The sequence below is a fragment of the Canis lupus genome, chromosome 20 (genome assembly GCF_011100685.1).
Source record: "Canis lupus familiaris isolate Mischka breed German Shepherd chromosome 20, alternate assembly UU_Cfam_GSD_1.0, whole genome shotgun sequence".
NCBI classification, from domain to species: domain Eukaryota; kingdom Metazoa; phylum Chordata; class Mammalia; order Carnivora; family Canidae; genus Canis; species Canis lupus.
The window spans coordinates 33,102,241-34,255,673 of record NC_049241.1 but is presented as its reverse complement, the minus strand read 5'-3'; the positions used below and the strand labels follow the sequence as shown (position 1 = coordinate 34,255,673).

Here is a 1,153,433-nt window from a genome sequence, read left to right as displayed (position 1 = left end):
TGCTTCCAGGTTGCGTATTTATTAATCAGCAAAATCTATTTTCCAAGTAGCCATTTTACTAATAACTAAATGACTTCAGCAAGACCAAACACAATTTGATAATCAACCTAAATTTGGTGTTCAAATTTTTCTCAAATTCATGTGTCATTTAGTTTTCATTCTCTTTTAAAAATATTTTAAAAAGGGATACCTGAGGGGTTCCCTGAGTGGCTCAGTGGTTTAGCACCTGCCTTTGGCCCAGGGCGTGACCCCGGGGTCCCGGGATCGAGTCCCACATCGGGCTCCCTGCATGGAGCCTGCTTCTCCCTCTGCCTGTGTCTCTGTCTCTCTGTCTCTCTGTCTCTCTCTCTCTCTGTTTCTCATGAATAAATAAATAAAATCTTAAAAAATATATTTAAAAAAAAAGGGATACCTGAGTGGCTCAGTGGTTGAGTGCCTGCCTTTGGCCCAGGGCATGATCCTGGGGTCCCAGGATCGAGTCCCATGTTGGGCTCCCTGTATGGAGCCTACTTCTCTCTCTGTCTGTGTCTCTGCCTCTCTCTGTCTCTCATGAATGAATAAATAAAATCTTTAAAAGTAAATAAATAAAATATTTAAAATTAAGCAGACATCTGTTCCTGAAAAAAAATTCTTGAGTAAAAGGCATGTACCTTATAGAGTACTGATCATCTTTCTGCATCATGTAATGGAGAATGGGGAGGGGATCTGAAGCAACCTCTCCATCTATCTATCTCTCTCCTCCCTCACTGTTCTACTTCTAAGAAATTCAAATAAATATAGTTTCAAAATTCATTTACCAGATAGCCATTTTAGATATTTAACAAGGCAGTTTCTATTTTAAAATACAAAACCAGGATCCCTGGGTGGCACAGCGGTTTGGCGCCTGCCTTTGGCCCAGGGCGCGATCCTGGAGACCCGGGATCGAATCCCACATCGGGTTCCCGGTGCATGGAGCCTGCTTCTCCCTCTGCCTGTGTCTCTGCCTCTCTCTCTCTCTCTCTGTGACTATCATAAATAAATAAATAAATAAATAAATAGATAGATAGATAGATAGATAGATAGATAAATAAATAAATAAATATACAAAACCATGTGTAATAAATAATCCACTGAAAAAAATATCCTCTCTGTGTCTGTTTCCTCATTTGTAAAAGGAAGAGGAGAGTAATAATTCCTAATACATAAGATTGTTGTGAAAATTAAATGAGTTAATACATATAAAGCTGTAGAAAATACCAAGTAGAGTAATCACTTATGTCAGTCAGGATAGGCTAGGATATGCTGCCTTGAAAACAGCAACAGAAACTCATATTCTGAAAGACATAATCCACTTGACACACTGATGATATGGAATCAGAACTCTTAGAGTTCAAAGAGACAGACCTTAAAGGTTATCCTGTTAACTTCATTTTACAAATGAGAAACAGGTTAAATGACAAACAGGTTAAATGACAGACTCAAAAGAGCAATCACATTGCCAAAGCCAGAATCTCAGTTTCTGGAAGCATGGAATCTTGGTTTCTAGGATCCTGAATTCCATCCTTATATATTCTAGTAACCCTAAGAATAGACCAAAAGGGGATGGATCTCTACTATAACAACTCAGGAAATAGCAGTAGTATCTACTACAGGGAGGATGAGAGATAACCTAAATCATTTTACTTACTCACTGGTCCTACCCAATAGTTAAATAGCATGGGATACTCCAAGAATAATTTACTGAAGACTTCCTTTCTAAATCTTCAGACTTAGACTGTTAGCTAATTAAAATTAGCTATCAGAGTCAAGCTCAATAAAAACTAGTTCTAAAAGATCCAGATACAAGGTGAAATCTCAAGCAGGGCCAAACACCTTCTCCAAGGGCCAAAAAGTAAGAAAAACAATGCACAATTTTCAATTCTGCGCTTCCCAGATTATTCAATTCCTTCAGATTGAATCACCGCCCCCTTCTCAACCATGAAAGCACATTTCTTATAAGGCAGTCACCCAAACCCTACTGGATCAATAATCAAGAGCATTCATTTCAGTTTGTTACCTACATCAGGTACCTACCTACAAACCAGCAACCTATAAGGTTGAATTCTAGGGCCATCTCTTTGGAATCTCCCAGTCATCATTGTGGTCTCAGCTTCCCAAAGCCTCAACCCCTCCTTCTGTGACTTCCATTCCACTGCATATCTGGAGAGGGAAGCCTTTCCAATGTCCACCTGCATTGGGATAAAACATCACCAGGTAATCCAACATTGTACCTGGGTTAAATTGCTGTCAACTTAGCACTTATGGCACAAGTGGGACAGGTAGCAAAACCGCTAATTTCCTTTAAGTACAAAAATGAGTCTGTGATTAGATGGGTATTCAGAAGCTTTTTACTTCACACCCTAATTCTGCAATCATTCTCTAGTCGTTCTCAAAGAATCAAAGTTCCAAAGGCAAACTCCCTTCTCCACAGCCTGAGGACACCACAGAGAGAAGCGAAGCAGATGTCACAATGTCATCCAGGCTACTCTTTATGGTTACTCTGCCAGGAGTACAAACAGAATGCATCGTGTTTATCCTGATACCTGGACTTCAGCCCAGTTCTTTTTAGCCTTTTCTCCCTGACACTTAATGGCATACTTTGAAATCTGTCTTGGATAGTAAAGACTATCCCCATTTCCAGTACAAGAAAGGAAAACAAAAGTTTAAAATCATTGGTCTATCCTTTAACCATAGGTAAACGGAATGGGAGCTTAAAAAGATTAGTCTGTCCAATTGATTCCAAGTTTCAGACAATAAAGGAGGTCATAATGACTTCTGTTTCTGGTGTTATGGCAGGCTATGTTTTCTGATAAGCCCTCCCATTACACAACAGCTAGATAAAAGCAAATATATCTTTCAAAGCACTGCTGTGCTTATAAGAAAGTAAGGAGAAAATCTCTAAGAAAGAGAAAGATTGAGAGAAAGAAATTAAGCTTTTCAAGGGTACATTCTGGGCCAAATTTGCATTATACCCCCAAATCTAGCACATAATAGGTATTCAATAAATAGTGAAGTATGGACAGAAAGATGAGAGGACCAGAAGGGAAATTGTCTCACCAGATGGTCGGCACGGGGGAACACTGTGCAAGCAAATAGATTTCCATTCCTTTTTGCTTTGCTGTACTTAGACTAGGGGTGAGAGAATGTGGGGCCAGTGGGGAGGGAAGGGGTGTCCTTGACCTCAGATTACTCTGTCCTGTTCTCTCCTCCAAAACTCAAAATGCCTCACGTCCACCAACTCACTCATCTGACAAGACTGCTCTGACGCTGCCAGCACTATGTCCACTTCACAAGAGGATAAATTGGGCTGGCTTAAGGGATTTGACTGCAATCACATTGTTAGCAGATATGGGCCTGTATCTAAAACTGAGGTTTCCTCCAGCCAATTCTAAAGTCACCCCTGCTATAAAAAATATAGAGAACTTCATTTTGCACAACTCTTATAAGCTCCCATAGTCACTTAATCTTGGGAGGAAAAACGTAGACAATAAAAATATAAGAAACTAAGCCATACTTCAGTTTATATGGAAAGGGGAGGGGGATATACTTTGCCTTAGCCAACATTCAAAAGAATAACTTCCAACAGCTACTGGAGTCAGAATCTAATCCAGATTTTAGAATGTCTAAAACACAAAAAGGTAAATAGAATGAAAATACAATTATATATGTATGATGTGCATGGAACACACAATTATTTAAATAGGGACTGGCCAGATGTTTAGAATCTACTGTGTCTTATCCCCAAACATGGAAAATATGAGTTCCTGGCAAATTTGAAAAAATTTGTGACCTTAAGCTCTTTTCCACACTATGGGGAAAAAACAAAAAAAAAAAAATGATAAAGTTTTGTACTATAAAGCAGTTTAGGGTTTCATTGCTATGAAAACCGTCTCTGAGCTATATAAAAATATGAATTGGCTTATATCCAAAAGTCTTGAACTTTTTTTTTAATAAATCCATACTTCTTCTCAAGCAAGGGCTTAACATAACTCTTTCAAAGAAAACAGAATCTCTTTGCAGACAACTTGGCCTGCTCTGCTTCTCCTGTGACTTTATTTTCCTATTTATCATTTTTTAGTTTGTCTCGAATCAAATTTTAAGGGCAGGTTCTCTGATCCTTTTTTCCATAATCCCATGTGCAGGATGTACAGAACTCCTCATGGTTTCAAACCTTCCACAGGCTGTGTCATGTGTGTGAAAAGACAAACAGCAGACGCTGGCTAAACACATGTGGCCCCAGTGTGCTGTGGAAGAGTTGCTCTACTTGAGAAAAATATAAAGAAATTAATATTTAGACATATGGTCCTAGACTTTCTCCCTTAGGGTAGGTAGAATAAGCACATATAGATAATAGAGAATATTGATAGGCAATTTTTAAAAGCACCAAGGCACCAGGATCCTGGGATCCTCACACAGACACATCAGTGATAACTGCACAACCCTCTTTGGTCGATAATGTGACATTTCGCCAAGATTCATAACACTAGGAACAGCATACATGGAAAAGACCTCTTGGCAGTTGCTTTTGTAAGCAAGGAGTTCTGGTTCTCATTACAGACCAACACTATAAGGTGGCACAGTATTGGAATAATGTACTGAGCTGAGAGCTAAGGATTTAAGCTCTAATTCCAGCTTTGCTACTAACCAATTATATGATCTGGGGAAAATCAGTAAACCTGTCTAGGCTTCCAAAAACAGTGATGATGAGCTGGGTTTTGAATCCTGGATCTACCTTATAGCCTATGTCACCTTGGACAAATTACTTAAGTACTTTGAGCATTGAATTATTCATCCATAAACAGGAAATAATAATTGTAACTAATGTACAGGGTTTACACAAAGGCCACATGAGATGTTCCTCACCTAAGTGAAGAGTTCCCATAAAGCATAAAGCACCAGGCCTGGCACATAATGAATGCTCAGTAAATGTTCACTGTTATTACTATTGACACAGTGGTGGTGGCTAGAGGCCTGGAATTAAAATTTCTCTCCTTCCTCCCTGGGCAGGGAAAAGAAATAAGTATAATGAACATAAATCTTTGATCATCGAATAAATTTAACAGTGGGAAACAAAATGCTAAGCACTTTGGCATTTTATAAATAAGGGAAACAGGAAACAGTTGTTTTAAGACCAACTTAAAGATGGCTAAAATTGGTTTCCCATTAGCTGGTCTATAAATAACTCTACAAGGGACTCTCGAGAATAAGAACATTTCTATTTTGAAAGTCAGGGATTTTTTTTCCCTACTTATAGCCAATAATACATAAGCAACTAAAGGATAGTGGTATCCCCTGCTGTGATAACACTCAACCTGTTATAGGCATGTATGAATGAATGAATGAATGAATGAACGAACAAACAAGCTTAAGAAATACTGATATTTTTAAAATGTGTCTAGAGAAGCAACCCAAAACATGTAATCATGGAAACAATGGTTAGAATTGGAACTTTTCTATTATTAATAGCCACACACAGTTAGAGGACAGCTCTTTTATTTTAATTGCTTAGCAAACTGGTAGTATAGATGACATTTTAAAATCCTGATTGCAATTTCCTTCCCTGTCACCTCCTCTTCATCCCACATGTTTATTTAACAAAACTGCTAACCATCTAAATATTTTTAAAATAGGTAAGAGGCTTTACCTAAATTATTATCATCTCAAATAGCTGAGTGACATGCACTGAACTAACAGTTTTTCCCTACTCTGAGCCACTATGAGGTAGTGCCTCTCAATATAAGACACTACTAGATAAAGCAGACAAAGCAGGGATTTGTTCATTCATTCAACCATTATTAAGCTATGTGCTATTTGACATCAATACAAAGTGTCCTCTCCAAGTCAAAAAAAGAAATCCTACCAGCCCAAATATAAACATTACATATGTAATATATTTTATTATACACATAAAATATACAACTATATATTATAAATAATATATACTGCTATATATGCTCTTGACTTTTAATAGATACATAATATCTGAATTTTAATTCTGTACTGTTATTTACTGTTATTACTTAAAAAGATCTAAGGGAAAAAAAAAAAGATCTAAGGGAAACTTTAAAAAGTCACTTGAAATGACAGAAGTAGACTTTACAATCAACTAACTGTTTTGTTCATTTTTAGTTTTTTTTAAAGATTTTATTTATTTATTCATGAGAGGCAGAGACACAGTCAGAGAGAGAAGCAGGCCCCATGCAGGGAGCCCAATGTGGGACTCCGTCCCGGGACCGCAGGATTATACCCTGAGCCAAAGGCAAACACCCAACCACTGAGCCACCCAGGTGTCCCTCATTTTTAGTTTTAAATATTTCCCTATGCATGTCTGTGCTCTTGGTAGAATTTTAAATGACTAGGGAAACCATGAAGAGTCTGAGATGAATTTTCTTTTTCATATTATAACTTGAACAATATAGGGAACTTGAACAGTATAGAGAAAATGTGACTATACTGGTTTAAAGTAACCTAATTACTTAAATTTTCTAATTTTTTCCATTTTATCAGTGCACTAGAATCAAAAGCCTGGACCTTCATTTCTTTCTCTGGTGTGAAGGTGAGATATCTACTGCTACACCCAGAGAATTTCTATGGTTTTTAATACTTTACATATAATATAAATTTATATGTAAAAAGTGTGTGTGTGTGTGTGTGTTGAGAGAGAGAGAGAGAAAGAGAGAGAGTGTGTGTGAATATTCCACACCCCACAAACAAAAAGTAGTATGACTAGACAAGGGAAAAAAAACTAGAAAAAAAATACATCATAACTATCTTTGCTAGGGAGAGGGGGATGGGGAATGACTGCTAAAGAATATGAGGTTTCTTTAGGAGGTGCAGAAAGTGTTTTAAATGAATATACTAAAAATCACGGAATGGTACACTTTTAAAGGGTGAATTTTATGACACATGAGTTATACCTCAGTGAAGCCATTAAAAATGATAGGAGGTAGGAGCATTTAAGATGCCTTTCTTGGGGCACCTGTGTGACTCAATCAGTTAAGTGTCCAACTCTTGATTTCAGCTCAGGTCATGATCTTGGGGTCATAGGATCAAGCCCCATGTCAGGCTCCATGCTCAGTGCAGAGTCTCCTTAGGATTCTCTCTCTCCCTCTTCCTCCTCCTCTGCTCTTCCTCCTATTCATTCTCTCTCTCTCTCTGTGTGTGTGTGTAAAATAAATCTTTTTTAAAAATCTCACTAAAAAAAAAAAGATGCCTTTCTTTGTTTCCCATTTTCATTTAGCAAATATTTTTTCCAAGAATAATTTTTGAATACCTATTGCTATAGACTAAATGTTTATGCCTCCCATAATTCATGTTGAAACCCAGTCCCAGTGATGGGATATCAAGGTGGTACCTTTAAGAGGTGATTAAGTCAGGAGAATGGAGACCTCAGGAATAGGAATGATGCCCTTATAAAAGAAGTCCCAGACAACCTTCCTGCCTCTTCTACCATGAAGATACAAGGAGAAAACAGCTCCCTATGAACTAGGAAGTAGGCCCTCATTAGACACCAAATCTGCCAGCACCTTGATTGTGGACTCTAGACTACAGAACTGTGAGAAATAAATGTTAGTTGTTTATAAGCCATGCAGCCTATGGTATTTTTTTATAGCAACCTAAATGGACTAAGACATGGGTCATGTACTCATCACTGCTAGGCTAGTTGATATTCTTTGAGTTGCAGGCAAGAGAAACTAACTTGGCCTATCCTAAGCCAAAAAAGGGAATGTATGAGAAGATACCAGGGTATCTCCCTGCATCAAAGCATAAATTGTAAAAACAAAACCCAGGAAAAGAAGGAAGCAGGACACAGCAAGAACCTTTGTAAAAGGTTTGCAACTTGGTTTCAACAATCCCTTGATCCAATTGTAAATACCCAGGACAGAAGATAGAATTCAGGTAAGCAGCTTGAATCAATCAGTTGTGGCAGCTGACCCTGCCCACCAGGAGCTACTCCAAGGGGAAGGAGATTTCTTTAAAGATGAGAAGAGATCTCAAGAAGAAACTAGTACAATTGCTGTTATAATTAAAGATTTTAAAAGAAGCAAAATATGAAAAACGTAAATGTGCTATAGTTATGTTTATTCAGGGTAAAGCATTCCAAAAGAGTAATATAGTCAAGACTCAGGTGAACTTCATGGTACAGACATAACCATGCAAGTTCAAGTTTCTGATATCTACTAACAAACATGATGAGTTAAGAGACTAGAAAATTTAGGACTAACAAGACTTTGGAAATAAATAATTAATTTGACAGTGAAAGTCCTAAATATTTGACTGAGAATAATGCTTCCAGATGAAAACTCTGATGTCAGAGGCCTTGGATTGATCTTCAGCTTAATCACCCTGTAGCTGTGGGGTCGATCTGATCACACACTAGCTGCAGGGTCCTACAGCCTTGGGAGAGCTGTATGATACTAACAGGTTACTTTTGTTTTCTAGGTCTCAGTTTCTAGCTCTTTTAAAAGCTGCTAAAAATACAAACATCTCACAAAACCATGATAAGGTTAAACCAAAAATGCATATCAGATACTTAGCAAGTCCCACTTCAGCCCATAGGAAGCCATCATTTTTAAAAGCCACTGTTATGAACATACAAACCCAGATTGCAAACTCTCCCAAAACGCAATGGAAAGAAATGAAAGTAGAGTAGGGAAAAAATGTAAAATTATGTTTGCCTATATCATATACAAATAAATCGTTTAAGCCAGGAACTTTCTGGCTTGGCCACTTTGAATGCTAACCTTTTAACAGTAAATAAAATACTTTGAAAGAACCATCCAAGATTTTCCACAAGTTGTTTTATGCACTTTAAAGACACAGCAAATATTGAACAGAAATCACTGACTGGTGGTGATGAGAGGGATCAGAAAGATAATCATCTTTGTTTCTTTTTATAGAAGGATAAACAGGCCCAAAGAGGGGAATTGCTTGTCACCCGAAGCCACAACAGAGATGGCAGCACTGCTAGTTATAAAGCCCAGACACGAAACCCCCAGTACTCTGCTGTGTCCTGGTCTTTCCCTTCTACCTCATGCATCAGTTTTATTTGGTCACTAAACTGCGAAAGGACCCTGTTACCACATAATTAGTGTCAGGGTATGTGCAACAGCTGCCACGAGCCAGATTTCCACACTGGAGTCAAACATCTTTGGCCCAGACGCATCTCTTCCACCACACACCACGGATGGTACAGCAGCTGTAACCACAGTCCATACCTCAGCGGCTCCAAGACTTCAGGAGTTGGAACAAATGATTAATTCCAACCAGGATAAAGTAACACTTCTCTCTGAAAGGACTTCTTAAAAAACACCTTTAGTGAATTTTAAAAGATTTAGCATTCTTCCACCTGAGAGCTTAAAGACTTTGAAAAGAGTTCAGAGGAACTTTTTCCCCAAAAAAGTATGTGGATAAATGTCAAGAATGAAAGGGGCCACTCAGGAACCCCTGAGTGACTTAATGATAAGTCACAGGAGATCCATGCTATTGTTGGGCAAGCCAAAGTAAAAACCAGAAGGAAGGAATAGTTCGTTTGCAGATACCACCACTGGAAGAACATGTTATATGGCTAAGAAGTAAGATCCATTGACACCAATCCTCAACAATATCAACTTGGGGTTATTTTTTTTTAATCTGGGTAATTTTGTATATATTATAAAAAAATAAGAGTTTTCCTTAGCAAAGACTCAGAAACTCACATATGCATTCATTAGCATGTAGATTTCATTTCATATGCCTTAAGATTCTTTCTCAAGTCTTTAAGCCAGTGAAAGAGAAAGAATAGAGTTTTCTCCAAAAGAACAGTAAAAAGTATTTTTAAACAAGGACTGCAAAGTACTTTTTTTCATCCCTGGATATTTATTTTGTTTTATAATTCATTTGAGACTTTTAAAGTCAGGAAGGGAGAAAAAAATGGCTTTCAAATTTGAGTCTGGAACAGAGCTAACCTATCAAGTCCAACAGGGATATAAAGAAAGTATCTAACAGTGCAGACACTGCTGATGCTGGAACAAAAGTATTATTGAATGGAAGAAGAATTTAAATTGAAGCAAGCTCTAATGTAATACCTTAGTAACTCTAGGTCCTACTGCCATTTCTCCTAATAAGATGAACTATTAGTCCTGCTTTACATAAATTTCAACATACCAAGGCCCTCACCAAGCTACAGGGAGGCCAATGGCCCTCTTGAGTCCATACATCTGTAACATTATTTAAAACATGATTGTCCCTCTTACCATTATTTGGTGCTTAACTGTGGACCATACAAAACCAACGGAGACAGGGGTGCGTGATATGAGTGGAGTCTTTTGCTGATACCAAGTCTTGCATCTTTGAAGATTTTCTTTCTTTAATTTAAAAATTCAAAGGGAAATAAGAGTGGAAAGAATTAAAAACAGAATCTATGGTTTTATAAAGGAGGAAAAAATAAATCTAGGATGAGTTTACAATCTGCAAAGAGCCTTCTCCCTCATTTATTCCTTTAAGTAAGCTATTTAATCACCTTTTTTTTTCAATCACTTTTTAAAGGGCAAAAGAAAACCCTGTTATTATAGGAGTTGCTGAAATCCAGTATAAGAAACTAGTTAAGAACTAAGTCCTGTACTCAAGCAAGAATTGGTTCCACCACTGTTTGTCTATACTGTTTAATCCCTGGCAAATTATTTGCCCTCAATTTCTTCCTCTAAAACAAGGCTGATACAATTATAGTTATGAGTAAGCCTACATATAGGAATATATAAAAATATATTTGTAGATAGATATATAGCTTATTAAAGTCTATGAACTTGCTAAGTCTATGAAGTTGCTAAGAAAAGCAACTTTTCTTAATGTTGTAATTAGTATTTATAAAACCACCATTATTCTGGAAGATACCTTTGAAAGTTACTTAGCAACTCAATCAATGAACTCTAGGCCAGGTAACATTTGTTTACTTCCTCAGAAAGAAGGCTTTTCATTAGAAAGGATGAATACCTACCACTTGCTTCAACATGGATGGAACTGGAGGGTATTATGCCGAGTGAAGTAAGTAATCAGAGGACAATCATTATATGGTTTCACTCATACAGGGAATATAAGAAATAATGAAAGGGATTATAGGGGAAATGAAGGAAAATGAGTGGGAAAAATTAGAGAGGGTGACAAAACATGAGAGACTCCAAACTCTGGGAAATGAACAAGGGGTAGTAGAAGGAGAGGTGGGCAGGGGGTTGGCGTGACAAGCACTGAGGAGGGCACTTGATGGGATGAGCACTGGGTATTATATTATATTTTGGCAAATTGAGCTTGTGTGTGTGTATATATATATATACACATAAAAAAAAGAAGGCTTTTGCCTTTTTCTTTCTTCAGGATATGACACAATCTCTCATCAAATCCCCTATCAGGCAACCATTATGCTACAAAGAATTCTTCTTTCATTTGAGACCACTCAGAGAGTTTGAAAGAATAAACTAATCTTTCATTTCTGCCACAACCACTCCCAGGCAACATTCACTCACTCAAAGTATGCTAAGCAATATGATAAGGTATCAAGGATATAAGGATATGAGACATTGTCCTTGGCCTTGAGATGCTCTTAGTCAAAAGAAAGTTACAAATGTGAAGTCCCCAGTAATCACCATAGAAAGGATGTGAACATAAGGAATCAGGTACAATGTGCTGAAGCACCACAGAGGAGGGAGGCATCAATCTGGTCCATGCACAAGCAAGAACTCCACAGAAGATGCAGACTTTGAGAGGGGCCTAAAACAAAGAATTTCCTAAAGGCAAAAAGGAAAGGTATGCCAGGCAGGGTGAAGGGTATGGCCAAAGGTGTAGAAGTGTGAAAAAATCGTGACATGTTAGGTGGGAAAAGAATATGGAGCTTTGGCCAAAGGCAGAGAAGTGTGAAAAAACCATAACATGTTAAGTGGGAAAAGAATATGGAGCTCAAGAGCCAAATATAAGATCAAGAGTGGCAGGAGGCAGCTACAAAGGTGGTAACACTCACCAGTAAAGGACCTAAATGCCATAGAAAGGATGCAAACTTCATAAAACAGAAAAGTGATATAAATGGAGTGTTTAGTACTGGACATTGCAAACTGGGCTTATGAATGCATTCTGAGAGGTCTTGAGTTTTATAAAAACTTGAAATTTATTTAATAATAATTTAAAAATAAAATTCTCTGTAAATTAAGATACAACTTTTCTTTATACTAATAATTTATATTTCATTCATTTATTAAAAAAATATCTACTGAACCCTACTATATACCAGGCACAATCCTAATCATTGGGGATATAATGCTGAACAAAAGAGAAAGAGTGCCTGACCTTGTAGAACTTACAATCTCATAAAATGAGACAACAATAAACAAAAGTATAGCATATCAGGAAACAGTGTTACACAGATTAATAAAACATAAACATAGTGAGATGGTGTTAATTTCATACAGGGTAGACCAAACTAAAGTTTGGTAGAAAAATAGGGAGAAGGCATTTTAGAACTGGAAGATAGTGTGAAAGAATGGGCAATTAGAGGCAGAGAAACAAATATGAAAGATGCTGGAATAATTCAAGGGAAACAGAGGATGGTGAGGGCCCAGAGTGTAACCTGCACTGATTTTTAGCAATATGGCAAAAAGATAACTACAAACACCTGGAAAAGCTAGAGAAAATACAACACTTTGTATGCATAGATGAGCATGAATGAAAGAGATCCTCAAAAGCTAAAAACAAAAAGGAATAAAGAAAGGAAGGAAGGAAGAAAGGAAGGAAGGAAGGAAGGAAGGAAGGAAGGAAGGAAGGAAGGAAGGAAGGAAGGAAGGAAACTAAAAATCAAATAGGTGAGAGGACCTGAGGGTTTAGCTATGAAGAGGAAGGAAGGAAACTAAAAATCAAATAGGTGAGAGGACCTGAGGGTTTAGCTATGAAGAGGCAGGTTGGGGGCATAGGGAGGTAGCTTAGGTTAATAGCCTTGAAAGTAGGTACAGGCTCTAAGCAAGTTAGAGCTAGACCTTTCCCTAAAACAAGATCAGTGAAATGTGGACACAAAAAGAAGATAGCCTGAACTCTGGGCTCAGGGTAAGATAAAACTAGTTTCTCCAAGGATCTACCTTCATGTGAATCTGGAACTCATTTAACAGTGCCTAAAGATCTGAGCACATCCAAAAAGGAAAATAAAATTACGTATAAAAATGATCCTAAGGTGATACATGGCAAAAACAAACACAAAAGTGCTCTAAAAGAAGTGCTCTCAACTCAGACCACACGGAATGCCAGAAATCAAATGATATTCAGTGAGAGAATGTCTAAATAATCTCTAAAATTCATTAAAGATTAAGGGGAGCAAAATGGGTAAGTAAAATTAAACTCATGCCTAGGCACAGGAAAATAATACTACAAAATGCTAAATACAAAGAGAATATTTTAAAAGCAACCAGAGAAAAGAAACAGATTAACTACAAAGGAACAATGTAATATTTAGAATTACAACACTTAACCATATTTATTTGCTCACCTTTCCTTCATTCATATCAACTCTTCTTTCTAGATTCATTTTTCTTTTTTCTTGAAGTACTTATTCTAGAAATACCTATAAGTTACTAGTGGTAAATGTTTAACAACTGGTTCCCTGAGGGGCAAAAAAGCCTGATTTTTAATGTTTGCTGATTTCTGTAGTGTAAATACTCCCACCAAGATCAATTCAAGTTATCAACATGTTCACTGAGTCAAAAGTCCTGAAAATTTGGCTCTTATGAGCCAGTATAAAAGCACACTCTTATTTCAGGTTGCTTATGTTAGTGGTAAACTGTTTTTGTCTGGAGATAATTTTTATTTCATCCTCATTCCTGCAAGTGAAGAAGGCTGTTACTCTTGCTCCACTGGGGCTGGCTGCCCTTAGATATTGATTTTTCTGGTGAGTGGCAGGGATGGGCTATTTACTGAATATTCTAAATAAGCATTAACTATGTAAGACAATAATAATGATGACAACTAACTTGGAGAATCGGGAGTTTATCCATCAGGTGATCACCTCATGCTATGGTATGATACCAAAATCTCTACAGCTTAAAACAATGAATATTTATTTCCACTCATGCTAAATATCTTTCAGGGGTTAGCTGGGGACACTACCCACTATAGCCCCTAAAGGACATGACCTCAAAACCTTCAACAATTACCCCAGGTCATATAGTGAACTGCACACTGGCTCTTTAAGCTTCCTGTTTCCCATATTTCACAGGCCAAAGCCAGTCACATGGCCATGCCTAATTTCAAAGGAAACAGGAAAGTACAATACTACTATATCCCCATGGCAATATAAAAATAAAAACACACAAGAAGCAAATGGTTAATGTTAAAATGCTGTAAATTCATTGTCTTTTTGTGGTTTGTTTTAGAAAACAGAAGATAAATAGGTTAACTTTAGACAAATGCCAAGTGGGTATGTTAAAATTTTAAGAGGAAAAGCTAAAAGAATAAAGAATAGAGTTAGAACTTTCAAATCCATAGGAAAGGAGACTAAAGAAAATATAAACAATAAAAAAAAGAGGAAATAAGTCTGGAAAAGGTAGGGTAAATATAAAGCACAAAATAAACAGTAGAAATAAATCCAAATATATTGGTAATTACAACAAATGTAAATGGAATAAACTTACCACCTAAAGGACAGAAATCACCTGTTTATATTATTTTTAATGGTGCTATATTTACTTATAAGAAATAAACTTAAAACTTCAGGGCATAGAAACGTTGAAAGTAAAAGGACAGATTTAGAGCACAGGCATGAAATCCCATAGGCACAAAAGTCATATGATCCTAGATATGACCACAACCAAATCACTTAACCTCTGAAGAGTGGTAGTTTCCTCATCTATAAAATAAACTGCATGATGTTACACTTGTTCCACATGTGAACAATGTTACACAACATTCACAACACCTCACTATGTTATTCAGTTTAGATGCACTGTGTGGGGATGCCTCGGTAGTTCAGTTGGTTAAGCATCTCCCTTCAGCTCAGGTCACCATCTCAAGGTCCTGGGATCGAGCCCCACATCAAGCTTCCTGCTCTACAGGGTGTCTGCTTCTCCCTCTCCCTCTGTCCTTCCCACCTGCTCATGTTTGCTCTCTCTCTCTCTCTCTCTCTCTCTCTCTCCCCTCCATCACCTCTCAAATAAGTAAATAAAAAAATCAGATGCACTGTGTGTAAAATGCTTCATACAGGGCCTAGTTAATAGCATCAGCTTGACATATGATAGCTATCATCTTATAATTACCCTCTCTGCCCACATAATGGGACAGAATGTTTATAAACAGGGCTTCAATCACTCTTTTCATCCCTTTTTCCACATGCCCCTTTGCAATAAGACTTTGCCACTGCTCCTATCAAGAAGTCCAATTTATATCTCCATCCTTTAAGTCTGGGCTGGTCCTGGGCTTGTTTTGACTAATAGAATTCATGGGTGATATCTGTGAGTTCTTAGCCTAGGACTCAAGACACCTTGCCGCTTCTACTTATATCCTCTTGAGACTTCTATTTCCAAATGAAGTTACAGAGACAGAAAAAACTCCTTTCCTGAAACAACTAACACACTGGACAATATATATGACATAATGGCTTCAAGAACAGTGATCTTGAGATATGAAAATCAAATATAGTGAGCACTATAACTGCACAGCCTGCCTGGTGACAATGTCCAGACTGCAGCAGAAGAAGAATACTGAGAAAAGATGTATGGTCTGCCTGATGTGAGGAAATGAAGGAGTCTGAAAAGATTAAGTCAATTAGAGTTCATGGGCAGAGAGCTTCAGAGGGTCCCCCTTGAGTATTCAGCTATTAATCTTCATATGTGTGTGAGAAACTGCCTAAGGCCAGGGAAGAACCACCCAAAAAGATAGAGGAAATCATATTTGGAGCTACATTTTAGCTCTCTTGATATGAAGAAGCTCAAGCTACCCTATTTGAGGATAACAGACCATAAGAAGACAGACCCAGCCAAAATCCAACATCAACTATGACATGTGGCAACTTAAACCAAACAGCCTCTATCAAATCAGCAGATGACTGCAGCCTCATGAATAACCCTAGAAGAGTTCATCAGAAGAACAGCCCAGCTGAACTCAGCCAAGGCCATCCAAAACTAATGATTCTCAGAATCATGAGCAAATAAAAAGAGTTGTCTTATGTCACCAAGTTTTGGGCTGATTTATTACACTGCAATAGAGAACTGATACATAAGATGTCTAAAACAATGTTGTACATGTAGAAAATGAGCAATAAATATTCAGTAAATAGCCCATTCCTGCCACTCACCAGAAAAACCAATATCTAAGGGCAGCCAGCCCCAGTAGAGCAAGAGTCACAGCCTTCTTCAATTGCAGGAAGTTACAACCATATCATGGAAACATGTTTTGAATCAGAGAATCCTGAAATATCAGAGCTCAAATGTCACATCCACTGTGAAACATTCCCAAGATTTCACTGAAGGAAACAACCACTTCTTGCTTCCATGGAACCCTGAGGGTAGAGCCCTGCTGTGGCACCTATGTCAGCGTATTGTATGGGTCTCCTACCCTCAGCAGCACCTGGTCCCAGGCACAGCTAAGATCTAAGTAAGTTCACCTCTTACTTGTGGTGAGTCACTTAGCCCAGTTCCTGTCCCTAAACATAACTACACTGGATGCAGTATGCTGGGCTATTTTAATCCTGGAGAAAGAGGTCAGAACACAGAGACAGGATTAAAGGATGACTAAGGAAGTAGCTCTATAGTAGTGATGACAGAGGGAGCTGGCTTTAAGTTTATCAGAACTTCCTACCTCCCATGCATGACTCACACTACCCTGGCAGGAGAAATGCCAAGCACGGTCTCAAGTCTCAAGAGCCAATAACCTACAACAAAGTACAAAACTCTAAGCCTTCCTGCATTTCCAAAGTCAAGCTACTTCAAAATGGGCATCTGTCTGCTGTCCTTGATCATAGAAGAAACTGACAAGCCAGGAGGTTAGGCTGATCTGAGAAGGCCAGATGGGCCATAGACACCAGATGTAACAGAACCTGTTGGAAATTATTCCTGGCCTTTGGTTTCTTTAGAGACCTCAATTCCCACTGCTCTCACCTTCACTCACTAGGCTCCAGTCACCCCAGCCTCCTTGCTGCTCCTTAAGAATACCAAGTAAATGCCTGCTCAGGAGTCATTGCTTTTACTCTTTCTTCTGCCTGGAATGCTCTTCTGCCAGATGTTTGCTCAGCGAATTAATTTTCTAACTATAAGAGGTCTTCTACACATTGTAAATGTGTTACCAAGAGTGCTCTATGTGACTGGCTCATGAAAACTATTTCCTTGTTAGATTGAAATCTCTATAAAGACAGATTCTTTATTTGTCTTACTCACTTATGGACTATATGTAAAAAATAATAACATTTACAAAGTGCTTATTCTGCACTGACCCCATGCTATGTCATTCATATGCATTTTCTCAAGTCTTCTTTGAAACGACTTTATAGAGTACAATTACCATTTCTTTTTTATAGATGAGGAAAGTGAGCCTCAGAGAAAGGTCACTTGCTCAAGGTCAAGCCAACATTTGAGTCTGACTCTGGAAACTGGGCTCTTAACCCCAATGCTACACTGTCAAGTAAGAAATGGAATTAGTAAATGAGTAGATCAGGAACTAGAGATGTCCGTATTGACTTGCTCCGGTTGCAGCCTACTCTAAGCCACTCTATCCACAGTCAAGCTCCATGTCCCATGGCTCTGCTCCTGGTTCCTCCCATTCCAGGAACTAAACGACCAAGAAATGGGCCTCTCATTCATGGCCTGGCTGGGCTGTCAGATGCCTCTCTCAGAAAATTTGAATTGGAAACTGAGAGCCTGAGCCAGTCAATAAAGGAAGCAACATTGCAAAGAATTCCTCAGGAGGATATGGGACCTTGGCAAACCAAAGCCCCAGGGAAGCCCAAGTTCTGAGGAAGCAAAATGGACATGCAGAAGGCTGTCCAGGTAGATGAAAGGAGAATAGAGCAGGAAAGCCATAAAAATGCCCTAAAAGAACAGGTGACTTAGATCCCAATAGTGTTTCAGTTTCAGTGAACCTCTGCCTTTTTTTTTCTTGAAGTAACTTGGACAGTCTCAACCCACATAATCAACCATAGTGCAACAGATTGACTAGACCAAAACAAAGTATAGGTTGAGAAATTCTTGTCCAAAAGGCCCCTCTCTGGACCTGTTATCCAGAACCACCTAGAATTACTCATTAATCCTGGACGTGCAGGAGTAAGTGCTGAGATCCAGATTTCAGGTTTTTCTCTCTCTACCACCATGGACTTTCCCCAGGTCACCAACTTCTGCTCCTCCTGGCCATTTCCTCAGCAGGGATGGTGGGCTCCAAGTAATTCATTTCTCTTTCTTTATCCCTCATCCTCTTGCTCCCAGGAAGCAGGAGGCTAGAGGTCGTTTTGGCCACAGTAAGGCACCTGCCCCACCACTCCTCTACTCCTTTGGTCTCTGTGAATTCTCCCAATTCTTTGTTTCTTTTCTCAGAGGTCCCAGGATCTTTCCCAGAAAGCAATCTGGCTTTGTCTGGGCATCCTTAGTCCATCAAAACAGGACTACATATGCCTGGATATGCACTTACAGTAATAAGAATTCAAATTCTTTCCCACAAATGTTCCATAACACCTGGGAGGTCTAGGAGCATAGAAAGGGGGGTGCTGCTGCTCTGCTGCACCTGCTGAGCACTTTAACTCAGTCCTAGTCAAAATACACCCTTAGAAGACCATTGAAAGATAATGGACCCAAATTTATACACCACTACTATAAGCATCCATTCATGCTGACATCCATACAACATAAATCTCCCTCTAGATTTCCTCAAGGGAATCACAGAAACTCTAACTAGAAGTACCCTAATTCAATCCTTCCCGTTTGCATACGATGAAAGTCCCAAGGCAAAGAGGAAACTTAGGCCCAAACAAGTGAAGTATGAGTAAGGAGAATGCCTTTGTTGGAACCACCCTCCTCAAAGCACAGTTGGTCAAGTTCAGAAAACACTAACTCAAGAGCAGTTTGAACAGTGTTATCCAGGAAGCACTGACCACACAAAGATAATAAGGTCTAATCTTCTTCTTCAAGGTATTTGTAATGCAGTGGGAGAGAGACTGACCCACATACTCATATGAGAAGATCGGCATTTGCACATACTCTACCTGAAGCAGAAATAAAGTGTTACAGTAACCAAGGTCAGGGGTGTCAAAGAAAAAAATGTGATCAGGAAGGGTTCCATGGAGAAGACGGAGTTTTGGATAATTCTTGAAGGCCCTCTTCATGCTTCCAGTTTCACCTAGAATGCTCCATCCACAGAGCCTTCCATGACATCACAGGCTGGGTTTGTGCCCTGGCTGTACAACCCCACAGCACCCTGAACTTTCTTTTTTTTTTTTTTTTTTTTTTGAACTTTCTTCTACTTACATAACTGACTCATTTTCTTCCATGTTTTTCTCACAAGATGCAAATTCCAGAAAACAGGCATCTCACTCTCAGTACCTACCAGGGTGCTTTTCACACTCCAGGTACTCAGTATAAAGAAATGTGTATGTGTGCACATACGTGTGTGTGTGCGCATGCGCATGTGTCTGTGTGTGTATTAAATGAAACTGAGCTGGAAATCAGTAGGCTATCCTATGCCCCCACTAGAGAAGGAGAAAGTACAAATGGGAATTTTTAGAATACTCTATGTAAAGGAAAGAAGTAAGAAAGGAGAAGAGAGAAGGGACAAAGGAAAGGGTAACATAATAATAGCATCAACTAACATTCACCAAATCCTCTCAACAAAGCCTGCACCTGGATTACCCTATTTAATCTTCCCAACCACTCAAGGAGGGAGGTAATATCATTGTTCCTGTTTTACTGACAAGGCAAAAGGTAGAGAGAGGTCAAGTAATCACCCAGGGTCACATGCTGAAGAGTAAGAGCCAGACTGAAACCCAGCTAGTCTGATCTCAGAAGCTGAACACTCCATCACCACCTGATACTGAATTTGGAAAAGAATAAGTAGACTTTGTGAGATGAGAGAGAAAGAAACCTAGATTTAGTGTTTGTAAAAGTACAAGAGCATCTTCTGTGAGAGCTGCTTCTTTGAGGATATACCCCAGCCACCAGCATCCTAAAAGTAATTCAAGAAAAGGTGGAAAAGCAGAGCAATGGACAAGTCCATGGACACTGCACTTTAGATATTTTCCTATTTCTTCCCATTGGGCGCCATCCTCCCCACCCTTGGTCACCTTCTTTTATTTTCCAGTAACAGGACACTTATGGATCCTGAAAATAATTAAAAAGGAAACCCTTTTGTAAATTACAACACAGGAAGTCAACTTCTAATGCTTAAAAGATTTTATTAAAGGGGTCGCCTGGGTGGTTCAATCAGTTAAGCAGCTGCCTTCAGCTCAGGTCATGATCTTGGGGTCCTGGGATCAAACCCAACGTAGGGCTCCCTGCTCAGCAGGGGAGTTTGCTACTCCCTTTCCCTCTGCTCCTCCCCCAACTCATGTGTTTTCTCTCTCTCAAATAAATAAATAAAATCTTTTAAAAATAAATAAAAATAAAAGATTTTGTTATAAACAGATTAAGTATAGATTGGGGGGAAAGTTACGAATTTATTTTTTACTCTTTTAAACCTAACTTTATTTAGAACATAAACCAGAAACAAATCCAGTTACACAAAATGTTCAACAATTGGGGGTGCTTGGATGGCGCAGTCGGTTAAGCATCTAACTCTTCATTTCCGCTAAGGTCATAATCTTGGGGTCATGAGACTGAGCCCCACACAAGGCTCTGTGCTCAGCAAGGAGTCTGCTTGAGATTCTCTGTCTCTCCCTCCTGCTCACGTGCACACATGTGTGCACACACTCTCTCAAATAAATAATTAAATCTTCAAAATGTCCAACAATTAAAATCATTCAGCATAGTGGTACTTTTAAGAAATAATTTAAAGGACCTTCCAATGCAATGACTGATTAAATAATTGTCTAATATTTAAAGTACACCAATGGCTTCTATGACTTTCTAGTTTTTGGTAGATTTTGAAGATTCAACATATTCTGAAATGGAAACTATTCAGTTCTCTGTTTAGTAATACATCCACCATTTTACTACCTGGCTTACTACAAAAGAGCCAAAAACAGGTGGCTTGGTCTTCTTATCTACTCCTTTTTTCTTTTCTATCACACTTGTGATAGAAGCATCTGGCTATAACCTCCAAACAGTTATACTTTTGCTGCCAGCTATTATCAGCTATTATTTATTCTAAATTAATTCCATAAATAGTTGCTAATCCTTTTCCTATGTCCAATCTATAGACTGACGGGAACAAAGCAAGAAAAATATTACTATTTTATATCTTAATTTTTGTTTAAGTTATAAAAAAAAAAAAAAAGAAACTCCAGGTTGGGCAGTATTGGTCTGTGCCCCCACCCCATCGCACACCCCACCACATTCATGTGTTTTACCTTCAGGAGCCCCACCAGGTTCTCACAATGAAGACAGGAGAAAATCCCCTGGTTCTTCCCACAGGAGTATGGGGAAAGCAGTCACTTTAAAATATTTCCAGAGCATTCTGTTTTTTTTAACAAGGTCTCCCTTCAAAGGAAACTATTTTCCTGAACCTGACTAAGAGAACAGAAATACCTCTCCCCAGGCTTCTTGTCTCTCCTAAGAGGGCAAAGCAAAACAAAGCTGAGAAGCACCAGTAAAGGTGACAGCCCAAGGCATAGGCTCACTCACAAACCACTAACCACAGGACTATTCAGAAACAACATTGGACAAATATTGATCAAGTGCCAAATACAGTCCCTTCTAAGCTTTCCAAGTACTTTCACATATATTTTTTCACTTCATCCAATCTGTGGGACAGGAAAGGAAGAGGTCACTGTCCCAATATATGGATAAGAAACTAAGGCTCTAAAAGGATGCTAAACTTTGGTGGAGACAGATTTTAAACCCAGCTATTCAAACATTTAGTCCAATCAGTTTTCCTAAACCATATCTTCTATATCACTTATAGATTAAAGAGGTTCACTAAATTAAGTTTATTGGGTCAAAACTTAATTACAGTCCCCAACTTATAATACTACTTCCATTTACTGAGCCCTTACTTTAGGACAGGCATTGGGACAAGCCCTTCCTGTGTATTATCTCATTGCATGCTCACTGCTTTCCTTATGAAGGAGGTACCATTTGGTCCATTTTCTGGAAAGGGATTCAGGATCTAGAGGCCAAGTAACTTACACATCAATCAAGAAATGAATCATTTGGAGGAATTCACATGTTTCTCACTTGCCACTGTGCTTCATTCTAATCATGGCAGGTGACAAAGAATCTCACACCTGAACCAAACTTTAGGCTCCTCTGAGCCCTCTGGTTGACCAGACTTCAACTTGGCCTCTGCTCTGTCCTTGACAAGCCTGCAGAGCCCAGCCTTAGCAATAATGCTGTCAGTTCAGAGTGAATCCCCAACCCTAGATATCTGGTGATGATCCTCATCCATCACCTTTAATGCCTAAGTCCTTGGCCTTCCCTTTCGCAAGAATCCTGTTAGGTAAGTTTGCAAGAATACTCCTACTCTTGATGTCTTTCCTTAGCAATTTCCCATTCACTGAGCCCCTCACTCTGCTCATTGGCTATAATCCCCAGCTATCTTTGCTGTAACAGGAGTTGAATCGGATCTCTCTCCTCTATTACAAGGCCTCTATTGCAATCATCTTGAATAAAGTCTTCCTTACTATTTTAACAAGTATCAATAAATTTTTCCTTAAACACAAGATGATACTCTAACAAATTAACAGTTCTTGGGCTTAGGAGCTCCTAGAACTAAGTTTCTGCCACCCAGAAATCTCTGAGGTCTGTACACACTAGGATAATCAAACATAATTTAAATCAGTATTTGATCTGATAAGGGAAACAAATGCAAAGGAACATAAGAGCACCAAGAACCTAAACATGGGAGGTAGTAGCTGGTGGATGCATATGGAATGACTCACACTCCAGTAGCCATCCCACTGCCTCCCCCAACCCAGCTAGTGTTTTGTGGGCATGTGACTTTGACACAATCACATCCTCGCTCTCCCTTATTACCACAGCTTGCCTTCTGGACCTAAAAAGCTACGAAGATGGAGAGGAAGAGGCTTCACATCTAGATTTTCGGAGCCAGGCACTCTACTCCCAGCCACTGTATGTCAAAGCCCAGATTATGCAAAGCTTGATTTCATGCTGAAGGTTCACTGAGGAGCTCTTACTCTCTTGTACCTCCACCCCGAGGAGTAGGGAGGACGAGAATCTAACAGACACCTAGAAGAATCCTTCTGATACAAGCTCTGGGGAGTGACCCCAAAGGAAAGATTTGCTATATTGCACACACACATACACATATATGCATGCACACACATTAATGCAGAGATACTTTTGCTCTGTGAGGAAAGATACTTAGGGAGATATTAGGAACTACTGTCAAAGCACTCAAGCTCACATCACACCTGAGTTATCATCATAACAATAATAATCATAACAAAAATAACAGCAGCTGTCAGTTATTGAACACCTACTGGTGCCACCAATGTATTAGTAACTAGAATCATTATGTGTACTTCTCACACCCCTGTGAGTTGGCTAGATTTCCCAAAGAGGAAACTGAGAGGTAAAGTAATGTGTGCGACAGCACCCAGCACAGCTAGGATTTCTACCCAGATCTGATTCAAGCCAGTGTTCCTCCGCTTCCCCCTAACTTGACATCAGTAATCATTTCTATCAAATAAGTGGATGGGACACAATACTCAATATCTCAGAGTCCAATCCTTTCAATGGGCCAATTAGTTTCACATGGCAACATGGTATAGCCACAGAGTAGGTGCTCAATAAATATTTGCTGAATTAGAATCTGTTTCATTTCTTAAACCACACTTCCAGTTTACTGGGGGCTGTAACTTTCACTTTAGGGTCCTTCTCATCAGACTTCATCAAGTTTGTTAGTCAATAATGGAAACTACTGTATCCTTTTGTTATGGACTGAATGTTTGTGTCAAATTCACATGTTGAAATTCACGTGTTGAAATTTAACCCTCAATATGATGGCATTAGGACAAAGGGCCTTTAGGAGGTGATCAGATCATGGCAGAGGAGCACTTATGAATGCGACCCTTATAAAAGAGACTCCAGAGATCTCTCTTGCTCACTTTCTCTGCATGTATAAAATAAGAAAACCGCCTGCAACCTGAAAGAGGGTCCTTACTATACCCTGACCATGCTGGCACCCTGATCTCAGACTTCCAGCTTCTAGAACTGTTAGAAATAAATTTCCGTTGTTTATAAGCTACCCAGTCTGTGGTATTCTGTTATACCAGCCTCAACTTTGATCCCATAGTTGTACTCCTGGGAATCAGACCCAAGAGGAAAATCGAGTCTCCTTTATTTTGAGAGAGAGAAAAAGAAGAAAAAGGAAGAGGAGGAAAAGAAAAGAAAAATATGGACATTGTACTTTTCACTTACTTGGCTTTAACAGTACAAATACAGCATTTTTAAACAAGAAATGAATCATTGGAGGAATTCATATGTTCATTTCTCATTTAAAGGTTAAGATCTTCAGTTCATGCTGCCAGAGCCTTTTCCAGTATCCAGCACGTGGTCACACTTGGTTTACACATAGTAGCCCCTCACAGACAAGATAAAATCTGTTAACTGGACACCTGAGCTAATTGTTAGAGACAGGCCATTACACTCATAGGCTCTCTTTCTGCTACAGCTGGCAAGAATGTAAACCAAAACAACCTCTCAAAGGGCAGAGTGGCCATCTGGCTCCAGAGACTTAAATGAGTGTTTTTCCCTTGATCTCCTGAGTCCATTCCTAGGAATGAAACTCAAGGAAGTCATCTGAAAGGTAGACATAAATTTAGGTGCCAACATGTTCTTTGCATTTATCATGCTGGCAAAATTTACCAGACGAATGGTTAAATAAACCATGGTTCAGCCATTTAGTGGACTATGAAGCAGAGAATAATAAAAATCCTCTCTCTAAGGGTAGGAAAAAAAATTTTAAGGGAAAATCTTCATTTAAAAAAAATATTAGGGCAGCCCCAGTGGCCCAGCAGTTTAGCACCGCCTTCAGCCCAGGGCATGATCCTGGAGACCGGGGATCAAGTCCCACGTCTCCCTGAATGGAGTCTCCCTTCATGGAGCCTGCTTCTCCCTCTGCCTGTGTCTCTGCCTTTCTCTCTCTGTCTCTCATGAATAAATAAAATCTTTTTTAAAAATTAAAAATAAAAAAATCATTAAATAAAAAGCTAAGTTCAAAACCGCATAAAGAGTATTAAGCCAATTTGTCTAAAAAAATAAGACAAATTATTTTGTTTAACATACATGCATATAAAAGACTATAAGGACATATGTGCTCCAAACTGCTAAGTAACTAACCAAGATGCTATCTCTGGCTATTAGAATTATTTTTCACTTTCTTCCATATACCTCATCTTTTCCAAATGAACATATATTCTTTTCATCATCAGAAGAAAAGGAACATTTTCAAAGAATAAACTTCAAAATCTATATTCACCTTTCAGGAAATTGATTTATGATATCTGTAACTAATAGTCAAATCACCCCCCAGAGAAGTAACATTTCATTAAAAAACAACAAAACAGAAATTTCTAAAGAATGACTAAACTCTACCTCTAAAGCTAATAATAAACTATATGTTAATTAAGTTTAAACTTAAAAAGAATAAAGAAAATGCATAAATAAATAAATAGAATTTTTTAAGAAAGAATAAGATGAAACACGTTCCAAAACATTAACTCCAATCACTGTCACAAAGCTTTTCCTTACATTTAGCCCATTCCCTCCCACTGTAATTTACACCATTTAACTTGGTTTATAATCTCATTATTAGTCTTTGAATCCCTAGAGGATAGTATAGTGCCTAGGACTTGACACAGAGACAATAAATGTTTATTTAATCTCAAGAGCAACTAACAATGAAGTGTGGAAACCACAGTTTCATTATTCCCTCAAATGTTTTTGGGATCCCTGGGTGGTGCAGCGGTTTGGCGCCTGCCTTTGGCCCAGGGCGCGATCCTGGAGACCCGTGATCGAATCCCACGTTGGGCTCCAGGTGCTTGGAGCCTGCTTCTCCCTCTGCCTGTGTCTCTGCCTCTCTCTCTCTCTCGCTCTCTCTCTGTGTGACTATCAAAAAAAAAAAAATGTTTTTATACTCCTTCTTCAACTGAAGGTGCCCCTTTGTTCTGGCTACTTCATGCTTCCTCCTCCTGGCTCTGATGGGGCTATTAGTTATTTACAGCCCCCTGACCAGACATAGGAACTGTTCAGGCAGAGGGAATATGGGCCAAGGAGGGTCAAAGTCCTTCCCTCAAAATATACATGAGGATATTAGGGGAGAGAAGTACTACCTCCCAACATGCCACAGATGCCAAAGTGTGAGAAGATGCCTGGAGCATTTGGGGGCCACCTTCTTCAGTCACAAGAGAACCAAAGGAGACCATCCAACAGAGGGAAGGAGGGCCATGAATGAAGAGAGACAAGGCAAGGGCTGAAGAATGATGCCATAGGCCAAGAGGAGCTGAGACCAATCATGGAACAGAGAGAGTTCTGGCAGCCTTGAGAACCCAGTTCCAGCCCTGATGACCCCATTCCTGCAATTTATTTTTTTTTTAATTTTTATTTATTTATGATAGTGAGAGAGAGAGAGAGAGGCAGAGACACAGGCAGAGGGAGAAGCAGGCTCCATGCAGGGAGCCCGACGTGGGATTCGATCCCGGGTCTCCAGGATTGCGCCCTGGGCCAAAGGCAGGCGCCAAACCACTGCGCCACCCAGGGATCCCCCATTCCTGCAATTTAGCCTCAATTCTGCCCTTGCCAGCTATAGAGAGACAATCAATTCCCATTTTTCATAGGCTGATTTGATTTGGGTATCTGTGTTTGCAACTAAAACTATCCTGACTTCTTTGTGTCTCTAATAACCATAAACATGTAATATTGTTAGAATCCTTAAATATTGCATAGGAAAAAAAAAAAAAAACACTGCTTTGTTTCTAAGAGACTAGGGAAAGGCCATGCCCGATAAACTTACTTATTAAAATAGCTAAAAACATTTGAAAAGTTGCCTAGCTGATTGATACTGATTATAAAGTTGATGATAAAAATTTTTCATAAAAAAATTTCATATGTAAGGCAAAGCTTATACGATTGGAATATAAAAACCTACATATTTACAGATGGAAAGCATTTATACTAGCACATTAGATTAAAATGTGATTTCTAAAAGACTGGTAGATTCTCCATTCAATTAGGTAATCTAAGAAGACTAGTTAAAATGCTCACAATTAAAGAACCAACTGAAAACTCACTTCATCCCAGGGTCCCATCTTCTCTCAAGTTAGCATACAAAGGCACACATAGGACACACAGACATCAGCTGTAATTCCTCCATGATTTCTCCTCCAAGAGGTCATGATTTTCACAACACATGACTAAAAGGATTTATTTTTAAAGATTTTATGTATTTATTCATGATAGACATAGAGGGAGAAAGAGGCAGAGACACAGGCAGAGGGAGAAGCAGGCTCCATGCAAGGAGCCTGATGTGGGACTTGATCCCGGGACTCCAGGATCGCGCCCTGGGCCAAAGGCAGGTGCTAAACCGCTGAGCCACCCAGGGATCCCCTAAAAGGATTATTTTAAATCAACTAAGAAAGTTGTCACTCTAAAACAAAAAAGGTGGGGGGATATTCTGATAGGCAGCAGCTCTGTATACAGATTAGAACATTCTGCCTAAGTGTTATTAATGAACCATAAACCATGAAATGAAATACAAAACTATGGGCAGGACACCTTAAGCTAATGGAGCCTTGTAAATTAGAAGGCATTGCCTGAAGGAAAGTAGATTGAGAACTAAAAATACATATTAAAAATCCAGATCAATCGGGTACCAGACCAAAAAAGCCATCTAAACAATAATTAGAAGCTGCATTCACTTAAGTTAGGGCTTACTTGAAAACTGTATCTGGGAATAGAAAACCAACTCTGTCTCTCTTACTCTGCTATGAGCCATCCTTCCATTCACTTAATGAACAAAAACCTCAAGTAGGCAGTTGTGTGTCCAACATGGGAGACCTGGTGATAAATGCCATGGGTGGGCCTCAGCTCTCATGGAGCTTATACTCTACAAGGAAAAGCAAAAGAGTCCATAATGGCACCAGGTTGTTTTTTGTTTTTTGTTTTTTGTTTTTAAAGGAGCATCTACTTAGCTCATAGGCAGTTCAAGTAAGTATACTAAAGCTGGTTTTTAAGGGGAAGAAAATTAATTAGGTGAAGAAGGGTAAGGAAAGAGCATCTCAGATAAAAGAAATACCAAGTGCAAAATCCCTGAGAAGAGGAAAAGGGTATATTAAAGGTACTTAGAGAAATATAGGAAACAGAGACAACACTTTACAGTAGGTGAGATTATAGGCTCTGAAGCCAGTACACATGGTTTGAATCCCAGCTCTACCTGACATTTACTAGCTGTGTGATCCTACACAAGTAACTTAATCTCTCTGTGCTTCCTATTTAAAACAGGAATAACCATTTCTATAGAATAGAATTATTAGAACAGGGCAACCAGGGTGGCTCAGTGGTTTAGCACCGCCTTCAGCCCAGGGCCTGATCCTGGAGACTCAGGATTGAGTCCCATTATCAGGCTTCCTGCATGGAGCCTGCTTATCCCTCTGCCTGTGTCTCTGCCTTTCTCTCTCTGTGTCTCTCATGAATAAATAAATAAAATCTAAAAAAAAAATTATTAGAACAGTGCCTGGCACGTGGAAAAGTGTTGAGTTGAGTCCGTATTGGGACACAGACAAAGTGGGAGTGTAGCAGGAGGCTGGGGAAGAGTAGCTAGGGCCAAATCACACAGGGCTTTGGTGAGAAGAAACATAAGCAGACTAGGTCTTTTTAAAGATCCCATTGGCACTTGATGGGATGAGCACTGGGTGTTATACTATATGTTGGCAAATCGAACTTCAATAAAAACAAAACAAAAAATGAAATAAAATATATTAAAACTGCCTTTAAAAAAATAATAATAAGGATCCCATTGGCTGTAATAAGGATGATTAGTGGGGGTATGGTGATGAATATAGACATACCAACCAGCCAGTAAGAAAGCTTCTGTGGTGTGTGGCTTAAAAAAAAAAAAAAAAGAAAAGAAAAGGTCGGGACGCCTGGGTGGCTCAGTGGTTGAGCGTCTGCATTTGGCTCAGGGCGTGATCTCAGGGTCCTGGAATTGAGTCCCACATTGGGCTCCCAGCAGGGATCCTACTTCTCCCTCTGCCTCTGTCTCTGCCTGTCTTTCTGTGTCTCTTATGAATAAATAAGTAAAATATTTTAAAAAATAATAAAAGGTCAATGTAAACAGTGGGAAGGTTTTGGCTAATGTTTATACAACATCATTACATGTCTAAGATTTCAATTTTATCTTTAATAAAAAAATAGAAAAGCCAAATACCCACCAATCATTTATTTTAAAATTTTATTTATTTATTTATTTATTTATTTATTTATTTATTTATTTGAGAGAGAGCTCAAGTGGAGTGAGGGGCAGATGAAGAGATTCTGATCTTGAATACCCAAGATCATGACCTGTGCCAAAATCAAGGGTCAGATGCTTAAGTGACTGAGCACCCAGGAGCTTCCCATCAATTATTTATTACTCTAATTCCTGTTAGAAAAACTCATGGAAGGATGCCAGGGTGGCTCAACAGTTGAGTGTTTGCCGTTGGCTCAGGGCATGATCCTGGAGTCCAGGGATTGAGTCCTACATTGGGTTTCCTGCATGGAGCCTGCTTTTCCCTCTGCCTATGTCTCTGCCTCTCTCTGTGTCTTTCATGAATAAGTAAAATTTAAAAAAAAAAAGAAAAGAAAAGAAAAACTCATGGATATTTTATAAGCCCAGAAACTTAAAAGGGCCTGGGAGGTATAGTCTCCTGACACTTCAAAAACAAATTTGGATGGACCAATACTTGAGGCAGCCACAGCTGAGCCTGGCCCTAATGGTACAAAGGTGACTTAATAAATGCTTCAAACTCCAAGCTACCTCATTTTCTTCCAAGTTTTTTCCTTATGGAAAACAGGATCTTTCTTTAAAGGAATGACTGCCAACAGGCTTGACCCACATCTGTAGACCAGGAAGGTACATGTCCAATGTGCCAAACCACAGTTCTCACAGTCTTACTACCAGGCAAACACCAGCCTTTCAGCATAGAGATAAGAGCTCAGGCTTTGGAGTCAAGGTTTCTGTCCTGGATCTACCACACACCTTTATGTGACCCTAAATAAATTACTTAACCTCTCTCTAATCCTCAGGGTCCTCATCTGCAAAATGGAGAAAGCAATTTCACCTGTCTCCAAGGCTATTGTGAGGCTGACTTAATATACTATTTGTAAAGCACTTAGCATAAATTCTCATACAGAGTAAGCACTTACTAAATAGCAGTTATGATTTTTATCCATCTGTGATTCCCATGATACCACTGAAATTGGGGATTAGAAGAGGTAGAGAAAGAAAACACTGTCAGTAAACTGCTCACCTGTTTTGGAAAAGTGGCACATCAACTAATAGTAAAGATACACCTAACCCCATGCCCCCAGTACTTCCACTTCTTAGTGGGCACCCAACTGAAGTACATCCCATGTGCACCAAGAGACAAGAATGAGAAAGCTCACAAGATATCATTCATAATAGCCCAAAGCTGAAAACAATTCAAATGTCCATCAACAGTAAAATGGAAAAATAAATGATGAAATGATGGTATATTTATATAATAGAATACCACATGATGCTAAAAATGAAGAAATTATGGCTATCCTCAACAAAAAAGACAACTCTCTCAAATCCAATGCTGAATGAAAGAAGCCAGACACAAAAGAGTAAGACTAGGTAGGAAAGATCTATATAAAGTTCAAAAACAGGTAAATTATTAACCTAGTGTTTAAGGATACATACAAAGGTGGTAAAAGAATAAAGAAAATTGGACATCCACATGCAGAAGAATGAAACTAGACCACTCTCTTTCACCATACACAAAGATAAACTCAAAATGGATGAAAGATCTAAATGTGAGACAAGATTCCATCAAAATCCTAGAGAAGAACACAGGCAACACCCTTTTTGAACTCGGCCATAGTAACTTCTTGCAAGATACATCCACAAAGGCAAAAGAAACAAAAGCAAAAATGAACGATTGGGACTTCATCAAGATAAGAAGCTTTTGCACAGCAAAGGATACAGTCAACAAAACTCAAAGACAACCTACAGAATGGGAGAAGATATTTGCAAATGACATATCAGATAAAGGGCTAGTTTCCAAGATCTATAAAGAACTTATTAAACTCAACACCAAAGAAACAAACAATCCAATCATGAAATGGGCAAAAGACATGAACAGAAATCTCACAGAGGAAGACATAGACATGGCCAACATGCATATGAGAAAATGCTCTGCATCACTTGCCATCAGGGAAATACAAATCAAAACTACAATGAGATACCACCTCACACCAGTGAGAAAGGGGAAAATTAACAAGGCAGGAAACCACAAATGTTGGAGAGGATGCGGAGAAAAGGGAACCCTCTTACACTGTTGGTGGGAATGTGAACTGGTGCAGCCACTCTGGAAAACTGTGTGGAGGTTCCTCAAACAGTTAAAAATATACCTGCCCTACGACCCAGCAATTGCACTGTTGGGGATTTACCCCAAAGATACAAATGCAATGAAACGCCGGGACACCTGCACCCCGATGTTTCTAGCAGCAATGGCCACTATAGCCAAACTGTGGAAGGAGCCTCGGTGTCCAACGAAAGATGAATGGATAAAGAAGATGTGGTTTATGTATACAATGGAATATTACTCAGCTATTAGAAATGACAAATACCCACCATTTGCTTCAACGTGGATGGAACTGGAGGGTATTATGCTGAGTGAAGTAAGTCAGTCGGAGAAGGACAAACATTATATGTTCTCATTCATTTGGGGAATATAAATAATAGTGAAAGGGAAAATAAGGGAAGGGAGAAGAAATGTGTGGGAAATATCAGAAAGGGAGACAGAACGTAAAGACTGCTAACTCTGGGAAACGAACTAGGGGTGGTAGAAGGGGAGGAGGGCGGGGGGTGGGAGTGAATGGGTGACGGGCACTGGGTATTATTCTGTATGTTAGTAAATTGAACACCAATAAAAAAAAAAAAAAGAATAAAGAAAATAAGGAGATTACCATGAAGTCAGGGTAATAGCTTTGGGGAGTTTGATTGTGAAGGAGGACATGGGACTTCTTAAGGTGTATTTCTTTACCTGGATGATAGTTATGTGTGTTATATGATTTGATTAATTAAGCTGTATGTTTAGGTTTTATACACTTATATGTTTTTTATATTGTACAATAGCTGGAAAACTAATCTGCCCACCCCCATTTAATCCATGCCCTCTTTGCAGAAGTGTCAGAGGACTGTAGCTTATGCAGCTAACTCTGACTTTCTGAACCCCATCTACCTGAACCAAAGTCTTAGTGGGGGTTGACAAGGAGGATGCAAGAGAGGTACAGAGGTGAACCCACCACCAAGGACAATTTTGATAGAACTGTCTAAGCTTTCCGTCCCAGTCTCAAGGGATACTCCCAGGGTCAGCCCGTGTCCTGTATCATGTCACTGTTGAGAGATGAAACAAAGAAAAGTGAATGAAGAGCCTTATAATTAGCATAAGCAAGAAGTTAGGGACATAAAGAGTAATGTCATCTGGATTACTCAGTCAACACATACAAAGTGCCAGGCCACAGTCCTTGTTCCTGGAATGGGCATATGAGCCAAGCAGAGCCAAAATCCCCTAAAATCCATACAGACATATTGGGGAAATGTGGCACTGTTGGCACCTTTCTCCCTGAGGTTGCCAAGATACCAGCATGTGTTTGGAGATTCTGGAGGCCACTTTCCCCAATCCTGTGGGGGAAGCCATGTCTGCAAGTAAAAAATAAGGGAAGGAGGGCTGAGATATGGAAAGAGATAAGGCAAGGCTCTAAGAATGAGGCCTCATGCCTAGAGGGACAGAAGCCAGCAAAAGCCGGGAGGGTTGGGAAGTCCTGAGTCCCCAGTTCTACCACTGATGATTTCTGCAAATTAACCTCACTTCTCTTCTTCCCAGCTACAGGGAGACAACATGGGCCAACTCTTGTGCTCAATTCTAATAACACAGTGGTAAGTAATATATGGTATCTCTTCTTAAGGATATCTCAGTTTAATTAGGAAAATAGATATCAACAGATAGTCCAACAGCACTATGAGAGTCATATGGATGTGAAGCATCTTAACCAGATGGAAGAAGAGGGAAGTGTCAGGGGAGGATTTTGAAAGAAGTGACTGAGCCCTACAGTCTGTTGGGTGAGCCCTACAGAATGCTTTGGATTCATCAAGGAAAAGAGAGGAGAAAAGGGGGTCAAGGAAATGGGAAAGGGGCAGGGATGCAGCTTGAGCAAAGGTGAGGAGTAAGAAAAAGAACCTAGGGGTACAGTAGGAGCACTTCGGTATTGCTGGAGTGAGGGAGGTTGGCAAGAGAAGTCAGAGTGGTGGGTCATAAAGGAGCTGAGAGCCACTTAAAGGAGTCTGGGCTTTGTCATGTGGAAAAAGGAACCTTTGAAAAACTTTAAACAGGAAAAACAGGGCCCAATTTCACTTTTAGAAAGATCACGATGTTTTAAGGCCACTAATTGACAGCAGGAAGACCTCTCTCTCTCTCTCTCTCTCTCTCTCTCTATATATATATATATATATACTCCTTCTCAACCTTCTTCCTCTCTCCCTCCCTCTCTCCTCCCCAGTGGCCTGAATCTCTAAAATTCCCATCAGCCCAAACGTTCATTTCTTGCAATTGTCACCCTATTATGTAAGCATGAGGAACAGCATTAGTCAATGGTAAGACCAGCAGACCAACTGTCCTGAGAGCTGGGTTCTAACCCTGCCCCACCACTACCAGGCCTTGTGAGCTAGAGCAAGTCACCCATGCCTTTGGTCCCATCTTCTCCATGGGCAAAATGAGAAGTAATGAAATCAGTTGTAGTAAACACACCAAAGAGCTATTGTGACAAGTGTGATAAAGTGGGTCAAAAATCACATCCCTGGCATCTTTGAATCTGCCAATCTTTGATGCTACTTAGTAAAATAAAAGTAGCATCCTAATACAGAATAGCATTACACTGCATACTTTGTTTTCTTATTAATGAAAAGTATATTAATCCTACCACTTGATAAATAAGTACAAACATGACATCTAGATTTTTTTAAACTAATTAACAAAGACTTCTCAGACCTGTAGGTGTCCAATATTATATTTGTAGTAATCTATTTTGACTTCACTATTTTCTCTCTAAAGGACAGCATTAAATTTATATTGACATACCTAATATTTAGCTCAAAGTGAAAAAAATAAAAAAACATGCTATTATATATATTGAAAACACAAGTCTTAATAAAAGAACACAGATAACCAAAGTACTCCACAGGTAATAAAGCACTGGTACCTCAGCAGGGTATCAAAATCCCTTAGGAAGACTTAAATGTTTCCTGAAATTAGGTAGCAATTTTGCCTCTAAGATGAAGCTACACAAGCCTAGTGGAAGAATCATTGAGGCTTTGGGTTTTGTTAATCTAACTAATTTACAGAGCACATTTTTCCAGCACTATTAATTGCCTAGGGGCAAGTTTAGTTTTAATGGCATGCATAATAGTCTGACAATTGCCCACAAGGTGGCACCAAATTCATGTCCAGAAGACAACCAAGGGAAATTTTTTAATTGTAAAGCAGACGTTCCAAATACTCAACAGATGGTTTCCTTTACAGCTTATGTTCAAACAATGAGCCAGATTTATAGGTATTAGCTTCCCCTTATTCTTATATGATATAAAAGTTAAAACTATTGCCAACTATAAAAACCTTTAAAAGTAGACAGACCCCCTCTTCTCTAGATAGAACTGTTCTACTTCTGTGCAGTTTTCAACAGAAAAAAAAGTATATACATCCTAAAAATAAATGTCCCACTTCTTAGTGGGGAAAAATCCTGAAGCTAATTTAATACATTAAATGATACCCAGAAGTTGATCATTCTTTCCTTTGTTTTACATTTTATTTGATTGAGCTTAGATGAGCCAGTGTAAATCTTTAAAGAGCTGAATGTTATTTAAAAATTGAAACAGACTTGCAATTAATACTTAATGTAACAGGTCATGGTTATTTTAAAAAGATGAGATCTATTATTGGATACCTTCTCCTTCTTACTCCATCCTCTTCTATCTTACAAAGGCTACAGCTGGGTGAACTGGTCCAGGCTGGCATGAGCTCTGGGAACCTATAATGAAAGTCATTCTGGGAACAGACACAATGCATCACCGTTGTGTTAAGGGATATTTCTGCCAATTAAAAACAGAGCGCTCTGGGCCTAAGCCCCCAGGAGCCAAACCTTCCATTTTGAAAAGGCAGAGGTTGTGCTGAGCAATAGATAATCCTCAAAGGGCTCAGCTTCCTCTTTGCAGGAGAAAGGAGAGCTACTTGTTAGGAAGAGTTTATTTATTCCTATTTGCAATATCCACCACAGAATGACCATTTGTGAAGGGCTTGTGACAGGATATCATCAACCTTTAAAAAAAAAAAAAAAAAAGCTGTAAGAAAAGAAGGTAGATGAATTCTATTCTGAAACCACCTAGATACCTATCACCAAGCATCATCCCACTGGGCAAGCTCAAGAAGGTTCTCTTTTTTTTTTTTTTTTTTTTTTTAATTTTTATTTATTTATGATAGTCACAGAGAGAGAGAGAGAGAGGCAGAGACACAGGCAGAGGGAGAAGCAGGCTCCAGGCACCGGGAGCCCGATGTGGGATTCGATCCCGAGTCTCCAGGATCGCGCCCTGGGCCAAAGGCAGGCGCTAAACCGCTGCGCCACCCAGGGATCCCCTCAAGAAGGTTCTCTAATCCTGTTAGCAATCCTGAATCATTTGTTCAGCCCCCAGAACACTGTCCCTCCAAAGAAACATCTTTAATTGCAACCCTTTGGCTTCTAATTATTTGTGATTCCTGAAATCACAAGGTAAACTTCCTGATCACTAATTTGTTTCCTGAGCAAGGCAACACACACCAGTGTGCCATGCACAAATGGTTTGAGACCTCAGGGACAAGGCCTTCTGGGAGGCTTACAAAGGTGTTTTCTGTAGCTTCTTTGGCCACCTAGGCAGACACTCCCAAAAGCTTGCTGGAGAAGCAGAGAGGCAAAGGGGAACAAGGGTATGGTCACATTAACAACGATCATAAAGCTTATTTGTCACTCTGCATTCTACAAACCTGCAATACCGACACTGCCCCCCTGCCTTTCCCTCCACATGGGCAACAAAGAACTTCAGCTTCTCAGAGACACAACTCTTTTCCAAACAGTCTGAGCTCAGGGCAACCTGACAGACATTTTAGCTCAAATGTCCCAGACCATTTTTTAAATGCTGCACAACTCTTTCTTGCCCCGATTTTTAAGCCAATACTATTTACTGACATCACAGAATTTAGAAGAAATTCACAGAATAAAATACTACAACTACAAAAGCATGTTCACTTCTCTTAATTCACTAAGAAATGTAAGGCCTATAAGATCTTAACAAAGGAGTGGTGTAATGAAGCTTCAGTGTTAAAATCTATAATAATAATAAATATCCTCGGTGATACAGCACTTGATTAAAATTAGTAGGAAACTACCATTCATTAGACATTTTCTATTTGCCAGCTACTGTGCTAAGCATGTGTCAATTTCCATTTAAAAATTATTTCATAACTGCAAACTTCCAAAAGACTCAAGGCAAATCCTTGGGTGTGCCCTCTTTGGCATTCAACACACATTAATCACCAGGCTGTGTCAAGTACTATGATGGACATGCAGATAAAGCAGTTCTGGTGGTCTCTTTTCTCAGAGAACTCACAATCCAGTAGCACAGGATAGCTATCACAGGGCACCTGTGAGGTATGTGTCAGACACGGCTAAGGAGGGAAAGATTATTTATTCATCCATGTATTCTAGACTTCATCTTTATTAGAACAATCCTTAATTGAAGAAAGAGGAATAGAATGGAATGCAAAATTGAATAGAGTGGAGTACAGAGAAGTCATTAAGAATCTCAAGAAATGATTATCTGTGGGATGAAGAAGTGATCTCTAAGGATCTTCTTTTAGCTCACAAGGAAAAATAAAGTCTCCATCAAAGGAAGAGACACTCTGATGAAGTTCAAGCCCCTTGGCCTATCTCTGCCCATCTTCCCTCTGTTCCCATTAAGGCCCTGGGGCTGCCCACATCCCTTCCTGTTGAACTTTACCACAGCTAAGCACCTGCCAGGCATCCCAGGCTTTCTTGCCTTCATGACACATGATCCTCCTCCACCAGGTTTTTATCCTGATCTGTCCTTGAGGTACCATATCCTTTGGGCAACCTTCCAAGATCACACACACACACACACACACACACACCCCCCACAGCCAACATTTCCCCACTAGACTCCATGAGAGCAGGGACTTTGTCCTGCTAATCATCATGTCTCCAATGCCTGCCACATAATAAGCACTTAAGAGACAATTGTTCAAACTACAGAATTTTGATTTTTAGATAATTTTCTCTCCCAAAAGACTATAAGCTCATAAAGGACAAAAAGTGTCTGGCTTCCAGAAAGTGCACCAGAAATGTTCACTGAATAAATAAATAGCAAACATTAGGCCATAAAAGAGAGCTGCCTAAATTAAATTATTGTTCCTTATTGTAAAGTTGGATTTTTTAATCATAAATTCCCTTCCCTCACAAAGTCTTACGGTCATTAGCTTTGCAAATTCTGTTTGTATTCAAAAGCCACAATATAACGCCAGACTGAAGATTCAATAATAACAAAGAAAGGATTACTTATTTCAATAATCCTATCTGTTGAAATTTAACATTCTTTTCTCCCAGAGAATACACGGCATGATCCTCGGCTCCTAACTCAGCTATGCCTGTGTTACTAGGACTTATCAGAGTAAACAGGCAGAGAGAGGCAGATGGGTATTTCAAATACCACATAAAATAAAATATCCTTTCACATTTATAAAATAAATACAATTTCATTGCTCATATATCCTGGATAAAGCAACAAGAAAAAAATGGCAAAGAAAACAAATATAAGGAAAGGACTCAAGGCCTCTCTCAGAATGTCTAATAATCGAGGTTGAGCTTGCCATTTGAGCCTTCAAAACTTGGAACACAATCAGGCCTCCACTGCCCAGGGAAGAGCCCTTCCTTCCTCCTCCTCCTCTTCTTTTCCTAGCATACTGAGGAAGGTTGACAGCAACATGCCTTCATATGGTCTACTGAGCACAAAGCTCACAACTATTGTAACCAAGTGCCCTAATGTTTGCCTCCAATAAATGCCTGCACCATCACTCAGAATGAAGAGCCAGGAGCTGCTCCCTACCCTACCCCTTCACACCAAAATCTCAAGAAGTGACCAGGACAAAAATACTATTCTTTAACAAAATGGGTTATTCTCACAGTAGCTTTTTTTTCCTGTTATCAAGCCACCCCATCACACCATTAACCCAAAGCAAGTAAGAAATCAAAATTGGAGCATTTTCACTAATGGCACATGAGTTGATTCCAGTGTCCTGGTGACAGTGGATCGTTCACTCAACAACGGGATTGACTATTACGTGCAAAAGGTCATTACACTGTATCTTCTATTCATCTGTTGGATATTTCAAGGACAGAGCCCTATATTCCCAAGGTCTAAGCACAGTATCTGTTATTCAAGAAGTAAAAAGATGTACAAAAATTTTTGTTGAATGTGTTGATGAAATCTGTGGAATGTGTTAATGGAAAGCCGATATACCATTTCCTAGTGTGCATGTACATTCTCAAGGCCACTTACAACACCAAGCCATGCTTTGAGGATCTAGTTTACCTTCTCCAAAAAACAAGTAAATCTGAATATAGGTTTGCCTTTAATGTGCTTTGTTCAATCATTCATTCAACCACTTTTATTGAACATCTACTTTATGTCAACCCCTAGAGACACACTAAGAAAGAGGGGCACAGCCTAGCTCTCATGGCGTTTACAATCTAGTTCAAAAGGCAGGCACTCAGCCAAATGTTACCCAAAGAAGCTGCAGGGGCTGTGAAAGTGAAACACAGGTGCTCTGGTTCCACTGAGGCAGGGAAATGAAAACAATAGGTCTATGGAAACAATCATTTGTAGGGTAAAAGAGAAAATGGCATTGGGGTAGTACAAAGGTGAGGCAATATCATCTGAAAATAATAAACATTTATATAAAGAGGAAGATTGCACACACACACTTGGAAGTGCTATGAGATGGTTGAGCACACACAGGAGAGTCATCTATAAGCATATATTATGGAGTGTAAAGGGTTTACTAAGTGTATGAGGCCCTGAGTGGCCTCTGGGCAGCTGGGAATTCTGCATCACTCGCTTCTCACCCTGCCTACTGCCTCTGCCAGGCCAAGAGGAGAAAGAAAGTAATCTTACACAGCTTTCAAAGCCTCATTCTCTTTATTATTTGGAGACCTGCCCCTCACCCCACAGATGGAAGCCAAAACCACCCAAAGGGATATCATCCCAGAGGAAGAACCACTGAGTCATAGGATATGAATATTTTTGAGGTTTTTGATACATTCTGTCCATTTCATTTGGGCTTCTTATACTACTAAAAATCTCTGTAGGACAGAATTCAGTGAAACACTTGGAATAAAAAAATTACTATGTATATTAAAAGAGCTGCCCTTTCTAAATTTGCTAACATATTCTTAGAGGCTAAAATGTGGTCTCCATGGCTGTGTCAGTCATTCTTAAACTCCTACTTGCTAACTGGAACATTTTAAAAACTGATGTTGGCCAATTATATGTGATTATTAAAATAATATCTTTCATCCTTTTATAAGACCATGACAATAAAAAACAACTAACTTTTCACTGACACTGATTGAAGAATATTTTAGTCACCTAAAGCTTTGCTAAAATATAAGATCTTTGATGTGATGCATTCCATCCTCCCCTCAAAAAGAACCACCACCATAGGGATCCCTGGGTGGCGCAGTGGTTTAGCGCGCCTGCCCTTGGCCCAGGGCGCGATCCTGGAGACCCGGGATCGAATCCCACGTCGGGCTCCTGGTACATGGAGCCTGCTTCTCCCTCTGCCTATGTCTCTGCCTCTCTCTCTCTCTCTATCATAAATAAATAAAAATTTTAAAAAAAAAGAACCACCACCATAATCATAGTAAATTCTGTTACTAAACTAAAATCGTTTGTCATGTCTTTTTGCTTTTTGTAATTTTTTTTGAGTATAGGCGACACACATTACATTAGTTTCAGATATACAACATAGTGATTCGACAAGTTTATATATTATGCCACGTTCATCACAAGTATAACCACCATCTATCCCTTACATCACTATTACACTACTACTAACTATATTCCTTATGTTGTGCCTCTTATTCCCATGACATATTCATTTCATAACTGCAAGCCTGTATCACCCACTACTCTTGATTCATTTTGCTTAACCCACATCCCCCTCCCCTTTGGCAACCATCGTTTGTTCTCTATATTTATAGGTCTTATGCTGCTTTTTGTTTATTAGGGGTATTTTTAGATTCCACATATTAATGAAATCATATGTTACTTGTCTTTCTTGGTCTGACCTATTTCACTTAGAATAATACTCTCTAATTGTCTCTATATTGTCTCAAATGGCACAATCTCATCCTTTTTATGGTTGTGTAATATTCCATTGTGTATACATGTACCTATGTGTATATACCACATCTTCTTTACCCATTTACCTATTGATGGACACTTAGGTTGCTTCTCTATCTTGGTGATTGTATATAGTGCTGCAATAAACATAGGGGTGCATATATCTTTTCAAACTAGTATTTTCATTTTCTTTAGGTAAATACCCAATACTGGAATTATTGGATCATATGGTATTTCTTTTTAAAATTTTTTGAGGAACCGCATACTGTTTCCACAGCAGCCATACCAGTATACATTCCCACCAACAGTGCATGAGGGTTCCTTTTTCTCCATATCTTCACCAACACTTCTTATTTTTTTGTCTTTTTTATTTCAGCCATTCTAACAGGTATAAGGTGATATCTCATTATGGTTTTGATTTGTATTTCTCTGATGATTAGTGATGTTGGGCATCTTTTCATATATCTGTTGGGGCACTTTATGTCTTCTTTGGAAAATGTCTATTCAGGTCCTCTGTCCATTTTTTAATCAAATTGTTTGTTTTTGGTGTTGAGCTGTATAAATTATGTTTGTCCTATCTTTATTTTATAAGAACATTTATTTCTTATTCTAAAGTAACAATAAATGATTCATTCAACAATTACAATGACCTATATGCTAAACATTCTGCTAATTACTTGGGCCACAGTGGAAACAAAATTCAGAAACTGCCCTCCAGAAGATGACAACCTAGTAAGAGAATCAGACATGCAAGCAATTATATTTAATATGTTAACATATGTAAAGAAGTTTGAAAAAAAAAAAGAAGTTTGTACAAAGAACAAAGAGAAATGTTGAAAAAGGAACATCCAAATACATTTGCGAAATTCAGAAAGGCTTCACAGAGGAGGTAACTTTTGAGCTAAACCTTGAAAACACAGAGAGATTGGCAGGCAGACAAAAAGAAACAGGATACTTGGCAGATGACACTAAAGGTAGTTAAGTAAGGACAGCACATAAAGAAAGCATACTGGGAGCCTGGGCAGATCACAGAGAGGCTTGCCGACCATGCTGAGGAGTTTGACTTTCTCTCAGGCATTGCATAGAACCCACTGATGAGAAATGAATCCACTCAAGATCCAATGTACGTGTTCTATAAGAGATAGGGCAGACTGTGATAAAATGATAAAAAGAGCAAGTAAGTAGTTAAAAAACAATAGTTCAGGAGAGAGGTTATACAATCCTGGAATAAGACAATAGTAGTGGGAATCAAGAGATGTATAATGGACGTGGAATTAAGGAAACAGAAGCTAAGGAATGATAATAGATTGGATATTAAGAGTCAGAGAAGATAGAAAAGAAAAAGATAAATCCCAGGTTTCTGGCAAGTAAACTTAAGAGTTGTACCATCCTATGACCTAAGAAATAAAGAGGTGGCAGACTTTGAGAGTAAAATAATAATTTCTGATTGAACACACACTGGTCAAGCTAGATTAGGATAAACTATGGTAACAGATAATCCCCAAATTTCAGTGATTTAAACAACAAAGACTAAATTCTTACTCATGCTACATGTTTCCTAGCTCCAACTGGCTTCCTGCCTCTGGGACCCAGACTGAAGAAGGCCCTACCATCTGGAACATTGTTGCCTGCAAAAGCAGGAGAAAGAAGTGCTAAAGAATCACACTCTGACAATTACATTTTGACCCAGAAGTATCACCCATCACTTCTACTCACAATCTATTGGCCAGGAATAGACATAAGATTGTGTCTAACTTCTGGAAGTAGAGAGGTTGCAATTCTTTTAGAAACAGCCCAGAAATAGCCCAGAAGTAGAGGAGAACTAAATATTAGTGGTCAGCAAATGGACTTAACAGATATATTCAGAACATTCCATCCTAAAACAGCAGAAAAACATTCTTTCCAAGTGTACATGGAACATTCACCAGAATAGATCACATATTAGGTCACAAATTAGGCCTCAATAAGTACAATAAGACTGAGATCATACCATGCACACCTTTTCTGACCACAATGCTATGAAACTAGAAGTCAACCACAGAAAAATTTAGAAAGACCACAAATACATGGAGGTTAAATAACATGCTATTAAACAATGAATGGGTCAACTAGGAAATCAAAGAAAAAATTTAAAAATACATGGAAACAAATGAAAATGAAAACACAATGGTCCAAAGCTTTGGGATATAGCAAAAGTGGTCCTAAGAGGGATGAATATAGCAATATTGGCTTACATCAAGAAGCAAGAAAAATCTCAAACACACAACCCAACCTTACACCTAAGGAGGCTAGAAAAAGAACAACAAACAAAGCCTACAGCCAGCAAAAGGAAGAAAATAATAAAGATTAGAGCAGAAATAAATGATAATAAAAATGAAAAAACAATAGAATATATCAATGAAACCAGCTGCTACTTCTTTGTAAAAATTAATAAAACTGATAAACCTCTAGTCAGACTAATGAAAAAGAAAAAGAGAAAGGACCCAAATAAATAAAATCACAAATGAGAGAGGAGAAATAACAACCAACACCACAGAAATACAATTACAACACAATATTATGAAAAACTATACACCACCAAATTGGACAACCTGGAAGATATGATAAATTCCTAGAAACATAGAAACTACCAAAACTGAAACAGGAACAGAAAATTTGAACAGACTTAATAACCAGCAAAGAATTTTTTTTAAGATTTTATTTATTTTTTCATGAGAGACAGAGAGAGGCAGAGGCAGAGGGAGAAGCAGGCTCCATGCAGGGAGCCCAACATAGGACTCAATCCCAGGTCTCCAGGATCAGGCCCTGGGCCAAAGGCGGTGCCAAACTGCTGAGCCACCGGGGCTGCCCCAAGAATTTTTTTTTTTTAATTTTGGGCAGCCCTAGTGGCCCAGTGGTGTAGTGTCGCCTTCGGCCCATGGCTGGTACTAGAGACCCCGGATGGAGTCCCATGTTGGGCTCTCTGCATGAAGCCTGCTTCTCCCTCTGCCTGTGTCTCTACCTCTCTCTGTGTGTGTCTCTCATGGAGAGAAATCTTTAAATAAATAAATAAAATCTTTAAAAAAATTTTTTTTAATTAAAAAAATTAAATATTTTATGTATTTATTCCTAAGAGACAAAGAGAGAGAGGCAGAGACATACATAGGCAGAGGGAGAAGCAGGCTCCATGCAGGGAGCCTGATGTGGGACAGGATCCCAGGACTACAGGATCACGCCCTGAGCGGAAGGCAGATGCTTAACCGCTGAGCCACCCAGACATCCCAAGAAATTTAATCGGTAATCAAAAAACAACTATAAATGAAAGCCCAGAACCAAATGACTTCACAGGAGAATTCTACCAAACTCAAAGAGTTAATACCTATTCTTTTCAAACTATTCCAAAAAAATAAAAAAGAAAAGAAAATTCCCAAATTCATTCTATGAGGCTAAGGCTAGCATTACCCTGATACCAAAACCAGACTCTACTAAAAAGCAGAACTACAGGCTAATATCTCTGATGAACATGGATGTAAAAATTCTCAATAAAATACTAGCAAACCATATCCAGCAATACACTAAAAAAAATCCACAATTATCAAGTGGGATTTATTCCTGGGTTTCAAGGGTGGTGCAATATTCAGAAATCAATCAATGTGATACACCACATTTAAAAAAGAAAGGATAAGAACTATATGATCATTTTAATAGATGCAGAAAAAAAAGTGTTGACAAAGTACAACATACATTGATAACAACTCTCAACAAAGTAGGTTTAGAGGAAACATACCTCAACATCATAAAGACCATATATGAAAAACCAATAGCTAATATCCTCCTCAAAGGGGGAAAAACTGAGAGCTTTCCCTCTACAGTCAGAACAAGATAGGGATGTCCACTCTCACCACTGTCATCTAACATAGTAGAGGAAGTCCTAGCCACAGCAATCAGAGATCAAAAAGAAAAAAAAAGGCATCCAAATCAGCAAGGAAGAAGTAAAACTTTCACTATTTGCAGATGACATGATACTCTATATAGAAAACCCAAAAGACTCCACCAAGCAACTGCTAGAACTGATAAAGTCACAGGATACAAAATCAATGTACAGAAATCTGTAATATTTCTATACATCAATTATGAAGCAGCAGAAAGAGAAATTAAGGAATCAATCCCATTTACAAATGCACCAAAAACAATAAAATACTTAGAAATAAATCTAATCAAAGAGGCTAAAGACCTGTCTCTGAAAACTATAAAATACTGAGGAAAGAAATTAAAGATGACACAAAGAAATGAAAAAACATTCCGCGCTAATGGATTAGAAGAACAAATATTGTTAAAATATCTCTACTACCCAAAGCAGTTTACACATTTAATGAAATCCCTATCAAAATACCAATAGCATTTTTCACAGAGCTAGGACAATCCTAAAACTTGTATGCAACCATGAAAGATCCCCAACAGCCAAAGCAACTTTGAAAAAGAAAAGCAAAGCTGCAGATATCATAATTCCAGACTTCAAGGTATATTACAAAGCTACAGTGATCAAAACAGTTTGGTACTGGTACAAAAATAGACACATAGATCAATGGAACAGAATGGAAAACCCAGAAATGAACCCTCAAGTACACGGTCAATTAATCTTTAACAAAGCAGGACAGACTACCCAATGGGATAAAGACAATCTCTTCAACAAGTGGTGTTGGAAAACCTGTACAGCAACAGACAAAATAATGAAACCGGATCACTTTCTTAAACCATAAACAAAAATAAACTCAAAATGAATGAAAGACCTAAAGATGAGATAGGAGACCATTAAAATCCTAAAGAACACGGGCAATAACCTCTGTGTACAGAAGGCTATAGCAACTTCTTTCTAGATATTTCTCCTGCGACAAGAGAAACAAAAGCAAAAATAAACTACTGGGATTTCATCAAAGTAAAACCTTCTGCACAGCAAAACAAATGATCAATTAAAAAAAAAGGCAACCTATAGAATAGGAGAAGATATTTACAAAGGACATATCTGATAAAGGGTTGTATCCAAAATATTATAAAGAACTTAAAAAAACTCAACACTCAAAAATCAAATACTCTCATTAAAAAATGGACAGAAAACAGGAATAGACATTTTTCCAAAGAAGACATAGAGATACTCATAGAGATACATGAAAAGATAGCTCAACATCACTTATCATCAGGGAAATACTAATGGAAATCACAATGAGATATCACCTTGCACCTGTCAGAATGGCTAAAATTGACAACACAAGAAATAACAGATGTTGGCAAGGATGTAGAGAAAAGGGAACCCTCTTGCACTATTGGTAGAAATGCAAACTAGTACAGCCATTCTGCAAAACAGTATGGAGGTTCCTTAAAAAGTTAAAAATAAAAAATAAAAAAATAGAACTACCCTATAATCTAGCAATTGCACTACTAGGTATTTATCTAAAGAATGCAAAAATACTAATTGAAAGGGATACATACACCCTGATATTTATAGCAGCATTATCTACAACAGCCAAATTATGGAAACAGCCCAAGTGTCCACTGACTGATGAATAGATAAAGATGTGGTATATATACAATGAAATATTACTCAGCCATAAAAAAGAATGAAATCTTGCCATTTCCAATGACATGAGTGGAGCTAGAGGGTATTATGCTAAGCGAAATAAGTCAGGCAGAGAAAGACAAATACCATATGACTTCACTCATAGGTAGAATTTAAGAAACAAAACAAATGAGCAAAGGAGAGGAAAAAAGAGAGAAAGCAAACTAAGAAATAGACTCTTAACCATAGAGAACAAACTAATGATTACCATGGGGGAGGTGGGTGGGAGGATAGGTTAAATAAGTGATGGGGATTAAGGAGTATACTTGTGATGAGCACTGGGTGTTGTATGGAAGTGCTGAATCACTATATTGTACACATGAAACTAATATTACACTGTATGTTAATTGGAATTTAAATAAAAACTTTTCTAAATAAATAAAGGTCAGCAATAATGTCCATCAAAGACATGCTAGGTCTGAAGTACATGCAGGACAACCAAAGCACAACATCTGGACAACTAAAGAAGACCATCTTGTGGGCAGTCTAGAGTTTGGGAATATATCAGGGTGGGAGCTATATAGAATGAAGAACTATAAGGATAAATGTGAAAATTCTAGTCTTCAGTGCATCTATGTAAAATGTATCTCAGAGGTTAACTAATTTGTCTGGTCACAAAACAACACAAATGTGGTGGGACCAGGCCAGTAAGAGTCTGATTCTGAATTCAACATTCTTTCCGCTCCACTTCTAGTGAAGTATCCTATTTGGGACAGATTCTGTCCAAACAGCTATTATCTGTTCAAGAAAGATAGCATTATCTTGGCTTTATTAGCAAGTCAAAAAATTGCCCATTCCCTGAGAAAGCCAAGGTAAATTATGGTGGTACTCACATTTGGACAATGTCTTTATTTTTTCAAATCATCTTTCCTATGTGTTTGGTTTTTACAGTGTGAGAATACTTTTATAAACTTTATGTGTCATAGTCCTCTGTTCTAAATCAGAACTAAGGAAAAACTGAAATTTACACTAAAGAAGGAGTGTGCAAGGAGTGTAAGTTTTTCCAGTAAACAAATGCACATTGATGTATTCCAATAAAATTTAATTTATTAAAACATAAATCTGGCCCATGGGCCAACCCCTTCACTAAAGGACAAAATCAATTAGTAACAATACTACCTTGGAGTACATTATTAAAAAATCAGTAATTAAATGCCAAGTTGGCAACCAGTGTTGCACAAGAGAAAACCTGGAGATCACAAGGATAACCAAACTCTCCTAAATTACATTTATGAAATTGGAATATGGGTTTTTGTGTGGTGCTTGTGATTCAGTCTCAAAGTTCCTTACTCAAAGGGATACTGACCTGTAATTAAGCCACTGCTCCTCAGCTCCATATCCATCCTTCCATATCATCTCTGTGATGCCACTGGGGCTCTGTGAACCACCTTTCCACTTTGCCAGCTGTTGCCTGTCAAGCTGTGCTCATAGAGGTGCTAGAGGGAAGCCATGGGACTAGAGGAGGGGTGGAACCTGGTCCATCTTGTCTGGTTCCTATTGGCTTCCAGCTTCTGTAGATGTGGCCCAGCTACATTTCCTCACTGTAACAGAAGCACTTCCTTCCTGTAGCAACTGCTGAATCCAGTTTACAGTCTGTCTGGAACCAGCCTCATTGTGCCATCAGGGACCACAGTCCCAGCCTCCCTGCTCTCGGGTACAGGTCCCAGTACTAGCCTGCTGCCCTTCACCTAAGCTCAGAGACTCCAACACCAACCAAGTAGCACCACCTCTTCAGAGTCCTGGGTACCAGGCGCTCAGCTTCCCTCCTTGCTCAGAGGCCCCAGCACCAGCCATCATCTCAGAGATGGAAGCTCAGCCCCACAGGGCCCTTCCTGCAAGCTTCTAAATCTTAATAATCCCAACCCTGGTAGTGACAAATGCCTCCTGTGGTTGCTATTTCCATGATACGTTAGTGTTTTCTTGTTGCCTTTTCAGTTCTTCAGTATCAAGTTGATAACATTTAATATTAAATTATCTTGGTGAAAATAATTGGTGTGGTTTCTATCTCCTGACTCAAGCTAGACTGACAGAAACACAATCCAGCAATTTCAAAATAAATCAAATCCTAATTTGTGTTTCTTGAGCACTATGAAGTAGACACATGATATTGAACTTTACTTAAAATTCCATCTGCCACTCTCAAAGATTACAGCTGCTCCTTAAGAGTCTCCTCTTCCCTCTGAAATCCTCTTTACCCTTTGCTTCTTCTCTGGTCCCTTGTCTTCCTCGTCAACTCTTTTCCCCCTAATTCTCCGTCATAAAACCCCAAGGACCAGTCTACCAAAAAGGAATGAGCCTCAGAGGGTGGCAAAACCAAGTGTAGTCCAGGGCACTTGGGTGCCTTTCCTCACAACAGAGGTTAGCAACAGAAATGTCTACCCTAGACTCAAATGGGAAGGCGGGAAACACAGGAGAGAAGCCTACCAAGGCATACAAACTCTGGGACTCCAACATTATTATAATGAAAGTACATTCAGCCTCAGAGTCAGACAGAGAAATAGGCAGTTGTGGGGACTGAAAGGTGTGTGCGCTGTACACGTCAGAGCTTCATTTTTTCAAAGGAGGAAAAAAAAATTGAGATTCTTATGTGAAATCGCAAAGTTTCTAAACACAGTCTTTAACACTCTGTGCAGGTTAAATGAAACTTATCCAATCCCACCTATTTGCTCTATTTGCCACACAACCCTATGTTGACCCTACATGCACTCAATATATCCCATTTTCTTTATAAAGATTTGATGATTAAAACTGTTTAACTTTCTAATAGTTACCTACAGAGCTCTAAGCCATAATAGCAAACCAAAAATAGGATTCTTTTCCCTGCCACTTTTCCAAGTTACCACGAAAATGAAAGAAAGCAAGAAAGAATTAACAGAAGACACTACTTGATGTAAACCCTCCGAAAATCTGGGATTCAATTCTAAAAAAAATTAAAGAAGAAAATAGCTCACTAAAGTAAAGCTTTTAAACTTTATTTTAGAAGAAGATAACAGTGCTACATTATTTTTTAAGTAATATTTACAGAACAGTTTGTTCTAGAGTTCTAAATGACACAAATAGAGGAGGCCTGGTATACATACATCAAAATGGTGACAATGAAATTATGGCTTGATCTGGTGATAAATTACCCTCTGCTCATCTCACCAATACCTAAGGCTCCAAAATGGAGGTGTCATTTGAGTAAGTCGACCACTTGGGTACACATAAGGGCACACACCCACTTCCCTCCCAATACCACCCCTCCAAGTACAATTACCCAATCTGCAAAAGAAAAACACACTGGCTCTATAATTACCAGATGTGAACTAAAAAACCATGCCCTTTTAAAAGCTTTGCTACATTTCCCAGCCACACTCTACCAGCCTCAGAGCAGACTCCAAAGCACTATCATGCCTGCTGCCTGAAATGTCCAACAGCAAAGGGCAATGTGAAATTCACTGCTGGGGAGGAGAGCAATGCTAGTAATGCTAGAGTTGGGGGAGGGGAGGAGAGAATGGGTTAATTTCTTATTTCTTCTTCCAAATGCCCTCGTGTATTATTGCTCCAGAATGAAAAAAATGCAATACCTACAGCCAACTTACTTTGCTTCACCTCCACAGATGCTTACCGTCAACTACAATGAGAACTAACCTATCTAAAACCCACAACCTCAATCTCCAAGAGCCATAAAAGAGTACTAGAAGGTCTCCGCAGAGCTCATATGGTTGGCACAAAGGCCTTGCCCTAAAGACTCCTTGGAGACCCATTATTTCTTCAGTCCATTAACTTTTACTTGATACAAAATTCTAACTAGCCTGTGTAAATTCAAAGTTCACAGATCAGACTCATGGAAATTTCAATATGAAGACAAAAGTGCCTTTGGAAAGAAAAGGACATATATATTGTGAAATGCCAGAACACATGGTAGAGACACCACATAAAAAAATAAAGGGAGATGTGTTAAAGAAACAAAGAGGAGTGCATAGCCCCTTGCTCAAAGTGGGTCTTAAAGAAACAGTGCTACCTCTTGAAAAGCTGGAGGAGAATGTCAAAAAGGAGAGTACAGAAGCAAGAAATACACTGGGATCAACAGGAAGTAACCAATTTGAAATAGCCTAGAGACACAAAAATATCATGAATCTCATAACTGTCAGAGTAGCATCTGACATTTATTGTGGACTTAGGCATGCAGGCTCAATGCCACCTATTTCACTTGTTTTTTCTCACTCAACCCCCTCAGCAACCCTGTGAAGTAGGTATTACATCCATTTACAGATGAAGCTACAGAGGCTTAGAAAGCTCAAGCCCAAAATCACCTAGCTAGGAAAGGACATAGCTGAACTGAATTTCAGCTCCACCTAGTTCAAAAGCCTGCCCTGGAGAGGAGAAGAATTAGAGGCAAGGGGAGAAAAGAAAAAGAATAATACTCTTCAATGATGTCCCAGGTTCTCTGCACTCTGCAGCCACCACAGCTCTACAAGGGGCAGAGACCTCATCTCTCTAGCACAGCGTCTGGAACATGGCCTGTGCTCTCAGTATCTAATGAATGAGGGTATGATTGTTTCCATAGGACAACCCTGTAATATAATATTGATATCCCCATTGAACTATTAAAGAAACCAAGCAATTCTTTAAAGCATTCATTCTAAAAGGAAAGAAAAAGCTTTCCTGGTGAAAGGTAAAAAATTAAAATTAAAATTAAATTAAAAATAAAAAAAACAGGAGTTGACAGGCCAAATAACTGCCCTTGTCAAAACAACAGACAGAATACTAGAATGAAAGATAAAGCAGAACTACTAGGGGATGGAAAATAACAGACATCTTGTACTATTCCTTTTTCTTTATTTTAATATTTGAGATAACATAACTTGCAGGAAGATCAGTAAAAGAAATAGCACTCTCTGCAACAGAATTCCATTTATAGACCATACCCCTAAAAAGTTTGCCTGCGACAATGCTGCAGGACATGATCACTTGAAAGAAAGGGAAGGAAAAGACAGAGAGAGAAAGAGAAAAACTAACAACCCAGAAAACTAGGCAGCTCATCACGTGTTTTCTTCCAAATTCTGCAGTATCACACTTGAAGTGACAGATGTGAAGAGGAAGAAGGTTCACACCCAGAAATGCAGGAGAACTATTTTGAGGAGGTTAGAGTTGGTGGCAGGGTGCCTGGAGAACTAGTGCACTGATGTAGCCCTGGCATGTGTATTCATTCATTCAGGCATGCATCCATGCATGGAAGGAACACTTACCTAGCCCCTACTATGAGCCTGGCTCATTAACAAAAGCTGGAGACATTGTGGGGAACCAGACATAGCCCCTGCCCTTTAAGAAGCTCACAGTCTGCTAGAAAATTTCAAGTAACAATTAATACTACCCATGATGAAGTATGTCCCAAGGATTCTAGGAACTCAGTCTAGAAGATTCAGGATGATTCAGGAGGAAGAGTTAGGGAAGTCTTCTCAGAGGTGACATATGAGTCTTTTTTTTTTTTAATTTTTATTTATTTATGATAGTCACAGAGAGAGAGAGGCACAGAGACACAGGCAGAGGGAGAAGCAGGCTCCATGCACCAGGAGCCCGATGTGGGATTCGATCCCGGGTCTCCAGGATCGCGCCCTGGGCCAAAGGCAGGCGCCAAACCGCTGCGCCACCCAGGGATCCTGACATATGAGTCTTGAAGTGAGGGACAGCCAAGGAAAGAAATGGAAGGAGGGTCAGACAGGTTATCAGGGATAGGTTTTTGCCTGCCATGGCAAGAGCTTTATATTCTATCCTGAAGGGAATGCAAAGCCATTCAGTATCCCATTATCAAGGGGCTCACATGTCCAGACTGGCATTAAAAAAACAAAAATCTGGAGACAATGTGGATAAGAAATTGGAAAGAGAAGTAGACTGGAGGCAAGGAGGTAAGTCAAAAAACTATTACAATTGTTCAGGCTAGAAATACTGGAACCTAAACTAGCACAGGGCTGGGAAGAATGAAAAAGAAGGAACTTTGAATAGGGTTACAATAAGGGAAAAGGGGATCAAGTGTGTAGTCCGGTTATGCTGGGGTTGGGAGGCTAAAAAAATTCCCTAAGAAAGGGACACAGGATACATTTGGGGGAAGGTAACAAGTTCAGACTTGGACATGTTGAGTTTAAAGGGTCTTTGTCTGGTGAAGACTTCCTAGTCATCCATCTCTATATCACACTCACTATATTAGTTATCTATTATATAACAATATTAGCACAAATTTAGTAGCTTTGAGCAACACATATTTAGTTCATAATTTCTGTGGGTCAGGAATCCAAGTTTAACTAAACTGGCTCTTCTGCAAGAGTGCAACTGCAATCAATGTGTCAGCCAGGGCTAGGTGCTCATCTGAAGCTCAACTGGGGGAAGGCTCCGTTTCTTAGTTCAGATGTCTATTGTCAGCATTCAATTCATTGCAGACTACTAGATTGAGGGCCTCAGTTTCTTACTGGCAGCTCCCTGCTACATAGCCCTTTCCATAGGCATCTGACAACATAACAGTGTTTTTCAAAGCTAGCAAAAATGAGCATCTCCTCACAATACAGGCATTACAATCTTATATAACATAATCACATCATATCATCACCCTGTTGTATTTTATTGATTAGAAGCAAGTCATAGATTCCTACCTTATTCAGAGGATCACACAAAGGCATAGATCCAGGAAGTGGAGAACATGAGGGCCACCTTAGAGTCTATCCACCACACTCATTTTCATTCGGTCTCCAAAAGTTGGAAACTCTTGGACCCATTTTTTTACCCCCTTAAGGCCCCATGGCCTAAGCAACTAGCTACTGAGTGGTATTCAAATACAATTCCCTCTATCCCTCTCAATTTAATTTCTTTCATGAAAAGTTCCCAGAGAGGTCATCCTCTTCCCCCCTCCCATTCTGGTCTCATAGCACTTAAAATCTAAACTAACAGTTTCCAAAATTTCAGAGTCAAAATACTATATATGTCCTAAAATAAATAATAGCTACCATTTCCTAAATGGTTACTTATTATACTGGAACCATATATGGAATATCTCATTTAATCCTCCCAATGATACTAAGTGTAAATATTATTCCTTTTGTACAGATGGGAAAATTGAGACATAGAGAAGCTAAGACACTTGGCCCAAGTCAGACAACTAATTAAGTGACAGGTACTGGGAAGTCTGATTCCAGAGCCCACACTCAAAGCCAGACTAGGCACTTATACATCACCAGCCGCATTTTTATTATCTTCTGATTGAGAAAATACAAAATACCAAAAGCTACTTTGAGTTCAGTAATAGTTTTTTGGTTTTTTTTTTTTTTTAAGATTCATTCATTCATTCATTCATTTATGTATTTATTTATTTATTTATCTATTTATTATAGACAGAGAGAGAGAGAGGCAGAGACACAGGAGGAGGGAGAAGTAGGATCCATGCCAGGAGCCCGATGTGGGACTCGATCCCGGGACTCCAGGATCGCACCCTGGGCCAAAGGCAGGAGCTAAACCGCTGAGCCACCCAGGGATCCCCGAGTTCAGTAACAGTTTTAAATACATTTGTAATTTTTTCCCACAATAGAATCTACAAATATTTGCAGAACACAGTACATACATGTGCAAATACTTATTCTCTCCAAAGATAATGTGGATTGGCAACCATTTGCAGAGCCTCACAGCCCTCCCCATATGGCTCCTCAGCTGGGCATCAGTGGTCCATGTCACGTTGCTCTGTACTTGGATTATAATCGGCAGTTCTCAACCAGGGGTGACTTTGCCCTCCCTTGGAGGTATGGACAAAGGGTATAGACAAATGTCTGAAGACATTTTTAATTGTCATGACTAGGGAAAGGATGTTGCTGACATCTAGGAGGTACAGACTAGGGATACTGCTAAATCCTTACAATGCACAGGACAGCCCCCACAACAAGGAATTATCCAGCTTAAGGTGTCAATAGTGTCAAGTTTGAGATTCCCTAATATCTGTCAACATAAAATTCTCTATTATTTTGTATGTATTTGTCCTAACTCTCCAAAGATAAACATGCCACCAGAGCAGGGACTTCATGAGTTCCTCATCATCCTATCTTTCCCAACCTATGCCTAAGATCCAAACGTGATGAGTGTTCAAGAAATGCTTTTTGAATCTAAATTTATTTCAAAGACATAGCAGGCTTTATTTCTACAAGAGTTATTTATTCAACAATTAACACATTCCCCCCAAATTAAGAGCTCCTACTTTGAATTCGCTGAAGGCTAATTTACTTCTGCAATTAATACAGGCCTACCCAGAGCAGCCTCCAGCACCTATATAGTTGAGTTAGCAAATAAACGTTCAGTTTAGAAAAATCAGATCAACAAAACAATATGCAAGATTGAAACAAATAGACCCAAAAGCATTATCAAATGCCAAGATCTAGAAAGAGTTTATTTCCTTATATAAACATTCACCCCTTAAACATACGAAAGCCAAGGATGTACAAATGGACTAGGTTCCCAAAATGATCCTTTCTTTAAAAATCACAAATTATTGTAAAGGAAGAGAATATTGTTCTATAGCATGTCAGATGTATTTGCTGAATGATTAAAGAGTCCCTGTGGTTTGTTAGCATAAATAGGAGTTGTGTATATATAATTCTAGGAAGAAGAAGAAATTATTCCATTTTTCAACATACAGGAATCTAAACCTGCAGCCCAGACAGTCAAATGACCATCCCAGTAAATTTTGTACCAAGTAGGGAAATGCCGCATTTTATATTTCCATGCCTCTGTGTCCCAATCTCAGGGTACAGTCTGGGTCCTCTTTCACTCCCAGATAAACAAAAAAACCTTTGGGACCATGCCACATAGCTAAGAAGGCTCCAAAATTGTTCTGTCTGTTCCAGCAATATACTTTCCATGGGGAGATGAATCAGACTGGACAGGACAATGCAGCCTCTGAAATTCCTCAGGAGTGTCTTGATTACACCCAATTAGTGAGGCTGTACACAGAAGCCTGGTGAATCAGACAGACTTGCAACCCAGCACAGTCAGCAGGGCTGGAAAACCAAAGCCATTAGCTCCTGCTGTTTCCTACTTCTCAAAGAATCAAATCCACGCTGGATGTGAAAGACAATGGCTGCTTTGTACAATCAGCCACAGATTATTTTTAATGGGGGCATGAGAAATTCAAAGCAGCAGGGAACCCCAAAATCACAAATAGTCACATTTGGAATTCTCTGAAGGTTATTGTTTGAAAGAACAGATTTAACTTCTCAAATATAATTTTCCTATACTAATTTTAACATTACCCTTGAGCTCCCAGAGCACATAACAAACAGTATCAGAAAACAAAAATACAGGTATGTACCAGGGCCTGGAGTAAGGTTGCCTGGGGGTAAAGTTCATCTGACCTTTAGCCTGGTTCTGTGGCAATGAGTGAGCTCACATGGATGGACTGAGCCCTGGGCTATGACCTGGTCTGAAGTGTGAGCAGACATTTAGTTGGCATCTTGTCTATACACTCTCATTCATTCATTCATTCACGTTGGATTCCTGAGCCCAGACCTCAAGACCTACCAAGAACTGCCTCTCTCTCTGTAGTCATTCCACCTACACTGGCTTAGTATTTACTCATATGTGGGGTGTTTATTATGACCTTCCCTTTTTTACTTGGTGTCTGCTTATCCAGATTCTATACATTTTCCACAACCCAGTGGCTTAAATCAAGCTCTACCTCCTCTAAGAAGCCAACCCTGACCAATTTCAGCCAACATAGTGTCACATTATTCTCTGAATAGGGTATCAGGGCAGCTGTTTGTTGTGCTCTTATGATGTTCCAGACACCATGCCCAAATCTTTATACAACTGACCTGATCTAATTTCCCTATGCCCCCAGTTTACCCATGAGAAAATTGAAGTTAAGAGAGGAAAAGTAAGAGAGAGAGAGAGAGAGAGAATGAAAGAACAAAAGAGTGAAGAGAGGAGAGGAGAGGAGAGGAGAGGAGAGGAGAGGAGAGGAGAGGAGAGGAGAGGAGAGGAGAGGAGAGGAGAGGAGAGGAGAGGAGAAGGGAGAGGAGAAGGGAGAGGGGAGGGGAGACGGGAGGGGAGACGGGAGAGGGGAGAGGAGAGGGGAGAGGAGAGAGGAGAGAGGAGAGAGGAGAGAGAGAGGAGAGAGGAGAGAGAAAGGAGAGAGGAGAGAGGAGAGAGGAGAGAGGAGAGAGGAGAGGAGAGGAAAGGAAAAGCAACTTGCCCCAGATCACACGGCAGGTACACGGTAGAGCTGGAACTCACGCCCATGTCTTTCTTTGGCACTAAATCAGGTCTCAGTGAATCTTCTGATAAATGGTCAGGTAGTAAATATTTTAGGATTTGAAAGCCATACATTCTTTGTCTCAACCTCTCAACTTTGCCTGCAATTATAGTATGAAAGTAGTCATTTAAAAATGAAAAGGAAAAACATCCTCAGTTTACCAGCAGTTATGAAAACAAGTTATCTATCCATAGACCTATATCAAACACTCCTCTACATATAGTCAATGGGCTACAAGATCTTGGCAATGCCCTTCCACCCACTGTACAGTCTAGACCACAATAACAGCAACCTTTACCAGGGACTTGTCAGAAGCCAGACTCTCTCCGTGTTTCCCAAAAATCCCACAACAAACCCCGCCCCCTGCCCACAAAGGAGAGCCCAGTCCTATTCCTATTTGAGTAGATGTGCTTTGAGAAGTGAAGGAACTTCGCAAGGTTACCTTGCTGTTTACCTTGGCTGGTAGGCTAAGATTTAAACCGAGGCTGACTCCAGAGATGCATTTTCCCCCTGTACAACCTGTATACGATCAGGCTAACTGAAGCTGGAACCAACACCTCTCCAGTGTGAGCACCCAGGATGGAGTCCTGGTATCCTGGCTGCTCTGCTACCCATGTGTGTCCATAGGGGGTAATTACAAAGCCAATGCAGCTTCTAGCCTCCCAATGCAAGTCTCATAGACAGTATTCCTCTCACTGCTTTGAACAGGCAGAAAACATTTCAGCAAACTGAAGATCAAAGGTCATTTCAGAAGGCCTGATTTATATTTCATTGTTAAACTTTAATGAGCCATTACATTCAGCAGAATAAATGATCCCAGGGATCTAATACAACATGTCCCATAATGTAATTTTTTAATTATAAATAAATATTGCAAGCACCAAGGAAATCACTTCCCAGAGCCCCCTTTCATTTATAGTCCCCACTCCAGTCTACTACCTGATTCTATTCTGAGGCACCAACCTGCCATATTAAACCACATCCTCATACAACATTCCCTCCTCCATAATAAGACTTCTTCTGCCCTAATTCTGCAAATACTGGATAAAGACAAGCCCCATGGGCAGCCCCCGTGACGCAGCGGTTTAGCGCCGCCTGCGGCCTGGGGCGTGATCCTGGAGACCCAGGATCGAGTCCCGCGTCGGGCTCCCTGTGTGGTGCCTGTTTCTCCCTCTGCCTGTGTCATTGCCTCTCTCTCTAGCTGTGTCTCTATGAATAAATAAATTAAAAAAAAAAAAAAAAAAAAGACAAGCCCCATGCTGGCTGAATAGAGAAAAGGGGAAAACCAGTCCCAAATACAAAGGAATAAATCCTTGTTCTCCCATGGGCTGATACATCATCCAGTGGAGAGAACATGGGTTTTAGAGCCAGAAAACTAGTTTACTGTTGGAGTGTCCTTGAACTTCACCAATCCTCAAGTTTCCTGTCTGGAACATGAGAACAAAAATGATTTTGGCACTAGTTCTTGATGCAATGAAACAGTACTTCTAAAGTGACTGGCCCAAACTCTCTTCTTTCCTCTTATATGATGATGTTTTTTTAACCACAGTAAACAGTATCTGCCATAGTGTCTATTGTTTTCCTTTACATACACATTCTTTTAAACTTCCAAATAGTTATTAGCATATGGTAAAAGAGCAAGGTGACACATTTAAACTGGAATTATCTAAAGTGATAGTCTTCCACCTAACTCTGGGAAACAAACAAGGGGTAGTAGAAAGGGAGGTGGGAAGGGGGATAGGGTGACTGGGTGACAGACACTGAGGGGGGCACTTGACAGTATGAGCACTGGGTGTTATGCTGTATGTTGGCAAATCGAACTCCAATAAAAAATATACAAAAAATAATAATAAAGTAGAGAATAATAAAAAACAGAAAAAAATAAAAAATAAAGTGGTAGTCTTCCTAGATTTGTTTTTGATCCACAAATGTATGAAATAGTTAATCAATCAAAAGCATACTTCAATTTAGCTTAAATATTCAGTGCAAGTAATATAATACAACTATCACCTAATTGGACAGACATAGCTTAGTTTCCAAAAACCAATTACATCTAAAACTGTACAGTAGATGTGTATTCTGGCTAAGGGTTTGGGCCAATGAGAGCTAAAGTCAGGCTCCTTGGGTCCCATCTCAACTCTGACACTTAGTAAGTGTGAATGTAGACAAGCCACTAGCCTCTCAAAGACTTGTTATCCTGATCTATGATACTGGATGAAGATGACTACCCCATCAGCTTGTTATGAGAGTAGAAGGAGAAAATCCATGTAAATACATATTAAACTCATGTAAATCCATATTAAATGTAATTTACATTTCCTGTAAGGATTCAATACCTATAGATTATGATATTAGTGTTATTATTAATGTTAACTTGTTATCATTGAGGAGATTCTAAAGAATATACAGTTCTGAAAAGAGAACTCAAAGAGAATGCTAAGCAATAAAATTACTGGGAAGAGTGGATGGTCTAAGGTGACATCCTGACAAGGGGCTAACTCAGTTGGTATAAATTCATCTCAACATGTGTGCATGTGTACATGAATTTACAAAGATGTGTATATGCACAAATTCTGGCATATTTCCTAAAAAGTCCACCATGTGATAATCATGCCTCATGTATCTAACCAGACTGGGGAGTCTATCACAGAACAACTGTCAAGTTAAAATTAGATCATCACTGTCCAAATAAAGGCAGTTTCACAATTTCCTTTTTTCTTTCTCCACTTCTCATATCCTCCCACAAATGAACCTGCTTACCCATGCCAAGAATATACAGCTCAGAAATGAGCTCATAAAAAAGTAAAAATGAAAAAGACCTAGGAGACTGAGGATCTAAGAGAAAGTATCAAAGAGTAACACCATTTGATTATTCACACAATAAAACTGTGAGCTTCCCTATACCAGATACACTTATTATCTGCTTAGTGGTGTTGTCTCTAATCTGATAATCAACATGCAGAGTACATATTCTTATTCCCATTTTACAAATCAGGCCTGGCTTTTACAGATGAAGTGACTTGCCCAAGTCCACAGAGTGGATTAGTGTTGAATCAGGATCAAGACCCTACCTTTGCTGGTAACAAAACTCTTCCTAATAGTCCTTGCTATTTCTCCAAGCTCTATGACAGGCTGGGGGGTCCTCTATAAAGAAACTTTGCTCTTATCCCCAAAGAACATATAGTTTCATGGAAGGAAAGACAGAAGCAAGTAATGATAAAATGTGAAAAAGTGCTTTTCTAGAACTAAAAAAAATGTGTTATGGGAGATCAAAGGAGGATAAAGGACTCAAGTCCAGGAGTGAAAAGGCAACGTAAGAGTTGGATATTAAGGGATGAATAAGAGTTTGCCAGCCAGAAAAAAAAAAAAGGAAACCGGCATCCTGACTTAGGGTTATCCTGCAAACAGAAGCACAGACATAGGAAAGAAGCTTGCATGTTGGAGGTAGTAAGATGAGAGGTATATGACTAAACTGAGGGAAATGAGAGCAACCTGGAGAGGAAGACTAGGGGCTGATAGTGAAGTGTTGTCAGCCATGCTATAGAGTGTGAAGTGGATTCTGTAGACCAGGTGAAGACATAAAGAAATCAGCAAGGCAGTTGCTATACCAGGACAAAGTAGAGAGAATGAAGAAGGATAGTGGGGTGAATTTATAAGGCATATCCACAGGATGGAGACAAGGGATACAAGGATATCAAAGGCTGACATGAAACACATGGAAGAAAAGACCTCAAAGGAGGTCTAACCAGGCAAAAACATCCCACAAGAGAAATAAGAACAGTATAGGATTCTTGATATTTGGATCACAGAATTGAAAACAAAACAAGCCAACAGCATATTTGGAAAAGAGATAAAGGAAAAGAGAAAGTTTCAAAAGTGAAAGAGATAAAGGAAAATAGAAAGTTTCGAAAGTGAAAGTGATGGAGATGAGCACAAGGTCTCCAACAGATGTTAAACGAAATCAAAATGTAAAAGGTAAGCATCAGTATGCTATGTGATAAGAGGAACTTAAATAAATGGAATTAAAAATTAAAAGTGACCAAAAAATAAAAACAAACACAATTAGTTTGGTTTTGAGGTGATACCACTGGTCCACATGATACTCACAAGATATCAAGGAGTGATTCAACACCATCAGTTAGAGCAACCACAGTCAGCCAAGACAACATAAGTAGTAAATATGGTACATATTGATTGCTATAGGGACAGAAGTCATTCACACAGGGCCAGTTTTCTATATTTTCCTCATAAAAATCATAAATCACATATAGATGAGAAGCATGGGTTCCAGGGTACAACCCAGAAAACAGTAAGACCTAAAATAACAACACAATTTCCTTGTTATTCTCAATATTGCTCTCGTGATGCTGGCTGCAAGTCATGACTCATACTCAGAAATTAAAGGTCTCAAAGAAAAAAAACTTCTATTATACAGACCACTTATATAAAAAGGAAGGTGATATATTTCTATTGATGTAGAGAGAACTTTAAACTCCAGCCAATTCTCTGTCAGAGGGATTCCGAAGAGTTCCCAATAAAGACAAGATAAAGACTAAACACTCCATCTCCTGCCAAATGGAAGGAAGGACACTGGTCAACCAAAACCAGAGTAAATACAGGAAGAAAGGTCCACAAGCTACCAAGGAGTGATTAGTGTTAGAACTGCCAGGTTCCTCTGAGACCATATTGCCCAACCTCCTCCTGCTCTATCGATCTGGAAAATAAAGACCAAAATAAGGGAGATACTCACAGCCTCATACAGCATTTTGGAGTGGGGGAGGAGGGAGGTAGAAGTGGGGAGGGGATTGGGACATCCCCTCCCCAGGGCTTCTTACACCTTCCATTCCAAGAAGTTGATTTTCCCAGTGTCCAGAACTCAAGTCCTCAGGCAAACGAGCCCCTTCCACACTGGTAAGCTCAAACCTCTCTTGAAGAAAGAAAGACCAGAGATAAACTAGCCACACTCTAGTTCTGGACCACTCTAAATTACTCATTTTGGTGATGGACAGACAGCTCTTACAGTTCCATTCTCAGATCCTGCCCTTGTTGTGTGTGTCTCCAGTGTGTCTTGAATTTTTTTTTCTATGAAAATTCAGAAACCGTTACATACAAGCCTATTCAGAAGGGACAATTAGTTATTTACATTTGCAAGGAGGTGACAGTGGGCTCTAACAGATGCCATCTTCCTCCCATGAGATTGCTTGCCCCACTGGAACAGAAGGATCCTGCTCTGGAAGCTCCACCCAACAGCTAGGAGGCTTCTCCTTTCTTACAGTACAGGCTTTCTCAGGGTTTTTGACCTGAGCTTTCTAGACGTCTCAAAAATCTTCCCAGCTCTTGGCAGACCCGCCTAATGGAGGATGTTGTCTCCTCATAGCCTGGTGTCCTTTGTGAGAGGTAAACAGGACAGTTGCAATTGTTTTTTAGGACAGTCACATATAGAAACAAACAGTAGTCAGTCTATATGGCAGATATAATGAATATCACTTCTTTATGACACTTTTTATGATACAGAAAAAAAAAGAATTGAATCTGTGGATGGTGTTTCATTAAGGAGTAGAAAACAGAGCAGAGTCAGAAGGATTCTAATGAGAAATAGATTAAACGTGTAATCAAACCTTAAGAATAAACTCCTGGATGAATAAAAATAGCCATTTTTTTAAAGAAGAGATTTGCTGAATTTCAATTTGAACAAGCCATCCACAACAGGAAAAATAAACATGCAGTATTTCAACCTTAGAATTTAATCCCTCATTTCAGATCACTTAATTAAACACTCATGACTGTCAACTGCAGCACCAAATACCATGGGACATAATAGGGAATGGTAAAGCAGGCTCCTCACCCAAAGTAGCTTGAAACTCGTGTTGGTACAAGCAAAGTGCACATGACTGAATTAATGATAAAGAGTATTTATACAGTTAGAGGCAGAAGTCATCAGGCAGTGACTACAACATCATATGCTTCTTCCAGTCAAAATAAATCCCCAAGTGCCAATAGTCTTGCCTTAAAAAAAGATGCAACTACAGAGTAGCTTTTGCTTCACTTTAAATAGAAAAGCATTTTATCTATCATTGAAATTTTAAAAATCAAATTGGGAAAAACTACAAATTAGCCTTCCAACCTTTAGTCCAGTACTTATCAAAATAAATAAAGTTCAGGAACATCTGCATTAACAACCAACCAGGACATAGGTTTAAAATGCAGATTCCCACTCTCAGTCCACTGAGGGAGGACTCTAAGTCAAGGCCAGGGAGTCTGCATTTTATAAACACCATGGACAACTTTAACTTTGTTTACTCAAGTTTGAGATCAAGGCTTCCAAAATCACCAAGTCCCAGGCCTCTTCCATACCTGTGCCAGGGTGCTCCTTCTAAAACAGAATTCTCATCATGTCATTCCCCTCCTTAAGAAAAGAACAAGAAAAAAAAAATTGCCATTCCCTCAATGCCCACAGGAGGAAATCCAAACTCTACAGAATGGCTTATAAAACTCAGCCCACCTCTTCTACTGTCTAGTCCCTGCCTACCCAGGAACATTTTCACAGCATGCTGTTAAATTAAAAAGTAGGCTACAATACAATATGTACATCTGACACATGCTACAAAACGGATGAAACTTGAAAACATTATGCTAAGTGAATAAGCCAGACACAAAAGGACAAATTATATGATTCCATTTATATGAAACATCTAGAACATGCAAATCCAGAGACAGAAAGTAGATTGGAGCTTAGGAAGAAGGGAAGTAAGTGGTTATTGCTTAATGGTTACAGAGTTTTGGTTTGGGCAATGAAAAAGTTTGGGGAATAGTGGCAATGGCTGCACAACATTGTAAATATAATGAACGCCATTGAATTGTACACTTAAAGAAGTTTAAAAGGACACATTTTATGTTATATATATTTTACCATGATTTCCAAATTTAATAATGTAACATTCCAAAACCCACGGAATTGTACTCTTTAAGTGGGTGAATTATATTGTATGTAAATTATATTATAATAAAGCTGTTAAAAAGGTGTACAATATGTACATAAAATACTAGTATAGGAGAAAGACAGGGATGATATATTCCTAACTACTAACAGGAATTAATTCTGGGGCAGCCCAGGTGGCTCAGCGGTTTAGCGCCGCCTTCGGCCCAGGGTGTGATCCTGAAGACCCAGGATCGAGTCCCATGTCAGGCTTCCCTTCATGGAGCCTGCTTCTCCCTCTGCCTGTGTCTCCGCCCCTATCTCTCTCTCTCTCTTTCTGTCTCTCATGAATAAATAAATAAAATCTTAAAAAAAAAAAAGGAATTCTGGATGTCAAGATGCAGGGAATCCTATTTTCTTTTCCAAGATTTTCTACATTCTCTCAATTTTTCATAATGAGCTTATGTCATGTTGCTTTTATATCTAGAAAAGGAAGAATAATTATCATTTTAAAAACACCAAAACTTTAGAAGCACCTGGGTGGCTCAGTTGGTTGAGCATCGGACTCTTGATTTCAGCTCAGATCATGATCTCAAGGTTATGAGATCAGGCCCTGTGCTCAGGGTGGTCTGTTGTCCCACTCCCACCCCTGCTTGCACTCTCTCTCTCACACACTCTCTAAAATAAATAAATGAATAAAATATTTTTTAAAAGCCCTAAAACTTAAAAAAAGATAAAAATTAGATATAAGCAGTGATCTCCTGTTGTAAGTCAGGGCATATCATGGTGGCATGGCAAAGGGGGTCCCCCTAGGCACCTAGTACTGCCTATATTTTCCTTGACCGAGTGAGCCCCTGATCACTTTAAAATGTCTGCTTATGGTGATGAATCTTGATGGCCATAAGAGCTTAATAATGCAGCCAAGGACTCTGAAGGAAGATTCCCAGGATTCCACCACTCACCGAGACCCTCTCGGAGCCTCCGTTTCCTCATCAGAACAATGGGAGTAATAATGGTACTACTTCATAATGTTAACAAGAGAATGAACGAGATAATTTATATGAAATATTTAAAACCACATCTGACACCCAGTACTTTGACCTACATGTTTAGTCAACTATTTATTGGCTGCTATTATTTTTACTGTTATTATTGCTCTATCACACCCATGAGTATTTATCCATTCCCTACTAAGCAGGAAATAGCAAACTATGGCCCAAGGGCCGAATCCAACCCACCATATGTTTCTGTATGGCACATAAGGCAAGAACAGTTTTTACATTTTTAAATGGTTGAAAATAAATCAAAAGAAGAGTGAGATTTCATGGCATGTGAAATTTATATAAAATTTAAATTCCAATGTACACAAATAAAATTTAACTGGGACACAGAATCTCCTATACATTTATATATTATCTATATCTGCTTTCATACAGTTGAAACAAAAACTGGCCTGAAAAGCCTAAAATATTTACAAACCAGGCCTTTACAGAAAATGTTTGCTGACCCCCAGGTGTGGATCCAAGGAAGTCCCATGTGCCTTGCCGCTCACAGCTAGTTGACTCTTAGTGTGGTGAGCTGGCATTGGGTCAGAACACCACTCTCTTTGCATTGAGTTCTTTGCTGTTTATTCTACATTTGGTAGTACCCAGATTTTGTTATTGCTTTCTACTTGTTTAGGGGAATCAGGCCATTCCTTTTTTTTCTCTTACATCCTTCTATTTTGTATTGTGCTATCTAAAAGTATTGTGTGCCATAAAAAGAATCACAGTGTAGAACACAAAGCCCTATAAACCTGTTGTTTGAGCTAGTCTCACAGACTGGTGATTTTGTGGTTCTCACCAGACCAGTGTCCATTGGACAAGCTTTTCTGAGTCACCAGTGAAACTGAAAAAGATTCTCCTTCCATCTCCAATTTTGTCCCGAGAGGTTGGTTTAAATATAGAAAGATCATTTTGTCTAGTCTTCCTACTAGGGAGGCAGACATTACCGGGTCTACAATGGAAGGCAGCCAACTGTCAGGTTGAGAGTCTAAGACACTAAGTCCACAGGCACCACTTTCAACCAACTGTTGCCAGTTCTCATGGGGTCATCAAATTCTAATTCCTCTCTTCCTCTAGGAAAAATACCCTGCTTCTTATATGAACTTTCATTATAATCCTAATTCTTGCACCTATCTCGCCTCATTTCACCAATGCCACCTTCAATGGACAATCTAGAAAACATTAAACAAAATGTTTATTTGAGAGGTGCCATAGGAAAAAAAGGAGGAAGGGAAATAAGATTTTCTCAGGCCCAACTGGCAGCATTTTTTTTTCATGAGTTGAAAAATTGAAGAAAACTGAAGAACTAAGTGATCACTAAGGTTGAACAACACTTACTGTACAATTCCAAAGAGAACTTATGGTTGTTGAGCAGTTAATATACATCAGGTGCTATGCCGCATGCATGTTACCTTATGTAATCTTTTAAACAGAGATGGGAGGTAGGGATTAGAATTCTCCATTTAAGGAGTGTAGAAACTAAAACTTCCTTCCAGATTACAGAAGCCAATATTTGCTGGGTTTATTGAGGACCTCCTACATTTAAAGCCTTTGTTAGTGTGTGCATGTACACTATACATGAATGCATGTTCATGTGTGTGGGTGTACTTGTATTTACATGTAAACATGAAAGAGACCAGAAAGCAAAATATACATATCTTCTTCAGGCTCTAACAGACAGATGTGTTCCTCCTTCTTAGACCTCATCTCAGTGAAGGCAACAGAGGTTTCAGCTGACCTTTTTCCCGTCTTATCCCAAGGTCTAACTGGTAACTAAATGTTCCTGCTTGTTTGACTTCTGACACTCTCCATGGACCTCAGCCCCCAGTGGCCCATCTAATTACATCTTCTGGGGTTCCAAGCATCACGAGCCAGGGAAGGGCTCCAACCCCACCCAGTCCAGCCCATAGGATTGAGTGACCTTCCCATGTGCTCCAGCAGCACTAGAAGTCATCCTAACATGGCAGCATTTCTTATTGGCAGGCAAAGGCCTCCAAATAAAATTCCGATTTAAAAATTGCCTCACCTTAAAAAAAGGGGGCGGGACATCTGGGTGGCTCAGTGGTTGAGCATCTGCCTTTGGCTCACATCATGACCCGGAGTCCTGGGATCGAGTCCCATATCAGACTCCCAGCACGGAGCCTGCTTCTTCCTTTGCCTATGTCTCTGCCTCTTTCTGTGTATCTCTCATGAATAAAAAAAATAATAAAATCTTTAAAAATAAAAAAATAAAAACTACCTCACTAAAATATTGTTTGGCCAAAGCTAATGACCAATTTAATAATCTTAAAAAACAACAAACTAGACTCATGTCCCTAGTAAATCTCCTCCCCCGTGCTCCAGTTGCCTCCCTACAACCAGCTTTTCCTCTTCCCTCTTCCTTCTGCTCAATCTGTATCTTTGTTATTCCTCTTCCCCTTATCCAGACCTTCTACCTTTTCCCAATGAACCCAAGATATCAGTTGTGTCTAAAGATCCATTCCATCCAAGAACTTCGTATTTAGACAACTACAAAATTTAAACCTTGGACCTGAGCTGAACGAGAGCCATAACTAAGGGTTTTTCCTTAGTATTCATAAAAGACCAACAAGTATTCATAAAAGAATTTATAATTGTTTTGGGTACATACGATCCTGGGTTACCAGGCTTTTATCAACTTGTACACATGTTTGTTGGAATCTAAATTCTGACTAGGAAAAGCTAATTGGACTGTTCCAGGATAAGACCTACAGGATCTCTCTTTTCACAATAAACCAGAGGGTAAAAGAATACAACAAAGACCTGAAAAGTAGGGCAAAATCTAAAAAGCCATCCCCAAAATGTTTCTAATAAAAATAGATTGAACCATACATAGTTCAATCATGATGAAGATGAAAAAAGATAAAACTATAGGAGATTTTCAAAACAGACTATAAAATAACTGTCGACAACATCCAGGAATTAAAGAAGGTGCTGATCTAATAGTGGCTCTTTCATCTTGGCCAAAGCTACTCCCACTAACCCTTATATCAATGTGGTTCACTTCCTTGGGAACACATTATTCTCCTATGAATGAATAGCTAAAAGGCACATCTGCTTAGGGATTTTACTTCGAATACTAGATTCTGTCCTGCTGCTCACAGATGTGGCAAAAATATCACAAGGGACTCATGTACTACACTCAGCCCTATCTCCAACAAGTGAAGGCCTCCTTCCTATGACGTCTTCCTAAACAGCCTCTCCATGATCTTCAACAAGAAGATTTCTCAATTGGAAGAAACATCAGAGAAAAATTGATTTTGAACCTTGTTGGAGGAGACATTATCTGGTACTGTTAACAAGTACACCAGTGAAACTCCAAGGAGTCAGTCCATGGGTTCATGCTTCACAACTAGAGATGGAAAACTCCACAGAATTAGAATGCTACTCCCACATGGGGACATCAAATCGAAGATTCTCTGGGACCCTCTAAAAGTAGTCAATTTTCAGAAGTAGACAGCTGACTCAAGAATCTGCAACAACGGGGGATCCCTGGGTGGCTCAGCAGTTTGGAACCTGCCTTCAGCCCAGGCCGTGGTCCTGGAGTCCCACATCAGGCTCCCTGCATGGAGCCTGTCTCTCTCTCTCTCTCTCTCTCTCTCTGTCTCTCATGAATAAATAAATCTTAAAAAAAAAAAAATTCTGCAACAAGCTGATAACCTCAGGGGACAGTTTCCACTCAAGGCCAGTTCCAGAACCTATCTAATTCCTATTTTGTTTTTCAGCTACCTCCTTACACTTATTTTTCTCTCTCTGTAGACCCTTGTTTGTTGTCCACCCATGATGGCATTTTTTTCTCTTCTCTTTCTATTGTAATTGTTAGGAAAGAAAATATTCACCCTTTGATCATTCTAAACAGTAGCAATTGCCTCAGTGTTACTGACTGCCATCATCACTGGATACCCATGATATAGTACTCTGGACAATTTCAGCTTAATCAAATGAGACCACTGGAGCTATAGTCAATGGCATTTCCACTTATAACTATGTGGCCAAATGACCTTAAACAAACCAATGTGTGATTCTACTAGTGACCCTCTCTCCCAGGGGAAAAAAAAAAAAGAATTATTACAATCTGTTGTTCTGATCCTAGGTAATTTCACATTTGAATTCAACAAATTTCCTAGAGTAATGGTCCAAATACTTGCCACCTGAAGGAAACTCTTAGAGATTCAAATATTTAACCTAGCTAATGTGATGTTTGCTGTTATGAACAACTCCATTTACCATGTATCTCCACAAGCACCTACCACTCCTTTTGTAACCAAGATGCCTGATCCCATTTGCCTCAGACTAATACCTCATGCACTTTAGGAATTATATTCCAAGACCTTCCCATGCACAGAGCCTCTAACTCTATATATCACCAAGCCTGGACATGAGCTCCAAAATGAGGCCACCCTTCATTATTCAGGCACTTTACCTTGGGAAATGACTGACTCGCTGTTTATGCAAACAATCAGAGCAGTGGCCCCAATGATGGGAATCTTACAAATAGAAAGATCTGTAACAAATTAATGACTTACTCTGGAAAACATTATTAATAATACCACTTCTACCCCTGATGAACATAGATCAGTCTCAACTCAATGGCACAAGCAGTGATGAAAATACATTGTTCTATATTTTTTGGCTAAGTGATGGTGGTATCTGTGCCATTGCCAATGCTGCTTGCTACACCTGGCTCAATGAAACAGAAGAGGCAGAAGAGGTTAAACATTGCCTTAAGGAAACAGTTACTTTCCTTCCTAAGATTGATTCTCATGGCCTATGGAATTTGTTCTCTTGGCCTGGGCTGAGCAATCAGTGTTCCTCGTTCTAAAGCAACTTATAGGGACTATTAAGTGTTTTCATTCTTGTCATAGTAGTCAAATGACTGCTCTGAAAATACAACAAAAAGGTCAAGAAGAGCTTGCAATGCAATTATCTATGGAGACAACTGGACCATCTCTGATAGGGGAAGGCCTAAATCTCTAGCCTTTCCTGAATTGGCCAACCACTCACAAGCAAAAGAATGATGAAAGAGAGAACTGAAAGACTGAATATATAAATGGATATGTGTGGCCATGACAATAGGATTCTGGCTCAAAAACTCTGCTGTAACCAGCCTGCAACAGTCAGGCTTTGGTCAACAAGACCAACTTCCTTATCTTTTGTTATGGCTTCTAACTCAGGATCAACCAAAGGAAACCAAATATTCTCCCCAAAACAATTCACATAAGATGCCTTGCTTCTGGTTAGCCTGCCTTCAGCTTCCGCATGCCAACAACCTCCAAACAAACCATATATAACTGAAGTCTCCCCTTTATTCACTGTTGAGATATCCCATTCGCCCACTGCATCTAAGAGTCTTTGTCAAAGCAAGTGATACGGACTCCACTTCTTGTTATAGCCAGCTCTGAACACATAGCCTCTGTTTGCTCTCATTTAGGTGATCTTCATTTATTTCCACACAACAAACAAAACTCCCACACACATATACACAGCAGGAGCATGTGCAAGACACTAGAAATCCCAGCAGCCATGGAGAGTCACTGTTGTATGAGGTATCCCATTCTTCCTCCAGTCTACTCACCAAAAGTTCAAGTCCAAATGCAACCATCTACAAATATGCCCTTCCCCAGCAGGCAAATTTGGTTCCTTGGATAGCCTGACATCTTATCACTGCACCCAGACTTTGCAAAGAGATGAAGCTTCCTAACCATACACCATGGCAAAATCATGTGGTTTTGGGTTACCAGTGTACTGAGAAGTCACTGATTCTCATGCCACCACCCTAACTTGGCATTTTTAGCCATGGGCAACATCAGCCTCTCACTCTAGAGACACATGGGAACATTACAATTTTCTATATATGCATGCCATGGCCTTCGAAAACTGGAAAGGTACTAAGAAATTTCATGCCACCCAGCCCTTGGATCTCTTGTGCTGTGTGCGAGCTTTTGCCCTGGGAAGGAATCTGTATGGGCCAATGGGGCTCATTTAAGATGCCCAAAATGAGAGAAACATGAATAGGATGGGTCAGAGAGTCATTCCCCAAGGAAATGAGCTAAAGAGTTCTGTGGCTAGGAGGCGTTGCACGCTTTCAAATTCTGAGAACTGTACAAGCTACGAGCTGCAGTGCGGCTCCAAACAGGTGGAGCCCATAATATTCTCACATTTCCACTAATGGCAGAACACCTAAATTATATTAATATTAGCAACAGTAAATAATATTGCTAAGAGTAATTATAACAATACACCTAACACTCAGTAAACTTTCACTATATTCCATGCACTATTACCAAGTACATCACATGTTTTTTCCTCAATCTCACAATATCTTGATAATACAGCCCTGTGAGTGAACCCACTTAACAGATGGGGAAACTGAAGCTAAGAAAATTGAAGCAAGGTTACAGAGCAGAACCTAGCAGAAACTAGAACTCAGCCATAATCTGTTAGACTTTATACCCTGAGCTATTACCACCTAATTTAAAAGGCTACGTATAATCCATACTTGATGGACCACAAACCAACAACTCAGAAATGACAGCTTAATATGAAGAAAAACAACTGTATATAAGGGAAAGAAAATTCATCATTACTCAGCAACTGAAATTAATATAAAATCAAATTTGTATCAAGTCAGCTATTACTATTATGTCAATTCTAATTAGATACTTGTGTTGTACTTTGACAAATACAGAATATAAATTCCTCTAGTATTTCAATTCCTGTGGTTTTAAAATTGATTTTGTGTCAGCAATTGTCTCCCAAATTATTTGAGATGGTAACAACTAAAGTAATTTCATATATTGTAATGGTCTACTTTATGTACCAGACCAGCACTTCATCCATATTTTTCAGCCTAATGTTAATGGAAATCTAACTAATATATTTTAATCATAATGATCCCATAAGCTTACATGGAAGACAAGCTAGTATCAACCAAAAAAATCTACATATCATACTAATGTGTGTGCTATTTCAGAAGAAGTACATTCAATAACTTGGTATTTTTATACAGAGTCCATTTCTATAAACTAAAAAGAGGAGGGAATTTGAAATTCATTTAGTCTATTCAACCTCAGGATGTGTTACTTCCTAAATCTGAATATGGTATGTGACTAATCTGGGACACCACCATATCATGAAAGCATACTTAAGACTCAACAAGGGATTAGTTGCAGAGCTTTTCGGCTTCCCCATCTCACCATCTCCACCCCTCCCAACTTTATGCTAGAAATAGACAGCAGTATATTAGTCTGAACCAAGGGTCGGCAAACTTTTACTGTAAAGGGCTAGATAGTAAATATTTTAGCGATTGCCAACCAGATAGCCTCTGTTGCAACTATTCCAATTCTGCCAATGTGGTGCAAAAGCAGCCTGAGGCAGTGCTGAAATGAATGAATATTATATAAACTTAATTTTATTTTTATTATTTTTTTATTTTTAAATTATATTTGTTTTTAATTTATTTTATAAACTTTATTTACAGACATGGGCAGTAGTATTTCATGTAATTTTCATGTGCTCTGAAATTCTGTCCTTTGGATTTTTTTCAACCATTTAAAAATGAAAATCCATTCCTGCTCATGGGCTTTATGAAAACAGGAAGTGGAACTGACCTGGCCCACAAGTGCTAGTTCGCCAACCCCTGATCTAAAGTAAAACTGCAAGAATTAGGTCTAAAGTCAAGGGTTGTCACTTGGGGCCAGGCAAACAGGGTGGGTCCAGGAAACCCAGCAGAAGCAAGGAGCTGACTCTGGTGAGAAGAGAAGTAAAAGCTGTATTTAACTCATAGCCTCTTCCACTCCTTTGTACTAAACATCACTTTGTGCCATAAACCCAAGCCTTGGGAGTGCATCCATGGACAACACAGACATGGTCCCTGCCCTCACTGGGCTACAGGCTATTGATGGAAAGTAATCCACTAAAATAAAGGTAAGGAGCTGATAATGAGGAAATACTGAGTCTTATGTGAACACCAATTGGGAGAGAACCATTAAGGATGCTGCATTAGGCAGCTTTTTTAAAAAGATCTTATTTATTTATTCATGACAGAGACAGAGAGAGAGAGGCAGAGACATAGGCAGAGGGAGAAACAGGCTCCCCACAGGGAGCCCGATGAGGGACTTGATTCCAGGACCCTGGGATTACGACCTGAGCCAAAGGCAGACACTCAACCACTGAGCCACTCAGGTGCTCCATTAGGCAGCTTCTTAAAATGGTTTCCAACGATCCCCATCTCCTGATATGCATACACTTCAAAGTGGTCTGGACCTAGCAACTTGGTTCAACTAAACAGAATATTGCAAAAAGGATGGGATGTCACTTCTAAGATTAGATTATTAAACACTGTGACTACAGCCTTCCTTATACTCTTTCTCTTTCTTGCTCTCTCTTGCACACTCTGGGAAAAGCCAGCTGCCATGTGTAGAGCTATCCTACGGAGAGGCCCAAGTGGCAAGGAACTGAGGAAATCTTCCAACAATAGCCCGAGAGGAACTGGGTGGGCTGTTGTTGGAGGCTGTCCTTAATTCCTTGCCATTCAGTCCAACAGGCTGCAAGGAACTGAATCCTTCAGCAACCTTATGGATAAGGTTGGAAGCAGATCCTCTTCCAGTTAAGCCTTCAAATGAGACTGCACCTTCTGCTGCACACTGATTAAACATGATACAGACCCTGAGCCAGAGAACCCAACAAACTGCTCCCAGATTCCTGACTCACAGAAACTGTGAGACAGGGACTCCTGGGTGGCTCAGCGGTTGAGTGTCTGCCTTCAATTCAGGGCGTGATCCCGGAGTTCCAGGATTGAGTCCCACATTGCACTCCCTGCGAGGAGCCTGTTTCTCTCTCTGCCTATGTCTCTGCCCTCTCTCTTGTGTCTCTCATGAATAAATAAATAAAATCTTAAGAAAAAAAAAAAAAAAGAAACTGTAAGATAACAAATATCATTATTTAAAGCACTAAGTTTTGGAGAAATTTGTTACATAGCGACAAATAAACTAATACAGATACCAGAACAGGTTGCCAAGAAAATACCCACAAACCCTTCTTTTCAAACTTCTCTTATTTCCCACAAAAGAAATTTTATAGGGTATTCACCGCCAAGCTCCAGAAGCTCTGGTATAGTAACATTGATATTACAAATGGAAACCATCTTTCCCTATAGGTTTAACTGCACTTGTTCCACCTATTCCAAAGAGAATCTCACTTGCTCCCAGAGAAGAAATGTGAACAAAGAAAGTCCCTCTTTTGCCAGTGGGCTGGACATAAGAATTGGGACAGAGTAGGGAGTTCTAGCAGAACCAGAATAGTAGAAAAGAACAGTAAACAAAGAAGTCACAATAAATAGGAGGAGGCTGTTTCTAACATATCATTCAGTAGGCAAGAGATAATTGGCTTCCCCTAGATTCATTTTTTCAAGTGTAAGATGAATATATGATTATAAGATAGTACTTCAGTGCTCCCACAGCACCCCATATTTCCCCCATCAAATCCCTTAAAATGATGAACTGCAACTGAACTGTTTACTGTCAGGTTTCTCTCATTAGAGTGGAGGGCCAATGTCAGTTTCAGTCACCACCATATCTTCAGTATCTAGAACAATGCCTGCCACACAGTAAGAATTCAACATCTTTTCTTTAAAGATTTTATTTATTTGAGAGAAGAAAAAGAAAGAACACAAGCAGGGGGAGGGACCTGGGGGAAGCAGAGGGAGAAGCAGACTCCTGCTGAGCAGGGGGTCCAATGCTGGGCTCAATTCCAGGACCCTGGGATCATAAACTAAGCCAAAGGCAGATGCTTAACTGACTGAGCCACCCAGGTACCCCATGAATTCAATATATTTTTGCCAAATAAGTAAAACATGACCTCATTTCCATAATAGGATATATGCATAGAAAAAGACTGGAAAGAAATACACTAAAACATAAGAAATCATGCCCACTAAATGGAAGAATATAATCTTTTTTTATTTTCTTTGATAAACTTATCTGCATTTTCTGGAATGTCCCTAATGCAAAGAGAAATACCAAAGACTACATAAGACAGGCTTTTAGGACCTTATACCATTCACTTTTACAATTTTATAATCTTGAGGTTGCTGCCATAACTTTCCAAGTTTAAACACTTATTTATAATAGATCGTCATCTTCCTTGTCAATTTTTCAACCTGACAACTAAATTCTTAAGCACCATGTAGAAAAAATATAAATTAAGAGATCAACACCTGCAGAAAAATATTATGCATACAGTTACCACTGATTTTCATCTTTAAATAGAATTAATCATTTCACACTTTAGGCCCTAAAACAAGTATCAAATAGGAGAAAATACTGTATTACAAATAACCACATGAGAATCTTTGGATTGCACAGTACATTAACTCCAACCAGTTTTTAAAATGCATCGATGCATCCAACCTACAAGACAATTACCCCCAAATGTAGTCAATTAAGTAGAAAGAGATTTTGTACATATGTGTGTAAACTTCACATTTTTATCATGAATCACTGGACTAAATCACAAAATAGCAGAAAACAGCAACTCTCCCAGAACTCAATACCTTCCATTTTGGAAACAAAAGGCAGCCACATGAAACTACTCTCCAGATGTTCTCTAGACTTATACAGAGAGAAAATATTTCTTCCGTAAAATTCCAAGTTCCAAAGAGAGCTCAAAATCATCCACATGTCTCCAGTTTACAATTTCACCAAATAAGTCAGATAAATTGGGCTCAGAGACAGGTTCCCATACCTGCCTTGTCATGACTATACATCCATATCATGCCAGTAAATGTTATGGGACATTTCCATTGCAATAGGGGCATTCTGAATCTGGCAGATGCACCTACATTCAAGAAGTCTTGCCTCTTAGGTTACCTCTGCACAGTCTAATGGAAATATAAACCAAGCTGCATATGTAATTTTACATTTTCTAGTAGCCACCCACATTTTTAAAATCTCAACACAACAGGTAAAATTAATTTTAATATTTTTTATTTAACTCAATATATCAAAAAAATCATTTTAACATGTAATCAATATTAAAAGTTGCTGACATACCTTACAATCCTTTTTTTGTACTGTCTCTTAACCCAATGTGTACGTCACACTTAAAGCATATCTCAATTTGGATAGCCCACATTTCAAATGCTCAGTCACCACATGTGGCTCATGGCTACTGTACTGGACAGTGCAAGGTTAGTGCATTTCTCCTACCTTACTAATCTGTAGAGACCTTTCATTTTGTTTATTACTTACCAAGATAGCTCATCTATTATAAATTTAAAAGAAAGCACAACCACATAGAGATGAAAAAGCAAAATAACCTGGTGCAGCTTCTATTCACTCATGAAATAACATAGTGAGCACTTTCTTCATGGTAGGCATTGAGCCAAGTGCTTTACATAGCTGATTTCATTTAATGCTCACAACCACATAAGAAGGTACAACATAATCCCCATTTTACAGATGAGAAAATGAAAACACAAAAAATTAATAATTTGCCTAAAGCACTTTTCTAACAGATGGTAGTGCTTACATTTCAACCCAAACTGGCTGACTCTAGAATGTACACTCTTATTCATCATACTTGCTTATTAATAAGGAGTAAAGGAAGGATAGGAGATAAATGGTTAAGAAATCTTAGTCTGATGTGAGTCTGCATAACAGAAAAGATTCAGGGAAGTATTTGACAAGGCTGGGACAGAAATCTAGACTTGAGGTACAGGGATAAATTCATTTACAAGGTAAAGAAAGGAAAGAACAAGAAACATGCAACCAACTGAAACCTACTGTATCAACAATTGATGATGATGATTTTAGTGATAAGAACTAACATTCCTGAAGCCTTTGCTCTGGGCCAGGAATTGTGCTAAAGTCAGAGTTTCTCAACCCCAGTAACTACTGACATTTGGAACCAAATAAGGTTATGGGAGCTGTCCTCTGTATTACAGGACATGTAGTAGTATCCCTGGCCTCTACCCACTAGAAGCCAGTAACAGCCCTCTACCCTCACCAGATATGTCAATCAATCAAGAACATTTTTAAACACTGGCAAATGTCTCCTGGGAGGCAAAACTGCTCCTAGTTGAGAATCCCTAGACTAAGTGCTTCCTATACATTATCTTATTTAATTTCTTCACAGAAGGCCACAGGAAGCCAATATTATTGCTTAGGCCCCACCACTGATAAATGATGGAGCTGGGACTGGAACCCAGGTTTGTCTAATTCTAAGGCATATTTTTACTGCTGGTCAATACAAGCAGTATTGTATTGACCCTCTCACCTCTGGATTTGCATGCTTTCCTACTCCCTTGTCTGATCCCAAAGAGGAATAAAAATAAAACTACATCTTCAGGGCTCATCGCTGAGAAGTTCTCCTCCTACTACAATCACCTTTAGCTTCCCCTTCCATTTTGTGTTCTTTGAGCTCTATTTGTACCCGTGTTTTCACGGTTAATCACTCTTCAGGTCAGCTTGGTATAAATGAACAAATAAATGTTTAAAGTCTGAATACCTCCTTATGGAAAAGAATCTGCACTCATATTCTTAATACAAAAGCCTAGCCAACAGCAATTAAAAGCCACAAATATGTTCTTATAAAGAAATTAAGCCATCAGCATATCACCTTTGATATAAAGTGAGATGTGACAAAAAATGTAAACGTCACAAATGGAGCTAAAGTTCAAATTGATACAAGTTGTAAATTTGTTCTTGAAATATTAAGCACATGGAAAACAAAAGCTAATTATTTTGTCCTATTTTAGTAAGTGAAAATTACTTATAATCTACCTGTTAAACAATTCAAAATTATTTTAAATGATAATTGACTACCAAAGTAGGACAATTTACACCTACAATCCCTCTGAAACCACATAAAAACTGGAACAGCAGAAAAGAAAAACACTTCCATGTGTGTCAATTTCTTTGTTTCTTAACCATCAGTCCCCAAGGCTAAAAGAGGGAAAATGAGAAAAGTTTAACTAAACATAACTGATTAATAAGATAGCACTTTTCAAGCTTTGCAAGTTTCACATTATTTGATTTGACTACGCCAAAGAAAATCCTATGAATCATGCTTAAAATAAGTCATTATTCCAATGTTGTTCATGGGGAATTTTAGGTTTTTTAAGGAAAAAATGAGTTTCCTCTAACCACTTCATCATCAGTATTTTTAAAGAATTATATATATTTTTTTATTCTTGTAAGACTTTAAGATCTTATTTATTTATTCATGAGAGACACACAGAGAGAGAGGCAGAGATACAGGCAGAGGGAGAAGCAGGCTCCATGCGCAGGGAGCCCGACGCGGGACTCAATCCTGGGACCTTGGGGTCACACCCTGAGCTGACAGCAGATGCTCAACCACTGAGCCACCCAGGCATCTCAAGAACTACATGATTTTTTAAATGCCTTTATCACATCCCAAAGATGGAAACGGCATTTCCATTCATATTTATTTAGTATTTCATCAAAATGCTCAAGAGGTACCTGGGTGGCCTCAGTTAAGCATTTGCCTTTGGATCAGGTTGTAATCCCGCAGTCCTGGGACCAAGCCCCACGTGGGGCTCCTTGCTTAGTGGGGGACTGCTTCTCCCTCCCCTTTTGCCTACCCTCACCCCCTCCACCCGCTCATGCTCCCACACACACTCTCTCCCAAATAAATAAATAAAATCTTTTTTAAAAATCCTCAAGGTGATGGACGGGTATGTGAAGTAATGACTGGGTATTATATAGGCCTGATGAATCACTGACCCTACCCCTGAAACTAATAATACATTATACATTAATTAATTGAATTTCATTTAAAAAATGAAAAAAATGCTCAACATCACTCAGCATCAGGGAAATACAAATCAAAACCACAATGAGATACCACCTCACAACAGTCAGAATGAATAAAATAACTCCAGAAACAACAGATGTTGGCAAGGATGCAAAGAAAAAGGAACCCTCTTACATTGTTTGTGGGAATGCAAACTGGTGTAGCCACTCTGGAAAATAGTATAGAGGTTCCTCAAAAAGTTAAAAATAGAACTACCCAATGACCCAGCAACTGCACTGCTAGGTATTTATCCAAAGGATACAAATACAGTGATTCAAAAAGGCACCTGCACCCCAATGTTTATAGTGGGAATATTCACAATAGCCAAAATATGGAAACAGCTCAGATGTCCACTGACAGATGAATATTACCCAGTCATCAAAAAGAATGAAATCTTGCCATTTGCAAGACATTGATGAAACTAGAGGGTATTGTGCTAAGGGAAATCAGTCAGAGAAAGACAAATACCATATGATTTCACTCATATGTGGAATTTAAAAAACAAAAAGATGAACATAGGGGAAGGGAAGGAAAAATAAAATAAGGTAAAAAACAGAGAGGGAGGCAAACTATAAAAGACTTAACCATAGGAAGCAAACTGAGGGTTGCTGGAGAAGAGGCAGGGGTAGGGATGGGATAATTGGGTGATAGGCATTAAGAGGGCACTTGATGTAATGAGCACTGGGTGTTATATGCAACTAATGAATCACTAAATTCTACCCCTGAAACTAATAATATACTATATGTTAACTAAATTGTATTTAAGTAAAAAAAATTTAAAAACTTCTTTAAAAAGTTGTCTATGCTATCTATGGTTTCCAACTAGAATCAAGCTTTTTCCATTTCCCCCAAAGACCTCTTAGCAATTTTGAGGTCCTCATGATCTTGATAAGTCAACACTCAATTTTTAGTTTTCATATTACCTGATCAATCTGAAGCATCTAAACTGATTATGCCCTACGCTGTGAAATACTTTCCTTCACTTGACTTCAAGGATACCATACTCCTTATTTTCATCCCACCTCAACTACTTGACCACTTAATGTTGCAATATCTGAGGGCTCAGTTCTCAGCCATTCTCTCTTCTCTGTTTATATATAGCTTACATTATACTCACGGTCTTAGTGATCTGATCCATAATTCTGCTGATCAGTCCCAAGTTTATATCTTGAGCCTGACTGTCTCTCCCTGAATTCCTAACTTACAGAGCCTAGCCATCTCTACTTGGATGTCTAACAGACATCCTAAATTTCACATGGCCAAAACTAAATCCCTGGTTTTACCTTCCAAACCTGCTTCCCTAAAATACCCCCTCAATAAATAACAACTCCATCCTACTGATTTCCCAGACCCCAAACCTTGGAATCATTCTCAATGATATATATATATATAATGGAATATTACTCAGTCATAAAAATGAATGAAATCTTGCCATTTGTGACAACGTGGATTGATCTAAAGAGTATAGGGCAAGTAAAATAAGTCAAACAGAGAAAGACAAATACCATACGATTTCACTTATATGTGGTATCTGAAAAACAAACAAAATGGACAAACAACAACAAACAGATTCATCAATATAGAGAAAAAATTGGTAGTTTCCAGAGGGAGGGGTTCGGGGAATAGGCGAAATAGGTAATGGGGATTAAGAGGTATAGGCTTCCAGTTATACAATAAATAAGTAATGAGGATGAAAATTATAGCATAGGGAATATAGTCAATAGTATTATAATAACTTTGTATGGTGACAATGGTAACTACATTTATGGTGAGCATTTCATAATGTATATAACTGTCAAATCATTATGTTGAAATTAATGTACTATATGTCAACTACACTTCAATTAAGAATAAATTTTTGGGATCCCTGGGTGGCGCAGCGGTTTGGCGCCTGCCTTTGGCCCAGGGCGCGATCCTGGAGACCCAGGATCAAATCCCACGTCGGGCTCCCGGTGCATGGAGCCTGCTTCTCCCTCTGCCTGTGTCTCTGCCTCTCTCTCTCTCTCTCTCTCTCTCTCTCTGTGAGTATCGTAAATAAAAAAAAAAAAAAAAAAAAAAAGAATAAATTTTTAGGGGCGCCTGGGTGGCTCAGTCAGTTAAGTTCTGCCTTCGGCTTAGGTCATGATCCCAGGGTCCTGGGATTGAGCTCTACATTGGGCTCCCTGATCAGCAGGGAGTCTGCTTCTTCCTCTCTCTCTCTCCCTCCACTCACACTCTCTCTTGCTCTCTCAAATACATAAATAAATAAAATCTTAATAAATAAATAAATAAATAAATAAATAAATAAATAAATAAATAAATAAATTTATTTTTAAAATAGGAGGAAAAAAGAGAAAATGGGAAAGGGGTTGTTTATTATGAATAAATGAAGACCCCAAACTACATCTTAAGAGTGAACACAGCTCTACAAAAATCAAAGGCCTACTGGAAATAATTAGGAAACAGTCAAACAAAGGCTTGTATCTACACTGTATCTACACTGTGAAGCCCCAGATTGCTTGCTAGAGAAATCATAGGTAGAAAATCAAGAGACCCCAAATTCAGTAACATCAAAAAACAAGATGATTTCAACTACAGAATATTCTGGATGAAATTAAATATTAATGATTAAGTCATAGTGAAACATCTCAAGCATTCCAGATCTCTCTGACTCTTGATCCTGGTACAATGCTTATAGAGAGTAGCTCTGATTTTACTTTCCTCTTATTTTTTTTTAAGACTTATTTATTTAAGGGGCACCTGAGTGGCTCAGTCAGTTAAGGGACTAACTCTTGATATGGCTCAGGTCATGGTCTCAGGGTCATGGGATCAGGCCTGCCTTGGCTTCATGCTCAGTAAGGAGTCTGCTTCTCTCCCTCTCCCTATGCCCCTTCGCCTGCTCCTACGTTCTCTCTTCCTAAAATAAATAAATAAATAAATACTTATTTTAGGGAGAGAGAGAGAGAGAGACCACATATGTGTGAGCACAGAACAAAGGGGCAAGAGAGAGAGGGAAAGTCTCAAGCCAACTCCATGCTGAACAAGATGCCCAATGTATGGGCTCAGTACCACAACCATGAAATCATGCTGAGCCAAAACTAAGAGTCAGATGCTTACCCAACTCTGCCACCCAGGTGCCTGGCTTAATTTATTTCAATAGAAAGAACCAGATCATGGAATTACCCTCAGAGCTTCCCAACTGTGGAGATCCTCCAAAACTTCTGGAGAGATTTTAGAAAAACAGGTTCCACTTTAGACACTAAATCAGAATCTCTACAGTTGAGTGTTGTTATCTGTTTTTCCTTATTTTTTAAACTTCCCCTAGGTGATTCTAATGTTAAGTGGGACTCTGACAACAATTGGTCCAGACCCCAGTTTTCCATGCTGGACAGATAGCATTAGTAATTGGCTCTACCAATGAACGGGACATCATTATCACCAGGAGATAGCTACTGCTATTAAAGATGATGAATTCGGGCAGCTCGGGTGACTCAGAGGTTTAGCGCCACCTTCAGCCCGAGGCCTGATCCTGGAGACCCAGGATCGAGTCCCACGTCGGGCCACCTGCATGGAGCCTGCTTCTCCCTCTGCCTGTGTCTCTGCCTTTCTTTCTTTCTTTCTTTCTTTCTTTCTTTCTTTCTTTCTTTCTTTCTTTCTTTCTCTCTCTGTCTCTCTGTCTCAAATAAATAAATAAATAAATCTTTAAAAAAATGATGAATTCTAGACCACACAGAAACAGAGAAGCGCATACAATATACAGCTAACTATAAAGCAAACACCAAATACAAATACTTTACATAACTTAAGATTGTGGCCAGGTAAAATAATAGGTACAACATAAGCTCTTTCACCCAACATGAATAGCATATAAAGGTGATTACAACAGAGCCTGAAGCCTTCTGTTGGTAGCAAGGGATTGCCTAGAACCACCTCTGAGAAGGATTCGGGTGATTTTCAAGTATTCCCCTGCCACAGATTTCCCTTAGATGAATACAGATCTGCCACAGCCATTCTTCCTCAGTATACCATCTCTACCGCAATTCAATAGCAACAGAAATCCAACTGTACTGGTCACAACCAACAGGTCTTTTTTTTCATTACAAAGTAAGGAGTCGGGAGGTAGGTGGTTGCTGGCATCAGTTGTGCCATTTCATGACGCCATCCAAAACCCAGATTCTTTCTTTTTTTCATTCTTACCTTCATATTTGTATCACCAGAGCAAAATGGCCATATCAGCTCCACTGTCATTTCCATGTTCAAAGCAAAAGAAAGTGGAAAGGGAAAGGCACCAGTGTTCCCAGAAGCTCCCTCCAGCTTTTTTCCTTTCATGTGTCAGTAGTCCATGGGTTACATGACCACTCCTAACTAAAGGGTTGCCACAAAATAAAAATTCTATCAAAGAAAGTAGGATTATCTTGACCAAATTATGTCAATCCTGATTCATCTTCTGGGCCTGGATTTTGTTTGGATCACCAAACAAAAATCAAACAGAATAACAAATGTTGAATAGAAATAGTTTCTAATACAACTTTCTTGCCCCAGTTTAGAAATAAATATCACAACAATAAAAGAATTGACATGTTTTGCTTTAATTTAATCCCATAATTTCTGAAGAACTATGACAGGCCAACCATTATCCTAATCATATGAAGGGCTAAATCTGGATCAGACAATGGCTCTGTCTGAAACTTAGCCCAACTGGGACTTACAATAAAGCCAAGGAGCTAAAGGCTTGACCACAGACAACCAGAATTGAGGCATGTTAAGATGCATAAATATATACTATTAAAAATACCCAAAATGTGCCACAGTGAAATAGCATCCAAAAAAAAGGCCCTAATCTGTAAGAATTTAATACTTATATTAAAATTTTAAGTATGTCCAAATTTCAGCTGAATTATAAAATAAATATAGACATTAAGGAATGTCAAGTTAACTTTAAAAATGCAAAAGTGCTATGAATTAAGATCATTTACAATCCCTGTGAAAGATTTAATCATTGTTATTATGACTATAGAGCCTCATACACACACACAAACACACACACACACACAATCTCTGCTACAAAATTCAAGTTTTGACCTTTGTCTAATTTTGCCTAACGCTCAAGAATTCTCAACACATTGTGGATGTTCTTGGGGTTTTTTTAAGGCACACAATGCAAAGTGATTTTTTAAATCCTCTAAAATGAACATGCCAATAAAATGGGCAGTAGACCATACTAAAGATTATTTCCCTGCAGTCGCTCCCTTGTTTGACTATTCAGAGTCTCTGCCATTTTATGTCTGTGAAACCTGGGATCAGGTTAGGCAGGTGCAGAATAACATTCTTTCACCATGACAACACCATCACCTCTGCTAATGCATCCAAACCTTCAAAAATGACGAGAAGATTTTAAAACCTCTCTAGTTGGGCTCTTTTTCTCTGCCTGAACAGAGGAGAATCTAATCAAATTCCATTTCAAAGAAAAATATCATTGCCCTTCTGTCACCTCTTTCTTTTCCAAGAGTGACCTCACAAGAAGTGTATGACCCAGCCATCAATGCTAAAGAGACATGACTGATTGGGTAAGGGGACAGAGTACCATATTCCCATTTCTAACTCTCCTTTTCAAAAAAGGCTGTCTGCCTGTGGCTAGAATAATTTGGTATGTAGAGAAAACTGGAATTAACAGATGAATACTCTATCTTCTTATACATTTACATGTAGATAGACATGTAGATAGACATGATCCTCAGAGATGATTCCTGTTTTCATTTTCCATTATTTCTCCCTATGATCACTCTTTCCCTTTTAGTAAAACTTTTCCAATGTCATATCTACATATCCAAATCCCAAGTCATGATTTTCATGAATAAATATTTATGGAACACCTATTATACACGATGGACTATGCTCAGCCCTAAGCATACAATGGAACCCAAGAGTATCCATAGAACCTGCCCTCATAGAGCTTAAAATCTAGATTTCCCATGGCTATTTCAAATGTCACCTCCTCCAGGAGCCTTCCATGGTTTCTTTCCTTATTCTACGTGCCCACATCTGTATCATTTTCTACTTTGGATGGCAATTGTGTACATATCTTCCCTGTTCATCTGGAAGAAGCTTAAGTTCTCATTCATTTTTGAACCCCAAAAGCACCACAGCTGATACTTGCTTATAGGTGGAACCCCACCCCAAAAACTTTAAATTGAATTAAAAAACACAAGGAAAAAAGAAATGTGGCAAACTTCAAATCAGCACTAATTAGATTTCCAAAGTCTAAAAGGAAATTACAAATAGGAAGAGAAGTTTATGAAAAGTATGGGGCAATAGAACCTTCATAGTATAAAGCAACAAAGAGTACAAAAACTATACTGCACATATTACGGAACTCTTCTTGTAAAGATGAAGAAGGAATAGCTCACTTTCTGATCTGATCACACTCTTATCTAGGGAAAACAAAAAAAATTTAAGTAAGTTAAGCAATAGATATTAGGTGTTAAATATTGATCACAGGGGGAACTACTGAAAGGGAGGAAGGAAATTATCAAGGAGTTCAGCTAAAAATGCAGAAGAAACTGTACCAGTCATCCAGACCTGAGCTGAGAGTTATACTTCAGAGAGAAGGAGAGCAAACAAAATGCAGAGAAAAAGCAAGTCTAACTGTGGAATGATCTCTAGTCATTTTACCACAAGAGTAAGGCACACAGAAGGAATCTGACTGAGCACTGCTCATGATCGCTAGAACTACATACATAATATTCAGTTACACTGACAGGGGTACCCTAATTCATGTCAATGGCAGGACAATGAGAAAAGTCCCCTCCAAATGAAATGAAACTATTCCACCTACAATGGCAGGTGAGGTCCACACATGGTCTTGCGAGTGCTATCTCAGGGGTTGTGCCACAGAAAGAATGATGTCCCAGGAAGGAAGACCAGACATTAGGTCAAACCTGTGTTTTTAACAACACTGGCCTGTTGTTTCTCCAACTGACCTTGGCTGGAGTCAGCAGAGATAATAAATCATGTCACTGTCTAGTCCCATTATCTCATTCTGTCTACTTTTTGATGCTGTGCTTAGAAGAAAACCCTAGAAATCAGGAAGCCTAAACTGAGAACCCATAGACATCATTCTCTGGGTAAAGAAAAGTTCAAAGCATTTAAGAAACCTGCAGGAATCTACTGTCAGGTCCATCAAATAGAGACCAAGAACAGGAAAGTTAACAACAACTAACCACAGCTCTAAAAACCCAACTTCACAAAGGCTGCTAAATTTTGTGGTTAAATCTACAGCAGACTCTGAAAGGGAGCCTAAAATAAGGCTGAAATTTTAACAATGGAAAATTATCTTAGTTAATAATTCCTTTTTCTATTTGAAAGCAATGACAGTCAATAAATAAATGCCCATGTTGAACTTGGGAATGGAATAAAGTGTTCTTACAATGAAAAAATTAATCCTTTTCTCAAAATCTCTCTCAATAGGATAAAATGCCCTGATTAGTAACTTTGTTAAATAGCTTTTCCATCAGCTTTTCCATCAAGTGTATTTTACCCTCTACAAAAGATCTATCACTCAACTTCTTGGAAATCCTTCTGCTAAGTTTCAGGGGAAAAGATTACAACCAACTTAACACTAGGTTTCTAATAACTTCTTATTCATATAACAAAAATAGAATTTCACGACTTCTCATAGCTTGCTTTTCAAACTAAACTAACTCTATGTGATTGAGTAATGAGAATGTTATAAGCTACTTTAATACTGAAAAGCAAACAAACAAACAAAAAACCCCCCAGCAAACAGTAGTAACTGCCTGCCTTGATGCCCTGGGTTTAGAAAGATTCTAAACCCAGAACTAGGTTTAGCATAGTGGGAAAGTGTCATGATTGATTAGTGATTTCTGCCACTGGAATCAAAATGGAGAGCAGTAGTATATTTATCACTGGGGAAATCTATATGCATACAATTGGAAATAAGAGGAAAGAATTGAGAAATATTTTCAATAGGAAGATTATTATTAAGTTTTATTTTTAGGATTCAGCAAGTTCACATGCCACTTAAGAGTTCACACATCTGGCCTGATGAAAGGGTGGGATTAACACACCACGGAATGTAATCTTAACGCTTTGAGCCTAGGTTGTATCCAGGATTAGCAGGAAGTACTCTTCACAAGGACCCCCCTCCCAGTTGGATGAGACCACTCATTCTGTTGTATTCTGAGAGCCTAACAGAGCTATGGGCAAAGAGATGCGAAGAAAAAGCACTGAACTTAGAGCACCTGCTTCAATTCCCAAATGTGACTCAGACTATGCCAGACTAACCCTTGAGCCTTAGTTTTGTCATCAGTTAAATGGTAATAATGGCTCTTGCACTCATCTCCTCTCTTGTGGAAATTAAAATGAAAACCTGAATGAAGCATTCTGACCACAACATATCTTCAACATCTTTTGGTCTCACACCTAAAAGACATTCCAAAAATATGTGCTAAATTAGGTTCTCGAATACCAACATTGCAAATTACTGTCTATTGAAAGATTACCATAAGGAACAGGAGGCTGAGTCCCCCACTGTCCCCTGGAAAGAGGCCACAGTCTCACTCCACCTAAACTGCCTACTCACAGCTTGCAATGTATACCATTGACTATGTCCTTCTCATCAGTGAGGGGAAAAGAACAAAATAATGTCAGTGATTAATTTCCATCTACAACTTCAGAGTTTATCAGTCATTGACCACAAAAAGACCCTAGAGATATTACCACCATTCCCATTTTTGGAATAAGGAGTCTGAAAAAGAGAAAGATTAAAAGACTAGGAAGTGGGGGATAGGGAGAGAGTTGTAGCTTTGATTCTAAATGCCACGCCATGTCTACTGCTTAAGGTAAGAATTACCAACTTTAGTAAATAGGTATATTGTAACAGCTGAATGATGACCCCATATTCTCTATCACAGAAAGAGATAGAGAAAATGAGTTTTAATTATAGAGGTAGAAACTGAGCTTTCATAAAAGGTAGAGTGTACTGAATCATGCACAGATATGGGTTGCTAATGACACTGTGGAGAATATCTCTCCAGGGGGTAGAAAAATATGCCTGTAATTAGATACTTTTTTTATTTGCCAAATTAAAATAGGCCTATGGGCTTTACGAAAAATACTAAAAATAACCTTTTCTGTCCCCTGGGCATCATACTGTCTGAAATCACATCTGATGGAAGATTAATTTTTCCATTCCATGAATGCTATTCAATTTTAAGACAAATCAAATATTTACCATGCATCTACTGTATTACAAAGCACAGGATAGCAGATGATATGCTGTGCAATGTATTCAGTAAACATATTAGAACTATGTACTGAAAATATTAGCAAAGATACTATCCTCTGCTAGATAAAGGTGAAGAGACACTTCAAAGAAACAATTTTTTAAAAAATGTTTCAAATATCAAAATTATCAAGGTACAAGCAGATTCTTCCAAGTAAAAGTGTGTATCTGTGTATATATGAATGCCCATGTAACATTTAATTCCACCATATAGCTTTATTTCCTTTATGTTTTCTGGCCATAGCTGTAGAAGTATCTCACATCTTGGCCTCTCCACCTTAAACCAAGTTAACTTCATGGGATTATTTATGTCATCATGATATTTGCTACCAACAAAAGCATCCTCTATCTTGTTGAGTCTCATAATAGGATAATTTCAAAAAGAGATTGTACACATGTACACAGTGAGTCAAAAATCACTTTTTCTACAGGGAGATGAAAAATATTTATATTGATTCTGCCCTACTTATGCTCATTAACTTGTCTATCACCCTTCTTTGACCATTATACTAGAATTCACCAAAGTATAACGTCCTCTTTCAGGACAAAGTGACACAATGGGACAGAGTTAACTAGCTTTCCATAGAGGTAAAAAAAAGGAGAAAAATTCCTTGAACATGTTTTTTTTAATATTTTAAAGTGTCACTTGGACATGAGACAAAGTTCAATAGTAAATGGCTTCCAGAGCAGCCCCAGTGGTGCAGCGGTTTAGCACCACCTGCAGCCCAGGGCATGATCCTGGAGACCCTGGATCAAGTCCCACATCAGGCTCTCTGCATGCAGCCTGCTTCTCCCTCTGCCTGTGTCTCTGCCTCTCTCTCTCTCTCTCTCTCTCTCTCTCTGCATCTCTATGAATGAATAAATAAAATCTTTTTTAAAAATGGCTTCCAATAAAGACAATGGTGGTTATAATCAAAGAATGTCAGTGACCAATGTCTGTTTCCTTCTCACTAGCCACTCACTGTGGCTGGCAAAGCCCAAACAAGCTGCTGTGGCCTAGGAAGTCCTACCTAACAGGACAACTACCAACCTTCATAATCTCACCTGAAACTGCCCTCCCTTTAGCAATATCTTCTCCAAAATTCTCTTTCAGTTCCTCCCACTCACCACTTCCTCAAGGTCTCCATACCTGCTATTCTCTTTGCCTGGAACATCCTATACCTCTACCTTTCCTAGTGATACTTTATATTATAGCTAAAATGTCACTCCCTCAGGAAAACTTACTCTGTGTCCTATACAGGTGAGGCTTCCATTATGGCCCCTAATTATGTCCTCTTTCCATTCCACTCAACACTATTGTAATTCATTATCTGTAGAACTATTTAGGAACTATCATGCTAGACTATAAGTTCTTGAAACCAAGGATTATGTCTATCTTTTTCATCCCCCTATCCTTAATAGCTAAGTCATTTTCTGGCACAGAGCTTAATAAATTCATAGAATAAATGAATGAACTGAATTAAATAGCTAGAAACTTATCTAACCAAGAACCTTTCTCCATTCATTATTTCTTCAAATCATACCCCAGCTAGCTAACCAAAAGCCAGGGTCAGCAAACCATCAGCTAAAATACCATAAACCATAAAAGACCATAAAAGTGTCACAGCACAAAGTTCAGTGAGTCATCAACCAAAGTTTCTTCTTGGAGACGAAACATTCTAAGATCGACTGTGATGATGTTTGCTCATCTCTTTGAATATACTTAAAATGACCAAATTGTTCACTTAAACTGGGTGAATTATATGGCATGTAAATTATATCTCAATAAAGCTGTTATTTTAAAAAATTTCAGAATTTAAGCTATAAAAACCAAAGTGCCAGGGTCTTTAATTACTTTATATCAAACTTTAAGTTCTTTAAGTTGTCTCTGGATTTGGTCTTCAATTGTTAAAAGGGAAACTGGAGTTTTTTGCGACTTCAGAAATCATTCAGTTGGAGACTGCTGTTATTTTGAATGGAAAGTTGAGGAAAGAATATTTTTTACCAGTGGGTTAGGATCTCATCTCTCCTTTCATAGAATGTACAGTTTACTAAGGAGAAATACCAAATGGATGTTAAACTAATTTGCTTACAAAGAATTTTTTAAATGCAAACTTAGAATTTATTTTTTATTTTATTTTATTTTATTTTTTGCTTATAGTTCAGATAAAAGGCTCAGGATTGGAAATTGTGTAGTTAACAAGGAATCATACTGTTGGTGGGAGTAGAAATTATCTCAACCATCTGAAGGGCAATTTGGCAAAAACTATTAAAATTGTACACGTTCATATCATTTTATCTGGAGATTCAATCCTAATAGTTCATTCTTCAGAAACACTTGCTCAGTTGAGTAATTATCTGTAATACTGAAAAACTAGAAACAAACAGGATGTCCATGGTAAGGGACTGACTAAATAAAATAGTCTGTCCACTTAATAGAATATTTGACAGTTACTAAAAAGAATGAGGTAAGGGCACCTGGGTGGATCAGTAGGTTAAGCATCTGCCTTTGGCTCACTCCTGGGATCGAGCTCCCCACTTAGCAGGGAGCCTACTTCTCCCTCTCCCTCTGCAGCTCCACTTGCTTGTGCACACACTCTGTGTGAGTGTGTCAAAGAAACAAATAATATCTAAAAAAAAAAAAAAAAAGAATAAGGTAAGGAAGCCTGTCTGGCTCAGTTGGTGGAGTGAGTGTGTGACTCCTGATCTTGAGGTTATAAGTTTGAACCCCACACTGGGTGTACAGATCACCTAAAAATAAAATCTTTTAAACAAAACAGATAAACATAGGGTAAGCAAAGGAATAATAAAATAAGATACAAACAGGGAGGCAAACCACAAAAGATGCTTAACTATAGAGAACAAACTTAGGGTTGCTGGAGGGGTTGTGGGGCGGAGGGATGAATTAAATGGGTAATGGGAATTAAGGAGAGCACTTGTTGGGATGAGCAAGTGATAAACCACTAAATTCTACTCCTGAAACCAATACTACACTGTATGTTAACTTACTTGAGTTTAAATAAAAACTTGGAAGGAGATATATTAGTTTCCTGAGGCAGCCATAACAAACTACCTGAAACCTGATAGCTAACCTTGGACACTAAAGTTATTTTGGAAGAAAAAAATAATATATATTTTTTTAAAGAAAAATTTAAAAATATAAAGAATGAAGTGGTTTGATATATATTCACATGGAAAGGTATCCAAGATGTATTGTTAAACCAAAAAAAGCAAGTTAGACTATAATATGCCTCTATAATGTTAATCCATGCATAGCAAAAATATGAAGGAATATATCCCAAATTTAATGGTAGTTATCTTAGAGTGATGGGATTTCATTTTCTACCTTAAATATTTCTATCAAATTTGAATTTTTTCAGTTTGAATTACATTACTCCTAAAAAGAGAAAAAGGGAAATTGGTTTTTGTTTTGTTTTGTTTTTAATTTTCCCTTTGTTTTCTCTGGAGAATGGGGGCGAGGGGAACTAAGAAAGGCAGAAATTGCAACTGTCTCAGAACAGTGACAACTTTCTAACTTCCACTGTGATAACTCACTCCCCGCCCCTTTATTTATTATCCTATGGCCCTTCCTTCTAGATTCTGAAATTTAACTACTTAACTACCTCAAACTACTGAATAGATGAATTCTCATGCCTTTACCCTCCTGTTGGAGCATAAGCTCCTAAAAAACAAAGGACTCAGTTCATCTCTAGGGCTTCCATAGCACAAAGGATAATGCCTGTACACAGTGTTCTGGGAAGCTTACGCAAGCATATCAGAATTTTTAAAAGACAATTTTTATGGTTAATGTTTTTTAAATGGCTTGGGTTTTAAAATTCAAACAGTACAAAAAAATTTTAAAAGGTCTGTCTTCCTCTCATTCTGGATTCTCAGTTCCCCAGTACCTGGCAATGACTGTTCTCAATGTATTGTCCAGTGTGTAGAGATGGTCTACACATATATTCTATATGCATTCCTATAGCCCCCTTTTTTTTACACAAATGGTAATAACATAGGCTCTGTTTTATAGCTTGCTTTTTTAACTTAAATAATGATGCAAATGTTTCATATTAGTACATATAGATCTAATTATTTATTATTATATTATTTAGGATAAGGTCTAGCCATAACAGTGCCTTAAATAGGATAAAATTATCTTTCTTTATTACAAAAGTCAGTATTACAAGGCTGTTCTGGTACTCTACAATATCAGGCACCCATGTCTCTCCTCTCTTATTATTCTATCAGGCATGGTCTCATTCCAAGCTCACTGCATAGTCCAAGATAGTAACTCCAACTACAGCTACTATGCCCACATTCCAGTCAATGAGAAGGAAAAAAAAGGAGAAAGGCATGCCGTCCCTTTAAATGCACTTCCCAAAAACCGTACATACTACTTACACTTACATGTTAGTGACATGGTCATATTTTGTTCCAAAGAAGGCTAAGAAATGCAGTCTTTATTCCAGGTAGCCAAGTGCCCACCATAAAATAAGAATTATTTTACTATAGTATATGGGAGAAAACAGAAAGTTGGAAATAGCAGTCTTTACCATTTCTTCCAATCTTTCTCAAGTCATACAAAAAGGGAAAGAACATCCTTATGTATCTATGTACACTTATATGAGAGTATCGTTGCACAAATTATTGTAAGAGGAATATGAGATTTTTCAGAGATCCTATTCCAATTCCCTCACTTTATATATGAGGATTAAGATTCAATGAGGTGAAATAACTTGCCAAAAGTCATATAACTAGCTCCCAGCAGAGTAGGGTTGCCAGATAAAATATAGGACACACGATAAAACTTCAATCTCAGGTAAACAAACAATTCTTTAGTATAATGTCACATGCAGTATTTCGGACATACTTACACTGAAAAATCATCCCAGGTTTATCTGAAATTCAAACTTAACTGGACATCCTGTATTTCTACCTGCTAATTGTAGCAACTCTATAGCAGAGCTTTAGAATTTAAATCTCTTGATTTGAGCCCACAGGCTTTCCTATATACAATGTGGCCATGTCACATGGACACTCAGTTAATAAATGAAGTAGAGCACACCAATAATTCACGGACAAAGAATATACCTTCCTACGAAAGATAAGCCTTTATAAAGCATCAGACATCATGCTAGCCATGTCATACACTTAAATTAATTGATCTTAATAAAAAAGGGGAGGGGGGGTGGTTCCTGTGTTGCTCAATGGTTTAGCTCCTGCCTTCAGCCCAGGGTGTGATCCTGGAGACCTGGGATCCAGTCCCACGTGGTTGGGCTCCCTGCATGGAGCCTGCTTCTCTCTCTGCCTGTGTCTCTGCCCCTGTCTCTTTCTGTGTGTGTGTGTGTGTGTGTGTGTGTGTGTGTCTCATGAATAAATAAAGTCTTAAAAAAAATTAGCAAACTGTGTAAAAAAAAAAAAAGAAAGCAAGAAAGAAAAAGAAACTGATTGCTATCCAGGCTCTAGATTCTGCTACCAATTTCCAGAAAACACAAAGAACAGAGCAACATTTTAAACTCTGCAGGGATGCAATCAACAAAATCCAGGCCACAGGAAACTCAACAGGACAAACAACCTGGTCTCTTCAGTATCTAAATAACAAATGGAAAAAAAGTAAATGACACTTAAAAAGCACCATCCAATCACAATGTGTGATCCTTATTTAAACCCTGATTCAAACAGTTGTAAAAAAACAAAACAGGGACACCTGGGTGGCTCAATCCTTAAGCATCTGACTCCTGATTTCAGCTCAGGTCATGATCTCAGGGTTGTGAGATTAAGCTCCGCACTTACTGCAGTCTGCTCCAGATTCTCTGTCTCTCTCTCTCCCCCTCCCTCTGTCCTCCCCCTGCCCCCCCCTCCCCGCACCATGTTCTTTCAGTCTCTCTCTAATAAATAAATATATGTGTATATATACACACACACACACACACATATAAAAGTAAAAACAAAACAAAGCTATGGCACCAATGGGAAGATTAAAAATTTGAACACTGCCTGAGTATTTGGTAGTACTTAATTTTTCAGTGAATATGGTAATGTTACAGGATTTCTATTTCCTTAGAGCCAGCAGTTCTTGGTCATGCCACTTCAAAGAATGAAGAGGTAGACCAGATGAAGAGTGGTGGGCAGCCAGGCAAAGCTTATTGAGCAAAAATACAAAGCTCCCTGAGAGGAAGGAAACCAGAAAGGGTTGCCATTTTGCCATTCAAATCTAGGGGTTTTTATAAGCCCTTTTGCAGAACTACTTTGAGCAATCTGAGTGTGCGCCCCCTGTGAATTGCCTACTAAGGAATGCCAAACAAGGCTTTGATCACGAACCCATCTACCTATCAGGCTATTATTCATGTGTTGATGGTCTTTTGGACAGACATCTGGAGACTAACTGCCTCAACTTGTGATAGTGACCAATATTTTATGGCTAATTGTTTTGTTTAAGAATGGTTTGCAAAAGTCACTGCTATAGAAGCTGCTAGACAAGATGATATTGTGCTCTTGCCTAAACTATAAAACCGGATGCTAGTGTGGTTTTGTCTTAGCTGTCCCAGCTCCCTATTTTTTTCTGGGGGAACCTAGCCCTGACTATCTAATTGTCCAAAGAACTCCTAAGAAAATTAGCATCATACTAGAACTTGTTTGAATATCCTTATCTTTTAGCGGTAAAGATCAAAATATTTATGAATGAATTGATAGAATGTCTGTGTTCTGCCTCAAACCAACAGAGGAGGATGTGGTAGATGGGTAAGGATAAGGCAGGAGTGGCCACAGGTTGATGGATTGGGAAAGGATTCTAAGTACACAGGGAATCATTAAACTATTTTCTGTTTATATTTCTGCATGTTTGAAATTCTCCATAATTTTTTTAAAATGCCTAGTACATGCCAAAAATTAAACTAAAACCCGAGGATAGTTGCAAATATCTGAAATAGAATATTCCATCAGAAAAAATAATTTAAACAACCCACTATTTCAATTCCTATTGTAAATTATGCATTAATTCAGATAGAACCTTTTGTCTTGAATATTTTTCAGAAGGGCTTGACTCACCTGTTATGTATTAAATGAGGAAAATACAAGTTAAGGTAATTTCAAATGCATATAAATTTCCTACCAGCCAGCAAAATCAAGACTTCTCTCATAAAAAGCAATTATTAATTTCCACCAAAAAAATTGTAAACAAAATCCTAACAAATGATTTTTCTAACACTTATTCTTACTATGTTCAATACTCTGTGGTCCAGTTTTTATTCTGACATATAATTGGAACATCAATCAAATATCAAAAAAGGATAAGTTAGTCTGACTTTAATAGAAGCTAAGAAACCTAAGCTCCAAGCAATTTTTTTACAAAAAGGTTGCTAGTGAGAAACCTCAACTGCCATTCCGTGAAATAGTTTTTATCAGCCTTATCAGCCATAACCTTGAAAAAAAAATTTTAAAAGCTGCCCTATTCTTGCATCCTTTCAGTTTATTTTCTCTCCCCAGCAATTACCTGAAAAGAGGGAAGGCAAGTCCCAAGGTTGTACAATCTAAACAATGCCTGGGGGAAACAGCATGTGAATTCTTCTAGCTCACTTAAACTTTTATATCACAAAAGCTCAAATAATTTTAAATCAGGCCAGTGCCAACCTGGAGGCATTAAATACAGAGTGTCTTTTTGCAAACAAAGCATCAATTTCAGTCTAGGCATCTTGTAAAATAAGTACACCGCTCAGGAATTACTCTCACTTTACACATGAAGAAACTGCAACTCTGAATTAGCAGATTTGTGAAATGAGAAGAGTCAAGGAGTAGCTGACTTGAACCCAAATCCCCTAACAACCAGTCCTAATATTTGCCCATTCCTCCAAAATGTAAACACATGGTCATATGTGCAAATCTTTTGCAGCATAAATTACTATTCTGTAATAACCTAATATTTTTTTCTATCATCAAAATCCTTCCTTTCATTCATCAAGGTCTACCTTATTACGTAAATGGCTGCAGAATATTCCATGGCAAAATATACCATAATTTGTGTAGTCAATCTTGTAAATTGGACATTTAGGCTCTCTTCAATCTTTGCCATAATAAACAACGCTATAATGCATGTCCAAATATGCATATCTACGTGAATCTGTCCTATTATTTCTCCAGGATAAATTCTTAGAAGTAGAGTAACTGGTGGGCAAAGGGTACACCCATTTAAAATATGTATTATAACAACAAATTGTTCCCAGGAGGCCTGAGGTAACTTAAAGCCCTTACTAAAGGTGATAACCGTGCATTTTACCACTCTGTCCACTACTGTGCATTAGCTTTCTCTTTAAATTTCAGCAATATGATAGCTGAAAATAATCTCATTATTTTAACCTGCATATATTTTTATCAGCAGTAAGGTTACTATCTTTCCTTAGATCTTTTTTCCCTTCTGGGAATTGCCTGTCCATATTTTTCACTAATTTCTCTACTTCATTGTTAATCTTGTTATTGATTTATAAAAGTTCTATATATATTAAGGTAAAGTTCCTTTACCTCAGCATAATTGACATTTGGGACTGGATAATTCTTTGTTGTGGGGGATTGTCCAGAATTTTGCAGGATGTTTAGCAGCATCCCTGGCCTCTACCCATTAAATGCCAGTAACATTCCCTCCAGCTGTGACAACCAAAAATGTCACCAGGCATTGCCGGCATTGCCGCATATCCTCTGAGAGCAAAATAGCACCTGGCTGAGAACCACAGTGTTAAGTAGATTAACCCTCTGTTCTAATTACATGCTACAGCCTCTTGGATACTAATACCCCCCACTCCCCATCCAACAGAAGTGCCCCTTCTTCAATGTTCTTTAAAGATTCTTTACAGGCTTGATTACTATGCTAATTTTCTAGGCAGCTCTCTCAATATTAAATGACTACAGTTGCTCCAAAACTCATAAAACTAGAATGAAGTCTAAATTCCTTTAAGTTCCAATCATTAATTTAGTTATACTGCCTAGAACTGTACTGTTCAATACAGTAGCTACTAACCACATGTAACTATTTAAGTTTATATTAAGTGAAATTAAATAAAATTTAAAATTCAGTTCCTCAGTCATACTAGCCATATTTCAAGTGCTCAATAGCCACATGCGGCAGGTAGCTACTATATTGGACAGCACAGATATAGAACATTCCCATCATCTCAGAGTGTTCCACTGTACAGAGCTGCTCTAGAACCTTGTCACTCAAAGGGTGGTCCAAGGACCAGCAGTATTGGCATCATCTAAATGTTTGTTAGAAATACAGAATCTTGGGCCCCATCCCAAACCTACTAAATCAGTATCTGCATTGTAACAAGATCCCCAGGTGATTTAGGTGCACTCCAAGTTTGAGAAGCATTGCACTGGGAGATTGAAACATCTGAGCCCAGTTATCAAACATGCCCTCATTCCTTACTTCTCCAGTTTAAACATCCTCAGCTTTTCATCGTATGACCTAGTTCCCAAATCTCCACTGATCCAACTCTTCACTGCCCTCTATCATCTTCCCGTCTACAAAGGACAGAAAGCAAGGCTTTGTTTCAGGAGAGGTCTGAAATGGAGACCATCACTTTCTTTGAGCTGAATATCAGGTTCCTTTCAATGTTGTCTCAGTGTGCATTGGTTTTGTCCTTATTTAGCAATTTCCCATCAGTCAGATCATACTAGGCAAGTAATAAAGTTGTGGTCAACAGGTTCCTTGGGCTTTCTTCATGGAACTTCAGTGAAGTCACAAATTTCATCAACTTTCATGGATGCTTGTTTAAACTGATGTTCAGAAATGTACAATTATCTCTATTAAATGTAACCTTCTTGGCTTCTTTTAGTTTCATCTACCAAGTTCCTAACGCATCTCAATTCTTTCATCCAACTTTGAAAACTTGATGAGCATGCTTATTTCTTCTTCCAAACACTCAAAAATGTTAAACCAGGGATCCCTGGGTGGCGCAGCGGTTTGGCGCCTGCATTTGGCCCAGGGCGCGATCCTGGAGACCCGGGATCGAATCCCACATCGGGCTCTCGGTGCGTGGAGCCTGCTTCTCCCTCTGCCTGTGTCTCTGCCTCTCTCTCTCTCTCTGTGACTATCATAAATAAATAAATAAAAATTAAAAAAAAAAAAAAAAACAGAGGAAACCCAGAACAGTGACCTAGAGTTCTACAGAATCTTCTTCACCCTACTATATGAATCTACTGAGATTCTTAGGTATATTTCTAACCCAGTCATTAATTCACCCACCTGTATGGATACTTGAAATCACTTCCTAATGCCAAAATGTGTTGCTTCAGAAACAACAGAATTTTTCTAGCAAAAAAAATATATATGTGAGATTACATTTATATTATTTTAAAGATTGAAGACCAACTAATTTTTCCCAAATCTTCTCTCACTACTGATAGTTTATAATAAAAGCACTCTCCTTTCTATCCAGTCCTCAAATTAAGACGAAAATGACTGCCTCTTCATCAAGACATATTCATCTACATTGAAACAAATAATCAAAAGTAGTCTTAACAAGTAATGTGTATCTGTGATAAGATCAACTCTCCACTGCACAAATGTGGTTTACCACATTACTTACATAGATGACTCAGTTGTCTTTAAGTCTTATAATATTCTCCTCCTCATTTTTACAAATATGTTCTACATAGATAAATGATGTAGCCATGAAGAAAAATACTAGATATATGACACCTGTAAGATGGCCTCTTATTTTCTAGGTTAAAATTATTTTTATTCTTCCACTAAATTAATTCTAGAGTTTTGAAATTTTTACAGCCCCTCTTTTCCCTTTCTCATTTTGTTATATCTTTTCTGTGTCATCCCTAGAATTTTCCGATTCATGTTGCCCTCATCATGCAATTAATTGAACACATGTACTAGGAAACTATATATCAAATGACTCTTACAGGGAGATGACTTGGATGATTCAAAGATATGCAAGATCTCCTCTTTGAAGGGCTAATAATCCAGTGGGGGGGGGACTTGGACACCAATAATTATGATAAAAAGCAATATACAAAGCATGCTACATAAGTAATACAATCAATAAGCTATAAAAAAAAATGAGAGGAAGAACCACTCAATTTCTAGCTGGGATAATTAGAAGGGGGGGGGAAGCTCAGAGAGAATAGAATTTGTAATGGTTTGAAAGATGGATAAGATTTCAGGATGTAGGTGGGGAGAGCTAGAGACTAGCACTGACCACCCAAGCAAAGGTGCAGAACAAGGGAGCTGCAAATACAGATACATCTGCTTTAGCCAAAGTAATGGATACATGGTGGGAAACTAGGCAGAAAAGGCCAGAGACATATTTGATGATTAGAAAAGAATCAATCAATCTTGACTAGGGCAGTGGCCCTGAGCAATATCACTGTGCCTACAATATCTTTTTTTTTTTTTTAAGATTTTATTTATTTATTCATGAGAGACACAGAGAGAGGCAGAGACACAGGCATAGGGAGAAGCAGGCTCCATGCGGGGAGCCCAATGTGGGATTCAATCCTGGGACTCCAGGATCATGCCCTGGGCCAAAGGGAGGCACTCAACCACTGAGCCACCCAGGCGTCCCTGTCCCTACAATATCTAAGCATGCCTATTATTGGGGCTGACTGAAGAAGTATCAATGATCATGTATTCATAATATATAGCATAAAATACAGCAACTCCCATCTCATTAAATACTCTTCAGTTTTTAAATGGTTGGTATTCAGTAATATGATAATATGGGTATCTTTAATTATTGGATATTTAGGTTAGTTCCCATGTTTTGTTAATAGCTTAAAATAGAACAATTGTGATGAACATTTTTTACTTTGTGTGCATATAATTTCTAGAAGAGGCATTACTGGAAAAAAGGATAGGAATATTTTTAAGACTCTCAATATACATGTACCAATTTCATATCACAAAACAGATGCCCATTTAAACCTCCAATACTGGTCTTTGTGTTTGTTCCTTATATGCTACTATGTCCATCTCATCAAAAAAAAAAAAAAAAAAAAAGGCGAGGGGCAGGCTTCTGGATACTCTACCTCCTTCCTCAATAGTATGAGAAATCAAACCAGAGAGGAGAGGGTCTACTATCCCAGGGAGGTGCAAAAAGGAACCAAGGTACAGTTTACTCTGCTCTCTCCATATGACTGTGACTCTTTACTGGGCACCCAGGATCTCATACACAGGGTGACTTTATGAGTATGACCTGTGGAGCCTCATAGGGCTCCTCAGGCTTAGAAAAGCCCCATGTTTGGCTTAATGTCTGTTGTCCAATAATTTTTTAATAAGGCCCAGCATTTTCATGTTGCACTGAGTCCCCAAAATTAGCCAGTCTTGTTCATACCCCATAGTGCCTAGGAAAATGTGTTGCACATAAGACACACTCAGAATTTCCCCCAAAAAAGCACAATATTATTGTGTTTATGGGAAAAGGGGAAGAGAAAAATCAAACTTAATCCACATGAGTTGCATCCTTAAAGAGTATGCATTTTTCAAAAAAAGTCATTATCAAATTACCTCTTAATTTCACTAGTTACATAGTTCAAGGGGACAATTAAGTTAAATCCAAGTCACAGAAATTCAGAGGAGTCATGAAAAGAAAAAGTAAACAAAGTTTTAAAAACCTAGAACGACAATAATTCAGAAAAACATTAAATTCAAAGTCAATGCGAATTTGGCTTTTGCTATGACTATATCATCTTCCCAGTAGGTTCCTGAACTAAATAAATGTGATTTCTGCTTGGAAATTTTCCTGGAGGCCATCTGGAAAATTAAGACAGACAGGATAAGTGTCTTTTTATTATTCTGAGCCACATAAAACAATTGGTCTCAGGAGCCGATAAAAACTATTCCAGAGGAACCCAGACCACTAATCTTGCTACCCTCCACAACTTTCACCAAGCCCCAAGTTTAATAGACCATTAGTATCCCTAGTGTGAACACTGCCCTTTTCCCAAGTTTTATTTAAAGTTTAGATGATCAAAAAGTATTTGAATTCTGCAGATGGATTCACGGAAGGGAGGCCCCACACTTCATCAGGCCAGAAGCATTTTCAGGTTTAAGTTCAAGTCCACATCCTTTTCATTCCCTTATTCCCATCCCAATTTCATCCTGACATTCTCAAGAGCATATTCTGAAATCTGGTCTTGGATCAATTGCCTCTGAACTACACTCTTAAGAATGCTGATTTCTGGGCCCTATGCTTGACCTTCTGAATCAAGCATATCTGACCTGCAGAAACTGACCAATTCTTTTGACCAACATTGGGTAAGTCTATGCATAAACCAGAGCAGAGTTGGACACACATCACCTGGGGATCTTGTTAAAATGCAGGTTATGTGTGATTCACTCGATCTAGGTAGGGATTTGAGTCTTCATTTGTAACAAGACATGAGCAGCAGTTCCCACCTCAGTTGCACATTACAGTGTGCAGCCCAATTCTGATTCCTAACTGAATCAGAATCCCTATAATGGAGCCCAGGCAACACCCTGGAATGAGACTCTGGGTAGATACTCCCTGAACCTCAGTTCCCCTCTCTACAAAATGAGAATAACCACATGATATATCATTCATTCATCACAAGTCATCTCCCAAACTCCCTGCTCTCCCATCATGCTGTCCTCCACTTTGCTTTTTTTTTTTAATTTTTATTTATTTATGATAGTCACACAGAGAGAGAGAGAGAGAGGCAGAGACACAGGCAGAGGGAGAAGCAGGCTCCGTGCACCAGGAGCCCGATGTGGGACTCGATCCCGAGTCTCCAGGATAGCGCCCTGGGCCAAAGGCAGGTGCTAAACCGCTGTGCCACCCAGGGATCCCTGTCCTCCACTTTGGAGCTTTTGCACACACAATTCCTCCACTGCCAGCTACCCTTTCATTGTTGGCCTTGTTAAACCCTACACTCTGTCTTCACAATGCAGCTCAAGTGTCACCTCTGCGGGGAAGACTGCCTGACAAGCCTCCAGTGCAAACCCAAGAGGTTTCTGTATTTATACTGCTCATAGCACTCTGAACATCCTTCAGAGCATCACGTATTTCACAATGATTTTTTTTTGCACAAGTAAAGGAATAATGTCCACCTCACCCCCACTAGTCTTAGTAGGCCACAGATCCCAGTCCTAGACTCATCATTATAATCTCAACAGCCCCCCAGCACTTCACCCTAATAAATGCTAATGTGGGTTGAGCTACCTTACCCTATGCCAGCCTCTGCTTGCAGCATTTCACAAGATTCGATTAATCTCATCTTCACACAATCTTACAAGGTAGGTGCCATTATTATCCATATTTTATGGATGAGAAACTTTAAGCAGAGTTGCTTGCTCAAAGAAATCACAAATGGAGGCCCCTAGTGGAGGGAACAGGATTTGAACACAAGTAATCTAGGTTGAGAAAGGGAAACAGGCACAATGAGGGACTACTTTCTTTCTGGGCAGCCCGGGTGGCCCAGCGGTTTAGTGCCACCTTCGGCCGGGGTGTGATCCTGGGGACCCAGGGTCGAGTCCCACGTGGGGCTCCTTGCATAGAGCCTGCTTCTCCCTCTTCTTGTCTCTCTCTCTCTGTCATGAATAAATTTTAAAAATTTTTTTAAAAGATTCTTTTTTTCTATCTTCTTCCCTCCGTCCCGCAATCTGGAAGGACAGAAGGGAAGGAAGTAAAGAAGGCAGGAAGAAGGACAAGAAGGAAGAAACGAAGGAGAAGAACTAAGAAGGAATGAAGACATCAAACTTCCACCTCTTCATTATTTAAGAACGCCTCCTTCCCTCCTCCTTCCTTTGTTTAGTCTACTCCTTCTCTCCCTCCCTCTTTCCTTCCCACCTTCCTTCCTGCTTCCTTACCTCCCTCCTTCTTTCTTTCCTTCTCTCCTTCCCTCCTTTCTTCCCTCCCTCCCTCTTTCCTTCCCTCCTTCTCTCCTTCCTTCCTTCTCTCTCTCTCTCTCTCACACACGCATTTTATAATGGCCACAATGCCAGGGCAACCACAGCTCATGTATTCTATCTCCACAGTAGACACCTTAGTTTATGCTCATTCTCTGAAAACAAATGTCCTGACAAGTGCCTGCTCCGATGAAGGCATTCTGGAAATATGTGCCTAACAGACTCCACGTACCAATTACCAGACAGGAAACAGGAGAATAAGCACACAAGGAAACTGGTTAAAGGCACGACGGAACTCAACGGGGTGGTGAGGTGGGGCCAGGCCAGCAGGCTCCTTCACACACCGTCGGGAAGGCAAGGCAGGCCTCTCCGAGGAGGTCCCCTCGCGCGGGAACCTGGAGGGGACAGGGAAGCCAGCTTTTCCCACAGGACGAGTGGTCAAGGCGGGAGAAGCAATGCAGGCAGAGGCCGCGAGCGCCGAGGCCCAAAGCTCGGCTCTGCCGCCATACCTGAGAAGCGAGGGCCGTCGGGGTGGCTCGTCGCCGAGACGCACAAGGGACAAGCACATGGTAAAGCGCGCAGCCAGCCAGGTCCACATCGCACTTCGGATTCACGAACTTTGCGAGCCATGTGATCACCAGTCCAGTCACCAAAATCTCTTACCAAAGACTTCACCTTCCCTTCGCGGCGTTCCGGTCTCTGTCAGCCGAGAGGAGGCGCGCACGGCCTGCAGGCTTTGCCGCCAGGACCCACCCGCTTCCGCTCATTGGTCCAGAGGCTGGCACGTGACCACAGCTCATCCAATCCGTGGTGCCAGCCTCGGGCTCACTCAGGGGGCGCGGCATTTAGAGGAGCCAATCAGATTCCTCCCAGAACTTAACCCCAAGGGCGGTGGAAAGAACCAACCAGTTTGGAGGGAATCCCGGGCTGGCTCAGCGGTTTAGCCCCTGCCTTCGGCCCAGGGCATGATCCCGGAGTCCCAAAATCGAGTCCCGCGTTGGGCTGCTTGCAAGGAGCCTGCTTCTCTCTGCCTCTCTCTCTCTCTCTCTCTCTCTCTGTGTCTCTCATGAATAAATAAATAAAATCTTAAAAAAAAAAAAAATAGAGGTGAGGAGAAACATGTACCAGGAGAGAAAAGTGACCGTAGAGAAGACATGTTAATAACAGAACTCGAGTGAATATTTAAAACCCTTAGGTAGTCTCAACTCCGAGCCTCAGCTAAACCTTGGTTCTTATCATCATATTTCTGGAAGAATCTAGCCCTCTTAATACCATTTGAGTAATACTATAAAACACTTTGTGCTTTGCATTAGGGGTTTTCCATTCTATCTCACGTAGTCTTGGCTAACACGTACTGAAGCAAGAATCACTTATCCCTGTGTTTATACCTAAAGAGGCATCTCCAAGGAGTTGAGTTACTCACCCAAAATCATAAAGCTGTAGTGGGCAGACCTGGAGCTCCAAAAGGCTGTACTATTAACCACCACTATGATTAACTGATTCTTCTTTTCTAAAAACAGAGCCTCATTTACTCGAGCTAGTCTGAGTGAGGCCCATTCCCTATAGATGGAAAAGAATATCCTTGTCAAGTGTCTTAGTATCTATCAGTGCCTGTAATTAGAGTGACGGCTTTTTTAAAATTTTATGTACAAAGCTGTATTCAAAATGTCAAATTTCAGGATATAATATATAGAGCAAACTGATTATAATGTATGTCCATATGATATAGAATATAAATTTAGTAAATGAACTTCGGTGAAAGACTTAAAGACAGGTAATAAAGCATGCTTGAATTAAATGTACCATATAATGTGATACATAAATATCAAGCCATATGAATAAATTAACAAAATGACTCCATAGACAGCTTTCCCATGACACCTTTATTCCTATGGTAATAATGACTAACATTTACTAGACACTTACTGTGGACCAAGCTTCATGCTAACCACTCTGTGTATATTATTTCATTTAAACCTCACTATTGGGAAAATAGTAAAATAACCCCAGCTTACAGATGTGAAAATGGTAACTCAGAGGGAGACCAAGTGGCCGATTTTTATTTTAGAGGTAAAATTTAAACGCAGGTATATCTACCTCTGGAAGACTTGCCCTTAACTGCTTCAAGCAATTAGAACACCTCAATCAGAGCACCTATCATATACTATGTTGTCATGGTTTATTTGGAGATCTGTCCTCCACTACAAATCTGCCTTTGAAGAGTTTACGGACTCTCCTGTTCACCTCTGTCTACCTCCTTGCCTAAAATAGAATAGGAATATAATATTAATACAAAGCAATTAGCTCCTCTATTTCTAAAACAAAGCTTAGGCCAGTAATCACTCTTGCTGACTCTAGGCTATTTGGTGAATTTTGCAAGGTGATGAATTATCACAGAAAATAAAATCAGGTTCCAGAAAACTAAACTTCAATCAGTCTCCACACAGGAGACTGCTAAGTTCTTCAGTTTCTTATTAACAGATTGATTTGTGACAACTCTGTGCCACTCAGAGAAAAGGGAAAAAACTGAGCATCTCTGAAAATCTCTCATAAAAATTATCTGTAAATAACAAGAAAGATGTTGAAATATTAACGCCCCCTCCATGAGCACATCAAAATGCTCCCTCAGCCACCTTCCATCTGCTTGCCCGCCTCTTCCAACGTGAGCACAGCCATACTCTGTTTTCAGCTTATTTGATGTCTAAAAAGATTAAGCCAAAAATTGTTTCAGCACGCTGGAAAGTATAAACCTCACATTTCAGACACATTTGGACACCCTAATTTAAAATATGGTGGAAAAATAGCATACTTGTGGGTTGTTCCTTGCCATATTTTAAATGTATCCCTGCAAATTTTATTTCTCTATTAAAATCATGGGCATAAACTTAACTTCTAAATGGAAGTAACAACAGAAACAATAATCATAATAACAGCTAACACTAACATAACATTTGTTCTAAGCACTTTATGATCACTCACTTAATAATCCTATAATGTTTCTATTACTAGGTCCATTTTAGAGAGTAGAAAACTGAGGCCCAGGGGCATTCAGTGACTTGTTCAAGGTCACAGGGCTGATTGTAGCAGAGCCATTGCTTGAAACCAGGGGTCTTGACTCCATATACTATGTTCTTACCCACTGCATCAATCTGCCCAGGAAGCTTTAGCCATTACCTAGCTTTAATCCTTTCTTTTCCAATATTTTTTGTCATTGGCATATTGTAGCAGATAAAAAGCTGAATCGTGAGTGAAGTGGGTTGAATAGTGGCCTCAAAACAGATATATCTAAGTCCTTACTCCCCCGAATCTATGAATGTGACCTTATTTGGAAAAAGAGTCTCTGTAAGTATAAAGTTACAGATCTTGAGATGAGATCTTCCCAGATTTAGGACAAGCCCTAAATCCAAAGACAAGTGTCCTCATAAGAGAAAGACAGGCAGATTTGAGACACAGAGACACAGAGGAGAAGGTAATATGAAGTCAGAAGGAAAGATTGGAGTGATGTGTGTACAAGCCAAAGAATGCCAAGAGTTCCTGGCAGCCGACAGAAGCTAAGAGAAAGGCATGGAATATATTCTCCCTCTGAGCCTCCAGAAGGAACCAACCCTGCATGCATACACCTTGATTTCGGACTTCTGGCTCCCACAGCTATGAAAGAATAAATTTCTGCTGTGAAATTTAGCCACCAAGTTAGTGGTGATTTATTATAGCAGCCCCAGGAAGATAATACAGTGAGTCTTAGGCCTAAAAACACTAACAGAAATCACATCCTCACTTTACAGATCTGGAAAACTGAGGTTCAGAATGAGGAATTCATTAGCATGCTATCAATCACACAACAGGCTTGTGGCAGAGCCAAGTCAGGCTCTAGGCTACATGCTGATCTCCTAATTCCTGGGCCAGCTACCTCTTCTTAACCCACCTCTTTGAGAGACAGAATTATATATGCACTTTAGAACCTGACTACCTATGTTGGTGTCTTTGTTCTGCCATTTGCTAGCTGTGTACCTCTGTTTTCTCAGCTCCAAAATGAGAACAGAAATGACAACTACCTCACTGTGTTATTTTGGGGAACAAGTGAGTCAGTATATGTGACTGGTATGCAGTGGCTCTCAATAAATGTTAGCTATTACTATTATTTTATTCCAATATATATTAAGCTATTGATAAAAGACAAATTATAAAATCAAGAATATGGGAGTGCCTAGAAAAAAGAAGCCTGATAGACACATTAGCAACATTTATCTTTATGTAGAAATTTGTGGGGATCCCTGGGTGGCTCAGTGGTTTAGGACCTGCCTTTGGCCTAGTCCCACATTGAGCTCCCTGCATGGGGCCTGCTTCTCCCTCTGCCTGTGTCTCTGCCTCTCTCTCTGTGTCTCTCATGAATAAATAAATAAAATATTTAAAAAACAAAAAAAGAAATTTGTGACAAACCTTATTTCCTAATTTCTTATGTAGGTGTTGGACATCAAAAGGTAATGTCCATCATCCTTCACTTATACCTCTTTGATTGTCTTCACTGGCCCCACTCCCAAAAAGAAGAGTCAATATGATTGACCAGTGACCAGGACATTGACTGGAACCTGTGTGTGGTAGCAAAAAGAACACAGCCATGCCCCACATCCTCTTTCCTGCTTGTGCAGTCCCAAAAGAGCAAAAATAAGCAGCCCCATGCCTCCCATCTGCTTCCTGCTCTCCCACAATGACCACTCCTGAAAACACTGCTTTCTTAGGCAGTTCTGTGCCCACCCAACTTTCCAGGTATGGGGACCAGTAAAGCAGGCAGGGCCTTTCCCTGCCTGGAAGGACAGGACCCTGCCCACCTTCCTATACCCTTTCACTTCTGGGTATCCATGTGGTAAGCTCAGCAGAACCTCCTCCTCTTGCTAACTTGATTTCCCCCTTGAGTATGGTGGCTACATAGAATCAACATGCAGCAGGCATGGCCATCTGGAGGTCTGATGGGGATGGAACAGCAGGCTCTCTCATCTGTCAAAAAATCCCTGCATGGAGGGAGACTGAGCCCATCCTCAGGGCTTCATAAAGCCATACTATGTTTCTCTTTTGACTGCTGGTCTTTAGGTATATATCCCTTTTGGTCAGACCCTGGATAAGGGCAGAAAGAACAGTAGCATTCAGACACCAAAACCCCACCCAAACTCCTACAACCTCATATTACCTTCTGATGGAAAATGTGTGTAATAAGCTCAATTTTTTCAAAGAATAATGCTCATTATAAAGTGTCCTCCAATGTACTGAACTTCCTATTAGTCATCTGAATGACAATGAACACTTGAAGAATACCAAGAAAATGAAGCACTTGGGGAAATGAAAGCCATTTCTCCCCCCAAATCAAATAACCATCAATTTTTTGTAATGGTTATCCTGCTCTAAATATAGCACTGGACCTAAATACACACACACATACACACAAACACACACATACAAATACACACTACTCCCCTTGTCATATCTATCCCAATATAAAATCCAAGCCAGCTGCTGGAATTAAGATAAATACTATTGGAATCAACAGTGTCCTTAGGAAACATAGGGCTGGGATGCTGATTTCATCACAATCCTATCTGCCTGTACTTTTTCCAGGAAGTTCAAGAACCATGAGCAGCTGTAGAAATCTAAGTCATCAGAAAAGCAAACAAAGGCAGCTCCTCTCCTGCAAAGCAAATTCTCTAAAAGGACCTCAGCATCTGCCTTCTTAGCATAAAGGGTGAGACCTTAATCTATGGTGAATTTTTAATACTTCTCTCTTCCTTTTTGTTCCATTCATTTGAGAAACATGATCCCTTTTACTCCAGGCCAGGCACCAGACCCATAATCATGTCAATTGTCTTTGACTTTCAATAATTAACCAAGGCCTGATACATCTTACCCATTTCTCCTTCCCCAAATATCAAAAGGCAGTCCTTTCCCATTTCCAAACCTAGGTGGGTAGCTGATAAACTCCTATAGGCCAGGAGAACTAAAATACTCCCTTCACAAAAGGGTCAAGATTTTCATCCAAGTCTCTGAGACTCAAAGATGCTCATATCTTATTAACATCTTGAATTTGAAAATGTTTTATGTTTCAACTTCAAACTAAGAATCTATACCTGTCAACAAAGGTTTGGACTAGAGCAACCTGGAGAGACAATGTCCCAGCTAATGGCAAACAACAATTGTTTAGCTCCAGCTCACTGGGTTCAGGGCTACCAGACCTGCCCAGTGTTGAAAAAATTCAGAAATCCAATTTTTACATGAAATCTCCAAGTTTTACAATGCTGGCAAGTAACTCCCAAGGTCACATGGCCAAATTAAGGCAGAGTGAGAATCAGATCCAGGCCTCCTGACTTCACAAAGTCCATGAGGTCTTGGCTCTGTATATACTTGAGCATTTTACTCAACAGCTATTTACTAAACAATTGCTATATTCAGAGATATTATTTTAATAAGTAGATGGATCAATGGATATAGACAGATATTTATTAAGGAACTAAGGAAGAAAACAAAACATCCCCAAGTTTACAACATACCTTTTTTAAAAACTGAGGTACATTTAATCCATAACTATCATTTTTCTTCCTACAATAATTTTATTCAAAATTGATGTTGAAGAGGGAATAGGTCACATAGTCTGAAATCTAAAAGGCAAAGTTCCGTTTAAGCCAGAGCACCTTCCACTAAGAAAACCATGACAAAGAAAGCACTGTAGGTTTAATCCACAGGTAAAACCTCTTCTTGGATTGTTTAAGAACAACCTCTTTACTCCTCTGTACTCTTGGGAGCACAGGGTATATTTCTGCAGCATTTCTATCAGGATGATAGGATGGTAATTAGTATAGCTGAGAAATGCCATCAACAGCAAAAGTAAAATTAGCCTTTACTTGTAAAATGTCTCCTGGGACATGCTGGTGGCTCCTGTCTCCACCAAGCAGAGTACTGGGCTTGCTGTGTCATCCCACAGCAAGCAAATTGCCCCATCAGCAGCACCTGAATAAAACCACCAACACATCATATTGACCACCAACACATCTGCCTTTGCCTATTTCTTTTTTTTTTTTTTTCCAAGATTCACCTGTTTATTGAGAGAGAGCACAGGAGAGAGAGGCAGAGACACAGAGGAAGAGAAAGAATCTCAAGCAGACTCCCCATGAGCATGGAGCCTGACCTGAGGCTCAATCCACAACACTGAGATCATAACCTGAGCTGAAACCAAGAGTTGGACACTTAACCGATTGAGCCACCCAGGAGCCCCTTCCTTTGCCTATTTCAACCACACCTGCCTCATCCTAACCACATATCCCCATCAAATTGCACACATGACTCTTTTGCCACTAGGGCACTCTTAATTTCCCTGAAAATTTAGTTTAGATCTGTGTCATATTTTAGCCAACTTGAGTGTTTGAGACCATTTTATTCAGTTTAGTGACGCAACAGGGAAAACTGGGACTCAGGGAGAGGAGGTAGTTTGGCCAACATCACATCCTGTTTGGCATCAAAGTGAAATCTAAGTTAATTCCTATTCTGGAGATTTCTCTTTTCATTAAACCAAGCAATCTTCTTAGGTTTAATCCTTTTTTACTCCACACCTACTGTTTCTTTATCTGGACCTTTCCTGACCACCTCCTCCCTTAGTTTAAGGAAACCTCACCACCCACCCACAGCTGATCTTGTCTCCTCTCTCTCCTTTCAGACTTTGTTTCACCAATAACCCTTTCTCACCTGGCCCATTCTCTGCATGGTAAGAATGTGTGGTCAACTGTGTCACATTTTAGTAGGAGGAGATTCCCCAAACTCTACATCTCCTCCAGTTACTACTTTTCAAAGCCAAGCTACTTGCAAAAAGAATGTAAAAATCAACATTATCACTTGTAACCCACTGCAGCCCAATATCTACTCTCACCACCTCCATAATGTTCTAGCAAGGCCACAAGACAACCAATTCCATCAAACCCACACCTCTACTTAGTTCACCACTTGGATGAATGAGGCTTTGCAACAAAACATGATCAAAGAACCAAACTCCTGATCTCCCCACACACTAAGCCTGTTCAGACTCAGTCTTTCCCAGTGGCTCAAGCGCAAAACTTGACTCCTTTTGTTTCCCCCATTAGAAAGGAAGCTTCATACAGGCAGGAATTCTTATCTATTACTATACACTCAGCATCTAATCCAGCACATGATAGAAGTTCTGTATTTGTTAACTTGATCCATTTCAGCCAATCATCATCTTGCTTGACCCTCTTGGAAGGACAGCAGTGACCCCTCTAGTGGAAAATGGGTAAACATACATAAGGCCAATGGAGAGATTTGGGTTTGAGAATTTTGAAAGACCATTCCTTTGGTACAAACTGTTAAAGTGTCATTGTAAGAGTTTTAGCTGGCCAGAGATTATGCAGCAGATGGATTCAGTAGACAAAGATTAGCAAAACAGGCCAAAGTTCACAAAAATCAATCATGTAAACACCTCCTATGAGTCCTCAGGTTTCTAACTGGTTGGATTAATGTGTGGAGCTTTCTAGACCTGGAAGCCATGTGACCTTTTTTGGGCAACTTGAGAGTTTGCCTTTCCTGAGGGTTCAGATAACAGCTTTTATTGGAGTCATCCTCATTTTTTTTTCTCTATTACTCCCTATAGTGATACAAAAATTTAGTTTCCATCTCATGCTGCAGAAAATATTTCAATTCAGCCTACCAGAAAAATGCAATGTGATTCTTCTTTTTTTTAAAGCATGAGAAAAGTCTGGCTACAGCCCAAATTTTTCCAGAGCAGCCATCTGCAAAACAGCATGACCTGGCTTGGATTCAACTAAAGGGGTCAAAACCTCGGTCAAGAAAACTCTCCTAGCCACTCCTAAGAACAGGACAACAACAACTATTCCCAAAATTGTGATATGGTATCTTCTTAGCCTATAACAATACTTACACATCCAATGATGACATTTTGAAGATGGCATCTCTCTCTCTCTCTCTCTCTCACACACACACACACACACACACACACACACGCAAACACAGATACACACACACAAATAATAGAAAAGGGATGTCAAAGAATTAAGCCAATGAAAATTAAGCTGTTCTCAACTCAAAAGACCCACAGTTTCTGCTGGGTTCATAAGAAACTTTCCCTTTTGACCTTTAGCATATTGACAGAGAAAAATTTTTTTTAAGATTTTATTTATTTTTCATGAGAGACAGAGAGAGAGAGAGAGAGAGAGGCAGAGACACAGGCAGAGGGAGAAGCAGGCTCCATGCAGAAGCCTGACGCGGGACTAGATCCTGGGACTCCAGGATCATGCCCTGGGCCGAAGGCAGGCCCTAAACTGCTGAGCCACCCAGGGATCCCCGACAGAGAAGATCTTAAAGTTATCTTTCTGCTATACCATGGCAGTCCCAGGAGTTCAGAGCCAGGAACATATAGGAAAAATCTTAGAAGCAAAATAAAGTTTGTCCTAACTTATGCTTCTATACACATTATGCACCAGAGTAACATCTGTTAATTCAGAAAAATTTTTAAAAGGTGATTTCCAAGGGCCAATTTCTCTTCCTCCTCTTCAGATAGAAATACAATACTTACACCACTACTTCTTTTTTTTTTTTTTTTTTGGTATTTTTTTTATTGGAGTTCGATTTGCCAACATATAGCCTAACACCCAGTGCTCATCCCATCAAGTGCTCCCCTCAGTATTAGGCCGCTATTTTTGCCCTACCTCCATATCTAGGCTTTGTGAAATCGATCTCTAGTAATCTAGTTTCTCTTGGCCATTCCCTCCATTGAGAACTTGGGATTCCCTATCACTAACCCCTGCTCCTACCTACCATTTTGAATAGTTGTCCATCCTCAGAGACTATATCTAATGCTACCTTCCCTATGTAAAGTCTTTCTTCATCTCTTCCTTCTCTGGGCTCCTAAATCAATTTAATTATATCTTTTAATGGCAGGGACAAATTTCTTCTCTTTTTTTATGGGTCTTTTTTACAGGTTTTTATGAGTCCAGAGTTTTCTCTGCTAGACTAGGTTCTCATGGCAGGACTGGGACCTACTCATTTTTGTAACCATAAAGCTTCTAAATAGAGAGCCCTGAATATTGATAGCTCTATCAGTCAAGATGCATTGGGCTATTAGTAACAAAGTCTGAATTCAAACTGGCTTATACAAATTGCAGGAAGATCAAAGATGGGGCAATCTTCAAGTATGGCTCTGATTCCATTTCTCTGCCTTTCTTTTAGAACTCTACTTCCCCATGTGATGCCTTTGTCCTCAGATTGGTTTCCCTCATGATTATCACCATTATCTATTATTTGGATATTTATTGGATACTATGGATATTATTGGATACTTATGTTGGCATGATGCTAAATATTTTTACATGAACTCCTTCATTTAATCCAATTAAACTTAAATCCTGTTAAATTTACTCCCACAGTAAATTTACCCCTAAAGCAAGTATATTATTACACTTATTTTATAAGTGGGGAAACAATTTCAGAAAGATAAAGTTGCCTGAAGTCCCACACCTGGAAATGGAACCCAAGAAATCCACCTCCAAATCTGGTGCTCTCAAACTGTCAAAGATAGTCAAGCAAGACCCAAGAAGGCAGGCCCGACTAAGGCCACATTACCAGTCTGCTCACAGAAACTAAACAACATATCAAATATAAAGAGCAAAAATATAAGCATCATTTAGGAATGTCACTCCACATCCTACAGTGAGGGCAAGAAACACCTAATAGGTATTAAAAAGGTGGTCAAGACTGATACCAAGTTGAGACTTTCTCACTCAAGTTCATCAAAAGTACTAGATGAGATTTGGAAAGGCACTGACTTTCTCATTATAAAGCCCAGTGGCTTGGGATTCCAAATTGTGTAATGCAGAGTTCACACCTGCCCTAAGATCACCTGTGTACACACAGCTAGCTGGCCACTCCATACTACAATCAGGGCTGACTTATTGGAGACCAACTTTGGAGTTAAGTCTGCCTGGGCTCAACTCCAGCTCTGCCACTTGCTAACTGTAACCTTGGACAAAGTGATCTCTCTTCTAGCCTTGCCTTACTCACAACTGAAATGGTGACATTATTAGCAGTACCTACTTCACAGAATGATCATGAAAATTAAATGAGATACCATATGTGAGCCCATCAGCACAGTGTCTGAAATATCATTATTTCATTTAGGGTATACGTAGGAAGTGCTTTACAAGCTATACTGATCATTTTTATTCTTATCAAGAGAACATATTGTAGTCAGGTGGGTGTGCTAGATGGAAAAGTGATTCATGGACTCACATGCTTGCCTGAGAAAGACAGTAGCCCAGACTTTCTCCAACTCCCCCTCCCCAACCTCTTTCAGAAGCCCTACACTATCTGGGTGTTGGAAGGATGCTGTGCCCACTCTCCTGGACTCTGGCTAGGCTTCTACAGAAGAGAGAGAAAACTCACATCAAGCAAGGGCTCTTCTCACAAAGAGAATTGAACAAGAAGCTTCCTTTCCTAACCCAAATTTCATGCTCAAGTAAAGTACCAAGGTAGAGTAAACTGTCAAGGTACCCCAAAACAAACGTAATGAACCAAAAGTCCTTAATGAAAATATTTAAACATATATTTCAGAGTGACATCCAACACCATGCAAACTCTCCTGGGATAACTTATTCCTGAGTGTGAACTAAAATCCTAGATTTTAAATCTAGGATTTTAAAATCCACCTCTAGGATATTGTACTTGAATATGTTTAGTGAATGTGGTACTGTCCATCTACCAGTTTTCACCCTCCCAATGTACAAACCCTTTAACTATCCTCAAAATCCTGGCACATGTCCCCAGCTTCTCAGCAAAAATTGAAGAGCTGTGAGCTGAAGATATGTCTCACATTACCAAGAGCTCATTCATTAACTACCAAGAACTATTTATTCCCAATAAATGTGCAATATGTAATATTAAATGGCAATACCTAGTCAGAGGTTTTACCTAAATATCCTCAGATGCTCTCAGGGTTTGGAGTGGGAATAAGGAAGTGAAATGCTGTGCACAATTCAGGTTATGTACATTTTTCTAAAGATGTAAAAGTTTTCATTAGCCTCTAAAAGAGTACTTGGCTCCCCAAAGTTAAAAACCACAAACAGAAGTTTAAAAATTTTGAGAAAGCAAACTTTATTATTTGCTACATTTCTAAATTTGAGCAATTTCTAAATTTGGTCATCATGTGTACTGTCCAACTTTCCATCTCATATATTTACTTATTCCTATAGTTCCAAGATTCCTTGAGAACTTTTATGTTATTTTACATGGATATTTCAGAAAGCTCATCCAAGGGACAAATCAGTGAATTTTAATTTTTTTCAATTCCTTTTTAGATAATATATGCTCAGGAAACAATACTTTTTAGAACTCAAGTTAACTGTTGTAACTTAAAATAGAAGATGCCAGATTATAACAGGCCTAGTTCTAAAAGTTTGTAACTGGCATCATAGTCTCATCCACTTTGGAGACCTAATTCTCCAGAAAGACTAAAAGAGTTTACGAAAAGTGGAGAATTTTTTAAAGTTCCACAGAGGATGCGATCTGACATTATATAAAGAGAACACATAGGTCCACTAAAATAAGAGAGCATGAACTGATCCTAGTGTCAGTTAATACCATATCTGGAATTTCTCCAGTGGGCATAATCAGAGGTAGAGATTGACAATGTGGGTGTGAAGGTCAGGAGATCCCAAAAGACTACTGACATTGTTGTTAAAACAGCTGTCTACAGAAGTGATAGTAGTTAACTTTCTTTTGGTTGTGATCTTCTTAAAAACTGAAATCAGGCAAGCTCCCATTTATGTGTTGCACAAACTTATTTCCCAGCAAGGGCTGTCCTTTTCTCCTTCCCACCTTATTATCCTCATGTTCCCTCCTTAGAGAATCTACCCATCATGCACCTTACTCAGAGAGTCTTTTTATAGCTCTGCTGAGAGACTGTGGTTCTTATGACTCTCTTGGCCACAGCTGATTGGATCTAGTAAAACTCTGGAATTCAAGCTAGGCCAATCAGACTTCCGGTTCTCTGATTTTGAAATTGAAACCAAGCAACTCTAGTCAACTCTATTAAGCACTTGAATGGAGTAGATGCATTTCTTGAATGGCCACTTTTTCACAAGCAGCATATAAAAACAGATATAAAGAGAGAAAGTAAGAGATATGAGAGAAAAATAGTGAGCAACTGACTGTGTCCTTTTATTCCTGACTATTTTCCAACTAACTTGATCCCAATCCCCCAGGACACTTAGCTGCCCTACCTACACTTGGGGTCTGAAAAGAATTCTTGTATATTCCTATTAAGTTTCTTTTTCCCTTCAACAGGTTTGAATGGGTTTCTCCTACTTGCAACTACATTCTCCCTTAAATAAATGGTGATTGAATCAATTAGTAAAAAATGAGCTGGATTCTCAAAGAGGACAAAGAAAACGTTTCATAGGAGGAAATTGCTGGGAGAGGTAGAAACCAAGAATGCTGGGACTCTCAAGAGGGAAAGCTCTGACTTTGTAGACGCAAGATTTGGAACAACCCAAAACCAAATCCTGAATAGGTGTGGTCACTCCAGTGAGGTCAGAAACCACCCGAAAAGGATGCTAAGAGTTCCAGTTGAGATGACTCCTGGGCCAAGAAGCTGCCCATGTACCTTGAAATTCCTGTAGAAAGAGGCAAGTTTAGGAAGAATTCTAACTGGATTAGTGAGAGCATCCTCACTGGAGTACAATAATGTGTAATAAAGAACTTCCCCATTTCTGAAGCTCTGCTCTTATGGATCCAATGAATTTGCCAAAGTCATAACCACCTGAATGGATCTGCCAGACCTTTAATGAGCATTGTGAGAAATTCTCATTCTTCTGCTACCTACAGTTTTAACTTTCCAGCCAGTCCTTGAAGTTGCTTCCTCCCATCCTTCTGGGTAGGTTTCCAAGATAGGAGTTTTCCTCTGGCATTCTCCTCTGCTCATGTATGTGACAAGAATGCATTTGCTCCTTCCTGCTTGCCCTCTCTCCTCTGTTGCTCTTGACAACATGCTACTTTCCTTCCTCTGGCTTTCTGTCCTTCCTGTATAACTTTTTTTAAAAAGATTTTATTTATGCATTTGACAGAGAGAGAGAGAGCACAAGCAGGGGGAGTGGCAGGGAGAGGGAGAGGGAGAAGCAGGCTCCCCACTAAGCAGGGAGCCCGATGTGGGGCTCGATTCCAGGACCGTGGGATCATGACCCAAGTTGAAGGCAGACACTTAACCGACTGAGCCACCCAGATGCTCCTTCCTGTATAACTTTTTTTTTTAAGATTTTATTTATTATTTATTCATGAGGGACACAGAGAGAGAGAGAGAGGCAGAGACATAGGCGGAGGGAGAAGCAGGCTCCATGCAAGGAGCCTGACATGGGACTCGATCCTCAGTCTCCAGGATCACGCCCTGAGCTGAAGCCGGCGCTAAACTGCTGAGCCACCTGAGCTGCCCACCTGTATAATTTCTTGATAGAATCCTTAAGATACTGTCAAGCAACACATTCCTACTTCCGCTGTATATTAGGGCTTCCATTTCCACACCAAATTCCCTGGTTTTCAAGCAAATCTGTTGTTTTTCCCTTTCAGACAACAGAAAGAACACACTTTTGAAGCTAAGCATACCTCAAATTCAAATTCCAGCTCTACCTAATGGTGAGCTCTCCTTACTCTCTGGCAGGCCATTTAATCACCCTGAGTCCTGTTTCTCATCTATAAAATGGGGATGCCACATGTTTTGCAGAGCTGTTGAGCTCACACACGGAAAGCAACTATTAAGTCCCTTATACAACAGGAGTTCAAAAATGGTTATTCTCTCTCCCTTTCCTTTTCAAGATCAATGTCAGACATATTCAAAAAAACACCATAAAAAGCCAGCAAAGGTATGAAAAAATTAGGGTTTAAAAAAATAGGTTCCAGGATGCCCAGGTGGCTCAGCCAGTTAAAGTGTCTGACTCTTGATTTCAGCTCAAGTCATGATCTCGGAGTTGTGAGATCAAGCCTTATGTCAGGCTCCATGTTAGGCATAGAGTCGGCTTAAGATTCTCTCTCTTCTCCTGCTCCTCCTCTCTCTCTCTCTCACTCAAAAAAATAAAAAGTTTCATTTCCTTAAAGGGTTGTCTATTTCCTTTTTTTAAAAGATTTTATTAATTTACTCATGAGAGACACAGAGAGAGAGAGAGAGGCAAAGACATAAGCAGAGGGAGAAGCAGGGTCCATGCAGGTCCATCCCGGGTCTCCAGGATCATGCCCTGGGCTAAAGACGGCACTAAACTTCTGAGCCACCTGGGCTGCCCAGGTTGTCTATTTCCTTAAAAGATTAATCTCTATTTATCAAATGTCTACCTCTAAAAGAAGGTATTTGAAGATTCACAGGTTACTCGTCCAGGTTATTTAAAAAAAAAAAAAAAAAGACATCATTCACAACTAATTCTTTCCCACACAACGTTGAATTAGGTTTTACCTTTTATATGAATATTTTTTGCATAAACACATACATTTTGATCATCACAAAGTAAAAGAATTGAGTGTAGGCAAAGTATTAAGAAAAATGAAGATACAGTAATCTTCCAGTTAACTCAAGATTTTTCATCGTTGTAGATATTGACATTCTTAGCCAGATAATGTACGGCACAGTTCTATGCCCTTTAGGCTGTTTAGCAACATCCCTGGCCTCTACCCACTGGATGTTACCCCTTCCAGTAAGTGACAACCAAAATGTCTCCAGACATTGCCAAATGTCCCTTGGGAGGCAAATTGCCCTCATGTGAGAACAAGTTAACTTGATCCTATATAAAGCCAAACCGGACAGTGCAAGCCCCGCCATGGGTTTATAAGACAGGAAGTAGTTATAGTTTTTCTCTCCAGAATGTTCTCACTGTAAAACAAAATGGCTGCATATCACTTCCAAAGTATAATCAAATGCTGGCTTTACAGAGAACAGAGAAGAAATTGCACGTGCCAGAATTCCGTTTGTCAAGCTGCCCTAACTTTTGGCTACATGCCCACACTCTGCCTAAAACCTACTTCCCAAACTTTTGAAAATGCTTTCCACAGCTTTCAGAACCTGACCTTTAGAGCAGCTTTGTGTGTGTGTGTGTGTGTGTGTGTGTGTGTGTGTGTGTGAAATAGATTTACAATTTTCTATATTCCTGCAAAGCCAAAACCACTTATTGAGTCCAAATGCCAACTGGGGGTGGTGGGAATTTGCACACAGATGTCGGCGGACTCCAAAACAACAACACAAGAACTCCACCTGCAACTAATTATAGAAACTGAAATTGCACTCTGGCCAGAGGAGGCTAGGTTCAGAACCCACCCCATCTGCTTTGGCGATAAAAATCACTCTGTTACTTTTCTCCTGTCAACATAGACTTGCTTCTTAAAATCCTCTGAGGATGTTGTCTATAGGGAATTTTATTAGGCAGTGAATGTTTTGGGGGTGACCACTCCCTCTACCTTCCCCCCTTAGAGTTTGGTTTCAAAAAGAACTTTGGCACAAGTAAGACTAAAATAATCTATCCACTGAAATATTCCAAAATGTTTTCTTTAGTTGCTTATGTGTTGTTGCTATCCCATCACCAAAATAACGAACCAGAAAGAAAATGGAAGATGGAAGTCATTTAGCTCTCCTAAAGTCCCGCATACAGGAATGTTTATATTCCTCCCCCGATTAGCCAAGTCTTTCATAAAATAAAACCTGGGAATAAAAATCTGTAAGGCTACTAATGCAGCACACATGGCTGATCCTAGGACTGACTGCAAGAGATTACTGAGGCAAAAACCAGCTGACATCTGTGACAAAGATGTGTGTAGTTCACTTCAAATCATTCTCCTACATTCTAGCAAACAAAGAAATCAACTGTTGGCTCCGTGCCATCTCATCTATCTTCAGAACCAAAGGAAGTTTTCACCTACCCATGAAAGCCATTGAAAATTGTGGTTTCAGTCTAAGTAGGTCATCACCTAAATCTGGACCAAAGTTTTTCCACCTTTCTGGAAAGGTAGACAAAAGCTACAGTTCTCTGAAGAGCTGAGGAAGACTATTTCAAGATGAGGAGGTAGGCTTTTTTGTTGTTGTTGTCATTCTAAAATTCAGGACATGTCCTTCTAAAATTCAAGTTATGCTTTGGTGCTAAACTGGCTTATATTATCCAGCTCTAAATCTGTATGCCTACATAACATTGGAGAAAGCATACATAAACACTCATACTCTGAATCAGAGTTTAAGATGAAGAAAACCTATATGACATTTGATTGCCTTAATTTCTCAAGTCTCTCTTTTTTTAAGATTTATTTATCTACTTGAGAGAAAGAGATAAAATGGCAGGGGAGTCACAGGGGAAGAGGGAGGAAGAGAATCTCAAACACACTCCCCACTGAGTTAGGAGCCCAACACAGGACTTGATCACATGACCTGAAGTTCATGACCAGAGCAGAAATCAAGAGTCAGACACTTAACCAAATGAGCCACCCAAGCTATCTCCAGTCTCTTGATATGACTTATAAACCCTTAAGATATTTGAAGAAAGAGGGTGACTAAGGACAGCTCAAGTCAGTGCAATGAACATCTGTTTTTGTCCTACAGCACCCTTTGCCCTTCATCTCAATTCCTATAAAGAACTGCTCATCTCCCAATGCCTGCAGTCTAAAGGTGTCACCAGTCACAGTAACCCCTTCTCACAAACCTTCCCCTTGCCCCAGCCATACATACTCACCAAGTTCTGGAGGGAGGATATCACCAAGGCAAGACCAAAGTCCTTCTATAAATTTTCCAAATGGGAAGTGAAGACATGCTTCAGTTATGACCCTAGGATACTGGTAGCCAAGACCACTCACCACATGAAAGACAAAAATAAGGCTTATATAATAGATAGAGATAGATACCAAGAACCAGAGATGAAACAATGGAGAGAGGCACTGGATCTAGACAACCCCAAGCTCCACATTTCAGCCTTTCTACAATTTCATTACAGGAATTAATAAATAGTCCTTTTTCACTTACACAGGCTTTGAAAAGCTTTTGTGTCACTACTTTGGAGTGTTGCCCAATACAACTAGTAAGTAGGTTTCTTCATTCTAACATGTAAAGTCCTTTAAGATCTCATTTCACCTCATTGAAATGCACCTATTTTTTTGGTTATCATGACTGATAATTATTATGAATAATAGTTATCAATTAATAATTTTCTATTTTGGGCAGCCCCAGTGGCTCAGCGGTTTAGCGCCACCTTTGGCCCAGGGTGTAATCCTGGAGACCCGGGATCGGGTCCCACGTTGGGCTCCCTGCTTAGAGCCTGCTTCTCCCTCTGCCTGTGTCTCTGCCTCTCTCTCTCTCTCTCTCTCACTCTCTCTCCCTGTGCCTCTCATGAATAAATAAATAAAATCTTTTAAAAACTAATAATAATTTTATATTTTATTATTTGGGAAAGTATTGAGCTGCGAGTAATAGAACACCCAACCAACAGTGACTTAAACCACTAGTGGCTTTTCTCACATGACTAGCGGTTTGGAGACTAGCCACTATGGGTGCTGTTGGAAGTGCTCAGAGATGGCAGGACATAGTTTCTGTGCTTGGCATACCCTCTCTTTCATGGTTACTACACAGCTGACATAGCTCCAGGAAACATATCAACACTCAAGACAGGAAGAAGGGGAAAGGAGCATTGCTGGTAACATTTACTCTTTTTATTAAGAAAACAAAACCTTTCCCAGAATCTCCCACTTGGATTTCATTGGCAGTTACATAAGGCAGAAAGGGAGAAGCCCGATGTCGAGCCATTAAAGAGTCATCACTAGGACACTATAGAAGGCCCAGCCACTGAAGGAACCCTTGACCATGCTGAAAGCGCTCATCTATCTTCACAGGTCTCAAACTAATATCTTGCTTCCAGAGCTACTCCTGAAGCAGTCTTTCCCAAAGTGTGGCCTTTATTCCCTTAGTTCTAGGAACATTTATAGTTGGTAACAAATAAGACTATTTAAAAATATATATATTAAACTATATATATATATAATAATAACATATATATGTTAACATATATAACAGAATATATATACACATGACTTGGCAGAGGGTACATTCTCCTGACCCCACTGACTTTGGGCTTGGCAGTGTAACATGCTTTAGGCAATATAATGTTAGTAGACTTGATATAAGCAGAGGCTTTAAATATGTCTGTGTGGTTTGGTTGGATTCTTGGCATCTGTGATCCACCATAAGATGAATTCCTGAATAGCTTCTGTCCTAAGGAGAATGTAGACACATGTAGAACATATTTGAAGCCAAGTTTCATCCTAAAGTCTAATGTCCCAAGCCCAGCCCTGCCCAACTAGGTTGTACCCAACCTGCAGATACATGAGGGAGAGGTAAATGCTTGTCTTTTTACACAAATGGCTTGTTACACAGCATTACTGCAGCAACAGCTGTTCAATACATAGATGCTTGGTTTAAGATAAAATTTCATGGTTTTTGCTGGGGTTAAGCAAACTTAGTAAATGTTTTTCTTTTTTTAAAATTATTTTAATGGGGGTAGGGGCGGAGAAAGAATCTCAAGCAGATTCCTCAGAGCATGAAGGCTGATGGGGGGGTTCAATCTCACAACTCCGAGATCGTGAGACCTGAGCCAAAATCAAAAGTAGGATGCTTACCCGTTCAACTGACTGACCTACTGAGATGCCCCCTTAATTTTTTTACCTGTAAGAGTTAGAGTATTTCATTTCACATGCTGATATATTGTATGAGTTTGTTAGGGCTGCCATAACAAAGTATCACAAACTGGGTAGCTTAAACAAAAAAAATTTATTGTCTCACAGATCTGAAGGCTAGAAGATCAAGATCAAGGAATCGCCAAGTTGCTTCCTTCTGAGGACTGACTGTAAGTGAAGAATACAGGTCTCTTTCCTTGGATTTTAGATAGCCATCTTCTCCCTGTCTCTTCACATGGTCTTCCCTCTGTACATCTTTATGTCTGTGTCCAAATTTCCCCTTTTGGTAAGGACATCAGACATATTGGGTTAGCGCTCACCCAAATGACCTCATTTTAACTTGATTACCTCTATAAAGACCTTATCTCCAAATAAAATCACATTCTGAGTTACAGGGGATTAAGATTCCAATATATCTTTTGGGGGGGAATATAATTCAACCCCATAATATATGCATTATGAATTTTCAGGATAGGAATATCTAGGATGTTCATGTCTCTAGTTTATTTGACTGGAAAATCACCTCTGGAAAGTATCATTTCCCTGGATATACTTTTAAAAAACTGGCTTTGAGGGATCGTGGATCTCAGGCTCAGAGTAGCAGAAGGAATGGAGCCTGAAAGAAGGCACAGGGATAACACAGGTCTATCTGAGTAGTGACTATATTTAAGTCCCATCAACAAACTGGATGGATCTGGACACTCCAAGATTGAGCCCTTGATTTCACAAATACTTAGTACTCAAAGTGACTGCAGCTGCATTTAACTATTCATGGACACCCTTTCACAGTGCAACTGCCTCACTACCTTCCCAACAGGAGACAGAGTGAATTCTATCGCCCACTTCCAATTGGTACAGCTCTTCATACAGGGACACTCCCAGTGATAGGAGTATTTTAGAACAGAGCTTAATGACCCCTGGTAAAATGGCCCTACAGTTAATCAAATAAAACAAAAAACAGTGATAAAAGAAACATGGAAATGTGACCCATCTTGACCTGTTCAAGCTACAGGCTCAAAATAAGAACCAATAAATCATATGTTGAAACTAGCTCAAAAACTCATCAAAAACCCAGATTAATATTGATTTAAAGTGGATTATTTCCTATTGTGTTAAGCCAGAAATAGAAATGATCACATAACCATTGCTTCAAAGCCATAAACCTTCCCAGGCAGGTTTACTTACACTTCTTAGGTTACGTTTCCCAGTGACCTTGCCCCACTTCTGCATGCACAAGATGGGTAAATATTAGATCGAGTACAATCTCCCAGCATGTGATGCTATTTATATTCATGCAGATCCTTGGCTAGCCATGCAAGTGTTAGGAAAATGTCTCAAAATTGCTGAATACACATCTAATTCGGAAAAAGTAGTCTATTAAAAATATAAAGTTAATAATTACCAAAAAATTCTAGAATATGAAAAGTCATTAACTTATATGCATTGAACTATAAGACATAAGTCCTTATGAACTTTCTGAAAATTTCTTCTCTACCATGTTTTCCCTCTCTGATCTCTATCATGCAGGTAAATAAATGGAGCTTTAAAGAAAAGATAATCATATAAACTTTTGGAGAAAATTATTTCACTTAACTTTCTAGTACTTGCACTCTCCTGTCCCCAACATCCACCCTAACTCCATAGGCTATTACAAATATTAAGGGAACTGCCTCAAGTGGCAGCCAAACATCCACTCCAAATCATTTCTTCTCACTTCTCTTCAAATCAGTGTACGGTTGTGACATTGAGAGCACAGGCTATAGGTTCACATCATTCCAAAACATCAGCTGTCTATAATACTCCACCACTCTCTTCTTCCATTCAAGAAAGTACATCATGAAGCAAAAAGCACAAGTGATAATGTAAGTGTAACTGTGCATCCATGCACCCCAGTTTATTACAAACATGCCAATGACTCCAAATGCCAATACTGCAACTCTTGGTGGTCCCACATGTATTTTTATTCATGTAGATCTACATGGCTGAGAAGTAGGGCCTTGGAGAGAACCTGGGTGAGAGGAGTGGGGAGGAGGTCTGGAGTTGAATATCCATCCAAGAACTTGAGTATTTACTCTTTGCACATAAGAAATTTGGTCACAGTGCCCTACCCATTGCCTCCAAGGTTCCATATAGTCCTGTACTTCCTATACACAGGAAGAATATTCAACATCCTCCCTTGGATCTGGAGTTGGGTTCAGCTCCCTTGGACAGAATCACTAGAACTTCAAAATATTCTGCAAAAGAATTGATAAGTGGGAGCCCTCTTCAACACTGCACATAAAGGTAAAGGTTTGTATTACTAAGCATTAAATACAAAGAACCATGAATTTCATATACAAGAGCACTTGAGCTTCCTGACCTCCACTCTATGATGGACTTGCTTCCCATTTGTATTCATATAGTATAGTTCAAATTGTTTTAGATCATCTGAATTTAGGTTAGTAAACTTCTAATTATCCAAATACCCACTGGTAGAACTACATTTGTAGATGCAGTCTCTGGTTGTTGTGCGTAAGAAACCACAATCAAACGTCCCTCCTGTCCTTTACGTTATTTTCTTCCATATAGAAAAAGTTTGGAAGATTCTTTACTCTAGGGCAACCCCGGTGGCGCAGGGGCAACCCCGGTGGTGCAACAGTTTAGCACCGCCTGCAGCCCAGGGCGTGAACCTGGAACCCTGGATGGAGTCCCACGTCAGGCTCTCTGCATGGAGCCCGCTTTTCCCTCTGCCTGTGTCTCTGCCTCTCTCTGTGTGTGTCTCTATGAATAAATAAATAAAATCTTTAAAAAAAAAAGATTCTTTACTCTAAAGGGAAATTATAGTCAGTTATAGTAAATGTAGAACTCTAAACAGAACAAAAAACCACTTCTGAGAAAAAGAAATAGGGATCCCTGGGTGGCGCAGCGGTTTGGCGCCTGCCTTTGGCCCAGGGCGCGATCCTGGAGACCCGGGATCGAATCCCACATCAGGCTCCCGGTGCGTGGAGCCTGCTTCTCCCTCTGCCTGTGTCTCTGCCTCTCTCTCTCTCTCTCTGTGACTATCCTAAATAAATAAATAAAATATTTAAAAAAAAAAAAAAAAAAAAAAAAAATAAATTCCTAATTAAGAATAAAAATCCCAATTAAACTAAATCACATTCTTAATCATTCTATCAGAACTACTCATTTTTTTCATCTAACACATATAATCTTCCTATTTTACTAAGATTATATTCACAGCTCAGTGATCCTATAAGGAGTTAGGGAACATAAAGTTAAGTCTTAGACATTGGCATGAACCAGACCAAAGCCGTATAGCCAACTCTCTCATTAACTAGCTATGTGAATTGGGCAAGCTGCTTGTTCTTTCTACATTTATTTTTGATCTGTAAAATGTGAAAAGTCTAGCACCTACTCCAAATAATTGAAGCAAACAGTAAATAAGATAATGTACACAAAGCTCCAAGAACAATGTGTGGCATATAGTAAGCCCTCAACAGATGTCTATTGGTAGCAGTAGCAGTAATAATAGAAACAGCAGCAACAGCAGAAGTCCGGATTGTTCCCCAAATTTTATTTCCTCTAGCTCCACTTTTTGACAAACACAAAAACCCCACTGGTAGAAATTTCTAGCATCCCTTCATCTTTGACTCTCCTTCCTGGAAAGAGGTAAGGACTATACTATACCTCCCAAGCCCCTGCAATTGTGTCACTTCTAGTCCAAGGAACTAGGAGCCAATGTGCTATCTCCATGCACCCCCCTTCTCTGGTGTAGCAACTCTTAAAGCCATGTGCCAAGATGCAGAAACCCTGGATCTTGAGTCACTGCCTGGAGGAGGGTTACCTTGGAGAGTCACCTGACCTACTTCACACTTCAGGTGAATAAGAAAGGATTCTTGATGTGTTAAGCCAGCAAGATTTGATTGCTGCAGCAGGATCTACCCTATCCTGAAGCAGGTACTCATATACCCCTAAAACAGATCCTGGTATAATTCCCATAGGAGAAGGAGAGATGCTTCAATTTTTAAAAAATAACTTGCTTTTGGTCAATGTTTATATTCTTTACTTCACAATACTACCTCATACTGCAAGAAATTGACTTTTCAAACTCTCCATGCTTCTTCCTCCTTTCACATTTTTAATCTAAGAAAGAAAATGCACATTACTTATAGATTAATACCGGGGCTTTTACTGGATCATATGTCACATAGTCATATGGCACCCATAATGTCCAAGATCGCCTGTGATCATAGTAGTTTCCAGAATTTGGAAGGGTTATTGGAAGCACTCTCAAGCATTCACTTGTTTCTAGCTGATGGCAACATGGGACAGTTAAGTAGAATTACGAATATTTCCTAGTTTAAACTAAACTAACTTTTATGAAATATACAAGGGGTTTAAAATGTTTTTTACAACAGCAAGAAGGTTTTGTGTGTCATTAAAATGTACATCAATATATTATTTATTTTATTTAGTCACTTCCATATTTAATTCTGTGTAGATGTCAGAAAAAACACATAATACATTAGCATAATAGCATATCATGTAGTTTATAAATAAATATGTGTATAAGTGGGGATCTATGCTCAAAAAAAATTTAATGATAGCAGCATAAATAAAAGTAATTTTAGAGCTGACAATTTAAAGAATGGCTTTTGAAATCTCTTGTCACTACTTGCATCATTTCTAAACTGCTGTAACCATTTTCCAAAACAACTAAAAAAGAAGAAAACCAGTATAGAACTAGGGAAATACACATAGCAGTAACAGGTTCACAAGGACATCATGAACCAGCAAAGTCAGGGGGGAAAAAAGCAGAAATAATAGTGAAAAGCATTAATTTGATTTAGGATTGAAGAACAAAACTTTCTCCTCCAACTAAAAATCACATTTCCACATCTGAAAACAAGCAGAGGCTCTGTCAGATAGTCAAAGGGATAAAGTGATTGCTTTTTATATGCAGAAGCAGAATGAAGAGCAGATTCTCATACAGATCAGAAGTGCTTCTAAAGATACCTGGACTCCAAGGGGTGGTATCCAGGGAAACAGATAGGAGGGCCAGCAGATAACCCCAAGAAAGGCAGAGAGCTTCATGAGGCCAACATCAAGACCAATTATCAAAGAATCTAGTTCAGCCAAGTTAGAATTATCTTAAATTTCTACAAAGTTAAATGATATCTGGAAATTTTTCCACGAAATGATACGGTACTCTCTTCTTCCAGTCTCATAACACTAATCTCATTACTAGTAAGAGGTGAAGCTGGGATTTAAACCCAGGCATGTTGGACTCATAAAGCCCTTATGAAGACAGCAGTAGAGAAATGAGCCCCACAGAATAGGTAGGATTTGGAAATGGAGACCAGCAGACACTGAAAGGGAAGAGGCAAGGAGAGGGAGTGCTGAGAAGGCCACTAGGGAAAGGGAACAGAAAGAGCAAAGGACTGGAGGGGGAAAACCCTGAGTCAGTGCAGGAATTACCAAGTTGTAGTGCAGGTAACATAGGAGATGTGCCCATTCTGAGATAAGGTTGGAAAGGCTGGCTCAGGCCTTCCAAATGAAGGTGTTGTCAGCTCAGCCTAAGAGACAGATTTCACTATGAAGGCAATAAGTAATTACTGAGGGCTTTAGAGCAGAGAAATGGCATAACTGCAAGTAGACACAGGGAAAACTAATCTTGCTATATAACATGCAAGATAGATCAAAGAAGAGTAAGAAGGTACCTTGCACATAGTACATGCTTATGTAATATGAATGGATAAAGGAAAGGCCATGTTAAAAGTTTTTGTGTTTCTCTAACATGATACCAAACCCATTCCACCTAGTTGAATATTATTTTGTTTAATATTATTTGGTTTGCTGTCTAGAGAATAAACTCCACTCATTCTAGAAGGAAATAAAGTTGCTGTAACTTCAAAAATAAATAATTCACCAGTCAAATGTGGCTCTCTAAATATTGCCATTAAAGTGTCTACTCTTGCAAAAATTAACATGTTCCTCTTCGGTGCAGAGGGCAGTACACCTGAGCTGCTGTTGTTAGTGCTGAAAAAGAAAAAAAAATTAACCGAGTATAAAAGTTAGGCAATGAAGATGATGTCCCCTCTTCTACAACTGTATGAAAAAGTCATTGGAAAATAAGATCACAAACTATAACTTCATATTTTTTATGCCCTTTTGTAGTCTCTAAGTCAAACATGAACTAAACCATAGTTTTCTTGATGATGCCAAACTTTCTTCTGCACAGGTTGTGGTGCCATCTGAAAAGCATCAACTACTCAGTGAGAAGCCAAGGCTGAAACACACACTGAGATAAGTCATAACCTACCTGATTTTCTTCATGGGAAACCCTCATCTGCTCCTTGAGGACAGACATTCGGGCTGCTTCTTCTTTCCTCAAGACTCTCTCCTTCTTGAGCTCAGGACTCCAGAAGGTCTTGATACTATTCATGGAAGATCCTAACTTGCTATCCTTGATGTCTAGTTCTTTCCGGAGAAGGTCATTCTCTCTCTGAAGTTCCTTGAGCTGGGCTTGAAGGTCTAACATTGTGCTATCCCTTACCTGCCTCAACATGGAGGGGACCTGGTGGTGGTGATGATGGGATGAGCTAGTCAGACCACCATGTTGATCCGTGTATGAAAGAACATCTGTGTGGGAAAGTCCAGCAGAAGCAATATTGGGACTACTCCCCATGGCTGTGACTCGGCCTCCATATACAGCTCTATTTGTGGCCCTTCCCAGAGTCATGGTGCCCTTTGGGTAAGTTGTCGAAGCCACCCCCTCATGATCACTCAGATACATAGGTCCAGACGTAGCATAGGCCGCATTAAGGGACTGGATATTCTCCATGGACAGTGTCTTGCCTGTTCCTCCACCACCCCCACTGCTTGTTCTTCTGTGGCCCAAACGAGGAGACCTTGGCAAACGAGGAGATCTAGAAGGGCTACCTTCCAGATTGGTGATTGTTCTTGCACTTCCATACATTTTTTTCTTCTACTATGAGGTGCTACTGAAGAGAAGGAATACTATACTAAGTTGAGGGTTAAGCCAATATTTCCACTATTGGCCAGAATTTTCAATTCATTCTTTTCACAATCTGTACCAGAAAAAGGCTCCAGAGATCTGAAAAAGAGGGAAGAAAAAGAGAATAAAAAATAAACTTCTTCAGAACTCAGATTCAGATTATATTTTTAAAAATATATTGATGGGTCAATGATGATAATGATAGATACATGAACAATAAACAGTCACACCGTATTCTATTTTTGAGAAAGTGGCCCCAAACTTTACTTACTATATGTGAACATTTTGTATATTTCTTCCACCTTGCTCCCAAACAAGCTTAAAAGTTCTCAGAACAGAGAAGCAGCTCATTTTTCCTCAGGAAAATGAAGCTCTGCATTTTAACTTGTGCTAAGTGACAGTGGGGCCTCTAGAAAATTCACCATAGAATTCGTCGTAGAATTCTAGCTATAAAATACTCCATTATCCTAAGGGCATGACCCTCATACACAAGTGGCTTAACAGCGACTCTGAGAAGCATTTGCTTCCTAGGATATCAAATAACAGCCAAGCATGTTTTTATGTCCCCCTCCTGTACACATTCCAGACATCACTAGTCCTCATTTCCACCAAGGTAGGAACTCTTCTCAACACAATACTCTAGATAGTTTACCACCAATCAGCTCACATTGACTCAGGTGTTGGAACCTATTGGCCATTTTGGAGCTAGAAGAAAAAGAGGTGGCTCAACCATCAAGACTCTTATATATCTAGCCAGATCCTAAATGCTATTACCAGAGAAAATGGTAGTCCTGTCTTTTTCTCTCTTCACACACTTCTTTCAGGCTGGTGTTTTGGGATTTCTTTTGCATTTTGATTGACCTAAATATTCACTCCACACTAATTCACACCTAAACAGACATGGCACAAGGAAACAATACACCATGTTAGAGTTCCTGGTCCCATATCCCTTGGAGAAAAGTAGTAGAAGCTCCCTGACATGGTTAGTCAAGTACTTTGGTGCAGAATTTTATGTGGCTGGGCTACAGGGTTGCGATTATCCCTTCAGTGTTAGGACCCAAATGGCCTTATTGGGGTACATCATGGCCTCCTGCTCTTCCTCTTAGCGTACTTTATTTTTCTTCACCTTTTAGACACTAAGACCACAGATTTTGGAAAGACACAAAAGAAGGTTCAAATTTCCACTCTAACACTAAGTAGCTGAGTGACTTTAGGTTAGAGATGGGCATGTGACCCACATTGGCCCAAAAAGATTTATACCATACTTTAGCTGGAAATAACTAGGAAAGTAAGCTCTTTTACAGCTAGAATTGTTTTTGAGATGGAGCTTCTGATGTGGAAATGGCTTCCCTAGAAGTGAAGCTAATGCAAAGGAAAGCAAAGCCAAACTTTAGATAGTATGAAAAATCAAACCAAGTGACATCACTTGACACCCTGGGTCACTTGACACCCTGCAGTCATTGAAGGTACATCTACCCCAAGCCATTTTAGTTACATGTGCCAGGTAGACTGACTGCATTAATGGCCCAAGTTCTTTATCCTTTCCTGCGTCTGTGTCCTTGGCAGTGCCTTCCCAATCTGACTCTGAGTTCACTCATATGATTTGCTTTGGCCCATAGGTGGTAGCATGTGTGAAGGAAGCAGAGGCCTGAAGTAGTAGCACTTGTGTCTTTACTCTCTTGTTCATTTTCCTCTGCAATAGTAATTAGAATATACCCAGACTAGCTTGCTGGAAGATGAGAAATATAAAATAGAGTCAAGGTGTCCTAGCCAACAGCTAACCAACCCCAAAACATTTGAGCAAGCTCAGCCAAGATCAGCAGAGCTGCCTAGCCAACCAGCAGCAGGCCACAGATGCATGAGCAAGTCTAGCTGACATCCAATGAGCCCAATACAAATATGGACTAAACAAACACTTCTTAGTATGTCACTGACTGATGTTCTGCAGCTGGATGTTTTGCAGCATTACTGGAGCAACAGACAACGGATACATTCACTTATAAGTTTCTTTTTTCATCACATTCAATTCTATTTGGGGTATCTGTGCTTTATACCCTAAAGAGTCCTCATATATAGTATGAAGAAATATTTTTCCATAAAGTCTCCTCCTTTCCCTAAAAAGTTCCTACAAAGAATTATACTCCTGATTCTAACTAAGGAACTTAGTTTCATATGTTTATGTTGCTCAGAGCTTTATATTCTTTCACTTGAAAATATGCAAAAATCATTTTGTATCTAAGATTTTTGCATAATAATCTGTTCTATAGAAAAGATAAATCAACAGTTCCAACAATAGGATAGTTACATAAATAATGAGAGAGACAGACACCAAATAGAATAATGTGGCTACAACATGAATAGTTAATGAAATGGAAGATGTTCATGACATACTAGTTGGGGCAGGGGTGGGGAAAACAGACTACAAAACATGTTTATGGTTTACTCTATATAACACACGTACATACATGCTAACTTACAGAAAAGACTGGGACAACACACATCAAAATGTTAACAGTGTTGGCATTCCAAGTGGTTTTCTTTCTCTTGCTTTTATTTGTATGCGTGAAATTTTCTATAACAAAGATCTTTTACATTGTCTTTTTAGTCTCTATTTCATTTATTTCTGCTCTGATATTTGTGATTTTCTTCCTTCTACTAACTTTAGCCTTAGTTTATTCTTCTTTCTCTAGTTCCTTAAGGTGTAAAGTTAGGATATTTATGTGAGATCTTTCTTTTTTTCTTAATATAGGTGTTCATCACTATGAACTTCCCTTCTATAATTCCAACAGCTAAATGAATTTGTTATCTTTTTCTATGCTTAGAATCTAGGAATCTAGATTCTAACTGAGCCACCACTTATAGAGTTGTCTTCCTAGAAGTGATGAAATCTAACTTGTCATCCCCTGTCTTCTCCTCTTGTGTATAGAAGCAGATATTTCTGAGGTCTCTAGCTAGGTTAGAGGTCCCAATTCAAACTTGACAAAATGTATACCCACACAGATTTCATCTTTGGTGATTTTACCAGCCTAACTGACCTAGGCTTTGGTGAATTGCAATAATCAGCAAAAAGTGGATCTGATTTAAAAAAATAACAATAATAATTTAAATAATAATAAATAAATAAATAAAAAGTGTATCTGATCATTTTGGAAACACACGGCACACAACACACAGATAACATACTATATACAAACATATAGTAACTTATTTGAAACAATGTTTCTCTAGTTAAAGAGCAAAACATGTTAACAATAGCTCCCATGTTTCCTTGGGTTCTCTTTCTAGGTATAGTATCAGGTTTATGTTAGTGTAATGGAATGGGCTGAGAAGCTTTCCATTTTTCAGATTTTCTGGAACAGTTAGCATAGTAAGAGACTTCTCTATCCCTGAAATGTTTGGCAGAACACACCCATAAAACTCAGTGGGCTGGGTTGTTGATTACCTTTTATTTTTCACTATGCTTAATGATCTACTCAGGTGTGTTACCTATTTTGTACCAATGATCATTAAAATGTTTCTTAAGCAACAGTCCATTCCATTCAGAGTTTTCAGTTTTACTGGTATTGCTTTGTGTAATTTTTCCTTAAAAATTTTTAAATCTCAAAAAAAAATTGTTTTTAAATCTCCTCCAGTTATGCCCCCATCTTATTCCTAATGTTGTTTGTATTTTTGTTTTTCTTGACAACCATATGACAAATGTTTGTGTACTTTTTTAGTGTTTTAAAGATATAACTTTTGTTTTATTGATACATTTTACTACATTCTGTCTTCCATTTCATCAGTATCTCTTTATCATTAATAATAATTTATACTTTCTTTGTGTTTACTTTGCCTTTTTGTATAAAGTGTTCATTTATCTTCAATCATATTTTCTGATGAATGTATGTAAAATTATATACATTGGCTGCGTATTCCAGGATTTTATGTTTAGAACTCTTGTCATCTATAAATTAGCTTTCTATTTCTCTTTTGAATTTTTTCCTATGCCAGGGATTATTCAGAAAGATATATTTAAATATTAAAGTAGTTAAAAGTTTTTGGCTAATTGGTTCTAATTTTGACTGATTCTAATTTTTGGCATGGGATCATGAAATATAACATACATGTTTCTAATCTTTGAAATTTGTCAAAGACTTTCCAGTTGACCCAATAAATTATCAGTTTCCTTAATTGTTAAAACAGCTGATAGGTGATAATAGAAAAATTTTAAAGTATAGATATGCATACTGAAGAAAATGAAAACACTCCCAATCCTGGCACTGATAGACAATATCTGTTAATAAGTTGATGTTGTTCCTTCCAATTCTTTTTAAGTGCCTGTGTATGTAATTTTAAACAAAATTAGTTGTTATATTCTATATAAAATATTGTACTTTCCATTTTCTTTAATGTTTTATCTCAATGTCATCTTCTTTTTTCCACTTAACATTAATGCCATAAAATGTCTTAATAAAACATGATTTTTAATGGCTACCATGAGTCTCCAAGATGGCCACCAACTTCTCTTCCTGTACACCTTTGTCTCGCCTTCCACAAGGAAGTGGATTCTATTTCTCTTCCACCTGAATCTAGACAGGCCTTATGACTGCTTGGACCAGCAGATGCTGCAGAAGTGACACTGTTCCAGGTCTGAGCCTAGCTCTAAAGAGGCATAGCAGCCTTAAAAATCAGAGATTTAAGGTCCAAGCTAGCTTACTGGAAAGAGAGCTCACAGAAAAATCCCAGAAGCTGAGACATCACATGAAGTGAGGCTACAAGAAGGAGAACTAAGGTATCCCAGCTAAGAGCCAGCACTAAGACACCACACTCTGAAGATAGGCATCTTAGATCTTCCAGCCCAGCCAGCTGAAATTAGGTGCATGAGTGATAGCCAACCCTATGTGTAACAGAAGAATCACCCAATCAACCCAAAGAGTGATAGGAAATAATGAATTTTTGCTTAAAGTCTCCGAAGTTTGAGGAAGGGGAAGTTGGTTGTTGCTATGCAGCAAAAGAAGCGAAACAGTCACTAATATTTCACTCAATGGTTATATAATCATTTATTCAACCAATCATCTATTTTGGGACACCTAGATAACTTCTTTTTAAAATGGAAATACCATAATTAGTATTCTGATTGATGAAGATTTGTATACATCTCCTATTATTTCCTTAGGATAAAGTTCCAGAAGTAGAATTACAAGATCAAAATTTAAAGACTCTTGATACCCACTATCAAAATTCCCTAGAAATGTTGAAACAATTTATACTCCCATCCTTACCCTTGACTACTTCACCTCCAGCAGCCTCTACTCTTTACTCTCAATATATTCTGGAAGTCACCATCTTCTCTCAAGGCTATCAAAAATACTTGAATTATCCAACTCAGGATCATAGCTCTACATATTCAGTAAATACACCTTAAGAAGTATTTAAGTACCAATAGCGTGCTACACCAGTTCTGCTTTATGCCACTGCTTCCTCAACAGTTTGGCAAATGTTTAGATAAACAAGACTAACAGGGTTTTGATTTTACACCAAGATGTTTCAGAGACTTTAGGACACTAATGTGTACTGTGACTCTTCTAATAGTGAGCATGTAATGTAGCTCTTCCCAAATTTATTTGGTGAGAGATTCCTTTTTCCCTTCAAAAAACCTGAAAATGTTTCACTGAACATTTGGATTTATTCATGTAATAATTACTTTTTAAGCATCAGCCTAATTTCCAGTGTTGAATGCTGAGACACAGCTTCTATCTATGGAAATTTTACCTATTAGAATAGACTTTCTCTGAGTCTTCTTCATCTCAGATCTAACTTGGTTTGAGGAGCAGATGATTACAGGGACCAGGCGCTGCTTTAAGGGCAAGGACATAAAGGTGATCCAAAAGAATCAAAATTGATCTCTCAGAGGGAAATTCAGAAGATCAAAATAATGACTGGTTGGAGTTTTGACCTTACCAGAACAAGAAATAATGTAATTCTGTATTTATTTTTCAAACACTCAACAGAGAAGCCAGAATGTCAAAAGGAATACAAGTCCATTATCATGAGTATGTGTGTCTAAGAAGTGAGGAAACAGGATCTTGCTTACTCCAAAGCACACCAGACAAGAGGCATTACATACAATTCCACAGGACTTACTAAATCAAAGAGGAATTTCAGAGACCATCAAAATGGTAACAGAATGATTTCTTCATCAGTACACATCTGCTTCTTAACAATAAATTGTCGTTAGCAACCTAGGCCCAATACTTGGGGAATTACTCTCTTTCTCCAGATTGACAAAGAGCAAGATGGTTTCCTGGAATAATTCTGCCCTTATAGCTAGCTGTAGCACAAAGGGTGATGTTCATTTCACAGATGAGGCACGCCCAATTGACAAGGTAAGCCAAGGAGAGCTCCCATGGCTGTCATGTCCTCCTAAGCCTCATGATTCCTACTTGTTCTACTGAGTCACTCACAACCCCCCCACACACACCCCCAGCTGTGTTTAAGTCTCCTGATATATTTTTAGGTACTTGTTTTGACACTCGGGCTTTTTTGGGTTGTAGTCTCCTAATTCTCGTCTATCCTGAATTTTTTTTTAGTTCTGTAAAATGAATCCCTGAGAAAGAGCAAAGAGATCAACCTTATTCAGCAATCAATAATGCAATAATGCCTTCTATTTCCCATGACTGACTTCAGGGTAACCATTTCTAAGCTTTTCTACCTAACTATAAATGCATTATAAGAAATGAGGCCAAAGTTAAGATCTTACTGTTTCAAATACTATTATGAGCCCAAGATAGGCTCAATTATTGAGCTTTCTCATAAACTCTTAAAAATACCTGCTTTCTTATGTAGTTGCAATGTACAATACCAAGAAGGATAAATTATTAATTAGATTAAACTGAGCACAAAAACAGACAAATGTTGCTGAATGCAACACGAAAGAAATTAATTGCATGACACCTTTCACTTCAAAAGCACCTCATGAATAAAATTCAAAGTTTGAGGGTAAGTTCCCTTTAAGGCTCAAATACAAAATCAAATCAAAGATGATATTATGAACCTATAAGAATATTTTCTCTAATTGCATATGGATTCATAAATAAAACATACACTCATCCACTCATTATTTAAAAGGCTTATGGACTCTTGAACTATAAGCTCAGAGAGAAACAAGGTGGAAAAGAGCCTTGTTCTGTCTACCTCAAGTGTCTCAGACTATCATGGTCTGGAATGGTCTATTTTAAGAGGAAAGCACTTCCTTCTATCTGCTCTAAATTAGGTTAAGTTTATTTCCACAGATCTCAGCCTCAGCCCATCACCTGAGTCCTGCTGACAGACCGTGTGAGCTGAGATCATCAGTATCTCCCAAGTTTTAGCCCAAATTAAAATATCCTCTTTTTCTTCTCAGCATCCCCAACTTTTAAAAAACTTTGTGTCACAGACTACAGTTAATTCTGAAATTCTTCTAGAGGAAGACAGAGTGTAGAACAAATTTCAAGCAAGAAGCAGCTGCCCAGAAGCCAGATGCTGCCCGCAGATGTGTTATATATGGCTAGCACAGTGTTCTTTAGAATTTTGATCTAGTTGCCAGCATAGAGAGACACAGACATTTCACATTGAAATACAGATTTCAGCATCTCCTGAAAATCTAAAAAATCAGACAATGTCAAACCCATTTTCCTGCATGACAACAACAGTTAGAATCAACCAGCAGCTACACCTTCAAGAGAGAGTATGTCCCCTCCAGTTTGCCATAGTTCCCACCACCCCCTATGGTCTTATATTCAGTCTGATTCTCTCTTTTCATTCTTGCCCCTATAGGCATTTATATTTTATCACTCTTACCCATATAAAATATCCTGAGCCAAAGGCAGATGCTCAACCTCTGAGCCACCTAGTCATCCCTAAATGAATAAAATATTTTTTTTAAAAAAAAAGGATATTTTGGGGCACTTTGGCTCAGGATGTGATCCTGAGGTCCTGGGGTCAAGTCCTGCATCGGGCTTCCCAAAGGGAGCCTGCTCCGCCCTCTGCCTATGTCTCTGCCTCTCTCTCTGTCTCTCATGAATAAATAAATGAATAAATGAGTAAAATATTTTAAAAGAATTTATTCATTTATTTTAGAAAACAACACAATCGGGGGAGTGAGGGGAGGGAGAGGGAGAGGGAGAGGAAGTGGTAAAGAATCTCAGACTCCACACAGAGCCTGAAGCCGGATATGGGGGCCCAAACTCACAACCCTGAGATCATGACCTAAGCCAAAACCAAAAGTCAGACACTTAACTGACTGAGCTATCTAGTTGCCCCTAAAATATCTTTAAAAAGAATTCATCCTCCTTCACCACCCAGTTTGAGTCCATTACCAAATCCTATCAATTCTACATCCAAAATCTGTCCTCATCTGCTCCCTTGTTTCCACTTCTACTGTCACTACCCTATTACAGCAGCATGACTTGCTTCAGCTTTCCCATACCCTCCCAAAGCATCTCTCCTTTTCTAATCCTCCTCCTTCTGTCTCGCACATCATATTCTAAAGTACATTTCTGGTCACAAAATACCTCCCCTGACCCACTTAAAGCCCTTCAAAACATCTCAATGCTCTTTGGACAAAGATCAAAATCCTTTCCATGGCCTGAGGCTCTACAGGATTTGGCCAATGTCAATACTGCCAGCCTCCTTTCTTGCCATTTTAATCAATGACTCTGCCTGAGTCTTCTTTCTGATGCTCAGTTGCACCAAGTCCTTTCCTGACTCAGAGCTTTACCTGTGCTATTCTCTCTCTAGGGCTCATTCCTAATCATCACTTGGATCACAACATCCAATAGCATACTCTCTACAAGGTCTATCCCATCCAAATTAGGTCTCTTGGCTATATTCTCTCAAAGCATGTTGCTCTTTTGTCATGGTATGACAGATCCAATCAAAGCTGCACCTCCTCAGGCTCTTGGTTTGCAAAACAGGAAGCCATACAGGAGAGTAATCAGTATGCACAAAGGATTCTGGAGGAAAATCACTGATACTCCAGTCACAAGCCCAAGATTCAGTGAGCTCTGTGGGAGATGAACATGGTCACAAACAATACTACAGCTACCAGGAATAAAACAACTACTTCAAGATAAGAGAATATGGGGCAGGGATCCCTGAGTGGCGCAGCGGTTTAGCGCCTGCCTTTGGCCCAGGGCGCGATCCTGGAGACCGGGGATCGAGTCCCACGTCGGGCTGCCGGTGCATGGAGCCTGCTTCTCCCTCTGCCTGTGTCTCTGCCTCTCTCTCTCTCTCTCTCTCTGTGTGACTATCATAAATTAATTAATTCATTCATTCATTCATTTAAAAAAAGAGAATATGGGGCAGCACCGGTGGCGCAGCGGTTTGGCGCCGCCTACAGCCTGGGGTGTGACCCTGGAGACCTGGGATCGAGTCCCACATCAGGCTCTCTGCACAGAGCCTGCTTCTCCCTCTGTCTGTGTCTCTGCCTCTCTCTCTCTGTGTCCATGAATAAATAAATAAAATCTTTAATAAAAAAAAGATAAGAGATATGCAGGCTGTTGATTGGGACTCAAGATAAGTCATGGAGAAGCCTGTATGGACAAAGCGGGTGAGAAGGGAAACTCCTAGAAACATGCCATAGCCATGTGGAGCTTGTGCAGTAGGGCATAATGCTGTGTACAAGGATATGACTCCTTGGGACACCTGGGTGGCTCAGCGGTTGAACATTTGCCTTCAGCTCAGGGCATGATCCTAGTGTCTTGCACTCGGTGTCTGAAATCCAGTCCCACATTGGGCTCCCCACAGGGAGACTGTTTCTCCCTCTGCCTATGTCTCTGCCTCACTCTCTCTCTGTGTCTCCTGTGAATAAATAAACAAAATCTTAAAAAAAAAAAAAAAAAGGCTATGACTCCTGAGGAGGTCCAAGTGTGCCAGGCAGGGTTCCCCAAATCAGACACTGAGACAAGGATTTGGGTACAAGTGGTTCATTTAGAAAGTAATCCCAGGAAAGACTCAGGAAAGAATTTGGCACTAAAACATGGAAGTGAAAGAAGTCAATATGGGGTCCTTTTTGAGGGAAGTTTCTGCCATGGGAAACTGGGTTCAGTCTATTGAAGGAGCTTTGAGAAAAAGTATAGAGCCTGCCTCAGAACTATACCTCCATAAGGGTAAGTTATCCATTGCCCAGGGGCAGACATCTGCTTCCCTGGCACTTCCAACCTGCATTACATGGAAGCTATGAGAAAATGTTCCAAATACAGTCCATGAGTGCTGAGATGTGGGTGAGGCACCAACTGCATCAGCTGCCCCATGCATGGCACACCAGTGGCTGAGCTGGCCACTGAAAAACTGGGTTGACCCTCCCTTGCAGGACCATATAGTAGGGACCATAGTATCTTTCTGTCTGAGGAAGACAAGTCTCAATGGCAACACCTTGTGGCACAAAGATGCAATCATATAGCAGAATAGTTAGACAGAACCCATCTCTGGTCTTAGGCGTGGAATTTACACCCATACCCCCCTCACTTTGGGGCAGTGTAATTCTGGGGAAGGGAGTCAGAGAAGACAGGAAGAGGTAGAGAGAGGTAGGGCGAGCCCTGGAGGAAAGACCTAAACTTCCAGCTAAGCTGGCAGATGGATTCCAGCATTTTTGGTTTAATTTGGACAAATGAAACTTGGAGTAAGGCTTTCGAACAATCCATATATGACCCAAAAGCCCTTCTACACTTTATAATTCCATATTAATTTGTGTAATTATTTATTGGGGCCTCTCTGGGCTCCTACTTTAAACCCTTACACTATACCCCAGGGTTTAACAGTTCTTCTAACATTTGTGGGTCCCAGGGCAAGAGTACAAATGGAGGCCCAAGTACCATATATCCATACATTTTACAGTTATAAAGTAAGCTAAAAACTGATAAATAAAATATATTCTATATTCCTACCTTGACAAATATAAAAATGTGGAAAGTGAAGTTTGAATTTTAAACTAAGAACTGGATTCTTCAAAGATCTGGCCAAAATATGGTGCAAGAGACAGGCCTGTCTCCAGCCAACATCCTTCTCTCCCCACCCCTGGCTTAGCCACACCCCAGGGGGTCCCATACACATGAACTCTGCATCCTGCACACCAGGCTAGCTTGTCTAGACCAGAGGGCACCAAACCTTTTCTATAAAACACCAGATAGTAAATGTTTTAGATTTTGTGGGCCATTAGTCTTTGTCACAACTATTCAACTCTGCATTTCAGCACCAAAGCAGCCATAGACAATCTGTAATCAGATGAGTGTGGCTGTGTTCCAATAAAACTTTATTTATAGAAACAAGTGTTAGCTGACTCAGCATACAGGCAGGAGTTTGCTGACATTTGTCCTATATTTTTACAAATAGGTGCCCCACAGCAACTCCAGGCCTGAGGGTATACACACTGATAGCATGATTTCTCCTCAGGAGGACAGACCTGGCAAAAAAGTCCAAACAGACCCTGGAAGACACCTCAGGGTCATTTAGGAAAGGGAGTCTCAAGCCTGTGGGTATGCAGAGAGGACCCTAGAATGCTGACATAGGCTCCAGGTGGGCATTTCCATTCAGCCCTGCAGACTCTTCCCCCACGGGGAAGATGCAGTCAGATGAAGGCAGAGCCTGAGGCCCTGTCCAAGGGTTCTTCCTGACCAGGCCTAAGAGTACACAGAAGATATGCAAAAAATTTTGAATATTTGAGAGAACATAGTTACTATTATGATATTTTCATCATATCATTGAAATCACTTCCATGACATTTAGTAACAACAATTTTGTTACTATAGCCAGGAAGGTAAGACATAGTGTTTGTTCTTTTAAAATAATTTTTTAAGATTTATTTATTTATTTTTAGAGGGAGAGAGGGCACCTATGCCTGGGGCAGGGGAGAGGCAAAGGGAGAGAGAGTCCCAAACACACTCCATGCTGAGCATGGAGCCCAACACAGGACTGACCCTGAGATCACAACCTGAACCAAAACCAAGAGTCGGACACTTAACCAACTGTGCCACCCAGGTGCCCTAACATAGTGTTTTTAAAAAGGAAAGAAAGGACCTCAAAATCAGATCTAGTTGAAGACACATCTGAAATTTCCCAATGTGCAGCCTTAAGCAAAATACTTAACTTCTCCAATCCTCACTTTTCTCAGCTGTAAATGGGGATAATAGCAATATTTTTCATAGTAATTTGGGAAAGAATAAGTAAGATAATAAAAGAAAAGTAATTAGCACAATGCCCAGCATACAGCTAATGCTCAAATAAAGCTAACTGTGATAAGCTCAAGGCTACCAGAACAGGGCATGCTGGTTTCGAAATTTCAAGTTATCTTAGAATTCTCTCAGTCCATGAAGCTTGTTTTGTCAGACACTCACAAGTCAAATACAGCCTACTATTCAAAACTGCTCAAGACATCAACCATTTTTTAAAACTGGAAAGAAAAATGTCCATTTTCCCATCATCTTCAGGCTATACTATTATACATCTATAGGTATTGAAAGTCCCAATAATAAGCCATTTCATTTTTAAATTCCACAATGGTATGAATCAGGAAAAAAAAGTCAAGCTTGATATAGCAGAGATTTTTAAAAATGCTTTCCTATCATTCTCCAAGAAGCACTCTGCAACTCAAACACATTCATCCACACATCACTACTCTCTCCTTTGGTTCCCTCAAACTCGTTTTATAATTACTGTTTTCCATGTGCAGATTTAGCATGATTACATGTTCAGCTGCCTTGGCTCTATTTTATGGTAAGGTACTTAAGTGAAGAGGTTGACTATATTCTGTACTATAAAGTAAGGACTCTGTATATCCATGTATTTAGGTAACTGTACTTTCCACTAACCATTTCCTTAGTTTTAATTTCAAACTCTATCAATTCATTCTAAAGAATTAAATTTAAAACCTGAAAGACCTAAAAACTTTTGTTAAAGGAATCACTATTTAGTACACAGCTAAATCTATGAGTTAAAAATATAGCAAAATCTCAAGCAATAAACAGTTAAAATAGAAAAGTGAGATGCTAAACCAAAATAAAAAGACAATTATAGTTAATATAATATACTGACTATAACAACATTACTCATTCCCTCATAAAGTGTCATAAATATAACAAATTAAGCTGGTTGCACTGAAGAGATAAATAAGGTTTTTAGATTCATTTTTGAAACATCTGTGCATTTTCTTTAATCTGCAAACATAAAAAGTCAATTGGCAAAGCTTTAGCTATAGTGTACTTACAAAAAAGAATATTCAGGAATTATCAGCTTTACACTAAAAAATTCTCCATCTGTCAACAGGTGTTCCAGAGAAAGTGATAGGAAGGTAAGGAATAACATCTCCACCCCTATGCCCTTAAAAACTCAATCACACAAAAATTTTCTACATTTAAAATCAACATGAAGGATTATGTCTAAATAGGCTTTTGCTAGAAAAGAATATACACATAATCACACACACAAGGAAAAAATTTGGCAAAGATTTTAAGCTATTCCAAAAAAAAAAGAAGAACAAAAACAACCACAGTACAGTCAATAGCAAGAGATGGGGAATGGCTTAAATGTGCACATTTTAGAGACAAGTATTCATCTATGTATTCTGCAAAGAAGAGAAAGAATAAATGCTATATCTTAATTCTGGGGTCTCTTAAAAATATGACTGATTACCATGGAGGAATCACAGGAGCCTATAGCAAGGGCCAAGTGCAAGGCAGTGCTGAGTGTTGCTCAGAAATGCATTAAAAAAACTGAAATTATGAGAGTTAATATCTACATTAAGTCATCAAGAAACTCAGTTAAATCTCTTAGTACATAGATAAGGGTAAGCTTATCTAATATAAAAGTATATTAAAAGGGAAATTACAGCACATGGTTCAAATCTCTTCAACAATATTTCTAGAAAACAAATCTGTAATATAGTTTCTGACCTTCCAGAGATCCAGAGACCTCCATTTCAAAGAGGAGTCAGAGCCCCTTTATTCAGGTTTACATGAGCAATAACTGTAGATATTGTGCAAGGCTGCCAGGTGTTGTGAACATTGGAAATAGATGAGAACCTTTCTAGGAGTATAGAGAGTGGTCTCAAATGGAGAGAGTCTTATAAAAGAAAGACAGAATACCAGAGAGAGAAAACCCAGTTTTTTTAACCTAGGAAGTACTGAGGAGGGGATAGATCTACAGCTATGTATAAGGAATTTGTAAGTCTCCTGAGTAAAGGTCATTTTTATTTCAATACTCTGAAAACAAATAATGTAAGGATATCCTTAATCATCACAGCAGCCATGCCCATTGTGTTTGAGCAACAAGCCCTACCGTCAGGAATCACCTTCGGTCAATGAGAAAGAAAAAAAGATAGACTTGGGAATCTAAATGACAAGTTCTTGCTCAATGAAAGGTAAGGGAGGTCAAGTTCCTCAGCATGAATCTAAGTTTCAAAGAAGCTGAATATTGTAAATATGGTGGGAGAATTGGAATCACCACCTACTAGATAGCAGGTAGACCAGTTGACTGCCAAAGAATCCACCTAGAATAGTATCATATTTGTTATAAGCAGCAATTTAGTTAATGTGGTTAAATTAATTTTGTCAATTTGAATTAGTAATATGAAGTGTATTTACTTTTTAAGTTTGTTTATTTGTTTTTAGTAATCCCTACACCCAACATGGGGATTAAACCCACCACCCCAAGATTAAGAGTCACATAGTCGGGATCCCTGGGTGGCTCAGCGGTATACCGCCTGCCTTTGGCCCAGGGCACAATTCTGGAGTCCCAGGATCGAGTCCCACGTCGGGCTCCTGGCATGGAGTCTGCTTCTCCCTCTGCCTGTGTCTCTGCCTCTCTTTCTCTATCTACGTCTATCATGAATAGATAAATAAAATCTTAAAAAAAAAAAAAAGAGTCACATAGTCCACCAACTAAGCCAGCCAGGTGCCTTGAAGTATATTTAACTTCTAAATTGATTTAGATTTTATAAAGGCATAGGAGCTAAAAAAAAAAAAAAAAAAAAAAAAAAAAACACCCTCACCTGCAGTTACATTACATATTACCATTAGAATCATTACACATTACATATTACATCCATTACACATTACATATTACAATTACTATAATACAGTAATTTAAGTCAACCCTGGGGTTCTACAAATTATTTCTTTAAAAGGTATCTCATCCATCTTTGAGAAATTCTAGTTAAGTCCTGAGACCCATATTTATTATCTGTTTGAATCCTGAATCCCACATTTATTATTTGTTTAACCTTGAGCCGGTTAACAAATCTCTCTGAGCTTCAGTGAATAACAATGGCTACTTCACAAAACTAAGGTGAGTCCTGATTAAATCAAAGAAAGCACAAGTGCTCAGCTCAATGCCTGAAGCTTAGTAAATACAGAGTACACCTCTCATCATCATCAACATTAAAGGATGATCCATCTTGTTGTTAATAATTATTTCTTTGAGGACCCCTGGTGGCTCAGCAGTTGAGCATCTGTCTTCGGCTTAGGGCGCGATCTCGGGATCTGATCCGGGATTGAGTCCCATATCAGGCTCCCTGTGATGAGCCTGCTTCTCTCTCTCCCTATGTCTCTGCCTCTCTCTCTGTATCTCTCATAAATAAATAAAATATCTTTAAAAAAAATTAGTTCTTTGCTCTCTATTAATTTCACATATGATTATGAAAAGCACTCAATTCTGAGCCTTACGTTCCCTTCATTCTCTATGATCAGTTCTTAAAAGACAGTAAATTGACTAAATAATTAGATTTAATAATATTACTTATGTGGGTGGTTTTACATGGATTGCAGGAAGAGAACTAGACCCTTAAGCACAATATGTTTCTTCTTTATGTATAAAAGAGGAATAACAATATTAGACATGTTGCAACAGCTCTACAAAGATTGGCTGATTAAAAAGGTTGCTAAGCAATTTGCACATAAGGGTAAAATTTTTGCCAGTGCAAAAATTGCATCATTTGTTCAAAATATTCACTGTCCCTCTCTAGTTATCTCATCCCTACAGTCTGTTTCCCATAAAAGGAGAGTCCTTCCTGCCCCTCTGACATTGGGCTTGGCCATTTGACTTGTTTTGCCATTGCGATGTGAACCAAAGTAACACAGGCCATATCCACACAGAAGTTGTAAGAGCCATCTTATGCACAATCCATTGGTTTCTTCTTTACAGTGAGACTGGCTCATCCAAGAAAGTGACCATTCCTTCCGCCTGAGAACCAGAATAAAGACAATGTAGGATAGTACCACAGACAACCCACGAGAGAGAAACAAACCACTGAGATTTGGAGGTTGTTATCTCAGCATAACTTGGCAGTGTCTGATTAATATACCCATCTCCCACAAATACAACACTAAAACAAAATATTTAACATTTAGGCTAAAATACAGAGCAGCATTTTCTCACTGATTAATTTCTCATCTCTTTCTTCCTTTTGCCACAATACCAATCCGGTAATGTCATTCTTTCAGGGATAAAATATCTCATGTTAGGTCTCTAGACAAATGCAAATCGCTTGCAAGTTATGTCTTTTCAGGCATACATACACATCACCAACCATTTCAACTGCCTCCAAATGTATTCTCTTTATCATTCCTGGACCCTGATTTCTTTCCTAACAAATAGCTGTTCCTAATGCTTGGACATCAAGAGGAAGGCAATGTTGAAAAGGCTTGAAGGAGGATAAATCCTACTGAGATAATATAGTTATGCAAACAGCTCAAATGAATGACAGGAAACGTCAATGGGTTTGGCTGGAACTCACAACACCAATGATCACCACATATGTGAGTGCTTGCCCTGGAGCACAGTGCCATGAAGAGTCCAGTCACGTTTGGCCCAAGCATGCCTCACCACAGGATGTCAAGAGAAAGGAGACCATGCACCTCCTATCTGTGATTCCATCTTACAATCATTGGCTCTGTGAGTTCCAGATTGCACAAAGTAATCTGGAAGTGATCTTCCCATGAACATTTTGCAAGACAGATGATTCAACCCTGATAGATCTTTAAAGGCAATAACCATGTCTAATCATTCACCTTTGTATCCCAGTACTATTATACTTAAAATTAAAGGCAGCTCAGTACAGAGCAATTAAAAGCATGGACTTTGAGTCAAGAGTTCAAGATTCAAATACCAGCTTCTCCACTTACTTGTATAACAGCCTTATGAGTAGATGCTGTTAAGTGTCCTACTCATGTCCCTCTGACTTGAACATATTAGAGTGCTCCAAAGGACTTTACACTGCTAATATCAGCATCCTTACTGAAAACTTCTTTTGAACCCTGGAAAACCACTCTACTCTTACAGGGTGCAAGATAGAAGTACAAGAGAACTAATCACCCTAAAAAACAACTGGCAGAGATGTTTATACACCAGTGTTTACAGAAGCATTATTCACAATAGTCAAAAGGTAGAAACAAACTAAACTTCCATCCATGGATGAATGGATAAATAAAATGTGGTACATAAATACAATGGAGTAATATTCATCCTTAAGAAGGAATGAAATTTTTTAAAAATTTAAAAAAAAAGAAGGAATGAAATTCTCATTCATGCTACATCAAGGATGGGCCTTGAAAATACATGCTGAGTGAATTAAGTTAGATACAAAGGGACAAATATTGTATGATTCCACTTGCATGAGATACCTAGAACAGTCAAATTCATAGAGACAGAAAACAGAATAATGGTTGCCAAGAAGCTGGGGTAGGAAGGAACACGGAGTCATTGTTTAATGGGTATGGAGTTTCCATTTGGGATAATGTAAAAAATCTGGATATGGGGGCTCCATCTGAGTGGCTCAGTCAGTTAAGCATCTAACTCTTGATTTCATCTCAGGTCATAATCTCTGGGTTGTGAGATCCAGCCCCCCATCTGGCTCCATGCTGGACATGGAGCCTGGTTAATATTCTCTTTCATTCTCTCTCTTTCTCTCTCTCATTCTCCTTTTCTCTCTCCCTCCTTCTCTAAAAAAAAAAAAAAAAAAAAAGGAAATGGATGGTCCTAATGGTTTCACAACATTATGAATGTACTCAATACCACAAGAGTGTACATTTAAAAATGGTTAATTCTTGCAAGTCACATCACTAGAGGCATAGGAAACAAAAGCAAAAAATGAACTATTGGAATTTCATCAAGATAAAAAGCTTCTGCACAGCAAAGGAAACAGTCAACAAAACTAAAGGGCAACCTACAGAATGGGAGAAGACACTCACAAATGACATATCAGATATAGGGCTAGTATCTAAGATCTATAAAGAACTTCTCAAACTCAACACCCAAAAAACAAATAATCCAGTCAAGAAATAGGCAGAAGACATTTCTCCAAATAAGACATTACAAATGGCCAATAGACACATGAAAAAATGTTCCATATCACTTGTCATCAGGGAAATACAAATCAAAACCACGAGATACTTTATACCAGTTAGAATGGCTAAAATTAACAAAGACAGGAAATAACAAATGTTGGTGAGGATTGAAGAAAGAGGAACCCTCTTACACTGTTGGTAGGAATACAAGCTGGTACAGTCACTCTGGAAAACAGTATGAAGGTTCCTCAAGAGTTAAAAATAGATCTATCCTACAACCCAACAATTGCACTACTGGGTATTTACCCCAAAGATACAGATGTGAAATGAAGGGGCACTAGCACCTCAATGTTCATAGCAGCAATGTCCACAACAGCCAAACTATGGAAGGAACCAAGATGTCCTTCAACAGATGAATAGATAAAGAAGCTGTATATATACATATATACATATACATGTACATATATATGTATATATACACAATGGAATATTACTCAGCCATCAGAAAGGACGAATACTTACCATTTGCTTTGATGTAGATGGAACTAGAGGGTATTATGCTAAGCAAAATAAGTTAATCAGAGAAAGATAATTATGTGGTTTCACTTGTATGCAGAATATAAGAAATAGTGGAATGGACCATAAGGGAAGGAGGGGAAACTCAATGGGGAAAAATCAGAGAAGAAGACAAACCATGAGAAACCCTTCTCTGGGAAACAAAATGAGAGTTCTGAAGGGGAGGTTGGTGGGGGGATGGAGTAATTGAGTGACAGGCATAAGGCGGACATGTGATGTGATAAGCACTGTGTGTTACATGCAACTGATGAGTTACTGAAAAAGACATCTGAAACTAATGACATACTATATATTGGCAAATTGAATTTAAATTTAAAAAATAAAAATAAAAATGGTTAAAATTGTAAATGATGGGGCAGCCCAGGTGGCTCAGCAGTTTAGCACCGCCTTCAGCCCGGGGTGTGATCCTGGAGACCCGGGATTGAGTCCCACATCGGGTTCCCAGCATGGAGCCTTCTTCTTCTTCTGCCTGTGTCTCTGCCTCTCTCTCTGTCTCTGTGTCTCTCATGAATAAATAAATAAAATTTTTAAAAATAAAAATAAAATAAAATAAAATTGTAAAAGTTATATGTATTTTACCACAGTAAAAAATAAAGTTAATAAAAATAAATTTTAAAAACTAAAAGAAAAAGAAACAATTGACAGAACCTGGTGGTTTCACATTCCTGTACCTTCCCACCTCCTGTAAGATCATCCTAAGGGAGGTGTTTTACACCACCTCCAGAGGGTTTTTTTTTTTAACCTCCAGAATTTCTTTGTGAGATTAAATTAAACTCCAGTCACCACTGTAGTAGCTTACAGAATAAGCTACTGCCTTGTCTGCCTTCTCTTCCCCATCTCATACCCTTGTTCACCTACTAGTGATGCCTGTATGTCCCAAATAATTACCTTCAAGAAATACTTGTTTCAGTGTTCACTACTAAAAGTAACTTTCTTAACTTCTATAAACATTAATTTCCTCATCATGAGAAATAATACTTGGATCATGGACTTACTATAAAGATTAAATGAGATAATTCTTGAACATGTTTAGCAAAGTGCCTGACACATAGTAGATATTTGTAAATTTCTCGAACTTCTAGTCCAATAGTTAAATGCCTTTCTAACTGAAGTTAAACTAAGTTTCTCAGTTTCAGGAAGAGATTAAAAATCCAAGAGCTACTATTCCCCATCCTTTACCTGATTAACACCTTCTTATGATTTATCACTCACCATTTAACCACAAAAGACACCAAAAGGAACTGGAATTTTGCATCCCATTCAATTCTTTTTAGAAGTGGGCTAGACCCACAAAGGAAGTTAGATAAGGTCCCAGATATCAACCAGATTTTCCAAAACAGACAGATCAGCTCTGTACCCTTCTGACCTGGTGAATTAGGGGGCGATGAAGTTAACCATACACAAACTTTAATTCCTACCCCTTCTCTTTGCCTCTGAATGTACGATCTTAGCATCATTAAGGCTTACAACGAAGACTAAGATGCATTTAGTCTTTTCCTGTTCTACAGTATACCAAAAGAAACCAAGAAATCATGAAAATCCACTAAAGTGTATATATACCTTGCTAAGTACCATTTTATTTGCTTCGGTTTGTCTTTACTTGCTTGCCAAAATACACAGAGAATTTTGTTAGCACAGTGATCACCTATGCCAATTAGCAAACCAGAGGAACAGGTTACTGACTCTGGTGGATTCTCCTAAATAAGACTGATAAGAAATTCAATTTCTATCCTCTACTTTTATAGGAAAAAGTACTGAATATGTACTTTTTTAAAAAAACTGAACTTAAAAGTTGACTAGGCCTACATGTTAAAAAGGGATGCTCTGTTACCAAAACAAATAAAAAATAAAATCCCAAATTACATCTTGCTCTTTATCCAAAGTTTATTTCCACATCTCATATGTCTATAACCTTTAACTTAGTTCTTATCTCCCACAACTATCTATACAGAGGTGGTCAATTTAAGTCCAAAGCATCTGACTAAAGGTAAACACCATCCATACTGGGCATGTTTAATGGTTTCCATCTTTACCTCAATTACATGAAGTTTGAGGCTCGTGGGCAGCCCCAGTGGCGCGGCGGTTTAGCGCCGCCTGCAGCCCAGGGCGTGACCCTGGATCGAGTCCCACATCAGGCTCTCTGCATGGAGCCTGCTTCTCCTTCTGCCTGTGTCCCTGCCTCTCTCTCTCTCTCTCTGTCTCTATGAATAAATAAATAAAATTCTTTAAAAAAAAAAAAAAAGTGTGAGGCTCGTACCTCTCCCTACATTACTGCCTATATATTTCCATTGCATTTACTTTTTATAAAATAATGACAAGATTCAAGAAATTTTCAAACGATCACATAAACTCTGCTATACAAATATGGTGGTGCTGCTGAAATAAAATTATTTGTTAGGAGTTAAGACCATGATTACAATAGCTCAAAATGTTGGTCCATAAACTGAAGGATGGAAGTCAAGATTAATGCATAAAGATAAAAAGGTAGTTTAGCAATGTTACTATCTAATGTACAAAAGTGGTAAAAGTCATACAACAGTAAAGTCATAGGCAGCTGGTAGGCATAGGATATTGAATGTGGCTGCAGCACACTCAATCTTGCGCATTTCAGGGAGTAAACCATTTCTGTTCATGAACTTTCTCACACTATTTTCAGAAGCTGTATACTATGAATTTCCTTCTATTAGTCTAACAGTGTCAGTTTAATGCCATCCATTAAACTGCAAATATTTACGACAATTTTACAACAGGAGCCATACTCTCTGGCTCTGCTCAAAACTCATAGAAAAGAACTTAGTCCCTGATAACATTTGCAAAGATTCTCAAAACCAATAAGCAATGTGGAGTCCCACTATAGATCAGGAACATCTTTACTTGAAAAGTGGTCTTTTTGGGATGCCTGGGTGGCTCAGCAGTTGAGCGTCTGCCTTTGGCTCAGGGCGTGATCCCGGAGTTCCAGGATCAAGTCCTGCATCAGGCTCCCTGCATGGAGCCTGCATCTCCCTCTGCATAGGTCTGCCTCTCTCTCTGTGTATGTATGTGTGTGTATCATGAATAAATAAGTAAAATCTTAAAAAAGAAAAGAAAAAAGAAAAGAAAAGAAAAGAAAAGAAAAGAAAAGAAAAGAAAAGAAAAGAAAGGTCTTTTAAAGGTTTAAGGATGCATAAATTGTGTTTGGTCAATGGAATCAGAATGGGCATTGCTAGGATTCCCAAGGTCATATTTATAATCTTTCTATTGTCTTCCAGGTCATTCTACCACTCCCTCACCCCAATTTCAAACCCCACATACTCCCACAAACACCCAAATCAAGTAGTTATTGCCATGAAAGTGGAATGAAAGAATAAAGAGAATTCAGCATCTATTCATGTTAGTCCCCTACTGAAACCCCTTGGTGATAAAGTTCAAACCTCGTCTCCATAGTGAAACACAGAGTCTTCACACGTGCCACTGTGTCTGGCCTCTTTCATCATCCCCCATCCCCAGCCAAGCTAATCTCCAGTTTCACAGGTCTACTTTCACCCCCTCAAATCCCAACTCTCCCATTCTCTTGCTCATCTTTGGACCTAGACCATTCCCCTCTGTTATTTGTACCATCAAAACCAAGGGTAGCCAGCTAATGCCACCTAGTGTTCCAGCTCACCCTAGGTGTCACCTTCTTTAAGAAGCCATTCTCATCCTTTATCCTGACTCTCCCAAGTCTTCCATGACAGCCTGGGTGCTCCTCCATAATAGCCTCCTTAATGTCTAGTGCCCCACTAAATACTACAATCCCTAAGCCCCTAAAAATCATTTGCTCTGTTTACAGTTGTACCCCCCTATGCCCAGCAGAGGACTGGCATAAAGCACACACACACATATGGTGAATATATAATACAAACTTAACTCCTTGTTAAAAGTCTATCATGAATGCACACTGCCCATCTTGTTTTCCAAGATAAAATAGCTAATAAAATGACAGTTCATTGATTCTTTGCATGAAAAAACTGTTGTAAAAAAATATCATTTTAGATCTGGAAAAGGACCAGATGATTTTGACACATACCAAGAGATGTTCAAATAAGGAGAAAGCTAGTGGCAAACCCAAAAATGGAACTGAGGTCTTTTGACTCACAGGTCAGTGCTCACATCTCTATATCCAAAAGAATCTGCTCTGAAGTTATTCTAAGCAACTGTTTGTGTTACTGAATTCAAGATGGGCTGTCAAAGTATTTGGAGCTTGTATGAAAAGATAGCTTTTTCTTGGACTTAACAAAAAAGGTAAAGAATGCCCCTTGTGTACCCCTGCTATCAGCTCTTTACTTGCAAGCCTAATAAACAGCAGGCACTGAAACTCAGTTGCCTTTGTATCCACCCAGCATCAAACAAGATCTACTTTCAAAGAGCTCCTAAGAATGCCAAGCTATCATCCCATTCACAACCAAACGTTCTGCATCCCCCCATGGAGAGGTTCCATGAACTAGATGGTTAAAGGGCCAAAATGCAAAACAAAGAAGGGGTAGGAGGGAACTTTACCTAGAAGGAAAAAAACACACATCACGGGAAAGAAAATACATCAAAAGCCCTCTCCTGAGAGCCAAATGTGAAAGAGTCAACAACATTGCTCCCAGGATCCTGCTCTTTGAACCACAGTTTTGCTCCTCCAGGTGATAACAGTTAACATTGAGCTGGCTGGCAGCAAGGCAGCATGGCTAATCTGCCTGAAACCATGCATAAGAAAGCCATCTTGGTAGGAGTTTGGTGGCTGCCAGTATCACCAAGAAAATAACAAGGGATCATAGTACCAATCTAACTACATATCTTGCAGAGCAGCTCAAACCTCTACCTTCAGAGCAGAGTTCACCCCCAGAGCAACTCTCAGACCCCACCTTCAGTCACCTTGGACCCCAGAGGATGAACCTCTCACTCTGACCACATCCACCTTGTTTTAGAGAAACTTGCTACATACCAACTAGTAATTACGAAGCACAACTAGATTTAGTTTCTTATATAAAACTTTGCCTTTTCCTATTATATTTAGCCACACCACTTTAGTGGAAAGTCTCTCACAGTCTGTATGAGGATCTGAGAATATTCTTGCAGAACAGTCACATTGCTCAATTTCCATTCAAGCTCTTGTCTTCTAAGCCACTAAGGAGTTGCCTTGAATTAATAGTTTGCTCTTAATACATTTACAGGGAAGGCACTTTGCTGCCTGCAATTCATTCATACTCTGATATCATGTCATGACAACTACCTTTAGGAGTGGAAAGCTGTAAGGCAAGGGAAAAAAAAAAGAAACACTATCACACACACATGCGCGCACATGTGCAAACACACTGCACACAGAGAATTGAGTGAGCAAAATATAAAATCTAAAGAATAAACCACAGCAAAGTAAAACTGCTTGTATAAGGCACCTATGATTATTGTCACTGCCCCTCTGCCTAGAGGTGTATCCTAGGGATGCCCTGCGACCCAACCCATACTTTTCATCTGCTGGGGCCACAATCTCATCATTGACTTTCAGGAACAAATAATCACTTAGTTCCTTCCTGACAGTGAAGGCAGCCTTTCTTTCCTTCCTCTTCTCTTTTTAATTCTGTTGAGTGCTCACTAGGTGCCAGCAACTAGAGATTCCCTGGAACTTCAAAGCAATAAATCTGAAAGATGAAAGTGGAAAGGGAATGCCCAAAAACTTAAATGCAGAACTTGAGACACAACACTGGAAAACAGCCAGCCAAGGGCTAAGAAAATCTGACTAGGGCAGAAGTTGAACTGGCCCAAGAAAGGGGTAACCAATTATATCAGCAATTAAGTCAGTGAGGTTGTGGCCTTTAGCTTCCACAACTGAGACAGAGTGAGTAGCAAATCACACAGAGGACTCAGCCCTAGATGCTGAAGAAAGACAGCCTGGCTTTTCCTGGTGTCTTCACAAAAACAATGGGGCCCAGTTGTTGTTTCTATTGTAATCATGGGGCCACTCACAGCACCTACTGTGGCAAGCGATAATTTAGCGACCTTGCGGGTCAAGCAGACGTGGATTCGAATTCTAGATCTGGGGCAGCCTGGGTGGCTCAACAGTTTAGCACCGCCTTCAGCCCAGGATGTGATCCTGGAGATCCAGGATCAAGTCCCACGTTGGGCTCCTTACATGGAGCCTGCTTCTCCCTCTGCCTATGTCTCTGCTTCTCTCTGTCTCTCTCATGAATCAGTAAATAAAATCTTAAAAAAAAAAAAAAAAAATTCTAGATCTGCCACGGTATTAACTTTGATCAAGTTCTTCTGTTCATTCATTCAATCAACAGACATTTATTTGAGCATCTACTATGCACTAAAGACTCTTCTAGGGAGTGCCTGGTGTCTCAACTGGTTAAGTGTCTGATTCTTGATCTCAGCTCAAGTCTTGATCTCAGAGTAATGAATTCAAGCCTCAAGTTGGGCTCCATGGGAGAAAAAAATAAAAGACTCTTGTAGGCACTGGGAATACAGCATAAAGCAAAAGCTCTTGCCTTCATAGAGCTTAGAAAATTCTTTGAGCCTCAGTTTCCTCATCTATAAAATAGGAATAATATACCTACCATTATAGGTAATCTGAAATGAGGAATATAAAGCACTTAGCACATAGTAAATGCTCAGTAAATGGTATCTTTCATAGAATAGAACTAACATCTACAACTCCCAACTAAAGTGTAAGCTCCAGGGGATCCCTGGGTGGCTCAGTGGTTTAGCGCCTGCCTTCAGCCCAGGGCGTGATCCTGGAGTCCGGGGATCGAGTCCCACATCGGGCTCCCTGCATGAAGCCTGCTTCTCCCTCTGCCTGTGTCTCTGCCTCTCTCTCTCTCTCTCTCTATCATGAATAAATAAATAAAATCTTTTAAAAAATAATTTTAAAAAATAAAGTGTAAGCTCCAACCGAAGAGCTATCTCTGGCTCAGCTCTATGCCCCTGAGTATCTATCACATTGTAGATGCTCAATAAATATTTCACAAATCAATGAATAAGTAATCAATAGTAGCCATTATTATGATAAGTGATAATCATTATTCTTCCCCAAGTCACTGAGCTCTATTACCTAAAAAAAGCAACAAGTCATTAAATTAAAGCCATTTTTTTTTTAAGTAAGGTGCACTACACAACAGACTTTTTTTTACATGAAAGTGAGTGTTACTAAACATAAGCATTCCAGTTCAAGGAATCTATTAGTATAGAGACCTGCATGGACAGCTGATATAGATGCTTTCCAATTGCTTTCCTAACCACAAAGTAAGGACAAGTTGAACAGGCTTCAGGTTGATCCAGAAGACATGTAAAAAGTTAAGTTAAATGATGGGGTGCCTGACTGGCTCAATTGGTGTAGAGTGCAATTCTTGATCTTGGGTCATGAGTTCGAGCCCCACGTTGCATGTAAAGGTTACTTAAAAATAAAATCTTTAGGGGTGTTTGGGTGGTTCAGTCAGTTAAACATCTAACTCTTGATCTCAGCTCAGTTCAAGATCTTAGAGTTGTGAGAACAAGCCCTGCATCAGGCTCTGTGCTGGGCATGGAACCTGCTTAAGATTCTTTCTCTCCCTCTCCTTCTACCCCAACTTCTCTCTCTTTCTCTCACTCTCTCACTCTACATCCCCCCAGAAAAATAATAAAATAAATATTTTTTTTAAAAAAAAGCAAGTTAAATGAAGTTTGGTACATGTACTAAAAGAGGATCAGAAAGGCTAAGCTTTAAAAAAAAAAAGTACCACATAAACAATCATAAAATCTCAATGGTTTAAAACAACAAAGGTTTATATATTGGTCACATTATATGTCCCATTCCAATTGCTCATTTAGTGACTCAAGGACCCAGTTAGATGGAAGCTCCATCTCAACACCTGCTTCCATGACCATCACAGCAGAAGTGAGCACTGGATGGTCTCACACTGTAAATTAAATATTTTAGCATAGACATGACACAAGTCACTTCCAATATACACCTAGGAGAGAAAAGTAGCTGGGGAGAACATGAACGATCTCTACCACAGGTGATACAAGACTAACAAGCTGTGGAATAAATAGCAAAGGGATTTATTAAAGAGGATGCTCCAATAAAACAACTACATAGCTCTAAGGCTTTCAAATCCTAGACCTGGGAGGGTGTATAGGGATCATTTGAAAACAGTGACCTCAACATGAAGGAATCTCAAACAACATAAACTTGGACTCTGAATTTTCAGAGCAACTTTGCTTTTTTTTTTTTCCTCTCTAACTGCACTGAGGGTCCAGATAAGTTTTTATTTAGGAAAGACAAAAAAGTTTCTACAGCTGAAAAACATTTGAAAACCACTAATGTAAACCAAATCTTTTGTTTTACAGATTTAAAAAGTAGAAAGAGGGGAAAAATGGGCAGCCAGGAAGTTAAAGTGACCCCACCCCACCTCCAGGAAAGCTCCAGAATGTTTAGCAGATGTCCTTTGACAGATTTGTTGTACCGTTGCACCACCCTCTGGTCTTACCCTTCATCTCTGTTCCCTTTAACTGGCACAACAGAGCCAGAGCCAGACCCAGACCAAAATCATGTCACACAATAAATGGTATGGATGATAAGTGGTGCCCACCCTACTGCACTAAATAATGATTCACATCCCATTAGCAATTCTCTATATTACTCATTCCTTACTTCCTGGCAAATGTGAAGCCATTAGTAGAAGTTAATACTAACCTTCAGGAGACTTTCATTTTGTTCTCAGAAGATTACAGGTAACAGCTAGCTATGATTTGCATTCACTCAACTCCATTCTCTTCTCATGTTCCCAGCTCTGCTCTGTACCCAGCTTTTCCTCCACTTTCATTCACACTAAAGCATTAAGTATCACATACTTAAACCTCAATGGTCTTCTAACCTCCAGTCTCTGGCTTTTTCAAATCATCGTATATAGCCCATGAAATAAAACTCAAAACTTTTCAACCTGGAATCCAGTTACCCCCTCAATTTTCCCCTAACCTACTTTTCCAACATTATCTCTGCTGTAGTACTTATCCTGCCCAGCCAAAGGCAAGATGGTGGCATAGTAATGAATCCTGGATCTTGTGTAAATTCCTTAATCTGAGTTTCAATATTTTCTCCTATAAAATTGGTATGATGGCATCTACTTTGAAAGGCTCTTGAGAGAATGTAACAGTGAGAATTATGTTTGACTACAAACAGCATATAGTGGCCTGCAGGTAAGGAGGTTATTTGTTTTATGGAATAAGAAGTATGGGAGGGGGCACCTGGGTGGCTCAGTCAGTCTTGATTTCAGCTCAGGTCATGATTTCAGGGTTCTGGGATCTAGCCCCACGTTGGGCTCCATGCTGGGCATGGAGCCTGCTTAAGATTCTCTCTCTTCCCTCTGCCCCTCTCCCCTAAAAAAAAAGAAAAAAGTATGGGAGAAGTCAGTTTAGGCTGGTACTATGGCTCAACAACATCATCAAGATCACGATCCTTCCAAGTTCCAGCTTTGCTGGAATTTTTTAATACATGGTCCTATCTTTGTCGTTGTGGTTGGCTGTGGGCCTTTCAGGCATTGCACCCGGGTTCCCAGCAGCAGGAAGCAGAAAGGGGCCAAAGTTGTTGGGGTATCATAGCCAAATGTGTCATCCTTACTAAGCTTTCAAGAAAGCCCCCAACTGGGAATCCCTGGGTGGCTCAGCGGTTTGGCACCTGCCTTTGGCCCAGGGAGCGATCCTGGAGTCCCGGGATCGAGCCCCGCTTTGGGCTCCCAGTGTGGAGCCTGCTTCTCCCTCTGCCTGTGTCTCTGCCTCTCTCTCTCTCTCTCTCTCTCTCTCTCTATGTCTATCATAAATAAATAAATAAAATCTTTAAAAAAAAGAAAGAAAAGAAAAGAAAAGAAAGCCCCCAACCAACAACATCCACTTATTCATTATAAGACATGAGTCTCATGGCCACTCTAGGCTGTTAAGGTCATCTTGGAAAGTGAGATGGGCTTATTTCCATCTCAAACAAAATTGGGGTTCTTTCAGTTAGAAAGGAGAGAATGAATATTGGATAAGCAATCAGTACTGTCTATCCCAATATTAAATTATATATTTTATGTAAAGTGAGAAGCACAGTGGTTAATAGCTCAATAAAAGTCAAATTGTAATTACTGCTATTATTATAATTACTATTGTTATTATTATTATTCATCTATCTTACCCTCTGGCCAAATGAAATAACTCATTATATCTAGATGTTCTTCTTACATTTTTACTAATATATATCTAAATGCTCTCTATATATCTCCAACATTATCTCTGCTTCAAGGTCCAGGAAAATGCCATTTCATCCAGGAAGTGTTTCTGATACTTACTCCTAATAATAAGCTCTATGGTGGCAGATCCCATTTCAGATAAAAACTCCTGTGTTCCTTATTCCATTGAGTATAGTCTCTTGGAACACAGTAGGTTCTAATAAACAGTGCCTTGATAATTTAAGTAATTCATGTACATACTCATACCCACATTTATAGTCAATCCTTTAGAATCAAACATGGTATATTCCTGAACTGTAAAAGTTAAACACACTACTAGCTTTATATGTTATAAAGCTTGTTGTGGGAGTGAGGAGATGAAGACTGTATTCCCCAAGAATAAAAAGAAAAAATCATAAAATTCTCTAAAACACCATACTTTTTACATGTTGTGGCAGTTCTGATTATAGTTCATCAAATATTCCCTCCTCTACTATGGGCAGAGTCTGCTTTTACCCATGGATGTTGATCTTCACTATGGGACATGCCATGTCCAAAAAGTTTTTTTGTGAAAATGACATTGCTTGTGCAGTTTGACTCAGCTATCAAATCCAGTTATCTGCCACAAGAGGGGTATGTCTCAAGCAGCTGCTATCCCTTCCTCCTGGGCCCCAGAAAACATGAGGAGCAGACCAGAACAAAACATGCAGCCAACAGCAGAGCCACCTCAGGAGCTCAGCCTAGATCAGCCAAATCATGGCCAACCTAAAAACTCAGGAGTGTGAAAATGAATACCTGTTGCTGTAAGTCAAGAAGTTTTGATACACAGCAAAACTTGACTAATGTAACTTTTATCAATTGGTGTATTTTAGAATTTCTTACATATTAATTCACTTTGTTCCTTTTCTTCACACAAGAAAGAACAGATTGAAGAACCTGCTTTTGGTACACCCAGTGATGTTTCTCCTTGGATCAACTGTTTTAGATATAAGACCTACAATTTTCATTAATATCAGTGCTTTTCCATTTTCCATTTGTTCTATTTTTCCAAAATAATGAAAGTCACAATAAAGAAACTAAACCATTGGCTGGCAAGTAGGTCTCTCATATAACAGCCAAAATGTTAACTTCTTTGCTGATAAAAGGGGTTAAAGGGTGTCCCTAGTTTAAAAAAGAAGAAGAAGAAGAAGAAGAAGAAGAAGAAGAAGAAGAAGAAGAAGAAGAAGAAGAAGAAGAAGAAGAAGAAGAAGTGATGATGATTACACAAAGTTAACCTCAACCAAGTCAAAGACTATCTGTTGAGGTAAATTTATGGATTCCAACACCATATCCTTATATTTGAGGATATCTGTTTAGACAAACCATGACCATTGCATTTCACCAATGGGAAGATACCAATAAGGCTTAAGTCTTACGACTTTTTCAACATAATAAAACAAGAGGGCCATACTATTCCAGTAGAATAATTTAAAATACAATTATATTAAAAAAATCACTAATGAAATGGAGTCACTTTATAAGTGAAAGAGAAAATAAAATTCCAATCCCTTAGGAAAAGGAAAAAAAGCCAACTGAATGATAAGAGCATGTATTCAACCAATACCAATTCTGAACTCCAGCTGGAAATTTAAGGTATCAGTAAAAGTAGAATAGTGTGGATTTTGTTTTGTTTTACCTTCTTTTAAATAATCATCATTACATTTGGAACCAAATTTCCACTGGGCCAAAAGCTGACTTACAGGAAATATATAATACCCAAGGTTACCAAATTTGTCTATTGGTAAAGTGATGGCCTTTGGTCTTCAGAGTGGCAAGGCACACAGTGCAAAGACCATTAACATCGCAATGGATTCAACAGAATAGGCCCTATGTGTGCTGGGAGAGTCCATACTTCAGAATGGACACATACAGACAGCAGGACCAAAATTTGAATTCAAGGCCACAGCCAAGGTCAAAGGCTCTGGGTCAGAGAAATTTGACTCAAGTGCTCACTCTTACACTAAACTGTGGCAAGATACATAATTCCTTTTAGCTTCCTTATCTGTAATTTGGGGGAAATAATAATAACCCCTACCTTATAGAAGCTCTGAAAGTTTTTAAAAAGATAGTGTATGAAAATATTCCACAAAGTGCTAGCATATGCAACAGCAATAATAATAATAATAGTAATAATACTACCCTGACAAAGCTGGCTGGCACATGAAAACCATCCTAATCAGTGTACTCTGGCCCACAATCTGTTCACAAAATAATGAATGCATGGCTTTCTATCATATCCAGATACAGCTTCTATAAGGTAACAGGATCAACCAGTAAATTTTCTACTGAATTCAGGAAGAAGGGCATTGAAAAAAATAAGCCTTTCACTTATAGAGAATTGAGGAGGAGCTGGTCCTTCCTGCTGCCCACACTCCATCCACCCATGAAAGTCTTGCTGGTGAAACCATGCTTCCGTCACCATCCACACACCGCCCTCCCAAACTGTGCAGGGCTTTTATTAAAGCACAGAGGCAGAAGACAAGATGGCTCACCTTAGAAGCAAACTCACCTTAAAGGCAAACTCTTCCACCCTCCAGAAAGGATCTGGCTTGACCCCACTGCCACCTCCAAACTGACAGCCAAACTGTAAGTGAAGAAGGCAAATCCTCACTTCCAGAAGTTGTTACACCGTCAAAAACTAAAAGAACCCCTTCTATTTATGGCAGTCCTAACAAAGTATGCTTGTCTGCTTCAAAAATATCTTATAAATCCATTAATAGAGCCAAGAGCCAAGTACTACTGTATACTGAGAAAACAATGTGACTTTACAAGGACAAGAGTGACCATAGGAGACAAAGTGCCACACCCTTTTTCCCAAATAGCTCAACAGTAAATGGTGTCTCTTATAAGGGAGGCTGCAATTCTAGAAAAATAGGTGAACGATTCTAAACCCCAATGAGCCCCCTCACCACTGAATTTCTTATACAGATCCATTTCCTTTTCATTTTTAAGCCAATGGCCTGAGCATCCCCAACTACTACAACTAGTGAGAAGAGAAGGGGGAGAGAAGAAACAAACACAAGTCAAGCATACTTGCTTCTAAGCCCATTTTCGAAGAGTTTTCTCCCCGCTGGTCTGCCTCTCACAGCTGGAGCCTCATACCTGGTGGAAACCAATGGTTAAGTAAAACCACTGATTTAAAAAGCCAACCAGGAAACTAACCATGACAAGTGGGAGCTGCCCTCCTCTCCCGAGCGTTGATTGGCTCTTGAGGTTTTACCGGTCCCCGTTCTGCCCACATAAGTGGCAGGTGTGACTGTCAATCACAGAGGGACCTGACAATTCACCACTCCGGGAGTAAATTGCCTTTCATCCAGCAAAGGCAGGTAGCCGCCTAAAATCGATGCGCTCCTAACAGAGCAGACTCTCCCTCTCTGGCAAGGAGAACAGAGACCCTTAAGTACAAAATAAATAAGGCCGGGCCGACCCGAGAGTTTATGAGCGCTGTTTTATTATCCCGCACCAAGCAGCCCTTAATCTTCACCGTCCTAAGATGATCTTTCAAAAGGCTCGCACCAAATCTTTTTTAAAAAATGAAAATAAAAAATTAAGTGCCACCTCCTAAGTACCCCCCCTCCTTTTCTTGTATAATTCGGAGGTGGGGAGAGGCACGAAAGGACTATCGTTCAGTTTAATTGCACATCCCTTCGTTTTCATGCACCACCACCCTCTACCCCTCCCCAGTAAAGCCGGCTTCATTTTCCCTGACACGGATTTTTTTTTTTTCTTTTTTCTTAACACTGTCCCCTCGGAGCCCACCGAGGCAGCCAGGCACCCCACCCCCCTGCACTAGGGCTGCTCCCCCTTTCTCCACTTTGTTCTGCTTGGGGTTCCCGAGCCCCTTGCCCCTGCGAACACCCCACCCCTCGAGGCAAGAGGGGGGAAAAGCCGGGAGGAGAAGGATGGGGAGCCGGGGAGAAGGAAGACGATGGCAGTGAGGGTGGCTGCCGGGGAGGGACTGCGGGAGGTGGCCCGGGCCGCCGGGGGAGCGAGCGGCCACCGCGCGCCAGAGCAAGCCGTGCACTTGTTCCGATCCGGGGGTTTCTCCATCAAGGCAGATCCGCCCTTAGGCCGCCCCATCCTTCCCCCCGCCCCAACAGCCCCGGGGGAGGCGGATGGTTCACCCCTCGGCTCCCCGCGATAACGCATTGCAGCTCCCCACGAGTGAGGGGGACCCGGCACGAGGGATGCCCGGCTCGGGCGCCCCGCGGGAACCCGGCGCCCGGCGGCCGCGGCCCCGGCGTCGACGTCTCACCTTTGCGATGCTCGCCCCGGGGCCGTCCCACATGGATTTTTACAACCTCACGTCGCCCTGGCCCCGGGCGGCCGGGAGGAGCCGGAGCCGGCGCCGGAGCCGGAGCCCGAGCCCGAGCCCGAGCGAGCAGCAGCGGGAGGAGGAGCGGGAGGTGGAGCGGCGCGGGGAGCGGGGGGGAGGGGGAGGGAGGGAGGGAGGGAGGGAGGGAGGGAGGGAGGGCAAGGCGCGCAGGGCCGGGGCCGGGCGCGGGGCCGGGCGGGGCTGGCGGCCGAGGGGGCGGCACCCGCCGCAGTCCCGAGACGCGCGCCCGCGCCGCGCCGCCAGGGCTGCGCTCCGCGGGGCCCCCCGCCCGGCCGCTCGGCGCGCTCGCCCGCTCGCCTGCTGGCCGCGGCCCTGACTCACATTCCCAGCATTCCCGAGGAGCGGCTGGGGGGGCCGGGGCCGGGGCCGGGGCCGGGGCCGGGGCCGGGGCGCGGGCGCCTCCGCGGGGGGCAGCAGAGAGCGCGCGGCCCCGGGCGGCGGGGTCCTCGCGGCGCTCCTCGCAGGCAGCTGCCTGCTGGAAGCACCTGCCCCTCCTCCCCTGCCCCGAGGCCCCTTCCCCGGGACTCCCTCCCAAAGGCTGCCACGCACTCCTGGGACAGGTCAGGTGGCTTTGGCAACAGGGGCAGGGATGGCCCTTGGTGGAGAGGATGCAGCTGTCTTTTAAGTTAAGCTTTAGAGTATGAGGGGGGGGGGGAGGGGGCGGGAATCAAGGTTCCCAGACTCTGGCAGCCTCCCATTAGCTTAATCTTCTTTAGGAGAGTGAAGGGATTTCATAAGATTTTCACTTTTCTTGTTGCCCCAAGGAAAAGAGCGAATGGAAGATGGAAAAAAGGAGCAAGGAAAAAAATCATCAGCAGCAGCCTCATCGTTGTCATTCACTGAGTGACCCTTCTCTGTGCCCCGCAACGGGTGTGCATTGCCCCCATCTAAGGTAGAAAGATGGTGTCTGAGTTCATTTACACACACACATACACGCGCCTCAAGGTAATGTGCAAGCAGGATTGGACACCTTTTTTCATTACAAAAAGCTTCCACCCAACAAGTCTGGAGCCCCAGCCACTACCATTTTATATTAGAAAGGGGGACTCCAAACCTCACTGGGATCTCCAGATTTGGTCTCTCACTGAGTAGTCAATTTGCAAAACTAGAGCAGTGATTTCCTTCCTGTCCTGATGAGTCTGCTGCCAGCAATTTCAGTGGCCAGATCTAAATGTCTCCTGCTGGGAAGCTTGAGCAAATGAAGCTAAATTCAGCCATGGGCTGTCTGGGTGAGCAGAGGTATGGTATCAGCACAATGACTAGGGATGATTCCTTCCTTCCTCCTATGATGGAAATTGAAATATTAAATGAAGGAAGCAGACTATTCAAATGCCCTGTTCCTTAAGCTTTCCTTTTACACATCTGGTGTTCATAGTTTTTCACAGACTCATCCCCCTTGAGGCCTCTTTGCCCTTACCTTCTTCTTTCTCTCAGTCACCAAGAAATCAGCACTCATTCTGTTGACCTGGATGCTCCAAGGTAAAACCAACCTACACCTGTTGTGTTTAGTTTCCTGTGTACCATCTTGACAGCCTCTGCTAAAAAAGCTTGTCGGATAGATAGATAGATGATAGATAGATATAGATAGATGATAAATGTTCCTTGTTGAGTGCTTTGAGAAGTCCTAAAATCCCTTATCTTTTGAAATGTGACCAAAGTTTATTGACTACCTCCTATGTATACCACTTAGATTTTTTTCCACTACTCTTACAAAAACTCTGTAAGATATTTACTGTCTTTCAGAAAATCAGGTAACATACCCAGTTGAGAATGTATTTGCATCTATGCCTAAAGCTCACTCTTCTTGGCCACTCATTCTCTTTTCCTTTGATCCTTGGGTTGTAAACAAGAATCATTGGACTTCACAGGAATAAGTTGTTTATATACCTATGTACATTTTTACCCCCAGAGAGATCTATGGTTCTCAATAGATTTCTTTTGTATTAGGTCCTTGAAAAAGTTAAGAATAATTACTTTAAACAGAAAGCAACTTTATGTAGTAAAACAAGGACTGGAAGTATTAGGAATCTTAAGTCATCTTCATCCTCTCTGGGACTTAGTTTTCTCATCTGAAAAATTAAAAAGCTGACCTAAAGGATATTCCCTTACTGCAGTAAGGGAAACAGACAAGAAAACAGGCCATTACAATACCGCTTATGAAGGGACAAAGCTCTGGGTACCGTAGGAGCATACAGGAAGGACAGTCAGCCTTTTCCCTGAGGTTCAGAAATGGATTCCCAAGGAAATGTCATCAAATTCGCCTGCTACATCCACCCTTCCTGTCCCACCCTGTGCTCAACCCAGAGCAGCAGCCTGCATACTCTGTGAAGTCAACCACAGGAGATTGAATCTTTGGAGAACACCTGCCCCTGGGTGGGCTGTCACAAGCTCTCTCCACAGTATTTGAAACTGGGCCATTGGAATGAGTCAGACAGTGGGTACTGAGTGGTGAGCTTGTAGCCCAAATCAGAACTAGGGCACCCAAAACCATGATGCCAAAGTCACTGAGAAATGAGCTCTAAGACCTTTGCTGGTCAGCAGAAAGAATAGAGAGCCAAGTAGACAGAAACGGAGATTCCTAAAGGTCTAAAGAATTTGAATATCTAACTACTTATTTGATAACGCCAATGTGGATATCTAACTGGCATCTCAAACTTGATTTATTCTAAACAGGACTCTGGGATTTTTTTTTTTTAAGATTTTATTTATTTATTCATGACAGACACAGAGAGAGAGGCAGAGGGAGAAGCAGGCTCCACACAGGGAGCCCGATGTGAGACTCGATCCCGGGACTCCAGGACCATACCTTGAGCTGAAGGCAGACACTTAACAGCTGAGCCACCCAGGCATCCCAGGACTCTGGATTTTTATGTACCAGGTCTCTTCTCTCCCAAGGTCACCCATCAGATTAACGACACCACCCTTTATCCAGTTGCTCAGGTCCAAACCTAGAAGCGTCTCTGATTCTCCCTCTTGCTTATACCATACCTCCACCCCATCGGCCAGTTTTATCACCAGTTTTATCAGCTCTGTCCAGTGTCATATCAGAGCCTGAAGCAAAAAGAAAATTGTGTAGTCCCATATGTATTTTTCAAACCAAGTAGAAAAAAGTAATAAAATGTCAACAGTGAAAAACACAACTATTCTAAAGCCCCATGTTGCCCCATATTTTCAGTCACTACAGCCAACCTTCATAAACTTGCCCAGTAGGTGGACACAATGGCCAAGTGGCCCAGGAACTGAACACTGGTTAGAAACAATTGTTCTTGGGGTGTCTGGGTGGCTCAATCTGTTTAGCATCTGCCTTGGCACAGGGTCATGAACTCAGGGCCCTGGGATCAAGCCTGGTGTCGGGCTGCCTCTGATATCTCTCACTCTCGTTCTCTCTCAAATAAATAAAATATTTTTAAAAATAAGCAATTGTTCTTATTGCACAATGATACAGAGTCATGAAACACAACCACAACAACCCCTCTCTCTTTTATACATATACACAACTAGAAAGTTGCAGGATTAAGATTCAAATTTATTACCAAAAAAAGACTCAAATCTATTTCACAAATTGGCCCCCTTACATAGAGGACAAAGAGAGACCAAAGGAAGAGGCAGACCACTTCTGATTCGCAGGTGGCAGGTTTAATAAGCAAGGGACCTTACATACAAGACTTATCTCCAGTGATTGCAAGATGAATAGATCTCCACACCTGCTCACCAGAATCTTGAAAGTTTATATAGAGGCCGTAACTGCATTCAGTCATGTATACTGTCCAGATGGTCTCAACAACACCTTACCTTCTTAAGGCTATGTCCTTGAAATGACTCCCACTGTGGGAACAGTGAGCAGAGTGTACATTCTAAGGACTGCGGAGTGGATGAGGAGCCTCAGATTACCCAGGTCCAGCTCATGGTCAACTGGTGAACACATTCTCTCAATTACTTCCTCTAACACTAGGCAGTTCAGCCCCAGAATCAACAAAGCAAAATCAAATGGACTTGGTGAGTGATTGGATATGGGACAAAAGGGAGGAGCCAAGAATGCTCCCAGGAGTCTGGTTCTGGCAGCTGGATAATATGCCACTCACTAAGATTGGAAATAAAGGTGGGTGTGGATGATACAGGTTTATAGAAAATTTATGAATCATTTCTGGATTCACTTGGAGCTTTTTAAATTTGCAGTGCCAGGGATCTCATGGTGGAAATACCCAGAAGGTGACTCTCTCAGGCTGCTTTGAAGTCAGATGAGAGATTATGAGGCCACTGTGTGTGGAAGTCATCACATTTAGTAATTAGAGCCATGGGCATGGATGAGTAACCCAGAAGTCATTAGCCATGAGAAGAATTTAGTTAGATGAGAAACAAAAATCCCTAAACAACTCACAATTATCTGTCCCTCCTAGCCATGAGGTCATTTATATATGCATCTTAACAGGGTAGGTTTTTTTTTTAAGATGTTATTTATTTATTCATGAGAGACACAGAGAGAGAGAGGCAGAGGGAGAAGCAGAGGGAGAAGTAGGCTCCATGCAGGGAGCTCGATGCGGGACTCAACCCCAGGTCTCCAGGATCACGCCCTGGACTGAAGGTGGTGCTAAACCACTGAGCCACCTGGGCTGCCCAACAGGGTAGGTTTAATTCAAGAGAAACATCATTGGGCTCCCATAAAAGAAAAAAGACCCAATTAACTGATTCACTAGCATCACCACCACCACAGTTAATTGGGTCAGAAATAATCACCTGACCCTTAGGAAGCCAACCTATTGGCTTAGCTAAATCAATCTAAGCCAATTCTCTTTGCCAGGAATGTCTTAAGGCCTTTCTAGCCCTAAGTATCATAGCAAGCATATCAAAATCCAGCACCATCAAAATATTTTTTCCCTGTGGAAATTTTTGAGAGTTTTTAGCTTTGCTTTAAAATTATTTGGCTAATTTATTATAGTCACTTGTGGCTATGATTTGTCCATAATCTTAGAGCATACTCAAGAATTATTGTGAGATGAGAAAAAAATCTAACATACAATTTTTTCAAATGTAATGAAATGTTTGTAAATATGGAAAACCATGAAGTTATGTTTTTTACACATTTATAATTAAACATTTATTAATTCCCCATTTACAGTTTCCTGTAAATCTGTAATCTCAAGGTATGAAAGTCTTTCAGGGGTTTGCAAAAATGTTGGTCAAATATTTATATAATGTAAAATTACATTAATTGCTTTAGTTCCTTGGTTTCCAATAACTTTCCATTTCCACACTTCTGGCCCTTCATGAAGTCTTGCCACCCTTGCTGTCCTTGGGTTCCATGAGATGCCCCTGTGTCCTTCCAGTAGATACATACCATTCTTTTTCTGCCTCAGGTGGCTTGAGCAAGTTTCTCTTCCCACCCACAATTAGTCCTTGAATTGGAAAGCCAGTTTCCTTATGCTTAGGCAAAGCCCCTCATTGCACTCCACTAAAATCCAAAGCCTGAATCTGGCCCAGATACCAGATTCCCCAAAGAAAACAAACCTGGGGGAAATCACATAAGTAGATTTTGTTATAGTTATTGGGCATTCCTTACACTGCTTCTGGAAAGATATGGCAGATGGCCAGGCCAAGCCCTGAGCCTGACCTGCGTCTGTTTCTTTATGTTATTTTCCATGATCTACTGCCCATCCCTTAGGCCTCCTCTTCTTCCTGCATTCCCTGCTTTGGCTATTTAAAGGTAGTTCATTAACACATTTTAAATTATGCTAAAAGCTGTAAAATTAAAAGGACTTTTTACCATGCTCATTTTTCAAGAACAATTTCAAGGTGGAAAAGGCCTCTTGGAAGTCCTTAAGAAGAGGAATAAGTACAGATACAGGGTTTTAAACCTTCCAAATGCTGCAGGCTCACATATTCTTTTGGCTTCACCCAAACCCTGACTCCCTTAGACTTGTGCTTTTTCCTACTAAAGCAGTTACATTCAAACACTACCATGTTCTCTTTCTAAAAAGCTAAAGGCCTTATGGAGAGTTAAGCTATTCTAGAAACTCATGAAAAGTTCTTACCTTAAATCCTATCCACATTGAATCCTATCTATGCAGATGCTGAAAAGACCCAGCAAAACTTTTAAGGGAGCTAATAATAATGAGATTTGTTACATGAGAGAAAAATAATTTTAAAAAACGGGGAGGAGGGTGTTGAAACATGAAAGATGTTTAAAATATCAATAGCATAGCAAAGCCACCCTTTTTTTTTTTCTATTTTCTTCCCTAGTTGCAAAAGTTCAGCATTTAATAGTTACATGTCTTCAGATAAATTACTTACTTTGAGATTCAGTCTCCTTATTTATAAGAGGGGAGTAGTTCACAGTTTCTTCTACACATGGCTATGACAAGAATAAAATAAAACCATGCAGGTAAAGTCCTTAGAAGACTCAAGGAATGGTAGCTCCTGTACCCATAATGCTGATCATGTTAAGGAAAAGAGTAAAACTTACATTGTCAGGAGTTTTATTTATTTTTTTTTTAAAGATTTTTTATTTATTTATTCATGATAGTCACAGAGAGAGAGAGGCAGAGACACAGGCAGAGGGAGAAGCAGGCTCCATGCACCGGGAGCCCGATGTGGGATTCGATCCCGGGTCTCCAGGATCGCGCCCTGGGCCAAAGGCAGGCGCCAAACCGCTGCGCCACCCAGGGATCCCTTTAACATTTTTTTTTTTTATTATTATTTATTTATGATAGTCATACAGAGAGAGAGAGAGAGAGGCAGAGACACAGGCAGAGGGAGAAGCAGGCTCCATGCAGGGAGCCTGATGTGGGATTCGATCCCGGGTCTCCAGGATCGCGCCCTGGGCCAAAGGCAGGCGCCAAACCGCTGCGCCACCCAGGGATCCCTGTCAGGAGTTTTAAACAAATCTGTGAATCTCCATGCTAAATGATCAGGACCAGGGTAAGGCAAGTGAGATACTAGCCTTGGGTAGAAAATTAAAGGAGGCATCAAAATCTCAGCAATCAAGGTAAATCTTAATCATGCCTTAATATATCATAATAAAATGTTTTTGAAAAACAAAGCAGCAAACTACAGCCCAGGGGCTGACTGCCTGTTTTTGTAAATTAAGTTTTATTGGAACTTTTAGGAAACAAACAAACAAACTTTAAAGGAAACAGGTAAAAGAGACTGGAGCTTCAATTATAGGGATTTTTACACCATGGTGTTCCAAAAAAAGAATTTCTTACACTAGCGCTTTTAACTAGCAGCCAACTTCCTGATGTGCTTCTAGCACATCATTCCTGTGCTGTGAGAATGCCTGTGTTCATCTATTATCTTTACCACCTGGAGTCTCTCTGGGAAGGAGAAAAATACCAGCCCTAAAGATGGATTCTTGTGAGAGAAAGGGCAACAAGATGCCTAGAAATGTTTCTTGGGACCAAAATGGACTTGTTTACCCAGCTTAACCAAAGACCCAAGGTCTACAAAATAACAGCTTTAGGCTACATATTTGAAGAGTCACTGAGAGAAAAGTCTGAATAAACACTCTGACATAAACATGAGTTGTTTTTTAGTAACAGGAGAATCATTAATGTGATATGAAGAGTGGAATCCACAGTTATACTGCAAAGATATAAGTGATGGGCCCATTCATCAGCCTACCTTGGGGCAGGGGTTGATGGTAGATAAATGTAGAATGGGGCCCAGACCCAGAAAAGAAGAGAGGGTGCTAGTTTTCCTTCTAACCATTAGGTATATATCCTACCACCTACAAAGATGGCTCAGATTACTGAATGATCTATCAGCGAAGCAATTCTTATAGACAGTAAAAAGCTTCATAACTTATATTGCCAAAAATTCATCCATTGCTTGAAACAGGCTTTGGATCAACTCTGAGAAACAGTTCTTTTCCAAACAAAAGCCTTAACTACACAATTAAATGAAAGGGAACTAATTTGCTTAGAGGAGAATAATAAAAGAAAACAAGCTATTTGAATGATAAAAATATGTACCAAATTGGCAAAACCTTTAGAATAATGCTCCTGGGTTTGATTAATGAGATACATTATCAACTGAACAAAGAGCTTACTGGTGTAGGACCTTTTCTGCTTAACTTCTTTAAAAAAATTTTTCGAACAAGTTTTGTTGTTGTTGTTTTAAAGATTTTATTTATTCATAGAGACACAGAGAGAGGCAGAGGCATAGGCAGAGGGAGAAGCAAGCTTCCTGGGAGGAGCCCAATGCGGGACTTGATCCAGGATCCCTGGATCACGCCCTGAGCCAAAGGCAGATGCTCAACAGCTGAGCCACCCAGGCATCCCTCTGCTTAACTTTTTTTTTTAATATTTTATTTATTTATGATAAACATAGAGAGAGAGAGAGGCAGAGACACAGGCAGAGGGAGAGACAGGCTCCATGCCAGGAGCCCGACGTGGGACTCGATCCTGGGGCTCTAGGATCCCGCCCTGGGCCAAAAACAGGCGCTAAAACGCTGAGCCACCCAGGGATCCCCTCTGCTTAACTTTTTAATAAAAATCTTTAAAAAAAATTTTTTTTAGCTTACAAAAGTAAGAGGAGTATATTGTAAAATAAAATTCAAACATTCCAGGAAAAGTGAAAATCTACCCTCACAATCAACCACTTTTAACACAACCTGGTGTATATGCTCTTGGATTTTTTAATGTATATTTTAACAAAAATTGGGCCCAATTATGTTTTTTCCTTCCAGTATCCCTTATCTTCTTCTTTTAGTTTTAGACCTGTCTTTCTGATTTCAGAAGTTTTCATACCACCTTTCCTTTTGGCCACGGTGATTGCTCCCAGGGCTGGACATATGACACAGCCAGGCCAATAAGAATCCTTCCCTGGGATTTTTCAAACTGGCCCTCTATTCTTTAGTCAAGGATCTCTAAGAATGTAATTACAGAGTTGGTGGCACCCATGGCTCCACTATTATAAAAAAGCTGCAAACACTGAGAAGCAGAGATAAGAGGCAAAGAGAGTTTAGGCTCTGAGAACAGTCAGGTCCCTGATTCCATTGCTGAGGATCCCAAAGTTCCCATGATTCCCAAAGCTCTTCTGTGTAACATTATCTTCAACTCTCTGAGCTACTCTACCATCCTTCTAGTTCTTATGACTGTGCTAGACCTACAGTAAAGTTCTATTTCTCATTGAACCAATTTCTCATGGTTGTCTGCCAATTACACATACACTTCTACAATCTGATTTTGTTCAGCTGATTGTGTACATCATGGACAATTTCGTGTCAGTACACATCTCCCTTTTCCCTTTCATTTTTTTTTTAAGATTTTATTTATTTATTCATGAGAGACAGGGGCGGGCAGAGACAGAGAGAGAGAGAGAGGCAGAGACATGGGCAGAGGGAGAAGCAGGCTCCTGCAGGCAGCCTGACATGGGATTTGATCCCGGGGACCACTAAACCACTGAGCCACTTGGGCTGCCCTCCCTTTTTCCTTTCAATCACTGAATCACTGTCCATTGTATGGATGAATATATTTGACCATCTCCTAGAGCCAGGAACACAAGACATTTTAAAAAGTGAAGAACACGAGATTCTCAACATCACTAATATCAGAAAAATACAAATCAAAACCACAGTGAGATATCTCCTTACGCTAATCAGAATGGCTAATATCAAAAAGACAAGAAGTAACAAATGCTGGCAAGGATATGGAGAAAAGGGAGCCCTCATGCGCTGTTGGTGAAAATGTAAATTGGTGTAGCCACTATAGAAACAGTACAGAAGTTCCTCAAAAAATTAAAAATAGAAATATCATACCACTCAGTGATTCCATTTCTGGTATTTACCCAAACAACAACAAAAAAATAATGCCAATTCAAAAAATAAATGCACCCCATGTTTATGACAGCATTATTTACAATAGCCAAAATATGGAAGCATCCGAAGTATCCATCAACAGATGAATGAATAAAGAAGATGGAATATTCACACACATTGGAATATTACTCAGCCTTAAATAATAATGAAACATTGCCCATTGGAAGAACATGGATGGACCTTCAGGGCATTATGTATGCTAAGTGAAGTAAGTCAGACAGAAAAAACAAATACCATATTATTCCACTTACATGTCAAATCTAAAAATCAAAACAGAAATAGATTAATAAATACTAAAAACAAACTGATGGTTAGGAGGGGGCAAATAGGTAAAAGGGGGTAAAAAGGCACAAACTTCCAGTTATATAATAAATAAGTCACAGAGCTGAAAACTACGGCATAGGGAACATAGTCAATAATGTAATAACTTCATATGGTGATGGGTGGTGACTACACCTGTGGTGAGCATTGTATAACATACATAATTGTTGAATCACTATGTTGTACATCTGAAATCAGTTTAATATTGTATGTCAATTATTTCAATACAAATAAGAATTTTAAAAGTTAATTAAAAATAAATAAAAGTAAAATTAAGGGAAAAAAACTACTCCAGAAATATAATTGAGGGAGTAGAAGAAGGATGGATGAACCAAAGTGGCACAAGATCAAGCAATGTTGAAGTTAAGTTCATTTTTGTTATTTTCTCTACTTTTGTGTGAGGCTGGAAAACTTGCAAAATGAAAAGTTAAAAAGAGGGGGGAAAAGAAAACAAAAACAAAGGGGGGTTAAAACTTTCTGGGAATTTGTTCTTAAATGAAATGAAGTCTATAAAGTGCCATTCTTTTAAATAAGAAAAAAGCAATAAGCACAGAATTAAATTCAGATGAAGAGCTGCAGCCACATCAGGAGTGGTGATGATTTTTGGTTTTTTTAATTTATTTACTCAGAGAGAGAGAGACTGAGAGGCAGAGACACAAGCAGAGGGAGAAGCGGGCTCCATGCAGGGAGCCCGACGCGGGACTCAATCCTGGGTCTCCAGGATCAGACCCCGGGCTGCAGGCGGCGCTAAACCGCTGCGCCACCGGGGGTGCCCAGGAGTGGTGATGATTGTTATGTAAATGAAGGTCAGCCCTAATGAAGTTTAAGTGGTGCATAGTTCCAAGCCACCAGGCACCAGGCAATACTCATCACACCTGTCTTTTCCCTGGCAGCTTTTGTTATCATTGCTGCCACATGACTAAAGACTATGCCTTTTGCATCTCAAGCTTCTCCACCACACCTAGTAGTAAACTCAAACTCATCCATTCATGCAGAGGGTCTTTAAACCCCTGTTTGAGGATAGAACTTTGTGAGTGATGATGAGAAGAAGCTGTGCTTGAATTAGTTGTTGAGGCCTGGAACCATAAGTACAATTACTATTGAGTTTGAATTTGTCTAAAAATCTAATACACCCTGTGTTTCCACTATTTAGTTTCCAGGACATGCAGAACTGTAAAAGAGCTAAAACTGGGCTTTGTGGTCACACAGTAATGGGATCAAGTCCCAGCCCTCCATTTATGAGCTGTGTGGTCTTGGGCAATTTACTTAACCCATCTAAGCCTGGTTCCTCATTAGAAAAAAAGGGGGGGGGGGTGGTCAGGGGTAAGGTGCTTGATAGTACTTGCCTCATAGATAATTTGAGAGAATTAAATAAGAAATTGCATGAAAAGTTTCTCTGACTATGCTAAGCTTATAGTAAATGCTTAGTAAATGAGGACTAACATCATCTTCTTCATGGTCTACAATAAATTCTGTTGTCGGGGGCTCTATGCAGTTTCCACTTTCTGAGTTTCTCAATTGCCAGTGCGACTTTCAAAAACTGTTCTTTCTAAACTTCCAGAACACACATAAAAAGCTGGGTGCTAGCCAGAACACATTTGGAACCAAAACAGTCCTAAAAATAAGAAAGGGATGTATGACTTTTTAAATGTTGGGTTTCTCTTTAAGAGAAAACTTATACTGTGAGTAAAGATCAAAACTCATTGTTTCTGTGACCTTGTTAAAAAACAGAGTTTATTGGAACATGATGCATGTCAGATGTTGTTTAGAGTGGCATATGCCCTTCTCAGGATATTTTGAACATACGTTGCATGTCTGCATCTCTCTCTAGTGGGGATTAAAGGGCTGAAGAGAGAAGAAGGGTCCTACATTGGACTACAAAATCCATGATGCTCAGCCTTGCCCTGGATTATGTTCTGCAAAATACAAACAGGTACCAAAAGGATAATTTCCTCCAGCCATATGACAAACAATTTGTGAAATAAAATTTCAAGGGCCTTTCCCATATTGGTTTTGAGGCACCTCGAGAATTCAGACTAATGTTCATAGAAAATCCACCATGGGAAAAAGTGCAACCTGATTTTGGATCCAATTGAATGCCTTCCCAAAAATGGACTCCTTTTTGCCTTTTCCTCTGCTTAACACCCTCCTTACCACTCACCTAGTTTACTTCTCCATTCAACTTTCAGCCTCAACTCAGATGGCATCTTCTCTGGAAGCTCTCCCCAAGCCATCTGTTAGGTGCCCACACCGCCAAATCTCATTGTCCCTTGCAATTCTCCTTCATGGTTCTTATCATGACTATACTGGAATAAATGCATGATTCACAGACCCAGTGTTGTCCACTGGTGTTGGTGGACACCCACTTACTTGCTCCAATTTCATCAGGAATACGACCACATCTATTATGTTGACACCAATGTCAGGCCCAATATAGTGATATAATAAATATCTTTTGAAAATCTGAGAATAAATTTTTTTTACTCTGTGAATTTAGACTCTAAGCTTTGGAAACTCAACTAGTAGCTGATTTGCTAAGAAGCTTTCCTTATGAAAGTCAGAAAAATGCCTTTATTCCATGTAGCCAAAACAAAAAAAAACCCAAATAACCTGTAGCTATTTGATGTCATATCATCTACATTCTATGAAATTAATTGGTTACCAGTTTTAGGGGAAAAAAAGTGATAATTACAACAATTAACACTAATTGGATGTGTAACTGGTTAGATCCAAAAAGGAATTGAGAGAGACTCAGGCAAGAGGGGAGCTTAGAAGCCATACCTTAGCTCCCTGTTCAGGCATACTTGAAAGCGCAGATTCTAGAAAAAAGCCAAAGTGCTAGACTAGAGTTGCTAATGATACTGCTCACCTTCTCAGAGCACCTGCAACATTAGGTTTTAGCACAATATTGAAAGAATAGCAATTCTGAGACAGCTTCCCTTCCCAGAGCCTACCCTCCACTTGGATCCTCCCTGTGAGACAGAACTCACATATACCACAAGGCAGACCTTGCCATTATCAAATTGTTCAAAGGGTTAGGTAATTTCTTACTATATTAAGACCAACGTGTGTCTGATTCTAATTCTACTCCTCAAAACCAGAACAAATGGATGTGTTGATAAAGTAATATTTACTGATTTGGAAAATGAGGCTTATTGCTGTACTTTAAAATATAATAAGCCTCTAAGTTTCTTCATTCCGTGTATGAATTGTGAGCAAGCATGTATATGTGTAAGTGTGTATATGTGTGTGCAAGTATATATGTGTAAATATAATTGTATTTTTTCACATCAACATAAAGGGTGGTCAGTTTATAAGATTCTGGAGGGTTACTCTGCTGTAGTTATTTTTATAGGCTTCTTTGTTAATTTTGAAAACTACTGAAAATCAAAAACACCCAATGGTGCCTGGGTGGCTCAGTTGGTTAAGTGACTGCCTTCAGCTCAGGTCATGATCCTAGGGTCTTGGGATTGACCCCACATTGGGCTCCCTGCTCAGCAGAGAGCTACATTTCCCTCTCCCTCTGCTGCTCCCCTTGCTTGTGCTCTGTGTGTCAAATAAATAAATAAAATCTTTTTTAAAAATAAAAATCACCTATGTAAAATAAACTTAATTATGGACTAAACCCATAGATCTGCCTCATTTTTAAAATAAGACAAGAAATGGAAAAGAGTCAAATGTTTTGTCTGTTTTGCCAAAACCCCAAACCTTTCTTCTTTGGGCAAGGAAATACTTACACCATAAGGAATAATTCTTTAATTGCTTCTAATTAGAATAAATGGCCAATGTGTGCTGGGTCTCAGGGAACATGACTAACACTTGCCTCACCTTGCAATGACTACAGATGAAGTGTGGGTGAGGGCGTGAAAAAGGGGGACATCGCCTCAACACCACCTCCTCCTCTATCCTTGTAGCTGAAATTGGGTACCCACTAATATCAGAGCCTGTAGACTCTTTACAACAAGTGTGTGAAATATTAGGGAAGCTCAAATACTGAGTCATTCTTGAAATAGTTTTTGTGAAGAAGTAGCTTGGTCATTAGTCTATCCTTTGGAGATCAAGAGTCCCCACCCCCACCTGGCCAAGTCCCACCCAGACTCTACCTCAAACTGAGCCCTGGGCACCTTAACTAGCTTCTTAGTAGAATGCAGATAACACCTCATATAGTTGTTACGAGTATTCCAAGAGCTGATTCGTAGAAAGCTCTTAGCACAGTGCCTGACATAAACACTCAAAAGTCTTAGCTACACAGATATACAGGACCAGCCCCACACATTGATTTAATCGTCAACAGTGTGGCACCTGTATGTTCTAGAAACCCCCCACCAGACATATCTATGCGTATCCAGGACTGGGAACCCCTAGCTCAGTTTTTTTTTAAGATTTTATTTATTTATTCATGAGAGACACAGGGAGAGAGAGAGAGAGGCAGAGACACAGGCAGAGGGAGAAGCAGGCTCCATGCAGGGGTCTCGACTTGGGACTGGATCCCAGGTCTCCAGGATCAGGCCCTGGGCTGAAGGCGGCACTAAACCACTGAGCCACCCGGGCTGCCCCCTAAGTCAGTTTTGACCCAAACATTGATGCAAACATTTGACCCAAACTGAGTGAGGGACATGATTGTCCCTATACATAACTGAGTTTTAGTGGCAAGTCAATTACATGCTTCAGTTCCTAAGGAACTTCTGGATTTGCATGAGAGGTTAGAGGCACTTAGTGGGGGGAGGGGGCAAGGATGTGAGGAGAGGAAGAGGGTCACTCTAGTCTTGGGCAAAGACTGAAATGGATGAGGATAGCTGAGAGTCTGTATTAGATAATGGCCTCCACCCACTGCCTCAGGAAGTCAGGTCTGAGTTCTGTGCCAAGGGAGCCTGTAAGCCAAAAAATGATGGAACCACTTCCATGGCATAAGGGTCTGTGAGATCAAGGAGCTGAAGCAAAGCTGATTCAAGATCCAGGTGACAAGGGACAAAATTCACAGTAACAATGGTGCAGCAGCCACTCTTAATAGGCATGTTTGTGCCAAGCACTTTGCATATCTTGATGACACTGGCTAATATCCATTGAGTGCCTACAACTTATCAGGCACCAGTCTAAGTGCTTTATAGGCTTCATTTCAGTTAAACCTCAGAGCAACACCCTGAAACAACTACCATTCCAGCTGTACTAAAGAGAGAAAGGAAGTTCAGAGAGGTGAAGTGACTTGCCCAAGCTCACACAATGAGCAAGGTCAGGGTCTACTGGGTTGTGTGCCTCCCAAGTCCAAGTTACTGATCTACCACTAGACAACTAAGACTCTCACCATCTAATGCACTTTGGACAGCTCCAGAATGCCCATCTCAGCCTTCAAATAAGTAATTGCCTCTTTAGAAAATGCTCTCCACACAGCCAGAGGATATATTTTTATACCAGCCTCCTCAGAGCCAGCTGTGGTTGGATATTCCAATCTTAACCGTCCAAGTAGCTCTGGCCATTCAGTCCACTTTAAGGAAAGACAGCTGATTATCTGTCAAAGTAAACACTGCAAATCATTTAAAAGGCAAGAGTCAGAGAACAGATGTAGCCTCAAGTAGGAAGGAAGGTTAAAGAATTTCTTCCATGAGACTGGCTTCTAAAACGCAAAATGACAAATGAACCTCAGCTTCTGGGCAAAAGAAACTTCTCCCAGGTTATCAGCAATACTTGTGACATTTTTTTAGTATCTATGTTTCTTCCTGTATCAGTCCATTAATTCTCAGCCCATAATCGAGAGTAACCTTCACAGCACCTTCACTTGTTTCACTTCGAGGGGGTGAAACACTTCCATGTTAGGAGTAAACCAGAGACGACAACAATATTCCTGCCTCATCTCTGCCTTTAAGACTTGCCTTTTGATCTTAAGTAAAGGATTGTACCACAGGGAATTCATTAGAGGAAGCAGAGAACAGGATGGCTGACCCTCTCACATTGGTGGTCCACAGAGGAAGACCAAAGATAAACAAATAAGTTTACTCTGTCACTGGGTTTCACAGGGTCAGGCTGTTCCCTGTTGCAGAACATACCCTTTGTGGCATTTACGGGCTTTCTAGAAGCTGACACTAAGGGCTGCTGGTAGTACATTTTAGCTTTCCATTTGTGTGATTTATCACCCTACTAACAAGCCTTTGAAGAACAGAGTACTGATTTTTATCCCCACTGATAAATAAGGAAACTGAGGCATGGGGCTTGCCTACTTTTAATGGCTGAGACTAGCATTATGGCATCTGAACCTCTCCAATAAATTTGGAACCAAGCGTGCTTATACAGAGATTGACTTAGCGCCTCTGTCTTGAATGCTCTTTGACAGGTATAACATGAACCTTTAGTAAATGAAGATGCATATGAAAACTATGGAGTCGAGGATGTGAAAGAGTAAACACAGAAGGAGGCTAGAGCTGATCTGGAAGGACTCCCTGAATAATAATAAAATCAGCCTCCACTCAGGGAACACTTGCTGTGTGCCAGGCGCGGGACCAAGAGCTTCACAGACGTACATCTCTTCTCCTAGCACTTGCCACAATCCTGGGAGGTGGAATGTAGTATTCCCCACATGCAAGATGAAAGACCATGGCCCATAAAGTAATTCTCCTTGTATCTGGATACTTGTCACACCAAAGCCATGACCACTCACAAAAACACCATGCTGTCTCCTATAACTAATGGATTGGGTAAAGGGAAGGCATTTCTTAAAAGAAATCCAGTGGTTCAACTCTTAAAAGTACATTATCTTAAGATTTTGTATGCCAAAAGGAAAATAAGGCAAGTGTTTCTAAGGAACATTTAAATTATTTCTATGTTTCCCATTGCTCTATATAGCATGGTGGAGTGGTTTAGCCGTCTAGCTGGCTTTGAGGCAGGAGAACTTTGTTAAACCTGTTTCCTTATTAGTAAAATGGGGGTTCTATACCACCTCATTGTGTTGCTGTGAGAACTCAATGATGTATACAGCATTAAGCACAGCTGTTGTTACATAGGGAGGACTCTATGAAAGACTGCTGCTGGGTGGCTCAGCAGTTTCGCACCTGCCTTCAGCCCAGGGCCTGATCCTGGAGACCCAGGATCAAGTCCCACACCGGGCTCTCTGCATGGAGCCTGCTTCTCCCTCTGCCTGTGTCTCTGCCTCTCTGTGTCTCTCATGAATAAATAAATAAACTCTTAAAAAAAAATAAAGACTGCTGCTGACACATCATGGTAATATAACGATATTGCCAGTAATAGATTGGAGATAACTAACTGTAATACGGAAAATATTCTGATTTTAGACTATAATTTTTTATTTTCCTTTTTGCTAATAACTATTTCTCATTGATGGGTATTTTGTTGGTGTTTATTCATAGAAGCTTAGATTTGTGACTTTGTTTAGGGAGAGGGTTCTAGAATCATTATAGAGTGATAGTTGCTTCTGCTTGGAAAACAGAAAGCCAGAATAGCACCAACAGCAGGGTGGAAAGATGTGATTTATTAGTTCTTCTCCTATTGCAAAACCAGCAATGCAGATTCACCAGATGAGGACCATGCAGGAGATGCCAGGTTTTTAAAAAATTATATTGAAGCATCCACCAACTGGCATCCCAATATGCATGGGGGATGGCCTTTCTTGTTCAAGGTGAGAAACAGTGGTAAAGGCAGTGCCAGGAGCATCCTAAGTGTCTAAGTATCCTCACCATGTGGAAAGAAACAGCAGTGGCTCCAGTGGCTGGCTCTTTGTTAGGCTCAAAGGCATTTGAAATGTCCTGAATATCCAGGACTTACTGATATTCTTCAAGAAGCCAGACAGAAAAACACTGCAATGTTCTGTCAATGTTAACTTCTCTATAGCCATATATCATGCCAGGTTTGAGATCCCATTTTCATGCTCATCATCTTCATGACCCTAAGCAAGTTCTTGCCCTCTCTGAGCCTTGATTTCCTCATCTGTATATTGGTTATAATAACAGAAAATCTGGATTTAGTTTAGAAACAATGCAACTTTGGGGTGCCTGAGTGGCTCAGTCAGTTGAGCATCCAACTCTTGATCTTGGCTCTGGTCATGATCTCATGGGTCATGGGATCCAGCCCTGCAACAGGCTCTACACTTAGCAGGGAGTCTGCTTGGGGATTCTTTCCCTCTGTCCCTCCCCACCCCCACTTGTGCACACACTCTTGCTCTCCCTGTTTCTCTCTTTAAAATAATTAAATAAATCTTTTTAAAAAAGAAACGGATCCCTGGGTGGCGCAGAGGTTTAGCGCCTGCCTTTGGCCCAGGGTGCAATCCTGGAGACCCGGGATTGAATCCCACGTCGGGCTCCCGGTGCATGGAGCCTGCTTCTCCCTCTGCCTGTGTCTCTGCCTCTCTCTCTCTCTGTGTGACTATCATAAATTAAAAAATAATAATAATAAATAAATAAATAAATAAATAAATAAATAAATAAAAAGAAACCATGCAACTTTAAAAATAACATTGCTATAGGTTCTAATAACTGATGCAATGTCATACAACATTGTGACTTAGACCCAAAAGGTCTTTTATAACTGGATCAGCTTCAAGATTCTTTTTCAATAGATAATTCTTAATTGTAATATACATTTTTTTGCCAGTTTATACACTCTGGCTCTAATTTACAGTAGTGTTTCTCCCAAGAGTCAAAGTGCATTCCATGGAATGCGAGTCCCATGAAATGCTCCTAGAATAGGAACTGGGGACTATAAATTTTTCTCAGAAATTCCCGTTACAAATTAACAAATTAAAGGTTCTGAACAAGTGCAGTATAGAAATCTAGCTGTATTTGACTCAGTGCTTCCCAGTCATTGGTCCATTGAATCCTTCTGTCCTTTAACATTCATTTGAATCCCATTAAAAATCCAAGAAATATGCTTTGAGACAATGGTTATCAAATTTTTTATGTTCCTTAGACTCACCTATAGAGCTTGATGAGACACAGATTCTTTAGTCATTCCCTCAGAGTTTCTGATTTAGTAGGTCTGGGATGAGCCCCAAGAATTTGCATTTCTAACAAGTTTCAGTGCTGCTGATTCAGGGACCATACTTGAAGAACCATTACTTTGAGATATGTAGAATTAAACTAAGTTTCAGGATGTTTTGGTAATAATTCTGGATTGTCAAAATCCATAGCAGTCATAGAATGTTAGATCTGAGGTGGAACTTGCATTCATTTATTCAACCAATATTAATTGAGCATCAACTATTTGTGTTTGGCAGGAGTGTTTTTTTTTTTTTTTTTTTTTTTTTTTAGAGAAAGATCACTAGCAATAGGGGAGGGGCAGAGAGAGAGGGAGTAGCAAACTCCCCACTAGCAGGGAGCCCAATGTGGGGTTCAATCCCTGGACCTTGGGATCATGACCTAAGCCAAAGGCAGACACTTAACTGACTGAGCCACCCAGGCACCCCAAGCACCAACGACTTGTAAGGCACAAGTAGGCAGTTGGGATGAGCAGAGAAATATTGACATGCTATCTATCCTTTCAGAGCTCACAGCATAGCAGAAAAAATTAAGACCTAAATAAACATTATCGTCTGTTGTGATAAGAAGAACAATGAAGGAAAAACAAGTTATGGATGGGGAGAGTTTAGCATGGGTGCTTAGGTGAGGTTGCTTTGATAGATCAAATATGGCCACAAAGTCATTGTAGCTCTTCCCAACAAAAGGCAGATCTATTTTCCTACCTGTGAATCTGGGCTGCCCTTGTGACTTGTTTGACTAATAGAATGTGGTAAAAGTGATGATATGCACGTTCCAGAGCCTAGGCATCAGGAGGCCTTCAGCTTCCATTCTCAGCCTCTTGGAACCCTGAACCTCTTGGAACCACCATATCATTAAAAAAGCCAGAATGAAAGACCATGTGGAGAAAGTGAGACCCACTGTCCCAGTGGAGCCCAGCCCCAAGTCAACCTGCCAGCTGACTGCTATGCCATGAATTAGCCCAGGTAACACCAGTAGAAGAACCATTCTACCAATCCACAGAATCATGAGAAATGATAAATAATGTTGTCTTAAGCCACTACGTTTTATGGTACTTTGGTATGAAGCAGTAGAAGCAATTGAGGATCATGCAAGAGTTCGGTGAGTAGGTCATCTAGGCTGAAGAATGAATAGGAGTTGGGAAGACAAAGCTAGGAGTAGAGAGAGCATTTCAGACTGAGGATGATAGAGTTTTGGCTGAAGATGGGTAGCTCTCAGATTCTCTAATAGCTGAAAGGAGGCATCTACAGGAGGGGATAGATTGAAGAAGGTAGTAGATGTTGTGATAAGCCATCCAGATACTCTCTCTGCTTCAAGACTGAAGTTCTCAATTCCCTGGCTTCTGTTGGCAGTGATGACTGAAGGCACTCAGTTGATTCCTCTCTGGGAATTCACTTTGTCTGAAGAGAGCTGCCTAGCCTAAGATCATGGCCCTCCCTGGGGTAGCTTGCATCCAGTGACAAATCTACACGTTATGGGAGTGTGAAGGGGTGTTGGTATAAAAGTCTTGTTTGTTGCCACAGCAATCTGGGACAACTGCAGGACTTCCTGTGGAATCAGCGGAGGCCCATGTTGTGACTGTATCACAGTTCAGCTTCTCCCCCTGCCTGATCTTGCTTACCTTATTTCCCCTCTCTGCTGAATTCCACGCATGCCCCCAGTAATCCTGCAGGCAAATCTCCAGGTCAGAGTCTGTTTCCTGGGGAACCCAGAGGACAGGTGGGAAGGGCATTTGGGGGGTACAATTTCAGTAGCGCAAGTGATAGAAAAAGATGGCACACACTAGCACACTGGCTCTGGGGATGGAAATAAGCAAATGTGAGATTATATGATCATTTGAAAGATGGGGAAATGGAGTGCAAGACAAGATCACTAGTAGTGCTGTGGCTAGCCATATCAGAGCCTGAAGCAGAAGGAAAAATCAGTAATACCGATTGTGTCTTTATTTAAAATCTTGGTATCTAAAAAAATAAAATAAAAATAAAAATAAAAAAATAAAATAAAATCTTGGTATCTGAGAGGTGCCTGGTTGGCTCAGTCAGTTAAACATCTGCCTTCAGCTCAGGTTGTGATCTTGTAGTCCTGGGATCAAGCTCAGGGGGGACTTGCTTCTGCTCAGTGGGGAGCCTGCTTCTCCCTCTCCTCCTAATTCAAGCTCTCTGTTGCTATCTCTGTTCTCTCTCAAATAAATAAATAAAATCTTTAAAATAAAATAAAATCTTGGTATATTGTTCAAGGGTATTTTACATTAATTTTTATTTTTAATAATATTATTTACCTTTGCCACTAAGTTTTTTGGCATGCCCTTAACTTTTGTACTTCTCTCACTCTCCCTTGTCTCAGTCCTGGAAATGTTTGCTGTCCTAAGACACTAAGTTTTGGAATAATTGTTATTCAGCAATAGTTAACTAGTGTGCTAGCTATCAGTCCTTTGGAAATGTACCTGATTTCTCAAAGCCTCAGTTTCTTAATCTGTGAAATAGGGATAATATCACACTGCACACAGTTCTTCTGAAAATTAAAGGAAGTGTTTCTTTTTTTTTAAGATTTTATTTATTTATTTATGAGAGACACAGAGAAAGAGAGGCAGAGTGTACACAGACAGAGGGAGAAGCAAGCTCCATGCAGGGAGCCCGATGTGGGACTCAATCCCTGGACTCCGGGATCACACCCTGAGCCAAAGGCAGACGCTTAACCGCTGAGCCACCCAGGCGTCCCTAAAGGAAATATTTCAGACAAAGCCCTTAGCGTAGTAACCGTCATATAGCATTTCAATGTGCACACAATTATCATCATTAGAATCTTAAGAGTTAGATCCTGGTTTTAAGATCCCAGAATAATATTGATTTTTTTTTTTTAGAACTCTGGTGAGAATTTCCTGTTCTGCCTTTTAAATAAGTTTTTTAATTTTCTCCATTTACTTTTGTAAAAGTAATCCTTTTTTTTTTTTTTTTTTTTTTTATTCATGAGAGACAAAGAGAGACAGAGAGGCAGAGATACAGGCAGAGGGAGAAGCAGGCTCCATGCAGGAAGCCCGATGTGGGACTCGATCCAGGGACTCCAGGATCATGCCATGGGCTGAAGGCAGGCACTAAACCATTGAGCCACCCAGGGATCCCTGTAAAAGTAATCTTTATGAGCATAGGTCTGGGAGTTTAAAAATGAGGAGTAAATTCTAGTTGCTTAAGAGCAACTGGTAATGCATCATGAGGTACTATCTTAATTATTACTAGCATTTGTTGAGTACTCATGAAGTGTGAGGGCACTGGGGCAAGCACATCACATACATATGTTGTTTAATCCTCCAGGGACACCTACAAAGCAGGCATTCCCCATTCCCCCCAAGTTATTCCCCATTTTACAGATAAGTAAACTAAAGGAAGCATAGAGAAAGTAAGTTCTTTGTCCAAGGGTACAGCTAGAAGGAATTTGCCTCCAGCACTAGGGCTCTCAAGGTCTCCACAGCTTGTGCACAATTTGCAAAGGGAAGTATTTCTCTCAGTTCCAGCTGTGCCCTTGGTTGGGCAAATCACCTTTCTCCTTTCCGTTGCCCACATCAGGTCATGCTCACCCATAATAAGGGGGTGCTTCATCTCTTAGGAGTTAGCCCTTTCAAGGATTTCTCTATTCATAATATGAATTGTGGCCTGATGCTGAGTCAGCACGTTGAGTCTTACTGGTATCCCTGCTTCTGCATGAATAACAGCATGTGCTGAGTAAGAGGTTTGGCCTAGCTTTAATTCCCTCCCTGTGGCTTTTGCCTCAAGATTTGGCTTACTCTGCTGCTGGGGCCTGATATGCCAGCACAACGCGGCAGCCTTCTTGGGTTGCAGGGCTCTAATTTTTTCAGTACCTTATGGTCTCTTTTGCCCTTGAACTATAGATATCGACTTTTCACTTTAATGCACATTACCCTGAGAAATTCAAGGCCAAAGAAAAACATTCCACAAGACCTGCCCCTGTAGGAATTAGAATCAAGTAGGAAATGGGAGAGATTGTATATAGGCCACATTTGTTCCCACAAATCGAGATTGCTGGAGCATCACCAACAACTCCCTGCCCAGCTGGAGGGCTTATCTTGGGGAGACTCAACATGCTCAGAAACATCTGGATTTCTTTTTTTTTTTTTTTTATTTCTTATTTTTCTGAAAAAAATCTGAAGTTTGACATCCAGAAGACATCGTATTACAATTTTATTCTTTATATTTACTGAAATAAAACATCTTTTGGGAGGAAGAATCATTGTATTAGTGCAGGTGATTATGTTTTGCTAAGCCCACATTAGATTGCTAAGCACTCATCATTTGTCTTGTGTTCCAAAGTTTTGAGAAGTTTAAAATCAGATCCAACTGCAAATGGATGCCCCTCTAAAGAAAGTATGAATATCTTAATCCAAGAAAACAAAACCCTTGACCTTCTGAATTATAGAAATCCTAGAAAGTGACAGAAGCTTATGTACTACACTATCTGCATAAAAAGGGGAGAAGGAATTATCTATTTATGCACATTGAGGATCAATTTAGCTTCATCAGTTCATTACACATTGTCAAGAGTATTTATCAAGCACTCTTCCCGAAAGGTCTCTGCCAGCTGGAGAATTCTCTGACCTAATATTCACAGAATCTTATACTTGGACAGGCTTTTTGAGGTTGTCTCATCAAATACTTTTCCTAGTGTAGAGCTTCCTTCCTGACATTCCTGACAGATGGTTTGCAGATGCAGGTACTCCTCTAGCACCATCTCCCCTAGCAAACTTCCCTCACCTTAAGTCAGAATTCACTGCTGCCCCCACTGAGTCTCTGTAATACTTCATATATCACAAATGCTATCATTATTAGATCATCACAATAACTGCAACTTACTGAGCACTTACTATGCACTAGACAGTATAGTATCTAATATTATACAATAACTCTGCACAATAGATATTATCATCCTCATATTTCACATAGGAAATGGGGTAAATTTGCTCTCTGGTAACTTGTTCAAGGTCAGAAAGCTAGAATGTGGCAGAGACATGTCAAGTATGAGGGGTCTTGGGCCTGGACCTCCGCTTTCCTCCCTTTGCCACCTCTCTTAGACAATAGTCAATAGGTGATATTAGACTTATTCTGTACTCATATATTTCCTCTCCATTGATTGTAAACTTTTTGAAGACCAGTATGGTGTCACTTTTCTTCCAATCTTCAGTCCCTACTACTGTGCCCAGCACATAGTAGCATCTCAATAAGCATTATCAATTGAGTAGGCCACTTCCCTATTCTCCTGGCTTCCCTGAAGCCTCAAACCCTGATTCTAGATCACTTCCTTTGTTCCACTCAAATCACACTGATAGGGACTAATAATCAGGAAGCAAGACACATCATGTTCATGTAGATTAAAATTCTTCAATCAAGTGATATCGATGAGAGCTCAGACTTGAAAGAGGTTCTGTATGAAGGAAGGTATGGTTATGTGGACATATGTGTGGGTTTTTTTTTTTAAGACCTTATTTATTTATTTGAGATAGAGGGAGAAAGTAAAAGAGAAAGCACAAGTCGATGGGGAGGGGTAAAGGGAAAGGGAGAAGTAGAGCAGGGATCCTGACTTAGGGCTCGACCCAGGACTCCAGGATCATGACCAGAGCCAAAGGCAGATGCTTAACCAACTGAGCCACCCAGTTGCCCCTATGTGGACATGTATATTGCTTTTATGTTTGTTGGTAGAAACTGAATGCATTAAATTAGTTTAGTGGGTCAATGTGAGAATTTAGCTCTGCCGAGGGAGAGATATGATAAAGAAAAAGAGTCTATATTTTTTTATGACCTTGGGATTGAAGAAGAGGGGAGGCACTGATATGAAGTTTGAGAGCAACCCAAGCAGAGGGTGTAGGCTGAGATCGTATAGGAAAGATTTGGGGCTGGAACAAAAGGTGGGGAGATGAGACCAACAGCTCAAGAACTTGTGGGCTCATCTCATGTACTCTTGGTATTAGCATCTCTGCATGAAAATCTCTTTATGTGACGGTGAAGCAACAATCTTCCTTATTTTGCATTGCTAACTGTTGAAGAAACTTGTTGTCTCGATTGCTGTCCTCTTTCTTGCCTCCCCCAAAGATGTTGAGTCCATTCGACCTGGTGGGAAGAGGATTAACATCACCCCAAAAGGAAGCTTTTGGTGAAAGCTTCATCTCTTCAGAAAGGTAAGACCTTTGATGAAAGGTTCTTCATCTCTTCTACTTTGTGGCACCTAGAGAAAGCAGGATACTCCCTTCCACTGTACTTCTAATGTGATCTCTCTGACTCTGTCTTTGTCTCAGTGTCTATCTGCATCTGTCTCATTAGCCCCTTTCTTGTTCCAGGTCCCACTCCTTAAATGTATTCCTCATCAATTTCTCTGTTTGTCCATAACTTTATTGATTTTTCATAGCCCTCCTCCCCTGTGAAGCCTTTGCTGACTGCATTAGCTCACACTGACATCCTGTTGTGGACTGAACTCTGTCCCCTTAAATTCATATGTTGAGTCCTAACCTCCCATGACTGTATTTGGAAATAGAGCCTTTTTGTTTTGTTTTGTTTTAATTAATTAATTAATTTTAAAGATTTTATTTATTTGAGAGAGAGAGGAAGAGAGAGTGAAAGAGAGAGAAAGCACAAACAGTGGGGAGGAGTAGAGGAAAAGAGAGAGAAGCAGACTCCCTCTCTGAGCAGGGAGCCTGAGGCAGGGGCTCCATCCCAGGACCTTGGCATCATGACCTGAGTCAAAGGCAGATGCTTAATCAACTGAGCTACCCAGGTGTCCCTGAGATAGAGCTTTTAAAGAGGTAATTAAGGAAGCATCTGGGTGGCCCACTTGGTTAAACATCCAACTCTTGATTTCAGTTAGGGTCATGATCTCTGAGATCAAGCCCTGTGTCAGGCTCCACACTCAGTGGGGAGTCACTTGAGATTCTCGCTCTCTTCCTCCCTCTGCCCCCTCGCACTTGCATTTTCTCTCTCTCCCTCAAATAAATACAATAAAATCTTTTAAAAATAAATTAGATGAAGAGGTAAAGTTAAATTAGTTCATAAGGATGGAGTCCTAATCCAATAGGACTAGTGTCATTGTAAGAGAAGAAATAGGGCACACAGAAGACAAGCCATGTGGGGACACAGAGAAGGTGGACATTGGCAAACCAAGGCGAAAGGCTTCAGGACAATCCAACCCTGTCAATGCCTTGATCTTGGACTTCCAGCCTGCAGAATTGTGAGAAAATAAATTTATGATGTTTAAACTACCTAGTCTTCAGTGGTTTGTTATGGCAGCCTGAGCAGACTAAGATATTTCCACTTCCCTCTGGAGATTTTTAGCCTTCTATGTAGCTTGCCTCTTTGGTAGTTTATACTGTCTTGTTTTCAGTCTTTCTATCAGATTTAAGTCTCTTCTATTTACTGTTCCCTTGTTCACACATTACTTCATCAAAATGTGTCTTATCTCTCAAAGCACATTATCAACTCACAGGGAAAAAAATCAGGTTATATAAGCATATTTTATTCTAAAAGGCCTAGAAAGAAGGTATAAACTCTGGGCATTCAACAAATCTAAATTTCTTAAATAAGTGGTAATTAAATTACTCCTCTTAGTTATCAGCAATGCAACCTGGGATAAAACTTTTTTTAAAAGACTTTTTCATTTATTCATGAGAGACACAGAAAGAAGACAGAGACATAGGCAGAGGGAGAAGCAGGCTCCCTGCAGACAGCCCAATGTGGGACTTAATCCCTGGAACTCTGGGATCACGCCCTGAGCTGAAAGCAGACACTCAACCCCTGAGCCACCCAGGAATCCAATAACCTGGGATAAATTAATCCTGTTTTCACAGCTGTAAATGGGGAATATATTTTATTTCTTAAATAGAATTTTTCTGAGACAGCAGTGTGGATTAAATGAGATAAAACTGCTTGGCACATAGAAAGTGTTTCATTAAAAGAGAACTATTATCATTTTATTATTTTGTTCTGAAGCCACATCTGGGAAAATGAAAATGGTCTTACCCAGAAGATGCAAAATCACTGCAGGTTCAGTTCTCTCCAGTGGATGAAGAGATGAGCCAGACAGAATTTTACTGGTTGAAAGAAATAAATAATGGAACCCAGGTTCCCTTTTCTCTCCACTGGTACTCCAAAATGGAATGCTTTTTGCCTCAGTAATGTTTTCTAGTCCCATTAGTTGTTATGTTTCAGTTTAAATAGCAATTTGTATGACCAAAGCATCAACTACAATATGCTCTATGTATGGAACACATAAAATGTAAGGATAAGGAAATGTTAAAAGGCAGACCTACTGGACCCTTATTGTGAAAGCCTTGGATTTAGCTTTGTTTTAACTTTCTAACAATTCCAATGTCCTAAACAGGATTCTGAACAGATTGTACAGAAACACAGCTTAATTGTATTAAGATCTTATTAGAAAATTTCTAATTACCCACATGCAGATGGAAGTGTAATCTGTTATAGGATTTCAGCCTTGTGGTGATTCATTCCACCCCACCTTACTGACACAAGTCAGAGGAATTATCCTACAACAGTACAATTTGCAAACTGGATAAATCTGAGAGCTGAGATTGTTTTTATGAAGGATCTGTTGCAATACTCACCTTTAATTTAGAATCTTCACAGAAGATTCCTTCTATGGCTGGTTCAGGAATCTTTCCAATATTAAACAAACTCCCCACTCCCCACTTCTTCACTGCCCCTTCCAAAGTCAAGAGTTTAATCAATACTAATTGAAATTGGCATAAGGCAATTTAAAAATTTTCCTTATAAGTTGGCATGGACCTAAGCCATGTTTTCCCAGATCCTTGGATTCAAAAGAGCAACACCTGAAACTTCACAGCCAAGATGTTGTGGTGAGAGGCTTACACAGTCTTAGCTGTCTGTTACAATAAGGCTTGCAGAAAGGACATGTGAGTTGATCTATTGAGCTGCCAAGGGACTTTTGTGATTTGATTTTTTGTTGAGGAATTTTTAGTGTAATATCCATCTCACTTTTAAAAAGGTTTCTGATAAAGTTTCTTGTTGGAGACCAAAAGAGGGAAAGAAAGACTAAGAATAAAATTTCCTAGTGGTGTTAAATACAAAACTGAGGGGCGCTTGGGTGGCTCATCTGTAAGAGTCTGCCTTTGTCACTCAGTTAAACTATCCCCCCACCCACCTCCCCTGAACACTGGGTGTTATACTATATGTTGGCAAATTGAATTTGAATAAAATCAATATAAAAATTTAAAAATAAAATTTAAAAAAGAGTCTGCCTCCTGTTCAGGTCATGATCCCAAGGTCCTGGGATGGAGCCCTAGGTCAGGCTCCCTGCTCTGCTGTTCCCCCTACTTGTGCTTTCTGTTTTTCTCTGTGTGTCAAATAAATAAAATCTTTTAAAAATAAATAAAAAATAAAAGCAAAACTGAAGAGAATAAAATTTTAAAAGGATATGGGCACAAAGAAAGGTAATATAGTCTACCTCAATATTTTGGTTTAAAGAATTCCTTATCTTTTTAAAAATATACAATGGTACATGCTCATTGTATGTATGAGTACTAATATAAGTATGTATCAAACAAGTGAAAAGTCCCTCACTTTTCCTCTGGCATCCCAGTCTCTGAACAAAAACTATCATTATTATTTTAGTGTATGGCCTTCTAGATGCTTCTTCCCATACGTATGCAGATTTCTTCACCTTAATACATTATACTATGTATATCATTCTCTACTCTGTATTTTTTATTTGTTTATTTATTTATTTATTTATTTATTTATTTATTTCTCTGTATTTTTTAATCCAACAAAATGTTATGGTTTTATTTCCTTGCCTATTCATATAAATCAACCTTCTTAGTGTCTGTATATTAATTGCTGAGCCATAATTTCTCCTGCTAATCTCCTGCTAATAACATTTATGTTGGTTCTAACTTTTTACTACAAGGAACAATGGTATAATGACTATATGATTGCAATATGAAGATACTGCATACTTACTAATATTTCCCTAGATTAAATATTTCATGTGGAATTACTGGGCCAAAAAAAAATACTCATTGATATTTTGGTAAGTTCTGACAAATTGTCCTCTAAAGGGCTGCAACAATTTAAAAATATTATTTTTAAATATCTCTACATATAGCATAGGACTTGAACTCACAACCACAAGATCAAGAGTTGCATGCTGTACTGACTGCTAACTGAGCCAGCCAGGTACCACAAGGACTGCAACACTTTAAACTCTCCGGAACAGTATACATCCATACTTATTTCCTCAATCCTTCATCAACTGTGAGCATTGTAGGCAGTTTTCATTTTTACAAAGTTCTTATTTCTACATTTGTATTTACAATCTTTACAGTGCAGGGCCTGCCTATCATTTCCAAACTATGTGACAGAGGAGTTTAAAGTTTGGGTTTTTAAAGTTAATTATAGACAATGAAATCTTTGGGGCCCCTGAGTGGCTCAGTTGGTTAAGCACCCAACTCTTTATTTCAGCTTAGGTCATAGGATTGAGCCTGCCATCTGGCTCCAAGCTCAGAGGGAGTCTGCCTGAGGGTCTCTCTCTTCCTCTCCTCCTGCTCACTATCTCTCTCTCTAAAATAAATAAATAAATCTTTTTTTCAAAAAAAGACAATAGGGGTGCTTGGGTGGCTCAATTGATTAAGCATATGTCTTTGGCTCAGATTATGATCCCAGGATCCTAGAATCAAGGCTGCAACTGTCGCTCTGCTTGGTGGGAGCCTGCTTCTCCATCTCCTTCTGCCCCTCCTTGCCACTCATGCTTTCTCTCATGCTTGCTCTCTTTCTCAAATAATTAAATAAAATCTTAAAAATAGAAATAAAAAATAGGGACAGCCAGGGTGGCTCAGCAGTTTAGCACTGCTTTCAGCTCAGAGCCTGATCCTGGAGACCTGGGATTGAGTCCCATGTCAGGCTCCCTGCATGGAGCCTGCTTCTCCCTCTGCCTGTGTCTGTACCTCTACCTCTCTCTCTCTCTCTCTCTCTCTCTCTCTCTCTCTCTTTCTCTTTCTCTCTTTCTTTCTGTATGTGTCTCTCATACATAAATAAATAAAATCTTTAAAAAAATTTTAATAGAAATAAAAAAGAAAAAGATAATAAAATCCTTTTTAAAACCTTGAAAACTTAATTTCTTTCCCTAGGCCATATCCTCTCCCATTATTTGAGAACTAGGCAGGAATTCCTAGTCTCTTTTGCTAAGTGAAGCTTCCACTTCAAGTTTCTGAGTTACAAATCTCACCAGGATAACAAAGAGTCCTCTCTTTTCGTGGGTGAGGACCATATTGATATATAATCCCATGGGGTGCCTGGGTGGCTCAGTGGGTTGAGCATTGGACTTTTGATTTGGACTCAGGTCCTCATCTCAGGGTCCTGAGATGGAGCGTCATTTCAGTCTCCACACTTAGCAAATAGTCTGCTTATCCCTCTCCCTCTGCCCCTCCCCCCACTTGTATGCACTCGCTCACTCTCTCTCAAACAAACAAATTAAAAAAAACAAATAAATAAATAAGTAAATAAAATCTTGAAAAAAAAAAGAATACAATCACTTGCCTATCCTTCTCTGACATGCTAGAGCTGACTCACGCTGGAATGACAGAGAGGACGAAAGAATTTAGTACAATCTCATACTCTAGCCTAACACCCAACACCAATTGATTCTCAGCCACAGAACTTGGTAGTGGAGGCTCCAAGAGGCTTTCTAAATGTCCCAGTGTCACTACAGTGAGCTACCCATCCTACACACTTCAGCACCTGGACAGCTCTCTCTGCGTCACCCCTAGAGGGAGATCAGGATAAGCAGCTTGTTGAGCCCTCTAGTGGTAGCTTTAGTTGGCACGACTGTTTTTTTAATTACTCAGATCATAAATGGAGCTATTACTGTTATAAAAGACCTAAGCAAGGCACCCGGGTGGCTCATTGGTTGAGCGTCTGCCTTTGGCTCAGGTGATCTCGGGGTCCTGGGATCGAGTCCCTCATCGGGCTCCCCACAGGGAGCCTGCTCCCTATGCCTCTGTGTGTCTCTTGTGAAATAAATAAGCAAAAATCTTAAAAAAAAAAAAAAAAGACCTAAGTATCTTAAGAATATAGAGAGTAAATATGAAAGTGCACATCATTCTCTCCACTTGCTTCCCCTTCTCAGAGGTAAGCATTGATAACACACATATACTTACCCACATCTTTTATTGTGAACAGATTCATTCTAGACCCATTTGCTTTTTTTTCAACTAATATAATTCCTAGGTGATTTTTTTTATTTGAGCACACATAACTCTTAATATTTGTGGAAGACAATATGAGTGAGTGGTTGAAAGTATGTGTGCTAGCAACACACTGGTCATGAACCCTAAGTCTGCCACTTCTTAATTGTCTGACCTTGGCCAAATCATTTAACTTTTATGTACTTCAGTTCACTCATTGGTAAAGTAGGGATCATTAAAAACTCATACTTAGAGGGATTTTAGGGGAGATAAATGATAAAATATAGGTGAGCATTCAATAACTCTTAGCTGCTATTATTATTACTACTAGTAATTACAAATTGGTGCATAGAATTCCATAGTACGGTTGTATTATAAATTATGTAATGACCCTCTTACTAATGGATATTTCCATTGTTTCCTAGTTTTCCTGTGTTGCAAACAATGCTATAAGGAACACTATAGTACATATATGTCTTTATGCCCACATGTACACAATTTTTTAAGATCTTTTCCCAATACAAGAAGGCAAACCTTTCAACTAACTTCCAAAGTCTCTGAGAGTCCACATCATTGATTGATTTGCACAGTGCTGCTGACAGAGAGAGATTAAGAGACAATTCCCCTGAGAGAGTGTCACTGTAGGCCCAAGTGCTATGAAGAAAAACAAAGCAGGGACAGTGCATAGAAGAGACCAGGGGTGATAGATGGAGCACCCTACCTCAGATTGGGGGGTTAACAAAGACTTCTCTGTGTGAATGAAATTAGCAAAGGGATCTGAATGAAATAAAAAAAAAAAAAAACTGAACATAGCAAATGGTTTATAAATGGGTGGGTCCAGGAAACAGTTCTGACTTTCTAGTCCTTTTCTTGCCTCCTCCAATGAAAGCAAACCTTGTATCCACCCCTCCATCCCTCCTACCTACCCATACATTGTCTTTATTTACCTTGGGGTTCTCCTCCATTCACCTTCCCTTATCTTGAACATAAGCATTTAGCAGGCAGGATTGAATTTCTTGTTTCATAGCCCCCCAGCTTCCCACCAGAATAGGATCCTGGGTTGTGCATTCTGTGGGTACTCCGATGTTAACTGGCTGGGATGAGGTTGCTGTTAAAATTAAGTAATCTCTAAGGTTGCTATGCAACATGGCCCTTGGCCACTGGAATACACTCTACTCAGTGACATGAGAACATGAAAGGGGAGGCATTCAAATGTATATTCTACGGGTGTCAATATTCCAAACAAAATGAGTCCTTCACTAAGACCTTGGGCTTTAGTCAAAGGAAAGCTATTTTTTGCTGGTACAGTGTATTAGATGTGGGAGTTTGTGTTTTTTTGGTATAGGCCTAAAGGCATCCAAGGGTTTATAGAACTTACTTTGCTCTAATGTGTTTTGTTCTGGGTTTCAATTGTACCAATGAGGATGCTTTTGGCTACAAGAAAGTGAAACCAAATTTTGACTGGCTTAAAAATAAAGTGTATAACTTCATTAAACTAGTCCAGAGGTGGTTGACCCCAGGATGATTTATTCAGGATAATTTAAACAGCATTATCAAGGATTCAGATTCTTTCTGTTTTTCTGCTTTTCTATCCTCAGCAAAACAGGGTGACTCCTCCAGCTGTTTTCTCTCAATCCCAACATTGCTATGCAGTTCCAGGCACCATTGCAGCTAAGACTAAAAAGGGGACTGTGCCTTACAGTGTGTCTCACAACCTAGGAAAATGCAGAAACCGTCTGGACTTTTTAAAAAAAGATTGTATTTATTTGAGAGAAAGAGAGTGAGCACAAGCAGGGGGAGGGGCAGGAGGAGATGGACAAGCAGACTCCCCGCTCCCCCAGCAGGGAGGCTGATGTGGGACTCCATCCCAGGACCCTGAGATCATGATCTGAGTTGAAGCCAGATGCTCAACCAACTGAGCCACCTAGGTGCCCCACGACTTTCCATTTATTATTGGCTAGAACTGGGTCACATGTGCATGTCTAAATCAAAATTGACAAAAGAATGGACCTACCAGTCCCATTCAGCATGCTTCAGTTGTTGTTGGCATCTAGTGGCTTGAACTAGATTGTGCCAGTTTCTTTTTTTTTTTTTAAGATTTTATTTATTTATTCATGAGAGACACAGAGAGAGAGAGAGAGACAGAGACATAGGCAGAGGGAGAAGCAAGCTCCATGCAGGGAGCCCAACGTGGGACTCAATCCTGGGACTCAATCTTGGGACTCCAGGATCCTGCCCTGGGCCTAAGGCAGGCGCTAAACTGCTGAGCCACCCAGGGATCCTGTGCCAGTTTCTTAAAGAGGAAATCCTCCTAATAGTTTTAAGTGATAACTACAAATGTCTCAGAAATCTCCATCTACCACTCCAAAGTGAAACTGAAAAGTGCAGAGAAAGTGGATTACTTTCTCATTGTGTTTTGTAAATTGGTTTCCAAGTCTAAAAGATGAAATATACACAGTGTCCCCATGGAAAGTCTCCAATGCCCAGGATGTAATGTGAACAGCAGAGTGGGGTTGAAGGTATACCAAGCACAGTATGGGATCATTTAAGTCCCTGGCTTTGGCACTGTGGTTCTGTGAACAGATTTTCTCGTGTGTCACTGCAAACCACACCAGCTATACTTATTTTCCACAACAATAAAAATGATACTTGATTTAAGAGGCTTACTGGATGGTTAAGACTCTACATCCATATCAAGGTTATTTCCAAGCATTGAAATGACCATAGAATAATGTAAAATTATTTTTTGTTGTTGTTGTAAAATTATTAATCTCTTCCTAATAATTCCTATTTGAACTTTTTGATCAATTCTCAAGGTAATTTTTCTTTTCTTTTTTTTAAACATTTTAAAAAAGATTTTGTTTATTTATTCATGAAAGACACACAGAAAGAGGCAGAGACACAGACAGAGACACAGGCAGAGGGAGAAGCTGATTCCATGCAGGGAGCCCGACGTGGGACTCGATTCCGGGTCTCCAGGATCAGGTCCTGGGCTGAAGGTGGTGCTAAACCACTGAGCCACGCAGGCTGCCCTTAAAGTAATTTTTCTAATAGAACTTTTACCTACACGTAGTCCAATAAGCCTTCCATTTAAATCTATCTACCACACTCAACATAATAAAAACCGGACCGTAAGCTCTATGAGGGTAGGGCCATTTCTCTTTCTTTCTTTCTTTCTTTTTTTTCTACCTGTAGCATAGTTGATGTTTGATATTGTGGACAGAAAAAAAATAATGGTTAGATAGCTAACATACACTTGCCATGTGCCACAAATAATGCTAAGAGAAGCACATATATTACCTCATAGTAATTCCATAAAGAAGGTACTATTGTTCCTCCATTTTACAGATCAAGAAACTGAGGCTTGAAGAAGTTTTTCATTTTTTCAAATCACACCGTTGGTATGCACAGAATTGGAATTACAATCATGGTCTGTATTTTAAATTTGTGCTCTTAACTATGACCCTGTAGAGAAGAAATTCAAACTACTAGCAACATCCAGCACCTTCACAAATGATGATCCCAAAGAGAAACCATGGAATTGAATCTTTTGAGTGCCATGATTTCCATCTGTATTTCAAAGAGCACTATGAAATAAGTCATCCTCACTAATCATTCTGGCAATCCATTATTTCAGCCATTGTGACAAAGCAGCAACTGACTGGTGGTATATATTTATTTTGAAATTAATCAAAGTGATAAGCCTAGTGCTTCTGAAAGTCATTTCAAAGGAACAAAGGGCCAAAGAAGCAGGTTATGTAGACAAGGCTGTATCATAGTAATAAAGTAATTGGTACATGTATACAGCAACATTTTTCCCTTTGCAGTTGATCATATCTATTGGGTGTCCACAAAGGATCTGTCACTGGCAAGACAGAGAAGTTTAGCAAAAGATCCTCTTCTTTTTTTTTTTTTTTAAGATTTTATTTACTTATTCAATTCATGAGAGATACAGAGGCAGAGACAGAGGCAGAGGGAGAAGCAGACTCCCTGTGGAGCAGAGAGCCTGATGCGGGGCTCCATCCCTGGACCTCGGGATCATGACCTAAGTTGAACACAGATGCCCAGCCAACTGAGCCACCCAGGCACCCCAAAAGATCCCCTTCTTTAAAGAAGTTCATTCTGTTTGGACAGTTAAGACAAACACACGTGGAATAACTCAAAAGTCCAAAAATAGCATATATACTGAAGATGCCACGTGAGGTCTACAAAACGTAATTTAATTATCTCAATCACTTGCAAGGAAGATACTGTTGCCCCCATTATGCTAATAGGAGACAAGACACAGAGAGGATAAACTAGTCACCCAAATAACACAGTTTGCATGTAGGAATGTCAGGTCTGTCCCCACATTCACCAGATTCTGAAGCCCATCCACTGAACCACTGGATTTCACTGCTTCCAAAGAATGACATAGCTAGTAGTCAAAAGCATCAGGAAATGTTATTGAAGAAATGAGAGTTGAGTCTGGCCTTGTAGAACTAACAGGAGTTGGATAGGCAGACAGAAACAGATAAAACAGCATACAATGCTGAAAAGCATCTACAAAAGCCCAGAGATGAGATTTAGCTTAACATAGAGGGCAGAGGAACAGGGAAGTAGGTCTACATGATTGATGGGAAGAAGTGAGAAATAAGTAGGAAGTGAGGGCAGATTAGGACAAGTCAGGTGTGGGCAAGAGGGAATGAAGGAAGAGTTTGAGTATGTTGTGATAGGCAAATGGGAGGCTATTTGATCATGGAAGCAATATCAAAAGTTGGGGGGACATTTGGGTGGCTCAGCGGTTGAGTGCCTGCCTTTGGTCCAGGGCATGATCCTGGAGTCCTGGAATTGAATCCTACATCAGGCTCCCTGCATGGAGTCTGTTCTCTCTCTGCCTATGTCTTTGCTTCTCTTTCTCTCTCTGTCTCTCATGAATAAATAAATAAAATCTTTAAAAAAAATCAGGACACTGGTTCTTAACAAGGGTAACTTTGCCCTCCAGGGGACACATGGCAATATCCAGAAACATTTTTGGCTGTCATAACTGCCATAACCTCCCCCTGAACAAAAATTATCCACCCAAAATGTCACTTGTGCCAAAGTTAAGAAACCCAGTTTAGGCAGATAGTGTGGCAGTAGCTGTCAAGATGGAACAGAGGGAAGAGGATGGAAGCAAAGAGTCTAGGGAAGATACTCATTCAGAGAGACAGAAGTTAGACCAGGTTTAGAGGGGTGGAGGCAGGATGAACAGGAAATGGTAAACCCTCCAAGTAGTTCGAAAGAAAAAGAAAAATGCAATTTTTAATCTCTCTTAGAGGTAGTTTTCTACAAAATGTGGGAAAACTAAGTTTAAAAGTTTTTTTCTTTTGAATCATCTAAGGGCATCTTATTTTATGATCTAAAAACTTGTAAATGATATACAACTGCAAGAATATTGCCACCATGAGGGTATAGGGCACAGAGCTTTAATTGTAGCATAACATTTTCATTCTTTTTTTAAAGCAAAAGCTGAAGCAAATTTGACAAAATGTTAACATCTGTTAAATTTGGATGGTGGATGCATGAGTATCTGTTATATTATTTTTTGTACCTTATGTATTCTTGAAAATGTTCATGATTAACAAAAAACAGGGTAGAGGAAGAAAGAGAAAAAAGTCTTGAAGTGGTAGCTGATGGCTTTCATTAGAATTTTATTGGTATTGTCAAATGCCATTTTTTTAATTATAGAAATTGTATGTGAATATATTCATATTGTAAAAGCTGTCCAACCATACAAAAAAATAAAGAATAAAAATTTCTCTTTCACTCTTCTTCAATATTTTTTTCCTCTTTGTTAACCACTGCTAAATGTTAATGTGTATGTATATATCCAGATCTTTTTCTATACATTTATAGAAAGAAGGGGAAGGAAGTTGAGAGGCAGAGATAAAGGATACACAGTTTCTAGATATAGATATAGATTTATAGATCTTTTCTATCTATCTGTCTTATGTGGGGCCACATCACTCATATAACATGCTTTTTAACACAACTTATAGGACTGTCTTTACATGTCAATTTATAAGTATCCATCTCTTTCTTTTTACCTTGTCGTAATATTTCATAATATAGATGTACCATAATTTGCTTACTAAGATTACTGTATATTTAGGTTGATTTCAGTGTTTTGCCATCACAAGCATTGCGGGAATGAACAACTTCATGTTCATTTGTAAGGATTTCTACAGGGAAGATTCCTAAAAATAGAATTTCTGGACCAAAGGGTAAGCATATTTCTAATCGTGATACAGAGCAAGACTGCTCCCTTCAAACAATGTATGAGCTACCCATTCCTCTGGACCCTCACTGATGCTATATGCAATTGATCTTTCAAAGTGTTGCCATTTTTATCAAAACTGACTGTAGGAACACTCCACAGACATGCTCACATGTATGTGAACTGATGAAATGTCTAGTGCAGTGTAAATGAGAAAATGCTGAAAAAACATCCCCGTCAATAAGAAACATTTAAATATTTAAATGTGACATATCTGCACAATGAAATTCTATAACAGCTTTAAAAAAATAATGAAGATGCTATCTAGGGACTTATTGGGTAGCTATTAGAAGGGAGAAGACAGAGCAATGTGCAGAGCAATATAGACAGTGGCTGAACATCTGTTCATAAAGTGGTGGTAGTAAATACACATATTTCCCCAGGTGTAAGGATCTCAGGAAAATTACACAGGATACTGGTAACATTTGTTGCACTAGGGGAAAAGATACTAGATGTCTGGGGAAAAAAAACAAGAAAGGGGACTTTAACTGTACATTTTTACACCTTTTTCCACTTTTATCTTTGAATGCTTTAAGTGTACTACCTACTCAAATAATGTATACAATTTGAATTAAAATATTAAAAATTTAGCAAACGATTTATGACAAGTACACTTGCTGTTTTACGGTGAAGTCTCCTAATTACTAATGAAATTGAGCTTATTTGTATCTTTACTAGCCATCCATACTTGCTTTCCTGCAAACTTCCTGCTTATATCTCTTTCACATTTTGCTGTTGACTCATTTTCCCCCCTATTGATTTGTAGTTCTTTATGTATGGAGGACTTTTAAAAATAATTATATTGGAGTATATTTTACATACCATAAAATTCACCCATTTTAAGTATGTAATTCAATGACGTTAAGCAAATTTATAAAGTTGTGCAGCCATTACCATATATCAAGGATATTAATCTATTGTTACAGAGTTCTTTGTTTGGTGCCTCTTGATTACATAATCCTTTGCAAGTGTAAGTAGAGGAAATGTTTTCTCCCAATCTGATATTTATCTCCTAGACTCTAATACGAGTATTTTAAAATTTATCTAGTTAAATTTGAATACAGAGACAAAAACATGGAGAAAATACCAGTCATACTGGGTCTCAAAGAAAGAAAGGCCTCATTATCCAAGCAGACCATATGAAATATATTTGATTTTGTCATTAATTTCATTTATAAAAAATAAATTTAAACTGTGGGTATCTGAGAATATGTATCACTACCAAAGCAATTAATGTAGTTAAATATAGTTCTTGAAAGGAGCTACTTTTGAAAACTTATAAAATATACCATACAAGGTAATGTTTAACACAGTTTAAGAATAATTTTTAAAAACCACCATATTCCTAAAACAGTACCTTGAAGCTATCTGTGAAAAAGGAGATTTTCAATCAGAAGGCCAACAGCCCCTCCCCCGCCACCTCCAATGCAGGAGTCCCCGGGAGGGTTGATGCTTTCTGCTTTCAATAACAGCTCTGAATCTCCTGTCAACTGCACAAACCTCAGAATTTTAAAAATGACCAAGGCTAACATTAGTCAACATTATTGACTTTTTTTTTTTTTATAAAGCCCCATAGTGAGCACTTTATAATTAGTGTCTCATTTAATTCTCACAGCAATGGTGACATGGTACTGGCATAGTTATTGTGGATTTGCAGATAGTGAACCTGAGACTCAAAAAGTGAGTAGCTTCCCCAAGATCACACAGCTGGGAGGTTGTAAGGATTTGCACCCAGGTCTGTTAGTCTTCAGAGTCCCACTTTTGTAGTCACTGAATTCTACTGTATCCCAAGACAGAAGGGCTATTAGGTAATTCTTTAAAAATGTGTACCTCATATTCTAGATAACTTTCTTTTCTCAGATGTACATGTACACCATTTCTCAGCAATCAACAGTATGTATGTGTGTCTTCTTTTTTACTTTTTCCATAATAAATATTTTTAGATTGCCCAAATAACTCAAAATGCAACTATCTTACTATTTTTTAGAACTTCCTCCTGCCAAATGGATTTTTTTTTCAAGATTTTATTTATTTATTCATGAGAGACAGAGAGAGAGAGAGAGAGGCAGAGGCACAGGCAGAAGCCGGCTCCACGCAGGGAGCCCAATGCGGGACTCGATCCCGAGACTCCAGTACCACGCCCTGGGCCGAAGGCAGGCGCTAAACCACTGAGCCACCCACGGATCCCCTAAGTGGATTTTTTTCAAAGCAGCTTTTACCTTTTGGGTCCAGCTGGATTTTTTTTTTTTTTTTTTTTTTTTTTTTTTTTTTTTTACGTTTTAAAACCATGGGCAAATGACAAAAGTTTCGCCTGCTGCCCGACTCTCCCTCCCTGTGAAATCAGAGGCAAGTATTTACACTGCTTTCCTACAGGCAAGCAAATACAGATAAAATCTCTTTGTTGACATACCATTTTGGTAATGATAATTTTCTTACCTGAATTTTCATCTTCGAAGTTCTAAAGGGAACTAGAAAATAATTCTATTCAATAAAAAATGTTTGCATAGTTCTTCTTGTTAAGACTCCTCTGGAGATAAGTGTAAGCCTAAATTGGATTTAAAAAGTAACCTTCACTTAAAGAGATCTCTTTCTAAGAGCACCCAAAATTACAAGTCATGTGAAAGAGTGCTGAAAACACCATCTTTCCTTGAACCCAGAGTTTGTCTATTTTTTGAGTTATACATCTGTTCTGAATAATTTCTTCTAATCTGTGTACTCTACTACCATGGCAGCTAACGAGGTGGTGAAGTAGATTTGAATTGGGCAGTGCAAGCATCAATAAGTAGCTTGTATCTAGTTTAGAGAATAAAAATGAGTAGATTCAGATGCACTGGTAATTTGTCTTAAATGCAAATTGCCCTCACAGGGTTGCCAGATAAAATGAATGCCAGCTACTGCATGGGAGTTATGCTTTATTTTAGTATTCATGAAGCGATCAATAGCTGACACACTCATTGATCTTTTAGAATAGAAAGTTTCCCAAAAGCATGCTTGAAAACATAAACATGTTACCAAACTAGTTTAAAGGATAATTTTCCAGAAAATCCAGCAATTTACACTTCTGTGGTAAAAATTACTACTTTTTAAAAAAGATTTTATTTATTTTTTCGTGAGAGACACAGAGAGTGGCAGAGGCACAGGCAGAGGGAGAAGCAGGCTCTAAGCAGGGAGCCCAATGTGGGACTCAATCCTGGGACTCCAGGATCACGACCTGAGCCGAAGGCAGACGCTCAACTGCTGAGCCACCCAGGCACCCTAAAAATTACTATTTGAGTTGCTCTCTGTGCCAAGCCCTTTGATATATATCTGTTATCAACTGCAGAGCAGGTATTATTATCCATATCTTAGAGATGAGGACACAGTCCCAGGGAGAGAGGCTGCATTGACCAAAAGCACACAGCTGATCACTAGCTGCTGAACTGTAGCTATTTGGCATCAATCCTGGGCTGTTTTAACTCCCACCAGGTTTATTAACTCATTTTCAAGGTTCAGCAGTGACTTCTTGGACTTCACAAATTTTGTGTTCGTTTAGGTCTTCATCTCTCTGGCAAGGAACCAAACTCTTTCAATAATTTCATTTCAGGGCATTTGCCATCAAGCTAAAAAATGACTCTTTCTTCAAAAAGAAAAAAAAAAAGACTCTCCTTCAAGATGTATACTGATGTATCTACTCATCACCACCACCATGCCGATTTGCAGATCTTGGCTGCGTTCAGTTTCTGGATGCAGAAGAGGTACTTCAGATCTTGCATTATAGTTTATAGAATGGGGATGGAAATTATGCAGGACATGTGCCATCTCCCCACCTCTATCAGCCAAAAAAGACATTAATAATTTATCATGTGTGGTAGCCTTCTCCAGAGGGTTCAGGATTGGCCTCAGAATCCTTCCCAATCTGGCATTCTAGGCAAACCAATTAATCAAAATCGGCAAGTGAGATGAAATCCATCTGCCATCACTGATATAAGAAAAGCCTCTTTAAGCTTACAAGTTGCAGAAATCCTTCTTAATTAGTAAAATGTCTGAGATACCAAAAATTATCCCAAAATAATAACTTCTAAGTATATGCATCTGGAATTCAGATTGTTTTATGTAAATCAAAATGTAACCTATAATCATCAATAATTTGTAATTAAACCAGAGCACTGGCTATATAGGCATTGATGTCTACTTTAAATGTAATCATAGAAGCACCTGGTGCTACTTCTCAAAAACCTGAGGTCTCTAGGTACCCACATTCCTTGTCTGCTTTTATTGGGTCTTTGGTATATCAAATGTAATTCCCAATCAACTAATCAAAGAAGCTGTAAAAATCATCTGACTAGGAACCCAAGGAGATTTAATTTTGTCCTCTCTTGTTCAAAGTACATTTTTAAATGTTTATTCATTCATGTAACAAATACTTACTGAGTGCCAACTCTTCCAGCCAGTGGTTGGTGCTGGGGATGCCAACCAGACCATGCCAGAAGGAATCTCTGTCCTCTCAAGAGTTGTGCTCCCCAAGGCAGCGGCCCCACTGCGGGCAATTCAGCTGTGGGTGGGTGGTGTGAAGGGAGGAGGCTTATAAACCTCTAGTCTCACTGTTGTAGATGCTGCTCCAAATGGTTTCCAAAGCTTCCTGATATCTCTTTTTGAACCACATGGAGCATTTAACAGCCAACCTGATCTATCTCAAGAAACACACTCACACACACACCCTAAACACAAGTATGGTCTCTCAGGACCTGGGAAAAGCTGCTTTTTTTCATGGAGAGCTCCAATATAATTCCTTGAAATAATTATTCACAATAAATTAAGAGTTACGGATCCATATCCAAATTTTTGAAGAATCTTTCCTTTCCCTAAGTTTCTCCATTTTATTTTAAAGAAAAAGAAATGAAATTAGGGGAAATGAGCATTATGATAAAGGTAGAAGTTAGAGACATAAATGCTGTATATTCATTCCCAAATATAAAATGTGAATTCTCCTTTTGGACTCTCCCGTGCATTTTGGCATAGTTTTATGACTTGGGTATTTGAAATAGTTGCATATTCAAGCTATGAATTTTCTTCAAAATTAACATAGCACTAGAATGCGATCCTTACTAGAGTCCAAACTCCATAGAGATAGGAATTGTCCCCATCTCAGGCACCCAGCACTGTGACTGGCTCAGAGTAGATACTTGATAAATTATTAAGGAATGAATAAATGAGTAAGCAGACAGCTGGTTAGGAGACTAGTGAATTGTAATTACTGAATTCTATTTTCTGTATTTATCATTTCCATTTTGCCTTTATATCTTTTTAAAAAGTTTTTATTTAGGGCAGCCCAGGTGGCTCAGCAGTTTAGTGCCACCTTCAGCCCAGGGCCTGATCCTGGAGTCCCGGGATCAAGTCCCACATTGGCCTCCCTGCATGGAGCCTGCTTCTCCCTCTGCCTGTATCTCTACCTTTCTCTGTCTCTCATGAATAAATAAATAAAAGTTTTTATTTAATTTAAATTCAAGTTAGTTAACATACACTATGATATTAGTTTCAGGTGTACAATATATCTGATTTTAAAATTATATTGCACCAATGCTAGCTAAAATACTGCATGCATAACTATTTCTGTGGGCATTACTGAGCTTAGGAAATTTCCTTCTTGACATATTCTAGTGCTTTGATCTGGAAAAAAAAATAAAACAAAACAAAACACCTTATGTTTAGCTTTGAAGGGTGCTACCCCTGAAAATAAATTTCAACAGATTGGTTTTACACTTCAGATCTACAATAAATAAAAGATTCAGTTTACAAGATATAGTCTAATCAAGAAGAATATGATGGAACAGTGTATTTTTTTTTACCAAACCCTGGATACTAGCCCTAAAGGCAAACAGATTTTGGTCACCTCTCTCCCAGCATATTAACCCTCAGAGCAAAAAACTGCTGAGGAGGGAATTATACCAAACTCGGGGGCCCATCCATTTTCATTCACAGTCTCCGCGTAAGAAAGGGACCACATAGACATCTGGTGTTATTGCCCGATGACCATTCTAGGTGGAAGGAAACCTTCAACGTAGGTCCAAGAGGGAGCCCAAACCAGATTCTGACCCATGCATCCTTCTTTCCAAGTGGTAGACTGGCAGTATAAGAGAATTTAGAGAGTTATAACCCTGGGATCTATCAGTCCAGCAAAGACACTTCTTCCTAAATGTAAGTCAGAGAAAAAGTATGTCCTTCCTCGAGGAGCCTTTGAGGCCTGGGTTGGGGTGTGCAGCAGTAGCAGCAGTGGCAGCAAAAGCCAACAGGACCGGCAACTCAGCTCAAGCCATCTCTCTTCCAACTGCAGATAGACATATCAAGTCTTGGCTTTGGCAGCATGAATGAGTGACATAAAGAACAGGTATATGTGGCCACTCTGATATCTTTTCCAACTGCAAAGGTTTCATTAGGAGACAATGCCAGGTCTCTGGTTCTGAAAGGAGCAACACATTCTGGATCAAGCAGCATCCTGTGATGTGGCTTGGGAGTCCTCAAGCCTCTTTGTCACAAGGAGCTGTCTTATGCATTTGTTTAGCATCTCTGGCCTCTACCCATTAGATGCCAGTAGCACCCTCTGCCCCTTGTGACAACCAAAAAAATGTCTCCAAACATTCTTAAATGTCCCCTGTAGGGAAAGACTGTCCCTGACTCAAAATCACTGATCAAAGATGTAGGAGAAAAGTTAGAAGCAAATAATGTACCAGAAGCCAAAGACTTGCAAAGTAATTAACCATAATAAATACCTAAAAGATATTGAGTAAAATAAGGACTGAGGGGACCAGTGTTTGGGCCACTAGAAAGTCATTGGTGAACTAACAGAGAGCAGTTCCAGTGGATAATTGAGGATGGACATCAGTCTAGCTGCATGTCCATACAAGAAATACATAGTAGGGGGACTTAGGTGACTCAGTCGGTTAAGCACTCATGATTTCACCTCAGGTCATGATCTCAGGGTCATGTGGTCAAGTCCCATATGCAGCTCCACACTGAGTACGAAGCCTACTTAAGATTCTCTCTCTTCCTCTTCGTCTGCCTTTGTCCTCCTCACTCTCTCTCTAAGAAAGAAAGAAAGAAAGAAAGAAAGAAAGAAAGAAAGAAAGAAAGAAAGAAAGAAGAAAGAAAGAAGAAAGAAAGAAAGAAAGAAAGAAAGAAAGAAAGAAAGAAGAAAAGGAAAGAAAGAAAAAAGGAAAGAAGAGAAAAGAAAAATTACATAATAAAGGAAATTCAAGAGTTAAAAGGGTGTTTGTTGAACTAGGTGATCCTTTTAAGGTTTCTTCCAACTCTGAAAATTGTGTGATTCCAGATGACCTCCTAGGATGCTCTTTTGAGATCCCTCAAGCCCTGATCTGCTGATGGCTATTTTGTTTGCATGCAAAATCAGTGATGTCTCTGCTTGCCCTACTCATGTCACATGAAATAAAAATCCAAAGAACCACCAATTACAATGTGGTTTGGCCCCAATGCATGTTGAAAACTAAAATATGTTTGGTGTTTTTTTGTCATCACACAACCAACAGTTAAGCAATAAAAATTTGCCAGGCAGTTGTGGTTTAGAGACAGACTGAGTTGATAAGTGAATCTGAAGGTGTCAGGCTTAAGCTTGGTCTGAGAAAAAAAAAAAAAAAAGTGGGGTTGAAGTCAACTCAAGGCCTGCTAGAAGCATTTGTGCATCATCCAACCACCCCAGACTTCATCCCAGGTTTGGCTCATAAGAAAGAGAGTCCTGTTCACAGATCAGACCAGCAGTGGCTGGCATGTGCAGAGTACCATGGGAAACCTACATGGTGAATAGCCTACACAATTGCCAGCACTTCTCTCTAGTTTTTGAACAATCAAACTAACTTCTATGTGAGTAAAAAAGAAATGAAAAGCCAAGATCAGGTTTTCCAACTAAATCAGAAAGAAAGTATAGCAGATAAGTTGTTTTTGTCTTTTTGTTTATGTGTGTTAATGTTGAATTGAGAAATAAGACATAAGGGCAGCCCGGGTAGCTCAGGGGTTTAGTGCCGCCTTCAGCCCAGAGTGTGATCCTAGAGACCCAGGACTGAGTCCCATGTCGGGCTCCCTGCATGGAGCCTGCTTCCCCCTCTGCCTGTGTCTCTGCCTCTCTCTCTCTCTCTCTCTCTCTCTTTTCTCTTTGTGTGTCTCTTGTGAATAAATAAATAAAATCTTTAAAAAAGAGAGAGAGAAATAAGACATAAAACAAAAATTTTAGTCCTGGTTTAATTACTAACAAAAGGTAGGCCACTTCCCACAGGGAGTTTAAACTAGATGCTAAGCAAGACACCTTTTGCTTCTCTAGTCAAGTAGGGGGTTCATGGCATGTCTTTCCACTGTTGAGGTTCTTCTTACACTTTAGAGTCATAGTATGGTTGTGTTTAATTAGATGTCTTCCCACCAGACTGTCTGTTCCTCCAGAGAAGGCACCAAGCCTCTCTTGTGCACCACTGAGTCCCCATTACCCTGCAGTGCTTGATAAATATCTATTAGAAGCATATCAAATGCCAGCTCCAGATGACTCTAAGAGGCAGCATTAAGAAAGAAAAGTATAAATCTTTAAAAAATGAGCCAAGATCAGAGCCTTTCCCTTCCCTTTGGTTCCTCAGGTATTTCTAAAAGTTCAGCGATGGTGTATAGTAAGTGGCAACATCCTAAGATATTTCCAAACCTCTGGCATGGATACTCCTGCCAAAATGTCTTATAACTTCTAGATAAACTAAAACTTTGGAAACTATATTCTAAGTCAGCTATTTTGAAAGAAAAAAAAAAAATCCAATACTACCAAACCTGTTATTTATGTTTTTGGCCTTCCCTGAGGAGATTAATTTGCCTCAAGAGAAATAAGCAGACTGTGTGGTTAGAAGAACAAAAAATAAAATATCTTGAGATAAAATATTTTTTTCATGAATTTTCCTGTAGGGTAGATCACTAGGACTGAAATTTCTAGACACTGAGTTCCAGAGTTGCCCCCAAGGATACTGCTCAGCCTCCCTTAAAATTTCCCTGGTTCAAGTTAGCTGGAAGAATACTTATCCAGAACGTGTGGAAAAGAAGAGACATGAAGAGAGCAGAGGAAAAAAAATCAAAGCCAAACAAACATGAGGCTTTATTGAAAAGCCAAAAGAACAAGTGGATGGATGCTACATTCAGGAGGTACCCCATTCTCTCCCAAGTCTGGCCCTTTCCTTGGCCTGGAAACCAGAATGATAAAAATAAAAGTGGTAAATGTTCAACAGGAAAAATATTGCCTAGGGAGAATTAACAAGAAATGAGGACTAAGGAGTCACAGGGGCCCAAGAAGAAAGTCTAAACCTAAATAAAGACACAGGCTCTGTTATCAGATAGAATTGGTTTAAATCCCATATTTGCTACTGGCTGGCTCTAGACAATTTCCTCAAACTCTCTGAATCTCTTTTTACTCACCTATGGAATAGAGATTATAAATGTCCTTATAGTGGAATTATTAAGTGGATTGAATGAGATTAGTCATGTAAAGCACTTAGCCCAGGACCTGGTGCATAGCAAATGGTCACTAAGTGTTACCTATTATTTTAATTATTTTAATATCATTATGATTTGTATATCAAAGTAGGTGAGTAAGAGATATGAGTGACAAAGAAGAAAGAAGGAAGAACTATGGTAGGGATATGAAAACGATCCAAATGTTGTGGAGATTTCGACCTAAGTGTTAGTTACATGGCTTTGCTAGGAAGTTCATTAGAACATATTTTTCATGGAGTGACATCAGCAAAATGGCAGAGTTGACAACTCCAAATATCAGTCTCTTCATGGAAACATCAAAAAATAAGCAGAATCTCTTAGAACCAACTTTGTCAGAACTCTGAAAAAACAGTCAACAGTTTATAGCAACCAAGCAAACACTGAATCAAGAAAAAAATCAACTTAAAAACAGTGGAAAACCTTGTGTTGTTTTTATTTGCTCCTGCCCCCTCCTTCCCTGGCTCATTGTTGGTTCTGAAGATGGCAGCGCATATTCGCAGTGTGGGATCTGGGTACTTGGCTCTGGAGGAAGCAAAGCAGATCTTATTAGCAAATTATTGTCTTTTTTTTCTTTTCTTTTCTTTTCTTTTCTTTTCTTTTCTTTTCTTTTCTTTTCTTTTCTTTTCTTTTTTTTCTTTTCTTTCTTTTCTTTCTTTTCTTTCTTTTCTTTCTTTCATCTTCTTCTCACTTTTTCTCCCATTCAAGGAAATCTCTGTCACTGGATGAACATAAGCTAAAGGAATAGACTTTGGTCAGCATGTACAACAAGTAATATCTTTGTAAAAATACTTTGGAAAAATCAGTAAACAAACAGATGATGGCAGCCTTCAACAATCAAGAATCTGGGGAGTGGGGGGAATCTGATTTCTAGAGTTATCATATTATAACTTTCAAATGTTCAGCTTTCAACAAAAAACCCACAAGGCATACAAAAGAAAAAAAAAACAGGAAAGAAGGGTCCATTTATTTATTTATTTATTTAAAGATTTTATTTATTTATTCATGAGACAGAGAGAGAGAGAAGCAGGCTCCATGCAGGGAGCCCGATGTGGGACTCGATCCCTGGTCTCCAGGATCACACCCCGGGCCAAAGGCAAGCACTAAACCACTGAGCCACCCAGGGATCCCCAAGAAGGGTCCATTTATTTATTTATTTATTTATTTATTTATTTATTTATTTATTTTTAAGAAGGGTCCATTTAAAGGAAAAAATAAATACATTCACAGAAACCATCCCTGAGGAAGCATAGGTTTTGGACTTACTAGACAAAAACTGCAAATCAACTAAACTTAATAGACATACACAGAACATTCCAACAATGTCAGAATACACATTCTTCTTGAGTACTTTTGGAACATTCTCCAGAATAGATCACCTGTTAGACTACAAAACAAAACTCAATAAACAGTATTAAAATCATACAAAGTATCTTTTCTGACCTCAATGGAATGAAGCAAGAAATCAAAAACAATGAAAACTGAAAATTCACAAATATGTAGAAATATACTATTATACAGCCAATGGGTCAAAGATGAAATCAAAATGGAAATTAGAAAATACTTGAGACCAATGAAAATGAAAATACAAGATACTTATGGAATGTAGTCAAGGTAGTGAGCAGAAGGAAATTTTATAGCAGTAAATGCCTATATTAAAAGAGAGGAAAGATGTCAAGTCATAATCTAACTTTACACCTTAAGAAATCATAAAAAGAGAAAACCAAACCTAAAGCAAGCATAAAAAAGGAAATAATAAAGGTTAGAGGAGAAATAAATGAAATAGAGAATTTAAAAAATAGAATCAACAAAAGTTGGTTCTTTGAAAAGATCAACAAAATTGACAGACTGTAGCTAGACTGACAAAGACAAAAAGATAGAAGATGCAAATAACTAAATCAGAAATGAAAATGGGGACATTACTACTGAGCTTATAGGAAAAAAAGGATTATAAGAGAATATTATGAACAACTGTCTGTGAACAAACAAACCTATGTGAAATGGACAAATTCCTAGAAATACACAAGAAGAGATAGAAAACTTCAACAAACCTGTAAGAGGTGAAGAGAATGAATGAATAATCAAAAACCTCTGTACCGAAAAAGAAACAGTTCAGGACCAGATGCCTTCATGGGTGAATTCAACAAAACATTTTTTAAAAGACTTTAATTTTTTATTCATGAGAGACACACAGAGAGAGGCAGAAACATAGGCAGAGGCAGAAGCAGGCTGCCCACGGGGAGCCCAATGTGGGACTCAGTCCCAGGACCCCAGGATCACCACCTAAACTAAAGGCAGATGCTCAACCACTGAGTCACCCAGGTGCCCTCAACAAAACATTTATTTATTTTTTAATTTTTATTTATTTATGATAGTCACAGAGAGAGAGAGAGAGAGAGGCAGAGACATAGGCAGAGGGAGAAGCAGGCTCCATGCACCGGGAGCCCAACATGGGATTCAATCCCGGGTCTCCAGGATAGCACCCTGGGCCTGGGCCAAAGGCAGGCGCTAAACCGTTGTGCCACCCAGGGATCCCTCAACAAAACATTTAAAGAAGAACTAACATTAATCCTTCTCAAACTCTTTAAAAAATTAGAAGAGCAAGAGCTGTCCCAAATCTTTCTCTGAGGCCAGCATCACTGTGATACCAAAGTGAAATGAAAGAGAGAAAGAAAGAAAGAAAGAAAGAAAGAAAGAAAGAAAGAAAGAAAGAAAGAGAAAGAAAGAAAGAAAGAGAGAAGGAAAGAAAGAAAGAAAAAGAAAGAAAGAAAGAAAGAAAGAAAGATGGGATCCCTGGGTGGCTCAGCGGTTTGGCGCCTGCCTTTGGCCCAGGGCGCAATCCTGGAGTCCCGGGATCGAGTCCTGCGTCGGGCTCCCGGCCTGGAGCCTGCTTCTCCCTCCTCCTCTGCCTCTCTCTCTCTATCATAAATAAATAAAATAAATATTAAAAAAAAATAAAAAAATAAAAAAAAAAAAAGAAAGAAAGAAAGAGAGAAGGAAAGAAAGACATCACAAGAACAGAAAGCCACAGGTCAATATTCTTTTGAATAAAGATACAAACCAAATCCAACAGCATATCTAAAGGATTATGCACTATAACCAAGAGGAATTTATCCCAGGAATGCAAGTCTTTAAACATAAGAAAATAAATTAATATAGTACGACACATTAATAGAGGGAAAAGAATACATGATCATCTGAATACAGAAAAGAGAAAAATTATTTGACAAAATTCAATACTTTTTCATGATAAAAACAATCAGGAAACTAGGAACTAGGAAACTAGGAATACAAAATACACGATAAAGGGATTGCATGAACAGCAGCTAACATCATACTCAATGATGAAAGACCAAAAGCTTTTTCCCCAAAATCAGGAACAAGACAAAGATGCCAATTTTACCAATGCTATTTAACATTTTACTGGAAGTTCTAGCCAAGTAACTAGACAAGAAAAAGAAATAAAAGGCATTGAAATTATAAAGGAAGAAGTAAAGCTATTTATTCACAAATGATATGATTCTATATATAGAAAATTCTAAGAATCCACCAAAAAACTGTTTAAACTAATAGTGATTCTAATAATGATTCAGCAAAATTGTAGAGGACAAGATCAACAGACAAGAATCAGTTGTATTTCTATATACCAGCAAAGAATCTGAAAAGAAAATTTAAAAAACAATTATGTTAGAGACGCCTGGGTGGCTCAGCAGTTGAGGGCCTGCCTTCCGCCCAGGGTGAGATCCTGGAGTCCTGGGATGAAGTCCCGCATTGGGCTTCCTGCATAGAGCCTACTTCTCTCTCTGCCTATGTCTTTGCCTCTCTGTCTCTGTGTCTCTCATGAATAAATAAATAAAATCTTTTTTAAAAAACCAATTATGTTACAATAGCATCCAAAAGAATAAAATACGGGATCCCTGGGTGGCGCAGCGGTTTGGCTCCTGCCTTTGGCCCAGGGCGCGATCCTCGAGACCCGGGATCAAATCCCACATCGGGCTCCCGGTGCATGGAGCCTGCTTCTCCCTCTGCCTATGTCTCTGCCTCTCTCTCTCTCTCTGTATGACTATCATAAGTAAATAAAATAAAAAAAAAAAAAGAATAAAATACTTAGGAATAATTTTAACCAGAAAGTGAAAGACTTGCACACTGAAACTATAAAACATGGCTAAAAGAAGTTAAAGAAGACCTAAAAAAGTGGAAACACATTCCATGTACACAGATTGGAAGACTCAACATTGTTAAGATGTCAATAACCCAAAGCAATCTTCAACTGCAACACAATCCCTATCAAAATTTCAACAGCCATTTTTGTAGAAATGGAAAGACCTATCCTCTAATTCATATGGAATTGCAGGGGGCTCTGCATAGCCAAAACAATCTTGAAAAAGGAGAAAAACATTGGAGGACTCATTTCCCAATTTCAAAACTTATTATAAAGCTACACTAACCAAAAAAGTGTGATTCTGTCATAAAGATAGACATACAGACCAATGGGATATAAATAAGAGTCCAGATAGGAAATTAATTTTTGACAAGGGTGTCAAGTCCATTTAATGGGGAAGGAAAACTTTCTAACAATTGGTACCAGGACAACTGCCTTTCTATCTGCAAAAGAATGAAGTTGGACTTCTACCTCACTCCATATAGAAAAATCAACTCAAAATAGAGCAACAACCTAAATATAAGGAATAAACCCATAAAATTCTTGGAAGAAAATATAGAAGTAAATAATTATGACCTTGGGGTGCTTGGGTGGCTCAGTGGTTGAGTGTCTGCCTTTGGCTCAGGTCATGATCCCAGGGTCCTGAGATTGAGTCCTGTATCCGGCTCCCCACAGGGAGCCTGCTTCTCCTTCTGCCTATCTCTCTGCCTTTCTCTGTGCATCTCTCATGAAATATTAATAAAATATTAAAAAAATAATTATGACCTTGAATTTAGCAATGGATTCTTAGATAGGATGATGAAAAGCACAAAGAAGAAATGAAAAAAATAGATTACTGGAATTTCATCAAAATTAAAAAATTTGGGGGCAGCCTGGGTGACTCAGCAGTTTAGCACCTGCCTTCAGCCCAGGGTGTGGTCCTGGAGACCCAGGATCGAGTCTCACATTGGGCTCCCTGCATAGAGCCTGCTTCTCCCTCTGCCTGTGTCTTTGCCTCTCTCTCTGTGTCTCTCATGTATAAATAAATAAAAACTTAAAATTAAAAAAATTTTGTACTCCAAAGGATGTTATTTTAAAAATGAGAAGATGACCTATAGAATGGAATTAAATAATTGCAAATCTATATATGATTAGGATTAAATAACCAGAATATATTTTTATTTATTTATTTATTTATTTATTTATTTTTTAAATAACCAGAATATATTAAAAAAAAAAACTCTTACAAGCTCAAAAACAGATAACCCAATTTAAAAATGGGCAAAAGAAAAAAAAAATGGGCAAAAGATTGAATAGACACTTCTCCAAAGAAAACCTACAAATGACCAACAGGCATCTGAAACGATGCTAAACATCAGTAGTCATTAAGTGAATGCAGATAAAAACCACACAGAGATATTACTCCACACCCACTGTAATAACTATAATTTTTTAAGAAAACGGTAAACAGCAAAAGCTATAATTTAAAAAAAAATTTTTAAAGATTTTATTTATTCATGAGAGACACACAGAGAGAGGCAGAGACACAGGCAGAGGGAGAAGCAGGCTCCATGCAGGAAGCCTGATGTGGGACTCGATCCCAGGACTCCAGGATTACGCCCTGGCTGAAGGCAGGCACTTAACTGCTGAGCCACCGGGCATCCCTATAAGTTTTTTAAAAGGGAGTTTGAGAGGATATGGAGAAATTAGAACCCTCATACAGTGCTGGTGGAAACGTAAAATGGTGCAGCCACTGTGTAAAACAGTTTGATGGCTCTTCAAAAAGTTAAACATAGAATTACCATATGACCCAGTAATTACACTCCAAGGTCTACACATAGAAGAATTGAAAACAGCTACTCAAACAAGTACGTATAAAACAGGTTTATAGCAGCACTATCCACAGTAGTCAAAGGTAAAAACAATCCAAATGTCTATCAACAAATGAATGAATAAACCAAATGTGGTATTTATATACAATGGAATATTATTCAGTCATAAAAAGGAATCCATTACTGGCATATTCTGCAACATGAAAGAACCTTTAAAACATTATGCTAAGTGAAAGAAGGGAGGCACAAAAGACAAATGTTTTCTAATTCCATTATGTGAAATATCCAGAATGAATAAATCCATGGAGACAGAACACAGACTGGTGGTTGCTAGGAGCTGGGGAAAGATGGCAATGGGAAGAAATTCTTTAATGGTTAGAGTTTTACTATGGAGTGACAGAAATGTTTTTAACTATGGAGAAGTAGAGGTTGTACAGCATTATGACTATAATTAATACCATTGAATCATTTACTTTAGGGATACCTGGGTGGCTCAGTGGTTGAGCGTTTACCTTTGGCCCAGGGCATGATCCTGGGGTCCAGGGATTGAGTCCCACATTGGGCTCCCTGCATGGAGCCTGCTTTTCCCTCTGCCTGTGTCTCTGCCTCTCACTCTTTGCGTCTCTCGTGAATAAATAAATAAAATCTTTGAAAAAAAAAAAGAATTGTTTATTTTACACTGCTTAATTTTATATTATGTGAATTTCACCTCAATAAACTATTTTTTAAAGATAGCACCTAAAATATAGTTTTCCTACAAATGTACTATTTCAAAAAAAACCCACTTTATTAAATACTTATTTGAATACAAAAATTAATTCCAAATTAAATAATTCCTTCTGGAGAAAGGCCCAGAAGAAGAATATAGAGCTGTTTATAGCTTATTGTTAACTTGCAAATGCTGCTGAATCCTTGCCATGCATTTTGCATAATGTAGTTCAGTCAAGTGTTGGGTAATGAGCAGTTCATTTGGAACCATTTTTCCAAAATAGAGGATGCTATTCGTGAAATGATTCTTAGAGTATTTATAGTTAAATGCCAATCTTTGTTTTCTAGTTTATGGGAAGGCTCCTTTTGAAAAGCCCTAATTTGTGACTTGAGTAACTAAAGGAGCCCTGGGATGCTTCTCATTGATAAATGATCCTTTCCCCTCCTCAGATCTAATGTTTTTTAGGCCAATGTAATAGTTTGCTAGGGCTGCTAAAACAAAATACCACACGCTGGGTGGCTTAAACAATAGGAATTACTTTTCTCACAGTTCTGGAGGCTAGAAACCCAAGATCAAGGTGTTGGCTCATTTGATTTCTCCTCAGACCTCTCTCCTTGGCTTGCAGATGGTGTCTTCTCACTGTGTCCTCACATGGTCTTTTCTCCCTGTTCGTACACATCCCTGCTGTGTCTCTGTGTCCGAATTTCCCCTTCTTATAAGGACACCAATCACATTGGATTAGGGACCAACCTCACAGCCTCATTTTAATTTATTTACCTCTTTAAAAGCCCTATCTCCAAATATAGTCACATTCTGAAGTACTGGGGGTTAGGGCTTCAACATATGAATTTAAGGGGAACACAGTTCAGCCCATAACAGGCCATATTTAAATTAACCCAACAAATTACAATTGTTTCAAATGATAGTGCCATATAAGAGTAGATTCAATCTCATCACCACTGGCAAAGACAGGCAGTTTCATGATGGTTTTCTCATTTTTCTTCTGTAGTCAAGAGAAAAAAATTATTCTCAGTAGCATAAAAATGTCTTTGCTCTCCAAGGATCTAACTTTTTTCCTTTTCCTAAGGCAAGGAGTAATTATCAATGAAGGAAGCATAACCAAGTTCTCAATAATTGTAATACCCTAAGTTTTTGGTGCTTTAATATTCCCATTGGGAAATACATGACTATTCTGAGCCTTACTCCCACTTGTAAAATAGGAATGAAGCCTGTCTTTCCAATATAATTAGATGGTATTGAATAGACAAAGAAATATTTAACAACAGTTGTTTTAACCTTTAAAATGCGACATTAATGCAAAGTGAAACTATTAATAATGCCACTCAGGGCAACAAATGGAGAATGAAGAAATTCGTGACAAAACTTCTCAATTTTTATGCAGCCTTTACTTTTTTTTGGCCAAGATTTATTTCAAGAATTATTGAATGAGCTTAGAAGGAGTAGTGAAATGTATGTATATGCCATTAAGCAAGCTGCTCTTTCCATTAACTAAGAAAAGAATCCGAAGGTGGGGATTTAGGAAGGAAAGAAACTTAGCCAGATTCTAATTTCGTCTCCCTTCTATGTATACTTTTATTTTTCAACATAAATTTGTTTGAACTCAATCAGCACTCTTTTGTGAAGGAAGTGTATGAAATAAAAGGGGTTTGAGAACTAGCCAGTGTCTATGGCAACACAACATTCTAAGGAATGGCAGTGCACATCAATCTTTCCTATCTGATAGCAGAAGAGAAGAGCTAGATGTATGTCTGGGGAAAGGTGGCAATCAGCTTCAATTTGTCTTGTGTAAATAAGGATTCTATTTCTTTCAATGGAAGTTCAAAGCTTTTCATTTTTATCTTTCCTGTCGACATAAATGCTCACCAAGGAAGCATCAGACTTAGAGAAGATTCTCACAATTAGTAATTGCTTTATCTTTTTTATCTCTTCTTAGTTACATGTTGTGAATACCGTAGGAAGGCTGAGTTGTTAACACTAATTATTTCAATCCTGATTTGTTATTCAGCTTTGCAAATGTCAGTCCCCATATGTTTCTGTTTCTACACCTAACTTTAAAAGTTATAGATAAGATAAAGATACATATATCAAAATTTCCAGTTAATAAATAATTCCAAACTTATACAAACTCTCCAAAAATAAAAGAGAATGAAGATGTATACTCAGGTTATTTAAAAACTTAATATAACCTGATATCAAAACAAAAACAAGGAATATTCAGGGGGAAAAAAAAGGTCTGGGCCAACTATATTAACTTATACACCAAAACAAGAATTCTGAACAAAATATTAGTAAATTATATATTATTATCATGACCAAGTTTGATTTATCCAAGAAATGTAAGGTTGGTCTAACACTAGAATAATTTGCTAGTGTACTAAATACCATTTAGAGGTTAAAAGAAAAAAAGTCAAGAACTTGGTAGGTTCAGAAAAAATGTTTGATAAAATTTAAGACATACTTTCTGAATAAAAGTGAGCTTTTTTAACCTATAAAAGGATAACAACAAAATGTCAATAACAAATGTCCTTCATAATGGCAAGATCTTGATCATTTTTTTTAAAGATTTTATTTATTCATGAGAGACACAGAGAAAGAAAGAGAGAGAGAGGCAGAGACACAGGCAGAGGGAGAAGCAGGCTCCCATGCAGGGAGCTCCACGCGGGACTGGAACCCAAGTCTCCAGGATCAGGCCCTGAGCCATCCCGGCTGCCCAATCTTGATCATTCTTATTTAAAGCAGAATAAAACAGATCTATCCTCTATCATCACTTCTATTTAGCAGTAAACCGGAGATCCTAACCAGATGAGATGAAAAAGGTATTGAGATTAGATAGCAAAAGAACCAAATTGTGTTTATTTGAAAATGATATAATTGTTTACATAGAAAAGCCAAAAGAATCTATAAATTACTGAAATTCATAAAGTTATGAAGTGCAACTTATAATAAACAGATGAGTAATAAACTTCAATATTGTTTTTAAAAGAACACTATTTGCAGACACAAAAACAACTATAAAGATGCCATTTGCAAAGTCAAAAACTGTGAGATGCTCTTAAATTAATCAAGCCAGTATATTTAAGACTTCTATAAAGAATATTGTAAAAATTTTTGAAAGAAATTTAAAAGTAACTCAGATGAAGAGATGTGCCCTATTCCCAGATGGAAAACCTCTATATCATAAAGATTTCTAATTTCCTAAACTGGCCTATAAATTCAGTGCAATTCCTACCAAGAAACCTGACAAGCTAATATTAAAATATATGGAAGGGAGTGAATATATATACATATGGGAGAGAAAAGACCTCCCAAAATGAAAAGCAAAGTGGAAAGACTTGCCATACTGGAAATCAAGATTTTATTTTAGAGCTTTAGTAGTTACAACAATAAAATATTAGGAAGCCAATATACTGATGGGGGAAAGAAAAAAACAAATAGGCTGAACACACATATGGAGCGTTAATATATGAGAGAAGTGGCATTGTTAGAGCAGTGGAGGAAGGATCTCAAACCCATCCCACAAACAAAAAAATCAATTAAAGACTTTAATGAGAATGAGGGATTAAAGACTGTAATGTGAGAAACACAATTTTAGGGCAAGGAGAGATGAAGAGGTAGAATACAGAGGATTTTAAAAGCAGTAAAATTACTCTGTATGTTATAACGATGGTTGTCATTATACATTCATCTGAACTCACAGAATGTAAACACCAACAGGGAACTCTAACGTAAACTATGGACTTTGGGTGATTATAACATGTTAGTGTAGCTTCTTTCATTATAACAAATGTACTATTCTGATGGGGGATAGTGACAGTGGAGGAGGCTATGTATATGTGAAGAAAAGGTGCATGTAGGAAGTCTCTTTACCTTCCTCTCAATTTTGCTGTAAATCTAAAATTACTCTTAAAAAAAGAGAAATTGTTTTTATTTATTTATTTTTGGATAGGCTTCATGCCCAACCTGGAGCCCAATGAAGGGCTCAAACTCATGACCTTGAGATCAAGACCTGAGCTGAGGTGAAGAGTCAGACACTTAACAGACTGAGCCACCTAGGCAACTCCCAAAAACTGTCTTTAAATTAAACACACACACACACACACACAAAAACAAATTAATTAATAAACTAGTTAATTGAAAACACACACACACACACAATATGGGAACTTTCTGGGATAGGGCAAATTTTCTTAATTAAGAGACATTATAAGCAAATAATAAAGGAATATATTCATATATTTTACTGCATTAAGATTAAGAATTTCTGTTAAAAAATACATCATAAAGAAAGTGAAAAGATAGTTCACAAACTGATAGATAGTTCATGTGCAGAAATATGCAATCCATGTAAGCAACAAAGGATTAGTATTCAGAATATATGTAAGAATATGTGAATGAGGAAAAGATAACCCAATATAAGAAGGAAAATACAGAATCTAATATAGAAGGGAGTAAAATATAGCAATGTCCACAATAATCAAATTATAGAAAGAGATCCTATGTCCATTGACAGATTTTTTTTTTTTTTTTTCCATTGACAGATTAATGGATAAAGAAGATGTGGCATATATATATGGATTAATGGATAAAGAAGATGTGGCATATATATATTAATATATATATACATGGCACACACACACACACATATATATATATAATGGAATATTACTCAGCCAACAAAAAGAATGAAATCTTGTCATTTGCAATAATGTGGATGGAACCACATTATTATGCCTAGTGAAATAAGTTAGTCAGAGACAGACAAATATCATATGATTTCACTTATATAGAGAATTTAAGAAACAAAACAGATGAACATAGAGGAAGGGAAGGAAGAATAAGATAAAAACAGAAAGGGTAAAAAAAAAAAAAAAACCAGAAAGGATGGCAAACCATAAGAGACTCTTAACTACAGGAAACAAACTGAGGGTTGCTGGTATACTAGGGGTTAGGACTTCAACATACAAATTTTGGGGGAACAGAATTCAGCCCACAACAAATATCTACATATAAGTGAAGCTACAGTGAAAAACAAAAAGTAAAATAGATAATTAAAATAAAAAAACAGTGGGTCTTTTTGTGGCTAGGAGAGGGATGAGCCCAGGAAGCAGCACACCAGAGACTCCAGTGGTCTTTGTGAAGCTCTGCTTCTTGTGTGAATATCTTGATGTTCACTTAATGTATCTATTACACATGTCCCTTTGTGTGCTTGAAATTTTCATAAAATCAACTTCTCCTAAAAAAAGAAAAATAGAACATAACTATGTCAGGACGGTTTGGTTGCATGTAACACAATTCCAACCAAATTAGCTCAAGTGCAAGGGAAATTATTGGCTTAATATCTAAGAAAAGAAGTCAAGTTTGCTTACACAGGGATAGATCCTAGGGCTTGATTGTTTCCATCCGTTTCCTCACTTGCTTGTTCTCTCTTGTCACGCCCGCTTCCTTCCGCCCATAGGAAGAAAAGCCCAAGAAGTTCCTTTGGGTTTAAGCACAAAATGTGCTCTCTTCCCTTGAATATTCTTCATTGTCAAATTATCATTCCTTTACAATTAGGATGGATTTAAAATATAATAATAAGTTAGTGTCCTAGATAAATGTCTATGCTTCGTCAATGCTTTTTAATCTGTAAGCAGAGAACATTTGGAGTTCAAGATATGGTTTTCCTATTTCCATAGTTAATTCCTTTCAGATAATATTCATGAGAGACACAGAGAGAGAGAGAGAGAGAGGCAGAGACACAGGCAGAGGGAGAAGCAGGTCCCATTCAGGGAGCCTGATGTGGAACTCGATCCCGGGACTCCAGGATCACGCCCCGGGCAGGATCCAAACCGCTGAGCCACCCAGGGATCCCCTAAAATACTTATTCTTGAATCAGCAAGCCAATCGGTCCCAAAAAGCCAGTCTCAGAAATAAAAGGCATTAAATTCTTACACTCAGAAAAGAAAAATTTATCAAGAAAAGAGAAATAAGGACATTTTATATGATAAAATGAAACTACTTTTGTTTGTTGTTGCAATAACATTAAACCCAAATAGACTAAGAGAGATAACCTCAGGGCTTTACTACATTCTAAGCTGATGTTATTTGTACCTCTAAGAAAGGACAGTAAATAAGGTGACAGTTATGGAGGGCTATTATTGAGAATGGAAATGTTATTTAAGAAGTTGTGAATAAAGCATCAGGATGGGTAGAATTGGATTATATTACTCTCCTTTTCAATTCGTAGATGTAGTAGTATTTTGCACACTGGTACAAGGAAAGAAATATTAAAAAGTAACTACAATATATTCAGCATTTATATATTGTATGTACAAAAGATTCTGTTTATTGAGCATCTACTATGTGCCATGAACTACATGTTGAACCACATCTTTTAAAGATTTTACTTATTTATTTATTTATTTGAGAGAGAGCACAAACAGAGGGAGCAGCAGAGGGAGTGGGAGAAGCAGACTCCCAGATGGGAGCCCAACTTGGAGCTCGATCCCAGGACCTCAGGATCATGACCTGAGCCCAAGGCAGACACTTAATTGACTGAGTCACCCAAGAGCTTCCATGTTGAACCACATTATTTGCAATTTCTCCCACATTTTTCTCTGGCTCAATTGAATTTAATCAGGTCAAAAGCTTCTCTATAGAGGGACGCCTGGGTGGCTCAGCGGTTAAGCTTCTGCTTTCAGCTAGGGGCGTGATCTTGGAGTTTCCAGATCGAGTCCCACATCGGGACTCCCTGCAGGGAGCCTGCTTCTCCCTCTGTGTATATCTCTGCCTCTCTCTCTGTGTGTCTCTCATGAATGAATAAATAAAATCTTTAAAATAAAAAAAAAAAAGCTTCTCTATAGAGACAAGAAATAGATCAGTGGTTGCCTGGGGTGGAGGAGGGAGTGTGGATTGAATGTCATTTGTTTGTAAAATTGGATTTTTGAGATTGATTGGCTTACCTAATCAACGACAAACATTAACATATAATTATAGTTGAACCTTGAACAACACAGAACTGTGAACTGCATGAGTCCACTTATTATGTGGATTTTTTTTGATAAATATAGTTTAGTACTGCAAGTGTATTTTCTCTTCCTTATAATTTTCTTAATAACATTTTCTTTTCTCTAACTTACTTTATTGTAAGAATATAGTATATAATACACATAATATACAAAATATGTGTTAATCAACTGTTTATGTTATCTGTAAGGCTTCCAGTCAAAAGTAGGCTATTAGTAGTTAAGTTTAGGGGGGTCAAAATTCATATGTGAATTTTCAGCTCCACGGACGGTCAGTGCCCCTAATCCCTGTGTTGTTCAATGGTCAACTGTACTGTCTCTTTCAGTTACAGTCTTTTCAAAAGATATGCATATGAATCTTGGTGGGAGCTTTTGGAGTGATGGTAGTGCTCTAAAACTAGATGGTGAAAAAAAAAAAAAAATAAAACTAGATGGTGGTGATGAAACCTCAAAAGGTTTTTTTCCCCAAATGCTATTAATTTAAAAATAAGGCCCAATGTGATATTAAAACTTTGTACTAATAGTAAAAACACTTAAGTGTATCAACTATTATGTGAAATAAGTATTTGTGTCACCAGCTAGACTCCCAAAACCTGGCCTTTACCACTTACCTATTTGTGCTCACTAACCTTTGTCTTACACATTTCCTTAAATTCTTTTCTTTGGCTTATGTCTAGACTCTAGCCAATGAAACCCCAAAGTACTCCCCAGGTGATGGCAACAGTCCTGACAAGATTCCAGCAGGCCCAGACCACCGACACATATTGAACTAAACCCAAATTGCACCTGCGTAGATGGACCATGGTGTGGCCTTTACCTCATTATAATACTAAAATCTCCCAGGGAGGAGCCTTTGCCTCATTCACATAGCATACAATGTATGGATAGGAATATTTCCTTAAGGCACATCTGTGACCTTATACTTATCTCTACAAAGGATCACTAGGTATCCCTATCTAAATACTCATCCTAACCCTAAACAAAAGGAAACCATTCACCCTCTCTCAGGGAGTCAAAGCTTTGGAAGCTATTCCCCATGATTTCCTGATTAGCTGCAAATAAAAGTTTTCTCTGTGGGACAACTCAACCTGATGCAATTTCTGACTCACCAAGGAGCAAACTCATTTTGGTTGGGCTACATTTGTGCATGAGAAAGTCTTCTAAAGAACAATTACAAAATTTGATCTGGGTTTTCATGACTATTTTATCTTACAGTTAATAATGCATTGCTAGAATTTTTAAAGCTCAAGCAATAATTATGTCTATGATCAACATTTAATTCTATTTAGTAGACAAGTTTTAAGGTGTCATATTTAATTAATGATTACACACACAGCTATGAAAACACCTATCTTGGCTCTTGCCATTTATGCAAATTTTATGTAATTATTCTCCACAGAGAATAGTCCACTTAAAGTAAAATTCTTAAGCTTGATTTGTTTTTTTCTTTGTTAGTTATATAACACGATCCTTATTATCAATATTACAGAAAGCTACAGCTTGATGAAATTTGAATTAATTTTTACTGCAAAATTTATGTTCAACCTCTAGATATGCATCAGCTAATATACACACAAAAATGCAAACATTTGTGTCCTCAAAAAAGTGATCTCATTAAACCCACATTTAAAATTTTCTTTTATTAATTGAAGTATACTAATATCACAAATAGGAATGGTGGAGTCACCTATAAACCTGCACTTGGGTCAAACTTGTCAGATGCTAAAAGCAAAGAAGTCCCGTTTTCCAGTTGTGCTGCCATTAGGGTGTATCATAGGTTCCCTTTGCACTTACTGCTTGCATGTTTGCCAGGCTCTTCATTCATCCCTCATATCTCAGTTCTGGCATCTCTTCCTGTAGGAAGTCTATCCTCAGCCCCCAAGTCAGATCAGACTCTTGTTAAATGCTCTCTGCTCTCTAAGAGGCAGTCATTTCTTTCAGAGCATTTCTTTGGTTTGCCATTGCATAATCATTAAGTTAAACATTAAATTCATGCTGATCTCCCACAGTTCAACCCACCAGGGGAGCAGAGTCCTTGTCACATTTTGCTCTGTATTGACTGTATCTCTTTATATTAACAAGCCCCTGGCACAGAGCAAACACATAAAGTATCCCTTGAAAGAGGAAAGAAAGAAAAGAAAAACAGCACACTAGATTATTTTCCTGGAGCCATCCTTCTTGAGGTCCAGCCAACCTCCTGGAGGAGAGAATGAGGGTGATTGAAGTCACACATTAAGAAAGCAATATGGAGTGAATGGGTGACGGGCACTGGGTGTTATTCTGTATGTTAGTAAATTGAACACCAATAAAAAATAAATTAAAAAAAAAAAAGAATAAAGAAAGCAATATAATTGTTACCAAGTGCCCTGAGGCAAGCGAATCAGACCTGTTCTCTCCCAGGAATTTAAATCTTGAGGGAATCATACAGGACAAATGCTTAGAGGTGAAGCCTCATCTGAAGGGCCTGAGGTCCCAAAAAGACAAGCTGTCAGCTTTTGTTCCATTGGACCCTCGAGCAGCCTTTGGGCCTTTGCTCTCTGAGACATGGTTCTTCAACTTTCATTTAAATCCTGTGAGCTACTCCAGACTTTTTTATTTTTGCTGAAATTTACCAGAGTTCCTTTCTTTTGCTCACAGCCAAAGAGCTCCAACTGTTACATTTTCCTACCTCCTTTATCCTAGTCTGATATAGACTTCTATATTGCAGTACTTCTCAAGGCTAGGGACTGATGCTTTTAAGTTTCAAAATTATAGGGATGCTTGGGAGGCTCAGTGGTTGAGCATATGCTTTTAGCTCAGGTCATGATCCCAGGTCTGGAGATCGAGTCCCGCGTCGGGCTCCCTGCATGGAGCCTGCTTCTCCCTCTGCCTGTGTCTCTGCCTCTCTCTCTGGGTCTCTCATGAATAAATAAATAAAATCTTTTTTTAAAAAGTTTCAAAATTATAGCTAAAGGAATATGTTTCATTTAATCTATACAAATGCTCAAACACAATGATTGCTTGGACCTGTTGTTGTTGTTTAAAGATTTTATTCATTTATTCATGAGAGACCCAGAAAGGCAGGGACACAGGCAGAGAGAGAAGCAGGCTCCATGCAGGGAGCCCGACGTGGGACTTGATCCAGAGTCTCCAGGATCAGGCCCTGGGCTGAAGGCTAAACCGCTGAGCCGCTGAGGCACCCGGGCTGTCCCGGTTTTTCTCTTTTTAACATCTAAATAACCTTTCTCAAAATTCAAACAGCTTTTTAAGTTCCACATACCTAAACATAAAACTGTAGCTCCATGAATTCCCTCATTTCTCTGGAGCTTACCTACCTCCACCCCATCCTTCTTCCTTCCTGTCTCAGAACAAGAGACTCCTTCCTCATCAAGGCAATTTGCCACCTGTGCCCACCTGTCTGTCTCTTATGGTGCCATCCTCTTGGCAGCCACAGCTAGCATTCACTGAGCTAGGGACAGTTCCAAACACTTTGCCTGCATTACCTCATTAAATCCTGACAACAGCCTTATGAGGTAGGGAGTACTATTGCAGATCCAGGAAATAAGGCTCAGAGAAGTTAACTCTAGATGAGTTCATTATACAACGTTTGGCCCATACAATTCAACACCTGAACATGTATGTGCTCTGAAATACTGTTTTCCTATCTCAGTATTTTTCAGATTTCTTGATATTGTGCAAATCCATGGCCCCTCCCAAAATAAGTTTTACTGGATCCTGCCTTTTCCTATCGCCTTCTTCCTTTCGCCTTCCAGTCACTAAACCACTATAGTCTAGTAGAAGACCTTTAAAAATACATATATTTATGGGCGGGAGGTGGGGGTGACTGGGTGATGGGCACTGAGGGGGGCACTTGATAGGATGAGCACTGGGTGTTATGCTATATGTTGGCAAATTGAACTCCAATAAAAAATATATATATATATATTTTATTTATTTTATAGGGAGAGTGAGCGAGCATCCTTGCGTGAGCACACACACAGGTATGAGGGGGGAGGAGAAAGGAGAGCAGAGGGAGAGGATCTCAAGCAGACTCCTCATTGGGCATGGAGCTCTACGTGGGACTCATTTCCACAACCCGGAGATCTTGACCTGAGCCAGTATCAAGAGTCAGATCCTAACCAACTGCGCCACCAGGCGACCCTAGCTTCTGCCTTTTTTTTTTTTTTTTTTTCATTCATGAGAGAGAGAGAGAGAGAGGCAGAGACACAGGCAGAGGGAGAAGCAGGCTCCATGCAGAGAGCCAGATATGGGACTATGGGACTCGATCCCAGGTCTCCAGGATCATGCCCTGGGTGGGAGGCAGGTGCTAAACCACTGAGCCACCCAGGGATCCCCAGCTTCTGCCTTTTGATCCCACTAAATCTGCTACAATTCTCATCACAAAAGGGCTCTGCCACACACAGAATATAACTATTGAATTCATCCATCCATTTGCCAAATTATTTTAAGCATCCGTTTTCAGAAACTGCAGAATATGCACTGGGTGAACAAAACGGAGTCTCTTCCATCATGTATGTGAGATCATCAGTGACCTCCTACCTACCAGATCCAGGGACCGCTTTGGCCACTTCTCAGGTTCTTTTTCCTATTTGATCTCTGTAGCATTGGTCATACCAATTATATCTTTCTTGAAATTTGGGGCTTTGGCTTCTACGATGCCTCTTTTTTTTTTTTTTTTTTAATTTTTTATTTATTTATGATAGTCACAGAGAGAGAGAGGCAGAGACACAGGCAGAGGGAGAAGCAGGCTCCATGCACCGGGAGCCCGACGTGGGATTCGATCCTGGGTCTCCAGGATCGCGCCCTGGGCCAAAGGCAGGCGCTAAACCGCTGCGCCACCCAGGGATCCCTACGATGCCTCTAATACCTGCTTTCTCTCTCCTTCTAGGACCCCACTTTCTTAATCACTTTGATAAATTCCTCTTTTTTCTATCAATCCCTTAAATGATAGAGTTCCTCAGAGTTCTATCATGGAGCACCTCGAAGTCAATAAGCCCCAAACTCTGTTTTTGCCACACCCATTCACATCTTTCCTTCCTTATTCCTTGTTCTTCTTAATGGCAGCATTTAACACCCAATCTCCCTCTCCCTTTCTGTCTCTACACTCTCATACAATGGTCAGAAAATTCTGATATTGATTTTCATCTTTAGAAGTTCAATTTGGAGGATCTCTGGCTGGATCAGTCTATGGGGCATGCAACTCTTCATCTTGGGGTTGTGAATTCAAGTCACATGTTGGGTGAAGAGAATGCTTAAAAATAAAATTTTTATTTTTATTTATTTTCTTAAGATTTTATTTTTAACTAATCTCTCTACCCAATGTGAGGCTTGAACTCACAACTCTGAGATCAAGAGTCGCATGCTCCACCAACTGAGCCAGCCAGGCACCCCAAAAATAAAATATTTTTTAAAAAAAGTTCTATTTGAATCTTTTTTTATAATATTTTCTGTATCTGTACTTGGCTTTTTAAATATGTACAATATAGTTATAACAATTGTTTTCATATTTTTCTCTACTAATTCTAATACCTGTGTGGGTTCCTAGTCAGTTTCAATTGATTGATTATTTTTCTTATTATGGAACATGTTTTCCTACTTCTTTGTATGTGTGGTAATCTTTGATTGGGTGCCAGACATTGTAAATGTTACCTTGTTGAGTACTGAATGTTTTTGTAATCCTATAAATCTTCTTGAGCTTTGTTCCAGGAGGCAGTTAAGTAACTTGGGAACAGTTTGATCCTTTCTAGTTTTTATGATTTGTTAGACAGGTCCAGAGCTGTCAGGAATTCAGTCTAGGAATAATTATTCCTTAATATTGGAAAAAAGAAAGAAAAACTTTCCTGATTTATCTACCCAATGCCATGAATTGAATTATTGGTTTTTCCAGTCTGGCTAGTGGGAATGGTTACTGTTGGCCCTGCATGGGTGTCAGGTGCTGTTCTTTCTAATCTTTTTGAATAGTTCTTTCCCTGGCCTCATACATATGCTGGTCAGTACTTTGCTGAATACTGGAGGGGGTGTCTCTGCAAATCTTTCCCTCCCTGTTAGCTCTCTCCTCTCTGGTATTCTGTTCTATGAAATCAGCTGTTCTGGTCTCCCCAGACTCTTAACTCTCATCAGGGAGACCCCTTGACCCCATCTGTTTTCCCCTCCCTGTACTGCAGTCTAGAAACTCTCTCAGGGTAGTAAGTTGGGGTAATTAATCATAGAGTTCATCTCATTTGTTTCCTGTTTCACAGGGATCTCTGTCTTTTGTTGCCTGATGTTCAGTGTTTTGAAAACCATATATATATATTCATTGTTTCAGGAAGAAGGATAAATCCAAGCCTGTTACTCTGTACTGATTAGAAAAGGAAATACCGCAATTAAATCTTAATGGATCACCTTGCCTCAGACTTCTGTAATCTGTTCACTTCCCCAGTCTTATTTTTCCCTAAAATATCAATCTCTTATTATTCCCTTGCTTAAAGGTTTTTTATGGCACTCTCATTATTTATAGAATAAAATTTAAGCTGCTTATTGTGGTATATTTCATGCGTCCACAATAAGACGCCTTCCCATCCCTCCACCTTCATCCTTCACCATTCCCCCATGTGTACTGTTGGTTGTAACCATTTCAAGATATTTATAGTTGTCCTCTTCATCCCACTAACCAGTAGCTACTTCCTTCTCTTTGAGCATACTGCTGCTTCTACCTCGAGTGTTCTTTTTCTTCTTCCATGTGATGAACTCTTCTTTAACCTAGAAGATATTTTTAAGCATCTGTAAACTTTCCTCAGACCTTCCCATCCCCACCAGATAGAATCACTCCCTTGTCTTTTTCACCACTATGAACTAAATCTTGTGTATGCTCCTTTTTTACTGCATTTATCACACTATACTGTATATATTTGCTTATGTGTCTGTTCCCAGTAATATCTAATACATTCCATGAGGGTAAAGAATGCACTTCCTTAATCTTTTTATTAAGATTTTTTTTTTTTTTATTTTAGAGAGAGTGTGTGTGTGTGTCAGAGGGGGGGAGGAGTAGAGGGAGTGAGAGAGAGAATTTCAAGCAGATTCTGTGCTGAGTGCAGAGCCCCCATGCATGGCTCAATCTCATGACCCTGATATCATGACCTGAGCCAAAATTAAGAGTTGGACACTTAACCAACTGAGCCACCCAGGCACCCCCACTTTCCTCATCTTTATATGCTTGGTGTTAAATTCATCCAACCAATAAACATTTCCTGAGCTCTTCACCATGTGCTAGGCACTATTCTATGTCCTGGAGGTACAGTATTGAACAAGACAGAGTCTTTGCCCTTATGGAGTTTATATGGAGGTGGAAGAAGCAGCTGATAAATATAGTAGTGCAGCATATTTAGAGAACAGAGAAGAGAGCCTAGTTAGAAGGCTGTTCCAGCCATCCAGAGAGCAGAGATGATATTAGTTTGGAATAGAGTGAGGGAAGGGAGGAGAAAGGGGAGAGAATTGGATCCACTTGAGACACATTTCTGAGATAAATCCCACATTTCAGCAGGGTTTTGTACATGGATTTCTTATGGGTTGGAAGGGAAGTGGAGAAATTAAGAATGACTTTTATTTGATAAGTACCTAATAAATTTGTGTATAAATAAGCTCCTTGATAATTGAAAACTAGTTTTAAAAAGATGAACCTGTAGGGGCACCTGGGTGACTCAGCTGGTTAAGCATCTGACTCTTGATTTAGGCTCAAGTCATGATCTCAGGGTTGTGAGATTGAGCCCCACATCAGGCTCCATGCTCAGCAAGGAGTCTGCTTGGGATTCTTTTACTCTCCATCCCCCTCTGCCCCTCCCCCACTTATGCATGTGCTCTCTCACTCTTTTTCTCAAATAAATAAATAAATAAATAAATAAATAAATAAATAAATACCCTCCCCCCCAAAAAAGATGGACCTGTAGAATTGATTCAGGATCCAACTGGCCAATTTCACTGAGAAAACTTGCCTTGTACTGACTAGTTACTATAGAATAGAAACATTGAGCAAAATGGGCAAAGGTGGTCAAAAGATATGAACTTCTAGGTATAAAATCAATAAGTCTTGGGATGTAGTATACAGCATAATATAGCTAATAATGCCATATTGTATATGTGAAAGTTGCTAGGAGAGTAGATCTTAAAAGTTGTCATCACAAGAAAAACATTGTAACTATGTGTGGTGATGGACGTTAACTAGGTTTATTGTGGTGATCATTTTGCAGTGTATACACATATAAAAATCATTATGTTGTATACCTGAAACTAACATAATAGTATTCAACAATTATATCCAATAATAGTTTGAAAAGAATATTAGCATTGAAGTTAGACTCCAGAATTAGACTAATTTGGCTTTATACTTGCTTACTGTCTGAACTTAAATTATATAACTTTTCTAGGGTTCAGTTTTATCATTCGTATTATAGAGATAATATTAGTATCTATAGTTGAGGAGTTTTTTAAAAGAATAAATTGAGGGGGGATCCCTGGGTGGCGCAGCGGTTTGGCGCCTGCCTTTGGCCCAGGGCGCGATCCTGGAGACCCGGGATCGAATCCCATGTCGGGCTCCCGGTGCATGGAGCCTGCTTCTCCCTCTGCCTGTGTCTCTGCCTCTCTCTCTCTCTCTCTCTCTCTGTGACTATCATAAATAAAAAAAATAAAGTGCTAATGCTTTAAAAAAAAAAAAAAAAAAGAATAAATTGAGGGATATCTGGGTGGCTCAGCAGTTGAACGTCTGCCTTTGGCTCAAGGCGTGATCCCACAGTCCAGGGATGGAGTCCCACATTGGGCTCCCTGTCAGGAGCCTACTTCTCCCTCTGCCTGTGTCTCTGCCTCTCTCTCTCTCTCTGTCTCTCATGAATAAATAAAGTCCTTAAAAAAATAAATTGAGAAAAAAGAATAAATTAATAAGTGCTTCTAAAGTCCTTAGTCTATGCCTATTATAGTAGGTAATCAATAAGAAGGAGTTTATTTCAAGATACTATTAGTGAAACAACTAGTTAATCAATATCATGATTAAAATTTTTTGTTCCTATCCAGTGATTCTCTGTAGAAATAAAGTTAGATAATTCTTGCTGTGATGTATTTTGTGTTCTGGAAAAATTAATGAAGCTTTCAAAAATATATACAAAATAAAATACAAAACTAAAGTATCACAAAAATCTCTCCAACAGAATGAAAATTGTACAATGATTTGATACTTTCAAGTACCTTTCTGAAGTATCCCATTTCCAGATATTTCGAGCATTTAAAGAAGAGCCTATTGGTGTATCTTCTAGCTGAGACATGGAGTTCTCGGTTCTCCTGAGCTTTTCTAGGGGAAAGGTAGGTGGACCCTGAAGAAAAGAAGCCTGTGTCCCCAGCAGGGAAGCAGTAAACAAGGTCTGTTGCTAATTTCTTTAGAAATTAGGAGTGAATGAGATGAACACTGGTGAGCAAAATGAGATAACAAGTGGGGTTTCAGAATGGTAAAGAGAATGAGAAGGAGGAAAGAAAAAAAAATCAGGGCCTAATGAAGAAGGGCAGCATATTAGAAACACATCACTCCAAAGACTGGGAAGGAAAGATGTCAGGTGATGGGTGTTTTTACACATCCTGTAGAAGGGAAGGGAGAATATATGCAAGAGGATAACAATGAGAGTGAAGCCTGGCAATCCTCAAGAGCTGTCATCTGTGGTAACACTGTGAACATATTATCACAGTAATCCTACACATCAACATCTATTATTATCTCCATTTTACAGGGAAAGAAACTGAGACTCAGAGCAGCCAGTTAACACCCCTGCCCCACCCCCATACATGACACAGGTGCTAGCAACAAAGCAGAGATTTGAATCTGGCTTTGCTTAACCAGACTGTTCTTTCTTGCGTCTTCCCATACTGCCTTTAAAGTTCTTGCTAATGGGAAGAAAGCTGCAGATTCAATAGAATCTGGAAAACCAAGGTACAGGGGCCTGGGGGCGGGGGATGCAAAGAAAATGTACTGGCAAGATCTATCTGCAGTTCTTAAATAAAAATTGATTTAACTCTCTTTGTGTTTGATTTTTTTTTAGTCTTGTAAAAATGTAATCTTATACCATGGTAATGAACATGAAGATTCTTAAGTAATTTTATGTAAGGGGGCTTTTTTGCCAAAGTTGAACTTGAAGTATCAGTCAGTTCAGACAATCACTCAAATCTTTTATTTATTTTTTTATTGGAGTTCAATTTGCCAACATTTAGCATAACACCCAGTGCTCATCCCACCAAGTGCCCCCGTCAGTGCCCATCACCCAGTCACCCCAACCCCCTGCCCACCTCCCTTTCCACTACCCCTGGTTCGTTTCCCAGAGTTAGGAGACAATTACTCAAATCTTATGAGAATGAGAGTTGTTCAGTGTCTCTTTGGAGGTGCTGATTCCTATTTCTGCATTAGAATTAGCTTTTATATTATTAATGAAGTATTTTTAATGAGTTTAATATAATTAGAATATGCATCTCCAAATCCCCAGGAAGGGAGTCATGACTTTCTACAATTTTATATTTTCTGTTAACTATTTAAAACCACAAATTTTCAGCTAAAGTAAGTTTTGTTTGAAATTATCCATGTTATTATTGCATAGGAAGCTGGACCTACACTGCCATCTGCTGTGTCAAGATTAGGTGAAAAATTACCCACATAAACTGGGTTTAAGGAATGCAAAATATACATATGGAAAGCCTGTCTCACTGTGCTTTGTGGAAAATGAGTACAAGGGAAAATAAATGCCTACAGTTATATATTTCAAACTATATTGAAAGTGTGGGGAGGAATTATGTGTGTGTGTGTTTTGAATATGACATGAAAAACATAATAGAGAATAATATAACTAAACTTATGTCCCAAACATCTATATGGAAAAATGAGTATTACCAGAGTGCCTGGGTGGCTCAGTGGGTTGAGCAACTGACTCTTGGTTTCAGTCCTTGGTCATGATGTCAAGGTCATAAGATCAAGCCCCAAGTGGACCTCTACATTATGTGTGGAGTCTGCTTGAAATTCTCTCTTTCTGCCCCCCACCACATGTGCTCTCTCTCTCTCTCTCATGCACACATACACATACACACACACACACACACACAAATAGATAGATAATAGATACATAGATAGATGATAGATAAAATCTTAAAAGAAAAATGAATATTACCAATGCTTATTTGTCTCCTTGGTCCCATTACCCACCACTCCTACACCCATGCCAAAGAAATCACTCTCCAATGTCATGTTTATCACTGGAAAGTTTTTAATAAGCAAATGTGTACATTTAACAGGTAAATACGTTCACCTACTTTTGTGTGCTTTATCTAGGTTTACCAGTGAAGTCTCCATGGTAGAAACACTTCATCCTAGGAAGCTAGTGGAGAAGGCTCTATTCCAATACACCTGTTCCCAAGAATCTTTTCCCTCAATTTAAGATGCACAGCTGCCCAGTTAACTTCTCCCTGGTTGTCACTAAGTCTGACAGCAATCACATGGCACCCCTCCTGCTTTGGCATGTCTCAGATGCTATATAACTTATCAGCCTCTGTTGTCCCATTACAGTGCATGTGCAAAGACGTGCATTCTAGGTGGGAGAGAGCTAAGGAAAAGACACAGAAATGAGAGAATAAAAAGTGTATGTGGGGAAAAATAAATAGATTGTCACAGCTGGAGCACGAGGAGGAGGAGAAACATAGAGGTCATGTCATACCACCTGCACACTGACTACCAGGGGCCAGGAAAGACATTGTGTCATTCACAGAATGAAGGAAAATTTGGACACCGACTGTCATGTCAGGGAAAGCCTGGCACAATGGGCATGACCTCTGCTGCATTCATATATTTTCAAATAGCCTGAAAACTGCAGCAGCCAGAAACTGGGAATTTTGTAGCTAAGGAGAGAAATAGAGCCTGGCTATTTCAGAGCCACCCTTACAGAGGTAAGAGCGTAAAGGTGAGTGAGGGGTGAGCAGCCAGAGGAGGGGCCTTGGAGAAGAGCACGGACCATGGGGGCTAGAAAATAAAACTAGAAGAGTTAGTACTAAGATGCCACAGCACACTTTTTGCAAATGATAAAAATACTCCCACCCCCAATTCTCACAGCACCTGACCCCTGTTACCGGCTATAACCAGAGCGTTTTTTTCTTTTGGCTTTATCTTTGAAGTGTCCTTTCGTTCTAATGCACTTGAATAGAGGCAATCCCAGAAGAAAGGATACAGAGCCTGAGACCTTGCACCGTCTACAACCCCTTTCCCAACTCCTTCACCGCTTTTATGTAAGAACAAACTGGTTTAGGTGAATATCAGGCAAACCCGAAGGAAAAGAGAAGCCACAACCAGAGAGGAGCCTGCAGAGTCTAGTTTACAGGGAGGAGAAAACCATCCCTTTAGATGCTATTGTGAAAGAAGGATCTTAGGCATATTTGTGGCAGGCCACATCTTTCTGAATCAGGTTGGTGTTCACGTTTTTATGTTTGCATGTGTGTGGTGAAATGTGTGTAGGAGAGTGGGTGATGAAGAAAGTCAGGGCACTCCAAGCCATTCATAGATCTAAAGCAAATGCTACAGTTTGTTTATCACAGCAGTGATCAGATCTCAGATTTGGGGGCTCAACTCTTTTTGGGTGCTCTACTAGAAAGGAGGTATGCTTACAGAGTAAACATATGTGCTAGTTTTATTACAGCTTTCACAAATTACCACGTTTAGTGGCTTAAAACAGCACAGATTAATTATCTTACAGTTTTGGGTGAACTATTGGTTCAACCATTGGTTCACCAATGGCTATTGGTCTCATGTGGCTAAAATCAAGATGTTGGCAGGTCTGCATTCCTTCTGGAGATTTTAATTTTTTTTTAGATTTTATTTATTTATTCATGAGAGATGAGAGAAAGAGATGGAGAGAGAGAGAGAGAGAGAGAGACAGAGACGGAGACAGAGACAGAGAGGCAGAGGGAGAAGCTGGCTCCATGCTGGAAGCCCAATGTAGGACTCAATCCCAGGTCTCCAGATCAGGCTCTGGGGTGAAGGCGGCGCTAAACCACTAAACCGCTGAGCTGAGCCACCGGGGTTGCCCCCTTCTGGAGATTTTAGAAGGGAATCCAATTCCTTGCTTTTTCCAGCTTCTAGAGACCACTTAAATTCTTTGGCTCATGGTCTCCTTCCTCCATCTTCAAAGCCAAGAGCATAACATCTAGTTGACCCTATTTCTATTGTCACTTCTCTTTTTCTGACCCTCCCCTGCTCCCTTTTCTGTGTTTAAGGATCCTTGTGATTACTTTGGATCACCTCAGGTTATCTCAGATAATCTATTTTGGTGAGCTGGGTAGCAATGTGAATTCTATCTACAACCTTAATTCCTCTGTGTCATGTAAGGTTCTAGGAAAGTTGGGCACATTTTTGGGGTGAGAGGTTGGGGAAGCATCATTCTGCCTACTACAATGGCTTTCATGTATATGACCTGTCATAAATATAATTAGTTGATATCACAATTCATTTCCTTTTTTTTAAAGAATTTATTTAGTTATTTAAGAGAGACAGAGAGGCAAAGACATAGGCAGAGGGAGAAGCAGGATTCCTGTGTGCAGCCCAATGTGGGACTCGATCCCAGAACCCTGGGATCATGACCTGAGCCAAAGCAGACACTCAACTGCTGAGCCACCCAGGTGTCCCAGCACAATTCATTTTCCACAAAGATTTCACCTTTTTTTTTTTTTAATAAATTTTTATTTATTTATGATAGTCACACAGAGAGAGGGAGAGAGAGGCAGAGACACAGGCAGAGGGAGAAGCAGGCTCCATGCACCGGGAGCCCGACGTGGGATTCGATCCCGGGTCTCTAGGATCGCGCCCTGGGCCAAAGGCAGGTGCTAAACCGCTGTGCCACCCAGGGATCCCTCACCTTTTACTTCTGTGTGCTCTTTTAAGATTGACCAGTGAAGTAGTCTCCATGCTAGGGACTTCATCTTGGGGAGTTAGTGAAGGAATCTCTATTCTTATACCCTTGTTACAAGAGTTACAAGAGATTTTTTTCCCCAAGTTTAAGACTCAAAGCTGCCTCGCTAACCTCTCTTTGGTTGCTGCTACATCTTATACTTATCCTTGTGTGTACCCCTTTCTTTGGTATGCCTAGTATGTAAATTATGTCTCCCTGTTGCCCCATTACAGATTTATATGTAGCACTTTTCCATTCTACATGATTCCTTTTCTAGCAGGTAGTCATTGGCTTATAGCCTTTTTAATGTATCTTCTTTCCAACAAATATTTGTTTAGAAATTACCATGTGTCAGGCTTTGGGGGGAAATGATGAACAAAGGCAGCATGTCCATGCTGTCATACAGAGTACACTCTAGTGGAACACAGAGATGGTCACACAGGATAACAAATGTTATTTGAGAAATAGAGGGTACACCCTGAAGAAATGAGGAGAGAAAGCAGTGAAAAGAACCTCCCAGGAGGATGTGACATCTCAGTAAAGACCTACAGGACAAGTTACTCAGCAAAGTTACTTAGGGAAGTGTCATGAGGAAAAGCACTCCAGCGAGAAGAAATAGCTTGAGAAGGGCAGGGATTTTGTCTGTCTGGATCACTGCTTTATCTTTGGGCTAAAACAATTCTTGGGACACAATAGGCACCCAATAAAATCTGTGATGCAAAGGTGGGAGACAGGAGGAGTGGCTACTTTCGAGGAAGTGGGAGACTGGTGTAGGGAAGCTCAGGGTTTGATGGGCAGTGGTAAGCAAAAATCAGAAAGATCAAGATGGGGCTGGTAAATGTGCTAAGAGATTTGGACTTTATGGCAAGGGCAACAGAGTTTTTATATTATCGTGATAATTAAAGCAGCAGAGTGACTTAAACAGATTTGCATTTTAGCAATCATTCTGACCACAAAATAGAGACTAGTTAGGAGGCTGTTGGAATAGTTCTGGGGAGAGCAGTAGGGGGCTTTAAATGGGATGGAACAGTGGGCATGGAGAGAACTGAGGATAATTTAGAATCATCCACTTAGGAACTGAAAGGAATCTTAGCTCATCTAATCTTTCATATGAAGACTCTGAGGTCAGAGAGGGTTAATTGACTTATTCCTATAGTGGTTTTCTTTCTCTTCTTCCTCTGCTCTTTTGGTATTTCTTACATTTCTCAGAATTGCACAATTAAGACCTTCATCCCTTCACACCTGAACAATTTACTTAATTTAGTTTTGCTTTTGTCTAATATATTGGTCCTTTGGTTTGTATCCATTCCTGGAGACAAAGAAGATGGCTAATTAACTGGCTCTGTAGAGTGGTGCTCACAAAAGAATCACAAACACTACTCGACAGTAATGGTGTGTAAGGAAGAAAAGTGAATTCCATAAATAGAGGATGTAGGAAGGTCTTCCCAGTTAGGTATTTCTGAAAGGCTTTTGAATAGTTTCAATCAGTCAAGGATGCAACTTTCCAGTATAGTTTTAATTATTTTGAATCACATAAAAGTGGATCTGCTGATGTCCAATAGGAAGAAAATTATAGAGGTCGACAGCAGGGTCCTTAGTCATTGATGGTAAAAGAAGCTTCTAGGTAGTCTTTTTTTTTTTTTTTTTTTTTTTTTTTTAGCTTCTAGGTAGTCTTGATAGAGTCCTCAAAGTTATACAGTTCTGAAGCCACTGGTTTGCACCATCAATCCAAATGCTCCTGCACCAACTGCTAATGCTTGACATACATGATATAATAACATTTTAATATAAATGAAGAGAGAATGGTCCACTGCCACACCCTGTCAGTCAGAAATGTCTAAGTAGGTCTGATACTTAGGGTGGAACTGCAGGAGTGAATTTTTTTATTTTTTTATTTTTTTTTATTTTTTATTTTTTATTTTTTTTTATTTAAAAAAATTTTTTTTTAAATTTATTTATGATAGTCACAGAGAGAGAGGCAGAGACACAGGCAGAGGGAGAAGCAGGCTCCATGCACCGGGAGCCCGACGTGGGATTCGATCCTGGGTCTCCAGGATCGCGCCCAGGGCCAAAGGCAGGCGCCAAACCGCTGCGCCACCCAGGGATCCCGAATTTTTTCTTTTTTTTAAAGATTTATTCATTAGTTTGAGTGATAGAGAGACCATGAGGGGAGGGGCAGAGGGAGAGAGAGGATCTTAAGCAGACTCTGCTTGAGCACAGAGCCCTGCATGGCGCTTGATCTCAAGACCCTGTGATCGGAGGTGAAATTGAGAGTCAGACACTTAACCATCTGAGCCACCAGGTGCCCCTGCAGGAGTGAATTTTTTTTTTTAAGATTTTATTTATTTATTCATGAGAGACACAGAGAGAAAGAGAGAGAGAGAGAGGCAGAGACATAGGCAGAGAGAGAAGCAGGCTCCAGGCAGGGAGCCCGATGTGGGACTCGATCCTGAGACTCCAGGATCATGCCCTGGGCTGAAGGCAGGCACGCAACCACTGAGACACCCAGGGATCCCTTCAGGAGTGAATTTAATAGAGCCTTCTATGAAGACCTAAGGGAAGAAAGCCCTCAATAATAGGGCCTCCCCTTGCAAATTCCATAAAAACTGAGTGAATGTATTGAAAATCATTCTGTAGTCAGTACAGAAATGCAGGCTAAAACCACAAGGAAATACTATTTTACATCCACTGGAGTGGCTAAAAGGAAAAGCAACAATACCAAATGTTGATGAAAATGTGAAAGCTATTGTACACTGGGAGTGTGAAATAACACAAACTCTTCAGAAAACATTCTGGTAGTTTCTTTTTTTTTTTTTTTTAAAGATTTTATTTGTTTATTCATGAAAGACACACACACACACACACACACAGAGGCAGAAACACAGGGAGAGGGAGAAGCAGGCTCCCTGCAAGGAACCCGATGCAGGATTTGATCCCGGATTCCGGGATCACACCCTGAGCTGAGGACTGATGCTTAACTGCTGAGCCACATAGGCATCCCAGTCTGGTAGTTTCTAATAAAAAATTTCAAAACATCTGCTCTCTGACTCAGCAATTCTCCTATTTGCCCTTGAGAAATTAAAATATTTATCCACAGATACTTGTGCAAGAGTATATAGAGCAGCCTTTTTGCGTAATAACTCCAAAACTAGAAGTGATCCGAATATTCAACAGATTGTCATACATTCACACAATGGAACACTACTCAGTGACAAAACAGAACAAACTTCTATACTCACACAACATGATGAATTCACACATATTATGCTGACTGAAAGACGTCAGGCTCAAGAGCCACACCTTGCGTGATTCCATTTTTGTAACATTTTAGAACAACCTAACTAAATCTATGGTGATTAAAATCACAACAGTGATTGTCTACAGAAAGGGATAGGGTTTGATAGGAGTACAAGAGAATTTTGGGGGGGGTCACAGAAATGTTCTATATCTTGATTGAACTGATGGTTAAATGAGCATATACATTTACCAAAAAAACTCTTTGAATTATACCCTAAGATCTGTGTGCTTTACTATATAAAAATTATTTTACTTATGTTTAAATATTTTATTTATTTGACCGAGAGACAGGATTTGCACATAATGGGGGGAGGGCAGAGGGAAAGTGAGAAGCAGACTCCCCACTGAGCAGGGAGACCTGATGCAGGACACGATCCCAGGACCCTGAGATCATGACCTGAGCCAAAGGCAGACACTTATCCGACTAAGCCACCCAGGTGACTCTGTAAATTTTTTTAAAGTCAGTTTTTATTAAGAATATAAATTGGGGATCCCTGGGTGGCACAGCGGTTTGGCGCCTGCCTTTGGCCCAGGGCGTGATCCTGGAGACCCGGGATCGAATCCCACGTCGGGCTCCCGGTGCATGGAGCCTGCTTCTCCCTCTGCCTGTGTCTCTGCCTCTCTCTCTCTCTCTCTGTGACTATCATAAATAAAAAAAAAAAAAAAAAAAAAGAATATAAATTGGTCATAAAAATAGCATTCAAGGAGAGTGCTATTAAACAAATGAACTCTAAAGTGGACAGCAATATGTAAAAACACCTGAAATACATAATCTTCTCAAACAGCATATGCTATATCCACACCTGTATATCAATTAGTATTCAATGTCCATCAGATCATGGAGTGATGAACCTTACTATTATGTTGTAGCTCTTTGTTGAAAGACTGTTCTACTAGTATTAAATTCATGGTGCTAGTGAAAGCCTCAGTAGGTATCAAAAATATATGTTAGTTATCAATTTGTCGGCTCAGCTTCACATTCATCCTTTACGTCTCTGTAAAAACGGATCTGGGTCCTTTAAATATTTTTCTTTTGTAGCTGACAGCATGTTTAGCTTTCTTAGTAGAGGAGGCTAGAGAGATACTGAGGGAGGAAAGAGTCCTGTCCTTGCTTCCAGTGTGTTCACTTGGTAGGCTCCTTGGCATCCAACATCTTAGTGGAAGAAGCTTCCCCCACTTTCCAGCTTCTGCAGCACTGGAAGCTTCTCCAACATCAGATTCATGCAACATGGGCAGTATCTCCAGGGTCCAGCCCCCAGCACACAAGTCCCCCTCAGCACTTACTCCTGTAGAGCATGGTGGCCGGTGGCACCCAGCCATCAGCAGCTTGCCCCAGCAACCGCCTTAGGCAGTTTTGTAGTGACCTGCCCCTGGAGAGATATCTCCCTGAATAGATTCCCCCAGTAACCTAGAGCATGGATTTCTGGTAAGATCCTCTGACATAAGCCAGGGCATGACCTCAGTAAGGTCTGGATCTCAGTCCTGTGGGATAAGAGGGACTTTCCTTGGGGAAAACACCTTACATCTGTTATTCTTGTATTTTTTAGAGTTCTCTTTATTTCTTACTAAGCAATCTCTCATTATGCCAGACCCCTATTAACTATTATATAGTTAATAATTCTTTATATTAAATTTTCCTTGTTCAAATTACCATCTGGCTTCTCTCTCTTGATTGGGCTCAGGCTGATACAAACTCCTAGAAGCAAAATAAACACAGAACACCTTTTTAACTTGAAGATAACTTATTGGGTATTTGATAAAAGCAGCAGTTTCCCTGACAAAAAGCGTTTACTCATACAGAAATAAAATACAGGGGCGCCTAGGTGGTGCAGTTGAATAAGTAGCCGACTCTTGATTTTGGCTCAGGCCATGATTTCATGGGCTTGTGAGATGGAGCCCTGTGTTCAGTGGGGAGTCTGCTTGAGATTATCTTTTTCCCCTTCCCTCTGCCACTCTCTCTCTCAAGAAAGTAAATAAAGTCCTAAAAAAGGTAAATAAATCCTTTAAAAAATAAAATACAGTATATGAAGAAATGGAAATGATTCACACATGTGGGATTTAGATGACTGAGCAAAGTAAGAACGGAGTTTTTTTTCTAATGCTTTTCTACAGATATCAACAGTTCAATAATCATAACCATGTTTGCTTATTTTTGGATAAGCAAGATGTATGCTTTTTATTATGTTAGGAGGGTCTCTGCAGTGCCCTTAAAGTTAGCTTAATCAAAAGTTAAATTCAGGGGAATCAGGCAACCAAATGGCTTACATTCCTTTCTTCAGTAAAAACCTATGGTCATCTTTAAGAAAACTACATTTTCAAAACCTGCTGTTATCTTTAAGAAAACATTTCTTTTTTTTTAAAGATTTTATTTATTAATGAGAGGCATACAGAGAGAGGCAGAGACATAGAGAAAGGGAGAAGCAGACTCCTTGCAGCAAGCCTGATGCTGGACTTGATCCCAGGACCCCAGGATCACACCCTGAGCTGAAGGTGGATGCTCAATCACTGAGCTACCCAGGCGTCCCTTTCTTACTTGTTTAGTTCAAATTGAAGGAGACTAGTTCTATAAAAGAGAGAAGCACAGTACTGTAGTTAAGATCATGGGCAAGGTATATCCCATCTCTGTTATGCAGAAGAGTAGTACACAAAAGGATATAAAGCCATGCGAAATATGACTTACAGAACATGTACAATAAAAATCACCCCTCACGGTTAGGTGAAGGGCTGTTAGGGAACAAGATATCTGCACAGTATCAAACTATCAACCACTCAGATTATTTACTAATTTCAAAAGGGAAAATGGACATTTACACTTGAGAGATGGTCCAGATACCACCTAAAGTCTTCAAACTTGGCCACAGTAACAGGACAACCTTATGTGCTATACTGTGAACCACACAATACCACCTTAAAGTGTTCCTAGCAAAAAATGTCTAAATTGCTGATTACAGGAAAGATAGAGGATAGAGGCACAAGTTAAACAACATCCTGAGGAAATAATCAGACAAATCTGACTGTGAGCTATTCTACAGGTCAGGTGACTGTTAAACATTAAAAGGGAATAAAGAGAAATGACAGCAGCAAAAAGATGGAGCTGGCAGCTCCAAGCTCTAAGAAGCTCTCAAGAAACAAACAAAAGGGCGCCTGGGTGGCTCAGTGGGGAAAGAGTTTGCCTTTGGCTCAGGTCATGACCCCAAGGTCCTGGAATGGAGCCCAAGGAGCCTGCTTCTCTCTCTCCCTCACCCCTGATCATGCTCTCTCTACCTATCTCTCTCAAATAAATAAATAAAACCTCCAAAAATAATAAAAAAAAGAAACAAAACAAGCAGAAACTATGAGCATCAGGGAATCTACTAGAATGGCTATAATTAAAAACAAACAAAAAATGGAAAATAAATGTTGATGAAGATGTGGAGAATTGGAACCCTTGTACGTTGCTGGTAAAAATGTAAGATGGAGCAATTACTGTGGAAATGTTTGCTAATGTCTCAAAAAGCTAAAGATAGAAATACCATATGACCAAGAAATTCCACGTGTAGGTAGATACCCAAAAGAATTGAAAACAGAATGTGATGGTGAATTTCCTTTGTGTCAACTTGACAGGTCCACAGGGTGCCCAGATGTTTGCTTAAATATTATTTCTGGGTGTATTTCTCATGGCGTTCCTGGATGAGATTAGCATTTGCATTGGTAGACTGAGTAAAGCAGATGGGCCTCCCTAGTGTGGCTGAGCATCAACCAATCTGTTGAAAGCCTAGATGGAACAAAAAGGGAAAGCAATGGAATTGTATCTCTGCCTGACTCCTTGAGCTGGGACATTATTCTTATCCTACCCTCTGATTGGGTTTTACACCATGGTGTAAATCCTGGTTTTCAGGCCTTTGGACTCAAACTAGAACTCTATCGTTGGCTTCCCCATGTCTCCAGTTTACAGATCATGGAACTTCTCAGCTTCCATAACTGAGTGGGCTAATTCCTTATAATTCTCTTTCCTCTCTCTTTGTACACATATATACACACACTGACTAAACATAGGGATTCAAATGGATACCTGTAGCCAATGTTCATTATTCACCATAGCCAAAACATGGAAACAACCCAAGTGTCCATCAACAGAAGGATGGATAAGCAAACTGTAGTATGTACATACAATGGAATGTTATTTGGCCATAAAAGAGAATGAAGTTCTGATGCTTCCTTCAGCGTGAATGAACCTTAAAAACATTACGCTAAGCGAAAGAAGCCAGACACAAAAGGACAAATATTGTATAATGATAGGGAAGCTAAAGGGACCTCACAAAGGACTGCTTTTTTGCTGCCTCTATTCTTGCTAGGACCTGCACCCTCACCTTACACACACCTTAATGTATGTCTTCCTTGTAAAGGTCAAGCAGTTAATGATTTCTTTGGAGTCTCCCAGCATAACAGATAACATCTAAGGAGTAACCTAATGAGGTTGAGATTGTCATATATGTTTCCCAAGACCAATGACTCCAGACACCTTGATGCCAAGACCCTTGGGAATAAGATATTCCCCTGGACAGGTAAATACAGGCAGAACATTAGATGTTATCGTGAAATTGCTAATTTTCCTAGGTACAATAATAGTGCCATGGTTATATAACAGAACTTACTATTCCTAGGATTTCTATGCTTTAGTGTTTAAGGATAAAGTGTTATAACATCTGTAACTTACTTACAAATAGTGATACAAAAAAAGGTGTGTGGTGGGGGACAGTGCATGGTGTGCCTGCCCACATGTGTGTAGAGAGAAGAAGAGAGAGAAAGAAAATGTGGCAAAATTTTAACAACTGTCATATCTAGGTAGAGGATATTTAGGTATTCATTGTACCCTTCTGTCATTTTTTGTTTATTTAAATATTTTCATAATAATAAAAGTTAGAAACAAGGTAACATTTTTAAAGTTACACAGCTGTATCTCTGAGAAATACTCCTGTTAAAGTATTGGTTTAAATCCTTTTAGTCTTTTGTTTTTTCTATGCATAGATAAGTAATCCTTAAAAAAAAAAACACACACACACACACACACACACACACATGCACAAGGGGCACCCGGTGGCTCAGCGATTGAGCATCTGCCTTTGGCTCAGGTCAGGATCCTGGGGTCCTGGGATCAAGTCCTGCATCCAGCTCCAGACTGGGCGCCTGCTTCTCCCGCTGCTTATGTCTCTGCCTCTCTCTGTGTCTCTCATTAATAAATAAATAAAATCTTTAAAAAAATCCTCAGCACAAAATAGCATTCAGAAAAATTTAGTAAAGTTGGTGACATTTTTTAGTTTTTACTGTTCTTTCATTTATCAATTATTTACTGTCTACACCCTTCAGTGTCAGGCGCTCACCTATGGAGGTATGTAAGACACCAACCGCCTGCCCCTCTGAAGCTCACTCTTGACACAGGATCTTAAGTGGATTAGTACTCTGATCAAAAGGGCAGGGGTTGGGGGTGGGGTGAGCAGAGAATAGGTTCCTGATTTACCCACTAATGGATTCCAGAGGAGGTTCTCAGAGGAAATAACGTTTACATTTAGATCTTTAAGAATGAACCGCAGATAGACTCGTAAAACACTAGTTGGGAACACCGAGTCTGGGGTTAAATGGTTTCATAGTCCTTGGGCAAGCTGCTTAAGCTCGGTGCCTCACGGATAATTTTGTAAAGCTCAAATAATAGACAAAGTGCTTGGATCCCCTGTGATTGTTGCAATTTTAAAAGAGTTCTGGGGGGGAAAAAAAAAGAGTTCTGGGCAGCCCGGGTGGCCCAGCGGTTTAGCGCCACCTTCGGCTCAGGGCGTGATCCTGGAGACCCGGGATCGAGTCCCACGTCGGGCTCCCTGCATGGAGCCTGCTTCTCTCTCTGCCTGTGTCTCTGCCTCTCCCTCTGTGTCTCTCGTGAATAAATAAATAAAATAAAAAAAAAAAAAAAAAGAGGTCTAATGTACTAGGCTTCATGCCGAGCGACAAATAAGAGAAATCCTGTCCTCAACCTAGGAGTCTCTCTCCAACGCCCAGCCCTCCAACTTACTCCCAAATTTTAACCTCTTTTCTTACAAATATGGAAAATGTCCGTTTCTTAAAAAGTTTATGCGTTTTGTTTCTCCACATTTTTGTCACCTCCACCTGAGATGAGGCACGCCTCTGAGGGCTCCGAGCGAACTGGGGCGGGGGGGCGGGGTACAGCTCCGTAGAACGAAGGAGCCCAGGGCCAGCCAGAGAGCCTCAGGGTAGGGCGCCCGAATCCACCCCCGCCAACTAGGCGGGTTGCCCCCGCAGCCCGGCCTCCGAGCGCACCCGGCAGCACGCTCAACTCTGATTGGTCCGTTCTCCCAGCTCACCGGCATCACTGTATCCAATCGGCGCAGCGCTTGTTGCGCGGCGGCGGCGGCGGCGGCGGCAACCGGCGTACACAGGTGGCTGGAGCGTCCTGTGGAGAGAGCGAGAGATCAGGCCATGAACCTGGGGTAAGCCGGGCGGAGCAGAGCGGTCTTTAGCTGAGGCGGGTGAGGCTGGGTGGTCCCTTGGAGCCCTTCGTGGAACCCCTTCCCACGTTGCGCGGCCGTCAGCGGCCCGGCTCCCTGAGGCGGAGAGGGGGTGAGGGGGCGAGGGCCCCAGGACGGCCTCGGCCTCGGCCGCCGCTGCCGCCATCGCCTTTCCACACGGTAACGCGGAGTAAATCTGCCCGGAACCTGGTTCCTGCCCTCACGTTGACCTCAGGGTGGAGAGGGAGAAGAGGCGATAAGCGGGAGGGCAGATGGAGAGATAAAGCTTAGCGGCTTCCCGGGAGGAATCCGGGCCCAGGCTCGCTGGTCCTGTGCGGCTCTGGCTTTCGCTTCTCTGCGGCCTGTGGGGAGCGCCCAGATGCGCTTCGCGCCGCCAACGCAAGCAGCCGGGTCGCTGCCAGTGCTGGGCCCCTCACACACCCTGCTTGTTAAGTAGTGGTTGAAGGAAAAGGGCTGTTTGTCGCAGGGTTTTCATTCCCCTGGGACGTTTAATATGAAAAGAAGATGAAAAGGCCCCCAAGTTCCGACACTGCACCTCGTTTATCAAATGAACTTGGTGTTTTATACCATGTCCCCTCAGGGAGTGGACAGTGCAGTAATGGTGAACAGACGTACTTCTTGGGTTCATTCTTTTGTTTGTTCAGTTTCACCGACATAAACGTGAATTGTCTTAACCCCACAAAAGGGCTTTTTTAAAATTAATTAATTTATTTATTCGTGAGCGATAGAGAGAGAGGGAGAGACACAGGCAGAGGGAGAAGCAGGCTTCACGCAGGGATCCTGACGTCGGACTCGATCCCGAGTCTCCAGGATCACACCCTGGTCTGCAGGCGGCGCTAAACCGCTGCGCCACCGGGGCTACCCTGCAACAGAGTTTATTTTTATTTTTTTTAATCAAATATTTTTTTTCTTCAGATTTTATTTATTTATGAGAGAGAGAGAGAGAGAGGCAGAGACACAGGCAGAGGGAGGAGCAGGCTCCACGCAGGGAGCCCGACGTAGGACTCGATCCCAGGTCTCCAGGATCACGCCCCGGGCTGAAGGCCGCGCTAAACCGCTGCGCCACCGGGGCTGCCCTGCAACAGGGTTTAAAACCCGTTCCCCCCCCCCCCCCCCCCCCCAGTGTTTTGTCTCAATTAAGTGGAGGTATTTTGATGTCCTCTACTGAGCAACGCTGCCAAATGTGTTCCCAGGGAGACCTTTCCCAACGTGTCTCTTCTCTGTTTCGCCCATTGGATTTAATTCTGTCTCTTGGACTTCATTTTTGTTCCTCTTGATGTTTAATGACACACCTTTCCCCTTCCCTGCCCCGCTTTTGGGAAACCGTGTATTAAATGTGGACTATTTTTGTTCTCAGTGGAGTTTTTATTAGGATCTTATGTACGAGTTTCCTTGGCAGTGTCTGCTGTTACTTTGTGCTCTTGCATTGGACATGCACAAGTCAATTAGAGCAGCCAAAGTTTATTACAGATTTATTGTTGTGATAGTAACAAACTGTCACTGTACTCAAAAAAGTTAATAATCCTGGTGGCAGTGTTATAGCTCACTCTCAAATTAACGCTGTAGGTTGCCATAGAATGGGTTAGTCATGAGATCATCATGAAACTAATAAAAGTTAGATATGTTTTTGCTCCTGTAACTTAGGTAAGGAGTTTTGGTAACAGCAAAAAAACAGTTTTAAGAGTTAAGTAGTGCGGGCAGCCCTGGTGGCGCAGCGGTTTAGCGCCGCCTGCAGCCCAGGGCGTGATCCTGGAGACCTGGAATCGAGTCCCACGTCAGGCTCTCTGCATGGAGCCTGCTTCTTTCTCTCTCTCTCTCTCTCTCTCTCTCTCTCTGTCTTTCTATGTCTCTGAATAAATAAATAAAAAATCTTAAAAAAAGAGTTAAGTGGTGCTATGATGATTGAATTTATTGCTTACTAGTAAGAAAAGTTTAAAAAAATAACTTTTCATGTTAAACATAACGAATTCTTTGCATTATTAGAAAGTTTCAGGCATTTTTCTCCTTCTAGAGCTTAGTTTTATCTTGGATTGAAAAACTTTTTTTATTAAAAGAATGGTTTAATATTTTCAAGATTTAAAAAATATTTACAAGATTTATATATGAATTCAAAAGACCATAGTTACTTTTAAGATTCAAATGAGCATGCCATTTCTATTTAAAATATTGCTATTTCTTAAAAATGACAAACTTTATTTTATTTTACAGAGATGGCTTAAAGCTTGAAACTGAATTGTTGGATGGAAAAACCAAGTTAATATTGTCTCCATATGGTATGATGTGTTATCAGAAATCTAAAATGTTAACTTTTAACTTCCTACATAAAATTATACAAGCTTAATATACTTTTTGCTTGTAGAGTAATATTTAAATGATACTTTGTGAAAAGATGTTTTTGACTAACTTTCTCAGATTTATTTTTAGCCAAGTAAAGTCAGAATACATCATTGCTTACCACTGTCAGTATTTATTCATAAAATTTAATGTTCCAGTGTATTTCGTATTTAATATGATGCCTAAACAATAATTAGGTGAGGTTTATGTAATTATGTTCTGTGCATGTTAAGATGTATTGCTCAAGAAAATTAAATTTGTAGTAAGACCACAGTTGCTAAAGTCATTTTTAGTATTAGTTTTAAAACTCAGTATACTATGGTAATCCTCTCATTCTCATCTTCTTTTTCTCTAATCTGTTTATAGTTTTACCTTGGAAAATAAACAAATGAAATAGGAATACTTGAACTACACTGTAAAAGTTAGAACACTCAAATAGGACCTAAAGTTAATGCTTTGGGGGTTAATATTTCTGCTAAATATCTTTTTAAAACCATGCTAATTAAAAATTTCTTTTATAACTGCCTTAGTATGTTTTTGTTGATAGTCCAGTAATTATTGTTTTCTTTTGTAGAATGTAAATCAAAAAATTCTGTGAAGGTAAGCCAAATGACCTGAACTGTTTTTGAATGTAAAATGTGGTTTTCTTTACAGTGGTTTAAAAATAATTCCTGTCAATATATTTTAAAGGGTGTGAGAAGTTACTGTTCTTTTGATTTCAGGTTGGTCCTTTCATAGAAAAGGAATCCTAATTTTTCAGTTTAAAAACCCATACAGAACCTCTTTCTCTAGATCAGTGCTGTCCCAGTAAGTGTTTTTGTGATGATGGAACTGTGGAACTGTCCTAAGATCAATGTTTTCCAAGATGGTAGCCAGTCACTAGTCATGTGTGATTACTGAGCACTTAGAATGTGGCTAGTGTGACAAAGGAAGTGAATTTTTAATTTAAAAAATAAATTTAGTAGTTACTCTGCTGGACAGTGCAGTTCCTGAGATGAAAATATTTTTCTTTTCATACTCAAATTCCATTTTCCCACACCAAAATGCTGTATTTGATTCACAAATTTGTACATGCGTTTTGCTTTCTCCTTAATAGATCGTACTTGAGCTTAATGATAGTTTTCCTTTTAAATTATTTTTCTCAGGACCCCAAAATGCCTTTTTCAACAAAATACATTACCACTTTAACAACTTTTCGATATCCTACTTTTCTTGTTCCCTATTTTTCCAGTTTTAGGTTGATATCAGCAGAAATTTCAACCCTCCCATTATTAACTGTAGCCCTCCTTTTCCTCTTATCTTTGTAGCATCTTTTTTTTTCTTTGTAGCATTTTAGTCTTTATTTGTGTTTCTTGAATAGAGCTCAATTTGGATGATGTGGCATTTTCCACCTCTGAGCTTTTGATGGCTTTGCTATTTTTTCCAGGTTTAATCAAAGTGGAGTTGCTTGAGTATCCAGCATAAATGGGTGATGATACAGAGTAATTCCATATGCTGCCCTTTATAAAAGTTATTTTCCAAATATGGTATATAGCCATATATCTTGGGTGCTTTTTTAGTCACAATATGAATAGTATATTTTTTTCCTGTTCCTGCACTATTTAAAAGAAAAATTTTTTTTAAAGTTTTATTTATTTACTTTAGAGGGGGAGGGACAGAGGGAGAAGAGACTGTTAGCAGTCTCCACACTTGGGTGTGGAGCCCCACATGAGGATTGTGGCTCTCCCTCACGGTCCTGAGATCATGACCTATCTGAAACCGAGAGTCAGATGCTTAATCGACCGTGCCACCCAGGTGTCCAAGGTCCTACTCTTAAAATATTGCAACTCATTATTTTATTTGATTTACATTAACAAATACAGCACCTGTTTTTGAGATCTTAGATAAAAAGCTGCTTGTTGTAGTTGATTTCCATCTTCCTCAGCTCTATTCTCTCTCACTTTTATCCCCTTGCATTGATGTCTTTAATGCATTTGCTTTAGTCACCACATTTGTGAAGACATTTCATTGTTTTTGTAACCAACCTAGAATATGTGGTGATCTTCTAGTTTTGAACTTAAAGATTATATTAACAGTCTAGAAATATTTTATCCTAGGATTCTTTTCCAGAATAATGTGTCAGCTGATCTTGATCTTTATTTACTGTCTTAGAGCAAATTGTTTCGTTTTATTTTTCTTGCTTTGAGGACTTCAAAATACTGATGCTGGTAACTATGTGAGGTGATGGATATGTTATTCACTTGATTGTGGTGACTATTTTACAGTGTATGCATATGTTAAATTGTATACCTTAAATAAATAGTTTATAATTGTCAATTATAACTTAATAAAGCTGGAAGAAAATACTGATACAATTTAAGTCTCCCTTCTCTATTGATTTTATTTCAAGGAGCTTCTCTTCCCTTATTTATCGGAGTTGCTAAGATCCTCCTCATTTCTTTCTTTGCTCTTTTCAGAAGACAAACAAAAACAGTAGTGCTTGTCTTTTTCCTTTTGCTTAAATCTGTTTCTTAATTTCCCAAATCTCAGTTCTGCAGCTATATGTTGGATTCTCTTTTCCGTAAGTTATTGATGGATTCTTTTTTCATAGTGCTTTTCTTTTTCTACTGGGAGAAGTTCCTGAGTGACTACAGCATCTACCTACAGTTCTGTTTTTCCCTTTTCTCACAGGTTGAATTACTATCATCGTCATAGTATGCTCTTTAAACACAACTGAACTTTCTTCATCATCAAGTTTAACACGTGTGGTCAGAGTACTTTCTTTTCAAAATCCCTTCTGCAATTTTTAAAATCTGTGGTAAGGAATAAGAAGTAAAGATGGTTAACAGCTTAATTTCTTAAGCTTATAGGAGGAGAAATGAAAGAAATATTAATGGTTCAGTGTCATGAGTAATTTACAAATTCTAAACTCTTATGCTTAAAATTCTCACAAATTTGTGGAAATAGGAAACATTAAAAGATTTTTTTTTTCCCACAGGTATTTCTACATGAGAGAATCAGAGTAGTGACACACTAAAGGATATATACAATATTAGTGTTAGGTATCATATTTTATATTTTAAAATACTTTGCTTCGGGATCCCTGGGTGGCGCAGCGGTTTAGCGCCTGCCTTTGGCCCAGGGCGCGATCCTGGAGACCCGGGATCGAATCCCACGTCGGGCTCCCGGTGCATGGAGCCTGCTTCTCCCTCTGCCTGTGTCTCTCTGCCTCTCTCTCTCTCTGTGACTATCATGAATAAATAAATAAAATCTTTAAAAAAAAAAAAAAAAAAATAAAATAAAATACTTTGCTTCTTTCTGGCCTTGGGATCTTGGCTCCATATAAATGGTAAACTCAGCCAGTATTAAACAAATGCATTGGACATTGTTTATATTTTGAAAAACATTGGTAGAATTAAAATTAGCTAAAAGAGCAGCTTGCTATATAAAAATGTTTATGACATGACTCTTTGAGCTGTTAAAATTCATCTGATCCAGTAAATACTTGGGGAATTATTTAGGCTAGATTGCTTTTATTATTAAGTAATCTGAGTATAATTGAATATTTAGTAGTTCATGATCTTTTGCTAGCTCCATTCATTGTTTTTTTCTTTTTTTTTCTTTTTTTTTTCCTGGTATTTAGCTACAAAAAGTAATCAGGGGCTGCCTGGATGGCTCAGTCAGTTAAGCATCCCACTCTTGATTTTGGCTCAGGTCATGATCTCAGGGTTGTGAGATCAGGCCCTGCATTGGGCTCCAAGCTAGGCATGGAGCCTGCTTGGGATTCTCCCTCTTTCTGTGCACTGCCCCCTACCCCCCAAAGTAATCAGGATTGAGCTGAATGAATGTATGTTGACCTCATGCCAGGTCATTGCCCACCCTCCTGCCCCCTTAATTAACTTTTAGAAGATTTTTTGGTGTATTTTTTCTTTTGTAAGTGGAATGTAACAAGATAAATCTACTTAGAGCTCCAATTAGTAGGTTTCTGTTTGACAATGATTTATTGAAGCTGTAAAGTTTTAGTGGAGTGCCATTCTTGACTAATTCTTCCTTGACTGAGAGAAAAAGAGTAAAACCTAGGCCTTGTTTTCTGGAAGTGGGGGTATCAGGTAAATACTGTGTAATACAAGTAGACTGTAAATATGCCATGGTAGGGTTATAAAAGGCAGAGCACTGCAAAGAGCAGCTCTTTGTGGTGTGAGGAGACTAGGGAAAGCTTCGTAAAAGGAGGTGACATTTTAATTAGAACTTAAAAATGAGGCGGGTATTTATAGGTAAGGAGGTAGGGGAGTGTATTCTAAGCTCAGAAAATAGTGGGCAAAACACCAAGATAGAAAGCATAATTTGCATTTGGGGAATAGTACATATCTTGGGGAAGTACAGAGCATAAAACTTGGAGTAGATTACAGTCTTAAAGAGTTCAAATGTATATTTAAGGAGTTTGAACTCCTCGATTTTTGTGTAGGGAGGATTAAAGTATTGAGTCTGTATAGTATAATTTGTGTGTAGGATAGGACTTTGGACAGTTAGGTGAAGGACAAATTGTAAAAGGGAGACCAGTTATGAGCCAGTTATAGTTCAAGGAGAGTCTTAATAAGTTCCTGAACATGTGTAGTGGTTAGTGAAATGAATAAAATGGGACAGAAATGAGAGACTTTCAAGATATGTTAATGGCATGCACTGTACTTTTTAGCAGTTTGGATAAGCAGCTGATTAGAGAAATGAAATGCTCAACTATGAGTGACCCAAAAAAAAGGCTAGTATGAGCCAAAGAAAAGTGACATAGTAGGAGCTGTAGAGACTGAGGTGGTAGGGCTCAGCTATATAAGCTATGTGTATCTGCTGATAATTGCTTAATCCACACAGTGGTTTTTAAAAACTGGAGTGAGTTGTCAATATCTAAAAATTGGAAAATTTAAAGTAAAATCTGACATTTTTGGTTTCCTTGAAATACTGGATGATCTAGCAAGTAGTCTCAGATTCCTATATAGCAGTATAGGCTGGTTCTGAGGAATGCCTGCCTCCTTTAAGTGGAAAAATGTTCTTCAGCTCAAACCAGTTCTTACAGAGCGTAATTTTAAACATTTTTTTTTTTAAATTTATTTATTTATGATAGTCACAGAGAGAGAGAGAGAGAGAGGCAGAGACACAGGCAGAGGGATAAGCAGGCTCCATGCACCGGGAGCCTGACGTGGGATTCGATCCCGGGTCTCCAGGATCGCGCCCTGGGCCAAAGGCAGGCGCCAAACCGCTGCGCCACCCAGGGATCCCCATAGAGCGTAATTTATAGTAGGTATTTGAGTTTGCCACTTCTCTCTTAGAGGATAAGTTATATTACATAAAATAGCCTCAGGGGTGCCTGGGTAGTGCAGTCAGTTTAGTGTCCCACTCTTGGTTTCCACTTGGGTCCTGATCTCAGGGTCATGAGGTCAAGCCATACGTTGGGGCTCCACGCTCAGTGGGGAGTCTGTGTGAGACTCTCCTTCCCCCCTCAGTCCCCCCCCCTCCAAAAAATTTTTTTTAAACAGCCACAAATTGGGAGGGTAAAAAGGCATTTTATAGTGTATTGGTATTATCAAAAGCCTAAAGCCAGGAACAAATAGGATGTAGATGAGATGAAGATGATAATAAACAGATCTAGTAGCTCATAGTACAGGTACATTTTGAAAAGTGAGGTGAAATGAGTTTGGCTAATTGGTCAAAATGTTTTGTATATCATGTAAGTTACTGAAAGACGAGAGTTGGGATATCATAAGCTGGCTAAGTCATGTGGTATCTACCTTACTCTTTGACAGCAAGTATTTTATTAATCTTTACACCCAGCACTTTTCCATATTTGTGAGCACACAAAAAGCAACAGTTAATATTGATTGAATGACTGTTTAATTATGTTAATTAGATTTGCCAAAAGGTACAGTAGATTAAATAGAGGAAAGATATAAACAGGCTGTAATCTAGTAGTGTGGTAATGAAAACCTAAGTTTAGGCTTATCAACATGTAAATGGTTGAGAAAAAGATATTTGAAAGGAAGAAAAGACCAATACTTGCGTGTAAGGTAAAGAAGACCAAGGAGGATGAAGTTAAAGATGACTATGCTTACCGATTGGAGATGTTAGATCAACAGTGCCACAGAAATGGGACATTTTGGAACAGGGAACAAACATAGAATTCAGTTTTTAAAATAGTATTATGAGGATAATAAAATTTACTGAACACCTACTTTGTTCCATTCACTATTCTCTATTGGGGTTATAGCAATAGATAAAATATACAAAAATCTCTACCCTAGGGTGTTTACATTTGAAAGGAGTTGAATTGACATACAATAAGCAGAATAAATATAGAATGTTACAAGATGAAAAGCGCTATAGAGGAAAAGAGAAAGGGAAGAGGCACAGTCACTTCAGGGGAACAGCAGTCTGGAAAAGGGAGTGAGTGCTAGATAGGTAGAAGTGTGAGAGTGGAACAGGAAACTTGCAACCCGCCCCCCCCCCCCCCCACACACACAAAGAACAGGAAACCTACAGTTTTAAATGGGGTGATCAGAGAAGACCTTACTGAGTTGGTAATGTTGGAGGAAAGATTTGAAGGAGGTAAATGCACAAACCATGTAGAATCTGAAGGAGGAATCCCAGTTAGAGGGATTGACTAGTGCTAAGGCCTAAAATTAAAGGTTCTTGTTGAATAGTGAAGAAGCCAGTATGGCTCGTGGCTAAGATAGAAAATGAGATCAGATGAGGTGATAAAGCATGAAGGGTGCACAGATTGTTAATTTTTTTTTTTATTGGTCATTGTATGAAGTTCAATTTTTCCTCCTAAGCAAGCTAGGAAACCATTAGAAGCTTTTGAATAAAGTGACATCTAAGTTAACCTATTAAGTTACTCACTGTGGTTGTTGTGTTGAGAGACTAGAGAGCAGGGGCAGAACCAAGAAAATCAGAAGGCTTTTCAGGCAAGAGCTAATGTTTTGGAATAGAGGGGTGGCAAAAGAGTTGTTCAGGAGTGGTCAGGTTTAGGATATATTTTGGGGATGGAGCAAAACAAAGTTTGATGACGTGTTGGCATATGAGAGAATAGTTGATAATTTCAAAATTTTTGGCATGGGTAGCTGAGATGGAAAAATTGAAGGGCGGAGGTTATTTAGGGGTATGTAGGAAATCAAGAGTTTGGTTTTGGGCATGTTGTTTGAAATGGCTAGTAATAATCCAAGTGGAAGTGTTTGGATAGGCAGATGGAACCTCAAGTTAGAGGAGAGGTCTATCCTGACTGAAGACAAGTTTAGTTAGGAGTCATCAGTATATGGATAATATTTAGAACCACAAGGGTAAGTGAAATTAGCAAGTGAATGAAGTAAATTAGGCTAAGAAGTCCTGGGACTAAGCAACTTCAAGAGGTCTGGGGAAAAGAGAGCCAATAAGACTGAGGAGGAACAGCAAGAACCAGAATTGTGGAGTCCTCAGGAAATCAAGTAGAGAAAGTGACTCAAAATGGGAGGAATAATCAACTGAGTCACGTGCTGCTAATAAGTCTGGTGAGATGATCTGAGAATCAGTCACTGAATTTGCAATGTGAAAAGTTATTAATGACCTTGATGAGCAGTTTTGGTGGAGTGATATGGGTGAAAGCCTAGCTGGAATGGGATTGTGGAAGATGAGAAAGTGTGTTCATGTATTTTTAAAGATGATAAAGATGTGGTCTAGCAGGAAAGAAATAGTTGGTGATTCGGGAGAAAGCAAGAAATGCCTAGAGAAAGATCCTTTAGAAAGAGGGTTATGGGAATATCTATGAGTAACAAGTATAAGCGATTTGTATGAGTACTAGTGCTGGTACAGATTTAGTAATAGAAATTTGAAGTTTTTTCTGATTACTTTTCTATAAGATTTTCAGTGAAATAGTGATCAAGATCTTCAGCTGAGAATAAGTGTGAAAGGGAAAGTGTTTGGAGTTTTGGGAAAGAGGAGAAAGTTGAAATTGTTAAAAGACTAAGAGTAAATGAATTTGTGAAATGCCAGGTAGCATGAAGGGCCTCTTTGTTGTTTTGGGTTGTGTATTTAAGGTGAAATTAGTTGCTGTGGCTTTGTGTTTTTCTTCTGAGCGCAGGCACAGAGTAGGTGAAGAGTTAGATTTTCTCAGTCTGGGGATTTGCAAAGCATGTATGTCAGAGCAGAGCAGTTGACAATAGAAGATGGTGGTGGTTTTGGTTGATCATGGAATTTAAGATTGATAAGGAAGACACGAAGAAAGTGGTAGGATAAATATAGATTCCAGCTGAATAAAAGAATTGTCAGAATTGGGATATGCAAGAAATTAAGCTGGTAAAAAAAAAAAGGTGGTAGTCATTGTGCCCTACTTGAGGTTATGGAGGGATTACAGTGAGCAGTAGTTACAAGATTAGTATAAACTATCACTATGAGAATGAGTAATTGAGATATACTCCTATAAAGTATAGGAGCAGAGTTTAAGGGACACCTGGGTGGCTCAGGGATTGAGTATCTGCCTTCAGCTCAGGACATGATCCCAGGTCTGGGGATTGAGTCCTGCATTGGACTCCCTACGAGGAGCCTGCTTCGTCCTCAGCCTATGTATCTGTTTCTCTATGTTTCTCATGAATAAATAGATAAAATCTTTAAAAAAAAAAAAAAAAGAGCAGAGTTCAAGGAAATGAGAGGCCAAGGAATTGGAAGAATGATCTATGTGGATATGAAAGCACTAATAATTAAGATAGGAATTATGGTAGAGGGATATTGACCTACAAGTTATTCAAGAAATAAGTAAGTTACAGGTCTATAGATACCTATAAAGAAAAGAGGTAGTCTAAGTGGTATAATCATGACATGAAATTCAAAACTGGAGTAGAATGGAGATGTCCTATAGCAGCTAGAATAAAAATTCTTTATTATGTCTAAATAAAATGATAATTTCCAGTTGTTGAAGCTTTCAAGTAAAGATGTGCAAAGGTTAAATGTTAGTGTATCGTGCATGTCTTAACCAGCAAAATGCAAAATGTTTAGAGGCCTGACATGACCGATGATATAATGATAAGTGTTGATTTTTCAATGGCTGTTATAAAGAATAAATTTTTGGTGTTTTAACAGATGGGAAGTAAGAACAAGATTGCAAAATGTCCTATAAGAACAAAACAGACTGGATACATTCTAAAATCAACACAAAATACATGTATCAGGAGTGGAAAACTTTTGCAAAAGAAGAGAATGGGTTCAGAAACTTCACTGGCAAAAGGTGAAAAAAGTAGCATGATTTTTTCACCCACTAAGGATTTATGCAAGCAGTATGTAGATAAAGACTGTCTTTATGTCCAGAAAGAGATTTCACCTGCAACCCCCACTATACAGAAGACTAGAAACACCATAAATACCTCTGTAGTAGCTAAGCAGAAGCATTGCAAAAAACACATCACAGCTGAAAATACGAAGAGCGGTTTGGTGTGTCTAACACAAGACCAACTACAACAGATTTTAATGACTGTGAACCAAGGAAATAAGTCTATTTCCGCGATTGAAAATGGAAAGGAGGAAACAAGTAAGGTTTTTCTGAAGTTTTAATTAATATTAATTTTACCAGTGTTTTAGAATTTCTTATTCTTTGGATTTTACATAACTATGTGTCTGAAATTCTAATTTACCATGTAGCACTGTAAAAAGTAATTATTATTCTAGAGAACATTCTCATGCAAAATTACTTTTATAGCTACAATGTGCTATATTTTAAGGTTAATGATCAGAATATGACAACCATGGTACCATAGCCTTAAGAAACCCAACTCTGTGAACGCTATAAAGATCTTCATACAAAAAGCTGTTGTGCTTATTTTAAAATGTAGAAGGCAAGGACGCCTGGGTGGCTCAGCAGTTGAGCATCTGCCTTCGGCCCGGGACATGATCCCAGAGTTCCAAGATGGAGTTCTGCATTGGGCTCCCTGCGGGGAGCCTGCTTCTCCCTTTGCCTATCTCTACCTTCTCTTTGTCTCTTTCATGAGTAAATAAATAAAAATCTTAAAAAAAATAAAAATACAAAATAAATATAGGAGGCTTTACTTACATGAAAAATAATTATATAAAATGTGCTAAAATATCACTGTAATGTTCCTAGTCAAAATTAAAAGAACCTTAACTTGAATATTTGATTTGGGTTGCCAAAAAAGATTATTTTCTTGATGCCTTCATTGTACTTTTCCTGACCCTTAATCCATGCTGAGGATTGTCAGCACTGTCTTTTTAACCAATATAAAATACAGACTTGGAAGTAGTAGAAGTATGTGTCTTCTTTTTCATTAGTCAGGGCATTGTTTTATATTTTTAAAAGCCTTCTGATTTCCTTAGCTTTGGGATAAGGAATTAATATGAGTAGAAATGTCATTAAAATTTTGTTAGGCAAAAAAAAAAAAAAAAAATTTGTTGTTAGGCAGTAATGAAATAAATAAAAATAACGTTAATAGTCACCAGGAAGAGGCTCCACAACTGATACGGGGACCAGGTAGCTTCTATACACTCCCAAGGTATTCAAGTTGGAGGAATTTATCTTGTCTTGGTCTAGATTATTCTTTGTAAAATGAGGGAGCTGAGTGTTTAATGCTAGAATTATAGCCTAGAGAGCAAAAAGTAAAAACTATGTATAGTGAGTGAGAATATCAACAAAGTTGAAGGCAGATTTTTATCTATTCATATAATGACATGCATATTAAGTATACTTTCTCTTCATTGGGAAAACTAGCACATTAAGGAAGAATTAGAACAATTTTTGAGCCAGGCATAAGACACTGTATATGAAACATTTGAAAGAGATAACGGAGACATAGAGACAGTGGTCCATAAAAAAGTTTTCCATTTATTTCCCATCTAAATGAGAAAAATCAGGTCAAGGTAATGAGTTTTTCATATATCTATTTGCATTTATTCTTTAAGTTGTGATTTGTGTTTTATTTGTAAAAATATTGTTAGCAAGAATGAATGGAAATTTTTTTGTTGTTGCTTATTTGTTTTCTTATTAGACAGAAGAGGTTATATAGCAATAGCCATATCTCTGGACCATTTAACCTCTGGGCTCAATTTCCTCTTTTGACGAAAGGGAGTCGTAATTCCCACTGAAGGACAGCCGTGAGAGGTGATAACTGGCAATATGGAAGGCAGTGTTTTTAAAGTATGTAGCAGTATGCCAAAATAAGTTATTGTAATACATGCACTTTTAGTGTTAATTTTGAAACCTGTATTTTTACCTCCCAGGTCAAGACAGTCTACATTTAAACAATACTTCCAATCAGCCAAAAGATGAGAACATAATGGGAGTATTCCAAAAAAATGAGGCTCTTTCATCTGTCCTGGATGAAAATAAATCCACTTTAAATAAAAATCAAGAGACATCTAAGCAGTATGAGCAGAAAATTGCCATGTATGTAACTCATATCTATTATTGTGGAATCATCTTATGAAAATGGTTTTGCTTTTCCTTGACTTTCATGTAAAATACTCTGAAGACTAAGAGCTATTTAAGTTTATTAATATTTATGGAGTACCTTGTGCAGAAACATAAGATTTCTATTATTTTTTGTATTGTCCTAGAGAGAATGTATGGAAACCAGCTGACATATTCAGTACTCTGGGCGAAAGAGAACGTGACAGAAGTTTGTTGGAAGCAAAAAAAGCCCAGTGGAAGAAAGAGCTTGGTAGGTAATTACTATACTTTTTATTACAGGTTGGTTGCCTTAAGGAATCTACATTGAGGTTGAAATATATCTTTCAGTATGATATTCTGAAAAATCTTGTTTTATAACATTTGCCATCTAGTAGTTTGCTGTAATATATAGCAAGCTTTGTGGGGGCAGCCTGGGTGGCTCAGGTTTAGCCTGCCTTTGGCCCCGGGTGTGGTCCTGGAGACCCGGGATCGAGTCTCCCTGCATGGAGCCTGCTTCTCCCTCTGCCTGTGTGTTGCCCCTCTCTCTCTCTCTCTCTCTCTCTCTCTCTCTCTCTGTCTCTCATGAATAAATAAAAATCTTTAGGGATCCCTGGGTGGTGCAGTGGTTTGGCGCCTGCCTTTGGCCCAGGGCGCGGATCCTGGAGACCCGGGATCGGATCCCACGTCAGGCTCCCGGTGCATGGAGCCTGCTTCTCCCTCTGCCTCTCTCTCTCTCTCTCTCTCTCTCTGTGTGTGTGACTATCATAAAAAAAAAAAAAAAAAAAAAAAGAAAGAAAGCTGTGTGGTTTTTTTTTTTTTTTTTTTTTCTTTTAAAGCTGTGTGGTTTTACATTCCTTTAGATTGTGTCTTTTTGTCTGGTAGTCTCTTGGTGTATACCAGAAGACCAGAGGTGAGCACTGAGCATTAATGTCATCAGTATCATTCAGGAGCTCAAAGATTCCTAACTTTGCTCATTTCCTGAGTGAGAATCCATTTTCATCTTTTTCTGTTCTAGAAATTCTATGGATTTAAAGATGGTTTTATTTAAAAATAATTGAGTTTGGATGGCTCAGGGTGTGGTCCTAGGGTCCTGGGGTCGAGTCCTGCATGGAGCTTCCCACAGCATGCCTGCTTCTCTCTCTGCCTCTCTGTCTCTCTCATGAATAAATAAATAAAATCTTTAAAAAATAAGTAAAAATAAAAATAATTGAGCTCATTCTTTAAAACATTCTCATCAAGAATCATTAATATTCTCTCAGTAAGTATATTTCATACAAAAACCAGCTTACTGCTTTTGTCAGCATATAGACCTTAGAAAAATTTATCACTTCTGTTAGGGTCTTAAAATATTGGTAACTAAGAAACTCTTGCTTCTTTTTGGACTAGACTTATGTCTAGGTATCAGAATTTGGAAAATAGGTGAAGTAACAGTTGTACTTAAGAATAGCTGTAAAAAAAAAACAAAAAACATAAAGATGGGCTTCACCCTCCACTCAACTAGAAAGTCCTGTGAGGCAGTTTGTAATGCTGCTGAGACAGGTGATACAGAAAAAGAGATAAGTAGAAGAAATCGGGAATGATTTGATGTTGGAAGTTAAGGTAACAGAAGGTTGGAGAAATTAAATATATAGTAGTATCTTAAGGTTTGGAGATTTGATGTGTTTATATCATAATTTCAGTCTGTATATTTTCTTTCTTTTTTTTTTTTTTTTTTTGTATATTTTCTTTCAATAAGATTTTGCTTATCAAACTAATCAAACTTCTGAAGTAGGATGGAACTACTTGGAAATGAAGTTTTATGCTTTATTATCTGAAAAGTTTACTTTTATTTGATAATGTTAAAAAAGCAATCTTTCTATGTTGAAGTAATGCTTTCATTAATTTTCTTGAAATTTAAATTTATATGTCTCTGACTTTTTAAAGAACTATTGGTGATTTGGGGCTTAGTTTTTTTTTTTTTTTTTTTTTTTTGGTATATTTTTTTTTATTGCAGTTGAGTTTGCTAACTTATAGCGTAACACCCAGTGCCCATCCCGTCAAGTCCCCCCACTCAGTGTGGGGCCTAGTTTTTATATCAGTTTTTAGACATAAGATTTTGATTTTTTCACTTTCAGCAGTTACGAATAATAGTGGCTGACATTTATTATATATATTTATTTTGTGCTAGGCCCTGTATGAAATAGGCACTATTCTCTTTACAGAAGAAGAAACTGAGTTTAGGAAGATGAATGGCAGTTTTCCCACAATTACATAGATAGGAAGTGGTTGCAGTTAGATTAATTCCAGGATTCTCTGAATCCAGAGATTTAGCTTTTCAGTCTCTTAGTAATAAATGAAGGAACATTATAGGACAATAGAACCTCAGAATAATTTGCATAATATAAAATATGTTCTGAAAAAATTGATTTTTATTGCTAATTGTGATAAACATTTTTAATCCATTTGTGCCATATCTAAGTTTGGTTCAGTTAAATGTTATATCTCTTAAAATTTTTTTCTGTCTTGTGAGTTAATCTCCCTAAGAAACAATTTTGATTAAATCTGTGTTGGAATCTGGGCTCTTTAAGAAGGTCATGATTTGTTTACGTGATTTTTTTTTTACAGTTTTTGTACATTTTTTTAAAAAGGACATTGTTTACAGATGAACAGGTTGCTTTAAAGAAGAAAGAAAAAGAAGCTTCTGAAAAATGGAACAATCCTTGGAAAAAATTTGAAAGTGATAAAATAGTGTGGGAAAAATTTCAAACTCTTGGCCAGTCTAAGGTAAGAGTATCAAAATGAAGCATTTATGGAATATATACATTTTAATTTTACTTTTTAAAATGGTAAGCCATGTTCATAACGCGTTTTAAAAATTATTTTTCATGTTATTTTTTAAAATGTTATTTTAAATTTAATTAGGACCTCAACTAGTCTTTATTTGCATTGTGTAAATTGTCTTACTTTGTAGGTGAGTGTAGAGGCTTGAGGCTATTCCTTTAGGCCCCTGTAAAAAAGTTCTGCAATTTTTTAGATGACCGCAAAACTCTACCATTGACCTTGTAGTATCTTCTACAAGGTTCTATAAAACCTAAGTGATTACTTATCAAACATAAGTACAGACCAGGTGTCTGTTAGGTAGTATTTTAGTGACCTTTAAATTTTGCCTGTGTTTAATATTATATACAGAAAAAGTACTTTGTTTTCTCTTTGTTTGTAGACTAGTCTTAGCTCTTCCAACATTCTGTCACAGTCTCCCAGTCAGATAACAGTGGTCCAGGCTGATGACTACCCACTATGTAGAGCCAGTCAGATTTTAGAGGTAAGTCATAAGTGTCATTACTTTGAATATATAAACCCTTTTGTACTTGATCTCTATATTACTTATTTTCCTTGAAAGAGTGAATCTTAATACTCTTATTAATTACCAGTTAATTTTTGCTGAGTGTATTCTCCTTAAATTTAAAGAAGTTATGAGTTGTTTCTTTTTATACATATAATAATTATTCCTTCCTAGTGAACATTTACCTTTTAACAAATGAATTCTGAAAATAATGTAGTAACCTAAAGGGATGCTTCTAAAGGTAGACATTTTCAGCACTGGTGCATTTCTTACAGAACCCTTCCAAGTTAGATTGTTTGCATGGCTCTAATGGCTGTTCTGTTCCATATAGGGTTGACTTGCCTATATCAAAGAGTTTTATAGTTGTTGTAATTTTACATTAACTAAAGGAATGAAATCTGAATTGTACTTTTCCACATTCCCAAAAACACTTTGACTATTGAAAGGCAATAAATAGCCTTGATAAAAAGGCATTTGGTAAAAATCTGTAGTTCTAGATAATTTTATAAAGGGGAAGGGGCAGAGGGAAAGGAAGAGAGAATCTAGCAAGCTTCCCACCCAGTGTGGAGTCTGATGTAGGGCTTGATCTCACCACCCTGAGATCATGACCCAAGCCAAAATCAAGAGTGGGACACTTAACTGGCTGAACCACCCAGGCACCCCAGTATGATAACTTTGATAACTTTAAGTGTAAAGTTTAAAAATTGATGCATGCAGGTACTACTGAAAATTACAACTAAAACTATTTATGAAATAGGTATTTTCAGTTAGCAAAAGAAATTTAGGTTGAAATGTTAGTATATCATTTATTATTGATTAATTTGCACTGTATTTTAGGTCGTTTATTATCTGTGAGTAATTCGTACTATGGTTGTTAATGCAAATAGTCATTTGAGGTGACTTTTAGATGTTTTTACATTTTGTATATATTTTTAGATGCTAACATGTATTTTTTTTTTATAATCCAAAGTACCAATAAAATTACTTACATTTCACAGTAGAGATGGGAGTTGGGGACGGAAGAAGGACTAGAAAGTAAAATAATATAAGGACAACCAGTGGTTAAAGGCTATGATTATCTACTCCTTCTCAATAATACAGTTTTTATGCATTTATATATGCATGTTTTAAGATATTGGAGAAATGCTATTTAGGGGAAATTAACTAATTTAAAAACTCCCCTTAAATATCTGCAAACAGTTGGTTTCAGAAATCTAAGCCATAGCCAGAACTATTTGTACTATTTGAATTTTTTTTAAATTTTATTTATTTATTCATGAGAGAGAGAGGGAGAGACACAGGCAGAGGGAGAAGCAGGCTCCATGCAGGGAGACTCGATCCCGGGTCTCCAGGATCAGGCCCTGGGTTGAAGGCGATGCTAAACCGCTGAGCCACCCGGGCTGCCCTACTATTTGAATATTAAGTTAACCTTTTCATTTAGTTAAAAAGAGCAGAAATTTGGTTTCAGCCAGAGTCACCAAGGCCAATTTTGTTAAAACATGAAGTAATGCATGTAAAGTGCTTAGAACAGTGACTGACAACTAGCAAGTCTTCAGTGACGGTTTACTCTATCTGTACCATAACAAAGCAAATCCATTTGGAACAGTGAGGTTCTTTAGATTCAATCATCTCACCAGCTTCCTTCCCTTCTTTTCTTGATTCTCAGTCTTACCCCTCCTCTTCCAGTTGAATGGCCCTGTATTCTCATCTCTGTTTTTTTTTTTTTTTTTTTTTTAATTTATGATAGTCACACAGAGAGAGAGGCAGAGACACAGGCAGAGGGAGAAGCAGGCTCCATGCACCGGGAGCCCGATGTGGGATTCGATCCCGGGTCTCCAGGATTGCGCCCTGGGCCAAAGGCAGGCGCTAAACCGCTGCGCCACCCAGGGATCCCTCATCTCTGTTTTATTCAACCTAAACATTCTCACATACTGTGTAATTTTGAATTACTATGTGTTTCTAAGAAATTTACTTACAGCCTCAACTTCTTTGGAAATACCTCACTTCCATGAAAACTTGGCTTTCCTTAATCACTACTTCTCTTTGGGAAGGCCTTTGAATGAAGGGAGTATATTCTAATGCATTCTCTAACATGGGTAAGAAAGTGAGGTTATCATTCTGCTAAGTTTCTTATTGCTACCACCATATCATAGTTCTGCAGTTAGCCAGTAAAAAGTTCTATTTTTATTCGTTTTAAACTTTTTTATTGTGACAAAATACAACAATTTACCATTTTAATAATTTTAATGTGCATTGTAGAGGGATTAAGTACATTCACATTGTCAGTCAGCTATCACCATTGTCCACCTCCAGAATTTTTTCGTGTTTGCAAACTGCTCTGTTGGCACCCATTCTAATTTGTCTATGAATTTGACTATTTTAGATACCTTTGAGTGGAATCATGTAATATTTACTCTTTTGTTTCTGACATACTTCACTTAGCATTATGTTTTCAGGATTCATCCATGTTGTAGCATGTTTCAGAATCTCATTCCTTTTTAAGGCTAAATATTTCATTGTATTTATAATATTTTATTCTCCAAATGTTGATGGACATTTGAGTTGTTACCCCTTCTTGTCTATTGTAGAAAAATGCTATGAATATTGAGGTACAAATAATCTATTTAAGGCTCTGCTCTCAATTTTTTTTTTAAAGGTTTTGTTTATTCATGAGAGACACACAGAGAGAGATAGAGACATAGGTGGAGGGAGAAGCAGGCTCCCTCTGGGGATCCTGATACGGGACTTGACCCCAGGACCCTGGGATCACGACTTGAGCCAAAGGCAGGTGCTTAACCATTGAACCGCCCAGGTGCCCCTCTGCTTTCAGTTCTTTGGGGTATATACCCATAAGTGGAAATGTTGGATCCTATAGTATTTTATATTTAATTTTCTTTGTTAAATTTTTACCAATTTTCTTTTTAAGAAGAGAGTTTTTGTTTTTTTTGTGATTTCTTTTGAAAGAGAGCACACCCAAGTGGGTGGTAGGAGAGGCTATGTGGAAAGGGGCAGAGCAGAGGGAGAGGGAGGGAGAATCTTAAGCAGGCTCCATGTTCAGCGGGAATCCCAAAGTGAGGCTTGATCTTAAGACCCTGAGATCATGACCTGAGCCAAAATCAAGATCAAATGCTTAACTGACTCATCCACCCAGGCACCCCAGATTTTTACCAATTTTCATTTGGTAATTTTATGTTTAACTACTCTGCTGTTTTCCAGAGTTGGTATGCCGTTGTACATTTCCATCACCAGTGAGCAAGGGTTCTGATTTTTCCACACCCCACCATTTTTTTTTTTAATAAGAGCCGACCTCTATTAGGTGTGAAGTGGTATAGCTCTTCGTAGTTTTGATTTACATTTTCTTTAATAATTAGTAATGTTAAACATTTTTTCATAGCTTATTGGCTGTGTATCTTCTTTGAAGAAATGTCTAAGATTTTTGCCCATTTATGAATTGGGTTGGTGTTTTTATTGAGTTGTAGGCATTGTTTAGATCTGCACACCTTATCAGATCTATGATTTGCATATATTTTGTACTATTCTTCATGTTGCCTTTTCACTTGCTTGATAGAGCCCTTTTTATTGATTCCTGTCTTATTCCATTGATGACCTGACATGTTTCAGGAAATTCTTATACAAGAATAGGTCCAAGGTGAGAGTAGCAGAAAACTAAGAATACAGTAGAAGGAAAGAAAAAAGATTTGGTAATGAAATAAATTGAAATCACAGGAAGAAGAAATCAGTGTGGGGACACTCCATGAATATAGATAAAAATTTTTTTTAAGATTTTATTTATTTTTAAGATTTTATTTATTTATTCATGACAGACACAGAAGCAGAGACAGAAGCAGGCTCTCTGTGGGAGAGGCTGATGTGGGACTTGATCCCAGGATTCTGGGATCACGACCTGAGCCGAAGGCAGATGCTCAACCACTAAGCCACCAGGTGCCCCTAAAAGATTTTATATATTCAAGATAGAGCACAGGAGGACAAGGGGCAGAGGAAGGGGGTCAAGTAGACTCCCCATGGAGCGCAGAGCCTGACTCAGGGTTCAATCCCAGAACCATGAGATCATGACCTGAGCTGAAGTCAGACATTTAACCAACTGAGCCACCCAGTGGCTCGAATATAGATAGAATTTTTAAAAGAAATGAAATGTCTGACATAGAAGATTACAAATAGCTTTTAAGACACAACCTTGAATGATAGATTTTTTTCAAATAAAACAGCAGATAGGTAAATATTAACATACACATCAGAGAAAAAAACTTCCTAGACCAGGAAAAAAATTAAGCTAAATGAATAAAAACAGGCTGATTTGAAGATATTTCCCAGTAAGTGTTAAAATTTAAAGAACAAGTATAGACTTCTTTATGCATTTCAAATAAGATGAAGACAGAACAAAAATCAAGTTAACCTTAGATTTCTCCTCTGTAGATAATAGAACAATGTTTAAGAGGTTTAATAGATACAGTGGGGCAAAGAATTTAATGCCTAAACAACAAGTTCACATGTAAAGGGAACATGAAGATGTGTTCAGACCTATACGAATTTATAAAATATTCCTCCCAACGATCTTTCCCCAATTTTTTTTTTAAGTTTTTAAAGATGATTTCTGGGTCAGAAAAGTGGATCAGAATTAAAACACAGGAATTTGTGTGTTTAAAAAAGGAAATAGGGGATCCCTGGGTGGCGCAGCGGTTTGGCTCCTGCCTTTGGCCCAGGGCGCGATCCTGGAGACCCGGGATCGAGTCCCACGTCGGGCTCCCGGTGCATGGAGCCTGCTTCTCCCTCTGCCTGTGTCTCTGCCTCTCTCTCTCTCTCTCTCTCTCTCTCTCTGTAGGACTATCATAAATAAATAATTAAAAAAAAAAAAAGGAAATATATACTGACACAAAATCTCTAAGACTTTGTACAATAAGGTAAATTGCAGAACCATACAGTGTAACCATTTCTGTGTTTAAAGGAAAAAAACTCTGGAAGACATCAACAAATATGAATACATAAAAGAAAGCAGATTGTTAGCCTTGTCTGAGTCTGGTGAAGTGTAATGGAAGCAAATGGGAACTTTCCACTTTTGTTCTTTATGGTTTTATGTTTATGCTTTTGTGAAGAGTGTTGATATGTTGCATGATTTCTTTATAAAGACAGAGTTAATTATTCTGAAAAACCAGATAATGGTTTAAGAATGTAGAAAGCAGGGATGCCTGGGTGGCTTAGTGGTTAAGTGCCTGCCTTTGGCCCAGGGTGTGATCCTGGAGTCCTGGGATCGAGTCCTACGTCAGTCAGGCCCCCTGCATGGAGCCTGCTTCTCTCTCTCTCTGCCTATGTCTCTGCCTCTCTCTCTCTCTCTCTCTCTTTCTTTCATGAATAAATAAATAAATAAATCTTTTTTAAAAATGTAGAAAGCAGAGATGCCTGGGTGGCTCAGCAGTTAAGCATGTCTGCCTTTGGCTCAGGGCATGATCCTGGAGTAGCGGGCCCACATCGGGCTCCCTGCATGGAGCCTGCTTCTCCCTCTGCCTATGTCTCTGCCCCTCTCTCTCTCTCTCTCTCTCTCTCTCTCTCTCTGTCTCATGAATAAACAAATAAAATCTTTTTAAAAAATGTAGAAAGCAAAGATAACCACTAGTTTAATTATAAACAGTATCTACTAATGTAACCTGTACAACAGGAAACATACAGTAAGAAAACAAAAGTCAACTCTGAAAGGTCAAAAGTCTTTTATTTAAAAGCAGAGGTATGAGAACCCCAAATTCATGCTACTTAAAAGAGATATACTTGAAATAAAATTACTTTTACTAAAAATAGATTATATAAGCCAATCAAAATTTTAAAAAAATGGAAAGCAAAACTTCTAGTAATTTTAGAAACATTACCTTGGGAGTGAAAGCTATTTAACTTACTTAGTTTAATTTAGGCTCCATGCCCAGAGTAGAGACCAGTATGGACTTGAACTCACGACCCCAAGATCAAGACCTAAGCTGAAATCATGGGTTGGATGCTTACCTGACTGAGCCATCGTGGTGCCCCCGTAATAGATTTTTCCCCCATAATAGATTTTTGATAAAAAGTAGAGGCACCCTTAAAAAAAAAAAAAAAAAAAAAAAGTAGAGGCAGTAACAAAGATGTAAAAATGTTTTTGTGATTCATAAACCAAAAATAAATAGGAGAAATTGAGGCACATTTTTACCAGAGTCTTATCAATATTTGGACAAAGAAAATATCAGTAATTTCATTTTCTACAAATATATCAAAATTTTAAATGTCAACAGAGCATTTACAAAATATGCTATAATGTTAAAACATAACCAAAAATAAAAACCAAGAAGAAAATACAACAAATAAGATTTTACAGACCTAAAAATACTAAGATCCCATGATCTCAAGATACTGCACCTTGGTTGTAAACAGCTAGTACCTCCCCTTATGATTAGCTCCTAAGATGCTGTAAGAACTGAGGGAGGGATACTTTTTTGGTTTGTTGAATTGGTAGGTGGTTTATGGTAGAAGTTAATTCAAGCATCTCTGTGGGAGTATAAAATAGGAAACCAATTGTTGGAATTCTGTTCTTGTTAACATGTTTCCCCCTCCCTCCCGTAATTTCATTGTCTTAAATAGTGCCTCACCCTCCATTTACTGTATATCAGATCTCTATTCTAGGTGTCCTCTAGAATAAAATCCCGGGCCAGTCTTTGCTTAAATCTTACTACTTTGGAGAAACTTGGAAAATCAGGTAGAGACTGCTCTGCCTCTTCCTGTTCATATTCACTTGTCTGGTGATTTACAATTGTAATCTAAGTAGTGTTTCCCCCCAAAAAGAAGCTCTGAGGGCAGTGATTTTAGGTTAATGCCTGAGTCTTCACCCAAGGCCTAGTCTGCTTTCTGCCATTCCTACCACTGAATATATTGTTCATTGCTGGACAAGTTTGGTTGATAATGCCAGGAAAAAAATTAACTACTGAAATAACAAAAACACTGGAGAAACACAACTATTTCAAAGAAAAACAATGTAGATAGAGGGGTATCAGAGTCCAACAGAAGCAAAAATATTAGGACAGATTAATAAATTTAGCTTAATGAAATCATAAGAGAAGGGAAAGTGTTACAAATGAGAACATGGACCAGAGACAACCAAGCAGAAAATTTAGGTGTGAAACATACAATAAAGTAAAAAACACAATATATGAGAAATAGCAGGAATGGTAGAGCTAGGGAATGAGTAAATAATTGGAAAGCCATATTTAGAAAATACCTTGAAAAAGGAAAGGACAAATAGGGAAAAAAAATTTTAAGGCAGTATGAGAATGAAAATAGAAATGCTGACATTCAGATGATAAGCTGCTCAAACAAGAGGGAAATTTGGAGAAGAGAGAAAATATTTGAAAAAATAATTGAGATCAGTTTATTAACTGACCTCAGACTTAAAAGGCCAAAGAGCACCAAAAAAAGAATAAAGAAAACTTGACTACACATTGCTGACCTGAAATTTAAGAATATGAAAGACCAAGAAATTGTAAAAGCCTACGGAAAGAAGCAGCAGCACATAAAAGAACAAATATGAGCTTAACTGTTTTTTGGCAGGGGGCATATTTTTCAACAGCAACACTGGGTATAAGAAATTATGGAATCCTATTTTCAAAGTTGATAGAAAAGGTCTTAAACTTAGAATTTAATATCTAGTGAAACTATCATTGAAATAAGAGTAGATAATACCCTCAGGCATTAAAGTCCTCCGAAGATTTTTATTAAAAGGCGCACATTGAAAATAGTTTTGAATGAAGTGCTTAACCAAAAAGGTAAGTTAAAGGATGCTGCAAGACATTCGTGATTATTTACCTTGGTAGAGTTGATTATTATCTTTATAATAAATATACCCTTACTAACTAAGAAAGGTCTAGTTAATACCAACCTTGATGGGGTGGCAGAGGATGCAAGATCAAAGGATATGAGAGCATATTAAGCTTATTAGAAGATGATATTTTGGATATCAAAAATTTAAAGAGTGTTAAAAATAAAGTAGGATAAACTGAAATGTAAGATTAAGATAGTAGAAATAGGGCCAAATACATCAATAAACATAATGAATCTAATCTAAGTGAACCAAAACTCATTAAGAAAATAACTGATTGGAATAAATCAGTTGGAATACCTTCTAGAATACAAATATACTTAAAGCATAAGAATACAGGAAGGTTGAAAATAGTATTTTTAAAAAATGCTAACCAAAATAAAATTGTTATTGCTACACTACTAAAAATAAGACAAAGCATTATTAGGGATGGTGAGGGTTGTTAATATAGATAAGGATATAGCATATCAAGAAGGTATAGCAATTTTGAACATGCATGAACCTGACAAAATACATGAAGCAAAAAATGGTAGATTCAAATAAAGATTCAATTCAGTATCTGAATTGAGAAATTCTTAAACCTGTGGAGAAATTTTTTTTTAAGGATTTATTTGTTTGTTTTAGAAAGCATGAGTGGGAGAGGGGTGAGAGAGAATCTCCAGCAGAGTCCATCCATGCTGAGTGCGGAGCCCAAAGTGGGACTCTTGTCTCATGACCCTGAGATCATGATCCAATCCAAAACCAAGAGTCAGATGCTTAACCAACAGTGCCACCCAGGGACCTTAAAATGGCAGAGAAATTTATAAATTCTTTATTTAAACAGAGATTTCAATGTAAATACCAAGAACAGCAAGTTAGTCCAGTTAACATATCAGGTTCTTTGTTCAGTTTTTCTCAGGCACACATGGATATATACAAAATTCATTTGTACTAGGACATAAAGGTTCAGATAAAATTTAAATAGCTATTGTAAAGTGATCTCTAATTGCAGGTAATTTAGAAGTTACTAACAAAATGAGTTTTTAAAGTACTATATATATATATTTGGAAATAAAAATCACACTACCTGAGTAACTTGAGTTAAAAGAAAAAACCAGAAATCATAAATACTTGGAAAGAATGATAATGGATATATTCCAGAAACACATAAATTCAAGAGAAGGTGTATTAGAAAAGAAAACCTGTCAGTATGCAAGGTGTACTTTTCCATCTTAAGTTAGAAAAAGGAACAACAGAATAAATCATGAAAATAGGGATACCAGGGATCCCTGGGTGACGCAGCAGTTTAGCGCCTGCCTTTGGTCCAGGGCGCGATCCTAGAGACCCGGGATCGAATCCCACGTCGGGCTCCCGGTGCATGGAGCCTGCTTCTCCCTCTGCCTGTGTCTCTGCCTCTCTCTCTCTCTCTCTCTCTCTCTCTGTGTGACTATCATAAATAAATAAAAATTAAAAAAAAAAAAAAAAGAAAATAGGGATACCAGTCATAACATACAAAACTGAAGGTTGCCTGTTTTGGAAGAAATAACAAAATGAATCTCCAGAAAAGACTGATCAAGAAGATAAAATTACAAGAGAAAATGACATAATTGCCAGTAGAGATTAAATCATTAGTGAATATTTTATGCCAACAATTCTAAAAACTAGGTGAAATGGGAGAAGTTGCTGTAAAAATTATAACTTTAAAGGGTCCCTGGCTGACTCAGTTCGTAGAACATGTGACTCTTGATCTTGGGGTTGTAAGTTCAAGCCCCACGTTGGGTGTAGAGATTACTTTTTCAAAAAAAAAAAAAAATCTTAAAAAAACTGACTTAAAAAGAAACAAAAAGCTTGAAAGTCCTCTTATTGTTAAATGTAGATCTGTAGATCTGTCTCCTCAGGCCAGGGAAGCCAGGGAAGCAAAAGCAAAAATACACTGTTGTGTCTTCATCAAAATAGAAAGCTTCTGTACAGCAAAGGAGACAGCAAAACTAAAAGATAACCTACTGAATGGGAGAAGATAGTTGCAAATGACATACCTGGTCATTTGCACCTGGATAGGATTAGTATCCAAAGTATTTAACTTACACAACTGAACACAAAAAGACACAAATAATCCAGTTTAAGAATGAATAGAAGACATGAACTGACATTTCTTCAAAGAAGACAGAGATGGCCAACAGACCTATGAAAAGATAATCAGCATCACAACATCAGGGAAATGCAAATCAAAACTGAGATAGCACCTCACACCTGTCAGAATGGCTAAAATCAAAAACAATTATTGGCAAGGATGTGGAGAAAAAGGAACTGTCATGCATTGTTGGTGGGAATGCAGACTTGGTGCAGCCACTGTGAAAAGCAGTATGTTCAGAAAATTAAACATAGAACTACCACATGATCTAGTAATTTCAGTACTGGATATTTGCCCAAAGGATATGAACACATGGATGGATGCAAATGGATAGGTGCATCCCTGTGTTCATAGCAGCATTGTCTAAAATAGCCAAATTATGGAAGCAGGCCCAAGTGTCTGTTGACAGATGAGTGAATAAAGAAGATGTGGCATATATACAATGGAATATAACTCAGCCATAAAAAAGAAGGAAATTTTGTCATTTGCAAAAACATGGAGCTAGAGAGTATAAAGCAAAATAAGTCAGAGAAGGACAAATACCATATGATTTCACTCAAATGTGAATGTAAAAAAAAATGAACAAATTAAAAAGACAAACTGAAAAAAAGACTTCAAACCAGATCTGGTTAAATCAGACTCAAGAAACAGATGACAGGGCACTTGGGTGGCTCAGTCAGCTAAGCGTCTACCTTTGGGTCAGGTCACGATCCCAGGGTCCTGTGATCAATCAAGTTCTGAATCCGGCTCCTTGCTCTGTGTAGAGTGTGCTTCTCCCAATTACCCACCCTCCCCTTGTGATCTTTCTCTTTCTCATGCTCTACTCTCTCTCAAGTTAATAAATAAAATCTTAAAAACAAAAAACAAAAAACAAAACAGATGGTAGTTCTAAAATGATGAGTGCCACGTTGAGAATATCTTGCTTTAAGGAGTTCAGAAGGGCCATTTGTTTTTCTTTTCCACTGTGGTCTCTAAGATTTCTAGAGATAGAATTGTTGAATTACCTCCTTAAAGATAGTGCTCCTTTTGAAGTGGTTTGTTCAGGCTTAAAGAAATGTGATAGTTTTTATCTCTTTAAAACATGTAATAATAAGATTTTTTTCTTTTATATAACTATTTCCTTTGATCAAAGCAATTGCTTGTAAACTAGGAGCTTTGCCATCGTTTTTGTTAAAAACAAAAGCAAAGTAACACAAGGTATATTGCCGTCATAGTATTCTGTCAACTACTTTTTAAGGTATATCCTCCAGGTATTCCATATAATGAAATGTTTGTTGCTTAGCTTTTGCCTTTCAGGAAAATTTGAATAGAATATATTCTTTTCTTTTATGTTAGAGTGTACTAAATTTTCATAAATTAAGCAACAACAAATTTTTATGCTATTGCTTTTGTTTTTTAGTCCAAAGACAACCTGGGCACAATATGTGTTTCTTATTGAAACATCAGAGATTGTGATAGGGCTATAGCAGGAGAAATTGAAAAGAGGGATAGCCTAGAGAGACATTATGATTCAAGAGAGAAAGCCTCTAGTTTTCTGACATCCTTCTGGCTCTTGGTCCAAAGGCAGTATTTGTTGTATTCTGAAGCCAAATGTAAAATGATATTCACCTATTTTAAATTATTAGTGACTCCTTTCAAAGTATAAACAAGAATTTTGAAAATTCTATAATTTTTTTAGAAAAAGAATTTTTATTTGGAAATTACTTTTTTTACATTTAGTTATTCTATGTTTACTAGCGTATGTTACAAATATTCTGAAAATTGGAATACATCTATTCTTGTATAATTCAAATTTTGTGTTTACAATTATTATTCCTCTTAGAGTTAAATGCCTTTCTATTTAAATCTGTATAAATTTTTGGGAAGATTTATAAAGTGGTTAGAAAAAGAGAGCTGTGCTTTAGATAATATTGATGACTTGTTTAGGAAACAGTACCACTGGAGCGCCCTTTGAGTACTGTGAAACAAGAACAGCAGAGAAAATGGATTGAAGATTTGAACAAGCAAATAGAAGATGATCGGCAAAGAAAAATAGAGGAAAAAATTACATCTTCAAAGGTAACTTGACAAATTTATGTGGATGATATAAAGGGAAAAAATAATTTTAGAATCTTTAATTATAAACCCAAAAGTATCTATCCTAAAACTATTTGATAAGACTAGACTAGTATTCAGATCATTTCACATTTGCTCTTGTAAACCTTTTATTGAATGTATTTTAGTAAGTGATTTTTGCATAGCTCCTTAAAACTACCTTTTTAGGAATTTCCTAATTCTATGAATTTCTCATATTTTCCACATTAGTGTCTAAGTATATGGAATCAGTAAAGAATGTAGTTCCATTCATTTTTATGATGCTAACTCTGTTCAGTGGCAACTTTTAAAAATCATGTTTGATTGTTGTTTTAGGACTTTATACATGAGAACAATTGGAAAAATTCTTAGTAATTCTTGTTTATCGTGTTTAGGGTGAGGAACATGACAGATGGGCAATGCATTTTGATTCATTAAAGAACTATCCTGCTTCTCAGTCTCAACTGTCCTCTCGGTCAATACACAACCAACCAGAGTACTTCTGTGTCTCTCCGGACACTCAGGAACTGTCTGATATCAGCAATGTTTATACACCAACGACTGGAAGCCAGGTTGAACCTTCAGAGGAGGAGCATATAGCAAAACCTGTTAGAGATATGGCTATGGCAAATAGTCAGAAAACAAAGTAAGTTTATTTTTCAGTACTAATGCTTAAGAAAGTGTGCTTTTATGAAAAGGACTGTCATATTTATACGTCTTAATTGATTGGTATTTTTCTTTAAAGTGAAATGACTAGTGGATATATCTGGAAAAAATGATTTGGCATCCTGTTAAATCTACCTTTTGGGGGTTTTGAATAGCTAAAATGTCTATCTTGCCAGCTTTCTCCGTTCTATGACTGCTCTCCTGGATCCAGCTCAGATTGAAGAACGTGACAGGCGACGACAAAAACAGTTAGAACATCAGGTATTACATTGTAAAACACTGTTCTTTGCTTTAATAAGTAATAGTCATGGCCAGTGGATACCTAAATAAATGGAAATAAAAATTTCAATATAAATGTACAGCATAGGCACTGTCCAGTTCTGTGATGAATCTGATTCTTACTGAAGCTTACATTTACATTAAGATTATATTCATTTTGAGAACCAGACAGTATCACATAGTATAGCCAGCCACCTGCCTTCCAGAAGAGTAGGTCTTTAATATAGAAGTCGTATATGTGAAATGGTACTAAATCTTAAGTTAGTATTTATTTTTTTCTTTGGTTTAGTTCTGAGTTCTGTTCAGGATGAAAATTCGTTCTTTTAAGGGAATTATATAGAGCATTGAAGTAGAATTCTGATTGAGAAATCTAGCAGATAAGAGAAGAAAGGACTAAGATTAAAATTCTCTCCTAATTTTAGTCTTTAACACTAAAGGAACTTAAGATTCTGAATAATTCTTTAAAACCTCTGATACATGGAGAATTTGGTTTAATTAATATTGCTACTCTTAATCAGTCAAGTGAATTATAGAACATATATAATTCTCTGCACTGTGCTAAGCACTGAGATTTTTTTTTCTTCAGTTTTCGGATTAGTTCTAACAGTCCTCTGGGGTTAAAGAAAAAGCATATAGAATCTGAAAGATGAGATATGTTACTAATACATTGGAAATTGGACACTTTAACTTTACTTATATATGTAATACTATATTATATATTATCTGATATTGATAAACTTATTTTAGAAATACAAATAAATGTTAAAATGGATTTTTTAAATTTATGGCAATGCTTTTTGTGATTTATGATTTATGACTAGAAAGCCATCACTGCTCAGGTAGAAGAGAAACGCAGGAAGAAGCAGCTGGAAGAACAGCAAAGAAAGAAGGAAGAACAAGAAGAGGAGCGTCGCTTAGCGAGGGAACGAGAAGAGATGCAGAAACAGTATGAAGAAGACATACTTAAGCAAAAACAAAAGGAAGTAAGTACATATTAAAATTTTTTTATTGAAATACATATAGTTAACACAGTGTTACATTAGTTTGAGGTGTACAACAACATAGTGATTCAAGGGTCCTATATATTATGCTATGTTCACAAGCGTTCCTTACACACTATTATAGTACCATTGACTGTATTCCCTATGCTGTTGCTTTCATCCCTGTGACTTATTCATTTCATAACTGGAAGCCTGTACCTCCCACTCCCTTTCACCTGTTTACTAACCCTCTCTCCCCCACTACCAGTTTGTGGGTCATTTTTGTGCTGGTTTGATTTTTTTTGTTTGGCTTTCCATTTTATCTTTTTAGATCCCACCTGTAAGTGACTTCATATGGTATTTGTCTTTCCCATCTGACTTATTTCATTCAGCATAATACTCTCTAAGTCCATTCATGTTATTGCAAATGGCAAGATCTCCTCCTTTTATGGCTAAATAATACTCAACTTTTTGTATATACCACATCTTTATCCATTCATCTACTGATGGATACTTGGGTGGCTTCCATATCTTGGCTATTATAAATAATGCTGGAGTAAACATAGGGGTACATATATCTTTTGTTTCCTTTGGGTAAATATTCAATAGTGGAATTACTGTGATGTATGATAGATAGTTCTACTTTTAATTTTTTGAGGAAAGTCCATACTATTTTCCACAGTGTTATACACTGATTTCCATTCCCACCAGCAGTACATGAGGGTTCCCTTTTCTCTGCATCCTCAACGAACACTTGTTATTTCTTGACTTTTTGGTATTAACTATTCTCATTAGGGTAAGATGATATAGTTATGGTTTTGATTTGGATTTTCCTGATTAGTGATGTTGAGTGTCTTTCCCTGTGCCTGGTAGCTATCTGTATGCTTTGGAAAGCTGTTTGTTTGGGTCCTTTGCCCTTTTTTAAAAATCAGATTATTTTGGGGTGGGGGGAGCACCAGAGTGATTTAATCAGTGAAGAGTCTTACTCTTGATTTCAGCTCAGGTCATGTTCATCAGATCAGGAGACCAAGCCCAGTGTGGAGCCTACTTAAGATCCCTCCCCTACATTACCCCTCCCCACATGCGCAAGCAAAGGTGCTCTCAAAAAAAAAAAAAAAAAAAAAAGACATTATTTGGGGTTTTGATGTTGAGTTGTACTAGTTCTTTGTATATTTTGGATGTTAACTCCTTTTCATATATATTGTTTGTAGATATCTTCTCCCGTTCAGTAATTTGCCATTTTGTTTTGTGGATGGTTTCCTTGTTGTACAGATGCTTTTTTATTTTGATGTAGTTCCAACAGTTTATTTTTGCTTTTATTTCTCTTGCCTGAAGAGACACATCTAGAAAAATGTTGCTAAGGCCAATGTTTAAGAAGTTACTGCCTGTTTTCTTTAAGGAGTTTTATGGTTTTAGGTCTCAGAGTTTAGATCCATAATCCATTTTCAGTTTATTTTTTTGTGTATGGTGGAGGAAAGTGGTCAGTTTAATTCTTGTGTGTATAACTGTCCAGTTTTCCCAACACTATTTATTGAAGAGACTTTTTCCCATTGCATATTCTTGCCTCCTTTGTTGTAGATTCATTGACCGGGTAAGCATGGTTTTATTTCTGGGCTCTCTATCCTTTTCTGTTGATCTGTCTGTTTTGTGCCATTATTATACTTTGATTACTACAGCTTGAAATGTGAGATTGTGGTATCTTCAGCTTTGTATCTGCTTCCTCAAAATTGGTTTGGCTATTTGGGGCCTTTTATGTTTCCATACAAATTTTAAGATTATTTGTTTTAGTTCTATGGAAAATACTATTGGTATTTTGATAGGGATTGGATTCAATCTGTAGATTGCTTTGAGTAGAATGGACATTTTAAGTGTTAATTCTTCCTATCCACGAACATAGCAGTATTTATATTATTAATAACATAGAGTAAAAATGGATGTATTTTTAAAGGAAAAGTAATCAAAAGTTGAACATTTGCAGTTATTTTGAAATTTTGAAGGTATATGCAAAAACACTGAAGTTTTACATTAAAAAGTTATGAATGAATGAAAAAAAAAAAAAGTTATGAATGTGGTATGCCTGGGTGGCTCAGTGGTTGAGCATCTTCCTTCAGCTCAGGGCGTGATGCCAGCAGATCCTGCAGGGAGCCTGCTTCTCCTGCCTATGTCTCTGCCTATTGTCTCTCATGAATAAATAAATCTTTTTTTTTTTTTTTTTTAAAGTTATGAACGTAAAGGAGAACCTGGAGAAGGTCTAATTATTTCAAGAGATCAGTTCACCAGTGCCATATTGCTTTGGTGGTTTTCTCTGCTGAGAAGGGTCAATACAATGGAATACAAAAGTTATCCATGTGCTTCATTTTGAAATGTTTTCTAAGCAGTGATTATTAAAAATATTCTATATGTGTTGAAATGATTGGCCTTTCTGTCTGTATTCATTAGTGAACAGGGGCATATGTTTGCAGAGATTGGCTGGGATTAATGATACATTTTATTGCTGTGTTAGAGGTTTCCTGTGTGCTAATATATAAGAGCCTTTTTAAAAAGAGTAGATACTTGGTTACCTAGGAGAACATCTCTATTAAGTGGTGTAGACATCATAGATATAATTGTGTCAGGTGCCATGTGTGAATTGACCTCACGTGAGCAAATCCTACAGTGACGTTTGATTGCCAAGGATTTGTGAGGTTTAGGGGTAGAGCAATGACCATTTCCCCTGGCTCTGGGAGATGGGGCCCAGAGCATGCATTTTCTTGCTTTCATTCCATACTTAGCTGATGAAGCAGCGATAGTCTGGGATCTAATTTCATTATGTTGAATTGGCTTGAGCCAACTACTCCTTTGAAATAACTATAGATCTGAAAAAAAATAAAAGGATTATTTGTTTGAATTGAAGGAAATGGCCTTAACCTTGTAATTAAAAATCTTATATTTTTAATCTTAATGGAGTTCTGATGGAATTGAACCTGGTTTTAGAAACTTTGAAAACTTTATTACTATAAACTTCAGTGGGTAAAGGAGTTCTTATATTTGTGGTCTAATATAGCTGGAGAAAATGATACTAAAGTGTAAGTTACAAAAGGGAGAAACTTTGCTGTGTTGTTTTCCAGTATCTTGAATAGTGCCTGGCCCCTAGGAGGAGCTTGTCTGCTCAGAATAGTTAAGTAGCCTTGGTGGCTTAGCGGTTGAGTGTCTGCCTTTGGCTCAGGGTATGATCCTGGGTCCTGGGATCAAGTCCAGCATCAGGCTCCCTGTGAGGAGCCTGCTTTTCCCTAAGTCTCTGCCTCTCTCTCTGTGTCTCTCATGAATAAATAAATAAAATCTTTAAAAAAAAAAAGTTTGTTCATGATAACTATGTTTAATAATTTTGTGTAAAAAAAAAATAATAATAATTTTGTGTACTTCAATATTAATAGGAAATCATGACTCTCAAGACAAATGAATTGTTCCAGACAATGCAGAGAGCACAGGAGCTAGCACAGAGACTGAAACAAGAACAGAGAATACGAGAATTGGCTCAGAAGGGACATGATACGTCTGGATTGATTAAAAATCTTGGTGGTAAGCACTTTGCTAGAATTTCTTTTTTTTTTTTTTTAGAATTTCACTTATAATATCTTTTGAAGATGACTGCCTATTTTAAATACTTTTAATACATTTATTAACATTTTTTTAAGGAATTTCAGACCTTGAACTAATGTAACTTTATATTGCTTATTTTATTTGGGAGATTGCCTTAAGAGCAGAACTAAATAATGTTACACTTTCCAATAATCTTTTATGATGTAGGAAAGATGTTAGGGTTTTTTTTTTTTTAATTTTTATTTATTTATGATAGTCACAGAGAGAGAGAGGCAGAGACACAGGCAGAGGGAGAAGCAGGCTCCATGCACCGAGAGCCCGATGTGGGATTCGATCCCGGGTCTCCAGGATCGCGCCCCGGGCCAAAGGCAGGCGCCAAACCGCTGCGCCACCCAGGGATCCCAAGATGTTAGGGTTTGAAGCTGACAGCCAAGAAAGAATTCTTGAGACGTCTTTGGTGCAAAAAGGTGGTTTTATTAAAGCGTGGGGAGGGAACCCATGGGCAGAAAGAGCTGCACTGTGGTCATGAGGTAGTGACCCATTATATACTTTCTTTTTTCTTTCTTTTTCTTTTTAAGCCATTATATACTTTCAAGTTGGGAGGAGGTTAGAGAGAACGTAAGTCTCTAAGGAATTTTGGAGGCAAGGTTTCCAGGACCTTGAGGGGGCTAGCTTTTGTTAGGAAAAGGTCATTTATTACTGTCTAATAAAACCTTCATTTTATTAGGGACCCTTCAAATGTATATTGGTGGGTTATATGCTTGGGGGATGATTGCCAACATGTATCAAGTAGACTTACAGGATTCTGGGGGCTAAGATTGCCGTTTGCCTTTAGCAAAGTGTCAGCATCCAGGCAGTTGAGTTCCTAGAGGAATGTCACTCTGCCTGTTTCAGGGACTGGTCAGTGGGCTGTAAGTAGCAAGGAAATTTAATAATTTTTTTCTGCCTTTGTTTTCCATATCATTTTATGTTTTGCTCATAGTAGGTAAAATGTATACTTTTTTACCCAATTTTTTTGGTGAAATCTATGTAGTGATCTCTCTATATTCGATAAGGGAGAAAAATGCAGGTCACTTTTTGTAAGAAACTTTGGGATAGTCCTTTTACATTTTCATTGCACTGTTTACACATACTGATTGCACCAAAAGTCTTGTGCATATTAGGTTGCTGCTACACATATTTTGTTAATCTTCCTGAACTGTCATTATTTGGGTAATATATTTCTCTTGTCAGTTGATGATAAAAGTGGAATATGCTACATCTACTAACAACCTTTCAAATTTAGGATATGGCTTGGATGATGTCAGTGGTAAAATGAATACATGTATTAATTCTACAACCTCTCCCAAAAAGGATACTGCTGTACAAACAGGTATTTGTTTAAAACTTGTGATTTGGTTTAAAATTTACTTAAAATTAATGTCACAGTTAGAATTAAGCTCAATTTAGAATTGAGCTCCTGATTAAAAATGAAAGGAGTTGGCATGTCTGGGTGGCTCGTTTGTTTGAGAGTCTGCCTTCAGGCTCAGGTCATGATCCCAGAATCCTGGGATTGAACCCTGCATCAGGCTCCCTGCTTAGCGGGGAGCCTGCCTCTGCCACTCCCCCTGCTTGTGTGCATGCGCTCTCTTTCTCTCTCAAATATGTAAATAAATAAAGTCTTAAAAAATGAAAGGAATTCAAAGTTTTCAATAAGAATTAGAAAATAAAGGAATGTCATGAGTTTTAATTTCTCTGTAACAGCTTTATTGAGGTATAATTCACATAGCATAAAATTAACCCTTTTAAAGGATACAGTGCAGTGTTTTTTCTTTAAGTTTTTTTTTTTTTCTAAGATTAATTTATTCATTAGAGACACATAGAGAGGCAGAGACAAAGGTAGAGGGAGAAGCAGGCTCCCTGCAGGGAGCTTGGTGCAGGACTCAATCCCGGGACCCTAGATCATGACCTGAGCCAAAGGGATCATCCACTGAGCCCCTTAGGTGTCCCTCAAGTTTTTTTTTGTTTTTTTTTGTTTTTTAAGATTTTATTTATTTATTCACAAGAGACACGGGGGGGAGAGAGAGGCAGAGACACAAGCAGAGGGAGAAAAGCAGGCTCCATGCAGGGAGCCCGACGTGGGACTTGATCCCGGGACTCCAGGATCATGCCCTGGGCCCAAGGCAGGTGGTAAACCATTGAGCCACCCAGGGATCCCCGCCCCTCAAGTTTTTATTTAAATTTTTATTAACATATGTGGTGAAAATGTTTCAGGTGTAGATAGAATATAGTGACTCATCACTTAGTAAAATACCCAGTGCATACATAAGTGCCTGTTAATACCAATACCCATTTAGCCCATCCCCCCCGCCCACTTCCCTCCATCACTCATCAGTTTGTTCTCTAGTTAAGAGTCCCTTAGGGTTTGCTTCCCATTCTTTTTTCCCCCTTTCCCTATCTTCATGTGTTTTGTTTTTTAAATTGCGCATAAGAATGAAATCATATGGTATTTCTTTTCTGACTGACGTACTTCACTTAGCATAATACCTTCTAGTTCCACCCATATTGTTGCAAATAGCAAGATTTCATTCTTTTTGATGGCTGAGTGATATTCCGTCTCTTTATCCATTCGTCTATCAGTCCATGGACATTTGGGCTCTTACCATATTTTAGCTATCGTTGATAATGCTGCTGTAAACATCATCGTTCATGTGCCCCTTGAATCAGTATTTTTGTGTCCTTTGGTAAATATCTAGTAGTGCAACTGCTGGGTTGGAGAACAGTTTTACTTTTACCTTTTTGAGGAACCCCCATACTGGTTTCCAGAGTGATTACATCAGTTTGCATTCCCAGCAACAGTGTAAGAGGTTTCCCCTTTCTCCACATCCTTTGACGACATCTGTTGTTTCCTGTGCTGCTAATTTTAGCCATTCTGACAAGTGTGAGATGTATCTCATCATGGTTTTGATTTGTATTTCCCTGATAGTGATGTTGAGCATCTTTTCATGTGTCTATTAGCCAATCTGTATGTCTTCTTTAGAAAAATGTTGTCTTCTGCTCATTTCTTAACTGGATGACTTATTTTTTGGGTGTTGAGTTCGTTATGTCCTTTTTTTTTTTTTCTTTTTTTTTTTAAAGATTTTATTTATTTATTCATGATAGTCAGAGAGAGAGAGAGAGAGAGAGAGAGGCAGAGACACAGGCAGAGGGAGAAGCAGGCTCTATGCAGGGAGCCCGACGCGGGATTCGATCCCGGGTCTCCAGGATCGCGCCCTGGGCCAAAGGCAGGCGCTAAACCGCTGCGCCACCCAGGGATCCCTGTTATGTCCTTTATAGAGTTTGGATACTGACCCTTTTTCAGACCTGTCATTTGCACAGATCTCCCATCCTTTAGGTTATCTTGTAGTTTTGTTGATCATTTCCTTCACTGTGCAGAAGCTTTTTATTTTGATGAAGTCCCATTAGTTTATTTTCGCTTTTGTTTCCCTTGCTGTTTCTAGAGACGTGTCTAATAAGTTGCTACGGCTGAGGTCAAAGAGGTTTCTGCCTGTGTTTTCCTCTAGGATTTTAATGGTTTCTTGTCTCACATTTATGTCTTTCATTCAATTTGAATTTATTTTTGTGGATGGTATAAAAAAGTGGTCCAGTTCATTCTTTTGTATGTTGCTGTCCAGTTTTCCCAACGCCATTTGTTGAATAGATTAGTTGACCATATAGTTGTGTGACCATTTCTGAGTTCTCTGTTCCACTGATCTGTGTGTCTGTTTTTGTGCCAGTACCATACTATCTTGATTACTACAACTTTGTGATGTAGCTTGAAGTCCAGAATTGTGATGCCTCCAACTTTGCTTTTTCAAGATTGTTTTGGCTATTTGGTATCTTTTGTGGTTCCATACGAATTTTAGGATTGTTCTAGTTCTGTGAAAAATGCTAGTGGTATTTCAATCGAGATTGCATTCAATGTATGGATTGCTTTGGGTAATACATTGTAACCGTATTTGTCTCTCAGTCCATGAGCATGGAATGTTTTTCCATTTCTTTGTGTTGTCTCTAATTTCTTTTCTCAGTGTTTTATAATTTTCAGAGTACAGATCTTTTACCTCTTTGGTTAGGTTTATTCTTAGGTATCTTAAGCTGTTTGGTGCAGTTGTAAATGGGATTAAGTCCTTAGTTTCTCTTTATGATGCTTCATTACTGTTGTATAGAAATGCAGCTGATTTCTATATATTGATTTTTTTATCCTGTGACTTTACTGAATTTTTATCAGTCTTTTTGGTTTTCTTTTATGGGGTGGTTTTCTATATAGAGTATCATGTCATCTGTAATAGAGAAAGTTTGACTTCTTCCTTGCCAATTTGGATGTCTTTTATTTCTTTTTGTCGTCTGATTACTGAGTCTAGGACTTCTAGTACTATGTTAAATATCAGTGATGAGTGGATGTCCCCCTCTTGTTCCTGACTGTAAAGGAAAGCTCTCCGTTTTTTCCCCATTGAGGATGATAGTAGCTCTGAGTTTAGTTTATGGCCTTTATGATGTTGAGGAATGTTCCATTTATCTCTACTTTGTTGAGGGTTTTTATTAAGAATGGATGCGTATTTTGTCAAATGCTTTTTCTGCATCTATTTAGAGGATCATATGGTTCTTATCCTTTCTTTTATTACTGTGGTGTATTATGTTGATTTGCAAATATTGAAATATCCTTGCAGCCCAGGAATAAATCCCACTTGATTGTGGTGAATAATTCTTTTAATGTCCTGTTGGATTTGATTTGCTAGTATCTTGTTGAGAATTTTCACATCCATGTTCATTCATCAGGGATATTGGCCTGTAATTCTTTATTAATGGGGATCTTCTTTTGTTTGTTTTTTAAGATTTTATTTATTCATTCATGAGAGACACAGAGAGGCAGAGACACAGGCCGAGGGAGAAGCAGGTTCCATACAGGGAGCCTGATGTGGGACTTGATCCCGGGACTCCAGTATCATGCGCTGAGCTGAAGGCAGACACTTAACCGCTGAGCCACCCAGGCATCCCTCCATTTCTGTTTTTATTGTTTGTTTGTTGGGACCTGATTTTTGATTACTGATTCAGTTTCTTTGCTGGTTATGGGTCTGTTAAGATTTTTTTCTTCCTGTTTCAGTTTTGGTAGTTTGTAAGTTTCTAAGAATTTATCCATTTCTTCCAGATTGCCCATTTTGTTGGCATATAAGATTTCATAATAGTCTCTTAACTAGGGCACCTGAGTGGCTCAGTGTTTGAGCGTCTGCCTTTGGTTCAGATTGTGATTCCGGGGTCCTGGGATTGAGTCCCACACAGGACTTCCTGCATGGAGCCTGCTTCTCCCTCTGCCTATGTCTCTGCCTCTCTCTTACGAATAAATAAAATCTTAAAGGAAAAAACAAACTTAATCTCTTATAATTGTATTTCTGTGGTGTTGGTTGTGATCTCCCCTCTTTTATTTGAGTCCTTTCTCCATTTTGATAAAGCTGGTTAGGGATTTATCAATTGTATTAATTCTTTCAAAGAAACATTTCATTAATCTGTTCTATTGGTAGTTTTGTTTCTGTACCATTTATTTCTGCTGTAATCTTTATTTCCTTTCTTCTGCTGGCTTAGACATAGCTGTTCCTTTTCTAGCTCCTTTAGGTGTAAGGTTAGGTTGTGTATTTAAGACTTTTCTTGCTTCTTGAGGTATGCCTTTATTGCAGTATACTTCCCTTTTAGGACCACCTTGCTATATCCCAGAGGTTTTGGACTGTCATGTTTTCATTTTGATTTGCGTCCATGCATTTTTTAAATTTCTTAAGAGTTTCCTGGTTAACCTCATTCTTTAGTAGGATATTCTTTTATCTCTATGCATTTGTGGTCTTTCCAAATTTTTTCTTGTGGTTGACTTCAGGGTTGTAGCATTGTGGTCTGAAAATATGCATGGTATGATCTCCGTCTTTTTGTATTTGTTGAAGGCCATTGGGACCCAGTATGCAATCTATTCTGGAGAATGTTCCATGTTCACTCAAAAAGGATGTATTCTGATGCTTTAGGGTGACACTCATGTTCATAGCAATATTAGTCACAATAACTAAAAGGTGGAATCGATCCAAATGTCCCTACAGATGAATGGATAAACAAACTGTGGTATACACCTACAGTGGTATATTACTCAGCTTCAAAAAGGGAGGAATTAGGACACAAGCTATACAAATACATGAACGAACTCCAAGGACATTATCCTCATAGGAAAACAAGCCTGTCCTAAAAAGACAACGTATGATTCCACTGATAAGGTACTTAGTCAAACTCATAGAAACAAAGTAGAATGGTGATTGCCAGAAGTGGGCAGGGAAGAAGGGAAGGGGAAGTTAATAGGTATAGAACCTGTTTTGAAAACCAAAAACTATGTAAATGCTTTTGAAAAAAAATAGTTAAAATAATAAATTTTGTGTTTTACAACAATTGAAAATTAATCCTCTGAAAATTTTTCTTTAGATGACTTAAATACAGGAATGTTCACCATTGCAGAATCATGCTGTGGATCAATAATAGAGAGGGAAATTCTAAATTGCTCATCTCCTGAGATTCCTGCAGAATTTAATGACCAGTTTAAGAAAGACAAACAGGAACTAATCAATCAGGATAAAGCAGCCAACTTAGAAAAAGAAAACAGTTGGTACAATGATCAGTATGAGTTTGCAAGGACAGAGAAAAAACATACGAAGAAGTGTCCTAAAAGGCCTGATTGGAATATAAATAAGCCACTCAAAAGGTATATTCCGGCATCAGAAAAGTACCCTAAACAGCTTCAAAAGCAGAGAGAAGAAAAAAAAGTAAGAAGGCAGATGGAACTGCTTAATTTGGTAGAAAGAAATAATCCTGGACATCTCTCTCAAAATAGAGGGACTTCACCAGTTCTTCCTTCACCTCAAGAAGCAGAGGCAAGGTTCAGGTGGCATCTAATCAGAAAGGTAACTCTTCTGTCTTAAAGTATGTATTGATGTTTCTAGATGAAAACAGTTCCCCACATGCTTATTTTGACAAGACTGTTCTGGATCTAAGCAAGAATTTAAGAAATTTGCTTTCATTTGTACCAGGCATTTGTCATGGGCAAATCCATCATGCTGTTGCTTTTGTAAATCAAGTTTTATAGGAACACATCCAGGCTCATCCTTTTATGAATTGTCTGTGTCTGGCTTAGAGTAGTTCCAAGAGACCACCACGTGGCCCACAAAGCCAAAAGTATTTACTATTGGGTCCTTAAAGCAAGACTTGACACTTAAACTCTGTATAGATTAATGGTATTCATTATTCAAATAGCCATTTAAAACTCATTTGTATTTCATATATACAGGATAATTTTTCAAGGTCAGGAATTACTGCATTGGTTCCCTGGGACTGAAAAAAAATAACAAAATCTCTTTATCCCATTATTTAGTATCTGTTACTCCATTATTATCCTCAGATTATTTCAAAAAGTTATTAAATATTTGTGGGGATCTACGGCAGTACTATTACTTCTCTCTGCATTTATCTGCCTTTTAGGAGGAACCTCTGAAAAGTGATTCTTTCAGCAAGGAAAGGTATGTTATGGATTGGATTGATTGCATAGCTACTTAGTGCTGTGTGGTAAAGTACAAAATTTTTGCTCAGACTATAGGTAAGATCAAAGCATGTATATACATGAAGTCAGTTACAGTAAACTGTAGGGACTTTTGAGGTGAGATACAGAAGTTTAAGAGAAGTGTGGCTAGCATTTATCTACAATTTGAAGACCCAGTTAGGACTGGGCCTAAGCATCTGGGTAGCAGTGTAGGGGAGGTATTGTCTGCAGACTTAGCCAAGATAGTTTTGACTTGGGGTGACTGGGTGGCTCAATAAAAGTGACTTGGTTTCACCTCATGTCATGATCTCGGTCGGGGTCATGGGATTGATTATCAACCCATGTCAGGCTCTGTGCTTAGTCTGCTTGGAACAATTGTCTGCTCCTTCCCCCCCGTTAAAATAGTTTGGACTTTCTACTTATGTCAGTAGTAGAACAGACATTCTACTTGGATCAAGGAAGTTATGAAAAAATGACTAGTAGGGATGAGAAATTTTATTCCATGCCTTTGTGCATGAACCAGGTGGTTTAGAGTTGTGTCACAATGTGGCTCTACCTAAGAAGTTTGGTTCACTTGGTAAGTACAACATTAGGCTTAAATCAGCCCAGCTAGTGTTGATCCTCATTTTTCCTCTACTGCATATATCCTTGCCAAGTAAAAATTCATCCTATTCTGTTGCCATTTTAGGAAAACTGTCATAGAACTCACTTCTATACGAATAAATTGAAATGTGATTAAAGAGTAGATGTGCTTAAAGCTTCTTAGTTAATTGTGCTTTTTTGGGGGAAAAAAAAAAACAGGTCTCAGTCACCACTGGAACTGGTGAAAAACAGAACACAACAAACTCAGACACTAAAAAACAGAGAGAATCTGATCTTAGGAGACAGTCAGACAGAAACATCACCTGGAGCTTCTGAACCATCCCATTTTATCCCCTATGTCCGAACCAATGAGATTTATCATCTTGATCCAGATGCACCACTGTCCAGGCCTTTAACCCAGGATCTTCAGTACCAAAATCCACATGGTAAGCACCCTCCCCCCAAATAGTAACTAGGAGGGGTAGAATCTTTCTTCTGGGGTCCGTTACTAAATTTTTAATCGAATATTAACTTAAATTTTGCTTGGTATTGGTACTTTCTTAATGAATCCTAATACTTACCACTTTCATCTGTCTTCAGACTGTGACCAAGAACAATGGCAGCTATTTGAATCTGATGTCAGGGACCCACTTCTCAATCCTAACTTGGTGAAAAACAGGGATCGACAGCAAGCAATCCTTAAGGGACTATCAGAACTGAGACAGGTAGGCTTTAATTGTGAATAACTTTGCTGTATATGGCTGATGGACAGCTAGATAGAAGCAGGACTACTGGGTTACATGATGTTTAAAAATTCCCTTGTATATTAATATTGAAATAAAACAGGAGTTTGATTCACATTGCCATCTTAAATATTCCAGTATGAAACCATGAGACAGTTCAAATATTAAGACAGTTTTATTAAGTGGAAAAAAAAAAAAAAAAAAAAACCATACATTTGAAAAGTAAAACATTATCATAAGGCCCTAAAATGAACGGCAGAAAATATACAATTATGCTTTAATAAATTCTTAGTGATGCAGTTCACTTTTTTTTAAATTGAATGTGTTGGCAGTGTTCAGAACAGAATGTTGATGCAAATCCCAAAGAAAAATACCCATCCGACTACAGGTCTTCCTCCCAGATCAGTTATTGTCACTTCTCATTATCTTGCTCAGGCAAAAATAAAATCTAGTAACACATTCAGTACTTAAGGCTATATAACCTTTATCAACTGGCTTTTAAATACCTATCCCTGATCTTAGGAAAAAATAAGCTACCACTTTAGGAGTGTCCTTTTCCATGTCTGGTCATTTATTTACATTTGCCTCTTGCATTTCAAAAATGTTACCCAATTTGTTGGCATAGAGCTAAAAAATGACAAGTATCTTTTAGTTCTTTAAATGCCAGCTTTGGTTACATATAGGCTATGTAACAAGCAGTAAATATTTAAAAATTTTCCTTTAAAGTGACAAGGCACTAATAGAGGTAAAAGTTGTGAGGTCAAGAGGCAGGAATATATATATATATATAGTGACCCACCATGTGTAGTAGCCACATCTTATTTCAGCAGGGCCTTGTCTAAGCCACTAAAGGTTAGTGCAGTCAAGATAAACACTGGATGTGTTAAGGGAGACTCCTTCAGTGTGTCTAATTACCATTTTAAGAGCCTTGGGGGGGGAGGGGGATTTCAGCCCCATAGTTGTGGAGACTTGGAAAAGTCATCCCTATTGGTTTTTATGCTAAAAACATATGTGATAGCTACACAATATCCAAGTGAGAAAATCTGATGTAAGTTTTTTGAGTGCTTAAAATTCAACATGACAAAAAGCTTAAGCTATGGCCAACTAAGTTATTACAGGTTTTCAAAGTAAATATAATTCTTGGATTTAGGGGGGCTGAAATGTAAAATAGGAATAATTTGCAAGTCTGCTGCACACCTTACTAACATATCAATGTGATTTCAGGGCCTTCTCCAGAAGCAAAGGGAGTTGGAAACTAATCTCATGCCTTTAGCTGCAAATCAAGAAGAGAATTTTAATTCTTCGTTTTAAATGTAGAAAATCAAATCCTTCACATTTGTTGCTTTTAAATTATGTGTTCATTGCATAACTGTATTTTCCAGATAACCTAGATTTTAAAAATGCTTATTTAAAACTTGTACATTATATAGTACAACGCTGTGTGTGTATATATATATATTTTTACAATAAAACACATTTTTGTAAAGCTTAGTTTAAAAAACCATTTTTTTCTGCTCTATCACAATCTAGGCATTTAAGCACTTTCTACTTACCTTAAGACAGGTTAAGACAGGTTTCTGACCTGTTCACAGACAATGTTCTTCTACACTTACATAGCTTATTATTGAAGTACCACTTAGGTATAGTCTATAAAAAGATTTAAGAGGTTAGAACTCTTCCAAGTTCTCTGAGGGGCCAAAGGAAGGTCTGACTTAACACATCCTAACATTAACTAAAATAGCTCAAGATTTCTTTTTTTAAGACTCTTCAAAAACAAGTTTGCATTTGTAATGCAGGCAGTTTATTAGCAACAGATAAAGTATATGGGGATCAATTTTAAAACCAGTATCTGAAACGTTATTTTTAGTAAAGCACTTAAGTGTTTACCACCCCAAAAATATACTTTTTTCTAGGACTACCAATTTAAAAATCTATAGCAAAGTTCAATGCCTTTAATAAACAGAAGTCTATCTTTTGGAAATATGGTTAAGTCAAAGACCACACACTAAGCACTGAAAATCATAATGATCAAAATACCTCAAATAAAAAGAAAGGTTTACCCAAAATTTTAGCAGCAGGCAATTTTTACACGGCCAAGCCTAAAGATAAAAAATAATGCTGCCTGGTATTAAGTCTTATGTACATAGTTTATCATTTAAATGAAACTGCATTCATTGTTAGAGGATTTTGGCTCAATACCTCAAGATTTATCTAAGTATCTATTGACATCACTGGCTTATACCTGTATAAAAAACTATACAAACGCTTAAAATAAATACAACAGTTGATTGGTACGTCATTTCAGCAAAAGTAGTTGGTATCATCTGACAGAGGGGGGGGTAAAGAAAAGCCACTGTTTATTATCCTTTTGCAAATATCTCATTTTATATATAAAACAGGCTTCAATTTGAAGCCCAAGTACAGGTGACATATAAATGTAAAACTTAAAAGTGCCAACATGAGATAATTCAAGTACAATATGTTAAAAATATATATATTTATTTCAATTTGCAGATGCTTCAACTGTTACAGGCCATCATGATTTAAATAAGAGGAAAAAAAAAACATTTGAGGAAGGACAAGAAACCTTTTGTTTAGAGAATGAAATATAAATTGTTAATTCACTTATAAGAAACAGTCCAGTAACAACCTATTTCAAAAAAAAGTGACTATTTCTCTTTTGAAAACGGCCTGGAAGAATCACTTTTCCCCCAACTTAATGGAGATTTATCTCTATCCAAGCTTTGAGTATAAGCAGATAAAAAGTAATTTTCACTTTCTTGAGGCTGACTTGATGAAAGGGCATATGGTGTCCCCAAAAACGTCTGATGAGTGAGAACATTAAAATGACTAAACTGATGGGACATATTTAATTGACTGTGATAAACCTGAAAGTTGCTATATGAATCTTGTTCAGTTGCACTGCTGTTCTCTCCTTCAGAGCATGCTATAGCAACAGAAGCTCTCTCTTCAGAATCAATTTGATAAGTCTTATCTTCTAATAAACTGTTTTGCACGTCAGGAGATGATTGCAACTCAATTTGAATATTCTTATTCTGATCTGTTCCACGTGATCCTTTGGTCTCTTTCGCCAATATTTCTGAATGAAAATTGCTGCATACTTCTATTTGTGAGATTTCATCCCCTGAATCCAGAGACATATCCTCTTCATCCTTTTCATCGTTTTCTAAAAGAGCTACATTTAAAAAACAAAAAGTCCTCCTCTATTGAAATACACAATTTGTTTAAGTTTTAAAATTATACACTACTCACACAATATAATGCGTCAGGGTCTGCAAGTCCACAATCCCTTAAAGCTTGGTCTTCAGCCACAAGTTCACTTAGTCACAACACTCACACTAGGTGTGAATGTCCAGATAATCCGATGCTAAAAGCTTCTGCGAAATGTGTTCACGTTTAATGTTGGGAAATCCCAACTCCCAGCTCCAAAGGGGTTAATGTCAAAACAGCATCTAAAGTTATACGGTAATTCAGTATTTGACAAGACAAATAAAAAATAAAAATTTTGACATCTAGCTTCATTGGATTATGACTAAACTGGTTAGTTCTAGCAAATGTTTGATCATCTCTGCTTTTCATCAAAAACAAACTACATCTTTCATTTAACCTAAATCCTGGAACCAAAGCAGAGGCCGCCACACAAAACACTAAAGCTATGGATATATCCCTACTACCTTGTACCTAAATTGCTTTATACGTCTGGGGAGATTTCATAGCCCAATGCTAAATCCCCATTATCTGGTGTCGTCCTTTTAAAAAACAGGACCCCCTTGCTGACAACAGCAGCCAATAAAGTTTACATACCCTCAAAGAAAAAATGCCTACTCTGTAGTATGAAGCATACTTAACAGCTTGTATTGACTACAGTATAATAAATGAGCAGATTTTGTGTACGCTAAGCGTAAGAACGATAAGTGCCTTGAAACACTTCCCCTGAAGCTGTTTTACACGGAGGGGGAAGTAGTTTCAGAACAGGCATTTCGTTCTATGAAAACGAACCAAAATCGTTCCTCTTTTTCTGTCTGCCTTAAAGAAAAGGAAAACTACTGAAAAGTTACCTGACTGCGACTCAAGATTCTCATTAGCACCAAGCAGTGGAAGGTTTTCTTCTGTGATTGAGTTGTGATAGCCCACAAGATTTTTAAAGTTTTGCATGAAGTCTTCAGTAGTTGCAACCACTATTCCATTATCTGTATAACTGGAAAGCATCTTGATATTCTTTTCTAAATGGAAAAAAAAAAAAAAAGATTCAAGTCAAGACCTGAGAAAACCTACACAGACAACGATGCCTGCCCCCAGCCCCCATGAAAAGTGCTTAACACCCACCACAGGCCAACAAAAACATTCCATGCACATTCCTATATTCATAATAGAAAGCTTAAGAAGACGCTCTTTACCTGTTAGAAAGACTATGTGTCGTTGCTGTATGTTCTGAGCCTGAAGTCTGATAAGGCAATCCAATTCTGGAGCATTTCGAGTTTGCGAATCACAATTGTGGTATGACAAAATTTCAACCAGATGTTTCTTCTGATAAACATTCAGAAGTGTCAACAGACTTAGAGCTTTAGCATTCAACCTGTGAAAGTAAGTAGTTCAATATTTGGGTCTGCATTTCTAAAATTTGGTATGGATGTTTTTGCTTCAAATTAAAACCATAATTTCTCAATTGAGGCAACCAATGACAACTGCACTGCTTATTAGTTCCTGCCTGATGCACAGGGTGCTTCCAAAGAGAGAGGGGAGTAGGAAAATTGTGCAACCCACATAAGTCCAGGGGATTTCTATGGGTGCAAAGCCTGAGAGCCAGTTATTGAACTTAGACTAAAATCTCAGTCATTTTACTTACTAAATAGCATTTCCTCCTTTAGCTTTACTAATTTAGAACTTGAATAAAGGTCATAGAAGGACAAAAAAAAAAAAACTTTTCCTGCAAAAAAAAAACATGGCTCAAAGCTGCTTCTACACATGGCAACAAGTGGTAGAAATCAGCACCAAAGTAATACTTTTGGGCCTCATTATTATCTGTTTACCGTTCCCTGTAAACAAGCCCTATGCAAAGGTAAACGTTTTTCCAATGCTGTTTTCACATAATTTGAAGATAAAGCAAGTTTTAAAAAACTAAATACAAAAAGTTAAATACTTTTCAATTATTTAAGCCTGAATTTCCCTGTGTACCATAGAATTAGAAGGTATTACAGTATCAGAAGAAAAAAATGTCTTCCTGTCTAAGTTTAAAAAAATGCTGGTTGTACAAAATAGAAAACAATTTTAACTAGAGAGTCTCTCAGAACCTTAAATGTGTAAGTACACTATATGGACTCTAGTAGTAGGATACAGTATCCAAAATTCATCTTAGATCATCATTTGTGGAGCCTCTCAAGTAGACCAGTACTCCAATGACCAGTAGGCATTTTAGAAATCAACTACATAAATTAATGTCCTAATCACAAATCCCATCATTATCTTGGAATTGATGTCTCAGTATGTGTGTTATTACTAGATGAGCAGCCTAAGGCAGTCCTCAACTGGGAGAGAGCCTGATCTAGTTGGCATATATAGTTTGATTAAAAAAAAAATGATGCAGAGTATTCCATTTTGATTATTCTAAACCATCAAGTGGCAAAGATTAAACCAATTTTACCTATACACATAACTAGAACTTCAATGTTAGCAAACTTCTACCTAAATAAGAATACTATTTCCAAACAGGCTAGAATAACTATATTCCCCCTTATTGCTGGCTAAACACATATGTGAAAACTGAGCAGCATTTATAATCTTTAAACAAAAATAGAGAAATTTTGTGAACACAATGTTAACATCAACAACCATTTTATAGTTTTTTATAGTTCTTTTTCAAATCTTACCTGCCTAATTCCTTTAGTTTTTTCTGAAATTTACAGTGGACTTTCCATTGCCATTTTCCTTCAGGAGTACTGAGTTCTTCAAGGAATGTCAAAAAATTTTTAAGGTTCTCTGTTAGAGATAATGAAGTTCATTTTAAATTTAATAAAAGTCACTCAACGGAATTATGGAAGAAATGTTTGTTGCTACCATATAGAAACATCTACATTCCTATATAGTATTTTCCTTGTTCCACCCCCCCACAAGGGAGACAGACAGCTATAGATCTAAGCATCCTCTTAGATTTAAAAACATATGCATTAAAAAACAAAACAAAAAACCCATGCTGATAACAGTAACAAAGCAGAAGGGATCCAAATGCAGTAGGTGCAGAGACCTGCTTTACACCAAATTTAGAGGAAATTATATGCAAAGACTAACAGACTCAGAATTTGAGGCAATAAAATGATGGAAACGTACTAGTTATTCTGATTGGCACACTGGACAATACATTTAGAAAGCATGAGTTATTAATGAGAAAAACCTAGAAAGGATAGAAGTTGTTCATGCTCCAAAGAATGCATAAATCTTACCAATTGTGATAAGTTCTGGATTTAGAATGGATTCATCAGACACAATAAAACCTCCAGATACAAATAATTCATTATATGTATGATTTTTAACATCATCCAGACTATCAACACCAGCAAAACTAACGCAAGAGAGCTTCTTTAAAGTCACCAAGCCAGGTACCTGTTTAAATCCCCCCCCCCCCAAAAAAAAAACAGAATTAAGGACAGATAAGAGAATGAAATGGTTAAAACTCAGGTGTGAAATAAACCTATAAGAAAAGGCTAACAAATACAAAAATAATTATTCCCAACATGTCCAAATATATAAACCAACATTTCTGTACTGGGTACATACCATGTACAGAACACTCTTGAGAAAATGGCACCTACAACAGACCTAGAAAAAGAATGATAGAGGCCATCCTGTCTAGCCTTCTAGAGTGCAGTCAGAATTAGAGGGCAAGAGCCCATGCAGTCAGGAAAGCCTTCAAAGGGCCGCAGGACTTGAGACAGGCTCCTAAGACTGGATGGGGTACCTCCAAATGCAACACAAAGGGGAAATGATCTGGCAAAGAGGGAGTACAAACAGGTTTTACCTGGGACATACAAATGAAGATGACAACAATATAAAGAGAGTCAACAGACCTACTGACATTCAAAGATTATTATTTGTCTTGATAAGTGACCGGGAGGGTCTGTGACATGCTATAGTTTAAAATTTTGCAGAAGTACAAACTCGATCACAAGCTGATTCACAGATGGATCATTTAGGTCTTAAGTCCTACATCTCCCAACCTTGAAGTTTTATCTTTTGGATCTTATATTTTAAAAACAAACAGTTTTAGCCTCAAAGACAGTAAGATTTGAAAATAAGGGAGCTTTTTTTTTTTTTTTTTTTTTTTTTTTTTTTTTTTTTTTTTTTTTTTTTTATAAGGGAGCTTTTATAACCAAAATAATAGTGAATGACTTAATAGTCTACCTTGTGAATGAAACCTGCAATGTCTTCATTCTGAATAATAATCAATAGTTTATCTAATTTTGATCTTCTTTCCAAAAACTGTTCTGGATGACATTCTGTATTGCCTAATTTGATAAGATACTCCTGTTAAAGAGAAAAACTAAATCAACATTAAAAAGCTTTTTTGCAAATATCTACTTAACACCAGAAATGCAGTATTAAAATAATAAGTAGTCGCTAAGTACAGTCACTGAGTAATGAGGGCCTTTATACTCTGAACCTGAGAGATCAGGCCCACTCTTGTAGAAAAATCTATAGCTCAGAGCTTAAGTGGCCACAGTCACAATGTTAGGATGCTATGCAAGCAGAGCCAAGTAAATGCCAGTGATGGGTAACAAAATTGTAACAACAATAGCTGGGATTAGCCCAGCTTCTTAACCCAGTTCCATTATTTATTCTGGGAAACCCAGAGCCCAATCAGTAACCACTCCCTCATCTCATTTTCCTCTCCTTTCAATGGTTATTTGCAGCAAGGTTGCTGGTAAACTACTCCTTCCATTACAAAGCACTTTTCTGACTACTTGAGCTCATTTAATGGTCCTAAAGTCCTACATACAGAGCTTCAGCATCTACCATGGCATTCACATTCTATTTAGCCATGCCTGTCAAGTTCACACCTTCAAACAAAACAGACCCTCCCATCTAATACCTTCCCCTCCATGTTGGTGACATGGTACTACCTTTCAAAGGACACATGGTGGTAGTACACGCAGAAGTTTCCTTTGCTCTTTGCTTGCTGGTGGAATCCTGAAGTCTGAAGTAAACTACAGGGTCCTAGAGGTCACATTCCTTCAGGTACAGGAGCAGATTAATTTTCTCTAGGTTGGCAAGGCTGGTTAGACAGCCATTAAGTCTAAACCTAGCATGCCTCACAACCAGTCTGCTGCTCTGTCAAGAATGGTCTATAAGCAATACCCCAAAGAGGATGTTTCTGTGGTAGCCCTCAACTAAAGCAGCATCTTCATTATTAGATTTTGCTCTAACCTCTAAAGCTTCTGGGCAAATCTCAGAACAGCTTAAAGACAGGTAATGAGAAGGTAAATTACTGTCTGACCAGCTTGTAATTTTTGGTCCTTTTTACAATAAAAAACTTTAACTGCAAATTCCTTTTAGAAAAGACCATTTTACTCCTATAATAATAAATCTGTTGGACTCTGGAAATATTTAAGCTTAAAATTTTATTCACAGTATTTTTACTCCTAACATTTTTGCTGTATATTTTCCAATGGATATTGATTAAAAGAGTTAAAGTTCAGGTCTCCTATCAGATTTGTAAAATACATGGTACCCTTTTCTTCTACGTAACAAAAATTGGACTTACTCTATGCTAGAATGAATTAAATGCACCATTCATAAATCAATGCATTTCCTGTGTGATACAATTAGTTTTAAAAATGTGGTGGGGTAGGTGGGATAATGATGAGCACACCGAGGAACTGTATCCACTCTATCCTCTCATCTAGAACCCCCAACACACAGCTATTGCCCCTACAAATATTATGCTTGAATATGTTGCTGAGAGTGGGAAAACTTAAGAAGCTCTACATTTTATGATACAGGGCAAAAATGCAACTAAGAAACTCCTAGTAAGTCTGGTTTCATCTTCCCCAAAAATCACTTCCTCCTTCATTTCCATGTTCCTCTTGTTCTCATGAGCACACTATCTGAAACATGCTGACATCAAAGAGATCCTCAAACTGAGGCTCAGGACATGTCAGGACAGTTTCTGGGCCACTCTAGGCTATAAGGCACTTGTTTGTAGTACATTCTGCTTTCTCTGACAAAACAAGCATAAACTCATCATAATATGTCAATTCCATAAATGGGAGCAGGCATTTATTTTAAAACCTATGCCAATCCCTTAAAGGATTAAAATCCTATAGTTTAGTAAATACTAATTATTAATATTAAAACGCTGATATGATTTTTCCTGTCTTAATTTACCTATTTGTTAGAAATTTTACATATCTTACATAAAAGATAAGATACACACACACAAAAATACGCATGTATTTTTAAAAATCAAATACTTGAAACACTGGTCTTACTCTAGCTTCAGTAGAAAAAGAATGTACCTTGCAGTGAGGAATCTTTCATGATTGGAGAGTCTTTCAGAATCATCATATTTTTTGATCAAAAAGGCTGTAGGGAACCCTGACATGACCAGGGTATCGAGAAATGCCAAAAGATTATATATATCACCATTAGGTCATCCCTGGACAGTTTTTTCTATTTGACTGATAAAAACCCCCAAGAGGTAAACACTAACAGCTTCTTCTACCTCTCTATATCTTTCCTGTTAAAAACCAAGTAAAAAACATTTAAAAAAATATTTGAATCAAAAGTTTTTTAAGGTTTGCAATGTACATACAAATCGTCTTTAAAATCACTGGATAAAACAAGATTCTAAATTCAAAGAGACTTAGGTCACAGGTTCTAAATTTAAACTTGCTATTAATTAGTCTTAATACACTGTATTAAATTGTGAAAATATATGATCAACATTTAAAAACAAAATTTCCATTTTATAGAGATCAGGCCCAACAAGACAAGTTTATACAGCATGACTATTATTACCTTCTCATTTAGTTACCTTTATTTCTTTACAGAGCACACTCTCTTCTTCTTCATGAATATAAAATTTCACAGTATTTTTCTGGACATCTTTCATGATTTTAACCAAACTGTTAAATACTTCAGGTTCTAACTGGCTTATAAAATTTGAAAGAGCTGGTTGGGCAGAAATGTTTACATCACTGGGAGATTTTGTTGTTTCTTTTTCTACGGGTTCCCGGGCAGTATCACCAGGTACAGTATGATCAGAAGTCAACATCAGCTCTGTGACATGCTGTGGCTGGTTCACTTCTACTTCAGTTAAACCCAAAGTTGAAGAGGAATGCTGCTCATTGGAGTTGGTGTCTTTCAAAGTATCACTACAAAGTGGCTCAAGGAGCTGTTTGTTGTTGAAGTCACTTGAGGAAACTGGTAAGACAGGCTTTCCCAGAGGATTCAATGCTATCTTAGTACAAGAATCATTAGGACTGACTGGTGGCAAATTCCCACCCTTGGCTGATGCTTTGATAATAATAGTATTTAGTTTCTCATGCAAGCCATCTACAAACTCCTGTACACCAGCTTTGGAAGTCTTAGAATATATGAACTCAGAAAGCCGTTTCATCTTCTCTTGTGATGAAAAAATAGGTGTGGAAATTCTACTGACATATGAAACATTCTTTTGCTTCAAAATCTCTTCTATCTTCCTAGAAAAGAGATTGTACTCTCCTAACACTGTCCTCTCTGTGGTTTCACTCATTGTGGGCGGCTCTGCTGCTGGCACACACTGCTCCTCCACTGTCACCACCTGACCTGTCAACACGTCCTCCTCAGTGGTGCCCTTTAGTGTGTCTGTAAATGGAGAGGATGGAAACTGGTAATCAGAACTTCTCTGTCTACTTATTACCCGGGGGTCGTTAGGAAAGGCCTCCTGTGGTGGCAGACACACCAGCTGTTCTTCTGGTGATTTCATACCTATATAGGAAGAGTTCATTATTATAAGAGCAATCCAAAAAAATAACATCTGAAAATACAAACTCATAAATAAGAATGTCAGATCAAAGTATATATTTAAAACTAATTACGCACTGGTAGGCAGAACAAAAATCTCAAATGATGGTATGAACCCCATTTTCTATGTGCCCTACTTAAGCCTGGTCTCTGGATTTCAGTAGCTAGAGTAACAAGTTTGGACGTTATTTTCTTTGATTCCTTTTGAAGTGTTCGAACATGTGCCAATTTGGCATCATTACAAATTAAGTCATTTGCTTATTTCTGCTTCCCAGATAGATCTATCAGGGGGATAAAAAAGGTTCAATAATATGAAAGAGAACATATTTCATATCTGCATTAACAGTAATACTCTTGAGATGAAGAGGTCATTCAGCTACCTGATGTTAATGGAACTATAACTTTAACTTTTGACAACTAGCTCAATCCACAGACTGTACCTTTTTCCCAGAAATTCTAAATTCAAACACAATATGTTTTTAGAACTACATTTCAAAATGGATACACGTAAGTACCCCCCCTTTAGATTTTATTTATTTATTCATGAGACACACAGAGAGAGAGAGAGAGAGAGAGAGAGAGAGAGAGAGACAGAGAGAGAGAGAGAGGCAGAGACACAGGCAGAGGGAGAAGCAGGCTCCCTGCAGGCAGCCTGATGTGGAATTTGAACCCAGGACTCCAGGATCACATCCTGAACCAAAGGCAGTTGCTCAACTGCTGAGCCACCCAGGCGTCCCCCTTAAGTCCCTTTTTAAAAACAAGGGGAAAATATGGTTAATGGCAATATATAGTAATATTTTAAGAAAAAAAAATTTGTGATCTTTGCCTAGATGATATTATTCTATTTTTTAAATTAATTTTTCTTAGCTCTTAGCCAATATTTCCTAACAAATCACTGTTGTGGTCTATGAAAAGGTACCTCTATATCAGGAAGTTGCAGGTACAAGTATAGTTTTCAAAATTACAGTACTTTAAAGGTATAGTAAATTCCCTATTTAAGTTTTGCACCCAGGTATGGCCACATGCTCTCTCCACACAAATTCAGTTTGGGGTTTCCTCACATTCACACTTTCCTAAGGCTCTTAACAGCCTCAGCAGCAGTCAGCTTGTAACATTTCTCCACCAACCCTGGTAGTTACCATGAACCACTCCTTCCCATTAACTACTGCAAAGGCACCTGTTGGCAGTTAAGAAGACCACAACAGGTCTATGGGTGGAAGAAGAGTAGGGAACCAAAATATCCAATGTACCAACGTAAGAATTAAAACTGTGTGAAACTGATAAACCAGAAATTCAAATTCCATAAAGTAACTGAAATATAGAACATCCTTCTTAAATCTGCACCATGGGGTTTAGTGCACACATAAAATGTCTGGAAGGATACATAAGAAACTTATAATAGATGTTGATCCATGCAAAGAAACTAGGTGTCTGGGCTAGGGCTGCAAGAATTCCTGAAGTATTTTACTTTCTGAAATATTTTTGTACTTCTTGAGTTATGTACCATATCAAATGTCTGATTTATTAAATAAAACATTTTAAATTGTACCTTGTAAAACAAAAAGGCTGGGGAGGACCACCTATAATTTTTAAACCTCCGATTATTATTTCAAATGAAATACCTGCTCCAAAAATGTATAGCTGTAGTTAAGATCAATAAGCTTACACCTGAAAGGCTACAGATAAAGGGATTTTTTTTTTTTTTAAAGCTGAATAGAGTTTACATCCATCTAGGGAATTTCTTTTAAAAATGCAAATTACCATTACTTAATTTTAATTCTATTTTGCACAAATTTCCCCTATGAAATTCTAATCACTAAAATTTACTGTATTTTATAAATTGTCTTCATCAATAAACGTTTTAAAGGAAACACCCATCAATATCCATAATGCATGTTTTCTACTGTCATTCAAGCATTGCAGTACTTTGACTTAAGTGAAAAGGGGAATAATGGGTTCTCTAAAGGCAGCATCATTCATGTATTTACATTTTCAATCACAAAATAGAAAGATGGTATACCAAATAAGAGAGGACTGCAGATGCCAGTGGCACATGTTGAAGCATAAACAAGATACCTGGCTGCTTCTAATGAGAAAGAATTCCTGACAGATACAAAATAGACGAATCCCCGACAAATTGTTGAGTGAAAGAGCCAAAAGTAAAACAGGACGTGTGTAGGTTCCATTTATCTTAAATTTAAGAACAGGTAAAACTGATCTATGGTAAAAGAGATTACTGGTTACTGTTGGGTCAGGGAGAGTACTGACAGGAAGGATATAGAAGAAAATTTAAGAGATGTTGGACATGTTCTACATCTAGATTTGGGTAGTGGTAACATAAGTCTATATACATGTAAAAATCCACTGAATTGTGTACTAAAGATTTATGCACCTTCCTGTATGTCATCTATCTGTTCCTGTTTTGCCTTTTTGGGTCATTTTTCCTAGGAGACAAAGATTTTCTTGAAGAAAACTATTCAGTCTTTTTTTAATTCCCCAAAGAGAGGAAAACCATAAAGATCTACTAAAACTAAGCCACTCAGCTTTCCTTCCAAATTAAAGGTTGTGTGTGGGGGATCCACTACCACTTAAGATTTCTGAAAGAGTAGGATACAACAAAATAAAAACAAAAAAGGCCCACCACCAAACCCAAAGCAAGAAAACAAGGTCTATGACCATCTGCAGAGATGTTCAATTGATTGAACTCAGACAAAAGAAAAAGTCTTCTAGGAACCACCAGCAACTAGCTCATCAGCAACATCTGTAACTGTTTCTGGAGTCCCAGAGTTTCCTAATCTCTTATTTATACTACCCTTAAATAATAAGAATTGGGTAAAAAAATTCAAGATAAGGAATATAGAACCTGAAAGATAAATGGCATCACTTCTTGAAGACTATTTCTTAGGATATTCTACAGAAATGTATTAAGAAAAATACTCCAGTCTTCCCAAGTCATCATATCAGACAGAATCACTACAGGTGAAGAAAACTTAACTTCTCTGAATATTCAGTGACTTCTTTAAACACATTCTTTGTAAAAGAATATTTGATGCAAATCAGGTAACGATTTTAAATGCAAATATGATAATTGTCCAAATTTTCTCTAATTAACAGAACTTAAAATGATGCCTATTGATAGAGAACCAGAAATACAAGTAGCAATTCTGAAGAAGGGCACAGTGGGAGGAAAAGCAAAGGGAGCCTTCTCACCTGGTGTTTGTTTCTCACCATGTTTCCCCAGCTGGTCTTCTGGGCTTCTTGCATTCCCTCCTGAGGGAAAGCATCCATTAGTTTTGTACACTCTCTTCAGATATTGGTGATAACTATTAAACACCCTTCAGACAACCCCAAATGCTAACAAATCCAAGTATTCCACCTTTTGCCTACAATAATCCAGAAGGGTCATTCAGAAATAGGAAGTTGCTTCCCTTTCCATTCAGGTGATGATGGAGTCATCAACACCTAGATGCTATGCCTTCAAATGGCTCTGAACATTAACTATGAAGCTGCCTAAATGAGGAATGGTTACGATAATCATTTGTATTGACTACTTTCTTATTCTGTTTTTCCCACTCAAGCCAACACCTCCAGCTCCTAAGTACCAGTTAGTTTTCTCTACCATCACTTCTAGGTCTCTTGCCCCTTCTGGTAAGGTAACTAAGTAGAGAATGGTGCTGACACCCTTGGAAACTCATCAAGTTTTAGAAATTATTCTCAAAGTTCTTGGAAGTCTCAGTAACTTCTAGGTCACAAGCCAGTCTTTTAGCAAAAGTTATTTTCTTTTTAAAAATCTAGGAATAGAAAAGATGTGCCCTGGGAATATTTAAAAAAATGCTTAGCTAACAAAGAACTGGAATAGTATGTACATATGTGTATGTGTATATGTATGTGTTTGCACAGAGAAATTAGAACAATGTAAAATGATATTTCAACATTTGCTAACCTAGTCTTGCCCCATGATCCAATAAGCTTTCTAGGGATTTTTGCATTTGATCATTTCAGGCCACACTCTATGATGATCTAATTTCTCGAAGATAACCCAGTATTAAGAAATGAAGTTTTTTTTTTTTTTTTTCAAATAGATGAACCTCAACATGACCACTTCTTAGATCTCTTAGATGATAGCTTGTTATGAAGTATACTCTAATAATTTGAGAAGACTGCATTTAGTCTGCTTCCCCAAAGACCATCATTTCATCTTTGTCACTACTTTACCTTATTAGAAATTCAAATTTCTGCCAACAATTTTCATTTGAAGTCTGCATGCTAAACTGCATTGGGAAGGTTAAGTATGTTTTAAATCCCTCTGCTTTCATAGGCTGTTTTGCAGATATTTGCTGATGTTGACCAAACCAGCAATAATCAAGGGGAATTCTAAACTGCTCAAAATGAGATATGAAGATGTCAGAGCCAAGTAAGATGAGCCACCTAGTAACCCAAGAATGGAATCTAGAAAAGATGAAGGCCTTCAGGAGACTGCTCCCTCAGTAAAACCAAGCCAACCAAAGTCCCAGTATACTTTTCTTACCTGTAATTGGAATCAGTTTCCAATGTATTTCAGTCTCTTCAACACTGTTTGACTTAGATTGTCTACGGAATCCATGTTCAATGGGAACAGTGGGACACAAACTGCAATCTTCAAAATTATTCATGCTAATTAAATTTGGATCCTAAAAATTAGAGTACATATTCAATAGCTTTCTTTTCGATTCATTTTTATGTCCAGAATAAACAACTTTCTTTTTTTTTAAGTAGGCTCCAAACCCAATGTGGGGGCTTGAACTCACAACCCTAAGACCAAGAGTCACATGTTCTGTTTTTTGTTAGCAAATCCACAACCTTCAATCTAAACATTACAAGGGAGTAAAATCAGCATGGCAAAGTTAAAATACTCTAGTCTTAAATTAAAACATGTTTTCCCTCAAAACATAATTTGATGTTGATTTAGAGCAGATAAGCTTTTTTATTAGTAAAGCACCACATATTTTAGGTTTTGTGGGCCAGATACTCAAGTCGCCACTGTAGTGGCAAAAGCAGCCAGAAGCAATACCTAAATAAATGGGCATGGCTGTGTTCCATTAAACTTTAGTTACAAAAAAGGCAGTGGGTGGGGTTCAGCCCACGCTCCCATTGACCCAATTTGGAATATTAAATATGCCAGGAAATGTTATTAATATAAGTTACATAAGTTACATACTTCCCTAAGTGAGTCTCCTGCCATCATCCTCCCCCTAAAATATCCTAAAACTAAATGGAGAGTCTGGGCATGTGCATATGACTTTTATTCAAAGGCAAGGAGGAGAAATAGGAGGGAACAGTAAATTAAAAATAAGACCTTAGGAAAATGGTGCCATCTTGTTATTACCCAGAGATGCAGTCACTCTCTGGGGAAGACAAAACCCCTTCTTAGCTAGGGATCAGTACTCTCCAACGTCATATCATAAACTGGAGGTCCTGTCACTTTCCATTCCCATTTGCATGAAAAATACGAAATACCTAATCTTGTTTTTAATACTGACACACTGGCTTTGGTCACCTTATTGACCTCACTTTTGGGTTCTAGTACTGCCAGCAGAAAGCCAATCTTTTGAGGATTCAATTTTACTAACTATATATAAGTTAGTACGCATAATTCTGTAAGCTGGAAGGAAAACTGCTACTTCTGCACTTACACTTTATAACAAGGAATAACTTAGAAGTACTACCCTGGAAAGATAATTTTATTGCAATGTGTATTTTATTTCTTTTTGAAAGGGAAAAAACCCCATTGAACCACACCTACGTCCTCTTTCAGACATACATTCACAAAAGCAAGAAAGATAATCAAAAGACATAGGCTTACTTCTTTCAAATGTAGTTTATGGTCAGTGCCTGCTTCACTGGTAGAAAGAGCAACAGGATATTTTAACAATGATGTATCAATTTCTAGCAATGGGCTCTGAGTACCCTTAAAATGCACATTTTCAATTTTTGCACAAGTAGGCTGCTCATATTCTTTCTTATCTGGAGAGTTCAACTCATACTCATGCTTTTGCCTCAGCTCTTCATAGGGATCATCAGTGTTCAATCCTAAGGCTTTGTTAACCGTGTCTGTCAAGGATGCATCAGAATGACGTGCATTTGCTAGTGTTTCTGATAGCCAATTAAATAGCCGATGGATGTCAGCAACACCAGAGTTAGAGGTATCCTGCTGCTGCTGTCTCAAATCAGCATCATGCCCAAGAGAGCCAATAGGCTGCGGAGACTCTGAAGGGGAAGAGAAAGAAAAACTATCTTTAAAGTTAAGTTTGGAATGCTAGCATAAAAACTTAAAAATCAAATATACCTAAAGATTAATTATAAGATATTTATGGGCAACAACTGGCTTAGATTATAGAAGTATATTCATCCTTTTCTTTACAAATATAACTGATTCTACAATTTTGCATAGCTAAAAATTCCCATAAAGTTTATTTTCATCATAATTTGAAAACTATTAATGGAGAAAAGAGCTCAGATACCATGTTGGTAGTATGGGTAATATATATTAATACCTGTGCTGTAGTTACCTTAAACTCTACTACCAAAATCCCAATCAGTTTAATCTCAGTTTTGTCTGACTTGAAAACAGATAAAATATCTGTACTTATTTTGCAAAGTGTTAGGAGGATATGCAGATTACATTTAACTCTACTAAAAAAACCTCAAAAACATGGCTTGATTTCTATCTCCTCTATGCCTATTAGATTTTGTCTTTAAGATAACTGATACTTATAATCTAAAACTTTATCTTGAATGGACTCAGTTAATTTCATAACAATGCTAAGATACTGGAGATACAAAATCATCCTGAAGAAATCTATACCAAACTTGCACTAAGAAAAAAAACACTATGAAAGAAAACATGTTAAGACATGGTTACAAGCAGGTATAAATCTGGGTACTCTGTACAATCACTATATTAAAACCTGCAAAGGGAAAAAACATTCAGAAAGTCATATGCCTTTTAATGCTGAAGGGGGATAAAGCCTGGATAGATGTCAGGATTTCCAATTTAAGCAGGGTATAATGTACCACGGCTAAAAAAAAAAAAAAAAAAAAAAAAAGAAAGTAAACAGCATGGTAAAACCTATATGATTCCCACTATATGAATTATAAAATCACAGAAGTGGAAAAACTATTATATAGAAACAGAAAGCAGATCACTGGTGGGGTGGGGTGAGATTACAAAGGAGTACAAGGCAAATCTGGGGGTAATGAAAATGTTCTACATGTTGGTGTGGTAGCAACTAGCTATCAAAATTCATCTTTAAACTGTGCCTTTAAAATGGGTACATATATATATAGAAGTCAGATCTCAAAAAAATTAATGTAAAAGGGGGTGGTGAAGATAGGTTACCTCTTATGAAATGAGTGGATTTACTAGCAAATCAAGATGAGGGTATTTTAAAAGTTAGAAACCAACCTTTAAATCTCTATTTTCAAAAATCAAAAGTATATACAATGACTAAAAAGAAACACAAATGAGGAACACCTATAAATGCAAGTCTGTCACCAGTTCCAGTTTAACCTATCTCCCCCTTCTCCCCTGACCTACTTCTCCTTTGGCCTATTAGTACAGTTTTCCCACCATTTCAATTATTGATAAAACCTGTCACCTACAACTATTTTTTCACACATAAAAAAATTAGCCAATTATCAGTTTAAATAGTACTAAAATTTAAGTATCTTGACCATTATGTGCTCAGTGCTAGTAAATACAGCCAAGTTTAGGAACAATGTTTTAGAGCCAGACACAGCTAAGTTATAACCTTAGGGATAATTATTCAACTTCTTGGAGATGGGTTTTCTCATCTGTAAATTAAGAATAATAATGTCTACCACTTGAACTAAACTGAGTCCATGTATGTACAGCACCTGGCACATAGTAAGCACTTAATTCTCAAGACACAGGTCAACAGTGTTAAGGCAGTGCAGATCAGTAAATATCAACAGGTTCAGCATGGCGGAAGCAAAAGGAAATAAAAACCATCAAGAAGCAGAACAGGCAGAAAGCTAGGGAGGGATCTGAACTGCAGAGATATGAGGCTTGAGAGAAATGAAAGATGCTTCAGGAAGAAAGAAGTGTAAAGGCTGACCATGACATTCCGAGGAGAGAGATGAACCCTAATCAAGGAATATGTAAAAAAAAAAAAAAAAAAAAAAAGAGTGGTAAACATGGTACCCAGGTGGAACTGGCTGGTCTATAAAAATACCTTTGAAAAGACAAATACAAAGCTGAGACTGAAGAACATGATACTGAAATGGGTGACAGATGCCAGGAAAGCCACCCAAGAGGTAAGAGCAAGAGGAAAATGTTGGAAAGAAAAAGAGAACACAGGTCACGTGAAGAAAAAAAAAAAAAAAACACTTAAAAGTTACTGAAGACACAGCCCTGTCAAATAGAACTTTCTATAATGATGGAAATGTTCCCCATTTTTGCTATTCCAATACAGTGGTACGGCTTCTGAAATGTTTCAATATAGTGCATGAAATGAATTTTCATTTAATTTTAATTTAAACTAAATAACAACATGGGGCTAGTGGCTATCATATGTGCAGAAAGAGAGGAAGGAGAACAGATAATTGAAAAGTAACTGAGGACACAAGCACCAATTGCTCAGAAAACAGTATAATAAAAACATTGATTTAACCTAGTCTTTTCTGAGACACACTGAATTTGAACATATACAAGTTAAACTGCTTAGTAAGAAACAAAAATAGAATACTAAGATCTGCCATAAACAAGAACAGCAGCAGCACAAAATTACAAGGTCCCTGAACTCAAAGAACACATTTCATGCTTATTTTAGTAGTGTAATAAAAAACTAGATGAAAAAATGTTTTAGAGTACTTGCAATAATGAAACACTCTTTTAAGAGAAGGGTCTCCCATTTCTTTTACTGTCAACTAAAACAAAATAAAGAAAAATAGAAAAAAGATAAAGGCAAACATATTACTGAGCTCCTGAGATGTGAAAAAAAATCTGTATGCCCCTAAGAAATCTGATTTTAAAGCTCAGAAGATTCCTTTTCACAGCAATATGCTAAGAAAACCCAATATTCAATGTACTTTTCCAACCATAAAATTAAAGGGATATAAGGCCAAGAACTCCAATTAATAGGATAATAGCCGAGCATACTTTATTTTCCTCATATTAGCCTCAACTACACAATTCAGAAATCTGATGTATTTTCTTTATAAAAACAAGGGACAGGCTGGATTTGCCTCTGAGGCTGTAATTTGCAGAGCCCTGTACTAGGGGAAAGGACAAAACTACTTTATTATATTTTTGGTTATTTTTATACTATACAAAAGCAACCTGATATTTTTACCTTCATATAGATGGCAATTTTCAGATAAATTACTGGTTTTGGCGAGCTTTTTCATATTTTCAGGTAGATCCTCAAGCTTCCTCTTCAAGACAGTTTTGCTTCTCATATCTTCTGTGTCTGAGTCCCCACCCACATTTTTTTTCCTACACTGAATTAAATTAATCAATTCTTTGACTCTATCCTTATCATAATCCAAAGAATGAGAAGACTTCTGCTTTCTAGGTATAATAGTTTCACCCCTTGAGTTATTTCGTTTTCCAAATTTCATTTTTGTACCATTCATTTCTTCTTCTTGGCCTTCATAGTCTGATAGTGGACTGAATTGTTGAAGTTTTCTATTTTCTTCAAAAAGCTCTTTTAATTTACAAATTGGTAACTGATACATCTCAGGCCGAAAAATATAGGCATGCAAACAATTATCAATATGGGATTTATTTTTTGGAGCCGAGTATAAAAATTTTTTATCATCTAATCGTGAATCATACGGAAACATGATAAACTCTCGTTTACCTGAACCAAAACCTCGTTTAAAAAATTCATTTACATACTTTTCAACAACAGAATGAAAATTTATAGTATTTATATCTTTGAATTCCTTTCGACACTGAATCAAAGCAAACTGTAAAAACTGAGTTATTTTTAATACATCTGTCATGCTCTCATGTCTCTTCTGTGGTGCTGCATTAGTTGAACCTTTTTGTGCTGTAAACAAACAAAAAAGCAAATCATGTTAGCCATCAAGAATCAAATACACATCTACATGTTGTCAAAAAGAAATTCAACATTCATACATTAATGGTAAACCAAACTAGCAATATGTAACCTAATACATATATGTAGTATAGAAATAAATGAAGAGTTTGCTTTTAAAAACAGGCCAATAATAAACTAAAACTAAAAACTGCAGAAGATATTTTAAAGGGAAAAACACCCATTTCACTGATGATCTTCATTTCTTACTGTCCCTAGGCAATTCAACTGGTGGTAAGCAAAATATAAGGAGAGATAAAGAAGCAGGGCAAGATCGGAGGCTCCTAGCAAGAGAATCCTGCAAATGATAGCAATGTCACTCCTTCCTACTATAACAAGTTTAACTTTACATAAATGTTCTACCCTCATAAGTAAGCATATAGGCACCCAGTGGCTACAACTGAAAATGTCATTCTTAATCTAACAGTGAAACCCATCAGTGGGAATTTTACCTTAATATAGGATTCCAGTATGTTTTTAAAAACAGTGAATAGCAAATTTTCTCGAACATCAGTGTGAAAAATTTTTATTAATTTTAAATGGCGTAAATTTAACCTAGCACGATTCTTTTACTGTTGCTAAAATTTGAATGCAAAACTTAACTCAGCTAGAAAAGATTCATAATACAAAACACTAAAAAACAAAGCAACAGTATTTTAATAATTACAATATTTAGTGAAAACACTGATCACACCCAAATAATTTTTCATAAAAAAAATCGAATCATATATAACTTATGTTTTATTCTGCTAATATCTCTTAATACCCCTAATATTTTCTAAAATATAAGAAACAAAATGCTTACTGAGTTATCTGGAAAATTTCAATGAAATTTAAGAATCTATCAGTGACAGGATTTAGATATTCAAAGAACTTACAAGGAACTATGCCTCTAGATTCTTGAAATAGAAATAAAGCATGTAGGACTCGAGACTTGGCAGTTTGATGTTCTAAAAAAAAAAAAAAAAAAAAAAAAAAAAAAAAAAAAAAGAAGCCAAATTGATTAGCAATATGTTCTCATGAAAAAAATTAAAGAACTATAAAAATTAAAGCCATCACCTACCATATGGAGAAACCATTTGACAAGGAGAAAGAAGAAAAAGGTATCCTCGGTCTCCCAAAGGTTTAACAAGAACCTGAATTTTTGGAAGAGGGAAGAAGTTGAATCTGCTTTATTATTACTCATCATAAGGCAGGCACATAGCAGTTTCAACTAATTATGAAGAAAATAAGTTATTGATCATCTTTCTTTAGGAAAAATATTGCTACCAAATTAAAAACTCTACTAACTGATTAACAAAATTCCAATCAAACAAAAATTCCCTAGTTTTCTCATACAAACAATAACCGGAAAATATTACTGAGCGAATTTCCCTAATTAAGACCGATTTGATTTTTCCATGAAGCTCAAATACAAGGACCAAATTAAAGACTTCAAATATCTTCCTCACAATTCAAAAGACATGTTATTAATTGTCAAGGCAGTGTGCTAGATGTTGGTAGCATAAGTACTGCCTTTCATGAAATCAAGCTAATCTCAAATGAAATGTATTTTTAGAATCTAATTCTTCACGTAGTTAATAAACACCTTTCAACCTAAGGCAATCTGCCTTGCCAGAAATAACTTCAAAGACAGGCAACACAAGACAGAGAAGGTCTCAAAAAGATAATACAAAATAACAGGAAGAGAAAAAAATACACTTTATAGCTGGAAAAGGTACTTAGAGTATACTTCAGGTGGATTTTGAAGGATGGGAACATCGCCAAGAGCCCAAAATTATGGGAAGGATATTTCAATAGAGTGAACATCGTAAGCAAAGGCAGAGTTATAATTGAGAGAACAATTTGCAGGCAGTAGAGTACTTATGACTAGCAAAAGGGTGACGACAGACTAGGCCAAACGTATAAGTCTAGAAGGAAAGATCCTAGGCTCAACTGTAAAAAGAAAAGAATGCCAGGTTGGCCAGGAATGCCCTCAAGAGTATACACACCCTTTCCAACTGGAGTTCAAAAAATGACAACAAAAAAACTCCAACAGCACTGTGAAGGAGGAGGAAAGAAAACAACATAAATGTGAAGAAAGTTCATGAGCTACTACAATTGTTTGCAAAATGGAAGTAAAGAACTAAACATGACAGACACAAAATCTAATAGAATAAAATCTTAAAAACATGTTAAAAATATAAAACAGCAAGCTTATAAACTAAGAGGAAATAAGCTACTCTAAAATTTAGCAGAAACAGGGGATCCCTGGGTGGCCCAGCGGTTTGGCGCCTGCCTTTGGCCCAGGGCGCGATTCTGGAGACCCAGGATCGAATCCCACATCGGGCTCCCAGTGCATGGAGCCTGCTTCTCCCTCTGCCTGTGTCTCTGCCTCTCTCTCTCTCTCTCTGTGACTATCATAAATAAATAAAAATTTAAAAAAAATAAATCTTTAAAAAAATAAAATTTAGCAGAAACAACAGATTCCAACATCCAAGGACTTAAAATTGGAATTATTAAATATAATATATAAAATAATAGGTATGGATGCTTAAAGAAATAACTGGCAGAATCGAAAACATGCTCACAGAAAAACTGCTATACAAATTATCATAGCAGCTTATCCATAACAGCCAAAGAGTGGAAACAATTGATGAATAGACAAAATACGGTATTATCCATACAAGAAAATACTGTTAAGGCAGCCCAGCCCGGGTGGCTCAGCGGTTTGGCGCTGCCTTCAGCCCAGGGCCTAATCCTGGAGACCCTGCATCGGGTCCTGCTTTGGGCTCCCCGCATGGAGCCTGCTTCTCCCTCTGCCTGTGTCTCTGCCTCTCTCTCTCGTGTGTCTCATGAATAAATAAAATCTTTAAGAAAAAAAAAAAATTCTGTTCAGCCATAAGAAAGGAATGAAGTACCGATACATAAAAGTATTATGCTAAGAGGGATGCCTGGGTGGCTCAGTCAGTTGAGCGACCAACTCTTGGTTTCAGCTGAGGTCATGATCCCATGGATCGTGAGCTTATGCACCATATAGGGCTCTCCATGCTCAGTGGGGAGTCTACTTGAAGAGTCTCTCTGCTCCTCCCCTCTCAAATAAAAAGATTCTTTAAAAAATATTACTATGCTAAGTGAAAGAAGCCAGGCAGATACAGCATGTATAAAATATCTAGAACAGACAAATCCATAAAGACAGAAGCAGATTCATAGTTAGTAGGAACTAAAGAAAAAAATGCAGAGTGTATGCTTAATGGGTATGAGGCTGCTCTCTGTGGTGATCAAAATGTTCTGAAAATAGTGGTGATGGTTGCATAATACTGTGAATCCACTAAAAATCACTCAAAAAGTGTACACTTAAAAAAAAAGTATACACTTAAAGTGAAGTTTATTTCGATTAAAAAAATACCAAGGAGGGATGCCTGGGTGGCTCAGCGGTTGAGTATCTGTCTTTGGCTCAGGGCGTGATCCTGGGATTGAGTCTCACATCAGGCTCCCCGCATGGAGCCTGCTTCTCCCTCTGCCTGTGTCTCTGCCTCTCTCTGTATCTCTCACGTATAAATAAATAAAATCGTAAAAAAAGAAATACCAAGGAGTATCAGAATATAACTTTTACCTCCTTTAACAGTGCCTGACACATAACAGGTACTCAAGTAAGTGTTACTGAAAAAGTTAAGAATCTGTCCCCCAAAAAAGAAAAGACCAGGCAGATCTCAAAAATAATCAAGTATACTTGTTTAGAAATAAAAACTATGTGATATAAGAAACTCAATGCATGAATTAAACAGCAAATTAGACACAGCTAAACACAGAATTTGTAAGCTAGAAGATAGCTATGAAATACTCAGAATGCAGCACACTGAAAAACAAGTGGATGTAAAACACAAAAGTTCAGATAGCAAGTACATCATGAAAAGACCTGACATATAAGATACTCTAGGGTCCTAGAAAGTCTAAACAGAATGAAGAATTAATCAGATAGTAACTAACTGTATTTACAGAAATGAATATGTAAATCCAGATACTAAAGAATATACAGCAAGTTGGATAAATGAAAAATCTATACTTAGATATGTAACTGCAAAACACCAAAGATTAAAAAAGCAAACAAAAAAGATGACAACCGACAAAGGAGTAATAATTAGACTAAGAACTAACCTCTCAACAAAGACAGATGCCAAAAGATACAGTAATATAGTCAAAGTGCTAAGAGAAAACAGCTGTCAACCCAGAATTGTGTACCCAGTTTCTAACAATTAAGGAAGACACTTTTTCGGGGGGGAGGGGGTTAATCTACCCAGGGGGCATGTTAAAAAACTGAGCACAATGTCAGCTTTACATCAAGTATCAATAAATTTTCAATAATTACCACCTGTTCTGATTATAACAGAATTAAATTAGAAAAAAACAATACTCTTGTGGAATGCAACTAAAGCAGTATTTGGAACTCAAAATTCATTGAACATTTTTCCAACTTAAGAAGGCAGAAATTACAAAATGAACCCCCAAAAGTAGGAGTTAATAAAACAGCTAAAACTAATAAGAGAGTAAAACAAAGCTGTAACAGAAGTTAAAACCATATTTGATTCTTAATAAAATAGACAAACCTCTGGTGAAAGTGACTAACCAGGGAAAGCATAATGAAAATATTATCACATAATAATGCTCACAGCAGCTATTAATAAGAGTCTATAAATGACTATCACAATAAACACAAAAACATAGAAGAAATGGACAAATCCCTAAAAACCAAACTGACTTGAGAAAAAACAGAAAGCCTGTAAAGTTTAACTACTAAATTGAATACTTTAAAATCATCCATAAATGAATGACAGTTTTGTAGTTAAGTGCTAGCCAACATCCAAAAAATAGATTTTAATCATAAATATATATCCACCTTTGCAAAATGAGAAATACTGCCTAACTCAATTCTGAGAAACTACAGATGTTGATACAAAAACTAGATAAGGACAGTATGAGAAAGATTGCAGGTCAATCTCACTCATCATCACTGATACAAAATTCCTAAAAAAAAAATCCACAGATCAAACCATGCATTTGAAAGAAAAAAAAGAGTTGGTGGGGTTTTTTGTTTGTTTGTTTTTAAAAGTAGGCTCCATGCTGGCAAGGCTTCAACTCATGACTATGAGATCAAAACCTGAGCTGAGATCAGAGTCAGATCTTAGCCGAATGAGCCACACAGGGCCACTGGAGTTGGTATTCTTTTTTTTTTTTTTTTTTTAAATCTTTTTATTTATTTATGATAGTTACACAGAGAGAGAGAGAGACAGAGACACAGGCAGAGAGAGAAGCAGGCTCCATGCACCAGGAGCCCGATGTGGGATTCGATCCCAGGGTCTCCAGGATCACACCCTGGGCCAAAGGCAGGCGCCAAACCCCTGCGCCACCCAGGGATCCCTGGAGTTGGTATTCTTAATCAGCAACACAAATACAGTTTAATACCGGAAAAAGATAAAATATAATTCATTTTATAAGCCTGTAAGATAAATTCTATATATGATGGTTCATTTTACATGTCAACTTGACTGGGTCACAAGGTGTCCAGATACTTGGTCAAACCTTATTCTTGCTATTTCTGAGAGTATTTTTAGGTGAGTTGAACATATAAGCTCTCCCGAATCTCCAGCTTGCTGACTGTAAATCTTGGAACATTTTAGCCTCCATAATTGTGGGAGCCAATTTTTTATAATAAATCTCTTTCCATATGTACATCCTCTTAGTTCTGCTCCTTTGGAAAACCCTAATACACCAATACACCATGTTACCATCTTGATAAATGCCCCTTGCCCAAGCATTTAACAAAATTCAAAACCCATCATGGTTAAAAAAAAATAATGAAGGAAATTTTTAAACTGGTAAAGATATCTGTGAAAAACCTACTGCAAACTTCCTACTTAATGATTAATGTTAGATATGTTCTTTTTAAAATCAAAAAGACAAGAATGCCTACCACTACCACCTTTATTAAACATTGTACTAGGGACGCCTGGGTGGCTCAGCCATTGAGTGTCTGCCTTCAGCTCAGGCCATGATCCCAGTGTCCTGGGACAGAGTCCCACATTGGGCTCCCTGCATGGAGCCTGCTTCTCCCTCTGCCTGTGCCTTGTGCCTGTCTCTTTCTCTCTCTCTGCGTCTCTTCATGAATAAATAAAATTTTTAAAAAAAACAAAACAACAAAAAAAACATTGTACTACAGATCCTAGATTACACAGTAATACAAGAAAGAGAAATAAAAAGCTTAAGGACTAGAGGGAGGAGGAGGGAAACAAAACAATGTTGCTCCCAGATAATAAAGCCTATATAGCAATCCCAAAGAATGTACAAAAAAGAATTACTTAAATTTCATACACTGATCTAACATAAAATCAACATAAATACCAATTACATTTTTATATACCTAACAAATAGAAAAAGAACCCAAATGGAAAATACTGTTTATAACAGCATCAAAAATAGTAAGATGCCTGGGGATAAACTGAATAAAAAATAACCAAGATGTGTATCCAGAAAACTATAAAACTCTATTAAAAGAATACCCTAAAGGAGAAAAGAGCTATCTTGTTCATGGATAAGACAGTACACAAAAGATATCAATTCTCTTAAACTCGATCTATAGACCTAACAAAATTCCAATTAAAAAAATCCCAATAGGGTTTTTTGGGGGCAAGGTGAGAAGGCAGGGAGGGGGAACTTAAAAGCGGATTCTAAAATTTTTTTTAAAAAGTAAAGCTGAAACTTAAGTTCTTGAAAAAAGCTACGTCTCAAATAGCTAAACACTCCTAAACCAAACAGGATGAAAAAAGTGGGGCAGTTGGCCCTACCTCCAATCAAGGCTTCTTAGTGGAGAAAGGAGGGACTATTCAATAAATGATTCAGGAACAACTTGTTACTCACATTGGGGAAAAATGAAGTTGGGTTCCTATACTGTCAAACAAAACAAAAACAAAAACAAAAACAAACCTAAAACTATTTATTTAAGGACTTAAGTGCCTTAGGCCAAATCATAACACATTCAGAAGAAAACACAGGGCAATACCTGTAAGATCTAGGGGTAAGGAAAGATTTCTTAAAGAGGCCACAAAGTGCTTCACATTCAGGGAGATAAAGTTAATTACATTAAGAACATCTGTTCTTCAAAAAAAACACCATGAGTAAAATAAAAAAGGCAAGCACAGATTATGAAAAAAAATTCTAGCACACATACCTCACTGTTAGTACCCAAAATATATGTATCAAATTCCTCAAATTATTAAGAAAACACAAGCCACTCAAAGGAAAAATAGGCAAGTGAACACTAAGAAATTTATAAAAGGATGATCAACTCATCATATTTTAGGAAAATACAGGCTAAAATCCCAGTACAATATATTTTACAACTACCAGATTGGTAAGATTCTGCCACAATCTGTACCAGCGACTGTGTGAATTGATGAGAACTTGCTGGTAGCAGGGGATATATATTGGTACCAACACTTAAAACAATTATCGCATTATCTTGTAAAGCCAGTCATGTGTATATGTTATGATTCAATAATTTTACTTATAAATAAATCCAATATACTAGATATATACCCAAGAGAAAAACTTGTACATATACACCAGGAGATATACAGAATGTTCACATTAGAAACAACATTCAAATTTAGCGACATCCATCATTTTCCTTAAGTTAGTTCTTTTTTTTATATTTAGTTCTAAGAATTATTAACTTATGCCTTACCACAAGAGAGCTCAATATAATCATATTCACATAATAAATCTCCCTGTGAGAAAATAAAATTTCCCTAGATTTCTCAGTGCTCCTCCACCAAAACTAGCCTGCTGATACACAGAAAAGTAAATACAAAGAGAGAATAATCGCTTTCATTTCCTCTAGAAATATTTTACTCCTCATATACTTTAAGAATTAGATCTGTAGGGGGTCCCTGGGTGGCGCAGCGGTTTGGCGTCTTCCTTTGGCCCAGGGCGCGATCCTGGAGACCTGGGATCGAATCCCGCATCGGGCTCCCGGTGCATGGAGCCTGCTTCTCCCTCTGCCTATGTCTCTACCTCTCTCTCTCTCTCTGTGTGACTATCATAAATAAATAAAAATAAAAAAAAAAGAATTAGATCTGTAGCCAATTATCTAAATAACTGCTCTGATCGAAAAGGATAATTAAATTTCCCTTATCTCCCTGAGAATGCCAAGTGGGTACACAAGAGGGTCAAGAGGTTACAGCACAATTAATTCCTATATTAAGCCCCAAGGTGCCAGAAGACGTAGGTATGTATATTTCAAGGATGAATGAGTCCCAGAAACTTGGAGATGTTCTTAGGTCCCAGAGGGCTAAACAGCTCCTGAAAAGATTTATTTATTTACTACAGGGTTGTAATTAATATGTAATACTCTTTACATTTTCAAAGAGAACTTTCCAGGAGGGGAAGGAGATAGTGGCCTTCTTCCTTTAATAAGCCAAGAGAAATCATTTTACCTCATCTGTTGCCTGTTTGATTGGTTTCCTTGGGTTGCCCTAAGGCTAAAGACTGGGGCAAAGGAAGGCTAATATAATTATTACTGTGATGTATTCATTAAATCTATCTCTGATCCATAACATTTTGTGTGCATATTCAAGACAGAATTATTGAGAACCCAACAGTCCTCAACGCATCTCCCATCATTAGACTATAAAGAAAGTAGCTATAGTTAGAATAATTCCCAATGAGGTTTGCAGGAAAAGGGATAGCTACACAAAATATCTAGGGTCCATTACATTTAGGTAATGTATCCTTGTGGAATGCTCATGTCCTCTAAGATATAAAATCTTACTTCTGGGAAAACCCAGTCCTCCAAGAACCTAAAATAATAAGGAAAGAAAGAAAGAAAATACTAGTAACTTCCTATCCTGATTCTTACTACTAGAAATGGAACAGATGCTATAATCTTCTGATAAACTCCTCATTGCCAAGACTCAATATTCATTCTCTGAAATGCAAGAACCGAACAGATTTGGATAAACCAGTATCATTATATCATTATATCATTATATCCAAACCTACTATCCAAAACTTGCACTTTCTGAACTCTGGAATTATTTTTTTTTAAAAGGTTTATTTATTTATTTAATTGTGATAGACAGAGAGAGAGGCAGAGACACAGGAGGAGGGAGAAGCAGGCTCCATGCCCGGAGCCTGACGTGGGACTCGATTCCGAGACCAGGATCGCGCCCTAGGCCAAAGGCAGGCGCTAAACCACTGAGCCACCCAGGGATCCCCCGAACTCTGGAATTAAACAGATTTTGATCATGAGGAATAGTTTTATTTTAGAAGAAAAAAGATATGTAAATATAAAAGTATATCCATATGTAGTGAATGTGTATGTGTGTATATGCATGTGTGTGTTCTAAAATGCCTAACCCCAAGATTTCTAGCTGGTTAATTAACAAGTTATTGTTAGACGTCCACCAATTCCTAAGTGTATAAACTCTGCCTCTAAGTTTTGTATACAATTTGACTCTCCTACCTATAAACAATGGATTAGGTAAGCAAATATATGTGTATACAATGAAATTCTACAAAGCCATTAAAAATGCAGTTGCAAATTCTGAAAATCATTAACAGTAACCTCCATTTGACTACAATTTGAAATTGAGGCTCAACAAAGTAGGAGTAAAAGGAAGTCAACTACTGAAAAACTTGTATCACATAGCATATCTGTGCAAAAACTTCCCCTCTACTGAAACATTCCATCAACATTTAAACATGAGTTCATCTATCTCAGGTTAACAGAAACCTTGAAATAGCTCTTCTCCTGTCCCCTTCAGTTAAACTATACATAACAGCATATATTCATTTTCTGTTCATTCCTGAATCCATCACAGCTGATGCCTGACCTATCCCTCTATTCAAATTCAGTAAAATCAGTATCTATTAAATTGGATACTATCTAGTAAGTATCTCTTAAATCAATCTCTATCATTACTCTTAACCTTTCTTCTCCAAGCCACTATCACCCAGTAATGTAATGCTAGTTTCCTGCCTCCCCTCCCCTCAATTCATTACCTAATGAGTAACCAAATAAACTTCCACAGCACAGATCTGATCATGTTGTGTACATAATCAAAACCTCATGCTACTCCCTTTAAAACCCAATTACTCTTAAGATTACATCCAAACTTCCAAACATTTTAATACCACCTACATGACCCTGCAGGACACAGTCCTCTACACATTTTCCTAGTCTCATGTCCTACCACTTTCCCCCAACTACTCTAGTGTTCCTTTATTTCTTTTCAACCTCACCAAGCACCCTGTTCTTTCTGAATCTTCAAATATGACACAGAGTCAACTGAAACACACCACATCTATCTGAGGAATTCCATTTATCACTCTGTATAATCCAAAAGAATAGTCTCCTTATCTCATTCTTTACTGAAGTATACACTCAGCATAAGAAAATAGTATTCAATAAATATATGTTGTCACATCACAAAATACAATAAAGATTGTATTCATGGGGAAGACTGGCTTACAGAAGGTCTACTGTCATGGCTAAAATAAAAAGACTATCAAAAAAAAAAAAAAAAAAAAAGACTATCAAAGGCCATAGTAAAACTGTTCGCTAAATAGCAACAAAGAGACATTATGGTACTTTCAGAGGCAAAAATGAAATAAATTTAAATAATCTGGTCACTTATTCAAATGCTTATTTCTAAGGGAGAATGAGGAACATTTAAAAATCTTTCACTCACAAGTTTTTCCTTCTCTAGTTTTTGTAGTAAACTCTCCATGTTACTTCCAATTCTTGTTTTTTCTACAACTTCATAAAGGCTGCAATACATTCCATTCTTCAAAACTGACATAAGAAAAAATACACAGTAAATATTCAAATCAAATCTGCTTTTTATATATCTTAATAAAATTAAATTACTTACCTTCACTTGGACCTAAGTATGTTTCCTTATAAAATAGTGCTGGAGGGATTTTCTGTTTCAGATGATCAATACTCATAACTGTTTCAACATCTAACTTTTCAGGACTGAAAGAAAATTGAAAAAGCATGTTTCCCTTACCTGTATGTTTAACTCTACAAATGTTATTTCCTCCCCTCCCCCACTCATATGAGGATCTTGGTGGAAAGCAGAAGAACATATTTATTAATATTATAGGTGATTCTAAAGAGGATTTGCTATGGAAGTCCAGATATATTCACAGAAGTATATAAAAGGCTGCCAGTATCACCAACCTTCAACTTTAAGCCAGAAGCTAACCTTATATACCACTTTTACTAAAACAGAAAGGATAAAAGGCTGTCTTTTTATTAAAGATAATTCAAGTATGAACTGTTAAAGTAATCTTCAAACATTTATGAAGGCCCATGATATTTACTGGGGTGATAGCAAATGATCATTCTAGACCTTTCTATCCTAATATATGCTGCACAGGACTGAAAACAGTCTATAAATTTTAACTCACCACATCAAAACTGTTTCCAACACAGAACTGATAACTTTTAAGTCTATCATGTGCTAAATGAAAAAAATATATATATTTAATTAGCATAAAACTTTGAAAAATCACTGTTAAAATTTAAAGTCACACAGAGAAAGTTTTATGCCATAAATGTGTATGACTATTTATTTAGCCCACTCTCAAGCTAAGACAGAAAGGTAGAGGGCTCATTTTGCCAACTAACTCTCCCAAGTTATCAATTTTTTAAAAACAAGTTGACATTTATATTCTTTCAAACTAAAGTAAAATTTAAGAATAAAAAAACAAAAGAAGAAACTGAATAATTAGCAACCACTAATTGCTATTTTCTTGTAATATAACATACTTACAGCTTGATAGGCAAAAAAGCACGAGTGGCTGACCTCAGAGAAATATAACACAAAAGCTTTCCTTTATTTAAAAGCTGTCCTTTCCACAAGGTGTAGTTAAATTTATCTAAATAAAAAGAATAATGACACAATTCAGCCACTGGCAGCCCAGGAGCAAATACATGTTTGCTAGATAGAAATAAGGGAAACACACCTAGAAACAATGTTTAAGTAGAGGAACAGCAACAACAACAGAAAACAAAATAAACCCCATGACATTTCTATTTACAAGAGAATAGAAATATTAGGATTTTTCTTTCAGTATTTTTTCCTTCACATGGTTATTTCAGGTCCAAAAAATAACAAATATGTCTAAATGTCTTCATATCTGAAAGTTTAAGATCAAAGACAATATATTTAGTGCCCTCATTTCCCCCAAAGACAACTGTATTAAATCCAGTTAACTACATGAATTCCTACAGCATCTCATACCCTCTACTTACTCTCTTTTCATTGTGGAGAAACTGAATGACAGAAAATGTCAGTATTGTTTTTAATCTTCTCTAGGTCTTCTAAATCCTAAACCTCTGATAAACATAGATTTTAAAAAGCTGAGTTGCGAAGCTTGTTTATTTTTTTACCTTTGTCAAAGTGTTAAAATCCTTTGGACTATTCATAGTATTAGTAGCTTCTCAAACGAGACCTTATGCTTGAACAACCAAATGTTGATGCTACATCATAACATGGCCTCAGCCCTTTTTCAGACTTTGCAAATTTTTGTTCATTATAAATAAAAAGAACACTTATTTCTTATTCTGTGTACTTATTTTTTCAATTTAAAAAATTGAAGGAAAGAAATAAAAGAATCTTACCTGTGTTTCTATCTGCATTGAAACTGTTAGATCTGTAAATAAATTTTTTAAAAAATTACTGATTGGTAACAACAAGAAGGTTAACACTCAGGACCTTGACTAAGTGCTACTTTTAGTAGTGTAACGTATAGGAAAATTAAGTCCTTCATCCAAGTATGAAGAACATATTAACTACTTATTGCAACATTTAATAGATCTAAGTCCACATGAAGAAAACAGTTACCTACTTGGATCAAATTACTGTATCTGTCCAAATTTATGGGAGCTATTTTTCTCAAAAATAGTCATCAGGAGAGAATAGAGTCCATTAAAGTCTCTGAATTATTTTAATGATGAGATTTGAAGAAATAGCCTCCATATATATTTAAACTGATTTATTAAATATTAAATGTTTGGGCAGCCCTGGTGGCTCAGCGGTTTAGCACCGCCTTCAGCCCAGGGCGAAATCCTGGAGACCCGGGATCGAGTCCCACGTCGGGCTCCCTGCGTGGATCCTGCTTCTCCCTCTGCCTGTGTCTCTGCCTCTCTCTCTCTCTCTCTCTCTCTCTCAGGAATAAATAAATAAAATATTTTTAAAAAATTAAGTGTTTAATGTTAAATTAATTACAAGTTAAACCTATTCAATAAATATTTGCCAAGCTCCTATTATTTACCAGGCACAGTTCTAGGTAATAGATTACCAGGATGAAAAATGCCCCTACCTTCACACAGTTAACAATTTCATGAAGACAGACAACAATCAAAAATTAAGTATATAGTTTACCAGACAATGATGGTTTTAAGTGCTATGGAGAAAAAAAGCAACTAAAGGTATGGGGTTAAAAATAAGAATCATGGAAGACCTCAATGATAAGGAGAGATCTGATAAAAGTGTTAAGTGTAAATGATGCCGCTAATTGGCAAGAGAACAGCAAATGCAGAGGCCTTGTGGCAGAAGCATTCATGGCAGCATTCAATGTACAGCAAGAATGTTTAATCAATGCTCGTTTTAAATGATATAGAGATCAAAAGATGGAATCAAAGAAGAGGCAAAGAAAATTAGCAGATAGTTACTATTCCTAGAAGTATGGCCTCATAATTAAGTGCTGGGTGTCTTTTAAAGATTACTGTTGAAAGGCACTATTGTAAATACATCATGGAAATCATAAATACAGAGCCACAAGAAAAATGAAAATCACAAGTGTCTAGATGTCATATGAATTGCTACTTATGGCTATGGATGGATGGTTACCAGGGCTATTTGCTGACATGAAAAAAAAAAAGTGCTGGATCTCAACTTAAATGAAGACAAGATAATGTGATCTGGAAAACCAATGAAAAGACTGACCTCAAAAATACATGTATTTCAAAAAAATATATATATATATGTATTTCATGAAATGTGGCTTTTTAAAACAGTATTTCTAAGTAAGTATCAACTTCACCAACATTTTTCTGAAATCACCACATGGGAAAAAAATAAGGGAAACTGCTTTATATTTGGTCACTTTACATTAGAGCTTGTAAGAAATCATCAGTGATTCTCAATTCATTAAAAATTAGAATCAGGGATCCCTGGGTGGCACAGCGGTTTGGCACCTGCCTTTGGCCCAGGGCGCGATCCCGGAGATCCGGGATCGAATCCCACATCGGGCTCCCGGTGCATGGAGCCTGCTTCTCCCTCTGCCTGTGTCTCTGCCTCTCTCTCTCTCTGTGTGACTATCATAAATAAATAAAAAAAAATTAAAAAAAAAATTAGAATCACATACAAGCTTTAAAAATTATCAATGCCTAGCCTCCTTAATAAACATTTGATTTAATCGTTTGAGATGGGACTCGAGCATCTTTTGTAGAAGCTCGCCATTTCTAGGAGAGCTAATACATAAAACTTCACTTTTAAAAACTGCATTTTACTCAACTATACAAATCTTTAATATCAAGAAAAAAGGTTAACTGGTCAAGTTTAAGTAAACTGTAGTTTGTATCTCCACATAAATTATGTTCTCCACACTGACCTTTAAAAAGTCATCATGAACACTCATGCATCTAATTAATTGCAAGGTAAGAAAAAAATGGGAAGAAAATACAGTGTGCAGCAGGGCAGGACATGTAAAATAATATTCTGGATGATGTCTAAAACTCATGAGTCTTACCTTGATGAAGGCACAAACTTTGGAGTTTGTATATCATCTTTGTATGTAAATGATACAACTGCATATGGACACACGTGTCTTGGTCTTCGCCTGAGTTCATCAAAGCTATACTCATAAAAATAATACTAAAAATAAGAGAGTGCAAAATTAACTTCTGTAAGAAGACAAAATGTACACAGTGGAATCTTTATCTGCCTGATTTCTGAGAAATGTAACACTATTTAAAAGTACCTCTAAAGAAACTATCTTTAAGCACTGTTTGCCAATATATTTAAAATAATTTGCACTTTATATTTTGATATAATATATTCTGCTTTTGTTTGTATGTACGTACCTATCTATCTTAGATGCACTAAAAGCTTAATTCTGAAGAGCTGACCGCTGGGAATGTGCAACAAATTCCCTCATAAAAATGTTACAACTGGGGGCACCTGGGTGACTCACTGGTTGAGCATCTGCCTTTGGCTCAGGTTGTGATCCCGGAGTCCTGGGATCGAGTCCCGCATCAGGCTTGCTGCAGGGAGCCTGTTTTTCCCTCTGCCTATGTCTCTGCCTCTCTCTCTCATGAATAAATAAATAAAATCTTAAAAAAATAAGTACAAATGAACATTTGTAACCTCCCAAGTCAGCCCAGAAATGTCATTTTGATACAAAAAAGTAAAATGCTAAACAACCTCAACCAAAATCTAGCATTTTGTTATTTCAAAATAAAAACATAGTATCGGTTCCAACTACAGACCAAGCAGCAAAGAGGAGGTGGAAGAGATTATGAATGCAGGTGACAAAGGTAGTTCATTCTCTTCTTACTACCCATCTGCCTCTCCCCTTCACCTATTCACAACATTAGGGTTTTGTGACTTGCGGACTAGTGATTTTCATTAAAAAGAATGCCCTAGTTTATGAACAAAGCCTTGTCCGTCAAAGTCCATTTCCTTGGGAAACTAACAATTGCAGTAATGTTGCTGCTTTAAAAATGCCTGGAAATTTTTTGGAAACATCAAGCCAGTTTACAAGTTCTGCTAGAAAAAAACATACTACTTAAAAAAAAGAAAGAAAAGAAAAAGAAAAACCTACTGCTACCTTCTGAAACTACTGTCCAGAAGATAATCAAATGAGCCATCCCAGAAGACTTTAGTGAATATAATTTTTTGCTAAAAGCCTCCCTGAGTATTAAGAGTCAACTATACTACAATTAAAAAAAAGGTTTCGGGCAGCCCAGGTGGCTCAGCGGTTTAGCACCGCCTTCAGCCCAGGACCTGATCCTGGAGACCTGGGATCGAGTCCCGTGTCGGGCTCCCTGCATGGAGCCTGCTTCTCCCTCTGCCTATGTCTCTCATGAATAAATAAATAAAATATTTAAAAAAAAAAAAAGGTTTCACTTACAACTGTTTTTTAAAAAAAGGAGCAAGAATAAATTTTATTTTAAATAAATATAGATTAAAGAAAAAATAAAAAAAAAACATTTCCAGGGGGGTTAACATACCACTTTCTTCCCAACCAATCCATCTATACACACTTTTTAGAAGTGTTAAAAAAAAAAAAAAAAAAAGTCGATACTTCATACACTTTATACAGTAGCCCCCCATCCCCATATATGCAGTTTCACTTTCTAGTTTCAGCTTCTGTGGGTAACCATAGTCCAGAAGCAGAGGTTTCTCCTTCTGACAAATGGTCAGAAGGTCAAGAGTAGCCTAATACTATACCATACGGCCTATGTCATTCATTTTACTTCATCCCATCACACAGGCATTTTATAATCTCACATCACCACAAAGGTAAATAGCACAATGAGATTCTGAGAGACCACAATAATTTGTATTATAGTATAATTGTTCTCTCTTAATGTTACTGTGATTAATCTCTTACTGTTCCTAATTTGTAAATTAAACTTTATCATAGGTATGCAGGCATAGGAAAAACATTATACATACAGAGTTCAGTACTATCTGTGGTTTCAGGCACCCACTGGGAGCCTTGGAACATATCCCTGAGGATAAGGGGGGACTGTTGTCAAAGATCATATAAAAACAATGACTAAAATTAGACAAATACACACTTCACTGTATATTAACTGTATCTGAATAAAGCTTAAAATTTAACTCTAAGTTTGCATCTTAGAAAAATGTTAATAAAAATAAAAAATATCTATAAATCAATAGTATAGTATTACATGAATTAAGGTAATTCAAGGGGCTTCAACTTTACCTTGAAAGATGAGTAGTATTTTATTAGGCAGGAGATCTTTCTAGACCAGGATTTAGGCCAAGAGAAGCCACAGCTTCAAAATGAAATGAGGCATGTTGAGGGCAGCAATCATACAAAATACCAGGTTGGAAGAAAGAACTAGACTACGGAATCTCAATATTATTACTCTTAAGTCTGGGGAGCCACGATATGTGAAAATACTAAACAAACAGGAGCGAGAGACACTTAAGTCTGGTGGTAGTATAAGGAAACCAGAGGTTGACTGGTGTGGTGGCAAAAGGTACATAAAGAGATACATTTTACAGTATTTGGTGACAAAGAGATATGAAGTCATAATGAATCCAGGCACCTACCTGAGTAAGTTCATAGGCTCTGTAAGCCAAAAGTGATGTAATTCTATTGGCATTCTTTGACACATGACATTCATGCTTTGGTGTTGGGTCCAAAGCACTTTTATTTAATATAGATTCCAAACTTTTTACACCCATGGGGTCGTATATACTCTTTATTTTACCCTAAAATAGACAAAACCTTTTAAGTCCACCTAAACTTAATTAACAACTACACAACATTATAAAATACTGCTGTGAATATAGATCACCTATGACAACAGCTCTTTTCTTTAAGAGCTGGTAACATTCAACACCTTTTACCAATGTTGGAGCAGTAAAAATAAATAATAAAAATCAACCATGGGGAAAAAAAGTGCTGTAGTGCTGTTCAAATATGCTTAATAACAAGGAAATAAAAATTGCATTTACAATACTGTTCATTAGCCTAAATGATATTACCAACATATTACCCTCTTCATTCTTCTCTTTGGAAAGGAAGCCAAATAGATCAAAGATAGCAAACCACTCTTGGAAATATCTCTATATACTAAACTAAGCAAGGACTGATTTTAATTTAATTGAACTCTTAAAAAGATAGGACCAACTAAAATCAAAATCAAATGTTGTCCTTGATATATGAAAATGTAAATGTTAAAATTACCTTCATTATTTTAAAAATAACAACATCGCCCACTGCCCCAGCTTCCAAAGGATTAGCTTGTAATAAATCAGCATACCTAGAAAGATAGATACCTAGTGAAGAGGAAAAATTAAAGAATCTGAATAAGAGCACAAATACAAAAAAGAAAATCCAAACATTTAACCTAATGATAAGAGATAAAAGGTATGACACCTTTTTTCAAAAAAATGTAATGATAGTGAAGATTAGCTGATATTTAACCAAAGCAAAACATCAAAAAAAACAAAACAAAACAAAAAAAAAAAAAACCCAGAAACATCAAACGAACCAAATTTCTCAAAATCACCAGGACTGACTTTAAAAAAAATCTCTGATCAATTTGAAGTATGCAAAATCAGAAACAAAGGGCAAAACTGATTTTACATCGCAGAACCTGAAACTATCCTCCTTTTCTGGAAACAGGACAAAGTGTATATGAATTTAATTTTAAGTAATGCAGTAAAATTAAGTAATATATGTTTAAATGGCAACTTAATAGTAGATAAATGAAAAAAAAAAATTACCCATGGAAGGACTGCCAAGAATTGTTATTTTGGACTGGCCAACCTGTAATCCTTTTTCACATATGCTTTGAACCTAAATAAACAAAACACTTCATCTCACAATCATAATAGATAAAAAAGTGAACAGATAATTTGCAAACTTGCACTAAATAAAAGCCAAGCTTCTGAACTATGTAAGTTCTGCATTACAGAAATTTTATATATATATATAACAGTTTATAACTAAATATCAATGTGAAACTGGCTTATGCTTCCAATGTAACCAGAGCTGGAATCCATTTTTGTTTATACTAGGTGTGACAGTCAGAATTCATGCCACTCACATATATAAACACCCCTTTTTAGATAGCATTAGACTGGCAAAATATTTAAATAAAAAGTAACTCCAACTAAACATCTTTAATTGAAGGAGGAAAAAAAAAGTTCCCATCACATATTAACAATACAGACGATAAAATTAATAAAAGAAAAATTATTCATGATCAAGCACATCCTAGGAAAAGAATATAGGTTTGGTCAGAGAAAAACTAAGCATATTTGAAAAGCAAATTACTTGACAATGAAATATCTTGCCCTACTAAATCATCTCTTTCGTTTATATATATATCATTTATACTAATTTATAAAATAGTTTATGATTATTAAGTGTATTATTACATTGCAAAATTAGTAACTTACAATGGAAACATCTTCAAATGATTTTTTTATAAAATGAGTTCACCCACCTGGTATCGATCAACCATAAGAAATGCATAGGATTCTGAAAGTTCTTTATCTAAACGACCATCAAACTTCAGTTCTCTTCGCTTTTCTGTGAACTAAATGAAACTAAATCTGTAACAACTCCTTAAGTATGTTATGTCTTTCAAGCTAAGAGCTTCAGTAATTTTACTTCTAAGAAATCCCAAATGTAACCAAAGCACAAATTATCTTTTCTCTCCCTGTAATTTCTGTGCTTCAATTTTTTTCTCCATTATAACTAGCTCTGTACCTCATAATAATCGGATAAAATCAGATAAGCATTTAGTGCTTATCAATTTTAACTAAATTTCTACGAAGATTTTACCATATTCCAACTCTCCCACAGATTTTTTTAAGATTTTTTTTTTTTTTTTTAATTCATGAGAGACACACAGAGAGAGAGGCAGAGACACAGGCAGAGGGAGAAGCAGGCTCCACTGCAGGGAGCCTGACGTGGGACTCGAACCTGGGTCTCCAGGATCACACCCCGGGCCAAAGGCGGCGCTAAACCACTGAGCCACCGGAGCTGCCCCTCTCCCACAGATTTTTAAGTTCATATTTTAGTTACCTTTGGATCTCTCACTTTACTTGACATGATGCACTGCATACAGTAGGTGGTTTAATAAATCTCTGCTGAATGAGTATAAACTCCACTTCTGGACTATAAACTCAATTAGGACAAGGAAAAATGTTTCGTTTCTTTATAACTATATTCTCAATGCCAACTACATAAGATGTGCTCCATACATATTGCCAGGATAAAACTACTTTGTCTAAGTATAAATGAACTGCATGTCGCCTAAAACTGTTGACTTTCACTTTTAGATACAAGCAAATAGATATATATTCAAAATATGGAGCTCACATCTAGTAGATTTATATGCAGTATTCAGACCATTACTGATGTTCAGTAATATAATTAATGAATCATTACACTAAATTTTCATATGAACTTAATAAATAACCCCTATCGGGATCCCTGGATGGCGCAGCGGTTTGGCGCCTGCCTTTGGCCCAGGGCGCGATCCTGGAGACCCGGAATCGAATCCCACATCGGGCTCCCGGTGCATGGAGCCTGCTTCTCCCTCTGCCTTTGTTTCTGGCTCTCTCTGTCTCTCAGTCTTTCATGAATAAATAAATAAATAAAATCTTTAAAAATAAATAAATAAATAAATAAATAAATAACCCCTATCATACCATGAAATCACATCAAACTATCAAGGTTTTAAACTTCTCAGGGAGCCAGAAAGTTAACCACCAACTTTTTTTTTTTTTTTTTTACCACCAACTTATTAAAAATACAAACTTAATAGTATTTCATGTGCATTAGAAAGCAATAAACAACCAAAAAAAAAAAAAAAAGCAATAAACACATAAAATATTTCTAAACATCTCATTTATATTACCTCAGAATTATACATTCTGGCTTTTCCTAAAAATATTCTAATTTTTACATGAAACTTAAATTTACTATCTTATACACTTCGTTTCCACTTTTTCTTTTCTGTTCCTATTTTTTCATTAAGAATTTCTACTAGTGATATTAAGATAATTCAGCCACTAGGCAGTAAATGAGGGGAAAAATTAAAAATATCCTAAAAAAAAGTATGTATTTGATTTCATTATCTTCCAGTTTAGATGTAATATAGATTATAGATTTCATTTAATTAATACATACTTAAAAGAGCAAAGGGCCTTGTAAATTTATAATTAAGCCGTTATACAATAAGCTATTTCTATGCTTAAGATTTTATATAACTGAACATTAATTTATCACAACAGATAAACAGTGCTTTATCAATAATATTTAGAAGAAAAAAGATGTCATTTAAAATTTTTTTCCTTACCATAATTTGGTTTTCCTAAAAATTGGTGTGTTTAAAGAAAAGGAACATAAAACAACTTCCAGGCTATTAATTGCTTCTGAAGAATCTTACAATAAGCAAAATATAAAACCTACCTCCTTTTCCAAAAGTTCATTATGTATCAAGCAAGCACGTTTGTAGTTAAAATTTGTTACTGAGGTTGGTTCAAGGTAAGATGAATGGAGAATATTTAGAACATCTTCAAATTCTCGAGAGCCTGGAGTTAATGGCTGAAAAAGTGCTAAAACAAAAAAGACATTAATTTTAAGATTATTCCATCTTAAATGCAGTCTCTTAAATTTTGTGGGTTTAATGTAACTTCTAATGAATTTGGAAAAAAAGGCATCAAGGCTATCTTTTTTAAATGATATGCCAAAGAGACACTTATCAAGTCAATGAAGAAAAATTACAATCAGTTGCCTACATTGACCAGTTCCTTCAGCAATGAGCATCTGGCATTACACATGCAGACAAGAGGTAAAAATTTTGCAAACCTTAAGAATGCTACATTAGGCAACCTAAATTGCTTAAAGACACTCATAAGAAAAAAACTTGTGCATATCCTCAACTTCTATTTTGTTACACTGAAATAGTATGTCTAGGGCCATTTACTTCAGCAAACTAAAAACTTACAGCATAAATGAATGCCTAAAAACATTTAAGACACTTAGATATCTATAAAATTATTCTATTTGGTTTTTAGTACTAAAGTTAGGATAAAATATGCTACATCCATTGGCTTCTTGTACACCAACATAAAGTAGTAGAACATTTATTATGAAACCTTAGTGAAATGGAAAGATGTAGAGCTTTGGAGTCAAGCCTGAACACAAATATCAAATCTAGCATTCACTAACTTTGTGGGAGAGTCTGAGTAAATCAATTAACCAAAAACAAGCTCAGTTCTCTCATCCGTAAAAAAGAACTCTAGCTATCCTAATAACCACTAAATTCTACATGCCACACAAGACAACACATGGAAAAAGCTCTAAGCATAACATCTGGCATAAAGACAATAAAAGTGTTTATTCTCCCCTCCTACAACTATTTCATACCCACATTTAATTTTTAAAATACTTAAAAGTCAAATATCCTATTTATTAGGCCAGAAATCCACTGATCCAAGAATAATTTCAAATTTCCACTTTATGCATGAAATAGTTTAACTTACTAATAAATTTCAAAAGTTGACACATATGTTCTCCAAGCCACAAAAGGAACCACTTATATCTCACTGTATATAGAAGTATCCATAGAACTTATATTATCTTAACTTCTTTTGAGATACTATTTCTAAAGAGTCAATAAATGTCAAATTACCTTTAGGCTACTACTTAAAACAATGTCCTACTTGTACACATTCTTAAAAATACTAGACAGAGGCTAATAAACTGTTTATTGTACTTTCTATACATAGTATTAGGCTTTAAAGGATGTGATGTCAAATGACATATCCACTCATCTACCAAACTATGTATGTATTATAAAAGTGTCTGTAAAAAACTAACATTCAGTAACAAAATGTGCATAAATGGTTCCTATTACTTTGGGATCCCACACTGAAATAAACCCAACATAATTATGATGCAAAAAAGATACTAAATAGGGGTAGCAGGAAAAAAATTCAAAAAGAACATACTATTAAAAACAAAAGGTGGGATCCCTGGGTGGCGCAGCAGTTTGGCGCCTGCCTTTGGCCCAGGGCGCGATCCTGGAGACCCTGGAGATGTCCGGCTCCCGGTGCATGGAGCCTGCTTCTCCCTCTGCCTGTGTCTCTGCCTCTCTCTGTGTGTGACTATCATAAATAAATAAAAATTAAAAAAAAAAAAAGGTGTCCTGTAATCAAATTTGTAGCATGTACTTGATAATTTATTGACTTTTAAGGTCCATATGAGCAAGACCTGTATCTGCTTTGTTCTTTACTCTATCTTTATCATATGCCAATCGCTGGAACTATGAACACTGGGCCTAAGTAAACTGAATAAGTTGGTAAGGAAAACAAGAATAAGCTTTGTAAAAGATTTTTAAAACTGAATACAAATATATCCTACAACTACCGAAGTATCATGGCTGTCATCTTAAATTCTCAAATTCAACAATTCAGTAATATGTAAAACAAAATGAAAGCTCCAGAGGAGGAAATACATCCTTATTCAAATGTTTTACAGAATATGGTTGGGAAAAACATCTTTGTGACTGTTCCCAACTAAATTGGGAAAAACTTGGCAAGGAAAACAGCATGTGAAATAGTCTTTATAGACTTTCACATAAAAAACGGGTGAAGTATGATTTTTAAAATTGCATTTTATGCAGACTGATTTTTGTTTCTAACAAAGTGTCTTCAGACATCTAAAATGCTCCCCCTGAAAGTACCATATGGCTTTAAACTTCTATGAAATTTTACACGCCTACATAAATTATTTTCCTTACCTAAGCTGTCCCAATACTACTTTCACCACTGACCCAATAAGTGAAAAATTAAATCATATAAATTTATGTAGAAATTAACATTCCAATTCTCTGAGAAGTACTTAACAGTTGTTTCATTCCAAAGTATGTCCTACAATCATGTCAAATGTACTTAAGTAGACTGCCGAGGAAAAATAATTATGTATGAAAATATACAAAAAGATGCCTGTGTCCTAGGTATATTTCAAATGACTCCATTGGCTTTACTACTTAGGCCAGTAGAACTTTTTTCCCTTCCCAGTTATCATTTCCACAAAAATAACTATTTTTAAGGATTTCAAATCAATGTGCTGGTAATAATTAGAAATTTAACGAATTTATGTTCTGAATGTACATTCCCTAGTGGCCTATTTTGTACTTCATAATCCTCTTATACTGCACATCCTTTGGTCACTTCTCTTAAAGAAAACACATATGTATCATAATCTTATTATGGGCCATTATTTGAGGCAATAATAATCAACTCTGATTATCCAAATGGGGAACAGAACATTTTACATGGTAATTATTTAACTTAAGAAAGTCATATCAAATACATTGTTCTCTGGATTCTGACAATTACGGAGTCTAACCATTAGTGGGTCACTATCACTATTCAGATACTATACTAAGTGCTTTGCATGCATTATCTCATTTAGTCATTAAAACCAGCTCATGAAATTTGATTATATTCATTTTACAAATGAACCTAACAGCTATAGCAGTCCGAGGTTACAGTTAATGAATAAATAGGACAGGTAAGATTCAAATTCAGGCCACTTAGCTCCAAATTTTGTATCCTGAACTCTTAAGATTTATGTGTGTATACACAAGAGCTGAAACTAATCATTACAGAGCTGGAAAAAAACGGTTTTCTCATTTTAGGCCAAGAAATCATATATAACACTAGACACAGGAAGTTAGGTGTAAAAGGAAATGAACTTGATGTCCAGTATTATGCTCTACCTTCTTATTGTCTCTTCTGTCAAATCTTATTTTTTTCTCATTTTAATGCATTTAACAGGGCCAAAAGCCATCACACTCTTTTGGTTCATAAAGGTTAAATAGTTACTCCACACATTGAGAAACATAATTTTTCTTTACAGGACTTCCATCAAATACATGTTAAACACAGGACTAATGAGTTGACTTTCATAATTCACAAGATCTCCTTATTGACAAAATTGATTATAGAGGTTTTATGGGACTGAGCGCAGATTTAGAAAGACAATAAGACACTAATTCAGACAAGGAAAATTAGAACTGGATTTCAGATCTCCTGATTCTATACTATCCATACTATCATTAATCATTTTTCCTTATAACTGGTAGCTTACAAAATATTTGTTATAATTTAAGTAGTTGGAATAGATATAAAATATAGGTCACAAAACAGCTTGGTTCCTTACTCAAAGGAACATTTTTTTCAATTACTTTTACCAATTTATTTAGTTCAATACCATGTATTGTGTATATGTAAAACAAAAAAATCATGTAAACATATATACAAAACAAGCTAACTTTTTATATATGTTTTTAAAGATTTTATTTTTATTTACTCATGAGAGACATGGAGGGAGGCAAAGACATAGGAAGAGGGAGAAGCAGGCTTCCTCAGGGAAGCCTGATACAGGACTCAATCCCAGGACCCTGGGATCATGATCTGAGCCAAAGACAGACGCTCAACCACTGAGCCACCCAGGTGCCCCACAAACTAACTTCTTAAATAAAAACCACTGTTACCAAAACATACAAAAAAGACAATGTGAAATACACATTCCAATTTAAAGTAACTAATTCATGGAAGAAAAGGAAATAGCCAGGAGTGGGATGTGGATCATGTAGGTTCTACAATTCTCTGAATTCATTTCTCTGAGGTCTACTGGTGCTGATTAAAATACAACAAATACCCATGTTCCTTCCAATATTTACTTAAAAGATTTTAAAAATAATTTCTCTTCAGTCTAATAAAATTGCTACAGACATAATACTTACAGAATGGAGTTTCATCTCTAAATCAAGATTGAACATAGGAGGGCACTTGGGTGGCTCAGGAGGTTAAGCGTCTGCCTTTGGCTCAAGTCATGATTCCAGGTTCCTGGGATCAAACCTGGCATAGGGTCCCCTGCACAGCAGGGAGTCTGCTTCTCCTTCTCCCTCTCCCTCTGCTCCTCCCCCTCCCACTGTTGCACTCTCTCATTCTCTAATAAATAAAATCTTTAAATAAAAAGATTGAACATAGTACAAATAAGAATATGATGACTATGCTGGCAGAGATCTAGAGAGACAAATACAAATATAAAACTATTGACTTTTTCTGGCCTGAGGAATAAATCAAAGAAAACTGTACTTCTATTACTTAGAATTTATACACACCTACCAAATGTTTTATATGGATGACCGGATTCTGCCTGTACTTGCCTGCTTACTTCTATACAGAGAAATCTATGGTACTTAGAACCCAATCATTCATGTACAACTACGGAAACACCATACAAATATCCTTAAAGGAGACTTTGCCCCAAAGTCTTCAAAAGCTGCAAATTTTGTGGGGAAAAGATGGGTGTTGGAGAGAATTAGCCATTTATCCTGCTAGACTAGACCAGTATGGATGCAGGTACATGAGCAGTTAGTCTTGTGCCCTACAGAAAACATTAACCAATAAACATTTTCCAGAAACTGAATCATCACTATTTCCCCCAAGAACTTTGGAAGGAAAAATTATATCAAATTACCAATTTTAATTTACTTTTAAATGACTTATAGTATTAGAGTTAAAAAAAAAAAGAAAGAATGAAACCTCTACTGACAAAATGCAATTATACAATTTGGTTAAATGTTAGAACAGTGCCTGTTTACACTATAGAAAATAGCCCAGCTGATAAACAACACAACACACATCAAAGAGTAAATTTTACTCTTCCAGTCGATAGTTATGTCACTTAATCTGTCACTGATGAAATGTGTTAATTTCATAATAAACACACTTTCTGAATCTCAAAATACCCCAGAGATGAAGACATACTAAATATTTCTAAATTTAACAGAGGTTAAAAAAATTTTAATAAGTCAGATCAAAAGCTAACAAAGACATTTATATTATAAAAAAAGAAGTCTTGCTACAGTTTTAGTGTTAACTACTAGACACCTAAGTTCAAAATCCAATTCTACCTTTTACTAGCTATATGACCTTGAGCCAGGTTTTTAACTTCTCAATACTTCGGTTTCCTCATCTGTAAAATGGGAATACCTACTACAGAGTTGTTGAGATTTAGTTAGTATGTGTAAATTGCTTTAAACAATGCTTACAACTTACTAAGCACTACAAAGTGTTTGCCAATGTTATTAATTAGAACGGCAGTATTCTGGGTGTTATGTTATCGTCAAGACCAAGAAAACTTTGAGTCAGCAAGTTGTACTCACATAGTATTTAAGATACCCAAAATAATCAAGTCATAATGTTAAGTTTCACTGGAAAAGCACAGTCACAAGCAAAGTTCTGCCATATTAAAATATGAATGCAAAAGAATCTCTGATACTGAAAGGTTCAGAGGTATTTCTGAAAATGATCTAACATTTGCGCTAAAAGATTCAAATGACCACTACTGATATCCAGCCAAATCCGGTGCATAAAGTGATACCTTTCAAGAGGTGATTTGGGGATGAAGTGTGAAACTAGCAGCGCCTGCTATAGTATTTCTAATAAAGCTTTTTTTTTTTTTTTTTTAAATAATGCAATTTCAATTTTCCTATTAAACTCTATCGGCAAGCACTAACTTCTTCCAGCTCAAACAGGACAAAGTCTGTGGTGGTAAAATAGCTGCTTATTTAAAGTTTTAAAAGCTCTATTTAAATCGTTACTGCATTACTTGAACAGCTGCCGCGTAGTGCATAAATTATTTATTTTCACTCAACAGGAGAAAAGTCCGGTGTGTTTATTTTCCTTACCTATAACCTCCCTGACAAGACAAAGGTTGAGAACCCTTTGCCTCTAGTAAGTGAAAATAGAAAACATAAATCTTCCCCAAGGAGCATCAGACTCAGGGGAGAAAGCTAGGTTTTATATTTCCTAATTCCTCAATTATATCCACTTTTAGCATTCAAATAAAGCCTATTTTACAGCAACCTCTGGATTTACCTAATTAAAAAAAAGAACATGTAAATACAGTGCACTTCAACATTTCCTGGTGACTTCCCTCATCTCAAACCAAACCATGAGGATTTCTACAACAATATTCTGGTCCTATCAAAAATTTAAAGATGGTAAATCTATGGTTTAGAATTATCATAAACCATATACTTGGGCACTTAAAAGATAAAAGAAAAAAAAAACGGGACTTCAAAATTATCAAGCTTGGAACAAAAAAGCTTCAATCTCCTACCTCCTCAGAGCCCACCCGAATGTACTTTAAACTTATTCTCTGCCAGTTGATAATTTAGGATGAGCATCTAACTTTCCTCATATAGAGGATACCATATATCTTAACTAAACCAAAGAATTGACTTTTACAAGTATCCTCTTGAACTCTACATCAATTCCCTTAAAAGATATTTCTAGAAACATTCCTCATGCTAGTGGACAAAGGTAACTTCATTTTTGTCAACATGGTTTCTCATACCAAGGATTTCCTTGGCTTCGTCATTGAAATAGAAATTAACAGTTTGACTTTATTTGTATACTACTGATAAAAGGCTCTAACAACTTCAGTTGTACAAATGGAGATGGTTAAGCACATGGAAAAAGGAAGCTCAGGCTTCATTCAAGATTCTAAGTCTTTACTATTATTTAAATTACAAATTAAAAAGTTTTCTGCAAATAGTAAGAATTCCCATAATTTTCCAAAGTAAGTCATGAAAAACTGAACCACGCAGTACAACAGAGACTTTAAATTGACTAAATCCAGAACATCCCAAATCACTGGATAGTCAAAAATAGTACAATAGAAAACGATAATAGTAATTTCGATCTCCATTAGAAATGTGTCATAATATAGCATTAAGTTTTAAAAAGGTAAAAGTAGTTCATATAACTGTTCCTATGTTGGTTCCAAAAACTAGACTGGCCTTTTTATAAAAAGTTCTCTTGTCTGCAAGATCAAGTTGGTGACTCTTGGGCATAAGCTAACTTCCTATTTTTTTTTTTTTTTCCTTTCCAGAGGGAAATTACTGCACCAAGAACCTACCTTCCCATTCCTCTCAAATACAAGAGAAAACATTCTAAAGTTTGGATTTAAAGAGAGAGACCTATTTAATCTTACGCTTCAAAAACAAGGGGAAGAATCTACATGGAAATGAAGTGTGATGGAAAATAGCAGTGTGCATGGATCACATCTAATGGAGACTTCTAAACAAGGGGAGACGCTGACATCGAGCAAATTTCAAGTAGACACTTCTAGCTGAAGAAATTTCCATAGGGAGAAGCACTTGTGGTCCTCTGAATGCAATGGCCTTGGAGAAAGCCCCAGAATCCATGGCCACGAGCTATTTCCACAGTGAGACTTGTCAGAAGCATCCTTAGGAGGACACACCAGCTTCTGTGCCTTCAGGGGCTGGGAGGGAGGGGCGCCGAGCACCATCTTTCCTCTCTGGGAGCTGCAGCCTTACGGACAAGCTTCCAACCTGAGCTACTTCCAACTTCCGCGGGGACAGGGGGAGCAGGGGAGCGTGGTTCCACCGCTTTCCTCTCGCACCAGGCGCAGCAGCTGGGTGGCAGCGAGGGGAGGCGGCTGGCGCTGCATGCGTGTTTACGTGTCTCGGATGGGTGTGGGAAGAAGAGACAGAGAGGTTCTAATGAAAAGATGGAGGGGAGAGAGAAAGAGGGGTTGGGGAGGAGGGGAAGCACCACCTTTCTTTTCTCTGCTCTTCCTGGGGATCTGAAAACTCCTCCTAACGGGCCTCTCGGGCTCTTCGGGGCCTTTGAGCAGAGCGGCCGCGCCCGCCTCAGACGCGTCCTGAGGCTGCTCGTGGCTGACGCCCGGGGCGGCCGAGGCCGCAGCGGTCTCCTCAGGCCCGGCCCCGCCGCCGGGCTCCGCGATGCTGAGGCCGCCGCCGCCGCCGCCGCCGCCGCCATTTTGTGGGGAGGACTCAAGCTCCGGAAGCGCCAGCTTCATCTCGTCGTCCCCGCCGCCGCCACTTTCCCAGCTCGCGTCCGTCGGCGGAGAGGCCTCCGTCTCCCCAGCAGTCGCCATCGCGCCGGCGTGAGGAGCTCCGGGAAGCTTCTGCCGGCAAGGTCGACGGGGGTGGGGGGGAAGGGGCGGCGGGCCGGCCTCGCCGCCGAGCTGCTCTCAGCCCACCCACCCCCTTCCCCCCGTGACCGCGGGCCGCGGTCCCGACCCAGCAGCCTCTGCGGGGGTCCCAAAGCTGGCGCCCCAACCGTGCCGGCCGGCCCCAGGAGCCGCTCCTCGCTCGGGCAGTTCTGCTGCCGGCCCCCGCCACTCAACGTGCTCGCGTCGGGGCCGGGAGGGGGCGGGGCCTCCGCGGGCCGCTCCGCCAATGGGGGCGCGGCGCCCGCTTCCGCGGGCGCGGATAGACGGCGCAGGGGGGCGGAGCCTCGGGGCGCCCGAGCCCGCCAAAAGGGGTGACGGCAACGCCCTGCCGATACCTCGACGCCGCGGCGGGCTCTGGGGGTGGCCGGGGCTGAAGGCCCGCCGCGAGCTCCCGGGCCGCTGCGGCCGGCGCTGCGGGGAGGGAGGCAAGCCTGGATGGCTCCCGCGGGCGCAGGCATCGCCTAACGTAGCAAGATAACCCCTTTGTCCGCACGCACGGGCTTCCTCCACCAAAAGAGCATTCAAGCAGCGGATGCCGGAGGAAACCCAGCCTTGCGAAATACTTGCGTGTGTATGGGGGCCTGGAGAGGAGATAAGACAAAGGACTGCTGCAACAACCACCTGAAAGCCTCTGGGCCCGGAGGTTGGGCCTTTCCCACCAGATCTTGCAACCCACCCCGCCCCCCTTTTATCTTAAAGAGTTGGAACCTGTGGCTTGCCTCCAGCCAGCAGTCAATACCTGGGATCCTTTTTTTTTTTTTTTTTTTTTTAATTTATGATAGTCATACAGACAGAGAGAGAGGCAGGGACACAGGCAGAGGGAGAAGCAGGCTCCATGCACCGGGAGCCCGACGTGGGATTCGATCCCGGGTCTCCAGGATCGCGCCCTGGGCCAAAGGCAGGCGCCAAACCGCTGCGCCACCCAGGGATCCCAATACCTGGGATCCTTTGATGTGACTTCACCGCCCAGTGTTTGTTAACAGGATTTGGATCTGGGGAACTTAAAGGGGCGGGGGGTGCGGATTGCTGGCTTCTAGGCTTTTTTTTTTTTTTTTTTTCCCCTTTGGTGTTTTCAATTTTCCTGTATTGAAGTATAAAAAGTCTGGAAGTTTACCAGCACATTAAAAGAGACACAGCAGGTGGTCGCTCTCCCTTAAAACAATTTGTCAGGTGGAAGGCGTTTTAAATACTTGATGCTAACTAAATTAAAACCACTAACATGGGTTATCTTGAGTACAGACTATTTACGGGGTGCTTTCCGTATGCCAGGCACTGGACAAGGCCTGTGGACAAGTATACATACTTTATCTCCATTTAATCCTCCCAAAAAGAGGTATCAGGAAGATGCTATCATGCACAATTTAAATAAGTGTTGTAAGACATTGAACAATTTAAGTTAATTAAAAAAAATCAGAATTTGAAGCCAGGTCTATCTAATTCTGACATAGAGTACTTGCACTTAACTACTTTTCTAAGATTCAATCTTCACAGCAGGCCTGCACCTGTATCCATTTTGTGACTGAAGAAATGAGGATATTTTGCTCAGTCTCCAAAGAGATGGGGACCCAGGTCTCCATTTTCAAGCTCTAGCTGTCTCCCAAGGAGTTGATTGGCCAAGCCTGTATTATAAAACCCTAGGCCTTACCAGGTGAGTACTAGTTAAAGAGTACTGTACCCCGGGGCAACAGGAAAAGTCAGATTCCAAAGTTCTGTGTTAAATAGCATCCCAGCTAATGTGGAAATGCTAATCATGCTTGGCCAATCTATTTGCATCAGCTCACTAAATCCTAGGAAAGTGAGTTTCAAACAATCACTTTTTATTAAATAGTTAATGTAAAAACATTTTTAAAAACTGATGAAAACACTAGAGGCTATATTAAGACAAATTACTATGTTATTTTAAGTTAAAGGTAACCGGAAGGTGGGGGATCAGACTTTACTTAATAATAAAAGAGGCTACAGAAGATCAGAAACTCGGATGTTGAGGTCTCCAGATGGTAACTTTCTTTTTTGTTGGTTCATTAAAGGCATCCCTACAAGCTCATTTTTATCAGATTAAAAGATAAGGAGGAACTAATTGCATGCTGGAGCCATTACTCAACTAAATAAGGATTTCGTCATTTGCTCAGCAAAAGCCAACTTTACTTGGAAACTAGAAACCCTTAGGCTATGTATAAGGCAAACACACACGTTGTTGGTACAGTACCTAAAACGAAGTCAGGATAAACCATTTCTACAGAGATCGAATCTTAAATTTTATAAGGACAAAAATTTTTCCCATCCAAATCATTTATTTAAAAAAATTTAATGAATTCGTTATTATACCTCATAAGGTAAAAGAAATTGGGAAGATTTAACATATAATCTTGACAATTGTAGATAGCAAAAATATTTAGGTTTAGCTGGGTCACAATACTAATATGCAATATTAAAAATACCTTTTTAGGGATCCCTGGGTGGCGCAGCGGTTTGGCGCCTGCCTTTGGCCCAGGGCGCGATCCTGGAGATCCGGGATCGAATCCCACGTCAGGCTCCCGGTGCATGGAGCCTGCTTCTCCCTCTGCCTGTGTCTCTGCCTCTCTCTCTCACTGTGTGCCTATCATGAATAAATAAAAATTAAAAAAAAAAAACCTTTTTAATGAAAAATACGTGCTTATTGGGGGCTAAGCACTGCTATATGCTGAGATGTACCTCTGAAGCAGATGGACATGGTTACCTCCTTCGAGTTTACAAATCAGTGGGGAATGTATGTAAAATTAGAATCTATGGTGATGGTTAAGGAGAGACAATAAGCTATAAGAAAGAGATAGAGGATGCATAAATTTGCTCAATCCTACCTATCTCAGAAAAACTGAGAGGCTATCCATATGTGTATTTATATATGTATGCATATAGATATCCAGCATATATATTTGGCAGAGGTAGGGGGAATACAAGGGGAAGAGCCACTACAGATGTACATGATTCTAGAGCAATGGCTACCAAAGGTTCAAAGTATAAAACCTATGTTGTCCCCTACCCACAGCAATTAACAATAACACAAGGAACATTAGAGAACAACGTAAGACAGTATATAATTAAATATCCAGGGACTACAATCACCTTTTAAAACTTGGAAACAAAACAACCCTGTTCAAACTTCTCATTTTAAAAATAGAAACAGGGCAGCCCGGGTGGCTAGGCGGTTTAGCACCGCATTCGGCCCAGGGCCTGATCCTGGAGTCCCACGATCCAGTCCCACGTCAGGCTCCCTGCATGGAGCCTGTTTCTCCCTCTGCCTGTGCCTCTGCCTTTCTCTCTCTCTCTCTCTCTCTCTCTCTCTCTGTCTCTCATGAATAAATAAATAAAATTTAAAAAAAGAAAATAGAAAAAGACAGTGGCCCAAGATCACATTGCCAGCTAGTAAGAGGTAACATTTATTGAGCACTTCCTATGTGTCAGGCACTGGTATAAAAGTTTTACATGTGGGGATCCCTGGGTGGCGCAGCGGTTTGGCGCCTGCCTTTGGCCCAGGACGCGATCCTGGAGACCCGGGATCGAATCCCACATCAGGCTCCCGGTGCATGGAGCCTGCTTCTCCCTCTGCCTGTGTCTCTGCCTCTCTCTCTCTCTCTCTCTCTCTCTCTCTCTCTCTCCGTGACTATCATAAAAAAAAAAAAAAAAGTTTTACATGTATTATTTCATTAATACCCACAGAAAGTACTAATTGTTGGGCCGGCAGGATCAAGGGGGATCGGACCCCCCATCTAGCTACCCTCACCTCAGAAGGTAGCACCAGCAGACCGCCCAAGGACACGTCGCCATGGGGACACAGGACCTATGCAGGAAACCTGAACCGCACCTTACCCAAACCCCATATAAGGGCATAAGCAGTTATTGCCCCATACCAATTCCACCAGTAATATGCCCTAATACCGATCACCTCAGACACAACTCTTCACCCCTCCCCCCCCTTAAAATGCTCGCATGTACGCCCTTTGGGTGCGATTCCCGTCCCCGACTTCCCCAGCTTCACTCCCTTGCGGGGCCGGAACCTCGTCCGAAAGTGCTTCCATTAAAAGCTTGCCTCCACCCACCTTTGCCTGGCCTCTATTTCACTTCACTACCAACCGGATTAAACCTGACATTTGGTGCCGAAACCCAGGAGGAGATCGAGGCCCCACTCTGGTGGGAAGCCCCTCTCCTCTCATCACCAGGACCTTAACTGAACCCAACGCCTTGAGACGCCGCTAAGTTCCCCCCTTCCACACCCCCGACCAGGTGGTCCTGCCCGAAGCCCGCAGCCGCGCCAGGGCACCCCCGCCGAGCGCCGCGTGGCTCTCCGTTGGTCCCTGGGGATCAGGAGATGTCCTCATCCTCACAGTGACCTTTGTTTCTGTCCATAACCTTGAGCTGCAAACGGGGACGCCTGTTTTCAGTCTCTGGGTTACCCGGCGGGAATCATGGGAACTGCCCAATCCAAATTTGACCCCAAAGCTCCCTTGGGTTGTCTACTGGTCAATTTTGAAAATCTGGGGTTCTCACAGGATCTCAGAAAACGCCGTCTTAACCAGATCCTTACGGATCTGAACAACCTCTGTCAACGCCAGGGTGAATGGCCTGAGGTCCCTTACATTTAGGCTTCTTGGACCCTCCGCTCTCACTCCTCCCTCTGTTCCCAGTGTTCTACTGCTCAAGTCCTGGCGTAGGCGCCACCTCCTTCTGTCCCAAAAACAAAAGGCCCTGACTGGGGGCCCGTCCAGGATCCGAGAGGACCCTGTTGTACCCGAGATTGCAAATCTGAGAAACCACCTAGGAGCCAGCACCGATGCAAGCGCACGAGGGTTTATTAGCAAGCTCGAGCTTGGGTCCAAGTGTACCCGACACTGCAGAGCAGGGACTTGGACCCCGAGGTGGGTTCCAGCTGGGTTTTTATGGGCTGGTCTAGGAGATTTCCAGAAGGGGTGGAGGAATTTCTTCATTCTGATATGGGGGAAAGGGTGGGGGAGTTTCTTAAGCTCTGTCTTCATTCCTATATGGGACTTTCTGTCAAGGGTGTTCTGCGGTTTTTCCTGTAACTGAAGTCGGGTGAAGTTCAGCTCTTGTTCACAGGGGCCTGAGATGGCTGCTGAAGCTAAGATGGCTGTACTTGTGCCAACGCTAAACTTGAGATGGAATGGCCTTAATTTTCTTGGCCTCCACAACCCCACCCAGAGGGTACTGCGCCTCGTGAGTGCACTCAACTTTTTCTACCTTTTGCGTGCATATTCTCTGAGAGCTCTAAACTGTACTTTTACCTGTAGGAATTCCAATTTGTATTAGGTCGACATTGGCTTAGGCAGACGTGCTGGAGGGCCATCAACCAGGGGTCTTGAGGAGACGTTCCTTGCCCCCGCCAGGAGGACGAAATCCTCATCTGTGAGGAGGGCCGACTGCCCTTATGGACAGCCAGCCCTTCGGTTTACTTGCCTCTGCGGCCACACTGGAACGCACTGGAACATTTGTCTGTGTTACTGTGTTCTTGTTAATCGTCATAACTGTCTGTGCCTTGGTGTGGACGGGGAACATAACGGGGCAGACACAAACCACCCCCCTGTCTCTTATGCTCTCCCACTTCTCTGACGTTAGGGAAAGAGCTCATAATCTGAGCACAGACATACAGAGAGGGAAATTTCAAACTTAATTGCATGTCAGAATGGCCAACCTTTGACGTGGGGTGGCCCCGAGATGGAAATTTCCACCTACCTATTATCTTACAGGTTAAGGCTGTGATCTTCAGGGATAAACCGGTCAGCCACCCTGACCAGGTGCCCTACATCCTGGTCTGGCAGGACATGATCGAGAATCCCCCTCCTTGGCTAAAATCATTTTTACCCCCCAAAGCAGGACCTTCCAAGATTCTAGCCCTGCGAAAGGCCGAGAAGGAGATTGACTCTAAGACCAAAAGGCCCCTTTATCCGGTCTTGCAGGATTCTTCTCCAGAGGACCTGATTCTCCCACTGCCCTACCTGATGCCCCCTCACCCTTCTGCCCCTCCATTGGAGGCACCGGGGGCTGCAGAAGGGGCACCACCCCTCCCTGACGAGGGAGTCCCTGTGCGCAGGCCAGCAATAGGGACACGTGGACGGACCCACTGGGCGGCCCCACCTCCAAATGTGGGGCCGGCCAACTCCACCGCCCTTCCCCTCTGCGCCATGGGGCCTCCCAATGAGACTGGAGAACAACCAATGTTATATTGTCCATTCTCCACCCGTGATTTATAAAATTGGAGAACCCAAAATGCAAAATTATCTGATAACCTGAAAGATGTAATCGGGCTTTTAGATACTGTTCTCTTTACCCACCAGCCTACTTGGGATGACTGCCAACAGCTCTTGCAGGTTCTCTTCACCACCAAAGAGACAGAATGAATTCAGGTGGAAGACCGGAAGTCTGTCCTGGGAGAGGACAGACAACTGACTCAAAATCCAGACCTCATAAATGCTGCCTTCCCCTTATCCCACCCTACCTGGGACTACAACTCAGCTGAAGGTAAGGAGAGACTCCGGGTCTACTGCCAGACTCTAATGGCAGGTCTCAAGGCTGCCACGTGCAAGCCTACCAATCTGGCCAAGGTATATGATGTAAGACAAGGTAAGGATGAGAGTCCAGCAGCCTTCTTAGAATCATAGAGGCTTTTAGGCAGTACACCCCCATGAACCCAGAAGACCCAGAAACAAAGGCTGCAATTATGGCTTTTGTTAACCAGGCCACTCCAGACATTAAAAAGAAATTACAAAGAGTAGAGAGACTGGGAGAGAAGAGCTTGCAGGACTTAATAATAGTAGCAGAAAGAGTTTATAATAATGGAGAAAGTCTGGAAGAGCAACAATCTAAACCAAGCGACTGGCAGACCCAAAACCTGGCCAAGATCCTGCTGGCCACAACCATGGATGACCCACAGGAACAATGGAGGCACCTTAAGAAGCTGGCTTCAGGGACAGGTAAGGAGGATGGCCCTGGTCCTCATCGGGAGCGCACTAAACTGAACAAAAACCAATGTGCTTATTGCAAAGAAGAGGGCCCCTGGGTCAAAGACTGCCCTAACAAAATACCTAAGGTCCCTGCCAAGATCTTGGAGATGGAGGGCCTGGATGACTAGGGGAGTCGGGGTTCGGCACCCCTCCCTGAGCCCAGGGTAACTCTCAGAGTGGAGGGGCAACCTGTTGAATTCCTAGTGGACACTGGGGCACAACACTCAGTTTTATTACAACCCCAAGGGCAATTGGCAAGCAAGACTTCATGGGTGCAAGGGGCCACAGGCACCAAACAGTACCATGGACTACCCGAAGAACTGTGGATCTTGGCATGGGCTGGGTATCCCACTACTTCATGGTCATCCCTGAGTGTCCCTACCTGTTGTTAGGTCGGGACTTGCTCACCAAGATGGGGGCACAAATTCGCTTCCACCCTGAAGGGGCAAAAATCCTAAACAAGGAGGGAAACCCGATTCAGGTGCTTGTCCTGAGTTTAGAAGACGAATATCATCTCCACCAAACGCTCTCAGCCCCAATGACTGTTGGCTGCAGGAATATCCCCAAGCATAGGCAGAAACTGGGGGAATTGGGCTGGCCCAGCACTGACTGGCCATATATATAGAACTAAAGCCAGGGGCAGACCCTGTCAGGGTCTGCCAATACCCCATGCCTCTCATAGCGTGAATGGGAATCACACCCCCCATACAGCGACTACTGGACTTGGGCATATTGAGGCCTTGCCAATCGGCATGGAACACTCCCTTGCTGCCAGTGCAGAAACTGCACTCTAACGATTATAGGCCAGTCCAGGACTTAAGGGAAGTCAACCAGTGAGTAGAGGATATGTACCCTATGGTCCCAAACCCATACACCCTCCTCTCCACCTTGCCTCCAGACAAAACTTGGTATATGGTATTAGATTTAAAAGACGCCTTTTTCAGCCTGCCTTTAGCACCCAAGAGCCAAGACCTTTTTGCCTTTGAATGGACGGACCCTGAGAAAGGCATCAATGGCCAGCTCACCTAGACTTGACTGCCAGGATTCAAAAATTAGCCAACCATCTTCGATGAGGCCTTACATGAAGACTTGAGTGAGTTCCGTTCCAAGCACACTCATTTGACCTTATTGCAATATGTAGATATTATCCTGTTGGCGGCAGAGGACCAGGACACATGCCTGCGAGGCACCAAGGACTTGCTCCAGACAATAGTGGCTCTAGGATACTGGGCCTCAGCTAAAAAAGCCCAGATCTGCAGAGCAGAGGCTACCTAGGGTACAAATTAAAGGATGGACAAAGATGGTTGACAGATGCGTGGAAGGAAACTGTCCTAAGGATCCCACAGCCACAAACCGTCTGCCAGATACATGAATTTCTGGGGTCAGCAGGGTTCTGTCGATTATGGATTCCGAGTTTTGCTGAGATGGCCAGACCCTCTATGAGGCCACCAGGCACCAGCAAAATTTTGAATGGACGGAGGCCATGAATAAAGCCTTTAATGACATTAAACAGGACTTGCTGTCTGCCCCAGCTCTCGGGTTGCCCGACCTAACCAAGCCCTTCTACCTGTATGTGGATGAGAAAGACGGGGTGGCAAAAGGGGTCCTTGTCCAGTACATAGGTCCCTGGAAGAGACCCATAGCCTATCTCTCCATAAAGCTGGACAAGGTGGCCACTGGATGGCCCCCATGCTTAAAAATTATTGCTGTGGTGGCCACTATAGTCAAGGATGCAGACAAGCTGGCCATGGGGCAAGAACTGTATGTTACCACCCCACATGCTATTTAAGGGGTACTCAAACAGCCCCCAGACCACTGAATCAGCAATGCTTGTCTGACCCATTATCAGAGCCTACTGCTAAACCCCACCAGAATCTTATTCAAGCCACCAACAACCCTGAATCCGGCAATGCTACTCCCTAACCCAGACTGGGACCCCCTTCTGCATGACTGTCAAGAAATTTTGGCACAGGTACACAGAATCAGAGCTGATCTCCAGGACCAGCCACTGCCTAATGCAGACGCCACCTGGTATATGGATGGCAGCAGTTTTGTCCAAGAAGGAATCAGATACGCGGGGGCAGCCGTAACCACAGAAACGGAGACCATCTGGGCAGAGCCATTGGCAGCCGGAACATTGGCTCAACAGGCAGAACTGATCGCACTGGCCAAGGTGCTAACCATGGGAGAAGGTAAACGAATAAACATTTACACCAACAGCAGGTACGCCTTTGCCACTGCTCATATCCATGGAGCCCTTTACAGAGAGAGAGGGCTTCTGACAGCAGAAGGAAAGACTATTAAAAACAAAACAGAGATCCTTGAACTCCTGAGGGCCCTCTGGCTGCCCAAGGCACTAGCTATCATCCATTGTCTGGGACACCAAAAAGCAGATACACCAGTAGCTAGGGGAAACCGGATAGCCGATTCAAAAGCAAAGGAGGTGGCCCTTTAGGTGACCCAGGTCTTAACAACCATGCTACCCGATCCGGAGGCACCGACCCTGCCAGACACCCCCAACTATACTGATGCTGACTTACACTGGATCAAACGCTTGCCTATGACCCAGTGCTTGCGTGGCTGGTGGAGGGCCGCAGACTCCAGCATCATCCTGCCAGAGGAACTAGGATGACGAGTCCTATCCAAAATGCATCGGAGTACTCATATGGGAACAAGAAAGATGGAAGACCTCATACGACATGCAAAGATCACTGTTAAAGACTCTCAAGCAGCCCCGGTGGCACAGTAGTTTAGCGCTGCTTCAGCCCGGGGTGTGATCCTGGAGACCCAGGATTGAGTCCCATGTTGGGCTCCCTGCGTGGAGCCTGCTTCTCCCTCTGCCTGTCTCTCTGCCTCTCTCTCTCTCTGTGTCTGTCATGAATAAATAAATTAAAAATCTTAAAAAAAAAAAAAAAGACTCTCAAGCAAAGATTGAGCAGATTGTGGCAAGTGTCATGCATGCCAGTTAACCAACGCCACTGCCCATGGGTCTAACCCCAGAACCCGACTCAGGGGAGACCTCCCAGGAGCATACTGGGAAGTAGATTTCACTGAGGTAAGGCCTGGAAGGTATTGCTAGTTTTTATAGATACCTTTTCAGGGTGGACGGAGGCGTTCCCCACCAAACATGAAACAGCACAAATTGTGACCAAAAAGCTGCTGGAGGACATTCTGCCAAGGTATGGATTTCCTTCCAGGATTGGATCCGACAATGGACCAGGGTTCATTTCTAAGGTAACACAGGGAATAGCACAAATACTGGGGGCAGATTGGAAATTACGTTGTGCTTACAGACCCCAGAGCTCAGGTCAAGTAGAAAGGATGAATAGGACATTAAAAGAGACTTTAACTAAATTAGTCTTGGAGACTGGCGGGGACTGGGTGACTCTCCTCCTTTTTGCCCTATATAGGGTGAGGAACTTAACATATAAGATGGGACTGACTCCCTACGAAATCATATTTGGTATACCCCCACCTATCATTCCTACCCTGAAACCCAAAGTGCTTGCTGAGTTCAATGACCAACAACTTCTTTTCTCCCTCCAAATGTTACAAAGAGCCCATGAGCAGGTATGGCCTAAGCTGAGGGCCCTCTATGAGACTGGGCCACCCCCTGACCCCCATCGATATTGACTGGGCGATTGGATGTACGTGCAGAGATACCAACACTCCAGCCTCGCTGGAAAGGACCCTACATTGTGATCCTGACTACACCCACCACTCTCAAGGTCGATGGAATAACTCCCTGGATCCACTACACCCACGTCCGGCCAGCTGATCCACATGCTGTCCTCAAGGACTTTGTTCCAGAATGGAAGAGTCAGCCTGACAAGGACAATTCCCTAAAGCTAAGGCTGCGTTGCTCCCACTTACCCCGCTAATATTACTTGCACTGTATCCCCTCGCGGCTAAAACCAACCCCCACCAGCCACTTAATCTAACCTGGCAAGTCCTCATCCCAAACTCTAATCAGATAGTAACCCAGCTGTCGGGGCTACCCACTAGAGGTACCTGGTGGCCTAATCTGACTATCAACTTATGTGAACTATTTAGTCAGGACCCCTGGCACCAAGGCAGAATAGGAATACCAGGATTGGCACCAAGAGGGCCAAGATGGCCCTCTGAGATACCTGCTTTTACATATGTCTGGCCCCCTCCCAGTCTGACCATAATAAGGCCTCCAAATGTGGTGGCTGGATGGACTACTTCTGCAAAACATGGGGTTGCGAACAAACTGGGACATGCCATTGGCTGTCACAAAACCCAACCGGCCTCATAAAAATCCAACTGAATACTACATGCCCCACATGCTCGGGATGCCCTTACTGTAATCTAGTCACCATTTCCTTCACAGAGGCTGGGAAACAAGATACAAATTGGGAGGTAGGACTTCTGTGGGGGGCTCTGACTTTACCAAAGCGGGTATGATAATGGAGTCCTATTCATGATCAGACAACTTGAGAAGCCACAAGGTCAAACTCAAAGGATAGGCCCCAACCCTGTGCTAGTGCCTCTTCAATCTCAGGCAATATCTACAACACCCCCTTTGAATTTTTCCCACAACTCCTCCAGTTGGGGCACCCCAGTCCTGACTCGCCTTCCCCTCAACCCTTCTCAAGACCCTCTTTGGGCTCTGATGTCCCAAGCTTACAAATTCCTCAATGCAGCTAAACCTAATTTTACCCATCCTGCTGGCTGTGCTATGACATCCGGCCCCCCTTCTATGAAGGAATTGCAATAATGGGTCAATATAACACAACCATGGACCCTAATGCTTGCAGGTGGAACCAAAAGCCTGGTAGAGTAAAGGCCTCACCTTACAATCCGTGTCAGGCCAAGGGCTCTGCTAGGCACTTCTCCACACCACTACCAGATTCTGTGCAACATTACACAGCCTATAAACAGTACCAGGTATTGTCTACCGCCCTAAGACAGTTGGTGGGCCTGTTCTGAGGGATTAACTCCCTGCGCTCACCGACAGGTTATAAACAGAACTAGGGGCTTCTGTGTGCTGGTTCAACTACTCCCTAGAATCATCTACCATTCAGATGAGCAGGTACTTTAATGGATGGACCCGGGTACCCACGGGCGAAATAAACGAGAGCCCACCTCTGCTGTCACCATCGCCACCCTACTAGGAATTGGTTTGGCTGGTGCAAGAATAGGTATTGCCTCACTGGCCACCCAGGCTTCTCAGTACAGTAGCCTTAGGGCTGCCATTGATGTAGACATAGAGCGCATAGAGACCTTCATTTCCCACCTCCAAGAATCCCTAACATCTTTATTTGAAATGGTGCTCCAAAACAGGAGGGGGTTAGACCTAATTTTTCTACAGCAAGGGGGAATCTGTGCTGCCCTGAACAAAGAGTGCTATTTCTACAATGACCACTCAGGGATAGTCCAAGAATCGATGGCAAAGGTCAGGGAAGGACTGGCCAGGTGAAAACAAGAGTGAGGGCAGCAACAGGGGTGGTTCAAATCCTGGTTTGATTATTCCCCCTGGCTAACTACCTTGTTGTCCTAGCTGGCCCCCTCCTCCTCCTCTTTCTGATCTTTAGACCCTGCCTCATTAATAGACTAGTGGCTTTTGTCAGGGACCAGGTTAACACTGTTCAACTCATGGTGCTAAGGCAACAATACCAACCACTGAACATTCAGGACCCAATCATGGATCCTGCATTGGGTTCCTCTGAAAAAGGGGGGAATGTGGGACCCAAGAAATTTCAGAAAATGTCCCCCACCCCTGACCCCTAGATAGTAACAACTGCGGCCTCTAGCCCAAGTTAGTTCCAAGAAAAACCGCAGAGCATGCTCTTAACAGGAAGTTCCATATTGGAATGAGGAACTAAGAGCTTGAGAAACTCCCCCACCCTTACCGGAAATCCCCTAGACCAGCCCATAAAAATCCAGCTGGAACCCACTTTGGGGTCCAAGTCCCTGCTCCGCTGTGACAGGTATACTTGGACCCAAGCTCAAGCTTGCTAATAAACCGTCGTGTGCTTGCATTGGTGTCGGCTCCTTGGTGGTTTCTCGGATTTGCAATCTTGGGCATAACAAAAACCCTGCGGTTTTCCTTAATAGATTCACTGAGGCAGTGAATCTATTCACTGAGGCAGTAAACCCAGTACACTCTATTCAGTGAGGCAGTAAACCCAGTACACTCGCCTGGACCCTACCTCCCCAGCTGGGGCTACTGTCTTGGTGACCCATTTTATCTCTCAGTCCTCCCCTGATATCTGTAAAAAATTAAAGGCTGAGGAGGGTCCTTAAACTCCCATTCCCGACCTGGTGAAAATGGCATTTAAAGTCTTTAATACCCAGGAGGAAGCGGCTGAACTCAAGTGGCAGGCCAGCCTCCAACAGAAGGTCCAACTCCAGACCCAAGCCTTGGTGGCAGCCCTGCGGCTGGCGGGCTCCGGGAGCCCACAGAAAGGGGGAACCAACTGTACCCTGCCTGGGGCTTCCTTCAGATGTGGCACCGGGGGACACTGGGCCTGTCAATGTTTCAATCCCCAGGAGCCAATGCGGCCATGCCCTCAATGTTGAATGATGGGCCACTGGAAATCCGACTGTCCAGGTCTCGGAGGATCCTCGGTGCCTCCACACAGAGGAAGAAACCCTGAACCAGTAAGTCCAGACTTCCAACTACTCGGATTGGCTGATGACTGATGGGGCCCAGACTTAGACACCCCCTAACCCAGGCCAAGCCCAGGGTCCTGCTCCAGGCAGCAGATAAGTCCATCTCTTTCCTGTTGGACATGGGGGCGACCTACTCTGTTCTGCCTTCCTACTCAGGGGCCAGTTTCACCTCCCTAGTAGCGGTGGTAGGAATTGATGGCACCTCCTCTAGTCCATGAACTACCCCACTACTCTCTTGCAGCCTGGATGGGTTCCCCTTCTCACACTCCTTCCTTATCATTCCTTCCTGCCCAGCTCCTCTCCTCGACCGGGATATCCTACACAAACTCAAGGCCACCATTTGTCTTTCTCCCTCACCCATTGTCTCTACTCACCTCATCTTACCCTTAATTTCTCCTGATCCCTCCCCACCACCCCATCTTCCTTTACCCGTTAACCCCCAAGTCTGGGACACCTCTAAACCAGTTGTGTCCACTCCCCCCATTCCCCAAGTAAAAATCCAGTTAAAAGATCAAACCTTCTTTCCTTCTCGTCCCCAATTTCCAATTTCAGAAACTCACTGACCGGGTCTTTTTTTTTTTTTTTTTTTCTGACCGGGTCTTAAACCTATTAATTTGTCCCACTGCTTTATCTGTGCCACCTTGGGCAAAGCCCCCCTGGTGGCTGTTCCCCTCTGCAATCCATTTAACTGCACCAACCCCACACCCACACCTCTGGGACCTTCTCCCTCTCTGCATGACATTCCCTTATTCACCGACCCTCTCAACCACCAATTCCCTTTCTGTATTCCACCCCTAACTCTCCCTCTGCAACGCCACCCTGTCAAAGGTTACCACTCATCACGCCCCTATTGGTGGTTTCTTTTGGTACAATGGCACCCTTTCTAAATCTCTTAATACCTCTGCCTCTCTCCTCTGTCTGCCTGTCTCCTTGGTTCTGGGGTTAACTATCTATAGTCAGGCAGAAGTAGCTCTCCTCGCCAGCACCCTGGAAAAGCAGAAATGAGTGGTCTTTCTCCCACTAGTTGTTGGTGTCTCCCTGGCCTCAACCTTAGTGGCCACGGGATTAGGGATGGGGGCCTTAATTCACTCTGTAGATTCCACCAGGGACCTATCTGAAAGGCTTCAAATGGCCATCGAGGCCTCGGCAGAGTCTCTGGCTTCCCTACAATGCAAAATAACCTCAGTGGCCCGGATAGCTCTCCAGAACCAAGGTGCCTTGGACCTCCTCACCGCAGACAAGGGCCAAACTTGCATGTTTCTCAATGAAGAATGCTGTTACTATATCAGTGAAACAGGTGTAGTTGAGACCAATCTCCACACCCTTGCCAAAGTTCATGAGTCTCTCCAAACCTGGTCCCACCCCAGCAGCCAACTACACCTCAATGGTGGCAGACCCCACTAACTACATGGCTCCTCCCCCTTCTAAGCCCACTCCTAATCATTGGCATATTATTAATGGTGGCCCCTTGCATTCTCGGATTCATTCAGGAACGAATTCGTGAAATGTCTCGAATATCTGTCAACCAACTCCTCCTATACTCCTACTGCTGCTTGCCCACTTCCAAGGGACCCCCATAATGCCCCCTACTCAGCAGTAAGTAGCCAGATCTGAACTGACGCCCTATAACAACAAAAGGATCAGAATGTTGGGCCGGCGGGATCAAGCGGGATCGGTAGGCACCAACAACATGGCAGCGGACTCTCCATCTTGTTACCCTCATTTCACTACCAACCAGACTAAACCTGACACTAATGCCATCCCATTTTACAGCTCAAGAAACTGAAGCTGAGGGGTTATTTAACTTTCTTTCTTTCTTTCTTTCTTTCTTTCTTTCTTTCTTTCTTTTTTTGTTGTTGTTGTTATTTAACTTTCTTAAGGTCATTTAGGTCATAAGTGGCAGAACTAAGATTCTAACCCAGGCAGTCTGCCTCCAAAGCCCATGCTCTTAATAACCACTGTACACTAACTTCTCTTGTTAGTGGTAAAATAAAGTCCAGAACTCAGGGCATTTTCTGTTATATAATCTCACCTCCCTCCCTCAAACAGTACTTTAAAAGACAGATTAGGGATCCCTGGGTGGTGCAGCGGTTTAGTGCCTGCCTTTGGCTCAGGGTGGATCCTGGAGACCCAGGATCGAGTCCCACGTCGGGCTCCCAGTGCATGGAGCCTGCTTCTCCCTCTGCCTATATCTCTGCCTCTCTCTCTCTCTCTCTGTGACTATCGTAAATAAATAAAAAAAAATTAAAAAATAAAATAAAAGATTATAAGTGGATAACTGAACAATATTAGTATTATTAATGGATGAACCTCTGATCTAGCAATTTTACTTCTAGAAATTTATAATGCAGATATATTCATTCACATACAAAATCTTTAAACATATCTGTTGCTGTTTATAATGGAATATCAAGTGTTTGTAATAGCAAAGGATTGGACACAACCTAAATATCCATACAATGGATAGGATATATCCATACAATGGAATACTATGCAGCCATAACAAGGCATGAAAAACTGATATATGCTGCAACATGGACGCACCTTGAAAACATTGTACTAAGTGAAAGAAGCCAGACACAAAAGGCCACTATATTATATGCCTATTCATATGAATGTTCAGAATAGGCAAATCCATAGAAACAGCAAATTGGTGGTTACCAAAGCTAGAAAAGGTGAGGAGGGAGGGTATTCAGGGAATGAGGACAGACTGCTAATGAATATGGGATTTCTTTTTAGGGTGATAAAAATATTCTGAAGTTAGACATGATGATAATTGCATAGCTTTGTACATATTCTATCAACCACTGAAATATGCACTTTAAAGGATGGATTTTTGGGTGCCTGGCTGGCTCAGTCCTTGGAATACTGAGGTCAGCAACTCTTGATCTCAGGGTTATGGATTCAAGCCCCAAATTGGATGTAGAACTTACTTTAAAATTTTTTTTAAAAAAGGATGGATTTTGTGATATATGAATTATATCTCAATGAAAAAAAAGAATAGAGGACCTACTCATTCCCTGAGATCAGAGACTCCAAGCAGCAGAATCATCCCCCCCCCCCCCCTTGCTGGCTTTAATAAAGCAAATTGGCCATAAATTCTACAGCTGCCAACAACTTGAGAGCACTTAAAAGCAAATTCTTTCCTAGTGAGTCTCCAGGTGAGAATGAAGCCCAGCTGATGTCATGATTTCAGCCTTGTGAGACCCAGGCACAGAAATCAGCTAAGCTATACTGACTCTGGCCTCTGGAAACTCTAAGACACCTCGGTATTGCTTTATGCCACTAAGTTTGTGGTAGTTTGTTATGCAGCAATAGGAAATGAATATAGAGGCTACAATATACTTGGTGCTTTCTAAGTACTTTGCATATGTTAAGCTTATTTATTTTCACAACTATGAGGTGGGTACTCAAGTGATTCCCATTTTTCTGATGAAGTAGCTTATGTGCTTAAAAACAAAACAAACAAAAACAAGGTACAGAACAGGATAGAATGTTATCATTTGCACTACGAAAGTATGTATATCTATTTGCACAAAACTTCTGTGGAAATCTACATGAGTAACTAGCAACATTGCTTTCCCTTTGAAAGGGAGAAAGCTCTGAAAGAGAAGGTGGGAGACTTTATATCCTTTCATAATTTATTTCTGTTTTTACAGATTTATTTAAGAGGAGGAGATGGAGAGGGAGAAGAGTGTTAAGCAGACTCTGTGCTGAGAGTGGAGCCCAACTAGGGGCTTGGTCTCACAATCCTAAGATCATGACCTGAGCCAAAACTAAGAGTTGAACACTCAACCAACTACACCACTGAGGTGCCCTTATCCTTTCATTCTTTAAAGCATATGAATACATCCCTATAAAAGAATATGGAAAAGCATGCTCAGAAACTGTCATTGTCATTACTCAGTAGCTCTGGCAAGAATAAAACAAGGTCTTAATCCCCCAAAAAGCCAATGCAGAGGTTTTAGAAGGGCCTCTATTTTAATCTAGAGGAACTGTAGATTTCTACATGCTGATCAAAGCTATGAGGTAAGTAAAAAACCAGCTACAGGATTCACACAGTGTAAAACAGAAGCATTAATAACAGAACTGAGGTAAACAAAAGCACTAATAAGATTGGTAGTCACAATATACCTTAACATTTGCAAAAAAATTTCACGTGTCGGGGATCCCAGGGTGGCTCAGCAGTTTAGTGCCTGCCTTTGATTCAGGGCATGATCCTGGGGTCCCAGGATCAAGCCCCACATCGGGCTCCCTGCATGGAGCCTGCTTCTCCCTCTGCCTGTGTCTCTGCCTCTCTCTCTCAGTCTGTGTCTCTCATGAATAAATAGAATCTTTAAAAAAAAAATTTCACGTGTCTTTTTCAGCTAATAGATGCTCACCTTGAGACTCATGCTCACCTTGAGACTTCAAAGTTACACAGCTAAGAAGCTTTTTGTTTGTTTGTTTGACATTTCCATTAAAAAGCAGCAGTATGGAAGCATAATGAAAACCAATCAACAAAACCACCACTAACAGATCCAATTCATAGAGCTTCAAGGATCTGAGAGATTAATTAGTTCAATCCATTCATTTTTATGAATAAAGACAGTATTTATTTATTTTTATTTTTATTTTTATTTTTTTATAAAGACAGTATTTAAAGGCTACAATGCCATTGCCTATTCAGATGCATCAAAAAACATGAAACTGTCATTCCTTCCATTACACTTAAGATAAAACAGCAATTCTACTTACACGGAGTCTTCTTCCCTGAAGTATTTATCCTGTTATTCATTTAACAGATATATTTCTTGAGTATATCCCAGGTAACTATAATAAAGACCCTGTAGTTGGACAATAAACTTGCTTGAAATTCATTCATAGTTGATATCTGGAAGGAAAAACTTGTATGCAATGAAAATAATAAGGATGAGCAAGTATGCAAGTATCCCTTCAAATGCACAGCTGACTCTGTTAACCACAAATATCAACTAAACCCAGGAGTCAAGAGCTGTTACCAAGTTACCGTTAGTTTTTGTTTCATTTCTGAGTCAAACCCTTCTAAGGCTTCTGTTAAATTTAGTACTATGGCTGAATCTCATAGGCACAATGTTAAATGAAGTACATCCAGATACAAAACAGTGTGTGTAGTATGATTTCATTTATATGAATTTCAAGAACAGGCAAGAACAATCTATGCTGATAAATAATTGATTCCTAGTGTTTGGTGTGGAGAGGGTATGTTGACTCAAAGGGAACATGAGGAACTTTCTGGAATGGTGGAAATGTTCTGCATCTTGATCTGGGTGATTGTTATGCAGTGTATACATATATAAATATTATTGGACTATATACACATTTTACGGTTGTGCATCTTACCCTATGATGTTATTCTTCAATTAAACAAAAAACAAAACAAAACAAACAAAAAAACCAAACCACGCTCTTCTGAGGGTTCTTATTATTCAAGGGATAAAGAAAAGAATTCTTCATGTGGCCCATATTGCCTTGCTGATTCTGACCTTCATATACCTTTCCATCTGCATTCCTCTTCCCTAAGCCCCTCCTTGGTGCTCTCTCAGCCTGGCACACTTGCTAAGCTCCCCATGGCGACCTTAGTACATGCGGTTTCCCCAGTGTGGTGTGCCATTCTCTTCCCTATTAGCTCTTGCACTTCCTTTAGCTCAAGGAATCCTTCCTTGTCATCTAGGTTGGGTTCCCCTGTTTGGTGCTTTCATAGAAATTTGTTTCTTGCACCCAATTTACTTCCCACTTCTCTCAATCCCGCATTTGTGGGATTAATTCAATCTGTCTCTCCCAGTAGACCTTATGGTCTGTTCCATGGGCTAAGGAATAATATCTGGGTTTGCTAACCATGGTCTGACACAGTGCCTGATACATAGCAGGTGTTTACTAAGTATGTTTTGACTGCTAAGGTCAAAGAGAGTGGCATCTGGTATTTTCTGGCTAAAAAATTGCTAATATCTCACATTACCCAATTTGGTTTTACCCCATTAAGTGCTTATTGGTATATCTTGCTTTATGCCATCTGGATTCATTATGTGAGAATCTGAATTTTTTGAAAATATAAGTTAGGGCATGTCTAGCAAATGCCCCTTGAATGATCTACACAAATTTGTAGTGTCTTGTACTGCATTTGAGAAGACAGATGAACTTCATCTGCCAAATCCAAGACTTGTTGAATTAAAAGGATTTAACAGTTGGAAGTGATTGTTGTGTCATATCAGCTGGCTAGCTGGTACAGACTTCATAAGATCATTAAACCACTGCCACTTGCACCTAAAGAAAGACTCAGATTTATACTAACTTTACATTGCAGAGTTCTCTAAGAAGGAGGAGGGTGCCAAGAAAATGAGTCACACAAAAAGTAAAAATGTTTAGGAGGAAGTAGCACACTGCAAAAATGCAAACAGTGGTGAAATGTGTGAAAAATTCAAATGAAAAGTCTTTGCTTTTATGGTTTTATTTATAATAAAGGAGGTCAAAAGAACGTCAGGTAGAAATTCATATTTTCAGAATAAGACCCATCACACCGCTTAATGTGGAAGATTAAATAAATTGGAAGAAAAGGCGTAATAAATCAGAAAGAACATTTGAATAACTCCTTACAGTGTACCAAATGCTTCATTCATTCCCTCAACATATACTTCTTGGAACCTTATCTGCTACCAGTCCCAGGCTGGGCTTCTGGGTATACAGCTGAAAACAAAGCAGGTCCATCCTGACCCTGGGTTTACCATCTAGTGCTTCCCATGACCTCATTTAATCTTCACAGAAATTGTCAGAAGAGAACATTGCCACTTTGGGCAGGGGAGGAAATGGCGCCTTAATTGTCTTTCTGAAATACCACCAGGAATTGATGGAGCAGGACCCAAATTTGCATCTCCTAACTCCAATTTCAGGCTTTTCTAATCTTACAAAATCAATTTGCTTGCCAGTCTCTAGGATCTTTAGTTTGTCAATCAAGGCTCTCAAGAGAAATAAGGAAGAATGATTGAGGTACAGCAGTATTGCATTTCAGTCCCTCTCCAGTGTGGTCTTTCTCTTCTCTGGTTTGTCTCACTATTCTTCTAGGGCAGTAGGAAACTTTCCACCAAATCCCTTACAAACACAAGCTTCTTTCATTTTTACTTGTTTCTTTCTTTTTTTCCTAAGGATTTATTTATTTATTTGAGAGAGAGAGTGCATGTGAGCACGAATGGGAGGAGCAAAGGGAGAGGAGGAGAGAAACTCAAGTAGACTCTGCCCTGAGCCTGAGCCAGGCACTGGGCTTGATCTCACGACTCTGAGATCGTGACAGGAGCTGAAACCAAGAGTTGGTCACCTTAACTAACTCCAAGAGTCAGACGCCTTAACTGACTGCACCACCCAGTCACCCTGCATTTTTACTTGTTTCTAATGGCACCTACAGATTCATAGATGGGAGCAAATCACCCATCCTTAACTGAGCAAAAACTGAACCAAGAGCCTTCCCTTTTACATCACATGATTCAGGTTATTGGTCTATTATTTGGTGCTACATAGTCCCAGAAACATATTCAGACTGACTTTGATTTTGCACATTTTCTCCCCAATTTATAAAAGCTTAGTAATAAAAGATGTGTTTGACAGGACATTTTGCTACACGGTAAATACTGATTTTAAGAGAACAGTATTGGGATTGGGGTGCCTGGATGGCTAAATTGGTTGAGCCTCTGACTCTTAGTTTCAGCTCAGGTCATGATCTCAAGATCGTGAGACTGAGCCCTCCACATGGGCTCCGTGCTTGGCATAAAGTCAGCCTGAGATTCTCTTCCTCCCCCTCTGCCCCTTCCCTTGCATGTGTTCACGTGCACACACACACACACACACACACACACACTTTCATTCAAATAAATAAGTAAATAAATAAATGAACATTATTAGCAAATATCTATCAACTGATGAATGGATGAATAAAATGTGGTATTCTCTATACAACAGAATACAAAGGAATAAAGAACTGGTACGTGCAATGTAGATGAGCTTTGAAAACTATGCTAAGGGAGAGAAGTCAGTCACCAAAGGCTGCATTTAGAATTATTCCATTTATACGAAATGGCCAGTATATGGAAATCTATAAAGAGACAGAAAGTACATTTGTGTTTACTTAGAGCTGGAGGCATGGGTGGATTTAGGGGTGAAAGCTAAAGAGTATGGTTTCCTTTTAGGATGATGAAAATGTCTTAAAATTAAATGTGATGATTACACTAAACACTGACTTGCATACTTTAATAATTCGGTGGTATATGAATTATATCCGTAAGACTATTTTTTTTTAAAGGAAATTGAAAGGGCAGCCCTGTTGGTTCAGCGGTTTAGCGCCGCCTTCAGCCCGGGGTGTAATCCTGGAGACCCAGGATCGAGTCCCACATCAGGCTTCCTGCATGGAGCCTGTTTATCCCTCTGCCTGTGTCTCTGCCTCTCTGTGTGCGTGTCTTGTGAATAAATAAATAAAATCTTAAAAAAAAAAAAAAAGGAAATTGACAAAGTGGTCCACTAATAACTTGGGGGAAATACTTTTTTTCAGGCATATGATGTAGGAAGTTATTTTGACCTCCAACCAATGCTTACATCTGTGTTGACTAAAGATAACTGAATAATTTTCTATGTTTTTTCTTCAAAGAAAAAGAACAAATATGAGATTCCACCAATGCAGCAGCAGTATGATGCAAATATAACAGCTGAGATATAGTCTAGGTCAATGAAGGCAGCAATAATTGACATCTATCTGTACTGTATTCATGTCTCTATCCAGCCATTATAATATGTGCCTATATAAGTAGCAAAAGTGCTATCTGTGTCTTTTCTTGATTTTTATGTTTTAAAATTTTTTATGAAAATTAATATTAACCTCCATAAAAAGACTATTAAACAGAAGTTCTTGTGAATTATCAATATAAGATATTCCAGAATATTTTTCCAAAAAATCCGTTTCAATTTTTTTTTCTGGTACATTTCTTTCTTTTTTTTTAATAATAAATTTATTTTTTATTGGTGTTCAATTTGCCAACATACAGAATAACACCCAGTGCTCATCCCATCAAGTGCCCCCCTCAGTGCCCATCACCCATTCACCCCCACCACCCTCCCACCTCCCCCAATTTTTTTAAATAAAGGTTAGACTATTGTTTGGCTTTAAATACTATATTTCAAACATCCTTTCCCATAAAACCCCCAAACACACGCAAAAATGTTTATTCCAATTATTCTTCCATTTAATGTAAAAAAATTTCTGGCTAGAAGAGATTTGCAAAAATAGAATGTTACAAAAAATATGATCTAGAGTTTTAGTACCCCCCAGTGGCTCTGAAAAGATAGGCAACTAATTATTATAAGTTTTCTCCTAAGAAGTCTTTGGGGAACCAGCCAAGCTTAAATAGGGTAATTGGTAGGTCTATGGTTGCAATTTACATAAATTATAGAAACATAACACCAGACATTTATCTAATTGAAGAAAATGCGGTGTTCAGTTACTTATCTAGAGGAATCCTACTCGTGGTTTGTGTCATATAGTGATCAATTCGTTCTCTTGAGACTCTAAATGTGTTTCTCTGGGGACAGCATATGGTAATAATGTTTCAAAATTCATTTTGCTTTACTTTGCAAAGGCTCAAAATATATATTAAATATGAAATACTATTCATATATATTTTTAAATAAAAATAGCATTAAAATAATCTAACTCCAAAATTTTTTTTACAAGATTTTTATCCACACCCCTACTAGAGATGTTGATTATACTCACATATGTGCTGCTGCTTCTTTAAATGCTAACAAATTCATCACTCTGCTAATATATCTGCTATCATAGATCCTATTGTTGTGCCCAAGATTGTGAATCCGAGAAACCACCAAGGAGCCGACACCGAGGGTTTATTAGCAAGCTCGAGCTTGGGTCCAAGTATACCTGTCACAGTGGAGCAGGGACTTGGACCCCAAAGTGGGTTACAGCTGGGTTTTTTATAGGCTGGTCTAGGGGATTTTCAAAAGGGGTGGAGGAATTTCTCAAGGTCTGTTTACATTTTGATATGGGGTTTTCAAGGGTATTGAGCTCTGTTCTCATTCTAATATGGGATTTTCTACCACAGGTGTGGGCTCTGTTGTCTTTCTGATATGGGATTCTCTGCCGAGGGCAATTCTGAGCTCTGTTGTCTTTCTTTCTTTCTTTCTTTCTTTCTTTCTTTCTTTCTTTCTTTCTTTCTTTCTTTCTTCTTTCTTTCTTTCTTTCTTTCTTTCTTTCTTTCTTTCTTTCTTTTCTTTCTTTCTTTCTTTCTTTCTTCTTTCTTTCTTTTCTTTCTTTTTTTTTTTTTTTATGATAGTCACACACACACACACACACACACACACACAGAGGCAGAGACACAGGCAGAGGGAGAAGCAGGCTCCATGCACCGGGAGCCCGATGTGGGATTCGATCCCGGGTCTCCAGGATCACGCCCTGGGCGCCAAACTGCTGCGCCACCCAGGGATCCCTCTGTTGTCTTTTTGATATGGGATTCCCTGTGAGGACATTGAGGACATTCTGCAGTTTTTTCCTATAAAGTTCAGCTCTTATTCACAGGGGCCTAAGATGGCTATACTTGTGCTAATGCTAAACTTGAGGTGGAATGGCCTTGATTTTTCTCGGCCTCCACACTATGTCTCTTAGTTGAGTTTCTTTCCTATAAATATAATAAGCAATGTAAGACATTAATATTTTTCCAGATATTTCTTACACTCTATAAGTATGAAGTTACCATTTCTATAAAAATCATATTCCACAGATCTTACATTTTTGCAGAATTGCACACAAGAGAATGTATCCCAGATATTTAAGTTTTGTATATTATCCAAGCAAAATTCTTTGTCACTATGTCTGGGGTGGAGTCAAATTGCAAGTCTTATCATACAAGCATATCTTAATGTCTCAAACAACCTCTAAACAGAGCCTGTCTACAATAACATAGGACATTTGTAAGACAGGAGAACATTTCATACCTGCACATCGGGACATTGATAATTTGGAGCTTACCACACTCATGCTGCTGGTACTCATTTACTAAACCTATTTAATTATTCGGCAATTAGTTATTAAACAGTATATGTTTGCTGGGAACTGTATCTGATGCAGAGGATTAAACATAAGACATAGTTGCTGCTTGTAAAGATAATAAAGCAATCAAACAAAGGAGACCATCCACTAGAAACTCACTGAGTTAGCAAAGGGCAGAAATGAGGAGGAAGTGAAGTGTCAGGGAGCATGACAGGAACCCTGTAGGGAGGACAGTGAGGGAAAAAGAGACAAAGATACTAATGTGAGAAGCAAAAAGGTTTATGCAGCAGGGAAGCACAGTTGGCTCTTGTTTTGGAATACAGGGTGAGGCAGGAAGTCAAGAAGCAAGCTGCTGAATCACATAAGCTCATGTGCTATGTTAAGGAACTTGGACCTAATCCTGAAGGCAAGAGATAAGAACTTAAGACTTTAGGTAAAGGCTGACCCAATCACATGTGTATTTTTGGCAGATTGTTCTGGTGCTTGTTATAGAGGTGGATTTTAGGGATATAACACGAAAGCAAGAAGACCAGTTAGTATATTGTTGCTAAAACCTAGGTATGAGATGGCTTAGAACCTCACCAGCCTTGGCTGTTGTCAGCCTAGACACAAACCAAAGTTGTGTTACAGTGTGAGAGAATTTCAAATGGATGAAGAGATGGAAGAAATAAAAAATATTTACTAAGGAAGCTGTTGTTGTTCTCCCTGCCACCATATTCCTTTAAAAAAAAAAATGACAGTAATCTAGAAATCACTGAAAGGATCACGTAGTAAACCATAAAGTAATGTTGCCAGGTGTTTTTAAGTAAACTGTATAAAGGATGAAAATCCTACCAATTCACAATTCGGATGCAAAGGACCCTATAATACTTTACAAATTTCAAGCTAGTCACACCCCCTATGAAATATTAGAAGGTATTTCCCTATTGGAATGTATAACAGAGGACCACAGAGTTTGAAATGGAGTGATGGAGCACAAAAGTTTTTTTTTTTTTAAGATTTTATTTATTTATTCATGAGAGACACACAGAGAGAGGCAGAGAGACATAGGCAGAGCGAGAAGCAGACTCCCTACCTGGAGCCCAATGTGGGAATCGATCCCAGGACCCCAGGATCACGATCTGAGCCAAAGGCAAATGTGCAACCACTGAGCAACCCAGGCGTCCCAAGGAGCATAAAAGTTTAAGAGCAAATAGTAAGAAGACTGAATGGCTTAAGATATTTCTCTTTGCATTCTAGACTAGATTCAGGTCATATCTGGTGTGTCAAAATTAGATTACGTAACATCTAAATACACCATATTGTGTTTATTGTAAAAATAGTTTTAGTGATAGGAAATAAAATTTGAAGCAGACACTTGCAGAATGTCTAAGACACTTTTATGAAGCTCTAGGCTCTGAGAACAGAATCTGTCACTGGGCTAGGAAACACAACACTTGACGCTTTTTAATCCCTTTGTTGCCAGAAACCAGACTTTTGGGAGCATATACACAAACTTTCCAGCAGAGGGCAGCAAAACTTCACTATGCAGTTTTTAAAGACCCTAGCCAGTTTTTTATATTGCTTAACAATATTTTTAAATATTCAGCAGAAGGCTATGTGAATATGTTTTTTTTTTTTTTTAAGATTTTATTTATTGGGCAGCCCGGGTGGCTCAGCGGTTTACTGCCGCCTTCAGCCCAGGATGTGATCCTAGAGTCCTGGGATCGAGTCCCACATGGAGCTCCCTGCATGGAGCCTGTTTCTCCCTCTGCCTCTGTCTCTGCCTTTCTCTCTCTGTGTCTCTCATGAATAAATGAATCTTTAAAAAAAGATGTTATTTATTTATTCATGAGACACACACACACACACACACACACAGGCAGAGACACAGGCAGAAGGAGAAGCAGGCTCCATGCAGGGAGCCCAAAGTGGGACTCCATCCCAGGTCCTCTTGTGATGGGCTTGCTCGTTTAACACAATGTCCTCAAGGTTCATCCACAGTGTGCCTGCGTCAGAATTTTCTTCCTTTTCAAGGCTGAATAATATTCCACTATATATTTATATGTCTATATCTATAATCTATCCATATCTGGTATATTTTAAAATACAAATTTTAGAAATGATTTTAGACCCCCTGCTTCCAGTAAAACTGGGATAACTAAGATCAGACATAGCCCTTCCATCTAAGCAGCTAAGAAATTGGCCAAAATATATAAAACATTGGTATTCAGACATTAGACAATAGGAAGTATGGATTGTCTATAAGTATAATAAGTATAAGTATCTATAAGTATCTATAAGTATGAGAGAAGGGAAACAAAAAGATAGACTCCTACAGCCACCCCAGATTTTTGCCTAGAGGCCATTCCAAGCATGGATGCAGGGAAGGGAATGCAAACAGAGGCCAGAAGTCTCTGAGTTGAAAAGTTGGTGAGGCCAAGATGACTAGAGAGCTAGACAGAGTTCTAGAGAATAGGGAGCTGTGCAGAAGGAGACCCAGAGTTCACTAGGACATCCCCTGACCATGCATATGTAGATGAACATTCATAAGATAGGGCAAAGAAAGACCGGGCAGTTGTAAATTAAGTAATACTTAGAGAATACTCAGTAATCTGTAGGAACTTCAATTAACCCGAACTCTCAGCTTAGTAGTAAGAATGAACAATTCCCAGAATAAAGGCATGTGTTGTAGCAAAAATTAAAATAGGTCTTAAAAGCATGAAATTGTTCAATAATTCACTTACCTGCCAGCCAGAACAGAGCCTAACATTCTATAAAGGAAAACAACAAAATTTAGACACTCATAATGAGTGTATCATAATGTATCAGATACATTATGAGATCTGATAACATATTATTAGATGTGCCAAGAATCAGGAAAATGTTGATTCATAACCAACGGGAAAAAAATCAGTCAGTAAAAACAGACGTAGAAATTATTGGGATGATGGAACTAACAAACAGATAAGAATATTAAAATAGCTATTATAACGATGTAAGTTTGTTTGTTTATTTATTTATTTATTTATTTATTTATTTATTTATTTTTACCCCCCCAACAATGTAAGCATATTTAAATAAAAATATAAGCACAACAATAGCCAAACTGTGGAAGGAGCCTCGGTGTCCATCGAAAGATGAATGGATAAAGAAGATGTGGTTTATGTATACGATGGAATATTACTCAGCCATTAGAAATGACAAATACCCACCATTTGCTTCAATGTGGATGGAACTGGAGGGTATTATGCTGAGTGAAATAAGTCAATCGGAGAAGGACAAACATTATATGGTCTCATTCATTTGGGGAATATAAATAATAGTAAAAGGGAATAGAAGGGAAGGGAGAAGAAATGGGTAGGAAATATCAGAAAGGGAGACAGAACATAAAGACTCCTAACTCTGGGAAACAAACTAGGGGTGGTGGAAGGGCAAGAGGGTGGGGGGTGGGGGTGAATGGGTGACGGGCACTGAGGGGGGCACTTGACGGGATGAGCACTGGGTGTTACTCTGTATGTTGGCAAATTGAGCACCAATAAAAAATAAATTTATTATTAAAATAAAAAAATATAAGCACAATGAGGAAAGAAATGGAAGATATAAAAAGACCAAATAGAATATGCTGAATTGAAAAATATAGTATCAGAAATTAAAGTTTCTTTAGATGGCACTAATAAGATTAGACACTGCTAAAAAATAAGCCAGTGAACTTGAAGACCTAGCAATAGAATCCATATAAAATAAAGCACAGATTTTTAAAAGATTGGAAAGTCGAATGAACAGAGCCTCACTGACCTATGGGAAAAAACATGGAGTTGTCTAATTAATATGTGTAATTGGGTCCCAAAAGGAGGGGAGTACAAAAAACTATTTGAATAAATAATGGACTGTAGTTTTCCAAATTTTGTGAAAATTATAAATTCAGAGATTCAAGAAACTCAATGAACTCCAAGAAAGTTAAACACATTCATAGATACAAACCATAACAAGTTGTCTCATAATCAAATTGTTGAACATCGATAATTAAGAGATGATCCTAGATGCAACAACAACAAAGAAACACCACCCTCAACCACCACCACATTCCATACAAATGAATAAGGTAAGAATTACCAGAAACTATCATCAGAAACTATGCAAAACAGAAAATAATGCCATTGCATCTTTAAAGTGATGAGAGAAAAAACATTGTCAGACTAGAATTCTATATCTAATGCAATATCCCTTAAAAATTACGGCATAACTTTTTCCAACAAAAACTGAAGGAATTTGTTACTAGTAGACCTCCAATAAAAGAGTTCTGTAGGCTGAAATAAAATGATAACAAAGGAAATCTTGATATATACAAAGGATGTAAAAGTAGTACAAATGGCAAATAAGTGGATAAATATAACATGATTTTTAAAAAGGTTTTTATTTATTTATTTGACAAAGAGAGTGCACGAGTGGGGGGAGGGGCAAAGGGAGAGGGAGAAGTAGGCTCCCCACCTGAGCAGGGAGCCCTGATGGAGGCTCAATTCCAGGACCCCAGGATCATGACCTGAGCAGAAAGCAGATGCTTAACTGAGCCACTCAGGTGCTCCAAATATAACATGATTTTTATCTAAGTGCTTTATTAAAGAAGATGAATACCTTTATTAAGAAAATATAATGACTGAATTGTAGGGCTTATTACAAAAGGAAACAAATTGTATAACATTAGCACAAAGAATGGAAAAGAGGAAATGGAAATATATTGGTATCAGTTTCTTAAATTATACATGAAATAGTTTAATATTACTTCATGGTAGAACTGTAATAAGAGTTAGAATAAGATTGTGATAACAACCACTATGAAAAAAAGAGTGAGACAGAGGCAGAGAGAGACAGAGAGAGAATAATAAATCAATAATGGAGATAAAATGAAATATTAAAAAACAGTAATTCTAAAGGTAGGAAAAGGGAAAGAAGAACATGGAGCATAAACAAAACAAGTAGCAAGATGGTAAACCTATAATGAAGTATATTATTAATTACTTTAAGTACAAAGGGCATAAAGCCTCCAATTAAAAGACAGAGATTGTCAGGCAAGATTTTAAAAAATGTGAGACCTGTAATGCCTTTTGCAAGAAATCTATCTAAATGTAAAGACATACAAATCAAAAGCTATGATGACAAAAGATATATCATTTATGCACTAATCAGAAGAAAGCTAGAGTGGTTATATTAATATTAAAAAGAAAGTTTTAGAATGAGGAATATTACCAGAAATAGAGGACATTTCATAATGGTAAAGGGGTTAATTCATCTAGAAGATATGCCAATCCTAAATGTGTTTGTACACAATAACAAAGCTTCAAAATACATACGCAAAAACTTATAGAACTAAAGGAAAATAGACAAATCCAAAATTATATTCGGAAATATGAATACTTAAAAAATTAATTGATATAAAAAGTAGACAGGAAATCAACATTGATATAGAATACTTAATTAAACAGCACTATAAACCAACTTCATCTAATTGACATCCTACCTAACAATATCAGAGTTCACATTCATTTCAAACACACATGAAATATTCACCAAAATAGACCATATTCTGGGATATAAAACAAGTCTTAATAGATTTTCAAGGATTAAAAGGATACTCTAAGGGGTGCCTGACTGGCTCACTCAGTGGAGCATTCAACTCTTGATCTCAGGGTTGTGAATTTGAGCCCTGCACTGGGTGTGGAGGTTACTTAAAAATAAATTCTTTTAGAAAAAAAGGATACTCTAAGATCAAGTAGCATATATTTTAAGAATGCAAAGTTGGTTTAATATTAGAAATTAATAGGATTATACTATTAAAAAAGGGTAACCATATGATCACCTCAATAAATTAAATAACTTTAGATGAAATTCAACATCCATTTAAGCTATAAAAAACAAAGCAGGGACGCCTGGGTGCCTCAGCGGTTGAGCGTTTGCCTTCAGCCCAGGGCGTGATCCTGGAGACCCGGGATCGAGTCCCACATCGAACTACTTGCATGGAGCCTGCTTCTGCCTCTGCTGTGTCTTTACCTCTCTCTCTAAGTGTCTTTCATAAATGAATGGGTGAAGTGTTTAAAACAAACAAACAAACAAACAAACAAAAAACAAAGCAAAATAATCTCTCAGTAAATTAGGAGTAGAGAGAACTTACCTTGATATATTCAAAGACATAAATGTATACAGAGAAAAAGCATGTCCATTGATTGAAAGGCAATATTAAAATGAAATTCTCTTCAAATTGATTTTTTTTAAAGATTTTATTTATTTATGAGGGACACACACACACAGAGAGAGAGAGAGAGAGAGAGAGGCAGAGGGAGAAGCAGGCTCCATGCAGGGAGCCCGACGTGGGACTCAATCCTGGGACTCCAGGATCAGGCCCTTGGGCTGAAGTGAAGGTGGTGCTAAACCGCTGAGCCACCTGGGCTGTCCTTCAAATTGATTTTTATAATCAATATAATGCCAGTCAAAATCTCAGTAGGCTTTTTTGGTAAAAATTGATAAGCTTACTCTAAAATTTATTTGGAAAAAGAAACAGAGGACTTAAAAAAGCCAAAGTCATCATGAAAAATAAACAAGAAAAAAAAGTAATGTTTAGACTATCTAACTTTAAGAAGTGCTATAAAGCTACAAGAGTCAAGGCTATGTAGTATTGATGGAAGGATAGTCATCGGCGAAAGCAAAAACTGGATAAAGACGTTCCAGAATATATAAAGAGCTCTCAGAACGCAATACTGAGAGCACAGCAACTCTACAAAAATAGGCAAAATATTTGGACACTTTACAAAAGTAGATATGAGGGTGACTGATAAAGTACATGAAAAGAATCTCAACATTTTTAGTAATCAGGGAAATACAATTAAAATCACTATCAGATATGGTTACATGCCCACTAGTCCCATGAAAAAGAGATGGAGAAACAAACCAAACAATACCATGTGTTTTTGAAGACACAGAGTAACTGAGATTTACTCCTGGGAATATAAAATGATACAATCATATGAAAAATAGTTCAGAAGTTTCTCATTAAACTAAAATACACCTAATATATACCCCATCAGCTGCACTAATTTACCCAAGAGAAATGAAAATATAGGTCTACAGTAAGACTTGTATGTGAATGTTTACAGCAGTTTTAATTATAAATCCATCAACAGGTGAATGCATAAGCAAATTGTGGTATATTCACATCATAGAATATGATTCATTGATAAGAAGGAATGTACTATTGATCTATATGACAACCTGATTGAATTTTAAAACTGTTGTGATGAGGAAAAGCAGCCAAACACAAAAGAATATATACTATGTTGTTTCAGTTATATGAAACTCTAGAAAAATAAACCCTAATCTACAGTGACAGAAAAAAGAATAGTCAGCTGGAGCCAACAGCAGGATGGGAATAGGTGGAGGTGTTGACCTTGATAATATATGCCAATCTTACTCAGATTTTCCCAGTTTAACTTGTACTTATTTGGGTTGTGTGTAATGCCAATGTTAGTTTTTTTTTTTTTTTTTTTTTTTTTAAGTCTTACATGTTCCTGGGGCTCTCTTTGTTTCTTTCTAGTTCATTTTCTCTCTATGGTTCAGGTCAATTCTATTGATCTGTCTTTGAATTTCTGATCCTTTTGTCTATAATCTCCACTTTACTATCAAGCCCAAAGGGCTTTTTGGTTTAATTTCTTTGGTTGTTTTCACATTCTAAAATTTCTTTTTTTTTTTTTCTAAAATTTCCACTTGATAACTGTTTCATGTAAGTTCTATTTCTTTCCTGAGATTTTCTATTTTTAAAATTTGTTTCAAGAGAATTTGCAGTTGATTTTTGAAGCATTATTGTGATGGCTGATTTAAAATCCTGGTCAAATATTGCCAGTATTTGATGTATTGATGTTAGCTTTAATTGATTGTCTTTCTCTTTCTCTCTCTTTCTTTCTTTTTCTTTTCTTCTTTCTTTCTTTCTTTTTCTTTTTTCTTTTTCTTTCTTTTTATCTTCTTTTCTTTCTCTTTCTTTTTCTTTAAGATTTTATTTATTCAAGAGAAGTGGGGGGAGAGAGAGAGAGAGCACAAGCTGGGGTGGGGGGGAGGGCAGAGGCAGAGGGAGAAGCAGACTTCCTGCTGAGCAAGGAGCTGAACACAATTGTTTTTTCTTATTCAAGTTGTAATCTTCCTGTTTTTTTAATTGCAAAAAAAGGTGGTAAATTAGTTTTAGGTGTACAATATAGTGATTCAACAATTCTATTGCATTCATCAAGATAGGTATACTCTTCATCCCCTTCACCTATTTCACACATTGTCCTGCCCACCTCCCCTCTGTAGTTAGTTATCTGTCTGTTCTCTATAGTTAAGTTTATTTTTCTGGTTTGTCTCTCTTTATTTCCCTTTGTTTCCTAAATTTTAGGTATGAGTGAAATCATACGGTATTTGTCTTTCTCTGACTTATTTCACTTAGCATTATACTCTCTAGCTCCAACCATGTTGTTGCAAATAGCAAGATTTCTTTCTTTTTTTTTTTTTTTTGCTAAATAATATTTCATGCCACGTCTTCTTTATCCATTCATTTATTGATGGACACTTACATAATTTGGCCATTATAAGTAATGTTGCAATAAACATAGGGGTGCTTATTTCCTTTCAAATTAGTGTTTTCATATTCTTTGGGTAACTTACCCAGTAGTGTGATTACTAAAAATAGAAGCATTATAGGGTGCTATTTTTACTTTTTTGAGGATCCTTCATACTGTTTTCCACAACTGGAAACTGGCTGCACCAGTTTGCATTCTTACCAACAGTGCACAAGGATTCCTTTTTCTCCATATCCTCATCAATATTTATTGTTTCTTATGTTGACTTTAGCCATTTTGAGGTGTGAAGTGATAACTTGTTTTGATTTACATTTTCATTTTCCTGATGATGAATGATGTTGAGCATCTTTTCATGTGTCTCTTGGCCATCTGTATGTCTTCTTTGGAGAAATGTCTGTTCATGTCTTCTGCTCATTTTTTAATTGGATTATTATTTTTTTGGTATTAAGTTATATACTTTTTAAATATATTTTGGATACTAACCTGTTATCGAATATGTCATTTGCAAATATCTTCTCCCATTCAGTAGGTTGTCTTTTACTTTTGTTGATAATTTCCTTTGCTGTGCAGAATATTTTAGTCCATTTTAAAATTCAATTGTTATTGAATTTTCATATTTATTTATATACATTGGATTCAAGTTCTCTATCAGAGATTTTGTTTGCAAACATTTTCTCCCATTCTACTGCTTGTATTTTCAGTCTTTTAACCATCTCTTGTGAAGAGAAGTTCAATGTCACTTTTTATGTCACTTTTTTTTTTTTTTTTTTTTTTTTTTTTTTTTTTTTTTATGTCACTTTTAATGAAGTTCAATTTATCAGTTTTTTCTTTTGTGGATTTTGATTTTGAAGTTATATCTAACCCCAAATTTGCCTTACCTTTGTGTTTGTCTTATCCAAGGTCACAAAGATTTTCTCATAATTTCTTCTTAAGATTTTATAGTTTTTAGTTTTATAGTTTTAGTTTATGTCTATGATCCATTTGAGTTAATTTTTTAAAATAAGATGTGATATAAGTCTAAATTTCTAGGTCTTGCTGAATTTAGATATCCAGTTACTTTAGCATCATTTATTTAAAAAATATTCTTTTACACTGAAATGCCTTCACATTTTTTGCTGAAAATCAGTTGACCATATGTTTGGTTATACTTCTGGACTCTATTTGGGTCTATTGATTGTCTATATGTATACCAACTACACTGTTTTGGAATTTGTAGCTTTATATTAAGTTTCATACTTTTTTTAAGACTTTATTTTTTTTAAGTAATCTCTACACCCAATGTAGGGCATGAACCCACAACCCCAACACATGCTCCACTGACTGAGCCAGCCCAGTGCCCTATAAGTTTTGGATAAGTCTTCCAACTTTGTTAATCTTTACAGAGTTGTTTTGGCTATTATAGGTCTCATAGATTTTCATATGAATTTTAGAATTGACTTGTCAACTTCTACAAACCATCCCAATTAGATTCAGATTTGCATTGTGTTAAATCTATGAATTAATACTGGGGAGAGCTTAAAATATTGAGTTTTCCAAACCATGAAAGTTTGGAAAGTTGAGTTTTTTCATTCATTTAGGTATTCTTTAATTTTTGTCATCAATGTTTTAAACTTTTCAATGTACAGGTTTTATAAATTTGTCTTGTGACACACTTATGCTTTTTTCATTAAAAAATTATCTTTGTTTAATGGTGAATAGTTTATATTGCTAATAGTTTATATTACTAATTTTTTTTCCTGCAATGTATAATCTGCTATTAATCCCACCCAGTGTATTGTTCATCTCATCCATGGTAGCTTGCATCTCTAGAAGTTAAATTTGTGTCTTTTTTTTCCTTTTTTTTTTCCTTTTTTTTTTTAATTAAGATTTTTATTTATTTATTCATGAGCGACACAGAGAGAGAGAGAGAAGAAGAGACACAGGCAGAGGGAGAAGCAGGCTCCAAGCAGGGAGCCTGATTTGGGACTCAGTTCTGGGTCTCCAGGATCACACCCTGGGCTGAAGGCGGCGCTAAACCGCTGAGTCACCCGGGCTGCCCCGGGTCTTTTTAAAACTATTTTTATTTCTCCACGTACCATTAAAATATGGAACACAGCTATAACTTTTCAAGCACTTTTCTTTTAATTCCAACATTGGTGTCAGTTCTGAGTTGGTTTCAATTGTTTTTTATATAGTTTTCTTCACTATGGGTTGTACTTTCCTGCATGCCTTATAGCCCTTGATTAGATGTCAGGCACTGTGAATTTTACCCTGTTAGATGCGGGATAATTTTGAAGTTCTATAAATAATTGAGTTTTATTCTGGGATGCAGTTAAGTTGCTTGGAAATGGTTTGATCCTTTTTAGCCTTTCTTATAAGACTTGTTAGGTGGAAACCAGAGTAGTGTTTACTATAGAGTTAATTATTCCCCACACCTGAAAGTAGGCCCTTCTGGGCACTTTACTCAATTGTGATATTCTTCTGGTGTGGTTTGTGGGAACAGGCACTATTCCCAGCACTGTGTGAGTTCCCTCTAATCCTTTTTGATAGGTTGTACCACCCTTGGGTAGTTTTTTCACATGTGTACACTGATCAGTACTCAGCTGAGCACCTGAGTGGGTCCCTCTGCAGACCACCACTGTTCTCTCATTAGGCATTGGTCCCTCTCTAAATCATAGCTGCCTTGGTCTCCCTTCACTTTCAGCTCCATCTATTCCACTCAGTGAGTTCACTGGGTTTCCACTCTCTGCACTGCTGCCTGAAAACTCTCTCAAGGCCAGAAGCTGGAGCAAATCATAGGCCTCACTCATTTGCTCCCCGTCTCTTAGGGCCATTGTTCTTCCATATCTGATGTCTAGTGTCTTCAAAACCACAGCTGCATGTATATTCTCTCTCTCTCTCTTTTTTCAGATGAAAAGGTAAAAGTAATACTTGTTACTCTATAATAGCTGGAAGTCATTAATTTAAGGAGATTTAAACAAGAAGAAGAGTATTTCTTATTTTGCCACATAGTTGCATTTTTAGGGCTCTACTTTCTATTGTGTGGATCCATATGTCCATCTAGTGTCATTTTTCTTCGATTGAAAGAAGATTCTTTAACACTTCTTGTAGTATAGGCCTGCTGGTTATGAACTCTTTTGACTTTGGTATGCCTGAAAAAGTCTATTTTGCCTTTGTTTTTGAAATATATTTTCATGTTTCTTCTCAGAAAACAATCCATCACAACAATAAGAAACAGAAACACAAAATCCATCTTTGATGATTCCACAAGATCTTTGTATCCTTGAACCACAACACATGAAAATAGAATGCAGATGGTGGAATAACAGTGATGATGAAGATGTAGCACATGTTAAATAATGTTTATTATGTCAGACACTAGTATCTGTCAGAGGCTTAGCAAGCTTTGCAGCAGATTCAAATTAGGTTAATTCAAGGAGGACTTCATAAAGGACTTATGCACTTGTGGGCAGGGTATAGAAACAATGCAGTCTCCTACGGCTAGTGACAGTAGGCTGGTACCATCCTAGGCTGGCAAGCTTAATGGGAACTCAGAGAGGACTCCTTGAGGGGAGTTGTGAATTCATGTCAAGAGATGCAGTCAGACCGAGGCATTCTTCAAGAGGGCTGGAGGAATAAATACTCTAACCTCACTTGCTGCCCTCTCTGATGTCATGCAAGGACTCCCCTCTGGTCAGAAGCTACAAGCAAGAGAGCCCATTGAAGTACATGCAAGTCCCACAGGCACAGTAAAGGAAGAATCAGGTTAGGGAGTGGCTTTGGAGAGGTAAATGAAGAGAGAGAACAAAATATAAGGAAATGAAAAGTAGGAATAAAGGGATAAGGATTTTGAAAACCAATCAAGAATAAGAGACCAAATCCACAAGGTTCAAAATCTCTTTCTGGGGTTGCTGAAAGAAAGAAAGAAAGAAAGAAAGAAAGAAAGAAAGAAAGAAAGAAAGAAAGAAAGAAAGAAAGAAAGAAAGAAAACAAAACAGAAAATTGTGGGAAAGAAAATACCAAAGAAAAAATACAAAAAAATACTCTGGATTTGCTGGATTGAGAAGACAACTTATCCCTCTTTCAATTATTCAGTACAATGAATGAAAAAGGCCAATGCCATACTTTTGAGAAATTTCATAATGCTGTATGTAAATTTAAAAGTATTAAATAACAACAATGAAAACTATTATCTCTTAGTTTTCAAAGTGATTTCATATTCACTATCTCACTTTTTTAAATGGTCTGAAGGTTTAAGGTGTCTCTTCACAGACACGGAAACAGATACAGTGAATACAACACTTGCAGGATGATATTCTTCAAACCTTTCACAGACGAGTAGCATAGCTCATTAACATTTAAGTGTGTCTGTGTGTGAACACATATGTGTCAATGGACCAGTCATTTTGAATGCCCATCCCGTTTCCTGAACTAGATGATCAGCTTTCAAAGTCATGAAGCATGGTTTCCAATTCCTCGCTATGCTCTCCAGGTCAGTTGAAGAAGTGCTTAGTCTGGGTGAATCTACACAACCGACTAATGTGCCTACCAAGCCTGGAGGAAGAAGGTGTGACACTATGAGCAGCGATTGTTTTGCAGCTTGTTTGCATGAAGGCATAGTAGGTGCAGTGAATATAGTCACCTTTTCTCATTGTGTGTTCCTATGAACAAGGTTTTAAATCTTCATGATCTTCAGATTCTTTCTGGTAGGCTTTGGGCTTGAGTCACCCTCTTCAAATTCCCTTTCAATGCGATAATTCCAGCATTCTGTCAACAAACAAAGACAGTATGAGTTAAATGAACCAACTGCATCAGTGAGAAGGGGTGTCCAGTGTGGGTTCTCTGTAGCCAAGGGGAGTCAGGTGGGGAAATGGCTCAAATAAAACTGTGTGATCAAATCTCCCTAAGAGTTCTCAGGCTTTTGGAGAATTAGTAAAAGGGGGACACAGACAGAATGTAAATGGAAAGTTTAACAGCTTGCTTTCCAAGACAGTGGATTGCAGTTTCCTGTACTCACAGAAATTTTGTGAAAACAGCACTGTTGTAATGAAGAGTTTTACATTCTCAGCTGCTGAAGACTGTGCCAGGGATGGAAATGAAAGCAGTCACTGCTGGTGACCACAACCCAGAAGCTGAAACCACACTCTAATTTTGCACAAAATTGCTGGTTCTTACTCTTCTTTGCTTCTGACTTTTCATTTTGACTGCAAGGATTACATCGAGTTATGTGTAAAATAACATCTTGAGAATAAACTGAAGAAAACCATTTAGCCCTCAGTCATTTGTACTAACCCACAACATGCTAGTACACTACCAGACAGCCTCCAGTATCAAAGTCAGTATGATCATGGTAATCAGAGGTGGAAGGGACATCCAAAGAAGCACCAGAGAAAGACAAGGAGGATGGAAAGGAAGGAGGAGAAAGAAAAGGATGAGGAGTGAGTTTTCATTTGGAAAAGGAAAAATTGGACTTACATTTATGTGAATATATTGACTAATCTTAGAATTAACAGCAGGTTACAGAAAATGGTGGGAGTTTATTACAAAGATGAGACTATCTACTAGCCTTATTGAGCCACCCTGTTATTGAGAATTGGTGACCAATAGCTTAAAAGTTTTTAGCCTTTTCTTTTTTTTTTAAAGATTGATTTATTTATGATAGACACACAGAGAGAGAGAGAGAGAGAGAGAGAGAGAGGCAGAGACATAGGCAGAGGGAGAAGCAGGCTCCACGCCGGGAGCCTGACGCGGGACTCGATCCTGGGACTCCAGGATCGCGCCCTGGGCCAAAGGCAGGCGCCAAACCGCTGAGCCACCCAGGGATCCCCTAATTTTTAGCCTTTTCATCTAAAGACTACTTTTTGGGGGCACCTGGGTGGCTTAGTTGGTTGTCTGACTCTTGCTTTTGGCTCAGAGTTGTGAAATGGAGACCGGTGTTGGGCTCCACACTCAATATGGAACCTGCTTAAGATTCTCTTTCTTTCTCCCCCACAACTCTAAACAAATAAATAAAATAAAAAAAATAAAGACTACTCTTTGGAGGAATAAAACTAACCATATTTATAAAAGATTTATTTATTTATTTTTCAGAGAGCTGGCATTAAAATGTTAATTCTCAAGCACACTCCTCTGCTGAGCATGGAGCCCTGTGTGGGGCTCAATCTCACAACTCTGAGATCACAACCTGAGCCAAAATCAAGAGACGGTTGCTTAAGTGACTGAGCCACCCAGGTGCCCCCAAATTAACCACTAAACTCAAGAAAAAGTGGCTTGAATTTCCAGTAAGAATTTTTAAAAAATTTTTATTTATTCATGAGAAACACACAGAGAGAGTCAGAGACACAGGCAGAAGGAGAAGCAGCCTCCCTTCGGGGACCCCGATGTGGGACTCGATCCCAGGACCCTGGGGTCATGACTTGAGCTGAAGGCAGACGCTCAACCACTGCACTACCCAGGTGCCCCCTCCATTAAGAATTTCCAAGTAGAATTTGCTTTCTACTATTTGGTGTCAATTTTTTCAACAGTCGCCTATCCTAGCAGTGAGATTCAACACTCTTTTCCTATCACAATCATGACTTATCTCTTGACTTTACATGAGGTACAGATTCAAGATACAGAAGTGAAACATGAATAAATGAATAAGTAAATGAGTTGAGAATGCTTGAAAAAATAGATCTTAGAAACAGGACCTCTGCAAAAGTCTTGATAGATCAAATCAAAACATTTATTTCAACCTGCACCCCATTTTAAAGTTTGTATTTGGGCACAAGAAGCAAAAATTCCAGAAAGAACCTCCTAGGAAGATAGCTGAAATTTGACATTTCTAGTGCACATACTGTACACAGAGAGGATAACATTTTAATGTAATTTATTTGAAATGCTTCCAGAAAAGTTTAAGGCCATTATACAAAAACATTCATTTCATCAAAACATTCACTTTCTTCTCATAGGCCAGCACTTAACAGACCTCTTGTCTCAACATACTGGCCAAAGTGGCCAATGGCTCTTGCAGAAAATGATTTCCTCTTCCTCCACCATCAAACATCAGTTCTCAGCTTATGTCTGCTTTTATCTGCAGTTCATTCACTTGCTAAATCAATAACAATTTGAGAAACAAAGGAATTTTAAATAAACTCATAATAGAAAAAAATTCACCAAGTTTAAAATCTATAAATACAGAAATATGTTTTACAGGGTAAAATTGACCACAATATTTTTTTGTTTTTGAAAAATAAGTAATATTACCTTGTTTTCATATTGATACATCTTGTCACACAGCTTCTTTGAATGCACATGTTAGATGTACATAATAAAATGATAACATAGCATTTACTGCTTTCTGTAAACTCAAAAGACACAGAAGATTTAAAAAAATTTTTTTGGCAATAATTTAGAATCATTACTACTAGTGCTGGTGTGGGAATAATTTTGCACAAGTCACCCTTGATATTTACACTCACAGGGAGCTTCTCTGTGTATTCAGTTAACTTTTTTTAAAGGTTGGCAGTCTACCCTGCATTGTAAATCAAGGCTAGACAAGGAGGTTACTAGTTTGGCTAACTGATTCTACTTAATCATAGAGTTAATTAAAATTGGCCTACAGAGAATGTAATTATGACTGATCATAGCACAGAGCCTGAGACGGCAAAGTGTTGACCCAAAAGCAGAGCAGGAAAACCCAAGACTCTGGCCTTTCCCAGAAGGGCACTGGCTCTTGCTTTTCTCTTAATGTTTCCTGCCTAAGGTCATGATGAAGCACTTCTTCCAAATTCTTCTCATATGTTTCGATAAACAGAGTCACTGACTCACCTACAGTCTCTTCCTCAATGCTCCAAAATATGAGTAGCCCTTGGCACATGAAACAAAGTGATGATAGGCCTTCTCATTATCCTGCCAGGTATCCCCCAGGCCTTTTGAGTTCTATTCTGGTATTTGAGGCTAGAAATGGCTCTCTAAAGCAAGCCAGCAACTGTGACAGAGACCTCTTAGTGCAACTGCATTTCATTCAAGATTCAGAGCTGACAGCTGCTTTTAGGCTAGTTCTCTTAAGGTCTATTCCAAGAGACTATTCCAAGTCCTAATAGATTATTTGCACTGAATGATATCAACATAGTGCTTCTTCCTTTGCAAAATTAAGCATCCAGAATCCCCAAGTATGTGTTCATGCTTTTGGGATGGATAACATTGAACCAGGTTCACTGTAAGGACTGATCTTTTCCCGTTTTCCTGCAAAGATCATCATGATACACAAGTGACTTCCTCATGCCCTGTAAATTCCATGCTTTCAGCTATCATGTCAAAGAGCTAGAAAAGCACTAGAGAAAACACAGGAGGACTCTTAAGCAATCTACATGAAACAGTAGTTTAGAGATTCTTTTCTATTGGTTTAAATCCAGCAGAACACATGAAAGTAACTTGTTCAAGTACCTCTCCAACCATCCAGACACTTGTGAAATGCAACACAAGGTGAGTTGCCATGGAACCCCAGCTTACAGACAGATTGGCAGTTACAGTACTAGAGACAAGGATACAGATACAAGGGACTGGGTCAACAGGGTCACAAAAGTATTAAAAAGTGCTTCTCCAAACTGTTCCATGTGTGGAATGCAAATACTGTACAGGTAAGACACAGGGTTACTTCCAGGAAGTACACACGCCTCTGTCAGACATTGCTCTCAACGTGCCTGCTGTTCCCACAGGAAGAGTCTGTCTGTTCCATGCGCTCATAGTCGAGGCTGACCTCACTCGTGTCCATACTACAGTCTGACTCACTGTCTGATTGGTCCATCTGCTCAAGTTTTGTTTCTCCCTGTGGCTCCCTGCTCCCAGTGGCAGGATTTAGGAACGGTCCCTCGGAGTCCAGGTCCCCAGCCTGCCCGGCAGCACACAGAACTGTTTCTTTGGCTTGACGAATGCAGTTGAGCCACTGCTGTTTGTTGAAGGTGTCGTTGGCTTGTAGTGAGTGGGTCTGACTTTGGGATCCGTTTTTGAAACTTACTCTGAAGAAGTTTTTAACTAGAAGTGAAAAATACATATAAAAAAGGTCAATGGACAGGTCTTTCCCAGGTCAAAGGTGGCCTTAACTCCCCCTGTATCTAGGGCAGACATCATTCATTGATTGTGAAACATGTCCCACCGGTCCAGGACATGGCTCAGCTCTGCCCTGCAGCCACCATTGACTAAGTTTGATGCCAAGGTAGCTCTCAGTTGCCTGTGATGCTAGCAAATGGACCTCAGTTTAAACCCGGGTGCATATTAAAACCCCTTGTGAACTTGTTAAAAACATAGATGCCCAGACCCTACCCTTAGAGATTAGGATTCAATAGGTACAAGGTGGGTGGGCCTAATAATCTGGAATTTCAACCACTGCCCCAAGCTACAGCCTTTTCAATTTTCAGAAGCTCTATGGAATATCAAAATATGCCCATGATCCTCCACACAATGGTACCTGTATATCTAGTACCTGAATGGTTGAGAAGATAGGTAAAGACTCAGAGCAGTTACAAGTTCAGTTTCATTTTAAAATAAAAATGAAAAAAAAAATAAAAATGCATTTTCATTATCTCCAGAGGAGTTGTGTGCATTTGAAAAACGGTAGTGTACAGTTTGGAAGACCTTTTATTTAGTTTAACTGGCACATAACAGGTCCCACATGCCATGTGCAAAGCTTGGTTCACAGAAGCACGTGTGCTCAGTCCCCTTGCACTATTCTGTAGCCAGCGGGCTGGGGAACTACCACTTCAGACAAATTCAGGCTCTGCCCTTTGCTCCTGGCAAGTGCCTTAACTTCTCCATGTCTCAGTGTCCTTCTTTGTAAAATGGGAGAAACAAAGAGAACCTATCTTTTAACATTATTATGAGGGCTAAATGTGATAATATACGTACTGATACAATACCAGGCACACAGTCAGTATTCAACCACCACCAGCACCACCACCACCAAGGTGGAGGAACTGATGAGTAGGTAAGAGGCAGTACATACTCATTATTTTGACAATATGATGCCAGTGTTAACCCAAGAGGCTTGAATGTCACTTTCTCAAGGAAGACTCCTCTGATCATTTCCCCCAAAGCAAACCTCCAACCGTTATCCCTATCTACCTCATACTAGGTTTTAGTTCTCTTAATGGCATCTGAATATTTCTTCATCGTTTATCTCCTATCATAATGTAAGCTCTGTAGGGGCAAGGAATTTGACCTAGTTTACCAGTGTGTACTAGTTCCTGGAATGACACACAAGATACTCTGGAAACGCTGCCATCTTAGCTTCTCTTGGTCAATTTCTTTGTTTAAGTCTCAAGTTAGGGAAGCCCATTCAAGTAATTGCAGATGAATCCTCAGCCCAGATGACCATTCTCGAGCTTCTTCAGGGACCAGCCTGCTGGCTCAACAAGAGCCACCAGTAAGCAACTGGTATCGACATAGGGACTAACAGGTATCAAGCATGCTTTTATTCAATAGAAGGAGATAGAGAAAAGGAACCTAAGGAGCACCTGTTTTGTGCAGACAGGTTTACTTGCAGTATCTTAATCCTTAAAACAACTTTATAAAGTAGGAATGTATACATGCCCATTTTGCAGATGGGAAACTGAGGCTCACAGAGATTACACAAGGTTACACAGGCAGTGAGTAATGAGACAGCACTGGAATGTAGCGTGACTCTGAGGCCATGGCTCTTCTCTTTCCCCCAGCCACTCCCTCTGAACCACCACAACCAAAACCATTCAACAGGTCAAAACTGACTGCCATCCATACTTCTCTCATTGTTGCTAAATGCCCCACGCAAGGAGCCGCCCAGCCTCACTTCTCCATCCTGCAGGTCTTCCAGTAGGAGGTCCTTTACAGGGATTGGCTGCCGGTACAACTGGTAGCAGAGCTGCTCATTGTGAGTGACAGCTCGAGTGATCACAAGCACTTCTTGGAACAGGAAAACATGCAGTTTCTAGAAGAGAAGAATCCACAGGATTTTCTTAAGCAACAGTCTAATAAGAAGTTGATCAGTGGACTTCTGTGGGTAAGAGTTCCCCAGGTACCAGGTTCACATTGTATTATAAACTTCAAGGCTCAAATCTACCTCCAGAACAGAAGTCAGGCATTTTGGGGATATTTCCAGATGCATTTAGTGCCTATCCTGGAGGAATGTCTCCCTAGGATCACCATGGAGAAGGCCTTTCTGCCTACAGACATCTGCAGCCAGGACTGCCAGCTCCAGAGACACCAATTCACATTGTATTTCACAACCTGTGCAGACACACATAGCCTCCAGCTTCCGTAAGAAAAAAGTGAGAAGGGGTAATAGAATAAAAGGAGCAATGAAGAAAAAAGAAGTTATTACCCCCACTCCCACCTGAGCTTTGGTTTATAGGACCCAATATAATCCTAAGAGATGATAATGAACAATAGTCTATAAAAGATGTGATGGGCATATCAAAGCCTAATATTAATCTTTGCTTCCCAAACCCATAAAAACACTTATTCCTTAAACCACAGAGCTGAGTATCAGCTCCATCCGGGCACTTCAACTTGGAACACTGCCCATTCCCAAGGGAACCAGAGCATGCTGCTTTAGCCACAAAGAAAGATGATCAAAGAACTGGTCCTTCTCAGTTATGTTCCTCAGAACCTCAGTTCTCTGAAGAGGTTGTTCTTAAAAGGCTGAATGACTGATGTGTGTGTTGTGGGTGAAAAGAAAATCTCAAAAATAAAGACTTGTCTCAAACCACATCATGAAAGCAATTTCGCTGGGTGGAGCTGGGGTAAATTGGCTCCATTCAATTCCAAGTGCTAGACTCTTCTCACAGTTTGGAAATGCTGACGAATTGAAATGAAAAGATCTACAACATTTGCAGCTGGTTCTGGTTTTCCAATGGAGATATTTGGGAACGTGAACCTGGGGGTCTCAAAAAGGTGGAAACTCAGATTAGAATCTTGATTTGGGGGCAGGGGAAGCACATTCAGCATTATCAGACAATTTTATATTTGGGAGAAAAGAAACTTGTGGATCCCTCCCACACCCACTCTGACGTGCGCGCACACACACACACACACACACACACACTTGTAGAAATTAAAGCTCAAATGTTGGGTGGTGGAAATATAAGTGATAATTTTGTACTGGGTGGAAGGAGGTTGAGGAGTGTGATTTTGTTTATCAAATGTGCATTTAAACAGAGTAAAGAAAAACTAAAAACAATAACAACAACAAAAAAGAACCAAGTTAAGGGCCTTTTTTTTGAGGAGGGGGATATAGAAAGAATGTTAAGACTTCTTTGGGGGATGGGGCAGGAAGGGGTTGGCCTTTGTTTTATATACTAAACCTTTTTTTTTTTTTTTTTTTTTTTTTTACAGTTTCTACTTCAATCAATCCTCTAACCAAAATAGACAATTTGAACTCAGATTGTCTGGGAAACTTTTTTTTTTTTAAAGGTTTTATTAATTTGTTCATGAGAGACACACAGAGAAAGGCAGAGACATAGGCAGAGGGAGAAGCAGGCTTCCTGCGGGGAGCCTAATGTGGGACTTGATCCCAGGACCCCAGAATCATGACCTGAGCCAAAGGCAGATAGATACTCAACCACTGAGCCATCCAGGTGTTTCTGGGAAACCTTTTTAAAATATCCCTTATGTATGAGTGTTCACTGAGAATTTCCATCCTTAGTCTCAGCTTCTTTTAGCTCTCAAGTTATCGAGCTTTCCTTTTGACACAGGACTTTGTTCATAATGGCTTCTATAATCTATTGGGAAAAGCAAATAACTAAAACAAACCTCCCACCTCAACTACTATCTTTGTTTTCAAAAATCTATCTGCCTGAAATATGAACTAGAGTTCATCTTTAAAGCCCTAGGTACATCCAGCCAGAGCCTCAGTCCTTTTCTGATGGACAGAAAGAGAATATATCATTCCATGCAGTGATATATTTCCCTATTTCCCACAGGGCTTCTGAGAAAGAATGTTTAAGAAGCCAGAGTATTAGACATTAGAAGTCCATCAGGGCTTTCTGAAAATCAGCAAGAAGCAGAATTCAGCTTTCTAGCAATCAGTAACTCTATAGTCAAACAGAAACACTTCTTCAAGCAGTGGCCTGTGACCAGTCTCATTACCTCTGTTGTACCATCAGCTGGTTGGATCCGCAGCAGCTCTGAGAATGGGTGCTATGACATACACTCAATGATTTCAAATAACATTTCGTAGCCTGCTCACGAATGCCACTCCAAAGTCCAGGTCAAAAGGTTGCCCCTTGAATCATCAAAGCTTTATTAAGAACTATTCAATCTAGTTTTGGCTTCTATTCTAAGGGTTAACTAGATACTGAAGATGAAATATAATAAAAGAAGAGATTCTCTTTTTATTTTTATTATTTTTTTTTTTTTTAAAGATTTTTATTTATTTATTCATGATAGTCACAGAGAGAGAGAGAGAGAGAGGCAGAGACACAGGCAGAGGGAGAAGCAGGCTCCATGCACCGGGGGCCCGATGTGGGATTCGATCCCGGGTCTCCAGGATCGCGCCCTGGGCCAAAGGCAGGCGCCAAACCGCTGCGCCACCCAGGGATCCCGAGATTCTCTTTTTAAATGGCTTTCCCAACATTGAATTTAAGTACATATTACATATAATACAATCTAAGTTGTTATACATATATTTTTATGTATATGTATAAATTATAATATACAATATATATATTAGCATTAATTTCTACTGGCTACACACAAAAATAGTCTGGTGAGTTAAAAGAATTTTGAACTCTCACAAAATTTAAATCCATCCTTTCTTTATACAAACATTCATTCATTCATTCCTTCACTCATTCACCTAACATTATTGAGTGCTTAGTCCATGCCAGGTCTCCCATAATAAAGTGCTGGGGATTAACAAGACATGGTCTTTACCCTAAAAGATCATAGCATAATGGAAAATACTGACAGATATATGGTAGATAATTATAACCCATTGTAGTATGTGCTCCAGGGAGATCCATCCAAGTTACTACAACAGGAGAGAAGGAACAATTTTAATATCTACTCAGGAATAAAAAGCCAGGAAATTGGGTGGAGTTAAATATGCAGCCAATGGAGGGCAGGTTATTGTTTTAAAAAAAGTAAAAATGGCAGTGTGTGGATGGGTACCAGTCCATAAAAAAAGCAAAGAATTTCTCATAAACCTAAGAGTTTTAATTTAAGAGCTGTTTTTCTGAAGATCATAATATACATTCTGCTAAAATCACCCCTTTTTTTCTGATATTAAAGCAGGAGGAGATGCTAACTGTTCTGTATTTGATATTGAAGGTCATGATCAAACAAAATACAAAGTTGGCAACCCTATGTTGGTTTCCAAAATTCTTCCTGAATATGTACTGGTTGTGAAATTTAAAATAAAAATAAATAAATAAATAAATAAATAAATAAAATACTTTGTATAAAATATGTAAGTATATATTAATTATAAGTTAGAAACAGAATGCATATTATTTATATAAAAATTATAATACATAAATATACATACAATATATATCCAATTATAGGGGATCCTATGATACAAAAGACACCGGAAAGCAATTTTTGTATAAAGCATGTGACCCTGGGTAAGAAAGGCATAGGAGGCTGGGCATCAAATGGATTAAGCGTTGGGGGAGGTCTAGGAGGAAACCACTGGAAGAGAGTAGCTACTCACCACTCCTCGATTGTTCTTCAGTTCTCCATGACAACACAGCACTCTCGAATTGTCGATTAGAGAGTCTTTCTGGCCTTCTTCCAAGTAAAGCAGCCGTTCTTTATAATAGCGGCACTCAGATTCCCCCGTCTTGGTGTTGATTTCTGCCACTATTCCCTGAATGATGTTTATCTATGGAAACAAAGAAGAAAGTATGGGGAAAGTAAGCAAACCATCCACACCAACAAGTCCCAGGGGCTCAGCCTAGAAGGTCACCAAGATAGACTTGTATCTAATTCTGAGATTCTGTTATCTAACTAGCTGCTTTGGGAAAAGGCAAAAATAAATACAAGCTTTGAATATATTGTGTCCATCTATCCATATACACATAGATATACATATACATACATACATATTTATATACACATATAGATATTTGTGTTATATATAAAACTGATTTTTTTTTTTTCTGAGAGGAAGAGATATAAGGTATAGCTTTTGATGTGCAGGACTCGTAACTACTGAGCTCTATGTTGCACATTTCTTCAAACATGTTTATAATGTTGAAAATATAGGCATATAAAAACTTTAGCCAAGGAGAGAAAACAAAGCAGGATGTAGTAGTCCCCAAAAGGGATTATCTTTGGGGTTTAAACCCAGTTGCAAGGTGTCTCTACATGTACTCAATCTAACCTACAAACCATATTTGCAAATTGGCTGTGAAGAAATGGTTTGGACACCTTTTTTGTGATAAAATATAAATGATTTATAAAGGACAGAAAACTATACATGGAAAGAAGAAACACTAGCTGTAATGATGGGAACCATTTTTCTATATACATACACTCACGCATGCCTATAGCACATGTGAATAAGTTAGGGGTGAAGGGGTTTCACAGCAATGGTGGATAGACTATTGTTAATACAAAATGAAACAAAACAAAGCAATACAAGTACAGTACTCAGACACAATCAGTGAGCATTTATTCTGATGCGTTATTCTATCACATGTTCTATCACTTTTATGTCTAAAAGCTATAAAATACTAAAAAACAAAGGAACAAGAAATTAGTTGAGTAAAAACTCAATGACACCAACCAGAGGCAAAATGATGACTTCCTCTCCAGGGTCCTCTGTTCTCTAAGAGTGGAAAGATCAACAGTCCCATATATCTTGTGGTAATATATATTTTAAAGTTTTTATTTAAATTCCAGTTAGTTAACATAGGCTATAATAGTATTTTTATGTGTACAAATGAAATGATTCAACACTTCCATACAACACCCAGTGCTCATCATAAGCACACTCCTTAATCCCCATTACCTCTTTTACCCATCCCCCACACCCCCTCTGATCATAATCAATCTGTTTTCTATAGTTAAGAGTTTATTTCTTGGTTTGCCTCTTCATTGCTTCCCCCCCCCCCACCACACACACTCTTTGCTTGTTTTGTTTCTTAGATTCCACATATGAGTGAAATCATTTGGTATTTGTCTATCTCTGACTTGTTTCACCTAGCATAATACTCTCTAGCTCTATCTATGTCCTTGCAAATGGCAAAATTTCATTCCTCATGGCAGAGTAATATTCCATTACCACACACACACACACACACACAAACACACACACACTTCATATGTTCTTTATCCATTCATCAGTTGATGGACAATTGGGCTGTTTCCATAATTTGGCTATTGTAGATAATGCTGCTGTAAACATCAGGGTGCATGTATCCCTTCAAATTAGCATTTTGGTATTCTTTTGGTAAATACCTAATAGTACAATTGTTGGATCATAAGGTAGTTCTATTTTTAACTTTTTGAGGAACCTCCATACTATTTTCCACAGTGGCTGCACCAGTTCGCATTTCCACCAACAGTGCACGAGGGTTGCTCTTTCTCCACATCCTCATCAACACCTATTGTTTCTTGTGTTGTTGATTTTAGCCACTCTGACAGGAGTGAGGTGGTATCTCATTGTTGTTTTGATTTGTGTTTTCCTGATGATCAGTGATATTGACCACCTTTTTTTGTGTCTATTGGCTGTCCGTATGTCTTCTCTATTCATGTCTTCTGCCCATTTTTAATTGGATTATTCATTTTGGGGCATTTTTGTAAGTTCTTTTTATATTGTGGATACTAACCTTTTTTCAGGTATGTCATTTGCAAATAGCTTCTCCTATTCTGTAGATTGCCTTTTAGTTTTGGTGATTGTTTCCTTCACTGTACATAAGCTTCTTATTTTGATGAAGTCCCAATAAACAATTTTTGCTTTTGCTTCCCTGGCCTCAGGAAACATATCTAAAAAGAAGCTGCCACAGCCATTGTCAAAGATTACTGCCTGTCTTCTCCTCTAGGACTTTGATAGTTCCCTGTTTCACATTTAGGTCTTTCATCCATTTTGAATTCATTTTTTATTTATTTATTTATTTATTTATTTATTTATTTATTTATTTATTTATTTAATAATAAATTTATTTTTTATTGGTGTTCAATTTGCCAACATACAGAATAACACCCAGTGCTCATCATGTCAAGTGCCCCCCTCAGTGCCTGTCACCCATTCACCCCCACCCCCCGCCCTCCTCCCCTGAATTTATTTTTGTGTATGGTGTAAGAAAGTGGCTCAGTTTCATTCTTTTGTATGTTACTTTCCAGTTTTCCCAACATCATTTGTTGAAGAGACTCTCTTTTTCCCATTGGATATTCTGTTGAAGATTAATTGACCATCTAGTTGTGGGTTCATTTCTGTGTTTTCTGTTCTGTGCCAATGATTGATGGGTCTATTTTTGTGTCAGTACCATACTGTTTTGATCACTACAGTTTTGTAATATAATTTAAAGTCTGGAATTGTGATGCTTTCAGCTTTGCTTTTTTTTTTTTTTCAAGGTTCCTTTAGCTATTCGGGGTCTTTTGTAGTTGCATACAAGTTTTAGGATCGTTTGTTCTAGCTCCATGAAAAATGTTGGTATTTTGATAGGGATTGCATTAAATATATAGTCTGCTTTGGTATTATAGACAATTTAGCAATATTTGTTCTTCCAATGCATGAGCATGAAATGTCTTTCCATTTCTTTGTGTCATCTTCATTTTTTTTTATCAGTGTTGTATAGTTTTCAGAGACAGGTCTTTCAACTCTTTAGTTAGATTTATTCCTAGGTATCTTACTGTTTTTGGCACAACTGTAAATGGGATTGATTCCTTAATTTCTCTTTCTGCTGCTTCATAATTGGTGTGTAGACACGCAACCAATTTCTATATGTTTATTTTTTTATCTGGTGAGTTTACTGAATTCATTTATCTATTTTATTTAATTAATTAATTAATTAATTAATTATTTATTTCTGATAGTCACACACAGAGAGAGAGAGAGAGAGAGAGAGAGAGGCAGAGACATAGGCAGAGGGAGAAGCAGGCTCCATGTACCAGGAGCCTGACGTGGGATTCGATCCCGGGTCTCCAGGATCGTGCCCTGGGCCAAAGGCAGGTGCTAAACTGCTGGGTCACCCAGGGATCCCCAATTCTAGCAATTTTTTGATGGAGTCTTTTGGGTTTTCTATATAGAGTATCATGTCATATGCAAATAGTGAAAGTTCGACTTCTTCCTTGCCAGTTTGAATGCCTTTAATTTCTTTTTGTTGTCTGATTGCTGTTGCTAGGACTTCCAGTATCATGTTAAATAACAGTGGTGAAAGTAAACATCCCTGTCTTATTCCTGACTATACAGGAAAGGCTCTCATTTTTCCTCCATTGAGGATGATATTAGCTGTGGGTTTTTCATATACAGCGTTTATGATTTTTTTTTTTTTGGCGTTTATGATTTCTGAGGTATGTTCCCTCTAAACCTATTTTGTTCAGGGTTTTACCATGAATGGATGTTGTACTTTGTCAAATGCTTTTTCTGCATCTATTGACTATACCCTATGAACAGATGCATAATCTATATATTTTTGTAGCTATTATGACTTTCAAAGCTCATGTGTTCTTTTTTCTATTTCCCAAAGTTTAGCGGTAGCATTACTTTGATAAAAACACATCCTTTTTCAAAGCACACAGGCTTTTTGTATCATAAAATAATGTCAATGTGACATTAAATATAAGTTCTATGAAATTAATCTGAGTTTTATTAACATAAAACAAATAATAAATAGAACTCTGGTACACAAACTTTCTCTTTGTTTTTTCCCCCCCTCTCTTGGTTTTCAGACATGACTGATTACTTATTGTTACCTTCAAAAAAAACCTCTCTCAATCTCTCTCTCTGTGTCTGTCATAAATAAATAAATAAAATCTTTAAAAAAAATTTTACAAAACATACCAAACTATGACTCATTCTTCAAATTAATTCAATTATTGCTCATTGAGCATCTGTTCAGTGTCAAATTAGGTGGTATCATTCAAAGAAATGAGACAGGGTCCCTGCCCTCAAGAAGCTTTAAAATATATGGGAGATATCTTATACACTCTTTTAGGTCTACCCTAATCTTTTACCTTACTACATTTTTTTTTAAAGATTTCATTTATTCATGAAAGACACACACACACATACACACACACACAGAGAGAGAGAGAGAGAGAGAGAGAGGTAGAGACACAGGCTGAGGGAGAAGTAGGCTCCATGTGGGGAGCCCAACGAGGGACTGGATCCTGGGTCTCCAGAATCAGGCCCTGGGCTGAAGGTGGCGCTAAACCCCTGAGCCACCTGGGCTGCCCCTACATTTTTATTTTTTATTTTTATTTTTTTAAAGATTATTTATTTATTTATGATAGAGAGAGAGAGACAGAGAGAGGCAGAGAGAGAGAGAGAGAGGCAGAGACACAGGAGGAGGGAGAAGCAGGCTCCATGCCGGGAGCCCGACGTGGGACTTGATCCCGGGACTCCAGGATCATGCCCTGGGCCAAAGGCAGGTACCAAACCGCTGAGCCACCAGGGATCCCTACATTTTTAATATATAGTAGAATCCATACTTTTCCCTTGCTTTTAAAGGTCTTAGCGTTAATTGCTGTGGCTCTTTTTAGAGTTTACTATTACTAGGTTTACCTGTAAGTATCCAGGACAACAGAAAAATGATGTACTATAGGGATAAAAATGTGTTCACTTTCTAAGTTAACTCAGGGACTGAACAGCTGGCATATCACATGAAGATTAATAAACTCAAATAACACAGTGGTTCCTTGGGTAGCTATGACTACTGTCTGATGCTACTTCTTTCTCTGATATTTGAAAAAAATAGAGACAAACAACAGAAGTGATCAGTGTTATTCCACATTCTTTGTGGACATTATAATAGCACTTCCGGGTCTGCTTTCATTTACTTATTTTTTTTTTAAGATTTTACTTATTTATTCATGAGAGACACAGAGAGAGAGGCAGAGACATAGGCAGAGGGAGAAGCAGGTTCCATGCAGGGAGCCCAATGTGGGACTCGATCCAGGGACTCCAGGAACATGCCCTGGGCAGAAGGCAGGAGCTCAACCACTGAGAAACCCAGGCATCCCTCTGCTTTCATTTATTAAAAATGTTGTTTTGTAGTTATAAACACCTCTACATCATAAGCATCTAATTTCTGCACTGGTTCTTTTTTTATTTATGAGATTTATTTATTCAAGAGAAAGAGAGAGAGAGAGTACAAGTGGGGGGAAGGGCAGAGGAAGAGAATCTCAAGCCGATTCCCTGTTGAGCACAGAGCCCACCCAGGGCTTGATCCCAAGACCAATGAGATCATGGTCATGGTCTGAGCTGAAACCAAGAGTGGGATGCTCAATCGACTGAACCACCCAGGTGCCCCCTGCACTGGTTCTTGAGAGGACTTTATTTTGCAGATTCACAGTGAGGAATAAAAGTGTAGATAGCAGATTGCCAATATCAAATAGTCATGGTGGTTACACATTTAAGTTCAACTTACTGTTGTATCTCTCATCAGGTTTCAAACTGAAGGGGAAGAACCGATAAAGCAAGATGACGACAAATATCTGGGAAGAGAATGGGGGTTAAGCCCACACATGCCATGATCATTACCCTCAAAGTGGAATCTGAAAGCCCTGTCTAGTTCCTTGGGTGGTAAGGTCGTCTACTCGTGGGCTTCTGACATGAACCAAGAATAGCAGCCAGCACTGCAGGAACAGCAGGACTGTTCTTCTCATTGATTTCAGTGATTTTTTTTTTAAGAGTTGGGGAACTGTGGTGGGCAGAGGGAAGAGATGGTCTGCAAGATCATTTGTAGCCTGAAACAATCTTTAGAATTTAAAATGTCAGAACAAACAGACTGCTGGAATATCTAAATATCGGAAGTTCTATTTAAAAATGTTCTCTTTTGCGGGAAAATGTCTATCAACCCTCCAAAACACTATTAAGAAATTCTAATAATGATGCGGTAGTTTATGCATTGCAGTAAAAGCGAGACTTTTTTTAGATCTAATTATAGGACTGGACACTTGATGTAGAAGCAATTTAGTTAGGTTCTCCAATTCTTCCCTTTTCATAGGTGGAAAATCTATTCAGGGAACTTGTAATTCAAGCTACATCAGTACTCTGGGTTTTATATTCATCAAGCATTCACAATGTACCCAAGAGTACAGGGCTAAATATTTCTGCTCATCTGGGTTAATGCCCAGATGATTTTGAAAAGAAGGGGAAAAAAAACCCCCACAAAAACCCAAAACAACATTGCTGTGCCTCTATTGTGTAAATGGGCATTTAGAAGACTTGCTTTGTAGACATTTTCAAACGCAGGTCTAACCATGCTTCACACACAAATCTGCCTGAATAACAGGTACAGATTCAACTTTTAAAAATGACATCACATCTTATGCACCAGGGAAACTGGTACATCCTTTCATATCACAAGCAATCTTATTCTTATGCATTTTTTAAATCCAAACTTTCGGTCACTGGGTGGTTTTAGAAATAAAGCATTATTCTTTCATGCTGCATATTAAAAAGAAGAAATCTTAACAGTAAAAGAGCAGGCTCACATGCTTCAAAAAAGTAATTATTTAGACTAGCTTGAGTCCCCTGTTGTTTTCATTCCCACAGACCACACACTTGCTGGGATGAAATATGGAGAGGAGGCAACTCTACGGCATGCTTCCCAATGTAAAAACAGACATAATGAAGTGGAATGGGCCTCATCCCTGGGGCCTGTGTCCCCTATCTGTGCTGGATTGGGGACCTGGTCTGTGTGTGTTTGCAATCAGTCAAGAGTACCTTTCTCCCATCTTTTCTATCCCTGCAAGGAGGCACCCAGCCCACCTCTGACCAGTGAGGCCTCTCTACAAAGCCTAGAGGCCAGACAGCTTTCTGTACTTCTACAGGCAACAGTGGCTCAAAGAAGCAGCCAGGCTTTCAGCTCCATGGGATAGGATCATAAAAAAGTGGAACAGGCACAGGTTTTGCAGCCCACACTGACAGATTTCAGATATCAACCTCATCATGTGCTGGCCCTAGAGCCAGGCAAGTTATTCAAGCCCTCCAAACCTCATCTGGAATATGGTCCTAACAAGCACAGCTATCTCACAGGTTATTATAAGGGTTAAATGAGATACATAACCTCTACAGTAATTATATAAAGCTAATTTACTAGGTATTCAAGAAATGTCAGCAGGTATTGCTAGAATTATTATTGTTTGTGATTGCTACTTATTATTAAACCTCTCTCTGGGGGGAGATAGGCAGTTTGCTGGCAGATTTCATGGCTGCAGATTTCATAGCTTCAGATTTTCAAGTCACCTATGCATATCCTCTTTCTGTTCCAGATACAGTCAGGGAATGGACTCTTTGAATTGGTCTCTAGGCCTCATCCCCATGGCCCCTCCCTCAGCAGGTTTCTATGACTGTATGTTGAGCATCCTCTCAACTTGCCTCTTTGTCTGTGGTCCCTTTCTCCTCTGTCCCCTGTCTTACAGACAAGGAGAGTAATGTGTCCAAGATTCCATAGCTTGTCAGTACTGGGGCTGGGATTTGAACTCTGAATCCCAGCTACTTAGAAAACAAAAAACAAACAAAACACAGCAAAGGAAAACTATCTCAAACTGATATTTAAAACCTTCTATAACCAGATCTGAACCCCCATCCTCTGCCTTCTCTCCTGCTGTTCGTCAGATTATCGGTTGTCAATCCCAGGCAGACAGATCCATGGTATTCCCCAGGCATCACCTGTCCTGTCATTCCTCCATAGCTTTGCTCAGGCCACTGGCTCCTCCTGGCCATCACCTCTTCTCTGTCCCACAGAGCACCCTAATCAGAACTAAGTTCCAAGGACAGAACACTCACTGTTCACAATATTCTCATAAGATGAATCAATTTTTCCTGGTCTTCTTTTGCTGCTAGGGAAGAATGAACCTCTCTCCATACTCAATAAACATTTTCTGGTGAGCAGGAAGTTTGACTAGGTTGGTTCCTCACTGCAGTCAGAGGAGAGCTGGATCTGAAATGGGTGTTGACTTTGCAGATGGGCTCAGGGGCTAAAGTAAGATGCAACTCCCATTTGCTAAACAGAGATATTCAATTTAAAATCTCCAGAGATTTTAACCCTCACAACCACTGTAACAAACAGATTATAGTTTATTATGAATTGTAATTACAGATTACAGAGTTACCTTTACAGAATCAAGAACTCTCAGAAATCAAAGGGACTTATTTGTTTGTTTATTTTTTTCCAAAGGGACCTTAGAGTGGATTTCATATAAACACTACATTATATAGGTTAGGAGACTGAGGCAGAGAGAGAAGTGACTTGTAAAATCAAAACATGACTGATAGTAACACCAAGCCTGGAAGCCAAGACCCCTGCATCCCATGTACCCAGAGACCCTTCATTCACCCATGCACCCTATCTGCTAGACGTAAGGGAGAAAACAAGGTAAAGACAGGAAGAAACAGATGAACTTACAGCTTCTTCCAGGTGCTGCTGATCTGGATTATCATTTGGTGTGTGCCTCAAGATTTCTCGAAGAAGCAAAGGGTATTTCACTAGACGGCTCCTTGGAATATCGAGAAAATTCCAGAGATCTAGCTTGCGGCTAAAGGGGGATTCTAAACATCGCTGTAGGAAATCCTGGACTCGGTGATCTTGTTTTTTGTGGTCCAGCAGAGCTTTGGCGGCTACTTGATTGCTGCAATAGCTGTCGTAGGAGCTGAGACAAGGCAGCTAAGAAAGGAACACCAAAACAGGGTTGGAGTGTAGAGCTAATTGTTCTGTGAAGCTACAAGCAAGTATCACTTGTGTGGACTGCACAAAACCTAATTGGTCTCCAGGCCTGGCCAACATTCCTTTATCTGTATGGCTGCAGGAGACAGACTAGTATAATCTTCAAACTAGCAAGCAATGAACAGTTTCTAGGCTTTGGCTTGCTTGCTCAAAGTTAATTTCTTAGTTGCACATTTACTTTCTTGATTAAGACCCTATCATAATTTGTTTGCATATTTCTGCCAATCTAAGCTAGAAACGAAAGAACCAAAATAACTGCATACGCATACAGCTCAAAATTTTCCTGAACTTCCAAAAGCATCTGGTGAGGGGAAAGCTTCCCATCTTTAAAAACAGCAAATGGGGTTTCTTTAAAACTTATTCATAAGAAACTCATCTGGAAGACTTAGGCATAAAAAGAAAGCAAGAAGTCAGACTCTATGGCCCAGCCCTTTGCATGGCCTGGTGCAAGCATCTCTGTTAGTTGAAGATTACCTGATTCCAAAAGGTGGAATCAGAACTCCAAGAAGTGTAAAGCAAAAGTATAATTAGTAAAAAATTAGATGCAGGAAGCATTTAGAAAAATCTTTTAAATTAGATTCTTGTCTATACCTCATTATTAGCATCACAATACCATGCAAAGAACATTTAAGCTTAAAGACTTTGGAACACTTCGACTCCCCTATCTTCCTTCTACCAAAATATTAATTTCTCTCACATGTCCCATCAGTCACATTGTGCGAACACAGAGTCAGAGAGCCAGTAAGAGGACTGGCATCTCTCTTTTCCACTCCTTCCTATTAGTGGCATCCAAGGCTCAGCATCCTAATGCATGGGTTGTCAGCTTCCGTAAAAAGTGCCAGAGGCAATAAAAAAAGCAGCCAATGGCCCTGCTGTGTTGGCTTCTTTCCTTTGGACTAAGAAGCCACATTTATCACAACACCTGCCCTGTGGAGGGATTTAGTGCAAGGCAGTGGCAAGAGGGTCTTTAATTTCTGCATCCTCAATACTTTGCACCGGGCCTACCGTTCACAGACATTCAAAGTTTATATTCTGAATTAACAAATAAATCAGTGTTTAATGATTTCCAGATTAGGAAATATTCGATAGTCTGGGAACATGGTTTAGAAGTAAGTTGTGGCAGCATCTGAACAATGTGTCAAAGTGTAAGTATTCTGGTGCTTCTTTTATACTTCTTACTGAAATTATTTTCTCAGCAACTAAAACCAAAAAGAGATACCAAGGAAGTAATGTTTAAGTTCACTGTATAGTTTAACATTCTTTGGAAAGGTTTACCTTCCTTACGTGTCATAAAAAACGACAAACCTTTATTTGTGTAAAAAGAGCTGCAGAAATTCTTTACTCAACCTTGTATTTGAAAGTAATGATAATTGCTACTTACACACACACACACACACACACCCCAGATGTAGTATTGTGGCTTGTAATTTAGATTTTCAGAGTTAATTAAAAAGAGCTTCAGGCCCTCTTAATTTCATTTCCACTTCCTCGCCTTTTAAAAAGACCTGGAAATGCCTGATGTTTTCATTATGGAGAAACAAATCAGCAGTAACTATCGGATGTAAACTAGTGAGGAACTCTGACCACACTGCTGCTCCCTGTCCAATGGGCCATTACTCTCTGATCCTGCTGCCCCCACTGCCATGGCAACCCAATCCAGCTCTGGTCCTGTTCACACCTGACAGGGTGCTCATTTCCTGAGCATGACCTGAAAGCCTATCTGGTTCAACCCACTGGCTAGAAAAGGCCACACAAGTGATAACTTGATAGGGAATGAAGAATGTACACATCTCGGTTCCCAAATATGCACATTCAGTTACGTAAGATGTGAGCGGCGATAATACAGTGGTTAAGAGGGTGGACTCTGGAACCAGGGATAATCATGTTCAAAGCTTAAGCTGGACAGTTACTAGTCAGGTGACCCTCTGAGCCTCAGTTTTGCTACTTAAAAAATGTATATACTAATGTCTTACTATCTTTTAATGAGCTAAGGCAGATAAAAAGTACCAGGGCTTGGCTTCTGGTGAAGAATCAGTAAGTACTAGCTATTATTATTATTTATCCCTAGGATATTTTTATTGAAGAAATTGTGGTTTAGAGAAGCAAAACTACTTGCTCAGCTAGAAACAAAACCAGTCTGCCCCACGTTCTTCCTCCATCCTTCCCCCCAAAGCTCTGAACTACTCAACATCTCTTTAAATAGACTATCAAGAATTTATAAAGGAAACTCTTCACTTTCTTTAGAACTCCCTAACATTGTGAAAAGTGATAGAACAAATCTATTTTTTTTTGCTTCTATGTACCCTGCCTTTCTCTATAGAATTAAAATTTAATTAGAACCCAAATTAACATGAAAACCTGCTGCCTTGGAGAGCTCATAAATTATTTTATTACTGAAAAAACGTTAGCATGAAGATAAGTCGCTTGGGAAGGTGTTTCTGTACAACAGGGGAAGTGTATGGGATCAGCCTACCCATCTGGGAGACTGATCCTCAGTGACCAGGGAGGCTCCCTGAGAAAACCACCACTCTGCTTCAGGCCTTCAAAGTACAAGTAATTGATTCATTCAAAGGTCAAAAGGACTTGCCAGGCTTGTCCCACAAGGGAGGCTCACTTGTTTAAAAGGGTTTTCTTTATTTTTTTCTTCACCTTTTTTCCTTGGGAGGGGTTTGGGAGGGGTGAATAAATCAATTTTTCATGGGTCGAATGGGCTCTGACTTTTCTCATTCAAAGTCCCCTCAGATGTTTATTTTGTTCTGTTAAAAAGACCAGAACTCAAACAGATGTACCCCTTGGTTTACAGTTCCCACTCGCATGGACACATCTGCAGTTAAAAGTGGGAAAACATTTAACAGCTCGTCGAGCCTGATAAATAAGAGCCGTTTCTCATGAGGTCTGGTCACAATGGGCCAGTTGTTTAATTTTAGGCTGCTCTTCAAGCTGTAAGTCTCCATTTGATGTCTGAAGGGTTCAGATAGCAGTGGAAGTGGTCACATTTCCTTTGAGTACATACAGAAAAGGTCTGCAAAGCCACCCCCAGATCAAACCTATTTCCTAATAAGAGTGGCAAATATTTATTTCAGAAAAAAATTATTAACAAGGAAATGCCTACACTTTTGCTTCTGACAATTTGTATATGATGTCTAAGGAAACCATGTTGTTCTATATTGCCATCTCATCAAAAACAGAATAGGTATCGTGCTAATTCTAGAAAGCAGCCTCACTGGCCCTTCACTCACATCAGAGCAGCTCAAGACTCAGGAAGTTTAAGAAATACTGAGACAGAATCTCTCTTCTCATTATACCTTCTCTGTCTCCAGCTGGCTGGCTCTCTTTATAGAGAAATTTCTTTGAAGTCTAAAGAAGTTAAAACACCTACCACATCTTATAATAAAATGAAACTCAAAAATATAAGATGAATGATCTCTCCTAAAATATTAAGGCACATTTTCTAAATTATTCATCTTAGAACGTTGCTTGCCTTTCAGATGCCTTTGGGGTATTTTGGCCTCAGCGCTAAAAGAGACTTGTGAGCTAAAGCTATTTAAGTCATGAAAACCTCAAACTTTCTTGATCAAGGCAGTAATTGAGAAGTAGAAGTTAGGATAAGAGATCAACATCAAAACGTCAGAACTGGAAGGCCTAGGAAGGTTAAAATATAAGTACAAATATAATTGGATAAAGAGAACTCACATGGTGATAGTAGGTTTTATAACCTTCACAATATTCCCCCAAACAGTGGGATGACTCTAATGCTTGCTGCTGGAGCACTTCCTGCCTATTTTTCTGGAAGACCGTGTGGATCAGAGAGATGAGAGATCTAATGCTGTGTGGAAGAAGTCATCAAAGTAATCTGCTTTTATTTCCTGCTTCATAACAAATAAAAACCACCTGGAGCTGGGGTGGTACACTCAAGGACTCAAAGGAAACAGAAATGTAGTAATAGGGAATGGTTGGGACTGTGGCAAAAATAGAAAGTGCAAGTCTGGTCTAAAGGACATTAAACAAATGAACAACCACATTAGGTACCCAACAAAACACAAATTTAGCTCCAAGACCATAAATTTAGAACCTTAATCTAAGGTCACAGCTGATTTCTTTGTTTAATTAGGAAAGGGAATTGGTTATTCGGGATGAAGGTCAGCATAATACCAAGCCTTCCTATGAAGTTATTCAGAATCAGATATATGTTAAACATTAACATTTAGTATTGCCTTGCATATGAAACTACATTTTACCATGAGAGTTTTTAAAGCCTGAATAAAAGCATCTTCTTTGGTGATGGATAAGAATATGTCTGTGAATATTAACTGGAATTGAAATGATAGTAATCACATTATCAGTAATTGGCCTAAACTGAATATTAACTAGTTTTACTTTATTTGATGTAAAATTAGTAACCATTTCATATGTGCCTTTACTTATTTTACTGCAACAAGGCCATGTTATCTTTAAATGCTGCAAATGTGTATTAAGAAAAAAAAATTGTTCCCATGCTTTGAAGAGATAAAACCTTAATATGATAAATTTTGCTAGGAATTTGATGTAAAACTATGATGTAAACCTACATCATTATGATGTAAAACTAACATTTGCTAATATAAAAAGTCTAGCTAAAATGAAACTATGTTATTGAAATTTATTTTCAATGAAGACTAGAGGACTTTTCTTACCCAGCCCACAAGGATGGGACCGACATGTTCAGTAGAGCCATCAGGCTTCCGAGCATCTCGAAGTTGACTAAGGAGCTCTGGTAAAAACAAAAAACAAAACAAAACAAAAAACAGAACAAACAGAATGCTTATTTTGTTAGGCATTCAAATATGAACAGGACTGGAAGTAGATTCTGGGTTAATCACATTATTACATAATCATGACTTGTTGTAAGACAACTCAATTAAGGCTACAAGTCATGACTCATTCTGGGAACAAAATTATACCTTCATGTAGAGGAATGAGAGAGTCCAGTGTTCCAAAAATTTGATTCAACTCTTGTTCCGTCATTATAGAGAGTTTCAGCATGGGGTCATGATAGGCCTGCGCAAGAAGGGCAAGAGATAGAAGCAAACATTTAAAATCAGAGGAAACAAGTTATTGTAAATGGCATCGGTGTGAGGCCCCACTTAATAACAAAATATTTGGCTTTCCCCAACGGCTTCTCCCAAAATGCTGTGGAGACAGCAGATGGGTGTGGACAGAACAGATGAGAATCCAGCACTGCCTCGAGCCCTTTGTGGTTGTTGATAAACCAAAGTAGATTTTTAAAAAGCTTTTTTCTTCTAGTATATCATACATTCAGGCAGGGCACAAATCCTAAGTAGAGAGCGGATATGATTTGTATAAGGTTTTAAAATTTAACATTATTGAAGATCTTGCAGCTTAAAAAATACCTAATTTATACAAAATTAGTTGCTACCAGGTTTTTTCAATTAGTCCATATTTAAACTAAGTAAAGGAAGAAAGAAAAAAGTGATGGCATCATTTACCACTGATCTGAAGCCAAGAGACCAAAATCTGTCAATCTTATCAACTCTTATTAATGATAATTAAACAAGAACACACAATTATACCCAGGTCACTGTAATAGAGTACAAACACTCAGAGGGCATAGCCCCTGACTCCAAGGAGACTTATAAAGCCAACTGGGAGATAAGAAGAACATGTGGATAATTAGATATATGTTTTTAAAAGTTCAAGATTAAAAACAGGAGAGATGGATGGGGAGGGGCTCAGTCAGTTAAGTGTCTGCTCTTGGCTCAGATCATGATCTCCAGGTCCTGGGATTGAGCCCTGCATCAGACTCCCTGCTCAGTGGGGAGTCTGCTTCTTCCTCTGCCTACAGCTCCCCCTGCTTGTGCTCTTTCTTTCTCTGTCAAATAAATAAATAAATAAATAAATAAATAAATAAATAAATAAATAAATAAATAAATAAATAAATAAATAAATAAAATCTTTCTTTAAAAAAAAAAACACAAACAGGAGAGATATCACATAGCAGCAAAAATGGGTCAAATCATAACTGCTCAGAGGCTGAGAGAATTAAAGCTAGAGTAGTCCAGGAAGGTTTAAGATGAGCTGTCTGGTATGGAGAAGGAGGCAGTAAATACTGGTGAAAAATGAACTGAGATTTGAGCTGGTTCCTGAAGGATGTCTGGATATGGACAGTTGAAAGGAAACTAAGGGGTGGAACTACCACAAGCAAAAGGATGGCAGGAAAACATCCTTAAGGTGCTTTGCTCTGGGGAATGTTTTTTTTTTTTTTTGCTCTGGGGAATGTTGATACATGAAGGAGAAGCTGGATAGGTGACCAGCAAGATGTCTCACAGAGTTAAATGCTTTCTTTGTCGTCTCCTTCTCCAGCCCTGCCTAAAAACTCAGTTTCTTGGCTGTATGTCCAAGAGAAGTATATGGCCATCTCCCAGGAATGCTACAGACAAGACTTCATATGAGGAGGAATCTGGACTCAGGACTCTTAAAAGAAGGGAGGCATTTTCCCAACCCTGTGATTCTTTAAAGAGGGCTGGAAATGTCAGATGAAGGAATATGGATTTCAGCCTCCAGAGGGGGTTACTGGGATCCACAGGTTTTGAGGAAAGTTTGTTGCCCAGACAATACAGGCTACAAGGCATGGGTTTCCTCTCCCTTTCTGCACATAATGTGATTAAAACATAAGTTTCTATATAAAAGACTCTAATGCACATGATAGTATGCAATTGCCTCACTTAAGCACTTTCTCTACTTACAAGATTCAAATGACTTTATTTCTAAGACATAGTTCTAGTTTCCAACACCCACACACTCTTTCTCATGGGTAAGAAGGCTCCACATGAGAGACAATGAAATATATGGAAAGCTGGGCCTCTATGAACACTTCTTGATTAAACTTGAGTATTCTTTGAGGTACATTAGAGACGTGCACAGATACCAGGATCAGAGAACCTTCTTGTTTTGAGCCATTTTCCCCACTACTTGGTGTGTGCAGGTTCTTCTCAATTGTTGATGACCTTAGTCATAAAAAGGGTGCTCTTAAGGCACAATCCTAGAATTGTGAAATTACTCATAAGAAAAAGAAAAAAAGGAGGTGGCCCAAATGACACTGGATTCAAATTTACCTTTTTTGCCAATTTCAAGTCCTCTATCAAGTCTTCTTCTCCTTGGGAAAGCTCAAAGATTGCCTGCAAGCAAAGACAAAACACATTCACTGAACACTCCATTTATGAGACCAAATTCAGACAGCACTGGTTCTGTTGCCCAAAGCCCTGAATCTACCCGTTTCTTAAGTATTTTTAAAGGATTCTTTAAAAAGTTAAATTAACCTGCATCAAATACATCTAGTAGTTAAAAAATACAAAGGAAGAATTTTGCAAAACTTCTATATAACACACTCACCTGTTTGTGGGAGAAAGAGGTTCCACATATGTTTCCAACCCAGTAAGTGACCTTTCACATTACAGAACTTGGGTGCAGTCAAACAAGAGGGAACTATTTTAGGTAAAATAATGATAGCTGGATTCTGTGTCTCTCATGTGTGCAGCAACCATCATAAGTGATTTGGGGTCTGTTCTCGGTTATGGGCACGGCAGTATTATGAACTGGGTCATCACAATTTGTCTTTGCTCTACTCAACAGAAGGTGAATCGCAGAAAGCTTTATTCTTATCAGCCACTTGTCTTGAGGCTGGAATTGTAGGAAGAATCCAATATTTTATCACTCTAGATGTCTGGTGAAGTTAATTCATTCTAAATTACTTCTCAGCTCTACATGGTACAATAAATAAAATTAGAGGAGCCAGCTGTGTGCAAGAGTGTGTAAATGGACCGTTTCTAATTTGGCTCTATTAAGCCATCATCACTTAAGAGCTATGATGTGCAGAATGCTCTTTCACTCATCTGGGAGTCTAAACTGTTGGCAAACATGAATTGTTAAAGGATTATATGTTCAGTCCTCTAACAGGAGTGATAGTTTGGGGACTACTACATTTCTTTCAGACTAAAGGCAAGAAGTGAGCTGGCCTAGAGAGCATCCTCCACCTCTGGGGGTGGGGTACAGTATAAGACACTGAGTTTGCTCTCAGGAATAACCAGGTGGAGGCAGTATACTATGCTGGAGGCCAGTGCATGGTGACCCTTCCCAAGGCCCAGGCAAGCCTCCACATCATGCCCTCTTGGTATGCTATTTTGTTGAATCTTTTATTTTGAAATAATTACAGACTCATAGGAGAAGTTGTAAACATAGTACAGCAAGGTCCTGTGTACCCATTACTCAGCTTTCCCCAGTGGTGGTGTTTTGAGAGTTATCAAAACCAGGAAATGGGGATCCCTGGGTGGCTCAGTGGTTTAGCGCTTGCCTTCGACCCAGCGTGTGATCCTGGAGTCCCGGGATCGAGTCCCACTTGGGCTCCCTACATGGAGCCTGCTTCTCCCTCTGCCTGTGTCTCTGCCTCTCTCTCTCTCTCTCTCTCTCTCTCTCTCTGTGTCTCATTAATAAATAAATAAAATCTTGGGATCTCTGGGTGGCGCAGCGGTTTAGCGCCTGCCTTTGGCCCAGGGCGCGATCCTGGAGACCCGGGATCGAATCCCATGTCGGGCTCCCGGTGCATGGAGCCTGCTTCTCCCTCTGCCTGTGTCTCTGCCTCTCTCTCTCTCTCTGTGACTATCATAAACAAATAAATTAAAAAAAAAATAAAAAATAAAAAAAATAAATAAAAAAAAATAAATAAAATCTTTAAAAAATTATTTTAAAAAAACCCCAGGAAATGGATTGGCACAATACAGTTAGCTAGACTTTACTTAGACCTTCCTCAGATTTCCTGTTTCACTAGAGCTCACTTACATAGGTGTGATGGTCTGACTGACCAAATGTGGTCCCCAGGAGAGGAAAACCATAGAACCCCATACTGGGAAACACCACAGTCAGTTGTCTGCTGTGGGACACACATAGTGTCACCATGAAGATCATGGGCTTTGGAGTAGGAGAGGACCTGGGTTCATATCCCAGCTCTGTAACTTTCTAGATGAGTGAACTTGTATTCACTGTATGGTAATAATCTCCTCATCTGCAGAATCAATCTCTCTTTCCTTCCTTCCTTCCTACTATCAGATTGTAAAAGTTTTTTAAAATTTATTTTTATTTATTTATGATAGAGAGAGAGAGAGAGAGAGAGAGAGGCAGAGACACAGGCAGAGGGAGAAGCAGGCTCCATGCCGGGAGCCCAACGTGGGACTCGATCCCGGGACTCCAGGATCGCGCCCTGGGCCAAAGGCAGGCGCGAAACCGCTGAGCCACCCAGGGATCCCCCAGATTGTAAAAGTTATGTATGCATACTGTCAACACTTGGGAAAACACAAAAAAAGTGTAAAGTGGAAAATTTTAATAGTACCCATAATACCCTCTTGTTACTGTTAAGGTTTTGCCATATTTCTTCACAGATTTTTTTTTTCAGTGCATGTATTATTTTAAAATGCTTTATTATTTCTTTTAAATAAGTAATAAATTAACATAGTTCAAAATTTATAGCGCACAAATAGGTACATGGTGAAAACTTCCCTTCTTGCCTCTATCCAGCCACCCAGGTCCCTCCCAGGAGGCAACAATGTTACCAGTTTCCTTGTCAGTCCTTCCAGAAATATTTTATGATTCTATAGGCAAAATAGGTGTCTATATACACATACATGCATTTTTCCTTGTTCTTTCACATAGATGGTAAAAGGACATAATATACTATTTTGTGCCTTGCCTTATCTACTTAGCCATATATGCATATTAGCACTTCTTGTGTTTTTACAGTTACACAGTATTTCATGTATATATGTATTCCATGTATACCTAACAGAGATTCATTATTTAGCCAATCCCTGGCAATAGATGTTCAGGCTCTTTCTAGCACTATTATAAACATAACTGTGATGAATAACCTTACATATATATCTCTTCATTGGTGTATAAGTGTGTCTGGCAGATAGATTCCTAGAAAGAAATTGCTGAACTCAAACCTAGAAAGTTTTCAAGTATTCCTTTTGCCAATGTCAGGTTTTCCACACAAATAGATGTTCCAAGGCTTTCACTAGATGATGCACATTTGAAGTGCTTTGGCACAGATTGGCACATGACAAGCTTGACAAGCTTTCTTTCTTTTTTTTTTTTTTTTTTGACAAGCTTTCTATAAAGGGTAATATTACCACAGTCATTTAGAGCTACTGATACAGAAAACTTACAGGTAATGAAATTAACTGCATTCCATAGATAAGTTCTCCACAAAACCGAATCAAAGTTTTATAAATTGAGTATTTTAAAACATTCTAGAAATTGCTATTAAAATATAACTCAAGTGATTATTTTTATGAGCTCTGGGATCCTAAATAGACGCTTCCTGATTCATTTTCTTTGTAAATTCAGATCTTCACATCAGTTTCTTTTTAAAGCAGGGGCCACCCACCCAGCTGGATGCTGGTTTCTCAGTTCCTTACAAGCTGTGACACCCCAGTTTGTCCTCCTACAAGTGCAACAAAGATTTGATTTGGAGCCTGTAGTGGAGACCCAGTTTGGCTCCTGTCTATAGTGTACTTCATTCCAGAGACAGGCCCAACTCCTAGGTCCACAGCCTACCTCCTGACGCTTGATTTCCTTGGATGGAAGCATCTGATTGACGCATACATCGAAAGTCTCACTCCACAGCTTGCTGTCTCTCCGCTTCGTGCTTGAGGGGGCAGCATTTCTGGACCAGGGTCGGGGGGCGAGGATGTCAGGACGGCTCTCGCTGCGGAAGCTAATGGAACGCTAAACAATGAGAAAAACAAACCATCACGGGGGCAGTGGCAGGACTTGGGTGGATCATTTGAGCAGCTTCCTGTCACTGACAGAACATAAATCAGATATTCACAAGAAAGAGAGGACAATGCCATAAGGCCTTTTGGGAAATAGGGCATTTTCTTGAGCCTACGTGCTAAGGGAAATTGAGCAAAGGGGGCTGCGTTCACACATATACTGGGAGTATACATTCTGTGAGACCTGGACACAGCACAGAAACAAAGGCAGCTCTCAGAGAAGCCACATCCACTTTTTTCTAGTGGACACCTCCCTTCTTCAGAAGAACAATGGTTAACAGCAGTGGGTGTTTTACATCTGACCAGTACTCCTACTTTTGTCCTCAATCAAGGAACAGAAGCCCGCTACCCTTGGTTATCCCACTTGGTGCACAGTTTGGGTGGGATACCCCAGACAAGACCGGTCAGAGTAGTCCTCCACCCTGGTTCAAGGAGAGGCACCTGATTTTCTAAAATTTGCTAAGTGGTTCATGGGAGAAAGAGTGGAAGGGTCTTTATCCCTTTAGTATTGTGAACTTGAGAGATAAAATAAGCAGGAATTTCTTGTAGTAACTCTCTGGCCAGGCAGGTAAGTCTATTTGCTATTGAGGAAAAAAAAAAAGGACACACAATAAAGGATAGAGGGAAAAAGACCTATGGAGGGAGGGAGCAAGCTTTACCTACACTATTTAAACCCCTGGGACCCACTGTGCATGAAGCCAGGAAGAGCCCTTCTTAGATTAAGCGGCTAATGCATTCACGCTTCTCTTTACATTAATCTCAGTTGGGATTCTATCAATTTGAAAAAGATCAACTAATACGTATATTAAATACCACCTTGGCAGCAAATGATGCCTATCCCTGAGATATTTTCTTATTTTTCAAAGAAGCCCTGATAGTCTTTTGGGTGGTGTGACTACCCAAAGTCTACCCTTATGGCTATGTGAAACATGCTATCATGGCACCTTCTTATGACAAATACAAATGATCAAGAAGAAAGCTAAGTGCATCATCTTCAGCTTTCATCCTAGAAGATTTCAGCACTCTTACTGGGAACTTTGCCAAAGCAATAAGGTGTTGCTGTGCTCAAAACCACATTCTTGTTTAGCTAAAACTTCAGAAGTTTTAACTCCTCAGTTTGGCAGAGAAGACCTCTTGTAATCTGACCACAGTCTATAGACCTAGAATCACCTCCTGCCACTCACCCATGAGCCCTCTGTTCTCTGGTCCTTCTAGGCAATCTGCCATTTCCTAAATGCATCATGCTTTGCCATCCCTCTGTGCTTCCTTCAAGCAGTCTTCCTTTCCTGGGATGCTTTTCTTTCATTTATTAACTGGCTAACTCCTACGTGTCCTCAGGATATAACTCAAACTCCTCCTCTAAGAAGCCTTTACCACTTTCCTGGAGCAATTTGGATATATCTCTGATGTAGAAATGACCACATTTTATTACAATTATTGGTCACCTGCTCTGACCTATAAACTTCCTGAGGGAAGAACTGATGTTGCATGTGACATATGAGCTGTCATCACTAAGATATTTTAAGGCAGCTTCCAAATGTTTTGAGATTCAACAACAAAATTTAAGAAAGCAAAGAAAATTCTAAGAGAGCTATTCAACATAAAGGCATTATTAAATAAATTATAATTCATCTGCTTGATGGTATATTATGTAGCCAATTAGACAATTCTGAGACCATTTTAACAGCTAAAAGTCCATTTTATGTAAGTTAAAATCAGAACTAAAATTTGTACATGAATGCTGTTTAGCACATGAGTAAAGATATAAAAAGAACACCACAAAATTCTGTTTTTACCTGATGACATCATAAGTGATTTTTTATCTTAGTTTACAAATTTTTATAATTCAAGAAAAAAGTGAATAAATGAAAAATGTAAAAAGAAACTTCCAAAGGGCTTCAAGGTATTATTGCAACCTTTTAGAAGCAGGAAGTTAGCTGTTATGCAAGTAGCAACAAGAGTTCCTCAGGCTGGCACAGGCATCCATGAGCCCCTGGGCTCATTAGTGAGCTCATGATCATTGGACTAGCCCCTGATGTTGGTCAAGAAAGGACTTGCACCAAATACGCGGTTTACTAATGGTATCTTGCAAATCCTTGTGATCTCTTGAAAACAAGCCCTTATAAACAGTGACCAGACTAATGCTTGCAGATCCTCAGCACTCAGAATCAATTAGCCACAGGCACGGAAAGGTCAAAACAAGCAAAGTGAGTCATCAGGTTACTCACTGATCTCAGCTTTCGGTTCTGAATACAGCCAGGGCAAGAATTAAAGAGCAGAAAGAGAGGAAAACACAAAAACAAGATTCAAAGTGAAAGACATTTTCCACTTTCACTGGAGAGAATCAATTGCCCACCTTGTAACAGTTTCAACCCCTGACCAGCTTCAAATTCCCCCCCTTCCACAACCAGTTTGCAAGTAATTTATGCTAACTTTAAATTTTCATACGTTACAAAAGTATAAAAAACTCTCGTACATTACAAAAGTATATAAAATCAAGTACAAACCACCTCATTTTCCCAAGTCTACTTTCTAGAAGTGACTGCTAGTAAGTCTGTTTTAGATCTTCCCAAACCTTTTAAATGCATTTGCCAACAATCACTGAAAACAGAATGTTTTCTCTTCTTACTCAACAGTATGTCTCTCCCTATTAGCATATAAGACTCATTCTTCTAAAAATATAATAATTTATGGGGGTAAATTTCACATAACATAAATTAACCATTTTTGTGAACAATTCAGTGGCCTTTAGTACATTTACAGAACTACCAGCTCTGTGTAGTTCCAAAACATTTCCATCATCCCCAAATCACTCTTTCTCTTTAATGAGTGCGGAGTTAGGATCCCATGGTCCAGATGGACCACATGGATTTAATCAACCTCCCACTGATGGACATTAAAATCGTTTCCAGTGTCTGGCTATTTCAAAAAGTGCTTCAGTGAACATCCTTTATGTATTTGTGCTATTTTTATAAGGCAATTCCTTAAGTAAAATTCCTTGGTCTAAAAAATATCAACATTTTAGCATTTGACATGCATTGCCAAATTTGCCAAATTGACATCCAGACAGTCTGTTTCAAACTTTATCACCCCCCAGAAAGGTATATGAATTATCTTTTTCCATACTCTCATCAATAGCATATTATTATTAATCTAATAGGGAAAACAACTACAGCTTATCCTTAAACAACATGAGTTTGAACTTTGAGGGTCCATTCACATGCAGATTTTTTTCAACAAATATGGCAGAGGACTGTAAATGTATTTTCTCTTCCTTGTGATTTTAATAACATTTTCTTTTTGTCAGCTTACTTTATTGTAAGAATACAGTACATAATACTTATAAATACAAAATATGTGCCAATTGTGTTTATGTTATTGGTAAGGCTTCCGGTCAATAGCAGGCTATTAAGAAGTTAAGTAATGGGTGAGTCAAAAGTTACATATGGATTTTCAACTCACCGCAGAGTGGGGGGTGTTGGTGTCCCTAACCCTGCATTGTTCAAGGGTCAATTGTATACCTTAACTTCAGTTTCATGTTTTGAATGTAAGACTGGGCATATTTTTATGTATTTCTTGAAAAACTTCCCAGAGGGCTAGAGATATTCTTCTGTTGCAGTTTGGGGGGAGGGAGAGATGAGCTACACTAGGTGAGCTCTAATGTTAAGAATTCCTTGTTTTGTGTTTTCTTAGTGAGTGCTGAACTTGGGAACAAAGGGATAAGAGACTAGGCAAAGTTCACCACATATATCAGAGAGGTCCCTTTATGTGCCTGCCCACTTCTGATGAATTCTCTCACAATCACCCTCAAGGTGGGGGCTTATTCCCATTTTACTGATGAGGAAACTGAGGTTCAGAGAGGCTAAGGTACTTACTCAGGTAGGATTCAAAACCACATCTCTTTTGCTCCAAAACCTGAGCTCTTTCTATCATGAAGGCTGTATACCTACTACTTATATGCAAATCATGGATTGCAGGGTGGTTTCAGTGAGACAGGTACCAGGCTTCTAAGAGTTTAAATCTAGGTGATGGGCACTGAGGAGGGCACTTGACATGATGAGCAGTGAATGTTATACTATATGTTGGCAAATTGAACTTCAATTAAAAAAAAAATATATATATATATAAAATAAATCTAGGTAAGCAAAGGGAATAATGACTGAGTGGCTCTTTGACCGATCAAACTTCAGATTCATACCTTTAGTTAGGTAGATTAAAAGAAACATCTTGCGATTTTTAACTCCACTTATAAAGGGAAGGATGTTGAAAAGAATTCCAGAGAAGCAATAAAGAATGCCGATCAGGTGTGAGGTCAGCAGCTGGCCAGCCCTGGGGATGGTTCACAGCCAACCAGGCTCAAGCCATGGGCAGGTATTCAAGACTATACACCATGACCTATACCTCTACCAATCCTTAGTACAACTGGGCACAATTAGATGAGAGGATTGGACCTGGCACCCAAAGAAAAGGATGCCTCTTGAGGGAAGAGATCAGCCATGTCCCTTCCAGTGCCGATCCCCCTTCTCCTGCCTCATTTTTCTCTATTTTCACCATGTGCTGTGTGATTCATTTACTGGTTTCTGACATGTCTGTTTCCTCCCAACTGAAGGTAAGCTCCTTGAAGGCAAGGATATCTATCTGTTTTGTTCACTGATGGACTTATTAGCAACTGACACATAGGACCTCAACAATTTTGCTTAATGAACGAATGGCATGCTGGTATGTGCTGGGCATGTGGAGGGGAGCTTTAGAACCTTGTATAAACAAGAAGTAAGGATTGCTATCCCGTTTTACAGATGAGGAAACCAGAGGCTCAGAAAGGGTAATACTTTGCTAAAGGTTGTGTGGCTAATGATTGATGCTCCAGAATTTAAACCCAGGTCAATAATGAACTCAGAATGGCAATAAAGATCTGGTCTATTTGAGTCCACCCCCATCCCAACCAGGCCCCTGTTCACAATGTTAACCGATATCCTGCCCTGCTTCCCTGAGTGCAAGATTCCAAGTATGGTAGGGTACGTGTGCCAAATAAATGACTTTCAGGCTACTTCTCAGTCCATGACAGGGATTCCAAACCTTGCCACCAGTAATACTTTGGACCAGAAAATTCTTTGTTGTGAGGGGCTGTCCTGTATTTGGTAGGATGTTTAGCAGCATCCTATCACTAACCCTTAGATGCTAGTAGTGTCTCTATCCTAGTTGTGACAATCAACACACCTCCACAGCTGAATGCCCTTGGGGTGAGAAACACCAGTCCATGATGACTAGGAGAGACCCAACCTTGGGAGGTATGGCATAAAAACAGACACATGTACAGAGATCCCTCTGGGTGTGGGGAATGAAAAATGTTCCAGGACAAGCAAGAGTTTCCATGAGGGAATCCAGCTTAGCAAATGAGTCAAAAATCTAAAGCTCATAATTACTGGCAGCTAAAATAACAATAGTAATATCAGACACAGATAATGCAGATTTAGGAAATGGGTGCTCGTGTTTATGCCTGAGCAGGGTATGTGGAAAAGATGCTGCATGTGCAAAGGGGACTGTCTGTCAGGTGGGAAAAGAGGGACCCTTTACATGTGTCAGAGGAAATGTAAACCCAGCAGGTGAGGCATGATGGAACAGATTTAATTTGTTAATGCCGACTGTTCAGCAGGGTGCTCCCTTGCCCTTTTCCAAAAACAGAAGGTCTCTACAGCTAAAGATAACACGCTCCAATAAAGAGAATTTAAGCTAGGGAAATTCTCTAAACTTATCATTGCTATTTTGTAGCAGATGGTTTATTATTACATGGACTGGAGGCTAGGGTGGGACTGTCAGAGGGAAATGGGTTTCTATGTTGCTACCTACTACAACGGGTTAAACCAAAATGTACAGTAATTATGGCTAGGATTGGAAAATGTTCTTGAAGAGCATCTTGAAGGAGTCTCCTATGTAAGGCTTGATTAGAGCAATTAACTTAAACTGAGAAAGGACACTTCTCAGTTCTGTGGCTTTCATTACTTTTGACCCTCATGCTAGTCTTGGGAGAGGCAACTGGACAGGTTTTTGCATTTTTGCTCTTTTTAATAGATGAGAAATCTGAGCATCAGGAGATTTAGTGACTGGCCTAAGGTAAGTGTTGCAATAGGAACTGAGTCTAGTCTTTTCACTGTAAAACACGGATTTGGGTTAAGAATACAGGCTTTACAGCAATGTCCACAATAGCCAAACTGTGGCAGGAGCCTCGGCATCTATTGAAAGATGAATGGATAAGGAAGATGTGGTCTATGTAGACATAGAATATTATATATGTATACATGGAATATTACTCAGCCATTAGAAACAATGAATACCCAGCATTTGCTTCAACGTGGTGGGTTGAAGGGTATTATACCCTTCATAATACCCTGGAGGGTATTATGCTGAGTGAAGTAAGTCAATCGGAGAAGGACGAACATTATATGGTTTCATTCATTTGGGGAATATAAATAAAAAACAGTGAAAGGGATGATAGGCGAAAGGAGAGAAAGTGAGTGGGAAATATCAGTGAGGGCAACAGAACATAAGAGACTCCTAACTCTGGGAAATGAACTAGGGGTGGTGGAAAGAGAGGTGGGTGGGGGGATGGGGGACTGGGTGACAGGCACTGAGGGGGGCACTTGGGTGTTATACTATATGTTGGCAAATTGAACTTGAATAAAAAAACTACAAAAAGTAATAAAAAAAAAGAAGAATACAGGCTTTAGAGTAAAACAGACATGGCTTGAAGTCATCTCAGTCCTAAGGGACCTTGGGGAGGTTAATTTCTCTGGATTTCAGTTTTCTTATCTGTGTGGGTCTTTTTTAAAAAAGGACTTATGTATGTATGTATGTATGTATGTATGTATGTATGTATTTAGAGAGCACATGCACAGGAGCAGGGGGGAGGGGCAGAGACACAGGTCTTGATCTCAGGACCCCAATGATCATGATCCTAGCTGAAACCAAGAGTCAGACACTTAACCAACTAAGCCACCTGGGGACTCCCTTAGTTTCCTTATTTGTAAAAGGGCACAGTAATGAGTACCTCACAACATTGCAGTAAGGATTACATAAGACAAAATATGTCAAAGCCTTAGCCAGTGCCTGATATGTGGGCAAAAGGCAATGGATGTTACCTCTCACTGTTATAATTGGCTGCACTGCCACCATTAATGCTGGTTTATATGTTTTCATTCATTAGCTAACAGCAGACATATCTTTGAAAACTTGGACCAAATGGATCCTTGGAGATTTCCATTAGGATAACTGATAGGAGGAGAAACCCTTCAGCAGTGCTGTTATAGAGCAGATCTAGAAACAGCCTAAAGTGACCAATAGGGAATAGTTAAATAAATTACAGTGTAATCATAAAATGGAACATTATATATTTGCTAAAAACATTCTTTTAAGAAAAGCTTAATGATAATGGGAAAGTCTTCCATGTAGAGTTTAGGAAAGGAAGATCCCTATTTAAAATACATGTTAATAGATGTTACCCCCAGATGGTGGGCTATGAATGTTTTTATTTTCATTTCCATACTTCTCTACATGTATTTTCCATAAGAGATATTAACTAAGAAAAAAAGAAATCAGTAGACAAATGTGCAAGACCATGAACACAGAGTTTGAAGTGGTACTGTAAACATAAAATCCTATTTGGATTTGGTTCAGATTAATGTACATTGAAAACATGGTAAAAAGGCACCCGATCCAATCACAATAAAAAAAAAAAAATCAAACTCCATAGACCCAGGGCAAGGAGATGTCTTTCTGTAGCTGAGAGAGATTCTGAGTAGAATGAATGAAAAGCCAGAGAAAATATTTGGTTGAGGTGTAGGAAAAATATTGTACAATTTTCTTAGTGCAAACCAAAAATTAGGAACCTTCCAGAGGCTTGGGACAGCAGCCCACCCTCTTCATTTGGCACCATAAAACGGCTTTTGCACAATAATGTTAATGATACAATATTCTATTAGCTGAAATGGAAATGACGACTCTCTTTGCCACACAGGCAAACAAGGAGTAAAGAACAACAGTGAAGTGTGATGCTCCAGACCAAAAGTCTGGCCATCATTTATATATCCTAGCAAACTACAGGCTTTCTTTCAACCAGCTGACTTATTTGCAGAAGCTGACTCCATGAGAGGCACCGTGAAAACCCTGTAGGATCCCAGCTCCAGTATTTACTGGCTGCTTGACACAGGGCACATTTTTTAATCTTCAGGTTCCTCGCCTACAAAGTGGTGCTAAATCCTACCTTGGGTTGTTATGGAAAAGATGAAATGAAGCCACAAATGTAAAGTACTTCTCACAGAACTTGGCTCATTGTAAATGCTCAACTCCTGGAAGTTGTTATTATTAAATAAAAAAAGACAAGCTTTAAATTTTAATAGTCAACTATGATGGTGGTCTACCAGAGATAGTAAAGATCCACAGAAAGTAAGGGGTTCCTCTTGAGTGGAAAACAGGTCACTTCTTAGCTACATCCCTACCTTCCAGACGGCAAGGCACTATGATTTCTGGTTGCTTACACACACACACACACACACACACACACACACCAAGCTTATTTCCATATCTGCCAGATAACTTACGATCAAAGACTTTTTGTCAATTATAGAAAGTGTATGACCTGGGAACAAGAGACTAAGCTTGAGATCCTTGGAGAAGAAAATCAGGTTTTGAGCACATGGGAATTAAGCACATGTGCTCGGGGACTCTTCTACTTATTTCTCAAATTAGAAAGCATCAGCCTTCTCGTGCTCCTTCCTCAAACCTGAAACACCCTCCCCTTCCCTTCTCCTTATCAGCTCTGAGCTGTTCCAGGCCCAACACAAATCCTTCTGCCCTTGCCAGGGAGCCTTCCTTTACCTGTCCCCCCAATTCCCACAACTCAGCCATTACTAGGCTCCCTCTCTCTAGTATATTTTATTATATAAAATTTTAAAATCGTATACATTTGGTGGTCAAGATAATACAATTATTTAAAAAGTCCAAGCATGGTAGGAATATATAATGTAAAAAATAAAAGTCAATAGATCCAGCCTGTTTATTCATTCTCTACTGATTTGTAATTCTTATGTAGTAGGAAATAAAAGGAGAACATTAGAAAGAAAACAAAAGAGGTATCAGTCTCTTATACTTGTATTCCCAAGAGATAACCACTATTAAGAATTTGATGATATTCCTAGTTTCCTATCCATATATTACAATGGGTACATATTATTAATTGGGATATAATGGTTTTAAATTTCCTTTTTTTTTTTTTTTTAGTTGCTGACATATCTTAGACAAGTTTAACAAGTAGATTTTATCCTACTCAAGAGTAGGCCCTGTCTCCTTTTGCATACTGATTACTTCTCCCAATAGGTCTAGAGCAGAACAAATAACACAGTAGATATAATGAATAATAAATGGGGAACATTAATATATCCCGTTTTCTGCTGCATCTGGGTAAAATGAAATACTTTGTAGATCTAAGGGCCCAGGAATGGAGCAATGAGAGATTGTGGTTACCAGAAACCCTTCCTAAGCCACAATAATCCTCCCTGAGGGGATACAAGTGTGAGAGGGCTGATATTCTGTTGTGAAGTAACCCAGTTATTATACAACATTACTAGGTGGGCACCCAATACCTGTCCTGGAGAGCCCCTAGGAAGAGCAATGGCCAACTTTTCTAGTAATAAACACAATAATAACACTAATGGCCAATTTTTGAGCATATCCCAAGTCACATGTAGTACTAGGGATACAAAGAAAAGAAAGACTTTGTTCTTTGTGGAAAGTCAAGGGGCCCCCTGGAAGGGCCATCCTGTGAAGATGTCACAGCAGTGGGAAAAACTGTGGCAAAAGAGAGGGGAAAATGTGACTATGAGTCTAGAATTAGGATGTGTGAACACCAAGGAGCAATTTTGCCCAAGACAGGTACACACCAGGAAGAGAGGCCTGGCTCTAGAGACATCAGATGCCTTGAATTTACATCTTTTGATCAGAATTTCACTTCTGGGAATATCATCTAAGGAAAGGAAGGAATGTAAACACACATAAGATTTGTGATTAGGATGTTTAAAGCAGTGTCATCTATAATGGTAGAAAAATGGAGATAGATGTTCAACCAAAGAAGAGTGAATAATCAATACCTGGTATATCTTTTTGATGAAATATTATATGAATTCATTAAGGATTGGGTTTGTGAAAAATACTTTTTTTTGGTGAAAAATACTTAATCATATGAAAGTGTATTCTACTGTAAGGTTATTTGACACTGTTAAGACAAAAACATGTTAAAAGATAGCATATATATGTACTATATACATATGTATATATGATTATGATTTTGTTTAAAAAAACACACGCAGGTATATTGTAAAAGAAAAGATTGTCTGAGTGCACACCTAAATGTTAATATGAGATTTTCAGTGATGGGTAGAAGGGATTGCAAGTGACTTTTACTCCCTTTTCTATGTTTCTCTATATTTTTCAATCTTAAAAAGATGTTCTATAATCAAAAGAAAGCATAATTAGAAGGCACTTTAAAAAATAGGACAAATGTCTTAATACAGAGTTGTTTGACAATATAAAAAATATTCACAGCCTAAATATCCATTAATAGGAGACGGGTTATGCAAAATAAGTCACATCACCACATTGGAATAATATATATTTGGTCCATGAAGATCACATTTTCCAAGAATAACTTGAAAAAGTGATATCATACTTGTCTTAAGCCATAACAAAATCCTGATCCAGCTAACTGACAAAGAGAGGATACAAATAAAAGAGATGGAAGAAACCAGACAAAATGCAAATACAAAAAAAAGAGAGAGAGAGAGAGAGAGAGAGAGAGAGAGAAAGACATAACTCGACAAAAAGCATTAAAAGAAATAAAGAGGGCTATTGAACCTTCATGAAAGGTACAATTCCCCCAAGAGGCTGTAACAATGACGAAGAGGAACCTTTACATACCTAACTGTGTAGCTTGGAAATATGTTAGGCCAAGACCAATAGAAACGCCAAGAGAAACTGACCATGCAGGGTCCCCATGGGAGATTTCAATCCAAGAGTGAACAGATTACACAAAGATAAGACTGGGTACACCGTAAGTAACCTCAAATGAGCCTCAGAGTATGTAAGTGTAGATATACTTAGAATAACACTGGAAGGAAGTTATTAAAATATTAACGGGTTGTTTTGCAGTGGAATCTTTTCTCTTTCTCCTTTTTTTGTATTTTTCCATAATGAACGCATGCTTTTATAATGGAAAAGAAATGAAGCTTGTGTTCAGAGAGGACACAGGGCTCCACCACAGTGCTGTGAACACAGCATTCCATAGCACGCCCTGGCCCCAGCTCAAATGCGTCTACCAGCTGTGCGGAGCCATGGTGGGAGAGGCAGGGCTCAGCGACACGCCCACGGCCAGCCCGCTGTCTTCACTGCCAGGAGGGGTGCACGCAGGCCCCTTTCAGAGCTGGGCTGCATTTTCCTCTCAGGCAGGCCAGTGAGGAGATTTTCAGGCCCACAGGGATGCAGACATCTGTGCTCCCGTCTATCAGCAGCACTAACTTCCTGGTCAGACACAGACACAAAGCCAGGCAGACGGCTGGCTGTTCCTCTCCAACTTCTACAAATGCTGTCTTTGTGCTGAAGCCTGAGCCCCCAGTCTATATGGGGCACAGGGGAGGCAAGAGACAAGTCCTGCAGTGTCTTGGGTGAAGGGTTGCCGCAAGGATCACTCACATTTGTGGCTGGGGTTTTAACCTCTTTGGAAAAGCTGCTAGCCCCAAGCTATTCTGATATCCTCTTGGCCTACCCTGTGGCCTCCTGAGGAGCCAGAGGAAGGACTGCTAAGTGCTCCATTATTGATTGTGTTTGGGTGTTTGGGCCTAACTCATCTCTTCTTCTATAATAAAAGGAATACAACCTCGACATAACTGGACGCTGAAAGGGATATATATGTCTCTGTGAGTCCAGGCAGCAGGGACATGGAATACTGTGGCAGGGAACCAAGCTGCTCAATTATAGCCTCGAGTTGTTTTTAGAAGTAGAAGAGGCATATATAATAAGCACCTATGAGTAAAGAACGCATGCCGAGAGGTTTGGGGCAGCCCCTTCCCTACTCTCTTTGTTCTTTGTTCTTCCCCTTTTATTTATTTTTTATTTAAATTTTTTTTTTTAAGATTTTACTTATTTATTCACGAGAGACACACAGAGGGAGGCAGAGACATAGGCAGAGGGAGAAGCAGGCTCCCCACGGGGAGCCTGATGTGGAACTCAATCCTGGGACCCCCGAAGATCACAACCTGAGCCAAAGGCAGATGCTCAACCACTGAGCCGAGCCACCCAGGTGCCCCTGTTCCTCCCCTTTTAGAACAGGCACCAAAATCACTGTACACAAAATGGAAGAGGATGTGAAGATGGCCCTCCAAGTATCTCTTTGGGGCCTCCTGCTTCCCCTCCTCCTCTCTGCTCCTCAGATCATATTAGCACTCTATCCTGTTCTAGCTGCAGGGGGAAGCAATAAAGTCATGGAGTAGTTACTGGGATGCAAGCTGGAAATCATTTTGCAAAACATGCATTGCATGCACCAAGGTGACCAACAGGGAGATATATTTGGGAGGCAAGAAAGCATTCTCTGGGTTTTGCTGATCATCCTGTAAACATGGCTGTCTAACTCTGCACAGGGTCATATTTCCATTCACTGACCCCCTCAAGGACACATTCTCAACATAAGGATGCTGCTCAAGTTCTCTCTGTGTCCATATGTATAACCATTATGAAGAGCCATTCTGCTTCTGCCGGGTTGTTTCTGTCCCATAAATGGAGCCTGGAATTAGCTATTTATCATGACATTTGAAGAAAGTAAATTAAAAAATTATTTTGCCAAAAAAAATCTTTGAGGTTTTAGAAACCAATTTCCACATATCAGATCCCTCCCTCGGGTCTGGCTTTCTCAGCCTTATTATCCTTATTTGGCTTCAGTCTGTTGGATTTCAGACATAGCTTGATTTCTTTCTGTCCCAGTTCTCTAGGTCAATGCAAATTTTCAAGGTGATCAGATATTCCCTGCAGGCTTCCCTGTGTAGGATCTGTGTAGGGCAGAGATGAGAGAAGAGAAATAAAGGTTTCCTGGGAAGCCCAAGGAAAGGTTTTGAAGGTATGACAATGGAGGATCTTACAGCAACATACAGTCAGGTCTGTGCTGTGGTAGGAGGGATAGATTAAGTTGTCCCTAGACCTAGGGATAAACGTGGAGTCTACAGGCCAGGCAAAGTGATGACAGTGAGTTAAGGTGTTGAAAGGACAATTGGGAGAGGTGAGGACATCTGTAGGTGACAATTAGCTGGCTACCCAGGTCCAGCTCATTTTGCCATGTGGCAACACAAGCCCAGAACTGGCAAGCCTTTCAATTCTTTAAAAGAAGTCCGAATTCTAAATTCTTTTTTCTTTTTAAAATGACTCTATCTATCTATCATCTATCTATCTATCTATCTATCTATCTATCTATCTATCTATCTATTATCTATCATCTATCTATCTATCTATCTATCTATCTATCTATCTATCACATATACAAGCAGAGGGAGAGAGAGAATCCCAAGTAAGCTCCATGTCCAGCACAGAGCCCGACAAGGGGCTCAACCCTGCAACCCTGAGATCATGACCTGAGCCGAAACTAATAGTTGGATGCTCAACTGACTGAGTCACTCAAGTGCCCCTGGAACTCCAAATTCTTATATGAGTTGTTTGGATTTTTATATGTTAGTTCAAAACACTACACATCCAAACAAAAGACAATTTAAGGGCTAAATGTGATCATGAATCTACCAGAAGGCAACTCTGTCTGGAATGTAAGCAACGTGAGGGCAGGATGTAGAGCCTTGCACTTGATGAGGGCCCACCTAATGCTTACAGAATGAGTAAGGGCCTTCCTAGGGAAGAGGTTCAACTATCCTAGGAGAGCCAATGGGAAGACATGGCTGGCAATATGGAGGTCTCATCGTCAAAGGAGGAAATAACTATAGAATGAACTCAAGCCTCAGCTACTAGGATGGAAAGGAAAGGGTGAAATGGCAGTAGACAGGCTAAAGAATTTTCAAAAAGCAGAACTCAGCTAAAGACCAGATGTGCAGGACAAGGGCGGTGATGAATCTTCCAGGGGAAGCCTGTGATGAACTTGGCCAGAGGGCTGAGGGACTGGTCACGAGGGAGAGAAGGTAAACACATTTTTCTTCACTAGCTTCAAAGCCCTTCATCCGGCTCCCCCAGACAACCTTATTTCTTTTTCTTCTCTATTCTCCCACAGAGGGGATCAGGGGATAAGCAAGGGCCCAGAGGCCCAAGCACTGACAGAAAAAGGGCCAAACCTATAGCTAATTCAGTGATGAGGTCTTTTTTCAGGAGAAACTGAGGAGAGCTAACAGAGCAATGGACAGGGCAGGGAATAAGCCCTGGAGAAGGAGAGCTCCATGGGGAAATGGAGAGAAGAGCCTGGGCTATGCAGAATCATGGCAATGTTGGCTGAATGGTGTGGAAGTGATGGCAGGAGGGGGTGAGGGAGATCTAAAATACTTCTCAAATCATAGATTTTCATAGCATAGAACATGCCTTGGGTTCTGGTCCACAATTTTCTTAGTAACTTGGAAAGCCACAATAAAAATACTGCTAAGTAAAAGTATGCAGGACAAATAAGAAATGGCAGACTCAAGACCACTTCCCATCTAAACAAGATAAGCCTTTTGATGGCATGGCTTTTGTTGGCTTCCATCTGCAAGAGGATTTTTTATGATTATTGAATTTGGTCCAAGGCCTTGGACAAATCTTAACTTTTACCTTAAAATATAAACTTTACTGGGAGTCTAAGAGCAACTACAGCCACTTGTTTACCAAAGAATTATTATAATAGCTAATATTTACTACTTAGCTAACTAATTAGTAAATTAGTGATTGCTAACAAAGGGCTTAGTATAGTTCTGTTAGCAATATAGCCCTTTAAATGAACTATCTTATAAATCTGTAGTATGATTCTATTCTAAAGAAGCTGGTGACATCACTCACAATTTACCCATTAGGAATAAAAGCAAGACATAGAGATGTTAAGTCACCTGCCCAAGGTAACCAAGTCTTTGACTGACTGACTGAACCCAAGGCATGTTCTATACCAATTCTTCAAGGTCAGAATTGAAGTAGTTCTACTGCAGGGCCTTTTTCTAAGTCAGGTCAGCAAACATTTTCTGTAAAGGGGCCGGATAGTAAATATTTTGGGTCTTGTGTGCAGTATGGTCTCTGCCACAACTCCTCCACTGTGCCCTTGCAGTGCAAAAGCAACCACATACAGTTCACAAATATTTAAGCATGATTTCTCCAACAAATTTTCACTTACGGACACTGAAATTTGAACTTCATGTAATTTTCAAGTGTCATGAAATATTGTTCTTTTGACTTTACCCCCAGTCATTTTAAAAGGAAAAACCATTTGCAGCTTGTGCGCCATAAGAAAACATAGGGCAGGATGAATTTTTCTCCCCATGCTGTAGTCTGCAGACCCTGGTCTAAACACTAGGTTCTCCTACCCTCCAGCTTATATCACATGCTGGTTTTCTTAGGAGGCCCGTGGTGTTTTAGGACAAAACCTGTGAGTGTACATATGAAAGGGGTACAGGATTCTGAGGAAAGAGCCAACAGAAATGATTCCTCCAGTCATCCCTCAAAGGACTCCATCTGACCCCAGTTTACAACTTAGAAACACATCTTTCTTCCTTTCAGGTCCCTCAATGCTCTCTTCTGCTGAAATAAGCATTGATTCAGATCTCAGCAGAGGTTCTAGGTAGAGCAGCAATGACCCCTCCTGCCTAACATGATTTCCTGCAAACATAAGCCCACCATGTCCTTCTTACCTGTAGGGTTTGGCTGAAGCGCTTTAACGGTGTGGCCTTCACGGGTGGAATGAGGTTTGCTAGTGATGTGACTCTGGAAAGGGGTTTGACCCGTTTATTACTAGGCTCCTATAAGGTTAAAGAAAAAAAAAAAGGAAGAAAAATGTCAAGGTTAATTACAGACAACATAACTCCGCCCTACAGTCCAGCCCCACTCCACAAGCTGCTGGCTGCACACTGATCTATGGAATGTGAACAGTGCCCCGTCTCACTCCGGCTGTGTGGAGATGACCTAGCTCAGGAGCAAGGGAAGGGGAAATGGCACAGGGTGTCAACAGAAGCAGCCTCTGATCAGACAGCAAATGGGTAGGGTCTGCTCCCTATGCTTCACCCCCAATATCTGCCAGCTTTTAATTCAGGAGCTTCCACTTAGAATCATTCTCTCCAATGCCTCCTGTAAAGAAAAGCTGCCTCAGATTTCCCATCCCATGACCTTGTCAGGGAGTTGTTTTTTGAAGCTTCTGGTTTCATCTTTTTAAAAACCTTTTCTCTACCTTGCCTGAAGCCACTCTCCAAATTTCTTTGATGCGATGGTTTTTCTAAAGCACGTGGAATGTTTGTTTTTTTAGTTCACTAAAAAAAATTTTTTTTAAGAAAATTCTTCTATTACTGGGCCATTTAAAACGCATCTTTGTATCTATAATATATTTGAAATACACCTATGAGTATTTATAAATAACAACCAGCAAGAGAGAAAGTACAGAGAGAAAATCCTACCACGGGCATCTGTTTTTGTAATTTATAGCTACAGGTTTTGAGAATCACTTACACGTAAAATATTTGTAAATCTGCAAGTTACCCCAAACCAAGTTGATGGTGAGAGGGAGCCTACCCATTCCGATGTCTTTGCAAATGAAAATTATATAAAAACAACAGGCTGTGGGAAAGAGGGACATGACAGACAAAACATTTTACAAAGACAAAGAGAACAGTTACCCTTGCCTTCCTAAGCTCCATCTGACCTGCAGTAGATGCTGGACAGCACATGAAGACACCAAATTTTGATGGGAAAAAGCCAAACTTGCCAGTTGCTGTGGTGAACCTCAACCATTTCCAGAGGAAGCCTCAAGATGCTCATCTTTCTTTTTCAGCCATTGCTTTCAAAGTTTTGAGGGTTAACCCAGAACTTCAGATTCTCCAGGACATCCCTGAAGGGTGTTTTGAACATAGTAGGTGCTTGGAAAATCTTGCCTGAATTTGGAATTCTGCTGAGAAACTCATGTCATTTTTTGTCCTTGCCAATCTCAGATATCAGAGCCCTCCTGGAAATAGACCCAATCTTTCTGGCATTTAAATAGAAAAATTAAAAGACTAAAGAAAAAAAAGTACAGAACAATTCCATAATGTTGCCAGGATTGACTTCATGATTTCTCGAAGCAGTGAAATACTTTTCCAAGACACAGAATGAATCCGGGCTGCCGGGGACCTCTCCAGCCTCTTGGCATGCTAAGCGGAACAGACAGTAGGAATCTCTCCGAACACTGAGAAGGCTCAGTTCCAAAATGGAAAGAATGAATCTATCAATATGAGAGACTTCATGTTACTATTATTGAGGTGCTGAAGAGAAAGATCCAATAGCTCTTCTGCCTCCAGGTGACTATGCCCTTCAGGATGCTCCCTGTCCAATGCCTGGCTCCTGAGCATCTGTGCCCAGAGAGGATTTTTTTTTTTCCAGAGGAGGATTTTTAAAATATTTTTTACGTCAGAGCTGCATCACCAGCATACTAAACACACACACACACACACACCCTCTTGAGCATCCACTGAATTTCTCTAAATAGCTCCTGCTTTGGGCTTGAAATGCCAGAGTTGTGATATCACCACCTTTGGTGGCACAAACTGCACTGCAGCAAATGAGGAAAGGAGGGATTTCATGGGGCAGCTGAACTTGGTCTCAGATAATCCTCAGGCACCTGAGAGCCTGGAGACTTCTGGATCTCTAGTTTTTTGGTTGTTTGTTTTTTGGATTTTTTTGTTTGTTTTCCTTCAGATCTCTGGTTTTTTTTTAACAATTAAAGGTGCTGGATCACAGCTTCTGTATCAGAATGGTGAAGCTGAAGGGTAAATGCCAATAGGGGTCTCTTGCTTTAAAAAGAGGCAGGGAGCTTTGCACACTAGGCAGGATGGGGGACAATTCAGTTCTGTCCCACTTGCTGTGTCATCTTTTCTAAGGTTCTGCTGACTTTGCTGCCCATTTTATATGACCCAGTCAATGTGTGTTTCCTACACAGCTAAAAGATATATGTAAAATGCAGATGCCCCTCTGCAGGTTGTGTACAGTGGCACTACATGAAATTGTAATTAAAACTCCTTTCCTGGGATGCCTGGGTGGCTCACCAGTTGGGCACCTGCTTCAGCTCAGGTTGTGATCCCGGGATCCGGGGTCTTGTCTCACATCGGGCTCCCTGCGAGGAGCCTACTTCTCCCTCGGCCTGTGTCTCTGCTTCTCTCTCTCAGTCTGTGTCTCTCATGAATAAATAAATAAATCTTAAAAAAAAAAAAAAACTTTCTTAAGGCATTGCCCATTTAGAAGTAAACATCAGGCTGCTCTCTGGCAATCTGACATTCCCAAGTAATGAACAAGTGAGCCAGAACCACTGCTGCATGATTTAGTGCTGTGATCCAGCAAAGCAAGCAAGTGCAATTTCAAGACCACAACATTTACAGGTTCTTGGATCTATGAAGGAGGCTTTATGCCTGACCCACAAGAGCAGAGTGTGAATTATGCTGTTCACCTTGAGGGCTTCAGTGAGAATAGGAGATTAAAAAAATTCTTGGCCTAATTTGATTTTTCTTTTCCATTTACTCAGTATGTCTCCAGCTTCATTTTACTGCTATCTAAAAAGAGCCCTCAGGGAAAATGTTTCCAGATTCTAGTTAAATAGCTCTACAGAAAGCTAGCAAATGTAATTCCAAGGATGCTTTCGGGCTTTACAGAGAGAGGACAAAATACAACCTGCAGAGGCTTCCTAGTCCAATGACTCAGCTGCCAGTCCAAGCTGGATAAGGTCAATGGTAAACCCAGAAACAAGATATCCTGTTTCAAGCATAGATACCACCCCTACCATGCAATTTTAAGAGAGGGCAGGAGGGCATCTCACTAAAAAGGTTAAAAAACAGAAAAAAAATAAAGGCATTGAGTATTGTGTCTAGGTAGTATTGTCTGAATAAGAAAAGTTTGTTTCATCTTTTCTAGGACTTATAGGTTTTTTGGTTTTCTTGTCTTATTGCACTAGTTAGGACCACCTATATATTATTGATTATAAGCTGAGAGAGCAGGTACATTAGTGTAATTCTTGATTCTAAAGTGGTTATTATGAAGAATTCATCATTATGGACTGTGTTTGCTGAGACCATGGAAGAGATTACCCTTTATCAAGTAGAAAAAGTTCCACTCTATGCTGTTCGCTATGAATTTTTATAATGAATGAATATTGACTTTTATCAAATGTTTTCTCATTATCTTTTCAGAAGACCAGGAAAGGAGGAAAAAAAAAAAAGAAGGGAGAGGTGGCAGGAAGAGAAGGAGACAATGTAGAGGCATGGAGGTTACATATTTTCATAAATGAATTGGCACGGCAATTTAATACATCTCTTGCGCTTAAATAACAAATGAAAGGGAATAAAGCACTCTGCCATTTTATTCTTACTATGAGATTTTATTTTTTATTTTTCAATGATTTTATTTTTTGGGGGGGAGAAAAAGAGAGAGAGAGACAATATAAGCAGGGGAGAGAGAGTGAGAAAAAGGATATGTGTGGGGCAGAGAGAAAGGGAGAAACAGACTCCCCACCAAGCAGGGAGCCCGATGCAGGGCTTGAGCCCAGGACCCTGGGATCACAACCCAAGCCAAAGGCAGAGGCCTAACCAACTCAGCCACCCAGGTGCCCCTAATGTGAGAATTTATTAACAGATTTTAATACTCCTACCATAGGGGAAACAATGGTTTTCTTTCCCTCTCCTCATTCTTACCTCCCAACAGGTAAAAACAAAAGCAGATTATATGCATGTAAGAAATTGTCTATCATATCAATATGATCTAGCTTAAATGTGTATTCCTTCAAAAATGCTTTCATTCTAATAGACATGGCATATAGGCAATCATTACTCATTCTCCTTGCACTTCATTTTTCCAGCTAGAGTGGCACTGGGGAACAACAGGAGGGTCTTCCTCATAATGTTTGTAGCTACCATGAGACCACCTTCACTCAGCCACAAACCCAGCTCAAGAGGGACCAGAAATGCATTCATCAGTGCAGGACTGACCACTTTACTGCAAGCAATACTGCTCCTGGCTGTTATACACCCGGCCAGGAACAAGGGAGAGGTGAGAATCAACTGTGCTAGCAGATGCTGCTGCTCATGAGTTGATGGAGTCAGAAAAGTCTTTCAAATGTTTGAAGACACCAGGGCAGCCTTAGGCAGGGTTCCATCTCTGTAGCGGGAGGAGGTGTGCTGGAAACACGTAGTAGCCCTCTAAGAGGCTTTCATCATCCTCATGTTAAACAGAAATTACAATCTCAGAGTGGTTAGAAGCTCTCACATTATGAAATAATAATAATAATAATAATCATCTCATATTTAGTGCAGGGATTCCTCTCAATGCTTTATAGATATCTACTAATTTATTCCTCCTAAATATTCCTGCAAGGTAGATACTATTATGATCCATATTTTAAAGATGGAGATACTGAGGCAGAGGATGAGCAATGTGCTTAAAATCACTCAAAAAAGATGGCCAGGACTTAAACCTAGGCAGGCTGGCTCCAGAGCCCATGCCCTACAGCTTTGTGTAACGGGCCAGACGGGAAATGTTTTAGACTTTGTGGGCATCTGTAATGACTACTCATCTCTGCCATCGGCCTTAAACAGTATGTAAATAAATGAATGTGATTATGTTCCATTATAGACACTAAAATCTGAATTCCTTTTTTTTTTTAAAGATTTTATTTATTTAGTCATGAGAGAGAGAGAGAGAGGCAGAGACACAGGCAGAGGGAGAAGCAGGCTCCATGATGCAGGGAGCCCGATGTAGGACTTGATCCCAGGACTCCAGGATCACATCCTAGGCCAAAGGCAGGCGCTAAACCGCTGAGCCACCCAGGGATCCCCTAAAATCTGAATTCTATAGAGTTTTTACACGTCACAAAATATTATTGTTTTGTTTTGTTCAACCATTAAAAATAGAAACGATTCTTTGCTTGAAGACCATAGGAAGTGGGCTATATTTGGCTCATGGGCCACAGTTTGTAGACCACTGCTCTACACTACTCCTGGCTTTTATAGGGATCATTTCCTGTGTCAGTGGTCCTCATCCTCAGCTTTCCTGCTGTGACATACCCAAAGACTCCCCCAGATATGTCTTTCTGGAGCCAGGTATACAGGGTTCTCCCCTGATAAGCAAGGGGAGATATCTGACTTATCTTTATGTGAGTAAACCCTAACCTCCTACATTTTAGTGTCTTAACTTTCCAAACAATCAGCCCAAGCATGACACAAACTTTCCCTGACCATTGATGTATACAAATAAGGGACAAGTAAAATAATAGGATGCCTGGGATCTGCTTCATAGTTATATACAGGGAGAGGGAGTGAGATGTGTAGGAAACAAGGCTGATCACAGATTGGTAACTCTCAAAGTCCTGCCTGTGGTATACAGTCAAAAGACTATATAATACAAAGGTTTATTTTAATGGACAAAAAAACATTTTGCAAATATATCAGTGAGCACACAGATGCCATCCAAGATTTGTACTTCAGCTGTTAGTGAGAAAGGATACTGAAAGAGACAGATGACAGACATCTAGAACTGAACATAATTAGAAGAAACCTAGCAAAATGAAAAAAAAATCTCACTACTGAATTTCAGTAATTTTTCACTAACATAGACTAGAAGACAGAAGGGTCTATCTGGCTGGGAAATCAAAAGCTGAGAGAGCTACCTTGAAACATTCAAACTTAAAGATGCCTCTAACCCCATGGAGAGGCACCAATCAACTGCCATACTCCCTGAAGTCTGCTCTACTCTATGGACTGTTTTCTTATTTGCTCTCATGAAGAAACCCATCAACACGCTGCCAATTACTGGATTCCACAACATAAAATAATCTGGTGGAGTTCAACTCTGGGATGCAGAAACATACAGAGAAAATAGCCATTCAAGGTCAGACTGCCCTGTGAGGGAAGACCTCTGTTCTCTTGTATTTATTTTATGAGTGTGCTTTCCTTTCCCCAAGTCTGCCTCCTCAAATTCATGTTTTTCTCTCCATTCCTACACCACCACCATCTTCTCCTAAGAAGGCAAATCCCTCCCATCCTTGCCAGAGCCTCAATCCCACTCTGCCCCCTTCAGTCAAGTCAATGTAAAGCTCATGACTCCATGACTATCTTGACTTGACTTGACCACCCCCATCCTTGGGCCCAGAGGCTGGTTTACAGTGTCTTATGGTTTATGCCCAAGATTCTCACCCTCAAAACTTCTAGGTCACCACAAATATTATGGTGTTCTCACTTCTTTTGACACCTCCTATTGCCAAAGCCTTCCCACCCTTTCTGGGTTTCTTACTGACTTCTTGACCAGTTCTTTTATACTTGTCTGTGTTTCTTCCAAGCTATAGCTTTAATTCAAGTGGCTCCTCTCCTCCCCCTTTGGGGGAGCTGACAGCCTGCTTTGTATCTTGTTCCTCAAAGACAAGATATTCCTGCAGGTTCTCCTTCCTAGTTAATGTTTTACTAAATAAATGACTAAAAATGAGCCTCACTAAAAATATCTATCGTCTATCTATCTATCTATCTATCTATCTATCTATCTATCTATCTATCTATCTATCATCTATCCCTGGCTCCCATACATTCTAGCTAGGTGATCTCAAGCAAGTTACTTACCCACAGTTTCTTCAACTGAAAAACAAGGAAGGAATTCTCTCATAATGCAGTAGTGGGAATTGTGGCTAACAGCTATCATTTAATTCTGTAAGGGTTTACAATCTGTGTCAGGTACTGGGCTGACTGCTTTGTATAGATTTGCTTATGACATCTTCAGAACATCCAATGAGAGAGCTAATATCATTATTCTCATTTTATAGATGAGTAAGCTGAGACTCAACGAGCATCAGTAGTGACACAGGTCACCTATCTCAGGTGGCAGAGGCGAGAAGGGGTTCAGATCCTGGAACACATACTTCAGCTACAGTATTCTATCCAAGATACAAAGATAATGACTACATAGCACAGTGCCTTGTGAAAAGCAAGCTTTCCATTAACAGAGCCTAAAATTGAACTTACAAATTGATATGTTTTTACTAGATTATTTCTCCTCCCCTTTGCCCCTAAGAACAGGTGAATTTACCTAATCAACTCAATGTGTGCATTCTCTTTTTATTTTTTTATTATTTTTTAAAGATTTCACCCATTATTTGACAGAGAGAGAGTGAGAGAGCGCATAAGTAGGCAGAGTGGCAGGCAGAAGGAGAGGGAGAAGCAGGCTCCCTGATGACTAGACAGCCCTGAAGCAGGGCTTGATTCCAGGACCCTGGGTTCATGACCTGAGCTGAAGACAGATGCTCAACCGACTGAGCCACCTTGGCGCCCTGTGCATTCTTTTTTTTTTTTTTTAAAGAAATCGATCTTGAAATAATTTTAGGTTTATAGAAGCATTGCAAGAATAGTACATAATGTTCCCATGCACTCTGTACCTTCTCGATGTTAACATCTTACATAACCATGGTACATTTATCAAAATTACAGTACTAACATTGCTACAAGATTATTAATTAAACTATTAAAGGATTTACTAGGATTTCACCAATTTTCCCACTAATGTCCCTTTTCTGTTTCAGGATCCAATCCAGAACCTCACATTATATTTCACCATCACATCTCTGTAGTTTCCTACAATCTGTGAGTTTCCTGGTCTGGTCTGTCTTTCATAAAGTTGACACTTTTGAAGAGTACTGGTCAGTGATTTTGCTGAAGGTCTCTCTACTTAGATCTGAGGTTTTCTTATGATTAAATCAAGATTATGCATTTTTGTGGGCACTTGGGTGGCTCAGTCGGTTAAGTGTCAAACTCTTGTTTTTCGCTCAGGTCATAATCCTGGGGGTGGTGAGATAAAGAGCCGTGTGCTCAGTGGGGAATCTGTTTGAGTATACTCTCTCTCCCTCTGCCCTTCCCCCGACTCACACGTGCATGCTCTCTCAAAGTAAATAAATCTTTAAAAAAAAAAGATTTTTAAATCTTAAAAAAAAAGTATGCATTTTTGGCAAGAATACAACAGAAGTGTTTTGTCCTTTTCGGTACATCACATCAGAGTAATATTATCCTTACCACTTGATTAAGGTAGTGTCATGGGTTGAACTGTATGTATACCCCTAAAAAGATACATTGAGGTTCTACCCCTAAACCTGTGAAAGTGACCTTATTTGAAAACAGGATCTTTGCAGATATAATCAAGTTAGGATGAGGTCATACTAGATTAAAGTGTGTCCTAAATCCAATCACTGGTGTTCTTATAGAAAGAAGATTTAAAGACACAAAGGGAGAAGGCAGTATAATGACAGAGCAACTGGAGTGATGTATCTATAAGCCAAAGAACACCAAGGATTGACAACAAATACCAGAAGCTAGGAAGAGCCAAGGAAGGATTCTCCTGCAGGTTTCTGAGGCCAATACTTTGATTTCAGACTTCTGGTCTCCAGAACGGTGAGAAATAATTTTCTGTTCTAAGCTACCCAGCTTGTGGTACTTTGTTATAGCTGTCCTAGTTAGCGAATATATATATAGTGAATAGTTATCTGTTGGAGTTCTCCCTACAAATTTACTACTCTCTCCATAATTAATACATATATTGGAAGAGATAAATTGTAACTATGTGCATCCTTTTAAATCTAACTCTGTGACTACCCAGCATTTGCAAAACTGCCTTCACTGAAGTGTACATTATCACCCTAGAGGGGATGCCTCCTGGCTGAACTGGGAGGTCAATCCAGGCAAAGTACCCAATAGAGTCAGAGCGGGTTGAAGTGGGCCAGGAGAGGGGCAGCTGATCAGCAGGCAGCGTACAACAGACCATAGGGGCACGTAGGACACGGAGGCAGTGATAAGGAAACCTTCATAGAGCTGTCTGAGCAAGAGGACCAGAGCTACAGGAACACAAAGGGAAGCTTCTCTGGAGCCTGCAAGTGGCTCTCCATCTTATATTTTTGTAAATAGAAAAAGACAATAATGAAATAATGGTCTCTAACTCTAAAATTTCCATGAAGGTTTTTTTTTTTTTTTTTTTTCTGTTCTCTTTTCCCTGGCACAGAGCTAACTGACCTGGTGTCATCTGTTACCAGAAGTTGAAAGGCAGATAATGAGGCCCAAATTCCAACGGAAACCTGGCTTCATTGATTAGGCCAAATGCATTTCAGGATTATTGGTTTCTAACCCACAAGGTGAGCAAAAGGTCTTCAAACTCAGAACTATAATTTTCCTTTAGAGATGCTTATCAGTGCTTTCAACAAAAGGCAACAGACCCTGTGGACTTTGACAAACCACCAGGAACAGTTCCTGGAGGGATCCCTGATACCTTTGTCTTGGCTAATCTCAAAGATGGAGGCCACACCTTTGTGTTTATTCTCTCCAGCTGTGGGTCTGGTTGCCTTGCCCTATGCATCCAAGAGAGATTTGATTTCCTCTGTGATGAAATGGCTTAACTCTCCATATCAGATGCTATAAGAAAAACATCTCAATTTCTTAAAAAAAAAAAAGCTGTGTAGTTTTTTGTTTATTATTTATTTTCGTATTTTTGCTTGCTAGTGGACAGCAAGGAGAGCCTGGATAAATAAAATTCATAGGCCACGCTGAGTTAGTTCAGTCTCATGACAAGCTGCGGGCAGGATATTGGACTGCTATGTTGAGAACCAAACAATTTCTCCAGCCTCCTCTCATGGAAATGCTAAACAGCAGATGATAGAGATGTCACAAGATGGTCTGGGTAGACCCACAAATTAAACCATCAGTTATCAGGGCCATAAAACTGAACATGTGAAGGTTAGAGAGGTTATGTTTATTCCCTGAACATCAAGTCTTCTCAGCCCGCATCACTCAGCACCTGCGGCATCTAGCCAAAGTCTGCCTGTGAGGTGGCTGCTTTTGGGAAGCCTTGATTAAGGGGGAGACATCAGGGAGACATGTGACTGAGTGAAGACAATACTGGCACAAGCCTCTGAAACCTTGCTCAGTCCCTCCCCCAAACAGGGCCTCCCACAAAAAGTAAATAAAAAATGAGGCTCGAAAGAAATGACACTTTCGGACAACTTCTGTGGTCATCCCGGCTTCATTTCCTCCAGGCCTTCTCGTTTCCTTCAAGTCTAAAACACATGCTGGCAAAATGCTATAGCTCCCTAATGTTCGTACAAACTAAATGGCAGAATGAAGGGAAAGAGGGGTGTGGAATGAGGGAGATGGATTTCAGCCAATATACCCTGCAGAAGCAATTAATCTTACTACAAACTCTGAGAGGGCTAATGTTCAGGGCAAACCATTTTGTTTCTGAGGGCAGACGTCAAGCAACTTATTATCTTTATTTTCTGATTATCATTGAATTTGTGCCTCTACATTAGAAAAATAACCTGACCTACTTGTCTGCCATGGGGAAATTCATTTTTGCTGAATGACGGTGATGGGATGGAAAAAAAATGAACCTTGGGAAATAATTCAGTAAAATATGGAACTCTCTCAGAGCTGAAGCAGTCAGCAGCAGCCTAGGTTACGAACATAATCTCTTAGCAGTGCCAGTAAAATAAAACAGAACCACTGTTTCAGACACTGTATTTTTGGCAAATGTTTCACTTTTCAATTACTTTCAAAGTTATTCGTTTCAGTCAACATTATAAGGGTAAGTCAACATTTGTCCTGGCAGCAAGCCCAAATTTGTTATTTTATTAGTCTGCTACTGGTTAAATTGGCCCAAGATTAAACACATCTAATAAATAGCCCTAAAATATTGGAGTTTAGTAGAAGACCACATTCAAGTTCTCTTACACAGGATGTTACCATTAACCTTGGGCAGAGGAGAAATGTACACCCACACCCCAGTTAAGTTCCTTTCAGCAAACGCCAGCCCATTGCCTGCAACTCATTTTGGTCATGCCCAGACATGGCACTACAGACCTTCAGAGAAAGAGGAACCCAAATATTCAGCTCTCTCTGCGGTCCCTGGGTCCATGTCTGCCTTCCGAACATCAAGCAAACTCTTACTGTCTTGAGGCAGACAGGGCCAGATGCTCAGGCCTGAAGTACTTCAAGAGTCTGACCCCCTAAAAAAGTGTTGGGGCTGCCAGCAGAGTCATCCCTCTGTGGCCTTTGAGGAAAGGCCAGCTTTGGGCCCAAGAGATATTTTCTCACCATTAGATTCAGGTTGTGCATTTTTGGCAAGAATGTGCATTTTGTGCCCATCATGCTACACTCATCCGTAGGTCTAGAAAAATGGGGTCAAAGCACACACTGCTGGTTGCAGAATGCCAACAAGGCACCTGGAGGTGGCAGTGGTGGCCTAATCACAGGCACAGGGCCCAGAGGAAGGCCTCTGTGGTTCTGGGGTTTCACAGGCAGTTATTTCCTACTGACTTCTTAGAACTCCTTTGGTGGGATACAAATTCTGCATTTGTTTATCTCTATAAAAGGGAATCCCTGGCTTCCCCTTGGGCTGAGTTGAGGGGAAGAGGGAGAATGCCATTGGAGATCACACCATACTTCAGGTTTGGGAACTGCTGTGTACAGACTAAGGATATTTGCTGAGGCTTCCCCAGAGTTTAGGAAGAAGTGGAAAGTCTCTGCGGCAAGTGACAAAGTTCTTATCATGCTGGCCCAAAGAATGTGTTGATTCTTTGCAAAGGATCTAAGGATAAAATATGAGCCAAACTTCCTGGCCAGAGCACAATGCCCTATAACCTCGGACCAACAATGGAACCTCCATGGGCTTGGTCTCCTCCCCTGTGAAGTGGGGGTGACTCTCCTACCCCTTCACAAAGTTGTTGGGAAGATGACATGAGATCATGTGTGTGCAATGTGCTTGCTACAAGCCTGCCCCATAAGTAAATATCAGATTATTTCTCTTATTTCTGATGCCCAGGGAGAGGTGTGGTCTCTCCCCAAGGCTGCTCTCCTACCCTGGTCCACTTCCTGCAGCACTAGATTTTTGCCCTGGGCCTCTCTGGGATGAAGCTGGAACTCCATGTCACTTGCCACAACACAATCTCACCAATGACATGCTCCTGCTACTACATCTCAGGTTATGAGACCACATATTTTGATTCCACATTCCTGCCTTGCCTTTCTTCCTGCAGTTTTATCATCTGTTTAGTCAAGCTCTAGCTGGATAGAGAAACACTGGGCGTGGTTTGGCAGGATCTAAGGCTATGCCGGAGGAGAGGAAAATGAAATCTCAAGATAAGAACCTGAATTGGGGAAGGGAATCCAAGTGGGTCTTGAGGTCTTCATCAGAACCACCCTACCCAACCCAACATCACTAAATTATGGGCTAGAAGAGCTGGTCTCCAATCTTGTCAGATCCCAGTATGACCTGGGATTAGATACTGATAGGAACCGTGGGTGTTTAGCTCATGTCAGGTGAGCAAGGTGGAATCTCTCCCCCAAATAACAAGTTTCCCTGGGCTTCCAGAAAGGACCATACAGATACACTGGCATGTCCTTTCTGTTTTTCATCCACCTATTATCCTCTGAACCTCAGCATTATCTTCATTTCCCAGAAATGGAAAAAAAAAAAAAAAAAAGCACAGAAATAAAAAAAGATGCTCAGATTTTAATCTCAATGTCCCAAAGGAAGGACAGACTGTTCCAGCTGAATTTGGGATGATCAAATATGTCTCAGGCAAGCAAAGGGACAGCGAGGTCTGCCATCTGACTGAAGACTAGGATGGGACCAGCAATCTCACATACACCTGCTGGGTAAAACCTACAGGGACAAATGACCAAGGGCATGGGGTCAACTGGATGAGAACATGGACCCCCTACTCTTGTGGTCCACTCAACTTCTGTTTTTGGCAAGAACAATATCTGAGTAGACAAGACTTGCAGAAATGTGGCCTCCAGAGAGAATCATAAAATACATTTGCCACACTCCCTGGTCCCCCCCAGCCGGCCCTTCTAGCACAATTTATCTCTTCAAATCATTGAGCCCACGTGCATCCTCAACAGCACATGCCTCCAGTTAGAACCAGGGAACACTGCACTTGCAGGTTTTAGAACAGTCTGCTCTCAACTGAGAACAGAATACACTGAAATCTGATTATTCAAAATGGAAAAAGCTACCAGTGGCACAGCCATAAGGGATTGACTGAATTGGGAATAAAATTTAAAAAATTTAAGCTTTCCTGTTTTCAGCTTTTAGCTGACATCTTACCACCCACTGAGCAATGGTATGTAGAAAAATAAGGTACAAAGTATGCTGTTCGGGAAGCTGAGAGGTAGGTAATCTATAATGGATTCATATGGCCTTTCTGTTGCTCCTACACACTCCAAATAAGCACATGATAACTTCAAAATGTTATCCCTTGGGAGATGTGTAAGTGTGTGTGTGTGTATGTGTGTGTGCATGCACACAGAACACAAGACTACCTTTACTTAAGACAGTTTTCATTCTGTAGCACATTCTTAATGACAGAAATGAAAAATGCCCACTAAGAATGGGTTTTTCCAAAGACTCCTAACAAACACTTGGTTCTCAGTGTTGTACATTTGCAACCTTGAAACATAGTGATTATGTATTATTTCTAACTCTGAGCAATTAATATACAACCAGATGTATTATTATCTACAGTGTATTAAAATTCAGAAGCCTGCAAATTTGGAGAAGAGTGTATCATACACGACAAAGGAGGCAGAAGCCTCAGGCAAATTGAACTCCAATAAAAAATATACATATTAAATAAAAAAAAGTCACAAGAGAGAAAATGAATAAACAATGAAGTTGACTTAAAAGAAAAGAAGTAGACACAAACCTGTGATTTGACTGTTTGGTTTGTAAAAAAAATGTTGGTTTAGCCATTGGAGATTCAGTGGTAAGGGATGCCAGTAAGAGTTTCCAGAAAAGACAAAGGCAGTTTTGTGGTAAAAGAAAAATGTTATTTATTGTGGCAGAAAGGGGCAAATTCCCATGAGTCTTCCAGCTCAGGCCGTCCACAGATGGGAGGGTTCTTTTGGAAGACCACATGGGGTCTAATCTGGCAAGATTTCCCTGGAAAAGTTTCCTCCAGGGATGAAGGGAAAAGTCTCACTGGCCGGATGCTTGCACCTCCTGCCCCACCATTTAGAAGTGAGGCTCTGGGGCTGCTCCTGAATTTATAAAGCAGGGCTGTACAGAGTGTTAGGGGCCATGTAACCCTGCAAAGCCTCCAGAATGGTTATTAAATTACATACTGCTGGGTTCCTTACTTACAGATTCTGGCAATTTTCTAGAAATAGAGACGTCGTCCCACACCTAACCCAAGTGTGATTCATCTCTTCTATCAACTAGAGAAGGAAGTGCTAGACGATGGGGGACCCTTATGTGGGGACTCTAAGAGCCATGGAGTCACCCTGTGCCAGGTGTTGGCACACACACACTCATCTATACCATACAGCAACCCCATCACCTCATTTTATAAAAGAGAAAGCAGGTGTTCAGAGAAGTAAAGTGACTTGCCCCAAGTCATACCTAGTAGGAGCTGCAATTGAAATTCAAATCTACCTGACTTGAAAGCCCTCCCTGCCACCCCCCACACCAGCTTCCCTAGATACACAACTTCCTCTTACAACACAATAGCAACAATACTGACAATGACTTCATGCCAGGCTGTGCCAAAGTGCTCTCTATGCACGATTTCCTTGATTTCTCTTAAGTTAGTACTATTAATATACCCATTTCATAAAACTGATGGAACTGAGGTTCAGAGGGGTTAAGAACTTTTCCTAAGGTTACACAGCCAGTGGCAGAGCCAGGACTGAGCCCAAGGCTGTTCCTCAGCGAGACCTGTGATTTTAACCATAGCCCTGCTCATCTCCTAAACCCTGTGGGAAATAAAGATGGTAGAACAGGGCAATGCAGACTGAGGCAGGAAGTGGAAAATTTGAAGCTGTTTATTCCACATTCAAGCCCTGTCACTCTGGAGTCAGCAGCCTCCCTTGTCTTCCCCCTGCCCTGTACCCACCAGGATCTTCGAGAGCCCAGCCAGGTGCACAGGTGCTCTGCTTATGTGCCTCAGTGGACATAGCCCTTTGTTAGGGCAAACCTGGGGAATGGTGTGTGAACATCCAGCACCAGGGGGCTCATTGGATGACCACCTCCCAGTACTGTCCCCTCGAAGTCTGTCAAAATCCCCAGTGAGATTGCCTGCTTCCCCATCCCTCTTTCCACTGATTGACAATCACTGCCTGTTTGTTAGGGTTCTGAATGACTCAGTCAAACTAAAGTACAAGTTCCTTGAGGAGAGAAAGCATGCCTTTCCCTTTTAAATTCAGGAGAAATTGTTAGACTGTGGTCTCAATAAATATTTACTGACAATCACAGAGCAATTAAGGGTCATTTTTAGTTGTGTGGTTCTTCACCAAGTTGTGTCCATCACGCTATGGAACTTCCCCACATTTCTAACAAAGGATCTATTTATAATTAAAGCACGCTGCTAATGAATAGGGCAGGAAGAACTCGCAAAGCAACCTAATCCTCCTCACCTGCGCTGGGTCTGTCCCTGTGGTTGGAGCTTGGTTCCCAGATGACATGGATCAGATGGGAGCCAGCCTTGTGGATGGATGACATGCTCTTCATCTCCCATGACCAGGGTGCTTCTCTACCCTGAGCTCACACTCCTGCTTGAAAGTCATTCTGGGAACATCAGAAAATCATACTAGTTTTTTTTTTTCATCCTGCCTGGCAGGAATGAACATGAATCTTGCCAGTGTGCTTCGGAACATCTTTTGTTTTTTAAAAAAAATAGTGGCCAGGGCCAACTCAAATCCCTGGGAAATCGGGTGGGTATTTCCTACAAGGGAAGGAGTGATCTCCCAGCAGACCCCTTGAGAGGATGATCAGCCACAGCTTCTACTCAACTGATGTACACTGTAAATAGATGCTGCTATTGTTGCTACTTATCTGTGGAATACTTGCTTTGTGGAAGCCTTCTGCATGCTCATTCATCTTTCCAGTTCCCTTGGAAACTCTTATTTACAGATAAGGAAACTGAGGCTTTAGAGGATGAGTCATTGTCCAAGGTCTCCTGGCTCACAAGTAGCCAATTTGGGATTCAGACAAGGCTCAGTCTATCCTTAAATCCAAATTCCTAACCACCACTCTGGGACTACCCCAAATTAAAATATAACCTTGCTCAATCCTGCTCTTGGGGTGAAGGGGAAAAGGAAGAAGATGGGTTAAATGACTTCAGCTGGAACTTGGGAACTTGAAGCTTTGAAAAGAAAGAAAACGATTTTTGTTCTTAGAACAGAAATCCAATTAAAAAAAATTGCTGGTGATCCCTGGGTGGCTCAGCGGTTTAGCACCTGCCTTTGGTCCAGGGCGTGGTCCTGGAGTCCCAGGATTGAGTCCCGAATCAGGCTTCCGGCATGGAGCCTACTTCTCCCTCCGCCTGTGCCTCTGCCCAACCCCCCTCTCTGTGTCTATCATGAATAAATAAATAAAATCTTTAAAAAAAATTGCTAACATCTAGTCCAGGATAATTTTATATGACACACTAAAGTCCATCTTTATCTGTTAAAAAAATCTTGATATTTGAAATCTGGGTCCTATGTTCGAAGTCCAAATTTAAGATTTAGTCTGTATGCAGCTGTACCCAAACTTGGGAACCTATTGCTGCAGAGCTCTGGCCAGAGAAGAGCCCTCAGAACACACGCAATGTGCAGTTTCCAAACTCTCAGTACCATTGTGACAACTTTTTTTTTTTGCCAATGTACATACCACCTGAACTATTACATAGTTAATATTTCCTTAAGTTACTCATCTTTTACTTAAGTAACCATATTATAAAAACAAACACTATCACTGCCTTGGCTCTAAGTAGAAAATACTTGAAAAAATGAACCCTATTGTTAAATTCTTATTAGATACTCTTGCCTGCCTGAAGCTTCTAAGCCTGAGGCCTGAGTTGTGTTAAAAAGGGGAACCAGCAAGTGCTCGAAAGGTATTAAAGACACATTAACTCCAAACTAAGACTTTCTCCTCAGCATGATCAAAAGGATCAGGACAGGAAGAGAACTGAAAAGAGAAAGGGATTCAAAATTACTGTATGTGTCCTATCTCTGTATCCCCCTTGTCCCTGGTATCTGTTCGGGCTACCACAAATGGTATGAAACCCACCTTCTGGTAAAAAAGTGACTAAGCCAGTGTTCTCATTCCAGAATCAAAGACTCTGAGGTCCCCTGAGTCTACTTGTGTCCTGTCCCCAAGTAGTAGGGAGATTCTTTTAAGAATCAGCTTAGAAATCAATGCTGCTAAAGAAATTGAGATTTAAGCTTTTAAGAGTTCTCCAAAGCAAGTCCCCATTCCTTGCTGCTGAGTCAGAACATAGCTCACTCCCCTCGGCCCTTAGAGAGTGGACATAAAGCATTCAGAAACTAATAAGAGAAAACCAACCCTCTTCAAACACGCTCCCTTTCAAAGCTGTCCAACTTAAGTCACCAAACAGCTGAGCCAGAAGGTGACTTTTCACATGTCTGTGGTTGACACTTAAGTTACCATCAATTTTTTTCTTCTTGTAATAGTCTGTTTCCTTCTTCACAGTGGTTTCAGACCCCTTCTGCAAGACCACACCCAGAACATCCAATGTAACCACCAACCAGTAAGGAGAATAACTAAAGGTGTGTGAGAATAAACAAGACCCAAAAACCTAACAGGATACCGATAAGCCACCCCAACCTGTGCAAAGTCAAACATATGAATAGTCTTCACCAGTGACCTTTAATTATCTTCTCTATTTGCCTGGGGTTGTTCTTCACATGCCTGCATCACTTGGGGATTATGAAATGTTAGCATTTCAGTGTAAGATAACACTGGAGAGGGATGCTTGCACTGGCCTTGTGTTGGGGCCAGAGAGCACACAGACTTACTAATTGTCCCCCTCAGGTATCAGGCCTGTAGCTCTTTCTCTTTCCACTCACTGGCTGCTTCCCTTTTTTTCTGTGGCTTCTTCCTCCAGGAAGTCTCCAAAGTTCCAAATCTGACAATGGTGGCAACAGCTAAACATTTAACTTTACATATTTTTTTCAAGGTCCTGACATAGGCTCTCAGTTTTATTTTGCTCAGGTTGCCAATTTCTCATGGTATCTATGGAAACCATCCCTTAGAGGGGGAGGGAATGCTCTATTTCTCTTTACCATTTAATTATCACCTCTGCTGCAAACATTAGATCTGCAGGATCTGAGCTCAGGAAGACATCATTTTAAGGGATGTCATCTACATGTACAAAAGTTTCTGTCTATCCATTTTTTTGTGGGCTTCTTGTTTAACACCAATCATACATCAAATATAAAGTAAGCTTTGCACTTGAATCTGGAGTGCAGGCCATGGGATGGACCCACCAGTCCACTGGCTCCCAAGTGAGGTCTCTGCATGCAGTGTTCTAAATTTATTGGCATTCACTTTGAACACCAAAAATATAGCTCTGCTTACCACCAACCTGAGAGGTCAAGGCTGGGCAAGGAAGGCCCAACATTTTGGCCCTGCCTCCTAATGTCTCTGAATCTCTGTTTCTTCAGTTGACAAACAAAGAGGACAGTCCTTGCCTTGGTCAGCCTCCCTCAGCCTGTGCAAGGTTCAAAGGAGATCATATATATGAAAATAGCTGCCTGCTATTTGAACACAGGGCAGCATTGCTGTGAATTTAGTGAGCATAGTGACAGAAGGAGAGGGGCATGGGTAGAAATATCTCTTCCCTGACTTCTCTACATCCCATGTGCATACATATACATTTAAATGGGCTATATCATGTGTGTAATTATGCTCCACTTTTTTCCTTTTTAATTTTTTACAAAAACATTAAAGCATTTCTGTTGCCTAGCGTGCAATGCCTCAAATGATGCCACTGATGCCTGTGCCAGAGGCCGTGCTACACGGAGCCATTTCCTCATTATAGGTCAGAGGGATTGTTGGTTTTTCTGTTTTAAAAATAAGGAGGGATGCTAAACTGAAATCAGACAACTGGACTTCAAGCTTCAGCTCTGCTATGCCCAGTTGTGTGATCCTGTGAAAATTATTGAATATCTCTGATTCTCAGGATCCTAATCTTTAAAGTGGGGATAATTATACCCAAGTGAGGAAAAGAATATAAAAATGCTTTGGAACCTATAAAATGCACAAAAATACAGTATAATCATTACTGTAAATAATATCATTATGAACAACTTTGGACACATAGCATTCTTCCTCCTAAGAGCTAGAATACTGGGTCCAGAGATTTGAACCTTTTTTGTGTTTTAATATATACTGATGAATACCCTCATTCTCCACAGATGCATGTTATTTCCCTGCAACATCCCTAGGACTGGGTTCTATCATATCTTTAAAATATTTGTGATGTCAGGGGGGTGCCTGGGTGGCTCAGTCAGTTAAGTGTCTGCCTTTAGCTTAAGTCATGATCCCAGGATCCTGGAATCGAGTCCCTCATCCTCCTGTTTGTGCTCTCTCTTCCTATCTCTCTCTGTCTCAAATAAATAAAATCTTTAAAAAAAATATTTGTGATGTCAATTAGGTATGAAACAGCACCTATTATACCTTTTTCATTTCTATAGCTTCTATTAGAGTGAACATTTAAACAATCTTTACTTTCACAGTTCCTTGTCTGTGAACTACCTATTAATGCCTCTTTGCCCATTTATCAATGGACATCTCGGAAGGTTCTTTTACATTTGTATAAATTACATGACAAAAATATTAATCTTCAGTCTGGCATCTCTATTTCAAAAATTCTCTTCAATGTATTAGTCTACCTCTTTTGTCTAAGGAAGCACATTAAACCCAACAAACACCTTGTTTGTTGATATAACATTATATACAGTGTCTCTGTGGGCTAATCAATGCTCAAGATGTCCAGGGACACTGAGGATGTCTGGTGCAAACAAGCAAGGAAGAGAAAGAGATTGGATAGTATGTTCCATTTGGAAAAGTTAGAGGAACCAGGACGTCTAGCCAAAAGAAACAAGCTCCTGGGGGAAGCATGTGTGTGTGTGTGTGTGTGTGTGTGTGTGTGTGTATACACATGTGTGCATGTGTGTGTGCAGAGTGGGAGTAGTTAGGGAAAAAGGGTTTTCAAATATTTAAGGAGATGCCTTAATGCCTCTTAAACACATGAGAAAATATTACTGTGTAATATTCAGTTGGAGAAAGCAATGTTACTATTAAGAGAGGATTTTTTTCATGATGCATACTGAACAAAGACCGAATGTACAGGCTCAGAAGGTAATGAGCTCTCTGTCTTTGGAGATGTTTAAGCAGAGATTGAAAGGATCCAACAGCAGATTAGCACTGGGCTCCATGTTCTCAACAGGCCTTTCCTACTCTAAGGTTCTCGAATGCAATGACCCTGGGTCATTTCCTGGAGGCTAGTTTTGTTTGTTTGTTTCATAAATCCCCGGAAAAAAAAAAAAAAAGATTGTTTTGCTACTCCTTACCTCCTCATCTTAAGAGTCAGAAGAGGGGGGAAAATCCAGTGAATTTACCATTAAGATTTCTGGTTCTGCTCCAATCAATTGAAGTTTAGTAATAATCAGACCTGCCTTCTCACAAAAGAACACAATGGCTCAAACACAGAAGGTCCAGACACAAGTGTTTCTAGACTTAAGAAGAAACCACTCCTTTACCGGGCAGTGGGAGGTTCAGAAGCCTTTCTTGATTAACGTGTGACATAGCCTCTTCTAAGCTAATAACCGGTGTCAATTTATAAAAAATGGAAGGCATTAGAAACCCACTGGCCTTCATTCTTGACAGTCCATGAGTCGATATAAAAATAAATGGCAATGCAATCACAGCAATTTCCTCATTTTGTGTGTGACCTGTACACATTACCAACGCTGACAAACTATGGAAGGCAACTGCATGCATACATCATAAATGAAGTAGCCCTTCTAGAGTACACAGGCCATTAATAACAATTACATGTGCACAGGGCTTTGCAAAATTAGGATATGATCAGTAATTTATTTTCATTCAGTTGTTATAAAAACAGTGGCACCAGTCCAGGATTTTATAGGCAATTGCAGAGTGACTTGAGAAAATGACACAATTTGCAAGTATCCAGATGGAATCAGGGCCTTCCAGTTATTGGTTTAGGTGGAAGGCTGGTGGTTAATGTAGATAAGCAAAATGACTAATTGCAGAACTAACGGTGTCATCTCCACAGAGCTGAGCATGCGGAATTCTGCCAAAGATCAGCTTTTTGGTGTTGAGAAACACAGAACGGAAGTTGCCAAAACCTTCCCTCATGGAGGCTTACAATTCCTACTCCTTTGGGTTTGTAGCCATTCTGTGAAGTGGGCTCTCTGAGTAATGGCAGGGTCTCCCATCCAGAAACTCAGGAAAAAGTAGGCTTTTGACCGTGAAGCTATTTGCTCCAGCAAATCCTTCATGTGTTATGTGGTGAGGAGACCAGTGATTTAGTCATTTAGACTCAATGTGATGTGGTTGGGAAAGTACAGACTTCAGGGTCAGAGTAGGGTGTGAATCTTGGCTCCTCCACCTAGTAGCTCAACCATCCTAGAAAGGCTATTACCCAGCTCTGAGCCTCAGCTTCTTCTTCTATAAAAAGGAACATGTACACCAACCTCATAGGATTGTTGTGGAGATAAAAATTTGAGAAGCCATAGAAAGGCCCCTAATGCCCTGCTATGCATAAAAGAACACTCATAAAATTAGGATAGTGATCATTAATTAAAATTATTTGGGGAATCTTTTCAAGATGCACAAGTCTTGATGATGATGGTGCTATTTATTGAACACTTACTATGTGCCAAGCACTGGGACTAAGCATGAATCACCTCGTTGACCCTCACTATGATCCTAGGAGGTAGAACTCTCATCATCCCATTTTACCACTGAGGAAAACAAGGCTTAGAGAGGCAAAGTAGTTTGTCCAAGGTGACACCACTGAGCAGGTGGTGGAGATGGCATTAGGACTCAGTTCAGAGTTGATACCCTGAACATCCTTAAATGTACATGTGTAAAGTCAACATGTTTTACTTTAATAGGCCTATGTTCCTAGTTCAAGTACATTGTAATCTGGAGGCCCCTCAAGACCCCATTTGAACAGGTCTCAGAATTATGGGCTGGATGACCATAACTGGATCCTATCAGTAAGTGATGGCCTTTACCTGAGTAACTCTATGTTGCTTCCCTTCCAGCAAGACCCAAAGTCACATGATTCATGGAATCTACTTATTTGGTCACTTGAAGAAATATCAGGATTCTAACTGCAATAACTCCTCAGAGCTATTTCCATGCAGTTGGTAGTATATACTTTAGGTCAACACTATATGATATAGATTCCAAGAAATGTATAAATTACTGGAAACCATTTGACTTCTTTAGCTCTCCAGCTGGCATGCAAGGAGTACAACTCCAGGTGCATACAATTTTCAAGTCCACATGTGGACTTACTGGGGCATAAATTATGGCAGGGGCACAGGGTTCATCTTACCCTTTAGAGCTGAAGCTTTAAAAGTACTCCCCCAGTTACATAAAGTACTCATGATTATATATTTAAAAGAAAACATTTTAAAGCATTTTACATGTCTGTTAAGTTTTCATTCCACTCTCTTTTTCTTCATAGAGGTAAATACCCTTATGTGCCACAAAGTATGCCGGTATAAAATGTTGGACTAAATCCATCAGGAAACCTGGCACCGGATCTTGGTTCAGCTGCTGATTTTCTTCATGGCTTTCTGCAAGTCACCTCCCCTCAGTGTCTTTATTCATAAAGTAAGGAGAAAAATATGTGCTTTATGTTAACCCTATAAAACATAGCTAGGGTCTTAAGTGAGACACTAGATCTGGAACTTAGGGATAGAGCTCTGTCATTTCTAGGGACATGTCATTCCAAGAGCCACACAAGGTTACTGGTAGAGTCAAAATCAGATCATATACTTTTGAGAGACAAAGGCAATGATTACAAATACTGCAAACTAAATCTGGTCTAATCCTGACCAACATCTTAGATAATGAATCTTAAAACCCAAAGTGAGCTGTCTATCAAATTGTCAGATATATTCTTTTTTTTTGTCAGATATATTCTTAAAAAGAAAATAATGGAAACATCTCTTTATATTTTCATTAAAAATGAAATGGACCTCAAACTCTTAAAACCTTCTCACCAGGCTCCAGCATTCTTAGCCAACATAGGCATTCATTTGAGCTGTCTTTCTTTCTTTTTTAAAAAATAAGATTATTTATTGGGCAAGGCGAGGGCTAGAGAGAGAAAAATAATCCCAAGTGGACTCCATGCTGAGCATGGAGCTAGATGAGGGGCTCGATCTCACAACCCTCAGATCATGATCTGAGCTGAAATCAAGAGTCAGATGCGCAACTGACTGAGCCACCCAGTCGCCCCTGAGCTGCTTTTTTTAAAAGCAAAAAAATAGTGGAAATAGTGACTTTTGTCACTATGTGGAAATAGTGACTTTTAACTTATAATCATTGTAATTCATTAAAAACTAACAGCTTTCTTTCTAGTGACTTGATCAGGTGTTCAGAGCAATTAACATGCCTGGAAGGACCAGTACCTCCTGGCATGGGAATAAGTACCCAATAAATAAGAAGACAGATAAACTGAGCAAAGCTACATAAGTGATCAGAAGAAGCAAGCTTAACCATGCTCATGTGATACCATGTTTCTCTGTAAAAGTCAAGAGCAATGGACTAAAATGGACTCAGCTCCTTGAATTTCACAGTTAATGATTAGAGTTGGAAGGATCTAGCTGGTTTGTGATAGTAAACACTTGCAACCCAACTCATACATCCATGCCATAAGGAAATATCAGATTAGAAAGCAGTATTATATTAATATCATAATCCATGTAGAATACTTCCGGTGTTTAAAAGAAACATTTTAAAGAAAATAAATTTTAAAAATATAACACTTTTTTTCACTGGAAACTATCACTGAAATTAAGAAAATCACAAAACACTTAAATCTCAAGGAGAACTTTAGTTATAATTTGCATTTAAGAGAATGTTTATTGTTGCATATTTTAAACTCAAGTGTATGGTATCAAATGCACATTGCCACACACCAGCCCCTTCCCCACAAGTCTTTCCTTAAGTGGCTTTCCCCAGCATGCCGGCTGCAACCACAAGAACCATGCTAGAAGGCACTTGACTGTACATTGCTCCTCCCCATAGCAAATTCCGAAGGAACAGCCATTATTATGTCTAAAGGGCACAGGTGCTTTATAGAAACTGCGTTTGAAGGTCAAAAAGTACTTTGGATAAGCCAGTCTTTCTCTGTAGAACTACCTTGTTTTGGAAAAAAAATGATCAGTCTTAAAAAATTACTTTCATAGGAATTAATAGTCAATGCCTTATTTATAATCATGTTTTTCAAAAGGCCTACCAGGATATGTTGTTCTTTAAACATTTATAAATACTGATGACACCTGCTGGTAGAAAATATATTTTAGTTAATTGTTTATGGAGAAGTAAGGCCTACAAGGGTTGACTGTCTTTTGCACAGATAATGAAACCAGAAAACTACCCCCTAAATTCACTTCAGTTTCTTTTCCCAACTTTGCCTATTGTCATTATCAGGAAATGAAGCTAGGAGATGCACTGGACTGGACATCTCTGCCTCAAGATGTATAGAGCATACATGATACTTCTCTGATTTAAACTGCACACACATACACAAAACACTCAATGGGGATATTTACCATTTCCAAAACTGTTCCTCTCTCATCCTTACTCCCATACCAAGACATCCTTATAAAAGGAAAATAAGTCTCACTTTATAATTTTGATTTTGATCTGCCTGCCATGAAGAAAATTAATATTTGACATTTGGTGGTACATTTCTTTCATTACACTTGTGATATACAGATATATTTCTAAGTATAAGAATAAGAAAAGATCAAGCAGATGAGTTTTACCTAAGCTTTTAGCCAAACTACAGAAAACATAGGACTAAGGGATAGCAAGAAAGGACTAGTTAGAGTCCAGAGCTATTCTCACTATTCTTTCCTTTGATCCATTTCAAGTTAGTAATTCAACTTTGTTATGCTTTGCTTCTTTCCAAAAGGAGTTTCAGAGGATACTAGCTTCTTTGGTCCCACATGCATTAAATTATGAAGCTCCTACTGAAAAATCATTATATCCATTCCAAGCCTGAACAACCTATGCTGGTGCTATCTTGTCAAAACTTAAATAAGAGTCCAAACACCAAACACCATTAAATAAGAGTCCAAACACACTTCCACAGCTGCTGAGAACAAAAACTCTTTGTGAAATTATACAACTGAGCTGGAGTGTGGGGTGGGGGTGGGGGTGAGAAGTTAGTTGTGCTCAGCTTACAGAAAGCTGATTACAACTGAAGACTGTTTGGAGTCTTGTCAGCTTGGAGCAGCTCTTGTTAAAAGCAATGAATCTTTGATGCTGTCCTCCCGAACATACGTAATTCAGTGAGCCAAGTGCACACAGCTAAGTAGACCCAAGGGTGGTGGGTGGGTGGAACCCTCAAGACTGCTGCATCAAGGTCGGATGTACATCTGCCTCCAGACTTTCCCCAGTCATGGTTGGACAGAGTGACAATTTCTCAGATACACCCATGAGCAGCAGGGATGATTTGGGTCCTTGGGTTTCACTATAGCTCGGCCACAGCAAAGCTGTGGTCTAGTGGAAGCAACTATAGTCCCTAAGGCCCTCAAAGACCGAGAAGGATGCTTTCTCACCCAGCTGAACCCAACCTTTAAGGCCAGTGAGCTCTTTGCTGGAGATGTAACACACAGAAGTAAAAGGCAAGACCAAACACAAGCCAGGAGGAGGAGGACTCCCTCACATTGCCCTCAAGGCACCAGAAAGCTCCCAGAAAGAGAAATGCTTCCAGTATTCCAAGACAGCTTCCCACTGCCCCCAAGGAGTTTAATTCATTTTCAGGATCCATGTGCAAGACACTCAGATTACTCATTTAGTCTCTAGACCCCCAGCTGAATGACTCCACTGGCCACAGATGACAAGCAGAGGTGTCAGGTCCTGTCCTGGCTGCCAAACAGCTACAAAGTCAAGCCTGACAGGTGGGATGGCCCCAAAGGCCTCCTCTTGCTCCCCAACCCAGGCAAGAGGAAACCCAAGCTTAAAAGGTAGCTCTTCAGTAGCTCTTCGCCGACTTCAGGGCCTAAGGATACAGTAAAAGAAGGTCTCGACAGAAGATTGACAGTCTGAGGAGAGCCCTGCAGGATGCAAGAGAGTCCAGGCCAAGTGGAAGAGGAGACTCATGATGATCCACAGAGGAGGGGCAGAAGAAAGGAGATAGAGAGAAAGTGAGGCAAGGAGGGAGAAGAGTGTGTGTGAGAGAGAGAAATGGGGAGAGGGGGAGAGAGGATAAGAGGGAAGGGGAGAGGTAGAGGGAAAGAAGGGGAGGAGGAGGGAGAGCGAGCAAGGAGGAGGTGAACACACTGAACGAGAGATGCAAGCACGGAGAGACCGACAGAGCGAGGGAGCCGAGAGAGAGATGGAGCGAGACGTAGGGTCAGACAGACGGACGGACGAACGGACCCTGAGAGGTCCCAGTGGAGGTCCTACCTCCAGGTCCTTCGCCGGACTGCTGGACGGGGGTACATCCAGGCTGCAGTTCGCCCTCTTGACCGTGAGGTAGAAGGGGTAATCCTTGGCCACCATGGTGGCTGCCGGGCCTGCTCTTTGGGATGTCACAGCTGACCCGAGGCGACCACAAAACTCCCAGGCGAAAGGGGGCCCCAGCTCCACGGTGCCGGGCGGCAGCGTCTGCTCGGAGACTGACAGCCGGCTTCTCGCCCGGCGGGACCGACTCGGCTCTGCGGCTGAAAGGGGGTGGAGCCTCGGCCGGGCCCGCCCACCTGGGGCGGGGCCAGGGGGAGCCGGGGGGGTGGGGGCGGAGCGCCGGCTCGGAGAGTGACAGCCGGCTTCTCGCCTGGCGGGACCGACTCGGCTCTCCGGCTGAAAAGGGGGTGGAGCCTCGGCCGGGCTCGCCCACCTGGGGCGGGACAGGTGGGGACGGAGCGCCGGCTCGAAGAGTGACAGCCGGCTTCTCGCCTGGCGGTACCGACTCGGCTCTCCGGCTGAAAGGGGGTGGAGCCTCAACCGGGCACGCCCACCTGGGGGCGGGGCCAGGGAGCCGGGGGGCGGAGCGCCGGCTCGGAGAGTGACAGCCGACTTCTTCCCTGGCAGGACCGACTCGGCTCTCCGGCTGAAACGGGGGGTGGAGCCTCGGCCGGGCCCGCCCACCTGGGGGCGGGGCCAGGGAGCCGAGGGTGGGTGGGCGGAGCGCCGGCTCGGAGACTGACAGCCGACTTCTTCCCTGGCAGGACCGACTCGGCTCTCCGGCTGAAAGGGGGTGGAGCCTCGGCTGGGCCCGCCCACCTGGGCGGGGCGGGGGCGGAGCGCCGGCTCGGCCGCCTCGACGCGGCCCCGGAGCGCCCAGGTACAGCCTCGCGGAAACCCCCTTAGCTCCCCAGGCGCGAGCCCGCGGTGGGATCCTTCTTCCCGCCGGCGGGAGGCGGGAGGCGGGAGGCGGGAGGCCGCCCACCCAGTGACTGCCTGGCTGGCACTCGGGGGCTGGAAGAGGCGGCGGGTAGAACCGAGGCTGGGGCGAAGCTGGGCGGCGGGTAGAGGAGGCCCGGTGGAGAAGCGAGCCTTTTAAAAGCCCACATTAAGGGGCGCCTGGGTGGCTCAGTGGGTTAAGTCTGCCTTCAGCCCAGGTCATGACCTCAGGGTCTTGGGATGGAGCTCCACGTGGGAGCTCAGCGGGAAGCCTGCTCCTCCCTCCCCTCCCTGCTCTTGCTCTCTCTGTCGCGATATCGGGTTCTCTCTCAAATAAATAAAATCTTTAAAAAAAAAAAAAGCCCACATTAAGAAGAGGCGGTATCCTGTCTTGCCTTATTTCCAGCCAACCTTCCTTCACACATTTGTTTTTTAAAGGAACGTCACTGGAGTACGATCTATAAAGAGTAAGCTGTGCCCATTTAAAGTATACAGCTAGTGGAGTGTTGACAAATGTAAACACTTACATAACCACTTTCATAATCAGGAAATATATTTCCACCACTTCCTGACACTTCCTTTGAGCTCCTTCCTCTGCACCCATTTATATATATGAGGAGGCTGCTTAGAGGTAGTCAGCCACTCAGAAGGGCAATCTGACAGGGTCTGTCAAGATGAAGCTGTGAGGGGGCCAGCCGGCTGTACCAAGCCTTACTGGAGAAATACATTATAAATGTCCAATAGGGAATTCTAAGATCATTTGCTGCATCCCTGTCTGGGACAGTAAAAAACAAACCAACCCCAAACTGGAAACAACTGTAATGTCTATCAACTGGGAGTGCTTAACTAAATTCTTCTTATAGAACTCTGCTCAAAAAGAAGGAATCTCTAGGCCTGTGGCATGGAAAGATCTCCAATGTATTAAGTTCAGTTAAAGAATAATTGCAGAGTAAGCACAGTATCATACCATTTGTGTTGAAAACACATCTGCATATACCATGTATTTTCTATAGCAACATGTAGGTAAATGGTTTCACTGGAAACCATCCAGAAGGATATACAGCAAATTTACGAGTCTCCTTGGGGCTAGTCTCCTTGGGGGAGGCAATCAGTGCAAGGGTGTACACCGGGGATTAAAGGATTAAACGTAGCAAAGGAGACTTTAACTTTATAGCTATTGTTCTTAAAATTTTTACAAAACATATTTGTATGTTACTGGGTAACTTAGAAGTTATTTTTTTTAAATATTAAAATGATCACTGTCTCAAAAGTTATTTTTGTGAACAGCACTGTTGAACTCCCCTGCCCTCCCCCCATCAGTCATGACCACAGCAGGTGGTGGTATGGGGAGATGATGTCTTTTGTTTTGACTTCTTAGGTCTACAGGAGGTTATGGTAATGGAAATATCTAGACCCTGTTTCAGCATTCTCTGCTTCCAGCTAAGGCCAGAGTCCACAGTTTCTACTTTCCAGGCAGGAAACCTCATGATACATAGCTTATTCATCCCAGGTACCAAACCCACACTCTGGCACTAAATTCACCTATTTTCCTATCCAGCTAGTGTGGACAAACTGCCTTCAGAAAAGGTAGAGTCTATTGGCCAGTTTTGCTAGCCTTGTTTTTACCACACATGTAAAGGAGACTCTTGAATTAGTGAGATCCAGTTGAGACTGAAGAAAGCACCTGAGGTTTTTTCCCCCTCAAATATATATCCTGGGGCACATCTGGATGGCTCAGATGGTTAAGCATCTTTTTTTTAAGATATATTTTTAAATTTATTTATTCATGAGAGAGAGAGAGAGAGAGAGAGAGAGAGACAGGCAGAGGAAGAAGCAGGCTCCATGCAGGGAGCCTGATGTAGGACTCGACCCTGGGTCTCCAGGATCAGGGCCTGAGCCGAAGGTGGTGCTAAACCACTGAGCCACCCGGCCTGCCCAAGCATCTGACTCTTGATTTCAGCTCAGGTCATGATCTCAGGGTCCTGGGATTAAGCCCTGCATGGGACTCTATACTCCGTGGGGAGTCTGCTTGAGGATTCTCTCTCTCCTTTCCCTTTGCCCCTGCCCCCCCCCAAATAAATAAATAAATCTTAAATATGTCGATGCCGATGAAGGTGGCGGACATCTTCAGCCCCTGGGGTGGGATGTCACAGACAGCTGTTTTCACGTTGTTGGGGATCCACTCGACGAAGTAGCTGCTGTTCTTGTTTTGGATGTTTAGCATCTGCTCGTCCACCCCCTTCATGGACATGCAGCCCCTGAATACTGCGGCCACGGTCAGGTAGCAGCCGTGGCAGGGGTCACAGGCAGCCATCATGTTCTTAACATCAGACATCTTTTGGGTGAGTTCAGGCACCGTCAGGGCCCGGGACCACTGGCTGCCTTGGCTGCTCAGTGGGGCGAAGCTGGGGAAGGGGACGATACTGACAGCCAGCTTGGCGCAGGTCAGCAATGAACTGGCCAGGAAAGCGCAGGCAGGTGGTGACCCTGCTCATGGTGGCTGATACCAGGTGGCTGAGGTCCCCATAGGTAGGTGTGGTCAGTTTTAGGGTTCTGAAGTAGATATCACAGAGAGCCTCATTATCAATGCAATAGGTTTCGTCTGTGTTTTCTACCAGCTGGTGGACCGAGAGGGCGGCGGTTATAGGGCTCCACCACCTTGTCCGACGCCATGGATGAGGGCACCACACTGAATGTGTTCATAATCCTGTCTGGGTACTCCTCCCGGATCTTGCTGATGAGGAGCGTCCCCATCCCAGACCCAGTACCCCCCCACCCAGGGAGTGGGTCAGCTGGAAGCCCTGCAGGCAGTCCATCCACTAAAGCAGTGGGAAGAAGGTGATTAAAGAGGAGATATGGGGTGAGAGAGATGCCCTTGGACCACTGATTTTTCCTATTTGTATTCCCAACCACAGCTTCATCTTTTTTTTTTTTTTTTTTTTTTAGCTTCATCTTTTTAACCCAAGCTGTGCTGAATGGGAGCTTACACAGATGCTCCTGTAAGCTTGACCAAGTTTGGTGGGGGATGTGAAGGGAACCTTATCTCCAAGGGCACCCAACTAAAGCAGCCCCTGATTAATTCTGCAGCCATGGGAGGACCAGGAGAGGCACTGACACACCTCACTCAGGGTTCCCCTGGCTGCTGAGGATATGAGCTGAAGCACCTAGAGCTGCTCCTTATTCCATTTCTCCTGCTCTTCTGGCACCCATGAGCCCACCGTCTCAACTAGATGACTGGCTAGCAGCAGCCCCTTTGGGGACAGGCTTTGATCCCTGGTGGAGTTCACTGGGCCTTATCCTTCCGTTGGGAAGTTTACTTCCAGCACTGGGTGAAGAAGAGTGATTCTAGCAAACTATGACTGGTCTTCTCACTGTGGGAACCTCAGGGCCAGGCAGAAAGTCTGACATATCATAAGCCCAGTGTGGTAATAAATAAACCCTTTGGAAAGGAGGACTTCAACCTCACATTTAGGTACAACTACTGTAGAGCAAAGAATAGTCACATTGGTTGATGAGAAAGCTGCTATACCTACTTTCTCTCATAACATTTTTTTTGCCCCTCCTCAAAAGACTTGGAACAATAAAAATCATTATTTTTATTTTCATTATTCATGGCCATTTAACATTGCAGCAAACTTCTGTTTTGTGCTCTACATGCTAGGCAGAGACAAGACAGAGAGAGATTGTTAGTGACGTGTAACCATTTAAACAGTGCTTTAAAAAAAAAAAAAAAGCCTAAGCCCCAAGATGAGTGTGAAAGAAAAGATGAGAATCTGGAATTCCCTTGGGTACTCTGATGCTTCTAAAGCTTCTCATAGTATGAATGTCTCACCACTATAAATAGGGTTCCGGTGTTTAAAGACATATACTTTTGGTACAATAAGGCCTGTAAACTGAAGCTGGCAATTTGGGGTATACACATGCCATGTATGTGGTCCCTGAGACATTTAAAGGATTTTAAGAGTATTTTAACCCCATGCAATGTCCACCTTGTGCCCTGACTCCCTCCAGAACCTCCGCTCTGCGTGATGTGCTGCTCCAACATTAGCAGACTCAGGGTTTGGGTGTTCTGTCTGGATTCCAACCAGAGATGTCTGCGACCAAAGGATTGGTCAGGAAGCAGGCTGCTCTACAGGAGGGTTCCCAAGCCCACTCCTGAGGCTGGTGTCGCAATTGCGGGAAGCCAGTCCAACTCTGCAATGCTGCCCAGCTGAGTGGGTCCCAGGAGCCCGGCGTTTCCCATCCTGCCTGTGTGTGTGTGTTTATGAGCTTAGGAACAACACTGCCCTAACAGTCAGTTTCACTCAAAGCAATGGCACAAAGTGCCTTTCAGAACTTGCCTTCAGCACACTCCGTTATAATCCCATAAAACGCTTCATAGCCGGGCAGTGTTCCTTGCTAGCCAGAAGCCTGGAGACTGGAATAAAGAAGCCTGTTCTGCATTTCCAGGAATGGTGCCAAGAGCAGGGCCTGCATTCTTGCCTGGGCGGAGCAGGGCTCATTTGTGCTGCTGGCGGAGTAGTGGGCCTCCACTCATAAGCCCACCACTGGTTATAAGCTCCTTTCAGGAGAGCAGACAGCCAGACTTGGCTGGGAGACCATCAATCAACTCCTCAAATCCCACTGCTATGGCAGTGAGTAGAACAGGCCCAGCATGAGGCTAAAACTTCCGAAGTTAAAGTAGTTGTGGCCATCTTCTCAGCCAACAGGATGATGCCTTGTTCTATTACCATTATATTTAACATCAGAGTTAGTGTCTTTTTTTTTCTTAAAGGCTCATTCATTTGTTCATCTATCCATCCATCCAATATGAAAGTGTTTATTACAGAGAGGTGCTCAATTAGCTACATTTCTCCCCTTTCCTCTCTACCTATTCCTGAACCTCTATGCTGGGAAGGTGTGTAATACACATCTGCTCAAGGAATATGGTTGACTTTAAAACAAGCTTTCACCTGTAGCCTCGGCAGTGAGGTGTGCATTTGCAGAAGGAGCTCAGGGACAATAGCCAATCCCCTGAAGCCCAGCCTTCGAAACACACATGTGCACCCCCATCTGCTCTCTTGGCATCTGGAGCTATCCTTCTACCTGCTAATCTCACACAGTCGTGTAGGTACATGTTGGACACACATGTGTACCAACACCTCTCCCCTCCCCTTCCATTTGGGCAAAATTCCCAGTTAATGACTGAGCTCCCTCTCCTCTCTGTCACTTCAGTCTTGATAGGAGAGGGAAGTCAAAAACCTGAAAAAGTTCTGGCAGTGAATTCTGAGAGATCAGGACTGTGGTTTCCTGCCAGACGGGTAAAATGGCACAAATGAAACACTGATAATATCTAAAATCATACCAGCATTATGACTCTCCCCTTGCCTCGGGTTATGTCCACTGGCTCCAGGCTAGATTTATGAAAATGTATCCCTGGATATTCTAAAGCTGGAAAACTTCATTCTTGCATTCACTTAAAGATCTCATTTTTTGAAACAAGTTTGAAAAACCAGTTAAGTGAGAGAATCTTTTTCTCCCAGGATTGAGCTAATCATATGGATTAGTAGCTATAATGCAAAAGTAATCAAGACTTTATGTTTAAAAAAATGAATATTTGTTTTGCCCTGATGTACCACAGACAGGTATACTCCCTAGTCTCTAGTTCATTACAGCAGTGATTCTCAACTGGGGGCAATTTTGTCCCCCCCCAAACCCCCCTCCCCCAGTGACATTTGGGAATTTCTGGATACATTTTTGATTGTTGCTGGGGGAGGATCCTAGTGGCAACTAATGGATAGAGGCCCAGGACAGCCCCCCCCACACACACACAAAGAATTAACAGGTTCAAAATGCCAATAACGCTGCTGTTGAGAAACCCTACATTAAATAGAATAGAACTGAAATATAGCATCAGAGTCAGGATAATTTCTTGGTTTTGACCTCAAGGATATTCTTGCTTCAGACCTTGACCATTGATTGATGTCAAATGTCAGTCTGGGCATAGTGGGGCAAAGAAAAAAAATGCTTCAGTGCCAAGTAGCTTCAGAATTATTGACATGCCTAGAATCTTTCCCTGTTGCCCAAACCTGATCCTTAACAGAATAATAGATTTCACAAAACACAAAAGGACAAGAGAACAAAAAGTACAGGAATAAAGGGTGGGGGACAGGAAACTTAAACTCTTCAGATATGAAAATGCACTTCAAAAGACCAGTGAAAATGAAAGTTTCAATGAAAGGTAATAATACTTTAAGAAGAAATTGGGAAGGAGGAAGAAATGCCTCAACGCTTGGCTTTCCCAGGAAAACCTTTATCAACAGAGTTAATTGTTTGAGGGTTGGAGGGCAGAAATTCAAACTCAGTGATGAAATAAAAACCCCAGAGGATTCGATTTACTGTCTTTTTGATGTATAATATTTCTGGCCACACAGTGGGTATGCTTGGAAACCTGTCTTCACTCAAGGTTTTGCAATAAGAATCCTGACTTTCTCCAATTTGAGCTGATTACTATCAGCAGGCTTGTTTTGCTTACAGAATATAAGCCAACCTTTAGAACACTTTCCATATACTACTACAAGGTTTTTGAACTTTATGGATAGTCTTCATCTGTTTGAGAGTATTTCATATCTCTTGACCAAGAATTCAGTAAATTTGTTACACTCCAAAAATATTTAATACCCTCAGACTATAGCTAATGTTATGTTACTGTTACGTAGATTTTCTATACTGACTATTGCATGGAGGGATTGAAATCTAAAATATGTAAATTCTAGCTTTGGATAGAAGCCTTTTCTCTTTCATCAACTACTAACTCAGCAATCAAAGTACCATATTTCATCAAGCCTAAGATGCCAAAGACTGTAATATGTGCTATTATTTTATGTATTACTAAGAAAGGAAAAAAATTTGCCAGTTAAATTATAGCATGTGATCAATTATAAGATACAACCCAATTCTAGAAAAATTAAAATGTGGAGGAAATGAGCGTTTCAATGATAGCAGTATTCATATCATCTGGCTGGGATTTGAAAACCTACATATTATAGTAACACGACTTCTGGGAATTTAGGGACAAGTCCAGAGACTACCTGTAATAAAATCAACTGAGAAGCTTATCAAATCCATACCCCTGGACCCCATTTTGTGTCTGCTGAATTGGAATCTTTGGCAGTGGACTCTAGGAATTTGAATTTTTGATAAACACCTTCAAAGAACATTTGTTTCAGTAGCATGGTGTTGTGAGAATTATCAGCCAGCCCAAAAATGAACCTGCCTGCCTCTCCCATTATAGGAATACTCTGAACCACAGATTCTCAGGCCAAAGGTGCCCAGAGGTAAATAACCCAATGGTTATAGCACCAAATCCAGGGTGAGCATGGAGAGCTGCTTATTTGCTTATCCAGTACTGAGGAACTATTATATGCTTGATAGCCAGCTCTGTACATATGGGTGCATCAGGGATACAATGAAAAATGTGCAAGTCCACAATCCAAGTAAACTACCAACTAAACCACCCACCAGAAGACATGTTCTGGCTCTTAGAACTTGATTTACAATCTGGTATCCAGAGTTTCAATTAAAAACACGCTTATCTGCATAGTCAGGGACATGACTGCATTTAAGTTTTTTTTTTTTTTTTTTTTTTTAATTAGCTGTAATAGTAGAGAATGGGAGGAGGGCAGTTGGCTTGAGATGTTTACTTGAAAAGGATCTGGGGCTGGGGGTTGGGGGATGAAGAGAGGGGAATGGTGTGTGCAGAGGTCCTTAATTAGAGTATGAGTTCAATGAGCAGAAGCAGACTTGGGGACTCCTGGCAAGTATGTGTCTCACTCACGTGGTGGGAGCAGAAGTAGGCTGGTGTGTGCTAGAGAGCAGCCCATTAGCTAAAAGTGTTCCTTGTGTTGTGGGTGTCTGACAATACTACAGAGGGGACAGAGGGTGTAAGTTCACTGGGTGCTTTGGTTAAGTGGGAAGTGAGTTCTGCTATGTTTGAATTTTTTCATCTTGCATCCAAAACCAAGCTCAGCAACTCAGGTCTCACATGCTTATTAGTATTCTGACTGAACCAAAAGCCTTGGCAACAGAAGGCTGAACAAAAGGACAGGCTTCTAGTTCACCAACTTTTATTGCTGCGTGATCGTTTAGTTCTTTGGCATGACAAGAACAATCACCAAATGGCTCCCTGGATAATTCCTCTCATCCAAGGCTGTCCTTGATCCCCAGGCAAGGGGAAACCTTGCTTTGTACCACCCCCAGAACTGAAGACTTCTCTTTCCCCAACACCCACCCAGCTTATAATGACTGATTCCAGGTGCCACCACCACCTGACAGGGAGTTATAAAGGTACAGGGACCATATTTATCTTGCTCACCACAGTGGCTCCAGCTCCTTCTATCATGCAGACACATGGTAGAAGGATAAATATCTGTTAAAATGAACACTGAATCAAAGTGGGGTTAATCAAAGAACATGTCATGAAAGAGGTGAATTCAGAAAAGAATTCTTGGAATAAGGAACTCACCTATTTAAAGTTTCTGTGATGGGACCAAGAAATCATATGCAGAATTCTACAGTGGGCTGTTAGAAATTTTTTTGAGAAGTAGATAGGGTAAACATGTTTCTTGAAGAATCCAAAATGCACCAAAACCACTTTGAGAGACAGTTCCTGCAGTGTAAGGCTATGAGGCTCTCTTGGATATTACTGACAGCTTTCAGTTCCCTCCAGCTTTTTACACAGACCTGGCAATTTACACTAATTCTGGAACCAGGTGGGCTTGCCAGGGACACTGAAACCAGTGGTGAAAGATATCAAACAGTCTGTTTTCAGAGATGCCATGTAACATCTCTTCTGTCCTTCTCTTTCACTCCAGAGGCACTTTCTTCCTTTTCCTTCTCTGGGTTTTTTTTTTTTTTTAAGATTTTATTTATTTATTCTTGAGAGACACACAGAGGGAGGCAGAGACAAAGGCAGAGGGAGAAGCAGGCGCCCTGTGGGGAGCCTGATGCAAGATTTGATGCCAGGACCCCAGGATTATGACTTGAGCCAAAGGCAAAGGCTCAATGACTGAATCACCCAGGTGGCTCTCTCTCTAGGTTTTTGATTTTAGGTTTAAACTCCCTATATATACTTTTTCTTTTCAACTTGCCATGCTCATAACCTAGTGTTATTTATATTGAAACTTTGTTCTCTTCAGTTGGGCTCTCATGAGGGGCTGACTTTTAAGGGGAGGGGAGGTGTTAGCCTGGTGTTTCTGCAAGATTAAACATGGGACTAATCTAAAGTTCTCAGGCTGATGTGAAATTACGGACTCATGGACTTTTTAAAATCCAAGGAAGCCGATGGGAGAAGGAAGTTTCTCTGCTGGCTGCTCCATCAAGAGGGGGTGTCGCTCTCTCCGTCTGGGCATCCTCACCTGGAGTCTTACAAGAGATGCTTTTAGAGCTCATTCTAGTTTAGACACAGTACACGGGAAACAAAATTCATCTGTCAGGAAGTGGGAGGAAAGAAGGGAGGAAGGTAAGAGAGAATTAAAATTGTAAAGCCAACATCACGTGGCTTCCTCCTTGAACTTTAATAACCCAACACTGTCTGCAGGCTCAGAGAAACCAAATGCAATGGGTAGGTAGAGGGATTACTCTGGTGCCAGGAAAATGCAATAAGACATAACTTTTACAAGGTAAGCAATGAATAAACGCCCTGCAGGAACAAAACAGCTTTTAACATCTCTGAAGTTGGCAGCCGGGTGCCTGAAACATTGGTCCAGTGCATCCAAAATGTACAACAGATAGGACCACCTTCTTTAAGATCAGGTCGTATTTCAGGGGAAACAATGACTGGATAGGCTGGGTTTCTATGATGGAGGGAAGGAGGGGAATTTGATAGTACTTTCTTTGCCACAGCAAGACCCATTTCAATGCATGTGAGAGATTTTCCACATGTTGGGTATATTTTCTACAATTTTTTAAAGGGAAAACTTTCTGCAGAGTACCTTGGCTTCTGAAAGAGGTATCTTTCTCTCTGGGTCAGGGAGGGATCTTATTCTGTCCCATGCTGTTATCGAGAAGATCTGAAAACTACAAATCTTCTTTTAGATTCCGCTGTTCTAAAATGCGGTTTTGGGGTGTCTTGTTACACTTTACCCCCAGAAGTGTTAAAGGAAGTGCCTGTCACCAACATTCAAAAATAAAAATGAAAATGATGCTTGGCCAGGCTCAAAAACCAAAGAGATCAGCATTTTGCTTCAGTTTCCTGTTCATAAAACTTTATAAAAACAACCCACCCATTAAAGAAAAAAGCCCACAACAATAGCTCATTATTCTTTTCCGAAACGCTTGCTTCATGCCACTCTGAAATTAGGTGCCATCACATTTCCTGAGTTATGGGCTCCAAACACCACATCCCTTTCCTCCCTTCCTTGCCCCCACCCCACCTGGCATCACTCCTAAATTTAGACACTTCAGTTTCTGAACTCAGCAGAGAGAGGCCAGTGCACTCCCTCCTACCTGTCCAGAAGAGGCCAAGCATTTGGACCAGCTGGAAGCAGGAGTAATGGAGCCTTCCAAATTAATTTCCATTCCCTAAGGAAACTTTTTTTTTTTCAAGATTTTATTTATTTATTCATGAGAGACAGAGAGAGAGGCAGAGACATAGGCAGAGGGGGAAGCAGGCTCCCTTCAGGGAGCCTGATCCAAAGGGATCCAAAGGGATCATGCCGTGAATCAAACATGCCGTGAATCAAAGTCAGATGCTCAACCACTGAACCACCCAGCACCGCCCCCCAAAGAAACTTTTAATATGAAAGGTGCAAAGTTACAAAGTGAAGGAAAAAAAGATACCTATAGACTGTTCCAGTAAACTGAAAAATAATTACACATGCATTACCTTGTGTTGTTAATTTTCGAAGAACACAAGATTTCCCTTCTACCCTGGCTCTACAGTACAACTTTATGGAATATTAAACACTTCATCCTTCAGTTTCTGGTAGAACATGGGAAAATACAAGTTTTAGAAAAAGAAGCCTAGATGCAAGTACCAAGTTTTCCACTTGCTAACTATACGACTTTGGACAATTTATTTAACCATACCAAACCTCTGTGTAATCATCTGTAAAATGGGGCTATGAGAATTTCAAAACTTCAACGAGATAAAATATATGAATAGTTTGATGAGATAATACATACGTCAGCATTCTAGGCATAAGGTAAGCACATAATCCATATTGTTATTAACCTTTTGTACTCTCTTTTTCCCTCAGTGAATTAGAAGAGAAAGGATGGGGGGGTGGGCACCTGGGTGGCTCAGTCAGATGAGCATCTGCCTTCAGCTTAGGTCATGGTCTCAGGGTTCTGGGATCAAGCCCTGCATCAGGCTCCCTGCTCAGTAGGAAGTTTGCTTCTCCCCCTCCCTCTACCCATCCCCTTGCTTATGCTCTCTTTCAAATAAATAAAATCTTTTTTTAAAAAGGAAAAGATGGGATTTAGGGATCTTTCCTACCCTTATTGCTTCCAGAGGGGTTAATAATTCTTTAAATCCATGATTTCAAATATCGATTTAACCATTGCGCATATATAAAAGCAGTGGCACAGGGAAAAGTGAACTGATCTAAATCTGAAAATGTAGGGTCCAATCCTTGTGCTACCTCTAAATCTGTTGTGTGACCTCGGACAAGTCAACTAAACTCACTACAGCCCAGTTCTTGAACTATAAAATAAGGTGATTTAAACACAGATGCTTACCTTCTGTCATTCTATAAAACAGCAAAGACTGAAGTGTCCATGAAGTACTGCCTTAGTTTTATGTTTATTTCAGGAAAAAAAATAAAACTGGTATCATCACCAACTGACGAAAGCATCCTTATCTAAAATCATCATGTTTGCTGTAGGCAGCCCACATTTTGGGTTAGTCAGTATGGTAATGTTTTATAAGGGCTCATCAGAAAATTCAGCTTAATGTTTTCATTTGCCAGGGAATGCAATGAGTATAAAGATTCCTTTAATATCAAATGGTCAAGAAAGCAAGATCTAAACAGAGGTAGGGCGAACTATAAGCAAAAACAAAAACAAAAACAAAAACAAAACATTGAGAAGGAAATGCAGCTACATTATAAATGGGATGGAATAGGCCTGAAATATATCACTGTTACTTAAAAATAGGTACTGGGCCACATGGTGCCTATGTTATCTGTATGACAACATTTGGTTCCTACTGTGTCCTCTTCCTACAGGCCTGTTATGACTAGGAGAGCTGTCTGTTCCTTCAGTGACCAAGTCTTGCTGCCTCATGGATTTTCCCCAGTCATAACTTCCTTTCTGCCCTTTGGGTAGGCTGCTTATGTCCGAGTGGAAGGACTGCCACCAGTTCTGTTCTGGATGCAACACACAGATGGCTGTTGGCATGTGGTGCCAAGCAGCATCAGGGGCTTCAGGGATGAGGGCTCTGTGTGCCCAAGGCCAAGCTTCTGATGCAAAATATTGACACTGATGTCATACATTTATAAAAATCAAAACTAAAGTGAAAGATACACTGCTGCAGCTTCTAAACAGTGCCCTATAAATAAATGGAACTAGATTTACTGAACAAATTCTGAGCTTCATTATTCTTTGACATCTGTGTCTCCCACTTGACTGTAAGCTCCATAAGGGCAAAAATCATGACTTTTTTGTCCAGGGTTCTAGCCCCAGTGCTGAAAGATGCCTGGTAAGTGCCAGGAACTCAACAAATAATGACCTTAGCTAATGCTCACTGAGAGTTTGCTCTCTGCCAGGCACTGTGCTTTGTTGTTGTTGTTTTTTTTTTTCCAGGCACTGTGCTTTGACTTTACATGATGTATCTCAAGTGATCCTCACAACAATCCAATCAGGTGGGTCCTTCTATAAAGGGAGAAACTGAGGTACAGGGAATTCAACTTGCCCAAAGTCACAGAGCTGGTAGAGCTAGGGGGCACCTGGGTGGCTCTGTGGTTGAGTGTCTGCCTTTGGCTCAGGTCACAATCTCAGGGTCCTGGGATGGAGTTCCACATCAAGCTCCCCATGGGGAGCCTGCACCTCCCTCTGCCTCTGTCTCTGCCTTTCTCTCTGTGTCTCTCATGAATAAATAGATTAAAATCTAAAAAACAAAACAAAACAAAACAAAACCACCCAAAAACAAAAGGCAGTGCAGGGGGTTCAAATGCAAGTATTTTGCTTCCAGAACCTTTAGTTCCAATCGTGAAATGGAACATTAATTATTTTTAGGCCATCCGTAACTTAGCAGGTGTCCTGATACCAGAGACTATGATGCTAAGGGTCAAGGATTCAAGCCTTTATGATATGATTGAAAGAACATCAAACAAGAGTCCTGACAGTTCAGATCTGAACCCTGGACTCCTACACCAACTTCGGTCAGGTCCTATGACTTCTTTGGTCACCAGTCTCTCCTGCTGGTCAAAAAAGGGTTGGATGGCCACTCAGGTTCCTGACAGTTGTAAATCCCAAGTGTTAGAGTCACCCCAGACATAATCTCACATCCAGACAACTGCAGGTCACACAAGTATATTCCTCCATCTTCTAGTCTTCAACAATCTTCAATAATCAGACAAGTTACTCACTCTCTGAGCCTCAGTGCTCTCATCTGCAATTAGGATATAATAGCACCAACTTCAAAGGGTGGAGGTGAAGATTAGAGAGAAGCCAGGTAAGAGGCTAACACATAGTAGTAATTTTATAAACAGTAGCTAAGTTTATTATGGTCCCAAGAGAGCTGGGAAGTAAGTCTGGAGGAGAAAAGAATCTCCTTAAAGCCCAGGAACCAACCAACTGATTGAAAAGACAGCTCTAAAACAAAGTTGTTTAAATAATTTCTAAAAGTAGAGTACATGTTTGCTACATACCCAGATCAAAAATCCCTTACTGGATTCTCTTTCCAAAAAATGGAATAACACAGATAGATGTGAATTAACTTCAGGTGGAACAAAAAGGAACCACTGTGATCTGGGGAGTTCGCATGTTAGTGCTGAAACACTAGGAAATTTGCTTTATGCCAATCCTGCGACAAGCATGTGACATGTAATATCTTACTTAGTCCTCACAACCTGCTGAAAAGGGTACTTTCTCTGTTTTATGATGGGGGTACAGAGGGTCAGAAAGGCTAAGTAACTTGCTCAAGGTCACACAACTACTAAATATTACCTCCAGAGCTTATTCTGCTCAAGACACTAATGGTCTTTTTTTTTTTTTTTAAGATTTTATTTATTTATTTGAGATAGAGTGTGAGAGAGAGCATGAGCAGGGCAAGGGGCAGAGGGAGAGGGAACAGACTCCCCTCTGACCAGGCAGCCCAACTCAGGGATTGTTCTCAGGACCCTGGGATCATGATCTGAGCTGAAGGCAGATGCTTATCCAACCGAGTCACCCAGGTGCTCTGACACTAATGGTCTTAACCACGCAGCTGCACCCTTCCCCAAAGATGAAATGTCATTGGCCTTGGTATGTCCCAAAGAGCAGCAATTCTTGTCCACAACATGGGTGGGTGGCTTTAGAGGTAGCACATTTGTGTGGGCTCAAGCAGCCTGGGGTTTCAGTCCCTATTTACCCACAGACTCCCAGCAGAGCTATTATTTAATTTTCCTGGATCTTGTTCCCATCAAACTGAATGTACTAGATTGGGGTTTTCCAATCCAAGACTTGTGGAACATTAGCCACTTCAGTTTTATATGTGGAAGGTTAGGGACAAAAGAGCTAAGATGTGAGTGGTCCTCTGTCTGATTTCCTGGTTGGGGGAAGAAGTGGAACACATTGTTAGCAAACCCAGAACTGAGTGACTCCTCAATTCCTTTTAATCTTGAAGATAATGAAATTCTACTGAATGTTACGTGATAAGGAAAGAGAAAGGGGAAGAGAGGGACTTACAGGAATCATGGGGGGGTGGGATGGCAGGGGTTCATTTGAAACTGTGTTTGTGTAGCAGCCACAATGGACATATTTAGCTTGTAAACTTACTCAGGGTGCTTTGGGGTGGGGGCTGGTGGAGGTAATGGGGAGGGAAGCTATATCCGTCCTCTTGAAATGACCACTGTAGCACACATCTAGCACTCAGTAGATGCTGGTAGAATTGAATTCACAGGAAAACAGACTTGGACCAAATTGGTAGAGGTTGAGCTGCTGCAGACAAATGAATATGTCAAAAAATGCTAACAATTTCTTTCCGTTGTTCCCAGCCACCCACTCTATCATAGGCCATTTTCCATCTCAAGATGAATTCTTGTCCATGTGAACAAGCACACCTCTTCCTCCGAGATACCACAGGTAAGCCTTCCCTCTGCCTTTATCCTACGTGTTTGGAACCTGAACAAAGGTGAGCTGTCTGGGAGCTAAAGAATTCTTGTTTTCATTTGTACTCTTTCTTGCCTGGGGCAGTGACAAATATTGTTTCATAAGTTTCCAGTTTGGCTTTAGAGCTCAAAGGATAAAGCGCCTCAACAAGAAAGACAAGAGAGGAAAGAAGGTAAGAGAATTTAAAAATTTAAGATATACACACATATAAAATACATATATATTATATAATAAATCATATATATAATTCAACTAGTTGGATATATAAAAATTTATAAATTTTATTCAAGTGGCAGAGTCTTTTTTTCCCAGGAAAGGTGACAGTCAAACCTGTTGGAGTCTCCCACTGGAGATACCAGAAGGACCAATAACCTCGAGGAGTTCCTTTTGTAGTTTTAATCTAAAAACAAGATTTCAGAGTAAGGTCTTCTGATTCCCAGCTGATGTTCCTTCCATGAAGTCAGGTTGCCTCATAAGCCATGTTCCTGTGCCACAAAAAAGGCTGGCACATACTAGCTGCTCTATAAATATTTGTTGAATAAAGAACAAAGGACAGAAAAAGTCTCAGAAGACAAGTAGGGAAGGCTGTCAACATGTGTGGATGGATTGGCCAACATTGGGAAAGTCTTGTGAGGCCTTTTTTTTTTTTTTCTTGTTTTTGTTTTTGTTTTGTTTTGTTTTGTTTTCTTGTGCATCTTTGAACTTGAGTCCAGAATAGCCCCTCTCTTATCTTTCTCTGTCTTTCAAACATCACCAGTTGTGAAAATCCTGGACCAATGTTTTCTTCTCAGAAGCCTTCCCAGGTCAACCCAGTCCATAGGAGAGGGTTCCTTTCTTGGATTTCTAACAACTGTTACTACTACCACTCAGTAACCATGTTCTGTCAGGTGGCAACTTCTGAAATTACTTAACAGATCACAGCCATGTACTGTTTCTGATTATCTTCCCACCTAGAGTGGAGGGTAGGGCCCATTCACACTTACCTCTGTATCTGTTTTTAGGACACTGGCACAAAGAAACAATGACTTCCAGAGCAATGACTGATTACACTGGAGTATTCTAAAGCTAATATAATCATCTATTCCTTTAATAAACTTCTTCCAACTAGTTGAATGGTCAACAGAATTCTTTGTGCAGTTCTCCCACTGCCAGGGGAGGCCAGTAAAAATTGCATAAGACTCTACTCAGGGAAAGACTGTAAGAGGGCATTGTCTCCTCAAAATACCACGTTAAAATTAAGGATGGTGCTTATCAAATCTCCAGATTCACCTACCAGTTTACTTAAAACAGGAGAGAAAGAAAAGTTAAGCTGCACCATGACAAAGCAATCACTGAAACAAGGATAGAAAACATTCCACAAGATCAATGACCTGGTTTCTCCAACAAATCAATAGCATGGGGGAAAAACACAGAGAGGGGGAAGTTTTACAGAGTAAGAGTCATAAAAAACAAGTGAACCATGTTGGGATCCTGATTCAAATGGGATCTCTTTGATCAAGAGTCTCAAATTTCATGCTCTATCCACTGAACCAGCCAGGCTCCTCCCCCCTCCCTTTTTTTTTTTTTCCAAATAGGATCTCTTTGTTTGTTTGTTTGTTTGTTTTTTAGGGGGGGGGGCTGTGTGCATCCAGGGGAGGGGGGATGGGCAGAAGAAGAGAAAATCTTAAGCAGACCCACCCCCAGCTTGGAGCCTTATGCAGGGCTCCATCTCACCATTCTGAGATCATGACCTGAGCCGAAATCAAGAGTTGGAGCCACTCAGGCACCCTGAATAGAAGCTCTCTGAGACAAATTAACAAGAATCCCCTTCATATCACCTAAGATGCAGTCCAAAGGCAAATCTGAATTGGGGAAATCTGACTTTGGACCAAATATTAGATGATATGAAGGAATTCTTGTTAGCCTTAAGTGTGGTAAGGCATGGGAGTTACATAAAAAAATAAAACGTCCTTATCAGGTAGAGATGTACATGGCAATTCTGACGACTGAAATGATAGGGTTCTGAAAACACAGTGTGGGGAAGACTGGGAAGAGGTTTACCATGGTGGATGCTGGGTGTGTAGAGGTGCTAATTATACTATTCTCTCTTCTTTATTCATGTGGGCAGATCACAAGGCATCATGTCTAACATACTAAATTGTCCAACTTAGCAAATGATCGTTTCCAGTGCTGGTGAGGGTATAGTGAAATGGTACACTCAGAATTGTTGATGACAGTGAAAACTATGATATGGAGAGATACATATATGCCGACGGCAATAGAAACATGCAAAAATGTCTCAGCCCAGTTTTGCTATGTCTGTGAACTTACCAAATGAAAATAATCCAAAAGAAAATATTTTCCATGCATTGTCATTTAATAGTGATGAAGTAGAAATAATAAGACTAGCTATTGAATATGGAAAATGCACTATGTGCCAGGAACTATACTAAATGCTTATATATATCAAACAACCCTTTGAGGAAAGTATTCTTATTCTCTTGGCAGGTCCCTAGGTTGGCACAGCTAACAAGTGGTGGAGTAGGAAATCGGGTCAGGTCCGTTTCCAGGCCCACATTTTCCAGTCTTGCACTAAGTTGCCCTGAAACCCAAATGCTGGATAACAGGGGATATTTAATTAAATTACAGGACATCCACTGTAAACATTAATAAGTATACTAATGAAGTCAAGCAACATGAAAAAACTGCTAAGTTAAAAAAAGCCATTTGAAAGCCATGCGTCGGAGCACCTATGCAGTATGTACACATGTGGAAAGGCTGGCAGGGAAAACACACACAATGAAAACCACGGTTGTATCAATTATGGGCCATGCAGTTATTTCTTTTTATAATGAAAAAATTGCGGGGGAGATCACTGAACTGAGTGCATCACAATTGCAGACAGAACCAGAGCATTTCGTAGTGGTGTTGCCATTAACATTGTAAGCCATCAGTTTCTTCAAATCAGTTTTTTTCTTCTTCTTTGGAAGCCTACCAAAACTAAAGGAAAAAATATTGCTCTCCTTCCTCAAATATCTTTCCAATGACCTCTGCTAGGAATTCACCTACTTTGATCAGGAAGCAAGAATTATCCTGTAGTTTCCCCTTGCAGCAGATGCTGCTGAGTAAAATGTTACAGTATAAGATGAATGTCTTAAACATACCACAAGAGAAAAATAAAAGAAAAAAAGGAAGAAGACAGCTTAAATGAATCTGTAAAGGATTGTTTTATGATCGAGGTTCCCTCTGAGTCTTGTGAAAGCCTCTCACAAGTCGTTTGTTATTAGCATGACTGAGAAAAGCACCAGAAAGCAGGAGACGTGGTTCTCCTTATCACAGCCCAGTCCAGGCCCGTCCTAAGTGCATCTAAAGGAACGCTAATCGCCTCAAAATCCCATGCCACAGCTCAGCATCCTGGACTCACTCTCCTCCTCCCCCTCACCTTCCCTGGACAGACATATCTGACCAGCACCCAGGGACAAGTTCACTGTGAGAGTATGTATATGGAAAAGTTCTGGAACCTATAAAATGCTCTACAGATGGGAGATTATTCTGATTAAAAACCTGATACGTGTGCCCTTGTGTGTTTCTTCTGCCATAAATGAATTCCAGAGATGTTCCTTGGGGAGGAGAAAGAACAACTAACTAGTTCCCAGGTTATTTTAACTGCCAGAACTAGGGTTGCCATAAATAATCAACTTTTTATGACAAAGCTTCTGCAACTACCAGAGGGATCACTATAACCTGAAAAAGGCACTAATCTATGAGGCAAGCCACGTGACCATGTGTGCTTCTCCGTGGTATTCGTCAGTACCTGTCACCAAGATAACAGCTTGATCTTGAATGGAGGAGGTGAGCATATTTTAGAGAAAGGCCTGCAAGAGGTTCCCCTTTAAAGAGCTAAACAGAGAGAAAAGATTTCAGGGAAAGAATGAAAACAGAAGGAGCCAGACAGCCAGCTGGAAGAGAAGACTGAGCTAAAGCCACCGACCCCTTCAGGGAGTTAGTCCAACTTTTGTGGGAGATTATGGAAAAGCTACTGTTTCAAAGTCTCTGGACATCAGAGGAAAAAACACAAAGGAGAGTTTGCTGAACAGAGAGCTTTAAACAATTCAAGTTCAAACAAACAGAATTCCAGGAATTAGGAAGAGAGGAAATTGCAAGGTGCTTTGCAAACCATTGCAAAGAAAAGGATGTTTAACTATTAAATGTCAGTGATAAAAATGGAGACCTTATGGTGCTGGAGTTTATCTTCTGAGGGGGAAGGGTGAGGACAAAAAATAATAAGTTAATTGTAATTGTAATAATCAATGTTTAGTTGACTGGCACCTGGCCTTTTCTGAGCACTTCTTAGGGTCAGCACTGTGCTGAGCACCTTGTATACTTCATCTTCTTTAATCCCACGACAGCCCTGTGAGCTCAGACCTACTGATGACCCCTTCATAGATGAAGAACCTGAGGTTCAGACAAGCCCCACAACTTCTTTGAGGTCACAATGGCAGGACTGTGATTCAAACCTAGATTTGCTTAAAAGCTCAGCCTTGGAACCCTTTACACACAGGTATATAATTACCAGATCTCACAGATCGGACTATTTTTAAAGATCACTGACAATTATAAAATTCAGAGCTGATGGCTAACTTGGCCAACATCCTGGCTACTTGCCTTCCTTCCTAAAGATAAAATGAAAAGAATCGAATGCTATTTGGTCTGTTTCTGGAAAAGGTGGCAGGAAAGCGATTGGAGAAATCTGTTCTTATTAAGAACTAATGCTATACCAGGATTCTTAGAGTAGAACACTTTCATGGCATCACTGTTTAAATGTTCTTCTAACAACCCAAGGGTTCATCTGCAAAAGGGAATTTAGGAAACCGAGTGAGGTGACAAGGTCAGGATTACACAGCCAGCTAATTACTAATGCACTGTTAGGAACCCATATTCTGGAGTCTAGCTACCTGAGTCTGAATTCTGATTCTACTATTTATTTATTGCTCTGGGACACATGGTAAGGAGATCCTTCTGAGCCTTGGTTTCCTCACCTTTAAAATGGGGATAAAGACAGTCCATAGGGCTATTACAAAAACCAAATGAGATAACCCACGGAGGTGTAAGGTAACAGACAGCAAAGTAGCCAGATGGCTTCATTTACAAAGATCCTTGCATTTCATGCCATGTTTCTTCATAATCTATAGAATATTCAGGTGTGGAATGAGTAACTGTCATGTGCAAAAGCACAAAATTAAAATCTTATCCCACCAAGACTTTGTTCTTTCCCCAGACCATAGTCAGTGGTAGAGAAAGGGAAACAATCTTTCCACATGTTCTCTTTTGCTAGATTTTGGTATTTATTTATTTATTTATTTATTTATTTATTTATTTATTTATTTATTTTTTATTTATTTATGACAGATAGAGAGAGAGAGAGGCAGAGACACAGGAAGAGGGAGAAGCAGGCTCCATGCACTGGGAGCCCGATGTGGGATTCGATCCCGGGTCTCCAGGATCACGCCCTGGGCCAAAGGCAGGCGCCAAACCGCTGCGCCACCCAGGGATCCCCTAGATTTTGGTATTTAATAAATACTGATGACACAATGGTAGATTTTCCAACAAATTCCATTAGAATCTCAGAAACTCATCATCAGTAATAGGCAGCAATGTTTTCTGTTTGTTTAGTTGTATTTAGTCACACTGGTGAAAACTGACAAAAGTTATTGCTCTTGATTATCACAAGACAGCAACCCAGGAAACTTTCATTTTTATGGGTTTAACAGACTGCTCCAATCATGACTTTCACTGCTTTTATGTTGTTGGCACCTGGAGTCGACTCTTCAAGGGCTCTTAGGACAGGAAGCTGGTGGTGTGGAGCACTCTGGGGTTTGACTCGCTCAGCATTGGTTCCTCCCTCTTCTAATAATAGTTCTTCCATTTTTCTTGGGGGAAACTGCCCCCCTTCTCAGTGTTTGTGGTTTTAATGGGACAGAGCCCACTGTCAGTCCCCTTGGGAATACATGCAACTCAGGACTGGCCAATGAACAGCCCCCTATTTCTAGTCACAGTGATTGGTTCAGGAAAAGGCCTGAGAACCAGGCTTGGGATTTTTGCAGGAAGAACTGGGGCAAGAAAGCACCTGTAAAATAAGCTTAGAGATGTTGATGGCCATATTTCCACCAAGAGAGGAGAACATATCTGAGAATGGAGGCAACAACGGAGAAATACAAGGTGAGAGGTGAAGAGAGGGAGAGAGGAATTTCTGAAGGAAAATTCACATCTAGATCCAGCCATGCCTGAAGTCAGGAACTACTGGACTTTTCTGTTACATCAGCATAAAATCCCTTTCAGCTTAGGAATTTCAGTTGTGTTTCTGACACTTGTAACTGGAAGAGTTTTGATTCAAATACGTATAAAAAGGTCTTTAGCATATAAATGAGTATTTATCTTTTTACTCCTGTGTATTATTCAGGATTTGTATTACATATCTAAGTCTTAAAAAAAAAAAAAAAAAAAAAAAAAACATATCTAAGTCTTGCTTCTTCCCTCAATGAGCCTGTAAGTTCCTTGAAGCCAGGAGACAAATGGAACAACCCACTGATAAAGTAAAACTTTTTGTCAACACCAAGCCTAGGATAGCTGAAGAATCATTTTATAGTAACATCAAAGAGAAAAGAGTATGAAAATATTAAGGATGTTTCACAGGTGAGCTTTTGGAAACTGATGACATAAGGAGTCAGAGGTCTCCTGAGTATCCAAAGTTACCTACAGAAGTTTCATTTGTCTGATTGTCCTCTCTTGAGCTTCCCACATCACCCTCACTTAGCCATCGTAATGTACAGGAAAACCCCCTACTGAAGCTTCAGGCTAGAGATCTGATTAGAATTGTGAACAACTTCCTACTTATCATTTGTGATGCCAATGAACCTACTTTTATTCTTAAAGGAAGATACACTACTCCAGATACTCTTCATACACAAACTTTTACCACATTTGGATAGGGTAATTTGTTTTCAAAGTGGTTTTTGAAGTTTTTTTTAACCTGTATCTCACATTTTATACCAGGATAAACTTCAAATTGATCAAAGATTTAAATGTAAATATGAAAACATGAAAGTGCTAGAGGATGGGCAAATTCCCTGATATAGAGAAGACGTTTCTATGACTCAAAGTCCAGAAGAAAATATAATAAAAACCCCTTCTACATAGTAAATAAAATGACAAGAACATCATAAGCAAGTCAAAAGGAAAACTGGGAAAATATATTTGCGACTCATATTAGAAACTTCTAATCTCCATGATATATAAAACTTCCTAGAAATCAAGAAGCAAAAGACCAACAACTATCTCTGTATGATTGTGTGATTGGTGTGAAAACAATCATGAGGAGCAAAGCCACTTATTATCCATGAGTGTTTTAAGGGCTAATAGAGTGAGTTAAGGACTTGGTTGCCCAGGTTCAAATCCCAGCTCTGTGAAATAAGTCAATCGGAAAAGGACAAACATTATATGGTCTCATTCATTTGGGGAATATAAAAAATAGTGAAAGGGAGTAAAAGGGAAAGGAGAAAATATGAGTGGGAAATATCAGAAAGGAAGACGGAACATGAGAGACTCCTAACTCTGGGAAATGAACTAGGGGTGGTAGAAAGGGAGGTGGGCAGGGGGTGGGGGTGACTGGGTGACGGGCACTGAGGGGGCACTTGATGGGATGAGTGCTGGGGGTTATTCTATATGTTGGCAAATTGAACACCAATAAAAAAATAAATTTTTATATATATATATATAAATCCCAGCTCTGCCACATTCTAATTTGTGACTTAGGTGAGCCATTTCACCTGTGTGAGCCTCATTTTTCTCATCTATAAAATGGGGATTATAATAGTATCCACCTTGCATTGCCATTCCAAGGATCAAACACATGTGAATGTGCTCAGTGACTATCACATAATAGGTGCTCAATAAATGTGTGCTGTTAGTTAATTCCAGTAGAGATTTAAAAATTAACAATATACAAGATAAATAAAACTAAGAATATAAGCTAACCTCAAGACCTTGCAGATATTCAGATGTAAGGCCCAGGTACAGTAACAAAACATCAACACAATATATAACTTAGTAAGATACTAGCTTACAAATACAGTTGTGTTCACAACAACTATGAATATATGTATTATGATTCCCCTTTACATATGAGGACACTGAGACTCAGAGTGTTTAAACGACTTGCTTCAGGTGGCAGCTACTACGTGATAAAACTAAGATTGAACTCCAGCTATGACTGGCTTTGAAAGCTGGGTGTTTGTTTTGCTATGCCATCCTGTCTCTCTGTAATTTGAAGCTAAGAAATAAGTCATCCAACAAAGTGGTCACAGGAAAAGATATCCAGAGCTCTTGAAGTTCTAAAAATCCCAGCCCTCAGGTAGAGGAATGGACTCTGGCCTAGAAGTAAAACTTGCCATCTGCTTCTGAGTGGAAGGGAGAAGGGTCTGGGTATTAGCAGATATTACCAAATGTTGCTACTAATTGTCCTTTTGATTACTCAGAAGTTAGAAAGGTTAAGAAATCCCTTCTGTGGTTGTAGGTGGAAGGGAACGAACATATATTGCTATCTCTTGGGAACAGACTTTCATATGGCACAACTTTTATATGGCACAATTTGTCTGGGCTCCAGATGAGTCTACAACAGGGAGCTTTTCTCACATCCCAGATGCTGGTCCCATTGTTCCAGCAGCCTGCCTGTCTCATGCATGACTGGGCGATGCATGACAATAAGGTCCCCATATCTGGTCCAGGTTGTTCAAAGCCCATAGCTGGAATACTCAGGAAGCTCTTGCTACCCCTGACGCCCTACAGCTGAAATGAGGGTCTGCCTAAGATAGAGAAATGAGATGTCCTTCCCCAGCCTCCTGTAAGAAGCAATGCCTTCTGGATGACAAGCCTGCCAACTCCCACACAGACGTGGCTTTTCAGAGCAGGCACAGAACTATGACACTCTTTTCTGTGGCAATCCCAGTACATTTTCTTGCCTTTTCATCTTTGGAATGCTGATTTAAAAGCCTGCAGCTAAAATGTTCTAACAAACAGTGGGGCTGTCTTGGCTCTCTGAAACTGCAGCATTTTAGAGGTCAAAGAGAGAGCCCTCCCATCAGCCCCAACAATCAATGGGTTACATAAAGAAGGATTTGTTTTTGACCCCTAAGGATGATATCCATAGAGTGTGAGAATTTTAGCAATATTCACTAAATCTACCAAATAAAGGACCATCTGCCAGCCTCCAAATAATAGGAACAGTGTGTAGGTTTACTATCTGCTAAGTAGCACATAATGATACTCTACAATGTCCCATAAGAAAGGTACTATGATCCTCCCATTTTACAGAGAAGATAACTCAAACACAGAGAGGATGTGTATTTGCCCACCATCACAGAGCTTATTAGTGGGCTGAACCCAAGTAGCACAGCTTGAGTCCATACTCTTAACCATAGTACTACTGTTCCTCAAGATGATAATGGGGGTCCTGATGGTGGAGGAGGAGGTGGTGGCGGTGCTAACGACAGTAATGATGATGACCCTATGTCCTTGGCCCCATGCTAAACATTTCCGGTACATTATCACATGAAGTCTGATCTTCCAGCAAGTTCCGTGAGTTTCACTGCATGCATCTACTTGTCTCCATCTTGCCTGCCATGCATGGTCCCAGCCCAAGCTGCCTTCATCGCTCACCTGGAACATGCAATAGCCTGCTAACTATTCTCCCTGTTCCAAACCTTGTCTACACAGTCTCACCACACTACAGCTGCCAGAAGGATCATTTGAATACTTTATATCACAGCACTCACCCTCCAGTGGTTTCCACTGAACTTAGGCTGAAATCCCAATTCTTTGCCACAACTGATGAGGCCCCACAGGATCTTGCCCTACTGACCTGTCAATCTCATTCTCCTGCTTCTTTCCTCACCCACAAGGCTGTTCTACAGCCTTCTTTCCTTCCTGACCACAGCAGCCTCATTGCCAGGCCAGGATGTTTGTACTGGCTATTTCCTCTGCCCCCAAATCTCTGCCGGACTGCCTCTTTTTTTTTTTTTGTCATTGAGGCATCAGCTCAAAAGACCCTTCCTTGGAGGGGGTTACTCTAAACTCTTAGCTATAATAGTTCCCTAATGCCGATCTCTCTCCCTATCCCCCTGCCCAAGCACCTCAAGACCAATTTACTGTTAATACACCATCGGGTTACAACTCTGTCCTTCATGTTTGCTGTTATATCACTAGCACCTCAAACAGTGCTTGGCACTGAATGGGGTCCAATAAATATTTACTGATGAAATAACTGAGTTATCTCACTCTTCTCAAGAACACTGGTTAAGAAATGAGGATTTGTAACCTTCAATAACATACCCAAGGTCGTAAGTCTAGTTAAGTAGCAGTTAATTCCAGAGTCCACACTCTTAACCCCCAGGCAATGTGATCCTGTCTTATCACCCCATTTCTCTGCATTTCAGTGCCACCCTCGCTTGAAGATAAGAAGATGGGAAGATCTTGTCTCTTAACTATTTTCTAAGAGTATTGGAGTTAAGAGCCCATGTTTCTAACCACTAGACCAGGAACTGGCAAACTTTCCTGTAAAGGGCAGATAATAATTATTTTTGGCTCTGTGGGCCATGAGGTCTCTGTTATAGCTACTCCATTCTGTTGATGCAGTACAAAAATATAGACAATAAGTAAATAAAAGTGTGGTTGTGTTTCAATAAAACTTTTATAAAAACAGTAGGTCAGGGGTGCCTGGGTGGCTCAGTTGGTTAAGCAAGTCATGATCTCAGTGTCGTGAGATTGAGACTTGCGTTGGGCTCTTGTGCAGCAGGGAGTCTGAAGATTCTCTCCCTCTGCCCCTCCCTCCATACTCGATCACCTATGTGCACTCACACATATAAGAGCGTTCTCTTTTTCTCTCAAATAAATAAATAAATCTTTAAAAATAGACAGTAGGTCAGATTTGGCTGTAGTTTGATGATACCTGCATTAGACTGCTCAGAAAGAAGCCTAAAGTTTTCAAATCATTCAGGTTTTTTTTTTTTTTTTTTCATTTTCAGTTATTATGAGACCTGGTAAATAGACATGAGTATCAATTCCCAGAACAGAGTATGTTTTTATGAAAGGTCAAGGTCTTCTCTGCAGCTCCATATTAACCAGTCATCATATTCATAGGAACAGAATGGACACTTTTCTGTTTTTTTTCTGGACTTGAACAATCTTTGGGTGAGTCTGATGGCAGGGCATTCTCTAACAGGAAAGAAGATTTTTGTTCAGGCTCAGGGAGGAGACGGGGAGTAAATATCTGCTGATGAATCACCAAAGAGTCAAGAACCTTGACATTTCTCCTAAATCAGGAGGTGTAACAATGCTTTTGGTCAAGAGGGGCCACTGAAGACTGTACGGAAAGAGTTTACCAACTAGAGGGCCAGGATCAGTGGGATCTTAGGAGGTAGGCAGAGGTCTGAGATGGCAAGACAGCTCTCCTCATGCTGAGCTCCCACCTTCTGGGTATTCTTCATCTGATATATATATATATATATTAGAAATTTAAAAAATCATAGCAAATGCTGTGGGCAATATACAATAAATGCCAACATTCACCACCCAGCATTAAGAGCTCAATGTTTTGTTAAAGTTGCTTCCAGTACTTTCTTTTTATATGCAAAAGAAATAAAACATTAGTAATATATACATAACATCTCCTTTTCCCATCACCTTAGTCCTATATCCTACCTCTAGCCACCTCAGTGGCAACTACTATTATGGGTTAGGTGTGTTACCAGTCCACTTAACATTATAAAAATTTTTTTTAATTGAGATAAAGTTCATTATTTTAACACTTTTAAAATATACAACTCAATGGTGATTAATATATTTACAATATTATGCAGCCATCACCACTATCTAATTCCAGAACATTTCTATCACCCATCCCCCAATTAAGCCCCAAATCTCCTCTCCTCCCAGTCCCTGGCAACCACTAAGCCTCTGTCTTTATGGATTTGCCTGTGCTGGTCATTTCAAATAAATGAGATCATAGTATATATGATCTCTGGATTTGGACTTTCTCAGGTTTATCCATGTTGGAGCATGTATCAGGATTCACTCATTTTTCTGGCTGAATAATATTCCATTGTTCAGATATATAGCATTTTGTTTATCTATTCATCCATTGATGGAAATATAAGTTGTTTACAGTTTTTGGCTATTATGAATAATGTTGCTATGAACATTTGTGTGCAAGCATTCGAGTTCATGCTTTCAACTTTTTGGGGTATATGCCTAAGAGTGAAATTACTGAGTCATACAGTAACTCTCCATTTAACTATCTCTACTATCCACAGTGGCTGTACCATTTTACATTCCCACCAGCAGTGCATGAGGGGTCCGTTTTCCTACATCCTTCCCAACGCTTGAATTTTCAATTTTTTTCCTTTTTTATGATAGTCATCCTAGTAGGCACGAATAGTATATTATTGTGGTTTTGATTTGCATTTCCCTAATGACAATTCATACTGAGCATTTTTTCATGCACCTATTGGCTTTTGTATATTTCTTTGGAGACAATTTATTACTTTTTATCCATGTATTTATTCCAGGCACCCAAAATAAAGGGTAACATTACTTTGTGAGTATAAATCTAAATATTTTCTCTGCTTAGCATTGTTTTTGAGCTCCCTCCCATGTTGTTTTCTATAGATCTAGTTAAAAGCTTACCCGTATCTAGCATCCCTTACACTGTATTTTATCTGTTCTCTTATTTATGGATAGTTGGATTTTCTTCTTCTTCTTTTTTTTTTTTTTTTGTTAGAAAAATCATTCCCTTTCCTTCCCTGACACACCTCCACTGCATTCCTGAGATTGGTTCTCTGAAGCTTAAACATGTATAAAGCAGGATCACAGGATATGCACATTTACAAACTTACCAGATGTTCAGATTCTTTTTAAACATACATTTGGAAATGCAAATCCAAGTTTGGATCACACTCCAGGAGACTCCTCAGCCTCCAGTGTAATTCCCACCAGCACATTTACCAACCTGGACAACTATTCAATTTTTCTGAATATTTAGAATTCTTAAGTGCCATCACAAGCATTCTGATCAGGAGGTAGTGTAATGATTCTTTTCCATCATACCTGTCAGACCAGTGGCTTCCAGGATTTGGTCCTGGGAGCAGCAGCATAAGCATCACCTGGGAACTTGTTAGGAAAGCAGATTCTTAGGCCTCCTCCCAGACCTGAGTCAGAAATTCTGCAATTCCTCAATGGGATGCTGATTGAAAAATGTGAGAACCACTGTATTAAGCTTTCCCATTTTACAAGTGAAAGTAGTAGAAAAAAGCCAATCACCTAATTGTGATGATAAAGTCAACAGTTGAAGAAAGGAGGGAGCAATCTATACTATAGAGTCTATAGACCATGGGGAAAAAGCAGGGGACAGTGGCACAGGATGAGGCTTTAGGACCAAAGAGAGGAGTGTTCAGGTCCTAGTCCTGCAGGATGGGAATCCCTGGCAAGACTCTGAACCTCCCTGGGTCTTACCTCACAGGGTTTGTGAAGATTAAAAGAGATGTTACACAAAAAGTCCTATGTTGTATAATTCCATTTATAGGATAATACCCAGGATAGGTAAACCTACAGAGAGAAAGTGGATCAGTGGTTGGTTACTATGTGCCAGGGAAGGGGGAGGGGGAGTAACTGCTTATCAGGTATAGCATTTCTCTTTAGAGTGATGAAAATGTTTTCGAACTAGATAGAAGCAATGGTTTCACTAATATTTTGAGTGTTTTAAACAACACAGAATTGTACACCTAATTAATTTATATTTTTAGAGTGTGCCCAGAAACTAGCTACACATCCAAACCACCTACAGAACTTATTATAAATGCAGATTCCCAGTCTCACTTATCATTACAGCAAAATCACTTTCCAGAGTTACAGAAGCCACATTTTAGTTGAGTTTTTTATAATTTTTAAAAGTAATCTCTACACCCAATGTAGGGCTTGAACTCATGACTTTGAGATCAAGAGTCACATGCTCTACCAACTGAGCCAGCCAGGTGCCCATGCATACTTTAAAATAGTTAATTTTATGTTATGTAAAGTTTACCTGAATTAAATAAAAAGAGAGATGTTACATGGGAAGATGTTCCACATAGCACTGGGTATGAAGTAGAAAGTAGCTACCATTATTCTAAAAAGTTGAGTTTATAGTAAGAAAAACTGGAAGCAGGCTATATGTCTAAGAATAGTGGATTAATTAAAGGTAGGTCCCAGTTGAACAATTTGATATGATGCAGATATTAAGAATAAATGCAGGTATGTATGAACAAGAACAATGTTCATATGTAAGAACAAGAAAGCCACAAAACACTATCTGCACATCACGCTCCCCTATTTGTGTGTACACATAATTATACATTTGTGAGAGCTGTATGGCAAAATATGAAGAGTAGCTCTGGGTGGTACAAATATGACAAAATAATCTTTCTCTAAGTTTGTCCTTATTTTATAATTTTCTACAACATCCATGCAATGCTACTATAATAAAGAAATAAAATTTGAAAAATAAGTGCCTTAGGGTGCTTTTCCCTTAAAGATTAACAGTAGTGAATCTTTAACTAAAAGTATTTTGAATATAAATTCCCTAAGTTATCTAGAGTTTTGTGTTTATGATTTTAATGTTAGGCTTTCTCAAAACAGATGCATGCCCATATTGCATTCATTTAAATGAAACACTTATAAGACATGCTACATATTAAATAAAAGCATTAATTCAGAGTAAAATGTTATTCATTGTTTAATTGCTATTTCCATTTCCAAAGGCCCAAGCCACATGGAAAGACCATATTGCTCCCTTGAAAGAACTATTGAGCTTTAGCAGAAAGGCTTAAACACACAACCCCTGTCCCCACTTTTTATACAGATGACTTGTAAAAGGTTCAGCACAGCCCAGGCTGGGTGGCTAAAATGGGTCCTGGTAGAGTGCCCTGTGGCTGAGTCATCCTCAGTTCACTCTTGACCTCTGGGAAAAAGAGAGTAAAGAAGCTTAATCATGCACCTCCACAAGGACTTCCTGTGCAAGAAAGATTTCTCATACAGGGAAGAAATGACTTAACTCTTGGTTTCTTCAGTTCCCCTAAAGAGAGAAAAATCACTTCTCTTAGAAAAACTACTGGTGTTTAGTGTGAGAGTTTCTGCAGCAAAAATTCCCTTTTGATACAGTTCAGCAAGAAAGGTATCACATTTATATCTGATTAGTGCAAGACATTTTATCACTTTTCCTTGCCTCTACCCTGCACCCCCATCTTATATTCCCCCATGCTTGAAAGTCAACTTCTCAGGACTGCATAAGGTTAGCAATTTTAGGAATAAATAGGTTGAAAACCACATGCTTGTTTTTGATCAATAGTTGATGAAAAGCTTCTCAAGAAATAAAGGCCATCTATTCCCTTTAAGGAAAGTAGCCTTCTTTAGGACAGGATTTTTAAAGAATTCCTTCATACTTTGTGCACAGAGATGTTCTACTAATTTCAATCTTACTACTTGGGGGCAGTGAGAGACGGACAGTTGACATCTTTAATTAAAAGAGAACTCTGAAACATTATAAATAATCCCACCATGGGATTACTCTAATGAACTGTGTCACATACTCATTCAGTGATTCATTCACTCATTCTCCAGAGTCCCTAAGTGGGCCCAACATAATCCTGTGCCTGGGGAGGCAAACAGGATTTCAACCCATTCCCTGCTCACCTGGATTTTTTTTTTTTCTTGTTTTGTTCTATTCTGAATGATCCACACCAGTTCTGAAGAAACTTATGAAAGACAACCAGATGAGACAAAGACATTGTGTATAGGCCAACAATTAGTCTGCATTACAGAATTTTTATTTCCCATAAAAACTCTTTCCCTGATGGCCCATCCTCCAAATATTCAACATGAACTCATGCTTTCAGAGATACAGAATCTGCAGAAAGTATGTTTTTTTAAAGGTATTTTTAAAAATTTATTTATTCATGAGAGACACAGAGAGAGAAAGAGAGGCATAGACACAGACAGAGGGAGAAGCAGGCTCCATGCAGGGAGCCCGACGTGGGACTCGATCCCAGGTCCCCAGGATCACACCCTGGGCCGAAGGCGGTGCTAAACCTCTGAGCCATCCAGGTTTCCCAGAAAGTATGTTTTATTTGACAAATGACTTCCTAAAGAAAGGGAAGAGTCTGGATCAGAATCAGAAGGTTCAGAAAAATTATTTTGAATTTTTGAAAAAGACTGGCACTAAATTGTTGATTAAAAAGAAGAGTGATGACAATGGTGAAGGGGAGGGAGAGATACAGGCTTCCAGTTGTAGAATGATCAAGTCACAGGGATAAAGGTACATACAGTATAGGGAATATAGTCAGTGTTACTGTAATAGTGTTGTATGGTGACAGATGGTAGCTACACTTGAGGTGGGCATAGCATCATGTATATACTTGTTGAATTCCTCTTTTGTACACCTGAAACTAATGTGATGTGGTGTGTCAGTATATCAGTATATACTGTATATATCAGTAAAATAAATATTTAAAAATAAAAAAATTTAAAAATAAAAAATGAATGGTGATGCCCAGAGGAGAGTCTAATTAAGAGACTTTATTTAAGGGGTGACTGGGTGGCTCATTGGTTGAGCATCTCCCTTTGGCTCAAGTCATGATCCCAGAGCCCTAGGAAGGTCCTGGGAGGGTCCTAGGATTGAGCCCCACTTTGGGGTTCCCTGCTCAGTAGGAGTCTGCTACTCCCAGAGGGGAGTCTGCTTCTCCCTCTCTCCCTTTGCCCCTCCCCCTGCTTGTGTTTGCTTTCTCTCAAATAAATAAATGTCTTTTTAAAAAGAGAGACTATTTAAAAGGAAGGAGAAGAAACAAGCAAAGAATCCATTTTCTTACTCTGCTACTCTACTCAGAGAAGAGTACAGCTCCCTGAAGTCCTGGGTGATCAAACCCTTGCCTCCAGGTCCAGCATTAGCACCACACTCCCGCCACCTGAGTTAACTGGAATTGACTGCTCAATGGAACTAGTCTTCCACTTTTAATTGGCTAGAAAACTTGCCAAGAAGTTCTGCCTAACAGTCAACCAGGCAGAAAACATGAGGATGGTCCTATAATTACCAATGGGAATCGAAGAGGATGACTATTCATTAAAGAGGCTATGTCATGAAGCTGTTTGAAGCTGAAGGGCAAGGAAATGCTGTGTGGGAGCCTGTGGGAGCCTGCCCCTCGTGAACCCTGGGTTCCAAGGCCATCACCCCCAGCAGATAAGGTCACAACAAACTGCAACAGGTCTTGACAAACAGTTTCCTACTTGGAGTCAGTAAGTCACCAAAAAGGCTTAGCTTTTTGTCTGAATTCCCTTCAGTGTGAACACACTACCAGAATGGTCCAAGTGGGGGCTGTTTCCTTTGCTACTGTGCAAACAGCCACTTGAACAACTCTACTCTGGAACCTCAGGCTGTATCTTCCTTCAGCAGGTAGAAAAGCTCACATGTCTAACACTCTGATAAATGTGCAAATTGCTATCAAGATGCATGAAAGTGTATATTTTTGCCCCATAATCTCACTCCTGGGAGAACAGCCTTTTGAATGTGTGCAAAAGTATAGCTGCAAAGACTATCACAGGACTATATTTTTACAAATGGAAGAAACTTAGATATCATTGTATATGTGCTAAATATAGCCATAAAATGGAATATTATGTAGCCTTTCAAAATAATGATATGGAAAATAAACTTTTTTTTCAAGATTTTATTTATTTATTCATGAAAGATACACAGAGAGAGAGGCAGAGAAACAGGCAGAGGGAGAAGCAGACTCCATGCAGGGAGCCCGATGTGGGACTCGATTCTGGATCCATCCTCAGGATCATGTCCTGGGCTGAAGGCAGATGCTCAACCGCTGAGCTGAGCCACCCAGGCTGCCCCTGGAAAATAAACTTATCTATATTTTCCAATTTTTCTACAATAAACAAATATTGTTGTAAAGCATGTAAAAAAAACAATGGGTGAAAAATCTAAAATTTCACAGAAGTTGGGATGTCTGGGTGGCTCAGTGGTTGAGCATCTCCTTCAGCACAAGGTGTGATCCCGGAGTTCCGGGATCAAGACCCACATCAGGCTCCCTACGTGGACTCTGCTTCTCCCTCTCTCTATGTCTCTGCCTCTCTGTGTGTGTCTCTTGTGAATAAATAAGGAAAATCTTTAAAAAATATATAAAAACAAAATTTCACCTAGGTTAATGTTTACACAGTTAAAGTGATCATTTGAATACACCAGAAGAACATAATACTAGGGTGAGTTTTTTGGTAAAAATCTCTACATAAGACAGATATTAATTCCTATATTTTTAGCTATTAAAATCTGGATTCTAGGGGTGCCTGGGTGGTTCAGTGGTTGAGTGTCTGCCTTTGGCTCAGGTTGTGATCCTGGGGTCCTGGGATCAAGTCCTATATTGGGCTCTCCGCAGGGAGCCTGCTTCTCCCTCTGCCTATGTCTTTGCCTCTCTCTCTGTGTCTCTTGTGAATAAATAAAATATTAAAAAAAATAAAATCTGGATTTTATTACTTAAATTATCACTAACTTTTGCTTTGTTATTTATCAAAATACAGTCAAAAACTGGAAAATAAGATAATAAAAAGGCTTTTGAAAAAAATGTCATAAAATCCACCTCCTGATATAGCCCACAAACCTCATTTACAGGTAGTTTTCCTTCCATAATTCTAAGAAGCCCTACTGCATGGTTACGAAATCTAAATAGGTTAGCAACTGAAGTGTAGATGTGACAACGTCTGCCATGGACAAAAAAAAAAATGCTGATGGCAGAGAAGAATAACAGCTGGCAGCCTGGTAATGTGAGAAGGTCTAGAAAAACTGTGGCAAGCTGATCTGAGGACTCAAAAAAGTGCTGATTCCTGGGGCCAAACAACCCTAAAACATCAAGAGGCCAAGGCAATATAGCTTTGCTATATTTGCATAGTGACTGTTGCTCATCCCAAAGTGGCAAATGATAATTTGTATAATCTGTCTCAAAAGACAGGTGAACACAGTATGTATTATATAATGAGATAAATTTGTGTAGTGGCATATATACATTTAAAAAATAAGGTTTTATATATATTTATGTATTGGTGCATACATAGGTATATGTACCTGACTTAGCTTTTTTTTTTTTTTTAATCTTGTTTTTTAAAGGAGAATGTGTGGTGAAATCCAAATAGACTTGAGTTTCATAAGTAGTACTGTATCAATATGACTTTCCTTTTTTTTTTTTTTTTAAAGATTTTATACATTAATCATGAGAGACACAGAGAGAGGCAGAGACACAAGCAGAGGGAGAAGTAGGCTCCATGTAGGGAGCCCGACATGGGACTCGATCCTGGGACTCCGGGATCACGCCCTGAGCCAAAGGCAGATGCTCAACCACTGAACCACCCAGGTGTCCCTCAATATGACTTTCTTGATTTTGATAAATGTGGTTATGTAAAATATTAACATTAGAGGAAGCTGAGGGAAGGTTTTACAGGAACTCTGCCAAATTTGCAATTTTTCTGTAAATCTAAAGTTATTCCAAGATGAAAGTTTACATAAAATATAGAGGAACGAAACAAAGATTAAGGGCTTGGTTATTTAAACACATTTTCTATCCCCTGCACCCTCTCCCAAAACCTCAAGGAGTCTGGTAACTAAGGTTTTACTGATTGGATCTGCTTGCATCAATGCATCATTGCAAGGCCACTTTCACCCTAGATGGCTATCTTCCTTTAGAATCTGATAGCTCACAGCAAAATATCACGTTTACCCATTCACCACCCTGGGAAAAGGAGTGATTTCCCATAACAGGGTATTAAGAGAGTGGGCCTGGTCCCCTGGTTTGCCAACTCTGGAAAGAAACTAGTAGAACACCACAGGATTCCAGTGTTCTCGGGACCGGAAGAGCTTCATCTGATAGGAAGTCCCGTGGAGATGACCTCAACCACCACATCCCAGGCATTATCTCATCTTGGCAGTGTGTAATCCTCTGCACATTCCCTCAAGTTGCTAAGAGGAAATGGGGAATGCTCCAGCAGCCCACCTTGTTGTTAGGTAAATATTTTTAGCACTCTGAAGCAAAGTGGTTACTTTTTAAGACCATCCCAGACATTCTGCAAAGGAGAGATGGAGACTTTCTCCACTATACTCTAATGAAAACCCCATGCTGTGCTTAGAGCCAGCCAACAATGGTCAGCACAGGAAAAAACACTCTGCTTCAGGGGGCCGTAAATATTTACCATGTCGGATGGTATATTTACTACTCCGTGATCATGCAAAACAAATGTTCTAGGATAAAGACATGGTCTGTGTTCCCACAGGCTCATAGTTTCAAAGCTGGAAAGGAGCAGAGGTGTCATCCAGTTTGCACATTTTAGAGACGAGAAGGTTGAATCTCCAAGTATGCTCCCATCAAATGTCTCCTTTTAAAGCATCTCTATTACAACACACGTCCCCTGACCCACAGTTCATTGTTTATACATTTGTCTTTCACATGAGATTAGAAGTGTGCATTTGCTGAGGGACTTAGTACAGCAAGCTTCATAAGCGTCAATAAAAGTCTGAGACACCAGGATGGAAGCTCAGCTCTGCCCTGACTCATGTTCCTGGGAATCTCTTTACTGGACCTAATTTTAAAACTGAGAAGACAAATCCTACTCTTGAAAGACTGAAACCACAGCCGGGAGTACATTGGAAATTCACTTGCTGATATATTATAAAATTAATACTATCTATTCAAAAATAACAAATTATTCTTTGGCTCATTTCATCAGGTAAAGACTAAAATGTCTTTTTTTTTAAGTTAAGAATTTCTAGGATGTTGCTTTGTTGAGTTTCATGGGTAGGAAGATTTACTGAGATAGAAAAGGTCTTCAAAAATAAGAGGAAAGATGAAAAGAGAAAAGTTTCTGATATTAACATAGACACAGTTACACAATGCCAAAGAAACCCTTAAGCCCCAGAATGTATCTATGTGATCTGAGGAATGCTTAAATTAGCATTCCAGGCTGCAGAATTGCTGAAAACCCTTTTCTTCACTTCCAATACGTGAGAACCTCCAGTTCCTCATCTGCACTAATCAAGTTCAGGGTTAAACAAAACGGCAAATTCAGATCCCTAGATACATCCACTTGGTATCTCAATTGCAAGACAGAGAAGGATAGACCTGGCTTGAGTCTTTGCCTATGGTAGCGATGGTAGGGAAAGCCCACCAGCTAATCAGAAGCTGTAAAGAAGTGACAAGGAAAACTTGGGAGTGTCCTAATGGGTGCGCCTCCCAAGCCAAATCACCTTTTCAGACGCAACACCCTCCTATTTGCTCTGTTATGTGAGGTCTTCCAAGACCTCCATCAAGGCACAACTTACCCAATTAGTGGCCATCAACTCTGCCTGGCTCCCACTCTCCCCATCAAGGCAGTCACTTAAAAGCTACTGAGCTGAGTTGAAACTTCACTTTTCTAAGTAAAAAGTTATCTAGCCAGCACTTGAGCCAGAGCAGATGTATGTGATACAAAATTTAAACATAAGCACCCACAATCTGATGAGATGTTTCTAAGGCTTTAGTTACATAGTTTCATACTAGAGACTTCACCCCCACAAAGACCATTTAATTAGAAAAATTCTTGGGTATGATTCTGTGCATTTCAGAATAAGTATGTAATCACTTTGGTTCTGTGTTTTGCCTTTTTCAGCCATCAGATTGATTTGAAATAGGTATTTCCATGCATTATAGCCAAAATGTTAATTTAAAAAGGATCAAAAGGGAACAGTTTAGGGGAACAGCCCACCCTCCATACATACACACATACAAATTTTCAAAACAAGAAATTAAGTACTGTACCATCACCAAAGAATGGCAGCATCTATTATAGACATTGTATTTAATCAAGATCTTGGCATTTGTTTATTATTTGCACAGATTTTTTTTTGCTAATAAATTGTAGGCACTACACATGTTTTATAGAAGTTAGCTTAGATAATCCTTTACAATTACCCTACAAGGTAGGAACCACTAATAAGCCTACGTGGAGGTGAGGAAATTCAAGGCTAAGAAGGTTAAGTCCTCAGGTTAGTAAGTTAGTTGTGGAGGCAATATGGGAACCCAGCTCCTTCCCAAAGCTCATCCCACTTCTGACAATGCTTCCCTAAACATGGTCCATGTACCACCACTAGAATGTGAGATTTTTTTTTTTTTTTTTAAGTGGGGCTCTATACTGGGTGTGGAGCCCAGTGCAGGGCTTAAACTCACAACCCTGACTGAGATCAAGACCTGAGCTGAGACTGAGATGCTTAGATAACTGAACCATCCAGGCACGTGAGATTTTAAGATGCACATGGCTATATACATTTTTGGTTTAACAGTTATATATGTGTTTCTTTTAATGTGGATTAGAAAAAAATGATTCAGATGTAACTTGGATCTTTTTGCTGAGGACCTGGCTAATTTAGCATCAGTGACACACTTTGCAAGATCTAGAAAAACAGTCAAGAATTCTTATGCCATTTCTTCTAAGGAATTAAGTGATCTGGCCCACCAAAGGATGGAATCCATGCCAGTCTCATTAGGCTGGCACCCAGCTGACTTAATCAGCCTGGACATTAAGTGATTCCTCGCAAATGTCTAGAATGCAATCCTTTTTTTTTTTTAAGATTTCATTTATTCATGAGAGACACATTGAGAGAGAGAGAGAGAGAGAGAGGCACAGACACAGGCAGGGGGAGAAGCAGGCTCCATTCCATGCAGGGAGCTTGACGTGGGACTCGATCCAGAATCTCCAGGACCACACCCTGGGCTGAAGGCGGCGCTAAACCGCTGAGCCACCTGGGGCTGCCTGAATCCAATCCTTTCACCTTCAAAGAAGAGTTTCTTTTCTTACCCCTCTCTTCTCCATCCACTAACTCCCTTACCTCCCCCCAACCCCCAACACACATACTCATCTGGCTCTGGGAGATTACCCAACATAAGGTGAAGTGATTGAGAGCAGAGATATCTAGAAGGAAACAGACCTGCTCACTCATCCCTCTGTCCCCAGCATAGCTCATCAGAGAACTCTTCCTAGGGTGGCCACAGCTGACTCTTGAGCAAGCACCCGGTTTAGACAAAAGCCAGCCTTCAAATCTCCAGCTGACTGAGAAAACTCGGGGGGGCAAATTCTTCTTGGTAACATAGTATTTTTAGTTTATCCTTTTTCTTTATTGTTGAAGTGACTTTATAACTTTTGGCTGTGGTCCTTTAAGAAACTGGCTGACTGTGTTTTGTATTTTTTTAAAATAATTTCTAATTGCACAAGTAACACAAATACTTTCTCCTTGTAAACACATAAAATGTTAAAAATTAAACGAAAATTAAACGAAAGCTGTCCCAGATGGCCACTGGAGCCAACACCAGACCCCATCCTCAGAGGTAATTATTTTAATGAGCTGAGGGTGTTATCCTTTCAGGTTGCTTTCAATACATTTATGTATCTTTGAAAATTAAATACTTGCTTTCTAATGGTTTTTACAAATGTTTTATTTTAATGAAACTGGTACAGACAATGCCCATTTTAAACCCATATCTCTGACCAAAAATTAAAAAAAAAAGCAGTGTTCTGTTGAATACTCTTCTGCATGAATAACTTTATTAACTGCTAATGAAAATTACAATTTTCTGACAAAATTTTTCCCAAAATATTTTCTCTTCAATGAAGCCATCTTTGGAGTTAGTCATTACTCTCATTATCTCTGTCATCTTGACTCCAGCCTGATACCTCTCTTCTTTTGGTCCAGGCCCTCAAATTTTCAAAGCAGCTTTAAGTTAAGGAAAGGTCATTTTTCCACAGTTGAGTTATCTGAAAAACTTCCATCTGTCACTGAAAGTCATAGTCCAGGAGTGAAGTAATCACATGCTAGAACTTTAGGGCTAACTGGAAAGTCATCATGAACACTCCCATTGGTGGATCTTACTTACCACAATCCTGAAAATGCATTGTCCTAGAAAAGGTGGCATCTCTGTGCATATGTATAATTTTAAAAAAGGAAAGGGCACTATGAAGAGGGCTGAGGCTTTTTTTTTTTTTTTTTTTTTTTGAGAGAGAGTGGGTGGGGAGGGGCAGAAGGAGAGGGAGGAGAATCCCAAGCCAGCCCTACACCCGACATGGTGCTTGATCTCACAACACTAAGATCATGACCTGTGCTGAAATTAGGAGTTGGAGGCTCTTAAAAAAAAAAAAAAAAAAAAGTCATATGCTCAAACGACTGAACCACCCAGGTGCCCCAAGAAGGCTGAGGTTTAATCACCAAAAATCAGTACAATGAAAACAAATGATAATGGCTAATGGGTACTAGAATTCAAATTACCATTTGTCTTAAAGAGATGGGGTGCCAGTTTTCAATTCTAGTTTGGAACGCTACATTACAAAAAAAACTATTTTATTTTTTTTAAGATGTATGTATGTATGTATGTATGTATGTATTTATTTATTTATTTATTTAAAGAGGGGACAGATAGACACTGGGGCTGGTGGGGAGAAGGAGAGAGAGTATCCCAAAGAGGCTCTACACCTGACATGGGGGCTCAATCACACAATCCTGAAATCAGACTTGAGCCAAAACCAAGAGTGGATGCTCATCCAGCTATGCCACGCAGGTGCCCCAACAACTATTTTTTAAAATAAAAAAGGATTGAGAGTAAAGAAAAAAAAAGAAAGAAAAAGAATATCTAAATCATTGAATGATCCCATTTGTTTCCAATAAACTTCAACCACCTCTTCTTCTTCCATTCCCAGTTCTTTTGGAGTGTGATTATCAGCAAGTCTCTGACCTTAAAAAGAAACTGGAGTGAATTCATTGAATGCAGTGTCTTTGACAGTATGACTTTCTTGAGATGTGTTGTCATTTTCACTTTGAAGCGAATCTCCCTGCTATTCTATTTAATGACTTTGAGTTTAACGTATTCTCCTTCCTTCTTATCCTCCAAGTCCTCTATTGAAGGCTTTTGCTTCGTGGTCAGACTTAGTGATGGTGGCTTCACCCATGGTCTCCACACAGCAGCAGCCTTGGGTAGGGAGAGCCTCGCTCTAGGGTTTACAAATCCGTCTCTCTTCCCCACCTAAATAATTGCTTTTTCTTTTCTTTCTAAATGATTGCTTTTTGTGTGACTAAGGTTAGCACACAAATGGCATCATACTCAAATTTCTCCAACTTGCTTTTTTCTTTTTCATTTATTTATTATTTGTTTATTTAAAAGCAACTTACTTCTTAAAATCTAACACTATATCTTGACAATCTTTTCTATTTTAAGCTTACCTCACGTTTTCTCTTTCTTTTCTTTTCTTTTTTTAAATTGCTGTATTGTATTCCACAGTATGGATATATATTTTGAAAGGTGAAAATATCATGCAATTCAACCTGTGGCTTTTCTATAGCACTTTTTCTTAGCAATAACACTCCTTTCTGTCTTCTAAAAAACTGCCGCTGATTTCAGTAAAAATAATAAATGGGTCATGATCTGAGTGAGGGATCGACCTTAGTTTCATATATCCCGGTGCAATGACATGTTAACAGGCTATGGTGTCATGCAAAATCCCAATTCAGAGCTACATGGCCTTAGAACTATTTTTTTAAAGATTTTATTTATTTACCCATGAGAGACACACAAAGAGAGAAAGAGGCAGAGACACAGGCAGAGAGAGAAGCAGGCCCCACGCAGGGAGCCCGACGTGAGACTCGATCCCGGGTCTCCAGGATCATGCCCTGGACCAAAGGCGGTGCTAAACCGCTGAGCCACCTGGACTGCCCGGCCTTAGACCTATTAAATGACATTTCTGAATCCCAGACTCATCATCCACAAAATGAAGATATTACTATTTACCTTTCAATGTCACTGTCAAGACTGGTAAGAAAAGGAAAGGAAAAGAGCCAGCAGAGACACTGACACATGGTAAATACTTAGTTCATGACAATTATTTAGAGCTTCATGGCACAGTTTTGCTCAACAGTGCAGAACGCAAATCAATTTCTATTGTGTAAGATTTCCAGTTTATGTAAAAAATTATTAGTTCCCCTTGGAATTAATATGGACTATCCTAGGGGAAGTAGTATGGATACTGCACCCAATGGATTTATAGGTAGGAAAATTGAGATAGAGATATACTTAAGGTAGATCCATAATGGTGCCAGGCTTTTCTATGAGCCATAGAGCTCCTTCTTTTATGATTTATCATGAAGCTAATAAACAGAATGCTTGAAATTGTTACCTGAAACCTGCTAAGTATATTGTCTGGAATCTTGCTTGCCCTTGCTAATTGCCTTCAAAACACTATTATTCAAATTAATTGAGCTACACAAATTAAAGTTAAAAGCAACCAAAGGGAACAAAGTCAGGCAAGGAGGATAATATTTAATGAAACAAAACAAAACAAAAAAGATATAGGAAAAGAAAACCAATACAGATGAGTGCTGCCACTAGGATTCCAGCCAACAGATAATGAAACAGGTTTTGCCTCAATCTTGTAGCAGGGCTAAAATAATAAGCCTGAAGGATTCAGGACTCTGGATCAATTTTCCAGTACTACTGGAGTAAGAGGAAAACAGAGGGCAGCTTTCTGGCAACAGCAATATTTCCTGGGAGCTCTACAGGTTCTGGTCTCTTTACTCTCTTATCTGCTCTATCAAGTCACTGAACATGGCATATGGCAGAAAGCCTCTTCGGGTGGCCTCTGACTCCTGCTTTCTTGTGTTTGTGCCCTTGAGTGATCTTGAGTGTAGGCTGACCTGGTAATAATGTGCTTTTAGCCATAGAGAATATGGCAAAATGACAGGATGTGCATGATTGTATATATGTGATTACAATGGATTATAATACTCATATTTCAAGGCAACTCTCTCCTTGGCTGGCATTGAGGAGGCATGTGGGGAGGCCCATGTGGCAAGAATTGAGGGCAGCCTTCGCCAATAGCTGACCTGAAGCCTTTAGCCTTGTAACCACAAGGAACTGAATGCCGCCAACAACCATGTGAGTTTAGAAGCAGGTCTTCCCTAGTCAAACCTCGGGTGAGACCACAGCCCTGGCTGACACCTTGATTCCAGCCTTGTGAGACTTTGAATTAGAGGATCCAGCTTAGCCATGCTGAACTCCTGACCTACAAACAATGTGAGATAATAAATGTATGTTGTTATAAGGTGCTCAATTTGTGGTAATACCGTTACAGATAACTAATTCATCACATTTGCTTTCATTTATCCATCTGAACCAAGAAGAGAAATCCTAAAAGCCTGGTCTCATCAGTAATGAGAGAGTAAAAATCTATAGCAGTATTGGGTCTATTTGATGATATTTGAATTGAAATGAGCCTTATTCCAAAACTGGTGCTATATTTTGTGGGGATTTTTGTTCATCAATTTTTCATTTTTTGTTCACAGTGAAAGAGAACAACATACATTTTAACATATAATAGAGCAGAGGATTTCCCTGGGAGATTTCCCTGACTTCCTAATTGATATACCAGCTGCCAGGCCCCAGCTTCACAGATCTACTCTCTCCGTTCTTGACCTCGTGAGAAAACCATTCTGATCAGATCCTTCTTCCAAAACCATCTCTGCCTGGAGAAATTAAACCCAAACTCCTCAGCAAGGTTCCAAGGCCCAGTTTGTTGAGTGAATGAAGAAATTAAAAGGCATGTCGTAGAAAGCATACCACAATGCACTGAAGTTAGGATTCCTCAATGGCAAAGACTGTATCTCACTCATTTTCACTTCCCAGGTGCCCAGCACAGGGCTTGCCATGGAGCAACTGCCCCTAAGTTGCCACTATGATGCTGAAACAAAAATGCTGCATCACACTACCCTGCTGTAAGGATCTCTGTGTCACCCTAATTAGTGGCCTTGCTTCTGGCACCTGGCACTAGGGACAAGGAGCCCAGGCTTTCCCAGGCCAATAATCTGTCCATTATATAATAACATTTAGCAGCTAATAATGTACACACCATCTGTTTAACAGACCAAAATTCCTGCTTGGGTCCCTAATTCCTTCTTCACTACAATCCAAGGAAGTTTTATTAATACCTTTCATTTGATATGTTTTACTCCACTTCATATCTCAAGGGAGCATAAGGACACCAGCACAACTGTGCAGAAACGGAGATCAGAAAATGGAGCTACAGGAAACAGGAGTTGAATGAAAAGACCAGGTAACCATCTCACAGCTTATGGAGGTGTGTGTTGAGACAGGCAGCCAGTTCAGCAATGGTTAACAAAAGTTAACAAGAGAGGGTGAAAATGTCTAGAGAATCTCCAGGCCCAGGTGTTGTTTATTCAAAAGGGACACAAATAGAAATTGTTGTGAATGGGCTCAATGTCTATGTATGCTGTTTGATTTGCTGTTTTTGTTGCTTTGAATGCTCTTCTGTACACCGGAAACTATATGGTGCTGTTTCAGAGTAGGGCTTGCTTGTGCACTAGCTTCACGACCTCTTCCCCATTCAGCCAAACCTCCCCTCATCCAGCCTTTCATCAAATATATTTTTAGTGAGCCCAGGGCCTTGTACTCCTTGCCCTCCCTGTCAAGGTTCCAAGAATCATTCATAAGGACAGATTACTATTCAGAGCACTCTCTTCCAAAGGCACTTGCATTGTAACAAGGAAAATACTAATAATTATTACAGAAGTTACTTACAAATTATTTTCAAATACACCATCTTCTTTGATGCCTCGTGCTTAGCCCATGGTAGGCACTCATTTGTATTTATGGAATGGATGAGTTAAGAAACAGAGGCTCAGAGAGGTTAAATGACTTGCCTAAGGTCACACAGTGAATTAAAGCAGAACAGGGGAAGAGAACACAGGTTTTCTGCTTCCATATCCCAAGCTTCCACTTTTCCCACTAAGTCAAGCCAGAGACAGAAAAATTCACCAGAAGAAGTTCAATTGGGGGAGAAACTGGTCTTCCCAACTCCCCAGAGTTTATTTCACAAAAGCAGTTTCTTCTGTAATTCAACCCTACTTAAATTGAGGCATATTCTGAGAATCAAATTTGCAAACTCAAACCAGAATTTGTCCTCATTTTGTACCTTCAAGCAATTACTGGCCAACTGTACTTCCATGTAAGAGGCTTTCAAGATGTAAGCAGTGAGTCTGGGGTTCAGAAGGAGCCTTTTATCATCTCTCCTTTAGAAGATTCTCTGTTTCCCTAGGATAGCTTGAAAGTTGTGAACTCCCAATTTTTTTTAAAGTTGAAAAGTCTTTAAGAGCATGTACTTCTCATTTTACAAGCAGTAGTTGGCCCTACCAACTCAGTGCAGTGTGGGGGCGGGGTTGGAGTGGGAGAGAATGGCTCAGCCGCTACCCCCTTGGAGTTTATGAGGCACAGGAAGTGATCACAGAGACATCACAACCACAATAAGTACCAAGAAGGAGAAAAAAAAAGTTCATTGTAAAGCAGAGCAAGCCGAGAGCAGAGTAGGAAGTAGTTTTAAAGCAAAAACTGTTAATGTTATGATATTGAAACCGCCTTTGGGTTTTATTTATGGGTTAAATGATATGATATTTGGGATTTGCCCTAAGACATCTGAATGAATGAATGAATGAATGGTGTGTGGATAGGGGACTAGGTAAAAGAAAACCGGTAAACCTGGATCCTGAAACCAGGATCTGGGGGTTTCACATTACACTGATCTCTCAAATGTTGTGAATGCTTGAGAATTTCTACAGTAAACAAAAATAAAATAGTTGGGGAGTCAATTCAAAGCTCTGTCATTTGCTAGCTTTGTGACTTTAGGCAGTTCACTTAACTCTTCAGAGCCTCAGTTTCCCCAAGTGTAAAATGGCTGTTATACCCCCTCTCTTAGATGGCTCTTTTTGAGACTTAAGTAATAATAAAATATATATAAAGGACCTGGTATTATTTCTGGAAAAATGTAGTAGCTCAACAAAAGGTAGTATATTATTGTTATCAGGTAATAAAAATTATTTGGAGGAGGGCAGGGAACATACCCCTACATATATACAATCTCTATTCACCTCTCTCGCTAAGACATCTTAATACATTTGACATGCATGTGGCTCTTTAAAAAGGCTGAACTGCATACTAATTATTATCAGTAGGTATCCAGTCTTTATTTAGTAAAACCACTAAAAGAATTGTATTTTTATCTTAATTGCAGTGAATCAAGCCTCATTCACCTCCCGCAGATGTGAGAGCCAGCCTTTTATGACGCTATTTCCTTCTGTACATTCATGGGGGCTTACAAAATAGCACCTAAGTATCTTGTACCTACAGAATCAGAAGGGTTTTTTTTTTTTAACCAGGAACTTACATAATTCATCTTTACAAGTTTGCATGAGAAGCTAGAACTCTGGTTTATTTAAAATAAAAATAGCACACTCTTGAGGCTTTTCCATACATACATACAATGTGGCTAAGTGTTAGTGCCTGGATTCATCCTACCAATATGGAGTTATAGCCCTGATCAAGCATCCTGCCTCTTTTGGTCTCACTTTTTTTTTTTTTTTTTTTTTCATTTGTAAAATGGGGACAGTGATAGTAGCAACTTCTCAAGGTTGTTGAAAGGATTAAAGGAGAATATACATGTTAAGTCACACCATAAAAGTTTAATAAATGTTAGCTGGTTTTATTACTCATGTATCATGACCTCAACCAGAAAACTCTCACATTGATATCACTTCCCTCCCATGATGTCCATAACCTGTTGTGCCTTAAAGATGATGTTTTATCAACTCTAGTAACCCAAAATAGATGGTCCCTCCCCACCTCTGGGTGAAACAACAAGAAACTTAATTACCAGACAAAGAAAACACACTTTGTTTTCTATTTCTAGATACCAATCTTAAAGTAGCACAAAGAGTGGAAGAGTGTGTCTGAAAACACATTTTCATCTAGGTTGGCTGTTTCTAGAATTCAGAGAACAATGCCTTCTAAAAATACTGAGCCTGCATCTTCTCCTGTTTCCCCCTTCAGAGGGCTGCTTTAACACTCTGACCTGGACCTGACAGCTGAAAGGGCCTTTTGGAAGCATGCCTTACAAAAGGCAGTCCCATGCCTTAGATTTACTGATTTGGGCTAAAGATCTAAAACAAAGTTGCTTTGCATATTTTCTGAGTTTTAAGCAGTGCTCCCTGCCCGCCCCCCCCACAGTAACGCACTGCCAGACTCTTATCAACAATGTTTTTAAGCCCTATTTGTTTAATTGATGCTTTCCCACATCATCCATCATATGTAGGTACAAGGCACTGCAGCTTCTGGAATTTTTGAAAATACAGGCAGTCTGATGAAATAGGGGTGTTACCAACATTTCTTTGTAAACTTGGTTATTTGGAACTTGAAATGAGTTCCCCCCCCCCCCAAGGCAAAGGAAACAAAGCCTTCTGAGGCCTATGTAACTCATGGTACAGTCAAAAAATTATTTAAAAATCTAACTGTCACGTGTATTTACCTGACAATATAGTTGTCAGAGGGCTTACAACATACCTGCCTAGCAGTATGTGAGGCACTTGGGGAGAGGCTGATTAAACACACATTCAAGGCCCTCAGGGGCTTGAAAGTACAGGCCCCGTTTCTATTTACCAATCATTATATGGAGCTAACAGACACCACACACCGTGTTAACCACCATACAAATATTAACTCATTTAATTCCTGTAACAACCTTATGAAGCAGATATTCTTAGCTCCATTTACAAATGGGGAAACTAAGGCACAAGAAGTCTTGTAACTTATTTTAAGGTCATGCTTTAGTAAGTGATGGCATGAAGACCAAAAGCCAGGTGGTCTGGTTCCCAGGTTCACCTACTTGCTTGCTCACCGTATTACCTTGCAGCGGCAGAAATGCCCTCAGATTCCACCTGAGAGCCTCAGCCATATGCTGGGAAGGGTGCTATTCAGCTGTATGCTGGGGAGGGTGCTATGTCCCCATATCCCCACTTCCTTCATGCCTGCTGGGTACCCCTCTCCTCCTCCCTCCTCCAACCATCTCTGCTTCAGTTACTGATACGAGGCTATGACTCTCCTATGGTCCCCCTCCCCTTGCCTGTCTCTGGGCACTGTGGATTCCACTTGAAAATACTGTTCTCTCCCGTCCTCCTCTGAGCCCCTATCACTCTTCACCTGGACTATTTCAAGAACCTTCTATAGGGTTTCCCTTAGTCTTCCTCCAATACTCTTCCCCCCGCTTTTTAAAAAAGTTTTTTTTTTTTTTTTTTAATTAGAGAGCATACAAGAGGGATGAGGGGCAGAGGGAAAGGGAGAGAGAGAATCCGAAGCAGGCTCCACATTGAGGCTTAGTCTCAAGACCCTGAGATCATGACCTGAGCTGAAACCAAGAGTCTGAACCTTAACCAACTGAGCCACCCAGGTACCCCCAACCCTCTTTTCTTAAAAAACAAACAAAAACCTGTGTTACAGGGTTTTTTCTTTTAGTGTGTAAGTAACACATGATTTCTGCAGAGAAGGTATAGGATCCAGACAAGGAAAAAGAAAAAATTAAAATTACCCAAAGCTTATCCCCAGAGATAAATTTGTTTTCAAATGATTTTAGATTTTGTCTCTCTCTCTCTATATTATATAGATAGCAACATCAGTCTACCATTTATCTACAAAATCTGTTTCTTAACAATGATTCATATTGTTAGGCTAATTGGATCACAGCACACGTAGGTGGGGGGCACAGACCTTCAAAGGTTCCAAGTGGAGTCCAGCCTTGTCGACTTGGCCCCTATGCCTCCTGCCACCCACCCCTCACTCTGAGAGCATGTAGTCAGCCCTGAAGTCCTGGGAGTCTTCCTATACCATCTGACTTACTCTGCTCCCACCCAACATTTCCCAACCCTGGGCCTTCTGTTAGGGCTCCTCCTTGTGCAGGGAAAGCCCACACAAAGCAGAGGCATGGGTCATATGCAACAAAAATGCCCTAGTGTAGCAACAAGAAGCTTCCTCCTGGGCATCCCCCAGTGCCCTGTGAGCCCTGCATGTTCTAATCCTATTTGATTATTGATTGCTGTCTTCACGTATGGAGTGTTGTGTCTCACAGGAGGGAGAATCTGAGTAAGTGTTCTCCCCATTCTTCCTCTTACAGTTTCTTTGATTGAATCAGAGCCCAGAGATATCAGAGACCTGAAAGAATGGAACTGCTGGGCCCACCACACTGATCACCAGTGACCTGACCCCAGGAGGCAAAGCCTGGCAAGTCACTCGACCTCCTACATGCCAACATCACACACACACACACACACACACACACACACCCCCAAGACCTAAATTGCCATTTTCCCGAATGCAGCTGCAGAAAGCTATAGGACTGGGCCCCTTTCTCCTTCTTCTGCAGATCAAAATCATGGTTAATTCTCTTTTGTTTCATGGGACTAAAGGAAAAGACTCTACACAACTGTCACAAACTGATTGACATGCTGTAAAAAACCACTTGTGTAAATATGCCATTTTTAATGGTCAATCTGAAGAAGAAAATGTGAAGTATGCTGCTGGTAATCTCTCTAGCTTCAGGCTGGGCTGCCTGATTCATCAAATCTCAGCCTGACATATCTCCTTGATCGTCTCCACCACTGCCTTGAATCACTGGAATTATTACTTCCCGAAGAGGAAGGCTGGCTGCTCAATGGATGTGTAGATCCTGCATCATCTTTAAAAAATAGTGAAAGCCCAGGCTAAGAAAAGCCAAACTGCTTTAGTTGAGAGTCTCTCTTTAAAGTTCAAGGGATTTTGTGGTTAAGAATGCACAGAAGTGGCAGATTTTTAAATGATTTTTAAATGTTGAATTTGACCCAAAGTTGGAAGTATGTACATGTGATAAACCTTGTTTCTTATTTCTTTTACTGCAGCACTTCTCTCCAGTCCCTGGGCACAGGGTGCGGAGGTAACAGAACAGGCCACATAGCGTTATCAGAGGAAAATTCAGAGATGATGACAAGTCAGAAGTCTACCAATAAACAGGTTTCATGATTGTGAGGAAGAAGGATCATATCTTCCACCCTCAAAACTATAACTGAATTACCTTGTGATTCAAGATTTTCCTGCTACATTTTTATTTTAGACAGTTTTGTTAAGAACTGAAATGAATGAATGCTTTAAAATTACAGAGCCCCTTGCCCCTTGCTTTAGCATCCAGCTCTTGGTTTCAGCTCAGATCATGATCTCGGGGTCATGAGATTGAGCCCTGAGTTGGGCTCTGTCCTAAGTGCAGAGTCCTCCCTCACCCTCCTCCCCCTGCCCCCGCCACATGCTCTTACTTTCGCTCTAAAATCAATCAATCAATCTATCTTTTAAAAAATAAATAACTAAAGCTACAGAGCTTTCACACACTGTGAATCCTCATTTTTCCTTTCTTGGCTGAGTACTTGGGAAGCACATACTTTGTTCCCAGAGTGGGAACTGACATAACAAGTGAAAACACAGGCTGCTATGGAAGCCTCCAGAAGAGCCACCTGACTGAGGGTCAGGGAGGGCTCGGAAGTCATGAGAAAGCTGAGACCCAAAGGACAATCAGGCAAGGGTGAAGATGAAGGAAAGAAGACTCCGGCAGAAGCAGCAGGTGGAAAGGACTATATGGTCAGGGAAGTCTGGTCCATTTCAAGGGAGAAAAGAAATGATAAGAGACACAGGGAGCAGGCAGGGTGGGGACTTGCAAGTCACATTGAGAAGGAGGCTTTCTTCTTGGGCTTTCTCTAGAGAGAACAGGAAGAGGCAGCACAAAAGGTAAAGCAGCAGAGCAACAGCCCCATGAGTGTTTTAGGAAGGTCCCTCTGGCATTCTATAGGGAATAGACATGACAGGGAGGAAGGAGGCAGGTTGACCTGGTTGGCAGCAGGAATGCAGGCCAAAGAGGAAATGCCCTCAGCAAAGGAAGAGGCATCGGGGCTGGAGAAAACCAGAGGATTCCAGAGATACTTAGGAGATGGGCAAGTTGAGACTTGGTGATAGCTTCAGTGTGGGAAACGAGGAAAGAGAACCAGGCTATCATGCCACCCAGGTTTCTGGCTTTGCCAACCAAGAGGTACTATTTGGGGGGACACAAGTACCTGAGAGGCAGGGGGTATCGTGGGGTGGGGGGAGGCAGGAGCAATACCTTAAACATGTAGAGGATAAGTTCTGGGGGAGACATTCTGATGCAGCTGACCAGGAAGCCTCACTCAGGACCCCAACGGACATCTCCATTTAAGGGATGGCCACAGCAGGAAGAACCTGTGAAGGGATCCTGAGTGGCCAGCAAGGTGAGGGTGGAAACAGGAGAGTGTGGGTCATGGAGGCCACACAGAAGGGAGAAGTGCATCAGGAATGGTCAGTCATACCACGTGACAGAGGTCAGGATGGGAAACAAGCCATTAGATGTGGCCATGGCAAGACCTGGTTGGCCAATGCCACATGATGTCTGACTATGGGGTCAGACCAAGGCTCAGGGAGGAATCAAGACCCGTGTGAATCTAGGACCAAATGAAGCTGAAGAGAATGGAGGGGTGAGCTATGGGGTGAGGGGCAGGCTGTAGGGGGTACCTGCAGTCACCAAAGGGGTTTCACTGCAGTGAGAAAGACTTGAGAATGTCGAGCAAGATTACTGTTGCCATTTTTATGCAGAGGATAAAATGACTTTCCAAAAAAAGTGGAGGAACAGGAATTCAAACACGTGTTTTCTGCCTCTTTTCAAAACGTCTCATCCTGGTAGCAATACATGGACGTCTCATCCTGGTAGCAATACACAGATTTTAGTGATATGAAAACAAGTACTCTGGGCTGCCTGTCCCCTCGATGGCTGCAGAACAGAACTAGAGTCTCTGAAGGGGAAATAGCTGTAATCCTGAACCATAGATCCCGCAAATTTGAGACATCCATGGCACAAATGATGAATGATGGTCACCATCAGCAAAGGCATCCCAAATACTGAACCTTAATCCTAAAACACAAGGAAACTTAACATCTAAAGCCACACCTCCAAAAAGACAAGTGTCATTTTTCAACTCTGGCTTTCAAAGGGCTTCTTTTCTCATTCCAGTTAGGTCCTATCACTCAGTTTGGAGGGGGAGGGGGTCAGAGGGCCTGCAAACCAGCAGGGGCCAATGCTGAGAAGGGAGATGTAGGGCTGGGGGGCTGACCAGGTGTTCATGGGAAATGCCTGCCAGCAGGGTGGGAGTGGAGTAGCTGGACCATCTGAATCCACAACCAGTCCATCCCAGGAAGTGTCATCATTGAAAAGCACCAAGCTGCATGAAATACACATAATTCAGGGAGAAAAAAAAAGTATGGAGATAATAAAGAGGAAGAAAAAGAAAAAGAAAATGAATGCCCTATGTCTATATCTGTCTATATCTGTCTGACTCAACATTTTTAAAAATCTCAACCTCTTTCCTTAGCTCTTTGCCCAGAGCCTTCATATACCAGCATAGGACCAAAGGATTCTCAAGTTATTAAATCTAATACTGAGATTTCACTTGTCCATTTATTGCTGATAAACTCTGTCTTTTATTAATATTTTATACCAGCAATTCATAAATACACATCCTCCTTACAGATATGGCTTGAGTCCCTTCAGGCACTCTCCCCTGCACATCCATTCCTGAGGTGCTCCCTTCTCTGCTGAAGTATAGGTGGCTCTTCTTTCAGACTTTTCTCTGTGCATTTACACATATATATTATATAAACATAGATCCCCTCATTTACTTGTGTCTTGTGTTTTATAATTTTCCCAAGTGAACCAAATTCTATTCCACCTTGAGAGGTTCTTTCTTATTTTTAACTTTAATTTTTATTTATTTTTATTTTTTTGAGAGGTTCTTTTTTAAAAAAAAAATTCATAGAATTCATCACAATTGCAGTTGACACTTCTGCTGTAATAAAACTGGAATTAAAAAAGAGAGAGAGGTTTTTAGAGCACAGTTAGAGGCTTTGCTCTGCCTTCCAAGATCAATTGACTTGCTTCTTCATAATCTAAGTAAGATCTAAGCAATGTAATTTATTTGAAAATTTATATTAGAGCTTTTCCAAATCCCTGGCACACATTCTCCCTTAAAACTAACTATGGAGACCAAAGCCTGTTATATAAGCATCCATGTCTGTAGCCATGGGCCATAATTCTTCAGTGCCAGATCACATGACTGATAACAAGGCCAAGATAAAAGCAATAATTTAAATTTTTTTTTCTAGAAGAAAAATGACCAATGCATTTGAAAAAATAAAAAACAAAGAGATTCAAGCAATTCCCATAGAAACTCATTCTAAATAGTTATTTCTCAAAACTAAAACAAAAAGAAATCTGATTTTTTTAAAGATTTATTTATTCATTTGAGAGAGAGTGGGAGAGTGCATGCACAAACAGAGGGAGAGGCAGAAGGAGAGGGAGAGAGAACCCCAAGCAGATTCCCCTCCGAGCACAGAGCCCAATGTGGGGTTCAATCCCACAACCCTGAGACCACAACCCCAGCTGAAACTGAGAGTCAGACACTCAACCAACTGAGCCCCCCAGGTGCCCCAGAAATTTGATTAAAAAAAAAAAGCTACACCTATAATGGACACTGTGGGCTGCCTTTCTAATATCTAGTCCCTCTTTCTCATCCTCATGGAACCCATTTTCTGCAAAAATTTACTGCATGCTCACTGCATAATCTGAGTCCAACTGCCTGGCATTCCTCTGGGAGCTGTTACTGGCACAGGGATGAGCGTATGACTTAATGTGCCAATTATACGAAAAGGAAGGACTTATTTTCAAGAAAAGAGAAGCACATTGCTTCCATAGCTACTGGCAGTCATCTTGTGACCATGAAAATCACCAGCCTGACGTGAATGGAGAATCTGGGGAAATGGAAATGCCTGGTGTTTGCTTTGAGTTAAGTAACTGAGTCAGTCAACAGGGGTCCAGCCTACCTCTGTACTTGTTCTGAGCGACAGAGGATCCTTATTGTCCAAGGTTGTGTGAATCAGATTTTTGCTGCTTTTTCCAAACCGATACGCCACCAAAGAAGGCAGGAGGGAAAATTTGGTGCCCTTTTCTGACCTATAAATTACAGCTGACATGTTTCTTCTTTCTTTCGGTGTCACTGACATAACCTATTCACTATATCCACATGCATTTTTGTACCTGAATACATTTCCCTAGGTTCTGAAGCAACTATTTTAATGGTTTTAAGCCTAGTGATTGAATGAGTATGATGAACTGGCTGCCGTCGTGGAGAGTTCAAGAGAAGCAAAGTCAGCTTAGAGGATACTAGCACTTTGGTAGACACCAGCACCAAATCAGTATCCTCTGAGCTGGGGTCTCTATGTGTTTGTGGATTTACCTTCTGGTGCCTAGCTCTAACTGCCAAGAGGAGACACTGGGGGAGGGCAGGGCTTCCTCTAGATTGGATTATCAGGTACCACATGGCCTCTATAAGGACACAGAATAAAAGGCTGAGATCAGAGCAAGATGGGAACCAGATCTGGGGGAAGAAGAAAGACAGGAATGAACCTGGCATGTTTGAGGAACACCAGGATGTTCTGGTTTACTAGAAGGTGCCAAGAGAGGGAGATGGTGGAGGGAATGAGGTTGGCAGGTTGGCAGGAGCCTAGGCATATCAGGCCCTACAGGCCAAGGAATGGGCATCTGTATTTTATTCTAAGGCAGGGATTCTTCACTGTCTCTGTGCCAAGAACCTCATGGGCAGCTTGCTGAAGCCTACTGACCACTCCTTACAAAGTGTTTTTAAATGACAAAAAGCAAAACAAAACAAAATAGAAACAAACAAAAAATTAGGATTGTGAAGAGCACCTGGGTGGCTCAGTTGGTTAAATGTCGGACTCTTGATTTTAGCTCAGGTCGTGATCTCAGGGTCATGAGATTGAGCCCTGAGTCAGGCTCTGTGCTCAGCGTGGAGTCTACTTGTGCCCTTTTCCTTCCCCTCTGTTCCTCCTCCCAAGCTCTCTCTCTCTAAAATCAAGAAATGAAGTCTTAAAAAAAATTAGGACTTTGACGATCATAGTTGAGGATATGGGAGCGGGGGGATAATGGAAGTGGTTTATTTTGGCAGGGAGGAGTATTTTATCAATGACATTGTTTAGAGTTGCCAGTGTGTAGTGATAATAAAAGGAAGATAGACTTGAAGCCAACTTTTTATTGCTTTTAAATTCTTTGGCCAATGCATCACCTTATTGCCTGAAATAGGGCAACTGCTCCCTTCACTCTTCTATACCCTGCCTTGGTACACTTCTGATAAAGGAAACGATTATAATAAGATAGTTAACATATTAGATAATTAATTTATCATATGGTAACAAATGATTTCTTTGTTCATGCTTTAATTAACAAGATCTGGTGGTGGGTCTAATCACTACTGTCATTTTCAGTAATATGGACATACAAGATATTTAGAGATATATGCAACCAGTGTAATGTAAAAAGAAAATATCAGGCCATTCTTTTGGTGACAAAGTCATAGGTATGGTTTGTTGCTCTCATTTGTAACAATGGGAAATGTACTTTTCAGTTGGAAGTTAGTGAAAATAAAGATGCAATTTTTTTTTCCAATCCAAATTTATAGACCCCCATGGAAATTGCTGAGAGGTTTGACCAAGGGTGTAACATGATCTGGTTTATGTTTTTTAAAAATCAGCCTAATAAAAAAAAAATCAGCCTAATAGATGTTGGAGGTAAGGCAAAAGAAAAAAAAATGCACTAAGGTTATTTCCTGTTGAGAAGCTGGCAATGGCCATCTATAAAGAGCAGCAACACCATGGCATTTCTTGCTGGGAAACTGCCAAAGAACAGATCTGTCTTTATGAGCACTCCCTGGGCTGGGGATGAAAAAGACCACACTGCAGCAATATAGCACCTCTGGCCCTCTGCAGCAGGGAGGAATGGAGGTCACAGCCGGGAAAGACCCCTGTGCTAATCAGTGAAGATCAGAGAAAAAAACAAAAAAAACAAAAAAAACCACGTTTGCCTGTTTCCTGGAAGATGGGCCTGATAATAATAACCTGCCAGGCTGGTTCTGCAAACGAGAGGAACTGCCGGACACAGTGCAAGGCACCAGCGAGCTTTCAGTAAATTGTGGTCAGTGCTGTGGTGGGACTGGCCTCTTCTGGTGCCTTCTGCATGGGACCCTGATTGTGCACTTTGGAGGCAGGGTGGGGCATAGAGGAGTCTTAGGGGCCATCTCACTTTTGCAGAAGTCAAGGGATGGCCCCAGGTGATTATAAAGCCAGGGGCTGCAAGGGACCGGGGCACAATTTGGGCATCTAGGGTGGAACAAAACCAATGTGGCTCCTCAAATACCCAAAATTTAAAGCCTAGATTGTCCACATAAAAATATGCCAAAGGAGGGCAGCCCCGGTGGCACAGCGGTTTAGCGCCGCCTGCGGCCCAGGGTGTGATCCTGGAGACCCCGGATCGAGTCCCATACCCCGGATCGAGTCCCATATCGGGCTCTCTGTATGGTGCCTGCTTCTCCCTCTGCCTGTGTCTCTGCTTCTCTCTCTCTGTGTCTCTATGAATAAATAAATAAAATCTTAAAAAAATATATGCCAAAGGAAACCCACCTTCTAGCAGGGAAAGCAAGGAGACCAAAAGAGGGTAAAGCAGAAGCTACCAGACCCAGGCCTTCCTCTTTGCGTTTGTAGGAGGGGCAATCGCAACCTGCTTCTGAAAGGGAGCCTGCGCCCCTAAGGCTGAGGGGCAGGAGGGTGGGGTTGATGAGGCCAAGACTTGCAGGGCCCTTAGAGGAGGGGCTGCTCAGAACCCCGCTGGGAGCCAAGAATAGAGTCCACCACCACCACATCCTGTGCTTGGGCCAGAAGTCCTGCCAGACAGCACTCCTTCTCACCCCAAAACTGGAGAATGTGTCTCATTCAATTCTTCCTCCTCTTTCACTTCTAAGGGTCACTCTACATTTTGGTTTCTTTGTTTGTTTCTTTTTTACTCTTTCTCTTCCAAATGCCTCCAAATCTAAAAAGCAGCAGCTCTACTTCCACTGGCTTACAACAGTTCTCAAGTGGCCCCCAAAACTCACACACAGCAACAGAGTACACTAAAAAAAAAAAAAAAAAAAAAAAAAAAAAGCCAAAGGCCTCTGGCCAATCTGATACAGAGTCAAAAACAGAGATTCTTATCCACAGCTTGAAATGGGGGAGCCAAAGAAAGTGTGACTCCCTGATCCTCCTTGGCCATCCACCTTTGGGGAATTTACAAGGAATAGCACAGAGGCAGAGATATAATGAGGGAGACTGGAACATGGAGTGGGGGCAGTTTGTCCTCCTTCAAGTGTGAGAGATGCAGCACCCTCCCCTCCCCCAGAGCGACCAAAGCACCACCCAAGAGCCGCTCTACTCCACAAATCCTCTGTGTCCACTTTGAACTCAGATCCGTGGAAGAGCTTTTGTCGAGCCAACATCAAACCACTTTTTAAGAGGGTGGGGAAATACTCATTCCCAAATCTTGGCTCTTGTTCCAATGGCTAATCAAAAAGCTTTTATGAGGATTATTTCACTGGGTGACATGGCACAAAGAAAGCAGCCCGCTTGCCGCCTGAAGGTCAACAGTGCTGCTTTGTTTGAGTTTGTGTCCTCTCCAGGGACAAGGCTGAGTCCTGCCACCCTCCGGGGATCTCTGTGGCAATGTGCATTCATTTAAAGAGTCACTCAGGATGAGGCTGCTGCGGGCAGCTGACCAAGACTGGCCAGCAAATTACACCTCCTGTCTTTCCTTTGGCCTTCTCATTAGATTTGTTTTTAGGTCCATGAAAATGTTATCAACACTCCTCCACTGGAAAATGTTTGTGGTTGCAGCTGAGCACGCCTGTTACAACTGCTGACGAAGGATTCCAAAATCATAGGACACAAGAGTCAAATGAACCCCCTTAGCAAAAACTCCTCTCGCTTTTTTCCACTCCATTTGGTTTGTGTTCACGGGGCTGCTTCATTAGAATGCCTGCTTTCACTCCTACTCATGTGAAAGGTTTTGTTTTATTTTTCTAATGAATCACATCTGGTGTGTTTCAAAAAGGCATCTGTTATGGACTGAATGTGTCCCCCTAAAATTCATATGTTGAACCCTTAACCCCTATTGTTACAGTCTTTGGAGGTGGGCCTTTGGGAGGCAATTAGGTTTAGATGAAGTCATGAGGATGGGGCCCCCACAATGAGATTAGTGTCCTTACAAGAGCTCCCATTGTCTTCCAGCCAACTGAAGACACAGAGAGAAGGTAAGATGGTGGTTGTCTGCAAGCCAGTTAGAGAACTCTCATGGGGATCCAAATCTTCTGCCATACTGATCTTGAGCTTCCCAACTATAAGAAATTTCTATAACCAAATTTCTGTTGGTTAAGCCACTCAGATTGAGATATTTTGTTACCTTAGCAGCCTGAGCTAAAACAGCATCCTAATTAAAGAACAGTCTTATGTTTACCATGATGAGAAACAGAAAAGTATGCATCATGTCCTTAACTGCTTATGTCTTCCTCCACCATCCAAGGAGTGGAGAGGATTTGAAGTAAGGTGGTCACATGAGCAAACTTAAGATGCTGGTCTCCCATTATTAACTAATTTCTAATGTATTTACCTATTCATCTACATGAAAAACCCATGGTACCCAAAACATCAGGGATCTAGGGAATTTGGGCACTGGGAAGGATGTAATTTGACTGCTTTACTTTACAGATGTGTAAACTGGTACCCAGAGAGGTGAAGCAACAGGTACAAGGTCAGATAGCTACACAATGCCAGAAGTCAAAATAAAACCCTGGTCTTCTAATCCATGCTGAGAAACAAACACCTGTCCCAGATGAGGCAGTAAAGATACAAGGTTGTACATCTGTTCCTAAACCCATCTGCTCCTCAGCCAGCTAAGTCTTACATTGAACCTTGGCTTCCTCAGACATTTTCCATTCGCAACCAGAAGAATCTTCTCAAAACACACACCACACCCTTGTTTAGACCTCCCCCTACCCCTACTAGTGACTACCTACTGTTCTTAGGATAACAATCTAAATCTTGAGCATGTTCTTTGAGCTTCTGCATGGTCTGGTTTCTGCCAATTGCTCTAATCTTACTGTCTACCACCTACCAGACACACTTGCTTTTAAAGCAGCATGTTCCATCCTACTACAGGACCCTTGCACGTGCTGTTCCCATGCTGCAACTCTTTCACTCTCCCCTTTAATCTAGTTAATAGTCTCCCTTCTTTCAGATCTTACTTCCTCAAAGATGCCTTCCTTGACCTTTCATGATTAGGTCAAGGTTCTTGATTAAATGTCCTCACAGCAGCATGCTCCTCTCACTTTCAAAGCTTTTATTTCCGTTACTCTATTCTTGCTACTGTAATTATTAATTAATGTCTGCCTCCTAGACTAGACTGTAAATTACCAGACATTTGCCTATGTTGTCACCATTTTATCCTCTATCAACACAGTGTGAGTGTAGAGATGCTCAGTCAATATGCATATGAATAAAAGAATTAATGAGAAAAGGAATGAAAAATACATATAAGGCCCTCGAGGATCTTAGAGTCTAGAAATGTCTTCTGACTCACTTGTACATTGGGAAGCTAGTCAATGATCAATGTTGCTTCACATAGATCTTTCTAGGAGAGAGAGAAATGACTTGATATCCTTCTCTCAGAAGCATGCTTTCTTCTTCAAGATCATATCACATAAAATATAGGAACATTTCAACATCTATCTACTGAGTCAAATGTCACTCTTCTACTAACATGAGACCTCCCATCAAATGGAAGTTCCTAAACTAAATAAAATTTCTGGTATCCCACTGGCAATTTTGTTCCTTACTGTGATTTTGTGAGACCCCATCAATCAAGGCCTTCGTTATATAACACACAGAGATAACCCTCCTTTCATACCATCACTGTTTTCAGACACATTCTTCACGACCATCGCCAGCAGTGGGCTCATTTCTCATTTCAGACACTCCTCCACTTTCCTGTGGGGACAGTGAGCACATTGCCTATTTCCCTCAATCTGACAACAATTTAAATTAAACCTCAGCCTCAATTTCTGGTTGTATTATGGAGGGAGGCCATCACCGAGGAACATAGAGAAACTTAAAGCAGTCATGTGTCAGAGAGTACAGGCAGTGTGGTGCTTTAGACACAAAAGCATAAGACAAGACCCTTTTCTATGTGAACGCAAAACAACATGAAATGTCGACTTTAAGCAAAGATGATTTATAATATTTTAAAGCCAGATATTTTCCAGCTGAATATAACATTCAAATCTGTGAAAACCAAACCGTGTTAAGATGTTTTCCCTCAGGAGCACCTGGGTGGCTCAGTGGTTGAGCGTCTGCTTTTGGCTCAGGTTGTGATCCCAGGGTCCTGGGATCAAGTCCTGCATGGTGCTCCCTACAGGGAGCCTGCTTCTGTCTCTGCCTCTCTCTGTGTGTCTCTCATGAATAAATAAATTAAATATTAAAAAAAAGATGTTTTCTCTCTTCTCTCTCCTCTATGGAATTTAATCAATTTCTGTAGCTTTGACATCTGGATAGGCGGCTGGTTAGGTGCCATCTGCAAGTATGGATATATTATTCAAAGGGCAGTCACCTCTATCAGCTATAGGTGGGTCATCTGTCATTTGGGTTATTTGCAAATAAAAACAAGCCTACTTTTCTTTTAAATTATTAGCATGATTAAACTGAGTAGATCATCATGTCCATTTTGGGGGGTCCATTCAGCACCTCTTATTTAGTTTCCCCCTGCCTTATAATCAATAAACGCCATTTTAAACCATGACCTTATTTACCCTCTCCAAATAAGATAAGCCAAAAACAAGGTAAAGAGAAGGTGGTGGATCGGCATGGCAGCTACCCCGCAGGACTTCCCATGGTGGGGCTCCTCCACTAACCCTGGAGAGTGAGTAGGGAGGAATTCTATTCAGGTCCAGCTGGAAAAGCCTGGTACACTTCTAGTTCCTACAAAATTGGGTCTCTCCAAAGTGGCTCCCTTATTTTCTCTACAGTACTGATAATGCTCAGGAATGCAAGGCATGCTCACATTTCAAGGCAATCGCCAGAATGCATTCCAGGCTGGAATATAAATCATGTACTGGTACTCCGCTGTTGTTAAATGTCCTAGAATGTACTCCTTCCTATTAATTTGGATCACTCAGAGATGAGCGTAGTGACAACGCCTTACAAGCTCCTCTCTTTCCATGGCCACCTGGTAGGCATGAGGAGCAGTGCTCTATGCTCAATAAATACCAGTCAAATGGGAAGAAAGAGAGACTTCAAAAGGGAAATGTTTTTCATTTTAACAGAAAATTTCCATTCTGCCCATTATCCTGAGAGAGATGTGTAAGCATAGGCATTAGCGATTCCACATCTGCAGAAATCATGTGTACATTCTATGTTGTTTATGTCTTCTTATCTTCAGGCGGATTTATTTTGTTAGCTCAGAAAACACTGGCACTATGTTCACTTATCTTGCTTTGTATACCACCAGAAGGCCTCTTCAGGTGGGTAGGCCTTGTTTTTTTCCTCTTGTTTTATCACTTTTCTTCAAAATGAGAGAATGCAAAAATGTGCACACAAAGTTAGACAGACATTCTTAAAATGTTGCCAAGATAAAACCAAGTCATGTTTACAGTAACCTTTCAAAGACAGCATGAAACATGAACACTGAAGTGGCCACTCATTCAGTTATCCAACAAATGTTAATTGGACACACTCTGTGCCAGACACCATTCCAGATGTTAGGAATATGGCAGAAAATGAAAAGAAAGTGATATTCCAGTGTGAAGATATTGATAACTGAAAAATATATAACAGGGCAATACTGTGAAGAAAAAAATAAAGTCAGGTAGGAAGAGTAGGGAGTGCTTGGGAGGGTGTGGTGGGGAATGGGGAATAGAGAAAGCCCATCTAAGGACACTGGAGCAGATACCTGAAGGAAGATGAAGGAGTATGTCACATGGGTATCAAAAAGAGCTTTCCATAGAGAGAATTGGCTTTGTCAAGGCCCTGGAGTGTAGAAGAAAAAGAAGGGCAGGGTGTGAAAGTACAGGGAAGAGAGAGTGGTAGATGATGAGGTGCAGAAGAAGCCTCATGACCTGATTGTGCTCGGCCTCAAAGGGCCACCAGGAAGATGTAGCAATGCCACTGAGTCAGGAGGGAGACATGAGTGAGATGGCATGTGATTTAAGCTTTAAAAAAGCTCTCTAGCTGCCACGTTGAGAGTAGACAACAGAGGGCCAAGGGCAGAAGCAAGGAGACCTGGTGGGAAACTTCTGAAATCATCCAGCCGCTACAGAGATGATAGGAGCCTGATAAAGGTGGTCCAGCTGGATGTGAGAATGGCGTGGTTCTAGGCCTACTGCAAGGCAGAGGTCAGGTGGCGTTCTTAGCCGGTTGCCCATCGTTCCTGACTGCTTAGATCTGAATCGAGCTTGGCAGAATGTGATTGACAACTGAGACATTTGTTAAATACTTCTATTTATTCTTATTTATAAATGATAATTCATTTAAAATCAAACTTGCTTTATATCATCTTTATATCTGCCTTTCTGGAATCACTTATCGTTAGAATTACCAAATTTACATTTGAAAAAAATCCATTCAACAAATCTTTCTGGGGGCTGGATACACACCGGCAATTTCCTGGGCACCAGGGTGACAGTTGTGCCTAAAATAGACAATATCTCTGTCTGTGTCCCATCCCATGCTCCTGGATCATTTTACAACATCAGTAGCAACAAAGTGCTTACTTGTGCCAAAGCCGCGCTACATTACCTTTCTGAATCCTTACAACAACTCAATTATCATCTGCATTTTCTAGCCAAGGAAACCATAATACAGAGAGGTTGAATATGCTGCCCAAGGTCACACAGCTAGGAAATGGTGAGGCCAGAATTTAAAACACCAGAACCAGAACTCTTAGCTTCTGCATCGTCCTGGATTTGAGGTACAATCCAGAACATTAGTCCCAAGAGACTTCTACTCTCACTCTTCTTGGTCATTTTGGGCAGGACACTTAACTTTTTTCAGCTTCCATTTTCATATCTACAATATGAAATGTATTCAACTAAATAATCTCTAAGGTCCTTTCCAGGTCTAAAACTTCTAGAGATATTGCCCTGAAACCCAGTGCTCTCAGAGCTAAATACCCTAACCATAAGAACACAGAGCAAAGCCCACCTACATATGATATAATTCTCAATGTCAGCTTTTGCATACAATAAAGTGAAGCAATCCCCAGATGAACCTTTGTGTTGACCAGCTAAAAGAAAGTAAGTCAATTTCAAGGATCCTCTGAGGGAGTAAAATGTTAGTAGCAGTGGAATCTATAGCAAAATTTCTTTCTTTCCAAAACTAACCAACAATCTGGAATTACTCCCTTACAAGAAGGAGGAAACCAGATATAGCTAAAATGTATCTTCCCTGTGCTTGGTTAACTTGTAACAAAATCAAGAGCAATCCCACTTGTCTGTTGACAAAAAGTCTTAAGTCTTACTTCCTACAGTGCCTGACACAGGGTAAAGTTCAAGAAATACCAGTTGATTGAATTAGTACATGAATGATTGAATGAATGCACTAAAGAATGAACAGATGCACTCACTAATTCTACAGTGATAAATATTTCCTCAATAGAATTTATGGAGATCTGGCCAGCAAATACATCACTTTCTTCTGCCAAATATAAGTGAAGAAAATAGTTTAGATATATTGATTCTAGTCTTTAGTAGAAGACTCCAATTTTGTAAACTGATATTTTGAGGCGTGTGGGGAGTAAAAGAAATCTCATATATAGAACTATAAGAGGAAAAAGTCAGTCTGCTCAGGAATAAAAAACATAATAAACACCATCAGTTCCCTGCAGGACTCTTAAGGAGTTAACCCCAAGGTGGCATTTTGATGACTGAAGATAAGCCCATGGTTCAGTTTCAAATGCTTCACCATCAATACTAACCATGACTGTTGTTTGCAAAGAAACCACCTGCTCATATGGGGTCAACTCACCCCATAAAATGATGTGTACACAGCAAGTTTAAACTGGACAGCAGGGTGGAGGAAAACACACAAACCATGAGCTTCCTCCTGGACCTTTCATTCTTCTAGTGTTTTTCAGAAATTACCCAGGAGCATAAGTATCAATCAGGTGATTGAAAGCTTATGTATAGTCAGCATCAAGAGAAAAAGTCAACATACCACCTTTTCTTCACAGAGAATGAGCATCAGACACAACTGAGAAAGTAAAAAGAAAGAAAAACAGCTTCTGGTATTAAAACCTGTAATATATAACCAGATGAAAGAGGAAGCTCGATACAATTATGTAAGTCATTTGGGGGAAAAACTCAATTAGCTGGGAACGGAAGCCCGGATAGAACCTCCTAACCAAGATAATTTACATAATTTTTAGGTGGACAGACCTAGGCTACATTTTAGAATAAAAATCATCAGCAAAAGTATTATGAGCAATTATTTTCTAGTGACTTTTTACTGCAAATAATCTCAAAATAGAGCTACTGGTAAACTTCAAAATTTTAAAGGCAGTTGAAATGCAAACTTTGTCAACATCACAAATTTACTCTTTGAATTCACAACTACAGTTTATTCTTTCTTTTCTTTCCTTTCTTTTTTCTTTTTCTTTCTCTTTCTTCCTTTTTCTTTCTTTTGTCTCCCCTCCTGCCCTCCCTCCCTCCCTTCCTCCCTTCCTCCCTCCCTCCCTTCCTTCCATCCTTCCTTCCTTCTTCTTTCTAACCATGCGTGACTCAAGGAATATGCCTCCAGATATATACATTTAAAAGTTGTATATACTTTTGCTTAAATGATGCACACGATAGACACAAAATAACTTTCCTTTTCCACCAATTCTCAGAGCCTGTTCAGATCTGCATTTGATAACAGTATGGTTTTTATCTGTTTGCTTTTCTTTGGTGTCCATGAATTGAAGCAAAACAAACAAACAAAAAAACCCCACAGGAATTTGAACCACAAAAATAGTAATTTAATATTATTCAAACTAACATTAAAATAGCAAGTATCGGGCAGCCTGGGTGGCTCAGCAGTTTAGTGCCACTGTCAGCCCAGGACGTGATCCTGGAGACCCGGGATCGAGTCCCATGTCAGGCTCCCTGCATGGAGCCTACTTCTCCCTCTACCTGTGTCTCTGCCTCTTTCTCTCTCCTCTCTGTGTTTCTCATGAATGAGTAAATAAAATAAAATTAAAAAATAGCAAGTATCCACAGGTACTTTTTTGCATTTACCTTACTGCTTGCTCTGAAATATGAGATAGTCTTTGTAACTGGAAAATATTGGACATCAGAAGTGCCCCTCAATGGAGAATCATGTTAAAATCATGGAGAATCTTATTAAACTATGATCCATTTGTTTATGAAATAATGAGAAGCAGTTAAAAAAATAAGATATCGTTTACTAGGTGAATGAGTAACTGTGGTACATCTATACAATGAAATATGATTTCAGTGATAAAAGCAGTGAGTTCTCAAGCCACAAAAAAAAAGACATGGAGGAAACTTAAATTCATATTACTAAGTGAAAGAAGCCAGGCTGAAAAGGCTACATACTGTATGACATTTTGGAAAAGGCAAAAACTATGGAGACAGTAAAAACATCAGTGGTTTCCAGGAGTTGGGGGATAGAGGGATGAATAGGCTGAGCAGAGAGGATTTTCAGGGCAGTGAAACCATTCTGCAAGGTGCTGTAATGGGGGATATTTGTCATTACACATTTGTCAAAACAACAGTGAGTGAAGTCTAATGAAACTATGGACTTTGGGTAAAAATCATGTGAAAATGTAGGTTCATTGATTATAACAAACATACCACTCTGGTGGAAGATGGTGACTGTGGGGAAGAGGGCTCTGTAAGTGAAGGGGCAAGGGTGTATGGAAACTCTCTGCACTCCGTGCCCAATTTTGCTGTGAATCTAAAACTGCTCTAAATAATAAAGACTATTTTAAAAAGAAAAAAAAATTGCAGAGTAAAACAAAAAATGGCAACACTTATGCCTGTAAAAAGCCACCACAAGCTAATTTTTATATCTCTATATCTAACCAGGTCTAAACACTTGGAAGGTGACTAAATTGTTAACCAGGATTATACCTGAAGAGATACGTGGAATCAGGGCATCATCATGGGGCTGTTAGCTCTATTACTATTCGATTTTTTTTGAAGATTTTATTTATTTCGTGAGAGACACAGAGAGAGAGGCAAAGACACTGGCAGAGGGAGAAGCAGGCTCCATGCAGGGAGCCCGATGTGGTACTCGATCCTGGAACTCCAGGATCACACCCTGAGCTGAAGGCAGACACTCAACCACTGAGCCACCCAGGCGTCCCATCGATTTTTTTAAATTATGAAAATGTGTACAGTATTACTTGTGTATTAAGAATAAAACTGTTTTTCTCGGGATCCCTGGGTGGCGCAGCGGTTTGGCGCTTGCCTTTGGCCCAGGGCGCGATCCTGGAGACCCGGGATCGAATCCCACATCGGGCTCCCGGTGCATGGAGCCTGCTTCTCCCTCTGCCTATGTCTCTGCCTCTCTCTCTCACTGTGTGACTATCATAAATAAATAAATAAATAAATAAATAAAATAAAAAAAAACTGTTTTTCTCTTTAAAATATTCACTTCATATCTTATGCTAAAGAGGTCCAAAGTAAATGACAGATATCATGACATGCTATTCCTAAATACTTCAGAATTCATCTCTAACAAAAACATTTTTCCACCCTAAAACTATTTTTTTCTAGTAACAGAAGAAGCAGAAAAGATCTTCTACTAAAATATTGGGGTGACTCAATTAATCTATTTCTTTAAAAAAAAAGATGTATTTATTTATTTGAGAGAGAGAGTGTGTGCTGGTACACACAAGTACACCTGAGCACGGGTGAGGTGGGGGCAGAGGGAAAGAGTCTCAAGCAGACTCCCCACTGAGCATGAGCCCCAGAAGGAGCTTGATCTCATGACCCTGAAATCATGATCTGAATGGAAATCAAGAGTCCATCTGAGTGGAAATTAAGAGTTCAACATTCAACTGATTGAGCCACCAAGGCACCCCTCAATTAATCTATTTCAAAAAGCTAAGGTGATATCAAAGAAAAACCTAAATCCAAGTGTTAAGAATTGATCTAAGGGTTATTACAAGGTTTTCCTAGAAACATTATCATCATTATCCGAGCCCCTTACTTTTATACAACATTATACAACATTCTCTCCTTTAAAACACCAACAACCTCATGTACCAACAGGTCAAAATTAATTATATTTGTTGTATTTTTTATTTCAGTCATTTGAATTACAAAAGTAATACAATGTAAAAGACCTATCATAGCAGTGTCTTGAACCAAGAATATCTTGGTGTCTTAAGCAAGAATTCCTAATTTAGAATTCTCAGCCTCCCACCAAGAAGTGCATGGACAAAATTCAGAGCATCTGTGAATTGGGTGGAAAAAAAAATACATCTTTAGTTTCATTAACAACTGAAATCTAGCATTTCCTTCCAGTATAAATGAAGGCCACAGATCACAAAAGCATTAGCAGACCTGTGACTCTGTCACCATAGAAATCACTGTATTTTCATATCACAGAGTAATTGGTGCAGATATTTCAAAATGTCATTCACTTGTATCATCTTGTAGAAGGTGTATTAGTTATTAGACTTGTTGCTGGATCTTGTCACTTAAAGCATTAATTAAGAAGCACGTGTGTAACTTTTACCACAAATTTGTAAATTAAATATTTTGATAATTGCATTTCAATATAACTGGGTTTTGTTGTCATCTTATGTATTTAATTTTAGGCACATATAGATGGCCTTCTGGGGGGAAGCGGAAGTCATAGGTTTCAAAAGATGCCAAAGGTTAAGAACCGTGGAACTGAAGCTCCCCTTCACATAATTCCATCCCCCCTCCCAAAGCCAAAGCCACTGTCCACAATGCAGTACATGTTCCTCCATGTTTATTCCTTTACATAGACAAATATATAAAAACATATATAAAAACATCTAGGGAAATAATTTCTATTTTATGTGCTCTGTCATTGTGTTTTATACTTATTTATATAATATGTTTATAACTCTCTATAGAAATTGAATATTCATGCTATTTCCAGCTTTTGGCTATTATTTAAAAAATGCTGTAATAAAACTCCTTGTATATGTTTCTTCATATATTGGTATTTTTTAAAAAATTCACAATCAGTTCTATTTATGGATCACTTTTGACAACAACAAATACCCTTAAATTTAACCATAAAGTCAATTTTGTATTATGAAATCAACAGAAAATAGCTAGTATTTTTGTACTTACTATGGGCCAGATTCTAAGTGCTTTACATGAACTAATTCATTTTAATTCTTACAACTCTAAGATGGGGCACTGTCTAGATTTCAGTTTGTAGGTGAGGAAACTGAAGTACAGAGCAGTGTTCGGTCTCTAAGCTCCCAAAGCATGTGGTTCTAATGACAAATTCAAACAAACAGGTATTTTCAGAGCATGAGAAGTCTCATTTAACACGGGTGCCATCAATGTCACTTTGAAGGGAGTAGTAAATGATGACTGACCCTTTGTTACATCATTACCTTCTGAGAATGTGTCCTGAAGCTCCTTAGAATTTCATTGTCACTGTACATTTCAAGAGGTAGCTCAAAGAATAAAGATCACAGTGATTACTATAATCTACCACCTAATCAATTAGGCCAAAGGGTAGATGGAATGCATCTAGTGTCAATAATGAACAAATTTACCACTGGAGATGGTAGCACCACCTTGGACTCAACATAGGATCTCCACTATGTTAGGCCTAAGCAATTTCACAGGCAGCAACAGCAGATCATAAATCCAAAATAGAAACCATGCCAACAGGTTAGATATAAGCATACGTTAATGAAGACCCAATCTCAGTGCAGGCCTGGTCTCCTCAGCGATAAGAGCCTTATTAAACTCTCCCACATAATTCATCAAGGCCCCATGCGGGCCAGGTCAAGGCTAATCTCTCTCCCCAGTTAGCAAGTTCCAGAACAGACCAAGAGAATCCAAACTGCAGAAATGGTGTATCTTTTTTAATTATCTGGACTCTGCTGAGGAAAGATAAAATAATCCTTGCTGCTATTCCATGTCTGCCTTAACATATCCTAGCAATGAAACGTCACTTAGGTTAATCGAGACAAGAAAGCTCTGTCCCTCTTCTATACCCATTCTTATGCTTTGAGCATCCCTATAACAGGGTAAATAATCAGAAAGCACAGGTAACAAAAATGTCATAAACCTTAAAGGTGGTTTGCCAATAAGAGGAGCTAAATGTCCTATACATCATCTATTACTGGAAGCCATGGAGCCAAATGCTTTCATCTTTTTCCCAGCCTGGAGGCAGCATAGGGAAGCTATGGAACCCAACCATCCTGGCCTTGAATCTACAATAAGCTGGTATTTTGAGCAAATTGCTAAGACTTAGTTTCTTCATCTTCAAAAGGGCATGATAACACCTAGGGTGAAGGCAGTTGTGTCAACTAAATGGATCTTATTCTACTTCAATCATGGTTCAGACACCTGCTCCCATGGGAAAGCCCCTTCAGCAGGGAACGGACAGTCCACCATTAGCTCTACCTCTGTAGCCCCATCCCCACCAGTCACAAGAAGAGCCTCTGCCCTGCCAGGGGTGATGAGGGGCTCTTCCAAAACAGGCAGTATAAGGAAATGACCCATATAAAGTCACAGACTTAGCAAGGGACCAGCAATAGTTGAAAGAGAAATGGGCCAGAGCAACCTGAGAACAATCCCCACCCTGAGTTTCTGAACAAAACTCAACTGCTCTGAACTGCATTTCCATCTCTCACTTCCAGAAGGGGTACAGATCTGGTCACGAGTTTAGAAATATTTGTACTCTTTTAGCCAGGAATTTCTTATTTTATCCATTTTATCCTACTGATATAAGATGACACAGATATTCTTAAATGCTTGTCAGTGTTATTTTTAATAGTGAAAAATTATAGTTTATCTAAATATCCAGTGAAGGCTTGGTTAAAAAAAATGGTGCATCCATTTGACAAAGTATTGGATAGTTACCAAAAATAACACTTAAAGAATATTTTAGGATGTGGTGACATGAGGTCAATGTATATATGAAAATTTTAGAAATAAATTAGTACGTGTTATAATCCCAATTTTTAAAAATTTGTGCTTATATAAATTTAAAATTACATGTTACTTATAGATACACAAGTGTAGCAAGTTTATAGACAGGCAAGGCAACAATAACCATTAAACTAAGCAGATCAAGAGGTTCTGTTTTGCTGTTAAGGGCATGTTTCCCAGTTGCATTGCTAAGTATATTTTATATTATCCTTGATGCCATTTTGTATGTCTGCAATATTCATGATGAAAAATTTTAAAGTCACAAAAAAAAAGAAAAATTTTAAAGTGTGTGTACAATGCCAGGAAGGTAATACATCAAAATGTAGCCACTGCTTTGAGGTGGGATGATTAATGAATTCTCTTGTTCACAGTGTCCAGATTTTCTACAAAGAACATGTATTCCTTTTTATCTTTTACACTGTTTTTTTTTTTTTTTTTTTTCAATCAGTGGAAACTATTTTTATGCCCACCTCAGAACTCATTTGTTTCTTAAGAAAGGATGCTTGGTGCTAAGCAGTGCTCTGCATCAGGGATACACCTGGCTCTTCCATTCTTCCACCACCTTGTTTCCTGGGAAACCACCAACACTGGCTCTTCACTCAGGCATGTCTCCCCGATTAGAAGTTAAACCAGAAAAGTGCTGTGGGGGAAGCAATGTCCCTGAAACCATCCCACTCGCATCCTCTGACGTGAGAAGAGATTTGTAGGCGGCTGCTAGGAGCATTCTCCACTCTGCAATTTGTTCTCAAAAGTATAGGTTGCCTTTTTTTTCCCCCTGGAATATTTTGTGTTCTATCCTGCCAGGAAGCTGGGGGCTCAGCCAGTGGCTTGGGTAAAGTGGTGGGAAAAATTAGAGAATGATTATAGCGTCAGCTAGCATGGACATTCCATCACCATTTATTTTTCACCAAGTGCTGGGGGTGGAGGGTGGGAGAATAATTCTTTGAAGATACGTCACCATGTCTTAAGACCCTTCCAATTTCCTTTTTAAAAAGGAACTCTTAACATGGGGTCTTGGCTGAGCTCCATGGGGCCCATGAAATCACACATCAATCTTGTAAAATCTTCTGGAGCCCAGATTCCCAAAAGAGTCCATGACCCCCCTAAACAATGGAAGATCCCTGTCTGTAACTTCTAATGTAAATGCACTTCTATTTGGTCACTAAGTCCAAATTCAGTAGGAGGATAGGAGGAAAACTCTCTTCCAGGCACCATCAGAATCGTCATCTGAGGCTTTAAACTAAAGCAAGATGTCAGTGGAATGTTTGGTGTTATCATCACTCACACACCCTGAGGGGCTCTATACATACTTTTTATCAAAGGGGGAAGATTTCATCTGTGTTAACATCTCCCAACTCTACATCACAGATATATTTCTTTAAAAGGGCTCTATATGCTAAATTCTACTAGGAGGGTTCACTGTTTTTTTGTTTTTGTTTTTGTTTTGTTTTTTAAACCAATCAAGCAATAAGTACGTACCAACAGCTCAATGTGCATGCAGCATTGGGCTGGAGCACAGTGGAAACTTGACCATGATCCCCAAAAGACCCCATCCCTTCATCTAGTAACTTCTTGTTGAAAGCACACATCTGATGAATATCTTTCCACTAATTAAATGGAATCAAAATTGAGAGTTACTAATACTACTTTCCCAAGCCCTCACATCCTCCTATATGAGTCATCTGTCAGAACCCACCTTCTTTTCAGATACTTTCCACGACATATAGAAACAGGCTCAAACAACTCTTCAATAATGCTGCTGGTTGGTTAAGGGACTGTGACTACTGGATATCACCATTTTAAAGCATCTTCAAGTTGCCTACAAATGCTATTTATTTATTAGAACAATTCATTTGCTGGAATCAGATGTTTATTGAGACATTGCTGCCTTCATGGCAAAACATCTTCTTATTAGTGGTTCCATCCACCACTTCATTCAATTCAATGTACCTCTGCTGAGTGCCAGTTAATTGCAAGGCACTAGAAGTCAGTACCACTTCTTCTGAGGCCTCAGCTGGATCTATCACATATCCTGTTATTTTCATATGACTAGGATTGTCCATAAACCTGGAACACACCAGTTTTCACGTCTTCTAACAGTTTTTAGAAATCTAGGATTTTTCTAACTTTTACAATTATTATAAAACCACATGACAATATCTGGAGGAAACTCTGCTAAGGTCCTAGAATCTGTGTACCAAGATTCAGGAAAAATGCCAGACAAATTAGAAAGGAGTTTGGCCAACTGAATCCCTAAGTATAAATGTAGATTTCTCTGCTATACAAGTCTATTATGACAAAACATGATATGAGATGGTTAAAAAAGGGAGAAATATCTTTTGCAGCTGCATCAAGAGAAAAGAAGTCAGATGGTTGATCATATGAGACTTATGTGACCTTAAGAGAAGGTGAGGTTATTGATGATAATCAGCACAAAAATACAAATTAAAACTCATAATTGTAAAGAATCACTTCATATGAGAGGGTTTTGGGATTTTTTATTTAAAAAAACTTCTAGAGACATGTTTTCCTGAAAAATAAATATAATGCAGTTGAAGAAATATGTATGATGAGATGTGATCTTAGAAGTGGCTTAAAGTCTTGCCTAAAATCACTACATCTTCCTGGGCTTTTGCTCTTCATTTTCAAAGTGGGAAGACAGAACTATATAATGGCTAACACCTCTTTCAATTCGGAAAATCAATGATCCTAATAATTACCACAAAATTTAAAACATTCAAATACGAAAAAAACATGTTATTGCTAAGGGAAGTTTCATTGACTTCACCTGTCAATAATAAAACATTCAATGAGTAAAGTAAAACCCAGTAGATCATCATCTTTTTGTCCTGTTACCATGGTATCCAAGTGAACTGGTCCAACTCCATCAATCTGATGGTCTAAAGACTGGAACAAACACCATATGGTGAAAAAAAAAAGATGGCAAAGTACATTCATTAAATGCCAGCTCAGGATCATTCCATCACGGCAATTTGCATCACACATAATTTTGCAATCACTGAAAATAACTGAAAGAGTATTGTTTATACTGGTCAATAAATGTTGTCATATGAGAACCCAATGATCCATGTTCAACAAACTTTCAAATTTTCACAATAGTTTTAGAAGACTTGATCTCAAACCTCTTTTTTTTTTTTTTTTTTTTTTAACAAATGAGAAAACTGAGGCCCAGAGAGGAGAAGCAACTTGCCAAGGTTGAACTGTTAGTTACAGACAGAGCAGGACAATGACCCAGCTCTTAACTCTCAGCACAGAAGCCTTCTCATCTCACAACAATGGCTTCAGTGGTTTCTGTGGAGGAGAAAGATCAGGGCCTAATGCTGGATGGATCCACATGCACAATGACTGCACTCCAAGGAAGTATACATGATGAATGGACATTGGGAGCCCAAGAGAACCTGAATGTCCACTCCCCAGTTCTTCGGTAATGAGGCCCTTTAGAGGCCCAGGTGGGCCTCCCTATTGGGTCATTGGGGAGACAAGGAGACCATACAAAGAAAGCTGCTAAAATTCAGCACCCAGGACATAGCCCAAAAAATTCAAGAAAGCTCTTTACTTCTATCATCACCAGCACTCGACTACCATGTTGTTAAACCTCTTTTGTAAACTTCTGCTTTTAATTAGTAATACTCACACCTTGGATAAACCTCATTGGCTGTGATACTGCCACTGCGCAAAGCTATAAACTTCTGCTTTTTTATTTTTATTTATTTTTAATTAATTAATTAATTAATTAATTAATTTATGATAGTCACACAGAGAGAGAGAGAGGCAGAGACACAGGCAGAGAGAGAAGCAGGCTCGGAGCCCGACGTGGGATTCGATCCCAGGTCTCCCGGATCGCGCCCTGGGCCAAAGGCAGGCGCCAAACTGCTGCGCCACCCAGGGATCCCTAAACTTCTGCTTTTAAAGAAAAATACAACAAGATTCATTTGGTGGGTGCCTAGTATTTACTAGGCAATGTGCTTAGAATTCTCACTTTCATTGTTTATTTGATCCTCACAACAGTCCTGTTAGATGAAATCTTTTCATCTCTATTTTTGAGATGAGAAAACAGAGATAGGGAAAGGTGTCACATTAATGGTAAGTATAGAATCTTGACTGAAATGAAGATCTGTTAAATCCAAAGTCACTCACTCTCCCAGCCTTTGGGCACCAGTTGCCTGAGTTGGGCCAACTCACTAACTTCCCTGAAAGGGGGACAGACATCTGACCATCTTCTGGAACCAACTTCTAAAACGGCATAGTGACATTTATGTTGATTCTACTCAGATGCTTTGATTTCATAATGCATTTTATGAGAGAAAAAACATGAGCTATAAACAACTTGGCTTGCAATCTGAAGTTGGCCACCTAGCTTTCTCCAGTCAAATTAAATGTTTAAGAGTTTTCTCCAGGTCACAACTTCCACTATCAGCAGCCAGAGGCCCACTTAAAGCACACAGCACGTTAACAGATTCAGAGACGAGAGGTATTCTCATGGCAGAGGCTGTAGGAAGCACCGTACTTACACTTATGTCGAGACTACAAAGGCTAACAGCATCCTCATCTTGGGTGCTCTGCTTGCGTTTTCGCTGCAAAACAAATGATAAAGTTCATATGTAGACAAGGATTATGGCTTTGATTAAGAAAAGAAAAAAAAAAGCACCCAATTGAATGGTACCTGCAATCCTTATCATTCTATCATGTCCCCCCCAAATCTTTAACCAACCTATGTAAAAGAACAATTCCAAGAAAACCTAAGAAATCACAAGAAGCTCTTAAACTCTGGGGAAATTGGTTTACATTATTGTTCTTATTCCTGCTACTACAATTTGTTTCTTTTTGTATCTCCTCTTTTCCTAAACGTATCTATATATCAGGGCTTAGAAATTTAGATACAAAGTTCAGATTCTGATGAACTTGGGAAAAGAAACTAGATTGGAAAGAAAATCTAATTCACTTAAACACATTTCATTTTCAGAGCTCTTTGTACTTGGGTAATTTAAATTTGTTCTAAACCTCATGCAGGGTCTGTGATATAATCACAGAACCAGAATGCTGGAACAAACCTTAGACATCATCTCCAACCCTTCTGTTTTATAGCCAAAAACACCAAGAACAACTCTTACTTGAACTAAAGAAAACTGTATTTGAAATGAACTTATGACCAAGGAAGTCTGCCAGGTTAAATGTGGAAAATATGTTTTCTTCTTTATAAAAAGAAAAAAAAAACTCCACTTACAAACCATAATAAAGCGCATCACCTCTCTTCTACATCCCAGCTCATCAACCAGGCAAGTAGTGCTTGAGTCCCTAATTTGTGACTTGCTAAGTCTTCCTGATCCTACTTGGCAGAAACCTACCAAAGGACCAAAATCACTGGCATGAAGTTTTCGTGGAGTCTTCATCTGGAGTCTTCAATACCTAAAGAAGCCCACTTCTTCCTCCCCCTCTATCATACCCTGAGCAGGAAAGACAGAGAGTGGAAACCAACCAGAGCCAGCCTTGTCTATCTTACTATAATTGTTCTATTATTCCTTGCTTCAATTCAAGGAAAATTTGTGAGCATCTACCATGAGCCAGGCCCTTCATTTGCTTCTGGGACTGCAAAGACCAGCAGTATCCATAGCTAAAGAACTCACATTCTTGTAGAGGAACAGACTCTGAAGAAATTAATTATAATGCAGTAAAATCCAAATATCCTAGGAAAGTCACATCACTTTGCTGAGTTACCCCTTCTCAACTCTTAAGGGGAGGGTGGTGACATTAGCTTCTGTTCTCAAAGAGAGAGGAGAAAATATGGTAATGCATTTTAGAACTTAGCAGAGTGCCTGGTACACAATGGGTACTCAAAACATGGGTTGGAAGACTCTGGAAGCACAGTGAGGAACAAGGAGTTTGACCTCAGTGGGGGTTGGGGAGGTCTTCTCAGAGGAGAAGACAATTGTTTTTGTTCTTTTAAGATTTTATTTATTTATTCATGAGAGACACACACAGAGAGACAGAGATATAAGTAGAAGGAGAAACAGGCTCCCTGCATGGAGCCTGATGCGAAACTCGATTCCGGGACTCCAGGATCATGACCTGAGCTGAAGGCAGATGCTCAACTACTGAGCCACCCAGGTGTCCCAGGACAAGACATTGGAATAGGCCAGAAGGCGAATAAGAATTTGCCAGATAGAGATATTGGGAAGGGACTAGGGCTTCTTGTTCCATAGCCAGCTACCTAGATCTTTAGAACTCCACAGGTGCATATGGTTCTATCCAGAGTAGTGGGATTCCAGATCCTCTATATTATTCCACTTGTGCAGTGGGATGATTTAGAGATGAACGCCAGGAATCAGGACATTGAATAGGCCATCTGGGATGGTGATCAAGAATCTGCATTAATGAACTCACCAAGTGATTTTTAGGGAGTCAAACATTCTATTATGAGGTTTTAGGGGAGAGCCTTGAGAAGATGCTGATAGTCACTTGCCATTTTTGAGGACATTTCATGTTTACATAGGAACCGGACCCTCACTGATTCATCATCTAGTTACAATTAAAAGCAGCACTATGGAGTCAGTGAAGCCAACTCACTGGTTAATATTTATAGGATGACTTTTTGAGGCAAGTAGGACAAGGGATAATTTCCATTCTAGGGTAAATAAACTGAAGTCAGAGGTGATTTGTTCAAAGTTACGTGGCTACAGTGTAACACTCTGAATCTAGAATTCTAATTCCTGGGGCAAAACTCTTCACACACATCACTTAAGGCATACTTGGCAAATAGGTTACAACTCATTTGCTATCTGGAATGTCTGGTAGCATCTGCTGGAGAGCTGTATTGAGAAGGACTACATAGCACAGAAAGTGAGAGAATGCTTCAATCAATCAGTAACATGTGCTGGGGTGTCAGAGAGGGGAACAGCTGCTGCCCTGGAAAGCCCCTGCCCCTCCTGATTCTGGCTCCTCTTTCCTTGAGAGTCTACAGTATTATACCTGGGATCTTGGGAAATGCCATGAGGTGCTGAGGCTCTGGGATGTTATCTGTAAAGTGGAAATAGTGGAAAGAATGCCTACTGGGTCAAGCTGTTGTAAGGATCATAGATGATATGTATATGGCAGCTGGAAGGAGGCCTGATATATAGTAGGTGCACAATAATGGGCAGCTGCTGTCATGTATTACCTAAACTGTAAGCCACACAGGTATATGCTGCTACCAAATACTGCCAAATTATAGAACTTTGTGGTGCTACAATTCCATTCCATTTTGTCAATGCAACACATTAATGGTAGCCTGTTACCCCAAGAAGCCACCCTGGTAAAGGAGAGGGGATAATAAGATTTTTTTTTCCTCATAGGCAGGCAGCCCTCTCCAGACCAACTTAACACATTACCCAGCACCAGAACCCAGTCTCCAGAGCACCCCTCACCCCAGACACTTCCACATGCCTCAAATGTCAAATCCAGAAGACAAATGTCCTCTAGCAGCCTTTTAATTAAGTTATGGCCAGTTAATCTGGAATAGAATGATCTCCTTAAGAAACCCACACATTTTATAAAATGAAAGCTGAATGGATTATCAAAGTGGATTTTCTTTTCAATTTCTGTTACACAGGGTGGTAACTGACCACTGCCAGCATCAGAGAAGGAGCCTGATGTTTAAATTCTGGGCCTGTCGATGAAGAAGAAGAAGAAGGATTGGAAGGACTGGAAGACATTGAAGGATTGGAAGAAGGAGATAAGGATGAAGGTGAAGAAGATGGAGATGATGATAAGAGGGAGGAAGGAGAGGAGGAGGATGATGGAGAAGATGACTAATGAAACACTGATTGATTCCAACCTTCCTTTTCTAATTTTCTCCAGTCCCTGAGAGCAACTTGCATCTCTTTTTTTCCCCTTCCTCTGGTGCTCATTCGCTCTGTTTTTTGAAATCTCTTTTCTCTCCCTTTATACCATGGTTCTCAAATTATTTTGGAGGAAATACCGTGAACATAATATGGTGAGAAAAGAATCTCTACCCCTTTCTGTTCCAAATTCATTTTTATCCCTTCCTGACTCAACAAAAACTATGGAGTCAACACCACCATGCTCTGTGGGAAAAAAGGAAAACCTTCTGCTCACTTAGCTCTGCTGGAAGCTGGAGGGTGCTAGGCTTCTGTGTAGTAGTGCATAGAATTCTAGCTTTTTTTCTCCTTTCTCTGTATATTGGGCTCAGAGATTGTACTGTGTCCCTATGTGAATATGGACAGTCAGCATTTACCAACATGTACATGTCTACTTTCTCTTGTGTAAAAGAAGAAAAAAAACTTTTTAAAATGGGGTGATAGAAGGTCAGCAAAGGGTGGGTTTGACATGTTTGGGGGGGGTTAAGTCGGCATTTTGACAACATGGCTTCTCCTTTAGCATGTTTAATTGTGATGTTTAATGGACATCCTTGCAGTTTAAGATGACACTTTTAAAATAAAACTCTTCTAATGATGACTTGAGCCCTGTCATTCGATGGGAGAATCAGCAGAACCTGTAGGATCTTATTTGGAATTAACATTCTCTATTGTAATTTTGTTCCTGTTTATTTTTTAATTTTATTTTTGCTTCACCAGAAAGGAAAGATGCTCAGTTTTAAATGTTGAAAGTGTACAAGTTGCTTCATTACAATAAACTAAATGTGTACACAAAATTAATCAATTAATCAATTAATTAACTAATTCTGGGCCTGAGACAAAATTTCACAAACTGTCACTTAGTCATTTGTTCACTTGCTTTATGCTCACCAAGCACTTGTGATGTGCAGAGCCCTGCTGTCAGTCTGGGGAGACAGCAGTGAATGAGCCAGTCATGCTCCTTGCCCATTAATTGGGAGTTAAAACAAAATAATTACAGATTATGATCTCTGCTGTGAATGAGTCAGATGAAGTGCTGAGACAGAGACTAGCAAGGGAGATCTAGTTTAGAAAGATAATTTAATTTAATATTTTGTTTTCTGGTTTTTGGTTGACCTTCTCATCAGACATAAGCCCATGAAGACAGAACTTGGTCTGTCAAGGGTACATTCCAGAACCTGGTGCAGTATCTGGTACATGGCTAATACCCCCTACAATAGTATTTAATTGTTTTGTTGATGCCCTTGGTCCTGCTCCCTTTGACAAGCTTGTTGCTGCACCATTTACCCAACTCCAAGAAGGGCAGAGGTGGAGGCAGCAGAGGGAACCAAATGGGCACCCCTTCCACCAGACTGGCAAGTCCAATCAACTCACCTTATCCAGGAGCTTCTAAATTCTACCCAGGAATTCCTAAACTATTAGAGAGCTGAGCTCATGACAATGATCTAAAGAAAAGTTCATGGAAGAAATCACTAGTGGGAAATTAAATCCTGGAGACACAGACAAATGAACATCTCAAAGAGCAGAGGATATAGCAGGACACTGCAGTCATTTTGAACTTCACCAAAATGATTGATAATGATAATAATCAGCTTTAGCTTGTTATACACTCATGACATGCCAATCATAGAACTAAATCTTCATATGCATGATCTGATTTGATCCTCACGACCACCTCAAGAGGTGGGCAGAAACGGGTATTATCTCCATTTTGCAGAGGAGGAGATGGAGGCTCAGAAAGGGGCAGGGACTTGCCCAAAGCTCTATAATTAGCAAGCAGCAGAGCCTGTATTCATTGGGCTTCAAGCTACGTGTTTCCCTATTTCACTGTTCTGTCCCAGAGTCTGGAAGTGCATATCATACAGAGATGGCCTAAGAAAGCGTTGAACACAAGGAGTTTGGGAGGAAATACCTTTATAACTTATTCTACTAAAGAACTGGCCTTGGGGCATCTGGGTGGTTCAGTAGGTTAAGCATTCGGCTCTTGATTTTGGCTCAGGTCATGATGTCAGGGTTATGAGATTAAGCCCCACACTGGGCTCCGTGCTGGGCATGGAGTCTGCTTAAGATTTTCTTGCTCTACTTCTCCCCCTGCCCCCTCTTAAAAAAAAAAAAAAAAAAAAAAAAGGTGGGATGCCTGGGTGGCTCAACAGTTGAGCATCTGCCTTTGGCCCAGGGGGTGATCCTGAAGTCCTGGGATCAAGTCCCACATCGGGCTCCCTGCATGGAGCCTGCTTCTTTGTTTGCCTGTGTCTCTGCCTCTGTCTCTCTGTGTCTCTCATGAATAAATAAATAAAATCTTTTTAAAAAAGGGGGGGGATTAAAAAAAAAAAGAAAAAAGGAATTGGCCTTGAAGATAGTACATGTAGATAACATTTTAGGTCCTTTCTAGTTTTAAAAGCTATCATTGCTTGCTATCTGGTAGGCTACAGATGAGCCAAGTCACCATTTTATTTTCCCTGTGCATCAGAAACCACGGGCAGGTTTTGGGGGGAGGGGAGTTTTCTAGGCAGGAAGGACACTGTGTGAACTGTCTGCATTTACACACTTGGCCTCACATATTCTCATCAGCCAATTGGAGAAGCCATGGACCCACCCTGTTATTCTTGCTAAATTTACTGAAGCGAATGCACAGTTCACTTCCCTTTCAACCATGAAAACAAAGTGCCTTGGGTGCTATAGTCTATGCTGATTTGAGCACATGACTTTAAACCCCAATGCCCTGTGCAGTGGGTCAATGAATAGTTTCTGAATGAGTGACTAAAAGAAAGAATGAATAAAGGAGACCAATGTTTTTGAGGTGACACCCTTCCCTTCTGCTAACCACCTGGCTGCCAAAATTAAATCAAAACCTCAAAAGCAAAGATCACTGAAAGCTGACATTCTTCAACCTCAGATTTTCTTGGAGACTCAAAACCTGCAAGTTCAAGCTGCGACTCTTGCTTTGCAAATAGGAAAGTTTTTTTCCTTACCACCAAGGGGATTTATTTTCTTTAAAGTACATAGACATGCTAAAAGAAATCATGGCTGTTCAAACATTGGTCCAAGTGGGATACTGGTGACTTCCACTCCCCCTGTGAAAAGGAATGTCAGATCAGTTCAAGGGTGAGGCACACCCATGACCAGGGCATCTATCCAGGCACTGCCCTCAGCAATGGCATGGGGACTCAGTCTTTGTGCTTCAGGAACAAGGAATCCAAGTATGATAATACCTCAATTGAAAGGGAACAGTTGGGATGCCTGGGTGGCTCAGTGGTTGAGCGTCTGCCTTCAGTTAAGGGCATGATCCTGGAGTTCCAGGATGGAGTCCCACATCAGGCTCCCTGCATGGAGCCTGTTTCTCCCTCTGCCTGTGTCTCTGCCTCTCTCTCTCTCTCTGTGTGTGTGTGTGTGTGTCTCTCATGAATAAATAAATAAAATCTTAAAAAAAAAAAAGGGAACAGTTAACTGAAGCAAATTATAAGTGAACTTAATGGGTCCCTGAACCCTTTGTCTGAATACCTTGGTGCCTGTCTAGGGCAGGCAGGAAAGGCAGTTACGGAGGGGAATTTATGGGAACAGAGGGTCTGAATACACTATTTGATTCCTTACCCTGCAGGGCACATATTTGAGAAGGCACTTTCTAGAGGTGCTTGGGTGCTGGAAAAACTCTCTCATGGTTTTCAATTCAAGACATAAGCAGGAGGCCCTTTGTTAATTTGCAACACAGTAAAGCCTTTTGTATATTTGGATGTGAGGTCTGATGGAGATATGGGTATATCTGGACTGATTGAGTAGACTCTGTGACTCACTACTGCTAACACCATCCTGCTAACCTTAGATCTTCCTCTGTGGTCCTTCTGACCCACTTTCATGAAGCATCATTGTTCTTCAGGCCACTCAATGGCTATCTCCTTTAGGCTTGGCTACCTTCTGAGACCACTAAATCTCATCAGTAAATGGTCGATAAACAACTACTTTTTCTGTTGTTCTGGGTAAGGCTCTCTGTGGAGAGCACTGACCCTATCCTTAGCTGACCAATGTTCAGAAGAGCTGGTCCAAGGGGTGCCTGATGGCTCAGTTAAACATCTGACTCTTGATTTTGGCTCAGGTCACGATCTCAGGGATGTGGGACTGAGTCCTGCACAGGGCTCTGTGCTCAGTGGGGAATCTGCTTCTCTCCTCACACTGCCCCAGTGTGCATATACTCTCTCTCTTTCTAAAAATAAACAAATAAATCTTTAAAGAAGAAGAAGAAGAGGAAGAACTTGAAGAAGAGGAGATTTTAAGCCATAGAATCCAAGGAGAATCACCAAGTGCTTTCTAATACACAAGCGGAGGGAAGTGGATGCCAGAACTGGGCACCTGTTATGAGCTAAGCACTCTGCTCCCAGTTTAAAGGACTGTTCCATTTAGGCTTCTCTTTAACCCGGTTTATTTTTTTTTAAAGATTTTATTTATTTATTCATGAGAGAGACAGAGAGAGAGAGAGAGAGAGAGAGAGGGAGAGGCAGAGACACAGGCAGAGGAAGAAGCAGGCTCCATGCAAGGAGCCCAACGTGGGACTTGATCCCGAGACTCTAGGATCACGCCTGGGCCAAAGGCAGGCACTAAACCTCTGAGCCACCCAGGGATCCTCCTCTTTAACCCAGTTTAAACAAGTATTACTGTGTTCGTTTTACAGTGAGGGACACTCAAGTTCACCCTAGGTCACAAAATTAGTAAATACTAGAGAGGGATTCTCCCTGGGCCAGCCTGAGTCCCAAACCACTGATCTTTCTGCCATGCAATGCTATTTCTCCTTTGTATATTGTTTAAAAGCATTATGTGCTTTATTAAAATTAATATATTAAAACTATAAAATAAATTTAAATGCTTATTTAAAACAATACATATTTTTAAAACAATATAGAAAGGCTCACAAGGCATTTACCTACATACCCGATGGACATTAAGAGCATAAATCAGACAGGTCTGAGTTCGAAATCCAGCCCCAACATTTGCTATTTTGTGTGATAGCTACTTCTCTATCTCTTCATTCACTCAACAGTAATTTACTGAGGACCTACTATGAGCCAGGAGGCTTCCAGATGTGAGGATCTGTAAATGTCTATAAAACATTTCTATAAGCTTTGATTTCTCCATGACAGGGTTATTCAAGGATTAAAGGAAATGAAATATTTATAACAGGGCTAGACAAAAGGTAAAAGATTAAAACATGGTCATTATTCTTGCTACTGTGGCTCTCACCATAATTACTATTACTACCACTATCACTGCTGTTTTGCTGTTATTTTGAGGTACACAGGGTGGGCATCACAGATGGGGATCCTGCAGGATGGTGGGTGATCTAGCTGGGATGCGGCCTGACCCTCCTTGAATTGCCCACATCACACGAAGGTCTACATACACAGTCACGTTTGCAGCGTGTGGTTCCCGCTCCTCTGGCAGAGACAGGGCAAATGCAAGGCCTGATTTCTTTTTAAATGGATGAGATTGAATTGATTAGTGTTGGAACAGCCCTGTGATTTAATCACAGGGTTTTTCTATTTAATAACCAAGTGACCAGAACAGCAAAAACACCCTGATGGAGGGAGTGCAGCTCCCGACCTGACAGCAAATGTCCCCTGATTAGTTGTTTGTAATTATTAAATTCAAACCAGATCTCAAACCTTTTTGATTTATCTCTTTGCTGGCAAACAGCTTTGGTGGTTTCAGAGGCTTTAATGCCTCCCTTTCATCTGCGCCTTCTTGAGGGAGAGATTAGCAAAAGGATTTTGTGTTCTTGTACTTGCCCTTAGCTGGAGCTTGACTCACTGAACTCACGTTTGAATGGGGAATGGATCCACATTCTGTTTCTCTTCTCTCTGTGGCTAGAAGTATGAGCAAGACAGAGGGACCCCTCTTCCATTTTTAATATGCTGCTGGGGGTTTCTTCCTCTTTATTTTTAAAACATCCTTTGCCAGCACTCAGGAACCCTGAGCCTTTTTTCTTGGACTCTTCCAAGTGCTTACGGGGTAGGAAACCTGGAAATCATGGTGCTCTCTGAGCTACTGGTCAATAAATCTTTACTACCATGAAATGTAATTTGGTGTTCAGATGCCATTAACTGTAGTTGGAAGATGTTAAGTGGGTGCTAAAATCAGACTTGGTGGCTTCACCAAGTAGTAGTTACCCTTTTTTCTTGTTGTAAAGCCTTAAGCACATCATTTCACCTCTCCATCCCTGAACTTCCTCATCTATAAAATGGGAACACAAAAGCTATTGGGAATTAACTAGATCAATGTGGGTTAAGTGCTTAGCACAATGCCTGGCACACAGGAACCCTCAAGTACTAGCTCAATAGTGACAGAAGCCACTGCAGCAATGACGGCAAGTGAGGGCAGGCGCCAGAGGGAAAACAAATCCCAGAGAAAATACTTGAAATGTATAAAAGTCTACCCGTTAACTTGATTTTGGCAAACTAGGAAAAGCCCCAATTATTGATTTTGGCCATGGAACACTTGGCCTTTAGCAGGTTTGGAAACAGAGATGAAGTTGCCTTGGCCAAAGAAAAGTCCTTCTCTCCCGTGGGAAGGAAAAACATGTTCACCCAGACGAACGAGAGAAGGGGAGAGCCAGTCAGTGCATAAGTGCCACCACCAGCCCTGCTAACCAACCGGCAACCAGATTCACCATCATTTCTCAAACACAGACCACTTTCCCCTCCAAAATGCGCAAGGCCAGGGCAGTAGGAAGGAAGACACGAAATTTGTCTACCCAAGGCAGAGACTGGGGAGTATATTTTTCAGAAAGATTATCCTAGAAAAACTTCCTTATGGGAAGAAGAGGTTGTTACAAAGATTTTCAACAATGGGATGTGACAAGAACCACAAAATTGAATTAACCAGAGTACTTTTTTCTTGGCCTTCTAATAATTACTATAATTATTTCATATTTTTTTCTACTGGATCTCAGGTGCACTGAATGGGACTAATCATAGTCCTTGGTCCATAACACATTCTGATCGCTGGTTCTTCCCTGGACCTCTTTTATGTGTTTATTCATTTATTTTTATTTTTAATAGCATAATGGACTCCCATTTATTAAAATTCTTTGCATATGGAATGGTTTGAAATCCTTATCAACAAAAATATTATTCATATACTTTAGGGAATATCCAAACAAGTGCTTAATATTTAGATAGTTACTTCATGTAACCAATTAACTTAGATAGTCCAACTATACAATTCAGAGTCAAATGTGTTTATGGTCCACAGTAATACTGGAAAGCTTATTTTACAAGGAGAGTCCTTAGTTCTTTACTCTGTTTATTTCCGTTCCTGCCTTTCCTATCTAGAAAGACCCCAAGTGCACTCTATGCATTCCCAAGTAGGTTTCCAAATGCTAACAGGCAGACATTTCACCATAGGGAGAGCAAGGCTTCCCTTCAGCCACTGGTCTCTGGAACATCTACTCTCCACAAAGCAGAGACGAAGAACACTGGAGAAATGGCCACACCCGCTAAGATGCTCTGTAAATCCTGACAACTCAGGACAGCCCTTTAAATAAAGAAAAGTTTCCTCAGCAGAACCATTAGGTACTGCCCATGGTTAGACTCAGATTAGAACCTCCCTCCTTCCTTTGCTGGGTTTATAATGACAAGTGTCTATTAAGATTTCACTGCATACAGGGTACTTTCCATATGTGACATCCAATCTTTACAGCACTACAAAGAAATGATTACACATGAGGAAGTCAAGGCTTAAAGAGTTTAAATGGCTCAGTAGGGCTGCTCTGTAAGTGCACAAAACTGAGATTTTTATATCAGATCCCGCTAACTGTGTAGCCAGTACTGCCGGCCCATATCTCCAGGCAGTCACTATTCCTCTGCATCCCTGAGCTTTCTACAGGCCAGAAATGCCTGGGATTTAATGCCATCTGGAGCAGCCCTCAACCTGGGATGTAGTGGAGTTGATATGTAAATAGTCCAGCTTCCTAAAGTTTGGGGGGACAATACTGAGGTGTGGTCTCAGTCTTGATTGCATATTAGAACAACCTAGGGAGTTTAAAAGCTCTCGGTGCCTGGAATCCTAACATCCAGGGATCCTGAGCATCAGGAATTCCAAAAGCTCCCCAGGTAATTCTAATATGCAGCAAAATTTGAGAACCACTGTCCTATGTAGTGTCCCAGAAGCCCCCAGCAGGATTGAGCCTCAGCTGCCCACAGGGCTAACCTATTCATGATTACTTCCTGCATCAGCTTCCTTTCCTTCCCTGTCTCTTCCCTGCTCCCTCACAGTGCTTCTGGGAATCACTTCCCAAATAAACTACTTGCACTTGTATCCGGGTCTGTTTTTGTGGGACAGAGCAGAAGATAAGCTGAATTAGCCCTGTGCATCTAACACTGGAAGTGCACTAGGAGGTAGGTGAATCCACAGAATAAACACAGTCCATCAACTTGACTTTGCAGGAAGCCATGCCAGCCATTATTTATATATTTCAACAAGAACGGAATGTCAATTTACATGAGATTTTAAAGATAAGTCTGGGAAGAAATTTAAAATCAAGTGACCTTCACATTGATCTTCCCTTGTACAAGACACACAAAGGGCTGAGTCGGCTTCCCTCTTGATCAGAGGTTGGGAAGTGTCCAGAAGCCAGAGAGAGTCACAGCTCCTCCTTCTCCTGGCTACATGGTCCATTCACAGTTCTCCAGCAGAGAGGAGTCCTGGTAATACTCTATGGGGGGGGGAGTCATCCAATATTTGGTTACTTATTAGAGACCAAATGGCTTTAAGTATAAGCTCTCATGGCTAACAAGGACAGCACCATTTTCCCAGTGTTACTTTTTTTGTGTCTCTATTCACCAGGTGAAGTTCATTCTTGCATGGAGAGATTAAACTTGCAGATTTTTTTGGGGGGGGAGGGGTAGGGAGAAGGGCCACAGGAGAGGGAGAGAGAGAGAATCTTAAGCAGACTCCATGCCCAGCATGAAGCCAGATGCAGGGCTCGATCTCACAACACTGAGATCATGACCTGAGCCGAAATCAAGAGTCAGATGCTTAACCAACTGAGCCACCCAGGCACCTAGACCCACAGATTTTTAAATTAAAGTAAGAAACAACAACCCAAATAGGCATTTAATTACAGTCTAAGGATAGAAGCCTGGTTTGATTCTTTTGGTCTCCATGACTGGATGGAAACGGTACTGCTGGAGACTTGTAATCAGGAGCCTTAGAAGTGTGCAGGCAGGATGTCATCATCATTTAACCTGTCCTTTGTTACTGCATACAGAAGGATGAGGTTATATAAGTGAAGCGAACTTTCTGGAAGATGCTCTGATAATACTTATCAAAAGAAAAAACCCAAAACAAACCACCTATTAGGAAGAACCATGGGATAACCATGGATATACTTTTATCGAGATCCATGCACAAGGATATTTACTGTAGTGTTATTTATAATAGCAAGACACTGAAAAAAAATGTTCACCAAAAGAGATCAGTTAAATAAAACTAGCCCATCTGTATAAGAAGAAATACAATGGTATTAGAAAGAATAGTACAGAGTCACACAATATATGGAAGGACCTCCAAGATGTATTGAGTTATCAATATGATAATAGAATAATAAAAATAAATAGTATGCACAGCATTTTTCCTGCTGTGTCAAATTCTTAAAATTAAAAGAAAAAAACATACTTTCATGTACATACATACATCCTGATATATATATTAAATTTTTTTTCTGTAAGGAAGCACATGAAACTGGGGACAGACCTGAGCATATGTATACGTTATTTTATTAATGCCATCATAGCTTATCTGGGTACTGGGAAAACTGTCCTTTTGTTTGGTGATGGTTGTTTCTTCTTTCTGTATCTGTATTAAAGAAAGATGACATGCACTTGAAACTGTTGTGTTTAAAAAAAAAAAAAAACCAGATAAATGTAGGTAGATTGCAATCAGAAGCATCAGAATGAATTCATGGTTGTCCATACACACACATTTCTATTTTTTCCCTACTTCTATCTACTGTGGGGTATAAAAGCATTAACAACCTAGCAGCTATGAATACACTCAGCACCCAGATCTTGTTTTCTAAATACTACTCACCACTAAAAGGACCCAGGCAACCTGGAGAAAAGGCTGATTCCAGGGTTAGGGCAGGGAAAATACAAGATGAACCCAGAACGTCTTTTTGTATCAGGAAGTAATGAAGTGCTCTAAGAATGACAGAGTCACCAGCTGAAGGGCTCTCACTAGCCACATTTGAGGCAATCTCAGCATCAAATGAATGATGATAGTAATGGACCATAACCCACTGAATAAAAAAGGAATGCAGGAGCCTATGCTGACATGAATAATTGAATGAATAAACAGTGGAGAAGGGAAATATCTTCTGTACAGTTAGAACACCAACTAAAAACAGAGACGGAATGATAGAGTTTAGCATCAATAAATGCTAAAACTAGTAGGTTAACACTTCATGACAAATAGGACTCTTTCATAGTTTTGATTTACTAGTTAAAAAGGGAAAAATCATGACTTCACAATGAAGTAATGTACAAGATGCCATTTCAACTAAGTAATCAAAGCTAATGTCACCAATATTGGGACAAACTGGTATCACAAATCCTCTGATGTGACACACTGAGAAAGATAACATATCACTCCTCTAAATGTTCCTGTAAAAAATGCACAGTTTTAAAAAAAAAAGTATCCTCCCATAACTCTAGATATTTTTAAAGGCATAATCTGAATCTAAACATATGAACAAATATTTAATAAACCCACAGTGAGGGAAACCATATAACATAACTGACCTCTACTCTTTAAAACTCTCAAAATCAAGAAATACCAAGAAAGCCTAGGGAACTGTTCCAGATTAAAGGAGGCTAAAGAACACATAACAATAAATGCAATGCATGACCCTGAATTGGATTATGGACCAGAAAAAAACAATAGCTATAAAATATTGTGACTATTGGCAAATTTGAAAAATGAATGGATTAGTTAATATGTTCTATCAATATTAAATTTCCTGCCTTTGGTAATTATACTGTATGCTCTTGTTCTTACACTGAAGTATTTGGGGCTACAGGGACATAATGTCTGTAATTCAATCTCAAACACGGACAGAAATAATTTACATTTATATAGTATGTAAATGTATACTATATAGTCTCTGTATATGTATGTATATACATACATATGTACATACATGTACATGTATATACACACATACCCTCAAAACAATGTACTTGAATATGCCAACAATCTCTCTTAACATAGCTCTTCTGAATGCTGCCTCAGGAGGCAACTAGAGCCTCAGGAAAAGCCATAGACTGTCCATGTGCCAAAGACATCTCATCCAGACCAACTGGAGTTCATTAGCTGCAGTTTTCAGAGTAGTCTTGACTAACTTGAAAATGATGCTTTTGGCAAAAGTCTGCAAGAGAAGCCATCAGGACAATAATGTGAAAGCCAGTTACCATTTCTGATGGGCTGGCTATCTGGAAAGATGTCAGCTGTGATTAGAGGGACATTTTCCTTCTGCAGCTATCTTTGAAAGTGGAGGAGGGCCTCACCACAACCCCAAATTACAGGAGGTAGGCCAGGGGCCCCAAAAGGTGCCAGGACATGCAGGTATTCAGGACACCTCTCCTTTGTGGCACTATCAGGTCCTGTCGAGTTTTGAGTAAAAAGCAAAAGTTGTGGTGAGCCACTAATGAGCTGCAGGGAGTGGGGGAAATAATCTGTGCTAAATTTTCTAATCCTGAATTTTTGTTTCAAAGCCCAGCCCAATCACTTTTGTGGCACCACATTCGGGGCTCGATCTCACAACCCTGAGATCATAATCTGAGCAGAAACCAAGGGTCCGAGGCTTAACCAACTGAATCACTCAGGTGCCCCAAGGAGGAAGTTTCTAAAGTCCTCTAATCAATCATTAAGAGTTCAAGTTCTTTCCTCTCACATGTCCACCACACAGTAACTGATGCTTGTTCTAATGGGTCAGTGCCCATGCACCTGTGGTGCTCCCATATCTAACACCTGTTCTGATTGGTCAGGGCCCATGTATGTGATCATTTACATGGAATTGTGGCAATTCCCAGTTTACTTAAAAAGAAAATGGGGGTGAATAACTTTATTCTTCCTCTTTGTGTTATTTATAGCCATCAAAAAAGTCCTGAATTTCTCAAGACTTGTTACTTTCCTCTAAGCCCCTGTATAAAATCAGGTTGTGGCCTACCTCCCATCTCCACCCTTGTCCTCTCTGCTCTGAGCTCTGGCCTCCTATAATCCCAGTTCATCTTCTTCCATACTTCCTTATGCCTGGAGTCTTCTCCCTTCCCCCCTTTCTCACAGTTAATTCATCTTTCAAATGCCAGCCCTGTCAAGGAAGTATTCCAAGATGGTTCCAAACCAGATCAGATCTCCTAGTTATATCCTCTCAGCATCATGTGTTTCTTCTTTGTTGTACTAACCCATCAAAATGTCACCATTTACTTGTGTGATTCCCTGATTAATGTCTGTCTCCTCCCTCAGAGCTGAGTTCATTGAGTGCAGAAACCAGATCAAGTTTCACCCACTGTGGCACCTCTAGCACCTTCCACTGTGAGGGCACACAGCATTTAATGCTTTGCTGTCACCATCTTGAAATTCTTAGAAAATTTTTAACAAGGGCCCTGCATTTTCATTCTGCTCTGAACCCCACAAATTATGTAGCCAGTCCTGAAAAAAGAAAGAATGTATAGGGACTCTTCTGTGATTGACAGTCATTCTGATGCCACTTTCTGGTTCTGAGGCCACCATTCCTAAAAGCCCAAAGCAAGTTTCAGGCCAAGTGTGTATTCATTCAAATATCACACAGATATTGATTAGGCAACTCTATCTGCTCCACAGGGTGGAGCCCTTCTGAGTGCAGAGCCCTGTCCACGAAGCTGGCCCTACTCCTGCCTTCCCTTTGGAGGTCCTGATCCCATTTCACTTACAGATGCATCTCTGACTCTTCTGATATATCCTGGGTATATGTCACCCTGGACCTCATCACTCTCTAAAATAGCCTAAGTTTAAGGGAACAGAACCTCCCTGGCATGGGCCCAACCCTGAATAAATTATTTCCCCATTAGAACTGCATTTCTGCCTTCTTGGCCTGCCTTTTTTGGCTTAGGTCAAGACAGAAACTCTATCCGGCAGAAGCACCTGTTTGATCTCCCTAATTTTGAAATCTTGGTTCTCCTCAGGATATTGTAAAAGCTTGCTAGAAATGGCCCCCTGAAAACACTACCCTGCTGTGTTTCAGCCAGGCTTATCATCGATGCATTTACAAATGTTTACTTGAGGGGCCAGATACCCATACTCACTGGGTGTCTCCCACTGGCAAACAACCAATAAATGCCAAACAGTGAATTAAATTTACAGGCAAATTCAGGAACATCAAGTTTGTTAGCAAATTCTAATACCATATTGAAGGAGGGATAGCAAAAGCGGAGACCGATGTTACTCATCAGAACACAGTATCACCAATGTGTTAGGGAGAATGCCAGAGAGTTGAACATGAAGAATTTCAATGTATTTTTTAATTTAGAGAAAGAAGTGATATGTCGCTTTACACTATTTGGGTATATACCTTGCGGTAGTGCTTCCCAAAGGCTAGGTCTAGTACCTCAGTGGTTTGTAAGATCACCTTAGGGAGAATGCTTACCAGCTGTCTTAATTTGAGCTCCACTCAAAGCAGATCCTGGGGTAATGATTTAGGTGTAAGATTTTTACAGGAGGCAATCCCCAGAAAGAACTGTAGGGAGTGAGGAAGTGAGACAGGGAAAGGAGGGAAGCCATGAAAGGATGTGGAGCCAGCAAGTTATGGTTACAGCCATGGGCAGCCAGAGTTAAGTGACTGGGGACCCACTGACATACTGTGTAGTAGGTCATATCTCACAACTTTCCACTAAGGGATGAAGTGGGGCAAGCATTCAATTCACTAACTCTTGACTCTCTTTGATGGTGAAGGGCTCCTCGGGATGTCAACCCCCTTGGCTGGAGATCCCCTCAAGTAGAAGGACTCAGAAAGTCATAGTGGGTAGAGGGGACTCTGTAGGTGATACAGGTGGGGAACTGGGAGTCTGCTTTACCCACACCAGATCACATAATAAGAAAGTCATGTTTTCAATTCCCTGTTGGTGTGAATCCATCAAGAAGAAAGGCTGAGCTTGAGCTACCTCACCTTCAATGCCCACCTAATGCTGCTTACCAACCTCAGTCTTTCTTTTCTGGGTGCAGAGGCTCAGGCAACAGCACCTAGCTGGAATTTAGTAACATTATTTTGTGCCTATTTATTTAATAGTTCCATTCTATTTATGGCAAGCATACTGGTTTTCCATTTGTCACAATAATATCAATTTTCCATCAAAGGTAACTATAAGAGAAAAAAACTGTGTTGTTCTGTAGAAAGTTACTAAGTATTTTTCAATGTTAGGGGCTAAGGTAAAAGGTGATCCACAAATGAGGGAGGTTTAGGAATACCTTCTTTGTGGAAAATCCCTCTTGTAATTGTCACACAAAGTAACCATCCCTTGTGTTTGGCCGTGACAAGTACAGAAAAGCAACACTGTGATGCCCTGCCCCTGGGATGACTGCAAGGGGCCTCCTTTTTCGCCTGCCTTCGGAGAGGATCTGTAGCCTTCTGTCTGCCCAGTCATGGATTAAAAATGAAATTCGTATCTAATAGGTCTAACTTTAGCCACAGGAAATGGGAGTGCTTAGGACCCAAAGGGTTAGCCGTACTTTGAGGATGGGCACATTATCTTTACTGAACCTTCTTCCTTCCCTTTTTTGAGAGGAGAGGGAGTGGAGGCTAAGGTTTGGGGAACAGACAGGAAGGGAGGCCTGCTGGATCTGTTTCCTGGTCTCCTTTGTGGGAGATATCTCCCCTCCCTGTTGTCAGTCCTAGCACTCAAATTTCTGCTACATTTCATTAGGACCAAGTAATGCCCACTTTCGAATGTATTATAAAAGATACTTTGATGATGGAAACCACCTGAATGAGGAATTTAAAAGCCTTCCATGTCTCAAGCATCTAGACACCTTCACTGCAGATATGAAATGCTTCTGTGAAAAATAAGAAAATTTAAACCTGGTGCCCCTATCTTCTCCGGTTTTATTACAACATACACAACTTAGGGATCCCTGGGTGGCTCAGCGGTTTAGCGCCGCCTTCAGTCCAGGGCATGATCCTGGAGTCCCGGGATTGAGTCCCACGTCAGGCTCCCCGAGTGGAGCCTGCCTCTCTCTCTGTGTCTCTCATGAATAAATAAATAAAATCTTAAAAAAAAAAAAAAAGAAAAGAAATTCTGGGATTTAATGTCTTGAATGCAAAAAAAGCATTAAAAAGCCTGGAAAAACATCTAATCCTACTAAGTTCTAAGTAATGCAATTAAAATAAAATGCAGGGCAGCCTGGGTGGCTCAGCAGTTTAGCGCCGCCTTCAGCCCAGGGCCTGATTCTAGAGTCCCGGGATCAAGTCTCGTGTCTGGCTCCCTGCATGGAGCCTGCTTTTCCCTCTGCCTGTGTCTCTGCCTCTCTCTGTGTGTGTCTCTCATGAATAAATAAATAAATCTTAAAAAAAAAAGACATACACAATTTGCAGAAATCCGTTTTATAAATTTTTTATCAGAAGCTGCCAGATGACAACTAATGCTATCTTTCTCATAAAGATATTTGATACATATAGTAAAATAAAGCGAACGAGGAATAATTTGTAGCTAGTTGTTTTCTAGTTGTTAAGGTCATCCAACTAGCTCTGCGACCTCAGGCATTTCACTTTCCCTCCCTGGATCTCAGTTTCATTATCTGTGAAACAAGAGCTTTGGGCCAGGTGACCTCTAAAGTCTCCTTCTAACATTGGATGTATAACAACATGTGGCCAGGGAGAGGGCCGAGTGGGAAACATTTTCCAGACGTACATGGGAGACTCTCAATTTGCCTCAAAATCATGGATTACAATCCTATCTGCAAGCAATATTTTTGAAACATAAGGTCTGTGTGCAGACCCCAGCATAGCCTAGGGAATTGCAGAAAGAAGGTGACCCACAAATGGCTATCTAGTGAATGGACAGAGGTACCTTTCCTGGGCACATCTTGAGGACCCAAGGCTAATGCCAGCAGGACCAATGATCAGTGAAAGAGAACAGAAAATTCAAGAGATTAAAAGACAGGCAAAAAAAAGGGGGGAGGAGAGTGAGCAAGGGAGAGGACGGAAAAGGAAAAGACAAAGATACATACATAAATAGTCCATGCTGGCTATTTGCAGTTGCTATGTTCTATAAAGTCTCCTTGAATGGTGAGTAAGTGAACACAGGGCTAAGTTTCTGCAAGCCTCTGGTCACAATACTTTTGTCAACCAGCCAAGACATAATCTTGCTTTATGTATATTTCTAGTTAAAGACCCCTTCTTCAGGGGCACCTGATGGCTCAGTGGTTGAGCATCTGCCTTGGGCTCAGGTTGTGATCCTGGGGTCCTAGGATTGAGTCCCGCATCGGGCTCCCCACAGAGAGCCTGCTTCTCCCTCTGCCTATGTCTCTGCCTCTCTCTCTCTGTGTCTCTCATGAATAAATAAATAAAATCTTGAAAAAGTCACTCTTTTTAATATATATTGTGGATTCATTGAAGTTGAACTCACAGCCAACAGCACTATAACTTGTACCTGAAGTTATTTTTTTTTAAACTTTTTTTTATTTATTTATGATAGTCATACAGAGAGAGAGAGAGAGGCAGAGACACAACAGGCAGAGGGAGAAGCAGGCTCCATGCACCGGGAGCCCGATGTGGGATTCGATCCCGGGTCTCCAGGATCGCGCCCTGGGCCAAAGGCAGGCGCCAAACCGCTGCGCCACCCAGGGATCCCTGTACCTGAAGTTATAAACCTGACAGCATGTATGTTCTAAGGCACAGAACAGCCATCCTGCGCTTACACAGCACTTCACTGCTACACTCAGAAAAATAACGACATCAACAGTAGTACAAAAATGTGAAAAACATGGTACTAAATAGACCACGAAAAAGACACTTGTTTGTAGTAGCTGAGAAGGAACAAGGCAAAAGGTTGCCATGACTGACCCCAGGTGAGAACATGTGGGTCGAGTCATTCAAATTTTTTGCTACTCTATTCATGTCCCTGAATGACCGCAAAAGTGCTCTGGGTATTGGTTTGGAGGTTACAAGTACATTTTAGCAAGTGGGTAAATATGGAATTTGTGAATGGTGAGGACTGATAGCATATATGTATATTTATATGACTCTGGGTGTGTATATGTGGAAAGAGAGAGAGAAGTAAAAGAAAGAAAATGTATGAAATGAGGAAATGTATATATTACCCAAAAGAGCTTTAGTGGGGTCACAGCGGGGTCAGGCCCTGCAGAGAGTGAGAACATTGTGACCCATGTTGCTGTATCCCTCACCCCACACCCTTTTTAATCTGACAGACATAAAGATGCTTCAGGCACAGCTGGCTATATAATCTGCAGAAGTCAGAAAAAAATGAAAATGTAGGACTCTTTGAAATCCAAAAATTACTGAGTTTGAGGTCAGCTACAGCAGAGCATGAAACCACACATGTGGCCCTTCTGAGTGCAGGAAGGACCCTGTGCACCTGAATAGGTCACAGGCTAGAGAAGTAGGCCCTGGCTTCTGGACCACAGGGAGGCCTGAGTTGGGTGAGGACATGTGAGCGGTTGAAAGACGACGCTTCACCCCACACTCCACTTGCTTATACAAAACCTCAGGTCTTGGCTTAACGTCTCAGATTTGGGCTTTACCTCAAACACCAGGCCAGGCAGTGCAGAAAAGCTCAATTTCTCCTCCTTCAGGGCAGATCCACCTTGTTCCAAATTACAGCAAACAGCACAAGAGCAGGAGGGGTGGACTGGGTAATTTCTATCTAAAATAAAGGGGGGGTCCCTAATTGTTTATTCTTTCCTTATCCAGAAACCAGAGTACAAACCTGCCTCTGTGTTCACACATTCGCACACAGTAATGTGTTTCCTTGAAGGAAAGACTCTACTTGAATCATCTAAAAATCAGATTTGAGTAATTTATGCTCCTAGGTGAGGAAGCAAAGGACTCATGGTGGGCTTGGGGTTAAAATAAGAGGCCATTTCCCACCCATCAGATTGGCAAAATCAATAAATCTGACAGCATGAAGGGTTGGGGACTCACATAAGGATGGAGGGAGGCTCACAGACTGGATAACTTGACAGCTTCCAGGCAAGCTAAAGATGTGCATGTCTCACTGCCCAGCATTCCACTTGCAGGGACTCCAGAGTAACTCCTGCATGTGCTGGGCACTTGGCAACCCCGTGCATGGATGTGTATAACAGCACAGCAGCAGTATCTATTCGTACAGAAGTGGAGGACAGGACTTGAACCAACAGCCCTGTCAGTCAAAACCAATCCATCAAGCAAGCTCCCTCTTTCACACATACCTGCCCGGACCATTTCTTTGCTCCCAGATGTGAAACATTCATATCAGCTCTGGCACTGCTCACTCACGCCTCTTACCTGATTCACATTTGGATAGGATGTTTGTTTTCCTATGGTTTACTTTGATCCAACCAGTGTGGCTCTCAGAATTTTTGGTTTCAGGATGCCTCTGCACTTTTAAAAATTATTGAAGGCCCTGAGGAACTTTTGTTTATGAGAGTTATGTCTATCAATATTTACAGTACTAGAAAAAAAATTGAGACATTAAAAGAAACTATTCTTTTAAAATGTAGTGTATTACTTTTTACTCTAATTAATATATTTTAATGAATATTAGGATGGCTCAGTCAGTTAAGCATCCAAGTCTTGATCTCAGCTCAGGTCTTGATCTCAGAGTCATGAGTTCAAGCCCCACATTTGGTTCCACAATGGGTGTGGTGTCTACTCAAAAAAACAAACACATTTTAATGAAAATTGGCTATATCTTCAAAAACAAAACACAGTGAGAAAAGCAGCATTGCTTTATAATTTTACAGCTGTCTTTACTGTCTGGCTGCATAACAGAAGCTGATTCACATACCTGTTTCTGCAATCAAGCCACTGTGATTGTTATTTTGGTAGATACATATAAAGAAAATCTCTTTTGTAGTGATGTATTTCATTTCTAGGTCTTGGGGATAAGACTCATAGGGTTCCATGGATCACACTTTGGGAATCACTATTTCAAATCATTCTCCACTTTGCCAAAAGTTGTCTTTCGCACAAACTCAATTACATCATTTCCTGCTTTCTTCAAACTGTCAAAGGCTGCCTGTGGTCCAAACTCTGCTCACAAAATCCTTCCCATTTGGCCATTCCAATGCCTGTCCAGACTCTACTTTCACCCTGTTTCATTTACTGAGTACTCTGCCTACCATTAGGTACACACAGATGCTTGAACCTGTCCTGTTTGTTTGTGTCTCTGAGCCAAAGCCTTCCTCCTGCTATATGGACTCCTATGCATCTCTTAAAAGTCAATCCAAAGACAATCTCCCCTAGGAAGCCTTCTGTGATTCACCCTTCTCTTAGAGTTTCCTCTTCTTGTGTCTTATTTTTTGGCTAGGTAATTCAAGTACATGAGATTAAATTCCAAAAAGATATACTCTACCATGAAAAGTAGACCTCTCTCCCACCCCAGCTTCTCCCTCCTTCTCCCAGGAGGCAACACTGTGATAGGCACCTTCTGCCAGCTTCCAGAGCTGCTCTAGACATAAATAAGCAAATCATTTATTTTACCTAAATGGTAACATACTATATACAATGCTCTACACTTGCTTCAGGCCATATCTTACACAGCCTTCCATGTCATCAAATAAACATTGGCCTTGTTTTTTCAACAGCTGCCAATTACATTTTTCAAATGTAACATAACTTATTTATCTAGTCCCCCACTGACATGGTATATGTGGGCTTTTTGATCTTTTGCTGCAGCAAATATTCTCCTACATAAACCAGTCCACACATATAATAGACACTGTAACATTAACGTCTAGAATACAGCTGCTGGACCCAAGGGCATATATACTAGAAATTTGATAAATATGGCCAAACTCTTCTCCATAAAAACTGTTCTAATTTACTCTCCCACTGGCCAGGCACGTAAGGTTCTGTTACCCTCACCAAACAGTGTTCTCCAATGTTTTAATCTCTGCCAATGCAGTAGATAAAAAATTCTACCTTAAGTTTAAGTTGATAGTTCTCTAACAAGGTCAAATCTTTAGAGCTGTACTGTCCATATATGATAGCCACTAGGTATATATGGCTGTTTAGGTTTAATTTTAATTCATTAACATTGGATAAAATTTAAAACTTCGCTCCTTAGCTGTACTAGCTACATTTGCAGCGCTTCAGAGCCATCTGTGCCTAACAGTCTCGTAGGAGACACTGCAGATACCATCATCATAAAAAGTTCTACTGGACAATCTGCTCTAGATCCACAATGCCCAATGGCTCCCATGAGCCACATGTGGGTAGTGAGCACTTGGAATGTGTCCAGTCTGAACTAAGATGTGCTCTAAGTGGATAACACACACTGAATTTCAAAGACTCCATGTGAAAAAGAGAATGGAAAATGTCTTCTTAATTTTTATATGGGATAACATGTTAAAATGCTAATATTTGAATATACTGGGCTAGATAAATTATGACAATAAATTTCACCTCTTTCTTTTTCTCTCTTTCAATGTGACTATTAGGAAATTTTAAATTAAGCATGTGACTTAATGTTCTATTTCTCTGGGAGAACAATGCTCCAGAGGGCACAGTGCTCTGTTGAGACTTGGATTTTAGCATTTTTTTCTTTGTATTAAATGTAGTCATTATTGCTATAAAGAAAAACAGATTCATCAGACTCTTCTTCCTCCTCACCCTTCCCCACCCCATGCAGACAGGGTGGGCAACAAAGAAAGAAAGGGTACGATGGTCCCGATGACGAATGATCAGCCCTAAAACAAACCAGTGCACTTCCCACCTGGGCGGCCACAGGCAGGAACCAGTGGCATCGCTGACCCCGAGCAGGGACTGATTTCCTGGTGGATGTTAAAACAATACAACAGAGAACAAAGTGCCTTCAAACCTAAGAATAGAAGAATGGCTCCAAATAAGATTTCCAGGACTCCATAGGAACACATTCCTCCCCTGTACCGACCCTAATCCACCTTCCACCCTTGATTTGGCCTGGCCCCTTGGCTTGACAAATGTCTCTGTCTTAGACTCAACCTTCTTGCATTCTCAGCAGTCTGTACACATAGTTCTGGGTGATGACTGAGTGATGGAGTGGGATGGGTAAACCAGAGAAAGAGATGACAAGGAGTCTGCCCTAAAGGGCTCATACCACAGTGACTCTACAGTGGAGACAATGGTATATATGTTTCTGTCATCCTTGTCTTTGACTTTGGATATGAAAGTCAAGAACACTCAAGTTTTGCAACATGATATATAGATCTGATAGATCAGAATGACACTGTTTTCTAATCAGGCACTGAGAGAAGGAGACCTCATTGTATTTGAGCATAAGTTATTTGCTTGGAGGAAAACATTAATTCATTATTATTACTACTACTATTATTAACTGTGTGCCTTTGGGCAAGTGAACTAACCTCTCTGGGTCTCAGTTTTATCATCTATAAAATAAAGGGATTGCCAAAGAAAAGGAAAACACTAATTCAAAAAGAGATATGCACGCCCATATTTATAGTAGCATTATTTACAATAGCTAAGCTATGGGAGCAGCTCAAGTATCCAGGAATAGATGAATGAATAAAGAAAGATGTGGTGTACACACACACACACTCTGGAATATTACTCAGCCAAAAAAAAAAAGAATGAAATCTTGCTAGTTGCAACAACCTGGATGGAGCTAGAGAGTATTATGCTAAGTGAAATAAACCAGACAGAGAAAAACAAATACCATATGACTTCACTTATATGCAGGATCTGAAAAACAAAATAAAACAAACAGCCTCTTAAATACAGAGAACAAACTGATGGTTGCCAGAGGTGGGGTGGTGGCGATAAGCAAAATAGGTGAAGGGGATTAAGAAGTACAAACTTCCAGCTCTACATTAAGATGAAAAGTACAGCCTAGGGAATATCAATAATAGTCAATAATCTTGTAACATGTTTGTATGTTGACAGATGGTGACTACGATTATCATGATGAGCACTGAGTAATGAATAGAATTGTCATATCAGTATGTTGTACACCTGAAACTAATATAATTGTAGGTCAACTATATTTCAGTAATAGATTTTTTTATTTTTAAAGATTTTATTTATTTATTCATGAGAGACAGAGAGAGGGGGGGGGGGCAGAGACACAGATAGAGGGAGAAGCAGGCTCTATGCAGGGAACCTGACCTGGGACTTGATCCTGGGACTCCAGGATCACACCCTGGGCCGAAGGCGGTGCTAAACCGCTGAGCCACCCGGGCTGCCCTCAGTAATAGATATTTAAATAAAATAAAGGGGTTGGATAATATAAGCTTTCCTATCTCATCCATTCCAAAAGTTTTATGATCCCATCCATATGCAAACAAGATATTACTAACCCTTTCATCTTCATTCTCTCACACACTTAAAAAAAAAAACACTCATTAGGCTGGCCATTGATAGGAGCCAGACCCTGAGCCTGACACTGGCATACAAATACAGAAAAATGTCTTTTCCCATGGATGACATTCTTAAGAGAGAGAAGGAAAGAGAGGGGGAAAGGGGCAGGAATGAATATCTGTGGCACAGTTCTTCACCTGGGGCCATGGGCCTGCACAGAAATTTTCACATCTCTGTGTGGTTTTCTGAAGAGAATATTAAAAAATGTATGGGACCTCTAAAAAGCAGAGGGCTAGGGACTTAGAGAAACTATGATAGGCCAGGTATCATGCTAAATTCCTAGTATGTGATGGGTGCTTAAAGAGTTAGCACCCAAGGGATGCCTGGGTGGCTCAGCGATTGAGCGCCTGATCCCAGAATCCAAAATCGAGTCCCACATCCGGCTCCTTGTGAGAAGCCTGCTCCTCCCTCCCTCTCTCTCTCTCTCTCTCTCTCTCTCTCTCTCTCTCCCTCATGAATAAATAAATCTTAAAAAGCGTTAGCACCCAAGGCAGTGTACAAAGTGTAATGGAATAAGTGTATGAGGGATCTGAGGCAGAGCCTTTTTGGTGCAAAGGTTGCCTCTTTCCCCATATCAGGGAGGATCTCTTTGCGTATAGCTTCTCCCTGCTACTGCATCTTCACATCCCTCACATCAGAAGACTGTAAGCATTTAACAGGCCAAAATGGCATCTACTTGTTTGACCTGGGATGATTGCACCTGCCCAACCAGGGATTGGAGAATAAAAGGCGATAACCTACATGAAACACTCTTTGCTAGCCAGCACTCCAGGTACTACAGATACTCATTCATTAGGTATTTGTTTAGGACCTACACCATGCCAGACCTTGGGCTAGACGTCCTCATTATCTTCGTCATTTATTATGACTCTATTTATCTTCCCCCAACATGGCAGCATGCTCCACATAACTGTGGGCTGAATGAGTAAATAGTGAGGATCTCTGTAGTGGATTAAGTTTGCTGGATCCTTCAGCAAACTTTTATGCTCTCTCCTGACATCCATGGTTTTGTACTGTCACTTGCTCTGGCTGATGATACGGGCGGAAAAGTCAGTGTATCAATTCTGAGCCTAGGCCTTAAGGGACATCCTATGTCTCTGCTTGCTCCTCTGGGACCTTCTGACCTCCACCAGGGAAGAACAAACATGCGTAGCTAATGAACCCAAATGGGACAGATCGCCCCCATCAGCCTGCACAGCTCTGAACATAAGAACACGTGCCTGTTGTTGTTTGCCACTGAGCTGAGGTGGTTGCTAGTCAGCAAAAGCTGAGATCTTGACCCACATCCAGAGATTTCAGGCAGAGATTTCTTGGCTTCTCTTACTTCTCATTAAGGAGAGATTGCAGCAGCTAGATTATTTCATGTCTCTCTCTACTCCATTTTCTCAGGGCTGGTAATGTCCCATTCAAAGAAGATAGAAAAGGCTACAGAGAGCCATCATTAGGGTATCTTGGCACCTGGCACAGAGACAGACACAAAGCTGGTTCTCAGGCACAGCCTGGTGAGTGAAAGGATGGGCTGACTGTTCATTTTGGTGGGATTAGCATTGTGAACACCAGTAGCAGGCAACTAGCTGGGTCTCAGATGCTCAGAGCCACTGGTGCTGTGGTTCCCCAAAGTGCAGGAATTGGCCTGGGGAGATACAATATCATTTCAGACCACATGCAGTAGACCTGGATGTATTTATTACAATGTATTTTGGGAAACATATTATAACATTTAATGACTGCAAAGGTATTCCCACTTAGCATGAGCCTGAATAAAAAATAATAAATAACTAGACAACTAAAAAATAACCAGTAAGTGAAAAATAACAATACAAATGGGATGTGGAAATGAGAAATATAACTGAAGTTTAGGAAACACGGGCCCAGCTCAAGTCTCATTTTTCTACAATCACAACCGTAATCATAGCTAGCATTTTTTTTTATTTTAGAGGGAGTGGTGCAGAAGAAGAGAGGGCCATAAGTAGACATTGTGCTGAGTGCAGAGCCAGACATGGAGCTCAATCTCATGACCCTGAGACCACGACCTGAGCCAAACCAAGAGTCAGATGCTTAGCCATCCAGGCCCAATCATAATTAGCATTTTTGAGCGCTGAAACAAGATGCACTGTTTTAAGGGTTTCACGGTATTATTTTATAAACTCCTAGTGGTAACTGAGGCAGATATTACTACGATCTCCATTTTGCAGGTGAGGTTAATGAGGCCCAGGGAGGTAAAGAATCTGCCCAAGGTCAAGTCACAATGAGGATTTAGACCCAGATAGTCAACCTCCAGGATCCAGGTTCTTAAGAGTGATATTTCCATTGGAGAATCTGGTACCCAGTGAGGTTCAGCATTGCCCACAGTTGACTGCAAAACCAAGACCTGAACCCAAACTCCTGACTCCCAGTCACCAACTATCCTATCTTATGGCAAGAGCACCTGGAGTTTCTGGCAAGGCCTGGGCGTGGTCTGCAAGAAACAAGGAAGAGAGGTGGTAAACGCTGTAAGTAAAACTTGGGAAGGAACAGATGGGGACATAAACAAGGCTGCCAATCAGAGGCAAATGCTCAACAGATGTGGAGAAGCTAGAATATGGACAAAATTATCCAGAAAAAGAGGGCTGACAGAGCAAGGATTGGCACACAGGGGTTGCTTCCTGAGCTCTTCCCAAGAGACTCGCCCACCCTGGTCAGCATCGGGAACTGGTTTCCCTAAGTGACATCCACATGGTCTATATTTAGGTCCTACAGTCACCCATTGTTTCTGTCTCGGTGGACACTGGGGGTCACCACCCTGACCTCGCCCTCTCCGAGTCATACCTCTGAGTGTTCTATCAAGAAAGGCCTTTATAGAATCTGGTTTGAATCAACTTCCCTTTTCGTGGCTACTACTTGGCATCCTGGCCAAGCTGTAAAAACATGGCTGGAATTGGGGCTTTAAAATAAAGTATTGACCTTCCGTGGAATATGCTTCCTTCCCTCAACAAAATCGAACCCTGGTCATCTCTGTATATAAATATGCACTCAGGATTCATGTCTCTGGTGCCCACCAACATTCTACAGTCAATAAGACCTAGGACATGGATCACATTTGCTGAGTTCTGGCTCTGTGTGAGGCACTACTGTGGGTCATTTCATTTATTCCTTATGACAGTCCTATATAGTAGATGTTCTTTATTATCACCATTTTGCAGAGCAAAAGACAGACTAAGAGATATTTGGTAATATGCCTAGGATCACATGGCTAATAAGAGGCAAAGTTGGAACCTACATCTGAGTAGTCCTAAAACCCATGCCCTTAATCATTACACTCTACCATTTCTCCACTGATACAGAACTACCTTGGCCAAATCTCAGAAGATGGATTTATGAGATCTTTAAAGAGTTTGTATCCTCCTTTTCTCTACCATTTACCAATTGACCTCCCACACCCAGTCCCCATTCCTCCAGATCCTTTCCCTGAAAACTCTCAAACCGAGAAATAAATATTTAGTCAGTAATATTTTCAAGAGCAAAATAAAGGTCAACAGCCACCCAGCCAATTACATTGTGAGTTCCAGTTCCTTGGGAAATGTATGTTTAAGTGCACTCATTTAGCTTTGAAATAGGAAATATGTGAGACCTATTTTTGACTTTTTGTACAAGATATTTGCACACCTTAGATTTGTATCAGAACTAAAATGAGTTTAGAGAAACTTCCATTTGACAGGTAGGGAAGCTAAGTCCAGAGAAGGTAGTAATTTGTCTAGATGCCCCTTTGGTAGCTGCTAATTGGACCACAGCAAACATCCACCAAAACAGGCTGACTTGCCAAAGGATAGGAAAGCAAAGTGTTATTGAAGATGCTGCAGATGATGTAGAAAGGGTCCCATCATTGAAATCCTCATGCAGCACCTAATAGCTAAGAATGTCATTTCTGGATCCATTCTGCCTGAGTTTGAAGCCTGATCCACTGCTCCCCAGCTAGGTGACCTTGGGCAAATTATTTATCTTCTCAAAATCGGAGTTTTACCATCTAAAATTAGAGATACTAATAATAGTCAATTCTATAGTGTTGTAGGAATTTCATGAGCTAATGGGAGTAAAGTGCTTACTAATGTGAAAAGTACCTAACAGGGGGATCCCTGGGTGGCTCAGCGGTTTGGCGCCTGCCTTTGGCCCGGGGCGCAATCCTGGAGTACTGGGATCGAGTCCTGCGTCGGGCTCCTGGCATGGAGCCTGCTTCTCCCTCTGCCTGTGTCTCTGCCTCTCTCTCTCTCTGTGTCTATCATGAATAAATAAATAAATAAATCTTAAAAAAGGTATCTAACAAATGTTGGCTAGTATTATATTATTTTTTATTTATGTTGCATTAACTATCACTAAATTGTAGTAAGTCATTTTAAATGTCAATTTCTGTATCTCAAAGGCTCAAAAATGATTCTTTATCAGGTGAGCAAACAGATGGATGAGTCAGATGGGAAAGGAGAAAGACCGTAAAACCACCCAAATCACACAAAAAGATTTAAAATGTATGTCTAGAATGGTCATGTATGAGAGTTGGAGTTAGCATTACAAAAACCAGCCTCAGAATTCCAGTGAGAGGAGTAGAAAAAGCAGTGGACACTTTCTTTGGAAAATAGTGGTGGTTTATCCAAAGCTTTAATACCCACCCACAAACAAAAAGGACAGAGGGAGTCACCTTCAGGCCTCCTAATCATTCTTCAGCCCATAGAAATGTAACATTTCCAGCCATTCTTTCAGACATAACCAAACTAAGCACCAACACTCTTAATGAAAACACCAGTGAGTCTGGATGTCCCCTAATATCTGACTTCATCTTCTCAATGATGAACACATTCACAAGATTCACGATGAGGAAACCTACAAAAAAGTTGTTCCAAGCAGAATGAATTTCCAGAATTGATTTCAGCCATCTTTCAACTCAAAGGAGAAGAAAAGATCTTGGAAATCTACTTTGTGACTTTGTAAACGCCCCCCGCCCCAAACAAAGAAACGCCAGACGGCAGATGCATCCTTTTTTCCCCTCTTTTTTTCCCCATTTAATTGAAAACAGATCTCTTATGAAAATTAAAACAGTAGCATCGTGGAACAAAGAGTGAAAGACACCCCCCTCACACACGCACACACACTCTCTCCTCCAATCACAGATGCTAAAGGAAGCACTGACAGCTAGACGCTCGCTTAACTCACCATCTCCAACCAAGCAACCATTGTGGTCTTAAACACAACCACACAGCTTTTTTTCTGATTCACGTGAAGCAGACAGAAGTCCTCCTCCATCATTCCAGGTGTTTGTAAAGCCCCTCCCTGCCCATTTGTCTTGGGAGGTGAAAGACAGCTTCGCCCTCCTGCACCCCAGCTCCTGGCACCGCCCAGCCAGGCATGGGTGGAAGCTGGGAGCCCATTCATCCCTGGCTCTGCCACAGGGAGCTTACCTGAGCCCTGACAAAGAAGCAGCACCAAACCATGGGGCGCTCTGGCCTCATCCACGCAGAGTCCCCCGCCCCTAATTGCGACGGAGCCCTGCAGACCGGGATTCTCTGAGCTGAGCAGAGCATGGTTTCCCTGAAGGAACTCCTCCCCGCCACTTGGGCTGCATGACAGGAAGTGACAGGGGGCCATCAGTTATAAGTGTCAGAAGCTGAGACCACACCAGCCAAGAGCTCCCCACCTCCAGCGGTTTCCTCGCCGGCTGCTGCTTTTTCAGAGCACTGTGTCTTTGAGCATTTAAAAGCACACCAGAAATTCAGTGTCTGGCTGGCAATCCCCAGCTGGTAAGAAACAAACAATGCTCACTGGGTCCCCACCTAAAGCCATGCCCAGCACTCCAGCAGCTCTAAAGAGTTCTCTGCTAGGACATCAGGCCTGGCGTCTGGAGCTTTGTAGACCTAAACCCAAACATCAGCAGGAGACAGAGAGAGAAGGGACACTGGGAGAACTTTGTGTGTTCAGAGCAGAATCAATAGTCCACTTGAACTTAACCCAAGAGCCAGCTGCCCTGCCCGGGACACAGAGCTGTCACTGAATCCCAAATTCAACTCAATAAATGAGAGTGGTGGTAAACACCACACCCATCCGTTTCTTTTTTTCTTAGGCAAATCTTCTCTTCAGAGCCCCCTTCAAAATAGCTGCTTCTGGAAACCTCCCTCTCTGCTTTTTTTTTTTTTTTTTTTTTTTTTTTAAATCTATCTATTCATGAGAGGGACAGAAAAAAAGGCAGAAACACAGCAGATGGAGAAGCAGACTCCCTGTAGGGAGCCTGATGCGGCATTCGATCCCAAGACCCCAGGATCATGACCTGAGCCAAAGTCAGATGTTCAACCACTGAGCCACCCAGGTGCCCTCCCTTTCAGCCTTTGACATGGATCACGGAAGGCCTTAAAGCTCTTCTCAGAGTGATTATGGAAATAACTCAGGGCTGGCATTTCTCATTTCACAAAATGGGATCTCACCAGAATGAACACCTTGCCCGGGTTGCCTGCCTTTTACAAAACCCAGATCCCTTGGGTGACACAGATTGTCTCACAGACACCTACCAGGTTTCAGGGAAAAGAACAAAACAAAACAAAACAAACAAACAAAAACATGCCCTGTTCAAACCCCTCCACAAATAATTCAACCCCCTCACCCTCCTTGCATGGTAACAGTGGATCTCAAATCCACGGAGACATAATTCCAGTGCAGCTTTCAATTATTATTATTATTATTATTTTAGTTTTCTAATGGAGTAGTATTTGATTTGCAACTTCTAGCTGCCAAGATTGAGGCAAAAGTCTCCCAAGGTTGTCTTAAAAATGCAGATTTTTAAGAACCTCTACTTGTCTGAGCCCTGAGTAAAGTGGGGGACCCAGCAAAGAAAGAACAAGCTTCCAGCTAAGACTGGGCTCTAGGGCATACAAGAAAGCAGGCTCTCCCCATTCTCTCCAGGCAGTGACCTGGCCTCTAACATATGGCCTCTGAAGAGCGCCCTGTACTCCACAGACATTACAGAAGGAGGCACCAGGCTCTGGGAGTACAAAGGTGAACCACTGGTGACCTGAGAACAAATTAAGTGCTGCCAGGATCTACAACAAAGTACTGAGGGGGCAAGAAATAACTGAGCCTGGCAAATGCATTATTTTTTATGGGAACAGAGTCTGGGAAGGCTTCTTAGAGCAAGAGACACATGGGTAGAACTCTGGGGGGTTTTCTAGGCAGGAGAATTGGCAAGGGCAGTAGCAAGGGAGTACAGGCCAACAGGACACTCTGGAAGAAAAGCAAATGCTTTGAAAGCACTGCTCCGACAGACAGACACGGGTCTTGCTTCAAAGAGCTTAAAGGGTCCTATCTGGAGAAAGAAGGAAGTGAAATCACCATGAAAAGGCTAAGCACTTTCAAGCAACCATCTGGGTCACCTCAAAGCCCACATGTGGTACCTACCAGGTCTGGTACTCAGGAAACACGCAGTGATGTTTGTCAAAAAACAGAGCTTACTAAAGGTGGGTTTCAGCTCATCTTTAGGATCCTCTATTTCCAAGAACCTGACTCCCCACAGAGCAAACCTGGGGTAGGTGGCAGCTGGTTGGGGAGAGATGGAAGGCATTCCTTAAAAAATGCCTCTCCCCCAGCCTCCTGCACAGAAAGGGGTCTGAATTCATAGAGGCCTATCAATAAACTGAGATTAGCCAGCCCTGGAGACTTTTCAGCTAGTGAAGAATGTCAATCTCCTGAGGACCAATGGAAGTTCCCATAAGCCCAGCCACTCGTCTCCTGGAGGGTTTTCAAACAAGCCACTGAATGGGCCCCAAGAGCCAAGGCTGGGATCACCCCCAAGGAGGGTCCAAAGGAAAATGTAAAATGATCAGGGCACTCTAGACTTTCTTTCTTTTCTGGGGGAGGGAGGGCATAGTCACATCAACTAATCCAAGAATGATTAAGCCTGACTTCTGGTTGCTGACACTGAACGAGAAAGAAGAACCGAAACCCGTGGGCTGCAGCACTTCGTGGAAGAGGTGAAACTTGACTGGGTCCCAGGGCAGGTAGCAGTGAAGGAGGGAGGTTGGGCAGGAGAACCAGCAGGTGGCCTGGCTGGAGAAAAGGAAGGGAAGAGCAGGGCATGGCCATCTCCGGCTATCCCTGCTTTGACCAGAAGCAAGAACTCCAGTAATGAAATTGGCCCACGCAGAGGACATCTTGAAGGAACATTTCAATAATAAGAGGCTCCTGCCATGCAGAGTTCAAGTTTATTTTTAGCTTCATAATGGAACTTTATAAAGGAACTAGAATGTGGGTTTTCTCTACATAGCACCTAGGATACTACCAAGTATTCAAATATGGTTTTCTACTGATTTTTAAACTTTTAAAAGTAACATGGTGTCACTATAATACATTCAAAACATACAGAAATATATAGTGTAAAAAGTGAGTCTTCCCAAAGGCCCTGCTTTTTTCTCCATCCCAGTCCCTTTTGCCAGAGGCACCCATGTCAAAGCCAGCTGTAGATAAAAGGGTTATAAACCCAAATGTTTTCAGGGCCAGGAGTCAGGTACCTGAAGGAAAAGCCTGGGTGGGCTCTCAGGGGGGCCCTCAGTCAGTTCCAACTAACAGAGGTCCCAAGGGACTACTGGCCCAGGGTCACCAGACATTCCAGTTTCTCAAGAGAAGCTGGAAATTCCAGGTTATATATAAAATCTCACAACGTTTAAATGCTGGCAATGAATCCATCAGTTTAAAAAGTGCTATACAGGCCACGCAAAACACAGTTGCTGACTGGATTTGATCCAAGGGCCACCAGTTTGGCAAATCATCTAGACATTTCCTTCTGTCTAAACACACACAAGTTGCTATGTACAACATTTTATATTTTACTTACATTTTTCAAAAATGGAAGAGTAACATTATTCTACCACTTGCTTTTTTCACTTAACATTCAGAGCATCTTTCCACATCATACCCATATTAGACCTGTACTGCAGAGCATCCCACGGTATGGAAGTACCTGAATTCATTGCCCCCTGGTCTGTCAACTTTCTGCAGACATGAGAGATGCACATGAGATGTCATCTCTTAGTTACGTATTCTTAACTCTGCCAACATTGAGAACATAATTTATGATGAAAGTGAACCTGTGTGCAGATAATAAAACATCCTAAAGCCATAATTACTAAAACCATAAATGGTGATGGCAGATTTTTGATGTTTCAATAGGAGAAGTTGCCATGCAGTTTTGCATTTGACCTTCCTAGGCATCCTGAGATAAGTCTCACTGTTATCTCTACTGCACAGATTTTTTAAAACTGAGACTCAAACAGGTGGCAGGAGCCTGCCCAAGAGGCCTAGAGGTGGCAGGGTTGGGAGTGGAGCCTGGGTGGGCTGATTTCCAAGCTCCTACTACATGCATACAGACCCTAGAACAGATAGCCAGAAACCTGTCCCTGGATATTCTGGAATTTGACATATGGCAAATGCTGGACTGCAAACCATGAGGAGAGAAGGATTGCTAACAAGTGGGATAATTCATTTCTTGGAAAGAAAAGCCTCCTTTTAAAGCCCTACTTCACACTGTCCAAAATAAATTCTACATAGATCAGAGTGAAATGCTCAAAAAAAAAAAAAAAAAGAAAAAGAAAAAAAAAAAACCAACTATGAAATTCTGGGGGCGTGGGTTCTCAGGGTATAATATTTTTCTCTAAGTGTGTAGAGCTGAATCATTATATATTTATAATGGGGAAATACCCCTAAGGCACCTATAATGCAAAAACTGGCCCCTGTTTTCCCACATCTGGTTAAATAACCATATTGCTGTCAAATTCTTATTATACACAAAAGAGACTAATATTAAAATGTAGACCTAGCTAAGTTACCACAACACGCTTCCTAATGACCCTAAAACTCAAAGGGATGTGTTTCCTTTGCTGTTATTGTATATATCTCATGGTATTTTATGTTGAGAAGTTTTAAATAGTTTTCTCACCAAAGTATCATAAGAAACATATTCATCAGGGTTGTGATAAGTTCATTTACATAAAACAAAATGGTGATATTTCAGTAGAATCACTTCATTAAAAGTTGGTGACTATCGGTGATTTTCTCCATTTGAATTTAATTCTGGTTCCGCATTCTCTTTCTGATTTGTACCTAAGAAGCCATAGATTTCACAAAAGCTCAACGTTGGCTGGGAATTTCAGGGTCTTTGACCATATTCCATTTGATGCCTGACTTTCTTTCTTTCTTTCTTTCTTTCTTTCTTTCTTTCTTTCTTTCTTTCTTTCTTTCTTTCTTTCAAGAGTGAGAGAAACAGCATACTGGGGGAGGGCAAAGGGAGAGGGAGAGAGAATCCTCAAGCAGACTCCCAGCTGAGCATGGAGACTGATGTGGGGTTCGATCCCACCACCCTAAGATCAAGACCTGAGCTGAAATCAAGAGTCACATGCTCAGCTGACTGAGCCACCCAGGTGACCACATGCATTTTAAAATTTTTTAAATTTTAAAATAATTCCACAAACTGAAGTGAAAACTAGATGGCGAAACAATCATGAAAACAGGAGGGCAGCAGGGACCAAATTAACATAGTATACTGCACATCGATTTAATCAAGGTTCCAATATCAGAAAATCGTTATTTCACAGATCTTACCATTTTGGGTGCTATTGCCAAATTCAAGTAAGACTAAGAAAAAACAAAAATTTATGTTGTGGCAGAGATGAGAGGTACAGTAACACTCGTTGGTGTTACTAGGTTGGCCGGAAGGCATAATGCATGGCAAGTCAGTGAGAAATAAAAAGAGCTTCTAAGGGATCCCTGGGTGGGGCAGCGGTTTAGCGCCTGCCTTTGGCCCGGGGCGCGATCCTAGAGACCCGGGATCGAATCCCACGTCAGGCTCCCGGTGCATGGAGCCTGCTTCTCCCTCTGCCTATGTCTCTGCCTCTCTCTCTCTCTCTCTGTGTGACTATCATAAATAAATAAAAAACAAAAAAACTTAAAAAAAAAAAAAAAAAAGAGCTTCTAAGTATTTCGAGCCTGGGAGTTACTTGTGGTCATCCACTCTTATCGAATGTCTTCATATCCACTCCTCAGTGCTGGAAGTGTGATTAATCCAAGCAAAACTTGAACAACTATGCTGCCCCCCTTCATTATGAATCACCAACAAATGGGGGAGGGGGCGCTCCAGACCTGTTCCAGGCCAGGGCTGCTTGGATGCGAGACGGTTTAACTCAAGAGACTTGGACCATTTGAAAATGTTGATTCTCTTCTGGAGCCCTGCTTAATATCCCAGCTCAACAAGATTACAAAATGATGAGAAGAATGTGGGAGCAAACCTGGCTGCCCAAGGTCAAGAATGAATAAATAGGAAAGTCTTCATCTATGGTTTCAACACAAGAACTAAAAATAAATGAGGCTTGAACATGGAAGTCTCAAAAGATTGCTAATCATGGCTAATCTCGAGTGCTTATCTTGCTGGTTTTGTTACGAGCAATAGCTTGAGCACTGTATTTTTTTTTCCTCTCTAAACAAATCTGAACTTTTATAATCAAATTCCTCACATTACTTTGGCAACCAACCCACAAACAGTTATTTTAAAAAGTGAATCAGAAATAAGGAAAGCTGCCTTCTGATGTGCGCTGTGAAGCAGCCAAGGGCCTGGTCCCTAGAGTTCCACCTCCTTTATGAACGCAAGCAAGGACAGCCTGAAGCATTTGCACAGGGAGCAGACTAGGGCGCTGGCAAATAAGCTCATTCGATCTATTACTCAGAAACAGGGACACCCTGAGTACAGCTCTTTCAAAGGACTGTCAAGACCTCTTTGTTACACTGTCAGTTAAAAGTGAAACTCTAGTGGGTTGCTGACCTCTGCCCAATTCTTAGGAAAAAGAAAGGTTTAAAAACTAATTAGCTGATATCTACCAGCGAAAGAGCTTCTTTACTTGGAAATGAGAATTACTATTTGGTGTTATATTGTCAAAACTGATTAAGCAGAAGAAAATCTGAATATGAAAGGGGGTGGTATTCCTAATACCTGAATACTTAGGAGGATTTTAAAAAGTAATTTGCTCAAGTATCTGAGTTAAAAATATATAACAAAAAGCAGAAATCATTTTTTAGAAAATAGTTTCTCGTCACTATTTTGAATCCAGATATCTCTTTAAGGATAATTTCTGGGAACAACTGGCTGGCTGGAATAAGGAACAGTAAATTGATATGGTAGCTCTGTGATCTCTGGCTCTGCATTTACTAGTTCAATGACCTGGTAACTCCCTCAACTTCCTTGACCCTTGGTTTCCTCATCTATAAAACAGGAATCATGATTCCATTATCCCTCACAGGGTTGTAGAGAGGTCTATAGAAATCTAACTGATACACGTGTTTAAAAGCAGAACAAAAATGATGGGGACATTGGGAGTCAGTATACTGTTCTTTCCATTTTTATATATGTTTAAAATTTTCCATAATAAAATATTTTTTAAAAGACCAAAAAATACAAACAAACCACAATAGAAATTTATTCTTTCTCAAGCAGAAAATTTTCTTCTTAACAAGTTGAAACGTTGGTACCAAATCTGAAATAGGGGGATTCCTGCATGGCTCAGCAGTTTAGCACCAGCCTCAGCCCAGGGTGTGGTCCTGGGGTCCTGGGATCGAGTCCCACATTGGGCTCCCTACATGGAGCCTGCTTCTCCCTCTGCCTGTATCGCTGCCTCTCTCTCTCTCATAAAAAAAATCTGAAATAATTTGATTTTTACCCTGATTTTAACAAGAGCTGTCAATTAGATATCTAATAAGAAAAAGACAATGGAAATTTGCAATTTCCTGTTTCTCTTCTTCCTTCCAATAGAGAAAACAAAATATGAAGGTGGTTAAAGCTTAAGTCCTATTTAGTTGTTGTTGTTGTTGTTGTTGTTGCTGTTTTTAAAGAGAGGTAGGGGGAAGGGAAGAGGGAAAGGGAGAGAGAATCCTAAAAGGCTTTACCCAGCACGGAGCCCAACACAGGACTCGGTCTCAGAACTCTGAGATCATGACTTGAGCCAAAATCAAGAGTCAGACACTTAACTGACTGAGCCATCCAGGTGCACACCCCACCCCCCCATCATTTACTTTTTTGCTGTTATAATGCTGACTTCCTTAAAATCCCTATGCCTATCTAAAAAGTTCAAGAGTTCTATGAAAACACCCCTCAAACAAAATAAAAGAAATTGGAAAAGCGTGTGTGCGTGCACCTGTGACTCAGAGCATTTGTTCTGCCTACACCACAGTGAAAGTGGTTTTTTTTTGTTTTATTTTGATTGGTGTGTATCCATGTGTACTCAGAGTAAATACTGCCACTTTTTTCCCTTAAATCAGAATTAGAAAAGAATCACCCAAACACTGGAAACAAGCAAACCAAGTGGGGGGATACTCAGGCTTCCAGTTGCCACTCCAGGGAAGCGGGGTTTTGGTTGGAAGCTCAGGCCTTCTCCCAGTTAGTGCTCTGCCCTGGAAGCTGTCCCTTTAAGTCAGACTTCCTGGTAAGGCTCAGAGATTTCCGCATGCAGCTTCCTGGAGACGGGGTGTAAGATAAACAATAAACTCTGCAGCAAAATCTTGGACAATAAGCCCCACGTGGCAATAACAAGAAGCAATTATAAGCCCTGACAATGGCTAAGGCATTTCCAACAGGAATGCAAATCTGTGATAAACATGGGGGAAACATGCGACCCCACACACCTGCACGAACTAAACTAATTAAAAAAAATTGTTCCTAGTCTCGCAACAGACTGAGAAATAGTTGCTTCCAAATTTGGCACTATTTTTCTTAAATCATTGTCTAAGAGGAAGGCAGTGTAGTCTTTTTTAAAGTGCTACCACCTATTGGTCAAAACTGTTGAGGCCAAGGGGCTCCTTGAGTCACTTACTCCACGTGTGTCTGTGAGGGACATTTAGCCCTCTGAAGACTCTGCAGTTTAATTATCTTCCTAGGTTTGGGGAAGCCCCAACTCATGAACGCGAGCCCCACATTCTACCAAAAGAGATGAGGATGCCGCACACTTTCTTTCCCAGCCTCCCTTGCAGCCAGGGCATGAGAGCATGAGCTAGGCTCAGCCAATCAGATACACCCACCCCAGACTTGGCATCAAAAGCTGGAATGAAAACAGCAGGGACACTGCAGACTCAATTCTTGTGGGGGTGGCAGCAGCTCACAGAGGCAGCAGTGAGGGCAACTGAGCAGCCACATTAGTTGGCACAAACCATGCTATTGACACCTGCCCAGCAGTGGCAGCAATGATGTGCTTGTAGGAAATGTCTGGTGGTATAATTTGAGGTTGTTCCTGGTTCCCTAATCCTCCCGAAATTCTCTGAGCTTCCTATATCCTGTAATAAATTTATTTTCTGCTTAAATCAATCAGAACTGAGGTTTTGTTTTGTTTTTTAGATTTTATCTATTTATTCATGAGAGATACAGAGAGAGGGGCAGAGACATAGGCAGAGGGAGAAGCAGGCTCCCTGCAGGGAGTCCTATGTGGGACTCGATCCTGAGACCCCAGCATCACAATCTGAGCCAAAGGCAGATGCTCAATCACTGAGCCACCCAAGCATCCCAGAATTGGGTTTTATTGTGGGGGTTAGTTCATACACACAGAACATAGGATAGGCTAAAGCTGAAGTAGTCCAGACCCACAGAATGATTCTGAGCATAAGAATTGAATGGCTTCTTTCACATTTCAAATTCAACCCAAACAGTGTCCCTTGGCCCACAAGGCCCTGCATCAATTGGCCTCTGTCTCCCTCCTAAGCCCTTATTTCATTCTACTCTCCTTCCGCCTCCCAAGCTCTAGTCACAATTTCTATTCCTCATTAAGCTCTTTCCTGCTCCAGGGCCTGTACACCTGCTTTCCAGAAAACTCTTTCCTCCATATCTTCACAGTACAGCAGCATCCTTCTCATAGTTTGGTCCCAGTTTACAGGAATCCTTCCCTGACTGAGCTGCCTAAAGGATCACATCCCCTGCCCCACCATCTTATCCTCTATCATGATACCCTGTTGATTCTCTTTTCAGCATATATCCCATGATTAATTTATTTATTAATAGCTTTAGCAACCACCATTGATTGGAGGCTTGCTATGCATTAGACATTAAACATTCAATTCTTTGACCACTCTATGAGATAGGTACTTTTATTATCCTTAGTTTATAAATGAGGGCACAGGCTCAGAGAGGTTAAAGAAGTTATCCAAGCTTGTCAGTGATGGAATAGGGATTTGAATCTAGGTCTGCAACATGGGCTCATTACCACAGTGCTCATTCAGGCATTTGTCTGACAATTGTCTCCATGAATACTAACCACAGTGTAGACTGGAGCAACAGGACAGATCCTGCCCCCATGGAGCCGATAGCCTGGTGTTTCAGCTCTATCACCTGGTATTCTCTCTATTATCCACAGACCCTGCTTAGGGAAGAAATGTATCCGGGCATGTGTAAAAAGGGAGCACGCATCCTTCGTTCAACAGAAAAGTGCCCTGTTCTGTGTTCCATGTGTTAGGCATACAAAAATACCACATGAGAACTCATGGGCGAAAGGGAACACAGACCTATAAACAATGTCTACTGCCCATCCTGTCATGTTCCATGGCCTTGGAATACCAGGAACACTGAAGAAGCAGTCAAGGACAATTCTCAAGTCCCTTCAGGAAAAGAGCCATTCGAACAGCTCATTAGGGATGTGTAGGGTTGTCAGGCTGAAAGGACAGGAGCCACAGTAAAGGAGAGAGGTGAAAAGATGCTCAAAGGCCCATGGGAGGGATGGAATGGTTAGGCTAGGAAAAGAGAAGGTTGGAGCCAAGGTAGAAATTCCAACTCTGGGATCCCTGGGTGGCGCAGCGGTTTGGCGCCTGCCTTTGGCCCAGGGCGTGATCCTGGAGACCCGGGATCGAATCCCATGTCGGGCTCCAGGTGCATGGAGCCTGCTTCTCCCTCTGCCTGTGTCTGCCTCTCTCTCTCTCTCTGTGTGACTATCATAAATAAATAAAAATTAAAAAAAAAAAGAAATTCCAACTCTTTCCTGTGGAAAATGGGGACCAAGAGCAAGATTTTCAGCAAGAACAGATACATAACCAAACATGAATTCTTTTTTGTCAAGAAGAGTGGCCATGACTATATAATACTGGTGCTATGTCTTAGTACCTTAGTTCCTATGTTAAAGTACACATACATAAATATATTAGCTAAAAGTCAGGAATTTAACAACAACAAAATTCCATTTCTATGCTTCCCAATTCCCTCTCCTTGCTGAATGAGAAGTGAGATAAATTTCCTCTCCCCAGAGGAGTTAAGCATAGCCATTCTCTCCCATAATGTGAAATTACACAGAGCTCTGGTGTCAGTAATTTATGGAGAAAAGAAGGAATTCCCCTGCTACTTGACTTTACAACTCCAATCACCTCTGCCCAAATTCCCCTGGTGTGATAACAGGAACCTCACCTCTGGGTTGTGTCATTATTAAGATGAAAGGCTGATTTTTATATATTTTTTAAGAATGTACAAGATTGAGGCACAAATGGCCTTCTGTGTTGAATGAGCACCTGGGGGGTATGAGAGGAGGCCCCAGAACCACTCTCTGAGGCCAAGTGAGGCCAAGCACACAGTGACAGGTCCTAGGAAATGATATGCCAAGTTTGCATCTAAGGAGGTCTGGGAACCCCAAGGCCAGCCCAGGTGGCAAGGGCATAGCATCTGGAAAGCAGTTTAGCTTGGGGTTAGGAATAGGAATCCTGAGCCAAACCACCTGAATTCAAATCCCAGCACTATGCTTACCATGTAACCTCTGGCAATCTACTTTCTCTGTACCTCCATTTTATCATCCTGTTGAATGGGGACAGTAAGAGTAAGAGCCCACACAAGGCAATATTAATTTATATTTTAATATTATATAACATATTATACATAACATCATATAATAAAGTAATATAATAATATTACTATGATCTACTTAAACCCAATTTAAGAAATAATTTGCCAGGGTGCTGGGATAGCTCCATGAGTTAAGTATCTAACTCTTGGTTTCTACTCCGGTCATGATCTCAGGGTCGAGATAGTGAGTCCCACATAGGGACTCCATGCTTAGCAGGGAGTCTGCTCAAGGATTTTTCTCTCCCTCTTCCTCTGCTCCCTCCCCCAACCACCACGCACGCGCTCTCTCTCAATCTCTAAAATAAATAAATAAATGTTTTTTAGAAAAAGAAAGAATCTGTCAACAAAAACAAGGGGTCTGAAAAAAAAAACGAGGGGTCTGAGAAGTGGAGCCCTGGAAGCAGACGCCTGGGCAGAACTCATGCAGTGATTTCTGAACACCTTGAGGCAGAATGACAGTGATGCTAATGTGGAATCACAGGCAATTTGCTGAGCCAGAGTCCAGGCTTTACCACATCTGGGCCACAGGCTTGGGAGAGTCACTTAGCCCTTAAAGCCTTCATTTCCTTATCTTTGCAAAGGGGAAAACAATAGTACCCCCTTCATACTTTGAACCAAGCACTGGTGCTCAACTTTATATGCATTCTTCATAGATAATCTCCCCAACAACACTGTGAATCACATACAATTATAATGTCCATTTAACAAACAACAAAACCCATGATGGCTCAGAGATGTCCATCAAATCACCAAAGGGCACACAGCTAGACTGATCTGCAGGAAGTTTGACCCGAGCCAGCGCTCTAAGCTACTGTCAATTTTGCAGACTTGGGAAGCATGAGAAGGATGCTATAGACCCTTTGCAGGAAGAGGGGGTAACCAACATGTGCATGAGAATTGCCCTTTAAGAAGGGTGTGTATTTTCCTGTCACAGATCCTTGCCCTTATGGTACCCGGTAAGCCATGAAACCCTCCCTTAGTCAGCACCTCTTATGTGCCAGGCACTGTGATGAGGGCCCATTACATCATCGCCATCTCATCACCAGGGCAACCTTCCGAGGCAAAGACTAGAAAGCACCGAAGCTCAAAGAGGTTGAGTTCCTGGCCCACAGGTCACAGAGTTTGTCAGTGGTGCACCCCAGCACACATCTGGGTCTGTCCCACACCCACTCAGACTAGGGGATGGGCCCTGAAAATACCCTTTAAATGCCCCTCAAGCGCCCCTCTCCCCCTCATTACCTCCCACTCTCAGAGCACAAAACTGCTTATTCTGTACCAGGATAATGACCACAGGGGCCGAGCAGGGCCATGGCACAAACTATAATTACTACAGACAACAATTTGCATTCCAAGTCTGAAATGTGCTCAGGGCCTGGCTTGAGCCCTGTAATCAGCTTAGCCTCTGCCCGAATCTCTTTCAATATGAAGACATAGTTAACACACTCAGCCACAGCGGGGTTTAGAAAATATGCCTCTGCCCTCAGCGAACTGCCACCTGAGGAAAAACCATGCCAAGAAATGGCCAGAATTGAGTGGGATTTAAACTCTGGAGGGGTCAAATTCCTCTGCTACAGAACACAGCAAACAGCAGCCAGGACAGTGGATGGGCAGGGCAAGACCAGTAAATAATTAAAGACGGGACATGCATTACATAGCACATGGGCCTCAGTAGCCAGAAGTGGAATGGACCCCTCTCCTCATTTATCACATATCATCGTCACACAGCAGGGTGTGGTGGCTCTGCTGCTGAGGACAACACAGGACACCTACTACCTTGGCAAAAGGCACATGATGAGAAAAAAAACATCGTCTGCATTAGAGAAAGAGTTCCAGGAATACCTTTCCATGGACAAAGAATGCTATGATTTGGGTATTCCCAGGCAGGGAGGGAGCAACTAGTGAGAGGAGTGATGATACCAGAATCTTCAACCCTGCCTCTGGTGTCTTTTACTGTGTCTGAACCCCAGAAGGATTTGTACTAAGTGGCTAGAGCCCCAGGTTCTAGTTAACTGGAATCACCACGGCTCTACTTTCTTTTAGTAGAGAAAGAGGACAGACTGCATGTCAATTTCCATCAGCCTGAATCCTGAGCAGAGACTTTCACAAGAAACCTCCACCTGAGCTGATAGTATCTGCAAGCTGAATGGAGACTGCCCTAAGAACCAAAGTGTTACTCACACCTTCATGTGTCACACGTAAGCTGAGGATCTTGATAAAATGCAGATTCTGATTCAGGTCTGGGGTGGGGCCTGAGTCTGCATTTCAAATGAGCTCCCAGGTGCTATTGCTGCTAATACCCCAAGGACCACACTTCAAGGACTTTGCTAGGAGATGTGTGAGTAGCTGAAGTAGACTGAAAAAAATTTGTATTTCCTGTGTTTCTATAGTCACGGTACTGAGCGGTGACTTCATTCTAAAAGCAAATAAGTAAACTCAAGCACTAGATGTCTTTAAAGTTCTTGTTTTCCAAGTTATCTCATTGATGGTTAACAGGATGACTGTTCTTGAAGGAAAACTTTGTTTAGATACTATTACCTCAGGACAATCCAGCAGATCTTCCCTTGACTGAAGTTTCTGGAATAGCTGTGGATTCTCTGAGGTTTAAAAGACCTGAGGCATCAAAGGACAACATAACTGAACATTGTGCCTTTGCCATTCAGCAGCGTAGCCAGAGCTCTGCAGGTGCAATCATGATCTAGAAATTGAGCAACCTGCTAGCCCAGCCTATCACTTGTAGCTGGGGGCCTTTCAGGTACTTGAGCACTGTGTCATCATCAGTCACAGATTGCAGCTTCCCAACCAGACACTCATCTTAATAAAATCATTCAACTAATCTGATGCATTTAAAAAAAAAAAAAACTGACTGGAGCTGGCTGCCCTGTCCCGTTAGGCAAACAGTACACAATGAATTGCTGATAGCATCTCCTCATCATTGCCAACATAAACCCTGCCAGGCCAGCAGAAATAAGCCCAGTGACTGTAAGCAACAATAGTTGCATGAGTTTGTTTAAACAAACACAACTAACAACAGGTAAAATGCTTTTATCTCCTCCTGTTGCCAAGCCAGAGACTTTTCAGATTGAATTCTTGTAGAAATAAAACCAGTATCAAGGGTAAAAACAGAAGGCAGCTGAGAGGAGAATGCCAACTTCGTGTTTTTTCCAGAAACACACATGGAGGTATTAATTTTTGAAATAAGTAACTAAAATTCATAAAACCACATTAAATTGACTTACTTGCACTGTTTACTGCTGCACAATAGGGATTCTCTTTCCTGTTCTCATTTACTTGTCCACTTTTATGCACTTTTTGACATTGGCCCTTTGAGTTTGGTAGCAGAAAAATTTATTAATATATTAAGGAACTTTGATACCACTAAATAACATAAAATTACACATAAGAGATATAATAGGCAATATTAGACCAAAACCCTAAAATAGAAAAAAAAATGCAAGTGGACAAGGAAGGGAAATGAGCATTTATTAAAGCAGAGGGATGATGTTCAAGTAGGAGGCATGGTCAATGGAGAGAATTTGGTGAACCACGTCAGAATGACTCATGAAACAAGATGGAGAAGTCACTTCCTGAGCAACGGGTATCAGGACAAAAGGAAGAGCGAATTGAGGACGAGTATTTTAGTGGCACATATGCAGGGCCTCTTAGTCACTCTGGATAATGAGATGAGCACATTTTAAAAAGAAGGGAAAAAAGACATGATATCAAGACCGTAAGAATAGGCAGCAGGTTTTATTATGTTTCAGGAACAGCAAATCCTGGTCATTTGTACCAATAATGCAGACTTGAAAGGACTATTCCAGTCTAAATCTCAAGCTTTTTCCTTCCTTGAGAAGTTTTAGAATTTGGCGATAAAGATATTAATGCCCAGCAAAGGTTTGACCCAGGAAAAACATGTTTGATTTTAGTTACAGGAGTTGTAAAACAGGAAACATACCTTGAGGGTAAAGGGTATTTTTAAAAATCCAGTATCCTTTTGACCCCAAAAATTACTAAGGCAACTTCGCAATCTGCAGTCCTTTGAGCCTCAATCATAAATGAAACCAAAAGAAGGAATACGCAGGCTGCCATATTAAGCATTTTCCTCTAATTTTCCAAAAGTGACGTTTTAAAGTATTCTCCCAAGGTGTCATCCAGAACCCATCAAAATAAGGTATCTCAACTTAATAAGATGCAATTGAGTTACCTATTAATTCTTTGGAATATTAACTCTTTGGGAAATGATTTCTTTCTTGGCTGAGTACACAGCATTCACTCTTATTAAGGTGCTTTCCTCCTCTCTCAAATATCCAAGTAAGATTTATGGATTTGTTGTTGATGTTAGAAAAGGAAGACAAAATTCCTCCAAGTTCACCTTCATCCAGTTCTCACATTTGAAACTCCTCCATAAACAGATGCCTTATTTTAAAATTCCATCTTAAGTAACCATGGGATTTAGGCCAATTCATTGAATTTCTGACTTAGATTTATTCCTGTTGCCTGTTGGGATGATTTTTATTCTTAAACATAAAAACTCAAAGTTCCACTTCAAAATTACAATTCAAATATCTGTCTTCTCACCTCAAATTTTCTTCTCAATTATGAAAATTATATATGCACACACCCTGTAGAAACTTGGAAAAGCCAAAACAAAACAAAGAAAAAATGTCACTTGACACTCATTTAGTCTGAGGAACTCATTATTAATATTTTGGCATGTTTAATTTTTTTTCCAGCAGGATCATTACTGTATATACAATTTTATTTCCTGCTTTTAAGAACACATACACATTTTCACTGAATAACACTCTTCCACAATATCCCCTTATGGTTGCATAACACATGCTCATATGGATACAACACAATTCACACCAACTGTCCCACATTATTGGACATTTAGACTTTTTCCACTTTTTTTCTACCATTATAATGAGTGCTGCACCAAACACTTTTGTGCATAAATCTTAACCCACACATCGGGTGACTTCTATAGGATGGATCCCTAGAAATGCAATTATTGGGCCAATGGCCTATATATGTTTATGGTTCTTGACACAAACAGCTTTCCAGAAAGATAATTAAGTAACAATGCCACTGAACACCTGTGATAGCATCCGTCCTACCGCATCCTCACTGGCATTCCAAATAATCACTTTTTAAAAAGGCTGATTAAATCTGTAGGTGAAAAGCCACACTTTGAAAAAATTTCGATCCTTAGACTGACCTCAGTCAATGATTTCAAATGTTCCCTTAATATCAAAATAATCTTCTCTTATCCTTCAAAAGAAGATGCTAATTTTTCCCATATATAAAAATGCAATTGAAACCACAAACATGAGAAAAATGTAGACATTTGTTGGATATTTTCATTGGGCAACTAAGGTGCTGTGGTTAAGAAGCCAAGAATAGCCAGTTCGATGTACCAGTCTGTGATAGTACAGAGAGACAGCTCATGCAGAGAGATGCTAGCAAAATAAATTCATAACTAACTCCAGGGTGCCTGGGTGGCTCAGTTAGTTAAGTGTCTCCCCTGGCCCAGATCATGATCCCAGAGTCCTGGGATCAAGCCCTGCGTTGGGCTCCCTGCTCAGGGGGGAACCTCTCCCTCTCTTCCCCATTCATGCATCATTCACTGTCTCTGTCTCTCTCAAATAAATAAATTAATTAAATCTTAAAAAAATTCAGAACTAAATCCACTGCCAAATGTCACAAGATATATAAGATTTGAATTACTATAAGTCAATCCCTATCAGAACAAATACATTAGAATGTTCCAGAATATATGCAGACTGCATTTGAAATTCATTCAATAGCTTTTTATGTTAGAAATTTTCTTTCCTCCCTCTAAATTGGTGCATATCCCCATATGCATAAAGTATGGCTTTTTTTTTGTTCAATGGCACATGCAAAGAACAAATGGTCCACTCAGTCTCCCAGAACACAGGACCTAAAATGATCACTATATATCATGGAAAAATAGTAAATAAATGGAAAGTTTTTCGACCATCCTAGAAATGTTTTGGGGTATCTTCCCCACATTTTCTTTCTGGGGAATTGGCCCCATTTTCCCCACAGTTCCTGCTGAGTGAACATAAGATTAAAAAAAGTTGTAGTAGCAGAGGGGTGAAGTATTTATTGAGCACTTTCTGTGTCATAGACCCAGTGCTAAATATTTGATATGAATTACTTCATTTACTCCTTATCAGAACCCTATGAGCTAGATACATTTTCAAGTGAGAACTCTTGAATCTCAGGGAAGTTAGTCGCTTGCCTAAACTGGTAAACAGCAGATCCATTTGACCCTATCTTTCTAACTGCACGTGACTGGACCAAGGAAGAGGAAAGCCCTTCTAAGAACTGGCCAGCAGCCTGCCCACCTCTTGAGAGGCCCAGCCCAAGAAAGATAAGCTGATGTGATCAGAGTTTTCCTAGGGATTTGGAGATGGGTCACCTGAAGACTACCCAGTGAGCTTTAGGAGAGCGAGCTGTTGAAAGATCACATCAAGTTGAGTCAGACCAGCCCATAGTGCCACATGCACGGAGAAGACGTTTGGAGCAGGACCTATGCATCAAAAGGAGAAGGTAGAGAAAGGAAGAATGAAACTGACCAGAGAGAAAAAGCCTGGGTTCTTACAACTGTATATTCTCTCATTAAATAGCCCTTTTCTTGAGATAGTAGAACAAGTGCCTGTTTGGTTTTTTTGTTGTTTTGGTTTTGGGTTTTTGTTTTTTGGATTTTTTTGCTTTGCAAAGAGCTCTAAAATATCCACCAAGGATAAACTAATGGTCTACCAAAGAGGAGGTGGTAGAGGGGAATGAGTGGGTGAAACAGGTGAAGGGGATTAAGAGCACACTTATTGTGATGAGCCATGTATAGAAGTGTTGAATCACTATATTACATACCTGAAACTAAATATAACACTGTATGTTAGCTATGCTGAAATTAAATTTTTTTAAAAATTAAGGAAAGGCGGACTGACAATAATTAATTATTAATTAATTAATTAATTAAAAATATCCATCAAGGAATCTACAGCAGAGTTGCTCCTCACTCAGAGACTGGACTACCATCAGCATCTACCCTGTCTAGCAAGTCAGCATAACAAACAACCTACTGCTGTGTGCCTCTTAACATGCCCCTGAATGCCACGTAGATGGCATCCCTTAGGATGTTTTCCTGCCCAAAAGAGTTTAACATGAAAGAAACCAAGTCTTTCAACTTATCACTTTATAAAAATGAAGGACAGAGGAATACATGAAATGATAGCATAAGGAAACAATCAGATAAATTCAAATGTGAAACACGTTCCATAAGCAACTGGGCTGGTCTTTTCAAAAAGTTAATGTCATTTTAAGCAGGAAGGATTGTGATGAGGGGAGTATTTGAGAATAAAAAAGACTTAAAAACAGAGTAACAAAATAAAACTGTGGTCTCGATTAGATTTAAAACCATCCAACCAGATGCCATGCAAGGCTTTTGGATGGTTTTGGGGGAAACCAACTATAAAAGATAATTGCAGAAACAGGAATATGGAATGAGTTTTAGCAAATGTTGGGGAATTATTAGTAGCTTTCTTGGGCTTGGTAATGTAGGAAAACCTTATTCTCAGGATATATATATCGAAGTATCGAAAAGTGAAGGATAATGTTATCTGCTATTGAAATGGTATAGTAAAAATATCCAAACTACATAAACAGCTGTAGATAGATGCATACATAGATCAAGACATAGATAGATACACAGAGTAAAATGTTAGTGATTGTTGATTCCAGAGGGTGGGTGTTCATTGCAGTTATATTTCAACTTTCCATATGTTTAAAATTTTTCATTATAAAGAGTTGAAAAAATAACAGAGTAAAAATAGCAACCATGGAAACTCCTTAGAAAGGCACCAGGTAAAGTCTGACATCCCTTCTCTCCATAAACTGCTAGAAAAATATTATACATATATCTTCAGTTTAGCCCCTGATAACTCTTGCTTGTTTTTAGGGAGCATGTTATACAAAAAGCCCACATCAAGACCTAGAATTACCATCTCCTCACTGGGACTGACAAACAGAACAGCAAGTTCACCATCCCATCTAACACTGAGTTGTAAGTTCTCTCCCTACCCCCCTTTTCAATGAACAGGTCTGGTTGAACCTGCATTAATTAAATGCATTTACCTGATACCACTCCACTGCACTTTCCTCAAATCAGAGCTATGATTTTAAACAAATCCCTGTCTCTGTCCCTCAAGAAAGTAATCAGCCTCATTCCTCTTTTTTTCTAAATGGGAGGTTAGGTCAAATCAGCCCTGAGGATACAAAACACATTGTGTATTAGCAGCACTCTGCACAGAACATTTCCTCCTCCCAGAATGTGCATTAACCAGGTCAGGACGCTGGTGGTCCATGTTGCTGCTGCAGTGTCTAAGCCAGCTGGTTTTATTACCAGCACCTTGTGGAAGTCAGCAGCAATGGTCATGCACAAAAAGGCTGATCTAGGAGTTGTGTTTATTGAGATTTCCAGAGCTGAATGGCAGAAGGAGAGAACCTGGGTAAAGGATGACAAATATGGAGTGCCGAAGACCAAGTAAGGGAATTGTCATCATCAGGCTTATAAAGGGTAGCAAATCTAAAAATGGGCCTTATGTAATCAATTTGCAATAAGCAACTCTTTTAGAAAATATTTACTTCAGTTACTGAAGACGAGTGGGTTTATAAGATTTATTAATCTTCAAAACCAGAAATAGGGGCACCTCAGTGGTTCAATGCTTGAGCGTCTGCCTTTGACTTAGGGCATGATCCTGGGGTCCTGGGATCAAGTCTTACATCAGGCTCCCCATGGCGAGCCTGCTTCTCCCTCTGCCTATGTCTCTGCCTCTCTCTGTGTGTCTCTCATGAATTAATAAAACCAAAAAAAAAAAAAAAGGAGAATTATGTTGGGTTATGTTAACTATAAATAAGTGGTTAGTAAGTAGAACATGTATAAGGTAAACAGAGATAGAAAAGGGTGTAGGGAACAAAAGAACCTAATATTGAAAAAGCAGCTGGTTACTAAGCGTTTGTGATGCATGGTGAGGAGGTTAGGTGAGACTGGCAAGATACTAAATATACAGAGGCATCAAATACATATGAGCACTTAACATACACAAGACTTTAATTTGGCTACCCCATTGGAGATATCCATTCTGGCTCCATGAGTTTTCTGCCCCCCACCCCCCACCCCAAACAGAAACAAAATAGAACTTAGCCAGCTGTTCATCTGCCTAATTGGCAAACTTCAGTTGCTGGCCAGGGATACTTGTCTCTGAGTCTTTTGATAAAGAAATCTGTCTCGTGGACCCAGAACACCTTCAGTCTGTGGGCCTCTTGTGTGAACTTCAACTCTGCATCATCATCATCGACCACATCTTCCACAGGGAAGGCCAAGGCAGTAGAGAGAGAGAGAAAGGACCTATTAGCATCGTGGACCCCATGAGTCAGAGGGGATCTTTCCATCCTGTCTGCATCCTCTCTGCAGCTAGCTTTCACCCCCTGCTTCTCATTGTGTGTTTCAAGTGGTTTAACGGACAGTGTGATGTGAGCACTTAAAAAGGCTGGGGGGCGGGGAAGGGTATACAGATCACAGTGAACTAAACCCCAAGTCCAATCCATTAAATAGGCCATCAACTGTGAAGAGGAAGAGGTTGATGGGAGAGAAGAAAAGTCAGTGACAAGACCTTTACCAACCCCCATGCAAAAAGCTGTAATTCCCAATCCCAGCTTCTCACATGGGCAGGAAACATAAAATAAAACCTAATAGGGAGGGGAAAAGGAAAACTGAGGTGGAAGGTTCAGCTTCAGAGAAGGGATTTTCCAAATAGGTAGATCCCCTTGGTTCTGAACATTACCATCTCCTCCCACATCTGCAAATAGTATCAGGGCCTTCTGAAGGTGACAGGATCATTGCCCTGATACTGTTTGTGCAATAAAAGCTAAATTTGGTTAAAATGAAAAATTAAAAAAATAAAATGAAAAATAAAAAGCTCCATGGAAAGTCATAAATTTTGTAAACCACAAAGCAATATGAGACTGATGTGTAGGCTATTTTCTATTTAAAACCCAAGACTAAACTCCAATAGTTTCCAATATTATAGCAACAGCCTTAAGCCATTTCAGAATGTAATTTTCCAGGATCTGCTATTATTTCAACTATTTCAGAAGACAATTATGTTTTATGTCTTCTTCTTTATGTCTATTATTTTGTCTTATATTTATGTCTATTCTTGCTCCTAGGTCAGACTATTATTGTTGAAACAAAACAAAGCAACACAACTAAAAGGACTGCTGCTAACCAAACATGAAACAACTAAAAGGAAGGCTTCTAACCAAACATGAAAGAAGAGGAGTTAGTTTTGTCCGTCTGAGAAGCCAGACCTTGGGAATCAGGATGACTATGCTTTACTATGGGCGGAGAAGACTTTCATAGACAAGAATTGCTAGTATCTGCTTAGTGCCTCTCCCCTTCTTCTGGAAACTACCTCCTTCTTCCTCCTAGTTAACATAGGAGCCAACATAGTGGTACAGCAGGACCCACTCCCTGGCCACTGCTGATTGGTCCAGGAGTATCCACCTGACCTAAGTTGGACCAATCAAAATCCCTCCCTAGTAATTTTGGTTCAGAGAGGGAAGAGGCTGCTCTCTGTGGATAGTTGTATTTCCATAGCACAGAGAAATGAAAGAAGTCAGTCTGTAGAGAAAATGCAGCAAATAACAAAAAGGAGTCCAAAACCCTCCTGGGCTCCTGGTGCCCAGTTCCAGTGGCTTCTAAGGCCCAACTTCATTCCATAAGATACTCCCCCAGACCTCTATAGTTTTAAAACCTCTCCTCATTTAAGCCAATTTGAGTTGTTTCTATCATCTGCAACTAAGATTTATTTTTTAAAAGATTTTATTTATTTATTCATGCAGAGACAGAGGCAGAGGGAGAAGCAGACTCCCTGTGGGGAGTCTCAATCCAGAACTCGATCCCAGAACCCTGGGATCACGACCTGCGTGGAAGGCAGACGCTCAACCACTGAGCCACCCAGGCAACCCTGCAACTAAGATTTCTTAACCCAGAAAACAAAGTTAAAATCATCTTTTACCCTGCATAATTCTGGAACACAAAAGGGAATAATTGAATAACTACATAAAATAAACAAAGGCATCTATAATTCTGCTACCAAAGTTCAGAATTTGCACGATTGTCATTAAAGCTACTATGTCCCCACAGACCTCACATGTGACTAAAAAAAGAAACTGCTTTTGAATCTAAAACTGAGCTTCAGTGTGCCTGACATATTGCTGGTGTCAGCAGACTGATGATGACAGGGGCTTACCCTCACAGGTGTCAGCAGCTGCTCAAGGGCTGGCTTCTCTATTGCCCGAAGGGAAATGAGGCAAGAGGGGAAAGCGGAAACCAGAGACAGTCAGTTCTTCCCTTTGAGGTGGCACCCCCACAGAAAAGGCATCTCTCAAACACACATATTTAGGAAAACAGTCATTTCAGGTGTAAGAGAATTCTAGTTACAAGGAGCTAATATTTTCTGCACACTTTACATTGGAGGCATTATTCAGATCACTTTATATCCATTATAACCAAGTCTCAAGTTTTGAGAAATGGCATTACTGTCCTCATTCTGCTGATAAGGATCTGACACTTTGAAAGGTATCTTGTCTGAAGTTTACAGTTGGCATCGCGCCCTCAAAGTATGTGCCTTTTCATCACTTATGCTTTTGTTATGACTGCCAAAGACTATCCACCAAACTCAGAGTTTGGGCTGCCTAGATGCAGCGAATAGTAAAACTCCCCATCCTGTAAGTGCACGAAGGCAGCCCCGAGACTGACTATCACTATGGGTGGGCAGGAGAGGGGGTGGGAGGAGGAAGGAGGCAAGGGGCAGGGGGAGGGAGGAGGAGGAAGAGACGGCGGGGGGGGGGGGGGGCAAATGTCTTACAGCCCAGTTGGGTAGGTGCCTACCTCTTCTATGAGCCCAGATTTGATCAGCCCCCAGATGTTTTGCCAGAACACATGTTTAGTGACATACCCTGATACCGACTTTGTTTACTGGTCATACATATTTTCTCTTCTGTGCTGTTTTTTTTTTAAGATTTTATTTATTTATTCATGAGAGACACAGAAAGAGAGAGGTAGAAACACAGTCAGAGGGAGAAGCAGGCTCCATGCAGGGGATGTGGGATTCAATCTCAGGACCCCGGGATCACACCCTGAGCCAAAGGCAGATAGATGCTTAACTGCTGAGCCACCAGGCATCCCTGTGCTGTTTATTCACATCCTTCAACTATTTTCCTATCAGGTTTTCAAATTTGTGTTATTGATTTGCAAGAGTCCTTTGTATAATAAGGAGGTTAGTAATTTCATACTGAAGATAATTTCCCAAATGGTGCTGGCAAGGAACATGAGCTTTGGAATAAGATGAGCTCAGGTTAGAATGCCAGCTCCACCACTTACCTGCCATGTGACCCTGAGCAAGATGCTCCATTTTTAAACCTCTGTTCAGTAGGCAGGATTCTAGCCTGGACCCCAAAACCCCCAGCCTCTAGTGTACATTGTTGCCTAATCCCCTCCTCTGAGTGCTGGCAGAGTCTGAGAATGTAAGGAAGTATCACCCCCATGACTAGACTACTAATCATTGGCTTTCAGATCATCAAAAGGAAGATGATCTGCCTGGTGATCTAATCTGCTGAGACCTTAAAAGGAATTGGGCTCTTCCTCAAGTCAGAGAGATATGAAACATAAGAGATACTTGGTATGAGGCAGGTTCTCTATTGCTGGCTTTAATGATGGAAGATGCCACATGGCAAGGACCCAAGAGGGGCCTCTAGGAGTTAAGAGCCACCCCCAGTTGACAATCTGCAAAGAAATGGGTACTTCAGTCCTACCACCACAAGAAACTAGATTCCCCCCAATAACCTGAATAAGCTTGGAAGAGGACTCTGTGCCTCAGAGAAGACCCCCCCCCCCCCCCGCCAACACCTTGATTTTAGTCTTGTGAGATCTGAGCAGAGAACCTGGCACACCATACCCAGGCTTCTGACCTACAGAACTGTGACCTAATGAATGGCTCGTGTTTCAGGCTGCTTAATTTGTAGTAATTTGTTATGCAGTGATAGAAAACTACCATACTCTACTTCCTCATCTATGAAATGAGGATGAGGCTCAAATAACACCTATCTGTTGGGATTGTTTTGGGAAGTAATATATGCATAAAGTACTCAACACAATGCCTGGTATAACCTAAATGAATGCTAGGGGCTAGTTACCTGGGATTAATGGAGCTGTTAAAATTGTATTCATCATTACAAATACAAAATAGGGTAACAAATTATTTTTTTAATAAATATAGTAGAGAAGATCAAACCTTTAAAAAAAAATGAAGTCCAAAGGAGTAGAAGGGAACTAAAAGGGATTCTGGGTGATGAAAAGTTTACCATAGATTACTCGCTTGTTCCTATCATTTACTCGCTTGTTCCTATCATTTTAAGAAAGATCTTGATGTCTAACTTCCTTTAAAGAAAAGTATGTCTTCAGGTTTGTTTTGTTTTGTCTTTAAGATTTTATTTATTTATTTATGAGAGACACAGAGAAATAGGCAGAGGGAGAAGCAGGCTCCCTGTGGTAAGCCTGATGTGGGACTCAATCCCCAGACCCAGGGATCGTGACCTGAGCCAAAGGCAGATGCTCAACCATTGAGCTACCCAGGAGTTCCTGTCATCAGCTTTGTTTTAAAGAGGCAATATACTCTAATGGCCTGGGGACGGACAGTCCCAGGTTCAAATCCTGGCTCTGTCACCTACTATAGCTATGATTTTAGGCAAGCTAGCACATGTGGGGCTCAGTTTCCTCATCCTTGAAATGTACATAAATACATCTACTATGCAGGACTGCCATGGCCTTGCCTGGAGCTGACGTTCAGTAAGTGGAGGTAAATGTACAAAGTGAGGCTGCAAGAAAGAGACTATGGCACCTTTGTTGCAGGGTGGACACAGTGAGATCGCAATGAACACTGGCCTGGCTGTGTATGTTTTGAGTATCTTGAGAGATTATCGCTCTACTGAATTGTGAATTTTAGAAATTTCAGTCTGACCTTCAAGAAATGTTCAACTACGCTGAGGTTTGTGCGTTTCCTTCCAAACACAGGAGGACCTGGGATGCGTCAAGGTAACATGGAACAGGTGCACAACTCGCTGTCAGAAAGCCAGGTTTTAGTTCTGATCTCTTTACTTTGAGTGACCCTAGGAGCAGTCCCCATTAATACTTGTCTGTGTAGGAGCCAGACTCCCTTTTGGTAACAGTACCAAACTCCTCCTTAGAGCAGATGACCCTTCCCTACCTCAAGTGGCTCTAGTGGAGCTGCCTTATCTAGCTCCCTCAGAAGGAACATGTGGCCAAGGCCTGTCCAATCTTCTTGACTGCAGTGATTGGCCAAGGCATAGCTATGTGACCCAAGCCAGGATAATCAGAGTCCTACACTGGGATTTCACATGTGGAACCTGGGATCAAAAGTTTCTCTATTCTCTAGAAACAAGCAGCTATTTGTGGTCATCCTCTCCCTCCAAAATGGTTCACATGTGGTATGCAAGATAAGAACAATACCCCAACAATGACAAAGCTGAGAAGGAGTATCTGTTGTACCTGCAGCCTACACACCAGCTATATGAGCCAATCAATCTCCCTTTCCATGTGAGCTAGTTTTTTTTTTTAATTTTTATTTATTTATGATAGTCACACAGAGAGAGGCAGAGACACAGGCAGAGGGAGAAGCAGGCTTCATGCACCGGGAGCCTGACGTGGGATTCGATCCCGGGTCTCCAGGATCGCGCCCTGGGCCAAAGGCAGGCGCCAAACCGCTGCGCCACCCAGGGATCCCTATGTGAGCTAGTTTTGAGTTTCTATCACTTCCAATCAAAAGAGTCCTGACTAATAATACATTAGGCCTTGTTTTCCACATCTGAAAATTAAAAGGTAAGGGCCACAATGTCCAAAGTTTCTTCTAAAGCTTCAGAGTCTAGAAATTTCTTCCCAAATGGCCTAGGCAAGAATAAAGCCCAGGCACTGGAGAAAGAGACAAGCCAAGCACAGCCATGAAATCTGGTTGATACTTAATTGAAACCTCAGTTCTCACACCCAAACAATGCCTTGTATGGAGTAGTAAGTCTTGCTAAGTGTTTCCTAATTAACTAATAGCAATGGTAGTTGTGGTCCTGAGATTTCCACACTTCCACAAGGGTAAGTTTCCTCCCTGAGTGTGTGTGTGTGTGTGTGTGTGTGTGTGTGTGAGCTAACGGGAGGAACTGTAGCAAATATTTGCACAAGGGAAGGGTGGAAATTCTGAGCTCAGCACTGCCCCAACCAGATGGGGACCAGATGCGCAGTGAACACCTGACGGAAGCACTTAGTAACAGCACCTCAGGGTCCCACCTTCTCATTCCTGTCATTCTATTCTGGTTTTACTCATGATGTGCCCACCATAACTGCCCCAACCAAAACTCCCTCTTGGCTCCTCTCCATGTGTGTAAGTGCAGCACCCATGAGTCTGGTGAAAGATGGGTACAACATCACCCTTTGTTCAGGAAGGTGGGAATGTCAGGAGGGTTAGTAACACCAAGGGCCTCCATCTGCTTAGACAAAGGTGGGAATCCAGAGACCCAAACTACACTTAATAAGGACAACTCCTAAAAGGGCTAAATCACTGGGTAGGTAGAAAGAGTGTCATCTAAGGGTCACCAGCTCTTCTTGAACCTCTCTACAGCCAAAAGCTTCAGCCCCCTAAAAAAAACAACAACCTACAAACCCTACTCCTAATGCCTTGAGGAATAATGCAAATCTGCAGTGAGTGTGTCCAGGGAAGGCAAGGAGAGGATTACAATACAACTCACTGAGAAAGACGTTCCTTAAAATTATTTTGAAACATCTTTTTCCAGGACTATGAAGACACCAACCACTGCCTTTCTTCCCTTTGCTCCAAGCTCCCTCCTGAGTCCTCATGTGTCTCCCTCTTGGTTTGTCATCTAGAGTGATATGGTTTCTTGTCCTCTTGCCTTTTACCATCATCCATCTTTCCCCACCACTTCTCCCCACCCCATCCCCAAAATCCACCTGTGCCCAGAATATAAGTGAACTGACACAGGATCTTTATTCTTTACAAAACAAAGAGGAATGGAATGACAAACGTTTATAATGGTTTCATACATATTTAAATATAGGAAATTTACTAGCGCACAGATTCTAAAACATTCCCATCTCAATAAAGAAGAAAATAAAGCATTCATAGAAAATGCGCCCTGCCCTAGGCTCAATCTAACAGGCCTGGGAGTCACAATTCACTAGGGAAAATGTATTAGCTAGATAATGCCTCAACTGTCTTCACCCTGACATTCTGGGTCCTTCTTGTTCTTCAGTTCCAATTACCATAGTGATGGTTACAAAGCATGGCCTGGCTGGGACTGAGGATGTCTCCACTCGGTAGGGTTCCCTCTTACTTAACTCTCTATGTCATGGAAGATGATGCTCCAATAGGAAGAGAGATCAATTTGGCCAATCTGGCAATTGATCAGGTCTCAGATCATCTCTCCCTGGTCTATCTTGATGTCAGTTTGTCTAATTTTATCAATAAGCCCCTGAGCCAGGAGAAATCAAAGCAAGGACAGGGGGCCAAAATAAATACCGTAGCTGATCTAACCACCTAGCAGACTCTACTCCAGCAATTTTAACTATTTGGAAAAATCTTCTGAGCTAGTTCTTCCGTGGTGATTCCCTAATTTCAAATGTTACCATGCAGGGATGAAGGGTCACTTAAACCAAGTGTATAGCTTTTTTTTTTTTTTTTTTAAGATTGTATTTATTTATTTCAGAGAGACAGAGACAGTGTCAGAGAGCACAAACAGGGAGGAGTGGGAGAAGGCTCACCAACTGAGCCACCCAGGTGCCCCAAACCAAGTGTATATCTAACAAGTTCCTTTGAGCAGCAATTTCTATAAAACAGAGTTGTGCTAAAAAATTCACAAAACAGGGATGCCTGGGTGGCTCAGCGGTTGGGTGTATGCCTTTGGCTCAGGGCGTGATCCTGGAGTTCTAGGATCGAGTCCCACATCGGGCTCCCTGCATGGAGCCTGCTTCTCCCTCTGCCTCTGTCTCTACCTCTCTCTGTGTGTCTCTCATGAATAAATAAAATCTTAAAAAAAAAAAAAAAAAAGAATTCACAAAACATTTTTCAAGGGAAAACAGCTAAAGAGGTTGTATGGCCATAGGTAATCAATTGCCCCAGTTTGCCTGGAAACTTCTAGTGCTAAAACCAGAACAATCACTGACAAACTTGGGTGGTTGGTCACCCTAAATGTACCTCAGTAGTTGGCTAGTGACCACTGCTGAATCAGAGGGAAGGGTAGAGTATCCTGAAGGGAGGCCAGAGGCAGAAAATACATGTTTTCAAAAAAGACCAACTTGCTCATAGAAGGTTTAATTTCTCTACAGTTGAAAACTGACAATAAATGTCAGCCATTCCAAAGTGTGTACAAACTATATTGTCAACAACGATTTATGGGCAATGACTTTGGGAAATGCCATCGACTCCATTCACTCTCCCTAATGTAGTCTCCAAGCACTGCAACACATCAAAGGTTCTGAGAAGTCTCGCCGTGGTGAACATATTTAATGAGGTGCTCTCAGTGGGTCCCAAGTTTATTTGACCACACAAGGCTTTTCCCACCTAATGCTTATGATCATCCAACTGAACACGCCTGGCGGAATGGGGATCTTATCCACAAAACCATAAATAACTTAGGAGATGACTTACATTCAGTAAGTCTACTTAGGAGACCAACACCTTTCTCTTTGTACTCAGTGAAAACCATACTGTAAACTTAGTTAAAATAGAGCCATGATCCATATTTATTTTTAATCACACACTTGGAGAAAACAACTAAGAATCTAGGCAGGATATTAAAGGTGATTTCAACTAGTAAAAACAGTGCTGAGAAGACCAAAGATGTGAACTTGAAACACAATCTGAGGTGGACTTTGTGTTTGATGGATGTGAGAGATGTTTATTCATTCAACAAAGTAATGAAGCATGTATGTGCTACGCCCAGTGATACAGTGGATAAGAGAGAGTAACAAGAGAGTAACAAGATCTCTACACACCTGATGTGTGGAGCTTCTAATATCACCTTTCAGCAGGCACTAATAATGATCTTATCCTATCAATAAGAAGAAAGTGCAGGGGTCCATAGGAGATGCCTCAGCTTAGATAGCTCCCCACAGGAGGTGATGTCAAGGCTTAGACCCAAGGGATAAAGTGGGTGGGCCAGCTACAGTGTGTGTAGGAGTGCAGTGCTAGACAGTGGGAGCTGTGTTCTAGGCAGAAGGAATAGCTAACACGAAGGCTGTCAGGGGGCGGTGAAACAAGCTCTGAGTATTCTTTACACATGCAAGGGTCTTCTTCCTAAGGTCAGAGCTAGAATGCATTTTAGCAAATGGTAGGGCTTCCATACACTTTATTATCATTTTTTTTTTAAGATTTTATTTACTTATTCATGAGAGACACACAGAGAGAGCACGAGAGAGGCAGAGACACAGGCAGAGGGAGAAGCAGGCTCCATGCAGGGAGCCCGATGTGGGACTCGATCCTAGGCCTCCAGGATCAGGCCCCAGGTGGAAGGCAAGCACTAAACCGCTGAGCCACCCAGGGTTCCCACTTTATTATCATTATTATTATTAACATTATTATGTTAAGGAAGAGAACTTTGCATCAAGAGATGGTTAGAGCTGACTATACAATTTTAAAGGTCTACAGCTTTTGGTTTTATGATTGGGAGATTTTTCTGACTCCCCCTAAAAATCTGTTTGGAGCTTGCAGACTTCTCCTTCTGGAAAACCAAGCTCCCCATGAAGTTGTAAATCTACATTTTAACAGATTGTCCATTTCAGATTTTTCTTTTCTTCATTGTGCACTGGGTCCCTCCAGGTTCCCAGGAAAACAGGCACAATGCACCCCACCCCATCAACCGTGATGTGGCTTCTTTACCAGATACTTCCAGTAGCCCAAGACCTACAGGGCAAACACCAGTGGGTGCTTATTGGGACACATTTTGTAATTAAGCCACAACCGCTGATACAAACACGATTTCTCCAAGTGCTAAAACACAGCTCTTTTGGCAGAGACTGATTAATAAAGCCAACTCCTGGTAGCACCATTTCTGGAGAGGCCAGAATAGGGTGTAGAAGAGCAGGGACTGCTCCCAGGAAAACACTTACCCCTCTGAAATTCCAGGCTTTGGGGGAAGGGAACATGGGGAAGTTGGTTTGCCGCTGCCGCCTAGGCCTAGAAGAGGAGAAAAGACAAGACAACATGTTCGTTACTCACAGGTTCGACACTCAGAGGAAATCATCTATTTCAGATACAGTTTTACCAGAAAGAGAGATGCTTCGAGAAACGGTTCTGGCCGATGAGGCACTGGGCTTTCCTACAGCTCCGCAACCCTTAGCAGCCAAATGCACTCCGAACTCCTTCCCAGCACCTCAGGACCAAAGCTCCAGAGTCCCTTGGAAATAGTCAAGCCCCCACCCCTAAAAATTCAAATTGAATAGAAAATTCAACCTGGGTTGCAATAAAAAGAAATCAGACCAAGCTCCCGATCTTGATCTTTATTTCTCATACACAAACAATTCCCAAATGGATGCCATCAGGTGGTATTTACAGCTCTGGGCGAGCCTGGAACCCTACCTGGTGCAAGCCACACCTGAGCTGCAAACATTTAAAGGAGAATCCATATTTCTAACATGTAGCCATTGCCTAACCAGTTGGAACTGATTTTCTCTTCTATTAACCCCTCCATATGATTCAGTATCCTTACCTATGACAGAGGCAAGCTCTAGGGGTGGGCGCAGGATGTGGGTAAACAGTATGGGGAAGGAAAAAAAGCAGTAGTGTGGCTGGGGAGCTCCAGACACACCAGCAAAACCTTATTTCTGTCCCAAGGAGTAAATCCAATGTTATAGCTGCCAACATACCTACAGGGACACCTTTTACAATGCTTTTATGGGACAATAAATTACCCTTCCTAAAAATGTTGTCTGTCAATATGGAAATTCAACTTTCATGTTTGCTCAAAGTACCACCTCACTTCAAAGCATCCCTGAGAAAGGTCCATCTTGGACTTTCTCTGAAGTTTTAGTCACTGATGTACCAAAAAGGCATTGTCAGTTTTTCCCATGATAGCCACACCTGTATTTTGACTTCCCTGCCATGATCAGTAGGGACACACGGCAGGAGTGACCACTGCACAGGCTCTGCCATATGTGAAACTTGAGTAAAAATCTTCATTGGCTCTACCACATGAAAGATAAATAAGCCAAATGCAAGGTGATAATAATAGCAGTCACTAACAGGTATTGTGTACTTAAAACTGCACATGCTAAGACTTCATGGGATTAATCTCATCGACTCTCACACTGAGAGCTAGGGTTTGTCACTGTACCCATTTAATAGATAAGAAAACGGAGGCCTAAGGATATTAAGTGCCAACTATCAGCACATAGGTGAAATCAGGATTCTGGTCTCAGTTGCCTGACCTCAGATCCCACAGTGTGTCACTAGCTGCGTGACCCTAACCATGAGGCTTCATCTCTTGGGCTTTCACACTGCCTATATTGCAAAACAGGAGAAACAACATCAAGTATGCAGTCAAGACAAGATGAGCGCTCCGAATCCAGGTCTATCACTGCTAAGTTCTCAAAGGAGTCAGCATGAGCTCCGTTCCCTCCTCCCAAATTCTGGCTCCAAAAATAGCCTTCGACCAGAGGCCCAGATCTGACATAGAAAAGCTGAGACAACTCACCCAAAACGATGGGAACTCCCACCTGCTGTGTCTTTCTATCCAGCCCCACTTGCCTCACTCTCCTCCTCACCCACACATACATCAATAAAAACCCAGGCTAATAACATCTCAAGGCAAACAGAACATGTGGGTGGTTATTTAGATTTAATACACTTCTCTATTAAGTAACATGTTGGTCTAAGTTCTTCTAAAAAAGCATTTCTCCCTTGGGATTAAAAAAAAAAAAACTAGAATTTAACAAAACATCTCCCTGGATACTGTTTCCTCCTCTCCCAGGTTATAATTGGGCTTTACTTTCCTAACTATTTGATGAGCTTCACTGATTCCAAAGCAACAACATATAACAAGCAGAACATTGTGAGTAAATGGACCCCTGTTTTACATGTCCACAGAAAATTATGATCACAACAATTAACAGTGATTAAATTACATGATGTGCCAGGCACTGTGCCCTAATAATGTAAGTCTCACAATATAATAGGTTATTATGTTACAGTATATTATTAGTACATGATATACAGGGAGTGTTATGATGGTGCTATAGAATGTTTTATATATATAAGTATTTTTGTACAAATATATAATACGTGATACATTATAATGGATATATATATATTTAAAATACTTTTATTTATTTAAAGTAAGTTCTACACCCAATGTGGGGCTTGCCCTCAAGATCAAGAGTCTACACGCTCTACCAACTGAACCAGCCAAGTGCCTAGGCATTATATACTTTTAAATAAATAATACAGCATTGTATCATAACATACTTTCATATAAATTATGGTATAATGGGGGATATTATCATTACCCCATTTTACAGATGAGATAAACTAGGACTCAGAGAGGTTAAGCCATGTGCCGAAAGTCAAATAGCTGGTAGGCAGCCAAGTTGAGATTCATAACCAGATGTGCCTGCCTCCAGATTCAGAGGATGTAGCCCCTCTCATATAGAGAGAAGCCCCATCAAACAGGGCACAGCATGCTTTTGGAATAATGTGGCCAGAGGGTTCCTTGTGGGAGGGCACCAGTTTAGCAGGGTCTTACTCAAAAAGCCTCATAGGCAAAGAAACAGGATCAGAGCAAATCTGTCCATCCTAGGCAGTCTCAGGAAATTTGGATACACCATTTTTGGCTGGGGAAACTGCCAGGAAACCTACTAAGAGAAGGACTGTCTCTAACTGTAGGCTTCCCCCAACCCTTGTATTCCATCACCAGCCAGGCTTCCAGATCATTCACATTAGCTGGAATCCCTTCAACAATCTAATCTGGCATCCTAAGAGTATCCACCCTCCTTCCCCCCAGCCAAACACTAGCACCCAGATGGCTTTAAAGGACAGCTTTAGGGGGAGCACCTGGGTGGCTCAGTCAGTGAAGTGTCTGACTTGATTTCAGCTCAGGTCATAATCTCAGGGTCCTGGGATCTGGCCTGTGTTGGGCTCCCTACTCAGTGGGGAGTCTGCTTGTCTCCCCCTGCTCCTCCTCCTTCTCCCCCTCTCCCTTCCCCTGCTCACATCCATGCCAGCCGTGCACACATATGTGGTTAAGAAGCACAGCCTGTCCTACAGATGTCAGGAGGACAACGCTGACCAGTAACCATCCATCTCTGCAGAGGAACCGATGGGAAGCCAGGGGTGGGCATGCAGCAGGAGAGAAGCCACTGAGGCAGGAGGGAGAGCTTTTGCCTGGAAGGAGGTTATAACCGTCGGAAAGGTTGGGAAGAGAAGTTATAAACATTCCCCTCTCCAGGGAGCTTATGGTAGGCAGAGAAATGCCCACAGGAGAAGCAAAAAGTCAGGATTCAAGATGCATTTAGGGAATGATCTCAAATTCAGGTGTGTGTGTGTGTCTGTGTGGCTGGACTCAAACAGAATAAGCTCAGTAGCAATAGGGCTCAGGATTAGCAATCGAATGTATTTCCCACCACAGGAAAACAAATACAAACTTTTTCCCACCACCTTGGGAAGAGGATTAATGACCATTTCCAGAGCAGCTCCTGAGAGTATGGGTTTCAGAAGCTTCTGCTGCCCATGCACTATGTGATGCTAGCTCCAAGAGTGGCTCCCTCCCTTTCTTGCTGGGGGACTTCAACCAGGCTACCTATTCTCTACTCCCTCTGAGTCTCCATTTTCTCATCTATAAAATGGGGATAATGATCTTTTTTCACAAAATTGAAGCATTTAAGTGCTATATAAAATGGCAGAGAATCTGGTACTTGCTAGATGCTCAAGTTAGCTACTACAGTAGTCTCCCCTTATGCATGAAGGGTAGGTATCAGGGGCACGTGGCTGGCTGAGTTGGTGGGGCATGTGATTCTTGATCTTGTGGTTGTGAGTTCCTGCCCCACATCAGGTGTATAGCTTATTTTTAAAAAGGGTACGTTTCAAGACTCCCAGTGGATGCCTAAATCAATGGAAATGACCAAACCCTGTACATGCTATGTTTTCTCCTACACATACTACTTATAATTAAGTTTAATTTATGAATGAGGCATAAGGGCAATGACAACAATAACTCCTAATAGGATAGAATTATATAACAGGGGCACCTCAGTGGCTCAGTTGGTTGAGTGAGCCACTTTTGATTTCAGCTCAGGTCATGATCTTAGAGTCGTGGGATTGAGCCGTGTGATAGCCATACCCAGCATGGAGCCTACTTAAGATTCTCTCTCTCCCTTTCCCACTACCCCTCCCCCTCTCTAAAAAATAGGATTATAACACTATACGTAGTAATAAAAGTTATGTGAATGTGGCTTCTCTCTCTCAAATATCTTATTGTACTGTATTGCCCTTCTTGTGATGATGTGAGATGATAAAATGCCTATGAGATCAGATGAAGTGAGGTGAATGATGTGAGCATTGTGACATAATGGTAGGCTTCTACTGACCTTCTGACAACTCATCACAAGGAGGAGCATCTTGAAGCCTCCTTCTTTAACCAAGTAAAAAGGAATGTTACTTATCATTACCATTGGTAAGGCACATGTGAACAGCAGTGAAATTCACACTAATTCTTATACATTAGATAAAATAGAAGGAAAATAAAAACAAAGTCTTCAACCTGTCATATTTGTTAGACTACAACATGACTACAAATACGAACACAATGGAACCATGAAAAGTGATCCCCTCCATTCCTTGTCTAATTTCATGCCTCCCACCCTATTTCCCTTCCCAAAGAGTACCACCTTAGCCAGCATGTTGTTTATGTTTTAAATATTTCAATGTCTTAATTCTCAACTCAGAACATCATGCTAACAAAACTTTCCTTTTGGGACACCTGGGTGGCTCAGCAGTTGAGCACCTCCCTTCAGCCCAGGGCGTGATCCTGGAGTCCCAGGATCAAGTCCCACATCGGGCTCCCTGCATGGAGCCTGCTTTTCTCTCTGCCTATGTCTCTGCCTCTCTCTCTCTCTCTCTCTCTCTCTCTGTCTCTCATGAATAAATAAATAAAAATATTTTTTTAAAAACCAACTTTCCTTTTATTTCTTTTGTTTTATTTCTCTATATCCATGAAGACAATTGTAGCATTCCTAGGAAAGTCATAAAGCTACATTTTATAAAAGAAATTAGTGCAGAATATGGTACCACTTGTGCCAGTTTTTTTTAAAAAGATTTATTCATTCATTTTGAGAGAGGCAGAAACAGTATGCAAGCAGGAGAAAAGGCAGAGAGAGAGGGGAAGCAGACAACCCTCTGAACACGGAGCCTGACTTGGGGCCCACTCCTGTGACCCTGGGATCACAATCTGAGCTGAAATCAAGAGGCAGACACTGAACCAACTAAACCACCCAAGCGCCCTTATGCCAGTTATTTTTATTCTGTTTGGACCAGTTAAGACAGTGACAGTCTCTTTCAGGTAAATGTCTTCTTAGGTCTGATAGTGGTACATAATTGAGGATGGACTGGCAGGTGGTTAGCCTGGTGAAGACCCCATATTTGTGGAGAAGCTCACTGTGAAGAGGTAGTTTGCCAATGGAAAGCTGATCATTTTGGCTTGTCTCTTAAACAAAAGCACAAAGGCACCACCCACTAACATGTTTCCATAGTTCATAGACCACACTCAGTTTCATTCCACTCATGCCATGGTTGCAACTCCAGCTCTTTTTTTACTGATAAATTGTGTGGGGAAAGGATCACAGAACCTCAGAAATAGTCAACTGATACAATCACTCAGCACTAGTTGGATCTTCTGCAACAGTCCCATTGAGAATGCACCCTGAAAGACAGCCATCACCCTTTGGAGAAGGGTTCTGTACCCAATCACAGGGGCTCACATATTAATTTATCTCCAATATTATAGAACAGCTCCTATGGGGCAGGCACAGTACTAGACATTAGTGAATGACACAAATCCAGTGTCTGCTTTCATGAAGCTTACAAAAGGACGAGAGAGACAGACAACATAGTAAGTCTTTAAAAAAAAAAAAAAAAAAAAAAAAAAGAGCTGTGTTAGGAGTGACAAAGGGGCTCAATCATTTGAGGAGCCAGGAGGTCCTCCCAGAGGAAATGAGCCCTCCCTATGACCTGACAGAGATGAGGACTCAGCCAGGTGATAAAACAGGGAGCAATGGGCCAGGCCACAGGAAAGCAAGCTAAAATGCAGGAGATAAAAAGCTGACCTTTGCAAAGATTACCAAAATAGGCAAAACTGGCAAAACTACTAAAATTAAAAGTCAAGAGTTAAGATGTAAAAGAGAGATGGCACATTTGAAAAACTGGAAGCTAAGTATGACAACCTAAATGTCGTCAATAAAGGATTCTTAAATAAAACTATATTCATTCCTTGCAATGTAAGACCATGTAGGATGATGTATTAATGAAAAACTCAAAAAAAAAAGAAAGAAAATCCAAGTTGCAGGAGATATGCATGATATATAATACTATTTAGAATCTCACAAAGTAACACTCTATTGTTTATAGCCACACATACACATAGTAAGACTACAGATGAAAAGGATTTATCAACTGGATAAGACTGGCTCCCTTTGGGGACTGAGAGGGAAAAGAGACTGGACTGGGACCCATTGAGGCTTCATCTCTACCTGTAATGTTCCATTTATTCACATAAAAGTTTTTTTTTTTTTAGAGATTTTATTTATTTGAGAGAGAGAGAACATGAGCGGGGGTGGGAGGGCAGAGGGTAGAGAGGGGCAGAGGGACAAGCAGACTCCCCTCTGAGCAGGGAGCCGGATGCAGGGCTCCATCAATGACCTAAACCCTAAGCCAAAGGCAGAGGCTTAACCAACTGAGCCACTCAGGCACCCCTTACATAAAAATTCTGAAGCCAACAGGGCAAAATGATGTCTATTAAATGGTGGGTACAGAGATGAAAGTTACAACAGCCTATATTTTGCTATATGGGTAAAATAGTTTATAATTAATAATAATAATAAACGAATTAATTATGGCAAAGCTATATAAAACACAAAGGCATCCATTAAAGATAATGCCTTCACCAGCAAAGACTATAAAATACATAATGTAGGATAAGCAACAGGACAACACATAAACTCATTTGTGTTTACACACACACGTATAGAATCAGCTATGTGTATACCTCCTGAGGGCCCTGGAAGGGCACATGCCCAACTGTTGATGCTGATTATGTGTGTAGCCAGGGTAGGGGGCGGGAAGCATAGATGTGGACATCATCTTTTACATTATGTAGTTTTTTAGAAGATTTTATGTATTTATTCATTAGAGACACACAGAGAGAGAGAGAGAGAGAGAGAGAGAGGCAGAGACACAGGCAGAGGGAGAAGCAGGCTCCATACAGGGAGCCTGATGCGGGACTCGATCCCGAGACTCTGGGATCGCTTAACCACTGAGCCATCCAGGCATCCCTACATTATGTATTTTTAAATCTTTACTATGGAAATGTATTATGTAATGAAAATCATAATAATTTTTACTGAAAGACCTTGACAGGTGGGGAAGGAGGCCAAGAGGATTAAGGTGAGGCTGAAGAGGCAGCCAGAACTGGACAGGGCAGAGCCTTAAAGGCTAGGATTGGGAGGTCAGCCATGGGCTGAGGAGGCTCCACTAAGGCTGTACAGTAGGAAACAACATGAGATTCGCCTTTAGAAAAATCCCTCTGGCCGGAGGGAAGAGAAGATAACAGAGGGGTCCAGAATGAAGGCAGAGACCAGCAGGGAGGCTAATGTAGGCATCCAGATCCACTGCAGCTTCTCGGGGCACTTTTAAGATTCTAAAGGCACAGAAGTTGGAAGTGTACATTCAGACTTCTTTTTCCCATTTTTCCATCCCTCTGCCAGTTGTTTTTTTAGAACAGCACTGTCTAATAGAAATACCGTGCAAGCCACATACATAATTTTAAATTTTCCATTAGTCACATTAAAATGGTAAACAGAAACAGGTAAGTTTATTTTATAATAATATATTTAACCCAATATATCCAGATACTATTATCAGTTCAATGTGGAATAGAAAAAAATATTAGAGATATTTCACATTTTTTCATATCTTCAAAAGCCAATGAATATGTTACTGGGGTGCCTAGGTGGCTCAGTCGGTTAAGCATCCAACTTAATTTCAGCTCAGGTCATGATCTAGGGGTCATGAGATGGAGCCCCACATCAGGCTCCACACTGGGGGTGAAGCCTTCTTAAGATTCCTTCTCTCCCTCTCCATCTGCCTCTCCCACCCTACTTGTGCTCTCATAAATAAATAAATAAATTTTTAAAAATCCAATGAGTATTATACTCTTGTGTCAATTTCAAGTGCTCAGTAGCAGTACATGGCATGTGTCTATCATACTGGACAGCACAGTTGTAGAAAAACAACTCATTAGTTTCAAAGAGCCTCAGATTTTGAAAATTCATGGCTCTACATCTCATGGCTGTATGTTAGTGACCAACCACCAAAATCTCTAAATTGAGATCCTCTTGAAAAGTGAGACATTCTCTAAAATGATTTTAGTATCCATCTAAATTCAGAAAAAATAAGAAGAAAAAAATATTTACAAAGGCTCTAAGATGTGGTCTCTGGAAAAAATATAGGAAATTATTTTCAGGTCACAACTTTACTTGAATAGAGCAACAGATAAAATTTTTCCCAAATGGGGATTATCCCAAACACTGGGATGTCTATGATCTGGTCCTAAATAATACAGATACCAGATATATTCCAGAATGAACTAATCAAACTAATTCCAGAATGAACTAAAAAGAACAGATTTAAATGATTTTTTAACCCATAAAATGATTATATTTGTAGTTTGCCTTTTGTTTAGGTCACTTATTCATTTATATAAAGGGATGTTCTCTTTTTTTTTTTTTGTTATGGATATGTAAGGGCTCTTTATAGACTCAGGAGCGAGCATGTAGCAAAGTGGCACTACCTGGTGCTCTAGTAACCATATTAAAAGGTATATATTAAATTCCATCAACTGATGAATGAAAATTGATAAACAAAAGATGGCATATGCCTACAATGGACGTCATTCAAAAGAATGAAATACTGGCACATGCTATGACATGGAGCACCTTGAAAACATTATGCAAAGTGAAAGAAGCCAGACACAAAAGGCCACATCTTGTATGATCCTATTTATATGAAATACCCAGAGGAGGCAAATCCATAAGAAGAGAAAGCAGACTAGTAGTGGTCAGGGGCGGATGGAAAGAGAGTGAGTGGGAAATGACTGTTTATTGGGTACATAATTTCCTTTTGCAGTGATGACAACATTGTGGAATTAGATAGTGGTGATGGATACACAACACTGTATATGCACTAAATGCCATCGAATTACTATATATTTAAAATGGTTAAAATGGTAAATATGTGTATTTTACCACAATTTTTTAATAGGGAGGGTATTCTTTGGGTACCTAATAGTGCAATTGCTGGATTGTAGGGTAGTTTTATTTTTTACTTATTGAGGAACCTCCATGCTGTTTTCCACAGGGACTGTACCAGTTTACATTCCCACTAACAGTGCAAGAGGGTTCGCCTTTCTTTACATCCTTGCCAATACCTGTTGTTTCTTGTGTTGTTGATTTTTGCCATTCTGATAGGAGTGAAGTGGTATCTCATTATAGAATTGATTTGCATTTCCCTGATGATCAGTGATGTTGAGCATTTTTTCATGTCTCTACCCAAAGAATATAAAAAATACTGGGCAGCCTGGGTGGCTCAGCGGTTTAGCGCCGCCTTCAGCCCAGGGTGTGATCCTGGGGACCCAGGATCGAGTCCCATGTCGGGCTCCCTCCATGGAGCCTGCTTCTCCCTCTTCCTGTGTCTCTGCCTCTCTCTCTCTGTGTCTCTCATGAATGAATGAATAAATAAAATCTTTAAAAAAAATACTATTTCAAAAGGATACATGCACTCTCATGTTTATAGCAGAATTATCTACAATGCCAAATTATGAAAACAGCCCAAGGGTCCATTGGCTGATGAATGGATAAAGAAGATGTGGTATATATACAGAATGGAATATTACTCAGCCATAAAAAAGAATGATTCCTGCCATTTTTAATGACATGCATGGAGTTAGAGAGTATCATGCTAAATGAAATAAGTCAGTCAGAGAAAGACAAATATCATACGATTTCATTCATATGTAGAATTTAAGAAACAAATGAGCAAAGGGAGAAGAAAGAGAGAGAGGCAAACCAGGAAACAGACTCTTAACTATAGAGAACAAACTGATAGTTACCAATGGGTTGGGGGGTCAGGGGTGGTGGGGGGAGGCAGGTGAAATAGATGATGAGGATTAAGGAATGCACTTGTCCTGATAAGCACTAGGTGACATATGGAAGTGCTGAATCCTTATATTGCTCACCTGAAACTACTAGTATTACATTGTATGTTAGCTAGCTGGAATTTAAATTAAAACCTTTTTAAAGGGGGGAGAGCCATGTTTCACTGCTTTAAAATTTTTTTAGTTTAAAAAATAGGGTAAAATAAAGATCGTTTTTCAGGCAAAATAAAAAATATATATCTAATGAAAAATCCTCATGAAATAATCATGCAAAATAAAATATCATTAACTATACCAGAAGCAGGATTTATGTAAATAAAAGCCAGGGAGAGTAAGCATTCTGTGCAGCTTGGGAACTGACAAAAATGGCTTAGATGTTAAGTTTTATCAGCACTTGTGAGAAATCTGCCCTACAAGTCCCCATTTCAGAGACACATATTTATGTGAATCCTTCAACAATGATAAAAATTCCCACACTCTGGCTTTCTCCACTTCCTCCCGTTCTCCACTCCTGGCCCTGGTTCTCTGTGTTCAGAGAGTCTGCAGCAATACCCATTCCATCCTTTGCTCCACCTCATGAGGCATTCTGCTGCATTTCTCTTTCACCCTTGAGCTTCCTGCAAAGCTTTTATCTTCAGAACAACTTTTCATGAGTTCAGTCTCCCAGAAAAAACAAAACAAAACACCTCTTAATGGTAAATTTTAATGTTTTGTAAGTGGTGCCATGAAGCAGCAGTTTGGTGCAGCAGTTAAAAGTGCATATGCTTGAGGGCACCTGGGTGCCTCAGTCCGTTAAACATCTGACTCTTGATCTCAACTCAGGTCTTGATCTCAGGGTCATGAGTTCAAGCCTTGCATTGGCGGAAGAGGAGTGCTCCTGTCCATTTGTGTATTTCAAGTCCGGGGTGGGCCAGAGATTGCTTATTCACATTTCTATGTGTTGGGCAGCCACTGTAAACCTTTCTGCACAAACTACACCCACCAAACAGGAAAGCAACATACAAGGTGGTCAGAGCATGGATGCTGCAGTCCCCAAGACCCAGTTCAAGCCCAACTCTATCAGGTGATATTGGGCAACTTAGAGAACTTCCCTGAGTCTCAGTTTCCAACTTGAAACCAAATCCAAATCACAAACCAGTGAGTCCAGACCACACAAAGAGCCGCTACTCCTACTATCTGCCCCCTCCCCTACTCTGCTCTGTTTTTCTCCATAGAATTGATCACCTCCTAATGTAAGCTCTGAGAGAACGGAACTGCATTTTACTCTGCAGCATCCCTTCTGCCCACAGTGATGCCTGGCACATAGTAGACACTCAGCAAATATTTGGAGCTAATGTTTATTAATGTTTATTAAGCTCTCAGTGTACACAAAGCACAGTACAGGAATTATTGTACTTAATCCTCAAACAACCCTATGATGTCTATCTCACCACATCCATCCATTTTCAAGTTGGAAACTGAGGCTTGGGGAAGTTTGAGGAGGAGAAACCAGATGGTAAGGGTCTTACAGACTACTGCGAGGTTTTGAATTTTAGTTTGAGCGAGATGGGAAGCCACAGAAAGATTTTGAGCAGAAAAGAGACAGGATCTATGTTTCAAAAGGCTGTTCTCAATGCTGTGTAGGGAGAACACTGGAGGGGGCAAGACAAGGAGCAGAGAGGTTGGTGAGGGAGTTCCTGCAGTAGCCCAGGTGATGGGCAGCAGAGCCGTGGACCAAGATGGCAGCGGTGGTGAGCAGTAGTGCAATTATATACATACTTGAAGATAAGGTAACAGGATTTGCCAGTGGGTGGGATATGGAGGCTGAAATTAAAACAAAGTCAAAGATGCTCTAAGAATTTTAACCTGAGCAACTGGGAGGACAGAGAAGACTTATGGGAGGGACAGACTAATGGACAAAAGCCAGAGCAGACAGATGATCTGAATTGGTATGGATCTTGAAATGGAGATTAGAGTGAGCAGCTGGATACAAGAAACTGAAGAGTATATCCAAGAGCATCAGCCTTTAGACCGAGGAGGAGCCACACTCTGGTGAGGGGAGAACCAAGGGAGAGGAACGTTCCAGAAGCCAAGTAAGAAAGTGTTTCAGGGAGGGAGTGCTCAACTACATCATTAAGTAGGGGATAGAGAAATACCTACTGAAATTCAGCAAAGCACGGGTCCCTGGTGACTTGACAGGATAAAGTGAATGGAGGTGGGAACAGAGCTGAGAGAGGCTTGGCTCAAAATAATCTAGAAGCATGTCTGTAGAAAATCTAGGTTGATAAGGATCTTAGGTATTGGCCAGTCCACTGAAGTCATTAAAATGTGAACTCCCTAAGGGTGAGCATTTCATATTTTTTTAAAGATTTATTTATTTGAGAGAGAGAGAGCAAGTGAGCATGGGGGTGGAGGAGAGAGAGAGAGGGAGAGAGAATATCTCAAGCAGACTCCCTGCTGAGCACAGAGCCCAATGCAGGGTTTGATCCCATGACCCTGAGATCATGACCTGAGCTTAAATCAAGAATCAGACGCTTAATCAACTGAGCCACCCAGGAGCCTCCTTCATCGGTCTTTTTAATGTTTTATTCCCACCTCAGGACACCTGGCACATGATAGATGGTCAATAAATATTTGCAAGACTTTTTTGAACTTCCTTGATATCTCCAGCCAAACAGTACAGGTCAACAGGAACTTTGCATCTCTAACAGGATGGTATGGACAACAGTGAGGAAACTCATACACAAATTATCCCAAGATGGAATGTTTCATTCCCTTCCCTTGACTAAAGAAACTAGAATTAATACTACTTGGCATTTATTCATCACGGAAATAATGTGTTTTCCAGTTACTCCTCTCATTGGCATTCAGATCTATATCATCAGTGGATTGAATGGCTTCTCATAGGCAACACCAAATCTGAACTCAGCTAATTGTAAGCTGGTCTAATTAGCAGAAATTACAGAATATTTTTAAAAGGATGTTTTGTAATAGAGGTATTTTGGAAATCCAATTTAGGAAAATTATTGTTTCATATTCTCAAAGTGCTGACCTACAGATGATGTTTCTAAAACATTTAGGGGTCACTTTTAAAAGCAAGGGGATCATTCTCCCTGTCCCCACCTGCATCCATCTGAATTATGGCACATTTTCAATGGGAAAGGCTTCATTACATCCTAAGGAAATCCACATCCTGCATCTCCAGGTCACAGTCCGGCAGAGAGAGGCCTCACGTCCCTCCGGAAAGGATAATTAGTTTTCTACCCTTTAATCAAGGAGCAGCAGATTGTTGTTTTTCTAAAGTTTTGCCTGGGGAGAGCCTGTTCTTTCCAGAGTGTGTGTTTTTCTAACCAGGACTCCTTGTACGTACCCAGTCTCCCCATGAGCCAACACTGAGAGGCACTCCCCCCTTATCTGAAATGAAAAACTGAAGCTCTCCACTGATGACAGCCTCTGGCCCCTCAACTGCACAGATGTGGGATCAGGGCATGGTCATCGCAACTTACCAGTGCCAGTGACCTTTTATTTATATGGACCAAGAGAATCCTCAATCTCTCCATCATGGAGGTCATGTTTTTAAGAGTTTACTTAAAAAAAAAAATGCTTATCATGTGCCATCAGATACTAAGTCCTTAATAAATATTAACTCATTTAACCCTCAAAGCAATTTTATAAGTAAATACTTTTATTATTCCCACTTTATAGATGAGGAAACTGAAGCCCAGAGAGGTCAAGTGACTTGTCCAAAATCATACAGCTAGTAGGTGGCAGAGCCAGGTTTTAATCCCAGATGGTCTGGCTCCAGAAAACAGAGAAACATGTTAAAACCATGGCATAAGCAGTGACAACAGAGAAAAGAAGTTGGAAAAGATGCTTACTGTGTGCTAGGCCAGAAGCCAATGTTACTGGTTGGTTTCTCTTTATATGAAGTGCCATTGGACTTTAAAAATAACAATAATAATAATAATCAGAGATTAGTATTATGTGTTGGTTTTTCTACATCGGCAATAAAAATCCATGCAGATTCATTGGTATATTTTTACTGTGTGCATGTTACTTTGATAAAATTGCAATTTTAGTTTAAAAATTTTAATGGCTGAGTTTCCTTAATGTTTTAAAGGGATCTGAATCAAATAAACAACTCTTAGAAAATGTTTTTAAAAAATCACCCTGAACTCTCTTTCCAATTTTTGTCTTAAAAAGAAAAGTAAGAAAAGTCTTTAGAATTGTTCTATCAAACTGTATACAAATCAGAAACAAAAAGGAAGGAGATAAATTCATTTTTTTTCAAATCCTGAAAAGCTCTAAATCAAAAATTATATTTACAGACACCATACTTTCTTAGTTTCTATCCAATAGGTATGAGGGGTTTTTTTGCCCAAGGTAGGGCAGAAGAAAGACTTCACACTTTATTCAATAATATATTGATCAAGGGCACCTGGGTGGTTTAGTCAGTTGAGCATCTGACTTCAACTCAGGTCATAGTCTCAGGGTCCTGAGACAGAGCCCCTAGTCAGGCTCCATGCTCAGTGGGAAGTCTCCTTCTCCCTCTCCCTCTCCCTCCTGCTCATGCTCTCTCTCTCTCTCAAATAAATAAATTAATAAATAATAACATATTGATCAGAAGCTAATAAATGAATCAGCATGTAGGTGACCTAACACCTTAAAAATGAAAATTGCAATCCTAAAAATTAGGATTCAGAAATGGGCATCTCTAACAAATGTTCTGTTGATTCTAACTCAGTTAAAAACACCAAAAATTCTTAAATTTTAGCCAGTATTGCTTTAAGCAGTTTATTGACTTTCTGATACAGGACCTACCACAGTCTCCAAGGTAATTAGAAGCTCTATAAATGCTGTTTTTTGGCAGTGCCTGGGGCCACACATAAAAGCATGTTTATTCCCAAACTCTCAGTGAAATATGGTGGTAGGGTGGGACCACGGCTGCATATATGGAGAAAAAGGAAAAGATAATGCCAAGGAGACCATTCAAACTGAGATTATTTCATCACTATGACAAACAGCAAGCCACCCCTAAAGTCCTGGATAAGAGAGAGTAATTCTGAGCAAGACAATTACTCAAAGTAAGAGAAATTCTGAGTAAGACAGGGTAATATCATTATTTCAACAACAATAATAATGCTATTAGTGCTGTGCTTATTATGTGGATTAGTTCATTTAGTTTTCCTAGGGGCCCTGAAAATAACGGCCATCAGAAGAAGGCTGCGGCCCTCTGAGGTTAGACTTGGAAGTGCTCCACGGCTACTAAAAGTCAGAGCCAGACAGCCTGTTCCAGGATGCCTGCTTTGGGCCCCTGAGTCCTGCTAGATTGTCTAAAGGGTTTTCTGGCCACCTAATCCATAAAGGCCACCAAACTAGAGAGAGAAAAATTAACTGTGTTGATCAGTTATGTGCGATTTATCAAATATTTCTATCAAATACAGTCCCATTGCACAGGACAGAGCAAGCCCCCAGCCATCCTCCAGGGCAGCTCCTCCTCCAGCTCACCAGCTGGGCTCCAGTGGGAGCAGAGCTGGTACTTGCATCAATGTTGCCATAGCTGCCACCATGGCAACTGCCCACTTTTGCCCCGGCAAAGATGCTCTCCTCACTCTTGGGAGCCCTGATGCAAGGATGCAGCCCCACAGAAACTCGTGTTTTTACCTGCTCCCAACTTGCTCATACTGAGAACCAACTGGGGGTTCCCCAGGCCCCTGTTTGCATTTGGACCAGACTACTAGGTATAAAGGCTGAGAGGGAGATGTGGGTTCAAGGAGAGGCTGTACAGAACTGAAGGGTGGGTAGTTAACTGCCTGAGGGGCCTCTACTCCTAGCAGGGCTGTCTGAGTTCTGACTCTGGCACTTGCTACCTGGGGATGCTAAGCAAATGGTTTGGCCTCTAGGAACCCACATTTTAGAATATGGAAAACAACAATAATGTTAGATTTTACATTTTATAGAACCATTTTGAGATATAAATAGAGCCAAGCATGTAAAGGACATACAGAGTAAATACTGGTTATTGTTGACTATTATCACCAATTCAATGGTGCTGATGCCAGCATAAGGCCAGGAGCCCTCATCCTCTTGATGCTGCCTTTATACCACAGCAGCCTGACGTTCAAAACAAGAAGTCCTTCTGTCCACAGCACAGGGGTACTGACAGGGCTGAACAGTAGACAGCACAGTCCACACACACCCTACTGTGCTCAGGGAGACACGAGAGTGGTCAGTGGGTACCCCAAATTCAGTACTCTTCCCTCTAGGCAATATGGCTTCTCTGAAAAGATTGATTCATCAAAATAAGCCAACTAAGTTTATTCAACAAAAATAGGAGTTTGGGGTGCCTGGATGGCTAGGTTGGTTAGGTGTCTGACTTGATTTTTGGCTTGGGTCATGATTTTGGGGTCGTGGGACCAGCTCTGCATTAGGCTCCACACTCGGGGGTGGGGGTCTGCTTGGGATTCTCTTCCCCCTATTCCCCTGCCTCTCCCCACCTCAAAAAAATAAATAAATAGGGGCACCTAGGTGGCTCAGTCAACTGAGCATCCAACTTTGGCTCAGGTCATGATCTCAGGGTCCTAGAATTGAGCCCTACATCAGACTCATGCTCAGCAGGGAATCTGCTTCTCCCTCTCCCTCTGCTCCTCCCCCTGCTTGTGCTCTCTCTGTCTCTCTCTCAAATAAATAAATAAAAATTTTAAAAAATAATAAATAAATATCTTTTAAAAATCCCAAAAAGCAAAACAACTTTTAAGATACTGAAGCCATGGATGAACCATCTTTAAGGCCAAATTATAGCATTCAAAATTTTCTAGAAAATTCTGAAAGAATAATGTCCACATTGTTGGCCATGGTGATTTCTCAGGGTTAGGATTGACTCAAGGAACCTTCACTTGCTATGTCACACATTCATACACTGAACTTTCATGATAGGCATATATTAATTTTGTAATAAAAAAAGAACAGCTTTTAAAAAAAGCTGAAATGCTTTCCAATAATACAGGTAGTTCACAAAAGAAGAAACCCAGTGAATAAACAAATGAAAAACGTTCACCTTCCTTAGTAACTAGCAAAATGGAAATTTAAATACGAGTACATCTGCCTTTCAAATTGATGATTTTTGTAGGATAATACTTCATGGTGGACCAGAATGTGGAGAAACAGACATTTTGCTTCACAATTGTGAATGTATGAACTGAGATAATGTTTCCACAGGGTAATTTGGCAGCATTTTCCAAGGACGTTAAAATGACCCAGAACTTCACCTTCATAATAATTAATTTGACAAAATAAACCACAAACAGGCTTAGTGGCGAGGATACAGCTTTGTGTTGTTTCAGAGGGAGGAACTATGTGCAGCTCAACTGACCAACAAAAGGGACTAGCTACTGGGGATCCCTGGGTGGCGCAGTGGTTTAGCGCCTGCCTTTGGCCCTGGGCGCGATCCTGGAGACCTGGGATTGAATCCCACGTTGGGCTCCCGGTGCATGGAGCCTGCTTCTCCCTGTCTGTGTCTCTGCCTCTCTCTCTCTCTCTCTCTCTCTCTGTGTGTGTGACTATCATAAATAAATAAAAAATAAAAATAAATTTTAAAAAAGGGACTAGCTACTGGAAAAGCACGTTTTGCAAAGTTCTCCATGTTCATTATGCAAAACACAGGCAAGAAGACTTGCTTATTCTACATTGTGAAACTACAGAACTTTCTGGATTTGATGCTTTTAATTGCCTGCTTCATCTCACACTCCCTCCATTCTGCAGCTAAGCAAACCAAGCCCCAGATCTAGGAGATAGTTTGCCCTCAAGTGGCTGGGACAGATTCACAGTCTCTTTGCCTTCCAGGTGGCAGATCTGTCAGCTTCAAAGCCAGACACAGGATCCGTGGTAGAGCCAACCTATGCCCTGGTCCCACAGAGGGCCTAGCTGGGGAGTAGAGAAATCTCTTCAAAGACCTCTTTCCCTAAGAAGCCACACCTTTTGAAGAGCTCTCAGCCCTATTCCAGCTACCAGGAGCAGCTCAAGACAAGAAACAGAGCTGGGGTCCATGAGCCAGGCCCTGTCACTAACCGTTAAACAGCCACCCTCCAGAGAAGCCCTGCTCCATGCCAGGTCACATGCAGTGCTTGACATCAGTCACTGCTTACCCCACAGCAACCCAAAGGCTCAGTGAGGTCAGCTTCCCTGTCTTAAACCACCCAGCTAAGCAGGATGTGAACTCCCTCCGTGTCCTTACTTCTTTATGGGTGCTGCCACTTTTTCATCCATAAAATATGAAGAATAGCAACCACTTCAGAGAGCTGGTTGTGAGGGTTAAATGAACCAATCTCTAGAAAGTGCTTGGAACATTTCCTGACCTATAGGAAGCTCTGTGTTGCTCTATTTTAGTGAGACTGTAAAGAGTAGTGGTTAGAACAAGGAGCTAGACTCAGCTGCTTGGGCTCAACCCCCACAGCCACCACTCACTGGCTGTGTGACTTTGGGCAAGTTACTTAATTCTTTGTCCTTCGGTTCCCTCCTCAGCAAAATGACAATGACAACAGTACCCACCTGAGCTAACACGAATGATTACATTATCTAGCTGAGCTTAGATCTGGCTGAGCTAATGTACTTAAGCAGAGTTTAGAATGTGTCTGTCACATAAGTGTCTGGGCCTATCATGTAATAAGCACCACAGGTGATAGCCATTATAAATATGCTACTGCTCCATCTCCTATGAGTCCATGGCTGCTTTGGTCTGACACCTCCACCACCACCATTAGTCATTATTCTGACTGACCCAAACCTGACACGTGTTCTCCTATTTAATCCTGACAACACTCTATTGAGTAGGTGCTATTACTGTTCCGCTTTACAGATGGGGAAACTGACGCTCAGAGAGCTCAAGTAACTTGCTCCAACAATGGAAGCAACAACACTGCTGGGCTTTGAACCAAATTAGCTGGGCCCCAGGGCTCTTGCCCCCCACCTCCATCTCTGGCACTGCATGGCTCAGCCCAACACTCACATACCTAATACTTCCTTTGGAAGAGTGGTGCATGGCTTCTAGCTTTGACATGAATCATGGCGAAGTCCTCCACCATGTAGCACAGACACTGGCCCCATAGACATCTCATGAACAGAGATGGTAAATGACATTAGCATAGTCACCAAGGAGCAACCGCTGTGACCCCTCCCTATCTTCTTGGGGAAATACACTGGTATTTGTCTAACTGTAGAGATGAGACATAACCATTAAAATGGAATTCTGGACTGAAACATCTAATCGGTGTCTTGGACACTCACACTGACATCCACACAGCTGGTTTTCCCCACAGCTGTTGATAGTCATGTGTTGTTTAAACTATGGCCTTCTCACAGGTTCATGCTGGGAGGTGAAGCCAGGCTAAATCTTCCATACTGTGCCATTCTGGCCTTTGGGGCATGAAATTCATGGCAATGCGTTCATTTCCCACCACCAGACTAAAAGGTTTATGAAGCTTCCTTGCATATATATGGCCAAAGTTGTAGGTGGGTGCTACCAGGAGATGACACGGCTCAAGCAGAGGCAAGTCTTATGTCCCCCACAGCTTCCTCAGCAATTCATCAAAAGAGCTAGTTGTTGGAGGAAAAAAACACCCATGTGTTCCACCAGGATCCATAAGGCTGTATTGTTTCAAACCCAGTAATTTAATGAAATAGTGTCTGTTTTCCACTAATGTGCCTAAAACTCAAACATATTAAGAGCTGGAAGGATCCTCAGAGAACCAGCTAGTCTACCACTCTCATTTAGACAAAGAGCTGGCTCAAGGTCACACAGTCTGTGGGTGACATACTGGGGCCCTGGAAGACATCCTCATTTGCAGGCTCTCTTCCATCCCTGGCAAGTGTTGCCAGGATGGACGTTGGTAGTTTCTTACTGTCCAGCATTTCATCTCCCTTCTTCTGCCAGTGGCACCCTGATCTTCTGTTGAGGGATCCCCTCCTAGGTTTCCAAGATGGGCATGTGACCTGGCCTGGAATAATGAGAAAGAAATCTGGGACTTTTGCTAGAGTTAAAGAAAAGAGATGCAGTCCTCTAGTGCAATATTTGAGCTGATGGGGTAGAAACTTGGAATTATGCAGGCATCTTGGTCAGAGAGCCCATCTGAGAAGGAAGCTAATTTGGAGAAAGTAGAGTGGGAGATGGAGAGAGATGGATTCCTGGTGACATAGTTTAGCCACCTGGATCTAGCCATGCCTGAAGACAGAACTATCACTGGATTTGCCAATTAAGTGAGTCCTTTTTTTTATTATTTAATTTAAGCAAGTGTGCACTGTACTTCTGCCATATGCAACCAAAAAACTACGTTTTTTTAAAGATTTTATTTATTTATTCATGAGACACACACACACACACACACATAGACAGAGACACAGGCAGAGGGAGAAGCAGGCTCCATGCAGGGAACCCGACGTGGGACTCGACCCCAGGTCTCCAGGATCACGCCCTGGGCTGAAGGCGGCACTAAACCACTGAGCCACCCGGGCTGCCCAAAACTAAGTTTTTGTTTCCAAGTTTGTAAAAAGAAGTATATCACAAAATGGGAATGTTCCCTGGAGACCCTCCATAGTGCCTAACACAGTTCCTGACACAGTAAGTGAGCAATACATGTGTAATGGAGTGAAACCTTTCCTTTGGGTCTCTTCTCAGTAGGACTTTCCCAGACCACCTTATTGTTAACTTTAGACCTCCCCAGCCTTGCTCTTTCCTACCCCTACCTGTTTCTTATGGTGTTTATCACCATCAGACCTATCGTACTACTTATCATTTCTTGTTCATTTCCCCCACTTGAATCCCACAAGGGTGAGGATTTTTGCCCACTTTGTTCACTGCTGTATCCTGGGGGCTACAGTACAGTGCTTAACATCCATAGGTGCTCAGTATATATCTGGTGAATTAATGAATGAGGAATGAATGATTATACAGAGTACACAGAGGATGGTGCCCAGCACAAAACAGGCCCTCAGACCCCCACCTACTGCCTCAGTCAGCAGCCCCTGGGATCTCTTGGATATGGGTCTTCTTTCCTGTTCCCTGAGTGAAAGTTCCAACAGCCATCCCCACCTGTCCAGATAGCATGACTAAGAATGAAAGGGTAATTAGCCCTTTGGGTTATAGAGATGTTTCTTTCTTTTTTCTTGCTTATAAAAATGTTGTATATTCATTATAAAAGCACACAAAATAAAAATGTAACAAATAACCAATAAAAATCATAATTTAATCTTGAAGTTAAATTTTGGGTGCAAGTCAAAAATAGGTAGACTGCTAATATATTTTATATGACCAATAAGGTCATATAAAGGTAGCTTCCAACATTTAAAAAGCTGGAGGATTTCATTTGAAAATCAGATATCTAGCCGAATGTCACAGAGGGCCCATGTTCCCACATATGACAAGGGTCAGCTGGGCCTGAGTGGCAGATGCCCCTTGCAGGTAGGTGGGTCTGGGGTTTTGAGGTCTCTTCCTCTCCCTACTCTGAACCTTGCACTGCCCGGGCCACTGGTTTTAGGTACCTGTGTGGCCCCTATTTCATGCAGAGTTGGTCACCTCTGGCCTCAGGTACCTCCTTTCAGACTCTGCTGTGCTCATAAAGCTTTCTGAAAATCTCCCTCTGCCTCTCATAGTGGCCTGGGATGTCACAAATAAGCCCTTAATTTCCAGCATCAAAGAATGTTGCATTTGTGGCACTGGCCTTCTGCAGCTCAGAAAGCCAGGCCAGGTTCAACGTCTCCCTCTCAGACTGACAATCCCAGTTCAACAACTGACCTGTATACATGTGAACATAAAGCCTTTTGTGAACGCCATACAGAGGGGTCCCCCAGCCCGAGCATCAGCCGGATGCCTCTTCCATGGGGAAACTCTAAATCCATTGTTTTAACCAGGCCCCCAATGTGGAGAGGCTCCATTAATGCAGGACAGCCACAGAGACTGGGCCACCACCACATCAGTGGCCTGCAACCCCACATATATTGCCCATGGAACCTATGATCTGCTATCTTCCTCTGGGTTCTTTATGCTCTGGTTCCACTATATAACAATACCTCCCTCTGGACAGGGATCCCACCTGCCACATTGATCACTGTTTTCCTAGAGCCTAACACTGTTCCTCATAGAGGAAGCACTCATTCCAGGAGGGACAGTCAGACACATGACAGGTTAGATAGGTGGGTATGTTATAGGGCAGGGAGGGAGGAAATGAGCCCCTCAGCTGTGATTTCTAACGTGCCAATGTCATAAGCAAATGATTATATTAAAATAGTAAATCTAAAAATACAGTATAAAGTTACATAATGAATAAACTCACATGATAAAAAAAGATAAGGAAAGTACTATAATATCAATAGTAGCGTTACTTTTTTAACTTTATTTTTTTTTAAGATTTTATTTCTTTTAGAGAGAGAGCGCACGCATGTGCTGGCAGTGCAAGGGGGAGGGGCAGAGGGAGGGAATCTCCAGCAGACTCCACACGGAGCCGAGCCCCGCACAGGGCTGGACGCCAAGCCCCCAAGATCATGGTCTAAGCAGAAACCAAGAGTAGGACGCTCAACTGACTGAGCCTCCCAGGCGCCCCTAGAAATTTTCTTCAAATCCTTTTGTGTATCTTCAACTTTCTGTTTTATGAAGTTCATTCTTTTACTGCCAACATTGAACTACAATCAAGTGAATATTCTTCCCCTAGACTCTGACAGATTTCGCAACACCAAGGAGCCATAGAGGAAAGGATAATATTTTGGATTAGTTCGGCTCTTAGAGTGGAATTAAGAGGGTAAGAAAAGAAAACATGGGAAGTTAGTCTGACCTTCCACACGGAAACTGATCCTTCAAGACTCCTCAGCAGCCCTCATAGGAACCAGTTCCCCCTTCACCTGCTATCAGCAAGAGCAACATTAGTTCACCTTCCAGACTGCAGAAATCCAAAATGTTATGAGAAATATATTTCTTTTGGAGCAAAAGAAGGTAATTTTTTCAGCACTGGCCTATGAATGCTTCCAAAGAAAAACAAAGAAACATAAGGAAATCTTCTACTACAAATACCTGAATTTATTTTTTTTTAAATTTTATTTATTTATTCATGAGAGACACAGAGAGAGAGGCAGAGACACAGGCAGAGGAAGAAGCAGGCTCACTGTGGGGAGTCCCAGTGCAGAACTCGATCCCAGGACCCTGGGATCACAACCTAAGTGGAAGGCAGACACTCAACCACTGAGCCACCCAGGCATCCCCAAATACCTGAATTTAAATTCAAATACACATGAGCCTAGAAAAGCACCATGGCTCTGGTACCCCATCCTTAACTGTGGGGCAGCCAGGACAGCAGGTGTCTCATGGCAGAGCATCATCCTCTGATGGTGTGATGTAGTCACTGCTCCTAGGAGCCCTGGGCCAGATCTCTGCCACCTTGACTTGTCTGCAGGGGCATTCATTCCCCAGACGCACAGGATGGGCAGCAAGAGCTCAGGGCCAGCTACTTTGTAAAGGCAGACAAGGAAACAGATTGCTGCCAGGAGGAGTGTGCGCAGGGGAGGACACAGAGCTAAGAACAAGAGCTAACAACAACTTTTCTTCCTTCCTGGTCCCTCCTCTCGTTCATTTTACAAACTTATTTGAGTGTCCCTAGGTATCAGATACTGGTGACAGCTTGCTAGCAAGTAGGGGAGGAGTGCGGACCCTTAACAAATAACCAAGTGAAGGACCAAGATAATTCCAGGTGGTGATGTGGGCTAGCAAGTGGGAAATAAAGGCAAGAGTAGGGGGGAGTTGTTTCTGGTTTCCCAAGGAGCCTCAGCCATTAAGTACTCTGCAGTTACAAATGCCCCCAGGCTCCTCTGGATGCAACTTAATAACAGATTGTATTTGGGCGCTGCAGTCTGTGAAGGATGCATGAATCATGAGCAGAGTGGATCAAGTGTAAGAGAAACACATACGCACAAACTGGGGGCATCATCCCACAAATCTAAAGCTCCTACAAGACAGGAAGTGCAGAGGGTGGACCTGGCCCATCAAGACCTCTCCTCCTATGGAGCCTCAACCCTCAGGGGCACCTGGGTGGCTCAGTGGTTGAGCATCTGCCTTCAGCTCAGAGCATGATCCTGGGGTCCTGGGATTGAGTTCCTCATTGGGCTCCCTGCATGGAGCCTGCTTCTCCCTCTGCCTGTGTCTCTGCCTCTCTCTCTGTGTCTCTCATGAATAAATAAAATCTTGTTTTAAAAAAGGTCCTTCTAGCCTAATGCTGCTCTGGCCCCACAGCACCCTGACACTCCCTTCCATCCCATTCTTAGACTTACTTATTCCTGGTCTGTTTCCCAGAATTCTAGAAAGTGAGTTCTGTGGGGGCTGGAGACCAATCCATCCTCCTAAAGACTTGACCCTCAGCTCCCAGAGCAGCATTCAGTACCTGGAGGGGCTGAGACAGGAAGACAGAAGAGAAAGAAATCTCTCCACCATTTCCCAGGGTTCGGAGCCTCCATTTCCACATCTGTAAAACCAGGGCAGGACTAACCCACTACAGAGTGATGATACTATGTTCTGTACTCCTGCCTGGAAGCCTATATTTTGTTTAATATACTTTCACATACACATTCACTTTTTGATGTCCAGATGTGAATTTTGATGCTCATTGGTGTATGACCGTCACCACAATGAAAACGCAAAGCTCTTCCATCACCAGGAAAATGTCCCCTCATGCTGCTCCTTTGTAGCCATACCCTCCTTCCCACCCCAGCTCCTGGCAACCACTGATCTGTTTACTATTTCTATCATTTTGCCTTTTCCAAAATGTCATGTAAGCAGGATCATACAGCAAGTAGGCTGCTGTCTTTGTCACTTGGCACCATGCATTGAGATTCACCCATGGGGCTGTGTGTATCAGTGGTCTGCTCCTTTTCATTATCCTCTCTCTGAAGGAAATCTGTTCCTCAGGAAGAGGGTCACAGAGAATAACAGTGGACCCATCCCTTTCTACTTCCCCTGATAATAAAGCCACCAACTTTCTAGAACCCCTTGAAGCTTGGGAAGCAAAGGTCTGTAAGCTCAATTCTGAGATCTGTGAAAGCCCCTCCTCCCCACTTAGCCTCTCTCTGAGGTTGCTTATTTGCAAAATGGCCACCAATACCCAAGCTTCCTCTGGGCTGTTGACTCAGAAAGTGGAGGGCCATTTAGGAACCAGGAGGCAAGACTGGTTACGGGAGAGGTGGCTGTTTGGGGGTAGTAGTCAGGGTGGCGGCAGTCAGCTGGCCAAGCTCCGGGAGCGGTGAGTGGGTAAGAAAGAAGTGGAGGCAAAAGTGGCCCAGGGATGGTGAATTCTTACTCTGGGCTGGGTGATGTTTAGAACAGGTGTGCCATCATCTCATGTAATCCACCCAATGACATGGTGGGCAGATTCTGTTAACATCCCATCTCACAGACCAGGAAACCGGGGCACAAGGTAAGTGCACAGTGGGTAGCAGGTTAAGGAGCTGGGCTTGGACTCCAAGGCTGGTTCTCCTGGCAACGAGGAAGCTTAACAAGAGCCAGGGAAGGGGCTTGTGGCACAGGAGGGAGGCAGAAGCTAAGAAGCCAGTGGAAAGAGAGCTGGAAGATGAAGGCATCCAGGGGACGTGGGTGGATGTTGCCCCAGGCATGCCCTTAGCTCTGAGTTGCTACCCTGAAGCTTTGTTCTGTTCTTTTTAGCAGCAGAACCATGTGTCAAACCTGATCATACTCAAACCTCGAGACATAAACCTGGTGGAAAAAGAGTTGCTCAAATTGAAGGGAAGGAGGAAATGGAGCCAGACCGGCAGACCTCCCCCTATCCTTAAAACCTCACTCCTGGTGACCTCTAAAGAAGGGATCTTCCAAGGAATGCAGGACCCCTTAGGGTCTCCACCCTCTGATGTATGCTCCTTGAGGGCTGGCTTTTTCCTTCCTTTTGCTTGCTTTCTTTCAGCTTTCAAGTTATCAAAAAACATATTCAAAACTAAAATTAGCCAGAGAGGCGTTGTATCTTGCATCTGCACCACATTGCCCAGCATATAATTAGGACTCAACAAATGGGTGATGGCACAGGCTCCAATTTGGATCTTCCCTCAGCAGCTAAATGACCCTCAGGAAGTGTCTGACCTCACAGAGCCTCAGAAACCCCAGAAGTTCCCTCGCCTCTTAATACTTTAAGAGGGTTCAATAAGCAGACACTCATGAGAGCGCTTAGCACAGTGCCCAGCAAATAAATGGTAAGAACACAGAAAGTGTTACCTATCATTATTAATCCTGCATTCACAGGATTAAAACTACGTTGAAGGAAAACAAAGAATCCACTGGAAGGAATTAAAATGTCTCCATGGGGGCAGCTGGATGGCTCAGTGGTTGAGTGTCTGCTTTTGGCTCAGGGTGTGATCCTGAAGTCCCGGGATCGAGTCCCACATCGGGCTCCCTGCAAGAAGTCTGCTTCTCCTTCTGCCTATGTCTTTGCCTTTCTCTCTGTGTCTCTCATGAATAAATAAATAAAATCTTTAAAAAAAAAAAAAGTCCCTATGGGCAGCACGGTGCCTTGTTCCCTTCTAGGACTGGCCAGCGAGTGCTCTGGTTTTAATCATCTCTTTGATTTTTGCACCAATGGGAGGAAGGGCCTAGACTCCAGAGGTGTGAAGATCACAAGCCTGACATGCAGGGCTCATCTGGGGCCAAGTATTTATTAATTGGTGTTTATGTAACACTTTGTGCCCCTCTGGCCTGTTTCTGTCTGAACATGTGCTCTAAGAGCCCTGGAGAATGCATCTCCCTCTTCTGACTTTTGGATGTTCAGACCAGAGCAGATGGTGCTATTAAAATAGCAGCACAGACATTGCAGCTCTAAAAGGAAAAGTCCACTCCTTAAGGACTCAAAGTTAAATTAGAAATAGCTGGAAGTGAATATTTTCCAAGACTGACTTTTCCAGGCAGGATTCCAGCCTCTACAAGAGAAATCTAAGGAGGACAGCACCGAATGTGAGTGAAGAGTGTCCTCTGCTGTCCAGCCTTAGAAATGCTTGGCTGCTCATCACTGCTCTGGGAGGGCTGTGCTTCCACTGCCTTGGGGCAAGCTTCAAATACCTTCTGTAACCATTTTTTGAAAAATTTGTTCTGAACCACAAACACAAAGGCTTTTTTTCCTAAAAGGAGAGGAGCTAAGAGAAAGGTCATAGAGCATTTCATTCCCTCCTCACTTATGTTTTTCTTGCTGAAGCACATGACTGTCACCTAAAAAAGTGGCCCTGTGAACACTTAGCTCTAGCTCCACATCAGAGAATCCATGCAATGGGGAACTTGCCCAAGTGTCTGCAGGTGGTCCATAGCACTGTCCCATTTCTATTCTAAGAGGCTATCCTCTTGACCAGACTCTAAACTTCAGACACTCACCCTGAGCTAAAGCTGCCTGTTTTCTCCCAGAAAACCCCTGCAGGTCTACATGATGGGACAGCAAGATCTTGGTGGCCAAGAAGACAGTCTGATCCTGGATCAAACCCAGCCAATTCTGATGGCCTACTCTGGAATCCTGGAAATTTGGCATGAGACACACCCCACCCCATCCCCCAGCCCCCAAACTCAAGAGCAGAACACAGCTTTCTGGCTTCCTGCCGGGCTGCTCTTGTCTGCTGCGGCCCTTTGCACCTTGGTCTCTAGCCCTAGTGCAGTCCCAGCCCTACTCCCAAGGAACAACTCTGACCTCCTGGGTGAGTTCTAACCCACTCAGCATGGTGCTCACTCTGACTTTATGCACCAGAGCCAACCTGGCTGAGCTGCAAGCCCAGCTCATCACTTCACAGCTGTGTATCTCCAATGGGCTTCCTTCTCTGTAACAATACTAGGAGCTGCCATTACTCAAGGTCCACTAACTGCCAGAAATTTGATATATTCTCCTTTCAAATTAATCCTACACAGTGAGGTGCCCTTCTTTCTGAATCAAAGGCAAGAACTCTTTTTTATTTTTTTTAAAGATTTTCTTTATTTTTTTATGAGATACACACACACATACACAGAAGCAGAGACACAGGCAGAGGGAGAAGCAGGTTCCATGCAGGGACCCCGACGTAGTACTCGATCCCAGGGCTCCAGGATCATGCCCCAGGCTGAAGGCGACACTAAACCGCTAAGCCACTGGGGCTGCCCAGCAACAACTCTTTAAAAGCTGAAGCTACCCAGCTTCTTGTCCACTGGCCAAGGAAGGACGTTGCCTTATCTGCCATCTTCTTTCCTTCATTATGCAAACCAGAGGGCAGAGAAGCAGGTATAGGGAGAGAAAAGGAAATACCAAGAGTGGGGGAAAAAGAGAAAAGTCTTCTGGAACAGAGGAAAAGGCTTAGGGTGCCTGTAACACAAGGTCAGCTAGAAACAGAATGGGATAAGGAGAGAGAGGAGTCCCTTAAAGGGCTGCTCTTAAGTATAAAATGGATCGCCCTTGGATCTTCTTTGAGAGATACAAGTAAACAGAATTATTTTGACTGTTGGCTAACAGACTTCAAACCTCTGCAGCAAAACCCAGTATCAGAGGCTTTGGTATTTGCTCAGATTGCATTCCAATATTATATATAAGGAAACTGAGGCTAGGGGAGGTCTTTAACCTGCCAAGGTCTACACAGCTCATGAACTGCAGATCCTGAATGCAAATCCAAGTGCACCAGACTCCACAGCTGTTTGTGTGACACTCTGGCCTTGGCTAGAAAGGAATAATAACACCACCTAACAGGCTAGGTGAAGGGTAAACTTGGGATAGCCTACGTGGACTGAGGCTTTCCTACAAGGAATCGCATATTGTAGATAATGCCAGAAGCACCAGTTCCTTTCCTTCCTTCCTTTGTCCTGATTTCCGAGTTCTCCTTGTTTTTTTTCTTTTTCTTTTAAGATTTTATCCATTCATTCATGAAAGACCCAAAAAGAGAGGCAGAAATATAGGCAGAGAGAGAAGCGGGTAGCCTGATGCGGGACTCGATCCCAGGACCCTGGAATCACCACCCGAGACAAAGGCAGATACTCAACCACTGAGCCATCCAGGCGTCCCGTGTCCTCCTTGGTTCTTAAGATCCTATTCTTACTGTTAGATTTCTGATATATCCTTTTCTATTGCCCCCAACCCTGTCTGGGTAACTGATGTACTACGCTAGCCTCCCCTAGGTCCACACACAGCTGGCACTCTGACCCCAAAGTCTCCTGTGGGAAGGTGGAGGTTCGACCTCTAATGGATACCACTCCCCATATTTAACACCTGGCCCCATGTGTGCCTGAGGAGCCAATCTCCCCATGTGTTCCTTCATTCAACAAATAGTCACTGGTTTCTCCTCGGTGTCAGACACTGTGCTGGCCATTCAAGTTATGCCATTTTAATAACTATCCAAAACTAGGAAATACAGCATGCCTTTTCAGAGTCATCCACAGCCTGAGCCTGCCTACACGAAAGGTAATTTTGTTTGACTTACTGTTCACTTTTGATAGGCCCAGACTGTAAAGTCAGGATGTTAACTTGTAAAAGACTTGTAAGTTGCAAATAATTTCTGTCGGGCATAAGAGATAATTCCAAAGATTACAGTATTATTTTCCTGTAGAACCTTAACTTGTTTTATATTTAAGTTTGCAAGCCTATCCCAATATTCTTTGCTCTACATTTTCCCATGTCTATACATACATATATACACATATGCACATATGTAGATATGTGTATATATACATATATTAGAATATACAGATGTCTATAAGAAAGATGCATACATATATCTTCCTGAATACTTCTTTTTTAAAAAAAAAGATTTTACTTTTAAGTAATCTGTACACCCAACATGGGGGTTGAATTCATAACCCTGAGATCAAGAGGTGCATACTCCACCCACTGAGCCAGTAAGACACCCCACTCCTTAATACTTCTTACAACCAGTCTTCTCTTCTTCATCCTTCTAGTTCTTCCATTTGTGAGTTAAACAGATATTTTACCCAGGCTAACTATACATTTGTACAATTATTAAGGTTTCCAGAAAAAAAGTAGACCTTTGTATGAGATCTGTGAGATCTGAAGAATGATGGAAAGCATCCCAGGCAGAGATGACAGCATGTGCAGAGGCCCTGTGGTAGGGAGTGTGGCAGATTGGAGAAACAGAAAGGTGTGTGGCCTTCAGCATCTGTGACTAGAACCTTTCACCCAACATCTGCTGTATCAACATCATGACATCGCTGTCAAGTCCCTCTCATCTGTCCCAGACACATGCAATGTCTGTGTTCTGGGAACACAGAATTGGCTTCCTACGGTGGGACAAGGAAAATTGTTCCCTGGATTATGTGGCTACACCTCCATGTCACCCTTCTCTAGTAATTGAAGAGAAGCCAGGTAAAAAAAAAAAAAAAACAATTGGAGAAATAACAGTTCTCAAGGGGGAGAAGACACCTCTGAGGGGATGACACCCCCAGATGCAAGCCTCATCATGCAGCAGAGGAGAATCATGACCTTGAGAATCAGCAGCTTAGTGCCAGGCCCTTTGTCAATCCCAATGCCTTCTGTGGCCTGGTCCACCTCCACCATCTGCTAGTTCACCAAGTCAGAGTAGCATAAACACATGCTCACAGAAGCCTATATGGTAATAGGATGGTAAACTCAGCACAGTCACCAAAAACATCAATCTACACTCAAGTCTGACATCAGCCTCCCAAGAACACAGGTTTTCTCTCTCACAGCACAAACATCACCAGCACTGGGGACAGAAGACCCTGGTTGGAGGCTGGTAATTAACTATGTGACCTTGGACAAGCTGCTTAAGAAGCCCGAGCCTCAGAGTCCCCCTCTGGATATGATAATATTCATATCTCATTAAAAGGCTAAATGATCATAGATTAAAGCTTAACATAAAATACAACATGCACATGTGTTATTTTCATAGCTATGATTATCAGATGCTATTTTTAAAAATACAAGGCTTTGTTGAATAAATGATACAACGAACGCTATGTGAAGCTTGGGCAAAATTTCTACATAAAAATGTAAAGCCAAAATGATCACCAGACAAAAACATAGCAAGAACACAAACTTTAGTCACGAAGGCTGGTAGGCACGCATTCTGGAGTGAAGTTGTATCAGGCACTGTGCTGGCCACTGACCTGCTTCCCTTCAGGCATTCAAATAATAACTTACAGAAAGATCCAGTTGATTCATCAGTATGCTTGTTTTTTCAAAAGAGCCTACTTTGTGGAGAATCTGAATATTTCTATAAAATTATTTGCCAAGAAGGGAGAAGAGCTCCCTCAGCCTCATTTATTTCACCACCCCCTCACAGAGGAGTTCACATGCTCCCAGTACTATGTACCTTACTTACTGAGCAAGGAGCCTGGTGCGGTGCTTGATCTCAGGACCCCGGGATCACAACCTGAGCTGAAGGCAGATGTCTACCTAACTGGGTCACCAGGTGCTCCTATTTATTTACTTTAGAGAGACCGGTGGGGAACACAAGCAGGGAAGGGGCAGAGAGAGAGAGAGAGAGAGAGAGAGAGAGAGAAAGAATCCCAAGCAGATTCTGTGAACACAGAGCCTGACATGGGGCTTGATCCCAGGACCCTGAGATCATGGATGGGTAATCTTTTAATATTTTTCTTATTAGAACTGTAACAACACACAGTACATTCCACATTCTTCTGAATCCAAGATAATAAAAGAAAATGATATGATACATGTAGCAGGAAATATGACTGGTACTCACAGCATCAATTCTCAGCCCCGGGTTTATAATACCTCAGGATATGCACTGTGTCAAAGAGAAATGTAAAATGCTAAAAAATAAAAAAAATCGTCCAGACATAATTAATTCATTTTAACTTACTTAATACGCCTTGCTGATCCTTCAGGAACAGATTGGCCATCATAATATCAGACAGTGAGGATTTTTGAGGCATCTAGCACATAAGAGACATAATTATTTTTTGAATCAATGAATCCCAAAGTGATTGGACTTGAAAAGAGGCGTTCAAGAGTCTGTCACTAGAGGGCAAAAAAGAGTAAAATTTCTTAGCATATAATTTTTTGTTGTTTCAACCTGGTCTCAATTTGAGACTCCACTAGAGAAAAATCAAAAAAAAAAAAATCACTTGCAGCTAAAATTGGACATTTTGAAGTTTTTCTGATTAAATTCTGATTAAACTTTCAGGACTGACCTAAGAGCTTTGAGGACCTGTTTAAAATGGAAATAGGTTACCAGGGCTGAATAACATATTACTACCGACTAACCATTAACTCCCACACATGATTAGAAGTAATTCATCAGCTGAGCTAGCCATGGGCAAGGCCCTGGGGCACAGGGCTCAGGCTGAGTTTTGGATGAGAGGAGAGAAGAATGGAGGTCTGGGACCTCTAGGAACAACTTTGTCTTCAACATGGTTCCTAACCCCCATTCTGTGATTCTAGGAATTGTAGCTCCCCGATTTTTTTTTAGCTCCCCGATTAAGGAAGAACATCATTAAGGACAATGCTCTTGATGAATAGCATCATCATCTTCGCCACACCCACTCTGGACCCCAGGGAGTTCAGAGACACCCCTCCCCCCACTACCACCATTTCTACATCCACTGAGCTTCAGACGCTTCCTCCCTGACCCAGTCCTCCTATCTCCACTCCCTCCTGCACATTTTTACCATTGAGGAAGCTGTTAAAACTCAAATACAGTCATTCCTCCCTCATCCCTGCATCCCATTTCAAATCTTCAAAAGGTTCCATATCTCTTAGAAAGTAAAATCTAAGATAAAAAGTATAGCTAAGTAGACTAACCACTACACTCACCATACCCAACCTATCCCTGGACCTGTTTCCTGGGATCCCCACTCCAGCATCCCCATACCACACATCCAGCCCTATAGAAGGATGCCTGCCTCCCTCTCCCACCCCTTCCCCCAACAACATCCAGGCCTACAGTGCTTGGTTCTCTCTAACCAGCGGAGCCTCAGAAGACCCAGCCCTCTGCCACCCTTTCTGAGAAGACTTTCTGATCCCCACGACCTCCCTAAGGATAGACCACTCTCCCTTCAGCCCCCAACTCTCAGTTCAGTCCACCCACATGCTCTGGAGGGGGGGGTCCTTCAGGGCAAGGTCCACGCTTGGTGATTTCTGTCCGGCCCATGGCCTAGAAGAGGCCTGGCCTCGGGGATGGGGCTGGAGGCACTGGCTTCTTGGAAACAGCTGCTATCACAGGGAGATAGCAGGAAAAGATGTCAAAAACAAACTCTGCCCCCTGACAGCTTAGCAGCAGGCCTGTCTGAGCAAGAAGGACTGGGCAAGAGTGGGGTCTGGCAGCCTTTCCATAAACAGGGCTGACTCCACATAGGGCCTACCCAGCCGGGGCAGGTTGTCACAGGAACTCAGAGGAGCTGTTTGCAGGGGCTTTTTGCACATCCACACATCATTTTGCCCTGCTCAACAGAGAGGGACAGCTTAGGAGTAAAATGAGCGACCTCAGCAAGAGATGGGGAATAAGGGATAAATGATCCTAGTATCCCCTCTGCATCCCTCACCCCACTGCCCTGACTTGTCATTCCTCCTGCAATTATAAGGAAACCCAAGGGGTTTTATATTTTCACTCATCCAAGGCCCCATGTTCCAATCTAGAATTCCTGGAGGATGCTTATAACTTGTAAAACTTTCATATTTCAAAAAGTCATACTCCTGGGCAGCCCGGGTGGTTCAGCAGTTTAGCACCGCCTTCTGCCCAGGGCGTGATCCTGGAGACCCGAGATCAAGTCCCATGTCAGGATGGAGTCCCACGTCGGGCTCCCTGCATGGAGCCTGTTTCTCCCTTTACCTGTGTCTCTGCCTTTCTCTCTCTCTCTCTCTCTCTGTGTGTGTCTCATGAATAAATAAAATCTTAAAAAAAAAAAAGTCATACTCCTGACAAACTTGCATACAGTTTTAAGCAATGTGGCACAAAGGCTCTTCTGGCCTCAATTTCCCCATTTGCAAAATGAGGAGGGCAAGACTTCACTACCTTTGATGTCCTGCGTCTATGGCGCATGGTGCAGTGTGGTTTCTAGGGCTCTCAAGTTATTTATGCAAACACCAAATCAGTAACATCACTAACTGCTCCTCGCTTTTCAGTGCCAAATTTTTACAGTCAGCCAAGGCTTCCTGCACACAGATAATTGAAAAACAACCTCCCCTTAATTCAACTCATAGAACCACACAAAAGAAAAGGGGCCAAGCGCTCTGGAAAAAAAAAAAAAAAAAAAAAAGCCCAAGCCAGTGCAATTCAAACAGAAGGAGGCCCTATACTCAATCATCTGGTAAGGCTGTTACTTGGTAACATTACTACTCAATATTTACAAATACTTACAATTATGAACACCCATTAAATGTGACCAGGGAGGTGGTTTAGCTCCTTCTCTCCTGGTCATCTTGGCTTTCTTCCTTTCCTTTCCTGCAGCCAAAAGCAACACTGGCTGGACTCTGGTTCACTTCCCTGCTTTCCTGGCTGGGGGGGCTCCCTGGAGCATCCTTCCTGGCCTTAGCAGTGGGGGGGGGTTGTGGGGGGAGTGGGGGGGGAGTAGGGGGAGTGGGGGGTGGGGTAGGGAGCCACAGCCAAGCCCCCAGGCAAAGCCCTGCAGCTCAGGGACCTTATAGGCCTTCCTCAAGCTATCTTTCCCAAATACCAGCAAACCCGGGTAGCCAGTCCTATGAGTTTTCTTGGTTTGGCTTTTAACTCACACTGTTTCGAGGAATGGCCAATTCAATCACAGCTTGCCTTCATCCTTTCCTTCTTGTTGTGGAATTAATCATTTTGGGATCCAGAGGAAGTTATGTCCATGTGTTTCTATCCATGAGCACACAGAGTCCTATCCTTCCTTAGCAGACACCATGAAACAGACCCACACACAGTGATGCATGGGTGAGGGGCTTCATGATGCTTATTGCACGTTCATATGGGGAGATTCTCATTGAGCTTTGATACTAGGAAATCATTAGGACTGACTTCTTGATTATTTACAACTGGTGCTTTACATTAGCTCAACCAACAGATTAAGTACAACAAGGATACTGAAGAGCTTTTTTTTTTTTTAATCAAAAGTCTTTTATCAAAGACATTTAACTTATCACAAATCATCCTTGCCTACTCATCAAATCAATTGCTTTGAGAAATACTACTCAATTATACACTAATTCCAAAAACAAGCTCTATGGAATAGGAAGACATTTTCAGCTTATATTGCTCTTCCTCCATTTAATTAAAACAAAACAAGTTTTTACGGAAGGAAAGATAGCATACATGTAAACAACAATGAAGAGATCACTATGTGTGGTATATTTAGTCCACAGTAAGCAAGTCTGCTCTGCTCCATGAGCTTGAACCCCAATTCCGCCATACACTAGCTGTGTGGCACTGGGCAAATGGCTTACCCCTCTGAGTCTCTGCTTTCTTGTCCATAAAAGGAGGCTAATAAGTGGCATCTTTATCATAAGCTGGTCGTGAAGTGTCAAGGAAAAATACCTGCCAAACAATGCAGGGCCTGGCCTATGGTAAGGGCTTTAAAAATATTGGCTCTATGGGAGCACCTCATAAATAAATAAAATCTTTTTTAAAAAAGTTAGCTCTTGTGATTATGAATGTTTTTATTACCCATCTACAAAGAACTTCCCATATAACTTTGGCAATGATTTCTTGGTATATCAGATACACTGTTGCAAAGGTCAGTTTGAAGCAGATTTACAGTAAAGCCCAAAGTGGGGCCCCCTTTTTTTTTTAAGATTCTATGTATTTATTCATGACAGACACAGAGAGGCAGAGACATAGGCAGAGGGAGAAGCAGGCTCCCTGTAGGGAGCCTGATGTAGGACTCGATCCCAGGACCCTGGGATTATGACCTAAGCCAAAAGCAACCGCTCAACCACTCAGTGACCCAGGAGCCCTCGGCCCTCTTTTTCTTAAAAGGGAATCCCCCCAATTATATATGTGGTAGGCCCCACAAAACCTGGATCCTTCCCTGGTCACACTCACTGTGCATCACTCCCTGGTAATACTCCTCCCCATGTTCTCCCTTCTGATTGTGATGCTGATCACTCCTGATTCACATTTTTTCCTTACTGGGTAACTATAACCAAGTTATTTTCTACATAAATTTTATATAAGCGGAATCATACTATGTTATACTTAACCTTCTGCAATTGTCTATTTGATATTTTACATGTTCAAGATTTATCCATGTTGATACATGTATGTCATAACTGCTTTATAGTACCTGATTGTACGGCAATAATAGCATTTTATTTGTGCATTTTCCCACTAATGGATATTTATGGTGTTCAAAGTTTTTTTTTTTTTTTTTTTTTTTTGTGTTCAAAGTTTTTGCCACTACAATGTTGTGATAAACATACAACCATTCTTATTTGGATCTTGGAGACCTGCACCAGCCAGTTTCTCTAGGGAATCATGACAGATGCTGAGGCATCCCTTTGTCCTTACTAACAGAATCCAACATGTAGTTAAGCATTATCACCTTCCCAAACCTCCCTGCAACTAGGGAAGGACACTCGCCTCAGTTCTGGTCAAAGGTGTAGACAGAAAGCCACTGAGGATTCCCAGAGGCCTTGGCTTCCTTCCCTGCTTGAGTGCTGGCCCTCCCTTCTCCTGTCTCCCCAGCTGGAATACAGGCATGCAGGCAGGAGATCAGCAGCCATGGTGAGAACATAAGGACAAAAGCCCCACCAAGGGGATAGCAAAGTGAAAAAAGACTTGAATTATAGCCAATAAGATTATTTAGGTCCTAGATTAACCTCGTCCTACCCTCAGTACTACTTATATATCATTCTACAGAAGAATAGAAAATATTTCCTCACACAAGACATGTTAGTCTTATATCCTAAAACCTAAAGTGAGATTCTTGAATTAAATATATATATAGATGTGTGTACGTGTGTATTCTAATGAGCAGATTTTTCAGTCATAAGTGTCAATAATCAGAAAAACCAAAATGGAAAATGGAATGTGCAACCAAACACTCTCTGAGAGCTTACAAAGAATAAGAGAGTAACAATAATAACAGTAAGTACTCAAAATATATTTACTTTCATGCCAGGAGCTCTCTAAGCCCTTCACATCTATTACTTCAATTAAGTCTCAGAAGGGAAAGTATTATTATTAGATGAAGAGCCTGACGGGATGTTAAGTAACTTACCAGTATCACAGAGCTGGTGATGGGCAGAGTCAGGACTTGCAAGCCTAGCCCTATAAGGAATGTGTTGGCATGACAGGCTAAAAGTCCCCCAAAGATGCCCATGTCCTAATTCCCAGAACCTGTGAATATATTACCTTGCATGGCACAAGGAACTTTGCAGATGTGATGAAGTTAAGTATTCTAAGTGGGGAGAGTATCCTGGATTATCCAGATGGGCCTGATAGAATCATCAGGCTCCCCTAAGAGGGAGACTAGAGGGTCAGAGCTGTAGTGGGAGGCCTGAGGGAAGCAGAGGGTGGAGACACAAGGAAGGGGCTATAATCCAACGACTGCAGGCAACCTCTAAACACCAGAAAAGGCAAAGAAACAGATTCTGCCTCAGAGCCTCCAAAAGGATCTAGGCCAACCGACACCTTGAAATTAGCCCAGTGAGACTGATTTTAAACTTTGCATCTCCAGAACTGTAAACCAATAGATGTGTGTTGTTTGAAACCACTGTCTGAGGTCATGTGTCACAGCAGCCATAGGAAACAAACATGGTTGATAACTCTGACACACACACACACACACACACACACACACACACACACACCCCACAGGCCTTATCCTCCAGAAATTCATTCATCCAGAGAGGGAGACAGACACACCACCACCTGCTCTTAAAAACTAAATGGAATAAGAGCCACAGAACCCCGGCCACAAAGTGCTGTGGGAACCAGAAAAATGTGTTTGGTCCACACATGTGGGTCCCTGCCACCTACAACTGGTTACAAAACCTAGGGACATCATGACAGTCTGGAACTCCTTACTAACGGATTTGTCAGTGGACTTGTTTTCTCATGGATCCACCCTGATAATGTTTCCGCATTTGTAAGAGACAAAAACTTGGCAAGAGAAAGGCAACACCCTCCAAGCTTCCTTCCTGGAATCCTCCAGTCACTTGTCTGGATTTACCAGCTAGGTCTTCCTTCCATTCCCTGCAGCTGGGTTCCTGGTGCTGTCGGGCAGCCGATGCCTGACATTTCTTCTTTCTCTGGCCAAAGTCAGGCACAAAAACATACTACTCGAAAGAAAAAGCCAGGACCATCTTTGATCCACAGATCGTCTTTCAAGTACCTGTCTCCTGCGTGTACCAGCCCTTCCCAACACCTCACCTGGCCAGCCTGAGAAATGGAGGGTTCACCACACACCTAGGTAATGGTGCAGTCCATGCAGTCCCTGAGATAAATGGGGGCGCAAAGAAGGAATGGACCTCCCTCTTTATAAGATGTCTTTACAAATCCACAAACGGGAGGGACGTTGCTACATGACTCAGTCGGTTGAGCATCCAACTCTTGGTTTCAGTTCAGGTCAGGATCTTGGGGTCTTGTGATTGAGCCCTACATCCAGCTCCATGCTCAGAGGAGTCTGCTTGAGATTCTCTCTCTCTTTCTCCTTCGGCCCCTTCCCCCACTCACATGCACTCTCTTCTCTCTCACATAAATCAATAAATAAATTATTAAAGATTTTATTTGTTTATTCATGAGAGACACAGAAAGGCAGAGACATAGGCAGAGGGAGAAGCAGGCCCCTCACAGGGAGCTCAGTGTGGGACTTGATCCCCAGACTGGGATCACACCCTGAGCCAAAGGCAGAGGCTCAACCACTGAGCCAACCAGGCATCCCTAAAATATTTTTTTAAATCCACAAAGGATGGGTGCCTGGGTGGCTCGGTTGGTTAAGCATCTGCCTTTGGCTCAGGTCATGATCCTAGGGTCCTGGGATTGAGCCACACGCCGGGCTCCCTGCTCAGCAGGAAGCCTGCTTCTCCCTCTCTCTCTGCTACTCCCCCTGCTTGTGCATGCTCTGTCAAATAAATAAATAAAATCTTTTTTAAAAAATCCATAAAGGAGCCCAGCCCTTCCTAAAATATAGACCATATAAAGCCAAAATTTTAAGTTACATACTGTTGGGCAAAAGAGACTCCAGTTTACTTAGAGTGCCTTCAGAATTTGGGAGATGGGACAATGCTGAAATAACTGAGAATAACAAGAGAAATTACAGTGAGTACCTGTTAAGCACTTTACCATGATTACTGTAACAATCCCATGTCTTAGGTACTAATTATCAACCCCATTTGACAGATGAGGAAACTGAGGCATGCCCACAGACAGTAAGCAGTAGAACAGAATGAGAGCCCAGGGAAGCAAACACTACCTTAAGCAAAGCGTCTCCTGTAACCCACCTGCCTCCTAAGTGCCACTGTCGTCACCTTCACACAGTCAAATGGGATGCCAAGAGCCAAAGGAGCATCCCCAATGAGAGCTGTGTTTACTGCCTAACAGAAAAGCCTCAGCATGAATCAGAGTCAGAGGGAAGCCGTCTAATCCATGCAGCAGCATTCCAATAGCTGGATAGTCTGCCTCTCTGATCCCATCAGCTCTAAGGGAACAATTGTCCAAGTCCAGCAGCTACGTATAAAGACGTGGAGCTGAAACTTGAGTTCTTAAAGGAATGAGGGCATCACCTCCACAAAGCTCTGCTCCCTAATATGTAAAAGGCCGAGAATAATGTGAGGAGTGTGCCCAGCACAGGGCCTGCTTCTTATACTGTAACTTGGCACAAAAAGAGAAGGCTTTTATAAAAATAACCCCCTGGACCTACTTGCCAAATATTTTCTAGTGTACACAATGCTTTACATATATCAGCTTGTTTGGGATTAATTCCTGGTTAGGACATCAGTGGCACACGTCAGGAGAGACACATGCACAGCATACAAACTCGAAGTGAATCATTAGCTTACCTGTAACACTGCACGCCGACAGAGCCCAAGACCCTGATAACTGTCAATAAAGTCATCCATAGCACCTGGTGCACAGCTGGTGCTTAATAAATGTTGAATGAATTCTGAATAAATAGGAACCACTTTTAATAGGATCTGCCACTTTCTTTGCTGCCTTGAGCCACACAAAGCAAGTGTATATATAGAAACCACCCCAGGCACATATTCAAGTAACGTGAGAGCAAATCACCCAGAAGCCCGGCTATGTCCACACCTGCTGGGGGAGCTCCCAGCTGTTGGTGTCAAGGACCAGTGTGAAGTACACGTGGAACAGCCACAGGGACAAGACAGATTTCCCTTGTTTTTAAACAAACCATCAAAGTGGCTAATGGCTTCCCACAAAGAAACCCCACACCTTGGGCCAAAAGACAAGGAACTCATTAGGCAGAGCTGCATCCTCCGGCCCCCATTGTCAACAGGCACCATCCAGGCCAGCAGAAAACAGCTCCCAGGATCCCACACGCTGACAGGCGGCATCCGGGGATGATCAGATTTCTATCAGTAACGACACATGGCATTTCTCGCTGGCTCCAGTTCAGGACCCCACTCCACCCCCAGCAGGCAGCTCTCAGCTTTTAATCTTCCTGAACAATCATGCCTTTAAGAAAATGGTCATGTACTAGTGGTTCACACCATATTGTCAACACAATCAAAAGTTCAGCCTATTGCCTCCTGGATGGTACCCTAGACGTGGTCACAACTTCTCACACTCCCCTACTCTCAAGGAGGTGCCCACAAATCCATCTCTTCCCCAGCCAACACACTAGCATCTACCCCAACCCATAAACACCATAAGAATCTTCCTTCTGACAAAGTACCACCCTCCCCCTGGCTGAGGGTTTCCCTCAGCTTCACAGCATCACCCTGCTTAGGATACTCCAAGTTCAAAACCACTGACCCAAATCCTGGTGATTCCATTTACACAAAGTCAGAAGTCAGGGTAGTAGGCCTCACCCCACCATGGAGGGGGCCATGGGCAACGTTTCTGGGACACTGATCTGAATACAAAGATGCATTCCATGTGTGAAAACCCAGAGAGCTGTATGGTTATTTGTAACCTCTTCTGCATGTATGTTATTCATCTACAAAAAGTTAATAAATAAACTGTTAATTCACATGAATTGTTTGTTCTGGAACTTGAGCGAATGGAGGTGGGGGGTCAGTTACGCCATACTTCAGCCACATAAATCACAGACTTTCTTTCTCAACAGCCTGAAAAACCAGTTGTTCCCGCTGTTGAGGACCACAGACACACTGGTTTCAGAAACACTTCCAACAGCCCTGAAGGAAAGGCGGTCACAAAGGAGCTGCAGTGGCACATGCCTCCTGCTGTGCCTGAGCTAGAACCAGTTTTGTTTATTCCAAGATCCGGCTTGGAAAGTGACCACTTGGTCTTCCAGAGGAAAACAGGCAGCCAGCATTGCCTGTAGAAACTCCTATTTTTAAAACAGCCTGGTCGGTCACAGGGGATGGATGCTTTGACTGTAACACACATTGTTTTTGAAAATGGAGGCCAGGCCTGCAGCGCCCACCCCACACCTCCCCTTACACCTCCTTGCTTAGCCTCTTCCTAGCTGGCCAGGGACGGGTGTGTTCCAGGAACGTTGCTGCTCATGAGTCATCCTCCCGGGGCCTGACAGCTGCTCCTGGATCCTGATCAATTTCCTTCAAGAGACTCGCTTTGGTGTTTGGGGTTCACGCTGCAGTAACTTGCAAAAATAAAACTCTCCTTTTTACAAGCAGACTGAATGGCACATGAGGACCAAGTCTCCAGCAATGCCCCACCCCACCCCATGCCCACCCCCACCCTCCTGTGTAACAGGAAACATTCGTTTCTGAGCCCCTTGGTCAGACAGTCATTTGGCCACAACCACCACCTAACAGATGCAAATTTCTCATCACCTTATCCCAGCAGGGCTGCTCTGCTGGGCAGCTGGGGTTTGATGCCACAATTCAGAGGGAGCATGGTGTTTTCTAGCCAAAGGACAATGCTGACTTGGCCTGACATCATGGCGATTATCCTAGACTGCTTTGTGCTAAGATCTCCAAAATATTCGAAACTGTAGATTCTTGGGCAGAAAATTCTGTGGAACCACACTGGATATACTTTCCTAAAACAGATCAAACTTCAGCAAAATTAAATCCATGCACTTTTCAGTATGATGAATCTGAGGGGGTGGCTCTGCCAAGAACAGCCCCTTCTGGATATGTGCAAACATCCCAGAGTCAACCGAGAATGGAGACCATGTTCATCCTTCCTGGGGCCCCTTCCTCCTGCTGCCACTCTGCTAGCTCCAGCAGAGTTTGGATGACCCTGACACCTGCAATAAAACTCTATCCAACAGCCCTCTTGGAGGCCACACGCACTATCTGGGCAAAATTGGGAAGGGGATAAAAGGCCCCTGTGATAGGAGCCCCAGAGACTGGATTCAGCTCTAGCTCTGGAATCATGAATAAGTCACGTTTCTCTGGACCTCAGTTTCCTCATCTGCAAACCCCACAGGCACAAACAGAGCATTTCTTAAGTCCCTTGCAAGCTTTTCAATTCCAGCCCACAGATGTATTTAAAGGGTTTTTTGTTTTGTTTTGTTGTTGTGTGTGTTTGCAGATTGGCTGCAAACATTTCAAACTCTGGAGTGCTTTTATGAGAGTTTGGAGATTTTACATTAAGATCCCAATTTCTGGGGCAGTCTGGATGGCTCAGCGGTTTAGCGCCCACCTTTGGCCCAGGGTGTGATCCTGGAGACCTGGGATAGAGCCCTGCATTGGGCTCCCTGCATGGAGCCTGTTTCTCCCTCTGCCTATGTCTCTGCCTCCCTCTCTCTCTCTCTCTCTCTCTCTGTCTCTCATGAATAAATAAATAATCTTTAAAAAAAAAATCCCAATTTCTGGATTCCCTTGGGAAATCAGCAAATCTGGTCACAGTGGGCTTGCATTCCCAATAGGAGGCAGAAACTGGAAGGAGGAAAAATTTCCCAGGACAGGGAACAAACCACCCATGCTGCGACTATCATTGTCATCACTGGCGGCCCTGTGAACATTTAAGTTTGGGACTTCTGTTCATAAGTCTGGCTTATTTTCTTTCCCTTATTGCTTAACTTTCTCACTTTTCATTTCAGCTGGAAGACTCATGAACAAGTTCCAAAGTCAAAATATTTCACAAATAATCAGTATAGATAATCTGTTAAGTGGAAATCCACAAAGTTGGGGGCCTGCACACCAGCCTCCAGCAATTCTGATAATTGACCATCTAGGGACCCAGAGCTGGTTTAAAAGTCCTCCGGGGACCCTTTGACCTTTGTGGGTTGTCTCATCTCAGCCCCTACCCCTCATCCAGGTCCCTCAGCCCTGAGCCAGGGACACATGTCTGGGAGCTGGGACAGCGAAGTGAGAAGCAGGCAGGTTCCTGAGGAGGTCAAAACCACATCTGCATTTTGTCATCCTTCTGGACAGCCAGCATGTGCAGGGCTGCCTGTGGGCCTGCCAAGTTGCTGGGGGAGTTGAAACAGCAAGCGAGCCACGTTGCAGCAAAAGTGAGGGAGGGAGTGCATGGAGAAGAGCCTCGGCCAACTCAGTCGTGTCAGCATGATGCGAGGCAGGTAGGGAGGAAGACTCTGTGCCCCGTCTCTTCAAAGGACACACGTGAGCCAAGAGGTACAGGAATGGAAACTGTTCTCAAACCAGTTGCATCTCATCGCTAATGATAACAGTGTAATGACAGTGACACTAGCGGCAGCATGACAGCTAACACTTAGTGTGCCAGGTGCTGATGCTATTATCATACTGCTTTAGAGGAGAGGCATCTGAGGCCCGCCAAGGCCAGCGACTTGAATGAGATCACCAGGCAGCAAGTGGTGGCCGGAACGGGATCCTAGGCAGCTGCCTCCTTAGCCCCGGCTCTGCCCGGAGGGCTCTCTGCTGCCTCTTTCAGTGCAGGCACAGGCCACAGGGCCTTGCTGTTCAGGGTTCGGGGATACTGCTCCTTTCCCTATTGTCTTACATTAAAAATCACAATGGAGTTTATTTGTGCATACCCTCCCTGCTGCGTAATAACTATATATAGTGACATCTAAATCCACAGGTCACTGTGGAGAGCTATACGCTCAAGTGCATTAATTGAAGGCACTGTGCACACCGTCGGACTGCTGACTATGGTTATGTTACCTGTAAATTCCATAACTGGTCACAGCACATTCATAATCACTGTATTTTTTTACACTGATTTTAAAAAAAAAAACATTTATTTTGATGGTGTTATGGTACTTAAATGGTGTCCTTTAAATTATTTAATAACTTTTGGGTGTGGGGCAGGAAGAGAGGGATGGTGTCCAGAGACACCCCACACTTTACATCCTATCTTACCATCCCCCTATTTTCTCACCCTCCTTATATCCTTTTTGTTAAAATAAAGAAGCATTGTAGCTGTTAAAAACAAAACAAAACAAAACAAAACAAAACAAAACAAAAACAGGGATCCCTGGGTGGCGCAGCGGTTTGGCGCCTGCCTTTGGCCCAGGGCGCGATCCTGGAGACCCGGGATTGAATCCCACGTCGGGCTCCCGGTGCATGGAGCCTGCTTCTCCCTCTGCCTGTGTCTCTGCCCCACCCCCCTCTCTCTGTGTGACTGTCATAAAAAAATTAAAAAAAAAAACAACAGAATAAAAAACATGCACATTCTTCTTTATGTGTGGTTTGGAGGATTTTTAAAGATTAGTTTTGGCCATTTGCAACCTGTACCTTACTCACCAGCTTTCAGTGTGCAAACTACCCCACTTGTCTTCAGCCCCATTCACAGGAAAGTGTCTGCTCCCTCACAGTCCTGACTCCCAGGAACCCCCAGCCCTCCTGAGGAACAAAAGATCCCAGGATTTGTGAAAAGGCCTGAATAATGGGAAGGGTTCTGGTGAAGAAGAAACATGGGATGTTTTACAAGATCCATCTTACTCCAAGGAAGAGATGTTGGGCCCTCCTTCGCTATCTCTCCCTCTTAACTTACATACTCTCCATTAAACTTAGGAAGAACGAGATGAGAAGCGGCAAAATTTGAACAAGGAAATGGGCAAAAGAGGAGGGAGCTGACAGGTGATGCAGGATCTCCAGGAAGGTGACCAAAAGGAAGTTTCAAAGCAGGATTTAGCACCAGGGACAAGGTTTTTATCCCGATCCCTAGTCACAGGGTATATGGCTACATGCAGGTGCTATCATGAACCTGTAGGCTAGCAACGTGGAGAGTCGAGGAGGAAAAGTGAAATTGGGACCCGAGTGCTATATCTAACATAGAGAGGCGAGCAGCCTACTGAAGAAGCATGGGTACAGGTGAACAAGAAGCTGATAGGCATCAGGAGGTTAAAGTTAAATCCCCTGGAACTTACAGAGACATGCTGGTTCTGAGCACAAGCTCTCAAATAAGAATCTCACTCTTTTCTGCCCTAAAACAGAACTCCCTATAGAGGCCCCACCTGGACACACCAATGCCAGCAGTTCATAGTTGCTACTGGGGCATCCCAACCCCACCCACCCACTGGCAAGCAGTGGCTCCTCTGTTGCCCCTAGGTGACATTGGGCAATCAGCGGAAACATTTTTGGTTGTCACAAGTGGAGAGAAGGTGCGTTACTGGCATCTAGTGGGTAAAGCTAGAGACGCCACTGAATACCCTACAATGCACAAAGAGCCCCCACAACAAAGAATTACTGTTGTACCCAAAATGTCAGTGCTGTCAAGGCTGAGAAACCCAGATCCAAAACAAAGCAAAGGTGGTGGGTCAGGGTTAGACATCAAAAAGAAAGCTGTCTCAACACTATCATGAATTTACCTGCTGTGTGACCTTGGACTTTGGCCCCCTCGCCTGTAAAAGGATCCCCTGTACAGAGGCTGGTGTACAGGATGGGATGATCAGTCCCAAACCCTCAATGGGCTTTGCTGGAGCTTAATGAGACCTGGTTTGGGAAAGTGCTTTGTCGATCACAGGTCTTGCTTTGTCGATCACAGGTCTTGTTCCGTCATCATTCCCTGCAAGGCTTGCAGAGCCTCTGACTTGCACAGAGGCTAAAAGACATGGGGTGGAAAGAGAAGCAGATCTGGTTAGGTGGGAAGGGTGATGTCTCAGAGTGGCAAGCATAGACTGCCCTTGGGTCCTGTGGGACCCACTGAAGATGTGACTCCCTTGTGGAGTGATAGTGCATTCTAAGGGAACCTGGGGGCCTGGGACATCACTGCTCCCATCAAGCTATGCCAAGTAGGTGGGGTTGATGATGAGCTGGGGTCTACAGGGCAGGGCCTCCTCAAATGACCTCCTCCATGACCTGCCTCAAAAACCAGGAACTGCTACAATTCCTACAACAACACAACCACAACAGTAATAATAATAATGTCCAACATCTATTAAGTACTTAACCTGTGCCTGGCCAAGAATTAGGCCCTATTTGTGGGGGATCTTATTTAATCCTCACAACCACCATGGAAAGTGGGTAAGATAAATATCTCCATTTTACAGGAACTAAAGTGTTTTGCCCAAGGCTCCTCAGCTCAAACATAACTTCACACCTAGAACTCAGATGCCACAGTCCACAGCCTTAACCACAACATCACCCTCCCCTAAAACTGTACCACTTCCATCAACACCTGGACCTCCATATTCTAGAAGAAAGCCAGAAACCAAGCTGATAGTATAATTTCAATTGAAATAATTAGTGTGCATGCTGATGCATATGCAAAAAGGAAATTTCCTGCAATAGTCCCTGATTAATAGTATTTACCAATATGTGATAGAAGTACATGCGATTATTTCATTTCCTCTATATTTTTTAAACTTCTCAAAGTTTTTATAATCAACACAGTTAATAAAAACCTTACAAAAGTAAAAATTAACGAATCTGCTTTTTCAACATCACTTTTTTAGCGAAATCTCTAATTTTGTCTAGACCAAAAGTTGACAAACTATGGTCTGCCTCTTTTTGTAAATAAAATTTTATTGAAACACAGCCATACCCATTCATTCACATAAATGACTGTGCCTGCTTTTTGTGACACCTGTAGAGTTGAATAGCTGTGAGTAGACATAGGGACACTATATCCCCTTTCTAACCTGGCCTAAGATGGATCTCTTACTTTCCCACCTCAATTTCTCCTCACATTGTGTCTCTGCTTGTTTTGCTACAGCCCAAACTGGATATAGCAGGAAGCTAATGAACCTCAAGCCCCTCCTTAGAAAGGTATCCATACAGTCATATGCTTTTGTAAAATTTGGAAAAGGGTATTTTTGAAGACTCCCCAGTTATGTTTCAGACTCCTCAAACCCAGATCCACTCCTACCTAAAGCCCCAGACATTTCACCACCTTTATTCCATTTTTAAGACCACAATGTGTTCAATGGTGAGAAAGGTCTGTTCCTACCAATCCCCAAGCAGCTTTAGGCATGATGAGCTCCTTTCATTTCCAATCCCCAGATAGCTACAGACCAAAAGCAGCTATCCTTCAGTATACAGCTCCAGAGAACACAGGGAAAGGGACCCAACTGGGTCAGTCCTCAGGATCCACCAGGAAGTTCAGAGCAGGTCATCTAGAGAGAGGGACCCTGATGGCATCCACACCCATGACAGGAAAAGAGGAATATACCAGTTAACACACACTGTCTCTTAACCTTTCGTTCCCTCCACTGAAATCCCACTAGCCAATTTAATTTATGTATTTCATGATACAGAGCCTCTATAATCATAGCATTTTCAAATGATAAGAGACAGATGGATGATGTAAAACTGCTTTCTAAAGGTTAAGCTGGTCACAAGAACAACAGAAAAAGGGATCAGATCACATAATGTGTGCACAAATATCTTACTGTTTATTTTAAAAACTTCTTCCAATTCAAATGTTATGGTGGGGTATTATAGCAATCCAGAACCTACAGAGCCCAGTTGTCCAATCAAATGCCCATCCATGCCTTAACCATCAGGGGACAGTGTCCTTCATTCTCTGGCTCTTGGTCCCTTCCTAGTCTATTCTTATCTCGTCTTTCTCCAATGTGGGGGAGGGGACGCAGCTGGCAGTTCTGATAAGCAGGTGTAATGAGAGTGAAAATGACCTTGCTCATCAGCTGGTGGGAACCCAGCAGACAAGGGAGTCACTGTATCACTGTCTACTAGACTCTAAAACAAGGCACAGTGAGGCCCTGAGGGAGGGAGAGAGGGAAGCTTTCTCTCTCTCTCTCTCACACACACACACACACAGAATGGTTGGGGGTGGGGGGCAGTCGACAAAAGGAAATCTGCATCGTTTCACCCAGGAGAGGAAAAGTTTCCACTGAACAGGAAAATTAAAATCTAACAATAAGGATGTGTTGAGGTATTTCCCAAACAGCGGAGGTAGACAAAAATAAACAAAGGAGACTGATCTTTAGGAAAATCAGAGGGAAAGTCTGCATTCTCTGCAGAGCTGGCAAAATGCAATTAGGAGAGAGTCAGCGGATGTGGGAGGAGAGGGATGTATATTCACCCAGCTGATTCCAGCATCCAGGCAGCCAGGGCCGTGTCAATGGCTGTTACTGTACCAGCCATTGGAACGGGTCCAACACACAGGACATACTCTGGAGGGGGGGGGCAGGGGAAGAATATCCCCTAACCCGGTTTCCAATTAAATGTGGGTTAACTGGCATGCTTGCAGCTCAAGGGGCTGATTCAGAGCTGAAAGGAGCATTTTTCAAAATATAAAAAGGCTGAGCCCGCCAAGCTAGCACCTTTTATTTTCTCCCATTCTTTCAGTTGCTCAGCCTGACCCATGGCTAACTGAGCTGACTCATTGGTCCACAGAGAAATGGACCCTCCCCAGCCCCATCAGCTCCGGACCCTCCCAGCACATGTGAACTCCATTCTGCTTTTCCCATGGAGTGGTCACGGCTGCCCAAGGATGAGTCACCCATGAAAGCCACACATTGTCCCCAACAGACAAAAAAAACGCTCAACTCAGGAGAGTGGTCCATTCACTATTCTCCAAGAGCCAACCTCTTCCTGTAACTTCTAGAGGATGCTGCTGTCCTGGCGGTCCCTCTTCTCTTTCCCAAGTCTGTGGCTGACACGAACATGAGGGGAGTATTTGGAGTGATGTGCCAGCACAAAGAGGATACAAACTGAAAATGGAGGCCAACTTCCAGCAAGGTGTTTAAAGGCCAATGGAAAAGGTAGATCAATTTGTTGGTAGTGTATATAAGTCACATTCATTGCACATCAACTAAGGTACTGGGCTAAGGAAGTATGCTTCACCCATGAGCTCATTCAGTCCTCAGAGCTACCCTCTAAGGTAGGTCCTATCATTAGCCTCACTTTACATTCAAGGAAACTATAGCCCAGAGATGTTAAATAATTTAGCCAGGTTATACCATGCAACAGTCAGGATTTGAATCAAGGCAGTCCATCTTCAGAGCCTGTGTTCTTAAATATCATGCTATCATTACCAAACCAATTGAGAACTGCAAAATTAAAGTCATGCTAAAGTGTTCCTATTTGGGGGGAAGTTATGAGTTTGTCAGCTTACTTTTATATCACTTCTCACCCTCCCCCCACAAGAGAGGCTATAAACTGGCTTTTCTTTTTCTTTTTCTTAAATAAAATCTCTTTTTAAAACAAGAATTTTTACTTCTGAGGGCAAAAAGAAATAAAGAAATAAAGATTTTATTTATTTATTCATGAGAGACATATAGAGAGAGGCAGAAACATAGGCACAGACAGGAGCCCGATGTGGGACTCGACCCCAGGACCCCAGGATCACGACGTGAGCTGAAGACAGATGCTCAACCACTGAGCCAACCCAGGTGCCCCTAAACTGGCTTTTCAAATATAAAAATCACATGTGCTGAGCACATGATACATGTCATTTCATTTAAACCTCAGGACCACCCCCTATAAGGTTGGTATTAATATGATCCTATCTATAGATGAAGACACTGAGGTTTAGGAAGAATAACAGCCTTGCCCAAGGTCATAAAACAGAACAGGGATTTGAGCTGAAGAATGCCAGTTACCAGACCTACATTCTTTCTAATATATATATTTAAATCAAAATAAAGGCTGAGCCTGCCAAGCTAACACCTTTTATTTTCTCCCATTCCATTTAATTTTGGAAAATGAATTTCATTCCATTTAATTGGAAACTGGGTATATATATATATATATATATATATATATATATATACATACATACACATACACACACACACACACACACACACACACTGTCTTTCATAGAATTTCAAGATTTTCCAGGAAAAAAAATCAAAAGTATCATAAAATGAGAGTGAGACTACAGTGGGTGGCTGGCTTATAGCCGTGGATCATCTGTCTGACCTTGAACCTGCATTAGCCCATGACCTTTGGCAGATCCTACCTCTCTTGAAGGCTTCAGTTTCCTCATCTGTGAAGGGAGGAGCAAGAGCGCAAGGGGGCCCTTCAATACCATGATTGGATGATGTGCTTTTGTTTTTGGTTTTTTTTTTAAGATTTTTTTATTTTTTTTTAATTTTTATTTATTTATGTTAGTGAGAGAGAGAGAGAGAGAGGCAGAGACACAGGCAGAGGGAGAAGCAGGCTCCATGCACCGGGAGCCCGACATGGGATTCGATCCCGGGTCTCCAGGATCACGCCCTGGGCCAAAGGCAGGCGCCAAACCGCTGCGCCACCCAGGGATCCCGGATGATGTGCTTTTGCAGCCTCCTAGAGCACCTGAGGGCTCTGTGTTTATCCTCTATGGATGGTAACTACCCTCCTCTCTCCTCACACAAGTCTTTCAGAATGGGTTCCTAACTTTGTCCCTGGACTCAGGTTGGTACACTCAGAAGAGAGTTCTTAGGGACAGCCTAAGGCCAGGCTGTGGTGAGGAAGTCACAGCTCTTGTGGGAGGAAGGAGTGGGGCAAAGCAGGGAGGCTAAGAAGAAGCTAGTAAACAGTGTTTGAACGAGTACTGTACCTTAATATGAAGGGTAGGAACATATGTAGAAACTCACTGAGCTTTTCCCTTAATCTGACACACCTCATACATCAAAGTTTAAAAGACACAAAGTATTTGAAGAGATGACAGATCAGACCAGGCAAGATTTTGCCAAATTAAAACTTTGTTAGTATACATGCTCCACATAAAATACTTAACATCCCACCAAAGGAAGACCCTTAAAAGTACCTACCCTTCTAAGTTTGTTATGGAAAGGGGACAATAATCACCATGATAAATAATTACATCTGGTGAGTGCATCAGCAGTGAGGGTGACCCATGGAAATCCTTCATTTAACAATCAAATCTCAAAGTGCCCAGCTAACACCTTAACTCTCTACTCCTACTTCCAAGTGGAACAAGAACAGCCTAGAATTTAGATAGGGACTTAGAATCCTGGTTCTATCACTGACTTGTTGGGCCCTAGGGTTGGGTCAGGAGTCACAGCCCCTTGCAACCTCCCCTTCTACGTATGAAAAAGGACAGTGAAGACCACAAAAGAAAGGGGATCACTGGCCCCAATGGCATGGACATTGGGTGTTTCTGCCACTGTGCATCAGATTGCCCATCTGTGGGTAATAGCATGTGGCCTTCCCACCCACCCCCCCATCTCAGTCCAAAGGTCCAGGTAAGGCTTATTTTATTCCCTCACCCTTGAAGTCCAGGAGACAGCATGTGTCCCAAGCAGAACAAATATGAGACTACTTGGGAAGTCTTGTTGGAACAAATGGGAATGATAAACTCCCAGTCCACAGCTGTGGAAGAATGTCAGCCAGGAGCTTCTGGGAGGTATCATGTAAAGGAAGCCTTCCTGGGAATGAAGCCAATACAGAAGAAAGTGGAGCCAACCGAAGGAAAGAGTGAGACCAAAACCTAATGACACTGAGCCCCTGGATCCAGCTATGCCTGAAGCTACCCACTTTTGGGCTGTCCATTTATATGAATCATATAGTCCCTTAATCCAGGCTGAACTGTGTTTCAGTCGCTTGCAACAACAACAAACCTGACTAATGGAAATGCTACATAGAATTGCAAGAACTCGGAGCTACAAGGAGCACTGGAGGCCATCCAACCAGCAGTGTTTTGCATATATCAGCATTCAGTAGCAAAATGTTGGTCTAATGAATTAATTTGTTCATCACCCTAGTTCTGACTTCTCAAACTGAAGTAAAGCTATCCTGTTGACATTATTCTAAACTGCAGGATAAACCAACTGCATCTTCATGGAGCAATAATTCAAATGATGGCAAGTAACTTGAAATACTTTTTTATTTGAAGAGATTCAGAGCACAGCCAAATGTGGCTCACTCCAGGAATACAAGGATAGGTCAATATTAGGGAATCTATCCATATAATTTACCTCATTAACAGGATCAAGAGGAACATCTTAGATGTCAATCTTGTTATATTTCAATATTTATTCCTGACTTTTTGAAAAAATTTCTTAACAAAATAGGAATAGAGAGAAACTTCCTTAAAAGATACACGGCTTAACCTAACAGCCAATACTCCCATTAATGTCAGTACAAGGTAAAAATGATCCGAGACATCACCATTGTTCAATATTATTGAGGAAGCATTTGCCATCCTAATTAGACCAATAAACAAACAAAGTTTTGCCAATTGTGAAGGGAGAAGAAGTAAAATCCCATTAACTTGCAGATAATGTGATTATGTGCCTAGAAAAATTCCTCCCCACAGAAAAATAAAATAAGCTCTAAGAAACTAAGAGAACCAGTAGGACAATTTTATAATATCAGTCAACATTAATAAAAGAAATTATTAATTAGTAGCTTTCTTATATACAAAAAACAAAATAGAACAAATAAACCAAAACACAGAAGTGATTTTTCTAAAACACATTCCTTCCTTGCACTCTTGTTTCTGCTTTCTGTTTAGTTTCCTGTCCTTACAAAACCTCAACTGAACTCCAAAACCCTCCAGGGCAGGGACCCTGTTAGACCCTGTTATCTGGCTCCCGCCTGCCCCAGGCACAGGTATATCCCGGAGCTCAGCACAGCGCCTGGCCACACAGCCGGCCTCCGTCAACACCCATCCTTGAGGGAGCCGCCGGCTGACTGCGCACAGCACACACAGCACCGCACACAGGCGGGGCAGAAGCCACGTTCAGCTATAGTCCCGGCCCCAGTCCCGGGGAGAGTCTCAACCGGAGTTCCCATCCTCTCCTCCCACCCAGAGAACAAAAGCCTCAAGACTCTCCTCATCCACACCCTAGCGGAACACCCCAGACAAAACCAGCACTTCTGTGGGCCCAGTGAGCACTTCAACCATTGGGGTTACACACCCCCACGCACAGTCTCCCCAGCTCTCCAAACCCAGTCCTCTACCCTTAGAGTTGAAAAGGTTGATTTACTTCCATGGGAAGTGCCAGGCTCTTGCCTGGAAGGAATTTTTTTTTTTTAATTTTTATTTATTTATGATAGTCACAGAGAGAGAGAGAGGCAGAGACACAGGCAGAGGGAGAAGCAGGCTCCATGCACCGGGAGCCCGATGTGGGATTCGATCCCGGGTCCCCAGGATCGCGCCCTGGGCCAAAGGCAGGCGCCAAACCGCTGCGCCACCCAGGGATCCCTGGAAGGAATTTTATATCTGATTCCCCTGGAGGGAGACTGCTGCACATGGTCTCTGCCCAGCAAGGGCTTAGCATCAGGACAGATGCTGCCTTTCACCCAAGACCCGTCCTTCCATAGAATGGGGGCTGGAGGAGCTTCCTCTGCCAGATGAGGAACCCTCAAAGGCTCTCTTCCTACCTACTGTGTTCCATGAATTGTGTTTCCCAGGACCACCTCAGAGTGTCGTGCCCATTTGAGTATCCTCCAGTTTGAGTGTTTTTAAACATTCCCCAAATTTGCACAGTGTGCCAGACCCGGCTAGAACCTTCCTTAAGCCCTTCTTGTCCTACTCCTTATACTCTCGTGCTATGACTTACACTCATGTCTCCTTCTATACTATAAGCAGATCCACATCTGACTGTACCCCCCAGGGTGCCTGATGGCATGCTGAGCACATGACAGGTACTCAGTAGACCTATTCCTGGGGCAGATGTAGCAGCACCCCCCAACCCCACACCATTCCACGGGGGACTCTGAGCTCCTATCTTCAGAGAGAAGGTAAGAGGAGGGGCCCAATCATATGAGAAGCAGGCGGGGTGGTGAAAAGGCTTTCTCCCCTGAGCCAGTCAAAGACAGGTTTAAGTCTGAGCCCTATAATTATCTGTGATATTAGGGTAGGTAATTAAACCTTTGTTTCCTCATCTGCAAAATAGAGGCAAACAACATGTCTTCTGCTCAGTCCCTGTGATGTCTGGAGCCAATGTATATAAAAAGCCCATTAGGAGGTGGCTAAAGAATTAGCAGATATTGTTATAATTTGCCATGTAGAGGATTAGCCAGCCCACTAGAGAACTGAAGGTCTTTTTCAGTGTCTGCATGGGAGATCTTCCAAGACCAGTCCTAATCACTGCCTTTGGCCAGTATAAGGACAGATAAGGATTTGGTTTGGTGGAAAAAAACCCATAACCAAACAGAATGTGAGGTTCAGGAGACTGAGTCTGTGTCTTTTCTGTTTTATTCCTTGTTAGAAGACCAAAGTCTAGCTCTTTGTTTCTCAAAATCCTGACTAATGTCAAATAATACTGTCTCCCTTAAGGGGTCTTCATGTGTCTCAAACAAGATCATGCAGACTCATTAAATTACTTTAACAATAACCTAGTCAGCTGTCTATGGGGTTAAGCCAATGAACATAATAAGGAGCCTACTCTGTTTCACATTTATTCAACAATCGTTTAGTGACTACTGTATCCCAGGCACTGCCCTGGGAATCAATGAGAAGACATACAGGCTCCATGCACCCTCACAGGGCTTACAGTTGCTTTAAACAATATATGGAAAATTTTAAAGGGCGCCTGGGTGGCTCAGATGGTTAGTCCGGCTTCGGCTCAGGTCCTGATCTCAGGACCTGCTCAGCAGAGTCTGCTTCTTCCTCTCCCTCTGCCCCTCCTCTCTGTTCATGTTCTCTCTTACTCTACCCTCTCTCAAATAAATAAAATCTTTAAAATATATATATATATTTTAAAAAAAGAAAATTTTAGGTTTGAAAGGAAACTCACTCATCAACCAACTCCTTTCTTTTAAGCCAGTGAGGAATCTGAGAGAAGTAAAGAAATACACCCGAAGTCACACAGCCAGAAAGAAGGTAGTGTTTGCATGGGAGAGTTTCTGTCTGAATAAAATCTTTTATGAAGATACTGCTTATTCTCAACTCACTCACCAGCAGGCCTATAAATGTATTAGAAGACTCATTCCACCTTTTGCCTCCTATGAAAACAAAAAACAAAAAAACACTAAACCATTCAAATCCAATATCTGTGTTTTGGGGGCACTTTGCCTTTCTGTCCTAGGGACATATATCACTGAAGTTCTGGGAGGAAACTTCAAGATATCCCAGCCCAGCATGTCTCCAGTATGACCACTGCAACAGCAAAAGTGGGAGGCCGCACACTCTACCCTCTCCTGAGAGGACCCTCTGTGCACACTGACCTTTTACAGGCTCTGCTGGGTCAGGCCAGAAAGGCCACGTTTAACTGAGTTTAAGTCAGCAGTCCCCAAACACGTTACGCAATAGGCCCCATTTTCCTGCAAAGCCTACTAATGTTTGGAAGAAACCATATTCTGATTAACAGACTGCAGGAAAAACTGAGGGGATCTCTAAGAAGACACCATGGAGAGTGAAGTGCCTTCCCCGAGGTCACAGGGCTGGTGAATCCAAGGGTGCAGGCGAGAGCCTCAGGTCAGGAGAGGTTATACTCTCATTCTTGCTGAGCTTCCAGCTTCTCAAGGTGAATTCCAGCTGAATCTCTGGAGGGTGGAGGACATGGGGTGGGCCCCACACGGCCCTGTGGGCAGTGAACAAAGAGCTAATAAAAATCAGTGACCGAAACAGCTCCAGCCTAAGGACAAGATGGAAACTGATAAGGGGATCAAGAGAACAAGGAACAACAAACAGCAGAACTAACCTGTATAGAGGTGAGGGCTCCCGAGCATGTGGGCTACACATCAGTTAGCCCTGAACATGAAACAGAACACGGTGCTGGGGGCAAATCTCAGTTTGGGATACAGCCCTTCATGTAGCCTTCTAAAAATCACTGTTTTCTAGCCAGTTCAGTTCACCGAAGCTGCTCACAGGCTGAGAGCCTACTGTGTGCTGGGCCCTGGGCCAGATGTAGGTGTTCCTACACCAGGCAGAGCCAGCCTTCCAGGACAGCAAAGCCAAGCGGAGCTGGCACAAAGGAGGTGCTCAAGACATACTGAAATATATGAGTGAGCCGGAGAAGATCTTTATTTTCATAAAGAGACACACATTTACACAAGCTGAGAGTGAAAGGCCTTCATAATTTCTTATTTGAGTATTTTCCCAAAGTGCTTATGGCCACTAAGCAGTAAAAGGATACTGATCAACTGACTAAGTGACTGAATGAATGAATGAATGAATGAATGAACGAACGAACTAACGAACTTAAACCTTTCCATTTCTTTGGCATGGGTTAAGTCCTAAGTACCCACCCATTTCACCACGAGTCTATTTACAGTAAGGATTTATAAGAAGTGCAAGGACTCTTCCCCTCAAAATTTCCCTCTTTGAACATCAGAAATTCCACTTGCCTAACTCCACTGCTGTACCGCTGAGGAAACTGAGGCCCAACAAAGCAATATCCATCCACAATCACTGGTGACAACAGAAAACTGAACTCCCCAGGGGCTTAATCTTCTACAAATCCTGTGTTCTTGTGAGTTGGCACCTGGAGCTAGAAGTGGTGAGTCATGGCGGCTTGGCCAATAAAGGCTGTAGGGAGCGGTCTCCTCAAGAAAGTCACTAGATTAAAAGACAAACACCACAAATCACTGGAGCAAAACCATGTTCCTGAAGAGGGAAGTGCAGTCTGTGGGCAAGGACTCCAGGAGCAGCTTTCATCGGGAAAGTGGCATTGGCCCCAGGAGAGTTGAGTTCCTTCTTTCCAGCGGCAGTCTCTGTCACAGCACCTCACCTCAGGGACCCAGGGCTCACCGCTCTACCCCCTATACTCATCAGTCCAGAAACACTGCTGAGCACCTGCTGTGTGCCACACACTGATTAGATGATAAGAAGCAAAACAGGTAAGATATGGCCCCATGGAAATCACAGTCCAAGAAGATAAACACATGCAAGATGAGAACTTATGTCAACTGATAATCGTTTCTAAAACACAAGTCTGGGGCGCCTGGGTGGCTCAGTCAGTGGGGCATCTGCCTTCAGTCCATTTCTCCCTCTGCCCCTCCCCTTACTCATACTCTCTCTCTCTCAAATAAAAATCTTTAAAAAAATAAAAAATAGAGCACCTGGGTGGCTCAATTGGTTAAGCATCTGCCCTCGGCTCAGGTTATGATCCCAGGGTCCTGGGACTGAGCCCCTTGTAGGGCTTCCTGCTGAGCAGGAAGCCTGCTTCTCCCTCTTCTCTGCTGCTGCTCCCACCACTTGTGCCCACTCTCTCTGTCAAATAAATAAATAAATAATAAAAATAAAAACAAAAGTCTGGCCCTATCAGTCTCCTGATAAAAAATCTTCCTAGGTTCCTTACACTATGTAAGAATAAAAATAAATAAACAAAAAATGAAAACAGCCACCTTTATTGGGTGCTTACTATATGCCAGGTGCTTTACTGTGATTAACTTAGGATATGCCCAACAACTCTCTGCAGGAGATACTGTTATTATTCCCACTGACCAATGAAAAATTAGTTTTCCACCTAACCACTGCTCATAGTGTGTGCCTCCTGCCCCCACCCCTGACTCTGGATTCTCTAGGAACTCATCTTACCTGTTTTGTTTGTTTTGTTTTGTTTTGTTTTGTTTTGTCTCTGCTGCACAGATAGTATTCAGTAAATGCCCACTGAATGAATAATCAATTGATTGATCAATAGGCACGTTTCCTTCAAGCACTATTGACTAGTAAGCTCAATTTCTGGAATAAGTCCTGGTCAGTGTTCTAATAAGGACACAAAAAGTAGTTGTGGTGTACAAAGAGCCAGAACCAGAGCCTGAGATCTGAGACCAAGTCTTGTCTTTATGTAAACTCAAACAATCACATCATCACCCGAGGCCTGACTGCTTAAAACTATAGGTTAAAAAGCAAGAAATTATAATAATGAGCCTAGGATCATCTGGGTCTAAATTTGCATGTCTCTGAAACGTCATGGGAGGAGGCCACAGAAGATCTCCAGAATTTCACCACTGTCTGCTTTAGAATGAGATCAAAACTTACAATTCTAGAGTAGGGTAACTGATTGGGTCTATGGAGCCGAGTGACACAGCCCCCTCCACAGCTCAGTGGGTGTACTTATCCTAATAAAGCAGACTTACTCCCATGACAAATATGTGCAACCTGGTGTTTAAAAAAAGAACCGAAAAAAATATTTTAAAAAAACAAGTCCAAGAGCACCTGGCTCAATCACAGGAGCAGAGGAGCAGTGTAACTCTTGATCTTGGGGTGATGAGTTTCAAGGCCCACACTGAGGGTAGAGATTAATTAAATAAATAAACTTAAAAAGAGAAGCTCAAATTTGAGTCCTCTGCTCCCTCATAACAGCAAATCAAGACTTTGTTACACTTTCAAACTTTCCCAGGAAGGTGACCTTTTTAGAAGTCAACCTGAAATTTTCTGATCAGCATTAGCATCTGCAAGATTAAAATCCTGCTATTCCTTCCCCAACCCAAAAAAGGTGTCTTGGCCTGAAACAATCTTTTCTTTTGCTTGCCCCACTTTCCTTCCTATAAAAACCTTCCATTCTGTACACCTTCTCAGAGCTCCTTTCTACTTGCCCAGTTCACAAATCGCTTAATAAAAGCCAATCTGATCTTCAAATTTACATGGTTGAATTTTGTTTTCTAACACTGGAAAACCCCTTTCCAGGGGAAGCACTTTGGACAAACTCAGGTAAAGCTGCCACCCCAACTGTACCCCAGAACAGAGGGGCTGATGATATATGCAGGAACCCATGTACACATGCCAGCTGGGCACAAAACCCAAAACCAAATTCTCAGCTCCCACCTCTCCTCTGGGAAGGCCATACATGCAGAATAACAACTGAGTGTGTGGCCAGGAAAACTGCAAACGTGGGTGTGATGGCCCCATAGCTATGTTCGTAAGGAGAACTCAATGTATGTCTGTCGCTGCAAGGGAGGGCAACACTAGGAGCTAGAGTTCTGTGGTGAGGTAAGGTTTTTGTTGTTTGGGTTGGTTTGGAGTGAATTTCTGTTCTGATGTTGCCTAATGGCCATAATGAGGATAATAACACAACCCCTATCATATAGGGCCATGTGAGAAGTAAATGAGATATGTCAGCCCAGTGATCGACACACAGCCTGACACATAGCATCACATGGTTGCCACTGATGATGGTGGTGACAGTGGGTGGTGGACGGAACCACCCAAAATAGGAAAACCCAACCGAAGGCTCTTCAAAACCAGAAGTCAAGAAAGAGGTAATCCTATGATACAATCCTGTGATACTCTCCTGGAGAAGCATGCTTTTTAGGAAGGAAAATGAAGTGGTACCCACTCCCAAATAGAACCAGGACTGCTGTCCTGAGGAGAGATCTGAGAAGATGAACCTCCCCAGAGTAGAAAGAAGGAGAAGGAAATGACAACCATGGAGAGATCCCATTTTTCACCCAACAGATGAGCAAAAGTGGAAGAGCATGAGGAACTGAGGTGTAACAAGAGGGCAGGCAAATGGGAAATGTGGCGCCCTGTGGACAAGTGGTCTTTAGAGAATGATATGGCAATATTTAGTAAGATCTTAAATGTATATGCAGGATGGTGCAAAAATTCTACTCCTCAGTAACTTCCTAGAGGACTATCTGCCCGTGTGTGTGGGAGGCACTTACCAGAAAGTGCCTCCCAGCAGTGATATAAGGGGAAACAATGGGACCCACCTACCCACCACCCATAGGAACGTGGCTCAATAAACAGTGGGATTCTTATACTATGCATGCACAATTCATTTCATGGCAGATAAAAACAAGGAAAATGCTCATGTACTGTCTTGAAAACATTTTAAGACATATTACTGAATTTTTTTAAAGGTTACAAAATAGACCAATAAGCACAGTATGATTACATGCAGCAAGAGAACAGAAAGAAAGAAAAAAAAAGAAAGAATGGCTGTTTTCTATGTATATAAGCACAAAGAAAAAGTTCTAGAAAGAAATGCACAAAAGTAGGTCACAGTAGTTACTTCTGGGAAAGGCAGGTGTGGAGTGGGGAGCCTAGGAACGAAATTGGGGAAGGGTGTATCACCTATTTTTAACTAGGAAAACTATGCATCCCTTGGGCATTAAAATAAAATCAAATGAATACATTTATTTTAAGAAGAAAAAAAGGAGGTGGAAGAAAGAGAAAGATGTGGCTGCCAAAAGCTAAGGGGCTGTCTCTGCCTCCTCTCATGGACTGGCCACCTACACATGGAGACATAACTCATCTGAGCAAGTGTCCATAGATTCTAGGAATGAGTGTCCATAGCTTTTAGAATCAAATATATAATTCTAGACCACATTAGTTCTATTTATACCAACTTTCCCTTCTAAGTCTTAGAAAAATTGCCTCATACTTAACAAAGGTATCCTCCTTTGGTATCAGAAATTGGAAATAGGAAAAGGAAATACATGAAATTCTGCTATCTCCAATTCTTGATGGCCTCCACTGACATATACAGACAGGTGAAGTCCTACATTGCATTTAATTGTTGCATGTGATAAAAAAAAAATTGTTGCATGTGAGAATTTAAAAATTTTTAATCTTTAAAGATATGTTTACCTTTCCTTGTTTTCTTCCATCCCTCTGAAGACACACTGATTCATTACTGTGGAACTGTCTAGAGACACAGCATGGTTGGCCCAGGCCTTCTTTCTGAAAAAGCAAAACAACCAATGTGTATAACCTGGATGTATTTATATTATAAACACACAAAGAGTTGCATTAAATATATACAAGGGGAATACATCAAAGGCTATCCAGTGTCCATTAAGATCCTTTCTCCCTTTCTTCCATAGTTATTTGAGTTTTATCAGGGACTACATCTCCCCAGCATCCTTGCAGGTTGGTGTCACCAGCTATCTAAGTTCCCAATGGAATGAGAGAAAAAAGGTGCCACTTCCCCATCTAGGTCTCAAGATGTATACACACCTCGTCCACCCTTCCTACTGACTCCCACTGGCTAGAACTCAACTTGGACTGTGCAGATGATGACCACACATTTGGAAATAATAGAGCAACAAGATAGAAGGCACCTGGGCCTGTGATTGACTCCATGGAGCATGACCACCCTCTCACCTTAGAACTACTATCTTAGGGATACCTGGGTGGCTTAGTGATTGAGTGTCTGCTCAGGGTGTGATCCCAGGATCCAGGATGGAGTCCCACATCAGGCTCCTTGCAGGGAGTCTGCTTCTCCCTCTGCTTGTCTCTCTGCCTCTCCCTATCTCTATCTCTCATGAATAAATAAATAAAATCTCAAAAAAAAAAAAAGAACTACTACCTTAGAGATTTTATTTTTTAAGTCACAGTTTTATTGGATCCTATTTTTATGACTAGTTAACTCTCATAACAGTTGGCACTATCATTAAATATTCCCTTTGGGGCCCTTCTGAGGGTGGGTTTAGTTATTTGGATCGTACGATATGCTAGGTCTATGGAGACAGGTAAGGCCAAACTATTTTGGTCACAGCTTTGGTAAAACCACATGTAATTTAAGTAGTACCCAATCATTGTAGAGGGATGAAGATGTTAATGAACATGTAATGCCTTCAGTGTGAAGACTGTCATGAGCAGGGCACTGGGCAGAATTAGGAACACTGGGATCTACAAGTATGAGTTGTGAGCTTTGCTTCACAAAATGACTACTCAGAGTGGTAAGATATCCCAACGAACATGATACCCACATTTAAGGATTTGAGTCTGTGTGCTTGAAAGCAACAGAAACCAGGAGAGACATGGGGATGAGATAGAGAGAGACCTAGAGAGAGAACATTCTGATGGGTGGAGGATTCTTCTCACTTGCTCTTCTACCCTCTGAGCATCTGCCCCAAGTGAGTCTGAGCTAGGATGCCCAGCTGCCCTCCTCAGCTTCAGGTACTGTATTCCTCATCACTCGGGGTGGGTTTAGCATTAAAGCAGAACCTCTTCCGACAGTATGGAACAAACCCAAACCAGCTGCTTCATTTGGTGTCAACCAAAGAAAGAAACCTACATCAGTTTCAACCTTGGAAGCATTGGCTTGGAAGCATCTCTCAAGACCATATTGAGAGATGATGTATTGGTCTTCAACCTGGCGTCTCCTATGCAAAAAGGGGGGTCAGGGTAATTTTGACACTTATGATCTTCCATGCTGATGCATCACCTGTTTTGACTGCTGAGCATCAAATCTGCTTGGCCCAATCTCCTGTCCATCCTTTTCCATCTGCCCACCATGAGTCTGTCCTTTTCTGGATCAAAGCACCATTAAGGGGGTACCTGGCTAGCTTATTTGGTAGAGTGTTCAACTCTTGATCTCAGGGCTGTAAGTTCGAGCCCCATTTTGGGTATAGAGATCACTTAAAAAACAAAGTCTCTTTTTTTTTTTAAAGGCACCATTAGGATAAATTCTCAGATCCAGGTGAGCAGGACCAGATACCTTGGACTCTTGCACCCCAAGGCATTGAAAAGAGTCAGTGTTGGGGAGAATCCCCAGCCACAGTCTCCAATGCTGCTCTTTTATTTAACTTGCAAAGAGAGCACATCATGAGATATTTTTAGCATCTGGATCCTTGTCTGGGACCACTGCTCTGGCTTCCATCAGGGCTAACTTCATCAGCTAAGGCATGTGTATTACAGCAGGGCCCAGAAAAAGGCAAGAGGGAAGATGTGGATCCTGGAATGAGGAGAGACGGAAGGGTAGTGAGACATGGACTTGGAGTCTCAGAGCCACCACATCCCCACCAGCCCCACTATGAAGGGAGACGGGAGAAAGTAAACAACCCACACCAGAGTCACTTCTGCAGCTGTGAACACCTCGGCCCACCTCGGCTCAGCCTGGAAGCCACATGAGCGCAATGTATAAGCCCTTCCACAGCATAGTAACTGCTGCAAGAGGGTTCGACACTTACATCTCCAAACTATGCCAATTCTCCTCAAAGCCACATTTCCCGAGCAGCTGTGAGAGGTCAGGGCCTACCCTCTAAGAGAGCACCAGCTGGTCCTGGGTCAGGGTTTCAGGTTTTCCCTCCCGGTACTGGTGAAAGTATTCCATAGACAACCACTGATGAACCATCACCCTTCTGCCTGTGACAAGGGGCAAGGATTGAGGGCACCCAACTCTGCACCCCAGCACTGAGGGGGTGCCCAAGGGCAGCCACTGTCACAGATTATTTCATCCATTTCTCACATCAACCCTGGGAGGCAGATATGCTTTACTTTACAAATCAGGAAACTGGGCACGAGGAAGTTAAGATTTGGCCAAATACCATACAGACAATAAAATGGTAAAACCGAGACTCAAACCAAGCATTTGATCTGGGAGTCTGTGCCCCTAACCTGTACATTACAATGTGCATGGTAAGGCTCAGTAGGGGCTGAATGAGTGAACGAATGAATGAACAAATGACGAACAAATAGTTTCAAAAGTAGTTTCAGGAATGGGGGCTGTGAGGAGAGTGTCTCTGTAATGCCCTAGAAGGGTGGACTATGAGCCTGACCCCACCCACCCTGGATGCCAACCAAGTGGGTGATAGTCTCAGACCCCTCCCCCAAGAAAGCCACTCAGTCCCTTGAACACTCTGAACCCAGGGTTGCCAACTTCTATAAAAGGAATTTATGAGCTTAATACCGTTGTCCCTAATGACCACAGCTACCTCTGATTCAGCACCTGTGTGCAGGCAGTAAACTCAGGCCTCCAGCTCGGAGGCTTCTTATCCACCCACAGCCCACAGGGAAGGCAGGACCACATCCATTTTACAAATGGCAAATCCAGAGCTCCGAAGATTGTGAGTAGCCTAAAGTCACAGCGCTTACGTGAGGGCAGTTTTCAAACTCTGAGCAGCCAGCTGAACAGCACAGGCCTTCCTGCCACTGCCTGATACCCACCACTCACCCTGGTTAATCACAAAGTTGCCAAGATAAGTGGTGTTCTAACTCTGAAGCTGGAAAGTTCTGTTTTAATCTAAAGTTAGTCAGTATTTCCCATCCCAGTCACTTCCATGGAAGAGGAATTCCACGTCCCCCAGCTAGAAACTCTGGCACCACCACTTCCTCATTCCTCTCCTCAGCATTGACACCATTTGCTGAGCACCAACTTCCTGCAAGGCACAACTGTGTCCCTTGGACACCAAGCCCTGCTACTTCTTCACCGAAAAATCTCTCTTCTCAGGAAGCACCGGGTATTAGTGAGAACGTAAAGAAACCACAACTCTCACCCCTGCTGTTGGTGGGAGCACATATGGATCTAACCACCTTTGAGGACTACAGGAATACTTGCATTTGCCCCTACGTCTTTATGTGCACCAAGAGACATTTTCTAGAATGTTCTCAGTTGCACTATGCATAACAGCCCTCTATTAGTTTCCTATTGCTATTATAACAAATTACCACAAACATAGTGGCATAAGACAACACAAATTTATCATCTAATAGTTCAAGAGGTCAGAAATGGGTCTAAAATGGGTCAGCAGGGCTGCATTCCTCTGGAAGCTCTAGAAAGCAACCCATTCTCTTGCCCTTTCCAACTTCTGGAAACCACCTGCATTCCTCAGCTCATGGCCCCATCTTACATTTCAGAACCATGTAGCATCTTCAAATTCCTTCTCTCATCTCTGTTTCATGTCTCATTCTCTGCACCGGACCCTCCCAATGCCCTCTTTAAGGATCCTTGTTACAATTGGTCCCTTCCAGATAATTCAGGATCATCTCTCCATGTCATTATCCTTAACTAACATTGGCTAAGTCTCTTTGCTGTGTATGGTAACTTAGTTATGGATATTACTGGTCAATGGGACCTGTAACCAGGGATTAGGTCACGAACATCTTTCAAGGGGCCATTATCTGGCCTAACTCAAGCCCTAAACCAGAAGCGACCCCAATGCTCATCAGCAGTAGTATGAATGAAATAAATGGTGGTAATTCACAGCAATGAGAACAGATGAGCTACAGCTACTTGCAGCATTAAGGATGGCTCTTCACAAGATACCAACACAAGAGCATCTGCCATATGAGTCCATCTGCAGAAAGCCCAGAACCAGGTCCAACTACCCAAAGCTGTTTGCAGTTGGGACGGCAGTTGTAGCAGGGGAGCAGTAGCTGAAGAGGGCCTGAGGGAGCTTCTAGAGTGCTGGCTAAGGGTCTGTTTCTTAATATAGGTGCTGCTTACACGGGTGTGTTCAGTTTGTGACAATCTATCAAGCTACAGTTATGACCTGTGCCCACTTCTGCAGGTATGGTATGCTTTAATAAGAAGCTTTGGGAATTTTATGACAAGTAATTGTATCTATTTAAAGTTTCCCCCAACCCCAACCAAGTTCTCAGTAATCCTCTCAACAGATAAGGTTGCTGCAAGTTTGTTTTCTGTAAAACAATATAGCCACATGAAACCCCCCAACTTTGCATCCTATAATTCCAGGTCAATAGTCATGAAAATATAATAAGTGCATTTATAACTGAGGAGGAGGAGGAAGAGAAGCAGTAGCTTCTCTGACTCTCTCATCCCATTTCCACTCCATAGGCACATGTCATTTCACCTCTGGATGAAGCAGATCCGAGCTGGCCCCCTCAACACCGCCTACCCTGACAATGGCTGCCCACCCAACTGGCCTGGAATGTTTCCCTGTCACTTACCACATGGTCCTTCCCCTGTCCCTTCTCCACTCCTTCCACCCCTCTGACATGTCCTCAGGGAGCCCCATCTTCTCCCAGGAACTCCCCCCGCCCCAGCTCCTGTAAGACTTGCAATACAAATCGCACCACTGGGACTTACTTGCTACTGTCACATACTGTTAGTAGTATCAAGTACCTTAGTCTAATCTCCTCCAAAAGACTGCAAACACAAGAACAGAAATCAGGTCTTAAACGTTCAATTCTTACTGATGTAAACTTCTTGTGCTAATTAAGAACTGCTACTGATATTAACAGCCTTTGATGAGCATCTACTTCACATCACATTCAGTACTCCCCATGCATTATTTCACTTCCTCTTCTCCCCCTGACCCCAGTGAAATGGGTGCTATTATGATCCCTCTTTTGAATAGGAGGAAACTGAGGCACAGAATGGCTAATTGACCTGCTGAGGGTCCCAAAGCTTATCACAGGAAGGATGGGATTTGAACCTATCCAATCTGATTTCAGAGTCCATGCTTTTGACTCAGATCCCACTCTGCTTCCCTAATGCCCTCCACCCAAAGCCAGAGTTAGGTATATTATTAGTATTTAATAAACACTGTGACATGCTTGATCACAATACATATAAAATATTTTATGTGTTATCAAACCCCTCACCAGTTACAAATAACAAATCAAGACTCTTCACCAAATAAAATCTTTTTAGCCTCAGATCTCAAAAAGAGGACACACCCTCTGGAGAGGTTTGCAGAGGCTCTGCATATTCCTTGCTTTGCATCATGCTTGGCATTCAGGAGGCTTTATAAACATTTATCGGCCAAAGTTTGTCCTCCAGGCTTTTATCAGAATAGGGAGAGAGATGAATACATTTTTTTTTTTTTTTTGTCTGCCAATCTCAGGGTCAAAGCCAACGTCAGAGTTGAAGGCTGATTGGACAACCCAGTCTATGACCACAAGGTCCCAAGCCACCTGCCCCAGATGACCTCACCTCCTCGATGGCCAAGAATTGTGACCCAGAGGCCTTGGCTAGTACCAAGGCCACCACCCCTGAGGGCTGCTGAAGCCAGTAAACTGAACCAGAGATAATGGCACCAGCAGCTCTGCTGTCCCCAGAATATCATGTGGTGGCTGGCTCAAGCCCCAGCACTCTCTCCCTTCAAGGCCCACCCGCAGTCAGGTACCAAGCAGTGCCCTGACCAGCATGGACACAATGGTGCATCGGTACCATCCACTCACCCTCATTCTCTCACAGATCAGCTCCAGTGTCTATGTGGATACAGAAGAAAGGGCCTGTGCCCAGGAGCATGCAGACTATTGAGAAGTTATTTTTAAATGGCATCCTTTGAGGAGGAACATGGGACTGACTGGAGGTTAAGGTGGGCTTCAGTTATATCTGTACCCCTAATATTTTTACAAGAACAAAAAAAAGGGTTTAGGTATTCTGGGAATTACTAAAATGGTCTCAAAGTTTCTTTTAATAAAAAAAACCCCACATCATCACAGTACCACATGATAACACAGTAATCGAGAAATATATAATTACAAGGGGATCAAGTGCCTACATCAGCCTGAGGGACGCATGGAAGGCTTCTCAGAGGAGGCACTGCCTGGGCTGAGTTTTGAAGGAGGACTAAGAGCTTGCCAGGCCAAGAGTCCAGGGTTGCTCTGGGTGAAGGACACAGCATAATTAATGGCAAGGAGGAGACAGAGGTCACAAGAGAAGAGGATAGAGGGCAGTAGGAGAAGGGCTAGGACACCACAGCACCTCTTCTCAGTGGGTTATGCGCTAAAGTTAGGTGATGTAATCTATGCTGAGGGTTCAGCCAAGAAGAGGCACTCATGAGTGGTTGGCATTATCTACTGTTACTTGTTCCTGGACACTAGATTCTGTGGCTGTCACAGGGAGTTGCTGGGGCAAGAATTTGGAAACGAGATCCCCAAAACCACCCTCTGAGAGATACTTTGTAAACTCAACCACTCATGTGCCCTCGGGCTTTCCTAGAGCCCCCTCATGCCCCACTAGAGCTCCCTCCACACTCTTCCCTCATCCAAATCCCACTCACGTGCGTGCACGTCTCTCCCCAACTGCACTGGGTTTCGTGACACCTCAACCATGAACACAGTGACAAGTACAATAGTTGTTGAACAAATGAACAAAGCCAGCTAACTGCACTTCTCCATGCTAATGAGAGATGATATGAACCTGATGCAGAATCCCAACATCACAGATGCCATCCTCACACAGATGAAGAAATAGTCATGGGGAGCTGGCCATCCCAGAATCACAGAAAAATGAGGTTCCAAGAGGCAAAAACCCCTTAGTACCCACCCAGGCCCTCAAGTCACTCTATTAAAGGAAGATGTATCCTGGAGACCTCACAACTCAGGTACCATATCCCTAGACATAAAGTCAAGATGCTCCAACGATAAAATGGGTGCAACAGGCTGATGTCATTTTCATATTTGCTCCAACTGGTATTTTGAATTCCACACTTGCCCTCTTGTCAGGCCACCTCAGGGTTAGGCAGGTAGCTCTCCACGTGGCTTAATTACGTGGAGAGGCAGAGCTGAGTATGCCATGGTGGCAGGTAACAGTTCCCATTCTCACTGCCTAGGTCAAGGCTGCAAGTGTGAGCCCAGCAAGCATGTTTGGGGGGGCATGGACAGGAGATTAGGTGTCCTCAGGGCCTCATCACAAGTCTCCAGTCTCCCCAGTGCGAGGTCACATCCCAGTGCCCAGAACGAGAGTTCAGTGCAAATACCACTGGTAGCCAACTCCTGTCCAGGTTGACTGTCCTTAGGCCAAAGGGTGTTCTGATTTCAACCAGGGATCTCCTCTCCTATATGATTCTTATGCTGGGGTGAGTTCTCATTCTATAAAATAGTTCCAGGGCAATAACAACAAAAAACGTTTTAAAAACCTCACTTCCTGCGAAACCTCTATCACTTGCCTGCCTCTCTCAAAGTCTCTCCAATAATGTCTTTAGCGGACACTTGGTACATTTTTATTGATGGACAGAGAGCATGCTTATCCATTCATAGAGCACCCAAAGGTAGAAGGGATAAGACACAGTGGTCAGAGCAGTCGGGGTCCCCTGTCTTCCCTGATGGAAGATGGACATTGTCCAAGCAGAGCCTGTCTGAAGGAGGGGACGGGCTGCCCAGGGCTCACCATGGCCCTCACTGTCCTCCTCCTCCTCCCCACAGGCAACAGTGACAGGAGCCTTCCTGTGTACCAGCCACCCCGTGGAGGGCTTCAAATGCTCGGATTCCATTTCACCCTCTCAGCAATGTTGTAAGGCAGGGGCTCTTATGTCCTTCCCACAGATGTGGAAACAGACATGCAGAGGGGCTTAACTGACTTGCCCAGGCTCCCAGAGCTAGTGAGTGGAAGGGAGAACCAGGGCACACACACACTGTCCCTCCTCCCCCAAATAAAGTCCAAAATGAGGATGACAGTCATATAAAATAGTCCCAGGAAGGGGTCTGTGGCAATTTTCCCAGTTGGGGGAGAAAGCTGGATTCCTTGGGCATGGGAAGATTTTCTGACCTGTTCCTTCGCCAACTAGGGCATTTGTTAAAATGAACTTCACAGAACTGACACACATGACACTCACTACCTCAGCTGGAGGACGGCAGTGGGGTTCACCCCGTCATTCATTACCCGCAAGGACAAATGCCTATAAGTAGAGCATGCCACTTGCCCAAAGAGTGCTTCAAAACACCTGCAAAAAAGGTGAGCTCTCTTAAAAGCTCAACTGGAAACAATGTTTCATGAAATTGTATGTAGCTAGCCACTTGGAGACAATTTAAGATTCACAGGAATCTATGCGGCTCTAATTTAGGGAGGAGATGACCAAGACCTATCTAGGACTGACTCTCCCCCCGCATTAGGTCACAAAAGATCCCCATAAGACACACACTGGTAGCCACATTTTACAGAGCAGGAGCCAAACTCCAGCATAAGCAGCTTGGTCAAGCTCCAGCAGCCAGAACACAACAGCGAGGACTGCTGGGTCTGTCTGACTCCTGGGCCCAGGCCTTCAAACTTCCAACATCCCATAGGCTCTGGCACCTGAGTAAACACACAGCCCGACTCTCCTATAAAATAAAACACTCTGGCTAAATCTTAGCTCCATCTCTGTGCTCTGACCTCAAGTGTCAGCTAAGAAAGACCCTGCAAAGGGGAGGAGCAACTGCAGCCTTCTGACCCTGCAGCGCAAATTCTGAAGTTAGTGGGAAAATCCTGCAGCATCCAAAATTTCCCTGGAAAGCCCCTCAGGAAAGTGCCTATGGAAGAGGGGCTCCGCCTCCCTTGAGGAGCCCAGCACACACCAGAGCTAGAGTCAATGGCTGCGTGTTCAAATGCACTCCAGATAGTCTGTGGTCGGGACAGATTCATACATAGGGCTGCCCCACACTAGCTGGGGCACTCAGGATGTGAGCTTGGGGAACCCTCCAGAACATACACTCACTTCAGTGGAAAAGCAGGATCAAATATTTGTTTCTTTTTTCTAAGAGCTTCTAGTTTAGTTCACATAAGTTAAACACAAGAAAGATGTGATTGCATGATACCATAATTCTGCAATAACACGATCTTCCATTTACTACTAGAAAACTCTATTGCAAACTCTAAACACATTGACAACACAGACAACCAACTGAAGCCTTGGATTCTGAAGTTAAGACTACTGGGACTGTAATTTGACCTCTGCCACTTAGCAGCTACGAGATCCTGGAAAGGACTCCTGTGCCTCAGTTTCCCCAACTATATAACAGGAGATGTAATGGTATCTATCTCATGGGGCTTCTGTGGCAATTCAAGGAAACAGTGCAAATGAAGAGGCCAACACAGAGCTTCACAAAGGTTAGTGTGCCCTCCCTCTTCAAAAAAAACCAAAAGACAAGAAAGCAGAGGGGCTCACGGAGAGGTTAACAACTTCTCGGAGGTCCCATGGTGAGTACGCTCCAGAGTCCACGTCACAGCCAGCACTGTGGGTCTTGTGGGGCTGGGTGTACAAGAAGAGACCTGACTGGAATGAAGTGACCCAGGGCTGCTAGGTCTAAGAGCCCAGGGGACAGAACCTGAAGCTTTAGGAGCGAGAGTACTATGCAAACAGGAAGATAGAATGAAATGGGGGAAAGTCCTTCCAGAGAATATAAAATATCTGGTGAGGAACCACCCAGAAGGCAAGATTATACAGGCACAGAGATCTCAGGAGGCAGTAAATTGCCACCTCAGTCACAGTCACAAAGAAGACAGTGGCTTGAGTGCCAGTCACCCTAGATGAGCCTTGGAGCAGTCCTCCTCCCCTGCCAGCCCAGACACGGTCAACCCACCCAGCACCCTCCTCCCTGACCCTCACAGTCTTGGCAAGATCCCCTCTAGGATTCCAGATCCCTACCCTTCCCCTCTGAGAGGCACACACCCACAACACACACAAGAGATGACAGCAAGAAATGAGCAATCTAGAGCTGGGCCAGCCAAGTCACATATCCAGTACTGTCCTGGCTCTGCCAGCTACTGAACATTCACTCACTGCTTAGGCCAAGAGTGAACTAGGGAGGCCCCTCTGACACCGTAATGGGGACTCTATCACATAGCAGCCTTGCACAGGTCAAGTAAGACTGCACCTTCCACAAAACCTACCTGGAGATATGCAAGCAGCAGGAAGAGAGGAGTGAGGGGGACCCTTCCATTTGGTGGTAATCATTTCCCTGTGGCCAGGGAGGAGTGGACAACAGAAAGGGGCAGATGCTTCTGGAGGCGAAGCCTGGCATTTGAGGCCTTTTCTCTGCTGGGATGAGAACAGCTGTTTCTCATCACTCCCCTCTCAAGGGGCTGGCAGGGAGCAGGAGACCACAACCCAAAGCAAATCTGAAGGCATAGAGCTCCCACGTTGTTGGGACATCAGCTGTAATAAAGACACTTGCCTTTGTGTAAGTTTTGGTAGCAGTGGAGGGACACTTGAGTTCAAAACAGCAGGACATTTTAATTCCTACTAATAGTAGGAGAAGTGCAGCTGCTGCCAGTACCCAGAAACTCCACCTGGTGACCTGGCACTAAGAAAATCAACCTCACCCAGCAGGGCAGGATGTGCCAGGGCATGTGGCTTGAGGACAGGGCCTTGCGTTTCCATGATAGAATCAGAGGATGTCAGAGCCAGGAGGACCCACAAAACCCACAGGTGTCTTGACTCAGCAAAGCACAGAATTGCACATGCACAGAATCATGCTCGGCCGAAGCTTAGGTCTTCTGAATCACTCACCAAGACTGTTTTGGCCTGGGAATCTGCACTTTAAAGACCACTCTCAGGTGATTCTGAGGCAGCCAGCCCAACACTGGGTTGCTCTGGGAACACAATCAGTCCATCCTGCTGGGTTTAACTATGGACATCAGGCCATATTGTTGATAGTTCATCCATTCATGTGTTTGTTGATTCTAGTAACATTTACCCAGGGTCACCCATAAGACATAGCTCTTGTCATTCAGGAGCAGCTGGGTTCACCTGGGGAACTTTTCAGAAATGCAGATGTCCAGGCTCTACCACCTGTGATTTAGATTCTGAGGGACTCAAAATTCAGTGGGAAAACCAGAGCAAGGCCTGACAAGGAGAAGGATCTGGAAATTAATGGCGAGGCAGGCAGTTCTGACCGAGGAGCTAGGCTGAGCGTGGCTTCATGGAAGATGAAGAAAGATCTTACCCAGCACCCACTACATGCCAGCCCTCGACTACTGTTAGCACTATGAATATTCACCACCACATTGCAAGACGGCTATCTTAACCCCCATCATACAGGTGACAGCGCAAGATTAAAGCAAGTGAAATGACCTGCCCAAGGTCCTGGCATCAGCAAGGCCAGGCTGGGATTTGAAATCCAACAGCCAGAGCACTTTTCACTACCATTCGGTCCTCCTCCTGAGTCCCAGGCTCAGGGAAGGCCACTTTTGTCCACCCATGCTGTGAGTCCAGGAACCAGAGAAGTGGCCTTGACCCTTCTCTCTTCTCACCCCTTATGTACAATGAGGCCTGGCTCTTTGCCCCTCTCTACCCTCTTCTCTTGAACTCAACCTCTCATCCCCCTAACCATCTCTATTATGAGCCGTGGTATTTAAAATACAAGCCCAGTTAGCCAGGTCAGTCCCTGGCTTAATCCTCTGCAAGGCCTCCTCAGAGGCCTGAAGATACAAGTCTTCCTCTTAGGTTTGCTGCAGGTCTTCCAGAATATCCCCTCCCTTCCCTCTCACTCCAGCTCCTTCAGCTCAGAGCCTTTAGCCGACCTCCAGGAATACCAGAACTCAGTTGGGTCCCCAGACTCTTCCAGAAGGCAAGGCCACAAAGCAGAAACAGCTCTGACCTGACCACAGCTGAGCCCCTGGGGACATAGCAGTGGTGTGTGTGGCAGGGGTGCGGGGTGGTCGTTGACTGGTCATGGGACTCTGCAACTGGTCTGAGGAGCAGGTATGGTGGTAGCAGAGAAGCCAGGCAATCAGCGACTGGTCACACGGGCCAGGGCCAGACTGGAAAGGAAAGGCTGTGAACACCACAGAATGGAGCTAGGGCATAAGCCTGGGGACAGCCCAAGAGGCTCTTGGAAGCAAGGGAGTGATATGACCAAATTCGACTGCACACGCTATTAGTAGAATTATCATTTTCTCTCAGCTCTTTGAAAGGCAATCTGCTGATAACCACCAAAATTTGAAATCTGCATGCCCACTGATCCAGTAATCAATTCCAAGTCAATCAAGGGTACTCACTGTAGCATCCTTCTATATTAGCAAAAAAGAAACTGTGACCTAACCAGCCAACTGAAGAATAAACTGTAGCAGGCAAGTCCATAATCTATCTCTTCCCACCCTTGGAGTTGGATGTGTTTCAGAATTCATAAGGTTTGCATCTTAGAAAGATAATATGAAGTATGTACAGTGTGTTACGTAAAAAACCAGCAGGGTGAGATGCAGCCTTAGTCAAATATGTATATATTTCTGCAGCTGTGCGTGTGACTATTTCTTCTACATACTATAAATAGCCTCCTATTAATTCAGGTCAGCTTTGGTCATCAAATGAGTTTGCATCAAACTTTCTTAGAGGCATGTAGTTTTTTTTATGCTTATGCCGTCCCGATCAGCCAGCCCAGAGGCCTGGAAATGAAGCATGTCCCTCTCCTGTCAGAAAGACACCTGCAAGAGCATCTAAGCACAGAGCCAGAGACCCCCTAGAACACACACCATGCCCTGGGGCCCCGAGGTCCATTAAGCTCAGAGATCTGTCCTAGCACAGCCCCTGGGCTGCCCCAGGCAATCGACACAACAGGCTTTAATTTGTTGTTGAGGACCAACCCAGGGTGTGGGTGCTGAGTGATGTGCCCGGGCAGACAAAGGCAGGTTCCACTTCCTCGCTGGACCCTCTCCAACCTATCCTGTAACACCAGCCACCACCACTGTTTAATCCTCAGCTTCAGGGAAAGCTAACCTCTGGGCAGATTCCCTCCCTGTCCAGATTGAGACATTACAGGGAGTCTGAGGAGAGCACCGGAGAGATGCACACCACTCTCTTGAACAGCACCACAATTAGGAAAGGCCACCTTCCTTCTCAAGCACTGGGCTTTTGTGCCAGGTGAAGACCACGCCAGGGGCTGGTGGTGGTGTTGCTCCCACCACAGAGTGGGAGGGGATGGGCGAGGACGATTAGGAATCCCTGGGAGAAGCAGCATCACAGGGAACATGAAGGCCTCCCCTCCGGCCTACCCTGGTCTCAGACAGTGTTTTAGCTCCCTAGCCTTCTGCTGTGGACTCTAGAAAAAAGACTACCATGTACATTTTCCCCCACTGTATACATCAATAAAATAGTTTGCAAATAAATACATAAATGAAATAGTTTGCAACATACATAAACCACACAGATCTTAAGTGTACAACTCAATAACGTTTTTTGATATTTATAGTCCCATGTCGTCACCAACCAAATCAAAATACAAAACTCCCAGGCCCCTAGAAGGCTTTCTCGTGCCCCTCCTGGTGACTGCTCTACCCAAAGGCTTGCTTTCATTGCAGAGTATATTCCATTGCATGGATAGACAATTTGCTTACTGGTATGGCTGTTAATGCCCATATATCCAAATGCCTATTTGGATTATTCCCATGTTTTAGAAATTACGAATACAGCTGCTATGATCATTCGTGTACAAATCCTCAGGCACTCATATGAACTCATTTCTCTTGGGTATACACCTAGAACTGCTGCAGCACAGAGAGTCATATGTTGAGCTTTGGTAGACACTGCCAACATGATCTTCCAAAGTGGTGGTACTAATTCCTACCCCCACCAGCAGTGTATGAGGGGTCCAGCTGCTTCCTATCTTTAATAACACTTGTATTGGTGGTCTTTTTCATTTAGCCATTTTGTGTGGATGTACAGTGGTATCTCATTGTGGTTAAATTCTTCTGATGACTCCTGACACCTTTCCATAGGTTTATTGGTCATTTTGAATCCTTTTTGGTGACATGTTTGCTCAAGTCTTTTGTCTTTTTTATTTTAAAGATTTTATTTATTTATTCGTGAGAGACACAGAGGCAGAGAGAGAGGCAGAGGGAGAGAAGCAGAGGGAGAAGCAGGCTCCATGCAGGGAGCCCAACGTGGGACTCGATCCCAGGTCTCCAGAATCACGCCCTGGGCTGAAGGCGGCGCTAAACCGCTGAGCCACTCGGGCTGCCCCTTTTGTCTTTTTTATATTGGGTTATCTGTTTCTTATTGGTTGGCAGACGTTCTTTATATATTCTAGAGATTAATCTTTTGTTGGACATATGTATTTCAAATATCTTCTCCCAGACTGCAATTTGTTTCTTCACTCTCATAATAGTGTCTTTTGATAGAGTCCTTAATTTTAATGAAATCTACTTTACAAACTTGTTTCCTTTATGATAATGCTTTTTATGAACTTGTCTAAGAAATCTGTGCCTAGCCTAATTTTCATTCTTCTCTAGTATTTTCTAGAAGCCCCACTGATTTGCCTTCCACATTTAGGCCTTCAACTCACCTCCAGTTATTTTTATATATATGGTATGAGGTAGCGGTGGCTTGCATGTACTGTAAGTTCTGTCAACTGTGACCACAAACCAAACACAAGAAGGACCAATTGCTGTCATCACCAGAGGTATATGTGGTTTCTCTTTACTGGCCTTTACTGGATCCTGCAGAAGCATCTAATTCCTGCTCACCACTGTAGCCCAACAAAATTCAGATGTACACATCTCTATTGTTTGAGAGAACTTCTAAACATAAACCATATACAAACCACTGTCATCTCAGGGGAAGCTTCCACAAATTCCCACAGTCCATTTTGACAATTGTACATAGGCCAAAATCTTTTTAAGATACAAAATGTAAAATAATAATAATAAATAATTAATAATAAAATACAGAAACAGTTAAGTAGGAATATGCATAGAGACAATGTCAGATGGCACCTGGCTGTCGCATCTGCTGGGTACCCACTCTCTGCATCTACAAGGAAGTTAGAGAGGCCACAGGGTATGACCAGGCACAGCCCCTGTTATCACCATGCTCTCAGCCTAGGGAAGAGACCATGAAAACGGGGGAAGAGAAAGTAAACAGGGAGAAGCACTGAGGGAAGTTCCCCCTTGCAACATTTGAGCCAAGACCTACGTCTGCAAAGGAGCTGACCCTGAGAAGAGAAGGGATAAGAGCATTCTGGATGGGAGGAATGGCATACTCAAGGGCTGAGAAAGAACAGAGATTGGGATCTTGCTAAAGGCACGACAGGGAGTGGCAGAGTGTGTGGGTGAGGGTAAGACCAAGATTGGATTTTTTTCTAAGCAGAACTGGAATCCACTGGAGAATTCTACTACATCTCAGCCATCCTCTTGAACATGCACCACATGAGCTCTCTGAAAGGACGAAGGGCATTCAGTCAACTTTGAAATCCTTCTATCACACTGTGGTTGGGCCAGGCAAAGACCCATTCTCAGCCTTGAATGTGCTGGTATACACATGCCCGTGAGCATGCGTGCGCGCGCGCGCACACACACACACACACACACACATACACCCTGCCCCCTTGGTGATACCTCAAGCTGAGGACTCTCAGTTCTTCCTCCAATCCTGGGTGGAATGATGCAGACCTTTACATCTCTGCTCATGATTTTGCAGCTCTTATACCAGCTGTAATTTTACTTGCATTCATGTGACAATTTGGTTAATATCTGTTTCCTGAATCAGACTGTCTGTTGACTCCAGAAGGGCAGTCTGAGCCTGTCTTGGCCACCAAGACCTCCCCAGCACCTAGCACATGGCCTGGCCCAACATAAGAGCTCAATATTATATATTTTCACTTTTTAAAAGATGTTTTTTAATTTTTAAAAGATTTTATTTGAGAGAGAGAGTAAGCACAAGTGGGTGGAGGTGCAGAGGGAGAAGGAGACTCCCTACTGAGCAGGGAGCCCAATGTGGGGCTTGATCCTGGGACCCTGGGATCATGACTTGAGCTGAAGCCAGATGCTTAACCAACTGGGCCACCCAGGCATGCCTATTTTAACTTTTTTCTGAATGACACAGTTTAAATACACAGAAGTAGAAAGAAATGTGCCCATCATACATCTTCAATGATCAACTCATTCCTAATCTTCTTTCCTCTACACCTCTCCCAATGAAGTAAGCCCTAGCCATCATACCACTCAGTGCACGTGTGGACAAATGAATGAATGCTTCCTAGGCGAAGACCGAGGAGGGGCCGCCAAAATGAGTCAGTTTTGCCAGCAAATTCTCAACCCTGATAAAAATTTCAGGAGCCAAGATTGAAACTATTGACTAAAGTGAATTTCTTTTTGCTCATATTTATTGGTCTTTCACTTTTCAGGGCTGTTCATCACCACATGCATCAAAAAGTGACTGTAAAACAAGGAAGGTTACATATTTCCCATAATCTCTTTCACATAAAAATCTTTTTTTTTTTTTTATGGCTGAATGTTTATTTTATTTTATTTTATTTATTTATTTTTTTTTTTATTGGTGTTCAATTTACTAACATACAGAATAACACCCAGTGCCCGTCACCCATTCACTCCCACCCCCCGCCCTCCTCCACATAAAAATCTTAAAAGAGCAAATTTCTTTCCATAAAGCAAGGCATCATGTCTTTTACCCACAGAACAAACAACTCCTTGGAAATGAGTACTATGGTTTTCTCCCTCTTGGGGTAATCCATGTTATGCCTTTTTTATCTATCATAACATTTAGGGTAACTTGTTTCCAATGAGTCTGGTCTTTTTGAAGTGTCAATGCAGTTTTACAAACTCTGAACACAAATGTCAGGATTGTGATAGTCCCAGTCTAGCTCAGTGAGCAGCACTCAGTACTCAGGGAGTGATGTCATCCACTTTTCTAGGGCCCAAAAGTACCCATAAGAATGACCTGAAATGCTAGGATGCAATCATATTTAATGTCCTTTTTGTTGTAAAATATATTATCTGTATTCCCTAACTTCTTTCATAAGCACAAGGGAAAGTGATGAAAATTCTCTCTCTAAACCTATGACCTAGAGATAGCTCATACTTTGGAGTCTAACCTTTCGTGCACATGTATATGTATGCACAAGTGTGCATTTGTGTATACTGGCATGGATGCAAGTCCAGTCTCCCAAATCTCTGCCCTTTGCAGCCTGACAGGGGTAACCTTAGGCAAGCTGCTTCACCTCATTAGCCCATGGTCTCTTCTGTAAAGCCAACTAGCTGATGGGATGAGACAGAGACGCAAAGGAGACAAAGTGTGCAGGGCCCTGAGCTGCGAGAGTACACACCCAGGGCTCCATCCGTATAGCTGCTGTGATTTGTGTTTCCCAAAAGGAGTTGCAAAAGAGCGCTGGACAACTTCAGCTTCTGCTGGGGAGCCTTTGCCATGGTCTGCACAGGAAGTGGGCACACCTGCATCCACTCCCACAGAGGGGAGCCGAATCAGGGAGTTGGGGGGGTGGCTATACCTGGAGGAAGCTCAGGGCAGCGGTGGCCTCTGAGTCACAGCCCAGCCCCTCCCTGCCACATCCCTTTGTTCTCTGGGGATTGAGCTGTGACTCACAAGGGCTCCAGTCTGGCCTGGGCCCATGTGACCCAGGGACCTGACTGACCTGCCCACGGTCACGAGGAACACTCCATCTGCACATGCAGGCTGGGTGACCTGCTCCTGCCCTGCCAGGTTCTAGCCTGCTGCAGCAGATCTCAGAGGAACCCTTGGGGCTCTTGTGGGTACTTTACCCACCCCAAACGCACACCATCTCTTTTTTTTTTTTTTTTTTTTTTGTCTCTGCCTGGTTTGTCATTTTTTCTGTGTGCTCCATTTTGATTTAACTTTAACCTGTGAAGAAAAAGCCCAGGAGAGACTCACTGTGATACTCATACCCATTTCACATCCTCTAACTCCTCTGACACTTTTTTGTTGTTATAGGAAAATATATGTAACATAAAATTTACCATTTTAACCATGTTTAAGTGTACAATTCGGTGGCATTAAGTGCATTCACAATATTGTACACCCATCACCACTGTCTGTCTCCAAAACTTTTTCATCTTCACAAACAGAAGCTCTGCACCCACTAAACAATAATTCCACATTCTCCCCTCCCCTGGCCCTGGTAACTTTTGGTCTATTTTCTGTTTCCAAGAATCTGTCATTCGAGAAATCTCGTGTAAGTGGAATCATACAGTATCCGCTCTTTTGTGTCTGGCTTATTTCACTCAGCACGTTTTCAGGATTCTTCCCTGTGGAAGCAGGTGTCTGAACATCCTCCCTTTCTATGGCTAGTAATGCTCCATTGTATGTAATTACCACATTTTGTCTACCCATTCCTCTGCCAACAGATACTTGGGTGGTTTCCACTTTTTAGCTACTGTGAATAACGCTGCTATGAATATGGGTGTGCAGGTATGTGTTTGAGTCCTTCTCTCCAAACCATTCCCTGAGATGATTTTCATCCTTATTTTACAGATAAGGAAACTGAGGTTACTCCTGTCAGATGGCGGGGCCAGCATCTGAACCCAGACAGATGACATTTTTACATTGTTTCTCCAGTCATGACAAAGACATGGAGCTGCTCTGCCCACATGCATTTTCTGCCCCAAGCAATGCCTTACTTAGGTCTGTAACATCTTTCCTTGTTCTGGCCTAAGATCAACTGAAAAAGGGAATGAGGGAGATGTTCCACTGGTTGGATTCGTCTAGACCCCCTCCTTGCAGTGAGAAATCCAACTCCATCTAGATTGGTGTAAAGGGGGGTTTTTTGGAAGGATACTGGAAGAGCTCAATCAAGTGACTTGATCCAGAGATGATGTACCCAACCAACCCTTTCCACATGATGTCACCACACCAACTCTGGGGCCCTGCCTTACTGCTCTGGACCCTGATGCATCTGAGTATCTTCTCTGTCACTTCTGAGCAACTTAGGATGAGCTGGAGAAGCCCATGGCCTGGCCTGGCTGGTCCTATATGCAGCTCTAAACCGGTCACCACAGTCAGGGGGTGGAGACCATGATGGGCCCAGCCTGGGTACCCCCCAGGCTTGAGAGAATGGGGACTCCTTCCAGAGGAAAGGGAGGGAAGAGAGGAAAATGCCCAACACGATGCTCACTGTGGTGTAATCTACCATAGAGACAGATTGGAAGCTGCCCCATAGTACTGAACAAAACAAGGTTAAATAAATGAAGTTGCTACATCCACTTAGTGAAGCATTATGTAGCTATTTAACAAGTAATAGTCACGAAGATTATCTAGCAACTTAAAAAAAAGAAAAGAAGAAAAAGTTTGTACAGGAATGCCTGGTGGGAAAAGACAAGAGATACAGATATACACATACCTACCTATATGAACAGGTAAGAAAAAATACGGGCAAGAGTTGTATCATAATGGAAGAATCATAAATGACTTTGTATCTCTATTTCCCCAATCTTCATTTATTGATTCAACAAATACTTACTGAGTGTCTACTTGGTGCCAGGTGAGGTGCTAGGCATATGGCAGGAAAGAAAACAGAAGAGAAAACCCTGTGCTTATGGAATTTACATTCCACTGAGGAAATCAGACAAAAAACAAGATGAATAAGCAGAATATCCTCTATGCTGGATAGTAACAGGAGTTAGGAAACAAAAATAAACCAATGAAGGGAGAGAGGGATATTGGGGAGGGTGGTAGTAGTTTAGATACGACAGTTAGGGAAGATGATATCTGAGTAAAGCCTGAAGGAAGTGAAGGGCCAAATTCTGTCAACATCAGGAAAAGAGAAATCCCAGGCAGAGGCAGCAGGAAGCACAAAGATCCCGGGGTGTCCAATTAGAGGAGAACATTGAGGCTAGTGTGACTCAGTTGGAGTTGGGGTAATGAGGGGAAGAGCAAACTAAGGAAGGAGTAATAGGAGAAACATGGCCAGATTGTGGGGGTCCTGTAGGCCACTGTGAGGACATTAGCTTCTGCTCTAAGATGGGACCCCTTTGAGGGTTTTGAGCAAAGGAATGGTAATCTACCCACCGCTTTAGGAGGATCCCTCTGTGAACTAAGAACAAGATGGAAGGAGGTAAGGACAGAGGTTGGGAGACCAGCAAAGAGATCGCCACAGTCACTCAGGTGAGAGTGAACTGTAGCTTGGACAATGGGTAAACAGGGGCCACATTCTGGGTTTATTTTAAAAGTATGCACAGTGTGATTTTCTGATAAGAGTGAGGATAAAAGACACAAGAGTCAAAGATGACACCCCAGGCTTCAGGTCTGAACAATCAGAATGATGGAGTTGCTGTTAACTGGCAGGTGGTTAAAAGACCAAAGTAAGGTACCCTGGAAATCAGATAAAGATAGAGCTTTAAAGAAAATGGTGTCGGGATCCCTGGGTGGCGCAGCAGTTTGGCGCCTGCCTTTGGCCCAGGGCGCAATCCTGGAGACCCGGGATCGAATCCCACATCGGGCTCCCGGTGCATGGAGCCTGCTTCTCCTTCTGCCTGTGTCTCTGCCTCTCTCTCTCTCTCTCTCTCTCTCTGTGACTATCATAAATAAATAAAATTAAAAAAAAAAAAAAGAAAATGGTGTCAAACACAATTGGTTGCCAGGTTGGGTGGGCGTGGGGCCAGATAATAAGCCATTGGGATGAGCAACATGGCAGAACTGGGCAAGAGATGTTCATGAGGGGAACCCAAACCTGGTGGGAATCATGGGTTCCCAGGAGGACAGGGCAGCAATATTATTCCACTAGCCAAAAGGTGGGAACAACCCAACAGCCTTCAACGGATGAATGGATAAACAAAATGTGGTATATACATACCATGGAACATGACTCAGCCTTAAAAAGAAAAGGAATAATGACACGTACGACAACATAAATGAACCTTGAAGACATACAGAGAGAAATAAGCCAGCCATATACACATAAAAGACAAATATTTCTGTTGATGCCACTTATATAAGGCACCTAAAGTCAATAAAGTCACAGAGAAAGAGGAGAGTGGTGGTTACCAGGGGCTGGGAGCGGGGGTGGGTAGAAATGGAGAATTGATGGGAACAGTTTCCATCAAGCAAGACAAAAAAGTTGTTGCATAACAATATGAATATGCTTAATGCTACTGAACTGGACACCTAAAAATGGTCAAGATGGTAAGTTTTATGTTATATGTATTTTATTACAATTTTTTTTAACAAGTGAGAGGGGAAGGGAAGCAAAGAAATAGAATCAGCAAGCCCAAACAATTCTTTCAAGAAGTTTTGCTCTAAACTGAAGAGAAATGGTGGCATAACTGGAGGAAGAAATAGAGTGAACAGAGGATTTTGGTTGTGGGGTTTCTTTTTTAAGTTGGGAGAAATAACAGTATGTTTGTTTGCTGATACGACTGATTCAGCAGGCAGTGTTCTCAAATGCTTAAATTACTTTCAAACCAAAAGCTATATTTTGGGGTGATGAAAATGTTTTGGAATTAGAGAACTGTAATGGCTGCACAACCTTACAAATATACTAAAAACTACTAAGTCACACACTTGAAAAGAATCAACTTTATGGTATGTGAATTATACCTTCATAAAAATAAGAGAAAATGAAAAAATAATGAATTTAATATTGTCTGGATACCACGTTCTCATAGACAGCGTGAGTTCCCACCCAAACAGCCCCAGAGAGTTCCCGTGGCCAGCAATCCACAGGTCACTTGGTAGCTTGTGGTGCAGGAGAGGGGAGCAAAGTCTTCCAAGTTTAGGCTGAGATACAAATGCTACATCAGCACACACAGCCGGACAGAGAAATCCACTGAACCAACACCCGCTGGCTGCACATAAATGGCTCTATTTACTTAGAGCCATGAACTCTCAGGTCTCTGGTCTAAAAGAGAAATGTTAAGAAAAATCCATTCAACTCAAAGCAAGAAAATCTGCACCTGCCACCCCCTCCCATCTGCCACCCCATGCTGGGCTTCTCTAACTGCACGGGAACCAGGGACGGGCTTATTTGGCAATCATCATGGGAGAGGGAGTTGTTTCTGAAACACCCTTCTATTTGTAACAATATCACACTCAAGCTTCCCACTGCCTTTTTCCTTTCTTCTGAACAACTTCAAACAGTATCTTACTCTGTTATACTTCATTTTATGTGTCAACTTGTCTAGATCATAGTGCCCAGATATTTGATCAAATGTTATTCCAGAAGTTTTGTGAAGATTCAAGTTTGTTTGTTTGTTTGTTTTAGATGACATTAACGTTTAAATCAGTAGACTCTGAGTAAAACAAATTGCTCTTCATAATTTGGGTGGGCTTGGTCTAATCAGTTGAAGGCCTTCGTAGAACAATGACTAACCTCCCCTAGCAAGAAGCAATTCTGTCAGCAGGCCGCCTTTGGACTTGAACTGCCTTTCCTGGGTCTCTAGCCTGCCAGCCTGCTCTGCAGATTGCAAACTTGCCAAGTCTCCACAATCACATAGAGGAATCGCCACTTCCTTAAAATAAATATGTATCTCCCTCTCCCTCTCTTGCTCTGTATATGTGATAATATATACATATACATATCATGAGCGAGAGGAAGAGCATACATGCTGTTGGATAATATATATATTCTATACCATAGATCATCATACATTATATACTTCATATGTATGTACACATTATATATCACTATAAATTATATATTACAATATGTATTATATATTTTTATATATTAGACATCCTGTTGAATTTGTTGGTTTTGTTTCTCCGGAGATACTGGACTAATACACCTCCAAAACAACTTACTTTCCATCGGAAATTATTCCTTATTATCTATACTTGCATGAAATTGCAAGTCATCAGATGATTAAGGAGATAAAAAAAAAAAACCTACATGGGGTGCCTGGGTGGTATAGTTGGTTGAGTGTCTGACTCTTGGTTTCAGCTCAGGTCATGATCTCAGGTTTGTGGGAGCAAGCCCCACGGCAGACTCTGTGCTCAGTGTGGAGTCAGCTTGGGACTCTCTCTCCTCTTCCTTGGAGATGTATATATATATACTCTTGGGTGGCTCAGCAGTTCAGCATCTGCTTTTAGTCAGGACGTGATCCCAGGATCGAGTCCCACATCGGGCTCCCTACATGGAGCTTGCTTTTCCCTCTGCCTGTGTCTCTGTCTCTCTCTCTCTCTGTGTGTGTGTGTGTGTGTGTGTGTGTGTGTGTCTCATGAATAAATAAATAAAATCTTTAAAAAAAGGAAATATACATATATATCTTACATATATTGACTAAATGAATAAATCCTTTTTAAAAATTAGAACCCCCCCCCAAAAAAATTAGAAACCCACAAAATACAGCAACCTAGGAAGAATAGTATCTATGTATTGATCAAAGCCATCATAATGGGGATGCCTGGGTGGCTCAGCGGTTAAAGTGTCTGCCTTCGGCTCAGGGTGTGATCCTGGGGTCCCACGATCGAATGTCACATCGGGCTTCCTGCATGGAGCCTGCTTCTCCCTCTACCTGGTCTCTGCCTCTCTCTCTATGTGTCTCTCATGAATAAATAAATAAAATTTACTTAAAAAACTATCATAATGGATGTACATGTTTTTAAATGCAACTTTAAGTTAAATAAGTGGTATTAATTTTATATCTATTTTGTATCTATCTTTTCAATATATAACAACTCATTAGGATATTAAGAGTCACCTGGTTGGCTTAGTTGGTAGAGTGTGTGACTCTAGATATCAAGAGTCTATTAAAGTAAACTCCACATCCAGTGTGGGGCTTGAAGTCATGACCCTATTCACTCACAGTGTGACCCTGGGCAAGTTATCTCTCTATGCCTTTGTTTCTTCATCCATAAACGGGTATCATAATATCCCTTCCATGAGGTTTTTATGAGGATTAAATGAAATAGTACATGTAAAACACACAGCAAACCGTCTAGCACAGTGGTTTTCAAACAGTAGGTTTTGCCCTATGCATGAAATAACTCTAGTGGGTCTCACAGCCATCATTTTTTTGAAAAGTATAAATTTGTTAATTTTGAAAAGAATGATCAGAGGATGCGAAACATACATTAGGTAAGTACTGTCTCACCAAACTGTTGTTTCAGATACGCATATGCTGGCATGCACGTGTGTGCTCACACACACACACACACACCAGGTTGTAGTCTAGATTGATGTCTTACAACAGATCACAGTCAAACACAGGTAGGAAAGGCCAGACTCCACCACATAATAAGTGCTCAGAAGAATTTGGTAGCATCATCATTATTATCTCATTCAAAAAGATAATATAACTTTCTTTATTAGTGTAATAAAACAGAATTGCTCACCCCGGTATCAGTCCTGCCACTCATTTACTGCAGTGCTGTTTAAGAGTCACTCTAGCTCCTAAAGTCATTTGCCAATTCTCTCTCCTCAAAGGCCCCGGCGGTCATTTAAATATTTTCTGACTCACAATGCTGGCCAAAGATTAGTGAGGCTCTGCCCAGCCCAGGACGTATGAAATAGGAGTGATCTGTTGAGAAAACCACTTGAGTTTGCAAGACTGCACAGGGCTTTTGTAAAATTAAAGCCATGCTGGAGAGAAACAGTTCCCCACACCCCCACATCCCCCCTTTGAGAGATGTGTCATAGAAAGAGGTTACACAAGGGCAGCTAGGCTGCATCTTCTGAGACTGGAACTTCAGCTCTGTAACATGTTTCCTTATTCTGGACTTGGGTTATATCATTGTGTTTTTCCCCTAACTTTCCATGTGCACATGCATGCACACACTCCCCTCACTAAAGAATGGAAATAAAATCCTTATGAACTGCTTGATCTAACAGATTGGGTAAAGGGAACCTGCTAAACCAAAGGAACTTGGGTTTTGAAGATCTCAAAATAACTTGTGTTGCACAAAAATTTTTCCCCTCCAGAAACAAACTAGAAACTCTGCGCAAATTAACACTTTAATTGCTTTTTTTGAGACAACGGTGATAAACAACTCCAATCTCTCATACACAGTAGCACCATTTTGTTTAAAATGGAGCCCCTCACCCCTGCTAAGAGCACGCTGAGGTAGAATGGATTTACATTTCCCAATGTAGTTCCTTGGGTTGTTCCCTCAGTTTGGAAAACCAGATTCCTATTGACACACACATAGGTGCTTCACTTGTTATTTCTTCTTCTGTAAGAAAATAGTTGTGACTTGTGACAAACCATGACATTTGGAATTCAGAAGTGCAGGTAGAGGTGTAAACTAATCTTCTAATATAGGATAGTATCCCTTTCTTATTTTTATCCCATTCTTCAAACCATGATGCCACTTTGATGGGAGGTGGTAAAAATTGCTTTAGCAGCAGAACCCTTTCCTTAAATGAAATCCTACCCATTTGCCCAATAGATGAAACAAGTTAAAAACATGGCCTCACTCCAATACCTTCCACCACTCCCTGGTGCTTCCAGGGTTGGGGTGGGGGGCAGTTCTCACCATGATTCTCAAGTACGAAGGCAGGGGAGTATGGGAGGATCTTTAGAGATCTCCAACATGCCCTCAGATAAAGGAAAGCCAGGTCTGCCATATGCTCGCTCAGTCAGTGCCAGATGCACTCCCATTTCACACATTCAGGAGTTAAGTGTTTCATCCAAGGTCTCTAGACTTAGATCAGACACTACAATATACTTGTCACTTTCTTCAACAAGGAAAAGAGACACTGGTATCCCCAGGTTTTTGTCTTTGCAACCTGAAGGGTAGAACACTGAGTGTCAGCCCATCAATGGACAAGTGATGCATTGCATCAGGATCTGTACTTAATGTCGTTAAGCTAGCAAAACTCCCCACCAACCTCCCAATTCAACACAGTCCCTATTAAAATCTCAGCTACCTTTTTTGTAAAAATTGACAAGCTGATCCCAAAATTCATATGGGATCCAGAATAGCCAAAACAATTATGAAAAGGGACAAAGTTAGAAGACTCACACTTCTCAAAAAAAAAAAAAAAAAAAAGACTCACACTTCTCAATTTAAAAACTTATTACAAAGCTACAGTAATTAAGACAGTGGTATGGCATAAAGATAGACATATAGACCAATGCACTAGAATTAAGAGGGCAGAAATAAACATGCACATTTATGGCTAATTCATTTTCTAAAAGGTCATCAAGAGATTTCAACAGGAAGAATAGTTTTTTCAACAAATGGTGCTGGGGCGGTAGGATATCCACATGCAAAAGAAAGAAGTTGTACCTCTACCTTACATCACATAAAAAAATTAACCACAAATGGATCAAAGGCCTAAATCTAAGGGCTAAAAACTATAAATGTCTTAGAAGAAAATTGGGGCATAAATATTCATGACCTTGATTAGGCAAACATTTCTTTTAAGTATGACACCAAAAGTACAGGCAATTTAAGAAAAATGAATAAACTGAACTGCATCACACTTAAAATTCTAGGCTTCAAAGAATACAACCAAAAAAATGAAAAGGCAACCCACAAATTAGGAGAAAATATTTGAAAATTATGTATCTGATAAAGGACTAACTTTAGAATATATTAAGAACCCTTACAAATCAATAATAAAGACAATCCAAGTTTTAAAAATTGGCAAAAGATTTGAAAAGACATTTCTCCAAAGAAAATATACAAATGGCCAATAAGCACATGAAAAGATATTCAAACAATACAATGCTAAAGAACAAAGTTGGAGGACTGCCACTACCAGACTTTAAGACTTATTATGAAACTATAATAATTAAGATAGTGTGATATTAGTAAATAATAGACAAACAAATCAATGGAAAAAAACAGAGAGCCCAGAAATGGACTCTCATATACACTGTCAACTGATCTCTGACAAAAGAGCAAAGGCAAAACAATGGAGCAAAGATAATCTCTTCAACAAATGGTGCTGGAAAAACTGAATATCCACATGCAAAACAATGAATCTAAACACAGACCTTACACCCTTCACAAAAATTAACTCAAAATGGATCAGAGACCTAAATGTAAATTGCAAAACTATAAAACTCCTAGAAGATAACATAGGGAAAAACCTAGATAACCTTAGGTATGGTGATGCCTTTTTAGCTATAATACCAAAAAAACACAATCCATGAAAAAAATAATTTATAAACTGGACTTGACTAAAATTTAAAAGTTCTGCTCTGCAATAGATAATTTCAAGAGAATTACAAGACAAACCACAGACTAGAAAAAAATATTTGCAGAAGACACGTTTGATAAAGAACTGTTATCCAAAACATACAAAGAGCTCTTAAAACTCAACAATAAGAAAACAAACAACTTGAATTGGAAGTGGGCCAAAGACCTTAACAGACACCTCACCAGAGAAGACAGATGACAAGGAAACATATGAAAAGATGCTCCACATCATATGTCATCAGGAAAATGCAAATTAAGGCAATAAGATACCACCCCACCCCTATTAGATCGGCCAAAATCCAAAACACTGACAATACCAAATGCTAGCAAAGGATGTAAAATAACAGAAATTCTCTCATTTGTTGCTGGTGGGAATGCAAAATAGTACAGCTACTTCGGAAGACAGTTTGGCGGGTTTCTTACAAAACCAAACATACTCTCACCACACAATCCATCAATCACACCCCTTGGTATTTACCCTGAGTTGCTGAAAATTTCTGTCCACACAAAATCCTTCACAAGGGTGTTTATAGCAGTTTTATTCATAATTGACAAAACTTAGAAGCAACCAAAATATTCTTTAGTAGGTGAATGGATAAACTGTGGTCCATGCAGACAATGAAATACTACTCAGCACTAAAAAGGAATGAGCTCTCAGGCTATGAAAAAATACAGAGGAACTTGAAATGTATGTCACTAAGTGAAAGAAACCAATTGCTACCTACTGTATGATCCCAACTCTATAACATTCCAGAAAAGGCAAAACCATGGAGATAGTAAAAAGATCAGTGGTTGCAGGGGGCAGAAGGATTCTTAGGACAGTGAAAATATTCTGTAGGATATTATAATTGTATGTATAATTATCATTATACATTTGTTCAAACCCACTGAAGGCACAACACCAAGAGTGAACCCTTAGGTAAAAAAATATGGACCTCAGACGAACACGTTGTGCCCGTGTAGGTTCATCTGGTCAGTGATGCTAATATTGGGGAAGGCTGTGCATGTGTGAGAACAGAAGTATAAAGGAAATCTCTGTACTTTCCTCTCAATTTTATTATTAAAAGGAAAACCAAAACTAAAACTGCACTTCAAAAAAATTTAAAAAAAAGATATTGAACACCACTAGCCATAGGGAAATGAAAATCAAAACCATGATGAGACAACACTTCACATGCACTAGGATGGCAATTTTTTTTTTAGATTTTTTAAATTTATTTATTCATGAGAGACAGAGAGAGACAGAGACACAGGCAGAGGGAGAAGCAGGCTCCATGCAGGGAGCTTGATGCGGGATTCGATCCCAGGATCTGGGATCACGCCCTGAGCCTAAGGCAGACGCTCAACCGCTGAGCCATCCAGGCATCCCGGCAATTATTTTTTTTAAAAAGGATGTAGACTAAAAGTGTTGGTAAGGATGTGGAGTCATTGAAACTCTCAAACATGACTTGTGGGATTGCAAAGTGGTACTGCCACTTTGGAACACAGTGTGGTAGTTCTTCAAAATGTTAAACATAGAGTCACCATATGACCTGCAATATCACTGCAGGTATATACCTGAGAGAACTGAAAATACAGGTCCACACAAACCTGTACACCACTCCTCCCTTAGGGGAAGAGAGGTTGTAAAAAGAGGGGAGATGTATACAGAGAAAGCACTCTTGGAGGAAAAATTCATTGGAGAACAATGCGTATAAAATGAGCCCATAAGGGGTGGCTCAGTTGGTTGGGTGTCTGACTCTTGGTTTTGGTCCAGTCATGATCTCAGTCATGAGATCGAGCCATATATCAGGCTCCATACTCAGTGCAGAGTCTGTTGGAGAGTCTCTCCCTCTCCCTCTCCCTCCCCTCTGCTCACAAGTGTTCTTTCTCTCTCTCAAATAAATAAACAAAACCTTTTTAAATTTTTTTTAAAATGAGCTCATCACGTTGGTTTTTTAAAGATATCACAGGTACACACACCTGCACATGAAAACATAAGAGAAATATACAATCAGCTGATCATAAATGTTCTCTCTGGAAGCAAGCCAGGGATGAGGCAGGTGGAACTTCATTTTTTACTCCACAATTTCTGATTTGTTTGCATTCATGTACATGAAGAATATAGCCAGGGTTTCTTGTGCAAAGGAGCATTTCCTTTTCTAGTCAAAAGGGAAGGAAAGAGTGAAGAGCCCCTGGAAGTAGGCAGTGTGCGAGGTTCTACAAATTGACAAGAGTGAAAAGCATTCCAAGGAGTAGAACAGCAGGTGCAAAACTGTGAAGGGGAAAAGCCTCTGGGGTATTTGGAGGGCCACTGGGTTCAGCTCCGCTGGAGGGTCTAGCAGATGACCTAGGCCTGGGTGTGGAGAAGATGAACCAGAACAGTCCACTGAAGTAGCCACGTTCTGAGGGCCATGGGTACATGGAGGCCACCACTGTAGTGGAGGAGGCCTGGGAGACGATGGGACAGGAGGGTGGGCCATGGTGAGCAGAGAGTCTCATGCCATTTCACACCTAGCACATGTCTCACCATAAACTTACCCTTGACTCTACTAACCAGATTTGGCTCCTAATACAATAGTCTCCAAAAACCATAGCACCCACCCCTGGAGAAGCTTCCAAACCTGAATGAAGAACTCCCAGTGTGTTTGAGCAAACCTTTCTGAGCACAGCACAGTGACAGAGTGACCTGTGTCCATTTTAGGTCACCAGATAATGACCACAGCCAGCCCTACCTGCCCAGGAGCTGTTGATGGGGATACTCACTCTGCTCATCAATCTCCACAGCAAACTCATGAGGTACAGCCAAGCACCATCCCCATGTACAGATACGGAAACTGAGGTTAGGAGAGGTCAAGCACTTTGCTCAAGGTCACTCCACTAGTAACTTATGCTGGAGCTAGACTGGAACCCCAACCACCACTTCTAACACCTCCAGACACATCAGTTTGCCTTAAAGTCAGCTCGTGTACTGGGTGACCACCCCAGCTTCCAGGATAAGACTAAGCTCAGAATTGAAGATGAATTCAGAGCCTGGGGTTCTATCAGCAGGAGCAGCAAATCCCAACACACAGAGTTATCACATGCTGGCTGGAAATGGAGGTGGATTGTTGGGACAAATAACAGAGTTGAGCCATTAAATAACTAGCTTGTTCTTTAGCTAGATGAGCCAGGCAAGGTGCCAAGCTGCCTACTTGTCCTTCATCTCTGGCCGATGTCCCCAGCCTCTCTTTTCAGAGTATTCGGTTTTGACTTGGGCCACATGTCCAGCTCTGCCCTGACTTGAGGTTCCACCTTGGAAAAGTCAGGAGACACCTGGGGAAAGAAAGCTATGGTCTCTTCCTGCCTTGTCATTCCGTGGCCACCAGAGATCCTGGAGCATCCACTTGACACCTCAACAAATCCTCACCATGCCAGGGACTGAGAAGTTGGTGGGGGGCGCCTCTGCCCTCTCAGAGATGACATTCTGCAGGGGCTGTACACCAAAGCAAGGCCTGCCAGAGCTATTTAAAAGCACCCAATTCTCTTCACATCATTGAATCAATCCTCTGGAAAGATCCCCCTCACTTCCACCTCCCCCGATACAATTGAACAGAGTTCCAGAAAGACACAGTTGGCAAGTTATTCATCACATCCCACCTCACTTTTCTTGGTCAGGAAGATGGGGTTACTAAGAGGGTCTGTGTCAAAGGACAGTTCTAGATGATATATGAGGATGTCAGTGCAGAGCCCAGTAGCACAAGGCACAGCCATTCCGATCGACTGGCATTTACTGAGGACTTCTATGTCAGTTCCTTTTCCACACAATACTCCAAAATGTGGGCACACACACGTGTGCTTGCACACACACTGCTATAACCAGTGAGAATCTGGCATCAGGGCACCCCGGGGGCTCAGTGGTTAAGCATCTGCCTTTTTGGCTCAGGGGTCCTGGGGTCCTGGGATCGAGCTCCCCGCAGGGAGCCTACTCCTCCCTCTGCCTATGTCTCTGCCTCTGTGTCTCTCGCAAATAAATAAAATCTTTCAAAAAAAAAATCTGGCATCATTTGAGAGCTAGTAACTCTTTATCTGGACCTTTGCACATGCTGTTCCCTCTTCCTACCATCCCCCCAATAGAAGTCACTTGTAGCCACCCCTTTCTTTCCTTAGATGTCACTTTTTCCAAGAAGCCTCCCTGTCATGCCTCCTTTATGCTTTGTTAAAAAGCATCAAATAATCAACCAATAAACCACTCAATGGAGAGAACTGAAAGCATGCACCTCCTGGTTCATGATCCTATACATTTTCATCACTTCATTTTTTTCCATCAAAGCTTTGCTAAGAAACTACTTTCCCTCTAAGTGGTTCCCACCAGGTGATGAGGTGTTTGGAATCAAATGACATAAAAGAGGAGGAGGTCCATGGCCAGAGTGGTGAGGCGAAGCAAGTCTTACTATGTGTAAGGTTATACTTCCAGCAGTGCCCCCAAGGCTCATACTCACTGCCCAGCTGGCAGTTTCAGGAAACACTGAAACACTGAAACATCACTGCAGGTCCCTCTGGAAAGGAAGGCACAAACCTTCTGGTCAACCATGAGAGCACATGGAGCCGAGATCTTAGTCCAGGCACCTGCTAGGATCTGCGGAGGAGGTGAGGGAGGTTCCTCACTTCCCTTCCCCCTTCCCCAGTGAGACAGACTGTGTCCTGGGCTCTAGAGCTGGCTGGCCAAACCAAGAACTCAACCACCACCTTGGGGTCCACGTGCATGCAACTGTCTTCTCTTAGATATCCGCAATCCCTCATTCATCTAGGTTTCTGCTCTGGATCCCCTTACCCAGTTTCATCTCTTTCTTACGTTGACCACATTCCCTGATATCACATTATAGGTCTAGCTGTCGATTGTCCATCTCTGCCACTGGGATGTAAATACCACAAGGGAGGAACACTGTTGGTCTTCATGATGGTTCTGTGGCCAGTGTCAGACCCCTCCCTCCATAAATGATTCTTGAATAAGTGGAGTAAGTGAGCTAAGCAGCTAAGGCACGTGTAGAAATATGACTCCAAATAACTATAGTCTTCCTCAGTCTTTTTTTTTAAAGAAAAAATGTACCCGTTTTCATAACTGAATAAATGATGTACACTAAAGTGAAGAAGAAAGCAAAGCTTACTTCCAAACCTCTCCACAACAGACCCTACTCCACCCACCACACTGGTGATCTCCCACACAGCAATGTGAATGGACTCAATTAATTAGAATCATATATAAAAGCATTTCATTTTCACTCAAGTTTCAACCTGTTCAACCTTTGCGAAGTGATATGATTCAGAAAATATTTGTACAAACCATTCAGATAATGTAACCAAAGATTAATTTTTTTATATATATCTAGGGTCAGGGCACCTGGCTAGCTGAGTTGTGAGTTGTGAGTTTAAGCCCCATGTTGGGTGTAGAGCTTACTGAAGAAGAAAAAAATGTTCTTCAGCCTCACCACACTTCACTCAGTGGATGCTCATTCATTCTGTCACGAAGGGACATTTATTGAGCATCTGCTGTATGCAGGGGGTCAGGGGTCAGAGTTCAGTGGTAAAGAGGGCAACACCCCTACCATCTTGAACTACATTCTCCTGGGTGGATGCAGTTAATAAACCCATAAATAGATACATGAGTATGACCATTTCAGGTAAGCTCCATGAATAAAATACAATGGGAGAATGTAGCAGGTACTGATAGGGGGACAGAATGGTCAGGAGAATCTTCTCTACAGAGGAGACATCCAAGCTAAAGGGAAAGATAGAGCCAAGCCTGAGATGAAGTGGAAGAAAAGTGTGCTCAGCAGAAGGAAGAGCATGTGCAAAGACTCTGAGGAGTCTCCTGACAACCTGAGCTCAAATTTCCATGAACTGCATCCCATCCTAATGGCCCCACCACGGCCAACAGTTCCTACTTCGTCAGCTTGCCTTCTCCTTTCCCTGACTTCTTTATCAGATTTTCTCAAGTTAAGGCAGACTTGAATTTTCCACTGGGAGGTGTGCCCTGAGCAAGGGCACAAAGCAACATGTGTACACCTCCACCTCTGGGAGACAGAGGTAATGCTGACACCCTGATGCCGTAAGCACTTGGGCCTGCTCCTGTACAAAGGGTAAGAATTCCCCACCAGCAGGTCAGAGCCCCCTTTGGTGCAGGGGCGGGGCGGGGGGGCAGGCCCTTTGCAGACTATGATGAAAAGGGAACTCTGTGGAAAAATATGCACCTGTGCCCTGAGGATCTCATGTCAATTTTGGGAAATCCCTGGAGTGACAGGTTCAGAACTCCTGCCTGTGGTATTAACACCAAAAGAAAGAAGCTAAGCTGGTGCAGGCTTCACTGGTGGAGGGGACAGTCTCCTGGAGGTTAGTGAATAGAGGAGAACAGACAAGATTAAGTCCTTGGCCCCTCACTACACTCCCACACTCACAGAGATTAGATGATGTCAGCCTATTGGGGTGGGGGTGGAGCCCAAGATCTGAAGGAATTCAAGTGGAACCTCATCCATTCCCCCTCACAGAGGCAAATATCCAGTCCCACCCTAGAGCTTCCAGGGAAGGTTAGAGACCCCATTTCCCAGCAGCGTCCTTGACAAAGGTCATCTCTAATCTGACATTCTGAGACACGTTTTGCAAAAGGCTGCTCAACTATAGGAAACTAACTGCAAAGCCCAAGTGTTCCAGTGCTGAAGGGGACACCACTGTGTGAATAACTCCGGTTCTTAGCAAAAGATGGAGCAAGAACCTGCCCACTCCCCTCACCGGGGAGCTGGGCACATGGATGCCATGTTAGACAGATGACAGCCATAATAATAGCAAGAACAACTAACATAAGTAGAACTTACCCTATATCGGGCACAATTTTAAGAACTTTAACCTTACACAACCCTGAATTTGTACTTTTATCACCCCCCCTCTTACAAATGAGAAAACTGAGGCATAGATGGGTGAAGTAACTTGCCTGAGACCATACAGCTAAGACAAATTTTATAGAAAAGCCCCCTTCTTCCACACCCCAACCGAGAAAGAAGGCACATTACACCCCGTGTTGCGCATGAAATGCTTTAAAATAAGTTCCTGCCGGTGGTGCATCCAGGACAACTACTATTTGGCAGCTCTCACATCTCTGCCCCGTGCTGGAAGCAAGCCTGGTTCCAGCATTAAACGGAGAAAGGCTCCTCTAGGAACAAGTCGCTCTGTCTCGGCGACATCCAAGTCCAGGATGAAGCTGCCAGTGCAAGCACAGCTCTTCGCTACGGCAGAGCCCAAAGCAGCCCGTTTCCACCCGGCTCGGCCCAAATTCCACATTCAGAAAATGCTCCCCGGTCTCCTGGCTATGAGGCCCCGAGATTCACCCTAAACCCCTGGGGTCCGCCTCCCGCGCCTCTCTCTCAGGATCCCTCTGGCCGCGTAATTTAAAAGATGCAGCCGCCAGCACGAGGGCCCCGGGCGGGCCCGCAACGCGCCCCAAGCCCGGTTCCCCGAAGCGGGGTGACCCGCAGCTCCGCGAGCCACGACGAGCAGCGCCCGACGCTGACCTGTGGGCGCCCCGCAAGGCTGGGGATGAGTCCGAGGGAGAGGACAGGTGGCGCCTCCCTCCCCGGAAGTGGCTCCGAGAACTTTCGCTTAAGAGCTCCGGGACCAAAGTCAGGAGCTCCGGCGCGAGCGGCGGTTCGGGTTCGGGTTCGGGTTCGGGTTCGGGGAGGCGGCGGCACCGCCCACCTGCGCCGCGCGGGCCCCAAGTGCGCTCCGAGCGCCGGGCGCGGGGGCGCAGCAGAGCCCGCTGCGGGCACCGGGACGGGCCACGGCGACCCGGAGGCGGGGGCGGGGGTCTCCGGGCGGGGGCTGAGGGCCAGGGGGAGGCCAGCCCCCCGAGAGCGGCCCCCAGCCGTCGGGCCGGCGCGCCGCGAGCTGGGGAGGGTCCGCTGGAGGGGCGGGGTCCCCGGCCGGCCCCCCTCACTCACCTCGGCGCGGCGCGGCTCGGCTCGGCCCGCGGGGCTGGAGGGCGCACGGCTGCGGCGGCCGCGGCGGCTGCGGGGGCGGCTCCCCGGGCGGGGCGGGGCCGGGCCGGCCGGGGGCGGGGGCGGGGGCGGGGAGGCCGGCGGCCACGTGGGCGGGAGGCGGCCACTGCTGCAGGGCGCTCCCCTCCGCGCCGCGCCGGGGTCCCTGGGAGGACGCGGGAGAGGACCCGGCCCGGGCCCCCCGCTACCTCATCCCGACTCTGGAGGGCGAGTGTACCGGTCGGGGGGAGGGTGTGCAGCCCGGCCCCTGCGCTCCCCGCCGCTCCCCGCCCCCCCCCCCCCACCACCACCACGGGACGGGCTCGCGGACGAGGACCGGAGCAGGAAGGGCCTGGCCTCGCGGGGGCTGCCCTGGCCGGGGATGGCTGGAGCCTGGGCGTGGGGCCCCCACCCCCCTGGGCCCCCCCACCCCCACCCCGCCCTAAGCCGACCTGCAGCGCGTCGGGTCGCGCCCGGACTGTGGGGGTGAAAGGGAGGACGAGACGCAAGCTGCGCCAGTCCCCGCGCCCCCAGGAAGTCCTCAAGAATCGCAGGTTTGGGGGATCCCTGGGTGGCTCCGCAGTTTAGCGCCTGACACTGGCCCAAGGGTATGGTCCTGGAGTCCCGGGATCGAGCCCCGCGTCGGGCTCCCTGAGGGAGCCTGCTTCTCCCTCTGCCTGAGTCTCTGCGCTCTCTCTCTCTCATGAATAAATAAATAAAATCTTTAAAAAAAAGAGAGAGAGAGAGAGAGAGAGAATCACAGGTTTGTGAGCCTACGCAGAGCCGCCTCCAGTGGCCTAGGTCATCGTGCGGAAATAAATTGGGGATCCAATTATTTCCCCCAATAAATTTGGGGATCCAAATACAACTATTTCCTATGTTCATTCATTCAACAGATAAACGCCTCTGGTCCTCGGGACCCCATACAATCAGAAATAAAGAATGCCCTACACTGTATGGCTCTTATGAAAATACAAACCGTGATGGTAAAAATCGGAAATTCACCAGCGGTTGCTTTCAGTGGTGCGTTTTATTTTTTATTTTTTTTAAGATTTTATTTATTTATTTTAGAGTGGGGGAGAAGCAGATTTCCCGCTGAGCAGGGAGCCCGACCCCAGGTTCCATCCCAGGACCCTGAGGTTGTGATCTGAGTCAAAAGGCAGATGCTTAACTGAATGAGCCACCCAGGTGCCCCTGGGTGGATCTATTTTAACATTATATTTAACAGCCTTGTGAGGTGTAGGAATTGTGCAGGCCTGCTTCCCAGATGAAGAAACTGAAGCCTGAAAGAGTGAAGCCAGCCCCAAGGTCAGAGGAAAGAGGAACAGCCCAAGAATCAAGGCTCCTGCCAGGCTGACCCTCCAGCAAGTGGCAAGAGCAGCCTGTGAGTAGAACTCCTCAGTCTCTAACCACCCCCTCATTCACAGCAAGAGGGGGCTGCTCAGGCCTCCTTGGGAGGCACCTGTCCTGACAGCAGCCTCTGAGAGGCAGACCTCCCAGCCTAGGCTCCCATGACCAGCAGGAGGTGTTCAGGACTGATCTGACATGGCTGAGACTCTTCCTTGGAATGCCTGTGTCTTGTTGCAGGCACAGACCTCCTGGTTCTGGGAGGCCTCTTCTTGGCCTGCATCCTGACTTTTCGGCCAGAAACTAAGCATCTTCAGCAAACCAACTTTCATTTCAACAGCTGCAACTTCATTCCACTACAACTTGAAGGGGACTCCTTGACCCCAAACCTAGTGCCTCGTGACCCACCCATTTCTTGTTCAAGGAACACATACTCTCGGCAGTACTCCATTTCCGACAGCAAAACCTATATATCCAGACCCCTAGTCCTAAGCCTTTTCCCCAAAACCTCTTTTGTTGTTCTCTCCCTTACCCTTACCTCCTCCACACTATAAAAGATCCCTATTACTACCAGCTATGTTTATTAAGGAATAATAAAGGACTTCCATTCCCCCACTGCCCCAGAGCTTAGCGGGAGCTTCAGACCCAAAGTCAATACCTGGTGTTCTACCCAGGCAGCCTTGTCAAGATAAAAGTTTTATTTCCATCAGATTCCATTTAATAATGATTTGAGCATCTGCTACATGCCACACACTGTGCTGGGCTCTGGGGAACAGTAGTGAATCTCGGTAAGACACACTGACCCTGACCCCATGGAGCTCACAGCTCAGACCCCTCACCGGGCAGTTAGGGAGTAGAGAGAGACACACCTGGGGAAGCACTGGCCCCACTTCAGGCCTAGAAAGACTTCCGGTGGGAAGTGGGCCTCTGCTGAGCCCTGACGAGGTGGGGTAACCAGGAAGGCAGTGGGAGAGAACAGGAAATACGGAAGCCTAGAAGTGGGAGAGCACAGGGCACAGTTCTGGGAGTCTGTGGAGAGGAACAGTTCCAGAAGAACACAGCTAGGGAGGCCTTGATGGCCAGGGTAAGACACAAGACCTTGACCGTTGAAAGGTTCAGGCAGAGGTGATGGGATCCCACCGCTGCTGTGACTGAGGTAGGAAAGTCTCTTATACACAGTAAAGACAATGTGCATTATTCTTATTACTAAAGGTAAACTTTTTGACTTCCTGTTTTATAATTCAGGGTTTGCAGAAATCAGAACAGATCTGCAAGTGGGATAGGAAGACTAAAACAAATCAGTTTAATCCCACAAGGGTTTATATGCACCAGCCATCCCCTCCCACCCAAGCCATTCTTGGCCCTGTGGAGGGAGCTGGGGAAAGAGGGAGCTTGGCTCTTGGCCTCATTATAGGAGTCTTTGGAGGGGGAACAGATATACCCAATGGGAGCCCTTTGGTGTGGTAGCGGAGTGGGGAAGGAATGGCAAGAAACGTGGGTTTCTATCGACCAAGTTTGGAAACTGGCAGAGGGGCCAGAAGATATTGATGATGCGCATTTTTCTCCTTGAAATAATTCAGGGGGGCCTGTTCTTGAGTTCGGCCTCATCTCCTCTAACTCTGTGAGACAGGCTGGAATGGGGCCAGAGCAGTCACCTCACTAATCAGTAACTGGGAATGCAGGGTGTCCGCAAGAGGTCCCCACCTGCTCACTGGAAGAGCAAATGATGTGGGAGGGCTGAGGATAGGCAACTGAGCACTGGCAGGAAAGTGGAGGGCCCAGGCCAGGCACTGGGCAGCACAGCTGTGGAAAGGACCTCGTGTGAAGGCACCACGGAGACAAGGGCAAGGATGAGACACCTCCTAGTGCCTACCCAGTATCATCAGCACTGTCAGGCATGATCATACATTTAAAACACTCTGACGATAGAATAGCGCTCATCACCAAATGATGTAGAGGGGCGCCGGCTGGCTCAGTCAGCAGAGCAAGTGACTCTGATCTCAGGGTGGTGAATTTGAGTCCCACACTGGGCATAGAGATTACTAAAAATAAATAAATATTTTTAAAACCGTAGAAAATACTGACAGGCTTTAAAAAGAGCATAACACTCATTCACAAGCATACCACCTAGCAGTAACCACTGTTGTTTGGTGTCCTTTCTTTTTCCCCTAACCTACCGTGAGTCTTTTTCCCTTTGTCATAAAACAATCTGCAACACAACTTTTAAGGGCCACTTGTACGAAGGCGCCTTCTTACAATCAGTCTGACTGGTACTTTGCTCCTCATTTCTCAGTATCCAGGACAAATAATGCTTGGCAATGAAAACCTGCACACAATAAACTTTGGCACACATTTCTGGTTATTTCCTAAAGATAAACCTGGAACAGGGGTTATGGGGAAAGGTGTTCAACTCTTCTGCCCGCAGCACCTTACAGGCATACAGATGCCTCCTCCCTTTTGGTGAGAGGGAGGGGGTGGAGCATCCAGGCAACAAGCAACACTAACCTGGCACAGCCCTCACCCAGGGGATTGGGGATGCCTGTAGGATTAAGGTGCTGGTCTTACTGTTTGAACCTAAGCAATGCTCTTCAAGTGACTAGCAAAAGGTGTCTTTGAAGACAGACCCTTTTCTGTTTTCATAATCTGGGTTAGAGGAAAACCTAACCTTGCTCATGCAAGACCCATGAGCAGTGGAATGCAAAGACAGAGGGGGGCTTTGGAGTAGGAAATGCCTGAGTTCAAATCTAACTGGGGCCCTGCCCTGATGTAGGATGTCACCTAAGCTCCAAAGACCCAGTGGGACGATGTGATGTGATGCCAGCAACAGCATGGTGCTTGGCACAGTAGCAGGCACCCAACCCACAGGGGTGATTCTAAGATGAAGTTTACTACTCCCTGAAACCTTTTAAAATTTACTATTGGGAAGTGGGCTTACTTACTCCTGATGACATCAGAGACAAATATTAATGGTTCTGAGCACCTGCCATGTGCCAGGCACTAGGCTATGCCGTCCACCTGCTTTATCCTCATGATAACCCCATAAGATAGATGCATTTTTACCCCCACCCAACAGATGAGGAAATTGAAGACCAGGAAGATGAGATGCCTTGCCCCGGTGACTGCTGAGTAGTAGGGCTGGGGTCCCAAGCCAGGTTCAAGAAGTAGAATCTGAGCCCAGCCCAGAAGAGAGGTCTCTGTAAATGACACAGCGCCCCCTCAAGGAGCAGCCATTCTTGTGGGCAGGAGGGCCCATCACATAATCACACAAGCTGAGTTAAGTGCTGCTGAAGGCAGGTGTCAGGACCTAGACCAGAGTAGACAGTGTCAAGGAAGTTTTGACAGCAAAGGATGGGTGGAGACAGAGAGAGGGTGTTTTCAGGCAGAAAAAAAACAGCATATGCAAAGGCCCCAAGGCAGGAACACGTAAGTGAGGAATCTCAAAAAATTCTGGTATGGCCATAGAGAAAAAAAGGGACACACAGAGAAGAGATAAGCAAGGGGCCAGGTCAGAACATCAGGGTTTACTTCCAGGACCATTGGCAGTTTCAAGCAGGGAGTGACATCTAATCAAGTAGCTGTCTCTTGTGAGGCCATTGCCAGCTGCCCTTCTGAATTAAGACCTCCAAGAGATAGGAATTCACATTAGTGATCTAGCCCATCAACCACCCCAGCCAGGACTGAGGGAGACATTTAGGGGATACCTTTTCAGAGCCACACATCCCTTAACCTGCCCCAGGTGACCACATCTCCACAGGCAGAAGGGCTTACTGCACACGAGGCTCTGTACCCAAACTCCACCTGGCCTCACATTCAAGCCTCACATCAGCCCTGTGAGGTATTGACCAATTATCTCTTTTCCAGATGCAGGAACTAAATCCTAACCAGGTCAAGTCACCTGCCAGGGTCACACAGATCTAAGTTCAGGGTGCCTGAGACCAAAGCCCCATTTTAATCACAATGATAAAAAAAAAAAGATACTCTTGCCAATAATAATACACAATTATACACATAGGTGCAGGGTCATTAAATATATCTGACTTCAGGTTCACAAACCAAAGACAGGACCTGCCTGTTTGCAATCTTTCTCCACTGCAAGTTCTCCGTGGCCTGGCCTTGCCCAGACTGGTGGGAAGCCTCAGTGGCTTGTCTGAAAGCTGACACCTGCCCACCACCTGGAATGTCTCTGACCCAGAGCGGGAATCACCAGGCAGGACCAACCATCCTGGAGGACTACTGTCTTCATCCCCTTCAACTGCTAAAATGCAGAGAATCCCCCTAACCTTTCTTTTTTTTTTTTTTTTTTTAATTTTTTTTTTATTATTTATTTATGATAGGCACACAGAGAGAGAGAGAGGCAGAGACACAGGCAGAGGGAGAAGCAGGCTCCATGCACCGGGAGCCCGACGTGGGATTCGATCCTGGGTCTCCAGGATCGCGCCCTGGGCCAAAGGCAGGCGCTAAACCGCTGCGCCACCCAGGGATCCCCCCCTAACCTTTCATTAATGGTTTAGAGAAACAATCTCAGCTTTTGTTCACATCTCGAATAGGGTGTGTCCATCTGCCTGGCACGGGGTTTTTAAAGCAGCAAGTCCAGAAAAATGTGTCTCTATTGGGGTTGACAGATGACCAGGGAAAGAGGAGCCTGTTGAATGGAATATGAGCAGATCTCAGAGTTCACGGTCAGCTGGCACAGGCTACACATGTTCAATTATCAAGAACCCCAGCATTACTGCCTTAATTTAATTTTGCTAGGAGCACCTCCCCCTCCTGAATCCCCATCCCTTCCTTCCTGGACCAACACCAAAACAGCCAGGCATGGATCCATCCTCTTCTCTCAGGGGATAAGATGCTTAATCTCAGCACCTGACAAAGTCCCTAGGCTGAAGGTCCTATGAGCAGGGAACTGTCTCCTACCCATCTCCATCTGATCCCCACAGAACCCAAGGCTTGCTCTTCCACAAAATGATTAATAAGCCACTATTTACCAAGTGCCAGGCCCTTGCCAAGCATGGCCACCGGTGCTCTATAGACCCCCATCTCCTTTAATCCTCACAATAACCTCTATGTAACGGGTATTAGTCCTGTCTTGGAGATGGAAAAACAGGCTCAGAGCAATTAGATGACTTGCCTACACTCTCATATATACAAAGAGGGTGGACTCAGGAGGGAAGGGATCATGTTTGCATCTTACCTATTACTGTATCCCCACAACAGACTCTCAGATGTTGTAAGAGGGTTATATCATCTATAAATGTGAAAGCTGGTACAACATCACCCCCCACCAGCAGAAAGAGACCAGGGAGCCAAACTCCCTGATCTTGCATTACTTTCCCTTAATCCTAAAGATCCTATTCGAATTGTTTCATTGCAAAAGGTCTTACCTCACGTTTGTGTCCTTCCCTTCTTCCCTGCATCCTCTACCTCTTGGACCACTTCTGGTTTTGTTCCTGTGGACAGGGGAGGACAGGGTATGCTGGGGGTAGGGATGGGAAACAGACATTTATTGAAGACCCACTTATACCCAGGACAGCAAAGATACTTTTTTATGTCTCCCTCCTCCATTGGCTTAGCTTATTGCCAGTAGTTTCTTACTCAACTAAACCAAATGAAATTCTTCTAATTAAAGCCTGCAAGAGAAGCTTGTCTTTGCTACCTTTAAAGTTTGCATTTCTAAAAGTAAAACCAGTGGCAAAGGCCCCACAGATGTTGGCAATTACAAGAACCCTGAACAGGAGCACCTGGCTCAGTTGGTAGAGCATTCAACTCTTGATCTTAGGGCCATGAGTTTGAGCCCCATGTTGGGTGTAGAGATTACTTTAAAAAAATACACACACACACACACACACACACACACACACCCCAACCAAAAAACAACAACCAAAACCTAAGGGAAAAAAAAAAAAAGAAACCCTGAAGCCGCTGTAAAAACAGACTGTTATCTATGGCTGTGGTAAAAATTAGGGTTTCTCTCTGTTCAAAGAGGAATTTCCCCCCCACTAATTAGAATTCACTTACTTACTGCAGCATCTGCCTAATAAGGTTCTTCTAATCAAGACTCTTCAGATCCATTTGCTTAACCTGCTAACAAATTTACTTTCAGTATTTGGATTGATAAGGGAACCAAGCCACCATAACTTGCTACTCCAGGTCCTTTCTTCACCCTATAAACTATATTGAAAGACAGGGGAGCCTGTTGGCTAGGAGTGAAGATGCTTCAATCAAATATCTGAATATCTGTGCTGCCGATTCCTTGGTTGCACTCTTGGCAAAACTACCTGATTTCCAGGCCTCACAATCTCAAAAATAAGATGTATGTTGTTTGTTGTGTTTAGTATGCTGGGTTGTGGTGAGAAGAGACACAAAAAGCACTCATAGCAGGAACTAATATTCCATGATGGTGTCCTCACTTCCTTCCTGCCACCCAACAATGTTATAGGCGGGGAAGCAAACGAGGAAAACCCAATGCTTCGAACACTTCACTTCCACTATAGTTTTTCCAGGCAATGGCCAGGAGGTTTGTGTTCTGTGTCCTTGCTCTGTCTTACTAACTCATTGCCCTCTCCTGGATCCCTGTCATTTTTGGAGCACTAACTATGTGCCATTAGGCACTTCCCATTCACCACCCTGCGAGGGAGGACCTTTGGCCAATTCTAGAGGTGAGAAACTGAGGCCCAGAAGTGCAGCCACAGGGTCACAGCAGCAGAAGCAGAGCAAAAACAGACTCCCATGTTGATAGGCACCAAAGAAGTTAACTCACAGAGCACTAGCACACAGGAGGTGAGAAAATGTGCAACAGCATGAAAGGACTCTTCTAACTGGATAGCCGGACATTCGTGGCTCCCACATTTCAGTGCTTCTTTTCAAAATTTTTTTTAAAGATTTTATTTACTTGACAGAGAGCAAGCAGGAGAAGGGGCAGAGGGAGAGGGAGAAGTAGACTCCCCACTGAGCAGGAAGCCCAACATGGGGCTCAATCCCAGGACCCCAAGATCACCACCTGAGCCAAAACCGAGTCAGATGCTCAACCAACTGAGCCACCTGGGCATTCCTCTTTTCAAATTTCTGAAAAGGTCTATTTGTTATGACAGTCAAATTTCTCCTTGACATGAATATCCCTGCTCCTGACTCCACACAGGCAATACACTCCTGGCCGCCAGAAGGCAAAGTAAATGGTCAAGGCAGCAGATTTCATGTGCAAGACCTACTGGCCACCCTCTCCTCCTCACCCTGGATAATCTCTCTCCATTTCAGAGGCAGAGCCCTCAGAAAACCGTGCTAGGAACCCAGCTCCTCAGCAAACAGGAAAGATGTAGAACAATGAACCACTGCAATCTTAAAACATTTTATTCGGTGCAGAAATTCTAAGGTACAAAAACAACATTTTGCAATTGTCAGCTGTGACCTACTGCCACCTATTTACAGTTATGTACAAATCAAATAAGACACTGTTTTCAATGTAAAAATATAGCACACTGCTACAGTCTGTCAGTGCTCACTATTCCACCAAACCCCACCAATGACAATCTTAAAGAAGAAACAAAGACAATGACAACAACCACCATGTTCATGTTCCACAGGCTTTTCCCCCAGAACGTAGTAGAGGGAGCTTCTGTAGTAAAAAAAAAAAAAGTGAAAATAGAAGTTACCTAATCTCTAAATGAACACATGTGGTTTTTACAAAAGTTTTTGCTCTGTCCAGACTCACCATGTTTTTTCTTGAGGAAAAAAATGAAACTTTTAAATAACAGTTACACATGAGTGTGACCCGATGGTAGTTTTTTCATCTAATGGATGGAGCAGGCAACTTTGTCTACATCGTGTACAAACAGGAGTATGGTTCTTTGAATCTTCTCGACTGAAATTTTACTTGACATAAACATCAGACACGATCATAATTGGTTTGCTCTTGTCAGACTTCTGACTGGAGAAAACACAGTGTTGAGTCCATTCAGAGCCATGACTCTAGCCAGAGTTGGAATCATGACTTCAGAACACAGGAAAGCTCCTGAAGAGTCTGTGGTCCCAGATGAATTTCAGGGAGAAACCAAAGAACAGGAGGGAAGACAATTGGCCAAAATTCCCCAGGAGGTCCTCCCTCACTCTCTTTGCAAATCAGCTCTTAGCAACTGCTCTGTATCTCACCAGGGGCTAAACTGAAGTCCAAACCATTTCATAATATTGTGAGTCATGAATTAAAGGTGATGTTTACAGATACGTAAAAATAGAATACAAAATTGTGAGGGAGGGGTAGCTGCCACTCAGATGGTAAGAGCTAGTCTTGAAGAGTATCTTGAAGAAGCTCAGGAATAAGCACCAAGTATCTGACCACAGGAGTGGGGGGAAAAACATAACAGGCTATTGCTGGGCAGGGGGATAGATGTAGCAACCAAATAATCCTCAGAATGAATATAGGCAATATACCACTTCTTAAAAGTGCCATTATAGTTTTAAATAGTAAGAGAAGCCGGGCACATGAGGATTTCCCTATAATCCCCATCCAGAGCTTGGCCTCCAGAAGGCACCAATGTGAATAAGGCACCATGTTCTGTTTGCACAACCAAACGGAGCATGAAGCTGAGACACAGAAGAGCAGTGAAAATTATCAAGCCCTTGCAAAACAAGAGCTATGAAGAATGGTTTAAGTAGGTGGGATTATTTACCAGGGGGATGACTTCACTGTGGTTTCCAAATACACGGAAGGTAACCAGCTGTTCTTTTTCCACTACATGCAGAACAAAAGAAAGCTGGTTTGAATTTCTGTAAGACGTACAAAGAACTATCTGATCAGCAGGGTAGGTTACTGAATTTCCCTCACTGAAAATCCAGAATCCCATCCATAGCCATATGTCTGAAATAATTCAGGCTCAGCCCCGGCTGACACCAGAGTGGGGAAACATGCTAGATGATCCAAACTTTCTCCCAGCTCCAAAACTCTGAAATTGGAATCCAAGCTATTGGCTTACAGTCAGACTTCCTTTTGTTTATTTCCACCCTGAGCCTGGAAAGGAGGTGACATAGAAAGGATGACCCAACACCCCATGAGGACTCCTAACTGATCTCTCAGTATCAGGAAAAGCTTTTCTCCATATACTGTTTCACATCTCCAATACAGAGTCAATTCACAGATCATTTAAAACAGAAGACAATGCAAATACCTGGCTCTAGTGGACACTTGGGATTCCTTGCCCCACTCCCCACAATCCCTGCTTTTCTCATTAAGCCTTGGCCTAAATTCATAATTGCACATCATTTAAAGAATTATTAAGCCAAGAACTAAAGCTATAAATAGGTCCTTTAGATTGTGGAGTTTAAGTGAAAATTGTTCCAAGTGTTATGTTTTTAAAATTGGAGAATATAAATCTGATTTTGAAATTAGTAACTGGCTTGCCTTTCTCTTAAGGCACCATGAAATGTAAAGAAGCAATCAAAATATTTCAAATACATTCACAATTCCTATCAGACTTCTTTGGGGGAGCAAGTTGGGGAAAAAGCAATCTAGCCATCAGCTGCATTTAGTGAGAGCATTTTCTGGTGATACCAGACATCTGTAATCACCATGAATGCTTTTCATTTCAAATCTTACAAGGCAGAGGTGACAAACTGGCAGCTAGGGGACAAATCAGGCCCGCTCATGTGTTCTGTTGAGCCTGAATTGAAAAAAAAATTATTTAGCTGCCAACACTCTAAAAAAATTATAATTTTTCACATAAAAACCCAGATTCTCGGGGTGCCTGGGTGGTTGGCTCAGTTGGGTTAAGCATCTGACTCTTGATATTAGGTCAGGTCTTGATCTTGAAACCATGAGTTCAAGCCCTGTATTGGACTCCACACTGGCATGGAGTCTACTTAAAAAAAAAAAAAAAAAAAAAGAATCCAGATTCTCAGCTTCTCTTGAAAAATGGGAAAATCAGTAAGTACCACATGGCCACAACTGACTGGAATAGCTGCCTTCCTAGAGGTGGGACAGGAAGCACTTCAGTTTGCCACAGTCCTCGCCATGCCCTATGGCCTCTCTGACACTGAGAAGGTAGGTCATTGCCATTTATCACCACACCTTATTTATCATTATTCCTGGCCTGCTGCACTGGCTACCCTTGAAGGCATAGCATCTGCTAAGTAAGAGCAGCAGTCTTCACAAACAATTTAAAACAGAAAAGGCTAATAACTTTCACATTGGTACTGTCTACCTCTTTCCAGTAAGAACACAAAGAATAATTCTCCCCTCTAAGAGAGCCAAATTAGTGCTGAGGCTACTGGGGACTACCGGGTTTTCTTTAAGAAGAGGGTGTATCATTTCTTCTCCAGGAATAAAATAGGGGTTTTTTTTTTCCTTCTTTTTTTTCTTCTAAAAGATGCCTAAGTCTGAAGAAAGGAAAAGTTCCAAAAATCAAGTAACTCGACATTTTTGAAGGGACAGTCTTCCTGTTTATTTGTGCTTAAATCAGGGAACCTGAGATTAGGGGTTGGTTCAGAAAAAGAAAAAAAAAAGACATTTGCAGCTATGAAGTAGCAAGACTGAACTCTAACATACAACTTATGTACACTGAAATTACTATGCGTTGATTCCAATGATGTCATAGTTGCTAAAGACACTTTGTGAACTTGTGCTCTGGGACTGTCTTCAATTATTACTCATGTGTCAACCAAAACCTGTCTCATGATTTTAAGGCCCTGTCTCATTTTTTGGCTCAAAATGCTATTACCTGGCTGGGTCACCCAACCTGAATACCTGGGCCTGGACCTGAATGACTTCAGATTCTTTCTGAAGATCAATGTGCCTCAAAAGGCCCAGGATTTGGCCCTCTGGAGGACACTCTGCCCCTACTATGTGGCTGGGCCAGGTCTGTCCGGGTAAGTTCTGGTTGCTTGTAGCCAATTGCTGGGAGAAAAGCACACCTTTACCCAGGCTTCTGCCTCTCTGATCCCTCCCCACTCTGCAAAGCTATGTCAAATGCTAAGTCCTTTCTGTAGGGCACTGGTGAGTTAAGATGAACGACTAGCTCCCTACCTTCAACTACCTTCGAGATCTGCTTACCTGGCTCCTTGCATCTACCTCTGGTCTCCTGCGCAGAGGACACCAGCTAACTTAGCCACACAAGCCTCTTAGCTTTTCATTGAGGTCATCCCTATATTCTAATTCTTGTTTCTAAAATTTCTAAAAGCCTGCAATTTGGCAGAAGTTTTATCTGAATTCTGTCTTAGCATTTCAATTACCCAGGACAGTATCAAAGAATGCAGCTCTGCTTAAAACAGATGTTTTGCCTTAATCTACAAGGCAACTGTTCTCATTCCCAGCAAGAGATCGGAGGGTTTAAAAAAAAAAAAAAAATGAAGCTAATAAAACAAAACCACAAAGTTGGAACATATCAACTTAGTCTGACTTAGGCCTTCGCACTATGGTTTTGCTACTTGGTATGTTAGAATTTAATTGTGTTGAACATAAGAAATTAGTACTTGAAAATAACCATCTAAACCCTAAATCCAAACTACAATTTTACCTGATTTTTGGTCTAGCATATTTTTCCCTTGCATTTTCATAAGAAGTTAAGTTCATTTAGCAAGCTCCCTGCCCACGATCATGGAGCTCAGCTGATGCTCCCTGCCCCACCCGGCACCCCTCCATGCTGTTCCTGGGGTCACTTTCTCAGAGATGCTTCATTTTATGTGCAAAGTTGAATATCCTAAAAGTAGCTCCTCATGGTTCCTTTGGAGCATGCATCATTTCTTGGCCTCAATCTTCCTGATAATGTTCCAAAGTGAATTTTCATGTTGGCAAGTTTGGACTGACCAATCTCCCTTGCAGAACTTATCCTGATGATGGATGGAATGGCAGGACAGTCACACATGGGCAGGAGCTCTGCACTTGTCCCAGATTCCACGGTGACATGGAACATCTCTTCTCCAACAAGATGCCTGGCTTTATGGGGGAGACGGTTCTGCAGCTCACTTGTCTCCCCTTCAGAGCAGCTGCAGGAAATTCGATGCCGGTAGAACAGACGAGCAGAGCACGTTCTTCTCCCAAGGCCGTCAGCTGCCTTTACAGAACATGGAGTATGGCATTTGCATCAAAAATACACACAAACCTCTTCTTTCCAGCAAGGCTGCAAACCTTCCCTTCCCCACCTGCCAAGCATGTGCTTCGGTGGAAAAGTCATGCCCCATTCCAACTCTCCACCCCTCCTTGAGAGGTTTCTCATCTCCCCTTCATATTGGTCCTATCTGCTAGAGGAGTGAAACCCAAGGTCCCCTGTGTGAATGCTGAGTAAAAGCAGAGTGCCAAAATCCAGCAACACCCATGAAAAACATGGAGAAAGATCCTCACAACCCCTCAAGGACATGGGAAGAAGGCTTTTCACAGGGAAGACCAAGGTATCATTACCTACATGCTAATAAACAAACAAGATTTGAACAACTATTTTTCCTTTGGAAACAAATTCTGTAGAATCATCATTCATAGAAACAGAACATTTACTTTTCCTTTTTTTAAAGCAAATATTTTCCTTCTAAGCTCTAGATAGCTATTTTTGGTAGGATAGAGCACAAGAGACAAATCTTTCATTGGGTAAGTACAACAGAAACATGAAGTGAAACATGATTCACAGGCTGGGTTGTTGGGAGGGAGTACCTTAAGATTCAAGAATTCAATGATTTCAGGTCTCATGTCTTCTTCAGACGGTATTAGAAGCGCACACTCATCTTTGTGACAGATCTCTCCTCACCATCTTAAAATGAGACTTCTCATTAGACAAAACCAGTTCAGCAGATTAAGTGGCTGCCACTTGTACACACTGCCATATTTCAATTGATTCTGATCCCTAATATTCTGGACACAGCTTTAGATCAGAAGCCAACTGAAGCATGAACTCCAGCTTCCAGTAATACAGCTCAGTTGGGTATTAGTCTTTTAAAAATAAACTTCCAGGCAGCAACATCTGAGATACTGCACAGTAAATGGAACCCAAGGAAACTTGGCATGCAGATCTGGGCCCCACATGATGCCTACTCAAACCAAGAGGTGGTCCTATGTCCTGAGTTATGGTGCTTTCTGTGCAATAACCAGCCCATGTCAGAAAAAACTGTCAGCATGGTAAGCCTGACCCTGCAGCCCCCACCTCAGCCAGCTATGGCACCACTAGTACATAGAGACTTATTTCATGAAAGGTGATAGTATAGTCAGTTACCTTCTCGACCTTCGACTCAGCTTTTTTTTTTTTTTTAACATCTGTAGTACTGTAAATTCTATACCAAAACCAGACAAGAGCATCGTCTGTAACAACATGGATTCCAGATATACTGGCACTTGACTTCTGTGGCTATAATGGTACTAAAAGTGCTTCTTCCACAAAGCATTTCAAATCAAAGTAGCCAACAGCAAACAGGCAAAGTTTGCAGAGATAAATACAATCTGAATAATCAGTGCAGGTACGTTGCTATTTCTCTGTGCATATATCCTCCTACCTCCCAGAATTGGCTCTAATCCAAGGTCTGACCTTATGGACATGCCTTTCAGAGATCCATACAGTTTTAGAAAGTTGGAGACTCTGCCAAGATATCAGGTATCTGATATGAGGGATGGGGCAAGGAGAGCAAGTACTGGCCCAAATTTCACTCCAAGTATCCTTGCAGGAGACCTCAGCTCCAAGTGGACTGCGCAACCAGAGAGAAGAGCTGGGGGACCAGAGAGAGGCGGCAGCTAAAGTGGCAATGCTTAGACTCTTCCATTTTGTTACAAAGGGGCGACCGCATGGAGTTCACCAGTGTAGCTGCAGCAACCAGGCTCTGCTTTGCACGCCCCAGATGTGAGAAGCTTGGAAGGGAAGGCAGGAGGATCCTCCTCACCTAAGGAAAGAAAACAGGGCAGAGCCACACGTCATTGTACTTCACTGGGGCGGGTGCTAAGGCCAGAATGTGGTTGAATCTGGCTTTACAAGTGAGGCAGGCCTACCAACCAACTCAAGACAGGGCACTGTCAACCTGTTGGCAGGTTCCCTTAGTTGAGGGCCAAGGGTTTGCATGCATGACTCCAGCTAGCCACAGACACTATAAGGAGAAGCCCCAGGTGGCATCCTGCTGGTGCTCCCTGGGGAGACAGAACTCTCCTTCAGAGCCCTCCCACTTGGCCCTGTGCTGAGCTTTGATGGAGCAAACACCGTGTCCACCAATCCCAAGATTATTAAAAGATGTGGCTTTTAAGTCACTGGCATAGGTGAGGGATGGTGAACACTACAAATCCCAGCAAAGATAAAGGTCCAGAGAACCCGCCTCCCCCCGCCAACCAATATCCTTGGGGCAAGCTGTGTCTTGGTAGCCAGAGGCCTGCAGAGTTCAGGAAGGTGATATAATGCACACACCGCATGTTTCATAACACCTCCTGCAGGGACTGGGCCGCTCACCATAACTGAGCCTCAGTATTCCAGCAGTTCACACATGGGAACATTCCCATTGCCTGGAATAAATCGAGACTATCAATGGAGTCTGTAACCTCCCATAAGGATTCAGTGCCAGTAAGTGTGCGGCAAAAGTAGAGAGACACTCTCATGGATTTGGGAACTAGAGACAAAGGCTGTGACCTGCATCAGGAACCCAACCCAAAGGCACTCTCGGCTCCCCCCGCACCTTACCCAGGCCAGAGGAGGACGACACGCTCTCTGTCAGCGAAGATGTCTCCGTGTGGTCTGCCGACAGTCCTTCCATTAAGGGCAGGGACAGCTCCGAGGAGGGCACGGACGAGTCGTAGATGCCCGAGTCCCGGGGCATGTCCGAGGGGCCGGAGGCTTTCACGGCGTGCAGCAGGGGCCGCAGGACCGAGCCCCCGCCGGGCCCAGGCCCCACCTCCGTGTCTTGGTCCAGGCCCAAGTGCGGGCCCTCGGAGGGCGAGTCGGCCCGCGCCCCAGGGGCCACAGCCTCAGCCTTGAGGCAGAAATCGCTGCTGTCGGGCCCTGGTTTGCACACGACGTCATTTAACACCAAGCCCGAGTCAAACTTCTCCAGCACCGGCTCTCGGGAGTGGAGGGGGGGAGGGCGGAGGGGAACGAACTGCTTCTCAAACCAGTCGGGCTCCTCATCGATGAACTGGTGCATGTTGCAAATGGCCACGTAAAGGGAGCGGCCCGACTTGCTCCGAAAGTAGTTCCTTCTGCTCACCTGCCCGGGGTGCGGCCCCGACTCTGGAAGGCCGTGGTCTCGGGAGTGCAGGTGGGAACAGAGCTGGGGAAGGTTGTCCATGAGCTTGTACTTGGTGCTCAGGTCCAGGACGCCGGGAACGTCTCCCTCGCAGGAGTAATCAAAGTAAACGGTGATGAACTTGCTGAGCTGGCCTGAGGAGCTCTGCTTGGCCTGGCGCAGCTTTTCTGCGATGGCCGACACAGCCACCAAGAAGAGCTCACCCTTTCCCGAGCCCCAGCCTCCGCCTCTGTGCTTGTAGCTCTTCTTGTCCACAAAATACTTCATGCCTTTGGAACACACCACGATGATGAACTGCGACTCGTGGATCTTCTGGATGACCCATTCTCTCTGCCCTTCTCTGCACAGACTGAAGTCCTCCCACAGGTCCAGAGCCACCTGGAAAGAGAACATGGACCTCACTCACCTATACAGCCTGGAGAGGAGACTCAGGTAACAAAAACAAGAGTGTTACAAGAGGGTCACATTATCCATCCTTTAAGTATTAGCGGCACAGCTGTGTGCAGGCTCCGGGGTGCCGGGGTCCCAGAAGAGCTAACGTTCTATGGGTGACAGTCATATGCCAGGACCCTGGCATTGTGCCCTTGCTTCTGACTGACACAGAGCCATTCCTGATCTCACCCCACCAGAGAGAAGATGGACGCACAGAGCTTCTAGCAACCTGCCAAAGTCACATATCACAAGTGAGGCCTTTGAGGGACTCTCTGCTAGTGACCACAGACAATGAGCACACTGGGGTCAGTCTGTGTGATGAGTGGAGCTGCCTGGTGATGGAAGGTGATGATGGATGAAACTGGGTGCAGGACCCCAAAGCAGGCAGGAAAGAGGCTCAGGTCTGCATGCCAGACTTGCCCACAAGGCTGGTGGACTCATATCCAGAGAGCATGTGGAACAAAGAGGACAGCCACTCTGGTTAACTCATTTGTGAGTGACGTGGCACCTCCCACCATGACTTCATAAGCAGTCTATGGGGCGTCATATCCATATAAGGTCTTCCATCCAAAATCCAAAAGAGATTCTGGGAGGGGGTGAGAGGGAGAGGCACCAAGAAAGGAGAGAAAACCAGGCATGCATGTGCCCCTCAGAGGGCTTCACCTTCTTAGACCATTTTCATCTGATTCTGCTAAAAATGTCTCTTGGCAGTTTTACCAGCCTCTTTCCTTCTGTAGTTCAGAAACTAATCCTCAGTGGCTATATGCCTGAATGAGAGCCACAGTCTCTAATGGGGAAGGGGGCTCTGAAATGACTTTGTCTTCTTCTTTGGCTCTAAGGAACACAGTTCAACATCCACTCACTTGCTGAAAATAATCCTGAATTGCTTTACATTCCCTTGCATTATACATTCTAAAAGCTAACTGGAAGTATATACCAAACATTTTTTAAATGTTCCCATCTTTGATGCAGCAATTCCATTTCCAGGCTTCTATCCCTGCAAAGTCATCAGAAATGAGGCAAAATTGAACTACTGGGATGTTTAGCAATTTGAAATAATTCAATTATAGAGAGTTGATATGATGGATCACGTGGCTGTTTAAAATTGCATGGTGCAGCCACTCTGGAAAACACTATGGAGATTCCTCAAAAAGTTAAAAATAAAACTACCCTACAATCTAGAAATTACACTAGATCTTTACCCTAAGAATATAAAAATACTAATTTGAAAGGATATATGCACCCTGATTTTTATAGCAGCATTATCAACAATGGCCAAATTAGGGGAAGAGCCCAAATGTTCATTGACTGATGCATGGATAAAGATGTAGTATGCATATAGATATAATGGAGTATTATTCAGCTACCAAAAATAATAAAATCTTGTCATTTGCAAGGACATGGATGGAACTAGAGAGTATTATGCTAAACAAAATAAGTCGAAAAAAGACAAACATGATATGATTTCATTTGTATGTGGAATTTAAGAAGCCAAAGAATCCTAAAGGGGAAAAAGAGAGCAGCAAACCAAGAAACAGACTCTTAACTACAGAGAACAAACTGAGGGTTAGTAGAAGGGAGAAGGTGGGAAGATAGGAGAAATGCGGAATGGGGATTCATTGTGATGAGCACTGGGTGATATATGGAAGTGCTGAATGTCGTATACCTGAAAATAATACTACACTGTATGTTAACTAATAGGAATTTAAATAAAAACTCTACAAAATAAAATACAATTGCAGTTTACATAAAACTTTCAGTAAGTTATTAAATGAAAAGACAGGAAAATTATTCTAATCTACCCTAAATGCAAAACTGTATGCATGAGTTCATCTGTGAAGAAAGAAATTGGAAGCAAACAGACCAGATATTAACTGTGTTCCTCTTTCTCTAGGTTGAGATTATAGGCCATTTTTTTTGGTCATCTTTGTTTCCAAATTTTCTACGACAAGTATTACACTCATAATTGGAAGACACTTCCCCCCTGAGGCTAGTTAGTTACAAAGCAGAGCCCATGGGTTGTCCCTGTCTGAAGACTGTGTTGCACCAGCTGGAGTTTGCAGTTTGGATCTGTGCATCTCCCTAGCTTCAGCTTGTAAATAGGTATTATTGACACTAGGGGGCAGCCTTGCCACATGGAGACACTAAGACACCCACCAGTGGGCAGTAATCAAAGCACAAATAACTTTAATTACACAGCTATTGTACAGTTCTTGCATTTGTAAGAAACAGAGTGTGCCTTCCATGACAGCTTCAAATTTCACTTCACCTGAAAATTAGCACTATCACATTATAGAAAAGCTACATATTAATAGCTTTAACTCAAGAGACAGTCAAGAAACCAGAGCTGACCATTTGAGTACTTGACACATTATTATTCTCCCTTCTCAGCAAAACTACTCCAAAGAATTGTCTAAGCCTGCTGTTTTATCTTCCATCCTCTCTTTGGCCGTTCAAGGCTCACCAGGTGTCTTGAATGACCCCCTCCCCCCTACTCCTGTTACATGTTCTCAGGGGATATGCCATTTCCTTCCAGGCAACTGCACGATCTTTTTTTTTTTTTTTTTTTAAGATTTTATTTATTTATTCATGAGAGACAGAGACACTGGCAGAGACACAGGCAGAGGGAGAAGCAGGCTCTATGCAGGGAGCCTGACGTGGGACTCGATCCCAGGTCTCCAGGATCATGCCCTGGGCTGAAAGCGGCACTAAACCACTAAGCCACCCAGGCTGCCCACGATCTCCTTGATGTTTATAAAACTTCCTACCACGTAGATGCCATTAAAGGCTTTTGAGCAGGAGTGTGTCAGGGTTAGGACTAAGTATTAGGAAACATTTAGTGCTATGGTAGTGATAGGTAGGGCAGACTGAGGGAGGAGTGTGAGGCTGACCCAAATTTGGAAGGAAGCAAGGTCCTAGGTGTCACCCAAAGAGGCCTGTAGGGAAGGAGATAGAAGGGAGAGCATGGGAGCACATGTCCTACCCAGCGGAAGAGAAGAGACTTCAGATTGCTCACCTCACAGCCGCAGAAGTCCTGCAGGAAGTAGGCAAAACACCGGACAACGTTCATGTGATTCTGGCCATCTTTACTGGAATAGCAGAGGAAGACCTTTGGCCGCGGCCGGAGCCTCTCTCTGGGGAGCGCCGTGGTGTACGAGGAAGACTCAGAACTCTCTTCATCTAAATGTGAATATATATTTTCTAAATTGGAAAAGAAGATAGGGTTGATGCCTACGAGCCAATGGTTTATCCTGTTCCCTAAGACTCGGGACCTAATGCCTCTTCAAGAAACAATAGTTGATATGCACACCTGAGATCCCAGTCCCCACCTCCCCAGCCCCTGGGTCACCACTGGAAATAGGAGAGCTGATTTCTCCAGGGGAGCAACAAGCGGCCAAAATTAGTTGTTCACCTGAAATTGAGTTTGAGTAAGCCAAGAAAACTGAAGGGACCACCCTGGTCAGCAGAGAGCACCCAGAAGCTGGTCTCACAACCAAGTATATCTACCAATTAAACACTAAAAGAGCTGACCTTCTTAAAAAAAGAAGGAAGGAAGGAGGGAGGGAGGGAGACAGGGAGGGAGGGAAGACAAACCCTGCTGAGCGATGACTTTAAAGTACACTTTAAAGTACGTAAGTCTTAAGAGTACATCTCAGCAAATTCTTATCTAAGTATATACCTATGTAACCACCACTCAGATCAAGATATAAAACATTTCCAAGCTCCCCAGAAAGTTCCCTCCCAACACCTGTCTTTTATAAGTAATGACGTCCTACCTCTACCCTTACTCATACTTTTAGACTTCATCTATATTCTTAAATTTACTATCCTGAGTCTGAGAATAGGATTATGGCTTCGTGTTCATGGCTCCTGAGGTTAAAAGCCAAGTATTTCAATGCTAGGAAACTAAAATGCCCATTTGGGGGGCGGGGGTGGTGGGGGAGCCAAAGGCTCCTGACTCCCTCTGTTGGCTGGTGTCCTGCCAACTTGGGAAGAACACACCACACAAAGAGATACCTTGTTGCTTCTTGCGGCACATCACAGTGAAGAGGGTGGCAAATGCTGAGATGACAACCAGTGGCACGGTGATGGCAACAGCCCTAATGGGCCCAGCCCACGGGGAATGTGCTGGGAAATTTCAAAGAGAAGGTTTGAAACTTAAGCAGCGCATGTTCAAAGAAATTCCTCCTTTTCTTTTTTCTTACTTAAGATTTTTTAATTTAAGTAATCTCTACACCAAATATGGGGCTTGAACTCACAACTCCAAGGTCAAGAGTCACATGCTCTACTGAGCCAGCCAGGCACTCCTCTTTTTCCTCTTTTTAAACATAAGCTGCCTAACAGGTGCTAGGACCCCTTGACCACATTTCTCTAGTATTGGTCTGGTGATTACAAATAATTCCTTTTAAAGGTTTGTAGAGTATAGGATCCCTGAGTGGCTCAGTGGTTTAGCCCAGGACATAATCCCTGGAGTCCCGGGATTGAGTCCCACATTGGGCTCCCTGCATGGAGCCTGCTTCTCCCTCTGCATCTCTCATGAAAAAATAAAATCTTAAAAAAAGGAGGGGGGGCGGTTGTAGAATACAATTCACAGTGACTACTTGTGAGAATTCAGCCTTAGGAAACCTCATTTCCCACCACTTTTCTTCCAAGGACCAGTGACTATTTAGTCCCAGCTACACACAGACACACACCAACCACAGTGGCCTCGGTCTCCCAGACATTGACATTAGGATGGAAGGAAAGTTAGCTTTGATGCGATACCTTTTTATTTTAAAGAGTAGGGGAGGGGGCAGTGGGAGTGGGAGGGAGAGAATCTCAAGCAGACTCCCCATGCTCAGCATGGAGCCCAACACAGGGCTTGATCTCACGAACCCCTGAGATCATGACTGGAGTTGAAATCAAAAGTTGTGGACACTCAACTGACTGAGCCACCCAGGCACCCCTGATGGAACACCTTTTAAAAAAAGAGGGGCTCAAATGATGTGTTTTGGTTTTACAAATTATGAAGTACAGAAAGTATCAAAGTGCATGGTCTGCTGTAGTCCAGAGCCAACATTTCACACAGGAAAAAAAAAACCATACCACCATACCTGGCTTTAAGGCATAATGCATCACTTTTCTAGTTGTATTAGTGTCATCCACCAGCTGCAAAACAAAGGATGCTGTATCATTTTTTTTAAGTGATAACATCTCAACCAATTTCATTCATTTTTCCATCTGTGGACAGTAGGGGGCAGAAGGAAGAACAGCTACTGCCTAGGATAATTTATGAGCCACGACTGGATATTAAATCAGATAAATCTCTGCTTTATGAACTCAAAACTCTCCACCTCATCACCCTGCATGAATCCATCATTGTTCATTCACTGATGAATTCAGCGACTGAGCTCCACATTCTAACAATCTTCAATTACAGTGGCATCCTACCACTAATTTTCCTGGGCTGCCATGAATGCTTTAAGAGGGTGTGTCACTTCAAAACCACATACCGCTACCAAGTCATACAACCAGTGTTTCTCCCAAAATGTTAAGACATGTTGATGGTCTCTGAATAGCAGAGCTATGGACAAATTTTTAATTTCCTTTTCTATTTTTCTTTTATTCCTGTTTTTGTAGTATGTTTGATACTGGAAAAGTAATCTAAAATTATATATTTTTATATATATATATATATATTTACACACACATACACACACACACACACACACACACACCATTTGCTTGCTTTTTTTTTAAGATTTTGTTTATTTATTCATGAGACACACAGAGAGAGGCAGAGACATAAGCAGAGGGAGAGGCAGGCTTCCTGCAGGGAGCCCAATGTGGGACTCGATCTGGGAACCCCAGGATCATGACCTGAGCCAAAGGCAGACATTCAACCACTGAGCAACCCAGGTGCCCCTGTCTTTTTTCAGTGGTATTTAGAACTTCATGTATATTTATACAGAAAAATGTCAGCAGAAAACTAGAGAAATAGAGGCAGATACAATTGATGTAACTTTTCCTTTCTGTTTTACTACTTAAAGTTTTTAAATCCAAGGTTTTAAGAACATATTTTTGTAGTCTAATGGTGTAGGGGCCCCAGTAGGTAGCACAATGGCCTATTGGTAAATATTTTGAAACTAAGCTACTGGGGAAACAAGCAGTACAACAAGCAGATCCTCCCTCTGTCCCCCTCAAAGCAGGAAATATATCTCCCATATGACAAATACCCTCACTGTATCGAGAAGTAAAAAGGACCTCCTTGGGGTCCCTGGGTGGCTCAGTCAGTTAAGCATCTGCCTTCAACTCAGGTCATGATCCCAAGGTCCTGGGATGGAGCCCCACATCTGGCTCCCTCCTCAGCAGGGAGTCTGCTTCTCCCTCTCCCTTTGCCCCTCCCTCCCAGCTCATGTGCTCCTTTCTCTCAAATAAACAAAATATTAAAAAAAAAAAAAAAAACAGATATCCTTATTGTTTGAGATAGGGACTTCAAGGTCGAGAAAGCTATAGAAACAAACCTTGTTACTTTTTATCTTATTATCCCAGCCTAAATCCCACTTGGTATTCCTTACTAATTAAAGTTCCCAAACATCCATTTTCTTTATCCTGTCAATTCCTCGCAAATTTATTATCTCTTTGTCCAAAAAGCATAAAAACTGTGCCTGCCTTTGTAATTTCTTTGGGTTTCAATTTCATTACTGGGCCTCTGTGAGTACTTAATAAGACTCTGGTTTTTTTCTCAAAATCCTTAATCTGCCTCATGTCAATTTAAGTCCTAAACCAGCTGGAAGAACCCATGGAGGAAAGAAGGAATTTCTTCCTCCCCTACAAAGGAATATGGTATAGAAATTCTTAAATCATGGTTATGTGGACTATATGGTTTCATAAAAATATTTGTATGAAATATTTGAAATACTGAGTGAGAAAAATCAAAGACTGATTACATATAAAGTTTTTAAAAAGCATATTAAGGACCATGTAAAAAGATAACTGTGCACACCCTCAATAGCTTGAAATTTTAGGGTTGTAAACAGTTGGAATTCTACATGAACTAGATTCATTCTGTAGAATTAATAATAGGGCTTTCTTGAGTTATGCACACCTCAATTATATAATCCCCAGGAGAAACATTTTGAAGGAGGCAGCTGGTTGTCTCTGTATTTTGCTCCTGCAAAGAAACAAAACAACACTTTTAAAACTCACTTCCTGGATAAGGGTCATCTGGACCTCTCTTTTCCCCCCAGAGCTGAAGGAGACCTGCCACCAGTCGTGACTATGTTCAGAATACATAAATTAGATCAGAAAGCAGCCGTGTTTATCTGCTACACATTATCTGAACTTTACTCTGATAAGAAGGCCCAGGAGAGCCCAGAGAACCCCATGAGAGTCTATACGTAGTGGTGCCCTCAGCAGGACTACTTCATTTGCAGACAAAGAAGCTAGTTAGACTACCCTTTACTTATGGAAAGGGTGAGGAAAGGAATTACCTGCCCATGTTTGTGCATATTTTATGTGCCATAATTTCAACTTGAGCAGAAGGTCAATGACAGAGGTGAGAGCCTGCAGGAAAGCAAAACTCAACAACACAGAAGCACGTCTAGGAAGGTGCTAAGTTCTGCTATCATGACCAAAAACCTCTCCTGGTGCTTGCTAGAGGCGATCTAGCAGTCCTGTGCACTTTCACAAAACATTTTCCCCTCTTGCTGACCTCCTTTAGCTTAAAAACTTGATGGCTGAGTTTCTACTTAACTTTGGCCTATGTGTATGATCGTAAGCCACTGACTGCTCCTAGATGTGTTTTTTCCACTGATTAGCTGCGTGGCCTTGAGGAAGCCAGGTGACATCATGGAGCCTCAGGTCACCCTATCTGTAAAGTGGGATGATGGCAGCAGCTTCTGTTGCACAGAGTTGTAAGGATTCAGTGAGCATAAAGCTTGGTGACTGGCACACAGCGAGCATCCAATTAATGTTTAAAATAGAGCAGAATGAACTAGAAATATTTAATTCTGTTATTTCCTTGATAATAACTTTCCCAGGCTTCATCACCACTGAAATAGCCGAGTGTAGATAACTGGAGAGCATGAAGGACGCCCCTGAGACATAACATTCTGGAATATCTACCAACTGCTGAACTAAAGCCTAATATTCACATTGAATCATCCAAATTCCAGGGGCCCAGGGGTCACATTAAACATGTAGTATTCCTTAATGTATGGAGAGCAGCTCACCTGTTTACAGGCCTTTCTCTTGAAAGGCCCTTCATGCTTGAGCTTATAATGAAGATAGAAGAAACGGAAGCCAAAGGTGTGTGGCGCGTGATCAAAAGACACCTGCATGTCCAAACCGTGCTGAGTGATGTTCAGGTTCCGAGGCTTCCAGACTGGTAGGAGGAAGGACCCAGAATGAGCACCCAGAGGCCACCCCGGCACCACTGTGCTGGCAAGACTTGAAAGACAAAAACAGCTGTACTTACATGGTTTACAGGCCAGGTTGTCCGGCTGTAACAATAGGTCGCAGGCTATTAAGAAAGATGCATATTTTTAGTTTTAATACAATTTGACATTTTCCTCATCCAATAATTCAATAAAATAGAAATATACGGTTCCGGATAGTGTTGGAAAAAGTATAAAATACATCAATTCAGCAATGATTTCCAGTACAGCAAAGTTATATCTTATGAAAATTTAAATTGTACAATGTAAAAATATTAATGCAGTTCATTTTATGCCAAATAAATGAAAAGAGTGTAAAGTCACCCAGACTTTTAAAGCTTGTCAAGCATTACATAGTTTTAGGGCCAGCAGCCAAGGCCAGCAGGACTATGTTCAGGCCACTGCCACATGGAGGTTCCGGTTTAACTGTAAACGGAAATAAAACCAGGCCCTGCTCCACTGTACAGGTGTTTAGGCACAAGAGACTTTGGAGTGATTCTGGAACTATCTTAGAGTTATTATAAACTTTGCTAGCATTCTACTTTAAAATCCTCTGAGGGAGTCAAAAAATGGCATCGAGACATCTACTAAGTAGTAGCACCAACACTGAACACTAGGCACCAAAGCCAACAGGGCTTTGAAGCAGGGCTTGAATGTGATTTAAAAAAAAACAAACAAACAAAAACATGACGAGAGAGGCCAAACAGCTAGTCCAATATGCCAATGCTGCTCACCCAGGGAGAACGTTCTGGCAAATGTTCCTACAACACCAAGGAAACCAAAGACAGCATCAAGATCATAGTGCACTGAAATGGTGATAAACGTATCTCCCACCTCTGCCTCACCCCCAAACAGACACATTGATTTTGATAGGAAAAAATTAATCTTAAATTACACTAGTTCTGGGATGCCTAGATAGCTCAGCAGTTGAGCATCTGCCTTTAGTTCAGGGCGTGATCCCGGAGTACTGGGATGGAGTCCCATATCAGTCTCCCTGCATGGAGCCTGCTTCTCCCTCTGCCTCTGTGTGTGTGTGTGTGTGTGTGTGTGTGTGTGTGTGTCATGAATAAATAAATAAAATTTTTAAAAATTACACTAGTTCTGACGAAGGTGAGCTTTTCATAAACATATTTGAATCCTCTCATTGGTTACGAGTAAGACATTGAGATGTCAAATGTACATAATCTTTGCCTTATGAAATAATGTTTTATTTAATAAAATGAGACTGTTATAACTTTGCTGCATTTCTTTTAATACAATTAAAAGAAAAAAAAAAAAAAAAAGAAAGAAAGAAAACAACCAGAGTATGAGTTCTAGAGTTGAGAACAAAAACATCATAGAGGAGGATGAGGCCAGCAATCAGACCACATAGAAGTGCTGGCAGTTTGGACTATCAGCTGAACATTGGGGGCCTGGAAAGCCAGACAGAAAGCCTGACCAGGAAGGCAAGAGGGAATGGCTGCAGGCTTCAGGCCTGGGCAACCAAATCTGAAAGCAGTGATTCAGGTTGTGGAAAGGCACACCGCATACAGAACAGATGGAGAAGGGAACCCAGCACAGTTGGCTGGGGAGTGTGGACTCCAGAGTCAGCCTTCTGGGTTCAAATCCCAGCTCCCACCAGGCTCTTTAACCTCTGGGTGTGTGATTCCACATCTAATAAGTAGATATGGGAGGATTAAATTCTTTGAAGGGTGGAGATGGGGGTAAACTGAGTCAGTATTTAGAAAGCATTTAGAACAGGGCCTGACACACAGATGTTAAACAAATTAACTTTCTAGAAAGAGGCAGTCTCGGGGTTACTGATTAGCTGTCTTAATGGAATCCTGAAAATGGGCATTCACAAAAGCCACCTTCCTGATGACAGGTTAAAAAAGATGGAATTATTTCATGCTGTACTCTTTGTGTCCAAAATCAACTTATACTTTATAGTCTTGCTTTTTCTTTTTTTCCAAGTAGTTTTTTTTTTATTTTGTTTTGTTTTGTGTGTGTTTTTTTCCCCCAAGTAGTTTTAATATATGGATATCTTGGAATGCCTGGGTGGCTCAGCGGTTGAGCATCTGCCTTCAGCTCGGGGCATGATTCTGGAGTTCTGGGATCAAGGCCCACATCAGGCTCCCTATGGGGAGCCTGCTTCTCTCTCTGCCTATGTCTCTGCCTTCTCTCTGTGTCTTTCATGAATAAATAAAATCTTTAAAAAATATATATATATGTATCTTACAGCAGCTGCGCGCCCCCCCTCCAAAAAAAAGTCAAACATCACATCTATTCTTGAATAAGTTGCCAATGGGTATCTCTAGCTGGGTGAACTCTGCCTAGGCCAAATCTTAATTCCAAGAATTGCTTTTCTGGATGCTTTTCTCCTCAACCATGCTGATTTCATACCAGTATTAGGTGGGCTCTTGAATATATTTCTTTGAAAAGTCCTTAGAATCAGGAGCAATCTCATCATGGGAAGCAGGCAAGCAGGGCATACTCACCACGGGTTCTGAAGAAGAAAGGGTGGTAATTGCTTTCATTTTTAATGGAAGGAAAGGGGACAATCTTCACAAAGTAATCCGTTTCAAATTTCATATTCAGGAAAGGTTGAGATTCCATTCCCTAAAAGGGAATAAAAACAGACATGATACCGTGAAGAAATTACCCACCCCTCCGCCTACACACAAGACCTTCAGACCTCCCTGACAGTCACCCAGACACTCTTCCAGACCTGGAGTCTACTTTCTGGACCACGTTCAACTGAAATAAAGATCAGCAATGTTGCCTGTCCTTTAGCAAGGCAGCCATGTCTGCTTAATACGGAACCTCAAAGCTTTTGGGGAAGAGCTCACACATTCTTAAGAGCACAAAGCCACCTTCCAGGACATGTAACCTGAGAGGTGTGTTTACCAGCAAGAGGTGCTGGAGGGTTTCTCTGGGTGTGGAGCAGGCTTAGGGTGTTGCCAAGCTATTTCTTGCCCACCTTGGCAGGAGGGGTGGACCCCACTGCCCCCCTTCTCTGGTTTCACAGGCATTCAATAGACCATTCAGACCCCCAGAACAGTGGCATGTCTTCAGGAGCACATTCTCTGCGTGTGACTTACAGTTCTTTTGAAGCTACTGTTGAGCTGCTTTGGGTCCTTTAGAATCAGTTGTTGGCACCGTCTTCCCTCCGACTTCAGCTCCTCCAGTATTACTCGAAATCCTTTTAGGAATTCGATGCCTAAGCAAAGCAGAATGCTTTTATTAAAAGCGGACCTAATTACCTTTGAACACACTTTCCTTCCTCCAAGATTACCGTCCTTTCCACCTACACAACAGACTTAAAGGAATTCTAACTTTGGCCAGAATTTCCAAGTTTTGCAGAAAGGAAAAAAACCACATACCCTGCATTCCTCTAGTACAGGCCAGGTGATTTCCTCTGTCCCATCACGACTAATTAATTACCTCTAATCCAGCCAGCCATTTCACAAATGCCCATTGCCTCTGTGACATTAGGGTTCAAATACTCAGGCTCAAGTCACAATTGATCCTAAATGTCTACAGTGTAATATATAATTTCTAGGTCATCAGACAGGGTGTATTTAGCTGATGATAATTCCCAATGCTGACGAGGGACTCCCCCCAAACCATGTTTCCGCTTTAAGTTTTCATCCTGTATTTGCTGGCATGGTTCACCGAGTAATGCACAAAATTCCTAACAAAGTGTGTGTCTGCACCCAAGGGGTTCCTAGGCTTGAGATTAAATAGTTTAGAATGTCTATGTGATTTACAAAGCAGTTCTTGCTCTAATCAGGCCTGAAAGGCAGACACCCAAGGGCTGCCCAGTGTGTGCTCTTCATACAGTCCTCAGAAGCCCTGAGACGCCCACAGCGCTGCTGAAAGGCACTGGCCCAGCCTCCTGCCACCTGAGGATTAAGCTCTGCTGATCACAAGAGCCAGTACCAGCGCTCTGCATCCCATGGAAACTGGAACGGTCCAACTGCAGCTGCAGATCCCCAAAGTCAGCCTCAATTGGCGCGATATCGATTTCGCATTCTTTCTGAACACTACAGGAGGAGACAATTTCAACCCCTTTCCCCACAGGGCAAACGTAATGACATAGGATGCAATTAACCAGGTGGGAAAATTATTGATGGCAAAGGACAGGGGAATCTTTTTTGAACAGGTTCTCCAATCCTATCATTATTTGATGAAGAACACGTATTTTATGGTGAGTAGGGCAAAGGAGTTACAATTAGAGCTTCAGATTTTCAGGGGTCATGGTATAGAATGCGCAGGTACCTACTCAGCCACATTACATCTTAAGTACAAAGCCTCCTGTGGGGGTGAGAGCCAGCTGACCCACAGCCTAAGATTCAGATATGCTAACAAGATCCAAGGTCTTAGACCAACAACCAGTTAGCAGATCTCACAGGAATTTGCCTTTTGAGATTAAAAAAAAAAAAAAAAAAAGAGTGAACAAATCCTCATTATTTATACGAAGATTTAATTCATGCCATGTCCCCAGAGCTCCTGTTTAACAAAAGCTGGGTGATTAATACGATTCAAGACTGTACATTTCACAATTTCATAAAAATTTATCAGCTGAGATGGGAGCAGGTGGTTCTAGTCCTTATTTGTAAAAGACCTGCCTGAAAAAAACAGGATGCCAAGCCTGGGGGGAGGGGAGGGTGGTGGGAAGAAGCAGCAAATGTAAATCTTCTATCATAGTAACACCTTTATCACAATACTCGGAATGCCTTATAGTTACATGTTTAGCAACTTTATGGAGCAGCTTCCAATGAAGGAACTTATTTGTTCCTTTCCATCATTTAAAACTCATGAGTCCTCCCAACATCCATGGGAGGAAGATATAATCCCCATTTTATAGATGAGAAAAAGGTATAGAGACACTGAACAATCCACCCAGGATTACACAGAAATTAAACAGCAGGTGTGGGATTCAAACCCAAGAGTGTCTGGCTCTAAGCTGGTGTTCTTAACCCATATGCTCTTCTGTCTTCCAAGGGTTTTCCCTGATAGAATCTCAAAGAATTTCATAGAAACAGAACCTGTCCACCCACAAATCACCTTGCAGGAAAAGCACTACATTCTGCCCTCACTGCTCCATCTGTTAGTTTTCCAACTACACGCTCACATCCCTTACTTTCATTCTAAAGGAGCCTGCAATTTGTCAGGCCAACCCCTCAACTGTATAGCCTTACATGGAATGACCACTTCCCGTTTATCCACAGAGAATGTTTTTATCTTTAAATGTTAAGATAATGTTATTTTTGGAAAACCCGTTGCTTTCAGACCCAGCAGTATTTACAAGGATAAGTGAGTCAGGCCCATGTGTCTGATCTATCCTCCCTCATTCTGCACTCACCTCTCCTGCAGTCTGATTTTTCTGAGATTTATCCTGTTCAGATTAAGAAATCCAGGCTTTTATTTTACTTTTCCCTTGGCTATTTTTTTTTTTTTAATTCTAAGATTCGATGGCAATGTCAAAGAGCAGGTTGAGGACCAGATTCTGATGATGGTACAGTAGCCACTAGTATGAGGGTTTTTTTCCACTTTTTTTTCTTAAAGGTTTTATTTTTAAATAATCTCTACATCCAATGTGGGGCTTGAATTTATAACCCCGAGATCAAGATTGACATGCTTTACCAACTGAGCTGGCCAGGTGCCCCAACAGCCACTGTGTTTTGAGAGCTCTTCCTAGGGGTAGCTGGCTGATCCAGTCGGTGGAGCATGCAACTCTTGATCTCAAGGTTGCGAGTTCAAGCCCCATGTTGGGTATACAGATTACTTAAATAAAAACTTAAAAAAAAAAAAAAGCTCTTTCTAGAAATATACTGCATGTGTGTGTCTGGAAATCTTACAATAAACCAAGAGGCAGTCATCTGCACGTTACAGACGGGGAAGCATTACAGATGTGGAAGCGGGGCTTGGCAAGGGTTAGAGGGCTCTTGTAAACACAGAATCTGGGTTCACACCCAGGCACATCTGAACAAATGGGCCCTGCCCACATCCCACATCCAACTATCCCATCCTATCTGATATATCAGCAACTCATTATTAAAGAGGATAAGCAGACTCTGCCCTAACCTGAATCTGGCCAAATAACATGGGTTTGTTTTTTTCTGTTTTTTTTTTTTCTTCTGTTTCTTCATTTTGGTTTTTCTCAGCCCACATAGTTTAAATAAATTCAGTTTGTTGCCAACATTTAAGAATTGATTTTATGGGTTTTTATGAAAACTGGAATATTCCTGAAAACTCACAACATATGCCAGTGCTGTGCCTGGATATCCATATGGGCACAGAGATGGCCAATGCTGGATACTGAGGCCATTACAGCCTCGGACAGGTCACCTGTTCCCCGACTACTGCTGAGACCCAGAGGTGAAGGCTTCAGTGTGATTTATCACCATACACCATTATTTTGCAAACCCACATCTCTCTCAGTAACAGCCAAAGGACTCAAAGATGAGCCATAGGCATAGTATCAAGTTCTGTGCATGCCCAGCAAGTATATGCAACAAAGCAAGAAGTGTATCTGGGCCCAAGCACACAGCACACCTACACTTATGTCAAGACCTGCCTGGCCCCTGGAGGTTGCCACAATGGGACCCCTGCATTCTTCACTACCCACCAAGGCCACATGGTGGACTCCATTTTGACCACTTACCGAGAGCCCCTGGGGACCAAAGAATGGTGACCGCCACTTGGTCGTGGCAAGCATACTGACTGATGGTGATGTTCTGGGCATCAGCAATCACATGCTTCCCCACTGGATTCAAGTAAGTGGTGCAGTCTAGAGAGTCAGGAGAACAAAGAACAGTTAGATTAAAACATTTACTTTTCCATGTCCAGGTTCATTCTTCTCAAATCACACAGGGCTGCTGTCTGGAGGTGGCCAAATCCATTCTGTCTCAAGACGTGTACTGCACAAGCCCAAATAGGACATCAAAGTTTGACTGTTTGGAAAACTAAGATACTGCAGAAGGATTTATTTATGGCACCAGTACCATTACCTGCCCTTCAAGTTAAATTCTAGGACAGCATGAGGAGGATCACATACAGTGTGACTGTATATACGGTTTGACTATGAATCTGGCATTAACTTTTTTACTATTATGATACTTTACCTAAATCAATAATTATTTACATCAATTCAACAGGTTTCAGCATTAGAGTGATTTGAAACAAATGGCTAAATAGTCTGGGGCTTGCTTTTAGAAGAAATTTGGAGGCAACGTGAACAGGGAAAGGAAGCAGTATGAGGATGGGATTCATGAAGGAGTAGCTCACAGCAAGACTATTAAACAATCCAATTAGTACCTGCAACAGTACTGACTTTGTGACAAGCAAAGTACCTTCAATGTTAACAAGCATCTCAAAGGTAAAACTTCTGTTCCCAAACACCATGTGTTAGCAAAGACACCCACAATGCCCACCAAATTCAAAGAGCTCCACACTGCTCATAAAATGAAGACCAATTCTCTGATATTGTCTGAGAACATAATTTACTGCCAGCTGTCAATGCAGCCATGACCATGTGAGCAGCTATGATACCTGGTATCTCTAAAGATACCTTCAAAGTCTACAGGATTCTAAATAGCTGTCAGAAGCTTCCAGCCATACTCAGAATGGAACTCCAGAGAATGGCTGTGAGCTCTTCTGGCCATTCATACAGGGAGAAACACCAGCTACCCCGGTAAAAACCAACTCAAAATTCTTACACTGCTTCATCTCCATTTCTTTCTCAATGGTTAAAATTGAAAACTCTCATTGGACTCTGCTGCAAAAAGTCCTCAGTTCCATCAACTATTCAAACTACTCATTATCCCTCTGAAGTCATGGTGTTTTTCTTTGAGGTGAAACGGGGATTTTCAGGCTCAATGAGTCTGCTGCACTCCCCCTGCCCCTGCTGTATGCCACACCTTTCCCAAATTTTTAAAAAAGATTTTATTTATTTGAGAGAGAGTGTGTGAGAGAGAGAGAGCATGGGAGGGGGGGGTGAAGGCAGAGAGAGAAGGAGAGGAAGCAGCAGGCTCTCCACTGAGCAGAGAACCTGACACGGGGCTCAATCCCAGGACCGGAGATCATGATCTAGGCTGAAGGCAGATGCTCAACCAAATAGGCCACCCAGATGCCCCCACATTTCCCACTTTTATGACTAAAAACATTCCTTGGATATTTGAAAATTATAAAAGAACATAAGAAAAGTGTAGAAGTCATCCATGCCCTCCCACCACACAAAGGTAACTACTATCAACTTCTAAGAAACATCCTTCCAAGTCTTTTAATATGCACATAATATTCCTCCTTTTTAAATTTCTTACTAAATTTCAACACACATATGCACTACAATGCACCCCCTCTCATTTTGCTAACTGCTAGCTCCTACATTGCTTTGGATCCTGCTCTCTTGCCTCACAGCACTAAGTGGACCCCTTTCTGTAAACTCCATCTGTTTAAAAAGCAGCCACCTCAACATTTCAATATTACTTCTTTTGAAAAGATGTTAATAATTAATAAAACCAAATTCTACTCTAATGAAAATTGACACTGAAAGCATTTAACATGTGTTCTCTGGGTGGAGAAGAGAATTTTAGGATAGAAAAAAAATTTTTTAAACGTGGTTTAACACCCATATTGTACAAATAAGGAAACGTTTTGCAGTTAAGGGACCAGCTGGGTGGCTTTGGATTCCACTGCTGACCAGACCAGGGTCAGGACAGAAAGCAGCCTTGGATGGATAGCCATCCCTATCCTCAGCACAGAGATTATTACTACAGTAAGTTCTGAATTGGAGTCAGCCTGCAAAAAAAAAAAAAAATCCTGGCTGAAACTAGCTTCCCAATATTAAAAAAAAAAAAAAAAAAAAAGACGAAATCCCATCACACTTGTCAAGTTCAAACTTTTTTTTTTTTTTTTTTTTTAGATTTATTTATTTGTTTGAGAGAGAGCTCAAGCAGCAGGGAAGGACAGAGGAAGAGGGAGAAGCAGACTCCTCGCTAAGCAGGGAGTTCAACATGGGGCTTGATCTCAGGACCTTGAGATCATGACCTGAGCTAAAGTCAGATGCTTACCGGACTGGGCCAGCCAGGCTCCCCAAGTTCAAACATTTTCATTTATTGAAACCTCTGACTTAAACAGCTTTTAGGAAAAGATGCAAGAACAAGAGTAAATCATGTTGTTGTTTTTTTCCTTTGTTCATTCCTAACACCAAAATTAGCACTCTCCAGGTTTCTGTAAATATAATTATGCAAATATAAAGTCTAAGAATTAAGAAAATGTATTACAACCTACTCAGGCATTACCCCCTCAGAGCCTGAAGAAGAAATGAGAAATGTCACGTGAAAGGAGACATGGAGACCTGTGAAATTAGCTTTTGACTTAATGGCAAGACATTTTCTTTCTTCGTAACATCAAAGGAGTAGAAAAATAAGATTTTGTAGTTTCATGCTTTTGGTGAAAACTTGGTAATTGGTTCTTAGCTATTTCAAACAGAACTAGTAACCAGTCAACTGAGCAATAACAGAAACTTCCTTGTGGAAGAGAGAAAGAAATATCTTTTCAATGGAAAACAATGAATAAATTTTTTACACAAACCTGGATCCAATTATTAGCAACTCTAACATTTTGGATTCTGGTTACCAAAAAATTATGCCCAAATGACATTCTGCCAAAATGCAACCGAGCTTCAGATGTCTCGGGAGTCAATTCGAGTTGCGAATTAAATTCTAATTAAATGCTGAAGAATAAGAAAGAAAATGACTAAGAGGCAGGCATCAAGCACGTGGGCCAAATATTTAGTCCCATGAAGAAAACAATAAGATACTTCTAAGTTTTACAGGTACAGATTCTCTTTCACAAAACCCCATATTAAATTAGAGCTGCAAATACTTGTTTGCAGCTGACCAGAAAATTTTGAACTCTTGAATGTAATACAAGATCTGCCAGGACCAAGAGCATATATTAGAAATTAACTTTGTAGCTCAAAGAGAGATCTCTTACACATGTCTTCACTTAGCTGAATTAAGTATCATGGACTTGCAAATCTTTCATTAGCATTATAACATTTACCCAGAGCATAAACACACCACTAACATGAAATATCTGTTTCAAATAGAAGTCCTCATTGGTTAACTTAAAGTACTCACGTCAGCAACTGTGGACATAAATTGGACACACATATTTGTATCTTAAAATTGTTAGATTGTATACACAACCTCAAAAATCTTGCTTTAGCAGTGATCATTTCAGAAGCCTCATTGTGACCCACACCCATTACTTAACATGGATTCATAATCTTCTCCAAGAGATGAATCAAATGTCAGGAGTTACTAAACAGGAGTCAAGCTCCCTCTTGTTAACATTTTTACGTATAAATTATGGTTCATAAGGCTAAAATGCTCACAATTCTATATAATTACCTTCTTAAGCATGAAAACAGCTGCTGAGGGGGATTCTGTATGCTCAATCAGAAAAAAGCACCCCACCCTGCCCTTAGGAAACGATTCAGCCAGACAAAGCCACACATCCTCGAGAGAAAGGGCCAAGAAGATGCTGTATTCCAATTCCAGTTGGAATGACTGCTAATATTGGCAGATATCAATTACTGAGTGCACATCACAGGCCAACTAAGTTGAGCAGTTAAAAGCATTGCCTCATTTAAGCCTCAACATGATGCTGAGGAAGAAACTAATCTTTATTTTACAGGACATGAAAGCTGAGGCTTATAGAAGTCAAGTCTCCTGCCACAGCTCACAGTGGACAGGCAGGGCACTACAGTTGAAACCCAGGCCCAAGTCGGAGATGGCCAACTGGAGATCCCCTGGGCCAATCTGGGACACAGACACACATTCACTGGGCCCACTCTGTGCTTGTGAACATTTTTTTTAATTTATTTATTTGGGCACCTGGGTGGCTCAGTGGTTGAGCATCTGCCTTTGGCTCAGGTCATGATCCTGAGGTCCTGGGATCAAGTCCCACATTGGGCTTCCCTCAGGGAAATAAAATATAATTTTATTTATAAATAAATAAAAATCTTTAAAAAGATTTTATTTATAAATAAAGTCTTTAAAAAAGATTTATTTTAAAATAAATTTATTTACTCATGAGACACAGAGAGAGAGGCAGAGACATAGGCAGAGAGAGAAGCAGGCTCCTCACAGGGAGCCTGATGTGGAACTTGATCCCCGGACTGGGATCATGCCCTGAGCTGAAGGCAGATGCTCAACCGCTGAGCCACCCAGGCATCTCGCTGAACATTTTAAGATAGATGCCAATATTAAAAAAAAACATTTAGTCAAAAAAAAAAAAAAGCCAATTTATCTTTCTTCCTTCAAAATCTCATCTGGCTACCTCAGGGGGAACTCCTCAAGGCTACAATGAGCTGGAATGGAGAAGCCATTGCTCCTTTCAGACCCAGTTTGCCACAGTCCTTACCAAGTGCTGTCCAGTTTGCCACAGTCCCCACCGCTTCCTAGCATCCCTGCACTTGAGGAGCTTCACTCATTTGTCCCTTGCTGCGCCCCCCTACAGGCATCTGCCTTTGTTCTTAAGGACATGGTAATGCCTTGAAGACCTGGGGCTAGGGGAGAGTCCTCCATACACAATTTCTCCCAACACTATAGAGGACTTGATCTGTTCAAGCTCCCACCTACTTGAGTGGCTTAATTAGACTGAGCCACTTTAGGTCTATTGACAAACCTGAGCAGGTTCAGAAAATTCTTCAACCCCAAGACCTGCAGTGTCCTTGATTAAACACAACTGTGTAAGATTTAGATCACAGAAAGGGCTCCATTCTTCAGCGGTGAAGCCAGTTACTTACTGTCATATCTGAAGGTGATGTTGTACAGTCCACTATTTCTGCTGGCCGGCCCCACTCCCTGTGGGAAAACAAGAGAACATGATGAGGAGAGAAGCCAATCTGCTTTTCCACCACAGATCCCCATAGAGTCCAAACACACACAAGATTGCAAAGACTCGAGGTCATGCCAGTTGCCGAGCAATATCTACCACTCTTCCCATCCACTCTGTGTCCCTTCTCTGCCACTGGCTGCCAACCTCCCTCCAGCCCGGGAGATTCCTAAGTACCAGGTCAAGAGCATCATGAGCACTCACTTCCCCTAAGATAATAGGAGCATGCTGTTCTGTGTTTGGGGGTTAAATAATAATTCATTAACAGTAAAATTGGGAGAGAGACCATGAGCTGCCAGCTGGAGCCCTTCCAGTTGGATCTGCTTTGAGCACTGATTGGTTGTAAAATTCGCCTACCAGACACTCTCGTCCAAAAGCTCTATTAAGCCACGACAGATAGGCAATTCCTCAAGTCTAAGGAAACAGGTTTCTCATTCCAAGACCGGGAATGAGTGTGGGAATAAGCCATTACTTTTAATGAGAAAATTCTTCACTACATCTATACCTATGCTTGGAATATATAGGGTGGGTCATAAAAGAAAAAGAAAAAAAGACTTTAAAAGGGCTAACTCTAACTCTTGGTGATGTGGCCGTTAGCCATCTGCACTCTTAATAGCAGGGATAACAACCCTGCCAGACTCCCCACTTTAATTACAGCATCCACAGAGGGAGCACCGGAATCCTCCCATTGCCCCACCTTTTTCCAACCCACCACTTAGCCATCATGGGAAAGAGCAGCTACAGATCTGCCGACTCTGGTTTAACCGTTTCTGTAATAATCTGCAAATGTGCCATTCAGCATTAATTGCAGAATTCTCAAAAAAAAAAAAAAAAAACAGTGAATTCTGAAATGCTAAATGATGGGAAAATATTCTAACCACACAGCTAAAGTTTCCATTCAACAAAGGGGATGCTGGGGATAACCATATGCTGGTAGCCTGGTATTTAATGGGCAATTGTCACACCGAGACACAATGTGCAGAACATTTCTGATGGAGCCCAGGGTCTCAGGCCACAACCCCATCACATTCATATGCTGGAGGCATGTTCACGCTTCTTATCCTGAAGCCAGGCATGCTCACTGAAACTGTATCCCTGAGCTCAGATAAACCTTAGGAAAGCACAGCTGTGCAGAAAGGGATGTGCATGCACATATGGGTGCATGTACACACTCATAACAGAATTCTAATTCAAGTGAGAAAAACAACAACAGGAATCTAAATCAACAGAGTATACTAGCCCATGATCTACTGGGGCTCCCCTTCTTCCTGATTCACGTTCCTTCTCCAGCTTTCCTGTTTCCATCCTCTCTTTCCCACATACATAAGAGTCTGGATTTTCTCCCCTGAGCTGAAATATTTTGGAAAGAGTTGTTTTCTTATTAAAACCCTAAATGCCTCTTTAATTCCTTATGGCCTCTAGTGTGCCACTAGAGGATGCCCAGCTTCCAGATGGCCAGAACCAGAGTAACACAACCAAGCAGGAAACAATGCAATCCCCACCACAACCCCTAGAAATGCCCCAAACACCCAAACCACACCCTAACTCCTATCTCCTCCCTTACAAAGCCCCAGGATATATAATCACTCACCATCTCTTAATGAGCCAGACATTATGCTAGGCACATAGCCTAGCAAACAACCACAGTCCCTGTCCTCAGGAGCAAAGTAACTCATTCCTTCAAAGAGACTAATTGGGCACATGGATCATATGCAAAGGACACAGACCAATTTCTTTCTTTCTTTTTTTAAAGATTTTATTTATTTATTCATGAGAGACACAGAGAGAGAGAGAGAGGCAGAGACATAGACAGAGGGAGAAGTAGGCTCCTTGCAGGAAGCCTAATGCAGGACTCGATCCCCAGACCCAGGATCATGCCCTGAGCTGAAGGTAGACACTCAACCACTGAACTACTCAGATGTCCTGACATAGACCAATTTCAAATCACACCCTGACCCTCCAAGAACCCTCAGTGTGACATACAAAGTATATGCAGCTAGAAGTGAAGAGCTAGCATCAAATAAGCATATAGTGTATGAATGCCACAGGCAGCACCTCACAGAGGATGACTCAAGGGTGAGTGAGGACAGCATACACCAGAAGCTTGAAGGAAGAGAGAGGAAATGGGAGCATCATGGGAGGGAAACAAAAATGCAAGGGAGCCAAGGTAAGTACCTCAATCCTTCCATCCTCCTGCTGGTGACCATGGGCAAACCACTTTGCGCCATTGGGTCCGAGCTCCTCAACTATTTTCCTAAAAATATAATTCGCATGACTTTCCCCTGGGAAAGGGGTTTAAGAAGGACCACGTGAAGCCATGTAGAGGAAGTGCTTTTCAAAAAGAAATACATTTCATTGAATAGCATGTTCTCAGGTATGAAGGACTCTAATGACCAGTCAAGACCAGTCATCCTACCTTGTAGGACTGTCAGCTTTTCACTTTGTTCTTGTTCTCCCCATATTTCTATGACAGCATATTTTTCTTTTAAAGATTTTTAAGCAACCTCTACATCCCAGGTGGGGCTCGAACTTACAATCCCAAGATCAAGAGTCACATGCTCTACCGACTGAGCCAGCCAGGCACCCCTATTGCAGCATGTTTTTAACAGGTATTTATTGGGCACTTGCAATGAGTAACGTATTGTGGAAAGAAGCCCAACGTAGTGAGATGTGCTATATCCTGCAGGCAAGAACTTAATCCCTCCAAATAAGGAATGTGCTATATGCAGAGCTGTTCAGAAGGGGGCCCAGTGAGCTGGCCTCAAAGAACAGTGAGGTTTGAATACAGCATCGGTTTACTACTTACAGAGCATTCCACCTTGACCCAAGCCCTGCAGGTCTAGGCACTTGGCCATCAACCAGATCTGGGTCCTAATCTCAAGGGGCTTTGACCACCTAGGTGATCTCATAATGTCTAAATCTATCCTCATTCCTCTGTTTCAAGCCCACCATCAGCTCCCTGTCCTTGTAGAACATTCCTGATGTGGCTTCTGCCTATCTTCTCAGCCACTTCTCTCCCTACCAGCCAGACTCTTCTAGGTACTCCATTACAGCTCAGCAGGTGTTCTGGAAGTGCTCCCAGAATGCCCTTCCCATCAGCCAGGTCCTGTTCCCTTCATGGGTTTCCCACTTTAGTCTAGCTCTATCATACTGTGTTCCTGACACACAGATCTACCTGCATACTCATTTGATGGAAGTATCATGATCCACCCTCCACAACTTGATCGGCATGACACTTCTGCCAATGTACATGCGAAATGGTAATTCTGATTCCACAAAAAATCAAGGCTGGTCCTTGAGCTCAGAGGCAACAGAGTACAGAGCTCAGTTCTATGGCAAGGACCAGCTTCTGTTTCTACTAGAAGACCTTTCATCTTGGAAGTTGTCCAATGCATGTCTTCTCAGCACATGCATCAGACAGATGCTCCACCAGGCTATCTTCAGTTCACATCCCAAATAATGTTCCTGCTGCTCCAGAGCCCTCAGAAACCACATGAGAAATGGCATGCACAGGCTAGCCACAAAGCACTACTGTTTTCTTTATACTCCATGGTACACAGAGTAATACCCCCATCCCCTCCCCAAAACACATCTACATCACAATTCCCAGAACCCAAGTTACTTTATATAGCAAAAAGGACTACATAGATGTGATTAAGTTTTAGGAACGTGAGAAGGGGAGATTATTCTGGATTATCCTGATGAGCCCAATGTAATCACAACGGTTCTTATAAATGGGATACCGGAAGATCAGAGAAGGAGATATGACCACAGAAGTATAAGGCAGAGACACTGACATGGATTTAAAGATGCTACACTACTGGCTTGACACTGACATGGATTTAAAGATGCTACACTACTGGCTTTGAAGATGGAGCTCTAGAAGGGGCCAATAAGCCGAGGAATGTAGGCAGCCTCTAGATGCTGGAAAAGACAAAAAGCCATTTCTCCCCTAGAGCCTCCAGAAGGAGCCAGCCCTGCCAACACCTTGATTTTAGCCCCATGTAAGACTCACTGTTGAAATTCTGACTTCAACAACTAAAAGATAATGAATTTGTGCTTCCAGGAAAGGGCATCTCCAGGTATGATCTGTCTCAGTATCCAGACCTGATGGTTTCAGCAGACAGATGGACAGGGCAAGGAGTCAGAGGCACTAACCACGAGACTAAGGAATGGTGTTGGTGGGAACTGGGTGACCCAGTACCCTCCATCTCCGGTGAGTGCTCAGGTTGGATCAGATGGGGAGACTCTGAACACAAAGTGACCAGGGTAGCCTCCTATTCTCTCATCCTCCCCCACGCTTGCACCAGGATCCTGGGCCTGGCCCCTAGTCAGCCTTTGATAAGTAGTGGTTTTCTGCCTGAATAAATGAATTCATGATGAAGCCAAGTAATGCACACAGAGAACCCAAGAGAACCTAGCTTCATGTGACAGGGTGATTTATGGGCCTGGAATCAGAGCTCACACTAAAAGGACATGGGTAAGCAATTTACAAAGCTTGGTCAATGGCTTTGGAAGCTGTTTTTCAGTAAACAATTCTAAGCTTTTAGCTACTATACCCATTTTGATATTCAATGAGCTTACAAGTAAGAGTACTTGTTTGTTGCCTGTTACTTAAAATCTATAAATGTCAATGTTGTGGCCTCAGGGTATCACATTCTTAGTTAATCAACCTCCCCCATTTGCTGCCACTTAGGGCAGCTTTTAATTTGTTCCAATGCTAACTGCAAAGCAAGACCCAGGTGCCTGGGGCTCTGCTATGAACACTCTACAGTGAGTGGACTGAAGGAGCAAATGGGAACATAATGGAGAAAACATCTTTTACTCAGGAAAGGGGGAGGGGAGGATAATCCATAAGTACTCTAAAGAAATAAAATTCAAAACCCATACCATGTTCCACCCAGGCAAAGAAGCAAAGGCCTGGACACAAAGCCAACCACAGGGAGGGATCCCACACAAAGCAGCCAATTCTGGCCACCAGCGGCCATCAGAGGGCCCATTTCCTGAGGGGCCTTTGGGGATTCTAAGGCCACCGAAGACACCAACTTCCCAGAGCAACGTTTCAAATCCAGCTCCAAACAGCTTAGCTGCCATTTTGAAAAAACACATTTTGAAAAGAACTGTGCTAATTATAGTACCTCCCTTTTTAGGGGAAGGCAGGCCAAACAGTAAGGCCTAAACAAGACTGCTTTCAAATCAGTTAGGGAAGGACCTCTCAGAAAACTGGTAAAAATTTTAGTGAACTGAGTTTGGGTGAAAATTTAAACAAGAGCATCCATCAGAGGGATGCCTGGGTGGCTCAGTGGTTGAGCGTCTGCCTTTGGCTCAGGTTGTGATCCCCGGATCCTGGGATTGATGTGTTCCTCATCAGGCTCCCCGCAGGGGGCCTGCCTCTCCCTCTGCCTATGTCTCTGCCTCTCTCTCAGTGTCTCTCATGAATAAATAAAATCTTAAAAAAAAAAAAAAAGCATCCATCAGAAAAAACTGAGAGAATGGTTTTTAAAGGTACATTGAGCAACTACTTAAAAAACTAAGACCAACTTATACTATTTTTCCTAACATTTCCTCCACTTTTGGTTTCCAGAGTGTCGATGATATTTAAAAGATAGCAGACAGCTCAGTGAGGCTTAAAATGCAAGACTGACATTTTTGCCTATCACTAGTGGACATGGTGAAGGCAAGAGGCAGAACAAGGGGTCAATTTAGTTTGCACAGGTTTGCTTCAGATGGTTTCATAAATGAAGTCAGATCCCACTTCAGTTCAAACCTTTAACAAAAAAAGGGGGGGGGGCGGTGAGAGGGGGTGGAAGAAGTCAGCAAAAAGCAGAGAAGCCCCAGGTGATGTAAGCTGAGGAGAATGCAGGCAAACCCAAAACACAAGGAAAATAAATCACAAAGCCAGCTTGGGTCTGGATCTATTCAAGATATTCTTCTCCACATTCCCGGGAGCTGTTCTCTCTCACTTTCCAACTAGATGCAACCAACTTCAGAAACGTAGGGTGCCAGCTGTCTGATTTGGGGAGGTGAGGTCTTGGATGTCTAGTAGGGAACACACAAGCTCTGGGGGAGTGCCGGTGTGTTCCCACCAGCAATTACTGAGTCGGCCCAAAAAGACCCAGAGATCTTAAGCTAATTAGAGAGATTTGCTCGAGGAGGTAGGAAATCACTACTCCAAAGCACTGCCTGTGTACCAGACCAAAGCCGTAATCATGATTCATCTCTGACATGTTGCTAATCAGCACACACATGTTCCTAATTTCACGCTCCCCAAAGGAAAGCTGAAGGGACAATTGTTTCTGAGCTCTAACATGGAGCCAACCTATGCCAAGTTACCATGTGTTTTGCTTATCAAACTGAGAGCTCTAGTTTCCATCTCAGTTGCTTTTTACCCCTCCTCTACTCCCCCACTCTTATGCCCAAGGAAATCCATTCACTAAAGATAAAAGATGTGTTAGGGCATTTAAGGAGTTGTTTCTAAGATAGCAACTTTTAAAAAATTGAGATAGAATTGACATATAACATTGTATAAGTTTAAGGTATACAATGTATAGATTTGATAAAATTTATATATTGCAATAGCAACCTTTCTAACTGGCAGTAGCCTAAATGGAATTTGATATATTTTTAAGTGTCTTTTCCTGGCTCCAGACTTTAATTTTCTCATTGCTTTGCCACTAGAATATACACATGCAGTTAAAGCCTGGAGATACACACACACACACACACACACACACACACACACACACACACACTGACTTTTCTCCTGGGTTTAAAAACAAAACAAAACAAAGCGTTGCAGCCTTCTTGGTTTTCACAAAGCAAAAGGCCAAGTATTTTTTCCAATTAAGTCTGTTAAGGATCTGGGCTGTGTGTTCTCCCATGGCTGATACTCACAAATAGACAGGATTGTTCCATTTTTCCAATTCTCAAAACATTAAAAGCAAGCTATAAAACATGCCTCGGGATAGAGAGCCAGACCTTTTCCCTCAGCTGCACACACCACTCCCATCCACTCAAATGAAAACCGCATGGTAAAGAACTGGCATCTTTAAGGTAACAGTCAACCCATCTGCAGTTTCAAAAGCACAGAGAGACAACTTCGAAGACACAGATCTAACTGCTTTTCTGTAAATACTGGGTACGAAAAGGAAGCAAGCAAGCAACCAACCACCCAAACACCCACCCAGCAAACCAGCTACCAGCTTGCTCTCACTTAGCTGTTATAGGTAGTTACAAAAACTCCACTCCAGAAGCTCAAGAAAGTATCTTCCTGCAAGGGCAAAACAGTGATTAGACAATAGAAGAAAACTTAACGCTGTACACATGATTGTTATGCCTAAGCTCAGAGGAAATGTTAGGATCAAAACAAAACTACTAATAAAAAGCCTTAGGACCACACAGAGAGCATGCACTGAATTGTGCCGTTTCAAATACTGTTTTCTGAGGCCCTGGGACGGAGTCTCGAAATACTGTATCACATCTGGAATTCTGCTTTTACAGCACAAATGCCTGCAGAAATGGGGGATTGTGACGTTGCCATGGGGACCCAGCCTCCTCCAGCCAGGCAGGTCCCCTGCGTGCCCCACACATGTGCTTCCTTCAAGGTGGATTTCACATATTTGGAAATTATGGAAGGCCGCCCTTTTAGGTTTTAGTGCTAATCGAAATATCATAGGCTATACTAGAAAGCAAGGCGACCCCTTCTGTCAGCCTATTATTTCTGTCCACATGGTGGTCTCAGAGAGGAAAACCTCCTTACAATAACAGTGGGAAGCAGCGAGTCAACATTAGACCCCTTTTCAAAAGCTATTTGTGGCTTTCCCCCTTCCTCTAGGAAGGAGACAGGCTTCAAGCATCCCTTTTAAACTCTGTTCTCTGGCTGCAAAAAAAATCCAAATGAGTCAACCTGTGCACACAGCTGCCTCCCATTGCTGGCCTATGCATAGGAGGGACCCAAGGCTCCAGCTCTGTCACTTGCCATTGCAGGAAGTAAGCCACTAATGCCATCCCGGCAGGGATACTGGCCAAGGCAGGAGGTCTTCATTTTTAATTGTTGTTAAGGGTTCAAGGTTTCTAGAACCCATAGGAGAATCCTGGGAGAAACATTCCTTACCCAATTTCCCCCAGAAACATTCTTACATTATCTGGGGGCATTCCTGAACTCCCAGAAGAAGCCAGGGCTTCAGGTCCCAGCTCCAAAGCCATGTGTAGACATGGAAGAATCTAGAGACCCCACTTTGAAATGAGGATTTACATCTGGGCTTCCCCACTTCCCTGAGATGCAGCTCCTCCAACCAACCCCTCCAGATGTAGATTCATACAGTCATGATATGCAACCCCCCTTGGGCGCTGGCAGGTGTCCCCAACCACATCTCCATTCCTCTTTCTGCCACCATCCTATCTCCCTAGACCCCAGGTCAACAATGGTCAAGACCTTCATCTCTTTTTCCAAGAAACAATGGTCAAGACCTTCATCTCTTTTTCCCCCAGGAGCATCCTCCCGTCAGGGCTAACTAGAATGTCTCAAGCCAAAGCAATAGTGCCTCTCCCGATATGTATCTGTCTCTCTGCAACGTTTGGCCTTTCCCACATTTCCTGGGGGTAAGGGAGGGAATCAGCCAGCCCAGAGGGGAAGCCAGTCACCAGGCCCCGTGGGCAGATCAAGGGGGCTCATGGGAAACTGGTTCTCAGCCCTGCCCCATTTCAGTGTGACCTCCAGACTGAACCATTTCCATCTAGTCTCTTCGATACCACATCCCAAAATGTCCCCCTGAGATGCAGTCAGGATTTGTGAAATATATGTGTGTGTGTCTGTATGTGTGCTCACCCAGCCACACAGAAGAAAAAAAAGCACCAGGAAGTCAGCAGCTCGGCTCCAGGTGTTAACACTTAGCGCATCCTGCCCAGCCCCCTCCAGCTTGAGGCTGGCCGCCTGGGAGCCGGACACAGCAATTAGGCCCTTCCCAGGCTGGGCGCCTTTGTCCCCTTGCTAACATCATTAGTGTCTGACTTCCTGTGCACAACGGGGCCTCCCGGGGGGCAATCGCCGGCTGACCGGGGCAGGGCATTAGACTTCCTTTGTCAAAGACCCTCAAATGTTAACAAGCATGTGAACAAGCTTCTCCTCCCCCTTCCTCCCCCCCTGCCATCTCTCTCCCCCCCACCCCCTCCCCACCTCAGCCACTCCTCCAGCCCACCAAACACTCAAATCTCAACAGCCTTGGTTTTCCCCAACTGGTGGGAATCTTGAGAGCAGAGCAGTATCAGTCTCTGCATTGAGCGAGCAGAGCTTCCTTTATGCAGAAAAGGTTGACAAATGGGATTTCCTAGAACCAGTCCCCTACAAACATGCCATTCCCATTTACTGAGTGCCTGCCAGATTCCAGGTCTGCGTCACTTGTCTGGCATTAACTAGGGTTAACATGAACAAAGATGAAGGTGCTCAAACAACATGAGTCCTAGACTGTGCAACACCCAGTCCAGCACCCCTGTCAGTACAGGTGTCTCTCATTCATGTGTGCTCACCGGTTGAGGCACAAAATGGTCTCAAGATCCAAGGATGGATGTGCTGAAGGTTTGATTGATATTCCCAGGCTTTCAAACACTGATCACATCTGAAACTGGGGGAAGTGTGAATTGCTACACAGTTATAACACTACTGTCACCATCCCTCTCTCAGCAATACCACCAGGACCAACATCACTAAAATCCTCTCATTTCCTCCTCCATTTACCTCAACAGAGTCCCAGCTTATGTGGGGACACACAGGTGTTTGAGAATTTGGTGAGAGCTATAGCACATGTGCATACACACAAGCATGCACACAGAATTCCGGAAGCTTCTGGACCCATGCAATCCAGTCAGGGCCCCCACCAGCCTGCCTTATCCATAGCTCAACAGCTTAACACCAGGTCTGTAGGACACCTGGACTGGTTCAGTGATCCAAGAGAAACTTTAGTGATTAAAAGCAAAATTCAAATGGCAGAGGGAGGTGGCTGGTAGTAAGACCTCAGTTTTTGTTTTGTTTTAAAGATTTTATTTATTCATGAGAGATAGAGAGAAGCAGGCTCCATGCAGGAAGCCCGATGTGGGACTTGATCCTGGGACTCCAGGATCACACCGTGGGCCGAAGGCAGGTGCTAAACCACTGAGCCACCCAGGGATCCCCGTGGGCCGAAGGCAGGTGCTAAACCACTGAACCACCCAGGGATCCCCAAGACCTCAGTTTTGAATAGAACTCCACATAGATCCCTCAACTATAATCCTTTACAGGCAGTATTTGTTACAAGTCAGTAACTAAACACTGTTCAGGTGTTAGGACTCCTGAACTTTACAAAGTAGCAACATAAAAGACAGCTATTTCGGCTATTATGCATAGAAGCCTATTAAGTGGGACGGGCAGAGAATCTTAAGACCACAAGTGACAACAGTCAGGTCTGTAGTCAAGTCTGTTTCACTGAATTAAGTTAAAAAAATAAACAACGTGGCTATTTCTTTTTTACCATACTCATGGTATCCAGAAGATCAAGAGAACAGCTGATCGCCCCCCACCCCCACCCCCTGCTCAATTGCCTTTGCAGTCTACAGTGTTTGTGGTCAACACACAAAATTGAGTTGGGTTTTGGAAATGTTTTTAAATATTTTCCTGAGAGCTACAGTCGAGGATAATCTAAAACTCCTTTTTTAAAAATGAAGAATAATCTATGGCTTGACTTCTACTCTAGACATACCAAAATTCCTTCAAAGCTTCAAAAAGATGTTGGTAGGCAGAGAAAGAACATCAGGACTTCTGTGATGCCAAGTCCCCCCGTAAGATAGTTTTGATGAACTTTACAAGTTTCAAAAGAGTAAAGTATTTCACTATTGGTTCTGATTTTTACCTTTTGCCAAGCTAATTTCAAAATAGCAGGCAATCGGAAGAATATACTCAGACACTAATGGTCTTTGCAACTTAACGTCTCTCCACTTCTTGGATGGAAGCCAGCAGTCTGCCCTTAAAGTATAAGCAATAAATCTAGAAGACTCTCCTAATTTCCCAATGATACCACATGGAATTCCCATTAAAGCACACACATACACAATGACATACCAATTAAATCACTGGGTGATTTAGGCCAGGAAATAATTGTGTTTGCCAAGAAATATTCAGCTTTGTTTTAAATTCCTCGAGCAGCTAAAGTGTCATCCTGAGAAAAGAGGGCAAAGAATGATGTAAAAATGAAGAATCACCGTCTTGGTTGATTTTGGACTTAGATAAACTTTCCCGTGGCTGAAGGAGGCAGTACAGACTTCCCAGGAACGAAGGCCTCTCTAGTCTACCCCTCTGAGGACTCCTGGCACGAATTGGTATAGAGCGGGAAAGCAGATTCGTGTGAGACAAAGTAATGAACAACAGTTAGGAGCATACTTCCTCCCTGAAGTGGCCCCGGTAGTGGGTTCTGGCTCCCCTCCAATGGGACTGAGACAAGCAAAATGGCACACAGTACTTTCTTGGTCAGGGAATAGGAAGAAATCAATGCACTTCATTTCCTTCATCAGGTTCCCCATGGAGAGATGTTTACAAAATCAAAGCAAGATGGGGGAGATAAATTAGAAACTTGTAACATTTTGTCATGAGGTTGTGATGAAACAGACACACTGGGGAAAAAAACAAAGCAGTGACTAAGGATTTAAAAAATAAAATTAAAAAAGGAGACCAGAGTTTCTGGCTAATAGGACTTCAATCTAAAAAGGCACTGGGTCAAAACAAAGCCAAGCTTCAGGCGAGTAGCCCTGTTTTGTGGGGCACAAAGCCCACGAATTCACAGAGGAGTACCGAGGAGGAAAAGCCCCAGACCCACACGGCGGCCCAGGGGCGTGGTGAGCAAGAGGCTGGAGTGGGCACCTGCCGCATCTGCCACTACCCCTCATCTGCCTGGGAGGGTGAGAGATTCCCTGATTCTCAAATAGACAAAACCCAAAGAGTGGGTTTTCAGGTTTCTAGGAAAAAGTATAGGCTTTTAACAAGGGCTTTATTATTTTTGTAAATATAACAAATTCAAGGCAAAGGAAATTGAATTACAGAGAATATGAAAGTGCTCCCTAGTCAACATCAATAATACTATATACTTCAAGATTGCTAAGGGACTAGTTCTTAAATGTTCTCACCACAAAAAAGAAATAATAATTATGTGACTTGATAGAGGTGTTGGCTAAAGCTTCAGTGGTAATCATATTGATATCATTTAATGTAATCAAATCAACATACCATATATCCTAAACTTACACAGTTATATGTTAATTATATCTCCACTGAAAACAAAAAGAAAACCCTCCCCAAATCCTCCCTTCCGATCATTTTGAAGACACTTTCGGACTGTCTCTATTGCATGCATCACATGGACTATGGCTTGACGTCAGTTAGATCCTATATACAGAACACTTGTTCTGATAAATCTTCACCAGCTAACAGGAATGCAGTGCCTTTTGGGAGAAGCATGTGGGTCCAATGGAAGAAATAACAAAAGATCCTAATGAGGTAAGAATTAGGACCACTGCGCAAATTCTTTCTAAAGGTCCTGCCAGCTCTAATTACCCATCATTCTCCACAAAGAGAAGGCATCTATTAAAAAGTAATAAGACAGGCCCCTTCACCTGTTCTACAGCTGGTTGTATACATAGAAAAGGCAACAGGACAAACACATCAAAAAGGCTTCCTGGTGCAACGCATACGTGTTGATATTTCAATAGGTTGCCTGCTGATATGGGTATTGAGAATGCCATTCTGTGCAATATCCAAATTACTACAACTTATCCTGAGGGTTTTTAAAAATTACAGGAATTTAGGGGATTTTATGACTATTGGCTAGTCTGATGTAAATGAAAGAACTGTGCAAAATGAAAAGGGAAACTCTGGCAAACCCAAGAAGAGGGCTGACAACATCCTCTGTACTACACAGTAATCACATTACAGACCTAAGAGCTCAACTCTTAAAAGTAAGGCAGCTGGAAGAACACCAGCATGGGGAGATTCTACAGAGCAAGCTGAGATGAAGCCCATTCATTTGCTAAAATTGTAAATTCTACTTTGTGATTAAAATCATAACACATGTGTAGCCTGGGTATCAAAGAATGATCTCTGCCTCAAAACTTTGCTCGATCTAAAAGCAGTACATAACTGTACCCCAGGGTTCTCTCTTCCTCATTTATTCATGAATAACCTTAGATAATACCCTAGAATTTATCAACAGATGTTTTTGAAGGCTAGAAATGTACTTTACACTGGGAAGGCCATTATGAGTGATTGAGAAGAAGTCCCCTCTTCACGAGTTTACAATTTGTTTTGGAAAACAAAGCTAAAAGGCATAAAATTAGAGAGCAATGTTATACCTTATGGAATATGTGTTTGAGCTCCAAGTGTAAGAGAATTTCACAGAAGGGGGTGTTGAATGGAAGAAGGCTTCCCAGAGAAGTGCCTTCATAGAGTAGACAGGTCTCTAGCTGGACCCTAGGGCACTGGGAGCTTTGAAGTGGTGAATGGGGAGACCATTTCAAGCAAATGCAGGCACAAATGCACATGTAACCAACTACACCGCCCCCATGACAAGCATTCAGTAAATGGCCACTACACCTCAAGGTATATCTGAAACCTTCCTCATTAGCCAGAATGACCTCTCTAGCAGTACTGTAATAAGTGACCGATACCCTCAGGCTTCTATTGGAAACACCCCTAAGAGGATCTAGGGCTGAGTTTTGCATGTGGTCCATCCTGCAGCCAGGTGAGACCAGAACAACGTGGTCCTCACAGAAGTGAGCACATGTCTGATTTGGCAGACAGCAGTTCAGGGGAAGGGACTCTGATCCAAGCCAAGGTAGCAGTGGGCAAGGCTCCAGGTAGACAAGAAAGAGGCAATTAAACAACAGCTTAAAAGGATAAACCAAAAGGACTAGAGAATTGAATCAAAGAGATGAGCTAGACCCCAGGCCCTGCAGTCCAGAGGTGCCAGTCACAAAACAGAGAAGCCCAAAGTGAGGGGCTCATGACACACATCCTCTTATTTTCAGGATGGGCCTGATTCCCTGTCCCTAAAACAGATGGAAAGCATTCAGGAAGGAGCAAGGGGAGGCCTGGTCATCGACCACTTCCAGTTTTCTCCCCATCTTCTCTCCACAAAAAAAAAGTCACTAACTTTTGGTATTGGTGAGTGGAGGCCCAAGCTGGGAGTCCTCATCAGCACCCTTCTCATCTTCCCCAGTCCCTCCCACATCTCAACTCTGTCTACACCTGGGGTAAACCAATACCATGCTCCCAGGTAGAGTTCACTACATATGAGAGAAGACGACTCTGAAACAAAGGCCCTTTGTTAGCTTTTTCCAACTCTTGAACGAAATTTCTAAAAACCAGAATCGGTAAATACCATCTCAAAAAATCTGACATTGACACAAAGGGATAGATAGCGTCCTCTCCTCTGCTGTGAGGTTTCTAGAGTGGTCAAATTCACAGAATGAAAATAGAATGGGGGGTGGGGTGGACCTGGGGAGTTACTCTTTACCAGGCACAAAGTTGCAGATTAGGAAGATCAAAGTTCTAGGGATGAAGGGTAGTACTGGTTGCTCAATGATGTAAATGTACTTAATGACACTGAATTAATACTTAGAAATGGTTAAAATGGTAAGTTTTATCTTGTGTCTATTTTACCACATTTTTGAGCAGGATTTTGAGAAGGAAAGTAACAGTAATAAAACAGTGCTACAGCACGTTTGCAAGAACTAGGAAGGTGGCCAGTTGGAGCTGAGCTCAGTAGGCCCACAAGGCAGCCACTACAGGCATCCAGGTGTGAGGCGGTACAGCAGCAACGGCAGGGGGATGACAGAGCTGGGGTCTGAGGGGTATTTTTAAGAACAAATGGTGGGACGTTGGGACAAATGTGATATAGAGGTGAGGATGGAATATTCCAAGGTACCTTGAGGGCTCCTATTTTGGGAATTGGGAAGAATAGTGATTTTTGCAGTAATAAAGAGAACACTGAAAAAGAGGAGTCTTTCCTTTTTTAAGGAGGATGTGGAAAAAAAACTTAGTGGAGGCGAGGGGACTAGAGAGTCTCTTGTAATACCATATTTTTTGGAAATATAGGATTAGAAGAAAGTCATATATGAAGTCATATCACAGAACCTTAAGGACAGATGGGCTAATAGAAGGAATAAAGAAAAGCAAATGGTCGAGAATTGGGCTTTGCCCACAATTAGGGCATATGAGGAGGAAAAAAAGGTAGAACATGTGAAGTTGGCCAAGTAGAAGAGACCGAAAAAGCCAGCAGGCAGTGAAGAATGAAACAATTAAAATAAAAAATATGGGGCAGCCCAGGTGGCTCAGCTGTTTGGCGCTGCCTTCAGCCCAGGGCATGATCCTGGAGACCTCGGATCGAGTCCTACGTCGAGCTCCCTGCATAGAGCCTGCTGTTCCCTCTGCCTGTGTCTCTGCCTCTCTCTCTGTGTCTCTCAATAACATCTTTATAAAAATAAATAAAACAAAAATAGCAAATAGATTACATATAAAAAATGTCAAAATGTATATTTTCAACACAAAAACCACCATGATGACACAAATTCCTAAGAAAATCATCATATTGGTGGATCATTTAGAATCACTCCTCCATATTAATTCCCAAGCCTTTTGTGGCTATTCAGACTCATCCTCTGCTTTCCTATAAAAGTAGAAAGCATATTCAAAGAACCATCTAAATAAAATATTTTCATATGTGTGAAAACCTAAGAAAACAAGTGATAGCACTGGAAAAAGGTACTGAAACACTGTTGGTCACGGTCAGGCTTATGCATGCAGGCAAAAGCCACTATGCAGGCAAAGCTATTTTCAGAGTCCAGATCCTGCCAGGACAAGCCTCCAATCTCTCATGTGAGGGAGAAGAACATAGTTCCCCAAGTCACTATATGCCTCCCAAGATCTGCTCAGTACAGTACTTGAGCCACAGTTACATATATAAAACATTTTTGCAGTTTTTTAAACAATGCTATCTGAAAAAACAAAGAGGCAACCAATATGGAATTAATCACTAGTCCTAAATCAATCAGGTCTTTTTTTTTTTTTTTTTTTTTAGATTATTTATCCATGACAAACACAGAGAGAGAGGCAGAGACATAGGCAGAGGGAGAAGCAGGCTCCCTGAGGAGATCCTGATGCGGCCCTAGATCCCAAGACACCCCAGGATCACGACCTGAGCCAAAGGCAGATACTCAACCACTGAGCCACCCGGGTGTCCCAGGTCATTTTTTTTTTTTTTTAAACCAAACACTCCAACCAACTGGTTTAATAGCTAGCATTCCAAATCACTGACAATTTACCAGAACTCAAAGAGAAAAAGTTGAAAAGATAAGCTAGAACATTATCAGTATGATTCAAAGCTATCAGGTTAAATTTCAGTTCAGGCAAATCCTATTTGTCCACAGCTCATGAAAAAGGTGAATTTTTACACGAAGTCACAAACACTAATATTAGTTTGCAGACTACTCTGTTTTGGACACTATTCAACACTTGTGGCCATTTAACAGATGTACATCCAATAATACTGACAGGCTCTATAGATCAATTTTGGCTTCCAGTCCTAACAGTCTTCCTCCTTGAAAGTAAAGGAAAAAAGCCAAAGTGTGGTCGTCACTGATATTTGCTTTGTCTCTGAAAAGAGGATTCCACCTCTACAGCTTATTTCCAGATGTTCAGAACAGGTCTAGAGAAAATCATATTCTAAGAAGCAGTAACTATCACACTGGTTAAATGTTTATCACAAATGAACATTTATTGGGTAGAGCCATAACCCTCATAATTTAATCACACTACACTATTTCTGAGGTACGATTTCATTTCATAAACACAATTTTTAAAGGCACACACACAAAAAATCCTGCAATCACCAGTTGGAGAAGAGCCATGTCATCTTACAAGTTCCCCAAAATGGCAAATGACTCTTTATCTTTTGTTTAAAAGTTCTACAAGAACCCCATGCCACCATCTCATAGACTAATATTAATGAAAAATTAGCCTCATTTTCTCAACAGCAATAAGCTTCTAGAAGATTTCCTTCTGTCAGAAGAAAACAAACATTATGTGAAAAAGGAAAAATGGATTCTATTGCAGACCTCTGGGCTCTCAGATCTAGATCATTATAATCTGTATCTATATAATGTTCACCATGAGGAAAAAAAAAAAAAATGTTCACCATGAGGGCAATGCATGGGTAGAGTGGGACAGACAGACCAGGGCTATGAACTTCCCTGTCCTCCAGCCCCAGCATGGTCACAGAAAGAAGAAAAAGTAATTTCAAAAGAAACACATGGATCCCCTACTCCTCCCTGCCCCATCCCCACCAAAAATAACCAACCATAAAGTTATAGCACCTCTCAAAGACTTCAAGAGAAGCATAAAGGGGAATGTGTTGCCCTAGCTAAGGACCCTCAAATCTGTGCAATTTCTTTATAGTTTTATTAAAATATGCAAGTACAGTACTTATAAACAAAGAAGTCATTTCAGTTTTTGCTTAGAAAAATGGGAGCCAATACATTCCTTCTGGGAATTCAGGGTAAGAGCTTTACAAAAAGTGTCCAGATGTGCTTAAAAAGTCAGTCTGTTCTTTCTTTTAAGGAAGAGTGAAGAGAGAAACAAAGGGTAGGAGGGACATTTTATTAAAAATTGCAAGGGTTGGGCAGCCCTGGTGGCTCAGTGGTTTAGCACCGCCTCAGTCCAGGGTGTGATCCTGGAGACCCGAGAGCAAGTCCCATGTCGGGCTCCCTGTATGGAGCCTACTTCTCCCTCTGCCTGTGTCTCTCATGAATAAATAAATAAAATCTTTTTTTAAAAAAACTGAAAGGGTTATTAGTTTTTCTTAGCTTGTATGCTAACCCGCCCTCCACTGACAACACAGGAGCATCTGAGGCAGGACCACTGAGGCCCCGCACAAAGTGGGGGTGGGGAGGAACTGGCGGGCAGCAGTGTGGGCTTCTGGATCTTCCCTAACCTCCAGAATGTCCAGAGTGGCAGATGGTTCTACTGCGTGGTGATCAAATGGAGGAGAGACTCTGAAAGCCAAAGATCCTCAAGTGACAATCAAGTACTTCTATATTAAAACATAAAACAATCACCCTTGGGACAAAACTTCACTCCCTTCCTCACCCCCAAAAAAGGAAAAAAAACTTAACTGAAATGTTTTATCAACATCACATCCCAGTTTGAACCTGGAAGCTCTGCTGAGATGTGAAGTTTCCTCAGCCCAGTGGTCTGTTCCCAGAGTCCTTTGCAAGCCCAGCAAGATTCTAGGAGGTAGTCTGTTATGAGGTGCTCTCAGAGAGGCTGATGCTAGCTCTCGGTACTGGAGGCAAAGGAGTGTTTCAAAAAGCATAAATAAGGGAGACAGAGAGTCAGGCATATATTGTGAATAAAAAGATAATCCTAATAATAGTTTACATTATCATGAACCAAAGTTTATATGAGCAGCTAAGCCCCCTTTCAAAGCAGAGGGCAGCTGCTGGTACGGCGGGGGAAATGGTATGTCAGAAATGTGACCTACCTTCAAGTTTGTTTAACTCAGCTGTCAGCCACCGCTTCCTTCCGCCACCTTTCACCAGGATGGGGGCGGAGGCGGCACCCTTTTTGAAGTGTTTTGTTTGCAGAGGCATGGAACTGTCTCAGTACTGGAAGGACCTCATCCCCACTCTTCCTGGGCAGTCCTGACAAAGGCCAAGTCACCCTCATCAGTCCCCTGAGGGTGAAAATGATGACCCCATCAGAGAGGCAGCCCTGGGGGCACCCTCCTACTGCCCCCCATCCTCAGGAGTCCAAAGAACATGTTCTGGATGAAGAGTCTTAGTCCCTGGAGGCTGCCAGGAACCTTACGGGAAGGAGGCCAGGAGGCTCAAGGCTGTGCTTAGCCATGGACCTGCCAAGTCATGAAGACCCTCCAGGCATCAAGCACTCCCCAAACTGCCACCCCCACATAAACCCCTTTTAGCCAAAAGCCTTAACTGTGTAAGCTGAATATCTGCACTCAGCAGAGTAATCCAGCCCTTATTCAGAGTACCTCAGATGGGTGGGGTGCAGGGCTAGGCTGTGGGGAGGGGACTGACAGTGACTGAGATGGGGGCCCAGGGCCCCACGAAGTGACATTCAGGCAGAAGTGACACACCTGTGTTACTTGTGTGAAGACTGGGTGAGAGGGCACCTTTTGGAAGTAGCCAGGGTCATATTTCCAAATTAGAACAGTGTGGCATCTCCAGCCACTTATTTGGAGTTAAATAGATCTGTATCTACAGAGGCAGGAGGTACATGAGAACTGGAGAAATGGTCCCTGGGGTCTCTCTCCTTTTCAATTTGGATATGAAGCCCATTTCAACGTGTTTTCACCCAGCCAAGGTCTTTCTGCAAAGGCTGAAGAAGCTCCAACCTGCCCAAGGCCAAACAAGAGGAAGAGCCCCAGCAAAGAGTCAACTCCGAGGATGCCACCTCTTCCCTCACCCCCTCTCAGCCTCACCTCAGCAGTGTGGCTCATGCCACAGAAGCACATGAATACTATACTAAGTGAATGACCAGATGGTGGCACTGGGGCAACCCTCAAATGATCTTGCAAACATAAAGGGATGGCCATCATGCCCATCATTCTTCTGGCAGAGCATCGCAAACCACAGACCACAGAAAAGGGACCACCATTTGTAGGGTATTGGCAAAGGCTCGAGGAAGGTATGTTCACAACCAAGCTTTCTTTAGGTGTGGTTACTTAGAGGTTCAAGCTGCATGTACCATGCACATCTCAGACCTTCCCAGATTAAGACACTGTCTGCTCCTGTTGCAGGTGGAATATCTGGCCTAAAACTACCAGTCCCTTCCCAGAACAACTTGTCATCACTCCTATCTAAGCTCAGAACGTCCCAAGGGTGTGACCCCTGAGATAAGACTCTTCATCCCATCAGCCTTCTCAGACCCTTCTGGTCTCTGAATGGGTGACCTCTCCCCAGCCTCATACTCATCTGGCCTGTTTCACAGACACTGCAGGTGACAGTCTTCCCGACAGTCAATCGGGCATTCCTGTCTCCTCTCCTGCACATCAGAGGACATCAGTGCAAGCCTTCACCTTATCTTCTTAATGCACATCTCTGCTTTTGGGCAGCTCGGGTGGCTCAGTGGTTTAGCGCCGCCTTCAGTCCAGGGGGTGATCCTGGAGACCTGGGATCGAGTCCTGAATCGGGCTCCCTGCATGGAACCTGCTTCTCCCTCTGCCTGTGTCTCTGTCTCTCTCTCTCTCTGTGTGTGTGTGTCTCTCATGAATAAATAAATAAAATCTTTTAAAAAAAAAAGAGAAAAAAAAAAAAAGCACATCTCTGCTTTTATCTTCTCTCTCTACCCACCCATATATTGCTAAGTCCAGATCCTCCGGTCTGTTGAGGGTAGCCCAGACTCACTTTTGTGGAGATAAAGAAGTTGCTTTTAGGAGCTCTTCCTGAAATGTTCTTAGGGTATCCAAGGGACCCTCATCTGGGACCCACTAAAGCAACACCACCTCAACCTGGGCAGGTGGCAATCACTCAGGAGGACAGCTCCTGAACTCCAAAGGAAACCAGGGGTGAGGAGCTAGGTTGTCTATGTGTCACAAATGCTAACCTCTTTAGTGTTCTTAATAAGACAGCCTGGTGCAAACGGGGGTACAAGGGAAACAACAACAACAAAGTTAATCTCTCAGCTCTGCAATTACTCACATGTAGATTATCTACCAAACAATTTCTTATCTCTGATCAATTTTTATCTGTGGCTGCCTTTCCCCTGCCCCCCCACCTCACCACCTAGTGCATACCGAATCCTCTCTTCCCCTGACAGGTGCTGACAGAGTGGTTCAGACCTCCAGGACTGTCAACACCCCAATGTAATTCAGAGCTCATGGGGAGTCTGAGGCAGTGCCTTTGTTTATGGATTCAGTGATTGATTAGGCCCTAAAAGCTCCTGGCCCAGAAGACTAAATGGATTGAAATCCATCATTAACAGTAGCGCAGTGTTAAAAAATAAGCGATACAAAGGGATCTCTGGCCATGTGAACAAACCGGACAAGTACACAGGAAATGCAGAGGACCAAAGCAGATGAATACCCCTGGGCACCTCTGATAAATCCCACAGGCAAACTGACAATGACCAGCAGAGGTGATGGGGCCCATTCTGTAAAAAAATAAAGTCATCTGTGTGTGAATTTTCTTTTTTTGGCTTGCCTCTCTTTTTTTTTTAAGTTTTTATTTAAATTCCAGTAGTTGGGGCACCTGGGTATCTCAGTCAGTTAAGCATGTGCCTTGGGCTCAGGTCATGATCCCAGAGTCCACAGGGATTGGGCTCCCTGTTCAGCAGAGATTCTGCTTCTCCTTCTCTTTCTCCCCTTTATCAATCTTTAAAAAAAAGATTTTATTTATACCTTTATGTGAAAGAGAGTGAAAGAGCATGAGCATGGTGAGCAGCAAAGGGAGAGGGAGAAGCAAGCTCCCCACTGAGCAGAGAGCTCAACATGAGGCTGGATCCCAGGACCATGATCTGAGCTGAAGGCAGATGTTTAATCCACTGAGCCACCTAGGCGCCCCCATATTTTTTAAAAATAAATAAAATTTTGGTTAGTTAACACAGTTAATATTAGTTTCAGGTGTACAATATAGGGATTCAATACTTCATACAATGACTGGTGCTCATCACAATCAGTGCACTTCTATGTTGGAATATTTTAACAATTCAAAACCTATTTGGAGGACAAAGAGTTCATAGTATTAGAGAAAGATCTGCCAAAAATGGCCATAAGTTAGTATCTTTTCTCTAGAGAGATCAAAAATAGACACCCAGGTGTGCAAGAGGCAAGAGTCCAGGTGGAAACAAAAGTGACCAAACTCAGTAAGGAGATGGAATGGGTATGATAGAAAAATTACTCCCTCTGAGTTAAAAGTTCAAGTTATCTCAATAAAAGTAACTGTTAGGGTGCCTGGGTAGCTCAATGGTTGAGTGTCTGCCTTTGGCTCATGTCATGATCCCAGAGTCCCGGGATCAAGTCCTGCAGGGGAGCCTGCTTCTCCCTCTGCTATGTTTCTGCCTCTTTCTCTATGTCTCTCATGAATGAATAAATAAAATCTTTTAAAAAATAAAAATCATAAATAAAAATAATAAAAATAACTGTTAAATTCTTAAGAATTCTAGTCTGTCCTATTTTATAGATAAATAAACCGAGTGGGGTCACATGCCCTGTCCTAATCGCACTCAGCTGGCCTGGGATGCCTTCATCTGGCATGTCACACTGAGGTAAATGAGACAGTCTAACAGTGGCTTCACAAATCAGAATTTGTGAGAACTCCAATAAAACAGGATTAACTTATATTTATGAGGAAATGTGTGATCAATCCAAAATCGACCTTGGAAAATATATAAATGAAGAAAAGATTTACTAACCAAATTACTGATACATATAGAATTCCCACCATAATACTAAAATTCAACTATTTTCATAATATGCTATTAAGTCCAAAAGAGTCTATTAATATTCTTATTTTAAAGCCCTCATTCACTTAAACATCTTCCCTAATACTCTCTACTAAGCAACATCTCATCCATACCTCACTTTAAAACTATCAAACTAAAAAGCAGTAAAACTTACTCAGAAGGTAAATCATCAGGTAGAAATATTCATTCCTTCTCTAATAAATGCAGAATAAGACAAGTATAAGGTATAAACAAAATAATAAAGAATGAGAATTATAGGGACGCCTGGGTGGCTCAGTGGTTGAGCCTCTGCCTTTGGCTCAGGGTATGTTCCTGGAGTTCTGGGATCGGGTCCCACGTCGGGCTCCCTGAATGGAGCCTGCTTCTCCCTCTGCCTAAGTCTCTTCCTCTCTCCTTCTGTGTCTCTCATGAATAAATAAATATTTTTTTAAAAAAGAATTAGAATTATAAATGTCAATATTTTCTAGAATATGGGAAAATGAATATGGGAATATTATTATCTGATAATAGATTACCACCAATGACTAAGCACTTGCTATGTGGCCAGTTGCAGAGCAAAATATTTTAAAGACAGTATCTTATTTAAGTCTCAAAATAATCCTGGGGAATAATCTCTTACTAATCCATTTTACAGATGAAGAAATTTGCCCAAGGTCATAATAAAGAAGAGCAAATGGCAGAGCTGGGATTTGAAAACCAAATTTTCCCTCTTCCCAAAACACAATTCTTCATCATTATACAGGGCAAGCTGGCAAACAAACACACAGTAAGACCTACAAAAGTTTGGCCATGGTAATTCCATTTCGGAGAATATATGCCAAGTAAGCAAATCAAAATGGCCAAAGAGGCAGGCTGGAAACCAATCCACATGAAGATGTCCAAGCAGCTTTATAACAGCAATATGTTGGAAACAGCCCAAATGTTTCATCAGTGGGGCTTCAGGGCCAAGAACAGGGGTGCACACAACATGAAAATATTACATGGCCAGTAAAAGTGTCATGTCTGCGAACTATGTCAATGTATGGAAATATCTTTAGAAAACAAATTTAACTAATTCAAAGAGATATATGCACCCAATATTTATAGCAGCATTATCAACAATAACCAAATCATGGAAACAGCCCAAATGTCCATCGACTAAAGGATAAAGAATATGTGATATATCTACAGAATGGAATATTACTCAGCCATTAAAAAGAATGAAATCCTACCATTTGCAAAGATATGGATGGAGCTAGAGTATATTATACTAATGGAAATAAGTTAGTCAGAGAGAGACAAAATACCATATGATTTCACTCATGTGGAATTTAAGAAAACATACATAGTGTGGGGGAGGCAAGTCAAAAAACAGATTATTAACTACAGAGAACAAACATGGTTACCAGAAGGGAGGTGGGTAGGGGATGGGGGAAATAGGTGATGGGGAATAAGGAATGCACTTAGGATGAGCACAGGGTGATCACTAAATTTGACACCTGAAACTAAAAACAAAAAAAAGAAAATTAAACCAAAAAAATAACCATAAAAAATAAATCCAGTGATTCCAACCCCGTAGCAACATGCACCTGTGTGTTCAAGTGTGGAAGAACCACATTTAGGGGATCCTTGGGTGGCTCGGCGGTTTAGCATCTGCCTTCGGCCCAGGGTGTGGTCCTGGAGTCCCAGGATCGAGTCCCACCCACATCGGGCTCCCTGCATAGAGCCTGTTTCTCCCTCAGCCTGTGTCTCTGCCTCTCTCTCTCCCTGTGGCTCTCATGAATAAATAAATAAAATGTTTAAAAATTAATTAATTAATTAATTATTTTTTTAAAAAAAGGAAGAACCACATTTAATGTTCATTTAGCACTCCCACCCCTTTCTTTTGCATTAGCTTTAAGTCACCAATTTGTAAAAGCAACACAAGGAAGCCCTGCTTTAAGATGTTATAATTCAGAATGTCCTTCTCTTCTGGATCCAAAGAAGTGAAGTTTTCATATAAAAATAAAGTAATAGCTCCACTAATTTCAAAGCCCCCCCCCCCCATTTTGGCACCTTTTTTATTGAAGTATAGTTGACACACTAGGCATTCCTATGTTTAAATCAGAGTAACAAAATCTCCTGAGTTACAAGCCCATATCTCATGAAATTTGTTAGCCATTTAGTAAATTTATTTAAGACCTAGTATGTCTACATATTGGAACATTCTTTCTGTCACCATTTGGTTTGCTCTACTACCACAAGGCCACTCTTCAGAATCTTACTCTTTTCTAACACGTTTGAAAACATTAACACTACTGAAGATAACATAAATCCAAAGGCCAAGGAGGAAGAAAGTTTAGGAGTGTCTGAACATAAGTCAATATGAAGGTTTACGCCCCAGATGCAGTTTTTATGGGGTCTCCTTGCCTGAAAAGGAGCAAGGCATGCCCACAATGGTTCATCACACTTTCTCACGGTTGGCGGGGGGAGGGTGGAGAGGGGTGGGCAGCACACCCCCAACCAGGTCCTAGACATTCCCTGACCCTGTCTTGCATGTGGCTCCCTTGGGCCCTCCAACAGCTTCATATATAACTGAGAGGTATAGGGTTATTAGGGTAACAGAGACACAACTAAAGACTACCCAAATTAACTGCTGCATCATTTAAGATGAACAAGGTTGGGAAGTCCTGGGAGGAACTGGGCCAGTCAGTGCTATCTGATCCGCACTGGAGAAAGAAAAGCAGATTCCTCTGTTCGGCAAGAGTGTCCTCTGCCTGGGCAGATCCCACATCAGTCTTCATTCCAAGGTGCCTTTTTCTCTGTCCTTACCAACCTACACATCCTGTCTACATTCCTGTTTTGCCCTATACTTGGATTGACTTACTAAAGTCCATCAAGCATAAAGAACCACTGGGCCCCCTGTGCACCTGGCACAGACCCAAAGCCCCCCAATATGGTCATGTCTGCATCTAAGGATAAGCTGTCCAACATGGCAGCCTTCAGCCATGTGTAGTTACCTAAACATAAAGTAATTTGCGTAAAATTTAAAATTCAGTTCCTCGGTTACACTAGCCACATTTCTGCCGATACAGGGAAGAACACGTCTATCATCACAGAAAGTTCTACTAGACAGCACTGAGCTGAAAGGTTTCAGCCCACCTGCCTCTGCAGTTTCAGGTGACATTCTCTCACAGCTGGAAAACTCTTCCCAGCTGTCACCAGGAACCATCTGTCACCTCATCGGACACTGAAGTGACAGCTCAGTTTCACCTGGGCAGCATGTTTTTTTTTAAGACACGGTAAAATGGATACTTCCATTAATTTACACTTATATCAATGTCTACCCTTGTGTATCCACCATCACAATCAGCATACAAATCAGTTCCATCCCATCACCCTCCAAAATTTCCTTGTACAGCTCCTTTGTAACAAACCCTGCATATATCCCCCAAAACCATTGATCTGGAAGCTTTCTAAAACAAAACAAAACACAAAACAAAACCTCAGATTCCTGGCCTTCCCCTGGAAATCTCACTTAAGCAGGTCTGGGAGGAGGCCTGGAATCTCTCCCTCTACCCCCACCCCGCCATGTTCCTCAGGTGACTCTAGGGAACTTCTGGGGTAAATGCCGAATCCTAGTTTAATTTAATTATCTGCAAAGCGCTCCCCTGTATCTCTCTTCCCACCTCCATTAGCTGCTCTGCTGCACATGGCAGATTTCCATCCCAGGCTGGGGGATCGGAAGGCAGGGCAGGCTCGGCTGCCGGGGGGCACAGGCAGGGTAAGAACTCTGTGACTCTGGTTTCTGGCAGAGAGAGGCCTCTTTGCATCACGTGGCCTGCCATCCTAATCCCTTCCTGGCTCTTTGTGCCATGGAATCCTCATCTGGCAAAAAGGAACCACATCAGAAATAACTGCCTACCTCCGAGGCTCTCTGGGAAGCAATGATTTTTTTTTTTTTTTTAATATAAGCAACATGGTGCTTTCTTTTTTTTTTTTTTTTTTTTAAGATTTTATTTATTTATTCATGAGAGACACAGAGAGAGAGAGATGCAGAGACATAGGCAGAAGGAGAAGCAGGCTCCATGGAGGGAGCCTGATGTGGGACTCGATCCTGGGACCCCGGGATCACACCCTGGGCCAAAGGCAGACGCTCAACCGCTGAGTCACCCAGGCTTCCTGCAATGATTTAGGTAATACAGAAGGCACTGAGCAGCCAGGACGAAAGGCACCCTGTCCTAGATACATCATCACCACACAGGGCCGCCTTCAGATTGGAATTCTCCTCACCCTGACTGTTTACCTGCCAGATGTGGGAAATCAGGACACAAAGTACAATAAAATTGCAACCAAAACAAAAAAAAAAAAAAATCAAAAATTTTTTCCTCCTAAACGCATGATCCCAAGGGCAAGGTACCAAATTCCATTTTTAAAGGGGAATTCGGAAGAGTCAACAACATCTTAAAAAACCTCCTCTGCTCAGAAAGTAAACAATTTACAAAGAGGGTCAACACTTGAGTTTAGCCATTCTCTCCAGCTTCTTCAATTCTACTGAGGATTCCTGGAAAACACTTTGAAAAGTTTCAGATGATCAAAGGAAAAGTATGGCCAACACAAGAAATACTATCATTTAACATCACGTGTTTATTTAGCCCCACCAAACCAAAGAGAGAAGACTGTTTGAAAGGGAGAGAATGCCTGCTTAATCAACTAAAAATGCATTCATTACTATGCTATTCACCGTGGCTTTCCTGAAATCAGACACTTTTGCCCCTAGACCATAAGATTGAAGCGATTTGAAATGAAAATATTTCCTGTCCACTGCTTGCCAGTTTCTAGCCCCAGAGTGATATAACAGATGACATCCAGTACAATAAATGCTTTTATTAACCATAAATTTGAGACTGCTTTAGGGATTTGAAGTGTTGGGTTTCATGCTGAAAAAATGTAATGTTATCCACAGACCATCAGTGAGTAACAAAAACAGAGGCACAGGTTATGCTACTTTGATCAAATTATGGCAAAAAAAAAAAAATCGTCTTTTGCATTTAAAATAGTAGTTGCATTCAGGGCATATCTTCAAGGAGCACCACAATAGTTTAATCATGTCTTGGAGAGTTTAATGGAAATTCATCCTGAATGCAGATTAATAGAACCAACAGCTTCTGTTAAACAGAAAGGAAGTTGCAAAGTGTTATGAGGCTAAGTGAGCTGAGAAATTCAAATGCTAAAATGGGACCTCTAAATCAAGGTCTGTCAACCTCAACACTATTGACACTTTGGGCCAGATAAGTCTTTATTGGGGAAGGCCGGCTCACGCATTTCAGGGTGTTTAGCAGCATCCCTGGCCCCTACCCACAAAAAGCCAGTAGCAAAACCCCTTCCCAGTTGTGACAATGAAAAATGTCTCCAGGGAACCCCCAAATCACCCCCAATTGAGAACTACTGCTCTGAATCGAATTCTAGGCCTGCTAAGCAAATGCTGCCTGATTTCTCTTTATCCAAAGACAACATCAGGGCCGAAGGAGTCTCGCGGCGGCCTCAGCACTCAGCTCCAGGGCCTCCCTCTGCACAGAAATGGTGAGCCCCAAGTGATTTCTGAAAACCAAAAGCACTCTGCACCCCCTCTCCCACCGAAACCGACGGCGGCACAGCCATGGAAACAAGAACTCTCTCCCCTGTGACCAGGGCAAAGGAGCCTAAGCAAAGGCAACCCCCTCCTGAGGCACAGGCTGGCCGGGCCTTTGTGTCCAGCACATTCCAGCACAGGGGCCGCTGCGGGGCTGGGCGGCACCGCATCCCTGCCAGCCTCCAGACTGCTGCTTTCTGGCCTTTCACGGTCAGGCCAAGGAGGGGACCTGGGACCCGGTGCCAGAAAAGAAAATGAAAAGCAAAGGTGCGCCTCTGCGGCCCATTCTCTGCGTGCTGAATGTCCCACTATTCCATCTCGGCATGACATTTCACGGCCAGCAGGGGAGGGGGCCGGCCGAGGGCGAACAAACGCCAACGCCAGCCGCACAGGCCCGCCCGCCCGGCCTCATGAATAAAAGAGGGAGGGTTCGTCTGGGCCGCCTTCCCGGACCCTGCAAGAATAACAACTGGACACTTTTTGACGTTTTAACTTACTTTGAAAAAATAACCAATATTAACTTTACACGTCTTTGACTTTACACGCCCTTACTCACCTCTGGGGTAAGGGCAAAGAAAAGAAAAGCCCCGTAATTAGACGGACGATAGCAATACAGGTTAAAGTAATGGAACTGTCTGCAGGGACTCTACTAAAATAATTTAGGCAACAGGCGATCACAGAACCAAAAGGCTGGAAACTGACTTCGAGGATATGTTTTGAGTGGAGTGGCCTTTACTGGAAATAAAGTTCAATGTTTTCTTAGCACAAAGGAAAGTCATGACTGAATTGTGGTGCGAGGATGCACTCAACCGTAAACCTGCCCCGGCCAAGCAGAGGTTGTAATAGGCACTTGTTCCTAGTCGCTGAGGGCGACACCTACAACTGTTTGCAACCAGCCCGTGTGAATAGCAAAAGCCTTCAACATTCTGAGACACCACAGTCCTAATTTTGAGAGCACAATTCATTTCAAATCATTTTTAAGAGAGGAGATTATATTACAGGATAGCACATGACGCCCCGTGCTTTGGATTCCCAGTAAAAAGGTAGCCTTAATGTAAAGCATCGCTTTTTTAGAAAAGACAACCTAAGACTCAGCTGGATTAAACCACTGGCAAGGTCTCCATGTGCAACAATTTCAAAGAAAAACCAATTTTGCTCATCGCTGAAACTGCATCCATATTTGTTACCTACTGATAATCTAATACGCAACGGCACAATATCACCTTTTAAGGGATCTGGCCAAAATATTTAACTTGATCCTAGTCGTGAGGAAACACTCAGAAATCTAACTTGTGGCACCGTCTACACCACAAGTGACCCTGACTCTTCAAACATGTATGTTATAAAAGACCAAAGAAAAAGGGCACCCCGGGTGGCTCAGCGGTTTAGCGCTGCCTTCAGCCCAGGGCCTGGGCCTGGAGACCCAGGATCGAGTCCCACCTCGGGCTCCCCGCAGGGAGCCTACTTCTCCCTCTGCCTCTCTCTCTCTCTCATGAATAAATAAATAAAATCTTAAAACAAAACAAAACAAAACAAAGAAATGGGTGGAAGAGCTGTCCTCAAGTAGAGGAGATGGAAGAGACATGATGTCTCTGTACAAGTGATCTATGTAAGAGTAATCCTTGTCTGAATCCTAGAATGTGATTCAGAAAGAAATCACGAAGGACTGTGAGACAGCTGACATACGTGTGGCAAGCAACTGGTAACTCTAGGCAAAGGGTAAATAGGTGTTCATTTTACTGTTTTTTCAATTTTTCTATAGGCTTAAAAATTTTCAGAATCCAAAATATGGGAGAGAAAGTACAGTAAAGAGAAGCCCAGATAGCAGTAACCGGCGGCCGCCTGCTGGGCTTGGCAAGAGTGGGGAGGAGGGTGCTCCGTAGCAAAAATTTCATCTTCCTAATTAGTTTCAGAAAATATATGTCCAAAATATGAATAATGGTTTTTAAAGGAAAATTACATAGTCTTTATATAACATAGATCTAAGATAAAAAATAAAATTTAAAAAAACATAATAATAGGACTTATTCACTTAACTGGGCAAGGGGAGGTGGAGATGTACACACAGCAGACATTTAAGACATTCATGTTTCTGCTTTTAAAACAGTCATAGGTCCTTTAAAAGCCACTTTATGCCTTTCCCTAAAACTCTTCTCCTGCAATTTATCATTCTCTTTCTCCTCATGTCAAAAAGCCTACTAATTTAAAAACTTTTTAGAACAGCTCTTTAAAACCCCCCTTCCGCCCAAAGTCTCCCCCCATTATCCACCCTCATCTTTCTTTAATGAGATAAAAGCAATAATTACACTAGTCTTGACCAACTCAAAAACTATGCACTTAAAAAAAAAAAAGTGCGACCCTTTAAGTAAAAGGAAGAAAGCTCAGTAAATGGGAAATGTGCTCAAGTGAAAAGATGTGGGGGTAGAATTTCTGTCTCTTGAGGACTTCAAAACCCAGGGAGGAGAACAATGAGAGAGGCAGCATGTCCAGAGCAGCCTTATGAGGGATGGGGGGTGAATGTCACCTTGGGCGAGTCCAACACTGGGAACCCACGGCTCCACTGCCCTGAAGCAGCCTTTGGGCAGCACAACCAGATGTTACATTTTTCTCTGCTTAATTTTGGTAAAACTCCATGACCTCTTTCTCAAATTAAAAAGGCAATGCTATTTTTTTAAACCACAGGAGCTATCTTTAGTGAAGCCTTCTAAGGATTTCATTAATTCATAGCCAGCCAACCAGGACCTTTCCCACAGTCTCCCACAAAAAAGCCCGGGAAGTCACTGACTGCTTGGCTGGATCTGAATATGAGCAGAGGTAAGATCAGAAATATCTAGTTCCTCCCACAGGGAGGCAAGCCATGAAAATCAAAGCCAGGCAAAAACTCATTACCACAGCTGGCCAGCAAACCCACAGCCCTGGAAAGAAGGCAAAGAGCATCTTTGATTCTGGATGGACCGTCTAGTGACTTCAGAAAATAAAATGTGTTCACAACCAGAAGGGATGAAACAAAATGAGACCCGTACCTCTGTTAAAAAGACAAAGTTTTCATACCAGCTGGCAGCTGCTGCTAGGGAATGGGAATTATTTCATAAAGTCCAAAAACCAGGATGCTTGGTTAGCACTGGACAGTAACTTTTTTACATTTTTTTTATCCACAGTGCAAACTGTACAGCCCAAACATCCCCTCTTGAAGCAACACTTTACAAAGTATAGGGACAGAGTTCCCTGGATCTTGGAATTCTTCCTCCATGTCTATGTCTCTGGTATTGATCTCCATCCATTACCAGCCCAATCACCACCTCAGTCATCCCCTGGAACATCCTGCAGCCCAGCAGTGACCAAGGTGGACACTTGGTGCCAGTAATCTATGATGTGAATAGCTGGAGCATATTTTATGCTAACTCTGAGCACCTAATGCCACATGATGCACTAATGCTGTGAAAACATAAGAAAACCTAGAAGTTCAGAGGATATCTATAGGACTACTGCTCGTCTTCCATGTCACCTCAGCACCTCACCACCTGAGATCATCTGCATGTGCCACCATCATTCTCATCACCAACTATAATTTCCTGCAGAGCACTTGGTCATTCAAGGAACATGCAGGGAATAACCTACAATATGCCCGCTCCAGATTTCCTGATGTGGCAGAGAGCAAAACAGATACAGGCTCTGCTCTCATGCAGTTGACACAACAGTGGAGGAGACAGACAAGAAAACACCATGTGTGTCTCATGGTGAAAAGTTCTGTGGAGAAAAACAAAGTGAGGAAAAGAGGGCAGGTTGCTATTTCAAATAGGGTGGTCACATCACTATTCTGTTGTCCTTGTTATTTCCATGCTACAATCTAAGCTCCAGAAATCGGGCCCAGCACATAGAAAGCTCCGAACACTCAGTGAATGAAGAAATGGCCACTGAGGGTTACTCTTATTAAACCATTCATCCGCTGGAGAAACCTGTCAAGCCTCATGGTTCCTGACAGGTGCACACGGGCAAAACTCATGGCACCCTGTAATCCAGTCCCAACCTACATCCTCAGCCTTCCTGTCCTCACCCTGTCAAATGAACTACCCTCCCCCAACTTACCACGTCTTTCTTTCTGCCACACATTTCTTTCAAAGGATCCCCCACCTCCTGGTTCCATTTGCAGGGGGGTGGGGGGGGTGCCTTCTTTGGCCATCCATTCCCTTCTTCTAAGCCCCTCTGAACCATCCAAATTAAGTTTCTTCTTCATGAACAAGTCAAGTTTCTGCTGCTTCTTCAACGCATAACTGCAAAAGGCTGGATGCATTCTCACTAGATCTGGAGTCATGATGGGATGAGTCTGACGTTACTAAATGTAGGGTTTTCTGGCACAGGTGAAATTCACATGGGGAGACTGGGGAAGGGGGAGCAAGATGTGGAGAAGCCTCACAGACAAAGGTGAGCCTCCTCCAAAGCAGAGGAAACTAAGGCAGACAAAGAAGCCAAAATTACTGGGAACCACAGGGGACATGGGCTAATAAAAAGCCAGATTTCCAAAGATGTCAAACAGTGCCACAGCCACTGACACATCGTTACCCTGATTCTCACACTGGCAACTGCATAGGTGGACTGTTCTAGGATGAGGAGCAGCAGGAACTGTGGTTCATGTTTTCTGGAAGGAGTGGGGAGGTAGAGAGAGGACAGAGTTCCCTGTACCTTGGAATCCTTTCTGCATGTCCATGTCTCTGAGCCCCTATCCCTTTTTCTTACAGCCTCAGCTGGGTGGGGAGCCAGATGGTCCTACCATCTTTGTCTTTTCCCTGCAAAATCTAAGTAACTACAGAACCACACCAAGACTTGACACAGTGTAGCTGCTCAAAAAAAACATGTCTTACCTCTTCACTCCAGATTAGTCTTCTTGAACTTCAGATATTAAGCAGTTAAATAAATCCTAACCATGTGAGTGCCCATGCCCCACCCAGAGCCAATGTGCCCACTCCAGAGAAAGGCAGTGATAAACTGTCACTCAGCAGAGCCCACACTTGCTAGGGCTGACTGCTCATGCATTGGTCTGGATTACATTGCATTTTCCTCTGGTAAAAGGGGGGGGGGGGGGGGGGGTAATTTCAGGAGAGAAGAAACCAGAAATCACCTGGACAAAATAGAATCACGGAGAAAGGGTTTTTAAACCATATGGCCTATCTCAGGAAAATGCACTTCTTCATTCCAAGGAAACCCTCCCTCTATCCCCATCTCAGACCAGAAGTCTGGGGCCATAGCCAGCATTTTCTAAAGGGTTACCATTCAATGGGGGCTGGGTTGAAGGTAGTGGGGGGGGGGGGGGGTCATTCTACAAAACTGACAAAACAGAACACTTGGAAAAACTCCTAGTTTTTAAGGAAATAAAGTACTTTTCAAATCTAAAAAGGTTATATTTAAAGTCTAATCCCCTATGATTTCAGAAGGATTCATCTAAAGCATTCATTTAATGTGTAAAATCTAAATATCCATTGGAACACTTAATAAATGCTATCAATTTCCATTCCCTTTCAAAGTTGCTGCTTCAGTTTTATAGGATATTTCTGATACATTCAAGCAAACTTCCCTACAATGTAGTAATTTTAATGAAAAAGCCTCATGATTAATGTTCAGGTTTGGAATGGGGAACACACAATAAAATTATAATTTATTAAATTTCCAATAATACTTGCCATCTACTGCCCTTTCAACTCTTTAAGGTACCAGCCTTATGCAAATAGGACATTTTAGCACTAGAAACAAATGCTTCTTAAACGCGCAGTTTTTTTTAATGGAGGTAGTTTCCATTCATGCTATTAAATCAGACAATTTATAGGCCAACTTCCGTTTTAGAAGAGAATTACATGTGTGTTCACATCACATCTTTATTTTGTCATCCACTCAGTGATTTGTTGAGGACAGCTGGTACCTATTAAGTCCCCCCTTTAAATGTTGTAGCCTTAATTAGCTACATCCACCTTCCCCCAACATTTTCAAACAAGGAACCAAAGAAAAGGGAAGCCGTTTTTATCACAGATGCTTTGAACAATGGAGTTGTAAATGTTAAAATAATAGTCTCCATTAGAAACCAGGTAGTCATTCCTTTTTTAGGTCCCATCACAAAAACACGGTACAGACAGGGCTTAAATGTTTGGTGTTTGTTACTTAGGTAATTTTTAGTTTCACGCCTGGTGTTATTAAACTTTCCCAAGATACTGCTTGGGAAACAGTGAGGAACAGCCTCCCCAGAGATACTCTTGGCATTATTTAGGCTACAAACTCATTACTTGGGACTTCTGAGCTCATGAAACCAGCACCAGCAGAGAGTCTGCAAATAGAGCATAAGCATGGTATGGTTTTCTATGAACAGACACCATGCTCTTCCCAGATAATAAAGACTTTCCAACTTAACAGTGAGAAATCCACTTATTGTACGACTTTAACTTGCCACATGTAAATATAACACACTAATTTGGTTACAATGTAGATTTCCTGTCTTAAAAAAAAAAAAAGTACCCTATGATGCACTGGCGCTTCAAGTGTGAATTACATCAACAAGCGAAATTTTGAGGAAGATAAGGAGCCACCTCTAGGATTTCCCCTTAGATTTGGTTTCTTAGAGATTTGTCCCAGCTTTTAATCTGCAGTAAGACTGTTTCAATAGGATGTGCTCATTCCTGGGCTTGTGTCTTTTCAATCAGCCAGTGGCCCTGCCGGGTTTAGAGTGGCAGAGAGGAAGTGGCCTGTGGTTAAACAGAGGAAATTCCAAGGCATTTTAATAGAGCAAATAGTCTCTTTACTTCCCACAGGGAAGAGCTTCAAAGGCCCCGGGCCCTGGAGGAGACAATGTGTTGTGGGGCCATCAGTCACCTAATCGTGTGTCAGGACCATTCAGAATGTCCCAGCAGCCAAGACAAACACTGCCCAGGAGGACATTGCCTCCCACTGGACGAGCAAGTCAGGCTGCTGGGAGTTGGGGCCTCTGGCCCCAGCACAGACAGGCCCCCAGAGCTTGCTGAGGACAGGAGACCTCCAAATTTGGGGGAGATGTGAAACAGACAGGGTCTCCACTGCCAGGGTAAAATTCAGGAGAAAAGTCTCCTCCAAGGGTACTGCCCCTCACCCCAACCTGTCAAGCTTCTAGGGATACTGGAGCCCCCTCCCTCAGCCTATACTCTTACAAATGGGGGGGGGGGGGTGCAAGCTTTCAGAAGCCTAAAAGCCCATCTATCAGAGGCAGACACAAGGGGCAATGAGAAACGAAAAGATACAATTAATTGCTGATGGGGTGGCCCCAGCAGCAGCAGACATCTGCTGGGCATGGTATGTGAAAAGCTCCGGGACCGATGAGGGGAAAAGAGGGTCTAAAAGCTTAAACACACACACACACATTTTAGGCCAAATGAAGCATGAAAAATAACTTAAAATGAAGACTTACAAAAGCATTAGCAGTTCTTTCCTTTGTAGGGACTCTGTAAGGTTTGAACTGCAGAGAATATGATTTGGATGCTACTCTCCTCTTTCCTGAGACTGTTTTCCAGACAAGCCCAGCTGTTCTGGGGAGGAACCCATGGAAGCGTCAGGGTCGCCTTCACTCCCGGCCTCCTCTTCAACCCCAGGCTAAAGGCATCCACCCAAACCAGGATGCCCTGCCCAGCTGGCTCTCCGGGATCCCCTCAGCCAGCCTGACCCCTTTCACTGGTCAGGGCTCTGACAAAGTCTCCACTTCCTCTGTAAGTCCAGGAAAATAATTTAAAGTCAAACTCTGATTTTAAATGTTTAGAATGTGGCTTCTCCCCACTTCTCTGGCCTGGGGAAGTCCTGTCTCCTAAAGCAATGGCTCTCATCATTGAGAGAGCATCAGAGGAATTTGTTAAAATGCCAATTCCTGAACCCCCATCGCACTCCCATTCTGGTCGCATTAGCCTTGAATCTGCATTTTAACAAGCTCCCAAGGCAATCCTGATACTGGAAGCCCTAGACTTTGAGAAATTGTGTTCAGCGGGAAAGGGGAAAGGGTCCACAGCCGGTACTTACTTGCCGGTCTCATTCACCCAGCTGTATCCCCTTGTTAATACAACTAGCACAATGCCCCAGGCACTGCAGGGGCTGGGGGGGTGGGGGAGGTTCGGTGGGATGGATGGGGGAGGGGAGAGAAGGGAGGGCTGTTCAAGAGCGATGGACCCTGGCCAAGAGGATTCCCAATTAACATGGTAAAACAGGCTGCAGGAAAGCATCGCAGTTCTTATAAAAATGTCTCTCTGAAAAATGTGTCAACCAGGGCTGAGTCATTTTTTAACCAAGAATTCTATAAGAGACACAAGAGCATGTATAACATGGAAGACATGGCCACAAGACAGGCAGACCAGATGCAGGCTAGGGAGCCATGAGCTGCAAGTGAATGAAAACGCATCCAATTCAGAATCAAATAAACATGCCTGGGCCCACAGCCAAGGAGAGTTCTTGGATTGGACTTTTATCAGGACCTAAATTCTAACCAGCTGGAACTTCTTCTTTTCCAAGTACCACCCTATTCCTTCCTACCTTTTGAGATGAAGTATTTGCCTTAAATGGGAAACTTGCACTTCATTGTAAAGACGATGCCAGCATTCTGGCTTCCTGAATTCCTGGAGGAGCAGGCTTTTTGCAGGGTAGACATTTGTTTCAGAGATAAAAGACTAAAGAAGATGTACCCCATTTAGATAGGAAGGCATTTTTGTTCCCTCTGCAGGAAACTGTCACTAAATAAAAACCTGTGGGAGCCGATGCCTAATTCTTTGTTCCATCGATGTTTTTCAAACAACTAGCAAGGCAAGAGGGGGGAAAAAAAAAAAAAAAAAAAAACCTCAGCACAACTGATTGATATAAAGTTACCCAACAAAAAACCATTCCACCATCAAGAAGCAAAAGTTAAGACCCAGTGTGAGGACCGGTTTTAGAAATTGTTACTGCTAAAAAAACAAAAAAAAAACAAAAAACAAAAAGAAATTGTTACTGCTTTGGGAAAATTGTATTTATTACTCCAAGAGCAACTTTACCTGGCAAGGGCCCTAAGAGATTTTTTTTTTAAGTAGTTGAGGAAGTGTGCCCACAACTCATTTCTAAAACACTGAGCTGTGTTCAAGATGGTATCAGCCCCTTAATTGCCCCACTAATAATAGGAAGGTTGTGAAATCTGACCACTTAAACCAGGCCAGCTCCTAAGAGAGCCTCCCCAAAGGGTGTGTTAGAAATGCTGCTGAAGGTTAGCTGGCTGCAGTCACCTTGCGAGTCCTGGGAAAATACACACTGCTGCAAGGGCAAGAGTTTCTGGAACAAACGCTCCCTGGAGATCAAGGGGGTCATTGGCTCAGTTCCTCTGCAGCACCCAGATCCCACACCCTGTTGTCCTCCTGTCAGGTTCCATGTGACCTTAGACCCACAGGAAGCTGTCTCCTGTTTGATTCACACATATTGACCCTTCTTTTTATGCCTGCATGGCCCCAACTAGACTGTAAGCAACCTTAGAACACAGACCAACATCTATGAGCTGAATACCCATCATCTGGTAGGGGACTCTGACATGAATCAAATGCCCAAATCATTGTACACCAGTGTTCACTGGCCAGTCCTCTGACAGAACTTTTGGAAGAACATATGTAGGGAGATGGGAGCAGGGAAGGCTTCCTGCAAGAAGTGCTGCTGGAGCAGAGAAGGGAGGCTGAGGTGTAAAGAGAAGGAATGAAGACAGAACAGCATGTGCAAAAGCCTGCTGTGTAGAGGACACTGGAACTCAGTGATCTCATCTCTCCACCCACTTCCTAAAAATCATCACTTAATACAGGATTTAGCAGGAAGGCTGCAGGGTCTAATTGGGCTCAGCCAAGAATTACAGGGTTCCAGGCTCAGAGGCCACCAAGACGAGGTTAAGTGCCTGGCTAAAGAAACCTGTCCTAGACACAGATGTGAACAAATATTGACAATGTAGTCTGGTGAGAACTAAGTGCAAGGACCTGGTTGAGAAGGCAAAGAGAATGACATTCAGGGAGGGCTTCCCGGAAGGTGGTATCACCCAAGCTGAGGCTTAGGACAAGCAGAAGGTGCTCACGGGGAGGAAAAGGCATCCTAGGAGCAGAGAAAACATGCCTCAACAGCACAAAGGGCCCAAAAGTTAGGGAGCAGGCTGGAAAGGTGGGTATGCAAAGCAGATGGGCAGGAGGGGTTGAGGAGAGCTGGTGGCTCCATCATATGCACTAAAAGGCAAGTCCAGGAAAGAAGGAGTCATGTATTGGGTTGAGAAGAATGTGGAATCTGGGAGGGGGCTTCCATACTCATTCAAGAAGGGATGAAAATGACCCAAGGAGAGAATTAGTGGGACCAAAGTAAAAGCTGTTTAGAAGGTCACCCCCAATTAAGAGTTGTGGTGGGAGAAAGGTCAGCCTGAGTGTGAGGCTCCTGGGGCAGAGGCCACCATTAATTTGGGGCAGGGGTGCAGTTAGAGGAAATGAACACATACTCATAGGCATAGGGAACAAAACCACCACCTTGGCTCCTTTGGGTCACTATTATACCCAAACCATTAAAACTTCACAAGCTTTGTACACAGATGCATGAAGCCACCTAGACAACTGCAGAAAAATAGCAATTTGGACTGACCCACCTATGCTGTCAGATGAAAACTCAGAATGAAATGCATGTAATGCTCTCACAGTTACTCAAAAGCTGAAATATCCATTTAGATCCAAAAAGTTTAGCAGGATTAATAAGTCAATATGAGATAGCCTTAAGGAAAACTTCTTGATCTAAAAATTGGGGAAAACTTGCTATCTTAAAAATTAATAGTTATTTTACTAAATAAGACAAAGTAAGAAAATATGATGTTTTACTCAAACAGGAAGGTTATATGCACTATGGGGTTGGTGGGAGGGTGTGTTATGGCTATCAAGTTTGAAGACATCCCAGCTGCCTGACTCATACCTGGTCTTCTGCACTGTGCTTCTCTGAATGTGGGACAAGGTAGCGGGAAGCACTAGCCTGAGACTCTAAGAAAGTACTAGGTCCTAGGCCTTGACTGCACTGAGGCCATGCAGAATATCCCAGGTGTGTCAGAGTTGTTCTAAGTAAATGACCCATCTCTCAGCGCAACAGTACTGGGATAATTAGGAAGTCCCCTTTTAATTCCCATTTTCCAGGTGAAGAAACCAGAGCCCAGAAGAGCCAAGGTCATGTCCGTGGCTGCCTGAGTGCAAAGCCCACATCCTCTCCACAAGTCTAAGGAGCTTGAGTAACCTGACGCCTGGCTGCCCTGAGTTGGGTAGGAGATGTGAGGCAGACAGATGTAGTGTGGGTTCCAAGCCCAGGAACCCTGGTGGGGACCGGTGGGGACCGGGGACAGCAGCATCCCCGCGCACATCGCTCCCTGCCCAACTCCCCACCACCCGGACAGCGTCGAAGTGCTCCGTTACAGCAAGAAAACTACATCTGCGCCTCTCCAGTCTCCTCGGGGGCACCTGACCGAGGCGACAAACTCATGCCTTCCTTTGGCCTAGAAAAATATCCGCAAGTCAAGCTGGGGCCGGGGAGAGGGGGTGTAGGTCATCCGTGAGACCATTCCCTAGACGAAGGGCTGAACGGGGAGCAAAGTTTTCCAGCAAGGCAGGAGTCGGAGGTGGGGTGAAAGTGGGGTAAGACGGCCCAGCCCAGAAGGAACAATGCGGCCACGAGAGGGGGCGCATCCCTCCCCAGCGCTCCAGGTCCCCTCTCTGGCAGTCCCGGGCCTCTACAGAGTTCTGGACCCGAGGTAGGGGAAGAACCCGCCCCCCACACACACTCCTGCTCCAAAGCGCCCCCAGGCCCGACAGTTCCGAGCATCCCAGCCCCGGGGTGAAGGAGGTACGCGTCCGGGAACAAAGGGTGGGGCGCCCTTCTCTCGCCCGCCCTCCGGGAGCCAGACCCCGGCCAGGGGCCGCGCCTCATTAACAACACAAAGCCGGGGGTCGGGCGGCCCCTTTCATCCCGGCGGGGGCGTCGGACGCGCGCCCCGGGAGGGAGGAAGAAGGGCGAGGGCAGCGGGGATCCCAGCCCCGCCGCTGACTCGGCGCAGGGCAGCACGTCGGCACCGGCTCGGGTGCCCGCGAGCACCTGTGCGCACCGCGCCCGCCACGCTTCGGGGGATGGCGAGAAGTTTCTCCTTACCCTCCAGCCGCAGGTGTCGGCGCCCCGCGCTCTGCTGGAGCCGCCCGCGGCCACGGCCAGCTGCGAACCGTTGAGGCAGGCGTTGACCGTGAAGAAGACGGAGCAGAGCTGCAGCCACGGGGCCATGGCCGTGCGCGCGCCCAGCCCTACCCTGACTCCGCACCCCGGCTGCCTGCCTCCGGCCAGCCCCAAGTGGGCGGTGGCGCCCGCGGCCGCCGCGGAGCTGGCCGCACCACGGAGCATGCGCCGCCGGCCCGCGCCCTGCCCCTTCTCCCCGGGCCCCGCCCCCAACCCGACTCCCGCGGCCTGGCCCCGCCCCGCCCTGCAGCCGCCCCCACCCCCATGGCCACACCCCGAGTTTCCGCTGAGAGGCCCCAGCCGCGGTTTTTGCCCCCCTCACCTGACATTTATCCAAGTGATGCCTGCTGCCCGCAAAAACTCGGGAAAACACAAAGAATATAATGATAATGGTTCTAATAATATTTTAATCAACATCTACTATTGGCCAGGCCTCTTCTTGAATCCTCCCAATTGCACAGGGAGGATGACCCTAACAGAAAAGTTAGGGTAATGTAGTGGTTAGTAAAATCCTCGCTGAGACCTCAAACAAATGACTTGCCCTCTCCACATTACTGTCCCTGCTCCCTGTAAACTGGAATAACAAACGTATGCAAGTTTGGGAAGGATTCTACTAGTTAGCACATAGCAAGTGCTCAATAAATGGTACATTTTTATCATTAACCAACTTCGCATAAGGTCACACAGCTGGTACCTACTGAAATTCAAATCCAGATCTGACAAAAACAATACTCTTAACCACTAACACTTGTCAACCTTACCATTGTGAAATGGGTAGGAAGCTGGGGCTCAGAAAGTGGAATAGCCAAGGTCATATGACTTTACCACGAGCCCCTTCCCACTTTGACTTGTATCTGTGCACCTGGTCCCACCACTTCACTGTCCTTGGCCCCACTCCTCATCTGTGCTACCACCTCCTCCCCCACAACAGCTGTATTTCCTCCTTCCTCTTTTGTCCTAATATATGATGCATTTCTCCACTTGAATCAAGAGTGATCTCCAGAAAGGTAAATCAAGTCACTGACTTCTGATTAAAAATCCTCTGCGGTGGCATTTATTCAATGGCCACTTATAATCAAATCCATCCCGGCCTCCCCTCCTCCCACATTACCTCTTCCCACTCTGCCTCCACTACCTGGCTCCAGCTGTGTGAAACTGCCCGCTCAACTGCATCTTGGTCTTCTTGTTTCCAACCTTGGAGATTCTCATCTCTGTCTGTCCAACAAGATGTCCTCTACATGACTATCTCCTTCTAGGGTCCAGAATCCCCTCCTTCTCCTTGCTGGTCAGGCCTAAGTGTGGTAACAGTTCAGTGGCTGCTAACACTGGGTTCTTATACTTTCCCTCATGACTCCACACACCCTGCCCTTACCTTGTTCTTAAACTCTCTGAGGAGGTGAAATGGACCCAGTTTTGCCTGCTGCTCCCATGGGGAATGAAGACTTCTCAGTAAAGCTAGCAGAAGTCCTGGGGACTGGTTCTGATGAGACCACTTTGGAACCAGGGAGCAGAGCCAGCTTCACTTGAATCTCAGAGGTTGGAGGTGGAAAACAATGGTTGTCCAAAGAAAAATGCAATGTTCCAGAGAAAGTGAGTATCGTTCCTGGGTTCACCAAACAACAGTGTCTACTACAAGACCCAGGTGCTGAGATGTCCTGTCCTTGTGCACCATGGGACAGAAATGTTTTGTTTTTCATCTTACTGCCAGGATACTCAGGAATTCAGCCAGACACAGTGAGGACAAGCAGCACAACTTCTTTGGTCACCTAGAAGAACCAGGATCCACAGAAAGTTGGAACGGCCCTCTCTGAATAGACCTCTCATGTTGCCCCTCTAGGGGAGCTGTTTGTTCAATGTTTTGCTCCTTTCCAGGCCTCTACCAACCTCCCTGACACTCTTGGTCCTCTTCTCTATGTCATTCCCAACTCCCATAGCAGGAGATCTGAGGGGTTTGGACATGAATATCAGCGGTGCCAGGGGCTGAGACAAGGCCAGGACCACACGGTGTTGATGAAACACCATGTAAATCATGAGACTGCCTGCCCCTTAAGTTCCTTCATCTACATGACATTTCAGCCTAAATATGCTTTGCAATCTCTTAACCAATCATATGCTGAGGGACTTCTCTCATAATCAGTGATTTAAAAATATCCTCACACATTTATCTTGATGTATCCACTCAGCTATTTTCTTAAGATATATTCCTGGAATCAGAATTGCTGGCTTATACATATTTAAAATTGCCAAACTGCTCAATATCTACTGCAATCTTTAGATAGATAGATACATGATAGATAGATGATAGATAGATAGATAGATAGATAGATAGATAGATTTTTAAGTAGGCTCCACACCCAACAAGGAGGTTGAACTCACAACCCTGAGATCAAGAGTCACATACTCCACCAACTGAGCCAGCCAGGCACCCCTCTACTGCAATCTTAATTGGCTTTTCTGGTTAATACTGACATGAACGTGGCCCATGTTCCCATGTATTTAGTGGCTATTTGCCTTTCTTCTTTGTTCCAGTTCCAGGCGAGACTCGGAAAAGGAACAGTACTTAGGATATATGACCAAGGGAAAAACTTAAGTAGGACACTGGGGAGAGGATTTCTCCTTGGGTTTAACTCACATCACCATATGACTGAGGATCAGGGAAGACAGAGCAACACTCCTTTTCCCTTTCCAGTTTCCATACCCACCCACAGCTCACTGCCCAACCCGGCAACTGGCAGCCTCTGAAAACATGCTACAGAGTTCAGAGTGCTCCAACTTTTCTAAAGGAGTACACAGGACACAAGAAAGAAAAGGTCTGAAGACTGACATCTTCAGGACCAGAGACTGAGAGGCCCGCCTATGGCCTTAAGCATATGGTCGTGGTGGTAGTGGTGGGGGGGTTTTATGGGTGGGGGAGAACCATATACATCAGGCCAAATTTGGTCAGGTAATAAATTGGCACTGGCAACATGAATTGACATTTGGCAACATTCCCCCCATTCTATTCTTCTCCATTGATTCTTTGTCTCTCATCCCCTCTTTTTATCCTGGACCCTTCAGAATATTTGTGAGGCTATAGGAAGTGAACCTCTGTATTGAGAGCTGAAATAAAATGAGGGGATCAGGCCCCCTTCCTCCAGACCACAGTTGAGCCCAGCTGTGTAGGAGACCAGAGGATGAGGCCGTCCTCAAATATAATACATGGGCTCACCTACCACAGCCAACCAAGATTGCCTGTGCCCCAGTCACAATTTCAGCCACCCCTCACCATCCCTGACTGATTTACTTCTCTGCCCCAAGTGCCTGGATCTCTTCCTGGCACACATCAGTGGGCAAGAAACTATTGCTGCCTCCATTCCTGTTTGGAATTAAGCTGGGGATTAAACAGATTAAATCACCTTTAAATAAGCTGTTGATAAAATGCAAATAACATTTCCCCAATTTACCTGGAATCTAACCAGATAAGTAAAGCCCCTCTCTTTTTTTTAATAAAAGCCCTTAACACAAGGACTCAATTTTGTTAGAAGTCAAATTATCCCCTGACACATAAGAAAGGATAAAGCAATGATGGAAATAATTTGTATCCTGAAATCATTTTTAGCAGAGAAGAACTGAAGACCATTTTAATAAGCAGTGATTAGAAGCAGTGGGCCAAAATTCTAATTTATTTTTGGTATTCTGCTCAAGTAGTATGCCTTATATACTAATCAAGGCATTAAAGATAAAGGGTGCCCAGCCCAGGCTCCCAGCAGGCTGAGGGTGCAAGTGTCCCAAAGCTTTCAGGGAGCAGCATGGTCCTGAGAGGCCCAGCCTCTAACAGAACATTCTAAGGCTGCCTGGATGCCACTCTGGCCACAGGCAGTCTTGGCTCCCACGAAGTAGATGTCCACTTCACAGTTGAAGGCGAGACTCAGGCCTAGGCTCATCTGACACCCCCCTATCCCCGCCCCTTCCCCCCAGCCTGCCGGACGCCCGGAACGGGGGGGGGGGGGGGGCAGGGGTTACACCTGGAGAGGATGACTGAACCCCGCGCCCCGGAATCCGCGGATTCGCACCCCAAAGTGCTGAAATTCATGAGTGCCACCCCCCCCCCACCCCGACTTCCCATTTTTTTTTCTCCAGGAGGAAATGAAAACCCGGGCACCCAGGCTCCACGGTAACCGCTAAGGGGCGCGCGTGGTCCGGGGCGGAGATGCTCCAACAACCCCGGCCTGCACCGCCCCAGCGCGCATCATTCTGGGACAAACCCCCCAGCGCAGGTGCAAGTGCTCGCGGTTAACAGGGCCGGTGCTAAGTTTGGGGGTAAGTAGAGTTCAGGAGACGGTAATAAAAGAAAAAAAAGAAAGAAAGAAAAAAAGAAAAGAACTAGGTTAAATATGGGCTTTAAATAACAAATATGGGCTTTAGCAACCTTGTGGCTTTTTTTTTTTTTTTTTAAAGATTTTATTTATTTATTCAGGAGAGACACACACACAGAGAGAGAGAGGCAGAGAGAGAAGCAGGCTCCATGCAGGGAGCCCGACCCGAGATTCGATCCAGGGAGCCCAGGGTCATGTCCTGGGCGGAAGACAGGCGCTAAACCGCCCAGCCACCTGGGCTGCCCAACCATGTGGCTTTGAGCAATTCACTTAGGCTCTCTGAATTTTTTTCAGTGGCCACACAGAAATGATGTGGATGCAGACTTCAGTGGGTTTTTGTGTATCTGAAAGAAGCAAATGGCTAAGAGGGTCCGTGAATGTTACTACTGCAAGCAGTAGACCAGGAGTTGATGCAGCCAGGCCCAGCGGGCAGCTGGAACCCAGACAGTAGCTAGGGGAGATGGGCACCTCTACCTCCTTCAGAAGCTAACATCCTGGTTTGGATCTGCACTAGACTGGAAGGCTAGGGACCATATCTTATGGAGTCCCATGGAGTCCTGTGAACAAGTACCTATAGAGTCCATGAGGCATTATGCCAGAAGCTGGGGACCAGAATGAAGTCAGATACTGTCCACAACAAGACACTATCCCACCTGTCATAGAACCAACAAGCAAACATTCCATGGGGGACACTGGCATTACTCAACTACATGACTGGGAATAATTATAAGTAGATGGACTGTCTCTAAGGAAGTGATAACTGAGCTGAGGTATGTGGGCAAAAGGGAGGGGAGCAAAGATAGGAAGTGTTCTAGTCAGAGGGAGCAGCATATGCAAAGGCCCTGGGTGATTGGAAACATGGTATCTTCAAGGAACCAAAAGAGGCCAGTGTGATTGGAGAGCAGTGATGTATGGAAGTATGGTACAAGATGAACTCAAGAGGTCTGCAAGGATAGGCAGGCAGGGCCTCGTACTCTGGTTTGAATCTAAGACTACCCAGCAGTTTCTGAGAGGTTTAAGAGCAATGGCAGGACTGTATTTCAAAAAGGTCCCTATATCCCAAGTCATGTGCACAGGGTACTACCTTGTGTGTAGTTGGCATTTGATACATACTTGTTGAATGAATGAATGAATGAATGAATGAATAACTAGAATCATTGTTGAAATTCTGGGATTTGGGGATCCCCAGGTGGCTCAGCGGTTTAGTGCCTGCCTTCAGCCCAGGACAAGATCCTGGAGTCCCGGGATCGAGTCCCACATCAGGCTCCCTGTGTGAACCGTGCCTCTCTCTGTGTGTGTCTGTCATAAATAAAGAAATAAAATCTTAAAAAAAATTTAAAGAAATTCTGAGATTTAATGTCTTGAATGTAAAAAAAAACATTAAAAAGCCTGGAAAAACATCCAATCCTACTAAAGTTCTAAGTAATGCAATTAAAATAAAATGCATAAAAAAATAAATAAATAAAATAAAATGCATGAAGTTTTTTTGTCATTTAAGGTTATTTCTACTGTACAACACTTTATTATTTTTAATAGACTATTTTTAGAACAATTTTAGATTTACAGAAAAATTGAGAAGATAATAGAGTGCCCATATACCCTGTCCCTAGTTTCCTTTATTATGAACATATTACATTAGTCTTATAGTACATTTGTTACAATAAATAAACCAATATTGATACATTATCATTATGAAAGTCCAAACTTAGATTTCTTTAGTTTTTACTCCATATCTTTCTTTTCTGTTCCACCATCCCATACAGAATACCACATAACATTTAGTTGCTGCGTCTTAGGGTCCTTTCAACTGACAGTTTCTTAGACTTCACTTGTATTTTATGATCTTGACAATTTTGAAGAGCATCGGTTAGGTACTTTGTAGAATGCCCCTCTATTGGGATTTGTCTGATGTTTTTCTCATGATCAGACTGGATATTATTATTTTCTTTACTTTAATCAAAGTTATATATACAAAGTTTTGAAAGTCTTATTAGTTCTAATGAATGTAAAATGAAAAAGCGGTCCCCTGACCTGTCCCTTGTCACTCTCACTCCCAAAGCACCCTATTTCAATCCTTTTTGCTATATTCTGGCATTTGCTGCCCTGTTTCGAAATCATACGCTAATCTTGCCTTTCTTTTTTCTTTTTTTTTTTTAGATTTAATTAATTTATTCATGAGAGACACAGAGAGAGAGGCAGAGTGAGCAGCAGAGAGATGATGTGGGGCCCAATCCCAGGACCCTGGAATCAAGCCCTGAGCCGAAGGCAGACGCTCAACCACTGAGCCACGCAGGTGCCCCTGATCTTGCCTTTCTCTTTTTTTTTTTTAATTACTTTTTTTTTTCAATTTATCTATGATAGTCATACAGAGAGAGAGAGAGAGAGAGGCAGAGACACAGGCAGAGGGAGAAGCAGGCTCCATGCACTGGGAGCCCGACGTGGGATTCGATCCCGGGTCTCCAGGATCGCGCCCTGGGCCAAAGGCAGGCGCCAAACCGCTGCGCCACCCAGGGATCCCTGATCTTGCCTTTCTTGACTGATTTAGACACTGGCTCCTCACTTCCTGCTCTTTACGACAAATGAGAATTGTGTTCTCTTTCATTTCCTTCTTCTATCTACCCACTAAGGTTTGTCCTGTATGTCTTCCTTTGCCCTTCCAGAACCATTCTAACGTGTACAGACCCCATCAATGGGCTTTCTTCCCCTCAGTCTTCAGGGTGGGTTGGGTCAATATGGGGCATAGGCAGGGATTTGAGGGGAGGGAGAGAGTAAAAGTATTTCTGCTCTCAGCCACCACCGTTAGGTTGCTGTGGGGGGCTGCATGTCTCGCCCTGCTGTCAGGCACTCTCTCCAGTTTCTGACAACTGCTGCCACCCCCTTGCCTCCTCTGGTCTGTGTGTTGGGGGATGGGGAAAAAGGGTGGATAATAGCTCCTCCATACTGGTACTGTACCTTCCTTTGTGGTTTCTTTTCACCCTGCCCACAAAGCCTCTCTGATGAAATTCTCCTCAAATTACCCCCCTTTGAGAGTTGTTTTATTTTGGAATCCTGATGAATAGCTTAAAATTTTGATTAAATCAATATTCATTAAAAAATCAATATTCATTGTTTATATTATTGTGATAATAATTATGAATTAGTCACCTTAAAGGCAAGCAGTGTTTTATGACTATAGCTCCTTTCTTGTTACAATGTTTTTTGGTTTGCCTGTATGTGTATGTGTAGTTAGTGTCTACCTTTTTAATATAACCCTTATTGGGACACCTAGGTGGCTCAGTGGTTGAGCATTTGCCTTTGGCTCAAGTCATGATCCTGGGGTCCTGGGATCCAGTCCTACATCAGGTCCCCATGGGGAGCCTCTCTCTGCCTATGTCTCTGCCTCTCTCTGTATGTCTCTCATGAAAAAATAAATTATATATATATATACACATATATATGAAAGAGATATATGTGTGTAGATAGATAGATAGATAGATAGATATCCCTTGTTAACTTTCCCCATATAACTCTTAACATGGTCAGAGGCAGTAGTTTTTCTCTCAGGATTTTTTCAGGAAAATTCCCTCTGGAGTCCTCCTGCTCCTGCCCTGGTCAGGGTGAGATATTCTTCAGGTCTGCTGCCCAGCTGTCCTTCCCTTTCCTTCTCTCTGGTGTTAGAATTCTATTTTCTGTCTCTTTGGGGGCTTCTCACACATTTTGTTTTGTTTTGTTCTAAGATTTTATTTATTTAGACAGAGTGCATGTGCACGTGCATGAGCTGGGGAAGGGGCAGAGGGAAAAGGAGGGAGAGAATCTCAAGCAGGCTTCTAATGGAGCAGAGTCTGAGCTGGGGTTCAATCCTATGACCCTGAGATCCTGAGATCAGAACCTGAGCCTTAATCAAGAGCTGGATGCCTAACTGACTGAGCCACCTAGGTGCCCTGGGTTTCTCTCTCATTTTTTATTGAGGCAGTTCCTTCATTAGCTTCTTGAGAAAAGATCTGGAGGCAAATTTTGTAAGACCTTGCATGTCTAATAAAAAATATCTTCATTAAACATCACAGTTAATTGATAATTTGACTGGGGAATGAATTTTATGTTGAAAGTAATTTTCCATTAGAATGTTGAAGGCAGGGATCCCTGGGTGGCGCAGCGGTTTGGCGCCTGCCTTTGGCCCAGGGCGCGATCCTGGAGACCCAGGATCGAATCCCACGTCGGGCTCCCGGTGCATGGAGCCTGCTTCTCCTTCTGCCTATGTCTCTGCCTCTCTCTCTCTCTCTCTGTGTGACTATCATAAATAAATAAAAATTAAAAAAAAAATAGAATGTTGAAGGCAGGGCAGCCTGGGTGGCTCAGCGGTTTAGTGCCACCTTCAGCCCAGAGCGTGATCCTGGAGACCCAGGATCAGGTCCCACGTCAGGCTCCCTGCATGGAGCCTGCTTCTCCCTCTGCCTGTGTCTCTGCCTCTCTCTCTCTCTCTCTCTCTCTCTCTCTCTGTGTGTGTCTCTCATGAATAAATAAATAAAATCTTATTTAAAAAAAAGAATGTTGAAGGCATTGCTCTTGTTTTTCAGCTCTGAGCTTGTGGTTTAGAAGGCTGATGGCATTTTTATTCCTGGTCCTTTGTCAGTCTCTCTCTCTCTCTCTCTCTCTCTCTCTCTCTCTCTCTCTCCTCCTTCTCTCTCTCTCTTTCAGTTTATAAGCTGGTCTTTTAATTTCTGTTGTCCTGAAAGTTCACGAGGATGAGTCTCTTCCTTCATCTTGGCCTTTCACTTCAGAGACACATGTTCTCAAGCTCTGGGAAATTCTTTTGAGTATTTCTTTGGTCTCTTCCTCTCATCTTTTTCCTTTGCTTACTCTTTATGAAAATCCTGAGTTGGATGATAGATATGCTAAATTTATCCTTCAATTTTCTTGTCATTATTGACTATGTTCCATCTCTATCACTTTGTCCCATGCTTTAGAGCATTGCTTCAACTAGATATTCAAAATCTAATGAGTTTTTATTTTGATTATTATATTTCTTAATATCCAAGTGATTGTCCCTTTTGCAGAACATCCTGTTCTTGCTTAGAGGAGGTAACTTCTTCTCTTATTTCTCTAAGGTATAGTTTTATTCAAGTTTTCTATTTTTTCCAAAGGCCTTTTTGAGTTTGTGAACTTTTAAAATGGAATCAGCTTTTTAAGACTTCTCTAAAATTATTCTTTTAAGATTTTATTTATTTATTTAAGAGACAGAAAGAGAGAGAGAGCATGAGTAGGGAAGGAGGGGCAGAAGGAGAGGGAGAAGCAGACTCCTTGCTGAGTGGGGAGCCCACCTTGGGGTTTGATCCCAGGATGCAGAGATCATGACCTGAGCTGAAGGCAGATATTTAACCAACTGAACCAGCCAGGTACCCCTAAAATTATTCTTAAGGAAATGGGCATGCTACCTCAGCAGGTTAGAGTTCAAACTGAGTAATCAAGTCCAGAAAGAAAGATTCCAGATAGGTCACATATGTCCAGAGGAAAGAGGCCCCACTGCGCCACTCATATGAGACAAGGTCAATAAACAACCTGGAGCAACCGTGCAACTCAGCCATTTTATTTCTCAAATTATTGTGCCTATAACGTTTAGCTCTCCATTTACTTTCTACTATCAGGGTTGGGTTTTCTCTTAATTCTCTCCAGTATCGTGTTGAACCTAAATGATATGACTTTTGACATATACACATGTATAATCATAATGACTAGCATTTTTAGATTCAACTGTTTATTTAGCAAGCATTTATTGAGTGCCTCCTGCATGCAATTCTGAGCAAGGCATTGGAATAGAACCTGCTCAATAGAACATGCTCATGCTCATGAGGTCCCTGCCCTCATGGAACTAATTTTTCAGGGCAGTATCTCACACTTCACAGAGCCTGATGAGCCTTAGAGGCAGTCACAGAGAACTCCACTTAACAGGTAAAGGATCTGAGGCTCACAAAGTTTTTCTGGTTTGTCTGAATGACACATAGCTATTTGGATACTATGCTGCATCATGAACCCCACTCGTCCTCTTCTAACTCTGTTTCAGAGGCTGAGGCATAGGGACGGCTGGGTGGCTCAGCGGTTGAGCATCTGCCTTCGGCTCAGGGCATGATCCTAGGGTCCCAGGATCAAGTCCCACATTGGGCTTTCTGCATGGAGCCTCCTTCTCCCTCTGCCTATGTCTCTTCCTCTCTCTCTCTCATGAATAAACAAATAAAATCTTAAAAAAAAAAAAAAGGCTGGGGCATAAAAAGAAGCTAGACATAATGAACCATGAAAAGGGGGTTCAGAGGGATAGGAAGAGAACCAAGAGGCAGTGAGTGGTCTTAGTCCAGCTTCTCCAGAGAAACAGAACCAATAGGATGTATAGAGATATGAGTAAGAGAAGATTGATTGTAGGAATTGGTTCATGCAGTCATGAAGGCTGAGAAGTCCCACAGTCAGCTGTCTGCCAGCTGGAGAATCAGGAAAGCTGATGGTATAATTCAGTCTAAGTCCAAAGGTAGAAATGAGGGCTGATGATGTAAGTCCTAAATTGAATCTGGAAATCTGAGACTGGGAGGGCCAGTGTCTGAGGGCAAGAGAAGATGGATGTCTCAGCTCAAGTAGAGAGAGAGAGAGAAAGAGAATTTGCGTTTCTTCTGCCTTTTTGTTCTATTGGGGCCTCAACCAGTTGAATAATGCCCACTTGACTGGGGAGGGCCATCTACTTTAGTCAATTCACCAATTAAAATGTTAATTTTGGGGATCCCTGGGTGGCGCAGTGGTTTAGCGCCTGCCTTTGGCCCAGGGCGCGATCTCAGAGACCCGGGATCGAATCCCACGTCGGGCTCCTGGTGCATGGAGCCTGCTTCTCCCTCTACCTGTGTCTCTGCCTCTCTCTCTCTCTCTCACTGTGTGCCTATCATAAATAAAATAAAATAAAAATTAAAAAAAAAATAAATAAATAAAATGTTAATTTTTTCTGGAAACACCTCCACAGACACATTCAAAAATAATGTTTTACCAGCTATCTGAGCATCCCTTAACCCAGTTAAGTAGGCACATAAAACTAGCCATCACAGAAGCCAAGGAGAAAAGAGTTTTAAAGTATTTGAGCAGGCCCCAGCTGCCCCAATTTACATTTTAGCAGGAACTAGTTCAGGGCAAATGGCTGGGAACATATGCTGCCAATGCACTTGGGGGAAATGGGACAGAAGGGTAGGAAGAAACACACAATGCTTATTTTACAACTGCAGGGCCCATCCTCTCTACTCTGGAATTAATGCCAGTGGGAGAAGGTCCTTGCAGTTGAGTAATTTGCACACCTAGAAGCAGCAGGCAGCAACTCCATGTGTCGGAGCCATCTAGGGCATGCCCTCCCTGAAGAGACAGGGCCAACCAGTACCTCCAAGTTGTTAAAAAAAAGAAAAAGCACAGTATGCCCTGACTCTAGTCTCCCAACCTAAGGCCCTCAAACAGGAAATTCTAAAGCTAAATTTCAGTAGAGATGGAGCAAGGGAGTGACAGATTACAAAAACAGACACAGAGCAGCAAGGCATTGAGCCAAGTTCATGAGGAAGAGCAGTTAGCCTCACACCAGCAACAAAACTGTCCAGAGAACCCTGAGGGCCCTGCAAGCTCCCACCAGGCTAGGCCTCTTCCTCCACCCAGGGAGCAGCTCTGAGGATTCAGGTGAGGCAGCAGCTTTGTAGCCCTGCTCCAGAGGTGGGACTCCCTACAGGTTAGCATAGGCTGGGGGTGTGGGGTAGGGGTGGCCAGTATCCAGGGACAAATGCACCCTCCCTTCTCCAGAGAGGTCAGATGATGACTTCCACTGCCTTCCCTGGTGCACATAAATATATATATTTAAACTGGAAACCTAAAATAAATTCTTCCATTGCTGCTGGCTGCCATTATGTAATGTCTCACAATGTTTCCCTGGGACTCTCCAGGCGGTCTCATTTATTGCCTTGGTTGTGCTTCCAGCTTTGTTCATGACTTCCAAACTGCTTTCCATAAAATTGAGCCATATGTACATTGGCTACTCTCAACATAGTTTGTACCTTTAAAAGTATGCATATATTGTTGCAAGACCAATTCTAAGAGTGGTGTGCAAGGCCATAGATTGAATTCTTTTCTTTATTTAAGTGGCAACATTTCAAGCTTGTTTTTAAAAAATGTTTTTGAAATATTTTTTAATTTACAGAAAAGTTTCAAAAATAGTTCAAACAGAACCTGTATACTCTCCACCCAACTTCCCCTAGCTTCTTATATAACCTCTTATATAACCACAGCCCAATTATAGAAACCAGAAACATCGATATAATACTACTGAGTAATCTACAGACTACCATTCTCCTACTAATAATGTCCCTTTTTTAAAAAATAAATTTTTAAATTTTAGAATTGTCTTAAATTCATAGAAACACTGAAAAGATAGTACTGAGTTCTCATGTACTCATACTGTTTCCCCTTCTAATAACATTTTATATTAGCATGGTATATTTGCCATGATAAGTGAATTGATATCAATTCATTATTATTAACTAAAGCCCATAACCTATTCAGATTTCTTTCTTTTTTCTGCAATGTCATTTTTCTGTTCCAGAATCCTATCCAAGATATCACATTCTATTTAGTTGTCATCCTCCTTAGGCCCCTCTGGGCTGGGACAGTTTCTCAGACTTGTCTTGTTTTTGATGACCTTGACAATTTTGAGTGCTGATCAGGTATTTTGTAGGCTGCTCCTCAATTGCAATCTGTCTGCTATTTTTCTCATGAATAGATTTGGATATGGGTTTTTGAGAGGAAGACCACAGAGTTGAAGTGTCATTCATGTCACGTGGTACCAACAGTCCACTAATGTCTTATTTCTGATCCAGGATCCACCCAGAATCCTGCAGTGCATTTAGGTGTCATGTCTCCTTAGTCTCTCTCTCTCTCTCTTTTTTTTTTAAGATTTTATTTATTTATACATGAGAGACAAAGAGAGAGAGGCAAAGACATAGGCAGAGGGAGAAGCAGGCTCCCCACAAGGAGCCTGATGTGGGACTCGATCCCGGATCCTGGGATCATGACCTGAGCCAAAGGCAGATGCTCAAACCACTGGGCCACCCAGGCATCCCATCTCCTTAGTCTCCAATCTCTGAAAGTTCCTTAGTCTTTCTTTTTTTTTTTAAAGATTTTATTTATTTATTCATGAGAGACACAGAGCGAGCGAGCGAGTGAGCAAGAGGCAGAGACACAGGCAGAGGGAGAAGCAGGCTCCATGCAGGGAGCCTGAGGTGGGACTTGATTCTGGATCTCCAGGATCACAACCTGGACTTGCAGGCGACGCTAAACCACTGAGCCACCCGGGCTGCCCTGAAAGTTCCTTAGTCTTTCGTGACCTTGACACATTTGAAGAAAGAGTATTCAGGAATATCCCTTAATTTGGATTTGTCTGATGTTTTTTCAAGAATGGATTCAAGTTACGAAATTTTGGTAAGAATGTCAGGGAAATGATATTGTGTATCATATCAGGTGGTACATGGTGTCACTATGGCTTATGTCTTATTTTACTTTTTTAGGTAAATTCTACACCCAACATAGAGCCTGAACTCAACACTCCAAGATTAAGAGTCATTAGTCCACTGACTGAGCCAACCAGGTGCCCCTCTTATTTTACTTGATCATTTGGTTAAGATGGCATCTGCCAGGTGTCTCCACTGTAAGGTTACTATATTCTCTTTGTAATTAACTTCTTGATGGTGATACTTTTATTTTTTTTAATTTTATTTATTTATTCACAAAAGACACACACAGAGAGGCAGAGACACAGGGAGAGGGAGAAGCAGGCTCCATGAAGGGAACCTGATGTGGGACTCCATCCCGGGTCTCCAGGATCATGCCCTGGGCTAAAGGTGGCACCAAACCTCTGAGCCACCTGGGCTGCCCGATGGTGATACTTTTCAGTGACACAAGTATCCTGCTACCCTCAAACTTTTACTAGCTAATTTTAGCATCCATGCTAATTAATTTAGCATCTTGCATGTAACAATTATTAATGTGATGTTCTAATGCTGATTTTTCTATTTCCCTTATTCCTTTCACATTTGTTAATTGAAATTCTTCTGTAAGGAAAATTCTCCTGTCCCGTTTCCCCCATTAATTTATTTATTCATTTATTTAATTACACAAACGTGAGCTAATGAATACTTATTTTGTGGGTTCATCTTGTATTTTCCCTGTTCTACTACTAGCTAGACTCAATAATTTCTCCAAGAATTTCTGGTTCTTTTTATTGGAGAATCATCTCTTGAAACCAAGATCTCACACTGTATTCATTGCACTGGGGTGTCATTGCTTCTAGACACTCTCATCAAATATAGCTAGGGAAACATATCCATACACACACATATGCATATGCCTAAATTTGTTCTTTTATCCATATATACTCAGGGGTTCTCCTGGGCTCCTCTTAGGACTTGCATGCCTAATAGTAAAGGTCAATGGAAAACTAAAACAACCAAGAAAAGGAGGTACAATTAAGTACCTAGAGTCACTGAGAACTAAGGTTTGGGTCACCCCAGCCAGGTTAGATTTTGCCAGAGGGTAAAGGAAATAGTGAATGGGTAGTGAAGAGGAAAATCATAGCTACCAGTTATAGCCTTATGACCAATTATAGAAACTACATTGTATTTGCTTGTCACACATAGGTGTTTATTTGTATATGATAATCATTTTCTTCTGCTTTCTCCTTCTTCCCATTTTTGTTTTATATTCAAAATTGCTAAAGCTAACTTTGCAGTTTAGATTTTAGGTAACAGAATATTCAGTGGGACTATGACTAAATTTAAGGGTTAATTAACACAATCAGTGATGATTCAATAACTGTTGGATGGGACTGTTTCCTCAGTTGGTGGAGAGCATGAAAATTTCTTCATTTTTTTTAAGATTTTATTTATTTATTCATGAGAGACACAGAGAGAGAGGCAGAGACACAGGCAGAGGGAGAAGTAGGCTGCATGCAGGGAGCCCGATGTGGGACTCGATCCCGGGACTACAGTATCAGGCCCTGGGCCGAAGGCAGGCGCCAAACCGCTGAGCCACCCAGGGATCCCCCAATTTCTTCATTTCTAAGATAAAAAGATCTATCTTGTTTGGTGGACTTTTAGAGAGGTTTTGTTGTATGAGAGTTCAAAAGTGTGTAAAAGGGAGCATATGAAAGGTGAGTAGGCAAAGGACTCTGCCAGTTAATAAAAATCCTTTATTTTCTGGTATGCAAAAACGAAGCTGGTCCCCTTAAATATTTTCCTTTGTCAGCTGGCACCATGTTGAATTTTGTCAGTAGAGGGCGATGGAGAGACATTGCAGGAGAAAGGAAGACCTGGTCTGGTGTGCTCCTTCTGGTAGATTCTTGCAGTATAGGCTGCTCCTCCAGCATCTGCAATGTAGGCAGCTTCTCCAATGTCCAGCTCCTGTTGTGTAGACAGCTTCCCTAATACCAAATTGTAGCTGCTGGCTCCTGCAATATCCAGCATCCAGAAGCACCAGTGCGGGACAGCTTTCCCTAGCACTTTTCTGGGGCAGTTTCATAGAATAGGGCCTCCAGTGAGATACCTCCCCATGAACAGTTTTCCTGGAACCATAGTGAGCGGATTTCTGGCAAGTTCTGATGGTATGGCACTACAATGACTGCTCTGCTATTCAGTGAGCCGTGGCAGTGCCCTTCCCCAAATGGGTCTAGATCTCTGCCCTGGAGGATGGAGTCTTTTCCTTGCATTGTCTCTCGTAGTCCTAGACAAGTGGCTGCTCCTTATATATGTTCTTCCTATATTCTTTAGAGTTCTCTTTACTTCTTACTACTCATTTCTCCAATCCCTTGTTATAGTTAATAATTCTTTTTATTAAACTTTCTCTGTTCAAAGTACTGTGATTTCTATCTCCTAATTGGACCCAGACTAGTCTGCACATAAAATGGTTTTGGAATTGCTAACTCATTCTCCTGTGAGACCCCACAGAGAGGAACAAATTTACTGACTAAACTATAATCTCTGTGTACAGTCCTTCCACCTTTACTCTTGTAGTATCCAAAATATAATTTTTCAGTTGCTTAGGTTCAGTGTTTTCTTCCCTATCTCCTCCAGTGTAGTTATATTCTTTATTTGTAATACACTTAGATTCCTTATTGTTGGTGTTCCATGTTGGGTTCTCCTGTCATCCTGCTTGATTTGAATAATTTATTTATTTATTCTTGGAATATATAAACCATTACCCTTGTTCTAAGAGTCACAGCTACACAAAAGGACTTAGATATACTAGAGTGTTGGAGCCACTTCATTTCTACTACCTATTCCCATTCCTTCCTTCTTCATGTCCCATTTCTGTCCATCCACTTTCTATAAATAACTAATTTTTTTGGCTTCTGACTTAGCCTTTCTTTTGGTGGTTGATATATGGGGCCCCATAGATGAGTGTTAAATCTTCTTAGAAGGCAAAGACTCAGACTCATAGCGCTTCATCCCTGCTTTGTTTGGAGCCCAGACTGAACTCATTCCAAAACTTAATAAAAAGAAATATTTGCTGGAGTTGACCACTGAAAGTCATACTGAAGGGAAAACTAGTCCTTTCTATGAAAAAAAAATATTGGCGCCCGCCTTCGGCCCAGGGCCCGATCCTGGAGTCCTGGGATCAAGTCCCATGTTGGGCTCCCAGCATGGAGCCTGCTTCTCCCTCTGCCTGTGTCTCTGCCCCTCTCTCTCTCTCTCTCACATAAATAAATAAAAATAAAATAAAATAAATTAAAAAAAAGAAAAAGAAAAAGAAAAAAAATAAACCGTGAATAATTTCTAATTTCTTCTGTATGGCTATTCCACTGAGTATTTAACCTCAGTGGAAAAAAACATATTTGCACATAGGTATATATGGACAAACTTATTTTCTGTCCTCTTGTTTTTAATGGTGAAAAGAAAAAAATAATCAGAAACAAATTTAATGTCTATCAATAGAGAAATAGCTAAAAACATATGCGGAATAGCCACCCTGGCACACTATATAATTCAGCAGGATTGTTTGTCTCAATAAGGTAGAGTTTGGAAGTATGTATATCAAACTGAAAAAGTGATTTCATTTGGCAGGAGCTGGAGGAGAGGAGACTGGAGATTTGGGGTGGGTGTGAGTTTCAAAAGGAATTTTTATCTGTAGTGTGTTATTTGTGTAATATTCTTTAAAATTAAAATGAACAAAAAAAAAACCATTGTGTTAATTAAATCTCAAAATCCTCAGGAAGAGACTACAACCCAGTGGGGAAACGGGTGACACTCTCAAGCACTCCGTATCATCTGCCCTTCTTTTTTTTTTTTTTAGATTTTATTTATTTATTCATGAGACACACACACAGAGAGAGAGAGAGGCAGAGACACAGGCAGTGGGAGAAGGAGAAGCAGGCTCTATGCAGGGAGCCCGATGTGGGTCCCCATCCCGGGCCTCCAGGATCGCACCCTGGTCTGAAGGCAGCGCTAAACCACTGAACCACCCGGGCTGCCCTCATCTGCCCTTCTTAAAGAAAATTCTAGAAATAAGAGTCTCCACCTCTCCATCTCCTATTAAATGTAAGAATCTGGGACGCCTGGGTGGCTCAGCAGTTGAGGATGAGCGTCTGCCTTCTGCTCAGGGTGTGATCCCAGCGCCTGGGATCCAGTCCCACATCAGGCTTCTTGCGGGAAGCCTGCTTCTCCCTCTGCCTATGTCTCTGCCTCTCTCTCTCAGTGCCTCTCATGAATAAATAAATAAAATCTTAAAAAAAAAATAAATGTAAGAATCTTTCCTAAAAGTTGTCTGCCACTAAGGCTTACTATCTGTTAATAAAAGCAAGTAATACGGGATGCCTGGGTGGCTCCCCAGGTGCGCACCTGCCTTCGGCTCAAGTCGTGATCCTGGGATCCAGTATCAAGTCCCACATTGGGCTCCCTGCGAGGAGCCTGCTTCTCCCTCTGCCTATGTCTCTTCCTCTCTCTCCCAGTCTGTGTCTCTCATGAATAAATAAATAAATCTTAAAAAAAAATAAAAGCAAGTAATACAAGTAATACAGTAACTTAAAACCTAGATTTACAGTGAACACCATATATCCACCACCTGCACTCTATAGTTTATGTTTGACCAGTTCTGCTCCAACACATTAGATCACGGAATGTAAACCCCAATATATACTGTCTAATTTGATTTTTTTTCTTTACTGAGCTGTAGGATGGATATTCAACCCAAGAAAAGCAACTAATGGCTAAGGACAGAGTCCAGGTATCCCCAGGCCTTTGTTTTCTATTGAAACCATTTGACGACTGAGGTAGAAGAAAAACAACATTCCCACATCAAGGTTGTTAAATATATTGCCAAAGATAAAGAGTATATAAAGTACCTTCAAGTTTGTATTTAAATTATTTTCCTCTGAGGGAAAATAAAAAAATAAAACTAAAGTTTTAGCCTTTTACTTTAATAATAATTTTTTTAAAAGATGAAAATGATAATGAGTCAGAAAGCTGACTAAGCCACTAATCAAAGACAGAGACACAAATACAATTAGTGTTTTGAGCAAGTTGCTCCAAGGATTCTTGGCTTAATCCTGAGATATCCAGAGGCTTCGCTTGGGGAGCCCCATCCCTGGCAGGACACAAAAAGGCACTTCCTGCCACTGCTCTCTGTGTTTTGTGTAGTTTGAGTTAAGACCATGCAAAATAAACAACGTAATTTTGTCTAGGTGTCACATTCCCTTCTGGGAGGAAATTACTACCCTTGTTTTGTAGCTCCTCTGTTTGGAGTATATTTTCTGGTTTTAAACATAAAAAAAAATTTTTTTAATCCCCTAGGCCTTCTCCTGCTTTTTAGGAAAATGACTTGTGTTTTCTAACTTTATAGACTCAAAAGTTATGCCTTTTTTTTTTCTCTTTGAGGAAATTTACACAAACAGAAAAGAAATCTGGTTGAATGAGATCCAACTTCCCCTCACTGAATGCACATCATGTATGCACCTGGAATTGTATTATTTTTTTCTGGAATTGTATTTTATATGGTGAAAAAAAGCACATTATAAAGTAGCATGTGTAGTATGATAGTACTGGGGCAAAATGCATGGCACTCATGTACAGAATGTCTGGCAGGACAGTAACCTCTCACAGTGGTGAGATTGCTGATGATTGATTTCTTCTTTTACTGTCCTATATTGTTTGCATTTTAAATATTGAGAATATATCACTTTCATAATAAAAAGAACATTTTCATTTTGAAACAACAACAAAAGGTGGAGAGGGGATAAATTACCTAGAACAGAAGGAAATGCAAACAGGAACAATAAAATGCACCAGGACTGAGGTTAGCACTCCGAATCTTCACATCTTACATGCTGTCCAGATCCATTTTCATCCCCCTGCCATGCCATCATCCCTTCTGGCCTGCAGCACCCTAGATGTCTCTTGACTGGTCCTCCTGCCCACCTTCTTGCCTTTCAATCATCCATTCTGTACAAAACAGCTAGAGTGATTTTCTTAAAGTGACAATCTGATCTGTATTTCTACCACTTAAAACCTAGTCTCACTGAGATAAAAACCTAATCTCCTTGTCCCAACCTCAAGGTCCTCATGGTTATAGTCCTTGCTCCTTCATCTCCTGTCCCTTTGCCTTTGGTTCCTTTTGTTGATATTTCCTGGAGCACTCTTTCCTGCCTTAGGGCCTTTGCATTTGTTGTTCCTGTTGCTCAGAAAGCTCTTCCCTCAGCTCCTCATCAGCCCCTGCTCCTCAGAGTCTCCAGGGCCAGGAATCTGCATTTTAATTATGTACTTTATGGGAATCTCATTCAAACTCATGTTTAAGAGTCCCTATTTTAAAGCACTGGCTTTTGATGAGTATTCAAGGGGGGGTGGCAGAGAGTTCAAGAACAAACTTCTGATACCTGGAGTCATTCTCTCTCAGACCCCTGTGAGGCCTCATGGATCCTCTGGGCTAAGATGTTTTTCAAGAAGGACCTAGGTATGGGGCCACCTGAGTGGCTCATTTAATTGAGTGTCTTCTGGCTCAGGTTATGGTCTCAGGGTCATGAGATCAAGCCTCACATTGGGCTCCACACTCAGAAGAATGTCTGCTTGAGATTCTCTCCCTCTCCCTCTGCACCCTGCCCTCACATGCATGTGCACATGTTCTGTCTATATATATATAATAAATAAATAAATCTTTAAGAAAAGAAAAAGACCTAGGTGTGTCAGCTCACAGAAGGATGGGATGTTAGTGTCCTGAAGTTCCTCTACTAAAGGTAATGATGGCTAAAATTTCAGCTAGGGGTGAAATTTCTTTTAGGGGTGACTGTTATTCACCTATTGGTAAATTAAGCATAAAATACCTACAACAAGTTAGCCCTTCCTCTGAGGTGGAGTTTGGAGACTGATCCAGGAAGAGTTCTGAAGCAGTTATACTCAAGCTTCTGTCTTGGACATTTTCTACCTGAGAACTATTACAGTTTGGAGGGCTCTGTTGGACAAACAGATGATGGCAGGGGTGGGGGTAGGGTGCATGGAAGGTACTAGAAACATTAATGCATATGCTTAGGGCAAGCTCCTGTACCAGGCACAGGTATGTGGGGAAGGACACCACAGGAAGAAACACCCAGGTCTGCCCAGCCTGCCCACGAGGGCTTGTGGCCCTTCAGAGAAACTTGTCGTGGTGCAAAGTGGTTTGGGTAGTTTTGTTTTTTTACTGTTTTTGAGGAATTTACTTAGTCTCACATGATTGGGCATAAACAGAAGTCAGAACTTTACAAGGAGGCTATAGCAGGAAAAGCAATAGAGAGTCATTAATTTTTGTTGGCTTCTCCTAGGTTTCCTTTTAGAAACCCCTCCCTCACTCCCTGTGGTTCTAGACAGGCTGCCAGTCAAAGTCAAGGTGGGTGCATCTCTCTCACCCCAGGAATTGGACCAGTCACAGTCCCACCTGGGTCTTCTTGCCAGAATCTAGGGGACAGGCTTTCTTTCTGCAGGGCTTGCTAAACGGACCAAAGATAAGCCTTGTGCTGTCCAGTTCCATTGTGCCCACCCAGGAGAGAAAGCCTGAGTAACGAAGAGAAAGGGAGAGCCCCAGTGACAGCATTCAAGTCCCTAGATCCAGACAGTCCTGGAGCTAGACCCACTCCTAATCTTTCCACAATAGGTGCTAATAAATAAATCCCCTTCTTGTTCAATTCATTTGAGCTCAGTTTCTTGCAACAGAAAGAGGCCTGACTAATGTACAGGCCTAAGACTTTCTTCCATTATTATCCCAAGTCTCCAAATAAAAAATCTACTATTGGCAGAACATCATCTTCATAATGTAATAGCGAGGCCAGTCTCATAATGTAGATGGGCAGCGGTACAATCCTTCGGGGTGTGGGGCTTCTATAAATACTGGGCCAGGCACAGCCCTCCCATTCACGGTTCTCAGAAGCTGTTCTTGTGTGCAGGAATGTCACAGTCTCTTACCACCAAATGCTCTGCTCTCACGCACTGTGAATCCACACTGTTACTTCCAAGTCGAGCCCCACACCACAGCGTTGATTCCAGCCTTCCTCCTTTCCATATTTGTAACGCCCTTTCCCATCAGTGAGAAACTTGGCACCCATTATACACAACATACTTACTGACTTGCTCAAACCTACAACACATAGAGAATAGTTTCAGAATTGCTCATCCATACCACAAAAAAGCAAGCCTACTAACCAGAGTTCGATATTTGTGGTTAGTTGCTAGTCATTAGTCTGAGGGGATATATTCAAAACACAGGGTGCAGAAGTTATCCCTTCCCTATTTCATTGTGTTTATGTTATTCATTTGAAATAACACGAAATTCATTGTTTCTGCTTCTATTTAAATTTAAGGGAGTTTTTTCTTCCATCCTTGTTGATACTAATCTTTGAGTATGTGAAACATGAATGCCGTTCTGAGAGCAAACTATGCATGATGTATACTCAGATGAGTGTAGCACCTGCTCCCACCTCTTCCTCCCTGTCCCTATGCTTCTGTCCCCTTCACCCACCCCTCTCTCCTAAAGTTAGCCAATCTCATTTCCTGGTTCATCCTTCCTGTGTTTCTCTTTTCAAAAACCAGTGGATACATCTAGGTTTTCTTATTTTTCCTTCTTTCCACACTATGGACACTCTATAGCACTATCCTTGTTCACTTAACAATATATACCCCAAACATCACTTATCAGTTCATACAGATGTTTAATCTTTTTTTACATCAGTTTAGTATTCCACTGTGTATCTGTGCTTTGGTTTATGAAACCACTGTCCTGTGTATAAGCATTTAGGTTGTTTCCAACATTTTGCAATGACAAATAGTGCTTCACTGAATAATTTCATACATAAGGATTTTTGTGTTATTGAAAAAGATTTTTTAAGAAAAAATTTTAAGTAAATTGTATGCCCAACATGGGGCTCAAATTCACAATCCCGAGGTCAAGAGTTGCATGCCTTACCCACTGAGCCAGGCAGGTGCCCCTGAAAAGGTTTCTTTATCTTTTATCTTTTAAAAATATGTGTAGATTCTTGTAAACACAATAAGGATATGGAACATTTCCATGACTCTCCAAGTTTACTCATATGGCCTCTTTTAAGTTACTTTCCTCACCCATCAACCCTTCATTCCTGTAACTGTGACTTGTCCAGTGTCATATGTATGGAACCTTTTGAGACATTTATCATCCAGCATGATATCTTTAAGAGTCATTCATATTGTTCTGTGCACCAATAGTTTCTTTATACTTCCCAGCAGCAGCCTTCTATATGGATGCACCTCAGTTGGCTTATCTAGTCATCTAATTAAAGACATTTGGATTGTTTCCAGTTTTTGCTGACCATGAATAAAACTTCTGGAGCACCTGGGTGGCTCAGTCAGGTAAGCTCTGACTTCAGCTCAGGTCATGATCTTAGGGTTCTGGGATTGAGTCCAGCAGTGGGGATCCTGCTTCTCCCTCTCCCTCTGCCCTTCCCCTGATTGTGCACTCTTTTTGTCTCAAATAAACAAATAGAATCTTTTAAAAATTCTATAAATATCTGTGTACAGTTGTTATAGATAAATCCTAGAAGTGGGATTGCCAAGTTATTTGGTAAACATATGTTTAACTTTATAAAAAACTGAAGCCTTGAAACTCCTAGAAGAAAACGTAGGTGGTAAGTTCTTTGACATCAATCTTGGGGATGATATTTTGGATTTGATACGAAAAAGGCAACAAAAGCAAAAATAAACAAGTGGGACTACATCATACCAAAAAGCTTCTACATAGCAAAAGAAACCATCAACAAAATGTAAAGGCATTTTATTAAATGAAAGAAAATATTTGCAGATCATATATTTGGAAAGGGTTAGTACCCAGAATATATAAAGAACTTATACAACTCAATAGCAAAAAACAATGATTTAAAAATGGGCAGACAGGGGATCCCTGGGTGGCGCAGCGGTTTAGCGCCTGCCTTTGGCCCAGGGCACGATCCTGGAGACCCAGGATCGAATCCCACGTCGGGCTCCCGGTGCATGGAGCCTGCTTCTCCCTCTGCCTGTGTCTCTGCCTCTCTCTCTCTCTCTCTGTGTGACTATCATAAATAAATAAAAAATTTAAAAAAAAATAAAAATGGGCAGACAAATTTGGCAGTGTGGCAGGATACAAAATCAATGCCCAGAAGTCAGTGGCATTTCTATACACTAACAATGAGACTGAAGAAAGAGAAATTAAGGAGTCAATCCCATTTACAATTGCACCCAAAAGCATAAGATACCTAGGAATAAACCTAACCAAAGAGGTAAAGGATCTATACCCTAAAAACTATAGAACACTTCTGAAAGAAATTGAGGAAGACACAAAGAGATGGAAAAATATTCCATGCTCATGGATTGGCAGAATTAATATTGTGAAAATGTCAATGTTACCCAGGGCAATTTATGCGTTTAATGCAATCCCTATCAAAATACCATGGACTTTCTTCAGAGAGTTAGAACAAATTATTTTAAGATTTGTGTGGAATCAGAAAAGACCCCGAATAGCCAGGGGAATTTTAAAAAAGAAAACCATAGCTGGGGATCCCTGGGTGGCGCAGCGGTTTGGCGCCTGCCTTTAGCCCAGGGCGCGATCCTGGAGGCCCGGGATCGAATCCCACGTCGGGCTCCCAGTGCATGGAGCCTGCTTCTCCCTCTGCCTGTGTCTCTGCCTCTCTCTCTCTCTCTCTGTGACTATCATAAATAAATAAAAATTTTAAAAAAAGAAAAAAAAAAGAAAACCATAGCTGGGGGCATCACAATGCCAGATTTCAGGTTGTACTACAAAGCTGTGGTCATCAAGACAGCGTGGTACTGGCACAAAAACAGACACATAGATCAATGGAACAGAATAGAGAATCCAGAAGTGGACCCTCAACTTTATGGTCAACTAATATTCGATAAAGGAGGAAATACTATCCACTGGAAGAAAGACAGTCTCTTCAATAAATGGTGCTGGGAAAATTGGACATCCACATGCAGAAGAATGAAACTAGACCACTCTCTTACACCATACACAAAGATAAACTCAAAATGGATGAAAGATCTTAATGTGAGACAAGATTCCATCAAAATCCTAGAGGAGAACACAGGCAACACCCTTTTTGAACTCGGCCACAGTAACTTCTTGCAAGATACATCCACGAAGGCAAAAGAAACAAAAGCAAAAATGAACTATTGGGACTTCATCAAGATAAGAAGCTTTTGCACAGCAAAGGATACAGTCAACAAAACTAAAAGACAACCTACAGAATGGGAGAAGATATTTGCAAATGGCGTATCAGATAAAGGGCTAGTTTCCAAGATCTATAAAGAACTTATTAAACTCAACACCAAAGAAACAAACAATCCAATCATGAAATGGGCAAAAGACATGAACAGAAATCTCACAGAGGAAGACATAGACATGGCCAACAAGCACATGAGAAAATGCTCTGCATCACTTGCCATCAGGGAAATACAAATCAAAACCACAATGAGATACCACCTCACACCAGTGAGAAAGGGGAAAATTAACAAGGCAGGAAACCACAAATGTTGGAGAGGATGCGGAGAAAGGGGAGCCCTCCTGCACTGTTGGTGGGAATGTGAACTGGTGCAGCCACTCTGGAAAACTGTGTGGAGGTTCCTCAAAGAGTTAAACATAGATCTGCCCTATGACCCAGCAATTGCACTGCTGGAGATTTACCCCAAAGACACAGATGCAATGAAACGCTGGGACACCTGCACCCCGATGTTTCTAGCAGCAATGTCCACAATAGCCAAACTGTGGAAGGAGCCTCGGTGTCCATCGAAAGATGAGTGGATAAAGAAGATGTGGTTTATGTATACAATGGAATATTACTCAGCCATTAGAAATGGCAAATACCCACCATTTTCTTCAATGTGGATGGAACTGGAGGGTATTATGCTGAGTGAAATGAGTCAATCAGAGAAGGACAAACATTATATGTTCTCATTCATTTGGGGAATATAAATAATAGTGAAAGGGAATATAAGGGAAGGGAGAAGAAATGGGTAGGAAATATCAGAAAGGGAGACAGAACATAAAGACTCCTAACTCTGGGAAACGAACTAGGGGTGGTAGAAGGGGAGGAGGGCGGGGTGTGGGGGTGAATGGGTGACGGGCACTGAGGGGGGCACTTGACGGGATGAGCAATGGGTGTTATTCTGTATGTTGGCAAATGGAACACCAATAAAAAATAAATTTATTATTAAAAAGTAATAAAAATAAAAATAAAAATGGGCAGACAGGGCTGCCTGGCTGGCTGTCAGTGGAGCATCTGACTCCTGATCTGGGAGTTGTAAATTCAAGCCCCATGAGATTACTTAAAAAAATAAAATCTTAAAAAAAAAAAAAAGGGCAGAGAAACTAGATATTTTTTCCAAAGAAAACATGCAGATGGCCAGCAGGTACATGATAAGGTGCTCCACATCACTAACCATCAGGAAAATGCAAATCAAAACCACAATTAGGTATCACCTCACACATGGTATAATGGCTATTATCAAAAAGACAAGAAATAACAAATGTTGGCAAGGATGTGGATAAAAAGGAACCCTTGTGCACTGTTGGTGAGAATATGAATTGGTGCAGCCACTAGGGAAAACAGTATGGAGGTACCTCAAAAATTAAAAATAGAGCTACTCTATGATCTAGCAATTCTACTTCTGAGTATTTGATAAAAGGAAATAAAAACACTAACTCTAAAAGATATATGCACTCTTATTTTCATTGTAACATTATTTATAATAGCCAAAACATGGAAGCCACTTAAGTTTCTAATAATGGATAAATGGACAAAGAATATATGGAAAATATACATACAGTGGAATATCATTCACGCATAACAAAGATGAGGGAAAGGCAGCCCAGGTGGCTCAGAGGTTTAGCGCCACCTTCAGCCTAGGGTGTGATCCTGGAGACGATGGATCGAGTCCCACATCAGGCTCCTTGCATGGAGCCTGCTTCTCCCTCTGCTGTGTCTCTGCCTCTCTCTCTCTGTCTTTCATGAATAAATAAATAAATCTTAAAAAAAAAAAAAAGATGGGGGAAATTTGCAACAACATAAAATGACCTTGAAGGCATTATGCTAAGTGAAATTAAGTCAGACACAGAAAGACAAATACCAAATGATCTCACTTATGTGTGGAATCTTAAAAAACAAAAAGCAACTGAACTCATAAATACAAAGAACATATTGGTGGTTGCCAGAGGCTGAGGGTAGGAAGTGAGCAAAATGGGTGACGATGGTAAAAAGGTACTAACTTACAGTTATAAAATAAATACATCCTGGGGATATAATGTGCAGCAGGGTGACTATCATTAATAAAACTTTATTGTGTATTTGAAAGCTGCTGAGAGTAAATATTAGAAGTTATCATCATGAGAAAAAATAATTTGTAGCCATATGTGGTGATGGATATTAACTAGACTTATTGTGGTCATCATCTCACAATATATACAAATATTGAATCATTATACTATTTACCTGAAACTAATATAATGTTATATGTCAATTATATCTCATTTTTTTAAAAAAGGGGGGAAAATTCTGTAAGATATTTCCAATATCTGAGTCCTTTGGGGGCTAGTATTTGTTGATTTTCTTTTCCCATAATAATGGGTCAGACTTTTGAGGTTCTTTATATGTCAAGTAATTTTGGACTGCATCCCAGCCATTTATATATTATGTGTGATACTCTGCGTTTTGTTTAATCCCTATGGTCAATTTTTTTTTTTTTTTTTTAGAAAGGGAGTAAGGGAGAGGCAAAGGAGAGGGAGAGAGAGAATCCTAAGCAGGCTCCATGGCCAGTATGGAGCCCTACACAGGGATCAATCCCACAACCCTGAGATCACTTGAGCTGACACTAAGAGTTGGATGCCCAACTGACTGAGCCACCCAGGCACCCCAAGGACAATTTATTTTTTAATCAGGCAATTGACTTGGTTAGGTATTTAGGTATAGACTGCAAGGTTTTTTTTTAATATTTTATTTATTTATTCATGAGAGACACAATGAGAGAGGGCGTGTGGCAAAGCCACAGGCAGAGGGAGAAGCAGGCTCCATGCAGGCTGAGGTGGGACTCGATCCCAGGGCCCCAGGATCATGCCCTGAGCCCAAGGCAGGTGCTCAACCACTGAGCCACCCAGGTGTCCCTAGACTGCAAGTTCTGATCTGCGTTCTGGGGGCTGTATTTCCAATATCAACTTAATTATCATTGTCCTTGCAGTGCTACTTAGATGTATCTTAACATGTGCACCACCCACAGGCCAGCTGATACTAGACAGTTGCCTATCCTGTTCAGTTCTCAAAGGCTTTGGTGTTAAGATCTTTGATGCGTGCGCAGCACAGGGGGAAGTCCAGGAGTTTATGACATTATGAGATTACCTTCTGAAGCTTTCTCTCTGATCTCCCCCACATCCTCCAGTTCATGGGGGCTCCTTGCTAGTCCCCTGCCAGCCAGGGCTTTAGTCTGGTCTTTGCTGTGCACTTCCTATGACTGTAACTGCTTCTGCAGCCAAGCAGTGAGAAGATAGGCAGATTAGAAAAAATAAATGGAGATTCCCTCTGTGCTCTTTGAACCATGCTTCCTCCAGTCAGAGTAAAGGTTTACCTTTGATCTGAGAGGGAAGACAGGATAGAGTGTGCTCACTTCATCTGAACTGGAAGTGGAAGGTTCTTGGTGTGATTTTAATTTGCATTTCTGTTATTACAAGTGAGTTCTTAAAAAATGTTTATTTACTTTTTAAATTTTAAATTCAATTTACCAACATACTATATAATACCCAGTGTTCATCACATGACGTGCCCTCCTTAAGGCCCATAAGTGAATTTTTAAAAAGACTTTATTTATTTATTTGATACAGAGAGAAAGCACAAGTAGGGGGAGTGACAGAAGGAGAGGGAGAAGCAGGCTGAGCAGGAAGCCTGATGAGGGGCTCAATTCTAAGACCCTGAGATCATGACCTGAGCCAAAGGCAGACGCTTAACTGGCTGCAGCACCTAGATGCTCATTATTATAAGTGAATTTAACATTTTTTTGTATCTTTAAGCTCTATATTAAAATATCTTTTGTTGGAGGTCAGAAGGAGGGGGAGAGAGAAACTATTAGGTAGGCTCCATGCATACTGCAGAGCCAACACAGAGGGTTGACCTCACAACCCTGAGATCATGACCTGGCCTGAAATCAAGTGTTGGATGCTTAACTGACTGAGCCACCCAAGCACCCCTTAAAATGTCTTTTTGATTAATTTATTGTTCATGAAATGCCTGGATGGCTCAGTGGTTGAGTGTCTGCCTTTGGCTCAGGTCGTGGTCCTGGGGTCCTGGGGTCCTGGGATCGGGTCCAGCATCAGGCTCCCTGTGGGAAGCCTGTTTCTGCCTCTGCCTATGTCTCTGCCTCTCTTTGTGTGTCTCTTATGAATAAATATATAAAATCTAAAAAAAAAATTTATTGTTCATATCTATTGCTCACTTTTCTACTGGATTCTGGGTCTTTTTAAATTTTTAAATATTTAAGGGATATTAGCCATATATGCTGGACATACTTTCTCATAGTTTTTCATCTTTTACTTTGCTTATTTTTTTAACCATGAAAAAAGTTTTGTTTTCTATAATTAGATTTATCAATCTTTTCCTTCATTAAATCTGGATCTTAGATCAGTTAGGAAACTTCTTTCCCTACATACAGATTATAAAGAAATTTACTGGTGTTTTCTTCTAATACTTATATGGTTTTACATTTAATATTTAACTCTCTAACTGCTTTTACATTTAATATTTAACTCTCTAACCCCTCAATACCTTTGTGTAAGGCATTGAGACATAAATCTATTTTAAGTATTTTTTTCCAAATGCCTATCCAGTTTTCCCAGGACCATTTATTTGAAAGTCCAATTTTATACCCATGATTTTATTTATTAAATTTTTATTTCTCTCTCTCTTTTTTTTTTTAAAGATTTTATTTATCTATCCATGAGAGATACAGAGAGAGAGGCAGAGACACAGGCAGAGGGAGAAGCAGGCTTCATGCAGGGAGGCCAACATGGGACTCGATCCCGGGACTCCAGGATCAGGCCCTGGGCCAAAGGCAGGTGCTAAACTGCTGAGCCACCCAGGGATCCCTAAATTTTTATTTCTTTGGGTGTATATCTGCATTTTCTATCCTGTTCTACAAATCTGTTTGTCTATTCATGTGCCAGTAGTATTCTTGTGGGGTTTTTAAAAAGATTTTATTAAAAACAAGTAAAATAAGATTTTATTAAAAAAAAAAGATTTTATTTTTAAGTAATCTCTACCCCCCAGTGTGGGGCTCGAACTTACAATACCAAGATCAAGAGTCCCACACTCCCCTAGCTGAGCCAGCCAGCCAGGTACCCATATACTTTTTATTTTTTATATTTTTTAATTTTTAAATTTTTAAAAAAGATTTTATTTATTTATTTATTTATTTTCGGAACCCAATGCTGGGCTCGACCTCACGACTGTAAGATCACAACCTAAGCCAAAACTGAGAGTTGGACATCTAAATGACTGAGCGACTCAGGCACCCAGCCCCATGTGTTCTTTTTATTTTTTTAAATTTTATTATTATTTTTAATATTTTATTTATTTATTCATGAGAGACACACAGAGAGAGAGGGAGAGAGGCAGAGACACAGGCAGAGGGAGAAGCAGGCTCCACGCAGGAAGCCTTTTGTAGGACTCGATTCCAGGACTCCAGGATCACACCCTGGGCCAAAGGCAGGCACTAAACCGCTGAGCCACCCAGGGATCCCCCCATATGTTCTTTTTAAATTACAGTTTTTGTAGACTGTCTCAAGGTCTAGTTGGGCTGTTGTAGATTTTCTCTTATGGTGTTTTCCTTGCTATTGTTCATTTTTATTTTTCCATACATATTTTAGCATTAACTTCCTAGCTCCATATAGAGCCTTGTTGGTATTTTTGTGGCACATATAAGGATATGCTTACCTTGTTCCTTAACTTTGTGGAAAGTCTTAGTGTTTCCCAGTGAAATAAAATATGTTTAAAAAGTATCCATCAGTGGAGCTCCTGGTTGGCTCAGTTGATTAAGCCTCCACCACTTGCATTTGCCTCAGGTCATGATTTCAGGGTTGTGAGGTTGAGCCCCATGTGGCACTCCGTGCTGGGTATGGAGTCTGCTTAAGATTCTCTCTCTCTCTCTCTCTCCCTGCCCCCCCCCACTACTCATACTCTCTCTCTCTCTAAAAAAAAAGTATCCATCAATTTTTATTTTCTTGAGTGTTTTTTTTTTAATTGTTGTGAAATTTTGAATAGGGCTCTTTTAGGCTCTATGGAGATAATTGTATGATTTTCCTTCTAAGATCTATTAATATGGTATATTATTAGATTTCCTAAGATTGAACCAATTTTGTATTCCTGGAATAAATACTACTTGGTCATGGTGTATTATTTTCTTGAGGTAATGTTAGATACTATTTGCTAATGTTTTATTTAATATTTTTGTATTAATATTCATAAGCAATAATAGTTTTGTTTTTTTCTTTTCTTTTATTGTTTTTTAAGAATCAACTTTAGGGGCATCTGGATGGCTCAGTTGGTTAAGTAGTGGACTCCTGATTTCCGCTCAGGTCATGATCTCAGGGTCCTGGGATTGAGCCCCGCATCAGGCTCCTCACTCAGTGGGGAGTCTGCTTGAGGATTCTCTTTTTAAAAAGATTTATTTACTTGAAAGAGAGAGAGAGAGAGAGTGAGCACAGGGGGAGAGGAAGAAGCAGATCCCCGCTGAGCAGGGAGCCTGATGCCAGTTTCAATCCCAAGACCCTGAGATCATGACCTGATCCGAAGGCAGATGCTTAGCTAACTGAGCAACCCAGGTGCTCCAAGAAATAAATCTTTTTAAAAAATCAACTTCACTTGATTTAAGTACTACTGTTGTACTAGCTGTATTAAAATAACTGGGAGGGCAGCCCGGGTGGCTTTGTTTAGTGCCGTCTTCAGCTCGGGGCGTGATCCTGGAGTCCTGGGATCAAATCCCATGTCGGGCTCCCTGCATGGAGCCTGCTTCTCCCTCTGCCTGTGTCTCTGCCTCTCTCTCTCTCTGTCTCTCATGAATAAATAAATAAAATCTTAAAATAAAATAACTTGGAATTTTTCTTTCATTTGCTACATTTTACAATAATTTATGTAGCTTTGGAACTACCTGGTATTTGAAGGTTTAATATAATTCTTCTGTGTAACTATCTACAGCCAGTTCTCTTTTGTGGAATAATGTTCTACTTCTTCTACAGAAATTGGTGTACTTAAGATTTCTATCTTTAAGGAAATCAAATTTGTAAACTCTGTTGTTGGTTTTAATTCGCCATTTTTAATAGGTTTTTAATGTATTTGCTTAAATAGTATTTGGTAAATAGTTTCTTACAGTTTTTAAATTTTCTTCTGTTTAAATTAGTATTACTATTTTCCCTTGCCATTTCTTATTTTGCTTATAAACAAATCAGGTTTTTGACTAATTCAAACATACTGTTTTTCTATTCTTTATCTACTGATTTCTGATTTTATCCAACCTTCATTGTTTCCATTTCTGTACTTTGTTGTTATTGTTTATTCTGTAATTATTTTCTGATTTCTTGAGTTTAGAATTTAATTTATTAGCACTCTTTCATTTTTATTGATTTATATGGTAAGGATATGGATTTTCCTCTCGTCACTCCTTTATATATATTTCATTGACCCTGATTCATAGTTTCATTATTATTCTCTAGAGATTCTGTAATTTTGGCTTGTTTTTCCCCTTTCCACCTAAGAGTTAATAGAAGGTTTAAAAATTTCCAGGTCAAAGATTCTCTTCATATTTAAACATTATAAAACTTACAGAAACATTGTGAGCATAGTCTAAAAAAGCCATTTTCCCTGAAGTAAGTTGCCAACTTGTAGCCCTAATCACCTCACTTAGTGTGTATTTCCTTCACACAGATATTTTTCCTGTATAACCACAATCCAGGCAAAGAAATAAGGAAGCTAACATAATTAATGTAGATGTTCTTGTTTTTCTTTTGTCATGCAGAATCCTTAAGTTTCTTCCTTCTGCTCCTTTTCTCCTTTTTTCTTTAAAGATTTTATTTTTATTTATTTGACAGAAAGAGAGAGAGTGTGCACAAGCAGCAGGGAGCTGCAGGCAGAGGGAGAGAGAGAAGCAGGCTCCTCACTGAGCAGGGAGGCTGATGTGGGTGGGACTCCATCCCAGGACCCTGGAGTCATGATCTGAGCTGAAGGCAGAGGCTTAATCCACTGAGCCACTCAGGTGCCTCCTTTCCCCCTTTTAACGTACAGTCTCGTCTCCTTCCCTTTTACCCTCTTCTCTTTCAAAAGCATTGCCTTTCCAAAGGCTCCTCACCCACACATTTTGGTCACTTCCCTGTAATCAATGCTTTGATGTACCAAGACGCTTTTGACACTTAGAAGTGGACTTTCCCTATCTAAAAAATTTTTAGATATAATTCACATACTATAAAATTCATTTTTTAAAATATACAATTCGGTGGTTTTTAGTATATTCATAAGGTGGTGCAACAAGTACTAAATCTAATTTCAGATCATTTTCTTTACCTCCCTGAAAATCTCATTCCCACTAGCATTGTCCAACTCTACTCCAAGCCCCTAGTAACCACTCATCTACTTTCTGTCTCCATGGTTTTGCCTATTGTGGACATTTCATATAATTGGAATCGTATAATATGAGGTCTTTGTATTTGGCTTCACTCACTTACCATGCTGTTTTCAAGGTCTATCCATATTGTAGAATGTATCAATACTTCATTCTTCTTTATGGCTGAATAATGGTTCATTATGTGGCTATACCACATTTTGTTTATCCATTCATTAGTTGATGATCATTTGGGTTGTTTCTACTTTTTAGCTATTATGTACAATTTTTTGTATGGACATATGTTTTCAGTTGAATATATACCCAGGAGTAGGATTTCTGACTCATATGGTAATTTTATGTTTAATTTTTTGAGGATCTGACAAATGATATCCAATATGGCTGTATCATTTTACATTTCCACTAGCACTGTGTAAGGGTTTCCATTTCTCTGCATCCTTGTCAATACTTGTTATTATCTATCTTTCTTAAAAATTATATCTATCCTAGTGGTTGTATGGTGGTATTTTATTGTGGTTTTGATTTGCATTTTCTGGACTTTATCTTTCTGGTAGTGATTTTAACCCAATCCGCCTACAGAGCCCCTACTCTTAACCATTATTGTACAACATATAGCATATAAAGAGTAAAAAGTAAAAATCCCCCTTGGCCCTCCTCTTAATACCATAGTAACCACTTGTTACAGCTTCAACAATTTATTATATATCCTCGTAGACCTTGTCCCTGCATTTAAGTACACTTATGGTCATTTTAGTTTACCTTTGTTTTTTACATAAATGATACCGTAAGATGCATATTCTGTAATTTTCTTCTTTTTTACTCAACATTCTATTATTTTTAAAAGTCTTTAAGCAAGTATTGTGTAAATAAGAATTACTGTAAGTGGAATAATGGCAACTTCTAGATGAATGCGTACATCTGGATTTCTTCTGAAAATTTCTGATTGCTATTTAGGGGTAATGGACTTAAATCTAGTGATTTTGTTAAATCTTAATTGTAAGGTTTAATATTTATATAAATAAGAATGTACATATTCTCTAGCCAAAATACCACTTATATTTAGAGAATGTTATTTTTTTTAAGATTTTATTTATTTATTCATGAGAGACACAGAGAGAGAGAGGCAGAGACACAGGCAGAGGGAGAAGCAGGCTCCACTCAGGGAGCCCAATGTGGGACTTGGTCCCGGGTCTCCAGGATCACGCTCTGGGCCAAAGGTAGGCATTAAACCGCTGAGCCACCCAGGCTGCCCTGTTTTTTCTTTTTTTTAAAAAAAAGATTTTATGTATTTATTTGAGAGAGAGAGAGAGAGAGAGGCACAGGCACAGGCAGAGGGAGAAATAGGCTCCCCATAGGGAGCCTGATGCATGACTCAATCTCTGGACTGGGAATCATGCCCTGAGCCAAAGGCGTCTAGACACTCAACTGTTGAGCCCCCCAGGTGTCCCAAGAATATGTTATTTCTAAGAAATTCTTGGAACTTAAGAGATGTTGATGACTTTAGTTATCAAACACTCAGATCTCTTGCCTCCTCTACCTCCAAAAAAAGAAGAAAAGAAAGAAAGAAAACGTCAGTGTACTTTTTTAGATATTGCCATTAGAACTAGTAGCTATGTCTTCTGGAAGGTTTAGTGGGAAGAGGCAACTCTGGAATTGAGCAGAGCTTGGTCTGAATCATAGCTGAGTTACTCCCTAGCTGTGTGGCCCTGATCAAGTTCTTTAGTCTTTCTGTATCCCTCAATTTACTCATCTGTAAAATGGGGATAATAAATCATCATAATAAAAAATAAAAATACCTGAGATTAGGTTTTCTTATCTTTACAGTAGGTAGGAGATATCCAACTTGCAGAGCTGTTGTGAAAATTAAATGAGATAATTCATGTGAGGTGCCATATTGTTTAGCTCATGGTAGATACCTAATAAATCGTAATATTAATTATTGTTTTTACTAGTAATATAATCTTTTATCTTTATGACTTTGGTGAGGAGGCTCATTCAATTCATTCTATTCATTATGCAAAAGGATATTGATGGGCTGGAAAAATGTAATATATGTAAATCATAGAAATAACTATTAATATACATAGAAACATAATGGGTGATTCTAGGAGTGGGAAGTTGTTAGATAAAACAGCAGAAAAAAACATAAGGGAAAAGATTGAGATTTGTCTAAAAATACTTTATATATGAAAAATCATAAAATTGAAAGGTAAATATTAAGAAATTATGAGTGAAACTATGGTAATCAAATATTTGCCACCTAAGGGACTGATACATATCAACAAGAAAAACTGTAAGTTTATATTGCTACAAAGGGGGTGGGTGCGTTTTTTTTTTTAAGATTTTATTTATTTATTTGAAAGAGAGAGAGTGTGTGTGAACAGGAGGAGGAGCAGAAGGAGAGGGAGAAGGAAAGGGAGATCTCTCCAGCAGACTCTGCTAAGCGCAGAGCGTGACACAGGGTTCAGTCCCATAACACCAAGATCATGACCTGAGCTGAAACCAAAAGGCAGATGCTTAACCCACTAACCCACCCAGGCGCCCCAATTGTGCTATTTTTATAACCCTTCAAACTCAGTGGTTAAAAAATTCTCTCACAGTCTGGGATTTGGAAGATTGTAGGCAGGTTTGTCTGGGCTTGGCTCCAAACTGCAGTTTGGGTTCAGGTCTGTTTCTCAGTTTGGAGCGTAGCCTAAAGGGGCAGTAGGTATTCAGGGTATGTTCTTCTGGCAATAGCAGAAGAGCAAGCAAGCAAGGGAAGGATATATTGTCTCTTAAGGTCTCCTCCTGGAACTGGTACAGCATCACTTCTGTCCACATTCTATTGGCTAAAGGAAATCACATGACCAAACCCAACATCAATGGAGTGGGCAGATATACTCTGCCCTCAATAATGGGTGGTACTGCAAAGCCACACTGCAAGGGAAATAAATGTATGATTGTAAACTATGGAGGGCATGAAAAATTGGGAACAGTAACTAAATGTACCACAGGCTGTTGAGAAAGAGATAGGTAAAGTAGGATTGACCAAATAAGATAGGGTTATTAATTAATATGCCAAAAGTTAAATCTCAAAAAATCAAGTTGAAATAATAAGAAATCAATTTTAATCTACAAAATTAGTCAAAGTATTTTAAAACATGATTTTACTAAATAAAAAAACAAAAACCAAAACAACATGATTTTACTCAGGATGAAGTAAAACAAGCAATGATTAAAAGATTTTCATTTTGGGGGTGCCTAGGTGGCTCAGTTAGTTAAGCGTCTGACTTCGGCTCAGGTCATGATCCCAGGGTCCTGGGATCCAGCCCCTCATGGTGTGGCTCCCTGCCCCACAGGGACCCTGCTTCTCTCTCATCTTCTGTCCCGCCTCCCTATACACACACGTGCTCTCTCTCTACATCAAATAAACAAATAAAATTCTTTTAAAAATAAAAGATTTTCAGTTTTGTAATAATAGCACAAAGAAGCAATGTCATCTTTAAAGTCACATAAAAGCTTTGTTATTTATTTTCCTGAGTCTGGTTTGAAATTCTTAGAGGTGGAGAGGGGTAGAAGGGGAGAGAGCCCAAACTGGACTCCATGCCCAGCGAGCTTTACATGAGACTCCATCTCATGAGCCTGGAATCATGACCCTGAGATCATGACCTGAATGGAAATCAAGAGTCCCGTTGGACCCACCCATGTGCCCTAATCGCTGGTTTGAAATTTTGAGATAATTCATCAAAAAAGTAAAAAGTAAAATTTTTCCTAGATTAGAATTTCTATGCCTGTTACTAACATACACATGCAAATAATTATTTTAGGTCTCATTTAATTTTTTAGAAATTCTCTGCCTTGTTAAAATAGTTCTAACGTTTTTCTCTAATGTGTACATCTCTTAGTGATAGTGATTTTCAAATGTTTTAAAGCTTTGGAAACCTATTTGAAAGCCAGAACAAAGTGGGAAACCCGTGTAGCAATTAAAGAAGTGAAGATCATCAGAAAATTTTGTTAGCGTGGTTATTGTTAGCATCTCGTAAGGATGATTATTACTTGCAGAATTATTATCTGCAGGGATTAACTTGCAAATTGCTGAGGAAAACTCTTCTCATGACAGCATCAGAAGTAACAGAAATAGAAGTATGTCAGTAAAGTCCCCAGCCTGAGCATGTAACTTGCGAAGGCCAAACACAATCCAGTCCTTGCATATTTAGTAATTTTCAAATGTCTCAAAGCTTACAGGACTTTTAATTTGCTGTCCTCTCCTTTCCCCACATGGTTTCCAAAACCTGCCAAATTTCCCTCCTGTCTCTATATTATTCACTTTTCTTTCCATCTTCCCTGCTCCAACCCTCACCCAGGCCATCAACAACTTCAAAAACACATACTATAACTACAGGTAGGTTGATCCCCTCAATCCAGGCTTTTCTTCTACCCTGCATCCTGCTTCTGTTTTCCTAAACCGTGCTGCAACTCTAGTTTAGTAACCAAACATGGCTGGCTATTTCCTACCACATTGTTTTACTTCCTTGGCCTTTTTCAAAGGTTTTCCACAATCTCCATCCACCTCCAACAGGCAGGTCTGGCTACATAATTTGGGGGGCTCAGTGCAAATTAAAAATATGGGGCCACTTGGTCAAAAATTATGAAGAATTTCAAAATGCCAGTAGCATCCTGAACAACAGGCTCTGTGTAACTTCAGGGGATATGTGCCCACAAAGTTGGTCCTGCCAACAAGCACCCATCACTGTAGGGAGGCCACCATTCTTGCTTTCCCTTCTGAGTCTTCTCACATGTTGTTCCTCACCTGGAACACCTTCCTACCAACAGCCAGCTCCTGCCCACGTTAATCCTTAGTCTTTTCCTAGACCTATTCATATAGAGGCAACAAGTTGAGTTGGTTTTTACATATCTGTCTGATCCATCCTCTCCTACAGCTTACAGTCATCTAACCAAGTACACACACTAATTTAGACCCTGATTATATGCTTCCATGTGTAATTTTCTTACTGTTTAATTCGTTCATTCATCATCTATAATAGATCAACTATTTGCCAAAGACTTTGCTAGACATTGGGTATAAGTCCCAAAACAGCAGAAACCTTGTTTACTTTTTCACCACTTTATCCCCAGAGTATTATAGAGTGACTGGCTCATGGCAGACACTGAACAAATATTTGTTGAGTAACTGTTTTTTTTTTTTTAAATTTTTATTTATTTATGATAGTCACAGAGAGAGAGAGAGAGAGAGGCAGAGACACAGGCAGAGGGAGAAGCAGGCTCCATGCACCGGGAGCCCGACGTGGGATTCGATCCCGGGTCTCCAGAATCACGCCCCGGGCCAAAGGCGGGCGCCAAACCGCTGCGCCACACAGGGATCCCTTGTTGAGTAACTGTTAAACAGTCTTTCCCCTCCATCATATGGTGAGCTCCTAGAGACCAAGAACTATTTTCATTTGCTCAATGACTGCTGATTGAGAACTCACTATATGCCACATGTTGATCCAGACATGACAACACTGTTCTAGGCAACTTTCTTTACTTCTTTTATATTCCCCAGCACATTAATATAATAAGAGCAAACATTTCCTGAGTGTTTTTTTTAAAGAAGTTTTTATCTTTTTTTTTTTAAGATTTTTATTTATTTATTCATGAGAGACACGAGAGAGAGAAAGAGAGAGAGAGAGAGAGAGAGAGAGAGGCAGAGACACAGGCAGAGGGAGAAGCAGGCTCCATGTGGGAGCTTGACGTGGGACTCCATCCAGGGTCTCCAGGATCAGGCCTTGGGCTGAAGGCGGCGCTAAACCGCTGAGCCACCCAGGCTGCCCCATTTCCTGAGTGTTTTATATGTGCCAGGCATTAGTCTAAGCCTTATCCGTGATCTCATTTAGATCCCCAAATGATTCTATGAAATAGGTCCTATTTTACCCCCATTTTATAGATGAGGAAACTAAGGCTCAAAAAGGTTGAATAACTGGCCCAGAGTCAAATACCTATTGGGGTTTGAATCCAGGTGACCAGACCTTAACCCGATCTCTTGACTACATTGCTAGGCTGCCTCCAGTTAATACTTTTGTTTTGTTTGTTTTTTGTTTTTTCTATATGTTATATTTTTTCCATTTTTAAAAAGATTTTATTTATTTATTCATTTGAGACACAGAGAGAGGCAGAGACATAGGCAGAGGGAGAAGCAGGCTCCCTGCAGGGATCTGGATGCGGGACTCGATCCCCAGACCTCAGGATCATACCCTGAGCCAAAGGCAGATGCTCAACCACTGAGCCACCCAGGTGCCCCTCCAGTGAATACTTTTGGATTAATGGACTTGACTGAACTAAAGACAGTGTTGGTGGCTCTACACACCACCAAATAGGGGTTATGCACTATAAAATCACTGTTTGGCAATTTATTGACTATCCCCAGATATAATAGGTGTGTGGTTCTTTACAGACTTACAATGAGGTAAATAGATAATGAACTGCGGTAACATTTACTTCACTGAAATCACCTAGTCATAAAATGCTAAATAAAGGAGATGCTCACTGGCCTGTCCAAAGATGCGCGGAAGAAAAGAAGAGACATGGAGTTCCTAAATGTTGGGAACTCTTTACTAAACAGAAGTTAAGCAATAAACCATTTAGGCTGGAGGTTCATTTGTTGGACTCAAGAATGCCTGTTGACACCAACAAGTTTCCCAAGGCATTAGCTGGGAAAAGGAAAAGGGTAGGAATAGGAAAAAAAGAGAGAGGAAGGTAGGAAGGAGTGAGTCTGATGGGATGTGGAGTGGTGGGAACCATCCACACCAAGAGATGCCTTGGCTGCCTGGATGATGTGGACCGCTGTCCCAGCAGGAGATAGAACATTTAAAAGGAGCTTTAAATTTAGTCGAAGGCACATGGAAGGGTTTCTAGCCCCATGGACTCAATGAAACAAAGATAGCCAAGTTGCCATTTCATACTTTGATTTGTATTTGACATCAAGTAAATGGACTAGCATCCAGCTCCCTGCATTTAGAAGTAAAAACAAGACCCGGGTTGATGTTGTGTGTTGGGTTTGGTAATGGGGGATTTATGCTAGTTGTGTGATGTGTGATAAGATGTAGGGAGTGAAAGCAGCTATTAACACTGATTAACTCAAAAGTTGACCACCAGCACACACAGCCATTGTTTCCACCAGCACTCTCTAGCCATGGGCTTTGTCTGGCTGGCTTCACAAGAGACAAATGCCATTACAGGAGACCAAATAACCTTATTCAGGCAGTCGTCAGATAATAGAGATGCTCTAGGTATTAGCTTGACTGCATTAGTTTGATTTGTTACTACTGTTCACCTTGTCCTGGGCATTAATGGAGACAAAGGCTTGGAATTACCAGGAGCAGAGATAAGCCGTGGATTAGAGCCTGTGTGTTTAGAGGGAAAGATAATTCTATCTTGGGTTTTCATTTCCATTTCCATCTTGCTTGATTTTTTCCCCAAAGTTAAAGTCTAGTTTTTTCCCGTAAATATCATTATACTCACTCCAAATTACTAGCAGTTGTAATTGCTAAAAAAATAAATAAATAAACTGACTTTATTATTTCCTTTAACAAGATTAATCTTAATCTTTTAATTTTTTGTAAATGATTTTGGGCAAAATACACTAATGATCTTATATATTACCCTGCTTCTTGAATATTCTTATATATTACAGACTCACTTTACAATATTTAATGATGTTATTGGTAGCTGAAAATATAAAAGAATGTGTATATTCCATTCATAGTCAGTTCTTGAATATTACAAATTCTAGTATTATTTAAATTTCTTCTGCCTTCTAAATGTTGTTATGGATGCATCATTTCTATTATAAATTATTTCAGTTATAAATATATAATTTCAGTTGTAAACACAACTTATTTTAGTTATAGATAAAATTGGATTTTAATCTCGTATAAATCAATTACATTAAATTGTCACTGGAAAATACTGAGATAATGATATTATAGAGTTACTATGCTTCTTTCCTCATCAGAGTTTTTATAGGTATGATTAGTTTTTATAACTAAAAAACAAACTTAAGTAGATAACTAGTTGTTGATCAGTGTTTGTAATGTTTTCATTCCCCCCCCCCAAGTCTATCATTTTATACAGAATCCTCCCATTCTTCAGAAATTTAGAGGTTAGGTTTAATTCCAGATAAATTCTAGATAAACTGTGATAACTCTCTGAAAATCTAAATTTGTGAAAAGTACTACTCCAAAAATACTTAAATATTAATATTATAGAAGAGCTTATTATATATAGGACTTAAAATCCTATTCTAAACTAAGCAAAAGTTAGGAAGGAAATAGAGCTAGATGTCTGACGTGGCAAGATATCAGAAAGATGCACAGAATGTCAAGTGTGATGACATTAAAAAATAACAACATTAAAAAAAACAACATAAAAGCAACAAATACACATGTGTGTATATATGAATACATATGCACATGCTTTCATATACAATAAGATCCATAAAAATGAGTAATGATGGTTATCTGTGAAGGATGAGGCTTGAGGGAGATTTGCCTCTATTTCTATACTACTGAATTGTTTACAATATGTAAGTATGACCTTTGTAATAAAAAATAAAAGACTATTTGAAAAAGCCTACCCATCACCTGACACTTTTGCCTCCAACCAACTCCTGGTGGCTTCCAGTCCTCCAACTTAATATAACTTCACAGATATCTAATGAAGAGCAAAAAAAAAAAACAACAACAACAACAAACAAACAAAACAAACGAACAAAAAAACTGGTGGATCAATTCTTACTAATATATTTCATAAAGAGTGCTTCAAATTTTATATTAGTGAAAGCAACTCTTTATATTGGAAAAAATGGCCTACTCTAACCATAGACTTCCTTGGAAAATATTTAATGCCTCTGCTTTTCCAGTTCCTGCTCTGCTGTCTTTCTTTTCTCCCTCTCCACCTCAGCCATAGTGGAACAGAATACAACCAGTCTATTGCTGACCAGTTGTTAGGACACAGAGCTCTCCATCCCAAATGTGCTCTCCCTAAATGACTTTTAAAAACTCTAAAATCTGAGTCACACTGGTTTTCTTCAGTGATAATATAAAAACTCCCTTTCATTTTTCCCATATAATCAAATAAACAAAAATGTATATATAGAGATTCAATAATTCAACAAGAACCTTCTACTGTGGTCATCACTGGGAGAGAAAGGGACAGAGCAGCAGGAAAGATAAAGGGAAGAGAGAATTCAACTCAATGAACACAGATGAAATATAGTTTCCAGGAGACCAAGTCAAAGTCCTCAAGCAAACATTTCAAAAAGAAATGTTTCAAAAGGCCATTTTGGCCTTCCACTAATTAACTAGAAAACAAATACCCAGACTTCCAATAGTGGGACTTCCTTCTTGTATTGCATCTTACCTATTCCCATCTTTAATTGGTAGGTTCAATGGCAAATGTAAGGAAAATACATAGTTTTTGTCCCCAGAAAAGTGCCCTGATCACTTGATGGGACGAGCACTGGGTATACTATATGTTGGCAAATTGCATTTAAATTAAAAAATTAGGGCAGCCCAGGTGGCTCAGCGGTTTAGCGCCGCCTTCCGCTGGGTATGTGATCCTGGGGACCTGGGATCGAGTCCCACGTCAGGCTCCCCGTATGGGGCCTGCTTCTCCCTCTGCCTGTGTCTCTGCCTCTCTCTCTCTGTGTGTCTCTTATGAATAAATAAATAAAATCTTAAAAAAATAATTAATTAACAAATTAAAGAAAAAAAAAAAAAGAAAACTGCCCTGATTATTTCCAGCAACTATGTCACAGCACATATGAAGGGTAGATCAGTTACCCTACATTACCCGTCAACGATTTACTTGTAATAAAGTAAGATGCAGTTGATAGGAAATCACTAAACTAGAAATAGATACAAGCCAGATGATCATTATTTATTTAATGAATGAAAAAGTAAAACACAACATTAAAAAACTAGGAAAATATTTTAAAATTTGCATTTATTTGCAGTTCAATTCTTTTTGCAATGTAATAGCAAGGGTAGGAATATGACAACTGATGCCTTTCTATCTCTACCTTGCTGTAATGATTTTGCTTTAAAAAAAAACAAAGCAACTTGAAATTGGCATGCTAGAAGGATTTGTATTGATATAAGGTGAGAAATTTTCACTGCTTTATGCCAGAAATCAAGATAGAAATAATAATCAGAAATAATAATCATGTTTCAAAATGCACTTGAGGAAAACTACTTGAAACAGATCATATCTTTGTGCCATTCTTCAGACTATTTTACTTGAATTTTTTTGTAAATGGAATCCAGCTTGTAGAATCACTTAGTCATGAGCTTGCTGATTCTAGAGAACTAATTTATTAGATTAAATTTGCTCACTTAAAAAATAGCTGGCTTTTTCTGAAAATGCTTATTAAAATATATAGGAAAGGCCTTTATTATAGCTAAAAGTGCCCAAGTATAATAGGTAACACGTTATAATAGCAAATATTTACAATATTTTAAGAAAAAAATGACAGCATTCAGTATAATGCAGAAAAGAAACATCACATTCTTAACGCCTGATATTTCCATTGATTCTTCAGGTTCTGCAATTCTAAGATAATCTCACACGTTTAGTTTTCTATCTCTTCCAGGAGATTTGAGTTGAAATTTTTTTTCGCCATTAGAAACTGTGATTCTCTATGGGACCTTTTCAGCTTTGCACGCCGATTTTGGAACCAGATCTAAAATTAAGGAACAATAAAATAGATCTCAGAAATATTAATGGAATATTCTCACCATTTCAACCATCACGAGCAACAACTAAATCTGAAAATTACCTGGATTCTGTCTTCCTCTAGATTCAATTTCCGAGCTAAGTCTTCTCTGATATCAATGCCGGGATAGCAGTTTACTCTAAAGACATTTTCCAACACTTCAATCTAAGAATAAGGAAATAATTATATAAAGTGTTGATATTTGGTATGTCATCATAAAATGGACTTTGATTTATATAGCAAAATAACTGCATTTAGATCTTGGGCAATCTCTGTATGACTTTGTTTTTGTTTTTGTTTTTTTGAATGACTATCCAGAAACTGTTAAAAAATAAAACAACTCCATACAGTCTATTGTTTCATTAACAAGGCTTCTTAACTGCGATCCCAAAGTGATTGGGCTTTTTTGCTCAACAGGGTGCTAGTTAAAGCCTTTGGTATTATCATTACTAGTTGAAAAACTTCCCACCTGGTTTTGAGTAAAAGCAGTTCTGGGTCTCCGGCCCCTATACCAGCTCAGTTCTCTTTTCAAAGACAGCCTTTCTGAGGCCGAAAAGTAATTTTCGTATTTCAAAAATTTCTCTTCTGGCATTGGGTGATCCACAGTACAAGGGAGTGAGATCCCATTAGGAAGGCTTGGGATATGAACGCAGAGGTTAACATCTTTCCCTAGAAACAGAAAAATAAACTCCATCTTAGATGTCTAATCCTGTATTCCACGAAGTTCTAGAAGAAGTAATATCAAGAATTTGTCTTTAATTTTCCTACTGGAATTCATCTGGGTTTCACAAGGGACCTGACCGCTCATCAACCAAAAACCAAAAAGCAAACAAAAATAAAGATCCTGCCTTGGTGCTAAAGAACATTTTGGTCTCTGAATGTCATTTATTTTTCAGTGGAAAAAAAAAAAAAAGGAAATCTGATGTGTCAAATGAAAGGAACCTTTTGAAATAAATGCAGGTTGTTGGCAGGCATTTCCTGTGAATGAACTTTATACCTACTTGGATCTAAGGCTGATATTCTTTTTATTTCCTATAGAACTCAGCTGGAGGCATTATAAGTCCCAGATATTTCAGTTACGTAGTTTGATGAAATTGCAGTTTTTCTCTAAATGGTATGAAATAAAGGCCAAAATAAACACTGCAGACGAAAAGAACAAAGAGTTTTTAAAAAACCAAGTTGTGGCATACCTGAGGAGCCGCAGGTGTCTGCCCAGGGCCTGTGGGGTTTCATTGAAGGAATACAGTCTTTCTTCTGGTCCAATCCTAAAATGCTCTCAATCGAAAAGGAGCAGGATGAGGGTTTGCGTTCCCCAAGCTGAGCACCCTCCTGAAGACTGGGAGCCATCCTGGAGTGGGCTGCTCAGAACGACAGCTCTGGCCTCTCCCTGCCTCTTGGCTGGCTCTGCCCCATGTGTACAGGACTGGGATCTTCTGCAGTTCACCTTATGGCTCCGCAGACAAGGGGGCTGGATTTAGAACGTCACTAATTAAAATCCTGTCTTAGAAAGTTTTAGCATGTCAATGAACACTCGCCCAGCCAGCAGCTTGAGGAGTTAATTGTTTATTTGTTTGCAAGTAATTAGCAACTAATGGCTACACCAGGGGGGCCACCTACAGAGACAAAAATTGTTATCTCTCCTAAGCAGAACACAGACTTAACTTTCTCGGAAGAAGTGATGCACAAACTAGCACTCCTCTTTTATTTGAAATCATTAATGTATAAAATCATGCCTTTTATTCTGAAGTTTATACTTTCATGGACTCCAGTTACCTAAACATACAGGCAAGATAGGAGAGCAGTCAAGTAATAAATAATCTAATTTAAGTGAATTTTCTTCCAAGGAAATTGGAAAAAAATAATAATCTCTTAATGCTATTACGGTAATTCCGATGAAAATGCCTGTTTTTCATATGCATATGTAATAGTGAATGTTGTCAATGGAAACACAATAGTATTTGGAGTGCAGCATACTGGAAAAGGTTGGCAATGTTATTAACACTGAGTGTAATTGTCTTCCAAGTGCCTGGATTAATTCATAAGGAACAGTTGCACCAAGTATTTTAAATAATTAATAAGTTAATTCCATTCTTTCATCTTTTCTTTTAAATGAGAGAGAGACAAGTTTATAGGAAGATCATATGTCGCCACCACCAAGCAATTTAAAAACATGACTATTCAAACTAAAGGAAAGAATTTCTCTTCCACCACAGTGGTTGCAAAGTAAAGAACATGATTTAATGTATTTTTTAAAAGAATTTCCCTCTGCTGCTTTTTTGAGGGGCTGGTAAGTTTTCATGAAGACAATAAGATTTATGAAAATAACCAAGAACAGAATGTTTTAATTTCATCATTCTAAGAAAACTTGAAATTAAGAAAGATTGCTGTTAATTGGGAAAATTTTGATGTAGGCATTCCCTCAAAACGTACTTTTACTGCTCTTGTACTCTGTTGCTCCTCTTTTTCCAGCACCCTCTTGATAATAAATGTAGAAGCTCAACTTTATCCAGTATTTAAACAACTACCAGGTATTTCTTCAGGGAAGAGGGAAAGAAGTCTCCACTTCTAGAGGAAATGGCCTGTACGGGATGGAGCTCGAGTTCATCTGATTTTGTCCTATCATGATGTCACAAATATTAAGCTAAATTCCTCCTTAATCAAACTCTAGAATGAACAAAAGATTCACATACAAAACATCAACAGGCACACAGAAGGATGGATATATATAAATATAGATGTAAAGTCATTCTAAGAATGAACAAATATAATAATAGTAATACTTATAATAGTAAATATAGTAATGTTGCATAGTAATATAGTAATAGTAAATATTTATGCCTCATGGAGGTTTTGCCTCTAGTGTCTTGGAATGAATGTAGACTGTAAAAGGAGGGGATGACCTTACCCTGGGAAGACTTGGAGGAAGAGAGAGAATTCAAAACCTTCTCAGGGGCACCTGGGTGGCTGGGTCAGTTAAGTGTCTGCCTTTAGCTCAGGTCATGATCCCAGGGTCCTGGGATCGAGCCCCATGTCTGGCTCCCTGCTCAGCCAGGCGCCTGCTACTCCCTTTCCCTCTTCGGCTCCCCCTGCTTGTGCTCTCTCTTTCTCTCTCTCTGTCAAATAAATAATAACATAACATAAAAAAGACCTTCCCAGATTCCTTCTCTTTTGAGACATTCATTCACTCATTCATTCATTCATTCATTCATCCATTCATTCTACTATCGGTTGAGCATCTACACAGTACTAATAATAAAATAGGAATCTTCATGAAACTCACAATGGTATGGGGTAGAGTGGAGGTGGGAAGAAAAGAATAATTATAACAGTAATTATAAGTGAGTAAATTATCTCATATGTTAACTGATGATAAGAATGGAAAAAGGAAATAGATGAGCTAGTAAACCATCTCATTAGTGCAGGAGGTGGAGATCTTGAGATCCTTACTCCTACAGATTAGTGCCCTAGAGGCACAAGTTGCAATGATGCTATAATACAACTCTAGCCCCCAGTTTCTTCTTTATCACCAAGGACATTCCAATATCTTAATTCTGCTTGAGTTGACTTTATCTGGACTTACATAATACCATTTTATATATGGATGGTAGATGAAAATAAAAGGTAGGGAAGAATTTCTCTAAAAATGTTGGGAGACATTTTCTTGTACATTCAGTCAACAAAATTTTATAGAGTATTTAATATGTGTCAGACACCATTCTAGATGCTAGAGATTAATGAATGAGGTAATTTCAGAGAGTAATGAATTCACTGAGAGGAATATATATAAACAAAATTTCAACCTCTTCCATTTATATTATATATCTGTTTATTATGTTTATTTTCTGTTGTCTGTTTCCCATCTCTAGGATTTTTGTCTGTTTTATTCACTCCTTAGCATCCAAAAACAGTGGTCGGCTCATACTGGATGAAAGAATCTCATTGTTTCTTTTTGCATTCCTTCAAGTAAAGTTGGGGATTTATTTCTTCATATGTTTATTGGCCAATATGTGTTCTATCTTTTGTGAAATGATGGTTTATGTCTGTCTTAGTCTGTTCAGGCTGCTTTAACAAAATACCACAGAATGAGTAGCTGATAAACAAGAGAAAGTTACTTCTCACAGTTCTAGAGGCAGGAAGTCTGAGATCAGGCCACTTGCATGGTTGGGTGAGGGCTCCCTTCCAGGTGGCAGATTTCTCCTTATCTTCACATGGCAGAAGGAGCCAGGGAACTCTTCAGGACCTCTTATAAGACTCTAATCCCATTCATGAAGGCTCTACCCTTATGACCTAATCACCTCTCAGAGGCCTTCACTTCCTAATACCATCATATAGGGTATTATTTGGATTGCAACATGAATTTTGGTGGGACACACACATTGAGACCATATCATGTCCTTAGCCCATTTTTTTTTAAATTAGGGTATTTTGCTGTTGTTTCTTTTTTCGCTTTTTTCTTTAGAGAGTTCGTGCATGCATATGCAAATAGGGAGGAGGCAGAGGGAGAGAGAGAAACCATCTTTTTTTTTTTAAACATTTTATTTATTCATTCATGAGAGACACAGAGAGAGGCAGAGACACAGGCAGAGGGAGAAGCAGGCATTATACAGAGAGCCTGACGTGGGACTCGATGTAGGGTCCCCAGGATCACGCCCTGGGCTGCAGGCGGTGCCAAACCGCTGCGCCACCAGGGCTGCCCGAGAGAAACCATCTTAAACAGGCTCCATGTCCAGTGTGAAGCCAGAGCCCTACACTGGGCTTAATCTCACAACTCTGAGGTTATGACTTGAGCCAAAATCAAGAGTCAGACATTTAACTGATTGAGTCACTCAGGCGCCCCTATTGTTGTTTCTTTATGGGTAGAGTTTTTCATATATTAAAGATTATATATATTCATATATAATATATTTCATATATTAAAGATTATAACTCTTTGGTATGTATGGTAAATATTTCCTCCATTTTGCCCTTGATGTTTTGACTTTATTGATGCTGTCTTTTCTCATATGAAGTTTCATAGTAAAATGTGTTGATAATACACTTTATGATTTCTGTCTTTAAAAGGGGCATTTCTGTCTTCATTTATGGTAATAATGAAGTAGCTTTTATGGTACCTACCCTTCCAAAGATACAAATTATAAACCCTGGAAAATATATTTTTAAAAAACTATCCAACAGTACTGGAAAGTGTCCCCAAACAGACAGAAACTCAAGAAGAGAAGATATTAGAAGAGCTGAGTAGCACTGGGTGAGTTTTCCATTTTTATGGCTTTTTTTCTAAAAGCAGGCACCATTCAACACCATGTGAGAGGATCCACAGTCTTATTGGCTTAAGGAACAAAAGGAGAGGGATCCCTGGGTGGCACAGCGGTTTGGCGCCTGCCTTTGGCCCAGGGCACGATCCTGGAGACCCAAGATCGAATCCCACGTTGGGCTCCCGGTGCATGGAGCCTGCTTCTCTCTCTGCCTGTGTCTCTGCCTCTCTCTCTCTCTCTGTGACTATCATAAATAAATTAAAAAAAAAAAAGGAACAAAAGGAGAGAGTTCAAAGCAACTACAGCAGGTAGGAAGTGAGAAAGAATCCTAGGAAGCAAAGAGTTACAGCAAAAGGCCCCAAATGCTGCATATAAATTCTTCCCAAATCCCTGACTGACTCCTGAATTTGGCATGCATTTGGAAAACACCAAACATCTCAGCTAGTAAAATGACTGAACAAAAATTTTGACTGATGATAACTAAATCCCTGACTGACTCCTGAATTTGGCATGCATTTGGAAAACACCAAACATCTCAGCTAGTAAAATGATTGAACAAAAATTTTGACTGATGATAACTACAAAGGAGACAGAGTTTAGACAGTTTGAGCACATCTTGATAAAATAAACAAATAAGCAAAAATCAACATTCTTCAGACAGACAAAATAGAATCCAGAGAATACAAATATCATTTAGTGTCCAGGATACAATCCAAAATTATTAGACATACAAAAAAACTGGAAAATGTGTCCCATATTCACAAGAAAATGCAGTCAATGGATGCAGACCCAGGGTTGATACAGATGTTGGAATTAGCTGACAAGGAAACCAGTTAATGTAAATATACTTAAAGACATAAATGAAAATATGCTCATAATGAATATATAGACAGTATACAACTACAGAAGAACCAAACACAACTTCTATTACTAAAAATAAAATATCAGAAATAAAAAATTCACTAGGTAGGCTTAACAGTTTATAGGAGATGACAGAAGAGTCATGTTTTCAGTGAAAAACACACAGAAAAAAAAACATTAAAATGAACAGAGCCTTAGTAACCTAGAGACAATCTAAAACAAATCTAACATGTGTAATTGGAATTACAGAAGGAGAAACAGAGAGGATATGGTAGAAAAAATATTTGGAGAAATAATGGCTGAAGTTTTCAAAAATTCGGTGAAAGACATAAATTTACAGATTCAAGGAGTGCCTGGGTGGCTCAGTCAGTTAAACATCTGCCTTCCGTTTGGGTCATGATCTCAGGGTCCTGGGATTGAGCTCCACATCAGGCCCTCTGCTCACTGGGGAGTCTGCTTATCTCTCTCCCTCTGGCCCTCCCACCCCTCATGCTTGCTATCTCTCTCAAATAAATAAAATTTTTAAAAAATATTTACAGATTCAAGAAGCTCAAAGAATCTCATCACGATAAACACAAGGAAAACTACACCTAGGTATATTGTAATCAAATGAATAAAAATCAAAGACAAAGAGAAAATCTTGAAGGCATGCAGAGAAAAATGCATATTAAATACATGCGATTAACAGTATGATTTGACTGAATTCTCATCAGAAACAATGGAGGCCAGAAGACAATGAAACAACATCTTTAAAATGCTAAAAGGAAAAAAAAATACTTTCAACACAGAATTCTATATCCAACAAAAACTCTTAAAAATGAAGGCAAAATAAACACATTTTAAGATAAACAAAAACTAAGAGACTTATCACCAATAGACCTGTACTACAACAAAGTGACCATGTGTGATCACCACTGTTGGGTTTTATAAAACATTGAAGGTTATGCTTTGATCTCTTGGATAGTTCTGTCCAGAGAAAGCCAGCAACCATGCCATGAGGACATATGAGCAGACCTGTGGAGAAGCCCACATGGAGAGGAACTAAAGTTTCTTGCCAATAGTCAATACCACCTTGCCAGCTACATGAGTGAACCACTTGGAAAGTGAATCCTCTAGCCCCAATAAAGCCTTCAGTTGACTGAAGCCCCAACTGACATCTCACCACAATCTTAGTGGATATTCTAAGACAGAACTGGGTATCCAAATAACTCCTAAATTTATTTCTTTTTTTTTTTTTTAAAAGAGTTTATTTATTTATTCATGTGAGACACATGGAGAGGTAGAGACATAGGCAAAGGGAGAAGCAGGGTCCCTGTGGGGAGCCAGACCTGGGGGATTACAACCTGAGGTGGCAGATGTTCAACCACTGGGTTACCCAGGTGGCCCAACTCCTGAATTTTTGACACAGAGTAACTGTGAAAGGTATTAAATAAATCCTGCTGTTTTAAACTACCTTTAGTTGATTTGTTAGGTATCACTAGATAATTTATCCATAGTCTCTATCATAAGAAACTGGGTTGGGGTGGAAGGATAAAATAATATCATAGTTTGAACAAGAGAAAAAAAAAAAGAACGGAAATGAACAAAATATAAAACAAACAATGGAAAAAATGAATAAAGTTGGTCTTTTGAAATCAACAAAATTGATAAAACTATAGGTAGACTGATCAAGAACAAAAGAGGGGTGCCTGGCTGGTTCAGTCACTGCAACTCTTGATCTCAGGGTTGTAAGGTAGAGCCCCACATTGGGTGTAGAAATTACTTAAAAATAAAATCTTGGGGTGCCTGAGTGGCTCAGTCAGTTAAGCAACTGACTCTGGGTTTCTGCCTAGGTTGTGATCTTAGGGTCATGAGATGGAGCCCCACATTGGGCTCCATGCTCAGTAGGGCGTCTGCTCAGAGATTCTCTCCCTTTGCCCTCCCCCTACTCTCTCTCAAATAAAAACATTTTTAAAAAGATTTTATTTATTTATTCATAAGAGATAGGCAGAGACATAGGCAGAGGGAGAAGCAAGCTCCCCATAGGGAGCCAGGACCCCGGGATGGAGACCTCAGCCAAAGGCAGATGCTTAACTGCTGAACCCACCCAGGCATCCCAAAACCTTTTTTTTTTTTAATTTTTATTATTTATTTATTTATTCATGAGAGACACAGAGAGGCAGAGGGAGAAGCAGGCTCCTCACAGGAAGCCCAATGTGAGACTCGATCCCAGGACTCTGAGATCACATCCTGAGCCAAAAGCAGATGCACAACCGCTAAGCCACCCAGGTGTCCCCCAAAACCTTTTTTAAAAAAAACCTTTAAAATAAAAAAATAAATAAAATCTTTAAAAAAAGAATAAAAGAGAAAACAAATTATCAACATTAAGAATAAAGAAGTGATATTACAGAGACTACAAATTATTAAAAAGGTAAAAGAATATTATTAATGACTTTATCCAATAAATTCAACAACTTACATGAAATACACAAAAGTCTTGAAAAAGTAGGGCAGCCCCAGTGGCTTAGCTGTTTAGTGCTGCCTTCAGCCCAGGGCATGATCCTGGAGACCCAGGATCGAGTCCCACGTCGGGCTTCCTGCAATGGAGCCTGCTTCTCCTTCTGCCTGTGTCTCTGCCTCTCTCTCTCTCCCCCCCCCCCCCCCCCCCCCCGTGTGTGTCTCCATGAATAAATAAATAAAATCTTGAAAAAAAAATCTTGAAAAAACATGATTACCAATATTGAGACAAGATGAAGAATATATGATTAGTCATGTATCTATTTAATAAATTATTTAAAAAAAGAAAGAAAGAAAGAAATTCTTTCACACAAAGAAAACTCTAGACCCAGACAACTTCACTGGTGAAATTTATCAAATATTTAACAAATACCAATCTTACAGAATACCAATCTTATGCAAATACCAATATTACACAAACTCCTTCATAAAATGGAAGGGGGCCTTTCTATATTTGTTGTATGAATCCTGAATAGCACCAATAACAAAAATTTTCCAGAAAAATTATAGATAAATATCCTTCAGGAATACAAACACAAAAACTTTAAGTATATAAACATATAAAAAGGATAATAAATTATGACTAAATGAGGCTTTTCTCAGAAAGAAAACAATGGTTTAACATTCAGAAATCAATGTAATTCATCATTAATAGAAAAAAAAGAAGAAAATCATGTGATCACTTTAAAGCTACAGAAAAATACTCTTTTGTAATAAAAAAGTAGCAAATTAGGTTTAGAAGTAACTTCCCCAAACTGATAGAGGGCATCTATAGAAATTGTTAACTAACATCTTATTTTTTCATTTTTAAAGTTTATTTATTTATGTAATCTCTACACCAACTGTGGGGGTTAGACTCACAATCCCAAGATCAAAAGCCACTTGCTCCTCTGACTGAGCCATCTAGGTAACCCTTCTAACATCATATTTAATGGTGAAATATTGATTGCTTTCTCTACAATTATTAACAAGCCAAGGAGGTTCACTTTCAGTATTTCCAACCAACAATATGTTGATCTAAGCCAGTGCAATAAGGCAAGAAAAAGAAATAAAAGTCATATAGATCAGAAAGAAAGAAGTAAACTTCTCTATTCACAGATGACATCATTGTTTACATTGAAAAATCTTAAGAATCTACAAAATAGCTACTTAAACTAATAAGTAAATTTAGCGAAGTCATAGAATAAAGGTAAATACATATGGGCAGCCCGGGTGGCTCAGCAGTTTAGCGCCATCTTCAGCCCAGGGCCTGATCCTGGAGACCAGGGATCGAGTCCCACATTGGGCTCCTGCATGGAGCCTGCTTCTCCCTCTGCCTGTGTCTCTGCCTCTCTCTCCCTCTCTGTGTCTCGAATGAATAAATAAATAAAAATCTTTTTTTTAAAAAAACGTAAATACACAAAAATCAACTTAATTCTATAAGCTAGCAGCAAACAACTAAACATACACCTGTTATTCTTTTTTTAAGATTTTATTTATTTACTCATGACAGACACAGAGAGAGAGAGCGAGAGAGAGAAAGAGAGAGAGAGGCAGAGACACAGGCAGAGGGAGAAGCAGGCTCCATGCAGGGATCCTGACATGGGACTCGCTCCCGGGTCTCCAGGACCACACCCCGGGCTGAGGGTGGTGCTAAACCGCTGGGCCACCAGAGCTGCCCAACATACACCTGTTATGACCCAACAATTCCTTTCTTAGAAAAATGTAAACATATATCCACAAAAAGACTTGCATGAGAATATTCATAGAAGCTTTATTCATAACATCCAAAACTGGCAACTAGGTATCTACTAACAGGAAAGTGGATAAACAAACTATGGTATAGTTATACAATTGACTTCAATTCAGCAATATAAAGGTATATAATACCAATATATGTAACAACTTTGATGAATATAAAAACATCCTAAGTCAAAGAAACCTTATACAAAAGAATACCTGCAGTATGATTTCATTTATGTGGTGTTTAAGAACAGAGAAAAATAGTAGTATTGAAAAAATCAGAAAGTAAGGGTGGAGGTGGAGATGGGGACTGAATGGGAAGCAGAATCAGGAAACTTAGGTAACGATGGCAAAGTTCTAGACTTTGTTGAAGTTTGTATTACACAGAGTTAGGCATTTGTCAATACTCATTGATTGGTATTCTTTAAGATTTGTTTCACTCTGCATAAAATTTTATCAATTAAAACATAAATAAGTATTGAACTGTAGTTAATGATATGCATGTTAGGAGAGAAATATATTTATCTGCAATTTGTTTTAAAATGCATTTATTTGGGACCTGTGGCTCAATCGGTTAAACATCTGCCTTCAGTTCATGTCATGATCCCGGGACAAGCCCCTGGTTGGGCTCCCTGCTCAGTGGGGAATCTGCTTCTCCCTCTCCCTTTGCCCCTCCCCCTATTCATGCTCTCTCTGTCTCTCAAATAAATAAAATCTTTGAAAAAAATAAAATGCATTTATTTAAAAAATAAAATAAATTGATGGATGGATATGTGATTATTAAATATTAAATATTATGATCATGCGCTGGGCTGAAGGCAGGTGCCAAACCACTGAGCCACCCAGGGATCCTGCTTCAAAAGTATTTAAAATATTTATATTAATTCTTTCACAAATCCCCTACTCTTGTGGCTAAGAAAACAGAAACTGAGAGTTCAGTTGTAAATTCCCACCGACTAGCCAGTGGCACAGGCTTGACTCAAATTTTCTGTCTCTAAATTCCCTGTTCTACTGACTTTATCAATTGATGGCCACCATAACATGTTCATCAATGATTTCATTGTATAAACATCAAAGGGTACTGATAAATGAAGAAAAATGTTGTAAAAACATGGATATATCCTCAATCTTTTTGTTCGGGGGGAGAGAGAGGGAGTGCAAAGGGGGTGGGAGGAGGGGCAGAGGAAGCCGGAGAGAGAGAATCTTAGGTTCCATGCCCAGCACAGACCCCAAAGCCAGGCTTGATCTCACAACCCTGAAATCACAACCTGAGCTGAAATCAAGAGTCAGACACCTAACTTAACCACCCAGGTGCCCCTATTCTCAGTATCTTTTAATACTTATTTTGATATCAGAAATAAAAAGCCTGACACATTGACATTGAAGAGTCTATGAATCATAAAATTCGATAGTCTACATTTTAAACATCTATATGTACAAGATGAAGTAAAAAATTGAGAGGTTTATATTTTGTTTTACTAATTAGTAAATCCACTGAGGTTTTGCTAACAGTTTATTTTCTAATTGTGTATTTCAATTAAGTCCCAAATCATTAACATCAGGAAAAATGCTCAATGTCTTAGGTGTTTTAGCAGAGTTTTACAAATCAACCATACAATTATTATGCTCATGGTCTGTGAAATGCAATAAGCAAAGCTTTAATGACATTTGTCCTTTACTTTTGCATAGGAATTATATGTTCTATTTGAGACTGTATTTTTTTAAACATTAAAACGTGTTTTTGGAAATAAAATAATTTTTTGCTCTTACACCTTCAGCATCTCCTAGAACTGTGACAAAGTGGACACTCAATAAAATATTTGTTGAACAAGTGAACAAATGGATAGGTGGATGGATGCGTGGTACTAGAAAGAGGTGACATTTGTAAACTGGACAGGCAATGCAAATGCTGTAGGTTTACGGTTGTTTAATGTGCTAAGTTTTTTTTATAAACTATGTATCACCCAATGTAATCCACATATTAGAAGACATTTTGACATTCTGTAACTAAAATTTAATGAGAAGGGAATTTGTTTTAAAAATTGGAGCTTGAGACGCCTGGGTGGCTCAGTGGTTAGGAGTCTGCCTTCTGCTCAGGGTGTGATCCTGGAGTCCAGGGATCAAGTCCCTCATCAGGCTCCCTGCATGGAGCCTGCTTCTCCCTCTGCCTATGTCTCTGCCTCTCTCTCTCTCTTTCTCTCTATCTCATGAATAAATAAATAAAACCTTAAAAAAAACTGAGCTTATTGAATAAATAAATAAGTAAAAAATCAGAGCTTAATGTGCATGGAAACTAATATAACATTATATCAACTCTGCTTAAATAAGAAAAATTAAAAATTAAATTAAAATGAAAAATCTGAGTTTAGAACTCCTGAGTTATCTTGAACAGTTCACAGCTCTGGCACTTTGTCATTCCTAAGGCCCCATCTGCCACTGTTATTTGAGACACATAGTATCTTTTCCAGAATCAGGAGACTTGAGAGGTTTCATACACATTTCTCTCTCTCCCATTACAGTGCCCATCACACAAGAGATATTAAATAAATGCTAGCTGAATAAGCTCACTTAATTTATAACATTTAAAAAACATCTCAGCCTTTGTTTTTCTCAAATCTCGAGTATAGTTTCTTATTTTTACATTTTGAATTCAGTTAAAATTATTTTCAGTATAGTGCCTTGCACATATCACACTCTATTTTTTAAAGATTTACTTATTCTATTTATTTGAGAAAGAGAGAAGGGGGGGCAGAGGGAGAAATAATCTCAAGCAGACTCCCTGCTGAGCTCATGCCCTTGATTTTAAATTTTTCATATGAAATCACCTGAAAAAAATGTATTTTTATTTTTAAAAATTTTTTAAAGATTTTATTTATTTTTTTTCATGGGAGACCCAGAGAAAGAGGCAAAGACATAGGCAGAGGGAGAAGCAGGCTCAATGCAGGAAGCCTGATGTAGGACTCGATCCTAGGACTCCGGGATCACACCCTAAGCCAAAGGTAGACGCTCAACCGCTGAGCCACCCAGGTGTCCCGTATTTTTATTTTTAAAGGATTCATTCAAGGGGTGCCTGGGTGGCTCAGTCAATTAAGCATCTGCCTTCAGCTCAAGTTATGATCCCAGAGTCCTGGGATCAAGCCCCTCATTGGGCTCCCTGCTCAGCAGAGAGTCTGCTTTTCCCTCTGCCCCTCCACACCCCCAGCTCATGCTCTCTCTCTCACTCACTCTCAAATAAAATCTTTAAAAAAATAAAAATAAAAGATTCATTCAATATAACAGTACATAGAGCAAGATATGATTATCTCCTTCAATTCTTCCCCATATACTTCCCAACCTAGTATTTGTTACCATTACCAACAGTTTATGCTTCTCCTTCCTACCTTTTTTGAAGTGCTTGATATCATAGGCAGATGTGCACACACATTTTTATCCACATGGAGTCAGACATATATGTTGCTCTACAGTGGGTCTTCTCTACATGAACATGACACTGTATCAGTACCTATAGCTCTACCTCACCCTTCAATAGCTGCTTGACACTGCATCAGGTGGATGAACCATAATTTATTGAATTATATCTCTGATAATGGGCACTTAGGGTTGTCTCCAACTTTTTTTTCCATTCATAAAACTTTTATTCCACTTACATGAACTTAATACACGTGTTCTTAACAATTATGCTTGGATTGTTCATGAAAATTTCATAAGACATTAAACAAAGCTAGCCATCATCTCAAGTTATTTCCTTGTTCACTATTTTTACAGCACATGCATGTTAGGCAAGTATCAAAAAAAAATCACAAAAGCAAAAAACCAAACCAAAACAACAACAAAAAAAGTTAAATACATGGAATTTTTGTTTTGCTGCTATGCTTGATAAAGTAACGGATAAAGTGAGAAGGGATGGATACTTTATCCATAAAGTAATGGATATCAAGCAATTCCTTTTTACTGCATCTTTACTTGTACATTTGTTCTTAGGTTGCCTAAAACATTTAAATACAAATAAAAGGAGTGTAGCAAAAATAATGACAGCAAACAGCAGGTAACTTTACAAATAATGGAATGTGAACCATTTCTGCCCTTATCCAGAGTAAACTGGGTCACAACTAAAGGAACACTTCTGCAATTGTAGTCAAAGGTGTGCACATTGAGAAAGAGTATTCCACAGATACTCATGGTTCACATGTAATATCTACAGGATACCCATTTCTACTACAGCCTTGTAAGTGTTCCAAACTTTAAAGTACCCACAATAACTACACCTGTATCTGGAACCAATTATCCCTTTTATTCCCCACCAGGAAAAAACAATATGTAGGCAGTTTTCTTTGCTTAGACATGGAAGCAGTTTTAACACTGGCCCTTGTGAAGCCACAATGTACAAAAAGGACTATGCCAAACATTTATAACTAGTATAAAAATTCCACATCCCCATATTGGCCACCTCAAGATGAAAACAGACAACTCCCTAAATGTTAACTGGCTCTACTCGCCTAATATTGAACATAAAAACCATATGGGAAATATAGAAATTCAAATAGAAGTAACATAACCTGTCATAAATCGTAAACAAAAAATGATTTGTGGGACAGCATGAATGACAAATGGTCTACTGTGTAAATTTTAGAATGAGGCAGACAAAAGTTGGAAGGCCGGTTAATTTTCCCCTCCTTCTCCTGCTTCAGCTTCGTCTCTTTGGGTGTCCGATATCCACAATGTCAAGTTGTCTCTCAGTAATTGCATTATTAGTGTGCTGTCTTTGACTTTTCACTTAATGTATCAAGTTCAGCAATGGCTTCATCAAAAGCTGTCTTTGCAAGAGAGCAGGCTTTCTCCGGTGAGTTCAGAATTTCGTAATAGAAAACAGAGAAGTTAAGGGCCAGACCCAATCTCATAGGATGTGTTGGTTGCATTTCCTTTTTGCTGATTTCAAAAGCTTCTTGGTATGCTTGTTGTGACTGATCCACAATCCCTTTCTTGTCATCACCAGCAGCAACTTTGGCCAAGTAACAGTGGTAGTCTCCTCTCATTTTCAAATAGAGGACTTTGCTCTCTGTGAAGCACTGGGGATCAAAGACCTTTTCAAGAGAGACAGTACATCATTGCAGAGATCTCTTAGCTCAGTCTCAATTTTCTCTCTGTATTCTCGAGCCATCTGCTGTTTTTTCTCAGCACCTTCCGTCTTTTGCTCAATACTTGAGACGACCCTCCAAGATGACCTACGAGCTCCTACAATATTTTTATAAGCAACTGAGAGAAGATTCCTCTCCTCATTGGATAATTCAGCTCCTTGCTCAGTTACGGACTTCCTGCAGGCTGCCATGTCATCATATCGCTCAGCCTGCTTGGCCAGTCTGGCCTTCTGCATCAGCTCATTTTTATCCGTGACTGGAAGTTCTGTGTCTGGAGTGGGTGGTGGCGGACGGACAGGGGCTCAGCAGTCTCCGTCTCCAACTTTTTAAACTACAATAAATATTTTGGCAGCGAATACCCCGTACATACATTTTAGCGTATATGCAGGAGTATTTCCGTGAAAAATTTCTTTGAAGAGTATATTATTTTGGGGGGAAGCTGTCATATTTCCTTCTAGGAAATCTTTACCAATGAATACTCCCACTCAGTCTAGTCCTTGTCCTTCTGTTCTCCCCAGATTGACAGTGGAAACAAGAAAGCTCTGAGCTAGCCTAAATTAGACTCAGGCTATCCCCACACACAATATTCAAAGATGAAACAGTTTTGGATTTAGGCCTACACTTTAGTGCCACTTAATCTAATCATTGCAAATTAAATGAGAGTTGTTGGTTAACCTGAAGACCTGATTGTTACTTATAACACTGTTTCTGGAGCATGAATGTTATGGTTCTTATTAACTAAAACAAACAACAAACAACCTTTTGAATCACAACATTTGTTAAACTCCAGCATACATCAAGGGTACGCTAGGTAGCCAGGAGCTGAAATGGTTTCTGTCTTCAAGAAACTGATGGCTAAGAAGATAGTAATTAACTTTGTTAAGTGAGACACTGTGCTTATGGTTCTGTAAAAAAAAAAAAAAAAAAAAAAAAAAACCTTGTAGAAAAGATTCTACTTTAGTATTTATAGGTAAAATTTCAAGATGTCTGTGTTTTGCTTACAATACTTCAGGAAAATAAGAAAACAGAAAATTAGGGCAAGTGTTGCAAAATGTTAAGTTTTGGATTGGAGTGATGGGTATATGCAAATTTATTATATCTAATGAATAAAGATAAAATAATGTGGATTCATTATTCTCTCTACTGTTTTTTTTTCAAGTTTTATTTTTTTTTAAGTAGTCTCTCCACCCAATGTGGGGCTTGAACTCAACTCTCAGATCAAGAGTTGCATGCTCTACTGACTGAGCCAGCCAGGTTCCTCTCTCTCTCCTTTTGAAAACATAAATAATAAAATTCTTAGTCTTTGAGGAACACCAATATATAAATACAAAATATAAGAATATAATAAAGATATATGTACAAGAGTTTATGAAAGCGGAAAAGGGCCCAAATCTGTTTGGGTGAGATTGACCAGGCCTGAGAATGGGTAAGAGCCCAACTCTCGTATCAAACTACCTGGGTTCAAATTCCAGGACCTTCTCTTTTTAGCTGTGTGACCTTAGGCATGTAACTTAGCCTCTTTGTGCTCACTTTCCTCTATAATAAAATGTGGATAATTATAGTACCTAATTGATAATTAAATGAGATAATTTGTGAAGCCCTTGGAATAGTGCCTGATACACAGTAAACATTAAACTGTTCGCTAGAATTTATTACCATTGTCAATGTTATTATGAAGGCTTTTCAGAAATGTTTTGAGGCAGAGATGTTTCAAGAAAAGCAACGTAACTTAAGGCCAATCAGGTGTAGGTGTGTGTGTGTGTGTGTTTGTGTGTGTGTGTGTTAGGGGAGGTGGAGGGAGAAGTGAATGTGATGCCCATATTTCTAGCTTAAGTGAAGAGTTGGATAATGACATCATTAACTAAGAAGGGAAGACAGACGAAGGAGAGTTTCTAACCTGGAAATTGTATTTCTAATCTTATAAACAAATGAGCAAGTATATAGCAAACTGAATTATCTCAGAATTGAAATATAGTTTTCAGAATGAGAAGGTAAAATACTAATGACAATTGGCAGCAGAAATGTAAAGTGATAAACATTCTAAAAATAATAAACATTCTAAAACACTTGGTGATGCAGTCGGTTAAGCATCCTACTCCTGATTTTGGCTTAGGTCCTGATCTTGGGGTCATGGGATTGATCTTGGGGTAGTGGGCTCAGTGCAGATTTTGCTTGAGATTCTCTGTCCCTCTGCCTCTGCCCCCCCCAACCTGTGCTCGCATGTACTCTCTCTCTCAAATATATAAATAAATCTTTTAAAAAAAAATAAATAAAAATACTTGAGGGGCTAACTTTATCTAAAATAGTTATTGTTATATACCTCACTCATGTAACCTAAATAAGTGAGATCATTTTAGTACTAGAATATACCTGGAAATAATATTATTTCAGAGTGGAATTGCCTTAAAATAAATATATATTTCTCAAAGGTTATAATCAAATAAGGTAGCTGTCATGGAGTACCTGAGAATTCTTGGAGGTGTTTGGGTCCCCATTAAAGGAGATACACTTTGTGGGACAGGGGCAGTAAAGAGCAAAAATGATCCCTGGAATCCTTTACTTTCAAAGCCTCAAAGTCTTATCCCTTACCCTCAATCTCTTCTATAGCCATGACATCTATTTACTTAATAATCTCTCTTTAGAATTTAAAAAGTTTTTAAGGAAAAAATAATTTATTAATGTATCATGTCACTGATCCATTCATGATTATAACTATTACCAGTTTTCATTTTCATTTTTAACATTTTCTATTTAATTTTGGAACAATCTCAAATGTACAGAAAAGTTGCAAGTACAGTACAAACTTTTTTCTCTCCAATCACTTGAAGCAGTTGCTGTTCTGATACTTCATTATCACCCCTGCATACTTCAGTGTGTTTTTCCTGCAAGCAAGGACATTCTCCTATACACTCACAGGAAGAGCATCTAAGTCAGGAAATTAATATTGATTTATCACTATCATCTAACCATCAAACTCCTTTCAGGTTTCATCATTGTCCCAAATAGCATCCTTTACAGTAAAAGGATACAGCTCAGAATCATATATTGCCTTCAGTTGTGACTCTTTAGTCTCAGCCAATTAGCAACAGATGTTCAGTATTTCCTTGATTTTTCATGACTTGGACACTTTTGAAGATTACCGTCAGCTACTTTGTGGAACATCCTTCACTTAAGGTTTGTTTGATGTTTCCTCATGATTAGATTCAAGTTAAGCATCTTTGGCAGGAAGTCACAGAAATGATGCTACGTTCTTTTCATTATTTGCTATCAGATAGCACATGACTTTTATTTGTCCCATTACTAGTGATGTTTAACTCTGAGCATTTGATTAAGATGCTTCCCCACTATGAAGTTATTCTTTCCCCCTTTATAATCCAATATTTTGTGTGTGGGGGGGTACTTTATACCTATGTAAATATTCTATTTTTTACGAACTTTTTATTTATTCATTTATTTCTATCAGGATGGATTCATTTTATTTAATGAGTTACAATTTTTTAAAAGATTTTATTTATTTCAGAGAGAGAGAGAGAGAGAGAGCACAAGCATGAGCAGGGGATGGAACAGAGGGAGAAGCTGACTCCATGCTGAGTGGAGAGCCTGAGAGGGAAGCAGGCTCTATTTCAGGACCCCAGGATCATGACCTGAGCCAAAGGCAGATGCTCAACCAAGTGAGCCTAATGAGTTATGAGTACTAGATGTCCTAATGAGTGTCCCTAATGAGTTATAATTTCATTATTCATCATGATGGGGAAAGTTACCCTGATTTTCCCTGTTGATGGCTGCTGACTGATTAGGATGGCAATTACTGAAGTTTGGAGGGGCTGTGGCAATTTCTTAAATAAGACAATGAAGGGGGCATCTGGGTGGCTCAGTCAGTTAAGCCATCTGCCTTTGGCTCAGGACCTGATTCCAGGGTCCTGGGATGGAGCCCTACGTTGGGCTCCCTGCTTAGGTTCTCCTTCCCTGTCTGCCTGTCACTTTGCCTACTTGTGCTCTCGGTCTCTCTTTCTCTGTCAAATAAATAAACAAAATCTTAAAAAAAAAAAAAAAGACAATGAGGTTTCCCTAGCAACTGACTATTCCTTTCACCTGAACATGTAGAGGCCATTGTAGGGGTTATTAACTGACCCAATTTCAGTATTGTTGTGTGTCAAGGAATAGTAGAGGGATATTGGGGAACAGGGGTTTGTAGAATAATCAGAACACACACAAACTTTGTGGATTAAGTTTGCCATCTTATATAGGTTCCTGGCACCTCAGAACAATTACAATAGTAACATCACAGATCACTGATCACAGATCACCATAGCGAATATGATAATAAATATGATAATAATGAAAAAGGTTTGAAATATTGTGACAATTACCAAAGTAGAACACGGAGACATGAAGTGAGTCAATGTTGTTGAAAAGATGGCACCAATAGACTTGTTTGATGCAAGATTGCCACAAACCTTCAATTTGTGTAAAAAAAAAAAAAAATGCCGTCTCTGAGAAGCACAATAAAACAAAGCACAAAAAACACAAGGTATGCACGTAATTCCAAACTAGCACCATAGAGTTCATTCTATTTCCTTTTCCGTATTTGTAATTCCTTTCTCTGACAGTGAGAAACCTGGTTTCTGTGATCCTCAATATATATTCACTTATTTGATATATTCCCCCTATGTAACCAAACTTCCATGGTTACCACCCTCTCTCTGAAGAGATGTCCTGGGACACCTGGGTGGCTCAGTGGTTTGAGCATCTGCCTTTGGTTCAGGTCAGGATCCTGGGGTCCTAAGATAGAGTCCCACATCGGGCTCCCAGTAGGAAGCTTGCCTCTCTCATGAATAAATAAATAAAATCTTTAAAAAAAGAGAGAGAGATGCCCTATTCCCTCATGTGAGCTCTGACATCTCATGCATGCCAGGCTGCCTTCCTACATAGAAGCCTTCCTTACCCCACTAAAGCACCTGTAGTCTGTTCTACGTACTTCCTCAAACACAAAACCCCTTCTCTCCCTGCTTGGGTTCTGACCCTCCACATTGATCTACTCTCTATATGGGTGCTTTCTTCAGCCCACTCAGGCTCTGAGACTCTACACTAAGCTGCCCTTCTTCATAGATATTCACCTTACTCCTTGCTTTCTGAAATCCTGCACCAGGCTCCCAACCTACATAAAAGTCTTCCTTGTCGTACCTGGACTCCAGAACTGCCCTCTCACACAGATGCTCTCCTCACCTGACGTTTCTTCCTGCATCCTTTCCCTAGTTGCCTCTCCACCAAAGTAGCCTCTGTATCCCTCTTGTGCTCTAACACCCACCTATGAAGACATCCTCTTTATCTTACACTGGCTCTGACACCCCACATGAGGGTAGCCCTTTGTGGGGGTCCCTCCTTACCTTGATTGGACTCCCATCCCATGTTCTGGGCCCTTGGGGCTCACCAATCTTGCCCAGATTCCTACTTCATTTGGCCCCACCAAATGACATGAGGACTGAATTATTCAGGAAGGGAAGAGGAAAAAAATCATACAACTGTTTTAACGTGAACTCATTGTCTTCCATTATTAAGACATTGCTTTTGACCCTGTATACAGGATATGATTTAGCTAAATTACTGATGTAATTTTTCCTTTTAATCACAGTATTTCAAAAAAATATGGAGTTTATTATTATAGGCCACAAGGCTTTATGTGAACTAGTCTTCTCTTCCTCCCTCTTCCCCCTCGGACTGTCTCCCCTGGCTGTTCCTTTCTGCCACCCTGGTCTCTATGAAATTCTTTTTTTCATTTGTATTAAGTATAGTTGACATGCAATGTTATATTCTTTTCAGGTGTAAAACACATGATTTCACAATTCTATACATTATGCAATGCTCATCACACTAGGTGTAGTTACCATCTGTCACCAAAGTAATTGTGATATTATTGACTATATTCTTTATGCTGTACTTTTCATCTCTGTGACTTATTTTATAACCAGAAGTTTGCATCTTTTAATCTCCTTCACCTATTTCTCCCATCTCCCAACCCTTCTCCCTTCTGACAACTTTCAGTTCATTCTCTGTGTTTATGAGTCTATTTCCGGGGTTTGTTTTTTTGTTTGTTTTAGATTCTACATATAAGTGAAATCATATGGTTTTGTTCTTTATTTTTTCACTTAGCATAATACCTTTTCAGTCAACCTGTATTGTCACAAATGGCAAGATCTCACTCTTTTTTATGGCTTATTCTTTTTTATACATTGTATATGTATATAATGTATCTTCTTTATCAATTCATCTATCAATGGACACTTAGGTTGCTTCTATATCATGACTATTGTAGATAATACTGCAGTGAACATAGCGGTGCATATATCTTTTTGAATTAGTGTTATTTTCTTTGATATGTTTCTTAGATACCTTAGATATCTATCTTAGGTATCTTTCTTACATATCCAGTAGTGTGATTACTGGATCATATAGTATTTCTTTTTTTTAATTTTTTTTAAGATTTTATTTATTTATTCATGACAGACAGAGAGAGAGAGAGAGAGAGAGAGGCAGAGACACAGGCAGAGGGAGAAGCAGGCTCCATGCAGGGAGCCCAACGCGGGACTTGATCCCGGGACTCTGGGTCCACGCCCCGGGCCGAAGGAAGGCACTTAAACAGCTGAGCCACCCAGGCTGCCCACATACAGTATTTCTAATTTTAATTTTTTGAGGAACCCCCATACTGTTCTCTGTAGTGGTTGCACCAATTTACATCTCGACCAACAGTACATGAAGGTTCTCTTTTCTCTACATCCTCACCAACACTTGGTATTTCTTTCTTTCTTTCTCTTTCTTTCTTTCTTTCTTTCTTTCTTTCTTTCTTTCTTTCTTTCTTCTTTCTTTCTTTCTTTCTTCTTTCTCTTTCTTTCTTTCTTTCTTTCTTTCTTTCTTTCTTTCTTTCTTTCTTTCTTTTAAAGATTTTATTTATTTGAAAGAGAGAGAGAGAGAGAGAGAGGGAGAGAGAGAGCATGAGCTGGGGGAGAGGCTTAGGGAGAAGCAGACTCCCCGCTGAGGAGGGAGCCCAACACAGGACTCAATCCCAGGACCTGGAGATCTCAACCTGAGCCAAAGGCAGACACTTAACCCACTGAGTCACCCAGGCACCCCATTCTTTTCTTTTTCATTCTTATCTTTTTGATACTAGTCATTCTGACAGGTGTGAGGTGATATATCATTGTGGTTTTGATTTGTATTTCACCAACGATTAGAGATATTGAGCATCTTTTCGCGTGTCTGTTGGCCAGTAATGTCTTCTACACCAAAGTAAAAAGTTTTGCACAGCAAAGGAAACCAGCATCAAAACAAAAAGGCAACCTACTGCATGGGAGAAGATATCTGCAAATGATTTCTCTGTGATGGGGTTAATATAAAGAATTTATAAAATATATAAAGAATTTATACAAATTCTATACCAAAAAATATAAAGAATTTATACAACCTAACACCCCCAAAACCCAAATAGTCCAATTAAAAAATGGGCAGAGGACCTAAATAGACATTTTTCCAAAGAAGATACACAGATGGCCAACAGATACATGAAAAGATGCTTTATGCAATTCTTAAAAGAGTCTGGGACACTCCTGGCTTAGGGCTGAGGGCCTCTGCCTTGGTGGTTCCTCTTTCTGGAACACTTTTTCCCCAGATGTCCCCATCACTTACTCCAGTGACACCTTCAAGTTTCTGTTTAGATCTCACCTCAATAAAGTCTACTCCGATGAGCCTGTTTATTTTTATTTTTAAAGATTTTATTTATTTATTCATGAGAGACACACAGAGAGAGAGGCAGAGACATAGGCAGAGAGAGACATAGGCTCCCCACAGAGAGCCCGATGTGGACTTGATCCCCAGATAGCAGGAACATGCCCTGAGCCAAAGGCAGATGCTCAACTGCTGAGCCACCTAGTCGTCCCTGATGAGCCTGTTTAAAATTGGAACTGCCTCCAAGCCTATTTTCCCTGTTCTATTTTTCACAGACTTATCGCTTTTTAATATACTATGCTTCTATTTATTATGTTTGTTGTTTTTGGTCTGCCTTTCTTCCCAACATTACCAATAAACTTTAGTTCCACAAGGGCTGGGATTTTTTAATATTTTGTTCATTACCTAATAAATATTTGTTGAATGAAGACAGCCATTTCCTGAAGCAGTATGAATCCCAAAACTAAATTCAGAGCACCATCTAGTGTTCTTGGAAGGAGGAGCTTGCTATTTAACCCTGAGACTCTTGCATTATTAGCCATGGGAAAAACAGTACTAGTTTAATCAATTTGCACTTATTCTATTTTTTACTGCCCTCTGTGGTTCTGTGAAAATTAAAATGTTTATAATGATTAAACAGTCATGGGATATATTAACTTCTCTAAGAGTAATCTCTTCTCCACTGACTTACCTGTTGCTCCTCGAATTCCTCAGGGTTAAAAGTGTTCTAAGCCGCCTGATGTCTTTTAGTCTTAGGCCATCTCTCCTTGCCCACTTCCAAAAAACAAAACAAAACAAAACCAGAAAAAAACCAAAACACAAAAACAAGGTAATAATAACCTTTGTTCTTTTTGGTACCTATACCATTTCTCCAGAACAATCACAATATATATTTGTTGATTTAAAAGTATTTGTTTTGGCCTCAAAAGCCCCTAAATCAAAGTGATTTCAAACACTAGCAAGGGTGATAATACTGTTTAAAATAGTATCAGGATTTTCTGTAGGATAATGAGCACAGTCTTCTGATTTAGAAAATATTGGTTTCTTTAGATATGATAAAGAGGGAAAATGAAGAAAAGGAAAGCTGTTTTAAAAGCATCAGAGAATAGGGCAGCCCCAGTCACGCAGCAGTTTAGCACCGCCTGCAGCCCAGGGTGTGATCCTGGAGACCGGGGATGGAGTCCCACATCCGGCTCCCTGCATGGAGCCTGCTTCTCCGTCTGTCTGTGTCTCTGCCTCTCTCTCTCTCTCTGTCTCTATGAATAAATAAATAAAATTTTTTTTAAAAAAGTTAAAAAATAATAAAAGCATTAGAGAATAAATAAAAGCACCTGGGTGGCTCAGTTGGTTAAGGTCATGATCCCAGGGTTCTAGAAACAGGCTCCATGTCAGGCTACCTGCTCAGCAGGGGAGTCTGCTTCTGCCCCTCCCCCCATTCATGCTCTCTCTCTCTCTCTCTCTCTCTCTCAAATAAATAAAATCTTAAAAAAATAAATAAAAGCATTAAAGGGGCAGGGCTTTTGGGTGGCTCAGTTTGTTAAGCACCTGACTCCCGATTTTGGCTCAGGTCATGATCTCAGGGTTGTGAGATGGAGCCCTGAGTAGAGCTCCATGCTCAGCTGGGAGTCTGCTTCTCTCTCTCTCTGTCTCTCTGTCTCTCTCTCCCTCAAAGCTCGCTCCTCCCTGCTCACAAGCTCTCTCTCTCAAATAAATGAATGAATCTTAAAAAAAAATATAAGGCATCAAAACATTTAATATTTAGGGCACCTGCTGGCTCTGTGAGAAGAACAGGTGACTCCGGGGTGTGAGTTCAAGCCCCATGTTGGATGTAGAGATTACTTATATAAGTAAACAAACTTTTAATGGTAATTAATGAAAAGTAGAAAAGTAGAAAAAAATAAAAGCAGTTGGTCCTTGCTGCTTATCCAGCTCAGAACTTTTGATTTTACCTTCCAATTGCCCAAAGTTTTCCCCAACTCTACCACTGGTTCTTTTTTTTTTTTTTAAATTTTATTTATTTATGATAGTCACACAGAGAGAGAGAGAGACAGAGACATAGGCAGAGGGAGAAGCAGGCTCCATGCACCGGGAGCCTGACGTGGGATTCGATCCCAGGTCTCCAGGATCGTGCCCTAGGCCAAAGGCAGGCGCTAAACCGCTGCGCCACCCAGGGATCCCTCTACCACTGGTTCTAATGTTTCAAAGTAGATAGAAGAGACTCAAGTTCCCAAGATACCAATTAATATACTCATTTCTTGAATTGGATTCATTTCAGCTGGATGTTAGAAAACAACTGGGGATCCCTGGGTAGCTCAATGGTTTGGCGCCTGCCTTTGGCCCAGGGCGCGGTCCTGGAGTCCCGGGATCGAGTCCCGCGTCGGGGTCCTGGCATGGAGCCTGTTTCTCCTTCCTCCTGTGTCTCTGCCTCTCTCTCTGTCTCTCTAATAAATAAATAAATCTTAAAAGAAAAACTGAATTATCTATTAAATGAGTCGCATTAAGGAGTGATCAGGTAAATCCAGAATTATTTGCACTATACATTATGAATATGAATTCCTCTATTTCAGATTAAGGGAATTCTTAAGGGTATATTTGTGAGCAGGAGGATTCCTAAGCTCTTTCAGGTGATTCTAGAAATGGTGTCCCTCTCACCATCCTCAGCTGGAACCAAAAGCCCTTTTCCTAAATGTTTACATGATTCTGTAAATTTTCTAAAATACAAGCTTATTTAGGAAAAAAATGGTTATTCACCTTTTTAAGACAATTTTATTTATTTACTTTATTGTTTTTTTAGAGGAAGGAGGGGCCAGAGGGAGAGGAAGAGAGAATCATAAGCAGGCTCAATGCCTAGCACCAAGCCCCATAGGGGGCTTCACCTCACGGCCCTGAGATCATGACCTGAGCGGAAATCAAGAGTTGGACACTTAAAAAAAAAAAATAGAGTTGGACACTTAGCTGAGTGAGCCACCCAGGCACCCCAGGATTTTATTTTTAAGTAATCGCTACACCCAATATGGGGCTTGAACTCAAAATCCTGAGATTAAGAGTTACATGCTCTACTGATGGAGCCAGCCAGGTGTCCCTGCTTATTTTCCATTTTGGATAGAGACTTTTAACATGTGGTTTGAAGATTATCTTTGGGCTTATCTGGGCAGATTCCCAGCGCCACCTCTGACCAGCTGCATTAGAATCTTCCAGCTGAGCTCAGTAATCTGTACCCTAACAACTTCCCGGAGATAACTTTTGCATGTGGGTGAGTTTGATAACCACTGACCTATGGAGATAATTTTGAAAAGTAAAGCTCCAGCATCATTCAAGTTGTTGGGTTCTTTCCTATTATAGACCACAGACCAGAACTTCAAGGAGTGTCATGTAAAAACCTAATTATAAGAAGATCAAATATAATTTTAGGAGGCTAATAATTAACAAATCTATTTACAAGATTATATGTCCTTTTGTTGTAAATTATATGGAAACATCTCAATGAATTATATGTGTGAAACATCTCAAAGGATTCTTTAGTGGGTGTTGTTTAATCCTGCCTTTCCTTTCATAAAATTAACCAGCTGTCCAAATTTTTTCTATCCTATCCACAGTAGCCCCCCAGGCATTTTCTGAGATAGCCTCATTTCCTGTATAAAAGGAACTGAGCTTGGTCAACTGTACAAAATGTAGTCTGATTGAAGTGGTTACCAAAGGAGACTGAATTCTTTAGCTTTAGAAATGTTTTAAAAAGGGCAGCTCTGGTGGCACAGCGGTTTAGCGCCGCCTGCAGCCTGGGGTGTGATCCTGGAGACCTGGGATCAAGTCCCACATCAGGTGGATCAAGTCCTACATCGGGATCCCTGCATGGAGCCTGCTTCTCCCTCTGCCTGTGTCTCTGCCTCCCTCTCTCTCTCTCTGAATAAATAAGTAAAATATTAAAAAAAAGAAATGTTTTAAAATATAGTAAATACAATCATCTTTTTGGATGAAGAGAGTATATAGTAGCTTAGGTAGAGGATTCAAAAAGAAGGCCTGGTAAGATTCTTTCTAGTTTTATTATTTGACTAAGCTGCCTCTCCGTCTAATTGAATATCAACTTGTTTTTATTTGTTTCATTTTTTTAAGGTTCCTCCAAGTCTGTTTCATTTTTAATTGCCTAAACCTGGCAAGAATTCCTTGCCACTCCCTGATGGCTGCTTGAGAATCCTTTACAAAAATACAGTCAAGATGCGCATCAATACAAATAAGGGAAACCACTTAACCTGATGATAATACACTACCCAGATAATTCAGATACCTAACAGAATTTTTCATTGAATTGTTTGGTTTGGCCAAGTTAACTGGCTAAACCCCTCAGTTACAACATATAATTATTCTTCTTTCTTACACTTGTTTTTACTTGTTACTTACTCTTGATTCTTATCAATTGCTACAACCTTCTTCATTTATAAGCTCAATCACAGTTCAACCAAGAAGGTCACTTGCCTTGAAAAACCTTTCTTCTTTAGAGCCAGGTTGCATGCCACTGTGCTGACAGGATAGAAAACAAATATCAAAGGAAAGAGTTGGAATCTGTACAATGCTGAGAACTTTAAAGCAGTTGAGAACCAGTAACACTAAGAACTGATTCCAAACCACCTTTCAAAAACTAAAAATCTCTTCCTGAGGGTGAGTAGTTGATAAACAATATAAGGGGAAAACCCTTATTTAAAGCTTATGACACGAAGGATAATTCTGTGAAACAATGCTGCAATCTACTTGGTAAAACTTTTAAAACTAGATTTTATCTTTTAAGAGATCATGGGAAAAATCTAGCATTTCAGTTTAAAATCCATAACTTCCGTTCCTGTTCCCATATTTGGGTTTGTTCTGCTATATCTGGATCTATTCCAGTGTGTCTGTGGAACCAGACAACTAATAATCTTTACTCAGCATTTCTTTCTTTCTTTTCTTTTTAAAGACTTTATTTATTCATGAGAGACACAGAGACCCAGGCAGAGGGAGGAGAAGCAGCCTCCACGCAGGAGCCTGATGTGGGACTTGATCGGGAACTCTGGGATCACGTCCTCAGCTGAAGGCAGACGCTCAACCGCTGAGCCACCCAGGCGTCCTTTTACTCAGCATTTCTTATGGAATGGATTGATTGGATTAATGGCTAGAGTTTTATTTATTTTGAAGATTTTGGACTTTTTTTTTTTTTTTTTAAATCTCTACACCCAATGTGGGACTCAAACCCACAGCCCTGATATTGGGAATTGCATGCTTTAGGAACAGAGCCAGCCAGGTGTTCCTAACGGCTAGAATTTTACAAGACACTTATGATTTTGCCATTTTCTTTGCATACTGATGAAAACTTCTTGTGACTCTACAGAGAAATGCATGAGGCAGTTGTGAGGTTGGGGAAGAAGGACAAAGAACCAGGAATTCTAACCCAGACCAGGTGTTGGAATCAGAGCTTCACTCTTCTTTACTGTAAAATTAGAGGCTGAAGAAGCTATTGAAAACTTCTTCCACAACTTTTTGATCTAACAGATATGCCTGTCAGCTACCCACATAATTAACCAGTGTGTGCTAAACTTTAAAAGATGTTTTCTGGGCAGCCCGGGTGGCTCAGCGCTTTAGCGCCTGCCTTCGGCCCAGGGCGTGATCCTGGAGACCCAGGATGGGGCCTGCTTCTCCCTCTGCCTGTGTCTCTGCCAATCTGTCTCTCTCTCTCTCTCTGTGTGTGTCTTTCATGAATGGATGAATAAAATTTAAAAAAAATCGATTTAAAAAATAATTTAAAAAAAAGATGTTTTTGTTTGTGATTTATAACAACTACTGAAGTCTGAATTGAGGCACCGTAGCCCTTCCAGGCCAGGTAAGAATCGATGAATCGATAATAAAGTCTCATGTTTTTAACTGAATATACTGATATCCAAGTGCCCAGAAAAATAACTGCGGGTCTACCGTCCATACATTTACTGGGAAGCCTGCTAGTGACCCAGCTTGGGATCCCACAGCCGGCTGAGCGGGCCAGCACCCTGTCGCCGGGAGGGTGGGGGTGGGGAGCAGACTGGACGCTGCGGGCAGGGTTGCGAAGGTTGTAACTGGAGCAAGAAAGGCCCCCGGCAGTAGGGCCTCTTCCGTGGTCTCTGATGAAATGTTGCAGGAGGAGTAAAGACACCCCAAACTCCCCGGGGTGGTGGTCCTCAGACGAGGCTCTGGTTCGCTGAAAGGCGAGAGACGGTCCCCCACAATTTGCATCAACAGGCGCGCGCAGGGCGGACGGTCGCAGCGAGCAGTCAGCGCCACCCGCGAGGCCGCCGCTCACCACAGCACCCAGAGCCGCGAAGGAACCTCCGGGCTAGCCCCGCCGCGCTGACGGGCGTCGCTGCGAGCCAATGGGCGCGCCGGGAGGCGGGGCAGGGCGGCCGAGGGGGCGGGATTTCCCGCGCGGCCGCTCGGCGCCTGGCGAGAGCGGCGCGGGCGGCGACGGCGGCCGCGCCTGCGAGAGAGGGCGGGTCGGGGTCAGCTGCTGCAGGCGGGCGGGCGCGGCGAGCTGTGGGCGGCTGCCGTGTCTCCTCCTGCCGCCGCCCTCCCTCCGCCACGATGCCGGGAATCGACAAGCTGCCCATCGAGGAGACGCTGGAGGACAGCCCGCAGGTGAGGCGCGGGCGGCGGCGGGAGGCGAGGGAAAGAGCAGGGCGGGCCGACCCCAGGCCTGGCGCCGCGGCGGCCGCAGGTGCCCGCCCCGGCCCAGGTGGGCGCCGCCGTCCAGTGCCCCCGCCCGTCGCGGGCCGCGCCCCGGGTCGCCGCGGCCCGGCCGCCAGCCCGAGGCCCGCGTGGGCCTGCGCCGCTGGGCCGAGAGAGCCACCCGCGAGGTCTGGGACGTCGGCGGGCGGCGGCCGAAGCTCCGCCGCCCGCGCTCGTGGGCCCGGCGGTCACGTACGTTCGCGGGGGCTCCCTCGTATTTGACGAAAGGTGCGTTTTCATCGCCGTCATCTAAGGTCGTAAATTCCAATCCTGGGATCTCTTCGGAGGAAATGCAGAAGGAGGAAAAAAATAAAAAAATAAAACAGCACCCCCTCACCCCCTCACCCCCTCACCCCCCGTAGACTTATCCCACGACCCCTGAGCAAGCCCTTGGGGAAGGAAATGGATAGTGTTCCCTCCGGAGTTGCAGGAACGCTGCTGATTTACCCGCCTGGAGAGTCCTCGGCGAAGCCCGTCCTGTGCCTCGGAGCCTCCCCGCGGACTGTGTCCCGCGTCGTGGCCGCGGCTGTGGCCGCTGTCACTCGAGCTGTGCACGGCCGGTGACGGACGGACGGCGCCTTCGCGGCGGCACGACCAACTGCTGCGCGGAACGGTGCAGACTTGGCCCTTAATAAACTCATCAAAATAAAAGCCCCGTGTTTTGTGCTCGGGAGCGGGTGGGAGGGGTAATGCTAATGCGGTTGCTGGAGCCCCGAGACGGTCCAGGGAAACCTAGCAATTTGTTAACGTGTTCGATATTGAAGAACGAGATGAATTACATTTAAAATTACATGTTGGTAGGGCGCTGTAACTTGCATCGGGAGACCTCATCCTCAAAGCCTGTCTCCTACACAAGTGATTTAAGCGATTTAGGACCGTGTTGCTGGTTGGCCACCTCTGAAATGGTGCGCATTCAGAACTACCATTGCATACATTTCACGCGTGTCTTGACGGTTTAATATGGCCCCAAAAGATGAGGAAGTAGGGGCTAGGTCCCCCTGGCCTGTGTGACACGTCTGCTGTGACTTTGTGCCAATTTTAATTGCCAAGTGGAAGTCGGGCTCTGATTGTGGAATTGATTTTTTTTTTTTCCCCATGCCGAAAGTTATCTTCACAGGCCAGTTGTTTGCTGGTAATGTACTCTTATCAGCCTAAACTGACACAGAGAGAAACCCGCATCTTGGTTTATCTTGACTGCCAGAATAGCTAGTTCAAATTCTTTTTTTTTTTTTTTTTTTTTTTTGCTAGTTCAAATTCTTATTGATATCTGAAGTATAAAGTTAGGAGATGTATTTGTTTCAGATGTTTTGTAAAGGTTTTGTGGTACGAGTTGGTCAGGTGCACTTTGTCATCTTTTATTATGTAAGGCTCAACAGGTTGCTGTACCTTTTCTTACCTGGCCTGGTTTTTATAGCCCATAAATCTTACACGCAGGCCACAATGGGTGCCCTTGCCACGACTTGTGAGGAGGATAAAATGTGACTCATCTAATTTCTCGAACTTTTCACACAGTTTACAAATTGAGCATTCTTTTTTTTTTAAATTAAGTATGTGCCATATTAGTATCAGTTTTATAGTAATTTTTTAATGAAATAGCTGCCTTGATACTCTTTCAGTTTCTTTAAGTGATAACTTGAACTAGGTACTTTGGAAAATTAGGATAAATGGGATTTAGAAAGGGAAGACGTGGGACAGGTGGGTGGTTCAGTGGTTGAGTGTCTGCCTTTGGCTCAGGGCAGATCCCGGAGTGCCGGGATTTGAGTCCTGCATCTGGCTTATTGCATGGAGCCTACTTATCCCTCTGTCTCTCTCTGTGTGTCTCTCATGAATAAATAAATAAAATATTTTAAATTAAAAAAAAAAAAAAAAAGGGAAGATGCCTGGAAGTAATACTTAGGGAAAACTTATGGTACGATGGAAAGCCCTAGATTCTGGGATTCAGGATATAAGGGTTTTAGTCTTCACTGTGACTTCACTTTAGGGCAAGTCACTCAACTTCTCAAAATCTTAGCTGTTATAGTGAATGTTTTTATTTTTGTACCTGATTATAAAAGACATAGTCATGAAAGAAAGAAAAATTGGAAGGTACAGGAAACAGTTACCTGTCCTGCACCCAGCAGCAAACCCTGTTAACTGTGTTTCCTCATTTGCTTTTATATATTTTAATGTAATTGAAGTTATATTGTGCATAACAATTTTTAATCTGCTTTAACTTAACAATGTAGTGTTAAGCATGTTCACGTATTAAATTCTGAATAAAAAAATTTAAAGGCTGCATGTTTTTTCATGTGACTTAACAGCTGTCCTACTGTTGGACTTAAAGTTTTTCATAAGTTTTGTTTTTACATATAGGACTGAGGTTAATGCTTTGGGGCATAAATTTTTGTCCTCATTTGGAATATTTATTTAGGATAGAGTCCAGGAAGTTGAGTAGCAAAGCGTATGAAAACTTTTAAAGTTCCTGGTATAGAGAAGTTTTTATTTAGATCATTAGATCCTAACCAGAAGTGGTCTGCCAGTGCTGAGAAAAAAAAGGTAGAGCCTGGGGTCATGAAAGACTATCCTAAGTTGCGGTTATCCATTTTTAGTTTTGATTTATAGTAACTAGGTATTAAAATAGATGGCAGTTTGCAAGTTCAAATCCAGTTGATTGGACATAAACATCTTTAGAATTATCTCCCATTCTGTAAAAGCTTATGTTATTTATTGAAACAGAAAATCTTTAAGGCTACGCTAGATGTCTTGTTCATACTTAAGTATTGTTTTGGAGATCTGGAGCAAAATGAAACTTTCTAGTTAAGAACAGATACGATCTTTTAAAAATAATTGATTTTATGTGTAGATAAATATCAGTAATTGAACAATGCTAGAACTATGAAGATGAAACTAGTTCCAACTGAGGACTTCCTTCTTTGATGTAATATGGAATGTTCTCAGATTATGAAACATACGTTTTCTTTTTTTCCACATTTTAGCATGTCTGATAGTGAGATATGTGCCCCTTACAGTTGATAATATTTTATTTGATTGGGTTGCAAATGTGTGCTCATGGTTGTTTGTCCTAGTGGTATGACTGGTCAAGTGCAGCCTTTCAGCATTCGACCAACTCAGTTTAACAACCACTTGAATTACCTTGAGTCCTGTTTGTTGTCTGAAAATACTCCTTTGACGCCTGCTGGAATGAAGCAAGTACCACCATCACCATTTGTTGAGTGGGTATCGGTGGTTTGGAAGAAAATATTGGGGACTAAAGTGGAGCACTTATAAGAAACATTTGTCACCCCCCATGGCACAGAACAATACTGGATGAGAAAACAAGGATATTGATGATTCTTCTGTCAAAAAGTGACTCACAGGAATTGACCTCTGAAGAAATGTTAGGAGTATATTAAATTTATGCTGTTTGTGTTCATATGAGTTGTATATAAAATTCTGTCTAAAGGCCCATTTCCACAAATATAAAGTAAAAATTGCAAGACCTAAATCATATCTTAATTGCTGGCATTGTTTTGTTTTAGAAGTATTTAAAAATGGTGCAGGGAGTGCCTGGGTGGCTCAGTTGGTTAAGCATCTGACTCAGTTTCAGCTCAGGTTGTGATCTCCTGGGTTGTAGGATCAAACTCTGAGTCAGGCTCCACACTCAAGTGGAGAGACTGCTTAAAGATTCTCTCCCTCTGCCCCTCCTCCCACTCATAAATATACATATATTTTTTAAAGATTTTATTTATTTATTCATAGAGAGAGGCAGACACACAGGCAGAGAGAGGAGCAGGCTCCATGCAGGGACCCTGATGGGGGACTCGATCCGGGGTCTCCAGGATCACACCCTGGGCTACAGGCGGCGCTAAACCTTAGCTACGCCACTGGGGCTGCCCTCAAATAAATCTTTAAAAAAATGGTGCAGCTCACAGTGGATGCCATCAGAGATTCAATGAAATGGGACCATATTGATGTACTTTCAGAGAGTGCTAACTAGATACTAAATTTATTTATTTATTTATTTATTTATTTATTTATTTATTTATTTATTTATTTATTTATTTATTTTTATTTATTTATTTATTTATTTATTTATTTATTTATTTATGTAGATTTTATTTATTCATGAGAAGCACAGAGAGGAGAGAGAGAGGCAGAGACACAGGCAGAGGGAGAAGCAGGCTCCATGCAGGGAGCCCGACATGGGACTCGATCCCAGGTCCTCAGGATCACGCCCTTGGCTGAAGGTGGCCCTAAACCGCTGAGCCACCAGGGCTGCCTTAGATACTAGTTTTAAATTTTTTTTTTTTTTTTTTTTTTATTTATTTATGATAGTCACAGAGAGAGAAAGAGAGAGAGGCAGAGACACAGGCAGAGGGAGAAGCAGGCCCCATGCACCGGGAGCCCGACGTGGGATTCGATCCCGGGTCTCCAGGATCGCGCCCTGGGCCAAAGGCAGGCGCCAAACCGCTGCGCCACCCAGGGATCCCAGATACTAGTTTTAAATAGAGAACCGGTTTTAACCCTATGGGGCTAAGGAGGTCTTTTTAAATTAAATCCACGATAGGTTTTTCTATAAATGTGTAATTCCTTGAATTAGAATATTAATTTGGGGAAACAATGAAATGGCAGATTTTTCTTAAGAGTGGCACTAGTCAAACAAGATTTTTTGATGCTTTCTTTTTCTACATAAAATAGCTCTGTGGGGAATAGGAGTGGGGCACAGAGCTAAAGAATGAAAAGATTTTGTCAGATCTAAATCTTGGAAATAGAGGACTGACACTATGGACTTCATACACAGGCATAATGGGGAAAATAGAGGACTGACACTATGGACTTCATACACAGGCATAATGATTTTGTGCCTCCCCTCCCCCACCCTTTTTAAACTGTGTTAACTTAGCTTCCTTTTCTGAAAATAGGAAGCTAAGGAGTAAGTTGACTTTTTTTTTTTTAAACTACCTTCTAAGAATGAAATATTTTTAGAATAAAAATACAAGGTCATGTTTTAGGTTTTAAAATGCGGTTATCTCAATAGTTATTGAAATTTTAATTCTTTATCTTTGGGATGTGAAAAGGTGAGTATATCTTGCCTTGATATGCTGAGTTTTCTCATGTCTGATCTTTTTTATTGATAGTATTAACATTTATTTACAAATTTTCCCCCTTAAGAGGAAATCCTTATTGTGTTAAAAAAAAAAAAAAAGCATAACAATTTAGGTAAGTATAAAGAAGAAAGAAAAAAAGAATCTCAAATTCTGTACTCATAAAATCCTACTTAGCATTTACTAGGCCATGTTGGGGATGGGTACTATGTTATTATTTGGATTAGAGTAAAAAGGGGTTTGGCACTGCTGTAAGAGACCATGGAAAAAAATAATATTGAGTTATCCTGAAATAAGACATTTAAAATATTTGTATAAGGAATACTGTTAATTTAACCGTGGATGTTTTTGTTGATCTTAGTTTAATTATAGGCTTTTTAATTCATAAAAATATACCTTTGTTGTTCCTTCTAAAGTTTATGTGATGGGGGCACCTGGGTGGCTCAGTCAGTCAGGCATCCAACTCTTGATTTTGTCTCAGGCCATGATCTCAGTGTCATGGGATGGAGCATACTTAAGATTCTCTCTCCCTCTCCCCCTCCCCACCCCACCGCCAAATTAAAATAAAAATAAACTTCGTGAGATGTAGTTGGAAAATCCCTCCATTTTAGTGAAGTGAAATTGAGAACAAAGAACCCCAACATCTTGGCATTACTATCAAAAGAGAGAAAATAGATTAAAACTCAGAATTATTAGAGCTCCAGTATCCTAGGATTTTTCCTTTCTTTAGAAAGTAATTTTCTATTTGATTTATATAATGGTTAATGTAAACCTATTGCTTTTATTTTATACAGACAAGGTCTTTACTGGGTGTATTTGAAGAAGATGCTACAGCTATTTCCAACTATATGAACCAGTTGTATCAAGCTATGCGTCGGATTTATGATGCACAGGTAAAAACCTAAAGGCTGACTGCTTTTTAAAAATGACTCCTTAAGCCCATGAGGACAATATAGCTAGCGTCTGCCTTGTTTACTGGTGCCTACCCTATCCTGGGCTCATAGTAATAAATATTTGTTGAGTGGATGAATGAACTTTTAAGTAGTTTGTGATAGCTCACATTCCAATTGCTAGAGTGTAGTTTGTAGCTCTACAAAAAAAATGAAGATTGAAGCATCTTCCCCTTTCCACCCAAACACAGGAAAAGCTTTCTTACTCAAGCTCACTGATTGTGATTTTTGCCTAAGATTTGATGGAAAACCCCATATTGTCACCAGTGTTTTCCCTACTTGTGCTTTTAATCTTACGGAACACTGCCCCTTTTTTGAATAAAGAATTTGAAAGTCGTTTATGTTTAGTGAGAAGATAATAAAAATTAGATGTAACTCTGGGTACTAGGAGATGGATTTAAGAAGGAGATGACTAGACTTTTTTGTTGAGTAGGCTTAAGATTTGAGGCTATGTTTATATGACTTAATTATAAGCCTTAACAGCAACTTGGGTTCTGTGATAAGCTTTCTTTGGGATTAATTAAGTATACAGGTTTGTTTTTTTTTTTTTCCCCTCCTCATTTTATCTCCTTTCTGGACTCATTTTCATTATGTACTAAAAGTTGAGGGGTACCTGGGTGGCAAAGTCAGTTTAAGTGTCCAACTCTTGATTTTTTGGCTCAGGTTATCATCTCAGGGTCATGATGAGATCAAGCTCCTGCATCTGGCTCTGCACTCAGCTTGGAGTCTGCTTGGGATTCATTCTCTCTGCTGCTCCCCCATCCATGTGTGTTCAATGTGTATTCTCTCTCTAAATAAATACAATCTTTTTAAAATGAATTTTTTAAAGTGGCTGTGATTTTAATTTTTTTTTCCTTGTGATTGGTCTCTCAAGATTTGATTTCTGACCACAGAGATTACTATGTAAAAGAAATGTTATATTTGTCACTAATATAATAATATAATAATATAATATACTAATATATATTTTTTTCATCACTGAAAAATTCAAAAAGTATTTTCTTCATATGGCTATGTTGCTGTATTTTATGATTGGGCTAACCATATTTTGGTTGTATGTTATTCCTTTTTTTTTAAGATTTTATTTATTTATTCATGAGAGACACAGAGAGAGAGACAGAGACAGAGACACGGGTAGAGGGAGAAGCAGGCTCCATGCAGGGAGCCCGACAAAGGTCTTGATCCTGGGTCTCCAGGATCACACCCTGGGCCGAAGGCAGGCGCTAAACCACTGAGCCACCCGGGCTGCCTTGGTTGTATGCTATTCAATGCATTGGTCTAGAGTTAGCATCTAGAGGGAGGAATAATTTGTCATTTTTTTATTTTTTTTTAATTTGTCATTAATGTAGAATCTCTTAAGATTTTGCTAAGATTATGTACAGTTTACTTTTAGCTTTAAAGCTTTAATGATATTTGATGCTGAATTTTTATTAACTAAGAAAAAAGTGTACACCTAGAACACTGCTGAATTCCTTGATGGTATCTATTTCATGGTTTGAGTTTCCCTTTAAAGTGCTTTAATCGTAGTTCCCTATCCAGTGATTTAATGAGGGGTTTAGAGAACATGTTGTATAGTATTTATGTTATCTTCAACTAAAACTGTTTCTTACTCAGTAATACTGTGTCAATTTGAATGCTGATTTTTTTTCCCTACAGAATGAATTAAGTGCAGCAACACATCTGACTTCAAAACTTTTAAAAGAATATGAAAAACAGGTATCACTTATGAAAATTTTAAAAGCATAATTTAAAATATGCAGTGATACAGTATCTGTATAGATAGAATTTCTCATCAAGCATCCTAAGCTTTTTTGAATTTGTAGAAAGTAATTTTGATATGCTATTGAAATTCCATTGTAGCTAATTTTATTTATTTTTATTTTTTATTTTTTTGCTAATTTTATTACTTAATCTTCAGTAGAAGTTTTTTCATTGGCTTCTTTTTTACAAATGAAGAAACTGAGGCTTACTCAAAATTATACAGATGGTAATTGGAGGAATTAAAGTTAAACATCAGGGCAGCCCGGGTGGCTCAGCGGTTTAGCACAGCCTTCAGCCCAGGGTGTGGTCCTGGAGACCCGGGTTTGAGTCCCATGTCAGGCTCCCTGCATGGAATGGAGCCTGCTTCTCCTTCTGCCTGTGTCTGTGCTCCCCCCGCCCCCCGTCTCTGTTTCTCCTGAATAAATAAATAAAATCTTTAAAAAAAAAAAAAGTTAAACATCAAATCTTTATTATTTTATTTATTTATTTATTTATTTATTTTTATTTTTTATTTATTTTTTTAACATCAAATCTTTAAACTTCTACTATGGTGTGCATCCCTATATACGATATTAATTAGTTGCTTAGCAAACATTATAATGTTTATTAATTATGCAAACTATACTCTTATTAAATGACATTTTTAGAGCTTATTCAAAATTTTGGAAGTTATTTGAAGTTTCACTTGACCCTTGAACAACACAGATTTGTACTACATGGGTCCACTTATGAATATTTTTTGAATATTCATGCAATTTTTCTAACTCCTGTGTGGTTTGAGGATCAGCTATTTTTATTTATTTTTATTTATTTATTTTTTTTTAGGATCAGCTATTTTTAAAAATGTAAATTATAACATCAGTTACAAAAGACATACAGCACCTTTACGTCCTCTCTTTCTCATTTTTCAGCGGTTTCCATTGGGGGGTGATGATGAAGTTATGAGCTCTACTTTACAGCAGTTTTCAAAAGTTATAGATGAGGTAAGTGCTTATTTTGCTTGAGTAAATGGTCTTATAATTAATTATTCAAGTTGTTTAGCTTTTATTGGGAACTTGTATTATAATTACATGAGCAAATCTCTATAATATAAGATTACTGTTTAAAGGAGGATCTTCCATATTAGTGTCTGTCTCATATCTTAGTGACTGTCTCATAAAAATAGTATTTTGTCAATTAAAACAAATTTTTGGGAGGGATAAGCATAGACATGTATTCTTTCTCCTCCCAGTTTATGACATACTCAACCTTTCACTGTTTTATTTGATGTAGGCAGGGAGAGAAGAATTAAACTATGAGATATAGCTAAGTTCCAGGTCTTTTTTTAATGCTTTGCTATGATGACTAGTTAGAGAAACTAAGGGCTGATATTGGCTGTCTAGGATGGAAGGATTAATAAACTGAATGATAAAATGTTGCTAGGAGGAAGAAGGGTGGTAAGAGCTGTTTGGGGAGTCTATAACTATTCTTAGCTGGTGCGATGAAAGCTCTTTTTACAGGAACCATTAGATAGTTCTGTCTTGTCTCCTAACTGAAAATAATTTTTTGAAATATTCTAATAACTTTATTGTTGCGAAATATTGTCACAGTAGACCAATATAAAGAAGTATTTCTAAGAGATGGAATATTTTTATTGCGGTACAATACACATAACATAAAATGTACCCTTGGTTACATTTAAACACTCACAGTATTGTGTGATCATCACCACTGATGTTCCAGAACATTTTCATCATCATCCCAAAGGGAACCTTGTGCCCATTAAGCAATCACTCCCAACTTCACCTCCCTTCAGCTCCTGGCAACCACAAATCTACTTTCTATTTGTATGGATTTGCATGTTTTGGATATTTCATATAAATGGACTTATGTAATTTGTGGATTTTTGTATCCGTCTTTTTTTACTGAGCATAATGTTTTCAAGGTTTATCTGTGTTGTAGCATGAATCAGTTTCATTCCTTATTTGGGTGAATAAAATTCCATTGTATGAATATACCACCTTTCATTTATCCATTCATAGTTGAGGGATATTTGAGTTGTTTTCTACCTTTTGGCTCGTAGTGCTACAGTGAGCATTTGTGTACAAGGTTTTTTTTTTTTTTTTGAACACCAATTTTCAGTTCTTTTGGGTATATAATCAGTGGGATTGCTGGGTCACATGGTAATTTTATGTTTAGTTTTTTGAGGAACTGCCAGACTGTTTTCCACAGCTTCTATATACTTTTACATTCCCAGCAGTAATGTAGGGTTCTAGTTTCTCCACAGTCTCCCCAACACTTTAACTGTTTTTTCATTTATATTTTTATTATAACCATCTAAGGAGGTATGAAGTGGTAGCTCATTGCAGTTTTTGTGCATTTTCCTGATGACTAATGATGTTGAGTGCCTTTTTCTATCCTTATTGGCCATTTATATATCTTTGAAGAAATGTCTGTGATAGTCTCCCCTGTGCTCCCATGCATTGACCTCCCCACCAAGTGGTTGCCTGAAACCATGGAGAGTATGGAACCCTATATATATATTCTGTGTTTTCCTATATATACATACATGTGATAAAGATTAATTTATAAATTAGGCACAGTAAAACTAATAGAATGAGAGAAAAAATAGAATTGTAACATTATACCGTAATAAAAGTTCTGTGAATGTGATGTCTCTCTCTCTCTCTCAAAATGTCATATTGTGCTGTACTTACCCTTCTTGTGATGATGTGAGATGATAAAAGGCCTTCATGATGAGATGAAGTGAGGGGAATGATGGAGGCACTGTGATGTAGTGTCAGGCTCCTGTTGGACTTCTGACACTCTGTCAGAAGGAGGATCATCTGCCTCAAGACTGTGTCTGACCTTGGGTAACTGAAACTCCAGAAGGCAGCACTGTGCTAAGGGGTGAGGGGGAGTACTTGATTCAGACCTTTGCCCATTTTTTAAAATTGGGTGGTTTATGTTTCATTACTGAGTTTAAGACTTATTTATTTTAAAGACTATTTATTTATTTATTTATTTGAGAGACAGAGTGCACAAGCAGGGTGGGGAGGGGCAGAGGGAGAGGGAGAAGCAGACTCCTCACTGAGCAGGAAGCCCAGTGTGGGGATCAGTCCTAGGACCTTGGGATCATGACCGGAGCCTAAGACAGACATTTAACCAACTGAGCTACCCAAGCACCCAGGACTTCTTTATTCTCAATCCAAGTTCTTTATCAGATATGTGATTAGCAAATATTTTCTCCCTTTCTGCAGGTTGTGTTTTTACTTTCTTGATTCATTCTTTGCACAAAGTTTTTAATTTTGATGAAATCCAATTTGTATTTTCTTTTGTTGTTTGTGCTTTTGGTGTCATATGTAAGAAACCATTGCCAAATCCTAGGTTATCCTATGTTTTTTCCTAAGAATTTTATTTATTTATTATTTTTATTTTGTTTAAAGATTTTATTTATCTATTCATCATAGACATGCAGAGAGAGGCAGAGACATAGGCAGAGGGAGAAGCAGGCTCCCTGCAGGGTGCCTGACTCGAGACTTGATCCCAGGATCTCAGTCCTAGGACCCTGGGATCACGACCTGAGCCAAAGGCAGATGCTCAACCACAGAGCTATACAGGCACCTCTTTCTTAAATAGATTTCTTTTTACTATGTAATATTTTGTAGTATATCACATAATTTTGAGTGTTTGCTTATGTAAAATGTATCAACATCTGTTTATTACATTTTGTTTAATTTTCATAACACTGGCTAAATGTTTCTGTATAGTTATTTATTCACCCTTTTTGGTCTTCCTTTTACTAGCTTAGCTCTTGTCATGCAGTACTTTCAACGCAGCTTGCTGATGCCATGATGTTCCCCATTACCCAATTTAAAGAAAGAGATCTGAAAGGTAATGAAGTCAAGTTTATGTTTACTTTCATTAGCTGTCAGATCAATAATGTAAAGTGCATGTTACTGTATACCCTAACCATTTCTGAATACAGCTTGTACCACTTTAATGTGTCACTGGATATTTATAGGAGCTTCTGCTAGATGTTAAACTAGATATAGAATACTGATATGAATACAGTGTCACTTCTCTCGAGAAAGCCTAGAGAAGGAGATAGGTAAAATAGATAATTAGGATATTCTATCTCTTATAATTAGGGAATGAACTAGGTAATGTGGGGCCTCAGAGGAGGGTGTCAGAAAGGTATCACCAAGGATGTGACATGAGCATTGAACAAAGAAGAGGCATTTGCCAGGAGAAGAAAGTCATTGTTCTATTAGAGGGACTAGAAAGCACAAAGGTATGGGTTATAGAAATATATGTCTTATTTTGTGGTTGACGAAAAACAGTGTGGCTTGATGTGTTGGGGTGTGACAGGAGACAAATCTAGAAAAAAATCATGCTGAAGATGTTGGACTTGAATTTATAAGCAAAGAGAAGCCAGTGGAGGCCCTTAAAAAGTAGACCTAATTCCTTTGTTTTTGGAAGATGGAATAGAGTGGATTTGATATCCAGGAAAACAGATTAGGCAGTTGTGAGAGCCCAATGAGTTATGACCAAAGCCTGACCTTTGACAGTGGCATAGGGGGTGTGCTTATGGGCTGCAGTGGCAGGAGGTAGGGGTACTGGCACATCTGGCAGCCCATGACTTAGTAGTTTGTGGTGGATTTTTTTCCCCATTTAGGATTATTAGGTGATAAAATTAGAGTTTTATAGAATTGGCTCTGCTTTCTCATAATTTACAATCTTAGTCATAAAGACTTGTAGAGTATGTAGATAGAATAAAAACATTGAATTAATGTGTCAGTGGATGGTAAAGTATTTAAATCATGCATGGAATAAAGACAAATGTAGTTTAGAGACAGAGTTAATATTTATGGTAATACTTAATAATGGTCATTTCTAAGTTTAAGAAACAAGTTCTCTTCTCAGTCTGAATGTCATATCTTGTTAATTATTCTTTGTTTCTCAGATTCATCATTTGAACTCATTAAAGTCAATATCAAAAATGAATTAATAAGCTGGATGCTGGTACTAAGAATATTTGCATGTCTTAGAATTTGCAATGATTTTAAAATTTTTTTGTCATATAGAACTAATTTATGGCAAGTAGATTTGGTGATGTAACTGTTGCTAAGGATAGTGAATGTTCCACAGACTACCTGAAATACAGAATAACCTTCTCACTTTGGATGTTCAAGTATGAAATATTTGGAATTTGAATTATAGCTTATAAATGGCAGTTATTGTTTTCTAAACAAAATTTTAGATATTTCATAAATATGCTAAATTGAAACTATTCCTAAACTTTTCCAGAAATACTGACATTAAAGGAAGTGTTTCAGATTGCTAGTAATGGTAAGTTCTGAATACTTTACAGTTATTTCTCACAGTGGTGCATTTCTTTATCAGTACAAATCTGTGGCCATATTCTATGTAATAATTGAAAAAAAAAGGAACCTAATTAAAAATGAGTGAACGTTATGTAAATCAGTGCTGTTATTTAAGGTGCACTCTTTGGGCTACAAGAAAAATTTAAAAGGAAACTAAAATCTCGTGGTTTGCTGTCTTAATAATACATTAGAAGTTGATACAATATTTTCCCTTCCTTGTTTTCCTATATATTCAAAAATTTTCTTTAATGAGCATTTGCTACTTTTGTACTAAAAAATACTTTAAAAAACTTTTAGCAGAGTAGAGTCTCCTTAGAATTATTATTATTTTTTTTACCAATTTAATAAGTAGAAAGATCCTTCGTGGGAAATTTGACTCTGGGAACATTTGGAGTAAAATGTATGGTAAAGAATTCTTATTTTATTTTGAGAATTCTTGCTTTAGCATTTATTTGTTGGAATATGTACCTGTGAAGACTATTTAAAGCATTTATAAGTTGTGCAAAGTACTGTTGTATTGTTGTTAATAGTTATTTTTTTTTCCAGACCATGATGCTGCAATTAACAGATATAGCCGGTTATCAAAAAAAAGAGAAAATGACAAGGTGTGATACATACTTACTCCTTCAGTATCAAAATTAATTGTTTCATTAGATTTTTTTCACTAGTTTTTTCCTGTTTAAAAATAGCAGCCTGCAGTTACTTTGTATGTTTTGTTACATTGCCTTTAGTTTATTCTTTCCTTCTAGTTGTTTCAAAGCCTTTCTGATAATTATCAATTAATAATTCTCTTTGAATAAAATATTTTTCTGCTGACAAAATTTGATAAGTAGACAGAACTATTCCAAAAATATAACTGATGCCCATTGTATAACATTGCTTCCTTTTGCTTTGTGTTTTGATAACATTGCATGTGTTCTGTTTTTGACTGTATGTATTCAGAAGTGTCTTTTGAGATAAAGTGGTTAGAAAGTTGAATTGTTGCATACATAATTGAATGAAATTCTGTTATGAGGACCTCCTCATTTACAGGGAATATATATATATATATATATATATATCATCCCGATGTATTTCACTGTATTTCAGGAGAAATGCATTTGAGCAAAGAACAAAGAACAAAATATTAACAAGTTCATCTAGATGCTCCTTAAAGGTCATTTCTTTCTCAGTGCCTAATCCAAGGCTTGATAACAAGACCTCCATTAGGTGTTTGCGAGTGAGATAGTCTCTGCTGGTGTCTGCGGCCTTGGCTGCAGCTGCTGGTAGGGACACAGTGATCACTTGTGGGAATCCACAACTGGGTACAATTTACTATGCAACACCTACTGTGACATAGTAAAGGGAAAGTTTCTCACAGAGTTCAGTACAGAGAGCTTTCCATTTCTAATTTCACTGATACTTAGTGGTGCGAATATTGATAAAATATGTACATTTTGAGATCTACATTACTTTGTTACTTGCCTTATAGAAGTTGTTAAAGGGTCTAGGAATAAATTTGTTGTTTTTGTTATTTCAGGTAGTTTAAAAAAACATTTTTTTAAAGATTTAATTTATTTATTTATTCATGAGAAACACAGAGATGCAGAGACATAGACAGAAGGAGAAGCAGGCTCCTTGTAGGAAGCCTGATGTGGGACTCAATCCCAGGACCCCAGGATCACACCTTGAGCCAAAGGCAGACGCTCACCCATTGAGTCACTCAGGTGCCCCTAAAAAACATTCTTTTACCAACTTTGTTTTATTTGAAAAAATTTTGAGCATCTGCTATATGTCATGTACCAGGGGCAATAGTGTGAATAGGCTCCACTCCCACCTTCAGTGATTGAACCATACATACTTATCGAAGGCTTCCTGTGTGAAGGTATGCAGCTGGACTAGATGCCAGAGTAAATGATGAAGAGAACACATGTATAAATACTAAGTACAATAATAAAAGTCTTAACAAAATGCTAGGAAAGAACAGCCGTTAACACTGGGGAATTGGGAAAGGCTGTACTTTTTAGGAGATGCTGTTTGCATTAAAAAATGAGTGAGGGTCACTGGCATGGGATTGGGGCGAAGGCATTCCTAGAAGAAAAATAGCCTTTGCAGAAGCACATGGCAGAGTCCAGAGAATGCAGAGCTTAAGAGCACTGGTTCTGGAGTCAGACTGCTTGAGGACAAAGATTTGCCACGTATTTGCCTGAGGTCACACTCCAGTTATTTAATTTCAAGCCTTTATTTCTCTATCAAAAAAACCTCAGTAGTTGTAATGATGAAATGGGGGTAATACATGCAGGGTACCTGGCTTGTAGCACGTTATCCTTAAATTCTAGCAATAATTATTATGATAATGGTGTGTGTCTGGAGCATAGGATGTATTAGGGGCCAGATTACTATATTATGACTTTAAAACTTGAGTTAGAGTGGACAGCCTGCTTAAAGGAATTCTATTTAAAGGATTATAAGTAGGTAACACCATACAGTTGTGTTACAGGATAAAAATACTAATGGAATGTGAAGGGGCAGGACTAAAGGTACCAGAATAGTTTGTAAAGACATTAGGAGAACCTCAGCCAAGGTAGTTGTTAAAAGGGCGGAGGAAGGAAAACTTTTGGAAGATATTTTTTAAGTAGAATTGACAAGATTTATAGGTAGGAGGAATCCAAAAGAAGTCTTATGATTCTTGAATGATGGGGTAGGTTTTGGAATACTAAGAGAGCTAAGAAACAGAGGAACAGGCTTTGTGGGGAAGATACTATATTCAGTTTTGTCCATGTCCAGCACATTTACACACACGTGTTCACATGCACACACACACACACATATAAAGACCCCAGGTGGAAATGTGCTTCTTCTGACACTTAGGAGAGTGAAGGGCAAGAGATGAAAATTTGGGACTCCTTGGTGTATTGGAATATTCTTAGTACTTGATTTGGTATTCTAAGGAGAGCAAAAAGAGGGAATGGCCTGATGTATATTACATAATAAGTGCTCAGTTAATATTTGTCTGAATACAAGAACTTAAAGAGCACGCATATTTTAATTGTGAGTAAAGGAAAACAAGTACAACAGAGGAGGTGTAGCAAGGAGAGAACTGGAAGAGACTATGCTGTGAACTGACCAAGATCAAAGACTAATGACTGAGCTAATAGCAAACCACTGTCTGCCTTTCCTCTGTGTGGTAGACTCCACCACACTAGTTTAGTTATTGTATCATTCTTAGCCATGTACAGAGTTCTGCTTTAAATGTGCATTTGAAGATGGAGTGGTTGGTAGTAAGACAGTAAAATTAGCCATAATACAGGATTTCTACTATCTCACAAAATAAAGATGAACAGTTGCTGGTGATTATATCTTTTTCCTTGGGTAGGCTCTTCCCTATAGCCACTACTAAAGGTAATTAAAGATAATTACACAGTTAAATACATATTTTAATGTTTTTACTCAAAGGTAAAGTATGAAGTAACAGAAGATGTCTACACTTCCAGAAAAAAACAACACCAGACCATGATGCATTATTTTTGTGCATTAAACACTCTTCAATACAAAAAGAAAATAGCATTGTTAGAACCTCTACTTGGGTACATGCAAGCTCAGGTAAATACTGACTGTACTGCATTTTGGATTATAACTGCCCTAAAAACTTCATATTAAGTTTGATATTTATGTTAAGTATTACAAATTAAGGTCAAAATATTCTATTTGGATCTGTGTTTTTTAAAGTAATTTAAAATGTCATTAGAAGTTAGAATGGTTTTCCTCACAAATGAAGATCTCACATTTTTTAGGGTAAATGAAACCACCTACCTTGTATTTAGGCCTTGTCCATCACAGGTAGGGGATAGGGAAAAGAAAGCTAAATGAATTCTGGAGTTACTCCTATTGTTGGAACGTCCATTCACTATTGCTTCAAAATAAGTTTGAAAAAGAATGGGCAAGTTTGTCTCATGTTCCTGAGTTAAAAGTAATAGATGAACTCCAAAGTATCCCAGGAGGTTTGCATCAGGAAGGAGGCTAGAAAAGTAAATTTTGGTAATATGAGATGGCATGCCCCTAAAAATTTTATTTTTTAAAGAAATTTGAATATTCCTTCAAATATGAGTGCTTATTTTTCCTCAATATAAAACTTATTTATCTTTGTAGTAAACAAATGTTTATCTGTATAACTTATTTAAAATGTTTTAAAATTTTCCAATTTTACAAATTGCTCATCATATGCGTGTATTACTACATAAAAAGATGTATAGTGAAACTGAAGTCTAGTTTCTACAGTGGCTCTAAAGCCCAGTAGAAGTCATTGAAAACTAGTACACAAATGGGAATACTCCTTTGTTTTTTACCTTGCCATGTATCTTGGAGATTATTTATGTGATTCACTGTTTTTTGTATGTGTGTGTTTTTGTTGTTCATCCTCTTACTCATATACTCTCTTGCCCCAGATAAGTTTCTTTAAGATGGGTTCTGAAAATCTTAATGAACAGCTGGAAGAATTCTTGACCAATATTGGAACAAGTGTACAGAAGTGAGTATTTTTTCTTCCTTAAAATTGAAAATGAAGTTATGAGAATAAGTTAATGCCTAAATGCCACAATCTAAAAATATTTAGCATTTAATTTCCTGAGGGGCTATTTTCCCTGCCATGAGAGTGTGTCTCACATGGCTCATGGATACTACTTGGTTTTTTTACCATCTCTTCCACAGAATCTGAACTCTGAATTTCATAACTCTGTCATGTCTGATGGTATTTTATTGATTCTAAACTAGGTTTTGTGTTTGAATATATGACACAAAATAGTAATTATGTATAAGTTAATTTATCTTCACAATTAGCTGAAGCATGGGGGATGAATGGGAATTACTAAATAAATCTTGCTTTCCAAGCCATGAAAGAAAGCTTAGTGAGAGCAAGCAGTTCTAATCAGGTTCAAAGTTGGGAGCAGTGATGTGGTCAATCTGAGATATGCAGGTATATTAAAATGATTGTTGTTTTAAAGGCACAGGATAGAGCAGTTTGAAAATTACTCCAAAGTTAGGCATTTGATGTGGCTTCATTAATTTTTTAATTTAGTGTTGTTTAATAGTAATAAAATGTAAAACTGTTTCATAATGTGTTCATGTTACTTTCATGTGTTCATGTTACTTTAACCACCCACACCCCCTCTACTCTCTTTAAGAAAATATATACAAAGCAAATGTTACAGATGAACATAATTGGTAAGGAGTTCTTCATCAGTTGTGGTTGGGTAGTAAATATATTTTCTGTGTTAGTGTTCGCAGGGAAATGGACAGTGATGTAGAGACCATGCAGCAGACAATAGAAGATTTGGAAGTAGCCAGTGACCCCTTATATGTGCCTGACCCAGATCCCACAAAATTTCCTGTTAATCGAAACTTAACCCGGAAGGCTGGATACCTTAATGCTAGGAAGTAAGAAAACTATAGTTATTTTCATATATTGTAATATCTTCTAAGGTATTATCAAGTGAATATAATATATAATTGATATTATCTAAATTATTTTGATTTTATGAAAGGCTGAATCTTTTTAATTAGAAGTATTAGCATGTTTGTCAGCTTTTTGACAGATGGGGTATGTGAATAATTTTTGGAAGTAGAATTCTGTTTACTTATTGAATAATTTAGAATTATATTAAAAGTGGAACCAATCTGAGTTTAAGTAAATTGAGCATTACATGAATTAAATATTTTTATCATACTCTAAAATCTATGTAATATATATGTATTACATAAATACATGTAATTATACTATCAGGTCAACTTTTAGTTTTTACATAAACGTAGGATAAAGCAAGTTAACCCTAGGAGTAAAATGAATTCTATTCTTTTGAACTTATTCTCTTGAAAGTTGAACTATAATTTATGGAACGTCATTGTAACAATTACAACTTGATAACTTCCAGCCTTTTTTGGAAACACATGGACACACAAAAATGGGTTGGCATACATGAATTTATTTTAGATACTGAAAAACTGATATTTTTATTTTCTAGGCACCTTGGTGCCTTTTTGCAGCTGGTTCTTTGTTTTATCTTGTGTCTGGCTTATGATGAGATTTCAGGTGTATTGTTACTAAGAGCAAATGTACTTTCTTCATTTAGTAAAACAGGTTTGGTGTCATCTACCTGGGACAGACAATTTTACTTCACGCAGGGTGGAAACTTAATGAGTCAGGCACGTGGGGATGTAGCAGGCGGCCTGGCCATGGACATTGACAACTGTTCAGTAATGGCTGTGGACTGTGAAGACAGGCGGTACTGTTTTCAGATCACTTCCTTTGATGGAAAAAAGTTAGTATTTTGTCATATTTTAAACTACTGAAATGCATAATAATTCCTCGTCATTCAGACATTTTATAGCTATTTTAGGCTTATTATGTATTTAGATAATTTTCTTTTTGATTGCATAGGAATGAGTTTTCCTTTCTGATTTGGTTAAATGATGCCTTACTATTTTGAGGTTGTCAAAATAAGGTCATATGGTAAGAACCTGTGATTCCGTGTTAGGGTACTGTTCACTGAAAATTCTGCATTGTATGGGGGACGGCAGCACAAAGTAGTGGAAACAGCCCTAACCTTGGGGTCAGAAAATTTAAATTCAGGATCTACTACTTACTGTGTGTCTTAGACAAATTACATAACCTCTGTTTTTTCACATGTGAAATGGGGATGGGAAGGTCATAACCCCTACTTTGTGAATTATTATACAGAATAGAAATCTAACAGATGTAATGTGCCTAACGTGTAGTAAGTGCAAACATTAGTGAATGTTATTTTTAAATGTTAAATATTTCTGATGAAATTAATGATTAGTCCATTAATGTGAAATTAATGATTAGTCCATTAATGTTTATATGCCATTTTTAAAACTTCTGTTACCTTTGCATCTTATGAGAATCCAGAGTAGCCTTTAGAACAAATTTTTGGACGACAGAAAAATATAAAAAAGCATTGAATATTGAAAGAAAGCTATAATCTCACTAGCTAGAAACAACAGTTAACTTTTTGGTTTGTTGCCTTACAGTTTTTAACTATTCTTTAAAATTTAAATATATTTAAATATTCTTTAAAATATGCTATAAATATTAAAATTCTGACAATTTTTATTTTATTATTGTTTTTAATAATAAAGTTATTTTTTATTGGTGTTCAATTTGCCAACATACAGAATAACACCCAGTGCTCACCCCGTCAAGTGCCCCCCTCAGTGCCCGCCACCCAGTCACCCCCATGTCCCGCCCTCCTCCCCTTCCACCACCCTTAGTTCGTTTCCCAGAGTTAGGAGTCTTCCATGTTCCTGACAGTTTTTTAAAGATGAGGAGATACTGTATACGTACTTTGGATCTACAGCTACTTATTAAAAACATTTCACAATGGCTATATTAATCCATCTAAGGATATACACCATAATCTAAAATTTTTCCTGATGATAGATGTTGAAGTTATCTGTAGTTTTTTTTTCTTACTTAAAATACTATTTTTGATTTTGCTTACTGTTCAGAAGCAGCTTCTGAGTTCTTAGTAATTTTTCCTTTGTATTTATGTATGTTAAGATGTATGGTTCACTGTCTTTTATCAAATAGTTGTTTAATTTCATATTCCTCCTTTAAATATGTAATGAATGTCAGTGACTCTGTCATTTATAATGCTGGATGTTGGGAGTCCCTGTGTTCATCAAAATTACCAAATTGTTAATATGTTACTCCAGGAACTTTTTTTTTTTTTCAGTTTATTGCTAATAATGCTTAACATGATTTCCCATTTCACATTCTTAGTGTGATTCAGAATTAGTAATTTTTTTCTTTAACTCTTAAGATAGTAACAGCTATAGAAAAGCTAAGTATCTCAGTATTAGTAATTAATATATTGAAAATGTTTTACTGTATTATGGAGAAATAATAAGTACAATTAGTGTTTTCTGTGAGCATTGCTGATTTACATTTGAGACATATGATAAGTGTCAGAAAGTTGAAATGCATGGTCTTATTTGCAGTATACCTTTGTTATAGGCTGTCTTCTGAAAACCAGCACCTGTTTCTTTTTTGGTACATCTTGGCATGGATAGCCAGAGTCAAGAGTTGTTAAAATCTGAGTCCAGATGCCCCAGGTGGTCTCCTTTTCCTAACTTAAGATATTGATTGGTTGTGTGTTTTGAGTTTTTTTAGTTTTGATACCGATTGGTTTTATATGTACCTTTAAAGATAAAAAATTTTCTTATTTTTTTATTTAAGTTGAGGGTCAGACTTCTTTCTTATTTTTTTCAGGTCTTCAATTTTACAAGCAGAAAGTAAAAAAGACCATGAGGAGGTAAAATTTTATCTAGTTAATTTCCTCAGCAACATCTTAAGATATTTCAGCAACTAAATAACTAAATATTAAGATAGAAATTTGGAAAATCCTAGTTAATTAAAAACATTTTTTTTTCATAAAACTCTATTGTCCTCAAGCAGCCTTTTTAAGTTTCACACAGACTTTTATAGCTAGACCTGTAAGAGGAGGCTTTAGAGATCATTGCTGTCTGTCTTTTTAAAGGCTCAACTTCAGAAATGACCTTGTGACTACTGCTTTCTGGCAAGCTGCTAGTATCATGAGGTGACAGTTTAATTTATTCCCTTCTCTCACCAACTCTGAGACCGTATTTGCACCGTAAGAACATAGTGGCAGCAGATGTAGCATGGCAGGAAGCAAGTAAAGCTTAAAACCTTGGAGAAATGAAAGACAGAAAAACAAAAATTTGGGAGTGTCTATTCTTCCTCACAAGTCTTTTATTTTTGGCTCCATTTTTACTTCTAGTACACCAAATATGGAAGGTAAGTTACCACCGAACTGACGCTTCAAAAACTGTCATGAAAAGCATTTTTGAATGAAAATATATTATAATTGATTTTGAATCACTTCATCTGGTATTATAACTATGTTGGTAAAAGATGATGTTAGAAATTACAGAGAGATCTATTTTTATTTACTCCTGGAAGAGAGTGGATACTACAACTTGCTTTTGGTTTGTGAAGAACACAGACAAATATTTACTCTCTGCTGGGTTTACCAAAACAGATTATTAGTTTAATGAGGCTCATCATGAACTGGAGTCCTCAAGAGTGAAGTAGATGTGGAACAGAGAGCATTTTTTATGTTAATTAGTTATAAACCTGAAAGAAGGGAAGTATGTAAAATGCATTCATTAGGAATATATTTAGCTCTTAACTTTTTTGCGTTGGTGTTAATCATGAATCTGAGTCCTGACTATCACTACTAATTTGGTGGGGATTAAGAGGGGAAATTATATAAAAGATAAATATAGACTGTTAATATTATAATTTAACATTATTGCTATATTTTTATTTGCTTGTATGAAGTTAATTTGAGCTTTTTTTTTTTTTTAAGATTTTATTTGAAAGAGCACACATGGAGGGAGGGGCAGAGGAAGAGGGGAACACAGACTCCCCACTGAACAGGGAGCCCGATACAGGGCTTGATCCCAGGACACTGGGATCATGACCTGAGCTGAAGGCAGATGCTTAACCAACTGAGCCACCCAGGTGCCCCTTGGGCTTTAAAAATAGTAAAGCTATTCACTTTTCTGTTACACTTTTAAATATTAAGCATATATATGCTTATGTGTATATAGGAAAGTATTTTTCTTATAAGAATGATTGTGTTACTTCTTTTTTTAGAGTTATGGGGTTTTTTGTTTTAGAGCACTAGCACGAGTCAGGAGGTTAGGGCAGAGTGAGAGAGGCAGAGGGAGAAAAAGAATCCCAAGCAGGTTCCACTTTTTTTTTTTTTTTTGATGACAGGTTCCACATTTGATGTTGGGTTCGATCTCACAACCCTGAGATCATGACCTAAAGTGGTATCAGGAGTCAGATGCTTAACTGAATGAGCCACCTGGGTTCCCCAATTATGTAGTACTACTAATGAAACTTCTATTCAGTGAAATATTGAACATTCTCTTTTAGAACAGAAGCACTATAGGAAAAGTATTAATCATATTTTTCTATTTTTTTCTCTTGCAGTGGATCTGTACAATAAACAACATATCCAAACAAATATATTTAAGTGAAAACCCAGAGGTAACACTTTTATTTTATGGTATCCAGACCTGGCAAAATTGAATGATTATTAATGTATTCTTAATGTCGTAATTCCTCAAGTCCTGTAATCTTTTTTTTTTTTTTTTTAAGATTTTATTTATTTATCATTGAGAGACACAGAGAGAGAGAGAGGCAGAGACACAGGCAGAGGGAGGAGCAGACTCCATGCAGGATGCCTGACAGGGGACTCAATCCCTGGTCTCCAGGATCACACCCTGGGCTGAAGGCAGGCGCTAAACCGCTGAGCCACTTTGGCTGCCCAAGTCCTGTAATCTTTTAATTTGCCTTGAATGAGTAGCTTTAATGTATCCATGTATGAGCATCTGGTCTTCCTAGAAAGATAAATTATTTCAAAAGTAACTGAAATTGGTCAGCTAACGAATTTTTACTGGGCATCAATGCTGTGGATTTAGCTTTGGATTGAGCACCATGGAGGATACCGAAGAAAAGGAAACTATGGTTTGCCTTCCAGGACCCTGAGTGTTTGGGAATACAAAACTAAAACTTTAACATTTTGTATAAAACTAAATAATTGAAAGTATGTGGTAATGACTAAAAGTTTAAAATTTGAGGATGTTAAGATCAGTGTGGACTTTAATTTTAGAGAAAATTGTGGAGGTGATAGAATCCTGAGCTGGCTAAGATTTGTCCATGTTTGAGGAAAAGAGAAGGAATTACAGATATGAGAATAAAAACAAAAGCATAAAGGCAGAAATGGTGTATTTATGAAACCAGTAGTATAACTGGAGTTGAAGGTTCTTGTTAGAGAATACCAGAAAGCTGAAGTGTTCAGACAGGTCACCTGGGGATCTTGTTGAAATGCAGATTCTGTGTAGGGTAAGGTGGCCTGAACTCTCAGTTTTGCCAGTTATGCTTTGAGTAGCAAGGGTATCAAACCAGATGAATTTAGCTGTGTAGGTGAATCCAAATATACACCCAGAACCCAGGGGTACAGAAATCTCTGGAAGGAATCTAGTGGGTCCACACTGCAGTGTGTTTGGGAATCAAGACTTGGTTTATTGGGGCAGGAACTGAGTATCCTCTACCAGTATTGGTGGGCCCATCTGTGCAGTAAACCCAGCCGCCTCCCAGGGCTGTGCGGGGCTGATGATTTCAGTTGAGGCAGAGCAGGGCTGATTTCTCTAGGAAGCCCTCACCCTCTATAAGTCTTAAAACTGTTGTTGGTATAAAGGAGTGTCTGGGAGCATGTAGGAGCCCATTATCCTACTTCAGGCATGAACGGAAGGTCTGAACAGGGCAGTAACCAAGAGAAAAGAAATAATGCATTGTAGAAATAGGAAAAAAGAAATTGACTGGGCTAGTTAATAACTGACCAATATAAACGATGAAAGAGACAAATTAAAGATGACTTTCAGGTTGTAATCTCAAGTGAATGGAAGAACAATTTGAAAGAATTCTATTTTTATCATTATGGCTTTGAGGTGCCAGCCAAGGCACATAGGATTTAGATGCCTAGGAACAAGTTTTGAACCAAAGAGACAATATCTCATGACCTCCAAAATATTATTAACTTCTCTTAGTTTTATAATAACGATTTGAATGTAATCTAAGAAAATTAGTGCTAATTGTAGAGAAGAATTTTGCTTGCAGTAATTTGATTTCTTGCTAGGTTGGGTTTTCCTTTCTGTTATGTTACTTGGGAGAACTAAAAAATAAAATGCAAAAAGAATAAAAATAAAATGCAAATTGGATGACCTGTTAATACCTAGGGAATAACATGGTGAATACACTGTATTTGAATAATTCAGGATTATGGTATTTACCCACAAATTATCAGAACTCTAAATTTTAAGTAGTATTTTCCAGATTATCCAGAATTACTTTATCTGTACTTCATGAGAGAAGAAATTCTGATCAATTTGTGGCATTGTCTTAATATATTTTTGCTAACTAAAACACAGAAATACAAAAATGTTATGTGATTTTTTTCTAATGTAAATGCGATTTTATGTAGCCAGTGTTTGATATAAAACAATTAAGTTTAAAAATATTTCTTATAGGAAGCTTTTCTTTCAGATTTTGGTCATGATAACTTCATCAATAAATACATAGGTTTCTTTTTTTTTTTTTTAGATTTATTTATTCATGAGAGACACAGAGAGAGAGGCAGAGACATAGGCAGAGGGAGAAGCAGGTTTCCTGCAGGGAGCCTGATGCAGGACTTGATCCTGGGATTCCAGGATCACACCCTGAGCTGAAGGGAGATGCTCAAACACTGAGCCACCTATGTGTCCCTACGTAGGTGTTTCTGACCATAAATATATTCTGGAAGATCATGAAAACTTCAGCAGTATAGTTATAAAATGTTTTACTATTTTGATATTTTGTGGCTATTTCCTACTTCTGAATTTCTTTATTTAGCAAATGTATTGAGTATTAATATACTAGGCGCTGTATTCAATGCTAACAATACAAACCTTAATCCAAAAAGTCTGGTACTTAAATATTTAAAGATCTAGGTCTGTAAGAAGTAAGAGGAAACATAAATTATAATGTTACGAAGTTAATTATGTATCTTAATATTAAGATAGAATGTGGAACTACTTTAGTAACTCCAGTTTTCATTTTAAGTGTAACTCGAACATTCTGACAATAGAGTTATATTCAAATTTTTGGTTTCCTTGCTTTACTAATTCTTGTCCTTTTTAAAAAACAGGAAATTGCTGCACGAGTAAATCAGTCAGCTTTGGAAGCGGTCACTCCCTCTCCATCTTTCCAGCAGAGGCACGAGAGTTTGCGGCCAGCAGCGTGAGTTACCAGACTTTGGGTTATTTAAAATTATATGGGCTATTGAAAGTGTTAGCAGACACTTTGATTTCAGCAGTGCTACTTATATTAGTATGAAATAATTCCCCCAAAACATAGAAAGTGTATTTTTAAGTTGGTAAATCTACTAGCAAGAGTGCTAAATAAATGATTCCAAATTGCCCTAGTGCTTTATCTCTAGATTAAGATCATTTATGATTTTGAATTTAGTCATTGGAAAGAAAAGTTTTGTTATTGAAATTCCTGCTCCTCTCATTGACTTATAAAATTGTATTTTCTTTTCTCATTGTTTGTATTCAGTTTCAAACAGAGAAAACTAAAGGCAATGCCTTCTCGTTTTCTTCTTTGCTTAGACAATCTCGGCCACCAACAGCTCGAACCAGCAGCTCAGGATCCTTAGGATCTGAGTCCACAAACTTGGCTGCCCTTTCTCTAGATTCTCTCGTTGCTCCAGACACTCCAATACAATTTGACATCATTTCTCCCGTGTGTGAAGATCAGCCTGGCCAGGCAAAAGCCTTTGGCCAGGGCGGCAGGTGGGTGATGGCATCACAGGGATACTGTTCTGTGGTCTGTAAGGCTTGTGATTCCATTTTTGCAGTTGAGAGTCATCTCTCATATATGTATATCAATTATGTTGTACTTCTTTTAATTACTTGATTTTGATAGTTGGGAAGGAATCATGCAGGTTTTTCTCTTTGTTTTCTGTCTAAATAAGTGAAGATAAGTTAATTTTAAAAATAGTTCATTTTGAATTGCTTATCAGATCTACTTCTGGTATTTGCTCTTAAAATTGTAGAAGAAAGTTGACAGTCCTATCTATAGATCATGACAATATTTAGAAATTCTTGAGAGTAATACATGTGCTATAGGTTTGCAAGAAAAATATCATCTTGGGGGATGCCTGGGTGGCTTAGCGGTTGAGCATCTCCCTTTGGCTCAGAGCGTGATCCTGGAGTCCTAGGATCGAGTCCCACATTGGGCTTCCTGTGTGGGGCCTGCTTCTCCCTCTGCCTGTGTGTCTCTGCCTCTCTGTCTCTAAATGAATAATTAAATAAAATCTTTAAAAAAAGAAAAATATCATCTTGCGTCAGAATAAGAAATCTCCAGGAAGTTACTAAAACATTATCATGCTACAAATTATTAATAAAATCATCTTTTGGTTATATAATGAGAAGTGTGAAAGCTGTTTAAAATTTTTCTTTGGCTCTGGGATGAAGGAAATGTCACTCAAGGCAAATAATTTATTTAAGTAGGTTGGACACCTAATAAATTGAGACTAATTTGGATAATACATGGCTATGAAGAAGAAAAACAATTTGTACTTGATCACAGAAATATACTCAGCATTTGATATAATAGGGCACCTATGAATTACAGAGATCAGTTTCATGTTTCATCTTAATGCCAACATTATTTTAAAACCATTTAGCTCTTTGTTTCCTTACAAAACCTATTTTGAGTTATACTTTTATTCCTTCATTGTGGGTGTGTCAAGAGCCACTCATAATGAGGAAGGAGGTAGCTCCCATCACTAATTAGCTTTTCTTCTTGCATTCTGTTAAGTATGCCTTGAGAAACGGGTTTAAAAGTAGAAAATGTTCAAATTAGCATAATTAACTTACAGTATGTATTTAGAGGACTTAAAAAGATTTTTACAATTTCAGGAAATCCCTGGCGTTTTTCTCAAGATTGAAGTTAAATCAGCTCTTCTCTGTCCCCCTTTATTTAAATTTAAGGATTTTCACAACATGGTTTGTAGGATGTTGGGGTGTGTATGTGTATATATGTACGTATGTATACACATCAGTTCATCCATCTCTTCTAGAATGCAGCAGCTTTGAGTTCAGCCTGCTAAGTGTGAAGGCAGGGGATTTCGTTAGAGTAAAGTGGGCATCAGTAGTGTTCTTTAACAGGATGGGGCATTTCAGAACTTTTAACTTTTTTATTTAAAAAAAAATTTTTTGGAAGATTTTATTTATTTGTTCATGAGACAGAGAGAGAGAGAGAGAGAGAGAGAGAGGCAGGCAGAGACAGAGATACAGCCAGAGGGAGAAGCAGGCTCCATGCAGGGAGCCCGTTGTGGGACTCGATCCTGGGACTCCAGGATCACGCCCTGGGCCGAAGACAGGTGCTGAACCGCTGAGCCACCCAGGTGTCTCGATCAGAGCTTTTTTTAAAAAAGAAGATATGTTCAAGTTTTTGTGACTCCTAGTTTTTAGCTCTACTTTTAATGATTGGGATTTCTTCCATAGGCTTATGGTAACTGACCATTGGTTCATAATTTTTTAAAAAACTTTTCAGGCGCACAAATCCATTTGGAGAATCTGGAGGAGGTACAAAATCTGAAACTGAAGGTAAAACAGATGTGTGGTATTCTTCTATCTTAAAATTCTCAGTGGTAAACTGTGAAGAATTTGTTGTTTATATTTATTCTGATTATGCGGTTTTAATGGTAACTTCACGGTTTTCTTTTTGCTCATAATACTCAAACCAACAGAACTTAATCAGGCTTAAGGATTTCATTAAAATTATAGAGTATTATACTTTTGACCTCACAGTCAGATTCTCAATGCAGAAGATATCCTTTAAGCTTTTCTTAGCAGCTGATGTTTTCTTCTGGAACTAGAGCATTAACTTTTTTCGCTCTCTCCCCTTTTTTTTTTTTTTTTTTTAGTAACTCTTTATTTTGATAAATTTCAAACTTAAAAGCTGTAAGAATAGTACAAGGAATTTTTTTTTAGCTTGGAACCATCAATTGTTTGTTTTTTAAAATTTATTTATTCATGAGAAACAGAGAGAGAGAGTCAGAGACATAGGCAGAGAGAGAAGCAGGTTCATGCAGGGAGCCCGTTGTGGGACTCGATCCTGGAACTCCAGGATCACGCCCTGGGCCAAAGGCAGGTGCTGAACTGCTGAGCCACCCAGTCTTCCCCAGAACCACCAATTATTGAAGCCTAACCTTTTGCTATTTGAATTAGAGACCTTTAATTTTCCTATAACTTGACCACCATAGTTAGGAGTAATTTCTAAATACTGCTACTAGATTGAATTTTTCATTAGAAAATCTAAAAGGTGACAATATATTTTACTCTTAAGAGAAATGTGGGATTTAAAGATATGTAATGTACCTTGTTCTTTTGTAGATTCTATTCTTCATCAGTTATTTATCGTGCGATTCCTTGGTTCTATGGAGGTGAAATCAGACGACAGTCCAGATGTTGTTTATGAAACAATGCGGCAAATCTTAGCTGCCCGGGCCATCCATAACATCTTTCGTATGACAGAATCACATTTATTAGTCACTTGTGATTGTTTAAAGTAAGTAATGATCTCCCCGTTAAAAAACTGTAGGAAAAAATGTTTAAGTTCAGCCTAGTTAAAATTTGTTTTCCAAATTTTTAATTATAGGTTAATTGATCCACAGACACAAGTTACAAGGCTCACAGTGAGTTCTGCACATTTAAAGCTTTATTGGAAGGCTCTTTTATGCATATACATGTCTGTATTGTTATAAACATTCTGATTATATTAAAATACAGTATTAATTATGATTGGCTAAGTTATAATTAAGCCTATAGCCATCTCCCCCCAAGAAGTTTTAATTGAACATTCCATGTACTTAAAGAATCAGTGCAATCTGGTTGTCCTACTTAGTTTTTTAGTATATGGTACATGCTGCCTAGTTAAGGGATAAACACAATGATAGGAATTAAATGGTGAACACGAGTGAGTTTATTTTATAATTATAGGTGTTGAAATAGCTGCAAGTATGTGCTCTTATTTAATCATTTAATAAGATGGACTGTATTGTTACTGATTTTGATTTTGTAAAATGTATAAATGACAAATAAGTTGGATAGTCAACAGCCTCTTACTCTACCTGGTACTCCGAACCAAACATGATATTTTTGTTCTTAGGTTGCTATTCTGTTAAGAAAAAAAAAATGGCTCTAATGTTCTGTTTATAATGTTTTTGACTTAGTACTTGAGTTTTTCATGTAGAAGTGTGTACGTTTGTTTGAAAAATCTGTTTGCTTCTGATGTTTTCTGTGGCAGTTTCCATTACCCTGTGTAGTTTTGTACGCTACACACCAGGAAAATAAGAGGCTTTTTGGATTTGTTCTTCGGACATCAGGAGGGAGAAGTGAAAGTAATCTGTCATCAGTCTGCTATATATTTGAATCAAATAATGAAGGGGAAAAGGTACATGGCTTTTCAAAATGTGTTTCTGTTGTGAAATGTCTATCGTAGTTGAAGTCCTTAGTAAGATCTCTGGGAAAAACCAGATTTGGCCTAATCCATCTAAGTTGTTTGAGCAAATCCTGTTGCTCTGAAGATAGCTGAGCTGGTGGGTTGGCCCTTCTGACTACAGGCCTGTGTCTTCCTTGGCTGTTGATAGCTGGTGTAGTCTTCTGGCTTCATTAACTTACTCTGGGAATGCAGTATATTCCCATAATCGGCCCTTTTCAAGTGTTTTCAGCTTAGAGCAGCATCAGCATCTGCTTGCTTCATTCTTTGCAGACTTTACCATTTCAGTAAGGAATCTGAGGTAATAGGAAGATGGGGTATGTGCAATAGAAACTCATAGACTCTGAAGAATATACACAGATGCTTCATTTGGGGGCTGGAGCATTCTTTTTTTGTTTTTGCTTTTTAAAGATATTTATTTAGCATGAACAAGATGGGGGGGCGGTTGGGCAAGGGGAGAGAGAATCTTAAGCAGATTCTGTACTGAGTACAGAGTACAACATGGGGCTTGATTTCATGACCTGAGTTGAAATCAAGAGTCAGTCTTCAAATGAGTCCCCCAGGTGCCCCAGGGTTGGAACATTCTTAAATCACCTTTTGTTTGAAGCTGCCTGTTACAATGAGTTATAAATCTAGTTGTATCAGCCATTTAGAATCTTAAAATTGTTACTTTGATGTGAAAACTGCCTGAGGTTTTTCTACACTTTCCCCTTTTAGATTTGTGATTCTGTTGGACTGGCAAAACAGATAGCCTTGCATGCAGAACTGGTAAGAATCCAAGATAACTATCCAAGAATGTTATCCATTTTCTAAGTTAAGATTTTATTTATTTAGAGCACAGGTGGGGAGAGGGGCATAGAAACAGGGAGAGAATGAGAATCTCCAACACCCTACTACTGAGCTTGCAGCCCTATGCAGGGCTTGATCTCATGACCCTAAGATCATGACCTGAGTTGAAATTAACAGTCGGATGCTGAGCCAACTGAGCCACCCAACAGCCCCTTCAAGAATGTTATCTAAAATCTTTCATATTAGCAAGTAAATAAAATAATTTTGCTGTGCAAGGTTATTAATGGATACTATTGCTGGTATAGCATTAGAATTTGGATAAGTGACTAAGATAGAATATAAATTTTTAGTGTGCTTTCATATAAATATAAAAAAATACGAAAAGGTTGCTGCAAAGGCAGTATTAATTGAAAAAATTTAAAATTTGGGACACCTGAGTGGCTCAGCAGTTGAGTGTTTGCCTCTGGCTCAGGGCATGATCTCGGGATCCAGGATTGAGTCCCACATCAGACTCCCTCCAGGGAGTCTGCTTCTCCCTTTGCCTGTGTCTCTGCCTCTCTCTCTGTCTCTCATGAATAAATAAATAAAATCTTTTTTAAAAATCTAAAATTTAAAATTATTTCATATTTAATTCATTAGTTGTATTTGTCTGCTTTTCAGGATCGTAGGGCATCAGAAAAACAAAAAGAAATGGAGAGGGTAAAAGAGAAGCAACAGAAAGAACTCAGTAAACAAAAACAAATTGAAAAGGTATGTAGTCCCAATATCTAGATCTTCTCTGGTGTAATGTTTATGAAATTTCCTTAATTCAGGACTGTGACTTTCAGATTTGAATTTCCAAATGAAAGTCTGTTTCTCGTTCCTCAGCCACTTTATAACCAGATGATTCATAGCACAGCAGAAAAGGAAGACGTCTGTCTTCTGATAGGATGTTCACACTATGGTAACCGACATGTAGTTGACTTAGTTTAGCAAACATATCAGAACTTTTATATTTCCATATTCCAATGGCCCTATGTGTACACGTGTGTATGGGCTTTAACTGCCATTGCTGACAGCTTTACTGGTTTCCAGGAATGTATATGTAAACATTCAATGCTACCAGGAGTGTCAAATCATTGTCCATCTAACAGGATAATATTCAGGCAAATTTTAGAGCAAAATCTAAAGAACACATGAGATTGTAAGACCCAGTTATGGGTTGTGGCATTGGCAATGACAGTGGGAAAAAAAAAGAGACATTTGTGGGATACTTACTGAGTATAGATCAGCCGGAATTGGGAATAAATTGGACTTTCTGACAAAGGAGAGAGATATGAAGATGACCATGAAGTTGAGGCTTTCTTGCTAGGGTAGGCTGAGGGAGGGCAACAACTGATCTAACAAGATAAGTTGGATGCGGGGCGGCGGGGGGTAGTTAGGCAGGGATGTGGAGTGATCTGTTATGAACATTGTATTGGCATATAGTGAGAGTTAACAATGGTCTGAATATTATTGTTGCCATTAAAACAAAGAGGGCAACATTGGCTTTTACAGGATTTCTAAAATGGTGCCAGAATTCACTTTGGTGTTGCACTGGTTGTGTGTAGCCTTTGTTTTCAGTAAGTTGCCAGAATTATGCATAAATGTTTGACAGTATTGAAGTAGCTCTCAAGTTGTATTTTAAATGCATAGTTTTGCATTTGATTGCAAACAATAAACTTAGTTTCTTTTCTGTCTTTTCTACTAGGACTTAGAAGAACAGAGTCGCTTGATAGCTGCTTCCAGTAGACCGAACCAAGCCAGTAGTGAGGGGCAGTTTGTTGTCCTTAGCAGTAGCCAGTCAGAAGAGAGTGATTTGGGAGAAGAAGGAAAGAAAAGAGAGTCAGAAGCATGAACTTATCCTTGCTTTTTGGGTTGGTATTTCCCCCCTTGGAATTTATTGACAGTTTCTGTGGTGAAATGGCACAAGGTAACAACTATGTTGAAATATCAAGGAGACTAAAGTTTATATTTGCTTGTTTGTTTTAACTTCATTTTTAAAAATAAGATTGACCTTGATCACTTAGGTTTGCACTGATTTTTTTCCCTTAAAAATAATATACTATGCAGTAACATCAAATTCCACATGTCTAAGAGAAACCTGTTCATCTCCTTGAAGTAGATTGCTGAGGAATTATACTTGCTCAAGCCTTTTTTCCTTCAAATTGTGAACTTCTTATCTTGCATTGTAATTGGCTCTGACCATAAGAAAACTTTTATTCTTCAGCTTCAGGTATTCATGGATATGCTCCCTCTTCTCATTAGAAACATTTTTGCTGGCAGTGAGGAAGCTTTTGACTGAATTGGTTCAAAACCCTTTATACAAAGAATTCTACAAGTTTGCAAATATTTTAATTATTAAATGTGCAATAGAACTTTTATATAAAATTAGAGAAATTTTAGACTTAAGGTTTCAAATTGTGGCAGGTGGTACTGTGATTTCAGGGCACTTTCTTGGATTGCTCACATTTCTCTGATGTACTACACCTGATGCCAGTGGGAAAGAAGCGTAAGTGTCTTCAGTTCAAGATTGATACAGCCCGTGGCATTTAATTATCACATTCTTAGTTCTCAGGTTGGGACTTGAATTATTGCTGCAGAGCAGTAATGGTTAAAATAAGATTCTGGAATTTATTAAAAGGGATTTTTTTTTTGTTCAAGTACATTTTAGATTAGGACTTAACATGTAAGATATTGTTACAGGATAGCACATCGTATTTTCTGCATTGTGTGAAATAATTTTTATTCAAAATCAAGTGACATTTCAAAAGAAGTTCTATAACCGTTGTTTCCTGCTTAAAGTAAAAAAGCCCAAAGTTTAGTTTAGGAAATGTAATCTTTTAAATTTCAGACTGATATGCACAGTATTTTCATAATTCCATGTTTTGATAAAATACTGATCACCACTTTATATCCACAAAGGCAAATAATATATGAAAATAATTTGCACTAATTATTGTAAATACTTGTACTCTTCAAATGAGTAAAAGGTCTAATTCCATGAAAGATTGAAAGGAATTGAATGTTTGGTATAAGAGAGTTGACCAAGGAAAGATTTTAGCCTGGTGCCTAGGTTAAAATGACATTTCCCTATTGCCATGTCAAAACTTTTTTTTTCTTTACTCAGATTTTTAATATTGCTGATAGAAATTATGTAAAATTTTTTTTGTTTCACATGTAAAACTATAAAGAGAAGTTAAATATATTGAACAAAATACATAGTCACATATCTAAAATTTTCAAGAAATTAGCCACTTCAAGATGGAAAAGCCCATTGTTCTTTGATAGTCTTTTCTTAGTTCTGAATTAGAGATGGCATCTGTTTTAGTCTCTCAGTACAATGTGGCTGTTTCACACTGAATGCACACTGTTTTCTGTGGAAGGGAATAATTATATATAGGATCATGATATTCTTTTTATCCACGTGCCAAATGGGAATAATGATTACTTGATAATCATTATTTTGAAGCCTTATGTTACCAAAACATATAGTAACAAAATAGAAATTTATGGAGTACTTTTTGGAGAAAGTTGATTTTGTGCTTACTACAAGGGAATGCTTTCACAATAATTGTTATATGATTCCTTTGGTAGAAGTTGAAATTTCTGTGGTCCGCACCTCACTAGTCATGGCAGGTCCTGCTATTAAGACCTTTTTGAGAATTAGTAAGCTCTCTGTTTAAGTCTTTTGCTTATGTTATTAAGTTGTCAGTTCACTTAATTCAGATGAAACTTATCACCCTACAAGGAAGGTGATCAGCATTAGGAGGCTGGTACTGTGCCTGGTAACAAGTACAGGGCACAGTTGTTAGTACTCTGGGTCAAAGTGAATGCTGGAGTTAAAGGCACTGGCCAACTTAGGGATGCTGGATAGACCTGTAATTCGTTTTAGGTCATGATTTTGATAGGAATTTCTGCAATAACACACCCATGTCCACAGATCAGACCAAAGAGCATTACAACACCAAATAGAAGTCATGTGTGAGATTAACGATTTTAGGTATTTGAACTTTTGGTCCATTGCTATAGAACTATAAGAACTATTCCATACTGCAGATATTTAAGCATCGACTTTAAAAAACTTGCCTTTTTGTTTGAAGTTTCTGCATAATGTTAAAGCTGATCTTGGTCTGTTACTTTTTGAAATCACATCTGGTTCTGAATGCTTTGTGAGGTAGCTTTCTTGGATTCAAACTTGATGGTTTTTAGAAATTAACAAAACATTCTTCAAAAGAAATTAAGTCTACCTAATTCAGCTATGCACTCTGCTACATATAGGAACAGTACTTTTCTAACGATGGTAATGAAGTCAGTATATAGGAAACTTAATTACAGCTTTTCCCTTTAAAAATTTTAAAACTTGTTATCAAGGGACTGAACAGAGTCCCCAAAGCCAGTTTAGTTTTTGCCATTTCTACAATGATTAGTTTGTGTTTAATTTCAAAAGCATTTTCAGGCTCTAGGAGTGGTAAAATTATTACTCTTGCGCTTGAGAAAAGGATAGTAGGGTATGCATAACATTCTATGTAATGTACAGTCTTGTGTGGTAAAGGCATCTGAGTTAATTTTGAGTTATATGTAGGAACTACAGATATTTAAGATTTGAATCTTATTATAAATGCTGACAGATCCTAAGATCCTGTGTATTGAAAACCTGCTACCTGAATAAAATGAAAATACTAACATTGGTTTTGACTCCAACCTCCTAGCATTCAACTGTACTTTAAATATTCAAACACATTGTAGGAAGCAAGCCTTTCCTTTTATTTTAAGCAAGTTTGGCTTACTCTTCTTTCATGAATTTTGTTCTTCATTAATAACAAATATTTGAAACTGGAACTATACTATACTTTTAAACTAGTCTCTTGTGGCTGTACTCATGTAATTTACTTCAGCTAGTATGAGAATTGGGGATTAAGTTATAACGTGCAAAACTGCTTTGTATATTTGGTGATTTTGTAATGTTAAGTGAATTAGTTCTTATCTCACTGATATTAATCATGCATATATACAATTAAAAATCATGCTACATTTCCCTTTAGAATTGAAGAACTCAACTTTATGTAACGGTATACATGTGGGGTGGAGAGCTTATTTTTTTCATTTTGTCAAAGTAGGTATTCTCTGATAAGGCTTCAGGAAATATGCTGTTAGGAGATTTTTAATGTATAATAAAGTCCATGATTTTTGTATAGTCTTTTTTGTATGAAGTATTTGATATATACTCAGAATTCTGTTTCTCCAAGTCATTCCAAATGATGCTTGTGAAACAAATAGACTTTTTCTTAATCTGTTATGACACTATAATTACACATCTAGCCGCACTGCTATTTCATAACAGCTAAAATGAAAGAAAAGGTCACTTAACTGGGAAATAATACTAATTCATCACTAGTGATTTTTTCTCTTAGAAAAATAGGTTTCTCAATCATTATCCTAGAAATGTTACAAACAATATGTACTTGCTATGGTTGGCCCTATTCAAAGAAATACATATATTTTAAAGAGGCAGGTTGTGTACGCCAGCTTAAGTGGGCTTGGCCTGTTATTTTAATACTAATACATATTCTTCCCATGTGCTCTTTATACTTTCCTATAGCACTTAAGTTCTTTTCTTCTACTGGAGTATCTGTTCTTAGTTGTTTTGAATTTTATGAAATAATACACTTTTAAAAGGTCCAGGGAGTGGACAAAACTAACTTTAGAATTATGTAATTTTATCTAAGTGCATGTATATCCTAAATATATTTGTATATTGACATACCTATAAGCCACTACTCACTTATAAACAGACCCCACACTTTGATTAAAAAAAATAAAAATTATTCATGCCAGCAAATTTTGCAAGTTTTTAATGTGAACATTGTATCATTAAAGTCTATGCTTACTGAGTTAGTCTGTATAGCCATGAATCTTCACATCAGAAAGAAAACCTCTAACTTCAGTCTCCCTAAGATGGACTATATTTTGCTAAGAAAGTAATGCTAAACATAAACAAGGCTGTGTTGACTAGGTCTTTGGTGAAAATGGACCCACATCATCCTACCTACTGTTCTATTCTCCTTGTTGATGTGCCATCTATATTCTACAGAGGTGTGACTGGATATGTTTCCTCAGTTACTTTCCTCATTTCCCATATAGAAACCTGTACTTCCCTGCAACATGGAGCATACAGAAATAAAAATTTAAACTACATTCTATAACTGCTATCACAGTTTTAAGAGGGGAGTTCATAGCAATACAGGCCTCCCTCAGGAAGCAAGAAAAATTTCAAAAAGCCTAACATCTAAAGGAACTAGATAAAGAACAAGCAAAGAATAGAACTGATCAATGAAACTAGGAGCTGGTACTTTGAAAAGAGCAACAAAATGGATAAACCTCTAACCAGACTCATTAAAAAAAAAAAAATCCAAATAATACCACAGAAATACAATTATAAGAGAATATTATGAAAAATTATATGCTGACAAATTGGACAACCTAGAATAAAGTCCTAGAAACAACCTACCAAAACTGAAGTGGGAAGAAATAGAAAATTTAAACAGACCAATTACCAGCAAAGAGGTTGAATCAGTAGTAAAAAATAAATAATAAATAAATAGACCTCCCCACAAACAAAAGTCAGGACTAGATGGCTTCAGAGGTAATGATACAAAATAATTAATGCACTTTTATCAAGCTATTCCAGAAAATAGAAGAGAAAGGAAAACTTCCAAATTCATTCTATGAGGTCAGTATCCCCCTGATACCAAAATCAGATAAAGACCACCAAAAAAGTGAACTATAGGCCAGTATCTGATGAACATAGATGCAGAAATTCTCAACAAAATGCTAGCAAACAGAATCCAACACTACATTAAAAATCATCCACCACAGTTGAGTAGGATTTATTCCTGGGATACAAGTGTGGTTTGATACTCAATCAACATGACACATCACATCAATAAGAGAAAGCAAAAAAGCATTTGTATCTATTCATGATAAAAAAATTCTCAGCGGGCAGCCTGGGTGGCCCAGCGGTTTAGCGCCGCTGCCTTCAGCCCAGGGCATGATCCTGGAGACCCGGGATTGAGTCCCACATCAGGCTCCCTGCATGGAGTCTGCTTCTCCCTCTGCCTGTGTCTCTGCCTCTCTCCCTCCCTCTCTCTCATGAATAAATAAATAAAATCTTAAAAAAAATTCTCAGCAAAGTCTAGAAGGAACATACCTCAACATAATAAAGACCATATATAAAGAACCCACAGTGAACATCATACTCAATGGGGAAAAACTGAAAGCTTTCCCCTAAGGCCAGGAACAAGGTAAAGATGTCCACTCTTCATAGTATTGGAAGTCCTAGCCCCAGTGATTAGATGACAATAACAACAAGGATCCAAATTGGTAAAGAAGAAGTAAAACCAACAATTTGCAGATGACATGATACTGTATATAGAAAACCCTAAAGACCACCAAAATGCTAGAATTGGTAAATGAGTTCAGGATACAAAATCAATGTACAGAAAGCAGCAGAAATTGACATTAAAAGAAAGAGAAGCAAACCAAGAAAGAGACTCTTAACAATCGAGAATAAACTGATGGATATCAGAAGGGAGGTGGGTAAGGGAATGGGGTAAATAGTTGATGGGGATTAAGGAGTACACTTGCGATGAGGGCTTGAGTGATGTATGAATGGAAGTGTTGAAACTAATATTACACTGTATGTTAACTAAGTGGAACATAAGTTTTTAAAAACCCCTCTTATTTACAATTACACCAAAAATAACAAAATAACTAGGAATAAACTTAACCAAAGAGAGGAAAGACCTGTACTCTATAAAACATTGATGAAAGAAATTGAAGATGACACAAAGAAATGGAAAGACATTGCATGCTCATAGATTGGAAGAACAAATACTGTTAAAATATATACTACCAAAAGTAATCTACAGATTTAATGCAATCCCTATCAAAATACAGCATTTTTTATGGAACTAGAACAAACCTAAATTTTTTTTTTTAGAACAAACCTAAAATTTGTGTGGAATCACTAAAGACCCCAAATAGTCAAAGCAATCTTGAAAAAAAAACTTGAAGTATCACAATTTCAGATTTCAATTTATATTACAAAGCTGTAGTAATCAAAATGGTATGGTACTGGCATAAAAACACAGAGCTCAATGAAACAGAGTAAAAACCCAGAAATAAACCCATAATTTTAAGGTCAATTAATCTTTGACAAAAGAGGCAAGAATATACAATGGGGAAAAGACAGTCTCTTCAACAAATGGTGTTGGGAAAACTGGACTACTTTCTGACACCATATACAAAAATAAAATGGATTAAGAACCTAAATGTGAGATCTGAAACTACAAATCCTACAAGAGGGCACAGGTAGTAATATTGCTGACATCAGCCATAGCAACATTTTGCTAGATATGTCTCCTGAGGCAAGGGAAACAAGCAAAATTAATAAACAAACCATTGGTACTACATCAAAATAAAAAGATAAACCACAAAGGGAACAATCATCAAACTAAATGGCAACCTACTGAATGGGAGAAGATATTTGCAAATGACACATCCAATAAAGGGTTAGTATCAAAATATATAAAGAACTGATACAACTCAACACCCAAGAAACAAATAATCCAATTAAACAATGGGCAGAAGATATGAACAGACATTTCTCCAAAGAAGACATACAGATGACCAACAGATGCATGAAAAGATGCACAACATCACTTATCAGGGAAATGCAATCAAAACTATAATGAGATGCCTCACAGTTGTCAGAATGGCTAAAATAAAAAAGTGTTGGCGAGGATGTGGAGAAAAACGCTCATGAACTGTTGGTGCAAATGAAAACTGGTGCAGTCACTGTGGAAAACAGTATGGGGGTTCCTCAAAAACTTAAAAATAGAACTATATGATCCAGTAATCACACAACTAGGTATTTACCTCCAAAATAGAAAAACTCTAATTCAAAGTGATACATGCACCCCAACTTATTGCAGCATTATTTACAATAGCCAAATTATGGAAGCAGCCCAAATGTCCATCAATAGATAAACAAGAGGTGGTAAACATACACAATGGAATATTATTCAGCTATCAAAAAAGAATGAAATCTTGCCATTTGCAACAACATGGATGGATCAAGAGAATATAACACTGAGCGAAATAAGTTGGAGAAAGACAAATACCATGTGATTTTACCCATATGTGGAACTTAACAAATGAGCAAAGGGAAAAAAGCCAAGAAATAGACTTTTGACTAGAGAAAACAAACTGATGGTTACTGGAAGGGAGGTGGGAGGGGTGGGTGGGTTAAATAGGTGATGGGGATTAAGGAATGCACTTATGATGAGCACTGAATAATGTATAGAATAGTTGGATCATTATATTGTACACCTGAAACTAATATAACACTGTATGTTAACTATATGGCATTAACATAAATATAACTGCTTCTGTCAGTGAGCCCCTCTTGTGGGTTTAGTACTGTACTGGGTTCAGTACAGAATCACTAAGCCATTTGAAAACACTTGACTTCTGTCTCAGTGGTAACATTAACCAATAAGTGGTAACCTTCAGCCAGAGTTCTGTGGAAAGAAGGACTGCATGTTTCCCATTAATGATGACATTGCAAATGAAAGTTCTATTTCAGTTAACCAAAACCCCCCATTTCCGTGCAGGACTGTAAACAGGCACTTAAACTGGCCTTTGGACTTTTGCACAAGAACAGCTCATTTGTAGGTCAAGTACTGGGGTCCGTATTTTATTCAATGTAATTCCTAAGACATGTATGTACTTCTCTATAAAAAGAATTACTGTTAATAATACTGTTAATAATTACTGTTAATTACTGTTAATAATAATTACTGAATTATTTGAGGTAGCATCTATTGTTTTGACATGTAGAAATATAGATTCATACATTTAATGTAAAATCAATACAGAGTGAGAACTGATGTATGTCTCTAAGTTGAAATTTTACAGTTTGGGTTTAGTTTTTTAATTTACTTTGAGGGGAGGAGTATTTCTTTAAACTGCCTGTCAGATTGTTCTTGAAAAGCAATATGAGGATTTTTTTTTTTTTTTTTTTTTTTGGTGTATGGAATTTTTTTTTAAGTAGGCTCCATGTCCAGCATGGAACCCAACACTGGGCTTGAATTCATGATCCTGAGATCAAGACCTGAGCTGAGATCAAGTGTCAGACACTTAACTGAGCCACCCAGGTCCCCTGAGAAGCAAAATTAAGCATATTAAGAAAGTATTAATATCATATTTCAAAAGAATGTAGACTGCTTTGAGATTTTGGTTGCTAGGTAAAGTGAGAAATAATGAATCATGTAACAAGTCAAACTTTAAGAAATACAGCTTACAGAATTATACCTCTTCATCCAGAATGGTTTGACTACCAGGTTCCTGTGAAAATTCCTTGTCCATAAAGGTCGTATTCTTTGTAAAGGACATATGCTTTGAGACGGTTTGGTAATGGAAGGAAGGACATGAAGACCGGGCAGCGCAGACGTAAGCGCCCCATACACCGCCGGATCTTCAGGCGACACAGATGTCTGAGGGGTCGAGGGTTTGCTGAAATGAGAGAAACACGTTACCCGAAGGAAAAAGAGTTGCTTCATTTTTTTTAGTGATCTTAGGATTTGGTCAGCAAATGTGTGTTAAACCAAAATTTTCATTTGCAGTGTCTAAATGGAAAAAGTTCACAGGGAACCACAGCCTTTCCCTTCTCCTTGCAGCCCTTCTATTGACGTGATTACAGAACCTGGCCAATTTAAGAACCCAAAGGTCGGCATCAGTGTTGGGTCTGAAGTCCTTAAATCTACATGTATTCACCACCCCCTCAGGGTCAGCCTGGGAACTAAAGACCACCACCTTGTGGGGAAACTAGAAAGAAATTCTTGACTTCTGTGCCACTGTGAAAGAATGTGGTTTGAAGCGTCATTCAGTATTATCTGCAGGTTTCAATCTTCATTTCTCATCCGTGTTTTCATTACCATTTCATAGCTGCTAATCACTAAATCTACAGTGTTCCATATGACTAGGAGAAAGCTATCACCTACCATATAATGTGATTACCTGACAGAGTTCATCTATGGGGAATGGGGGTAAGCACAAATTAAGTTATAAATAGTTACTGTTTTTAGATAGGAATATATAGTATTTTGCTTGCTTTCTTTAGGTAAAGCTTTTTTTCTAAAAAAAATATTTTATTTATTTACTCATGAGAGGCACAGAGAGAGAGAGGCAGAGACACAGGCAGAGGGAGAAGCAGGCTCCATACAGGGAGCCTGATGTGGGACTCGATCCCTGGACCTCGGGATCATGACCTGAACCAAAGGCAGACACACAACTGCTGAGCACCCAGGCATTCCGTAGGTAAGGCTTTTAGCCAGAAAAGAATGTTTTTTACAAAGCAAATAAGAGAGACGCCTGAGTGGCTCAGCGGTTGAGCGTCTCCCTTCGGCTCAGGGCGTGATGCTGGGGTCCCAGGATTGAGTCCTGCATTGGGTTCCCTGCGAGGAGCCTGCTTCTTCCTCTGCCTGTGTCTCTGCCTGTGTCTCTCATGAATAAATAAATAAAATCTTTTAAAAAAACAAAAAAGCAAAGCAAATAAGAATGTAAAAACCCACTAGAATTTTTTTTGGTAAGAATCTTCTAAAAGAAAGAAAGATACTCACTCAAGATAAAATGGATTTCTGACCACAGCCCCTGTTTTTGGAGCACAGCTTTCAACTTTGAACAGATTTGAACTTGATCAACGTAATCAAGCATCACTCGAACAACCTTCCCAGAGAGATGTTGCAGCCACGACAATGTTATTACTTCACAGAACTGGGGGAGAAAATTGGAACTATGAAAGTAAATGAAAAACTTAAGTATCTATGTGGTTTAGAACACTAAACTCATAGTCAAGAACCAAGGTCTCAAGTCCCTCATTTATAAATTAAGACATTGAACAAGGAAATTTTTTTGTTGTTGTTTTTGGAAAATTTTTTTTAAGATTAATTTATTCTAGGGTGGGGAGGGGCAGAGGGAGAGAGAATCATCAAGCAGACTCCCCACTGAGCATGGAGCCTGCCGTGGGGCTTGATCCTAGGACCCTGAGATCATGACCTAAGCTGAAATCAAGAGTTGGCTGCTTAACTGACTGAGTTACCCAGGCGCCCCAAGGACATTAGTCCTTAGCTCTCACATTTGAAAATCTATTTACTATTGTACCTTCAGAACTATGTAAGATGTAAACAAGGTGTGAAAGAAATAGTTACCTAATACCTGTTGTCTCCTTTGGTTGGCCACAGGGCTTCTTGGAATAAAGATTACCTTTCCAGCTTCTTTGCCCCTAGACGCAGCCACCTAAGTTCTAGCTAGTGAAATGTGAGTGTAAGTGTGAGCAATGCCCAGAATGCACTTAGAGCAAGGTGTGTGCTGCTGCTTCCTGCCTGTCTCCTTGCTGGCTGGGTTGTGGACACAAGTTTCTCCTGTGGTCATGGAGCTCTCCAGTTAAAAGGCTGTTTACCTCTGGCCTTTATTTATATGAGAGAGGAATGAGCCATCTTATAATTTTTTTAAAAAGATTTTATTTATTTGAGAGCATGAGTGAGAGAGCACAAGCAGGGGGAGCAGCAGGAGGAGAGGGAGAAGCAGATTCCCTGCTGAGCAGGGAGCCCGAGCGGGGCTTGATCCCAGGACCCCAGGACCATGACCTGAGCTGAAGGCAGACACTTAACCAACTGAGCCACCCAGGCACCCTGAGCCATCTTATTAAAACCACTCTCATTTTGGGTTTTCTGTCATTCATCACCTATGCCTCATGGCTGAAGGAAAGAATAGTTTCTGTCTGTAGATAATTTATACACCTCTAGCAAGGTGCCCATGAAAGAAGTTAAATAGTATAAAATAAAAAGTCAGGAAATAGTACAAGATGATCTATACCTAAATGCCATCTCCCACATTAATCATAACCTAAAAATAGTATGCAATATTAAAACAAGATGTCTTTCACTTTTCATAATTGATTCGAAATGCTTTCTCCATTTCATTTCTTTTTTTTTTTGTTCTGATTTCACTATGGACTCAGGTATTCTAATATATCTACTCTGCTAAGCACAGATCTCTAAGCTGAGGGGAGTGGTGCATAGGAGTTTACACTGATGTCTTTGTGGAGTAGACACATCATCAGAAAGTGTTCTTTTTTTTTTTTTTTTTTCATCAGAAAGTGTTCTACAGATCATTTTGGCAAGTGGTAAGTGCAGCAGCAGCAGATTAGGGAGGACACCCACCTTAGACAGGAAAGGAGGGGCCTCTCTGAGGGGGTAACACTTGAAACCTGAAGGATGCCAGCTTTTTGAGAAATCAGGGGTACGCTCTGGTTTGGGGAAGTAGACGTGACCAGGTAGGGGGAGGAATGGGAGGCTGGTATGATGAAAGCCAACAGGAAAACGTCTCAAGAAGGAGGTGGTCAACTATTTATGGTGATTCCCTTTTCAACAAAAAGGTGACCAAAGAGGGGCACCTGGGTGGCTTGGTTGGGTGTCTTCCTTTGGCTGAGGTCATGATCTCAAGGTCCTGTGATCAAGTCCTGTGTTGTCCGACTCTCCACTTAGTAGGGAGTCTGCTGCTCTCTCTGCCCTTCCCCCTGCTCGTGCTCTTCTTTCTCTCTTTCTCTTTCCCAAATAAATCTTTTTAAAAAAAGAAGAAGAAGATGGCCAAAGAAACCTATTTAATCAAATTTTAGAGCTAAAAGCGATAGCGAAGAACCGAGGGGGTACAGGTATCAGGACCCCAGAAATGTTTTAGCTGGGTAACTCCCCCCTTCAAAGAAAAAGCATATCTAGTTAATAAGATGGCCCTGGTTCTTTAAAACTTTACTCAGATGCCACTTCATTTGGTGAAACTCCTTAGGTAAAGTCAAATCACTTTTCCCTCTGAACAGTTTCTGTACCTTTACGTCTACTACTGTGTCTACTTCACATGTATTTATCCTGTTAAAGTCTTTTTAGCTGTGAGCGGCTGGAGAGAATGGATAGACCCTGACCTACTGCTGTAGTTCAGGGCCACCAATAGCAACTGTGCACGTGGATACGGACAGTACTGTGCACTTACCATGGTATCTTTGATGACTGTAGATGTCCAGCCTTCAAAGGTATAGCAAGGATGAACTTTGTCTCCGTGAGGACAATCAAAGCATCGCTCTGTGTCATACCCATAATTCAGTAGCATCCTGAGCATGACTTCATCTTTCAGCGTGTACTGCAGGGCTGACGGGAAATGTAAAGGGTTGACTCTGCAGAAATAATTGACGTTGGCTCCGTGCCGTAGCAGCAGACTCACCAGCTCATAGTTGCCCATCCTCAGGGCTATCTGGAGGCAGTTAACAGGGTCTTGGTTAGGCAGAGCTCCAGCACTTAGAAGCAGCTTCACTGAAGAGAGGTCACCGTTTGACACTGCAAAATACAACGCTGACTTCCTGTGGTCGTCATAGTGTTTGCGGATTCTCTGGTCTAGCATGAAGTTCACATCGAATCCCGCCTGGATGAGGAGCTCCAGGCATTCAGGATGCGCTCCTGCTGCCGCACAGTGCACAGGACTGATCCCGCTCTGCTTAATGGCGGCAAGATCCGTGACTGGAACCAAAAGCTTTAGGGCTCTGAGAAAGAATTTCAAAGTGTATTTAAAAAAAAAAAAAAAAAAAAAAAAAACTGTCTTGGTTAAGATGCAGCAGTAACCTGTTTACGATGGTTTTATACTCGTACCAGATGGTATTAGTATCGGGTGGCATTTAGAACTTCCAGCCGAAAAGTGCTTAATTCCTGCATCCAAAAGCTCAGATACTTAGTAAAGTTGAATGAAACTACTGTTTAGATATAAAACTCAGAATTTGTCTAAGCAGGGAGACCTGAGGGTCCCCGTATTGCCTAAAGACCTGATAATAAAGTACTTTTATATCTCGCTCCTGGCTACAGAGGATGCCTGGCTTCACTGACTGGTTGAGTTTCTTATCTTAGAAGGGGTGCTGGAATTATAGGATCAGAGATGAAGAATATAAAGTTCCCAGAAGCTGCTCTGAAACCCTCCCCCTACCGTAGCTATTACTATTTCTCAATAATGTAAATGAACTTACAACAGGTGGCCTCTGTCAGCTGCCACATGAATGGGCAGGTGGCCTGAATTCTTAGGGACGTTGGCATCAGCTCCATGCTCTAGCAAAAGGGCCACAGAGTCTGGATTTCCTCCACTAGCGGCTTCAAGTAAGATGGACGAGGAGTCAGAGGCCTGAGCAAGAGCATTAGCTCCTAAAGGAGAAAAAGGTCTTGTTTTGCAAGAGTCTTTTCCACTGTCTTAAGCATCCTTAATATATCAGCACTACCAAAAAGCAATTATTAAGGAGCCATTTTAGCAAAGCACTAAAAGAAATAAAAAATGTACCTCCTGCTCTCAGCTAGTTTATAATGCAGTTGGGCAAGGAAGAAATGATGCAAGCAGTCTCTAAATTTTAATGAGGAGGCTGACAGAGTACTTCTATAAGTTATTTGTTTGGGACTTGAAAATTCCAGGAGAAGTGAGGTTACAAAAGGTGATTTTGTTTCCAGACCAGTCTATGAAAGCCCACCTACCCCATACTTATATGTAGGATGGTACCACCCATCCCGTTGGACCATGCCATCTGGTGTTATGGCATTTGTTCTGGTGTAACATGTTCTTAGGGGGCTGTTTGTAGTAAGCTACAATGTAGTTGTTTGCAGCTGAAGTTCGGGACTTAACAGTTAACAGGATAAATTGTAGTGCCCAGTAGGCTGAGTGTCATGTGATGGTGTGGATGGTAAGAGGACAGGTGTAGGCAAAATGTCCTCTAAAAGATCTCAGTTCTGACTCTGGGAAACAAAGGGTTGCAGAAGTGGAGGCAGGTGGGGGGAAGGGTGACTAGGTGATGGGCACTAAGGAGGGCACTTGATGGGATAAGCACCGGGTGTTACACTGTATGTTGGCAAATTGAATTTAAATTTTAAAAAGGAGAAAAAGATTACAGACATTTAAAAAAAAGAAAAGAGAAAAGATCTCAGTTTTGGATTCGGAGGGGAGCTGGATGGTGAAGGAAGGAGAAATGAATTTTGGGTCAATTGGAGAAGGCCTCTCAGTAAAATGGGTTTTGAAAAAACATTCTGGGCACAGCTCATAACAAACAGATGTAGTAGCTTTAAATTAGTAGAGACTCCACAGTCATCAGAATATAGTGGCTGCCCAAGAACTCCATTCCTAGAATACATGAAGAAAAGTCTAATCAGCCTCCATGGAAAGAGTGCTCACTATGTACAGGTTCCTGTGTATGCATAATTTCTAAACTTCACATCAACCCTAACAATTAGATGCTAGTATCTTCATTTTTTTTTTAAATTTTTTTTTTTTATTTATGATAGTCACAGAGAGAGAGAGAGAGAGAGAGAGAGAGAGAGAGAGAGAGAGAGGCAGAGACACAGGCAGAGGGAGAAGCAGGCTCCATGCACTGGAAGCCCGACGTGGGATTCGATCCCGGGTCTCCAGGATCGCGCCCTGGGCCAAAGGCAGGCGCCAAACCGCTGGGCCAACCAGGGATCCCCGTATCTTCATTTTAAAGATGAAAAAACTGAGGCTCGTTGAGGTTTGAGTAACTTTTCCCAGAGATGCACAGCTGGTAAGCAAGATAGTCAGGATTCACATACAGGTAGTCCAGATCCAGAGCCCATTTCTATGATGCCATGTTATCACTCTGGTAATGCAGGATGGTAAAGTAGTATGACTTGGAATGAGACAGACATGGGTTCAAATCTTGGCTCTGCCATTTACTACCTATGTCACTTTGTATAAATTACTTCATAAGGGAGTTAACCTCAGGGAAATACCTTATGGAGGTCAACTGATGCTGGTTTCTTGAAAGAGTTAAGAATTGAAAATCTGGTGCCTCTCTATATTTTAATCAATGATCTACATAAAAGGTGACTCTTTGTGTAGATTAAAGATCCAGTGATTTTTGTTATTCTAGCTAATGACTCTAGACATTGCTGATATTGCTCATTTGAAACACCTTACTTAAAATGTCTTATGGCTATTGCTTGGGAACTACAAAGTCCCCCTCACGACCCCATATGATGGGAAAGTTTCAGGTAAGTCTAGAAAGCAGAAAGTTGTTCTTAAAAATAGGAGTCCCTATATTCTAGAATATTGGAGATCAGGACCATGTATTATTAAAAAAGAAATAAGGCTTCTGTACATAAACAGGAAGGAGAATAAAGAAGGTAAATCTAATATTGGGACTGTATTAAATCTTGGTAAGGATTTGCTTCTTTGACAAAAAGCTCTAGATACTACATTATTTCATCAGTGGGGGGGTCTTGGCCTCAAAGACAATAAATGCCAAAGTTCTCTTAGCCAGGGTCTCTGTCAGTTAAACCAGGATCTTGAATTGGTGGGGGGGTTAAAGGGAAGTCCTGCAATTGCTACCACCCCTAACCCTCTATCCTTAGATGTAAAATGAAGATAGTGCCTACTTCACAGGGTTTTAGAAGATCACATGAAGCAGCACAGTTAGCTTAATGTCTGGTGCTTAGAAAATACTCAATAAATATAAGTTGCCTTCCCCTTTTCTCAGTTGTGGTTATTACTGGAGAGAGAACTGGGACCCAGAGAGAAGCTACCAGGAACAATTCCTAACTACTGAAGCATCTGGTAACACACTGGACTGCCCTGTGACTTAGCTCAGCAGAGACAACATGTAGGGGGTGATGTGGGGCCTTTTGTTCTGTGAATCTAGAAAAGGAAAACACACAACAAACAAAAAACCCAACCATCCTCAGCATGGTTAGGGAATATTATGTAAAAGAGTAACCTGCACCCTACTAATTTTAGGGAAATTACTTCACATTGAAGGAGAAATATTCAGTCTCTACTCTAGGCTTTTTAGTAGCCAATGTTCACACATGCTTTCATCAAATATCTGTGTTAGGCTTAAATAAAATGTTAACTTCTATTATTTTGAAGCTCTCCATGAATAGGAGGACACTTGCATCATGTTACCCCTTGGGAGTGTGCTGACCGTATAGAAAATCTTGCCTTTCTGCAGTAACATCTCCATGATTTCAGTGTGTCCACTCTGGGCAGCAAGAGCAAGAGGAGTGAATCCATAGGAGCTCTGTGGGTCAGGGTATGCCCCAGAAACCAATATCAGCTTCACTATGTCCTGCCTGCCCAGTCTGGCTGCTTCATGGAGAGCTGTCCTCTCGTTGGTACACCGCAGATTGACATCTGCCCCATAGCCAATTAGCAAGGCAGCCATCTCATAGGAGTCACGGAGAACAGCTGGAAATTAGAAGTAAAATAGGCATAATGTTCACCAGGAAATTTATGGCCAAGGTATCTTATTAGTCAGTGTCCCTCAGGCTTTTTAAGGAGCTCCTCCTACCTACTCCCATGTGCCAGCATTTTGTGCTTAGGGAACAGACTGTAAAATGAAGCTTATATCCAATAATATTAATAGTGTTTTATATCTATAGCCTACTGGCTTTTTTGTAAGCCATGAACAGTTGTCATCTATTGGCTGCTAAGGTAGCTGAAAAACATAAACATGAAATTTTCATTTATCATTTTTATGTGCCTTCCCTCAAGAAAATGGGAACTTAGGTACCCAATACAGCCCTAGAAATGCTTATTAAGTGCATTAAACAGAGAGAAACAAAACCAGCAATAATCAGGAAATTATTTTTTTTAGAGAGAGAGACTGCACATGTGTGCGTGAGCAGAGGGGCAGAGGGAGATAGAGAATCCCAAGCAGGCTCCACGCTCAGCACGGAGCCCAATTTGGGACTCAAGTCTCAGGACCCTGAGATCACAACTTGAGCTGAAATCAAGAGTCACGCACTTACCAACTGAGCCACCCAGGCGCCCTAGGAAATTATTTTTAACCTCATATTTTGTTAAAATTTTCTAATTGGCTCTTCTGCATTTATGCTGTAATCATTCACATATGGATGACAATCTGCAAGTCCTTCAAGATTCTAAAACAACTTGATGGATCCATCTTCCAGGGTGCCTGGGTGACACAGTCGGTTAAGTGACCAACTCTTGGTTTTGGCTCAGATCATGATGTCAGGGTCCTGGAATCAAGCCCCATGTCTAGCTCCATGCTCAGCTTAGAGTCTGCTTGAGCTTCTCTCTCCCTCCCCCTCTCTGCCCCTATCGCTTATGCCTGTGCTCTCTCTCTCAAATAAATAAATCTTTAAAAAATATATGTTCCTATCCATCTCCCTATCCATTTGTTAATGTGCCATGGAAAGTGCTCTAGAACTGGAAATACAGAGTGCTAAGGGTATCAGGGTCTTAACTCATTGAGCTGGCATTAGTGTGCACTTTGATTCTGGGAACTCATATCCTTTGTTTTAGGAAATCATTTTCTTGGCTTATTCATTGATGATATACCATCTCCATCTTGTCTATTCTCTTTCTACTATTTCTGAGATTCACATGTTGCTCTCTTTTAGATAGTCTGAGCTTTTTTCTTTTTCTTTCCTATTTCCCATTTCTTATCTTTTTCTGGATGCTTTCATCTCCCAGCATTTGATTTGAGTTTTATAATTCCACTACCATTTTTAATTTTCAAGAGCATTTTTTGGTTCAATATTTTTGTAATGTCCTGTTATTTCATTACTTCTTACTAATTCTCTAACATTATCATAATTTCCCCCTACATTATATTTTCCCTAAATAGTCTGTCTCCTTCAAGTTGCTTATCTCTGCTGAAGTCTTTTCTCAGATAGTCATTCTTGTCAGTCTGCTCGTGATTAAGAGTTGGGGACTAGAGCTAATTGGGGATCCTGAACATTGGGAGTAGCTCCTGGACTGTGTTCCTAATTGAGTGTTGATATGCCTGGGCCATTTGTTGGGAAGCCCCCAACTTCACTTTCATTATATCAAATTCCCCAGAGAAGCCTCCTCTTGGAAGGTAGAGTTCTGGCTGCCAGCTTTCTAGAATCCTGGTGGAAGAGGAGGGCTGGGAGGTCTCACCAGTGTTTGCTTAATTTCTCCAGTGTTTTCCATCCAGTACTCCCACCATTGCTGAATATCCCCCCAGTCTAGAGAGCCTCTGTTTAAACCGCCCAGAAAATGAACCTCCAGAATTCAGGTGGCATGAGAGAGGGGTCTCTCTTTGCAGGGCAGATTGGGAGAAGGGATCTGCCTATGAGGACTTATTCCTTAATAGTGTTCCAGCAATTTTCCTATGTTAGCTCCGTGTCCTTCACCAGTGCTCCACAAGGTAACTATTACCCAGAACTTCCATGCCTTTTGATGTAATTGTGTTGCTTTCTCCGCTAGCAAGTTAAAATTTGGCTTTCTTGTCACTGACTACTCATCCACCTGCTCTCCAGGTTTTAAAAAACTATGTTGCTATTGTCTCTTCTCCGGTTCTTCTCATTGTTTTGTATCTTACTTAAAAAAAAAAAAGATTTTATTTATTGATTTGAGAGAGAGAACAGCAGGGAGAGCAACAGGCAGATGGAGAGGGAGAAGCAGGCTCCCCACTGAGCAAGGAGTCCAATGCAGGGCTCAATCCGAGGATCCTGGGATCATGACCTAAGCCATAGGCAGATGCTTAACCAACTGAGCCACCTAGGCACCCCTGTATCTTACCTCTTCTAAACAATGTAAGTATAATTTTAGTGAAGACTCAGGAGGGAGCAAAATCGCTCATTTATATTCAACCTGCCATCAGTTGCCTCCTACTCTGTTCACCCCTTATACCCAAATTAACTCGTTAAGGAACCGTGCAAAATGATCACCTAATTGGCAGAGATTCTACACCAGGCCATCCCACAGGCCAGTCTCTACAAAACCTCTTAGGTACCCACATCTGGTCAGGTGGAACCAGGATGGCAGCACGGCAACTATGCACAAAAAGCTGTTTTTCCATTTGCAACGACATGGATGGAGCTAGAGAGTACTATGCTGAGTGAAATCAGGGAAAGATAAATACCGTATGATTTCACTTACATGTGGAATTTAAGAAATAAAACAAATGAGCAAGGGGCGGGGTGGGGGGCATGGAAGAGAGACAAAGGCAAACCAAGAAACAGATTCTTAACTATGCAGAACACACGGATGGTTGCCAGAGAGGAGGGTGGGGATGACATAGGTGAAGGGGATTAAGGAGTGTGCTTGTCATGATGAGCACCAGGTGTTGTATGGAAGTGCTGACTCGTGATATTGTACATATGAAACTAATATTACACTGTATTTAAACTGGAATTAAAATTTTAAAAAGTTCCCTTTGAAACCTGTGGGCATAGGTGACACTCGGAATCACAGACTGTTTTCCAGAGACAAGGTATTAGTTTACCTGTAAGAAGAAGAGAATTGCCTTCAGAATTCTTGGCATTCGGATTGCAGCCATTGAGAAGAAGAAAACTGGCATTTTCTAAGAGGCAAGTGCTGACAGCCAAAAAAAGTGGTGTTTCACCATTGTGGGTGGTTTGCTCCCACACGCTGGGTTTTGAAGCTGAAATAAATCCATTAGACCACACAGGTTAAGATACAGAAATAAGTTTTAAATTTATTTCTCAGAAGCATCAGGAAGAGTTATAAAGGGAGCTTACCTTTCAGGGTTATTTCCAAAATGTTCTTGTTTAATTGCACCGCAGCCTTATGCAGAGGAAGCCAGCCCATCCCATCTGCTTCATCAAAAGCAGAATGGTACTTGGTCAAGTGTGACAATGCATCTTCCTTACCTATTAACAAGTCAAATGGGAACAGATTCACATTTGGCACACACAGGAGGCAGCCCAAGCTGCTTCTGAATTCCACCTTCAGGAGAGGACAGAATTCTACCACCACGCTTCATGAGAGACACATGAAAATGGCATAGGCAGGACGAAGCAACAGTAAGGCCTTTTGCCTAGCGTTCCTCTGTTAGCACCCCCTGTCCCCCTCCAGGCCTGCGACTGCCTCCTCATATTGTCGTGTACAGACCAACAGCTCACAGCTCAGCCCCTCCCCCCCCACCTCGCCCAGGAACTCAGCAGGGCTTTGCTAAATTGTGCCACGGTATTTTCTTATGGGCTCTAGAGAATCATAGGTGGATCTGGATTGCACAAAGGTTGAGCATTTGGGAGAACCTGCTTCTAGGCTTCCTGAATTTAGCAGAGATAGAATAGGAAGAGTACTTAACTGTCTCTATTGTTTCAATTATCTTCTTGTACTCAGCTCTCAAAAAGTGATGGAAGCTGCATAGAAAACAAATATATATATGTAAGCCCCAAACTGAGGGAAAAACAAAGGCACTTAATAAAAAAACAAAGGGTAAGGGCAATGGTAGTCAGCTGAGGATGAACTGAGGCAGTTACTGAGGCTTCACGGAAATACTTCCAAAATACAGTGTGACCCTAAATGCACTCCAGGGAAACTGCTCTTCCGGCATTATTCCACCTGTCTCAAGAAGTGTTTCCTAATTCCTTCAAGTGCCTGACCAACTCAGCAAGCTTTCCTAAGTACCATATAACTCTTGCAAGTCCAATGACAGAGATTTGTAACAATAGTTAATTTTAATTTCTCTGAAACATTTCAATCATCAAAATCTTAATGCTGGGATCCCTGGGTGGCGCAGCGGTTTAGCGCCTGCCTTTGGCCCAGGGCACGATCCTGGAGACCTGGGATCGAATCCCACGTCGGGCTCCCGGTGCATGGAGCCTGCTTCTCCCTCTGCCTATGTCTCTGCTTCTCTCTCTCTCTCTCTCTGTGACTATCATAAATAAATAAAAATTAAAAAAAAATCTTAATGCCTTTCAACCTAAAATAATGACTTAATTACTGAATGGATTTAAAAATTTTAATCATAAGGTTAATATAACATAATCTAAGAAACCCAACTTCTTTATAAAACTTTAAAGATTATTCCTAAATGTAACACAAAAGTGTAAGAGTGGTGTGGTAAAGAGCACAGACTCTGAAGCCAGACTGCCTGCCTCTCACTTACTAGCCCTGTGACTTTGGGTAACACTTACTTGTCTCCTCATCTCTACGCGGGGATAATAGTACTTACTACATGAGAATTAAAATTTAAATGAGTCAATATTTATGAAATGCTTAAATAGGATGGCACAAAGTGATCAGTCCATGAGTTTGTTACTTAAAAAAAACAAACAAACTATAGTTTTAGGTCAACATCTCTATAATTATAAAATCTCTTGGAGTTAAAATATATTTATTCAGTTTTACCTCCAGCAGGCAAATAGAAATCACCATCCCAAGCAAACAGGGTTTATCACCGCTGAAAAACAATAGTAACTAGCCAGAGGTGGGGGTCCGGGGGGGGGTGGGGGTTGGGAATGAGGTTGAAGATCAGCTAGCCAGAGACCATTTGAGCAGGTGTGCCTGGCTGTAAACATTCTACCTCCAGGGCGATTCTTTTCCACCACTGGGGGACCCATGAGTTCCTTTTCTATTGCTGTCATTACAGAACTCCGCATACACACCCTTTGGAAAGGGTTTAAGTTTACATAATTCCTCCTTGTGATTTGAATAAAGACTGGACCTGACCTCATCTCCCCACTGAGGTTGAGGATAATTTTCTCTTTGTGTTGGTTGAATTTATGCATTCCCTTGGCTCTGCAAAGACAAGATGCATTCGAGTCCTCTATTCATATCCTCATGTATTTCTTCTCATTTCCAGCCTGCCAGTCCCCAAGCCAGAATTGCTACCAAACTCCTTCAACTGTTTACTCCCTAATTACATCCTGAATTATTTCCAAATTTTCCTGTCTGGCTGGTGAGACATCAAGTCTCATAGGTATTTAAATGAGAGCTCCTTGGATTTTGACCTTCTCTCCTGTTTTTATCATAACACTAGCATCATGCTAATGACAAGTCTCAACTGTTGAATGCTCACATCACATCGCCAGTGGGATACAATACCTCTCATCTGCAGGCGCCTGCTGTGTAGTCCCCGGCCGGTGAACGTCCTGTAAACTCCACTGGATGATGAGCTGGGTATCAAAGTCCTCATCTGTGTCTTCATCACTGGTATAATTATCCATGTGGAATGCTGACAGATTTAAAGTCAGAATGAATTAAAAATATTTTTCCAGCTGAGAAAACAAGATAATCAAATACTTAAAATTGCAAGTGAAATTCAGAAAACTACAAATTGATAGGATTGATAGATGCTAAATTTAGAAAAAAATACTCATTAAATTTTTCCCATAAATTTAAAATAGTTTTCTGAACCGCCACAAATTTAACATAAATTATAAGTCTCCATGAGCAGCCATTTACTTAAAGCCTATTCAAGAAAAACCACCTTCATATAAAACTTAGGTAGGTGTCATTCTAACTATGAAAATAATGATTTATTTTAGACTTGGCTTAGGAGTTTTTTCTCAGTGAATGTAGCACTTACCCCGAAGGACAGCTTTATGCTGAAAATAACAGTACACACTAAAAACAAACATATTACAGGAATGTGCACTCTCATAATACAGCATATGACAGGAGTAGTGGTAGTAAAAAAACAATGTATCTATTAGGCAATATCTCAATGGTTTTTAAAAAAACTTTTCCATTTTAGCATAGAATAGGTTTGATCACATACCAAAGACATTTACCTTCTGTTATATCCTTTAGGAGAGCACGGAAGTTTTCACTGTTAAAGATTAGCACATCAGAATTTTCATTTATATTTAGGATCTCCACTCCCCTGTAGTGACCATTCCATTAATAGCTTTGCTATAAATACCTGATCATAAGACAGTCTGGCATATTATCCGTGTTTTTTTTTTTTTTTTTTGCATGTGGTTTAGCTCTCTTTGGAAACATGATCTCTTTTCTTCACTGCTATATTCATCAAATTTAAAGGACCAAACATTTTATTCCTGGTATAAAATGCTTTTGCAGGGGGGCATTTTCTGTGTGAAATAATTCATTCTCTTAAGACTCACGCACATAGCCACTGCAGAACAGAATCAATTTTCCACTAGAGAGGCCAAACATTTTTTTTTCTCTGACCGATTTATCAAAACAACTGTCCCAACAGTCCCAATTCACTGGGTAGCTGCACCTACATTTTCTGTAGGTTACAGAGCTGCGGCCTCAAGTATCCTGAGAATCTCAAGGAAGAAATTAATTTCACACAAGATAATAAAATTTCAACTATAGTTTTGTTTCATTGAAATGTTTTAGAATTGTTCATCTATACTAATATTATGAATATATGCTAAATAATAAGACTATTAACTATTAAAATAAGAGACGCTTGGCATTTCCAATTAAACAGGAAATCAATGGGTATGTAGGCCTGCCCCCAGCCATCTTTTTTTAAAAAAATATTTTATTTATTTATTCATGAGAGACACACAGAGAGAGGCAGAGACATACATAGGTGGAGGGAGAAGCAGGCTCTTCATAGGGAGCCCAATGTGGGACACGATCCCAGGACCCCAGGATCACAACCTGAGCCAAAGGCAGACGCTCAACCACTGAGCCACCCAGGTGCTCCTGCCCCCAGCCATCTTATTGCTTTTGCACAGAAACTGTACTATCTGAGTTTCCCCTCCCTTGACACAGGGGTCCTGTGAGAAGTGGAGCTAATGCTGTAAAAGTGTGATGTGAGAGGTTTGTTTCTGGAGTTGTTCTGATATTTTCCTTATTTAGAATCACCTCTGGTAGGTGAGTGCAAAGTCAACTATAACTGAAACTAAGAAATGACTTAACACTTGGGAAAACAAGGTATTTTCTGATATAAGTTTTATCTGGTAAGTTTCCCAAAATCTGTTTTTCACCTATTATCAAATAAATGAAAGTTCCAAAGGTTTTTCATATTCTTTGAAGAAACATTTCTTTTCATGTTTTCTAGAAGGGCTATATTCTAGTCAAGAGTGGTGCATCAGGAATGGTGGACTATTTAAAAGAAAGACACATGGGGTGCCTGGGTGGCTCAGTCGCTTAGGTATCCAACTCTATCTTAGCTTAGGGCTTGATCTCAGGGTTGTGAGTTCAAGTGTTATATTGTACTCCACATTGGGCATAGAGTCTCTTAAAAAAAAAAAAGTGACACAAAGATACTTGGTTTTATAATACATATATTTTGAAGTAAGTGAAGACAACACAGAATTTTTTTGAAATGTCTTTCAGATTTTTTCTTGTTTGTCCAATTTAGTTATCCAACTGACAAAGTAAGGCAACCCCACGCTTGATCCAATGTTGAGTGGGTTGGTCCGTCTTTAACATCATTGCAATGACAAAGTTAGTAGAATGTCCTGTGGTGGAAAGAGTTCCTTTACGTTCACTTGTCTTGTAGAGGGGACAGACATAGGCATTTGACTTCACAATCTCAGACTTTTTGGCTTAGAAAAGAAAGAAATACAAACAGCCACTGTGACTAAAGGAATAACTATTTTAGTACTGAATCTAAGATCATGATTATATTTGAACATTTCAATGTTGTTATTGTAGTTTACAGTTGGTATATAATTATGGCTGTGAAACAAATGATTTCATATGATGCACGATTCTTGGTCTAGAGCATAGAAATCAATAAAGTATCTTTATCACTGTTAGAGAGTCCTGAAGGTGTGAAAACATTCAAAAGGATCTGGGAGAGAAGGAGAGGAGAAGGTAGGGAAGAAAGAGTAAAGAAGAAAGAATAAAACAGCACAGAAATGAGGCAGAGATAAAAAGAGAAGACACTGATGCTTAGGGCCTGAATACAAGAAACGCATAAATCAGAAGAAGCAGAAGTCACTATTTGCTTTCAGCAGCTTATTACTAGGAAAAACACACTAACTTTCACCTACTCACAGAAAGAACCTACATATTATCCTTCAAAGACCCGATATGAGATATTAGAAGTCTATCTAAACTAAAGCTATATTTCTCATAATTATAATTGAAGTGTGTTAATAATGAAAATACTTAATGGATTAAGGTGGTGATTGTGGGTAATTTGGAAATGTTTCCATCAGTAGTTATTGGAAAACAAAAACACTAGAGAAGAAAGAAAAAACAAAAGAATGAGCCTCATTTGTTTAGACTCGTGGAAAAATGATGGTAGCAGAAGAAGGGAAGGAGTAAGTAGCTTTCCCAGGAGGAGAGAGTTGGCCTCCACTCCCTGTGATTTGCAATTTCTGTGCTTTGGGGCACCTGGCTGGCTCTTGGGTCTAAGAGTTTCCTGTAGCCAGAAGACTCTAGCCACTAACTGGAGATGGTGTCAAGCCTATTTGTATTTCTGAGAGGTGTGCAAAGGCATTTCAGAATCAAAATGTTGACAGGAAGCCCTGGACTCTGGGAAAGTATAAGTGTGTGGGAGGGGCAGAGAAGATGTTGCATCCCATGGGATAAGAGGAAAAAGAGGCAGAATGATATTCCCAGAATAATAATATGAATGCAACATGAAACAAGGGAACAATATATTTCCAATGTAAACATTAAGTCGCTGTTTAATTGAACAAAGTCTTAATAGGTTTGAACAGAGACTTAATTGGGGGAGCCATTAAAAATATCTACCATTACCCTCCCTAAAACTCATAGGAAATTTTGTTAGAGATATACTTACTTGGTTTTATCCATATGATGGGCATCAGGTCAAATAGAAGTTTGGGATGTTGTTCAGCAAGCAATCCACTGTGAGGAGAAATTGACATGTTTATTAGAAATAAAATGAAATATACTTCTAGAAATTGCTACTTAGATACTGGCTTTTAATACAAGAGGACCAGAATATGCAGAGAAAGAAATATAAAACAAAACATAACAAAGCCAAGGAAACGGCAATGAATAATTGAAAGAAACAGAAGAAAATTATGGCAAGGCAATGTGTGCAAACAGTAGACAAATATAAATTCCTGTCACTATTTATTTATTTATTTGAGAGAGAGAGAGAACATGTTCATGAGCAAGGGGAGGGAAGGGGTAAAGGGAGAAGCAGACTCTCCACTGAGAGACTCTCCACTGATGCGGAGCTTGATCCCAGGATCCTGGGATCATGACCTGAGCTGAAGGCAGCTGCTTAACCAACTGAGCCACCGAGGCACCCCTGTCACTTTTTAAGTACCATCCATGAGGGCGACGCTATCCTATCACACTTGGTCCTCACTGTAACATTGTCCCCATTCCTGTTCCATGGATGAAGAGTGGAGGCTCAGAGAGGTTGAGTAGTTTTCACAGTAACACAACCCTTAAGTGCCAGAGTCAGGATTCAACTGTATATTTGCCTGTCTAGAAAATGTGGTTTCTTTTCCCTACGCTATGTTATTTGTTTATTAGTTGGAAAAAAGGAGGGAGGGAGGGAGGGAGGGAGGAAGAAGGAAGGAAAAGATGAATGAATAGATATATAAGAACAGGTAAGTTAAGACAAATGTCATTTTTTTTAAGATTTTGTTTTTTATTATTTATTTATTCATGAGAGACAGAGAGACAGAAAGGCAGAGTCACAGGCAGAAGGGAGAAGCAGGCTCCATGCAGGGAGCCTGATGTGGGACTTGATCCCAGGTCTCCAGGATCACGCCCTGGGCCAAAGGTAGCGCTAAACTGTTGAGCCACCCGGGCTGTCCCAACAAATGTCATTAGATTGAAGAAGAGAGAAAAAAATAACCACAGGAACTAGGTGCAGCTAAATCTCCTCTTAGCCCTGTCTTGGAATGATCTCTGTACAGCCTCCTTCATGCTCCCCTCAAGTGATTCTCTGGGCCTCAGCCTTTAATCCTCCCTTGAGAGCAAAGCCTGACCCTGGAAATAGAGGATTGTGCTTATTAATGGAATGATAAAGAGCAGGGTTCCAAGCAAAATAATCTCTCTCCTTCCCTCTTAACCTTAAATATTTGTTTAAAGATCTATTATTTTAGAGAGAGAGAGCAGGAGTGGGATGGGTAGAGGGAGAGAGAGAGAATCTTCAGTAGACTCCCTGCTGAGCATAGAGCCCAGCAGGGCCCAATCCCACCACCCTGAGATCAAGACCTAAGCCCAAACCAAGAGTCCTCTGTAACTGACTGTGCCACCCAGGTACTCCACCCCTCCGTATTTTAAACAAGTACAGCAATGCTCAGTTTCCTAAGCTGGAAATTCAGAATTTATTTTAAATATTTATTCATTATGTCATTGAACTATAAGAAAAAGTTTTCCATTCACCAACAGAAATGGGAAGTTTACTAGAACCGTAAAATGTTTAAAAGTGAGGCACTCCTGCATGTTACAAAACAGAAGGTAAGAGTCCTAAAACTCTTAAATAATGTCAACTAACTTTTCTACTAGTAAGACCACTGAAAAATATTAGCTAAAAATTCTTTAGGACCTTAAAAAACTCACTTATCAATTGCCCTAGCCTGAGTAATGATTTATGGCAAGAATTCTGATATTTTTTACTGTTTGCCATATTCCCTAGGAGAGGCCTTCTGTTGGGGTGGACTGGGCGGGAGGGGCAGGGGGAGCGGCAGCAGGACAGAGTGCTTTACCCATTTGGCTACAACGAAAGAAGCCTCCACAGTCTCAAGCCCTGACCTGGTTCTGTCCCAACGCGCTCCATCAAGGTATAATCCGTGGATGTACACGCCGTCTTCTGGAGCAGTCTCGGATGTATCAGCAGGGATGACCTGAAAGGAGAGGCACACACTAGTAACAGTCTATTCCCCAGACAACTTCATCATGTAAGGAAAACATTTGCTCCATTTTCAGAATGTGTTCAGGGAAACTCCATTATATCATAACTTGCAGAACCATAAATTTGTCAATAAAAGTGTAAATGTAAAAATGTATAATACAGTTCTTTTTGAAGCATTTTATCAAGTTTTACTGTACCTTGTATTAATTTATGTGACAACAGAAGAGTGGCATTAGACTGAGTGGAAAACTTGAAACATATAAAAGTCCTATCAGACACAGAAAGAGAAATACTATATACTTTCACGAAACACAAAGAATGGAGAGAAGTCAAATAGTTTATAATGGACCATAAAGACAGGAACTCTGCATATTTTCCTTGCTTAAATACATGATTTTGATAAAATGACATAGTATAGAGTTTGGGGGTTACTGTACCTCAAATTCATATCCTAGTATATCAATAGGGATAGTGTATTTTCTGGCATAATTCTGCATAGCTCCAGTTAGGAAGGCTTGGGTGAAAAAGAATCCTGAGAGCCAAAACACATTAGGTTTTCCTGAATTATGCCAGTCCTGTAAAGGGCAAAAAAAAAAAAAATCCATTATTTTTATTTCCCAACTCACACAGCATCACCTCATATGCAGTTCCTGATTCTGGTTTTTGTGCTGCCCACACTTTCCATCACAGGATTCCCTTCCCTGACACAAAGCACATAACCTATCTTGGCCTTCTACCTCTTTTCCCTTATAGTTGCTTTCCTTGGAAAATTCAAACTAATTTTAACATTAACCTGAATAAAACAAAGTTAGAAAGATTCACATCTTCTGCAAAGAGCCAAAGGTAAATTATTTGGAGATTATATTACTTAATCCCACTCAAAAGCAACCACCTTTAGACATCTTACACATCATATCACAGAGCCCTCATGTGTTGAATGAATTAAATTCAATTCACATTACTTGAATGAACAGATGAATCAATAAAATGAACTTTGTCTCTGAGTGGTGCACTGTGGGAAGAAGCCAGCTTTGCTTCCTGGGTGGAAGAGAACAGACTGGTGCTAGAGATGTTGCAACAGCACGAATTATCAAATCAAGAAGAGTTGGAAGGGCACCAGGGTGGCTCAGCAGGTTAAGTATCTGACTCCTGAATTCCGCTCAGATCATGATATCAGGGTTGTAAGATCCAGCCAGGCATTGGGGAGACCTCCTGCTCAGTGGGGCATCTGCTTGAGATTCTTTCCTTCTACAAGACTCCCTCCCATGCTCTCAATAAATAAATAAATAAATCTTAAAATCTCAATCTCAAATAAATAAATCTTAAAAATAAAAAATAGATAAAGAAGAGGTAGAGAAAGAGATGGAGCTTGACAAGGACTCAAGCCATACAGAACCAGCACCATGCCCAAGAAAACTCTGAGAACCCAGAAGGCAAGTGTATAGGAAATTCCCTGGCTCATTCCAGAGCTTCCTTAGCCAAGAATGTCACGAGTGTCTGGGTCAGCTACTTGTATAGAGTTTCTGAATGAGCTACCATTTACTAGGTATATAGTGTGTGCCAGGCACTGTGCTAAGCACTTTACATGCATCACCTCATTTAGTCCACAAAATAACTCATGAGTTATTCCTCCCATTTTACAGATGAGGAAACTGGTGTGCATAAAGATGAATAACATCTTGCTCAAAGTCACATAGACACTAAGTGTCAGATCCAGGATTTAATCTGAGAGTAGAGCCAGTGTGTAGAAAGCTTAAAAAAAAAAAAAGCACAGGAAGGAGAAAGGGAAGGTAAATAGGATAAATGGTGAGAGAGAAAAGAGGAAAAGAAAGAAAACTCCAGATGACTCATCTGCTTCATTTGTTCACTCTAAAAAGCATTGGAAGGTGAGGTCCAAAGTCCAGGAGAAAGAAAGGCGAGGGGAAAACTATACAGCTTCTTTAAGGGTAAGGGGACAATGCAGGAGAGATCCATTCAGAGGAAGGTGTGTGGAGAAGGATGATAAAAGTGCTCCATAATGAGTAAAATCTTTCTTATTCATTTGAATAGAATGATTCCAAGGGGAAATTCAAATTTCAGAAAGTAGGGAGTTCGGTGTGAACTTAACAACAAAAGGAATTTGTCCTGGAGACTCTCCTGACAGATACCATGCCAGGACCCCTGTAAATGACCAAGGTAATAATTCTTCAAGGCCCTTTAGGAATGAAGCAGTATACAGGAAATGTAAGGAGCGCCAATAAAAGTTTCAGAAAAGCTTGGGAAGTGAAGTGTAAAAAAAAAAGAAGAAGAAGAAGAAGATTATGGCATGGGGGAGGATGTGATTAACCATAGCTCACATGCTTTTGATAAAGTGGGGAAAGAGGCTGGTATACACAGGAGGAACTCAGAAGACATTGTAGATGTGGCTAGGATTTGCCCAGGTATGCTCAGCTTCATGAATTGCATCAGCAAAGATTAAAAGAACACAACATTAATTCTGAGAAACACACTCTCATATTCACTATTGTTAGGAATACAATTAAGTAATTTTTCTGAATTCTTACCACATACCATGGACTGTTGCCCTATGAGGAAATTGGCCATTTTATGGATGAGAAAACTGTTAAGTGGCAACTCTTCTACAGCCTGAACACTGAAAACCCCATTCTAGATAGTTTTGTTTGTTAAATTAAAACCTACACAAAAATCTCCTATAAATTAATTTTTCAGAAACAGCCCAGAAGAAAAATGGGCCAAGGAGATAAAGAAGCAATTCACAGAAGGAATACAAATAGCAAGCAAACATACCAGAAGAAGCATAAGGTTGGTATTTAAAAAAAAAATGGAGCACCTGGGTAGCTCAGTCAGTTAAGCATCTGACTCTTGATTTTAGCTCAGATCATGATCTCGGGGTCATGGGATCAAGCTCTGAGTTGGGCTCTGTGCTCAGTATGGAGTCTGCTTGAGATTCTCTCCCTCAGCATACACACACACACACACACACACACACACATTCTCTCTCTCTCTCTCTCAAAAAAAAACAGATTGAAAGAATAAGATATGGTTGAACTATCAGATTGGTAAAAATTAAAAAGGGGCAAATGAGAAAGCTTCTCTCTCCCTATCTTTATAAGCACTGGCTATTTTATGGCTAGCTTCCACATGAAAATAAAGCTCTTGTGTACTAGGAAGGCAACTGAACACAGAAAGGTCATATACCTGATGTGAATTTCCAGGAAGTATTTTAGGGACCCTCCCCACCTCTTACCCCACATAATTATTAACCATACAGTGGGGTCAAGCAGAGTCCCTGGGGAGGAAAAACAGTGCCCTGAAGATCCTTTATGTGTGTGTTTTGGGATGGGGTGGGGATGGGGTGGAGATTTCAAAGCATTTTTCCCTGGTTTTATGAGATATGGTATAAGAAGCAACTGATTTTAAGACAATGGTCAATTATTGGTAAATCCAAATCTTGGGTTCTCTTTGTGATTTACCACCAGTATTAAAATCACAAGACCAAGTATGCAGACTCAGAGAGCCACAAACCTAGAATCTTAAAAAATGTCACATATTACTTGGACTTCAGCAAAGTAAAATTTTAACTTTCTACTCAGTACTTTGAAATGTATGTTGTTTTCAATATTTATTTATTTATTTATTATTATTTATTTATTTATTTATTTATTAAAGATTTTATTTATTTATTCATGAGAGACACACACAGAGAGAGAGAGGCAGAGACATAGGCAGAGGGAGAAGCAGGCTCCATGCAGGGAGCCTGATGTGGGACTCGATCTCTAGGACTCCAGGATCACGCCCTGAGCCGAAGGCAGGCACTAAACCGCTGAGCCCCCCTCTTTTATTTCTTTTAAAGATTTTATTTATTTGAGAGAAAGAGAATGCAAGCAAGGGGAATCACAGAGGGAGAAGGAGAAGCAGACTCCCTGCTAAGCAGGGAGCTTGATGTGGGACTCGATCCCAGGACCCTGAGATCATGACCTGAGCCAAAGGCACATGCTGAACCAACTGAGAAACCCAAGTGCCCCTATTTTCAATATTCAAAATTTTGGCTAGATTACCATAAAACTGCTAACCACATCGCTCAACTCAGAGACATTCAAGTGATCAGAGCGTTTCTAATCTCTCTCCAGTCAACCAAAAAAAATAAAATTATGTATATATATAAATAGAATATATAATCTTTTACCTGTAAAAAGTTCAACCGGGCTAGAAAATCTGTGATATAACTTGCTAGGGGCTTAAGGCTTGGGTAGGATCGTGTGGCCCATATTTCTGGAACCTTTCCAACAAGCAAACTGCCAGAGAGTGCCTCCAGTGCAGAATCCATTACAACCACACCCTTGATAGCTTTTCCAAGGTCCTGTAGAGTGTTGCGTATTGTTTTAATTAAACTGCAAGGAAAGGAATTATGTCATCAATGTACATATGAGGGTATATATCAATACACTATGTTTTCAGAGAAGAAATAGCAGAAATCTCATTCACAGCTTTATGAGAGTGTCTCCCCAAATAGAGCCACCTCCCACTTGAATGAAAGGTACTTTTAGGTGATACATTTTTCATTTTAATCATTATGTAATATAGAAAATAATTCAACAAAAATATTGAAATTGTTGCTTTCTGAGTATTAGGGCTTCAGACTAGGCTAATTTAAGCAGGGAATCATTTAGGAAAAATATCAGGTAAATATGTTATGGGTGTTATGCAAATATGGAAAAAAGTTATAAAAAGGTGTAATGCAAAGGCTGAGACTTGTGGAATAATGCATTAAAGCATAAAGTGTATATTCATTGATACACTTGCATACTTTGTTTCCCATGTAGGCTCAAACTGCTAAGAAAACCACAAATAGACCTGAGCTGAGGGTTTTAGACTAGAAGCTTAAGCAACTGAGAGACAGTATGCTATTATATATAGATATATATGGCCTTTGTATAAAAAATACTGAATTAAGGCATCATAGTGTTTTTAAATGTTTTATTTTTATGTGTTAACAAGACTAGAAACCCAAATAAACTTGAAAACACCTTAGAAAATTCATAACTAAAATAATTTCTCCATTCCTTAAGCCAATATGGAATTGTAGAAAATTCAATAAAAACATTCAGAGCAAATAATTTTTCGCTCTCATGGGGTATTTAATTAATCTAGGTTGGACTCAGGAAGACAAGGGAAGTGTGTATGTGTCAAGACTTGTCATCAGCTCATTTGGTTTTTAGTTCCTGAGGAGAATAGTGACAGATGAGTGAGAATTATGATTAATGAATATTTTCACCAGTAAAATCAGATCTCATTTCCATCATCATCATTTATACCATTTTAAAGAGTAGGGGTAGATCCTAAGAAAATGGCAGGTTTTGATCATTTTTCTTAAAATTTTAATTTAATACCAGTGTGTCTTTTTTTTTAAATCAACTTTGGTTGGTTGTTTTCTGAACCACTGGGGAGATAGATCCTTACTTGTTAAATCTTTCCATTTCTTGTACTAACACGGTATTCATGCTCTCTTCATATCTCACAGGAAACTTCAGTAATGCTTTTTCAATGTCAAAATCATTTGGTAGCTAAGAGAATAGATTTTGAAGAACACATGTTACTCTCAGAACGAAGAATTCGTTTCATTCAGCTACCACATCACTAATAGCTAACACTGGGCAATTACTACAGACTAGGCATTGTGTTAATACCTTTCCATACATCATCTCACTTAATCCTTTCCATGCACTCTCAGGAAGCTACTGTCATCTCCATTTTACAGATGAGGTTATTCAAGTACAGTGGACCTTTGAGCAATGCAGGGGTTTGGGTGCCAACCCCCCTCTGCGTAGTCAAAAATACATGTATAACTTCGATCCTCCAAAACCTTAACTACTAATAACCTACTATTGACCAGAAACCTTGCCAATAACATCAACAGTCAACTAACACATACTTTGTATGTCACATGTACAATATACTGTAAACTTACAATAAAGTAAGCTAGATAAAAGAAAATGCTATTAAGAAAATCTTAAGGAAGAGAAGATACATTTACAGTACTGTGCTATATTTATCAAAAAATTCATATGTAAGTGGATCTGTGCAGTTCATAATTTTTTTTTAAAGATTTCATTTATTTACTCATAGAGACACAGAGAGAGAATGAGAGGCCAAGACACAGGCAGAGGGAGAAGCAGGCTCCACCCAGAAAGCCCAACGTGGGACTCCATCCAGGGTCTCCAGGATCACGCCCTGGGCTGCAGGGGGCGCTAAACCGCTGAGCCACGGGGGCTGCCTGGATCTGTGCATTTCAAAACTGTGTTGTTCAGAGGCAGCTGTACAGAGAGGTTGAGTAACTGCCCAAAGGCACACAGCCAAAAGGTGATCCTTTTAAATCCACAGGTCTCTAACTGCAAAGCCCACGTTCTTCACTATATAGCACTTTGTGGAAGATACACATTTCTGAAACATTGTGCAATTTCCTTTTGTAAGCTGAATCTTATTGTTCATTGATAAAACTGATTTGCCATTTCATAACTGTTTTATATTTATTTGCAATCAATTATCAACTGGCTTCAAATAGCTTAGCTTACCCCACTTTCAAATAATTAATGTTGTGACCATAGCAGGGTTCCAAGGAATAGGGAGGGAGAAGGCACCAAGTGTCTGGTTTCTATGAGGCACCTCAGAGATGCTTGAGAAGTGAAGGGCACTTTGGAACTGATAATCAAGCCTCAAGACATTGGAATTCACACTCTTAAAGAGGCAAAGAAGTTTCCCAAAGGGATCCCAAACTAAGAAAGCTGAGCTGCCCAGGGTGTCCTTGGATGATGGTCTCCGAGTGGTGCAAAAGAATTGTTGTAAAGTTACACTAGGTGGTGTCACTCGAGGACCCTTTGGCTTAGCACAATCCCTTTTCCCCAAATACATTCCCAAATGTCACTGCTAGGGAACTTGCTCTTAGGGACCGAGTAGGAGCCACCATTTTGCAAGGGCACAAATCTTCCCTCCACCCCCTAGTCCCAGACATAAACTGCAGAAACAGTAAGGGATCAGAGGTGAGAAAAGTCAAAGAACAGAAGATCAGTCCAGGGGACAGGGTGGGAGGAGGCTAGCTTGCTTTCACCCAGGGGTGGTGGCAGGACTGCTCCCTCTTTCTCCAACGGCTGCAGCCAGGTGTACAGCGGGGAGGCCCTACTTCAGGGGATGTAAGACAAGCCCTCTAACACAGAGAGGAGAGGAGTGGTGCTGACAGTGGGCTTTCAAGGCAAGTGGACGATGGGGCAGGCTCTGCTCTGTCAGGACACTTGACACTGAAGTATGGGGCTCGTTATAGCATTTACCCTGAAGGGAAATTGTGAGGACCTATGCTTGTGATCATAATATTTTTAAAGTTCCCTTTGTAGTTTCTTTTTGAATTTAAGACACAGTAAAAAGGTGAGAAGAAAGAGTATCATTCCACTTTACCTAGTAGGCTAAGTACTTCGGGCTTTTTTATGGAGGGGGGAAAAAAGCTGTAGTTGCTCATTTAGAGCTGATCTAAATCCCTGTACCTCCTCGCTCCCTAAGGTAGAGATCAAAAACCACTCACTCCTTGAACCAGCAAGTTCAGACCATTTACTCCAGTTTGTACAAAGTAGATCCATCATCTTTGTTTGCAAATGGTAATAAGTCATACGTTCATCAGCTCATCCACAACTGTAGCTACTAAGAACTGACATTGCGCCAGGTGCCATGCAAGGCACTTTAAATTCATGATCTCTTAAATGTTCCCAAGAACCTTGTACAGTTGGGAATTAATGCTCTGAAAGTCAAAGTATCTCACTGAAGGTCCTAGTGCTGTTAAATGGAGCCTTTGGATTATCATTTCAGTACCATTTTCATTTATAGTATGAGCAACATATTCAAAATGAGACACTACCTTGTTGAGGATATCTTTGGTGATTTCTAATAGAATCTGGTCAGTGCTTCCTGAGGATCCTGTCTTTTTGGAGCCTCCCTGCGTGAGGAGCAAGGACTCAAAGAGGATTTTTGTTTGTTGCAGGTCTTTGGAAATATCAACATTTTCATGTAATCCAAATATCTCAGGGTGTTGAGTAAATGGAAGATTCTACCAGAAAGCAGATGAAGCAAGGATCATATTTTCACCGGCTATGTGAATTCACAAAGTATAAAACACATGCTGACCAAAAAGGGTTACAAGTCAACTAAACATAAAGCACTGAGGAATCGAACTCTTCCAATTTTCAGTCACTGCTAGAAACTGAAAGTTGATTGAAGCCGTACTACTTGTCTAGCCCTCTACATTACAGGGGAACATTTCATTGTTTGTTTTAGATAAATCACACTTAGATCTAACCCTATTTTCCAGTGATATCAGTTACCTTAATGAACTCAATGTACTCATCATAGGTGCCTTTGGGAGGTGCAAAATAGTGTCCACTGGGAGAAAACTTGTAATGAGGGTTTTCAATTATTAGTGGGTTATAAAAGTCAGCCAGCATGGTCAAGAGGAGACGTCTATCCCAGTCGTCTGTCACCCTTCCACCATAGTTGCATTCCCCAGTCAGGTACGAGATAGCTTCAAATGGAACTGTATTATATTCATTTATAAATAACTGAAACAAAGGAAAAATAAAATGATAAAAACTTTAAGTCTTTTACTTCATTTCTATTTTAAAATGACATGAAATACCCATATGTCAATCATCTATATGCACAGAAGTGGGGTTGAAAGAACTATTATCACAAATTATCTTTGAAAGGCTAGCACAGAAGTGGGGTTGAAAGAACTATTATCACAAATTATCTTTGAAAGGCTAGCATTGTTAGTGTTTATTTTACCTTTTTTTTTTTCTTTTTTTTTTTTGGAGAGAGAGAATGAAGAGGAGGGGCAGAGAATCTTTTTGTTTTTTAATAATTTTTATTTTTTATTTTTATTTATAATTATTTATTATATTTATTTATAATTATTATTTATTATATTTGTTTATAATTATTATTTATAATTTATTTATTTATTCATGAGAGACACGGGTGGGGGGAGAGAGAGAGAGAGACAGAGGCAGACACAGGCAGAGAGAGAAGCAGGCTCCATGCAGGGAGCCCAATGTGGGACTCGATCCTGGGACTCCAGGATCACGCCCTGGGTGGAAGACGGCACTAAACTGCTGAGCCACCCAGGGATCCCCCGCAGAGAGAGGATCTTAAGCAGGCTCCGTGCCCAGTGCAGAGCCCAACATGGGGCTCGATTTCACAACCCTGAGATCACGACCTGAGCTGAAATCAAGAGTCAGATGCTTAACCTACTGAATGAACCACCCAGTTTCCCTGTTAGCGTTTATTTTAAATTACTTTGCTTGTCTGCATCTTCCAAATTTAGAGCAGGGGGGATAAACATGTATTGCTTCAAGGCAGCCCAAGTGAAAATTACATGAAAATTTTCAAGGCTTTTCATATGACTTTGGATAAACCTTGTCTTAGGGCACTGGTTATTAATTGGGGGCAATTCTGTCCCCTAGAGGACCTTTGGCAATATCTGGGGACATTTTATATCAGTAGTTGGGGATGCTGCCACCATTGAGTGGGTAGAAGTTTGGATGCTGCTAACTAGTACACAGGCCAGCTGCCCACAAAGAGCTATCTGACCCCAGATGCCAATAGCACCAAGGCTGAGAACAAGGTGCCTGGTTTAGGGCACTGTTTGCAATGTAATAAAAACAAAGCAATCCCAAACTTTACAGCCAAAGCCTGGTTCACACAATATAACATCATTTACAATAGTGATAGAAACTACTATTTGCATAGTTTTCACATTGTCTTCCTCATCTCTCAATAATCCTGTGAAGTAGGAAGCTGAGTCTGTGAAATGTGAAATGATATGAAGGCTTCAATTTATTTCTCCCAGTTCCAGATCCTTTACTTTTCCCAAGACAGGAATTTTGGGTAGTGTGTGTATTGGGATGGTATAAATTACTGGATGAGAGCTTTTTCTGCTTCTGAAAATTAACTAATAGTGCAAGAATTATAGCAGAAATGCACAGTTAAGAAAAAAAACTTCCAAATTATCCAGAGGCAAGTTAAAAGAAGATATAATTCTTTGTTTGAGATTCCCATGTTTTCAGGAAGATGAGAAGTATCAAGAGATAGGAGCAGGAAACAGAGGGAAGGTTGTCTTTTGTAGGGGGATAAGTTATTTGTGAGAGTTTCTCCCTTTCTTACCTTTGGGGGAAAGAATGTTCAACTCGGTTCACCCCTTCCCAAAACTGAAGGAAGAGATCCCAAGAGAAATTCATGCTAAATTTGTGGCATTTGCAAGACATAGAGCCCAACAACTCATTCCTTGGTTTAGTCTATCTACTTAGCCATGAGTTTGTTGATTTGTCTCTCTGGAGGCAAGAGGTAGCCTGCTGGTATAACCAGGTGAAGATGGTTTAAAGACTGACCCCTCCATCAAGTACTCAGTTCTTGATGATATAAAAGAGGATTTAATCTATGCCTGCCAGCTCTAATGTTGGGGCTAGGAGGGTTGATGACACCAGAGGCTGCAGGCTGGGGCCTAGCCAGAAGGTGGAGAATTCTCAGTTGACTGGTTATCTGCAGTAGGATGATTTTAGCAAAATGTTCTCCAAGCTTAGGCTATACCAACAAAATTGTTCTTTGAAAAATGTTTAAAATCAATGTCATTTTGTCATGTAATTATAATTCTATAAGCACCAATTTCATCAGTTGTCCAAGGATGTTCAAATTAACAGGTTTGTTCTAGTTAAGGTTTCTGCCACGTTTAAAGGAAAGAAAAAGAGTTGATAAAATATCAAAAGTTTCTATAAAAATTATCATTATGGTATAAACATAATTAAATATTCATAGCCTTTTAAAACCCCACCTGAGTGAAACCTAATAGCACCGAATTGGACTTTACTAACACTTCCCATTTCCCTTTATGAGGCCCCCTGTCACAAAGATTTTTGTCACAGCAAAGAAACAGAAATATACTAATACTCTGTGGTTGTCCAGCTGGATTACTGTTTGGTTAAATATGACAGAAACAATGGGAAAAGTATTGGAGTTGGACAGACTGGAGTTCAAATCCTACCTCAATGGGCAAGCTCACTTCTTAGCTTTGATTTCCTCAAAAATAGGGATAATACTAGCCCCACAGGGTTGTTGTGAGAACTAGAATTAATGTAAGTAACATGCCTACTTCAAAGTCTGAGTTAGTAGGAATTTAGAGCAGATTGATTGATTGATTGTGGGGGCTGCTGACTATCTGAATGTCTCACAGTGTGAGTCTACAGAAAATGGAAAACTTAGCCACTCACTTTCCTAGGCTCCTTTTTAATTAAAGCTGGGATCTGTGAGCTAGACTTTGAACTGGGGGTATAGTGTGCTAAAAAGCAGTAAAAGCAAAGAGTCTTTTTTGATGACATCAGAGGGCCTGCAGTAGACCAGAGTCTGTGTGGCAGCTATGTGAGCTGTGGTGTCTAATATTCAGCCCGGGGTTGAGGACCTGCTCTTACCAAGACGTGGAGAGTTCTGGATACAACTGGATGCCTTGGCTCTCCAGCCATCTTGGTGATTCCATGATCTACCCAAATATTCTTACAATAAATTCCTTTTCTACTTAAAGTAGGCAGCCTATTTCTTTTGACTGATAGAGCTAAACTGTAGCTTTGATTGAGCAGAGGAAGAGAGTACAGTAAGGACCTATATAAAGCCAACACTTGAGGAAGGCACTTCAGAAAGAAAGAACCAGGGTCCTTGATGACAACACTTGCTCAATCAACTACTCCAGAACCTGTCTTTCCTCTATATCCTCTTTTTTATATGAGATAATAAGTTTCATTATGGTTTAAGCATACTTTGAATCAGGTTTTCCATTACTTGCAGCAGAAAAAAATCCACAGAGATAGTGCTTCATAAACCACAGTTACTATCTACCCACCTACTAGTGATGTTGGAAGGATTAAGTTTATTCTAAGCAAAGGGAGTGGCCTAGGGCCTGACACACAGTGATCCTCCATCAATGTTAATTTCTTTATAATTTTACCTGTAGTTGTCGGATACTGATGCGTAAGTCGGATTCATTAAATCCGTATGGAATATTCCAACCAAGAGGACCAAATTTCTTTCTCTCTTGTACAAGAGCATGAAAAAAACAAACTCCAAACAGCAACTTCTCCCATGTCTTGAGTATAAAAATTACACAAGAAAAAATTTTGATCATATTTCCATCAGTAAAATGAAGGGAATCAACAATTCTTTCAAATATAAGATTATATGATCATATATTTCTGTAAACTTCTATTTAAAAAAGACATGCTATCTAAAACAATGCATACTATAAAAAGTATTAATCTTATGACTTAAATCTCCAAAGCCAGACAAACTACAATATTTAACTTTGTTATAATGCAATACTACCATTTGCCAAAGCATTGGCTACTCATACTTCATTGTTGTTCCATATGTATTAACAACTTCAATAATTCAAATGTTATCCTATAGACTCACTGGCATATGCCTAAAACTACAAGTGTTGAGAGTATAATTAATCATTAAGATAGGAATAAATCCCAATATATAGCTCCTGATTTTATGACTTTCCATTTGGAGATCATTTTTGAAACCCTTATTTACTCCATCCTGGCATTTTCATATGTGTGCCATGTATGTCAAATGGGATGGGCCTCTCACTAAGCCTGTGACAGTGCTCTGCAGGAAGGCCACTCATCACTTTGAGGACCACCTCCAAACCAGTAAGTTTCAAGTACGCTATCTTGATGGTTTAAGTTAGATCATTTCAAACATAGCTCCAAATGCAGTAAAAATCCATCCAACTATCTTCATGTGATGGAGTAGAAATTATTTCTATAATACTAAAATGCAAGGACACCATGCCTTCCTTTATAACTATATTCTTGAAATGTTGTACAAAAATTAAATCATATTTTAAATATACTGTGCTGAAACATTTAATAGGGAAACCCTTTTGGCAATGACAGCAATAATCTAATTTGCATGTATTTTCCACATGTTTTCACACAATGGGGTTTTCTTAAGGAGGTCATAATCCCTCCACATTTTTGATCTGTGCTTGTGGGCCAAAATTGCTCCTGTGGTATCAGAGAAATCTTGGGATTCCTTGCAGGAGCTCAAACCCTTGATGAGGATCAGACATCATACCACCTTCTCCACTCTCTTTCCAGCCACACCACCAAATAGTTTCAAATAAAATTATCGCTTAGAACTAGGGAGACAGAAGGTATTTATTAAGCAGAGAGAAACTAGCTGGCTTCCAAAGAATTCAATTCTTTATTTTCAATACTGTTCTTTTTTCTACCTCAAATGGGCATGGCATGTGTTGGGGTAAGGGCAGGGAATGAATTTCCCTTGGTTCCTTCCATGTGAGGGGAGACCTCAATGTAATACTTCTGGATTTTCCATCCTTGTATTCACTGAGGGAGAGGGAGTAACCTATCTGGTTGATAAATTTGGGAAAAGTTGACCGATACACTTTGCTCAGCTTTTCACTTTTCTGTCTTAGAAGTGAGTTTTCCTTGGGGAAGAAAGTTTTCCTCTGTTCCTGAGGGTGGATAAATCTGTTTAATTCTACTCAGTGATATGAACCCCATTTGTTCACAGATACCAACACTATCTTCCAATCTAGTTGATATCAGTAATTAAGGTTATAATCTGGTTTCCTTATGTTTAGACTTTTTCTTGTTTCTTTTTAAGAATGCCAGCAGGAAAAAGGAGTGCTAATTATTTATTTGGACTCCTAAGTCACCATGTGCAAAACACATAAGCACCCTGAAAAGTATGATTAATATGTATCGCTAGAATTCAAGTTCCATGAAGGCAGATTTGGCGGGGGGTGGGGGGACAGGGGGGTGGTTCTCTTCTCACTGCTTTACGTTTAGTACCTAGGAGAGTACCTAACACATATTTTGTTGAAAGAATCAATATATGATATGAAAGCAGATTGCTACCCTTGGGTCTTCATCAAACTTATTATTGGATTTTAGTTTACAAACTAAGATACATTTTGCAGTCAACAGATATTTATTTGCATGTCTACTCTGTGGGAAGTGGAGCACAAACTGCTGGGAAGAAAATGATGAACAATATAGGTTCAATATCTGTCTTCTTAGAAAATGTCTAAAGTTTAACATTGTTAAATATTTATACCCAGATTTTCTCACTGTAAGAACAAATTTTAAAAAGTTCCAGAGGCTGATCATTACCAGTTCCTTTCCTTGGCATCCACCAAAAAACTGAGAATCAGAAATTGGATCAGTGAGGTAAGATTGAAGGAGATTTAGCCGAAGACCTGTGGGAGGCTCATTAGTCATTTTTACTCCATTCTGTAGGATGGTTACTGGAAACTAAGAATAAACAGAGCATTATTCAAGATAACCAGCATGAGTCCTAAAAATGCATATACTAATGGGTTAAACATAGGTATAAAAGAGGACTCTAGAAGTACTTTTTAAGACCTCTTAAGATTAAGCATTCAAAGTGTAAGATACATAATGTAAGAGAAAACTAAAGGTACTGAATACTGAACTTTGTACAAAATAAACATACTTTTGGAGATGGATAACTTGTCAGCCAAAGCCTAAATGATGAGTTACAGACTTCGGGGGTAAAATCTTCACATATTTTTTCCAACATGGGCATCCAGGAGACGGCGAGGTGACAATTCTGTAGGCACACCCAAGTTCCTTCTTCTATTGCTGCTTTAATCATTTTTTTTGCAATTGGTCCTTGTCCCTGTCCCAGTGAAATTGCTTGAAATTTATTTCCAGACATACCTTTATCATTCGCAAATTTCAGTAGGCCTGAGAGAATACGAAACAGTTTCACTGCTTACTCTAAAATCATAAAATTTGCCTTATGTTTCAGTGTGCAGGTACATAACTGGGAGATTCCAGTTACTTTTCCTTACAAATCTCAGATTTACTAACTGATCTACAATCATATAAGAAATGGACATTGAGTAAGATGGTTTATTTACAAGTTCTTAAAAGTTTGCAATAGGTGGACTTACTGGCCATAGGATCTGCTCCTGGAGACAGCACAAAAATTAAAGGAATGGTACAGTTTGAGTCCAAGTAACTCTTTGTCAAATCAAATGGTGGAGGCTCTACAAACTTTTTCCCTAGTTTGTCAGTTACATAATTTGTTATAGCTGGAGTTATCTGTTAAAGAGAGAAATGAATGATATGACTTTTAGAGTAATTTTCATTTTACATGACAATTTGTATGATTACTAAAAACCGACAAAGAATACAATTTGAGTCTACTGGTCAAGAAAAGCTGGCAGCAAGGCACCTGGGTGGCTTAGTGGTTGAGCATCCTCAGGTGGTGATCTAAGGGTCCTGGGATCTAGTCCTGCATTGGGCTCTCCTGCATGGAGCCTGCTTCTTCCTCTGTCTATATCTCTGCCTTTTCTCTCTGTGTCTCTCATGAATAAATAAATAAGATCTTTAAAAAAGAGAAAAAGAAAAAGAAAAGCATGCAGCGTATCACAGACAAAGTGCTAATTTCTCTAATACATAAGAAGTGTTTATATATTGATAGGACAAGACTAATTCCAAAAGAAAAGTGGACAGAGATGAACAGATTATAGAAAATGATTTATAGAATCCGTTTATAAAAAATGAATCTTAAACATACAAAAAGATGCTCAATCTCATTCAATACAGCAGAGACTGCAAACTCTCCCCCTATTTGTCTCCTTTGGGTAATACAACCCCAAGTTTTCCCAATTTTTCTTGTACTTCGATGTGGCTGCGTAATTAAGTTTTGCCCAGAGGGATAAAAGTAGAAGTTATACATGGAGCTTTCAGGATATATTTTTATAAGGAAGCTGTTTACTTTCAATACTCTCTTTTGTTCTTCAACAGATGTGGTATTCGTGAGCCAGCTTCAATCTCACTGATGAGGACCACACTCAAGGGGACTTTCCTAGCATGAAAAAAAGAACTTGAATGTCTGGCTGATCTCAAAACCAGAGCTGCCCTGCTAATTCTCAAGCATTTGCTCTGGGCTCTTAGGAGAGAGAGATTAATTTCTATTTTATTTAGGCTACTGTATTTTAGGTCTCTTTGTTACAGCAGCTTAGTCTTACCCTAATACACATAACTAAAAATACTAAATAACTTAAAAAAAAAAAAGGTAACTATACTTAGATGCCATTGTGTGCTACTACCACCTCATGTTCATAATGTCCCCAAATTCTTCAATCCCTCTGTACAGATGAGCAAAGATCCAAAAGTTTGGCAACATTCTGTGTGGAAAAAATTATGGTTTAAAAAGATATTCTTATACACTGCTGTGGAAGAGTAATCTGGATTCATGAAGGGTAATTTGGTAGTATCTATATAATTACAAATAGGCAAATCCATTGACTCCGCAATTTTATTCCCAGGACTTAATCTGAGAGATAGTTGCACATGTGAGAAATGACTTTTCAATAAAGGGTTTTTATTGCAATATTTTTATGGTAGATAATGTGTACATTTTGTAAAGGTCCATCAGTAGGAAACAGTTAAAGAAATGATTGCATACTCTTATAATGAAATACCATGCAATTGTAAAAAAAAAATGAGAAAGGTTTTTAAATTTATATGGGAAAAAGCAATATGCAAAACAGTGGATGCAACCATTTGTGTTCAAAATAAATGGAAAAGGGACGCCTGAGTGGCTCAGCAGTTGAGCGTCTGCCTTCGGCTCAGGGTATGATCCCAGGATCTGGGATCGAGTCCCGCATTGGGCTCCCTGCATGGAGCCTGCTTCTCCTTCCTCAGAGTCTATGTCTCTGCCTCTCTCTCTCTTTCTCTCTCTCTCTCTCATGAATAAATAAAAAATCTTTAAAAAACCCAAAATAAATAGAAAATAATCTATGTGTATGCATACCTATATGTGCATAAAAGGGTAACAAGAAGCAGGTAACATTAGTTGCCTGAGGAAAAGGATGCTGAGTGCCTGGGAGATGCAGATTGGAGGTCCACTTTTCACCATATACATGTATTCAAAAGAGTTCTGAACCACAGAAATGTGTTTCTTATTTATAAATTACATTAAAATTAATTTAAACCAAAAGAATGATACTCAGCAACATTGGCAACAGAAAATAAGAATGAAGAGGTATTTGATATCACCTTCTAAATGCTAAACAACTTTCAAAAGTGAAACTGTAGGAATTTGGTGGAGGGAGGAGAGATCACCATAGGCTTCTGTGGTCTTGGCATAGATGGGTCTGTACTGGTGGAATAGATGGGAAGGAAGGATGGAGACTTCTGTAGGAGAAATTTTATGCAGTTGTGAGCAGTTCTGTAGGTTTAAACAGTGAAAATTTCAAGAAGTTTCAAGAAGAGAAGAATAGAACTGCAGAAAAGAGGAGTAATGAGCCAAGGTAACAAGACTGCCAAGCTGTACTTCTGTCATTATTCTTTAGGTACTGAAGGCCACGGAAGGGTTTTCAAAAAAGCAGCTCACCATGATATAACAGACTTTGCTTCTTTAATAACTTCACATGAGCAATGATGAAATCTTTTTTTAGCATTAACACCATGTATAGTTTCTATCTAAATGAGATCTTCGACATAAATTTTAAGGAAGGGAAAATACTGAGGACACAGAGACCTTTTCCACATTACTCTCTGCACAGACCAGGGCAACATTCCCTGAGGTGAAGATTACCTGCAATCAAGTATGACAATTTTCTATTTTAAAAAAGTACCTTGTTCTTGTAATTTAATATAAGAAAAAGTTATGACTTTTCTGTAAGATTTTTTTAAATAAATTTATTTTATATTGGTGTTCAATTTGCCAACATACAGAATAACACCCAGTGCTCACCCCGTCAAGTGCCACCCTCAGTGCCCGTCACCCAGTCACCCCCACCCCCACCCACCTCCCCTTCCACCAACCCTAGTTCGTTTCCCAGACTTAGGAGTCTCTCATGTTCTGTCTCCCTCTCTGACATTTCCCACTCATTTTTCCTCCTTTCTCCTTTATTCCCTTTCACTATTTTTTTTTATTCCCCAGATGAATGAGACCATATAATGTTTGTCCTTCTCTGATTGACTTATTTCACTCAGCATAATACCCTCCAGTTCCATCCACCTCGAAGCAAATGGTGGGTACTTGTCATTTCTAATGGCTGAGTAATATTCCATTGTATACATAGACCACATCTTCTTTATCCATTCATCTTTCGATGGACACCGAGGCTCCTTCCACAGTTTGGCTATTGTGGACATTGCTGCTATAAACATCGGGGTGCAGGTGTCCCGGTGTCTCACTGCATCTGTATCTTTGGGGTAAATCCCCAGCAGTGCAATTGCTGGGTCGTAGGGCAGGTCTATTTTTAACTCTTTGAGGAACCTCCACACAGTTTTCCAGAGTGGCTGCACCAGTTCACATTCCCACCAACAGTGTAAGAGGGTTCCCTTTTCTCTGCATCCTCTCCAACATTTGTGGTTTCCTGCCTTGTTAATTTTCCCCTTTCTCACTGGTGTGAGGTGGTATCTCATTGTGGTTTTGATTTGTATTTCCCTGATGGCAAGTGATGCAGAGCATTTTCTCATGTGCTTGTTGGCCATGTCTATGTCTTCCTCTGTGAGATTTCTCTTCATGTCTTTTGCCCATTTCATGATTGGATTGTTTGTTTCTTTGGTGTTGAGTTTAATAAGTTCTTTATAGATCTTGGAAACTAGCCCTTTATCTGATATGTCATTTGCAAATATCTTCTCCCATTCTGTAGGTTGTCTTTGAGTTTTGTTGACTGTATCCTTTGCTGTGCAAAAGCTTCTTATCTTGATGAAGTCCCAATAGTTCATTTTTGCTTTTGTTTCTTTTGCCTTCGTGGATGTATCTTGCAAGAAGTTACTGTGGCTGAGTTCAAAAAGGGTGTTGCCTGTGTTCTCCTCTAGGATTTTGATGGAATCTTGTCTTGCATTTAGATCTTTCATCCATTTTGAGTTTATCTTTGTGTATGGTGAAAGAGAGTGGTCTAGTTTCATTCTTCTGCATGTGGATGTCCAATTTTCCCAGCACCATTTATTGAAGAGACTGTCTTTCTTCCAGTGGATAGTCTTTCTTCCTTTGTCGAATATTAGTTGACCATAAAGTTGAGGGTCCACTTCTGGATTCTCTATTCTGTTCATTGATCTATGTGTCTGTTTTTGTGCCAGTACCACACTGTCTTGATGACCACAGCTTTGTAGTACAACCTGAAATCTGGCATTGTGATGCCCCCAGATATGGTTTTCTTTTTTAAAATTCCCCTGGCTATTTGGGGTCTTTTCTGATTACACACAAATCTTAAAATAATTTGTTCCAACTCTCTGAAGAAAGTCCATGCATGGTATTTTGATAGGGATTGCATTAAATGCGTAAATTGCCCTGGGTAACATTGACGTTTCCACAATATTAATTCTTCCAATCCATGAGCATGGAATGTTTTTCCATCTCTTTGTGTCTTCCTCAATTTCTTTCAGAAGTGTTCTGTAGTTTTTAGGGTATAGATCCTTTATCTCTTTGGTTAGGTTTATTCCTAGGTATCTTATGCTTTTGGGTACAATTGTAAATGGGATTGACTCTTTAATTTCTCTTTCTTCAGTCTCATTGTTAGTGTATAGAAATGCCACTGACTTCTGGGCATTGATTTTGTATCCTGCCACACGGCCAAATTGCTGTATGAGTTCTAGCAATCTTGGGGAGGAGTCTTTTGGGTTTTCTATGTAGAGTATCATGTCATTGGCGAAGAGGGAGAGTTTGAGTTCTTCTTTGCCAATTTGAATGCCTTTTATTTCTTTTTGTTGTCTGATTGCTGAGGCTAGGACTTCTAGTACTATGTTGAATAGCAGTGGTGAGAGTGGACATCCCTGTCTTGTTCCTGATCTTAGGGGAAAGGCTCCCAGTGCTTCCCCATTGAGAATGATATTTGCTGTGGCTTTTCATAGATGGCTTTTAAGATGTTGAGGAATGTTCCCTCTATCCCTACACTCTGAAGAGTTTTGATCAGGAATGGATGCTGTATTTTGTCAAATGCTTTCTCTGCATATCTATTGAGAGGAATCATATGGTTCTTGTTTTTTCTCTTGCTGATATGATGAATCACATTGATTGCATCGCAATACAAGCAGCCATCCAAAAACTGGAAAGAACTCAAATACAAAAGCTAACCTTACACATAAAGGAGCTAGAGAAAAAACAGCAAATAGATCCTACACCCAGCGAAAGAAGAGAGTTAATAAAGATTCGAGCAGAACTCAATGAAATAGAGACCAGAAGAACTGTGGGACAGATCAACAAAACCAGGAGTTGGTTCTTTGAAAGAATTAATAAGATAGATAAACCATTAGCCAGCCTTATTAAAAAGAAGAGAGAGAAGACTCAAATTAATAAAATCATGAATGAGAAAGGAGAGATCACTACCAACACCAAGGAAATACAAACGATTTTAAAAACATATTATGAGTAGCTATATGCCAATAAATTAGGCAATCTAGAAGAAATGGACGCATTTCTGGAAAACCACAAACTACCAAAACTGGAACTGGAAGAAATAGAAAACCTGAACAGGCCAATAACCAGGGAGGAAATTGAAGCAGTCATCAAAAACCTCCCAAGACAAGAAAGTCCAGGGCCAGATGGCTTCCCTGGGGAATTCTATCAAACGTTTAAAGAAGAAACCATACTTATTCTCCTAAGCTGTTCGGAAAGATAGAAGAGATGGAATACTTCCAAACTCGTTCTATGAGGCCAGCATCACCTTAATTCCAAAACTAGACAAAGACCCCACCAAAAAGGAGAATTATATACCAATATCCATGATGAACATTGATGCAAAAATTCTCAACAAGATACTAGCCAATAGGATACAACAATACATTAAGAAGATTATTCACCATGACCAAGTAGGATTTATCCCTGGGATGCAAGGCTGGTTCAACACTCGTAAAACAATCAATGTGATTCATCATATCAGCAAGAGAAAAAACAAGAACCATATGATCCTCTCATAGATGCAGAGAAAGCATTTGACAAAATACAGCATCCATTCCTGATCTGTAAAATTTTGATCCTTCATGTAAGATACTCTAGAGAAGGAATTATGGTGACTTGAACCAATCTGGAGATGAGTTTTGTGATGGTTAATTTTAGGTGTCAGCTTTGCTAGAACATAGTACCCTGATATTTGGTCAAATACTAATCTGGATGTTTCTATGAAGATGTTTTAAAAATGAGATTAACATTTAAATCAGTAGACTTTGAGTTAAGTGCATTACTCCCCATAATGTGAGTGGGCCTCATTCCATCAGTTGAAGGCCTTAAGAGGAAAAAAGATGGACTTTTACTGAGGAAGGGGGAATTCAGCCAGTACACTGCCTTTGGACTTGAGCTGCAATATGGACTCTTCCCTGGGTCCTCAGCCTCAGATTTTGGATTCGCCAGCCTCTGTAATCACATGAGCCAATTCCTATAAATCTCTCTGTCTTACCTATCCTATCGGTTCTGTTTCTCTGGAAAATTCCTGACAAACAGGCTTTAGCTGAACTTAGTTTGATTCAATTTGATTCAATCCAACTCAATTCACAGACATTTACTGAGATGTCCTACTACCTTTCAGACACTGTTTTAAGTCCTGGAAATACTGAGCAAAGTAAGACATGGGTTCTGACCTCCAGAAGCTCAGAGTGTAGTGGGAGATGCTAACAAACAAGCAGACAATTATCTCATATTCTAGTGTGGTGAGCACTGTAATGCTTAAGCACAGGCCCCCAAGCATGGCAGACTAGGCAATAACCCCATACTTGGCATTGAAACAACATCTCCATTGGCCATCAGAGAGCCATTCTGTGGAGTGCAAATTAGGCAAGTGTTTCCCAGATGCAGAGCTAACCATTCCTAAGTTTACAATAAACAAGGGAGGCTATTGGTGATAAAAATAATGAATACAGCATTGTTTACCCTTTAAAGGGATTTACTGTCTAGTGAAAGAGACACACACACATATATATACCCAACTATCAGGTAGGAACGAATGAGGTAAGTTTTAACAATGCACAACAGTCCTTGAGAGTTAAAATAAGAAATACTCAGGAGTCTAATAATTAAGGTAAGCCTCTTTTAGAATCTACTCAGAGGCTAAGTGAAGCATTAGATAATCCTCCTTGTGAAGCTTTATGAAAAACATAAAATGTAAAAAAAAAGAAAAAGAAAAAGAAAAAAAGGAAAGCAAGGAGAAGGGACCACTGCAATTACTTTTACCACCTTCATTTTATACATGGAGCTCAGAGGGGTGAGGTGACTTTCTCAAAGTTTAAACTACACATTTGAATATAGTTTTTGGTTTTCTGTTTAAAACCTTTTATTTTGTAACACCATAATCACCTTTCTTGAATGTGTGAAAAACCAGTATTAGCCTGTTTATTTCACCTATAGGAAGATTTTTGTGTCTGTTGGTCATCTGTATGTATTCTTTGGAAAAATGTCTATTCATATCTTCATTTTAAAAAATTATTATTTGTTTTTTGGGGTTTTGAGTTTTATAAGTTCATTCTGGAAAACAGTATGGAGTTTCCTTGAGAAGTTAAAAATATATCTACCCTACAATTGCACTATAACCTATTTATCCAAAGAACATAAAAATACTGACTTGAAGAGATATATGCACCCCAATGTTTATGGCAACATTATCAACAATAGCCAAATTATGGAAAATAATGGGAAAAAAAATTCCAAATTATGGAAAAAGCCCAAATGTTCATCATCCAATGAATGTATAAAGATGTGTTATTTATATACAATGGAATATTACTCAGCCATTAAAAGAAAGAGATCTTGTCATTTGCAATGACATGGATGGTCCTGGAAAGTATCATGCTAAGGGTAATAAATCAGACAGAGAAAGACAAATACCATATGATCTCATTCATATGTGGAATTTAAGAAACAAAATAGATGAACATGGGGGTGGGAAGAAGAGCAGCAAACCAGGAAACCCACTCCTAACTATAGAGAACAAATTGAGGCTTACTGGAGGGGAGGTGGGTGGGTTAAATAGGTGATGGGTATTAAGGAGGGCACTTGTGATGAGCACTGGGTATAGTATGTAAGTGATGAATCACTAAATTCTATACCTGGAAATAATATTGCACTGTATATTAACTAATTGTAATTTAAATAAAAGCTTGGAAGAAAAAAAAAGAAAGATATTTTTTGCATGTTTAAACTAATAACATTGTGACATGTACAAGATTCTCTACCATCTTTTACTTCCAGCCGATATGGCCCCTTCTGCTAATAGGGCCCAGATTTACACTTTCAAATAAACAACTAAAAATGTACAAAATTTTAAAAACAACCATTTTCAGATACTGGGCAATTCAGACAATAAGTGGTACAGGCCTTTGATCTCTGTGAAAGAGGAAACACACAAGGTGAGATCTATTATCCCTTTAGCTTTCTCCTGGGAGGTACATTCCAGCCTGGGGAACAGGAAAAGTGATTGAAAGCAGAGCAACACAATGTTGCTGAGTTGGTAAGATAGGAATCAGAGTCCAAGGAGAGAGATCACTAGAAGTTGCAAATTAGAAAGAAACTACCCAGAAAAAAGAAAAAAAGAATGCAGAAACTGACATAACAGTACTCTTGAATCTTTGCTAAATACTATGGTGTGCATGCATAGGCTAAAAAAAGAATGACTGGGGAGCTTTGAACTTGAGGATCTACAGAGCTACCAGAGTTCATGCAAGGCTGCGAATTATTCAAGTTCCTAATAGCCACAGTGGAGAGCCCTTGGTGATCACATGTGGCAGTTGGTAAAGTCCCCAGAAAAGTCACACTTTAGAAGTGGAGCTAAACTATCCATTGAGTAAAGGCTATTCTGCATGTGTGCTAACAAATCTTAAAATAATCTTTGAAAGGAACAATCTGAATTTAAGTAATTTAACTATGTAGCCAAAGGGATTGGTAACCTTTTTTCTACAGAGAGCTAGATAGTAAAAACTTTAGGCATTGTGGGCCATATACAATTTCTGCTGCATATTCTTTTTATTCTTTTTTAAAACAATTCTTTAAAATGTAAACATCATGAATATGCTCATGGCTGGACAAAAGCAAGTCATGGGCTGGATTTGTCCTGTAAGTATTGTTTGTTGACCCTTGACCTTGCAGGATAAAATTCAACAATCTTTAAAAGAAGATAACAAAATCCAAATTATCAACAATGTCTGGTAACCAAACAAACATTATTGGGCAGGCCAAGAAGAAAATATAATGTATAACCAAGAATAAAATCATTCAATAGAAAAAATCCAGAAATGATGAAATCAGCAGTCAAGGTTTAAAACAGTTGTTATGAGCAGCCCGGGTGGTTCAGCGGTTAAGCGCTGCCTTCAGCCCAGGGCCTGATCCTAGAGACCCAGGATCAAGTCCCATGTCAGGCTCCCTGCATGGAGCCTGCTTCTCCTTCTGCCTGTGTCTCTGCCTCTCTCTCTCTCTCTCTCTCTCTTTCTCTCCCTCTGTGTGTGTGTGTGTCTCTTGTGAATAAATAAATAAAATTAAATTTTAAAAAATAAAACAGTTGTTATAACCATGTTCAAGTATTTAAAAAATGAACAGAATGAAAGATAAATATAATATGTAAAAAAGAACTAAATGAACTAATAATGAAATATATAATAGCTGAAACAAAAAAAATTTTAAGTTTTATTTATTTGAGAGACAGAGAGAGATAAAGAGCCTGTAGGTGTAAGCAGAGGGAAGGACAGAGGGAGAGGAAGAATCTCAAGCATACTCCCCACTGAGTGAGGAGTCCAATGTGGGGCTTGATCCCACGACCCTGAGACCATGCCCTGTGCCAAAACCAAGAGTCAGACTCCTAACTGACTGAGCTATCCAGGAGCCCCTGAAACAAATAGATTAATTGGATAGGAATAATAGCAGATTAGAGACTACAAAAGAAGAAATCAGTAGACTTAAAGATAGCAATAGAAACTATATAAACTGAAGCACAGTGATACAAAAAGATTTAAAAATAAATAACAGAGCACTTATCTAATGTATAATACCAAGCAGTCTAATGTATATTTAATTGGAATTATAGGGTGGAGTGGCAAAAAATATTTGAAGAAGGGGCACCTGTGTGGCTCTGTTGATTAAGCCTCTGACTGTTGGTTCTGGCTCAGGTCATGACGTCAGGGTCGTGAGATAGAGCCCTGCCTCAGATTCCATGCTCAGCATGGAGTTGCCTTGAGATTCTCTCCCTCTCCCACTGCCCCTCCCCCCTCCTCTCAAATAAATAAATAAATAAAATCTTTTTAAAAAAGTATTTGAAGAACTAATGGCCAAAATTTTTCCCAAGCTCAGGAAAACTATAAACCTACAAATCCAAGGAGCAAAATGAACCCCCTGCTTTGAGCACCTACAATGAGGGTCAAAGAACCAAATAGCAATAACCTAAACCTGAAACAGTAAGTTTTTTAAAAATTTGGGTAGAGTTGACACACAATGTTACATTAGCTTCAGGGGTACAACTTATATTTAGTAAGTTTATATATTACGCAGTGTTCACCACAAGTGTAGCTACCATCTGTCCCATTACGTCACCTTTACAATATCACTGACTGTATTTCTTATGTTGTGCCTTTAATTCCCGGGACTTATTCTTAAATGGCCAATTAGCTGCATTTCAAAATAGGATACATTTGTCTTTTACCTTATCAGGTCTTAAGCACCGAAGAATTATTATTTTCTGTAGTTCATTTAGTTTTTCATCCATTGGTACTGGAAATTTAGCATTGTGTGGCTCTTTACTGTCATAAATTTCCCGCCATTCGGTTATATGTTCACAAAAATGCTCTCTAATGGAAAAAAAAGCTTACTAGTTATTATTTCATTGGAATATAATTTAAAAAGAAATTGTTGAACAAGGAGCTTAAAATTTACCTATCCTTATACAATGTTGTCATCAAGTTTAAACAATTACCTGAGTTCTTTGAAGGCAGGAAATTCACTTGCACGACAAATTTCCTCCCAGCTTTTATCCTGTAGCCAAGTTGGATCAGGATTTTTTTCAGCACTCTTAAGACTTACTCCTCCAGTTAAAAGAAACATCAGTTCCTGGTATTCAATCTCTTTCTTTGCCCTGTAAAACCAAAATAAAGATTGCTGTAAATTGCTGATTTTAAAACTGAATGAAGTAAATTTCTGCTTCTATAGCCTTGATAAAATAATCAGAACTGAATTATTATCCTACTGCCATAAACAACTGGAAAACTAGATAAAGTGAATGAAACGACTGTTTTTGGAAATTATACAATAGCCAGTGTAAGAAGGGAGACAAGTAAGGTGATCCCTATGATTGCCTCAGCTATCCACCTGGAGGCACTTTCCAGACTACAAAACAGAGGGATGATCAAAATCAGAACTTGATAGTATTGCTGAGTTGAATAAACAGAGGTCAGAATGAAGGAAGTCTGAGGAGGCAGAATTTGTGGGCAGAGTAGGAGGGAGGAGGGAGATGCATAGAAAAGAGGACCAGAAATCTGTGTATCGGTCCTCTATATGGATACTTAATATCTAATACTTAATGCTAAGGCATATAGGAAAAGGGTAAAACTATAGGAGACAAGGCAAAGAATATCGAGGGAGCTGTAAATTGAGCAGCTATCAGAGCTCACACGACTAGTTCTTGCCAACTACAGTTGAATTTTTGTTGAACATCGGAGGAATTCAGGAGCAATATCAGAGGGATCATGCCTTAGTAGCAAAGCTAACCTAGCTTCAGAAAAAAGTATATTCTAAAGCTACCAAAAGAAAGCTTAAAAACAAGCCTTGAAAACATCAAACTATTCCAGTAATTTAAGTACCTGCAGAAGTAAAGTCTAACGCTCTTTATATTTTTTAAAGAGTTTATTTATTTCTTTGAGAATGCGAGAGAGAGCATGAGCAGAGAGAGGGTCAGAGGCAGAGGGAGAAGCAGGCTCCCCACCAGCAGGGAGCCTGATGTGGGGCTCAATCCCAGAATCACCTGAACTGAAGATACACACTTAACCCACTGAGCCACCCAGGCACTCCATCTAATGTTCTTTAAAGGAATAAAAATAACCCCAGCATTTATCCATGTAAAATTCACAACATCCATAACCAGAAGAAAAAAAAATTCAGTCAATAAATATGTACAAATGATAGAGATAATACAACAAGAGGATAGGAATGTTAAAATTCCTGATTCACTGATTTCTTTCCAGATGTAGAGAAACTGAAATTATTCATTACCAGTAGATATACAGTATAAGAGATATTGAAGGAAATTTCAGGTAGATGGAAATTTGAATCAACACAAAAGCATAGAGCGCCAGAATCAGCACAAAAGAATAAAGAGTACCAGAAATGGTAACTATATAGGTAAACATATAAGACTTTTTTCTTATTATTTAAGTCTTTTTAAAAGATTACTATTTAGAGAAAAAAAACAATGTGCTGTGTGATTTATAACATGTACAAGTGAAATGTATGACAAAACAGAAGCTAGAAGGAGAGAAATGGTAGTATATGGTTATAAGTTCTTACACTATATATATATAAAAGAATATAATTTTACCTGAAGATAGACTGTGATATGATAAAAGATATACTACAATCCAAGTAAATCACTAAAAGAATAAAACAAAAAATTATAGCTAGTAAGTCAACAAAGGAGATAGAATGGAATAATACACACTCAATTCAAAGAAAATGAGGAAATGGAACAATAAACAGACGTGCAAAGCAGAAAGCAAGTTGTAAGATGGTAGATTTAAACATAACTCTATATTCTCATTGACTGTAAATGGTCTAAACAATTTCATTAAAGGTAGCGATTATCAGATTGGATAAAACAAACAAGACCTAACTACATGTTGTCTTCAGAAATACAGCTTAAAGACACAAATAAAAGTATGGAAAAATATATACCATGTTAACACTATTCAAAAGAAAGCCAGGGTCCATAATAGCATCATAAAAAATAGATTTCAGAGCAAAGGATAGAGCAGGGTTTAAAATAAAAAAGGTCAAGTCAATTAATTAAGAGGTCATAACAGTCCTAAACATTTACACATCTAATAACAGAGCATCAAAACACAAACACATATTGATAGAACTGTCAGGAGCAATCTCCATAGCTGAGAGATTTCAAATCTCTCTCAAAAATCAATTGAACAAGTACACAGAAAATCAATAAGGATATAGGGTATGGACAAGCTTGACCTACTGGGCATTTATGGAATATTCCATTCAAGAACAGCAAAATACACATTCTTTTCAATGGCATATAGAACATTTGCAGAGATAGACCGCATTATAAGCCTTAAAGTGTCTCATTCATAAAATTTCTAGAAAGGATAAGTATGGAGGCGGAAAGTAGAACAGTGGTTGCTGGGGCTGGGAGTAGGAATAGGAGTTGACCAAGGAAGCACAAGGAAACTTTGAGATTATGGAAATGCTCTAAAATTGGATTTTGGTGATAGTTGCACAATTGTATAAAAATCACCTAACTGTATTCTTACCATCGGCAAATTACATAATACGCCAATTACCTAATAAAGCTGAAAAAAGGGCAGTTTTCCAGATAAACAAAAACTAAAGTTTATCACCAGTAAACCGGCTTTACAAGAAATTTTAAAGAGACTTTTATGAGCTGAAAATAGATGGCATTAATTAATAGCAAAAAACATACAAAAGTAAAAATCTCACTGGAAAAGGTAAAGAGTAAAGGGAGTAGATTTGATCACTTATAGAGCAAGTATGTTGGTTAAAAGACAAAAGTAATAAAATTAAAACTACAATAATTAAAAGATGCATAAAATAAAAATTTGTAAAATGTGACATCAAAAATATAAAACAAGGGGGTAGTAAAAATACAGTTGTGGAATGTGTTCAAATTTAGGCTGCTCTCATCTTAAATTATTTATTTTTATTTTTATTTTTTTTACTTATGATAGTCACACAGAGAGAGAGAGAGAGGCAGAGACACAGGCAGAGAGAGAAGCAGGCTCCATGCACTGGGAGCCCGACGTGGGATTCGATCCCGGGTCTCCAGGATTGCGCCCTGAGCCAAAGGCAGGCGCCAAACCGCTGCGCCACCCAGGGATCCCTCATCTTAAATTATTATAAACACAGGATGCTATATATGAACCTCACAGTAACCACAAAGAAAAAAAAAATACCACAAAGAAAATGAGAAAGGAACTTAAACATAAAACCAAAGAAAGCCATTATACCACAAGAGAAGTGAGAAAAGGGCAGAAAGGAACAAAGACAACAGGCAGAAAACAATTACAAAGTGGCAATAAGTACATGCTTATCATTAATTACTTTAAATGTAAATAAACTTTCCAATCAAAAGACATAATGGCTAAGTGGATTAAAAAAAAAAGACTCATCTTTATGCTGTCTACAAGAGACTCAGTTTAGGAGTAAAGATACAGATAAGGAGATTCCTTGAGAAGTTAAAAATAGAGTTACCCTACAACCCAGCAATTGCACTACTGGGTATTTACCCCAAAGATACAGAGGTAGAGGTAGTGAAACAACAGGACACCTATACCCCAATATTCATAGCAGCAATGTCCACAAAAGCCAAACTGTGGGAGCAGCTGAGATGTCCTTCAACAGATGAACAGATAAAGATGTTGTTTGTATGTACACACACATACACACACACACACACAATGGAATATTACTCGGCCATTAGAAAGGATGAATACCTACCATTTACATGGATGTGGATGAAACCAGAGGGTATTATGCTGGGTGAAATAAGTCAATTGGAGAAAGACAATTATCATATGGTTTTACCTATATGTGGAATATAAGAAATAGCTCAAGGGACCATAAGGGAAGGAGGGAAAACTGAATGGGGAAAAATCAGAGAGGGAGACAAATCATGAGAGACTCGTAACTCTGGGAAACAAACTGAGGGTTACTGAAGGAGAGGTGGGTGGGGGGATTGGGTAACTGGGTGATGGACATTGGGGAGCGCACAAGATGTGATGAGCACTGGGTGTTATACTATATGTTGGCAAATTGAATAAAAAAAAAAGTAAAGATAAACACAGATTGAAAGTGAAGGGACAGGAAAAGACAGTCCATGCAAACAAATGAAAAGAAAGCTGATGTAGCTATACTCATATCAGACAAAACAGACTTTAAAATGAAGACTGTAATAAAAGACCAAGAAGGGAATTACAGAATGATAGAGGAATCAATCCAGCAAGAAGATTCAACATTTATCTATCTATCTATCTATCTATCTATCTATCTATCTATCTATCTATCTATACCCAGTGTATAGGAGCACCAAATATAGAAAGCAAATATTATTCTCCTAAAGGTAGAAACTGATAGCGATATAATAATAATAGGGTACTTTAACACCCCCACTTACATCAATGGATAAAGCAGTCAGGCAGAAAAGCATAAGGAAACACTGACCTTAAATGACACATTAGACCAAATAGACTTAGTAGCCATATATTTAAAATCCCAGCCAAAGGCAGAATACGCATTCTTTTCAAATGCACATGGAACATTCTCTAGGATAGATTACATGTTAGGCCACAAAACAAGTCTCAATAAATTCAAGAATATTGAGATTATATAAATATATATATTTTATATATTTATTATATATATTTAGTATATAGCTATATATAATATATGATTGTATTATATATTTTTATATATTTATATATTTTTTAAAGATTTAAAAAAAGATTTTATTTATTCATTCATGAAAGACAGAGAGAGACAGAGACATAGGCAGAGGGAAAAGCAGACTCCATGCAGGGAGCCCGATGTGGGACTCGGTGCCAAAGGCAGACGCTCAACCACTGAGCCACCCAGGTGTCCCTACTTTTTAAAAATATTTATTTATTTATTTTAGAGAGAGAGAGAAAGAGCATGAAAGAGTAGGGGTAGGGAGAGGGAGAATCTCAAGCAGACTCCCCACTGAGCATGGAGCTTGATGTGGGGCTCAATCTCACAACCCTAAGATCATAACCTAAACTGAAACCAAGAGTCGGACACTCAACCAACTGAGCCACCCAGGTGCCCCAAGACTGAGATTACATTAAGCATCTTCTCTGCCTACAATGGTAATAAAACAAGAAATCAATAACAACAACAACAAAAAAAAGACTGGAAAAACCACAAAAATGTGGAGATTAAGCAACAGGCTACTAAGCAACCAATGGATCATTAAGGAAATCGAAGAAATTAATATAGATAGAGACAAATGAAAACAGGAATATGACATATGAAAATCTATGGGGTGCAGTAAAAGTGGTTCTAAGAGGGAATATCACAGCAATATGAGCCTACCTCAAAAAACAATCTAAGTTTAAACCTAAAAGAACTAGAAGAAGAATAAATGAAGCCCAAAGTTAGTAGAAGGAAAAAAAATAACAAAGATCAGAGTGAAAATAAGTCAACCTGAGACCAAAAAATGTAAACAAAAAAGATCAGTGAAACTAAGAGGTAGTTCTTTGAAAATATAAACAAAATTGACAAACCTTTAGCTAGATTAGCCAAGAAAAGAAGAGGGCTCAAATAAATAAAATCAGAAATGCAAAAGAAGTTACAACTAACGTTACAATTACACTATAAATAATTATATGCCAATGAATTGGACAACCTAGAAGAAATGGATAAATTCTCAAAAATATACAATCTTCCAAGACAAATCACGAAGAAATAGAAAATTTGAATAGACCAATTGCTAGCAAAGAGATAGAATCAGTAATAAAAAAACTCTTAACAAACAAAAGCCCAGGCCCAGACAGCTTCGCTGGTGAACTCTACCAAACATTCAAAGACAGTATCTGTCCTTCTCACACTCTTCCTTCAAAAAAACTGAAGAGGAGAAAACACTTTCAAACGTATTTTATGAGAGTGGCATTACTTTAATACCAAAATCAGACAAGAATACCACACAAAAAAGAAAATTACAGGCCAATATCTTTAATGAACATAGAGGCAAAAATAACAAACATAGCAAACCAAATCCAACAATACATTAAAAGAATCATACACTATGATCAAGTGGGATTTATTCTAGAGATCCAAGGATGATTCAACATCCACAAATCAATCAAGGTGATACACCACATTAACAAAATTAAGGATAAAAATCATGATCATCTCAATAGATGCAGAAAAAAATCATCTAACAAAATTCAACATCCATTTATGAAAAAAACTCTCAATTAAGTGCATAGAGAGGGAACATACCTTAATATAATAATGTCTATATATGATAAACCCACGGCTAATATACTCAATGGTAAAAACTCAAAAGCTTTTCCTTTAAGATCAGAAATAAGACAGGATGCCCACTCTCCACACTTTTATTCAACATAACACTGGAAGTTCCAGCAACAGAAATTAGACAAGAAAGAGAAACAAAAGGCATTCAAAATGGAAAGAGAGAAGTAAAACTGTCACTATTTGCAAATACTTTCTATAGAAAATTCTAAAGGTTTTGTTGGAACTAAAAAAAAAAAAAAACTGTTAGACCTAATAAATACAGAATTGTAGAATATGAATGATATCATTCTAAAGAAATCAGTGGCATGTCTACACACTAATAAAGAACTATCAGGGAATTTAAGAAAACAATCTCATTTACAATTACATCAAAAGAATAAAATACCTAGGAATAGATTTAATCAAGGAGGTGAAAGACCTGTCCACTAAAAACTGTAAGATACTGATGCAAGAAACTGAAGACACAAATAAATAGAAAAATACTCTGTGCTCATGGATTGGAAAAACCATATCATTAACATGTTCATACCACCCAAAGCAAGCAACAGATATAATTCCAATAAAAATTCCAACAATATTTTTCACAGAACTATAAAAACTAATTTAAAAATTTGTATAGAATCACAAAAGATCCTGAATAGCCAAAGTTATCGTGAGAAAGGACAACAAAGCTGAAGTTATCCTGCTTCCTGACCTCAAACTATATTACAGAACTATAGTAATCAAAATAGTGTAGTAGTGGCATTAAGGACAGACCCATAAATCAATAGAATAGAACTGAGAGCCCAGAAATGTATATACAGAGCTCAGAAATAAATATACCCCCACACAGTATATACAGACAATTAATGTATGACAAAGGGGGAAGAACACACAATGGAGAAAGGACAGTTTCTTCAATAAATGGTGCTGGGAAAACTGGACAGCCACATGCAAAAGAATGAAACTAGACCACTATCTTATACTACTATTTCACAGAAATTAATTAAAAATGGATTAAAGACTTTAATGTAATACCTGATACCATAAAATTCCTAGAAGAAAACATAGGTTGTAAGCTTCGACATCAATCTTAGCCCTATTTTTGTGGCTATGACTCCAAAGGCAAGGGAAACAAAAACAAAAATAAACAAATGGGACTATATAAAACTAGAAAGTTTCTGTAAAGTGAAAGAAACCATCATCAAAATGAAAAGACAACTCAGTGAATGGAAGATGATATTTATAATAAATCAAATATCTGACAAGGAGTTAACACCCAAAATATACAAAGAATTCACACAATTTAACAAGAAGCAAACAACTTGATTTAAAAATGGGCCTAGGATTTGAGTGGACATTTTTCCAAAGAAGTACAGATGGCCAACAGGCACGTGAAACAATGTCCAGCATCACTTATTAGGGGTGCCTGTGTGTCTCAGTTGGTTAGACATCTAACTCTTGATTTTGGCACAGGTTATGATCTCAGGGTCCTGGGATCAAGTCCTGCATCAGGTTCTGCACTCAGTGTGGGGTCTGCTTGAGATTTTTTCTTTCTCTCCCTCTGCCCCTCCCCTGCTCATGCTCTCTCTCTTTCTCTCTCTAAAATAAACAGATAAAATCTTTTTTAAAATCTCAATTAGGGGAATGCAAAATGCAAATCAAAACCACAATAAGATATCACCTCACACTAGTTAGAATGGCCATAATAAAAAAGACAAAAAAGTATTTAAGAGGATGTGGAAAAAAGGGAACTCCTGCACCCTATTGGTGGAATATAAATTGGTGGGCACTATGGAAAATAGTATAGAGATTCCTCAAAAAGTTAAGAATAGAATACAATACAACCCAGCTATTTCACTTTTGGTATTTATCTGAAAAATATGAAAACACTCATTTGAAATGATACATGCACCTCAATGTTTATGGGGGGATTATTTACAATAGCCAAGATATGGAAACAACCTAAATGTCAGTCTCAGACATATAAGGAATGATATCTTGTCATTTGTGACAACATGGATGGAACTTGAGGGTATTATATTAAGTAAAATAAGTCAGAAGGAGAAACATAAAAAACAGTACAATTTCACTCATATGTGGAATATAAAAATAAACAAATAAGCAAAACGAAACAAACTCAGAGATACAAAGAATAGATTGGTGATTATCAGAGGGAAGGGAGTTTTTTGTATGGGGGAAGGGGGTCAAATGTATGGTGATGGATGGTAACGAGATTTTTGGAAATAATCACTTGGCAATGAATGCAGATGTTGAATTATAATATACATCTAAAACTTATATAATGTTACATACCGATTTTAACTTGTAAAGAATGAGAAACACACACACAAAAATGAGAAACACAAAACAACAATGGCAATGAATAGAAAACGATAACACATATGGTAGATATTAATCCATCTACATCAATAATCAATTTAAATGTAAATGGTTTCATTACATCAATGAAAAGACATAGCCTGTCAGAGTGGATGCAAAAATAAGATCTAACTATATGTTGTCTACAAAAAAAAAAAAAAAAATTTTAGAATACTACTCAGCCATGAAAAAAACGAAAATTTGCCATTTGCAATGAACGTGGATGGAACTAGAGGGTATTATGCTAAGCAAAATAAGTCAATCAGAGAAAAACAATTATATGATCTCACTCATGTGGAATTTTTAAAAAGATTTTATTTATTTATTCATGAGAGACAGAGAGGGAGAGAGAGAAGCAGAGACACAGGCAGAAGGAGAAGCAGGCTCCATGCAGGTATAAAAAAGAATCAAGTGGCGGGGGGATGGAGGGGAGCCAGGCTAAAGCCGGGTGGAGAGCCTGGGGACAGGAAAGCCCCACCCCGGAGAAGCAGGAACTTTAAAAATCCGCACCGGATTCTTCCCCACGGAAAGGCGCTCAGCAGGGAAGCCGGGCCGAAGCGCAGGAGGGGCAGCGGGGCCTCCAGTCTCCCGGGGTCCCCAGTAGAGGAGGTGCGCCCCGGGGAGCGCGCCCACCCCGCGGGCCCAGCGCGGTAAAGGGCTGGAGCGCCGGGCGGGGCCTGGGGAGCAGCTCAGGTGGGGGCTCCGCGCGGAGGGGGCTGCGCCCTGCTGCCTTAGGGAGCCGCTGGCCCGGGAGTGTGATTCCAGCAGCAGAGGCCCCGGAGCCCAGGGCACCGGGGGACACAGCCCAGGATCCTGCGCTCCCCCCGGGACAGGCAGAGGCCGGGAGCGCACAGGACAGCGAGGATGCTCCTGCCGCTGGGCGCCCTGCGGGCTGTGCAGGTCATCGCCCCCCGCCCCCGGAGCATCCAGGCCAGTGCGGATTGGGAGACTGAGGTAGTTACTGGGGGAGCTGACTCCAGGACTGGAGGCCTGCCTGCCGCCAGTGTGGTTGTTCCTCCTGGTGTCACCCTGTGCCTGGGAGAGGCGGGCCGCCAGGGAACAGGGGCCTCACAGGATAAACAGCTCCCACTGAGCCGTGCACCTGGCAGGGGGCTGCGCAGCTCCCCCAGGCTCACACACCTGAGAATCATCACAGCAGGCCCTCCCTCCCCCAGAAGACCAGCTGGAAGGACAGGGGAAGAGCAAGTTCTTGACGGAGCAGTGCTGGGAAGCTCCAGGGGAAGTCGAGGGATTTACAGTACATAGAACTAGAGGGTACCCCTCCTATTGTTTTTTCTTCCTTTTTCCAGTACAACCCATTTTTATACCAGACTGTAAATTTCCATTTTTTTCTCTTTTCCCACCTTAACTACAATATTTTACCACCTCTTCATTTTTAAGATTCTTTATTTTTGACTTTCATACTTCTACAATTACAGGTCTAGATATATTTTCCACTTCTAGATACCCTACAACATACTCAATTTTGGGAGATATACAAGATATGTTTTTTGTTTGTATGTTTTGTGTTTTTTGTTTGCCTCATTTTGTTCTACAATGGTGGAAGTTAATACCTTCTAAAAATGACCAGTATGCACCCAGAATCAAGTGATACACCGTGCTGGTTCGTTCTGTGAGATTCCTCATTCCCATTCTGCACCCCTCTATGTTTTTGTGGTCAATGTTAGGGCTTTCTACAAGTATTTCTGGTTTATATAAATCTGGGACTGAGCATCTTCTAACATACAAAACTTAATATACTCAAAACCAAGAGGATCACCCTCTAGAACCCCTCAGACTACATTCTCCTTCTACTACAACTTCATCACCATCCACTACAATTTCATCACCACCACCATCTCCCAGCCCCCCCCCCCCCCCCCCCCCCCGCTTTTCTTTTTCTCTTCTTCTTTGGGATTCTTGGCCTTTTATTTTTTTACTACTTTTTTTAAACTTTGTTTTTCATTTTAGTGGTCCTTTTGTTTTATTTTGTTCTGATCTTTGTTTTCAATTTCTGGCCTCTGACCTCATCAGAATCATCTAGGGTGTAATTTGCTTAGGTCACGGTTGATATTCTTGACTCAGCCCACTCATACAGCCAATCTGCACTGAGCAAAATGACTCGAAAGAAGAACTCACTGCAAAAGAAAGAATCTACTCTCTGCCACAGAGTTACAGAATTTGGATTACAATTCAATGATAGAAAGCCAATTCAGAAGCACAATTAGAAAGCTACTGGTAGCTCTGGAAAAAAAGCATAAAGGAATCAAGAGACTTCATGACTGCAGAATTTAGATCTAATCAGGCCAAAATTAAAAATCAATTAAATGAGATGTAATCCAAACTGGAGGCCCTAATGATGAGGGTTAAAGAGGTAGAAGAAAGAGTGAGTGACATGGAAGACAAGTTGATGGCAAGGAAGGAAGCTGAGGAAAAAAGAGAAAAACAATTAAAAGACCATGGGGAAAGGTTAAGGGAAATAAAAGCCTCAGAAGAAAAAAAAATCTACCTATTATTGGGGTTCCAGAGAGGGCCAGAGGGCCAGAAAGCATATTTGAACAAATCATAGCTGAGAACTTCCCTAATTTGGTGAGGGAAACAGGCATTCAGATCCAGGAGATAGAGAGGTCCCTCCCAAAATCAATAAAAACCGTTCAATACCTTGACATTTAATAGTGAAACTTGCAAATTCCAAAGATAGGGAAAATCCTTAAAGCAACAAGAGACAAGATTTCCCTAACTTTAATGGAGAAAAAGAATAGATTAACAGCAGATCTTTCCACAGAGACCTGGCAGGCCAGACAGGGCTGGCAGGATATATTCAGGGTACTAAATGAGAAGAACATGCAGCCAAGAATACTATATCCAGCAAGGCTCTCATTCAGAATAGGAGAGATAAAGAGCTTCCAAGATAGGCAGAAACAGAAAGAATATGTGACCACCAAACCAGCTCTGCAAGAAATATTAAGGGGGAACCTATAAAAGAAAGAGGAAGCCCAAAGAAATAATCCACAAAAACAGGGACTAAATAGGTATTACGATGACACTAAATTCATATCTTTCAACAGTAACTCTGAACATGAATGGGCTTAATGAGCCCATCAAAAGACCCAGGGTTTCAGACTGGATAAAAAAGCAAAACCCATCTATTTGCTGTCTACAAGAGACTCATTTTAGACCTAAGGACACCTACAACCTGAAAATGAAAAGTTGGAGAACCATTTACCATTCAAATGGTCCTAAAAAGAAAGCTGGGGTAGCAATCCTCATATTAGATAAGTTAAAGTTTATCCCAGACTGTAGTAAGAGATGAAGAGGGATGCTATATCATATTTAAAGGGACTCTCCAACAAGAAGACCTAACAATTATGAATATTTATAACCCTAGTGTGGGAGCTGCCAAGTATATCAATTAATAACAAAAGTAAAGACATACTTAGATAATAATACACTAATAATAGGAGACTTCAACACGGCACTTTCTGCAAATGACATATCTTCTAAGCACACATCACCAAAGAAACAAGAGCTTTAAATGATACACTGGACCAGATGGATTTCACAGATTTATACAGAACTTTGCATCCGAGTGCAACCGAATACACATTTTTCTCAAGTGCACATGGAAATTTCTCCAGAATAGACCACATCCCGAGTCACAAATCACAACTGATACCAAAAGATTGGGATCGTCCCCTGCATATTTTCAGACCATAATGCTTTGAAACTTGAACCCAATCACAAGAAGAAATTTGGAAGAAACTCAAACATGTGGAGGTTAAAGAGCATCCTACTAAAAGATGAAAGGGTCAATCAGGAAATTAGAGAAGAATTAAAATGATTCATGGAAACTAAAGAACATGAAGATACAACCTTTCAAAATCTTTGGCATACAGCAAAAGCAGTCCTAAGAGGGAAATACATCACAATACAAGATCCCTCAAAAAATTGGAAAAAACTCAAATACAGAAGCTAACCTCGCACCTAAAGGAACTGGAGAAAAAACAGCACATAAACCTACACCAAGCAGAAGAAGAGAGTTAATAAAGATTCGAGCAGAATTCAATGAAATAGAGACCAGAAGAACTGTAGAACAGATCAACAAAACGAGGAGTTGGTTCTTTGAAATAATTAATAAGATAGACAAAACATTAGCCAGCTTTATTAAAAAGAAAGGTAAAAGACCCAAATTAATAAAATCATGAGTGAAAAAGGAACGATCACAACCAACACCAAGGAAATACAAACGATTTTAAAAACATATTATGAGCAGCTATATGCCAATAAATTAGGCAATCTAGAAGAAATGGGCGCATTTCTGGAAAACCACAAAATACCAAAATGGGAACAGGAAGAAATAGAAAACTTGAACAGGCCAATAACCAGGGAGGAAATTGAAGCAGTCCTCAAAAAACTCCCACGACACAAAAGTCCAGGGCCAGGGCAGCCCAGGTGGCTCAGTGGTTTAGCACTGCCTTCGGTCTGGGTCATGATCCCAGAGACCCAGGATCGAGTCTCATGTCAGGCTCCCTGCATGGAGCCTGTTTCTCCCTCTGCGTGTGTCTCTGACTCTCTCTCAGTGTCTCTATGAGTAAATAAATAAATAAAATCTAAAAAAAAAAAAAAAAAAGTCCAGGGCCAGATGGCTTCCCAGGGGAATTCTATCAAACATCTAAAGAAGAAATAATACCTATTCTATTAAAGCTGTTTTAAAAGATAGAAAGCGATGGAATACTTCCAAACTCATTTTATGAGGCCAGCATTACCTTAATTCCAAAACCAGACAAAGACTCCACCAAAAAGGAGAATTATAGACCAATATCTCTGATGAACACAGATGCAAAAATTCTCAACAAGATACTATCTAATAGGATCCAACAGTACATTGAGATTATTCACAATGACCAAGTGGGATTTATCCCCAGTATGCAAGGTTGGTTCAACACTCATAAAACAATCATTGTGATAGATCATATCAACAAGAGAAAAAACAAGAACCATATGATCTTCTCAATAGATGCAGAGAAATCATTTGACAAAATACAGCATCCATTCCTGATCAAAACTCTTCAGAGTATAGGGATAGAGGGAATATTCCTCAGCATCTTAAAAGCCATCTATGAAAAGCCCACAGCAAATATCATTCTCAATGGAGAAACACTGAAAGCTTTTCCTCTAAGATCAGAAACATGACAGGGATGTCTACTATCACCACTGCTATTCAAAATAGTACTAGAAGTCCTAGCCTCAGCAATCAGACAACAAAAAGAAATAAAAGGCATTCAAATTGGTAAAGAAGTCAAACTCTCCCTCTTTGCAGATGACGTGATACTGTACGTAGAAAACCCAAAAGACTCCATCCCAAGATTGCTAGAACTCATACAGCAATCCAGCAATGTATCAGGATATAAAATCAATGCACAGAAATCAGTGGCATTTCTACACACTAACAATGAGACTGAAGAAAGAAAAATTAAGAAATCAATCCCATTTACAATTGCACCCAAAAGCATAAGATACCTAGGAATAAACCTAACCAAAGAGGTAAAGGATCTAAACCCTAAAAACTACAGAACACTTCTGAAAGAAACTGAGGAAGACACAAAGAGATGGAAAAATATTCTATGCTCATGGATTAGAAGAATTAATATTGTGAAAATGTCAATGCTACCCAGGGCAATTTACACATTTAATGCAATCCCTATCAAAATGCCATGGACTTTCTTCAGAGAGTTGGAACAAATAATATTAAGATTTGTATGGAATCAGAAAAGACCCCGAATAGCCAGGGGAATATTGAAAAAGAAAACCATATCTGGGGGCATCACAATACCAGATTTCAAGTTGTACTACAAAGCTATGAGCATCAATACAGTGTGGTACTGGCACAAAAACAGACACATAGATCAATGGAACAGAATAGAGAACCCAGAAATGGGCCCTCAACTCTATGGTCAACTAATATTCGACAAGGCAGGAAAAAGGACAGTCTCTTCAATAAATGGTGCTGGGAAAATTGGACATCCACATGCAGAAGAAAGAAACTAGACCATTCTCTTACACCACGCACAAAGATAAACTCAAAACGGATGAAAGGTCTAAATGTGAGACAAGAATCCATGAAAATCCTAGAGAAGAACACAGGCAACACCCTTTTTGAACTTGGCCATAGTAACTTCTTGCAAGAAACATCTATGAAGGCAAGAGAAACAAAAGCAAAAATGAACTATTGGGACTTGATCAACATAAAAAGCTTCTGCACAGCAAAAGAAACAGTCAACAAAACTCAAAGACAGCCTACAGAATGGGAGAAGATATTTGCAAATGACATATCAGATAAAGGGCTAGTTTCCAAGATCTATAAAGAACTTATTAAACTCAACAGCAAAGAAATAAACAGTCCAATCATGAAATGGGCAAAAGACATGAACAGAAATTTCACCAAAGAAGACATACACATGGCCAAAAAGCCCATGAGAAAATGCTCTGCATCACTTGCCATCAGGGAAATACAAATCAAACCCACAATGAGATACCACCTCACACCAGTGAGAATGGTGAAAATTAACAAGGCAGGAAACCACAAATGTTGGAGAGGATGTGGAGAAAGGGGAACACTCTTGCACTGTGGGTGGGAATGTGAACTGGTACAGCCACTCTTGGAAAACCGTGTGCAGGTGCCTCAAAGAGTTAAAAATAGAGCTACTCTACAACCCAGCAATTGCACTGCTGGGGATTTACCCAAAGATACAGATGCAGAGAAATGGCAGGACACCTGCACCCCAATGTTTATAGCAGCAATGTCCACAATAGCCAAACTGTGGAAGGAGCCTTGATGTCCATTGGAAGATGAATGGATAAAGAAGCTGTGGTCTATATATACAATGGAATGTCACTCAGCCATCAGAAACGATGAATACCCACCATTTGCTTCGATGTGGATAGAACTGGAGGGTATTATACTAAGTGAAGTAAGTCAGTCAGAGAAGGACAAGCATTATATGGTTTCATTCTTTTGGGGAATATAAAAAATAGTGAAATGGATTAAAGGGGAAAGGAGAGAAAATGAGTGGGAAATATAGAGGGTGACAGAACATGAGAGACTCCTAACTCTGGGAAATGAACAAGGGGTAATGGAAGGGGAGGTGGGTGGTGGGATGGGGTGACTGGATGATGGGCACTGAAAGGGGCACTTGACGGAATGAGCACTGTATGTTATACTATATGTTGGCAAATCAAACTCCAATAAAAAATATACAAAAAAAAAAGAAACTGAAATCTGGTTCTTTGAAAAGATCAATAAAATGATTAACCTCTAGCCAGGATAACTAAGGAAATAAATATACAAATTACAAATATCAGAAATGAAAGAAGGGCCATCACTATTAATTCCTTTGACATTAAAAAGATAAAAAACAATATTATGAATGCTATGTCCTCAGATCTGATAACCTAGCTGAAATGGATCAATTCATTGGAAGATATAATCTGCCCAAATTTACACAAGGGGAAACAGGTAATCTGAATAGACTTTGTGTTATTGTACTTATGCTGCCTTAACAAAATATAACAGGAAGGGATGCCTGGGTGGCTCAGTGGTTGAGCATCTGCCTTCAGCTCAGGTCATGATCCCGGGATCCTAAGATCGAGTCCCGCATTGGGCTCCCCATGGGGAGCCAGCTTTTCCCTCTATGTCTCTGCCTCTCTCTCTCTCTCTCTGTGTCTCTCATGAATAAACAAACAAACAAACAAACAAATAAAATCTTTAAAAAAACAACAATAGGCTCAGTTGAATAAATAATGCTAATTTATTTTCTCAGAGTTCTGGAAGATAGAAGTTTGGATCAAAGTTCTGGCTGATTTGGGTTTTTGATGAGCCCTCTTTTCCTGGCTTGTAGACGGCCAACTTCTCACTGTATTGTCACATGACCTTTCTTCTATGTGCATATGGAGAGAGAGAGTACTCTGCTAGCTCTCTCTTTTTTTAAGGTCATTAATTCTATCAGATGAAGAACATACTTTTATGACCTTATTTAACCTGGTTACTTCCTTAGAGGCCTCATCTCTAAATACAGTCACACTGGAAGTTAGCATATCAACATATGAATTTGGGGCAGATACAACTATGCAGTCCATAACTATATCTATTAAAAAATTGAGTCAATAATTATTAGCCTTCCAAAACAGAAAGCACCACACTAAGATGGGTTTTTGGAGAATTCTACCAAACTTATAAGAAGAAATTCTACCAATTCCTTACAGTCTCTTCCAGAAAATAGCAGAAGAAATACTTCTCTAATTATTCTACAAATCCAGTGTTACCCTAATACCAAAACTAGACAGTAGATAGTATAAGAAAACTACAGACCAATATCTCTCAAGAACATGGATACAAAAATTCTTAACAAAATATTAGCAAATTGAATCAAACAATGTATAAAAAGATAAACACACTAAAACAGTGATATTTAACTCAGGTGTGTAAGGCTGTTTCAACATTCAAAAATCAATTAATGTTATCTATCACATCAAGCAACTAAAGAAGAAAAAGCACATCTATCAGTAGATGCAGAAAAGGCATTTGACAAAATCCAATACCCTTTCATGATCAAAATTCTAAGCAAAACAAGTATAGAGGGAAACATCCTCAACTTGATAAAGAACATTCCCAAAAAGCCTATGGTCAACATCATACTTCAATATGAGAAAGTAGAAACTTTCCCACTAAGACCAAGAACAAAACAAGAATGTCCCTTTTCACCACTTGTCAACTAAAAATCCTGGCTAGTGTAATAAGAAATAAAAAACATATAGATTAGAAAGAAAAAAATTAAATTGCCTTTGTTTGCAAATGACATATTTGTCTATGTAGAAAATCTAAAAATATAAAAGAATTGACAAAAAAATCCTAGAACTAAGAAACCAATTATAGCAAGGTTGCAGGATGCAACATCAACATCCAAAAAGTCAGTTGCTTTCCTGTATAGCAATGACAAGTGGAATTTGAAGTTAAAAACAGGATACAATTTGCACTGGCACCCAAAAAAGTGAAATACTTAGGTATAAATCTCACAAATCATGTACAAGATCTATATGAGAAAAACTACAAAAATGTGATGAAATAACTCAAAGAATTAAATAAATGAAGAGACATTCATGAAGAGGAACAATCGATATTGTCAGGGTGTCAGTTCTTCCCAATCTGATCTATAGATTTACTGCAATCTCACTCAAGATTGCAGCAAGTTATTTTGTGTATAATTGACAGACTGATTCTAATGTTTATATGGAAGGTCAAGAGACCAAGAATAGGCAACAATTGTTTTGGAGAACACAACACATATTCAACACATATTGAAGGAGAATACAACTGGAAAACTGAGATTACTGGACTTCAAGACAATGTATTGGTAAAAAAAAAAAATAGGCAAATACGTCAATAGAATAGAATTTTGTGGATATCAACAAACTGATTTTCTATAAAGTTCAATTTATATGAAGATTCAAAAGACCCAGAATAGCCAACATAATATTTAAGAACAAAGTCAAGGACTGAACTACCCTTCTAACAAGATTTACTGTAAATCTAAGTCAATACTACAAAAGAACAAATACAGATCAGTGATACAGAATAAAGAGTCCAGAAATACACCCATATAAATATAGCTACCCGATCTTTGACAAAGAAGCAAGGGCCATATAGTGAACAGTCTTTTTAACAAATGGTGCTAGAACAACTGGATATCCCCATGCAAAAAAAAAAAAAAAGAATCTAGATACTCTTCACAAAAATTAACTCAAAATGGATCAGGAACCTAAACGTAAAAGGCAAAATCATAAAATTCCTAGATTACACAGGAGAAAATCTAGGTGATCTTAGGTATGTCAATGGATTTTTATTTTTTATTTTTTTGTCAGTGATTTTTTAGATACAACACCATGAGCCATGAAAGAATTGATAAGTTGGACTTCATTAAAATTTAAAATTTCTGCTCTGCCAAAGACACTGTCAAAAGAATGAGAAGGCACACCACAAACTGGGAGAAAATATTTGTAAAAGGCCTGTTGAAAGACTGTCACCCAAAACAACAATAAAAAAATGAACAATTAAACTGATTCAAAAGTAGCCAAAAGACCCAACAGATGCATCACTGAAGAAAATATAAAGATGGCAAATTAGCAAAGGAAAAATTCTAAACATCATGTGTCATTAGCAAATTGCAAATTAAAATCAGGTAACACTACACATCTATTAGAATGGTCAAAACCCAGAACACTGACAAGACCAAATGTTGGCAAGGATGTGGAGCAAGAGGAACTCTTACTCTTTGCTAGTGGAATGCAAAATTGTTATAGCTACTTCAGAAGACAGGATTTTTACAAAACTAAACATACTCTTGCCATATGATCAGCAATCACACTCTCTAGTATTTAAGCAAAGAGTTGAAAACTTATGTACATACAAAAACCTATATGCAAATGTTTACAACAGTTTTATTCATAAAGTTCAAAACTTGGAAGCAACCAGAATGTCTTTCAGTAGGTGAATAAACTGTGGTACATCCAGAGAATGGAATATTTAGTACTAAAAAGAAGTGAGCTATCAAGCCATGAAAAGAACATGGAAAGACTTTAAGTGCATATTATTAAGTGAAAAAACCAATTTGAAAAGGCTCTATTTCTTGTTTGTTTTTTTTAAGTAACCTCTACATCTAACATGGGGCTTGAACTCATGACCCCGAGATCAAGAGTCACATAGTTGGTAGTTACATAGATTTTTGCTTTTTAAGAGTCCATTAAAGTGTATGTGTATATTTGGTGGACTTTTATGTGTAACCCAAATTTTAAAAATCTAATAAACATCAAAACACCAATACTACTGTAGAGAAATGTATAGGTAAGATCATGATTTAAGCAGAGCAAAAACATCCTTTTGTGAGAAGCCATCCTTATCAAATCCTCATCCTAGTTTTCCCAGCCAAGTTTTTTAAAACAAATAAAAGAAAAAAAGCAAGTAACTTACAGAAGAAGATTGGCACATAACAAAAAAGAAAACAGCAGCTTGTCCTTCTCAAATAGTGATCGGCATATATTACAATATAAGTTGTATGTGAAGTGGTCATTTAAGTACCGTAGGCGCTTTTCCAAAATTTTGGATTTGTTACTGAAAGGTTGAAAAACAAGCAAATATGTTGAGTCAAACAAAGCTAACAAAAAATAAGTACCATATGAATTAACATGTAAGTATCCATTGTTAATTATGAAAATACACACACACACACACACACACACACACGAGTGCATATAAAACTGGTGAAATCTGGGGGCGCCTGGGCAATGAAGTTGGTTAAGCATCCAACTCTTGGTTTTGGCTAAGGTCCTGATCTCAGGTGGTAGGATGGAGCCCCACAGTGGCTCTGTGCTCAGCCATGGAGTCTGCTTGAGTTTCTTTCCCCCTCTCCACCTTCTCAAAGAAATAAATAAAATCTTTAAAAAAGAAAAAAAAAAAAACTCTGGTGAAATCTGAATAAGCTCTGTGAATTTCCCGGCTTTGATATGGTACTATGGTAACGCAAAATGTTACCACTGGAGAAACCAAGTGAAGAATACATGGAACTTCCCTGTATAGTTTTATGTGTATGCAACTCCTGGTAAATTTATGTAAAGAAACACAGTATAATTCTATAAGAAAATGAAATAGGGTTTACACCATGTCTCTATTTTCAAAATTCTACACTTCTTTTTTTAAATTTTTATTTATTTATGATAGTCTCACAGAGAGAGAGAGAGAGAGAGGCAGAGACACAGGCAGAGGGAGAAGCAGGCTCCATGCACCAGGAGCCCAACGTGGGATTCGATCCCGGGTCTCCAGGATCGTGCCCTGGGCCAAAGGCAGGCGCCAAACCGCTGCACCACCCAGGGATCCCTACACTTCTTATTGCATTCCAAAATGACTGAAAACAATCAGTTAATTAAAAGATACCTATATTGAATCCTTATTAGTGTGAGATTTATGTTGGGCAGGGAACTGTAAGAGATAAAGAAATGTTTTTGTTCCAAAGAAACATCAAATCTAGATCAATATGTATATATTTTTTAAAAATATGTGAAAAGTCAGAAAATATATGGACAAAAGGTTAATTCTGGGTATGATTTTGGCTGATATTTTCCTTCTTTTAAACATACTCTTATATGTTTAAAATTTTGCAATAATCATGTATTACTTTCTTTTTTTTAGTTCAAAAAATTTTCAGTAATACTTAAAGGAATGTAAGATGATACACCCATTCTGGGAAAGTTTGGCAGCAACTTTTAAAAAAACAAACAAGCAAGTACCACATGACCTAGTAATTGCACTTCTGGGCATTTATCCCCAAAATGAAAACTTATGTTCACACAAATACCTGTACATGCATGTTTATAGCAATTTTATTTATAATAGCTAAAAACTGGAAGTAACCAGATTTGCTGTAGTATATCAATATCATGAAATATTTCTTAGCAATTAAAAGGAACAATATACTGACACACACAACGATCTGAATGAATCCCCAGAGAATTAAGAATTGAGATTAAAAAAGACAATCCTGGGCAACCTGGGTGGCTCAGCAGTTTAGCACCACCTTCAGCCCAGGATGTGATTCTGAAGAGCCAGGATCGAGCCCCATGTCAGGCTCCCTGCATGGAGCCTGCTTCTCCCTCTGCCTCTCTCTCTCTGTTTCTCATGAATAAATAAATAAAATATTTTTTAAAAAGCCAATCCTTAAAAGTTATGTGCCATATATGGGGCACCTGGGGGCTCAGTCAGTTAAGGGTCCAACTCTTGATTGTAGCTCAGGTCACGATCTCAGGATCAAGCCGCCACACAGGACTCTCCAATGAAGGAGGAGTCTGCTTAAGATTCTTTCCCTTTATCACCCCCTCCCTGCTCATGCTCACTCACTCTTTCTCTAAACTAAATCGTTTTTTAAAAAGTTATGTGCTATATATGATTGCATTTATATTACATTCTTGAAGTGATGAGATTATAGAAATGAAGAATGGATTGGTGGTTGTCAAAGGTTGAGGAGAGAGTAGGGATAGGAAAGAAGTGGGTATGGCTGTAAAAGAGCAGCATGGGAATCCTTATGATGGAAGTGTTCCCTATCTTGATTGTATCAACATTAATATCCTGGTTATGATCTTGTACTATTATAGAGGTTTTGAAGATGTCACCAGTGGGAAAACTGGGTAAAGATTATGGGAGATCACTGTATTATTTCTTTTCTTTTCTTAAGATTTTAATTTTTTTAAAGTAATTTCTACATCCAAAGTGGAACTCAAACCCACATTCCCGAATCAAGAGTTGCATGCTCCATTGAATGAGCCAGCTGGGACCCCCACTATATTATTTCTTATAACTGCATGTGATTCTACATTTATCTCAAAATTAATTTAATTTTAAAAAGCAATCTTGGCACATGGAAAGGGGATGGAAGAATAGGGGATGGTGACACTTCTCTGAGCAGACCATTTTGTATAGGATTAACTTCTGGAATCATATTAATGTGTATGTGCTCAAAAATATAGTAAAATTAAAATCAACAAGGATGAAGGGAAAACTCTAAAATGAAATACAAAAGAACCCTTAAACCAACAACATATGAACCTAACTATATTACACATGAATAAATATCATTGTACTGAAGGGAGAAAAAATTAATCAAGTAACTTTTAGATATATATTTTTCATGTACCAAAAATACTATAATTTTCTGTGTATGCATATGCATTTAATTCTCTTAAGTATCCCCAAGAATCACTGGATTTTTTGATTACTACCTCATATAGCAAATCTATGTTTAATTTTCCAGAGAATTTAAAAATATTTCCAAAGTGGCAATCCTGTAAAATCCAGGATTTTACAATCCTGCCAGTAGTGTATGAGGGTTCTGATGACTCTACATCCTTGCTGACACTTGATATTGATATTTATGTCAATTCCTCACCTTGAATTTCCTCCATTGTGTGGACTGTATAAATTCAAATTCCAAATCCCAACTGGGAAAGCTTAGGGATTTCAATCACTCAGGAGAGACTGTTCTACCAAGAGCCTATGTAGACTGTACATGCTAGGCTCAAATCATCCTTTTATTCTACTTAACAAACATAGCAGTTACTAAATACCAGACATTGTGATAAACACTTTACAGATATTAAATTTTCATAACAATTCTAAAAGGTAGGTACTATTATTATCTCTATTTTATAGATAAGGAAAATTGAGGCAATTACATACAGAAAGGTTAACTGAGTTGCCTGTATCAACATAGCTAGTATATGGTGGGAGTGAGACTTAATCCTTTACTCCAGTCTGACTCCAAAATCTGTGTATATTTATTAATTGATTAAAGTGAAAATATCTAGCAAATAATTAGAAGTGTAGGACTGAAGCTTTTTAAAAATATTATTTATTTACGATTTTCTTTTTTAAAAGGTTTTATTTATTTAGTTGAGAGAGAGAGAGAGACAGAGCATGTGAGAGAGCATAAGCAAGGGGAGAGGCAAAGGGAAAGGGAGAGGCAGACTCCTCACCAAACGGAACAGGACATGGGGTCAATCCCAGGATCCTGGGATCATGACCTGAGCTGAAGGCAGAGGCTTAACTGATTGAGACACTCAGGCACTCCTTAAGATTTTTAAAAGTAATCTCTACACCCAATGCGGAGCTCAAACTCACAAACTGAGATCAAGAGTTGCATGCTGTACTGACTGAGCCAGCAAGGCACCCTGGAACTGAAACTTTTTAGAGTTCTCAAGGGTGGAGAAAGGTACTGGAGTTGCCAGCAAAGATAAGTGCCATATTAAAATATTTAAAAGAGGTGGGGGAAGGACTAAAACTAATCCTTCTATGCCTACATCTTGAGTAGGGGTGAAACAAAACTTAGAAAAAAAAAGAGACTTTCTCTTTTTCTTTCAACTTTTCCATATATTTTTTAAAAGATTTATTTAATTTTTTTTTAGAGAAAGAGAGAGCATGGGCGGGAGGGGCAGAGGAAGAGGCAGAGAGGGAATCTCAAGCAGACTCCCAGCTGAGTGCAGAGCCCCATGCTGGGCTCAACCTCACAACCCTGAAATCACAACCTGAGTCGAAACCAAGAGTCAAACGCCTAATGGACTGTACCACAGAGGTGCCCTTCAACTTTTCCATATTTTTAAATGTTCCGTAATGAATACATATTACGTAATAAGAAACAAGTTAATGGGGTCCCTGGGTGGCTTAGTCCGTTAAGCATCTGCTTTCAGCTTAGGTCAGGATCCCAGGGTCCTGGGATTGAGCCCTGCATCAGTCTCCCTGCTAGCAGGGGGCCTGCTTTCCCTCTCTCCCTCTGCCCCTGCTCGTGCTCTTTCTCTCTCTCTTTCTTGCAAAAAAATAAAATCTTTTTTTTTTTAAAAGAAAAAAGTTATGTATATTTTTATGGAAAGGATGGTGAAAATCCAACTGAGGGAGGATAAATGAAGCAAGAAAATGTTTACCTGTCATGAATAGAGTTGATATAAAGGTTGACAAACCAGGTGAGAGAGTACTGGTACATGGGATCAATGTTAGCCAGGTCTGCAATGCTGAAGAATAATACTGATGAATGTTTAGCAATGGGTCTGTAGCCTTCTCGAGACTCTGCTATTTTGAGTTCTGTCTTTTCTGCAATCTAGAAGAAGAGAAAAATCAGGATTAAGACATAGGAAATGTGTTTTTGGATTATTTATTTTATTTATTTTTTTAATTTTGAGGCTTTTTACATATTTTTTTACTTTCTTTTTTATTTATTTATGATAGTCACACAGAGAGAGAGAGAGAGAGAGAGAGAGAGAGAGGCAAAGACACAGGCAGAGGGAGAAGCAGGCTCCATGCACCAGGAGCCCGATGTGGGATTCGATCCCAGGTCTCCAGGATTGCACCCTGGGCCAAAGGCAAGCGCCAAACCGCTGCACCACCCAGGGATCCTGGATTATTTATTTTTTATATAATAAAGTTTATATTTAAAAAATAGCCCCCAACTCAATGACATAATTATAGAGGAAGAGTTTATAAGAAAAGACTTATTATTATGCTAAAAGTTGTAAAGAAAGAAAGGAAAAGGAAGGAAAGAACTAGGAAGGGAGGGAAGAGGAAGATGAGAGGGAGGACAACAAAGAATGAAAAATAGTTTAAGGTTATGTTTCTTGTTTGGGGAATACCAGAGTTGTCAATCTTTGCTTATACTTTGCCTGAATCTGACATGTGTCTACTATAGTCACTCATCTTCTTTTATTTTAATAGGTCAGATAGAGAATGTGCACATGTGTATGTTTAAGGTATCAACATGTGCACCAGAACCCAGCACAAAGTCTGGCAAAGTAGATATTCAGAAATATTTCCTAGCTGATGGTGTTAGACATTAAAAGTAGCTTCTCATATGTTTAACTTTTCTGGACATAATAGGGGTCTTAGTATTTGACCCCCCAAAGAAAAAAATTCTCCAAGATAACAAGTTCTTCAACTGGTAACTCCTTCTGATAGATTGCTATTCTATAGGAAAAAGGTATAAAGCACTTATCCAAACCACTTCTCCTTTGGACACACTATCCACAGACTGTTGTGTATCATGTTTATACTGAATAATCTCATTTGTAGCTGACTCAATCAGGAGGTAAAGATAGAAATGGACGCAAGATTAGCTAAATCAATTTTTCCCACTAGAGAATTAGAACTTATAAGAGCCCCAAAAACGGAAGTCAAGTGGTACTGGGCACTAGTGCTAATAAAAGGTAATGGAACCAAATTTGGTTTCTCCATGCAAGGACCAGATACAAATGTTTTACAGGAGAAACTAGCCTTCTTATGGAGCAGAGAGGCACAGATGAAGACTACACAATATTACACAAAGAGCATAGAAACTTTCTATTATTCTTGAGGCCTGTATATACCTCTGTAATTGGGAAAATGCCCCCTTGTATCTTTTCTTTTCTTTTCTTTTCTTTTTTGAATATAGTTGACACACAATGTTACATTAGTTTCAGGTGTGCGACATAGTGATTGGACAAGTTTATACATTATGCTGTGTTCACCACAAGTGTAGACCATCTGTCAGTATAAGACACTATTATATTATCATTGACTATATTCCTTATGCTGCCCTTGTATCTTTCTTATGTGGGCTAATTTGAATAGGCTTCTGCTCCTTGCAAACAAACTTTCTCCCAAATTATACTAGGAGCAAACTGAAAAAGGATCAAAAGATTGCTAGGATTCTCTTTTCACCTGCTGTTTCTTTGTTATCTCATTGGACATCATTTTAGCAGAGTCTAAGACTTTAATTGCACTTTCATCTTCTAAAATGTTCCCTTCTGAAGATGATAGTGTTTCTAAAATTTTCTTCTCTATATCTTTTAGCTGTTTCTTATTAGCTGCAGACTGAAGAATAAGGGCATTTCGTTCCTCTTCTAACTCTGGTCTAAAAAGATAGAGAAACATTTAGTCTAAATCTGGAGTAGTTTATCTAAAATCATATCTGAATATTAGATATCACAATTTTGTAGAGAAATAATTTTGTAGACATGTAACACAAAGATATGTAGCACAAAGTTTATCCTAAGGAAAAAAAGTTATTTCCATACGAATGATTATTTGAGCAAAAAAAATGATCATCAATTGCATGTATGTAAAATGTGGCAGTAAAATGTACCACAGTAAATCTAAGAATGTGTTAAATTTATCCATATGGCTGAGGTGGTTATGTGAGGATAGGAACTGGAGAAGAAACACAATAGTCAACTTTTTATCTACTCCTTGGTTTTGTCATATTCAGTGTTATTTTCATTATGTATGTCTTCCACAGGAACAGAAAAGAAGACTTGTCATACAATTGCCCTTTCAAGAAGAAGACAAAACTGGCACTTACAATCTTCACAAAGACAGTATAAGACTTCAAAATAACATAATTCACGATGTTTTAGAATGTTAGGACTTGGTTCTATCTTGGATACTGTGCAAGTAGGATTCAAATATTAGAAGTAACTAAGGCACTTCATAGATTACATAATTTCACTTATAATTTGATTTCATGAAATAGACTGATAATGTTGTGTGAAGCTCCAAGTGGAATCAAAGATTTCCATCAGGAAACAATTCTTTACTACTAGCCCTATCAAATATCTTAATATATTTTCTCTTTTAAAAAAATAACACATGCTAGTAATAGAAAAATATATAAAGAATGAAAAAATAAGTTACCCATGATCTTATCATCCTCAGAGATGATCACTGCTAACATTCTGGCATATTCCCTCCCTAATTTTTTCTATATATATATATATATATATATATATATATATATATATATATATAGAAAAATATATATATATTCATTCATACATTAACTATATTTTTTTACAAAATATTATCCATACCATGCATAATTTTGTATCCTGCTTTTTCATTCTTATCTAAGTATTTCATCAATCATTCTTTTATAGAAAGACAAACATTATATGTTCTCATTCATTTGGGGAATTTAAATAATAGTGAAAGGGAATAGAAGGGAAGGGAGAAATGTGTGGGAAATATCAGAAAGGGAGACAGAACATAAAGACTCCTAACTCTGGGAAACGAACTAGGGGTGGTGGAAGGGGAGGAGGCAGGGGGGGTGGGGATGAATGGGTGACGGGCACTGAGGGGGGCAATTGATGGGATGAGCACTGGGTGTTATTCTGTATGTTGGTAAATTGAACACCAATAAAAAATAAATTTATTATAAAAAAATCATTCTTTTATTATTTCACTGTATTATTCAAATATTTCATTGATATCCTGCATTTAAGTCTTTGAACATATTTCTGATTTTGTCTACAGTATATATTCTTCTGTGTAACTTTTTTGCCTTAATCAGATACAACTCAGAAGTCATGGTATGTCTCCTGGATCCTACTACTAATACTAAGAGTCAAATATAATATGGTTGGCTTATAACTCACTTGTTCTTAGAGTGGCAATTTTACTTTTTTTTCTTAAGAGAGAGGAAGCAAGCATGCATGTGAGTAGGGGGGAGCGGTAGACGGAGAGTGAGAGAATCTTCAGCAGGCTCCATGCTCAACATGGAGATTGAAATGGGCCTTGATCTCAAGACCCTGAGATCATGACCTGAGCCAAAATCAAGAGATGGATTCTTAACCAACTGAGCCATCTAGCCACTCCAAGAATGGTTATTTTAAAGGACTATATACTTAATTTATAATAACAAAATGTAAAATTTAATAAGTTTTTGAAATAATCACACAACAAAAGTATTAATGGCCTACAAATATTCCTCTCTAAACCATCTGGAAGCATATAAGAAAATACATACCTCTCCTTTGCAACAACAATACCTAGTAACTGATCTTCAAGTCCTTCTGGAGTTATCATGAAATTTAGCAAAGATACCTTTGTAGCCAGTTCTGGCATAAAGTGTGGATTTCTCAGTTTTGTGGTGATATAAAACTTGAAATCAAAGGAATACTCAATAGTGACCTCACCAAGTCTGATGCAATCAATGCCACCTATATTTCAGAAAGCAAATGCATGATAAGTAGGCCAGAGTTGTATAGCCCCTCCTTCTATATTAAGGCTGTGTCTAGGCTACAAATAAAGGGTCCTAAAGTAATTTAAAATAGAATAGAGATATGACAAAATCACAGACATAGAGGCAAGAAAGCAATTACACAGCAGGGCTCATTCATTCTGGAGTGGCATAAGACATTTTCTCTGGTTGTCAGGGGCCTTATAAATCAAGATTCCTTTTGATCTTACCTCCTCCATCAATTTTCAATCATAATTCCAAGATTATTTGTATATGAATTAAGCTCTTCAAAGTACTACAGTTTATGAAAGAGTCCGAATGTCTATCAACTGATGAATGGATTAAGACGTGGTATATATATATATAATGGAGTATTACTCAGCCATCAAAAAGAATGAAATCTTACCACTTGCAATGATATGGTTGGAGCTATAGTATATTACGCTAAGCAAAATACGTCAGAGAAAGATAAATACCATATACTTTCACTCATATGTGGAATTTAAGAAACAGAACGGATGAACATAGGGAAAGGGGGGAAAAAAGAGAAAGAGGCAAACCATAAGAGACTCTTAACTATAGAGAACAAACTGAGGATTGCTGGAAGAAATGTGCACTGAGGATGGGCAAAATGAGTAATGGGTATTAAGGAGGGCCCTGTGATGAGCATTGGGTGTTATATATGAGTGATGAATCACTAAATTCTACTCCTGAAACCAATATTATACTATATGTTAACTAACTAGAATTTAAATAAAAACTAAGAGCCAAGAAAAGAAAAATAAAGTATTAGAGTTTGGCAGAGATAAAATTTTTGAAGTAGAAAGATGTAAGGTGGGTACTGTTTAACTTAAAGTCAAGTTTAGTCCACATTAACCATTACTATTCATAATAATGGGCTGTGTGAGCTCCATGGTCACAAGACAAAGGGATTTCAAACTGGCTTTAACTTCTTTATGTTCTCTACTGAAGAGCAGTCTAGATAACAGAGGTTAACATAATGAACAGAGGGCAAGATATTTATTTTAGATTATCCAACCAAAATTCATTTCGTTCTAAATTCCTTTCACACATAACGATGACACAGAAGTTCTGAGTTATTAACATTATCCTTGAATTTATGTAGTGGTTTTCTTGTCTCAAAGATCATTGAAACATCTTTCAGTTCTACCAACTAATATAAATTAACTTCTACCTTGCTTGAAAGTTTGTCTAAGTAGTAAAGGCTCCAAAGATGGGTCCAGTTCTTCGCCAACATTTTCTAATAGAAGTGGAGTTCCAAATTGAATACAATTTTCCAATGTTCTCATATAGTCTGAATCAGATAGCTTAATAACACTAAGCTGATTTTCTTTTTCAGAGTTTTTGATCCACTTATTAGCTTGACCCTGAGGGTCAATCATTAAAGGCCTAGAATATAATAAGAAACATTGTGAGGGAAACAAATAGATGTTGATATTTCTTTAAAATTATGTATTTTAAATAACAAACATCACCATCAATCTGTACAAATGCAAAGTGTTTCACATAGAAATCAGGATTAATCTTTATAAGAAAGAAGAGATTTACTTTTAAATGAGTTTTATTGTCATTTGTTTTTGAAATGAGGAAATTCAGTCTCTGGGAGTACTTTGTTCAAATTTCCAAAACTAGTTCAATGTCGCAAGGAGAATCTTGTGAATCTGTAAGCTGTGTTCTTTCCAATATAATGCATGGTCTTTGTGGTAGTCTTAATAAATGACATCTATTAACATAATATAAAAATAAACCTATTTATTTGATAAAAATTTAAAATAAGAGATCCACTAGCCTATAGTGGATTTCCTCAGGTTATGAAAAACTAAGTTTCCAAATTTTATCTGGTATATATTTGAGATCTATAGGGTAAATTTTTCTATGTAATTATGGTAAGGGCTTTGGGTTCAAGAACAAATAATTCATGGTTTCAGATATTTAAAATCTGACATGCTTTCCTCTTCCTCAGTTATAGTACTGACTGTCTTAGGTTCCTTTTATATTCAGTACAGTGCATTAAATCATCTTTAAAAAGAGTTACTCCAGAAAGGAGAGTTTTTGTCCCAAGTTGTTTGACTTTCTCAGACATTGTCTTTCTGTTTCAACTTCTAGGGATAAAATCCTCTTTTCCTTTGCCTACAAAAAAAAATCTTTTTAATCAATTATTATCAGATAATGCTTTTTAAAATTTTTTCTTTCCTTTCTAAAAGACAAATAATCAGTATTTTTCACAGAGCCAGAAAAAACAATCCTAAAATTTGTATGAAACCACAAAAGACCCCAAATAGCCAAAGCAATCTTAAAAAAGAAAAGAAAAGCTGGAGGAGGCATCACAGTTCTGGACTTCAAGTTATACTATAGCTGTAGTGATGAAGACAGTATGGCACTGGCACAAAAAGAGACACATGTATCAATGGGACAGAATAGAAAATCCACAAATGAATCCACAGCTATATGGCCAACTAATTTTTGACAAAGCAGGAAAGAATGGAAAAAAGACAATCTCTTCAATAAACGGTGTTAGGAAAACTGGACAGCAACATGCAAAAGAATGAAACTTGACCACTTTCTTATATAATAAACAAAAATAAATTAAAAATGGAGGGAAGAGCTAAATGTGATACAGGTAACTATCAAAATCCTAGAGAAGAACATAGACAGTAACCTCTTTGACACTGGCCGTCACAACTTCTTACTAAATATGTCTCCTGAGGCAAGGGAAACAAAAACAAAAATAAACTCTTGGGACTTTATCAAGATAAAAAGCTTCTGCACAATGAAGGAAATAATCAACAAAACTAAAAGGCAACCTTCAGAATAGAAGATATTTGCAAATGACATATCAGATAAAGGGCTAGTATCCAAAATATATTAATATTACTCAGCCATTAGAAATGACAAATACCCACCATTTGCTTCGACGTGGATGGAACTGGAGGGTATTATGCTGAGTGAAGTAAGTCAATCGGAGAAGGACAAACATTATATGGTCTCATTCATTTGGGGAATATAAATAATAGTGAAAGGGAATAGAAGGGAAGGGAGAAGAAATGGGTAGGAAATATCAGTAAGGGAGACAGAACATGAAGACTCCTAACTCTGGGAAATGAACTAGGGGTGGTGGAAGGGGAGAAGGGCAGGGGTGGGGGTGAATGGGTGATGGGCACTGAGGGGGGCACTTGACGGGATGAGCACTGGGTGTTATTCTGTATGTTGGTAAATTGAACACCAATAAAAAATAAATTTATTATAAAAAAAGAACTTATAAAACTCAAAAAAAAAAGAACTTATAAAATCCAATGCCCCCAAACCAAATAATCTAGTTTAAAAATGGGCAGAAGACACACAAATGGCTAACAGACACATGAAAAGATGCTCAACATCACTCATCATTAGGGAAATACAAATCAAAATGATAAGATACCACCTCACGTCAGTCAGAATGACTAAAATTAACAACACAGGAAACAATCGTTATTGGCAAGGATATGGAGAAAGGGGAACCCTCTTAACTGTTGGTGGAAACGCCAAGTTGTACAGCCATTGTGGAAAACAGAATGGAAATTCCTCAAAAAGTTAAAAATAGAACTACCATATGATCCAGCAATTGCACTACCAGGTATTTACCCAAAGGATACAAAAATACTGATTTGAAGGGATACATGCACCCCAATGTTTATAGCATAATTGCCAAATTATGGAAAGAGCCCAAATGCCCATCATCTAATGAATGGATAAAGATATCATGTATGTACACACACACATACTGAAATATTATTCAGCCATAAAAAAGAATGAAACCTTGCCATTTGTAATAATGTGGATGGAGCCAGAGAGTATTATGCTAAGTGAAATAAGTCAGAGAAAGACAAATACCATATGATTTCACTCCCATGTGGAATTTAAGAAACAAAATAGATGAACATGGGGCTGGGAGTGGGGAGAGGCAAACCAGGAAACAGACTGTTAACTATAGAGAACTATAGAGAACAAATGAAGGTTACTAGAGAGAAGGTGGGTAGGAGAATGCGTTAAATATGTGATGGGAATTAAGGAGGGAAATTGCTGTGATGAGCACTGGAGAATGTATGCAGGTGATGAATCACTAAATTCTACACCTGAAACTAGTATTACATTGTATGTTACCTAACTAGAATTTAAAAAAAATTTTAAAAGGAAAAAAAAAAAAGACAAAACAATCTAATTAGTAGCTAACTAGCTGTTTTCTTTCCCAGCTCAAACTGTGCCAAAATCCTATTAAAATACAAAAAGGTCCAGATACTAGTTAATATTTACTTTTGCTATCATAGCAAACAGTGAAAAAGTATTCTGGAAATGAGAAAGGTTTTCAGCATATGACTGCTTAAAAATTGACTAGATGCTTTTAATACCTTTCAAGGCCTTGTTTAAAGGGACTAGTTTCATCCTTATATATCCTTATTATTAGAAAAATATAGTATTGCTTATTCCCTTACAAAAAAGTAACAATTTTTGTAAATTAACATTTAATGCTAATCAATTTTCTTAGTAATGCATAAATGTTCTTGGTAATACAATGTTTAGAGATTGTTGTTTATTCTAAAAGATATCCAAAATTCCTACTTAATATACTCTTATGTGAATATTAAATATATAATTGGAAAATTGAGTTGTATCCAGAGAGATGAGGTCCACCATAGCATCTGTACTTCAAGCAAACCTTACTAGTATGACAGTGGTATGCTAGCCTACATTTGAGATCCTTGGGAAATCTGAATTAAAAAGCATTATCCATCTATGCTTCTGACAGAGAAAGTTATCTGGGGGAAATTTTGCTGTTAAGTAGCCAGATGACATGTTAATAAAGCAGCAAAGTAATTTCTTTTTGGTTAAAACGTAAACAAAGTCCGATTTTGAGATATAGACACATTAAAATGAGGAATCTGAAGATAATTATTTTTAAAGACTAACATTTATTGAGGACTTATTGTATATTGGGCACTTTCTCACATTTCTATGAGGTAGGAGTAATTATCATCCCCATTTACAGGTGGGGCACCTGAAGCATTGAGAGGTCAAGTAAGTTACCAAAATCTCAAGACAGAAAGTGATAGGGGAAAATTTGAATTCAACTATCCTGACGCTAGAGTCTACACTGCTTTGATTACCATACAATATTATAAACAGACAAACTCTAGATATCATGAATAAGCACAGTAAGAATTGGTTATAAACTGCTGAAAACAAAAGATAAAAATTTGAAAATTGTCAGCAGAAAAAAAGATACATTACATAAAGAGGAACTAAAATAAGACTTAGAGCAGACTTTCATCATGTAAGCCAGAAGCAATGGAATGACATCCTTAAAGGAAAAAAAAAATACCTGAAAACCTGTCACTTCAGAATTCTAAACCCAGCAAAAAATAGCTTTCAAAATGAAGATGAAACAGAGAAAAAATGCTGAGTGAATTGTCAACAGACCTACATAAGGAACTGCCAAAAATATTCTTTAGAAAAAATAAGAAATAAAAAAATATTCAGGCAGAAGAAATATAAAATCATACAGAAACACAAAGAAATGAAGAGGTCCAAAAATAGGAAAAAAACGAAGGAAATATAAAAGACTTTTTTCCTTATATTTAATCACTCTAACAGATAAATTATTGTCTAAAGCAAAAAGAGTAACAATGTATTGTGAGATTTATGACATATGATAAAGTAAAATATGCAACAACACCACAATAGAAAAGATACTGGAATTATACTTGAAAGATTCTTATGCTATATGGGTAGTAGTATATTATTTGAAAGTATTCAGTGATAAATTGAAGAGGTATATTGTAAGCTCTAGAGCAAAGACTAAAAATAAGGAGTATATAACAAATAAGCGAATGAAATAATAATAAAAATTTCAATTACTCCAAAGCCAGGTGGGGAACAAAAGATAAAAGGAATAAAGAACAAATGCCCAGCAATTGCACTGCTGGGGATTTACCCCAAAGATGCAGATGCAATGAAACGCCGGGACACCTGCACCCCGATGTTTCTAGCAGCAATGTCCACAATAGCCAAACTGTGGAAGGAGCCTCGGTGTCTATCGAAAGATGAATGGATAAAGAAGATGTGGTTTATGTATACAATGGAATATTACTCAGCTATTAGAAATGACAAATACCCACCATTTGCTTCGACGTGGATGGAACTGGAGGGTATTATGCTGAGTGAAGTAAGTCAATCGGAGAAGGACAAACATTATATGGTCTCATTCATTTGGGGAATATTAATAATAGTGAAAGGGAAAAGAAGGGAAGGGAGAAGAAATGGGTAGGAAATATCAGTAAGGGAGACAGAACATGAAGACTCCTAACTCTGGGAAATGAACTAGGGGTGGTGGAAGGGGAGGAGAGCAGGGGTGGGGGTGAATGGGTGATGGGCACTGAGGGGGGCACTTGACGGGATGAGCATGGGTGTTATTCTGTATGTTGGCCAATTGAACACCAATAAAAAATAAATTTATTATTTTAAAAAAAGAGAGAACAAATGAGACAAAAAAACAACTAGCAATACAGCAAGCAGATTTAAATCTAAATGTATCGGGCAGCCTGGGTGGCTCAGCGGTTTAGCGCCACCTTCGGTCCAGGGCATGATCCTGTAGACCTGGGATCGAGTCCCACATCGGCTCCCTGAGTGGAGCCTACTTCTCCCTCTGCCTGTGTCTCTGCCTCTCTCTTTCTGTGTCTCTCATGAATAAATAAATAAAATCTAATAAACAAAAATTTAAAAAAATCTAAATGTATCAATAACTAAGTATAAATGATCTAAACACTCTGATTACAAGTGAAGACAATTATGTCATTTATATGTTAACTGAAAAACAAAAAACAAAAACCGTTATGTCATTCCCTCTCTCCATTTAAAATCCTCAAATGGTTGGAAATGTTCTGTATCTTGAATGTGGCAGAGATCATAGGATCATAGCCTTAGTCAAAATTCATAAAATAGTACACCTAAAATTTATAGATTTTTACTGTATATAAATCATATCTCAATAAACCTGACTTAAAAATTTCTTTAAATGAGAAAAACAAAGACATCTTCAGACCAATTCACAACTCTTCACTAAAAGAAACACTAAAGGGTTGGCAAATTGATTTGAATTTAAATTAAAATAAATAAATAATCTTTAAAAAAGACAAAAGGGACTAAAGTAATATTATAAATTCATGAGGAAAGGATGAATACCTCAATAAATAGTGACACAGTGCTGGAGTACATGGCTAGCATTATAAAAAAATTAAGTAAAATTAGATCCTTACTTTTTATCATGTCCAAAGATACACACACACACACACACACACACACACACTCACTCACACAAAGCAAGCACCAGAGTCCTAATTGTAAAAAGTGCAATGTTTTCCCAGCTTATGACTCTTTCTGAGAACTACACTACTGACCTCCAACACCCATGTTTGTTACTATAATGGCTTGGTCCCAAGCCATAGGTGACTAAACCTAAGGTGGATATTTCTCCCGAGCTAAGCCAATTTTGACTTGATGGTTCTCATTAATCTATATTTTTCAACTGATGTATTTTGTGAACTTAGAAACTGAGCCTTCCATAGTGAACAGCCATATGCATAGAGGAACAGAGAGAGATCACATCATTAGAGATAGACTAATGAAGCAGCTGTGAAGAGAATAACACAGAAGATTGTTCCTACACCCTGAGAGGCAGACAGACCAATTTTCACCTTCCAGTGGCCTGGTGGCCTAAACTTTCTCTGAGATACACTTAAGATAGAGTAACCAGAAGAGTGAACACTAGCTACATTACTGGGTTTTACTGTCAGGAGTTACAGAAAGAAGACTAAGCCTCTTACGACAACTTATATTGGTGTCAACAAAGATGACAGTCATAGATGACTAGATTGGGCTCAAGTGGCAAGAAGTGAAGTCTGAGCTACAAGGATGGAGATTAATCCTTTAAAGTCACCTAGTCCATGGCCTATTGACCAGCTGGTCCACAAATAACAGGTAGAAAGGGTAACTCCATTGGAATATTACTTTATTAGAAGAGTCAGCTTTCTGCCAGAAGATGACAGATTGTTTTCCTCAATTTAGATACAACCCTAAAACCTCTGGTTTCCTCCATTTTTAATTAAGATATAGATATACCAACAGTGTTTTCTGAACTGCAATTTAAAAAATCTGAGTGGGCCACCAATGCATTGAAAAGAGTTTTAAACAGAATTAGAAAAACTTGGGATATAGTATTCTGTTAAGTACAACTTTCCCTGCTCTATCAGAGAACATATTTTTTTGAATAGCTAAACATACTTTCTTAGATTTTGACAAACTTACTAATTATCTAGAAGTTTCAAACTAAGGATGTTCACATTCAAGCAAAATTTGAGCAGTTAAACATTCAAAATATGACATATACATCCTTATTTTATTAAAACAATACTTTCAACATAAAGGAAACTTAGATGTCTTAAAGTATCTAGTGATGCTTCCAAAGAATATAAGCGAACAATAACTCAGACTTTCAGAATGTAAGATTTCTTTATATGTATCTCATATTCCACAGGATGACTAAAATATCCATTATAGTTTTAAAGGCAGTGAATGTGATATCCTATTCCACATACTTCACATAGTAATTAAGAACAAAGATTTGGAAGTAAAATTGCCTGGGTTAAGATTGTGACTCTACCATTTATTAGATCAGTTATCTACTAAATTTCAGATCATTAAATCACTTGGCCTCAATTTCCTCATCTGTAAAATGGAATAATAATAATGTCTAACTCATAGGAATTTTTGAGAATATAGGGCACTTACAACAGTATCTCAGGAATGTATAAGCTCAACATTATTTATCATAGTATGTTGTTTGAGATATAGTCCCATGGAAAGACTTAAAATTAAATGACAACATGGATAAGTAATCATTTATAGGAAATGATTTCTCAGAAAAGAATAATTGTCAAGTTTTTCAAAGCGATATAAATAAAAAGATAATAAACCATCTGAAAAATTCAATTATGCTATCAATGATAGCAATTAAAAAAGATATCCATGAAATTGCATAAAATATCAAGTTATAGTTTCTTAAAAACAGGTAGAAATACCTAGTTAAAATGTGTACAGTGTATAGCCAAAACTGGAAACAGCCCAGGTGTCCATCAATAGGAGAATGGATGGTGATATAGTTATACAATGGAATATTACTTAGTAACAAAAAAATAGGAATGCTGCGCTTTGTGGAAGAAGCCTTACACAAAAGAGTATATACAATATTATTCTGTTTATGTGAAGTTCTAGAATAGGCAAAACAAACCTGTGGTGGAAAATAAAGTAATAATTTCCCACGTTGGAGTAAGAATGAGGATTTACTGGGAAGAGACATAAGAAAATTCCCTGCGCCGCGCTCCGCACAAAGTTTGTTTTCTCCCTCCCGACGGGTGGGGGAGGGCGAGGAAGGCGCCGGGGGCGGGGGGGGGAGAGGGGATCTGACGTCAGGCCGCGAGGTGCTTTCCAGCCACCAGCTGTCAGGCCGAGTGTCAGGCCCGGCAGGCTTGCCCAAGGTCCAGCCTAGCCCCTAGACACCATGTCAGACAGTGATCTGGGTGAGGATGAAGGCCTCCTCTCCCTGGCAGGCAAGAGGAAACGCAGAGGAAACCTGCCCAAAGAATCAGTGAAGATCCTCCGGGACTGGCTGTACTTGCACCGCTACAACGCCTACCCCTCAGAACAGGAGAAGCTGAGCCTTTCTGGACAGACCAACCTGTCAGTGCTGCAGATATGCAACTGGTTCATCAATGCCCGGCGGCGGCTTCTCCCAGACATGCTTCGGAAGGATGGATGGCAAAGACCCCAATCAGTTCACCATCTCCCGCCGAGGGGGTAAGGCCTCAGATGTGGCCCTCCCTCGTGGTGGCAGCCCCTCGGTGCTGGCTGTGTCTGTACCAGCCCCCACCAATGTGCTCTCCTTATCCGTGTGCTCCATGCCACTCCACTCAGGCCAGGGGGAAAAGCCAGCAGCCCCTTTTCCACAAGGGGAGCTGGAGCCCCCTAAGTCCCTGGTGACCCCTGGCAACACACTCACCCTACTAACCAGGGCTGAAGCCGGAAGCCCCACAGGTGGACTCTTTAATACACCTCCGCCCACACCCCCGGAGCAGGACAAGGAGGACTTCAGTAGCTTCCAGCTTCTGGTGGAGGTGGCACTACAGAGGGCTGCTGAGATGGAGCTTCAGAAGCAGCAGGACCCATCGCCTCCCTTACTGCGCGCACTCCTATCCCCTTAGTCTCTGAAAACGCCAAGTAGGCATCTGCCAAAAGGGGTGCTCGAGGCTCGAGCCAGCTGTTCCTGGGTTTCCGTTTTGGTTCCCTTTCATACAGAGGGTTTTCTTTGGGTCACTGCCAAACATCGGGGTCATCGCCTCTGTCCAGAGGTCCTCAGCAGGAAGATGCCAGTCAGTGTCACTGCACTGTGATGGGGACCTCTCTGCTAACTGCCATTTCTCCAGGCCTCAGTGATGAGATTGAGATTGGAGACAGGCATGGTGCTGCTGCTGCTTCTCCAGAGGATCCCCAGGACACCTTTGTTCCAGCCTGCTTTCTGAGGCTGGGCACAGGAAACCTGCCACATTCAGACCTATGCCCCAGAGCTGGGCCTCTTTTTGTTAAGCCAAGTATGGACATTCCAAGTTCATAAGTGTGAACAAAAGAGAAGAGGAACCCAGCAGATGTAACAGAACTGACTCCAGTTCAATGTTTAGGTTTTCACTAAACTTTGTGTTTATTTTTCCCTTTTTTGCTGGGGTTTGCATTAATGGGAGTAGTTAGCCCAGGTGTGGGGAGTGAGAGTGTTGTGTAATGGGAGTCTGATGAACTGGGAATTATGCACCACTGCAACTGGTGAGTGTTTTACAAGGAAGGAGCATTTTTATCTTGGGGACCAGCTGAATATCTGCAAAATTCCAAATGGCTGTTTTATTGTTGGTTTGATTTACAAAAAGAAAGAAAAAGAAAAAAAAAAAAACTTTGGGGGCTTTGGCTTTTCTGCATCAGGCACAGAAGGGAATAAAGCCTTCTAAAGAATAAAGAAGAGGGTCCAACACAGAATCTGACCAAACCTTCTAAGCGAAAAGCAGAGAAGGATGATAAAACCAGAGGTGGTTTTTGGCTTGGTTTGTTTGTTTTGTTTTTTTTAATTCTTGTTTTTACTCTGTTTGGGGGTATGGGGGAAGTAAGCTAGACCAAGGCAATGGGTTTGGGTGTTTTTTGTTTTTTGTTTTCTCTTTAATGTTTTCCCCTCTTTATCCTTGAAAGCTTGGCCCTGCAGCCTGAGTTTTGAATTCCTTTAAGAACTTGGATTAGTGGGGCCAGAATATCAAAAGCTGCCAGTAGCTCCTACTTGGAGAGAAGTGAGCCACCTACTGGTCAGGAAGCCCTTGTAGCTGACCCAGATGGGCAGTTTTTCCCAGGACAGTGGCAAGAAGCAGGGAACGTGCCTCCAGCTGCACAAGAGCCATCCTCTATGGAGGCTGGGGCTGGAAATCGGTTATGAAGCCTGTCCACTGTGTCTTTGTGTTGCACCTTTCTTTAAATTGGAGTTGCGGAGGCCTCTGCCCTGAACTTCACAGTGAAACTGATAACCGTTGGTCTTACTCTTCTCCCTCCTCCCCATTTTTTAATTTGCTGTCTCACTGCTGACAGCAATACACCCATCTTTATATATCCTAAGAAACACTAATCCTAGGTTACTATTAGCCAAAATATTTTTGTTCTAAATAACATTGTTACTGGGCCAAAAGACCGGTCAGGAGCCCCCAGCCTATAGTTTCCTGAAGTTGTCAAGTCAGGCACAAGGGGGAGATTCCTGGAAGTTGACTGACTTTTGGGTGGGCCTAGCCAGGAGAAAGGCAGCAACGTGTGTTCTGTCCTTTCTGGGATGATCCCTGAAGGCTTCAGGGAAGCTACCTGACTTCTCAGTGGCTTGACCTACCCACTGCTGTGGGAATGGGTATGAGCTATTTAAGGAGAGGGAGCTTCGCTCTTTGTGAGTGGGCAAGTTTCTTAGGCTCTCTCTTTTGCCACCCCACCCCATCCTTGCATGTCCCAGGGGGATCAGGGATCCTCACCCTCCTGAGGCCCAGCTGGGGAAGAAAGAACATAGCAGCTTCAAGATTACTTGAAGCTGTTTGCCCAGCCTGTTCCACCCCCACCCATGTGTGTGAGCCCAGGTCTGGTGTGACTGTTGGAAGATGCTTGTAGCAAGGGACCCTGGAAGTATACTGGGCTGGGGTGGGACTTCCTTTCCCGCAGTGCACTGAGCAGTAGAGGTGGTGAGGGGTGAGGAGCCATGCTGCTGAATTCTGGTTGGCATTCCCCCCTTGTGTAAGATGGGGAGGCTGGGGGTGGGGCAGCCTCCACTTGGTTTGGTTGTACAATAAACCTGGAGGAGAAGCACAGTTATCCCATTGAATTATTTGAGCAAAAAACTACTGTAAATAACTTTTGTTTTTGTCTTTCGTCAAATAAAGTTGTTTTTGGTTTTTGTTTAAAAAAAAAAAAAAAGAAAACTCCCTGGATGTTAGGCATATTCTGTATCTGTATCAAGTGTACACTTTTTTTGGAACTCATGAATGGCATACTTAACTCTTGTATATTTCATTATACATAAATTTTATCTCAAAAGAAAAAAGCCAATCAAACAAAAACAACTTAAGTTAATAATATGCATGCTGAAGCATTTGGGGAAAAGTATAACCATATTTGCAACTTACGTTGAAGTTTATACAAAGGATGAGTTGACAGATGGATAGAGGGATGGATAAGTATGTGATAAAGCAGCAAGAATAATAAAATGTTAATGGTAGAATCTAGGAGGTAGTAGGTATGTGGGTTCTTACTCTAAAGCCCTGTCAACTTTTCTCTACATTTAAATACTTTCAGATAAAATAAGTGAAAAATACTTTATGTTCCTTACCAACGCCTGGAGTTATTAACAATCACTCCATTATCTATGGAGAAAGTATCTGTTGGCAATCCAGCAATATTCCAAGCTCTAATTTTTACTGGATCACCCAGCGTCTTACTCAATGAGAATTCCTCTGAACATGGAATTCTTTTCTCCTGTAAGAAATAAAAATATCTAATGTTTTATTTCATCTTGTTGGATGAAATATTTTTAAAATTATTGATTTGTCATTAGATATTATTTAATAACCAAAAAAACACACTGAATTGAAAGTTGGACTATAACAGTATTTTAATGATCAAACAAGACCCCACACTTTCAGCTATTTCTTCTCTTTCTCCTTATTACCATCTTTGCCTGCACAATACCCCAACACATACTCTGAATATACAAAAGGAAACTTATGAAACATAAAACCATTACCTTACACAACATGCTCCAATCTTCTGTACATGTTTGTCGAAAGCCAGAAGTGAAAGCACCAAGATAGGCTATTACTCCCGCTGATACTAAAACATCACCAGTCAAATTTTCATATATTATCTGAAGGTCATCTGCAGCCTGAGACCACCTGTGAGATCAACCAAAGGCAAAATTGTCTCACCATAGAGAATGATGGAAGACAGTAATAGACTACTTACTAGTAAGGGACTACTAGTCCAAATTCTTTTTTTTTTTTTACTAGTCCAAATTCTATAACAAAATGCCATGAAATGTTGGATTATTATCTATAAAATGAGGAGGTTGGGTGCCTTTTAGGGCTGACATGCTATAATATGTATCTATGCTATATGAATGACAATCCACATTTCATTATTAGATTATTAGGCATTTCTTACAGGACCTGACCCTTTAAAATAAGGAAGAACAAAAACAAAAATATGCCAGCATTTCGTCTAATAAACTTTCTCCAGGATGATTTGGCCTTGTGGTGCTGCTATTTGTTTCAGTATTTATTGTTAGTCTGTAAAACATAAACATTTGCAATTCATTATCAAAAATTATATTTAAGTTGTACAAAAGCTGGCATACTAATGCTAATAAGGTTGGTATTTTTTCCATTTCATGAAGTCTTTACAATAAAAAAGTGCATTTCAAAACTACCTAATTTGCACTACAAAGTACTGTCAAAGGTCTATTACCTTATCATATTGTTCACTCAACACATATAACTAAATGAGATAGCTGGCTGGTCAGTACAAATAAACAGATTAGAATAAAGCTAACTCTTTTAGTTAGATCAGTCCAGTTATATCTTCTTTGAAACAAATTTTAAGAAAGTGAGCCATATATCCACTGCTCCTCCCTCCACATTTTATTATGAAAAATTTTGAACACACACAAAATTGGAAAGAATTATAAAACGATCACCCACATACTCACCACTTAGATTAAGAATTATCATTTGCCTTATTTGCTAATTTTTTTAAAAATGGAAACAAGTGGCAAGTATCATCCTTAATATTGATATTCTGTTTGGAAAAGCCTGGCCAGGTAACTTGTTGAATGCCTCACATTCTAAACCAGACATTTAAAAATCACTAATCAGAATAAACACCCAAAGAAAGTAACATATTCAAGCCTGACTTTCTTAAATGTTGCTAAAATAAGTAGAAATCTGACCTCGATTTTTCTCCACCCAGTCCTCCAATTAGTTTTGAGGCTCTTTCAAGTTTCTTAGCACAGAGTTCCACCTGGTCTTCTAAACGTGCCTTTTCCTCAGTCTTCTCATTAAACGTTCTTTGTAAATTTTCCAAATGATATTCTACATCTGCCAGTTCTGCTCTCTTCTGATTCAAAAGCTCCATTATCTCAGCTAGGGACTTCTGAGCTTCTGTTAAGCGGGCTTTCTTGGGTGCCACTACCTATTTGGGAACAATATATGCAGGTGCTATGTAAAACGGACACCTACAATAATCCTTTATATATGGGTGAAAAGTGATTAATTACTATTATAAATACATTTGTTACTTATAAGAATAAATTATACAAAATAAACACTTTGCCTTAAATCTCACACATATTTTTCCCTAAAGAAAAATATATTTATATGTCATATAGAATATGTAAAACATTCTGGACAGCAAATGGTCGTCTATAAAATAGATGAATTATTCCGGACTAACAAAATGTTAGAATATATAGTGGAAATAACACGTATATAGCAAAATGTCTGAAAATAATGAGAAGTTGCCATTCAACTGTTACCAAAAAAAAAAACAAGGAATACTATGTAGCAGAAATTATAAATGTTTCAAATATACAAATATGCTTCTGTTTGTGTGTGTATGGCTTTTTCAAATCTGTGGTTTTCTTCCCAGTGGGCTGAGGCAATACATTTACCTTGGGGGCAATAAGACTATGATAACAAAGTACAAGGAGAAAAAAAGCCTGATGTTCAGTTTCACTATGAAAACTGAATTTTCCTCAAGAAATTTTGAAAAGACACACTTTGTTGAGAGAAAGGAGATTTTCTAAAGTTCTTATATCATTATGTTCATTAATATATCAAGAATGGGGTTTGTGACCAAACTTGATCAAGGAGTGTATTTTAAGTCATTGGTAGAAAGAATTTAGAAGATGACCAAAGAGAATATATGCCAGTTTGAAAGAAGGAAGATCTAAATCTTCTGGTTCATTGCCATGAATTAAGTTGATGGAAAAGAGGGAAGGAGGAGGCAGGGATCAGACACCAAATGTCCTGTTTTCTCTCCTCTGGGCTAAAATCCTGAAGGGGGAACGTGTTAAATAAATAGCAGGAAGCTCCACTTTCTACTTTTGACTTCAGAGGAGACCTTGCTGACTATCTCCTTTCAACCCTTCCATAACATGGGGCAGCTGCATCAGAATTAAAATGGTAGTGTGGAGGTGTAGCGTGGGAAGTCAGGAAAGAATCTGAATGCCTTGGCTTCTATGCTTCATGCCTTGTGAGACATGTGGAAGTGAGCTAGGTTGAGAGCTCCCAAATCTGCTTTGGGGAGGGGACAAGATGTTCAAAGGAAGAATATCCCAGATAAAATTAATTTTATTTCTTTGATAAGTCTACTTCCCTGAAACCAATCAAAATCCCTACCTCTCTACAGGTACAGGTACCTTATTAGGAAAATATTTTCAATTGTGACAGCCTCATCAATTATTCTGTACTCTGAGATTATTCTAAATACATGCTACCATGTATTTTTGTCTGCCTTTTTATTTATATTTCCTGCTTCCCTCAGTAGAATTCTGCAAGCTACAGAGGGCAAAGCCACTGTTTCCTGGTCCTTTGCTAGCCAAATTTACAAAATGCTTTTAACGATTCTCCATAAAAGATTCCCTACCTATGCATGCTGTTACTTCAGGGCAATTGTCTATGCTCTGCCTCTTAAATCTACTGGATCTTCTAACTTCTGATGCTTTGAATCAAATTTTTAATCTGCCCCTTCACCCTTGAAGTTTTGAATTTTTCTTTGCTTCTGAAACTTTAGTTTTCTTTTGCCCCAAGGCTCTATAGGTACAGGTCATTCTGGCCAATTCATCCTTGTTCCCACAGCATTACCACTCACTACCACTAGCCAAGACCAGGTTATATCATACACAAGTATTCTCTTCATCTACTTGGTACTCAACATCTGATGTCTGTGCTGCAGCAAAATAAATTCTTTCTAGTCTCACTTTTAGAAACTTCTTAACTAGGCAATATATACATAGATTATCATTTCTAGGAATATTTCAATAGAAAATGAATGAGTTGATCCTCAAAATACCTTTGCAACTCTGTCATACACTTCCATAGCCATGATCCACTTACACAGACCCTCAGCTGCAGAAGAAGCTTTAGCAATCTTAGAAGCATCAAACTCAGGGTTTGTTAGGTATTCACCACGTATCTTCTGCATAACAGTCACCTATACAACAAACATTTTGATCTCAACATATATCATACAATCATAAGATGAAAAAAATCATGCATAGTAAAATGTTACATTAAAAAATTATGTTGTCTTTAAAAACCAAAGTCAGTACTTTGAAATAATTTTAAGATAAGCCTAATTGTAATAGAAACACAAGTCATATTTGTGAGCAAAAAATGCAGGATTACAGACATTGAGAGAATAAATTTTTTCCAAAAAAAATTAAAAGACCTTTGGAGATTGGAAAAATATGTAGAAACAAGTGGAAAGAACAATTAAACGTTAATAAATAAATACAAATTTGGATGGAAAAGTGCATGATCATTTTTTATCTCACATACATCTGTGTTTCAGATTTATGGAACTGTTATAAGCTAGAGAAATGTTTCATGTTAATAATACACTAAAACAGTAATTCATTAAATGATTTTCAATAGTATGAAGGGGTGGTTTTATGCATTGTGAGAATTCATAATATAGTCAATAACATAACATTCCTGCATTATTTTAATCCCAAAAATTATTATCTAATGTTTTATATAATATTGTATCATGTTAAAGATCTTATACACCTTGGCAAAGTTATATGTATATAAAAAATCCAATGAAACTCACTGGAATGTTGTCTTTGTCATATTCTCTCAAATCTCTTAAGAAATTCATATCTCCCAGAAGCTTTTTGCTAGGTCCCCAGTAATCTAATATCTATAAATAAAATTTATGGAAACTTATTAGATGTATAATTAGAGATGCTCAGTATAAAATTTTCTTCCAGAAGCTTAAGGTATATTATCCAGAGAAATAATATACTTTAAAAATAACAATTTACATCTCTTTGGAAATAAAAAGACTCTTCTTCCCAAGAACATATTAAACATATCAAACATTTAAGATATGAACATAAACTTATATGTTAAATTCATTATAAAAATTATATATTGAAATGCAAATGATGCAGTTATTTCTCTTTAGGAAATACAAGAAAAGTAACTAGCATAAACACCATCAGAATTTCATATAAGAAAAATGTATTTTTATTATTTCCAGTTTTATTTTCCTTTACTCTTGATGCTTTCAAGCCAGAAAAGTAGTTCTATAGACTGAGTGTCCCCCAACCCCCCATCAAAATTCATACGTTGAAACCAAATCCCCAGTGTAATGGTATTTGGAGAATGGGTCAAAGGGAGGTGATTGGTCATGAATGGGATTAGTGTCCTTATAAAAGAGACTTCCCTCCCACTTCTGCCTTGTGAGGACACTGCAAAAAGAAGGCCATCTAGAAACCAGGTAGTGGGCCTTCCACCTGACACTGAATCTACTAGAGCCTTGACCTTGGAATTCCCAGCCTCCAGAACTGTGAGAAATAGTAATTTATAATAGCAGCCCAAAGGGAGTATAAGACAGGCAGCAAACATTTCTCTTATAGATGACTCCCTCACCCAACTAGGCATCCCAGGTGAGAGAAAGAAGAAAAAGAAGACCAGGTTTACACATTGCTCTGCCAGTTACAGGATAAAGCACATGGTACTTGTGCTAGCAAAAACATTAGATAACTAGCCCAACATTTTTTTTCTAATTCCAGAAGCCTGATAGGTGTGTGTGTGTGTGTGTGTGTGTGTGTGTGTAAATGAGAATGACTTCTAAGATGAGAGCCTATTTATTTATTATCTCAGTAAAGGATAGAATGCACACACACACACATACACACACAAATTCCAATTCTCCAATTCAGGAATTCAAACCTAGGTACTATAAAAGCCTGAAAAAAAAAATAAGTCCATAAATTTAGTTTAGGATGGGTGCTATACCTTCCTTTTTAAGGAATATAGCCTTAAATAATAATCGTAATAACAACAGCTAACATTTATTGTGAACTTAACTCTTTATAAAGCTTTATATATAAGAGCTTTATATGTATTATCTTTCTACATGTATAATCTATATGCATAAAATCTATATGTATCTACCTATATGTATAATCTAATCCTCACATTGACTTTATGAAGCAGGTACTATAATAATCCTCAAGTCCCACAGAAGTTAAACATCTTGCTCAAGGTCACACTGCTAGTGGGACACATACTTTTAACAACTCTGCTATACTGCTTAACTTAGAATTTTTTGAATGCTCAGAAATAACACTTATATGGTTATATATCACATTCTTGAGAATCTTAGCTGGAAGAAGCTCACATATTTCAGTGTCCATTCCATCCCACCCTGTGATAGCAGGTAATCTGAGCAGACAGAAAAAGAAATAGAAGCAACTGGAACCACATTTTTCTGATGCTATACTGCCTTAGCTTTACTGTGGAAAACATGCATATAATGTTTTCCATAGTTTATTCTGAATCCATTCGATCTAGAAAACAATGTTTCTTCCTTGGACTGGATACTATTGACATTTAATAGACTCAGTCTGTACATTCATGAATATGATTTAAATCTTGTCTAGTTATTACCTTGCCTCCAGTTCCTGAAGGATCTGAAATTTTTTCTGGTTTTATATCTTTCATAACACAAATAGCAGCCATAACTAATTTAACACCAGATGGAGGATTTTTCATTGATTTCACAATTGTAATGTCAGCTGGCTAAATTGAAAGAAAACAGATTATCTTCAGATTAGTTTATTTTTAAATAATGAGAATTTTAAAAATAGCGTTGGAGAACAATGGAGCATCAGTTTTCATTTGAAATTATAATTGTTTTGGGCTTTGCATAATTATGAAATGATTAATAAAAGAGAATTTAAGCTTAGCACAGATTAAGACCAATGATTTTCAAACATTTGGGAGTTCAAAGATCCTTATGAGAATATAATAACAACTGAATCCTCCAGAAAATACATTTTTGCACATATATAAAAAATTTGCATATAATCACATACCAAGCCCCTATACTGAACTCAGATTAAGAATCCTAATTTAGATAGACTAATTCTATATTTGCTAATATAGTAGTTTTATTTTTAAAAAATGAAAGTAGAAGTAGATCTTAATTTAAACTTATTTTCTATAAAGGTATATATTGTTGTGACAGACCTCATAGATTCACTTACTTATTATCTACTCCAATATCTTTCTGACATCCTTTGCAATTGCTGGAAAGCTAACAACTATATATCTTAGTGCCCCATAAGTTAGAGTTGTGTGTGGTCATTGGGTTCCACCATCGGATCACTTGAATAACACCAGAATTCTGAATGAATAAATTGGGATATGGGCAGGGTGTAATATATCTCATTTGCTGATATAGATTACAGTGAGTGTAGTGTGACTCTGTAGGATAGCTCTGCAGGCTTCTGACTCAGAGGATCATTCCTCTGGTAGACTATTTCCAATTTGGCTCTGTGAGTCATTCCTGGCAGCTCAGCCTAGAATCTATTTCTTCAGCTCTTCCAATAATTGTGCAATCCATTTACAAAATTCCTTAAAGAATCCTTGTCTGCTTATACAAAATAGAGTCAATTCTCTTCTCTGCAACTGAAGCTTACCTACCTCATATAATATAGTATTTGATACCAGGAAGGGTACAAGCAACAAACTCTCAATGAGAGGGGAACCTAATATCAATGATCTGAACTGGTAAGATTTGAAAGCATCAAGAATCCTCTGAGTTTCAGATGGAATGCTGAAAGTCCATGGTACATAGTGATAAATGGTTACTTAAACTAATGCTCATGGTCATTTAGAATGGAGTGCCTATTTAAAACAAGGCTTTGCCAGAATGAGTGGCTGCTATGATAAATGTCTAAGGAGAGAATGAAGAAAGACCACTGGGTAGGATGTGGCTTTTAAATGTGCCAGAGAACAAACAGGAAGAAAACAATAAGCTCAGTGTTTTAAATTCCCGGCTCACAGCACAGTGAAGGCACTAGGAAGTTTCTATAACTGCCCTAAAAGAATATATCTTATGATTAGAAGGCTGATGTATCTGAAAATCAGATAGAGTTTGCTCCCATAGGTTGTCAAATTTTGAGCTCACTGTCTTGTCAGGAATCTTACATAGATATTAGTAGGATGAGGAAAAGGGTAAAGAATGGGGTCTGAATATCCTGAACTGCCTTCTACACTGGGCCTTCCTAGTCAGCAGAAGCTGTCTCTTCTGCTCTGCTTGGTTAGATTGTTATGACTCTGTAAAAAGTCATATACAATGCAGTGTAATGCAGATAGCTGCCACCCACATCTGTATTGGAAATTATCTTTAAGTTTTTCTGTACAGGCACATCCAGAAGGCTTCAGGAAGGTAGCTAGCTGCACACTCATGCCTCCTGGTCCATGTAGAGGATCACTTTGGCCTCTTGGAGACTGTTTGTTCCATTCTCATTGGAATATCCTGATTGAAAATTATAAATAACATATGAACAGCAAAAATATAAGATAATGACATATTAGAGAGGAATGATGAAGAGGCAAGTTTCAGTTGACTGGACAAAAATGATACAACACCCTCCAGTGGAAAAGAATCATACCTTATGAACCAAGGATCTATTACTAGTTTGTTGATGAAACACATGGTAGCATACAAACACTTGCCTTGAGTGTATCCAGGGCAGACAGAGCTGCTTCCAAGGCTGGAATCGCCTCGGCTAGGTCACTCTCACACTCGTTTTTCAGAACTTGGGCTTCTTCAGCCTTGCCACTGGCTATTTCTTCGTCTAATTTCACAAACTTTCTTTTTGCTTCCACTTGTGCAGATTCTATCTCAATAACCTAAAGAAAGAAAAATAAATAAAACAATTCTTCCAACATCCTACTGCTTTCTTCATCCTAGAAACAAGACAATGTTTAGAAATTAGGGAATCCAACAAATCATGTCAAAGAGCAGGAGGTCCCAGGACAAAATGAGAAATGCAAGTATATGCGACCTAACTGGATAATGGGCTTCTCATTTCCCTTCAAAATCAAAACAAATGGGGCTCCTGGGTGGCTCAGTCAGTTGGGCATCCAACTATTGATTTTGGCTCAGGTCATGGTCTTGGGGTCATGGGATTGATTCCTGTGTCAGGCTCCACACTCAGCACAGAGTCTACTTGGGATTCTCTCTCTATTCTCTCTTTATTCTCTCTCTCTCTCTCTCTCTCTCTCTCTCTCTCTCTCTCTCCCTCCCTCCCTCCCCCGCTCTAAATAAATAAATAAAATCTTTTAAGACAAATAAACACAACTCACATGGGACTCAGTGAGATAACCAGTTAGTAGAAAAGGGTAAGGTCCCTAAGATCTAGTAGTGGCAAAAAAATTAAGGCATATTTTCAAGGCTAATTTTACATATTTCAATTGCTTTCTGACATTAATTAAAAAAAAACTCAGGATACTCTACCTGCATCATATGTGCATTTTCAATTTTAGCTTCCTCCAATTTGGGCTGTAATTGGACAAGCTCCATTTTCATTTCTCCAACCTAAATAGACAGTTCGTCAATAAGTTTTCATAGCTACAAGAGCTGCAGAAGCTAAATGCAGAAAATTTAAAGTTAAAGGTATCATAAGGCATCACGGCCAGAAAAACCTTAACTTTTCCTTCCAGTTCTTTATGTGATAAACAAAACCATGAGGGCATGGCCAAGTATATGATAGAACAGTGAGAGAACGCAGTTATCATGGAAGAACTGCAGATAGAAAGAAGGTGGCAACTTGAGGTGCCCCTATTATACTATGTGCATGGTATACAATGCATATGGATCACTCAAACCTGGGTTGCTTATACTGAACTAATGCTAATATGTATCACTAGCACTTGACTCATTAAAAATACGCACATGCAATCTTATATTTAACCAGCTATTATGATAAAAAACAAACAAAACTAAAAGGCAACCCAGGCTTATTGTATTTTCTCCAAATTTTGAAAACTTAAGAATATAGGGGCTCCTGGGTAGCTCATTCGGTTGAGCATTCAACTCTTGATCTCAGCTCAGGTCTTAATTTCAATATTGTGAGTTCAAGCCCCATATTGGGCTTCCCACAACGACAACAACAAACAAGAATAAAACAGGATAAGGACACCTGAGTGGCTCAGTGGTTGAGTGTCTGCCCTCGGCTCAGGGTGTGATCCCAGGGTCCTGAGATCGAGTCCCACATTGGGCTCCCCATAGGAAGCCTGCTTCTCCCTCTGCCTATGTCTCTGCCTCTCTCTGTGTGTCTCTCATGAGTAAATAAATAAAATCTTTTTTAAAAAAGAATGAAACAGGATATATTTGAGTCTGTGTGGAACCTTAGTGAATTTCTCTAAAACTCACTTTACTCATCTGTAAAATGAGGATCATTAAAATGTCTACCTCCTGGAGTGGTTATGAGGAATAATTGAAGGAATGAGTATGAAGCACATAATACACAGTCCCTGGCACATAATATAATCTTGATAAATTATAACTCTTGTTATTTACGATTTCTTATATTTCCCATAATATATTACCATTTTGAGCAGCTCATCAAATTTACCTGAGACTCAGCAAAAGCTAGTTTGTCAAGCCCATTCACATATCGCTGTTTTGCTTCCATGACAGCTTGTCGCCTCTTAGTCAAAAGCTGTCGAAATGAGGCAATAAGTTCAAGATAAGAAGTAGCAGTAACATAATTATGTCGTCCTAGCTCCTGCAAGAACCTAAGACAGAAAGATAACATATCTTACTCTAAGTAAGTTGTTGCACAAAGTAAGAGGTGTATTCAGCACAGCATCAGCAAAAAACCTATAAGAATAAAGGTTAATTTTATTTAGAAGCTGCTGCATATTTGACCTTTATAACATTCTAAGAATTCTGCACATAACAACATCCTAATTTCTTGTCTACAAAATATCAGATAGCAGAAGTGTGTTTAAAAAGCACAAATCACCAAAGATGGGTATCATAGGTAAACAACAGCAAGATATAGGTCTTTTTACATGTTTCATAAACCAGGAGGATCTAATGCTATAAAGGGACCCAAGGTACTGTGAAGCTAGGGAAGTGTAGCAGGAAGGGGTATCACAGATAGGATATAGCAACTTCCATACAGTGCCCCAGTAGCAATGTTTGTTCTATGAGACTTGCCATCTTAACATTAGACCAGGGTTGGGCACTGGACACAGATGAGGCTAATCACATTTTGGAATAAATTTGGCAAAGGGAGGTGGAAAGAGCCAATCAGTCTGCCTAGACCTAAAATTGCAATAAGTAAACCTGAGAACTCAGAGGCAGACAGTTTCCTCCATATCCATTGGGAAGTAGAAAACTCAGTCTGCCAAATACCATATGATCTCATTTGTATGTGAAACCTAAAGTAATAATAATAATTCATAGAAATGAAGAACAAATTGGAGGTTCCAGAGGCAGGGGGCAGGGTGGGGAAAATTGGGTAAATGTGGTCAAAAGGTACACATTTCCAATGATGAGGTTAATAAGTTCTGGGAATGTAATGTAGCATGGTGACTATAGTTAATGATACTGTAGTGTGTATTTGAAACTTGCTAAGAGAGTAGATCTTAAAAGTTCTCATCACAAGAAAAAAATTGAGGTGATGTTAACTAAGCTTAATATAGTAATCACTTCACAATATATATATATGATATATAAAGTTATGCTGTACATCTTAAATTTATGCAATGTTATATATCAATTATCTCTCAAACTGGAAAACGTCAAAGAAATACAAAAAAAGAAAAAGAAAGAAAATACAGTCTTCAAAGAAAGAGAAAGAAGCAGATTCCCAGAAAGAAACAGAGATGAGAAACAGAAAAAACGTTTCTGGATTTAGGATGACTTTCTAGCTCCTGTTTCCAGTCACATCTATGATCCAGCTATAATCTTTCCCTTAAGCTTTGTGAGACACCCCTGTATCTTTATAATAAATTCTCCCTTTTTCTTAAACCTAGGTCAAATAGTTTTCCAATACTTGCAAGCCTTGGTCCTAATTAAATGATCAGAAATATTTAGAAGACATAGAAATCCTTTTTGAAATCTTGAGCTTTCACAAAAAAGAGACATGTTAAAACATAAGGCATTATTGTCATTTTAAAATTTATTAATACTAACCTTTCTGATAGATCCATAATGCTAGTGTGAAAGTGTTTGCAGATTGGAACTATCTCTCGTCTTTCAAACTCAGTAAGCTCCAGCGTTTCTAGGAATTTCACAGCTACAAGTTCAAGGGCATCTTCAGGCCATGGCTAAAAATAAAGAAAAAGAAAAACTTAAGAAGTCTATGATAAGAGTCCACCTGTGAGAGAAGAATTTGGGGTTGAAGAAATTAAAACCTTAATGGGGAAAACAGAATTGGGTGGGCTGAGGTCACGAGTACATCTGCAAAAGAGCTAATAAATATTAGCTAAAACTAAAGATAAACTAAAACTAAAGATAACACAATATAAAGGAAGGGTCAATGATATTTACATATCAAGGATATACTACACGGCTTTCCTAGACTCTTCCACTTGGACATCAAATAGATACCCCAAATTTAGCATGACAATGACAAGGCTGCTAGCTGCCCACCTAATACCTACCATCTCTTTTCCCTTAGAACTCCAATTTTATTCTAGATAACAATATGCCCAGATAAATAAGACCACATTTCCTAGATTCCCTTGCAATTCACAGGAGATAAAGGCTCTTTAAACGGTCACATAGAGCTGGTGTGTGTCTTTTTTGTCCTAACTTTCTATTATTCTACCTCTGGCCTGGGACACAGATGTGAAAGTTGGAGCTCCAGCAGCCATTTTAGACCATAAGATGAATCTGAGGGTGCAAGCCACTTGCTAAAGCTAGTAATGAAAAAACCTTAGAGTCTGATGACTTTGTTAAGCCACAAAGCCCAGTCTATCTTCAGATTTTTTTCTATGAGAGAAAAAAACTTTATATGTTTAGGGTTTTTTTTTTTTAAAGATTTATTTATTTGAGACAGAGAAAAAAAAAAAACATGCAGAGGGTAGGGGCAGAGGGAGAGGGTGAGAGACTCTTAAGCACACTCCATGCTGAGTGCAGGGCCCAACATGAGGCTCAACCTCGGGACCCTGAGATTACGACATGAGCCAAAACCAAGAGTTGGACCCTCAACCAACCACAGCACCCAGGTGCCCCTAGTTTGGGTCTCTGTTATTAGTAGTCCATCATAATTCCTAACTGTTAAAACATCCAGAGTTGAACTTTTAAGATTCTTCTGCCCAAATTTGCTTCTTTTCCAGTCTTCCCTGTGCCAGTGAAATGGTTCCTCTGCTTTTCCTAGAATATGCCAACTATGCTCCTGCATCTGGGCCTTGGGATGCCAGAATAAGTGTCTATTCCCTCTGACTAGAACCCTCCTCACTTGGATCTCCATGTGGTTCTCCGTCACATCTCTGCACAAAGGTGAGCTTACTAGGAAGGTCTCCCCAGAGCACTCATTGTAACACACCATTCCCTCCCTCATTTCTCTTTTCCTTGTCCTAAGTTTTCTTCTTAGCACTTACCAAAACACAACATAAATTTTTTAAATTCATTTGTTCATCACCTGTCTCCCTGACCACTAATATGTAAAATCTATGAAATCAAGGACCTTTCTCATGCCATTCTCTTCAGTGCCTAAGACAGCACCTGTCCATAATTATCTAGAATATTTATTCAAGGAAATAATTTATGTTAAGTGAACAAATAATCTTTACTTGCTCATTATTTTCCAAATTTCATTTAGATTCAGCAAGATGCTTGTAATTATTTTCCTTTGTATCAGACAATATTCATTTTAATATCATTTTTTTTCAGTCTCTAGCCCTTCATCCTAGAAAAATTCAAACTTTTTGGACCAAGCACTCCAATAGTAAAGTTTAAAGCACACACTGCCAGGGTATACCTATCTACAAATATACTATATTCATGTTGTACTAACATATTTTTCAAACCTCAAAAGAGGGTTCTAACGGTGGCTCAGCAGTAGAGCATCTGCCTTTGACTCAGGGAGTGATCTCAGGGTCCGGGATCAAGTCCCACATCAGGCTCCTGCAGAGAGCCTGCTTCTCCCTCTGCCTATGTCTCTGCCTCTCTCTCTCTCTCTCTGTCTCTCATGAATAAATAAAATCTTTAAAAAATAAAAAAATAAATATTACCAAGATCATCAAATTTTTGTAAAATGCCAGAATAAGTGTCATATTAACTATACATCATTGAAAACACTACAAGGTTTATCTTTCTGTTCTGGGTGATTCGTTTTTTAATTATCCTGCTAATTGTGAAGGGTTTTTTGTTTTGTTTTTAATGCGAGGCTTGAACTTAGGAGCCTGAAGTCAAGGCATGAGCTGAGATCAAGAGTCAGATACTCAACCAATTGAACCACTCAGGTGCCCCTAATCATAAAGGTTTAATAACTATCTCTAGCAACTGAATATTTATGGCCAAAGCAACAGAAACCAGTCTTCACACAAAGGGGATGTATCATCATATATAAGTCTTTCAGAGTTGCCTAATTTATTTTTTAAAAGATTTTATTTATTTATTCATGAGAGATACAGAGAGAGAGGGGCAGAGAGAGGGGCAGAGACACAGGCAGAGGGAGAAGCACGATCCATGTAGGGAGCCTGATGTGGGACTCGTTCCTGGGTTTCCAGGATCATACCCTAGGCTGAAGGTGGCGCTAAACTGCTAAGCCACCGGGGCTGCCCAGAGTTGCCTAATTTAGAAGCTCAGCCATGTCATCAGTAATCCAGTCTTTTCCATCCTTTTGCTTTCCCATTCTCAGTATACTTTATCCTGGGGCTGGTCCCATCATGGTGGCAAGAGGACTGCTGCAGCTATGGACCTTTTATCCTCAAGCAACAAGTTTGAGAGACAGAAAAGGCACTTTTTCTACCATATAACTCTTCTTATAATGAAAAAGCTTTTCCCCAAAGCTCCCAGTAGACTTGAACTCAGGACCCATTGGTAAAAAGCAGGTCATGAATAGATTCATGCATAAGCCAATCAATAGTAAAAGGTACAAGAGCACCAATATTGAATTAGACCAAGCAGGAATCAATCCCTGTGACACATGGCTACATGGAAGGTGATTTCTCAGACCAAATCAGAGTTCTGTAGGCAAGGATAAAGTGGGTAGAGAATGGCTGTTGATAGGAAACCAATGGTCTCTCCAATGCCATGATAAGCTAATATTGCAAGGTATGATATACTCTGGGGATAAGGTTTATTGTTTAAAGTCAGTATCAATCCTTATTTTAAATAGCCTTCTTAAATTTGTTTTAACAGATATCTTGTCATATCTCATTAAGGAATCATTGCTTTTGCCTCATAGCATGGCTGACATAAGCTCAAGCTAGGTTATGCTGGTTTATGCCATTCTCTTACACCCACTTATAACTGTATTATATTTTCAATGTTCAGTTTATCACAGGGATCCCTCAGGGTACCTTACATCCTGTTTCGGACACATGGCTCTCTGACATATAAAATAGGTAAAGATGTCAATGTTAATACATATATAATATTTCATACAAAAATGAATATTCTGGGGCACTTGGGTGGCTCAGTCAGTTAAGCATTCAACTCTTGATCTCAGCTCAGGTCTTGGTCTCAGGATTATGAGTTCAAGTCCAGTTGGGCTCCACACCCCTACTTAAAAAAAAGAAAAGAATATTCCAGTAATTCCTTCCCTGATCATCTGAATTGCTTTGGTACCCCCAGTAAGTACGCACCCTACTTTGAGACTATAGATCTAGCCAAAAAGTCAGTGCCGTCTTGACCTATGTGATACATAGTGGTTTACGTTCACTTCCTGAGTTTCACAAACCCAAGTCCCAGACAATGCCATTAGCATCATTCTAACATAGATTCTATATCCCCACTGCTTCAGTGTAAAACCTTTATTCCTCTCTGTTATCAACTTAAACTCCCTTATTTATTTGCAATTCCCTGTTTCCTTTTTAAAAAAATTTTCTCTATGAATTATTTAGAATAGAAAGTCTCATGGTTATGACAAAGATATTCAGAAATAGTAAATTGTATTTATAAGATTTCACAAAAGAAAAATTTATGGTTGGACAGGTTTGTTTGGTTTTGGATTTTGGACACTTAATGGATATAATATTAGGATATGGCTTACATAAATCAAAGTTGTTTCACACAACTTTTATTCTTATGTAAACACTAAAACACCCACTAGCTGAAATATATGTGCAGCCCTCAAAAGAGAAAATTAGTTTTTCAAAAATACAATTGATAAATAGGTAAAAAAGAATAAAACATATTAGTACCAGAAATTTATTTTTATTTTTTTTTTAAAGATTTTATTTATGAGAGACATACAGAAAGAGAGAGAGAGGCAGAGACACAGCAGAGAGAGAAGCAGTCTCTATGCAGGGAGCCTGACGTGGGACTAGATCCCCGGTCACACCCTGGGATGACGGTAGCGCTAAACTGCTAAGCCACCGGGGCTGCCCCAGAAATTTATTTTTAAAAGAAATTAGGGGCACCAGAGTGGCTTAGTCAGGTAAGTGTCCAACTCTTGGTTTGGGCTTAGGTCATGATATCACTGTTGTGAAATCATGCTCAAGGTCAGGCTCTGAGCTCAGTGTGAAGTCTGTTTCAGATTCTCTCTCTCTCCCTACCCCTCTCCCCATACCCCACCCCCACTTACTCTCTCACTCTCTCTAAAATAAATGAATAGGGGATCCCTGAGTGGCTCAGCAGTTTAGTGCCTGCCTTTGGTCCAGGGCACGATCCTGGAGTCCCGGGATCAAGTCCCACGTCGGGCTCCCGGCATGGAGCCTGCTTCTCCCTCCTCCTGTGCCTCTGCCTCTCTCTCTCTCTCTCTCTCTCTCTCTCTCTATCATGAATAAATAAATAAATCTTTTAAAAATAAAAATAAAATAAAATAAATGAATAAAGTCTTTTTTAAAAAAGAGGTATAAAAGAAATTACTCTATAATCTACAGTCCATATTGTATTGAGCATAAAACAAATAGAAGGTACCATGAAATACTATTCTCAAGAGCATAACTGCTTCATAGTCTTACACAAGCAGTGGCAATTTGTTAAGTGAAGTGGCAACCTTCATCACTTGCTGCTGGCATGATTGAAACGGTCACTTTGCTGGTCTTTCTATCTCGTTTTGCCCTATTCCAAACCATCCATCATATAACTGCCAATGGTTTGGATTTTTCCTTTGAAATATATTAGCTAAATATATGTTAATGCCCCCACAGTGTCTTTGGTATAAAACCAAATTCATAGGCACATTTACAAATTTACTTACAACTTAGCACCTACCCAAAGCTCCGGCTTAACTCCTGCTATCCTCATTGCCCATCTGCTACACCAAACTACCTATACCAAACTAATGTTTTGTCAAACATTATGTTGGGTGTTTCTATGAGGTGTCCTTTTGGATGTTTAATGTTTAAATCAATAGACTAAGTAAAGCAGGTTGCCTTCCCTAATGTGTATGGGCTCATAGAAGGCCTGAATAGAACAAAATTGCTGAATACTCTCACACCCCCAGGTAAGGGGAACTCCTACTGCATGACTGCCTTCAGGTTGTTCTGGGTGATTCGTTTTTTAATTATCCTGCTAATTGTGAAGGGTTTTTTGTTTTGTTTTTAATGCGGGGCTTGAACTTAGGAGCCTGAAGTCAAGGCATGAGCTGAGATCAAGAGTCAGTTACTCAACCAATTGAACCACTCAGGTGCCCCTAATCATAAAGGTTTAATAACTATCTCTAGCAACTGAATATTTATGGCCAAAGCAACAGAAACCAGTCTTCACACAAAGGGGATGTATCATCATATATAAGCAGTTTCTTCCACCTTTGGACTCAGATGCAAACATTAGTTCTTCCTGGTTCAAAGCCTTCTGGCTTTCAGACTAGAATTTACACCATTAGTTTTCCTGGGTCTCCAGCTTGCTGGCTACAGATCTTCAAACTTGTTAACCTTCATAATCATGTGAGCCAATTATTTACAATAATAATATGTATAGATATAGCTATCAATATGGACAGATACAGATCTACGTATATGTATTTTTACACACATATACATGTGAGTTTGTATATACATATATAACACATTCTATATATATATATTCTATATATATAACACATTCTCTTGATCATTTTTTAAGATTATTTATTTATTTTTTCATGATAGACACGGAGAGAGAGCCAGAGACATAGGCAGAGGGAGAAGCAGGCTCTTCATAGGGAGCCCGATGCAGGACTCGATCCAAGGGCAAGGGCAGACACCCAACTGCTGAGCCACCCAGGCATCCCCATTCTCTTGGTTCTTAATACACTCCTCCTTTATAGAATTAATTTTTCATACTTCAGGGATTCACTGTCCTAATAAGTAGAACTTTTGCACACCAAGATTATAGCTCTTTCATATAATTGTGAATGTTCATTTGCCAACTGCTTTTTCTATCTTCAAGTCTAGAGTATGAGTTCCTCCTGGGGATCATGCAGGCTTATCAGTCCCTGGCACCGAGACACACCTGTCATTAGAGTAGGTGGTCAAGAAACACGTGCTGAATGGATATTAACAGAGCTGGAGTAAGATTTCAGAAAAATTCTAAGAGACTTAGTTGTCACCCCCCACTGCTGCCCAAAATTACACACCTGGAACCAGTCAATGGTACAGCAATTGATGAGGGATGGGAACTGCCGCAAGCGATTTCTAAAGGCATCACCAATGGGGCTAAAGGCCACTACAACATGAAGATTATCTTTGCAGCGATTCACAAAGAAAGCAAACAGGGCCAAGGGACTGAGTTCACCGTGCTTGTTGCCAGCCTGAGCTACAGGACGAACACCCTAGGGAATAACAGAACATAAAAACCTTGTGAACAAAAATAGACAAGCTGATGATAGGATTAGTAGACCCTGGAATATTAAGAATTTTTATTCTTCTTCTTGTAAATATTCCAAAATTTTATTCATATCAGTAGAATTTCTTTGATACAGTTTGTATTTAGAAGGCTTCTTCCAACTCCATAATTCTATAATTTGAAAACAAGTATCTGCTAAGAATTTAACTTATAAAGATATTCACAGAAAGTTCACCACTATATGTGTGTGTGTATAACATATAAAATTATAATTTAACATTGCTTATAAGAGGAAAAACAAACCGCCGAAGCATCCAGTAAAAAACATAACAAAACATCCATATGTTGTGATTTTATACAACCGTTAAAGGAGGTGCATCAATGTATGTGCTATGGCAAGATCATTAGGATAAAATGAGAACAAATGTGCAAAGGTGTATATAATATGATTCTCTTTGTTAAATTAAAAAATACTTAGGCACATGTGTAAGTACATACACACCTTTTTATGGAAGCAATCACAGAAACTATTCATAATGGTGACTTTTGGTGAGATGGACTTAAGGGAGAGGGTGAGAGGGAGGCTGTCACTTTTAACTTTGGACATTTTTCTTGGTTAATTTCATTTTTTTCATTTGGGGCATTTTTATGCTGTTTGAATTCTCTCACTTTATTCTTATTACATTCACATATTTTTAAAATGTTAGTACGGTTGTCTGGTAATGAGATTATGGGGGCACTTTTAACTTTGTTTATCTCTATATGAGAGAGGCATCTTACATAAGGCTGGTCATCATGGCTCTGGAACCAAACTTCTTGAATTCAAATCTCAGCTTGCAGCTTATTACCTATGTGACATTGGGAAAATTTTATTTAACCTCTCTGTAACTTAATGTCCTCATCTGTAAAATGGGGGAAAGAGTACCTACATCAGAGGGTTGTTGAAGGTTCAAATGAGTTATTACATGTGAACACAGAATAGTTCTTGTTGCATAGTTAAGTAACTATTAGCTCTTATATGCTACCTTTCTCCTTATTCAGAGCACAAAAGATTTCATAGTCAATAAATTATCTTATAAATAGATTTAAGAAGGTTTTTAAAAAGATCTTATTTATTTATTCAAGAAAGACACAGAGAGAGGCAGAGACACAGGCAGAGGGAGAAGCAGGCTCCCTGCAGAGAACCTGATGTGGAACTTGATTCCAGGACCCCAGGATCATGACCCAAGCCAACAGACGCTCAACCACTGAGCCAACCAGGAGCCCCAAGAAAGTTTTTTTTTATAGCAGATATAAATATAGATATATGTACACACACATTGCTATTGCTACTACAATGAATTGATTTCTAAAAGAATTCTCTATGATAGATATGTTCTGCTTTATGTGCTAGATATATTCATGGAAAATTATAAATGGACTCTGTATATGCATTATGATAGTAATTCCCAAATTATCACTATTATGATCAGTGTCAGTCTATGAAGTTATGTTCAGGTGGTCTACCTGCATTAAGTCTGAGTTAACTTTGGGACATGCAGATAGAGAAAAATATGGTTGTAACTGTAGAACAAAAGTTCAAGAAATAGCCAGGTTAGTAATATAAGTATGAGGTTATTCACATAGAAATAATGGCTAATGCTTCTAAGTAGATGAGCTGTCTGTGGGAGAGTAATATCCACCTGCACACAGATATACTTTGGGACAGGGATTGATTGAGAGAGTAGGAAAATGAATGCGCATGAAAATTTATAGCAGCTTTATTTATAATTGCTCAAACCTGGAAGCTACCAAGATGTCCTCCAATCGGTGAATAGATAAATAAACTGTGATACTTTGAGTCAATGGAATATCATTCAGTGGTAAAAATAAATGAGCTATCAAGCCATTAAAAAAGATACAGAAGAACCTTAAATGCATATTGTTGACTAAAAGAAGCCAATCAAAAAAAGCTACATACTGTATGATGGCAACTATAGAACATTCTGGAAAAGCTAAAACTATGGAGACAATAAAAACAGCAAAGATTGCCAGGAGTTCAAGGGAGGAAGAGAGGCACAAACATTGGAACCCATGGCATTTTTATGTTAGGGAAACTATTCTGTGTGATACTTAATGGTGATACACATCAGTACTCATTTCTCCAAAACCCATAGAATGTACACCACAGAGTGAACCCTAATGTAAGCTGAAGAATAATGAATTATGTCAATATGAATGAGCATTTTTTAAAGGAACTGAGAAAACATCACTAAATGTGTGATTAAGAAGTCACTGTTTTATTGAGAAAGACACTGAAATAATTTAATTCTTCAAGGAAAGCAAATAGAGTAGTGGAAAAAGTAGTTTGGAAGCGGAATTCTTTTTTTTTTTTAGATTTTATTTATTTATCTTTTTTTTTTTTAATTTTTTTTTTATTTATTTATGATAGGCACACAGTGAGAGAGAGAGAGAGGCAGAGACACAGGCAGAGGGAGAAGCAGGCTCCATGCACTGGGAGGACATGGGATTCGATCCTGGGTCTCCAGGATCACGCCCTGGGCCAAAGGCAGGCGCTAAACCGCTGCGCCACCCAGGGATCCCTAGATTTTATTTATTTATTCATGAGAGACAGAGAGAGAGAGAGGTAGAGACACAGGCAGAGGGAGAAGCAGGCTCCATGCAGGGAGCCTGATGTGGAACTCAATCCTGGGTCTCCAGGATCAGGCTCTGGGCTGAAGGCGGCGCTAAACCACTGAGCTACCGGGGCTGCCCCTGGAAGTGGAATTTTGAGGCTTGAATTCCATTGCTGAAATCAGAGACATGTGCTGAGTCTCTAAGAGGTGCCCTCTAAGCAGTGCCAAGTCCAAGCTATAGGGGCCAGTTACCAGGAGTGAGGAGGTTTAAGCTAAAATCTTTGTCAGAGGGATGAAATAAGCAAAGCGCAAGACATGACCTTCAAAGTGGAATGTCCAGGATAGTGCAGAATGTAGAAAGAAAATAATAGAGCTTCTTTCGTATTACCTTTCCTATTTAAAAAAAATCAGCATAAAACAAAGGTAAATAGGGTTACATTTCAGTACTCCTGAGTTCTGACAATGGCTATTTCCTTGTGGATAAATTAATATGGTCTTCCAAGACTTGGGTAGAATGTGAAAGAAAGAGTTCTTAAGGTCACTATTGGATCATACTACAAAAAAATACTGAAGCAATGGAAAAATCTGGTAGCAAAGTGACAAGATGAAAAAATAAATAGCTAAAGTGAGCAGGAAAGCTTGGCAAAATTGAGGAAATCTTACTCCCCAAGGGTGACTATTTATTGGATAGGAGTATAGGGGATGAATCTATCCTATGAATTAGGAGAATCACCATTTTTCAGCAGCATTGGCCACATCTTTGATATCCCCTAGATAGAAGAGAGAACTTAGAATCTTTTCTTTATTCCTTTTCTCCTTCACCACTCCAGGACACAAATTGGTAATGAACCATTTACTACGGGTGTTCTAAGTGCATGACACTTCATAAGGGCTTCATTTCACTTGATCTTCAGACCTCACAACAACCCTATGTAGGAGGAACAATGATGTATACACATTAGTTCCATTCTATACAAGAGAAAAGCAGGTACTTGAACTACTACGGCAAATCTATTTATTTTACTACAGATGCTATAACTGAAAACTGGAATGAAGCATCCAGTATAAGTGATACATTCTGTGGGTAATAGTAGTTATGGCAATGAGAAAGAAAAATTACTGGCAGAGATCTTGTGTAGGAAGATATTAGAAATAGAGATAGAAAGACAAGACATCTAAAGGAGTTGGCACTTCACAATTGTATTTTTTTTATCAATTAAGTTGTAAAGCATGATTATCAGATATATCAGAATTGTTAAGACAGGAGTTTTCCTAAGTCTTTAAAAAAGTTTTCTAACCAGTGGTAAACCGTAACAGCTAATCAAGCAACATTTCAAAGTTATGTTTTCTCATATCACATGATCCTAAGATGTTATTTAAAATGTCTAATCAGTGCTTGGGGCTGCCCCGGCCCTGGGTTGCCAGAAAAATAAATAAATAAATAAAATGTCTAATCACTCATAAAACATGCTACATAAGATCAAACAGACGAAATTGGCATCATTACAAAGAAAGGAATTATAAACATTGTCTCATAACTATGGTAGAAATGATTTGAAGCTTACCAAAAAAGATGTATTAAAATAATATACTTTTAAATTTTTAATTACCAAAATCCTGTACACAAGCTATAATTGTCCTAAAGAATAGAGAAAAAGTTGCGAGATAAGAACATTCCTGTGTTGAGAACAGCACTCATTAAAAAGCATTTACCTCCATCACTTCCTGTTTTTCATCAGCAGCAAAAATGTTAGGTACTTCTCCGGTATTGAGCACACTGTCAATATCCTCTAGAAAAGCTTCTTCTTTAATCTGAGTGTCCGTGATAAGAAAGACTGTCTTCTGGCCCCTCATGCCCACATTCCTTAATAGAACCTTAAAATAAAAATGCATTTGTAAGCAGAATGTGGTGAACATGTGTTGTTTTTGCTTTCCCTTCCTTTTCCCTTCTTTTAGTAATGACATCTCAATTTTAGAGTGGTGGCTCTCTCTACTTCTGAGGGGGGCTATCATTCAAGGACTCTGTATTTCCCATCCCCTGAGCAGGAGACCCCAACTGGTCAGAGTGTCCCAAGCCTATATATATATATAATTTTCTTTGATTCAGAAGAGGGCATGATTTTAAGAAGGCCCAATCAGTCTTGCTTCAGAGACTGAGATGGACTTGAAAACAGAAAGAATCTCTGTCATTCTGAGATGGATATAAAGGCCTATAATCTAGAATTACTAGGTGCCAATTGTGTTGCCTCATGGAAGGAGTCTACTGGAGAAGGAACCAAATGTAGGAGAGCAGAGCCAGGAGATAGAGTAATTACTGAGGGCTTAATTTGAGCTCCTAAATTCAGCCATGCCAAAGCCCTATTTCTGGACCATTCTGTCATGTAGGCCAATAACTCCGTATTTTCCTTAAGTTAGTTTGAGCTGCATTTTCTTTTGTGTCATGTTGTCAATTACAACCAAAGATTCTCAATTAATATAAAGATATGGACTCAGTGGCATGATGGAGTAGACATGTTCAAGATGTTAGAACTAATTGTTAAAATTTCAGAATTTTTAAGTAGATTTTTAAACAGCATTAAAAATTAAATTATATGAACTTACAATTAAATACATTATATTAACAACAAAAGTAACAAAACATAAATCTCATCACTTCCTATTATACTTACTATTATCTATTTTACAGAAGTTATTTAAATCTATTGTATACAGTAACTACTACTTAATGGTGCTCAAACATATAACTCTTCCCAACTCTGTTTTCAGTGACATCATCCATGGCAGAAGTTTGAATAATCCACGGTAAGAGTTTTTATACCACAGAAATTGGCAAATGCTACTAATCAGAGGTTCTCCTGAACCCCCTGGACATTTGGTTATTAAACATATGCCAGTATTCCACTGGACGTATTTCAAAAGAAAACACATTACTACTCTGCAAATGATTTTTAAAATAAACTGTCTCTATTTCTAAGTGATATATTTTAAATAAATCTTATCATTTAAATAAATGCTGAATTTTAATATTATACAAAACTGCTTTTTCCCATTAAAGCCATCCTCCAAAATGCAGGTTGTTGTGTTCCTAGAAATATTTTTCTATCATTAAAACTAGTTTTCAAATAAGTATTATATCTAATCATGTCAGCTTTATTTCTATAGCGTCTTTTTATAATTATCATATACAAATAAATAGATACAATAAAAACAGACTTAACTTTTTGACATAAGCACTGTTACACGTAAAAGTCATATTCAAACACAATGTATAAAACTATTTCTAAATAGGAAAAGAGAGGAAACATTTCCAAAATACTAGTCATATTCCAGGAATCTCATATATATTGTATAATTTAATCATAACAACCTATGAAATAGGAGGTACTATCTAAATTTTACAAGAAACTAGGGAGTGACATCAGTGAAATGACAGACTGGGAAGCTCCAGGTCCTCATTGTCCCATGAAGTCACCAAATTAACAACGTACAGACCCAAATACTTTTGTAGAACTCTAGAAACAAGTTAAGGGGTACAGAACCTCCATAAATGCATAAAAAAGAGAAGGAACAATGCAAAAAAGGTAAGAAAATTTCATTTCTTACCCTAGCCCCTTCTCTCCTAGCATAGAGCAACACAATCAGGAGAATACCATCAATTCCTGGCTTTTCCCCTCACATAGAAGGAATAGAGCAGAACTGCTTTCAGCATTCTAGCTTGTCTAGGGGTGCCTGGGGGACAGATTTCTGTCTCACTTGACTCAGGGTATTGACAGGAACACTGCTTAGTTTTGATATGAGGTGGGGGCCACTGAGAACAGAGGCAAGTGACCTGGCACAATGCAGCATCATCTGAAGTTCCACAGGAAGGTGCCAAGGGTAGCAAGATGTTAGGGGCAGAAGAATACAACAACAAAGATCAAAGCCAACAGATGATAAGAAACAGAAAATTAAGATAGCCCAAATCACTTGTATATATTAGAATATATAAAAGCTCATGCAAAATCCAAAAGAAGTTGCAACCCCCAAAAAGTTCTGAGAAGTCTGGTGATTGGTGAAGATTCCCCCATGCATGAAGCCAGTCCATTGAGAGGGGATGGTTTATCAAGTGCTCAAAAATGAAAAGATCACAAGACATACAAAGAAACAGGGAAACATGGCTGAATCAAAGAACTAAAATAAACCCTAAAAAACAAACAAACAAACAAAAACAGATCTAAGAACTACAAAGCAAGAAATTAGGGAGTGACATCAGTGAAATGACAGACTGGGAAGCTCCAGGTCCTCATTGTCCCATGAAGTCACCAAATTAACAACACTTGATAAACCATAAGCTAAAAGAGAATACATATAGACAACTAAAGGAAATCAGGAAAATAATGCATGGACAAAATGGGAATATCAACAGAAATATGAACTATTAAAAAATAAGACTCATGGGATATCAGTAAGTATACTAATATTCACATTGTGGGAGTATCGAAAGGAGACAAGAGGGGTATAAAAGGCAGATAACCTACTTAAAGAAATAATGTCCCAAAACTTCTCAGATCTGAGGATAGAAATGAACAAATGAAGATGGAAATAGAAATTCAAGAATCTCAACAAACTCCAACTAGAATAAATCCAAATAGACTCACACAACAAGACAGACGTATTATAATCAAACTGTTGAAAGTCAAAATAAAGAGAGAACTTTGAAAGCAGCAAGAGAAAAACAGTGCCTCACATACAAGGGAGCTTTCACAAGATTACCAGCATGTCTTAGCAGAAATCTTGTAAGATTGTAAGCAGAAATCTTGTAAGCAAGAAGGGAATGGGATGACATATTTAAAGTGCTAAAAAGAAAAAAAAAATCTGTCCACCAGGAATACTGTATCTGGAAAAACTGTCCTTCAAAAATAAAGAAATTAAGAACTTCCCTAGTAACTGAGGGAATCCATTACCACTAGATGTGCCCTTCAAGAAATGCTAAAGAGAGTCCTTCAAGTTAAAAATGAAAGGATGCTAGACAGCAGCACGAAGCCATATGAAAGTAGAGTTTTCCAATAAATAGATGGACAAATATAGAATTCGATATTATTGTGATTTTACTGTATAAATTCAACTTTTAAATTTTTACATAGAACCTAGAATCTAAAAGCACAGAAAGCTTTACAAACCTTTATGTTAATGGGTACACAATCTATAAAGACATAATTTGTGACATCAATAGCATAAAGGGGAGCAGATATAAAGAAGTCGTTTTTGTATGTGATTATGGTTGTTATCAGTGTAAAATAGGTTGTTATTTCTTTAAGATGTCTTACCTACTCACAATAGTAACTCCCTCCCCCCCCCAAAAAAATCTATATATACAAAAGGAAATAAGAAGAGAATCAAAGCATGTCACTACAAATAATCAACAAAACACAAAGGCAGGCAGTAAGAGAAGAAATGAGGGACAAAAAAACCTACAAACATACAGAAAACAGGTAACAAAATGCCAATAGTAAATTCTTCCCTATCAGCAATGACTTTAAACACAAATGGATTAAACTGTCCAATCAAATACATCGTTTAGCTGAATGGATTTTAAAAATAGGATTCCATACGCAGCTTAGATGAGACTCACTTTAGACCTATGGACACATGAGCTGAAAGTGAAAGGATGGAAAAGATGTTCCATGCAAACAGCAACCAAATGAAAGCAGGGTGACTATACTAATATCAGACAAAACAGTCAGTAAGAAACTGTCATAAGTGACAAGAAACATACGATGGTAAAAGGATTGATTCATTGGGAAATTGTAACAATTATAAATATTTATGCACCAAACAGCTGAGCTCCTAAAATATGAAGCAAACATTGACAGATTTGAAGGGAGAAATAGCAACACAACAGTAGGAGACTTCAATACTCTACTTTCAATAAGGGATAGAACAAGTAGACAAAAGATCAATAAGGAAATAGAGTATCTGAACAACATTGTAGGTCAATTGGCCCTCATGGATGTATATAGAACACTCCAACCAACAACAGCAGAATACACATTCTTCTCCATTGCTTATAGAATATCCTCCAGGACAGATCATGTATAAGGCCACAACACAAGTCTTAATAAATTTAAGAAGACTTATATCAAATCAAGCATTTTAAAAAATCACTATGGAATAAAAATATAAATCAACAGCAGAAGTAAAATTGGAAACTCTAAAAATTCATGGCGATTAAACAACACACCCAAAACAACAGATCAAAGAAGAAATCACGAGGGAAATCAGATAATTTCTGGAAGTGAATAAAAATGAAGACTCAATATATCAAAACTTATTTAAAAATGCAGCAAAAGCAGTGTGAAGAGGAACTTTAGAGCTGTAAACACCTACAATAAAAAAGGAAGGTTAAAAAAAGAAGAAGATCCCAAATCAACATCCTAATTTATACCTTGTGGAACTTCAAAAAAGGAACAAATGTAAACTCAAAGCTAGCAGGAGGAAGGAAATAATATTAGAGCATAGGTAAACAAAAATAGAGAATTAAAAAATCAATAGAAAAAAATCAGTGGAACTTAGAGTTGGTTTTTTTTTAAACAAATACACAAAATCAACAAATTAAAAAAAAAACTGACAAATTTTTTTTTGACAAATTTTTTTAAAAGGAAAATTCAAATAACTAAAATTAGAAATGAAGGAGGGGACATTACAACCCATGCACAAAAATTAAAAAGGATTTCAAGAGAATGCTATTCACAATAATATGCCAACAAATTGTATAACTTAGAATAAATTTTTAAAAACAAATGGAGATCCCTGGATGGCTCAGCAGTTTAGCGCCGCCTTCAGCCCAGAGCATGATCCCGGAGACCCGGGATCGAGTCCCACGTCAGACTCCTTATATGGAGCCTGCTTCTCCCTCTGCCTCTCTGTGTCTCTCATTAATAAATAAATAAAATCTTTTTTAAAAAATGAAGAAACTAAAGTACCAAAAGATCTAGTAACACGCCCAAGATAACTACTGAATCATATGAAGTAGGAATTAAACCTGAGTTTGCCTAACTTTAAAGTCCATGTTTTTCTACTAAGGAAAGCTGCTTTCTAAATCTATTAGTTCATTTGGTAGTAAATGTATCAAAAACTTTCCTCTAAAGTGAGAGCAGAAAAAGAAACACTCTAATTTTTCCTTCTATGTCTATGTAAACCTCTTTGATACCAGCTTAGATTCTACCATTTTCACCTGCAAGCAGTCAGTTGTCTATGCTAACTTTTAGGATGTAGAAATTTAGTGTGTGAGGTGAGTACAAGCGAAAAACAAATCCAGCAATATCTCTCTATTATTCATTTCGGATTATCTCCCTTCTGGGTCATGCAGAACTCTAGGCATGTGGGGAAGAATCTCAGGTATGCATTCCACTATTCTATTGGTTACTGGGAAAGCAACATAGCTCCAAGGAAGGTATTAAGATTGGACAACATGATTAACATTGTCATTGCCAAGATTCATTTGAAACAGTCTGCTGGAAAACATACGTTTTTATGAAATAAGACCTCTGAATTGGAATAAAGATAAGAGAATCAGCAGCAACAGTGAATAAGACAAGATTATAAATCCTGCTCTGCTGTGCATACCTTCCCTCGACTTCAGTTTCCTCATCAGTAAAACAGAGACAACCATCCCTGTCGCCCCGAATCGTTGCATCTACAGAATGAGATCGTGTATGTAAAGCACTTAGTGCTCAGCACACACAGTAACTGTTCTATGGATAACCCTGTCATCATCAACCATGTATTCAGCACACAGCTATTACAGGTTGGCTCTCTCTTCATAGCACTGATATTATTTTAGACACTAGGTTTCTTCATAATTTTACCTTCAGATCCTCTCTCCACTCATTCATACCATAGCTTTTAGAAATTTCTGGTTGGAAGATCTGCATTTTTGCCATGGATGTAGCCAGACGAGTTAAAGATTGACGACCACTCCCTCCAAGTCCAACAAGCAAAGCATTTCCACCAGACTGCTTTAGAATTCGACATATTCGTGATAAATGTTCCAATACATACCTATGAAATATCAGTATTATTATACTTGGAAATATGAATGTAAGTGTATATTTACATGTAACTATTATTTTATATTCTTGGAAGGATGGACTTTGCTATCCTATATGTTATCCCAATTTTAAAGAGGTAATCATCAAGAAGTGTGGTTTTTCAAAAGAAATTACAATCAAATAATTTGATACAAAGGAAAACAATTTAAAGTACAAATTCATGAAATGTAATATTCAAATTATAGAAATAAAATAAAAATTTAACTACCTATTACTGGAAGCATACTACTGCTTTTCTTAAAAACATTTCTTCAATCTTTTAATACTAGGATTTCTATGTGAGAAACAGAAAATCAGTTCTCTACAAAATTAACAAATTCACTAAAGACATCCAGCCTCACTTGTAATCAGGGAAATTAAAATTGGAGCCACAATGAGATATTGTTCCACTCTCCTTTAGACTGGCAAAACTTATCAAGCCTGGCAATCCTAAGTGTTGACAAGGGTAATGGACATGGGAGCTCTTAAATAATCATTTCTGAAGACATTTCAGCAAAACTTAGTAAAGTGGAAGATGGACACAATAATTCCACTTTTAGGAATATAGACTCAAGAAATTCTAACACATGTACCCAAAAAGACATGAATATTCAAATGTTTTTTTATAATTGCAAAAACCAGAAGTCACCTAAAGGTCTACCTCAGAAAAATGACTACATTGTGTTAGTAGCAAAAACTCATTTCTTGTGACTCTCACAAACAATAGGGTATAAACTTGAAGGATATGGACAGTATAATATCACTTATGAGTTTTAAATATGCAAAATAAGACTGTGCATATATGTTTTGGAACATATATGTGTGTAAAATCCAAAGAAGCACCTGAGTTTCTTTTTACTCCCAGGGTATGATAGGGATGCAGTCAGAGAGGGATTGGCTACACAAGGGACTTAAAATAAATAGCTAATATTTTATGTATTAAGCTGGGTGATCAGTATAGGGTTATTCACCATATTTTTCTTTATACTTCTGGTACATTTTAAATATTTCACAGAAAAATTTTACAAACAGCAATTTCCACCATCAATACCAAATGTAGATACCTAAAAATGACAAGATTCATTCTTGTTTTGTGAGTTTGATTATATTCATCTAAGCATTGGTCCACAATGTCACTAAACTGGTGAATATTTGGAATTTCAACATAAACTCTGTCATCTCCTTCAAGGTCAGGATTCATATAATCGCCAAACATGAGATTTCTCAAGTTCTCTTCAGTTACCTATAGAGTGGAAATCAAGTTACAAAATTTACAGTTGGTAAAAATAAATTTAAGAAAATGTTATATAAAATTTTGTTTTGTCTACGTTATGAGATGATTATCAATTATAAATAGTTCTTTTAAATATTAGGGCAGTAAATAATATACTTGTAAATTAATACTTGAAATTATATACTCAAAAAATAATAAGAATAGAAATTTTTGTCATATAAATTTTCCCTGCCAGAGCCTAGAAAAGTCATTCTGAGAGTAGTTATTAAGGGATGGTCACCATGTTAAGCACTTTTCATTCATTATATCATTTCATTCCTATCATATAAAGTTTCTTTCTTTCCCTATCTTTTCTTTTCTTTCTTCCTTCCTTTTCTTTTCTTTCTTCCTTTTCTTTCCTTTCTTCTTTTCTTCCTTTCTTTCTTCTTTCTTTCTTTTCTTTCTTTCTTTCTTTCCTTTTTTCTTTTTCTTTCTTTCTTTCTTTCTTTCTTTCTTTCTTTCTTTCTTTCTTTCTGAGAGCGAGCAAGAAGAGAGAAAGCAAGCAAGACCAAGAGCACGAGGGTGGAGGGAGAAAGGAGGACAAGTAGATTCTGTGCTGAGCATGGAGCTTGATGTAGGGCTTAATCTCACTACTGGAGATCATTACCTGAGCCAAAATTAAGAGTGGATGCTCAACTGATTGAGCCACCCAGATGCCCCAAAGTTTTATTCTTTAAATAACTTCCATGTTACCTACATAATTCCTCTGAAGATAAATCTTCTCAAAATAAATACCTATCAATAAGGAAAGTAAAAAGAATATGATTGCTCAGAAGCAACAGTATTTTTTAAAGATGATTATTAACAATTCATGCTATTGTACCATTTTAATTTAGTATGTTTATAATCACTAAATATACTCACTGGTGCATTGTCCTTCCTCAAATGTGAAAATATACCATCAAATGATTCTTTAAAATGGTCCTTTATAACAGTTTTGATTAATTTGAAAAGCCAGTATCTATCATCATCATTAATGAGGCGGTCATAAAACACCCGGAGAACTTCATGTATGAACAGGCGGATCATGGTGTGCTTGCTCTCCACAGCATCTTTTTCAATGAGTAAGCAGCCTTGGAATGACACGTGAAAAATCCCGCAAGTTGAAAGTGTAATGAGATTTCGTGGGAGTGGGCAAAAGATTTTCCATGGATCGTTTATATATCTGAATACGAAGAAAGCAACAAAGCCAAAGTAAAATGGCTATAATAAGAAAGTCATGTAACAAATAGTATATTCTATAGAATATTTATCTTATCAAATTATATTGGTTTAGAAAATTGTAGAGTACCAAGTCTAGCATGACACTGAGATTTTTTTTTTAAATTTTTATTTATTTATGATAGTCATAGAGAGAGAGAGAGAGAGAGGCAGAGACACAGGCAGAGGGAGAAGCAGGCTCCATGCACCGGGAGCCTGACGTGGGATTCGATCCCAGGTCTCCAGGATCGCGCCCTGGGCCAAAGGCAGGCGCTAAACCACTGCGCCACCCAGGGATCCCGACACTGAGATTTTTTTTAAAAGATATTATTAATTTATTCATGAGAGACACACAGAGCAAGGCAGAGACATAGTCAGAGAGAGAAGCAGGCTCCTCTCTTGAGCCTTGACTGCTATTCCCAGTCTCAGGATCATGCCCTAGGCCAAAGGCAGGCACTCAACCTCTGACCCACACAGGCATCCCAATTTATTTATCTTTTTAAAGTAGGGTCCACACCCAATGTGGGCTCCAACTCATGACCCCCAAGATCAAGTCGCACACTCTCTACCACCTGAGCCAGTCAGACACTCCTTTCTCTTTTTATTTTATTTTTTTAAAATATTTTATTTATTTATTTGGCAGAAAGAGAGAGAGGGAAGGAGGGAGGGAGAGAGCTCTTGAGAGAGCATAAGCAGAGAAAGAGGCACTGAGATCATGATCTAAGCTGAAGGCAAATGCTTAACTGACTGAGCCACCCAGGTGACCCTTTCTCTGTCTTTTTAAAGACAAACATGGAGAATAGTAGGCAAGAGAGAGAAAATTAAGAAACACCAGGGTAGAAACCTAACAGTCGAGGAAACCCTTGTGTAGTGTGGCAGATACTGATCCTAAATAATTTCCTTAGAACTACCTTGTGAAATAGGTGCTATTTCATTTTAGTAATTAAAAAACTTTTATGTAAAGTCAAATTACTTGTTCTAAGTCACATAACTAAGAAATAGCAGTCAAGGCTCAAAACCCAGTTAGCATCCCTGATTTCAAAGTCTATGATTCTCCTGTTCTCAAACCTTCTTAACAGCTTCTCTGACAATGAAGACCACAGTAGATGGCTAAGGGGAAAAAAAGTTTCAAAAAAAAAAGTCCGAACGAGGAAAATATATAATACTAAAAGATTCTATATCCAAGTATATGCTCACCTCCATTGTCCCATTGACAATTTGGTTCCCAATTGAAAAGTACTCTGGAGGAAATTCACGAGTCCTCAGATAGAATGCTACAATTGATGAGAAGATTCGGACCATAGTTTCATCACTGAAAGTATTGATAGAGCAGATGTTGAAATGTCGAATAAACCGGGGAGTGACTGGATTTCTTCCACCACCTGGAGGGCCCATGGCAGCAATCAGCTCTATGTCAACCAGTGTGATTTTACTTGTATCCTTAAGGTCATACCTTGAAAGCACATAAAAATTCCAAAGCAATCAATTACAAGCCAATAAGATGGAATGAAATGTAGAACTGCCTAGAAACTTAATCTGATTTTAGCTTCTCTAAAAGAAAGAGTCCTAGAAAATGCTTAGAGTAGAAAAATTAAAAATAAATTCTATTTTTTAAAAATTGAGGTATAATTGACATAACAATTTTGGGTATACAACATTTGACAATTGTCAATGACTTGACATTTGTCAATACTGTGAAATGATCACCACAGTAAGTCCAGTTAACACCTGTTACCACACATAATGACAAATTTATTTTCCTAGTGATGAGAACTTTCAAAATTCACTCTCCTAACTACTTTGGAATGTGTAATACAGTATTAACTATAATCATCATACTGCCTATTACATGCCTAGGATTTATCCATTTTACAATTGGAAATTTGTACCTTTTGACCCCCTCCACCTATTTCACCCACCCCTCAGCACCTGCCTCAGGCAATCACCAGTCTATGGACAGAACATTTTTTGTTCCGGGGCGGGGGCGGTTTTGAGGGAAGGGGAGAGGGAGAGAGAAAGAGAAACTTAAGCAGGCTCCACCCCCAGTGTAGAGCCTGACAGGAGGCTCGATCTCACAACCTTGAGATCATGACATGAGCTGAAATCAAGAGTCAGATGCTTCACCAACTGAGCCACCCTGGTGCCTCCTTGACAGGGTGCTGTCTTTTAAAGCAGCACTCCATTTCTCCTTCCAGTGACACTGATTCTGTTGCCCAAATTCTGGAATCTAGAATGACCCTCCCTTCTGCCCTTCCCTTTCTTTCCTACTCTTCTTTCCACTTTTACTCTCCGTTTTTTCTCTCCTCACTCCAAATCCAGAAGTATGGATGAAAGACTATTCTTGTTTGTAGCTGGTTATAGGTAGGGTGACCGTATGTCCCATTTTGCCTAGGACAATTCTGGGCAGGCTTGTCTTGGAGTAATTATTAATAACACTCCCCTTTTACACTCAGAAATGCCCCAGTTTGAACAATTATATAGTCATACTATTTATAGCAAAGTCCTGATTTTGTTTTTGCATCTCAAATATTGAGAGCACATAAAAATGTCTAAATAGTATCTGTAACACTTCTGTTATATAGAGACCCATTGGGGAACAACAAATCTCTAAAGAAATTTTGATCAGAAAGAAATATATGAATGGCTCAATTTAGATGAAACCACTCAAAGTGAAAATGTGTTTATTACTGATAGGCCATTAAGTCCTTTAACACTGAAGTTCTTGCAAAAAAGGGTCAGAGGATGTGGGAGAAATCTATACAGCCAGTCCTTACTTTACCAGTACCCCAACAGAAAGTATGAAAATATGACTTGGTTTTTGCCAACAACCCTAAAAACTGTCAGGAGGGAGCTTGTTAAGTAAATTATGTTATTGCTTTATGTTAAGTAAATTATGGCAGGATCCACACAACTAAATTACAATTAGAAGCCAACAAAATGAAAAAATAAAAAGCCAACAAAATCAGATAGACAAACATTATGGATAGTTTTCAAAAGAAAATTTTAAGTGCAAGGAAGTTATAAAAGATTGTGTAATAGGAGTCCATTTTTTAAAATAAAAATATGTTTGTATAGAAAAAAACCTTGAAGGAATAAGACAGAATACGAGAAACTCCTAACTCTGGGAAACGAACAAGGGGTGGTAGAAAGGCAGGTGGGCAGGGGGTGGGGGTGACTGGGTGATGGGCACTGAGGGGGGCACTTGACGGGATGAGCACTGGGTGTTACTCTCTATGTTGGGAAATTGAACACCAATAAAAAATAAATTAAAAAAAAGAAATACACTATTAATAGCAGTTATCTTCAGGACACAAGATTCCAAGGGCCTGTAGTAATAACAAAAATATATTTCCAAAATATGACTTAGCTTCAAAATTAATCTACCCTTGCCTTATATTTAAAAAATCATGCATACTAGGGGTTAGGAAAGTACATTTAAGAAGAAGAAATGAAGAATTATTGATCCTAACTAAAAAATACAATGTCTCACATGTTGGAAACTAACTATAGCATAAAAATGGGATGGTGGGTGGGGTGCCTGGGTAGCTCAGTCCTTCATAAGATGAAGCCCTGCAGTGTGTTCTGTGCTCAAAGGGGAGTCTATTTAAAGATTCTCTCCCTCTGCACTTCCCCTCACTCACGTGTGTGTGCACACATATGCATGCACATGTGTGCATGCTCTCTAAAATAAATAAATATTTTTTAAAAAATGAGATGGAGGGAGCAGAAGAGTTATCTATGAAATTGGTGTCAAAATCAAGCTATCTCAAGGATATATAGTCCCAAACAGTCACAGAAAATACAGAGAATTTAAAATGGCAGAAACATAGGATGCTGATTATGGTTACTTAGGTTGAAGCTTACTCACAAATTCTAACCCTTGGGAGAATGGTACTTTGAAAAATGTAATCTGTAGGTTATTTTCGATGATTGAAAAGGAAAGAATTTATTCCATTATTGAATAAACACATTCCCAATACTGGATTATTATCTCAGTAATCTAACTCACACACCCAGAGGAAAGAATGTCATAAAAAAAGTACAGAAAAATCTTCCAAAAATTTCTGTATAAGAAAATCTGAGCAACCATTTTCCTCCATACGTAACTTGCAAAGAGGCCCTACTTTGATGTGAAAAACTGAGATAGAAAAAGAGAACAAAAATGACTTCAGAATGGATAATTAAGACTCTAGTTAAATAGTTACCAGTGCCCACAATCAAAAAATTGTCGTAGTAATTCAATAGGAGGTTGAGCTCCATATTTCTCCAATGCAGGCATATTCATGTCATCTATAAAAATCACACACTTCTTTCCCATAGGTGGTCCAAAAACTCCTTTGCGTCTTTTATCCAATCTAGCCATAATAATATTCTAAAATAGAAAGAAGAGTAGTAGTATTTAAAGTCATACTTAACCCCAGGGAAAAAATAGAATTTACAGTCTAATTATAAGCACTATGTGTCGTGTGTGTTTATATTTATTCATTTTTAGGGTGATATCAAACCTTATATTCAATATCAAAGAGCATTTATTGAAATTATCCCATGTGCTCAGAATTATTACATACATATTTATATATTTATATTGCACACAAACACAAAATATTTTCCTCATTGGAGAGCCCAACATATCTATTAATTTTAACTTATTCCTAAATTCCTAAATTCCTAAAAACACTAATCTAAATTTGTAAGATTTTGGAATTCTATAGGCTGAAAACAACAGAAATAAGCCAAATATGTCAGGTGAGAATGGACATAAATTTAGGCATGGATGGTTATAATAGAGACTAGAAAAGGTCTCATGCACAACTTTCAACTTGACACAAAGAAAAGGATGTACAGCTGCATGGTTCCTGTCACATAAGATCATACAATAGTCCATAGCTTGAGAGGTATGTCTTTCACGGACAGAGCTTCAGTAAACAGTAAATGCTCTTAAGGACCATCTGGGAGAGTCTAAAAAGAACAATTGAAAGTTCTCACTCTCAATAAAAATATATATATAAAATAAAGAGACTTGGCAGCAAAAAAATAAAAAGAAAAGAAAGAAAGTTCTCATTTTCTTCCAGCTCCCTCAAACCCCTGGCTTTTCTCCATTTAAGAAATCAATTGTGGCTTCTTCTTGGACTTAATTCAAAGGATAACAAAGCTCAAGAACCCAGTATTAATACAAAAATGTTCCCTTGAATGTGGTTCCAACATTACAATTCTCTTGGAAATCATTAGTTAATTAGGATGTCTTTTATCTTTTGTTTAAAATAACAATTTATAACCTAGGGATTTAATTAATAAAAATGGGAACATAAATTTTTTTTAAATGTTCTCTTGAACTTTTGTCCTTAAATTTTTTTTAAAATGTACTTATAATGCCAAAAACAAGAGTCTTGAAGTTCCCTTTAAATTATAGAAGACTTACACAGCTGCTCATTTAATATGCAGTTTTAAACACTAATCAAATAAGGCAAAAAAGTTAATTATGGACCCATGTTTCTGGCTTTAAACGAACCTGAACCTGGTTGGCGCTGGTCCGTGCAGAGAAATTAACATAAAAAGGGAAATACTGGTCCTTTTCCAAGTGATTCATTAGTTTATCCTTCACATACACTGATTTTCCTGTACCTGTTGGACCCACTAAAAGCAATGGCCTTTATGGAAACAATGAACATATCATCAAACAAGAGAAAAAGTCAGAATAACATTTCTATTACAAAAAAAAAAAACAACAACATTTCTATTACAGAAGGCTGGAATTAATTGAAAACCTAAGAATTATTGATCCTAACTAAAAAATATAATGTCATACATTGTATACATACAAAGGTAATGAAATCACCTTTATCTAAAAATTCACATTTTAATCCATTGCTGTTATTTCATGTAAGACTGGTAAAAAGTGAGACTTGGCACACACATCTGCTTACTGTTACTGAGACTTCCATAGTAACAAACTATTATTTGGACAAGTGTAACATTGCTATGCCCCCAAAATACTCATAAACAAAATAATAACATGCTTTGCTTTTCAGAAAAGAAAGCTAAAGTTTGTCTCCTCAGAAAAGTGATGTATTTGTACTTTTTCAGTTGGGGGTCCAGGCAAGAGAGTACAAGGTAGAAGAGACAGATTCAAGATGATGCCATTAAAATAGGTTTAGGCTGTTTTGCAGTTATTAAAAAACTAGGTGACTGTGAAGTATAAAGCTAATAGTTATATTATACCTGTTAATAGCATTTTAGAGTTTCCTTTAGAAGCATTTACTAACTTTTTGAAAACATTTGTCCAAAAGCAAACTCTAAGAATTCTTCATTCAGTAGGGCCTCAAGGCAGGGTTTCTCATTCTTGAGTGATCGTAACTAATTTATTTTTTATTTATTTTTTAAAGATTTTTAAAAAAATTATTCATTCATGAGAGACAGAGAGAGAGAGAGAGGCAGAGACACAGGCAGAGGGAGAAGCAGGTTCCATGCAGGGAGCCCGATGTGGGACTTGATCCCGGGACTCCAGGATTATTCCCTGGGCCGAAGGCGGCACCAAACTGCTGAGCCACTCAGGCTGCCCGATCATAACTAATTTAAAAGAGAAAAAAAAAAACCTATGAGTTTATGTTCACAGAACTCTGGGGAATCCCAGTGTGGAAAGACTGTTTAGAATTAAAAATTAAACACTGACTCTTTAATGGATGACTTGGCCCCACACAATACAAAAAGACAAACACAAGGACTAAGCAACAGTGTTCTAAGAGGTCATCTAAAGGGCCCAAATTATGTCAATATTAATTTTAAATATTACCATTAAAGCATAAACATAAAATTAAAATTCTTTTAGAACTACATTGGCCCCTGAAAGTTCATCTATATGTTTCAGTCTGAGTAACACTTGCCTTATGGAAAATTATTTTAAAAATTTTAGGGGTGCCTGGGTGGCTCTGGTGGTTAAGTGCTGCCTTTGGCTCAGGTCATGATCCAGGTCTTGGGATCAAGCCCCGCATCAGGCTCCCTGCTCAGTGGGGAGCCTGCTTCTCCCTCTCCCTCTGTCCCTACCCACCACCTAAGCATGCTCTCTCTGTCAAATAAATAAATAAAATCTGTAAAAATTTTTTAATAAAATACTGTGCTTAACTTGGAGCCCATGGACCAATGGAAGAAATTTTTAGTTAGTGTTCAGGGAATCTATGAACTTGGATGACAAAAAGGTTATATATTTATTTTCACTATCTTTAACTAAAATGGAGCACTTATATCAATAGTACCTGTGTCTTTATCACTAATAGAAATCACAGATATTATTCTAAATATTACAATGGTTACAGATATCTCAAAAATACCACTTATGCCTATTATTTGAAATTATGATAGGCATCAGACCCACTGCTAGATGATATTATTTAATGTGTCAAGAAAGCAGCACATGTATTACTACCATACCCAGATTTGTATAATATCTTTTTTTCAAAGATTTTATTTATTTATTCATGATAGAGAGAGAGAGACAGAGAGACAGAGAGACAGGCAGAGGGAGAAGCAGGCTCCATGGCAGGAGCCTGATGCGGGGACTCGATCCCGGGACTCCCGGATCACGCCCTGGGCCAAAGGCAGGTGCTGAACCACTGAACCACCCAGGGATCCCCATGATTTGTCTAATATCTTAATGTGTTTCAATATCTCCTTTCCTTTGTAATTCTGTATTTGTATGTATTCATTTAAAAGCATTATTCTAGGGGTGCCTGGATGGCTCAGTCAGTTAAGCGTCTGCCTTCAGTTCAGGTCATGATCCCAGGGTCCTGGGATAGAACCCTGAGTCAGGCTCCGTACTCAGTGGGGAACCTGTTTCACCCTCTGCCTCTACCCCACCCTCTGTTCATGCTCTCTGTGAAATAAACAAAATCTTAAAAAAAAATTAAAAACTTTTTAAAGTTAAAAAAATTATTATTCTGATAGATGGTTCACAGCACAAAAGAGCTCTTACACTAGGAACTTCCCAGAATAGGCTAGTGACTTCCTTGCCTTCTTCTTTTCAATATTAGCCTCGAAATGCAAAAATTTAACAAATAAAGCACTGAGTAATGCACAGAAGTGTTGAGTCACTATACCCATACATCTGAAACTAATACAACACTGTATGTTAACTATACTGGATTTAAAAATACTTTTAAGTGTAACAATAGGGATAAAATAATGTTCCCTTATGGGCTATTTTTCCTGTGTATGTAGTTTTTTTTTTAATTAAACTAGATAAAATTGTCTAGAATATTCACTAAGAAATAGGTTCTTTATCAAAAACCAACCAAACAAGAAAAAAAAAAAACAAAAAAAAACAATGACATTCATGCATATTATTTAAGCTTGTCTAGTTTAAATAGCATTAATGATAAATTATGCCTAATGTTTTAAAAGAAAAATAAGAATAAGAATGTCATTAAGTTGATATGAATATGCCCTATAGTACATGCTAGGCTTTTGATTAGTGTCAGGAAATGTGTCAGGAAATATGCACTCTTCTTGATGTGCTTTTCTGATTTAAGTCTATGATTTTTTACAATATTTTTAAAAGATTTTATTTATTTGAGAGAGAGAGAGCACAAGAAGGAGGGACGGGTAGAGGGAGAAACAGCCTCCCTGCCAAGCAGGAAATCCGAAGTGGGACCTGATTCCAGGACCCACTTGATCATGACCTGAGCTGAAAGCAGATGCTTAACCAACTGAGCCACCCAGGCACCCCTAGTCTTTGATTTTCACGTTCATCTTAAGTTATGAAGAACTGGCATAGGACATACTTGAAAAATGCTAAATGGGAGAATGTGGATCATAGTCAATACTCAGGAGCATATTAAATCTTTGAGGTATAAAATACATATCTGTTTACCACTAACACTACAAGTGATTTTTAGTTCACTGTTACTCATACAATAAATATAAGGTGGTTTATGAGGCGACAAAGTATGATGACTAATTTTTGGTGTAGGCAATAGAAAACCTGGATTCTAGGTTTGCCACTAGTAACAGAGGTCACTGTTGGGATGTCAATTAGTTCCTCAGGGTCTTAGTTAACTGAAAATGAATGACCTCCAAGTTTACTTCAAAAGTCCTATGATCAAAAAAAAAAAAAAAAAGTCCTATGATCCAGGGTGTCTGGGTGTCTCGGAGGATTAAGTATCTGACTCTTGATTTCAGCTCAGGTCATGATCTCAGGTGTGTGAGATCAAACCCTGCATCAGGCTCCACATTGGGCATGGAGCCTGCTTGGGATTCTCTACCTCTCCCTCTGCCCTCTTCTCCCACTCTCTCTCTCTCCTTCCTTAAAAAAAAAAAAAAAAACAATCCTGTGATTCTATTAGAATGGCACTATTATATTTAAATTGCATGTCCATAATAGAGTTTCTTACTTTGCATAGGTAATAGTCAAATCCATTAGAAATGTATATCTAATTGTGTCCATTGTAGGGACTATGATATCTTGAATCTTGACATGTTTTTCTCCTAAATTAGTACTTTTAATTAATTCATTCCAATGGAGCCAGCGACCTCTGTTTTTCAACTAAAAGAGAACATAAGTTTTAAAATATAACCATGCACTTGATACCTGAAAGGCTCTTTAACACACTGATGTCATGTTTGCTTTTAAAAACTTAGCTTATCATCATAATAAAACCTTTTGTGGGAATAATTAATCTAAAATAATGTATATAACATTTTATAGTCATGAAGTAGATTAAAAAGCACCCATGAATCCACCACCCAATTTAAAAAAACACATTTTTCTTTGGATTAACTATCCTCCTAGTTCAGTGCTATAGCTGGCATCAAAGAATTTTCTTATTTTCTGGCAAATTGTACAAACACATGGTGGTAATTTTGTAAGTCTGGGTGAATGTTACTTTAGTAATTCGTATTCCTAATTTTTTTAAGTTGTGGCTTTCATTTCTATCAAAGTTATATATGCAAATATTTTAAGTCAAAACTTTTACAAAGGTTGAGAAAAACAGTAGTTTCCCACTTTTGTTTCCTCTTCTCCAGCAACCACTATACCTTTACCCCTTAAGCTGGACATTTGGAATTCACCGCCAACTCAGAGAATATGCTTGTGTTATCATTTCTTGATTTTTTTTTTTAGTTTTAGAGATTATTTTGTTGACTTCCCACTATGACTAATGAAGATGAAACTCTGTCTCAGGTCATATTCTGAAAATTCTGTATTTAGCATGGTGCTGGGAATAATTTCTACACTGGTAGTCAGGAGAGCTGGATTCAGGTCCTGATTTTGCTAGCAACTTGCCCTTCTAGGCTTGCCTCTTTATCTGCAAGTCCTGAGATCTAGGGAAAGCTATACTTAAGACTCTCTGCAGATCTTAGGTCTCTGTGAAGTAAAGTTTGCACGAATCTGAATGATTATTCAGATGCTTGCTGTTTAAAAGAATCGTTTTGTACATTTTTTTTAAAGTGGAGAAAATAGATTTAATTTAAATCTGAAACTGTAAAATAGCCTTAAAGAAAGTTTATCTGCACCATCCACAAGCTAAAGGAAGAGAAACAAAAGAGAAGGAACAAAACTGCGAACCATAGGGCTCAAGACAACGCTAGGATGGGAACTTAGAGCTGCCAGCTGCTCCAACACTTTGTGTTTTATAGTTTATCATAACTAGCATTTCATACCATACCTCATACACGTAGTCATAGACCAGACCTTTTTCATCAAATTGGCATTCCCATTTACCAACAGACTCAGGCACTGGGTTGTTTTCATCTCTTCCCAGGATGACTGCCCGTAGGAAAGCATCAAAAACGATCCGACCGTCTGTATCACAACTTCCTCCAATGGACCAAATCAAAGAAAATATAAAGGTAGCCTGTTGGTTAAAAAAAAAAAAAAAAACAGTTTAATTTAAACGAATGATTTAAAAGAAATTTTTAACAAATTCACTAAAATTTAACATATGAAGGAGGCCTGGCTCACATATTTGGAAAAGGCCAAATCTACAGAGATACTGGAGTGGAGCATATCAAAATCGCAGGGAACAATATTTCTCAGGCACTATCTATCTAAATTTAAAATGCCCATATACCAGGGTGCCTGGGTGGCTCAGTTGGCTGAGCATCTGACTCAATCTCAGCTCAGGTTTTGATCTCAGGGTTGTGAGTTCAAGCCATGTGTTGGGCTCCATGCTGGGTGTGGAGTCTACTAAAAAAATAAAAATAACATGCCCGTATCAAATGATCTAGGAATTCCTCTTTTAGGAGTTTACCCCCTTTAAAAAAAAGATTTATTTATTTATTTATTCATGAGAGACATAAAGAGAAAGAGGCAGAGACAGAGGCAGAGACATAGGCAGAGGGAGAAGCAGGCTCCTCACAGGGAGCCCCATGGGGAACTCCATCCTGGTATTCCAGGATCACGCCCTAAGCTGAAGGCAGATGGGCTCAACCACTGAGCCACCCAGGCGTCCCATATCTTACTTTCTTTAAAATGTTTTTTTTTTCTTTTAAGTCAGAATACTAGGTCAGGGTGACTTTGATGCCTTCAGCTATTCTTTTGGTGCTCACCAAAAAACAGCTCTGGATCATATAGTCTTCCTTAACATAATTATCATTTCCAGAGGCACATTTTATGCTGTAAATTAAAATCTCATTAAGTGTAAAGCCTACCATAATCCAAATACGAATATGCTTGCTTGTAGGATCATTTTCTAGCACATTACAGAGTAGTACTTCAAAGAGGCGTGTGAGAGATACAACCACATTGCTATCACTTGTTGGAATCAGTTCCTGCAAAGTGGAAAGAGTAAGATACTTTACTTTCACCTTATTTGGAGAATAAAAAAAAAATTTCATCTAAAAACTCTCACACTAGTCAGAATGGCTAGTATCAAAAAAATAAAAAATGACAAGTGTTGGTGAGGAAAAGGAAACCCTCGTGCACTGTTGGTGAGAACACAAACTGGTGCAACCACTCTGGAAAACAGTACAGAGGCTCCTGAAAATATTAAAAATAGATGTACCAGACAATCCACTAATTCCACTTCTGGGCATTTACCCCAAGAAAATGAATTCAAAAATATATAAGCACACACACACTATATATATATATATATATATATATATATATATATATATATATATATTGCAGCATTATTCACAATAGACAAGATATGCAAGCAACCCAAGTGTCCATCAATAGATGAATGAAGAAGTGTGGTATATATACAATGGAATGTTACTCAGCTATAAATATAAATTTAAAAACAATGAGATCTTGCTCAACAACAACATGGATAGACCGACAGGGTATTACACTAAGTGGAATAAGTTAGAAAATAAGTTAATTGAATGAATTTGTATTTTGGAATCCTCATTCTGGTAGAAGGATGTAGAATGCACTAGAACAGCTCTACTAAGTTGATTCAGGTATGAAATTATAAAGGTCAGAACTGTGGCTACCATAAGAGGGAGTGGTCAGAAGAACCTGAATGGAAAGGAGAGGAGAGGAGAGGAGAGGGGAGGAGAGAGGAGAGGAGAGGAGAGGAGAGGAGAGGAGAGGAGAGGAGAGGAGAGGACAGATAAAAGTTAGCAAGAAAGATCAATAAATCCTGGGGACTAAGTAGATGTGGAAAATATGGGAATAAATTATGAAAAGAAAATCCATCACTCATCAGAAAGATGAAGCCTATTTTTTATTATTTGCAACATATAGTATTAGAATTTTAAAATTGAAAAACTGAAAAATGACTTTTATTTTTTCTATGAAGACATTGTATAGAATTTTCATAAAGTAGAATTCACTTTTTTCTTATGTGCAGAACATTTTTCCTATCTCTAAAGTAATATTTTAGGATGAAGAAAATATACTGAATACGTTTTGCCTTCCCAATATCAATATTTTTATTTATATGTAAGTTACTAATGTGTATGAGTGTGTGTGTGTGTGTGTGTGTGTGTGTGCATGTGTGTGTTTCTACATGTGTAGCACGTTGAATGGTGGTCCCCAAAAGGAGAGGCCCATGTCATATCCCAGAACTCACGAATGTGATCCTAAATGGAAAAAAGGTATTGGAAGATGCAGTTAAGGATCTCAAGATGAGGAGATCATTCTGAAATATCTGACCCTAAATCCTTTTAAGGGTCATATGGTGAAGAGACAGAGTAGAAGCCAGGTGAACTTGAAGAGATTAGAGTTATGGGGATAATTATGAACTATCACATGCAAACAAACTGGATAACTTGGAAGGAATTTATCTAGGAATAGATAACTTGGAAGGAATTTATCTAGGAAAATGTACAATCTACCAAGACTGAAGTAAGAAGAAATAGAAAGCTGGAACAGATCAATAATAAAGAGATGAAATAGTAATCAAAAACTTCCTAGAGTCCAGATGACTTCACAACCAAATTTTACCAAACATTCAAAGAAGAATTAATACCACTCTTTTTTAAACTCTTCCAAAAAATAGAAGTGGAGGAAATACTTCTAAGCTTACTTTTTGAAGCTAGAATCACCTTGATAACAAAGTCAGACAAAGGAATCACAAGAAAATTATAAGCCAAAATCTCTGAGTAATATAGATGCAGAAATCTTCAATAAAATACTAGCAAACTGGGGCAACCCTGGTGGCTCAGTGGTTTAGCGCCACCTTTAACCCAAGGCATGATCCTGGAGACCGGGGATCGAGTCCCACCTTGGACTCCCTGCATGGAGCCTGCTTTTCCCTCTGTGTCTCTGCCTCTCTCTCTGTCTCTCATGAATAAATAAATAAAATCTTTAAAAAAAAATACTAGCAAACTGAATTCAACACACTATAAAGATTACATGTCATAACCAAAAGGTATTTATGCCTGAGAGGCAAGGGATATACAAATTAAGCAATGTGATATATCACATTAACAAAATGAAAGACAAAAATCACATGATCATCTCAATAAATTAAGAAAAAGTATTTGATGTTGGAGAGGATGTGGAGACAGGGGAACCCTCCTGCACTGTTGGTGGGAATGTGAACTGGTGCAGCCACTCTGGAAAACTGTGTGGAGGTTCCTCAAAGAGTTAAAAATAGATCGGCCCTACGACCCAGCAATTGCACTGCTGGGGATTTACCCCAAAGATACAGATGCAATGAAACGCTGGGACACCTGCACCCCGATGTTTCTAGCAGCAATGTCCACAATAGCCAAACTGTGGAAGGAGCCTCGGTGTCCATCGAAAGATGAATGGATAAAGAAGATGTGGTCTCTGTATACAATGGAATATTACTCAGCCATTAGAAATGACAAATACCCACCATTTGCTTCGACATGGATGGAACTGGAGGGTATTATGCTGAGTGAAATAAGTCAATTGGAGAAGTCATTCATTTTGGGAATATAAAAAATAGTGAAAGGGAATAAAGGGGATAGGAGAAAAATGAGTGGGAAATATCAGAAAGGGAGACAAAACATGAGAGACTCCTAACTCTGGAAAACGAACAGAGTGGTAGGAGGGGAGGGGGCGGGGGTGGGGGTGACTGGGTGACAGGCACTGAGGGGGGCACTTGAGGGAATGAACACTGGGTGTTATTGTATATGTTGGCAAATTGAACACCAATAAAAAATAAATTTTAAAAAAACTGCTAAAAAAAGAAAAGAAAAGAAAAGAAAAGAAAAGAAAAGAAAAAAGAAAAAGTATTTGACAAAGTTCAACCTCCATTTGTGATTAAAAACTCTCCACAAAATAAAGGGAAATCTCTGCAATAAGATAGAGGACATTTATGAAAAGCCCACAACTAAAATCATAATCCCTGGGGTAAAACTGAAAGCTCTTCCTCTAAGATTTGGTATGAGGCAAGAATGCACACTCTCACCAATCCTTTTCAACAAGAAGTACTAACTAAAGCAATCAGACAAGAAATAAAAGGCATCCAAATCAGAAAAGAAGCAAAATGATTTCTAACTCTAGATAACATGATCCTATATGTAGAAAACCCTAAAGACTCCATGCAAAAAAAAAAAAAAAAAACAAAAACAAAAAACAAAAAACCTTTTAGAACAAATTCAGTAAAGTTACAAGATACAAAACCAACATACAAAAGTCAATTGCATTTGTTTACACCAACAATGATCTATCTGAAAAGTAAATCAAGAAAACAATCCCATTTATTATAGCATCAAAAAGAATAAAATACTTAGGAATAAATTTAACCAGGAACGTGAAAGATCTGTACATTGAAAACTGTAAAATATTAATGAAAGAAATTGAAGAAGACCCAAATAAATGGGAAAACATTCTGTGCTCATGGATTGGAAAAATTAGCATTGTTAAAATGTCCATAATACCTAAAGTGATCTACAGATTCAAAGCAATCCCTACCAAAATTACAATAGCATTTTTGGCAAAAATTTAAAATTCTAAAAATTTGTGTGGAACTACAAAAGATTCCAAATAACCAAAATAATCTTAAGAAAGAACAGAGCTGAAAATATCACACATCCTGATTTCAAATTATATTACAAAGCTCCAGTAATCAAGTAATCAAAACAGTGTGATGCTGGCATAAAAACAGACATATAAACCAATGGAACTGAATAGAAAATCCAAAATAAACCCAAACATAAAGTCAACTGATCTTCCTTTAGGGCAACAAGAATACACAATGCGGGAAGGGGCATGCCTGGGTGGTTCAATCCATTGAGCATCCAACTCTTGGTTTCTGCTCAAGTCATGATCTTATGGGTCATGAGGCAACCTATAAATTTAGGGAAAATACGTGCAAACCATGTATCCGATAAGGTGTTAGCATTCAAATTTATAAGAAACTAACACAGTGTAATAGCAAAAAAAACAAACATTCCAATTTAAAAATGGGCAAAGGACCTGAACAGACACTTTTTCTAAAGAAGATATACAAATGGCTAATAGGTATATAGGAAGGCACTCAACATCACTAATCACCAGAGAAATGCAAATCAAAACCAGATATCACCTCACACCTGTTAGGATGGACTATAAAGATGAGGTGATAAGTCTTGGTGAGGATGTGGAAAAGAGAGAACCCTTGTGCACTGTTGGTGTGAATATAAATTGGTACAGCCACTGTGGAAAACAGTATGGAGTATCTTCAAAAAAGTAATAATAGAACTACTATGTGATCCAGCAATCCCTTTTTAAGACATGAAATCAATACCTCAAAGATATATGTTCATTGCACTCCCATGTGCAATGGAACTCCCATGTTCATTACAGAATTATTCCCAATAACCAAGATATGGACACAAATTGTTTATTGATGGAAAAATGGATAAAGAAATATCATATAGGGCAACCGTGGTGGCTCAGCGGTTTAGCGTCACCTTCAACCCAGGGTGTGATCCTGGAGTCCCGGGATCAAGTCCCACGTCAGGCTCCCTGCATGGAGCCTGCTTGTCCCTCTGCCTGTGTCTCTGCCTCTCTCTCTCTCTCTCTCTCTCTCTCTCATTATCTCTCTCTCTCTCTCTCTCTCTCTCTCTTACTCTACTGAATAAATAAAATCTTTTTTAAAAAAAGAAATATAATATATATATACCTATAATGGAATATTATTCAGACTTAAAAGAGAAATCCTGCTACTTGCAACAACATGGATGAACTTTAAGATATTATGATAAGTGGAAAGTCAGACACAGAAAGGAAAAAATTGCATGTCACTTATATGCAGAATCTGAAAGTTGAATGTATAGAACCAGAGTAAAATGGTGGTCACTGGGCCTTGGGAAGTGGGGTAATGGGGATACATTGGGCAAAGGGTGCAAAGTTGCGCTTAGATTTAAAATTATAAATTATTTTTAAAAATTTTGAAAGATTTTTATTTATTTATTCATGAGAGACACAGAGAGAGAGAGGCAGAGACACAGGCAGAGGGAGAAGCAGGCTCCATGCAGGGATCCCGACGTGGGACTTCATCCCGGGTCTCCAAGGATCACTCCCTGGGCCAAAGGCGGCACCAAACCACTGAGCCACCTGGGCTGCTCTATAAATTATTAAAAATTTTTAAATGAAACCCTGAGAGAGACACACACACCTGAGTACAAATATAACCATTGAAATCTGAATAAGATCAGTAGATAGTATTAATGTCAATATCCTTGTTGTGATACAATGTAGCCTTGCAAAATGTTACCACTGGGGGAAACTGGGTGAAGTGTGCATGGCACTGATTATTTCTTACAAGTGCATGTGAACTACTGATTGTCACAATGAACATCCCATTTTAAAAAGTGAATACCAAATGTCTAAGAAGAAACTGATTTTAGTTGTTTATCCTACTACTGTGACTTTAGACTTAGGTCAAGTTGAATGGAAACTAAAAAAAACTTGAACAGATAAGAGAATTACAGTGTTACCTTGCAGTTTTTCCTACGAAGCTGTAAAGTGGGCTCTATTAACCAGTCAACAAGTCCTCTCAGAAGAGCCTGATGATCTGGTTCCTGAAGAGGTTCTCTCAGGGAATTCAACCACGAGGATACAAGTGGTTCCCATCCTAACTGCGAGGGTTCCAAATAAATCATGCCACAGCGGCTTACAGTGGCTGGCTAGAGAAAAAAGACATTTTATTTTTCAAAGTTGTCCTTATGCCAGTGGCACCTGGCAGTTATTAACTACTTCTTTGAATGACATATAAGGCCTTTCATGATGAAGCTCCTGTCTTCCTCTACAGCTTCAAATACATTAGATGAAATGTTTGCTATCATAGATCCCCAGACATGTCATGGCTCCAGGTCTTTGCATATCATCTTGTCATGATTTGGAATGCCCAGGCCCAGCTAATCTCCCTAGAGAAGTATTAACCCTCAAAACCAGATAAAACACTCAAACATTTTCCATAGTCCTCCTCTACCCATTCCCCTCTTGGGCACTCACTCCCTCCATATTCTTAAAGTACTCACACATAGCAGTACAGTGGGACTATTTATAAGCTTCTTATCCTCCCTAAATACACTGGGTCTTATTCATCTTATCCTGCTGCCTGACTTGTCTTCTGACACATAATAAAAAATACCTACTGACCAAATGAATACAAAAACTATTGTTATATTAAAATATCAACTTACTGAGGCCTGGGAAAGGTCCATTGCTTCAAAGATGAGACTCATTTGAGGGGACATCTGAATGATTTCTCCACTCATAAGGCAAAGCTAAAGGCAATTATTTTTCATATGTTTATTTTTTTAAAAAGCAAACTTCTCAGGTAAAAATGTATTCTATGTATAAGATAATATATATCCTGCTGTGATATAATGTAGGAAATATTAAAACAGAAGCCAGAAAATTGTAATTCAAGGTCTAGCTCTGTCAATTACTTACTAGGTAAGCAAATACATAATATCTCTGAGACCCAGTCTCTTCATCTATAAATAGGGATAATTTCTCCCCCATCAAGTTAAGCAGGAGGAGAAATACATGACATACTGCAAAAATCCTAGACAAATTTCAGTTCTATTAATAAAATCACATGAAATACTTCTGACTTTATAAAGTTATCAGAAGACCTCTTTATTAATATGAAAGAGAGAAGTTGAAAATAGATAATAGCATGGACATTCAGGTACCCATCTCTTGGATTTAACCAATGTCAACATTTTGCCACATTTGCTTCATTTTTTAAAACAGTATTTTAAAGAACATTATGCATACCATGGCAGGATACCATGCATATGGTATTATGCATTATGCATACCATGGCATTTCACGTCCAAATAGGTCAATATTCATCCCTTAAAAGTAAGGAGTATTCTATATAACCTCAATGACATTATCACAGCTTAACACAACCAAAAACTCCTTAGTATCATGTAATTCTCAGCCAGTACTCAAATTTCCTCAGTTGTATTAGAAATGTCTTTTCAACTGATTCTTCAAAACAAGTCAATCAAGGCCTATGCATTATATTTGCTATGCCCTCTTGATTGCTTTCAATCTAAAATATTCCTCTTCAATCAAATATGAAAACACCTAAATTTATCAACTGCTTCCCTTGTGCCAAATTTCTTTCTTATCCTTTATTATTAAAGTCATTTTGGCTTCTTAATCTCCTTGGCTTCTATCTTTGGAATTATCATTTGCTTTCAATAATTTTAATAATTAATACTATTGATATTCCAAGTTAATTTCATTAGTAAGTCTTCCTCTTCATTTATTTTTCAGTTTCTTCTCTACAACCATCACTGTAGCCCCAGCTTTGCCCCTATCTAGTTATATGGCAACCAGGCAGTATTTAGCATTCCTGGACTTGTTTCTTATCTGTAAAAAAAATGAATGGTCTAGAGCTTGATTGTCCAGTGTGCTAGCCAGCAGTCATATGTGGCTATTTATATTTAATTTTAACTAACTAAATCTAATTAATTTAACTATTTAAACAATTTAATCTTAAGTAGTTAAAATTAAAAGTCAGTTCTTCAATTGCACCAAGCCCTGTTTTTCAAAAGATTTTAAGTAATCTCTACACCCAGCATGAGGCCTGACCTCACATGCTCAAGAGATCAAGAGTCACATGCTCTACTGACTGAGCCAGCCAAGGAACCCTGTACTAAGCCATATTTCAAATGCTCAGTAGCCAGCTACACATGACTAGTAGCTACCTTCTTAGACAATGCAAATATTTCTATCATTGCAGAAAGTTCTATTGGACAGTGCTGGTCTAGAATACTTTTCATTTTCTACCAGATTATTTCAGCAAACATCGTCCTATTTGCTTCAAATTTGAGATGTGGAATCAGTTTTCTCCTTACTCCCCCATCATGTTTCCCAAATACTCTACTCCACCCTCTCTACCCCTTGCTTCTTTGACAAACATGCTTGCTCTTCTCACTTACCAGCACCCAAGCAACGCCATCGTTGATACTTGATTCAGTTTCTTCCTCTCTACTATAACTCCGGCCTGACCCAGTGTCCATGAGGAAGAGCATCACAACATGGCAGCCCCTTAGTTCTTTGATTATCTTGTCTTCATTTACTTTTCTAAGGCATTCTAGTCATCCACTTTATATACCTTGGGACCATCTCTCCTGGAACACTACACAATTCTGAAATACTAAATTCAAGCATGCCAGTCTCTGCCTGAAGCCTCCTATTCATCCAGTGCTCTTACCCACTGACTCCTACTACACTTGTTCTTCATTTTCATATCTCTGCTGTTTTCATTTCCCTCATTATTAAGCAGCTTCCATTCTACCATCTAGCACTTTCAGTACTCTCATATCAATATCTTTAAAGTCCTTCTGTACTTCCAGCCTGGCAACATCGTCTATACTCACATCCAAGCTGCTTAGACTGGTAGGGAAAATCTCACAAAGGTGGACCTTGGCACTATGACTAATCCTCAGATATGCTTCTCTGCTTTCATAGGCAGCTCTCTTCCTCATTTTCCATAATAGGTAACTTAAATCTCCTTTTGTCCTCCAATGCAAAGAACCAGGGTCTACCAGTTCACTAAATAAATAAATAATCAATCAATCAATCAATCAAAAGGATTTGCCTTCAAATTTCCACATCAAATCCATGTTTACTTGTATCTAGACCTATCCATTCCTGCTTCCCTTTCATCCAATATGAGACAATCCTCCTACCTGGCTCTGAACCAGACCCTTATTAGCCTTTCTCTTATGAATCAATACTACTTCTTAGCTCAGTGAATATAACAGAAAAAAGGAATATGAATAAATGATCAACTACCCATGACAACATGCTGGCATATTTGTTTGAATGCTAATTAATTTGCTTATTTAGTAGTGTAGTTATTTCATGTAAGTATGAAAATAAATTATGATATATTCATATAAGTTACTAATACAGACATAAAAAGAATAAATAAAATGGAACTACAACAACATGAATATCACAGAAACCATGCTGACCACAAGAAGGAAAACACTAAGGAGTATGATTCCATATTCATGAAATTCAATAACCAGCAAATTAATTTATCACAGTAGAAGTCAGAGTAGTGATTGCCCCTGCGGGAAAGTGTACTGATTCAGAAAGAACATGAGTGAGCCATGTAAGTGCAAGAAATTTTATTCATTTTTATTTAAATGATGGTTATGTGAAGGCACATATAGGTTTTAAAAAGGGCAGAACCTAAACTTAGTCACACAGTACAGTTTATATGTTATCTCTCAATTACAAACAATACTGAGAGGATTTCCATTTTCTAGTTCTTCTGTGTATCTCACAGTGCTTGTATGTATTCAATGGTTTCAAAAAGGAATGAACCCTTTTTATTTCCTCCTAAAATATCGAAGTTCTGTAAGAAACCCTAAAACTAGAAACACTTCACAACTTAACGTCTATTACATTATTATGCCCTCCTGCTAACACAATGGTTTTAATACACTTTTATTCTACAAAAATAAATTAAGCAAAGGATTTACTACAGTATAGTTTTCATTGAAAAGATAATTTATAAACTTATTAAGCTTGCTGCATCCTTTACTGTAAATATATAATCCTAGTCAATCAACTGTTGAATACATAATATTGCTTAAGCATGTCTGCATCTATTTTGCTTTTTTTTAAAACCGTGGCCCCCCAAAAAAACCCATTTTACATTAAATCTACCATATTAACTTTTTTCTAAGTTTATATAGTTCAGTAGTGTTTGGTATATTCATATCGTGCTTCAGTTTTGCTTTTAATCATTATGAGTTACCTTTTTATTATCATCCAATACTGTGTTCATGCTCTCTATCCACAAAGTGTCAATGGGACCATCAAATACAACCCATTTCCGGTCCGGTGTTTCTGATAAGGCAAATTCCCTAAAAGCATTGGCCACAATACCATCAGTCCACTAGGGAAAAAAAGAGTTGGAAAGCTTCCTTTATAAAACTATAAAGTGATCATATTAAGAATATCTCAAATTTCTTGGTTTAATGTGCATTGTCAATAAGAGAATATTTATACTATAAATTACCTCATGAGACACTGGATCAAATTGTCCAAAAAGTTGGCCCATAGTAATGGATTTGGGGTTTACAGTCCTATAAATGACCTTTTCTTCCTCTCCATAGCCACGTTCATTCATAAGAGTTAGGGTATCAGCCAGCACATGTAGAACTTTTGTCTTACCAGAGAAAGGCTCTCCTACTAACATGAAACTATTAAGGAAAAGAATAATATAAGAAGATTCTAAAAAATAATGGTAAATTATTTGCCTGTATACTGGTGTATAAAATACTAGTATTTATAATTTTTGAAGTTCTATGAATTTTTCTCAGACTTGAGAATACATTTAACTTCTGAACTGGTTAATCTCTAAAATTCACTAATTAATACCACTATCTACAAAAGAGAATATAATAAAAAAATCTCCAAATAAAAATGAAAATGTAACTGTACACTCTTAAGATTGAAAAAAAATGTCTCGCAGCCTCCTAAGGAGAGGAGTAAAAAAGGTTCCCCTTCCTCAATTTATTTGCTATAGTAATTGTTAGTGCTCTTCGCCAATACTTCTGAATCTCCCCTCTCCCATCACACAGTAAAATTCCTTGCCCTCTTTTGGAAATTGTGACTAATGAGCAATAAGAGGGTGTTACTTCCTAACAGGGGACAGATCACTGCCAGTGATGGAGCTTTCAGAGCTCTCTTCTTACAGAGCTTCTCCCTCCAGCACAGCAGTGACCCATAATATTAAGATTTTGGCTGCTCCAACAGCCTGGAACCCTGAGTAATTATGATGAGTAGATCTTTCCTGTTAACCTAAAATGGACACAGTATGAATGAGAAATAAGCATTTGTTTTTTTAAGTCACTAAGATTTGGGTCTTAGTGACTGATCATTTCTAAAGAATAACCTAAGCCCATCCTTACTGACAGAAACTGGTTCCTAGAAGGGCAAAGTATTATACCCATAATAAAAAAGACTTAAGGGGAGCCTGGATGGCTCAGTTGGTTAAGCATCTGCCTTTGGCTCAGGTCATGATCCTGGCATCCCAGGATTGAGGCCCATGTTGGGCTTCCCGGTCAGTGGTGGGTTTGCTTCTCCTTTTGCCCCTCCCTCTATTCCTTCTCTCTCACTCTCTCTTCCTCAAATAAATAAATAAAATCTTTTTAAAAACTTAAAAAATAAAAAGAAATATGTGGCATTGGCTTAGAGACCAGGTTGTGGATGGCAAATTAACTGTTATTAGAGATAAAAGATCAGCAATTAATGTTATACAATGATAAAACACTTGGTAAATTTGTTCGTAAGATAACTTGGGAAACAGATAATATATCTAATGAAATTTTCATTTTAGGAAAAAGGATAATAAATAGAATATCATTATTATATAATTCCAGCTGATGGCTACATTTAACAAAGAACTATTGGAAAGAAACAAGCCCGGGGGGGGGGGGGGGGTGGCGGGGAGAGAAAAGGCCAGTTTGCAAGTTGGAATAAAAGAGAATAGAGGAAGTCCAGAAATTCAGGAATCTACAACCAACTTATTCTCATCCCCAGTTAGTAAAAGATAAACTGAGAAAACCTTCAAAAAACAAATATCTACTCAGCCTGGCACCAAGGATAATATTAAGGGGTAGGGCCATTGTATCACTATTAAAATCTATGAAAGGTTAATATGGTTCCCAGTAATCATTTCAGGAGGATAAAATCATTTCAGGAGGTAAAATAGATTAAGCTTGTGGCCTTCTCAATTAAGTTTGACAGGCTCAAGGATACTGCAAGGAAATTTATAAAGGTATGACTTTATAAGGAGTATGCTCGTCTACCGGCATATAGAGCTGCTTGGAATCAAACAAATAAGAAGCTTACCAAGTTTTTGAGGGAGTTTACTGACAAACTATGAGCCTAGGCTAAAACACATGTGTATGTTCGAGACTTAAAAATGATCCTTGCAGGGGAACCTGGGTGGCTCAATTGGTTAAGCATCTGCCTTCGTCTAAGGTTCTGATCCCAGGGTCCTGGGATCGAGCCCCACATTGGGCTCCCTGCTCAGCGGGGATTCTGCTTTTCCCTCTCCCTCTGCTCCTTTCTCTCACTCGTGCTTTTTCTCTTAAATAAATAAGAAAAATTTTACAAAAATGATCCTTGCATATTGGATGCATGAGGGTTGATTTTACTAGTTTCTCTATTTTTGTATATGTTTGAAAATTCATATCATAGTAAGTTTTGTGTTGTTTAAAATCCTGCCTTTAAAAAAAAATCATGACCTTTGAGACCCCAACTTTCTATAGGCAGGAAGCAGGCTGAAGACAGTTCTCAGCTCCCAGGAACAAATTCTCTATTATCCACCTCACATGTGACAGGGAAGGAAATGAAGATGGATAGACCTCTCAAGAAAGTTGAACCAGTATCCATGGAAAATAGTTAACTAGAAAGCCCCTGCAAAATCATGCAGAAGTGGATCCAAGTTTTATGGGGTTTAAAGTTTCTACAGTCAGTGGAGTAGGAAAAAATTATATATATTACTATGGATACAGAATGTCCATAGCCTCTTTAATGATACCCTTATCTAATAAATTATGTATATCAAATGATGATGACTCCTTGGAAAGGTCCCTACAAGTGAGAGGTCCTGAGGTTTAAACTATCAGTTTAACAGTCAATTTATTGCTGGAACTGGGGTTCCCCAAGTGGGTTTCAGAATTGCTACCAATCAGTGTTGGCTGTGTCTCCAGTTCTTCAATTTCTGGATAGTAATGCTTGCTCCAATAGCCTGTTCTAGTAAGCCCACTATTATAATTAAAACTAGGTGTGTGGAGGGCAGATAACTTGTTTTTCTAGTCTGTAGGTCTTTCGATTAAGAGGAACAACTGCCAAATCTGATGCAGAAACTAACATATATCACCTAGAGATCCTGAACCTTAAGTATAGTTTGTTGATTGACTAGAACTTTTAAGTTGTCTTCCTGGGAAAGAAGGGTTTGTGCATGAAGGAGAACAAATAACGAATCTGATGACCAAAAGGGCAAACTGTGCTCGTCGCTAGTGCTACATCACTGAATGAGCACGCCTTACCAGTCCTTGTTGGATGGGTAGCATGAGAGAGAAATAAACCTTTGTTTTAAGTTACTAGAATGGAAATTAGGGGATGGAGCTTGTCGTTCTCTAGCCTACCTAGCATACAAAATTTATTGAATCCTTTGGTTCACAAATTTTGTTTTAATAGTTTGACTTGAAAAAAGCATCTAGCAAAGGCAGACAATGATAATCTATAATCTTACCCATGTCTCACAATCATCATTTCATATGTTTGAATCATTTTTTCAAGAAAAAATTTAACTGGCTGAACATTATGTACTTTGCAGGCTTCATGAGCACATTCTAAAAATTCCTAAAATAAAAGAAAAATGGAATGCATTTTTATAAAATGGTATTATAAATCACTTCATACATATCATAGACTTTACATTTTGAAAATAAAAATTGCATCTTCATATACTGATAAAATACTTGATAAAGTTTTTCTTAAAAGCTTAATTTTTTTAACTAAAGGAAAAACAAAAAGAATTCAATTACTTTATTTATTTATGTATTTATTTATTTATTTTTAAAGATTTTATCCATTTATTCATGAAAGACACAGAGAGAGAGAGGCAGAGACACAGGCAGAGGGAGAAGCAGGCTCCATGCAGGGAGCCCGATGTGGGACTCGATCCCGGGTCTCCAGGATTTAGATTTATGTTGTTTCCAAAATGATAAAATTCAAACTTAAGGTAAATTGTAATAAGTCAAGGGTGTATATTTTAACCTGTGGAGTGACACTGAGGTGCTAAAATTCCAAAAGAGAAGATTAATGGAGTAACAAACGCTATCTGAAACCCAAAAGGAGTCAGTAAAGAAAAAAAAAAAAAAAAGGAATATTGAACATATTAAAAAGCAATATGACATAGCAGTTTTTTTCTATGGCGCTGACTCCCCTTCGTTTATCTGTATGTACACTGAGCCACTTGGCCACGCACCTCACAGCACTAACTCCTAGTAGTTTTTTTCAAACCGGAAGCTTTGGATCCATGGATTTATTGCTCTATTCATGGGAGTAAAAGAATTCTATGACAATGTTAAAATTTTTGTGTTTTCATTCTGATTTTTAAAAATCATATTAGCATACTCTGAATCATCTTGATAATTACCTGTGGTATAATATAAAAATACATATGGTTTATTCCCAGTCTCTAGCATAGAGCCCCCTGTAACCCTTAAAATTTCCTGAGTGATAGAAGTATGTCTTTGTTGTTCTTAATGAACCCTTGTCAATCAAACCCAAGTTTATGTTGATGAGTTGACTTAGGTGGGTACCTTAGATAGCCTTGGGATGGGGCCAGTCACAGGAAAGACCCAGGGATTAGGAGGTTGGAATTTTCAGCCCTACTTACTAGCCTTTGGTGAATGCATGGGGTGGGAGGGAATGAGAAGGGAGGAAAAGAACAGAAGACTGCACTCTGTAAAAACACCTGAACAACAAGGTTCAGAGAGCTCCTCAAAATGCAGGGAGGATGACATACACCCTGAAGCATACTGCCACCCACCCATACCTACCTGACCCTACACATCTATTCCATTTGGTTCTTCCCAAAGTGTATCCTTTGTGTCTTTTTTTTTTTTTTTAAGTAGGATCCACACCCAACTTGGGTCTTAAACTCACAACCCTGAGATCAAGAGTCCATATAATCCATTACTGAGCCAGCCAGGTGCCACTTCCCCCTACCACCAAATTTCATCCTTTATAATAAACCAGTAAACTGGGGATCCCTGGGTGGCTCAGCAGTTTAGCCCCTCCCTTCAGCCCAGGGCATGATTCTGGAGTCCAGGGATCAAGTCCCGCCATGGGCTCCCTGCGTGGAGCCTGCTTCTCTCCTCTGCCTATGTCTCTGCCTCTCTCTCTCTGCCTCTCTCTCTCTCTCTCTCTCATGAATAAATAAATAAAATCTTTAAAAAATAAGCCAGTAAACATAAACCGTGTTCCTGAGTTCTGTGGCTAGTCTAATGAATTATCAAAGCTGGGCAGGAAAATTGTGGAAAACCCAGTCAGAAACATAGGTGGCCCAGGGATCCCTGGGTGGCACAGCGGTTTAGCGCCTGCCTTTGGCCCAGGGCGAGATCCTGGAGACCCGGGATCGAATCCCACGTCGGGCTCCCGGTGCATGGAGCCTGCTTCTCCCTCTGCCTATGTCTCTGCCTCTGTGTGTGTGTGTGTGACTATCATAAATAAATAAAAATTTAAAAAAATAAAGAAAGAAGCATAGGTGGCCCAGGACTTGAGACTGTCTGAAGTGAGGGCAAGTCTTGTGAAGTCTGACACTAACTACCTGGAGTCAGTGTCAGAATTGAATTGTTGAACATCCCCTTGGTGTCAAATCCTCAATAGATACCACCTCACATCTGTTAAAATGGCTAAAATCAAAACACAAGAAACAAGTTTTGGCAAGATGTGGAGAAAAAGGAAGCTTCTTGCACTGTTGGTGGGAATGCAAACTGGTGTAGCTACTCTGAAAAACAGTTCCTCAAAAAGTTAAAAAATAGAACCACCCTATACAATCCAGCAATTTCACTATTGGGCATTTACCCAAATAATACAAAACCACTAATTCAAAGGGATACATGCACCCCTATGTTTATAACACCACTATCTATAATAGCCAAATTATGGAAGCAACCCAAGAATCCATTGATAGATGAATAAAGAAGAAGTGGTGTATATATATATATATATACAATGGAATGTTATTCAGCCATAAAAAGGAAGGAAATTCTGCCTTTTGCAATGACCTGGATGGAGCTAGAGAGTATAATGCTAAATGAAATAAGTCAGTCAGAGAAACACAGATACCATATGATTTCACTCATACATGGAATTTAAGAAACAAAACAAATGAGCAAAGGGAAAAGGAGAGAGGAAAAAAAAAAAAAAAAAAACAAGAAACAGACTCTTAACTATAAAGAACAAACAGATGGTTAGTTACCAGAGTGGTGGACAGATAGGTGAAATAGGTGATGGGGATTAAAGAGTACACTTATCGTGATGAGCATGGAGTAGTATATAGAATTGATGAATCACTGTATTGTATATCTGAAACTAATATAATAGTGTATGTTAACTATCCTGAAATTAAATTAAAAACTTAATTAAATTTTTTATCTTGATTTTACATTAAATAACAGCTATAAACAGAAGACACTTACTATGTGTATACATATGTATATATGTACATTTTAACATCTATAATTTAGATGAAATTGAAAATGCACATGGTTTGTTTCCTTTAAAAATGGTCAGCATATTACTTAAATATGAGAAATTTTTATGTTAACTACAGAATGTTTTGCCACTTTTCTTTTTTTACCTGCTAAAAGTATACAACAGAATCATAGTACACATTGTAGTATTATAAATCACAAAAGTACTCATTCTCTTAGAAAAAGCATTATCTTTAATCTGAATCTTGTATCATATGACAGAAGATACTAAACTTTGCTCATTCTCATTAATGAAAGGGGTTTATCCTCCCAATAGAATAATTTCACTCATTTAAAATGACTGAGTCATCAGATAAATTTATTTGCAGAATAAGTCATTTTCACAGGCTTACTTACATGATAGTCAGCTTCAGGAAGTTTAATACCAGGAAACAGGTCACTAGTTATTCCATTAAATAAGGGTATATCATGTGATAGAAACTTTGGTTCATTTACATCTTTAATTGATCGAAGAAGCTAAAATCATCCAAAGAGTGCAACATAAGTTAGTTGCCCATATTCCTCACCCTCCCCACCACCAGAAGTCAAAGTTCCTTTCACATTGTTCTGTAGAATCCCCATATTAAATAATGCTAAAAGGTCCTTGGATGCATATAAATTATAATGAATAACATAACCCTGCAAACTATTACTTCAACCACACATAAAAAGTTTCAAAGCCAACAATTCTCTTATTTGCCTATTTATAGCTCCTCATCAACTTTCCTAAAATAAATAAGTAAATAAATCTCATACTGAAGCTTTCACAACATATATATTTAATGCTTACCAGCATATCTTCATTTTCATGGGGAAATTTCAGTTTTAGGTTTCCAGCGGCCACTAAAACTGCTTTTACTGCTCGCATGCCATAGTCATAATGAAACTGTGACGAGAGCTGCTCTGAGCAAAGCCTGTAGGTCATCACTATCTTCACGGACAGAGGTTTTGCATTCAAAAATCCATAGGAATAGAGGGAGATTTCTGCTATGAGCGCATAGTTTGGAACCATCATAGCTACTGTTCTAAAAAGAACCTGAAATATATAATGAATGAAATATATTATTTATATCAAGGAAACCATTCTTCAAGAGCTGAGCACAAGCATCCCAACAGAATGTGGTGAGATTCAAGTTTATTCCCCCAACGCAGCATCTTTTCATTAATTCTGTGATTTTTTTGCCAGCAGTACTGTATTGGTTTTGTGTATTTTAATATGTGTTAGACACCTAAAAAAGTTTTTAGAGTTTTACCTTATAGGTAATGGCAAAGGTAAAAGGGAGATTTACAAACGCATGTGAGAAAATTATGAGTGGATTGCGCTGCTGCTATGTTTGGTTAAATTGACTCTTACAAAATATTACCTTCAGATTGTCTGGCAGTTCAGAGCGTCCTGCATAGCCAGGATTCATGGTAATAGCTACAAAACAGTTTGGATTGAGCTTCAGTTCTGTTCCTTCGAAAACAAACGCTTCTAGTTTCTGCTGAATGGCTCTCTGGATGCAAAGGATCTGCTGAGCTACCACCGACAACACTTCCAACTCAATCCTGTTGAATTCATCAAAGCAAGCCCAAGCACCGGAAGAAGCCAATCCTTTAAAAAACTAAAAACAAGGGAAAAAAGGAGTCGAGTTTTCTTATAAAGAGGCATCATTTGTGAAACAAATATTTAATCCTTTAAGTCAAACCTAAAAATGAAGCCCAATAAACCCCCAAATATAAAAATGATATCTTTACCCCTAAAACTGAGGTTCAAATAATGCATAAACATTCAAATAATGCTTAAATGTGAGTTTCCTTCAGTTTATCCAGTTGACCTAGCTATAAGTTTGCAACATTTAATATGCAAGTTTACCTTTCCCATTGCTAGGTAATCTAGCCCATCTGAACAGTTGAATACCACACATTGGACAGCAAGAGCTTTAGCCAAGTCCTTGGTGGTTTCAGTTTTGCCTGTGCCTGCTGGCCCTTCTGGAGCTCCTCCAAGGTTTAAATAGAAGGCACCTATCTGAAAAGAAAAATACATATGAAAAGAAATTCATGCTTAGCTTGGGGGGGGGGGACCTATAATAGACAATTGCTGACAAAATGGATTTAGTCTTTTTTTTTTTTTTTTTTTTTTTTTATGATAGTCACAGAGAGAGAAAGAGAGAGAGGCAGAGACACAGGCAGAGGGAGAAGCAGGCTCCATGCACCGGGAGCCCGATGTGGGACTCAATCCCGGGTCCCCAGGATCGCGCCCTGGGCCAAAGGCAGGCGCCAAACCGCTGCACCACCCAGGATCCCTGGATTTAGTCTTATTTGTAGCTTCAAAGAGGCAGTAATATAATTCTGTTAACTTTTAGCATGCATTTTTCTAGCTACCCAAGGAAAAAGCAGCTCTACAAAAAATAAAAATGTATCAGAATCTCCTTATATTATAATACCTCATGGATATCCCATTCGCCTTTATTTATTTATTTTTAATTTTTTTTTATTTATTTATGATAGTCACAGAGAGAGAGAGAGAGAGAGAGGCAGAGACACAGGCAGAGGGAGAAGCAGGCTCCATGCACCGGGAGCCCGACGTGGGATTCGATTCCGGGTCTCCAGGATCACGCCCTGGGCCAAAGGCAGGCGCCAAACCACTGCGCCACCCAGGGATCCCTCCATTCGCCTTTAAAAACAAAAGGAATCTAGCCTTGAGACATTAACACTGGGTCAGAAAGGTTTGATTAGAGATGGTTGTGGAGACAGTTGTAGAGATCATTAATGGCAATCTCCATGGCTTGCTGCCAAAAGCCAACCCGTGCAAATGAGTATTTTAAGTGGGGGCCCATCAGTTGGAAAAGAAACAGAGGACCTCTTATGCAACTTTGTCCACAATTCACCCTGGCTATTGCACTCCACCCATAGTATGTTCTCCATTTTCTCCATCCTACAACACTGTTCTGTACTTCTCTTATCAATATGATCACTTTCTACATTGCATTAAAGTTAATTTTGTACATTTGGGTTTTTTTCCTCACAATTAGTCTTTAAAGCTGCTTAAGAGCAAAGTCAGCAGTTTCTGAATTCTTCCTGAGTCCCCAAAAGGACTAGAACAGTGGCTGGAAGCACACAAATTACAGTCAACTCCAACTGTGGAGTTTATTTCAAGAAAACTAGTATAAGGGTTAAGTATGAAACTTAACTCCTTTTAGAAAAAAATAGAGTTAAGACCAAAGTTGTACATATGGTACAGTAAGGCATACCTGGGAACTCTCCGTACTCTCTGCTTAATTTTGCTGTGAACCTATAAAACTGCTCTTTAAAAAAAGTCTATTTTTATAAAATAATTTAATAAAATTAAAATAAAAATTTTGATTAATAAATCATATTTTCACATTTACTAAAACGGCTTATTAAATAAAGGCAGTATCAATATTTTAACCATTTTAAGGTTATACTAAATGCTTTATACTATTAATACCCATTAACTTGATTGCTGGAAACCTCAGGTTCTCTCCCTTCTTTACAATTTCAAGAAAATGCTTGCAAATGGATTCCCTTTATTATGGATAATAGAAATTTTTTCAATATCTAGTGTTTTATACAAGTGTTAATGAGATTCTTATCTTACAACTCAAAGCTGTGAGCTTCCACAAGTACTGACAGCTTCTGACTTCTCTGAGGTCCCAGGGAGGAGACAGAAGCTTGAGATTCATTTACACAATAAATATTTAGGGACTGTGTACTTGTTCACCCCTAGACTAGAGAACAAGACAGACATGGTCCCAGCCCTCTGGTAGCTTCCTGAAAAAGTAGAAAGGTTTGATGAAACATTTTATCCTATCAGCAAGATGGCAGAAGAGTAGAGGTCCTCAACTCATCTGGCCCCACAAACTTAACCAGACAACTTTCAAAACATCCTGAACACCTACGAATTCGACCTGAGATTTAGAGAACAGCTGGAACGCTACAGAGAGAAGGGTTTTCACTTCTAACAAGGTAGGAAGGTGAAAAAATAAAATAAAAAAAGAATAAAGTGGGTAAGGGGAACCGTGACTAGCAGGGTTAAAATGGAGCAGCAAAAGCCTCCGGGGCAGGAAAGCCCAGCCCTGGAGAAGTGGGAACATTAAAAATCCAAGCCCGAGTTTTCCCTGATGAAAAAGTGCTTAGCAGGGAAATTAGGCAGAATCTCAGGAGGGACTGTGAAGCCTTAAGATTCCTGGAGTCGGGGATCCCTGGATGGCTCAGCGGTTTACCGCGCCTGCCTTCGGCCCAGGGCATAATCCTGGAGTCCCCGGGTCGAGTCCCACGTCAGGCTCCCTGCATGGAGCCTGCTTCTCCCTCTGCCTATGTCTCTGCCTGTGTGTGTGTGTGTGTGTGTGTGTGTGTGTGTGTGTGTGTGTGTGTGTCGCTCATGAATAAATAAATAAAAATCTTAAAACAAAACAAACAAAAAAGTTTCCTGGAGTCACTATAAGAGGAGGGGTGCCCAGGGGAAAGCTCACCACAAACCACGGTCCGACATCAGTAAAGGGTTGGAGTGCCGCAGCCCTCGGGGCATTTTGGAGAAGCCAGGAGGTTTGGCGGGCTGGCTCTGGAGCTGCGTTTACTCTAGAGGCTGGCAAGGGACGGAGGTGGCTTTACTCCATTCTCTTCAGGAGAGGCGGTCCCCAGGAGCACGGGCCAGCGGCACAGGGCCCCAGATCCCAAGATGCCCAAGTGGACAAAGCTGGCAAGGCTTCACTCCCCCTGAGACAGGCGGAAGCAGGGAGGGCACAGGAAAGCAAGAACTCTCTTACTGCTGGGTGCCCACAAGCTGTGCAGATCAGTGCACCGGTGCTTGCCCCCAGGAGCATCGAGGCCAGTGCGGACTGAGAGACTGCTTAGTTACTTGCAGGGAGCTCAACTCCAGCGCTAGAAATCTGGCCACCACCATTTTTTTCCCCTCTGTTTCACCTCTGCCTGGGAAAGGCAGGGCTTCTAAGGAACAAAGGCCTCATAGGATAAACAGCTCATACTAAGCCTAGGACCTGATAAGGGGCGGGCATCTCCACTCAGGCACAGACACCTGAGAATCAGCACAGCAGACCCCTCCCCAGAAGAACTGCTGGAAGTACAAGGGAAAAGCAAGTTTACTGAACAAGCAGCACTGGAAACCTCCAGGACTGAGGGAAAATAGTACATAGAACTAGAGGGTCCTTTTTTTTCTTTCTTTCTTTCTTTCTTTCTTTCTTTCTTTCTTTCTTTCTTCTTTCTTTCTTTCTTTTTCTTTCTTTCTTTTCCATTACAACTCGTTTTTATATCAGACTAAAAATTTCCAATATTTTTTCTATTTTCCCACCTTAACTACAGTATTTTACAACTCTTGATTTTTAAGTTTTTTCCTTTTTGACTTTCATATTTCTACAATTACATGTCTTAAATATATTTTTCACTTCTGGATTCCCTTCAACATATTCAATTTAATTTTGGTAGATATACGAGATATGGGTATTTGTTTTTTGTTTTTGTTTTTTCTGCCTCATTTTATTTTACAGTGGTGGAAGTTAGTACCTTCTAAAACACGACCAACATACACCCAGAACCAAGTGGAACACCATGTTGGTTCATTCTGTGAGATTATATTCTCTCTTCTTTCCCATTCTGCCCCCCTCTTTTATCTTGTTTATGTTTTTGTGGTCAATGTTGGACCTTTGTATAAGTATTGCTGGTTTATATAAATTTGGAATTGAGCATCTTCTAACATACAGAACAAAATACACTCTGAACCAAGAGGATCACCCTCTAGACCCATCAGGTAGATCACATTCTCTCTCCACTACCACTTCCTCACCACCACCATACCTCCCTTCTTTTTTCTCTTTTCTTTACTTTTTTTCTTTTTATTTTGTCTTCTTTGTTTTTGATTTTTGACTTTTTATTTTTACTACTTTGTTTTAAAATTTGTTTTTCACTTTAGTGATCCTTTTATTTTGTTCTGTTCTTTTTCCTTTATTTTCTGGTCTCTGACCCTTCAGAATCATCTAGGGTGTATTTTACTTAGGTCGTGATTGATAGTTTTGGTTTAGCCCTCTCATACAGCCGCTCTGCACTGGACAAATGACTAGAAGGAAGAATTCACCACAAAAGAAAGAACCGGAAACAATATTCTCTGCCACAGAGTTATAGAATTTGGATTTCAGTATGATGTCAGAAATTCAATTCATAAGTCCAATATAAAACTACTGGTGGCTCTGGAAAAAAGCATAAAGGATCCTAGAGACTTCGTTTCCTGCAGAATTCAGATATAATCAGGCTGAAATTAAAAATAGGTTAAATGAGATACAATCCAAACTGGATGTTCTAACTGCTAGGGTTAATGAGGTGGAAGAGACAGTGAGTGACATAGAAGACAAGTTGATGGTAAGGAAGGAAGCTGAGGAAAAAAGAGAAAAACAATTAAGAGTCCATGAGGCTCTTACAGATACAACCATTCAAAATCCTTGGGATACAGCAAAAGCAGTCCTAATAGGGAAATACAATATAAGCCTCCCTTGAAAAATTGAAAAAAAAAAACAACTCAAATACACAAGCTAACGTCACATGTAAAGGAACTGGAGAAAAAACAGCAAGTAAAACCTACAATAGGCAGAAGAAGGGATATGATAAAGATTCAAGCAGAATTCAATGAAATAGAGACCAGAAGAGCTGTAGAACCAGGAGTTGGTTCTTTGAAAGAATTAATAAGATAGATAAACCCCTAGCCAGCCTTATTAAAAAGAAAAAAGACTCAAATTAATAAAATCATGAATAAAAAAGGAAGGATCACAACCAATACCAAGGAAATACAAACAATTTTAAAAATGTATTATGAGCAGCTATATGCCAACAAATTAGGCAATCTAGAAGAAATGGATGCATTTCTGGAAAACCACAAATTACCAAAACTGGAACTGGAATAAATAGAAAACCTTAATAGGCCAATAACCAGGGAGGAAATTGAAGCAGTCACCAGAAACCTCCCAAGACACAAAAGTCCAGGGCCAGATCGCTTCCAGGGGAATTCTATCAAATATTTAAAGAAGAAATAATACCTATTCTACTAAAGCTGTTTCAAAGGATAGAAAGGGAGGGAATACTTCCAAACTCATTTTATGAGGCCGGCATTACCTTGATTCCAAAACCAAAGACCCCACCAAAAAGGAGAATTATAGACCAATATCCCGGATGAACATGGATGCAAAAATTCTTCCCAAGATAACCAACAGGATCCAACAGTAGATTAAGAGGATTATTCACCATGACCAAGTGGGATTTATCCCTGGGATGCAAGCTGGTTCAACACTCATAAAACAATCAACATGATAGATCACATCAATAAGAGAAAAGGCAAGAACCATATGATCCTCTCAATAGATGCAGAGAAACCATTTACAAAATACAGCATCCATTCATGATCAAAACTCTTCAGAGTGTAGGGATAGAGGGAGCATTCCTCAGCATCTTAAAAGCTATTTATGAAAAGCCCACAGTGAACATCATTTTCAATGGGGAAAAACTGAGAGACTTTCCCCTAAGATCAGAAACATGACAGGGATGTCCACTATCACCACTGTTATTCAACATAGTACTAGAAGTCCTAGCCTCAGCAATCAGACAACAAAAAGAAATAAAAGGCATTCAAATTGGCAAAGAAGTCAAACTCTCCCACTTCACAGATGACATGATACTGTATGTAGAAAACCCAAAAGACTCCATCCCAAGATTGCTAGAACTCATACAGCAATTCAGCAATGTGGCAGGATACAAAATCAATGCACAGAAATCAGTGGCATTTCTATACGCTAACAATGAGACTGAAGAAAGATAAATTAAGAAATCAATCCCATTTACAATTGCATCCAAAAGCATAAGATACTGAGGAATAAACCTAACCAAAGAGGTAAAGGATCTATACCCTAAAAACTATAGAACACTTCTGAAAGAAATTGAAGAAGACACAGAGAGATGGAAAAACATTCCATGCTCATGGATTGGAAGAATAAATATTATGAAAATGTCTATGCTATCCAGGGCAATTTACACATTCAATGCAATCCCTATCAAAGTACCATGAACTTCCTTCACAGAGTTGGAACAAATAATCTTAAGATTTGTATGGAATCAGAAAAGACCCCGAATAGCCAGAGGAATATTGAGAAAGAAAACCAATGCCAGGGGTATCACAATGCCAGATTTCAAGCCTGTGTTACAAACCTGTGATCATCAAGACAGTATGGTACTGGCACAAAAACAGACACATAGATCAATGGAACAGAATAGAGAACCCAGAAATGGGCACTCAACTCTATGGTCAACTAATATTCGACAAAGGAAGAAAGACTATCCACTGGAAGAAAGACAGTCTCTTCAATAAATGGTGCTGGGAAAATTGGACAGCCACATGCAGAAGAAAGAAACTAGACCAGTGTCTTACATCACACACAAAGATAAACTCAAAATGGAGGAAAGATCTAAATGTGAGACAAGAATCCATCAAAATCCTAGAGGAGAACACAGGCAACACCCTTTTTGAACTTAGTCATAGTAACTTCTTGCAAGATACATCTATAAAGGCAAGGGAAACAAAAGCAAAAATGAACTATTTGGACTTGATCAAGATAAAAATCTTTTGCACAGCAAAAGTAATACTCAATAAAACTAAAAGACAACCTACAGATGGGAGAAGATATTTGCAAATGACATATCAGATAAAGAGCTAGTATCCAAGATCTATAAAGAACTTATTAAACCCAACACCCAAGAAACAAAAAATCCAATCATGAAATGGGCAGAAGACATGAACAGAAATTTCACCAAAGAAGACATAGACATGGCCAACAAGCACATGAGAAAATGCTCTGCATCACTTGCCATCAGGGAACTACAAATCAAAACCACAATGAAATACCACCTCACACCAGTGAGAATGGTGAAAATTAACAAGACAGGAATCAACAAGTGTTGGAGAGGATGTGGAGAAAGGGGTACCCTTATGCACTGTGGGTAGGAATGTAAACTGGTGCAGCCACTCTGAAAAACAGTGTGGAGGTTCCTCAAAAAAATAGAGCTACCCTATGACCCAGCAATTACACTACTGGGGATTTACCCCAAAGATACAGATGTAGTGAAACACCAGGACACCTGTACCCCAATGTTTATAGCAGCAATGTCCACAATAGTCAAACTGTGGAAGGAAAAAAAAAACTGTGGAAGGAGCCTCGGTGTCCATTGAAAGATGAATGGATAAAGAAGATGTGGTCTATATATACAATGGAATATTACTCAGCCATCAGAAAGGACAAATACCCACCATTTTCTTGGACCTGCATGGAACTGGAGGGTATTATGCTGAGTGAAATAAGTCAGTCAGAGAAGGACAATCATCATATGGTTTCACTCATATATGGAATATAAGAAATAGTGAAAGGGATTACAAGGGAAAGGAGGGGAACTGAGTAGAAAAAGTTAGAGAGGGAGACAAACCATGAGAGACTCCTAACTCTGGGAAACAAAGGGCTGCAGAAGGGGAGGGGTTGGGGGGTTGGGATAACTGGATGACAGGCACTGAGGAGGGCAATTGATGGGATGAGCACTGTGTGTTATACTATATGTTTGCAAATCAAACTTAAATAAAAACAAATGTTAAGGGCAGCCCCAGTGGCACAGTGGTTTAGCGCCGCCTGTAGCCCAGGGTGTGATCCTGGAGACCTGGGATTGAGTCCCCCGTGGGGCTCCCTGCATAGAGCCTGCCTCTGTCTCTCTGTGTGTCTCTCATGAATAAATAAATAAAATCTTTTTTAAAAATGTTAAAAAAAAGAAAGAAATATTTTATCCTAGATATACTGACACCCTTCATTGGCCATTGTATCCAACCCCAATTGCTGTATCAGCTACAAATAGCGTACAACTGTCTTCTCCTGAGAATTGCCCCAGAATAATAGGTGCTACCTTATCCACGAACACCTGAGAGCTTACTCACGCCTGTTACCTTTAAAACTATCAGTTAGTTTACCAGCAAGAATGGATTTGTTCAAGAATAGCAGACAATTTCAATTCAGAACATACAAGCTTCTACAGAACCATGGGTAAGCCTAGAGAATGAAGGATAGGAAGGCTCTTTTATAGAGGAAAGGGAGCAATGGGAAGGGTCATTATAAACAAGTAATCCATTAGAAGAAACTGGGAGTTCCTTTTTTTTTTTTTTTTTTTTCCAGGAAACTGGGAGTTCCAAGTGCAGTAGCTTCTTATTGGCTGAGTTGAGACAGTCTCTCATTGGCTGGGCTCTTTCCGGAGAAGAAGAAAGTCCTTATTCCAGGCTAGGAAGTCCTGTACATGTTTCTTCCTGTCAGGAATGATAGTACTTCTCTTCCTGTTGGCTTTGCATGATGGGTGGTAGTAGGGCTTGAGAGCTTCTCCTTCTAGCCTCCCAGCTCCATTTTAGTGAAGTTTCCCTTTCTTAATTTTCGTGCCCTAGCCCCAGGGGTGACTGATAACCAATGACCATAAAGGGATATGAAAGCCAGGCTCTGGGATCCCTGGGTGGCTCAGCGGTTTAGCACCTGCCTTCAGCCCAGGGCATGATCCTGAAATCCCAAGATTGAGTCCCACATCAGGCTCCCTGCATGGAGCCTGCTTCTCCTTCTGCCTGTGTCTCTGCCTCTGTGTGTGTGTGTGTGTGTGTGTGTGTGTCATGAATAAATAAATAAAAATCTTAAAAAAAAAAAAAAAGCCAGGCTCCTTTGCCTTAAAGTAGGATACCCCCATGATGCCATTCATCAGAGCCATGAGATTAGGCTAAGGCTATACTTCTGTTGAAACTGCATTGTTAGTTAGCTTTCCCCCCTATTCTCCTCACTCTACAGGTTTTTATTGAGAGCATTCCCTAGTAAATCATTTGCCCTAGAACCCCCATTTCATCTCTGCTTCTAGAGAACTCAATGAACCTTAATTTTACTTACTTAGCACAGGTAGATTGGTATTTCTTGATGGTTCTCCTCAATTCTCAGGTAAGGTTACCAGGTTTAGCAAATTAAAATACAGAATGCCCAGTTAAGTTTGAATTTCAGATAGACAATGAATAATTTATTGGTATAACTAATTTACCTGAGAGTCCTGTATTTTATCAGGCAACATTATTCCCAGGTAGTTTTTGCTGTTGTTGTTTATAGTCATAGCTTTATCTTCCATAGCTTCTCAACACACAGACCTTAGCACCACTCCCTGCATTTCAGCTCTTTTCCTCCGTTTCAACAGAAATAACTTGGTGTTCTAAGGCCCAGATGGACTTCATTTGTCTTCCTGTCATGTCTCCCAGAACTCCACTGCAAAAACTGATACCATTTCCTGCAGCTCCAGTCTTCTGTTTAAATCTCAAATACCTTCTTTTTTAATTATCCACAATAGAAATGACTCATGATTTTCAAGAATTAGAATCCAAACACTCTTGTATTCTACAGAAGCACCCAGAAGTAAATATTTATTACTATAATTTCATATAAAGGGATCTAGGGACTAGGAAGGAATAGCTCAAATCAACCATTACAGGTAAGAGAATAAAATGAGGATAGCCATGTTAAATTTGGATAAGAAAATATGACAATAAACCAAAAAGTAGTTTCTAATGTATGAATTAAAATAATTTAAATGCATACCAATGTTCTGTAACACCTGTCCGTTAGAGGAGTAATGACAAGTCGAGGTGAGTTACCAAGATATTCATAAGCATATTTCACATTGCAATTAATGATATGAACTCGAGCATTGTCATATTCCCAATAATATCGAAGCTGAGCAAGCCACTGGAAATCTGTGTCATGTGAGACACCTAGAAAGAATAAAATAAAACAAGACATATAATCTTGAATGAAATGGAAAAATCTTTGAAAAATAGGTATTCTATCAACTTTTATAACAGCAAATATTAAAATAATTTGTTTTCCAATTTAGAGAAAAATCATGTAAAATAAATTCTGTAGAGAGAGAAAAAGATGTCTGTATAAATCTCTGTTTCTAGAAGCTATTGATATTTTATCTTTAACATTAAAGAGTCACATACCTATATCAATCATGTCCATGACCACATCTCTAGCATGGACATCAATTGTAACCAAAGCCCCCAGAGTGATCCTGGTCTGCTTCGACAATTTTCCCCTTACCAGCTCTACAATATCATTTAGCTGATTCTGAAGTTCGTTATAGTACTTCTTTAATGCCTACAAAATAAAAAAGCAATTAAACTAATGATATATAGTATCTAAAACATATATTTTATATACTCTTTTACAAAACAATTCTGACTTCATAATATATCTCAATATAGAGATGAATTATAAAACAGAATGAGTTTGTCTAACCTTCATAAAATGCCAAGAACAAGTTTTCAGCAAATTGTATAATTTTAACGCTAGATGTACAAACTGGTGGGAAGACTGCCTTTATGAAGAATAGATAAGCTAACTAAGAAACATCACAGTAGAAATGAATTTTGTGTAAAAAAAAAATGCTTTAGGGCACCTCGGTGGCTAATCGGTTAAATGTTGGACTCTTGATTTCAGCTCAGGTCATCATCTTATGGTCATGAAATCAAGCCCTGCGTGGAGTTTGTGCTGGGTATGAAGCCTGCTTAAGATTCTCCCTCTCTCTCTGCCCCTCCCCTGTGTGCATTCTCGCTACATAATAAATAAATAAATAAATAAATAAATAAATAAATAAATAAATAATGCTTTACCTCTGTCCCACCACTTATAACTTCCTGTGTCTCAGAAGTCCAGAACATTTGAGAAACACAAAGTACAACTTGGCCAGGCCATTCTCGAACCCAATCTTTTCTTATGGATTCCGGATAAGCCTGAATAATTAAAAAGCATTTTTACCTTTACAATATTATGGAAGGAATAAAAAGCTAAATGTCTAAAAATAGGGAAGTGCAATATTTGCTAGATTCATAGGCTAGAATATCACATAGTCATGAAAACTTTCAGATGACTATTTGAAAGAAAACTTGTTATAAATTATATTTTAAAATGTTTTTGTTTATTCATAAAAGAGTGGAATGATGAACGCTAACATGTTAACAGGGAAAGCTCAAGATGGCAGAGGAGTAAGGGACCTTGTTTCATCTGGTCCCTTGAATTTAGCTAGATAACTATCAAATCATTTTGAACACCCGTGAATTCAACCTGAGATTAAGATAATAATTACTGGAACTCTACAAGTAGAAAAGCAACCACTTTCTGTAAGGCAGGAGGTGAAAAAAAGTGAATCTGAAGCGATATATAAGAAATTAAGTGACAAGGGAAGGGAGCCTCCATAAGCCAGCTGCAGGCAAGTTTTATAGCCCTGGAGTACAAGATCAGAACCCTTAGAAATCTGCTCCAGTGAGAGACATCCCTGCATGAAAGGTGCTCAGGTGGTGAACCCAGGTAGAGTCTTAGTTGGGGCACTGTAGTCTCAGGATCCCCAGAGTCACAGAAAGTACAAGGGTGCCTGGGCCAGTAGAGTTCTCAAGCATTGGAGCAGGAAAACTGGTTACCATCAATTCTATTTGCAATAAACCAAGAGCCAGGGTTGGTTGGTTGACCACTCTCCATGAAGGTAGGAACTTGAGGACCCTCCTCCCTTCCCCTGGAAGGAGTGGGTGCATGTGACAGTTCTCAATGCAGAGACCCTGTAAAGGACAGTAATGGGAAGACCCTCCACTTTCCCCCAAGAGGATTGGTATGGGCACACACTGTGGGATCTGCAGAGTTTGGCACACACAAAAGTGAAGACCACTTATCCCTGAAGGTTTACTGAAGAGAGAGGACTGACATCTTTTGGCTCTGGGGCTGGATATTGGATGTGGCCATTTTATTTTTCACCCTATAAAGAGGTACAGAAAGGCATCAGGGAACAACTAGAAAGAGCTTAGCTGAGCCCTGTCCCCTGGCATGGGGCAGTGCAATCCCACCCAGGCAGACACCTGTGAATCATTGCAGTAGACCCCTCCCCCAGTAGACCAGCTGGAAGAACAGGGGAATACTAAGTTTACAGATCTCACAGGACTGCAAAGCACCAGCTCTAAGGGAAAATAGTGCATAGAATTCGAGGGTTCTTTTCTCATGATTTGTTTATCTTTTAGTTTAAAATTTTCCATTTCTGTTTTCTTTTTCCCTTTTTCAACTAGTTTCTTGTTTTATCAACTCTGATTTTAAGTCTTTTTTTAACTTCCATTTTTTACATGTACATTTTATAGATATATTCTTTATTTTGGGCATCCTTTCACTCTATTCACATTTATTTTTGTATATATATAAGTTTTGCTTTCTTTTCAATTTTGGGCTTTAGTGTCTTCTAACACACAGACCAAAATACACTCAGGACCAAGTGGATCACTCTGTTTTGTCCACCCTGAGTTATATTCCACCACCACCCCCTTTTTAAGTTTCCCTTCTTTTCTTTCCTTTTTATTTTTCTCTTTCTTTTCTTTTTTGGCTTCTGACCTCTTTGGATTTGTATTTTGCTTGGGTTGTGGTTGATATTTTTCACTCGTTCATCTATTCTTCTCTAAGCACAATGACTAAAAGGAGGAGTTCACAACAAAGGAAAGAACCAGAGGTATATTCTCTGCAACAGACTTAATTGATATGGATATAAATGAGATGTCAGAGCTGTAATTCAGGATAGTAATTATAAAGTTAATAGCTGGAATTGAAAAAAGCATTAAAAACTAGAGAATTTCTTGGTGCAGAAATGAGACCTAATCAGGCAGAAATTTAAAATGCTCTAACTGAGACACAGTCTAAATTGGATGCTCTAACAGCTTGGTAAATGAGGCAGAAGGGAGAGTAAGTGACATAGAAGACAAGTTGATGAAAAGTTAAGGAAGCTGAGGAAGAGAGAAAAACAACTAATGGACCATGAAGGGAGGCTTTGAGAAATCAGTGACATTATAAAATTTAAAAGGTATTAGAATTATTGGGGCCTCTGAGGGAGAAGGAAGAAAGAGAGGGCCAGAAAGTATATTTAAACAAATCATAGCCAAGAACTCCCCTAATCTGGGGAAGGAAACAGGAACTCAAGTCCAATAGTAGAGAGGACCCAAAATCAATCAAAATAGATCAACACCCTGACAAATAAGTAAAGCTTGCAAATTTCAGAGATAAAGAGAAGATCCAAAGCAGGTCGAGACAAGAAGTTCTTAATCTACAGGGGTAGGAACATTAGACTGGCAGCAGACCTATCCACAGAGACCTGGCAGGCCAGAAAGGACAGACATGTTATATTCAGGGTACTAATTGAGAAAAACATGCATCCAAGAATATCTTATCCAGGAAAGCTGTCATTCAGAATGGAAGGAGAGGTAAAGAGCTTCCAGGACAGACAGAAACTGAAGGAATATGTGACCACTAAATAAGCCCTGCAAGAAATATTAAGGAAGATTCTGTAAGCAAAGAGAAAACAGAAGAATAACATAAACCAGAAAGGAACAGAGACAATCTACAGAAACAGGGATCTTATAGGTAATACCATGGCACTAAATTCATATATTTCAATAGTTACTTTGAAGGTAAATGGGCTCATGCCCCAACCAAAAGACACAGGGTATCAGATTGGATAAAAAAGCAAGACCCATCTATCTGCTGTCTACAAGAGACTCACTTTAGACTTAAAGACACCTCCAGACTGAAAATGAGGGGGTGGAGAACCATTTATCACACTAATGGACATCAAAAGAAAGCTGGGGTAGTAATCCTCATATCAGACAAATTCAATCTAAACCAAAGACTATAGTAAGAGATGAAGAGGGACACTATATCATACTTAAAGCATCTATCCAACAAGAAGATCTAACAATTATAAATATATGCTCCTAACATGGGAGCAGCCAATTATACCAACCAATTAATAACCAAATTAAAGAAACATATTGATAATAATACAATAATAGTAGAGGACTTCAACACCCCACTCACTGCAATGAACAGATCATCTGAGCAGAGGATCAACAAGGAAATAAGGGCTTTGAATGACATACTGGACCAGATGGACTTCACAGATATATACATAGCATTCGATCCTAAAACAACAGAATACACATTCTTCATGCATATGGAACATTCTCTAGAATAAATCACATACTGCACCACAAATCAGGTTTCAGCTGGTACCAAAAGATTGGTATTATTCCCTGTATATTTTCATACCACATAGCTTTGAAATATGAACTCAATCACAAGAGGAAATTTGGAAGGAACTCAAACACTTGGAGGTTAAAAAGCATCCTACTAAAGAAAGAATGAGTCATTCAGGAAATTAAAGAACTTTTTTAAATTTTTTTTTTAATTTTTATTTATTTATGATAGTCACAGAGAGAGAGAGAGGCGCAGAGACACAGGCAGAGGGAGAAGCAGGCTCCATGCACAGGGAGCCCTATGTGGGATTCGATCCCGGGTCTCCAGGATCGCGCCCTGGGCCAAAGGCAGGCGCCAAACCGCTGCGTCACCCAGGGATCCCTAAAGAACTTTTTTAAATCATGGAAACAAATGAAAACGAAAACACAACTGTTCAAAATGTTTGGGATGCACCAAAAGTGGTCCTAAGAGGGAAGTACATTGTAATACAAGCCTCTCTCAAAAAATTAGAAAAATCTCAAATATACACGCTAACCTTATAACTAAAAAAGCTGGGGATGCCTGGGTGGCTCAATAATTGAACATCTGCCCTGAGCTCAGGTCATGATCCTGGGGTCCCAGGATCAAGTCCTGCATCAGGCTCCCTGAATGAAGCCTGCTTGTCCCTCTGCCTATGTCTCTCCCTCTCTCTCTGTCTATCTCTCATGAATAAGTAAATAAAAATCTTTTTTAAAAAACTAAAAAAGCTGGAGAAAGAACAGCAAACAAAGCCTAAACCCAGCATGGGTAAAGAAATAATAAAGATCAGAGCATAAATCAATGAAACAGAAACCAGAAGAACAGTAGAACATATCAAGGAAATTAGAGGCTGGTTCTTTGAAAGAATTAATAAGATCAACAAACCCCTGGCCAAACTTATCAAAAAGAAGAGAAAGGACCCAAATAAATAAAATCATGAATGAAGAGAGATAATGACCAACACTGAAGAAACCAAAACAATTATAAGAACATATTATGAGAAACTATATGCCAACAAATTAGGCAATCTAGAAGAAATGGATGCACTCCTAGAGATATATAAATACCAATACTGAAACAGGAAGAAGTATAAAACCTGAACAGACCCATAACCAGCAAGGAAATTGAAGCAGTCACCAAAAATCTCCCTATAGCAAGAGTTCAGGGCCATATGGCTTCCCAGGGGAATTCTACCAAACATTTAAAGAAGAATTAATACCTATTCTTCTGAAGCTGTTTCAAAAAATAGAAATGGAAGGAAAACTTCCAAATTCATTCTGAGACCATCATTACCTTGATCCCCAAACCATTGTGGTGGCATCACAATGCCAGACTTTAACTTCTATTACAAAGCTATAATCATCAGGACAGTACAGTACCAGCTCAAAAACAGACACACAGATCAATGGAACAGAATAGAGAATCCAGAAATGGACCCTCAACATTATGGCCAACTAATCTTCAACAAAGAAGGAAAGACTATCCAATGGAAAAAAGTCTCTTCCACAAATGGTGTTGGGAATATTGGACAGCCACATGCAGAAGAATGGTACTGAACCATTTCCTCATACTATACACAAAAATAGACTCAAAATGGATGAAAGACCTAAATGTGAGACAGGAATCCATCAAAATCCTAGAGGAGAACAGAGGCAACAACCTCTGTGACCTCAGCCACAGCAACTTCTTGCTAGATGTGTCTCCAAAGGCAAGGGAAACAAAGGCAAAATGAAGTACTGGGACTTCAAGATAAAAATCTTCTGCACAGCAAAGGAAACAGTCGACAAAACCAAAAGACATCCAACAGAATGGGAGAAGATATCTGCAAATGTTTTATCAGATAAAGAGCTAGTATCCAAAATCTATAAAGAACTTATCAAACTCACCACCCAAAAAAACAAACAATCCAGTCAAGAAATGGGCAGGAGACATTCACAGACATTTCCCCAAAGAGGACATACAAATAGCCAGACACATGAAAAAAATGTTCCACATCACTTGGCATCAGGGAAACACAAATCAAAATCACAATGAGATACCACCTAACACCAGTCAGAATGGCTAAAATTAACAGGTCAGGAAATGACAGATGTTGGAGATGATGTGGAGAAGGGGGAACCATCATACATTGTTAATTGGAATGCAAGCTGGTACAGCCACTCTGAAAAACAGTATACAGATTCCTCAAAAGGTTGTAAATGTAGCTATGGGATGACCCAGTAACTGTACTACTAGATATTTACCCAAAGATACAAAGGTAGTGATCCAAAGGAACACCTGAACCCCAATGTTTATAGTAGCAATGTCCACAATAGCCAGACAATGGAAAGAGCACAGATGTCTATCAACTGATGAATGGATAAAGATGTGGTATATATACACAATGGAATACTACTGAGCCATTAAAAAAATATCTTGCCATTTGCAATGATATAGATGGAACTAGGCAGTATAATGGTATGGGAAATAAGTCAATCAGAAAGACAATTATCATATGATCTCACATGTGGAATTTAAGAAACAAAACAGAAGATCATACAGAAGAGAGGAAAAAATAAAACAACTCAAAATCAGAGAGGGAGACAAACCATAAGAGATTCTTAATCATAAAAAACAAACTAAGGGTCACTGGAGGGGAGGTGGGTTGGTGAGATAGGATGACTGGATGATGGACATAAAGGAGGGCACATGATATACTGAGCACTGGGTGTTATATAAGACTGATGACTCACTGACCTCTACCTCTGAAACCAATAATACATTATATGTTAATTAATTAAATTTAAATAAAATAATCTGCTTCAAGTGATAATAGTAGATTCAAATTATAAACTGAAAAAACTGCAGAACAAAATTTGAAGATGATGCTAATAAGAACTATATTTAATACAGTAACGTTTAGATACAATAATGTACATAAAGATATAAATATATTATTATTTAAATGCATTTTATTAGCAACATTTAGAAATAAAAACAAATGACAAGTTTCAAAGAAGGATAAGTTTCAAAGAATGTATGACCCATTGCTAGGCACATAGGAGGTAAATTTCTATACAAATTAAGGAAATACTTTCATGGATAATGTTAATTTTTTTCCTAGATGTTTTAGTTTGCTTGGGATCATAAATAGAAAAAGAAGAGAAAAAGTCAAGATTTATCTGCAGGAAACATTGAAGTTGAATAAAATGGCCACTGCAAGAAGATAAGCTTCACAGAAAGAAAGTTTCATGAAAGAAAAATGATACCTCACTCATGTGAAGTCAGTTGCTGGATTTTAAAAGGCTGCAATGAAAAAAATAAAAAATAAAAAAATAGAAGGCTGCAATGCCTTTTAAAATGTATTTTTAAAAAACTACATAACTGTTAATTTGTGGTCCTAAAGATAGAAATATACTGAATTTATTATTCAAGATTAGGTTAGCTGGATTTGCATAAGTAAGGTGCATGTAGTACTTCATTGTTACATTTCTTCCAAATAGCATATACCCTTTTAATGTATGTTCATCTCATTCTGAGTTTCTAAGTAATTGTTTAGGTATCAACAGCAGTAGATAACGCGTTTAACACCCCTAAGATTCTTTCTGATCTCAAGGGCTGTACACAAGATACTTTCTAAATTATGTATATTATTCTTTCTCATAACACCTTTTGTCTTTTGTAGCACTTAGTCACATATATTATTATCAATTCTTACTAGTATTATTATCTTAATAATATTAGAAACAAAGAGTTAAAAATGGTTTAAAATAGTAAGAACTGTAAATGTTAATTTACCAGCACACATTCAAAACCTCCCAAAAAGAAAGATTTACAGAATATAGAGTATACATTAAATCTTAGGAAAACACACCAGCCTGGCTGCTGCAATCACATCATGAATACTCCGAAGCATTAAGTCTTCCAATTGAATGAGCCACTTTTCCACAGCACCTCGCGCTGCAGATGTAGAAATAAGTGCAATCAGCTCCACTCGCTCCCCTTCAGAGCTATACATGGCCTTAATGTCCAAATTAGGAAGGAATTCCAATTTAGCAATGCCCTCGAAGCATTTTTTTAAATGAGGCTGAACTCTAAGTGGATCTTTGGTCTCTGACAAAATTTCTAACATTTCATCATTAGATAAGAAGAAAAAGCTAGAGAAAAACATGAAAATACAAGTGCCTTAGTTGTAATTCATTATGTATCAGAAAATGCTTTTAATTATAGTACAATTAATTATCCATCATACCGAGGGAAGAAAAGTCGTTTTTTTTCAAGATATGCATTAAGTCCTTTCATAATTTTGTCCAAAAGTTCATTGCAGTTCTGCAATTTTTCCAATAAACCTGTTAAAGAAGTAGCAGCAAGAACCTAAAAGATACACATTCACTCAGGTCAGCACTTATACACCAGATATAATTTTAAGTCCTAAACATTAGTCTATAGTAAATGTCAAAATGTTGAAATATCAAAAGGCTTAGGAAAATTGTTGTAAATCTTTTTGTAATGTAAAACTATTAAATTCAATAAACCAGAAATATTCTTATCCAAGAATGCAAGTTACAAATGAGAAGTTATAACTGTCATGTACATATTCATTTTTCCTATATTTTTTGAATGACGTGAGAAATGTCTGTTAGGTTGGCATGTGGTTTAATTTTTACATTTACAACTGTCAACTATAAACACTCTATAGTATGAACTGGTGAACTATATCCCATGGGCTAAATCCAATCTGCTGCTAGTGTCTTTCTTATTTTCCAGCTTTATAAGGTATAATTGACAAAAATTGTATATATTTAAGGTATACAACTTGAGGCTTTGATATACAAATACACTATGCCGCCAGTTTTTGTATAACCTGGAAATTAAGAACTATCTTTATACTTTCAAAAGGTTGAAAAAATTAAAAGAAAAATCATATTTCGTGGCACATGAAAATGTCACTGCCCAGAAAGTTTTATTGTAGCATAGACACATCTGTTCAGTTAAATACTGTCCCTGTCTGCTTTCTGCCTACTGCAATAGCAGAGTTGAGTAGTTGCAAAAAGATGCTATGTCTCACAAAATCTAAAATATTTACCACCTGTTCCTTTGCAAAAAAAAAAAAAAATGCTGACTTCTGATCTATAGGATATCGTGTTTCACAAAGGTTCTATGTGGAAGGTAAAATCCTTGGAACTCATATTTCAGCATACTATTGACTCCCAACAAGCCCAGCATGGCTAGCTTTTATCCAGCATTAAAAGAAATTGTTAAGTTAAACACCAGATAAAAAAAAGTGGATGTATATCCATGAACTATGTGTACTAAGTGTATGAAAAATACATAGGGGCAGCCCTGGTGGCTCACTGGTTTAGCGCCACCTTCAGCCCAGGACGTGATCCTGGAGACCCGGGATAGAGTCCCACGTTGGGCTCCCTGCATGGAGCCTTGCTTTTCCCTCTGCCTGTGTCTCTACCCTTCTCTGTGTGTGTGTGTCTCTCATGAAGAAATAAATAAATAAAATCTTGGAAAAAAAATACATAGTCTGTCTTTTAATATGAGAATCACACTCAACGAGGTGCTATAATACTAGGAGAGACCCATAGTGAGGCCAACTGAGAGAATGGCAGATTCTTTATTCCCATCGATCCCAAGTATATGGAGTCATTGAGTAGTATGTCAGATGAATCACCTATACTTCCTCTCTCTCTTTCTCTCTCTCCCCACTGCCCCTTCCACCTCCATCTTATTTTATTTTACAGTTTATTTTACCAGAGAAGAGTAGCAATGAGTGTATGTCACAGTCAAGTGAGTTAAATGTGAATTTGAGGCAGCTGCATTATGAGTTATAAGCAGTATATCATATGAATTGAAAAGTAAAATTATTTTAATGCTTTCTGCTTTCTTTGTTTAAGATTTTAATTATTTATTCACGAGAGACACAGAGAGAGAGTGAGGCAGAGACACAGGCAGAGGGAGAAGGAGGCTCCACGCAGAAAGCCTGAGGTGGGACTCGATCCGTGGACTCGGGAATCCTGCCCGGAGCCAAAGGCAGATGCTCAACTGCTGAGCCACCCAGGTGTCCTGCTTTCTGCTTTCTTATATTTTTCTGAACTTTCCAGTTTGTATACAATGAGCAGGTTTTGTTTTTGTAATCAGAAAAAAAAAAAAAGAACTATATGCTTTCTTTAACGGCCAAAGCTAACGGTTCCCTTTATTTGTAAGAAAGAAAACAAACATTTCACCTTTGGGTCTTTCACACAGAACTTCATGATATCTCTCCAATGTCTGTCTACTGTCTGAAACTGACGCCCTTCTTCTGGCATCTGTTGCATGATATCCTCAGAACAAAATATGGGCTCCAAGTATAGCCATTGAGCTTGTACTTTTAACCATTCATCAATCGTATTCTTGTATTCGAATCAAACGGTCTTCCCAGGCCTTAATGAAAAGCACACTGTACTAAATTCCAGTTATTAAAGAAAAACTATAAATTACAGTGAGGAATATTTATTTAAAATTTACTTATTTTTAAACCAACGCAAAACAGATCAAGGTCACTTATGGGTATCACATGAACTTAGAAAAACTCTAGGAAGTCCCACGTTTTCCTAAGTCATTGGAACTCACCATTGGAAATGACTGTAGTTATTTAGATCAATTTCCTAATCACTAGGGAACTATTCCAAGTCTAAAAAGCATCCATAAAATAAAATAAATAAAATAAAATAAAATAAAATAAAATAAAATAAAAAGCATCCAGAAATATCCTGCTATACAACAGTGGTTATCAACCTAGGGGCTGTTTTGCCCTTCACCCCAACAGATATTTGACAATGTCTGGAGACATTTTCATTTGTCACAACTGAGGGGTGAGGGTGCTACTAATATCACATGAGTAGAGGCCAGGATGCTGCTAAACTTCTTAACATGTACGAGACCGTCCTCATGACAAAGAATTATTGAGCCCAAAATGTCATTAGTACTGAGTTGAGAAATCCTGCTCTACATCAACACAACTTAAAGGTGGAGGGGGGACAAGCAAACAAGTCTCCTTATTCTCACAGCTCTCCTAGAATTGGAAAGATATTTCACTAGCTGATCATTATACAATCTCTTTGGTTCTTAAATATGTGGCCTAAATTCCTATGCATCAAGAAATTAGACCTCTTATTTTTATTGTTTTAAAATCTCTTAGAGCTTTTAGATTTGTCTTGTAAATTCTTCCTTGTTAGATAAGAAATTTCTACAAAAGACATAGTACCAGGAGAAGTAGACAAGCCTGATTCATGGGAAAATACGTAGCATTATGTTCTTTTCGAAGAATACCTGTCTTCTCCAAATATTGAGAGTCAAGGTCTTCTATGAAGCACTATTTATATTCAACATTTTTTAAAAAGATTTTATTTATTTATTCATGAGAGACACGGGGAGAGAGGCAGAGACACAGGCAGAGGGAGAAGCAAGCTCCATGCAGGGAGCCTGATGTGGAACTCAATCCCGGGATACCAGGATCACACCCTGAGCCACAGGCAGATGCTTAACCACTGAGCCACCCAGGCGTCCCTTATGTTCAAATTAGAACCAGACTACCTTGGTTTGAATTCAGTTCTATCAGTTATTAGCTGGGCAAATGTGGGTAAACTACCTATCTTCCTATGCCTTGGTTTCCTTATCTCTGAGTACAGATAACATTGCCGACCTTGAACATCTGTTATGGGGTTTAGATGGTTTAATAAATGTAAAGCCCCTAGAGCAGTATCTGGCACATAACTAGAAATCTGTAAATATCAAGGGAAGCATCCCATTTGTTGTCTGTCTTTTCCCCCAGGGTAGAACTTTGATACTGCCCATAAAGCTATTAATTACTATAATTTGTTTGTTTTCTGTATTTCCCATACCAACTATAAGAATATGAAATAAGGGACCCCTGGGTGGCTCAGCGGTTGAGCATCTGCCTTTGGTTCAGGGTGTGATCCCAGGGTCTAGGATCGAGTCCCACATCAGGCTCCCTGCATGGAGCCTGCTTCTCCCTCTGCCTCTGTCTCTGCCTCTCTCTGTGTGTGTCTCTCATGAATAAATAAATAAAATCTTTAAAAAAAAAAAGAATATGAAATAATCTTATAGTCTCAAATGTCATTTCTTTTGATTTCCAGTGGACCATAATTCATTGATTATTCTAAAATACCCTCAGGATGGTTGTTTACAAATATAGCTAAAGTATGATATATAGAACTTCATTTCAAGTTATAAGAATATAGCATGAAACAGGGTCTAGGCTGTCTACAGTTAGAATCAATAATACCACTGTTTTCCTTCCAAGTCGATCACTGTCATTGGAGAAGTTTTTGGGTTTTTTAAAAGATTTTTAAATTTTTTTATTTTATTATTTGAGAGAGAGAGCACAAGTAGGGGGAGAGGGAAGGGGAGGGGCAGAGGGAGAAGCAGATGCTCTGCTCAGCAGGGAGCCTAACACAAGGCTCCATCCAAGGACTCCAGGATCATGACCTGAGCTAAATGTAGATGCTTAACCAACTCTGAAGGCACTCTGAAGTTTTTTTAATAAAACCAATTTTGTTCTTTTCAAAATTATTAGAGTTACTGTCTCAGATCTGTTCTATACAGCTCCACATTAATTTTTATATATCTGTTCCTATATATCACCAAAGCTATACAACAAACTGACTTATTTCCCACAAGAATATACATGTAATAAAATTACAATTTTTGTAAATGACCAGAATCTATCATATTTAGCATACCTTGATCTCTTTTTCAAATGGTTTGATGAAAGGTGAGCCTCTCATTGTCTGAGTTTTTATAATTTGATCATCAAGGAGAGCCTGAATCTCATCTACTGAAGAAAGAATAGAGACTCCAGTATCACGATATGGACTTACATGAAAAGCAATATCATCCCAGGTTCCTATCATTGTATGCATGGCTTTCTCTAATGAAAATTCCTAAAAGGAAGAAAAGGAGAAAGAATAAGATGGTGAAGAAAGGTCTTATTTACTGTATCAACTCACCCTGGTGAATCCAGTAAGCATTGGATACATTACACAGTCATTTTCTTAGCATAATCTGTGGTGATCTGAAACTGAATCTGAAACTCTCTTTAAGTTAAAAAGGTTTCTCCAACAATTTAAAAATTCCTAAGAAAGATAATGTATTTTTAAAAATTTCACTTGCTAGGAAAATTACTGCTATCAGTATTAAAATAGACAGTAGAATAAAATACCCACAGAACTTTCTCTGAAGTAGCCTTTCTAGGCTACAGCTTGAAGATACTTTCTGTATATTTCAAGAACCCTAGAGAGCCATACTTATTCTACTAGAATACACACACATCATATGCTACACACACATGGAGAAGTCAAAGGAGCCATTTCTAATCTGGATTCAGGACAAAGCAGTAGTATAAAAGTACACACTTGTGGGGGGAAAAATGAGTGGTCTCCTATCACATTCCCTTCATCTCCTCCCACTGCTACCCGGTACTGTATACTCAACCCCAACAATAACTATGATTATTTGATTAACAAACTCGTCAAAGTATTCCAGTTGATCTTCATATTTACCTTACTTGCACCTGCACTTATCACTTCAAATTTTTCCAAGTATGGTGTCAGGTTTAATTTTAAAATTTTTCTCAGTGTAGTTCCAGAGTCTGGAGTCAAGTCATAGCCTACAATTTCTGATATCTGCTTCCAATGACGAGTTCTCATTCCTGGATTGCACAGGATGGAGACAGTAGGAATATAATCCTAATGATGAAAATACAAATAATAATGAGTCACTCTTTTGACTGGTGTACCCACATAGATTTTTATAAATGAAGCCTCAATAGTATAAGGATTACATTTCTTGAAATTATTTAATATATTTGATAAGTCCAGTCAAAATCCCAATTAGATTTGGAGAAGAGAAACTAACAAAATGATTCTAAAGTTCCAGGATGCCTGGGTGGCTCAGTTGGTTAAGCATCTCCTTTTGGCTTAGGATCAAGCCCCACATCAGGCTTCTCAGGGGAGCCTCCCTTTCCCTCTGCCTTCCACTCCCCCTGCTTGTGCTCTCTCTCTCTGTCAAATAAATAAATAAATAAAAACTTTTAAAAAAATGATTCTAAAGTTCATCTGCAAAAATAAAAAATAAAGTTCATCTGCGCAAATGAACATTTAGAAATAGCCCAGAAAATTATAAAAGCAAAAAGGAAGAGGAGTAAATGTTCTATACAATATTGAACTATTTGGTAAGACTATGCTAATTCAAACTGTGGTATCTGTGGTATTATTATACAAACACTAAGTTGTTATATATATTATTTGTAGAAAAATATAACATAATATATAGTTATAAATATACACAATAAACACATAACATAAAAAGGGGAAAAGCCTATACCAAAATGCCAAAATGTAACTTTTGTTTGGAAGTGAAGTGAGAATTAAATATCAAGTGAAAATACTTAATTCACGATTCTTGATACTGACATTAGAACATTTTCTTTAAAATCAGGAACAAGATAAGCATACCTATTATTACTACTTCTAATCAACACTGTATTGAGTGTATTAGCCAGTAAAGTAACATAAATAAATAAAAGATAGGAGGAATATAAATTTAAAAAACAAAACTACCCAAAGGAAAAAAAAACATGAATTCCAAAAGATTTATGCACCCCTATGTTTACTGCAGCATTATTTACAATAGCCAAGACATAGAAGCAGTCCAAGTGTCCATCAATAGATAAATGGATAAAGAGGATGTGGATACAATGGAATATTACTCAAGCATAAAAAGGAGTGAGAATTGGGTGCCTAAGTGGTTCAGTTAATTAAGTCTCCAACTCCTGATTTTGGCTCAGGTCATGATCTCAGGATTTTGAGACAGAGCCCTGCAGCAGGTTTTGTGAGGAAATGGAGTCTGCTTAGGATTCTTTCTCTCTCCCCCCTTCCCTCTGCTCCCCCCAACCTACATGCATGCCTGTGAACTCTCTCTCTCTCTAAAAAAAAGAATGAGATCATACCATTTGCAACATGGATGGACCTAAAGGGTACAATTGGGAAAAAATGACATTGTTCACAGATTATTGTCTGTGTACAATGACTGGATATTAAATTAATATAAAGAAAGTTAAAAGAATTATTGTATATAAGCCACAAATAGAAAGCACAATTAACAAAAGAATCAATTTACAATAGCAACAAAAAAATAAAGTACTTAGAAATAATTTTATTTTTCTAAGTTTTTTTTTTTTTTTTTTTTTTTTTAGCAATCTCAACAACCAACATAGGGCTCAAACCCATGACCCTGAGATCAAGAATTGCATGCTCTTCCCACTGAGCCATCCAGGTGTCCCTACTTAGGGATACATTAAGTGAAAGCTGTGCAGAGTTATTTTGGAGAAACTATATAACTTTATTAAAAGATGTTAAAGAAAATCTAAATACCATGCACTGATAGACTCATTATCATATAAGTGACAAAGGCTTATTACCCAGAATGTATTATAAAAATTCCATAAATTACCAATAAAAACAACAGAAACAACCACTGAAACAAAAAAAATGACAAAGGGTCAAAGGGCATAATAGACATTTCACAGAAGAAATATAAAATTTAAGTAAAATTTAAGTACTACAGGATATAAGATCACTATACAGGGATTTTTGTTCATGAGACTATAAGTACAAAAATCAGTAAATTAGGTAAGTAAGCAGTGATATATAGCAGTGAAAATGGCAGACTACAGTCATTTCCAAGACATGGATGAGTTTTAGAAACATAATGTTGAGTGAAAAAAAAATCAAGTCACATAAGACTACATATAGATGATATATTTTTTATAAATTGTTACATACAAATGTGAAGAAAAAATTATGACACAGTTATCTTCAAGAAGGATTAAGGGGGCCAGCCCGGGTGGCTCAGTGGTTTAGCGCCGCTGTCAGCCCAGGGCCTGATCCTGGAGACCTGGGATCGAGTCCCACATTGGGCTCCCTGCATGGAGCCTGCTTCTTCCTCTGCCTCTCACTCTCTCTCTCTGTATCTCTCATGAATAAATAAATAAAATCATTAAAAAAAAAAGAAGAAGAAGGATTAAGGGGCTTAAAAGAGGGAAGGATTACATGGAGTGAAGCAAGAGTATTGATTATTTTTTAAAAATCTTTTAATTTTAAAGAATAGGGAAGGGTTGATGGGTATTTATTTATAGCTTACATATATGTTACATATATTCTTCAAGTATTAGATAACAAAAATGTATTAGCAAAGAGAGATAAAGAACATTTATATTTTCCCAATCCAATTCAAAGCCCAACAAAATCATACTTATTACACTCTGGTCACCTCCTTAGTAAAGATTTATCTGTTTTCCAAATGACAAAATCAATTGCTCCATGCCCTTTTCTTTCAGAGGACACTGCTATCCTCTACCTATGAATTTTTTCATTCTGCTTCATTTACAACCAGTTGTTTACAACCATTTCTCTTGCTATATTGTGTTCTCTCTGAGGGGCAAAAGGCAATTTGTGTGATCTGGACAACAAAAATGCTGTAATTTAGTTAGAAGACTCCAATGTCAATATCTAAGCCACTAGTTATGTGGGAAAAAAATCTTTTTTAAGACATTTAGATTGGAAATAAAAACATAAAACTCTCTATTTACTGATTATGTAATCTTATGTATAGAAAATTCTAAGGAACTCATTTATTTTTTTAAAGTAATCTCTATATCCAATGTGGGGCTTGAACTTATAACCCTGACATCAAGAGTTGCATACTCCACTGACTGGGTCAGCCAGGTGCTCCACTAAGGAATTCATTTAAAAACTGTTAAAACTAATAAATGAGTTCAGTAAGGTTGCAGGATATAAGATCACTATACAAAAATTAATTGTATTTCTACAAACTAACAATAAACACCTCAAAACCAAAATTAAGGGGAAAAATCTCATGTATGATAGCATAAAGAAATATAAAATACCTAGGAGTAAGTTTAATAAAATAATTGCAAAACTTGTAGACTAAAAATTACAAATAATTGCCAAAAGAAATTAAAGAAGACCAAATAAATGTAAAAATATCTCATGCTCATACACTGGAAGAATTAATATTAAGATGACAATATTTCCCAAATCAATTTAAAGATTCAATGCAATCCCAGCTTCCTTTTTTTCGAGGTTCAAGATGTATTTTAATAAGTTGATGCTGCATTATTGCTTCATTTCTCAGAAAAGTTCTAAAGAGTATTAGGGACAAATAAAATATGGTACAAGTAAAAAATGCACAGCATAACTATCTAAGATTAGGCACAGCTAAGGGCTACTGGCCTACATTTAGCATACAGCAACACTGTTCCCAAGTTTGTATTAGGTCTATCAAGAAAAGCTGTGAACAGCAATATCATAGCCATGAAGGAGCCATTCCTGGGTTGTCCTTATCCAAGGAAAGGTGGAGGAGACTAAATGGAAATCTCTAAGAGATTTCATTATGTCTTCCTTAGTAATTATTCATGGATTAGACAATCTTTTTTTTAGATATGACATCAAAAGCACAAGCAACAAAAGAAAAAATAGATAAATGAGACATCATCAGAATTTAAAACTTTTGTGCTTCAAAACATACCATCAAAAAAATTAAAAGACAATCCATAGAAGAAATGGGAGAAAAAATCTTAATATATAGATACATATTTTTTTGAGAGAGAGCACACACACTCACAAGTGGTGGGGGACAGGTAGAGGGAGAGAGAGAGAATCTTCACACCCAGCATGGAGCCTGACAGAGGGCTCAATCTCAGGACCCTGAGCTCATAACCTGAGCCAAAATCAAGAGTCTGGTGCTTAACCAACTGAGCCACCCAAGTGCCCTGGAGAAAAACTTTTAAATCACATATTTAATAAAGGACTTGTGTCTACAATATAAAAAATTATAATTTAATATTAAGAGACAATCCAATTTAAAAATGAGCAAAGGATTTATTTTTTTTTAAGATTTTATTTATTTATTCATGAAAGAGACACAGAAAAGAGAGAGGCAGAGACAAAGGCAGAGGGAGAAGCAGGCTCCATGCAGGGAGCCGGATGTAGGACTCGATCTGGGGTCTCCAGGATCAGGCCCTCGACTGAAGGCAATGCTAAACTGCTGAGCCACCCGGGCTGCCCCTGAGCAAAGGATTTAAACAGATATTTCTCCAAAGAAAATATATAAATGGCCAATAAGCACACGAAAAGATGCTCAATACTATTATTAGTCATTAGGTAAATATAAATCAAAACCACACTGAGATACCACTTCATACTCATTGGGATGGCTATACTAAAAAAGACAGACAATAACAAGTGCTATTGTCAACAAGTGTTGACAAGAATGTGAACAAATTGGAACCCCTGTGCATTGCTGGTAGGAATGTAAAAATAGTGCAGCTACTTTGGAAAAAAGTCTGGCAGTTTCTCAAAAAGTTAAACGTAGAATCACCATGTATCCCTGCAATTCCACTCCTAAGTACATACCCCAGAGAAGGAAACATATGTCCACACAAAAACTTGTGCCTAAATATTCATAGCAGCATTACTCATAAGAGCTAACAAGTAAAAACAATGCAATATCCATCAAGAGATGAATGGATAAACAAAATGTGACATATCCATACAATTGAGTATCATCCATCAATAAAAAAGAATGAAGTATTATATATATTACAACATTGAAGAACATTGAAAACATAAGCTAAGTGAAAGAAGCCATTTGCAAGGGCCACATACAATATGATTCCACTTATATGAAATGTTTAGAATGGATAAATCCATAGAGACAGAAAGTAGATTAGCAGTGCCATGATCTAGGAGGAGGAGGAAATGAGGAGTGACCATTAATATTAATAGTTAAGGGCTTACTTTCTGGAGTGATGATGTTCTAAAATTAGATAGTGGTGATAGTTGCAAAACTCTGCGAATATTCTAAGTCACTGAACTGCATGCTTTAAATAAATAAAATCTTTTCTTTTTAAAAGGAATAGGGAAGATAAAACTTCCCCATTTTGTTTTATAAGATCAGTATAATCCTGATACCAAAATCTGACAAAGATATTACAAGAAAATTAATTAAGATCAATATCCCTCCTTCCTCAAGAATCCTCAATAAAGTGTTGTCAAATAATAAACTATGAAAGTACTAGAAGAAAACATTAGCTTGGAATGAGGAAAGCATTTCTAGCTACAATTTAAAATTCAGTAGACAAAGGAAAAGAATGGGGGTGCCTGGCTGGCTCAGTTGATGGGGCATATGACTCTCAATCCCAGGGTGATAGTGAATGGGTGACGGGCACTGGGGGTTATTCTGTATGTTAGTAAATTGAACACCAATAAAAAATAAATTAAAAAAAAATCCCAGGGTGATGAGTTCAAACCCCATGTTGGGCATAAAGAGTACTTAATTTATTTTTTAAAAAGGAAAAGAATGATAACTACATAAAATTTAAAAACTTCCTTTTCCATTTACTTTGGAATAATAAATCTAAATTCAAATAAAAACATAAATAGGCTTCTGCAAGGAGACGCCTGGATGGCCTTAGTTGGTTAAGCACCCAATTCTTGGTTTCAGCTCAGGTCATGATTTTAGGGTCATGCTCTCAAGATTGTGAGATTCAGGCCTTAGTAGGGCTCTGCACTTACCAGGGAGCCTACTTGAGATTCTTTCTCTCTCCTTCTCCCCACTTTGTCCCTCCCCTCTGCCCCTCTCCTTGCTCACACTTTCTCTCTCTCAAATAAATAAATATATAAATACATAAATAAATAAAATCTTTTTAAAAAAAAGACTTCTGCAAGGCAAGAGCCATGATAAAGTCAAAAAACAAATAACAAATATTTGCAAAACACCTCATAGGCAAAGCCTAATATCTCTTATACATGTTATATATATCTATAATATAATGCCCTAGGAAATTAATGTCCTAGAGATATTAATATAATTAATATTAATAGACATATAAATAATATTTATATATTATATCCTAGAAATCAGTAAGAAAAAGACCAATAATTCAATAGACAAATAGACAATGTTAAGACCAAACAGTTCACAAAGAAATATAAAACATTTTTAAATATATAAAAATATGCTTAACACTTTATGTAATAAGAGAAACGAAAATTCTCTTAGCAGATTAGTAAAAACCCAAGTTTGAGGATATTCTCTTGTTGAAGGTGGTGAAACTTTAAATAGATTTAGCTCCTATGCAAGGTAATTTGACTATAGATTTTAATCTAGCATACTCTTCTGGAATTTACCTTGAAGTTGCACTTTTACACGCACACCTACACCAATATATAACATTATATAGATGCAAAAAAAAGAGAAAAAGTTGATAACATGAGGAGAAAAGTCTCCAAGATAAAGTAATCAAAACAAAGGAAGAAAATAATACATGTAGTACACTATATTTTATGTAGAAAGATGGAAGAATAAGAATTCATATTCACAGTGTTATACATGCAACAAAACTCTGGGAGTATATACATGAAAGTCATAACATTGATAACCTGAGTTATACAGGTAAGAAACAATGCTCAAGATCCCATCCGAGTTTGCGCTATGCGCATGCAGACAGTGGAAACTTGTCACTACACCTGGAATCACTGCCACTGCTGCCTAGGGAAGCTGGAGGCCTTATTAACTGTCATAACACCAGTTTTTATCCTCTCATAAAAATGACTGAAGCCTGGGAGGCTAAATATCTTGCCCAAGATATGCCACTACCAAGCACAGAATTGTGATACAAACCTAAGTGTGTGATTTTAAAGCTTTTGCAACTGATACCCTGTGTTGCTGCCCTTGGATAGGCTGACTGGTCTGCACTAGTAATTTTTCATCCTCTTTATATAATTGTATATGGTCATTCTAATCTTTGCTATTTGCCATCCATTGTTTGACAAAGGGATTGATTTAAATGATTTCATCAGAAAAAAATGAAGCATGGATTTAGTAATAGATCTAGTTTTCCAGACTCAGCTTTAGTTTTGCTTCCAAATCATTCTTTTTCTCTTCATTAGCACTGGATGATGTGTAATAGCTCCTACCAGGGCTTCATAAAATGTCATTAAATGTGTTCATACCTTAAAAACTTTTATCTGCTCCATTACTGTAGAGCACATAGTAATAGTGGGATTCTCTTTTGGTTCTTCTTCAATTCTTTCTTCTCCCAGAGATCGCCTTTTTGCTGCCTTTCTTTTTTCTTGTAATTCCTTCTTTTGCTTCATTTGGAAAAATTTCAGTGTCTTAAAAATTTCTCGGGAAAATTCATCCACATCGGCTTCCATACTTTCCCCATTGAGGTCCAAAAACCCTCCATCCATCCACCTGAATTGAAAGACAAAATATTAAACTCAGAAACTTCTGGAGTGCAGAGGGGAACTTAGAGATTCTTTAGGCTAGATTTATTTTATAAGAGAAGCAACTGCAGGTAAGAGCACTTTAACAGTTTTTCTTAATCACAACAGGTAGAGCTGATGGTAGAGAGATAAGTAAGATTAATCATCACAGTCATGCTGCATATGCTAAAAAATGTATCAAACTGTAAATGAATGACTGAGCAGCCAAATGAAATGCAGATTTAACTCCAAAAACATTAGTCAAATTCATTAATTGCATATCACTTTAGTATCAGACTTCAGTAAGGTTAGGTGCTATCTTAGCAACAGTTGACATTTCTTCTGCATGACACTTGATTCTGTTTCAAGTGGATGAAGAAGTCCTACTTTTAAACACTTAGCCAACAACAACATCAAAAATCACTATACATTTTACATGTCTTTTTACATTTGTTCAATTTGTATTATATTACCAGAAATTACCGTTTTTCTGTTCGTTGCCACTTCAGAACAAGATTAAAAAACTTCTGATAGGGTTCAATGTTCACTTTTAATTTATCCAGTTCAGGATATTTTGTCAATTCCCATTTGAAAAGTTCCTCTTCTTTATTAATAAACTGAACTGCTTCTTCGGATTCCTGAATACGTTTTTGTAGTTGCCTTACATCTGCCACGTACTGAAAGCAAATAACGTTTTATCTCAAGAAATATCCAAGTAATGTTATAAAAATATGATAATATGAGACTGCATAAGCTGTGTCCTTGCATTTACATTGCAATTTTAAGTATCAACTTCTCAGTACTACTATGATATAGAGCAAAAGGTATGGTTCTATTTTACAGAGAGAACACTAAATCAGAAGGAAGATCACATAAATAGTATCAGTTCCAGGACTAAAAGTCAGACCCCTCTTTGCCATAGGAAACATTTGTTTTTCCATATATTTAAACGTTTGCAAACATGTCCTGTACTAATCTACAGGCTTGTTATAGCTGCTTTTATCACACCTGTTGCATGTGGTCCAATTCTGCAAATTCTGTAAACTCTTCCATGCGCCGTGATTCCTTTTCTATTTCCAAAATCAGTTTCTCTCTCTTGGCGATTAGCTCATTTTCCTTTTTATGTTTAGCATTCTCCATGAGCTTTTTAAAAGACAATTTGATCAAGTTAATTATTTTGTTACAAAGGAAACTTATCAAATCAGAAATCTGAATGCTGGGGATCCCTGGGTGGCGCAGCAGTTTAGCGCCTGCCTTTGGCCCAGGGCGCGATCCTGGAGACCCAGGATCGAATCCCATGTCAGGCTCCCGGTGCATGGAGCCTGCTTCTCCCTCTGCCTGTGTCTCTGCCTCTCTCGCTCACTCTGTGTCTCTCATGAATGGATGAATGAATGAATGAATAAATAAATAAATAAATAAATAAATAAATAAATAAATAAATCCTTTTTTTAAAAAAAGGAACTTAGGTTTATCTAAATTAAGTCCATGCTTTTCATTACTATACCATCTCACTTCCCACTTTAAAAGAGGTTGGTTTATACTAGAACTTTTCCAAAATCTAAAGTATATTCAGTCTGATATAAAATTCTGAATCTGCTACTTCTTTTCTCTTTGATACTGGGCCAGTTATTTAACTTCTCAGAGATTCACTTTTCTTATCTATGAAATGGGGGAAATAGGAGCACTTGGGATTTTTGCAAGTATTAAAAAAATTACTAAATGCAAAATACTTAAGGCAGTGCTTACTGTTATTATCAATCTATAATAGTTCTGACCTCTTTAATGTCAGTCCCACTTCTTACCAGATCCTGTATTAAGCCTAACAGCCTGTCCTAAGCTTGCAGAGCTATAAATGTTGCTAGCTCCAAACTCATATTGACACATAAAGTTAGCTTTTAAAGGTAGATCAAATAAATGTGCTTAAAATATCAGAATAAAAAAATATAAACTGAAAAAGATATTTACCTCATCATTTTCATCAAAGATGGGATTAATTTTCCAAGGCCACATAAGGACAGCTGAATTTAAAGCTAAGTCTTCTTGAGAAAATAGGAAAACATCTAAAAAGTAACTCATTCGGCGTTTGGATTCCTACAAAAAAAGCTCCAGATATAATACATCATCTAGAAAAACCAAGGCATTATGGAATACAGAAGAGCCAATAACTTCTAAAACTCTAAATAATGTTTTGGAAACATGTCATGTTTATGAGGACAGAACCAAAACATTCACTATTTGTAATTTATATGATGGTATATGTAGACATGCAAAAAACTCTTCAGATAAACTATTAAAATGAAGAAAAATAAAAATACACAATATTTTTACTTTCTTAAAGATTTATGTATTTGTTTTAGAGAGAGAAAAAGCACACACATGAGTGGGAGAGGGGGGTAAAGGGAGAGGGAAGGAAACCCTCTAGCAGACTCCCTGCTGAGCACAGAGCCTGATCATGCAGGGCTTGATCTCAGGATCCTAGATCATGACCTGAGTCAAAATCAAGAGACACCGCATCATTTCCATCAGGGAAATACAAATCAAAACCCACAATGAGATACCACCTCACACCAGTGAGAATGGTGAAAATTAACAAGGCTGGAAACAACAAATGTTGGAGAGGATGTGGAGAAAGGGGAACCCTCTTGCACTGTGGGTGGGAATGTGAACTGGTACAGCCACTCTGGAAAACAGTGTGGAGATTCCTCAAAGAGTTAAAAATAGAACTTCCCTATAACCCAGCAATTGCACTGCTGGAGATTTACCCCAAAGATACAGATGCAGTGAAACGGCAGGACACCTGCACCCCAATGTTTATAGCAGCAACGTCCACAATAGCCAAACTGTGGAAGGAGCCTCAGTGTCCACTGAAAGATGAATGGATAAAGAAGCTGTGGTCTATATATACAATGGAATATTACTCAGCCATCAGAAACGACGAATACTCACCATTTGCTTCAACATGGATAGAACTGGAGGGTTCTAAGTTCTATTATGCTGAGTGAAGTAAGTCAATTGGAGAAGGACAAACATATGGTCTCATTTATTTGGGGAATATAAAAAATAGTGAAAGGGAATAAAGGGGAAAGGGAGTGGGAAATATCAGTGAGGGTGACAGAAGATGAGAGACTCCTAACTCTGGGAAACGAACAAGAGGTAGTGGAAGGGGAGGTGGGGGGGGTTGGGGTGACTGGGTGACGGGCACTGAGGGGGGAACTTGATGGGATGAGCACTGGGTGTTATACTGTATGTTGACAAATCGAACTCCAATAAAAATATATTAAAAGAATAATAAATAAAAATATTTTTAAAAATCAAGAGATAGCAGTTTAACTGACTGAGCCACCCATACACCCCAAAATACAACATTTTTAAAATTAAGGTTTTAAAGAAAAAAGAAGTTTCTTTTTTTTAACTTTTTAAAAAGATTTTATTTATTTATTCATGAGAGACACACAGAGAGAGAGAGAGGCAGAGACACAGGCAGAGGGAGAAGCAGGCTCCATGCAGGGAGCCTGACGTGGGACTCGATCCCAGGTTTCCAGGATCATACCCTGGGCTGAAGGCAATGCCAAACCATTGGGCCATCAGGGCTGCCCAGAAAAAAGAAATTTCAAAAATTAATAAAAAATTCAGTGATAGCTATTTATTTATACATAACAATAAATTTTATGTTATAAAATTCTATTATAGCCCAAGGTATAAAATAAATACCCATAAGTCCATAGTGATATAAATAAGTAATTGAGTAAATTATAAGAGGAGGAGGAGACAAATCTCTCATGCAGAAGAATTCCAAATAAATTATGTAGCTACTCCACTCTAACAGAGTATAATTTTCCAATTCTGAAGTGTGGGCTGCATAGAGTGACTTCCTTCCAGAGACAACATATGGAAAGGGGGAGGAAAGAATAGAGAAACCTGATAAACACTATTTCAGACTGGTGATCAAGGTCACATCAATAACGGTAAGTCATGTTGATAATATGTACCCTTGATTTGATGTGATGAAAATGGCATTTACTTTTGTGATCCTCCTTCAGAAAGCCCACTACCTCCCTTAGTCTAATCATGAGAAAAACATCAGATGAATTCCAACACAGGGCTACCCTCTGATATACCTGACCCATACTTCTCAACACTATCAATGTCATTAAAAACAAAACAAAAGAGGGAGAGCCTGGCTGGCTCAGTTGGTAGAGCATGCAACACTGACTGCAAGCCTCATGTTAGGTGAGGCTACTTAAAATAAAAACAAACAAACAACAACAACAACAACAACAACAAAAAAACCCACCAAATCTGAGAAATTCTCAGAGCCAACAGGAGCCTAAGAAGATACAACTAGATATAATGTGGTGTCTAAGATAGGTTCCTGAAACAGAAAAAGGACATTAAGTAAAAACTAAGAAAAACTGAATAATCTGTGGATTTTAGTTAATAATGTATCAATACTAGTTTATTAATTCTAATAAATATACCATACAAATGTAAGATGCAATGAGTAAATTGAGTGTAGGGGGCAGTAAGGACTATGTAATAAGAAACTCTGTACTTCTATAAATTTAAAACTGTTCTAAAAAATAGTCTTAATTATTTTATAAATTATATTTCTGTATTCAAGTAATAAAATGATTTAAAATTTAAAGATATCATTTAATATAACATTAAAAGATATTAAGTACCTGAAAATATATCTAAAAAAGATGAGTACAACTTTTACAGAGGAAATTATAAAATACTGAGAGATTTAAAGAAGAGACAAATTTTTTTAAAAAGATATATCATGAATTGGAAGACTACTGTGTAAATGTGCCAATTCTCTCTATTTAATGCATTCCTAATAAAAATCCCAACAGATTTTTGTGGAATGTGAAAAACTCATTCTAAAATTTATACCAGAAAGATGCAAATTCTCAAAAAAAATATTTTTTAAGACTTTATTTATTTATTTATTTATGAGAGACCCAGAGAGAGAGAGAGGCAGAGACACACACAGGCAGAGGGAGAAGGAGGCTCCATGCAAGGAGCCCAATGCGGGACCCCATCCTGGGACTCCAGGATCATGCCCTGGGCCAAAGGCAGGCGCTAAACCACTGAGCCACCGAGGAATCCCCAAAACTATTACTAATGTGATCTTAGCCAAAATCCCAAAAGGTATTTTATGAAATGTGATATGCTAATTCTAGAATTGGTATGAAAATTCTAAGGACCAAGAACAAGCAAGAAACTTGGTGAAGAAGAATGGGAGGACATGTTCTACCAAGTATCAAGACTTATTATTGCTAGAATCAGACCTATAAATACAGAGAACAAACTGATGGTTGCCAGAGGGAAGGAAATGAAAAGTTAGGTCAAATAGGTGAAGAGGATTGGGAGATACAGACTTCCAATTATGGAATGAATAAATCACGGGAGTAACAGGTACAGCACAGGGAATACAGTTAATGATAATTGTAAGAATGTTATATGATGACAGGTGGTAGCTACACTGTGGTGAGCGTAGCATAATGTATAGAGATGTTGGATCACTATGCTGTACATCTAAAACTAAAATAAATTTGGTGTCAATTATACTCAAATACAGTCTATGATAAATACATAATTGCTCATCTATGTGGATGTGGATGCTCATCTATGTGGAAAAATAAACAGGTTGCTTTTCTCTGGGTGTGTCAGCAAAATGGCCGTTGTCTGTCTTGTGTGAAATATGAATTGGCAAGTAAGGCCAACATTCAGGCCTAGAGCAAGATGAGATGATGAAAAATCTTTGCAGCTGATTTGGCCTGTGGTTCCCAGTGCTGAGCAACAAGGAAAGGAGCCACCAATTGAGCGTCAGGATATTATATCTGATTAAGAGAGAAGAGATGAAGGAGTACCTGTAGCTCAAGGGTCTGCCCTGGAACCTAATCAGGAGGAACTGACTCTTCCCGAGACTGGGAAAGAGCATGGAGACAGTCCTGATGTCAAAGGGAAGAGACTTGTCAAAAGGAATAGACTTGCAAATCTAGAGCCCCTTAAGATGCTGGAAGCAGGCGAAGGGAAACCCCAGGATTGAACAAAGACAAGCTGAAACCATGTAGACTGTTCTTGTGTTCAAAATTTGTTAAAATTCTCTCAATAAAGTTTTCCAGTTTTGTCCAAAAAATAATAATTAGGTTGAACCTCACATCATTCACAAAAATAAGATTCTAGGAAGACTGAAAACCTAAACCTGAAAGGGAAAACTACACAAGTCTAAAAAAGGATATAAGAAAAAAATCATCATGTCCCTAGGTAGGAAAGGATTTCTTAAACAAGACACAGAAAGCACTAGCTATAAAAGGAAACATTGGGGGCACCTGAGTGGTTCAGTCAGTTAAGCGTCAGACTCTTGATTTCAGCTCAGGTCATGATCTCAGGGTTGTGAGATCGAGCCCTGCCTTAAGCAACATGGAGCCTGTTTAAGATTCTCTCCCTCTACTTCTGCCTCTCTCCTTCACCTCTCTCTCTCTCTCTCTCTCTCTCTCTCTCTCTCTCTCTCTCTCTCGCTTCCTCCCTCCCTCCCTCCCTCCCTCTTTAAAAAAAAGAGGGGGGAACATTGCCCATTTGACTGCATTACAATAAGAACTTCTCTTCATCAAAAAATACCATTAAAAAGTTAGAATAAATTAGAGTAAAAGAAAAAGGATACTTACCAATAGTATCTTCAAAACTACAAATGAAATAGCACACTTAAAATTTTTTGTTATGTATATTTTAGCACAATTGAAAAAAAAAAACTATTATAGACCAATAAGAAAAAGAGGGTAACTGGGTGGTTCAGTTAGTTAAGTGTCTGCCTTTGGCTCAGGACATGATCCCAGGGTTCTGGGATCCAGCCCTGCATCAGGCTCTCTGCTCAGTGAGGAGTCTGCTCCTCTCTCTCTACTTCTCCCCCTGTTCATGCTCTCTCAATCTCTCTCTCTCTCTCAAATAAATAAATAAAATCTTTTTAAAAAATAAAAAAGACACAAAACCCCAAAGAAAAATAGGCAAAACCATGTAAAAGCATTTCACCAAAGAGGAATTCCGAATGGTCAATAAGCATATGAAAAGTATTCAAACTCATTCCATGAGGCCAGCATTACCTTGACCCCAAAATCAGAAAAAGACTCTACCAACAAGGAGAATTACAAACCAATATCCCTGATGAACATGGATGCCAAAATTCTCACCAAGGTACTAGCTAATAGGATCCAACAGTACATTAAAAGGATTATTCACCAAGACTAAGTGGGATTTATTCCTGGACTGCAAGTCTTTCAACATCTGCAAATCAGGTGATATATCACATTAACAAAGGAAAGGATAAGAACTGGGAAGCCTGGGTGGTTCAGTGGTTGAGTATCTGTCTTTGGCTCAGGGCCTGATCCCGGAGTCCCGGGATCGAGTCCCACATCTGGCTCCCTGCATGGAGCATGCTTCTCCCTCTGCCTATGTCTCTGCCTCTCTCTGTCTCTCTCCAGAATAAATAAATAAAATATATTTCAAAAAAAAAGAAGAAAGAAAGGACAAGAACTATATGATCCTCTCAGCTGATACAGAAAAAGAATTTGACAGTCTTCACAATTTAAGGATAGAGGGAACATACCTTAATATCATAAAAGCCATATACAAAAAGCCCCCAGTGAATATCATTCTCAATGGGGAAAAACTGAGAGCTTTTCCCCAAAGGTTAGGAACACAGCAGGGATATCCACTCTCTCCCCTGTTGTTCAATAGTACTAGAAGTCCTAGGCTCAGCAATCAGACAACAAAAGGAAATAAAAGGCATCCAAACTGGCAAAGAAAAAGTCAAACTCTTACTCTTTGCAGATAACATGATACTCTATGTAGAAAACCCAAGACTCCATCCCAAAATTGCTAGGACTCATACAGCAATTCAGCAAAGTAGCAGGATATAAAATCAAGGCACAGATATCAGTTGCATTTCTATACACTGAGACAGAAGAAAGAGAACTTCAGGAGTCAATCCCATTTACACACAATTGCACCAAAAACCTTAAGAAACCTAAGAATAAACCTAACCAATGAAGTAAAGGATTTGTACTCAGAAAACTGTAGCACACTCATGAAAGAAATTGAGGAAGACACAAAGAAATGGAAAAGGTTCCATGTTCATGTATTGGAAGAACTAATATTGTTAAAATATCTATGCTACCTAGAGCAATCTATACATTCAATGTAATCCCTATCAAAATATCATTGACTTTTTTCACAGAACTGGAACAAACAATCCTAAAATTTGTATGGAACCAGAAAAGACCCTGAATAGCCAAAGGAATATTGAAGGAGAAAAACAATACTGGTGGCATCACATTTTCAGACTTCAAGCTGTATTACAAAGCTATAATCATCAAGACAGTGCGGTACTGGCACAAAAACAGACAAACAGATCATTGGAACAGAATAGAGAATACAGAAATGGACTCTCAACATTATGGCCAACTAATCTTTGACAAAGCAGGAAAGACCATCCAATGGAAAAAAGACCATCTCTTCCACAAATGGTGTTGGGAATATTGGACAGCCACATGCAGAAGAATGACACTGAACCATTTCCTCATACCATATACAAAAATAGACTCAAAATGGATAAAAGACCTATATGTGAGAGAGGAATCCATCAAAATCCTAGAGGATAACAGAGGCAGCAACCTCTGTGACCTTGGCCACAGCAACTTCTTGCTAGATGGGTCTCCAAAGGCAAGGGAAACAAAGGTAAAAATGAAATACTGGGAGTTCATCAACATAAAAAGCTTTTGCACAGCAAAGGAAACAGTCGACAAAACCAAAAGAAAACCAACAGAATGGGAGAAGATATTTGGAAAAGTCTTATCAGATAAAGGGCTAGTATCCAAAATCTATAAAGAACTAATCAAACTCACCACCCAAAGAACAAATTATCCAATCAAGAAATGGGCAGAAGACATGAACAGATATTTCTCCAAAGAAGACGTACAAATGGCCAATAGACACATGAACAAATATTCCACATCACTCAGCATCAGGGAAATGTAAATCAAAACCACAATGAGATACCACCTCATACCAATCAAATGGCTAAAATGAACAAGTCAGGAAATGACAGATGTTGGCGAGGACTCAGAGAAAAGAGAACCTTCCTATACTGTTGGTGAGAATGCAAATTGGTGTAGCCACTCTGGAAAATGGTCCTCAAAAAGTTTAAAATAAAGCTACCATACAACCCAGCAATTGCACTACTAGGTTTTTTACCCCAAAGATACAGATGTAGTGATCTAAAGGGGCACCTGCACCACAATGTTCACAGCAGCAATGTCCACAATGGCAAGATGGCAAGAGCCCAGATGTCCATTGACAGATAAATGGATCTTTATATATATATATATATATATATATATATATATATATATATATACATATATATGCATATATATGTATATATATATATACATACACATACACACATACATATATATAATATTTATTATATATCTAAAATAACATATATATCTATATCAGTGTGGTATGTATATATATATAAAAGTATTTCAATAGTACTAGAAGTACTATTATATATATAAGTACATATATATATATTGATGAAATACTACTCAACCATAAAAAAATGAAACCTTGCCATTTGCAATAACATAGATGGAACTAGGTGGTATTATGGTAAGTGAAATAAGCCAATCAGAGAAAGACAATTATCATATGGTCTCACTCATATGTGGAATTTAAGAAACAAAACAGAGGATCATAGGGGCAGAAAGGAGAAAAATAAAAAAACAAGATGAAATCATAGAGAAAAACCGTAAAAGACTCTTAATCATAGGAAGGAAACTAAGCGTTGCTGGAAGGGAGGTGGGTGGGAGGATGGAGCAACTGGGTGATGGACATTGAGGAGGGCACGTGATGTAATGAGCACTGGATATTATATAAAACTGATGAATCACTAGCATTTCTGAAGACTTCAAATAGGTGTTATTCATTTCCCCACTTGTTAACATGGGAATATCTGAGGTATCTGTTATTTTGAAATACCCCCATAGTCATATACTATTTTTTCATAATATAATCATAATACTTGTAGTTTAATGGGGAAATATGACATACAGTGTTCAAATGCAAAACGGAACATATGAGATTCCAAATGAAACAAGAAATCTTTCAGCTCAGAAGAAGTCTGTTTTGAGGTCAATCACAGCCTGGATCTTATGATTGATTAGTCCTTCTGTGTGGGGGACAGCATTTGTGAAGACATCGGACATATTGTTAATGACAAACTTTGAGGCGTGGCTGTCAATATACTTCTCTAAATATTATTTATAGAAATAAAAAGCAGGGGATCCCTGGGTGGCTCAGCGGTTTCGCACCTGCCTTTGGCCCAGGATGCGATCCTGGAGTCCCGGGATCGGGTCCCGCGTCGGGCTCCCGGCATGGAGCCTGCTTCTCTCTCTGCCTGTGTCTCTGCCTCTCTCTCTCTCTATGTCTATCATAAATAAATAAAAATAAATCTTTAAAATAAATAAATAAATAAAAGCAATGAAGAAAAAAAAAAGACGGATGAATCACTGAACTCCACCTCTAAAACTAATAATTATCTTAATTAATTGAATTTAATTTTTTTTTCTTTTTTTTTTAATTTTTTTAAATTTTTATTTATTTATGATAGTCACAGAGAGAGAGAGAGAGGCAGAGACACAGGCAGAGGGAGAAGCAGGCTCCATGCACCGGGAGCCTGACGTGGGATTCGATCCCAGGTCTCCAGGATCGCGCCCTGGGCCAAAGGTAGGCGCTAAACCACTGCGCCACCCAGGGATCCCCCAATTGAATTTAAATTTTTAAAAAAATTGGAGGCATCTTAAAAGTAAATTAAAAAAATAAATTAAGAAATGAAAACTGGAGGCATCTTCAATATCCAACAGTGAATGGTTAAATAATTCACTTATTCTTGACACATCTAAACCTGTAAATTTAAATATTCAAAAATACATTTTTATGTTTCATATTTGTTTCAATCTTAAGTCAAACATGTTTACAATAAAATCCTTTTTTTCATGTTGATGTAATCTTAAGTCAAAAATATGATACTCAATTTTCTTTTTTTTAAAAAGATTTTATTTATTCATGAGAGACACAGAGAGAGAGAGAGGGGCAGAGACACAGGCAGAGGGAGAAGCAGACTCCATGTAGGGAGCCTGATGCGCAACTCAATCCTGGGACTCCAGAATCACGCTCTGAGCCAAAGGCAGGCACTAAAAGGCTGAGCCACCCAGGAATCCCTCAATTTTCTATTAAGTAGGAATATGTTTCATGTTTTTGGTCAGCTTAATGTTTTTCTGTATCTCTTACTTCTCTACTGTCATTATGTTACTTTTGTAATAAAAAAATTATTTTTTAAAAAGCATATGAAAAGTATTCAAATTCAGTTTTCTTCAGGAAAATGCAAATTAAAAATACAATGATTTCCACCTAACAGAACAGCAATTATTCTTTTTTCTTTAAAGTTTTTATTTAAATTCCATTTAGCTAGCAGACAGTGTAATATTAGTTTAGGTGAACAATATAGTGATTCAACACTTCCATACATCACCCAGTGCTCATCACAACAAGTGTACTCCTTAATCTCCATCACCTATTTCCCTCACCACCCCCAACCCACCTCCCTCCTTAGTAACCATCAGTTTGTTCTCTATAGTTAAGAGAACAGCCTGGCAAATTTAAAATATCTCACAAGAGCAAGCATAAGTAAGGGTGTAAAATAGTAGGACTCATACACTGCTGGTAGGAGTATAAAATTGAAACTATTTTTTTTAAGATTTTATTTATTTATTCATAGAGACACAGAGAGAGAGGCAGAGACACAGGCAGAGGGAGAAGCAGGCTCCATGCAGAGAGCCCAATGTGGGACTCGATCCAGGGTCTCCAGGATCACGCCCTGAGCCAAAGCAGATGCTCAATGCTGAGCCACCCAGGCAACCCAAAACTACTTTAGAAAAGAGTTTTGCCTTAGCTAGTAAAGGTGAAAATAAATATGTTATAATATCTAGGAGAAATGCATGAATATATAAACCAGGATACATGTACAGAAATGTTCCCAGCAGTATTGCTATTAATAGCAAAAGTAGAAACAAACCAAATATCCAGAACAATAAAACTAAAATAACAAGTTATTATATGATTATATAATAGTAAGTATAAGACAGCAATGAAAATGAAGCTAAGAAACAATGGCATGGCATTACTAACATAATGTTGGCAAGATGCAAAAGAACAGAAACAGTATGATTCTATATAAAGATCTAAATGAGACAAAAATTAATTATATTGATTAGAAATGCATATTTTGACAGTAAAACTATAAAGAAGTTGCAAGGAAGCAATTATCACAAAAGTCAGGATAGTGTACACATCCAGGAAAAAGAGGCAACTATGATGAGCTTCTAATGTGTTGGCAAGGTTCCATTTCTTCCCTGGGTGATAATTATGGTGTGTTTACTTTATAAGATTTTATTTTATTTTTTTTTTTTTTTACTTATGATAGTCACAGAGAGAGAGAGAGAGAGAGGCAGAGACACAGGCAGAGGGAGAAGCAGGCTCCATGCACTGGGAGCCTGATGTGGGATTCGATCCCGGGTCTCCAGGATCGCGCCCTGGGCCAAAGGCAGGCGCCAAACCGCTGCGCCACCCAGGGATCCCTACTTTATAAGATTTTAAACTGCACAATTTATGTTTTATGTAATTTGGGGTATGTGTGTTATATTTCACATTTTCAAACAATGAATTAGAGTACAATATAGGTGAATGGGTATACAATCTTGTGCTTGGGAAGGCATAAGTATACTATTAAATGTAAATTATAAAAGAAAGAAAAAATTTTAAGCTCATGTTGTTTGAGGATGCACACATAGTTCGTGGCACAAAAGAATAAAAATGTGTGATTACTGTAGAAACCAAGGGAAACCTCTAGGGCAGAGAGGGAGAGAAGCAGTTATGATCAGAAAGTCACACACAGAGGGCTTCAGAGGTCCAGGCAATATCCTATTTCTTAACTTAGTCATGGCATTATAGGTGGGTACTTTTAAAAAAAAAAAAAAGATTTTTATTGGAAATATCAGAAAGGGAGACAGAACGTAAAGACTGCTAACTCTAGGAAACGAACTAGGGGTGGTAGAAGGGGAGGAGGGCGGGGGGTGGGAGTGAATGGGTGACGGGCACTGGGGGTTATTCTGTATGTTAGTAAATTGAACACCAATAAAAAATAAATTTAAAAAAATAAAAAATAAAAAATAAAAAAATAATTTAAAAAAGATTTTTATTTATTCTTGAGGACACACACACACACACAGAGGCAGAGACACAGGAAGAAGAAGAAGCAGGCTCCATGCAGGGAGCCTGATGCGGGACTCTGGGGTCTCCAGGATCACACCCTGGGCAGAGGACAGCGCTAAACCACTGAGCCATATAGGCTGCCCAGGTGGGTACTTTATAACTCAGTTTAACTATGTTTTACATATTTTAAATATGTTTATCATATTTCACAATAAAAAGAAACTAATTTAAAACATACAAATTAAAAGATTCTTACCTTGATCCGTAAAGCCAACTCTTGAATCCCTATAGTCCGGGATTTCTCTACATAAGCTATCAGATCCATCATCTCTTCTGTTGTTCCAGGGACTTTTAATGCATGCTCCTTAATTGCTTCAAAATCACTGCAAATACTGACATAATACTCTGCTTTACTATGGCTATGGTAATTAATGCTATATCATACTCAATATGTTTGTGTTATATTATGATTATTGTAAAATATGAACTGTGATATCCTTAAAATATTAAGACACTAAGATGTCTTAAAACATTTAAGGACAATTTATCTGTTATAACTCAGCATACATCTTATATCTACAAAATCTACAAAATTGAGGTAACATTTTCATGTGGAAATTAAGACGTACTAAAAAAATTTTTTCTACAGATCTCTTTAACTCTCTTGAACTACCCAGTTAAGCAGTGTGATATAGAGCATACTTAGAATGGCAAGCAGGCCAATATGAATACAAAGAAGGGGACATAAAATGAGGCTGGAGAGATAAGCAAAACTGAGATCACATAGAGTTTGATTGTTTATTCTTGATTATCAAAAATTTAGGAGGAATTCATTAAAGTCGATAATGACAAAAAGACAGGTGATCCTGTGGAGACACTTCTTGCTAGAGCAGAATCTAAGTCCCTTGGGAAAGACATTACAGCAAAAGACAAGGAGGCAAATAAAATGATTGAGAGCAAAGTGGCCCAAGCAGATGTTAAACCAAATTGTGAGCAATCAAATTGCTCTTTAATGATTATTATTCATTTATTTAATAACTTTTACTTTACTTAGTGGCACACATTTCCTCCTTTTGGTGTTATCTAGGTCAAGTGTGGAATTTAAATAGAAAACAAAGAATGAAAAAAAAAAAAAAAAAAGAAAACAAAGAATGAACTAGATAACTTTTCAGCTGCTCTTATGTCATGGGTTTATAGTAAGAGTTATTTTGTTGGAAGTAATAGAATTTTCCAGAAAAGTCATGTATACTGCAAAAAATAAATACCAAAGAACTGTCATGTTAAACATAAATCATTTTTTATTATGGCATCGTCATTGCTCTTATTCAATGAGATTGTTAGAAATGAATGCCATGCCATCTTTGATATCTTTTTGTGTAGTAGTATATTTTTGTACAAAGTATGCCTGATAATACTTGACTTTTTGACAGTCATGTATTTTCTGTTCATTTAAAAATATTTATTGATATGATAGCTCCCTTAATTTGGGCACCTATTCTATGCCAAGTATGGTGCCAGATACTTTACAAATGTTATCTGTAATCTAACACTAGTCCTACAAGGAAGGTATTAGTTTTCACACCTGGCACAGCAGGTGAGGCTCAAAGAAATTAAGTGATTTGCCTAGAGTCATAGAACTAGTTCATTGAAGAGTCAGTATTCAAATCCAAGTCTTTCTGATTCCAAAGCACATGATTTTCTCACATTGCTTCTGGGAAAATAAACACACTAGCTAACATTGATTGAGTATCATATTCCCAGCACTGTGCTGGTGCTTTATATATATCAGTTTTAATCTTTACAAAAGTTACAAGCTAAGATTCCTTGGGGCCCAGACAGGTAACAAATAAGTTAAATGAGTTGGATGATGAATTGCTTGAGCAGTGGGTGAACAAATGAAAGGACATATTCCCTGTGTAAAACAAAAACTGCTTCTCAGCTCCATTTACCACTGAAGGCCCAACGTGATACAGTCTTCCCACTTTTTCAAGAAAGGTAGGAGATCTGGAGAGAGAGAGAGAGTGTGTGTGTGTGTGTATGTTATGTGTAAAATCTCCTAATTTTGAAATGTTGATAGTCAATTCAAAATGTACTTAAACAAAAAAAAACAAACAAAATGTACTTAAACAAAATAAAATACAGCATGAGACAAATAAAAATATCTGCATGACATATTCAGACAACAGGCCACTGGTTTGTGAATCTAATTTTACAGCCACTCTGCAAAGTAGGTACTGCTGTCTCTATTCTACAGATAACGAAAATAAGCTAGGTGACACAAGTAAATACTGGGGTCAGGAACAATACCAGATGTTTCCAATATCATTGAAAGTCTAGTCTCTCCATTTTCATGCAACCTGTATCCAAACACTGTTTTATTTCAATTTCTTTTTTTAAAAAAATCCTGGGTTGCCTCAAAACAACTCTCAAACTGTACCAAACAAACACATAAAAACCAGACCATTGGGACTACAAAGGATATTCCTTAAGAGGCAACTATGAAGAGAAAGTTGTAAACACTTATATTTTAATCTTTTAAAAAAAATTTAAAGCTTATGTATTTTATTTAAGTAATTAATCTCTACATCCAACGTGGAGCTCAAATTCATGACCCCGACATGAAGAGTCAAGGCTCTTCCAAATGAGCCAGCCACACATCCCTCTTACTTCAACCAAGAATTATTATTAGCAAAATATTTCTTTTTACTCTATATTTCTGAGTTTAGCAATTACTTCTACTTACCATTCATTTTCCTTTCTATGTTTTGAAGCTATGTTGTTTAATAATATATTTGCAAAGTTTTTTGCTTTGTTTGTTAGGCCTGTCTTCAAATCTTCACAATCCAAACGCACCATAGGGTAATGAACCCACTGAGGCAAAAGCATTATTTCCGAGGCAAGATTGAAAAATCTTCCTATAAGCTTAAAATTTTTTAAAAAAGCATTTACAATTCAGATCCAAGTATATCACTTGCATAGCTAAAAACCTTCAAAACAGAGTACAAACTCTTGAGCAAAGATACTCTAAGATTATCCCACATGTCTACCTTCATATTCTAAATCTGCTATGTACTGCATCCCTGTTACCTAGACTTCAGCTGTTTGGGTTCATTTGATAGTCTCTGAACACCCCTAAGTCCTTTTGGTCTTTGTTCATGTTACAGTCCCTGTCTTCTCCACTATAGACTTCTACTTCAAAGCCTCGCTCACTTCTCACTTCTTTAAGAACTCTTCACCAATCTTCCAAAGCAGAAGCAATCATTCCCACTTCTGTGCTTCCACAATACTTTGTTTACACCTCCATTCCAGTACTTATCTCCATATGTCATTATTGTTACTCATATGTCTGGCTTCCAGGCCAAACATCAGCTCCTGAGGGCAATGTGTATGTATTATTCATCTTTCCACCACCAAAATCTTGTTAGGTGTCTGAATGTAATTGTTGAAGCAATGAATGAATACATGAATGACTAAAGAAATTATTTGGTGAATCTATAAGTTTACTATAATGATATTTTGAATAAGAAATTCTATTAACTTTAATTGAAGCATTTACCTTCCAGGAAAAAAAGCCCTAATTAAAAAAAGAAAGTCAAAGGCATTAAAGTAGAACAGAATTACCACTTACATCTGTGTATTCATCAAAAGTATGATCTTCTGCCTGAAAAGTCTCTATCAGCTCAACTGCGGTCCCATCAAGAAGCCAATTGTATTTTTCAACTGAAAATTAATAATCTAATGTAAATCTCAGTAATAAGACCCATTCAAAAAGATAAAGCACTTTTTGATATGGTCATGGAAAGGAGTAGACTATTCAATTAAATATATTAATAGAGAACTAACATACACTACTAGGAAAAGAATAAAATAGACCTAAGCAAGCAAACCAGGTTGAACATTGGCATTTTAAAATAAAGACAAGAGTGTATATATAATGACCTTACAATAATTTGGAGGTGCAGACAAACCAGTTAATAGAAGGTTTTGATTAAGAGAATGTCAAATAACTATCTCCTGACCCCATACACACTTAGAGACTGTAAAACTGAGCTGCAGTCTCTTCAAAACTATTCTTTAAAACTATATTAATTTAAAACTTGTTTTAGCTTTCTCCTTATTCCAACATCTCTTCTCTCTACCTTTTGGCTTTATTACTCTGCTCCTGTTAACATTTACACTTTGGACTAGACAACAGAATTCAAGCTTCCTGGGTTCATGCTTTGATTCTGCCAAAAGCCATGCCAATGCTCACTTCTGGCTCTTTCTGCTTTTTCATGACAGCCCCAGACAATCAAATATTTGACCAATTTCCAGTAAAAATAAAAATGGCATTCTTTTATGATAAAAGGGTGTAATATTATATTTGTGATATATACCGTATGTCTCATAATGTTTTCTTGCACCTTCTAAGTTATAATGTACTGCCAACTTCAGTGTCGTAAGAGCCCATTGTAACACACGTTCAGGAAGTTGTGTGTCAAGATTTACGGATGGTGAAGCTCCTGATAGCCAAGAGGGAACTGTTTGGACATTCTAACAAAAAATAAAATGATAATTTATGAAATAAATATCTGGTCTATACGTAGATCTAAATATTGGTCTATACATAGATCTTATAATTTTAAACATTCATTTCAGATTTCAGTGCCCCGCCCCCACCAAAAAAAGACAACTTGATTCAAAATAATGATTTAAAATTGTATAGTTTGGGGTGCGTGGCTGGCTCAGTTGGTAGAGCATGTGACTCTTGATCTCAGGGGTTGGGAGTTCCAGCCCCACATTGGATTACTTAAAATTAAATCTCAAAAAATAAAATAAAATAAAATTGGATAGTTTGTAGTCTAGTATAAAAACTTGAGTTAGTTTTCTATCATTCAACAAGTATTTATTGAATAACTATAATGTCTAAGTGATTATACTAGAAAGTAGAAAAAACAAACATGATGTGGATCTCATCCTTAAGAAGCTCACAACTAAGTAGGGAAGATGAAATGAGCCCATAAATACCAATTCCTAACTGTAATAAAAGTTCTAAAAAGGAAAACATCATTTCTATCCAGGGACTTTATCAAAGAGAAAGCACTTTGTAACTTAAAATAACTTGGAGGATGGAAATAAAACAGAGTTATAACATTTTATGTTATGGACATTTTATGTCCACTTTATAGTTTCAACTGTTTAAAATGTTGAAAGAGATCCATATAAAGAAGCCCAGTGGATAAGGTTGGTGGAATACCTGCAGAGCTTCAGTTATTCGCTCTACCAAACCCAAAACAATATCTTCCAAATCTTGAAAGGTAGGATAAAATTCCATTTTATCATCATCAAATGTCAGTTCCATCTTAAATATTGGCAGCCCTTGCTGATCTTCTCGGTCAAAGAGTTTTACAAATCCTTCTACAGTTCTCTTTAAGAAGTCCTTTAGCTGCATGATGTAATAAATTATTACTTTAGAATTTACAAATTCAACCTTTAACCTTTAGTTCAAAATGAGTGAGCTATTACCTATAACTAAGCCATTCTATCATTCCATTTAGCCTTCAAAATTATCTTCAGCACAATATGTTCCTACTAAATGCAGTCTAAAACAATAAATGGAACAATATATGCAAACTTTAATTTTTTATAGAATATCAATAATCTTTTTAAAGACTATTTATTTGTTTATTCATGAGAGACACAGAGAAAGAAGCAGAGACATAGGCAGAGGGAGAAGCAGGCTCCTGTGAGGAGTTGATCACAGGACCCGGGTATCATGACCAGAGCCAAAGCCAGATTCTCAATCACTGAGCCATTCAGGCGTCCCAAATATCAACAGGGTTAATATGGCAACTCAGAATCTTCCACATTCTTTAGTAATTCTTTCCCTGTTACAGAAAACATTTCAGAAAATTAAACAACCTGGTAAATACTAATGGGAGGAAAGGCCAGCCACTTGAGGGTGAGGGTGATAAGGGATGACAGGCATATAAGGTGAAGGACGGTGGTATGCTAGAGCTATCTCCTAGTGCCAACTGCTAAATATTGAAGACTTCTATGAGCCAATTATTAATCCTTTGTATGCCTGAAAATTGCCACAGTGAGAATATTTACACCAGAAAATTGGCAAACAGTACAAATTAGGGCTTTTCTCCCTCATCCCCAAAGCTGGATTTCCAGCATATCACTAGGTGAGTGTGAAGCCACTGGACTTAGAAATGTGCACACTAAGTTGCCAAAGTATGAATAATGCATTATTTTTTAAAGATTTTATTTATTTATTTATTTATTTATTTATTTATTTATTTATTTATTTATTTTAGAGAGAGTGGGGAGGGGCAAAGGGAGAGAGAATCTCAAGCAGACTCTGCACGGAGCACAGAGCCCAACTGGGGGCTCTATCTCATAACCCTGAGATCATGACTTGAGCTGAAACCAAGCGTAGGATGCTCAACCAACTGAGCCACTCAGGTGCCCCTGAATAATGCATTCCTATGTAGAACCAACTATTGGAAATTTAGCCAAACAAAAAAATATATCTAAAACCATCTTCAAAATATTCCTCATCTCTACTTCTTATCAAATAATCATAGTCCTCTTAAGAGGATAAAGGTAAAAATAAAATAATGTATATATTAATTACAGGATTATATACTAGATATTAAATGTGTCCTTTTAAGGATACATTGAAAAATTCATAGAATCTTTGGAGATATTTTCCAGAAGGGAAAGGTTTTATTCAAAACTATTTTTATAGAATTGTATTTCTACAATAGTAAAAATTTGAGGAGCCTATAAATATATAATTAATATAAATTAATATTCTTTAAAGATGATCAATTCCATTTCAGACCAAAATTTTATTGAGAAAAAATGAGAATCAACTGACTTGGAATTTCATATGTTCAAATATGTTTACTAGGGGGACTCCTGGATGGCTCAGCAGTTGAGCATCTGCCTTCGACTTAGGGCATGATCCTGGAGTCCCAGGATCAAGTCCCACATTGGGCTCCTTGTATGGAGCCTGCTTCTCCCTCTGCCTATGTCTCTCCCTCTCTCTGTCTCTCATGAATAAAATAAATAAAAATCTTTAAAAAATGTTTACTAAAATAGTCCTTTGTGAATATTCTCCAATAAACCTATAGATAGTTGATAGCCCTTATGCATGAGCCCAGTAATCAGTTATAATATTGACACATACTTCTAGACTTTCTTTTTATTTTATATTGCTTCAGAAATGAAGTATTTTATGCTAAACTAATTTAAACACAATTATGCTAAAGATATTTTAAACTTATTTCAAAATAATTACCTACCACTATATCTAAATAGAATTTTATTTAAAATAATAAACTAAAACACCAGTTTTAAACTCAGCACTCCAAAATGAATAATCAAATTAAGAAATGGGCAGAAGATATAGACATTTTTCCAAAGAAGACATACAGATGACTAACAGACACATGAAAAGATGCTCAACATCACTCATCATCAGGGAAATACAAATCAAATCAACAATGAGATATCCCCTCACACCTGTCAGAATGGCTAAAATCAACAACACAAGAAACAATAGCTGTTGGGGAGGGTGTGGAGAAAGGGGAACAATTTTGCACTGTTTTGGGGAATGCAAACTGGTACAGCCACTATGGAAAAACAGTATGGGGGCTCCTCAAAAAGTTAAAAATGGAACTACCCTGCAATCCAGTGATTGCACATCTAGGCATTTACTCAAAAGAATAAAAAGTACTAATTCAAAGGGATACATGCACCCCAATGCTTATAGCAGCATTGTCTACAATAGTCAAATTATGGAAGCAGCCCGTGTCCATAGATAGTTAAAAGAATAAAGAATATGTGGTATATTTACATAAATGGAATATTAGCCATAAAAAAGAATGAAATCTTGCCATTTGCAATGACACGGATGGAGCTAGGGAGTATAATGCCAAGTGAAATAAGTCAGTCAGAGAAACAGAGATACCATACTATTTCACTCATATGTGGAATTTGAGAAACAAAACAAACAAGCAAAGGAGAAAAAAAAGAGAGAGAGGCAAACCAAGAAACAGACCGTAAACTATAGAGAACAAACTGATGGTTATAGGGGGGTGAGGGTGGAGGAATGGATTAAATATGTAATGGGATTCAAGGAATACACTTGTGATGAGTACCATCTGTTGTATGGAAATGTTGAGTCACTATATTGTTCACCTGAAACTAATACTGCATTGCACATTAACTAACTGGAATTCAAATAAAAACTTAAAAATAATAAAATAAAATCATAAACTAATTTTATTAACATTATTTAAGATATACAAAATATATTTACCTGATTTGACATAAGTGTGGAAACACAGTTATAAAATGCATCCAATTTTTCAGGTTTGATGGTTTCTAGAGCTTCCTTCTTGGTAAAAAGATTTATAACCTTTGGATACCATGTATTCATTATCTTCTCTTCTGCCTTTCTAGCTTGTATTGATAGATCATTTTTCAGTGATTCACAATCGATTGGCCCTTTAGCTCTATTTATGAGAAAATTTAAAATGATTTAAAGCAAATGATAAATATTGGTTTTAATACACAGTTGTTTAAAAATAAGATAAATTAAGGGCAGCCCGGGTGGCTCAGCGGTTTAGCGCTGCCTTCAGCCCAGGGCCTGATCCTGGAGACCTGGGATCGAGTCCTACCTCGGGCTCCCTGCATGGAGCCTGCTCCTCCCTCTGCTTGTGTCTCTGCCTCTCTTTCTCTCTGTGTGTGTCTCTCATGAATAAATAAATACAATTAAAATTAATTTTAAAAAGTTTTAATCTAAAGAAAAGTTCCCAAGACTTAGTTGTTGTTTTTTTCCCAAGACTTAGTTTTAAAACGCACACAGTCAAAATATAAGGACTCAAGCAGGAGACATTCAAATCTTAAATGTTAGTTAATAAATATGAGACTTTACCTAATCCCTGTTAAATCTAGCAAAACTGTATTGGCAAACGTCGTATAGCCAAGGTCCAGTAACATTTTCATAATTGGATGAACAATGTGCAAATTAGCTGATATTTGATTTCTTGTCTGCAGATAGCTAGAATGCCAAGGATTAGAATAATCCAGTCCTCTGGAAAAGCAAAACACCATATCAAACAGGGTTCAAACAATACACTCTAAATTTTAGGAAATAATAGTTATGACATAGAATTAGTATTAAAGCAAGAATAGGGATTTAGAAGAGAAAAATATGGTCTGCAACAGGAGCTTTAGAAGACATCCATGTAATAAAAATGCATCAAGATCTTGAAACTGCATTCTCTTCGGAAAGGCCAAAGACCACTTGTGGGGAAGGCAGAATGATAGGCTAGGTGGGGGTGCCCTGCTGACTTCCACTGTGCTCTGGCTCAGTTACTGTGGGTAGAGATCCACAAACCCAGACCTTAGGCCTGGGGAAAAGAGATGAAGAAATCTGTCTGCCACATACCAAAGCTTCCTTAAGGTCAAGTTGACCTATACATCCATAAAGGTTCCCTTAATTGTATAAACAGCAAATAGACAAGTCCAGAGCAAGGATACCTTCGAGGGGAAAAAAAATAGTAGTGCTATTTTTTAGATGTATTCAAAATACCTTTGAGCTTCACAATTCTAGACTGAAATGTAAGATCAGCTTATTTTCGATCTGTTATCAAAAACTAGATGCCATTCTGTTTCTAAATTTACTAGGGCACCTGGGTATCTCAGTTGGTTGAGCCTCCAACTCTTGATTAGGCTCTGGTCATGATCACAGGGTTGTGGGAATGACCCCCACATTGGGCCCCACACACTCAACGAAGAGTCTGCTTGGGATTCTCTCTCTCTTCCTCCTTTTGCCCCTCCCCCTGCTTGTCACTCACGCTCTAAATAAATTCATAAATAAATACAAATCTTTAAATCATCATAATAATTTACTCACGTAGGGGATTCAGGTAAAGGGCCTCCTTCATCTTCAAGCCATTTAACTGGAGGTTTCACGAGAACACTCCTCACTAAAATACATATATGTATTAATATTTCTTGAAAACTCTTGCAAATCCTAATCAAAACAAAAGTTTCTAACTTTTGATATTGGGTAACATGGTTTATAGAGCATTAAAGTGAGTAGAAGAAAAAGTTCCTTTATTTGAAAAAAAAATCAAGTTCTTGGTACTATTTTGATGTTACTTTGGGTGTGAAATCAGATACAGAAAAGCTTTGAGTTTTCAGTTTTTTTGTATTCTCTCTACTCAAACACCACTTAAGAAAACTTATTCCAATAAAAATTGCAAATGTTAAGTCCTTAATAAATCTCCCTAAATACAGTAATATTTTTGTAAGCAGTATAACTATAGCCATAAAGACAAAGACAAAAAATCAAAAGGCTATTAGCTAACAAGGCACGTAAAAATTACACAAAGTTCCCTTGAATGACAAAGATTTTGACTAGATAATAAGCGCAAAATAAAAACTTTTTAAAAGTAGATTTCATTTGGGACGCCTGGGTGGCTCAGTGGTTGAGCGTCTGCCTTCAACTCAGGACGTGATTCTGGAGTTCAACTCTGGTACTGGAGTTCCAGTACCACATCGGGCTCCCTGCCTGGAGCCTGCTTCTCCCTCTGCCTGTGTCTCTATCTCTCTCTGTGTATCTCTCATGAATAAATAAAATCTTTAAAAAAAATAAAAATAAAAGTAGATTACATTTTTTGAAGTAATCTCTACACCCAAAGTGAGGTTTGAACCTATACCCCAGGATCAAGAGTTGCATGTTCTAGTGACTGAGGCAACCAGGTGCCCCTCAAAGTAAAAATTTTAAAAAATATCTAAGAAATACATATAGCTAAATACATAAATGTTCATTATTCATATTTCTACTTTTGATTGGAGGGATGGGAAACAAAAGTAAAAGAAGCTTGGCATGAGTTAAATGCCACTTACCCAGATACCTCTTCATGCTTTTTTCAAAGTCACTTGACACCTCATTTATGAGACTTTCCACAAGTCTTTCTCTTTCTTTCCCTTCCTTTAAAGACTCAGGTATCAGCATTAACATGTGATCCAGCCATTCCTGCTGAATAGGTACTATAGGACTGCTTTCTACACATTGCTTTAAATAAATATAGTTGAACTGGGAATATAATAAGAAAAAATTAAGTCTTCTAAATGGTGTAGTATTTCAGTGTAACTCCTGAGCTCTGTCCAGTCAAGACAACTTTTTTTTTCAGAATAGAAGAATTCTGAAAAATAACGTCTTCAGAATAAAAACATTTTACCCAAAAGTATGACCTAAAAAGAAACCACTTTTTTTTAATGTGCTTAATATATATTTATTGAATGAATGAAAATTGGTAATTGGGACTGAAGTGTGGGCTAGAGAAGCTGGGTGTGCCCATGTGTTATCCATTCAAACATTGAAATATGGGCAGCCCCAGTGGCACAGCGGTTTAGTGCTGCCTGCAGCCCAGGGCGTGATCCTGGAGACCCTGGATTGAGTCCCACATCAGGCTCTCTGCATGGAGCCTGCTTCTCTCTCTGCCCCCCCCCCATCTCTATGAATAAATAAAAATAAAATCTTAAAAAAAAACATTGAAATATTTAGCATTAATCTGTTAAACAGTCAGAAATTACCAAGCACAAAGGTACACAATTGATGAAATAACAAAGAATAACAGGAAATAATAATAATAAATTATGAGTGAATATTATTAAGTATTTTAGAATATTTAATCAAGCTAATTTAAAATATTACCAGGGTGGTTCTTTCTAGGCCAAATCTGCATTTTATACTAGAGAAAACTAATCTTGTCACAAGCTCTTCACTCAAACCAGGGCTGGAGTCTAACGTTTTCTGTATTAAAACATGTCTAAATGCAGATTCATCAATATCTTAAATATGCAATAGAAATGAATTAAGTAGGTTGTCTTTATCTTTTTTTAAGGTTTTATTTATTTATTCATGAGAGACACAGAGAGAGAGAGGCAGAGACATAGGCAGAGGAAGAAGCAGGTTCCCCATGGGGAACCCAATGCAGGACTCAATCCCAGGACCCCAGGATCATGACCTGAGTGGAAGGCAGACGCTCAACTGCTGAGCCATCCAAGCAACCTGAATTAGGTTTTAATATTTAAGAGTGTACTATGAATTTACCATACCAGCTTGTTGGGACTCTCTGAATAGGAATAGATTATTGTAAAACAAAACATAAATAATGTCTCATCTAGGGAAAAAATAAGACTTTCTTGTGGGTAAAATGTGTGTGGTTTGAAAGAAGAACAGATAAATGGTTAAAAAAAAAAAAAGAAAAGGAGAAAACACTATAGGGTATGGAAAAGAGCAGAAAGGTAACAGCTAAATGAAACCAGCAGAAACAGAGAGGGGCTCTAATACAGCATACCAAAGTGATGGGGCAGGAACAGAACTGACTAAAATTTAATCTAGAGGGAGGCAACTGAGTTGAGTAAGAACCAATTGGTCACCTCCAGGATAGTGTGAGATGATCACAAAAACAAATTGATGTAGGCACACTGGAGGCAAGCAGAAAAGGACCCTGGTTTCCCAGAGAGTAAGAAAGGGGACTAAAGGGAATGGAGGGCCTGGGATGGGGAACCAAACAGAAGTTCATAGCATCCAAGGATTCAAATAGGGAAATCTAGAGAGTAACAGGAATTGGAAGAGGAGAAAGGGATTCTTTAGGACCTTTTAGTTGGGCAAAGGGCTCTAAGCAGTCTAGACCTCCACTTTCGATGGACAGCAACAATATACAGCTCCCTGCGTTTCATTTTACTGTTACACTTGATAACCTGTGATCACAAGGGCTCTGTATCCTGGATGAAAGCAGTCAGAGCTGGAGAAGGGAGCCCTGCCAGGGAAGTGAAGGCAGGGTAACAAGTCTAGAGGTTCTTCCCACTGGACCCCTAGGTGGTGGCAGCCAAAATGAACACAAGACTTTCTAGCAGATGATATATCATATACTTCATAAAAGGGGCTTTGTAGAAGAATAATGAATGAACTAGATGCAAAATGCAATCCTTCAGCTTTTAATACCTAGAAGAGTAAATCATGCTCTCTAGAGCCCTGATGTATTTACTATAAATTCACTGGAGGTCAAGTGTCTGGGCAGGAAAAACATTTTGCTCTGTCTTTTCAAAGAAACCAATTTACATTTTTCTTTATTTATGATGAGTTATTGGCAAAAGTAATGTTCTTTGTACACTTTTCATTTTCTCAAGGCAAAACAAAGATTCTTTGTTTAACTTAAACATGTTTAACTTAAACATCCTATAAAAATAAACATGTGAGAATAGCTTAAAAATTCTTTAACTTTAACATGTTTAACTTAAATATCCTGTAAAAAATAAACATGTGAGAATAGCCAAGAAATCCCTGAGAAAAAATGTCTACCAGGGAGGACCAGCCCTAGGAAACATTAAAACATATTATAAGGTCTCTCTAATTAAAACAGTGTGGTAGGGCAGCCCTAGTGGCGCAGCAGTTTAGCACCGCCTGTGGCCCAGGGTGTGATCCTGGAGACCCAGAATCGAGTCCCGCGTCGGGCTCACTGCTTGGAGCCTGCTTCTCCCTCTGCCTGTGTCTCTCTGCCTCTCTCTCTCTCTCTCTGAATAAATAAACAAATAAACCTTTAAAAATCAAAAAAACAAAAAACAGTGTGGTACAGGAGCCTGGGTAGACAGGCTAGCAGGGTAAAAAAAAAAGTCCAGAAATAGACCCAGTATGTAGGAAATTTTAGCATATGATAAGCATAGCACCTCAAATCAGTGAAGCAAAGATGAAGATTTTAAAAAATAGTTCTGGGACAACTGGCTAGCCATTTGGAAAAAGGTAAAAATGAATCCATACCTTCCACCATACAAAAAAAGTAACCCCAAGTAGTTGAAGAATTTAAATTAAATAATGAAAGACCAAAAAATTGATAAATTCTGCTGTAATTGAGTGTAGGGGAAAACTTTCTAATTATGATTCAAGATCCAGTTATAAAAAAGAAAAAATGACTGACAAATACTGACTACATAAAAATTAAAATGTGGGAGAATGCTGGGTGGCTCAGCAGTTTAGCACCTGCCTTAACCCTGGGGAGTGATCCTAGAGTCCTGGGATTGAGTTCCGCATCAGGCTCCCTGCATGGAGCCTGGTTCTCCCTCTGCCTATGTCTCTGCCTCTCTCTGTGTGTCTCTCATGAATAAGGAAATACAATCTTTAAAAAAATTAAAATGTTTGCATGGCAAAACAACTCAATAAAAACAATCAAAAGACAACTGACAATCTGGGAGGAAAAAATTGCAATATGTATCTCAAAGTATAAAGAATGCTTGAAAATGTAAAGGATAGATGAAATTTGGTGACTTTATGTGAAATGAAATAAGCCTATGACAAAAAACAAATATTATATGATTTCACTTCTGAGTAAGCGTAGTCAAATTCATAGAAATAGATAATAGAATGGTAGCTGCTAGGAGCTGAGGGAAGAGAGAAATGGAGAGTTGTTTAGTGAGCAAAATTTCAGTTTTGCAAGATGAAAAGTTCCAGAGATTAATTACACAATTATATGAAGAAACACCACTTCACCGTACACTTAAAAATGGTTAAGATGGTAAATTTTATGTTGTGTGTATTTTACTAGATTCCAATTTAAGAGAAAATAAGACCAAAACCCAATAGAAAAATGGGCAGAAAATATGAACCAACATTTTGCAATAAAAATATTATAAAAATGGTCCTTAACTCTGATAAATATTTAATCCTACTCATAATTAAGAAAAGCATATTTAAACCATTCTGAGATACCATATGTCACCTGAAGAAGTAAAAAACATGACCCCCACATTCTATGGTGAGACTATGGGGAAGAAGTACTCCCACATATTACAAGTAGGAATGCGTATTGGCATTATCTTTTTGGAGAGAAATTTTGTAAGAGCTACCAAAACTGCACATTGACCTAGCAGGCCAAGAGCACCTGGGTGGCTCAGTGTTGAGCCTCTGGCTCAAGTTGTGATCCCAGGGTTCAGGGTCCAGGATCAAGTCCAGCATCAGGCTCCCTGCAGGAAGTCTGCTTCTCCCTTTGCCTATGTCTCTGCCTCTCTCTGTGTGTCTCTATAAATAAATAAATAAAATCTTTTTTAAAAATGCCTTGGATTTGGCATTAGTGGTCACTGGTGAATTAATGATGAAGAAGTGGAGTTCCTACATGCCAGATTACCAAAAGCAGTGGGCTCAGGAGTGAATGACTGTTTCATGCCTGGTTATGTATTTTAGATTGTAAGACACTAGTAGGCAAGAATTGTGGATGAAGAGTGAGTGAGGATGCTAAGCACATACACACAAAAATGCCTTGCAATTCACCTGGTCTCATGAGAAACACTTATGAATGTTTTGTATTAGTTCTTATATCTAGTAAAGAGCAAATATACACAGCCAAAGTCTTCAGAAAAGTTGGGAGGGTAGAAGGCAAAGAAGAGGAAAGAAGGAAAGGAGGAAAGAAGGAAAGAAGGAAGGAAGGAAAGAAGGAAGGAGGGAAGGAGAAGGGAAAGGAAGGGAAGGGAAGGGAGAAAAGAGAAGAGAGAAGAGAAGGAAACTTGGAGTAGCTAAAATTAGATTCTCCCACAGATCCTCAATACAGGGATGTGTCCTGAGCCCTCTATCTCCAAAGGGAAGTTGAAGAGACTTGGAAAGTACTCTTGTCTGGGAACATGCTGTATGAATTTCTGTTTTGTGGGGCCAGCTCCATAGGTTTCCTTATGCTTTGCTGTGCAATAAATGTTGTGCTCTCATCTTCCGACCAATCACACCACATGCTCACGTTGTCATCCATGCAGTCAGCGCCATTTTTAAAAAATCAAGCATCTAGCATGTGGCTAGCACCCTATAGATTCTCAGTAAGTAATCATTATTACACCAATACTAGAACAGTGAAAAGGGAAATGCATTTCCTTTATAATTGCAACTTTAAAACATTTTTTCCAGTTTCTGGAATAAGAACTAAAACCTTTACAACTAATCTTCAGATAATAAATGGCAACAAAAATAGAACTCTTAAAACCCATATTGTCATCCATGGAATGCTTATTCCTTTGGCTAATAAAAATGAAAATCTTAGTTCTAAATTTCTTCTTCTAGAATGGGTCTTATTAGCAGGTTGTCTTAGAAGGAACTACTTTGTAATAATTTCTTTGAACATTTTCAAAACAAGAAATATAAAAAAATTGAACTCACTCCTTTCTTTTTAATTTCACTGGTCATCTGTCAAAAGCAAACAAATAAGACATAATTAAATCAAGGAGGAAAAATTTTTAAAATAAGCGATGTAAATGTATGTATTATGTGTATTATTCTCTTAAAAATACTAGTTATATGGAGATCAACTTAAGATAATTAGAAATTAAAAGTGTAGAAGGATAAAAAAAGACTCTGTTTCTCTTTTCAAAGAGACAACATAAACTTACAGTTGGAGGATAATCTGGCTCTGGTGTTGGAGGTGTTCTTTTATCCAGTGCTCTGTCTAAACTTCTTTTGGCTCCATCAATTCTGGATTATGGTTTTAAAAATAGTTTATAGTTACAAACTATTTATAGTTATAAAAAATGTCTACCTCTCTTGAAGACATTAGGATATATTATTAAAATATGGGATCCCTGGGTGGCGCAGCGGTTTAGCGCCTGCCTTTGGCCCAGGGCACGATCCTGGAGACCCGGGATCGAGTCCCACGTCGGGCTCCCGGCCCATGGAGCCTGCTTCTCCCTCTGCCTATGTTTCTGCCTCTCTCTCTCTGTGACTATCATAAATAAATAAAAATTAAAAATAAAATAAAATAAAATATTACAATTTGGGGGTGCCTGGCTGAGTCTTGACCTTGGGGTTATAAGTTCAAGTCCCACATTGGGGGTAGAGTTTACTTAAATAATAACAATAATAAAATATTACAATTTGAACATCTTTTCAATTATACTTATGGAAGAGATACTCAAGACTTCTTTATCTTACTGAATTTTCTATAAGAAACAAATTCCAATAGTCATTATCAATGAGACTTAAATTTTCTCTTTTTTTTTTTTTAAGATTTTATATATTTATTCATGAGAGACACAGATAGAAAAGCAGAGACATGGAGGGAGAAGCAGCCTCCTTGCAGAGAGCCCAATGCAGGACAGGATCCCCAGACCTGGGATCATGCCCTGAGTCAAAGGCAGACGCTCAATTGCTGAGACACCCAGGTGTCCCAAGAGTTTAATTTTCAAATTATTCATGTGTACTGTAAATGAATAAGACTAAAAATAAAAATCAAATTTTTTTCAATTCAAACTTACAAATTTTAATTTAATCCTGATGCCTAGTAGGCCCTCATATGTATTGTCCCCATTCAAAAGCCACCTTGTCAGAGAAGGCTTAGCTTACCCTCCCCCCTTTTTTTTAAAGACACATTTATTCAGCATCATGATCAGACTATTACATTTAGCAATCAACAGCATGGGTGCAAAAAAAAAAAAAACTACATTAAAACCCTTTGTTGGAATGCTTTACACTTTCCACATAACAGAAACTAAAATAACCTGTTATACAATTAGTCACAAATACAGTCCTCGAGTTTTTTGCCCATACACATGAGTATTGTCTAAAACATGTCTTCTTTGTAGCAGCTAGGCCCTGCCACCACTGTGCTTGGCTGAGTTCACAAATCTGTTGTAACCTGTAGCTTCCCTGTCACTTCTCTGGCTCTTCCCTCCTGCGAAGCTTTGTTTCCTGGCAGTAATTGAAACCTTCTACCACTGCCATAGCTGCTGCTGCTGCTGGAACCGCCATAGCCACCTTGGTTTCATGGTTTGGCAAAGTATTGGCCTCCACCACCATAGGGGCCAGAGCTTCTGCCTCCAAAATTTCCTCCTTTCATGGGTCCAAAATTTGAGGATTGATTGTTTCAATTGCCAAAATCATTATAGCTTCCACCACCTCCAAAGTTGCTTCCATCATTACCAAATGTGTTATGGCCATCCCCACTGCCACCATATCCACCACCACCTCGACTGCCACTGAAGCCACCTCGACCACTGAAGTTCCCTCCACGACAAAGTTGTCATTCCCACCAAAACCACCTCCACGACCACCACCAAAGTTTCCAGAACCACTTCGGCCTCTTTGGCTGGACGAAGCACTAGCCATCTCTTGCTTCCATAGGGCTTTCCTTACTTCACAGTTGTGGCCATTCACAGGATGGTATTTTTGAATGGCAATCTTGTCTACAGAGTCGTGGTCGTCAAAGGTCACAAAAGCAAAACCTCTCTTTTTGCCTCGGTCAGTCATGATCTCAATCACTTCAATTTTCTCATACTGTTCAAAATAATCTCTTAGATAATGTTCTTCAGTATCTTCTTTAATGCCACCAGCAAAAATCTTTTTCACAGTTAAGTGGGCAGCAGGTCTTTGAGAATCTTCTCTTGAGCTAGCCCTCTTTGCTTCCACAACTCTTCCATCCACCTTGGGTGGCCTTGCATTCATGGTTGCATCCACCTCCTCCACGGTGACATTCGTGACAAACCCAAAGCCTCTGGAGCACTTGGTGTTCGGATCTCTCATTACCACACGGTCCGTAAGCATTCTCCATTGCTCAAAATGGCTCCTCAGACTCTCATCGGTTGTTTCGAAGCTCAAACCTCCGATGAAGAGCTTCTGCAACTGCTCGGGCTCTTTGGGAGACCCTGACTTAGACATGACGGGGGTGGGAGGGGAGACTTTAACGATGCTTACTCGGGGCGTCCAGGCCCCCCCCCTTTTTTAAGACTTTATTTGTTTATTCATGAGAGACAGAGAGAGAGAGAGAGGCAGAGACACAGGCAGAGGGAGAAGCAGGCTCCATACAGGAAGCCCGATGTGGGTCTTGATTCCAGGACTCCAGGATCACGCCCTGAGCCAAAGGCAGACAGATGCTCAACCACTGAGCCACCCAGGCATTCCCCTTTGCTTACCCCTTATATTAAGTAGCACTTCCTTCACTCTCCAACCTTTTTGTCCTTACTTACCCTGCTTCATAGAATTTACCATCATTTGACATATTACATGTTGTAGACTATTTTATTCATTGCCTTGCCCCTAATGCTCAGAACAGTACTTGATCACATAGTAGGTACTTGATAAATAGTTTGAACAGAGGGTGGCCTGGGTGGCTCAGTGGGTTAAGCATTTGCCTTTGGCTCAGGTCATGATCCCAGGGTCTTGGGATAGAGCCCCATGTCAGCAGGTTCTCTATTCAGTGGGGAGTCCGCTTCTCTTTCTGTTCCTCCCCCTGCTTATGTTCTCTCTCTCTCTCTCTTTCTCTCTCTCAAATAAATAAATAAAATCTTTTAAAACATTTTTTTAACAATTTGAACATAGGAATTTATCATCCATAAAATAAAGTTATGTCATCTAATCCATCTGTCACATATTTATTGAAAATTTATTGAATGCTCATATTACGCAAGCATTCTACTAGGTTTGGTATTTTTTTAAAGATTTTATTTATTCATTCATGAGAGACGCAGAGAGAGAGAGGCAAAGACATAGGCAGAGGGAGAAGCAGGCTCCCCATGGGGAACCCAATGTGGGACTCGATCCCAGGACCCCAGGATCATACCCTAAGCCGAAGACATTCAACCACTGAACCATGCAAGCATCCCCTCTAGGTTTTATTAAAAATATAACAGCAACAAACCTCAAGGAATTGATAAGCTGAAAGGGTGAGGAGATAAAAACAGGTACCATATGCCTTTTATGGGACCCTGATGGTTCAGAGGAAGGAACAAGTTCACTTCGACCTGGAGGTGTCTATAAAGGCTACATGAAAAAGTTAGCATTTACGATGAGTTTAAATAGAGGAGGGGATTTCAGGTGAAGATGTAGTTTTCCTGGGTAGATAGATCTGAACAAACAAGACTCTCCTAAGGAACAGGAAGTCAAGGAAATGATCAAAGGAAAAAATAAGGAGTAGTAGGGAATTGTCCAATATGCTCATTGGTTATGGGACCAAATGGAAATTAATTTGGAGAAATAGACTGGAATATCCAACTAAGGGCCTCAAAGAGCAGGGCTGTTTTTTTTTTTTTAATTCAATAACAATGGAGAATTGCTGAGAGTTTTTGAGCATGGAAACATTTGTAGGAAGATAAATCCATCAGTTTGCAAAGGTACACTGGGGGAGATGGCCAAAGCAGAGAGTATACAAGGAAAAGAAGAGACCTGAAAAGGAAGATTGGAGGATGCCAACCTTGACAAGAATAAGAAAAAAACACAATTGAAGGAGGAAAAAGAGATGTGGTCAGAGAGGCAGGAGAACCAAAAGAAATGTAAAAGAAAAGATGGCCACCAAAACCATAAAAGCATAGATGGTTAAGTTCCAGAGAGACAAAGGCCATGTCTGTTTTGCTCACTGCTCTAACTACAATACTTAGTGTCCATCAAGGTCCATAAATACCTATGGATTTGGAAAAAAATCTTGTGTATCTAATTCAGTACCTTATTTGATGCATGAATACTCTCAAAAATATCAAGTTGTACCCAGAGATGAGTAAGGGGGATGACATTCATCACTTTCTGAGGTAGACCAATTTACTGTCAGCTAACTATATTCTTGGTTTTTTTTTTAAGATTTTATTTATTTATTTGAGGGAGAGAGAGAGATATAGCGAGAGAGAGCACAAACAGATGGGGAGAGGGAGAAGCAAGTTCCCTGCTGAGCAGGGAGCCCAATGCGGGACTCAATCCCATGACCCCAGGATCATGACGTGATTCAAGGGCAGATGCTTAACCAACTAAGCCACCCAGGTGCCCTGGCCTATATCCTTAGAAACAGAATTTTTATATTGAGTTATATCCTTATAACTTTTGTTCTCTAGAGCTATATACAAAAAGTCATATTCTTTTTCTGTTACCCTTCTGAAACTTAATGATACCTATCCAGTTCTTTCAACTATTTGTCAATAAAAGTTACCACTTGTGGTGAGCTTATTATGTTTTAGGCATTGACTTAAGACCTTAAGTGCATAGATCTCATTTAACTCCCACAAAAATCCTGACAATAGCACTATTCTTATCTCCATCTTACAGACAGAAAGATGAAGATAAGCAAAGTTACTTAACTTGCCAAATTCATGCATGGCTGATAAGCTGCAGAGACAGGATATGAACTCAGGGCAGTCTGATGCCAGTCTATACTCTTACCCATTAAGCAGATCAGCCTCCTTCAAATGAGATAGTTTTTCAAAATTCCTCTCTCTTCCATGCCTATTATGGTTTATCAACATACCTCTTAAAGTGTGACCCTAGAACACCAGATGTTGTTTAATCAGTGCAGAGCGAAAATTTTCTATCATGCATTCTAGACACTTTACATTTATCAAAGCAGTCTAACATGAAACTCGATTTTTTTTTAAGTAGGCTCTAAGCCCAATGTGGAGCTTGAACTCTTGACCACAAGATCAAACGTCCCAAGCTCTATTGAGCCAGCCAGGCACACCTGAATTAGCTTTGAGTAGTCTAATTTCCATGTTGACTCTTATTGAGCCTGACTAAAATTCCAAATGCTTTTTCACATAAAGTAGAAAATGTGACTGGAATATCCTCCTTCCTTTTTTCTTTATGAATCATCAAGGCCCCAGCCAGACTTCCTTTCATCTGTCATTATTTCCCTGAATAGCCTAGCTCTCACTGATCCACACTTTCAAGGAATTTGCCTCATACTTTGGTATGCTAGTATGGTAGTATAGTATGCTAGCTACAGCCGACTTGCACTGTAATTATCCCAACAAAAATATGCTTGACCTCCTTGAGCTCTTTATATATAAAGCTACCCTTTAAGATAGCAACAATTTCCTGGAGTGTGTTTTCTCCTACCGGTTATAAATAAAAAGAGCTGGGAAGAATATAAAAGTGAACCTTTTTGTTCTCTGTTTTTGCTTTGTGTGTTGACAGTCAAAAACAAATAAACAAAAATTGTATAATTTCAAAGCAACTGTGTGAGAGACCACATGAAGTGAAGGAGAGAAAGGTTGGTCTGAATCAAGAAGGAGATAGTGGTCAAGGAAGAAGTGACTCATTCCTGGGACTCCAGAAGCTACAAAATAATTTTTTTTTCCTCAACCAACTGTTCCCAGGCACTGGTCACAGAAGGGGCCCAGTTCTGCCCAGGACACCTTACATCCTACCTCAGTCCTGGAGCTCTCTCTATTAACAGACTTTGAAACAGGGAAATCTACATTCCTATTGCCTAATAGGTAGATCAGTAAGACCAGAGAATCACAAAATCCACAGTCATCCAGAAAAATGTGTTTCTGGTATAAAAATCTTTCATCGCAAATGCATTTATCCTAAATAAACACATGGCAATTCTAATCTCAGTATTAGAGATTAATGCTTCAGGTAATTCTGAGACTATTTTTTATTAAGCACCCAAATGAGAGAGGTACTACTTAAACATCTGTAGAAAGCACAAGAGTTAGGTTCCTCTTTAAAAAGTTCCTTTATTCACTCATTCAATTCACCAACAGTAACATGCCAGATACTGTGCTTTGTGTTGAGATCTGCCCTTACCTATGCCAAAGTTAGTGGAAGAGAATAGCAACAAAGACACAATAATATACCATGTTGTTGAGAAAGTCACACTTCCTCGATCTATTTGCTGATTGACCCTTCTGTACCCAACATCTAAATATTATCATTTCTGGGGCGCCTGTGTGGCTTAGTCAGTTGGGCATTTGACTCTTGATTTCAGCCCAGGTCACGAGCTCAGGGTTGTGGGATCAAGCCCTGCATCGGACACCAAATTCAGCTTGAAGTCTCCTTGTCCCTCTCTCTCTGCTCCTCCTCTCTCTCTCTCTCTCTCTCATTCATAAATAAAATCTTTAAAAAATAAATAATTATAATTCCTAAAGGCTTAGTCCTGAGCTATCTTCTCCTCTCAATTTTTACCATCTCTAGGTGATTTGAACTATTCCTCATAGCTTTAACAATTGTCCACATTCTGCTGACTCCCAAATTTGTATCTTTAGCCTAAACCTCTTCTCTTATATATTCAGCTGCCTACTTAACATATTTCCCCTTAGATGTCAGATAAGTACCTAACCTTCAAAACTTACCTCCCCCATCTCCTGGACTTCTGATTGTCTATAGACCCTACCATTCACCTTGTTACCAAAGCCAATCCAATAGCAAGTCCTACTGATTCTGGATCCAAACCTATCCCTTGGGCAGCCCCGATGGCGCAGCGGTTTGGCACCTCCTGCAGCCTGGGGTGTGATCCTGGAGACCCGGAATCAAGTCCCACATTGGGCTTCCTGCATGGAGCCTGCTTCTCCCTCTGCCTGTGTCTCTGCCTTTCTCTCTCTCTCTCTCTCTGAATAAATAAATAAATCTTAAAAAAAAAAAAAAGACAAACCTATCCCCTATAAATCTAATTCTCTCCTCCTCCACTGTCTCCAGACTTATTCAAGCCACTGAAAGCTCTCACCTATGTTACTACAAAATCATCCTACCTGGTCTCCTTGTTTCCCTCTACTCTTGCCCTCTTCCTTCCACTTCAGTCTATTCTTAATAGCCAGAGTGATATTTTTAAATGTAAGTTGAATTTCATGTCATGTCCTAGTTTAAAACATTTTGTTGGCCTTCATTGTACTTAAAGTGGAACCTGGATTCATTATCATGTCTTAAAAAGCCATTCACACTCTGCCCTTCATTAGCATGGCTTAAAAACCCTTTCACTCTCACTTTCTGTCCACCTTCACCTGATACACCACTCTTCCCCAGGCTCCACTGGCCTTTGTCAGCTCCTAGAACACACAAAAGCATTCATATTCAGGGCTTTCAACACTTGTTATCCCCTTTGCTAGAGAGCTATTCCCATGTTTATTTAAATTAAAACTTCTTACTCTTTTTTTTTTTTTAAGATTTTATTTATTTATTTATTTATTTGACCTAGAGAAAGAGGGAATGCATTCAAGCAGGGGGAATGGCAGAAGGAGAGAGAGAAGCAGGCTCCCCACTGAACAGGGAGCCCAACCCAGGGCTCAATCCCAGGACTCCAGGATCAAGACCTGAGCCAAAAGCAGATGTTTAACTGACTAAACCACCCCTACACTTCAGCTTCTTACTCTTTAGATTTCTACTTAAATATCATCTCCATAGGATTTTCCTGTGATGTTGCTTGAGACAACTTCCCCATCACTCTCTACCCCACAATCTTATATCATCATAGTATCCATCACTACTAAAAGGCTAACATACTCTTTTTGATTATTTGTTTTTAAATGTCCACTATCTGTCTTTCCTACCAGAATATAAAGACACAATCCCTTCTGTTGTAATCTCTTTGGTCTCCCTAGTAACAAGTACAGTGTCTGTTTAACAGTTGGTAGGTAATATTGCTAAATAAACTGATGTAAGAGAAATATAAGGAAAAAGCTAAAGCTGTGCGAAGGGGATTAGGAGAAGACTTTCTAGAGAAGGTGATCCAAAAACTAAGCCTTGAAGAACTAGTATAAATATTCAGGCAGACAAATACTTTCAAGTGAAGGAAACTACAGGCAGTAATTATGAAATTTATCTTTCACCAAACTGTGAAAAATAGAATATATTCATGGAACTGCAAGTAGTTCAACATAACAATGTGAGATTATGAAAGGTTGTGGAGTAAAAACAATATGTAATTCCTAAGGCATTTCTTTAATCTCTAAGTATACTAAAACATTGAGTAAACCTACATTTATAAAATAGAGGTAAGAGGAGCACCTGGGTGGCTCAGTGGTTGAGCATCTGCTTTTGGCTCAAGGCACAATCCCAGGGTCCTAGGATTGAGTCCTGCATCAGGGTTCCCACAGGGAGCCTGCTTCTCCCTCTGCCTACGTCTCTGCCTCTCTCTCTCTCTCTGTGTCACTGATGAATAAATAAATAAAATCTTTTTTAAAAATAGAGATAAGAATAGTACCCATCATAGAGGGTAGTTGTGAGAAGTACAGGTGAAGTGATAAAAACAATGCTTAGAGTAAGCAGTGATTAGCATAAGCACTATATTAACTATAGATATAGTGACATATATAGACATATATATCTATATATATAGTGACATATAACATATATATAGTGATATGTAACATTTATTAAGGTGATTACTTTTTTGTTTCCCTAATTGAACTTGAAAATGGTATTTCGCCCATGAACAACCTACATAGTTAAAGCTTTTTCATGAGACTATGAACACTAATCATTTCACTTCAACTCCATAAAAGATTTATTTCCAATATGCTACTTACACTAACTGATTAATTGTCTTCTGCTGCTCCTTAGATCTTCTGTAATTCAGCAATTTACTTTGTGCTGATGTGTCAACACCTATGTCTTCAGGGGGGCACACAATGGGAGGTAACTTCAAGTTCAGAGCCTCCTTTTCTGCTGCGATGGCAGCTTTGTTTGGATCTGACATGTTGATCTCCTGAAGATTAAAATATTTTATACTATGAGGAGAAAAAGCTCATAAAACCGTTATTGTAAATGTTAGCCTCAATATACTTATATCTTAGCTATCAGTACCAAAAATTCCAGATTTTTTAGATCTTCTTCCCAAGTATGATATTAGTCTAAAGAATGACAGTTGAGGTTTGGGCAGGGATTCTTGTTACAAGTCTACATCCCACTTGCTTTGAAGAAATGAAACCAGTCACTTCCCAGTTAGGGTTTCAGTTTTCCCATGGATGAAGTTAAGGAACTGGATTAGATGCCCTCTAAATACCCCTACAAGTCCTAAAATTCTGGGTTCACATTTTTTCCTTAAAATCCAAACACTGTAGGTTAGTAAATTGAACACCAATAAAAAATAAATAATAAAAAAAAAAAAAATAAAAAATAAAAAAAAATAAAAAAAAAAAAAAATCCAAACCACCACTACCACCACAACAATAAAATCCAGTTGTTGAGGTATAACCCTGCTCCCAAAAAAGCTGATGTTTGACACCATTAACACTTTTAAACACCAATATTGTACCTTAGTCTTGCTACCTTCCTAGGAAGTGATACAATGATCAAGCAAAAAATAGGCATACTTTTTTGCATAGAAAGTCTAAAATGTCATGTAAATGGTAACTGTGATACCAACTGCGTTCGTCGCGGAAGCCCGCAGAAATTGGGAGAGTCTTGCCTTGAAAAAGAGTATTTCTGCCGGCACCCAGTTAGAGATCTCCGACTCTGGGAGAGGAGTGAGAAAAAAACTGAAGTCAAGGAAGTACCTATCTGATTGCTTTTCACTACTCCGGCTGCGCAGAGAGGGAAAGGTTCAGTTAGCTTCTCCTCTGGCGAAAGGAAGAAGGGACACGAGGGGTGAAACCTCGGGAATCCCACCGCTCCCGACGAGCTGGGCAGTCCGCCTGCCGTGTATAAACAAAGTTGTCGCCATGGAAACCGTCCCGGTAGCGGCTGGAGAGACCCGGTAGAGGTTGCCTGGAGAGGCAGTTGCTGAGCTGCGAGCGGCCGATTAGGATTACCTGTCACAGTAACTCATTACTCAATTCAGTACTAATCCATTAGGAACGGAGGGTGGAGGAATGAGGTTTTTGTTTTGTTTTGTTTTTAACCTAACTGCTTTCCCTTAGAAGAAGTCCAGGGAATCCGGATCTTCAAGTTATGGAAAACTGCAATATTGGAAACTTGGATGAGTTGGAAAATAGATTTATGTAAACGCTCTCAGAGGAGGATAAAGTCTTCAAATGTTCCCATGGTGACTTCCCTGTAAATAATCAGCAACATAATTTTTCCTTCTTTCTTTTTTTTAAATTTATTTATTCATGATAGAGAGCGAGAGAGGCAGAGACACAGGAGAAAGGAGAAGCAGGCTCCATGCCGGGAGCCCGACGTGGGACTCGATCCCGGGTCTCCAGAATTGCCCCCTGGGCCAAAGGCTGGCGCTAAACCGCTGAGCCACCCAGGGATTCCCTCTTCTTTCTATATTTGGTATTTGTTTATATAGTACTTTTCCTTCAGGAAATCCTTGGCAAAAAAGGTTAAGGTGTGTCAATTTACAGGTATGCTCAGAGACAGAAATGTGAAACTGCTTTGAGAGGCTGTACAATGGGTACTCCATCTAAACTATGATAGCCTACACAAATATCATGTGCATAAATAAAATTGGGGATGAGTAAGTCCTGGTGGTGTATTGATGGTATATTCATTCAACAAATATTTGAGCAATTTGACATAGAGTGCCAGTCATCATGGAAAGAATTTTTTTTAATTTTTTAAATTTATTTATGATAGTCACACAGACAGAGAGAGAGAGAGAGGCAGAGACACAGGCAGAGGGAGAAGCAGGCTCCATGCACCAGGAGCCCCACGTGGGATTCAATCCTGGGTCTCCAGGATCACGCCCTGGGCCAAAGGCAGGCGCCAAACCGCTGTGCCACCCAGGGATCCCTATAAACTGGATTTAAGGGAAGACAGAAGTCTTTTGTATCATACCCACAACCTCTCACAGTTCAGTTATTCAGTTAAACACTAATCTGGTGCTGCAATAAAGAGATTTTGTAAATGCAATTCAAATCCTAGTAAATTGATGTTAAAGTAGGGAGAGTATCTGGGTGGGACTGACTCAATCAGTGGAAATCCTTTTAAAGAAAAGGTTTAGGCACGCACTGAGTCAGACTCTAAACAGCTGGTTTATAATTGCTCTCATCTCTGGATCTTCCCTTTCTGACAGCCTGCCCTAAGATCTTGGACTTGCTTAGCCAGTTCCCACAACTACATAAGCTAATTCCTTGTAATAATTTTAAATATATATACATTTATATTAGCTTATATATATATATCAGTACATACATCTGGATAAATATAGGGGATATGTATAATCTACTGGTTCTGCTTGCCTCATTAAACCCTAATAACAATGTATATCTTTTATTTTTATTTTTTGTATATCTTTTTATATAGCTTTATATAGGTATAATTTAGGTACTAAAAGTTTTTACCATTTTAAATTCTATAATTCAATGATTTCTTTAGTAAATATAGAAAATTATACAACCATTACCAAGATCCAGATCTAAAACATTTCAATCACTTCAAGAAGTTCCCTAGGGCTATATGCAGTGAATCCCCACTCTCACTCCCAGCCCCAAGCAACCACTGGTTTGCTTTTGGCCTCTATAGGTTTGTTAAGTTCTGAAAATTTCATATAAATGGAATAAAAAAGTATGTAGTCTTTTGTATGTTGTGCCCAAGATTGCGAATCCAAGAAACCACCAAGGAGCCAACACCGATGCAAGCGCATGAGGGTTTATTAGCAAGCTCGAGCTTGGGTCCAAGTATACCCGACACAGCAGAGCAGGGACTTGGACCCCGAAGTGGGTTACAGCTGGGTTTTTTATAGGCTGGTCTAGGGGATTTTCAGAAGGGGTGGAGAAATTTCTCAAGTTCTATTTACATTCTGATATGGGGCTTTCAAGGGCATTGAGCTCTTTTCTCATTCTAATATGGGACTTTCTACCATGGGCGTGGGCTCCGTTGTCCTTCTGATATGGGATTCCCTGCCAAGGACATTCTGCAGTTTTTCCCGTAGTAAAGTTCAGCTCTTATTCACAGGGGCCTAAGATGGCTGTACTTGTGCTAATGCTAAACTTTAGGTGGGATGGCCTTAATATTTCTCGGCCTCCACATTGTATTTGGCTTCTTCCACTTAATAACACGTTTGAGGTTCACCCATGTGAGGTATGTAACAGAAGTTCATTTTTATTGAATAGTCTTCCATTATATGGATATATCGTATTTGGTTTATCCATTCACCAGTTGACAGATGTTTGGATTGCTTCCAGTTTGGGGCTATTATGAATAACCCTGACATGAACATTCATGTACGGGTGTTAGGATGAACATACATTTCTATTTCTCATCCATAGAAACCTAGAATGGAACTACTGGGTTGAATGGTAAGTCTATGTTTAACCTTTTAAGAACTGTCAAACTGTTAAAACTGTTTTCCAAAGTGGCTGAAAGATTTTATATTCCTACCAGCAACATATAAGGGTTCCAACTTCCCTGTGTGTTTGCCAACACTTGGTATTGTGTATCTTTTTTATTACAGCCATTCTAGTGGACATATAGTAGTATCTCATTGTGTTTTTAATTTGCATTTCCCTAAATACTAATGATGCTGAACACCTTTTGTTTTAGGATTTTTTTTCTCCGTTGGCACCCATGGTTCTTGGTCACACCTAAGAATGAAGAGGTAAACCAGACAGAGTGGTAGGCAGCAAAGCAAGGTTTATTGAATGATAGTACAAAAACTGAAAGAGAGGGGACCCCAGAGGGTTGCCACCAGAGTTTCTAAGTCTAGGGTTTTGTTTTTTTTGTTTTAAGATTTCATTTATTTATTCATGAGAGACACAGAGAGAGAAAGGCAGAGACACAGGCAGAGGGAGACGCAGGCCCCATGCAGGGAGCCCGACGTGGAACTGGATTCCGGGTCTCCAGGATCACACCCTGGGCTGCAGGCGGCTCTAAACCGCTGTGCCACCGGGGCTGCAGTCTAGGGGTTTTTATGGGCTTGTTAGTAGGCTGTTTTATTTTATTTTTTTAAAGATTTTATTTATTCATCCATGAGAGACACAGAGAGAGAGAGAAGGAGGCAGAGACACAGGCAGAGGGAGAAGCAGGCTCCACGCGGGAGCCGGGTGTGGGACTTGATCCCAGAACTCCAGGATCACACCCCAGGCCAAAGGCAGGCACTAAACTGCTGAGCCCACCCAGGGATCCCCAAGCAGGCTATTTTAATCTGATTAACCCTTCCCGTGCCTGTCATCCTATCAGGTTTTTGTCACCTATCTATCACATGGAAAAGGGTGGAGGGCTCCATCCAGGGTGGTGTAAAATCCTTTTAAGGATGGTTTCCTCTTAGGGCAGGGGACGGGGAGTGGAGGTTGAGGGGCTTGTACCTGCCTGCCTTCCAACTATCTTTCATCATTTTCATGTGCTTATTATCCACTAATGTATCTTTTTTTAAAATAATTTTTAAAGATTTTATTTATTTATTCATGAGAGACACAGAGAGAGAGAGAGAGGCAGACACACAGGCAGAGGGAGAAGCAGGCTCCATGCAGGGAGCCCGACGTGGGACTTGATCCTGGGTCTCCAGGATCAGGCCCTGGGCTGACGGTGGCACTAAACCACTGAGTCACCCGGGCTGCCCCTAATGTATCTTTTTTTGATAAAATGTTTATTCAAATCTTTTTTCCATTTTTAAATTGGATTATTTAACTTTTTATAGTTATGAGTTTTTTATAATTTGCAAACACATTCTCTTGATGTACAGCTTTTCATTTTCTTTTTTTTTTTTTTTTTTTAGCTTTTCATTTTCTTAATGGTGCCTTTTGAAGAGCAAAAGTCTTCAATTTTTTTGAAGATTTATTTTATTAGAGAGAGAGAGAAGAGGGGGTCAGAGAGAGATGGAGAATCCAGCCGATTCTGCCCTGAGCAAGGAGCCCAATGTGGGGCTCCAGTCCAGGACCCTGGAATCATGACCTGAGCTGAAAGTCAGTCGGTTGCTTAACTGACTGAGCCACTCAGGTGCCTCCAAAAGTCTTCAATATTTATAAAATCAAACTTAAAAAAAATTTTTCTTTATGGGCCATGCTTTTGAGATTATTATATATGAAAGACAGATGAGGTCAAGATCTCCTGTTTTCCTCTAGCTCTAGGTTTTACATTGAGTATGTATCTAAAGGAAACAATCACTATCTGCACCCCCATGTTCACTGTAGCATTATAACAGCCAAGACATGGAAGCAACCTAAGAAAGATAAACGAATAAGCAATATGTGGTATAAATAGATATAGACATAGATATTGGAATATTACTCAGCCACAAGAAAGGAAACCCTGCTATCTGTGATAACATGGATAGACATTGAGGTCATTATGCTAAGTGAAATAAGTCATACAAAGATAATTACTGCATTACCTCACTTGTATGTAGAATCTGAAAAAAGAAACTGAACATATTGGTGGTTGCCAGAGGAGGGAGAAAAGGGTAGAAGGCAGGAGAATGAAAAGAATGGGTAAAGGTGGTCAAAAAGGTAAAAACTTCCAATTATAAGATAAAGTTCTGGGAATATAATGTACATCATGGTGAATATGGTTAACAATACTGTATTATATATTTGAAAGTTGCTAAGAGTAGATCTTAAAAATATATAACTATGGAGTGATGGATGTTAACTAAATTTTTGTGGTAATCATATGTATATACTATTAAATCATTACATCATACACTGTGGACTATTACAGTTGTAAGTGAATAATATCTCAATAAACCTGGAAAAATTGGGGCACCCGGGTAGCTCAATCGGTTAAGCGTCTGCCTTTGGCTCAGGTTATCATCCCAGGGTCCTGGAATCAAGCCCCGCAACAGGGTCCTTGCTCAGTGGGAAGCCTGCTTCTCCCTCTGCCTCTGCTTGCTGTTTCCCCTTGCTTGTGCTTTCTCTTGCTCTCTCTCTATATCAAATAAATAAATTTTAAGAACTGGAAAAATTAAAAAATGTTAAGGAAACAAAGATACTGGTTCTCTAAATAGAAAGCAAATGAAAATGATCAAATTTTGAATTTATAAGGAAGTAGCAGATTACCACGAAGTAGTATCACCCGGTACTACTCAAAATTTCTGAGCACTATCACTCAAAACTATAGTACCATGTTGACCTTAAGTAAAAAAGATAAAGGTACATTAATAATCTATACTGTTATCTACCAATGTTATTAATCAAGGTGAAGGTAATCATAAGAAACTAGTCTTCACATGCTGTTTGCAGATATACGTATAAGTAAAAAGAAAACTCCACCAACCTTAAGCTTTTGATTAAAGTTAGCTTGTGTTTCTTGATATGGACTGAGAATGGCAGAATAAAATGATTTTTATTAGCTTTGGTATCAGGGGAAGCATAGTATTGGTTCAGTCTTCTGACCTCAAATTTTAATTGTATAATGTATACAATTATAATTTAGCCTCATAAAAATAGAACTTCAAACACATGACTTATTATGTATTTTTTTTGACATGTATTATTTTCAAATCTGTTAAAGTTCTAATCACATTTTCTGTGGGAAATTGTGACTTTCATTCACTTTCTCTTGAAAGAATTAACAAGATAGTGAAAATTTAGCTGCGGCACAAGAGTGCAAGAGCACACGGCTCTGAGGGTTCCAAACAGACCAGGTTTGACCACCCATCCCAGACAAACTCCAAAGGCAGACAGATGAGTGGTGGTCAAACAAGAAAGGAATTTATTTCACTAAGGCCAATACCAGTGGCTTCAAAGATGGTCTCTGAAGTACTGACAATACCTCTAGGTTTACACCAGGTAAATGTGGAACAAAGGTCAGGGATACATGCAGGTGGGCAGTAAAGGCCAGAAGGATCATGGTCTAGAGGTGGGGACTTGCTGGCTCAGAGCAATTCTTACTGCTTGAGGGAGTAGTTTTGGCTCCTACCACAAGATACGCCTGCAGGGTCTTTGGCCTGTGTAAAGAGATAAACTGGAAGGAAGAAATTAGGAAGTTTGAGATCAAAACAGAGGTAGTTGAAATCCTCTTTCAAAAAGAGGAAAGTACTGAACCATGGGAATACTATATTCCTGTTTGTGTAAACAAATAGGAGGAAGGTATATGTTCATAAGTGGGACACCTGGGTGGCTCATCAGTTGAGTGCCTGCCTTCGGCCCAGGATGTGATCCTGAAAAGGTAGGATCGAGTCCCACATTGGGCTCCCTGCATGGAGCCTGCTTCTCTCTCTGCCTGTGTCTCTGCCTCTCTCTCGCTGTGTCTCTCATGAATAAATAAATAAAATCTTAAAAAAAAAATAAGTGTTTGTGTTTGCATAGAAGCAGAAGTAAGCTACAGAAGTAAAACATGGGTATGTTTTACTCTTTCATAAAATAATATTTTATATATATATAATATGATAAACTAAGAGAAGTATGACACGTATAGGCACTGTCTCAAAACTATGATGAAGACTGCTGGGATCCCTGGGTGGCGCAGCAGTTTGGCGCCTGCCTTGGGCCCAGGGCGTGATCCTGGAGACCCGGGATCGAATCCCACGTCGGGCTCCTGGTGCATGGAGCCTGCTTCTCCCTCTCCCTGTGTCTCTGCCTCTCTTTCTCTATGTCTATGAATAAATAAATAAAATCTTAAAAAAAAAAAAAAGACTAATTGTTAAATGAGATCGGTTTGATTGAAGGAAACTCACATTTTTCTGGTAGGACTTCTATCTTTATATAGGCTGAGTTAAGATTGAGTTCTAAAAAAAAAAAAAAATTTTGAGTTCTGCAAGGCTGCATGAAGGAAAATGCTGTGGATAAGAAAAAATGCCATTTCAAAACTCCTATTTGCTAAATGAAGTACTATCAACTGGACTACCAAGACTTATTTTCTTTCTTCCTAGGTTAGTCAGTTGATACAAAGCAATGACTTTTATATCTAATATTGTAGCCTCGAACTGCATATACACTATCAGTACCCAGTCGCTGTATTAAATATTTGGTAGGTGGGAGGAGTGGAGGACAGAAATACAAATTTCAAGTAATTGCAAAATTCATTCTTTTAGAACACAGTTCAAAATGCCTGTTTTCAGGGATCCCTGGGTGGCTCAGCGGTTTAGCGTCTCCCTTCAGCCCAGGGCGTGACCCTGGAGTCCCAGGATCGAGTCCCACGTTGGGCTCCCTGCGTGGAGCCTGCTTCTCCATCTGCCTGTGTCTCTGCCTCTCTCTCTCTCTGCGTCCCTCATGAATAAATATAAAATCATTCATGCTAGAATGCCAGAAAAGCATTCTAGTTGTAGGATAAGGTAACAGTGGATACAAATAGATCATTTACGGGCAGAAGTGATTTCTCAATTTGTCTTTGAATCTTCAAGGTTGTATTGTTTTTTTGTTGTTGTTTTGTTTTGTTTTTTCAGTTAATCACCGATTATTCATTCTATGCAACACAAAAATCACTCTTGAAATACTTTCTTCATTTGCTGCCCAGTGAAGCTACACTTCTCATTTCCTCTTACTGGCCGTTCTCAGTCTCCGGCCTCGTCTGGGTGACCTTGAGCAGGGAACTTAATCACCTTGTAACCACACAAGACGTCTCCGCTCCCTACAGGGTCGTTCTTGGATAACGCTCGTGGTTACGAAGTACCACAAAGAGGGCCTCCCTGGGTCTGCGCTTGGGTCAGCCTGAGGCGAACGCACCCACACCTCGGAAGAGACGAGCAGCAGTGAGACCGCTGTGGAGAGGAGCTGGGCAACGCTTCCCACGGCCGCGGCCAGGCGGGCAATCCCGGAGGAGCTCTCCACGCCCTCGCGCAGCTTAGCGTCCGGGGGCTCGAGGACGAGGCAGGCGGCTGGACTCCACAGAAGGAGCCTCCTTCCCGCGGGAAGCGGAACCCTTGACAACGCCCCAGCGACTTCCGGCTTGGCGCGCCTCTCCTTCAGTCCCATAACTGCACTTTCGATTAAAAAAAAAAAAAAAAAAACAGTAAATCTAATATTTCCCTCTGGCACCTCTATAGTTTCTTGATTTTCCACGCTTTATGGCTGGATTCTAAGATAAAGATTAAACTGGGAGGGATTAAAGACAGGCGTGGCTTACGGAGGGGGGAGGAAAAAGGAGTAGATAAACCGGCCTGGCGAAAGTGCAGAGCAGGAGCATCCGGCACTCTCCCCGCCCCAACCGGAAGTTGCAGGACTGAATGGATCTCCGAGCCGGAGGCTGCACCTTCTCAGTCTTTATGTGACGCTTGGCGGCCGCCAGGCTACCAGGTTCATGTGGAGGCTCCCAGGCTCCCGCGCCGCGCTTCGTGGGGTCCGCACGGCGGTGGAGCGGCACACTCGGGCCGAGGCGGCGGCGGCGGCGACGGAGACGGCGGCGGGCGCCATGGAGCGCGCTGTAGTGCGTTGCGTGCCCTCGGAGCCTAAGCTAAGCCTGTCGTTCGCGCTGGCCGACGGCAGCCACAAGAACATGCAGCGCGACCAGAGCGAGCCTCTGGGTCGGGCCCTCAGCCGCATCGCAACCAACGCCCTCAAAGGCCACGCCAAGGCGGCTGCCGCCAAGAAGAGCCGGAAGAACCGGCCAAATGCAAGTGGCGGCGTGGCCTGTGCGGGGCCGGGGCCGGGGCCCGGGCCCGAGCCGGCCGCGGCCTGCGAGCCGGTGGTGAAGCTGTACTACCGGGAGGAGGCAGTGGCGGAGGATGTGCTCAACGTGGACGCCTGGCAGGACGGTGCGGTGCTGCAGATCGGCGATGTCAAGTACAAGGTGGAGCGCAACCCGCCGGCCTTCACCGAGCTGCAGTTGCCACGCTACATCATGGCCGGCTTCCCGGTATGCCCCAAGCTCAGCCTCGAATTTGGGGACCCCGCCAGCTCCCTCTTCCGCTGGTACAAGGAAGCCAAACCCGGAGCGGCAGAGGCTGAGGGCGGGGGCCCCTCGTCATTGTCTCCCTCTTCACCCTCTCCTAGTTGGACGGAGACGGGTGTCAACGAGCGCGTCTACACGCCGTCCAATGCGGACATCGGTCTACGACTCAAGCTTCATTGCACCCCAGGCAATGGGCAGCGCTTGGGGCCAAGCAGGGAGTTGGAAAGCGTGTGTCCCGTGGAGGCTGGGCCTGGCACCTGCACCTTTGACCACCGGCATCTCTACACCAAGAAGGTGACGGACAACTCTCTAATCCGCACGGTCTCGTACAACCTCCTGGCCGACACGTACGCCCAGACTGAGTTTTCGAGGAGCGTCCTGTACCCGTACTGTGCCCCTTATGCTCTGGAGCTCGACTACCGTCAGAACCTTATCCAGAAGGAGCTCACCGGCTACAACGCTGACCTCATCTGTTTGCAAGAGGTTGATCGCAACGTGTTTACGGACAGCTTGGTGCCGGCCCTCGAGGCCTTCGGACTGGAAGGCGTGTTTAGAATCAAGCAGCACGAAGGCCTGGCTACTTTCTACCGAAAAACCAAATTCAGTCTTCTCAGCCAGCATGACATTTCTTTCCATGAAGCCCTGGAGTCCGACCCACTTCACAAAGAACTGCTGGAGAAGCTAGTGGTGTACCCATCTGCGCAGGAGAGAGTGCTCCAGAGATCGTCTGTCCTCCAGGTGAAGTACCTCTGCCATGGTCTTTACAGACCGGTGGGTTTTTAGGGCCCTGAAAGACCCTTCAAATTTTACTGAAGGGTGTTTGCTCTTGTGTCTTCAGCACAAAAGTTAGCTTTCATTCATTCTTTGAGCAAATACTGAGCACTTTTAGTGTTCCAGGCACTCTGCAGATTGCTTTTAACAAGAGACCTTCATGGTGTTTAGTCTATTGGGAGAGACACATGCTGAATACAAGAATATAGTAATAACTAGTAATTTCTTACTACTTGCCAAGCACTGTGCTGACATATTTTAAAGCAGATGGCTAAGTTTACTTATCCACACAAGTGGAGGGCAAGGATTTTTACCCAGTTAATTATATATTTTATCATCACTGACCAGGGTGTTAAGCTGCCTTGGGTTTTTGTTTGTTTATTTTTGTTTTGTTTTAATGAGATCTTTCCATTTGTTTTGTGTTTTTTTAGATTTTTATTTATTTATCCATGAGAGACACAGAGGGGCAGAGACACAGGCAGAAGAGAAGCAGGCTCCATGCAGGGAGCTGGATGTGGGTGCCCATCCCGGGCCTCCAGGATCACGCCCTGGGCTGAAGGCGGTGCTAAACCACTGACCCACCCGGCCTCCTTGGTTTTTATTAAAGATTTTCCTTGTTTGACAGAGCACAAACAAGCAAGGGGAGCAGCAGAGGGAAAGGGAGAAGCAGGCTCCTTGCTGAGTGGAGTCAGAGGGTGGTGGGCTGGATCTCAGGACCCCAGGAGCATGACCTGAGCCAAGGGCAGACACTTAACTGAACCACCCAGGCAATACATAAGCTGCCTTAGGTTTTAAAAACATGTTATTTTTATATTTGTCCAGAGTTTTCAGATAACTGGTTTTGTTCATAGTAAGATTTGAGTAGCTACTTTCTTTTTTTTCTTTTTTTTTTTTTGAGCACCCAGTGTGTTTCATTCACCTGTGTAAGCTCATTTCAGTTGAATCAATACAACAGTCCCCCTTGAGGTGGATGATAGTGCCTTTAACCAGTGACCAAGCTGACTTAAGGAAGAAAGTCTCTCTCCATGTGACACTGCTGTAAATAGGTATTCCATCTAGGTGGGTCTAGCTCCAAAGCTGTATATATTGGACAGTTATTTAAACATGGTATGCTGAATCCTATATTCATGTGCATCCTAAAACTTCTTGCAAAAGTTAAATTTCATAATTGTGATCATACTTTCCAGTCAGGGTAGGTTATGAAATGTTGGTTCATCATATAGGCTTAGATTTTTTAAAAATATTCAGGAGATTGACAGTTAACAACTGAATTCTTGGCACTTTGCTTATTTTAGGTTTCTGTTCTTCAGTCTACAAAGGACTCTTCTAAAAGGCTATGTGTTGCTAATACCCATCTCTACTGGCATCCAAAAGGTAGGTTTTAGTGGTTTTCACAAGTGACGTAAAAAACATGGGTAACTTAAGGTCAATAAGGTTGTTTACTCACATCTTTTTTCAGTTTTTTTTTTTTTGAGGTATAATTAATTGTACCTCATTGGGTGACAATTGTCATAACTGCATCCTATAGGTTTAAATATAGGTACAGCATAATGATTTACATATATTGCAAAATGATTGCCATAAGTTTAGTTAAATATCCATCACCTCATAGAGCCAAAAAAAATAACTTTTTCCTTGTGATAACTTTTTTTTCTTAAAAGATTTTATTTATTCATGTGAGACAGAGAGGCAGAGACACAGGCAGAGGGAGAAGCAGGCTCCATGCAGGAAGCCCAGTATGGGACTCGATCCTGGCACTCCAGGATCAAGCCCTGAGGCGAAGGCAGCCGCTGAACCACTGAGCCACCCAGCCATCCCCCTTGTTATAACTTAATATCTACTCTTTTAGCGACTTATAGATATGCTATATATCATGGTAACTGGTCATTTAAAAGTTCTTAACATTAGTGTTTTCTGTATTCACAGGTGGGTACATTCGTCTCATTCAAATGGCAGTAGCCTTGGCTCACATTCGACATGTCTCATGTGACCTGTATCCTGGCATACCAGTTATATTTTGTGGAGACTTTAATAGCACCCCATCGACAGGAATGTATCATTTTGTTGTCAATGGCAGCATTCCAGAGGATCACGAAGACTGGGCTTCCAATGGGGAGGAGGAACGGTGCAATATGTCCCTTTCCCATTTCTTCAAACTGAAAAGTGCTTGTGGGGAACCTGCTTACACAAATTATGTTGGTGGTTTTCATGGATGCCTGGATTACATTTTCATTGACTTAAATGCTCTAGAAGTGGAACAGGTGATTCCGTTACCTAGTCATGAAGAAGTTACCACCCATCAGGCCTTACCTAGTGTTTCCCACCCCTCTGATCACATAGCACTTGTATGTGATTTAAAATGGAAATAGATTTGTTTAATGTAATGTAATTTAAGTCTGCTTTAATAGGAATTTAATATGAATCAAAACTATGTGTAACCTTCAAAGAGGAAAACTAGACCGACACCAAGGCAAAATGTTATTCTAGTTCCAGTGTCTTCATTACACGACTGTTGATAATATTTGCAGTTTTTCCACTTTTCCTTTTTTTCCTGTGTTTGAAGGAAAAACAAATATATTTATAATTCCCAGGAAGAACATTGAATTATGTACATTTTTATAAGTACCTTTTTTTTTTAGCTAGGAATTCAGAATTTTGTAAAAATTTGAATGATCCTTTAATTTTTCTATCATAACATTTCGAATCAAATCATGTTTATATAATTAGGGGGAAATGCATACAGGTTAAAGTGAGAAGCCAGTGTCTAACACATTGAAAGGAGTAACATTAGAGTCTACCTCTACCTCAACTTGGTTAGCAATTTAATGCAACTTTAGAGCTTTAACAATTAAAATATGCCATCACCAATTGTTACTGCTTCTCATCTTTACTTTTTCATAAGCCATTTTCATTGTTATTTTTAGGATTTTACTCTTTAGTGTATGGTACAAATGGACATTTGTATTCTTTAACTGTAGCTCATTTGAACTTTTAGGATGGAAGCACAATTTAGTATTCAAAGTAAATAGCAACATAATCAACTTGATCCCATTTTCTTTAATCTTGCCCATGAAAAATGTTCATAAATCAATAGGGTATTTGACTATATGATATTCCAGAGGACAGCATAATAGATTACTTTATGTGAAACTGCCTACTGATGGGGCTTGACATTTTGGGTGAACCACTGAGCATTTCTATGTTGGAAGTATTTTTGAAATTGTTGGTTTTTATAAAAAGGAGAAAGTTGTGGGGCTTTTGAGCATTTCTGAAATAAACTTTTTCATAGACTTGAGCATTATAATTTGGGTTATAGGAAAATATTGTATATATAATTTATATACTGTAAAAAGAATTTAAATATGAAGCCAAACTTTAACATTAGAAATTACAGTTTTACTGATTAGTTTCTAGCCTAGGGTGGTAACGGCTCTTCTAACTCAATTATTACCATAATTAGCTGTTACTTTTTGATGTTCAGGATAACTATAATATCTCATATTTCTGCATTTAGTTTCATCTCATATTTCTGCATTTAGTTTCTATAGCTTAGATATTAAAAGCCCATCTACATGAAGAAGAGTTCTGATTTTCCAGTCATGAGAATTTGTCCCAAATTCTTTACTAATCTCTAAACCCAATACCATAACAACTTTTGTCTTTTTGATAAAGTAGGCTGTATTTCATATTCCGTTCCCTATCCAATGTATTGTTAACTCTTAGCAAGTTTGAAAATGAGTTTTAGGGATCCCTGGGTGGCGCAGCGGTTTGGCGCCTGCCTTTGGCCCAGGGCGCGATCCTGGAGACCCGGGATCGAATCCCACAGCGGGCTCCCGGTGCACGGGGCCTGCTTCTCCCTCTGCCTGTGTCTCTGCCTCTCCCTCTCTCTCTGTGTGACTATCATAAATAAATAAAGAAAAAGAAAATGAGTCTTACTTACAGTTCAGTTTGAACCTTGAAGTACTTAAAATATTGGAAGGGAAAAATTAAAGTGGCAGTTTCTTGGGATCTTATTTAGAAAAAGCTATAAATGAAAAATTGATGCTACCGAATTGTGCCTTCCTAAATAACGTTTTTGAGAGCATTTTATTTAACAGCGGTTTGCAAATACATGAATATATTAAAGCCAGAATCTTGATTCTTTTGCAAAATACATACTTTCTTTTTAAAATGTGTTTTTGGTCTGCTTTCAGACATGTTGACAGGACCTTAAAATAACTTGAGAAAAAACAAGGTTTGTAAAAGCAAAAAATTGAGAAACATTTTGAAAGAAGAAAGTGTAACATACTTATACCCATAAGGAAAACCTTCGGATTCTGTATTAGCACTATGGCTAATTAGATTGAACTCTGGTCAGAAGAACTACTCACATTAAGCATTCCATGTCCTGAATCTTTAAATTTTACATTTACTGACTAAACAGTATGATCAGATTATATACCAGCATTTCAGAATAGTACAATGTAGGATATTGTGATTTGCCATATACTCTGATCATATCTCCAGTATACAGAAATATTAGTATAATTGGAGTCCAAAGGTGGGGAACACTAAGAAAATTGAACAAATAGGATACCAGAATTACCTTGTATTCCTGAGTTAGAATGAAATGTTATTCGGAAATGTTTATGTGCTTAAAGCCATCTTTGTGATTGAATTTTTCTTTTACATTTGGATTTTTAAATGCATTTAATAAAGTGTGGAAAGTGTAGGACCTCTTTCTCTGGTGAACCCATTTTATGATGTCACAAGTTTTTGCCTTAGGAATTAACGTTGCAAAATGTCATGTTATTGATTTTAAAAGGCTATTATATAGAACACTGTCCTGTTAAATGAACTCTTCAACAGTATCCACTGCAGGCATGCTCTGGTAGTTCATAAATTATTAGCAAAAAAATCATTTCTGGCTGTAAGGTGATGTTCTTTAAAATTCTGAATATCAAAATTCAAATTTCCAAGTATTTCAGTGGGTGGTGACTTTTCTGAGAGAACTAGGCCTGATTATCAGAATGGTGTGGTGGTTTCAGTTTGGAGATGTATCTGAGAAACAGTACAAGGGAGAGGGTCCAAAGAACATCATAGGAAGATCTTCCTGGTGGAGGGTGACACCATTAGATTTCCTATTCTCTAACTGCGAAACAGGCAGAGTTTCTTTACAACCTGGTTTGAGGGGAAACCAAAATCCCTCTTAATGCAAGTTAAAGATCTGCATTACTAGTTTATCATAAAATCCACATGACAACACAAATAGGGAAAATCTTTCCTCTTAAATTATAGCCAATACTAATTCTCTAATCATAATTCAAAAACATTTAAATATTTTGAAAGTTTTCGTATTTTACTCTAGTACTAGAAGGAAACACCTAGATTTCATTTAGGGAACGAAACAATTTTAAGATGTTTAACTGATCTGGGTAATCAAATTATGTGGTCCCACTTCATGAGAAAGCACATGCTTTAGCATTGAAGGTACTAGAGCCATATTGGGTGGTTTTTTAGCACTAACTTGAGAACAATAGGACTTTTGAGATAACACCAAAACATTTTTTAAATTGTAGTGAAATTCACATAAAATTAACCGTACGATTCCAGTGCATTTAGTACGTTGACAGCCTTGGGCAACCATTATCCCTATTTCCAAAACATTTGCATCACCCCAAAAAGAAATTCTGACCCATTAAGTAGCCATGCCTTATTTCCTCCTCCCCTCCAGACACTGGCAACTACTAATGTGCTTTCTGCCTCAATGGATTTATTTTGGATATTTCAGCCTTTTGAGACTGGCTTGCCTTTAATTACCTTAATGTTTTAAAAACTTCCATGTTTTAAGTACCAGTACTTCATTCCTTTGTATGGCTGAATATATTCTATTCATTTTGTTTATCCAAATGGACGTTTGGGTTGTTTCCACATTTTGACTTATGAATAATGCTCCTACGAACATTCATGTACAAGTTTGGGCACCTGTTTTCAACTATTTTGGTTATATATGTTTCGAGAAACTGCCAAAATGTTTTCCACAGTGGCTACACCATTTTACATTCCCACCAGTGATGTAAGAGTACGTTTCTCCATATCTTCACGTGTTTTGGATTATAGTCATCCAAGTGAGTGTGGTCCTCTACCAATACATTTTTATCTTTATTGCAGTCATGAACTAGATTATTGACAATGGATTACCCAACTCCTATTTTTTCCAGAGAGCTCATCTTCAGCAAATCCTACTTAATCTTACAAGCTTGTCAAATTGCAAAGGTCAGTCTCATTGCTTCTTTGGAAGAGATTTGGGGGGGGAAATTTACAAAAGTCCTGGAGTGTAAATAATTAGAAAGTTTAAATAGCCTAAAGAAACAAACAAAAAAAGGTCACTTTAAAAATGTGGGCCTAGGGTAGCCTGGGTGGCTCAGTGATTGAGTGTCTGCCTTCGGCTCAGGACATGATCCCAGCTGGAGTCCCGGGATGGAGTCCCACATCGGACTTCGTGGGTGGAGCCCGCTTCTCCCTCTGCCTGTCTCTGCCTCTCTCTCTCTCTGTCTCTCATGAATAAATAAAATCTTTTTTTTAAAAAATGCTAAATCTTTTAGTTCAACTCCTGATGCCACCTTCAATATAACCTACCAGCTGGATTCATGCTTCTATAACAAGCTCTCTCAGCTGTTAAAATCCATGTTCATGTTGTCAGACTTAGGTTGTTACTCATAATCTTCAATTTCCTTGAGAAACTTCACTAAAAACAATCACTCATTTCCATTTTCTGTTTCATGTAAATTTTATGTCAAAGAGTTAATATAATGCAATCCATTTGGCCCAGTAACTCATTTTAATGCTGTTATCCTAGATTGTTGCTATTCATCTTCTTACTGTATTTGAAGTATTCCTAGTTTACATTTTTGGTTTCCTCTTATTTCCGTTCTTGAAACTGAAAATGGTTCAGTAGGCAATTGGAAGGCTTCATTTGGCATTCTTATATTGGATGAACAATACACTTTTAAAAGAGTATTACATTTAATCTCTATTTTCCCTGTAGAATAGTTTGGAGAAATGCTGTATCTAGAGATGAAAGCATTTAGAAATAAAGCTGGCCTTTCTCAGAAAAGCTGGGTTAAGTGTAGTGTTCTGAATATCTTAAACCAAAGAAAAGTATTTCTGCTGAAGCTGTAGAATTTTTAAGTATTCTAAGTAATTGAATTATATTACCTCTTTCATGTCCTTTTATTACATCCCTTTAAAAAAATCTGCCTTTTTGCAGTCTGGCTTGTGTCATTTTTCTTCATCCTAAAGGAAAGAATCTCACAATTCTTTGGTTCTTCAATCTAAAATTGATCTTTATTTTTTTTGCTCCAAGAGTTTTTGTCACTGCATGTGAAATCATCAAAAATTGTCATCAGAAACAAACCCATACTCATTACCAGCCACTCCCCACTCCCCCTTCTTCTCAGCTCTTCCCAACCACTTACCTACTTTTTGCCTCTATGGATTTGCCTATTTTGGACATTTCATATATATGGAATCATACAATTATGACCAGCTTTTGTGACCAGCCTATTTCACTTAGTATGCTGCTAAGGTTCTTCCATGTTGTAGTATCAATACTTCATTCCTTTTTATGATAATATTCCATTGTATGGACATACCACATTTAATTTATCCATTTATCAGTTGATAACACATGGATATTGGGATTACTTCCACTTTTTGGCCTCTCTGGATAATGCTGTACATTTGTATACAAGTTTTTGAGTGTACATGTTTTTGAGTGTACATGTTTTCATTTCTCTTGGGCATGTATCTAGGAATGGAATTGCTGGATCATATGGAAATTAATCTTTTGAGGAACTGCCAGGCTGTTACCCAAAGTAGTTGCACAATTTTGCATTCCCACTGGCAATGTATGGGGGTTCCAATTTCTCCACATCCTAACAACACCTTTTTTGGTTGTTGTTGTTTTTTATTACAACTATCTTAAAGTGGCATCTTACTGTGGTTTTGATTTTCATTTACCTGATGGCTAATGATGTTGAGCATTTTTTATGTGCTTATTGGCCATTTGTATATCTTTGGAGCCCATTTTAAAAATTGCATTGCCTTTTTGTTGGGCAACCCTTCCCTCCCTTTCCTTTCAAAAATCATCATTCCTCGCCTCTTCAAGACAAGGCAGGGGATAAACTGTGCAGTCTGTGATATATACATCTGTTACTTGAATGGCACTCAACCCAGCCCCCAAGAAAGAGCCACTGCCACCAAAGAATTGGTCAGTTCCTGAGAGCCAACTTCCTGCCTGCAGATGGCAGTGCTAAGTCCCCAAACACCAACTAGTCCCCAAACACCAGCTGAATGCTTAAATGCCCAATATAATTGAAAGTACACCATGAAAACAATTGGAAAGCTCTGACAAGGTCAGGAAGACACCTTACTCCACTGCTTTTTATTTTATTTTAAAACTTTATTTATTCATGAGAGAGAGAGAGAGGCAGAGACACAGGCAGAAGGAGAAGCAGGCTCCATGCAGGGAGCCTGACGTGGGACTCCATCCAGGTCTCCAGGATCAGGCCCTGGGCTGAAGGCGGCGCTAAACCGCTGAGTCACCTAGGCTGCCCCTCCACTGCTTTTTAAAACACAAAGTACCTCTCAAGTGTCTACTAACTAGTACAGCTGCCTTAATTAAATTTTTTTTTAAGAGAGGGAGGGCTCGGGGAAGGAGAGGGTGAGAGGGCGAGAGAATTTTAAGCAGGCTCTCCGTCCAGCATGGAGCCTGAGTCAGGGATCCATCTCACAGCCTTCAGACCATGACCTGAGCCAAAATCAAGAGTCGGAAGCTTACCTGACTGAGCCACCCAGGCATCCCTACCTTAAGTATTCTTTACCTGAATCCAGATTATTACTTTTGCTATTGATTTCTCAGAACTTTTGTTGCTAGAATGTAACCACTTAAACTTTTTTTTACCTGGCTTGTGGAAATAGGGATAAAGGGATATTTGTAAGACAGAAACATAAGTAGCCAAGTAACCTTCCAGTAATGGTAACTTCCTTTAAGTTAGGCACACTGAATACACTGTCATGACATATATGCTAGAAGAAGAAATTTAAGAATATGCTGGGCTTAATTCTCAGGAGTAAATTTTAGAACCAAGTCCTGATCAACTCCATGTTTATATTAAGTTGCCTTTAATGTAAAATACCTAGATTGTCTGAATGATATTACACATTAAGACTATTATTTCATTCCTATGGTTTTCCTAAAAATAACTAAGCTGGCAACATAAATAAATGTCATTTGGGAAAAGATTTTGTTGCGCCAATACTATCTCAACACTAACTCTACTGATCTTGGGAAAAGGCTGGTAGTAGATTATTTCTAGTCATTTTCTCAGAATTCAACCATCTGAATAGGTAATCAGATTCTTTCTCTGAATCATTACTTTCTCCCTATACCAGATCTTCAGATAATGTATTTGACAGATATACCAACTATTTGCTCTTTATAACTCAATCTAAGTTTTCATATAAATTCTACCAAAGTTAGTAAATATTAGTTAACATTTACATTATTGAAACATCCAACATGCTACCAACAAGCACTTGTTTCTAATGATAAGTCAAAAGTCACTTTTACCTCAATACCAAGAGTGAGAACTTCTACATTTAAGGAAGTTTCATCTAGCTTACATGAATGCTGGACCAGAAACCAGATGTGCTAGATGAAACTTCCTGGTTTCTGGTCCAGTATGCATGTAAGTAAGCTTGGAAGTTGCCACTCTGTCCGAATGAGATGTCAAAAACCAAACACACTGAAAAATCAACTTTTCTTAGGTCCATAAGAGAAATGTCACAGGGCAAACTGGTGCCCCCCAGATTGGAGCCCAACAGATGAATACAGAGAATCACAACCTGCAGAACAAAAATCTCTGTGGGAATCAGTGCCAGGGTAGGGACACTTGAACCGTAACTGAGGAATTGCTAGAGACTCGGTATGGCCAACCGAGTAGAACTCCAAAGGCCCCCACACATTTGTGAGTTTTACCTCCTGGACCTCTACCAGCTTCTCACTGTGAATATTGAAGAAAAATTTCATGCTTCCAGTAAAGGAAGGGGAAAGAAATGACTTAGAAATATGCCAGAGCACCCTGTTTTTAGCAAGGCCTGCTCTCAAAAAAGTAACCAGGACCTAACTCATACGAGGGTTTTATCAGAGCCTAACTGACCTGGGTGCGGCAGATGGGGGAGGGAAATACTTAACTCCAGCCCACTTTAGGCATCCTATCCCACCTAAGGGGGAGAAAAAAAAATTGAGAAGTACATGTGAAGTTTATAGTTCAGTACTGAGACATGAGTCTCAGTAAAATACTGAGACCTAATCCTAAGACTATAAAAAGTTTCCCCTACTCCCACACCTACTATGACATTACTGAAGGCCTATTTGTAGCAGTTCCTTTTACCTGTACATCATGTTCCTTTTACTTTTTCATCAGCAATGACAAAGAAGGAAGGAAGGAAGGAAGGAAGGAAGGAAGGAAGGAAGGAAGGAAGGAAGGAAGGAAGGAAGGAAGGAAGAAAGAAAGAAAGAAAGAAAGAAAGAAAGAAAGAAAGAAAGAAAGAAAGAAAGAAAGAAAGACAAACACTAAAAGGCAAAATACAGGGGTGTCTGGCTGGCTCAGTCGGTAGAGCATGTGACTCTTGATCCCAGGGTCATGAGTTAAGCCCCATTTTGGGCTTAGAGTGAACTTAATACACATATACTTAGATAAACAGATTAAAAATACATACATACATACATACATACATACATACATACATAGCAAAAACCAGTTTGATGAGAGAGCAGGCATTGGAACCAGACTCAGATGAGGCAGGGATGATAGAATTATTGGACTGGGAATTTAAAACTGTAATATGGTAAGGGCTCTGATGGATAAAGAAGACAATATAAAGAGCAGATAGGCAATGTTAGCAGAGATGAATTCTAAGAAAATCAAAAGTAAATGCCAGAGATTAAAAAAAATTGTGACAAATGAAGAATGCCTTTGGCGGGTTAGTTAATAGACTAGATATGGCTAAGGAAAGAATCTCTTGAGAGTAAGGATATTGCAACAGAAACCTCCAAAACTTAAAAAGCAAAGGAAGGGGGGAAAAAGACTGGAGAAGGGGTCAAAAACCAAAACAGAAAAATAATACCCAAGAACTGTGGGACAACAACAAAAGGTATAACATACACACAATGGGAATAACGAAGACAAATAAATATTGGAAACAATAAAGACTGAGAATTTCAACCTAATGGCAGGTGCTAAACCACATATCCAGGAAATGCAGATAACACCAAGCAGGAGAAATGCCCCAAACCCTACATCTATACCTATTGTTTTCAAACTACTGAAAAAGATGAAAAAATCCTAAGAGAAGACAGAAGAAAAAGAAAACACCTCATAAGAGCTACATCTGACTTGAAACCATGCAAGCAAGAAGAGTGGAGTGAAATATTTAAAATGTTGAAGAAAAAAAACCCACCAAACCTAAAATTCAGCACTCTGCAAAATTCTTTCAAAAGTGAGGGAGAAACAGACTTTCAAAACAAAAATTGAGAACTGAGAGCCGAGGATGAGTCCAGCCCGGAAGCTGGTGTAAAGGCTGCAGGGAAGCCCCGAACATGTGAAATCCCAATGCCAGACAGCCAGGGCCGCATCCATATCCCCCTAACGTCGGGTACCCTGGAGGTGCCAATCCTGCCCATCCGCCACCTGTGAATCCCGCCTACCCCCCGGGCCCCTATCCAACTCCCCCAGGGGCTCCCCAGGGGAATCCAGCTCCCCCCCACCCCCCGCAGGCCCCCTTAACCTGCGCCACCACCAGGGTACCCTGGATGCCAACCCACGGGTCCCTACCCACCTCCCTACCCACCACCTGTTCCTGGCACCTGGCATGGGAGGACCGGGAATGGTGATGGACAAGAAGATGCGGAAGAAAATGAAGAAAGCTCATAAAAAGACGCACAAACACCACAAGCATGGCAAGCATTCCTCCTCCTCCTCCTCCTCCTCCTCTTCCAGCAGTGACTCTGACTGAATACAGGGTCTGGAGCCTTCCCTCAAGCCTCTCCAGTTCTGCTCTCCCATCAAGCTTCAAATGGCATCTTGTACGGGGGAAAATTAGCCCTTGTGCCCCTTCTCCCTCACCCCCCCACTCTGAGCCTTACTCTGCTGTTCAGCCCTAACTGGCTAGGGAAAATGAGCCAAAGAATTGCCATAGGCTAGCAAAGACCATCTTCTAACTACTTGGAAAGACCTTTTAGCTGATGAGCTTAGCAGAATTATTTTTTTGAGGCTGATGAGACCTTTGAGTTAAATGCTGAAGATGAGTTTAAGATCTGTAAAATGAGATTTTTTTTTTTAACTTTCTTTTGTAATACTTGTAGTTGGGAGGGGTTGTGGAAATTTAATTATAGAAGAAAAGAAACTGCCGTTTTGTAATGGTGGCTGGCATACTTTGGTGATTTAGTGGCAAATAGATTTCCCACCAGCCTCTATTGATTGTACTAACTGTAAGCCTGCTGGGAGGTGGAGTCCATTTGGTTCATAAGCTCTACCTGCCGGTTTGGAATCTAATCTCACTTCTTAGCTCAGTAGGCTGGCTCAGGGCCTTCTCATTCTCCAGCTCTCAGCCCAAATAAAGCTTTTTTTTTTTTTTCCTGGAAAAAAAAAATTGAGGGAATTTGTTGCCAGTAGAACTGTCCTTGCAAGACATGTTAAACTCTTTAGATAAGAGGAAGAAAATGATACGTCAGAATCTTGATTTATATAGAGAAACAGTATCAAAGGAGTAAGTGAACGTATTAAAAAAAATCTTTGATTAATTGATCTAAGAGACAAGTCTGTTCAAAAGAACAACAGCAGCACTGTGTTTGACTATGTATGTTTATTTATGTGCTTATGTATAAGTGAAATAAGTGACTGCAATAATGTGAAGGATTGGAAGGAAGAATGATGATTATTTTGTTGTAAGGTACTCCACACTACCCATGAAAAACATATTATTATTATTTGAAGGTGGACTTGGAATAGTTGTAGATATATATCACAAAATCTAGGGCACCCACTAAAAAAAGGTGGTTTTTTTTTTTTAATAAAAAAAGTATAACTGAGATGAGAAGACATATACTGCTTCTCCCTCTGCCTGTATCTCTGCTTCTCTCTCCCTCATGAAGAAATAAAATCTTAAAAAAAAAGCTCAATTAAAACCCCACTAAAAAGGCAGAAAAAAAAAAGTGGAAGGCAAAAATAGGAAGGCAAAACTGTAAACAAAGAACAAGGGCAACCATTAGAAAAATCACAAATATGATAGATATTAATCCAGGTAGGTCAATAATCACTGCAAGGCCAATTATCTAAATGTACCGATTATCATACAGATTGTCAGGTAGATCCAAAAACAAGACCAAATATATGTTGCCTACAAGAAGCCCACTTTAAGTGTAAAATAAAGACATACATAGGTTATAAGTTATCAAGAGTATGAGAAGACAAACCAGAGTGGAAAAAAATGCTTGCAAAAGACACATCTGATAAAGGACTATATTCAAAATAGACAAAGAACTCTTAAAATCCAATGAGCAAACCCAACCAAAGAAATGGGCCATAGATCTCAACCTCACCAAAGATATAGAGATGGCAAATAAGCGAATGAAAAGATGTGCCACATTTTATGTCATCAAGGAAACCGAAATTAAAATGAGATACCACTACACATTTATTAGAATGGTCCAATCTGGAATACTGACACCAAATGCTGGTCAGGATGGAACTGCAGCAACAGGAGCTCCCATACATTACTGGTGGAGACACCAAGAGGTATGGTGGTTTCTTAAAAGACTAAACACACTTGTACGTACAATCTGACAATCATGCCTCTTGGTTCTTACCCATAGGAGTTAAATACCCATAGGAAGTCTGTGCACACAGTATTTGTAGCAGTTTTATTCATAACTGCCAAAACTCGGGCTCAGCCTACTGAGTCCTACAGGAGATAGATAAGCTATGGTATAGAAACTATTAAACTATGAAAAGACATGGAAGAAACTTAAATGCGTATTAAGTAAAAGAAGCCAATCTGAAAAGGCTACATCTTGTATTCCAACCATATAATATGAAAAAGGCAAAACCACAGAGGTTATAGAATGATCAGTGGCTGCTAGGAGTTGGGAGTGAGGGAGGGATGAAGAGATGGAACACAGAGAATGTCTAAGGAAGTAAAAATACTCTATATACTGTAACAATGGATACATATTTTACATTTATCCAAATCCCAAAAAAGTACACCACCAAGAATAAACCCTGATGTAAACTTGGATTTGGGGTGATTCTATGTCAATATAGGTTCATCAGATGAAACATGTACCACTCTGATGGAGAATGTTAGTAGGGGGGGGGTGTACATGCATGGGGGTACAGGCTATATTCTTTTGTCAACTTTCCTGTAAATCTAAAATTGCTCTAAAACAAAGTCTCAAAAAAGAAAAAAAGTAAATGAAGATACCCCAGGCTAACACTCATCAAAAGAAAGCAGAAATAACTATATTAACTTCAGATAGACTTCAAAACAAGGAAAATTGTCAGGGATAAAGATAAATGATAAAGGGGTCAGTTCTACAGGACAATTGTTAACATGTATACACCTAACAGTGTCAAACTATATAAGGTGAGACAAAAACTGACAGAATTAAGGAGAAATCTGAGTCCAAGATGTCTCTGTGACTGATCCAGTAAGCAGAAAATCAGTAAGAAAGTAGCTGAAACCAACACGAACAATCTAATGGATTTAATTGACATCTATAGATTATTACTTCATCAATATTCCAGTAGAATACACATTCTTTTCAAGCTCACATGGAACATTCACCAAGACTTTTGTGGCTATAAAATACACCTGAACAAATTTAAAAGAGAAATTTTGGTGTCTGCATTCAGGCCATAATGAAATTATACAAGAAATGAAAAACAAAAAAACAGCTGGAAAATCCCTACAAGAAATAAAAACCAAAAAAACAGCTGGAAAATCCCTACTTTGCACACTTTAAATAATGCATGAGTCAAAGAAGAAATCTTAGAGGATTTAAAATATATTTTGAACTACAATAAAATAAAAACATCAAAATTTGTGGGAGGTAAAGAAGGGCTTAGCAGAAAATTTAATTCATACATTAGAAAAAACCTAAAATCAATCATCTAAGCTTCCACCTTAGGAAACTAGAAAACTAAGAGCCAATTAAATCAAAAGTAGAATAAAAATCAGCAGGTATCAATGAAAAAAAAAAAAGAATTCAAGAGAGAAAATCAATCAAACCAAAAGCTGATTCTCTGAAAAGGTAAAATGGATAAGCCTCTAGCCAGACTAAGAAAAAAAAGGACACAAATTACTAATATCAGAAAGAGGGGACATCCCTATAGATTTCATGGACTTTGAAATAATCAAAGTCTGACCCCAGTGGCAACTGACTGGCTCAGTAGATAGAACAGATGACTCTTAATCTCAGGGCTAGGAGTTCAAGCCCCATGTCAGGTGTAGAGATTAGTTAAAATATTATTTCTTAAAGATTTTATTCATTTGAGAGAGAGCTGGGGGGAGCAGAGGAAGAGAGAAACCCAAGGCGACTCCACGCTGAGGGCAGAGCCTGATGCAGGGCTTGATCTCACAACCTGGAGATCATGACCAGAACCAAGACCAAGAGTCGGATGGTTTATCGACTGTGCCACTCAGGCACTCCTAAAAAAAAAAAAAAGAAAAAAAAAAGTCTCACTCCAATAAATGATCTGAAAGTGATTATTACTATATGAGATTTTGTACATATGCTAAAGAAAACTGGACATCTCAATGAACAAGACATGAATACTCTGGAAAATTAAAACATTTTATTTGTATTTTCAATTAAGAATACGTAAGATTGGGACACCTGGGTGGCTCAGCGATGGAGTGCCTGCCTTCAGCCCAGGGCATGACCCTGGAGACCCAGAGTCAAGTCCCACATCGGGCTCCCTGCATGGAGCCTGCTTCTCCCTCTGCCTGTCTCTCTGCCTCTCTCTGTGTCTTCTCATGAATAAATAAAATGTTAAAAAAAAAAAAAAAAGAATACGTAAGATGAGGGGGGAAAAATCATGTAAACACAAACCTGTAGCAAAATACCAAGATACTACATCACAGGAAAGCAACTCAATGACAAAAAACAATGGGTGTATTATGCCCGCTCCGCCCTCAAAAAAGCTATGGTTCGAGGGACAGAAAACAGATAATGCATCTATCCTCAACTCCAATGCTGCTGCTCATCAGCCTTTAAGAGAACCACAATTATTCTTCAGTTTCTCTAGTGACATACTTAACAATTATTTGACAGAATACTTTTTCATCTAGGGATATAATCAACTGTTCTGTATAATAGGGGAGGTCACAGAGGCCTCTTATTGATTGACAACACTAAGGTTAATATTTATGTGAACAGTAAGCATTTTTTTTTTTTTTTTTGGTGAACAGTAAGCATTGAATCTTGATGGTGTCAAGTATTTCCTAAGAGTTCTGAGCATGTAAGTTAGAACAGTGATAGTGATTTTCTAAGTTCACATTGTTTGCAAAGAATGTTAAAACACAGGGAAAGGCATTATTGGGGTTATCTCTTATACTTTTTCCCAAAGAACTTATTTTTTTTTAAGGGGGGGGAGAATTTCTCAATTTGCCTTTAAAATCTATTATGTAATTTTTTTAAGGTTTTATTTACTTACTTGACACCATATGGTGTGTGCCCCGACGCCACTAGGTGCCCTCAGCGCTACCAGCTGACCCCTCCCCTGATAGGGCGTGCATGCAAGAGGAAGCATGAGAGGGGGTGGGGCAGAGGGGAAAAAAAGACTCCTGACTGAGCAGGGAGTCTGGCATGTACCCCTTCCCCATCCTAGGACTCTGGGATCATGACCTGAAAGGCAGAAGCTTAATTGAGCCACCCAGGGACCCCCAAAAAGTAATTTCTTGGGGTAAAAAACATGCCAAGTTACCAAGTTAATTTTTTCCTTAAAATAAAACAAAGATAATCTTGCAAATCTAACCCACTTGGTGAAAATTAGGCAATTTTATAGTTTCTTAGTGCAGTCATTTCCATCATTGATAGTAAGACTTGCTTTACATCACGAATAAGATTACATGGGTTCTCTTTACTCCTTTTTCAGAGTCTGTGAAAGCATTCTGGACTTACTTCAGTTTTTAAAATTAATACAGTGGTAATTTAATTATGGTAACAGTGAACCCACTGGAGGTTTAATACCTCCAAGTTAAACTCCATAAAACTACACACATATCATTTCTTAGTTTTCTCCAACCAGAAATGATACCTTACTTATTCAGACAGAAGGTGGGCTTATTCATCTGGTGGGCTAGGGAAGTTGCACTTAACATCAAGTGACCCACACACTTTTCCCCTGCGTGACAATCATCAACTACTTAATCCTAATTTCTTTTCACTTGGTCCAATATCTTATGATTCAAAACTCTATATTATTTTACTAGCATATTTTTGGTTTGAAAATAAAATTTCAATCCAGAAATTTACGTGAAGTTATACAAGCCACTAAGATTTTAAAAGGTTTGTGAGATACATAAAGCATTATAGACAAAAACTGAGTTACTTATAAGGGTCCCAAGATGAGTCCTTAATACCTTAATAGATATAGTTAATGAAGTATATATACCTGCATTGCCTTATTTTAAGATTTTATTTATTTATTCATGAGAGATAGAGAGAGACAGAGACAGAGACACAGGCAGAGGGAGAAGCAGGCTCCATGCAGGGAGCCTGATGTAGGACTCAATCCTGGGACTCCAGGATCACGCCCTGGGCCGAAGGCAGGCACTAAACCGCTGAACCACCCAGGGATCTCCTGTATTGCCTTATAAACAAAGAATTAGTTACAGGCAGCTCTCTGCAGAAATTCTGATATACGTGGAACTCAAATGAAAAGTGCTTATGCTTGTGAACTTCTCTACGTAGGAGAGCCCCACCACTAACAGTCTGCAATCTGCCTGCAAACAGCACTTGCATTTTTTTGATTAGTTGTGAAACAAACACATGCATACATTCTTTTTGGGCAGTTCATTTTATTACAGCTTTTTACTCTTGATCTGAGTTTAGAAATGTACAGTGTCAAATTCTATTTTATTAAAAGGAAACTAAAATTTTGAAATTGCTCCCCACTCTGTTATACACATGATAGCAACTCATACCTTCTTTCCAATTTAAACAATTAGTAAAAAAAAATTTTAATTAAAAAAATTAAACTCACTGAGACCTGTACATTATTGTTCACAAACTGTAATGTATGCAAAATAGCTTTGCTAAATAAGAAAACCCATATCAAACAAACATCTCCAAGACTCAAAAAGCACACATACAATTATACATTTTTATCATTTTATTAGGAATAATTCCAAATGGGTTATGAAGAAAACTTATTGAGTTTGATGAGTTTTCCAAAAACTCTTAATGAAGATATGTTCACCAATAAACAATAAAACATCAGCAGAACTATCATATACTGGGCAAAGAGTCAGGCTGATACCAAAAAGCAACATGCAACATAAAAAAGATACAATATAAAGGAAGACAATCTGCTGGGTATTAAAAATCATCTCAATATGAACTCTTTGCAACCAGCACAGAACTAATGAGCTATCAAATCCAAACCACACTAAGGTAAGCTTGGCTGATGAAAGCCAGGATTCATTAAGGGGAGAAAAAATAGAAGTTCCTCAGTGCAAGAGATCTGAATAGTGTTTTGGAGCATTTCCCTGGCTGGTACAAGCAGTATTAGAAAATCTTTTTGGCAAGGGAGAAAAATAAATACAAATGGAATGCTACATTTTTTAAATCAGCAGACTGTCCCAGGAATGATAAAGGTATCAGTAAAGTAGCAAGGGAATAACTTTAAAACATCATTTCTTGTGGGCTCAAAAAACATTCAAAACGGATTTAAAGGTGTCACAATAGCTATGTCCAGGCATTTAGGCTTAAGGGAAGTAAAATTAAAAGAGGACACTTTTTTCCCAAGTTAAGGAGAATTTCTTTAAAACCAAGCATATTGCTAAATAGCAATATTATACTTGGTAAACAATTGGCAACAAAATAAGTTTAAACGCTGTAATATTCTGCCCAAACCAGTCCCAGATACTGTTTAATAACCAAGATGCAAACTAATTTTGTTGTAACAAGCCTAGACCAATTCTATCAAATGTGTCCTTGGTTAGATATCCAGTTTCATTTAACGTTTTGAAAGCTCATTTGACAGCCAGTCAAGTCCCTCATACAGACCAGTTCCTTGTGTAGCACAAGTGGCTTGAACATACCACTGTAAAGAAAGAACAAGAAAATACTTGATTAACAGAAGACTATATATAACCAGTCTTTAAAATTTCTTTATCAGAAAATTAAATATTTCCAACTGCCCGACAGTAATATTTAGTCAGCAGTTACCATAAATGTAAAGAAACAAAAAATTAATATTAAAACTATAGGAATAAAGGAGTAAATAAAGTTAACATCTCACAAATAATTACTTTTGTATTTAATGATCTCAACAACAACTGTATTGATTGAAAATGTTCTCATACACATTTCTCACAAAACTCCGGTCACATTTAAAGCTACTCCTACCCAACTCATTAGATTTAATCAACAAGCTACTCCTTAATCTGAAAAGAACATTGATAGGAAGATTAGTAACTAATTAAGTACCACCAGGTCCTTTTAACCCTCTTTTCCTAAGTTCAGAGTACAGGAGGCAAAATTTTGAAATGAGTAGGAGCTGCTATTAGGAGCAAGCTTTCCAGATAACTGCACTCTGATCTCATGCATTCCAAAAAGTTTCACTCTTGATAAAATGGTAATGAATGTCATGCCATGAAATGTTAACAAAGAACAAGAAAAAGATCTAGAAAAAAAAAAAAGAAAGAAAGAAAAAGATCTAGAAAGCAATTTAATCACCTTTAAGAGACAGTTTATTTTTATTACTTTTCTTCACTGACCAGTTTCATTCCGCCATATAATAAAGACTTTGTTTTAATATTGTACAAAGTCAATACAAGTAAACTCTGCTGCCAATTATTTGAATACCAAACAACTCAGTATCCTCGAGCATTGGGAAAAGGTACAAATTCTTATCTTCACAGCACTGAAAACTGGTATCATTTACATTTTATTTTGTTTAAATCAGCCTGGGACATCTCTAACAGCCTATATACAGTTATTGCCACAGCACAGTATCTGTTTTTGTTGACAACTTAGTGAAAAACTATTGTAAAATACAAGTCACACTATAGTTTGTGATATCATCTTTATATGTAAACCAGTATATTGTGTTTTGCCAGTATTTAAATCACTGATCTAAAACAAGTTAATGGAGAGTAAGTATAGTATTTCCTTTAATTTTAAGTTGAAAACTTGTTTAATGTCATAACTATAGTTCAAAAGCTTTTAATGTTAAAAAGTAAACAATATAAAACTGTATTATCTAAAATACAGCTGCAAAAATACTACAGTTTTAATAAGAAAACTGAATTACAAAATACTTGCTGCACAGCTATTTAAAAGATATAAAATTAAAGTTAACGATATCAATAATCTTTAGATAATACAATTCTCATAAAGTATATCTACCGATACGAAATATTTTAAGGATAAAGTTAACAAAAATAAAGGTATCTAAACATTTGGATCCTTAAAACATAAATATTAAAAGTTAAAAAAAGGAGAGGTGCCTGGGTGGATCAGTCAGTTAAGCGTCTGACTCTTGATTTTTGGCTCAGGTCATGATATCAAGCCTGGTGGCAGGCTCTGTGCTGGCCATGGAGCCTGCCTGGGATTCTTGATCTCCCTCTACCTCTCTCTCTTTAAAAAAATGTTTTTAAATTTTTAAAAAGTAGATGATATTAACATAGTTTGAAAACTTGAACACACATTTATAAAAGCCTGAAAGGGTTCATGTCTATAAGAGTATATTACTGTATTTCTTTTAAAATGATGTGCTCTTTATCTGTTCAAAAGGGACTATTACTTAATATGTACTTCAAGTGAATACCTGCTTAAACAACTGCAGTAATTCTAATAATCAAGGTTAATATGAACCTCCAAATACTTACTGTTCTGTTACGAAGAGACTGAAGACCTAATTTATCTGTCATTTCACTGATGGCCATAGCATTTGGCAAATCCTGTTTGTTCGCAAAAAGCAGCAACACTGCATCTCTCAACTCATCTTCCTGAAGCTGGAAATAAAAGCTAAGATGTTAACTAACAAACTGGAACTCAATAAATGTGACTAACTAGGTAAAACATTGTCTTCCTGTATATACCACTTAGTCAACATTCAATGCATTATTAAACATCAACCTAATTTCACTAAACTTCAGACACACTTAAATCTCACATCCTTCAATTTTTAAATCCCAAGCAAATAACTATATGCCTTTCAAGGAAAGCAAAACTATTTTTCAAATCAATCATCCTATACTCCATTAAGGTAAACCACTCATTTCAGCTTTCATGATCATTCATTAAAACTCAGGATTGGCAAAAAGACAAGAAACACATGTGGAAATAAAGTATTTATGGCAGAATCTTATGGTACTCAGTAGTAAAAGTATTTAGAGGATTCTTTTTGAACTTTTCTTTCCAGCCAGTTGGACTAGACAAGAGTAGGACAATACAAGGATTGGGCAGTATCGTGAAAAAATACAAGAGTATAATAATAAATATTACAAGGGTAAATAATAAGCAATAATATAAAAAGTAAAAAAAGTAAATACAAGAGTAGAAGCTAATAGGAATGAGAACTGACACATGATACAACATGGATAAATGCTGAAAACTTATACTAAGTGAAACGTATCAAAAAGTTTAAAAAGACCACCTATTGTAGGATTCTATTTACATGAATGCCTAGAATAGGCATATGTATATAAAGTAAATTAGCAGTCGTAAGGGCTGGGGGTATGGGGCAGAGTGGGGAAAGAATGGGGAATAAATACCAATTGTTCTAGAGAATTTCTTTTTGGGTCAATGAAAATGTTCTAAAATGATATCGTGGTAATGTCTGCACAATTCTGTATACTAAAAACCAATGACTTACATATTTTAAATGAGTGAACTTTATGGTTCTGTGAATTATACCTCGATAAAGCTGTTTACGAAAAGAGTAGAGGGGGTGCTATTTAGCTCATCAAACTACCAATGACTTAGTTACACATATACTGGCACAACGGTTTTACAAACTGCAATATAGTTTTAGAGGCTATGAATGAGAATTAAGATTTCATTTCAGTAAACATTTTATGGCTATCCAAGTTTGAAAGCATGACAGTACCTCTAGCAAGGTTCCTCAAATTTTCACAATTAAATACAGTTGGCCCTTGAATAACACTGAGTTTGAAGTGTGTGGGTCAACTTATACATGAACTTTTTTGCTGTACATTACTGTAAATGCATTTTCTCTTCCTTAACTAACATTTTTTCTCCAGTTTATTGTAAGAATACAGTATATAATTCATATAACATTCAAAATATGTGTTAATCAAGTGTTATTGGGAAGGGCAAGAATAACCCTATTCATTAAAGCATTTTTTGTGCAAGAGATAAATCTAAAATGAAAGTTATTTCAATAAAATACAACTGATGGTTGAAAAAAAAATTCAAAATGTGGATATCCTCTTCTAATTTTTCTAGTATTTTAGTTGACTGACAAATGCACACAAGTATTCCAAATGAGAGTTGGGACTGCCAGGAATGTTGTAGAAAAAATGTCCATATTCAGTGGAAAGCTCAATTAGGTGTCTTTTTGAAACCCTTCCAAAACTAAGATTTTCAGATTCTCTTAGAGTATGCTAGTCACTTTACTTATCAGATTTTAAATAACGTTACGGTGTTAAACCACATTGTAGTATTACAATACTAAAACTATAAAAAAAAAAAACGCTAAAAAGAATTTTACTTGTTATTTGCTATTTAAATGACATATTAAAGACCAAAACAAAAAGTGACAAAATAGAATTCTTATTAGATCATGGTGAGATTCTTGTCAAGCCATAGAACAGTTTCCTTAAAGGCAAAATCCTCTGCCCATTTAGCTTTACTCCCTAAAATGAGGTTCTGGAACACATACTGAGTAACTGTAGTAAACGGAGTCTCCACTTAGGTTTTGTGGTATGGTCTTTATCTTGCCTGAATTGTCCAAATCATCTGTTTGCTCTTTTCAGTCTGTATTTCTAAAACCTTACATTCTAAAGTTTGTCTTATTTGTAATCTCATCTTTCCATCATCAAGCAGTTTTTCCTTCAAATCCCAAGACTCCTGGTGTGATTTCATTATTAATTTAGCTTTAATAACATGTTTCATGTTATCCATGATCACACTTGGGGTTAATTTACTCTAGTTTTTTTGAAGTGCAGTTGAAAGTTGCATCCTCTCTAATGAAACCTTCATTTCAAAAGCAATTTTCAACTCTTCCAACTTCATTTTCCAGGTCTTCAATTTTAGCTTCAATTCACTTATTTTGCATGATTTGTTCTGGAGTTTTTTCATTTGTAATCAACCACTGATTTATATTCCAAGAGTTACTGTTTTGTCTGTGCTCTCAGTCTGAGTGGCAGGGTCAAGAGGTCCGCGGGATGTACCACCTGGGCACCAGCGACCTGTGCTGGCCCACCTTCCCTGCCTCCCACTCCAGAGTTGGAGGGCTTGATGACTGCTTGCTATTTGGGTTGTAGTCAATTACAACTGGCACGAAGAACTGCCACCTAGGACAGGAAGGTTTGACCTCAGGAGGCAATATTCCCACCACCCAATTGTAGCCAGAAAAAGCAGAAGTTTTTGAGGACTCAACAGTTTTATGTGGATTTTCAACTGTACACACATGGTAGGTGGGCCATGAGTCGGCACTCCTAAACCCCCATGTTGCTCAAGGGTCAACTGTATGTGGAAATAATCTGATACATGGTAAAGCCAAAATACCATCAACCAAAATGGTACTACCTTCAGGTGGAATTTTTTACCATAGCTACTATTATGATATATCTCAAAGTGTGTATTTTGTAGGTACAAAATGGAGGAAACTGAACCCAATGATCTTGGGAACAAGGAATCTGAATCAAGATTCCTAGATCACAAAAGTTCTAAAACTATAGATTTCTTATCTATTAAATAAGTGGAGACATCCTCAATCAGAGACATATCACCCCTGGAGCATGCTAAAAACAAGGTCAGCCTTCCTTCCAACATAAGGAGGTAGCTACTCTTCTGTGTGTTTTACATGCATTCTTAAGAACCTGTGATGACAGTTCCTCAAGGTTCTTTCTAGCTGTGAAACAATTGATTTGGTGTAATCTAATCACAGCAAGATGTACCAATCACTAATACCACCATGTCACCCTGAAAAACACATCTTAGAAATGATAAATTTCAAAAATATTCTTACCATTTTCTGCAGTTCTTCAGCTCCCTCCTGAATTCTTTCACGATCATTACTATCTACCACAAAAATAAGACCCTGGGGAAAAATTGTTTAAATAAATTGCAACAGTTAATCTTAAAGGAGACACTAAATATAAAACATAAGTACAGGCAGAAGAACCATACTGAGTTAAATGTTAGGAAGACAATGTCTCCTTATTAAAAGAAAAAAAAAAAACTAAATAAATAGGGTCCTAAGTACTAAAAATAGATTTGAGCACTATTTGTGATTTTAACTTACATTAGGAAAAAAAAAAAAAAAAAGTAGAGATGCCTGGCTGGCTCAGTTGGTTAAGCATCCAACCCTGAATTTCGGCTCAGTTAAGATTTCAGGGTTATGGGGTCAAGCCCCACATGGGGCTCCACAGACAACAGTCTGCTAGAGATTCTTTCTCTTCCTCTCCCACTGTCCCTCCTTCCATTCACATGCATGTGCTCTCTCTAAATAAATAAAATCTTAAAAGAAAAATCTTACTCCTAAACAACTGATCATTTTTCTCAACTTACTCTATGAATTAAATTTTATTCCTCTTCACTTACATGCTAAGTGCAGGTAAGTGTAAGTAGCAAAATGGTCAGTAAGTGGGAACAAAAGGAAAAAGAATCAACCAAAGATGCACGAATTCACTGATTAAATTGGCATATTCAGTAAAAGGCATACACAAAGTTCTGGGAGAGGGGTACACAGTTTTTGTAGGCTTCATGTGGAAGTCAGTCCTGTTCCACAAAGTTGTTGAGTTGATTGAATAAATTCTTTTATTTTTATTTTTTAAGTAAGCTCTAGACCCAACGTGGGGCTTTCATTCACAACCCTGAGATCAAGAGTCACATGCTCTACAGACTGAGCCAAAAAGGTGCCCCCAAATATGAAATTCTTCACAAAAAGAAATTCTTATAGTTATTCACAAACATTAGAATTCTACAGTAGAAAACAAACGAACTAACGAAAGCAGTTAAGACTTCTAAAAACCTCCAAATGGAAAGTATAATATTTTCAACTAGAAATAGGGAGGGCAGATTACCTTGATAGGTTTGTTCAAATCTATTTCTATTAATATATTAATACTAAAGTGATTAATTTAAGTATTACTGTCCCCACAACCATGACCACTGAAGTATTTTTGATCATTCATCACTTATCACAAACTCAAACTGTCTTGTGCTCACTTATTTATATAAATAACTAGATTAAATCTACCAAGAGCATAAAATCATCTTCGGTCAAAGAGCTACATCATTTTGTATTTACCCCTTAATAGCACCATTATAGTACTGAGCTTGCCAGGGGACCTAATATTTATTTTAGGCTATGGTCATTAAATAACAATTTCCTTTAGTCTAGTAAATTTCAAACCCATTTCCTTTGACTTTGCTGGAAACCATCATTTTAAACCTCCTAACCTTAAAAAAAAATAAACCTCCTAACCTTTGAAAATACTTTTGGTGCTATAAAAGCCAGTATGGCATACGGGAAAGATATCCAAATTCAAATCTAAAGACTTATTACAGAAATAACCTCATCTTAGAATATGCCTCCTCTTCTATAAAAATAAAACCATGCCAGCCAACTGTACAAGCCTGTTAAATGTAACCATACACGTATGAAAGAATCTAGCATTGCACTTGAATTATCACAGGCATTTAGTAAATGTTGTCTCCTCCTTTCCTACTGCAAAAGCTATTCTTTTTTAAAATCTATCCCTCTACAAGAGGCAATGCCTCCAAAAGGGATCTAATTTTATCTGGACTAATAGTCCATTTTTATTCTGTTTTAAAATGTAGATAATGCTCCTTGTTCCAAAATAATACTATTGAGAAAGAAGTATTTCAGTAATAAATTCAAAGTTGTTCACTTCCTGGGACCACCTAGAAATAAGAGTGTAGAAAACATAAGATTCTAAAGATTAAGTTTGGCTACAATAAGAAAAGTCTACTTAAAAGTCCAAGTATTTGCTTAATTATTTAGGACAGCAAAGTAATTGGGATTATCTAATGAGGGATGAGGAATTTACTACAATAATCACTGTGTCCTGGCTTGTAAATAGAAATTAGAAGCATGGTTAAACATTATTCATTTCTTTTAAATTTTATAGCTAAAAGAACTGATCAGGAATGCTAGAAAAGCTGGTGTTAAGACCTAAACTGAGATTATATCAGATAGCATAAAACTTTCTCCTGTAGACATGAGTTCTCTAGGAAGAAGTACTTGGACTTTTAATTATAAGGTGATCCAGTGATCTAAAGAGGCCAGGAATGGATCTAATCTCAATTAAGAACTCAAAAGTAAACGGGGCACTTGCGTGGCTCAGTCAGTTAAATGTCAAACCCTTATTTTTATTTTGGCTCAGATCATGATCTCAGGGTTGTGAGACCGAGCCCCATGCTGGGGATTAAGATTTTCTGTCTCCCTCTCCCTCTGCCCTTCCCTGCCACACACATGTGCATACTTTCTTTTCTCTCACTCTCAAAAAAAAAAAAAAAAAAAAAAAGACTAGGGTTAGTTACTCTTAGTCAAAAATCACAAATTAAGGATGAGCAAAATTTCACTTCATCCCTTATTTTACTTTAAAAACGCGTTCCCTAAAAGAAATGACTATGACTTACTTTAAAATAATTCAAAAGGTAAGAGAGGAACATCAAACAAACAATATTGGCCATATCCAAATAATTGAAGTTGGGTAACAGGTATGTAGAACTTTGTTATTCTCTCTACTTTTGTGCTCATTTGACAATTTCCATAATAAGGTTTTCTAAACTATGTGATTTATATCAAAATAGCTTTTCTAATCACAGTTAATGAACAGAAATATTCTAACTTTTAAATTAAAAAAAGCATACCACTTATTTAACAGGACACACACACTACTTAAACCTGGTAGTTCTACCAACTCACCTAGGGTATATTCACTGCCACCTGGTGGCAACATACCTCACTTGCATGCTCTGTTTTAAGAGTTGAAGAACATGAATTACATCTGCAAACCTCAAACATAGGAAGTACTTGTAATATCACATACTGCCTAAAAAAATGTATTTATTAACTCCAATAGTAAACAAAAACTGATGAGAAACCTCTCCTATGGCAGAAAACACAACTGAGTTGGAACAAGGTTAAAGAGAAATATAAAATATAGAATAAGAACTGCCTCTCCAGTCCTAGTAAGTCATTCCAAGCTTCAGCTTGCTCCTATTTAAGAATTAGACTAGAGCAGTGGTTCTCAAGAAGGCAGAATTTTGTCCCCAGAGAATATTTTGCAATATGTGGAGATATTTTTGGTTACCGCAACTGGGTGTTGGGTGGGGTTTGCTACTAGTGGGTAGAGGCCAGAGATGCTGCTAAACATCCTACAATGCAGAGAATCTCCCCTTGTCCAACAATAAAGAGTTACTCAGCCCGAAATGTCAACAGTGCTCCTGTTGAAAAAACCTTTTTTTTTTTTTTAAAGATTTTATTTATTTATTCATGAGAGAGAGAGAGGCAGAGACACAGGAGAGGCAGGCTCCTCGCAGGGAGCCCAAAGCCCAAACATTCAACCGCTAAGCCACCGGGCATCCCAAGATTTATTTTATATTTTAAATTTTTTTTTTTTTTTTTTTTTTTTGTGATAGTCACAGAGAGAGAGAGAGAATGAGGCAGAGACACAGGCAGAGGAGAGAAGCAGGCTCCATGCACCGGGAGCCCGACGTGGGATTCGATCCCAGGTCTCCAGGATCGTGCCCTGGGCCAAAGGCAGGCGCCAAACCACTGCGCCACCCGGGGATCCCTTATTTTATATTTTAGAAAGAGAGAGGGACACCTGTGTGGCTCAGTGGTTGGGTGTCTGCCTTTGGCTGGGGGCATGATCCTGGAATTCCGGAATCAAGTCCCACCATCCAGCTCCCTGCATGGAGCCTGCTTCTCTGCCTGCCTGTGTCTCTGCCTCTCATGAATAAATAAAATCTTTAAAAAGAGAGAGAGAGAGAGCGCGTGCGTGCGTGTGAGGGGCGGAGGGAGAAGGATAAAGGAATCTCAAGCAGACTCCGAGCTAAGTGTAAAGCCCAACTCAGGGCTCTATCTCATGACCTCAAAATCGTGACCCAAGCCAAAACCAAGAGTCAGATGCATAACCGACTACACCACCCAAGCACCCCAATATCTTTTTTCCTTAATGTATTTTAGTAAGGTAAACACTTGATGCTAAATGAAGGATTATTAATTGCTGTTTATTCATTAGAAATTACAATGACAGTAACAAAGAACTTACTTTCCAGACTAAGAATGAAACCAACAGTACTACGGAAGAGACACCTAATTCAACCTTGAGAATCACCCCCTCCTAATCTTCCAAAATATTGTTATGATGGCTATGTAACTTTTCCACCCTGGGTAATTTAGCCTTCAAATGCATGACTGAGAGTTCATTGAGGAATACAGAAGTAGTGATAAGAAGAATGCCAACTCATACAGTAAACACCAACACCCAGTTAAACGTAGATATCAAAAGAAACTTTAAAGCATAAAACACATAAAGAAAAGTTATACAAACTATACAGCATTCCTTACCTGGGTATTTTGGAAGTAATGCCTCCAGAGAGGCCTAATTTTATCTTGACCACCAACATCCCATACTGTGAAACAAATGTTCTTATATTCTACTGTTTCCACATTAAAACCTACAAAGAAAAAAAAGACAATTGTGCAAAACGTCATTAAGAAAATATACTCCGTAATCAACAAATTGAATAAACCTAAGCCAGTTATAATGATAGATATATGTCATAGCATACCTGTCCAAACCCTGTACCTAGAATGTACAACACCAATGAACTCCAAGGTAAACTATGGACTTTGGATGATTATGTCAATGAGGTTCATCAGCAATACAAACGTACCACTCAAGTGAGTGACACTGATAAAGGGGGAAGCTATATATATACTTGGGGGCAGGGAGTTTATGGGAAATCTCTGTGCCTTCCTTTCATTTTTTTGTGAACATAAAGCTGCTCTAAAATAGTAAAACCTTTAAAATTTTTCAAAATTAAACCATACTCTATTTCATTTTACAATATATCATTATGACATAAATTAGTCATCTGTAAACTTTCTTACCAATGGTAGGAATGGTGGTGACTATCTCCCCTAACTTCAGTTTATACAGAATGGTCGTCTTGCCAGCAGCATCCAATCCAACTAGAAAAAGACATTATAGATTTTAAATCTAGGCCAAAAATGCACACTAAGAATTAATTTCACAACTTTATAGTTTGAAAGCAAAAGTTAACTGGTCAAGGCACAAATGAGTTAGAAATGAAATTACTTCCTTTCTATCCTAAGGGCAACACCTGCTGCAGAAAGCTTTTCTATTTTTCTTTCTAGACCTAAAGAGACATGTAGCAGTGAAAAGAAGAGTATCTGACTGACTCAGGCTCTAGTCTCTAGATTTGCTTTGCCACAAATTAGTTAAGGGTCTTTAAACAAATCACTCTAGAAAACTGAGACCAGAGAAATCAGCTGTAAAACAAGATGGAATCATTTAACCTAAGATCCTTTCCAATTCAAGTCCTTTTTTAAAAAATTTTTATTTTATTTTATTTATTCATAGAAACAGAAAGAGAGAGAGAGAGCGGGGGGGGGGGGGGGGGGGGGCAGAGACACAGGCAGAGAGAGAAGCAGGCTCCATGCAGGGAGCCCAACGTGGGACTCGATCCAAGGTCTCCAGGATCACGCCCTGGGCTGCAGGCGGCGCTAAACCGCTGCGCCACCGGGGCTGCCCTCCAATTCAAGTCCTTATTAATTCTACAAACTATTATCATTTTTAAAAACCCAAGTTACAAGTTGAATCAGAGAACACATAAAAACAAATGAATAAAAATTATCTTAAAAAATATGGTAACTATGCACTAGTATCCTTAAATGATAGTAAAGGAAAAAGAGGCCAATTTTACCCCTACCTAAATCCATTCCTACATCAGATACACAAAAACAAGAACAAAAGATTGGTTAATTTGGATTGTAAAAAATGGCCCTATCTCATTAATCCCAAATGTAACTAATGTCTAAATTCTTAAAACTATTCCTTTGAGGGAGAATACAAGTAGGGAAGAATTTGCTTGTTTTTTGTTGTGTTGTTTTGTTTTTAAAGATTTTATTAATTTATTTGTGAGCGAGCACGTGCATCAGGGAAGGGTAGAGGGCAGAAAAGACTCCCACTGTTGGAACATGAGCAGAGGGGAGCGGGAAAGGGACAAGCAGACACCCCCCACACTCCCCCCACCCCCAGCAGGGAACCTGATGTGGGGCTCCATCCCAGAACCCTGGGGTCATGACCTGAGATAAAGGCAGACACTTAACTAAGCCATTCAGGCACCCAAAAATGTGTTTATCTCTGAAGGGAAAAAAAAATCCATCCTCAAGCAAGAGGGTATACTTCTTTATTTCAGTGATAGTGATGAGCAAATTAAATGTATATTTCAAGTACAATTCTCTCAAAACCTGCATATTCTAGTCTGCCAAACCATTCTAAATGGAAGGTCAATATCTAATAACTGCAATGACTGTTATCGTTGTTCCAAGGACATCACATTTGGCCTAGATTTACGCTATCAAGAGATTCTGAAATGAATTCAACTGAGTATTGATTTAGGCAAGGATGCTTTCCAAATATTTAAATCGAGCATGACATGGCACATGAAACGAACACTATTAAGTTTAAAAAACACACACAGAAATCACCCTACTTATCTAATTTATGTTACTGTGCAAGTGAGTTTAACTTTCATCAGTCCAAAACAGAATTAAAAGCTATAGGCAGGGATCCCTGGGTAGCTCAGCGGTTTAGCACCTGCCTTTGGCTCAGGGTGTGATCCTGGACTCTCATGATCAAGTCCCACATTGGGCTCCCTGCATGGAGCCTGCTTCTCCCTCTGCCTGTGTCTCTGCCTCTCTCTCTCTCTCTCTGTGTCTCTCATGAATAAATAAATAAAACCTTAAAAAAAATAGAAATAAAAAAACTAAAAAAAAAAAAAAAAATAAAAAGCTATAGGCAATTTCAGCCATCTACACATCTACCCATATAACCACCTTTTCTGTTCTGTACCCTACAAAAGGTAGCTTTAAGAACTCTCTGTACACTCAAGCAATTTAACATTGGGTCTTCATATCCTGTGTCCTCTAATCAAACTGTGTTCCCTACTCCTTCATTCTGAGATATTCAGGTTTATTCTTTCCAAATACTATGACACCTAATAGAGTGAACAACTAAGCCCTCACTAATGGGTACACGAAAAGCCAACTTACATCAGGAGGTGTTTGTTTATGGAGTATGGATGGGACAGTATAAAAAAAAAATCGAATTCTAAACTATACACAAAGAAACAAAAGTAACCTACAACAAGGAGAACAATATGATCGTTTCACCATTTGGAAAAGCTGAATGTGATATACCAAGCACTGGTGTTACAATACTGATGAATCACTGAATTCTACCTCTGAAACTAATAATACACTATTTAGTAATTAATTGAATTTAAATAAATTTTTTTTTGAAAAAAGAAAAAGCGGTCACTCGAGAAAATAAGTCCTTCTTAGTTGAAGTTGATCAAACTTTAAAATAAAGAAATATTCACCCTTAAGTAACTAAATTAAGAGGCTCCTGGGTGGCTCAGTCAAGCGACCAACTCTTGATATTGGCTCAAGTCATGATCTCATGGTCGTGGGACTGAGCTCTAAGTTGTCTCTGCTTTGAACGTGGAACCTGCTTAAGATTTTCCCTCTCTGGGATGACTGAGTGGTGCAGTTGGTTAAGCAGCCAACTTCTTGGTTTCAGCTCAGGTCGTGATGTCAGGACTGTGAGACGGACCCCTGCACCCAGCTCTGCGCTCACAGCATGGATTCCTTAAGATTCTCTCTCCCTGGATGCCTGGGTACCTCAGTCAGTTGGGTGTTTGCCTTTGGCTCAGGTCATGATCCCGGAGTCCTGGGCTCCAGCCCCACATCAGGTTCTTTAGTTGGAGCAGAGCCTGCTTTATCCCTCTCCCTCTGTCTGCTGCTCCCCCTGCCTGTGTTCTCTGTCAAATAAATAAAATCTTTAAAAATAAAAAAAAAAAAAAGATTCCCTCTCCCCCCAGCTCCTCCCCCTGCTTGTGTGTGTGGGCTGTCTCTCTCTCTCCAATAAATGTTTATTTTTTTTAAAGATTTATTTTTATTTATTTATGATAGACACACAGAGAGAGAGAGAGAGGCAGAGACACAGGCAGAGGGAGAAGCAGGCTCCATGCAGGGAGCCCGACGCGGGACTCGATCCTGGGACTCCAGGATCGCGCCCTGGGCCAAAGTTTGGCACGAAACCACTGAGCCACCCAGGGATCCCCCCAATAAATGTTTAAAAAAAGATTCCCTTTCTTTGTTCCTCCTTTGCTTGCTCGAGCTCTCAAAAAAAAAAAAAAAAAAAAAAAAGCAACTAAATCAAAATATGATTAAGCCCAAGTCAGAAATGAAACTAAGATATTGGTTAGAAAAAACATGATTTAGGTTGTGAGAACTATGGCACATGCTAGTCCTCACTGCAAGTCCAAGTAAACCTCATACCATCACTAAAACAATTTCAATACAAGAATACTGACAAAGAATGGAAAAAACCCAAGACAAATTATTATTAATATAACTATTTTAAGTTATACAAAAGCACAGAGGTAACCCAATTTTTAATGAAATTGTTAACACCTGCTTATATGCATAACTAATATTCTTCTACAGTTAGAATTGTCTTCACACAATAAACGTGTTACTTTCATTTAAAAAAATTCTCAAATAGCAGATTTCCTTAATTAATTTGTCGGCCTGGTTATATTTCCTGATGTATCTATCAGGAAGATAACTGCTTAAGAGCCTTGAATATATTCTATATACTTATTTTTAATGAAATGGGAGAATTGTTTTTATTTTTTTATTTATTTTTTATTGGTGTTTAATTTGCCAACATATAGAATAACACCCAGTGCTCATCCCATCAAGTGCCCCCCTCAGTGCCCATCACCCAGTCACCCCCACCCCCGCCCACCTCCCTAAATGGGGGAATTGTTGACCAAATAATGCAACCATAAGGCTTTTTAAACAAGTTATCTTTAAAATAAAAATTGTAAGACAACAGTTAAATGGCTCACAGCCACATACAAGACTCTAAAATCATGAAGACATCCTTGAGCTGCACAAAAATATAATAGTGCTATATAAATGCAAACCACAAGTTTTTTTTAAAAAAGGAATTTCTACTGTGAGATTAAAGATGCACAGATTAATTTATACCATCACTTAAAACTTATATAGTTCTTTACCCAAAACCATTTTGGCCTAACAATTTTGTCCTACTTCAGTCATTTCTTAAGTATGTATTTCCTTAATGTTGCAATATTTGGCAATGAGATTTCTCCACAAAATGAAACTATAACCAATTCTCAACCAGCCAAGATAAGACTCTAATCTGTACATTCCAGTAATGCCCTCCCTCCCTTCCACTCCATAAACAAGTCACTGTATTCAAAGATATACTAGAATTACTTGTTCTCCTTAACTAGACCTGCACTTTGACCAAAATATTAACGCAGCAAAATTACCCAAAACTCTTTGCCAATCATTAAAAAGTATATCTACTAAACTGTGGCAGCAAGAAATATTTATATTTAAATTGAAAGACACTAGATTCCATGACCTTAAGTTGGAAAAGGAAAATGCAGAAAGGAGACTGGAATGAAAAAAGTGTATTTTCAGATGGATGAAATTTCACACAGTTAATTTTTCTTTTTATGTTTTCCTTTATCTTTCGATTTTCTACAAGGAAGCTTAAAATACAACTTCACAATTATTTAAAAATAATTTGCTTATTTAAAAATAATTCTGAGTACCACACTAGGTGGTTCTTTACATTTTTGTAATATAAATCTCACAACTACCCTCCATTTTTCAAACACAACATCAGAGGTTCAAAAATGTCCCCAGAATCAGAGGAGTAGAAGAGGTATGCAAAACTCCAGGTTTTATGGAAAAATTAGATCCCTCAAGTATCGCTGATGGGAATGCGAAATGGGTGTCCCTGCTTTAGAAAACAGTTTTGTCAGTTCTTTAAATGTTAGATATAGTTAACACAGAACACAACAATTCTACTCCTAGGTATTTATTTACCCAAGACAATTAAAATATGCCCATACAAAAACTTTTTTTTTCAAATCTTCACAATAGCATTACTCATAACAGCCAAAGAGGGAAACAATCAGATTTCTATCAAATGATGAATGGATAAACAAAGTATGGTATATCCATAAAATGGAATTACTCTTTAGGCATAAAAAGGAATGAAGTACTGACATATGATATAATATGAACGTTTAAAACATTATGCGAAGTGAAAGAAGCTAGGCACTAAAGAACACACTGTATGATACGTGAACTATCCTGAGTAGACAAACGCATAGAAACTAAAAGTAGGTGTGTGGTTGTAAAAGAACTGGGCAAGAAGGGCAACAGTAACCACTAATGGGAATAGAGTTTCTTTCCGGGCTGATGAAAATGTTATAGAATTAAGACAGTGATGATGGTGGGGCACCTGGGTGGCTCACTCAGTTTAGGGTCCAACTCTTGACTTCAGCTTATTAGGTAATGATCTCAGAGTGGTGAGATACACGCCCCTCCCCCCCAAGTGGGCTCTGTGCTGGACATGGAGCCTGCTTAAGATTCTCTCTCCCCTCTCTCTCTGCTCCTCCCCACACGCAGGAGCACACTCTCACACTCTCTTAAAAAAAAAAAAAAAAAGACAGTGGCAATGGTGACACAAGTTGTCATTGTTTTTTAAAGATTTTAGGGACACTTGGGTGGCTCAGCGGTTAAACGCCTGCCTTCGGCTAAGAGCATGATCCCGGAGTCCCAGGATCAGGTCCCACATTGGGCTCCGTGCATGGAGCCTGCTTCTCCTTCTGCCTGTGTCTCTGCCTCTCTCTCTCTCTCTCTGTCTCTCTCATGAATAAATAAATAAAATCTTTTAAAAAATTTTTATTTATTCATTTGACAGCTCATAAGCAAAGGGAGTGGCAGGCAGAGGGAAAGAGTGAACAGAGCCCAAAGTGGGGCTGGATCCCAGGGCCCTGGGATCATGACCTGACTGAAGGCAGACACTTAATCAACTGAGGCACCCAGGCATTCCTACACAAGTTTGTGAATAAAAATCACTGTACTGTATACTTTAGAGGGATAAATTTTGTTATGTGAATTACATCTCAATTTTTTAAAATTAAAAACAAAAAAGCCCTAAGTCAATGCCAGAGCTCTCAAATGGTATTTATACATTGCCATCGTGCCTTTAGCTTTTCTGGTGGACACACTCTATCTTAGTATTTTATCTAATTCCTCAGAAGTCTGATCATCAAAACTGAAAGTGAGGCTATCAGATGTACAGAAAAATTATTATAAGCTTAGGTCTTACTTCTACACAACAGATCAGAAATATCTACACTTTGATCAATGTGTTAATTAGCAGCAAATTATCAAAGTCTGAAAGCCATCTGCAATAATGCCAAAGGGTACTTCTAAAAATGGCTGTATCAACTTATAGTGGTGGCATAAACTAAAGATTTTTGCCTTTCTATTGTTTCCTTATATCACATAATAGAAGGGCTTTTTTTTTTTTAAGACTGGCAAGTATGTTTTCAACTAATGACCTGAGAAAATGCTCCTAATAAGCGAAGTCAAAAGGAGAGAACACTAATTTCCTCTTAAAAGCCTGACAGTAAATGTTAACAATAGTGAAATGGTGGAATTATAATTATTACTTTATTCTTTTCCACATTTTTAAAATTTAACAGAAAGGACGTGTTATTTTTTGAAATGAGGACAGAAAATTAAAAATCACAATGAATGGATTTACAAAATATGCTAAGGAAAAAGCATGAAACACCACTCTTCAGCTCACAGTCTCACTTAAAATATTAGTAATATTTTTCAAATTGGCAAATAGAGGAACCTCCCTGGTCCCAAAAAACCACAGTCACATATAAGGCAATACAGAACTATACTGTTATTGGCAATCTTTTAGAAAGCAACATTTTTTTCAGCCTTTCAACAGCCAAAAGTTTACAAGTTCAAAGAGCTTAGAATTAATAATCCCTCTACAGAAACACTGTTTTCCAATGTAAACAAAACTTGGGGAATCATTTATGAAAATTACATCTTATCATAGAACAAGGCACTGGAGATCAATCTAAAAATAAGGTAATGCAGGGCTACATGAGAAATCTAAGATGGCAACTAGTCATCTTTGAATTTAAAGCTCAACAATATTGACGTGAGTGATTTCGCCAAAAAACAAACTTGGCAATTCTGTCAATCTATACTTTAAGTGACATTACATTTAAAACATTGCATTGGTTTTTTTTTTTTTTTTAATTTTTTTTTATTTATTTATGATAGTCACAGAGAGATTGAGAGAGAGGCAGAGACACAGGCAGAGGGAGAAGCAGGCTCCATGCACCGGGAGCCCGACGTGGGATTCGATCCCGGGTCTCCGGGATCGCGCCCTGGGCCAAAGGCAGGCGCCAAACCGCTGCGCCACCCAGGGATCCCTGCATTGGTTTTTATTTAGTTAACTACAAGCTATAATTTCAAACACTTTTTAAAATTACTTGAACTTCTGGGAGAACAAGTGTAGGAATAAAATTTTAAACTTCACAGTAATTTGGCAAACCAGACCCATGAGCTGCTATCTTTCAATAACACTGAAAAAGTCATGGACTCAAGAAGGTCTGAATTTTACGTAAGCCTTATAAAGGAAAAGGAAGCGCACATACCTGCCAGAGAATATTAATATGAAAAAAAAACAATCATTGACTCTTAATTCTAAACTCGAATAGGGGTAAGAGACCTTTTTTTTTTTTTTTTAAAGATTTTATTTATTTATTCATGATAGTCACACAGAGAGAGACAGAGAGGCAGAGACACAGGTAGAGGGAGAAGCAGGCTCCATGCAGGGAGCCTGACGTGGGATTCGATCCCAGGTCTCCAGGATCACGCCCCGGGCCAAAGGCAGGCGCCAAACCGCTGCGCCACCCAGGGATCCCAGGGGTAAGAGACCTTAAGAGTGATTATGCAGTCACTCATAAAGCTAGACAAAAAAATCATTTATCAAACTTCCAAATCACCTCTTTCCCTACCTTTTACGGTTATGCTCCATTTGATGAGTTACTATAAAGCTTGACCTTGTGACTTTAGTGTTTTTAATGAAGGAAACCAGAATATTCCAAAATTAAAGAGCAAAACAAGAATAGGAAACTGGAGGCATAAAACATTTAACATAAAATGAGTAATTCCAAAGCATGACTTCTATCCCTTGCACAAATGCACAAAATGAAATATTCTCCCATTTTCTTTCAACTGTTATTTTTTGGGGAGAACGGGGGAGAAATGCTCCCCTAATACAGTAAATTTAGGAAAGTGCTTATAGCATAACGCTACCTTTCTTCTCCCTCTGAAACTTTAAGCTATCACAAAAGACTTAGGGTATGGAACACAGCAATTCATTTACAATAGATCTTAAGTAAAAGGACCAACATAGTACATTTCCAGGGACACAACTGTGTACTAGTTAATTTCTTTAAGGAACAACCTGGAAATTCATTTATCACAGTCCAAAGTCCTCCCAATGACTTCAGATCCTTTACAGACTGTCAATTTTCAGCCACCTTAAAAACTTAATATGCTTGCTCTCCTTTAAAAATTGTCTCTATAAATGAAATCTTAAAAACGTTTAAAGAGAAAACATTCTGATTTATCTTTATGAATGAATTAACAATTGTTCCATGAATTGTGAAAAAGCCAGAAATAACAATTAAGAGAAAAAAGAACTCAATGTGTATACCCTTAATCTTCATACACCTGGAATTACTCAATCCTCCTTTGGAAAACTTTCAATGGTAGTAGAACTAGAAAATAACGACTTTTTCTCCCAGCTCCTAAGGAACAAACAAGTTTCAACGTTTAAAGTTAGAGGAGCTCCTTTTTGCATTATGCAGGTCCGCAGGGCTCAGCTGTGATGTAGAGACTACTCACAGTAATAGGGGGGAGGGGTTGCTTACATCACCTAAGTGTCAAGCCCCTTCTCCCTCAGCAGGAAAAAAAAGGGGAAAAAAAAAAAAAACTGGCGCTGAAAAGCAGTTTTTTTAAAAGCCTATTTTCCAAAATAACTTAAAAAAAAAAAACACTGTAATTATTATGTAACAAGGCTACCCTAAAACTAAATGTCATAATGTTGTTACTGGAAATTTGCTATCGGCTTACAAAAAATAGCTTTAAAAGTTTTTTTTTTTTTTTCATTAAACCTTAACCAGCTGGACAAAAATCCGTTTGAAATTCACCAGAGAGTAAACCAAACATATTTAGGTTTTGGGAGTGGCCAAAAGGTGATTCGGGATAAACTTCACAGTTTTCAGGAAAAGAATATGCAGGGGAATCCAGCGCGAAGTTAAGTTTGGCAGAGGGAGCGCTGAGGACTGAGGACTCCGGACTCTTCTGAAGCCGAGGGTGCTTTGCTCCCTTTGCCACTGCGCTCCGGGCCTGCTCACTTCCTGCCCCGGGCGGCTCCGGGCTCCCGGCGACCGCTCGCTCACATTCCACTGGGAGTATGCAGTGTGTGTACACGGGGGCAGAAAGGGGGAGGAGGAAGGCTGGAGTAGTTCTGCCTCGGTCCTGACCGCTGCCCACACCGGGGGAGAGACGAGCCTGGCCGCACTCTCAGAATCGGCCTCGCCAGTGTCTTCCGGGCTCAGCGAGATGAGAGAGTTCGCTTCCTCGCCACCCCAACCCGCCCCCCCCCCCCCCAACAGATCTCCGCCCAATCTTCTCTGGCTTTTCAGTAAGATCGAGTAGAGAAAGCCAGAAGGAAGAAACCTTGCCCGGGCGGCCCTGTCCCGGCCTCTGAGACAGATCCGGGGCGACCGCCCACCTTTCGCCCCCATTGTTTCCCCCTGAAGACTTCCTCCTGACCCCGAGCCCGCCGCCCCTCCCCCACCACAGCGGGCGGAGGGACACACAGGCCCCGCGCCGAGACCCGGCCCTCCCTCCCGGAGCCGCACTGGGGCCTGCCCTCCGCGCGCGGCCCCTCACTCACCCATCAAAATGCGCATCTGCTTCTTGCCGAAGAGGCGGGAGAAGAGGGAGGAGATGGTGAGGCCCATGGCAGGAGCGGCACTTGCGATGGGCAGGAGCAGAAGGGGTTTTGGGGGCGTCCCCGGGCCTCCTCCTTTCACGCTCCCAACAAACTGAGCGAAGGAAGAGGAGCTGAGGGAGGAAGAGGGCGGCAGAGACGCCTCGCTAGCCGGTGTGTCGGGCGAAGCTCCGGGACAAGAACTAACGGGGCGAGGACCTGCTCGACGACTGGCGCGGCAGCTCCGGGTCTGGCGTTTTAGGCTTCTGCTATGCCACGTCACGCGGTAGCCGCGGCGACTCCAGCAGCGGCCCGGCCCCTCCAACGCGGACAGAATCGCGTCACCGCCGCCCCAACCCCCTGCGCTTCCGGTGCTGGCCCAGCCACTGCGCCTGCGCACGGAGGGGATCGGCCAGTTACGCCGACGTAATTCTCTGGCCGCCGTCCCCTCCCGGACGTGGACCTGCGGGACGAAGCCAGTTAGCGCATGCGTACTGGGAGACGGACAAAGTCCCACAATGCTTCGGTGGTTCACTTCCAATCAGATTCTAGGCGAGGCGCTGCCGCCCGGGTAAATACGTCCAGGAGTCCGTCGTCCTTACTTCCTGAAAGGCGCTCTGTGCATTGTGGGTTAGGAAGCGAACCTGGGGTCTTCCTGCCCTCTGAGCGTCCTGTTCTTAAACTCTGCGCGCGGTGGGGATTCCCCCGAACACGACCGGACACGTTTCACGCGTGGAGCCAGACACTTGCCCCAGTGGAGAGGTGAAGAGGAGGGCCCTTGCTTTCCCAGGTGATAAGTAGTTAAAAGTTGTGCAGGCTAGAGGCCTTGACGCCTTGACCCCTCCACGCCAGGTCGTGCTGAGCATCCCTGATCCTGTGTCAAGACGAGGGAGTTCCGAGACATGTTCATCGACGAGTGCAGCTTTTTATTTTTTATTTTTATTTTATTTTATTTATTTATTTATTTATTTATTTATTTATTTATTTATTTATTTATTTTTGAGTGCAGCTTTTTAAGACAAGCCGAGGAAGGATTGCTTTTCTTGTATCATTTCTGTCCCTGGAGTATGGGAAACTTAATCCCTTATGCTAAGAAAGTGAAAAGCCTCATTTTCTTTTTCTTTTTCTTTCTTTCTTTTTTTAATGTTTTATGTATCCATTTGAGAGAGAGCACAAGCAGGAGGAGAGGCAGAGGGTGAAGCCAACTCCCAACTGAGCTGGGAGCCCAACATAAGCCTCCATATTTATTATCTTAATATTTTTCTGGTTACAAAACAAGGTATACATCTTGTAAAAAAAACCACATATATATATTTAGGTCTTGCTATATGTGTGTGTGTATATATAGCAGGTCCCCCGGGTAGCTCAGCGATTTAGTGCCGCCTTCGGCCCTGGAGACCTCGGGATTGAGCCCCACATCGGGCTCCCTACATGAGGCCTGCTTCTCCCTCTGCCTCTGTCTCTGCCTTTCTCTCTCTCTCTCTCTGTGTCATGAATAAATAAAATCTGTAAAAATATATATTTAAAGCACATTCCCCATAATTCTCACCATATCCCCATATTTCCTCTGTACCATTGGTACAGTTCAGAATTAGTAGCTCCCCCTTACCTACTCTCCTACCTTAGTTAAGGCATGATCACCTACCCTTCAGATCTGATTAAAAGTTTAACTCCCTTGGAAAATACTTTGCTGATATCACTAGATGAATTACTCAGGCTCAAGAATCATAACCACCAAAAAAAAAAAAAAGAATCATCCACCCTTCTAGTTATGATTTCACATTTAATATTATTGACAACCTTCCTCTCTTACCCCACTGTCTGAAAGCATTGAGAAGGCAAGACTCTCTAATCCCCTTTACATGCCACTGTATTCCTTGGAGTTGGCACACCATGACACTTAACTGTGTTTGAGTGATAGAGAGATGGCTGAAAAACCTTTGTTATATCCATACAATGTAATACTATCAGAAGTTAGAACAGAATTGTAAATTCTAATGAAAATATCCCCAAGACATAGAGTTAGTGGGAAATGCCAAATAATGACTAAGTACTGTAAAACAATATAGAAATGTAGATTTCCCGTGCGTTTGTGTGTATGTGTGCATGTGTGTTAACGCAGAGCAAGAATTTTGAAGTAGAGTCTGCAGTAGTGATGGTGGTTACCTATTGGAGGAAGAGGAGGCCTGCCCAGCAAGTGAGGGAACTTGGTTTTGGTGTAGTAGTCAAAAGACAGCTTAATCTGTATTTTTAAAAATTTGCTTTATTGAAGTATAATTTGTATATGAAATAAAATTCACCAGTTTTAGCTGTACAATTAAATGAATATAAGCAAATATATACAGTAGCATAGCCAACACAGTTGTGATATCAATCATTTCTATTACCCCCAAAAGGTCCCTCATACTCCTTTGTACTCTCCTGTAGCCCTTGGCCAAACACTAATCTGTCATGATAGCTTTTCCCTTTCCCAAATTTCATATAAATGATATCATACAATATGTAATCTTTTGTGTATGGCTGTTTTCTCCTAGAATAATGATTTTGAGATTCGTCTATGTTATAGTGTGTATCAATAGTTTGTTCTTTTTCTGCTGAGTAGTATCTCAGTGTATGGATATACCACAATTTCTTTATCCATTCACTAACTGATAGGCTTTGGGTTGTTTGAAGTATTGAGCTTTTATGCATAAGACTGTTTGAACATTTGAGTATAAGTGTTTGTATATCTTTATTAATTTTTTATAAGAAGTATTTATCCATGCATTACTCAACATAATTTAAAAAGTAATCTGAATTTGATAAATGAGTCAACCACTGTTAGACATATATTCTTCCACTTTTCCTCCCTGAAATACTAACATCTCTATATAGATGGTAATGGGATTTTGTACTGCTAAGCAACTCCTTTTCAACTTAATAATATACTGTGGACATTTAAAAATATCAGTATTTATATATTTAACTTATTCTTTGTAAGAGCTACATTCCATTGTAGCTATGTAAAATAACTTATTTAACTGATCTATACAATTGAAAAACATCCATATTCTTTGATCTAAAAATTCCACTTCCAGGAATTTATGGTATGAAAATTTCCCTCAAGTTTGTTATGTTCAGGGGCACCTTAAATGACTCAGTCAGTTAAGTATCTGACTCTTGATTTCAGCTGGGGTCCTGATCTCAGGGTGGTAAGATAGAGCCCCAAGACAGGCTCAGAGCACTCGGTGGGAAGCCTGCTTGAGATTCTCTCCCTCTCCCACTGCCCCTCCCCCCACTCACATGCCTGCTCTCTAAATAGATAAATAAAATCTTTTTTTTAAGTTTGTTACATTCAATGTTCATTACATCATTTTGATGAGAAACTGGAAATATCAATTTTTAAAAATAATAAATATTTAAATTGCCCTTTGTTTCTTTCCTTTGCTGATCACTAATCCAGATAATTCAGTTTTGTTTTTGCTACAATTTTATAAATTCACAATAATAAGTAAAGACAGTAATTAGATCCATTGCCAGAATAAATATTTTTTTAAAGATTTTATTTATTCATCAGAGACACAGAGAGAGAGGCAGAGACACAGGCAGAGGGAGAAGCAGGCTCCATGCAGGGAGCCCCATGTGGGAGTTGATCCAGGGACCCCAGGATCACGCCCTGACCTGAAGGCAGATGCTTAACTGCTGAGCCACCCAGGTATCCCCAGAATAAATATTTAATTTCTTTTCAACAGTACTATCCTAGGAGGTTCTATAGGTGCTTATTGCAACTGGTGCATTCTGCAGGATGGAATTGAATAAGACAAATCTGAAAATGAGTAAGATATTTTGTGTTGTTGAAGGCCTGCTGAGTAAAGCTTCATTTGGTAGAACTACACTTCAGAAAACTGTCATTTCTCAGAATGACCTTGAGCACTCAAAAGCAAAAACTTTAGTCTGGTGGATAATAAGGTAAAGCAATTTTGTACACTGCAATGGGTTTATTCTGCCCCTTTTAAAAGTTTTTAGGGGTGCGTGGGTGGCTCAGTCAGTTAAGCATCTGCCTTCAGCTCAGGCATGATCCCAGTGTCCTGGGATCAAGTCCCAAGCCTGGCTTTCTGCTCAGTGGGAAGCCTACTTCTCCTTCTCCCTCTACCCCTCTCTCTGCTTGTTCGCTCTCTCTTTCTCTCTCTCAAATAAAGTTTAAAAAATATTTTTAAAAAGTGGTGTTAAAAGTTTCCAAATATTCCAGCAATAGCAAGCAAGGTAAAATTAAATGTAATTAAATATACAACATTTAAAGAGGAAAGAGAAATCAATTGTTTTTTGCACTTAAACTCTTCAAGCAATTTAATAGAAATGTTTGTTAATGTCTTCTGTGAAGCAAAATACTATTTAATTTTCTAATAAAGTCTATACAATTACCTGGGAGATCCACACATTTTCCTAGAATTTAGCTTAAATGGAATTAAAGACTATATCTTCCTTGAAAAGAACCTTCCTTTGCACTGGAAATACATATAATGAGTTGCTTAGCAGGTTGATCAACTTAAAATTGCATTTTGGAAGCTTGTTAGATTAAAAAAAAATCCTTGTATCCTTTAAGTAGACAATGTCTGTTTTGAATTTTATATAGAATTCCTTAAAACAATGATTCTGACGGTCTTCCCGAAATGACTCTAATAAATTTCTCTAGACTAATGAAAATGCATCTTCTTCCTCATAACTTCTTCCATTTCTGTTTAATTAAGCAAAATAGATGGAAAGAATTCTGATGTCCATCTCTAGCATCCAAAACCTAAACCAAAAACGAACCACAAATAAAACAACAAATGAAGATGTCAGAGTAGATTTTTCAGATTTCCTTTTAAGATATTAGCTATACATCAAGTAGCAAATAGAGGTTACAAAACAATGTCAATGGCCCACTGAAATGTCTCTTTTGTAAAACAAGAATAATCAGGGTAGAGAAGTTAAGTAACCTGCCAGAGACCTTCACAGGTAAT

General features: G+C 39.7%; 11 protein-coding genes, 3 long non-coding RNA genes and 5 pseudogenes across 30 annotated transcripts in view; 7 read left to right on the top strand and 12 right to left on the bottom strand.

Moving 5' to 3' along the window:
• ERC2 (ELKS/RAB6-interacting/CAST family member 2) overlaps positions 1-162,862 on the bottom strand; it is a 946,536-nt gene extending 783,674 nt beyond the window's left edge. The window contains exons 1-3 of the mRNA XM_038566126.1: positions 162,707-162,862; positions 160,961-161,035; positions 128,661-129,455 (exon numbers count right to left, since the gene is read on the bottom strand). Of these exons, the coding sequence (XP_038422054.1) occupies positions 128,661-129,317 (657 nt within the window). The 5' untranslated portion in view covers positions 129,318-129,455; positions 160,961-161,035; positions 162,707-162,862. The remainder of the gene's footprint in view (positions 1-128,660; positions 129,456-160,960; positions 161,036-162,706) is intronic.
• Positions 162,863-182,727: 19,865 nt separating this feature from the next.
• Positions 182,728-197,845, top strand: LOC119864585. The gene is made up of 4 exons (XR_005374441.1): positions 182,728-182,865; positions 187,996-188,081; positions 192,040-192,183; positions 197,460-197,845. It is a non-coding gene; the product is annotated as an uncharacterized LOC119864585 (long non-coding RNA).
• Positions 197,846-221,596: 23,751 nt separating this feature from the next.
• LOC102156537 lies at positions 221,597-225,562 on the bottom strand. Its single transcript, XR_005374440.1, has 3 exons — positions 225,412-225,562; positions 221,980-222,154; positions 221,597-221,846 (listed from the first exon to the last, which is right to left on the bottom strand). It is a non-coding gene; the product is annotated as an uncharacterized LOC102156537 (long non-coding RNA).
• Positions 225,563-247,263: 21,701 nt separating this feature from the next.
• CCDC66 (coiled-coil domain containing 66) lies at positions 247,264-292,220 on the top strand. Its single transcript, NM_001168012.1, is given in 20 exon segments — positions 247,264-247,321; positions 249,569-249,633; positions 250,269-250,294; positions 251,002-251,162; positions 258,770-259,214; positions 260,915-261,080; positions 261,251-261,354; positions 263,725-263,846; positions 264,283-264,384; positions 276,291-276,422; positions 276,833-277,083; positions 277,280-277,364; positions 278,204-278,365; positions 281,776-281,920; positions 283,227-283,313; positions 288,407-288,882; positions 289,457-289,494; positions 290,316-290,542; positions 290,697-290,821; positions 292,064-292,220. Coding segments are annotated over 16 exon segments (2,754 nt in total). The 5' UTR covers positions 247,264-247,321; positions 249,569-249,633; positions 250,269-250,294; positions 251,002-251,162; the 3' UTR covers positions 292,151-292,220.
• A 959-nt stretch (positions 292,221-293,179) lies between these two features.
• On the bottom strand, positions 293,180-341,887 carry TASOR (transcription activation suppressor). Of its 6 annotated transcripts, none has more exons than XM_038566125.1 (24): positions 341,400-341,883; positions 333,202-333,347; positions 331,226-331,318; positions 330,501-330,573; positions 329,959-330,050; positions 329,319-329,480; positions 326,761-326,885; positions 324,629-324,660; positions 323,778-323,883; positions 322,872-322,975; positions 322,689-322,792; positions 313,025-313,097; positions 312,840-312,911; positions 311,212-311,913; positions 307,701-308,104; positions 306,387-306,528; positions 305,069-305,128; positions 301,755-301,822; positions 298,256-298,378; positions 297,298-297,457; positions 296,728-296,836; positions 295,258-295,436; positions 294,919-295,083; positions 293,180-294,035 (listed from the first exon to the last, which is right to left on the bottom strand). In XM_038566125.1, the coding sequence occupies exons 1-24, from the start codon at positions 341,740-341,742 to the stop codon at positions 293,509-293,511; spliced, it is 4,164 nt and encodes a 1,387-aa protein (XP_038422053.1). In that variant the 5' UTR covers positions 341,743-341,883; the 3' UTR covers positions 293,180-293,508. The 6 variants fall into 6 exon arrangements, with proteins under 6 accessions (XP_038422053.1, XP_038422049.1, XP_038422048.1 ...); XM_038566121.1 differs by lacking the exon at positions 301,755-301,822 and adding an exon at positions 300,888-301,699 and having other exon boundaries at positions 341,400-341,881; XM_038566120.1 differs by having other exon boundaries at positions 300,888-301,822; positions 341,400-341,879.
• A 4,375-nt stretch (positions 341,888-346,262) lies between these two features.
• On the top strand, positions 346,263-352,693 carry LOC102152719 (annotated as a pseudogene).
• Positions 352,694-381,767: 29,074 nt separating this feature from the next.
• ARHGEF3 (Rho guanine nucleotide exchange factor 3) lies at positions 381,768-686,138 on the bottom strand. 4 transcript variants are annotated; one of them, XM_038566117.1, is made up of 13 exons: positions 686,096-686,138; positions 650,490-650,584; positions 589,384-589,450; positions 527,326-527,388; positions 425,637-425,744; positions 409,526-409,696; positions 406,033-406,095; positions 403,861-403,957; positions 403,594-403,670; positions 398,603-398,860; positions 389,734-389,904; positions 385,821-386,007; positions 381,768-384,080 (listed from the first exon to the last, which is right to left on the bottom strand). In XM_038566117.1, the coding sequence occupies exons 2-13, from the start codon at positions 650,531-650,533 to the stop codon at positions 383,728-383,730; spliced, it is 1,659 nt and encodes a 552-aa protein (XP_038422045.1). In that variant the 5' UTR covers positions 650,534-650,584; positions 686,096-686,138; the 3' UTR covers positions 381,768-383,727. The 4 variants fall into 4 exon arrangements, with proteins under 4 accessions (XP_038422045.1, XP_038422044.1, XP_038422046.1 ...); XM_038566116.1 differs by lacking the exons at positions 589,384-589,450; positions 650,490-650,584; positions 686,096-686,138 and adding an exon at positions 558,682-558,830; XM_038566118.1 differs by lacking the exons at positions 527,326-527,388; positions 589,384-589,450; positions 650,490-650,584; positions 686,096-686,138 and adding an exon at positions 452,443-452,705.
• Positions 686,139-697,873: 11,735 nt separating this feature from the next.
• IL17RD (interleukin 17 receptor D) lies at positions 697,874-763,843 on the bottom strand. 2 transcript variants are annotated; one of them, XM_038566114.1, is made up of 13 exons: positions 763,637-763,843; positions 723,307-723,364; positions 718,153-718,278; positions 714,584-714,702; positions 713,981-714,101; positions 711,545-711,589; positions 711,300-711,451; positions 710,174-710,239; positions 708,180-708,234; positions 707,104-707,214; positions 706,103-706,287; positions 702,093-703,032; positions 697,874-701,310 (listed from the first exon to the last, which is right to left on the bottom strand). In XM_038566114.1, exons 1-13 carry the CDS (start codon positions 763,760-763,762, stop codon positions 701,198-701,200), a joined length of 2,217 nt encoding a protein of 738 aa, XP_038422042.1. In that variant the 5' UTR covers positions 763,763-763,843; the 3' UTR covers positions 697,874-701,197. The 2 variants fall into 2 exon arrangements, with proteins under 2 accessions (XP_038422042.1, XP_038422043.1); XM_038566115.1 differs by having other exon boundaries at positions 706,103-706,266.
• Positions 763,844-807,218: 43,375 nt separating this feature from the next.
• HESX1 (HESX homeobox 1) lies at positions 807,219-810,629 on the bottom strand. Its single transcript, XM_038565276.1, has 4 exons — positions 809,163-810,629; positions 808,442-808,641; positions 808,036-808,137; positions 807,219-807,939 (listed from the first exon to the last, which is right to left on the bottom strand). Exons 1-4 carry the CDS (start codon positions 809,317-809,319, stop codon positions 807,829-807,831), a joined length of 570 nt encoding a protein of 189 aa, XP_038421204.1. The 5' UTR covers positions 809,320-810,629; the 3' UTR covers positions 807,219-807,828.
• Positions 810,630-821,914: 11,285 nt separating this feature from the next.
• LOC119864584 lies at positions 821,915-824,222 on the bottom strand (annotated as a pseudogene).
• A 9,687-nt stretch (positions 824,223-833,909) lies between these two features.
• Positions 833,910-838,504, bottom strand: LOC111091307. Its single transcript, XR_005374876.1, has 3 exons — positions 838,325-838,504; positions 838,074-838,156; positions 833,910-835,667 (listed from the first exon to the last, which is right to left on the bottom strand). It is a non-coding gene; the product is annotated as an uncharacterized LOC111091307 (long non-coding RNA).
• On the top strand, positions 837,607-880,877 carry APPL1 (adaptor protein, phosphotyrosine interacting with PH domain and leucine zipper 1). 5 transcript variants are annotated; one of them, XM_038566106.1, is made up of 23 exons: positions 837,607-837,787; positions 843,756-843,854; positions 845,568-845,627; positions 846,584-846,655; positions 849,458-849,545; positions 850,962-851,003; positions 851,585-851,643; positions 854,474-854,620; positions 855,463-855,545; positions 856,292-856,450; positions 857,143-857,331; positions 859,305-859,347; positions 861,057-861,113; positions 863,812-863,903; positions 864,275-864,457; positions 866,226-866,278; positions 867,068-867,242; positions 867,333-867,369; positions 867,981-868,127; positions 868,890-868,940; positions 869,622-869,711; positions 870,691-870,856; positions 880,692-880,877. In XM_038566106.1, exons 1-22 carry the CDS (start codon positions 837,734-837,736, stop codon positions 870,835-870,837), a joined length of 2,127 nt encoding a protein of 708 aa, XP_038422034.1. In that variant the 5' UTR covers positions 837,607-837,733; the 3' UTR covers positions 870,838-870,856; positions 880,692-880,877. The 5 variants fall into 5 exon arrangements, with proteins under 5 accessions (XP_038422034.1, XP_038422033.1, XP_038422035.1 ...); XM_038566105.1 differs by lacking the exon at positions 880,692-880,877 and having other exon boundaries at positions 870,691-874,179; XM_038566107.1 differs by lacking the exons at positions 845,568-845,627; positions 880,692-880,877 and having other exon boundaries at positions 870,691-874,179.
• On the bottom strand, positions 866,832-893,722 carry ASB14 (ankyrin repeat and SOCS box containing 14). 4 transcript variants are annotated; one of them, XM_038566110.1, is made up of 11 exons: positions 893,606-893,722; positions 892,917-893,046; positions 891,174-891,229; positions 890,603-890,734; positions 890,347-890,505; positions 887,070-887,315; positions 884,107-884,278; positions 883,089-883,632; positions 880,664-880,817; positions 879,357-879,557; positions 867,035-867,269 (listed from the first exon to the last, which is right to left on the bottom strand). In XM_038566110.1, exons 2-10 carry the CDS (start codon positions 893,036-893,038, stop codon positions 879,379-879,381), a joined length of 1,764 nt encoding a protein of 587 aa, XP_038422038.1. In that variant the 5' UTR covers positions 893,039-893,046; positions 893,606-893,722; the 3' UTR covers positions 867,035-867,269; positions 879,357-879,378. The 4 variants fall into 4 exon arrangements, with proteins under 4 accessions (XP_038422041.1, XP_038422039.1, XP_038422038.1 ...); XM_038566113.1 differs by lacking the exon at positions 887,070-887,315 and having other exon boundaries at positions 866,832-867,269; XM_038566111.1 differs by lacking the exon at positions 891,174-891,229 and having other exon boundaries at positions 867,034-867,269.
• A 1,339-nt stretch (positions 893,723-895,061) lies between these two features.
• Positions 895,062-1,098,040, bottom strand: DNAH12 (dynein axonemal heavy chain 12). The gene is given in 75 exon segments (XM_038566103.1): positions 895,062-895,342; positions 896,551-896,618; positions 898,491-898,582; positions 899,028-899,165; positions 902,777-902,981; positions 904,051-904,154; positions 906,491-906,679; positions 906,954-907,187; positions 910,619-910,756; positions 912,816-912,956; positions 913,159-913,412; positions 913,622-913,772; positions 924,308-924,452; positions 924,578-924,736; positions 944,285-944,425; positions 948,778-948,950; positions 950,543-950,735; positions 952,626-952,818; positions 954,034-954,248; positions 965,836-965,981; positions 966,250-966,397; positions 967,450-967,691; positions 969,573-969,713; positions 970,335-970,424; positions 972,182-972,313; positions 974,258-974,434; positions 975,042-975,122; positions 976,162-976,324; positions 977,733-977,866; positions 984,274-984,468; positions 988,811-988,972; positions 994,945-995,137; positions 996,231-996,409; positions 997,304-997,516; positions 997,518-997,604; positions 998,837-999,092; positions 1,001,845-1,002,011; positions 1,003,149-1,003,287; positions 1,007,023-1,007,174; positions 1,008,295-1,008,483; positions 1,009,280-1,009,399; positions 1,014,980-1,015,168; positions 1,015,688-1,015,771; positions 1,019,284-1,019,424; positions 1,019,548-1,019,731; positions 1,022,797-1,022,906; positions 1,026,167-1,026,286; positions 1,026,600-1,026,845; positions 1,027,174-1,027,413; positions 1,027,665-1,027,817; positions 1,037,452-1,037,624; positions 1,037,856-1,038,012; positions 1,038,528-1,038,647; positions 1,045,784-1,046,066; positions 1,046,162-1,046,283; positions 1,048,143-1,048,304; positions 1,048,306-1,048,338; positions 1,050,660-1,050,860; positions 1,051,479-1,051,664; positions 1,059,015-1,059,258; positions 1,059,753-1,059,946; positions 1,060,278-1,060,412; positions 1,061,235-1,061,360; positions 1,072,864-1,072,999; positions 1,075,351-1,075,529; positions 1,076,236-1,076,327; positions 1,076,984-1,077,140; positions 1,077,844-1,078,032; positions 1,080,922-1,081,117; positions 1,081,540-1,081,698; positions 1,082,524-1,082,596; positions 1,083,522-1,083,711; positions 1,088,815-1,088,841; positions 1,089,045-1,089,126; positions 1,097,871-1,098,040. Coding segments are annotated over 75 exon segments (11,883 nt in total). The 3' UTR covers positions 895,062-895,151.
• Positions 962,391-963,951, top strand: LOC119877320 (annotated as a pseudogene).
• Positions 1,098,041-1,107,295: 9,255 nt separating the features above from the next.
• Positions 1,107,296-1,113,499, top strand: PDE12 (phosphodiesterase 12). The gene is made up of 3 exons (XM_038566104.1): positions 1,107,296-1,108,731; positions 1,110,060-1,110,138; positions 1,110,691-1,113,499. The coding sequence occupies exons 1-3, from the start codon at positions 1,107,403-1,107,405 to the stop codon at positions 1,111,131-1,111,133; spliced, it is 1,851 nt and encodes a 616-aa protein (XP_038422032.1). The 5' UTR covers positions 1,107,296-1,107,402; the 3' UTR covers positions 1,111,134-1,113,499.
• Positions 1,113,500-1,120,408: 6,909 nt separating this feature from the next.
• LOC106560112 lies at positions 1,120,409-1,121,453 on the top strand (annotated as a pseudogene).
• Positions 1,121,454-1,127,186: 5,733 nt separating this feature from the next.
• Positions 1,127,187-1,148,807, bottom strand: ARF4 (ADP ribosylation factor 4). The gene is made up of 6 exons (XM_038566102.1): positions 1,148,416-1,148,807; positions 1,138,380-1,138,460; positions 1,137,834-1,137,943; positions 1,133,256-1,133,327; positions 1,129,927-1,130,052; positions 1,127,187-1,128,137 (listed from the first exon to the last, which is right to left on the bottom strand). Exons 1-6 carry the CDS (start codon positions 1,148,480-1,148,482, stop codon positions 1,128,051-1,128,053), a joined length of 543 nt encoding a protein of 180 aa, XP_038422030.1. The 5' UTR covers positions 1,148,483-1,148,807; the 3' UTR covers positions 1,127,187-1,128,050.
• LOC102151290 lies at positions 1,130,059-1,133,203 on the bottom strand (annotated as a pseudogene).
• Positions 1,148,808-1,153,433: the final 4,626 nt, after the last annotated feature.

Bases quoted from the DNA above. Each gene is read 5' to 3' on its own strand.
- ASB14 (XM_038566110.1), bottom strand. From the start codon at position 893,038: ATGGATAATTATACCAGTGATGAAGACACAGATGAGGACTTTGATACC. The intron at 884,279-887,069 runs GCAAGATTTTCT...TTTCTCCTTTAG, and splicing joins GGAGATGTTACTGCAGAAAG to GAGCTAATGCTCTTGCTCAG. The intron at 883,633-884,106 runs GTAAGTTCATTT...ATTCTTTCTCAG, and splicing joins GCTGACAGAGGCCACCTGTT to AGCCCTAAAGCTTTTGGTTC.
- ARF4 (XM_038566102.1), bottom strand. From the start codon at position 1,148,482: ATGGGCCTCACCATCTCCTCCCTCTTCTCCCGCCTCTTCGGCAAGAAG. The intron at 1,138,461-1,148,415 runs GTGAGTGAGGGG...GTCTTTTTCTAG, and splicing joins GCAGATGCGCATTTTGATGG to TTGGATTGGATGCTGCTGGC. The intron at 1,137,944-1,138,379 runs GTAAGAAAGTTT...TTTTCTTTGTAG, and splicing joins CACCACCATTCCTACCATTG to GTTTTAATGTGGAAACAGTA.
- IL17RD (XM_038566114.1), bottom strand. From the start codon at position 763,762: ATGGCCCCGTGGCTGCAGCTCTGCTCCGTCTTCTTCACGGTCAACGCC. The intron at 723,365-763,636 runs GTAAGGAGAAAC...GTTTTCCCACAG, and splicing joins CCGACACCTGCGGCTGGAGG to GGAGTGGGGCCGGCCAGCAG. The intron at 714,102-714,583 runs GTAAGTCACACG...ATTCCCTTTTAG, and splicing joins ACAGTAGCTTCAAAAGAACT to GGAATGGAATCTCAACCTTT.
- HESX1 (XM_038565276.1), bottom strand. From the start codon at position 809,319: ATGGCTCCCAGTCTTCAGGAGGGTGCTCAGCTTGGGGAACGCAAACCC. The intron at 808,138-808,441 runs GTGGGAAGTTTT...CCTTATTCTTAG, and splicing joins CTGCTTTTACTCAAAACCAG to ATTGAAGTGTTGGAAAATGT. The intron at 807,940-808,035 runs GTAATTTTCAGA...CCTTAATTTTAG, and splicing joins TAGAGGAAGACAGAATCCAG to ATCTGGTTCCAAAATCGGCG.
- TASOR (XM_038566120.1), bottom strand. From the start codon at position 341,742: ATGGCGACTGCTGGGGAGACGGAGGCCTCTCCGCCGACGGACGCGAGC. The intron at 305,129-306,386 runs GTAAGAAAAGTA...GCTTTCCCTCAG, and splicing joins GAAACTGATTCCAATTACAG to GAGGGAATGCAAGAAGCCCA. The intron at 295,084-295,257 runs GTAAAGAGCGTC...TTTTCCATTTAG, and splicing joins ACACATAGTCTTTCTAACAG to AAAAGAATATCAAGATGCTT.
- APPL1 (XM_038566106.1), top strand. From the start codon at position 837,734: ATGCCGGGAATCGACAAGCTGCCCATCGAGGAGACGCTGGAGGACAGC. The intron at 837,788-843,755 runs GTGAGGCGCGGG...TATTTTATACAG, and splicing joins CGCTGGAGGACAGCCCGCAG to ACAAGGTCTTTACTGGGTGT. The intron at 843,855-845,567 runs GTAAAAACCTAA...TTTTCCCTACAG, and splicing joins GTCGGATTTATGATGCACAG to AATGAATTAAGTGCAGCAAC.
- ARHGEF3 (XM_038566116.1), bottom strand. From the start codon at position 558,804: ATGCTCTGCTCAGCTCAGAGAATCCCGGTCTGCAGGGCTCCGTCGCAA. The intron at 403,671-403,860 runs GTATAATTTTGT...TGTTTTTACCAG, and splicing joins TCTCATTCCTCTACATGAAG to AGCTCCTTAGTCAACTTCGA. The intron at 386,008-389,733 runs GTGAGTAGCTAC...CTTCTCTTCTAG, and splicing joins TGAAGAACAATCGAGGAGTG to AAACTGCATGTTTTCCTGTT.
- PDE12 (XM_038566104.1), top strand. From the start codon at position 1,107,403: ATGTGGAGGCTCCCAGGCTCCCGCGCCGCGCTTCGTGGGGTCCGCACG. The intron at 1,108,732-1,110,059 runs GTGAAGTACCTC...TGCTTATTTTAG, and splicing joins AGAGATCGTCTGTCCTCCAG to GTTTCTGTTCTTCAGTCTAC. The intron at 1,110,139-1,110,690 runs GTAGGTTTTAGT...CTGTATTCACAG, and splicing joins TCTCTACTGGCATCCAAAAG to GTGGGTACATTCGTCTCATT.